This window comes from Alligator mississippiensis, chromosome 4 (genome assembly GCF_030867095.1).
Source record: "Alligator mississippiensis isolate rAllMis1 chromosome 4, rAllMis1, whole genome shotgun sequence".
Lineage (NCBI taxonomy): Eukaryota > Metazoa > Chordata > Crocodylia > Alligatoridae > Alligator > Alligator mississippiensis.
Genome location: NC_081827.1, coordinates 52,524,904 through 53,505,370, shown reverse-complemented (window position 1 = coordinate 53,505,370; position 980,467 = coordinate 52,524,904). Strand labels below are relative to the sequence as shown.

Sequence of the window (980,467 nt, the reverse complement as noted above, 5' to 3'; positions counted from 1 at the left end):
GACCCATCTTGTGAGGTCCCTTCCAGCCCTTTACAATCTATGAATCTATGAATTGACAAAACAGCCAGATTGAAGCTTCATGGTGGGAAAGAAGCTGGATGAAGCATTGAAGCACAGATAAAGCACAGTGACACCACTTGCTGTTTGAATAGGAGCAGAGCATCCTAAATGGAACTCTTCTCAGGACTTTATGATTCATGGGACTCTCCAGAAATCCTTTCCCAACCCCCAGCCATATGCTGGTGCTGCTCCTGGTGCTCTCTCCCATCTGCCTGTAACACTGCTGGGTGGCAGGTAGGCAGACAAGGGTCCTTCTTTGGAGGAATCCATACTGGAATGGGGAGTAGGGTTGGTAAGGGAACATGATACAGGATGCAGTCAAGGTGTGGAGGTAAATAGGGGACCACTGGGTTTAGGACAACTGGGTATAAAAATATTGCTGCAGTCAGGTAGGATTGCCAATCGAAGAACATTTTTTTTCCTGCTAGTCTGCAAACTTTTTTTTACTGAGGTTTGAACCTGACCCTTGTTCAGGTTCTGGCTGAAGGGTTTCATTTCCATTGTGTAAAACAGGGGGTGTCAACCAGGAGTATGCACACCCCTGGGGGTACCTGGACTGGTCCTAGGGGGTACATGCAGGCAGGTGGGGACAGAGCACCACCACCTCCCAGGAGCAGAGCCCTGCGAGGGCAGTGGCACCCCTCTGCAGGGCAGGGAAGCTCACATGCAGCATCCACCGCCACCACACCCCAGTCTGGTGAGCTTCCCTGCCCTGCCCTAGCCCTGCTCCTGGGAGATGGTGGTTCTCCATCCCCATGCCATCCCTGCCTCCCTGCTTCAAGTCTGGCCATGTGCTATCACCCTCCCTGCTAAGCATTTGGCCGCGCGCTACCCCTTCCCCCAACATGCTCAACATCCAGCCGCCAGGGGTACTTACACTAAAAATAGTTGAAAACTCCTGATGTAAAACATGTCAGTAAAAAAAGTCAGATTGTGAGTAACATGTTTGCAGACAGTGGGTGTGTCTACACATGGTCATTTAATGTGGATTAGTTTAATTTAAGCTGTATTGGGGCACACATCTACACGTGCACACCTTTAATGTGGCTTAAAAATGGTGATTTTAGGTTATGTGAGCCTAAATTTGATACCTGACCAGATCAAGTATCAAATTTAAGCGGAGTTAGTTAATGTGAATTAACACATGTGTAGACATGTTATACCACATTAAGTCAGGGAATTTAGTCCTGGGTCTGCCCAACCACTAGGGGGCTGGCCAGAGTCCAGCCCCAGGGCTCCTGGCTGGCTGCCTCTCCTCCCCCATACCTCTATAGTTTGCCACTTGTAAGCAGGTTTTTTATTGCTAGTGGGTGGGGAGGTTGGTGAAGGAGCACTGTTTGATGATGGGGGAGGGGGAGGGAGTGTTGTGAAGAAGATAATTTTTGTTTCAACTATGTGTATGTCCTGAGAGTGGTGCTGGGGTTGGGCATGGGTAAGGAGTGTGTAGACAGCAGAACAAGCAGGCTGGAGCAGGGAATTCAGGAGAAGGGGATCAGCCAGGGCCTCCTGCAACCAGTGCCATGGCCCCCACTCGTGGGTTTGCAGCTCTCCTGGGGCCTAGGTGCGGGGGTGCTTCCTGGGGCCAGCAGGGTCAGCACCATGGCCAGCAGGAGCACGGGGTACTGGTCATTACTAGCAGGGGCCAGGCTGGAGCAGCAGTATGCTGGGCATCACTGCCAGGGGCAGGGGCAGAGGCAGAGGCAGGGGCAGCTCTGGTGCAGGGAGGCAGGGTGGGCAAGGAAGGAGCTGTCATTTGTTCCCCCTGTGCTGGGCATATGGCTCTTGGGCAGGGAAGGGGCTGGCCAGGAATCAAAGGGTGGGGATGTGTTTCCAAGATGGCTGCCAAATGCTGGCAGCCAGCTCTGGCAACCAGGCATCTGGAGGCAGGAGTTCCCCACAGTGGTCATAGGGGCACATGGCAGGGCCGAAGTGACCTGAAACTAAAGTTAGTCCCAAGTCCCACCACGTGTAGACATCTGCCAAAACCCACTTAATCCACATTAGTTTAATGTGCATTAAATTTAAAACGGGTTAAATGCATGTGTAGATGCACCCTGTCAGTGAAAAAAATGGTTTTGGGTTGGCAACCCCTGTCCCATGTCTCCTGCATTCTATAGTTGCCCAGCTTCACCAAGAAGGTGAAGAGTTTCTCGCTACACAAATTATTTTATAGCCTAGTGTTTAAAATATCTTCTGAGATATGGATTTGAATCCCTTCAGACTGAGATAGTCATTCATTGTACTTGGACCTCCCACTTCTTGTACGACTGTTTTAACCACTGGACTATTATGTAAACCAGTTTGTTGGAGGCTGGTGGGTTAGGATCTACCTCCAGATGAAGATATCAAGTTCTGTATCCCAAGCAGAAAGAAGTACCTAGTATGTAGTCATGATTCAGGCACTAAACTCTAAAGAGGCCCAGGAATCAGATGTGCCCCTGTGCTCAGCATTTCCCCTTTGCTAGAATTAGGGATCCCCCATATAGTTGGGGATGGTCCTGCTTTGAGCAGGGTGTTGAACTAAATGACTTCCTGAAGTCCCTTCCAACCCTAATGTTCTACGATTCTGCTTCTGGGATTTCTGAATGACCCTTTGAAAGTTATTTGGGTTGGAATCAACCTTTTCTTTGAGTTATCCTTCTGGAGCCAGGTGCTTAATTTTATAGGCCTAAATTGGAGGTAGCTAAGAGCCCACCTTGAATGTTATCCAGTTTTCTAAGTTTTGATTTGAGGTAAGGCAGCTCACATTCTTTCTTTGTGTGCTTTGTGTCCTTGCCAATATATTATTTCCTAGGCATTGGACACAGAATCAGATGCATACAGCAGAACCAGCAGGGTAAACATGGAGATATGTCACACCAACTGGTTAATAAACAACTGTGGCAATCAGCTTTGCAGGATGCTTCTGACTTCACTGCAGGCAAAAACCCAATTCAGCTGCCAACTCTGAGGTTAATTTACCATCAGGGTTGGTGTGTTTTCTTTTTTTCCCCTGAAGCTCTGCAAATTATCCTTGGCTTGGTCAACATGGATGGTATTACCTAGAGTTGTATTGAAGTTATTGTCTCAGAAATGCATCAAGTCCCTCACAGTTCACTGCATCCTATATTTTCAGACTAGTTTATCATATGTGAAAGTAGGAAGATAGGAAAACAGAGAGGGGATCATTTTGAGTAATTATCTGACTTCCTGGCCTCATTCCTATGAGTGTATATAGCCCAAACAAGTACACAGACTGTATGTACCAGACTGATATATTGTTTTAAACAATCAGTCAATTTTCCTTTTTGTTTTAGGAAATAAACTCTTCTCTGGGAGAGCAAATTAGGAATCAAGGAGCACAAGTACATGTGTGCTTTACTGCAGTTGACTAATTAGCTCCGCAGTAGAGCATCAGTCTACACGTGCTAGTGTTAGGGCGTAGTAAACTAATTAACTCTGCTGTAGGATAGTACTGCCTGACACAAGTACTATCCTATGGCACAGTACTTATGTATGCTGAAACACATGTGTAGACTGTGACGGGCTGGCTGGGACACAAGGGTCCTATAGTACGGGGGCTGCCTACTGGCTAGCCTCATGCTGTAGCACCCTCATGCCCCAGCCAGCCCTTCTGTCACCCAATGCTGCCACCTTGAGCCCAGCATTGACCCCCTGGGACTCCTGCTCTGGGTTAGCTGTTCCTGGGCACAGCATCATCATATGCACCTAGGAGTACTTGACTCCAGTGCAAGCTGTGATAGAGTTTCAGGCACATTAATATCATGTGTAGATGTGCCCAGGGCCACTCACCTCATTGTTTTCAGAGAGATACTGGGCTAATTCAAATGCAGCACACATTCTTTTATGTAAAATCAATGCCCTCTGAAGATGCCACAGATAGAGAACATCCCGAGTTCACTATAGTTTCTCCTGGCCCTAGAAAAAGAGAAGTTTGAGGCACCTTTTTATTATTGCATTGACAAATACATAGACAAGACTTCAGTCAAATAGTGATGTTGTACCACATCCAAAAGATGAGCACTGTCAGTCCTGTAACTCAAGTTGTAAAATAGTTCCTTCTTCTGTAATCAGGAATAATTTTTATTCTAGTTAAGTAAGCTAAAGTCAACTCATCTACAACTATTGTAGTTGATTTACTAATTAGTTGAGATAACATGATCATAGCTGAGATTTTGGCAGCCTGTTCTGGAACAGATTTATTAATGATGATCAATTATGACCAGGTAGAATTTCTGACAGATGATTTTTACCTGACAATATGTGTAAAGCTCTTAATTAGATAAATGTAGCTAACAAGCTGACCCTGCCATCTGCTGTCATTTTTGTTGCTGCAGGAAGCATTTTATTTTCTGGTCGGTCACTTATGTAGTTCTGTGTGGAATACAAATACCACTAATAAGCAGAGTAGCCAAAGGGCTTGACCCAACATTGTAGCCACTTTAGGATTTCATCCAGAATGACTCCTCAGAACTCAACTGGCAAAAACATTGCATGATTTCTTAGAAAATAACAACCAAACCAAACGAAGTGCAACAGACCTGCTGTTTCCCAAAGCTCTGTATTCCAAAGCACAAAAGCAGTAATTTCCTAAGTAAATGGGAAAGTATGCTGCAGAATTTAACACTATTCTAATATTATAAAAGCCTAAGTCTGTCGGTCTGTCTGTCCGTAACACTTTATTCACACTCCAATTGACTGATGGAAACAGACCATCCAAGCATGGGGGAGTACCACCATGATTCTGAAGCTGCGCCAAAGACCAGACAGAAGTGGCCTCGGCTTCCCCACCCCACTCCTTGCAAGAGGCAGAACAGCAGCAGCATGGGGTGTTAGGTGGCAGCACTCCATCCCAGCCCCCTGCCCTCCCCCCATCATTCTTGATGGGCAATTGGCTAGTATTTTAAGAAAGTCTAATGTTATTAGCACTGCTGGACCTCCTAGTACATTATGATTGTTAATTATAATTATTGTAGCTAAAGGCATGTTGGCATGCTCTCAAGAAGGAGCAAAAATGCAGTTCTTTGCTCTAGACCACTTATAATCTAATTCTGGCAGTGATATAAAGGGAACAAAAAAGAAGACAAGGTGTATGAGAAAGGGCTACAGTTACACTAACGTGATTATTATGTATTATAAAATGGCAAATAATTATGCTAATATTTTTATGATGATTTTCGAATGCCCTTCGCTATGTAAAATACAAACTCAAAGAATAGCATAGCACAAACAAATAAATGGAAGATAAAAGACCAGTAAGAGACACTTCTGCACACACACTGTGGCAAATGAACAAGATTCCACAATCCCACTGGTCAAGGGACCCGGCTCACCAACCCCTTGGCCTTGTCAATGGGAGTGCATGAGTGGAGGACCAGAACTGGTGGGCATAGGAGCTTGCTTGGTTATTTCAAACCCTGTAAACCTTCCTATGTTTACCACCACCAGGCCTTTTCCTCTATAATCCCCCTAGTGGCTAGGGAATTCCTGTCAATGTGCATTAAATACGTCTGTATCCCAGCTCAGAAACATATGTCAGAAACATTGTAAACAGTTCTGCCAACCCAGGGATTGACCTAGTTTGCAGAAAGATTCAGCCATATTGTCTTAAAGGGAGATGGAAGCTAAGTCTAAAGGGAGATGGAAGCTTGTCCATGGCAGGAACAAGGTGGAAACTGTTGCCAGACAGCCCATAGTCATCTCTTGCCCCAGGAACTCCCCTGTAGGCCTTTGGGGAAATGACCTCTCATGTGCAAACACGTTACACTCCCTTTCACCAGAGTGCCACTAGCAGTGGGCAGACATATTTTGTCTAAATTTTAAACAGCCTTTGGGGATTCATAATTTAGAACCGAACTTGCACCTTCAAAGGCCAAGATTTGGAGCAGGAAGGAAAACTTTTTCTGGATTACGCTCTGCATTATATCACAGAGCATGTGCAGCTATGGTCGCAGGAGATAAGATATTCCTCACCTTTCTTGAATAGTGTCCAAAGAGAAGCCCCACCTCAATCCCCTCACTGAAGAAGATTAATTTCCTCTGGATCTGAGAAGAGTAGGAAACAATAGAAACGCAAGCCCAAATGGAGATGGGAGGAAACAGCCTAACATTCTCCTTTCACCTTATCTACTGTGCAGACTGGAGACTATCATACTGTTAGTGTATACTTCAGAGCTTTTTAAATGTTAAATTTTTTCCTGGATATGTTGGATTCATTCGAAGTTTATAAAAGAAAGAACCCGCATCACACACAATTGAAATGTGAAATTTTGTCCTTGTGGATAGCAGAAAGATTTAATAAAATGGTAAAGCAGGGAAACATAGCTTTTGTTTGTTGCTCTTATTCTCCAGCCAGTAGCAATTAGCAACATATTCATAATTTTCAAAATCTTTTGAAAGATTGAAAGATACTGGCAAAGACACTCCCTCTCCCATCCCCTCCTCCCCCTCCCCTCCTTCCATAGCAGCGAATGGTACTGCCCTCCTGAATTTAAAAAAAGTACCTTGACAAGCTGGAAAAAGGCCTCTCCCCTCCCTGCCTGGAGATGACCTTGGTACATGTGCAAAGCCCTGTTTTAATCCATTCTTTGATTTTGCCTCTCTATCATCATGCAGCTTAGGTTTATTGCTCTACAAAACTCCACTGAAATCCATTTGAAAATATGGCTTTAGGGTTATTGACAGGACCTGCTTCAGTTCTAAAATACAGAGCTTAGGGGGGGGAACTCCAGGTGTCTGAAGCTTTCTTTGGTGACATAAAAAGGCTTCTTTGAAATACATATTCCATCTCCTGATGTCATAAATGGCACATTAAGCATTTATTACTACATTTTGTAATCTATCAATTTAAAAAACACCTCATTAACCTGTAGATTTTTCTTTTAAATGTTAACAACAAGGTGTAATATGGTCACTATTAACATGACTCATTTGCTTCAGGTTGGAAGTCCTGTATGTGATGTATCAGCTGTTTCTTTCCAAATCACCTAACTGGGTTTACTCCAATTCCCACTGGAGTCGATAAGAATCTTTCCAGTCATTTTCTCAAGAGTTTGATCACATCCCTTGATTTGTAAGTTGCACAAAGAGAAGCATCTCAAATAGCAGCATGATGATCAAAAAACTACAGCAAGCATCTACTTCAGCTTCCTAGAGGACTGAAGATAGTGGCATGCACTGAACCCTCTGCTTACAACAGATGGCAAAGCTTCCTTAGATTTGAACAATAATTAGAATATAAGCACGCAGGCAGTTTATTTTGAAAAGGCCTCTTCTGACTCCACTAGAGAAGTATACCAATATCAAGGACAGTGTCTTTGGAGGATCAAGATGCTGGGCAGGACAAGAGTCATGGTGCTGGTGGTGACAGTGATAGTGCAAAATAGTTGTTCAGAGCTCAGTGTTTCTGTGTTCTGCCAATAACTACAGCAAGCCAATAATGACTGCTCCCCCCTGCCACAGCTCAGCTCCTCAGTTTCTTCTAAAAACTGTTTACATCCCCATTTGTCATATGCCTGAAAAAATGGGGAGTGAGCGCCTGCAAGACCCAGCATTTTCACTTTCAACGGACACTTTACACAAATGTGCTCCTGTGTTATAAGTGTAGCTATTGCTAGCTGATGGCCTTCCTGTGAAAGACAGGAGGGCACATTTCAAGGGAAGCAATGGAGGGCAAGAAGGAATCGCTGCTCTATATACATTTCAGGAATATGCAAAGATATCATTTGTTTCCCTTGGATACCATTTGCAAGCAAATGGAGCAAATTAGAATATGCTACTGAATCCAGTATTGATAGTAAATTGATGCTGTAAAACATGTATTTAAATTTACAATAGAAATGTCAATAGTTTATGAACTGTGTCACAACAGCCATTTCCCATACTTGTATTTGAATGATTTGTTTTCTTAAAAAGGCTATCAGAAGTTTCCTGTAAAAACTGCTATCTATATCTATATCTAGATACCACCACCTTTCAAGAATGCCCAACACTCACCTGCCGAAGACAATCTTCTACGGCAAACTGTCAAATGGAGCATGCTTTCGCAGCGCATCAAAGAAACGGTACAAGGACACCCTAAAGATGTTCCTAAAGAGTTTTGGCATTGACCTGGAGTCATGGGAGCAAATCACTCGTGATTGTCCATCCTGAAGGTCATCGGTCCAAAGTGGACCACTGACCTTTGAGCAGTGGCACACAGCAGAGGCAGCGAGGAAGTGCATGGCCAGGAAAATGAGGACCTCTCATGTCCAGCCGTCGTTGCTCTCCTGCCCCTGCTGCTGCAGCAGATTGTTCAGGGTAAAGATTGGGCTTATAAATCATCTGCATACCCGCGTGACCTAGTCTCCACTCCCCTCCTCTCTCTTTCCTGTCTCTTCTTTCTCCTTTTTCCTCTCTCCCTTTCTCTTTTCACCCTCACTTTTTCTTTCCCACTTCCTTTCTCTCTTCTCCAATCTCCCCTCCCCCTGCTGGATGTGGACATCTTCGCTTGCGAAGGATGAACAGCATATCTCTCTCTATATAGATCTATCTATTTATATATCTAAATATGGCAACAGATCACCAAAGGAAGTCTGAAGAGCTCATAACAGTAGTTTGGGTCTGTGAACTGTAATTTATGACAATTATTCCAGCATTTCTATCGCAGGAAAACCCACAGAAAGAACTTCTCTCAGGCTAAAATAAAGCTAGTATTCTGTATTAGAACCACAACTCACCCTGTCTCAGAAATTGTTCAGCTGGTACAAGATGCTCTTGTAATCAACTGTAATATAGATAGCTTCTATTTACTGTTTATTTTTTATTAGAATTATTCTTTTTCTTTTCTAGTAATCTTTTCATGGTTTCTCCCTTGCTGTTGTGCAGTTGGTGGGGAGGGGGAACAAAGCACTCAGCTTCACCATATTTTTCCCTCTCAATAGTTTTCTCTTTCACATTCACCTCCATTCCCTACCTTTCCCTATCTTCAGGCCAATCTCACTTCTGGAAAGGAACACATACCCCCAACATTCAAATTACAGACAAACAAAACAAATTAACAAATTCCTTTCAGCATTATTGATCTGCAGTTAGACACAGTAAGCTTACCTAAGTTTGAATGCTTGTGCTAACCACAAAAAATACACTGCAGCTTGTACAACCAAGCAAACAGAATTCCTATATTACACTAATCCACAGCCAAGAATTCTTGCTATTGTCTTCTCCACTAGCATTATGGGAATGCACCACAGAGTAGTAATGATCACACTGCATTATTGTTGCTGATTGTATATGTTAAAACATGTAAGGTCTAAAACTCTGGTACTCAACTACAAGTTCTCTTCAATTTTTGGTCCAATACCGTATATTGTCAAGATTTAAATGAATGGTTACAAAAGCAGCCAAAAACCATAGTGAGAATACAAATTAAAATGACCGGGACCTAAAAACAAATGAAATTATGGCTGCAAATTTTATAACGGTAGTTCAGATCAGCTCTTTTCACGATGCATTCCATGGAAGATGGTTTAGGGAGAAAATCTCTTTCAGGCTTCACTTGCAGTTACATCCCCATCCTCATATTGGCTGGGTTTGATCTTTTCATCATGGAAAAAAGCCAAAGTTGGCAGGTTTATCTATGAATCTGGATCATCAGAGATTTGTATGGAGCCACAGCTATTTTGGGCACAGTTCCTTCCACATCAGCTCCGGTTTGCCAAGCAGCCAGAGGTTACTGGTGTATTACTACCCGAGACACTACTGGCAATTAAAGCCCCTGCCATCATCAGAACAGAGTGGCTATGCAGAAAAAATAATAAATCCTGCTGGGTTAAATACTGTGTTATTTTTCAAGGTAAGCTCTATGGGACCATAAGGATGCTGGCTGAGGGGTTGGGCCTATCTACCCTCTCTTTCTTTTTCTTCTCATTCCCTCCACATCAGACACTGTGCCACTTGCAGAAGCATCCATGTAGTGGCATCTGAACCCCCACTTCCAGAGAAAAGATGGAAGATCTGCATGAAGTAGTCTCCCCTATGTGCAGATCTGCAAGGCAAGATTCTGGACTAAATATGTGTCTTTGCTATCTCTAATTTTTATGAGTGAAATTCACCATTGTGCAGAGACCCAGCACAAGGTCTTTGAAACTTTCTGCATTGGATAAATGTTGCTGTTGTGATTTTTATATCAATCAAGTTTGTACACGTTAGTGTTGTTAGCTTACACCAAGTTCAGTATATAATTCACTACATTCTGAATGGCAGTGAACTACACTGGTTAAAAGCTGGCCAGTTCATATTGCAATTACCTCTGTGGCATCCCAGAAACGCTCTGACTGCTTTGTTAGGAAGGAAGATCATTGTATATGTTAGACACATGTTGGTTAATACTACAAAAAGCAATTACGAAGCCACAAAACACAGCTTGTTCATGAGTATACATACATATATGGTGATGGGGTAAAAATGCTGATACATCCTTACATAAGTGCTTGAATTGCTTAATGTCACCCAATAAAGTTTTAAAACTACATTTATGAGTAATGCATACATTCAAATGAGAGCTTTATTTACATTAGCCTTTCAAGTTCTGAGTGTTGGAGCATACGCAACCATGTTCGCACTACAATTTTTTGTAGGAACTAGGATGAAAAGCTGATCTTCAGGAACAATTTGTCAAAACTGGCAAAGCAGAAAATGCGTCGGCTCCTTTTACAGCATTTTGCTGTCATTTTTATAGGGTCTACTACTGTTCAGAGCATTCCTGATGTTCTGGGTATACAAACAGGGAGTTCAAGCAGGTTAATTTATGGTGAACTCTTGACAGTAAATTTTATACACCTCAATTGATCAGAAGTGTAGGTGAATACCCTCCAAATTTTTACTGCATTGGCAATTGTCTCACCAAACCATTAGGATCATAGCAGGGAAGGAACTAGCTTAAATCAGGAGATTTGTTTTGTTTTTTTTATCAGAAAGCAACCTGCACCTATTTAGAAAAGGAAGCATATATTTTAATTCCAAGACAAACTGATTTATAATCTTTCATTATGTAGAAAACAAATTGTACTATAAAGATTAATCAAGTAATTTTATTTCATATTTACCATCCTGCAGCAACCATATGAGCATCTGGGTAAACAAACCTCATGAAATGTTTTGCTGCAAAGCTGACTTCAGTAATACACGCAAATGATCAATTCAACAATTCTGCTCACTGCCAGAAATAAAAAAAATGGCTTCAGGAGCAAATAACACTGATTCATACTGTGTTCAAGCACTAGTCAACAAATCTATTAAACCACACAGGGGGGAAAAAAAAAATCAAAGCAGCTTTGTTATCTTACTTGCGACACCTTATTTAAAATCTCAGGCAGTACCTCTTTATACCAGCATAAATATGTAGCCTTCTACATCTTTTATGATGTGGTTACAGACACAAAAATGTTATAGTCAAAAGCAAGAGCTAGGAATTTCAGACCTCAAAAAATCAACAAGATACAAAGCTAAATTTCATACGTTCCTTTTTCAGTTATGAATACTTTCACTAAAACATAAATATTTTAACATATATTAATTTTTTCTGACATTCAAAATTGTAAAGTCAATATGGCAGAATTATTGTTAAAAGCATATATGTACAAATATTTTTTTCTCCATACATAAAGTATTTGGCATAATTATAACAATCTTACTGCATACACAACTGTTTGCTTCTTTTTCACATAATGGTACACTCCTTATTAAAATTAACCAGTTATGTACAAAAATACTTGAACATTTATTATAGAAAACCTCTATAACCACCATCAACAGTACATATCTGCTGAAGGTTTCATTGAGAGAATATAAAAAGTGGTCACTTTCTTCCAGTTAAGCTATCAACAAAGCAAATACAGTTAAAATCAACATAAGTTTCCCAACAAAAGAGGGAGAATATTTTAACAGCATGATTTAAAATACAGTTCATTTCTTGTCAACCAAGTGTTATGAACAGGGGGGTAAAAGAAAGAGACACAAAAATACACAGACAAGGTGCTTTTCCCACATTCCTACAACTTGGCCCTAGGTTTTCCATAGTTCTAGAGATGCTATTTTGAGATTCTCAAACTAATCTGTCTACCAGAAGCCAGAGCAGAGTGGCACCTACATTAATTTAGAGAGAGAATGTGTCTACCATTTATCCTGTAATAAAGATGACAGTAATCAATTTCATTAAGAAAACAAAACAACACCCCCCCCCAACCACCTGCACTGGTATAAAAATATCTAAAGAGCTGTTAGACTTTTAACTAATTTGTGCAGAATTGTGAGTTAATGCCCACTGCAATTCAGCTTTTAAAAATTACTGATACATAACCAGCAATTTATACTCATTACATTTGTTCACTTACTGATTCATGTTGATACTAGCCAGCACTGATTCTTGTATCCTTATAAATGTGCCTGTATAATACTGGGATGTTCGTTCTTTTGGGACAGAGAACTTTCAATCAAAAGTAATTGTTATTGGGATTGTGTGTACTGACTAACTGGAAGAGCAAAAGTAAATTACACCTCAAAAAGAAAGAAATGCACCAGAAACAGCAGATAAGCTACTAAAACAGTACTAATAAAGTTTAGCAAAAATCAATGACCAGAAAGGCGTTCTACATTAAATGAAATGTAGATATTTGTCAATCTTGGAAAGTAATAAAAATGCTGTTTCCCAGAACTCAACTCCAAACTACATCCTTGCAACTTTTTCACAACAGTGTAATTTCCATTGTATATCTACCTTTCTTCACCATAACTATTTGCATTTCCCAACCTGATTGTACAAGAAGGGAACAGTCTACAACGTACTTGCAGAAATGCCCTACCATACATACTCTTTTACCAGGAAGTATGCACTCATTTCTACTACTTAGCTCTGTCAGTACGTGTCTTGCTTTTTTGTATGAAGCCTACAACTAGCTCAAATGAGTACTTCTGGGGTTTTAGGTGCAATTATTTTTATGAGGATGAACATAAGGTACAAAGAAGGTATGTATCAATATTAACCACCCTGAAATTAATGAAATTATCTCACTCATGCTTCCTATAATATCAGGCAATCTAAATTAGTAATTTCATTTAATAATGTGCAACATAATATTAATAAGCATTTTTTAAAATTACTTAAAAGAAAATGCGGGTAAAATATTAAAGTGCCTACACTAAATGTATTTTGCCTTTTTTTAAATATTATTTCGTAAACCGTAAAGAATTCATTGCAAGTAAATATAAAAGGAACTTCTTATAACTGAGACACTTTCCGAGGAAGAGGCCTGGGACGAGGAACCTGTTCAGTCCTCCTGCTGCTGTTTTCCAGATTGCTGGGCCGCACCAGCTGTGGTTTGGGTGGCAGGGCTGGTGGGTCCGAAGGGGCAGGGATGGAAAGGCTGTGAGGTAGCGGAACAGGACGTTTCAAAGTTCGCTCGTAGACACTGTAAGGTGGGGGAGTTTTACTTTCTTTTCGCACTGGCTCCTCAGAAACACTGTAGCTGGGAACAATTACAGCTTGTTCACTGCTTTGACTTTCAAAGCCAGAAGTTTCAGAAGTGCTACATCGGCTAAGTGAAGAGATTCCACTGCTGTAACTTCCTGACAAGACCGGGGAATTAGAGGTGAGCCCAGAGGAATGATATTCCACTGGAGATGGAGTAAATGACTGCACAGAACCCTGTTTAAGAAAAGGAAACACAAAAGGTTTGTGGTGAAAAATAAGAGAATATATATATATTCATTGACTATACAAATTATGCTAACATCAACAATACATTTTAGTGCAAGTAAGTTATGCTGCTGTATACTATCTGGAAGGTTAAAAAAGTCGGGGGGGTGGGGGGAAGAAACAAAAGGAGAAAGCTTTCTTAGTTCTGTCAGTGGACTATATAACAATAGCATGCTGTGTAAACAGTAGCACTGTGCCCTCTACTGCTAAAACGCAGTATTTACAACACAGTTGGTACTTATTTCAATCTGTGATTGAGATTGGTTTCCAAAGCGCTCCTAAAATGTTCCCACCATTTTTAATGATGACTCATGCACCCATGAAGCAGTCTTATAGCTAATGTCCTTTTTTATGAACTCATTTGTAAGCTTAGATCTAAGAAATTATAGCTGTGCAAATAAGAATGGACTTCAATTGAGTTACCTTATTTTATCAGGAACGACCATCAATTCATATTACCAGATACCATTAACAGTACAGGTGGCTTTAAAAATTTTGCAGCTGTGCAATGATGCTACTTAAAATCTTATGTTTGGAAAAGCCACATGACTTTCAAGATTGAAAATACATTCAAGTTAGGCTAGCTTGGTCTAAAAACACTGTTTGCTCAAAAGCTACACCATTTGTGTTTCAGCTTCCACATAAAGATACTGTCCACTAGGATTTTAAGTCAGGACCTCCAGCTGCTTAGCACAAGACTGGCATAACTCAATCAGCTCTTAATGAAATTTTCTTTTCAAGAGCGAAAGTACTGGAGCAGAGTTCAAGGCAGGCTCTCTAATGGCAGTTGTATGCCACAATGAGCTCCTTAAGTCATGGATACGGAGTAGAGGTGCACCAATACACTGGTCCGATATCGGATTGGCACCAGTATAAGACAATTGTCTATATCAGAAATTGGCCTGAAGTGGCCAATAAATGGTCCACGCATGCACGCAGCTGCAGCGCAGCACGTAGGCAGTGAGGAGCACAGCCAGCAACATGGAGAGCTGCATGCAGCTGGTAAGTCTGTTGTGGTGGAAGGGGAGGAGGTGTGGGGGAGCAGATCAAGGCCCCTGCAGTGAGGAGGGTGTGGGGCTGGGGCAGGGGCAGGTGCTGCCCAGCCAAGGTGGGGGGAGGGGCACGGGACAGAGCTGCAGCTCATCTGGGAGGGCACAGGAAAGAAGTGGGGGCAGCTCCCACCGCTGCGTGCAGTTTGTTTGGCGGCTCATCCGCTTATCCGGCGGCTCCCACTGCTGCTCCTGCCCCTCATCTGGGAGGGCATGGGGATGGGGGTGTGCCCCCAGATCTGTGTGGCATGAGCAGCGCTGGGAGGGGGGCTATGGGGCTCCTACAGCAATTTTTGGGGTGGCTACAGCCCCTCCCAGCGCTGCCACCACCTGCCCAGCGCCACCCCAGTGCCAGCCTCAGCCCACAGTCACAGCCTGCCCTGCTCACGCCCCACATAGGATCCAGGGCATACGACCTCCTCATGCCCTCCTGGGGTGCGCACAGCAGTGAGAGCCCCCCCACTCCCCGTGCCCCCCGGACAAGTCGCGGCTCTGTCTCACACCCTGCCCCGCCCCAGCTGGGCAGCGCCTACCACAGCCCCACTCCCTCCCTTACCATGGCCGACTTGATCTGCCCCTTCCCTCCCCTTCCACCACACCAGACTTACCAGCTGCACTCAGCTATATCAGAAATTGGATCATTATCAGCCCCAAAAATCTCTATTGGAGCACCCCTAATACAGAGTTCTGGCTCCTCAAGGGAGGTGCTAGCTGTCTCACTGAGATAAATGGCAGCAGATGCTGAAATAAGGTGAACTTCTTTCTGATGTACCCCCATGAAAGCCTGCAAGTCCAGAGGCTTCCAGATTTTTCACCTTCAATATGCACATTAGATGTAGAGAACAATTCCAAACTTCTAAGCTTTGAAAGGATGTAATGAAGCCCACAATACCATTTTCAAGACACGTCTTGAATGTTGCATTAAAGGCAAAAGTCCTCTAGGCACTGAGGATGACTCTCAAAGACTGTGCTTTTACACATGAAGTTTTTACTCCCAGGCACAGAGCCTGCAGTGGTGCTACCTTATGTCATTTTTCTTTCAGCACATCTCTCACTATTCTTATTTTCCAGGGGTATTAATCCTGGCATATATCTTTAGATAAGGGAAAAATACCTGCTGCTACTACTACTCTGTAGATTCCACTCATGGACACAATGGGTATTCTGGGTAAACCCCAGCTAAGAGGGGGATGTAGGAAAGATTGTGATCACATGGCACAACCCCTGACCTGAAAATGTTGGGGAAATGCACATGACTTTGAAGCCTTGCTGAAAACTATATACATGAAAAACAACCAATATTAACAAAAAAATCATACATCATGCCATACAGCCCCATGGGATGGGTCAATACCTTCATTGGAGATCTGCCAACAGGAGAAGGGGAAACTGAGGCTATATGTCTTGCTGGTGAAGCTGTGAAGTTAGAAAGATTGTAATTCAGTTTCACAGAAACCTGACAGATTTTAGGGTAATACCTTCATGAAAGATGGACATCAACATTATTACAAAAATGCCACCAGACACAAGTAAGATCACCAGTAAGTTTAAATGTTTTACAAAAATAGTGATAGAAAAGGTGCTCATCAGGAAAGCTATAAATGGAAAAGAGGGGATCCTATTTTTGCTGCTCAGTACCTCTTCCTATACCAGTCCCTGTACTCTGCTTAAAGGCTGAGTGAATATTTTGTTTTGTTTTTTTCAAAGTTAAGTGAAGGTTATCTTAAAACAGAACAGATACAACATGCTATATTTATGCAGCCATTTCCCTTGATGGTTTCTACATTATTGTAAGTCAACTGGCAATATGATTTTAAAAAAATCCTTATCATGCTTTCTTCCCCTCACTATGTTTTTTCTTATAAGAAAAATATTCTGAAAGTATGTATTAAATAAGCAAAAGCATATAACAAAGTGTACTTATATCACAGATAGATGACATGCTGTGAAGCTTAAGGCTGAATGAAAAATATCTTTAACCACTAAAAACAATTATATTTGTAATACCTTTAAAAGGACAAAATACTTTTCTGAAGGGTAAATTGGTTAAAGAAATTAAACCAATACATATACTTAGCTGCTAAAGTAATGCTGCCAATAAGATTTTTTTTAATAATGAGCGTTTGTGGTTGGTACTGTCCAATCATAAGATCAAAAGACTAAACTCAGTCATCTCTTCCAGTGTCAACATGAACATTGTGAAGCTAATAAGTCACTAAATGAAAAAGCAGGATACTGGAACAGGAATGTTACAGAGGAGAGATTGTTAATAAGGTGAAAGTAACTGCAGTTCTACAGTCCTCATAATCAAAAGATAAATTAACCTGCCCAAACAGTTAAGTGTTAACTATGGTGAGAGAATCAAAATCCTCCAGGAAAATCATTTTGTACTGGCCTGAAAATGTTCATAGGCTTACCAGTCTGTGTGGGTCTTGGTGGCACAGGAGGAGATATAAGCTTTCCACTTTCTGATGTATTTCTAGCTTCTTTCCCACTATCCAGGCTCCAGCTGCTGGGGGTAGTGTTTACAGCTGGAAGGGAATGACGAAATTGAGACAAAGACTAACAGTTCTAGCTCTGGTTCAGCCTCGCCAACCTTTCCTACATCCATAAAAGCTACAAATACACAGATGGAAAATGTTAAACGATAAAACAGCATGCCTGAGAAGCTCTAATGATTACAGCAGCATTTCAAAAAAGCACTTCAATCATGCATATCAGATTCCTGGTTTGCCTGATGTATGCATTTGGCCTCCAGGTCAGTTTGAGATTGTACGGCGATTTGAACCATCAGCAGCAACAGCAGCTGAAATAGCACTCTGGCATGTTGCACACAGATCCCAATACAAAGGGAAACAGACCAGCCTCCCACAAATGGAGTCATTTTCCCTTTGCAGTGGGCTCCTGTTTAAAGAATTCTAGGCAGAATGAAACAGGCTATTCCACAGGCGGTTTCCCTGAATTGCTTTTCCTGTAGAAAGATTGAAAGAAAGAAACTGAATAAAATTTTAGTCAATACCCCTCAAAAAAACCCCACTTTGACTCTTCTGCTGCTGTCCTGCATGTCCTAAAACAGAGAGCTGAACAGAGACAAAAAAGTGAACAAGTAAAGAAGAGAAGAGATGGAAATTTTAAAACAGAAAAAGAAAAAACCCAAACATTTCTGCTGTGAAGCTTGGGAAACCTAGGCTCTTATGTTGTAGAGCCTTGGCACAAAGGTCATAATTAAAATTCACTCTTTTGGCACTTCTGACTTGTGAAACTTGGATGTTTGGTATTTATCAGTGTCATTTCCCCCAACTTCTACAGCTTTACCTGAACTGAAGAGCGGGGAATGATGATAGCTCATACTGTCATACTGTCTGCACTTGTCAGGCAGCACTGACAGGACCAAAAGATAACTCCAATTCCATTTTTTTTAAGACTGCCCTTCCCCTTCCCATGCTGTTCTGCATCCCCTTCCCCCCAGCAATGAAAGCTCTACTATCTCCAGAAAGGCAGAAGTGGAAAACTGTAGAACTTTTTTTTCCAGCTGACCCATCTGTCAACAACTTCAAAGATTTTCTGAGATATTGGGAGCACGTAGTTTACTGATTTCCTCATTGCTTGCCTGCTCTATAACTCATAAGTAAGCAGGAGACAGAGATGCGTGAACCCCACATCCTTTTACAAGGAGAGGATGAAAGGCAGAGTGCAGTACTACTGTTGTGACTATTTCTATTACAGCAGGATGCAAAGGTGGGTGTAAAGGCTCCCAAAAGGTTAGCATCCCAGCACACTAGGCTCTGTACAAACAAACATCACAGAGTCCTAGCCCAAGGAAAATACATAACATGGAACCAATATACAAATAAGGAGAGCTCAATTCCTGGGCAGGGGCAGTAGTGTAAGTTATTACAGGTGGTTGTCATGAGGTTCATGTGTTGTTGTTCCCCCCACCCCCGCTACCCCCCCAAAAAAAGAAGAAAAAAAAAGGACCAGTCTTATGTCTAGTGGGTGCATCTAAATGTGTGCTTTACTATAGAGTAGACTAATAAGCCTTGCAGTAAAGCCTCACCATCTACATAGGTGCCCATGTTAGGGCACAGTAAACAAATTAACTCCACTATAAGATAGTGCCATCAGGGGCAGTACTTACTATCTTACAGCAGGGTCACTTCCTGCACAGAAATGTACATGTAGACAGTGACCAGGCAGGGGCCAGATTCCTGCCTGCCACCTAGCCATGTGGTTCCATGGGGTCAGCACCCTCATGCTCCAGCCAGCCCCTTCACAGCATGATGTTGCCACTCAGAGCCCGGGGCTGATATCCCATTTCCCCTGCCAGCCCAGCTCTGATCTGCCCAAGCTCAAATTGTTGCTGTACTAGGCACAGGTGTACACGCTGCACCTGGGAGCAGTTTACTCCAGCTCAATCAGCTCCAAAGTTTATTGCTTTACCTTAGTATCATGTACAGATGCACCCAGCATATATCAACTTTGGTAGTTAGTTTCCTTTTCACAGAACTACGCCCACAGCTTGGCACAACATTTCTCAAAGAAAATAAAATCCTGTTTTCTGATCATATTTGCTAAAGAAGATGTATCATATAAGACACTGCCTACAGAAAAGAAAAAGGACCCATTTATGGTAAGTGAACAACTTTATTCCAGAAGAGGAATGTAGGACTGGAAGGGGCCTGGCTCACTGAATATAACATTTTATAGAACATTTTTCCTGGGAACAAGAAGTCATCCTGGATCTTTTATTGCTATCACAGAGAATCATTTGCATAAACTTATGGAGCTCTGTCTTAAGGGGAAACTGTTCTTCTGCCCAGGCCTGTAGGAATGTTTCAGTGCTTCTGAACTAAAATATCACCAATTTCTCAGTCCTGTGAAAAACTGTGAACTTCTGAGATTTCTTTCATATATGGGATATTTGAAAAATTCAAAATGTGTTGCAGGAGGAAACTTTTCTTTCCTGGCCAGTTCTTGTAAGAATGTTTTTTTCCTAAAATGCAAGCTATGATAAATCTGTTTTTCTTAAAGCCATTTGGCATGTCTCTATGGATTCCAGAGTGATTTCAGTATAAAGCTTATTGCTCTGTGATTATGCCAACATTAAAGAACATGCTACTTAAAATGTTATAAATGAAAACATCTTTGGTATAGCAAGTAACGGATGTTTTTTATTTACTCAAACTAGTGAAGATTTACTTCCAATTTATACCATTTATAAACATTACTTATACGTGGGATGGATTATGTTTGGTCAAAGAGGGTCAGGAGGTGCCAAACTTCAAGGTTTTTCCCACCCCAAGACAAAGTCTTTATGAACCCCTCCAGACTCTAAGGTCCACAAAAGAATGTTTATATTCTCCCCACTCCTGAGCCTTTAACCATTTTCCCAAGTGAATCAATCCAGCCAGCAAGAGGCCATCCTAGCAGACAGAGAGCCAGCAGCAATGCATTGCCATCTGCTGTTCCAACACTTACTCTGTTTCCCTGCTATGTCCCAGGCCCTTCTGAATGCTAGGCCCAGATCACATGGTCACTATTCTTTCTTTGGGAAGTGCTTTGAGTTCGCTGGATGAGAAGTACTGTATGAGAGTTAGAAATTATTATTGTTCACTTCAGGAGGAGTGCCATTCTATAATGAAAGGACACTTTAACAGTCTCTTCTGGATTCCAAAATTGGCTAGAGCATAGAATTTCTACTCACCCTTCTCAGGGACAGACAGGCTAGGATCACTTCGTGGCAAAGCACCGTCTCCAATATGGTTAAACAGCATTCTCTAGAAATTCAGAAGAGTGCATTTTTGGGTAGCTATAATGGTAGCTCAATGGACCTTTTAAAGACAATGTAATTAGTTTTGCACAAAAACACCTAGTTAAATGATTTAAAGAAGGAAGTTGATTTTGAAAACCAAGATGATCCAAATTTACATTAACAAACATAGATTTGTACTTTTATCTATTAAAAAGGGCAAATTTAGAGGCATATAGGGTAAAAGAAACAAGAGAACATACAATGTTTTTGAAATGTGTAGAAACAGAGATTCTTTGAAGACAGCATATACCCAAAGAATTTGAGAGTGATTTAGTAAGCTTCATCTGTATGTAAAGCAGTTTTCCACTTCATTAAAATTGTAACTTAAATAACAATTCTGAAGTGAAGTTTATATGGATTGACTTCGGTGGGATGCTGAGTGAGTGCAGAGGCCTGTCTGCAAGGATCTCATTTTAGATACCAATATATGTTGATGCCTATGGCACTACTATATCCTTGGTAGAGGATTTCCTATTTCTGCCTGAGATCTGAGTTCCTTATCTTTATTGCTAGTGAGAACTGTATTTATACCTACCAATTTCCTCTTTCCTGATTACTAATTTCTACTAGAGATCAAAGGACCAATATGAGTTTGTTCTAAGCTCCAAACACTAGCAGATCTTTCTGGACCCCCTTCTGACATTAAATAATAGAGGCAAATCAAATGAGCAGCTAATTTCATCAATAATTTAGTTCTAATTTTAGAGGAAAATAAGAGCAGAGAGGAAGTAATGCTATGGGATTTAAAAGAAAGACTAAGCAATTAATGAAAACATCTCGAGCAAAAATTTTTTTTTTACATATCCTTTCAGAGTCTGCTGCTCTGTACTAGGCAATAAGTAAAGTCTAGTTTCCTTTCTGAAGGAAAAAAGGTGCAGATGTCAAAAAAACAATTGAAACCACAGGTAGGGACCAAGAAAGCAAAACAGGAAATGTGAAGGAAGGGGGAGGAACTGAAACACATGTTATTTAGAATGAGTATAATCATGGAATAATTAACAAGGAGCAAAGAACTCCCCCTTACAATTACTAAGGGGAATAAGAATAAATAACAAAACACTCAGGAGATCTCTCAACCCTTACCAACAACAGTAATTCATATTCTACATATAAAGTGTAGGCTAGAAAAAACAGGCTTAGTCAGAGACCAAGAAGCAAACCCTGAAAGGGAACCAACCAGATGCAGACATACAGATATAATCCTGAGAATTTAAGTCAGATGACTTGGTCTAATACTTTTTTGGCCTGGGTACTACTCAGTCCTCGTCTCTTGTTCAAATGAGGTATGCATTGGCTTGGCAGGATTGGATTTGGTCTTGAAGCATACACAAGTACACTCCTGAATACTTCCTGTTTTCCTCGTTAAAAGACAATAGCAAAAGTTACTTTCACTTGGTTACAAGCAAATAGAGTGAGGGGGGGAAACCCTCCCTGATTACCATAGCATGAATATTCTGATCAAGCTTCTGAGTTCCAAAGTGTTAGGATAAAAGCAGCAAGGACTAGTAATAATGTCAGCATCTAATTTTTACTAAGAGCTAATTATGTTTCTTGAAGGAGAGTAATAATTTAGTCTTTGTAATGTCTCAGCACTGAATATGGCTCTTTTAATCCTAGTCTGATGATAGAGAATCAGATAGCTTCTTTGGAACATTACCCATTCTGGTTGTTTTAAGAAGGATATTTTGCTTCTTTTACTAGATCTGTCCATTGAAGGATGAGACAAAGAGGGAATGGTTGGCCTTCTTTGGTTTAAAACATTACTCTGAATGAAGAAGGTAATGGGCAAGTCTCTGGGGGAGTGGAGATTGAGTATATGTGCTTGCTCCTCATACTTTCCTGTAACAAATCTCTGGTTCAATGGGGAATGATGGCCTCATTCCACTTGGCAAAGCAAGAAGTTGCAAGCTGAGAGCAAAAAAATGGCACAGTTCTTTCTTTGTATGTGGATGAATAAAGCCACTTTACATAAAGAACATCTACTAGTCTTCACTCTATGGGGCTTTGGCTGCTTTATCATTTGGAGAGCAACATGCAGAATCAATTGGAATAGTCCCTGAGAATTGCTTTTAATCATGCCTAAGTTTAAATTTAGGATACTTGGGTATCATGATGATAGGTAAAGTGCAAGAACTTAAATAGCATTAAGGAAAATATTTACAGAGAAGAATATTTTTCTTCAAGAACCCATCTGATAGTGGAGAGGGAAGACAGAGAAAAAAAGATACAAATAAAACTAAAACGGAAGTAGCAAGCCATTTTAAATTAAACGAAATCAGATCTACCGAGCAATCTGGTTGTTAGAAGGAGAATTTCTAGCAAGAGTCAGAATGGATACATTTTACCAGAGCCAAGGAGCTTGCTGCCAAAGTGCTTATCTCTAGTCCGTGTTGTGAACTGCGTTGTGGAGGTGGCATGAATCAGAAGGACAAAGGTATCAAGACAAAAGCACTTGAATGTGCCCAATGAATGGAAAGATTGAAATCAATAAGGAATCAACAATAGCTGGCATATCAAACTTACTCTGCAAGTCTCCATAACTCACAGACAAATGATGGGCATTTTCCTACTTAGAATTAAAAGATAATAATTTTTAAGAAAGAACATATTCTCTTTCTATCTCTCTCTCCACCCCCCATGCCAGAAATACTGCCTTCCCTACTTCATATTCCTCTTTGAAACGACACAGAAAAGTAGGAATTGCCAAAATGAACGGGTTTCATAATGTATCTTGTTTCTGACAATGCTTAGTGCAAAATATTTTAAAGAAAGGTAAAGGGAAGCTCAAAGTGGACAACAGCTGCTATAAAAACATGTTTCCCCTCCATTTTCCTTGCTTCCTAACTTGCACAAAATCAGTCACAGGTGTGGCCCTTAAAAAAAAAAAGGAAGGGGGGGGCAGTTGCTCCCCACAGAGGGAACAGGCCGTGGGTATAGAGGTATGGCAATACCAGACTGGGACTTGCACGGCCAGAGCCAGCCCTGGCAGCCTCCCCTTAGTGCAAAAATACTACTCTTACTGAGTGCAGCCCACATGAATAACATATATGGCAGTGTCCATTGCATGCAATCCCCCTTAGCGCTGACTCTTTTTCCAGTCATGGTGAGCTACTACAATGAATACACTGAAATTTCCTATTCACTCCCCCAGCTAAGCTGTGCCTTTCTTTCCCATTTCCAGTGATTCCTATTTCCAGAGCAGCCTTAAATGTCTGGCAAACATCATCAAACAGGGCCCCAAACACTTCATTTAGAATCCCTTTGTCACCTACTCTTTCAGCCTATCGCATATAATTAGTATGGCTCCACTCCCCATGAGGTAGAGCCAGACCTTGTTGCCCTGTGCCTTACATGTCTATAATATTTTAGAGGATCCCACAAACACCTGGTTCCAGTCACGTGTGTGTGTGTGGGGGGGGGCATAATTAGTACCTGGATCCTTTGTGGGTGGGGGGCAGTATTTGGAGTACCCACACACACTGGAAGCAATGCTGATCTGTGGAGTCATGATGGCTTGAAATGCTATCGACTCTGCTGGGGCCCAACCCAAAATAAAAGCATATTAATGGAGTACCTGTGCTAAAACTTGCAGCAGTTTCAAAAAAAGGTAAGATGCATCAATTCTGGATAAGTTGAGGGATACCCAAAGTAATATGCCTATATGAAAAATTAATACAGGCATGTTTTTTTCAAAGTCAGTGTTTTCAAATTTGCCCCCACTTCTTTGTGCTCAGGGATAGCAGGGTCTGATAGTAAGGGAAGGAAAGGGGCTGCAGAAGGAAGAAGTTGTGGGGCGGGGGGGAGAGGACAAGGAAGCAACCTGATTGAGAAGGTTAGGTCATTATTGTTCTTATATGAAACCTCTGGACATTACCAGGTTTTCTCAATTGATTTCCTCTTATGTCTTTTAAAAATAATCACTTCTGCTGAATAAGTTAAAAGTTAAACTCCATTATTATAGTCTGAAAAGCTCATGGTAACAGCCCAGCTGGGCAGCTGCCTACCTGCGAAGGTTCTGAAGGAGTAGGATAGATGGCACTGCATGGTCTCTCTCTTGGGGACAGGCAAGAGTTTTCTCGGGAGTGTTTATGTTTGTCAGACAACAGAGGAGAGGCTGGAATAGAAAACAACCCAAAAGAGTAAGTTAATATACAGTTAAATTATGACACTGGAATTCTATGGGCCAAGTTCAGGAGAGAGAAGAGTTTCTGTTGTACTTAATCTGTCCTCCCAAAAATTCACCTACTTAAAACAAACATTTGCATTCCATGTTACCTTTGTGGCATGCATGTAATAATTTGTGCCATTTAGCTCATAGTAGATAAGCACTAACCTCTAGCACTGGATGGAGCAGAGCTGGTCACGTTAGGTGAAGCAGAATGAGTAGAGCTCAAGCTTGAGGTAGATGGACTAGGCTGGAAATAGATCATGCACAGAGTTGTAAAATACAAATGAATGGTTTGCATTTCAGTAAGGATACAGTCAGACAGTTAAAAATGGAAGGAGAGAATATATTGACCATGTATCAACTGTTTTGCAATAATTGTTTTCTGCATCTGTCCCTATTCTGCAGTAAACAAAAGTTAAACTGGGCTCTGAATGAAACAGGGCTAAATTACTAGAGTTTAATTTCCACTTACTGTGGGATAGGAATTGATAGCTAAAATAAATGATACATACTGATACATATTAAACTTCTCCCTCTCCTGTTAACTTGTTATAATTTGTTCCTCTGCCCAGATCTTAATGCACACCCTTTGTCAAAAGTAGAGTTGTAATTTGTTAGATTAATTTTGCAGTGCCTCCAATCAATAAACGGCTGAGTGATACTGATACCATTTACTTTATTTTATACCTGCCATATTGTTAGTAGCAACTGTACAGAAAAGTTTGATTAGATAAAAGTGATGGGTTTGTGTTACAGTGCATCAATTTTAAGACTAATTTTGCCACATGCATTTATTTCTCCAAGTTCAACCAGGCCAGTGGTACCCAACCTTCTGGACCATGGGTCAGATGAGTGGCATGGGGTTGGTCTGGTAGTAAAAACTGGCCCTGCCCCATGCCACACACCAGTCCAACCCCATGTTCCTGGATCTGGTTTCAGAGCCACCACGCACACTGGCCCAGTCTAGCACAAAGGCCCACATTATCTGGCCTACAGAGCTCCCCATCAGTCTGGAAATTTGGCAACAGGGGAATAACAATTAAAGCTGCCACTGCTCCCTGCCACCAAATTTCTGCACTTGTAAGAGATCCCCATGGGCTGGATGATATTGCACCATAGGCTGGATCTGGCCAGTGGGCTGGAGGTTGAGCACCTCTAGACTAGGGAGTTATTTCATTCACAATTCTTAAAACAAGAGAAGAAAATAGTAGTCAGTAACACCTAATTGCTTTTTATAAGAAAACTCACAACAAGCTAAATTGAATTTAGTTTAGGAAAGATACCTGCATGTTAAAAACTTCATCAGAGCTTTCTGACTGCCCAGTAATATTGCTGACTTCAGCAGAAGCTTGTGATGACAATGATGAAGATGAATACCTGTTGACAGCTGGGTAACTTAATGGACTGTTTGAGGAACAAGAAAGCAATATTGATTAGTTAATTCCTGTTCCAAATGGCAATTTATCAAATGTTAATACAGTATCCAGACAAAATAAAATCCCCACTCCTCATTTATCTCATAAATCAAATTTGGGTAATTTATCACACTGATATTTTACCATCTATGGAGGATAACAAATGATAGATTGATGATATCAAAAAGTATACATATATAATAAGTACCATTTGAATAAGACTAAAGAAAATGATAGATATTTCTGCTAATTTAAATTCTGACTTACCTGCGTCTAGGAATTACCCTGGCACCCTCTGGGCTCATAGAAGGAGGCGCTGAATTTCTACATACCCGTGGACTGCCATTAGGGAAGTGAACAGGACTTGCTTGAACACATGCAGAAAACTCCTAGGTAAGTATTGAAAAAGAAAACATTTGTTTGAATAAACAAAGCACCATCAAATATTTTGGAAGATTTTTTTTTCATATTACTAACTAGCAGTGCCTTTTCATTTTGAATCTGATACATTACTACTACTAAGGGTACAGACAGATGCAACTGCACTGATATTAAAGGGTACTGATACAAGCTGTTACAATACAACTGACACATCTTCAAGATCCCCTAGCACAGGGGTGGCCAACCTGTGGTTCACATGCTGTAAATGGCACAAGAAGCCTCTGTATATGGCAAAGAGCAGACTGGGGAGGGAACAGGCAGCACTGCAGCAGACAGACCAGGAGCGGAAAGCAGAGTAGAAGATCAGATGGAAAGCCCAGAGCAGGGAGCAAAAGATTAGGTAGGGAAAGGGGATCTGAGTGGGACTCGGGGAAGGTGCAGGGCTAACTTGTGACACCTGTCAAAAAGTTTGGCCCCCCACACTGTAGCAAGAGACATATAATACCACAGCTCTAACGTTAACCCAGTTTCTTTCAGGTCAGAGTTAGGCCAATTTAGCTACCATATAAAATTATGCAGATAGAATAGTTGCATTGTAATAACTTGTGAGAGCTTCTGAGAAGGAGCAACCCTTCAAGTGGCTAAAATGTACATCTGTCCATATCTTCAGGAACTAAAGTAATTGTCTTCATTGATGTTTAACCTTTTCTTTAATGAAGAAAATGCAACTATTTTTTTCTAGGCTACACTGGAAGTTAGATAAAAGTTTTTCTTCACTTTGAAATTATTAAGTGCTACAAAAATGTAATTCAGCCAGATAACCAAAAGATGTCGCTCTTTGTTGCTTAGTAAAATTAACAACCAGGTTCACATGCTGCAGCTGAGTCCTATAGCTTATCGGTGCTTCTGCTCACGTACCTGTATTCCCAAACTTGATTTCATCACACCGAATTGATCCACTAGCTTTTTGTGTAAAGGTCTCATATCTTGAGGCACAAACTTCTCATGCACAGCTAAGCCAAATTCTAGAATCTGGGCCTTCATAAATTTAGGAGAGAAAGAAGGGAAAAATACAATTTATTTGTTTTAATTTTTAATTTCCCTTATACTATAATCCAATTAATAAAAAACAAACAAACAATTTATGAAAAAGCACCTATTTGAATCAAGGATCTTAATAAATTACGGACAAACACCTGCATCTACTCAAATGGTCTTTGTGCTATTTGGTTTTCAGAAGTATTTAGTTTATATGTATCTATTTGTTAAAATGCGTATTTTCATTGTGTGGTCTAGATCTGACTTTATATGATGCACGTGAATGAACTGCTCTAAACTGAACTCATTTTTCCCTCAGAATAACGTAAACAACAATATTTGTAAAGAAGTGTCACTGGTTGGAAACATGAGAGATGGATCTCACTGGTCTAGACAGACCAAATGGATGCACCCAACACAATTTTTGGAATACATATTGAGTGAAAACTAGAGTACCCAGTTCTAAGCGTCTTCTACACAGTGATTATATTCACCAAGTTTACACCAAGAACTAATGTTCACTTTGGACCAACATCACCAAAATATTTAATTTGTTATCTTGCTCAAATTTTCTCCAATAGATTTGCAGTGCTGGCTTAATTAAGCAATAAGACAAATACAATTAAATGTAAAATAATGCAATTACATTAGGCTGTAAGGTCTTTAGATAACATCTAGCTGATATACTGAATGCATACATCAGCACAGCACCACTGACTTCAATATGAGTAAAATTCCAACATATTTTAACCCATGGAACCCTCTTGTTCTCGCTGAATACTTTATTTCTTGCTCTCTGATAAATCATTTGAGAGACCTCTATTAAAGAGGGATTTTAATTAGTTAGCTTTTGGAATTCAAAATTATATGCTTGATAATTATTAGGTCTTTTCAAATTCCAAGGATTAACAATATCTTTAAAACCAAAACCAAAACAGATAAGATCCTTCAGCAAATGTAAATCAGTACAGCTCTATGGAAATAACCAAAAACAATGGACCCACCCAACTTGCACCCGATGAGGATTTGGCACAATAAGTATGCAAGATGACTCACTCAACATCTGCCTTCATCCGAAATTGGGAGGAAAAGTTGAATTTTTAAAACTGCACAGAACAAAAAGCTCAGAAAAATATTGCAATGAAATGTCAAAGCATTTCAATTTGAGAATTTTAGTTGAAACAAAATGTTATATAGCATTCTCAGACTGGAACACTTTGATTGGGTTTGCTTAATAAAAAACAAAATATGGGTTATTTCAGGACAGGCTGACATAAATCTCTGCTTCTGCCTCAGCTTTTGTGGTGCCTCCTGGGAGCTGTAGCATTGAATTTTTCATGCCCCTCTAGACCAGTTCTCATCCGTATCAAACTCATGGCACCCCTTGGTAGATTCATAGTACCCCTCAGAATATGCTGCCTCTTAACTTTCACTCATTTTTTGATGATGGAAGAATATCAGAGCAATTCTTTTCTTGCAAAAAACTCAAAAGCACAAGGGGTTGGAATGTTTTGGACAATGGATTCCTAAGAAAAAACTGGTTTATCATGTGAATCCTGCCTAGATATTTACATACTTAACAGTGTACACAGCAACCTGGTTCAGAATCACTGTTGTGGACCCACTCTCTAACAGAACTACATCTTCCATAATGTACCACAATCTCTCTGTATGGCTGGGTTGGTGTAATCGGGAAGTAAACAGAAACAGAAACTTTTAATTTACAAAATTCAGGTCTTAGCCATATTCTCTAGTGAGAAAATGTTTAGTCTGAAATATTTTGACCAGTTCTAATATATGATGTCAAGTTTATTTGGCTCACTACCATATCAAATGCCTAGAATTATTTTATTGGCTAAATAAGGGAAAATACAAAACCAAAAAAGAGACATCTTCAATAAACACATTACTAAAAAGACATTTCCAAACACATCTCTCTTCTTTTAAATCCATTATAAATGAGGTAATTTACACCACTTTAATTAGCATGATGAGCAAATTCTACTGTAAAGAACCGGAACGACTAAATAGAGTGAATATAGTATACAGACCAAAGAGTACTCTGAAGTTCTTATATCACGTCTTTTCTAAGTTCCCACGCAGGCAAATATTTGAAAAACATCTTTCATAACATAATGTACCATGCACTCTTGATACATTTGGCTTTTTAGTGACAGGAGTATCACTCCATTGTAGTACAATCTACAAATTAAATGAATATTCACAACAAACATTTTCTATTAGAAGAAATTTCCCCCTCTTATTTAATGTTGAATTTATATGAGATGAGAGAGAGGAAAAAGAGGGCATAGAATCCAAGGGATTACACATTAACTAAAAGTTGGAAAAATGTTTATGGTGTAGGGAATTGCAGGCCATCTGAAAGCTAATGCAGCAAATGCTGAAGGCCACTGAGCAGCTAAACACTGTGATTTCATCTTTTATCTGAGTACATATCAATTTCAGCTAGAATAGGCAGCAGGCCATCTGCTTGGCCTTTTCTCCACTCTACCTGCTCAAACATCAGGTCTCTCAAGCGTGTGATCTTCTCACCATCCTCTGGGTGGTTCAAGACGTAGTCCTTCACAAAGAATGCCTGAACAGAATATAATCACACCACAAGGTCATGGCAAGTTTGCTGAAAGTCCATCATGTTTACAACAGTTTGAAGGCATCTTTGCTCAAAACAAAAGCCTAACTCCTTCCACAGAAGTACAGAATAATATAATAATATATATTACAGTTATATAGTGACTTTCACATCTGAGGGGCCCTTTATGAAGAAACAGCTCTGCAAACTACACTCAAGTAACTTGTAGCTCTTCTTAGTATGAAATAAGACAACAGTCAGGGCAGGGACTGCATCTCATATGAAACTGGAGAGAATTTAAGTAAACAGAACATAACCATTAGAGCTGAAATACACTCAGGACCACTGAATGCTGATGACTATAAAAGGTTAATCTTCTCTTGAAAGTCTTAAATCCAAGGAACAGTATTCTCCCTTATGCTGGATGTAAAAGATATACAAGAACCACAAAGGACAGAACGAACACCGTGCTCTGAATAGTGTGTATGAACTTGTAAGGAGGTAACAGCATCCTGTTGCAAACTTAATGTTAACAAGTATGTGTAAGTTTCTCTTTAAAAAAAAACCAAAAACTTCACACATCTGTTTTCAGGAACTATTCCCTTTGGCTAAATACTCACATGTATCTGAGCAACATTTGATACACTTGAGTGTGGCTGTGGGTTATAAACAGCTGTCCTCTCCTGACATCATCCTGAAAATGTTCTCCTGGCCTCTTTGGAGCCATTCACCCTACTACGGATTGCCAAGACGCAGCACTTCCCTCTTGCTCCTGCCCCGCTCCTTTCACATCATGAATTATCTCCCATACTGGATTTTCTGCTGTGTCTGGGGAATCCCTAACTGCCTCCTTTAGGGGAGGTTTCCCACCCCTTTACATTGCATATGCAGTGTAAAGGCCCTCTGAACACATTCTTAGGTGCACATGATGTTTCTTCAGTAAAGCAGAACTCTGAAAGGCTGGGGTGCCTTAATTCTGCATTTCCCTTTACTGCCTTTGGTTGGTACTTCCCTCAGACAACACCTGCAAGGTTTTCCATCCATACAAAAGCTAGTACATGTACGCTTTACTGTTAAATTCATACTTCATTGCTTGTAAAATTGGAAGAAAATCTATCACCTAGTCTAATTCACTCCAAAAATTGCACCCTTAGGCAACTGTCAGCCAAGAAACAGGATGAAACCCCCTCCAGGAAAATGACAAAACCCTGATCCAATGACAGAAGCCCTTAGTATTTGCCCTTTCTTTTACTGTTAATCAGTAGACATATAAAAGTTAGAGTTCTTAAATAGTAAAGAAAGAAGCCCTGACATATTTTTGCTGGAAAAAAAAATATAGCACTTGGAGTATTAAGGAAGAATGAGTTCCTTTCAGTAAAGGCTTATTGTTTTTTCAGTATCAAGCAGGTTATATCCCAACTTTGCATGCACTTTCAGATAGTGCTCAAACGGAGTCAGTATAACATTTTCTTTTTAGCACATTGGTTCATAGCGCATCAGAACTGTTTATTTTCTTGATTGCTCCGTGTCTGCCCCTCTCCTCTTTTACTGTACTGGAACCAGTGAAGGATCAGTGAAGGCATGTGCAGGCATCAGAAAGCAGCAGAAATAATGGGAAGTAGATGTTTGTTGGATCTCTAGGAAAACAAAACCCAAAATCAAACCCAACTATGTTTCAAGCAGAGGAGGCCTGGCTGAAGAATGTGTTGTCTGGATCTTGCCCTTCTCCACATTTATAAGGCTGCAAGAGGGAGGATGGTACACAGTGAAAAGCTTGTGCTTTCAGGTTTAGTTTACTTTGGAGCATATGACAAGCCAGGGCAAGAAAAAGACACACCAAGTGTTAGGCAGTATTGAAAAGGGAAGAATAAAGTAACGGAAAGAGATGGGAAGGGAAAGCAATTAAGGAACAGGGCCTTGGGGAAAAAGGTGAGGAAGAGAAAACAAGCAAGAACAATACAGTAAGAAAACAGACAGGTACTAAACATGAGTGAGCTGCACAAAGAAAAGAAAAATATAACAAATCAAGCCTTCTCCCTCCCTTAAGGGTAGCAAATTTGTTTCATATACTCATGTTTTGTTTAATTCACCCACTCAAGGCATGTGTGTTATGGGGAGAAAGGAACCAAAAGAAGGAAAAAAAAGCTATGATTCCAGAGGAGGAAGCAAACTACAGCTTAGGAGAGGAATAAAAGGAAGAACAGGTTGTAGCTTTTAGTTAACTGAGTCATACTCTGATTCTGTAATAGTGGCAGCTCCTAAGAATGAGTAATTTATTTTCTTACATTTTATTTTAGTTCCAGCCATCAAAGATCTCACATGGTTGCCTGAGTGTTGCATCTTTAAACTGCCTTTCACCTATGAAGTAAGTCGGCAGTGTGGCATTCAACTTTTGCCCACTATGGAAGGGGAATCCCAGCATAGCTCTAACCAGCTCAGAAGGCTTCAAGGGAAATAGCATAAGTGAAAATCAGTGCTGGAAGCACACTCTTGGCGTTCTTTTAAGCAGTTTCAAAACACCACAACACACTGTCCGGAGATAACTTCCCAGCATCTCATGACAGTGATTCAAGGATGGCAATGATCAAAAACTACATCTAAGTAGAGAACATTAAGGTTACAAGTGAAAGAGAGAATACTTTTCCATTGCAGGTACCATTTCCCTCTGGACTTTCCAAGAGAAGCACTGCTTTCTTGAAAGACTTGGAGGCAAAAAAACCCCCAAATGAAACAAAACAACAAGCTGCCTCAAGATAAACTCTTACTAAGACATACAGCCAGCTTAAGTTATAGGTGGAACATTAGCACAAAAGGAGAAATGGGAAGCTGGCCAAAACTCTACCTCTTGACCTGAAAAGGAACTGAAGGAATGTAGAAAAACATGATAAAACTGAAACTAATCTTTAATGTTTCATGGAAAAATTCACTTAACTGATAAAACTTGGATCCACTTATTACTATAAGAGCCATATAGGACTATATACAGTAGAATATAAATTATAAAAAGCCATAGAAATGTAATGTCATTTCTGATATGTATTAAATAAAAGTAATTGTGTGTAGTTAAGTATCCTATAGTATAGTTAGAACTATTTATACCTACTGCATACAATAGCTACAGAGCAAGAGGTAGAGACTGAAAGCAAAAGAATACAACTATATAAAAAAAACCAAACCCAACAACAGTACAATGGATTGTTAAATATACCCATTAAAAATACACTACTTACCTCTTGGTACCTAGCAACACCACCATTAACTGCTGCATCTATGACCCCATTCAGACACATTGTGAGTGGGTTAATATTCTGCATCTGTCGAGTCTGACACTGACTAATCAGTGTTCTCAGCTGCTGGTTCTTATTTTCCAGCACTTCAATAGCATTCTCAAGAGGACTCATTTCCACCTGTGGAGGGTTGGGGGTAGGAGGACAACACCAAAAACATGCTTAATCCTCAAATTGTTGAATGCTAGATAATAACCAAGGCTATTCAATAAATTCCAGCGAGTCTTTGTGGAAATGTTTTACAAACCTGCACTGCATTTGTGAAATATGAGGTCATAAGCAGTATGATTTCAGGCACACAAACAGGGACAAAACTGTACCAACAATTCAATATCTATCCTGCAGAATTGCAGAGCAAATGCTTCAAAATACTGAAACCTCTCAATGCTCAGTGAAATGGAGGAAGTCTAAGGCACGCAGCATCAGGAATGGAATGATCAAAATCTTCCTGACCAAAAAAAGGTCAGGGGAATTTTACTGGCTGGAAATAGCACATACTGCATAAAGGTTTGAAGGAACAGGCTGACATATCTGAGAGGTAGGAAATGTGCAGTACAGACTCTAGACTTGTATTATTTGTTAAAAGTTACCATACAGGGTTATACAAGATAACACAGTTGTGCTCTGTTCCAAGCATAGGAGAAAGTGTAGCATGTAACTGTACAGAAAAGCTGACTCTGTAATAGTGTCACTAGTGCCTTAAACGAGGCTCTTCTGCTACCTTATGGAGACATTCTTCATGTAAGCATTGGCCAATGTTAAATTGACTGGAGAAACTGTGACAGCTGGAGCAGCAAAATCTTTAGGAATCAGTTGACAGAATTTCTCAGAGCTTACACAAACCTGTATGTTACCATGGATATATTAAAACAGGTAGCTTTTTTCTATAGAGACTAAACCAGAAGGATGAAAAAAATGTATTTTGTTACTATTACATTCACATGGAGTGAACAGACTTTAAAAAAAGAAATGTGTTGTACAGAAGTGGCCCTGCACTTAATGGGTACTATTTATGCACTAGTATGGGATACTACTAGTAAGCTAAGGAATTATAATGTGGGGGAAGGGAGACATGTGGCAACAACAGCTAAATTAAAGGGGCCACTATGTCACAAACTTCCGCTGTGATTTAGGTAGGTCCCTAATCATCAAGCTCAACAAGAACTGGAGAAACTAGAGAAATGGTCCAAAAATCAATCAAATGAAATTCAACATGGACAAGTGCAAAGTCTTGCACTTGGGATGGAAGAATCACATGCACAAATACTGACTGAGGAAGGGCTGGCTAGGTTGCGGTATTACAGAAAAGGATTTAGGGATCTAGAAGCTGAATATGACCTAATAGTATTCTCTTGTTGCAAAGGAGGGCCAACAGCATACTGGGCTGTATTAACAGAAACATCACTTGCAAATACAGGGAGGCAATTCTCTTGGTCTATTCTGCACTGGTGAGACCTTACCTGGAGCATTCTGTGCCCAGTTTTGGGCCCACACTTCAAGAAAGATGTGACACATTGGAAAGAGCCCAGGAGAGAACAACAAAAATGATTGCAGGCCATGGAAACATGACTTATGAAGATAGGCTGAAAGAGCTACAACTTTTTAGCATAGAGCAGATAAGGCTGAGAAAAGATCTCATAAGTCTCCAAGTACCTAAAAGGTGGTTATAATGGAGAAAGGAGACTTCCGGTGGCTGTAGGGGATAGGACAAGGAGTAACAGTCCTATATTACAGCATGGGACTTTTAGGTTGGTAATTAGGAAAACATTTCTCACTGTGGGGGTGGTTAAGCATTGGAACAAGCTACCCAAAGAAGCTGTGGAATTTCCATCCTTGGAGTTTTTTAATAACAGGTTAGATAGGCACTTGACTAGGAGGGTTTAGCCAGGTACAATCCTGCCTTGAGCAGGGGGCTCGACTAGACGGCCCCCTGAGGTTCCTCCTAACCCTACTATTATATGGCTGTCTTCTTCGGCACTAATGGAAATATGTGTGCACTAAACTCCTGGCCTCAAAGCTTGCCAAATTTATTAGAGAGCTTTAAAGTTGAAAGATTACTTTTCAAAATACATACTGAAAGTATTAGAGACTTGTCCCCTGAAGTTTAGATGAGTTGAATAGCATAAAATTAGGAAGCATCAGGAATGGGCTGCTGATTTAGAACCCACTCTTACAATTATCTTTGTGTAGGTAGACCTCTGGGCCCATGCAGAGACCTGATAACTATAACGGCTCCCTGTGGACGCAGAAATCCACCCACGTGAAACACATTACAGTACTAGCACTCTGGGAAAGATTACCTTTCAAATAGGCTGAAAGCTGTATTTGGCCATAGAAATTCTAAATACTTAACTTTAGATCTTGCCAGGCTTTAATAAAATGGTTTGCTGAAAATTAAAAAGCAGGTTCTACTTTATCTGTAAGACATCTAACCAAGATTTAGTTATCTCTATCCTGGTCAAGTTCTTAAAAAATCATTAACGCAAAAAGTGCGTGGATCTGTTCTTTTGTGTGTGTGTGTGTGTGACTTAGTCTAATGTCTCAGACTCTTGTAAAAGGAGATGCATTAACAGCTTTTCAGGGATTAGAGCAAAGTGAATAGGATTGCACTTAGACAAGTTAAATGTCACTTTTCACTACACTGCATTATATGATTTTTTTCTTCATTTTTTTTTCCTGTTGAGTGATTTAAATTGATATTAATATTGGATTTAGGGCTTAACAATTAAGTCATTTACGTAAACCAGAAAAGTTACGAGAGTTTGTAAATCATTTAACTAGCTGATCTGAAGACAAAGAACACACTCACATGCATTCCTGTTGCTAGCAATGCCCGGAAGGTACAGTAAAAGCTGCGTTAACCGGCATTTTAGTAAACAAAATACTCTATTAACGAGAATTTCCAGCCGACTGGATGCAAGTGGGGGGGGGAGGGGCAGACAGCATGCAACGGCAGCCACCTACCACCCTGTGCTGCTGCCACTCTGAGTGCAGCCACCACCACCCTCTCGCCCCTCCCCCCACCCCGCCAAAAACCCCTGCTGCATTAGGTAACCAAAATTTTTATATAACTGGCAACCCCACTACCCCACTCATGCCAGATAACAAAGCTTTTACTGTAGTTAGGTGGGTTAGTCTAAAATCAGACAGAACATAGGGCAGGGTGGCACCTTAGGCTTGTACATGTGACAAAAATTGGCCGCTTTTGCAGTTTAATTGTGGCATGCTGTATACATGCAGGGGTATTTATGATTTAAATGAGTTTGCTACATTGCAAACTAAATCATATCCATATGTAGTTTATTTTGCAAGGTTGCTATTTCTAACCTTGCAGTCTTTGACAGCCGCCTCGCAACTGCAGGAGAGGCAGGATGCTGAAGGCAGAAGCAGTGAGGGGCCCGATCCTTTTTTTTCCTTTTTTGCAGAGCCTATTGGCATCTCCCACACCTGGGGGGGTGAGCTGCTGGTGGGCTGAGTGGCCCCTGAGATGCAGAGGGCCCTGGTCCTTGTTTCTGTGGTGGCAGCGCCCCCTGGGGACGCCCAGGTGGGCTGCCAGCTGGCTGGATGCTGCCCCAGCTCAGGGAACAGTTGAATCGGGCTGAGTCCCCCCCCCGCCCCCAAAAAAGGATTGGGCCCCTCACCGTAACAGTGACGGAAGCCCCTAAATTAAAATGGTGGGTTTTTAATCGTTGCAATTACCAACCCACTGTTTCAATTTAGCGTTGACATGTACAAGCAGCCTTAGAGAGTAACTAGTTTGGAGAGACATGAGCTTTCATAGGCAACAGCCTGCTTTGTCAGCTTCTATGACAATGCATCTGACAAGGTAGTTGTTTCTTACAAAATCCCTAAATCTGATTTATTAGATATCATACATACCATACTGTAAAGAAACTAAACTGCCTCTCAACAGTACCCAAAATGAACTCAGAATAATAAGGCTACTAACAGATATCTTCATACTTACTACTTCACGTTTTTCTACTTCAAACCAACGAGATATCCCAGGCAAACTCTGTACTAAGATCAGTGTGGTCCTCTCTACCCACAGGCTCTACAATATACAAACACAAATTATTTTCTCCATTATTTTTGGTGGTACACCTGGACCATTATTGTTGCATTGTACTTCTGTCATCTTCGTTTTTCCCTTATTCATTCACTCTTTCACAGGCATCTATTTTGTTTCTGGATTTCTTAATTTATGTGATGACCAAAAGCGTATGATATATAATTTTCTCCTTTACCTTTCAGAACTAACTCTAATGATTAGCTTTTGCTGATCTTACCTTTCTGAAGGGAAAGCAGGAGGGGAAATTTGTGTTTAGTGACTAACTTTAAAAGTCTATCAACATAAAATATAATCTATTTGCATGCTCATTTTACTACAGTGTAGACTTGATAAAATACTTACCAACCCTTGTCCTGACATCAACTGACACAAATTGAGGTTTCTGTAGTGCATCACATAATCCTTATACTAAATATACATAAACAAAGGAAACCAGTTGTGACTTCAAGAGTTCCCTACTTCCTTAAGGATAGGAAGGGGCGAGGAATAACCTGTGCTAGCCATTTAGGGCATTTGTAGATGACACGGGGGTTTAAATTGAAGCTTTAAATTGTTTTTTAATTTAAAAAACACTGCTACAATTTAGGGCGAAGTAAACCACTGTGTCATGTATACCCATGTCCTTATCTGCCTCTCCGGTGGCAGGGAGGGGAGAGCAAGCTGCCAGCAGCCCAAGCAGTCCCTGAGCTGCGCAGTGGGGCGGGGCTGGCGCTTCCCTCTGCAGCAGCGGTGTCGTTCTCACCCCACTGCAGACACCCACTGTGGACTCCAAGATGAACATGAGCCGGCAGTGTGACGAAGCCATCAGAAAAGCCAATGGCACTTTATCGTGCATCAGCAGATGCATGACGAATAGGTCCAAGGAGGTGATACTTCCCCTCTATCGGGCACTGGTCAGACTGCAGCTGGAGTATTGTGTGCAATTCTGGGCGCCGCACTTCAAGAGGGATGCGGATAACCTGGAGAGGGTCCAGAGAAGGGCCACTCGTATGGTTAAGGGCCTGCAGACCAAGCCCTACAAGGAGAGACTAGAGAAACTGGACCTTTTCAGCCTCCACAAGAGAAGGTTGAGAGGCGACCTTGTGGCTGCCTATAAGTTCATCATGGGGGCACAGAAGGGAATTGGTGAGGTTTTATTCACCAAGGCGCCCCCAGGGGTTACAAGAAATAATGGCCACAAGCTAGCAGAGAGCAGATTTAGATTGGACATTAGGAAGAACTTCTTCACAGTTCGAGTGGCCAAGGTCTGGAATGGGCTCCCAAGGGAGGTGGTGCTCTCCCCTACCCTGAGGGTCTTCAAGAGGAGGTTAGATGAGCATCTAGCTGGGGTCATCTAGACCCAGCACTCTTTCCTGCCTATGCAGGGGGTCGGACTCGATGATCTATTGAGGTCCCTTCCAACCCTAACATCTATGAATCTATGAAACCCAACTCAGGCAGTCCCAGGAGGTACTGCAGCTGTGGAGGGAAGCACCCGGCCCACACACAGCTCACGCAGACTCCAAGGAAGAAAAAAAAAAAAGAAAGAATAAACTCGCTGCTTATTTTTTTCCTTCAGCGTACCCTGCCTTACTGGGCTGCTGCTGGGCTGCCTCCTGGGGCCGTCTGCACAGTTCCTGAGCCACATGGAGCCCGGTGATTCCCTCCGTGACTGTAAGGTAGCAAACTAAAACTCCTTGGAGGTTTTTTAGTTTGCTGCACCCAAAAGTCATTTAAGGTGCATTATGCCACCAAATTTGCTACAGCGGCTGGAATTAACGTGCAATATGCCACTGAATTTGCAAACTCATGCAAACAGAAGCACCATTAAAGGTGTAAAAGGGCATTTAACCCACTTTAATGTGTTGTCTCCAAATGCCCATACCTGACAAAGATCTAGAGTCTGTGGGGAGGTCATGCTCCCTGCACACTGTTACCTGGTATAGGGGTTAAGTGGGCAGGGAAGCAAAGGGGCTCTTTATGCTTTCTCCCTCCCTTGGCACAGCATGTAGTAAAAGTGACAACTGTGCCTTATGCTTGCTTTTCTTGATATTTTAATTAAAATCCGAAGATTATGAAAGCTATAATTGACTGACCACCTTCTACTATTTACTATAGTTCCCTTGATTCAACAACATAATAAATAATCCTTTGAACAGGTTTTTATACAATGCCAATTGCAGAAGAGACTGTTTGGCACTATACCTTGAATTCGTTCTCCTTATCTTTGGTCCCTTTGTGGAATGGCCTGTCATACCGGAATCTCCAGATGTGATTCACTTTATAAAAACTCTTGATATTATCTGGGATGCCCTCTCGCTGCAGGACTTCCTGACTTTCAGGAATTGGGGTCACTGCATAGATCTGCAAATCTAAGTGTGAAGAGTTAAGGACAACACAGACTTAGCAAAACAAACTGACTTGCCTATGGAGCTTGAAGAAACAACAATCCTGTGTAGGCTCACATCATTAAGCTTCTAAACAATTAACACATTTACTTGGAATAATCATATTTATTTCTAAAATGCAGCTATTTATTTTATGGAAATTAAAAGGTTTAACTAATTTGTAATGGATTCTCTTTTATACTTCATACATGGCCAATGATGTCATCCTGACTGTTGTAAATCAAAAACTAACATTACTGTAACTTGAGCAGATATATTAACACTCATATTGTGACAGTTCTGCAAAGTAATTTTGGCTAAATCAAGATGTTTGACCACAGATCTCTAACCAATCAACAAAAGGAAAAAACCCCAAGCCATGTAAAAACATAATATACTGGCTAGAAATATTTTACATCAAAATAATTTAATGGAAAAAGCCCCCAAATTCCACCCTGGTATAAAACCATTTATGTTACGGGAGTTACATTATGATTAAATTTGTCTGTAGATTTACATTTTTTTTAAGAGGGCAAATATTTAACTTCAAATTATAGTTGCATGAATATACGGATACACTGTGCTTCTGCCTGAAAGATGGTCTCATCTGGCTGATTAGCATGTTGCATAGCAATGGCATGTGGGAACTCATTCAGCATTCGTTGTTGGAAAGCCTCCAGTCTCTCATAGTCATGTCCTCGGCAAACAAACTCCTTGTTCTGAGCAGAATAAAAGTAAAGCAGGGCTAATTATTTGGGAATAATTGGGTGCCATTAAAATATTAAAATACATACTGTTAAAACGAGGGATTTTTGCATGATTTAAACAAAGAAAAGGTAAATAAAAGGTTAGAAATCAAAATGTATAGGAAAATGAATTAATCAGAAGTAAAGTAAATGTAACTGTGACATATAAAGTCTATATTGTTACTGTAAAACACTTTGGGAAATCTAATTACTACATATTTTTGTTAACAGTAATCTGCAGGGCAAAACTGTCCTCATGAAATGGAAATATGTAGCAGTAATGTAATGGACAGTAAAGGCAGCAGGATGAGACTGTAATCCTTTGTGAGATGTATACCGTTAGCTGTTAGTCTGAAATCTTGCCTTATGGATGCAACTTGGAGTAAAAGAAACCACAAGAAGCCTTAACATTAATCCAAATTGCTTCTTCTAAAGATTGCACAGGTTGCCTGCCTGATGCATTCAGCCTGGACAGATGTAGGGGTGAGGGGGAGAGAAGAAGGGTACTGCTGGCTCTTGCACTGAATCTTCCACATGACTGCTCATTGTGCCAGTTCAGCTTGACTTTAAACACTATTGTGTGCAATGCAAATCTCCCATTAAACACTAGATGTCAGAATTTGAATTCCCAGTGCAGTACTAATTGCTGACAATACTTGTGATAATAGTCAGTAATGTTAAGGGAACACATCTTCCTTCAGCTTCCACTACCCCTGAACAGTACTTCCTGACTTTACACAAGTCTTTTGTGGATTTTGTGTCTGGAGTGTATATCCTTATAATTTCTAAGTTATAATATGAAATAAATTTACTGGCTTTATCTATTTTACAGCAGCAGTTTGGTGTAATTTTAATGACACAATTAAAAATTATTCAAAAGAGATTTTTTTTAAAGGAGAAACAATAATTGTAAAATCATGAAGATACAAGCAGCAGTACTATGCATCTTACAGCTTCAGCTCTAGCTTCAGCTCCAGGTGAAACCACCTGAGTGCTGCTACAGTGATAAGAGGGTGGTCTGATGTGGGGCAGAAGCCTGGTCCCCCACACATTTTTTATTTCAAGATATATATATATATAATTTTGGAGGTCTGGAGCTCTTGTCCATTCTGTGGGACAAACCTTCCCTCCCCCTTAGGGTAATACTGGGATCTAGTTTACTCCTACAGTTTCTGCACAGAAATATTTTATATATGTCACAATTAAGTTCACAAAGACAGAAAGAGATGGCAAAGGAAAGTACACAAGACCCAATACCTCCATCATCTTTATTCCAGATTTACTTACTCTCAGGAAAAATGGAAATTTTTTGCCATAAAATCCTACTCTGAAGAATTCTGGCTCCAAACGCTGTTGATCCATAATTTTATCATACAAGGAAGCTTCCATCATCTGAGCATAGATTGAAAAGAATAAATTAAATTGCTTTTTATACGTTTAGACCATAATATAGAGGAAAGTGTTTTAGCTCAGTGCCCCAAGTTATAACAATCACCATGTAATTCTAAACAGCAATAAGAAACTGTTTTGTCATACAGCAAGATTAATATTTACGCTACACAGTAGTTCGAGAGTCCCAGACATTTTGTGAAGTAACTTTATCTGTGTGTGAACATGTCTATTGTTGCATGAACAAAAAGCTAGATCTGTTAGATTAATAATTATATGCATGTTTTCTTATTTAATGTTTGTCATTTCCATGCTCATTACCCACATGTGACTTGAGACATAATGCCAATTCTTTTTCTGATTACTCAATATTTGACCACGAGATGGTTACTTGTATTAACACAGGGCTCAAAAACCACTTCCAAGGGAGTTGTGGTTTTAAATCTCACCAATTTTCAGTGGGAGCTGAATGCCTTAGGATCCTTTGAAAATTCCAGGCACACAATTACTATTTTAAAATCTCATATTTCTTCTGGTGGTATTTAAAACAAATATTTGCAAAAGAGTGAATGAGATGCAATAGTCAATTATTGATTCAATTTTATTAATTTGCTAGAATTGACAACTGAGGAAGAGCTATGGAACTGTAGCTGTACTACTATCAATTGTATCCCTATTAAAATCACTAGGAGAAGCCTCTTGCCTATATAACTGAGATTAACATCAATGGTAAGTATACACTGGAGGAATATTTATCATTTCAGATATCCATGTTTATCCAGAATGTGAATAAATTAAACAGTTAAACAGAAATGACTAGGAGCAAAATTCTCTTCTCAAATTCACACTGTAACCTGCATTTTTAAATATTTGTTTAGACAGATTAGCTATGCTGCAATCAGTGCAAGCAGTCAGGTCAGCATTAAGTAAGCTTAAGCACAATTTTAAAGAGCATTACTGCAATGTACAAAGCTTATGTTTTTTCTGCTCGATCTATCGAACCAAGACTTTGAAAAGGGAAGACTATTTGAAAAAATACAATACCCAACAGAAAAAAAACAAAAAACAAAGAAAGGCTTTAAGTTCAGGTCTCCTAAAAGACATCAGAAAGAAAACAAGAAATTTCTGTCAAAAAGAGAGGAAACCTTTATTTAAGTTATGGACTGTTAAATTGTCAGTTTTTACAAAATAAAAATAAAAGAGCTTAGAGATATAATTATACAGATAGAATAAGCTAGCAAATAAGGCAAATTTCTACTTTCCAGGCAATTGTAATAACAAAGGCAGATGGCTGCACATAGCACAGGGTTTGAGTATAGCACCAATTCTCAACCAGGGTAATGCAGCACCCTGGGGTGCCCTGAGATGATCAGTTCTTGCACTCTTAAGTGTGCAGACATGGTTCACTAAATAAACCCAGGGATTTCAAATAGGAGTCCATAGTATTAAAAACATTCTGACCTGTTGTGGTCTTTGAGTTCTCTGAAACACAAGAATTGCTCTATTATTTTTCTGTAGTAAAAAAACAAATGAGAACTAAGAGCTGGTGTTTTTCAAGGGGTGCCTTAAGTCTAACAATGTTGTATACTGGTGTATAGTATTTTATTGAAATATAAGCAACAACCATGTCAACAACAGAGCAAAGCTTTGTACTCACTCAGGGTTAACATTATTATTATTATTTTGCAAAAGTTCAGCTGGATGTATAAAATGGAAGCACTGCATGTCCATCAATTTACTGTTTCCCTGCATAAATTTCAGACTACATTATGCAAATATACATTGCAGGAAACAAGAATCCAGGGTAAGACTGGCATATAGGTCATAGAAAGCTTACCTGACCAAACATGATTTCCTATTAATCGTTTTGTTAAACTATAGTTAAAAGGGAATTCCTTACCCTCATCTTGCTGAGATTTCGGTAGTCATAGTAGCTCTCATACTGCTCTGCAATTTTTCTGCACAAGATAATACCATTCTCCCAACACTGCAGGTAAACAAGAAATAGACATGCTGAACCACAATGAGAAATTTAAACAGGTTTTTTGACTGTTTGAAATACATCTTCAATGACCTCTGTTGTTGCTACAGTTTAACTATAGACAGCAAGCATAAGGCAGACAATAGCTGCCAAGAGACAATTCACAATGTTAAAGACTCTCTTTTCTAATCTAACTGAATTGCACTCCATGTGAATGAAAACACTTGAACATAATATTCATTGCTTTCAGTACACTGATCGGCACAAAACTACTCTTGTTGATTTTTTTGTGTATCAAGACATATTTACAGAGTTATTGAATAACATTAGCTATTAAGATACAAATTGTTGGACCACCATAGAAGATAAGCCACAATTCAAGCGCTACCTGTCTTTTCAAGCATAGTACATGGAGTAGGCTCAACTAACTATACTTTTCTATGTATTTCTATTCACATTTTATATGCAAAGGAGTGAGAAGGGTTAAGACAAAAATATATTCTCCTTGCCTTTTTCTGGGAAAAGTCAGATTAGAAACCTGGTTTTGATATCATATAATCAGAGCACCTTTAAATTCTTTATATCATTTTTGCCTTTTTTGAACATTACTTTTACTTTAAGTACTCTCAGAGGTTTCGATAGCTATTACAAAAGATAAAGTCTATCTTTCTGTACCTGTGTATGAATTAGAGAGAAGACAGATTAATTTAATGATTAGGTGTAGGGATAGCATAATTTCAAATTGGACAACAGTCATAAATTATATTTGTGCCAGTCTTCAAAGCAACGTGCTGTTCCTGTAACTACTCCTACTGAAGTTGGGATACAAATTATTGATAGTGGCACTACACTATGGTCACCATTACAAACTTATCAACACTTATCTGTGACATAGTATTATTGATATTGCCATTGCTATTCTAAGAAACTAGCATGATTCAGTAGATAGACCACAGGGACAAGAGACCTAGATTTCATTCCCATGTCTATCACTGACGCATGCATTTGGCAAGTTTCTTTCCTTGTGTGATGCAGCTTCATCAAATGATATTGTCCTTTGTGAAATGTGTGTTTGACATTTTTAATTAAAAGCACTATGTAAATGCTAATTAAGATTACCTCATAGGTCACTGCGTAATTTAATGTAGGACATAAGAACAGAAAGGTCCTAGGCAAGGCAGATAAATTCATGACAAATGCTGATTTTGAAACAGCAGCTGCCACCCTGATTCAAGACATAAACACTGCAAAATTGGAAGTGATTTGATTATATTAAAACCATTTATGATTAAATCAATAAAAAGCCTGCTTACTTTCCCCCTGTCAAAGTTCTGGATGATAGTGAGGTGAAGACACTCTTTGCGTTGCCATTCTGTTTGCATGGGATAATTTAGAAATTCTCTCAGTGGCCTGTCGGACCATTCCAATAGCTCATCATACAGCAATAGTGTGTAGGCTGCCTCTATAAGACAAGTTACAATATATTTTATGTAAACATGAAACAAATATAAAATAGCTCATTTATTTAAATAGCCAACTATTTAAGACAGCAGCTGTGTAAATACTCTCAAACTGTTATACATCTTGAGGAAGAACCAGTACACCTAAATTGCAACCCCCAGAGCTTGTAGCATCGGCTTTACATAAGGCTCAACATTTTCCACGGTAAGCCTGGTAATTAATATTGTCCGACTTGGATTATTCAAAATGAAATTTTTTGTGCCAGGTGTCAGTGTCAACTGAAATATTTAATATATTTGCAAAAACAGTTTATTTATTTTTAAGAGCAAGTTTAGGGGAAAGAATGCTGCTTTGTCCATTTTATGAAGTTTTAAACTCATTTGGTTGAGAAGCTTTAGTCCCTCCGTTCATCAGAGCTAGAGCATGGCCAAATTGTGTCATGTTATAAGGCACTGAAAAATCTGTTGGCTCAGGAGAGACCTGTTTGAGTTTGACAACTAAAGTTTTCAAAGGGTGTCTATACATGTGCTCTGGGAAAGGGTGGGAGGGGCAATATAGTTAGAACAGCTCCCAGACAGTTGCTCTAATTAAAACACAGCAGTATCATGTGTATTCAAACATCCCACATTTCAAAATGGCCATGGGGCACTTTAGCTAGACCTTATTTGATGAGTTTTAGTTAAAGTACCCCTACTGCCATTTTGAAACACAGAATGCTGAATCCACGTGATGCTGCAACATGCTGGAGCATTCCAATTAGGACGCATTGGAGCATGTGTATAGGCTCCCACAGATTCCAACTGCACTTGGCCAGCTCCAGCTGACTGCTGCAGGTACTGAGCAGAAGTTCCCCTGTAACTGCTGCTCCTAGTATCACAACGCACTGGAACCAAGGATGGGGAACTTTTCTCCCCCCAGCGATCTCTCAGCTGATGTCTGAAAAAGGAAAAAGAATCTGACTAAACCACAGAGGTGTTAGGTGCTGGGCCTGAGAAAAGTGGAGGAAGGAAAGAGGCAGGGACAGTAGAGTGGGTTGAGGGAGCGTGGGTTAAGAGACTTGGAGGAAAAGCAAGAGGGAAGAATGAATACTAGCAGTAGTATAAGAAAACCTGGTAATGAACTAGAAGCCAGTCAGAGGAGGCAGCATATAGATTGATTGGATAAAGATTTACAGGTATGGGCACAGACTGGCACCATCTGTGCAAGGAGACTGGGGCTAAGAGATGGAAAGCAGTGGTGAGGAGAATGAGAGGAGGAACTGGCAGAAGAAAACAGCTAGCACAGCAACAGGTTGGATAGGATATTGCAGAAGAGATCAATCAGATTTGAGGGCTCAATAGAAGCAAAGACCTCCTGCCCACTAGGACCCATTCTCCTCCAGTACCTGGAATTAAAACCCAAGATTTCCAGTTTTACCATTCTACCATTCCTTTGTCATCACAGGTATCTGAGAAACCCACCAGCAAAATGTCTCATTCCCTTCTGGTCTACATAAAAGATGACAAGTTACAACTGCCATCTCTGACTATAAGCCTTCTGACAGAGGGTATTTGCTGTGAAGCTGAAGTTTCAGGTGGGGACTCAGAATAATTTTTCTATAACAGAATTTGCATCTTTCGGTTTGCTTAAAAACCAAACCAGCAAATGTTCTAATGGTTAAAACAACTGAATTTTGCTCTCAAAAACAGGTTCTACTCCTGTTTGTGCCACAGTTCCTATGGGACACTGGTAAGCCACTCAAACCAAACTTTTCAGAGGTGGCACTAAGTGGATTTCTCATTTTAAGGATACCAAGCTGAAATCTGAAGAATAAGCCTTCACAACAGCAACTGAAATGAGAGCCAAGCTCCCAACTTAGAGGTAAGTCTAACCGGTTGCAAGGCACCCTGGGCTAGCTTTTGAGCCCATTGTTCTGGAATCAGAAGCAGCATAATTGAGTTAGCATGATAGTGCACTGGCTAATTTATTCTCCTGGGAAGCAGCTCTCATTAATTTAGGCACAATGCCATGCTGACATGGTTTCCAGTGAGAGAGTCAGATTGGGACACTGCTACATGCAACTGCTTTAATTTGTATAGACAAATCCAGAAAGCGCTACAAAATGTTGTATACATTGAACAATCAGAAATAGATCCTAAACATCTCAATCTGGGCAACCAAAATTAGTGGATAATTTTGATTTTAATCTCTCGGGGTATATTGCTAGTTAGGGTTAACTTTAAAATTGATCCTAATCCCATATCTGCTGACCACTCAAAGTCAAGCTCTTAACTCGACCCCTGAACAGCAGTTTTAACCTAATCCTGGAAGCTCTGCCAACATTCTGGGCACTAGAGTGACCTTATTCCTCCCTTGCCTTCTAGACCTGCCTCTTTATGCAAAGTATTTGGACCTACCTGACAGAGCAAGCCTAAAGCACAAGTCATCCCCCGACACCAACCCCCTGACTTCTTCCCTGCCCTTCTGCACTCCTGCTTTCCTCTCTCTACTGTCTGTAGGTGGAGACAAACCCAGAAGAGACTAGACCAAGTCCTAGACTATTACCATTTTACATATAAACAGCAGTGTAAATGGCTGTGATGTAGGCAATAAGGTGTGCTTTAAACTGGGAAGGGCAATACACTTGCTTCAGGTTAAAGTTGTCCCTAAATATCAGTGTAGACAAACCCTCCGTGCTGCGGTTCCCATCCTTTCAGCATAAAGGGGTGTTGTGAAGATGGTTTAATTAATATTTGTGAAGCACTCTGATATCACAGCCATGATAATCATAGAAAACCTGCCCTTAGCACAGTTAGAACAATATGTAGTAAATAAGGCATTCAGACACATGCTGAACAATGAAGATAAAACATAGCATCAAACAACCAATCATTTAGTTAGCACATTTCTTCTGAATGAATGAAAGGACCCATGGAAGAATAGTGTGTGATCATATAATTTAAAAATGTATCAAAATGAATATGCACAAGGGGGATGAATTAATACTGCATAGCCAGCTTCAGTTTTGGCAGTTCATATCTTTTAAGTGCTTGACTTGCCGCCTTAATAATTTTTTTTTTGTTTTCTCTGCAATTTTATATTTAAGATAGTAATCGGTGTTAACCAAACAGATACAACAACATGCACACCCCTAGGGATGTTGTGGTAAACATGCTCCATTTCAAAAGAAACTGGAGGCTTCTAAGGCAGATAGCACATGCATTTCATTATTCATAGACATAAGAACGACATACCCACAAAGTGAAAACAAACAGATAAGCACACTCCCCCTCTCCCTCCCCTGATACTATTTTCAGTGTGGGGCTGGCTGCAGGTGATAACTTGAAAGCCACTTGAGGCTTGAGAGCCACAGCCTAAAAATCACTGAGTTAAGATGTCAAACATACTAACTTGCACTATTATTTAAAATAAACTGCAATAAGGTTGATACAGTTTTGCGCTCTTTACTGCTAAAATGCTACAGAGTATGAATACACAATACAAAAGAATCATAGAAAAATTGACTGTTTGTTCAAGTCCAACCCTCTACAAAAGAGACGTTCATCCCTGTTTAAAGTGTGTATAACCTGCACTTAACCACTTCTACTTCTAGAGATTAAGATTCTACAACACTGGTTGGTAATCAGTTCCTATGTTTAAATCATGATCATAGTTAGAAAATTCTAACCTAAACTGCTTTTATTGCAATTCCCACATCCCCTCAAAATAACTGATCACCATTCTCTTATAATAGCCTTTTTGTATTTAAAGACTGTTATTAAGTCTTCCCTCAGTCTTCTCATCCCTAGACTAAATAATTCCAGCTCATCCAGCCTTCCTTTCTAGACTGCTAATAATTTTTGTGCTTTCCTCTGGAATGTTTCCATTTGTCCATATCTTTCTTGAAGTTTGATGCTCAAAACTGGACAAAGTACACCAGCTTAGGCCACCTCTGTACTAAACAAAATGGAAGAATCACTTTGTATGACTTGCGCAGAACACCTTATTAATACATCCCAGTATTCTATTAGCTTTTCTTGCAACAATAATATGCTACTTACTCATAATCAGATTACAATCTACTAACATCCCCAAATGTTTTTCTGAAAGAATACAAGCTAGCCCATTTCCTGTTTTGTATCTAAATTCTGATTTTGAGCTTTTGATAATTACTTCCTAAGTGCACCACTTTCTGTCTACTGCTACTGAATTTCAATCTATTTATTTCACATATTTTTCCTAATTATCAAGGTAATTTTGAACTCTAACCCTGTCCTCTGAAGCAGGGGTCAGCAACCAATGGCCCACAGACCAGATCCAGCTCACAAAGGTTTGAGCTATTCCACATTTTATTAATGTCATGCCAATCCCCTGCTGCTGCCTAGCCATTTTAGTGGCAGCTGACTGGTTGACTGTTGCCATTCCAACCATGCCTGGTCTGTGCGGAGGGCTAGCTACTTTCTTCTCTTTCTACTGCAACATCTGCATATCCTTGGCGCCAAATTAACTGGTCCAAATTGTTGCTCGCTATGCTTTTCACATTTTGGGGGTAAGGATATATTGAGGGGAAGGGGGGAAAGCAGCTCTCTGCATAGAACAGGGATGGCTGGAGTGGTAACAGGGGATCAGAGGCCTGTAGCAGTGGTAAGGGTGCAAGCACTATCCCACTATTAGAAAAGGTCGCTGACCCCTGCTCTAAAGTGTTTGCCGCCTAATCCAATTTGGTTCTGCCATTCACAAACTTACTACAGATGCAGTCAATTCCATCCTCCAAGCCACTAATAAAAATATTAAACAGAAGTGGCCTCAGAACAGATTCTCCTTGATGCATTCTCCCAATCTGACATTGAGCTAATCATGACTGCACTTTGAGAACAATTACCCAAGAAGTTACGTGCTCACCTTATAAGAGTTTCATTTAGAGTAATGGGGGGGTTAACCTTTTTTGGCAGACATGCCACAAATTAGCCCTGTACCCTCCCCGAGTGCCTTTCCAATTCCTTTCCTTGGCATGATCTGCTATTCTGCTTTGGGCTCCCCACCCAATATGCTGCTCCCCACCCATTCTTGCTTCTTGCCCTCTCTGCCATTGTTCTGCCTTTCCCCACACTGATCTGTCACATGTCACTCACGGGCTACCCATGCCACTTGTGGCATGTATGCTGCAAGTTGGCTACTTCTTAGCTACATGGTATTTCCTTAGCTTATTTAAGAGAATGCTCTGGGAGGTAGCATTCAAAGCTTCACTAAAGTCAAGTTAGGTGACTGCTTTGATTTACATAGCCCATTGCTTTGTCACAGAACGAAATAAGTTAGTTAGGCATGACCTGCTTTCAAGAAACCCACACTTGGTTGTTACCAATCACTTTGTTATTCTTTGAGTGATAAAAAAAATAATCATCAATAATATGCTTGACTACCATTCCAGATACCGCAGTTAGAGTGACCAGTCTACAGTTCTCTGTGTTTTTCTGTTTCCCCTTCTCTTAAAGAAAGGCACTATTCTGGTTTCCCTTTTCCAGTTTTTTGGGACCCCACCTATCTACCATGAGTTGTCAGAGTTAATAAGACAAGGGATCTACAATTACGTCAACCATGATTACTGTTCCTTGAGTGTTCTACAAATAATCTCACCAGGCCATGCTGATTTGCAAACATTCAGTTTATCTAAATAATCTCCAACCTGTTCTTTCTCTACACTAGGCTGAGTATCTACACCCCTCCCCTTCACATCCTTGCAGCTAACTATGTTCAAAATCCAATAACTAACTTCTGTAAATTTTAGATTGAAGTAAAAACACGTTAAACATATGGGCCTTCAGATTTCTTACTGTTCCTTTTAATTTATCATGCAATTTCTTAGCTTTCAAAGTCTGTTGAAATACAAGTCAGTACTTGTGAATTGTTGTACATAATAGATTCATAGATGTTAGGGTCAGAAGGGACCTCAATAGATCATCGAGTCCGACCCCCTGCATAAGCAGGAAAGAGTGCTGGGTCTAGATGGCCCCAGCTAGATACTCATCTAACCTCCTCTTGAAGACCCCCAGGGTAGGGGAGAGCACCACCTCCCTTGGGAGCCTGTTCCAGACCTTGGCCACTCGAACTGCGAAGAAGTTCTTCCTAATGTCCAATCTAAATCTGCTCTCTGCTAGCTCGTGGCCATTATTTCTTGTAACCCCTGGGGGCGCCTTGGTGAATAAATACTCACCAATTCCCTTCTGTGCCCCTGTGATGAACTTATAGGCAGCCACAAGGTCGCCTCTCAACCTTCTCTTGTGGAGGCTGAAAAGGTCCAGTTTCTCTAGTCTCTCCTCGTAGGGCTTGGTCTGTAGGCCCTTAACCATACGAGTGGCCCTTCTCTGGACCCTCTCCAGGTTATTCGCATCCTTCTTGAAGTGTGGCGCCCAGAATTGCATGCAGTACTCCAACTGTGGTCTGACCAGTGCCCGATAGAGGGGAAGTATCACCTCCTTGGACCTATTCGTCATGCATCTGCTGATGCACGATAAAGTGCCATTGGCTTTTCTGATGGCTTTGTCACACTGCCGACTCATGTTCATCTTGAAGTCCACTAGGACTCCAAGATCCCTTTCCACTTCCGTGCCACCCAGCAGGTCATTCCCTAGGCTGTAGGTGTGCTGGACATTTTTCCTCCCTAGGTGCAGCACTTTGCATTTCTCCTTGTTGAACTGCATTCTGTTGTTTTCTGCTCACTTGTCTAACCTGTCCAGGTCCGCTTGCAGCTGTTCCCTGCCCTCCGGCGTGTCCACTTCTCCCCATAGCTTTGTGTCATCTGCAAACTTGGACAGAGTACATTTCACTCCCTCGTCCAAGTCACTGATGAAGACATTAAAGAGTATCGGTCCAAGGACCGAGCCCTGCGGGACCCCACTGCCCACACCCTTCCAGGTTGAAACCGACCCATCCACCACGACTCTCTGGGTGCGACCTTCCAGCCAATTCGCCACCCACTGGACTGTGCAGTCATCCAAGTCACAGCCTCTTAACTTGTTCACCAGTATGGGGTGGGACACCGTATCGAAGGCCTTCCTGAAGTCTAAGTATACGACATCCACCCCTCCTCCTGTGTCCAGGCGTTTCGTAACGTGGTCATAAAAAGAGACTAGATTGGTCAGGCACGATCTGCCTGCCATGAACCTGTGCTGGTTTCCCCTCAGCATAATTTGTCCTGCCGGGCTCTCGCAAATGTGAGCCTTGATAATTTTTTCAAAGACTTTGCCAAGGATGGAGGTGAGACTGACTGGCCTATAGTTGCCCGGGTCCTCCTTCCTCCCCTTCTTGAAAATGGGGACCACACTGGCCCTTTTCCAGTCCTCCAGGACTTGGTCTGTGAGCCACGAGCGTTCAAATATTCCCACCAGTGGCTCTGCAGTGATGTCGGCCAGTGCCTTCAGCACCCTCGGATGGAGCTCATCCAGGCCTGCCGACTTAAAGGCATCCAGTTCTTCCAAGTGACTCTGCACCATCTCAGGGTCTACACATGGAAGTCTGGCGCCTTGCTGCTGCCTCTCTACAACCCCAGTGAGAGACTTGTCGTGCCCCTCGCTTAGGAACAGTGAGGCAAATAACTCGTTGAGGAGTTCTTTGCCTCAGTGTATGGTATATATTAATATATATAATGTATGGTATATATTAATAATTTGCCAACACCACTGAGAGATTCCCCATGCATCCAAAAAAATGAAAAACAAAGAGAAGGGCAACAATGTTGGTTCATGGCATTGGAAATTCAAGTTATGAGGAAAGGTTAAAAAGTTAAGCACTTCTAAGATAAATGAAAACTGAAAGGTTATCTCATTACAATTTTCAGGTCTTTAAAGGATATGTAAAAAGGACATTATAGTACAATAAATGTTTTAGCCATAAGGGGATTAAATGTATAGCTATGACTGGAAGCTGTGAGGGGACAGATTTAAGATGGGTATTAGATTAGAAAAGACCTTTTTCCCCACAAAGAATTACTAAAATTTGAAACAGTGCAGAAAATCATACTGTGAAAACAGATAAAAGAAATGAGTTAAAAAAAAGAGTGAAACTTCTTAGTTAGTGAAATAAAGGTGTACCATAATGGAATAGTACTAAGAGAGTGAACTTTATTTCCAGTTCCACTGGTCCTTGACAGGGGTCAGCATCCTAAGAGAGAAGTTTGGACCTTGTTTTTCACTGTAAGGACTGCTTCTGGTCTTTGTTAAGAGTGGAAGCTAATTTTTTCTTAATCTAATCTCTTTTCTAAGATAGATCTGCTCATAAGAGCAAAATATGTAAGAGCCATGGGACTTATCATGCCCAAAAATGCAAAAGTCATACATTTTGAATAATAATAAATGTACAGAAAAACACAAAACTCTGATGGAGATGTTTTATTAATATTGTTCTCATCTGTTATATTAAAAATCAGAAGTATAGCTTCTGTCTCAAAAAAATTATGGCTCTGACAAATGCATTGGTTCAGTAATAAGCAAAATCATATGCTATGTGCTACAATACACACAAACCATATGAGGTCATTGAAGTGCCGCTCCTTCTCAATACATTTTTCCAGTCTACCAACACGTTAAGCAGACAAAGACCACATACATGGAATCAAGTTGTTCTACTATGCTCTGTGTTTTAGGAGATCTACAAAAAGGTCCAGTGTAGCTTATATTCCACATGCCTTGCTCAGTCTACTTTTTTTTTTTTAATGTAGTGGTAATTTTTATAATTGGAGCCTTACAAGTGAAATGTGGAACTCCTTAGGGAACAGCTGGAGGTTTTAGCTGAATAGGTAACACCTGGGATTAAGCCCCAGATATCCCAACAAACAACAGGAATTACTTGTTTAAACAGTGCATAGTTAGCTTGCAGAATTTGTTGCCACAGGCACAGAAGTAGGTAGTGTATTTATTTATTCATTTATTAGATTGATTTGCCACTCTTCCCTGAAAAGGCTCAGGCGAGCTTACAGAAGACAGGAAAATAACTTATAAAACAAGCAAAAACAACAAGAACAGGAAAAACAAAATAGCTTATAAAAGCCTTCAAGCATTAAAATAAACTATAAAGCAAATCTCCTAAACACTACTCCAGCTTGGCCTTCCCTCCTAAAGCCTCACCCATTTAGTGCATCCAATCCATATCCAAGCTTGGGCTTTGGCAGGCCTCAAGGGGAAGGGAGTTCCAAAGCTGACAGGCAATTATCGAGAATGACCTCCATATATTTTTGCCTAGTGAATTTGACACACTGATGGTACTTACAGGAAGCTGCTCTTGGGTGACCTTAGGGAATGTGATGTGGTATAAGGGAGAAGGTGTTCTCTTCCACACATAGGGCCTATGCCATTAAGAGCCTTTTTGATCAAAACCAGCACCTTGAATAAGGTGACCACATGTCTCTAATGGGGCAGGACAGTCCCAAAATTTAAAGAGCAAGTCATGGCCCTGAGCTGAATGACTCCAGGACAGCATTTGTCCCAGATTCCCCTGGACACAGTTAACTATTGTCCCAGTATCATGTGCAAGGATCGGGGTTTTCTGTTCACTGCAGAAAAATGTGGGAAGCAGCAGGTTTCTCCTTACAGGCTGGCAGAGTTCCAGGCTCCAAGGGGCTGCTTGGGGCTAGGGGGAGTGGGAAGTCAGGGTTGGGGGGAAGGAGGGGCATGTGTAAGTGTCTGCAAGCATACGCATGCACATGGGTAGCAATACAGACACGTCATGGTGGAGAGCAGCTCCCCCAACTGCCTGCAGGCAGGTAAGTATGGGGGGTGGGGGCAGCTTCAGGCCCCCATGGTGAGGGAGGGAGTAAGGCAGGGTTGCTGGCTGGGGCTGGGGGTGCTGCCCAGCTAGGGCAGTGCATGGGGCCTGGGGCCCAGGTGGAAGCGCATGGTCATGGGACCCAGCCAGAGAATGGGATGAAGCTATGGGCAGCCTGACCGGGGGGGGGGGGGGTGGGAGGGCGGGGGCTGACTCCCAACCACTGCATGCACCCCCTGGGAGGGGACCATGAGGAGCACATACCCCCCCAGATTTGTGTGTGGGGTGGAGGGCAGATGTGGGCTGCCCACTGCAGGCTTGTCACTCCCTGCCCTGCAGCCCTCCCTTGGGGGCCTCTGCAGGCCAGCGAGTGGGACCTGATACTGAAAGATGGAGTGGGGTGGGGAGGCTCAGTGCAGCCCCCGCTGGGAGCCCTGTGCCAGCCATGCCATGGCGAGGCACCCCTCTGCCTGCCCAGCAGCAGTGGGGGGTACCTCTGCACTACTACCACTGCCCCCACTGCTTCTGGGTGGGCGGGAGGGTGCCTCACCATAGTGGCATGGTTGGCTTGTAGCTACCTGCAGCAAAAGAAAAAAAGTCTCTCCAGCCTCTGATGCCAGGTCCTGCCTGCTGGCCTGTGGAGGCCCCGGGGGGAAGCACAGCAGGGCAGGGAATCCGCATCCTCCCTCACCCCCAATGGGCTGCACTCCAGCTTTGCCACCCATGGGAGGGGAATAAGCGGGCATGTGTCCCGCTTTTTCATTTTCAAAAGGTGGTTACCTTAACCCTGAATTATATCTGGAAAGCTACTGGGAGCCAGTGCAGACTCAGAAGCACTGGAGTTATGTGCTCCTGGTAACTCACCCCCAACAGAAGGGCGTGCAACATTCAGCACAAACTGCAGTCTCCAAACAGCATTTAAGGGCAGCCCCATAAAAGGCACTGCAGTAGTCTAGCCTTGAGTCTACAAAGACATGGATGATGGGCCATTTCTGAATATCAAAGAAAGGGTCACAGCCTTCTCTAGATGGAGTTGGTGAAAAGACTGCATACCTCTTGGAGACCCAGGTGCAGTACAGGATCCAGAAGCACCCCAAAGCTGTGAACCTGACAAGGGGAGGCTGAACTCTAACAATAATAGGTATCCCAACTGCCCTAGGTCATGTGGATGCCCACCACCATCACCTCTTCCTTGTCTAACTTCAGCTTCAATTGGTTCCTCCACATCCAATCCTCAATTGTAGCCAGGCACTGAGAAAGGACAGAAACTGCAGGGGCCAGGTCAGATGAGATAAGAGAGAGAGCTGGGTATCATTAGCATACTGAACACACTTCACTGCAAATCTCCACATGACTTTGCCTGGGGCCTCCAGTGCATTATGAATCAAATTCCTGAATAACAACCCACTAGGTGATATTTTATGGCTTATGATAGACAGGAAGGGAGACAAGATACTTTAATAGTACTTTTCTGACCCTAATGTCATATGAAAAGAACAACACAGTGGATAATACACAACTTAGTGAAAATCCAAATTCTCTCTTTATGTTTTACAGCTAATTTGTATAAGAACGATTTTTGCTATATTTCCTTTTCATTCGTGATAAACACGTGAAGTTTCCAAGCCCCTTGCAATTCAAACTCAGGGTGGCAATGCATTTGATTTGAATAAGCCCACTGAACTCTTATAAAATTGCTAAAAAGAAAGAATGCAAAACCTAAAGTTCCTCCATTTAATTCAGAGTTAGGCTTCTGAATTAATACAGGCTAAATTGAGACTTCTAGCAGAGTGTGGGCTGGGCTGTGGGCAGCATCAATCCAGCAGTAGCACCAGAAGGCATTGTGACTCAAAGACACCCAACTGAGCCACAAATCCTCCCTTCATTTTTCCTTGCTGCTTGCCGGGGTTGGAAGGAGCAATCAATGTATTGTTTGTCTACAGGAGCAATAAATTACTATTTCCCCAATGTGGCACCACTTCATGAAAATTCACCCTTCTGTCCAGCAAGGAGCAGAGGTGGTGAGTAGGAGAAAGAGAGACAAATCCTCACTATTCCTTGTTCACCTGCTTAGGGAGAGAATGAGCCAATAAGAACCCCCATCTACTCTACTTGGTTAATCTAAGACCTGCAGAGAGGTGAAAGGAGATCTCTTACAGCCTGTGAGCTCAATATGACTATGAAAAAGAATGGTAAATCACAATCCAGTCCTAAATATATTTTTTCTAGGTCACATGTAATAAATTACCTGTGAAGTTTTGTGCTTTCAGATGAAGGTCATAAAGCTTATGAATATACCGAATATACATCTCTTCTTTATTCAATTCAGTCTTATAAAAATTCTGCAATAAAATTATATAGATGATCAAACAATGTTTCTGGTAAAGACAATAAAATAAATAGCTGGAAAGTGTGTTCACAATGTATGCATCTGATGTAACATTAGAGAAATTTATGCATGTTTTTTAAAAGTTTCATGTTTACAAAGGCAAGCTGTAAAGATGCATTACATTTAGCATTAAAAGTACATAGCCTCTTATAAATAGGATTCTTAAATTTTGTGTATAACAGGGATGAATATTTTTTAAATCTTGAAGGTACAAAAGCAGAATCTATTAGAACTAAAGTCCCATATGAAGTCCGTTTATATATTTGATTTATATAATTTAATAATATAATTATTATATAATTTAGACATTCAAAAATACATATATACTTTACCAAGGCCATTTAATACCTCGTTGAAAACTCTATATTGATTTTAACACTGAAAGTACTCTGGCTTTAGTATGCATGTTTTAACAAAGTATCTATTGTAAGGATGTTTCCTCTTCAGTATGTGACAGCTAAATGCCCGAATTTTAGTGACATTAGAAAGAACTATTCAAGTGTTGTAAACAACATGACACTGAATGAAAAATGTGATTTCTTCAGCCCTGAGATATGTTCATAAACCTGATAATTAATGCACAACTACTGAATACTATGGCTGAAATGTGGAAAAAACCCAAAGATCTATTTCCAACTTATGTCCAAAGGCATGGAATCAAGTTTTCAGAATTGCTTAGGTATCTCTAGATGTGTGACTCTTTTGACTGACACTGTGGTATACGGGTAAAGTATGTGCAGTTTTTCACTTTAGTTTATGATAGTCAACATTTAATTCTGTTGGGTTAATACAAGGCACTGCAAGGTAGAAGAGGAGTGTTCTACAGTAACCCATAAATGTCACCTTTATATGGGGTTTCAGGGCAAGCATATATATACTGCTGTGCAATGCTTAATGTTGGCACCAAGCTACTTGGATCAAGACAGATTATAGCATCCTATATTATCAATGCTACAGGATGATCCATGTTAAAGAGTATAATCTGTTTATAGAAACATAGATAATTAGGGTTGGAAAGGACCTCAGGAGGTCATCTAGTCCTACCCCTTGCTCAAAACAGGACCATCCCCAACCAGATCATCCCAGCCAAAGCTTTGTCTAGCCAGGTCTTAAAAACCTCCAAGGATGGAGATTCCACCACCTCTCTGGATAACCTGTTACAGTGTTTTACTACCCACCTAGTGAGAAAGTTTTTCCTAATAGCTAACCTAAACTTCCCTCGCTGCAACTTAAGACAATTGCCTTCTTGTCCTGTCATCTGCCACCACTGAAAGCAGCCTAATTTCATCCTCGTTGGAGCCACCCTGGTTAACATTGGTTCAATGTTATATAAACCATGTATCACTTGTGGGGCTGTTAGAGTTGACTGTGTCCCCCTCTCTTGGAAAATTGGATATTTTTATTCCATGTCACAGTTTCCCCAATTCCAGATTACAGGTACGAAAGCGTGAAAGGTGTGAGGAGCATTATAAAAGCAGTTTGTGGGTAAACAATTGTAAGAAGTCACAGCAAAAAGGTAAGATATTACAAAAATAAATGGATATTTTTAATGGGCAACAAAAAGAATGAATAACAATCCAAGAACTCCAACTAGTGGTAGGGCAAGTTTCAAGAGCCCATGATGGAAAAGACTATTAAATCTGTATCTGCAAGTGCATCTAAATCTACCATATGCAAACCCACACCAGACTCATTAAAAACATTATATACAACGCAAAAGTGCAAGTACTCATGCACGTAAATCACAATGAAATGTGGCACTGAATTGGAATACCAGACATATTGGTTCTAATTGCTGAGGATGGAAGGCTCTGCTATTTTAACATGACTATCTGTACAAGTCCTCAGTTCTTTGATAAAGTTCATTTCTGACCAAAGGACAGAGCATTTCATGATACAGAGAACAGGTTTCTTCATTAAAAACAATATATCCATGTTTAATAATAAATATGTATTAGGGATTTCCATCTAATGATTCCAAGCCATAATGTGTGGTATATTCAGAAGTGCTGGCTACAGAGAGCTTGAAGCCTTCCAAAAAGGTCAAATATTTAGAAATCAGACATCATCGATGCACATTTTTTTTCTGGATAAAAGCGTAAGTTGGAAAAATTCAACAACCCTTTGTCAAAGTGACAACTATCAACATGAACATATGCTGTTTGGGTGGTGTCTCTGCAAATGACATGACAGCATACGGTACATACAGGAGCAGAAAGTCTTCCTGTTCCTTGTCTCTCAGACATGGTTTCAAAATGTATAGGATCAGTAACAAACAACACAGTTTTGAGCCACATTAATGCCATGGTTGGCGATGCCTGACAGCAGGTTTTCAAACAGAAAAAAATCTGTAGCTGCTTAGCCATTCAACCTGATGAGCTAAACCAGGGGTGGCCAACCCACGGCTCCGGAGCCACATGCGGCTCTTCAGAAGCTAATATGCATCTCCTTGAATCTTTGCACAAGCAAATAGTGACCAGCTTCCACAGTCATTCTGTCATGTCACATGACACAACTACTCACAGCGAGCACATTACTCAGCTTGGACTCGGAAGTTTGGACTCTGGAGCCACGGGGTGGCCACCCCTAAAAACCATCCAACTGTCTGGTGCTATACATCATAATGTTTGAGAGAGAGAACATTACTGTGATGGGTCTGCTGGAGAAGGCTTGCTGCAAGAGCATGCACTTTAGGAGAATGGTATTTGAGAAGCTTTAGGAAGCAGTCAAAATATTTCCATGTTCAGTGCAAATAGTATATTATAGTCTACATTAAGAACATCAATTCAGTAGGGTGCAAGAATAGCAGACAGGTCACTTGAATCCAGAATCTTGCATTCTAATGCTTCAGGAATTAGAAATTTATTTCCACTCTCTTGCTGCTAAGAAAAGATCTTAAAACTCATGCCAAATCCTTTGAGAAGATATTAAAAGAGTGAGCTTCATTAATAAGTGAGCTAATCAATTCACAGCATTCTACACTACTCTTGTGATGACTGGAATTTTTTTCACCAACAGCTCTTCTTTCAAGCTGAAGTGAGACTGGCTCTCACACAGCAAGAGCCAATTTGATTCTTCAGAATAAGAGCAGAAATGCAAGCTTTAGTGAATGATTAGCACTCTTCAGACATTCATTTTGGACTGCTGGTAAGTCTATCTTGTGGATCTCTAGGGCTTGTAAGTAAGCTGGAATAATCTTGCAGGTTGAAATAGTGATATTCTGTGCAACAGGGCAGAACCATTCATCAGAAACTTAAAAACTGGTTTGCCTGCACACACACAAAAGGAAATTGTAGACATCCCCTTGCTTGAGACATCACAAAGGGAATGGAACAGTCATTTAAACAGGATCAGCATGTAAGCTGATGCCTAGAGGAGACAAAAGTGGATTACCAACCTTCTTCATCAAGGTACTGCTGATGCTGCAAAACAAAATGACAGGCTTTTCCAGTGACAAGACTCACAAAAGACTTTCTCTAGCCAGGAACTCAGCACTCAGCTTTAGCTGCAAATCCATTTTCATGCCATTTCCACCCTCTTGTTTCCATAAGACAGGTTTCTCTTAAAAACAAAGCATTCTAGCTTCTCATGGACTGAAAATACTTTCAGTTTGTGTAATGCCCCAGTTAAACATTGGATGTATATTTTTTCAGAACAAGACAGATTTATCCGTGGTGCCAAATAATGGCTGTGTTGGTACTGACCTGAAGATTGCATTGCATTTGAAAGCTTGTCTAAGTCTATCCCAACCATGCAATTTGTCCAATAAAAATATCACCGACAAAAATCCACACTGAATAATAACTGTTTTAAAGGTTTTATACTTAAATTAAAGTTGTCTCTAAAATTGCTTTAGTTGTTTATATGGTACAGCTATAGCTTTAAAATTTATCAGGAGATTTATGATCCTTGAGAAAAGAGAAATAAAATTTCTTAGCCTGGTACCAGTTTACCAAACTTTGGGAAATCCCATTCTAGAATATTGTTACAGTATTTCATGTGTGCTTTGCTTTGTGTATGTGACAAAGGGAGCGAAACTTGTAATAAATTGTCCCATAACTAGGACCAAGAATTTGTCTTTGGATAGTACTGTGTCCCTGTAGAAGAAATCCTTACAAGCTCATTGGTTGTACTCCCTGGCTAAAAATACAGCGTTTGGAAGCTCTCTCATAAAAGTTGGCACCTGCTGCATTATTTCATAGAGAAGCTTGAAACTATTTTAAAGGTCACAAAAATTCAGAATGCCTTTAAACAATTTTAGGCTAATATAACAACAGACTTCACTAAAAGGGAATAAGCAATAGAAAATAGTATTCATACTAAGAATTCATCCTCTAAACATAACTGGAGTGCTGTATCTCAGCTCTAAAATGAGACAAAGGCCTCGCAGGACTGGCAGTGAAGGAGAAGAGAGGGAGACCAACCACTACTCAGCAGATAATCCTCATATGGAAAAGTAACCAGGCCCCGTTGCTAGGAAGGGAAATGCCAGAGGCAGAAATCTAGGTGAGTTTTGTTGTGTGTTGCTTTAATCACACAACAGAAAAAGTTTCACTGATATTTCATGTGAAACTCACCTGTTAATAAGTTTTATTAACTCCCATATTGACTGATATTTGGGGGTTCCTCAGAGCCAAACTATGAATACTTAGGCAAAAGCACAAGAAAAAAAATCAGCCTAGACAAAATTAGATCAAAACCTAAATCAGGCCCTAGGCAATGCAGCATATCACAGTAGCTAGTATTCATAGCATAGTACTACAGTGTGCATTTTAAGGCAACAAATATTTTATATCATTAGTGTAATATGTGAATTCAGTGGCATTAATTAAACCTGCAGTTTGGAACATAGAAACAGGTTAATAAACCTTACCCAAGTCTTTAAGAGTTTACCATAGAACATTTATTTCTTGAGGCAAAAAGAGATAAAGATCATTATACGAACCAACAAGCTAACAGTGCAGCCAATCTTTTTACCATCCACTTCCCCCATTTTCATGCAGTCCCTAAAACAAAAAAGAGCAAAGTCAGAGACATCTGAAGTATGGAATGAAACAATGGTTTGCCCTTTGAACAAGAAACACATCTTATAAAACAGAATTGAGGAGCTTAGGCTGGAAGCAGATCTCATGGGGTGGAGGGGGGGGGGAAGGCTGATCATGCTCCAGAGACATCTACAGATGTCCCTGCATGCCAAGCCCCTACATGGAGTGCATCTGCAAGCAGTGAAAAATCCCTGCTTACAGATGTGCCCCTTCTTGCTGGGGAGCAGGAGAATCCCCTGCAGGGGATTTCCCCACAGGTATCTGCAACTGCGTCCCCAACCCCCTCACTCTGTTCTTGTAGGAATGCCCAGGGAACTGCCCTGCAGAGCAATTCCCTCAGGCACTGCCTGGGGACCCCCACTTGCAAACAAACACTTTGGAGCCCCAACTTTCCCCCCCGAAGGGATGTGTCTGCGGGAGCACAGAAAGTGATGCAGGGGCTCATAAAGCTTGAGGGGGCTGATAGTGCCTGGGAATTCCTGGGGTGCACAAGACTGGGCCCCTCAAGCCTGAGAAGCCCTTATCCAAGGGAGGCTAGAGAGCCTGGGCAGTCTCCGCTCTTCTGCCATAAGCAAACAGATGTGGGCCATAATAAAAGCAGCCCAATTCATTATTACCTCTGTCACAGACACAAATTTGAGCATTTGTGGCATGACAGAAGGTATGGACTGTTTGTTTTCACTTCCTGCCGCTGTAAATATTTTTATGGTGGCACAAAGGTGATGTCTGTTTCTACTCTTAGAGGCAATCTGCACTTGCAAAAGTAGACCCAGATGTGTTAGGGACCCTAAGTCCTCTTTTTCTAGGAGGCAGTGTGGGCCAATGGATATAGCACTAAACTGGTACTTAAAAGACCTAAGTCTTATTCCTGATTTTGTTATTGCTTTGCTGAATGATATTAGTCAAGTTTGTTCATCTTTTTGTGCCTCAGTTTCCTCAATTATAAATGAAAATGGCTTCCATTATAATGAGCTCTGAGATCTACAGTACTGTAAAAGCTAAGTATCATCACCATTTGGAGAGGTTGATAACCTAACTCTAGGTCAAATGTTAAGATATGTGAGGCATCTAATTACAGAGATAGTTAGCTGTGTTAGTCTGAAGTCAGGAAGAAGGCTGGGTAGATGTGTACCTTACCAACTAACTAAATCAGAGACATACAAGCATATGCTTTTGTAAGCAGTTACTTTGAGAGATGACAGCATCTTATGAAGTAAACCCTCTGCTTATAAAAGCATATGCTATACACCTCTGATTTAGTCTGTAAGTTGCAGATCAGATCTACTCAGCCTTCTGCCTGACTTCAGACTAACAGTTAACTACATCTCTCTACTCATGGACAGCACTCCATTAAATCTAGCTACAGCACATACACAAAAAATAGCACCACTGTGGCAGCTCTAGATTAAAATGAAGAATAATTATGCACACTTAATTCCTAAGAAAATAAATAAGGTGAATTTTGAACACTGATGCACACATCAGTTAATCAACTTAATAGTGGAAGATCCTATTTTAAAACCTGCCAGTGAATACAGTGCTTTAAAAGATACTGGACTGACAAGTGTGGAGGTCATAGCACTGATAATCTCTGAAGAGGTATGGGACGGATATGCCTGAGGAGCCAAGAACCCTGTCTCCCTGTTGACTACATACTTCAACTTTCATCTCCAACTGTAAAAGAGGACAGCAACTTGGAGAGTAGACATTGTGATGCATGTCATTTAGGCCCTTGGCAGACATACATTTAAAGGTGCCATGGGATTTGGGATCAGATCCCAATCACATGCTATTGCTGGTGTAGGGAGAACCCAGGATCATGATCTCAGGATCCCCCTGCACTGGCAAGCTGGGGGCCTGGTGCTTCCCTGGCCTGGGAGTACTGGTTGGCTGACTGACACTCCCAGCTGCAGGAGCGCATAAGGGCCCTTGGCTCCAGGCTTAGCCAAAGGCTCGGGTACACTCCCATGGCTGGGAGCCCCAATCAGCTGACCAGTGCTTGTAGCCACAGGAGTAAACTCGAGTCTTGAAGGGCTCTGGTGCACTCCTGAGGCTGGGAGCAGCCACATGTTCAATTCAGGGCAGAGCAAGAACCAGCCAAAAAGTTATTATGCTTGTTTTATGAAATAACTTTGCGGCTTATTCCCTGCTTTATTTTATTGCACCATTAATTGCTTGAATGAGTGGCTGGTTTGCTAACGATAGGATTCCCTGGTTAAACATGTAAGTGTAGCTTCTGCCAGGGGCCTTAGATCAACTGTAAAGCCCCAGTGATTAAGGAACTAGATGCAGATTCAGGAAAACTGAGTCCAGGTCTTGGTTCAGCTACAGACTTCATGTGTGACTTTGAGTAAGTCATTAACCCTTTCCATGCCTGTTTCCCATTTATAAAAAGGAAGATGAAACTACATCCCTTCTCCACCCCTCTGTTGTCTAATTAGCTTCTTACAATAAGTGTGCCTGGGGCTAATCTTAGATGGCACTGTTTAAATAGCTACAATTTTAAATGGGCTCTGAAAAGGCTGTAAGAGAATGATTTCTAATCACTACTAATCCTGGGGTAGTTCTGAACCGGTAACTTCCTAGTGAAAGTTTCCAAATTCCTGTTAGAAAACTGCTGGATTGTAACCCTGATGTTAGACTTCTGAATGCTATAATAGTCTCATAAATAATGTGCTAACTGCTCACCTGTAGTCGAGTAACCTCTCCATTAGACGTGTTACAGTAGCAATTAATGAAACGCCACTTTCTCTCCATGTTTCCCGCTCAATTTTCTTCAGTAGGCTGGAAAAAGTGAACCCAGAATATTTTCACCATTTATTTTTATCTGTCACCATGACAACCACTCTACTCTCAGCAGTATCTGAGAGGCCTTAGCAACATCTGCAACATTCAGGGATTTAATATGACATTCTTCTCACAAGCAGCACAATTTGCAAACAAATTCTTACCTAGGATAGGGACCAAAGAGTGGAATTCTAATCCAGGAAGCAGTGACAAAGCAAATGGATTTTTAAGTTAGCCATGTCAAATCAAAAGGCACACAAATATTAGAGAGAAAATACACAAACATTTCAAAGCCTTAGATTATAATATATACTTTTTGTTTTTCTTTAATTCATTATATGAAAGCATTTAAGAAAACAGAAAGAAGGGGAAGACTTACCTAGAAGAGAACATTAAGAATTTTAAGATTCCTTTTCAATGGAACCCTGCTTTGCTAATGTAAGGATTGCTCCAGCCTACAATAATTCTGCACCCACACAACTTAACTATATTGTAATTGCAACAGGAAAAAGCTTTTTATTTAGGGAAGGTTTTTTTGTAACATGTTCCCTTCATTTAGCAGCCTCCACTCAGTACATACTATCTACGCATTTACAGTTTCATGCATTTAACTGTTGAACCACCAAAAGATCCTAAAGATGTCAAACTCTGCTCTCCCTTATATGAAGGTAAATTAGGATTACACACTGAAACAAACTAATTTACACTGATAAATGTGGCATAATAGATGGAGCTGGCAGCAACATAATTGTTAAGATTGGCTTACATTATTTAATCACTTGGACTGAAATTTTCTGTATTTTCTCTCTTCCTAAGAATCTGCTTCTTGAAAGTTTCAGAAAGAAATGTTCAGACATTTCAAAGAAGGAGGTATGGGTAAAACAGAGAGCTTTCCCAATGATAAATCATTACCCAAACAGTCATTAATATAAGGAGTTCTATTACTTCCACAGTGAGGTGCAGGATTCTGCAATCTGGCACGATGATGAGTCCAGAGCTCATAGAGGTGTTTGTCTGTGTCCATGAAAATCTACTTAGACTTGGCTGTGTTATAAGCCTCTGAAAACTGCCATTTACACATACTCAGCAGGACTTTAGAGGCTTGTAGATAAAACGTCAGAACTTCTGTCTACATCAGGGAAGCTCCCAGCTTCACTGACCTTCTTTTGAACAGATCTCCAAAACTCCTAGGGCAATTTTACACGTGCTCCAGGACACGGCATCAGGTGCTTTAATTAGCAAGCTGCACTAATTAAAAAGCATCTGCATATCATGTGCATCATATCAGCATCCCCACACTGAAAATATGGCAGCTTTGAACTAAAGTTCACTGAACATGTTTTATTTCAAAGCACCCCATTTTTTTCAGTTAAGGGATGTACAGGGACGCTGATACACGTGACGTGGAAGGCTGCCGGAGTGTGTCAATTTCCATGCTCCAGCAGACTCGATTAATTTGAAATCCAGCTCATCAGAGCAGGCTCCCCACATGTCTATAGGAGCCCCTATATGCTAACTGCACTGAGTATAAACCATGCCCTGTTCAATTTCCTATGGGTATAGTATAAAATGACTTTTGATATGAATACTTACTCTGAACACGTGCAAATTCACACACCGTACACAATTATCTATCTATGCTATTTGTCTGTATACGTGGACATATGTTAAAGATAGATAGATAGATAGATAGATAGATAGATAGATAGATAGATAGATAGATAGATAGATAGATAAAGAATATTTATTTAAATAGAAAAAATATTGTTTTTTCCAATTGGGCAGTTGTATAGGTTGTGTTCTGAGCATACCTCCTTTTTTGCATGACATACCTTTCACAGATGTAACACAGAGCAAATATGTACATCAAGAGCCATTCAAACACACCCCCTGGCTTCCTCATGGCAGTATCTAGATAGACTTATAGGAAGAATGCCTGGCATGTCAGCTCTGCCTTCTTTCTCTTCACAACATGGTGTCTGAAATTCTGTGCACACTTTATTTAATACCTCTTCTCCTTGATCCCATTCCCAGATCTGTTTGCTTACCAGCCACCCACATGCACACACATTTTTTACTTTGGCCTGAAGCCTGCTTGCCTTCATCGTTCAGTTCTTGTTAGACACTGGACTTGACATATGGCACAGGTGCAGGGCATTGTAAATATTGTGCAAAAGTGAGGGACAGGACAGGCAGTGCAAAGGAAACTGACTCTGCACTAATAAAAGCACATCTGCAGGGTCTTTTTACTTAAACCTCAATGCTTGGGTAACTCCAAAAAAGAAAAAAAGAAAAAGCAGGATAATCAGTATCTCAAATGGCATCATGAACCCCATGTCATCATTTTAGCACCTCTTAAGAACAAAGGAGTGGGTACAAAAGAGAGTTATATCTGTCCAGTGCAGAGGATATACTTAGATATTGACCTTGCTATATGCTTAATCTCCAATCATACTCATACTGGAGCATAATCACCTTGCAGTTTTCAGGAGTTACTGATCAAAGAGTCTCATAACTGCCCACCTGAATTGGGCGCTGGAGATGAAGTGAATCCCAATGCAATCTTACAATGGTCAGAGTTTTCTTCTTTTTACTTTATTAAGCAAACTTGTTAAAACTTACATGTGTAACTCAGTGGCATTTAATAACCTGTCTCTCTCTCTGTAATGCAATAACTTTTGAACATCTCATTGAACAATTCCAAAATTTCAGGGAAAGTTCTAGGAATTAAAAGGCACCCCTCTGATGATTCTGGTGGACACAGAAATCCTTCTAGCATGAGAGCAGAAGGAAGTTAAGAGCAACGTGGAAAGGAGGGAACAAAGACCCTCTAGCTTAGGCTAGAGAATGGGGAATGATGGTGTGGTGACAGGAGGCACTCAGACCCCATGCCACAGTGGGAAGGAAGGAATGGAGTCATTATGGAAGGGAGAAGGGAAACAACTATGGGTTTCCCAGACAGCAAATAAGGAACAATGATGTAGGAAAGGGGGAGAAGTTGCACACATCTCAGGTACATGGGCGCAGGAAATGGAAGATACAGAGTTCATAGAATTGGGAAATATGTGGGGAGTTGCAATGATGCCCTGAAATAGAAAAGGGCTGGGAGGGTGGCACACAGGAAAACTGTTGTGGGGAATGGAGGATTAGGAGGAGCTCCTGGTACATACAATGAAGTAACTGACATTCTATTTCATTTAAAAACACCGAAGGGCACTGGTTGCTCTTTGCAATACATACATTATAAAATAAGGACATAGGATTGGAAGGGATCTCCTGGGTCAACAATTCAGATCTTTGCTACTGGAGGCAACAACATTATATAATCCCTTTCATAAACTGACTCATCTAAAAAGCATTTTGTTCCTGCTATTTTTATTGGACCCTGATATGAAGGTGGCTTCACCCAGTCAGTTTAGAAGGTTGCAGTAATTCTATACAAGGTAATTACTAGCAATTTTTGGAAATGAAGGGCTTACATATGAGCAATGGTTTTAAACTAAAAAATGGCTTCTGTTTTGAGTAAGTGATCAGAATACTACAGAGATGTAGCCTGAACTCTCAACAAAGTATTGATGATTAACATTCCTATGTTATTTAACTAAGACATTCAATTATTTTTAATCGCAGAGTAACAATTTGAAGTGAGATCAGGATCTTTTCCCACGTGGATTACATTGGACAACAAATATAGCAATTTGTCCTTGATTACAACAAAATATGTACTTCTCCATCTTTAGTAACAGTTCCCAATGACGCCTTGCTGATCGCAAGCCAGCTACTGTCTGGTCACTTCTAAGCCTCCTGGGATGAAGCCTGCCCAAAAATGAATAACAGCAACATTTTCCCCACTTGCATTTTATGGCATATTTCATTATGAACATCAAACCCCACAGCCTATAACAGTTTAAACCTGTCCAGTGACATTTGTAATTTGGCTTTGAAAGCATGATGTGCTTTCAATGCAAAGAGGTTTGTATGTTGCTCTGAAAAAATTAAGTTAGCCTGGGAATCTTGAGATACAAAAGTTTTTTTAATTCCAGCACTCTGCAGAAAGAGAAAACAGGACAAAACCCTAGACTCCTACAAAACACTATGTAAATTATTATCCTATATCCAGAAAATGCAAAAAAAGTATACCTCTCTCTCCTTCATTTTGTATTTGCTTAGGAGTGCCTATTAAAAATAAATTGGGGGGCATTCTTAAGACTCATAGGGCACGTTCCCATAAGCGTGCACATGCAGGGGCACGTGGCAAATTGACCCGGGTGGGGTAGGGGAGGCTAAGGCCAGTACCTGTGCTGGCCCCAGCAGTCTTACCTGGGGTCTTGGTGACTCCTAGGGCAACAGTGGCATTAAGCCGGCTGCTTGGAGCCTGGCCGGCAGCCAGAGAACGGCTCTGGCCGGCCAGGCTCCCTTTCTGCTATGCCACCTTTTTCAGCAGTGGTTTCTTTCGACACTGGAATCTCCTGGTATCAAAATAAACCACCACACTGCTAATTAGCAGCATGACGAACAGGTGAACATGCATTGTGTGCAGTTTATGGTGCCTTGTTCAGACGTGCCCATAGTTGGTAGTTCATTTTGCCAAAACATTCAAAACTTACTTGCTTGAAAACTATGCTAATTTTTCACAATTTCTTCAGTTAACATCATTCTATCAACATCTTGATCTAATCACATTTGCATTGTTTTTAAATCAAGGAAGTACAGCACCAAAACCCTTCAATAATATTTGTTTAAATTACTGATGGAAGAAAAAAATAATCTGATGTGTTGTCAGTAATAAGCCCAGTATAATAATGACCACAAACCTTTACACATGTTTCAGCATTTTTTCTTTCTTCAAATCACAAGGTATAATATCCATTTTAAATGCCTTTTGACTTATGTCCTTCAGTCAAGGCAGATGCTATGATACAGTGACTGGTTTATAAAAAGTTTTAACCTATTCTTCCACACTCTTTGTATAATGCCTCCACCATTTAAAACTTCCCAATAAAGCTTAAGTTTTTTTCCCCAAGAACTGTATTTCAGATGTTATATACTTTATCTTACAGTTACAATTTTATTTTAAAATTATTTTAAAGCTTTGCTATGAAATATTTTGAACTTTTTTTATCTTTTATTACTTTTGCTCACACTTACACATTCCAAGAAGTACTACTACAGTTTATAGTTTAACATACTCTGTTATAGGTCTCCATCATTTAGTCATTTCTGCTTTCCTTTGGATGTTATGAGCAGAAATACGTATACTAGAAGACCAGGGTTTTTTCTCTGACTGCAATTCTAGATGGTTATGTTTGCCAGAGCACAGGTACAGAGATATGAATGCAGTTTATTTGTAGAGTTAAATGTGATTTTTCTCTCTCACTTAAAAAGAAGTCACTCAGAACAAATACACTGCATGTTTAACAGGATTAGAAAACAAACATACAACATGAAACCCAGTGGAAGAACAATATAGCCACTTCTGAAGTTACTTGAGTCTTATACTGAAGTCTTACACAGAGTTGGAATTAATTTGGGAAACATAAAGGAGACAAGAGTTTAGTTCATAATTTGACATCAGTGATTACACATTTGATGGGAAGAACCTGTGGAGCACCCTAAGGGCTCCAGAATAAAGGACAGCATTTACCCTTCTCCACTGTAAGATTCTCTTGTTATGAATCAATAACATGCCACTTCTTAACATATATGTAGTGGTCAAATAATCACTTGTAAAATAATTATAATAAGAAGGTAACCTGCTCACAGTAAAATAGTCATAACATTAATCAAAACATCCAAAAGTGAAAACCTTATTCGGATAATAGCAAGTTTTGGTCATCTGTGAAACGGATTTCATAAGCAGCTGCTTGCTTTTACAAGGTTATATAAAAAAAAAAAACCCACACCCCACCTGCAAACCCCACACAACAAATGAACATTGCTAGCTTTTCAGATTTCAAAATTATTATTAATGATAATGGTTTATGGTATAACATACACTGCCTCTCCCCCCAGGTATAGCTGTAAATAAAAAGACATGCTCAGTTATTGAAGATACAATAAGAACATCTTCATTTAGGCAATTAGCCTTTATTTCTTAGCTTCCAAAAGAAACAAGGATCACAGCTGGTTTAGTAGTTTTAGTCCACACAGATTTTTAGGAGCTAACAAACTGGACTGAATAAATGAGTTAAGAGGAATTTATTACTCACATGCTATTGAAGAGCTCCCGGTAGGTTTCATCACCCTTGCCTTCTGACATCAAGCTATCCAATTTGTCAATCAGTTTAGCTTCCACCTGCAACACATACACATAAAAGGCTTTTTTTCTTGAATTAGATTTGGAAAAAAAAAGGGGGTTGCTAAATGAATCCCCTAAATTATTGGTTAAAAAGTAAAACTGAATTTTATGACAAAAGATTTAATCTCTTTTAAATTGCAACCATTCCTGAGGATTTTTAAAAAATAATTTAAATGGAATAATGTGACTTAAACCTATAAGCTGAGCAGCATTTGCTGCTGCTGCTACTGCGGCAACTATCTATTTATGGACTCAAATAAAAAAAAAGCATACAACCCAATGAGACTGAATTCTTATCACAGGCTGTAAGACCTCAATATAAAGCTACCTTCTTTGCCTCCATTAATTAATTGTATGATGACTTATCCTCTTTGGCAATTTGGGGTTCACAGTTACTCTTGTCACTGTTGAATCCCCTCACTTCAAATATGCCTCAAACATGCTGCTTTAGAAATCTAGTGCAATGGATTTCCCAGTCAGTTGTCAAGAAAAGCTAGAGCATAAAGATTTTGTAGCCAATGATGACTGCAGTAATTATTGATCACTATTTATTATTGAAGCAAAGATGCTAGAATAAATTTCCTTATAGCAATAAAGATATTTAGTAACTAAAAACAAGAATTAAGGATCTTATTGTGAAAGTGCTCTGCTAAAGGGTAAATCATAATTCCAGCATACCATTAAGCCAATGACCAATACAGAAAGAAGCAGAAAGTTGGTATATTGCTTATGCAAGATTTATTTTTCCATTAGTCCTTATCAACAATTTGATAGTAAATCTAATAACATACTAAAATATTAAAAGGGAAAAAACACCTACTTACATTGCATGCACTTCTTCTTCTCACAGTTTGTTTTTTGTTTCTAGTTAGAGATCCCACACTAATCCGTATCATTGCTTGAAACTAAGTCAAATACACGCTGTTTCATTTAAAGCAGGAGGGAGGAGAGCAGAACGAAGTGGCTTGAAGCAGTGTGAAGGAACCAAGTGGGAGCTGCAAGAGCAGATGGTACACTTGGTAGTTCCTTACTTGCTGGCTAAGCAAGTGCTTGAGTGGCAAGAATAGCTGGATCCTCACAGGGGTTGGTTTCTCATAAAAACAGGGGGTTTTGTCAACTGGGAGGGCAGATAGTAGAATCCATCTCAGTAAACCTTCATAGTATCATTCCTGATTTTCTTCCTAATTATTTTTCCCCACCAATGTAACCCTTACTGCTACAGAACAGAAGAATAAGTTACCCTGAGTGAAATTCTGCCTTACTGATATTATGCTAATTTGGACACTGACTTCACCCTCATCTCAAATAAGTAATGCCAATTTTTGATGTTGACATCTTCAAGGACTTAAAGTATTTCCCTCCAACTGGGGTCACAGCCAGGTACTAGTCATTCTTCATCCATTTTGCACCATTATAGATCTTGTTAATGAGTTAATTGTTCAGTGCTAGAGTTGAATTTCAATCTTGCCTGATAAACTTCACATACAGTACCTGTTTAAAGTTGCCACTGCGCCTTTGCTCCCAGTCCATCATGTCATGGAAAATGGGAATCATTACATTCCGTAAGTCTGGCTGAGGTATCAATGTCACTTCTAGGAAGGGGCCAATCAATGCGGGGATGAAGTGGAGTTTATGTTCCCCTAAAATTAAAATGAAGTTGACTGTAATTAGAGATTCCCTTCTGGGTAAGTTATGAACAATCCCCATTACTGGCTTCTGTCTGAAGATTACAAAATGGTGGTCTAAATGAAAACAGTTTGGTTAGCTAACAACATTCCTGGCATGGAGTGCTTCTTAAATTCCAGGAAAAAAAGAAGAGCTACGGACAAGACAGGAAAAAGAGTACGGCTGGTGCATCACATTTCTGAAGAAGCGTTGAGTTTAAGAATGACTGTTCACACTGGTAGATTGTTCACTCTCTTTACTGTTCATCTGGAACGGGGGAAAAGAACAAGTAAAAGTTTCCACGATCATCACTTTCTTAAGAACTCTCTCTGACATTCTCCCATAGGCTAGTATAAAGCTAACTGTCTTAACCAGAAAGCTGATGTGCAACCAGTAAACTACTTCTACTATAGGAACCAATGCATTTAGGACATTGTTTTCATAGTGACTGTTTCCTTTTTGCAGGTATGAATTACTCCTATGTGCTTGGCTATAAATGTGGCTAATTATCTGATTTCATGTATGCACTGGGGAGAAGCAGTATAGATTTGCACCTTACAGACTAACTAAATGAGAGATGTATGGCATCAGCTTCTGTAAGCAGTGGGCTTATGTCATCACAGCACCTGATGAAATAAGCCTGCTGCTTAAGAAAGCTTATGCCATGCATCTCTCATTTAGTTAGTCTGCCTGGCTGCAGACTAACACAGTTACCTATCCCTCTCTGCACATTGGGGAAAGACATAAACATGCACATTTGCACCTATCCTTCCTGTTGTGGGTCCAAAAATGAGTACAAATTTTGTCTAAAAAATTTTGCAAGTTGGTATTCTATTGTTCTCAAAACATTTCCTTAACCTATCAAAGCTAAACCTCAGCCATTAATTAATCATATTCAATTTATGTAGTTCAGAAGTCTCAAAACATTCAGCAAATTAAAATAAAACAGGATTTATGTTGCATTAAGTGATGAGAACATTTTCTCTTAGCTTCTGTTACTTGCAGAAAGACCTTAAAGATGATTTTGCTGCATCTTGACTGTTCTCATTTATCAAATGCAAACAGCTAATAAGCATTATAAAATCTTTGCACAGATACTGACTTACAGAGCATAGCAACATACATACCAAACTATTTCAAGTTATAACTCTTAGCCATATTAAAGGTAAAGCTGAACCAGGATTCCTATCAGTTAACTGAGTGCCCTAACTACTCTATCTTGCTCTCTGCCCCAATCAATACTTAATTATTTATGCACAATGGAATAGCTCTAACAGAAGAGACTGACACTATGGCCCCTGGCAGATGTTACACTTACAACATGATTAACCAGTGAATCATGTCTTAGTAACTTGGTCACATATTCATGAAACTAATGGGGTGATCACACAGGGAATAAGTTACAAAGTTATTATACAAAATGTGTGTAATAGCTTTGTGGCTGGTTCCCATAATGCCTTCAGCTGACCATGTGGCTAGTCCACAGCTGATCAAGGCTCCCAGCCCTGAGGTTGCATCAGAACCCTCGACTTGGATGCAGTTGAGAGACTGGGAGCAGCAATCAGCAGACTGGCTTCCGACTGCTGGTGGAGGGAGAGCTCAGGATCATGATGTGGACTTCCCCTGTACTGGCAACATGGTGCAATTGGGATCTGATCGCTGTCTCCATAGATGTCCTTCTTGCCATGCATGTGTAGGAGGCTGAGTTGTTGGGACTGTGGGTCACATCCCATTGCACTTTTAATGGAATGCCTGCTAAATGCCTTAATGCCCGATTCAGGCAAGGACACAAACCTGGGACTCCCACCTCCCGGTCATGTGCTCTCACCACTAGGCTATTGGCTATTACAGCCTCCCTTTTTCTCTTGTGCTTTTTTATGAAAAAACTTCAAGAGTGTACATTTCATTCTGGGTTCTGATCAGTGAGGCCACCCTGGGCTCATCTCTAGTTCCTTCTCTAGAGCGGGGTGGCACAGCTGGGTGCGGAGCAGTGGCAATGTGGTGTGTTGGACAGCAGCAGCTGCACATGCAACGTTCCTCCCCCCGCATCTGACTGGCCAGGCAGTGCCTCTGCGGCCTGCAAAGGGGCACCGCTGCCCTCGCTCTGTCCTGGCCCTGCTCCTGGGACGTGGTGGTGCTCCATCCCTGCCTGCCTATACCCCCTAGAACCTTCCCAAGTACCCCCAGCTGACAACCCCTGTGTTATAATTACATGTCACAACAGACTCAATTAATTGGGTCTGCTGGAGCATGGTAATTATTGGGCACCAGCAGACTCCAACATCACATGCATCAGTGTCCCTGCACTGAAAAATGGCAGTGGGGGTGCTTAAACTAAAACTTGTTTGACGAGCATTAGATAAAGCGCACCTGCTGCCATTTTTCAGCATGGGGATGCTGATACAGGTGATGCTCTGAGCCACTTCAATTAAAGTGCCCTCCCTGCCCCTGTCCTCCATCCTCCCAGAGCATGTGTAAAACACTCATTAAGAGCAAGATTGGCACATTCATATGAGTGAACTTCCAGGTCTGCATTGCCTGCAGACTAAGGTGGGTGAGGCACCTTCTTCCATAGTACAGGCAACACAACAACAAACCCACTGAAAAATGAAACTCTGTAGCTTCACTCCATGGAACTAATGCACCTACAACGTTTAAGTGCTTTTAACTCTTCACCCTCAGTAAACTGTAAAACTCAAGAACCAAACCCCTCTAGAATAAGATACATTATCAGATGTATTTAGGTACAGTTGAAGTTATCACTCTATACAATCCACTGTGGTTCCTCAGTGTCACTCTAATTTTTTTTAGAGTAAATCTACTGATTTCAGTTGTGAAGTAAAAAATCAGGTTTATTAATGCTTAAAAATTATAATAAACTACTAGGAATTTTTATTAAATCACCTGTGGTTTGATCAGGCTTGCTGGATTTTAACTGTGAGGTACATAAATGCCTACCAACTTTGTAAACTTTTAAATAAGTAACAAAACTCATTTCTCCAGCCTCTGAATGCTCCAAACCATGGTTACATCTGTAATCAAATCCAACCATATCAAAAGAAATGGTAGTTTACCTACCAGCCTTAATAAGATCAGAAATTATTAAAGGTTCTTTAATTAAAGTTATTAACATTTTTAATTAACAGTCTCTTAGTTAAGTTCAGAAAAAATCATTTCACAAGCAAGCTTATCTATTACTCTGCAGTTTAATCATTGACTTTGAACTCTATATATTCAACACTTCTGTACAAATGCAAGAGTGGCCTTATTCATACTGACATACCCCTTCAATGTTGCTCTCTCTTGCAACTTCTACCCAGGATATTAAAGTTCTCCTTTCTGTGCCATTTTAAGTACTGGCACATCCAGTATCTTTTACAAGGGAAAACACTAGAGATACATTTTGCCCACTCTACCATATGGCAGCATTCAAGCGGTTTATTGCTAGAAGATGAAGGAGAAATAGCAAAAAAAACCTAGGCTGTTCTGCCTCCTCATTTCAGTAATCTCCATCTGGTCCTAAAGTTCCTGGAAGAAATAAGTAACATCCAAAAATCTTTTTTTCAAGTGTTTTAGTTTTTACATAACAGGAAAAATATACTTGAAATGACATACAGTGAATATAGGTGAGAATGCTCCAGTCCTCAGGTGAAACTTAGCTGAGGTCAGCACACATCAGAGCAGAAATACCATAGGTGCTACAATGCCACATCCCTAGCCTCTGTAATCCAAAGCGGAGTTCTGACCTCCAGATGTTCTACTGACTGAGAATCACCTGGAGTATGAAGCACACAGTTTTCACTCTTCTGAATCCTGCCATGCCTCTTGACTCATAGAAGCCAGGTGTAAACTTACGCAGAATGTCTCCTGCTTGAGAAATCCTCAGCTTTCCCTTTAGGGAAAAGTTAAAGTCTCACTGAATTCCCACATGAATTCAAATTGACCTCCCAAGGGGCCAACACTCAGGTTCTATATCTAAACTGTTATGAGAACTAAGTTGTAAACTATGCTAAAAATGAGTCACTAGCATTTAATTAGTCACTCAGTATATAAAATAATTGTAAGCAAAGGGTGCAGAAAACCAAACATATAAAATAAATAATAATCAATAGTAAATAGATGTCTGCAGATCAGGGGCAGGCAATTATTTTGGGCGGAGGGCCTCTTGCCGAGTTTTGGCAAGTTGTCGAGGGCCGCATGGGTAGCCCTGCCCCTTGACGGGTGCCCCACCCCCTGGTGGCCATCTTGGGACAGGAAGTCCCCACTCTTTGCCACCAGAAGTCCCTCCCCTTGCCCCTGGAAATACTCCTTTCAGCAAGGGGTTTTGCCATCTCAGAACCAGAAAAATACCAAATTATATTTTAAAAATCAAACATCTACAACATTCATTAATTTGATTTCAAAAAATATTTTTGTCCTGATTTACATGTGTTTGTGTAGTCTACATAGAGATGATCACACAATAGCTTAAAATGAAATCTTATTCTTGCATACTGTGGGGAAGTGGGGGTGATTGGGGTGGGTATAGGTTTGCGGGGGCTGTGGGTATGTGGGGAGTGGATAGGTGTGGGGTGAAGGAACATATGGGTCTGCATGTCATTATGTGGGAGGGTATGGGTTTTGTGGGGGGGAGGGTGTGTGTGTATGGCAATGCAAGGGGGTGTGTGGGTGCATGTGTATGGTGGTGTTTGCTTGTGGGACTTGTCCTATGAAAACACACACACTGTGCCTCCCTCACTCTCCCTCTCTCCTTCCCTTCCTCCACATACACACGTTGTGCCTCCCTCACTACACTCACATACACACACACTCTCTCTCTTCCCCTCCCCCACCATATACACACACACTCCTGCTCCTGGCCCCCGGGTACCGGTGTAGTCCAGTGGTGCTCCCACAGTCCTGCGATGCAGCCCGGGGCCACGTGGTGCTGGAGCAGGCATGCAGAGAAGCAGTGAAAGCCGGGGCAGCAAAGGCTTCCGGTTGGGGGGCCGGGGGCTTGGAGGGCTTGGGGGGTGGGGCCAGGCCGGCCTCTCTCCTGAGTCCTGCTGGCTTCCCCTGGGTCCTACTTCCCCTGTGTCCTGTCATCTTTGACAGGCAGCCAAGAGCAGATAACTATTAATTTTCTAAACTTTTTAGGTGCCCTGTGGGTCAGATGGAATGGCCTGGTGGGCTGGACGCAGCCCGCGGGCTGTATTTTGCCCACCCCTGCTGTAGATGCCTAAGTAACACACAAAGTATAGCAACTGCTACCAAATGTAAATAATCAAATGTCCCCAAAACCTACCAGATATAACTGCTTGTTACCTTATATTTTTTCCAGTATCTTTAATTATTTCTATTTCTAAACATTATTTCTCTGTACTGGTGTTTTATCTAAAAGGCCAGTCTTCCAGGATTACATTTTTGGCATAGGAAAAGATTAGCAGAGTTGAGGTAACAGTATCTTAGCAACCACTGATGTTCTAAAAATATATTTTTCTAACTCCTTGAAAAATGATTTAATGCCATGAAAGTTTTCCAGAATGAAGATTTTTGCCATTATGATTAATAAGTTCAAATATAAGGATGACAAACTCGGTGTTTAGACCTTATAATTTGTTTTGATTGAGTCCCAAAGTGATACGAGTTTAGGGACCAACTGGCTAAGCAACAGCTGTACAGAAAAGGACCTGGGGGTTACAGTGGACAATAAGCTGAATATGAGCCAGCAGTGTGCCCTTGTTTTAAAGGATAACAGCATACGGCGCTGCATTAGTAGGAGTGTGGCCAGTAGATTGAGCGAAGTCATTATTTCCCTCTATTCAGCACTAGTGAGGCCACATCTGGAGTACTGTGTTCAGTTTTGGGCCCCCCCACTACAGAAAGGATGTAGATAAATGAGGGCAACAAAAATGGTAAGGGGGCTAGGGAACAAGACTTTAGGAGAGGCTGAGGGAACTGCACTTATTTAGTCTGGAGAAGAGAAGACTCAGAAGGGATTTAAGAGCAGCCTTCAACAACCTGAAGGGTGGTTTCAAAGAGGATGGAGCAAGACTGTTCTCAATGCTGGCAGATGATGGAACAAGGAGCAGAGTTACAAGTTACAGAAAGGAAAGTTTAGGTTAGATATTAAGAAAAAACTCTCTCACTAGGAGGGTAGTAAAACACTGGAACAGATAACCCGGGGAGGATGTGGAATCTCCATCCTTGGAGGTTTTTGAGACCCGGCTTGACAAAGCTTTGGCTGGGATGATCTAATTGGTGATGGTCCAGCTTTGAGCAGGGCGTTGGACTAGATGACCTCCTGAGGTCTCTTCCAACCCTAATTTCCTATGATTCTATGATGTTTCTATGTGACATTTAAATTCATACATACAATTTTAACAAATCAGGCTTTAAAACCAAAATAGAGAAAACCCATGTAGTGGGATCCACAATAAATAAATAAATTCTTGTTGTCTAAGTTTTATTTAAACATCAATCAATTATTTATTTTTGTCTTTATTTCAGGTAGCTAGGGTCTAATATTTCCTAGCATTAACCTCTTGCAAGAAGGAGAAGATAAAATGTATAGGCTCAGGGAAATCAACTGCTATTAATCCATCCTTGTAAATGCAGCAACATTTAGCAGTTACAAAAATGACTTCAAAAGTATCCATGATTTCAACCCTAACTCATTTCTCAGTTACTACCAGGAGGAATTCACCATAGGGGCTTCTTTGGTATTAGAATCACTAGAACATGATGGTTTTGAAAGGAATAGAGGAACAGCTTTAATTAATAATACAGAGAAGCACCTGAATTACTGAGAGGGTGAGATTAGAAATACATACTTGTCCACAAGTGAGAATTCTTATGTGTACAAATATAACAACTTTTTCAATAGATATCATTTATATTTCTTTTCTTGCAGTATTTTTGGAAAACAATAACTATTTTCTCAGGGAGTGAACAGAGCGTCATTGAAAAATAATTTTTCATTTCTTTAATGACATTTAATTAGCATATTATGTACATCCTTGATTTGCTCAAGAAACAAACAGTAATGGATCTATCAGTCAGCATGTGTATCAAAACCATTAGGTAAGTTCCAGTATTAAGATTCATAGATGTTAGGGTCAGAAGGGACCTCAATAGATCATCGAGTCCAACCCCCTGCATAGGCAGGAAAGAGTGCTAGGTTCAGATGACCCCAGCTAGATGCATATCCAACCTCCTCTTGAAGACCCCCAGGGTAGGGAGAGCACCACCTCCCTTGGGAGCCCGTTCCAGACCTTGGCCACTCTAACTGTGAAGAAGTTCTTCCTAATGTCCAGTCTAAATCTGCTCTCTGCTAGCTTGTGGCCATTATTTCTTGTGACCCCCGGGGGCGCCTTGGTGAATAAAATCTCACCAATTCCCTTCTGTGCCCCCGTAATGAACTTATAGGCAGCCACAAGGTCGCCTCTCAACCTTCTCTTGTGGAGGCTGAAGAGGTCCAGGTGCCCCAGTCTCTCCTCATAGGGCTTGGTCTGCAAGCCCTTAACCATACGAGTGGCCCTTCTCTGGACCCTCTCCAGGTTATCCGCATCCCTCTTGAAGTGCGGTGCCCAGAACTGCACGCAGTACTCCAACTGCGGTCTGACCAGCGCCCGATAGAGGGGAAGTATCACCTCTTTGGATCTATTCGTCATGCATCCACTGATGCATGATAAAGTGCCATTGGCTTTTCTGATGGCTTCGTCACACTGTTGGCTCATGTTCATCTTGGAGTCCACTAGGACTCCAAGGTCCCTTTCCACTTCCGTGCTACTCAGCAGGTCATTCCCTAGGCTGTAGGTGTGCTGGACATTTTTCCTCCCTAGGTGCAGCACTTTGCATTTCTCCTTGTTGAATTGCATTCTGTTGTTTTCTGCCCACTTGTCCAACCTGTCCAGGTCTGCTTGCAGCTGTTCCCTGCCCTCCGGCATGTCCACTTCTCCCCATAGCTTTGTGTCATCCACAAACTTGGACAGAGTACACTTCACTCCCTCGTCCAAGTTGCTGATGAAGACATTAAAGACATTAAAGAGTATCGGTCCAAGGACCGAGCCCTGCAGGACCCCACTGCCCACACCCTTCCAGGTCGAAACCGATTGTACAGTCATAGGAAAGAAGGGGTGGAAGGGACCTGTTGGAGTCATCTAGTCCTCCCCCATGCTCAAAACAGAATCATCTCTGATTAAATCATTCAAGTCTAATGTCTGTATCCTACTATTGAAAATTTACTGGGACACAGATTCTATAACCTCTCTAGGTAGCCTGTCTCAGTGTTTAACTATCCTCAGAATGAAGGAATTCTTACTAGTACCCAATTTAAATTTCCTTGCAACAATTTGATATTGTTGCTCCTAGTTCTATCCCTTATAGTCACGGAGAATAGTCTCCATCCTCCATATAACCACCCTTCAGGTGCTTGAAGACTACTATCAAATCTACCCTCAGTCTTCTTTTCTACCAACTAAATAATCTTAGTTCTTTCAGCCTCTCCCTGTAAATTATATTTCCCAGACCTCTAACAATTTTTGTCTCTCTTGCTGTCCACATTGTTCTTGGAGTGTGGGGCTCAAAACTGGACAGAGAAAAAGCATTACTTCCCTTGACATGCCTGTGACACTCCTTTTTGTACAACCCAAGCTGCTGTTGGCTTTTCTTTCCCTTTTTTTTTTTGCGACAAGAGCACACTGTTGGTTCATATTTAGCTTGTGGTCCACTGTAACTCATAGATCCTTTTCTGGAGTACCACAGCCTAACCCATCATTCACCCCACTTTGTATCTGTACATGCAATTATTCTATTCTAAGACACTTGTCCTTTTGAAATTTCATCTGATTGATTTCAGATCATTTCTCCAGTTTATCCAAGTTATTCTGGATCCTAGTCCTACCTTCCAGCGTCTGTAATTCTATGTAACTTGGTTATCCACAAATTTCCTAAGTGTGCACTCAATCTCATCATCCAAATCATTAATACATATATTAATCAATGCCAGACCCAGGACAGAGTCCTTGGGAGCCCAACTAGACACCTCCTCCCAACTAGATATTGAGCCACTGAGGACAGGTTGTTGAACACCATGCTCCAACTTGTTATATATCCACTGTACAGTACTTTCATCTAGTCTGTATCTCCTTAGCTTATTATTGAGAATGTTATGGAAAATGCTGGCAAAAGTCTTGCTTAAGTCAAAGTATATCAAATCCACTGCTCTTCCCTCCCCATCCATAGAGCTTGACACCTTAGCAAAAAAGGAATTCAAATTAGCCAGGCATGACTTCCTCTCAGTGAATCCATGCTGACTGTTCCTGATCACCTTATTCTTCTCCTGGTGCCTCACAGTAGATTCCTTAAGAACCTATTCCATGATCCTTCCAGGGATCAAGGTTAGACTGTCTATTCTGTAACCACCTGGAATCTTTTTCTCTTTTTTAAAATATAGGCACAATATTTGCCCTTTTCTAATCACCCAGGACCTTACCCAACCTTCATGAGCTATCGAAGATAATAGCCAATGGCTCTGAAATTGCCTTAGCCAATTCTTTCAGTACTCCAGGTCAGTGAAAACAAATACATTTTAATAAATTTTATCCAAGAACCACAAAACATTTTGCAAACAATTAATGTGGTTTCTTAATAATGCAGAAAATCATTATAATTGCATCACAAAAAGATAAAACAAGGAACAATGTTTTTCCAAGCTGAGCTAGAGGAAGAACCAGTAAGGTAATATAAGTTTTGTTCTCCTATCCATTGCTTTAATCATATGTTTGCTAAATCAGCCTTGCAAATGATAAGGGATGGGAAAACCTATCTTGTTCTCAACCACATGCTGTTGCTGGGATTGGAAGAGATAAGATGATCCAGCTCTGTTAGCCTGACAAAATAGGAATTATCCAGCACTTCAAAGTCCACCTACTGACTCAAAAGACATGACCAATTTATATATGCATTGGAGTTTTGGGTGTTTATTAGCACAAAGTTCAAATTCAGGACATTTAGGAAATGGCTATGCAACTTCAGTGTCATTCTGGCTGCTTCCACTCTGTGTTTCCCCTCCTGAAACAAGTAACATAGCTGCCCTAGCATGTTGTTGGGCATGCACCAATAAACTCTCTCTCTCTCCAGAGAGCTTACTAGCCTGCACCCAAAGCCAAACTTACATGACAAAATAACTTGTTTTGTGACAACAGCACTTTTTTAGGACAATGTTCCTCAATAAGATGCTCCCATGTATAGAAAAGTGGCTCTATAGACATACCCTCCACCTTTTTTTTTTTTTTTAAATAAGCAACACTTTTTCTTCTTAAAAACAAAACACACTCCTACCTCACAAGCTACATTTTACTGATGGGCAACAAAATGAGGAGAACTCTCAGAAAATACTTCTCTTTTGTTTTGAACAAAGGATAACTAACTGGCAGAATCTCTGCCAAAAATGTAATTAGAGCCAAGAGCTTAACATATTTTTAAAAAGGATTAGACATTTATATGGATAATGAGAAAATTCACAGTTACATTAGGTAGGATAATATAGTTTTGAACAACTTAAAATCCTCATGCTTTTGGGCATAAGATAACTACTGTATTACTGATGTTAGGATGAACCTCTAGGGGTATTTCAGAACTGTCCAATAGTGTCTGTTCTATCTTCCCTCTAGAAGAAATTTGGATTGGTCTGACACAATATGACAATGCCTTACCATTCAGTGATGACAGCTTCAGAATGCAAGAGAATACTCCGCTAACTAGAGTTATCCTAAACATTATTAGGTATTAGATTCTTAATTCTTAATATATATGTTTATCCGTAACCAAACTTTATTGCAAATTTTATTTGTGTTTCCTTGTTTGACTGTTCAATCTTAACCAAAAGGGTTTTTTTTTTCTTAATTCCTTACCTAAATTTTGCCACATGCTGAAGATTTCGCAGCCCATTGTTACCCGCATGTCACCATATCTGTGATATATTAAAAAAAAGAACCATTGAAGTAGAGCATTATTTAGAAAAATATTTTATAAGATTACTATAACCCACACTTCACAGTATCAAAACTAAGATTCCAGAAATGCTAAGAATTTTTCACAAGTTTTGGGTAAGCTGCATGGAAAGAGGAAAACAGTAGCTAATGTCTAATACATATCTAATTAAATATCTTATTTAATAAAGCCACATATGGTTATAAACCTTATAATCAATGGGAATAACTAAGTGGTGATAACCACCTACTGCCTTCATTTACTTAAGATTTTTTTCCCCACTAAGATTTCCTGCCCAGATAACAAAAACAGTTAAATTTAGTCCTACAGAACAAAATTGTCTGAACCAGATAAGGCCTGATCCAAGTCCCATTAAAGTCAACAGAAATACTTCTGTTCACTTCAGTGGGATTTGGATCAGGTCCACGTGCTTCACAATGCTCCCTCCTTTCTCGCCTTCCCTCTGCCCCTCCCCCCCACAGCTGTTCTTTTTAATTACTGCCAAAGTAAAAGTTTTTAGGGAGAGTTGGGGAGCATGGGAGGGAAAGTATTGAGTGCCAGAGACAGGTATTGGGGGGAGGGAATCTTACCTGACCCCTGGTGCTCCCCTCACCCCAGCTGTTGCTGCCATGGCATGGACTCAGAGGTGCGCATCCTTCTCATGCCCCACTAAATAAGCCCCCTGGAGTGGATGTCCTGCTTGTCCACTCCTATTTATGTTATAGGCGTGCTTAATGGGAATTGACAATGATACTTACTTTTCCAATACCTTTTTCTTCTTGGAAGGTGTGAACATTTCCAATTGCAGACATAACTGATTTATAAAAATGACCGCAAGATAAAAGTAGGAATCCCAGATCTACAATAAATGCATGATATATCGTTATTTAAATTCTCTCAGCATTACCATATTGTTGGCATCTCTTCTTTGGTCCTTGTCTGGTGAGTTGTTCAGACCACTTTGTCAAAATGGTCTTTTTCCCTTAAATATATGTTGTGTAATTTATGACAAAATATTTCACAAAGACTTGTCAGTTTCAGTTAAGCCTTTGAGAGGAAGGATTTGGAGTTCCATGGTGGACTCTCTGGTTACTCAGCAACAGAAATCCATATCCAAACCCCAACCTTTTTGATCTGAAAATATATTCCGACACAATTAGTTTCACAACAACTTTCAGAAAGTTTTGTTTTCAACTGAATGCAGAATGGAAACAAACCTGAAAAAATGCAGTAAAACAGAAATGTAATTCTCTGGCAAGCTCTACCACCCATTTATCTCATGAATATTGAGCGTTGCAATGTCTCAGTAAGACTAGAATGAAGTAAAACATGGCACTGTTTATCTTATTGTTCCATAAATTTGCGTCTCCCCTTCATTCTGTGAAAATTAGCTTTTGGAAATAATTGAGCAAAGGTTCATCAGTAAAACTATGTATTTAAAAACTACCAACTCTAAGCTAAAGCATGGCTTCTCCGGAACAGTAATGCAAAAATAAAAAGTGTACAGGAAGCCCTTTTCTGTCCACTATATTTCTACAGAAAGGTGCCAACATGCCCTTCTGTCTGCTTGTACTTCCGCAGGAGATGGTAAGAATTTTGATAAGTGAGATGATTAAGCACAGAATCCTCTGGAGGGAGCAGGTAATTTTGCCATCACTTAGTCTATGCACTTGCAGAACCTCACAGGGGGAATAAATGTTTCCAAGTATTTATGGTAATATAGACCAGCATTTTCTCCAATGCTTTGAGCTGAGGGCGCTCATAACTCTGTACTCCTGTTAATCAGGCTCTGTGCGTTATCAGGCCCTGTGTGTTTGAACCCTTTGCATAGCATACCCAATTTCCTTTCTAATTCAGGTAAGCCTCTTATGAGCTTTAATTGAACGTTTTGTATTTAACTCTCAAAGCATCATTCTATAATTTTAGTATAACACTCTGACCATCAGATGTTACAGATACCCAAATTCATTAGGTACTTAATTGCAGGCTATTTTTAACAATAATCAACCCAAAATAACATTTTAAGAGCAAGTGGCAGGTTAACTGGACCTGAACATTTAGAAAATATCCAAAGCCGTATTTTTCAATTAACATGCCAGTTAATAAACACAAGAATGGATTCTACTTTCTGACAATCTTAAAACATGCAAAAAAATAGTGTTGCTAATCAAAAACCCTGATTTAAACATATACTACAAGTACATTTCAGAGACTCAAAGGGGAGGGGGGATGGGGATGGCAGGGGAGGTGCGGGTTGGTACTCATGATATTTTGAAACATGACTCCTGATTTTCTCTCTATGGTACTGCAGGCCTTCTAACAGCTGAGAATTTTTAGCTGTGTTTTATCCAAACCTGTATCACAATAGCTGAAGATTGACCGATTATTGCACTGGTAACATGGCCCAACATATATTTTGGAGGAAGTTAATTCACTGTACCTTGTAATCAAAGTTTTCATTTAAGAAGTTTTTACGAAGGGCATCAGAAAGGTACAGGACTGTTGTAATGATAACACTGGTAAAAGAAAAAAGGGAACACATTTTTAAGTGGAAAAACATAACTTTGATTATTGTAAATGCTTGCTTATTAGCAAAAAGAAAAGAAAGATACCATGTACAATTACTGAAAAAAATTAAATATATATGACTGCTTACTACTAAATCTGTTGTCAGAAATTGCATAGAGCAAAAAATTAATAAAAATAGATAAGCATAGATGTAAGAATAAAGTTAATGAAAATAGACATAGTGTTGTAAAATTAACCTGAAAAATTCACATACATGTTTTTTTCCCCAAGTTATGGAGACATCGTAGTATAATAAACATTTTGCCTGACCGGCTAACGTGCTATACATTTTGCTGTAAATTTTCCTTTTTATTGTCTGCCCATGAAAGAGATAAGACAACCATTTAGTACTAGTGAAAACTGTAATAATGAGAGCCTTAGAGAGACAGGCCCTTTCTTTAGTGTCCAAACATACACATGCAAATCTGTATCAACCATATGAAGAAGCCCTACATCAATGATTCTGGATTTACATTGTTAACAACAATAAATCACCTGCTGAGGTGATTTATTTTTACCATACTGACACCTATCCTGTTGAGATTAATTGTAGCAATCACATGCCTATTTTTTGGTCCTCTGTTGTTGTCAAGCAATGTAACTTTTGCTCACTGTAGGGTTGGTTTGGATGAGCAGGTGTCGCAAAGAAAAAGTGAAGCTTTTGAACTCTCCGGAGATTGAACGTATTCATGGTTTATCTGCATATATCCTGTCTGAATGAGTCAACGTGCAGCTGACCCCTGCTTTGCTTCTGTCACAACACATTTTGTAATGTTGTGCTACAGTGCTTATGTTTGTTTTCATGTTATTATACAATTTGAGATCTAACTACAAAAGAAATGAGAAAATGAAATTGAAATGCAGAAAACACACTGTATGCAAACAGAGCTTACACAGGGCCTGAATAAGAGAGGAAGTCCTAATAAAATACCTATTTTTAGGAGGCGGCACTTTCCATCTTCATAACATTGTATAAGATAACAAATAGTTCATCTTCCCTGCACGTCCAAGAGCAAAATATAATTGAGCACTTTTTTGTAGAGGGGAATCCCAAGGTCCAGTGAAGTGTCCAAGGTGACAGAGTAATTCAGTGTAAAAACTGACAATCTTGAGCAGAAACCCTGTGCTCTGACTTCCCCTCATAAAACCTAGAGGACAAAAAGGATTGAGCAGTAGGGCTGGCGAAGCTTTGGTCACTGATACGATTCAGTGGAGATTCAGCCCAATTCAGTGGCCAAATCTCTGAATCCGAATTGAATCAGGATACACATTAATCTCTCTGAATTGAATTGGAACCCTCCAAATCAATTCAGAGAGATTCAGAAAGATTTGATGATTCGGACATAGTTTTATGTTTTTTCTACATACCTCAACGTACCAGATGGCGTGTGAATGATAAGATGGTAGGGTGGACGGAGCGTCCCACAGGAGCGTGGGGGTGGTCCCCAGCGCGCTTGGCAGCAGACCCAGAAGTGGACCAGAAGTACTTCCGGTCCACTTCTGGGTCCACTGGGGAGTGCACAGGAGGCCCCCCGCACACCTCCCTGGCTCAGTGACTGGTGTCTCCTGGGCCTGGGGGGGAACCCGGGGTCCCCCTGCAGCTGATTGCTGAGCCTGGGGTGTGGGGGAGCCTCCAGTGCACTCAGTGGCAGACCCAGAAATGAACCGGAAGTACTTCCAATCCACTTCTGGGTTTGCCAAGCACACGGGCCTTCCCCCACGCTCCCGTGGAACGCTCCATCCACCCCACCATTGCAGCATTCACGAGCCATGCCTGGTACCTCAAGGTATGTACAAAAAACATTTAAAGCTGCGTCTATGGCTGAATCGCTGATTTCAGATTCGGATTCGCCCAAGTTGAATCAGGACAGTGATCCGAATCAAAAAACAAATCACTGTCCCCAGTTTGAGCCAAATCTGAATTCAAAGTGAATACGGCCCATTTTGCACACCCCTACTGAGCAGTCCCTCTTCTCCTGCATTTCCCTATTGACTACTGGCATTCATGCTTTTTGCTGGCTGCCACACCTGCAGCCTCATGCAGTAATATATTCAATAGTTGATATGCAGTTTTGTTTGTTAGAGTTGACAGAGTAGAATTTAACAGACTTAGGTTGCTGACAGATGATCACTTAAAGCAGGGATGGGCAACTATTTGGGCTGGAGGACCATTTAAGGAGTTTTGGTGAGCTATTACGGGCTGGGGGGGGGAGGGGATTGCTGACCTGGCCTGGCGTGGTGAAGGGGGAATTGATCCTATCTGGCCCTGGGCCCATCTGCCCTGCACCCACTGCTGGGGGTGCCAGGTGGAGCTGATGGGCAGGGTCTACATGGAGCCCAACCTGGGACCCCGTATGGGCAAGGTGCGCTTGGCCAGGAAGATGGGACGGGGCTGCGGGTGGGTTGGGAGTGGCATTGAGGAGTGAGATGGGCAGGTGGGGCCACAATCATGGAGTGGTTACAGTGTGGAGTTGGTGCCTGGGGCAGACCTGCAATCTGCTCCCCACACATCTTTGCAATGGGCACTGGTTCCACAGGCAGGGATGTGTAGATCATGACTCTGCCCTGGGCCTTGGCCCTACACTGTCACCACCCCAAGATCTCAGCTCTAGCCCCACCCAGCCACCCTGAATGCCACTCCGTGCCCACCCATGGCCCCATCCCATTCACCCAGCTGAGCGCACCCTGCCTGCAGTGGTCCTGGGCTCGTCTGCATGCAGACCCCCTCATCCACCTCCTCCATCTGGCACCTCTGGTGGTGGGTGCAGGGTAGATAGGTCGGGGTGCCTGGGCAGTGGGGCTGGGGCCGAGTCCAGTGGCAGTGGCAGAGACGCTGGCAATAGCAGCCAGGCAGAGTGATCTGCCGCTGTGGGAGCTGCTGTGAAGCCAAATCTAGCCACCATGACAGGCTGCATGTGCCGTGGCCTGGGCTGCCCTCCACACCTGGGCATGGCAGTAAGGGACCTCCCAAAGGCTGGATAGAATCTCTTGATAAGCCAGATATTTTGCCCAACCCTTTTAAAGGCATGATGGGATCTGATCTGCAATCCCAATAATCATGCCTCCTGACATGCTAAATGCTCATGGCAGGATGTGCCATTCTGGGATCAGGGATTAGATCCCAATTGTACCTTACTTTCCAATGCAGTGGGAGCCTGGAACTATGAGGCTAAGCTCCACTGTATGAGTGAATTGAAAGCCAGAAGTTCACAATCAACTAATTGTCAGCAGGGGCCAGGAACCAAACCAGGGTCTGGAACCAGCCCCAGTCTGATCCTCATGTCCAACCAGCAATTACTTCACTGTCAAAGCACCAGCTAAGGAGGAACACATAGTCTTCACATATCCCTAGGCAGCCCAAACCCAGAGGCCCAATGCATGGGGATAGTAAAAACTATGTGCTACACAGCTTGGCAGCACATGTGATTTTTACAGGTTCCAGAATATGGGGACATTGGGATCAGGGACAGGCTTCTTGTTTCCCAGGTCCTCAGGCAATTGGGGATGTCTGAAATTCATGCATGCAGCTCAGCTACACACACAGTTTTAAAGGTCTGGGGTGCACTAAGTACAACACTGGGGAGACATTCCCCAATATTGGGCTTGCTACACCCCCATCTTCCTTGGGCAGTCAGGCAAGGGATCTCGGTTCCAGTGACTGGTTCTGCCTCCAGTTCCTCTGGGTAGGGAACAGCTTTGTCCCAGACCCTGGGGATGCCCCACACAGCTGCTGAGCATTGGGATCTGTTATGGGCCAGCCTCAACGAGCCACATGTTCAGTTTAAGGTGCAATGCAAATGAGTCACAAAGTTGTTCTACATAATATGTGAAATATTTTGTGGCTCATTTATCATGTCTTAAATTGACTTGAACATGTGGACAGGTTACTATTGACAGTACAATTAACCTGCTAATCACATTTTCAATGTAGCACGTGTCAGGGGCCTTAGATGTACATGATTTGTCTCCAAAAATATGTACCTGGTTCCACCAAAATTACCTATTTTTTATAGACCCTTATCAGATTTAAAAATTCTGAATACATGCACTTTAATTTATGCATTGTTCAGTTCATAACTAATTAGGAAAGTCTGCTTCATTAACCAGCCCATAAACACCTCCTGCAATACTACCAAACCTTACCATTCAGCCGGTTACTGACTATCTGAGATGAACCTTTCAGCCTATTACTAGGCATCTGAGATGAAGAAAGAGCCCTGTTACATGTTACAATGTGAGCCACATGTAGATAGATCAGTATTAGTGCTAGCTCAAGTTTGGAGCAGTCACATTTCAAGACAGCAGGGGCATGGAGGACAGAAAAGTAAAAATTCACCCCTTCCCATTCTGGGCTTCCTCCCTGCCCTTTGGGACTCCCCCTTGCTGCCTCCCCCCACCTACTTGTAGTGACCTGTCTGTCTGTCCCAAGGGAGTAGACAGGGAAGAGTTAATCTGCCTGCCCAGCTGCTGCTGTTGGGCCGCTGAACCCTGCCTGCTACTGCCAAACAGACAGCATGGGCAGCTACAAGTAGACAGTGGCGGGGCAGAGGCAGTGAGCAGGGATTTGGGTGTGGTGGTGGGGATGCGGGGACGGGACAGTGGGCTTGATCTGGGTCAGCAGGGGAGGGGGGCAGGCGAGATGTTTCCACTAAACTGTAGCCTACAGTGGCTATACTAAGGTAGGGGTAATATGAGCTGGGTTGCACAGATCAGAGATAATCCTGCCCTGGAGTGGCATAATGAATGATTAAAACCAAGACGAGGTTGGATAGATCTGGCTGGGGTATTATGATCCCAGCACTCGTTCCTGCCTAGGGCAGGGGGTCGGACTTGATGATCTGTTCAGGTCCCTTCCAACCCTAGAAACTATGAAACCAGTTTCAGGTGTTGATGTGTGGATAATCTAGGTGCTAATCAAACTCTGTTAGTTTCAGTTCAATGATACAATTCCTAAACCTTCATATTTATGGCCCAATAACTTTGCTGCATCCTGCCTTATCTCTCCAGCTATTGCTCCATATCTGTCATTAATCTGCATAGTTCATCCAGTTTTCTAAGAGAATAAATTACACTGTCTCCCTTTTGCATGGAACAGCTTCTCTTTTCAGTTTGGAAGAAAACATGAAACGGTGCCTAAGCATCAAAGTTGGGAGAAGAAGCATGGGGTTGGGGGGAGGGGGAAGCCAGTTCTATGCAAGATTTTACTTTTACTTGTAAACCAGTTGTTTTATTAAATGGAGCATTATAAGAAGAAAAAATTATTAATGCAATCAAGCTTGGATAACTTATGTGAAATTTCAGGTTATAGAAATTCTTAAATCCAAAGTAATAAGGTTCTGAAAGATGGTTTTAAAACTGAATTGTATTCTACTCACAGCAAATAAAGAGTGTAACTACACCGTCATATCTACACCACACACATCTATTTCCTTCAGAACAACAGCTTTCTCCATACATCTCTGATTTGTCAGCAGATCCTTCATTTTCTTTAGTGAAAAAGTTTAAAATGCATTTTTCAGAAGACTTGGTACTATGAGGTCTTGAGGTAGCAGAATGGTGGCAATGCAACTATTGGTTTATGTGATAAATCAACAATACAACAACCATTACCAGGTTGTTGAGGAAAGGTGGGTCTGTAAACACAGCCTGTATGCATGTGCTATCATGGGACTGGATAAAAATAATTCAACAGACTACAGTGTGCAAACGTGAAGTCAAAACTTCGGAACCATGCTATTGTTTCTCTGTATGCCTGAACAAATACGACAGAATTATATACAGGATTTAAATAATTTCCAGGTCTATGTTTTTTCCTTACTGGAATCTAGACGCTATGCAGAATGGGAGTCATATAATAGCAATAAAATAACTAGATAGATAACAGATGGGCCACAAACTAATCCAATCCAACATTCACATGCCGAGCTGCCCCCAGTCACTGATTTTAAAATGGGAATAAACTTTTTTTAAAAGACCTCAAATAATGTAAATTTCCATCATTTCTTAGTGCCATCAGTGTTCAAAATACTATAGGCTGACAGTTATTTTACAAAAGGAATCTTGATAGCCAGCGCCACTATATTGTTCTAGACACTCATACAACTGGAGCTTGTTCAGAAAATCCTCAGCACCATGTTTTTCCACCAGAAAATGCAGACTCATCAAAATCAAAACATTCAGTAGGAACACAATGTTTTCAACAATATTCCACCAAAACCCAGGCAAGAAGAAAATCTGTCTGGTTTCCTTCCAGTGAAGCCAAGCACTTCCTCAGCAGGCCACTTGAATGCTCAGATGGAAATGGGAGGATTCTCAAGCCCTGGATCCCAGGGTTCCCATAGCTGTCAAAGCCTCTAGGTTTAGGGCAGCCCACAAGTCGGTCTGCTGAAGAGCTATGGTTATCAACGCTCCCAGAATACTCCGAGTTCCCTGGGACATGTCAAGGAACTGGTTTACTGCTGGGTCAGCTTGCAATATTGTTTTTCTGTCTTATTGTAGAACAAAAACTAAAATGGTCACATTCTTGGTATTTTTTTTTAGAAGAGAAAAGCGTGTTCCCGTTCTGCTTCTCTAAACCTCACTTTAAATTATTCTGCGAACATTCATGAGTACCCACTTCTACCCCCATTATTCTAGTATCTTCTATATAGCAATGCTCTCAAGTGTAGCTTCTGCTTCCCATATGTTCCTTTATAACACTGAAGCATGCAAATCCTAAAAATAGAAAACCTTCCATCATTTTAGAAAAAAAATAATATTCTGCCAGGACCATGCACGTATCTTTATAAACATAAAATCTGTGACATAAAACTAAGTAGAATGGTTTGAGAGATTTAATTGTGTAAGCCACACTTTTATATACTGCAAATTATGAAGAATTTCTGTGTTTTGTCAGGGGCTTAAACTATAGCACCACAGTCCATGTGAACTAGTAGAGGGATCCTGAGTGACCATAATGAAGAAATCAAAGCTAATTTGACATCTCCCTTTTTTCTGTGCGTTATATTTTCAGTGAGGAAAAAAGAATTAGAAAAAAATATGTCCAGAAGACATTACAGTATTTACCACATTAGGTCCAGAGGTAATCAAGAGGATTTTCTGATGAAAGTTAACATGTCCAGTTGCCAAATGAGGACTCTTCTATTTTAATAGAGATAAAAAAATCCCACCCTATCCTAAACCTTGTTCCATAGAACACCTGTTTAAATACAAATAACAATTCCAGATTTCTATTTTGTACGCTATCAAAACACTTGGGTTTCAAAATTTAGGTGATCTAGCATTTCTAATGTTCAGCAAACTGCTGAAATAATTCACAATGGTTAATACTATACAGACAAATGAGACATCTAAAATTACCTGTTCTTTTAAATGAAAGCTCTTTATACTTTAATTTAAAGCACAGTAGTAAGTTTAATGATTACATAAATATTATCCAAGTACAGGATGATAAACGTATCAAACTTTTCTCAGGGTGTAACAGAAACCTCACTTTGTTATCAAAAATAGCCTTCCCTGTTGATAATGAATCCTGATAGACTTGGAATTCAAGAAAGACCTGCTAAGTGTCCCAGAAAAGTGCCAATCAGCTAAATCATAGTAAAGACTATAGAACATAACCCTAGCCTAAGCATTATTTAAGTAAACAACACTATATTACTTGCGATTTTTGACAGGTGTTACAAACTTGCTAGATAGAAGCATCATTTATGGCAGAACTTCTGATCCCTCTGGGGAATTAGGCGATTTGAGAATCTTCCTGATACCAAGTCTTCAGTTGCAGTTTAGTTAGAAGACTTGTTTTGGCCACTCAGCTCCAGTTATCTCAGGCAGTAAGTTGACATTATAGCAAAGGACAGAAATGAAGACTATAGTTGATGATATAATAAAATATATCATCAACTATATGCATGATATAAAATGCAATATAAAAACACAATTTGTCATTTTTGATGGCAACGTTATTGCAAATGGTTTATTAATGTAAGAAATTATCTTGCTTTGGTGTGTGCATAAGTACTGGATCTTGACTTGCCCATTACAGATGTTATAAACTTAAGTATAAGATAGTACCAGACAGTATTTTTTTTAAGTTTTATTTCACTGAGTCAACTAGTAGCTACAGGTATGAGACAAGATACTTTTCCATATTTCCCTATTCTTACCACACAATACATCTGAAAAATATCAGCTTCCTCTATTTGTATGCTATATCTCTTCCTTTTTCTTCTTTGTGTGATTCAGGCTCTTAATGTTTGGAAGACTTCACTCATACTTCACTCACTCACACTCTCAGTGTTAAAAATTGAAGGTGTCACTCAGGAGTTTTCACTGAACGAGACTAGAAGATTAAGAGCCTGAGGTTTGCTTTTCTTTTGTCTCTTGTTGTCTCATACACAATGCAGAATTTCCTCTGGTATTTATAATACTTCTTGTCTTCACTAATTGCCTGATGGTTATAATCAAAGTCGGTATTTTCCCTCTCATATAGCTATTGGTTCCTCACATAAGCTATTACAGCTATTTTAATGCTTATCTCACTCGATGGATAGGCTAGATCAGCGGTTGTCAACCAGGGGTATGTGTACCCCCAGGGGTACTTAGGAAGGCCCTAGGGGGTATGCACAGGTGGGCCGGCATTGACTGCCACCACCCACCAGCCCATACCACCATCTCCCAGGAGCAGGGCCGGTGGGAGGGCAAGGGCAGTGGCGCCCCTCTGCAGGCCGCACAGGTGCTGCCCAGCTGGATAGATGGGGTAGGGGGGGGGAGTGGGGAAGCTTGCACCGTCGCCACCACCCACCACCCCACTGCCGCCACCCTGCATCCAACCGTGCTTCCCCCCACTCTCCTGCTCCAGTCCATGTACAGCCACCGGGGATACACCTATTAAAAAAGGTTGAAAACCCCTGGGCTGGATGCTTGATGGTAAGATAATAGTGTACTGAATACCCTTCCTGCAGAACCTGATGATATCACCTGTAACTGATCCAAACATCACCAGCTTGAGGAAGGAGTGTCAAGGTTATTCCTAAAGCTTAGTCTTGTACAGGATGGCTGTTGCCAAGCCATCTGCCGAACCAGCTGTTTCTGAAATACATAATGCTATATTTATTTGATTCCAAGATGAGGTTCCCCTGCCCCCATTTAGCATAAGGAAAACATAGCCTCATCTTAGAATCAAATACCAGTGTAGAGGCTGGTACTTGATGGGACAGGATGTGGAGGCATGGGGTGGTGCAGTATCTGGTGGGGAGATGCTCAGCAGGATGCCACATGGCAGTGAAGGAACTAGTAACAAGGCAAGTGGCAGCAAGGCAAATGGCAGTCGAGGAAGGTGGGGGCAGCCATCAGGGGGTCAAGTAGCAGGGGGAGCAAACATTGGAGGGGGGTGGGGGGTGGTGCAGGCTGCTTTCCCTACCACTTGCACTATCATAGAGATGATACAGCAGATGAGTTCAAGATGACCCTCAATAATTAGATTTTATACATGGAAATGATAACAAATTTATCATTTTCTATGTATAGAATCTAATTTTTGGATGGTCATATTAAATTCAAAGTTATCTTGGATTTGGGTAAATATGGTACTTTTTACATTATATTCTCATTTTAAGAGTTATTGCATGTTTTTCTTTTATATGTCTTAGTTTATTTTCCAGCTTGGACTACCCAGACATATGTTCTCCCTCGCAGTCTCATCTCCTGCATACCACGCACAGAAATAAATGATCACATCCATTCCTCATGTGTTAACACTTCTAACACTTCTCAGTAGAATTTATGCTCATCAAGACTAGCAGCATTAAATGAGGTGAGAAAAATAAATGAAGAAAAATGTTTCTCCACTAAATCACAAGAAAAACAAATGCCACCATGATCACACACACAAAATGATGGGACACCAAGTTGCTGAACTTAGCTCTAAGAGGCAGGGATTATTATGAATTTATACAACACCATAGGGCTATGACTCTTTGAGCCAAGAAACACTTTGACAAAAACAAGAATGATAATGGATTAATTCCTTTCAGGTGTCAACACTGGGGGCTGATTATGTTGTCTGGTTAATTTAAGTGAAATAAGGTTGGTGTTTGCTGTCAGGCGAGGTGTTGGAAGTCAGTGGACCCCTTCAGAAAAACTTACTCTGCTGGCTGCCTCCATAGAAGAAAGTACGGAAAAGGCAAAGATGTCTGTTCTGACTCAACAGTGTCAGACTGAGTATAATGGTAGAGCTGTGTAGGGAATTTTACATCGCTCCTGTGCTGTATCTGACTATTTAGACTGCAATTTGGGTGCTTTGCATAAGCATTAAATTCACTATTTTCTTTTTATGTTCCTGCAACAGCTGATTCTTTCTTGGGAGCTAACAGCTTTAAATCAGTATCAACCTTTAGATATTGTGACGAACTTTTGATTCAATGTGTCATTTACAACGCAGACAAAAAACCCTATTAATGATTGATAACTCTATTATTGTACACATCTTTATGTGGGTTCCATGTTATAGATGTCTAACAACTCATTTGCAACAAGACAACAAATACCAGTCACGTCAAAAATTTGTTATGGAATATAACTTCAGAAATTTTTTAATAATTATGCTGGATCACTATACAAGTATACCACAAAATACTTTGGGGCAGCCAAATATTGTAAACGAAATATTTTTAAAGATCTTTTTGCATCTTTTATTATACACATCACACAAGTATTCTCTTACCCATACACCTCAAATATTAATTATGCATATAGCATGACCATTTATAAAAATCTTACTTGTTAGCCACCAAACGCATCACTGTCCAGTCTTTTGGAAACATCTCTGGTCGTATCAGAATTCGAAATACAGTAAAAATCTGCAGCAGGAAATCCTAGGGGAAGAAGAAACAACAAACTAACTCCTTGCTTCTTTGAAAAAAGGGAAAAGAAGCGAGCTCAAGAAATATTTTAACAATGAGAAAACCAAATACTAAAAACAGCAGAACCAGAAATTTGTCTGACTTCCTCCCCAGAGTACTTTTTTTCCAGCTGATTTTTTTATTTGCTTCCCAAGAAAACTTCAAGATATGCTAACCACGGTTTTCCTTATAATGGGGGAAATTATTTAATGTGTTAGTTGAGCTACATTGACACACACAAGAGAGAAATGTCAAAGATACTTCTCGCTTCTCTGTATACGCTCAAACAAATGCACTTCCAAGAGCACTTTGCAAACCAAAAAAACCCCATTTTCTGAGTGCTATTAAGATCTGGATGCCTTCTTGATAATGTCCATTTTTCATTAAAATCAAGCACTCCTCCTAAAAGTGTTAATGTTACCTATAGTATATGCTGAGAAAAAAAGATAGACACACAGTTATAGAATCATGCATTCAATGGCCATTAAAAGTGATAGCTGTGACTGGGACTTTAAGTTCCAATCCTAGCTCTCTATGAATACCCTCTGCCTCATTTCCTCCATCTGTGTAAAGGTCTGCTTAGAGTATAAAAAAACTGTTGTTTAAGAGCTGAGTATTACCCTTTCCAGCATGATTCTACTCATTAAGATAACTGAACTAAAATTAAATAATTTACTTCTTGAAGAGCTGTTTAAATCTCCAGTTGTCTTTCCTGCCTGGGGCAGGGGGCCAGACCAGATGATCTTCTGAGGTCCCTTCCAGCCTCACAATCTATGAATCTTCTCTAGAAACAAAACTCCTAATAGAGTGAGCCCATTCTCACTCTGGTTAATGTTGTTGGTATTTTTCTTGTAAGCAAAATGAATGCCACATCATGAAAAATGTGAGTTGAGGGATTATAATTAACTGAACAGAATCAATGTATTATGTGACCTTGAAATGTTAGTATTTGAATTTGGCCATCACAACTGAATATATTTAGTTCCCAATATGGACTAGATGAAGATACAAGCTGGGAACTTCCCAGTAATTCTGAATCCACAAACATGTTTTCCAAACAAAAATTATATGTGGACACTGTACACTGCTGACATTGTTCACATCTCCATGAGACGCTATGACGATGTAGCATCGGTGGGCACGAACAGCGATGCAAACTCTACTGCACAGTAGCATGGGAAAAAACCCATGCAATGTTGGGACTGAACAGTAATGCCAGTTTAGTACTGAAGCAAGTACTAAATGACTGCACAGTAACAACTGCGCTGTTTGGCACATGTGTAGACGTATCCACTATTCCTTAAAACAGCACTACAAATGGGAGAATGCAGCAGCTAACGCTAGCATCCAACTTGCAAGCACTCACCAGCGTGGAAGCAGATTACACTGGTCAGACAACTTGCCAAAACCTTGTAGGGTTTACAGTATGACAGGTATAATCTCTGGCCAAAATAAATTCAATTCAGTTTGAACTTTGGGACTGAAATTTAAACATACAAAAATCAAAGGAATTATAGTATTTCAAGTAGTCTTCAAACAAGAACAAATTTAGATACCTTAATTAAAACCTGGAGAAGTGGCACCAGCATGAATAATTTTTTTCTAACACAAATAATTTTCATAGAAAAACCCAACAAAATGTTAAAAATGGTTTGACAAGCCAAATGACAAGTTACATTAAACACGCACACATACAAAAAATCAATTAAAAACCTCAAATGCTGGAGGAGTTAGAGATTTGCCATTATAATGTGAAGGTTGCTATAAAGAAAATTATAATTCAAAGCTAAAGAGTGAGAGAGGGCATTTGCAAGATACGTTTTAAAGACTTCAGATGAGTACACTAATCCAGGGGTTGCTGTTCTTTTTTAAAAATTATTCAATAATTGCATTTTGGGTACATATATTATCCCACATATCCAATACATTTCTATGGGAAAATGAACTTATATGTTTAGTCACTGGTTAAATATTGGTGTTTTTGCTACCTGATAATTGGTATAAATTTGCTAGTATCCCTGAATATGCCAGCACTATTGTTCACCAATGCTAAGGGGTCTAACATTGTAATCATCTTAAAATAAATTCCATGGTATATATTGTGGTCAGAAGTATGCTACCTGGAGGCTCTGCATGATGGAAATGCTCATTTGTGTTTCATGGTCTGAATATTCAAAGTTCTTCATGAGTTTACTAGCAGGTACCACTCACTGTAAATCAATCAGTTTCACAGTCCATGCTTCCAACTACATTTACTTTGCCATAAACTATTGCATAGCACTGCTATATATGCCCTAGTGAACATATCATAATAATTCAGCAACAGACTTTAACATTAAAAAAACATTTTAGCTGGCAGTATAAATGTAGTAACATTTCAATGGTTGGAGTACAGTTATAATTAATGCTTCATATGCTTCACATTCTCAAGTGGTATCATGGGAATAATTTCTTCTTTTTGTATGCCTGGGGCAATCACACACTGTCTTTTAATATTCTTACCTGTAATTTACATAAACTTTACTGTATTTTACACCAATTATGACACCATTTCACAATGTCTTATATTATATTGTTTCTTCCAGTAGCAATATTCTTTTGTATAAACAAATGGTGAACTGATGTCCTATTGTGCTTCAATGAAAGGGACAGCCTTTGGAACAGCTATGGTCATTTTTAACATCTTCCACAAGTACCTTTTTATGTATTTGACTCCCCTGCCTCCCCAAGTCAAATTGGACTCAGATTCACTCTAGGGGTACAGCACACAACTCAAGGACAGCAGGGTTAAGGGGGCCAACTTTGTACCCTTTCAATTCTGGGCTGCCTCAGTGGCTGGAGAGTCTCCCTTGGTGTACATTAAAGAACTTGGGGGGACCTATATAACATCACAATAGCTTCCTATGACTGTCACAGTGGCCATAATGCTGTGTTTCGCTTGTTGTACATACTATTTGAGTATTGCATGACAAATTGTAATCTACCAGATGTTAAACCAGTTTATCACTCAATAAAAATGGTGAATCAGCCACAAAAAGTTGATTATTAAAACAACAACTTCTTTATGGCACTGAACTACCCCACAATAATTTTAATGTGTAGCCAGTTGGCCTGTTACATTTTGTTACACGAATACTCACATATACAGCAAAACAAACATAAATGTCTGGCAGGAGCCTCATTTTACCTGCTACATTGGCATTGGGAAGTAACACCTGCATTAGCGTGAATCCTTCATGGCTATGACTGGGACTTTTAGGATTTCTTATGCCACATAAAGGGCCTGGAGTAGGTATAAGGATATCTGTCATAGTCTTAAGTTACTATCTTGTTTTCCACATCTCTCTTGTACGCTCGCTCTGTGGTAAACTAACAAAGAAAGCCTAGAAAGACAACCAGCAGGTCCTGCTGATAACTACCTGTTATTTTTATTTTTCAATTAAAAGGAACCCGACCAAAAAACATCTAGCTGTGCACATAGCTAGGTTATGATTATGCATGCTGTTTTCCTTATCCACTTTTCTCTGCTTCTCCTTAATTATTGCAATCCCCACTGTTGCCTCTTGTTTTAAATTAGATTTCAGAGCTCATTGGGGTACTGCTATAGAACAGATATTTTAAAAAGATATTAAAATTGAGTTTGTACCTAGCAATGAAACAAAGCCATATGCTTGCTAGTATGAAAGATAATCAGAAAAAACACAATCTGCATACATCATCTTAATTCTATACATTTTAAAAGGGACACTGCTAATATAGAAACCAAGTGAACTGTACTTGATATTCTTGCCCATGAATCACCTGCCATTTCTCTGTCATTTTGTACATTTTTCTTTTAATAATGTGTTTTTTCTAGTACTGCAGTGTGAAAGATTTAAACAACTTGAGGACTGACTGAAATGGTACAGTTAACTATATGCAAAGATCTGTCAAATATACACAAAAAATGACTTGAAGAAATGAAGGAAATCTTTTTGCATACTCTTTCACTTATAAGAATCTGAAGTATCACTTATAACAGTACCAGATAAAAAAAATATTTAGATACAGATGCTATTTTTAAATGAGTGCTTTTCCTTTACATTATGCAGAGTTCTATGTAGTGATCAATGACCTGTATAGAGACTATATAGTATACATTGGGGTAATAAAAAACACCCCCAAAAACCTATAAAAATAATATTTGCAAATTCATGTTGATAATACTCAGGACCGTTTTAGTTTCATTTTCACAGTGCTCTCAAGTGGAGGTTTTTGTTTTCACAGGTGCTTCTGGAATGAGAAAATGTCACAAATATTGTGCAGCGCACTCATGCAACTGTTTGTACTACAAACATTTATATGGCCACCTTGGGAGTCATCTGCTCAGAAAGCAGAAATGCCTTGTAATTCATGTGCCCAATCTTTCAGCCAAGATAGCAAATTAGACAAAAACACCCTTCATAACAACAGCCTCACTGAGCAGCAAGTGCTCAAATTCAAAGGTTGGCATACATGTGACATGTATAAAATCCTGAAGCATCATGTTTTCCATATACCATAAGTGACCAAATTGTTTAAATACCTGGTCATTTTGCATACAGCCAATACAACAGTATAATGACCCTTTTTGCATCGCCAGTGAAGCTTTGATCCCACATGATTAGAGCAACTGTTTCAATCCCCACCAAGTATTAGTTAAAATAACAGGTGCTTTTACTTTTTCAACCAATTAAGTTTTTGGTGCTGCTTTTAAAAGAACACTCAAGAAAACAGCATATTTATCATGAAAATTCAATATTCAAAATAAAAGAAGTAGTATAAAAGTATAGTAAGTAGCATGGCTTAATCTGGATGGCAATCTTGGATGCCCAAGATACTGAATAAACCAAAATAAATTGTTAATGTATCAAGGAAGAGCTGGGGTCTTCAAGAAGTTGCACTCTCTTTTTACAATGCAGTAGCCATGAAAAGGTGTTACTTTTCTGCCAGGAGAATCACTATTCTCCCAGTACAAATGAGTTAGCTCAATTTCTTTTTGAGGAAACATGCCTCTTCTAGGAGAATCCAGACCTCAACCTGGAAGAGCTGCCTTGTGAGAGAGTTTCTCTTACCACAGTGAACATGAACACTTATACCTTCTACCCCTCCTGGCTTCCATATTTGTCCAGTTGCTCCTTCCTCCCTGGTCTGAAGGGTTTGCGGTGCTACCTGTTGCTCCCTACCTACTTCCTAGACCAGAGTTCCCAAGCTGAGGAGCAGATGGGAGTCTTTACCTCGATGCTCCCTGTGCTTGCCCCAGACTGAGATCTTCTTAGTCTTGGGAAGATGCAAGGAGCAGAGGAGAGAGGTAGTTAAAGACTGAATGCCTGTACTGCTTTTTCTCCCAGAATCACTTCTGGCGGTGCCAATGAACATCTGCATGCAACCACTGACTCTTCTCCCCTTTCTTTCAGTCAAAATCCTGTGTTGTATTTGTCAAACTCAAGTGAAACAATAAACAATTTGCAGGGTTAATTCAAATGTAGACATTCACATATTTCTAACCATGGAGACGGAACCGGGAAAGTCCAAGACAGTACTCACACTCATGAGAGCAGGATGAGTCTATTGTTGTGGACTTAGGAGCTCACTTCCTGTGACCTGCTTATACTGAGGTTTGAGATAATTAACTACAGCTGGTTGCCTGCATAATAACAGGTGCCTCCATATAAGAGTGGTGTGAGAATAAAGATGTGTCTTAAATCAAACACCTCTTAAGCAATCATCCTCAAAAACATCATGTTCCTTAAGCAAGAAAGTATACAAGTTTATTTCATGCAGACTCTCCCTTATCAAGAGAACAAGGAGAACCTTGTTCTCCTTGCAGTCAACTTAGGCATCTAACCAATGGGTCTTAGAGTTTATAATGTGAACATAACTGAGGTGACATCTATTTGCTTGAACTGAAGGCATGAAGACAGCAACAGTAATACCTAAAGCTGTTATGACCACAATTACTCTCTGGGAAGTGTTTCAAATACTTGAAAGTATTTCCTGGACAGTATCAGGGATTTACACTGAGGGGGAGGGGAAGGTTTGTTCTTGTGAACCTGTTACTACTGGAAATATATGTTTCTTAAGCTATCAATCTGCCACTGCAATATGCCATATTGATCCAACTGTGGCTGTGGTCCTAACTAGAAATGTGGTTAGTTTGTTCTGTGGGATGAGGCTGGAGGATAAGAACAGGGTGATAAGAGCTCTATAGCTTTCCTTTCCCTACTCTCTCTCAGAAGGAAACACAATATATACTATCCATTTACAGTATAGAAATACAAAACTACTCTTGACAGCAAGGCTTCGCAAGTAAACATGAATGTAAAACCTACACCATCGAGTTAAAAGGGTATCTGAGAAACAGATTGTATTTCAGCATCAACCCATGTAAATCAATGGTCCCTTATCTGAGGCAGGAGATCTCCTGAACCATGAAGCATAAAAGAAGGGGGAGGGAGGGATTTAAAGATATAGAAATGCTGATCTGCTCCTTACCCTTAGCTCATCCTTGGTGTTGAAGCTATCAAGAAGTTGCTGGTAATGTCTGTCTGTCATTTGTCGTAAGAGTGACAAGAGGCAGGAGACAAACTCCCCCTGAGGCAAATCAAGAAAAATCTATTACATTAAACCCAAGATACAGAAAATATAACAATTCAATTTATTATATTGTAAGGCTTTTAAAATATTACGAAACTTAAAGAAAAAATAGTGCTATGGATTAGAAACATGGTTTCATAGTATTTCCTTATTAAAACACAGGCCTGTGGATCTGCTTAAAGATCAGTTTTTGTTTTCCAAATACAATTTCCATGTTCTGTAATTTCCTCCGCTTGAATCAGTACAATAACAGCTAAAACAATACAAGCGTGATCCAAAAAAATAATTATAACATGTAGTTTACATAATCATAATTTATTTCTCTTGCATTTGTTTTTATGCAGATTGATGGTTGAAATAGGATGAATTCTACCCTTTTACTTTCAACTAAGTTTTGAAACAAACAAAAATATATAGCAGCAATTTTGAGAATAACTGGTTTGTTTACGTGCAGGAACAGAAAAGATGGAGAATGAAGAAGGAATAAAAAGAGCAGTTTGGGATTTTTTTTAACGTTTATTTTATTGGAAACTAATCAAATTATTAATCAAAACTGCAGTGTACTAGCTTTGACAAAACTTTCATCAAAATGGTTTTCTGAGGTCCAGGATAGAACATCTAGTCAAACCGGGGGGAGGGAGAAGGGAGAGGAAGACAGAGGACAGGATACCTGGGTGCACACGTGCAGTACACACAGCCACCCAGAAAGAGGCTGATTACCAGGGCACTGCCAGGGTACATGGAGAATGGCAAAAGGAGGCCAATGAAACTGGGGTCTCCCCCATTCTAGGTCAAAACTCTGACCTCAGCACTTGTGGGGTAAAGTAGTATCAGTCTGCTTTTTTTTTTTTTCCTGAAAACTCTGAAAGGCTTTGATTTTGTCCCAGTGCAGAACAGGAACATTTTTTTTTAAGTCATGAAAAGGTTTGTAGGATAGCAAAGCAGTTTTCTGACTGCTTCTAGAGCAAAGGGGAATGATAATGTGAGAACAGGAAGGAAGGGAAAAACATATTTCAAACATTTTTCACTCATATGCCACTCATGCTTTGGGTAATTTTAACCTTTCATTAAAAATGTGAATATTTAAATCACCAGAAAAGGAAACACATTTTTACATCAAGTTAATGAACTTGAGATGTCTTTAATGGGATTTTAAAGTGGGCGGACTGCTTTTACCTTGCTGTAGCTAGCACGTAGGGAGCCAGAGCAAGGGTCAGCAATACATAGCTCACAAAGCCACTGCATCTGGCCAAAACAGCTGGTATCCCAGTGGCACTCAGTGGCAGGAGGTTTTGCCCACATGGTGCTCTACAGTGGGTGAGTGGGCTGAGTAGCAGAGAGCTTTGCCCATTCTGGACAGTGGGGAAAAGTGGCCAGTTCCTAGCACCAGCCAGCCTTGGATCCAAGCTGGGCCATTTCTGCCAACCACAAAAAAAACTTTGCCAACACTGAGTTAGAAGCTTTGGCTTGACAGGTTACATTGGGGTAAAAATTAACCATGCCTCATTCTGCAGCAGGATTTTATATTCCTCATTCTGCAGCAGGATTTTATATTGAGACAGCATTCTTGAGTTTGGGTCAGGGTATAAAACCATCTTTTTGCAGTGATGTATTAGTGCCCTCAGCCAGGAAGTCCCTTGATCTTCAGCCTCTGAATATAATCACCCAGGCTACAGCTGTTCCCTTATAAACAGGAAGCACCTTTAAATGTTCATATTATATAATCAAATTTCCTGACCCCATGTTATCTTTTCTGATCAGGAAGCTTTTTAATATTTGCGATGTTTTTCTATTTTTAGGGCTCTGAAATGAATTTAAATATATCACTGCTAGTAAATAAATAAATAAATAAAAAGTAGACACTTGAGACTACTGTTCTTTAGTTATAAAAATGTGAAACTATTTTGTTCCTCATCTTGCTAATTTAGATCAAATGAGTAATTCTTCCTCTCTCTTATTCTAGTCCCATGATTCTTATGCTTATGGATGCCTAATGAACCTACTTCAAAAATGGCCTCAGCCTTGCTTAGCCTCTCTCTTGGTAGTTGGGCCATTTTTCTTGAAAGTGACAGATGTGCGTTCAAATAAATGCTTTTTTTGCTAAATAAATAATGGACAAAACTCTCCCTGACTTCAACTGGAGCAAGGTTGTAGGACATTAATCTCTCTCACAAATATTTTGTGAATAAGAAACTAAGCCAACCATTGTTTCAATGTCGTCTTTTAGAATACAGCCCTTTGTATGCATTTTTCTGTGATAATGTCTGCTTTGTATTAAAAGTTCACACACTAAAGTTGAAGTAAAACACCTATATTATATTACTGCTTAGTGCTACTCTACTACAAAATGACCAAACTTTGACTCAAATGACATTCCCTATAGCCAAGACTGTTTATAACGGGATCTCAAAATTTAGTTCCTTGGTCTGAGGCTGTGGAGAGGTGGAAGGCAGGCAGCAGGTACAGCTCCCACTCCAACCCCAGGAGCCAGAGCCAAAGCTGCAGCAGCTGCCTGCCTCCCCATGCCTTGTATTCAAATCCAAGAAGAGGGGCTTTTTTGCCATGTTAAATGGGGGGGGGAACTCATCTTGGATTTGAGTGAATACAGTATATCTCAGAACTCACAGCTATTACACATGCTTATGTCGATCATTTTGAATGAGACGTGCCTCTAAAGCCTGAAACCTACCTAAGGCGATTTTGGATACATTCACAAGTCATTCCTGCACCAAGGTCCAAATGAGAGGACCACTCCGATGCAGTTAGAGTATGCTTAGCGACAGAGGAATGCATCTTCCCTCTCCTCCCCACTACTTGCCAAACCCCCAGTAGTTTGGGCCTTCCTCTGGGGCCTTGGGTTCTGGCCCTGGGACTACTTATGCCCTCCTCACTAGGCTATAGTCAGATTCACTCTTGCTTCTCTCTTTGCACCCATGACTCTTATATTTGTGGCTCCCAGTGACTGCTTCAGCAAGAGAGAAGGGGATGGCAGAAGATGGCTTTAGTCCTACCTAGGTTATAGCTTAGAAGTAAGGGCAATTTTCCGCGTAGGAGAGATTCAAACCCCTTCTGGATAAGGAAGGTCTTGAACTGAGATCTCTCTCTTCCTAGCCCACTAGGCTATTGGACAAAAGATGAGTGGGCCACATCCTCCTTTTCCTGCACCCTCATTTTAATAAGGCCCTGGCTTTAGATGATTCAGCTTCAAAACCCACACTAACAGAGGTCTTAAGCTCAAGGCTGAAGGGACACACAAACTCTTGTGAAACTCCATACTTCCTACTGGCTGGTCTATACATCCTCTTGCATAACGTTGTAGGTGCTGTGAATACTGACCAAAATGCACATAAGTGCCTCCATTCGAAGTACGCAGGCCCAGGATGTATTCTGATGCATGACATTGCTGTAACAAGATGCCTTAATGAATCAAGACTCTAGCGTATAATTAGGCACCCAGATAAATGTGGTATATTTCAAAAGTAATAAGCACTCAAGCTGCTCCTTTTGAAACAAACTTCAGAACCTAATACTGAAAAATGCTGGCTCAGATTCCTGCCAATGCCACAGTCACAGAGCCAAAGAATGTAAATAAAATCATGCATGCTCTGCTTGTAAATAAGACTGAATACTTAATTTACATCCCAACCTCTTAAAAACTAAGAAGTACAAGGGTCAGATTCTAGCATCCTAAATCAAGCTGAGTAGAACATCACAATACCACAAGTGGTCTGAACAAGTTATTTTTCATTTTCTTGTATAAAGAGCAAAATTATTAAAAACATATGGAGTTGACAGTTTTGCAGTAGCACTGTGTTCCAATTCATTATGGCTCAGAGGGGCCATGTTCTAAGATTTCACAGTGGGAGAAGCTGTGTTTTAATTGGGTTCCTCTCAGACATTTAATTGTATGCAGTTACATTTTTCATAAAACAACCTAAGGAGCCAATTCATTGACTTCATAAAGCAATTAGATTTGTGGGGTTGTCTTCACCACTGCGTTGTTCCAGTTTTATGATAGTGCAACTCCACTGAGCTCACTGACCCTGGATATTATAAAGCTTCCTTCTGAGCACACAGCTTCAAAGTACCACATCCATCACAGAGAGAGTACTTAACGTGCAAGTGATTCATAACGCACCATAAGGTAAGATTAAGAATACGTCCACACTGCAGTCTGAAGTATGGCAGAGCTCAGGGCTGTCCAACCTTGCACAGTTGGCAGCCTGTTCTCCCTCCTCCCTGCAGTACCATGCACATGGGCTGGCCCCTAACTCAGTGGCCACAGGTTCCCCCCTGCACTGCAGTTTGTGCCACACTGCCCTGTGCTGTTCCACACAGGTGAAGAAAGCAGAAGCTGGAGGGAAACCTGAAGCTCCCCAGCTACAGATGCAGCCAGAAGAATGGGGAGAGCAGCAGATGAGTGGGAGCCTGGGGGCTACAAATTAACCCCTCATCAGCTGCATGTGACCTGTGGCAGGGCAGCCCTGGTGTAGAGAAACCTGACCTAATTGTAAACAAGTTAGCATGGGTCCTAAGAACAATCTAGCCACTGAGCATCAAGCTCCATGCAGTTCAATTTACTCTGCTTCTTGATAAATTATGCAGAAACACCATGCAGTGCCTGTGGCAACACATGGAAATATACCTTCGGGACTACTTGCAGAAGTATGGAAGTATCTAATAGGAGCAATTGTAATAGAATCTAACCCAGTGTGCTGCCATAAGCCTACATCCTTCTCACAAAGCACATTTAACGATAAATGCAGTATGAATTCATGGCAACATAATGGGACAGATTCTTCTACCCATACTCATATTGGGTGGTGACTTATGCCATAAATACTTCTAAGAACCAGGAGCAGTGTGTTTCCAAAACCCATGCTGCATGATGCCCCCACAATAATGTATATAATTGGCTTATGCTGTGCTGTGAATCACTTCTACATTAAGAATTCAGTGAGATGCCTGTGGTGATGATGATGGAATGCCTCTGCAAGGCATGTATAACTAAAGAAAACTCTGTAACTTGCAAGGACTTTTAGAATGTTTTCAATGACATTTTATAAAAACTACGTACATGAGCAAACAGATATTTTAAAGGAAACCAGTAGGAATGGACTTTTTCCACACTTGTAGCCCAATTCTGTAACCCTCACTTTGGCTGAGTAGTGAATCCTTCTTTGATGACCTGACACCTGGAGAATATTTCTGCAGTTTAAAATTAAAGGAATGTGAGTTTACAGAAGTGCAGTTCCTATGAACCATAATAAATTTGAGCACAGGGTTGCCCTATCACAAATTACAGGTAACCCATGATCAACTCCATGAATACATCTAATAATTTTGTTCCCTGTGGGAGAAAGTAAAAAATATTTTTTTCCCCCATGTATTGAATGCTCTTTAAAACGTGTGACCTCAGAGGGCATTTACGCTTGAAAGGAGAAAATCCATTTATCACTGGGAAAACAACAAGCATGGCTGGTCAAGTGAGACAGAAAATTTAAAAAAGTAAGTAGTGTTCAAGTACACAGAGTGTTTCTTAGGAAATTGCTGACAGACAAGTAAGCAACTTGTTTCTCTTTACAAGGCTAAGTCCATTGCTCTTTGGTTAGGCCTCTATGTATCGACTTTCATGCAAGAATTCTCTGTTCCTCCAAAGTCACCTGACAACCTCTTTCCAAGTAGAACAAAATGCAGCTTTCATTTTGTTTCACCAATACTGACAGTGGGCTTTTCTTTAAGTGATTTCACTTGAACCTCTTAATATGCATGGTCTATTTTATTATGTTGACCTAAATACCACTTATTTTCCCTTTCTAACACTGATCTCTTGACTTCAATTAATACACTAGAACTGAAACTCAGGTACTCAGTTCATATAATTTTTTTCTCCTCCTACTACATAAAACTGCTGGCAGAAAGCTGTTGAATTGTCAACAGAAGAATCTCAGTGAATTCTCCACTATCCAAAAGGATGTCAAGTGGAAAAATTTCACCACGTTAATTTTATAAATACTATCCATAAATAAATAAAAATATAGAACATTAACAACTCCAGTGAAAGAATGACAAAAAAGTACATTCTACCTTACTCCTTTAATTCCACTACATCTGGATAATGCAACCTTTTTTCAGAATAGCAGATAATCAGATTAACAATGTGTATTACAATGTATTGGTAATTCACCTAGATGCAATGGGAGGATCTATAAGTGCAACGACAGACTGAGATTGTTTTATGATGAAATCTTACAGTCACATCTTGAAACTGGAGGCGCATTGCAGACCCGGATGGCTGAGGTCGGCTTGTAATCTCCAGTATGGTTCTCAACAGTATGTCTAACAGGCTGTTCACGATCACATCAATTTCTTCCAAGACTGATTTTTCCTTAAATAGATAAAAACTTTCTTTCAGATTGCTATAATTTAGAAGGGAGGATGACACAGACAGAATTTTTCCTTCAACAGCATTAGCAGTTGGATTACTTTACTGTATGTGAGAATTAGTTTTCCTCATGACTGCTGCAGTCCAGAAACCACAGGAATATTCTTTATTCAAAATACCGTCATCACGCCATTGACTTGAACCCAAGTGTTTGCAATTAATCACACGTATAGAGAAGACAGTTATCCCTATGAATGTGAGTACTCATCATTAAGCATAATCTTATTTTCCATTACAGCAGAGAAGAGAGTACTAAATGATATGTGAAAGTTTTATAGTCAATATCCATACATTTTTGCAAGGGAAACTCCCAAATGGAGGCTTAAAGTGCAAAAGAGAGAGAATTTTGGTTTAAATACTTCATCATATCAGCAAAGAAACTACCCTAAAAATAAACTGATTTCACTAAGCTTCTTTAGTGACTGATTCAGCAGGAAGTTTCAGCTACTTTTCCATCCCCAGAACAGTGCAAATGTGAATTTGGTCAATTAAAGAAAATTCATTGCTGTTTTTCATCAGCAGACCAGTACAAAGGAGCTAGCATAGGCACCAGTGATCCTGGCCATGAATGCGTAACTGTTTGTTAAGAACATAACATTCTCACATACAGAAGAACAAAGTTAATGTATTGTGTGTTCCAGCTGCCCTTTTTTTCCTAAATCAGGAAATAAAAAGTTAATTTTGCTATGTTATACACACTAGCATAGCATTGTCTCTTTGCTTTCTTTCCAAATGTATATCTTTTTTCATTTTGGCTTTTCATTATTTTTCATTGTTCTCTCTCTTCATTTCCATAAAGATTTCATGGATCTCTATAAAAACCTGGGAGCTTGAATGCTAGCTGACCAGGGTTGAGAGCTGGTCTCCACATGAGTTCTGGCACTTCACCTCCTTGGGGAAATGCTGACAATCTCAACTCACTCTGGACCTAATACTTCATGACTGCTCTTTACCAGCCTGGAAAAGAAAGGGTCCAAATCACAGGTTAGCACAAAGCTGCATCTACAGTCTCTTTGGGCAAAATGATTGACACTGGTTGAAAGTAAAGAGTTTTCCCTTAACACACTGTTCTGTTTCCATGGCAGTAAGCAGCACAGGCCAAACCTGAGCTATTTTATCTTCAAAGTAATGTGACATTTTTCACAGCAAATAACACTTAACTGTAACCAAATGTCGTCTAACCAACTGACAAACAAGAGCATTAATTCTACTGGGTAAGACTCAGCATACATGATGAAGATCAAGGCTTCATCTTCACCTCTTGCACAGCCAACGTAGGAGAGCTGTAACAAAAATCAAAACACTTGGCATGTCACTATTTGGACTCAACAGGAGCCTTCCTGTTGAGTCCTTCCTTCATCTTCATGTGCTGTAGATCAACCTCATATGTAGGCTACTGTATCAAAAAGGGAGAAAATACAGTATTATGATTTTATACAGATTATTCTCAGGGTGGTCTGTGGAAGAACAATCTTATCCTTCAAAGTGGCCTAGAAACTCTGTCAGACATTTTGGTTCTGTGATAAAACTTTTCCCTGAATTTTGGGTATGAAAGTTGCATTCTTTTAAATGTTGCCATAGATAGGGATGGCATAAGACCTTGCAATGCAAGAAATTTGTAAACTCATGCTAAGAAATTTCTGGCCCTGGCCAAATGCTTTGCCTCGTCAAGCTAAATGTACTGCAGCCTCCAGCAATTACCTTTTCTGATCTATCTGTAGCACCGTCCCTCAACTTACATTCCTATGTTTCTGACCTGAACACTGGATCCAGCTTGTATGTGTTCTGCCATATATATATATATATATATATATATATATATATATATATATATATACACACACACACACACACACACACACAGATCTTGCTATATATATCACCTGAGACAGTTAACAGTTTGTCTTAGAAGTTATGAGATGATCCAAAAGAATCATCATAGATGGTATGAAATCACAAGGAAATCAATCAAGTGTCATGAACGTGATCATTTCATCTTATGCACTGGAAGATATCAAACTATGCATCAACACCAACCCAGTCTTCCATCCATTTCTGCAATAACATACAAAAAAATTTCTATCCCAAAGCTGTGTCAGATATAAAAAAATAAAGATGCTCCCTTCATCCCCCAGTCTCATTTTGCCTCATGGTGAACCATGCACCCAATAAAACAATGAAAGAAGTCTTGTAGCATCAAAGTTACACCTCCTTAATCTATATCAAATCTTCAATCTGAAACTAAAAACCACACATATCATCCTGGGTTCCTGAGGATTCTTGTATGCTGATAACAAAGGAACTGAGATTAAGCATGCTGATCATGGTTTATACAGATGACACCAACTACAGCACAATATTATTTTGTTCTTGCCTTGTTGCTCCGACACAACCACAGGGATTGAAGGGATACACCCCCCATAACCACAACATTCCTTCGTATCTGCAATATACATCTTTGTTCAACATTCTTGGCCACATAAGCCTCTTGACCTTTAGGGTCATACCACTATCACCTAGATTCAAGTACAAATCCCAGAAGCAAATTGCAAAGTCCATAGCAACCAACAGCACCTCAACTAATCCCCCAACATCTCTGGTGAACTTTTCCAAAATACATAGATCAACCAACAGTATACCCACTTCAGTTACCTTAAAGTCCATAAACTGTAGCATGCCTCTAAAGAGTCCTGTGGGTCTCTCAATTGCCACTTACAGAATACTGATTCTGCCCAAAGTCCTACTAGAGGACTCTACTCAAAGGGCTGAGAGTGAGGTTCCTGCAGATTGATATGGATATGAAGCCAGGCCACCATGTCCTAAGGTCTGTCAGAATCAGAGAAGAACAATCAAACCCTAGTGGTGAATTTCCCTATACACATCTGCAAATCCTGTTCTTAAGTCTCCACAGAACCACATGCTGCCATGAACTTTTAGGAACTTAAGAACCACAGAACTGGAAGAGGCCTCCTGGGTCAGAGTCCAGACCCTTGCATTCACAGGCAATCATTAGCCATAAGCATCCCTTCAAATCCTCACCCACAGCTACAAGGAACAATATCTGAAACACCAAGAACACCTCACAACATACCACAAGTAAAAGCAGGGAAGACTCCTCCTGCTCTACCCTTTGTCCTGCAACTAAGAAGTCTATAAATCTCTTCCTTTCTCCTTCTTCTTTCCAATTAGAAATCCCTTCCACATCTACTCCTTGCACATATTTCCAAATTCAATCCCTCTAGTCCAAAAAAGCTACTCAAACAAGATTAGAGAGGGGCAAGGCCAAAACAGAGTAGGAGAAACATCCCCCAACTCCTTCACAGTCCTGGTTTGGACAGTATCTCTTAAAATATCTCCTGGACGGGGAAAGCATGGGCTGGAGCTAGAGGTGTAGATATATTTCTGGCCCTAGGCTTTCCTACAGTCCTTCTACACAATAACAGAGAAAATAGCCACTTTTAAATCTAAACCCTAAAATATATATCTGACAAGAAGAAGCTATTTACCTCATGCCCTCTAAATTTTAAACCAGTCAAACTTCCTCTATTTCTTTTTGAGCTACTGAATCTTAGGGGAACATTGGAGCAGTGTCAACGCTTTGTAGAACACAGTGTACTACAATTAAAATATTCTTATAAGGAGAAAAAAACACAGATGAAAAACCAAACTGACACATTCATAGAGAAACAGTTCATGGATCATTTCTTACAACATACTCTTTTTTGTTCAAGAGCCAGTCTCATTTAATTACTAATATTCCAATAAAGAAATCCGAAGTAAGTCCAAATCCTGAAGTACATGACCTGCATTTACTTACTGAGCTATTTTTCTTGATGAGACAAAATATGTTGCTAAGGATACGAGCACACATTATCAGATCCTTCTGCTCTTGTAAATGCATGTGGAGATGATGCAAAACTACTGGAAGAAGAATATATCTGGAATCTGGAATGAGAGGGAAATGTTATGAGTGGACTCTACTTATGATATAATTTCATTTAGTATTTTTACTGAATATATGATTATATGTATTTACGCAAATGCAAATGTATGTTACATTGATAGAAATATTTCTAATCAGAAGCATTTATCAGCTACATTCGCTATCATGACAAAGAAAAAAATGCCTCTAAACAGGAACAACCCACTCCAGAAGAAAAAATCCAAAACACAGCATGCCATATGGGATACTGTGCATGTGAAATAAAGCTACATAAGTGCTATACAGAAAATTTTGAAAAAATATTGCTTGCATTCAAAATCACATAAAAACTATATACCTCCCTGTTTTGACATGGCTCCTTTGCAATCCAAAATGCCACTGGCTTTTTTAAGATATTACATTAGGCAAATTCAATTTTTATTTAGTGTCCACAGTTACACCTTTGGGTCTCTTTCACTGACTGCTTTTAAGGTTCCTCCCTTCTACTGAGTATGTGTGATTCACATTTGTCTCTACATGAATTAATTTGCATTTTTCTAGCTGAATCTAATTTTCTGCCCACGGTCCTTCATTATTATTTTTCTGACTTCTCCCAATTTAGTGCCATCTCTCAATTTTACTAACATGCTAGTTACTTCCTCTTCTGATGATCATTAATGAAGATGTTAAATGAGACAAGTCCTAACACTTATCCCTGTGGTGATACTCTAGACACCTATCACCATCCTGTAAGATGAAATTTGTTGCTATCCTTTGTTTATAGGCTTTTTTAGATACTTGAAACTGAGTAAATGTGTTTTAAATGTATTTGAATTACATAAATATTTTTAGAGAAACCCTTGGATGCTTTATGAATATCTAACTTTTCTAAAGCAGTCTCCTTGCTCATTAATTTTCTCATTATCTCACTAAACATCAGGTTTGTCTAGCAAGGAGGTTATTCTTTATATACTCATGCTGACAACTGCTCATGATCCTGTTACCCTCTCCATAATCAATATTTTGTTTTCATCTATTTTTCTGAAAAAGACAAAACTTAACTCTGTCAGATCAAGATTCTCTTCTTTATTGAAAATTAACACTGTTCTTGCTTTTCCACAGCCTTCCCTGGTTGCCATTTGACTTGAAACATGCCAGAAGGACTAGGTGATTCATATATGATTTGAAAAATATTCCACGTATTTCTTGCCTGCTGCTTATTCTGTTTCCTTTTACATCCTTATTAATTATTCAAATGTTTTTGTATGTTTTTTCCATGCAAGAGAAACTCGAAACAGGAAATTAGGGCTAGATCCAGAAAACAACTTAGGTGCCTACAAGTTTGGCACTGCAATGACCAACTGTTAAGTGTCTGGCCCCACAGGTAGATACCTAAGTTTCCTACACAACGTATGGTGAGAGTTAGGTGTCTCAGAAGGGTGATCCAAAAACCCATGGGCTGAATAAGAGGGCCACACAGCTAACCAACAGGAAATGCTCCTGCAAGTGTGAAACTATCCACTTGAGTTTAGGCACTTTATACAATACTGCAGGGAGATATCTGCCTGTACTTGTGCTCCACATCCCCGAGTTCTGATCCTACATGTTTTTTGAAAGGACTAAATAGGGCCCATTGTTTTCCAATTAAAACATGATAGGAGGAGGAAGTGGTGCCACCGCTGGCAGTTGCCTAGTGGTTAGAACAACTGCCCATGAAGAAAGACGCTTGAATTCAATGCCTCCTTCAACTCGAGGAAATTCAAACCAATATCTCCCACCCCAGAGGAGTGGACTAACCACCCACTTAAAGGCAACACTAGGTATGGTGCATTGCCTAACCTTTTTGTTCAAGTGGGTCTGTTGTGCAAGATTCAAGGGCAGGAGAACAGAACACAAGAGGGAGCTATCACCAGGTACGTGTTAAACGAGTGTTTGAATCTTTTTAGGGTGAGGACAGCCTTGAACCCAGTTCTCCAACTTCCTAGGAAAGTACTTTCTTAGGCTATTGTATAATATATGGGCAAAACATTCTCCTCCAGCCAGTTTATTTTTAAATAAAGTAGCTACAACTTCATGCTCTGAGGGGTCTGATGCTGTTGAAGTACATTAGACACCACCAAAATTTATCAACATCAGGCCTCTCAGGGGACTGAGGCACTCCTCTACTTGGCTTCTTGATCCCAGTGGGACTACATGGGAAACTGGACACAAGTGCTCAGCCCTGGACAGTTCTGGGAACATACCAAAACAGGATGACTGGTACATATGGGAATTGCAGGCCAAAAAAAAGACACGTGGGCCTTCCAGGATTAGGCATAGCTATGTAGGGGTATTCTGGATCACACTTTGAGACAAATTTTGGATCTAAAGTGTTTTGTGTGACAAATCCTTTTATTTGGATCTTAGTTCCTCAGCCATAATTGAACCAACCTTATTTATTAATCAGTTTTACCATTCTATTTTTGAAAAAGTGTCTTGATGTTTTAGGCAGTAGAATGGTCAGGGTCTTCATAGTACATATTAAATACAAGAAACAGGACCAAAAGTGCAAAGCCAGCTAATGTTATGGTGACCTTCAACTGTACTGATACAGGCAATTAGTGCACCACCTACTGAATTATCTACCTACATCATTTACTGCAACACAGAACAAATTACTTGAAAGCATATAATCCAAATATATGACATCAATCTCTTCTTCCTTGCCCAGGTGACCTGCCACAAGCATGGCAGAGGCATGAATGTGGGATCCCGGTCTCTCCCTGCACTGGCAAGTAGCAAGCTCCCGCAGCTGGCAGCCCTTTCAGGTGATCTGGGTTCTCACTAGCAGGTGCACACCACATTCTGCCAGGCCTCACCACCTGATCTGGGCTCCCAGTCACATTGGTGCACCATGTGCCCCTGTGGCTGGGATCCCAGATTAGCAGACAGGGCTCCCATCTCTGGAAGCACATGTAATAACTCTGTGGCTTATTTCTTGCTTTATCACACCATTAAATACATTAATTTGTAGCTTGTTAATGATGGGTAACAATTTAAGACGTGATTAACTGGTTTATCACATCTTAAGTGTAATGTGTGGTAGGGGCCTGAGATCTAAAGGGATCACTAAAAAGCTTTGTTCTGAAAGGTTAGAAAATGCAGCATAAATCACTTGCTTACAGATTTTACCCCCCCCCCCCCCCCCCAACAACAACTGTCAGGTACAATGTCAGCCACTGAATACAGTAAAATTAATGAGTACAAGTAATAGTACAATAATTAGAAGCCTTAACCATCAGTCACTGTCCTAATTTTCTCCACATACAGGAAGCCAAATTAGCTGATTTTTAAAAATGCTAATACTTGCCTTTACAAATATTGTACAGAACTAGGGAAATTAAATTTTCATGACATTACTCTTTTCAGGTCTATGGCTGGCATCAATGGTTGGCATCATTTAAAGATAGGATACTTGAGACATCTCTGTGCTTTTCTGTTGCACGCTACATGCATTAAATATTCAGCCCAAAAGCAAAACTTTCCCTCTTGCACTCTAGTCAATAGGGATCATTAACATGTCTGCATCATTAGCATGTGATTTTTTTTTTAGTTTCTCTCAGAGGTTTATTATGGAAAGACAGTGTTTCAACCATCATTTATTTCAAAGACTCTTTATTGCAGAGGTGGCCAAAACTGGGGGTTGTAAAAGAACTGTTAAATATCAAAAAGGCTTTCAACTTAATGGTACATTTTAAACAAAGAACTATCATTCCTATGCTCCCAATTACAATGTAGGCCTGGAAAAATTTTAAAAACTGAGGTGTTTTCATTATTTCTTCATTTGTTTTTATTTTGTATTTTTCTCTGCTGTGGCAATGAAAATGAAAGAAGTCATTCCTACTCGTGATCTGAAGAAGTCTCATTTCCACACAGGCAATTTTGTATTTGTTAGGCTAGGAGGACTGCATGGGTGGGGTAGGAAGGGAGGACTGCTGAACAGCATGAAAAATAGCTCCCAGTGGAATTTTGAAAACAAATAAACATGAAAACATTTCTGTCTAAGCAGTGCATTTTAATTTCCAGAGCTGTCCATTTCATACCTCCCATGAAGCACTGTTTTCACTTTAAAAGAACTATTAGCTGTGATGCAGAAGAATGAGATGCATCATTGGAAAAAAATGTGAAAAAGCTTTTTCTGCCTGGTCAGATGCTTTTGCAAAAAATAAAAACATTGATCCCTTTTAGAGGATGCATTTAAGATGGATAAATGTTTCTCAGCACATATTCCATATATTTAATATCAAAATGAACTCTGTGCATCTTACCAGGGCAAGAAGGTCTGCAGAAACAAGCTCAAAGCAGCTTCAAGGTACAGTTTCCTTACTGAGAGCATCTTTTGGCCTTTGGCCTTACCTTTTTCATTTGGGTCTTCTGTCCTCACTGACCTGTCTTCCTGCCTTAAGCAGAAAGGAAACTGTTCATTTATTTCAGTTACATGTAAAAGCTGCATGTGTACAAGATGATGACATGAGAGCTAAACTACAGGCATGGCTGCACTCACAAAGGCAGAATTATTGGTAGTGGTATGGAATAGCTGACCTCTGAACTTATCTATCAAGGGCATGTCTATAGTTCAATAAACTAACCGTGCTGGGCAACAGTAAACTCAAACATAGAGCATATTGTGGATGACCTCCTGAACCAGAATCAAGAAGTCCAGGCTTACACAGCATTAATCAAGCTAGTTAGCACCAGCAATCAACAAGGCTAATAAGCCTGTCCACCAAGTCACTTGAACCCACTCAGTTCAGGTAGTCTATGTGGAGCAGTGCAGGCATGTTTTAAGGTTCTGCTGCCTGACATACCATGGACAGGTGTTCATTTCTACAGGTGAAAATATCTGGGAAATTTGCAGTGCTAGAAATCTTAGAGAGAGAGGGAGCATACAGGCATTGCAGCCTGCAACTGCCCCCTCTGCCCTCCTACTAGTGTGCTCACTGTTGGGCATTACCACAGACTAGTAAAGGGGAGGAACAGTGGCTGCTCACCTCCTCCCACTCCCCAGGGTCACTCCAGCCTGGGGAAGGCGTGGGAAGCTGGACAATGGAGCAGCTGCTGATTCCTCACTTCAGGTGATGCACAGGGAAGCTTTTCCTGCTCTCTACTCTTCCTGGTCTGGGATCGGAGTAACCTCAGGTCAGTGTTCCCTAAACAGAGGTAACTTCAGTCTGGGGGAGGCACAGGGAAACTTTCTCCACTACTCCAATCCTCCTGGGACCAGAAGGAGTTCAGAAGCTCCTGCTTCCTGCACTGGACATCTCTCAGGCCTGGGAAGGACAAGGCAGGCTATAGGCAATAGGAGAAAGTCTCTTACAGGAGAGATCTTCCTTGCTGCAAAGAGAAAGATCTTTCTCCTAGAAGCAACATGCTTGCTGAAGGAGAAACTGTATGCTCTGTTTCTAGTGGGAGAGTGCCACCTGTCCATACCCACTGTAAGTTTACAGCATAGGCATGCTCCAGGTTCATTCTGTAAGGGCTGAAAGAGATGCATATACCCAGAGCAGGGAACAGCAACCTATGGCCCACAGCCAGATTGACCCAGCTTGTTGTCAATGCAGGTTGTGCTCTATGTTTGAGTTTACTGTTGCCCAGCATAGTTAGTTGAACTAGGACACACCTGCTGCTGTTACCACTTTTCCCTGTGGCATCACAGAGAGGGTGTCTGCAGCCAGCGCTCTTTCCCACAACGGTGTGGGAGTCAGCAGCAGTCACTTTCCCCTGCTGCTGTGAGGATGCACACTGGCTGAGGACACTCTCCCCTGTCAATTGTGATAGTGGCAACTGGGTCTGGTCTTAGAGCCTGCCTGCCATGTGCCTGCCTACCTCTAACCCCAAACTCGGTCAATCCAGCCTGTTGCCTGAAAAGTTTCCAATCAGAGAGTTCCCAAACAGTACATGCCTGGGAACAAGGTCACAAACCAATCAAAAATTCCCAGTCTCTCATAAGAGAAAAACACCACAGGAAGCCTCACTATGAGATTCCAGTATAGCACAATACAGTGCTGGAGAGAAAAAGTTTACAAAATCGAAGTGCAGATAAGGCTCTAATACCCATTAACTTTCCATGGGAATTAGAGTTGTTTTTGTCTTAAAAGCTCTTTAACTGTTAGCTATAGTATGAGTGATAGGCTAAAGCTGCCCAGAAGTCCCAAAATGGATTCTAAGTGTCTGACTTCTTTATATGCATATTAACTACTTCTGCTGGATCTGTCCACAGAGCAGCCCTATGTGCCGGTGCAATCCAGCACGTGGGGTCATCCAGCCCATGGAGCTCCCCATGGGTCCAAAAATGTGGTGGCAGGGACTCCTGTTACTTTAAGAGAGAAGCAGCTGCAGGGAGGTCCCCAGGTGAGGGAAGATTACTCATTATGGGCTGAAGAGGATTAAGCAGCAGGGACCACTATGGCAGGGCTGGCGGCCCAACAATAGGACAGTAGGGCAGAGCCCTGCTTGGGCAGCAAGGGCACTGCTACAGGGGAGCAGCCATAAAGTACCGTTGAGGCTGTCAGGCCTACGAGTCACCTGACAGGAAGGGGTGGGACTTGTAAAGGCTTATAAGACCAGTGCCTGAGATCAAGTGGACAGTTTGGCCCTGCAGGCAGCAGGGAGAAGATCTCTAGAGCAAGATGCTGCAGGAGAAGGACCAATTGGCACCTGAGCTGCCCTGCGAGTTGCAAGTAATTAGTACAGCTGCATAAAGAACAAAATACTGGAACAGCTGTGTACCACTCCAGAAAAATCGTCAGTGCTACACAGATTTAGAATCAGAAAAGTTAGGGTTGGAAGGGCCTACGGGAGGTCATCTAGTCAAACCCTGTGCTCAAAGCAGGATCAGCCCCAACTAGATCATTCCAGCCAAATTTGCTTAGCAGTTAATCAAACGTTAGATAAGAGAGATGGTTTATCCACATATAAAAGTGCCCTTTGTCTTGAAAGCCTGAATAATACTGTTTTTGCAGCCTCTCAATCATTTCCTGTGTTTATCATATCTATCTGCTTTTAATAGCATTAACTAACACAGCTGTTTAAAATGCTTATCCTCGGTCTCTGAAAGGCATAGTTGAATTACATTTTAGATCACAGTAAGCCTCAGTTTTGCCTTGAGGCACAATGGTTTAAACTCTATGGATCAATTTTTCTTAAGTAATTTACTGTGATTTTTTTTCCCCCTACAGAGACTTAAAGAAGGCCTCTTTCTAGAAATGGGCTGAGGGAACATGGACATGGTTTTTTAAGAATGAAACATTAGGATTTAAAGAGGCTAAAGAGCTGAACTTCAGGAGACCCTTCTGTGACAGACTACAGGTTCTATTGTAATATCTCTGTTTTAAATGTGCTCATGTTGTAATAATGTGTTCCTCAGTTTCCCTGACTAGACTGTAGACGGAGAAAGGTTAATGGAGTCCCTGCTAGGTCCCAGAGCTGCCTATCTGCAGGATGAGGAAGATGAATCTCCAGCATCAACAGAAAACTGAACAGACTTGTTGATAATTCAGCAAGGTGGGGTTGAAGATGATGTGCTGGAAGCATCCAGGGAAGAGAAATAAGTATGACAATGGATAGATCAGCCAAGAAAACAGGGTAGCAGCTGGTGGGGGGTTGGGTTTCCCCCGACATTGAAAGTCATAGCTGGGATGGCTTCAGGGAGTACTCAAAGACCCTGAGAGGTCTGAAGCAAACACCTCCTTGGGACTTTTGTCACATCTTCCACTTATTAGTGACTGGAATTATGCTGTTCCCATGTCATTTACCCTAGAAGTTTAGAGAACTAAAACAGCTAATCTTTCTCCTATGCTTAGAATAAAGCAATTATAAGTTCCTTTGGAGCTCAGCAGTGCTTCCTTGTCACTGTTCTAAGGGGAGATGATTTAAGTGGTATCACATAACAACTTTCTTTTGCTCAAATATAGTGTCACTAATGTCTTTTTTTTCAATCACGTCATGAACTGTGCCTTGCAACCAGAACAGATATAAAATTCTAAGAATGCCCTCATTAAACCGCTATTAATTTCCTCTGAATTACATTCAGCGGGCTTCTCAGGTGGCTACTCTGCACACAGTAATGGGAGGAAGGAGCTCATTTGTAGTGTTTGATCCTGAAGCAATTTGGGAAGTGGAGACCTAAGGTTGCTCTAAATTGATGTCCGTAGACCCATAAATCTATATGTAGACAGCTCAGCCATCTACTCTCACTCTTCCCTGGCCTCTCCCTCTTGGGCTGGAAAGGATTTGCACATATGTTGGGTGAGGCTTTCTGACATGCCAAAGCATAGCAACACTTTGGTAATACTCCTGATGTGCTCCTCATCCCCAGTAGCCAGATCTGTATTTGTTACATTGCTAGCAACTTCAGGTAATGAGGTAATATGAAGATGACATGGGATTGCTGGAGGGGCAGACTACAGGAACTGATCACTTACATACTGACATTTCTTCTTCTCTATAGCAAATGGCAAAACTGCTGTGTAGTCTGTACATACAACCATGCTTACATTGCTAAGTTTGCTCTTTCTGTGAACCCTTTTAATTTCTCCATTATATGGCTACTCTGGCACCATTGATATAGGTTGTCACTACCATTTTATTATGCTGTTATTCCACTGAAGTCAATGGAGTCACAATAGCATAACACTGGTATAAGGCAAGAGAGAATCAAAGGTCCTGATAAGGACCAGAACCTAGACCTCCCATTCAAATAAAAAAAATTCTCGCAAAAAGACACACTGGGTATATCCCCACTTGCAGGGGCATGCACCTGCAGTGGCAAAAATAGTAGCAGCACACACCCCCACTGTGGTGTGCACTGTGGTGTGGGGCAAACTGCCCTTTCCCTGCTCCTGGCATGCTGGAAGAGCTGAGGAGCAACTAAAGGAGTTGTCAGCAGCCAGAGTGTCACCCTGAAGGACCAAGCCTCTGTGTCTGTTGGCACACATTCCTGTTGTACGCACTGCTTTTTTTCTCACCTTTTTTTTTGCTACTGGGGTTTCGTGGTACAGTATAATAAGATGTCTGGTTTTTTGTTTGTTTGTTTTTTTATTTTTATTTTTTATAGCTGGACTCATACTGATCATACTACTGTAAAATAGAAGACTTTAGTGAACAGTCTGTACAGGACAATGCTTTGGAACCTGTTAACACAAGGCTATGAAAGGCATTCTTTGCCCATGCATCTGCTGACCTGCAGGGGAGAGGCAATTTCTATTTTTCTAACTGCAGGCAACCCAGGAGGTTATCACCTTACCTGGGTTAGTGTACAGTTGACTCTCCACTGTTTTTCCAATGCACTGAAGTTTAACAGCTTGAAGAGATTCATCCCCATGCATGATTGTTGGCAAGCTGCCTAAAGTATCACGCACCAAATTTGCCACTTCTCGCACATCAAAGAGCTTCAGCAATTCTGAGTATACAGCTGGGAATGAGCTGAGAAATACAGTCTAAAGAGGAAGGGAAAAAGTATCAGTCACATACAGTGATACTAGGTTGACAAGGTCAACATTTACAGACTGACCAGTGTCAACAGCATCTCATATTCAGCCATCACAGAACACACCTGCTTTTGTGATATTTTGATTCCAAGTCATAAACTGTGATATGGATTTGAGGTCATTATTTAGATTCTTCCAAATATTTTCACGGTTCTCATGACCTTAGAGCTCTGACATGAATTTCTTTTTAACATGGACTTAGTCCATGCAGCCTGCAAGGGATTAACACTTGACCAGCAGTGTCCTCCCACTGTTCCTGCCACCAGGGTCTCTGGGCTTCCTCTCCCTCTTACCAGCTTTTGTTTCCTAAACAGGGACCCCAAGACCCACATACCAATGATGTCCAAATGGGGGAGAGGAGGGCCAGGGGAATACATGGCGTGGTGCTCCTGGTTGTTCAGAAGTTGGATAGCTCTGATTTAGTCCATGAAATATTTTTATTTCTCTCATGTGAGCATAAATCACTATTTTGAATGCGGCTATTTAACCACACAATCCATTAGCGAAAAGAGATGATTCACAATGACAGAACAAACTGTTAAGTGCCAGGATATACTTTTTTTTACCTACATAGACAAATAACAGAATCTCTCCCTCCCATATGTTTCAAATATTTAAAGAGGTTATATTGCCTGGAGACAGGATTGGGGCTGTTGGTTAAATTCTGAATCCCAAAATAGGGTTGGAAGTCTTTTAAGAAAGAAAAGAATTTGAAAAGCAAGCAAGAAACACTAAATAATGAAGTAAGTTAGGTTATAAAAAATGTTGTTGGAACCTCTGTCTTTCTTCACACTTTTCCAAAACTACTCCATTGGGAAAAGTCACTTATCTCAGCCATGCTTCCTCCCTTTCAGCAATGGCTACTATGTACAATGCGAGAGTGTTAACGGTGCTACCTGGAAATAGGACAGGATTGTCTAGATGCTCATTTACATGATTTTGTCCCAAAATATTTCATTTAAAGTTGCTCTGATGGAAAAGCTGCCCTAATTATATCCCTACCATTTTCCCATTAATTTAGTCTTTTCTTTGAACACCCCCCCCCAAACAGCTATATAACTCAAAGGAATGAACTGGTCATCCAACCCCTTGCTCAAAGCAAGACTATCCCCAACTATATCATCCCAGACAAGACTTTGTCTAGCTGACTAGTGTTTTATTACCTGTTCCAGTGTTTTACTACTCTCCTAATAAGAAAGTTTTTCCTAATACCTAATATAAATATCCCTTGCAGTTTTCTTCCTGTTTTCTTCCGCAAGTGAGGGTTGCACGTTGAATGTATAGTATTGTCCCCTGTATGTTCTGGCCTCTGCTATTAGTGTTGATCAATTTTAATAGCCCCAGTGGAAATGAAGAAACTACCTGAAGTACCACAATATTCAGTCTGGCAAGATTCTACATTGTTTAAACATTTTTGGTTCAAAACATTGGATTCCAAAGTGCCTAGAAAGTTGAACACTGACCACAGGCATGGACATACCATTCAATTTCTGTTTGGCAATTATGGTCGGGGATATGGGTTTTCTGTTTGCTGCAGAAAAAATGTAGCTTTTCTTCTTTAAAGGAGAAAAAGGTGGATTTTCCCCAGCAATACCTCTCTCTCTCTCTCTATATATATATATAGTGGTGTTTCATTTTAATCACAGGAAAAAAGGGTTTTGGAGTTTTTAATCAGAGAACTTTGGATTTTTTAACAGAGAAAACCAGGATCCTTGATTATGATTAATTATAGCCACTGGAATCACGATTAACACAATGTAGTCAGTCCCTTTCTAATGCAAAACCAACAGTCTAGTTAAGGGCATTTGGCACATAGACCAATTACCACAAGGAAAACAGGGGTAGGGGGATTAATAGCTTGTCACCTCTCCCTAGTAATCACCAGTGTGCACACTTGTACCTCATGGTAAATGAGAGCTACCTCCAATGCACACTATCAGGGGTTAGTTTTCATTTACCGTGGGGCAGGACATTAAGGCTGCTTGCAGATGTGAAAACAAAACAGTGCTTTGCTTTAAGCTCAGCCTACCCCGCTTCTGAGCACAGCGCATGCCCAGAAGAGGCATCTTGTTAGTTTGACCTGGCTCGCCCAACATCGGTATAGACTGCGCACTTCAGCAGGTCTTTTTGGCACTTTTATCTAGTAACTGATTGAGTCAGCTTTAGATACAAGTGCCAAAAAGCCCTGCTGAAGTGCCCAATCTATACAGACGCTGGGGAGCCAGGTCAAACTAATATACTTCCTGTTCTGCTAAAGCGCTGTTTTGTTTTTTTCATGTTTGTCAGCAACCTAAAACCCTACATGATTCCGATTCTATGATTCAGAGGTTGGTGGAATGAAAAGTAGGGCCTTGACTAAATCGCAGTTTCGCAGACTGCATGGATACTATGAAGTTAGCTCCACACCACGATTTTTAAGAGTTGCGAGCCGGTGCCAGAAAAACGCATGAAAGCACAGGTTTCCCTTTGCAGGCTGGCAGTGTTCCAGGTTTCAAAGGGAAATCGGCTTTCACAGCGTTCCAGTCTGCAAGCAGCTGCTGGGGCCATGGCCAGATGAAGGCAAGTGTATAGGGAGCAGGGAGGGAAGGGGGCTTGGGGGCCAGGACTTGGAGACTGTTGGGTGGAGTGTGTGCCTACCATAGGCGATGTAAGGCCAGGGCTAACTGGGCTTATTCCCCCAAAACTTTTTGCAGCAGCTGGAGACAGCAGCAGCACCATGCGCTGCCATCCTGTAGCATCTGGCTGTGCTTGGCGTGTAGCCACTCCTCTGCTGCCGCTTAAAGCTACAGCGCCATTGCCCTGCAACAGCTCCACAGGAGGGAGGGGTGGGGGTCACACAGGGCTCAGCCTCAGCCTCCCCAAATAATATTTTCCTCCACCGCTTGGTGCCTGCAACTCACGTGGCACATGAGTGGGTAGCATATCATTTTTCACGGACTATTCATGGAACTACTGGGACGCATTTGCCCAGATCAATGGTAGTTCCATGAATATTCCGTGAAAAATGATACTTTACCCATGCACATGTTGCAAATTTTCTATAAGAAATCCGTGATTTTCTCAGGGCTCTAATCATAAGTCATAACCCAGCAAAGTATTAGCAGAAACAAACAATCAATATGCCATGCAGAAAACATGAATTTGCCATTAGGCAAAATAAACAGAAATTCATGTATGTATTTCCAAACATGGGAAATGGAAATAACCAAAGCAAGCAAGCTTGCAAAACTTACTTGTAATTGAGATAAAGCACTTGCTCCCTTGCTCTCTTGGGAAAGGAAGAATCGAATTGACAGAAGGAGTTCCTGAATACAGCACCGGAATTCTTCCTCATTTTGTCCACCAGTAGCAAGAGAATATAGTCTCCGAGACTGAACTATATATTTAAAAATATATTCCTGTGCCTATAAATGCCAGAAATGAAAGATCCTGTATTAGACCAAAGTCATAATCTTTAAAATTAAACAAAATAAAATTAATATATTTATAACATTTGTTGATAAACATGGCCTGACATTTAATTTTGTCAACATGTCTCTTCTTCCCCAGTGATCCGCCAACATTACTTTAATGAGAACATTCTTAAAAGCGTTACTCCTTCACCTGTTCTATGCAAGGAAGTATTTACTTAGTGAGAGCTGGGAGGAGGGACCAGGACTCAAATAATATGTGTTCTCCCATTTACACCAAAATTCTCTCTTCTTAACCTAACCAAAGGGGGAGGTAGAATCTTCAACAAAATATGTTTATCTTAGGATGCAAAGATTTGACAAATATACCAAGTGTGTGAAATGCGTTTGGCACTGTAGGATGAATCTTGTGGACTGGACTACCATGCATTGTGATGGCGACAGTGTTAATCCCCAGAGCTGCCAGAGTCACTGTTTCCGAACAATTCTGAAACTAAGGGAGTTAACGCTGCTGCCCCTTTTTCCCCTGCCCTCCCTCCCACACTTTTTCCCTGCTACCAATTTTAATTGTCAGGGACGAGTAATTGAAGTCATCAGGGATTAATACCACTGCCACAGGGACTATAGCAGTGGTGGTTATTAGTTCCATGGGCAAAATCTGGCCCAAACAGCTGGGTGGCCCAGGCTGTGAGAAATCCCATAAGCTGTGAGAAGTCCCATGTTCTGCTCAGCTCATGAACTTGGATCAACTTTTCAGAGTGAAAAGTTTCCAGAAACATGAATAAAATGATTAGCTGCCTCAGAGATATGTAAATGTACTGAATACACAGGGTCATTTCACCATGTGTTCACACCTCAGTGTTTTAAATCAGTGTTGCTATGCTAATGCACCATTCAGGTATATTATTATATCTGGCAACTTCTATTACCTTTAACACTTCCTGGATATGCTCCTGTAGCTCTATTTCTGTTACTCGATCAATATGCCATTTCAGTACTTTTATAAGATCTCTAGGGTATGAAAAGGAAAATTATTACAGTGCAAAAGTAGGGAAAGAGTTAATAAAAATTTAGCAGGTTAAAAATATAAACAAGTAACTTCTGAAAAACAAGCAGAGAAAAAGTCTCTAAGTTTTTGCAACCCAAAGGTTCTTCCAGGAATGTACTCAACTGTAAAAGCATTATAGTAATAATTATAGGCCCAAGCTTTCACTTGCACATAGCTCTGCCACTAAACCAGCTTTTTTGATCAAGTTGTTCTTTTAAACTAGTAGTGCCTGACCTTTTTGCTGGATGGGAAGTGCCAGGTCCATCCATGGGCCAGATCCAGCCAGTGGGCTTGATCTGACTGCACAGGGGGGCGGGGAACAGTCTAGCTTCGATCTGGACATGCAAGGTGGTGGGGAACAGGTAGCAGCCAGCCCTATCTCTTCATGTGGGAGGTGTACACGGCCCCATCTTACTGTGCAGCAGTGACCTGGGGAAGCAGGGGCAGAGTGGGGTTTGGATCTGGAAAAATAGAGCTTCAACATATCCCCTACCACCAAATTTTCCAACCTGTGGGGATCTCTGTGGGCCAGATTTGGACCACAGGCCAGGGACTGAGCACCCCTGATTTAAACCATAAAAGCAAATCACTAAAGGCAGTCTCTGCCAGCTCTGACTCTCTTTGCAGTCTTTTGATTTTGAATTGTGATCTCATTAGACACTGTTGGACCTAATCAATACTTATATGGTAAGTAATGAATACACACAGTAGAAGAATAAGTGATATTCATTATTTAGTATGTAGTACAACACACAAAGTCAATATAGCAGCAGTAGATTGCCAGAGTGTTAGGGGTACTAGGTTGTTGAGATTATTTCCTTTCACATTAGATATAAACAAGTCCTTTTAACAATCTGAAACTTCATATACAGTAATGTCTCAGATAAATGCAGATATTTGTATTCTAGATGCCTAGAATTCTTCTTAGGCACTGATCCTGAGAAGGTTTACACATGTTTACATTTATGCCCTATGACTTATTCCACTCGTATTAAAACCTAAAAAACCTAAAAAATATTTCAACAAGCTCTAATCTTGAGATCTAGCTTGGAACAGAGAGGTGGAAGGATGCTCAAATACAGAAGCATGGCATTTTTTTTGATCAATGTTCAAATCTAATGCTCATGCCTATGCTCCATCTATTTTATTTGTTGCAAAAATAGAAGATATTTTAAAATTGTAAGGCAAAGAAGCTGTTTCTTTCATAATTTAAAATGATTTGAGATATTCTTTAACTGGACTTAATTTTGGAGATTTAGATATGTATTGGATATCATTTCTTCCTATATTAAGTTTACTTCATCTTTAAGACTGATTGTGCTTGGTACCAATTATTGTCAATATTCAGAATAGGCAAGAAAGCTCAGACCCTACCTGTACGCAAGTGCACCTGCAAAATGACTTTCAATGTAAGTATCCATTACTGGCTTAAAATGATGAAATTTGCTGTCCTGCAGCAAATTTATTATGTGAACCTAATCAGAAAAAAGTAAGGAAAATGTTAATGCCCTTCCTTATTTCTAGAAGTCTTATTTCAATATTAACAAGTACCTTTTCAGTAACAATGATTATACAAAGCCATGAAGAAAAACTTACCAAACAATCAAATACTTTAGACCCATATTTTTGAGAATTTTCATCTAAAATCCCGAATAAAGTGTCCAGTGTGTCTTGAAGAAACTATGAGTGAAAGGAGAATCAAAAGATAAAGTTTGTTATCAAATAAATTTGTGTGTAAACGGTAAGGAATTTATTCTGTCACATTAACTTATTCCAAAGGAAATAAGAAGACAATAATATGTACCTTCACTATTTCTGAACCATCGATTTCTTTTAATTTTGAGAGGCAACCTGCTATTTTGTCTGGATGGGTTCGCCATTTGAGAAGGTCAAGCATATCGCCTGCCAAAAAGACATACAAGATTACAGCTGGAAGAAAGGCAGTACCTTCAGATGTTAACATTTGACTATTCCATTCCAAATACCAAAATTCAGATTTTATCATCACAGAAGGGAACTATCTAGTAACATGTTGTACCACAGTCTGGCTAACTTGACATTTCCATCTGACACCATAATTGCTCCACTAATAAAAACAAAGGCTGGAAGGACTCTTTCCAGAAACGATAAAGCCCCGTCTTAAAACAATAAAGGTTTTCTTCAGCCATGGGCATGTATCATATTTGCTGGTTGCCTCCCCACACCCTTTCTATTATATGTATCAGGGCATTTTTAAGCCTTCCCATAGGCATTTGGGTATTGGCTACAGTCAGGGCTGGGGGGACTTTGACTGGGATGTACCAATGCTTCTGCTGGGATCGAAGACAGAGGTTCCTGGCTGGAGAGTCTTCCCCGTCTACTCAGGGTCAGATCAATCATCATGTTTGCAGTCAGGAAGAAATTTTACCCCATGGTCAGACTGGTATGGTCATCATATTGGTATGAGATTTTTTTTGCCTTCCTCTGTAGTAGCGGGTATGGCCCTCTACCACAACTATACCTCCTGAGCATATATTGATAACATTTTATAGAAGCAGGACATTGGATGTCATGGTTCCCATGCTTTACCTGTGACAGGTTAGGGTGTTAGGTCTAGGTTGTGTCAGGGTTGAAGGTAGTCTTATGCAGAGTTCAGATTATGGTTTGTATGGAATGGTTTGGATACGGATGATCCTGCCTCATGCAGGGGTTGGACTAGATGACCTTGGGAGGTCCTTTCCAGTTCAACTTCTCTATGACTCTATATCTGTAGCACTAAATGCACCCTTTAGTGGTATAGGAAGTGAATGTTCAGCCAGTCAAGCTGTTTGTAGCAATACAAAGACAGTGAAAACATTACAAAATAGTAATGATTTTGTAGCACTTCATGCAGTGCCCATACCCTTGTAAGCACTATGCAAAACTGTATCTAGGATCCTTTGGGAGAGTGGCTGGCTTCTTGAAAGTCCATCCAGCTGTAAACTGTCAGAAAGTCATTTTGGGACTCTGCTGCAGCTGTGACTCCCAGAGCACCAAGCCTTCTAAGTTACTCTGGCCACTTTGGTGGCACCACAGGGGGCTCTGCCACTGAGGTCAGAATATTAGCTCCTAATGATGTCCTTCTTAATACTGGTGCTCTGGCAGCCATGGCAGCACCACTAGGGGCTTGCAGGATTTCCCATCAGCTATTGCCATTAGGTGTCTGCGAAATGGGCAGTATTCGATTCAGCCCAAATCAGAGACAGTGATTCAATTTGTTGATTCGCATCACTGTCCCTGATCCGATTTGGCCAAATCTGAAGATTCGATGCTGATTCAGAGAATCAACGATTTGGCCATAGATACAGCTTTAAATATTTTTTGTATATACCATGAGGTGCCAGGCATGGCTTGTGAACACTGTGATGGTCGGTTGGATAGAATCTCCTACAGGAGCATGCCCCCCCCATGCTCGGCAGTGAACCCAGAAGCAGACCAGAAGTATTTCCAATCCACTTCTGGGTCCTCTGCTGAGTGCATGGGGGGTCCCCCCTCATGGCCCCTGGCTTCGCAATCAGCCATGGGGGACCCCAGGTGCCTCCCCAGACCCAGGAGGCACCAGTGGCCAAGCCAGGGTGACCCCCCCCAGCATGCTCTCCAGCAGACCCAGAAGTGGATGGGAAATGCTTCTGGTTCACTTCCAGGTCTGCTGCAGAGCACGCTGGGGGAACCCCTACACTTCTGTGGGAGAGTCCATGTGCCCCAGCATCCCAGCATTCATGAGCCGCTTGGTACCTTGAGGTATGTAGAAAAAACATTTGAAGCTGTGTCTATGTCTGAATTGTTGAATCTTTCCAAATCTCTTAGAATCGATTCAGAGGGTTTCAATTCAATTCAGAGATATAAAGGGTCTCCCTGATTCGATTCAGAGATAAATTGAATCAGGGGCCAAAGCTTCGCACAGCCCTAATTGCCATGGCTATCTCACTGCAGGCTTCTCTTGAGGCAGAGGGATCAAAGGAGACATGCCTAGTCACTCCCTGGCTGAAGAGCTTGCCTATGAGGCAACTGTGTAGCTCTGCAGCCAGGGGGTTTGAATGCCTATAGTGCTACAATGTGCTGAGATACTTTGCAGCACTATAAATTAACACCTGTCCATACCCTTACTTCTCCTGTTCCACAGTTCACATCCTCTGATAGTTGGAAGCTGTTTCCTAATTTGCATTCTTACTTTATCTATGACCAGTTTTTCCCTTTTGTTCTTATGCCAATATTATCCTGCAGTTTAAAATGGCTCTTCTCCCTCCCTGCCAATTATTCCCCTAATGTTTTTATAGAGAACAATCATATTCTCTTCTCAGCCTTCATATTTTGTGAGCTAAAAAAGCAACTGTTTTTAATCTCCTCTTGTAAGAGAGGCTCTTCCTTCCCAAATAATTCTAATAGTTCTTCTAATATACCTGTTCCAGCCTGAGTTCATCTTTTGTGAGGGGCTTCCACCTTTCTCAAAATATCCCAGAGAAAATATCCTAAGTACCTAATACAATGGCATTAATACTTCCCTATCTCTATGGGAAACAAATCACTTGACTTATGTTTCTGCTTGTCCCCTTTTTTCCCTTGCTGCTAAATTCAGCAGGGGCAAGGAGAGGCACACAGTGGCAGTGTTCACACCCTGGGATCTAGAGCCATGTGAAAGCCAGAAGGGCTTGGCAGCCGGAAGGGGAAAGGCACTGGAGGCCCATCTCTGTCAGCCTAATGCACACCTACATGGCTCTGGCACAGACAGCACCTGGAAACAAAAGAATTATTTCAAAAAAAGTGTCACTGCTCTGGGACAGAGGACAGTCCCACTCCCACCATGTTCCCAAAGCATGTAGCTTTCTCTTCAGGAGACACTATTAGGGCACTAGGAAGCAAGAGATGCTAAGATACAGTGCTTCCAGCTGGGCAGTTTGCATCTGTCGTTCCCTCCCATAGGCCTGAGATCCTACAATCCCACAGCCAGCACTAGGAATCTCCCTGAAGGCTAATAGAAGCCAATGGCCCATCAACCTCTATCCCTACTGTTGCACAGGGCACTGAGCCAAGCACCTCACCACTCAACCTCAGTTCAGCCGGTTTCAGTAACTTCTCTGCCATACACCTTAGCAGACCCTTAGCCCTTTACCTTCCTTCCCCCTTCCCAGCCTATTACACCCATCTATAAGAACTGCCTGGATGAGAGCCATAACCCTTTCTGCCTTTAGCCTCTCACCCCTGTGATGCCCTCAGCACGCAGAATGAGGGAACAGGCCACATTTGCATGTAAATCAATTACTTATTTCTGCAATTATGCTAAACTTGAATTATTTTATAAATTTAAAATACTACAGAAGAGTGAACTTTTTACTTTGTATTGATAAACCTAAAATGACTAATAATGCATTTCTTCATTTTTAATATTATTTAAAATACTTAATATTAAGATTTGCCAAAGAATGGAACTAATGCTAATATGTAGCCATTGGCCTATTTCTGAGTTTAAGTTTTAGCCCCCTGTAAAAAACGTTGAACACTACCACTCTAAAGCCATGCATCCTACTAAGGTCCAACTGACAGGTCTGCAGTTAGCCAGAACATTTTTTATCTTCTTCTTAAATAAAGGTACCGTGCATGGTGTTCTTAAGTATATGGAATCATTTTCAATGTCACAGATGTATTAAAAATCCTTGCTATCAGACTTGCAGTTTCAGGCAACAATCATTTCAGTGAGTCTGGGACAGAAATCTGCCACTACAATCAACTTGATTATATTACACTTTAAGTTCTACTTCTACCTCAGAAATGGTAAATTCCATTTCTAGATATTAATTTCCCTTAGTCATCCTACCTTTGCCATATTCCCAGGTTCATTAGCACCTTTATTGAAAACTGAGGCAACATTCATTTTATTTTCTGGATCCTATGCAGATTTTCTTCAATCACTCCCCCAACCACACTGCACTGCAGTCCTACTTCTCTTATTCTCTTTTATTTACAGAGCTAAACTCTTTTTTACTAATTGTTTTAATATCCTTTACAAGGTCTAGAGCAACTCTACTTTAGGTGATTGTCTCTATCTCTAGACTTTCCTACCTATAAGAAAAAAGCTTTCCTTCCTAAACAATCTTCTTCTTTTCCTTGGAAACTCCCTTAGTTATTACTCTTAATTTCCTTCTTGAATTGGCTAGTCATCCTGCTAGGACTAGAGTCCCTTCCTGCAACACCTTTATTTAATTTTTGTATGTAATAATATTTCCAGAAAGTTTTTGCAAATTTTACTTAAATAGATTCCAAACCTCCTCCATATTCAAAACCTGAATCTCTCCAGTCAAACTGATTTTCCTAACTAGGTCTCTTAGCTTTTAAAAAACATACCAATTTAGAAGAGGATGAGCATACATCAGCTGATCTATTTTAATTGCATATGTTTCTGCTCTATCCCAGAGTAAAAGGAAACTAAACTATAATATTTCTGGTAACTTTCTGATTAAATTTTACATACTACAGCAGACGCATGAAACAGAGCAGATTGGCTGACACATGCTCATAAGGGTTCTACTTCTAGGAGTATGAATTGGTACAATTGTTTTGTCTGCCCACACACAAAGACTAGACTTTTGAAAGCAAAAACCTTAGTTACAGATGCACATATGTTTACCCCTCCATTTCATAAATGGAATCAACTCATGGCCTTTCAATCTGAGATAATTTCTAGCACTCATTCTTCTTTACTGGCCTTGCTACGCAAAGCCAAGCATAAAACAGTACAACCTCCTATTCACTCAGTGCATCTTCCATTGGTCAAGAAAAACTGCAACCCACTGCTATTAATAACATTTTGTTCTCCAATCTATATCTCACTAGCTAAAGACTCCCATAAGATGCAATTCTAAGTGCTAAGTATTATTTCTCCCTTAAATAACTTTGCAGGGACCTCTATTCATCTCCAAACCCAACTATATAGTTAGCTTGTCTAACAGATCATTAACAGTGTTCTAAAACAATCCCTGAAGTAATTCTGACCCAAAGATATTCTGTTTTATCCACACCTGCAGGCAGATGATTAGGATCTCATTGATAGTTCAGTGGAGCACTATCAATGTGTAAGGGCACATTTAAAGGATCAAAACTAGATTGCAAGTCTCTCCTTACTCATTCTTCTGTTACCTTGAAGCAACAAGGTTCCCACCTTGAAGGAAATGAATTTGACTTTTGGATGGTGCAAATAGATACCTGAGTAGCCCTTGACTTATCAAATAGAGACTGGCATCAATTTTCCTGAAGGAAGGTGGTTCACTCAGTATAAAATATTTGTTGGGGATTAAAAAAAATGCAAGTGTAAGACATTCACTTCAAATAATTCATGTTAAGGGAAATGAGAGGAATGAAAGACAGCTGAGATAATGTTAGGGAATAGTTCAAATACCCAAGAAACACTCAAGTGTGAGACTGAGGGGAAAGGGACACAGAAACAATTGATTACATATATTAAGAAAATGAGAACATAAAATACTTCCAAATAGTCTGATAAGAACACAATAAACACACTGGGAAACTAAAAGTTTGGAAGATAAGTCAATGCTGCAGATAAAGACTGAGAGAAACCTACATTTCACATCTTCTCTTTTATGTAAGTTGATGTGTTAATTTCACAAGAACAACAACAAGCCCCCCAAAAATTTTAGCACCATCACAATGGTTTTAATCTTAGCTGTTAAAAATAAATAAGTTACTTTTATATGAAAAGGGTTTAAGGACAGCTGCCTGAGGTTCAGTTTTGTGATTTCCAGCACCTCCAAGGTGTGGACACTCTTGTAAACACCCCCGTGAATGCTCCACTATTGTTTTCTAATTCAGCATCACTAGGTGCTGAATCATGTTTTTGTGAAGGTGGATAGACTGATAAACCATGCACAGGTCAGTCCCTTGAAAAAACAGAAATTGTTACATGCTCTTTTATTGCGAAACCGCTGGGTTTTGTGGGGCTCGTTTCAATTGGTGAGGAACAGTACTGAACACAGACCAACTGGTTAAAATATCCTAACCTCCTACTTATTTGCAGGGTGGACACTATGGCTGCTTGCAGACACGACAATATATATATGCGCACTTTACTGGAAGAAGCACAACGTTACTTTGACTCAGCTCCGCAGCATCTGTATAGATTGGACACTTCATTGGGGCTTTTGGGTACTTTTATCTAAAGTTAATTCAATCAGCTATTAGATAAAAGTGCCAAAAAGCTTCACTAGAGCGGCCTCTCTATACAGACATCAAGCGAGCCAGGTCCAACTAATGTGCTGCCTCTTCTGGGCATGCACTGGGCTTAGGGTGGGAGTGCACAGAGTTTAAAGTACTATTTTGTTTTTGTTTTTTTAACATCTGCAAGAAGTCTATATGTTTAGGCATATATTAATCTCTCACAACTCTGGAGAAAGTGCAAATTCAAAATAAATATATAAAACTATTAAATAAGTTTTGTATTTAAATTATTATAGATGCCCAGGAAGTGGGAATGGGGAAGGATCAATACTTTAAAAATATACTGTATTGGGTACTTTTATCATTTTTGGATGATGGAATGTGTCTATTCAATCATGGAACAGATATCTTTTTGGCTAGTATCAAACTTACTGAGGCTGAAGAGTAAGGAGAGGAGAAAGTCAGACTACTCACTGGCACTTTCTTTTGAGGTATATAGTGCAGGTATTTGTTCTATAGGCTACTTTGCTCTCTGATAAACTACTAGTGTGAGTGAAAGACTCCTTAAGTAGTTGAGGGAGGAGCTCATAATGGCTGACATTGCAAGATGTTCTCTCTTTCCCTATCCCCCTTAACGCTCATGGCAAGGTGAATGGTGGGGGCTAAAGGCAGTCCTCTCAGAATAGGTGGGAATGGTCAAGGAAAGAAGGAAGACTGGCACTGTGATTTATTGCTGGGTAGTGTTTCCAGAACAGTGTTTCCAGTGCTTTGCCCTAAATGAACCACACTCCTTGTATTTTGTCTTTTTTTCCTGTGTGACTGTGATAACATCCTGACCTCCAACTGAGTTCTTGGTCACACCCTCCAATTCTAGTTATAGTCTTCTCTCTCATAAAAAATTGAAATACAGTTCAACCTCATTATAACAAACCCCGGTCATAACAACTCCTGCTTTTAACCAGCCCAACAGCAGATACAAATTTCTTTCATTTTTTGGTGCAGCAAATTGACTCACCATATTATAGCAAACATTTTCTTTTAATTAACTTTTCTCTTGGTCCCATGGGGGTTCATTATAATGAGGCTGTACTGTAGAAAAACATAGTAAAATTTGTATTTATCCATACAAAGCTGCTTCTATGAATGCTTACTGTATAAAAGTAAATACATTATACTTTAAATGTTTCCTTCTTTTTTAAATAAATATGCTGAATCCCAGGAGAGAGAGCCAAGGTAATGGTCAAAAGACCAAGTAATTGCATGCTTTGCTTTGTATTCATTTCCTAATCGTTTAATTGTTTATAAGAATGGAGAGCCAGAAACTTGCCAAGGTGAACCTTTCCAAACAATATCTTTGGAGAGAGAAAGTTTAAAAGGAAAGATAATTCTGGCTATTGAGCAATATACAGAAATATCCTCTGCCCCTGGAGTGTTGCTAGAATAACTCTGAACTCTTAGAGCTGAGAGAGGATCAGTGGTTCATGTTCTTTTTTAAAATGTATTCTTCTCCTTATCTAATTTGTAGTAAAACGCTAGTATTAGTAACAACCTTTCAATAGCTAAGTGATATTTTTGGTGCTTAGAAGACTACCCCATAGAGCAGGGGTCAGCATGGTTTCCTGACAGTGGGCTGGAATAACCAAGCTCAGGTCCAAGCGGGCCAACTGTAGGAACTGGATGCCACCACCTCTGCCACTTCTCTCTGCTGTCCAGCAGCAGTGTGGCATGGCCAAAGCAACAAGCTGAAGTGCAGGCAAAGCCCTCCACTGCTGAACACCAAAGCCCCCATATTCCAGGGGATGGATCAATGGCTCCATGGGTAGTAGGTTGCTGACTTGTGATGAAGCCAAACAAATCAGATTATCTAAGAATCCAAAAAAGAACAGAATACTATCCTTTATAGTGGTAAGAATGTCTTAGAGTGATAACTTTTATTGGACCAACTACCATATTTACTTAAATAAGAAGTTTCCCCCCAGTCAGCATGGGGAAAGAAGCTCCTCATCTTACCTTTGCATACAAGGAAACCTCATTGAATGAACTGTCATTCAATGCAGCATGTGCTCAGTAATGGAAACCAACTATGAACTTGGTTAAATGCAGCCAACACTGAGCACGACTCTAAAACACACGCTCATATTATGCAAACATACTGATGAGAACCCACCACAAGTTAGTGCAGCCCATCTGAATGAGATACATGGCAGTGCCCTTTGTGCTCAGTCCTCCATAGCGCCAATTCTTTTTAAAGTTACGGTTAGCCACTAACTGAATACATTTTAACTTCCTCTTTACACCCACTGCTAAACTGTTCCTTTCTTTCCCATTTAACTTTGGGCTGATATAATGCATAGTTTATACTATATATAAAGTGCTTAAAAGTGTGTTATGGAGTACCTGTACTGAAACTTGCAGGAGTTTCAAAGCAGGTAAAATGCATAAATTCTGGATGAATTAAGTCTATGACTTATCACAGTAATTTGCCTACATACAAATTACTATAGGCATGTTTATTTCAAAATCAGTGTTTTCAAATATGCCCCTCACTTCCATATGCTCAGGGAGAGCAGGACCTAACAATAAGGGGATGAAAGGGGCTGCAGGGGAAAGAAGTTGTGGGGGTAGAAGGCAAGAGGGCCACCTGACCCTGGTAGATTTAATATTCCTGGCTATAGCAGTGGGAAGGAACAAATTCAAGGCAAACCTCCAATAATTAGATTCTATACCTGAAAATTATAACAAATTTATAAATTTTCCAAATTTCCCAATCTAATAATTGGGGGGGGGGGGGGATCTTAATTCAGGATTACCTTATATTCAAGTAAATATGGTATATAGTTGGACTAAAGTTGCACAGCCTTTCAAAGGCAAGACATTCTTCATCAGCTCTCTTGCATTCAAAAGCTTGTCTACTTTATTCCAACTACACAATTGGTCCAATAAAAGATATCACCCTAAGAAATCCTTGCTTCTCAATTTCTAGACCCAATTTCTAAATAACTCTTCTACTGCTCTTCATAGATTAATGTGCTACCATGATCCAGGATCTGTAACTGGTGCACAATTAGTCCATTATGTCTTTTTAATAGCATCTGGAGAACAATCTTTTGAATTGTTAGCTGCAAATTGACAATATTGAGAATAGAGAATGAATGCACACAGAAAAGCAGACTACAAATGCTTTCCTTAATTGTTTGTATGCAGTCTTACTTGGGAAAAGACACTGAACATAACATAATGAAAATTAAAAAAGAATATTCTCATTAAAACCTGAGATGGTTATAATTAAAAATCTTTATAGCTGCCATTTTCAAATAATTAACACTGTCACCATCTAGGTGGCATTGTCCATATCAGGGGCAAGCAATTATTTGGGCTACAGGGCCACTTAATGAGTTCTGGCAAGCTGTCCAGGGCCGCAAGGGTAGTCCTGCCCCTTGACAGGTGCCCTGCCCCCTGGTTACCATCTTGGGACTGGAAGTCCCGCCCCCTTTCCCCTGACCTTTGACACGGGAAGTTCCTCCCCTTGCCCCTAAAAGTATTCCTTTTGGAAAGGGGTTTTGCCATCTTGGAACCGAAAATACCAAATTATATACTAAAAATCAAACATTGACAAAAATGTATTTTAATTTAATTAAAAAATATATTTTCGTCCTGATTTCTATGTTTTATTGTGTATATAGAGGTGATTGCATAATAGCTCAAAATGATGTCTTACTTATGTATATTGTGGGGGGAGTGTGTGGAAGGGGAGGGGTAAGGGTGGGTGGGTATGGGGTTTGTGGGGGGTTATGCATGGGGGGTGTGGGTGGGAGGGGGTGTGAGTGTAGCACTGTGCAGGGCTCTCCCCAGAGGCACACAGATGTATAGAGACCACTGTACACACTGTGATGATGTGAAGAATTCAACACGGGTTAATAATATCAGTTCAACCAATTAAACTACACTGCTATTTTCTCTTTTGTTGATAAACCAACTGACTATAAAACAGGAGATATCACAAGCATGATCAGTAACATGTATACATGGGAGTATTTATGAGGAAAAAAAAGATTTGGTTGTTTGTGAGTTTTTTCACTGCTGTAATAAATCCTGTGATTAGAGTGGCATAAGGATTCTAGCCAAATATCTCAGTACAGTATTAAAAAACCCTCAAACACAAATCTGTTTACATGTAATGGTCGCAACACTATCAAGTATACCAGGTTGTTTTAACCTATCATAAATTGCTAAATGATTACTATAGAGAAAAAAAAGCAAAAAAGTAATGCTACATGAGAAAGCTACGTAGCTGCAAGATACAAGACATCTACATAATTAAAGTAGAGCTACTTTATCCAGAAGCCTACAAGAAGCACTTCATAAAAAGCTGTAAAAAAAAACAGATTAAGAGGCTTTTCAAAGCAGCTGGGTTTTGATGGCTGATTCCAAGGGTACTGCATTTGATTCCAATATTGTGTTAATCTTAAAAGCATCCTTGAACTACATAAAAATCAATGGTTCATCATGTACCATCAGTTTCCATCTGGTCAACAAAACTAAAGAACAAACAGTGTTTTTAAAACTGAAAACAGTATCAGTTATTTTTTATGTCAAAATGCAAGTGTACAAATACCTGTCTGGCATTGAAAAGACCACCCATCACGTTCACTTGAATTCACTGTACTAAAAAACCCACACATGTATTATCCTACCATTTTGTGTGAGCTTAGTGGAGCAGAGAAAAGATGTAATCCAGAAAGACTCTTTAGTAGTTTTTACTGCTTGGCTGTTGTTCCCTAGGAGAATTCCCTTTGAAAAGGGGAGTTTGAGGTAGCGACTAGAATCCTGAAGGCTTGTGTTTTCTTCACACTGTGAAAATAACAGATTTAAAATCATGACACGGCATACAAAGGGCCATATCCTCAACTTGTGTAAACTGTCCTAGCTCCACTGACTTCAACGGATCATTTTCATCAAATGAGGATCTTATCTAGAATGTATTGCAACAAGCCGATTCTGCTAGAGACAGTGCATTCCTTGGAAAAAAAGTGAGGCATAAAATGGTGCATTGTATTTACTTCTGACAGCATCATTTTACATTAAGAAATGCTAATACCTTTAACCAAGCACTTCTGAAGACACACAATTTAAAAAGCATGTGCAAAATATGCTTGTGCAAAATACTGAATAAATTATGAAGTAAGATGCTTAAACATAGAAAGAACATAAATGTCCAAAGGTACCATCTGTATTAAGAATGCACAAAAAACACAAAAAATACCTACCTAAGGTTTTATATAACCCTATTTCAAAAATGTATTTAGAACATCTAGTATATTATTGGTAAAAGAAACTATCAAAAAGAATATTTACAAGGTTTATTAATTCTTTATGTCAGAGTATTTACCCATGGCTTTATAAGCCAATGTGGTTATAGAGAGTGGTTCCTAAGCAAACTCAGCTATTGAAAAGAAGACTTAGCCTGCTGTATAATTAAAAATAGCTATGGTTTTCAAATGGGCAGATTTGAAATAATTTTAAGCTTGTAGACATGCATCAACAGAACTGAAACATTTTCTTTTATCCTGTCTTCAGGGACAGTTCTCATTAGGTTTGGAAAACTTCTTTGGGTCTCTAGTAGTACTTGTACATTTGATGTAAAACATTATCTATTCTGCTGAATTTTGAATGGACCTATAGATATTTAACTCATGAATGATATATCAACTTCCATCGCAACAGAAATATATTCCATTAATGAAGACTTGAATCAGAAATTTTAAAACCGGTATTATGGCAGATTGGTTTGCAGAGGAGGTAGCCAGAAGAGAGATCACACGGTAAAATATTTTCAATAGTTCTTAAGAACATGGAAGAATTTTATTTTTATGCTTGCATTTATATGCCATAACAGTTTTTAGCATTATAGAATTCTTTATGCATCTAGAATTCTGCGTACAATTTAAATACACATTATAAGATACTATTACTTTCCAGTAAAACACACTACGCTGAAATATATAACTAGATACAACCACAGTTACAAACTGGGAACATATACTCGGTGGAGTACCAAAGGAGGATATTTTAAACACTGACAAAGCTATCATTCATTTGGCAATCATTGCAGCCTTCCTCAGTCTAATGTTTCTGGGCATTTTTTGGAGTACATTTCAAACTAATCATCACAGTTAATGATTTCTGATTAAAATTACCTTGTGCACAATGAGTTCATGAGTGCCATCTGGCAATGTCCTCCCATTTTCCTGCATCAGAGCCACGAAAGAAAAGCCAAACAACTTCTTTTCACCTTTTTCTTTTGCTGAAACACACATGTAAATAAAAACATCACCACATTCAGGATTTGGGTTTATAATGTAGGTTTTAGATAAAGCAATCAAAACTAATCCAACATGTATATGCATAATTTGGCTTTTTCCATACTAAGACACATTACATCTCTTTATTACATAAAATCTCTTCCTAGGTTATGAAATGTCATGTTATTTTTTCTGTGAACTGATGCCAAGCTCCAAAAGAGGTAATAGTGGGATTCTTTCATTTTTGGAGGATAGGGAATAAACTTGCAAGTCCTTTGATATAATGCATTTATTACACATGGGTCCAAAGCTAAACCTTGGACCTGACATTGCAAATTTCTGGGAAAGTTTATACCCGTATTGAAGATTAGTAGCTCATAGGTGAAAACTGCATGCAGGCATTATATTTTACTTCCACTAATTTACATCTATACTTTGTCATTGCTGTGACTTAGAAATTGTAATAAATTAACAATGTTATTGTTCTAGGCTATGCCAATCCAGGTGCCAAAGGCATGAATAGCATTTTGCAGGAAAGTTTAAAGCAAAACAAATCCCTTCTTCAAGCAGTTTACAATTTAAGACTCCAATTCTCCAATATAAATCCCTATGATTATTATTAACAACAAACACAAATACATTTATCTTTCAGACTCTACCTTTGTCTGGCCTCTACCAATCAAAAACAACAACAAAACCCCACAAGATGCCAGATTCTGTTTCAAAGACAAAACATTGACTGGTAGGCTAGATTTCTTATGTCAAAAACATGTGTTACAATGCCCATCTACTGTCTACATTGAATAGATTTGGTGATCTCTGTATGCAATACAGAGAAAATATTAAAACCCAGTTTGAACAGAAAATTACAGAACAGGACATCATAAAACTGGACTATATTAAGTATGATTTACACAGAGTACAGATTCTTATCTCATCACTGGAATTAATTTTTGTGACCCCTTTGTTCCTACGGGTTCTCTATTTATATGTCTCTCACAGCACTCCTCTCACCTCCTTCCTCCTGCACCCTCCTATTTTTCCACCTATGGTATTCTAATTACTCACTCCACTTTTCACTTCATCAGACATCGTGAAACGACAACATATCAGGGTACTTTGGTTCACAAAAGCTCTCTCTCTCTCTCTCAAAGGAAATTGGGAAGAACAACACAGCAGTTGCAAAAGATGAAACTGCACTTTAGAACAACAAGAAAATGCTTGTTCAAATAGTTGCTTCAGAAAAAGAAAAGATTTTTATGCTACAAATATATTACTTTCACAGAGTTTGATGTTTTGCAAGGTTTAAATGCCTCTTGAGCATTTAGATACACCTTGGGCCACCAACACTTATTTTGCTCTTGACCTAATGGGAAAACTCTAAACTATCTTGATGTCATTCCTTGATGCAAATATATCTATCTTTGATTTCCTAGCTGCTCTGTAATCCCACAAATGCTTGTCGAAGCAGGCTCTGCTTTCCCTGAAGTACTCTGTCAGCTTAGCCAGTTAGTTTTCATGTGCAAGGCTTCCTTTAAGCAATTTGCTTTTATTGACAGCATGAGAACTGCTGCTTGTACATACAGCTTAGTCTGCCTCCTTGTGAAACGTCAGGATTATTTTGCCACTGCACATGCTTTTGATTATATTTGCTACTGTTGAAATTTATACAGTGCATGCTATCTCTGATGATAGTAGATATTATTAGAATGTGCTTGTACTCAAGGTTTTAGATATATTGGAGACATGCAACCAAAGGATAAGATTTGGGCTCACCCAAAGTGAAAGTGTGGTCTAGAGAGATGGTATCAGAGTAAGATGTAGGTATGACACAGGTTAAAGCTTTTTACAATGAGCATATTTTGGCTGCAGTTTTCAAACATTTCTTCTACAGAGAGAGCCTGGCCTATGCCATCCCCCTGCCTTTTTTTTGTTAAATAACTATCTTTATTTTCCCTTGTTTGGGGCATTCACCTTGGCCCAGGTTCTTCACGTCATCTGTTCTGATGTCTGAAAAACTGATTTTTGCAGGGGGAAAAAATGGAATGATCACCCTTGTCATAGAAGTAGGGTCGGAAGGGACCTTGTAGATCTTCAAGTCCAACTCCCTGCCTGGGCAGGAGGAAAAACTGGGCTCAAATGACCCCAGCCAGGTAGGCATCAAGCCGCTTCTTAAAGACCCCCAGGGTAGGAGCCAGCACCACTTCCCTTGGAAGTTGGTTCCAGAGCCTAGCCGCCCTAACTGTGAAGTAGTTCTTACGGATGTCCAATCTAAACCTACTCTCCAACAACTTGTGGCCGTTATTCCTTGTTATCCCGGGGGGTGCTAGGAGAAAAAAGGTGTCCCGCAAACCCTTCTGGTCCCCCCTAGTGAGTTTATAGATGGTCACAAGGTCCCCCCTCAGCCTTCCTCTTGTGAAGGCTGAACAGGTTCAGGTCCCGTAGCCTCTCATTGTAGGGCCTGCCCTGCTGTCCTCAGATCATGCGGGTGGCCCTCCTCTGGACCCTCTCAATGCTGTCCACATCCCTCTTGAAGTGGGGTGCCCAGAACTGGACACAGTACTCCAGCTGTGGCCTGACCAGTGTCACGTAGAGGGGGAGGATCACCTCCTTGGCCCTACTTGAGATGCATCTGTGGATGCACTATAAGGTCCAGTTAGCCCTGCTGACCGTGACCTTGCATTGTTGGCCCATGTTCATCTTGTAACTCCCCATCACCAGAACAGAGTTCTTATCTCTCTCAAAGTGTTGCAGTTATTTTATTTTGACCAAGAATATAGGATGCTAGGACGATTTGATTATTATTAAGGAGAAAATTCATAAAAAACAAACTCTCTCTCTCTCTCTCTGTATATGTCTACACACACTTACAGAATACTAGGAGATTGAGCAATATATAAAGTAACAAATTTCCCCTCATTTTGGATTTTACTAGCTAGTTTCACTGAAAAGCTCTATTATGAAACTTTATAAAGAGAACTTTAATCAGTTCTCTCTATTCCTCAGATATTATAAAGTTCCATGTGCTTAATGGAACTAACACAGAATACAACAATAAATCATGTACAATGCTTACTGGAACAATGTCGGAATTCAAAGCGGATGTGTGCTCCTCTGAATTTATCCACAGGAATAGGAAGTTTCAGTAGCTCAGCCCATCTGGGACTGTTGTTATGATAAAGGACAAAGGAGTGGTACTCACTAGCTGGCAGCTCCCCAGAACCAAAGGAGATAAAATCCTAATGAAGAAAACAAATGGATTAATGGTTTAAAGACATTAATTTACAATGAGAGTGTCTTAAGGATCAATTTGGAATCAATTTTATTAAATATTTACATTAACATTTTCATTAGAGACTTTGGTACAAAACGTTATAGTGTACGTTAATGAAATTTGCTGAAGAAACAGAAGTTAGGAGGCATCAACAATACAGAAGAGAATTAGAACATCAAAGAAGAAGAACTATGCAATATTCTGGGCTTAAGTAATAAACTGACAATGGGTACATCTATGTGAAATTAAGGTGAAGCAATAAACTCCGGAGCTGTTTGAGCCAAAGTAAACTGCTCCTGAGCACAGTGTCTACATGTGCACCCAGGACAGCAGCAATTTGAGCCAGGGCAGAGCAGGCCCAGACTGGCAAAGGGCACCTGGGGGGGTGGAGGTGGGGGGTGGTCAGCCCCAGGCTCCAGGTGGCAGTGTTGGGGCTGGCTGGGGCACAAGAAAGCTGAACCTGCGAAGCTGTGTGGTTAGGCAGTAACCAGGAGTTTCAGTGCAACTAATTACTCCACCGTAAGATAGTACTGTACCCGACAGTACTATTTTACAACAGATTTAATTAGTTTACTGCGCCCTAATACCAGCACGTGTAGACAGTGATGCTTTACTGTGGAGCTAATTAGTTTAATCCATAGTAAAGCACATGTGTAGATGCATTTATGGCTCATTGAGTGCAAAGTGGCTTCATAAAGGCAAATGTGATCCTAGAAGGTATTAGATGAGGTATCTGCGGTAGAGACAGGTATGCATTAAGCCTGGGGTTTTCAAACTTTTTAAGGAGAGTACCCCTTCTGGTGGGTACTCCTCCTGGTGGGTACCCCCTTCTGGACGTGGAATGGGGAGTAGGGGTTCCTCAGCGCCCAGGTGCTGAGCAAGATGGGGCGGTCCCCCGGTGGCCCAAAGCAAAGCGGCAGTGGTGGTGCTTCCCAAGTACCCCTGCTTCGCTTTGCCAGTGCCGCGTACCCCCTGGGGCCTTCCCAAGTACCTCCAGGGGTATGTATACTCCCAGTTGACAACTCCTACATTAAGTCACTATATATGGGCCTTGGTGTGATCTCATCTAAAAGCCTGTGTACAATGGTGCTTTCTTTAAAATCAAAATAAATGAAGTCAAACAGGAATGGGATCAGAGACAAGATTAGTAGAAAGATTAGGAGAATGGACAGTTTACTTCATAACAAAAGAACAAAGCCGTGGGCAGAGGTAGCATCTGAAGTGCTCCAGATGCCTTGGAAGCATTCTAAACTGCATGCATACACATTCCCACTTGAAAAAGTATTTACAGAATGAATGAAGTACTTAAACTGATCCTCTAAAAGCAAGGACCATTTTGCACCATTTTCTGTGCAAAAATGAAGTTTATTTCCTACCTACAGGAACTTTTTCCATCTTTAATTTTCCCTGAACCTGATGAAGGGCATGTGAGCCCAAAAGCTTACAGAAAAAGATTTTTTTTTTTTTTTTGCGATTTCATAGTTGGTCTAATAAAAGGTTTCCTCTCCAAACCAAGCGTTCTAGAGTGTTGCATATTTTTTTGCCTCAGACCCCCACACTGCCCCTTTCCCAGCCCCAATAGGAAAGAGTGGGAAAGCAGGGTGGAGAGCCAGTGGGTCCTGACTCAGCTGTCATTGGCCATCTCTGGAGACCAGAAGCCATATGAGAAATCTTCTTCTCTAGCCCCACGGAGCCTTCTCTCGCTCCCTGGCCAGAGCCCTGACCTCATTTTACTACTTTTTTTTTTTTTAAATAACTAAGCCAGACCATTTATTTCAGCCTTTTCTTTACTTTGACATTTCAGATTATCTATCATTAATTAAAACAGGATGTAGTGGTGTTTCTGGCATTTGTATGTGGGTGTGATTTTTACCTCCTTTTGGGCAGCTTGCAGGTACCTTGACATCACAGTGACAGGTTCTGCCATTGTCTAAACTTCAGACAATGTTATTATAGCATAGAGGGGGTCAACCTTTTCGGTAAGCACATCACAAATTATCCCTGCACCCTCCCTGAGTGCATTTCCAATCCCCTTTCCCATTCCCAATCTACTGCTCTGCCTTCTGTTTCTTCCCTGTGCTGCCTGCTTTCTGCTCTGACTTATCTGCCACTGAGATGCTGTTCCCTCCTTGGTCTGTGTGCATCCCACACACAGAGGCTGTCCAAGCTGCTTTTAGGATCCATGCCACAGGTTGGCCACTCTTGCTATAGGAAACTGTTTAACCTTTTGATTTGGTACCAATATGGCCACTGGCAAGAGTCTACTGTGGTTTGGTATATTAACAGGGTCACATCTGACCATAAATTTCACTGCAGAGGGAGTAAGTGCATGGACATGAACTAACAATGTAAATGAGAGCCAAACTGATCATACAGAAACTGAGAATCCTCTATGCTTCCCATTCACGTCCCAAGTAACAGGTCAGTTGGGGGATTTTAGTTGGTTTAGATCAAAAATAAATTAACTCAACACATGAAAACCTGATAAGACAAGATTTAAATAGGAAGGGACAAGTCAAGATTAACAACAGTTTAGATGCTTGACTGATAATGAAAGTACATGATAAAAGCTGCAGCTTGAAGCACAGCCATGTTCTGTCTCACATCTTAAACCCCATCATATTGGGAGTAATAAGGGAAATATCAGACAGCAAGTGGCATTTGGTTCCTTAGCTGTTTACCAGTAAAAAGATGTTTCTGAATTGCATGTTCAAAAATTGGGAAAGCAAAAAATTCTTGTGCATATGACTGGTTTTGATATGCAGTGTTTAGCTGATTAAAATAAAATAATTCAGATAGCAAGCATCTTATTCATAGAAAAGAGAAATTTGATTGATTAACACTTCACAGTCCAAATACAAGTTAAATTACTTGCTCAAAAGGCCAATGACCATATGACATGGCCAGTAAATAGGACAGCAGGCACAGGGTTAATAAACCAAATTTGTCAGAAAATTACATTTGAGCAAATGCAGAGTTAATGGTTAAATATTTTCTCACCAGAGCTCAAAACACAAACTGTAGTATTGTTTACAAAGACAATTTGCTAAATTCTGTTTTAATTTAGAGACAGTGCAAATGACAATATAATAAGACAAATATTCTAATGAACGGGCAGTGGAGGGAGCAGTTTACCAGCAGGAGGCACCATCCTGGGATCATGCATTAGATCCCATGATACCTTATTGTGGTTGCAGGGGGAAGTCAAAGATCATGATCCTGGGCTCCCCATGCACCCGCTCCTGTGGGTGTGAGGCCTACAGCTGACAGGGCTTGATAGGGCTCACACATTCCCTGCACAAACCTTGCTGCAAGCCCCGCATCTGATGTGGACTGCAGGGCTTGCAGTGGAGGCATCACTGGAACACCGCCCTCACTTCACGCCTTGGCAGCTGCAGGACTCACAGTGGTGGCAGCATTCTCCCTGCTGCCCCTGCTGAGAGCCCTGCAGCCCATGATATTTTGGAATTCCTTAATCAATAATTAAATTGAATGAGTAAAGGAACTAGAATGTGTGCCTAACTAAACCAATGTATACAGGGGAAATGCTTATATTAGTGAGAAACAAAAAGTATCATGAAGTAGAAGAAGTTCTGCAAAAATGTACCTTCTTTCAAAACCTTCCGCCATTTTAATCAATATGCTAACTTTGGTTTCTCTGCTTGTTTAGGTTATATAGTCAGTTGTAAAAAAAATAAAGAAAATTTGTACTTTACAAAGACTTAAAGCCAAGTGCACATGATCTGAATGTTTACAAGTAATTCAAGACAATATGGTTCAAACAAAGTAATTCCTTATTCCTCAAACAGTTCCACTGAATTGAATGGAAGTACATGTCTTCAAGAAAATGTGAATAAAGGTATCAGCATCTGTCTAAGGGAAAATAAAATGAATGAAATACCTTTAAAATTTGACCACAACTGTCCACAACGTGCATTGTTACTTCCACATTTCTGGCCACACTTTTCCCTCCCTTTTCAAACTCTCCTCTTTCTACAGTGATGTATAAATCATTCCTCATTTCACCTATAAAAGAAAGCATAAACCACAAGATGTATAAGGGTCAAAGGAAAACATATCCATGTAGCTTAATTTTGAGTGGGGAAGGGGAAGAGAGTGGAGGGGAAGGGCAGGGAGTGAGGGAAGTTGGGAAAGGAAAATGATACTTTATGATACTAAATTTATTTCAAATACATGTTTCATAGTGAAATATCAATCTTGTTTTGGCTCTCTCAAGGAAGGAAGTTATTAGAACTATTTGAGAGCAACTGGACTGAATTCCTAGTCAAACTGTGCTAACAATGAAGGGCCAAGACAAAATTTTCTTTAAGTCAGTTACTCTCTCTCCTAGGTTTGACACTAATTGAGTATATCCTCATTTCTTTTTCATTTTAAATCAAATGAAATCCAACTGGTAGTAGATAGTTATATATATATATAAATATCATCTCCCAAGTATTATATTAGATGTTCATTAAGCTGTGACAGTCAATAGTGCACAATATTTATGTGGGTCCTCAAATATATATATATAATTGACCTACATAAATATTGTGCATGATTGACTAGACACACACACACTTTAAGAAGTTTCCAAGGACAGTTAGGGTGTTTTTATTATACAGTATTAAAAAGTACAAATAAATATTTGAAAATAATGATAGTACATCAACATCATCTAAGTTCATTATCAACTCTATCTAAGATTCTATATAATTATTTTAGAGGACACATCCAATCAACTTAAACTTTTCAGGATACTGTCATGCTCTGTAATTTTTCCTTGCCTTTGTTCTACCTCAGGTAACTTTCAAGCAGCAGAAATACCAACACTACTAGAGAGTACAAATGTTTTTTGCATTAATTTGTTAATACGTAGAGATTGCTAATGAAACGTTTCCAACAAAGTATAATGCAAAATGAACAAAAGAAACAAAAGAAAACCCTGCTGAATAAGCTATTTTCTAATTTGCCCTTGAGGACTATGCCATAAAAAGACAAGGACAAGGCATTAAATCAAGAGTAATTGTGAGTACTCCTGATTATTTTTTAATTTTAGAGAAACTTTATTATGTCTACTTAAAATGACATTTTGTACACTTTGTCCAAAAAAATTAGTACAGGAGATGACTAATGACTGAAAGACACGTGGAATATTTTCTTCACATATGGTTTCTCTTGCATCAGTTCAAGTCAATGCTATTTCTCATTTTCATGAGTTTTACTTTAAAGAAAATGTTAATAAGCATTTTTGTTATTAAAATGAGACTTACAAAAAATATTTTTGGCATAGAAATGGGATCTGTGGATATACCTCCTTTAAAGATCAACTACCATTCTGGATGCATCTGTGCTACTTTTAACAGTTACATTTCACAGGGAGGAAATACTACATAATTTCCATGTGTCCTGAGTAGGAACACAAGCCACCAACTTGCACATTTTCAGGTCCTAATGAGTTGGAAATGCAGTTGAAACCACATATGCTGTGAGTTGTTCAGGAGTTAAATGTAAAACAAAAACACAGTTCTAGAATGCTCAAAAGGCTTCAAAAAGGTGATCTGAGTTTCAAGTTTCTAACACATTTCCAAACTAATTGTGCTACAGTTTTTTTTCACAATAGGAGTCTAATTGCATGGAAGAAAGAACAAAAGAGGAGGATGTACCCTTCATAACAACATCTTGCTACCGGCTGAGTGAACTTTAGCAGACTTCAGAGCCAAGTGCAAAAGGGCAACAATTTAGACAATAGACTTCCTGATCTAGACTTCCTTAGGAAACGCTATCTTGGTTTCAAAGTCTCAGACAAAGCAAGATGTATGAGTCACCTTAGAGTAAAAAAATCTGTTTTCCCTAGCATCATCCAATCCAAATGCAAACAGTGAAGAAAATATCCTTGATTCAAGCTAGCTCCTAGTTCAGCTGCTGAGCGAGGGACTTTTTATCTCCTGCTGGGGAGAGCAAGTGCAGCCTGAAGTTCTAAGCAGCTTCCATAAGCCCTTAGCCCATCACAATAAGACACTAAAAAGACAATAAAAATTTGAAGACAAACACTAGAACTGGCCAGAAAATGAAATTTCCATCTCATAGAGAAGGGAGATTTTTGGGGGGAGGGGGACATTCACCCTGATATGGAACATATAGCTAATAAATGTAATAAAGATTTTTCAGGACAGAAATTAAAAAAAAAAATCTGTATTTCATTGATCTGAAACAGAAGTTTGGCTCAATGCTTTTCCTCCTGAAAGGCTCCTGTCAATTTCCCTTTCTTTGTATAAAACTGTGATCATTTCAGATTTTCTGACAGAAAAATCACATTTTTTGTAATGTTGAAACTGAAAATAAAGCTCTTTAATTTTGCCACATGAGAAACATGCCACGGTTAACCCCATGAAGGGGCACAAGGTTGATGCCTCTTGTTCTGAAATTAAAAAACAAAACCAAAAAACCTTCAGCTTCTGTATCAGCAGAGCCAAGCTCTGCTTAGAAGAGACAGCCCCAGCTACAGTCCCTTTGAATCAGGGCAGAGGCACGAGGCCTGATATTGCTGTCAAAGGGAGTTTGTTTTTTGTTACCATTTCTGTTTCATAAAATGAGCAGATTATGTGCAGAAGTTTATATTCTATATTAACAGCTATAAACTGACCTGTAAGGCCCTATCTGACACTGGTTGGCTAGAAGGCAAGAGTGCATTGCTGTTTGCCTTCTCTTCCTTTCTTTCCAAAATTACAATTAAAATCTAAATGCTAAATGCCATAGAACTGGTCATCCAGCAGAACGGTTAAATCTCTGTGGAAATCTTTGAAAATACAGGTATTCAGGCTAATATTAATGAATGCCTGGAAAACAGCAATGTGCCTAATAATACAGCCTTAACAACTGCATGAATTCTGAGTACTTGTTGTATGGCCATGGGCATTTCTAAGTTAATTCCATTACAAAAGGTGCTAAATTTAAATGTCTGGAAAGTTAAATCAGAATTTGTACTACAGAATGCAGACAGTGGACGTATCTGCTTCTTCAGATGGCCCTGCTGACCCAAAAGAAAATGCCTCCAGAGTACAGTTCACAGGTTGCAAAAAATCGTATTGCTGAGAAGCCTAGAACAAGTACAGGTGCTATAGAGAACAGGCAGAAGATTGGGCTTCCTGCTTAACAAAGACAACAGAGAAGACTGAATGCAGGGTAAATAATATCAGACAGGATAGTCTGAGTTGCTTATATTGAGGGAAAAGGTATCTGAAGGAGCTGATTTGGAAGGGATCAAAGAGGGATGTGCTACAAATTAGGCTGAGGAGAAAAGGTTGATGGGCAGCAGAATTAAGCTGAAAGCCATGGATGAAATGATGGAAAGTTTTGGATGGCAATCATGCATATAATATCTGGATAGAAAGGAGTAGTCAGACAAGGGAAAAGTGCACTGCCAAGATTAGCTGTGAATAAAGCAATTGATGGGGCTCAAGTTTAATGTCAGTCATGTTTTTATCTCAATTGGTCTTTTATACAAAATTCCTACTGATCAGTAACTATATTCCAAACACAGGTTGTATGTGCTAGTGATAATTATAGGCACACTGGAAAGATGATCCACTGCTTAGTGGTAAGCAGCCATTGGGCCACCTACTGTAACCACAAAACTATTGATTGTCCTTTCAATAAAACAACAGTTAATAACATATTAACTATTTATAAAAGGAATCTTACAAGAAAACATAACACATAAATCTGATTTTCGGAGGGAGGAAGAGATTTTTATTGGATTTTGGCTATAGTGAGGAGGGCAAAGACAATTATTTTCATGATAAAGGAATCAACTATTTAACTCTCCAGAGACAGCAGAGGCCCATAGAGCAACATTTAGAACCTTGGAAACTTCCTGTTGAAAGACAGTATTTTAAGATGAGGAGTGAGGTTTTCAAACTACTGGCTGCAGTCAAAAAATTCAGAGGCAATCATTCCTGCCAAAAAGGGATGATATTTAATATCAAGCTGGAGAAAGCTTTGTCATAAAATCCCTACCATTTTATTATGTAGCAATGTAACAAAACATAATTTGTTTTTTTGTTTTTCTTTTAGAAGGAAATCACCTCTCTCTGACACTCATACAACTTTGTAATTGTGAAAGGAGTTTGCAATTAAATACTTCAGTTATGCAGTATTATAGACATATTTGAATAAGAACGATATTCACAAAGAGTATTTTAATTGAAAAATATTGGGAATATACTGGAGATATTAGAAGTTTAAAAGAGATCAAATGAACAAAACAAGCAGTGAACACCACCTCAGCCTAAATCAGTAAAAGGTAGTAAGACTGGGCATAAATATAGCGATGACGACTCTGAGAAAATTAAATGTCCATTTCAGAATGCATGGAAAACTAAATATTCCAGGTTTTAATATCAGAAATATTAAAAGTTTTGTGTGCTTTCCAGAAAGTGTGAAGAGTTGTTTTTTTGTTTGTTTTTTTTTAAATAAGCAGTATCTTTTTAGAAGTTAGCTTTGGCATTACAACCCTCATTATAAGCCATTTCGTACACAGAAATGGAAAATATTGTATGGTCCACAAGAAGCTTCTCTTAGTCTTCTCTTCTCTTCCTCTTAGACTGCACTGTAAAATGGTACATCAGACTAAAAAAATCTTTTGTTTTACTCAAGGCATGATTTCTGTCATCCTGCCGCATGTCCACCAAAAAGTGGCATGGGTAGCCCCTGTGTATGGCTCAGGGCAGACTGGTGAGGGAGCAGGGAACATAGTAACATGGGAGAAGAAAGAGTAAGAGGTTGGACAGAGGAAAGAGGTCAGGTCAGAGTGGCACTGGAGGAGGGTACAAGCTTACCTTGTGCCATGCTTACCAAAAACATTGGCCCTAGTGGTTTATGCAAAACCTTAAAAAACATTATTTCACTTTTAAAGGCTTATGCTGTGACTTGCAGGGCAGAAATGGGGGTAAAATATAGTAGCAGCCCCAACATTTAGCAGCAAAACATCTCCGAAATGTATACAGAAAAGCTTGGTTTATTACCCATCTTGCTGATGAACAGAATGACAGGGGCAGAGTTCATGTACATAAGACTAGTGAAGGTTAGGGAACTTGGATTCTCTTTCTTGACAGAGCAGACAAGGGCCTTGTACAGATAATTCAGTTTCTCCATGCTGCTCCATGACTGTACAGAAACCATGAGTGTACAGATTTTCAGGCTTTTTCTTCCAAAGTAAAAATGGCCACTCCAGGAGAAAAACAACATGGGAACAACCAGGACTAAACCACTCCAAGGAATATTTTTCCTGGGGGAATGAATATCTATAAATGCTGTGGCTTTGATCAGAAGAGAATACAGTCCTCTAGCATTTGCCTCCCGGCTCGCCCTCCCCACCGCCCACTCCTGAGACAGTATGTCACTGGCTGGATGCTGCTGCCCTGGGAGAGAGCAGCACATGTCCCCTTCACAATCCCCACATGGTGCTGCAGGGAAACACAGGCTGGCTCTGAGCAGTGCTCTGCTGCACTACTGTCATCTGTTACCAGGCAGACTAATGCAGGCTGGGATACTTGCACAGGGGAACCCCTGCCTTGCAGTGTCAGCATTGCAAGCTCTCCACTCTCAAAGCCTCAAATGTCTGTACGTGCATGTTGGCAATGGATTTATGACCCAGATACCTTCTTCTGGGCAGATCCAAACCCTCAAACTGACAATGACCTCTCCATTTGATAACAGGCAAATTTTATTTATACATAGTGATAGCAGATAAGAATAATGCAGGCAAGGCAAACAACTCTATATCTACCAGTCATAGAGCTGTCACAGAGGGAAGGTACATCTGGCCAGTACACAAGCTTCACCCTGAGGTTCTCTTTTGAATGTCAGATGTCAGCAGCCTGGAGGTTGAGAGCTGAGGCCCTCCCTCCCTGTCCATAGAGTGGGTGAGATGGGCTGGTGGTATGCCCTCTGTCCATAGTGGCCTCAGGTTTCCCTCTTGGAGACCCTTTGGTGCCCTGAAATCCCTCTTTTTGTATCCTCTCTCCCTTCTAATGGCTCTTCATCTCCAGACATCACTGATTGGTTTCCCCGTGGTTGTCATACTGTCCATGCTCTGTCCTGCCACCATAGTCCTTTGTTTTACAAACCTATCACATGCACACATATCTTAATTTGGGCATTTACTGGTCTCTGTCCACCAAAGTCGGAAATCCCAAGGGCTCTGCAGTTTGGCACTATGACTGTGCAGTTTGGCACTTCTTTGCACTGCCGGCTTTGCGTCCATCCAGCTGGGGGGGTGGTTTGCTGACAACCAGCCATACATGAAGCTGGTGGTGTGGAGAAGCGGGGGTACCTAGAAGCAGGGTGGGGGCCACCACTGCCATCCATCACTCCGTGACGCCACCACACACCACGTGCTGCTTTCCTGTGCCCAATTATCCCTGCTTCTCCAAGCTGCCAGCTTCAGGTGCAGCCAGCCATCAGCACCCCCTCCCCAGCAGTGCACAGTGGCGGTGCTGAGTGTATAGATGGTGGCAGTAGTGGGTGCCACGTGCAAGCTCGCTGTACCACCCCCACACGCCAGGTGTGGAGGGGGTGCTAACAGCTGCCTGCATGTGAAGCTGAAGGCGCAGAGAAGCAGGGATACTTGGGCATAGGAAAGCAGCACCTGGTGCCTGGTGGTGACACAGCATGTATAGATGGTGGCGGTCACCACATGCGAGCTCTCTGCGCTGCTGGCTTCATGTCCAGCTGTCTGTCAGCAACCCCCCTCACACACCCCCAGCCAGCAGTCAGCACCCCCCACCCCCTTCCCCGCATCTGGAAGGGGTACCCACCAGAAGGGGTACCCTGCCTTAAAAAAGTTGAAAACCCCTGTTCTAATTAATATCTATTTTACCTACAAACCTGTTCCCTAAAGCAAAACTCTAAATAACATTTTCTAGCAAGCAATTTGACTCTCAGTAAGTTTTTCTACTGGGAGAACAAGCCTAGGAGCATTCTCCCAGATTATTTGAATGTGTGTTCACAGTGAAGAAAGATGGTCTTATAAGGAATGAAATCAGCTTAAGGAAATGTTGGAGACAAGGCAGAACAGCTCAAATCAGAACCGGCTGAGTCTAAACGGAGATGATACAAGCTGTTGTAATGGTATGTAGGTTAATTCAAGAAAGACTAGTCTTCATTCATTTCTGCATTAGGCACAGCCTTGACCGTGCTATTTTGGCTATTAAAAAAAATTATTACCTTAAAATGTTAATTTACTTTGAAATACATCTTCAAAATTGACTAGTTAAGTCCCAGGAGACTATGCTAATTTTAAGTTCCAGCTGATACCATTGAGGCAACAAAGGCTTCTCCTCTTATAAACACAGGGTTGGTAGGTAGTCAAGGCAGCACTATGCAGGCAATAATCAAATTTTACACATGAAATGAATCATTTGGCCATCATTCAGAAAGATTGTGGTTCAGGAAGAGACTGTAGTGTGGAAGCAAGGTCACATACCTGATGTTGTCTCAGAGAGGAACATCATTAAGGAAATCAACACAGGAAATTATGGACACACTACAATTCAAAGTGAACTTGACCAATTTTTAAGAAGAGTTCTTTCTGCTTTTGCCTTTGTAAAAGGCAGACTACTGAAACACTCACCACAGAACTATGCCTGACCCTTCTGGAATATTTATCCCCTCTTATAGCAGATTTGAAGAGCTTAAAAAAAAAGCTACAGAAAACATTGTATTTATTTGCTTGAAGCTGCCAGAGAAAGTATAAATGCCGGATTTAAAGGATAAAATTATTCAAATGTTTTTTTGTACTTTCACTTCATACCCTGGCTTACAGTTTAAAACATGCTTCATTAATGCACCGTACAATTAATTATTTGCTAGAAGTCCTTACATAGGTACCAAGCAATTATTATTAGTGGTAATATTAGAGTAGGTCCTAAGATTGAGAAACCATTCTGCTAATTGCTGAATATATGCACAGGAAGAGATGACCCCTGCCTCAAAAAGATTCCTTAACAGGGAAGATAGGCAACTAGAGGCCATATAGCAATATGAGTATTGACAAAAGTCAGGGGTAGGTCTACTTGTTTATTTATGGTTTTCTCTTATTTTTGTTTATAAGCTTTTAAAGGTTATCATGGGGGCAGGCATGGGAAGAAATAAGCAAGTTAAAATGAAATTTCATGTAAATAGTTAATTTCCATGGAATGCTATTGTCAATCATTTCAGTACACAAAAGGAAGAATTAAACCAACAACGTGTATGTTAAAATTCCTGAAATACTACTGATTTTTGGTAACAGTACTGGTTATTTTCAGATAAGATTTAGTACTGCTTGTTCTTTTAATCAAAGACAGGAGCATGACTAATAGGGTTCCTTTTAAAATGATTTAATTATCCATTTTTACTTGTATGACGATACATACTTTTGAAGGCATATCACAAAAGTTGCCAACAAACCCTGAGAAACATCCCTCCAATAGCAAATTCAGTGCCCTATAGAAGATGTTCTCATACCATAGTCCATTTCAATAGTTGTTACTTCTACATTCTGTTAAAATCACACACATTTATCAGGTTAGATCAAAATTTACAAACACATTCACTAAATTTCACATGAGTTTTTAATCAGTTGATTTAGGATGGCTTTAAAATGAGTCAATATTCCAGCAGAATTGTGCAAGAACAAAAGCTTTTCTTCCTTTTTTTTTTTTTTTTGCAACACTGTTTACAAAGTTCATTTCTAGCTATAAGTTAATTAAAAAAAACAACAACTAGTATTTCTTAACTGCCACCCTGTTACTTTTCTCCACTGCCCCTTTCCTGGAGTGCTCTCACTCCTCAGGTTTACAGAATACCACACCTGAAGGTTCCCTTATAAAATTCCGCATGCACAAGGTCAGGAGCATCTTCTTAAATAATACTGCCTTATACAGGCTGCACCTCCATCTATAACTGCAGAATCAGCAAAACGAAAGCAACCTGCTCTCTAATTGTCATTCCCCTTAATCTTGCAAAGTTTCCCTCTCTTGTCCTCATCCATAGATATAAATGAAGCAAAGTTCTCTGAATACCCTACTCCTTTTCCCCTCTTCCAGCTCCTCCTATGATTCCTCCAGCTCCCAATGCACTAAGCAAATCAACAAAGCAAGGCAGAAGAGAGAAGTGAAGGGGAAGTGTAATCTAAAAGTTCATTGTACTTGGATAACCGGACAGCTGCTCATGTATTAGCTTTATTTCCCCACTTGAGACTTGCAGAAATGGTAGTTCTTTTAGAAGAAATGGGATTTAAAAAAGAAATTCAAGTAGGTTATTCCCCAAAGATTCTAAAATGGTTTTATGGAAGGTTGAATTTTGGGATAGTTTTATGTGACAAAATTGCTTTTAATGTATTTTTGGATAGCTAATGCAATCAGGCAATATTACTAGCAATGGTAAAAACAAGCCAATCTATTGCTGTACCCTTGGCAACCAGAAAAAGGAACAAAAGCTGGCAGACAAATAAGGAAGGTCTATTTTCCTTAATGTGGAAGCCAACAGCAGTGTTAAAATTCAGACTTTTTCACTTACGTAATGTGTTCCCCATTGCATGTACAGTTCTTTTTTAAAGGTAAATAACGCAGGCAAGTAATATGATGTGCAGAGAACTGACTCCACAGTAAATGAACATTAGCTCTCAGCCTAAGCTCTTGTATTCTTGGCTTCGTCTACAAATGCATTTTCCCTTTCAAAACCATAAATCACTGAAAAATAATGACATATGTGAAGTGCTGACAGTCTCAAGTATGTTATTTTCATAACAACCATATAATTCACAAGCTTCTAAAACACAGTGTTTAAGTTCACAGAAAGAAAAAGCAAAGTAGAACAGAGGAAGGGAGTTCCTGACAAGCATGTTCTTGCATGTGAACCACATAAAAGGCAGAAGAAGGAGCAAAAAACAAAGAACAAACAAAAAAACCTCCCCAGAAATAATGCTATTAATTATGGAACACCCTTAAACCTTTATTGAAGAGAGAACTGTGGCAAACTCCAAATAGATCTCAACAGGCAAAGTAAACAACTATACAGCATCAAATATAGTTCACGGTTAATAAACAAAATATACATTGGAGTTATTTGGGGAACCAGCTTTACCTCCCCATTTTCCAGGTAAGAAGGCAGGAATGCAGCTCTAATCAGATCTTGAGAGTGGAATACAACTGACATCAAAAGTAACTGTGCTCCTAGGTTGCAAAACATGTTGAAAGCTGGATATGAGAGAGGCCAATGATAGCTTCTGAGAATCTTATTGTTATCACAAGGAATCATCTACTAAAATAATGCATGGTCCTCCACAGGGTATTTTTATAGAAATTAGGGCTGGAAGGGACCACGGAAGATCATCGAGTCCAGCCCCCTGCCCAAAGGGCAGGAAGTCAGCTGGGGTCATAGGATCCCAGCAAGATAAGCATCCAGTTTGCTCTTGAAGGTGTTCAATGAAGGCGCTTGAACGACCTCCGGTGGCAGGCTGTTCCAGACCTTGGGGGCTCGGACAGTAAAGAAATTCTTCCTTATGTCCAGCCTGAAACGGTCTTGTAGTAGTTTATGACCATTCGACCTAGTCGTCATCCGTTTGTTCACCAGAGCACCCCAAAGTTCCCCCAAATACTGGTGGTCACCCCGATAAACTTATAGGTGGCTACCAGATCACCCCTGAGCCTGTGCTTTTCTAGGCTAAAGAGCCCCAGGGCTCTCAGCCTGTTATTGTAGGGTCTGCTTCCCTGACCTCTGATCATGCGTGTGGCTCTTCTCTGGACTCTCTCAAGCTTCTCCACATCCTTTTTGAATTGTGGAGCCCAAAACTGGACGCAGTACTCCAGCTGCGGCCTCACCAAGGCCAAGTACAAGGGGAGAATGACATCCCGGGATTTGCTTGAGAAGAATCTATGGATGCAAACCAGCGTTTTGGTCGCTTTACTAGCCGCAGCATCGCACTGCAGGCTCATGTTCATCTTGTGGCCAATGATGACCCCACAGTCTCTTTCTTCCATAGTGCTAGCCAACATAGCACTGCCAAGCCTATAAGGATGCTGCGGGTTTTTCTTCCCAAGGTGGAGAACCTTGCATTTATCGGCGTTGAACACCATCAGATTCTCGTCCGCCCACTTGCTGAGCCTGTCCAGGTCAGCCTGGATCACCCGCCTGTCTTCTGGTGTGGATGCTTTGCCCCAAAGTTTGGTGTCATCGGCGAACTTGGCCAGTCCGCTTCTGACTCCAGTGTCCACATCATTAATGAAGATGTTGAAAAGTATGGGTCCAAGGACAGAGCCTTGGGGGACCCCACTGGTCACAGGACACCATGATGAGTCACTTCCATCAATTACTACCCTCTGGGTCCGATCCCGGAGCCAATTTTCCAGCCAGTGGATCGTGGAGGACCCAAGGCAACAATTGGCCAGTTTCTCCAAGAGGTGATCATGGGAAACCAGATCGAAGGCTGTTTTGAAGTCAAGATATATGACATCAATCTCTCCTCCCTTGTCCAGGTGATAGGTCACCTGGTCATAGAAGGAAATGAGATTGGTCAAACAAGACCTAGCCGCAACAAACCCGTGCTGGCTATCCCTTAAGATGTTGGCGTCGGTCAGTCCATTAAGGATGGCCTCTTTAATAAACTTTTCTAAGATCTTCCCCGGGATAGAAGTCAGGCTAATGGGCCTATAGTTAGCCGGATCCACTTTTGAGTGAGATGGTATGTTAAGAAGTCAACTTCTGACTACTGTATAATCCAAAACCTATGGTAGTGACCCTCAACTGTTATGCTACTTTTGCTAATGTTGTGACTCCATCTTTCTGCTGGACCCCAATATTAGGGGTTTTTTCCCTGTTTTTTAATTAATCGCTATTTAATGTAAAATGCATAAACAGTCCTGACAGGCTCTCAGCATGCCTAACAGATCAGGTTCTTTTGGGAATTTAGGGCACAGACAGAAGAGCAGCTCCCCAGTGCAACTCATAGTGCTTTGCAGGAAGCACTATGAGTTGCAACAAGCACCTGGACCCAACAGAAGTTCACTGTTGGGTCTCGGAGTTGGGGATTGCTGAGAACCTGCAGCCCAGTCTCTGTAGCAACACCACTCCCAGCCTGGATGCTGTTTTCAGAATAGGAGGGAGAAAGGGAGCAGAGGGAGCTCATTCTTGGGTTTCCTCAGCCAATGTTGGAAGATGGAGTGGTGGGGCTCCAATCCACCCACCCACCTTCCAGCACCAGTTAAAAAAAGCCCAAACCAAACTCCCTTTGCTCCTTTTACCCCATCCCGTTCTGAAAACAGTGACAGGCTGGGAGCTCTGCAGACATAAGTTACAAAGCGTGCTCTAGTTTGGAGCATGGCCACCTGAACCCTCAGACAATGGGGGTTCAGATTTTCATGGGATCAGGCCCTTTGAAAGAGGTCTGCAGGTATGCATTTCTGTTTGGTCATGGCTGTAGACAGCTTTCTGGGGCCAGATCAGGCTAAAATTGTCTCTGTGCCCTTAGGGGCTTTTACAGCATCAATCTGGATCCCAACAGAGCTGAGGTTAGAGTTAGCTGTCTATTAGATGAGCAATTCAGATCACTTTCAAGCATGTGCAGAAGCTTAAGTGTAGATGCCTAGGGTACTTTGAAGTTCAAAATGGAAGAACTACTTGAACTCAAGCACTGAATGGGTTTGGTGGCTGATGGAGCTGGACTATACTGGATATCCTTCAGAACTAATAAGCTGCCTATGTGACACAGCTGGATTTGGTCATAAGTAATTGTGTGGTCATGTTTCCTTGAAGGTGAATAGGAACTGCTCATCAGATCTCAGCTGAGGGTCTAAACATATGTGCCTTGTGCCTAACTCTGTATAATGCTTTCTGAACATTTTTGGAAAAATGGAATTTTTGCCTGTGCATCAAATTATTAAAGCAAGGTCCAGAAACATAGGGTAGTACAGAATTTGCCCCTGTAGCTTGATTATATAGAAAATACATGGAAGAACCTGTTCCATAGCATTTCTTTTTCCTAGCCATCAAGGGAGATACATGCGAGATTTGACTAAAGCTGAGAAATGAGTGGCTTTTCAATCCATCTGAATCTTCTTTCCTATTTCCTAAAACAGTTGAGTTTTTAAATTAATAGTTCATGCGCCCTGGAAAGAGCATTCTATGGCTTCACCCTGTCAGACTCCAGTGGCACAAAAGCCATTGCTGTACAAAAACATGCATTATACCATTGTCTAATCTTTGATACAGCATGTATGCTGATCCTCATTACTTTTAATGATAGAGCTAAAATCCTCAAAGAGAAAAGGGTCAGTTTTAGCTGGTAAATGAAGGGCAATTACAGTACAAAGCACATCAGAAAGGAAAAGTGTTTTCTAATCTGGCATTTTGCACGCAGATACTCTCATTTAAACTGCAGAGAATCTAAGCTACATTGCATGCCAAGTCTATTATTAAATAATTCAGTGATGGTTTGATTATGAGCGCTCACTTGAGAGTTAATTGACCTGAACAAAATACTAAACTGCGACAAAAAGAAAGGAAATAATAAAACTAATGCTGTTTCCCCTATCAAATGGCCATATTAATTTCTTAATTTATTTAAATTGATTACCGCTTTAGAAATATTGCTAAAGAAAAGAAGCTGAAAGAAAATGAGATGAAAGAGTTTTAAAAACCCATAGTGATTTCAGTGGCTGATCTATTGCAAGCAACTCACTATATATAGTATACTCTTCTGAATAGCAATGTGGAATATATAAATTTCAAGGGTATGGTGATTATCTCAGCTCAATACAAATCTCATTTGCACCAGTAAAGATAGACAAAAGCTGTGTGATTCCAAAACAAAAGAGTATAGGCAATTTTTGAGATGATGAAACAGCACAGTGAAATCTCTCTCTATTTTTTAAGTTCTCAATTGAACCTGCATAATACTTAGCTCTGAAACTGAGGGGGCAGATACTGCACTACTATAACAAGTATTTATAATAATTTTAAACATCGCTGTCTCTCACAATAGAAAGATAAGGAAATAGGAGGAAAGAGTTATTTATGACAATCATAGGAAATATGGCACCGCACAGCAGCGGCTCATTAAATCGTGGACTGCTAAGAATGAGACAAAGAGACTTTCTTCACTGGGAATTATTTTGTGTTCATTATATCTGCAGCCATAATCATCATGTATATATTATTTTTAAAATGTATTGAATTGATTTACATTACATTCTGCACTGATATCCACCAAACTAATCAAATTATGCAACAGTCTATATCATTTAAATCTCACTCATCCATTAAATACATGTAAGATTCATAATTAAATTATAATGTTTGAATCATTTAGTATGTTTTACTAAACATTACAATCTAATTCCCCATCATTATTTGCAAAATAATCATAATAATGCTTTATTAATCTCTAAGTTCTGTAGGGCACATCTCCGAGGGCACATCCATTCTGTGTCCAACTGTCTCTAAGATATTACTGTCATGAAAGCACGCCAAACCCACTCAATCCCAATCCAGAGGTACCAAATGCTAAAAAGAGAAATGCCTATTTAGTAGTGAGGGGTGGTTAACCATGTTAGTCTGAAGCCAGGCAAAAGGCAGGACAGGACAGAGTGGCACCTAAGGGCAACTATTATGAAAATATGTCACTTGTTCAGCCAATTTATGGCACCATAAAATGGTAAACCGGTGACAAAGATGTTCCATATATAAGGTAAAACATCATTGTGACTGGTTTGCTTTATACCTTAAATTAAATATATGGTATGTTTTCCAGACCTGGTGATACCCTGGGTCCTAATGCTGATAATAAGCTGATGATCAGCATGGGCCCAGGACTACCCTGGGATCATACCAACTGGGATAGTACCTATCCTATATTAACTTAGAATTACTCCTCACAGTCCATCATATAATAAAGCAGCAATCCCAATACTTTGTCTCCTATTTTCTTACTGTATTCACCTGAATATAAGATGGTCCCCCAATAATTAGATTCCACATACGGAAAAGTTATAAATTTGTTATAACTTTACAAGTATAGAATCTAATTATTGGAGGTTTGCCTTGAATGTGTCCCCCTCTCATTGTTACATAAGGGAAAATAAATATGGGGGGTCAGGTAGGCCCCTTGCCCTCTGCCTCCCCAACTTCCCCCTGCAGCCCTTTCTCCCCCTTACTGTTAGGCTGTGCTCTCCCTGATCACATGGAAGTAAGGGGCAAATTGGAAAACACTGACTTTAAAACAAACATGCCTGTAGTAATTTAGTTAACTCAGTTTTGATTCATTTTAGCCCTTTACCCCACAGTGGGTATGTTCAGATGTTGTACATGAAAGTGAGGGGCAAATCTGAAAACAATGACTTAGTACCATGGGTATCCATAGACTTAGTTGATTCAGAATTAAAGCATTTTACCTTTTTTGAAACTGCTTCAAGTTTTAGCACAGGTACTCCATAAACATGCTTTAAGCAGCACTCTTGTGCCATTTACGTATAATACAAACTATGCATAGTTCATATAGGAAGACTAAGCACAAGAGGCACTAACATATAACTTATTTACGTGAGCTGCAGTAACCTGCTCTTGTGGCAGGTTCCCATCAGCAAGTTTGGCTAATACAGGCCATTTTTTTTATAGTCATGCTTTGTGTTGGCTGCATTTCATCAGCTTCATAGTTGGTTTCTATTACTGAGCACATGCTGCTTTTGGCAGCAGCTTAATGATAGGCAATGTATTTAATTAAGTTTTCTTGTATGAAAATATAAGACAAGGAGCTTTCCTCCCATGCTGACTGAGGAAAAAGTCTTGTATTATATTCAAGTAAATTCAGTAAGTTTAAAAAAGAGCTATTTAAAAGACTCAGTAGCTTGAAGTCTGAAATGGCTGAAGTATAGGATTTCTCTGGAAAGAAATTTAAAACTGAGTAATATCCCATTTTTCTTACCTGACACCCTTTATTTTTATTAACTTACCAGGCATAATAATATTGGAAAAACCCAGCTTCCTTGTTATTGATACTCCATGGGTAAATATAGATGTGTACTCCCTCCTTATTTGTTCAATATCTCCATGAAGCAATTGAAGTGAAACAGCTAGACCTGGAAATGAAGGGGAGAAAAACATTAAAAAAAAACAAAAAACCTTAAGAAACACATAATGCCTATTATTAATTAAAAACATTTTATTTCAAACTAAAATACTACGTTAAAAGGTATGAATGTACTTTCCCTAATAGAGAATTCAATAACATTTAAAACATCTCCAAAATCATACATTTGGGAAGGGTAAACATATTCAAAAAGCCTAATAAATCCTAAATATCCATCCAGTCATACAAACGCTTTAATAATCTAGTTTCATTGGTAGAAGTCTGTTAAAGTAGATCAAACCTCAGCTACAGAGACATACCAAGATCTTAAACAGTGTGTTTCAGGGCAATGTCAATTGTTATTAATATTTTGCAGCAATCTATTTTTTTTTTTATCTGCTTACTCATAAAGCTAACCTTCATTTAGGCCTTGTACAGATATTCACTTTTTCATGGGAGAGCAGTGACTCTTCTCAGGAGAAACCATAAGTGTACGGATGTTCAGGCTTTTTCTCCCAGAGTATAAATGGCCATTCTGAGAGAAAAATAACCTGGGAACAATCAGGGTTAAGTTGTTCCCAGGTGAATTGTGTCTGGGAGAGCAAATGTCTGTATATGCCATAGCTTCTTTCACAACAGAACATAATCCTTCAGCATCTCTTCCCCCGACCCCCGCCCACCACTGCAGGACACAGTATTACTGGACTCACTGGACTCTGCTGGTCCAGCAGGGAGCAAAACACACCACCTTCACAATCCCCATATTGTGCTGCAGGGAAACACATTGTGACTGATCAGTCTGGGTCAGTCAACCAGGTTGCTCTGCTGAACTTCTACCATCTGTCACCAGGCAGACTAAGGGAGCCTGCAGAACATGCCAAGATGTGTGAATCTAGCCAACCCTCCCTGCAAGCTGAACAATGTCAACACTAAAAGTTCTCCATTCTTCTGGGCCTCACACAGAGCTCTTGGTTAAATTTCTCTTCTAGGAGAACAAACCTAGGAAAATTCTCCCAGATTATCTGAAGGTGTGTATGTAACTTTAGTCTTGCAAACTTTTACTTCCACATAAGGATGTCTTTGAAGTAGGAAGAGAAATTCTTAGGTTAGGCCAGTGTTGCTCAACTCATCCGGCCCCATGGGCAGAATGTGTGGCTGCAGTATTAATTACCACAGTTCCAGCAGCCATGGCAGCTGACACTGCCACTACTCATCTACTACCAAATTTCCAGATGCATGGGGACCCCCACAATCCAGACCTATGGGTCATATCTTGGTTACCCCTGGCTTAAGACCCCTGGCAATGAGTAACTCTATGTGAGGAGTCCAAACAACATGTGTACATAAATAAAATTACTGTAGTCACAAACTTATCAAGTTTATGCAGAGGTATTTGTCTAATATATCATATGTTGACAAGTAGCATGAATACTCAACAAAATAAATGTTCCTACATTAATATTTAGCAAATAGTGAATTGTAGCATCATTAGCAAAAGGCGTCAACGATCTAGAAAGGTACAAGAATGTATACAGAGAAGAACAATACAAGTAGTGTCATAACAAATGTAATCAGAAAGCAAATATTAAGCAAAAGACTATCTTTGTTCTTTGATACAAAAAGGATATAGCTAATGTTGAACATGACTACTGGATAGAAGAATGTAGGAATTACAAGGAATGTTTTATAATAAATGTTTTATCAGTTATTTCACAATCACAGTAAAGCCTATGAAATTTTATTTAAAACCAAATATTCTAAGTAAATTAGAAAAATCATGGAACATAAAATCATAAGACTTTCCTCTTTATGCGCAGAATTGTTTGTTAAATGCATTTCAACTCTCAGTGACAGACATACTAATATTATTTTTGGTACGCTTGATTAATTCTAAACAAGGCTCTTCTGTCTCTATTGGAAGATGTGGCCATCTCAAAAGTTACAGGGTAATATACACTCCGTTTCTCAACTGTCTCATTGGTTCCAGAGACAGTGAGCAGTCTAGAGACAGAGAATGGTGCCTTCACCTTTAATAATTCTGCATATGTTATTAAAAGCACTATGCTTCATGATAACTGAAACTACAAAATGACACGTGTGCCTTCTCATTATTTGAAATGTATTAACTGACTAGTGCCAATATAATAGATCTTAAAAAAATGACTCCTCCCTGTCCTCAGCAATACTTTGGTATATCACAGGCGTAAACACACAGATGAAGGAGGAAACAGGAACAGTCATTAATTACTCCCACATCAATACCTAGAGAAAAACAGATTAACATGAAAAAAACCATAAATAACCACAGAAGGTTAAGTTGCAATTAATAAATATACATATGGACTACAACTTTGTTCTATTGTAGATTAGGAAGAAATTTATCCTATCACTGGTGTGATCCAGCATGGCCACCTTCATCTTTTTCTCATGAAGTCTATTATTTATGCTATCAATTTATTATTGTAATGAAGTGTCAGCTTCTGGATGCGTAATACTTGTGACCAGGTTTTCACTTTTAATGCTGGGGTTGTTAACTTCTGATTCAATAACTGCCCACACCCATCACATTAAAAGTAAAATTCTATTTTAGGTTGTTACATCATACTAAACAAAATTCACTAAATGTGTATGTACTAAAAATTTACCAGTGCATTTCTTCCCTTGGTTTCTTTCACCATCATGGGGGACAAAAAAATAAACACACACACACACCAGGGATATCCATTCTATTTCTAAAGATACCCTTTCGATAGACAAACATTTGTAAATATTAGTTACCTTTGTCACAGGCATTAGTACCAAGAATAACAACTTATTTCATATAAGAAAATGAACAGCCATTAGAAAACAATCACTTTATCTATCTAAGGCTTATATCTTTAAGAAATATCCTTATTTATTTGTTTGTTTGTTTGTTTATTTTAAAGACCTCTAATTCCCAAACTGCATTTTCTCCCTGGAAATACAAGAAACATTTTGAAATAGAACAACAGTACAAAAAATAATCAGATATTGTACACTGCCTAATGTCATGAAATATTGCTACTGTTCTTACACACTAAATTAAAGTTTAAGACCTCAAATCAATTTGAATGTAAGGATGTCTGGAATCTTCTTTTAAAAGCCAGTTCAGATTTTCTTAGGAGAATTTTATTTAGTTCGCAGAAATTAAATAGACCAAAAATAAAAGACAACATCAATTCTAACCTGAAAAAATGGCTGTCAAGGATTTTAAAATACTTACTCCTTCAAGAAAAGAAAGGCCTTACAGGTCTATGTTTCACAAAGTTTACAGTTTAAAAATGAAAGGTTGTATTTTAAGCCACAAACTCTTTGAAATTACACAAAACATTGGATACTATATGAAAGGGATGAACAAAAAAGGATGAATAAAGGTATTTGAAGATTATATATCTAAACTGAACATTTTGTAAAACCAAGAGAGAGGGACACAAGAAAGAAAATACTTTGAGTGCTGAGATTTAAATTTCACTGACTTAAGACTTCTCTGGAAATTTAAATTACATAAACACCTCTTAAAATCTAAACATTTCACATAGACATCTACCTTGTAATAGGTTTGAACCCAAACTGAATTAAAATATGAGCTCCAAATATACAGTATAAGAAAATATAAGAGAGAAGGGAGAGCCATTGGTAGTTGGTAAAAACAAGATTTCTAAATAAAGTATGCATGATTAAGTTGTTTGTAGACATATTATGACCAAGAAACAACAGAAGTTGCACATATTCAAGGTTATTTTCTTTGTTCAAGAATTAAATGACAGAATGCAAAACTTTTCTGCAGAAGGAGGGAAAGGAGAGAAAGGAAGGCTTCAACATATAAAATCTAAGGTAGGACAGGTTTCTTAAGAAGTGTCGGGGAGGCGTACTAACCCACGGTATTTTACGCAAGTGCCATGAGTTAGGGCGCCATTGAACCCAACAGGCATTTGCTGGTGAAGCCTGCCTGCACCAGCCCTGCCCAGCAGGCATGAGTGCTCCAGAAGCCCCTCAGAAAGCTGCCAGACCACCCCTCTCCCCAGCCCTGCCCCCACTGCCAGCTGTTGATTGTCAGCAGTGGCAGGGGGAGGAAGGGGGGAGGGATTGAGCCACCCCTGCTGCACATGACCCACCAACTACTCCTGCTGGGGCCTGGGTGGGGTGGGATACAGGTCAGGCCTGTGTGGCAAGGGGGGCACCCTCCCCCCCATGCAAGCATCTTGACAGAAGCAGAGGCTGCCATGCCTGAAGCTGGTGTGGGAGGGGGCAAATGAAGTCCTCCCCACCTTGTCGGCCCAGCCTGACTCCCCACAACACCCCAGCAGCTGTAGCCAGGCTGGATCCATGAGGTGGAAGAAGCTTCACTTCACAACCCCCTTTACCACCCCCGCTGCTGCCCTCAACTCCTGGCAACAGCAGCCTCTGCCACTGTCAAGATGCTCACGCAGGGCCTGGTGGGGGGCGGAGGGGGGAGAGCTCCCTTGCCTTGCAGACCAGGCCTGGCTGCCCCCAAGAACCCAGTAGGGGTAGCTATTGGGGGGGGGGGCACGAGACAGGAGAAGCTCCCTCCAGGATTTCTCATCCCCACTGTGCTGGGAGGAGACTCTTTCTCAGTTCTGTGATAGCCCCGGGAGCAGGGCTGGGCTGGTGCTTGCCCGTGAAAGCACCAGCCCAGCCCTACAAAGCTACATGGTATGCAGGCAAAGTCACCCAAAATTTACCCTCCCAGGCAACCTGTTAACAGGTTCCCTACAGCACCCTGACTTAGAGTGCCCGTCTGATACTTCATCAGATGAGGATTTAATTTTTGTGCAATCAGTCATTTAAAAAGCATTCTGCAGCCATGAATATTTACTATGTTATGTCTGTAGAGTGTTTTTTCAACGGCTCCATCGCACAAAAAATGTAACTTCTGTGAGCACCCTGAAAGAGCTGGAAAAAAAAGAAGGCAAATCACAATAAGAACATATGGCATGAAAATTAAAATTCACTAGCAATTAACCTCTTAAAATGAGCGCATTTCTGCCTAAAAGCATCAGAGCCATGTGTCTGCTCATTTCACATCAGCTCCCCTCTTACTAAGAGTAAACACCAGTTCGCACTAGCTCCTGAAACAATACAAATATTAGACTGTTGCAGAGTTCAGTAACAATTGGAGTGTATGTTTGAACTAAAACATTGTTGAATATTTTACAGAACACTTCCCCATATTATGCCAGCTTATAATTAACATGACACAAGCAATCTTCACTTCACAGTAATTATAAATTTGGCATTCTTTTAATAACAGGAGTTATACTGTGACAATGAAACTGATTAACCAACCTCTAAACAATTGTTACTTTAATCTAGTAGACTGTAATTTTTCTCAAACAATTCTCTCAATTTTTTATTCCCTTTAACATTAGCACACTATGTATAAATTAATATTACTTCTTACAATAAAACAGTTGTGAAATATTACTACAAAATTACCAGAGGCCAGTGGTACTCAACCTCCAGCCCACTGGCCAAATCCAACTCATAGATCTGGATGACTCATCTGGTCTGCAAGGCTCCCTAGTTCAGAAATTTGGCAGGAGGGGGCAGTGGCAGGGTTAACTGCCATTCTTATATTGCCAAATTTCTCGACCCATGGGAAATCCTCTGGGCCTAATAACATGGTGCTGGCTTGTGGGGTTAGGTCTGTGTGCAACCAGATCCACCATGTGAGGTCAGGCTGGTGTGGCTGCACTGGGTGCCCAGGGTTTGACCAACATGTGGAGGCAGATGAGCACACTGGACTGCACCCACAGACTGACCCCATACAGGATCTGGCCTTCAAACTGACCCCACACCACTCACCTGGCCCATGGAGCCAGTAAGTTGGGCACCACTACTACGTGGTTTCAAAAACATTTTCCCCCCAGTTTTTTCATTTGCAAGAACAAGAGATTGCTCACAATTTACTTCCAATACAATTCGACAGATTATTGTTGCCATTTAGAGCAGAGATTATATATGCAATTGACAACCTGTCAAAAGAACATTATATATATTTGTTAAGTTTATAAGGTTTACATTAAGATGGTTCTAACACAGCAGTATTGATTCAGATGTTTAACGCTGAAGAAGGGAGAAAGCAATCTACATTCATTAAGCTCACAGCCTATTCACTTATATTTGAGTTCTTCTGAACAAAAAGACATGCTTACATTCAAATTCTATCCACAAGCAACTGAGACTGCTAGATCATATTAAGAAAAAGAACGCCTAGCAGCTGCTGAGGAAGCTGACATGAAAATCTTGGACAGACTGCTAACCAGTTCTGTTTGTTTTGTGAGAAAGGTAATAAAATAAGGCATCTGTCCAAGCAAAGCTAGCTAAGGAAGTGAAAATAATCCTGAAAGCATGCAGGTGTTCACATTTCTGGCAATATCTAAAATGTTGTCTATGCAATTGCCATGTGGACATTTGGTATCAATGCTGCCCATAGAATGTAAATCTAACAATACATCAATTTAGTGCAATTAAAAAAATTAACACTTGCATGAGCCCTGTGGGGTCTGGTGCACAAATGGCTACATGAAAAGTTAAAGTCCTGCAGATTTACTTGAAGGTGTGAGCTTGATTATTCTGAATTGTGAGGAGAAAATCACTTAGCTACCATTTATCCTGCTCTTTGTCTTACTGGTATGGAAAGTGAGGCTCATTGGCATAAGTTAATAACATAGCTAACCTTAACAAGTTTTGATCACATGGCTCAGCATTCATGAACGTACTGAATTCTAGTACTGAAGCCTCTTGATGCAAATACAGCCGAGTTACGAAGCAGACTTTTTCTTTACATGAAAACAGTCTTTAACTAAAATGGAATTTAATTATCTTCAAAAAGTGTGTCCGGCATTTCTTTACCTTGGAAATATAATTTCAGTTCACCTTAACTTCAAGAGTTACTGGCAGATAAGCATCTGAAAGTCCACAGTTATAAGGCCATTATAAATATCTAGTTCAAGCTCCTTCAGGCACCAATCAAGCATTTTTTCATACAGCTAGATCATGCCTTTTTTAGCAAAATATTCAGTTATTATTTAAAATTTATGTGACTGAAAACCCACTATGTCTCTAAAAAAGATATTTAGTGGTTAATTTTGCCCACACTAAAATATGTACAGGGTGTTTATAGAGCCCTTGTGTAATTTTAAAGTTTAATAACTTTGGATGTACACATGATAGAAGCAAACTGTAAACAGCAATTGAAACCAATAATGCAATAAGTTTTAACACAATACAGCTCAAATTTCCAAACTTCAACGTAACTGCCATCTTTCGTGACACATCACTCAATCCGACTTTCCAACTCGCAGAAAACATTTTACAGTCACTGCCGAGTGATTTCATGAATTGCATTTGTGATCTTTATATTATGCTAAAAAACTTAATGAATTATGCTTTCAATTTCTGTTTACAGTTTGCTTCCATCATCTGTATATCCAAAGTTATTAACGTTTAAAGTTGCACAAGGACTTTATAAACACCCTGTACTTTATTTCTAGTCTGAATTCATCTAGCTTCAGTTTCCAATCACTGGATCCCATTATAACTTTTTTCCAAACAAGCCACTCCCCATATAGGCACTCATAGATCATGGACCCAGAACAGACTTGTGGATAACCCCACTTGATACCTCTGCCCAACTGGATACTGAGCCATTAATTGAGCACGATGATCCAACCAGTTGTTTGTCCGCTTTACAGTACTTCTATTTAGTCTGTATTTACTTAGCTTATTAATAAGAATGTTGTGGAAAACAATGTCAAAAGCCTTGCTAAAAATCAAGGTATATCACAGCCATTACTTCCTCCCATCAAAAGAGCCTAACAGCTTATCATAAAAAGTCATCTCATTGTGCCTCAAGGAAATAATTGGTCAGGTATGACTTTCTCTTTGCGAATCCATGCTTGCTGCTCCTGATCACCTTGTTCTTCTCCAGGTGCTTATAAATAATTAGTTGATGATCTGCTCCGTGATTTTTCCAGGTATCACGGTCAGGCTGATCTGACCCTGGATTCTCCTTCTTCCATTTGTTAAAGACAGTAACTGTATTTGCCCTTTTCTGTTATCGAGGACCTCACCTGACTGCCATGAATTCTCAAATATGATAGTCAATGGCTCTGAAATTACCTCAGCCAGTTCCTTTAGTACTGCAGGCCACATTTTGTCTGGTGTACTTAAAAGCATCTAGATTGTCTAAATAACCCATAACCTGTTATTCCACTACTCTAGGCAGTTTGCCTCCTTCCCTATCTTTCCCTGTCTTCATTATCTGGTAGCTGACTTTATATGTGAAGGCTGAAGTAAAAACAGCATTATAAATACTTCAGCCCTCTCTGTATCAGCTGTGAGGGACCTATATTTTTCTTGGTTTTCTTCTTATTTCTGATATACTTGTAGAGTCCTTTTTCATTGCCTTATTTCCCTTACCATTTGCAACTCAAAGTATGTCTTTTGAAGTGTAGACACCAGAAGCAGGCACAGCAATCCATTAAAAGAAATGTGCTTGTCTTGCTAAGTATGGCATCCTTCTGGAAACTAATGTTCAGTTGGTTATCTATCATGACCCTTAAATCCTTTTCTGTCTCCTTACTCTTCAGCGTACCGGCTACCATCCTGAAGCATAACACCATTCTTTGTTCCTACACATATAACCTTATATTTGGCCATTTTAATGTGTGCTTGTTTGTCATTGTGGTATAAGCACTAAATGGAAAAAGGGTTGTCAGTAAATACAGAGGACTGGGTTCAAGAGTCTGGAGGGTCCTTTCAGTCCTACATTCATTAATATGTTCTTCAAATGTGTTTACATTAAAATTACCAAAGATCAGTCTTCTTATTTTCACATCATTCTGAGATACAAAATGAGTGTCAGAACTCCTCCTTCTGTTTCTCCACAAATATGGCATTTTCTCTTTAGCCAAAGTAATACATTTGAAGTGATAATAATGTACTCAAACCTCCCTAGAATTGATGAGTTAGCACATTTAAAAATATTTCCCTCGTTATATACATGGGGTGCTAAATTGGATTTAAAATCATGCTAATAAATATGCATTAAAATGATTTTAAAATTGTCCTTCTCCCAGTCAGGGAACCAGACAGGTTTCTTTTTTGCCATGATACTTGAGATAGTAGTATTTTGTTTTTCTCATTGTCTACCACAGTAAACTGATTAAGAACCTTTCCTTTCTATTAATGAAATATACAGTGTATATAAAGTCTGCTACTGACATGATATTGTTTGAAATATAAAGACAAATCACCTTAACTGAATATTAAACTTTAAAATGGAATGCTTGTATATTTTATCTTGTTAACAAAAATATTAACAAAGCCACAAAATGCTCAATTCTACCTTTATAAATACTTTATACAGCTTCTATTGCAATTAAAATGCAAAGGGCTCTGGGGAAACACTTCCTATTTTCTCCTTCATTAACTGGAGCTCTGCCATGCAAACAGCTTTCACAACACTGTACTAGAATTCAGTCTGCTATTTGAATTCCAGTTACTATTTAAATATCTTGTTTCAAATAAAGGTACAATCATGATTTAACTGAGGCTAAAGGAAGAGTTAGAAACAGATCCCCATAGCTATGAAAGCCCAGATATTTTTGGTAATAATTCTGTATCCCTCGAAGGAACTAAAGCCTTCTAACAGGCATACTCATTAAACTGATCATTTAAAGGCTTCTTAGAACTAGCTATTTCTTCAGTAGATAAAATTAAGCAAGTCAGCTGCATTATTCAATAGTAACCAGCAAAACAAATTTTGGAAATGAAAGGCTTAAAAAAACCAAACAACCCTTTGCATCCACTGTTGCTCTTGTCAAATAGCCCCTTAAAATCACTCTCAGGTGCTTATTTTTACCCTTATCTACAAGGAAAAAAGTCTGCTCACAAGTATCTAATGCATAGTTAAAGATGAAACCAGCTGTTACTAAAACCCATCTCTTCCAAACAGCCTATTACTGATGTCATATTAATACCACATCTAAACAGCAACAACACAAGGCATTAAATATATTTTGAAAGTCACTCTTAGTTAAGCAACCCTAGCCTTTTCATGTACAATATGTTGGCATTAGCAAAAAATTAAAGGAAAATTATACTTCACTAATTTTTTGAGCCTGCCTTGAAAAGTCAGCACCACCCTTTGCTGCAAGCAACATGCGCTCTCATTAGACTATAATTTTTCATTGCTTATTTTGAACACTTCTGCATTCAGAAGCTTGTATGTTGCTAGCTATACAGTAAAATCCAATACTTGGAAAAATTACTTGAAAAAAATGAAGGCAAATAAAATACTCTAAAATTCCCATTTAAAGCCAAATCAAAAGCAGCCTTTATACTATCACAGAGTTATAATTCAAGTTATTTAGTAAAAAAAAAAAAAAAAAAGTGGGCACAGTTCTCTATCAGCAGTCAATCTTACAGCCTTCATATTTATTGGGAACAAAGAAGGATGCATTTTCACCTTGTGTACTTGCATCAAAACACTGTGCCTACCTCAAACTTATTTCAAATAGCAGCTTTCAGTGACAACTAATTCTTAAACACATCAAAATATATTATACATAATCCTCTTGTCATAAAATGTAATGAAGGATTAAACTGGCAGATTAATAAACTGTCAGAGAAGTGTAAAGTAATTAAACAAAAGCACTCTACTGTATAAATGTTAGTGACATGCTGATACAAAATACACTTCAGAAGTGCCGTTGACATGCCTGTGAACCTTGTCAAGAACAGAGATTCACTAGAGAAATTCTGTTTTTTTAGCTCAGTGAAAACACAGAGGGTGATTTCAAGGGATTACTCAAAGCCCAAAAGGGCTATCTGACGTGGCGCACTAAATTACACTTCACCGTGTTGTCTGTCCAATATGTATGGGAGGATGGCAGCAGGAATACAGTGTGAGGGTATATGCTATGGTCTCCAGGAAATTAGAGGATGGCCCTGAAATTAAAAAGGTCCAATTCTCTATTCTATTCTGTCACATGCAGCTTTCCTCTGTCATACAGGGGGGTGGAAAGCTGGGACATGGAGTACCACCAGTGTTAAGGGCCCTTCCTGGCTTGATACCAGAGCTTTCCCTATGGGTCCTGGTGTGGGGTGAGCCATGGCTTAGTTTGGGGGAAGAGAGGAAAAATGCTTGGAGCAGACTACTCTCCAAGTATTTTCTAACTCTCAGTGCCCACAGGTGACGAGGAGAAGCCAAGTGCAAGTTAGCATTTCCAGAGGCTGATCTAATTTGGGGAACTGGGCAGGCTCTTGGCTGCTTCTGAATATGGGATCACTAAGGCAAATGATATCCCCTTTTGTAAGTCAAAACTCTCTGTTGCATCATTGCTTACTGATCCAAGATGTTGGAGACTCAGCTTTAAGTCCCTCCTCTCTGTTGAAGAGATTTTCAGCCATCATTTTTTGGAAACAAAGATACAAAGCAAAACAATTTAGAATTGTTAGTGTCTGTTTTGTCAGACATGGCTGACACAGCTGACCTGCTTACCAAGTGCTTAATGAGGGAAGATGACCTGGGTTTAACCACAAATCATTCTGAAGTATCAACAGCTCAAGTGAATTTGTTCTACTTTGGTACTTCAATCTGAAACAGGGGGTCCAGTGAGAGATCTAAACCTTCATAATTTTATCTCAAAGATCTAAGCCTTCATAATTTTATAATCCAGTTAATGTAACACGTATACCTATCTCTGCCTGACAGCAGCATGAAAATAATTATTTCCATTGTTGTGAACAATTGATTCTTGAACAATTTTTCCAACATTTTTTCTTATTTCTAAGCTTTCTTATTCATCTTGTGCTGTTGTCAAATGTAGAAGATTGGAGATAAAATGATAGACTACACCCAATTTATGCTCTAATTTCTCCTACACTTGGCAAGATAACATTTCTGCACAGCTATTAGGGGAATAGGAAAGAATTTACTATAGAGGCTGAAGAACAAACCAGAATCTCATCCTTTTTTCATTTTTTTTTTAAAGCAAAGCACTGAAGTTGGGAGTTATGCATTTAAGGACATCACTCGTTTTCTTAACTATACTGAGCCCCAGCTTTCTGCTTCAACAGAAGCACCTCTCTGTGTAGACCTCATCACCCCTCCCCACGTCCTTAAAATTAATTTCAGATTCATTTTGGCCTTAATTTATCCCACGTTACAAGCAAAAGGTGGATCCAAGATTTTACTTAGAAGCTACAAGAAAAGCCTGCTCTAGACCCACAGGTGAGAATAAGTGGTACCATAAAAACAGCAAGCTGGAAAGAGCTGAGAGTAGGACAAGAAATCCCAGTTTTAGATGCGTTTATCTGATTTAAAACCTTGAGGCTCACCCATGAATTAAAGTTAATGTATAATTAAGATTGCTTCCAGTAGAGTTACCATATAGTCAGGGCATTACCAATGTAAAATAACATGCTGTTTCTCAGTAAATATACAATTGTGTCACTATTGTACTTTTCATTTAGAGCACACCAAACTACTGGAATACGAAAGGACCTTTCACTATACTTACTATTTTTGCAGAACCCCTTTGATGAAGTCCAAAGGAATAAAAGAGCTAGTTATGTTTATAATCTTCTACACCAGAAGATTATTATTTAATATTAGTTAATATTAAAGAACAGATACAGAAATAATTTTTATCAGAGCTCTAGAGTTGATTATTTCATTAATGATTAAATTGTTTTGAGATGTATGCTTAAAAATTACATTGTATTAGATACTGTAATACAGGGGTGGGCAAAATGCGGCCCTCCAGGCCATTCTATCTGGCCCGCGGAGCCCCTAAAAAATTTAGAAAATTAATATTTATCTGCCCTGGGATGCCTGTCATGCGGCCCTCGACAGCTTGCCAAAACTCAGCAAGCGGCCCTCTGCCCAAAATAATTTCCTGCCCCTGCTGCAACACCTGATTTTAAATACCATTACACCTAGAGAAAACTGAGTTAGGCATCTACACAAAAGCACTCTACTGTATGCTCAGTTCACAAAACTGAGTTAGGCATCTACACTCCTCACCTGATGCTTGAGTGGAGTTAGCATCCTACAAATGGAGTCCTTATTAGTAATCAAGCAAGGGATGGGGGGCGGGGGGGAGAGGGAGGGTGCAGCGGCTCTTAAGTTAACCAACACATTATGGGAGGATCCAAGATTTTGAAAAAAGGGGAAGAGAGAGTCCAGAACTGTATGTCCTGTTCCCAGCCTCCTCCCCAGGCAAGATGTTGTTACAGGAGCTGTAGCAGCCAGTTCTCAAATCAGGTAATCTCTTCCCCCAATCCAGGTTCTCAGCACCCTCTCCCTTTTCCACTGGGCTCAGAAGCGCCTCCTTTCCCATTGCTCCCTTACCCTCTCTACTTATGTTTCTTGGCACAGGAAAGGAAGACTTGCTCATCTCTGCTGCTGTCCCAGCCACTTCTGTCCGGCTCTAGTTGGGGCTGTAGGAAGCAGCTATGCAGAGAGCTGGGCTCAGCCAGGGACAGTTCGGGCTGTAGGAAGCAGCGATGCAGAGAACTGGGCTCAGCCAGAGACAGCAGCAGTGGACATGGTTTCCCTTTTCTGCACCTGTTCCTAGGCTGGTGGGAATACTCAGGGATACAGAGCAAGAAAGGGAAACCTACCTGCTGTCACTGCTGTCCCTAGTTGAGTCTGGCTCCCTGTGCAGTCCCTGCTGCAGTAAGGCAGAAGTGGTTCTGGGGTTTCCCCCACCACCACCACCTTAGGGTCAGCCAGGGACAATGGTAGCAGTGGGTAGGAGAGGGGAAGAAAGAGAGTGGAGGGGAGGTACCATTGGGCATTGAGGAAGAGAAACAAATCAGAAGCAGAGACTGAGAATACCTATTCCAAACTAGGCAGAGAAGGGATCTGTTGTCTCTCAGGAGAGTGTCCTAATCACCACACTATAGCATCCCTTTCTCAGGCTCAGTGGAACCTGTTCAGCCTCCACAAGAGAAGGTTGAAAGGGGATCTGGTGGCTGTCTATAAACTGACCAAGGGGGACCAGCAGGCAATGGAAGAGTCCCTGTTCCCCCGAGCACTACCAGGAGTAACAAGGAATAACAGCCATAAGTTGATGGAGAGTAGGTTCAGGCTAGATATCAGGAGGCACTACTTCACAGTCAGGGCGGCTAGGATCTGGAACCAACTTGGACCTACTCTGGAGGTCTTCAAAAGGAGGCTAGATAGACACCTTGCTGGGGTCATTTGACCCCAGCATTCTTTCCTGCCCATGGCAGGGGGTCGGATTTGATGGTCTACTCACGTCCCTTCTGACCCTACCAACTATGAAACTATGAATAATGTTAACCTGAGAGATTAATAACAACCCACCCCAGAAGAATGACACAGGATACTCAGAGTGGAGTTAAAATCTGGGGATTAGCGTGATCTCTTTGGAGGGAGAAGTATATTCAAATCCTTTCAGCAGTAGAGGGACTTGAAACTGGATCTCCCACATCCTGGTTCAGAAAGTACCCTAACCACTGGGCAATTTAAACAGCGTGATATGATGGGTCCACCTTCTCTGGAAATTTGTAATTCTTGGTCTTCGTTTACTTGGCTTGTATCCTACCTGCCTGAAGGGAAACATGTTAGATATGTTGGAACTGTTCATTCAACATTTCCGAAGCAAACTATTTTGACATTTCCAAAATGAACTGGTTCAAGATTTCTGAAACATTTTGTCATTTTCATTTCAACCCAAAGCTATTTCACAAATTTAACCCAACATCATTAATACCTGCAGTTACCCAAAACTGCATTTTTCTAGGAGATGGAAAATTACCTCCACAAAATGTTTACCTAGATCTGCTCTAAGCACTAGTATAAAGGAGTGGCCCTACAATCACTGCTACTTTTTCCTCTCCCATTTTGGGAGGACGTATGCACATACTGAACCCTTTAAGAGACTGTCACAGAGCACTTTGGTGCTCTGCTCCTATGAAGAGGGGAGGTGTGTCGCAGAGCACTTAGGTGCCCTGCTCCTATAAAGGGGGAACTGCTAAGGGAAGAGCCCTAGCAGTGAGTAAGGAGCCCAGCTGTGGGTCACCAGGGCAACTAGAGTTAGCTAGTGACCCACACCTGCCAGCGGTCAGCTGACCGGAGGGGGCAGGGCCTGGCTCCCATATAAACCCTAGGGCTGAGGCCAGGATAGCAGTTCCCTGCTGGCAGCCAATGGGGAAGGAGCTCTCCCAAAGCAAACAAAGGGGAGAGGCCTGACTGCAGGTATAGCCTCTAATCCTGGTGAGGGATAGAACACCCCTGGGGTGGCTTGCATGATGTTGTTATAGCCGGGCAGCTTGAGTTTATGTTATAGCTGAGAGGCTTGTGTTTTGTTTACTGTGTAAGACCAGTGGCTTGGATGAGCCTATTAGGGGAAGGAGGCAGCCTCATAGGGGACCCACAACAGCATGGAGACCCCAGCCCCAGAAAGGGGGGCAGTGAGAAGGCCCCAGAGAGGGGGGCAGCATTGACGAGCACCAGAGAGGGTGCACTGCGAGACAGGGCCACGGAGAGCCCAAGCACCAGAGAGGGCGCACTGCGAGACAGGGCCACGGAAGGCCCAAGGAGGACAAGGGGGCCAAATTATAACAAGCCCCAGACCAATCAACATCAGTTCCATCTGCGAGGCTTGGGGCATCATAAAGGGGTGGTTGGAGCCACGCATAGCCCATAAGGCTAAGGTACCCCGAAACACCCACTGTAGAACGGGACCCACCAGGGGCCTGGGAGTCCACGAGGTCAGAGTATATAACAAACCGTGTCAAAGAAGGCATAAAGGCAACCTCCCATATTATATATATTTGGGGGGGTTTCCCATCAAAGACGTGGCAGGTGAGAATCGAGGGTGCCTATTGGGCCAACTTGGCACGGTAAGGGGGCCTTGGGGAGATCACGGCCATACTGTAGGACCCCACCCCACGACAGATTTTTGGAGGGAGGCATAGAGTGGAACACCTCGTTGATAAAAGCTTCTGGGGTTTAGGAATGAAGAAGACCTCAAACTGTGCAATGTCTTCAACATCCAAGCAAGCATGGTCCTCAGATGTCTGAAGAGTTATATGTCACATGATTTGGAATTTTGTGAATGCCAGCAATGCCTAAATGTCAGTCTTCAGTGAATACAGACATGTAGGCTCCAAAGCTCCCTTTATGGATCCACCCCTGTGTGGCTTGTTCCACCACAAATTTTGTGCTCCTGTAATCAAGAATTGTACTGGACCAATCTTCTCTCTATGAAATCTATGAAATGCCCTAATGAAGGGTTGTTTTTAAAATATCAAATGTTTTTAGGTAGAAAAAAGTGTGGATGCAATATTTTTATTAAAAACAGAGCACAAAGAGATTCATGTGACAAGATTATTTATAAAAAGGAACAAATTATTCATTATCTAAATATTGAAATGACAAATTGTGACACTCCTTGTCTTCCATTAAGTCACTTGTAATTGAGACCAGTGTTTGCCTTTATTGTGTACTTTTTATATTCAGTGCATCTTCAAGCATTTTAAAAATCAACAAGTTAATTGACAGTGCAGTGATTCTGTAGGCTATTAAATAGTTATTTTATAGTCAATGACATCTTACCTGGGAACTTAAGCATCAGTGCCTCTTTTAGAGATCTTTCCTAGATTTTTTTTTCCAAATATACTAGTCTCTCCAAGTTTTAACTTCAGGCTGAACTGTAATTCAGTAACTGAAAATTATTTTTGTTTTGTAAATACCTTTACAATGGTTCTTATCAAAAAACCTGTGCAATGAAAAAATGGGATCAAGCTGACTAATAAACAAGAAAAAAGGAAAGCAAAGATGGCAAAACACAACATAATATCAACAAGGGGGCAGAATCTAAACTGATTTTTTTGGTATGGGTTATAAATTAATATTAATTTTGTATCCTTACTGGAAGACTGAAGGTATGATTAGATATTATTTCCTCAAAAAAAGGCGACTTCTCTTCAAAGATATTCTGTTTTATATCTGGGAAGAAGTCATTTGCTTATTTTAATGTAGCTAAAGGATTACCCCCAGAATCCATTTCTTATACTTAACCCCCCTTTCCTGCAATGTAGTGGGTGGCCAGCTCGCCCAGCTCAACCTGGCTCAAATCAGTCCTTGAGCCCTTCAATCTGGTCCCAGTAACAAAGTCATTCTCTGGGCTCAAAACCACAGGCTGTAATGCCCTGGGTTCCTATGTTTCCCAGGGCTCAGCTGAAAGCAAAACAATCCAAAAGAACATGCCCTTAGCCTGGTCCCAGCAATACCGGCTTCAAAGCCCCAGGGTTGATCTGCACCACGGGGTTCAGTTACAAATATCAAACAATCCCAAATAAACATGCCAAGCATGTGTTAGCTCTCGCCCTGTAATCTTCTTTCAAAGAGTCTTCCCTCTCCATCACAACATCCCGCCCCCCCCCAACTCCTCCCATTTACTTCACCTCCTTGTTCTTTTATTTCTGGTCAGCCAATCACTTCCCCTCATTATTGCTAATTACTTGCCACCTGATGCCCCTTACGCAGGCAGCTTGCTGCCAACTGGCTAATTGATCCAGTCTGCCAGCCTGTTACAAGCAACTAGGACAACTGGATTGCACTGTGGAGACAGTTCAGCTTCTTGATGCTCGACAGGACTGAAATGGTCCCTTACGCCTACCAGGCCTAGCAGCCTTGACATAAGTGGACTAGAATGCATTCAACAAAGCTAGCATATACCACAGGCTATGTTATGTGGAACCTGCTTTCTACAAGAAAAGGGTCTGATGTAGGTTGTTTTTCTGCAAAAAGTCTGATTAAAAAACTCTTGTTATGGATAAAAGGGTTTGTTATGGTGCATTCCACCCATTTCTGGAGCAGATGGCTCCTGGTACCAAGAAGAAGGGATAAAGTGAAGACATAACACAAGTTGTTGATGAAAAACAGAAAATTGACTTAATTGGTAGCTACATGACTAAAGGACTAGAAATATTACTACCTGAACAAAAGAAGCATCCCTTCCCTTACCTTCTCATATCCCCTCCTTTCCCTTTCCCTTCCTCTAATGATGACTGAGAACTGAAGACATCTGATCTCCCTTCGAGGAACAAGCCTGCTCTGAGATGTGTAGCCAGCTCTCGAGATGTGTATTATTAGGCCTGGTAATATACAATTACTTGCTTGCTAAGATTACTAAAACTGCTAAGATTATATCTAGATGCATGCTTGGAGTTAATACTTTATAGTGCTCAAGAAAACTGATTTATTAAAGAACTAACTGGGTTCTCATTTGGAGAAAACTGAAGCATACTTTAAGGCACTACTGACCCTCCTGTTTGCTCGCTCTCTCTGTGAGGAGAACCAGATATCCCTGGTTCTTAGGGCTACAGTACCAGCCTCACCCATATCAAGCAGTACCTTTTTCCATAAGTAAGGCCCCCTCTACACGTTAAAGGTATTGTGCAATTAACTGGTTAACTGGACAGTTATCTGGAGGCCAGCTACATGTGCAAAGTAGCTATCACACAATAAAGAGCTCCAACCAGCTACAAAGCTAGACCCTGAAAATGTGTACTAACTTTATAGCTGGTTGGTATTCAGCTTTAATTTGCACATGAGCTGACTAGGCTCCCAGCTGCAGGGGTGCACAATACCAGCATAAAACTCCCAAGCCCTAGGGATCGCAGCAGCTGTGATCTTCCAGCCCCGAGGCATTCCCACACTCCTGAGTCCAAGAAGAGGATTCCCTAGGGCTCAGGAGTGCAGAAAACCCCCAGGGCAGGAGGATTACTGCATGGGTGATCTCCTTGCCCCAGGGGAGTAGAAAATCCCTGGGGTCAGAGGTTCACAGTGATTCTCTAGCCCCAGGGTTTTTCCACACCCCATGGGGCAGGAAGAGAGGGAATGGCCCCTGTGGTGGTCCTCCAGCCCTGGCGATTTCCTGCACCTCTGGGGCAAAGAGACTGCCACAACAGTGATTCTATAGCCCCAGGGGTTTCATGCATCCCTGGAGCTGGGAGATATCTGCAGCAGTGATCCTCCAACCTGTCAGGTGCATGTGTACCTCCACAGCTGAGCCCTTCAACTGGGTTGAGTGGGGCTCCCAGCCATGAGAGCTTGCTTCTTGCTGGTGCAGGGGGAGCCCCAACAATAAGGCACAATGTGATCTAATGCACAATTGTGCGTCTTTACATGCATGTGTAGAGGAGGCCTAAGATACTATTTAATACAAACAGAGGTGATGGAATCTGGCCCTTGTCTTTAAAATCTGTACTTGAGTGCTAGGTAACAAAGCATTTTAATAGTGTGCTGTTTCTTGTCAATAGCCAAAAAAGTCAGTAGGATTTTGATCTATCAGCAGAACAGGACTTTGATCTACCATTCACTATTTCTGCTAGCATGAAACACTAGCAGAAGGTACATCATAGAACTCTCTCTCCCATACAACTGCAATTTATCCATGAGGCTCAAACACTTACTTTATTCCTATTTCCATCTCCACAGAATGGAGTATGGGAAATAAACATCAAGGTACCATACTGTTCTGGGTCATAGCATAGGGGAGCAAGACAGACATTCCCAAAATCTCCCTCTTCTTTGGAGAACAGGTTGAAGTTTAGAAAAGCTGCAGGATTTGGAACATAAACCAAATATAATTGGTATTATTATGGAATTAGCATTATCTTCTTTGAAGGATGAATACAAAACCAATGACAAAAGGCAACAACCACATACAGTACCATAGAGTTACTGAAGCTAGCTCAAGGACCAGAAACAATACCACAGCAATACAATGATATATTCTGCTCTTGCTGATCTTGCCTGTTCACTTCAAGCAGGCAGTCTCTACACGGCAATGTAATTTACAAAATGTAAAGAGTGTGTATCTTTCTTTATTTGGATTACTGTTTTTTTGGAGAAGGAGAAAAATAACAACTTTGAGGAAGGAAAAACTGCCCATTCACTAGAAAAGGTCAGGATTTTTTTGACAATTAAAAAAAAAAAAAGCCTATTTGTGAAAATGAAACTTTCCATGAAAACATCCTGTATACAATCTCTTGTGAGAGAGTGAGCCTCATGCAAGAACAACAAATATGGTGGTGGTCTGGGCACAAATTTGGAAGACCTATGATCAAGTCCTTGCTCTCAATCATTCAGAGTATGGACTTGAACTAGAGGCTTCCATGTGCCAACTGAGTGTCCTCACCACCAAAACATGGGTTGCTCTCTCTTTCTATTTACTTCTCTGTGCTTTTCATAACATTTTTGAAAATTCCTGTCCATTTACAGTTCATCATAAAAATAGTCTCTACAAAAATGGTAGACAAAAGTGAGTGGAGTAAACATATCTTTTGGTTGAAATGATGCCTTGGCTTAAGGGAAATTCTAGTTTCCAAAGCCATTTTTTGCCCACTTTTGGTAGGAAACCATGGCTATGGACTTGCTCTATGCATGCCACTTAATAAGCAGAACTCGTGCTTTCACCAATTCAAAAGCATAAAATAAAGAACTGTGTTCATGTCCATGAGACATCTATCACTAAAAAAAGAACAATAGCTTCTTTCTACTTCTCTTCATCTCTTCTTTACAAAACAACAGTGAGTCAACCATTAAGGTACAGTTAACCTTTCAGCTGCAGGAGCAATGAGTTTACTGTTGTTACACAATAGAAAGATGCATTATTGTTTTGGTTCAACAGTGGCAACAATAATGATGAAGATGAAGAAAAAAGAAGATGTGAGGGTTATTTACTACGCAAATTTTATCTTCCTTTGATAAATATAACACAGGGGTTGATAATCAGGGGTTGGTGATCTGGCTCTGGAGGCATAAGTTGCCAACCCCTATAGGCATCAGATTCCAAGGGTAAGGATTTAGAACATGCCACTCAAACTTTCTGATATAGAATGACTGAAGATATGGGATATGTATTGAATTCCACATATACCAGTGCAACAACATCATTTTCCATAAGGTGTCAGCAAAACTATCTGAACATATTGGCAATACTTTAACAAATGCTTTCTCTTGCTGCTAAGCAACTGCAGAGGAATTAATTTCATAAGTGTGTCTTAAAAACATTTTCATCATTTATTATTGCAGCTACTCAATACTCTACTAAGAATAACATTATTGCTTGAAATGTGTCCTCTCTCAAATCTCCATCAATCTCTTACATACATACTGCTGGAACAACAGTTGCTCCCTGTCTCGCTTTGATCCTCCCATAATCTATTTTTCAAAATTCAAATGATCACCAATTACACAGGTCTGTTAACCAAATAAATTCACAATACAAATTGTATAATGAAGAAAAGTCAAGGTTACCAAAAATCTATTAGGACACCAAGATATTTAAAACTAAGTTTAAGTCATATTATTTTTTAGGAAGGGAACATGGTCTGTTTTACAAGAGGAAAATAAGTCGCTTGTACTGTGATACCAAATCATTTCTTTAAATGATAATTTTATGTCTAATTATATTAAACATTTCAGTTCTCCCCTCTTCCCTAAATACACTTCAGATTATGTCTTTAAAGAGAAAACCACTTTTCCTCAAAGGTGTCCAGGGAGGTACAACACACATGATTAGGATTATATAAAGGAATCTTTACAAGGATAAAGTATGATCAGGAATACAATTATCCCTTGGAATTGTAGAGAATAAGAACTTTGATTCTGAATTATGTTGTCTGATAAAACCACAGTTCCTTGGCATTCACAGTAATCCCTCTCACTGAAGGTACTGTATCAAAATAAAAGACCTGATCCTTCAACCCTTATTCATGCATGTAGTTCCATTTAAACTGAGGCGACTACTCAATTGAATAAAGATGATATGATTGGCCACAATATTATGCCTAGATTATCAAGCTGGAATAAAAGCATCAAGGATTTGAATATAATTAAACATAAATTTGCCACCTATTTTAATTTTTTTATCTAATTACACTATTAGCAAAACTGATCTAAAATAAAATAAGAAAACAAGTCAGTATGTGTACTATGGGAATAATATCCACACTGTGATTAAATTATCTGAAGTCACTTCAGCTGGCTGTTATGCATAACTTGCAATAATATGGTCAGAGTGCAGTAGTAAACAGTGTATACAGCATAGTGCAATAGAAAATGCACTTCTAAAAGCAATGACAAAATGTGACAAATCCATGCAATGCCACAAAGTTATTTAAGCTAACTCAGATACTTGTACTCTTGATGTTAATTAACAGAGGTACTAGAAATAATATAATAATAATAATAATTTGTTTACTTTTCATTCACATACTCTAGCTTCTTAAAAATCAGGATGCCCTTCTGTGTATTCCCTACTGCTCTCTATACCACCAATCTGAGCCTCTTTGATCCACCCTATTAAAAGTTCTGTCATTTTCACTTAAATCAATCTGATTGAAATTTTAAATTCCTTGAGGCTAGAAACACCGGACCAAATTAATCCCTTGTATAATTTCATTAGCTTCAAAGAAGCCATAGGGATGAATCTGGCCCAATGTTTGATTTGCCAATACCAAAATAAGAAAAAGGAACAGTAAAGAAATATCATGGTTGCAAAGTCAAGCGCTCAGACGTTAGAAACGCTGAGATGAAGGTTGTCTGTACCTGTGATATCTCATAGGATATGATATGACAGGATGTGTCATAGTTAAACATCTATCCTGTACACAGAGTGAAGCAGGTATCTTTTTAAAACAAATTGTATAAGATCTTGTAATTAACTGAAGATTTTTGGGAAGAGATTCATAGGTAAAAAAAAGAAAAGAAAAGAATGCATGTGCCCTTACCTTCCATTAAAAGTCAATGAGAGTTTGGCACCCAAATTCCATTTTTAAAATAAGAATTTGAAAAATAAACCCAGAAATTCTATCCTAGGGAACCATACCAACATTGCATGATTAGCAGGATAGAATCCAGGACCCTGCAGGCTTCTCTCACTGCTTGAGCTAATAGAGTAACGGTTGGTGGTTACGCAGCATAGCTGTGAGCACAGTTTTGCCACAAGCATTCTTAAAGGCAGTCTGACTAAACAGATGACAATTGTCATAATAGAAGCCTGAACAAAGATATGAACTGTATTTTCCTCTCACCTAGAGTAGGGCTAAGATGCCTTGTCCACTATAAGAGTTTTATAGTGCACAGAATTATAATATCAATCAGTGGAAGAACAGAGAGTGGCATTCAGGGTAGGCTCTGCTGTACCTTACCTTAAGGCACAGTGGACGATAGCTGACTGCTCAATCAGAATTTTAGATCAACCTACTACCATATTTATTTGCATGCCATATGTCCCCTTTTTCCAAAAATCAGCCCTCCAGAATTGAGGTGCATACCTTAAGCAGGAAAGCTGCTTTTTTTTGATGAAACAGAAGCATGAAGATGCTTTCCTATAATGGCTGCCACTTCTTTGCAGGTGAGCAAGCAGATGAGTAGCCACAAGCTTTTGAAGGGGCTGAAGCTTTTGCCTGAAGCAGCCAGCAAGCTATCTGAGGGCAAGTGAGCTGCTGCATTTAGTCAACTTTTGGCTAGGACTCTGGGAAAATATTTTTACTGTATTTTGCTTTTAAAAAAAGAAGTGAGGTGTGTGGATGTAAGAAAATATGGTATGTAGAAGCAATAAGTAGTATGTGTGGGAGTCAAGAGCAGACTTGGTAAACTTCTACAGTACTTCAGTAGTGCTCCTGAAGAGGGATTCTCTTGAGCATAGCTTGCCCACCTGCTCCTGCTCACACAAACATGAAACCTGGAACTGTGGTAGTGATGCCACGCTGTGAGAGTCCCCCAACACAGCTTCCTTCATGACCTCTGTCCTTGGCATGCTGGAGAGTGGTCAGAGAGACTACAGGCAGTCCTCGACTTACAATGTTTCGAGTTACGTTTTCCACTTACAACGTTTGTAAATTGACACCCTGTTTCAACTTTCTGATGTTAGTTTCGACTTTACAATGCTTGATCCAATGCGACACCATGCCAGTGAACAAGTTTTCTGTGTCACCCATCTCCCTGGAGAACATCTGTCCAAACTTCCTTGGGCACTTTCTTTAAGAAAGCAGGCAAGACTCCAGAAAAATCTGCAGCCAAGACTCCTGAGAAGACTCCAGCCATGAACCCCTCAAAAAGTCCAACCAAGAGCCTTTCAAAAAGTTCAGCAAAGTCACCTCAAAGAAATCCTTCCAAGTCAATATGATTGCTATTTACAATATAAATACATTAATGTAGCCATATTACTCATCTATAATTCATTGAGTACAAAATTCTAGTTTATTTTTGGTGAAAATAAGGTATCGGGCCTTGGTTCAGGAAACAATTTCCCATTTATAACATTGTTTCCTATGGGAAAATTGGTTCCGAGTTACAACATTTCGACTTAAGATGCGGTTTTCAGGAACCAATTATGTCATAAGGCACTATATTTTAAAGTTTAGGAAGTGAGAAGAGCAGCAGATGGGCAGGGCACGTTTAGAAGTATCTGTCCTCACAGGATCAACACAAGCAGTGCAGACATAACCTTTGTGAATTATATTTGGAAGGAGCTCTGGGAAGTTGAGTCACGATCAATACAAGTGGATTCTTGAAGGAAAGCCCATCTAAACAAGCTATACTTGTATCAAGTTATTTTCAGAAGCTTCTACCCTGTCCAATTCCCAGTGGGTTTTCACTCCCTCAGCCTCATGGCTCTCTCTTTAATTTGTTTCAAATTCTCACTCCAAAATATAGGGGCACTAGAAATGTTTGAAGGGCTGCTATATTTTTTTAACCCTGGCAAAATTAGCCATTTCCCACTGATAATTCTTGAATCATCTTCACTTCAAATGAGACAGGCAGAGACTAAGCATGAAATACACCAGTCATAATTAATAAAGCATAGCAAAGTTATAACCAACTGAAGGCAGGTGTTTAAAATGGAAAGTGAGACACAATATTAATTACAGGTGTTGCTTCTAGCACAACCTCTAATATTACAGATGTAATCTCAAGTACATTTATATGTAAAATTTTATTCAGTGAGGAAAGTTTTAGGGTTTTCTCTCATAAGTATTGTATTCAAAGATTTAAAAGGCACTGAGAGAGCTTGAGCCATTAAGTTTTGGCTAAAATAATAAACACAGAGTTGAAAGAGTAACAAGATTCCTGGGCCACTGACTCTAGTCCCCTATATTTGCAGACAACCGTTTGTCCAAAGGGTCCAAAAGATCATCCACTCCATCCCCTCTCACACACACAGCACAGCCACAATGCACTTTATGAAAAAACCCTAGAGCATGACACATGTAAAGATCATGGGGAGATAAGGGTATTGCCAAAGCTTTGGCTACTGCAGTGATAAGGAATTCATTGGGTTAATAAATGTTCAGATGATTGATCCTAAGAACAGGACCACTCCCTACGCCTGACTTGACAGAAAGGCAAAAAAAGCCCGGTCAGTCCCTGGTCAATCTGACACTGTGGTAAAAATTCCTGAGAGGTTTCCAAATACCAGCCAGAGCAGTAGGAAACCACAGTTAAACCTACCCACCTGTAGCTGTGGTCAATATCTAATCATGCTTCAGAAGGTGTGTAGCAGTTCAAATTCCTTGTCCTATATTTATAAACTTTTCAGAATGAAATAATTAAAAGATCAAGAAATAACTGCCTTCCTCCAAATTTACATAGTCAAAAATCAGACTAAATTACATTTCAGTTCAACTGTTTCTACCAATAGGTGGTGCCAGTAATTTCTACATCAACTGAATAGATATTCTTACCCTCAGCTGTTAGCAGAATCTGACTTCAAATGTAAATAGCTGCTCATTGACAAACTAACAGGTTACCCATTTTAATGAAGGTTTTGGTTTAGCATTGCTGGCTACAGAGCCATAGCAATAGCTTCTAAAATAAGAACAATATGCATCTTTTTGACCTGGACAGTAGGAAGTACTAAAAACAAGGTGGGGGCCCCATGCTCCCTCCCTTAAACTTGATGTAGAATTTTAATAGTTGGTTACTTATAATCCAAAATCAGCTGTGTATTTGACCTGGCAATATTGCCAATTAGATATACACCCATTTACATCAGCTGATGATCTAGTGTTACATGTGACTATTACACCATCTACCTTGAGACTTGATTTTAATAAGAACGTTAACAGCTGTGTGGCACTCTTCAGAATAATAGTAAATATTTGGTGATATGATTTTAGCTAAGCTACACTGGAAAGGGAAGATGTGCAAGTACTGTGGCATCATTTAAGTGTGTTGCTATAAATACAGCAGTTAAAAAGTACTCATTCTTGGTTTATGGAAATGTAATAGCAAAAATGGTTCTCTCATAGAAAGATTTAGTTTCTTAACATCTTTTACACCACATAAAGAATACAACATAATTTTCTGGAACACATACTCACCAGCATTGGAGCCTGTCAGGTTGTAACGAGCATTTAGCTTTTTGATGATGTTTTCATGGATCTGATACCAGTCACTCTCTGTGTTGCACCTATGAAAATAGTAACATTCTTAAATCTGAAATGAGAACTTATATTTATCAGAACTGCTGTAACAAACTTAACAAGCCTTTTCAAAGAAATCTTCGTTCACCAAACTAATTGCTCTTTGAGATTTATCTAAACCAATGGGCCAACGCTTGCCACAATGCGTGCTGAGGGGAGGTAGTATGACAATGCTCATACTCACTTACTGAGAATAGCACAGTGGGAATTCTTGTTTTGCATAGGAATATGTGAGAGAAAGGGATTAGAGGTGATATCCAATGACAGCTGATGCCAAGTTACTCAGCTATATAAATTTCTACTTTGGCTCTAATTTACAGTGAAACCTATGGCTAGGGATCTCTGGAATTTTCACCAGAAATGCGTGGTGCTGTGGCTTCTTTAATCTTGGAGTTTCCCACACCACTTGCCACTTGCATTTGATGGCTGGGCAGTTAACACAACAGCGGTTTTTGACTCCCGGTCATCAGAACCAGGTGGCAAGCAGTGAACAAGCAGCCCTCTTTGCCAATCTTCAGGGGGGAGGGAGGGAGTGTGCAGAGAAAACTCCAAGATTAAAGAAGCTGCCATGCCCCACGCTCCCAACAAAAATTCTGGAGATCCCTACCTATGACCACTGAAAGAGGAACAGAGGGCAGGACATGGACACACGCAACACTTTGAATGATTTGAATGCAGGCTCAACCTGAAGCAGATAGACATACAAGCCTGTTATCCTGATTCAAAGTCACCTGGAACAGTTCAAAAGTGTATCTGGAAAATTAAGTATTCTTTTGAACTACTTCAGCGATATGTACGGACACCAAGAGTTCTGTGACACTGGTCTAGTCAGTCTTCCATCCATCTGATACTGTATTGCTTTTCCTTCCTCCCCCAGTGCTGTAGCTGGCCACTCTGGTAAGTAGCCAGAAGTCTATTACCCACTTTTTGCTCTTCTCTTGGCACTTTTTAATCAACAAGCTTCCTTGCACTGCTTGTTCAATAACAGCTATCTTCCTAATGACCACCTGTGTCCTCACTCTCTACTCAGCTGAAGACCCTCACCTTCTTCCCTAGGAAAGGGAAGTGCAGACTTTGGCCATTTGCAAGCTATTCAAGTCTACTAAGCTCATGTTGAGGAAACAAGAGAAAGCAGAAAAGTGATGGGTGCAGTAGGAGGGAGAGGAGGCTGACTGGGCACACATGCGGGCTCTCAGCACACGTGTGCCCCCTGCAATGTTCCTGAAGCAGCAGAGACTGAGAAGCAACAGAGGGGGCAGCAGCAGCTGATCCCCTGAAGGTAAGTGGGGCAGGAGCTGGCGCAGCTGCAGAGGATCCAGAGGGGAAGCCCCTAGATCCCTCTTTGCTGAGCCGGGCAGGGGGCCGCGCTCCAAAGCCGCGCACGAACAGAGCGCACAAACAGGCGCACTCTGTAAGGGCGTGCCGGCGTTCGCGCAGGCGGAAGCAGGCAGGGCAGCAAGACAGTCTCTTCCTCAGGAGGGAGCAGACTCCACCAAAAAAGGAGAGGTAAGGACTACCTGCAAGCCATGGTGAGGACTCGCAGTGCTGCCAGGGGTCCTGCCTCCGTGGTGCCACCCTTCCGGGCCTCCTGAGGCTACCACCCAGATGGAGACCTTGGGGGGCCTGGCGACCACCTGCCCCCTGAGCTGTGGGGGTGCCTGGGTGGGATCCCTGAGGGTAGGACTGAGGTCTGGTGACTCCCCCACCTGCCCGTCTTGTGAGGCAGGCTCTGGAGGGGCAGGTGGCAGAGCTCCAGGCCAAGGTGAGCATGCTGCGGGGAATCTGGGCAGTGGAGGATGAAATTGACCTGTATTTCCAGTCTCTGCAGAGTCAGGAATCCACCAGAGAGACCCCGCGTGCATAGCGCCCAACTAATCGGTGGCAGCAGGTTCCTGTCAAGGCCAGGGCAGTCCAAACAACTGCTGTGCCTGCTCTCCAGACACCCCTCGGGAACAGGTATGCAGCCCTGGCCCCCCTGGAGGAGGAGGCAGAAGAACTGGTTCCCAGAGGAATTGAAGCTGCTCGACCTACAGCACCAGCTCAGAAGAGGCATACCCCGAGAAGAAGGAGACGCAAAGTTCTGGTCATAGGGGACTCCATCCTGAGGGGAACCAAAGGTCCAATCTGTCTCCCAGAGCCCTGGTCATGGCAGGTCTGCTGCATGCCTGGAGCGAGGATTCGCAATGTCACAGAGACCATCCCTAAAATCATCAAGCCCTCCGACTACTACCCACTGGTTGTGGTCCATGTGGGTACAAATGATGCATCTAAGGGCAAACCGGATAACATCATGGAGGACTATAAGGCCTTGGGACACCAACTGAAGAGGACAGGAGCGCAGGTGGTATTTTCCTCCATTCTCCCGGTAAGTGGACGGGGTAGGCGTCATGAGGCCTGCATTGATGTGGTTAACCGGTGGCTTCGGAGCTGGTGCCACAAGTCAGGCTTTGGGTTTTTTGACAACGACCCATGTTTTTGTAAGGAGGGCATGCTGGGGTGGGATGGGCTTCACCTCTCCCCTAATGGCAGACGTATCTTTTCCTCTAGGTTGGCTGATCTCGTACAGCGGGCTTTAAACTAGATTCACCGGGGGAAGGAGCCGCTTCAAGTGGAGAGGATGCTTCACCAGCACGCAGGGTGACAAGAGGAAGGGAAGCACAGGTAAGTATCAACGTCCGAGGAGCAGGGGGCCACAACTGTCCTGGGAGTGGGAGGAAAACATGAGCACCCGCAGGAGGCCTCAGGTGCCTCTACACTAATGCCCGTAGTATGGGGTGTAAGCAGGAGGAACTATGCCTCCTGATTGCACGTAAGAATCCAGACTTAGTAGGGCTCACAGAAATCTGGTGGGACCCTACCTACGACTGGGCAGTGGGCATTCGGGGGTACACCCTATATAGAAGAGACAGGACAGAGAGGAAAGGTCGGGGGGTTGCGCTCTATGTCAAAGAGCACCTCACATCATCAAGGATTAGCTTCAGGTTAGAGGACGGTTGGGCAGAGACACTATGGGTCTAACTACAAGGGGGGCATGGCGAAATGGACCTTACGGTGGGTGTCTACTACAGACCACCCAACCAGGGGGAAGAGCTAGACCAGGACTTCTCCAGTCAGCTTATGGAGGCGGTTAGGTCAAGGGATGTTATTGTCATGGGTGACCTAAACTACCCAGACATTTGCTGGGAGGAGCAGACAGCCAGGTCTGACCGCTCGTGTAGGTTCCTGGCTGTATTACAGGACCTTCACCTTATCCAACAAGTGCACAGCCCCACTAGAGGTAACACCTTGCTGGACCTGGTCCTGGCCACGGGGGATGACCTGGTGAGGGGACTGCAGGTCCTTGACCACCTAGGCAATAGCGATTCATCACCTGCTGGATTTCACTATCCAACACAGGGCGTCTAGGGCTCACACCAAGGCTACAGTCCTTGACTTCAGAAGGGCCAACTTCAATGAGCTTAGAAGACTAGTGGGGGAGGCACTAAGGGCCCAAAAGGTAGAGGAGATGGGAGCCCACGAGGGATGCTCATACCTAAAGGGGGTGATCCTCCAGGCCCAAAGGATAACAGTCCCTGAGAGAAGCAAGGGGGGTAAGAGTGCTCAAAGACCCCCTTGGCTCAGCAAGGGCATTCAGCAATGCCTGAGGACTAAAAGGGAGGCGTACAACCAGTGGAAGGGAAGAACTATCACCAAGGAGGAGTACTCCTCCTCGGCCCGGGAGTGTAGGAGGGCTATTAGGAAGGCCAAGGCAGAGATAGAACTCAGGCTAGCATCCAGGATTAAGGACAACAAAAAGTCCTTTTTCAAGTACATTGGGAGCAAGAAGAGGGCACCAGGCAATGTAGGGCCCCTGCAAGACACAAATGGTAATCTGGTGGCCACGCCAGACAAGAAAGCTGATATTTTTAACAGTTTCTTTGCCTCTGTTTTCCTGAACAGGGATCGGGATATCCCACCTACCAGAGGTAGGGACAATTTTGGGGATAGCTCTATCAGGCCTTCAGTCAGTGCAGATGTAGGTAGAGATCTTCTGGAAGGGCTAGACATTTTTAAATCTGCAGGTCTGGATGCCCTCCACCCAAGGGTGTTGAGGGAGCTGGCAGGGGTCATCGCGGAGCCTTTGGCCCGGCTGTATGAGCATTCGTGGTCATCTGGCCAGGTGCCGGGGGATTGGAAACTGGCTAATGTGGTCCCTATTTTTAAGAAGGGGAGGAAGGAGGACCCAAGTAATTATAGGCCTGTAAGCCTCACCTCGGTGCTCGGGAAGCTCTTGGAGAGGATCATTAAGGAGCATATCTGTGGGGGGCCTGCAGGGGAGATCATGCTCAGGGGCAATCAGCATGGCTTCACCAAAGGCAGGTCCTGCCTGACTAACCTGATTGCCTTTTATGACCAAGTAACTAAATCCTTGGATGATGGGGTCACTGTAGACGTAGTCTTTCTAGACTTTAAGGCGGCCTTTGACACTGTCTCTCACCCCATGCTCATCAACAAATTAAGTGACTGCGGCATTGAAACCTGCACAGTTGGATGGGTAAAAAATTGGCTGATGGGGCACACCCAGGGAGTAGTGGTGGATGGGTTGTACTCAACCTGGTGAGATGTGAGCAGTGGGGTACCCCAGGGCTCAGTCTTCGGGCCTGCATTGTTTAACATTTTCATCAGCAACTTGGACAAGGGGGTGGAAAGCACGCTGTCCAAGTTTGCTGATGACACTAAGATGTGGGGCCAGGTGGACACACTTGAAGGGAGAGAGAGGCTGCAACTAGATTTAGACAGACTACAAAAGTGGGCAGACAAGAATAGGATGGGGTACAACGTAGACAAATGCAGGGTGCTGCACCTTGGGAGAAGGAATCCACAGCATACATACAGGCTGGGGAGTTCCCTTCTTGAAAGCACAGAGGCAGAAAGGGATCTCGGAGTCATTATTGACTCCAAGATGAACATGAGCTGCCAATGCCAGAACGCAGCCAGCAAGGCCAGCCATACCTCGTCATGCATCCAAAGGTGCATCTCAAGCCGGTTCAGAGAGGTGATACTCCCCCTCTATGCGACTTTGGTCAGGCTGCAGTTGGAGTACTGTGTCCAGTACTGGGCGCTGCACTTCAAAAGGAATGTGGCCAGCCTGGAGAGGGTTCAGAGGAGGGCCACCTGCTTGGTGAGAGGGCAGCAGGACAGGCCCTACGAGGAGAGACTGAAGGACCTGAACCTGTTCAGCCTCAGCAAGAAGGAGGCTGAGGGGGGACCTGGTGGCTGCCTACAAGCTCATCAAGGGGGATCAACAGCAAATAGGCAGAGCTCTTTTCTCCCCAGCACCACCTGGGGTGACGAGGAACAATGGTCATAAGCTGATGGAGAATAGGTTTAGGTTAGAGATCAGAAGGCAATATTTTACAGTTAGGGTGGCCAAAATCTGGAACCAACTTCCCGGGGAAGTGGTCCTCGCCCCTACCTTGGGCAAATTCAAGAGGAGGTTGGACGATCATCTGTCCGGGGTCTTGTGAACCCAGCATTTATTCCTGCCTGTGGCAGGGGGTCAGGCTAGATGATCTGTTCAGGTCCCTCGTGACCCTAGCTACTATGAAACTATGAAACTATGATGGCTCCCAGCCACAGGTCACCCACCCTCTGGGACTCCCAAAGCATGAGTGCAAGCAATTCCCCAACACTAGCCCACTGCAAGCCATGCTGGGCTGGCTGCTCAGTTTCACCCCAAGTTCCCAATCAGTGACATTTTGAAATAGTTCAATTGTTATGTGCGTCTAGCCTCTATCAATGCAGAGGGTAGAAACAGGATGTTAAAGAAAAGTGCTCTTTAATTAAAAGGCAAACAAACCTGTGTGCTAAGACACTAAGATGGTTATTTAAAATAGGCAGTTACCTATAGGATGTAGCCATTATACAGCAAATTACACTGCATGGTAAATGCAAAAGCTCTCACCACAGACTTCAAATTACAATGTTTTCAATGGCTTTTAATTAAAAGTATTAGAATGCTGCTACCTGAGCATGACCAATCTCTGTATCATTATTTAGATTCAAATTAGTCATTTTATCAAATCCACCCAATCTGCAGGTCTGAGGCCACTTTTTTCTGTCACCAAAAGACTCCAAAAGCAGAATGTAATAGATAATTTATATACACACACACACACACACACACACACACATATATATATATATATATATATATATATATAAAATTTAACACTATGGCATCCAGCAGAACACTTTAATCTAGTCTGCCAAGAAATTAAAGTCAAAATAAACTTAGCCCACCTCCCCACCATCACAGAGAATTGCCTTCAGTATCACTGCTTCCAAAGGTGCTAAGTCAGCACAGTGGGGAAAAAGAGATGTGTGCTGATTAAAGACTGGAGTACCATCAAAACTCAAGTACTAACCCTGAATGGTACAGGTGTCCCTAACGTGCATGGCTACAGCATCTCAATGTTATACCCTGGGAACAGATCATGCCACAGAATATTTCTTAACATCTTGAGCCCAAGGTCAACAGGGAGTATGTTCTGTGTCACTGCATCTAGGAAATTGAACTTTCTTCCAATCTACTATAGGCCAAAATCTCATCTGCTATTTAATAAACCCATTCACTTAAAATAATAATATTTGGAGTGAATTTTTTGATTTTCCAGTCTCCTGTAGTAACTGCCTTGTTAACCTTTTATACTTTTTTTTTGCTGTTTCAGTTATGTAATTGTTTTGTTTCATTATATATAACTGATTACTCTGCCTGCTTTTTTTCAGGAATTATAGAAGTACCCGTTTATCATTTGGATATAGTGAGGCATTTCAGCAAGACCTGAAAAGCACTGCTTTTTGTTATAATGAGGCAGACAGAGGCATAAAGACATGACACATGCTTAAACACAAAAATATACATTTTCAAAGTGCATTAATTCTGTGAATGAATAGGAAGGTGCATTTATTTTAACCCGTAGGTTGTAACAGAAGGTTCCAAACATTCTGTTTCTTTATATTACTGTGACAAAAAAAGCAACCATGAGGCTATAAAAATGTGCCTATACCTATCCTGTTTAATACATGGGTAGTCCCACTGACTACTTGTGTGAGTAAAATTAAGCATGTGTGAAAGCACTGGGGGGAAAACGGGGACTTAATTTGCTTGTTACTATTTCACAGCACAAGTAATAATCAATTCCTAATAAATATAGCTCAATATTTCATAGTGAGTTTGTTATGACTGGTGAGACTGATTTCAGTGTTTTATAATTATGGCTCCAACTCTCTGAAGACTCTTCAAAGTGAACTCTGAAACCCCAGCTGACTTTAAAAGGAATCTGCAAAAATCATATAGGCATGTCCAATTACAGATCTGGACCTTTGATTTTATGAGAGTGGAGTTATCCAGGCACTTGTAAAATATGCCAAAAGAAAAAAAGAGAAAGTTTTAAAACCTTTTCAGATCAGGAGACTAGGAAGGATGCAATTTTTGTTTTCAAGAAATATATTGTGTTCCAGTTGGCACAAAAATTAAAACCACTGTCATGTATTAATAGGTTAATTACTATAAACCAAGTTCTCTTATACTCAAGATTATTTTTCAAACTCAAATTTTAGTTGTATCTTTATTTCCCTAATTTTCACATAGTTTCATGAGCGCTTTGGTGTGATTTTATTTAAAGGTTGAACTACTGTGGCAAGAGTAGCAACTACTATAATTAGGGTTGCAGAAGTATTTCTATACTAATAACCCTTTTTCAGTACCTTTCAAAACTTTCTAATACTCGCACCTTTTGTGCTGACATTTTCTAAGTTTAATTATCTGCTCAAATTTAAATCATTTTGGAAATATGAAACAAAAATAAATCAGCTATTTTTGGAGCACAAGAAGAGCGAAAGATAAAAGCACATGACCTATTATAAAAAATATTGCCTTAGTATTGAAAAATGTAGGGCTAGAAATAGTAGTTGACAGGGAAAAGAAATGTATATAAAATAATAATTATGAACATATGAAAATCACATTCCAGGGAAGCAAAATATATTTTGCAGGTAGCTCTTGCTAAGCTTATGAAGTGCGCTAGTAAAGCTGGCCATGCTGTTAGCTATATACTTTGCTTGGCTGCACAGAAAAAGTGAAGGAATGCAGTGAATCACTCCTTTCTTACAAGCTATGGCACTGAATGATACTACTCAGGCCCTGATGCTGTGAAATTAAGAGGACCTTTGCATAAGCACCTGCAGAATTAAGCCCTCAAGCTGCAGGAAAAAAAATACTGTATCATTTGATAAATGGTATTAGATTGCGTAATCTTAATTTGCACATAATGACATTATTATGCATGCACACTTAACTCAATCTTTCCTTACTTGAATATTAAACTGGGAAACTTTTAGCATTTTTTTTCATTAAAAAGTTCTAAACATTCAAACAAGGTCTTCAAGCATTTTTTGTAATACTATGATTTTTTTAAAAAAAAGTAAAACTCCCTCCCTGCTTTTTTGATTAATCAAGGGGCCAAAGGTCTTTACTTCTACTAAATTTAAGACCACTGCTTACTATGCATCTCCTAGTTATATCTCCTGATATAAATGAACTCCAAACCTCTTAAAATTTAAAAGGAAGCAGTCTCTTACATGTATACTTTTAAGATGAGGTCATCTTTTGAGTCTCCTGCCAGTAGATCTGCAATGCTGAGGACTGCACAGCCAAAGGGCCGGCGGTATTGTACATTGCAAGCATTTTTCTTCTCTCCAGCTCCCATTCGGCCTGTCAAATAAAACACAAATATGATACATAATCCACTATACTGTCTCCTCCTAGAGCCACAGAAAAGAGGAGGAGAGCAGCTCAGCTTATATCTACAGACAATGCAATAGTTTTGATTAAATAATGGCAAACATACAGTTTTAAAAGCTCCTCCATCTTTTCCTCACTTTAAATCAGAACAGCAGAAGATGTGGAACAAAGTAAATATATGGTGCTTCTGTAAGGTCCAAATCTGAAGGGACATGTTTGCGTTCCCCTGACCTTACCTACCAAACAGGTGTTTCATATCCACTGACTGCACTGCACTGGGTAATGCTGTAGCAGATTTAGAGGCAGACAACGTTACTGGACACTTACGCTGTAGTTTTTGTAAGCATTTATTTAACTACAGTCACTGGTAATAGTCCTCCTCAGCGACTGATAGGGAGTACTGTCCCTGCCAATGAGAGTTAAGCAAACAGGTACTGCCTCCCCACCGTCATAAATTGGCTGCAGGGGCACTTTAACTAAAGCTCATTTGACAAGGTTTAATTAAAGCATGCCTACGGCCATATTGAAACATGAGGGTGCGTAATACATGTAACAGTGAAGCAAAACTGGAGCGTTCCAATTAGAACATGGAGCAGACTTAATTAATCAAATCTGCTCCTACGTGTTCTAATTAGAACGTGAATGAGCATGTCTACAGGCAGCCCAAATGTTTTTCTGTATTATTTCCCTTTAATTGAAAAGCAGGAGCCCAACTTTCTGGCTGCATTTGTGGCAAAGAAGCTGGAGGAGCACCTTTGCCTTCACCTCTTTGGCTCAATGGCTGCTAAGCACCTTTATCACGTAGTGTCAATTTCTGAAACAAAAAGCTCCTGTGTGTGTAACTGGTATAGGACAAGGTGTTCCAATAACATTTCCATGCATCAGAGAAGCTAGAAAAGAATCTTTTATTTTCCAACGTGCATTGTACAAATCTTATTTTTATCTCAGACATTCCAGTACCTACCCTTGGTTTCTCATAATCCCATATCAGTGCCATTTGTCATTGCATAAAGATATCAAACCATTTTTGGCTTTGCCATGTCTCTTGTTCCTTCTTCTCCATCTTTTTGGAATAATAATAATAAAAAAGAAACCTTACTGTGTTCCCTATTGATTTTTGAAAAGCCACATTGGCCTTTCATGGGGTCTGACAACATAGCTACAAAAAACATAAAGCCTATTTAAACTCTGCAGAATCAGAAGCTGTAGGTGCTTTCACTTGATGCAACTCAAACAGCAGATGCAGTGACCAGAATATTAAAACTGGCATAAAAACTCATAGATAACACTTCTGGATTCTTGAACTGATCCAAGTGCAAAGACTTGAAGGTTCTTTCTCTGTCCTTAAAAAACTAGAAAAAAAAGAATTATTTCAATATTACCCATCCCCAAAATAGACATAAAGAGCTCCTTTGCAATCTGGATTATCAGATTTTAGAAAATGGGGCCATAAAGAATGGCTCTATTCTTTGACCTTCTTTTAAACGTTTATTCTTGCCAACTCAACTGCTTCATTCCAAAATCATCATATTCATCATTTTCTCTCCACATGTTTCCTGATATATTTCCTAGTCTTTTGCCAATTTAAATAAGAGAGAGAATTTGAAGCCCTGGGGATTTCCTACAACCACACAAAAAGGTAAGGAAGAAGTATACATCAAAAATATGAGTGACTGCTCACTCTGTCTTAAGACTAGTATGTATTTTATTATCTAGGCTCACTGGGCAGCAGATAGTTATTACAACAAAAATAAAGCATTCCTCAGAAATAAAGAAGAAATACAGGTAACATTTACGGCATACACTTTCACTTGTACAGCCATTCTTGACTGACAACACTGCCTATCTACAAGATGACAAAGACCTAGACTAACAGGTGAACGTAGTTTGATTTACCTCAATATATCCCAGACGATAGTTTCTTAAAATTTAGCTTAAATACAGCACACACTCATAACTTCAACCATCCTCAAGCACCATTATCTTTGGAAGAAACCAGATTTCTTTTTACTGTCATAGGTTAAGTTTTTCTTGGAACTTCTTCCATTGACATTTCTTTTTATCTTATACTTAAAAAAGGAGGCTGAATTATTTCACAGAAAGGGTACACATGTTTTATCAAACCTCTTTATACTAAATTAGGCCTGCTAAATTTCTAAACAAATTGTTTTGTTGGGACACGAGTGGATTTTTAAGGTTCCTTTTAAACTCATTCATCATATTTAGACTGTTCACATGCTAAATACCTATGTCTTTTTGATGCTATTAAAAACATGGATGTCAAGGGATTCTAAGTTCAGCTGCTTAGTGTGTTTGAAATATTAATATAAAATTACCATGGGGAACTTCTAGGCGCATATTATTTATCAATTTGCCCCACAAAATGTGAACTTATTCTTTTAACTGTTAACTCAGATGCTCAGCTAATGAATGACAAATCACAAAATAAAACTCCAGCACTTATCTATCTTTTATGTACCACCTGCTGTCTTCCAGAGGTACAGTTTCTGGCAGGGGGTCATACTTACCTATCCGTATAATGTGAACAGTGATATAGATGTCCTTCCTAAGCTCACTGCTACTCAAATCCTGCAAAGAACAATAATCTCATTATTTTTAACACAGGATTAAAGCATGGCATTCAACAGCCCTGGCATATGACCCTCTGTGCCAACGATTGCGGTTGGAGCACATTTTTGAATTGCAGGTTTGTTACATTATAGGAATGAATGACACCTAGGACACTTTACATTTGGGCCCAGGAGAGAGTACTGCCAATCACTGTCTGAAAATACTGTGGTTAGGCTGCACTGCACAGCAACGATGTGCAACTGCATTTTTTTTACTTCTTAAAGCACATGGACTCCTGCTCCCATGCAACACAGGGGTGTGCAAGGGAAGAGGAGCTGGCTGGCTGTGAAGGGAAAGAATGCTGTTTCTGTGCACTGGGAAGCTCTAGAAAGAAGGCAGAATTCCTTCTGTAGCTCCAGAGCTGCACCCTAAAGGCACAACTGAGCCTGCTTTTATGCTTTAAATCCACAACGAGTGTTAAGACAAAAGCAACATAACACACTATTTAGTTACACAATATTAATTTACTCTATCTTCCATTTAAAATATTCAGCATTACTGAAATAAATGAGTACCAAGATCAAGTAGAACTCACCACGAAGAGAGAGCAATGTCTTTCTGGCTTCTCTGGACATTTTGGCAAACCATTCCTATTCAGTCTTAAAAAAAACCTCTCACTGCAAGAAAAACAAATGTGACATGCTAGACAACACTAAGGGAATACAGACCTCATTTGGTTCCTATTTTAAGGTGAAATTTTCTAGCAAGATTAAAGAATGAAACAAAATATTTTTCTTCAAGATCTTGACTATAGTAACAACAAAAAAATTACAGGATATTGATGGTTTGCTAATATATCTACTAACATTATTGAAATTAGAGATGAAATCAAAAGCTTCCTTGGGCTGCATTTTTATAGAACTGTGTTCACTCTGTATTTTTATAAAAGCGAGAAACTATAATATCTACGTACACTGGACATCAAATGAGGAAGCATGTTAGAAACAATTCTAACTATGCAGGTATTGGTCTGAGCACGCAGACTGGAATTATGCCTAACCTATATCCCTCTAACAAATGAATAAAACAGAAAGATGATGCTGAAGCATATTTTCCCCCACTACTTTAATTTCCTTAATTAGAGCCTCTGATCAGGATCGCAGGAGGTCATCTAGTCCAACCCCCTGCTCAAAGCAGGACCATACCCAACAAGATTAATCCAGCCATAGCATTGTCAAGCTGGGCCTTAAAAACCTCCAAGGATGGAGATTTCATTACCTCTCTAGGTAACATGTGTTCCAGTGCTTCACCACCCTCCACATGAGAAAGTTTTTCCTAATATCCAAGCTAAACCTCCCTTGCTGCAACTTGAAATCACTGCTGCTTGTTCCATCATCTGCCACCACTGAGCATTGGCAACGCATAGTGGGTACACACGGGTGGACACACACCCCCTGAGATCAGCCATGTACCCCTTAGAAGCGCTAGTCGCAAAAATGGAAGTGTCACCAGAAGTGCATTTCCAGTTTCGCCGCTGGCTCAGTGACAGGCCGCTGGGGGACTCCCTACCTCCGTTGGTGATCTGGTGCACCCCCAAGACTCAGAAGGCACCAGTCGCCCATGCCACTGAAAATAAATATTGTTGTGGAAACAGGAATAAAGTAAAAATTAAATTTAAGCCTACCTGTTCTAATAGCCAGCTAAAAAGAGGTCTATTTTTAGACCCACAAAACAAAGGGCAGAAGGTATTTGTTGCATCACAAAATATTCCTACAGAACTTTCATAGGACTTGGATCAGATCCTTTGGGGGAACCACATGAATGAATGAAATGGGCAGTTCATGAACATGGAAAGCTTGAGAGCGAGCTTTGGACCAATCAGAATAGCCCAAAGCCTAATCCCGTTTCTGAAGGGTGGGAGCATCAAGGTCACAAATGGCAAGATAGGCAGAAACACCAAATTTAGCCAATGCCCCAGCCTTTTTCTCCCTAGCACCAATTAGCCAAGCAACTTAGTTTGGATTCACAAATATAATCAAAGAATCAGTTTGTATCAGGAGTGCCCAATTTTTCCAGGCTAAGGACTTAAGAACATAAGAACTGCCATTTACTGGGTCAGACCAGCGGCAGAGAGGACATGCTGAAAGGGAGAATTAACAGGGTACGATCAGGGTTTTTGCCACTGTTCCTCTCTCACTTGCAGCCTCCACAATTTAAGGCAGAGGTGGGTAAAGTCTGGCCCATGGGCCAGATTCGGCCCGTGGCAGAGTCCATTTCCCAGCAGCCCCTGCCCATGTCACTCAAGCCAGTTTCCAAGGAGACCCTAGGAGAAGTGGGGCCGTGACAGTGCGGGATCAGGGTTTCCATGGAGACTGGCCCAAGCAGTGCTAGCAGGGCACTTGAGGACCTGCTCCAAGGCAGGGCTTAGGGTTCTGCAGCCATGATAGTGTGAGCCAGGGCAGAGCTGCAATCCGTAGCCTGCAGACGGCAGCCGGAACTGGATCACAGCTCTGCCCCAGCTCCAGCCCTGGAACAGCTCCCCACCCAGCCACATGCCCTACCAGCAATGCTTGGGCTAGTCTCCATGGAAGACCTGTCCCCATGCTGTAATGGCCTCACCTCTCCTGGGGTCTCCATGGAAACCGGCCACAGGGATGTGGATAAGAGCTGCTGGGAAATGGAGTCTGGCCACTGGCTGGAACTGCCATTTTGTCTGCCCCTGATTTAATGTCTAGGAAGTTCTAATTCAGAGACCGTTTCCTTAACTCCCCCTGCTCAATAGCAACTTATGTACTTTTCCTCCAAGAATTTGTCTAATCACTTTTTGAATCTGGCTAAACTGTCAGTTACCATAATATCTGGTGGCAACAAGTTCCACACTTAATTGCATGCTGTGTGGAAAAGAACTTCCTTTTGTTAGTTGTGCTGGCTGCATGCTGGAGGAAGTATGCAGGGTTGCTCTGCGGGCCAGACCTGATGCATAAGATAGGTCCATGAGCCCAATCCAGTGGGGGGTCAACATGTGGGTGCCATCTGGCATGTGGCCAGCTGCACCACAGTGAGCTGAATGACTGATACAGATTTCCAGGCAGCCAGAGGAAAAAAGCTGTAAGCGGCTGGGATAAGTTACAACAGAGAGGGGTAGGCTGCCCATTAGGTAAAAGAAGAAACCCCTGTGCTTGATTAGGGAGTCACCTTACCAAAAGGGGCAGGGCCCCAGGGTATATAAACCCAGCACCTACAGCAATGCAGGCAGTCTGGGATAGTGCATTGCAGGGAACAGAGCTCCTTGGAGAGAGAGGCTGCAGGAGATGCCCTGACAGGCACCAAGCCACCCTGAGAAATGAGATTTCCAAGAGAAGGGGGGGTGGAAAGGTATCTTTTACCCAGCAGGGGAGGTTTTTGTTCAAAAGCTTGTACCTTGTGTTGTGGTTAAGTTTATTACTGAATAACTGGAAGTGGCTATTAAGGGTGGTTGGAGGCCATACAGGGTTGCCAGGGGGCAAGCCAGAGTTGGACCCTGAAAGGGGCAGAGGTGCAAAATAGGGGACAGAGACAAGCGAAAGCAAAAAGTGTGGGTGTGGGGGTGCTAAAACCAGATCCAGAGAGTAGATTCTGGCAGCCTCAGGCTGAAGACTAGGGCCCGAGCACCGAGGCGTCAACAAGGGCCAGGTGGTGGCTGATAAGACTGAGACTGAAGAGTTAGGTCAGTGCAAGTGGGCCCAGGCTCATAAGTCCACAGCTAGAGTAACTGGCGGACAAAGGTCAAGAGGACTGAAGTCTGTACATGCCAGGAAGAGCAAATCTGGGGTGACGTCTACAAGGCACAGGCGTGAATATAGGGACGGATGGATGCCACCAACACAGCTCATAATGTGCCTGGTGTTCTAGGATACCAATAGGGCCAGAAGTGACTGCCCAAGTGGCAAGTTTGCAGCACAATGGATCCACCCCAGGCCACTGGGGCAGCCTCCCAAGACCTAAGAACAACATCAAGGCACGGTAGGGGAAAAAACAGGGAAGGGTACCCCAAGGGGCTGGAGTGAACAGGAGCAGGACCCACTGGATGGGGCCCACCATACCAGCCCTGTGCCTGCTGGATGCACCATCACATTTCCCAACCCATGGGGAGCCCTGTGAGCTAGATGACATGGCTCTGAGGGTCAGATCTGATTGATTTTTGTACTTAAAAACGGATGATTATATCTTTTCTAGGTCCCCTTCCCCCCACCATCTCTACCTATGCCCTCAGCTCCCCAAGTTTTACCAACGTTCCATAACACCCATATCTTTAAAAAAAATTGAAATATCTGTCGAATCATGTTGGATGAGATGCAATAAACTAGTTAACTGCAGCAACACTTTCTACCCACAAAGCCTGGAGACCAAGCATTTACTCAAGATCAGAGTTACTCTTAACTATATGTGGGGAGCTGCTTTGTTTGTCACCCAGTCTGGGCAGTCTGAATCCAAAGGTATCTAGATTTTGTTTTTATTGAAGCTAATAATTGATAACAGCCCGCCCCATTTGTAGCTGTCCAATGTCCTCTTTTGATGCCGGAGCAGGTGGAATCAGAAGCATGAATGAGGCCTACCTACTCTGGGATACTCTACCTAGTTTTGGGCACTCCACTTCAAGAAAGATTGGGACGAATTGCAAAGAGTCCAGAGGAGAGCAGTAAAAATAACTGAGGTCTAGAGAACATGACATTAGGAAAAGGTCAAAGAACTAGAATGACTTAACCTGGGTAATAGAAGACTGGGGGAGTATTTGACAGTTCTAAATGCAAAAAACTGTTGTTAAATAGAAAATGGCAGGAAACTACGTGTGTCCACATAGGACAAGCAGTAAAGGACTTAGATTGCAAAAATAGAGATTTTGGGTGGATAGTAGGAAGAATTTTTTTAAACTCCAGCTTAGACAATCATTTGTCTGGGGTGATTTAAATGGATGATCCTCTCTTGACTAGGGGACTGGACTAAATGACTTGCTAAGATCCCTTCCAAGCCTTTTTCCTATGATCTTATGAGAGAAAATGTTTAAACTCTTACAGGCTTCATATATGGAGTGACTGGAAATGCCATTTTCTCAAAAGCACCTGGCTCTTAGGATACAACCATCTTGTGGAGCTTAAGTCTCCATGGTAACTTTAAAACAAGGATTTAAAAATAAATTCACTTACCATTCTTTACAAAGAAAAACTGTTTTTTGCAGTCCATTGATTTAAGAACGATTCTAAGAATTATTCTACCTTTTAATTACAAATGTAGCTCACTTTTAAGTATTGGCAAAATGTACTATTATCACTCCTGTAGTGTATGTACTGCATTTTCAGGCCTTTAATAAACTTCTAGCAAGAATTAGTTTTCAGATGTATTACCTCTATTGCCACTGTGCTTAGGAGTCCTAACTATAGACAAGGACTCCTGCTCCAGGAACAGCTACAGAACTAGTCTCTGGTCTGAAACTATCAATGAATCTGACCTTCATCAATATAAATTCTGGTAGAGATGACTGACAAAGCCATTATGAATTTCACCGTCTTATCTCCTGTCTGTAGCACAGTCCATCAGTCAAACACATCAATGACACTGGATGCAGCACTGTAAGATTTGTCCTTAAAGCAGGCAACTGGATCCTGATCCCAAAGAACAGCCGCTACTGAGAAACTGCATATGTAGAAAATCAGTTCTGTTTATAAACAGCTTTCTTTAGCTACCATATACTGATAGAATATGTATGGCTAAGAGCTTCTAATAACAGCTGCCCGCACATTTGTGTGTCATTGTATCTTTCAGATGTCCTTCTCACTCAGTACCTGCATTATATATTCTCATTATTTAACTAAACAAATAGTTATTTCTTATGCACACAGTTTAAAAAAAACCCAACATACTGGGCATGTCTACACATTCATTAATGCACCTTAGATGCTGTGCATTTAGTTTAGTACTTCCTTAATAAAGTGCTAACTAAATGTGCAGTCCCTAAAGTTACTGCTCAGTAACACTGGTGCACAGTTATTTCTTGATGCTGATCGTGAATTAGCCTAATAACACTGCGCAGCAGGCTATTAGCACAGTTTTTGCCATGATACGGTACTGCACAGTGTTATTAGGCCAAATGCACAGTAAGCATTTTGTGTAGATGCACCCACAGTATACCTCCCAGATTGAGAAATAAACCAGCAAGATAAAAGCTTGAGGTAACTACACTGCCAGTCTGCTCAGTTCAGAAGACACTGAAGCTCACATTTGGTATGCTGCTTTTACAAACATAACTGCTATAAAAATTATTTTAAAAAAAGTTTAGATTCTGCAAAAATCAAAGTACCGTTCCCTTTGAAAACAGCATACTTGCTACAGATGCAAGGATTTTTTGTTTGTTTGTTTAGGGTTTTTTTGAGGGGTATGGTGTCCTATACACATGCTCTGGGGTGGGGGTAGGGGAGAGTTTTAATTAGAGCAGCTTTTGGGAGCCACTCTAATTAAAACACCTGTGGCTTCTCATATATTCATCCCACGCTTCAGAATGACAAGGAGCAAGCTTTAGTTGTTCACCAAGCTTTAGTTAAAGCGCCTTGCCACCATTCTGAAACGCGGGGACACTGAATACATGTGACGACTAGTTGCTGGAGTATTCTAGTTAGAGTCTACTCCAACACGTTCTAACTGGAACACATCAGAGCAGGCATCCTGCATGTGTACAGGCACCCCTTGTTACTACAAGGTTGTATAAGTATGATTTAGAATACAATTCTTGAAAGCCTGGCCATGCCACACAATAATATATTGATTGTGAATCAGGCCCCTGGCGGACATTGCACTTAAGATGTAATTAACCAGTTAATTACATCTTAAATAGTAACCTGGCCACATGTTCAGGCAATTAATTGTTCAATAAAACAAGAAATAAGCCACAAAATTATTCCACAAAATGAGTGTAATATTTTAAAATTAAACGTGTGACAGGGTAGTTTCCAACTGGCCCTAATGCAGTAACCACAGGCCGACAATCAGCTGGCTCTGGGACCGCACCAAGGCTTCAACTAGTTGGAGCCTTAGTGTGGTCCCAATCCAGCCAACTATCAACTGATTGTCAGCTGGCTCTAGGGCCCACACCAGGGCTCAAACTAGCCCCAGCAGGTCACTGGAGCCAGATAACAAACAGCTGAATGTGAGACACCCGACTTTCAATTCAATTTGCCACTGCAGGGGGAGCTCAGGATCACGATCTTGGGCAAAATTGGGATCTGATCCCCAAACCCAAAATCATGCATCCTGCCATGCCCATATAGCACGGCAGGAGACACGATTATTGGGGTCATCAGATCCCATCACACCTTGAAATGAGCGTCTGTCTATGGCCAGAGTTAAATTCCCCATATCTATTGTAAATTTAGTGCAACTGGATAAAAACTAGATACAAAAAAGAAAAGGAAAACCACAATCTTTGTATAGTGTTTAAACAAAAGTGTAAAAGGCTACAATTCAATTTAAAGCCATAAGAGAATATGCTAGCGGAGAGCAAAATTGATCATTTAAAGATGTTGACAATGAGGTATATTTAAGTAGAGAAGATGTGGGTATTTATAAAACTTCTTATGGACTTTAAAGAAACCTTGGGTGCTTACACACATGCAGCAAGGCTGCTACAATGCACTGTAATTACAGTGCATCAGAGCAGATGCAATTAATCAAATCTGCTGGTGTGTGGTAATTATGGCACTCCAACAGACTCCAGTGTCACGTGTATCAGCATCCCCACACTGAAAAATGGGGTGGGAATGCTTTAACTAAAAATCGTTTGACAAGCTTTAGTAAAGCATCCCCACCACCATTTTTCAGCGGTGGCATGCTAATACATGTGACGGTCTGAGCACTTTAATTAGAGAGGCTCTTGAAGCCATTCTAATTAAAGCACCCCCGACTCCCGAAGCACGTGTATAAATGCCCCTTGTTACAAAATTGTTGAGGATAGCAAATTGCTGTACTTAAAAAAGAAAATACAAAATTCTAGTGACCTGAGAGCTTGGCTTCTGTCACAAAAAAACACTCTAAGGCTAGGGATAGAACTTATGCATAAACTGGTATAAGTGATCGGAAACCAGTTCATAACTGTAACACAACAGCAGTTCAGTGCACATAAACCGCTTTCAGAATGGCTAAAACTAGTTTAAGATATACCTGGATGGATGTATTATCAGACTTAACTGATTTAAGTTAAATCAGTTTATTGAACTTCTGTCCCAGATCCCCTCCATATTCAAGTTAACTCATAGTTCCCCAGCATACCAGGATGCTTTGCATCTCCCCAGCAAACCTTCCCTTACAGGGTGAGTGGGCAAATCTTGGCCCAAGCTGTCTGCTCCAGTCAAGCAGGGAGGCGTACTGTAGCACCCACTGCTTCTGGCCTGGGCCACTGCAGGCATGTGGCTGCATTTTTGGAATCAGAAGTGAATGCCTGTCCACTTGTTTATCTGTTCAATCTATGCAGCTTAGACTACCCTGTGAAGATGGAATCAATTCAGCCTCAGGCTTTTTGACTGTCTGTACTTACACTAGAGGGTTAAATTTGGAACTGGAGTTCTATTTCTCAGCATTCAGTCACCCATACGCATATATATGGCAAATAAGCACAGCAGTAAATCAAAGGAGAAATACCTTTCCTTTGTATTATGAGCATTTGGTTTCAGTGCAGACTTTCAAGCAGTTCTGAAGAGTGCTAAGCTCGCCACTAAAATATGCTGTGCACATTCTATCTCTGCTGACTGCTGACAAGAAACACGGAAATAACTAACACTGACGAGATCAACTTAAGAAGGTCAACAGGGGATTTTTGTGCTGTAACTTCCCTGTAATACTGCAGTAACAATCTGTTTTAAATCTGTAGGTTTATCAATTGCCTGTAAAAGGAACACTTCTATAAACTGTTCTATGTTAATAAATGATCCTTCTTTTACTATAATACTACTTGAATGTTACCAACCTAGACAGATTGCCTATTGCATGGTTTTTAAATATAAATTTTTATAGACATTTTTTCAGAGTATTTTAAGAGCAAATGCAGGCTTTAAGCACAAGGTGAGTATTATGCTATTACATTAGTAGTGCACATACTCTAAGGAACCCCAAGCAAGATCAGATTTAAAATACTGCCATTAAATTTAATGCTGCAAGGCACATAAAATCTCCTACAGAATATCACAGGTAACTGGTACAATAAGAAGTAAAACCTCTAAAATATGTTCCTTGTCACACAAATCAAATCGATGGATAATATGTGAAATTTTCAAACATGCCCAAGTGATTTAGGAGCAGGAATTCATTTGACTTTTGATGAGACTTGTACTTTTAAGTCAATTAAGCACTTGTCAAAAGTGCCCAGTATCTAACTTGCCTCACCATTTGGAAGAAAAATGAAGAAGCTACTTATGAGTATTTTGAATTAAGGTTATTCACCAATTTCTGGCATAAAAGTAAAGTACTGATACTAATACAAAGAAGGAATATAAAACAATATAGTGAGGTCATGCTCAAACATACTTACATTGCTCTTTGATACTTAGTCATGGAAACTGCATAGAAATAGATGCTGGACTTTTATCAGATGTATTTTAATGGAAGTTTGAGATTAAGATTTCTTGAAATACATTTTAGAGCACCTATTAAACTTATTTTAATGTAAATCATTTGTGATAATTATTTTCACTAATATTTCCAATAGAACTGTGGGGGTCAGAGAAATAGCTTCAAAGATAAAGTATGTTTGAGCAGATCAACAGGGAATTTGTGATGAAAGAGATAACATTCAATAGAGGCTGGAGGCCTGAATGAATAGTAAGCTTTTATTTAAAGCTTAGCTTTCCACCAGGGGTGAAAGATATTTTGGTATGCAGTGTCATCAATACACAGTTTCACGGCTCTTTTAAAGTGAACCTATACTCAATTACACTTCCTGACCAAGATAAGAGCCTGGATGGAAGCAAACTTGATGCGACACAACCCAAATAAGATGGAAGCAAAATTTGAAGACAGCAGGAATTTAGAAAAATGGCTGGAAGCTCAATCTGTGCCACCATCCAAGAGCATATATGCTTGCCTTTCACCAATATGTAGAATGCAATGGATGCATCACTGCTCCTGGATTTACAGGCAATAGTGGTAGTCTGACTGTAGGCTTTGCTGGTCATCCACCCATTGTGTAAAGCAATGACATTCAACCCAATTAGGATGATCTTAAAACCTAACTATACGTTCCAGCTAGTGCAGAATGCAGCTCATCATCACCTGAGGGCAGCATGGTGCGAGAGAGGACATGATGCCTTTTTTGCATTTCTTTCTCTGTTGACTTCCTGTTCTCTTCTTGCTGTAATTGAAAATGTTTTAATCTTTCGATCCTGGAATAATTAAGTACACTACACTCTGTTTCCCAATGGTTACTGCTTCTTCTGGTCTAATATACTGTCCTTCTCAACAGACCCAAGTACTGGGGATCCAGGTTTTCCATTTCTCACAGGAAAAACAGAGAAAAACATGGATTTTCCCTGCTCACCAGAGGAAAATGCAGCTTTCTCATTTTAGAGGGGAAACCCAGGGATTTTGCAGTTTTGCAAAGAGCTCTCTGCAGGCTGGCTGAGTTCCAGCATGCAAGGGGCTGGGAGGAAATGGAAGGAGGGCAGTCAGGCAGAGGAAAGCAGCTCCCACAGGTAAGTGGGAGCAAGGGCCCCCCACAGGGAGCAAGAAGAGTTGGGGAGGGTTTCTCCATTACTGTGCACAGTTCCAGGGGCAGGGGGGACCCATGCCCCCCAGATCTGTGTACAGGGTGGGGGTGGGGGCGTGGGCAGGCTCCCCACTATGGGCTCGGGCTCCCTCCCTGCTGCTCTCCCCGGGCCCTCCACAGCCCAGCGAGTGTGACCCGGCACTGCAAAGCACAGCGGACCAAACAGGAAAGCTGCTTGCCGCTGCGAGCTCTGCGCTGCCCTGGCAACACATCCCCTGCACATGTGGCAACAACAGGGGCTGCAGCACAGGGTCATGCCCCTCGCTGCTGCCTCACATGCAGAGGATGCATCGCCAGGGCAGCGCAGAAGTCACAAAGGCAAGCAGCTTTCATGTATGGCCCCACTGTGCCCTGCAGATCTGGGTCGCACCCAGCGGGCTGCAAAGGCCTCGGGGGAGGGCAGCAGGGCAGGAGCCTGAGCCTGGAGTATGCAGCCTGCCCCCACCCCTGCCCCAAACACAGTTTTGGGGGGCACGGGCCCCCCTGCCCCCAGGAGTGTGCATAGCAGTGGGGAAGCTTCCCCTCCACAACCCGGGCCCACAGGAAGCAGGCGGGGTGGGGAGGGAGGGGAGTGGCATGAGCAGGGCTAGGTGACAAAGGGCTGTGGGAGTGAGGGGCACCAGCAAGGGCCGGGGGGGGGGGGGAGTGAGGGGCACCAGCAGGGCCTGGGGCCTGTGTGGGGGAATGAGGAGTACCAGAAGGGCCGAGGGAGTGAATGGCCCTTCATTTTAACCATGGATTTTTGTTTTTTTATTAGAGAATTTGCAATTTTTTATCAGGGAAAAATCAGGATCCCTGCTCATTACCTAGATTCAACACCGTCGATTCAACAATGCGACTGTACTGTTTATGGTACCCAAGACAGCATAGGCATCTCTGCACCCCATTGCATTGTGCCATGTATCTGCAACTCCTGCCTCTGGTATTTATTCTCCTGTAATGTTCACTACAGTCCAAATCTAGCTTCAGAGTGCAGTAAAGACATAAGACCAGGTTCAAACTGTCTCAGCGTGTGCCTGTATTTAAACAAAGCAATGCTTAGCTTTTGATCACCTGCTCCATGAGGGAGATCAAAACAACCCATAAGGTACCATCGTAGAGTTTGTGGAGAGGCTTTGGCGATGCCCAAAGATAACTGACGTGCATGTGTCTAGGTACGCTGTACTTGGAATGGGGAGTATTTTTCATATGCAGAGAAGGTCTGGAGGAGCTTACTGGTATCCAATAGAATCTGTGAGAGCACAGGGTGCATCTGAATCCCATCCTCTTCAAGCTATTCATTCACTTGCAATACCCAAAACATGGTCATACTTCTGAGATTGTGGTACAGAGTTTCTGAAGAAATGCAATTCTCAGTGACGGTGGTGGTGACAACAATGGCTTTTCCAACTTTCACTACTATCTTTGTAGTTAGAGGACAAGAACCTTCCCTTGATTAGTGATTACCCTAGCCACTAGACCAGGGATGCTGAATATCTGGCCTGAGAAGCCTTTTCCTCCATGGGGCCCCTGGTGAGCCAAGGAATTCAGGAGCAGGATCTACCACAGAATTTGGGGTTACAGAGCCTTGTTGCACATGGCTGCCAGCAGCAGGGGGGTAAGCAAGGGATGATAACATAATACCCCTCAACTGTTCGGCCTGCTGCTACCATAAGGTCCAGATCAGGAATCTAAGACTCCTCTTCCCAAAGGAGTGCCCTAACTTCTGAGCTACAAAGTCATTTTTTCTTTTCCTCGCTCTCCTTCTGGCTCTGTGATACTTGAGGTTTTGTCTGCCCCCTTGCAGTTTCTGGGGCTGCCCCAGGAATGATGTAGAGTGCCTATGCTACAACTTGGCAGCAAGGGTATTCCTCTGGGAGAAGTGAGAGATCTGTATTCCAATACCATCAGGGTGAAGGAGACCTAGAAGCGAAGTCTCACATGTCCTGGGCATTGACTCTAAGCACGCGGCTATTGGGCAAAAGGTAGTCATCACCACTACCACCTTTAAGCTGAATTCAGTGTTTAGATGTCAGGTACTTGGGTATTGTCTGCTTGATAACAAACCCCTTCTCCAGGGGACTTGAGCAGATGTTGGCCATCTGCCAAAGCTGGTTAAATGGCCTCAGAAATTAGATGCAAGTTGGATGAGATGCTAAAGTATATACTCTGGATTGCACAGGTGTGTGCCTAAACCTGGCTGCCATGGGACCCTGCCAGTGACAAGTGGAGGCATGTACTAGATTAAGATGGATAATGAGTTTAAGAGTGCTGGTGCCAGGCAATTCAAGTTGTTCCTGAGAGAAGGTAAGACAAGTCATGGACTACCGTGCTTTCTACTCTCCCTGAAATGCCCACTATTCTGAGATCACAAGCTCCCTTTCTGCTTTCTGACAGTTCTGTATCACAAAGGGGATAGAGGCAAAGCTAGGATCTGGCCCACTGTTTAATGTGACTTGTTGTGAAGAAGTTTATCTAATTTATTTTTTTTAGATTTGTAATTAAGCACCTTCAGTATCTTCTACAACTAAATAATGAAGTTTCTGTCAATCAGCCATCTGAAATGAACAAATCCATTACCATTCTATTATCTGTGTGCTACCAGAACAAATCCATTCTGAGTGTACAAATCTAAGCAGCAGATAGGTTTCTGTTTTCTGAATTACTGGTACCAACAGTAATCTTCTTCCTAATCAAAATTGGCAAGATGTCCTGATCTTTATCTCATCTATGGAATAAAATGATCATCCGGGTGGGGGGGGGGCTGTCCTTACATCTGTAACAAATATGACGGAGACAACCCCCACATCTCCTGCCACCCAAAAAAAGTAATTTATCTTTGCTTTCAGGGGCATCTAACTACAATCTACCCTGACACTTTGTCTCAGTTCAAGAGTCACAGGCCCAGCAGAGCAAGCAAAAGGGAGAATGACTATTTAGCCCACAGGTGGGAAAAGTATGGCCCGCGGGCTGGATTCAGCCTGCCAAGGGATTTGACTGAGCCTGCAGCAGGTTCCTCGGCCCCACGCAGCCCAGGCATGCGGGGGACAGTAAAGGCTATGGCATGTGCAGCTAGTCCCACTGCCCCCAGGTGCACACTGGGGCTGGAGCGCCACAGTAGCCAGACTCCATTTCCGGTCAGCTCTGGTGGCTCCTTTCAGCTGCCACTGCTAGCATCACCACTGCCACCAGACCGGACCCTGATGCCCAGCCACCCCAGCCCATCCACCCTGCAACCCTGCCAGGGACACTGGATGGAGGGAGCAGGTAGGGTCTTCATGAAGATCAGCTGGGACACTTGTGGGCAGGGCACACTTGGCCAGGCAGATGGGGTGGGGCTGTGGGTGGGTGGCCATCAGCATCCAGAAGTGGGACAGGAGGCCAGGATCATGGGACACTGACCGCATGGGGCCATATGGGGAGTGGATCGTGGTTCTCCCTCAGGCCCCACCCACTTGTTGTCACTACCCCACTATAATGGCTCCACATCCCATACACCCAGCTGAGCATACCCTGCCTATGGGGGTCCTGGCCACTCTCCATGGAGACCCTGCCTGCCTGCTCCATTCAGTGCCCCGGACCATTTAGGGAGTTTTGGTGAGCTGTTGCAGAGGAGTGCAGGTGGGGAGGGGGTTGCTGAGTGGCCCAGCAGGGCAGGGGGAGGGGTGAGGAGAAGGTGCTGACCTGGCCTGCAACAGCTCACCAAACCACCCTAAGTCGCTCTCCAGCCCAAATTCTTGCCTATCCTGATGTAGCCTATGAGTTAGGGTATTGTCCTTGGTAAGGGGAGTCCCAGAATATGGCTTCTATTGCAAGGATTATTTGGGGCATGTGCTGTTTTGTTTTTTCACTAATCATCTACCACCTTAAAACAATTCAAGAAGGGAATACAGTCCACAAACCAATATAATCAAAAGAAATGGACCGTTATCCTGCAAACTTGTTCCCAAATTATTACCCAGAATATTGTACATAAAATATAATTTTGGTTTCAGAATAGCTTTTTGGTTTCACCTACTTCTGTAGCTTACTGTCCCATTGAACCTATTGTCTGAACATCACAATATACTTCTGAGCAACTAATCATGCTATAAATTAGCAGGGGCTAACCTCTGACAGGTGTGCCACAAATAAATCCTGTGCCCCCCTCAAATGGCACTCCCAATTCCCCTCCCCTGGCCAATCTGCTGCTCTGCTTTCTGCTCCCTGCCCATTCTGTTACTGTGTTGCCTGCCCTCTTCCCAATTTGCCATGTGCCACACACACAGGCTGCCCATGGCAGTCATGCTGCAGGTTAGCTACCCCTGCTATAAAGGATAACAAGTATGCAACTCCTCTCTTTTATCCCCCTTTTGAAAATATTCAGTTCACTGTTTACATCATTATATTGGTGGCAATCAATAGGTTATTGTCTATTTTAATTTTGTTACCTCTCTTTAAAAAATATGAATAATTGTATTCACCAACACTTAGAAAAGAACGTGACAGTAATGGTGAAATCTGATTTAGATTCAGATGTCTACATGTGGACATATAAAGCTCTTCATTTTTAGAAAGGATTCTCTAACATGATAACTTTTTAATGTAGAAGGAAACATATTTAGAAATAATTTTATGTATAAAAGGATCTGGATTCAATGCATGTCCTGTGATAGGAAAATAATTTTGAAATGTTTGACATTTTAATAACTATGACCATATAAAAATCGATTGATGGTAAAATACTAGACTTTTCTAATATAAGTTTAAGTCTATATTGCCCTCCAAGATGTTATGAAGACTAACTCTCTAATGAGTTCTTCAGATATTTTACCAGAAGTCAATTTTTGCTGACAGCCAAGGGTCTGAATCTGTTACTGTTATTCATTATGATTAATCCCCAACTCCAAGACAAGGTGCATTTCAATCACTTTGGCTTGCTGCATAGCATGATACTAAACACACATGCCAGGATATTGCATATCTAACAACATTTAAGATTATCAGCACTCATTAAAGTGTGATCATTAACATTTCTTGAAGGGAATGCATTATAGTCCAAACTCCTTGTTGCCTTAGCAGGTGACATACAAATGAAAACCCTGAACTAAATTCTGACAAGGCTAGCACTTTTTATTGAAGCATATTTTACGTATTTTGTATTTTCTCTATAAATCATACTTGGTATATGAACAAGTACTTTTAAGTTTCTTCTATATTTTCAAAATATTTTAATTTTCAACAGTCTTGCGGGGCTTGTTTTCCTGAGTTAAGAACAAACATACTCTATAGCTGGAGTAACCTGCCTCAAAGGAGCAGTGTCTACTAACCCTGTGAACTTGACCTAGCTAGTAAACTTTTAAGTAGAGGGTAGATACTTCTATTTAACTGATTAGAGCATTACTGAATGTGATCAGGGCTAGATGATAAGACATGGCCTAGTTCTAACACCCTAAGCCTAGAAATAATTACATGTAATTTCACTCTTCAGTGCAAATTAAAGCATACCATTAAAACATAATTAGAATCACATCTCTGTACAATACGCAGAACTATTTTGGAAGATCTTTCAATCACATCTTCTGGATTAGCAAACATTCTTGTTTTTCATTAATAAATACATTCCATGAACTCATTAATATCCATTTTCAATCTCCTTTGCCATCTTTGCCTGGCATTAAATGTTGCCAGGCTGTATCAGTTGATGAGAGCTACAAACTTTGCTCTATATTAATACTGGTAAAACTATTTAGATTGTGCAGAGAAAACAACTGTTTACTGAATTCTTGCACAAAAGTATAAATTCAGTCACAGAAATAACACCTGATTTGAAGTCTAACAGAACAGGAATTTCAAGATGTGTACAAGGAGTTGACAACATATTACGCCAAAAGGAAAACTATCTAAATGGTGTCGATCTGAGGCATGAGGAGTATTCTCTGGCAGTATCTGGTTGCTGTTGCTTTTGATATGCAGACTGCTGGAGTGTGTATGTCCTGGAAGGCCCATGCTAGCAAGTCATCTTCCAGATCCCAAAGGCAATCAGAAAACACAACTTGGATATGTGTTCATTGGCGAAAGCTCAGAAAGGTTTACTGTCATTGGAGTTGGTCTGATTAACAGTCCGTCCAACTTGGTGAAGCTTGTCCTTGACCAGGAGAGACACCATATATTATATTCACGCTCCCCTAGGTCTCTACAAGGGACAGGTCTCCCAACACCTTCATTTATAGTTGCATATCTCCCATCTCATGCTTACTCTTATCTCTCTGTTGAGATATTCATCTTTATTTTTTGTTTGCCAAGTTCACGCACGTGCACTCTCATTAGTAAGTTCTAACTTATCCATGTGTAGCTGCTGTTTTTGTACTCCTTTCAATGTCATTTTACTCGCTAGTAGCATTTTTATTTAATTTTTCTTTCTTACTGGGTCATCTAGTGGTCAGGAAGCTCCTTTCTCCCACACTGCTTTTTGGCACCATATATTACTATAGGTTAGCATAACTATATCCTAGTATAACCAGAATTCCTGCAGATGGAAAGTGCTACAGGTAGAGTTCCTCAAAGACTGGTTTTGCAATTGATTTTATTTGATATTTTCACAATAATATAGACACAAAAAGCAGGTGTGTGTGCCATTAAAATCTGGAGATAAAAGTTGGTAGACACTGTCAACAGGAAGGAGGATCAGAACACTGAAGAGCAAGAATAAATCATTTGACTACCCTAAAGCCTGGAGTAACAAAAATGGGATACGGTTTAATAGTATGAAGTGCAAGGCCATGCACAACCAGACTAGTAACAGGAATTCTGTATAAGCCAGAAATTCACCAGCTAAGCACAAATGAGAACAAAAAAGAGCTGGGTGTATTAATCAAACAAACAGAGAAGAAACTATAAGCCACCAACATGACCAGACAAATGCAACGCTAGGACAAATCAAGAGAAGTATTTTCAGCAGATACAGGAAAGAATTAATGCCACTATACAAAGTACTATAAGATTTCCTCTAAAATACTGCATACTATTCTGGTAATGTTTGAGGAAGACTAATTCAGAAATGTTTAGTTAGGGGCTGGACATGCAAACAATTTACCATATGGTAAAAGGGATATGACTTTACTACATATCAGCCTCTCTGAAGCAATTGCCCAAGTTTATATTCTTACCCCACAGTATTTTATTCTTTTATTACCATCCTTCCCCAGAGTGGCATACAATAAGAGAAACAGAATATTTATAAAACAGGATAACAGCAAAAAAACTTAAATGAGTAAGTGGAAACTAACCTTCAGCAACTCATTGTTCTTCCACTGAGGGTTAAGTCACTACAATTTAGGTTCTGGGTAAGAGGAGCATGCATACAGGCAATTGATGTGGAATAGCTGATACACAACAGCTTTGCCTCATTAAACCCATGATAAATTGTTCACATGTCTATATCCTAGGATAATCAAAAATGGCAAACCAAATGATGAAAATGCTGCTTTTGTTTAGCCAAAGACTGAGAGTATATATGATTGCCCTCTTTAAACACATGAAATGCAAAAATACTAGGAGACAGAAGGGTGTTTTTAAATTAAAAGACAATGCTGTTGCAAGAACATGTGGGCATAAGCTGGTCATGAATAAAGATACAGTCCTGAAATGTGTAAATGCCTTACATCCAAGAAAGAAGTAATAACCAGAAACAAGCTTTCAATAGTAGTGGCGCAAATATCCTAACTGGTTTCAAGATAGTTTTTTTAAGTTTAGGAAAAGGATTAAATAATGCAATTGTCTGAGAGAGAAGGTGTGTAAACTCAGTAACCCTGACAGATCCTCTAGTCCTATTTGCTAAGAATGCTATAAGAAAAATTCTTTGAGATGTTATGAAATGCAATAAGAATCCTTTCCCAGGAAGTTTCAAATCACAGTTAAAATATTGAACCATATCATTTTAAAATAGCAGCAGGCTATAGTTCATGTGAATGAGGATGCTCTTTAATCCTTAAAACACATGCAAAATATTTTTCACATTTAGTATGCAATGGTTGCTATAGTTATTTTATTGTCAATACTATATACCAGCTTTGGTATCATTACTAGAGAACATGCAATAGGCAAGAAAGCGGAAACGGAGTACCAAAAAGGCAGAAAATATTTGAGACACTAAAAACTGGCTTCCTGATACCTCAATATGGGTTAGTATTTAAAGACAATTTCTTAGAAACACTTCACCATGCCACAGACAGTTACACAATATTGTAGATAAAATCAGACCAAATGAGCGTTTTACAAAAATGTGCTGCCAGAATGTTTTGAGAGCCAAGATTCCTTTGCTCAAGTAGCAATAACTGGTGATTCAAATCTGTAGCACACACATTTACTACAGAGAGTAGCTCACTGTCTATAGATTTTGAAGGAAGCAGCTGTGCCAAACATTCCTTTCACATATGTATGCCTGGTCTTTTGTGCCATATAAATCATTTCTGCGTATACCATAGCTGCTGTCAAGAACAAGACTGAGCTGCCAAAAATAACCTACCTGGAACTGGGAAAAGAATGTACTGTTTTTATTAGGGATATACTTTTGTGTGGTCATACACGTGTATATGCAATGCTCTCATAATAAATATCACTAATGTAACATTGTCATTTGGTTTGAAAGAACCACTGACATCAAAGTTATAAGGACCAGGTGCCCAGACAGTTGCCACGCACATGGGCTGCAGCCACTTCCAGTTGACACTGTACCACTAGCACAATTGTGTGCCAGCAGGAACCATTTTATTCCACCTGCCTCTACCAAGTTGGCACACAGGATGGATCCTTGGTTGTCCCCACCCTAGTTAAGCCACTAACTGACATTATATCAATTTACTGTATATGGAAATAGTTAGAAAACAATTAAAAGCAACTTACAGATGGAGAAAATTCCTAGATCAACTAATAATTTGTGTTCATCTTCAGAAAGAGAAAAGGAACCTTATCAAATTAAAAACTCACCAAAATCAAATGACTATATGTAAAATTTGACTCAATATTACCCAAAGTGCTTAAAATGGAAAGAAATGGGGCAATATCTGGTGCAGAAGGAATCTCTACTTGAACACTAATCCCCAACAGTATTTTCCCCAGAAGCCATACTCCACAAGCAGCATAATGGAAGGAGTGTTTAGGGGGCATAGAAGGGCAGGAGACAGATACCAGGATCATTTATGGATTTTTCATGAAATATCTGTTTAATAAAATGGCATAACAAAAATGGGGAGCAGGGTCCAGAACCCAGGGCTCCCTTCCTCCCAGGGAAACGTGCTGAAACATCAAGATTCCTTTTGCTCAATCTCCTCCTTGATGGCTTTAGCAGTTCTTTCTACACAGTAGGCCAATCTGAACAGGAAAGGTTCTCTAGCCAGCCCCATAGTCTAGTGCAGTGGTTCTCAACCAGGCTCATGCTCATAGCACCCTGGCATACCTTGATATATTTTCAAGGGTGCCACAGGGTACCACACAATGTTAGTACTATCAGGTTTACATACATGATTCACAAGATAAGTCAAATTTTTTTTTCAGATAGAAATCCACAGTTGTAATCTTTGAGTTCTCTGCAAAATAAAAACTGCTCTATTATTATTCTGTAGGAAGAAAGAGAGTAAAAACTAAGAGCTGGCACTTTCCAAGGGTGCCTCAAGTCTATTCTGGGGTGTCTGGAGTCTAAAAAGGTTGAGAATCACTGATCTAGTGGTTAAGGCACTCTTTTGGGAAGAGGAAAATATAGGTTTGGAGTTTCTTCAGGCTGAGAAGTGAAACAAATCCAGGCCTCCCACTTCCTGGAGATGTCTTTTAATCACCTGGCCATCATCAATACCATCTGCTGTATTTTTTTTAAATCACAGTGATCATAAGTATTTCACTTGGTCAGATTTGGGACCACCAGCACTTAGGTGCAGGACACCTAAGTTGCAAATCCCAGATGCCTTGCAGGGAGAGCATTGGAGGTGGGGGGCGGGAAGTCAGAGGATGACACAGACATCTAAATGCTAAGCCTTGCCAAAATGCAAAATGACAAAGTCCATGAGCATGTGAAGTAGCTGAACTTTCGGTACCTAAGTCAGTTTATGCCAGAAAACTAAGGTGTCCAGAGGATCTCAGATGTCAGTGGGTTAGGCATAGTTTCCATGAATCACTGTTTGACTTCAGGTGCTCAAAATTGCATCACTCTCCCATTTTAGGTGCATATGTTCTTTTGCAGATCTCTAAGGGCGTGTCCAGACAAGCCCGCATGTGCCTCTTGCCACATCTCAAAGCAGTTTGAGACGTGGCAAGAGGCATACTGGGACCAAAAAATTGTTTCCCACACTGCATATTTGCAGCATGGGCTCAAAATTTGATACCTGGATATCCCGGTATAAAAAAAAACCAAAACCAGGAAAAAAAAGCAAGGCAGGGCATGGTCCAGGACCATGCCCTGAGGCAACCGGCGGTTCGGGTCCTCCAAAGACACTCTGGTAGCCAGGCAGAGCATCTCTATGCTTGTTCCTTGGCCCGATGCTGCAGCACGCTGCCTGCCCATGCAGGGCAAACAGCAATGCAGGTTGCAGCTACCTGGACCCAGGCCCCGTCCCAGGTAAGTGAGAGGTGGGGGGGATAGAGGGAGGGAGGATGTGAAGGTGTGGGAGACCGTGGCGGGGGGTAGCTCAGGAGGGATGAATCCCCCAGGCGCCCCCCTCAGGGCTCACATGCTGCCCTCCCCCCACATGACCCACAGCCCCCCTGCACAGCCCAGAGCTCACCGGCAGCAGCAGCAGCGGCCATCAGGGTGCTCAGGACCTCCTGGCATGGCCCCCCTAGGCATTACAAGGCAGCGCAGCTTGGCTCCAGGCACCTGGCACCCAGCGCTGCCTGTGCCATATCATGCAGGGCCATGCACCTTCAGGCAACTCCTGGCTGCTCGAGCTGTCACTTGGGGCCCCATGCCCGGTCGGGTCCTGTGTGTATGGAACAGGCCTGGCTTGACGGCACACAGGGGCCACGCATGCAGGACCCAGTCCAGCATGTCCCAGGCAACAGCCCCCACTGCCAGACTCCTGCAGTGGGTAAAGGGTGTAGGGAACTCTTGGTTATGGCTGCTTCAGCAGTCATGCTGGCACAAGAGCCTAGTGTCCCCAGATACCAATTGGCTGAACCCCAGAAGCTCCTGAGAGCAAGTACCCCTGAGCTGCTTGCCATGGCAGATTTTATATTCCTAGGGCCAGCACAGGGTAGGTTTTTATAATGCTGGGGCCAGCACAAGTGCTGGCCCCAGGCTCTAGCTCCTCCTGGCTGCAGATCCAGGAGGAGTTGGGCAGCATTATTTTGCCCCAAGTGGCACAACTTACCCCACACCAAAGTGCATGTCCAGGCATGTGCACCAAGGCAAAAATCCCCGGCTCAAATTTGTGCCAGTCCTATTTGAGCTGCTGCAAGCGCACATGCCTGCAGGTGTGGATGGCTCTCTAAGAGTTCAAAAAATCAAGTTACACTCCAAAAGTCATGAGATTTTAGAAAGAATTCTTTATTTTTAAGCCAAATAGATTTACATGTTTTTTTGTTGCCTCCTAGTTTCTGAGCCCAAAGCCGTTTTCAACTTTCTCTCTAAAACCATGACAAATAGACCTCACTTCTTGAAGTTTCTGTAAACACATGCATTTGATAACTGAGATTTTAAACAAAACCATTAACTGTTACAGGACTTGTGATATCATCATGAGAATTTGCAATACTGCAACTACTATGCTTACTGAATGAAAGCATTTTAAAGTAATGTTATCCTGTACTAGCCACCTCTGTGGAATTAGACTAAATGGTGTCTCCAACAGCAAGCTGATGCATCATGTTAACTTTTGAAAAATGCATTCAGAGAGTTTAGCTGAGACATTGCTTTATTCTCATCCTTTCATCCCAAACCATCCCCCCAAAACAACAAACTGTGAACCTTCAGAATAATTCAGGTCTTGCTGAGTTATTCCTTTTTTCATGTCAGCCTATAAGACATTCTTACATGTAAAGATGGGTGAGTGTGGGGTGCTAGGAGTCGGGGCTGCGCGCGCTGGTCTCTGCCTATACAACAGGGCTGGAGTGGGGAGGAGTGGGAGTGGGCACGTGGGAGTGCAGTGACAGCTAGAGTGCAGGGCCTGCACCAGTGCCCCACAGCCAGTGCTGGCAGGGCCCAGGGTGGGGCAGCAGGAGCACAGGGTCCAGGCCAGCAGAGCTCTATGGAACCGCGCCAGCTTCCCTTTCTCCCTGCTGGTGCAGCCCAGCCCTGCTCCAGACCCCTGCCAGCCCACGCCCCATGCTCCTGCCAACCTGCTCTGGGCCCTGCCAGTGCTGGGCCAGGGCACTGGCATGGGCCCCATGCTCCCACTCCTTCCACCCTCACTGCCACTTTCCCACCGGCTACTCTCCACCACATGGCTCCCAGCTACATGGCCATGATCAGCTGGATTCGGTTCACAGGCCATGTTTTACCTACCCCTGATGTAAGGCATAGTTCAGCTTTCCTTAGCTAACATTTGCCATATATGCATTTGTCAAGTCCAGAAAAAAAAACATTCTAGAAAATCCTTACAAAAACTCTACATTTTCAATCTTCCAAAGGTCATCTGTGCCCTTCTCAGAAATCTCTATGGATATTTTCATTTTTCTTCACTTTTGATTAGGAATTAAGCTTATCTGATTTTGCAATTAGCGCAGCCATGGCTTTCCAGTGAAAGCCTAATACATGATTAATGAATTTAACTCTCAGAAAAACACCACGAAAATTCATCTCTCCTTTACCCATGTTAAATGCATATGCTGACTTTGTGAAATCTTACAGCACTGCATTCTAAATGATGTATGAAATGAAATCCTTACATGGTGCACAGAGAGAATCACAGACAACACTGAGCTCTCTGTGATCATACTACTTTAATGCTACAGCACAGACATAACCAAATACTATCCCGTTCCACAGAAATACCAGGGATGTTGTCAGGCAGGATCCCACAAGGAATTATTTACTGGTTAAAAAAACCAGGAAGATAATTCCCTGTCCTTTTAAATACTTAAATTAAAAAGTAGCCCATAAAAGATGTGAATATTGTACAAATTGCTGGGTAATAAAATGCAACTAGATTTCTTAATTGCTGCACTCTACAAACCTCACATACAGGCATTTCATGTATAGAAAGTAAGAAACAACAAAAAAAATACCTAGGCATAAATAATTTGATGCTGCTAAGAAATCAACTCTAACAGTTCTGATTAAACTCTGCCTGTATAATCAGAGTTCGTGCCATTTCAATTATTCTCTTGAAAAGGGTCAGCTAATTACTGTTATTTTCTCCCATACCACCTCCCTCTGCCTCCCAAAGGCATGCACTTTATTTTTGGGTGAGTAGAATGACGGGGTAGGCGGGGAGAAAAAAAAACATTTTTCCAAGCTGCACAGAAAAGGGACAGAGCCTAATCTTCAGCTTACTCAGGCTCCCTTTCCTGATCAGGCAAAAACTAGTTTTAACAGTATCACAGCTTAATTGCCAGCAGCAATTGGCTTCTCACCCAAAGCTGAAACTGTAGCTGCTGCTGAAGACTGAACACCCTGGGTGGATTCTGGATTTTGAAAAGTTAGTTTGATTGGTGGAAGATCAAGACTATTGAAAAGGAGAGAGGCTCATAAACACTTGTGGAGTGAAGAACGATTAGCAGGAATCAGGCAGATTATAATGAACCAAGAAGTCAATTGATGTCAGGGCTTTAGGCTAATTTTCCTCCTAATGTTCTTCCTCACCACTAGCATCATAGTGGTTGCAAATTCTTCTCTAGCTCTCACCACCACAAATACCTGGAGAGGAGTGCTGTCTTCTAAAAGCCACTGTTTCAGCAGACTTGCACTAACCATGCATGGCCTGGCTGGAAAAAAGCTGCTGACATCTCATCTCCTCTGCTGACTCACAGACAGTGTTAAGCGTGGCAATAGAGGAAAAATAAGCTTGAATATTGTATTCTCTACATTTACAAACAGTAGTGTCCAGGTGCAAAGGAAAATATTCTTCAATATATATTTTTACAATGGCTTGAAGTAGCAGCAAAGTAAGTTTAGAATGGATAGCCGAAAAAACTTCCTCACTGTTAGAACAGTGAGGAGGTAGAATAGACTGCCTAGGGAAGTTATGGACTCTTCATTACTGGAGGTGTTCAAGAAGCCACTGGTTAGGGATGATCCAGGTGTAGCTATGCCTTTGTTCTACTATGGGTGTTTCCCATGCTTTTGGGCTTTGCTGGTTGCTCCCAGCCCCCTCTTTCTGCTACATGTGTCAGGGTGTTTTTAAGCCTTCCTCAGAGGCAATGGGTGTGACTGGGGTATGCCAATGTTCCTGCTGGGAGCAAAGCTAGAGGGCCCTGGCTAGGGGGTCTTGCCCCTCTGCTTAGGGTCAGACCAAATGGCATATTTGGGGTCACGAAGCAGTTTTACCCCATGCTCAGATTTGTACAGACTGTGGGGGGGTTTGCCTTCCTCTGTAGTATGGGACATGGCCCTCCATCTGGGATCTCTTGAGCATATATTGACAATATTTCATAGAAGCAGAAGATTGGCTGCTGTGGTTCCTTTGCTTTACTTGTGGCAGGTTAGAGTGTTACATCTGTGTTGTGTCAGCGTGGATGGTAGTCTTGTGGAGAATATAGATTATTCTTTGTATGGGAATGGTTTGGAAAGTGATGATTGATCCTTCCTCGGACAGGGAGTTGGACTAGATGACTTCTGGAGGTCCCTTCCAGCCCTACCTCTCTATGATTCTGTGCATGTAAACAAGCTCATGACGAATTCATTAATTCACATGCTTACAGTGATGTATGTACTCAGACCTCTTGGTTCAGTGAAGGAGTCATGGAGACAATACTCTCAGTCTGTAAAGATGAAAAAATCCATATGTTTCTCAATATTGACCCTTCTGGATAATTAAAGTCACTATTAGATTTCAAAGGGAATACCAGCCCTTCCTCAATCAAAAATATTAATAAAGAAATTGTATGAAAATAAAGTCAGATTTTTTTTTTAATAGAAAGGTTCTCAGGGCTTTGATAGGAAGGTGAAGGAGCTCAAGTTTTGGGAGTCTGTAATGGACAATGTGGATAGGCTGTATAGCATTTGCCTTGTATTCCGAAGTCTTTAGTACTGTACAAGCTTCCCTCCCTTAAAATGGATACTTTTTCTTGAAATTAAAATAAAAGAATTGTACTCATACAGTCCTCAACTATCTGTACACCAATAAACCAGCAGAGAAAAACATTTTGATGGATAAACTGCAATTTCTAGTTTTCAGTGGATTTTCAAATATACCAATTTGATGAGAAAAAAAGAAAGTCTGAGGTTAATTATTTCTACAAATGCCACTCAAGAAGGTGAAGTTGAGAACACTGCACAAGGACAGTGAAATGGTAATTCTGGTTTATTCTTTGACAAGATGAGATGACAGAGTATATGCAGCATTTAATATAAAACCAGAAGTGCACAAAAGGGAAAACAATCTTGGTCCTATTAGCCTTAGGTAAACAATCTATTCCTATTTGCCTGTGCTGTGTATGAATCTGTGTTCATCTGATGACAAGGTGACAGTTGCAAACAAGGGTGTTCGAGGTGATGAGATGGGGATGATTAACATGCCCATTTATCTCTGCTCCTCACAGGGAGGCGGCCAGGGGCATCAATCATTCTGGATAAAATTTTCCTATCATATTGACACAGACACAAAATATTACATGTATTAACAGAAATTCTCATTACCACCTCTCTTTCTGAAGGGCCTCCTTGGAATTGTTAAATTAATAGATATCCTTATTTGGAACAATAACATAATTAACAAAACAGTTTAGAGAAGACACAGTTGCATGGAAGCTTTGTTTGACATTTGCAAATGTAAATTCAGTTAAATAACAAGAGAAAATTACTTCCATATTCTACAGCTACAAATCAGGATAACATACAGAACCTCAATACTGTACAGATTTAAAGGTCAGCAAAGCAACTGGGATTTTAGGAAGGTGATGCTGCGCTGTTCTCTTGCATACTGATCCATACTAAGAACTGAATCCATATATTTGATCTGGACAAATGTAGCAAGGATGTTTAATTCTCTCTATTCCCTTTTTGTATAAGCTCCCGAGATGATGGTAGCCTGCATTTTTTTGTTTTTTTAAATGCAAAATTTTTGGTTAACAATGTGCTATGAATTTAAATTTGGATTTGCACTATTTGCACTCTACATGTAAAAGCTTCTGAGGAAACTGAGAGAAAGCTGTTACCTAGAGAGTAGATGGAAAGTGTGAACCTGTATAGTGTCTTACCGTTTAACTAATGGTTTTCTATAACACTTAACACTGTAGCATTTAAGCATTTATGACCTGGAATTTCAAGAGGAAAGCATCTAAAAAAAGACTAAGCAAGATCGCCTTGCTCATAAATAGCCCAGACACTGATAAGGTTTGCCTGAAAAATATTATCTATTTAAAAGACCCTGTCTAACACAATCTACAACCACTTTGTACTCATTAAATCAACCACTGCTGTAACAAATTGGCACATGCTGTTGCAAATTTAAAATACAGCCTTCAGATGATGCTGTGAGGTGAAAAGTAGATGGAAGCAATATTGTTGAGAAGAAAAACTGAGAAAACTTGATTAACTGAGATGTATATATACACATGTCTTATATAGCACCTAATTATATAAGACATATCTGTGGAGAGAGAGAATACTACATACCAGGAGTAGGCAACCCGCAGCACGGGCACCAGAGCATGGCATATGAATGCATTTTGCTTGGCGCATGGACCTCAGGGCAGACGGCAGGAAAGGGGCTGCACTGCCACAGCAGAAATCCCCTCGTTGCTCCCCCTGCTGTACACCGCTGGCACGCCAATATCTTACAAGTTGAGGTTGCAGGTGTTTGGCAACCTGCCCAAAAATGTTGCCAACCCCTACTATATACTATATCCTTAAGTAGTATGCAAAATAATTATGTATTAATTCTCAGCTGAAGACCTCAAAAGACAATACAAATATGATCACTATATTCCTGAATGTATACATGGGGAAACTGAGGCACAGAAAAATTAAGTACCTAATTTAGCACATTGGGTATATCAGAGGCATAAGCATGAACAAAACTCAGATCTCTTTCTTGTCCATGTCCAGTGATTGGGCCATACTGCCCCTCAGTGCTGCTATAAAACCAATTTTCTTAATACAAAAGTGTCTTGTTTTTGGCAATAAAACAGTATTCTGATGACTAGAAATGTAAATAATTTGCGATGACGAGAGTCACCCAATGTGCAACTTCATCCCTGTTGCTTGCCAGACCAATTTTAATAAAAGCAGATAAGCTGAGCCTTTCCTAGATCTGATAAAAAAGAAATCAATATATTTTTGATGAAAGAATTGTTCCCATCAGAGCTCCAGTGTAACTGGGCCCTCTGGCTGTGCTGAAGCCATGCTGCTACATGTACTACTGCAGCTAGCAAATGGCAAAAGAAGGGATAGGGAAACCCAAACCCTCTCCCTGTCCCCCCCAACACTCACTGTGATCAGATGTATGATTTTCCAAGGGAAAATTAAAGTGAAACTCCACCCATTAACTTCGTTAATTAATGTGTGTAACCTGTTAAAGACAAGTTACCCCTCTCATTCTGACCCAATTAAAATAGACAAGGCTAATTTAAATACTCTTTACAGTGGCATGAAGAGGGAAGGGTCTTCAACCCCCCCCCCCCCCCCAAAAAAAACAAAAAACAAAAAACAACCCCCTAATAATCATACAGTTTTAGAACCATAATGCAGACCGTCTACATCCTCTGGTACACCACCCTAATGTTTAACTATCCCATTATCTAGAACATAAAACACTTTTCACCAAACAAAGGAAAAATTCAACTTAAGGTGTATTTTATATACTGAAGCTATATAACACAACGTATCTGAAATAACTATAATAAAAAGTTGAGCAAAAATTCAATTTAATTTATTTAAAAAACATTGTTCCTTCAGTTTTATCCTCTTAGTTTTTGGCAGCTGCAACTTGTATACCATGAAGCTTGTTATACCTTTGTCTGCAAGGCTGAAAAGTCCCCGGCTGTTTTTTTTTCCCACAGAGATAAACCTATATACTGATCAAGTCACACTTCCCAGCTTTCTCTTTCATAAACTTTACAGCTTAGGCTTTGAATCATGAAATGTGTTTTCTAGCCCCTGGATCATTTTTTGCTGACTTCAAGTTATCTGCAGTATTTCCATAGCCTTATTAAAGTGGACACCAGCAATGTACCCAGTACTCCAGGAAAGATCTTCCCTACTCCTACTTGAAATAATTCTTTAACTTTTTGAATACATGCTGCTCAAAAAAGCTGCTAATCATATTAAGTCTATCCAAAAAAACCTGTTATTGCATTCTTTAACCCTCACTGAATTATTCTAAACTTGCCTTATTCTGTTTCCAATAATATGATACCAAACAGAGTCAGTTAGCAGCAACCTTTATAGGGAGCATCCTATGGTATGGAAAATGTTTCCAGGGCAAATGTTACTGGTAAGTTTCCCTGATATTGTTAAAAACAAGTGTTGATTGTATGAAGATATACAAATGTCCCCAAGTTCTTCACTGGCACCAACAGCAAAAGGATCATGGAAAGACAGGTGGCAGAAGCAAGGACAAAATAAAGTAGTATATTTATTTGTTTTATAACAGTTATAGTTCATTATATTTAAAAAAATGTTAAAAGAACATCATGGTTGCAAAGTCAAGTTCTCAAAGTTAGGAAATGCCAGAATGGCTATGTAAACAAGTAACATACGTGCAATTTGTATTCCAGACCGTAAACACAGCACTTTACAAAAAAATTCCACATTTACAGCTTTCCCAAGAAGCCTTAGTCATAGATAGTTTTTGCACTATACCATGAAATCTGGGCTGAAGCAGTAAACCAAGTTGTTTTTTCAGATGTTTATGAAACTTCCAATTCAAGTAAACTGAGTTCTGGTAACTATAATCCTGGGTAAATGTAATATTTTGCTATTAAGCTATTCTCTAGTCTCTTTAGTCTCCTAATTTTCATAAAACTATATGTAATTAACTATATAGTCCTAATAACACATATAAGTTTCAAAGCAGCACAATGCTTACCTAACATCTACAATGCAATTCACAATACTTAATAAAAACTATTTTCATTGTTGCTGCCTAAAGTAACATCAAGTGATTTAAAAAAAGACTAGAATAAAGAAATGTGTTGCTTACATTACTGGATCTCATTTTCATTGTTGTACTATGAATTTACTGCATATGCTTATTCTTAGTAATAAAAAGTGTGAGTATGTATCTAAAACTTTCACAATTGACGAACAGGTTAAAATGCGAACTTCAGCAGATTTCAAAACACAATAGAAATGAGCTAAGTGCTGCTAAATAGCCTAGTTAAAAAAGTAAAGCTACGTTTTCCTTTAAATTAGGAACTCATTGTTTATAGTACTTTTTTAATTGAATAGCAAACCTATAATACAGATTAGACTGAAGGACTCAGAACATCCTAACCATCGTAAATACTTATAAGCCTCTGTCTTTGGAATTTACAATCTTCATTTTACTTCTTGGAACTGTCAGTTACAAAAACCAGATGCTAGAAAAATGAGAAATGAAGGCTCAGCACTGAGATGAGTTCTTATGATTTTGTTTCTTACAGGCAGTTGCAGAATATATCCCATTACATATGTCCTCCATTAAAGTTGCAAAGACCAAGGGAAGAGAGTTCATAAAAGGCATCTCTTTACACACACTGAATAATGGTACATGTGGATCACAAACTAGCCAAGATAAAGCTTGTCCAGGAACATGCACTCCAAATAACAGACTGGGATATAGTTTGACTCTGTGCCCCCCATAAACAGTGTAAAAAACAAGAGAAGACTGAGAACATTCTCCCCTGATAACAGGAGAAAAGATCAAGTGGCTCTGTAGGAAAAGGTGAAAATGTTTGTTTGAGACATTTCATGTTTCTTGTTTCAGCTGTGAAAACAATGGAAGTGAACAACTGTGTATGAACTTCATGTGGTGGAAGTATTCCCTATATATTAAGGCAAGGTTCTTTGAGTAGATGTGATATCATTTATTAGACCAATTGAGTAGTTGGGAAAAAGTTCTTAGCAAGCTTTTGGGTGCAGTCACCTGTCTTCAGGCATAGGGAGTCTCTGCTGTTCTGAGACTCAAAGAAATGAGAGAACCTAAAAGTGTGGCAGGATGCGAGTGAAAATGTAAACCTGCCAACACATCTCCAGCACCCCCATTATCACTATACCCTACAACAGAACCATCACCATTCCTGGATCTTACAGCTGCGCCTCCAGAAATGTAATATATCTCATCCAGTGCACCAAATGCCCTGATGGAAAATATGTTGGAGAAACCAAACAACAACTGTGCACCAGAAAAAATGCACACCGAAAATCTATCAAAGACAAGAATACACAGCTACCTGTGGGGGCAAACTTCTCACAGGACAATCACTCCCTCTCTGATCTCTCAGTTCTCAAAGGGAACTTACAACACACCTTCCATGAGCCTATGAACTTCACTTCATAAATCTACTGGATACAAAAAATCATGGACTTAATATAGACATTGGTTTCATGGCACATTACCAGGTACCTGCCTGACCTGACCACCTACATTTTTCTTTTCCCCACCTTTTCTCCCCTCCCCCTTTTTCTTCCCTTTGTCTCCCTGACCTCCTACTATTCCTTTCTTCATTGAGAGCCTCTTTCCTATCCTGTATTATTACCTCTGTAATGCTTCCTTTCGGCCTTTTCCCTACTGCTTTCTTCCTCCTCCCTCCCCTGCTTTACGTTTTGTTTCTCCTTTCTACCTATTTATATTTTCACTACATCCTCTCACACTTTGAGCTTCTCTCATTCCTATTTTCCTGATTTCCAGCTATTTTCTTTTTCACTGACAGCCTCTTTTCCACCTTGTATTCTATCACTGTAATGTCTCCCTTTAGTGTTTTTCCCCCAGCTCTCTTCCCCCTCCCATCTCTGCTTTACCTTCATCTTTCTAATTTCTACCTATTTACATTCTCACTGACATCCAGCCACACTTTTAGCTTCTCTCATTTCTTGGAGTCTCAGAACAGCAGAGACTCCCTGTGCCTGAAGAAGGGTGACTGCACCCGAAAGCTTGCTAAGAACTTTTTTCCAACTGCTTAGTTGATCTAATACAAGATAATCGCATCTACCCAAAAAACCTTGCTTCCCTATGTCCTTAGACCAAAATGGCTACAACCAAAAACCCTATATATTAAAGTTCTTTAATATGCAATCAGTCCTTCAAACTAAAACATCTCAGGATAAATTTATGTCAAGGAACCATAGTGGGGGAAAGGAATAAGAACACAAAGCCAAATGATACAGTAGTGCAAAAATTAAGAAATTGTGACATTACACAACGGTGAACAATAAACAGATTAATTCACTGGTTTATGTCAATAGCCAAACTGATTGGGTTGCATTAGTTCCCAAAGAGGAACATACATCTTTAGAAGGTAAAAGGGACTGTGGGAAGGAATACAAGGTTCCTAGAGGACAACATTTTTGAATAGTTAAGTTCAGGAATCAATTCAGGCTGAGTTTTCTGTCTGTTGTTAATTACATTTTAACAAAGAGTAGTTTATGTAAGCCAGTATATTTGGATTTATTCTGCATGGGTGAATATGAATGTTCTCTTATAGAAGCAATGTAAAATTTGCTTACACCAGTCAAGTAGAAATTGAATGACTAATAATGGTAGATAAAATGCATCATCTCCAGAAACAAACATAAAAATCTGCTACAATTCAGAGTTAAATATGCAATTATTATTGAGCAAGCTTCATAATATTTAGTTAATAAATATTTACCACTAGCACAGACTTGCTTTTATAGAACCATAAGCGTTAGTAAATAATATTAAGGTTCAAGATTTAGTGAGTTTTCTTAAATGTAGATATGCATATTCAAATTAGTATAATTACACAAATTTGAAACACTTGGTAATAAAGTGATATTAATTATTGTTGATCATTCACAAGAATGATGAAGTCTTAAATTATGCTACATCAGTAAATTACATCTGCATCAAAATTAAATGAATGCAATACAACTGAGGTTACTTGTAAATATAAAGCAATGCTTAATAATACCTTTCTTTAGAAAGATGGACTTGATCCTACTTCCATTAAAAAATGGCAAGATTGCCATTTGCTTTAAACCTGCAGCATCAACATGTAATTTGAGGGCATTATCCATGGTCCACAGAAATCAGTGGAAAAGCCTTCCAATGCCTTGAATAGGCTTTTGACCATATTCAGTTAAATGGAAGTTGTATTCTACAGTATTCTCTAGAGAGAGATATTCATAAAGCAAATCTCTTTGACAAGTTAAAAACCAGGATTTTACTGAATTTTTGTCCCAGCTCTGAGACTTACTTATTCCCTTGACCCCCACGAGTCATTTTTCTTACCCTCAGTTTCTAACGCATATAAATTATGGACAAGCATGGTGGGGAAGGTTTGTCAATATTTGTGAAATGATTTTAAAACAGGAAGTGCTATATACATGAAGTATTATTATTATTTTTGTTTCCTTATAATAAACACTACAGAAAGAATCATAAAGCAAAGTTACATTAAGTTGGTAAACTCATTGTTTAACTGGTGAAAGAGAACAAGTATGGAAACCATGAACATAGTGTTGATTTTTAAATCCCATGTCTCTCTCAGAGGTGCTTTCCTTTCCTGCAACCTTGTGACAAAGTATTTAGCAGAATTTGCAGATTCTTTGGAATCTGACTTGTGATCTCTAGGCTGTTAACTGTGTGCCTTAGCACCTGCACCATCCCACCCTCTCCCTCCGGGGTGCTGAGAAGCACCTTCATCCACTCAGGCTCCAGAACCTGAAATTTTCTCCTAAGGGTAGGCACCTACAACCCTTTCTTTCAGGAGCTAAGCAGGACTCGCTCTTTTCTTGTGAATCACAGGTAGAAAAGAAAATAGTACCGATTTGATTTTTGTACAAATTGTAGCAGCTGGAAGAAAAAGATAGCACTGGTGGTATCCTCCGTTAAACAATAGTTTGGGTGGTTAGATAGTGGGAGATCCAGGTTTAATTTTCTCCGCTGCCTGAGGACATTCACACTTGTATCTTGTTCCCCCCAGGCTATAGCCTGTTCTAGAAGGGAGCACTCTGCTCAGTGAAAACAATTCAAGATTTACTGTGCCAAAGAAAAAACACAATTCAGGATCCTTAACAGCTATGCTGTTACCAGTGAGCTATAGTCTAGAAACCTTGGGAAGGATTATCGTATCTAATCTCCTTTTCTAGCTATTCAACAATGGAAAGCAGCATCCATCATTATTGCATCCAGATAAAAGCCAACCCCCATCAGGGTGGATTAGACCTGCTTTGGGAATGCAGACCTCAGGACGTGTAGGTAGAGGCTCACCTAATTTGACTGGATGTAGGCGCAAGATGGTCCTGAGCTGCTCAGCCCCTGACAAGACTGGAGTTTAGGTACCCCCAGTGTTAGGAAGCAGTTGAAGGGGGGGTTTCAGTATTGCAATTTTGGACTTAGGCACCTAAATTCTGCCTGAGTCAAACTTTAGGCACCTACATCCTGTTTCAGGGCCTGGCTCTTATTACATAGCTTAGTAATACATGTTCTACATAACATGATTTCCTATTTACATGTGTGGTTCTGGATTCTGTTCCCTCCAAAGTCAGTGACAGAAGCTCACTATGCTCTGTGACCACTGTTTAGTGTGACTCATTTGTTATGGTACAACTCATGTCATAGACTATCTAACTGCAGCAAAGAAACAATCTTTCATTCCCTTTCATGGTGCAAAGGCAATATCATAAATTCATTCCGCTTCTGACAATTCTGTCCAAGGAAATTACAACTTCATCATGGCCTGGGGACAAACTTCTTCTTGCACCTTAATATAAAGCCCAGTTATTAAACCATTATTTTCCCAATATTACTAAGTTTACTTTTTGTTTTCAAATCAAAGAATCATTATGCAGGTACCATGAATTAAACCAGTACTCAAGATAGTGCAAAAATACACCCCCCCCAGTTAATATCATATGCTTCCAACATTACTTTAGCTTACACTGGTTTAGAAAAATCAAGTTACAATTCTTGCAGGTGATAGTCATAAGATCAAACCAGACTGAAGCTAAAAAATACATCCCCTATTACTTACCACATTTTCTTGCTACAGCACCCCCCATAAGATATACACCTTGTTTTGAAAGGTAGGATGAAGAAAAAATGGTATTTCCTTGTAGTAAGTAACTGAGGAGCAGTAGCAGCGAGGGAGCCAATCCTGCCTCTGTTCTGCTCCCTGTGAAGCATGTGTGTATTTTACTTTTGCCCAGTAGGTGGAGGAAACTGCTCTTACTGTATTTCTTGCATAACGTGCACTCCAATTTCCAACAGCACATTGGTTGCTTATTAGAAAAAAGTCAAAGAGAACAAAACTATCATTCTTAACTCATTTCTGTTTACTTTTCCCTCTACATGTTATCCCTGCTCACAAATTGTAATTATAATTAATTGTTAGTACTGTATTTACTTGAATCCAAAATGAGGTTTTTCTTACCCAGTCAGCATAGGGGGGAAAAAGCCTAGTTTTAGATTCAAGTACGAGCCTAGGGCAGGCAGCAGCTCAGCTCTGGTTTGGTCCTATGTCAAGGGCCAAGGCTGGAACCGAGCTGCCACCTGCCCTAGGCCTGGGTGGCTCTTGCAGCAGGGGTGAGCAGCAGGGGAGTGCCAAGGACACCACATGGTGGGGGCAGAGGAGGGCAGGCACATGGGGAACACCTTCAGTGTGCAGCCTAGTGGGGAACATGGGGGAAACAATGCAGCCTGTTCCCCTCCAGCCACTTCCCCCACTCCCTGCTGCTTACCTTCAGCTCCAGCTGTGGCCTTGGCCTGGGGGAAGTACAGGCAGTGCGGATAGGCATGGAGGGAACAAGGGACGGGGGGGGGGGGGAGGCAGGCATGCAGGAGTGGGAGGAAAGGGACAGAGGAGGCAGGCAGCAGGGAGGATGGGGGGGCAAGTGGCAAAGCAGGCAGCCAAGGGCACAAGGGTCTGGCTGCCCACCCCCCACTGCCACTTTGCCCTGCCACAGCTGTGGGGAAAGAGGGATGGCCGAATTTAAGATGACCCTTCAATAAGTAGTTTCTATATATGGAATATTATAACACATTTATAATTTTCCATATATAGGATCTAATTATTGATGGGTCATCTTAAGTTGTCTTCAATTCAGGTAAATATGGCATTTATGCATTGCATATTTATAAAATAGTGTTCTTTTGAAATTGAGAAAATGCCTGATTTTGCAGGGAACTGATTGTACTGCTTGGAGATAAATCCATTAACTAATCATAGAAGTCAATGCAAAATCCACAAAAACCATAGTTTTGATAAAGAAAGGAAGTGTGTTGGGTATCATATTTTTATTCCACTTGATAAACTATGTAGATTTAATGCGATTCATTCCCTTCTCCTAGGGACCTACTTAAATTGTGGTGAGATGAAACACTTTTTGCATGTTAGTCACAGCATAAAAAGCAAATGCCATGGTATTTCCTGGATGTGCTCCATCAGCCCCACCCTTTGGTGCTGACTGGTGGAGAGGCCCCAGTAGAGGGAGGAGGTACGAGAGGGCAGGCACCATCTTGTCTGCTGCTCTTTGTGCCTGCCTGCCAGCAGGTGCCTTCCCCGCCATGCAGGCTGCTCCCACTCAGAAGCCAGCATTTTACTTTATATTTTTTAAGTTGATTTCGCAGACAATCCAGGATGTCAGTTTCCATGACATCTGCGAAATCATAAATTAAGTAGACCCCTGCCTATTACAAAGCCTGCTTCTGAAAGCAGAAGCAAATAGGATGTGATCCTGATCCTCCCAGTTTAACAACGATGGGACATCCTCCTTTCCACACAAGCAATGAATTATTTACAGAAAAAAAACTATGGTTTAAATATGGCTTAAATCCACTAATGGCTGTCAGGTCTTTTAACCCAAGTAGTTTTCCACCACTATGAGAATTATTTCTCTACCACGACCAGTGATATGGAATTCTGTCTTTCATTCATTTACAATGAATATTTAAGGAAGTGTTCTCAGCTCTAACAAAAAGCAAATCTCTGCAGCTCTTTCTAACAGTTTCATGGGGGTGGGGGCTTGCCCTTTTCATACAGCTGTACATATTTTCATTTGTGTTGCTTATCGATACACTCAATCTTTAAAGATTCTGATCACCTTGATTTTCAGTTTTTAAATATAAATATATTTTTTAAAAGTCATAGCTCTAGGAAACCAGCAATATATATACAATGGAAATACAGCAAGATGATCTGCATCACAGACCTCTGTTCTTGCACAGCATGTTATTGCCTCCATGTTTGGGGGAGAATTCATTTCTGGGGTACAAATATATTTATAAGTCTACTACAGTGGAGGCACATCATACGTGCATTTAACTTACGTGAATTCAACTATACGCACTCGGCAAAAAAAGAGAGAGAAAAATAATAATTTAAATAGTGCGGGCGATTAATTGAGGGCCACAGAGAAACACTGACTAACGAAGAGTTAGGGGAACTAATAAAATCGTCTACAGAAGACAAAGATAATGACGACGAACAGGAAGAACCAGCAAATTGGAATCTTCATAAATTTGCTGAAGTGTTCCAAGAAGCGAAACACTTGAATGATTTAATTTTTGAATACGATCCCTCCATGGAACAAAGCCTCAAAATCACATGTAGTATTACAGAATATTTGAGACCGTACCAAGAAATGTTTGAGCAGCTCAAGAGACAACAGTGACAGTTGCCGATCACCACGTTTTTCAAGAAAAAGCAACCAGCAGCAGATGAGCCTATGCAATCAACTTCTCGAGCTGAACCAGAGCCAACCACTTCGTCTACGAGTCGCTCTTTGTCACCCAAGCCTGGTCCATTGTCTCCTGGATCGACATCAAGCCCTGACGAACCCCCAGTATGGGCGATTTAAGGGATTTTCAGGGGTAATTTTGACTATACGCGATTTTTGCCTTACGTGCTGACTTTAGAACCTAACCCCCGTGTAAGATGCGACTCCACTGTATATGAAAAGCTTTTGGGAAATTCATGCTCTGTTGCTTTCACTACCCATTCCCAAGGGCCTTTGTCTCATTTAAGCCTTTCAGTAAGTCTTGATCATTTTAGTGTTTAAGTTACATTAGATACTGTGCTAACAGGCAGAATCTGGGTAATTTACAGCTCTGTGTAAGTTTGTTAGCAAGCCTTTTGCAAACAAAAGAAAACTGTGGGGGTGAAGGGTGACTTGTGACATTTCAGCAAGAAAGACTTGGCTTTCTTATTAGGATTTCTTTTGTCTGCTACTATAGACTGTGCCACACTTTTCTCTAAGGACCCACAGATCTGATGATCAGCATTATTTCAGGAATCCAAATTTTTGTTAGAATTCACACATGCTTAACATGTTCATTAAGCAAGACTAATGCTGTAACCAATGGAGTGAAGAAAACTACTTTGAATTAGAATTTTGGATCACGTATACTTCCATATTGCTGCTCCCTGGCAGAGCTTTTTTCTTTCCTTTTTTAAGAAACCGAAGGAGGAAAAAGCAAAATAAATGTATACTGTTTATATATGAAGTCTTAATTATAAGACAATATCAATAAGAGTTTCCTCAGTTATTTTCAGAGGATGAGCAGGATGCTGGCAGTCAGAGCTTAACTCTAGAGAGTCACAAGCTAGTGGATAAGAATTAGGCAAGTCAGCAGCCAGAGGCAGGTGCCAGGAGTGGGCAATTCAGAAAGCAGGGATCAGAGCTGGAGGCAGGAACCAGGAATCAGCCAGGAATATGGCCTGTCAAGGAACCTACTATGAAGTGAAGGGGCTGTTGTTTATCAACAGGCAGCCATGCTATACAGGGAACTGGAGGCATTTAGAAGTAGTTAGGCCACTGGCAACCAGGTGTACTTGGGTAATCAGTCCCACTTGGGGACTAATTAATCTGCCACCTGCCCTGATTCCTGACAATCATTTTCACTACATTTTTAACACACTATTGCTTGCAAAGAGAATCCTGAATGAGACAGACATTAGCTAAAGCATTCTGAAATATGCTGCAGACATGGGTCACTTCCACAAAGCACACCAGAACATCCTACCGTGCACACAAAGCATACATAGAACTGTATTTCATTTATTACCGTGGCAACATTTATGCAGAGTTCACACACTGTTGGTTTCAATATTGTCAGTACTCTTTAGCAGTGCATCTCAAGGGAGTCTTTTCAACCTATGGTAAGCTGCCTTCACAGAGTCTGGTCTGCTCTCTTTCCACACTCCATGTTTTTTCAAGATTTACCAGAAATATGGATCGGAAATTCAGCGACTGTAAAGCTGCTACAAATAGCCATTGAACAACTCAGCAATTTGTGAGACAAGAATTAATAACTAGTGTCAGATCATGGCAGGCATGGGACATAAGCCTCTCTAGAACCTGTGCTTTTCTATAAGCATGCAACCCAGTTTCTTTCACTTCATACTGCTACTGCTGCCATAACGTTAGCATCTGTAACCAGCAGCTCCTTTAAAGTCTGAATCTCATTCTCAATAAATCCTTCACTTGTACCACATACTGGAATAAATGCAGAACATATTCATTTATGCATGCTTCATTCTCAGAGACAACCACAACTGTCAAGATAGCAATTCTCTCCTTTTGGTGGCTGTTGTTAGGTGTGCAGTCTGGACTTACATAATAGTACCTACCCATTTTGATGTTAACAATAGTTGCTTGTATGACCTCAGTAGCAATGTCTCAATTTATTCAGAACAACTTTCCTCCAGAACAGTGGGTAGGCATCTTTGCCCTTTATTTGCAACCATGGTTAGAAATAGTTTTGTCAAATACTGCCATTATTTCTGGCTGACACAAAAATTCTTATTGCCAGGAATGAAGAGGCAATATCACATTTATCACATTTATCTTCCCACCAATACTGAACAATAGCCATTACCCCATTAATGACCCCACAGCAGTGGTTTATTTCTCTCTGAGCTCTTACATTATTTTATAATTTCTCTATGCTGCAGTCTGCTATAAAATTCTTTCAATGCCAAAATTCTTTTGCTGCAAAAAGGAATTTGTCACTTCTGGGCTACATTCTTTCTATATGCAGGAGAGCAGGAAAACATTTAATTAATCACACTCTCAACTCAAACTTCTTGACACACTCTAGCAGATGGGCTCCTTGTGACTCTTCCCCCACTGGGCTCTTCTTCAGGCTCACATTTGCTGAGTGTGATCATAATATGGGCAGTGGTTTTCAGACTGTGTTCGTGGAACCCTAGGGTTCCATGATAAGTCATCAGGGGTTCTACAAAGAGACTGGGGTAATGGCTGAGCAGGCCAGAAAGCAGCATGCTGCCATTGTGTTATGAAGTGATAGGGTGAAAGGGTTCCGTGACTTCACAACATCGAAAACCACTGTCATCTGGCATGATTCCATTTCTCAGCCTACTATATCCTCTTTCATTTCCAGAGATATTCTGAGATGATCTACTTCAACTCTAACACTGCTCCTTTGACGTTTCATCCACAACATGAAGACGTTGTCAACACCTTTCTCCTTCCTTCCCTTTCCTTCAAAGAAATCAAAAGCAGAATTTTGCTATTGGACCCAACCATCACCATCAGCTACTGATTCTAATGACTAAAAATCATAACATAGGGAATCACCTGAAAAAGCCCTCAAGTACCATATAGGCCAGATCTGTGAATGGATACAAGGAAAGGTACTGACAGCAATGAGCAAGGTGGATGATCTTTTTAGCTGTATTTTTTAAGAAACAGAGGTAATTTGATTTTAAGGCCATAAAAGAGCTGACAGTGACCAGAACAAGAAATGATCAGGGCCTGGGCAAAATCTTAACTATCTGACAAACCCTAATTAGTTTTAAAATGAAGCCTGATCAGCCTATTAAAGCAATTATGTGATGTGATAAAGGGGACTAGACCCAAATATCCAAGATGTCCCATCCAGTCCTAAGTTCCTAAGAGGATCTCACTATTTGAGCAGAAGGATATGTTAAAAAAGCCCAACATTTACACTGCTAGTATCAACTGTACATGCACACGCACACACCCACCCCACAAAAACAAAACAATATTGACAACCTGAAGGGGCACGTTTGGTTGAGAAAAACATGTCATTCTGAAGCTAGAGTGGTATTATGAATAAAGGAGCACAAAATTTGAGTCCCAAAGGGAAATTACTAATGCCCTTCTAATAATCAAGGTTCTATTTTTGTTTTTAAATATAATGTTTAGTAAATAAATGTATCAGAATTACCTAAATCATGTAAAATTCAGTGAAAACAAATCCTTATGGATTACTGTTTTGAAATAAGCCTGGGAAAATTGAAGCATTACCTGATTGGTCGATTCTCTTTACTGTCAAAAAGTGAGAAGATGACTTCCAGTTCCTCTCCTAAATTGGAGCACATCAGGCTCTTCATCTGCACGAATAAATGGTGGCTACTTGCTGGGATAGGAGTATCTTTCTTTCTATGACGATGCTCCATCTACACAGCACCATCAAAAACGAAAGAGTTCAAATTATTAATAAAAAGTAATAATAAAGGTTGAGAATTGTAATTTTGAGAGTGGTTTCCTAAGCCAAAACTCCTTCTTTTAGGTGCAGTATGCTTTGCTTTGTACCAATTGATGCTTACGTATTTTTCTAAAGAAAATGGTGGTAAATGAGTTACCCAAGTTTATACCTGGCTTAGTCACAGTGGAAAGAAACCATTACTTCTATAGCCCCAGATATTTCTTTCTATATAATAGAGGTCATGATACTTTAAACTTGCAATTTTTCATTTTAAAACTGTTTTGAATAGCTATGAATCTAATATTTTAATGTCCGAAGCTCATGAAAGAGCTTTAAAAGACACTACATAATTCCATTTCAGTTACAAAGGTAAAACTGAAAGGTTAGGAGAACTTTCATACAGAGTAATCTATACCAAATTACTCTGTAGATCACCTACTATTTCCCTTACTCTCAATTTACTGTTTATAAACTTGATTATTTTAACTGAATGCAGGGTCTGGAAAAAAATTAAACTGCATTAATTCTGCCTTTTACATTGTATTAAAATAACTTACTTTTAAATACTGATATTTCTAAAGTACTCAAGATCTCAAACTAATGCTTTTTCTTTATTTTTAAAATGTATATTATTTCACAAATCACTAAAGGCACTTTTACACATGCTCCAGGGGTGAGGGGCAATGTTTTAAGCAGAGCGGCTCCAAGAGCCATGTTATATAGAGTACTGCAGTGTCTCGTGTATCAGCATCCCTGTGGTTCCAATTGGCAGTGGGAGTGCTTGAACTAAAGCCCATTCGATGATCTTTAGTTCAAGTGCTCCCACTGCCATTTTGAAGTGTGGGGACATTAATACACAAGACTCAGGTGGCTGATGGATTGCAGTAACTATAACGCTCCAGCAGACTCAATAGAGTCTACTCCGATGCACTGTAATTATAGCGCATTGGAATGGCTTCTGCAGTCATGTACAGGCACCCTAATTTTTTTTAATCTTCTTAAATTATTTTTGTGAACTAGTGAGTTCTTCCACATAACTGGTTTTAATCTCCCTTTGATTACCATTTATCCATATAATTAGAAAATATTTAAGACTTTAAAGCACAAATATGATTCTGTAATATTACATAAAATTTTGAACTTTGAGAAGGACTAACTTTATTTATGTAACTGACCCCAAATGAACACATTACTTGTAATTTCAAGATGGATAGTAATAAAAAAGGCCCTATCTTTGCTTCAGGGTGTGGCAGAATGCCATCACAGTATCTCCCCAAACTGGTATCGGGCTTATCACCTGTCTTTCAATTTGGTTGCCATGATCACTGGAGTGGGCAGGAAGTCCTCCCCCATCTGTTTCATGTAACCCTGAGTTGTAACCCAAGCTGGAAACATTCTGGGGGGGAGGGAGGGGGAACTTGGTCCTGCAGATGTGAGAAGCTACAGGTAGCCAAGGGGGGGAACTCCACCTCTTTATTGTTTTGGCAATAGCTAGGGGGTGGGGCAGGAGCCCCTGTCCCTCCTCTAGGGTGTGATGATGCATTTCAAATTAATTGGCTCTCATCCAACAACATTTGACATCATCACCCTGAATCAATCCTGGCCAAAAGGACTATGTAAGCCCAGACTGCCCAACAGGCAAGAGAAGAGCCATTTTTGGCAGAGCCATGCTGGAGAGAGCCATGCTGGGAAGTAAAGAGCTTTCATGCTGGAGCCCTTGGGAGAGAGGAAGAGCAGCTGAACACTACAGCCCCTTCCCCCTCAAAACTGGACACAGAAGAAACTGCCTGCCTCCAGAGGAAAGCTTAACCAACCTCTGGATGATACTTGTGAGTAAGCTACTTGGAACCTATCTAGATATATAGCTTGCAGTATACCAGATGCGTGATCAATGGCTACCTAGCCATACTGTTTGCTCTAAGGTTATTCTGCGATACGTCTCTACCCTGTATCCTACCCCACACCTACTCCCTGTAATCAATAAGGTTCTCCATCATTCTAAACGTGGTGAACTGACACAGAGGGAGAGGGGCGTTCCTTTGTGTCCCCTTGGTCCAGCTGACTAAGGGAGACCGCTATTTGTGTTCCAGGCCAAGGGATGCACCCCAATTTCTTGCAGTGGGTCAAGCACCCTCACAGTCTACAAGGCCCATGTATCCCAAGGGGCACAGGGCCGTGGACACACCAAGACTCCTGGGTGGCGGCAGCAGTACCACCAGGCTTGCAGGCGTGCTCTGGGAGGGGGGGGGGGGGTCAGCCAGACGTGAGGTGTCCCCAGGGAGGCACTCAGAGCAGGAGCACCCCCTGCTGGCCCGCCACAGAAGGACTAACTTTATTTATGTAACAAACCCCAAATGAACACACGACTTGTAATTTCAACATGGATAGTAATCAAAAAGGCCCCATTTTTGCTTCCCGAAATAGCCCACATTAACGACAGATTTACACCTAAGTTAGTCAGTATTTAAAAACAAAAAACCCTGTAAAATTATTTTTTATATCTATCTATCTATCTATCTATCTATCTATCTATCTATCTATCTATCTATCTCCATTGATTTCAATGAGGCTTATTTGGATCAGGACCCCATAAAAATTAAAGCAAAATGGATCATTTTCTCTCCAAAAAAAAAAAAAAAAAAAGAGGTCTCAGTTTCATTGAGATGTATGCTAAAATGGCAGTGGAAGAGACCCCATACCACAGTGTGATTAATAATGACAGAACTAATAAAATGGCTATATAAGTTCCATTAATCTTGCCTTAGCCTAATGGGACTCAGGGGCAAGTTACAGTATTAAAGAAAGTGTCTCATATGATTTTACTGATGATTAAGTATTGAAAGCATCATTCCATACTCATAATAGTTTCAGAGATGTATCAGCCCCATATAATGTGTGGAGAACAGAAATGGTGTCATTAGTTGAGTTCAGCTAAGTCAAGTGCAAGCTTCTCATATAATTATAGAAACATCACAATGGAAGTTTTCTTATATCAAGGTAGTTTACATTTTACTATCAATATAAATATACAGATTAAATATGTTTTAACATATTTAATTCCTTCTATTTAATAAGTAGGAATGAAAGTTGCTATGGAAACCTCACACTGTAATCACAGAGAAAACCTAAGGAAATACAATGTCCTTTACCTACCAGTCTATAGAGTTCTGTAATGCTGATCTCTTCAGGATCCACCATAGCATATTCTTTTCTTGGAACCAAATCTAAACCCAATTGTCTGTAAAGAGAATTTGGAAATCATGGAGAGACATTCTATGGCAGAGGGAAGATTTATACTTAATGACACTTATACTTTTCATTTTATTGGATTATGCATATTTTGAACTCATTGTTACCTGCATTACTCTTTGTTAGATTTTTTTTGATGGAAACACTGTATCTACTGATGTGTGCCATAATGGGTATCCTGCTTGGATTTCAATTAGCCAGTAATACTTTTTCTTAAACAACCATTTTGTTCAGGTATCTATCTGATTAAATACAAGTTCGCGGATGACTTTTCCCTCTCTTTCACCATGTGAAATTTTCATTGGACTATGTTCTATCACAGCTTTTAGTCTTGCATAAAACAGTTCTGTTTTATGTATCATGCCTCCAGCCTGACTTGTGGAGATAGCAGACTGTGAAACGATGAGTCGTGTCAACTCAGATGACAACCCAAAGAGATAATAAAAAGAAAAACCAGCAGATATAAAAGCATCAGCTTCACTTACAGACCCAATACTATCGATCTATGCTTGATTCTATGGCTTTTAATTAAATAATGAAGTATATCTGTGTTAATAGGATTAAAAATGTAGCAAACAAGAAAAGCCATACCTTATCTTCAGCACAGAACCAAGTAGTTAAGACTAAGGGCATGTCCACAGTGTACACTTACCATGTTTACCAGTGGTACCCTCAAATATGCTGTGCAGGTCTACCTGGTCTAACTTCTAAACCAGAATCAGTGTAGCCACATTTGTGCTTTTGTGGGATTATTAGCACTGCTGAATGACAAAGCAAATTAGTCTACCTGCTGCCGTGTGCAAACCTATCTATGCCAACTCCAATTTAGAAAGTGGCAGGCCAGAACACCAAAGGCACCACTGCTGGGCATGGTAGGATTGAGGGGTAAACGTGCCCTGAATATATACATGAACAGGGACAAATCCAGAAAGGATACAGTGCTGCAGTCACACTCCCCTCCCACCCCAACCCCTCTGCCACCCTTTCTGTCCATGGAGCAGAAGCAGCATTCATGGACTTTAAGTCCTGGAGAATGTAAGAATTTCCCTTCCCTTCCCCTCCATGCTCAGAGCCATGCACCACTCCCCTCTCCTTCCCGCTCCCCACACCTGCCACTGCCAGGGTCGCCACTGTCCTGGGAGCAAAGGGAGCTTCAGATTCACTCCAGTCAGGCTGCGTGGGAGCTGAACTCAACCCAGGACACTGATGGTGAGAAGTGAGCAGGTTCTCCCCCCACCCGCACCCCAACTCCATGGCAGGAAACACTAGAGAGAGCAGGCAGGGAAAGGGACCCTGTCCACCCACCACCACCATTAGTGCAGTCCCAGCCTGAGCCCAGTCCCCAGGCAGCCAGGATGGAGTGGATCTGAAGTTCCTCTTTCCCCCAAACAACAGAGAGAATGGCAGCAGCATGTGTGGGAAGAGGGAAGTGGAGTGAAGGGGATGTGCCTCTGATCATGGAGGGGAAAGGACAGGGAGAATTCTGATTTTCCTTGGGACTTAAAGTCTCTGGCTACTGCTCATGTGGCACAGTTTGCCCACCCCAAATGGGGGAGCTGGAGGAAGAGACTAGAAGTGGTGGGTGCAACCACTCCTGCAACACCAGTCACTGCTCCTACACCACCCCTTTGTAAAATCCTGGATCCACATCTGCATATGAAGCAGATTTGTTGCATATTTTAATGGAGGTCGGCAGCCTGACAACTTAGACCAGGGGTGGGCAAAATGGCAGATCCAGCCAGCAAACAGACTCCATTTCCAGGGATGGAATACTTTGGACATACAACTCCCATTGACCTGTGCCACTACAACCAGTTTCCACGGAGACCCCAGTAGTGGTGGTGCCATGACCATGTGGGGGCCAGGGTTTCCATGGAGACTGGCTCCAGCAGTGCTGGCAGGGTGTGCGGCTGGGTGGGGAGCTGTTCTGGGGCTGGGATCTCACAGGGCTGACAGCATGGTCCGGAGTCAAGGCAGAGCTGCGATCCACTGTCTGCATGCCCCCTGCTCAGGGCATGCAGGCAGCAGATTACAGCTCTGTTCCAGTTCCACACCATGCTGTCACTGCTGCAAGATCTCAGTCCCAGGGCAGCTCCCTGCCCAACTGTGTGCCTTGCCAGCACTGCTGGGGCTGGTCTTCATGGAAACCCTGGCCCCACACTGTCACAGTCCTGCCACTGCTGGAACCTCCATGAAAATTGGCTGCAGTGACATGGGAAGGGGCTGCTGGGAAATGGAGTTCACTGTGGGCCCAATCCAGCCAATGGACCTGACTCTGCCCACCCCTGACTTACACACTAACTAAATCAGCTGGTCTCTAAGGCACCACCCTGCCCAGCCTTCTTCCTGACGTCAGACTAACGCTGCTAACACTTTTCATTATTTCAATGATTACAGAATAGCTGCATATAAAGACATTAGAAACTTCAGGGGAAAAGACATCTCTTGGACAAGATGAACAAGTGGGTTTAATAAGTATTTCAGTCTAAACAGCATCTTTCAGCAGCACTAAATTCATTATTGATAGAGGGGTTTTTTAAGCATAGTAGATATTCAGAAAAGGAGCTGGAGAAACTTCTTCAGGCGGGGAATGCTAAATTGGTAAACAGAAGAATCCATGACTACATATATTGCACAGAATCGATACCTAATAAATGCTGTAGGTGAGGAATGGTTTGCTTTTATGCATGTTAAGATCATCTATGCTATAAAAAAAATACAGTGACCTAAAAGGCATTCCAATCATATACTTCAAAGTACAAGTTTATCTGTCGGAATTTTCCTGTTGACTTTTGCAACTCCACGTATACAGAGACATACAGTGCCTATGTATGTTATGAAGAAACAAATCTTCATAAAGAGACACAGACCACTGCCAGAAACAGAATACCATACCAGATGACTTCTGTTCTATTCTAGTAGGGTAGCCACTTTCTTCCTCAAAATAATTAGGCTGGGACTCAGGAAGGGAAAGTGGATAAGGTGGAATAAGAAAAGGTAAAAGAAAAAAGTATCAGGAAATTATATTCAATGGAAGAAGTCTGATAAATAAATACTAATAATGTATAGTTTGGAAAAGTACTGAACACACTCTATTTGTGCAGTTTACAATGGGAGATGAAGGCACTTGTCACTATTCTGTGCCTTATATAATTAAGTCCCTTATGAACAAAAATGATCCTGGTCTTAATTTTTTCTCTCTCTTTAATTATAGAAAACTTAGGTAAAAAGAACCTTTTTTCATAAAGGCAAGCCACTAAACGTCTTCCCTCTACCTGTGGCTTCTATTTTTGTAATTCACCAACCTTGTCTATCAAAAACAGAAGTGATATTTAGATACCAATGATAAAACTAAACAGTGCCATATCTTCTTTCAATTTAGTAATATAGCAAAATAACTCCAGGTATTTCTAGTAAGTCCAGTTTCATGGTTTCTAAGGCTCCTATGGCTAATCAAACTATTTACCGATGCAAAGAGAAAATAGAAAAAAAAGATGTGCCCACGATATAGAAGATTGCATTTTCAATTCAGATTAATTTTTCCTTTTTTTCTTTATTTTTAACACTTTCTATTTCTGTTAGTTTACCATTGTTACTGTAGGTCTCCCTCATATTTCAATATTTCTTGCTTTGAAAGTTGTCACCTGGACACTTCATCTTTTTTCAAATTCTCCTAACTGAAAACCTGATCTAAAGCCCACTGAAGCCAAAGGAAAGATTCCTGTTGAATTTTACACATTCCTTTTGGTCCACAACCACTTAAATGACACGAGAGGCATCTGATGACCATTTATACTGAAAAACAATAATCAATTTGGAAAGTAGCGGCTTGCTTTCCAGAGGTATAGAATAGTCAGTTTCACCAGAAGGTCCACAGGGCTCAGTACTTTGGAAAATATCTGAAAAATTCTAGCAATTAAAGCAGCAACATACAGCAAATTATGTATGAAAGGTGAGCTGCAGTTTAATTTTAATGCAGTCCAAACCTCTACTCCCCAACCTCAACTTTTCAAAATCATGAAAAGCTAGAAGCAGAAAGTAACGTATGTATGTAGATAACATTGCTATAAGATTTCACTTCAATTTCTAGCATCTAAACAATTCAGCTGCCAAACAGGGACCAAGCCAGACCATAACGGCTGGCACTTCTTTAAGAAAGACTCACAAGAGTTTTATGCCCCATTGCCAACTACAAGAACAGAGCATCAAGTACGTCTTGATTTTGAATGCAAGTGCCAATGTGCTTTTAATCTGTGCTGCTGTTTTCAAAAGTAATATTGAGCCGAGAGTAGACTATTGTGCTCATTTTTCCTATGTGCAGCGTGTCTGGAATAGAGATGTGTGTCAGCCTTTCAAACTGTGCAAGATAGTGTCAAGATCAGCATGAGCTGTATTTGGTGAATTTAGAATCACTTTCAACATCCAAACATTATGCTATTAATTTCTGATTTCTAGCATTTGTGGGGACGCTGTGCCCTAAGTAACACTAAAGTTAAAGTCTGATATGGTATGACTTTAGCATAATTCAAAGACAAGACTACTTGCTTGTTATGAAAAAGGTAACAAGGTAACAAATTACATAACTGTCCTCAATAAATATTTAGGTTGATGCAAAAGACAGTTTTATTGGAACTCTCTCAGTAAAGACTCACAAGTGATCTAATAACCTCAGATCAGGACTTCAGGTATTTTACATCAGTGCAGTTCTACTGAAGTCAATGCAGCAAGTAACAATTAGAAATCGTGTGTTTTCATAAAAAATAAGCCACAACATTCATGTCTGTCATAAATCAGAGCAATCTGATGCTCTGTAATATGGGCCAAGGTGGAATAATTATGTTTATTAAAAAAAAAATCAAAGCAAACCTGAAAGTTATTTATTTTTGAAAGTATAAAATATGCTGGGGAGGAAAAAAAATATTTGTGAAAGAGGAACAGCTTTCAGGAAAAGCTGATATTAGATTCAGAGCATCTGTGACATACCAATTTTTTATTTTATCATATTCCCATGAACATAAAATGGTAAGCACCGAGGAACATCATTATGCTTGCTTCTATAACTGTTACTTACTCATTGCCCCAATCCAAGCGAGCAGTGATATGCCGTTTGATATCCTTCATCCGGTCATGGGTCAGATGGCCAACAAGCACTTGCCTTCGCAGGTCTAGGATTTCATTCATTATGTGCCACAGACGGTGAAAGAGATCCCCTTCATTTCTCTGTTGAATAGACAGAGAGTTAAGTATACCCTACTGGAACAAGACAACAATGCCAAGAGGGCCACATTTTGGGGTGGGGATACAGAAAGCTCTTCAGATGTCTTTTTTTTTTATGATTTCTCACATCTACTTCACTCCCTTGTTGCTCTACCATACTATGCTTCTTTCTCCAAGGCTATTTGAGGTGGTGAAAACAAAGCCCTTTAGAAACAACTTAGACACCACACAGCACTGTTTATAAAGGCTAGATGAGGTATGATGACCTCATCTGCAAGACACTGACTCCCATTGTCTTCTCTATTTTTTCCACTACAAAACTAGTTTGAACCGGTAATCCAGGAACCTCAGTGTTGATACCCAACACATTTATTATGAAGTAAATTAACTGTAGTAAAAGTGGAACAGACACACAACGTATAGCCTTACATTGGTGCAACTTAATCTAGTCTGGGTAAAATTACCCCTTAGAAAGTGAAAAGTAATTACATTCATCCAAGTCAATTTCATTCCAGTATAGTCTTTTGCTCAATGCTATTCCTACAACCACACAGTGCCTGATAGTGGCAAGGCCCTATAGAGACACCGACTGAGAGCAGCCAGTCTGAGAGAAGAGAGCCCTGTGCCTGCTCCTTACTATAGAGTAAAATCCAGGGTAAACTACTCTGTAGTAATTGTGTCATGGGCCTATGCCCATGACCCCAGGCCAAATGGTACTACCTATTAAGTCTGCCTGACACCTGGCATTATTATACCTAGCTTTCAGTTACTTGCATCTTTGCCAAACTTTAATGTTTCATACTGAACTTTTCCATATTTAGTGCCTGCCTCAGGGTGATTTTTTTTTTTTTAAGTTTTAAAAGAGTTTGCTGTTCCTGAGAAAAAGGGCTGGGAAGAATATATCATTTTTTATGTTTAAAAACTCCTTTTATTTCTTTAGGAAATAAAACTAGTTCATGCATTTATTATCTAGTTAATACATTTATTTTCTTTTTTTTACCTGAAAAGCCTAAACAACTATATGATTTGGAGCAGGAACACAACATCGGAGAGGGGTGATCCCTCATGTCAGGGATTTAACTTTTCTTGTTCCTGTGAAAATCTATCCACTTTCGGCCAAGATTTGAGCCTCTGAAAAGCTACAGTCCGTACATGATTAGGAAGAAACTGTTTGAACTTAACAATGAGAATCCCCAAAGATTTTATCCACAATGAGCATGCTTCAGCTCTTCATAGCTCCTTGGGCTGATCAAACTGAGCATAGATGTTTCTCACAAAGCAACTGAGCATGCTCCAGCCTGGGCCAACAGAGATAAAGCTTGACCTTTCTTGTAAGCTCTGCCTTCAGCTGCTCCAGACTGGCATGGGACTCAGAGCAACAGAACTGACAACGAAGGCAACTCTCTTTTGCTCTTTCAGTGGCCACCTATTAGTCAGAAAATGTGAAGGATGAATATGTGTAATCCAAAAGCAAAGGAGACAAGAACAAGACCTAAGGAGAAAGGGTACAGGATACCGAAATCAGATGGGGATACAGAATGACTAGGCAAATAGACTAAGAAAGGAATCAGAAACCTGAATACTGGAGAGTTGCTTTGTCTATGAGGCTAATAAGGCTGCGAGATGAGAAGGCTGCGCTGGTATAGGACCAGGCTGGAGGAAATGGTGGGGAGCACACACACATGCGAACACATAGCCACAGGCTCATGTGTTAAAGGAACATGACTGAGTTTGTAAAGTCAAGCACTCAATTTTTAGAAAACGCCAAAAATCAAGGTTGCCTGTGGAATCCAACTTCAGCCTCCTTGTGTATAAACATTATAATAGTCTTTGATTAACATACCACATATACTTGCACACCACAAATACTTTTCCCCAAAAAAGTTAGCCTTCCAAAATTGTGGTGCATCTTAAGTGGGGAAGCTGATTTCCATGCTAGAATGGACCCATGGGAACATTGTAACGGCTGGCACAGCCTGTGCTTCTCTTCATTCTCTCCCAGGCAGCAAGCGGTGGGGGCAGAGTCCATTCTTCAGGGTCAGGCTAACATTTTAAACCTCTTACAGCCGCTACTGCTACACAGCCAAAAGCTACTGCCCGCTTGATGGTGGTAGCAGCCATAAGAGGGTTAAAACTCTAGCTTTTGCCAGAGCAGCAAAGGGAAGGCAAGTGAGGCAAGGGAAGGCAAAGAGTAAGGTCTGCCCCTGCTCCACGTGGTCAGCATTTGGCTGCGACTCTGGAAAAAAAAAATCTCTCTTCAATCTGCCTTCCCAACACAAGATGACTATCATATTTGGAGGCATGTGGTATATGAGAAAATATAGTACTATTTTTTCAACAGTATCTCTCTTCTTTCACAGAAAAGCCAGTTATGAAGTGCTATTTAACAATTTGTTTTATTCCCACTACTCAATGTGTAGCCCCAGGCCTCCTTGCACTTAATTATTTAAGTCCTACTTTTAGTACCAAGCAATATGGAGCACTTCATACTTTGGACATACAACTCCCATTGACCTCAGTTGCAGTTTTGAGTGCTCAGGATGTCTGCAAATCAGAGAATGTCACATCAAGAATCCGGAAAACAGGAACACAATTAATGGTCAAACGTGAAAAGTTTGGTCTAAGTTACTTCTTTTGCAACATATCCTCTCTAGCAGAGGCAGGCAAGGAATCCAGTTTTCTAAAGCATTATTCAACTACCTTAAACATTACAACTCCCTTTTTCTTCCTGCAATCTTTTAACTGATTTCACTATACACTTTCCAACTTGTGCAACATATGAGGTAGGGGAGGAGCAGACAATTTTATCCTTCATTATACAACACATGCATCGCAAAGCAGGTTCACACTGTGCACTGAATAAGGCAAGGGATCCATGGAGAAAACAACAGGTAATCATGTAACTTAAACCTTTCCAAATACACATGCACAAAGTCGCCAAATTAAGGTTTCACATGCACACTTAGTTCTGGTATCTCTAACCTTCCAAATGCCTGATTCTTCAATGTTACTAATGTTTTTAAATGCACTTTTTACACATTAATAGTATAGATCACATCTGAACTGGAACCAATCATATTATATAATCATTCCTAGTCGATGCCTTTTGCCTACTTTGTTTCTGAACCTGGGAAGTTTATATGAATATCATTTGCCACATTGAGAGTGCATATAATTTTCCATAAAAAAAGAATACCCACAGTCCTTTTACCCACTCACTTTGGCAATTTTAGCTTTCTAGTTAACAACATGCAAGATGTTTTCTTTTTGGCATTGTCTGGAAAACTTTATTCTGAGGAAGTGATTTAAATCACGATCTGATAATGCATCACAGGAAAAAAAATTAAAGCCATTCTGCTCAGAGTTAGTTCTGCTTACCAGGACACAATTTCTCCTCTTAGTTATTACTAAAAATAATTGCACAAAACAGGAACTTCAACTGTCCCTGATGCGTAAAACACCAAGACAAAGCTAAAATAGCCTTTGAAACACCCTTACCTCATATCAGGAGCTTCTACTCCACACCCTCTTGCAAAACTGTTTTGGCTAACTTTTGCATTTCACCCTCACCCTCGCTTACACTGTAAACCTCATAAACACAAACAGTGCCTGCTCCAAAATGTCTGTAAAGCACTTAATGTATTATGGGGCTAAATCAGATGAAATCAGAAATCAGTGGAGAATAAATGGTCATGAAGAATTAACTTCCTTTAGAAAAAAGCAACAGGAACACATGACAGTCTAAGGAAAAGATTTTGGTGTACACATCTCTTGAAACAGAAACAAAAGAAAAACAACTCAATCCAAACATCCGAGGCAGAACGCTATTTCTAGATAGAATATTTGCCAACATTTCCTATCAGGCACCAGTAGGTCAGTATTCATTCACATGAACTTGTACAATCGAAGACCAGACCTCAGAAACGCAGGCATAAGCATTTTTAGTATTATTCCTTAACTTTGTTGAAGAAAGTCTTACTCAAAACTCCAATATAAGAGATATATCAGTACACTTAAATGGAACATTGATATCAAACACAAATTAATCTCTCTCAGGAATGATTTAGTCTGATGCTCAGTGTTTTGCAAGCTCTAAATATTTTCAATATTTTGATATTACTATTAATTGTTTATATTGCACAAATGCCCAAGGGTGCCTATAACATACTAGAGGCCTACTACACCATGCAGAACAAAAAGACAGCCACATGCCTAAAGAACTTCCTGTTTTTCCAGTTCTACTCTGTAACACGGGGCCTGCTCCGGGCTGATCTCTGTGGCCTGCCCACCTGTTCTTGGGCCAACCGCCCACGTTCTCGCCTGCCATGCCTTGATGTTAACTGATTAATTAGTAGATGTTAATTAAGTGGGAGGCTGCCCAATTACTGCCCCGATGCCAGGGGGCGCTATCTGCTGCTCCTTTCCTCCCCTACACCGCAGCCCAAGTCTCGCAGATGGCATCTAGGTGTTCTTATCATCACTGGCCTCACACTGGGTCCCAGAATCCTTCTATCAGGACCCCTCCAAGATCCCTCCATTCGGGCGGCCTACCCCACCTTCATTCAGGCTATCTAGCTCCTTGAAACTATTTTCCCCTCTCAGGTGTGGTCCCCCTGGGATCTTTGGCTACCAGCCCTGGCCCACCTCCAGGCCAGTCAGGACCCCAGGCCCTCAGCTCTTGGGTGTCCCTCACAATGGGTCCCTGGCCCTTTTGACTGTCCCGGTCCTGGCCCCAGCATGGGCCAGTCGAGGGTACTCTCTTGATCAGATCTGAGTCTCTAGCCCCTCACTCTCTCCAGGGGTCTGCCCTCTGGGCCCTATAAACAAAGGGGTTAAGGTGGTGGGGGCTAGGGGTTAAGGTGCCCCGACCCGCCTTTCACCGAGGTAGTAACTGGCCTGGCATTTCCTGGGGGCCACTGAGAGCCCCATCAGGCCACTCAGAGCCCCAGCAGGCCACCCATTCCCAGCAGGGCGTAGTTTTAGGTCATGCCCAGGACCAGGAACCTCCTTACTATCCCCTTACAGCTCCTCCCTTACCTCCAGATGTAGATCTGCAGCCCTCCAGCCAGGTGATGTTGTTGCCTGGCCTCTCACAGCAGAACTGCCGTGTTTATATGGGCAGCCCCAGCTCCCAAAATGACTGCCCTAAATCAGGCACCTGGTGGCTGCCAGCTCCAGGCCCTTAAAGTGGCAGGCACAAACAGTGCCCTGCCACATACTCTATAACTAAGAAAGTAAAATAATTCTACAACAGGGTACCTAGCCACTCAGTAGCTCCAGTTGACTTGCTCACTTTAGGCCCAGAGTTATAGTGATTTTTTTTTTATCATGTAACGTGCTATAATATTATATACCATAATGTTTTACCCTTCAAAACCACATGAACTTAAGGAATTTTTTCTTGTTGTTTTTGGCTAACAAAAACCCAGAATTATTTTCTCTTTAATTTGATAGTATGAAAGAAAATCCAGATTGGAATAAATTAATTAGCAGAGAATGGCTTTGATGAGTTAAAAACAATGAAGATTGGTTGATAAGGAATAACATTTTAAATAACTGTTCCTGGAGGTAATTCAATGAGAAATTAAGTCAATTAACCATATACATTACAAAATTAAAGCCCACACATTTTCATGCAAGAAGATGTAGCTTTTATATCCCTGTCAAAATATATGTTTGGAGTCTGTCTTAAAAAATTGTTCAAACAATTTAATTACAGTTTCATTGTTAATTTCAATTGCTGCAGTATTACTTGAAATGCAAGGGAACTTCAGAAGAAACACATGACTTCATAGGAGGTTTTACAAAACGAACTCACCAGGCAAATTACCAACTGCACCCTACTTCAAATTTCAGAAAGTCACTTCACTCTGAATAAACTGCCTAAATTTTAAGTTGTAGTACCATCACATTTAAAATGTAAAACAGTTGCTTCTATAGCATTCTGCCCTGTGTGAACTCTCCTAACTCTACTCTATTTGTGTTTTATAAACCATGGGAATTGTCTTGTTCTAGCAGCAAGACCGAAAATGACTACATTCTGAGCTAATAATTTGATTTTATCAGATAAATGATCTCAGAATTTAAGAACAATTAATCAAAAAATTCCAATTAGTGGCTGGTTAGGACCATGATTACTTTGTTATACACAAATGGAATAAGGTCCAAACCAGTAACATAAGTACTTTAAAATAAGTAGTTTCATAAAGCTGAAAACAAGTATGAATTGAACCTTCTGAGAAAAAGAGTTTTTAAAATGTGTGAATGATAATTCTGAATTGTTTAGAAATATTTTAGTAGATGCCCTAAGAGCCATGTTGATCAAGAAAGCAGGCCACAACACTGGATAGATTTAAGAAGTCTGGCTTCCAGGGGACATGAAAGCAGCTACAGAAGAAAAAGAAAGCTGATAGCAATGAGTAAAAGTGAGAATTAGCAGAAAAGTAGAAAATTGGTAAGGGAAAAAAGGACCACAACAGAGGTCTATTGCTAGTAGAGATAAAGGCAAAAAATTAGTTGATTTCAGTGTTTGTTCATTTGTTTGTTTTTTGGCAGGAGCAGGGCGTGTTAAAGTGCATCTGGAACAAAAACTATATTGGTTTATTATTTGACAAAAATGGTAGAATTGTCAATCGTGAAAGTAACTACCTAGGGTTGGAAGTTACCTGGAAGGGGTCAGGCTCAAAAATGCAATAGGGTCAAAAGAAAGAAGAGGAAGAACTGGGTGACCTGCCAAACACATTTACACAAAATGCCAGGAACATAGCAAATAAATGGGAAGAACTTGGACTGAGAGTACAAAATCAAAACTATACCTTAATTGGCATCGCAAAGACTTGGTGTGACAAATGGTAGACAGAAAAGTATAGAGCTTCTTCAGGAAAGACAGGCAAGAGAAAAAAAGGGAAGTATTATATTTTTGTAACAAGAACATACATGCTTGCTTTGAGGCTCAGGAAAAGGTGAAAGCTTGCTGAAGGCTTCTGAGTGAAGATAAAAAATGTATAAGATCAAGGGTAATATCATAATAGAGATCTATAAAAACCATCTTAATTGGGGAGTGATGGAGGGGACTTGTTGAGCAACACCTGGAGGCATCCAGGAGGCCAGGATTGTGGCAATGAGGGATATTAATTACTTGCATACTTGCTGGAAAAGTATAGCACGATACAAGACTCATCCCATCAAGTTCTTGCAATATCATGGGGACAATATTTTTTTCAGAAAGTGGAAGAAGTTGCTATAGGAATGGCTACTCTTAATATATTCCTGAGCAATGGGGAATAGCTGTTTGAGCATCTAAAAGTGGAATAGTAGGAGGCAGGGCAGGGTGGCCTCTTAGGCTAAGTACAGACAGTCAAAAAGCCTGAGGCTGAATTGATTCAGTTTTTGCAGGGTAGTCTAAGCTGCACACATTAAATTGAAACAGAAGTGAACAGACCTTTACATTTGATCTAGGAAATGAAGCCACATGCCTGCAGTGGCTCAGGCCAAATTGGGAGGGTGCTAGAGCACAGCTCTCTGGCTGTGTCCTCACTTCCTTTTCTTGCTACCCCCAGGGTCTCTGGGATTTGCAGTTTAGAATTACAGCAACAGAACTCTGCAGGGTTGTTCATCACTTCCTCTTCCTGCTTCCAGGTACCTCCGAGATTTGTAGTCAGTTGCAGCCAGCAGTAAGTTTGAACAGGGGAATAGGTGTTTAGCCCCCCTCCCTGGCCCCAGACCCCAGCCAGGTTCTGCATGGGCTGCATCCCCAGCTGGGCTTGTCTTGTTTCCTCTCCCCCCGCCCCGCAATTTGTCAGCCAGTCCTCACTGCTCCAGCTAGGGAGTGGAGAGGCGGGGCCAGCTCTGCTCTCTGAAGCAGACAGTACAGCACAACCGAGGACTGGAAAGAATGTTGAGGGACTCTGATTTAACTTGAACAAGGAAAGGGTCTGGGACAGAAGTTTCATGAACCAGTTTGACCCAAATCAGTTAAATATGACACTACAATCAACCAGGTTTACCTTAAACCAGTTTCAGTCATTCTGAAAGTGGTTTACATGCACTAAACTTCTATTCTGTTACGGGGTTAAATCAGTTTCTGATCACCTAAACTGATTTATGTGCAACTTCTGTCCATAGCCCTAGAGACTGGTTCAAAGGTATGATCTTTTGGTAGTAACAAATCATCAGCTGCATTTTAAGAGAAACCAGAGCTGGGATGATGAGGCTGTGGGAATTGAGGAAAGCTAATGTATATAAGCTACAAGTAAAAAGGAACATAAATGGCAACAAGAAAATGTTCTGTGAATACATTTGAATTAAGAAGATAAATAAGTCCCGCTGCTTTACTGGAAAGCAGATAATGGATGACAAAGAGAAGGCAGAAGGATTCAATGCTGTCTTAGCTTTAATCTTTTTTTTGAAGGTTGTTATTAAATACTTAAGAAAATTAACTGAAATTAGGCAAAAGGAGCACAAGCCGGAAAAGAAGAAAAAAAGAGGTTACAGAATACTCAAGAGAGATACAGAGAAACCCAAGACAGAATTGTACAGGATCAGTAAAGAATTCTGGCTTAGACAGGTTTCTAAGTTTTAGCTTATACAGAGAACTTCTCAGTCCCTCTCCTCCATTCAGTGTGCTGTCTTACTCAGCTCCTCTCTTATACTTGGTGCTCACACCTTACATACACACACAACAAACTAGGTAATTATTTTCTGTGATATACAAGGTGATTATATAAATGGGCTCCAAATTTCCTTTCTGTTTCTGCATTAGATAGTTTCCAGCTTATACAATTGTAATTCTTCATAAAATATGCCAGCACTGTAGAAAATTTCTGGCTTGAGCTGGTTTCTGACTTTCACAGGTTCCATCTTAGACAGGTTTCACTGTCTATTCAAGGCAATGGGGCCTAAGGAAATTGACTCTGCAGGTCCTTCGGAACTAGATCTCCCAACCATTTCTGGTCATCTCTGAGAATTGTGGAGATTGGAAAAGGTCCAAGAAGACTGGAGAGAAGCAGTATATCTTCAAAAGGGGTGGGGAAAATGAGGATATGGAGAATTACAGACCAATCTGCCTAATTTAAATTCACAGAAAGATTCTGAAACAAATTATCAGTCAAGCAATTTGTAAATACCAAGAAAATCAGGTGATACAAACTAGCCGACATTAGTTTGTCAAGAACAGATAATATGAAAAAAATCTAATGACCTCCTTGAACAGGCTAGTTGGCTTAGTCGTTAAAGGGTAAACGATAAATGCAATTATCAGGGATCTGGGTTTTCTGTTTTCCATGGAAAAATGGGGACAATGTGGATTTTCCCTTTTAACAGAGAAAAAAGCAGATTTTTCATTTTAAGGGAGAAGCATGAAGATTTTCCACTTTTGCAAAGAGCTTTGTGCAGGCTGGCAGAGTTCCAGCCTGCAAAAGCTTCTTGCAAAAAATGGTGAGAAACCCTAAACCGTGTCCGAAGGGGGAGGGAGAGGGAGAACAGGCAGGGCCTAAGAATCTCAAGTCATCCACGGCTTAGCTCAGGCTCACTTTTCCTCTTGAAGTTTTTGGGCTAAGTGAAGCTTGCAGGGGGCTGGTGGCCCCCTCTGGCAGGGCTGGGGGGGTAGGGGGCTTTGGGTCAGGAATGAGGGGCACTGGCAGGGCTGGTGGAGTCCCTGAGGGTTGGATGCAGGTGACTGCCAAGGCTGGGGAGGGGGGGTGTTGGGGGCTGTGAGAAGAGCCAGCAGGGTGGGTCGGGGCAAGACAGGGGTATGTGGGTGAGGGCTGAAGGAGCTGGGAGATATCCATGGGTGCTCTGAGGCCAGCATGCTGTGGTGTGCTGGAGACTGGGGTGGGTGCTTAGCTGCTATCCACATGCCACAGGGCCATGCCAGGTTAGCCTTCCATGTGGGGCTTCCAGCATTCCAGTGGGAAGCCGCACATGGAGGCAAGTAGGAGGCTGCCTAGACCAATGGCACACAGCTCTATGCCTCCATATGTGGCTTCCAGTGGAGTGCTGGAAGCCCCATGTGGAGAGCTGGCCCAGTCCAGCCTGACCTGAGGGCACATGGACTGGGAGCTGTGTGCCATCTGGCTGGGTGGGAAGCCACACATAGAGACACAGAGTGGCTGTTTGGCTCACATGTGGCTTCCTGCTGGAATGCTAGAAGCCCCGTGTGAAGGAATGGAGTGCACCTGACCCATTGGCACAGGTTCCTGGTTCAAAGGCCCAGCTGACCAGCTCCATGCCTCCACGTGGGGCTTCCAGCACTCCAGCAGGAAGCTGTACATGGAGGCATGGAGCCTGCCTGGCCTGATGGCGCGCAGCTCCTGCCTCCAGTGCAGTGATCTGCATGAAGGCACACACCAACGGGCTAGGCCATCTCTGTGCCAACATGTGCAGTCCCTTGGACTAAGCCAGAGGAACGCACCACCTGGGGCTCTGCCTGCCGTGGCCATGAGCACCCCAAGGGCTCACTGCCTGTTGCTGCTAAGCCACCAGTGGTGGGGGCTGTGCACCACAAACCCCACAACTGCCCACAAACCCCCTACACCCTTTCACAAGCTTCCCCACAAACCACACAGATCCCCTCACATCCCCCACAGACCTTCACAACCCCCCCCACACACATACCCCTCTACCATATAAAGTACCTGCATATATTTCTAAAGAAGGTTCAAATAGTGTTAGTTTCGTTTCACAGTAGTTTAATTTGTGAAAAAAGTAATTAATTTGGCATAGTTTTGAGTTTTCCTGCACATAATTTTGAAGTTTTCTGCACATAATTCCCTGGGGTGTATAAAGTGGTCTCTGCAAGAGCTCTGATTTTCCATAATGAAAAACCCAAAATGAAATGCCAAAATATATAGGCACGCGCACACACGCACACAGAGTTCGGCTTCGATTTAGACGGTAGTTACATTCTTGAAAAAACACCATGCAAATAGTAATCACGTAAAGAGATACCAAGGGTCTATGGGAAATAAGGGTTTAGGTTCCAGAAGTTGCCGATAATTTGGCCGATAAATGCCTGTGCGTGCATGCAGTCGCAGTTTCAGTGCAGCATGCAGGCACTGAGGAGCAGAGTCTGGCAACATGGAGAGCTGCGTGCAGCTGGTAAGCCTGGTGTGGTGGAAGGGGAGGGGGAGGGAAAGGGCATGGGGGGTACAGATCAAAGCTACTCATAGTGAGGAAGGAGTGGGGCAGGGGCAGACACTGCCCAGCCGGGGCAGGCATGGGACAGAGCTGTGACTTGTCCAGAGGGAGCCAGGGGGGTGGTTCTCGGCACTGCATGCACCCCAGGAGGGCATGGGGGGGCATATGCCCTGAATCTGTGTAGGGTGGGGCAGGTGGGCTGCAGCTATGGGCTGGAGCCAGGGCTGTGCTGGGCTTTCCTCGGCAAAGGCTGGGCTCGGGGCAGGTGGCAGGGGCGCTAGGAGAGGGCTACAGGGTGGGGGCTGCAGCCACCCCAAATTTTGCTGTAGCCCCCCTGTATTCCCTTTCCAGCGCCACCACTGCCTGCCCCAAGTCCAGCCCAGCTCAGCCTCTACCATGAAGAGTCCAGTGCAGCCCTGGCTCCAGCCCACAGCTGCAGCCCAACTGCCCTGTGCAGATCCAGGGGGCACACACCTGCCCCCCATACCCTCTCGGGGTGCACACAGTGGCAGGAGCCACCGCCCTCCATACCCCCGGACGAGCCACAGCTCTATCCCATGCCCACCCCGCCCTGGCTGAGCAGCCCCTGCCCCAGCCCCTCGCCCCTACCCCACTCCCTCTCTCACTGTAGGGGGCATTGATCTATCCCCCCCATGCCCCTTCCCTCCTCTCTCTTCTTCCACCACAACATAACACACTTACCAGCTACACCAAGAGCAGCTTGGGGGGGCGGGGGGAGGAGGGAAGCGACCAGCTGATTCTAGGTGCACTGCGCATCTTGGCGACTATGCTGCACCGCGTAAAAGTGAATCCATACCATATACAAAAATAAAGGGTCACAATTTGACTGTGCATAACTGAAACCATGCAAAAAAATATCATGCAAGTCAAGGCCTGACTCTGTGTGCGTGTGTGTGCGTGTGTGTGTGTGTGTGTGTGTGTGTGTGTGTGTGTGGTGGGGGGGGGGTTCATTTTAATCATGGATTTTGGGGTTTTCATCACAGAATTTGCAAGCTTTTAAACAGAGAAAACCAGGATCCCGGGCAATTATAGCTTCAATTTAGTCAGGTTTCTGACACTTTTCTGCATAATATTTTTATATGCAAAATAAGAAATATGGTCTAGAAATTATCATCATGAGGTAGGAACACAATTGGTTGTTGCAGTGGTATTCTAAATGGGTTTCTATTCAGTATTTTCATTAGTAGCTTAGATGGTAGAATAGCAACTATACTTAAAAAAAAAACCTACACACCACCAAATTAGGAGTTCAAGCACTGTAAGAGGATATGTTCAGAATTCAAAATTATTTTTATAAATTGGAGAAAGAGTAAAAAGACAAAATAGAAAAAAAAACCAGTAAAAAATTCACCACCTAGAAGAAAGAAATCAAATGCATGATTAAAAATGGTGAATAACTGGCTAGGCTTCAATATATCAGATGAACAGGGGGCATGTGTTCAGTTGACTAATTAGCTGTGCAGTAAACATTATGCATAAAACGTGCTCCCCCATTAAGTCAGAGCAAATTAATTTGTATTTACATGTACTATCCTGCTGCGGAATAAATTAGTTTACTTTTCTGTATCTATCTTACAGTTTAAAAGTTACTTCACTGTATATATCTTATTTACAAGTACTATCCTGCTGCGGAGCAAAAAACGCTGCAGCAGCTCACATGTAGATGCTGCCCTGGCTGGCTGGGCCATGAGACTGCTTCAGTGTGAGGGCTACCTGCTGGCTAGACCTGCTCTGAAGCACCTTCGTGTCCCAGCCAGCCCCTCCATGGTATATTGAGCTGGGGGGACTAGCTTTGAGCTGGAAAGTTGGCCCTCCTGGACTCCCGGCCAACCAGGACTGTTCCAACTCACCTCTATGTGCTGTGCTCCTAGGTGCACATGCAGATGTGGTGCCCAGGAGCAATAAATGCTGGAGCAGTAAGCTCCAGAGTTTATTCATTCACACTAATTGCACATGTAGACATGCCCAGAGTGTCATATATAGCAGAGTTCTTAACCTGTGGATTGCAAGAATATATTGCAAGTGGCCGAAAAACATGCAAAAGCTTGTTTTTTCCCTTGTAGGCCGGCAGTGTTCCAGCCTGCAAAAGGCTGCTTGAGGCATGGCCAGGACACAGCCAGGCAGGGCCATGGGAGCAGCCCCAGGAGCCAGATGAAGGTAAGTATGTGAGGAGCAGAGGGAGGACCAGAGCTTGGGGACTGTCAGGATGGGAGGGATGGTGTGTGTGCTGCGCCCTGCCACTTTCCACCCCAGTTCAGCTGCTGGTGCCAGGCAAGCATGGGGCTGCACTGAGCCTGCTAGGCTGCAGCACAACTGACCCCTGGCCCAAGCTCAGCCCACTGGCCCCTTACCACTGTGGGCTGGCTGCGCTGCTTGGCCGTGGGATCTCTGGGGGGGCTGCAGCAGGGGCCCATCCTCCCAGCAACTGTAACTAGCACCAGGGGCTTGGCTGCCTCACCGCGCAGGGGCCATGCCACTACTGCTGACCACACTGAGACCAGTTCAGGCAAGTAGCTCATCGTAGGGCCCTGCCTCCTGCCCCCAGCAGTCAGCCCAGCTCCAATTAGCACTCAATAATGCCCAACCCCGGGCATGCCACAGGGGCCCTTCTGCTCCCTTCCCCTGGCAGCAACAGCTCTGGTTCCATGAGAGCAGTCCCCCTGTTGTCATCCCCCCCCCCCCACCCCCCATGCTACTGGCTGCTTTGTGCTACTAGCTGAGGCCCTGAGAGCATTTCCAGCAGCTTAGAGCAGCGAGTCCCAGCCAGGGGCACCGTCGGGTGCCCTGTGGTATAAAGGGATAAATGAGGTGTGAGGAGATGAGCAGATCAACCAAGCAAAAAAGCACAGGCTCTGGTTTCTTCCAGCCTGGATGATCTGCCATCCCCAGGGCTAGGCCCCTCTGCAAGCAGCTAGGTGCTGGCATCTATGATTATGGAGCCACACAGCCTTGGGTCCAGTGAAGGAGACCTGGAGTCCAGAAAGGATGAAAACCACTGGCCTAGAGACAGGCCACTCACTGGGTTAGGCTGAATTCAGAGATTTGTCCTTAGCCATGTTAGTCTTAAGTCAAACAGAAGGCAGTGTGGATTTGTACCTCAGATATATGCACTTTGCCTGGCTTATAAGATGCAAATCAACCCTGCTTTGTACTTCACGTCAGACATGCACACGTGTGCACGGAGGGAATGGGTGGTTGGGGGGGAGCAGGGCAGGTGCCTGCTGGCACTGGGGGAAGGAGACCAGGTGGACAAGTGCCGAGGGCATGTGACTGTGGATCTGACACCAACAGGGCCAGGGTGGTGTGGGTCAGGACAAGCCATTGATCTTGCAAACGAGTCCCGGTATGAAAAAGGTTGAGAACCACTGATATACAGGAGATGGGCAGTAACTCTGCTGAGCGTTGGCAAAGGCTTAGCTAAAGTACTACATCCAGTTTTAAAGACAGAGTGGAGAGAATCCAGAGCAGAGAAAAATAATATGAAGAAAAACTAAAGGAACTGGGTTTGTTTAACCCTGTGATTCTCAACCACAGTGTCTTGGCACCCTGAGGTGCCATGAGATCCTTTTAAGACTGCTCCTGGGTGCCAGACAATATTAGCACCGTCAGGCGTGCAAACACATACATGGGATTCATAAGATAAAACCAGAGATTTCAAATAAGAATCTAAAGTGACAAATACATTCTGCCCTGGTGTGGTCTGACTTCTATGCACCATAAGAATTTTTTTATTACTTTTCTGTGGTCAGAAAATAAGTAAAATCAAAGACCTGACATTTTCTGATTGGTGCCTTAAGTCTAACAAGATGCTTGGGTTTATAAAGGTTGAGAACCATTGGTTTAGGCCTCAGGAAGAGAAGACTAAGGTTTAATATTAACAGTCTTTTAAATAAGTAAAAGGTTGTTAAAAAGAGGATCAACTGTTCTCCATGCCCACTGAAGGAAGGAAAATAAATCAGCTCACTTTGTAGCAAAGAAGCTTTAGGTTAGATGTTGGGAACAGAACAGAACTTTCTAACTGTAAATGTAGTCAACTGTTGGAATAAATTACCTAGGGAGGTTGTACAATGTCCTTCATTGGAAGATTTTAAGAATGTCTGAGAAAACAGCTGTTGGGGACAGTATTTGATCCTGCCTCAGCTGAGGGAGTTGGACTAGATAATCTCTTGAGATCTCTACCAGTTGCACATTTCTATGAGTTAATATCATATTGTGATGCAGAACAGACAGAAATGTTAAATAATTCTGGTCATCTTCTGGGGGAAAAAACCAGTACATTAATATCACATACTTTCCACTCCAACAGTAAACTAAGGAGAATGTTAAACATCAGCTACTAAAGATTTTATCATCAGCAGGTCCAGATTATTTGTACCCAAGAGTTTTCAAAGAGCTGGCTAATGCTGATTAAGCAAAGTTCCAAAGGTCTGGAAGAAAAGAAATGCTATGCCAGCATTAAAAAAGGGAAAATATGATAACCAAGAAAAATATAGTCTCACTAGCCTACAATCGGGCAAAATAATGAAACAAAAATTGTGCAGAACTTGTTCAATAATAATACAATGATGCAATTACAGTCAGCACATGTATATTGAAAATGTATCTTGTCAAGTTAGCTTGAGGGTTTTTTCATGGGATTACAAGTTTGATTGATAAATAGTAAAATGCTGATACAATTAACTTAGGAACACATTAATTTAATAGTGCAATGGGATCTGATCACAGATCCCAAAAATTGTGCCTCCTGCCATGCTACATGTGCATGTCAGGATACACAATTCTGGGACTGAGGATGAGATCTCAATTGCACCATTACTACTTGGCAGTGCAGGAAGAGCCTGGGATCATGATTCCAGGACTGACAATCAGCTGATTACTGGTCTCAGCCCCTGGGCCACACAAGAACCAGTTCAAGATTCCAGTGAAGTCTCAGAGCTGAGACTGACAATCAGCCGATTATCAGTCCTAGCCCTGGAACTGCACTGGAACTGTTTCAAGACTCTGGTGTGGTCCCAGAGATGAGCAAGACTGTTGGCCTGGCTCTGGCCCTGGCACTGCACCAGAGCCAGTCTGAGACTTGGGGGACATGGGGAGAACTGTCAACCAAGCCCTGCCATGCAGCCAGCATCAGTGGACTCTGTGACACTATACATTTAAGGTACTAGGAAAAGCAGACACAAAAATATTACACACACTTTGTGAAATAATTTTGTGGCTGATTTAATTGTGTGAACATGTGGCCAAGTCACCATTTAAGATGCAATTAACAGGTTAATTGCATCTTAAATGTAACAGAAATGGCTCAGATTAAGCAGTTAAGATGCCACAAAAATCAACATGTCACACATTAAATAGGTGACAGCTCTTTAAATGATAGATGTCTGAAAGTGAAATTTTACGTGGGGAATCATGACTGAGTAGGTGTGTTTCTAGTGGAGTCTTGTAGGGTTTGGGTATTGTTTTTTCTTTATTTAACATTCTTATCAATGACTTAGAAAAACCTAAAATAACTGCTGATAAAGTTTGTAGATGATACAAAGATTGAAGAACAGTAAAAATGAGAGACTGATGCAGACCAGCATGGGCAGAAAAAACTATATGCGTTTCAGTATAGCTGCATGTAAGAATCACACATCTAGGAACAAAAAATGAAAGACATACTTATAGAATGGAGGATTCCATCCTGGGAAACAGCAAATCTGTAAGACTTATGGGTCTCATGAATAATTATCCAAACACACGCTCTGTGTTTGGAAGTTATGTAACTGCTCCTAGAATAGTGTCTAGTTCTAGTATCTATACTTCAGAAGAGGATACTGGAAAAAGTGCATTGAGAAAAGAGCCACAAAAAAAATTTTTTTTAATATTTTAAAAAATTACTTTTAGAGAGAGTTAAGTAGCTAAACCTAGTTTATGTTTATGAAAGAAATGATTTGATCATTGTCAGTAAATATCTACTAGGGACAGACATTACACATAAGCCAGTTTAAGTAATCAGAAACTGGTTTAGACCTGTAACAGAATAGATGTTCAGTGCACATAAACCAGTTTGAAAATGGCTGAAACAGGTTTGAGGTAAACCTGGCTGAATATAGTATCAGACACAACTGATTTGAGTCAAACTGGTTTATGCAATGTCTGTCCCAGTCCCTTTGCTGGTTTAAGTTAAAACCAAACTCCCCCAGCATCCTGGCATGCTCTTAGGACTGAGTGGGGCTCCCTGCTCCACAACAGAGCTGGCACCTCCCCTCTGCTCCCGGGTAGGAGCTTGGCAGAGACTACAGGGGTCTGCCTGGCTTCCCCCTGCTCCCCTCCCATCCCCACTCCCTGCTAAGCAGGGATTCCCAGGTCCCCTCTGTCTTACACAAACACCTCAGCATTAGCTAGCAGACCATATGCTGGCTACGGGTCCCTGCTGTGGCAGATGGAACAATGGCAGAATCAACAGGTAGCTCGTAATGTTCCTCTGTTGTTTTCTTAATGGAGTAATAAACACTGAGTTAGGGGTGATAAACACTGTGTTATCAATTTTCTGCTGGTCTGGTCAGGAGTGGGGGAACCCCCCTCTAATCAGAGTGTCCTGCCAGGGCCTGGCCATGCCCCGCCTCAGCTCAGCATTATAGAAGGGAAGGGAGGGCTGCTCGAGCACCCCCCTGGCTTCTAGCCTGAACCACTGCAGGCATGTGCCTGCATTTCTGGGATGTCTGTACAGTTACAAACTGATTCAGCCTAGCCAGGTTAGACTAACCTGCAAAGATTGAATCAATTCAGGCTCAGGCTTTTTGAATGTCTGTCCCTAGCCTGAGGGAACAAAAATTTGATAAACTTGATCCTTTAGTCTAGAAGACAAAGGTATCACAAGATGAAATGACTAGAAGATGAAACTAGACACATTCAGACAAGAATACAGGTTAATAGTAAGAACAATCAAAGACTAGAACAAATTCATAAAGGTTGTAGTGAACCTATAGCACTGGAAATTGTTAAAATCAACTCTGGATGTTTTTCTGAAAAATATACTTTATTTCAAGCATATTGGCCTTGAAGCAAAAATTTATACAGGAAATCCTATAGCCAGTTGTATGCAGAAGGTCAGACAATCCAATCACAATAAGCTGAAAATCTCCAAATCTTCTGAAAATTCCTACAACTATTTTTGGATCTTTAAAACAATTTAATTTTTTACTTATGGGGCAGAAAAAAAGCAACTTTAACTTCTCACTAGTGCTCAAATATTTTTAATCAAGAAACAAATGAAGTGTCTAAAGCTTTCAAATGTTGTCTGGGATTTACTTGTTTTTAAGCATAAATAAGGATGAACTGGCTAAAGCAACAAGTTTTGTCCTTGCCAATAAGGGACCAAGAGAATGTACAAGCAAGCCAAAATTAAGGCAGTCCAATTTATATTCCACACTTGGATTATAACGGTCTTAGCCTTCAGTGCTTATATTTTCCAATATGTTTCTTCTCTCAGGCAGTTTCAACTTAATTATTATTTTACTTCATGGAACGCACCCTACTTTTTTTTTTTTTATCTAAGTACTGAGATGATTTTCCTTCTTCACTCTTTAGCGTTTCTTAGAAAAGGCAGCTATATGTTCTGCTTTACTTGGTCTACAAAACTAAGCCTTTCTTTTAAGAAAAAGAAAAAGAAGTTTGGCTAAAAGTTACTCCACTATCATAAATCAAATCAAAGTAACAGCTACCATAAAGGTGTTACTGGAAATTCTCCCCCTTATCCTTTCCCTTTTTTTTTCCCTTGCTATATTAGATGCAAATAACTAGAATACTTTAATTCCCTGTTTGATCAGTATTTTGGAGAAAGAGCGTTTTTTCATATTTATTTCTGTTCCTTACTATAACAGTTTCTAGTTGGTTTCCTTTACTCTTCTGGTGTGTGACTTCTGGTCATCTGTATATGAAAGAGAACCATTTGATCTTGTTCTTGCTTTCATTTTGCGTTTTAATTGGCATGGTGTAAATATTGCCATTTCATATGTCTGTTGTCACACCTCCCAAATCTTATAATTTTTTTAAGTTAGGCTAAAATGAGCAGCTAAGTCATTTTGATTTATTCTTCTGTTTTACTAGCTATGATGAGGTGAACAGATGTCCTAGTTAGGCTCTGGCAGAAAACCATAAATACTGGATTAAAAAATCCTGACAAAAAGAGACCCTGGTAAATAAATCCTATAGGAAAAAAAGCACCTGCCTTCAGTCTTTGAAAGAATACTGTTTCTGTTTTTATTAAATGCAAGCTAGTTTGTTACATTATTTCTAAGATAAGAGAATCTATTACTTTAAACTGTTTCCAAGCAAAACACTATTATATAGTACTTGCCACATAAAGTTGTTTCCACATTGTTCCCCAGTCTCTCAAAGTAGATGTCATCTCTGTGATAACCGAGTCTTCTGTTGGAATAACCATTTCAAACTGCCTGTGACATCCAGAAGAATATATGATATTACACAACATCACAAATCACATAACTATTATTAACATAATCCCTCTTTTCTACAAATGGTGATGTTTATTAATTTATATGGTGTTTCTTTTACATCACCATGCCTTTCACTTGTGCAAATGTTTTACTCACCATAAGTAAATTGTGGGGTGAGATCCTGGTCACACAAGGGTTTTACCACCGACTTAGTTAGGATTTCATCTATACTTTTACATCAAATAAGTCCTTCAAACTTGTTCATAAATATTTCCTGATAGTTAGAAGGACAACTGGCTGCTGATTCTGTGAATTTGGTGACTAAACAAATGAATACATTCTCTCATTTTAAACTCCTCTTACAGCAATCACTCTCTAAGGTAGATCATAAGCAAGAACTTAAAGAAAACCAGAAAGGCTCTCCAGTGTGAACAGGAGGAAAGAGGGGTGTTGCAATATTTTAGATCGGGCTACAAAAAATTCTGAAAATTGACTTATTTTAATAGCAATCATCATCCTTTGTTCTTATATCATTAGTTCCCAGGGAAGATGGTTAGCGTTATTACCCTCATTGGGCCTTATAACCTTCTTGAGAGACATCATCCAGGTAAGAAGCCATGACAGAGATGCCTTTGAAAGCTCATCCCTGGGAAGGTGGTTAGTTGTGTTAGTCTGAAGGCAGGCAGAAGGTAGGACAGGGCAGCACCTTAGAAGCTAACTGGTTCAGAAAGGCATGAGCTTTCAAAGGCAACAGCTACTTCATCTGATGCTAACATAACAGAGTGCCACTTTGTCCTATTTTCTGTCTGTCATTAGATCTTGGAGCACTTCACAATCTCTGGCATGGTTTCTTACCTAAGCAATGTCATATTCTCTTGTCCCTTGCCATGTTACCATGATGCAATGTGCAAATACTGGGCCACAGTACATCATGGGAAATGTAGCCTTGATGGGGAACCTGGTCCATTGAGTACTGAACAGAGGCATGGCACAGCAGAATTACAAATCCCAATTGTTTTTTTACAGTTTTCCAAGGGCTTGGGGGCTTTGTTTTATTTATTTATTCATTTTTGGATAAAAGTTCCATCTTCCACAGGAAGCAGTTTTTTATGCATTTTCACAAAAAATTCCCATTTTGTCAAAGAACATGAGAATTTTAACTTAGCCCTACCAGGAGGAACATGACCAGATAAGTGTAAACAGCACAGCAATTCAGCGCTATGGCAAGGAGTATCCTGTTGAGCACACAATAAGTAATTCAACTTCACTTGACCAGCCCAGGTCTTTAGCGGTTCCATGATGGATGGAAGATTTTCATTACTGGTCACCAAACTTGGACTTCAGCATTTCTTCTATTTACAACCTTTTGAAAATTGGAAACTGGTACAGTTTCTAAACTCTAATTCAAACATCAACATTCTAGGCATGGGTTTTTTAGATTTTTAACTTCATCTGAGATAATGAATACAGACCAGTAGACATCCAAAATTAAGATAAAAAATAGTTCTCAGTAATGTGCAAACAATCAACAATAAAAAAGTGCAACAATCAACAATAGCTAGTAGCCTCTTGTATGTAGGGCCCTGTACAGAACAACTTTAGGTAAGGCAGCCAGCTCTTATTAAAGTAAGCCCAAATTAACATAAGAATTTATCAATAAATTTAAATATACAATTGTTCTCTCTATATATGCTACATGACAAAAGTGATTACTCCGTTTCTGCCCTATATAAAATTTTAAATAAAGAGACTCCAGCCTCATGCCTGAATAAAAGTTCCAAGCTAGTAAAAATTATCCATTTTAACTTTTGTGGCAGAGAGTTGAGATTTTATAGAGTTAAACACCAATGAAAAATATATCTTCTTTATTCTAGCTATAAAGCAGCCTTGGTACAACAATCTGCATGTCCTTAAATATTTGAACCAGAACTGGCACCTACCCTTTGTTCTTAACACATGCATTTTTCAGATGAATATAGTTCGAGGGAAATATGCCCTGAAAGAAAAACAGGTTAAGAAACAAACAAAAAAAATCATTAAGCTGCCTGCAATTAATAGAAAATCTTGAATTTAGGCTAACATATTTCTCAGAAAATACTTCATACCAAATTTTTTAAAATGTCCAACAGTGACACTGTTCATAAGGGGAAGAGTAGCAATTGCTTAGAAAACACAGCATAAGAATTGCATGTGATCAAAATTGCAAATATTATCAACAAATCAAATATTTGTGACACCAAAAGTTATAGCTATTCTATATCATTCTAAATTAGAGCCTAAAATGAGTACACCACAATATTTATTTGCATACCAACCAACTTTTTTACTTAATCAGCCCCACCCAAAATGGGGTGTGTGTCTTAAATGGGGAAATTGATTTTCTGCCTAGAAGAAGTACCCTGGTTTAATCCCTTCTCCACAGGACAGCAGCAATGGCATTACTATTCAGGCAACTGAGAGAGTCAAACGACTTAATTGTTCATCAATCCGCATGTGATGAACATCTCTTTTTTTTTTTTTAAATGGCTTTGATGTTCCACTAATCAAGCTAACCTTTCTTATGGCAAGTTTGCTGTCAGCTTGATGCTTTTGGTCTTTCTTCTCCTTTCTCATAGTCCTGGAGATGCTTTAGCTCTTTTCAAAATCATAAATGTACCCACGGAAACAAACCTATAGCAGCAGCTAGGGTTTCAGCTTCTAGTTAAGCAGGAAAGGGAGGGTGAGTCAGCTGAAGATTATGCTCTTTCCATGCATGATGCATCCATAACTCTAGAAAAATCTTTTTCGGTCCACTGCCTTCCACAAATGAGTTGTGTGACTTATTTGGGAGTGTGTTTGATTCAAGAAAATATAGTAAGTAGTATATTGGAATATAGCCTCTACATATATTTCTATTAATTACTGACAAATAATCTGTGGCTGTTTTATCTGTGGCAAAAGTGATCATCTGGCATGTATTTTCAGAACAAAATACTTTTACTGCACTCTTTATTTAGGACCTGCTCACTAGCAGTGTCATTCTTTCATGCTCTCTGATGGTAATGCTGCAGCAATAAAACTACCCATCTCTTTGCATGGAGCAGTGAGATCATAAGCAGGGTAACAAGCAAATACACCCTAAGAAACACATCTTTAAAATAAAAACAAAACATAATTTTTTTAGAGGACAGAATTGATAGTTAAAATATAAGCAAATTCAAATGAAAATTTTTAAAAAGAATATATATTCTCCATTGTTTAGTACAGCTGATGGTGCCTCTTGCTATAACAGAGATGGCAATTAACTGGTAAGGAATTCTGGCAAATGCTAACAGACTACTTTGCCTTTTAGGAAGGCTCATTTTCAAAGTTCAGTTCAGAAAAATCACTTTAACCCTCAAGGTTTGAAAACTAGAATAGCACCCTCATTTCCTCAGGGATCTTAACACAACTTCTACTAGTATAGTAATTTCTATACTATTGTTTATAGAATACTGTGTTTTTTGCAGGCCAAAAACCAACAACGAAAGTAAGTACTTGTTGAACAACTGCGGCTCATAGCCACACTTTAAGTTCAAGACTGTATAAGATTATATATCAAACTGAAGTGAGATCACAGAAGCACTGACTAATTCTCAGCCTATTTTAATACAAGAAAAGCCAGAAAAAATAAGGGTCCTAAGCCTATCATCATTATTCCCATTAACCTCAAAGGATATTATATGCAGATATTGTGTTTTTGCTATAACTGATATGTAATTAGACATAATTCATTATGCACAGGAATCTAAGTCACAGTGATAAGAAGGGATTTTCACAGGCATGAAGCTGATTTCACAGACTTTTCACAATGAGCTCACCCCTCACCACTGACTGGCTGAGGGGCTCCTGTGGCCCCACCCCTCGGTGCCGATTGGCCGAGAGGGCAGTTTGTCATGCAGCCTCACTCCTCACTGAAGATCAGCGAAGAGGAGTGGGGCCATGAGACAGGCAGCCCTCAACCAATCAGCTGCAAGGGGCAGAGAGGTTAGGGCGACTGCCATCTTGATTGTTCCCCTTCATGCCAGTGGCTCCCCCCTGGTGGGCTATGAAGTCAGGCCACAGTGACCATGAGGGCAACTGGCTCAACCTGGGGAGTCAGCATTTTATTTTTAGTAAGTTGTTGTCGTTTGTTGGTTTTTTTATTTAACGGAAAATGCCCAATTTAATGGTTTCATAAAATCACAATTTAAGTAGGCCCCTAAATATGCACTCCCACTATTTAACTCTCATATAAATAAATGGAAGATTTAATTGAGCAAAGACTGATGGATTATGTTTAAATAGGAAATGGGAGTATGAACTGAGCCAACAGCATATTCAAGTTGGTCTAATTTTGTGCCTACCTAGGAAGCAAAGAGGTTTGGAAAAGAGAAAAGATGGAAGAAGAGGTTTGGGATGAGTATGTAGAGAAGCCCAAGAGACTTTTGCAAATTTTTTTTTTACAGGTGGGTTTAACAAAACCCTGAGCAGTAGTGGCAATGGTTCTACCTCTGATCCAGAGCACACAGCAGTAGCAGAGGCAGCACTGATAGCTCTACCTCTGACCCAGGGCATGCAGCAGAGGCTCCAACAACTGCCCCATGCTGAATCTGGAGCTGAGGCTTGCCCTCTTCTATGGTGGCAGTTCCAGTATCTTGCCTCAGCATGGAGAATGTGGTGGGACCTGGTGCCCAGCAAGATAGAGTTATGGCATGGCAGCACATAAAGTGGTCAGAGGTGACTGAGACTGTGTCAGCCCTCGCTTGCTCTCCTGCTGCCTATCACCACGTCCACCAGGGCCAGAGGGCCACAGATTTCGTGGCAGGCCACTCTCTCTAGATACACCCCCAGTTTCCCAAACTACTATGCCTGCTGGTAGTTTCGAGAGCCAGACAGAGTTGCTCTGCAGGCCACATCCAGCCTACTGACCATGTTTGATAATAGGGGTGTGCAAAGCTTCAGTCGCCGATTCAATTTGGAGAAGATTTGGCCTGATATGGCAGCCGAATCATTGAATCCGAATTGAATCAGGAGACCTATTAAAAGCTCTGAATCTATTTGAAGCATCTGAACCAATTCCGAAAAGGTTTGACAATTCGGAAGGCGGTCTTGCAGGGAAACAGGAACTGAGAAGAGGGAGGGTAGAGCGGGGGAAGGCTACTCCGATATTGACATCTGGAGCCAGCAGTGACTGATCTTTCCCTGAGTTCCCTTCCAGTCACACTGCTCTGGGGGAGGGACGTAGAAACAACATATAAGGCTGTCTCTTGCTAATCTCTCTTCTTGGAAAGGATTGGATACACCTTACTAATTACACTTGCCTAGAATCCCTCTACTTATCCCTATCCAAACCATTCCTTTCAACTTATTCTTCCCTGAAAATCCTCTTATTTGTTCTTGTTATTTCCCTCCCCCACACACACTTTTTAAAAAGAAAGCTGTGTTTTCCCTGACAGTGTGTCATCTATCACTGTGCAGGAAAGCACATATTTCTCACACACACACACACGCTAAACACATGCAAGATATATTACACACACACACACACACACTTTCCAGCACACCAAACATCATGAAGCGTGCTGGAAAGGCAGGTGCCAGGTCTTCTGGCAGGGGAGGGAGAGGGGCTAGAGGGGGTAGGGGGAGAACTGCAAGTTCCCTCACCCAAACATAGATGCACCTTCCTTCCTAGCAGTGATGACTCTTCTGCTGCCAGTGGGAGCAGGGAGGTGGGAGCAGTACCTGTCCCTGCACCACCTCCACTAACACCAGAAATAGCAACCAGCCCCAGCATGAGTATCCTCCACCCCAATCGCAGATCCCAGGATGAGCCTCCCAGTCCCAGAGGAGGAGCTGGATCTGGAAACAGAGAAGCTGAGTGCCATAGCTAAGGAAATCCTGGGGAAGGAGGGGGAATTGGAGTTTGTGCTCCACACCCCTCAAAGTTCCCCTAGAAGCAGGTTTCCTTCTCTGGAAGGTACTTCAAAGGAGGTTGTGTGGGCAGGTTGTTGCACCTCTGCTTGCTGAGAAGGGGGATAAGGCAGGATCCTCAACCTCAACCCAGAAGCAGGGGGAGTAGTGTAGTGTGGGATCATTTTGAGGTGGCAGATGATCCCAAGTATGGTACCTGCCAGCACTGCCAAAGGCAGATCAGCTGGGGCAAGGACGTGAAACACTTCACCACCATGGCAATGCTGTTGCATCTCAGGAAGCAGCACCTACTTGCCCCCCCCTTGCTCCAAAGCCCCAGCCCCCTGAAGCAGAGGCAGGCCACCCTGGACCAGTGGGGGAAAGCCACAGACAAAGGAGGGGCACACTGCAAGGGTGAGCGAGGTCACCCAGAGCACTGGAGAGATGCTTGCTCTGGATGGCCAGCCCTTCTACTTTGTTGAGTATCCAGGGTTCAGGTGGCTCATGGCCCCATCTTACGGAATGCCCGCACACACCACTTTTAACAGGATGGTGGTACCCTCCCTGTATGAGGCATGCAGGGAGTACTTATAGGAGGAGCTGTGCAAGGTAGGGCCGCAGGTAGCCTTGCACTTCATCTCAGACATCCGAAGCAGCCAGGGTGGAGATCATGCCTACCTCTTCCTCACAGGGCACTGGTGCGATCAGTCAGGCCATTGGTGGGCTCTCCTTCAAGCAGAGGTGATGGATGAGTCCCACATGGCAACAGAGATCATGGGGGCCATGAACCACGATGCAGTGGTGACTCACAGGGCAGGGCGAGCTTACCCACAGGTTCATGGTCATTGACAGTGAGGCCAATATGGTCAAGGCGTTCTGTGATGCCAACTCTGTTGGCATCTGCTGTGTGGCACACAAGTTCTGCCTCATAGTCTGGGACACCTTGGAGGAGGACAGGGATGCCGGTGATGGCGCCATCACTACCACTACTGGCCAGCTTATTTCAAGATGCAGGAAGGCGCCAGGCTACTTCCACTGGAGCATCACGGGGGGCAAGATGCTGTGGGACAAACAGGCAGAGTGAGCATCCTGCAGCACAAAATCATGCAGGATGTGGAGACTCAGTGGAACTCCACATACCTGATACTGGAAAGGCTGGCTGAGCAACAGAAGATTGGGAGTGGAACTCCACATACCTGATACTGGAAAGGCTGGCTGAGCTCAGGGAGATTGGGATCAGCAGCCCCCTTAACAAAACAGCATGGGATACCATCTCCTGGATCTTGGTGGTCCTCTAGCCATTCCTTGAAGCCACCAAGAGCCTCAGTGCTGGCAAGGCCTTCCTTAGCCAGGTGATCCCCATAGTGAAGGAGCTTGAGAATCAAATGGAGAAGTTCCAGGGGGATCACTGCTCCTGGCTGGGGCAAGCCACTTTCCCCAGAGGTGCAGGCACTGGTGAAGCAGCTGAAGGAGGGCATCAAAAAACAGCTGGATCTGTTGAGGTTCAATACAGTCCACGCACTGGCAGGCATGTGTGACCCGAGGATGAAGGGGAGCATCTACAGTAGCAAAACCCTTGATCACTGGACAGAGATGCTAGTGAACAGAGTTATGGAGACAGAGGGGCAGAGACAGGGGGATGTGGAAGAGGGGGATCTACTTTCCCGTGCCAGCACTCCAAGCACCAGCTAATCTCCTCCATCACAGCTGCTGCCAATGTGGGCCAAGGGTCGAGAGGCACCAGACCCCACCATGCGGCAGGTAGTACAGAGGCCTCAGTGACTACCTATCTCACTGAGGTCATGGAGTCTCTGCAATGTGACCCCTTGGCCAATTGGGCAACCCGCAGCCAGATGTGGCAGGAACTGGCCACAGTTGCCTGGGAATACCTGTCCTGTCCACCACCCCGTGTTCCAAGTGAGAAGATGTTCAGCATAGGTGGGGATGTTGTGACACTCCACTGCACCTCCTTGGATCCTGGTTTGGTGGAGCAGCTGGTGTTCCTGAAGGTGAACCTCCTGCTGCTGGGGTTCTCCAAGTTCCACATGCAGATGGAGTGAGTGTCACCCTCCTCACTCAGCACCTATTTCCTTTCTTAAGTTGCTTTCACAACCATTTAATGCCCCTCTCTCAAAGCTGGAGGTGGCAGTTTAGTTTTTCACCAGCCAGCAAGGGAAGAACATCTCCCTGCTGAGCTCCCATGCCAGGATGAACTTGGAGGTATGGACTAGGACTATGGGAAAGGAGATCTCAGGTCCTGGCCATGACCTAAAACTGCACCCTGCCAGGGTAGGGAGGCCTGGTGGGACTGCAGGTGATACAGCAGCCCCAGGAAATGCCAGGACTGCTAACTTCCCTGGTGAAAGGTGGGTAGAGGGTGCCTGATAACCTCCAGTCACCACATGCACGCACAGTCCTGGCTGGGGAAAGCCATCTGCGAGGCATAGGCCACAGTGTAGGGAAGGTATGGAGCTGCAGAATGGATGTCACCCCTATACATCAGGGACCTAAATGGGCAGCCTCCCACCTGAGTAAAACCTGAATCAGTTTTCCATCAAGGTGTGGTAGGAGAAAGAGGGGCGGGGCGGTTGGCCCAGAAACAGGTGGGCAGGCCAAGATCTAACCGACACCAGGAACGTCCCCTGTTACAGGCTACCATCCCTGCTGCATTTATCCCACTCTGACTTAACACACAAGGCAGACAAGGTTCTTTGGGTCAGTCTGATATCTTTTATTAGACTGAGTAATTGGAGTAATATATCTTAGCAAGCTTTCAGGTTTAAAAACCCTTCATCAGGCTGAGGAAGCATCTGCAATTGGTGTGTGTGCTCTTCCTGGATGGAATGAATACTAAAGAAGTCAGAGGCCTGGCTGCAGGCAAGAAAGCTAGTCAGTGAAAATGTAAATTGCAGCATCGGGGTGAGAGACAGTACCCTCACATTTACTACACCCCACAACAAAACCATCACCATTCCTGGATCTTACAGCTGCACCTCCAGAAACATTATATATCTCATCCAGTGCACCAAATGCCCTGATGGAAAATATGTAGGAGAGACCAAACAACTGCAGACCAAAATGAATGCACACTGGACATCTATTAAGGACAAGAACACCCAATTACCAGTGGGGACACATTTCTCACAAGAAAACCACTCTCTCTCCAATCTCTATCCTCAAGCCTACAAACTTCACTTCAGAAATCTACTGTATATAAAAACTCATGGACTCAATACAGATATTGGATTTATGACACACTACAACTTGCCAGACATCTGACTCCCCAGGTACCTCTATACTTTTACCTACCTGCTACATCCCTCTCCCTGCCCCCACCTCCCCAGCCTCTCTCTCACTCCCTGGTGCCTCAATTTACATTTTCACTGACTGGCTTTATTGCCTGCAGCCCAACCACTAGCTTCTTTACTCTCCCTGGATAGAATGAATAGCACACACTAACTGCAGATGCTTCCTCAGCCTGACAAAGGGTTTTTAAACCTGAAAGCTTGCTAAGATATATTTCTCCAACTCTTCAGTTGGTCTAATAAAAGATATCAGATTGACACAAAGAACCTTGTCTGCCTATGACCTTAGACCAACGTGGGTACAACCTACACTCCTTAACACACAAGTGATATGAGTTTTGCTTTTAACAGTTTGAGAGGCACTTTCACAGAAACCCCTACACCTATGTCCTTGAAACTTGGCAGGCTTCATGCCCTCTGAAGGGGCTACCATCCCTGCTGCTTTTATCTGAATTGGCCAAAGATTGACAAAGTTATAGGTATTTCAGTGACTCCCCATTATACTCTATGGCTGAATCTCCAAATCTGTGCCAAATCTCCAAATCTGATTTGGCCAAATAGAATCAGGACAGTGACTCGAATCACATAATCAAATCCCTGTCCCTTCAAATCAGCCGAATCTGAATCGAACACTTGCCGCTTTGCACAGGCCTATTTGATACCCATGCTTTACAGCACCCACTCCTCTTTAATTTATGCCCTCTAACTTGAGAACTTTCACCTTTGTTGACTAAAAAGAGAATTTTCCACTCCCACAGTATTTCAGAAATGTAACCCAGGTCCAGAGACACATCAGGAAACAACAATCAAAATATGTAACATCAAGTGCAGAGTATGTCAGCAAGCAGTGGTAGTTTCATAAGAGCAAACTCCTTTTTACCTACAAAGAGTATAATGATTTTAAAATCAATTTTGCATTTTGTACAAGAATTCAAGCTACAATTCAAAATTGCTGGATATTTACCTTAATATTTGGATTTTTTAAGGCAAATCCTCTGTACCAACCTGTAAGGGAAAAAAGGTAATTTTGCCTTTAAAAATATATAACCTGCTGCCATTTGTAAAAAAAGTTTAATGTCCCTCTTTGGGATCAGTCTGACTACAGTCATTCTGAGTATAATCTATATAATACAAGGTAATTTTTTAACCAGAATTTACTGCATGCTTATTTCCAGCAATATTGTAGCCTCTCTCTCTCTACAAATGACTCCAGCAATGCACTCTGCTTATTTTTTGTATTGGATGTTATTTTAGCCAAAAGGTAGAAGTGGGCTTTTATCTACTGTAATCTATTTTATGAACAGTTATTATATGTCAAAGTCTGGGGGTAGTAGCTATATAATTAAATTAAACTTCTAATACACCTGATTCAAAATAACATTGATTTAATGCATTTTATGACAAGGCTTTACCAGGACTAACTAGATTAGCAGTTTATCATCCTCACACCCATGAAAACAAAAGGTATATTATATTAAACGATGAAAAACAGCTTCAAGAAACTGACTCTCAGTAGGATATTAAAGAAATACTGCTACTGAAGAAAAGCAAATGTATTTCCTTTATTATAGCTCTGTGCACACATTGAAATAAAGGCAGAAATATATATTTAAGGTCAGTAGCATCTATATCAAAATAAAGGCATGTGGATGGGCCAATACTCAGGGAGATTTAGACTTGTAAACTGTAATGAAGCTTGAATGCTTCCTGCTGAATGTCAAGCTTTCCTGGAAAATATCAAGAAAGCTGAAGAAAACTCATGAAAAGACCTCCCTGCTGTTTTAACAATTATTTTTCTCCCTGGATATTAATTAAACAATGAGAGAAAACAAGAAACCCCTTGAAAATAGGAAAATATAGATGTATATTACTATAATTTTATATCTTTTATATTGTAAATTAAAATGAATGGGACTTAAACATCAATATCCAACAAGTCATTAAAATCAGAGTTAACTTATATACTCACCATCACATTTCTCTAGGATTTGAACTGTATCTCCAATCTCCAACAACAATCCATGTGGGACTGTTCCTCGAAAACTGGCTATTACTGAAAGAGATATGAGATTTCAATTAATCACACCATTTAAAAAAGGCATGCTATTAGACTTTTATACTTCAGGGGAAAGCAAATTTTTAAGAAGCAGATTTAGTGTAAATTACCAAGTTGGGAATGGGGAAAAAAAGAGAGAAAAGGAGGTTTTTCTTAATGGAATACCAAACACAGGCCTAGAAAAAAAATCCACTTGTTCCCTCATTAAAAAGAGGTCAAAAGCTTGCTTTAGAGAGAACAGCTGCTTAACCCATCAATATCTGCAGAATTTAAACTTGTATTTAAAAAAAATGTTTTCTAGACCATTTAGGTCTGAGGATATCCTTTAAAATGTGAACCCAGGCTAAACAGAAGCATTTCAGACTTTCTGAATCTAATAGTCAGCACTGGTGCTCTTGCTGCTTCTTTTACTTGGAAAACTATGAGCAGCAAGAGCAGGCATGCAAACTTTTCAAGGCAAGAGATCTAATAAGGAAGCCTGAAAAATGGTAAAGAAACCTCTTTTCCCTGCTTCCAAAATGTTCCACATATTACCTACTGTAATACAAAGACCATCTACCTTCACAGTAACACTGAACTCAAGAAAGAAAAATTAAATATTTGCCTTCCAAAAGTTGAAGACATAAGCTTCCAATTTACAAGACACTTAAACTGAGTATGATTAGAAAGATGGAGATCCAAAGCAGATTTCATACACAGCACTAGGAGAAACCCCCACCCCCTATATTTTGCTGTTCAAGTAGCCTATGATAACAACTTTATAAGTTAGGAGACAGAAATTTGCTTTCCAGCACTGATGGTAAAATAGCGGGGCTTAATTTTATAGCTTTTCTATGCAAAGGGGAAAAACCAAAAGACGTGTCATAGACAGCTAAGCCAGAGCATGCTTCAGAGTTAACACTGATATTGACAGGGCATTGTTAAAGACTACTTAGCAGGTGAATAGCAGCCTCTTTGCTATGAGAAAATACTACTTAACAAAAAACTCAGAGACAAAGAAACAAATATACATATGGTTAAAGAAAAGAGGAAACCTATGTATAGTAGAGATGCATCAGGAATGACTACTTGACATCTCAAGGAACTGCAATAATCTAAGTGCAAGTTACATGTCCATTTTATAGTCCTTGACCACTCACGAGTCTGCCTTCCCTAAGCAATGAATATATCCAACTAGGATAAAATATACTGTCCAACCTTGTATTCTTGCTGCACTGTTTCAAGAGCAATTAGCTGGCACCAGCCACTAGAATTTAAAATCCGTTTCTGAGACATCACTGGAAAGTTTTGGGTTTTGATTCTAAACCAGCAGGACAAATCCTCTTCTTGGACAGATGTATCAAGTTAGAGTCTAGGAACACATTCCATTTTGATTTTACACCAATTTAAACTATAAGAACTGCTCAAAGCAACAGACAGCAGTAACAAGAACTGCCCGACAGTACAGGCAATGGAGCTTTAAGGTATTTGCAAAAGCAAGAGAAAACAGATTTTCGATTGTAACTCCCTTTATTGTAATTATAACCTGCAGTGCTTTTCTACATGGAACCTGTCAAAATCACATACACAAATTAAATAAATTGACACAACTAGTTGGGTACAGGCAGTCCTCAACTTGCAACATTTTGAGTTACAACCTTTCGCACACAACCTTTCGAAATTGACACCCGGTTTCAACTTTCTGACGTCAGTCTCAACTTTACAACGCTTGATCCAATGCCACGCCATGCCAGCGAACAAGTTCGCTGCATCGCCCTGGAGAACATCTGTCCAAACCTCGTTGGAAACTTTCTTTAAGAAAGCAGACAAGCCTCCAGAAAAACCTGCAGGCAAGACTCCTGAGAAGACTCCAGGCAAGAACCCTTCAAAAAGTCCAACCAAGAGCCCTTTAAAAAGTACAGCAAAGTCACCTCAAAGAAGTCCTTCCAAATCAATATAATTGCTATTTACAATATAAATACATTGATGTAGCTATATTACTCATCTATAATTGATTAAGTACAAAATTCTGGGGTATTTTTGGTGAAAAGAGAGTGTCGGGCCTTGATTCGGGAGCCAATAACCCATTTATAACATTGTTTCCAATGGGAAAAATCGGTTCTGAGTTGAAATATTTGACTTGAAACGTGGTTTCCAGGAACCAATTGTGTCGTAAGTCTGAGGACTACCTGTAATTCAGGAAGCTATTTTTTTTATGCACAATTCCACACAAACTGAAAAGGATTTTTTTTCTAACTGACCCAAGGAAAGTAAGTTTTTCAAGTTTTAAAATTAACACTAAATTTAAAAACGTTCTCCAAAACAGAGAGAATAAGATTATTTAGAAGTGGGTGACAATGGTATTTCACTGCATGTAACATGAACCAAATTTTGCACTTAGTTATGAATACAACTCTCACTGGATTCAGTTGAAGCTGTATATATCCAAAAGAAGTTGGCCTGTTTGGCCTCCAGCAATGCAGCCTTTTTCTAGAGCTTCATGACCCTTGCAAAGATGAAACATTCAACCTTATTTCTAATAACTGCATGTTTCTGCCAAATTTCTCCCCAGAGCTTTAAGGCTCCCAGACTTACTGACTGATAAGGATCCTGTGTGATCATACCTTTTCCCTCACTAAACAGCCTATGAATCTAGCTCCCAAAAGGGTACAAGAACTTGCAGCATTGTAGGCTCTAGGAAAATGTTTTAAATAAATCTAATTAATATGCTTGAGTTTTTATTTCTCCTATCTTTCTCCAGAGTGCCTGCATTTAAGAGTCTAATTTAAGTCTATTGCTATAAAAATAGCTATAACATTCAAATAACGTATTTTTTGTGAGAAGGAAAGCTATTATACATATTCACAGTAAAGAATAATGTCTTAACGATAGTTATTGAACCAAACGAAAATGCATTATCTGGATTTTTTTTCCAACTAATTCTTCCACAAGAATCTAAGGATAATGCAATCATATTGAGCAGGCTGAGATTTAAAAAAAATATATCCAATGGATTTAGGGATACAAGTTTCATTGAAAGACAAAGTAGGACTTGCTCCTATTACTGTAGCTTTTGAACTCCCTCTCTAGAATGACAAGTGCTACTTCATCAATAGCACTACTTTATGAGCAGTGTACTTAGGTTTTGAAGGCTGCTAAAATAGCATCTGCATGCAAAAGACTTCTGAAATAAAAGTCAGAATGAGTGGATTTAACATAAAGACAAGAACTATAATGATATGCTGTTCTTTTTACTCGCAGTGATAAATAGCACAGACTACAATTCACTCTAAGAAGCAATAGATGCCACATTTTTGTTTTGCTCTGATATTGTGCATTCTTTGACACTAAAGTTTTTGGAGAGGATATTTATTGCTTTATATAAAAGCATTTTCCAAAGGAAAGTTTCAGTATTGGAAACATTCAGGAAAAGAAAGAACTACTAACACGTAATAGAGAAAAACAAGAAATCTTTTTTGGAATACAGATGAAACAGAATTGCACCTAGAAACAGCTAGAGAGATTTGGCAAGCTATCAGAGACAAAAAAGAAAGAGAAATGAGGGCATTACCTGTGCTACTGAGCTACAGTCACTAGATCTGCTTCCAAATTTCTGGCAGAATTCTAAGAGAGATCTTGCATCAAGGTCAGACTTAATACAACTACACTGTGTTCCTAGTAGCACCTCTTGAAAGGAACTAAAAGTGCATTCATTGCAAAGAGGCTGAGAATTTGAAGTATGGCATAAAAAACCTCACTCTATTATGCTCAGAAAAAGCAATCTTCTTTTAAAAATAGTTTAGCTTAATTCAGGGGCTTTCAACCTTTGTGGATCAGTGTACCCTGGTGGTTGAATGCATAGCAGGGGATGGCATGCAGCCGGATGTGAAGCAGGGAGGGCAGGTGCGGCCAAACACAGAGTAGCAACAGCTCAGGCTGGCAGCAGGCTCAGCTTGCTAGTCACTGCTCTTTCCTTGTAGTACTTACGGGTACTACAAGGAAAGATCGCTTTTCCTTTATGTTGCCTTTCAGAAACAAGGGGCATATTATATTCTGGAGCATGTTATCTGTGAAAAAATATGGTGTTCTTTGAGGTTTGAGGTAGCTTGGCCTTTTAAAAGGCACAGCTAAAATCAGAAATGGATGAAGCAACTATCTGAATAGTTTACTCCTGTCAACATAATAAGCAGAATTTTAAATACAACTAGTATATATACTTTCTTTTCTTTGGGTATCAAATACAATTTCAGGAAGATGACAAATAGATAACTTAGTTCAGGTGAATTTTGAGATGACTATGAGAAAGAATTCCTGAGGCGCTCTTAGCACCACCTTGTCCCTATGACATGGGGAAGGTCAAGCCATAAGCACCTAAAGCTTACTCATTCTTCTCACCACAAACAAAACCCAGGAATGTTTTCTTCAAAATTAGGTGACATGAGAAGTATCCTAAGAAAGCTTCAAAACAGAAGCTCTAGGATATCCCAGGATGACTATATCAACATCCCAGCCAGAGTAGGTATGCTAACTTTTGGAAAATCACCAAGCAATAGCAGACAGGCATGTGACAAGGCCAAAACTGCTTTAAGGTAAACTCCAATAGAGCTGAATGAAAATACTGCTGAACCAGTATTTATTTAAAATATTTTCCTAGAACCCCTGCTGCAAGCCCTGCAGCCAAAGATGCTCACCCTCCTCCCCTACTTTCTCCCCTGCTGAGAGCCCCCAAGCCGAGAAGGCTCATTGGGGGGTGAGGGGAAGGGAGGCAATGTTCTCCCTGCTGCAAGCCCTGTAGCTAATAACACTGCCCCCTCTGCAAGTTTTGTCAGCTGCAAGGCTGGCAGCGAGTGGTGTACCCATGTGGCTCGAAGCCCTTGAGTTGATGGGGCTCCCAGCCACACGAGTGTACTTGGCCACATGTTCAAGTATTGGTGTGATTAGAACAAGCTGAAAAAATATTACATATTTTTTGTGGAATAACTTTGTAGCTTATGGCTTGTTTATCATGCCATGAATTGGTTGAACATGTAACTGAGTCACAACATCAGGTGTGATTACCTGGTTAATCATGCCTCAAGTGTACTGTGTAGGAGAGGCCTGAGCTCTGATTAGTTCATGTGTAAATTTATGTCATTTGGGAACCAGGTGGTCTACTGAATGCTACCTTGTCATTTAATCCTGCCTCTCCTCCTGCTACCACTTGGTAAAATACAACAACACAAGTGAAATGTGTCAAGTACTGTCTTAAGTATTACTCTTACATAGAAGCAATTGCTGGGTACATTCATAAATGGGAGAAAAAAGATGATCTTTTAGGGCATTCTATATACTATGCTCTCATGATGAAAAAAAGTAAGAATTTTGGAATACCTAATCCAAGCAAGCTTCTAATCCTGCCCTTTACCTCCTGCCAGACTTCACCGTCCCAACATGCAAAAGAAAAAAAAAAGAAAGAACATAATCAAAAGTAATTATCAGAAGTAAGTATTGTTAACTGATGTGTCAGGCTCCTCAAACAGCACAAGTTATAACACAATTTCTACTGTATCCCATCATTCCTAGTTATCACTCATTCCATTATAATTTATATAAACCATGATTCTTCAACAATATCTTCCAGACAACCTTGCACTTCCATGGCTCTATATATGACCAAGGCCTTAAATTATAAATAGGGACCTACTGAAACCATGGAACCACACCCCACCTCCTCCTCCCTACCCCCTCCCACCTGCTCTGCCTTTCCCCTTTGTTTGTCAGGTTTTCAGGGGGGGAGGTTTGGGGGGGGGAAGGGGGGGGAGTTGCACTAAGCCCAACAAAATTGCAGAGCCTACCACTTATGGATGGCCCAAAAACCATGGCTTAATTATCCTGATTAAGTCAGGGAAAGCCATCGGTCCAACCGTAATAACATGTGGATTAATGGCTTCCCTCAGATTAATCAGGGTAATTAAACGACGGTTTTGGGTCAGATGGCAATCTGCAGGGGGAGATGGGACTGCTGGGGCCCCTCAACCAATCAGAGGTGTGGAGGGGAGGGGCGCGCTATGCTCAGATCATGAAAATGGCAGCTGGCCCCAGGATCTGACCACGAAAATTGGCTGCCTGCCTCCTCAAATTCAGTAAACCCCTAGTTATAGGCTCTGGGAACATGGAATGTGTCTTTCAGTAAAAGCACCTGTAATGTTGCAATGTTATGAATAATAACAGAATTATTTAATTGCAGTCAGTATGTTTAAAGATAATACACTCTTGACAGAGCAAGCTGTCAATAATTCAAAGAAATGAAATACAATAAATAAAGCTTTGAGGCATTATGAAGCCTAAAAATGAATTCCAAGATGTACTGTGCTCTTTTTTTTTTTTTTTAAATAGAACACCCAGAAATGAACACTAGAGAAAAAAGCATCATCACATCCTTTGAATTGCAACATGCTGTGTATGATGCCCTTTGTCTCACAAAAGGTTGAAAACAGAGGAAGGAAGTAGATCATACCTCATCCTACTAAATTTTGAAGCACTGGATCTTGGGTGACCAGTCATTAGGTGACCTTTATTTTTGGCTGGAGAAGTAGCTGATGCTGCAACTCTCATTTCATGAATTGTGTGAGAAAACCAAACACATTTCCTAAAACTGCTTCCAGAAAGTTTCTGAGACGGTCAGAAATATCCCATCTGCCGTGTACTTTGCTGTTGTAGTAACTTTTTTCCCCCTGAGAAAATCATGAGCAAGCAATGACAAAAATAATGCAACTAGGAGAAAAATCACGAGTGGGCAATGACAGAAATAATGTCACTGAGATCAAAACCACTGAAATTACAGTCAGAACTTCTTTATATTTCACTTAACATCACCACTTAAATTAGAAAGATCTCTTTTGCCATGTCCTCATGCCTTTGTAAAGGTTTTCCCCCTATCTCTCCATGTCACTCAACTCCTAAACACGTAATCATTTCCACAGCACTGTATCTGCAGTTACTATATTTTTGATTACTATACATCTCTGCCTCCACCCACCTCCAAGAATACCACCTTAAGTTGCATTACATTTTAGTGGCATAGCATAGGGGAGTGAAAAACTGGTCCCAACAACTCACATGTTGTTTGGCTGTCTGGCACATTTAGGTGACTGTTGATAATACTTAACCCTTCTCAGCAGCTACCACCCCAGTGTGCAGCTACATCCCCACCACCTGCTGCGTGGACAAAGATTTGTATTATAGTCGTGTAGATTGGGACTTCACAGTACAGAGCAAGATACAGGCTGTGACCTAAATATCTAAACAAAAAGCAGAAGAGAAATAGATGTGAAGTGAGCTAGGAATAGAACCCAGTTGAGAGTCCTCTCCAAACCACACACAGAGCAAGCAGCTGAATGATACTGGAAAAAGGGAGAGCAGTGACTTTTAAAAAACTGGGGAGGAAGGAAGGAAGGAGAAAGAATTCGTTAGGGGCAAAGAGACAGATTAATCTCGAGTCAGGATGACAGGTTTTGGTAGGAGGGAGAAACAATCCAAAAATTGTCCTTCTGCTTTGATTATAGGTCTGCAACATAAGGATTAATGGAGCAAGATGTTGCTGTTTTTTCACTTCCTGACAGAAAACCTGGAGCTAGTATTGATTTGAGATATTGTCTACTATAATTTAAATCCAGGTTTTGGCTTCTGAAATGACACTTTCAGAGAAGTTAATAATCTGAATTTACAGCTCTGCCCTTCACTCTTTCCAGAAGGTCTACTTTTTTATTTTCTAAAATAAATCAGAAGAAACCTCCCAAACTGCAAAAGACCAACAAAAAAGTTCAATGAAGCAGAGTTAATCTGTTATTGTTGCACAATAGCTACTTATGTTTTTACATATGAGGCAATAGATTTGTTCTTATTCTGCTCCACCCAGACAGTCACACTACATGTTTTAGACCTGCAGTTCATATTGGAGAAATATAAAATAAACAGTCCTTTATAGTAATAGCCAATAAACACAAATGATACAATTTGCAAGTGCATGCAGAAAATTCAACGCTAAAACAATTTTTAAGTGAGTAATGAATTATATTTATGTATGTAAGCATACAGATATCTAAATTTGGGGGAACATACGGATACTCTTTTTAGACTGTCACTAACTGTGCACAAAAACAATAGTCATAGTATGTTGGCAGTACAGGATTTTCACATGCATGTTCAGAACTTCCGTGCACAAGTGCACGGGGTGTTATACCCCTGGAGATAAGCACGCTTCATATGCAGTTATGGAGGTCCAGACAAAAACAAAGCTATTAGAAGACAGAGGAGTCTAATCTCCCATTAAGTGGAATATTTAGAATGTAGACCCCATTAACAAAAGGGTTAAACTTAATCACTTTCACATCAGTAACAGAATGGATGTCTCCACAGTTATGTCTGAATTGAAGGATGTGAATAGTCTTGCATATATAAACAAAGAGTTATTAAAAGAATTCAATGCCCACTAGCCTCTCAAAATCATCAAAATGAATGTACTATGCAAGATTATTACTTTTCACATTTTAAATACCCTTTAATGACAAAAATATCTTCTAAATATTATTCTATCAAAATTGGAATCAAAAACAGATTATGGTAATCAACTGACTGATGTTGTGAGGGACTGATTTAATATTCTGCTATGTGATCAAGGCTTAATTTTTATCATTGTATTCAGCTCTGCATTGAAGCTATTTTACCAAATAATTGCTCAATTTTACAAAACTTTACCAACCTTACTTGTGAAATTAAGTCTTTATCCAGCAGTTTTTAAAGGATTAATACTTGAACTGTATTGGGCTACTACTTGCTACACTGAACAGATACCCATTTTGAATAATAAAAATCTATTTACACAAATATTTCAACCACTTAAAATGTTATCAGAAAAGTTTGCATCAGCTGTCAAGACCTGAAAATAATAAGCAGGCAAGTTGCAATCACTAATTAACTTTTTCCTAAATCTGTCATCTGCCTGTTAGAAAAAGCTGAGTGGTATCATCCCCAACCATAATTCCTAATAGGAATGGAAGGAAGCCCTGGCTACCCATGCAGATGAAAACAAAGTATTCCGTCCCCTGGCTGTTTTCAATACTTTAAAATTCAGCAACGTTATCTTCTGTCAGAGTCTTTACTAAAACTCCAACGGACATAATAGCAAGAAATATTTCTAGCTGGAAGCAGCTAAACACTAAAACAGTTCTACAGGCCCTGGTTCAAAGGATGTATAATTCCAAACAATGCACCCAAACAAACACAGTTATTCTGTCAGTCACATGGCATCTTCTCAAGTCAATAGGCCAATAGTGCTCAGATGAGAGAGATCTAGATCAATGTGGCCTGGAAATACATTAATGAAAATCACCTTGCTGGGCTTTTTTTGTTTTGTTTTGTTTTTTACAGAAGGCTTCTATACAGTCCTGGCCAGATCATAAAGCAACTCTCTATCACAAAATGACTCTCCCCTAATTTCTCTCTGGCACATCTAACCTACTGGGTACAGAGTTATAGATAAATTAAACTCGTATATTATTTGTGAGATGGACTGAGGCCAACAATAGTTTCATGTGAAATAGATCAAGGCATTTAGTCGATTTTGAGAAGGTAGGAAAAACAATAAATTTCTCTCTTAAATTTTCAATTAGGATTATAATTCTTATATGTGTAATCTTTCAATCAACGCAGATCAATCTGCAAATCTTCTGGGACAAGAAAAAGCCTCTTGTATGATAGTTTTATCAGTTTCCTCCAGATTTTTGCTTAGCATCAGAATTTTTGCTTTCCTTTCCTTCCATCTCTCCCATTTAGCAAGTATCCCTATATCACTAATGACATATCAGATATTGGCATTTTGCTTTAAATGCTAGCCCAAAGGACTGGATGCCAGCCTAGAATACCACACACAGATTTATTCCAAATACATAAACAATGTTCTGATCCTCCCAGGTGCGAGACTACACATCACAATTCTTACTCTTATAAGCAGTTTGTTAAAACCCTATACTTCATTTCAACTCCTAATGCTACTGATTAAGTCAGCATTTTGTTTCTTCTGTACATGTGAAAGCAATTTCTTGGTCTATATTTGTTCCTAAAAAAAAAGGATTTAAAAAACCCAACACATTCCTTGGAGGCCTGAACAACCCAAACAATCATCTCAAGCACAATGAAAAAATCTGTAAAAATGACTTTCTACCACTAGTCTCCTCCTTAGCAAGGCGGGTTCCTGGAGCCTATGCAAAAATTATTGAAGAGGTTTCAAAAGAAGGTGAACTAGATGCAAATGATTGTTTAGAACTTGCGGTGTGCCCTGAAGGCAGTGAAGAGGCTAATGCAAACTCAGGATAGCCTGCTGGGCTCAAGTACATGTCCTTTTGTGGACAGGAGGCTAAGAGGGAAGAAAAAAAGAAAATGTACTGTTGTTGCTGGGGCTGGCTGCAGCAAGATACTCTTCATCTTATTCCCTTGGATAAGGCTGCCAGAAGCCTTAAAGGCTAGGGACAGACATTCAAAAAACCTGAGCCTGAATTCATTCAGTCTTTGCAGGTTAGTCTAACCTGTGTCGACTGAACAGATTTGCAAGTGAACAAACATTTACTTTTAATTCTGGAAATGCAGGCACATGCCTGCAGTGGTTCAGGCTAGAAGCTGGGGGGTGCTAAAGTGAACCCTTCCATCCCTTCCTCAGCAGCCACAAGGTTGGAGGGAAGCTGAGGTGGGGGCAGGTGGCCAGGCTCTGGCAGGCCACTAAGTATGATTGAAGATGGGTTTAACCCCCCACCCTGGCCAGCAGGGACCCCAGCCAGGCTGTGTCTGGAGGGGGAGGGGAGCAAACAGCCCTTACCCAGCTTTTACCCCTGCCCCCTGCTCACACAGTACGGGTCCTGGCCAGAGCTGGCCGGCACGGCCCTGCCATCTGCCCATGGCTGGGGCTGGGGCTGGGGCTGAGCCAGAGCCAGGCTAGCCCACAGGCGATACTGTGGGCAGATGCACAGTGGTTGGGCCCTTGGTTTGGGCTAGGGGACATGGGCAGTGGCTGGCTGAGCCAGGCTGCCCAGGCCAGCTCAAAGGGGACAGAGGGCCCAGAGCCTAGCAGCCACCCACCACAGGGGCTTGCAGCCCTTACCAGTCCCCTGTCCTGTGCAACAGCTGCCAGCTGCAGCCACACCACAGGCTGTGTGCTGGCTGTGGCTGGTGGTGCTCTTCTGCCTTCCTCTCCTCCAGCTGCTGCTGCCACTGCCACAGTGCAGCTCTGAGTGGGTGGGTGGAAGCTTTAGCCTCGCAGCTTCTGACCAGCACATGGAGCTTTGGCTCCAGCTCTGGCTGCTTTCCACCCACCTGCAGGAGCTGCTCATCATGCCAGGTGGGCGGAACAGGCAGAAGGCAGCTGGAGCTCCATGCTCAAGCAACAACCCCACCACATCCTCTCCTCTCCCCCCACCGCTCATTGCCGCCCAGAACAGCACAGCAGGGACAGGAGTGGGAAGGGGAGTAGCCGCTGGAGACAAGAGGAAGCTGTAGGCTGGCTGGGCCTGGCAGGGCTGTTCTGCACCCCTCACCTTCAGCTGCAGCTGCTGCTCCTGCCTCGCCATGCAGCACTGCTTCGAGCAAGTGAAAACTTTACCCCGGCAGCTTCTGCACAGTGCCTGGAGCTCTGGCTCCAGCTCTGACTGCCTTCCACCTGCTCGGTACAATGAGCAGACCCTGTTGGGCAGGGGGAGGGGAGGGGCAGGTGGAAAATAACCAGAGCTGGAGCCAGAGCTCTGTGTGCTGGGAAGAAACCACAGGGCTAAAACTTCCACCTGTTCTACCTGTCCTCCAGCTACATGGTGGTGGCAGCTGGAGGCAAGGGAGGCAGAAGAGCCCTACCAGCCCCGGCCAGCACACAGCCTGTGGTGCGGCTGCAGCCAGTGGGTGCTGCACAGGACAGGAGTATGGTGGCAGCTGCAAGCCCCCACAGTGGGCAACTGACAGGCTCCAGGCCTGCTGGCATCTCTGAGCTGGCTCAGGCAGCCCACTGCTCAGCCAGCCGCCACCTGTGCCCCCAAGCCCAAACCAAGGGCCCAGCCCCTGAGAGAGAGCCCGGGCTGGCCCCTGTGCATCTGCCTTCAGCAGTGCCTGTGGGCTGACCCAGCTCAGCAGCTGCAGGAGAGGTAGGCAGATAGTGGTGCCATGGCAGCCAGCTCTGGCCATGCCCCTGCCCCTGGAGTGGTGAGGGGGACATATGCCTAACAGGCTGCTACACCCCAGCCAGGCAGACCTCAGCTGTGGTCACCCAGTAGGAAGGGGAGAAATAAACCCCCTTCCTGCTCCCTTCTCCTCGAGGGGTCATGCTGGGTGGCCTCTGGCCACATCCCTGCCCCTGGCTAGAGAGCAGAGGGCTAGTGCCAACCCTGCTGTCTCGAGCAGAGAGCACAGCCCAGCCCAGGACTGCAGAGCATGATGGGATGCTGGGGGACTCTGGTTTAGCTTAAACCAGGAAGGGGTCTGGGACAGAAATATTTAATATTACCAAGATAAAAGCCCTTGGATGTAAAATATCTAATATTGTTTTGAAAGAGACAAATTGCTATTCTTAGGGCACCATTAAAATCACTTGCTTTCTACTTTTCTAGATTTTTGAGCAGACAACTTGTTTCATAACCTCTCAGACTTTCTTGCTCATGCACTGTGACCCTTGTGTTCCTTCACAGAAGGGAAAGCATTTTGATGGTGAGTAAGCAGCTATTAATTGCAGCTTCTAGAGTATTTTGGACCATGTCCTTAAGCTAATTCAGCAGGAATGCTACACAAATTACATTTCAGACTTGTTGCCATTTATTCAGGTATATAGATAGCATTGCCCTTAGCAAACCCACAGTGAAGACATCGGGAAAGGTTTATTAGGATTACCATTTTCCATGTCAAAGTGGTAAATTTCATATTTACTGTGAAATCTATACTGACCATGAAAATAATAATGTAAACTCTACCCCTCTTCTGCTGTTTTGAGAGAGGTCCTTGGCTTTGATACAAAAGGGCACCAACATTCATCAGAAGAGAAACAAAAATCATTGATGATGATCAGTCAGAATTGGAGGCACAAAATCCAGATTAAGTGGTCAGATAAACAGATGATGCACTGGCTATTTCTTAGCTCCCCTGCAGCTTAGGTCATATAAATTGATGACTACCTGATGAAAATGAAGACAGAGAAGAGAGAGCAGCTGCAAGGTACTGTGGTGTGATACAGCTGCCAAAGCACAAACAGATGGTTTCCATCACTGTGAGGAAGAGGCAAAAGTTCCATTCCAGGCTATGAAGGGCTGATGAACTGCACTTGTACACAGGGATTTTTCTCTTGCAATTATGACTAAGGCAGCACTCTCTCCCATAAAACAGAGATGGCTAAAGCATAACAGAACAAAATGGGAAAGTGAGCGCAGAGTTAAGTGGACTGGAGAACTGAATTGCAAATTTCTTTAGTTAAGAATCTTGAAATCTTATAAGCTATGGCTTTTTATTAGTGATGTTTTAAAAAAAAAAAAGATAACATTCCCAACATGGACCATGCCTAAAGCCTAGAAATTCCTATTGTTTTTAACAGAGTGTTTATGAAAAAGATCACTTCTTGGGTTTTTGTGTATTCAAAATGGTCATAACTTTAGGGAGACTTGGATTTCTCATAAGAATTAGAACCTACATTGGCATGTACTTTGCAGGTTCCATAAAGTCTCAGATAGGGTCTTCACAAGGTTTATACTTTCATTCAGCATATGCACAATGACATCTGAGTCCCATGGAAGTGACAAGGTGGCTTCCCCCAAACTGTGTATAAAGTTGGTCATCTGTGTTATTCTGAAATCAGGCAGACGGCAGGGCAGCATGGCACTTTAGAGACTAAGTGGCTCAGTGACAAGCTTTCACAGGCAACAACCAGATTTGTCAGATGCTACTTTACATATAATATCTAACAAAGTTGGTTGTTGCCTATGTAAGCACCTCTCAGAACCAGTTCATCTAAGGTACCACTCTGTCCTATATTCAAATTGCTAATATTATAAGTATGCTAAGCCTTCGTTTCAGCCTTCACTGTGGTTTGACATAATATTCACAGAACTTGTAACCTCCTAGCAGAGCTCAAGTTTAAAAAGACCCCCCAAAATACCACACAATTCCAAACCAAGATCCGCTCGTGGACACCTTTATAAAAGGCTTTTATAAAAGGCTTATAATAGGCTTGGTCCTTATTAACTATCCCAGACAACATCCACTCGAGATATAACGAGACAAAATGGAAACCTCCCCTGAGGGCAGACTGTTGAAATACTTCCCAGAAAAATGTTAATTTTATCTTAAAATAGTTTAAATGAATTGCATGTGTCCTGTCAGAAGTGTAAGTACATCTTGGGTATTTACATGACAGAGGCCAGGTCTGGCCAAAGTCTAAAGTCTAATAACCAAACACTCTACAAAGGCCATTTCGGATCAGTCATCTATTCTGGACTCAGGTGATGCACGACCATCTCTCATCCACTCTTTTATTCAATTGAAAGCACTGTAGCGCTTTCTGTATCTGGAAGAATTTTAGTTTTGCTGGGTTGGAAGAAAAAGAAAGTTGTCACAGGAGTTGCAGTGCAATATTATTCATTATTCTAAGGACTAGTATAGTCACTGAAGGGAAGCATATGGTTAAGCAAGAATGGCACAGTAACACTGAAATTCTATGTGGTTGGTATAAAGCTAAGCCTGAGAAATTTGGCAAGAGAAACTGTTTTTCCCCTTTGAATTCAGTATTTAACTCCCATTCCAGTAGTAAAGACCATCCAAGGAAACCAAGCAAAGCATATGAGCAAACACTGCATTCTAATTCAAAGCAAAGAAATACTGCACTTATCTCCTGGAGTGTAATCTTTATAAACATAAACTTTATTATTTATATCATCTCAATAGAGAGTTTCAAAGTTCTTTTCCCTCCATGTTTTTGAGGCACAGATTTAACTCTGTGCTTGAGATACTAGCACTTTATACACCTCCAAATGAAAGTATTTTCCTGTCTTGCTTGGTGTCATTTTTCTTTGCAGAAACTGCACTCATTACCCTATATTTTGGACATTCAAATATTTCATTTTGAAGTCAGTCCCAATAACATCTCTTTACAGAAAAAAGGTAGTCTTATTTTTTACCTGAGCTGAAGCAGTCCAAACCTTGTTATACTGTTGTCAATTGCATTAGTTAAATGACACTGTCAGTGGTAACTTCTACACAAGTCCAGTCCTTTCTTCATATAACTTGAGAAGGTGGGTATTATTCTTTGTTACTGTATCCTACTGTGATGGGCTAGCTGGTAATGATTTGGCCCAGGGGTTTTGAAAGTGCAAAAGATGATTGGAGGGCTTGGGATTCCCTTTCCTCACCAATCAGGCCCCAGAGACTCACCCTCCATGTCCCCTGATTGGCCCCTTGGGTCACCCGGAGGGGGAAAAAAGGGGCAGCGCAGCTGACTCAGAGGAGACCAGTGAGGGACCATGAGGAAGGAGTTTCAAAGAGCTGGGAAGTGCTGGGCCAGCAGGGCAGAAGCAGCTGCCCCAGAAGAATCTGAAGGAGACCTGCAGGCAGCAATTGCAGCATGGTGTGCAGCTGGCAGGAGAGGCTCCTGCTGGGCTCCAGGATCCCCCTACAAGAGGTTGCAGCCAGCAGGACAGGTTCCCTAGCTCCAGCAAGAAGCTGAGCAGTGACCTGAGGGGTTCCCAGCTCTGCTTCCAGTTCCTCCAGCAAGAGGCCAGGAAGCTCAACTTGAGGCAGGGGTTCCTGCAAGGTCAAAACCCCTAGTAGTTTAGAATAATTTCAGCACTGGTGGCTGTGTGGTAGAATTTTTGCCTCACACATAGGAGATCTGAGTTCAAGTCCCAGCTGGGATGAATTGGGGTGAGTGAAGTGACAGGGAGAAATTCTTATTGCAATGGGAAAGGGGTCATTGTGTTTTCCCTCTTTCCCTATATGTCTTGTTATTTAACATTTTGTATTTTGTGCATTTTATATTTTGCCAACCAGTATTACTTGTTCTGCTGTTTGTGTTTTATATTTTGTTACACCTGTCTTTTGTCAACTGGATGAATACATGTATGATTGTAAGGGCCTAACCTTTATTGAATCCTGCCCCCTCAGGGCATTGTAGTGTCCCCTATACACTCTGCTTTATACATGTTATGTTCCCACTAATGTTTTTCTCATTCAAAGGTATATGGTTAAGTCCCCATTGGTGGTCTGGCTCTGCTGTATAGGGGGAGGAGGGTCCCTACACCCCCCCCCACAGTGCTTGTGCACCTGCTCTGATCCCTTCAATTGGAGAAGGGGTACATCTTGGGGTACCACCTGGGTTACACTACAATTAGCTGCAACCTTTATCAGGTTGCTACATATTTTATGATCTTGGTATATAATAAAAATTTACAATCCCAAGCATTTAAAATAGATATGGATATTACTTTTGCATCTATACAGCCAGTCATATACTGAAGTCACCTGCACTAATTAACTCAAGCTGTGATCTCTGCAACAGTAGAACCATCTTCAAAGACAACAGTATGACAAAGGATGAAGGAATTCTATTATAAGCAGCAGAAGTATTTTTAATCGCTCAAGTACAAAAATGACAAAAGTAGTGTTTTCGCTTTGACAGAAAGTTACTTACAACACTTCTGGGCACATTTTACTGCAAACAGTGTCACATCTTCATTTATTTGTTACAGGAGCAGGAGGTAACTTATAACAGAAATATCCACTCATGATCAAGAACCAGGTTTTCCATTTCCTATGGAAAAGAACCCGCAGATTTCCTCTTTTACCGAAGAAAAACGTGGATTTTTTGTTTTAATGAAGAAACACAAGGATTTTGCACTTTTGCAAAGAGCTCTCCGGAGGCTGGCAGAGATCCAACCTGCAAGGGGCTGGGGGGGGAGCAGGAGAAGGATGCTCAGGCAGGGGGTACCATGTGCATGTATATGCACATGGCCACCAGGCAGCCTGCAGAGCAGTTCTTGCAGGTAAACTGGGGTTGAGAAGGGATTGAGGCCCCCATAGCGAGGGAGAGAATGGGCTGGGAATGCTGCTCAGCTGGGCAGTGTGTGGGACTTGGGCCCCAGGCCTGGAATGTGCAGCCACAGGAACCCAGTGGGGAGCAGGATGTGGCTGCAGCCAGCTCATCTGGTGAACAGGAGGGATGGGACCAGATCCCCACTACTGCATGCACTCCTGTGAGGGGCAGGCAGGGCCCATGCCCCTCAGATCTGTGTGGGGGGTACGGGCATGGGTGGGGGCAACCGGGTGCAGGGGTGAGATGTCCCCTGCCTGCCTGGCAGCAGCAGGGGTGGCGGTACAGGGTTGTGCGCCTCACTGCTGCAGGGCAGGCAGGGGGTGCGTCAGCAGGGCAGAGCAGAGCTCGCAGAGGCAAGGAACTTCCCTGCCCACTCCCATTCTGTGCTTCCATGCTGGGTCTCACCCACTGGGCTGCAGAGGCCCCAGGGGAGGGCAGCAGGGCAGGGAGCTGAGCCCACAGCAGGCAGCCCACACTCACCTCTGCCCTGTGCACGTATCTGGGGGACACAGGTCCCCGCTGCCCCCTGGGAGTGCATGCAGCAGTGGGGAGCCTCCCCCTGCGCAAGCCCACAGCAGGCAACCTGCACCTACCCCAACCACAGGCTCCACTCTGGTCATGCTGCCTGTGGGGAGGTGGGGAGCTAGGCTCTGTGCTCTGCTCCGCTGCAGTAGCTGCCACCTCCCATGGACAGCAGTCAGGGCTCAGCCACTGCTGGGGGAGGCAGTGGGGTGCAGACCCAGGTCCCTGGCTCTGTAGCTCTGGCAGCTGGGAGCCCCCTCTGGCAGAGCAGGGGGCAGGGGGCACAAATAGAGCCAGGGAGGTCGTGCAGGGGAAGTGAGGGGCATCAGCAGAGCTGGGGGCCTATGGGGGGGAGTGAGGGGCTCCAGCAGGGCTGGGAGGCTGAAGGTGGCTAGCAGAGTCAGCCCTAGGGGTGTGTGGGGCGGCCAAGGGAGGGGTAAGTAGCCAGAGTATGGAGCAGTGGGGGAAGGGGGGGATGAATATATCGATTATTATAGCTGATTGAGATACTGGTAGGCTTCCAAACTGCTTTGAAATTGTAAATGTATCAATACAATTTTGTGTTCAATTGATACTTATGTGTATGGTGTTGTCCCATTTTAATCACAGATTTTAGGGTTTTATTAGAGAATTTGCAAATTTTTTTTTAATCAGAGAAAACCCTGCTCATTTGTCATGACTGACTAAGTGAATGCATTTTCTACTATGCATTTTATGCAACTTATTTTTTTAATGTGGCTTATTAGAAATGTTATAGATTTTGGCCAAAAGGAACCATTAGATCCTTTAGTCTGCCTTGCATAACACAAACAACAGAATTTCATACAGAAATTTCTGAACTGAGCCCTACAACTAATGCATGTCTTCCAGAATGGTAGGGCACCAACCCTGAAAGAAAACTAGATATATTCTAGTTAGTCTTGCTGCATAGTTTTAGCAGAACTATTGCTTTTAAAAACGTTAAGTCTGCATTTCTCGTCTCTCATGTGGGGTTTGTTTGTCATACTAAATCTACCAGGGAAGAGAATTTAGAATCAGTTGGGTATTTGTTAGGATGCACAAAACAGTCAACCAGAACTGGAAAATAGGCTTAGCCAATCACAGAAAGAGAAGGTTCTTTGACCAAGAGTTAAGTGGGACTTTCAGATGTTTAGGATAGAAAGGAAGTAGAAATTCTCTAAAGGAGGGATATGTCTAACCACCATTGATCCTTCCAGATCATGATGTATGCATGAGAGGTCACCCAGACCTTTGATGCATATGCCTAGGAAGGAGTTTTTGGAGGAGTGGAATCTGCCCAGACCTTCCATCCCAACTTTAGGCCACTGAAATAGAATCCAAGGCCAGACTGGGTCCAGACATTTGGTGCCTTCATGGCTGTATTTGTACAAGTATCTGGGAATTGAACCCAGATCTCTTGTGTGACAGACAAGGATTCTACCACTGAACCACAGAGGACTCCAAAGGAGTAATATAAGCAGACAGTATATCTTAGGGTGTGGACAGATGTACTTACCCACTTAGCAGTGTACATGTGAACATCTCTGTCCCGGAACAACTGTCAATTGATTCCCAATCAGTAACATTCTTAAAATGGTTCACTTGTTGCATTTGTCCACACACTTAAGGTTTATACTGCTGGCCATCATCACAGTAGTATCTGAGCATATTTATTGTTAACAGTAATGTTCCAAGAGTAGTATCATCCATTTTGCATTGAACAATGATTGGAATACTCAGGGAGTTACACAGCAGGGCTGGGGGGTGTGAGGGTGGGGGAAAGAGAGAGAGGGGCACAAACAGGGCTGGTGGGGGGAGGGGGGGAAGGAGGGCTGTGGGGGCCCTTAAAATTTAATCATGGTTTCAGGGGGTTTATTAGAGATTTTGCAATGTTTTAATAATAGAATTTGTGATTTTTTTCCATCAGAAAAAGCCAAGATCCTTGATTATTACCCTAATTTGAAATGATTCAGATGTTGCAACATTGAACTTTATCTGCCGTAAACTTGCTTTTGAAAAAGCTTGAGACTGAACAGTAGAAACCTCGTGGGATTTATCCCAAGATCTGAAATAAAATGGAAGGCAAAGTTACAGTTAACTTGTGTTTAATGGGAAAGAAGCTTGAGAGAAACCATTATTACTTGAAACAACAAAGTGTGTGGAACGGGGAAGAAGGTCTCTCCCAGAAAGAGACTCTATAAATAAGAACAGGAATTAATTTAGGGAAACCTTCATCTTCAATTGATAGATTTCTGTGTTTATAGTTTCAATTGTTAGTCCATGGATAAATAAAGCATCTTGTCATGTAATGGACTCTGAACAGGTATCTGACCAAAAAGTAGGGCCCTGACAAATTCACAGTGGAAGAGATTCTGTGCAGCAATTCCTTTAATCTTGAAGGTTCCCCCTTCTCTTCCTCGTTGCTGATTAGCTGAGAGGCCCCGGAGGCTCTGCTGATTGGCGCTCACCAGCCAGGAGACAAAAAAAATGTGCCATTTTTAACACTGCGGTTTTTGCCTCTCTGCTGAGAGGCAGGGCCCCTCTGCCAATTGGTGGTGTCACAACCCAAGGGTGTGATTTTGTGTGCGCGCGCTTCGGCACTGCTAAATTATTTCCCGCCACTCGGAGCTTTCTTTGCAGGGTGCATTTCTCAGTTGCAAAGAGAAAACCCTGGTGCAAAGAAGTTCCCGCCACCCGCATGCAAATTTGTGTCCCACTATTGGCCAGTTCTAAATTATTCCCACGTGGCGGCTAGTGATTGGCTTGCTAGCCGTATAAGAGGCTTGAGCGGTTTCTGCCCAAGTTGGAGAACTCCGAGGAGAACCCCGCAAGGGAGAACTCCACAACCACCTGGAGGAGGAGGGCTTCACGTCTTGTGAAGAACTCTAAGCACTGTGGAGAGCCTTTCGAACCCAGCGCGTACCTTAAGAAGGCTATAGGGGTCTGATCAACCTTTGGCCTCTCCCCGTCGCCGAACGATCCCTCGACGAACCCCTTCCCTGCACGCAAGTTCCACGGAGCCTAGCAAACTTCATGTGAGTGTATCCAGAGCTCTGTCCGGGTTCCAGTCCTGCAGGTTTATCTTCCCGTCGCCGAAAACCCCTTGCGACGTACTCTCGTGCCCTGCAGGTTCGAGTTTTGTTTTGTTTTGTCTGTAACTGCAACTCAAGCAAGTTTTCCTGCCTGCACCGCGACCATCTACGGTGTAAGTAAAATAATCTTTAATCAACCGCTAAGCATCCGTGCCTAATTCTAGCCCGCCGGCCTGCATTCCCCGACCCGCGTGCCAGGGCTGCTGGCCACAGCCCGCCGCGCACCCCTGAGGGCCTCGGACCGCTCCCGGCCCGCACAGGGGGCGGGAGGAGGCAGGATGGGGGAGTGCAGGGGAATCTGCAAGATTAAAAGAGCCACTGTGCAGCCTACTTCCACCATGAATTAAATAAGGACATACCAAAAAGTAACAAAATATGAGGCTGTATGCTCTCAAAAAAAGTGATTCTTGTTCGGTCAGGCCTTTCCGTCCTTTGTCATAGTCATATGCTAATAAAAACAAGATAGAAAAACTGATACTCACTAGAAACTGGTATATATCAAAATCCAAGTGGCAACTGCTTTTAGCTGGCCAATACAAAGTCACACACAACTGAACAGTCTAGGCAGTACATAAGGACTTGCAACTTAGACAGAAACAGTTGTTCATTTTGCTATGCTAGAAATATTTTTAGCTTGCATTGTAGACAGTACGGTTATTACTTGAAGAGGAGTATATGAAGTAATTCATATAAAATAAAAAACACATACTCCTTTTCTTTAAACTGGACCTATCTATCAAGCCTCTCAACTACTACCTATAAGCAGTATTTCACGAGCTTCACAAGACTCAAGGCAGCAGAAGTTACACAATGCTAAGGTATAGACAGTAAATATAACCAGAGGTTTTTCTATGTCTTCTAGGACACTTAGATGCCCATTTTAAATTAGGTCCTAAGAGAATGGGAGAAATTTACAAATCAGAAAATACAAGAAATGACTAGGAACCATCTCTTGCAATTCACCAAAGCTGAATAAGGCTGCGTCCAGTTTTGGGTGCTGCACTTCAAGAGGGATGCAGAGAATCTTGAGAGGGTTCAGAAGAGGGCCACTTGTATGGTCAGAGGCCTGCAGACAAGGCCATATGAGGAGAGACTGAGGGACCTAGATCTCTTCAGCCTTCGCAAGAGAAGGCTGAGAGGTGATCTTGTGGCTGCCTATAAATTCATCAGGGGAGGGCAGTATGGAATAAGAGATGCTCTATTTACTAGGGCACCCCCTGAAGTAACTAGGAACAATGGCCACAAATTGACAGACAGCAGATTTAGGTTGGACATTAGAAAGAACTTCTTCATAGTAAGGGTTGCCAGAATCTGGAATTGGCTTCCAAGGGAGGTGGTGCTCTCCCCTACCTTGGGGGTCTTCAAGAGGAATCTGGACAAGCACCTAGCTGGGGGGGATCTGACCCCAGCACTCTTTCCTGCCCAGGGCAGGGGCTCGGACTCGATGACCTACTGGAGGTCCCTTCCCACCCTAACATCTATGAATCTATGAAGAAGGCATGTTTTTAAAACTGATAAAGCAACAAACATATTGTGTTGCATGCAATTTTCTAACACGGTGTACAAAAGATTTTTATAACTAATTAAGCAATATCTAACTCTCCAGAAGACAAGCCACATGTCATCTTTGAAGTCTGCTATCTTTAGTTAGTTGAGCACAATTTTTTAAATCATAAAATAATCTTTCTTCAGATTTTCATCTATTTAAAAAACGTTAAGAGATTTAAATTCTCCTTTCCTTTACACTGCCCCTAAAATGACATATCTAAATCCTCTGGGCTAAACTTTTAAAGGTTTCAACTGAAAAGCAGTGGGACTGTAGTACAGAGAAAAAGAGGAATTTAGGATACACCAGACAGCTTCTTCATAACCAGTGTCACTATCATTACATGCTAAAGTATAAAGTTACAAAGACATGAACACTAGGGGTGTGTGAAGCAGGCAATATTAGATTCAGATTTGGATGCGGCCCGATTTGGGAGACAGTGATTCGATTCACTGATGTGAATCACTGTCCCAGTTTGATTCAGCTGAATCTGAAGTCTCAAGTCTGATTCAGAGAATCAGCGATTCTACATACCTTGAGGTACCAGGTGCGGCTCATGAATGTTGAAATTGTGGGGCAGATGGAGCACCCCATGGAAGTGTGGGGGTGAGGGGGGGGTAATCCCCCACGCACTTGGTGGCAGACCCAGAAGTAGACCGGAAGTACTTCTGGTCCACTTCCGAATCGAATCAGTACTTCCGAATCAAATTAGCGACTGAAGCTTTGCACACCCCTAATGAACACATTCCCACATACACATTGAAACTATTACAGTTTAATAATTTATTGGCCTTTATAAAATTGTCAATCTCCCTGCTGCCTTTTAAGAACTCCATTCTACCCACCAAGTGATAGAAGAAAACTAAAAAGACACTGACACTCTTATGTTCTATAAATGTAGTGATCACCAACCAGTAAAAACAGTAAAATCAAAGAAAAGTAGAAGGAAAACAAATGTTTATGCTATAGCAGTTAATTTACCTTTGGCACCATGCATTTACCGTTTAACATGACTGTCAGAGGTATGCAGTTTATTAAACCTCAAAATTACTATCACAATTAAAGGGAATCACTTTTCCACTTCAGTACGATTATCTAAAAGGTCAGCCAACAATCGCTATTAGACTTGCATTGAATTTAATTAGTTTTAACAAGCAGCAATGTTAACAGATATGATAATAGGGTTGTTGGTTGTAGCCATGTTGATCTAAGGACACAGGCAGACAAGGTTCTTTGGGTAGATGCAATAGCTTTTATTAGACCAACTAAATAGTTGGAAAAATTGTTCTTTGCAAGCTTTGGCCACAAACACACTTCTTCAGGCATACAGGGAGTCCCTATATATGCCTGAAGAATATAGAGATAGAGACTCTATATGCCTGAAGAAGGGTGGTTGTGCCTGAAAACTTGCAAAGAACAATTTTAACAACCATCAGTTGGTCTAATAAAAGATATCATATCTACCCAAAGAACCTTGTCTGCAGATAGGATAATTACACTCACTGGAGAGTTTGGTCCCTTGAAGTGACAGGAGATACCATTACATGACAAACCTAATCCTACCTAATCCTTGAAGACTTGGAAGTAAACCACTGATGTGTCACAAAAAGAAAACTATATGTGGGTACAATCAGTGAAGTGGCGTTCTAACATTAGTCTTCTTATAAATATATAGAAACCAGAAAGGATTTTACACATGAAATCTGGGAAGGAATTGAAAGTCTTAGCACTTGCCAAAACAGGACATTCTTATTCAACAGCATCTTGCATAACTTGTAGCCTTTACATTTCAACTAAACTAGAAATAGGAAAGCCAAACTTTGAGGAAAAACCACTCCTGACATCACTTTTTCTGTAGCACAGAAAACAGATAATATATGATTAATTATTTAAGAAATCATAAATATTTATTTTAATTTGGGCTTCTATTTGTTTTACTATTACAATTGTTTTTAAAAAATTAACTTAAAGAGTGTACAATCTTGCCACAAATTGCCAATAGTGAGTAAAAATGGTGCCCAAAAAGCAAAGTAATGGAAACAAAGGAATTTAAAGCTGAACCATTTTGATCTTAAATGTATAGCTCTATAGACCAGAAGGCCTTCTGAGAAATAGCAACACGTCTTTGACTTTTCAAAACCTTGATTTGATTTTGATCTCCAAAAAAAGGCCAGAACAAGGCAGTTCACATTTGTCTAGGAGTTTGCAAGGGGGGGGGGGGGGGGGGGGGGGCTGGTTTTTTAACTAGTATTTTATCTAGTTCCTCCAGAGCTTGGGGTTGTAGGTGTGAGGATAAATCATTCTGCATTTTCATCCATTTTTTATTATGAAATTTTCCAGTTATGGGTGACTACTTTGTGTTCCAAGAGCGCTACACTAGATTCTAGTTTCAAAAAGGAAAATAATTCCTACGTATTATGAACCAATTTTTACAATACTTCAAAACTAATTGAACAAAGTGTGCGAAGATGTGCTTACCGTTTTTCAAATGATTTTTTAACAATCTTATTTTTATTCCTAGCATGTTAAACTGATAATCCAGCTTTAAGGGAGATGGTGGGAGAACAAATAAGAATTTGAATTTGGGAAATACATTTTGCTTGGTTTCAACACAAAGCAAGTGCTTAAGTTAAGAGTTTATCCCTGAAAATATGTGCTGACAGCCAGAAAAATATAAAGGATGAATCTACCCCTGGAATATTTCACGTCAGACAGATAAACACTTAAAATATGCAGCCACTGAAAATAAGCAACACACATGTCGCTTTTTTAGTTCTCTAAAGGAGTCAAAGAAGGAAACTATCAAAAACAAGAGTTAGTCAGTAGCTTGTGGTCACACACTGTCTATTATCCCCATAGAAACAAAAGTGGAAAATATAAATATAAATGTAAAAAATACCATAGTCTGCAGTGTGGAATTCACTGGAATTTTTAATCTTGTCATAAGACCCTTAAGTAGGTCACAGCAAGCTTAAAGAATTTTGACATAGAGCAAAGGATGATGGTTAGTATTATGCAAATTACCTTCCTAGCAAAGTTATTTTTTCCCATGATTCTGACTGACCCACAACTATAAAAGGATGGAGAATCTCTGAAAACAGAAGGATATTTATATGCACAAATTAAAACAGGTACGTGGAGACTGGTAAAATAAACAAAGGGGCTGTTAATACCAAGTTTTACCCATCTAAAATATTTTGGTATTTATTTTATCTTAATTAGTGATTTACTGCTGCTCAGCATTAACTTAACTGCACTAATTTAAAGGTATTAAAGGACTGCATAAATGTATTTAAATCCTAATTCAGAATATATTGATCTGTATAGCCTTTTGAAACAAAAGATTCATTTTTATCATCACTCAGATTAGGTTCTCTATCAAATCTATTCAATGTTAATAGCAATATCTTAAAATAGTTTATAAATCAGAATTTTCTTCAGTGTGGTAGGGGGGACTAATTTATTCTTGACAATATTTGTAAATAAAATACTATAAATCAGATCTCTTCTCCCTCAAGTCTAATGCATCCCAGAAAAAAAATAGTAAGCCTTTCAAAGAAAAAAAAATACATAGAATGGGAAAACAAGCATGCAAAACTATGAGAACAGTCTACTTACAAAAAAATCCATTTGCAGTCAAATTACAAAACTGTTGAGTTCCAGCGTGAAAGACTAACGTTTGGAACTTACAATATTTTTAACACAAACACAATTAGATCATGAAATGAAAATCATCTTTTCCCTAAACTGAATAGGTTAAGGTGGGTAACCAATATACTGAAACATAAAAAAAAAAGGATGTTTTCCCTCAAAAACCCTACCTCCTTGGCAGAGAACTTTCTTAGCTACTAGTAAACCCTTTTGATCAGAGTATTCTGATGCTGAGCATAATTTTTTTTTTTTTAATACTTTTTTTCCAGTTTTCATTCATGACATCATGCTTGAAGGTGAGGTTCCACTTCAATGTTTTTAAATGGAATGGCTTAAAATTAAATAAAAATCTTACAAGTAAAGTAGATTTTATAACCCATGTGGCAATTTTCTGCACAGAGGCATGATTTCCTTTCATTTTTGCCTCCTGTTATAAAAAAAAGTTTGTCCGTGTTTAAGCACATTATCTCTCAGGAATACAGATCGTATTTTATTAAGATGTGTGCTGCTACTATTCCTGTGTTCTGTGTGACAACCTGTGGTGCTTACTAGGGCTGTGCAAAGCATCGGGTGCTGATTCAGTTCGGAGGCGATTTGGCCCAATTTGGCGACCTAATCTCTGAATTAGAATCAAATCAGGAGAACAATAAAAAAATTGTAATCGATTTGAAGCTTTCCGAATTGATTTGGAAAAGATTCGGAGCACTTCAGAGATTTGGGCAGTCCCCACTCGTTGACACAGTGAGTTGGACCCAGACTCCGTGCCGATAAGTAGGGGGCGGGGGTTGACTGGAGGAAGGGGGAGGGGACCATGGGGGACCACCACCAGGCTCCATTCCCTACCTGCTCCTCCAGCCCCCCGAGCACCCCCCAACCCCTGCCCACCCTCCCAGCCATGTCAATGGCTGCCCTGCCCAGCCCTAGCATCCCAGTGCTTAAAAAAATTCCCTGCTCACTGGCTCCTGCCAGGTGGGGGGGGCAATCCCTGCTGCTCCCCCCACTGCCCTGCACTGCTTGGGGGGCTCTGCCATAAGCCACCATCCCCCGACCACTCTCCCACCACCCCCTTATGGCTGCCCCGCCCCACCCAGCCTCAGCTCCTGGTTCTTAAATAAAACCCTGCTCTCACAGCTGCTGCCCCCACTGCCCCACAAGGAAGGCTCTGAGACAAGCCCCCATCCTCTACCTGCTCTCCCAGTCCCATCAATGGCTGCCCCACCTGGCCCTAGCTCCTAGCTCTTTAAAAAAAAATGCCCTGCACTCACCAGCTGCAGCAGTGATCATTGGAGCCTCATGGCAGAGCCCCCTGCACAGCGTAGGGCAGTGGGGGGGGGTGGCAGCAGGGATCACCCCACATACACATGGCAGCAGCTGGTGAGTGCAGGGCTTTTTTTTTTGTTTGTTTAAGAGCCAGGACACTGGGGTCGGGTGGGGCAGTCATGGGGGTGGGGCTGGGAGGGCAGCGGTCAAATCTCCAAATCAGATTTGGCCGAATCAATAATTCGGGACAGTGATTTGAATCACCGAATCAAATCGCTGTTCCCCAAATCAGCCAAATCCGAAGCAAATACTAGCTGCTTTGCACAGGCCCAGTACTTACCTGCATACTTCCATTATTATGCACTGTCTGATTGCAAGCAACTATGTTCCTTATCCCTAGTGGTATATGCATGGACCAGGGGAGTGAAAACACTTTTTCTATGTTTTGACTGTGCTAACATGCTTTTAACTGCTTTTTTAAGACTTCACATATAAGAACCACTTGCAAATCCATGTGGTCCTTAGCTTCTCTGCTAAAACTACCTTCTAAAGGATGCTAATTATTGCTAGCAGTTTTTGTGATGACGCTTGTTCCCAGAAAACTGGAATGAGAACAAAACCATCATCTCACAAAAGCCACCAAACGGTTAGTACATTGCTATGACTTTGGGATTACATTCAGCACATCAGAAGTGAATGGCTCTCCCTTGCTTTCTCTCATTATCAAAACTCTTGCCCATTCTATTATAAACATTAAAAACCCTGCAATTTATGCACAGAATAAGAAAAAGAGAAAGAAAAATAACAGTTCAGCTTGAAATTCCATCTGCAATGACTTCCTGTTACTTCACTATAGCAAGGCCTCAAAAGTGTTGTGAATTATCCTATTAAATACCACTATGCAATCAAATTTATTGATTCAGTACCAGAATGCACATTTGCATCTCCAGTCTTAACGTTAGTTTACCTTCCTATTTTGCATTTGAAAAGCAAAAAAATATAATGGGGAACAATATGGCAGCCTAAGGCAGCAGCTATGTTTGAACAAGTCAGATCGATGAGGAAGAGCAATTCATATACAGAGAAGCTAACTAAAAAACTGGCTTAGAAGGATGGAAAAAAGGAAAGAAAGAGAAAACACACAAAAACTGATGTTTATAGAAGAGCTAATTAGGAGCAAGTTTTCATATCACAAGGCACCAAGCAATCAGTTTAATATCCTGAGGGGGCTTATGACAAACCAGAAGGGGGAAATTAGAGAAACCCTATGCAACTGATCTAGGGCAGTATTCTAGGTCAGTATGCCAACAGGAACGGAGCACTGCTGAAGGCTGGGCAACAGCAGTACTGTAATCTCACTGCTACCAATGGGAGTTGCTATGGACACAGATTCCATTAAGAGAGTATTATAGGGAAGCAGCCCTTTCAACAAGTTGATATCACAGTGACAGGACAATATATCCTTCCTGCCGGGATTCATTTGCACTGACCATGAAGACACTAAATCCCCAATAGACTTCTCCGCTACAGTTAGCTGCTGCCTTTACAAGAAACAAACAAAAAAAAGGTTTTGATATAACAGAGAGAATTAGCACACTCTCTTCCCCACTCCCTGTAACAGGAATATCTTGAGAGGATAAAGTTAGGGTGTTTTTGTTCAAATGTAAAAAAAAAAAAACAAAAAACCCTTCATAATCAAGCTAGTATCTTCACTATATTGTTCTGCTTATACCATCTGCTGGAATGGTTTGTTATCTTATGTGAGTGAGCATGTTTTTAGCCCATACATACCAGTAGGTGAGACAGCACCGTCTACTGCATATGTAAGTGACAACCCATTTTTAAATGGCTGATGTGGAGGAATGTAATCACAGCCTTAAAAGCATTCCACCTATAATTTTCCCAACAGCTGCTGCCAGGATGCCCTCTTTGCTTCTCTTCTCTTTCCTCAAGCAAAACTGGTGATTATTATGTTGTAAACTGCATTGTGATTTTTTTTTTTTTTTTAACGATCAAGCAGCCTGGAAGGATAGCCAAGGTAAGGTGAAACACAAACAGATCATTCAAATTTGCCAGATAGCTTCTTGACCCATACTACATACATAGCTTCAGTGTTGAGAGGTGGTGAAAATCCATCTCTTTCCTAATGCCAGCGTGCTGGATCTGCACTTGTTCTTAGCTCAAGATGATTGCTAGTCAATTCTGGGCAGCTGTCATACATGTAACAACAGCCAGTCTAAACACTATATAAATGTTCATTCCAAACTACAGATATTTATGACTGACACTCAGGGACTAGCTGAAGTAAACTACAAATGTTTGTAGCCTAGAATAAATGTTTGGGGAGTGAACAGACAAGCCTTTACAAAGAAGTTAACTGTCTCATTTTCAGAGACAATCAATTAGCCAATAATTACTAAGATAAGGTAAACACTGCACAGAGCTAAGCCCAAAAAAATGCTGTTAATTTGTAGAATGGAGGATGGCAATCAGGCCTCGTAGTAGAGATGATGTCCTTTATTACACCAACACGATTTTTGCAAAAAGATATCATCTCTACTACAAGGCCTGATTGCCTTTTCCTCTAGATCAATATGGCTACAACCTGGATACCTAGAATGGAGGATGGCATCCAAACTGCATAAAACATGCGGCAGAGGGGCACAAAAGAAAATGTTAACAAGATCAGGGAAGATCTTCCAAAGATCAAGTACAGGGAGGGACTTGACTCAAACCTTTTAAGAATGGCCATTGATCTGATCTTTAGACCAGTGTTGCATCCACCAAGCAAACCAGTCAACAGGAACTTAAAGTGGCAGCAGCACCTCTGAAAAGTCAAATGCAAACGTTTCAAAGATTGGGCAAACAAAAGCCAAGACAGCTAAAAATCAGTGGCTACTTTATAACTTGCCTCTTGTTTTTTTAAGTTTCAACTGAAGGACCTGATCACATGCCCCTGAATAACTCAGTACTTGGTTGTACCATGGAACTTTAAAAACAGACTGAACACTGGTGAGATTTAAAATTACTGTTAAAAGGGGGCAAAACTGAAGCTTTGAATGCCAAGCAATTACACAAGAAAAAGTAACAAACATTAGAGTAACAAGAAAAGGATCATTAAGTACATGCAAATTCTCCCAAAGAAAGCTGTTGCAGCAGCCTTTATCTGTGAATTGGTTTCAAAACTAACAGCCTGCTAAGAAATATTAGAAAAATAGTAACCTAATCAATGAATACATGCAAAAAAAATGACAGGTTCATCCACTGATATTGCTTCTGAAAAGACATGTCCAGATGCACTACATTCATCAGGCAGGCAACCCATTTTGGGTGTTGGGTAGATGTGTTCTTTTTATTAGACCAACCAAATATTTGGGGAAATTTTCTTTGCAAGCTTTCAGGAACAAACACCCTCCCAGAGCCTGAAGAAGCGTGTTTGTTATTGAAAGCTTGCAAAGAACGTTTTGGTCCAGATTATTTTATTTTGTTATATTTTAATAAAATAAAAATAAATAAATAAAATAAAAAATATTTTATTTTATCCTTGCCTCCCTTTTCAGCACTTCAATTGAAGAGGCCTTTTACTGGGAAAATGAATAGAGGAAGGGGAACACTCTCACAGCCACACACGTATAATTAATAAATCATCCATTGCATAATAGAAAGTGCAAAAAATCATATGTAAATGAAAACATGACGGCCAGATTCATCACTACTAACCTCCCAAACGAAGAAAATGACTTCACAGAAAAACTGAAGAATGCTCCAGACATGTCAGCATGTAGCTGCTGGGCTGCAGAGGTCAAATCAAAACAAGCAATTGTGACAGACCCTTGGCACAGAGTGCACATGCCAGCAGAATATCATCCTCAAGAGAAATGTACAAAGCTAAGGCAAAACTGTTACTAAATCCAGCTTCAACCACAGCAGACAAGTAATAGAAATGTAGATAGAGGCACACAGCACAGGAAGACTGGACTGTGCAAGGAATATGAGTGTGGGGGAAAAGACATTTACTAATTTCATATCCAAACACAAAGCAAACAAGCAAACAGTGCTTCCTACAGTTATCATAAATGGATCAGAGACTTCTGCAAACCAGCAGTGAGGATAAACTATGTTTAGCCCTAGAGCAGCAGAGATAGTTTCATGCTGCCTGGCAACCTGCCAGCAAATCAGAGCTACAAAGATCAGAGATACAAAGCAAGCAAGCACCAAGGACAGAACCCCAAGCACATTGTCCATCCCCTCCTTGGGTAGACATACACCTCTGTGTGGTCGGAGACGTCCGTCTCCTCTAACTACACCTCTAGCTAACAAAGCTTTATTGACCAGGAAGTGAGAGAATGGCAGGTGTTTCTACTCATCTAGTTTATCCTTCCCCACACCTTTTCTGGCCATGACTCACTTTCACTTCCCAAGCCAAAATTCTGCTTCATCCACCTCCATGGGCCCAGTGACAGCAGATCAGCTGGGATTTCGAGCACTCTCTATTGAAAGACTCAGAGGACAAAGTTTTCTGCTTCCACATACCTGTAGAGAAAGTGTAGCTTCCTTTAGCCTACTGATCCCTATATGTTAACCCAGAGGCTGGAGGGCAGGGATGGAGGGAGTTATACCGAAATGGAGGGGAAACAGGATTTCAGGCTTGCAAGCCTAAGCCCTAGATGGTGTAGTTGTTAGAAGAAGAGAAAAATGAGAGAAAAAGTTGCTCTAAGTGTGGTGAATGGGAGTGGAACTGAAAATAAAACTGGTGTTGTACACCCTCTGCAGATCTGCAAAGTGAGCATGGGTGCCCCAGCACTCCCACTGACTGGCCAAACATCTGCAGATGGGCTGCACGACATTGTTAATCAGTATTTGATTAAAAAAGGAGTCAGCCAGAAAAGTTTCTGGGTGGTGGGAGTCTGAGGGAAAGAGAAACAGCATTACAGAAGGGTTCTTAAAATTGTGCGGGCCGGGAACGGTCCGAGGCCCCTTTTTCGCACGGCAGGCTGTGGCCAGCAGCCCGGAAATGCCGGGTCGGGGAAGACAGGCGGCACGCTAGAATTAAGCATGGACGCTTAGTGGTTGATTTAAGATTATTTTACTTACACCAAAGATGGTAGCGGTACAGGCAGGAAAACTTGCTTGAGTTGCGGTTACAAAACAAAACAAAACTCGAACCTGCAGAACGTGAGGGTACGTCGCAATGGGGTTTCGGCGACGGGAAGAAAAAAAACTGCAGGACTCGAACCCTGGGTAGAGCTCTGGATTCATTCACACAAAGTTTGCTAGGCTCCGTGGAACTTTGCGTGCAGGGAAGGGTATGTCGAGGGATCAGGCGGTGACGGAGAGAGGCGAGAGGTTGATCAGACCCCTATAGCCTTCTTGAGATACACACTGGGTCCGATAGGCTCTGCAGCGCTTAGAGATCTTCACAAGACGTGAAGTTCTCCTCCTCCTGATAGTCGTGGAGTCCTCCAACTTGGGCAGAAACCGCTCAAGCCTCTTATACGGCTAGCAAGCCAATCGCTAACTGCCACATAGGAATAATTTAGAACTGGCCAATAGTGGGGCACGAATCTGAATACAAATGGCGGGAATTCCTTGCAACGTGCATTTCTCTGTTGCAACGAAGAAATGCACCCTGCAAAGAAAGCTACGAGTGGCGGGAAATAATTCAGCAGTGCCAAAGCACACACAAACAAAAATCACACCCTTGGGTTGTGACAAAAATCATGTAGCTCCTGATCACACAGAAAAGAGAAAGCCCTGGTGAATTTAACACGAGTAGGGGAGATAATAAAGCACCTACCTGACAGAGAAGCCCCATGCTTCTCTCTGACCTCTTAATTTTCTAGGCTGTGAAAGAAGGGGATTTTATCTAGAAGTGGAGCCCTGCAGTGATAGAGTGAAATACCAAATATTTGCAGCAACTTTTACTTTTTAAAAAATATTTTCTATCACAGGGGAAAAGGTACTTTTCACATGATATAAAAGGAGTGAGGACTTTCTATCCTTAGTAAAGGTTTCTTAATATAGGTATGAGTGGTTTCTAGGCCAAAAAAGAAGGTGCTTCAAAAGATGACTCAGAGGTAAAAAATGTTTTGGGTGGATGATGGAGAAAATGAGACCCATCAACTGTAGACAACAGATAAGTCTTTTAAAAAGGGGCAAGACCAGAACTGTATTTATAAACCATGTCTACTGTTATATACAACAAACAGAAACATTTTCTTCTATTTCAGAACAATTCCATATCGATTGAGACTGCACACCCTGAAACCTTGCATTTTCTGAATCATCTCAAAGTGTTTTATAAACATCAGAGAACAAAATGTGACATACACTTCATCTCTAATGGAGGATACAGCAGGCCAAGAACACAGCAAGACAGTGGGACAGCCATGACATCAGGGACAAGAAGCAAAGCTAATGTTATGACACCTGCACAAGCTCCAGAATCTCATGACATGAAGGATGGGTGGCTTCAGTCTGGCAGTTCAACTGCAGAACTGTAAGGGTTTGGGGAATCTCCCACTTCATATATTGCATTTCTGCAAGAACCATACCACACTCTCCTTTTTGCTCTTTGAGGAAGTTTTCAATCGATCATTTCTCTAACTTCATATTTTTAATACTGATATAATTTACATATTCCAGAAGATAAAAATAGGCTGTTGCTCAGTTTTACTGAAGTTAAAAGAACAGTTTTCATTGCAGGCAATTTTCCTGCCTCAAAAAAGGCTTAGAGCCACGTTTCCCACACTTTTGATACCTAGGGCACACTACTTTTGTGGATTAAAACTGGCAACACTTCATTCAGTCTGCTGGCTGGATCCAGTCCAGGGGCCCAATCCTGCTGCACAGAGCTGGCCCAGCGAGAGCTCAGGCCCATCCATTTTTCACAGCACACTTTCACTCTCATAGCACTCCCTTTGGGAATCAGTGGCCTAGAGCTCTAGTATTAGCATTCTGTAGATCACAGTCAAAAACTATGAGCAAAAGTACAATTCATGCCTGAAAATGACCTTTGTTCAAGACAAAGCAAGCATGAGAACAGCTGCTCAATACTCAGGTAGATCTGTCAGGAAAAGAATAGGGGAGACAGGAAAGTTAAATTCATATCAGACAGGCAGATGGGCTCACTCCTCTAACGGTTTGGACAACTGGCAGGCAATAAATGCCCTTTTCAACATGCCAGCAGAAGATATACTCCATGAACCAACACCCCATATTATTATATTAACAGATTATCCTGAAGCAGGGTTGACCAACTCACAGCACATGTGCTGTAATCAGGACAGGCAGCTACTGTGTGGGCGAGGAGCCCCAGGTGGTCAATACAGAGGGAGGCACTAGAAAGGAGGTGGAGGGCTAGAGAGCCTGGGCAGGATGCTGCTGTTAGAGGTGTCAGGTGCCACCACCAAGAGCCAGGTTAAGCCATCCCTGGCCCTGAAACTGTCACAGAATTCAGGGCTTTGGATCCTCACTCAGCCCAGGGTTGCAGGGCCAGGGAAGGGTTAAACTGGCTCTTGGTGGTAACACCTCTCTCCCAGCAGCCCACTACCACTCTGCTCTGCAGGGCTGGAGACTGTTCATGTATATCACTCTATTAAGCAGAACTCTGGGAGTGTGGGGGGTAGAATCAGTAAACTATCCTGACGATTTCAGTTCTGATTTCAAAACTAAATGGTATTTCCACTGAAGATGAATACCATTTCATACGATGTAACTGCTGCCTTTTTAACCATTTTAAAGGGCATCCAAACATCCTGCTTGCTACTGCAAATGTTCAAGGTATCTCCACATTCAGTCCTTCCCTCCAAGACAATCCATTCAGCACAGAATAAAACATGCATGAGTTTAACATAGTCTCATTTATATGTATTATGTTTGTCTCTATAATTTCTTTTGCATATAGACAAACTGCCCAGTCTTCCACTTAAATTTGACACTTTAATTCCTCTAAACGGTTTTACTAACATGCTTAGTACTGGGTCATCAATGTATTTCATTGCTTTGCTTTCAGTGTCTTCCACCAAATCACTAATGAAAATGCTACGGATGCTGGTATTGATCCCTGGAGATACTAGACTATTGACTTGTCTTCACGCAGAGATGAGTTCTGTTCATACACTATACAGATCCGTTCTTAATTCAGGACAGGACTACACCCTTTAATTCACAGCTATTTATTTTCATTGATAGTCTTTTACAGCACTCCTTGTCAAAAGCTTTTATAATTTTCAAATACATATGCCACTGGTTTCCCTTTATCTGTGATAGATTTATCTTTGACAAATTCTTCTGCATCATATTTTGTAATGTTAAGTAATAAACTAGACTCTTACTTTATGAATGCTTCTCTATAACTAAGAGTCTCTCAGTGATTACCTCTAATACAGAACTGAGGAACTACTAGGGGGGAATGTTATGTAAAGTAACTAAAATCATTTATAGCTTGTCATAAACCAGAATTAACTGTGCAGAGACTGTTGCTTTTCACCAGTAATGCAAACTTTAGAGAACAGGACTTTTTTTAAATTTCTGACAAAAATGGCAAATAGTTATACTTCAATATCTGGAAATACAATCTTACAAATGCATGTTCTCAATGTATGTTATATAAGACTCCTAACCAGAAAAAATGAACCTGTAAATATTGAAAGATATTTCCTCACTTTCCATCTATACTAGGCTTCCTATTTTCAACAAAGTTACTTTTTTATTTGTAAAGTGCTCTCATATTTATTCCTGCAACCACCCAATTTTCCCTTTTGCTTTTCTTTTTCCGAAGAGGGGTAGGGGTGGAGGTGAAACGGGGGAGCTATTTTTGGCCAGAGTTTCTAAAGATTATTATCAATAGGTGTTTACAAGAGACTCACCAGAGAAAGTAGCATAACAAGTAGTAGCATCAGCAGAAGGACAGAACTGGGACAAAGTAGCTGGAAGGACTGAACATAAAATAAAGTAAAGGGGAAGAAAGGAGATGAGAATTTGAAAAAGGGTTAAAGAAAGTCCTTTCTCTTTTCCTCACTGCCTCCTGGGTCCTCTTGCCTCTGATACTTGCCTCCCACACCTTCTGGATCCTTGAGTGAGTTTACCTTATGCACCTGTCATTATATTTCTGCAGTAGTAAGATGTACATGAGGGTGAATGTAAAACTTCTGACATCAAGAGTCCTCTTTCCTTTTTCAGGGTTTTGCAGCATGACAGCCTGTATGTTACATGCGAGTCTTGGGTGCTTCATTTTGAAAATTATAGGAAACCAGTATATCTTAAGAACAATCCATTATTGGTATCATTGTATGTCCTCATCCTTTTTTTCTCTAAAGAAAACATGGACTTCTACATTATGCCCCAAACCCTGAATTAAAAAATAAAAAGAGATTGCTAATAAATTGAAGAGAAGCATTCAAACAGAGCCTGAAGCTCTTGCCTTTTTCACACCATGAACCACTAACTCTACCTCCTCTCAAGAGGGGAGAGTAACTAGCTGCTAAGGCAGTGATCCTCAACCAGGGGGGCCATTTAATACTAGCACTACTAGGTGTGCAAATACCTACACAAGATTAACACAAGAGATGCCAAATAGGAAGCTATAGTGTCAAAAAACATTCTGAAGTGTTGTGGTTCAAGTTCTTTACAACAGAAGAATTGTCTATTATTTTTCTACAGTCAAAAAAATTAGTGAAAGCTAAGAGCTAGCACTTTGAGGGGAGCCCTGAGTCTAAGAACATTAATAACCACACATTAATGGTATAAAGAAGTCAAAGATGTAATTGCAGCTCAGGTAGAGATACCTGAGCTGGCTTTAAACTAGCAAGGGATGGTACTCATAGCAGCCTAAGCACAGCAGCAAGGAGTTCAGCATGAGCCAAGTCGTTCAATTATTTACTTAGCTTCCAGGGCAGGTTTTGCAGTCTACACTAAGATCTGTGTGGCAACTGCTATTGTTAATTATACCAGAGCTGGTCAGTTTACACCTTTGATGGCAGTGTAAAAGGCCAAGTACAGGTGTTCAAGAAGCCCAAGGCAAAAGTGCTCTAAGTTTCAAGCTTTACTCTAAACACCTGAGGTTAGGTCAGGACAAAATAGAACAGGTGCTGGACCTTTGGTGTGCGGGGCATGGGCCACTGGGCATGGGCCAGCATGTCCCCAGCCCCCTGCTGTCATGACTTATATGCGCCTCTGAATCTTGGCCCGCATGCAACCCACCAGGCCTCCCTGCACCTCTTTCTCCTCTGGCAGGATCCTTGCCAGCAACTCCTCTGGCCCACCCGCGTCACCATAGGTGTGCCGGATGTCAATGGCCCTGTGTTTGGTAAGGGAGTGGGACAGTTCCTTGTAGAATGGCATGCTCTATCTCTGGCCTGAGGACCTCTTGTTAATGTCAAGCATGCAGTGCTACTGCCTCTTCACTACCATTGTTTTGTGAGTCTGACTGAAGGAGTGGGTGGAAGGCTGGAAGGGTGGATGGATAGATGGAAGGATCTCCACAACCTCAAAATTTCCAGGGGCTTCTAGCAGACACCCCATGATTCTGGCAATGCCACTTGCCCCACCTGGGTTGTAAATATCAAGGGTCCTCAACCTTCACCATGGAGGCAGCCAGCTATGCCCCACGTGGTCCTGAAGCAGCCAAAAATCTTTCAGGACACTAAGTGCCCATGAGTTGGGTATCTGCCAGCAGTGCCCAAGCTGTGGGGGCCACTGGGTTTGCTCCCTGCAGGTTCAGTGCCAGTCTTCTGGCCCCTGACAAGCAGCTCCTGCTCGGGAGGGAGGGGCAGAGGGGACATGCGGGGTCTGGGTGGCAGGATGCCAGGCCCTGGGGCTCCTGGGGAAGGTGTGCAGGTGCCTGGGCTGGGCTCCAGTAGGCATGCACCCAGGCACTGGGGGTTCTCCCAGGCTCTACATTAGGTCCATGAGGTAGTTTGTGATGGGGTGGGGAGATGTGACCCAGAAAGCAAGCTAGCCCATTGCTGGGTCTGGTACAGGGATAGAAAGCCACAGCCCACACTGGGCTGTGACTCGAAGCTGGCTATGATCTGAATAAAAATGCAAGCAATGCTCTGCTTGTCCCAAAGAAACCTATATCTAGGATTTTTGAGATTGGCTGCTGTTACAAACATGCAAAAGTATCCTCAGGCTTCTCCACTCTTTCACTTGGATAGATATTTCACAAGGAAGCTAGGATGGAGACCACTGCTTCAGGTCACTGTGTGATTAACAGTTACATTAGATATCCAATTTCTCCATGCAAAGTGTGGGATGCAGCCTTCTGTAGAATCTAAGACACTGGTTCGCAGAACAGTATGAGTGAAGTGGGCATGTTTAATGTTATTTACTTTGGAGAGACTGCTTTTAAGACAGGAGCACAAAAATACAAAGGCTGTATCCCTGTTGGCAACTACTAGTGTCTGAAAAGACTGCATTTCTACTTACTAAAAATTAACAGATATTGAGAACAAAATTAACAATAGAGATTGGCATCATAGTTCAGAAATGCCAGTGGAGAGATCTCTAATCTCTGCCGCCAAAGTGAGATCTAGCAAAGGAATTTTAAAGCCCAGGAAATAAAACTGCAAGAAATGTCCAATTCTCCCTGGTTCCAACTTCCTGGGATGAGTCAGGTGGAGGTCTAGCTTAAAGGAGGACATGCTGTCCCTTCCTGCAGACAATAGGTGGAAAATTCAACTAAAATCTGAATATCTCCTTTGTGTAGTACAGCTCACAGCCTAACAGTCCTTGATAGCACAAGGACAGAGGAGGGGGGAGTTTTAGGGTAGAGCTGGAGACAAGAGCCCCTAAAGCCATTGCAAAGACACTAGGGATTCAGCAGGGTGGTCCTGTATATCTATTGGCTTCCTAAATTCTGTAAAGATATTAGGGAATATACTGGGTTCAGAAGGGAAAATAAATTCACTGCTTCTTTTGCAGGCAGCAGATTGGGAAGGCGAGGAAAGAATTTTCTCTCCTCCCACTGAAATAAGTTAGGTGTTTCCTAAAGAGTACATCATAGACACTGTGTCCCAGATTGTTTTCATGCGATTGCAGAGTGGCTCTAAGAAAGGAACACTAAATTAAGGACAGCAAGACCACTGGATATTATTATTCATATAGGCAGAAAAACCAACTATTGTAAAATGGTGACTAACAAAACAATGTGGGAGCTTGACAAAAAAAAAGATTTCCCAGAGCTAGCTGGCCTATATATCTATCTATGGAACTCCCAAAAGCATACCTTAAACTGTCATGGACCATCTAAAACAGCTTTCTATCAAGTGCATGTGGTTCCAAACCATTTTTAGAACGACCATAATTATCAGAAATTGGCTTTATGACACGAGAACAGAGAAACAATCTGCTTCTTTATGGGCTACTGAATGCATCCAAGGTTTCTGGGACTCTGAGTCTGCAAGCTGGATTCATAGGCGTCTGGTCCTGCACCATATATTGAGCACAGGCAGTGTAAGTACTTCTCACAATCTACATTTTATACAGACATTCAATTTCCCCAGAAAAGGTGGAAAGTCATGATGCCACAAATTAGTACGTATAGGTGTGCCAATTTATATTTGGGCACGTTCAAGTATTTTTTTCATAGTAATAGGAGTTGGGGTTCCTGTCTACACCAGGGACACTGTAACAGTGTTTGAAAAGCACAATACAATTGGCAATGTTACAGAACTGTTAAGTATGTTGCTAGAGGCTAGAGTTAGAGGACATTTTCATCACCAAACGTACTTTGATGCTATTCTGAACCATATTAAATAGCCAGGATTTAAAAATGATTTTATATCAAAAGCCTCATGTCCATTAGGGAAATTGCCCATTGCCAGAAATCAGTAAAGCTTAATCAATTCTTAAGACAGGTTATCTGCGAGCGGACGCGGCCCCATTCAGCACTTGCTCAAATTTACCTATGACAATATGCAATAAGCAGTTTTCTTTGTATGGCTGGATTTATACTAACCAGAGGGAGATCAAGGGCCTGGACACAGAGGCTTTGCTGACCCTTGTCAGTCTGGGGGCAGGACCGGCCCAGTGCTCAGGCAGAGAAGATGAGCTCTAGCTGAGGTTAGAGAACTGCCCTGTGAAGGGGTGAGCTGGGTGCCCCAAAGCCCCATGGTATGCCAGCATAATTTGACCTAATGTAAGTCACGATGGTATCTGATACAGATATTCAGTAGAGCACTCTAACCTACACAGCTGTACTCTGATACCACATCCATCCAGGATTCTTAGAGCAGGGGTTTTCAACCTTTTTTAACAAGTGCACCCTTGTTCTGTCTCAACGTTTCAGCTCATGTACCCCTTTATATTTTTTTTCTTGTTTTTATGGGGGTTAGATTGAGGCACTGTGGTAAGGTGGGAGTGGGGCAGGGGCAGAGGCACGCACTGCTCAGCAGGGGCGGAGTGGAGCATGGAATGGAGCCACGAGTGGCTCGTCCGGGCGGTGTGGGAAGGGAAGGCAGTTCTTGCCACTGTCCGCACTAGGGGAGGGCATGAGAGGCGTGTACCCCTGGATCTGCATGGGGTGGGGCAGGCTGCTGCTGTTGGGGGGGGCCCAGATCAAGGCCTCAGTGGTAGGAGAGGGCTGGGGCAGAGGCTGCCCAGCCAGGGCGGTGGGCAGGACTGACCCACACAGGGGGGGTGGCTCCTGCTGCTACATGCACTCTGGGGGAGTATGGGGGAGGTGCCCCCAGATCTGCACGTGGAGGCGGGCAGATGGTCTACTGCTGTGAGCTGGGGCACTGGGCTCTTCCTGGCAGAGGCTGCACTAGGCTGCGGTTGGGGCGGGTAGTGGCAGCACTGAGAGGGTGGTTGGGAGGCCTATGGCAAATTCTGGAGTGGCTGCAGCCCCCCACCCCATAGCCCCACTTCTGTAGGCCCCTGCGGTGAGGGAGAGAGTGGGGCTGGGGCAGGCGCTGCCCATCCGGGGTGGAGCACGGGACAAAGCCACAAGGGGCTCATCCGGAGGGTGCAAGGGGTGGTGGCTCCTCCCGCTGCACGCGCTTTGAGAGGGCATGGGGTGGGCGCATGCTCCCGGATCTGCACGGGGCATGGCAGACTGGGGCAGGGCAGCATTAGGATCTTCCTGGCGAGGGCCAGGCCGGGCTGTGCTCGGGGAGGGTGGCAGCAGCGCTAAGAGGGAATTGGGGGGGCTACGGTAAATTCTGGAGTGGCTGGAGCCCCCCCCAATAGGCCACTGAGGTAAAGGAGGGAGTGGGTCTGGGGCTAGGGCAGGCACTTCCCAGCTGGGGTGGAGTGCAGGACACGAGTGGCTCATCCGGAGGGCACAGGGGGCAGCTGGCTCCTGGGAGATGAGCAAATTATCCCTAATTTTAAATGAGAAAACAAACCGACTTGCCCAAAGTCAAAAAGGAAACACATGACAGCCAAGAATAGAAATCTGGGCTCCAGACTGCCAATGCTGTGCCTTAAACCACAGAAACATCCTTCCTTTCACTGCATTAGAACTATACAGTTAGCAGGCTCTCTAGAAAAAAAAAGAAATCAAGAAATTATGTTAACAGCAATGAGACAAAGAAGTGGTTGCTCTTCTCTGAGAGGGCATGTCACTGAAAAACACAAATGGCCAAAAACTACTGTGCTGTTCATGCTATGGAGCCATTTGAATACTCCCCATTTGTGCTTTTATCAACTATATAGATCAAGCTAAGGGGGGAGATTAAATCTACAGTTCTATTCACTGCTCAAATTGGAACAACAAAAATGAGACAAACTAGAAAGATAAGTTTACATTCATCATTTATTGATACAACTTCCATGCTCCTATCCTGTTTTTTAAACACTCAGCTCTCTGCATCTAATAAATAACACAAGCAAAATTATGGGTACCACTGGCTAACAAGGTATTTACCATGGAGTAGCAAAATTGATGATCTAAAACACTCTGATTAGCATAAAAATAATTGCACATTTCAAAAGGCTAATATTATGCATTTCTCTACAGACTAAACTGCCAGCAAGTCCAACAGTTATAATCATGTCTGAGAAAAAATAATTTATGCTTTGCTGCCCTTGCTACCAAATTAGCCCTCTGTGAAACATTTTTGCTTCCTAAGCCTGCATTTTCAGACAATGATAGTTGTTAAGAGAATCCTTCTACCAATGCAGGCTTACATCTAACAGTAAATTTTATATTGCATTTTCCAATTAAAATTTAAAAGTGAATCAACAGCACTTTCCTAATGATCCCTCTATTAGAAATAGAATCCCACTATCTCAAGCGGTTTCCTGACATTCAGACTAGGTTCTCTTTTTCTTAATTTGATTCCATTATTGCTAGTTCTGCCATTTGCACCATGCTAAACACTTCCTCTTGCTTCTTGCTACTTGCTACCACGTGTTGATTTCTATGTACTTGAGTGTAATCCTGGATACTCAACTGTTTTCCTGTGAGATAATTAATTCTGGAACAAGACTGCTTTAGTCGCACATCTCACTGTAGCACCTGCACCGATCTAACAAACCCTCAGTCCAAATGGATCTTCACACAAGTCTCTGGGCTGTAGGCAGAGCCTCAGCTCCTTTGCATTGCTACTAAAGGCCACTGTTCTGCATGACTCCGAAGTCTTGAAAACGAGGGAGTAGCAACAAAAGTGGCAGCCCAGTGAGCCGAAAAAAAAGTGGAGATCAAACCATGGTCCTGAGAAAGGGGAGAGATGAGAATAGGAGACAATAAGGCAGGTTCTAAACACTGACGATCGTAAAACAAGAGCTGAAAAAAAATGGGACTCCTTCAGTCACCTCCGAGTTCTCATCGGCTTTCTATCATACCTCTTCCTTGCCCACTCACAAACAGTTACTTTTTCATCTGTACTAAAAATGTACTCAAAAACTTCAAGCTCACATCTTACTCACCACTGGGCGGGGTCAAGGAAATAGTATGTGACCATATTTTAAAATGCTGAATCATAATGCATATATCATAATGCACACATAGAAAGACATCACATTTAAGGATGCAGGGACATTTTCCAATTTCATGTTGCTGATACCATTTTTGTGAAATTATAAATAAAATCTCATTCACATTGGCAGAAGCATAACGGGCAGTTTCTGTGCCCTGGGTAACAATGGCAGCCAAACTGGCAGCTGTCACTCTTATGCCCTTTCAGAAATGGCATCAAACCAAAGCCCTGGGCCTGGCCAGTCCCAACCACAGGATCACAGCAATTCATTCCCTGAGACGACAGGCACCACCTGCAGTAAGCCCAGATCAGTGCCCTGGGCCCAACTGAACTGGGCAACAGGCACTACTTACCCAAGCCTTTAAAAGCTAGGCCCAGCCCACAGAACTCTATCCAGGCAAAGACTTAGCAACTTGTTCCCGACCTCCCTGCACTTGCTTGCTTTACGTATCAGATCTCTGGCTCTGATCCTTGGCATACCCTAACTCCAGCTCTATACCTTGGTGTACCTTGACTTGGTTCTGGCTTCTTGTTCACCCTGGCTTCAGCTTCTGGCTCCCATGTCCCTGGGAACCTGGATCTTGGACTTTAGCTGTGTATCAGGTGACCTTCTCTGATCACCCACACCCCAGTTCCTAACAGCTGGTGCTCTAGATGCCCAACACTACTTATGTTATTACAAACCGGCACTTACTAAAAGACCAACCACAATAGGACATTGTTAATGGGTTACAAAGCCGTACTTTGATAGGCCATTGATTTGATCTTTAGTAACTGTAACATAAGAGTTTGGTGGGTCACAGTGCTGGTTACCACAGCACAAATTCACAAGTATGCCTGGCACTACCTGACAGATGCTACAAAGAAGTCAAGAACTAAACGAGCTATGGAGACTGAATACCCATTTTCTAAGCAAGAAGCCTCCCCCCGCCCCAGCAAACCAGGACAACATACGTGTCAGAAATATACCCTGCACCTGCCATGTGAAGGACACAAAATGCTTTATTCACCAGGGGTTCCCTTCAACAGCACCAAATTCAGCTAAATTTATTTTATTGAATATTAATTATATGATCACATATGAATGTGAAGATATGCAAATCAACTCCTTTGATTTGCATAAAATGTCAGATGAGAACACCTGGTGCTTATATTTAAAAACTTTTGGCCCATGAAGTAAGATGGCACCAAGGCCCATATCAGAGACATCTCCTCTAAAGAGTGCTTCCATAGCTAACAAAAATCCCTCCTTAAGCATTCTGTTTATTATTTGTTTATATGCTCCAGTAACCCACCAAAATCCTTAGTCAGGATTGCAGCCCAATATTAAAGTCTCAGATTCCCAGACACTCCCTTATAGAAATGAAAGAGATGGGGAAGTGATAGAGTCTTGGCTGCAGATATTGTCTGTGTGCTTGCATAGATTTCAGCAAAAAGCACTCCCAGGAGGGGTTTCTAAACATTAGGAGTAATAAAAGAAATGCTGCCTCTTGAACTCTGCCAAGACTTCTCCATTAAGCAACAAACAAACGAACTAAAACCAAGCCTGCTTCCAGTGCTATGGAAGTTTATTATCTATTGAACTCCTACCAGCTCCACGTGTGAAAATAAAATAATATTTTTGTATCTTTTGCTTCACTTTCTCATGTTGAGGCAAGCAAAATCGGAATTTGAGCACAAATGATGAGCACAGATTTCCAATGGGTTTTTCCAAATTCAGTAGTTAACTGTTCCTCACAGCAGATACTTCCTTTTCAACCTCAAACATCTCAAGTTTCAGCAACACTGATTCCCTCAGCATCAAGGAAAGGATGATACAGGGAGACACTGAGAGACTACAAGCAATTGTGCATTTCCTCCTCACAGACCAGTACAAACTGAGTCAGCTCTTTAAAAACCGGAGCAGATCTTCGGTGTCAGACATCACCCAACCCCACCAATCTGAACTTAGGTTTTATGAAATGCATTACTTTCCAGGTGGAGAGAAAATGTTTCTTAGGAATCAAGTCAGGGGAGGAAAAATTACTAGACAATAGCGTGTGTGTTCAGGTTGCCATTCCACAGCTATTCTTAAGACACAATCAAACTAAGAGCTAATTGAAAAAATTCCAACATCATCAGAACTTGCTGATTAATCAAAAGATCTTCTGCAGATACAGTTCAGTCCCAGCAAAGCTCCATCAGACCACAGACTGGTTTTCTGCCATTTCTCCTACCTGCTTCCCCAGCTGGCAGGGAGACAAGAATGTGGGGAAACCCAGGTTCACAATTTTTAGCAGTCCTGGCTCCCAGGGTCCCCAGCTCCACACAACCAACTTGGGGACTTCAGAATGTTCATGATCTCTCTCTCTCTTGGGCTTCACTCCTTTCTGCAGAGATTTAAACGTTTGGGATTTTCACTCCAAACCAGAATGAAATCAAGTTTTGAAACTAACTATCCAAATCCTCAGCAAAATTGAGTTTCCTTTCTCTACCCACTCTAAAGACTAAATTTCTAGGAACAGGAGTTGTAATCAAGTGTTGCCTGGATTTTAGCTGCCGATTTAGCTGCAATAACGCTATAGTGAAAACTAGGCCTTATACCAACGATGCGCTCTTTACACCAGGTGCAGCAACATCAGTAATACAATTCTAGTGTAAACTGGACTGGTAGTCTGTGTGTGATCAAAGTTACTGCATAGCTCAGACGTATGTTAGGAGATAATACTACTTAAGTCTTTTTTTCTCCTCAAGGATATGGATCAGGCTTGTAGCATTAAGACCCATAGTACAGATTAGCCTTGCACTGAATCTTTAGCTATTAAAGTAGGACTTTCTTCCACTCAAACTCCTACAAAAAGAAAATGAACAATGACTTACAAAACATCTAGGATAACAGCAAGTGAAAAACAGAAAAAAACCCAGGCCTGACTATTTATATCTCAGGTGGATACTAATAAGCTATCTGTCCCTTGGACTAATTTTTGGAGGAAAAAAGATCTTTTCTGTAGCTAATGTTAATATAAAACTGCTGTTAAAACACCACAAACTACTATGAACAGAAATGCAAAGCTGCAGTTTCTTTTTACAACGGGAATATATATTTTACATATCATTGTACTGTTAATTTAATCTAAAATTGGATTAAATTTTTAATATAGGAAAATATCTGACATTTATTTTTTACCCTCTCCACAAATAGCTACTTGTCCTCAAAAGGAGGCAAACCACATAATCAAAATTAAGAGGATAATTTCCAGGATCATTTCTAAAAACCTGAAGTACATTCTGTGCGGGCCGGGGGCGAGCTGCGCCCATCTTTGCGCACGTGGGCTGTGGCCAGCAGCCCAGGCACGTGGGGCCGGAGGAGACCGGGGGCAAGCTAGAATTAGTCACGGACACGTAGTGGTTGATTTAGAGATTATTTACTTACACCCAAGATGGTCGTGGTGTAGGCTGGACAGTTTCCAGGTGCAGCTCCGCTTAAATCCTCGTTGGAGGACTACGACAAATTCATTCTAGCCCCGGAGTTGTTAAAGCTCCGCGGGTTCAGTAGTTTCTTTCTCACGGAGTTGCCGAAGCTCCGTGGGTTCAGTTCGGTTCTCTTGCCCCGGAGTTCTTAAGGCTCCGCGGGTTCGTATCTTTAATATGCAGGAAGGGATACGTCTAGGAATTTATCGGCGACAGGGAGAGGCTAGAGGCTGTTCAGGCCTCTGTTGCCTTTTAAGAAATGCGTTGGGTCCGTAAGGATCCGTAGCGCTTAGAGATCTTCACGCTCTCCCTCTCGAACTCCAATTGCTCTCTCTCCAATTTTTCTCTCCAGCTTGGGCGGAAACCACCCAAGCTCTTTATACGGCTAGCAAGCCAATTGCTAGCCGCTACGTGTGCATGTATTAGAATCGGCCAATAATGTGGCATGAATCTTCATACAAATGGTGGGAACTCCTTGCACCATGCATTTCTTAGATGCAAAAGAAATGCACCATGCAAAGAAAGCTTCAAATTGGCGGGAAATTCTCCATTGCACCGGGGTTCTCTTCTGCAGCAGAAAACTCCACCGTGCAAGGAAGCTGCAATTTAGCGGGAAAATAATTTAGCAGTGCCGAAGCGCACACAAACAAAAAATCACAACTTTGGGTTGTGACACATTCAAGCTCTGGCACAAGATACACAAAGGTAGTTGCCAAACGTGTCACAAAGTTGTGGCCTATTGTCCACTTAGTCCAATGAAAGGTTCTTTGAACGCTAGGACCATAAATCTGATCACATAAATAACAATTTCGAGCAACAATAAATACGTTTTTACCATTAAGATGTATTGGTCTAAAAATCAGCTTTTAGCATAGCGGTATTAGCAAACTAATTTATTTAAATAACTTAAGTACCCCAAACACTAATATCCAGAGTCGTCCTGTTTAAACTATCATACATTCTTTGAAGCTCTGCCTATGACATGTGGCTTCCTTGAATATTGATGGCACTATTTCAAGGCTCTCTTAATGATGCTTTTTGCAAGTCGGTATTGTAACATTCATATTTGCCAAGTTGGCTTTTTACTGAATACACTTAAAAAAATGTGAATTTTGACGTTTACTCCTGATTATCTGCAAATTAACCTATACCTATTTGTATGAGCAAAATAATTTTAACACTCCTCATGATGTCAAATAAAAATGGGAGATGTGCATTCACTTAAGATTTGAAAACTGTTTTGAAAATTGTTACAGACCAGCCAGGTGACAATTTATGTTTCTCTCTGATATACTAATATGTCTTTTCTCTTCTGACATTGGTTAATTTCTCACGCACATTTCTATGAAAAAATAATTAAAATGTAGGCTGTTGCTGTCTTCCTGAAAGTACTGAGAAAAGATCAGATCCATGGACATATACTTTTTTCACTTGATCAGCATGCCTGACACCAACTCACATGCCGTAGACAGACATGCTTGAGTTTTTTTTATTGAAGATGGTTAGGAAAAGGATGGGGTGGGAGGAAGAATCAATACAGCAGTGCAAGTGAAATGAACAACTGAACTCTGTCCCATATTCTATCTGAATGAGGTTAACATTCATCTCAAGCAACAAACAAGACAACAGGCAGGCCCTTTAAGTGTAGCTTTTTGTCATTTAAAATATGCTAAACTTCACTTGCCGCAATCTTCCTGCAACTGCATTCAGTTAAAAAACCAAAGACTCCCCACCACTTAGGAGTTTTTTTCATAGGTTACCCATGCAGTACAGTAACTGTGTGTGAAAGGAGAAGTTTAAAACAATGTGGCTGAAGCTAGCTATTAATGTTAAGAAAACGTATAGAAAGAAATGCAATAAATATTACAAACCATCTGTGGAATATTAAAATATAAAGAGTCTCCATAATTTTTTCCTTCAATTTTTGAGGAATCCTTTAAAAAGTGGTACCTGAATACTTCAAATACACAGAGAAAATCAGGTATCTATCTGGTTTTGCATTTTTATTTATTTATTTTTGGCTTACAAATTATTAAGAACTCTTCCAATACCAAAACTTACTTCAATACATGTGCTTGTGAACTGTGCTCTCTTTTGTCACGCACCACAGTGACGCTGCCCATTTCAGGCACATACAATGTTATGAACAAGTCATGTCCGCACATCCAGTGCCTTAATCTCATCCCAACCATAAAACAATTTTGCTCACAACTCATCCCAACCGTTAGCAGATGCTGAGTTTTTCTATAAGGGCATGAATAATGTATAAGGCACTTTAACTTGCACAGTGTTTGAGTTTTTATAATATATGGACCCTGGGGAAACGAAAACAGCTGTAATATAGGCAGCAACTCTCAGCTCTTCCTCTGGCACAGTAGGGAGCTGGGAGGTACCTAGATTCTGAGTAACTACTGCCATAATCATTTTGCTTCGACATAATTTTTCAGTGCACAGCCACCAGCGCATAACAAACCCATACAAAAAGTTTAGCATGTATGCAAAAGGCGGGCCCAATTCTCAGATGCTGAGCACCGCATCTCCTACTGAATCCAATGGAAGTTAAGAGCACCTGGCATCTTGCAGGATTGGTCTGAAAAAGGCAAATCACCTCTGTAGAATTATAAATGGAAAAAGAATCTAAATCAGTGGTCACCAACTGATCGATCCCAACCGACTGATCAATCGTGGAGCCTCTGACAGTCGATCTCAGTCTGGGGAGGCTGAGTGCGTGAGCATTCAGCCCCCGCAGACTGAGATCAACTGTCAGAGGCTCCATGATCGGGAGTGGCAGGACGTACGAGCTGCTGGATGGCAGCAGGAAGCACGGCTTGGCTGAGCCATTCCCCCTGCTACCCGGCCAGGATGGGTGAGTGGGATGATCCCCTCCTAGCCCTACCGTGCCCCTGGCCACCAGGTGAGTGGGATCAGAGCCTGGGTGGCGTGTCCAGGCATGGGGGGGGGCGGGGGCAGCCAGGTGAGGGGCAGGGCGCAGGGAGAAGATGCAGGGTTGGAGATCATGCCTGCCTGCTGCCGCTGTCCTGGTTGAGCCTGCCTGGACCAGCAGTGGAGCTCCTATTGCTAAAACAGAAGGAGCAGTGGCAGGTGGGGAGGGGTCATGCCCCTGAGCAGGGAAGGGAAGTAAGGGAAACTCTTACCTTAAAGAAGTCCTTTATTGCCATTTCCTTGGCAATATCTGACTGCCGGGGAGAGGGGTGGGGGTGGCGCAGATCCTGGGGTGCACTTTATTTGCACAAAAGTGATCTTCACCATAAAAAGGTTGCAGACCACCGATTTAAATGCCAAGTTAACTTTATTAATAGATCTTTAATTTATGTGGTTCTCCCCCACCCCCAAACAACCTAGTCAACTTTAATTACTATAAATACAATGTGTTAACAAGCAGCATGTTTCTAAAAAGTTTTCTAGCAGAACCCCAAATGGTACTAGACAACATGACTAGGACTTTTTCACTTCTAAATTATCCATCTGAATGCTGCCAGATTACAGGTGGTTGATTTAAGTCTCCTGATGGCAGTTTAACTGCTCAATCACATTTGTGGAGTTTGACGGACATTTGGAGGGCATTAGCTAGTATTAGATGCCACCAGAAACATGTCACCACATGCGGTTAATACAGCTGGTAGGTGGACAGTTGAGAAGGGAAAAAACCCTCCCCCAAAATATCCCTTAAACGTGCCTGGCCATCTTGGGCTATGTTTGATTATCTGTTTAAAATAAATTGGTGGTCTTGAAACAGTTCCTGGCAAACAAGTACTCATGTCACAAAAGCAACTAATACAGTTAGAACACTGTTAGTTTCACTAACTGGCACCCTTGTTGGAAGTCTCAACAAGATCAGACATCAAACAGGCAGAAAGACTTGAGTAACTGATTGTTCTAAGACAAGGGTTTTCAACCTTTTTTAGCAAGCGTACCCCTTCTCTCTCAAAGTTTCAGCTCATGTACCCCGTTATATTTTTTTCTTGTTTTTAAGGGGTTAGGGGGGTGGGATGCAGAAGCAGATTGAGGCCCCCTGTGGTGAGAGAGGGAGTGGGGCTGGGACTGCACAGCCAGGGCAGAGTGCAGGACAGAGCCGCAAGTGGCTTGTCCGGGGCATGCAGGGTGGGGGGAAGCAGCTCCCACTGATGCACACACCCATGCAGGGCAAGGGGGGGCTGGCCCAGCAGTGGGGGAGGAGTGGGGCTGGGGCCAACTGCGGGGCAGGGTGGGCTACTGCTGCGGGCTGGGGCCGGTACCAGTGGGGGCTGGGCAGGGCTGCGCTTGGGGTGGGTGGTGGTGGCACTAGGAGGGGACTACAGGAGGGGCTGCAGCCATCACAAAATTCACCATAGCCCCCCCAACCCCACCTTCCAGTGCCACTGCTGCCCGCCCCAAGTGCAGCCCAGCCCAACCCCCACTGGGACAAGCCTGGTGCAGCCCTGGCCCCAGCCTGCAGCAACAGCCTGCTCTGCCCCGCACACAGATCGGGGGTACATGCCTCCCATGCCTTCCCAGGGTGCATGCAGGGCAGGAGCCATATCCCGCCCTGGCTGGGCAGCCCCTGCTCCAGCCCCACTCCCTCCCCCACTACTGGGGTCTCGATCTGACCCCTCCCAGGCCCCTTCCCTCACAACACACTTACTAGCCAGACCCGGCTTCTCTCCTGGCCTCCTGTATACTGTGCTGCAGCTGTGTGTACGCACACAGCATTTAATAGGCCACATTAGGTCTGTGTACCCCCTAGGACCTTTTAAAGTAGCCCTAGGGGTACGCATACCCTCGGTTCACAACCACCATCCGAAAAAGTAGTCTGCCCATATAGTCTTCTCATGTAAGGATTTAGACACATTGGCAGGGAAGTAAACGCTTGAATTGCTACAGTCTGTGATGTGCAGGCTTGTGGGCAGTAGAGGAAAGGGGAGAAGAAGATTTTGGTTCCCAGGGTTCTCAGTCCACATCCTTCCCACCCCACAAATTCACTAAACCAAAAATGCATAATCATTCACAACACAAAGTAAAAATGCTTGTGGTAAAGCAGTTCACAATAGCTACTGCAACAGAAAGAACAAAGCAATTTCAAGTATACAGAGGTATCAGATTATTAAAGTGCCTGAAACTTGCCTGTAGCAGAGTTGGAGCATTTCTGTAGCCATGATAGTCCAGGAAATATGAGAAGTAACGCTATTTTTGGCAATAGCTTTTACTGGACAAATTATATAGTTGGGAGAGATGTTCAGCAAACTTTGTGACACAAAAGTGACCTTCAACACATCTAGCTTGAAACCTTCCTTACATTTCAGGGAAAGACTTTAATTAAAGTAGAAACAAAGTAATATTTGTTAATATCCTTTTTACATTTAGATGAACTGAATAATTAATTTTCTAGCCTGGGGGCCAGCAGAAACCTTTGTTGTTTTTAAATCTCAGTTATACCAAGATTGCAGGGGCTCAGACACCCCTAACTGCATGTTAACACCATTAAAATGACTAGCCTAACAGGTCTTGGTGTTCATGGGATACTGTTTGTTGTTTGCTTTCCTGTCCACTCAGCTGCTATCCCTACAGTATCCTTGTAATTACTTAAGGAACTAAAATGGGAATTAAGCAGACACCAAAACAGTGAACATATTTTTAGTGTGAAATGCACTATTCTCAGTTTCTTTCACTGCTGGTTGGACTGTATCTTAGTGAGAAGTAGCAAATAAAGTAACACATGACCAAAGGTGCAAATATCCTAAATGGGCATATACAAGATGTAGCAGCAGCCTACACAAAGGAATATGGTTTTGCCCTTTTTTGAATTTTTAGAATGCATAAAGGAGGTTGACGTTCTGTTTAAGCTAAAAAAGCCAGGAACAACTTTGGGGGAGACAGAGTGAGGGAGGAACTTTGTGTATTTGTTTTAACACAAAACCTACAAGAAATTTATGCCTTCTTTATCCTGCTTTTCCTCAAAGCAGCAATGGATGGCTGGTAAACTACAAAGTTATGAGAAGGCAAGTGATCCATTTGATTAATGGCTCAATATCCTGTCCTTTCCATGAACGACTGAAAAGCTCTCATTATACATCCGATATCTCTGCAAAAACATTCAGCAAAACCAGGCTTCAAATTCCTGATAGCTCTAAGATAAGCCAAAAGAAGGAAAAAAAACTCAAGCTTTCAAATCTTCCTTTAGACCAGCAAAAAGTGTGTGTGCACGTGTGTGCATGCACACTTCCCTGTTTTTACCTCCACATACAACATCTTCCTTTCTGCACACTCACAAATACAAGTCTAAGAACTCTACTGGGATCTGAAAAACAATCACTTTTAGCTGAAACAAAGAAACAAGCTGGAACAGGGAAATTACTCTCATTACCTGTTAACTCAGCACTGATAAATCTTTGCCTGGCTGTACAGTTACCAGATTGTTATGTGCTGGGTCCTAGCATACTCTTAAACTTCCTTTGATTTAGGTAGGCTAAGTATGCCACTATAGCCACATACAGATGTTCAGTTTCTACTGGGGAAAAAAACACTGTTCTTCCGGTAGAAACTATAAGTGTACATACAGTCAAGCTTTTTCTCCTGGAACAAAAATGGCCAATCCAGAAGAAAAATAACCAGGGAGTAACCAGGATTAAATCACTGCTGGGAGAGTTTCTCTCAGGAGACTGAATGTTTTCATATTTTCCCCTGATTTAACTCCTTCTAGAGACTCCCCTTAAGGGACCCAATCCTGCCTATCCCAGAAATGGGAATTCCTGGAGTGTGCAGGATTAGGCCACTGAAGCCTTGTGGGCCCCTGTTCAAGGGCACCAAAGACTAGGCATCTCTATGCTACCTGCTCCCTTCTGCCCCAAAGCAAACAGACGTTCATTGTAAAAAGTGGCACAAATGTATACTGTGTATTGTTGCTACCACAACTTTTGGCATTTGTGGCACAACAAGAGGTATGGACACCTGTTCATTTGGTTTTTGTGCCAAAAATCTTATGGCAGCACAAAGGTGTCACCTGTTTCCAGACTTTATTTGTCTGTCTTCCCATCTCTTATGCCTGCAGATTTAAGCAAGTTGTATAGTAAGGGACCTACAAACTCAGGTCAAACTGGAGAGAGAGAGATAAACTAAATGAACTAAAGGCAGATGAGCTAGAAAGTGCCAGAGTAGCCTGCAGTAAAACTTTAAGTAGAATTGCAATACCTTATACTTTTTTTCCCTGAAAAGATCACACTTTCTTTTCATGCAGCAAGAGTTAACACTGACAATGTTTACTGGATGGGCAAAACAATGAAAGCCGAAACTGTGACTGAGGTTACAATAGCTTGATAGAAAGGATGAATATTTCATGCATGTTGTTGATATGGGATAGTCCCAGTATTATTTCTATGGGAAGCTCCTCGGAACTGCAAAAAACCTCTAAGTTCATGACTGTGGGTCTCCAATGTTACCACAATACAAAGAGAAATTACTGCAATTGTAAGTGTATTATTTAATTTCTGTATAAAAAAAAATCAAGTCACAAGTAAGCTTGGAACAAGAAATAAATAACAGTGAAATAAATAAATCTATTACTACCCAAAATAACAGAGCAAGAACAGGGGCATGACCTTGGAAAGCATAAGGATGTGCAAAAATTATTTGGCTTGTAATTGCTATATATATCTTAGTTGGCATGGAAGTCAGAAAGTATCCCACCAGTCCTGACTTGGTGGATTGAGATAAAGGAACATTGTTTCACTAATCAGCAATATAAAAGGACCAAGCCTTTAGAGCAGCATCCAGGACAAAGGGAAGTATATTCAGTTCAGTAGTAGTTTTGTATTTCTTCTAAGCAGCCATTTCCCGGATAACCCTACCATTCTCCAATCTACCACCCAATAGTACTATCACTTCAGCTCTCACACAGTTGTACACTAGCTCTCACAGTTCAGTGCACAAACAGTATCTGTACACTGATTTAAAAGTAAATAGCACTATGTAGGTGACATTATTTTTTGGTGATACTTAAAAGAATGGCATCAATTAATGATAACTGCTGAAGGGACGTTTAGATATAGGTTACATAGGGGGTTTTGTTTGTTTATTTTATTTTTAAAGGAGCCATGAAACTGACAAGACCTGTGCTTGTCATCTCCTGGACCATTTACCTGACCCTTCATCTATTTGTCTACCTTTCTAGGTAATATGCCAAGATTCTTAGGAATAGGTACCTAACATTATGGATAGAGAGTGACAAATGAACTGATTTAAGTGATCAGAAACTAGTTTAAACTTGTAACAGAAGAGATGTTAAATGCATATAAACCAGTTTGAAAATGGCTGAAACCAGTTTAGAGATAAATCTGATAACTACATTCAGCCAGGTTCAACTGATTTGGGTCAAACAGGTTCATGTAATGTCTATCCCAGACCCCTTCCTGGTTTAAGTTAAATGAGACTCCCAGAATGCTCTCTGGGCCAGGCGGGGCTCTCTGCTCCACAGCAGAGCCGTCCCCTCCCCTCCCTGGCTGGAGGTCTGGCAGAGACTTTAGGCATCTGCCTGGCTTCTCCCTGCTCCCCACATCCCCTCACCACTCCCTGCTAAGCAGGGATTCACCCCTCCCCTCTGCCTTACACAAACACCACTCAGCATTAGCTAGCATACAACATGCTGGCTACATCCGTGCTGGGGGGGGATCTGTGGAAGATAGGACAAAGGACAATAGCTTAGGGCTCTTTAGAGCTAATCAACAGGTCAGCTGGTAATGTCCCACCATTCCTTCCTTGGAAAAGTTGTTTAAGAAGAGTTTGAACTAATGAGAGAGCCTTCAACTAATGAAATATGCACCTATTAGCTCAGCACTGTAGAAGGGAAGGGAGGGCTGCTCCAGCACCCCCTGGCATGTGCCTGCATTTTTTCAGTCCAGAGGGGATGTCTTTACAGTTACAAACTGATTTAGCCTAGGCAGGTTAGACTAACCTGCAAAAATTTAATCAATTCAGCCTCAGGCTTTTTGAATGTCTATCCCTAAGCATTAGTCTTAGGCATCTTAAAAAGGAGCCTCATTTTTTGGGGAGTGCTAAGCACTTACTCTCTGAAAATTAGGCCTCTTGTAACTGTGCTTCTAGCTGGTGATGAGCGTTACAGGGCCAGTCCTTGGGCTGGATTGGGCCTGCAGAACAGCCCAGGCACTAGATTGAGTATAAGGGTCCAGTCCAGAGTGGGCACTACGTGCAGCAGGCACCTTGAACTGGTTCCATGCATTAAGTTCAGGGGACAATCTGAACTGGCCCTGCGAGCTATGCACCCTTGGATCCATCCCATGAACCACATGCGCTGGCTTGCCTTTCACCTATGGGCCAGATCCAGCTCACGTAGTCTTATTATGAAAACCATGGTGCTGCCTGTGGGTCTCTGATTGATAGGGTAATCAATCATACATCCCAGTTTTACCAGGACAGTCCTGGATTTCATAAGCCAGTCCCAGCCAGTTGGTGAAAATTGAAATGAATGTCCCAGAAAGTCCCAGAATCACAGGGGCAGGGGGCACAGTCCAGCAGGGAGGTGGAGCAGCCCTATGTGCCATCAGGTGGGTGGACAGGCAGGCACCACTGTTCCTGTGTGGGAGCAAGGCAGGCAGACTGGATCAGTGCCCAGACCAGCCCCTGCTCAAGAGCCGGGCCAAACAATGCAGCTGGGGTGGCACCTTCTCCAGTCCGCCCACCTTGCTATTGCATAGCAGCAGTGGTGCCTGCCTGGCCACCTGCACAATACACCATGTGCTCTGCTTCCCCGCTGGACCGTGGCCTACACCCTTGCCTGCCTGCCTCTGCCTGCAGCTGTACTGCTGACTAGGGCAGAAGCAGGGTCATAGACTGCCTTAAAAATAATATGATCACCCTACTGACTGAGCCAGCATATGTACACACCATACTCCCTGGTTCTTTTCACTGCATGCAGCGTGCTAGCCCAGTCCAAGAGTCATGGGCAGTAGTATGGGCTAGATGATAGGGCTCTGCAGACTGGATCTAGCCCATGGGTTGTATCTTTGACACCCCTGACCTAATTAACTAAGCCTCAGTGATCCCACATAATAATTACTAACATTCTGTAGAACCCTACTCTGCATCATACACAGCCTAGCTTTTAAAAGACATCCTCCCAATGACTTACATTATAGTAGTTGATCAAAGCAACAGAAAGAATTTATTTTGTAAACAGTTAAACTACTGTGACAATAGTATTTGGAAATAGCAAAAACAAGCAAGTATACTCAGAGGAGAGGAATGCATTAGAATCTCAGAAAGGAAAAAAAGCAAATAAAGCAACCCAAAACACATGATCTTTTTCTTTAAATTAAAAAAGACAATAATCTCTGTTTTACATAGTTATCACAGTTTCTTCTCATTTGAGATGGATTTCTGAAGAATTGGTAAACAGGTTTGAGAAACAGCCTGGAGACAAAGTACACAAAAATTATTCTTTGAACAAGAAAATTGGTGGTTCTTTATCCTCTAAAACATACAAGTAAAACTTCTAATGTTACTATGCCATTTTCTCTACTCTTTTATGTTTATATTCTCCTAGTATTGTCATTTCCTCATTGTTTGAGGTTTTAAATTTGTTATTCCTGAAAAGGAATAACAATGTTTCAAAAGCACTGTAGAATCCAGCCAAAATACCTAGGGGATATTCCTTACGACTACATAGAAGACCCACAATATCCTGCATGCATAGTGCACAGCCAGCTTCCAACTTACTGTTTTAAGAAGCTTTATATAGAAGGCCACATTCTCTTCACTTTTTGACCAGGTTAAAAGGCAGTAAGATAAGAGGGAACAACAGGAAAGAAGTCAAATGATCAACCAGGAAATACTGGAAGCTCAGTAATTTTTTACTTAGGCAACTTCAAAGAAATTGTTGATGCATCCATCAATGGAGTTTAAAGGATGCTCACAACTGAACTGGTCCTTCAGTATGAGTCTCCTGTCTAATAATAATACCAGTTCACAAAAGAATAATGCATTAGAGAGTTAAACTGCAGAGAGAAAAAGGCTCTTGATGCAGTTTTATAGAAATCTGAGAAGATCTTCTTAATAATATTTCACAAAAGGTTAAAAACATTCTGCCTAACACAGTTAGGTTTGCAAATCAAACTAATTCGAAGGACAAATACATTATATAAGCCTATCCATTTTGGAGTGTTGAAAAAAGATAATTATTTCCAGAATGACTGTACTGGTATATACTGAGACTATAATGTACTTCTTGGATGACATTTTAAAATAGCAATAAATAATACACGAAAACAAGACTCTTTTGTGTATTAAAAAGACCAGACAAGGTTCATTGGGTGAATTTGATATCTTTTATTAGACCAACCCAAATGGTTGGAGAATAGTTATTAAGCAAGCTTTCGGGTTCAAAAACCCTTCGTCAGGCTAAGGATGCTGCAGCAGTTGCCATACATTCAGTCCTGGCTTAAGTATGGAATAATGGGGTTTGGGAGGTTTTTCGGCTTAAATAACTTTGTTCCATGTTGTACCATGTTTGAACATCTTCACTGTTTGACTCAATTGTAAAAGAAACCCTCCAGCAACAGAAAGCTTTAAAGGGTGCTGCAATTCCCCTCTTCCCCCTTTTCTAAACTTGTATAAACAGCTAGTTGTGTGTATTGATGGCCTTCAGGAAATGAAATTATGCTGTTTTTCATATGTGAGGATTCAAAGACTCAGAAATGAGATCGTCTTCCTTTTCCCTGATCAAATGTTGTTTCTTCTTTATCCATCATGAATAGCATGTGCTGCTTTCACCTGTTATTGCAGGCTAAATTAGGGGTGGGTAAATATTTCTGCTAGAAGGCTACTTAAGTTTTGATGAGCTCTTGAGGCCCACACACAAAATCTTTTAGAAGACACCATTTTAACAAATTATAGATAAAAACAAGCCGTGTACTTAAAAACAAAACAAAACAAAAACCCAAACATCTACTTTAACATATCTTAATTTAGAAAAAATAATGTTTGTCCTGATCTATGGTTTTTGAGTAGCATATATAGAGACGATTGCATAATAGCTCAAAATAAAGTCTTACTCTTGTATATTGTGTGCGTAGGTGTGGGGTGTGTGCGCGCGAGGGGGTGCACATAGGTGGTGAGCCTGGCCAAGTGTGAGGGGAGAGTGAAGGGAGGGGGCTCATGCAGCACAGCTTGCCTGGGCAGTGCAGTGCAGTGCAGGTGTGTTTTGCTCCCCTGCCCCCATCTGGCCCATGGCTGCCCCCATAGCACTCTGCGAGAATTACTCCACCCAAAGCAGTCCATGTCATGCTCTCATCTAAACCCACCAGCCTCAGTCCTGGCAAATGCACACAGCTTCTCAGCTTCCTCTACCACATGCCCAGCCAGTTTTGGAGAAAGATAAACAGGCACCCACCCAGGGGCCAGATCCAATCAGTTCAGGGGCTAGATCTGGCCAGCGAGCCATATTTTGCCCACCTTGGGCTAGACAGACAGGAAAGAACAGCTCACTCCCTAGAGCTGCCATTAACATAACCTTTCAGATCAGGTAGCAGCAGCACTCTGTAGAAGTATAGAAAAGATGAAGCTCCCCTCCCCCCCACCCCAGGCTCTGTGAAACATCTTCACTACATCTAGATCTGAAACCCAAGTCAGATGTAACAGTGGTAGCATCATGGTGTACAGTCTCCATCTCAAAGCATAGTGATAAACAAACAAGGCACAACATTAAAATCATTGCAAAGAAAAGTTATTTTACACCCAAGTTGGAGGATGCTATGATTCTGAGCATATTAAATGCCACAAAAGTCTCCTATGTGACAAAACCAAAACAGCAATTATATCTACTTCACACTTGAAAGTTACTATCTTCCAAAGACAAAGAAATAGGGGTACCAATTAGCATACCAAGGGTAGTCATCATAATAAACTCTGTACTGAAGAAAGGCTCAAATGTTTTTGTCCTCAGTGATATGCATTGTCATGAGAGTAGAGAATAAAGTGTAAAGTAATAGAAAAAAAAAGTCTACAGGTCCATAACACCCAATGTGTCAAAAGGATTCATGAACAACTGAGCCACAGTTCTGTCAATAGATATATCAATGTGTTTCTCACAAAATAGGAGTTACAATCCAGGGCTTCAAGGCATGTACAAATCAACTGTACCCAACTGGAAGGGGGGGGGACGGAGAGATTTATGAGAAGCAGCGCACAGAAATACCATTTTAGGCATTCAGAGGGCTGCCCAGGCCAACTGTAGAGGAAGTGAATGTATACACAATATATAGAATAACCAAAGCTTTAAGAAATAACAACATTGGGAAGGGAAGAAAAGGTGAAAAGCAGTTTTTTTGTGTCACAGCTGCTCTGCAATTAATTCTTTCAGGTCAACTGATTTCTATTCTTTTCAACAGAATACTAAGCTGGCTCAAACGTTGCCCTCACTCCTCATTAAAAAATGATATCCTCCATAGTTCAGTAATACTGATCTGCTATAGATTAAATTAACAGTGATCACACAATTAATGGAAAAACTGATATATTCACACTATAGAAGAATCCAGTGATGGCCACAAATTAATTAGACATTTGATGTATTCTAACAGTTGTAAGCAAGTGAGCAATTTGTTGTGGGATTAACATGCCACTAGCAGAACTACAAACTAGCAATATAGTTTTATGCAAGAAATACTTTCTAAGCAAAAGTCAGTGAAGTGAGAGACCTCTATTTATATTAATACATTACTTCGTAATATTAAAATACACAGGGTTTTGAGCCACATTTCAAATTAAAAAAATAGGGGCTGATTTTGCAATTCTAAAATTTAGCCAGCAATACAGCCCATTGTTCTTGCCTACTGCACAGGAATTTTATTTTTAATATACCTGCCTCCAGCAGAGAAGAATGAAGCAGGATGTTTCCTTGATATACTTGGTCCAATTTATTTATCTGTCTAAGAAATTTCTGCTAGTGCCAAACAGAAGGTTTCAGCAACACTGGTTTATTTGCAGTCTTAACAAGGGGGATGTGTATAAGGCTCAGTCTTGCTTAGTTCTGAAAAGTTAAACCGTCAAGTAAAGCTGGAGAAGAAAACCAAAGCTTCAGCATACAACTATGAATACAATTATGTTTAACACAATTGCACCAGTTGTGAGAGGTGTAAATGCCCAGAACTACAACTAGCTAACATATCGTTTTAAGATTAAACAAGCCTAAAAATAATGCCAAGTTTGCATTTCTGAAATACTTTAAATGTAAGGATCTCAAATTACAAATAGCAATTAATTAAAGCTTGACATCTCAAGCTAAGGAAAGGATACCTAGATCAATTTTCTGGAACAATGCTAAAAATAGCAAATGGTAACTTATTTAAGAAGGATGCATATTATGTTCAATTACAATCAATGCATGATTTCTACAAACTACACTTAGGATGAACACTGAAGCTTTACTTGCCTAATTACTATACTGCAAATTTTACCTTGGTAAAGCAGCAAATGGCTTTAGTTTTTTAATTAACTTGAGAAGATCCAATCTCCACTTAAATCAACTGCTGCAAACCTGCTATACATAAAAAGAAGTATACCCTAGAAGTCACCAGACAGTAACTCTAGCTAAAAGTGTAGGCATATAGAAAAAAAGCAGCAAAACCAATATCTGCAAGTTTGAGTGGAGGGCACAAAAACCTGGTAACACACCTATAGATGATGAAACTCATGAGAACATTGTTCAAGTAAGCAAGCTGTGGACACGTACAGGTAAACCAATCCTTACTTGTTGCCTTGGGAATTTCCAAGTAAAGTTGCTCCACAGGCCAATGTTCTCTATAACCTATCTGGTTTTATTTAGGTACTGATATGGCCTGGCAAGGAATGGAATATAAACAAAAAAGGGTTGTCATTTTTGAAGTTTTACGAATTTTCCAGGCTCTGTCTCAGTACTATAGCAAGGGAACTCACCTATGTTCCCCAGCAAACCCACACTACCTGGAAAGTCTCATAATACTTAGGTTCCCTAGCCACTGCACTAACATTAGCAGTGCAAATATACTTTTCTTAGTGTAGAATGTACCCAATGTCATCAGTATAGTAATTCCTTAGTGTTTGTACTTAACGTTACAAGGAGAACATGCTTGGAATCCCCATTAACATTTTTTTTGCTCTCCCTGCCTTCCCTCCCCCCCGCCCCACCACAAACACAAGCTAATTTTAAAGAAACATTAAAGAAACATCTCTTCTGATACTAGACATACAGCTTTGAGTAAGCCAAGGAAATTAGACATCAATCACATACTTTAATGTAAAATGTTCAACAGTGGTGGAATCTTAATAAAATCAGTAATACACATGGCTAATTCAGACCCAAAAGGGTTTGTTCATCATGTCATTCTTCAAACAAATGACATATCACATTGCAAGAAAGGGGTGACCAACCTGATAGCATGCAACTGCTGAGAAGGGAATAACATTTCAGATGTGATTATTCTTTAAATGCTCTAGATGGAGGGTGAAAATAACTTTCAAGGATCTTATTCTACCCCTTTGGGTTCATGACCAATAAAAAGGAAAAGTGGCAAAATGTCTCTTGCTAATGGACTCTTTTTAATTAGCCTGGGATGCACAAAAGGTATTTAGTAAAAGAATAACTTCCAATTTTAAAAACTTTAAGACACTAGAGATCATTTCAAAATAGACTAATTGCAAAAAGGAACACGTTTTTCTCTTGTAATTTCACATTAACTACTACAACAGAACTAGAAAATTCTGACTATGCAAAGCTCTTATCAGTCACCACAAGAAAAGTGAAACTGGCTACTAAGAAATGAAATCTCCTGCTTTAATAAACCAGTCTAAAAATAAACAGCTTATTCCTCAACTGTTTGTACCTGCAAAATTAACTGAGGAAGTCTAATATTGAACATACTACATATCAAGTCATACAAAAATACTAATGCATGACCTTGCAGTCTTCCAAAATAAAATGTAAATCCATGACAAAGATTATAAATTATACTCTTGCTTTATCCAGTCAATTGCATCATGAGCACTAACTTGATACTTTACATTCTAAATTTAATATTAAGCTACCCAATTCATAGTACACTTTGAAAGTCTGCAACATTTTCACATACCTGGTAAAACAACACATAGAAAACTACTCTCTGCACAATACCCTATAGCCTAAAGGATGGTGCGCTGAGCTACCAACCTTAATTCTACCCAGATTCTAATCCCAGCTCTTCTGCAACTGTTCTCAAATTTTCTTTTCATTTTGCAGGGCAACATGGCCTCATCTATCAACTTTAGGGAGGCAGCTCTTATTCACCCATTATACAGAAGTGGAACAAACATCACAATAGGCATGCTAGAAACAAAACCCATGCCTAAACCAGCAGATCAAGTCCCATCTGCTTTGCAAATCATGCACTTATCTAAACTGTTATCACAAAAGGGATCTTTTTTCCTCTAATCACTAGAGAAAATACAGAAGTTTACAAGTCTGCTACTGTTCATCTACTTTATTCTCCAATCTCATATGGTAGAAATATCCTTTTATGATCCAAACTTCAGTCTTTCCAGATGACTAGGGATCCTGGTTCTCTCTGTTTAAAACCCCAACATTCTCTGATTAAAAACCATAAGATGCACTTTTTTCCAAGATTAAAATGAAACTGCACTGTATGCATGTATCAGTTGAACAAAATATTCTATTGATATCTATTGCACAGTCCCACCAGAGGAAATGCCCTGTTGGACCTGGTCCTGGTCACAGGCGATGATCTGGTAAGGGGGCTCCAGGTCCTTGACCACCTGGGTGATAGTGATCATCGCTTGCTGGAATTCACCATCAAGTGCAGGGTGACAAGGGCCTGCAGCAAGGTGGTAGCCCTAGACTTCAAGAGGGCCAACTTCAACAAGCTGAGGAGATTGGTGGGAGAGGAGCTGGGGTTCTCCAGGGAAGAGGAACTCAGTGCCCAAGATGAGTGGTTGTTCCTTAAGGGGACGATACTCAGGGCCCAAGGGGTGACAATCCCAACAAGAAGCAAGTGGGGCAAGAGTGCCCAAAAGCCCCCCCGGCTCACCAAGGATGTCCGGGAATGCCTGGTTGCCAAAAAGGCGGTGTACACCGGGGGGGGAGGGGGGGGATGTCTATCTCCAAAGGGGAGTATACCTCCACTGCTTGGGCCTGTAGGGGAGCTGTAAGGAAAGCTAAGGTGGACATAGAGCTAGGACTAGCGTCCAAGATCAAACATAACAAAAAGTCCTGTTTCAAATATATAGGAAGGAAAAAGAAGGCACCGGGAAACGTGGGGCCTACGCTGGGCAATCTGGTGGTTGCGCCAGAGGAGAAGGCAGACCTCTTTAACAAATTCTTCACCTCCGTTTTCTTGTGCAGGGACCAGGACCCCCCACCATGATTCAAGACGGACTCGAGGGGAACGCCTCCAGACTAAGGTTGAGGAGGACCAGGTTAGAGTGCTTCTGGAGGGGCTGGACATGTTCAAATCAGCAGGTCCAGATGCTCTCCACTCCAGGGTGCTGAGGGAGCTAGCAGGGGTTATTTCAGGGCCCTTGGCACGGCTTTACGAGTGCTCGTGGTGCTCGGGCCAGGTGCCAGATGATTGGAAGATAGCCAATGTGGTCCCCATCTTCAAAAAAAGGAGGAGGGAGGACCTGGGCAACTATAGGCCTATCAGTCTTACCTCAATCCTGGGGAAACTCTTTGAGAAGATTATCAAGGAGCACATCTGTGATGGGCCGGCATCGGGGATGATGCTCAAGGGCAACCAGCACAGTTTCATTAGGGGCAGGTCGTGTCAGACCAATCTGATTGCCTTTTACAATCAGGTCACAAAAGCATTGGATGCAGGTGTCGCCGTGGATGTAGTCTTTCTGGACTTCAGGAAGGCCTTTGACACTGTTGACCACCCCATCCTCATTAAAAAACTAGGCGACTGTGGTATTGATGCCTACACAGTCAGATGGATTGCAAATTGGCTGAAGAGTCGTACTCAGAGGATGGTGGTGGATGGGTCATATTTGACCTGGTGGGAAGTGGGCAGCGGAGACCCCCAGGGCTCGGTCCTTGGGCCCACACTGTTCAATTTCTTTATCAGCGATTTGGACGGGGTGAAAAGCAACCTGTTTAAATTTGCTGATGACACCAAAATTTGGGGTGAGGTGGGCACGCTAGTAGGGAGGAAAGACTGCAGCAAGACCTGGATAGGTTGCAGGGCTGGGCTAACGAAAACAGAATGCGTTTCAATACTGACAAGTGCAGGGTGCTGCACTTGGGCAGTAGTAACCAGCAGCACACTTTTAAGATGAGAAACTCCCTTCTTGAGAGCACGGAGGCAGAAAGGGATCTTGGAGTCATCACTGACTCCAAGATGAACATGGGCCGACAATGCGAGGTCACGGTTGGCAGGGCTAACCGGACCTTATCGTGCATCCACAGGTGCATCTCAGGTAGGGCCAAGGAGGTGATCCTCCCCCTCTACGCGACACTGGTCAGGCTGCAGTTGGAGTACTGTGTCCAGTTCTGGGCACCCCACTTCAAGAGGGATGTGGACAACATTGAGAGGGTCCAGAGGAGGGCCACCCGCATGATCTGGGGACAGCAGGGCAGACCCTACAATGAGAGGCTACGGGACCTGAACCTGTTCAGCCTTCACAAGAGAAGGCTGAGGGGGGACTTGGTGACTGTCTATAAACTCACTAGGGGGGACCAGAAGGGTTTGGGGGAGACCTTGTTTCCCCTAGCGCCCCCCGGGATAACAAGGAATAATGGCCACAAGTTGTTGGAGAGCAGGTTTAGATTAGACATCTGTAAGAACTACTTCACAGTTAGGGCAGCTAGGATCTGGAACCAACTTCCAAGGGAAGTGGTGCTGGCTCCTACTCTGGGGGTCTTTAAGAAGAGGCTTGATGCCTACTTAGCTGGGGTCATCTGAGCCCAGTTTTCCTCCTGCCCAGGCAGGGGGTCAGACCTGAAGATCTACAAGGTCCCTTCTGACCCTACTTCTATGGTTCTATGATTGTATGATATTTACAATTTTAAAGCAAATTTGAAAGGCTACCAGTGCCTCACTCATTTTAATTAAATAAATTCTAAATACCTATATATTTTGGCATTTCACTTTAGTTTTATCATGGAAAATCAGAGTCTCCCTGTCCCCTTTGCTTACTAGGACATGGGTCCAGCTGCTGCTGTCCCCCTCTGCTGCTTTGTGGTGCTGAGCAACCTTGATATGCCAGTGCTCATCTTCCGCTCCCTCCCCCAGCCCTGCCCATGCCCCTCACTCCCGACCCACAGCCCCCTGGCCCTACCAGTGCCCTCACTCCTAACCCACAATGCCTCAGCCCCCCAGCCCTGCCAGTGCCCTTCCTCCTGATCTGCAGCCCCCCAGCCCTGTCAGTGCCGCTCACTCCCAGCCCACAGCTCCCTGCCTCCCCAGCCCTGCCAGGGGGGAAGAGTGGGCAGCTGCCAGAGCTATGGGACTGGGGCCAGAGCCTGCCACCTCCCGCCCCACCAGCAATGCACAAGCCCCAGATACCACATCTGGGAGGGCAGTGGTGGTTGCTGCAGCTGGAGCTGAGCCAGACACTGACCAAGGTGGGCAAGGGCAGGGGAAGATGATGGCTGCCTGCTGCAGGGCTTCCTGACCTGCTGCCCTCCCCCTGGGTGCCTCCACAGCCAGGCAGGTGGGATCCAGTGTGGGAGGGCAGTGGCATGGGACTGCTCAGTGCTGCGCTACCAGAAGCCCCACATGAGCCACATCACCATGGCTAGGCAATCCCTGCATGCCCAGCAGCAGTGTGGGTGGCAGCAGTGGCATGGAGCTGTGCTCCCCACTGCTGCTTGGTGGGCAGGGGGTGGGTGCCTTGCCATGGCAGTATGGCTGGTGTGGGGCTCCTAATGGTAGCACCAAGCCTCCCTAGCCCGCTCTGCTCTCCCATGCCAGGTCCTGCCCCCTGGGCCACAGACATAGGCAGGCTGCAGCCCCACACCCTGCTGTGGGTGCACAAACATGGGGGACTATGTGCACCCCCCCATACTTCCCCAACATGTTGTAGGGAGCTGGGCCCCTCACCAGCCCCCTGTGGCTCCATCCCACTCTCCCATTCCTGCCTAGGCCCAAGGCACCGCTCAGACTGGGTAGCATCCCCAGTCTCAGCCATAAACCCTTTCCCACTCTCCCTCTCATTGTGGCCACCTCAATCTGCGCCCCCCTACCATGTCACCTATGCCCCCCACACATTGCCTATGCCCCTCCCATAAACTTACCTGCGGGGGGGGGGGGTGTTGCTCTCCACTGCTGGCTGGCTGTATTGCTGGCCAGGTACATGTGTGTGCATGCACGCACACACACACACACATGTGGAGCCCCCTGCATCCTGCTCCCCCAGCCCCTTCCAGGCTGGAACTCCACCAGCCTGCAAGGGGAAACCCATGATTTCCCAAGTTTTTCTCCTTTAAACAAGAAACTCTGCATTTTATTCAGCAAATGGAAAACATGGATCCCTGCACACGATCACAATATGAGCGTAGCTGCACTTGGCTATACTACATCTATTCCCTAGTTTAGGTCATATTCTAAGAACCAAGAGAACCAACATTTTTGAACTAACATAATAGTCAGACCCCCAGTTATACAGTTTCAAGTTACACTGATTCACGTATACACGCTTTATATGACAATGTTTCAACTTGCACAATAACCTGCTTCACGTTTACACTGTTTGCAGTTGTTAGTTTAGAGTCTGCTTAGCATAGTGTTAGCATCACTTGTCTCCTCCAAGATTGTCTGTCATTTTTGGTTACATTAACCCCTGAATATCTGTGAAAATGGTGTCAAGGAAATCCTTTGATGTTGTGCCCAAAAGAGCACGTAAGTCTATCACCCTGGCCCAGAAAATAGAAATCCACGATAAATTAAAAGAAGGCAATAGTGCAGCGTCAATTCCTTGCCAATACAGTTTAAGTGAATTGACTATGCGTACCATTAAAAAAAGTGAGCAAAAAATTAGAGACTGTGAAAATGACAACCCCTGTGAGTTCGAGAGTGTCGTTGGGGACTAGAATTCCTCATTTAGATAAGGTTGAGAAACTCCTTAATCTTTGGATCAATGAAATGACCAATACAAAAGGAGCAGCTGTTGATGGTGCGGCAATTAGGGCTAAAGTTTTGTCTCTGTATGACCACGTAGCCAGGAGTAAAGGTTTTAATAAGGCTATTAAATTCCATTATTTTGTGTTTAAATATCCTTTTATTATGAAATAATGTTATCAGATCTTGGTCCCAGGTGCCTATCTCCCCTGTTTTCCATTGACTTAATGCCTCAACTTACACAGCTTCAACTTACATGGTGTTTTTCAGGAATGTATCCCCCGTATAACTCGGGGCCCGACTGTAGTTATGTGGCCCAGGGATAAGGCATCTTCCTCTGTTGGTCTGCCCTTTAGTGGGCAATACACTGAAAAGGTAAATATGTCTGTGCTGGAGAAATAGCAGTTATAGGTTCAAACTGGACTGATGACCTATAACAAGAAATATATTCAGTTAAATCATAACCCTGGTAAAATTATGAAAATGATTTTATATAGCGAAACTTCTGTTGAGCTGAATTTAGATGTTTTGATTATTTTTTTATGGCATGATTTTCAATGTTTGAAATTTGGTTGAGAGCTAGTCCTTCAGCAGAAGGCTGCCCACATAATAGGTTTTGTTCAAAGAACAATGCAGGCCAAGAATGAAAGGCCCCCATACATATCAACTCAGAAAAGGTCCTAACTTGATTTTAAAATGTTTCTTTCCATAAAATAAAAACACTTCACTCTTAAAGATGTAAAATCAGACCATATTATTAAGAGGCTAGAAGCCTCTTTGGGCCCCGCTCTGGTGAGAGATGCATGGGTATAAACTGTCACACCCTCCAGCAGACCCCTGACCTGACCCCCATTACAGAGCCAGGAGGTAAGTGGGGCCCACAGTGGGTGGGCACAAGAGAGGAGGCACCTGAGTGGAGCCAAGGAGGGACAACTCCTCTCATGGCTCCTACTTAGCTAAGCCCCCTAGGGAGACATGCAACCTGAGCCATGCAAACAAGCAGGCAGGCATGTGAGTTATCGCTGAACTCACGCTAACAGGGAGACAGGGAAGGGGAGGGGGCACCTACCTGCCCCCTTCTCTGGTGGAACAGGGGACCCCTGTCCCTGAGAGCAGCACAGTGCAGAGCTGGCAGCAACCTGTGCATATACAGGTTTTAAAAGGGCCCGCCAATGGAAAAAACATGCAGTTTGGGCCCAGCTCTGGCAAGAGACACACAGGTGTATACCCATTGCACCCCCATGAGCTTGGACTCTGGCAGACCCTCTGGCAAACCCCTAACCTGATCCCCAATGTGGAACCGGGAGGTAAGTGGCGCCCCCAGTGGGTGGGTACTAGAGAGAGGGGGCACCTCAGTGGAGCTGAGGAGGGTCACACCCTCCCAAAGCTCCGACTTAGCCTAGCCCCTAGGGAACCACGTGATCCAAGCCGTGCAAGCGGGCATGCTTTGAGTCCAGCACGCAAGTTTGCGCATAGAGTTCACGCAGGAGGGGCTATTGGCAGGCACTCTTGCCTTGTGCTCCTGACAGCAACACACAGCACACCCCTGTGCCTCTGGCGTCCCATGGGAGCTGAAGCCCCATACACTGTGGGATAATCCTCTGGCACCGGAGTCAAGGTAAAGGGGATGAAGGACCAACTCTCCCCCCTCCAGAGTGAATTCCAGGGACCCAGGGAAACCCATGGCTGCTCAGCAGCCCACTTCAGACACCTGCTTGAGCCTGTTTGCTAAGCTGCAGCAACAGCAGCTGCGGGGACCACGTGGAGGTAATCCTACACACCCACCTGGTCTACTCCATAAACAACCACCTAGAAGGCCGTATGACCCAGTTCTGCCCTGCAGACATGGTAACAGGTATGTGCTGCATCCCTAGACTTCCAGGTCTGGATGGACCACCCACCTTTGGTACTACGGAATTCTTTACCCAGACAGAGCCTATGGTCCCAGCCTCCACACAGATGGAGCCCTTGACTCCAGGCTGCAAAGGCTGCCTGGCACATCTGCTGGAGACAGGGAACTGGAGCACTGGGACCCCACTTGTGGGATGTGCTCACTGGTGGAGACTCTGGGAGGCCAAGTGAGGGAGCTCCAGGAGGAGGTGAACTGGCTGCATGCTATCAGGGTACTCAAGGCAGAGACTGACACATACTTCAGGGCCCTTAACCCAGAGAAGGACACACTGGAAACCAGGCAGAAGAACGGGCTTGAACAAGATGACCCAACTGATGATGGATGGAAGTTGGTTCATCAGACCCAAAGTCATGAAGTGGGTCAGTAGCTCCACCAAGAGCCCTGCACAACAGCTATGTAGCCCTCACTTTGTAAATGGATGGGGCATCAGTGTCCTCTGCTCTGCAAACAGGACAGGAACAGCAGCCCCCACCAGGGAACATCATAGGGCGATTGTAGTGGGAAGCTCCCTGCTACGGGGCACAGAAGGAGCAATTTGTCATCCAGACCCTTTTGCTCAAGAGGTCTGCTGCCTTCCAGGAGCCAGGATCAGAGATGTCACAGATAGGATCCCTAGGCTAGTCCACCCTATGGACCACTACCCCATGCTTCTTGTCCATGTGGGCACCAACAACACGGCGAGAAACAGCCCTGGGAGAATCATGGGAAACTCCAAGACTGTGGGGACAAAACTCAAGGACCTGGGGACACAAGTGGTCTTCTTCTCAATTCTCCTAGTCAGGGGCCAAGACTTAGTGCTAACCAAAGGGGACCTGAGTATTGGTGGTACTGTGTGTGACAGTAACCATAATCTGATTAGGTTCACCATCCACCAGAAAGCTAGGATTTCAGTTAGTAGAAGAGAGGTCCGAGACTTCAGAAGGGCAGATTTTAACAAAACTGAGGAGTCTAGTTAGCAAGGCCCTTTGCAACCAGCAACTGGAGGATCTGGGGGTCCAGGAGCAATGGCACTTCCTCAAGGGAACAATCCCCTGCACACAAAAAAATAGCCATTCCCATGAGATCAAAAAGTAGGACAGGAATCAAGAGACTTGCTTGGCTCAATAGGCAGATCAGAGACCTTTTGAAAAAGAAAAAGGACACATATAGGCAATGGAAAGAAGGATCAGCAACCAGAGAAGAGTTCACTTGTATAACCAGGGTCTGCAGGTATGAGATACAGAAAGCCAAAGTAGGCATGGAGATCAGGCTAGCATCCAAACAAATAACAACAAAAAGTCTTTCTACGGGTACATGGGAAGTTGGGGGGGGGAGGGAGGGGGGGAAAAAAAAAATCAAGCTCCACTGTGGGACCCCTAATGAATTCAGAGGTGCATTCCACAGTAGATCCCCATGAGAAGGCAGAGCTCCTAAAGAGCTACTTTGCATCGGTATTCCAGAAGGCTAACAATAGCTGTTGACCTGTCCTGAGGCTCAGGGAAAATGGGGAAATAAACAGACAACATGTAATCAGCCCCGACCAGGTGAGGGTCCTCTTAGAACAATTAGATGTTTTCAAGTCCTCTGGGCCAGACGACCTACACCCAAGAGTCCTAAAAGAACTGGCTGAATTCATAGCAGGGCCCTCGTGAAGCATGGGACTGGTCCTGGACAACTGGAAGAGGGCTAACGTAGTACCGATCTTTAAGAAAGGGAGGAGGGATGACCCTGCAAACTACAAGCAGTCTGACTTCAGTCCTAGGAAAAACTTTTGAAAAAAATGTTAAAGAAGCCATCAATTACAAGCTAGCAACTGACAGGGTATAAAGAAACAGCCACTATGGCTTTGTGGAGGGTAGATCATGCCTAACAAACCTGGTGTCCTTTTATGACCAGGTAACTAACCAGCTGGACAAGGGACATGAGGTAGACATAATTTACCAGGACTTCAGTAAGGCCTTTGACTCTGTCTCCCATGAAATTCTCTCAATTAGACTCAAGGGTGCTGGCCTGGACCAACCTATGGCGACGAGGGTAGACACCTGGCTTAGAGTCCCAGAGAGCTGTAATCAATGGGACGGCCTCATCCTAGAGGGCTGTCTCCAGTAGTGTCTCACAGGGATCGGTGCTCAGCACCATGCTTTTTAACATATTTATTTATTACTTGGATCCAGGAGTGGAATGCTCTATGATTAAGTTTGCCAATGATACCAAGCTGTAAGGAAATGTAGGCACACCAGAGGATAGGGTAAGGATCCAAAATGACCTAGGCAGACTGGTTCTATGGGCTGATCAAAATCAAATAAGGTTCAACAGGGAAAAGTGCTGGGTCTTCCATCTGGGTAGAAAGAACCTCCACCATAACTATAAGATAGGCGGCAGCCCACTGGCTGGCACAGCATCTGAACAGGACCTGGGGGTCACAATTGACCAGAGGATGAACATGAGCCAACAATGCAATGAAATTGCCAGCAGGGCAAATAGAACTATGGCATGCATCAGCCGATGTGTTGCCAACAGATCCAGAACGGTGCTTCTCCCTCTCTACTCAGCATCGGTGAGGCCACAACTAGAGTACTGTGCCCAGTTTTGGACACCGCACTTCAAGAAGGACACAGACAAACTTGAGAGGGTGCAGAGAAGGGCCACCCGCATGATGCAGGGCCTGGAGGATAGGCCCTATGAGGAGAGGCTATGGGAACTGGGCTTGTTCAATCTGAGCAAAAGGAGGCTGAGAGGTAAGTTGATAGCCACCTACAAGTATGTCAGGGGGGAGCACCAAGATCTGGGGGAGCAACTCTTCAGGAAGGCACCCCTTGAGAAGATGAGGACCAACGGTCACAAACTAAGAGGGAAGATTTAGACTGGACATAAGAAAGAATTTCTTCTCCGTAAGGGTAACCAGTACCTGGAACACACTCCTGGCAGAGGTGGTGCAATCACCATCCTTGGAGGTGTTCAAGAGGAAGCTGGATAAGCACCTCGTTGAGTTAATTTGAGCTCATTAACCTCCTGCCTATGTCAGGGGCCTTGACTTGATGATTTTCCAGGTCCCTTCCGGTCCACTGATTCTATGATTCAGAGCACTAACAGTGACTTTCAAGCACTGTTGCTTGTGGGTCACCAGTATACAACCCACAAAGTTCTGTAAGGATTTGAAGTTGCTCTTGTCTGCTAGCACCTGTGACTTCTAGCCTGACTTCTCAGTTCTAGCTTCCCCATCTCACTCTTTCTACCAGTTGGAATAAAGAATGGTGACAACAGCACAGAGGTAACACAATTCATGGACCATGAAAACCAAACTATCAGTATTATGCTCTGGAAAGCCCACCCCAGATCAGTGCTGTGTAAAGAAGAGTTCTGTCTGTTTCTGCCCTGCAAAGGAATTTCATCATCAGAGCCATAAAAGAATTAAATACACCCAGTGTTTTTTAAAGTTAGATAAGTCAAATACATGCAAATCATTTGCAAGAATGGAAATCAACTCATAAAAATCTGCATGAAATGTAACAGTATTTCTCAAAATTTGGCAGCAGTGTATTATGTCTAAGGATTTAAGTACACTGACTGAAACCTGAAAATAAAATTGTGTTCAACAGCAAAAAAAATAAATAAAATAAATAAAATAAAAATAACTGTGACCTACTTCTTTCAAGTTTGCGCTACAGATACAAATCTTGCCAGTCACCCAGCTGTGGAACTGCCAGTGTGAAATGACTGGCAAAAACAAACTCTTCATATAAGCGCTCTTCATATTGAGAGCTTTCAGTTACAAAAGAGGGTATTACATGACTTTTTAACATTTGGCTCCAAAACATACTCCTCAAAGTATTTTAGAATTAGGAGAAATCTCTAATTTGTAAAGATAGAAAGATGAGGTATACCTTGTATAAACCACTAGCATGAATCAGTTGCCATATTTTATTGATAAATGTCCAGTACTAGAGATTTTGTTATTATAGTACTTCATGATGCGTTTGTAGGTATTTTCACAACACAGATAAATAAAACTATGAAAAGTTGATGTTACTTAATGACAAAAATAAAGTTTTAATAAAAAACAGAGAGTAACTCCTAGATTGCATTTGTTTCCTTTAATAATGTGGTGTAAATTGTTTTAGTGTTATTTTTACCAGCATGGCAAATATGAGGCAATCAGAAAGTAACCAGATCTGGTTTATGAAAGAAAAGAACTTTGCCCTGACAAAGATTTATAGACATGTTATTAGGTAGTTCGAGCTAACACAATCTATAACTCTTGTCAAGACAAGCTTATGACATCTATACTGCTGTCACAGAAGTCACTGCATTGTAGTGCAGAGATGCATACCCCAACTAATATTAAATTAATTAGCTCCTATACAATTGGCAGTCTAGTTGCAACAGCTCAAATACCATGATAGGTTAATTTACCTTGCTCTTCAGCTACTTCTACTTCTGTGACTGCTATACAGAGACCTAAAGAATTAAAGCTTAGACTCCCCCTCTAATTGTAATTTCACCCAGTTAACTTATACTAAACTACCCTTTCTCCCAGTTTATTGGGGGTTTGGATCAAACCCACTAGCGCAGTGGTTTTCAAACTGTTGTATGTGGACCCCTGGGGCCCTGCAGACTAAGGGGTCCACAAAGATGATGATGATCAATCAACAGTATGTAAATACCCACACTTACAATTCAAAGCAGTCTTTGAAATTTTGTAAGGGGTCCGCAAATGAAAGAAGTTTGAAAACCACTGTGCTGGTGTGATCCGACAATACACCTTTAGATTTTGGGCTCAAGAAAGCTAGAGAGATGTCTCTTCCTTAAGCTAATAGCCCCAGAAGGTGCCTGATGTGACTTATAAGAAGTGCCATACATACTAAGTCAGACTAATGGTTCATCTCTGACAGTGGCAGAAGTGGATGTTGGAGGGAGAGAATTGACCAGACAGATCTAGTGGTTGGTTTAGACATGCCAAAGGAAACATCTCCAATCACCGTGTCATCTATTAGCTACTAACAGATCTGTTTTTTGAACTTGGCTATGCTATCTGCCTCTATAACCTCCTGGGGCAACAAATTCCACAAGTTAACTACACATTACCTGAAAAAGTACTTTGCCTTGTGAGTTTTAATCCCATCTCCTACTAATTTTAGTGAGTGCCCTGTAGTTCTAATATTCCGGGACTCAGCAAACTGCTTCCTGTTCATTTGGTCCATAGCCTTCATGATTTTATAGATCTCTATCATATCTCCTGCTCAGCCTTCTCCTTTCTGAACTAAAGAGTCTTAGCCTTTCTGGTCTCTTCTGGTATGGTAACTGCTGATCATCTTGGCTGTCCTTCTCCATACCTTTTCTAATTCCACTACATCGTTTTTGAAATGTAGGGACCAGAACTACACCGTATTCAAGATGTGGACATACCATGGATTTGTATAATAGAATGATGAAATTCTCTGTTTTCTGATCACTTCTTAATGATGCCCAACATTTTATTGGCTTCTTCATTTGTCACTGCACACTGAGCTGATGTTTTTAGAGAACTACTTGCAATGAGTCCAAGGTCTCTTTCCTGAATCATAACAGCTAGTTCAGAACCTAGCATTGTGTTCTGATGCAGACTTTTACTATAGTTTACCAATGAAGAGAAATTGCCAGCTAAAGAAATCTTTTTTTTCCTCTCTAATAATCTGCAAACTTTTTGCTGACAGCCAAACTTTTTGTACTGTTATGGTTTACATAATATAAATGCAATTCTTCTGCAAGGCCCTGTCCTGCTGTCAGACACCAGTTAAATGGGATGGGTTCAAAATTTAAGGGTTTAACATCATCAATAGTAAAAAAAGTTTCATCAGTAAAAAGTCCATAGTAAAAAGTTTTCTTGGGTTGACAGCCTTGTTTGACTGCAGCAATGGTTTTAAAGCATGTTGCCCCGCCTCCATCGGTTCCCTACTCATACCAACACCCTGGTGTCTTTGACCATACCCTGCACCATTCTGCCTCCCCTAACCCTCCCCACCCCCCAACCTTCCCCTGCTGGCCCTGTTCCCACCATCCCTCACATGGACCACCAAGGAAGCCTACCTACACCCTTGTATTCTAGATAGTTGATGGGACTCAAACTGCAGCAGAACAAAGCACTGAGGAAAGAGCACTCTCCCTAAAGGGTACTGTGGTCCTGCTTGAAAACCAATGGTGCTGCCGAGCTTTGTCTGCTATCCTTCAACACTGTACCCAGCCTCTTTCCAACCTCAACAGTTCAATAACTTCTGGCAGCTTAGAATTTTTAGATGGCTCAAGGTTTGAGGGAATTTTTTTTTTTTTTTTAAACAGATTTTATGAACATGTGTTTTTAGCCTGAATTTTTACTGGCTGTCTGTAAATTTATACACAGTTGGCAACCCTGCTGACATCCTAAATTTAACACTTATGACATTAAAGGTTCAGGTAAATAACATTAAAAGCCTTTTTAAAATTAATTTTACCACAGTTAAGAAGTGGTATTTTCCCATTAATGAAGAGAGCTCACAGAAGGAAGCAAGGGGCAGAATGCAACTTAATGCACGAAGAGGAGGTTGAAGAACACATTAGGAACTGGGGAGAAGTAACAAGAGAGATCAATCTTAAGAAAAGTGAAATGTCAGATCATATCCAGAGTTTGAAGGGGAACATATGGCAGAGGAGGAAGAAGATAGCACAAGCAACTTAGTGCGATTTTTTGTTTTTTGCAAAATGTTGTAAAATATGATAAAATATGGCAGAATTCTAACTCTAAAGTTATTTAATAAGAGCAACTCACTTCTGTTAGCAGACTAAAGTAACTGAACTTTAAAGTATTAAAGAGAAAACATTAGTTTCCCCTCTCATTAACACTAACAGGCACTATTGGAAATGGAGATGGGCAGAATGGGAAATAATGCCAGAATTGCCAAGACAATTTAAAAAAATTCAACAGTAAATCTAAGTTGCTGACATAGCCAAAAAAAATAATTATATATATATATATATATATATATATATATATATATATATATATATATATATATATATAAGAACTAAATGAAAAAAGTGATTGAATTCCTTAGATATCTTTATGCAGAGAACAGCACTCTGACCGAGTTTACCATTTTTAAATTTTAAGTCACCATTTTTCTATATTCAAACAGTTAAAAGTTGTATTGACATATAAATTTCATTATTTGCCACATTACAAATTTACACACCAAAACCAAACCTATAAAGATTTTAGCATGAGACTTCTCATGTGAAAAATTAGTCTTTTAACTTGGGACTTATAAGAAATGCTGGCAAAGGCTGGGGGCAGATACCACCGTAAGGGGGTGTGGGGTCCGGGGCAAATCAGCCTGTTCAAGGCCCCTTTAACAGTGCAAGGGGCAGGGCCACAGCTGCTCCGCCTGGCTCCCACCCAGCTCTGCAAGGCCCCCAAAAGCATGAGACCCAGGGCAGTTGCCTTGATTTGCACCCCCACAAAGAACTGGGGGGGGGGGGGAGGTGTCAGTCTTACTCATATGCATGGGTTTATAGGATGAATCCATCATCTTATCTTTGTTTTGCCAGATGACAGCTAGTAGCAGAGCCTTTGCCAGGTTTAGATATAAGGCAGGGCAGGCTAACACCTTGGAGACTCAGTTCAGAGAGGCATGAGCTTCCACAGCCTGATTCTTCAGATGATATGACTGAGCTTGCTAAAGTAACAGTCTAACAAAAATAGAATAAGGTAGATTTTGGGGCTAATCTGCAAACATATATGTATATCAGTATAATTGTTATTTTAAACATTTCCTCACATAAAGCAGAAATATCAGGTTTAAATAATCACTTTGAAACTAAGTTTTTATTAAGGCATTGTGTGGAGGTATGGTAGTTGCCACTTCTTGCAGAGTGCCATGAGTTACAATGAGGAGCTGCTCTTCTGTCTGTACCTTTATCACTAACATGACAACAGCGTAAAAAGATACTGGTACCACAGCCTAAGTATTAGAATAATGTTTTGGTTTGTTTAGTAAAGCTAAGAGAACTTAACCACAGCAGAAAGCTAGATCATTATCTAAGTTTGTTCTGGTATTTAGATTGCTTCTCATAAGTATCTACTAAGGGGAAGGGCAAGGAAGGGACACTGTTCACATTGCAACTGTCCACTGTTATAACAGTTTCCTTGGGCTACTTAACAGTTTGTAAGCAGGATGGTAGCTACATTTTGTAAGTAGAATGGTTTCTTTTGCTTTGTTTGCCCCTCATGTAAGCTTTCAGTTTTCTGTATTCCATTTAAAATTGCCTGTTTCCGCTCTTTTAAAGAAGAGTGCTCAGATTTACTAGAAGAAAGAAACCATGCCCTAATTTCACAATTTCAGGCAATATACTTCTCTTACAGTATTAGTAGCAAGTCATGATATAAAAGAAAACACTCTGTAATAAACATACACCTATCCACTTACCTCCCTAAACCAAGCCCTGAACACACAGTGCTAAGTTTCAGCTGAACTTACACAATACACTTACTTGACACATCATACTCTGTATGCACTGAAAATCTTCAGTGTGAAGTCTCTGAAGTTCACATGTAACCTGAATTAAGCAGGTCTCAGCAGGCTTTCAATGTGTGAGTGCACTATAAAATGCTGTTACAAATAATTACTAAATCACACCGAGCCACTTTTTTAGAATTCAGTTTTAAAAGTTACATTTTGTATTTGCAAACGAATGTTAAGCTTCATATGAGAGCTTAGACCAAAAGGCAGAATCTTCACATGTCCACTGGCAACCAAACTTATCCTCTTCATCAGAAGTAAAAGATAGTTTGGGAAAGGCCGCTAATCCTGAATGATCACCCCCCACTAGGGGCGTGTGAAACAGGCCATATTCGATACAGATATGGCCCAAATTGGGGGCAGTGATTTGATTCATTGATTCGGATCACTGCCCCCAATTCGATTCGGCTGAATCCAAATCTGAAGATTCAATGCCGATTCGGAGAATCAGCAATTCGGCCATAGAGATAGTTTTAAATGTTTTTTCTATATACCTCAAGGTACCAGGCACAGCTCATGAACACTGCGATGGTGGGGCGGATGGAGCGTCCCATGAGTGTGGAGGGCTCCCCATGCCCCCCTGGCTCTGTGATCAAGTGCGGGGGGACCCTGGCTGCACCCCCCAGGGTCCCCCCCTGGCTCTGCAATCAGCTGCAGGGGGACCCTGGGTGCCTCCCCCAGACCCAAGAAGCACCAGTCGCTGAGCAGGGGGGGTGCAGGGGGGCCACCCTGCGCGCTCCCCGGCAGATGCGGAAGCAGACCAGAAGTGCTCTGGTTCACTTCTGGGTCTGCTGCCCCACACTCCTGTGGTACGCTTCATCCACCCCACCATCTCAGCATTCACAAGCCGCTGGTACCTTGAGGTATGTAGAAAAAACATTTAAAGCTGTGTCTATGTCTGAATCGCCAAATCTTTCTGAATCTCTCCGAAACAATTCGGAGGGTTCCGATTCAATTCGGAGAGATTAAAGGGTCTCCTGATTCAATTCAGATTTGGAGATTCAGACACTGAATTGGGCCGAATCTCCACCAAATCAAATTAGTGACCGAAGCTTTGCGCAACCCTATCACCCACCCCACAATTTCTTCAGCCAAAGAGACTTTTTTCACTGCAATAAAGGCTGAGAGTTAGGCAATTATGGACTATTACAAATCAAAGCCAATTAGCATGGAGTGCATACCCTGTGCTGGCTTCCTGTGCCACATGCAGTGCTTGCAGTGTTGGGTCCAGCCCAAGTACCATGTGCTGCATACTCTGGTTCCACTCTGGGACTTGCAATGCATGTGGTGCATTGTGCCCCAGCACTGTGGGAGCTGCATGTGGCACAGTAAGTCAACACAGGGCATGCACTCCATGCGGCTCCCTCTTGGACTGGCCATAACACAACCTGATCCAGATCACAGACCAGCCCATAAACCCTCATCTGCGTGTGGGGCCAAATGAGTTTGACACCCTTGATCTAAATACAAATATTAATACAAAAGATTTTTCATTTTGAAAAGGTTTTGGACAGACCTTGAGACCTATGAGACAGATCATATGGCTCCATGGGCTGAATCCAGCCCACAGGCTGTATATTTGACAACCCTGGTTTAAATTAATCAATATTCTGATCAACAGGAAAAGTTTAATTGAAAAAATTCCAGGCAGCTTTTCTTGCTTAGATCTCATTCAAATCAGATGAACTGGGAACTCAACACACACATTTAGGATACCTAGGAAATAACGCTTCATACCATCAGTTTGTATTACCAGTCTAAATTGTTAAAAATAGCAAGAATACATAGTTTAAATACTGGGCCAAACTATAAAAAGTGCTATACATGAAATACTTGCATTAAAGATAATTTTAAAAGAAAAAAATACCAGAGGGAATTTTTATACACGCTCTGGGAGTAAGGATGGAGCACTTTAATTAGAGCAGCTCTGAGAGCCGCTCTAATTAAAGCACCCACAACATCTCGTGTATCAGCATCCCTGTCCTTCAAAATGGCAATGGGGGTGCTTTAATTAAAACTCAAACGGGCTTTAGTTAAAGCACCTCCACCGAATCTGGTGCAGTATTAGCCACTTTATCTTCAACCTTTCAATCTAGATACATGCTATGTTACAACTATGTGCCCCTCATCCATTAGGCTCATTCCACTGACAAAAATGTATTTCATGCTAATCTTCCTTTTCAAAAGCAGAACTGTCTACATTATAGTCTTGTTCAAACTGCTTTTTTTAAAACAATGTGAGATTATTGTAAATTTCTCACTTTAGTTTGTACCAATGACTGACCTGAAATGCAAAGTACAGTTGTCACGGCAGGGTCCTTCAGGAGGGCCGTGATCTCCTTAAGGCCCTCTCTCCATGCCAATTCGGCCCAAGGGCACCCTCTATTCTCGCCCGCCACGTCTTGCAAGGCAGCCTCCCTATTATATTTACCAGCGTCTCCTTGGGCACGTAAACTCCTGGACCCCTCGTGGGTCTTATCCTGCACCCATGGGTGCCTTGGGGCACCCTAGCCTTATGGGCTACGCGTGGCGCCTACCACCCCTAATACCACGCCCCAAGCCTCACAGATGTGCTGGACGTTGGTCTGTCACGATACGCGCCCGTTCTCCCGGGCCTCCTCTGTAATCTAGCCCACTCCTGGTCCTCCCCTGTAGTCTAGTCCACTCTGGGCTCTCTCTAATACACAGCCCCTCACTGGGACTCTCATCGAGCCCACTCTGGGCCTTCTCTAAAAGTGTTGTCCCGCTCAGGGACCCTCTAGCGGGTCTCCGGTCCTTTAGGCCAACCGCACGGCTACCCTCTCTGATCCCGGCTCACCGCACTGCTATCCCCTTTGGTCAGGGACCACCGCAGCACCTTGCCTTTCTCTTGGGGCGTTGTACTACTAACCCCTTCTGTCGGGGTCCACTGCAGTACCCTGCCCCTATCTGAGGGCTGTTGCCGCACTAGCCTATAGCCGGGCTCGCTACGCCCATCTCGGGCTTCTTAATAGCCCCCTTCTCTGGGACCTTACATGCCCGCGCCGGGCTTCTCAATAATATCACCCCCTCTCTAGGGCTCGCTGTGCTCCTTAATAATGGTGCCCCCTCTCTGGGCTTGCTGTGCCCACGCTGGGCATCCCTAAAGTGTGCTCCCCCTTCCTGGGGCTTGCCACGCCCATGCTCGGGCCTCCTGGTAGCGCCCCCTCCTGGGGCTCGTTGTGCCCGCGCTGGGGCTTCTCAACATGCCCCTCTCCGGGGCTGGGGTCTACGCACCCTGTAAGTTGCGCCTTATTGGCGCTAGGGTCCCACCCCCTGTGGGTCCCTATGAGGTTCAGCCGCTCCCCTCTGAGCTTAACTGACCCCACGGCTCTGCCCTGCAACTCTCAGGGCCTAGTGCGCCCTCACTGGCGACGGGGGCCCCACTTTACCGTGAGCCCCCCCTATGAGGCCTCCTCCAACCCTTACAGCCTCGCCCAAGCCACCGGTATAATAGCATAGCAAAAGCATACTGCAAGCCTCCTGGCCACAGCTAAAACATATGGCACCTAGCCACTACAAAGTAAGCCGCCTGGCTATAACTTAGCACCATTGCTCCAACCTTCGGAGCTCTCATGAGCTGTACTTGCTGTTAGGCTTTTCCTCCCATCCTAACTGCAGGAGCTCCTGCCCCTCTGGCTGCTGACAGGGAACTGCCAGCCTGGCCTTTACTCTAGGCTTTATAGGAGCCAGGCCCTGCCCCCTACAGGCAGCTCACTCTTATAATTGCCCTGGCAACCCACAGCTGTACTCATTACCGCTGCTAGGGCTTTTCCCCAGCAGCTTTCCCCTCTCTAGGAGCAGGGCAGCGAGGTGCGCCGCGACAACAGTTAAATGTACTCAGACTGAAATTTGGCAACAGGTAAGTGATGGCAAAATTGCTTTGGCTTCCAGAGCCACAATAATTAACATGCTACTATTCCCCTGCCGTCAAATTTCCAGACCTAGAGAGAGCTCTGTGGGCAGGATAACACAAACCTATGGGCTGGATTGTGCCAGTGAATGAGGCTGGGCTGTAACCAGATCCAGTGCACACAGCCAGATCATACCTGCAGACTGACCCCCTATGCATCACCTTCACATTGGATGCAGCCCACAGACCAACCTCTGGAATCCAGCTCTGTGCCACCTGTCCAGTCCAAGGGTCCAGAAAGTGCCCATGTATACCACTGTACTAGAACATGCATGAATTTTTATGCAACAAGCTGCCTTCATTGTATCCCAAGTCATATTTTGATTTTCTGATCCCAAAAATCACTTATTCAGTAGGATTGAGGAGGAACTGTACAGAATATACTCATCACAGCAGAAGTGAACTGCTGAATTGGGAATCAGGTGACATGGTTTGTAGACTACCTTCTCTAGCTCTGTAAAGGAGCAATTCACAATCATACTTTGTGTCAGATTTCCCCACCTGTATTTGAAAAAGTAAAGGAGGTAAAACATCTATTCTTACTTCATAGGGCTGCTGTGAGGCTTAATTAAGAAAATGATTACCCTGAATGCATGTGCAAATTAATAGCATCATTCTTAAAGTATTGTTTTAAAAAGTTAAATCAAAGCAAATCAAAGGTAAGTGGTTGAAACCACAATAATATGGATTGTATAAAACTAGGCTCCCTAGAAATAAGTGGCTGGTATGGAAAAACCTTGCATTGATGAGTGAATCTCTTCCATTTCTAATTTCCAAGTAAGTGCCCCCATGTTAAATCAGTTTTCCCAAAGGTATGTGTATTTTCATGTCAATATGGCTAAGCATAAAAAGAAGGAAAATGGTGGGTAATGCAAGCAGTTTGTTAGCTAATTTAGTTTGATTTTGACTTTTATATCTGAACAAGTTTTCTGCCAACAGCTTTTTGAAGTAGTCGATCAGCTTGAAGTATGGTATAGGAGTACTTTCTTACCCAGAATACATGTTCAAACACCAAGAAATTTTTTAATTGCTCAGTCAAATTTTTAAAATTACATTACAAAAAAAAAGAGGTTTCTAGTATGAATATAGTGAAAACCAGGACAGCAAGCAAAGAAAGATAAAGATCACTATGGAAACATGCAATTTACTTCTACCAAGCCTACAATAGGGAATAAAAAAAAAAAAAAACTTTGAGAAAGCAGTAAGATTATATTGTAGAAATTCAGCACAGAATGGATTTAGTGGCAAAGACTGAATTTTTGTAGTGTTTGGTTCTTTTTGCAGGAGGGACTTCTCTCTCAGGCACTGGAGTTACAATCAACTGCACTCCATCCATGAAATGACTTCTAACTGCCTTTAGCAGGATGTGGGATTTGCACTGTAAGTTTCCTTGTGGAATTTTTTTTTGCTAAAGACAGCCTTTTGACCTATCAGCTCTGTGACTTGTCTACTTTATTTCTGAAACCAAATAAAATGGACTACTACCATTCCTTCAGGAAAAGGTACATGGCTCTCAATAGTCTTGTAGAGCACTTTTAATATAAATTCTGTCAATAATTATAAATAATTGGAGAAATCAGCACTAACCCTGTTCATTCTCTTTGGGAATGATAATGAAACATAGGTTTGAAGCATCCTTTTTGGCATTTTCATTTCCTAACTAGATGTATGTTAAGTCTAGTCTCGTAAAATCTTGAACTGCAACATCACTTGAACTGTAAATCTTTGAACTGCAACATCACTAACAGAAGCAAGCAGAAAATATGGTTTTTTTCCCAACAGCTACACATTTGTGTGCCCTTTTAAATGGAGAAACTGTGTGACTATAAGTCAGTCTGCACTGCAGGCAGTCCCCATCAGGGGAAGAGAAATTCTCAAGTACAGACCATGTTCTTCAGACATTCCTTTAAAAAAAAAAAAAAACCACACACACCCTGCTTGCATCTATTAATGCACCTGATAAAATATCCTTGGTGGTAGCTTCTTATACTTCTTAAAAAAGAGCTGAGTGAAGTCTTACACCAAGCTTCATGATGATAAAAATCCAGTAAAAAAATAAAATAAATTAAATAAATAAAATCTTTCAAAGCTGCTTAATCTTTCCTAAAAACATTTTTCTTGATTGCTTGCTATATTTCAGTTCCTATTTATCTAAGGGGTTAATTACCTTGGGGATTTCTGAAAATTTCAGAAATGTAAGTTTTCATTTGAGGTGCCTCTGCCTTGGTTATGGTATAGTACTCTTACTTCAGTCACATTTTGACTGCTGTTGTTGATGCTGAGTCTCTGCTTTTCTCACTAGATAGGAAGACTTGTCAGAAAATAGTTTAAACCTTCCTTGAATTTACAGGATGTATGTTTGGCCTAAAGAGACTGCAACTTCCAAAAGACTGAAGAGAATCTAAACAATAACAATACTGCCATAGGCGAGTGCTGTAAAAATGGTGGCTGGAAACCAAACACATCAAAATTATGTCAAGACACTTCCACTTAAATATTAAATTAAATATTAAATATTGCGCTTAGTATCTTTTTTGAACAGTCAGTGGTTGGAACACTACCAACAGCTTGTATATGTAGATCTTGTATATCCAATCTAACACCCTAAGTCTGTGGTTCTCAAACTTTTTTTTTCATGGACCACTTGAAAATTGCTGAGGGTCTCAGCTGACCACTTAATAAACTTTTTTTTGTTCTACAAAACAAAGCACACAACTCATATTTTAATAGCAGTAGCCTTGCCTTACCAGTACAGATGTTTTCGATTGTTCCACAACCGTTCTGCGGACCACCTAAATGGAGCTCTGGTCCGTGGACCACAGTTTGAGAACCTCTGCCCTAAATCATACATTTACACATGAATAGCACCTCACAAAACAACATAAAATATTAAAAGTAAAAATACTCTATGAACAAACTGTTAAGGTTGGGCAGCCAATACAGACACACTGTTTAGTTGAGGGCAGGGGTTCTCAATCCCCGGGCTGTGACTCGGCACTGGGCTGTGGTGGGTCAGCTGCTGGTCCACAGCATGGTCAACTGTTGGACCAGAAGTGGCCATGGACTGGCAAACCACAGCCCCCAAAGCCGGGTGGAAAAGCTGCGGCTCCTTCTGCAGGGCCCGCAGCAGTGCAGGGTTTGGCCCACAGCCCTACCCAGGGGGTGGGGGTATCCTTACCTGTCTTCTGGCCAGAAATTCTGGCTGTGGTTTGCCAGGCTGCAGATACTTCCAGGCTGTGGTTTGCCAGGCCACGGCATAAAAAATTTGGGAACCTCTGGTTCAGGGCTTATTCTCTGCAACTCTTTTACTGAATCCCGTGCGACAGTTTGGTTAAACTCTGCTCACAACAGATTAGGGAGCACAAAGTTTAACCATACCATGAAAATCACTGCAGACGCACTAAAAACAACATAGCAAAGATTACTAGTCCTTAGAAACATTCCAAGCATGTCTACACATTGCAGTACAGCAGCATTGCTATAGTGCTGTGCTTTAATACTTCCAAAAGAAAGTATTAAAGCACAGCGCCGTATGGGTGGTTACTGAGCTGTGTGCGAAGCTCACGGTTAAATTTCACCACTACATCGCCGTAGCAGCATGCTATACCCAGGGGCTGCATAGTTACAGCCACATAGCTGGTGATCATGTGTAGATACATGTGATTACTATGTTGCCATAGCACACCATACAGGAATGTAGCACATCGCTATGTCGCCATAGGGAGACATGGAGATGCGCCCTCCTTCTCCTAACATCTGGCATCAGAATGCAGCCAAAAAAATTCTTCACCAAGGTGCAGTGAATACGGATAAACAATAGCTAAGAGGCCTACAAAGTAGAGTCCAGCTGGAATTTAGGAATTTTAATCCAAGAACACAATCCCCCCAAAACTGCGTAAGCATATGGACACACGACAGGCCATAAAAACCTACAGTTCTGCGCCAAAGTTTTCTTAAGTGCCTAGGTGCTACTGCTATACTGTACATGTCTAGAAATGCCTGCATCCTAGTAGGGTTGAGCATCTCAGTGTCCTTCTCAACCTGAGAGGATTTAAACCTACTTCTCTCTTCTCCAGAGAGTGTCGTTACTATCAGGTATGGGCAAGGCTGGGTTGGGGGAATTCTCTGGTCCCTGCTATGAGATTTATTTACCCTTTTTGCATTAAGCAGTTATTGAATGAAATACAGAAACAGTGCTAACAGAAGAATAAGAACTCACTATCACTAGTTGCAATTTAAAATGCTAACTCCAGGAGGGATCTGCTCGCATAGGCTCTTAACTCTTAACTTGGGCCTACCTACAGGCCTACGTCAGAGATAAAGACAGTATTTTAGACACTTTTCTTTTCAGTGTTTCCTATTGGCTGTCTTAGACATCCCCCCCCTGCTCAGCATGCTGCCTGTCGGGAATCGCATCTTTATGCACATAACACTTCACATGCATTGTAGAGTGGACTTGAGAGCCTAACTTGGGGTTATGAATTCCATTCTGGAAGCTAGGCACATCAAAGTCCTATTTTGGACTTGGGCCTTAGTCACATAAGCATTTTTTATTTCTTCTTTTAATTTTCCCCATGAGAAATATTAGGACAAGCAACATAGCAAGCAACAAGAGAGGACAAAGTGAAACAAGGCCCAGACTCGAGCCTAAACTGTATACTGCTTCAATCTTTGAGTCTACTAATGTATGGAACAGGTTAGATTTGCTATAAGTGCATGAATTCTTCTGAATTATTGTTTCAAATTTACTAGGCTACTGACAAACAAACAAAGCTTCCATTGGCAGAAGAATTCTTAGCAACAAAGGCTAAGTATTAGCTTTAAGAGCTGCACTTTGACTGATGAAAGGAAACAGACCAAATAGAGGGGAATTATCACATCTCAATTTGTTGGCAATGTTTCTACTAATGCAGCCTAGTATTCCATTGGCCTTCTTGGCAACAAGGGCACATTGTTGGCTCAAATTCAGCTTATTGTCCACTGCAACCCCCATGTACTTTTCTGCAGAGCTGGTGCTTAGCCAGTCAGTCCTCAGGGTGTACCAATACGTGGGTCTGTTCTGTCCTAAGTGCAGAACTTTGCACTTGTTCTATTGAACCTCATGATATTTCTTTTGGTCCAATCCTCCAAATTTGTCTAGGTCTCTCTGAATCCTAGCCCTACCCTCCATAGTATCTACTACTCCCCACAGCTTGGTGTCACCTGCAAACTTGCTGAGGGTGGACTCTATGTCATCTTCCAGGTCACTGATAAAGATATTGAACAAAATGAGCCCCAGGACCAACCTCTGGGGCACTCTACTTGATACCGGCTGCCAACTAGACATTGAGCCATTGATTACTAACCTTCAAAACCGATGATCCAGCTAGTTTTCTATCCAACTTATAGTTCGTTCATCCAACCCATACTTTCTTGACTTGCTTGCAAGAACGTTGTGGGAGACCATATCAAAAGCCTTGCTCAAGTCAAGGTATAGCACATCCACTGCTCTCCCTGTATCCACAGAGCCAGTCATCTCGTCATAGAAGTCATTCAGGTTGGTTAGGCATGGCTTGCCCTTGGTAAATTCATGCCAACTGCTCCTAATCATCTTCTCCTCCAAGTGCTTAAAATGGATTCCTTGAGGATCCTCTCCATGATTTTTCCAGGGACTAAGGTGAGGCTGACCAGTCTGTAGTTCCCTGGATCCTCCTCTTTCTCTTCCTTAAAGATGGGCACTATAGTTGTCCCATTTCCAATCACCAAGGTCCCTCCCAATTACCACAAGTTTTCAAAGATAAGGCCAGCAGCTCTGCAATCACGTCAGCCAACTCCCTCTACTTCAGCACCCTTGGCTGCATCGCCTCCAGCCCCATAGACTCATACACATGCAACTTTTCTAAGTAGTCCCTAGGGTGTTCTCTTTCACCACTCTTGACTGCTCACCTCCTCCCCAAATTAGGCTGCCAGGTGCAGTAGTCTGAGAGCCGACCTTGCCTGTGAAGACTGAGGTAAAAAGACATTAAGTACTTTAGCCTTTTCCACATGATCTGTCACTAGGTTGTCTTCACCATTCAATAAGGGACCTACACTTTCCCTGATCTTCCTCTTGTTATTGACATACTTGTAGAAAACCTTCTTGTTACCCTTCACCCAGACATAAGGTTCATTGTGGCCCCAGGATCATTTCTGTGGCCCTTTAAATTCTCTCCAGTGTTTCTATATGCTTCTTCAAGGGTGGACAGCAGAACTGTGCACAGTTGTCAAATAGCAGTCCTACCAATGACACGTACAAAGGAAATATCATTTTGCTGTTTCTACTTGAAGTTCCTTTTTAATTACTTACAAAGATTATATTAGGTTTTTTACTACAAAACTGTACTGAGAAAAAGTTACAGTTAACTCCTAAATCTCTCTCTGAATACTGCTTTCCATCATGTAGATATAGCCCCAAAATTTTTGTTCTCAGATAAATTATTTTGCATTTGGCTGCAAATAAAAACAAACAGTGACTATGAATGAAATAAAACTACCAAGCAAACCTCTCGTACTAGGATGAGCCAGTGACAGAACTAGATTTAAGGTTCTCAGCTTGTTTACACTGGAAGGGAATCTTTTGACCTACCTAGTAAAACAGAAATTGAAAGTTTATATAGTCTCTTCTTGAGACTGCTCCACACTTCCAGAAAACCAGAATCAAACAGCTTAGATATCATCAAATAGATCTCTTCTAAACAATGCAAAATACATTTCTACCTAGTAAATATATGATGGTCAAAAAACAGAAAAGAAGCTGACGTCCTCAGGTACTGTGCACAGTGTTCTAAATTGGCAATGGACCAAAACAAAGTTCTCTTTATCAGCAGCCACGAAAATAAGAGTATGCAAAAGGAATAAATACATTTCTCCTTGCTTAACCTTCCTGCTGAAAATAAATCCTAAGGAAAGAAGTCTACGGCATTAAAAATCGGAGCTTTATCATTGTTCTCTTTTTGCAAATAATTTCAATGACAGTTGAGGAGTCACCTTAGAGCACTGTATTTGCCTGTTGCTTGTTTTGGGGTTTTTTTTAATAATTAAATGATCAGCAACTGAAACTACAATGAGTGATTAAATTTGGCATACAAATACAGACAGAAGCAAATGACAGGATGGATGGCACAATCTATTATATGAATGAAAAAGGACCCCCTCTTAGGTCTTCTAGAGGAAAAAATATCTTCTCTCAATAGAAGGGTAATCACTGGGTAAAATCTCTGGTGTCAAAGGAATCCACCTTGTACATTTCCTCATAAAATGCTCCATTCTTTTGGGAATGGGGACACAGAGGGAGGGAGAAGAGGAAATTTTCTAGGGGAAAATGATCTCTTTCAGATGATCTCTCAGAAAGACCAGGAGGCACCATATGAAATGAAAACGCTGGTTCAGCTAAATATATCAGCAGAACAAAATTTCAGTTTCAACCAAAAAAGAAAAGGGTCTAGACTGAGGTGGAAGATTGCCTCCATTTAACCTGACTGCACATAAATACCTACAAGTGATAGATCCCATTTCTCAGGTTGATTTGCTATAAGTAACTACTACCATTACTACCATGCTAGTTACTTTCTGTCCATTAGGTTACTTCCCTTGGGGAAGAGTAATGTGCAGCAGAAAGACACAAATACAATTAAACTCATCAGCACGGATTTACAGCTTAATTCTTGACTAGAAGCCAAATTAAGTTGGTTTCACTGAAAGAAATTCTTATTGACTGTCTGACATTCTTTCTTTTTAATCCTAGAGCAACTATGATCTAACCATAAGGCAGTTCCATTAACTCTCATGTCCCATGGCAGTAGGCTGTCATGTTTGTAGATAAATAGAATTGTCACTAGATTTTTTACAAAGCAGTAACATGCATATTAAGTGGCCTATGCACACTACTTTAACTATTTTTTAGTAAGTTTGGAAATTCAGTATTTAAAAATAAAAACTAATGGACAAGGGGTAAGTTAAGCTACTCATACATCTTAGGGGGATTGTAAAAATATTAAGTCCTCAAGAAGGACTTATGATTATTAGCATTACTGTGCAGTAGCAGTTAAAAAAGCAAAAAAAAAAAAAAAAAAAAATATGATAGGACACACAGTTAAGGGGCAAAAAACAGCACTAAAACCAAATTATTAGTGCATGTTAACCTGTAAGTCTGTTTTGCTTTATTGACTCCCTCTTTAAATAGTCATTCAGAAAGATAGAGGAGATGTAGGGTAAGTAACTAGAATAACTAGAGGCATCAAAACACTTTCTTATGAATAGCATTTATAATGATTTATTCCTTCTCTAGAGGAAAGGGCTTAGATACATGGTAAAGGTATTCAATATAGCAAGTGAGAAAGAGAAAGTAGGTCAAGTGTATCTATTCACCCTCCCTGTTAACACAAGAGAAGGGGACAGCCAACAGAAATAGAAAACAGAAAATTTTAAACTAATAAAAGGAAATACCTTTTTACACAACAAATAGTGTGGTCATAATTGCTGCAAATATCAAAGTCAAGACTTTGACAAAGACCTGGATGTTGTCCATTTGCAAGGACAATGAAAACATCCAAAGTACTGTAGCAACAGTTAAACACAATGTCCGGAAAAGACATAAAGCTTCACGCTTTAGGGCAGAAGCAAGCCTGTAATTGATGAGAGTTAGGAACAACCTTTCCTTAAGGGCAAGTTATTTTATAACTGCCTACGATACAGCTTTTGACACATTCCTCAGAACCACAAGGCACTGACCTATGCTTGAAATGAATCAGTCCCGTGCTAGAAATGAATCAGTCTGATCCAAGGTGTCAGCTCTTGTGTTCCTATAAGATCACAACATTGTCTTGCAAGAGTTAATTTTTATTTGATTACACACAAAAGACTGAACAACAACAAAAAATGTTCATACATTTTAAAGAGCATCTGAAATAACAGTTACTCTACTTAAGTACAACTAATCTATTTACAGTCATAAATAAATTCACTCCACCCAGTCAGCTTTTTATCACATGCTTGTTTACTTCAACCTCTCAATTACTTCTGTTATCAGTTGGATGTACAAAATTCTGCTTTACATTTTCAGAAAGGGATTATGTTATTGTAACTTGGTGCGTCTACACATGCAATTAAGTCAAAGCAATAAATTCTGGCAAATATCACATCAAAGTTAATTACTTCCCAGCTGCTGCATTTACACATGCACCTTGAAGCGCAGCATGTTGAGCCAGGTTGCAGCAGCCATGGCTGGCAGGAGGCCTGGGGGAGAGGGCCCAGGGGGCTCATTGGGGCATGAGGATACTCCAATGCAGAACTAGCCAGCAGGCAGCACGCACACCAAAACACCCTTAGGCCCCTGCCAGCCCCTTCAGCATCTACACATGCATTGCTGTGGAGTAAAAAAGTACTATTTACATGTACTATCCTGTAAGTATAGTATTTACAAGTACTATCTTGCTGCAGAGTTAATTAGTTTACTCCTGCTTAATAGCACTGCATGTGTGGATGCAAGCGGTTTACTGCGGAGCTATTGAGTCAACTCCACAGTAAACATCTTGTGTAGATGTACCTGGTCAGGTTTATTTCCAGTTATAAGAGAAAAGCTCAGAGCTAGTTAATTCTTTGATTGCTTGTGTCTTAAAGGTATGAGAAAAAAATAGTAACAAGTCACAAATATAGCCAAACCTTCTGCTGCCTTGGTTAAATAAACTTAATTATATGTGGTCCAATTAATAGAACTGTATGCTGTTTTTCAATGTAATGTATGTCATGAACAGTATACTGAACTTTCAAAGCTGCTAATAAATTTGGAATAAACAGGGTTGTATATAAAAAAAAACAATCAATCTTTCTAAGCCTTTATCATTTTGGCCTAATGCTCTCTTGTTTAGAAACAACTGCAATTCTGCTTACTGTTTTGTACATATTTACATGTAAAAGGGATCCAGACTACATGTGAAAGGGCTGAGGGATGATTAATTTCTAAATGTCTGCTAAATCCTATTTCATCGTTCCATGTTGTGGTTTTTTAAGGCAATTTACTGCTATAAATCAATACATAAGCTTCCAGTTCTGGAATAAAAGACAAGAAATTATTTCCTGCAATTTTATACCAGCCAAAATTAAGGTGCTACTTAACCAATTATGAATTTGTATTAAGTTACACTAGTTAATTTGTTGTAACCAACATACTATAAACTGCAAGACGAAGTAGAAAACAGTGCATAATGGAAGAAACGTTGCAAAGTAAAGTGTAAGTGTTTTGACAATGCTGTGCATAGAGGTTTACTTATTCTGCAGCTTGCTCCCCAGTGGCCAGCACTATCAAGAACTTTTCAAAAGAATTACTTATTTAAAAAAAAAAAAATTAAATGGTATGCTTTACAGTCCTGTAAAGAGGATTTTTAAATTCAATTTCCACACATGTTAATGATAAGTGAGGATCTGTGGTTTATGAAAAGTATTCAAGGCATTATTACTGTCTTTCTTTTTATTATTATTAGTGATAAATAATTGCATTCAGTTTCAGTTCTTTAAGTTAGCTGTTAGCTAAAGATTAGCTGAATTAACATGGAATGGATGTCTAGCTGAAATGAGTTACCTCAAGTTGCCAGCACTATTGACTACCCCAGAATTCATAACAGGGAATATGGTCCCCCTATGGTTATTTGCATTTGCAAGCATGTAGCATTATGCTGACTATCTCTTCCCTATAGGAGTTCTTATTTTACAGTGTGAAACAAAGTGACAAATCAAATTAGTTATTTAACAACAATGTGCTCAGAGTTGCAAGAAACAAATCTTGAACTCTAAAGAACTTACATTCTAAAAAATAAATACAAAGGAAACAAAATGTAGGAAACCAAAAGAAAGCTCTGGCAATCACTCTCGTTTCACCCTGATAGTCAATTGTCTCAACATCTGAGGAACCTAGCTGTTGACAGTGGCTCTGAAAACTAAAACCATGACTCTGAAATCAGCTCAATGCTGTATCAAGAGCCATCAGTTAATAAGCTGTAAGAGTTGGTTCTTAGGGACCTATTTTGTTAGGGAGGTGACTGCCACTATTTTGAGTAAAAGGAAATTCTCTCACTGTTTAAACAAAAAGAAGAAATTCATATTTTTACTGCGTGGTAAAAGGCATTTTAGTAACCCAGATTTTGAAACCAGAGAAGGTGAGTGCCAGAATCTGTACTTGTCAAAATGGGGTACAATGTCCTTGCCAAACATGGAAATATTTCTGTAAAACAGTCCTTTACTAGGCATCTAAAAAGAGTCCATATTGACCCCAAGGTTAAAAAATGATTTGCTGATCTAGAGCAGATGTTGGCAGCCTACAGCTGATAGCTCCACTGGATTTGGCTCACAGAGCTTCAGATGTGTTCAGCAGCAGGGGCCTTTACTTGCATCGCACCATGCTATGCTCAGGCAGCAGGGGAGCTCTCCTGCACTGCACTACAGCCAGGTGATGAGGAAAAGCAGAAGCAGAGGAAGTTAGGCTGCAACCAGGTCCTAGATCTGGTATGCCTCAAATCCAAGCTGAATAATACTGGCCTATCAGTGGGAAACTTTGCTGACCACTAATCCAGAGACAGATGCTAAAATCATGAGACAGGAAGTGTTTAAAGCAATCCTTCAAAGTATGTATTATGGCCCACTGACTTAAGACTCACTCAAGTCTTCTCCATCTCTGTTGGGCACTGAAGTAGCCGAACTTGTGATTGTAATAATATATCCACATTATGTATGCACATAATGTGGATATATTATTACAATCGCAACTTCTGGCTCATATAAGGACTATATTGATTATATCATAATGCTATAAACAATATAAACCACAATACAATGTAGGCCATAATCCTCATATGAACTGGAAGTTGCTCTTGAGACTATGTATAATCCTATACATAGTCTCATTCTCCTGCACTAACATTATGTATATAATTAATATGAGGATAAAAAGAAGACAGTATTGAGGAAATGCATAGATGAATGGTCTAGCGAAGAGAGAATACATCTGATTCACGCGCTAAAAATGAGCCTACCAGGAAGGATGCAAGTCATTCCAGAACATTTCTGTTACTTCCTTTTCCATCCCTTCCATGAGACAGTACTTTTCTACTATCAAGCATCAAAAGACTGAGATCTACTAGTGCAGATGTTTAATCCTTTGTCCATGCTTAAAAGAGGAAAGAAAGAAAGCCAACTGCGTGGACTTTAGAACAAGTAGGGCAGTCCATCTGGAAGAATGTCAGGGTAGGGTCCAAGATACTGTTGTAATTAGGTGTAATCCCCAGCCAAAGCATTCAAGTGAACATACAGCAAAAGCAATACATATATATGAAACTGAGGGCATTAACAAGTCAGATTTAAAAAAAAAACAGACACCATTAAATCCATCAAAAAAGTAATCCATCAAATGTTCAGCTGTTCAAACAGTGTTAGTGCTGGTTCTTCAAACAAATTGGTCCAAAATGAAAAGCCACTCAACCTAAGTTTTGGAAAAGGAAAAACAAGCATCTTTGAATGCCATTGGCCTTGTGTAAATACTATATTTATTCAATTAGAAGACAAGGTTTTTTCCCCATTTAACATGAGGGGGAAAGGCCCCTCACCTTAGAGTTGAATATGAGGTGGCAGGGAGCAGGAAGCTGCTGTGGCCCTGGCCCAGACCCAACCAGGGTTGGGGCCAGAAATGCAGCCAGTCTGTTCCCTGCTGCCTCTGTACACCCTGCCACTCCTCCAGCCTCCAGACCCTGCTGCCCCCAGTCTCTCCACTCCCTGCCGCTTCTTCCCCGCTGCCACACTCATCCTTCTTTGTTCCATGCCGGCAAGCTCTGTCCCTGCTCCAGCCTGAAGCATGGAACACATGCTTCAGCCCAGCCCTGTAACTGGCTCCACACTGCTGCTATTTGGCCAGGCTGGAGCTGTGCTCAGTGTCCCAGGCTGCAGCAGGGACAGAGCCTGCTGGCACAAAGCAAAGGCAAGTGGGGGGATGAGGGGAGGGACAGGCAGGGGATAGAGAATTCAGGGAGGGCTGGAGATGGGAAGAAGGGAGATGGAGACTGCAGGCTGTGAGGGGCAGAAGTAGCATGGAGGAGAGGAAAGTGGGGCAGGACAGAGGAAGAGGGGCCAAGGCCCTATGGCTACAGGGAGCAGGCACAGTGCGGGTAGAGTGTTCGGGGGGTGGAATAGACAGCAGGGGGCAAACTGTCTGCCACTCTCACTGCCTGCCCACCCCCTACCACTGTTTCCCTACTGCCTGCCCTACCACATATCCTGCTACTGCCTCCCCCACTCTCTATCCTACTGCCTGCCCCATTACTGACCCCTCATCACCTCTACCCCACTGCCTGCAGTAGTGGGGTGAATGAATTTAAGATGATCCTTTAATAATAAGATGCCATGTATGGAAAATTATAATAAGTTTATAAATTTTCCATGTATAGAATCTAATTATTGGGTGGGGGTCATCTGAAATTCAGGGTTATCTTGTATTCTGATAAATACAGTACTACTTACATCTGTTATGAAGAAATACCACAAATATATTACACATTTAACTTCAGCTCAAGAGTTTTATCTGAGAAAAAAATCCTGGGTAAAATTTTCAAAAGGCTTCTAAGTCAGTTACTGAAATTCACATTTTCAAAAATGACTTGGGCACCTAAGCACTTAAGTACCCTAGCACATCCACATAGTTCCTAGTAACTAAGCTAGCTTGGTTGTGCCACGTAGACATGCCCTTGGGTGCTTTTGAAAAAAATTGTCCCTTGTTTATTTACCTGTAATGAAATCAAGCAATAGATTTGTAACCCCTTAACCTTCTCTTTTCCTCTCACATTTGTGGTAGTTTATAAGGTGACAAACGCTTCCATAGTCTATCACTCTTTTACTGACCACAATAAGAACTTCCTAAAACATCTCTCCAACAACATCTGCCACTGCAATTCTCTTCAATTACAAAAGGTAAAATTCTTTCCTTGACACACATTCCCAACTCCCATTATCACAAGTGGTATTTTTGAGATTACTAAAGGATAATATAACTCTAAGACCATTTAGTAAATAAGGGATCCCATCTCCTAAATATACAGAGGAGTTCTATATTAGAGCAATCTCTTTTTAATGTCTAAATTAGCTCCCTAATGCAGACACTATACTGATTTAGACTGGTTAATAATTCCAAAGGCAGAGGTCATCCTTGATCTTCTAAATATCTAAATGAAAGGTCGACCAGCTAATTCAGCCAAATTAAGTATTTCTTACAGAAGTTAGGAAATGTTCTCCAGTACAGCAGACTAAAGGTAACTCAGTTTACCAAGTTCTCTTTGTTGTTATTATCGCTTGGATGCTTCTGGCTCCTATTTATCTCCTGCTCATTTCTGCATATCGTTAATAAGTAAAAGGTCAAAAAGACCTTAAAATGTCTCTCTAAAATAAAAACTTGAGAAAGATCATTTTCAGAGCATCATTCTAAATGTATTATATATTGAAGATAAAAAAGACACATGTGGAACATACAGTTAAATTGTTAAGAAAAACTAATATTCTGTTACATATCATATTTATGGAGCAGTGATGCACTGAACAGACTTCCTATTCTCATGAAAACCTAATGCACATGGGAGTTAAGAAACAGCCTTCAGCTGTTTGTTTGTTTTTTTATAAAAAGCTTGGACATGACACACTTTTCTCCTTCATCAACTAAATATTTCCAGTATTTTAATAGAAATTGCTAGGATAATCATGCAACAGCATTCCAAGTTCTCTTCTCTCTGTTTGTGCATGTGATAAGTATGTTTGATTTCAAGGTCTGTACAAAGTAAATTTCTGAAGATGCACAAAATTTCAGTCAGTTTTAAGCTACAGATAAATTACATTAAGACACCTAAAGTAATATTACTTGATGTTAAAATTGCTTAAAACAGAAAAAAGTCCCCCGTGTCAGACTAATGGATCATACTACCCGTGTGCAGCCCCCTTTAAAGTTACCCAAGTCTGGAGGCCTTAATTTTTATTACTACAGGACAAGCTCTCTGAGGGTGCAAACTAGTAATGCTATGCCCATTTATACCAGATGACAGCTTGACCTCAAGAACTATGCTACCTTTTAAATATGGACTTAAAAAGACAATTACCATATAAACCCATCGTAAGACAGCTGGGGCTGTTAGAGCAAGCATTGAGCATACCAGACTCCCTAGACGCACATTAACATAGCACATTTTGTAGTTCCTATGATCTGTGGGTTCAGCAAGTACATTTGACAGAAAACATGTTCTCCTTTTGAACCAGAAAACTCCATGCTGTCAATTAAAAAGTATGTCCTATTGTTTTGACTAAATAAATATTCAATAGATTTTTCCCTGAGCATAGTTACCCAGGAAATTAAAGTTCTCCATTAAAATGAATGTCTCATTAAAATTAGGGGAAGGGGGTTATAGTTAAGGTTCTGTCCTCGGCTCTTTCAATTATGGCTAGATGCCCTATTCATACTCTGACTATTATTAAACTGACATTTCCTTTTTCTGGACTGTCTGAGCAACTATACTCTGTATGGCTTTTGGGGTTAAATAAACCATTGGGCAAAGTTTTCAAAAGTACCTAGGTGTCAATGACTTGTTATGGAGCTTCACTCCTTTGTCTCTCTGACACTCTTCAAAATGTTACCCATTATGCTTGATTATCTTGAAAGCAGCCAGAACACTGGATGGATGTTTGTGGGCACATTTAAATAAACAAATGGAGATATCAGGTCACATTCGTTCTTAGATTTCTACATTGACAAATGTTACAAAGGCAAGTTAAAAACAGGTCTCAGGAGCTAATCAGTACCCTATCTCTGGCAAGGTAATGCCTAGCATGTAATGTTTCTTTACCATTGTTTATGTTTACTCTTTGACAATATAACACATGCAACAACTTCTGGACACCTGAAAGCTGTAGATAATAATACAACTGTTTTACAGTAGATTTGCATTTCAACTTCAGCTGTGGTTTACGTTTTTTGTTTGGGTTTTTTTTTTTTTGGGGGGGGGAGTATTTTTATACATTCTGAGAACTGTTATTTTAATATTTTATGTGTATTACTCTCCTCCAAGCACTAAACAGAACACAACTCTAACAACATATACAAGAATTAAATAAAAGGATATTTTAAAAGTTTTACAAACTTGAGCTTCCCAATGGGTACAGAGATTAAGTGACTTGACCAGTGTCACAGAGAAAAATCTGAAAAGGAGCTAGAAATAGAACCCAGCTTTCCTTGTTCCTAGCCCAATGTCCTGTTTATTTTACTGCATTTATTATGGCTCAAACTCAACAGAATAGGGGTGGTGGTGCTGAGCATGGAGGGAAAGAGAGGGGGTGGCAAAAGCAAGTAAAGGTTCTTGCCCGCTTTGAGGACTAAGTCCCCAGAGACTGCTCCCACAATGTGATCTGAAAGGGTGGGTGCAACCATGCCACCTGACCCCACCTGAATCTGCCTCTGCTAGTCTTAATAATTAGAAGGATGGTTGGTCAGACCCTTTGTAGATGGCTCCATGTCAGAGTAGAGTTTGTCCAGACACATCAAACACTTACAAGCTAGGGACAGACATTACACATACAGCAGCTTAAAGTGAACAGAAATTGGTTAAACCTGCAACAGAACAGACATTCAGTGCACATAAACCAGTTTCAGAATGGCTGTAACTGGTTTGAGATAAACCTGGTTGAATGTAGTATTAGACTTAACTGATTTGGCTCAAATCAGTTTATGCAATGTCTGTCCCAGACCCCTTGCTGGTTTAATTTAAACCAGACTCCCCCAGCATCCCAACATGCTCTCTGCTCCACAGCAGAGCTGGCCCCTCCCCTCTGCTCCCTAGCAGAGACACCAGCTGGCATAGCCCCATTAAGGCAAAGTGGGTAGGGAGGGGGTTAATTCTTCCCTCCTTCCCCTCTTCCCCCAATGTAGCTGGGATTAGCCTGTGTGCTGCAGAGTACAGGGGAGGAGGCTGCAGCAGTGGCCCCTGGAGCTGGCAGACCCCAACTGCAGGGAAAGGACAAAGGGAGGAATTGACCCTTCTCCCTGCCCCTTTCACCTTAACAGGGCCATGCTGGGTTGGTTGTCTTGCCGGGTGGGGTGGGGGACTCTGTGAGGGAGACTCCAGCCCCAGCGTAGGGGTGGAGGGCAGGGGGAGGCTCTGTTCCATACTGGGGGGAACTCTTCCACTTCCTCCTCCTCTCCTCAGGGAGGCAGCGGGAATGCGGAGCTCAGCTGGGCAGGGTTTGGGTGTGGAAAGACCCCCACACACTCCCCCCCATGGCATGCAGCCCCTGCTTCCTGGCAGCAACAGCAGGCAGGGAGGTCAGGGAGCTCATGCCTGATACAGGAGCAGCTCCAGCCAGCACTGTGCAGAGGAGGGAGCAGAGGTTGCCTTAGCCCCAAGGCTCTGCTCCCCATGTCTGTAGCTCCAGCACTTGCAGTGGGGGAAGCCCCACACTGGACCCTGCTGTCTCCTCAACTCCCAGCTGCAGTCCCTGCACTCTGCTGGGAGTGGAGGAAGCCCTGCCCCCTGCTTCCAGGAGGAGTCCAGCATGGGGCTTCCCTGCTGCGAGTGTGGAACTGCAGGCATGCAGTGTGGAGCCTGGGGGATACAAGTGGCCGGGCAGGCTGCGCAGGGCTGTAATACTCATCCCCAGAGCAGTGCTGGCTGCCTCTATCCCTGGGGCTCCACACTTGCAGTGGGGAAGCCCCGCACCAGACTCTACAGGGAAGCTGGGGTGGGGCTCCCTCCACTCCTGGCAGAGTGTAGGGACTGAGCAGCTGGGAGTGCAGGGACTGAGAACTTGGGAGCGGGGAGAGGACAGGCTCCAGTGTGGGGCTCCCCCCACTGCGAGTGCTGGAGCTACAGACGAGGGGAGCAGAGCCTTGGGGATAAGGCAGGCTCTGCTCCCTCCCCCCATGCACCACTGGCTACAGCCGCACCTGTGTCAGGCATGAGCTCCATGACCTCCCTGCCAGGCAGCAGAGGCTGCACATCATAGGGGGAGTGTGTGGAGGCCCCTACACCCCCAACCCGCACACCCTGCTCAGCTGAGCTCCACAGTCCTGCCTCCCCTCTGGGGGTGGAGGAGGAATAGGAGGAAGAGTTCCCCCCAATGTGGAACAGACCCTCCCCTGCCCTGGGGGAGGGGGAAGGAGTGAGGGGGAAAGAGTCCCCTCTGGGGCTGAGCAGCATCCCATAGAGCCCCCCCTCCCCACCATGCAGCAATGGGGGAGAAAAAGGGGGAAGAGTTCCCCTCTGGGGCAAAGTAGCCTCATAGAGCCTCCCTCCCCATCCCATGGCAGCAGCAGGGGAGTAGGAAAAAAAAGAACCCCCTCCCCCCCCCCAGCATGGAGCAGGGCCCCCCTCCCAGCCCCACTGCCATGGGGGAGAGGGAGGAGGGGGAAGAGTTCCCCTATGGGGCTGGGTAGCGCTATGTTCTCAGATTGCTCCCAGCTGTCAAGGAGCCACTAGGACAGGACTGTCAGGGCCTGGCCATGCCCCCCTCCTCACAGCTTCCCTGCAGAATGGAGGGCTGCTCTAACAACCCTGGGCTATATTAGTCTTTCAGTGGTGCTTTACCTCAAACTTTCCACAAGTGAGCTACTAAATTGGTAATTGGGTAGGTACATAGCAAATGTATCTCAACAATACAACACCTGCCTTGCAAGACTGGCAGTCATTGATGTAAAACACCACAAAATTATGGACCTTTAGTTTCCAAAATACTTTGCTCTTACAGTAGCTAAATTACATTCTTCCCTCAAACTTAAATTAAAAAAAAAAAGTGAATGCAGAAGAAAAAGTGACCATAACCAACAAATGCTCTCTTAAACTACGTTATTACACCAAAGGGCTAAATGACCTAACACATCTTCCATCACCAACTTCTGTAGCTCTATGAGAAACACTTAAGCAAAATCAGCATATCTGTAACAATATACAACACTCACTAGATTTCTCATACATGCAAACCTAGTTGCCGAACAATGAATCCCATTTTCAAACACACACATTGTTTTTCTTTGTAAAAGAAACAAAGAAATTGTATATAAAAAATTTAGCAAATTCTTAAATATATTTAAGTGATATTACAAATGTGTAAAGATGTGGTAGGAAAGTTAAAAAAGAAGTTTAAGGTTAAGTATGATTTATCAATGCTTGTTCTGAAGTTAGAGCAGTTCAAGTGCTTACATGCAACATGTCTAGACTAGATTCATAATAATACAAAATATTTATGCTAGTTTCCAGGGAGACTTTGAAGATTGTGATTTTTGTTAACAAACAAGAAAAAAATACAATTACTTTTCTTGAGTATAATCCTTATTTTAGAGCCACATGTTCTGACAGGGGTGAATACAAGGGCTAGAGTCATATAAGCATTACCTTTACAGTTTCATCATCTGTGTTTCTTTAAGTGGAAAACAGCTTAGTTTAATCAGGTGAGATCAGATTAACTAGGTGACTAACTGGTCTTCATATCAGGTACTTCAGATTAACTCTTTAGTCTGTTCTAATGAAACAGAACCTTAACAACAACTGTAGAAGAATGTCACAGGTTTAAGACTTAGGTGAATTCCTTCATACATCCTTAAGATGTCATGGTTAACAAAACAAAGGTATTTTCCATGAAAATGCTGGTTGCAAGTTTAACTATGTTCAGCATTTCAGGAATTAGTAAAAACTCTAACATGAAATTCCAGAATTATTTGGAATGTAAGTAGCTTACATCTTGACATAGATACACTATAGAAGTTACATATTATATAAAATTATTTTATGTTCTTCTGTGTTAAGGTGGTCTACTTTCCAAGAATCAGTTCACTTAAACTTTGACACCTCTGTTGTATCTTCCATTTTACTACCCATTTTAATACCAAGCTAACCACATGCAATATCTAAGTACATTTTTAAATAATACACATTGGTTTATCTCAATTAGTAGACTCTAAAATGTGATTATTTGATTTAGGTTTTGCTAATTTACTGTATTTTCTGAAACCAATTCTCCACTCTAAGTCCAAAACTGACTACAGGACTAGCTCACTTTCAGAAAGTAAATCAAAAGATGATGAAAGTATCCAGTAGAAATGCAATTCAAAGGATAGGAAACAAGGCATTAGACCTGTATATTTGAAGTTATGAAAAATAATGAGATCTTGCCAAAGTTCAATGCACAAAAAACAAAGACTTCATTATTGAAGCCTACGATTCTGTACTGTAGCATAAGCCCCAGTGTTTCTCTATAGAAAACGCAGTACCTTCTAAAAATGCATGGTATCCTTAAACAGAATGGGAGTCTAAGAAATAATGGCATTTTGGGAAAATGGACCACATCTGCCATGTCAAACAATTTAGTTCAATAAATTACTTTTTCTCTCCACCAAGTTTCTGCAAGGTTAGAAAAACACTGCTTACTCTCATGCATTCCTTTAATTAGCAGCTACTAAAAGTTTAAGATAACTTCTCTATTTCATGAATAAAAGTTCTAGTTCAGCACATGGAACACTGTCTACTGTATCAAGGCAACTGTTCTCTGCAAAGGATTTGTAAAGATGGAGACTGGTATTTATTCTTCCGTGAGATAAAGGCTCTCTCATATTTTGCAGGAATATTGGCACATTGAATAAATTCCCAAAGGGAAGACCTCGAAGGCAGCTGATTTGTATGAGGGTTCCTGTTTCTGAAAACAAAGAACATACTTCATCTCGTCAATCATTTGAATTCCCCATAAGCTAAAAAAAACCAAAGAGTATTGTAAGTACATAGACATAGGGAGAAGTTCTCTCCCTATGGAGAGAAAGTTATTCTTTAACATTACATTTGAGAGGTGGTAAATAGCAACTTCTGTTGATGTGCATAGGCATGGGTATTCAGAATATTTTTATTCTAAAACAATTTCAAAGCTCTTATTTAATGTCTCAGGAGTATATTGAGAAGTTACTTAAATCAGCTGAAAACTTAAAAGTATCTTTTGAGTTTCCTCAACACTCAGTGATTCGTTTCCTGTTTCTTAGCTTGCCTTTGTTGTCGAAAATACTTGGCAAATAACATTATATTCATGAATGTTATAGTGCAATATTAAGCAAGAAAGTTACTGTCTGTTAATTAACACAGACAAGCTATCAATTACAAATCACAAGACTATACAGATCATGAAAACAGTAAATTAGCTGTATTAAATGCAACAAAGTAAAACAAAATGACCTTTTAAATAAATATCTAACAGTTATCTATGGGTCTCTTTGCATGAATTATCATCTTAGATCAGTATCACAATTTGTACTTAAAAGCATTAGTACATACGTGTTTTCACGTATCTTCATACATGAATGCGCCAAAGTCTATTCTCTGCTACTCTGGCTTTAGATAATTACACTATTTTTCAGTAAATACTCTTCAGATTTGCAAATATTAAGGAAGAGCAGGATTTGACCCTGTGTAACTGCTTCTAACAAAATTTAAATGTGCTGAATAAAACAGAACAATCTGAATGCCGTGACATTCAAATTTGTGTGCAGAGCAGTGCATCTCAGGAAGAGCATGTCTAATCTTTGTCAAGGAGAAACCTGCTTCTTGTAGAAGTTCTTGCTAGAAGTTAACTGCATTTTACCTGAAATAGAACTTTAATTTTGATTATTTCAAACCTGCCCCTAATAATTTCTGCTACCTCGGACAGAGTAAACACTAAGTCCTTATTTACTTTCTCTTGTGATCTTCTAGACTTATAACCCCCCCAGTCATCTTCTCAACAATGAGAAGTCTTAGCCTAAGAGTGTCAAAGATACACCCCATGGTTAGATCTGGCCCACAGTGCCAGATGGACTGTTCCAATGAGGGACAGGGCTGAGTCAGACATGCTATATGCAGGGCCCACACTGGACCTGCCCCACATAGTGGATCTGCATGCCCCAGTCTGCAGACCCAATCCCAGTGCGACTTTAGAGATGCTACTAACATCTCCATAGTGATGGAAGTAAATATTCAAGACACAGAAACAGCTTAGAATATCTGTACACAGTTGAGAAGTAAACTTACTATGGAAATATGTCCCTTCAGATGCACTCTAAAGAAGGTGTTGCATTCAAAAGCTTGTGTAACTATCCCAGCTACATAGCTGGTTCAATAAAAAGAGTATCACCATAAGAAATCCTTGCCTCTCCCATAGTTTCTGGATTATCATGGCTACAACATCACTGTTAACACTTCCTTAGACTGATACTTGAACTTAAAAGTTTTATATTATTACAACATTTTTTTTCCTTTAAACAATAGCATATGCTTAAAGTAGTCATAAAAAACCCCTAAAAATAATCCACCTCACCAAACCGTAAAACAAGGATGTCAAATTTACCTGGGGCCCTGGGGTCCTTGCAGACTGGGTCCAGCCTAGGGCACAGGGGATGGTAGCCACTAGGGCTATGTGAAGCTTCAGTCGCTGATTCGATTCGGCAGCCAAATCTCCGAATTTGAATCAAATCAGGAGACCCTTTAATCTCTCCAAATTGAATCAGAGCCCCTCCAAATCGATTTGGAGTGATTTGATAATTCAGCCATACACAACTTTAAATGTTTTTTCTACATACCTCAAGGTACCAGGGGGCTCTTGAATGCTGAGATGATGGGGTGGATGGAATGTCCCATGGGAGCGTGGAGGGGTCCCCAGCGTGCTCAGTGGCAGACCTAGAAGTGGACCAGAAGTATTTCTAGTCCACTCCTGGGTCTGCCACAGAGCACATGGGGCACACCCTCCGCGACCCAGCAACTGGTGCCTCCTGGGTCTGGGGGGGCACCCAGGGTCCCCCCACAGCCAACTGCCGAGCCCTGGAGGTGCAGGATGGGGGGGGTCCCCTGCATGCTCGGTGGTGGACCCGGAAGTGGACTGGACGTACTTCCAGTCAACTTCCAAATCCACAGCTGAGCACATGGGGTGGGGGGGCCCTATCCTCCTGTGGGATGCTCCATCCACCCCACCATCTCAGTGTTCATGAGCCATGCCTGGTACCTCGAGCTATGTTGAAAAAACATTTAAAGCTGTGTCTATGGCTGAATCACTGATTCTCCAAATCAGCATCGAATCTTCAGATTCAGCCGAATCGAATCAGGACAGCGATCTGAATCAACGAATCAAATCACCATCCCCTGAATCAAGCTGAATCCAAATCCAAATCGAATATGACCTGCTTTGCATACCACTACTAGCCGTAGCCACCCTGGCAGTAGTAGATCTGACAGTGGTGAGGGGTCCAGTGGCAGTGAAGGGTTCTGGCAGTAGTGGAGGTCCAGAGACAGGGGTCTGCTGCTCGCGAGACAGATCTGGCAGCAGTGGGTCCAAGGGAGAGGTCCGGGGCTGGCAGCAGTGGGCCATGCTAGCTACTGATGACCATGACCGGATAAAGTAGCTCCACTGACCACATGTTTGCCAACACCCCTGCTGTAAAGCTATCCAGCATATGCCACAACCTGGCTATAAACACTGCCTTTCAAACAATGACAGAAGGCAAGCTAAATAAGTCTTTCTGAATTGGCACAGAATGTTTAATTGAAGATACTGCATTTTTTATCCTGGAACTCAGCAAGGAGCACTCTCTCCAGCAGCTGACAAGCTTCTACTTCAGTTGACAGAAATGGGTAATCACAGGATTTGGTTTTGTTTAGGTACTGAGTTCTGTCTGTTTACCACAAAATCTGCTTTTTAAGAGGATGAATTTTTGGTTCCAAACCTGAAAGAAGGTTTTTGATGGAAACAACTAATGTGATGGCACTGTTTCACTTTTATTGCAAATTTGGTTTTGATTGTTAGGTTTTATGTTCTTCATAATGACTTACCATCCATTCACACTGAATAAAAATTATCACACTTTTTACTAATGTAATGACTTATTCATGCACTTGAGGAAGGTTGGACTCCCATGGGTATAACAGCTTGAGAACTGAGACCACTCTCTCTGGACTATTTAAACAATATCAATAGTTCACTTATGACATTTACACATCCTGGTTAATGTGCCATAACAAAATAAACTGCCAAACCTTTAAGCTGAAGTACTTCTTTCCCCAGTGAGACTAACTAGAGAATAGCATAAAGAGCACTGATCTTGTTTCTCTTAAACCTCCTAACAAGACGAAGCAAGCCATGTAGTGGCACTGTTTTCAACCGCTAAGTGTTATTACATCTCTTATTGTTTATGACACTGGAAAAAGAGAATGGAAGATTTTGTTAGCCAATATACATGGAAAGCCTTAAAAAGTTAGGTTTTACTTTTAACTTTTCAATGCAATACCTTCCTTGGAGGAATACTGCCTTTTTTCATGCAGACCCTGTACAAACATCAGGGTGACTGAAAAGGCAAGAGATGAACAAAAGTTCTGGCTCTCATTTTCTTTAAAATTTTATGCTCGTAGCTTTGAAGGTACAAAATTTTACCTACAAAGAGTGGATCGGGGTTCTATTTTTAACTGTTCGCTAATCAAAGCCTCATTACCTTTTCACTCTCCCTAAGAGGTGTGTTTTAAATTCCATGTAGACTTCCTCTGTGCATGACTAAAACATTCTCTGGAGATTTTCAATGCTTTAAAAGCTATCAAGGATAAATCAAGAAAGGCAGTTTAAGATTACAAGTGAAGCCAAATACTACTCCCAAGCCTACTAAGGTAAATGACCTGCACATTATTAATCCACTGCTCAATCACATACCCAATACAACATACATATTAAGAATAAAAAGTAGCTGACTGTGAAACTTGCCTAAGTATCTAATAAGCAAATGGTTCAAAGTTTGCAATTTATGAAGAATGCTGTTCACAAAACACGTGTTCAGAGTATACATCAGGTTACTTACCCCTCAAAAAATTGTCACACAAAGCAGAAAGCCATTAAAAAGCCCACAATATAAGCAATCTCTGAGCCATGTAACACTGCTCGCTCCAGGCACGTGTTTGCCTATCTTGGAATGTTCAAGGATTAAAAAAAACCCAACAGATGCAGGATTGGCATCTGCTCCCGCTATCTGACCTGCCCAAGCTCTCTACTCTTTACTGAAAGCAGTGTCAGAACCTCTCTTCCCCAAATCAGATTTAAAAAATAGCTTTATTTTTTTCAACTTACTGCTTTGCAGAATATTCCTTTATCAAATGAAAGAAAAGGTTGGGTTGAAGCATTTCTTTGGTTCTCTGTGAAAAAAATTAAGATACTCAAACACAATAGCCTACTGTAATTTTGAACAGGTATCAGGGGTCCTCCTTGTTTATCAAAGTCTTCAAAATACCAGGTTCTGAGACGCACAATCATTTGGTCACTATCTGCATAACTACCAAAACTAGGCTAGGTTAAGGGAACATATAGGCTAGGAGCAACAGCAATAATAGGTTGCACTCTGAGGCAAAAAAAAAAAAAAAAAAAAAAAAAAAAAATCAGAAAAAAATAAACATCTAATTTTTTTCTGTGAGGTAAGTCCAAGAGCAGTCAACAAAAACCCTGCTTAACTCCCTAGGTACCTGAAAAATCTAAAAGCAACTATGTTTTCACCAATAAGTTTCCCTTATTCCCAATACAATTCTGTCAGTGAGTGGGTATAGAGATGCTGCTACCCTCGCTGAATTGAGCATCAGCAGCAGTCCCCTGCAGTCAAGGATAATTGTCTTCCATGCTGGTCTTAGCTCTGGGTCTGAAGAAGGCTGACAAGGCCAATCTGGGATTGACAGACTCTTTTGCAACTCAGGCACAGATGACTCTGGATTCTTGATTTGGTCCATGACACGCTGTTTCTGCTGCTCCTGCTTTTTTTCCCATCTCCTGTTGTCATCATAAGGTTACAAAGTACTGAGATCTTTGCAGCAGACTCTTCTTCCATTTGGGGCGGTCCTGGGTGATAGTCTCCCATGACCTGATGTTGATATTACATTTTTTCGCGGTGGCCATGAAGATGTCCTTGAAGCACTTTCTCTGCCCTCCTCTTGACAGAGCTGGGATAATACAACTTGCTTTGGGAGTCTGGAATCAGACATCTGGATGATGTGGCTGGACCAGCAAAGTTGACGTCAGATGATCATAGCCTTGGATGCTTGTGGTATTTACTTGCAAGAGGATGCTAATGTTGGTGCATCTGTCTTCCCACAGGATTTGAAGGATCTTCCTTCCTCAGGCAGCATTACACTTGCACTTTTAAGGCCATCTGGGAGAGATGGCTTCTGAGGTATGGGAAATACTCAATATTCTCCAGAGTCTCAATGTAAATCTGAATTACTGGAGCTGAGGACTGCTCTCTCATTAACAGCATGTTGTTGAAGGACCTTATCTTCTGACTGTTCTGTTAAGTGTCAGTCCCATTTTCTTGTATGCCTTAGTAAAGACATCGACGATTGCCTAAAGGTCTGCTTCCAAGTGAGCACACACAACAGCATCATCAGTATACTGGAGCTCAACAACTGAGATCAGGATGGTCTTGATTTTGACTTGGAGTCATCTAAGAATAAACAGCTTACCATCCATTTGGTAGTTTAGCTCCACTCTGACTGTAAACTTGTTGGTGATCATAGATGTAGCATCGCGGTAAGGAATATTGAAAAGAGTCTGGGAGCACGTCTGGAAGCCTCTAGTCATAAACTAGTATGAAGGTGGCAGTTACAAGAAGGTAGTGAATGTAGTCTAGCACTTGGATGGGGCTGGAGTGTGATTTGGCAATGGTAACTGCAACTGATCACCCCTCTTCAAGATCCACTCTGCTCACCCCACATGAGGAAGGGGCTAGAAATGGTGCCCTAAACACAGTCTGCCTATCTTTTTCATAGATTCACAGATTGTAAATCTATGACTGTAAAAGATGGGGAGACTATTCCTGACTGTATAACCACGTCCAGTGGGATCACCTTCACTGTGGTCGAAATCAACAGATGAATACAATCAATTTGGGGCCTGGAACATCATGAGATATCAGGAGACATCACAGATAATATTAATTGGAAATGCCCCAAGCGGCCACTGCAACTGTGGCTCAAGAACTCAAGCAACTATACTGGTGTAACTTCACTGAGTAAGATCTAGTGAGCCGGAGATGGGAAGTTCAAAGAACAAGGAGGCAGCTATACCTTCTTCTGGAAGGGTAAATAGGAAGGAGAACCCCAACTTCACAGAGGTGGTTTTGCCATTAAGAATGAACTCATAAACAAGTGACCTGTCAGAATTAATGAGAACCTCACGACACTATCTTAAATTGGTGGTGACCCAGTACACCACTGTCATCAGCATGCATACCCTGACTCTTGACGTTACCAAAGAAACCATGAAAAAATTCTATGCCGTCCTTGACCAAGTCTTTTCTGATGTTCCACGGGGAGATAGATTTATTTTGATCAGCTGAATTGGGCACCTCTGCTTGTCTAATGCCATTTTCAATTCACAAACTAGGTATCTCTAAGCTTAAGCTCTCTGAAGGGCCCAATCAAGTAACAATGCTCAAAGAAGATCTAACACAGAGAAACAATAGTAAAAACAGAATAAAGCATAGCAGAAACAGCCACTTTTACCCCAAAATACAGGCAAAGATGGCAAACTGTTATACAAGAAGCAAGTGCTCTAACGTGCAAGCTAAGAAGCCAAAGCCCTGTATCAAGTGGAACTGGAGTACACCCACTTCTAGAAAAACACTACTATCAGCAATTGTCTTAAAAAAGGAAAAGAGTAAGCTAATCATCTATACTCAAAGGCTAGGGACAGAAGTTACATAAATCGGTATAAGTGACTGGAAACTGGTTCAAATCTGTAACAAAACAGAAGTTCAGTACACACAAACCATTTTGAAAATGGCCAAAACTGGTTTAAGATAAACCTGGATGGATATAGTATCAGACTCAACTGATTTAGGTTAAATTGGTTTATTGAACTTCTGAACCAGATCAAAAAGAAAACGTACATGCCTATGACCATGAGGGGAAGGGTAGTGAGATGTTTTGTGCTATGAATCCCAGGCCCAGACTCTTACTTTGAGAGATAAATGGGATTTCAGACACACTGTCCCTTTAGTGTGTCCCTTTGGCTAACACCCTCCGCACTTCTCCCCAACACACAACATACTGCTTGTTCTGAATTCTATTCTTAGATGCCTAACACTTCCCATGCATTGTACAAAGAACTTAGACATCCAACTCAGGTATGTGAACTCCACTTGGAAAGCCAAGTGCCTAAATAACCAGTCTGTATGACTTTCATTTTATTTAAAGCCTTTGATTTTTTAATGTTGAAGAAACCTGAAGTCACAAAAGATAAGCCACATATTTTGATTTCACTTAACTAAAGGTTTGCCACTGTTCTGATCTCTTGGTCTCTCTGGCATTTAAATTTCATGCATATAGGTGAGTTAGAGAAAGTTTAAATGACTACTTAAACAGAATGCAGAGCAGCAGAAGTGATCTAAGTTTGCAAACCCATCTCCAGCAATTTAATTTCTGCTCATAAAAACAAACATCAAAGTTTAGATGGCAGAAGATAAATAAATAACCCATGTTACAAACAAAATGGAAAAAACAGAAATGGATGGTCAAGTAGCTAAGTTGACTTGGACTGTAGCTGAGTGGCTAAATTCAGTCCTTACTATGGTCACCAACGTCCCCCTCTGCAACACACACAGCTGCATTAGAGTGACTGGAAAACTTTTTAATCCTATTTATGAATAGACAACTCAAAACAAATTAAGCTGTGTATCTAAGTTCACAAAAGAGGGCTTCAGAAGAGAGCCACAATTATAACCATAACCAATTAAAAGACATCCATAGTAATTTGTAAGTGAAAAAACTACTTTACTAATGTTACAGTTATTCATTATACTGCTGCAGTACACCATCCATAATAATGCAAGTACTCATTGCCCATCATATTCTCTGCAATAAGCCTTTGTCAGGGTGTTTTGAATACCAGTGACACACACGTATGTTCACACATGCATACAAGGAGACACGCACACACCCGTGTTTTCTAAATAAAGCTGACAGCCAGCTTTCTAATCTTCCAGAACAGTCTCTCTCTAAACAGCAGCCTACTGAATGTGTGACCTCAAAAATCCTACACGCTCAGTGCAATCAACCTTGGTTAACATAATCAACATATTTTACACAGTTCAGCATACCTGCCCCCACTTCATTTTACGTTATAACTAACACTTGTATATGAGATGCATCAGTCCTACATTTCTCTGTTCTGAAAGAAAGCCAAAAAGCACCAGTTTTGTACGAGTAGCCATGGAGTTTCTATTTTGCACACTGAACAGCAGGTTTCCCCTGTAACAAACTGAACATAGCATTTCTATATACTCCTTTGTGTACTTTAAAAGTTGACCTGCAAGCAAAATTCAAATTTCATTTCCATTAGCAACTGACTGCTGCATAATCCCACTGCTCAGGATAAGCAACATCTAGCAGGGAAACAAAAAAATCACTTTTCCCTCCTCTATTTAGACCCTTCAGTGTCAAACCCCTCATCTCTCTTGGCTATATGCTAGGTGAGCTGTCCAGAACCTGCAATTTCAGCCAAGGATTGCATATATTGTATACAACACAATAACACATATCCAACTGTAAATATATATCCTAGTAATGCGGTCATCACATGGCCTTCCAGTTTGGTCAGTTTATCAGCTGTCCTTATTCAGGCACTCAAAATGGAGAAGACAACATTCTTACTTTGAGTTATAATTTAGCAGATTGTAGACCCAAGCAGTTTACAATTTAAACGACTATGTTAATTGATTAGCAAGAAGTTGAGTAAAAAAAAAAAGTACAAACCTGGGGAACCTCATCTACACTCGTATATGCAAGCACAATGTTGTAAAAAAGGGCTGGCTAACCTGCAGCATGTGTGCCACAAGTGGCACGTGCAGCCTGTGTGTATGGCACACAGCAGATCAAGGAGAGATCAGGGAACACAGTAGAAGATAGGTCAGAGAGCAGAAAGCAGAGCAGTAAATGATGCAGGGAAAGAGGATCAGAGTAGTATCTGGAGAGGGTACAAGGCATACCTTATGGCACACCTGCCAAAAGGGCTGGCCCCTGCTACTATAAAGGTCAAAGTCAAAGCTGAATCAGTCAAGCTGATCTAGTTCCACTAGTGCTATATAATCCTTTGTCATTTGACACCCCACCAGAATTACAACTCCCAGGAGGATGAGGAAGCAGAAAATCCTAAAAGATGCTTACAGGGGAAAGAGCCCTAGAGCAGGGGTGTCAAACACACAGCCATGGAGGCCTATAATCTAGCCCCTAGTGCTACCCTCTCTGCTGCACCAGACAAGCCCCCACATAATGCCCAGGACATGCACTGCCCATGTTGGTTGCTCATACCACTTGCTGCCAGTCCCTGGCTGCACTGCCTGTGGACTAGCAGCAAATGGAAAAGTTTGCTGTGACTGGTTCCTAGGTTATACCACCCACTAGGACCAGTATCCCGGACCAGCCCATGTAGGTACCACCTGTACCAGATCAGGATGTGGGAGGGGATGAAAGTGGGGGGGGTGGGAGGCAGATCCGTGGGTCTGATCCAGCCTTTGGACTAGCCCCAAGCCACTCATGTGGCCAAATGATTTTGACACCCCTGCCAGAGTAAGCCTCACAATGAGACAGAAGAAATGCCAAGTGATGGGAGAGGGAAATAGAAAAAGCCAACATGGGTTAAGTCTCAAACATGGTAAACCCCAAATGCTTGACCAGGCTTTAAGGGCTTTGTCTCTTCATGAAAAAAAAACCATTCACTGAGACTATATAAATAAATAAAAAATAAGGCAGATCAGTAAAAAAAAACCCCACAAGGTAAATGTGCTGATCTGAGGATGTTTACCACATGTTAAAAGACAGCAAAAATCGACACCAATGAGTGGCAGCTACTGCCTATGCCTTAACATTATGATATTCAAATATCTCTAAAAAAATGTTACTTTAAGCATCTTAAAAATCTACTGTACAACTTATCTTCTAATAACAGAATCTAGGGCCAGAGCAGTCTTCTACAATTTCTGCAGTTTGGACCACTTGACCATGATTTTCTACTGTTCAGCTTCCTGACCAGGCTAGTCCCTTTGTAGTAAGAGTGAAGGGGGGGGGGGAGGGGGAGGTAGGGGAAGGCGTAAGGATGGAACCCCAGCACAACAATGGATTGGAAGCAGGTTCAGAAGTTGGGAACATGCAATATTCAAGGTCACTGCTTATCATGAGTAAGAGGATCATGATGTGTATATCTTCTCTCACTAATTCACACCCTACCAGCTACAATGAACACAATTCATAAATTACTGTCTTATAAGGATATTTTACATAGAAGGCAGAGAAATGTTTCTGAATGTGCAAAAGACAGTTTACAATTCCCTAGACTGATGGGAAAGGAACTAAGATTTAAAAAAAAGCTTGCCACAATGAATTGGCGTGACCCAATATTTTGACACCCACATCATGATCATTCTGTGTGCTATTTTATACTTGCTTCATATTTAACACATTTTGACTTTGGTAACTCAAAGGCAAACCAAACATATAATTCTTCTCTTTCAAAAGTTTGCTTAGTTTATATATATAGCTAAACAGATCTTTGGTTTTGTGGGTTTTGGGGTTTTTGGTTTTTAAACAAACAACGAAAAAAAAAATCAAATTCACAGAAAAGCGCAACTTGCCACACAATAAATTTTAGAAAAATGAAACCAAGTGAAACTATCTACCCTAAAGAAAAATAAGTTGCATAATGCAACTGGTATTAACTCAATTACAGGTGCCATTTGTGTATGATAACATTCTATACCTGTGTTCCATCATAAGTTACTAAGATTTTGGTGGTGAGCTGTTTTATAATTAAAGTGGCTATTATGTTGTTGTCCCTAAATAGTCATTTCCCATAAAAGCACAAGATTCTGCTAAACCAGAAATGGCTTTGAATAATATTCTGTTAATTTACAACAAATTATCTGTTTGTAGCTTTGAAACAAATAATTCACAGACGTATTAACAGGTAGGGCTGGGGATTTTTTTTTACGTCTTAAAAATCTGTTACCAGTAAACTGCACATGTTTATCAGGAAAGCCCTAAGGCCTCTACTATTAGTCACTAGTGAAGAAATATCATGCTTTACCTCTACAGTAGAATTTGAGACTACTGCAATCTGTTGGCTATTTCAAAGATATTTAAGTAGAGTTTTTGTTTTGTTACTGGTTTTCTTAATACCATTTGATCTGGAAACTGCATTCTGGAATATGTAAAATATTCACTCTATTTTTACTCCCACTCCCTTCCAACATCCACTTACTCTAAAGGCACAGTATCAGAAGCCCAGCAAGAAGCTGTTTCAACAAAATGGAAGCATAAAAATGGCAAGCGACCACTGTGGCCGCACTGTGGCCCGGTGCAATGGGGGAAGTGGGAAGGGGAGGAGCGGGCCCGGGCCTGATGTGGCAGAGGGGGGAGGGGAGGAGTGGGGTCAAACCCCAAATGGAGAGAGGGAAAACGGGGAAATAGGCCCACGTGAGTGGGGGGTGAGGACACGGGGCTCCATCCCCCATCCCCTCCCGCCATTCTTGACACACAATTTTCTAGTATTTTAATAGCCCTTGCTTCTAGAAGCAGGACTCTGGCCATCATGGTCCCCCTGCTTTACCCATGGCAGGTTAAGGTGCTGTGGTTTGTGGTTCTGTGACAGGGTTGCCTGTGTAGTTTGAGTAATAGGTTAGACAAGGATTTGTTTAGGATGGTTTGGTGAAAGATGATCCCACTTCAGGCAGGGAGATGGACTAGATGTGTCCAGAAGTCCCTTCCAGCCCTACTTTTCTATGAAAAGCAGTGGAGAACTCACTATACATGAATGTTCTCACCCATCGGTTTAGGCAGGAAGCTGAGAAATTCCATTATTCTGAAGGGCAGGAGGACTACTGAATTGTTCCCATGCTCATGAAATCTTTAATTAGATTATCAAGATTTTTTTTTAAACTAATCACATTCCTAAAGAAAACCCTATATGCTATGGAAATGACACAGCTCTTAACGTACTCCATTCCAGTGAATGATTGCAATACATCTCCTTAGTAGAAAAATATATTAGTGGAAAATAGTATTCACAATATCTCCATTTTCAGCTTCAGTAAACTTAAGTTGCAAAGCTGCTAATACCTGTAATGTAATTAGTTTCTAACTGCCCTTAGTGGAAAGAGACAAGTCACTACAGCTCTTATTTAAGAATGCAAGAACCATGCTCAGTTAAATTAGATTTGTCCTAGCCATTCAGTAACAAAAGGACAATTTCTTTCAAATTAAATTTTTCTCATGTAAAGTGCTAATTTTGGTGAAAAGCATTGCACTGCTAGTGTTTAAAAAAACAAAAACAAAAAAACCTCTCTCAGATTCTCCACAGAACAGTTCCAACTGCAGCACTGCATGTTACTGCCATTTCATTGCTGTCTTCCACCTCAGGAAAGGCTTCAGGAGCGAGAAAGGTTGTTTGGCATGTTGTATCTATGCACCCCATATTCTTTACCCAGAAGGCTGATAGGAGTAGTGAGCAAATTTTAAGCATTAATTAGAAGGGTGATTTCCATGATATGGACCAGGAGTCAGCAACCTACAGCTGCAGACACAGGGCAGTCACTCTCCCCACACTGCTACAGGAAAAAGGGATGACAGTGGGTGTTTTCCCCCACCCTCCTGCTAAGAGGCAGCAGCAGCTGGGTCCTAGCACCCACTATCTCTGAACCAGACTGAGTCAATCTGGTCTGCAACCTTAAAAGTTTCCCCAACTTCTGATACGAATGGTTATATACACACACTGCGTACGCAAATTGAACTACAGGGCTCTCATGGTAATTAATTCTGAGCTGCTAGTGGCTTAGGCTGGATATGAACCAAAAATGAAGGACTGAAAGTCATATAGTTTCATCCTCCCACTTACGTGCACCCTTCCACCTCTAGATAATAAAAAAAAAGCCATATTAAATAAGTGATCTGTCAAAAAAATTGCATAGATTATAAGGATGAAGTCAAGCACATGTTAAGCTGTAGTGTTAATATTTTAGCAAGTAATTAATACAAATCAGATGTCACCTGCATATTCTAATTCTGACTTTATCAGATTCAATTGCCATTGTCACTGCTAGTCTAATGCACTGGAAAAAGTCCTTGATTACAGTTAAGTAATGTGAAATCCTTAGGTATTTCACAGCCAAATGGAATTAGAAGTCACTAGACCAAAATGGAAGGAAGCAAAGTGGTGCAGACCCTTCAGACTTGGAGGTCAGCTCCTCCATGCAGAAAGGAATGGTTCGATGTGAGAAGGTACTTGGCAACTCTACTTAGTCTCTCTTCTCCCCCTGACTTGTAGGCTTTGGCAGAAAAGTTAAGGTGAAACCGTTAGTGTTATCTTACCTGTTTAACCCACCCCTCCTACCCCCAAAACTCTACAAAGGGACCTCTCCTTGGGCAGCGTCAGGGGGACAGGAAAGAGCAGAAGCCAAAGTTCCAACACACCTGAATTCCAAAGACAATGATGCCCCTCAGAGAATGGAATAATAAGACAAATTGAGGGTGTTCTCCTCTACTATCAGCAATAAGGTCACAGTACAGAGAAAGCTGAAAGCTGGACGGAGATTGCACACAGGAAACGGGGAACACTTACAGTGCAGTTAAAACGGGCGTAAAAGTTTGGATCAGGTTCTAGTCATATTCATTCTCTTAATTCATTTGGAATAGGGTTGAGTAGACTGCCATTAATTCCATGTCTTTAATTTACATTTAAACTAATGATATCAAATAAGTTAAATCTGTCTGTATTCCTATCAACACCTTAAAGAGATGCAGAATAATACATGTTCAATAAGTAGTGGCATGATTTTAAATAAATAAATACTCTCCTGCAGAAACATTAAATGTGTCTTAATTGCCCGACTGTTTTCTATATGGCAAGAGGAATAAAAGGCTACTTTGCCTTCAAGCTTTATGGCATTGATTTTTCTCAACAAGCCAAGGAAAAAAATATTTTGAATGCCTCCAAAAAGTGAAAGACCATAGACAGACCCTTGCAAATGTTTATTCTGGAAGGACAAATCACAAGATCCATCATCTTGATATTTCACAATAAGTTTCATATATCCCCACTCTTCCACAGTCTCAGGCATCCTTCCAGAATTGAAGATGATTTAAACCAATACTTGGTCTATCTAGCAAGCAGCCGAACACAGTGGGGAAAGGAAGTGGTCCTTGATAGGCTTAAGTTCAGTTCCTCAGTGTTCAGCTAAGAGGGATCCCTACATGCTGTGGAAGGACTGTATACAGATAAGGCAGGAGTTTCAAGCTGTGTTATATATACCCCTGGGGGCATGCATGACATCTCTAGTGGGTACATGGGAGAAATTATGTAATGGTGGGTTTAATTTTCATTATAATAATAATTGCCATGTAAGGCGTTAAAATATATAACATATGCTGGTAGGCACAGGCACCAACTTTGGTTTTTGCCAGTGGGTGCATTTTTTTTGTGTGTGTGTTCCTGAGCCCTACCCATGCCTAGCAAAGAGGTGACACATTACTTCAACCTGGCTTGCCTGACATGGCTCATGGATGCTAAGCAACTGCTAACATTTTTGGTGGGTGCTTGAGCCCCAGAGCACCCACGGAGTTGGTGCTTATGGTGGTAGGGGTATGCTGGCAGCTGGTAAATCTGGAAGGGGGTATGCAATAAGAAAAAGTTTGGGAACCTCTGAGATAAGGGAATCACTGGAAGGTACGAATTTCCTACTGCACAATGTTTCACTGAGAGGCTACTGGAGGGCTGCCACAAACCATCTCTGGAAGAAGGCTCATGGGGAAATTGCAAGGAGAAAAAGAAAAAGCCAGACTTAGAAGTAAGTAGAAAGAAAAAAATTCAGACTACTGTAGAGTTATTTAGGTAGCAGTAACACCAGTGATGGAGTTTTACCTTGTGAAAAATTAAAACTGACCAAATTCTGGAAGTTCAATGGCATCTCATATTTATTACATAATCAGCATCCATTGCATTCACCAAAAATAAAATTTTAAATTGAAAGCAATATGGAAAAATGATGAACATTCTCTTCCATGTTCAGAAGACTCACATAGCTTATTTTAAAGTGGTTAACCTCAGTGATATGCCAGTGAAACATGGACAGGTAAAAGGTGCTAGGAATAACAAACATATGCTTGTTTAACTTTGGCTTTACTGCTTCCTAATTTATTTGCTTTATTTCTATGAACTCTTGCGGTACACTGACAAGCTGTCAGTCCCGTCCCCCCCTCCCCCTGCCCCAAAAGGCTATGCACATAATTTATTCAGCACTAAATGTAAATACAAAAGATTCCCACATCATTAGAAGTGAAAAAAAAAGTTTTTCACATTATAAATTTAAAGTTGCTTGTTAACTCCCTATCTTAGGATTCACAAGCATATTACAGTGGAACTGGTAGCAACTCAAAGGACCAACAAAAAGTGCTTGGGAAGAGGTTTGCTCCATGCATCTACAGTCACTGGGGCAATCAAGACAGAAGGTTGTTTAACACGGAAAGTCTCGAACTCAAGAATCACTATTTCAGTAAGAACGAGGGGCTTATGGCTGCTATGCCAGACTAAGAAATTATTTTGTATGTCTTTAGCTGAACAGCTTCAGGATGAGACAGTACCTGAACAGCATAACCATAAGTAAATAACCTAAAATGATACAAACATTATTCCCAATAAGCGAGTGCCACAATAGGATGTGGGTGGTACTGTTTTAAGACAAGACAAAAAATGTCAAACACTTTCTGCTTCTGGTCATCAAAGACTGGGGAAAGTTTGTGTTTCTGCTGCGTAAGAGCAGACACGTTATCCTTAGCATACAGACTAAACTGTAACTAAATAATTACATTCTGCCTACCCAGGTTTTCCCCACATGTGCAAACCAACGCACTGTTCTGTATGTCCCAAATCACTCTATTCTCTGCCGTGATGAACTGAGCATATTGGTACTCTACTCAACATAAAAGTCAACTGTGTATCAACAACAAGCAATAGAAATTCAGTTTTAGTAGGTTCTGCAAAATTTTGAATTTATATGAAAGATCATATTTGGAGATTATATATTAAATACAATGATTTGTCTTATTTTGTACAAGGGGTTAGGATGACAGAAGATATGCACATTAACTCCATGTACAATTCTATATCTGAAAGCCTATTTTATATGCCAAACCAGTCACTTAATTTTTGGTAAAAGCATTAGTTTGACAATTAATTTGCTATGCTTCTTTATTATTGCCTCTCTAAAACCAGGCAACCACATCAGACGGTTGCATCTAAGGAAAGAAAAAATTCACCCAGTATATTTATTTGGGTAGTTATCATGCCTTCTTGTACTTAGGAGGGAAGACAGGAATTCAGCTCATTTATTCTTCACAGTTACACAAATCTACATGCAATGTAGTGAGAGAAAAAATGTGTTAACTTTAAAGTATGCTGATACAGGGGACAAGAAAGGGGCTCATGAAATGATGTAATCTGGGCTATTTTGTTCTCGGACTGTTGGGAAATAAGTACAGCTAGTTAACAGATTTTGTTTATCCTTGCAAAATATAAAAGTGATGCATGTCAAAAGTAGAGGGAGATCACCCTTCTATTTTTTGCCCATAAAGTTTTTCAAACTGAAAAGGGTATGAGAGGAGGGAGGTGGTAGGAGAACATGAGACATCCAATAACAAGTGAGGAAAGTTCCAAGAGTTTTCCAGCTCACTAACAGTAAAAGTATTCTTTCTATACATGGTCAGTGATTTAAATGGAGCACATGGCATGTCCATGCATGTCAAGTTTCTACCATAATACTATCAATGATACTCTACTTAATGGTTTAGTATCCTTATATGATTTTAAGATTCAATGCTGTAGATTACACAAACAAAATAGTTTTAAATCCAATATAAAGAACAGAACTGTAAATCAAAGCCTGTAATCTCACTCTACTAGTGGAAGTACCCATTGATGAAAATGGGTACAGTATAAGAAAACTTGGTTTAGCTTCAAATACAGATGATAAGCACCATTTCAGAAGTCATGAAAAAGCTTGCTGAACTATAATTCATTGTTGAAAATAAGCACATTTTTCTTTCAAGGTAGGATCCTTGAAAGCAAAATTGTCAAGTGTTATTAATCAACATTATAAAACATATAAAACATATAAAAACACCCTCCTTCTCACCTACAAAAGTAAATATAATATTCTGCACACTATTTGTGCACCATTTACTTTAGCAGAATGAATTGGTGAGCGAGTTATTTCTCACGAAATCAGAGTTAGCTTTATGAACCTTGAAAACCAACAGCATTATAGTTATAAAGCAACTTGATAAAAAAAATAAGAATAGAATGGGGCCTTCAAATCATTAGCATTATAAAAGATTTACCTCATTTAAAAAAAGAAATTCCCTTTTATTTAACTGGTACCATTCATTATGCAGTCATTGTATCTTTGTAGTACTCAACTGTTCACCAAAAACAATGGAGTGTAGCTGTTTAATGATTACATACCATGCTACATGCTATGACAAGGAGTCAAGTTGTATTTCATTACTCTTTGTATAACACAATACAGTTTCTGTTATTTTCTTAATAGAGTTTTTGGTCAAGGCAGCTGTCTTGCATATAACTCATAATAAAATTGGGTATTAACAAATTATCGCTCTGTCTTGTTGATAAAAACATCTTGTATATTCTCAGCTTATTACTACATCAAGAGGAAAACAGTGAAGGAAGCAGGTTAAAACTGCAATTAATTTTTGCAATTATAGCCAATATTCATTTAAGAGAAATTTAATAAATGTGCATTTTTTCTCTCCAACAATTATGCCATCTATATATCTTAATGACTTGGGCTATTACAGTTACAATCTGTAGAAAGCTCCAATAATTCACTTTTCTGGATAGCCCCATAAAACCATTCTTGAGCTTTTGTCTTTAATAGTTGGATCTTGCCTCCAGTTGATGTCAGTTCATATGAAGTAGCATGGTTCAAAGAAAAGAAAGTGCATCTTTTTTTACAATTTCACTTCCCCACATTTGAAGGAAGAGTTGAATATTTTCTTCTTTCTTTAGCATTTATTGGAATATTTTAACAGGCTCAGTAAGAAAAAAAACCAAACAGATAAAAGCTGCAACAGCATCCTCAAACCAAGAAACCCAAAATGGCTCTGAGGTTTTCTATACTCAATTCTTCCTTCTCTGGAGGAAGATAGGAATAAACAACCAGGCTGTCTATACATTAAGTTCCTTGACAGCTGAAGCCCCAGAACACAAAAAAGGATGCAGACCTCAAAAATACAGTCATTAAAAAAAAAGTTAGAAATAAGTACAACTATTATACCTTCCCACAAGCCCTTCTTCCAATTTGTTTTATTTTACAATCATTTTTATTATGTTTCCTTGCCTACTGCTTGTGTTTTTATATAAATAGGAACAGTAAGAAAACAATTAAATAATTTCTGGAATCCACAGGTCCAGAAATCTGGTGGCAAGGGAACAGTAACAATGTTAATTGCTCCCAGGGCTGCAGCAACTAATGCTGCTACTTGCTTACTTCAGCATCACCCAGGGGGAGCTCCATGGGCTAAGTGACACATATCCATATACCAGACTGCACTAGCATGGGGCAGTGGGGGTGCACAGGGTGGCTGGATCCAGCATGTGGGGACGCACCAGATTGTACTCATGGACCAACCCTGTGCACAGACTCCATTCTCAAACTGACCCACAAACCAGCCTGAATGTGGCATCCAGCCCACCTGGCAGAAAAGTTTGAGTACCACTAAAATAATGCATCAAAGCACAAAGTAGACAGATTTTTCTAATTTGCTTTCAGTTATAATAGCTTTCACTGTTATCCATGGGAAAGTAGGTAATTTTTTTCAGACAGAATCATGATATCTATGCTGCATCCCTTAAGAGAGAAACATCCAGTTAGCCTCAGCAGTTATTTTTCCTGACCCTGCCCAGGTGTTTTATAGCAATGTTAGGGGTTTCTTCAAGAGCACAACTGTGTCTCTGTTCCCAGAAAAGGAGTGATCACCTCCCCTATATAAATCAATATAAGGTTGGCTTTTTAGGAAGGAAGGGAGCTGCACTCCTGAGGGAGGCAAAGGAAAGAAAAACATTCATAAATTGCAAGATTCTGATAATTTATTTCCTTGCCCTTAATACAGGTCACTTTGCAGACTGCTGTACTTGCAGTTCCAATATAGTTACTTCTGCATGCTCCAGAAGATGTTACGATCAGCATTATCTTAAAATTAGGAGTTTTGAGTGGCCACGAATAACAGTGTTCAGTCGACTCTTTTTAGTAAAGAACTGTAAACATGTATTACAGAAATACACCATTTTCAGCCATCTCCAAACTGTTCATCACCTTCCATCTCTTTCACTTTGTATATTATTTAGGAAGTGTTTCAGATCTCTAAAGTTCCAAAAGTGGTGTCTAATCAGTCTGGCCCTCCTTTAAAACTCTCTCTCCCTTTCTTGCCATCCAGATGTCTTTCAGTTGTTCAACTGGAAAACACAGATGCTTAGAAAAACTAAGCTCCTCTACCAAGAGACACTCTAGAGCAAGATGGTTCCAAGTTATTTTGTTTGTTTGTTTTTAATGTGACCGAGGGAATCAAACAGCATTCAAACGAAGGGAACCTGAATGTTAAAACTAGGAAAGAATATACTGACTTCTATGTTGGTATTCTGTAGCTGTCCCAAACAATAAAATGTACAACATATGAAACACAAAGACAAGAGTTATCTGGAAGATGGATATCCTCCAGAACGTGAAGATAACTGAATCATAAGATAATATAAGAGCCTCTCAATTCAACCCTTTTGTATGGGAGAGTCCAGAGTAAACAGGGAGATCTTGTAGCAAACACAACAAGTCATTAAGGCTAGGGTCAGGCATTCAAAAAGCTTGAGCCTGAACTGATTCAATCTTTGTGGGTTAGTCTAACCTGGCTAGGCAAAACCAGTCTGTAACCATCAAGACACACCCTCTGGACTGAAAAAATGCAGGCGTATGCCTGTAGTGGCTCAAGCTAGAAGCTAGCGGGTGCTAAAGCAGCCCTCCCTCCCTTTCCACAATGCTGAGCTGAGGGGGGCGTGGCCATGCCCCAGCAGGATGCTTCCGATTAGGGAGTGGTTCCCCCCACTCCTGACCAGCCCAGCAGGGAATTGATAACACAGTGTTTATCACCCCTAACTCAGTGTTTATCACCCCATTAAGAAAACAAGAGAGGGATATTACCAGTTACCTGTTGATTCTGCTTTTGTCACGTCTGCCACAGCAGGGACAAGTAGCCAGTATGTGGTATGCTAGCTAATGCTGAGAGGTGTCTGTGTAAGGCAGAGGGGATGGGGGAATAATCCCTGCTTAGCAGGAAGTGAGGTGGGGAGGAGGAGAACAGGGGGAAGCCAGGTAGATGCTTACAATCTCTGCCGAATTCCAGCCAGGGAGCAGAGGAAAAGGGCCAGCTCTGGTGTGGAGCAGAGCGCCCCACCCAGCCCAGAGAGCATATCAGGATGTGGGGGGAGTCTGGTTTAACTTAAGCCAGCAAGGGGTCTGGGACAGACATTGCAGAAACTGGTTTGAGCCAAATCAGTTAAGTCTGGTACTACATTCAACCAGGTTAATCTCAAAACGATTTCAGCCATTTTCAAACTGGTTTATGCGCACCGAACATCTGTTCTGTTACAGATTTAAACCAGTTTCTGATCACTTAAACCGGTCTATGTGTAATGTCTGTCCCTAGCCCACAAGAAGCTAAAACAATCTTGCTACCCAAGTGCACCAATCTAAGGACTGTCAAGTCATGTGCCCCAAAAGATAGCGACTGTCAGCCTGCTCTCTCTAGAATTTTCCTTAAACTAGCCAAGACACAAGTCCCAAATGGCTTTACAGACCTTAACCAACACAGTGAATTAGAAGTGAATTAGAAGCGAGTGTAGCCTCTGGAGCACAAGGTAGTTGTGCTCTGTCCATGAGATACCCAACAAGTAGGGTAGTTATATTCAGCACTAACGCTGAAGTGTGGCCTTACAGTAGTGCAGATGCTGAAGTGCTTAAACAGACAGACATATGGATAGCCTTAGTTTGAGGCACCCAATAAGGAAGATCACAAAGTCCAACTGAGGAAAGGGGGATGGAAAACGTTATTGTAACTACAACTGCTATTTGAATATCCAACAGCAGTCAAGGATTCCACTGGTCTCTAGGTAAACTTTAACAACCAGAAAGATAGATGTAGCCCTCATCTTTTACCTTTTTCCTTGAATTATTTAACCAGCATTACATTCCTTGTATTTCAATTAAGCTTTAACCATCTAATTTCTATCTGTCTAAGTACTGAGAAAGCCAAGTTGTGGCACAATCACAGCAGAACAGAAACAGAACGCTGAATCCTCAGCACACTGCTCACACTTCCGTTGCAGTCTTGTAATCTCCCCAAGCAGCTTCACATACAAAGTGAACAGGGAAGATGATAGAAGTAAAGTCTTAAATAAGCCACATGAGAGCCTTTAAGGTTTATGAGCTATCACTGAATACTATCCTCTGGGTTGCCTTTAGGAGAATAGAAGGGAGGCACTGAAGACAACTTCATGTCTCCATCTCAGGGGCTTTGGGCATGTCAGTGAAATTTTGTAAACAAAACCACCAAAGGCTAGTAGGCAATTCAAAAAATAGCATAAACACCTGGACAGAGATTTTCAAAGGTGGCTTTGGTTATTTAGCTGCACAACTCATCTGACATAAATACCAGTCATATGGCCAAGTAGCCTACCTATGCTTTTCAAATCTCAACTCCAAGTTTGAGCCTACATCATAAGAGAGCTGGCGACTTAGTTTTAACTAGAAAAGAATTATCCGAGTTGAGATTATTTTAAAATAATTTAAAATACTGAAGGTTAGACTGTGGTAGAGTCTAAAACAGCATGTCTGCTGACTGACTACCCTTACTGGGCAGTAGGTCAATACACATTTTTTACATGAAAAACAAATGAAGTGACATTACCATGAGAAAAAAAAGTTGTAAACTGTATTTAATTATGGACATATGGCATTTGTGGAAAAAATCTCCTTTTAAGAATGAGAAATCCTTATCATGGCATTTTTTTTTTAATTCTTGTATGTTATTTTCAATGGTAGTTCTCCTTCCATCTATACATGTATGAGAGAATTACTGACAAGTGACATTAGTGCAAGACTGACTAGAAGGGACTTCCAGTGTAACAGTCCTGCACAGTGCTATCTCAGGCAACCACATCACATAAACCATTTAATGAATTTATCAACCTCCACCATTTTTTTTTTTTTTTGCCTCACCACTCCAACTGGAAATCTATTTCAGAACCTCATTGCTCTGATGGTTAAAATCCTTTTTCTAATTTCAAGCCTAAATGTATTCCCCAGTAGTCGATACTCCTTTGTTCTTGTGAAAATATTATTCTTTACTTTAAATACCGCTCTTCCCAGTACGGTGGACTATAGATGTTTTTTGTTTTGTTTTTCTGGATTAAATTATCTTAACTCTTTTAAGGGTGGAGAGAGATAGTTAGCCACATTAGTCTGAAGTCAGGCAGAGGGCAAGGTAGAGATGCATCTTAGAGACTAACTTAACCAGAACCACATAAGCTTTTGTGCACAAGAGCACCTTTAGCACATGCTCACAGAAGTTTTTGCATCTCTGATTCAGTTAAGTTTTCAAGTTGCATCTCTAGTCTCTCCTAAGAGTAAGTCTACACCTTAAAAGATTGCAGTGCAGTATGGAGTTACCAAAGTCAGCTGGTTTAAAGTTAGCAGTAGTATTTTAGCTGGAACAGTGTAGAACTCAGTGGTGCTAATTTACCCTACTTCTCACATCCTTGGTGTCTCATTGTCAATGTGCAATCTGTTTTTCCCCATCTGCTGAATTCCCAGCTCAGGGCAAAAAGTAATTCAACCCTCCAGCTCCTGTCCCTGTAAAATGGAGATAACCATGGGCAGACAGGTCCAGGATTAAGAAAAAGGAGTGTGGTAGATACCACCTGCGCTGCCCCCCAGACCATGGGATGGAATAATGCACAACTGCAGCCCATATGAGCCGAGCAGGGAATGGGGAAAGAGGGACACACCTGTTCCCACTGTTGTCCCCTGCTGAGCACAGCACCCTGCAGAGATGCTCCTCACAGCCCATGGATGGAGCAGGGCAGAAGCGGCTCTGGGGTTCTCCTTGCCTGTGTCAACAAAGATAGCAGCAGCATCTGGTAAATTCTCCCTTCCTGTGCCTGGTCCCTGCTTGGCACCTTCGTATCCCTTGCCAGCTCAGGGGCTCTAGTTGCTGCTGTTTTCTTACAAACCTGGCAGCCCATGCAATGGCAGGCAGGATGCCTCTTCCTCCCACCCTAACCCACAAAGGGCAGAGGCAGGAAGAGGGAACCTGCCCGCAGCTGTACTGTCCTCTGCTAAGCCAAACACCCAAAGGAGTAGCTTCCCACAGCTGGTGTCTCTGGGATGACAGGGAAAATTGGGAAGGGAGGAGGAAGGCAGGGGTTGAGATTGGTATTCCTGCTCCCTGCCTCTGCCATTCCCAGTGAAGCCCAGCACCCTGCACAGACACTGCCCTCAGCTGAAGCCACTGGGATTAGGTGCAGGAAGCAGGGGGACCTGGCCACCATTGCCACTGTCCCCAGCTGACTCAGGGATGGGCAGCGCCACACAGTCACTCCTACCCTACTCTGGGAAGCTATTGCATGGGGGTCTGGGCTCCACCGCCAACAGTGGCAGAAGTGGGCAGGTCCCCCCATTTCTGCACCTGCTCTCTGATTGTTCTCCCCAGGTGTCCCCCACCAGCCTGGGGAATCCAGCAGCACCTTGTCCCAACACCACCCACCCCAATCTGAGTACGGTTCCTTGCCCAGAGTCTCAGGGAACCAGAGCCACCAGCACATCAGTCACACAATTGAAGAGGAGTGCAACTGCACTAACACCCACATCTGGATTTGCCCCTGCCCCTCCCCCATTCCATCCTATCCTCCCTCTGTCCATATCCCTGGTGTTTAAATTATGACATTTAAACTATTTAGTACCCCTGCAAGTCCATTCATAGCATCTTAAGTCACCTGTAGCCTACAAAAGCTTATACCTTTAAGGGTGCTCTCACTGGGGATAGTAAATTTATCATATAGACACAGCCTATAAATACCTAGCACATATTTTTAACTTATGTTATTTATATAAGTCAAACTGGTGGACCATGCTAGGTTAAATGACTCAATGTCTGGAAAATTATATGCTCTGCTCAACTACTCTTAAACATTTTGCCCAATTCTTTTCTCCCCAAAATGAAACAACCTTACATTTGTCCAGGCTAACCTGGGTCCTCTGTGAACAGATGAACATAAATCAACTACATTCCAGAATGAGTAAACCTATTCTTACAACCACAGGGTAAATGACACTAACAAAGTTGATGACTTGGTATTGCACAGTATGTTGAACTTGTGAAAAAATAAATGAACCTGTTTATCTTTTCTGTATGAAGAAGGTACAGAATAAGCAGTTACTCCTGCAGTTTCTCTATTACAGTTACATTCTCAGTTTTGCACCAACCCATAAAAATTGGCTTTGAAAGCTGTGCCTGTTTCCTGTCTATTGTGTGAGAAGTATCCACAGCTATACCATATTATCCAAAACATTTCTTGGAATGATTCATTTATATGACTAGACAGGATTAAAAGGTGCAAACGCAGGGAAATCCTATGGGATCCGACTCCATTTGTAATCTGTACAATATGCCATTTTCAAAATATACTCAATAAGACTCATAGGCTGCACACTTCACTCCCAAATCCTCTGCAGTGGGCTTTAAACACCACTTGTTATTGGATAGTAGATCTTTTATTCAATACTGTTATTAGTTTGACACAGCAACATAACATAAAATACAAGAGTGTTTTCCTACCAACTGCTTGCAAAACAAATAGGAAAGCAAAAAGTAAAATGATTCACAAAGGAAAATTATGCTGCCTTCTCCATCCACAGAATGCTTAAAGAGAGCACTATTTCAGATCTCATATGAAGACAGAACGTCTTCACATGAAAAACATAAAACTGTCCCAAAGAAAACTTACAGTACTCTCTAAGGAAACTTCCAACTCAGAAACATTTTTTTTTTTAAAAGCCTACAGATAAAAAACCTTGATGCAAAAGTTCTGTCAGTCATCATGGAGATTCTCATAACCCCAGAGTATGCAATATCATGCATACTTGGCTCAGCTATTATGTGAACCAAGAACAATGCAACCTGTTCAGTGAAAAGGACTTAAAAAATTCTCCATGGCTGTCAGAGACAGGTGTCATAAACAGGCAAAAAGAGGTGAAAAGTGTGTTACTCATGTACGAAATACTCCCCATAGTGACAGGCAGCCAGGCTGTGTATACAAGTAACTGCCACTTGGTTACCAGCAGCCTTTCAGTGCAACCAGGTGGCTGTTGCTTGGTTATTCATCCATTTTGGCATGCCAGAGTGGAAATGTGTATCACACAGCATGCGCTGCAAAATTCAGATTGAAAATGCAGATGAGGTATGATGTGGATGTAAGCCCTGGGTTCTCATACAAAGGATACATATGCTTGGTACAACTGATTATTTTGGTACTAAACCATGAGAGAGAAAGGAATTCTCATGAGGATTTTAAAATACACCCATTTTATTAGTGCAGTTTTACATGTCATAACAACAGAAAAACTGCTCAGAAAAATAAACAATGCCTACTACTAGAAAGAGAGTACCTCAGATGCAAAACACTGTCATTTTAAATCAATAAAGTCCTCTTCCTCTGAAGTTTCAAGAAATGCATATAGCTATACACACACAACCCATTTATGCTGCAATTCCAATTTAGGAATGAAAATTTGGCTCAGAGCACTCTTCTTGCAGGCATAACACTATATTGTACAATACTGTTTCTGAGGCTAGTGAAATGGTTTTTGGATTCATATTTCAAGAGCAGCAATGTTGTCCCCAGACGATGGGTTCATATGTACTAAACTATTACAGTTGCTTTTTTTGGTATTTTGAATGGCCTTTTGGAACCTAGTCAAAAAAAATCTATGGAACTAACATAAACAACAGCATGCATTCACCACTACACACACATCCACGCAGATGGAAAGGAGAGAAGGAAGTTTGCAGTTATTCATAATTTTCCTCAGTGAATCCAAAGAAAACCCTCTCATTAAGATTGCAATAGTTCTTCTCCAGCAGTCATAAGATTTCTGCAACACAAGCATTCATAAGTAGGTACTGTTGGTACCGAGAGCTGGGAAAGAATTCATGGTTAGTACCGAGCTTTCTAAGTACTAAAAGCAGAAGATTTTAACTGAAGGACACTATTCAATTATTCAGCGTCCATGAGCTAATTATTCAAATGAGGGTGGTGTTTAAATTTTTGTTTTCTGGGGTCTTGAGGGTTTTGTTCTGGTCAAATGAAGATGCTCTGTCGCTTAGGTTGTAAATAACAAAAAGATCCGATTCAGCTGTGAAATATCCTGCTTCATGAAAAAGAAAAAGATGTGCTGCAGCCTGAAATACTGGACTGGTAATATTCTGCATGCCATTCCAGGAAATCCCAGAGGGGTTTTTAAAGCCTCTGCCCATCATGGTAGAGAAAGGCAGAAGGAAGGACTAATCAATATCTAACAACCCAGCTGTGACCTGGCACAGAAAGAAGGAAAAGAAATAAATAACTAAATCCCAGGGACAGTGCCTATAATGTAACACTAGGAAGACAGAAGCATCTGGGAACAACAGCAAAAGGGATGGAGTCGCACGGGTCGGTCGGTCTCGGCTTTTGTGCAACTGCTTCCGAGAGCGGGACTGCACGGGCACAAAGACAAGTCCTGGCACCGCCTCAGGGATGTCCCCTGTCTCCTGAAGGCGCACACTCTCTCACACGCACATACACACAGAGACTCACACATTCGCACACACTCTGTCTCATGGATACACACACACACATGACACACACGTGCAGGCACACACATTCTCCCTGTCTGACACACTTACACCCCCCCCCGGATTAGCAGAGCAGGGCCGCGATGCGTGTCCTCCAGCGGCGGCTATTGTCATCGCGACACACACACACACACACACACTCTTTCAAACGAGCGGCGGCTGTGGCCGACCCCGAGGGTCCCCCGGCCCCCCGAGCCGCAGCCCTGGCGCGGGCGGAACTGCGCAAGGTCCAGGCGGGGACAGCGCCCCCCCTCCCGCCGGTGCCACTTTGTTCCGTCGGTACCGGCCCCCGCTCGTCCCCCCGGCCGGGGCCGGAGCCGGTGCCGGTGCCGGGGCCGCTGCGGGAGCGGGGCGGTGCGGCCGCCTGTCAGCGCCGCGCGGGAGCCGCCGGGGCGGCAGCAGAAGCTCCAAGTTTTGAAGGGGGCGCGGGAGGGAGGAGGGAGAGGGGGCGCAGACTGCCCCCCCCACGCTTCTTTGTTGTCCGGCTCCGCCGCGCCGAGCGGGACCCAGCAGCCGCAGCTCCACGCAGCTGGGGCCCCGGTGGGGCCCCGCAGCTGCAGAGACGCCCGGCTCGGGGTGGGGGGTGGCAGGTGGCGGGGTGCCCCCCTGTCACCTGCGACGCCTGGGCGGACGGGGGACGCGGCACTCACCCACGCCGAACTTCTCGTGCTCCGTCGGGATCCACATGCTCGCAGCGCGTCGCCCACGCCGCTGTTGGTGCTGGCGCCGCTGCAGCCGCCGCGCTGGGGCTCAGCCGCGCTCCGGGGGCTCCGACGGAGCAGTAGCGGGCGCAGGAGCAGTCATTGTTCTGATTGACTGAGCCCAGCTCGCGCCAGGGCCGCTCGCAGCCCCGCCCCGCCCCGCCCCCCGCGCAGCGCGGCCAGCCGGGAAACCGAGTCTGGCGGCCGAGCGCGGCTGACCGGAGAGGCCCCGCCCCCTGCTGCTGAGTGACGGGCGCGCCCGCCAGTCCTGGCCCAGGCCGCTTGCAAAAGGAAGGGGCGGGGCCCGGTTGGCTTTTTCCCATTGGCCCGGGCGCTGTTCCAACCGTGACGTCACTGTCCGAGCGCGGCAGCATGGCAGCACGGCCGGGAGTCGGGGTTGGTGCGGCGGGCGGAGGTGAGCGCGGGGTGCGCGCTGGGTTGGGCGGCTGTTTTCCGCCTTCGCGGCTCTCCCGGGGTGGGGGACGGGGAGTAGCGGGGAAGACGCTTGTCCGCGGCTGCCTGCCTGCCTTTTCCGCTCCCGTGCCGGACAGCGGCGGCTGCGAGCGTCTCCAGGGGGCGAGGGGGAAGAAGGGCGCGGGCAGACATGCTCTCTCGCGGGAAAGGCCGAAGCGCGGGGAGCCCGTGTCAGGCCCAGGCCCGCCCCGCGCAGCCCGGCACATGGAGAAACCAGTGCGCGAAGGGAAGGGAAGACCCTGCAGGGACGCTGGTGCCGCTTCGGAGGCAGGTGTGGGGAGGGAGAAGGCGGGGAGTCGTTCCCGGTCCACGCGAGGACGGACCAGGTGAGCGGGGCGGCGAGTCCTGCTCAGCCCCGCCGAGGGTCGGATCTGATCTGATCGCCCGCCCGATCCCGCACAGCAGCAAAACCTGTGACGGGGGAGGTGCAGACCTGGGAAGGGGAGACTCGGAGCCGGGCCTCCTGGTGTCTGGCAGCTGGACACGAACAACTTATTTCTTGTTGGCTCCTCCAGCCCCTTCACTGGCCAAGCTGAAGTAAAAGTATCGGGCTGCCATATATCTCCAGGGACTTCCATTTGGAGCCCCTTTGCGTGTCTCTGTGTGTCCCTGCATTTGTAGCCACTGTAATCAGTCCTCTTTGGAGCCCCGGGAAGCGTCCCCTAAACAGGCACTTCCAGGCTCCCGAGGTTAAAACCAAAATCCTGCCGATAACTCCAGGTAGGGATACTCTTCAGGTAGCCCTCCCAACGCAGAGACTGGTATGGCAGCGTCTACATGGCACAAGAGTGTGTCTACACACATAGTGAAATCATTAGTAATGTAGATACAAATGCTGCTAGCAGTGACCTCGCTGACTCTGTTTTGTGTTTAAAAAAGCAATGGTGCCCAACTTTCTTGGATGGGCAGTCCGTGAGCTGGATCCTTGCAGGGCTCCCAATCTGGCACGTGGTGCAGCTGCAGCAGGGCCCAGAAGGGATATGCCCCAGTCCCCATCCATCCATGGGGGAGGACATGTGGCTGGCCCTGATCCAACTGTGGTGGGGGAGGGTGTGGCCCAGACCCAATTGGGGGGTGGCGGGGTGTTTAGGAATTTGGCAGTGAGGGAGGGGTGTCAGTATTACTTGCCATGACTCTCTTGCTGCCTAATTTCCCAACCCAGGGGGGAGCCCTGCGGCCAGCTGCCATGGCTCTGCAGGCCACATTTGGCCCAGGGGCTGGAAGTTGAGCACCCCTGACCTATGTAGCATGAAAGACATTAAAAGAGGGTCAGAGTAAGCTATTCTGTTCCCACCTGCAGAATGTACTAATCCCTGTTTGTTGCCCTAGCTGTCAGACTTAAAGGTGCCCTTACTAGACCACCTACCATCTCTCATTTTTCCACAATATGCACTTGGCTTGCCTACATGGAAGTTAAAGCAGTACATCCTTCTTCTCAAGCATTCACATGTATGCAGGTCAGCTATAACGGAGGTTTATAGCAGTATAGCTACTCTTAGACAGGAAGCTGTGCCTCTAGGACACCTTCATACTGGTATAATTGCGTCCACACAAGGGAAGTTTGGTCATACGTAAGGGTCTGCCTAGATCATGGGGGTACTTAACAATTTTTGCAAGTTGATTTGTGGCCTAAAGTTCTAATGCTGCAGTTATTTTGTGGCACCCCTGCCCCTCTGCTGGTTGGTGGAGAGAACCTGCCTCCCATGGCTGATTGGCAGAGGTGGAACGGGGGAGGGACTATGGGGTGGCTGCCACCTTTGCTTGCTGGCTGTTCTTCATGCGACCCTGCCCTTTGGCATTAATTGGCAGAGGGGGGAGGAGGTGGCCACCATCTTTTCTGCTGCCCTTCATGCCACCCTGCCATCCAACGCCTTCCCCTCCTGGCAGTGAGGACCACTGGCTCCTACTGGGGAGTCAGCATTTTTTTATTTTTTTATTTGTTGTTGATTTCATGAACAATCCCAGATTTTGCAGTTTCTGTGAAATCAACAAAACAGTGAATTAAGTAGGTCCCTAGCAATATATCGGTTCATGTTAAAATGGTATTGCTTGTTGATCAAAATAGTTTTATTGGTATGAACATTACATACAGAGCAGGCTTAAAAAGCAGATAAATCTCTAGCAATCGATAAAGTAGTTTGAAGTTTTTTGGCAAGAAAAGGTGTAAAGCCACTTATTCTCCCCTGCAGATTACATTTGCTTTTAAGTTTTTAAAGACCTGACCTAGATTTTCCCCCCTATTATCAAGACTATAGGCTCTTTGTTTTAGGGTCAAGTCAACCCTCCTTCTCCCCGTGCCCCCCAGCCCTTTCAGTGAGTTGTTGGATTTTTAACATATCTATTCAGGATTTTAGTCCTTTCTTTGTATCATCTTGGTGGCAGATCACTGAGAACCTCTGTCTTTAAAATATGTACGAGGGGCACTGAATAGGGCATCTTGAACTAGACAGTTTCTAGATGGTATCTAACATTCATCTAACCCCTCCACATCTTGTTGAGCATGCTTTCTGCTGCATGACTTGGGCCTCCGCCTGTCTCTTTCTTGGGGTGTAATCATGCTTTTCACCCACTCTCAAGTGGGATCTTTTGGGTTAGTACAAACCCTGATTATCTCAGTAAGTTTGTTTTGAAAGGCAGAATGTGCCATTTTGTTTCCTTCTGGTGTAAAGATAACAATAATCTGTAAACACATGGCCTTCAAAAGGAATGCTGTTTATTTAGAATTGAGTCACTAAAGCAAAACAGATCTTAAACTATAAACCAGTCTGTCCACTGTTTACTGTTATCACAAACTCTCCATTTCTGCCTAGACTCTTGTCTCTTTTGCACACCCTTTCTTCTTTCTTCCTGCATTTTTCTACTCCCAAACCCTTTTACTCTCCTCTCTTTACAAATCCTTCTTATCCTAATCTCACCTCGTTCCTAAGAACTGCTTTCTTTTCTCTCTCCCATCTGTTATTTTATTCTTACCTCTCTGCATCCCCTCAAATCCTTCCATCTATTCCTGGCTTTCCTTTTTCCTCCTTCCCTCACAATTTTTTTTCATCTTTTCACTTTCCCTACCAGATCACCTGTCACTCCTTCCTTTCTCTGGACTGCTCAGCTTCCTTGTCCTCACCCCCCAGTCAAAAATATCTTCCCTTCTCTCTCCAAAATATAGTCCTTATTTTCTCCTTCTTTCCCCTCCAAGTTCTGTATTTCTCTTCTCCATCTGTCTAAAGCTATCCAAGTTACATTCTTTCTTCTTGCCTTTACTTAAACCATTCAGGTCAAGAATCCCTCATCTCTCCTCTTTCCCTAGGTATGCCTTTCCAATATCATCGTGTCTGTCTTTGCTGCCTCAAGACATACTTTATTACAAGTCTTTTCCTTTTTTTTTTTTTGCATCTTGTATATTACGACTATAAAGATTTTCTTGGTGGATACTGATAGTCAATTATTAATCAGCCAATGCCAACCTGATAACTGATTTACTTAGATTAAATTGGCGGGGTGGGGAGTGGAAAGGAGCCATGGGAAGCTCGTCTAGGAGGTGTGGGGTGGTGGATGGCTCTCCATTTCTGCATGCACCCTCTGGGGAAGATATGGGGGGGCGATGTGCTCCCTCCCAGATTTGTGCATGGGGTGGGTGTGGGCTGCTTGCTGTGGGCTCGGGACTCTCTGCTCTACTGTCTTTCCCTTGGGAGCCCCACTCTGGCCATGTGCCTCTTGCCTGCCCAGCAGCAGTGGGGACAGTAAGTTGTGTCCTGCCAGGCAGGCAGGGAGTACGTAGCCAGTGTGGGGCTCCCAGGGCAAAGGCAACAGAGAAGAGAGCCTGAGCCCACAGCAAGCAGCCAGCATCTGCCCTTGCCCCACCTGTCTCTGCCCCACTTAAAAGCATCTCAGCACTTAGAAATGGTGGCAGCAGCGCTTAAACTAAAGCTCATTTGCTGTGGGCTCAGGGCTCTCTGCCCTGCTGCCTTTGCCCCAGGAACCCCATGCTGGCCACACACCCCTTGCTTGCCCGGCAGTGTGGAGCACAACTTGCCACCCCTACCGCTGCCAGGCAGGCAGCAGGTATGCAGCTAACACAGGGCTCCCAAGGCAAAGGCAGCAGAGTGGAAACCCCCAGCCCAGTGAGCAGCCTGTATCTGCTCTGTGCATAAATCTGAGGGGCATGTGCCCCCACCATGCCTCTCAGGGGATGTGTGCAGTGGTGGGGAGCCACCTTCCTGCCTTGGCCCCTGGACATGCCACCTGTGGCTCCATCCCACTCCCCGCCCCAGCCCCCATGCACTGCCCTGGCTGAGCAGCATGCCCCTTCCCACCCTCACACCCCTTCCACTCCATAGATTTACCTGCAGGGAGCTGCTCTCCATGCTGCCTGGCTATATTCCTGGCCATGTGCATGCATGCATCCATGCACATGAACACGGCTCCCTCTGTATCTCACTCCTGTAGCCCCAAGCGGAACTTGCATGCTAGAATGATGCCTACTTGCAAGGGGAAATGCACTGTTTCCTGAGGGAACCCAGGCATCCAGGGGCCCCAGCCCTGTGGGGGAGAGGGAATGCAGGTGTCCAGGGTTTAATTAACAGTTAAACATTATCAGCTACAACAGCCAAAAACGCCAATAGCCAATAATGTATATTTCCCTTTTATCAATGTCGATCCAATAGGCAACCAATATATCAGTGCACCTCTAGTTACTACTGCCTTACTGTTTTTTCCCTCTCCTTTATTCTATATAGTGTGCTTTTTAAAGTATGTAGCCTGGGAACTGAAAAGGCAATTAACTTACCTGAAGTTTGCACTCATCAGAACTTAATCAGTGCTCATTAAGTATACATCATTGTCTGTGCTGTGGTATTAGCTAGCCCCTGACTAGTTCCCCTCATTCTCAAGGCTTCTAGTATTAACCCTGATGGTGGCCATTAGGGATTTTGAAAATATGAGGAGCTAATCAGGTTCAAGACTGTTATAATCATAGTGTTGTTGGCAGTATTAATTAAGAACACAGCACCATCAATCCTGTGGTATTAGCAGTCCCAAAACTGCTAGAATTCAGGTAGCTGTTTTGAGACTGCTAATACCACAGCACATGGTATTCTAATAGTCATGGCTTCTAATAGTCATTGTGATAGTATTTTCTTTAGCTGCCAGTTTATCCATCAACATTGAGTTTCTGCAGCTCTGATGAATCTCCCAACAGAACAGCCAAAAGTATGAGTCTTACGTAAGATACCTAACTTTGGGCAGCCTTGAAATCTGTCCCTCTGCTTTCAGGCAAGAACAGGGTGAGAAGTGAGGATCAGTTCCTGGTGAGCACAGGGAGGAAGAGACCTGTAGTAATGCAAGGCTTCCCTGAAGTTATTTCCTGCTTGCTGTACTTTGTAGCTAAAAAGGTGATCAGAAAGTCATGGTGGGGAGGGAAGGAGGAAAATAACCTCCAAGCATTGTGGCATTAAACAGCAACTTTAAACTGGGCATTGCCCTTTGCCCTTTCTTTCTACATGCCCAAAGTTGGGGAGGACAAAGAGGCTGCTATCCAGGGATGGGCAATTATTTTGGGTGGAGGGCCGCTTACTGAGTTTTGGCAAGCCATCAAGGGCTGCATGACAGGCAGCCCAGGGCAGATGAATATTAATTTTTCTAAATTTTTAGGGGCCTCACGGGCCAGATAGAATGGCCTGCTGGGCTGTATCTGGCCCGCAGGCTGCATTTTGCCCACCCCTGCTGCTATCCAATTTCCCCATATAGTATTAGAGAATTGTAGAAGGGGAGTGTGTCCTGAGTTGAATGCAATGGGGTGTTCTGACATCCTGTTATCTGTCAATATTACGACTTATTTCATGTTGGTTTCTCCAGGTCTTTAGCTAGCCAAGCTAAGGCAAAAAGTACGCGGTTGCCAGACACCTCCTGTGACTTTCATGTGTTTCTAGCCACTTTGCATGTCCAGCAGGGCTGTAGGGCTTACCCTGCCATGCCTCCTGGCCATCCGCAGCAGAGGGAGGTGCTGCTCTCTCCTGATTCTTCCACCCAGTCCTGGGTCTAACTCAACATTGAGCAGCTGGAAGGAGGCATGGGCAAATGTGACTGCCTTCTCCTAAGCCCTGCTGCCAATGGAGGTGAATGGCCCAGGGGATGAAGGGGTAGAAGGTGGGTGTCACAGAAATTTCTTAGGCTGAGCAAGGTGGCTGAGGGGTAGGATCAGGCAGGCAGGGGCTGAAACAAGACATGGGGAAGCTGTTGCAGGCCTCTCTGCTCAGTTACCTTAGTTATCTCAGCCCTGTGGTGGTACCTCACCACTTTAAGGAGCTTGAGCAGGCTGTGAAGCAGTCAGCAGGTGTGGTTAGACCCAATTAGGTGTTCACATGACCACAAGGGGGCCCCCAGATTGGATGAAGGCTGGGCAACTAGAGTATAAGCCCAGGCCCTAAGAGCAGAGCCAGCAGTCATATCTAGGGAGCTAGTGGAGCAACATTGCACAGTCTAAGGAGAGCAGCTCCTGGAAAACCTGGAGGTCAGGGTAGGAACTGTGGGGATGAAGGAGGGTTCCCATTGTCCTGGACAAGACCTGAAACTACACCCTGCTTGGGCTGGATGGTGTGGAGGGGCTGCCTGTGGTGGGGCAGTCTCCAGGAAATATCACACCAGTGCCACCCTAGTGAAAAGCAAGGGTGCCAGAAAGCTTCAGCCCCTGCTGCTTTGTGGGTCACCCCTTGGAGGGGAAAGGTAAGGGGAGCACACCTTGACAGAAAAGCACAGGGTCCTGGCCCATTGAGTGGGGCCTGAGATGAGGGCCAAGATCCACTGAGTGGGGCCTGAAGCCCAAAGGCGTGTAAGGACCAGGAGCCCGGTGTGGGGGGAGGCAGAGTAGTGGCCCCAGTGAGGAGCTAGAGGCCGGGTTCAGCCCAGTGTGGGGCAGAAAGCCGGAGGCCATGTAGAGTAGGGCCTGTGGTTGGCCTAAAGTACTGCGTGTAGGCTGGCCGGAGTGTGTGAGTGACGAAGCCCAAAGGACCGTGTACAGTAGGGCCGGGGGATGGACCTGAAGGGCTGTGCCAAGTAGGGTGGAATGGGTGAGGCCTAGGAGTGGGTGGAGTGATTGAAGCCCAGCAAAGGGAGAGTGTTAGAGGCCCAACAAAGGGCAGAGTTTGTCCCAGCAAGGGGCCGGAGTTGTCAGCGTAGGGATGGTTCGGAGCCATGTATTTGGCCCAGTACAGCAGGGCCACAGTTAGGGCACCCTGCATCATTTAACAACCATTATGGTAACATCAGAGACATGGCAGGAAAGGCAGGGTAGAGTGCTCTAGACTGGTGGGCGGGCCTGTGTTGTGACCGGCCTTGATGGCCCCGTCACAAGCCGCCAGTATGAAACAGCACCCCTTGATCTCTCCTAGTGCTCAATTCCCACTGCCTGTAATCAGCATGCCCCTCCACCCATGGTCCTTCCAGTTGTCATGCTCTTCTTCCTTCCCCCTGCTCCAATCCAGTCTTGCTGTCCAGCTTCTTTCTCACTCTTTGTGCACTATGTCAGGGGCTAGAAATAACAAGAAAGAGATACTAGGGGAAAAATGGACAGGTTCTTACTGGTGATAAATATACATGGAGAACTGCATTATGTTTGGCAGCAGCAATGGCAGGTCTTTCCTCCAGCTCATGGCTGTCACCTGCCTTCTCTCACAACCCCTGAAGATGAGCACCAGGTCATCCACCAACAATGCGTCTAAGCCTCTATACCCAAAGCACTTCTATTGAAGTCTAGGCACATCACAATTTATCCATAACCCTGGGAAAAACACACATAGGGCATTTATACACTTACCTTTCCGTCCTGCAACACACTGGAGATCTGGCAGGTTGGAGCAGACTTGATTAATTGAGTCTGCTCTATATGCAAGCTGATGTGCACTGTGCTGCATTGCATGCAGTTGTATAAGCAGCGAAATGCACATCAGCACACAGAAAATGGCAGCAGTGTGCTTTTGAACTAAAACACTTCCAGTGTGTGTTAATTTAAAAGCACACCACCGCCATTTTTTTTTCAGCGCTGATGCTCATTTTGCCACTTATACAATTGCATGCGCCCAGCGCTGCAGCACAAACATATACAAATGCCCATACACTCTAAATGCCATCATAGTTTTTTGAAGCCTCATTACTTCTTCCATGTAGGATCGGGAGTATCCAATATCCTGTTGATTCTCTGGGAATTACTCACGTTTCTGTGCCTATATTGGTTAATTAAATGTGAAGGGTTTTGAAACCTTTGATTTCCACCCCAGTCTTGTTTCATTGTCCTCTTCCTCTCCCCCCCCCCCCCCCCCCCCCCCCCCCCGCTTGCTCTCGGCCTTCAACCTCATGTATTGCTGAGAAGAGAACCAAATAGATCCCATTTAGACTTTATCAGATCTTAGAGGGACACTTGTTTGGTACAGTACAATAATAGGGTAATGATTATAGATGGTAGTATTTGCTAGTCATTGCAGTTTATGCTAGATTTACTAATTAACCTTTAAGCCTAGTACAGTCCTGTTAAAGTAATGTAATTACAGAAATGTACCTCTTAAAAAATCATATTTCCTTTATATTGAGCTTAAAGCTGCCTTTATATTCTTTAATGAAATTTTAAAATTAAGTACATTGACCCTTATAGAAAACTGGAAGTAAGTTTAATACAGAAGAAATGGATTGGCTATATGATGTATTTTTCTGTATACGCCCATGTCAAAAGAACAGCATTCTGTCACATAAATGTCTATTAAGATAAGAGTAAAAAAAGTAGTTTAGTCTTCACCCATGTGTCTGCTGAATAAGTGACAAGGGAGCATGTGAGACTATTTCAACAGAATATATAATTATTTTATTTTACTTTGTTGAACAGGTTTGCATGGTCTATGATTTCATCATAATTCTGCAGATAATTATATAATGTGAATATGTGTGTGCCATATCTGTTGTAATCGTATGCCTATATAAAACAGTGGGAGGTCTTTTTACACCTCAGCATGAAGGCATAACAATCCCATTAACATTAGACATAGAGTATGTTGTGTTCAGTGAAAACGCCAATTAGGTCCAAGCATTTTGAAAGGAGTCTGAATTCAAAGAATAACAGGACTAAGAGAAATAAAAATTAAATCCTTTGTTTTTTCTAAGTATGGTTTCTTAAATACCTGTCTGAAGATCTTTCATCTTTAGTTTTAATCTGGACCAAATTCTTTTGTTCACTAGTGATTAAGTTATTTTATGTCTGCACTAGCTAGGCCTTCTGTTATCTGCCTTCCAGTATTATTTGAGCAGCACTGAAAGCCTGTCTTGATACACGGGCTGATGGTGTCTACTAAACTAGATTGCTAATACCTACCTAGATGCATGCTACTTAACCTACTCTCATTGTCTTCATAAACTGACAGGCCTAACTTTTTTTTTTTTTTATAACCCAAACATCTTAAAAAAAAAAAAAAACAAAAATAAAAAACCTTAATGTGTTGTGTTTTAGTGGACTACTTAAGGGTTTTGATTTTTTTGAAGTGTAATACAGGTTTTTTTGTTGTTAATTAGAGTCTTCTGAAAAATGCTTTGAACCATAACCCGTATTTAATGAATTTTGTTGTAGAATTTCCCAGTCTATTGAATTAATCCCAAAAAGGTAAATCCTCTGGTATTTAAGGTATATAATAAAGGACCACAGTATACAATCTGGAGCTCATACATTTCATGATCTGTTCGTGATCTTTCAAATGTTAGCTGGTCTATAAAATGTGGAAGGAAGGAGGGAGTCATGTCAGGATGGAAAATGTAGGAAGTTGACAGTGGGCATGTCTACATGTGCGCTTTAATGCTCATTGGCCTATTTCAATGTACATTAAAACCGTGCTCTTTAGTTAATGCGCATTAAGTCAGGCCAATGAGCACTTTCCTAGTACCTCACAAAGGAGGTACTAGATTTAATGCGCATTAATGCACATGTAGACGTACCCAGTGTGAGGGAAGTAGAGGATTTTTATCCACATGGAAGGCATTAAGTTGTTTAAAGGCTTACATCTGGAAAACTTTATTAGACCTAAGATTCTCCAGGTTTCTCTTCCCCTTCTGTCTCTCAGCTTTCCTTCATAATCTTTTGTAGCCTCTTGTGTTCCCTTTTCCCTAATCAATTTGCCGCACATCCCAATTCAAGACCAGGTAACAAGTGCCATACCCCAATACTGGCTTTGAAGTTTCTGCTTCTCCGTGTTCTCATTCACAATCTCACCTTTAGCTGAACCCAGCAGTAGAACCTGGAATTATTAGACGATCTGGTTGCAAGAATTTTGAAAATAGTTTTTAAATGTTACTCAGTGTGTATGTGGGAAACACCATAAACATGGAGTAGGGGAAGGTAACAGGAAATGGTAGGAGTCAGTGGAAAAGATTGCATTCCAAGGTAGGCAGCCATGCTTTTCATGAGAGCTGGATCCACAAAGTATGCCACTGAAGACAATGGGGCTCTGTGTAAATCAGTGGTCTCCAGTCTTTTTAAGTAGGAGATCACCTTTGCCATTTAAAAGCAACCCAAGATCTACCTTGAGCCACATCTACCGCCCACCCTCCCACTCCACCCAGCAGGTAAGGCCGGGGGGGGGGGGGGGGGGGCAGGTCAAGGCAGAGGGAGAAAAAATTATTTGGGGGCGTGCCTCCCCAGCAGGTAAGTCCCACCCAGCTGGGGCCCCATTCAGTTTACCTGCTCCTGGCTCTGTGTCACTGTCCCTCACTGTGGGGGCCTCAATCTAGCCCCTACCCCTTCCCTCACCCACAGACTGACCTGCTGGACTGCAGTGTGCACACGGGCACTCAGCCCCCTACCCCAGCCTCAAATCAACTTCAAGAGGCTCCAGGATCTACTGCAGGAGGCTCCGAGATCTGGTGACCACTGGTATAAAAAAATCAGTTTTGGTTGATGTTTGGATTGGCACCTCAAGTAATACTGTATTCATTTCAACCACTTGGGATGAAATGTATACAGTGCCCAGTAACAGCTAGCATTATTATTGTCATAATAACTTGAATTCATTCATATTTTCTGCAACATAATTCATAACAAATGTGCAGGTTATTTTTCATTGCAAGGCCAAGCGTAAGTTCTTGAAAGGTACCAAGATTCTAAAAGATGTCTTTTCTTGCAATAATGATAATAGGAAGGTAGACCTAAACCAAATTTACATAAGAATTTAAAACCCTCCCAAATAATGCACTGAGCTGTTTATGCAATATTGTATCATGCTGGGAAACTTCTGACCCAGCTGGTGATCAATTTATACCTTGAATTCTGAGAAATAAAATTTGTACTGTTGAATCCCAATAATGCTTGCACCCATTAGTCCTCTGCACATCTTAACAGAGATTGAAGAGCTGAAAGCTATAGTTATATCTTAAATTATTAAGTTTTCATTAGTTTTACAAAACACACTACAGGATACTTCTTAGTACATTATGAAAGCTGAAATGTGCTTGTGAAGTGGGTATACTGTACACTAGGCTTGGATGTGTTTTATTGGATTTGTTCACTTTCTAGTTACAAAATGGGTCTTAGGTCATTAGTATGTATGATAACAAGCCTTAGTTTTAACAATTGTTGGAACTAGAGGAAGTGCTATAGTTGCAGATTCCATGTATAATCACTAATACTGTGCTGTGGTTTCTTAATTTTAATTCCCTCGATCGGCCTTTGTTCTACATTTGCCACCCCCTCCCATCTTTTGATATAGTAGCTCCTTTTAATGAGAAATTACAGTACATGGGTTTTGTTGGTAGCTTAATGACTCCAGAACTCTCAGATGGATGCCATCTGTGCTTGGATTGTATTGCAACTGCATTTCTTGAGCTGTTCCGTTATCTCATTCTTTCTTTTTGCTAACATTATATGACATCAGCAAGACGGGGAAATATATCCTACCAGAAATGACTGTTTCCTTTATTTTTTCCAAGTCTTTATATAAAAATTGATCACTGATTTATAATTTCACAAAATGAATTTTAAAAGTACATTGCAGGGAACAAGACTACGTCATCTTCTTGCATGAGTGGTTCAGTCTGGAATACAGACAGATTTTATATTGGCATACTATTAAGTTATTTTCTTACTAATCATGAATGCCTTTTGTTTCAAAACACAGTAATTCTGGAGATTCAACCCATTATTTCAAAAGGACTTGTGATAGTGGTTTCCACTTAATTAGGAAACACGATTGGAAGCAATTTAAAGTGTTGGGTTTCATTCTTAAATTAGCTCCCTTGGTAAATTAGAGCAAAATTTAGGAAGTAAAAAAAGTCTTATCAAAATTGCTGGCACTACACTATCTACTGTGTATATTTAATCAGAACATATCATAGTGTATAGGATTAATTAAATTCTCCATAAATTTCCTCTCCATTTGAACCTTATCCTGATAAAGGGTCTCCCTTGACTCCATTTTAAAACATACATATCACATCAGTACCATTTTCAAGGTTTTTTTTATGTACTGGAACATTCTTTGCCTAGTTATGCTGCTTGCTCTCTTGATGTTCTGTCTGAATACATTTTTTTCATTTGCGTGATCTTCCAATTATTTCGATCTGTGTGTCTGTCTAGTGTAGTCAGGAGCTCCAGGTTGAGGTCTCTCTTATTAAAGCAAAACCATAAACTGTTCTAAGATTCATTACTAAGAGGATTTTTTCCCGTTCTTCCTTATTCTTCATCCCTCTATAAGACCTTGCTTTTCTAAAGAAGCAGGAAAAATGCAGCCTTTTAGAGAGGTGTTAACTTTTTGGACCTTGTTTCACCTGTAGGCCAAGGTGACTATCTTCTGGATAAATAGACTTCAAGAAGCCTGAGGCTCTGCTGTTTAAATACTGGTAGGGTACCTTTCAAAAATTATATGAAAATTTGGGCAAGTGTCTGTGCCTGAGCCTTGCAGAAGCATGGTTAGCCTCTTGTTTTTGCTGGATTGGAAAGACTTAAGATAAGTTCCTACTGGTCTGAAGCTTGAACCAGTTATTTACAGTTCATCGGAACGTTGACCTTTACGTCAAGCCTTCCATTTAACCCAGGAGAGGAGCATGTTACAGTAGATTGTGGGATTAAACTCTGATATAAAGCCCACATTTGTAACAGGGAAAGGAGATCATAGACCATGTTCCCCTCTTGAGCATGATTATATATCCCTCACACACTTGCAGTGTTGTAAATCACTTCTTCAATTCAAAAACATTCCTGGACCATCTACAGAAAAAATTAATTGCTTGAAAAGTACTATGAAATTATTTATATAGTAATTCTTTGCAAGGTTTTGTCCTTCTTCAAAAATATTTATCAGCCAGTCAACTTGTTTATCTTTTGGCTTTATCTCCTGCATTTATCTCTTTTCCATGGCTACTACAAGGATTCTTCTCTGGTAGCTGGTCCACTATTCCTTTTCCTTCTCCTCAGTCCCCTGTCCTCCACACTCATCATGTTTCCATGCTTCTTGATTTCTTTCTCTGGTGCTGCTTCTGCTTTTTCCATTTCTTTTTGGTCCCTTAGACACTCCTCTTCTGCCTCTGGCTAGCAGTCCTGCTCTTAGAGGACCTATCTGCTGTCATTTTTTCTTTTATGTAGTTGTAATAGTGGTGGTTCCTAGTAGAGATTGCTGGAGTGATTCCTTCTCTTTTTAATGCATCCAAGGTAGATGGTTAATACCACATAACCAGCCCACTTTATAGGGAGTAAAAGGAAGACCCAGGGAGGAATAGGACCCCTGCTAAATGGGCAGAAACAATTGGTGACGGACAGAGGGGACAAGGCTGAACTCCTCAATGAGTTCTTTGCCTCAGTGTTCCTAAGCGAGGGACATGACAAGTCTCTCACTGGGGTTGTAGAGAGGCAGCAGCAAGGCGCCAGACTGCCATGCGTAGACCCTGAGATGGTGCAGAGTCACTTGGAAGAACTGGATGCCTTTAAGTCGGCAGGCCCGGATGAGCTCCATCCGAGGGTGCTGAAGGCACTGGCCGACATCATTGCAGAGCCACTGGCGGGAATATTCAAGCACTCGTGGCGCACGGGCCAAGTCCCGGAGGACTGGAAAAGGGTCAATGTGGTCTCCATTTTCAAAAAGGGGAGGAAGGAGGACCCGGGCAACTATAGACCAGTCAGTCTCACCTCCATCCTTGGCAAAGTCTTTGAAAAAATTATCAAGGCTCACATTTGTGAGAGCCCGGCAGGACAAATTATGCTGAGGGGAAACTAGCACGGGTTCGTAGCAGGCAGATCATGCCTGACCAATCTAGTCTCTTTTTATGACCAGGTTACGAAACGCCTGGACACAGGAGGAGGGGTGGATGTCGTATACTTAGACTTCAGGAAGGCCTTCGATATGGTATCCCACCCCATACTGGTGAACAAGTTAAGAGGCTGTGACTTGGATGACTACGCAGTCCGGTGGGTGGCGAATTGGCTGGAGGGTCACACCCAGAGAGTCGTGGTAGATGGGTCGGTTTCGACCTGGAAGGGTGTGGGCAGTGGGGTCCCGCAAGGCTCGGTCCTTGGACCGATACTCTTTAATGTCTTCATCAGTGACTTGGACGAGGGAGTGAAATGTACTCTGTCCAGGTTTGCAGATGACACAAAGCTATGGGGAGATGTGGACACGCCGGAGGGCAGGGAACAGCTGCAGGCAGACCTGGACAGGTTGGACAAGTGGGCAGAAAACAACAGAATGCAGTTCAACAAGGAGAAATGCAAAGTGCTGCACCTAGGGAGGAAAAATGTCCCGCACACCTACAGCCTAGGGAATGACCTGCTGGGTGGCACAGAGGTGGAAAGGGATCTTGGAGTCCTAGTGGACTCCAAGATGAACATGAGTCAGCAGTGTGACGAAGCCATCAGAAAAGCCAATGGCACTTTATCGTGCATCAGCAGATGCATGACGAATAGGTCCAAGGAGGTGATACTTCCCCTCTATCGGGCGCTGGTCAGACTGCAGTTGGAGTACTGCGTGCAATTCTGGGCACCGCACTTCAAGAGGGATGCGGATAACCTGGAGAGGGTCCAGAGAAGGGCCACTCGTATGGTTAAGGGCCTGCAGACCAAGCCCTACGAGGAGAGACTAGAGAAACTGGACCTTTTCAGCCTCCGCAAGAGGAGGTTGAGAGGCGACCTTGTGGCTGCCTATAAGTTCATCACGGGGGCACAGAAGGGAATTGGTGAGGATTTATTCACCAAGGCGCCCCCGGGGGTTACAAGAAACAATCGCCACAAGCTAGCAGAGAGCAGATTTAGATTGGACATTAGGAAGAACTTCTTCACAGTTCGAGTGGCCAAGGTCTGGAATGGGCTCCCAGGGGAGGTGGTGCTCTCCCCTACCCTGGGGGTCTTCAAGAGGAGGTTAGATGAGTATCTAGCTGTGGTCATCTAGACCCAGCACTCTTTCCTGCTTATGCAGGGGGTCAGACTCAATGATCTATTGAGGTCCCTTCTGACCCTAACATCTATGAATCACTCTCTTTGCAGACCTTAAGGGCAAACTTAAAAGCCCCTCTCTTTTCCCTAAGAGTTGGATATGCCAGCGGTTTCAACTCGACAACAGGCCCTATACAGCATGAGATCAGAAAGAAGCGTGAAGGGGCAGTGCAGGTGTAGGAAGAAACATGACAAATGCCTATCTACCTTAGTGAGAGTTCATAGCTGGGCTGAATACTAATAAAGACCCCTTATGAGCTCAAGGGAAGAACACACAAGACTCCTTCCCTCTGCACTAGGGTATTAGACTAACCTTTTTGGCAGGCATGCTATAAATTAGGCTCCATATCTAAAGGTGCACCGATACATCAGATTGGCACCGATATAAAGAAAATTGTCTATATCAGAAATTGGCCTGATGTGGCTGATTAAGTGCCCATGCATGAGTGCAGCCACAGTGCAACACTCAGGTGGCAAGGATCACAGCCCAGCAGCTTGAAGAGCTGCGTGCAACTGTTAAGTCTTGTGGTGGAAAGGGAGTGGGGAGAGAGAAGGGGTGGGGGGGGCAGATCAATGCCCCTCATGATGAGGAAGGAATGGGGTAGGGGCTGGGGCAAGTGCTACCCAGCCGGGGTGGAGCAGGGCACAGGATGGAGCTGCGGCTCCTCCCAGGGAGCACAGGGTGGCACGTGTGCCCTCCCTCCCCCCCCCCCCCCCCCCCCCCGATCTGCGCAGGGTGGGGTGTGTGGGCTGGAGCGGGGGTTAAGCTCAGGGTTGGGGGGGGCACTGGGAGGGGGTCACAGGCAGGGGTGGTCTGCAGCCCACCCCTAAGTTAAACTGTGATGTGGTAAGCCAATTATAACCAACTGCTGTCTTAATGTGTTGTACTTTATTCTAAATATAGCAGAAGCACTAACTTCTGTTTTACTCCCGGAAAAGTCTCCAGTTGACTCAGTGCAGCAGCCCACTGCTGATAGCCTGCCACCTCTATGTCCGTTCTCAGTACTGACTCTTCATTAAATACAGAGTCCAAAGTATGAATTCAATCTTGAAGGGCTTCTGAATGCCAAGAGGCTGTTTTTGGACACCTGAGAGACCCCCTCCTGCTCCATCAGCATGACAGCCCCTGACGCACACTTCAGCTATGTTCCTGTGGAACAATCAAACTGCCAAGTGTAGTGGGATTTGTAGAGAAAGGAATGTCTAGGCAGCCAGCCTGCGATGGAAACTCACTTCAACAAGAGACTAGAGAAACCAGCTCAATGCCCAATATGTGAAACACTTCTTTGACTCTCAACAATATTGATATTAATGGACGAAAACAAAAAATAAATCCTGATAATTGGAATGAAAGAGGGAGAATGGGAGTAATCTTCTGAAGTCCTCAGGTTGCTTGATGAGTGAGAATAAATACTGTATTAATCTTAGTGAAGTGTCCACACAGAAATGACTGCAAATAAGTTTGTAAGCTGGCAAGCTGATTTTGGGAGAGAAATGATACAGCTGGTCCTGTAATGAACTCTGCAACACCACAGAGAAGGGATTCAGGGAATCTGTGGGCTAAATATACATAAAAGTGAATGCTGTTGGAAAAATGTGGTAAATGCGACGAGAAAATACACCTAGGAAAAATCCTTGTGATAAGTAATGGATGTTGTCCCATAAGATCACAAACAAATGTAGGGATTCTGAGTTAATTTTTCAGTAAGTCTAATTTACATGGCATATTTTGTCTAAGAATTGTTAAGTATTTTACTAGAAGCAAGAATTCTTGTGGGTGACATGTTTTATTGGATCAACTGCATGTTTAGGATAGACCAGGGGTGTCATACTCCACTGGCTTTAGAGTTGATGAGGGATTTCTGGACCAGCCTGTGGATTGGCTGTGGTGCAGCCTGAACCAGCACAGAGAACTGGTTTGGCAGAGCACCGCATGCAGCTAGTGCTAGCCCCATGTGCATCAGTGCCAGCGTTGGAGCCAATCTGGCATGAGCACCACGTGAAGCACGTGCCTTGGACCAATTCCCTGTGCTGTGTAGCACCCATGGAGCCACATCCAGCCTGCACACCAGACCAGCTCTACACACTGCATGTGGGATCAGTCCAAGACCAATCTCATAGGCACTGTGGGCTGGATCCAACCTGAAGGCCATATGTTTGGCACCCCTGGCGTAGACCAAGACAGGCCATCGGATATCAGAGACCTGAGAAAAGGCTGTGATCCCTTCAAACTTGTCTTGGTCTATCCCAACTGTGCAGTTGGTCCAATAAAAGGTGTCATCCACAAGAATTCTTGCCTCTTGCATATTTCCTGGACCATCATGACAAAACCATCAAGTCAATGCTACGTAAGCAATTTACTGTCATAAATTGCTTCATTTAATTATCACTGTACCCTTAAACAAGTAGTAGTTGTTATGCATATTTAGTACATTTCTGGGACTTCTGCTTTTTTAGAAGAACTAAACCCCTGATTCACAAGGTGCACTAAACAGGAACTACAGATCTGTCCATTTCTGACAGGTGCCTAATTACAAGCCTGTAAATAGTCCCAGCCAAGTGAGTGGGACAGTATCTAGCTGAAGTCAGAATGGACCCGTAGGCCTACTTCCAGCTACTGTGCTCCCCTTAACGATACTTCAAGGGACTGCAATGAATTGAGTTTGATAGTGTAGTAACAAAACACCTTTGAAATCATGAATTTGCATGGGATTGTTAGGAAGAATCTAAATCTGTCTGATAGTGCTCAAAAAGAGCATCCCAGTTTTTCCGCAGCACATCAGAAACTAACAGGAGCTTTATTTATTGCAGTAGTTAATTTAGGCTCATGGCAGTCCTACATTTGACATATTTGATGATGTATTCATTATAACTAGCAATTCAATAAAAGACAACTCTACCAATTTTCGCTTCGTTAGAAGAGAAGAAAAAAAATTAACCATAATCGAATAGATCCTTTTCTTAGTATGTCCTTGTGTGTATAGATTTTCATGCTTTTGGGACACTAACCATCTCAACTTAGAGTTTGCTTGTAAATCTTGCCCGCCTGTTTCCCCTTCCCTATTTCAGGTATATAGCCATGATATAAGCTGCCCTTGTCTGCCCTCCAGCATGTTATCAAGTAACATAAGCACAAAATTTGGCCTGCCCAAGAATTTTAACTTTTGTCACAGTATCATTTAAGTCTTAGAGTCACTTGAAGACAGCAGAACCATACTGATTTACATCAGGTTGGGAACTGTTCCTAAATATCTGTCTTTTAGAAATAAACTATTAATGTGTTCATGAGGAGATGGAAGCAAAACAAACAGTTTTTTCCTTCTTGAAGGTCTGCAAATAGAACAAGCAGTGTTTATCTACTGCATGAGTGACAACAATTATTCAAGGTTTGCAAAACCTGATTTATGAGGAAAGGTTCAAAGAACTAGGATTATTAATCTGAAGAAGAGAAGTGAAGGTGGAGATTTGATAAGTCTTCAAATGCCTGAAGAGTGAATATAGAGGATGAAAATAGGCTTATTTCTGTGGCTGTAGGGGACACAATTAGGAGCAATGGCCTCAAACTGTAGCAAAGGAAGTTTGTTGGAGATTGGGAGGAACTTTCTGACTATGAGGGTTGTTAAACATTGAAACAGGCTTCCTAGAAAGGTTGAGGAATCTCCATCCCTAGACATTTTCAAGAGCAGGTTAGACAAGTACTTGGCTGAGATGGTTTAATCGGGGCTAATCTTGCCTTGAGAGGGGGAGGGGAGTTGGACTAAATGACCTCATGAGGTCCCTTCTTGCCTATGATCCTATGGATCCTAGATCTAGGGCTCTGATGTGGTGGCATTTGGAGGAATTCTGGTATATCCCTGTTCTAGTCAAAAGTTGGCCTAATAATGCAGAATCAAATGCAAGTAGGCTGGCATAATGAAGTCCAGTGTCTCTCTTAATGGACAAGTGTGATTGTCTGCTATGTAGTGGAAAAGATGAAGAGTAAAATAGAAATCCATAGGAAAGATCAGTGACCCGCGTGCTTATTTCCATAATTCTGTCATTTTGTTTTATTACATATACTTCTGCAAAGTTGCATAGTTCTTTACAAACATATATGCATGCCGAAGTGTTTATCGAACTGTCCATTAAGGTAGGGAAGGAAAACAGAAGACAGATCAGAAAGGGGAAGGCTATAAACAGATGTTGGCAAAGAAGAAACGTTACTGGAAGGAAAGGCTTTTATAGAGGGGGTGTGAAGAAGAGAGCTGTCCATTTGGTGTTCTAACTACTCCGTGTGTAAAAGAAATGAAGCAAACAATAAAGCAGTAAAACTTGGAGGCCTCAAGAAAGCAAGGGCAGGAGTTAAGAGGTAATGAGAGGTTAGGTAAAGCCTTGTTCAGGGTCACGTAGATTTACTGCCTGCACCTTAAATACCTGAATGTGGTGGTGTTAGGACTGGGAAGCCAATGAAGCAATGTGAGGAGATGGAAGTGATGTGATGGGAAAAACAGAAAAGTAAGATCTTGATAACGAAATTTTGGCTCTAGTGAAGAGAGAAGTTAAGAGGGGACACCAAAAGTGAGTTTGCAGGAGGGCCAAGGAACAGTCAGAAATTCTAACAAGAAGAAAACTGAGAAAAGGGCCTCTGAGCCCACGTGATTGCCGCTGATCTAGGTAAAAATCTGTGCTGGTGAGCCTGAAGCTCTGCTGGCAGGAAATATCAGTGATGAACACAGCAAAATCTGCCTTATGGCACTAGTCGTATTGGCAAAAACAAGATGCTTGGCAAAAGGGGTGTCTAAATTAATTGTACTTGATCTGAGGGATATTTTGAAGTTCTTACTTAAAAATAAGAAATTCCCTGCAGCAGGTGGAAACCAAAATATAGGTTTCACCTTTGATGCCTAAATGAGGTGGTGATTCCATGTTTACGATAAAACAAGATACTACGCACAGAAGGGGTTATTGCCCAGTGTGCATTATGACTTTTGTACTAAGAAAGGAGCCACTTTTTAAAACAAAATCTCCTTGATAATTAGCAGAACAGGGAAGGAATGCTTTATTTTAAACTCAGCAGGTGGGTTTGTGTAAAATACTCTTAAATTTTACTAGTGTGAATTTTTCTTTATATAATGTTGTTTAGGCTTTTAAAAAAATGAGCCCTTTTCTGCTCAGGTACAGTGGCATAAATCCAGGATAAATCTATTGAACAAAATAATAATATTACAGATATATAAAGATAATGCTGATAACAGTTTAATATTGTTTACTTTTCCCTTTTGAGCGGCCAGATTCTGTTGTTAACTCCACTAATGGGAGACGGAATGGATTTACACGATATTGGGAGTTGTTGGGGATCCCTGATTTCCACATAACTTGTCATTAGATGGAAGTATTTAACATACTCTAAAATGCATGTTGTTTTGTATTGGTTAAGGTATATTCAGAATGATTATTTTTACAAAGATTATATTGAATTTATTTAAACGTGTATGTATTCTTCATCATTAGTCTTTTGCTTTGCTAAACATATTTGTCTTTGTAGGGGACTATACTGGGGGTTTGGGATTAAGGAAGAGGAAAAATGACATGCACAGGGGTCTATGCCTGTCAGTAAGCAAGGCAATAATAGAATTTGTTTTTTAAATATAGTCTCATTGGCAAAGACATGGATTTTATTTTATTTACTTCCAACAGTTAGGATTTGTATTAATCATTTTCCCACTTATTCCTTTCACTTGTACTCCGATGCCTCTACTCTGGTACCCATAGCAACACTTGTTAATGCTAATGAAACTGCAACATCCTAAGCTTCCCGACAGAGCAGCCCTGTTAAATATGGCTATTGCACACAGTTGTATTTCTGTTCGTTCCAGCTCCCAACAGACACCTGCTCTGTGGAAACTCTTTCCTGAGATGTTGGGCTTTGGTAAGTTATTGCTCCTCTTAAACCTGTCTGATTATGACTGGAATTAAGCCTCTCATTCTGTAGTGTTCACCACCTAAGTATTGGGGGAAAGGGGGTAAATCGCACGTGCACAGACATGCATAGAGGCACATGTGCACACGCACACGATTTCTGCAATACTGACATACCTAAGCAGTAGGATTAAGTAATCTTCTGAAGTATTAATTTGCATTCAGTGAAACACTGCAGAGGGTTGAAGCTGATTGATCTTGGAGAAACTATGGGATATGTTGTCTCTTGTAAAATGTCCACATGCTCCCTAATTGCTGTGGAGCACTGATAGTGTGTTAAGGAGCTAAAGTAATGCCCCAGTAATTTCTCATGCACTCTGACTGAATGATAATCCAAGTTAATAGGAGTATTTTAAAATAGAGAACTGGGAAATTATTTTATGATTTGGATCGCTCTTTCACCAAAGGAGCATATTTTTTTGATGTTCTGTTGTGATAGCAGTGGAGAATAATGGGGGAGGTTTCCCCATTTTCTCTATATTGTTTTGTTTTAAAAATTGTTTGGAAGACTACCAATCATCCAATTCTATAAGCCAAAAAACCCAAAACCTATAATTGGTAGGAAATCTCTTTAAAGGATAAGAACATAAAGAACACTACTGTGCCAATAAACAAGTTCTGTAATACCAAGACTGTCACAGAAAAGTTGTCATAGCAGAGATGTAGTACCAATTTTTTTTGCTAACTTGTTTAATTTTAAGTCACTGAATAGTTCCTGTAAAGCCTTTTAATATATTAATTTCCAGAAAGTCTAAATATATAGGTTTATCTTTTGATTTATAGTTAACTGTAGGAATTCAGTTCAGTTCACTAAAATAATGTATTTTTGCTCAAAATAACAATTCCCTCTCCTATCTCCCCAAATTTGTGTTTCCTCACATAGAAAAAAATATAGCTTTTTCTGTTTTTTTTTTTTTTTTTTTTCCCCCATAGATTTTTGTTGCCTTGAAATTGCATAGTGCAAGGTTTCCTTGCTATTTGTAAAGGAGTCTTAGAATGTTGTTATGCTTTCTTTAGTTCTTGACTTAGGTAGAAATGCAGTCATTTGCTCATTGTTTTGAATCATTTACATGACTATCTTTTGTTGCATTCATTTTTGTTTTAATGTTGTTTCAGGTTCTCCTAATCTCCTCATAATATTAACCAGCTGTATTAATGAGATAATAAACTAGGCTTGTTGTTAATGAATTGATTCATTCAACTGCTGAATTTAATTAGAAAGACACTTAACATTCCAGCAGATGTTCTTATTTTGTTTCATTATACTTGGGTTCCCAACAGTGGGTTTATAAATATACTGTATGCATCTATATTAACATAATGTGGTCTTCAACCTAAAACCTTACTACTGCACCATAAATGCAAACTGTTTACATTAAACCCATAAGTGGTTGAATAAGAAACAAATTTAACACCACTCCCTATCTTTTAATTTATTTGCATTCATCCAGACTTGAATTTTCAGCTGTATTCTGTATTTGGGTCATTGGGTAAATGTGTAAGAGCAAGGACTAGAAATCAGATCTCTTCCATCTCCTGATTTCTGAGCTAGAGAGTCATCTTCCCTCTCCTTGGCCCAATGATTCATTAATTTTTTTCCTGCAAAGTGGTCCAGCTTTAACAAGAAGGATGTAGATTGCCCTCCTCCCCTCGTACAAGTGATATACTGGTCCTTATGGTACTCTGCTGAGATGTTAAATATCCAGGTTTGTTTCCCCTTGAGCTGAGAGGCATTGAAGAGTCTCCCACCCACTGACTTTGTAAGGAGAAAGAGTATGGCATCATTACTACTTTCTCTGGTCCCCATGTAAAAGAACGGAGTGACTGCTGCCCTGTTTCTGGTTTTTTAGGTATCCAACTATGCATTGGGGTTCTGGGCCTTGAGGCTGACACATGGCTTCTCCCTTGCTGAGAACAGATGCCTCAGCACCCTGTCAGATCCTCTTGAGGGTTAAACCATGCCTCTTACCCCTATATTCCCCATTCCTTATTCAGCTTGCAGGTTGTTGTGTATCCTGTTCTGAGACTTCCATCTCTCCATGTGGATTGTATAGGGAGCTTAGAATTTCCTCTGGGAGCACTTAAGAGCTAGGCACTGTAACAGTGTGTTGCAGTGTGAATGTCTTTTTATATATCTAAATTCAGGTGTCTGCAATCATGTATTTTGGGAATGAAAACCATTGAGAACTCATAACTTGGTCAGAGCCTAGAAAAACAATGTGTTTACACCCATGCAACTTAGGTTGGTTTTGTTCAGTGATGTAAGTTACAGAAGACTCTGAATTGGACAGATGGCCAGCTCTCTTGGGATAGCTGGTTTTCTGTAAGCAGTATTACTGCATCTCATAACTAGCTGGGAGTGAGCACATAATAAGCTGTTTTCTTTGAGCAAAAGGCCATCCTAGAACAGCTGCAGACACACAACACTTATATCAGTGTAATTTTACACCAGAGTTGTTTTACCCCCAGCATAATACTAAACAAGATTATACATTTTGTCCACCCCTTGTTTACCCCACTGTATAAACATGCTATTACCCAAGCCCTCAGTTGCATCAGAATTATCTGCAGCACACCCTCAGACATGGGACCCAAAGCTAAGCCCTATATGTATGCATACCTCCTATTGTCAGTGAATTAAACATGTCAAAATGGAGTAGACTCAGCACATTGAAGGAGCAGTGTTACTTGATGTCACTGAGAGGGATCATTCTTTATCCTTTATGCTTAGTTTTTTCTATTCCTTTTTCATATTTTGTTTTTATAATAATTTTCTAGGAAAAACAGTTTGTAAGACTGTCCAGAAAATGCTTGCTGTAAGGGATTGGCCTTTAGGCAGTCTAGCCTAATGGTGAGGTCAGTGAGGGATGGCTGAGTCAGAATCTAGGAACCAAATTGTCAGGTCTGGAGAGAAATTCAGGAGCAGAATCTACAACATACGCTAGGGTCAGGAATCAGATGCCACGTTACTAAATCTGAGGGTCAATCCACAGGGCAAAGTCTGAGGATAGAGCTGTTAAATCAGGGTCAGGAGCCAGGAGGCTTGCCACAGCAGACTGGGTCAGAACTGATGCTACAGCTGGGAATAAATGGGGAGACTGAGCTCCCAACAGCTAATTGGGAAGCCAGCCAATTAACCAGCTGGGAAAGAGCTTGTCAGCCAGAGACGCAGGACAAGTGTAGCTGCCTAAGCAACTAGCCCAGGCAGTGCTGCCTGCTAGGGTCCCCAGTAGTTAGGCTTTACTCTTGCAACTGAATTTCTCTTAAGTACTAGATCTTTGCCTTTTTTCCCATCATTTTTTTCAGCTCTCTGGTATCAACCGTAAAATTAACTGATCACTGTTTAGCGTATCAGTCACTGATCATTCTGTCATGCACTGAATTAATTGCTTAGTATATTTGATACAAAGCTGGCTATAACCATATATGGATATAATTTTTCTTTTATATGCATGATTTCTTTTACTTGGTTCAGAACAGTTCATCTTGCTAAAATATTTTAGTAAGGAAAAGCAGAGTGCACTTCTTCATTTTCCTTTCTGTCTGATTCTCTCCTACTTAGTAACTTTTAGACGACTTCAGATGAGCTGTAAAATACCACAGTTCTGCTCGATTTTTAATCTGCTTTCCATTTGCTTTTCACAGTTAAAAATGTATATGAATGCTTGAGGGTACTGGAGGCAGACAAGGTTCTTTGGGTGAATCTGATATCTTTTATTAGACCAACTTAAATAGTTGGAAAACAATTATTAAGCAAGCTTTCGGGTTCAAAAACCCTTCGTCGGGCTAAGGACGTTTGAGCAGTTGGTGTGTGCTCTTCCTGGATGGAATGAAAAGTAAAGAAGCCAGAGGCTGGGCTGATATGCATACAAGACAGGTAGTCAGTGAAAATGTAGTTAGTGTAAATGCAAGAAACACAACTTCGTTCCCCAAGGACTAAACATCTACAATCCTCTGACTACTACACACAACTCCAAATATGCTTCACAGCTATGCAGAAGAACGTCAGAGAAAATTAGAAATCATCTGCTTCACCTACTCTACTCCAAAAGAGACCAACTCAGGAAGGAAATCACCACATACTACAACAACTTAAAAGACAGAAATCCAATCATCTTCCCTAACAATATACAATGGATACAAAGAGACTACGAAAAACTTTCTACAACATTCATCCTATATAAAAAGAAGAAATGGAACAAATTATTCCGAGAGCAAGCTCCCCAGCCACAAAACAACCATCAGAGGAACAACACCAACACCTTACAACATTCCAACCTCAGACTTGATAAAACTGAAAGCAGCAACCAACCCACAAATATTATCAATCTCTCCACACACACACTTACCAAAACTGAAAAATCTGTCCTTTCTAAAGGCCTAAATTTCTGTCCAGAAAAATACCCTAATAAAATACTTCAATGTGGAGAACTAGAAGAATTTTTCTGACGCCTCTGCCTCCAAGGAATATTTCCACAACCAAACAACCCATTCTCAACAACAACTCATCCTCTGACAACATTCAGGAAAATTCAACGCCAAAAAACCCCCAAAAAATCAGATTGGACACCTCACAGTGGACGAAACCCTAACCTTGACCGGTACATTGACTACTTCAGGGAAAGAATGAACACTGAAATAATCAGCAACACATGCCACCACAACAACCTCTCTCTACCATAGAAAAAAGCCATAGAATCTCTAAGATCTAACCACCAAATAGTAATAAAACCAGCAGATAAAGGAGGAGCCATAGTTATCCTAAACCATGAAGACTACATAAAGGAAGCCAACAGACAGCTCTGACACCACCTACTACAAAGAACTAAAAGAAGATCCTACTCCCCTTTTCACCAAGAAACTCAACAATACCATCAAATCATTTCCATCAAGACTACAAGAAAAACTACAGACCTTGATCCCCACCACTACCTAACCTGGGGACTTTTTACATGCTCCCTAAAATCCACAAACAAGGGAACCCTGGCATATCTATCATATCCAACCATGGGACCCTAACTGAGGAAATATCAGGTTTTGTTGAATCCATCCTAAAACCGCTCATCACCCACAGAGCAAGTTTTTTGTACAAGACACTACAGACTTTCTACAGAAATTTAAACATGGACCGCCTTCCCAGCAACACACTCCTAGCCACCATGGATGTTACCAGCCTATATAGCAACATCCCATACCAGGATGGCATCCATGCCTGCCTTACATATCTACAGGAACAAGATTACAACTCAGAATACAGACCCAAAGACATTACTGACCTTATACACTTCATCCTCACAACAATTTCACTTATAATAATCAACACTTTCTCCAGATAATGGGAACAGCTATGGGCACCAGAATGGCCCCACAGTATGGCAACCTTTTTATGAGCCACCCGGAAGACTTCCTCAAGAACTGCACCATCAAACCCTTGCTATACTTAAGATATAGCGATGACATCTTCATCATTTGGACTGAAAACCTGCAATCTCTGAGTTCCATCAGAAATTCAACAATCGCCATCCCTCCATCCAACTTTCTCTAGAATACTCCAGCTGCAACATCTCCTTTTTGGATACTGATCATCGTGTCTAGAATGATAAAATACAGACCATGTTATACAAGAAACCCACAGAGCAACATGCATATCTGCACAGAACCAGCAACCACCCTAAACACACCAAAAAAGCTGTGATACACAGCCAAGCCCTCAGATACCACTGCATTTGCACTGAAGAGAACACCTGGGATTGCCACCTCACCAATCTTAAAAAGGCTTTCACCCAACAAGGACACTCCTCCAGAGAGAGAGATTGCACGTTTGAAAGAGCCACTCGGATACCACGTGAAGAACTGCTGCAGTACAAAAGAAACCCCCCCACAAATCTCACACCACTGGTTATGACATATCGCCTCTCCCTTTGAACCTGTACGGAAAATCCTCAAACAATTGCAACCCATACTAGGCAGAGACCCTATTCTTAAAGAGATCTTCCCAGAGCCACCCATCCTAGCCTTCAAACAAGCACCGAACCTCGCTAACCTCATCACCAGAAGCAAACTTCCTCAAGCCCAGAACACACCAAAAGGTTCCAGACCGTGCCATGACAAGAAATACAAAACCTGCCAACACATCTCCACCACCCCCACAATTACTACACCCCACAACAGAGCCATCAGCATTCCTGGATCTTACAGATGCACCTCCAGGAATGTAATATACCTCATCCAATGCACAAAATGCCCTGCCTGGTGGAAAATACGTAGGAGACACCAAATGACAATTGCGCACCAGAATGAATGCACACTGGAAATCTATCAAAGACAGAAATGCCCCAACAGGTAATTAGGTACATTTCTCAAAAGAAAACCACTCACTCTCCAATCTCTCAGTCCTGATCCTCAAACACTTCCCAGAGATGAGCCCATGAACTCCACTTCGCTTCATCAACCTCCTGGATACTACAAATCATGGACTAAATATAGACATTGACTTTATGACGCATTAAAACCAGCCTGACATCTGATTCCCCAGGTACCTCTCCGCTATTCATCCCCCTTCTCTCTCTTTCCCCCCCCCCCGCCCTGCCCCCGCCTGTGTCTCGCCCATTGACTCCTCAGTCTACGTTTTCACTGACTACCTGTCTTGTATGCATACCAGCCCAGCCTCTGGCTTCTTTACTTTTCATTCCATCCAGGAAGAGCACACACCAACTGCTCAAACTTCCTTAGCCTGACGAAGGGTTTTTGAACCCGAAAGCTTGCTTAATAATTGTTTTCCAACTATTTAAGTTGGTCTAATAAAAGATATCAGATTCACCCAAAGAACCTTGTCTGCTTATGTCCTTAGACCAACACGGCTACAAACTACACCCCTGAGGGTACTGGAGGTTTCCCCCCCCTCCTTCCCCCCCCCCCAAAATGGCTGCAACCAACAATGAATTCCACAAAAGCCTATGTGCATGAAAGGAACTGGACTTCCTTGGTTTCTGGCTAGACACAGCTTTTCAGTGAAAGTCTTGGGATGTCTGTAATGGACAGCCATGTTCTTTGACCACTACCTAGGGAGAGGCAAAGCTACTATCAAAGTGATTGTGAAGCTGTACCACCATGAAATTCTCCACTTTTTTGCGAGTCTTCCAGGACTCATTGTATGGAGGTCCTGACTTGGTGTGTGGCTTGATTTCAAATCTGTGTCTCCATTGTTTGCCCTTAGTTTTATGTTTTACAGGTCTCTCATTGCCTTTTTTACAGTAAGAGGACCACAGAGGTCCAAAGATAGCTACAGGAGTTGCTTCCAGTAAAACTCTGAATAACATGCTTAGACTTATTTATACTTCTTGTGTTCTTTCATTCTGGTGTTTATATTTTAATTGTTTTCAACATTGTGCTGAACGCTGTACAACAGTGGTGTTCAACCTTTTGGCTCTGCAGGCCAGGTGAGTGTTAAGGGGTCATCCCATGGCCTGATCTAATGCATGCAGGGCCAGCCCCATGAGTGCCAGATTAGGCCCATCATCCCAGCCCTACATGCACTAGCCTGGTCCTGCACATGGGATCATGTCATATAGCCCACAACTCTTGGAAATTTGTCTGTGGGGGAGCCGTGCCAGTATTAATTGTCCTGTTCCACCACCACCAGATTTCTGGACCCTTGGACAGCCCCATGGGCTGGATCACATGACTCTGTGGGCTAGATTTGGCCCATGAGCCAGGGCTTTGTTCAACACTACCTGTTTATCCTCCTGCTTAGTATTTTGCAACAGATGAATAACCAACAGTATTTTCATTTTAATGGAATCTATCCCTAGCTTCCTTCTATCTTTTTCTGCACCAACTTGCGTAAGCTAATGTAGTTGCCCGTGCTTTTAGTTTTAGTATTCTACAGTTAATTTCTCTTCCTTATTGTCTTATTTACTCTCCTGATCACATATCAGGAAACTTATTTGGGAGTTTGCTAATATGTAAAATGTGAGCATTACTTTAAAAAAAACCCTATCAGTGGCAATCCATACATTGCCCCTATTCAAATCCACGCTGTGGACACTCAAATTTCCTTTTCTTAAATAACTAAAGCAACTCGCTGTCCGTATTAAGCAACTCTCTCTACCATGCAAATTATCTTTGCAATCTCCTTTTCTATTGCAGTATATTAGAGAAATGCCTAAATAAATAGGATTCCAACAGATGTAGCACAGAAGTAAATAAATCAATAGTGTATCCATTCTAGACACAATTTAACTGGCTGACAGAACACCTTTAGCTGTATTGGCATCAGTGACAACCAAGCACTTGCTAAGGAAAAGGAGTTGCACTACTTACCTATAAAGAAAGTTTAATAATTTTTTCAGACTGTGAAACAAAGATTCTAAGGATTCACAAGCCTAAAAATTTTCATGCTGCAACTAAAATTGCACTCTTTTCCAGGGAGCTGGAAAAGTAAGATAGATATAAAGAAAGCCAACTGGAATTGCAACTGTTTAATCAATGAAGCAATGAGCTGGCGAATGAAGGAGGGAATTGACTGAAATCCAAGTAAATTATACCAAAGTTTCCCCCTTGTTACTACTTAAATACTCCATTAGGATGGAACAATTATTCTAATAATTTAAAAGTAGTATTGCTACTGGTAATGTTATAGCGTGTATTTGCACACTTACAATCCAAAAGTACAGAAAAATTGCGTTTTGGAAATTGAATTTAATGTTTCAGTCTTTTTCAGCCCTATTAATTGGTGCGTTTTTGGAGAGTTGGGGTTTCTGCAATACTATGATTAGAAACATTTAAACATATTAAAATAATATGTTTTAAATTATCTTTCGTAAATTTACTAGTGTTAAAAAAACAGGGCACAATCCCAGATTTCAGTTTACTATAAGGTTAGACAGTATAGTAGGCAGTAATTTTGCAGGGCAAAAATTATTCATATTCTTTAGAGATCTTCCCTCTGATCTGGATATATTATTTGCTTGTTAACTGTATTTTGCTGAAGCACTTGGAAATCTTCACATAAAATCTGCTCTGTTATAAATCTGAAGTTTTGAGTTGAAACAATCCTTCTTTGACATAGACACAACTGTTAATTGCTAAATCATTAAGGGATCTTTAAAAAATTGAAGTACCTTATCACACTTTACAGTGTGATTCACACTACTGTAAGAACTACACAGAGAGAATGGAATTTTTCCATTAGCTGCACAAGTTTGAAAAATGGGCTTCATGCCACAAATCAAGAATATGGCTTGATTTTTGTCAGAGTACAGGAACTATTTTCTGTTTTAATAACTTCTGCTTTCCAAAGGTCCTATGGTTATAGTCCATGATATGGGTGGTGCTTTGTTTTCAAGATAAACTATGATGGAGGACTAAGACATGATTTGTTTGGAGAATTAATGCTACAGCATTATTAATTCCAGAAAAGAGAAACACCCTTATTTGAGATAAGCTTCCAAGGCCAGCTGTTAAAATCCTCAGCTGTCTAAATCAGAATTGACTGTGGCGTATTTTGGCCCCATGACAGAATAATAAATACTTTGTTGTGGGTCAGGTTGAAAAGGCAGCTCCACTTTGTCAGATTTAGCTACCTGCTTCAGGACACCCCCTCAACTTCAAACACCCATGAACCAGAAGTTGGTCAAGTGATGCCTTAATCTGCGAGTCATCCCAGCCCTCTTCTCAGGACACAGACAGCTGAGAAGGATTATTGTGGTCCTAGGTCTCACAGAATCATAGAGAAGTCAGACTGGAGGGGACCTCCAGAGATCATCTAGTCTAGGGGTCAGCAAAGTTTTTGGCCAGAATGCCAAAAACACCCCAACCCTGGCCTACGCCTTGACTTGGCATGCCAGGGGCAGACTGCTGGGGAGCTGCAAGGGGCCTAGTGCTCATTGGTGGCTGTGGCTGCACACGACTCCTGGCCAACGATGGGGGAGGGGTTGAGGTTGCGCTGCCCCAACCCCTTCCCCATCCTGTGCCCTGAGGCATGCGTGCAGTTGCCACCACCATGGAGCTGGTGCTGGGGCTCCAGAACCCAGTGCAGCTGTTTGCAGCCCACCAGCCAGCTGCCCAGAACCCAGGCTGGCTGTGGCAGGCAGCTGAGAGGCTGCATACCGCTGTACCGGGCTCCATAGCTCCAGTCAGGCTCTGTGGCAGCAGTGGGTGCATGAGCGCCTCTGGGCAAATGTCAGGGTAATGCCTGGGGGGGCACTGCTTAGGGCTCCAGGCTAGCAGGTTGCAAACAGCTGCACTGGGATCTGGGGTTGCTCAGCTGTCTCAGCTGCAGCTGGCCCAAGCTCTGGGCAGTTGCCACTAGCCACAGAGCTCAAGCTGCTTGCATCAGGACTTGCGGCCTCCCACCTGCTTGCTGTGAATGGCCCAGGCTCTGTGCCTGGTGGCAGACTTCTAAAGCCCAGGCCAGCTGTGGCATGCTGATCAAAATTGCCTCCCATGCCATGCTCTGTCATGCATGCCTGGGGTTGCAGACCCCTGATCTAGTCCAACCCCTTGCCTGAGGCAGGATCAGTCCTATCCAAACTATCCTATAAGCTCCATAATCTAAACTCTACATAAAAGTACTGTCAGCTGTGACACAACACAGATCTAACACCTGCCACAGGTAAAATAGGGGAACCACAGCAATCAACATCCTGCTTCTATGAAATATTGTTAATATATGCTCAAGATTTCCCGGGTAGGTAGAGCACCACACTACAGAGGAAGACAAAAGCCTCCAACAGTCCATAACAATCTGACCAGGGGTAAAACTCCTTCCTGACCCCAAATATGGCAATTGGTCTGACCTTGAGCAGAGGGGCAAAGCTCTCTAGCCAGGACCCTCCAGCTTTGGTCCCAGGAGGAGCATTAGCACAGCGTTGGCTGTAACCAACACTCAGTGCCTCTGAGGAAGGCTTAAAAACACACTAACATGTAGCAGAAAAGCAGGGAAGGGGAGGTGGGGACCACCAGCAAAACCCAGAAGCAAACCACCCCCCCCCCCCCCCCGCATCAATGGGGCCTGCCTGGAGCTGCCAGCTCAGCCCTGTACCATGGAAGAAGCATGGATATCCCCCCCCCCCCCTTTTGCGGGAGTACCATGGCCCTGCACAGTGTTAAGGGGGACCTGCACAGGCTGATTTGCCCCACGCCCCACACCCCCGCTGGGGTTGGCTCTGGGCATAGGTTATGCCTAGATCATCCCCAACCAGAGGCTGTCCAACCTCATCTTGAACACTTCCATTGGTGGAGAGTCCACAACTTCCCTATGCAGTCTGTTGCACTGCATCACTATTCTAACAGTGAAGAAGGGTTTTTTTTGGATATGCAATCTAAACTTATTTTGTTGCAACTTCAGGCCACTGGTCCGCATCTTCTCTGTAGCAACAGAGAAAAAGTACTTTCCCTCTTCTTGTGGCAGCTTTTCAGGTATTTGTAAACTGCTGCCATGTTCCCTCTTCACTGCTTTTTCCGAAAGCTGAACATGCCCAACTCCTTCAGTCTCTCCTCACGTGACTTGTTTTCCAAGCCCTTGATAGTCTTCATTGCCCACCTCTGGACCCTCTCTAACTTCTCCACATCCTTTTTAAAGTGTGGAGCCAAGAACTGCACACAATTCTCCAGATGAGGCCTAAACAGTGCTGAGTAGAGAGGCACTATCACTTCCTGCATCTTGCACCTCATGCTCCTATTATTCCATTCCAAAACTGTTAGTCTTTTTTAGCAGCTGCATCACGCTGAAGACTCATATGGAGTCTGTGATCTACCAAGGCTCCCAGTCCTTTCCATCCAGCCAGTGCCACTCGTGTTTTTGGTTATTCCTCCCAAGGTGTAGCACCTTGCATTTGTCCACACTCAAGTTCATCCTCTAGCTGTAGCCTAACTTTTCAGTCTGTCAAGATCCTTCTGAATTGTGCTTGCATCCTCCAATGAGTTCACAGTCCTTCCAAGGTTTCACGTTGTCTGCAGACTTGCTTAAGAAGCTTTCTATACCAGCATCCAAATTGTTAATAAACACATTGAACAGCACTGGGTCCAGGACAGACACCAGTGGGACTCCACTCCAAAACCTCCTGCCAGACTCAGACCCATGTATAATTACTCTTTCCTCATGACTATTGAACTAGTTATCTATCCACCCCTCACAGTAGTGTTATCTAGCGTACATTTCTCCAATTTGTTAATGAGAAGATCGTGTGGGACCTTGTCAAAAGCCCAGCTAAAGTCCAGATACACTATATCGACAGCATTCTTTTCAGTCACCCAAGTAGTTACTTTGTCAAAGAAGGAGGTCAAGCAAGTTTGACATGATTTGTTTTTTATAAATCTATGCTGGCTGTTTGTGATCAACCTTTCTTCCTCCAGATGCTTGTAAGTGACCTTCCTTAGGATATGCTCCAATAATTTCCCAGGTATCAAGATGAGGCTAACCAGTCTATAGTGATCCTTTTGCCTTTTTTTAAAGAGGGGCACTACATTGGCCCTTTTCCAGTCCTTTGGTATCTGACCTGCCTCTCCCACAACTTCACAAAGATCATTGCCAAGGGTTCTGAGATCTCCTATGCCAGTTCCTTCAATACCTTGGGATGACCCTGCTGACTTGAATTCATTTGACCCTGCTGACTTGAATTCATTCAGACTCAACAAAAGTTCTCCCTCTCTCTTATCCCCTCTCTCATCTTGTCCCCTTCCTTATCCAGATAATCGTTATTAGGTGTCTAGCTGCAGCTTAATTTTTTTTGTCCAGTGTGAGGCAAAGTAGCTCCATCTTTGCATCTTTAGTTTGAAGTTCCCCCTGGCTTGTTAATAGCTTACTTGGTCCCACAACTTCCTTGGTCTTTCTTTTCTGGCCAGCGTGCTTATAGAACTTCTTCTTCTTGTCCTTAACCTCCTTTGCCTAGGTGCAGTTCGTTCTTTATCTTTGACTTTCTGATATTGTACCTACAGGTTCTTACTATTTCCTGGTACTCTTCCTTGGTGACCTGTCCATTCTTCCATTGCCTGTATGTTTTCCTTTTACATTCGAGTCACTTTAGAAGCTTCACAGCTGTTTACCAGGGTTCCCTGGGGGAAAACTAGAAACAATGGCCACAGACTCCTGGAAAATAGTTTCAGGCTGAACATTAGGAAAAACTTCTTCACAACTGGGGTGTCCAGACTATGGAACAAGCTCCCCCCAGAGGTGGTGCAATCATCTACCCTAGAGGTCTTCAAGAGAAGACTGGACAGATGTCTTCCCTGCTCATGCAGGGACCTGGGCCCAATGATCCTTTGAGGTCCCTTCAGGCCCTATAGATTCATAGATGATTCATAGATGCTAGGGTTGGAAGGGACCTCAATAGATCATCGAGTCTGACCCCCCTAGTCCCCCGCTCCTACAGTTTGGGCTAGAGATGTTCTTCTTTGTTATTTGACCTGACGGCCAGTAGTACGTCGTCATTTTACCCCTGCTTATGCGTGTATAGTTGGGAAAAGAAACTACTTGGCAACCTGGGCAAGGTATGGGACCACTGACTCTACAAATAGAGGTTCCACACAATGGTCCTCGTACCTCAGAGAACCACTTTGCAATATTAATGGGAGTAACATATGCCTCTAGAACATTGTCCTCGATTGCTGCGGGCTTCGGGATGCAAGCGGTTACCCCCTCTGGATGCGGGCCGGTGGCATTCGCCCAGATTTCAATCATCCGGAGCACAGAGTTCCGACGTAGTGGGTCCTCCTCAGTGCTCGCCTCTGGTGTTGCTTGAGTTAGGAGCAGGACCAGGTGGATGGTGGTGAAAGTCGTCACCATCCTTGCACTATTAGCGACCCCAGGTAGGCTGTTAGACGACAGGCTGGGGATTCATAGATGTTAGGGTCAGAAGGGACCTCAATAGATCATCGAGTCCGACCCCCTGCATAAGCAGGAAAGAGTGCTGGGTCTAGATGACCCCAGCTAGATACTCATCTAACCTCCTCTTGAAGACCCCCAGGGTAGGGGAGAGCACAACCTCCCTTGGGAGCCCGTTCCAGACCTTGGCCACTCGAACTGTGAAGAAGTTCTTCCTAATGTCCAATCTAAATCTGCTCTCTGCTAGCTTGTGGCCATTGTTTCTTGTAACCCCCGGGGGCGCCTTGGTGAATAAATACTCACCAATTCCCTTCTGTGCCCCCGTGATGAACTTATAGGCAGCCACAAGGTCGTCTCTCAACCTTCTCTTGCGGAGGCTGAAAAGGTCCAGTTTCTCTAGTCTCTCCTCGTAGGGCTTGGTCTGCAGGCCCTTGACCATACGAGTGGCCCTTCTCTGGACCCTTTCCAGGTTATCCGCATCCTTCTTGAAGTGCAGCGCCCAAAATTGCACGCAGTATTCCAACTGCGGTCTGACCAGTGCCCTATAGAGGGGAAGTATCACCTCCTTGGATCTGTTCATCATGCATCTGCTGATGCACGATAAAGTGCCATTATCTTTTCTGATGGCTTCGTCACGCTGCCAACTCATGTTCATCTTGGAGTCCGCTAGGACTCCAAGATCCCTTTCCGCGTCCGTGCCACCAAGCAGGTCATTTCCTAGGCAGTAGGTATGCTGGACATTTTTCCTCCCTAGGTGCAGCACTTTGCATTTCTCCTTGTTGAACTGCATTCTGTTGTTTTCTGCCCACTTGTCCAACCTGTCCAGGTCTGCTTGTAGTTGTTCCCTGCCCTCCGGCATGTCCACTTCTCCCCACAGTTGTCATCCTCAAACTTGGACAGAGTACACTTCACTCCCTCGTCCAAGTCGCTGATGAAGACATTGAAGAGTATCGATCCTAGGACCGAGCCCTGCGGGACTCCACTGCCCACACCCTTCCAGGTCGATACCAATCCATCCACTATGACTCTCTGGTTGCAACCCTCTAGCCAGTTCACCACCCACCGGACTGTGTAGTCATCCAAGTCACAGCCTCTTAACTTGCTTACCAGTATGGTGTGGGATACCGTATCGAAGGCCTTCCTGAAGTCTAAGTATACGACATTAACCCCTACTCCTGCATCCAGGCATTTTGTAACCTGGTCATAAAAAGAGACTAGATTAGTCAGGCACGATCTGCCTGCTACGAACCCGTGCTGGTTTCCCCTCAGCATAATTTGTCCTGCTGGGCTCTCACAAATGTGAGCCTTGATAATCTTTTCAAAGACTTTGCCTAGAATCGAGGTGAGACTGACTGGCCTATAGTTGCCTGGGTCCTCCTTCCTCCCCTTCTTGAAAATGGGGACCACAATGGCCCTTTTCCAGTCCTCTGGGACCTGGCCTGTGTGCCACGAGTGTTCAAATATTCCCACCAGTGGCTGCGCAATGACATCAGCCAGTGCCTTCAGTACCCTCGGATAGTGCTCATCCGGGCCTGCCGACTTAAAGGCATCCAGTTCCTCCAAGTGACTCTGCACCATCTCAGGGTCTACGCTTGGTAGTCTGGCGCCCTGCTGCTGCCTCTCTACAATCCCAGTGAGAGACTTGTCTTGCCCCTCTCTTAGGAACACTGAGGCAAAGAACTCATTGAGGAGTTCAGCCTTGTCCCCACTGTCCGTCACCAATTGCTTCTGCCCATTTAGTAGGGGTCCTATTCTACCCTGGGCCTTCCTTTTACGCCCTATATAGCTGAAAAACAATTTCTTATTATCCTAAACTTGGGATACCATCCTCAGCTCCATGGTAGCTTTGGCCTGTCTAACTGCCTCCCTACAAACGCGACCCCCATGTAACTTAACCCACAATCCTTCTACTTTCTCCTCTTTTGATTCCGTCTTGATAAGGGTCGATGTATATTGCTCATTGACAGAGCGCAACCCCTCCCCGTTTCTTCCCCACCCTGTCCTTTCTGTACAGTTTATAACCCTCAATATGTACTGCCCAGTCGTGGGAAGAATCCCACCAGGTTTCTGTTAGCCCTACTAAGTTGTAGGTGTTTTCTGCAAACAGTAGTGCTTGCTCCCCATGCTCCTAGCATAGGCACTTGAGCCCTGTGACTGGCACCTTTGATGCCCCCCGGCTCTGATGCCCAAAGGGCCCCTTATTGCTTACCTGTGGTGTACTGCTGGCCGCCCCATGGATTGCAGGTTCCCAATGTTCTCCTTCAGGCTGGGCTGTCCTTGTGGGTGCCACATGGTTCGGTGGTCCACAGCTTCCCCCACCCTCATCTTCCCCTCCCCCCGACAAGCCTAGTTTAAAGCCTGCCAGAGGAGATCCGCCAACCTAGAAGAGAACACACGCTTACCTTTGGGGGACAGGTGAAGCCCATCCCAAGTGAGCATGTCCCTCGTCATGATGCGCGGGTCACTGTCAAGGAAGCCGAAGCATGCCTCAAGACACCATTGCTGAAGCCGCCAGTTGGTCTCTCTAATGCAGTTCTCGTGTCATCTATGATTCTATGAAGCTCCTTGTGCAGCCAAAATTGTCTCTTGCCATTCTTCTTGTGTTTCCATCATGTCAGGACAGTTTCTCGTTGGGCCTCCCATACTGTGCCCTTTAGAAGCTCCCAGCCCTCTGGGCCTTTACCTTCCAGTCTGTTCTCCCATGGCACCATGCTTGTTAACTTCTTGAGTCAGAGAAGATCTGCCTTTTTGAAATCTAGCATCCTAATCTGGCTGACCTCATGCTTTCCCTGTCTCAGGATCTGGAATTCTGTTGTATTCTGATCTCTTCCTCCCATCACTTCCACATCCTCCACCAATTCTTCCCTGTTGGTCAGGACAAGATCCAAGATAGATGATCCCCTAGATGTATCTTCCACTTTCCAGAAGAGGAAGTTGGCCTCCACACAAATTAGGAATAGGCTTGACATTTTATGTTTGACTCCATTATTCCAGCAGATGCTGGAAAATTGAAGTCTCCCATCGGTACCATAGCTTTTGGGATAGATTTGTCACCTGCTAGAAGAGTGCCTCATCTACCTCTTCTTCCTGATTTGGTGCCCTATAATAAATCCCAACTGTTACATCAGTGTTGAATCTTTCACCTTTCATCTTCACCAAATGCATTCTGCTGTCCTGTCTCTTTCCTCCTGAACCAGGGAACCAAGTGTATGTGTGTTCTGACATATAAGGCAACACCTTTTCTCCCAAACCTGTCCTTCTGAAACGGAATATAACCCTTGATGTTGACATAAGAGCTGTCCCACCAGGTCTTGATTTGCCATTCAGATCATAATTCTTTTCACAGGCTGCATCTTCCAGCTCATCTTGTTTATTTCCCATGCTTATCTCATTTGCATACATGCATTGGATGTATTTTGCATTTTGACCTACTCACTTCCCTTTTATGCCCCTTGTAGCTCTCTGACCCTTTCCCACAGTTAAGTTGCTTCATCAAGTCCTTTCTCCTCTATATTGTTTGCTGTGTTGCTGGAGGATTTTAATCACCACCCCCTGTGGAACCTAATGTAAAGCTCTCCTTACTAGGTCAGCCAGATGATGTCCAAAGATCTTTTATCTCTGTTGTCATCAGATGGATCCCACCTCCTGATAGCATTCCTCCTCCCAAGAAATCTCAGCCATGAGTTCGTTTCCAGGATGTGATGGTGTCTGCCTGGACCCTTGCCTTCCATAGGAAGAATCAGTGAGAAATACCACGTGTGCTTCAAGCTCCTTAATCCTCTTGCCAAGAGCCTCATGGGCTAGAGACCGAAGTTACACATGAACCAGTTTAAGTGATCAAAAACTTGTTTAAACCTGTAACAGAATAGAAGTTCAGTGCACGTAAACCAGTTTCAAAATGGCCAAAACTGGTTTAAGGTAAACCTGGTTGAATGTAGTATCAAACTTAACTGACTTGGGTTAAACAGTTTATGGAACTTTTCTCCCAAACCCATTCCTGGTTCAAGTTAAATCACAGTATCCCAGCATGCTTTCCAGTCATAGGCTGGGATGTGCTGTCTGCTTGAGCAGAGCAGGATTGGCCCCACCCTTCTGCTCCCTAGCCAGGGCAGTGAGGGCTGGCTGACAAAGTGCTGGGGGTGAGAAACCCATCTGGCGTAGCCTGGTCTGCTTGGTGAGGGTGGAGCAGCCTCTGCCAGTGTTTTCCCTGATAGAGTGAAGGGGGTAGGGGTGTCAGCCAGCAGGCTGCGGGGGAGGAGGGGAGGGAGGGAGGGGAATTAAACTGCTGGCTGCTCACATGGCAGAGGATGTGACCAGAGCAAGGCCAGCTCTGACCATGTCCACCACCACGCAAGTGGTCCGTGGGGCAAAAAGCTAGGCAGACCCCAGCTGGTTTACCCATGCATGGGGGAGACGGGGGAGTTTAATCCTGCTCCCTGGCCCTGCTTTGCTTGAGGCACTGTACTGACCAGTGTCTGGCCACACACCCTGCTCCCCCAAGGGACAAATTTTGCAAAGCTGCTTTCCCCTTCCCCCTCCAGGCACACCCCAGCTGGGGTCCTTGGAGGCCAGGGTGGGGATTTAAAGCCCTCCCCAGTCATACTCAGCAGCCTGCCAGGGCCTGACCAGCTGCCGCCACCCCCTGCCCCCTCCCCCCCCCCCCCCCTCCCAGCTCAGCTTCCCTCCAGCATTGCAGCTGCTGCCGAAAGTAAGGGAAGGGAGGACTCGCTCTACCACCCCCTGGCTTCTAGCCTGAACCCCTGCGGGCATGTGGCTGCATTTCCAGAATCTAAAGTGAATGTCTATTCACTTGCAAATCAGTTCAATATATGCAGGTTAGATGAACCTGCAAAGATTGAATTAATTCAGGCTCAGGCTTTTTGAATGTCTGTACTTAGCCATACTCATCTCTAATCTGCTCAGTGTCATTCCTGGTATTATTGTTGGTGCTTACATAGATGAGTGGGAAGGGGTAAAGGATGGGTGAGCTTTGGCTGTCTTTCTGTGACGTCCTGAATTTGGGCTCCAGGCAGGCAGTACACCTCCCGGGACCCCAAATCTGGATAACACATTGGTACATCTGTCCCCCACAGAAAAGAATCGCCAACCACCACCACCCTTTCTTTTTGGTGCAGTGCTCCTGAAGTCCCTGTCCTTGAGGCCTTGTGCTTCCTGCTCTCTAGGCTGCTGCCTCTTCTGCCTCATGCCTGCAGATGTCCTCTCCTCTGTCTTTTTCTCAGCAGCTCCACCTCCGAGCGCTTGAAAGTGGTTGCTGACTTCAGTCTGCTGTTCTTCGGTTCTGCTCCTCCTCCTTTGAGTAGTCGCATGCTGCCACTTCCCCTCATTGCACAGTGGCTTCTCCAGTACTAGCTTCTTGTAACTCTTGTCCAAGTTATCTTCCTGATCCCTAACGCAATGTAGCATGGACACCTGTGCTTCCAGTCTTTGAATTTTCTCCAGGGCAGATACCAGCTTACACATGGTGCAGATGAAGTGCAAGAGGAACATGAATGTGGTGCATCCCATGCAAGTCACAACAGCTGAGCCAGACTCCATTTGTACCTCCTTTGTTCCCTGGATAACACTTATGCTTTATGGAGAAAAAAAGATACTGAAACTATTCTAGTAGACACTCAAACTACTATAGTAGAAATAATCCATGTGCTACAAGGCAAGCTTTGGCAACTAGAAGATTCCTGATGGAGGAAGGCAAGTCACATACCACAAAGTCCTTCAGAAATCCAGTGAGTGGTGAAAGGTTTACGAGATGAACAAGAAAGTGTAATGGATAAATTGGAGTACAGTGATGTTTGCTGTACACAATCTGACCCCTTATGTTTAGGAGAATAAACATAATAGGCTCTCGCTCTCCACCCAGATATCTGACCCTCCATGGCTTGGATCACAGTTGGAACTGGTACACTCATACTGGCCCATTTCTAGCTTCACTACCCAAACTTGTAAATGATGTCAACTCACTGGCTCACAGACATGAAAACGTGGTGGCCTCGCTAGTAAATCTGCCCTTTGTTGTTATTGGGGAAAGCTACATTAAGAAGCAACAAAAACCTGCCTGATTTCATCTATACTGTCTTAAAAAAAAAAAGACTTGAAAGACTCTAGATTCATTTATGATTACTTAATAACTTAAGAGAGCAAATATCTGTCTAACAATTTTTTTCTTTTGTTTATCTCAGATGGAGAGTGTATTTTGGAACCTCTGTCTTTGCCAGAAAGTCCAGGTGGTGTTGTTGCTGTAGAAAGTTCTCCATCTGCGCCTTGCATTTTTTGTGAAGAATATTATCCTTTATCAGAACAAGACCAACTTTTGAAGCACATGATTATTGAACACAAGCTTGTCATAGCGGATGTCAGGCTGGTTGCAGATTTTGAAAGGTAAAGTTTTCTTAGTTAAAAATATATTTGGGTAATGTGTAGCAACCCCCCATATGCCTGGTACATAAGTTTTCTGAAAGACTTTTGGATGTTGGGGAGCAGTTTTATTTTTTCTGCCACATTTTTTCTGTGGGTACTTTCTGTCCTATTGTTACTGTTGTTTTCAATGATAAGAGGAGGTATTTTGATTTTAACACAGGATATAGTATTTGCCATATGAGAAACAAATTGTCCAGGAGATCTCTGGCAATTCTAGCTTCTTTGGTACAGCTATTTATTTCATGCAGCACATTTGTAGTCTGTCTGTTCTTTCTATTTCTGCCTGTCTTTCCAGTACAAACCTTTGTTCCCATCGCTCAAGTTCTTTTTGTCAAAACCCTGACAATGGAGAACAAGGAGGGCTGGTTAGGACACATGCTTTAAAACATAGGATTGCGTCCAAGAACTCATACTTGTTTCCTATAGCAGCCTGTATTTTTCTGTATAGATTGCACTTTGTCTTACCATGCTGTGACATCTTCCACAGCTGCTTCACCAACAACCCCAGCAAGATCACATTTCTCTCCTTTACAGGGTCTTCCCTGTAGCTGGCAAGACCCAGGTGACTCTTGCATGTCAGTGTATAGTCTAATCTTCTGGGTTGGCTTTTGTGTATCTAGTGTTTTGTGGTTAGCAAGGATCTGGGATTTCCGTTTCCCCCAAAAAACAGAAATTTTCTCTTGAAAGGAGAGAATCATCTACGTTTTCCTTTAAAGGAGAGAAACCCAGGAAACCATGGGTTTCCCCTTGCAGGCTGGCAGAGTTCCAGCCTGCAAGGGGCTGCTTGAGGCCAAGCAGAGTGGGAGGAGGGCAATCAGAGGCAGGGGGCGCCATGTGCATCTGTGCGTGCGTGAGTGCATGCGCGCACACAGAGTCCCTCCCTCATTGCGTGTGCACGTGCACACACTAATATCAGGCAGCATGGTAGAAAGCAGCTCCCTGCAGGTAAGTATGGGGAGGCATAGGCGATGAGTGAGGTGTAGGGGGCGCTCCCCTATGGCCGAATGCTCCACTCCCCAGCCGGTGCCCCTGCAGGCACTCCTGCCTGCCCCCTCTGCCTGTCACCTAAGTGGCGAGCATGGTTGGTCAGGGGGTGCACGTGCACCTTTGTGCAGCCCCTACACATTGCCACTGGAGCCATAGGCAGCTCATCCCAGGGGTGGGGGCAGGCAGCAGATCCCCACCACTGCGCACAGTCTCAAGGAGGGGTTGGGCCCATAGGCAATGTGTCAGGGAGTCTTGGGGACCTGTCTCCCCAGACTTCTGCACCCACAGTGGGGCATGGGGCTTTATCCTGACACCAAGCAGGAGCTGCTTCTGCAGCCCAGTGACTGGGACTCAGTGTGGGAGGGCAGAGCAGGGCAGGAAGGCTCAGTGCCACTGCCACCAGGAGCACTGCATTGCCATAGCTGCCAAGGTGAGGTTCCATAGCTGCCAAGGTGAGGTGCCTTGGCAGTGGCACAGATTTGGCCCCTCCATTGTCACCATGGCAGTACTGCGTTTGTGGTGGCAGCAGCAGCACAAAGCCTCCTGCCCTGTTCTGTGCAGAAATCTTGCGGGGTGCATGGGCCCTCATACCCTCCCGACAAGTCACGTATGGGTGTCTAGGGGCGGTGGCAGTGGGTTGGGAGTGAGAAACTCTGGCAGAGATGGAGGCTGTGGGTCAGGAGTGAGGGGCACCAGCAGGGCTGGGGGTGGGGGGCTGTGGCTTGGGAGTGAGGGGCAACAACATGGGCAGGGCACCGGCCGGCTGCTCACCGCCACAAAGCAGTGGTGGGAACAGCCACAGCTGGACCCACATCTTGGTGAGGAAAGGAGGCATGGGGAGCTCTGACTTTTTTTTTTCCATGATAACACCCCCCCCCCCCCCCCCCAAATCTCATGCCAAAATATAGAGATATTTAGAATTAATTTTTTTGTAATGATTGAGGCACTGGTAGGCCTCAAAATTGTTTTAAAATTGTACATATATCAATAAAATATTGCCTTCAGCTGATACCTCATATATATATATATAGCGGCATTTCATTTTAGTTGTGGAAAATTGCAGATTTTGGGGGGGGGGCATTTAATCAGAGAATTTTGGATTTTTAACCGAGAAAACCAGGATCCCTAGTGATTTCAGCTTTTGGCATAATAAGTTTTCATACCAGTTGGATACTTTACGCATTAAGCCTTTTCAGTACTTAGAGTATACACTTAAGTGATCAGGCAAATTCACAGAGCACTAATTTATATCTAAATGCAGTTGAAAGGATGCAATGAAATATGCAAAGGGAAAGTCTAAGCCACCTAACACCCTAAGAATTGCATCCATTTATTTGGAAATGAAGCTTAACATTGTTAAAAACAGATATCAATACTTGCTTCTGTTTTAATGCTGCAAGCTAGTAGAGCAAGAAGGCAATGCTCTTTAAAGATAATATGAGATTCCTCATAAACAAAAGGTTCAGAACTGCGGTATACTGGAGTGCCAATTTAACTCTGATGGTGGGATTATTCTGACTAAATAGAAATGTATTTTAAAATCACCTTTTCAAGAAAGCATGTGTTCAAATTCTTTGCTGCTGATATAAATGGAAAGAAACCACATCTGATAGAAAGTGGTTGCAAGATAAAAAATAGTGAAGTTGCAGCTCTCTGACCTGCTCTATCTTGCTTCTTTTACTGTCCAGTTCTGCAGAAGGTATGTTCTCCTAGCCTATGAAATTAGACTTTGTAATAGTAAAGTGAGTTTGACAGGGTTGGAGTGAACTGAGAGAGCCTGCTTTGTACAGCTAACAAAAAATATATAGTTTGTTTTAAGTATCCATAGGGTTGGGCGCACAACTAGCTACAAACCACCCACAAAGAGTCATTAATAGTTTGCTGTGAGACTAGGACAGAGGTGGGCAATTATTTTGGATGGAGGGCTGCTTACCGAGTTTTTTGACAAGCCATCGAGGGCTGCATGACAGGCAACCAGGGGCAGATAAATATTTATTTTCTAAATTTTTTAGGGGCCCCGTGGGCCAGATAGAATGTCCTGGAGGGCCACATCTGGCCCACGGGACACATTTTGCCCACTCCTGGACTAGGAGGATACTTCAAGTGAAGCTGTTGTGCAAAAAAAGTAAGTCCCACTCTGGGGTCTATTCACAAGGGCATTTATGGAAGACATAGGAGATAATTATTCCACTCTATTTGGTATAGTGAGACCTCGGCTGGAATACTGAGTCCAACTCAGTGTACCATAACATAAACAACATCTAGACAAATTGAACAGAGTCCAGAAAAGAGCATCAAGAATGATAAGATGTTTAGAAGATATTTCCTATGATGAGAAGTTGCGTGTTTTGATTCGTTTAAGCTGGAGGAAAAAAGAAGACTAAAAGGGCGACATGATAAAAAAAAAAAAAAATTTAAAAATTCCAGTGTGTAAGTTTCTTATAAAGAAGAGGCTGATTTTTCGTCATTTCCACTAAATAGGAGAAGAAGAAATTATCTTTTCCTGCAAACAGCTTTTAGTTGAATATTAGGAAAACCTTCCTAACTACAAAGTTACTGAAACACTGGAACAGGCTGCCTCAGGAAGCCATGGAATCTCCTTCACAGCACAGTTTCGAGACCAGATTAAATACTGTCTGAGCATAATTGATCCTGCATTAATGCAGGGGGATAGATTAGAATGATTTGTGTATCAAAAGACCCATGGAGATTTCCTCCAAGAAAACTGACCGTTCACACTGCAGTGAAACATCTCTTGTCTCACAGTTTGTATCTTGCAACAGTAGTATCTGATTTTTTTTATGTTGGTAGTGTTTCAAGAGAATGTAATTTCTGCAAACAGATCTTGCAAGCATACACATGCACTGAATTTATATCCAGGTTGCCACATTGAGTCATTTCATATATGTAAATATAAGAATATATGTAGGTAAATTTACAGGTTCATGTTTTATTTTGCAATTCTGAATTACTAGCAGGTAGGCCTCTAGGTTGATTTTTCTTTCCATAGAACTCTGGGTATTGCAGTGCAGTGCTGTCCTGTACTGTACAGAGAACAGAGTTAGCTGTAGAACTGAAGCAAAACAGCTGTGCCAACACAATGGGGATTCCACTGATGTAGCTCTGCTGGCTTATATGACCCCAGGCAGTACTGCTGCATGGCTCCGCATTGTGCTTTGTAGACCAATCAGCTCATTCAGTTAGTGCAGGTATCCCTGTACTCTGTTGTGTAGACATGCCCTCGAAGCTCATCGGAAAACAGCTGTCTAGTTTTTGTTTCTGTTTCTACAGTATTTCCTACTTCAGTGGGGCCCAGATATCAGTTGAGATCCACTAGGCTTATTGTATTACAAGAAATAATAATAAAATCTTGGTTTCAGTTTTCTCAAGTAATAAATTGAAACTGTTACTTTTAAAATTTGCTGGGGCTCCTCCAAACAGAGTTGGTGTGTGTTTTACATTCTTTTTTGAATCTTCCCCTCCCATGTCTCTCTAGTTTCCTAAGCTATCAAGCCTCAATTTGTTCCTTTTAAGGGGGCGAAACTGCTTGAAGTGTATGTTTTAAAGTTGTGACTTCTACAGCATCTTACCCTCTTGCATGGAGTTCATGTAACTCTGAGCCCAGTGTTCTGGGCATTCAAAAATATTTCTGTATCCTTTTTTTTTTTCTAGTACAGATGTAATTTTACTCCCTGCTTAACACTTAGTACCTGCAGCCACAAAACAGGCCTGCCTGTTCCCCTCCTGACAGTCCCAGGGCTCAAACTACCACCTACCAGACATGCACACATGCCCCACTAACTTTGGCTGCCCCCCAAAAAGTTAGTGAGTGATATCAAAGGGCTGTCTGCCCAGCAAAGAGGCCATGAGCAGCCCCAAACTGCTGCCTTCTCACCTGCCAGGGCCTGAACACTCTCAGCTGCCCCAAAACTAAAAAACATTTAAAAACCGCGTTTTGGCCACACCAACTCACCCATCCTCAGAAATATTCCTAGGGCTCCCACTGAAGCCTGGCTTACAGTCTGGGGCTTGACATGGTATGCCTTGGCAAGGGCTTTCAGCATGCCATGCCAAGCTTTGCATCTTTGCAGGCTGGAGCCCTGGCACTGGTCAGATGGGCTCTGGAGCGCATCTCAGCTTGGCATGTCTTGGGGTGAAAAACAAATTTCTAACCCTAGCGAGGGCCACAAATCCCAACTGAAGATTGCGTGATCACACCCAGACTTGGGCTGTGAACCTTGTGACTACTGAATTAACACTGAGTTCCTTAGCCACAGAACAGGCCTGTTTACTCAGCACCTGATAGACCCAGGGCTCAAACTACCACCTGCCAGATATACACGCACACCCCACCACCTTTGGCTGTCCAAAAAAAAAGTTTTTTTAATTGACAGGCCATGTGAAAGGGCCATCTGCCCAGCAAAAAGAAGCCACAAGCAGCCATAAACTCTGTCCTTTTATCTGCCAGCCTCATAGACGCATCACAAGCCCATAGGCCTGTTGCCGTACCTGCCAGGGCTTGAAATGGCCTCAGCTGCTCCAAAACTAACAAATTAAAAAAACGCATTTTGGCTGCACTGACTCTTCCATCCTCAGACACATTCCCAGGGCTCCCACTGAAGCCCAGCCTACTCTCGGGGGCTTGGTGTGGCATGCCAAAACCCTGGGTTTTCGACATGCCACTTTCAAAAGGGGTTTCAGCATGCCAGGCCAAGCCTTGTATCTTTGCAAGCCGGAATCCTGGCACTGGACAGATGTGCTCTGGAGTGCATCTCAGCTTGACATGTCTTGGGGTGAAAAAAAAAGTTCTAACCCCAGCGAGGGCCACAGAACCAGACTGAAGATCACTTTCCCATCAAGCCGTGAACTCCCAATTTTTTTTATTACCAGATTAACAAATCGGGGGCCTCAGCCACTGCTCAACTTCCAGTAGACCAAGTGCTCAAACTACCACTTGCCAGACATATATACAGCCTGGTGACTGCCCCCCCCAAAAAATGTGATGGGCTGTGTCAAAGGGCTGTCTGCCTAGCAAAAAGAGGCCACGAGCAGCAACATGCTCTGCCCTTTTATCTGCCAGCCTCATGCTCAGCCTCAGAGATGCTTTGCAAGCCCACAAGACTGCTGCATTCTTGCCTGCTAGGGCTTCTGTCTAAAGACATGACAATTTTACATTATGGATATGAACCTTGATCCAAAGATGCCTGCCTTTGACAGGGCCAGGCCCAGAATAATTTCATTGTATACATGAGTTCTTTACATGGTACATATTGTAAGAAAGATGCTGCAAAACCAGCATTAAAAATTTATTTGAAATAAACCTCTTCTGGGAATTGAAGGATGGAAAGTTAATCTAAAATGTTCTTCTTCTGTAGTTTTTTTTTTAAGCATCCTCCTTCATATGCACCCCCTTATTTTATTGTAAGGTACGTTTTGTATTGGAAGAAGAGATTCACAGAGCAGCCCATCACCGACTTCTGTAGTGTGATAAGAACAAATTCAGAAGCTCCATTAGGTAAGTGTACTTATGTGCTCTCTGCTGAGCAGATCCTGCCTGGTAAACTCTGTCTTATCCTATGGGCTCAATCTTGCAATATGTTAGCAGTCTGACACTAGTCCATAGTATCATACAAGTATTATTTATCTTTAACTACATGTTTAATCTCATCCTTTTGGTAGGATTTAAATATGTGCTTGGGTGCTGTGCTGGAAAAGGATGAGTTTAAGTACATAGTTTAAGTGTTTTCCTGGATCGTGGCCAAATTGTATAGGAACACCAAGGATCAAGCCCTGGGAGCAGTGCTTACCACATCAAGCTAAAGGGTGTGTTGTCGCTGGTAGTACAAATATGATAGGGAATCTCCCAGTATTGTAGGGAAGCACAGGCTCTGTACTTCTCCTTTTTCTCCTCCCCTGCTTGTGAAGTGAACACATGACAGTAAGGCCACAGTATCACTGTCCTTTTGCACAATTTGTGGTGACCACTGCCCTAGAAATATTACAAGGAAATTATAATCTTCATGCTAAGATTGGAAAGGCATGGTTGTCTGCCCCCCGTACAAAATTGCTTAGAGCTTCAGAGTGAAAACCGTGGTTCACAAGTCTGCTTCTCTGGCACAATGGAGCATTTTACTTTAAGAATCAAGCTTGTCTGTGTAAAAAAACAAACAAAAATTTTTTTTCTTAGAGGCTGGTTCAATGCTGTGGAATTAATTCCCACAGGAACCAGAACTGTCAGAAATCTCACCATCTTCCTCTCCTGCTATAAAGTGCATTCATTTGACATTCTGTTCTCTAACATAAATACATAGCAGTGTGTACATTTGAAAAAAAATAAGAGAGAGAATTGTTAAAATACTACCCTAATTATGCCATTCTCTCTGTAGCAGAGAGAGGGGTGGGGGGAAGAGGGGATCACACATGGCTGATGTTAATCACATTAGTGGAACACTGGAAGTGTTTCAATACAATTGTCATGAGGACAACGTAGATAAAAATAAACTTTTTAAAATTCAATGTAAATATTTCCTAAATAAACTCATTTAAAACGTGAAGTTATGGCAAGTGAAATTTAAGACCTTAATTTTAATTTATTTTAAAATATTAAATTAGAAAAATTAAAGCAGTGTAAGCTTTTATTACTGAAATTCTAAAAAAGATGAAAACACTAAATAGATGGAAGTTGCCGCTTTATCACCTAGAACCAGTTTGTGGAAGTGCTAGTTTAGCTTTTGACAGTAATAGCCTCTTTTGGCTACTATCATCTCAGTATTCCTTCATTTCAGTGCTTCATCTCTTTCAAAATTAATTTTAAAAACTCATTCAAAATGTAGGAATTGATTTGGGAAAGGAAAAAGCAGGGAAGTTTTTCTGTAAGAAGAAAATGAGGTCTACCAGTTCTAAAATCTTGAAGGACATGAGGACCAGAAATAATTTACATTTACTACCCACAGATGATACTTTCTTTGTGTGATGAATTGGTTTTGATAACCCTTTTATTCTCATGCATTCAACATTTTTAACTAATATAAAAACATGCTTTTTTCTGCATTTGAATTTTAATTCCCATTTCCATCCAAATGCAGCTGGACAAAAATCTCAAATAACAGAATTAATCCTATAGTAAATGAGAACTGTATCACTCCTAATTTCTTACTGAGATATTCATTCTTACATATTTAGTGTAAGTTTGAGTTACATTTACTACATACACTATCTATATATGTCATAGTTTATAGGCATAGATAGCTATGTCATATAGATTTAATGTAGTTTTCTGGTAACAAAGGAAAGGTATCAGATTATAGCAACCTTTGCATATCAACCTGTCGTAGAAAAATCACTAAAAACTACAAAAGTAAAACAATTAGAATCAGTTGTTTAAGCCAAGTGTGTCTGTCTGATAACAAAGCTCCTGATTAATATTCATGATTTACATCAATATGAGGGCCTTATAAGTACCTTCATGGTATAGTATAAAGAGGGGAAAGACCTAAAGAAAGTTCTGCAAGGGCTTGGCACACTCTGGCTTTATTTACATCAGTAATAGTACAAATGGGTGCAAATCCATTTGCTAATACTATTGTACATAGTCTAAGCCAGTGTTGGCTTGGGCCCATAAATGTAATCATTTACAGCAGGATAATAAAAATCTTAGTCCTTCTAAAATGAAGACTAAAGTCATTTTTTACGTAGTTAAATATAATTTAATTAGTTCTCAGAAGCTGAAGAAAACCCAAAGGTGTAGTGTGTTACGTACCAGGACATCTGTAAAACAGCTGTAAATGTTTCCTTTGCACTTTCTCTTAACAGAGGAACAGGACAATTATTTTCTTTTATGTGACGTTTTACCAGAAGACCGATTACTAAGAGAACAGCTGCAGCAAAAGAGACTGGTAAGGAATTTTTTACAGGACTGAATACCTCAAAAACTGAAACAATATAATAGAAAGTATGTAAATGTGCATGGCATTTAAATTAAGGAATTTTATGTTAAACTGTAGAGAAATAAATCCTGATTTAGCTTTTTTCCCCAGTTGCCATTTCAGCGCACACAAAAACCCTCATTTATAGATGCTTCTGTGGAAGAGTTTTTACCTGCAGGCTGTTTGTCAGTTTTCCACAGCAGTGGAAAATAAGCCCTGTAAAAAAAAAAAAAAAAAAAAAAAAAAAAGAAGAAGCTGAATTTGCTGAATAATTCTTTTCTTGCAAGAATTTGCTTTGCATTAGCACTTTTTTTTTTCCAGAGTGTAATAATACAACCAAGCGTGTGGTTGAAAAAATGGAAACACAAGCATCTCTATCATTTTGAGGGCTTATAAAGACCAAATGCTCCTGCCAAGCCCCAGATCGAGTAGCTGGGGCTGGCAGATGCAAGGGGAGCAATCCTCCTGCTAGCTGAATTAGTACTCTACAGCCTGAATTAGCACTCTACACTCCACTGTCAGATGAGAGTTTAAGGAGAAATGGACATCAGTAAATTATTTGGGCCTAAGTATGCAACCCTTGTTTTTGACCATATCTCCCTTTCTTGTTCAGCAGAACTACTTAGTTTTGGCCTCTTAGGAAGAGAGAGCAGAGGTTGCCCTAAGGGTTGAAACCTTCATTCCCATGCATATCATGGTGACCCCAACAATTGGGTTGCTAAGAAATGACAAAAGGACAGTTGATTCTACTCTGTTTCTGTTATGATCCACCCCCAATTCTTCCCCAGTAGCAGGGCAGAGCTCAAGTCTTTCACTATGTTTTTGTACTGCTTAACACAAATACAGCCCAGGTATAATTGGGACCTTTGTGCATGCCCACAGAGGATTATTATAGAGATGCACACAAGGTGCAAATTGTCTGTAGAGCGGATCCATGCCATCTCCTCTGCAGTCCCAGGCTAACAAAGCTCTACAAAGAAATTCAGGATTTGACTTGTCCTTGCTCTTCTTAAAGGTAGAATGTGAAGTTAAAACAAAAACAGTGTTTGTGTCCTTCATTGCTGCCTTTGTATAAAGAATCCTTAATTATTTTTGTCCTTTTTTTAATATTAGAAAGAATAAATCCTGATTTTTTTTTTGATTTTTTTTTTTTTTTTTTTTTTCCTCCTCTTATCCAAGAATTTAGCCTGAGACCTGAGCTGCAGCCCTAGCTGAGGCTAAGAAAGTCACAGCTTGGTTTTAGTAATAAAGACATTTAGTTTTTCACTTTCCTTTGCTGCGATCTGAGTGTTGACTTGCAAGTTAAATAGTTATTTTGCTTTGTAAAGTCCTTTGCCGCTGAACAAATCTAACAATGAAGGGTTAGCTGGCAAGTAGGTTTGTGAGTTTTTTACAAAATAAAAGACCAGAATTACACAGCTTCTGCTGAATTCTCCAGCCTCAGAATCCAAACTTGTGTTCTGAAGGCTTATCTAAACATGAATAAAGGTTGGGGGGGGTTGTTTGTTTGTTTGGTTTTGCAGGGGGAGGTTGTTTTTTAAAGGTGTAAGGTAACACTTTATTGATGTGCCTTAAAACTCTAGCATAGAGAGGGAATGTCCATTATAAAATGGGTAGAATATTAGCTAATCAAAACAAACAACACAGTGGAAGGAAGTGTCATTTTAAATATTGCTTTTTATTTTGGCATGGGTAAACTCACGTGGTAGTTACTAACAATATGCACCACAGCTCCAGTGTTATCTCAAGGATTGCCTCTGGGTTTTTATACACTCCAACCTTGGTCAAGCTCATTCCTTATAGGCCACTTCCAAAATGTCTCTTGTCACCCTGATATTTCTACCGTTGGGGACAATCTTAATTCCTCGTGGCTCTTCTGTTTGAAGTGCATTGTTGCATTTTCCCTTAAAGTTTTTGCCAACTTTGAAATCACTTGAAATATATGTGAAAAACTGGTATCCTTAACAACATTAACTGAATCTTTAAAACTTCACTCCATTGTCTTTCCAGTCATAGACACTGACTTTTACTTGTGCAGGGGGGACCTGCAAAAGTAAAAGTCAGCGCATGTGATGATGGACATGTGGAACCAGCACTTACGAGGCTTAAGGTGGTGGACATGTGGAAAGCTTTATGCATTTCAGGTGAAAGCCCTCTTCCCGAGGTGGGGCCAGGGCACTCAGGCCCCACGTACTTGGCACCTCTGCTTCCACTGTTTTGTCAAATATTTTTTTCTTTCCATGAAACTCGCTGCCAATGTGCTGGCTAACAGCCAATCCCATATGCAGCCTCCCTTGACCCTTCTTGGTTATGTTTGTGCTCAGCAACAAGGTCCTTGGGCCAAAATATTCACTTGACATCTTGGTACTTTTCAACAGGATGTTGCTACAGTATTCCATTGGATGCCAGGGAACGTATTGAAAAGAAAATAGATCACTCTAGAGCAGTGGTTTTCAACCTTTTTTTCATTTAGTGGACCACTAAAAAACTTTGAATGGAGGTGCAGTCCCTGTTGGAAATTTCGAATGGAGGTGCTGACCCCTTCGAATTGTAAGCATGAGTATTCACATATTTTTGATCATAGTCATCTTATGTGGACATGTAGATATAGTTTGTGAACCCCCAGGGGTCTATGGAACACAGGTTGAAAACCACTGCTCTAGAAAGATCCAGTTGGTGTTTTCCCTGTCTAGGATTCAACTCTGCTGCGGTCAGAGACAGGATACTGGGCCAGGTGGACCATTGGTCTGACTCAGTTTGGCACTTCCCATGTTCTTGCTCCATTCTATTAATCCTTACATATATGTCAAAGGTAGTCTTGTTCTTGTTTCTTTAATAGAGACATTTCTTTGTTTTTATTCTTTAAATCTAACCCAAATCACCAGAACCTTTGAAACTTTTATTCGTACAATCATGAAGGAAGCAGCTTCTGATCTGGTTCATTGAGTGAAATATATTTGGAAACTCAGTCCCTAGTGATATTTAAAAATAATTAACAGGAAGTCCCTAGGCATACTTCAAATACAGGCTTAGACCAGGTTTGGAGGCTCAGTTGGGACTCACTAATGGTTGAAACTGTTACTTCTGCTTTTCCTCATACTTCTGCTTTTCCATATATTTTCCAAGCCTCTAATATTTTTGTTGCTCTTCTCCAGCCTCATTTCAGGTTGTCTATATTAGTGTTAAAGCACAATAATTGTAAACTAGGCACATCATTCCAGCTAAAACTTAACTGGTACTGAACAGAGTAGAATACAAATAGAGTTGAACAGAGTAAATAAATCCTATGTCTAGCATATAACGACTGTCAATGCAGCCCTAAATAACACTTGGGGTCGGTCGGTCTGTCTGTCTTGAAAGAGCATCATATTGTTGATTCATTCAGTTGAATGAATAACTTATGGTCCTTTCTCATCCTCATTCCCCCCCCCCCCAATCTCTCTTCTGCAGTACTGGAGCCTTACTAGTTATTCCTTGTTTGGCCTCTGCATTTGATTTCCCCCCCCCCCCCCCCATATTGTTTTGTACCTGTTTTTATTGCATTTCACCTTGTTGATTTCAGAGCACATTTTCCAATTTATCAATAACTTTTTGAATTTTGATACTGTCTTCCAGAGTGCTTGCAACTCCTCACAGCTTGGTCTTCATCTATATTTTTTTAAATGTACTTTCTATTCCATTCTCCAAATAACTAATGAAAAAAAAAATAGAACTTGGCCCAGGAGAAACCCCTGCAGGACCCCAATTTTTGAAAATGCCCTCACAAAATGACACTGAATCATTCATGACAATTATTTGAAAGAAGTTTTGTTTCCACATTATGGTGATTCCACCTACACTATGTTGTCTCAATTTAATTTTCTGACCGTTGTATTGGGGCCATGTCAAATGTTTCACTTAAGTCAAGATATATGAAATCAGTTGTTTCCCCATTATTCACTAAGCCAGTTTTCCTGTCAAAGAGGGAAACAAGATTGGTTTGGCATTAATTGTGATTAAGATCATGTGGGCACCTTTTCTTGCCTGATGGTCCTCTTGGTCAGTGAGGGCCAACCTTTTTGGCAGCCATGTCACAAATTAGTCCTGTATTCTCCCTAAGTTCCACTTCAGTCCAATTCTCCTGTCCCATCTGCTGCTCCACTTTCTGCCCCCAGTCCTATGCTCTCTGATGGGAAGCTCAGTGTCACGCCGTGCGGTCCCAGCCATGCAGCTAGGAACCGCCTGGTGCTGGCTGCAGTGGGCTGGCTCCGGCAGGACGCAGTTCCTGGCTGCATGGCCAGGACTGCACAGCACAGCATTGAGCCAGCCCAGCTTGACTTGGCCCCCACAGAGCGAGGCAATTGTTGGTGATCTCCTCCCCGCCCATTCTTATCTGAGTTTCTGTTCTCAGATGGAGGGAGGGCAGAGGAGCAACCCCCTGGTTGCCAAGCCAGAAGCCTCTGCTGGGCAGGAGCTTCTTGTTGGGGGCTGGAGGTGGGACAGGGCCGGGTGGGCCTGGGTCCTGCAGCCACTGGGTCCTGCCACTGGCACCTTATCAGTTTTGACAAGCAGCCATTAGCAGCTATTAATTTTCTAAATGTTAGAGGGGCCCCATAGGCCAGACAGAATGGCCTGGCAGGCCGGTTCCAGCCTGAGAGCCCTATTTTGCTCACCCCTGGCCTATACTGTTCTCTGTTTTCCTCTTCTAATATATTTACAGAACCTTTCTTGTTGCCATTTGTCCCCTATTAGCCATGACTTATAGACAGGCTAAAGTAAAAAATATTATCTCCACAGGTTAATGCTAGTTATTTATGATCATGCATAGCCATAAGCCCTTGTTTCTTTTTGTATGACTGTTTTGATATTCAGCTTCTTAAGGAGCTCCCAATGTAGCCAAGTCAATCTTGGTACTTCTCATCTCTTCTCCACATTGAGTAATTTGTCATTGGGCCTTATAGTATAGTCTCTTTTCAGTATCTGTCAGGTTTCCTCATTTTCTATTCCTAGATTATCTTGCCATGAGACTGTTCCTACCAGTTTCTTGTTTGTTTTGAAGTCTGTTTTTAAGTATGTTATCCTTATTTTATTTCTGTCTTTCATCTCCTTATGATTATGAACTGTCATTTCATAATCACTTTTACTTGCTTCAATTTATCCTGCTTACTCTCCTTACTCCTGGTATTTGTTTAAAGATGTCTGAGAGGTTCTGCGGATTGCCCTATTGTTCACTTTTTACCTTTCCCATGACACTTCCGGTTTCCCATTTCTCACCAGATTTAAGCCTTTTCACTAGGTCATTATTTCTTTTACTACTCTGTGGTTTCATGTCACCAAGTTTAAAGTTCTCTTTGCTCAAATGGAAAGTTGGCATCCTAGGATTATTTTTCCTTTTTTTGTCAGATGGGCCTTATCACTTCCCAGCAGTCCTCCTTCAGGGAACTCCATTCCTTGTTGGATGAAGTCAAAGGCAGCTCTCTACAGCCTGTGGAGTCACACATTCACTTCTTATTATTTATCTGTCACTGCTTGAGCCCTTAAGAGAACATTACCAGAATCCTTGGCACCTTCATCTTTGCTCCCTGAGCCTCTTAGTAATTTCATACTTGGAAATATCATTAGTGTCTGCATGGATGTGCAGCTTGAGATAATGGTCAAAAGGCCAGAGCCTCAGCCCTCACACTTGTTTCAGGTGAACAGGAGGATGTCCTGTCCATCTCAGAAGAAGACTTCCACTAGTACTACTCTCCATCTCTTTCTCTTGAGGGTGACAGCCATGTACTGCACAACCTTAGACATGTGGTTTCATCTCTTCATCACTAGCTGCTGTGTCTGCTTCCCTTCTCTAGGTCCTCTTATTGCCTATGATTGAGCTTGTTGGGTGGAGGTATGAAAAGTGGCCAGCAGCCTGCCGTCCTCCTGCTGCTTTCCCCAACAGTACCACTGTGGTCCTCTTAAGCTGGCTAACTTCCTTCAGCCTGAATGTTTTTATCATGCATCCTGTTGTTGAAGGCCTTGTGATCCCAAAAAAACACAGCTGAACCACTTCTGCCTGCAGCATGCTTACCTGCATCTTGAGGGACTCCACCAGTAGGCATCTTTCACACAATAATACTGGGGAGATGAGCTTTTAGAGATGGTTTGAAGAAAAAGGAGGTTTTCAGTGCACAGTTCTCAGGGAGACTTTTTCAAGCTTAGAACACCACACGGATAATGGTGTGCCGGGGAGAAAGAAAGTGAACAGTAGAGAGAGAACCTTGGGCTGAAAACAGAGTTTAACAACACTCATAGGAGACTGAGAAGTAGGCTAGGGACTGCAGGTCTGCATAATGTTTTGAGGGGTTTGATTGATTTGTTTTTGTATTTTTTTGAGCTCTTAATTTATTTTTCTTCAGTTATATCTCTCCTTTCCCTTCCCAGCAGTGACAAACATGGTATGTGCTGTAAAACGCAGACAGTCAACCTCCACTGACACTGTAGAGGAATGGACTAAATTCTTCTCTGTTACTGTGGATTTACACCAGTGTAACTGGAAACTCATTTAATGTAGGGCTGCATATATCTGTCAACTAATCTACTCAACCAGTCTTTGAGACCTGTGTAAATTTAGTGTTTCTCTAATAGTAATCTGTGTTATATACTACATCACACTTCTTCATTAAGTGTAAAATGTACCAGTGAGTTGTTGTGATAGCTGTCTGCATTAACTAGCAGCTGTTTTATTTACTTCATTTGTCTGCGGCAACAGATAGCTTGTGTCTGTGAGCTCTCAGCAGGGAAATGTACCTTTTATTTAAGTAATCGGAAGAAACTAGAAATAGAGGTGCACATTGTGTGTTTGTAAGGGATCTTGAGAAATATTTACTTTCTGTGGACATTTTTAATCAGTATTATATAGGAACTGCCCTCCTTGCTAATCTGGAGCAGCACCTTATTCCACAAGTAAGCATGTTAATTTCAAAAGCCACTGTAATGAGTAGTTTACTACTCACTGTGAGTAATGGTGGCAAAATGTATCCTCTTCAGACCACTGACTGCATCCACTCCTGAATTTTTGTTGTATCTCGTGCAGCAGAGATCTGATGATTATTCAGATGTTTTAAATGCTATCATAGTATTAATAAAAGCATAGTAGCTTTATCCCCTGCAGACAACATTGTATATTTAAACAAATGGACCTTGAAATAATTTCCTGGTAGGGTGCAGCATCTCTTACAAAAGTGCAATATAATTTACACTGTACGGTGGACTTGTGATTCATAGACTAGAGAGTTTATGGTAGACAGGATCCTGCAAGCTATAAATAGATTAATAAATTCATAGATGCTAGGGTCAGAAGGGACCTTGACAGATCATCGAGTCTGACCCCCCTGCCCTGGGCAGGAAAGAGTGCTGGGGTCAGATCACCCCAGCCAGGTTCCTATCCAACCTTCTCTTAAAACACCCCAAGGTAGGAGAGAGCACCACCTCCCTTGGAAGCCCATTCCAAGTTTTCGCCACCCTTACCATGAAGTTTTTCCTGATGTCTAGCCTGAATTTGCTCTGTCAGTTTGTGACCATTGTTCCTTGTTACCCCAAGAGGTGACTTGGTGAACAGAGCATCTCTGATTCCTTGTTGTGGCGCCCTAATGAATTAGTAGGCAGCCACTGAAGAGGTCCAGGTCCCTCTGTCTCTCCTCATAGGGCTTGGCCTGTAAAGCCTTAACCCTCCTCTGGAACCTCTCGAGGTTATCCACATCTTCTTAAAGAACAGTGCCCAAAACTGGACTCTGTACTCCAACTGCGGTACGCCCTAGGTGCAGCACTCTGCATTTGTCCTTGTTGTACTGCATCCCATTGTGTTCTGCCCACTTTTCCAACCTGTCCAGGTCTGTCTGCAATTGTTCCCTATACTCCGATGTGTTTACTTCATCCACCAACTTGGACAGAGTACACTTCATGCCCACATCCAAGTCACTGACAAAGACATTGAAGAGTACAGGTCCAAGGACCGAGCCCTGCGGGACCCCACTATCCACATCCTTCCAGGTCAATACTGACCCATCGACTACCACTCTCTGGGTGTGACCCCCAAGCCAATTTGCCACCCACCAGACCATGTAAAAATCTAAGTCACAGCCTCTTAATATATTTATGAGAATGGGTTGAGAGACCATATCGAAGGCTTTCCTAAAATCCAAGTTTACACCCAAGTAGTTACTGTGTAGTAACGCACGTATAGATGTGTTGCTGTGCATCAACACTGTGCGCGGACTGACTTGGGACTAACTTTACTCCCAATTTGGTCCACATACAGCATTACTGTGCTGATGCCTGCACATGTAGTCACCAGCTTTAAAAACCGCATACTGCTCAGTAACTTACTAAGCACTAAATGCATGTATAGACACACTCTGTGTCAGAAATACAATCCATTCCTCCACTTCAACCATCAGTATGGAAAACATGGCCTAACTAGTGGATGGCATACTGGGCTAAGACTTAAGAAAGATGTGTTCACTTCTCACCACAGCTCCAAACTCTATACAACTTTTCTCTAAGTCACACATTCTATCTTGTGCCTCAGATCTGTAAAACTAGGGATTAAATAGTTCTCTGCCTGACATAGATGTTGGAAGACTAAAGCTCATTAATCATTGCAGTTTACTTTGATAAGCGATAAGATCCAAATAAATACTTACCTAGTCTTGCTTCCTTGGTCCTAATGCTTGTCAAGATCATTGTTTCAGAACTTCTAAAACTCTTTCTTTAGAAATGTGAAACCTTTGCCATACTCAAGAACTAGAAGAGAGCTTAAAATAACACAGTTTTTAATCGCACCAAGCCTTCTGTTCTTGATTATTCATCTGTTTCTAGAAGGGTTTTTTCTGTCCTGCTCATAATATTTAAGTTATATGAAGTCAGTCATTGTCACTGGTGTTTGCTTTAGGTTTTCACTTCCAGTACTGTAAGCCTGCTATCAGTGCTAACACTAGCAACCACCTTAAATGCTTATGGAAGGAGCAGGTCAGTACTGCTAAAGAGAGAAACTCTGACCATTTCTCAGACTTTGGCATAAAAATTGAAGCCTCCCCAGGGAAAGTTTGAACTTCTTACAACCTCAAGGAGAGCATCTTGAAAGACAGCAGCATTTTTTTTTGGCCTCCAAATTCTACATCCTTTCAAAAGTGATCAAATTATTTTTGTGTTTTCAGTTTAATACACTGGTAGAGTTGCTGATGATCACTCTAGTCTATGCAGTTATCTATTATTACTCTAATCCTTCTTTTTGATTAAGACAGCAGTGGATGTTAGTTTATAATCTGGCTGCATTGTTTCTTATTGGAATGTCAGCATTCTGGAAAGCGAATATTAGGAGCTGTAGAAATGGTTTTCACACACTATAGGAAACTAAGGAACTGGAACAAAAAAATCTTTGTCCTCAATTTTTGGATACATAAAGCATGCTTTTTTAAAAGTGACTTTAAGTGTTCCTATCTCACACATCTCCTTCTCCTCCAGCTGACACAAACTAATCTTTTTCAGGTTTTTTGTCTTTGGGGAGTTTTCAAGATTTCATCTTCTCCTCTGTTTAGGTTAGGAGTTTTTTTTTTAAATATTCATGAGAAAGGAAAACAGTTTCCTGCCCAGCTGTACTTCAGGTTCGTGTTTTCAAATGGACCAGTTTGCAGATTGACATCATCTTGTTAGTACAGTATAATACTCAAAAGAAAAGGGGCTCCCATTAGAGTCCTGTATATTTTGAAGATTTTGCCATTTGGCACACTGTTTTGTCTTTGACATAACCACATTGTCTGAAAATAAACCATAGTATTTGACTCATTTCTGATTTTTTTGTATCTTGGAGCATCCATTCCTGTCTGTGCACAAAAACTGTTAATAATCTTCGTTGTTGTTGTTTGTGAAATATCTATTTTGAAATCTGTGATCTTCATTTTCCTCTAGCAGTATTGATTGCCCAAACATTCTTTATTATTTTGATATTGACATACCTACCAAAATTCACTTGCAACATATCCATATCTAAAATGTTTTGCTGCCTTTCTATGTATCATATTAAACTAATCGCAGAACTGATTTTTAAAGGGTGCTGCAGTCTTAAAGCTGTATCAGATAGTGAATTATTACAGCAACTATTGCAGCGAACTATCGCAGTACCTCATAATCTAAGTTAAAACCTTGGCTTTCATCACAATTTTCTGTTTAGGCAAATCACAGTCTCTTGATATAATCATTATTCTCTGTTCAGCAGAGTCACAGGATGGGGAGAAAGGGTGTACTGGCAGATCTGTCTGGAAAACTGGCATAGATTTTTCCACACTATATCTGATTTTGAGGCAATGCTATTAATTCCTCAAATTTGTGAGTAGTAAATTGACTTGCCAGCTTTAAAATTAACCTGTAACAATGAATAATAAAAGAAAATGATAAAGTGACTGTCTGCTTTGAATGCTTTGAATAAAATTTTAAAACTCAGCAGAGTAAAATATTATAACAGTGATGCTGTATTCATGGCTATATCTCAATGCCTCTGAGCTCTGCCAAACATGTCCGTCTAGGGGAAAACAAGAAGGTTGGGTTCCAGAATAACAAGTGTATTGTCTTACTGAAGGATACAGTATGCTTCACATTTCCTCTCAGGCCTGGCTGGGAATAGTGGCTCACCAGGGCTCCAGTAAGCAATTTTATGTGAGGTGGGAATCTTGAGTTATCCAGCCAAGCATCAAATATTGCATTACAGTCTCTTCCTAGTAGTACAATTAGGAAGCTGTCTAGGACAATCATTTGGTTTGGTTTAGTTTTGTTTTAACTCAAACCTTTTTTTTTCTTTGTTAGCGCATTTAAGTGGCACACAGCATCTTTCATTGTAATTGGTCATAGTACATCTCACAAGTTATTAGATGTGGGCAGATATCTGTAGGATAGAGGCTAGTAGTTGAGCAATATGTGTCACAGTACTGGGTGCAGAAAAATATTGGCTGAGGACATCAGTGTAAGCCCCTTTGATTGTAGGATGTGCTTCCATATAAAGCAAATTAGCATTTTCTCTCAACAGAGGCACTTAAAAGCACTTGAAATACATGCTATACTTAATTTATTTATTTCATGATTCAGCCTGGTGGAATTTGAACTGGTACTTTTAAGGAACCTAATGGTAGACACTTGGTCTGGGCTGTTAGGTCTTTGGAGAAAGTTCTTTTGATCTCCTGCTGTAAGCACTTAGTACTGAGTATGATTTTCAAGATGGTATACACCAGGTGGTATAGATTAATGTATTTTGTTTTTAATAATTTTACAGTTTTTGAAGGGTTAACAGGGGTTGGCTAAAAACATACGGCACAGTTGCTAAGAGGTCAAAAAAGAGTGAATGTTCTCAGTAGCACTTTCCTTATTGGGTGTAAAATGATTGAACTCCAGGGGCACATCCTGATGAGTGCATACCTGTAGTTTGTGCCACCTCAAAACTGTTTGAGGCAGTACAAACCACATGATGTGCATATGCACCCATTCACCACGCTGCTAATTAGCAGCGTGGCACCAAAATTTGACACCGGGAGATCCCAGTGTAAAAAAAACAAACAAACAAAAAAAGCCACAAAAAAGAAGTGGTGTGGCATACATGGCAGCAGCATGTACCACCGGAAACAGAGCCTAGCTGTCCAGAGCCATGCTGTCGCTGCTGGCCAGGCTCCATGTGGCTGGACTGGCACCACTGCTGCCCCAGGAGGCCCCCAGGTAAGGTTGCTGGGGCCAGCAGGGGTGCTGGCCCCAGCCTCCCCTACCCTACCCAGGACAATTTGGTTCATACCAGAGCATGCATGCAGGGGCATGTTCTAGTGCACAAAGCAGTGGCACAAATATGTGCCACCACTGTTTGTGCCACAGCAATGCATGTCCCTGCATTGGGGATGCGGCTCAGGTGAATTTTCAAAGCTGACTACCACTGATCCTCTCCCCATGCCTCGCTCCAAAAATTGAGATTAGCTGGGGAAGACTTCTAGCCAGTACTAACCCCTAATTTCTATAAATTTGGGGCCTGGTGTTTCCAGTAAGTTCTAACCTTGGAACGCATTTCATAATACAGTTTGAGATGGACCTTGAGGATATGAGGCGAAGCATAGGATTTTGTCTGAGAAATGAGTAGGAATAGGCTGAGGTGCTTTGACTTATCAACTGTCACAGTCCCTGCACTTGCCAGGCAGCAGAGATGGCTGATCATCGAGAAGGAACATTCTGGAGAATGCTGCAGCACCACTCTGTACAGGGAATGAACACTGTCTACACTATCAGACAACAAAAATGAGAAATTTTAGGCCAAAGCTAATGTATTTCCTCGCATACCCTATGCACTTTCCCCCAAAAAATCATTCCTCCAAATTTGGGTTGTACACCTTAAGTGGGGAGAAGATGTGACCTGGTTTTCTTTCCTGGAATAGAAGCCTAAAGATGCTAAATGGGTTAAGTTGCAAAATGGCTGTCAGCTTCTCTCTCAGCAAGCAAGGAGGAAGGATGGAGTCCAATATTAACCCTTTCACAGCTGTTTTTAGGTTTTCAGCTGAGAGAGAAACCCACAGCCATTTTGCAACAGCTTCTCCATGAAAAAGCCAGTGCTTAGACCATGACCCTGGAAAACGTTTTCCCTCTATATTCACCCTTCCAAAAGCAAGGTGGGGAGAGAGGCATGTGAGGAAATACAGTAAGCTTTCCACAAGGTTACAAACATTGTCCTGAAATGGACAAAAAAGGAATGCTTCTTCCAAATGTTGCTATCACATTGCTACAATGATACTCTGAGATTTGTCACAATATGATCTGTTAGTTTTCTTTGCTGCTAAACTTCCATGACCAGATGTTTTGAAATTTCCAACCTGTTGCAGCAAATCAAATAAGGCTAGTGGCACTGATGATCAAGTATTCCCTTTCCACTTTGTTCCTTAAACCCCATAAAGCTTTGTAGAAAGTGATATACTTTGTGATCTCTCTTGTATACAGTAAAAATGTCCTTTGGCCTGTCTGTGCTTATATTAAGAATGTTTAGGATCAAATTTAAAATTTACCTTGTACCATTGCTAATTTGAGCTTCACGTATAAACCATTATTTTAATACATTCTGGGCACGTCTACATGTTCATTAATACACAGTGTCTACTGCTCATTAAATTTAGTACTTGTATAATTGAGTACTAAATAAACACACAGTAGGCTGCCGTACTGCCCATAAGTGCAATTACATGCTTTTTGTGTAAGATCTACTGCGCAGTAGATTTATACTACTGCACATTAGCGTGCATAGCATAAACCATGCTAATATGCTAATGTGCAGTAGAATTAGTCTACTGCGCATTAAGCATCTCAAGTAGATGTGCCCTCTGTGATAGCTTATTCAAATAGCTAAATTAGATAATGTTCTCATTTATATTTTTTTTTGCTAAATCTCTATGGTATTACATGAGTTTTAGGTTTCTCTAAATGGCAAGCTATCATTATATATGCCACTAGTTCTCAATCTTTTGAGAACTGAGCAGCATTCCATTAAAAAAAATTAAGTTATTTATTACAGTGGTTACCTCCTCATACAGATAGGCCAGAGGGTGGGAGGAGAGGAGAGAGAGGGAGGAGGGACAGCCGGGCAGGAATGAGCCTGCGCTTACCACCTGACCTCCTGCATCGCCTTTCAAAGGATCTCACATGGTGCCATGGTACCCCAGCTGAAAATCACTGATGTACGCTCTTGGAATGTTTGAAGTTTGTGCTTTTTTTCTGAACTTGCAAATTCAGTTGCCAAATTAATTTAGTCATAAATACCACTTGAAATCAAATGACTGAATGATCTTAACGAAATTTTCTTTTGGCTGAGTATTCAAGTACTTTATCTAATTGCACAGAGAGAAATTCTGGAGCAGCAACAGCGGGAGAGATATGATGCAACCTTTCGTAGTACATGCATGTTCTGTGACACAGAATTCACAGGAAATAGGTTTGTATTTGGGGCTTGTTTTCTTTATTTTCTTATTTAACTCTTCATCATATCCCCGTTCTTATTTTGCTGACTTAAAATGTTTTGGCTCAGTGGCACAGAAGTAGGACTCTGCATCTGAAGAATAATGTTGATATAATCCTTGAAGCTGGAAACCTATATTCTACAATGGCTAGAGCTGGGGAAGTTATTTCAGTGATGCCTTTAAACCAAGGATTAGGAGTTAACAGAATTGTGTTTTATGCCATCTCTGATCAATCTGAAGATCAGTATTTGAAGGGGGCCTATCTAATTGTTGTCAGATGGAAGCTAAAAGCTGTTATGTACAGCTGCAGAGAAGAAGAGGAAATATGACTTCTCATATGAAGAAGCAAAAATGGAATGTGGAACTAATAATGAGATTAAGGGACTTTTCATAAGTCCTTGGCAGTATACTTAGAAAGCTATCTGGAAGTTCTCCATAACTATTTTAATGCATGGTGAGAAAATGAACAGGGCACACTTTTCAAAGAAGTTATTTTCTAATGGGAAGCATCTTGATTTATTCAGTTGCAAAATGAGTATCTTCTGTGGATTTAGCCCCTAAATCTTGTGCAGTACCTAACTTTTGGGTGTTAAACCACCCAGAGAAATCCTTTATCCCTATTTAGGCATTGTATCTCCCAGTACATTATATGTGAAGAGTTAGGCACCTAAGAATGATAATCAAAAAATCCTAAACTTAAGTGGGGAGCATCCTAAACTAGTTGGCCAGAAGTGTCAAGGAGAGAAGAGTAGGCTTCTAGCCACTTTTGAAAGAGGTGGGACTGAGAAGCTTCTGTTTGGGATTAGCACCCGAGAATCTCATGAGGATGTCCGAAGTGCTGAGCTGTTGGGTATTCTGGAGGACCAGCTCCTCCTCCAACAGTAGTTTCTCCTGTTAAATCTCTTCCACCTAGTATAAATAAGTGGAGAGAGAGAAATCGGATTCAAATCCCTTTGCCACCAAATCTCCAGCTTCAAAAGGAGAGACTTTACAGAAAACCCTTGAATCTCTGTCAGTTAGGTGACCACATCATTTTGTGCATTTATACCCTGTCATATAAATGAAAATGGGTTATCAAGGGCCCTGTAATTCAGCCAGGAATGCAAAATATGCCTAAACTGGCTGTACAGAAATGAACCAATATACAAGTTCATTAGAAAAATAACTTCATCTGTATTTGTTTATATGTACTTCAAGGACCATTTATATTGAAGGGGCGTCATTGCAAATGTGACTCAGATCTGTAAAGTTTCTCTGTTTGTTAACAAATAGAGAGCAAACTGAGAAATAACCTTTTATTATTACTTCTCAAGATACCTGTTTGAAACAGGTGGTTTGTTTGTACAATTTAACAAATGAGCTGTAATAAAAATATGAATCAAAATAGCATTTCTGATTTTCATTGGGCAGCTTGTATTTCATACATGTAAACTGAGTATTTGAAGTTTCTTAGAAACATGCAACAGGGCCCAAATTGAAAACTTTCTACTTCAGTTGAAATCAAACTAATTACATTTCTATGAGAAACATGATTATTGCTGATTTTTTGATGCTGGCTTATATCCGCTTTTACAGTAACTAGCATTTTGTAAGCATTAATTGAATAATTCTCACATGTACGCCCAGATATTTCACATTCTGTTTAACTCTTTTTATAGGTCTGTCCTTTTCAATCACATGGCAAGAGAGCATGCTTTTAATGTTGGGCTACCAGATAACATTGTAAACTGTAATGAATTTTTGGCTGTCTTGCAAAAGAAACTTGACAGGTATGTAACTTTTTTTTTTTTTTTTAATGTAGCCTTAAGTCATTTTAATTATAGCCTCAGAAATGGGTGAGATTGAAATTAATAGTGCGTTCAGGCACAATTAACAAAAAGAGAGAATGTTGCTTTTATTAGTATAACATTAGGAAAGACGTTTTCGCATTTGTTGAAGACCTCTGTATATTGTCTCTGTAATATGTACATTTATTTTAAGGGTGGACTAGAAAATGGTTCACCAGTTGTTATATACAGATGTCCCATTGATTTCTGAGAATTAAGGCTTTTGGTGCAAGCAACTGTTCAGGCCCGTGTACTTCTCACTGCATCTTTTTGGCTAACCAGATTGTCTCGCCAAGGACAGCCTTCTGCTTTCGTTTCTCTCCTTTTATATCAATAATGCATGCTATTCCTACATGCTCCCATGCATGGTTTATCATTTTTTCTAGCTCCTCTAGAATACTTGACTATGTGTGATCTTCCCTATTCCTGATGAAAGAAAAAAAAAAAAAGAAGAAAGCAAGCTATACAGAGATTGCCACTCATTCTGGTTTCATTGCATTTCAGTCATACTCTTCTTTTTATGAACAGATGCTCATCATTGTGATCTATTTTTATGGGCATCTGTGGTCAGATTTTCAAAAATATTCAGTGTCCCACAGCTCCTGCTGTGAATGGCCTAAACTGTAGAGTACCAAGCACTTTTGACTCTGGCCTCACATTTCCATACATGTTTATGGAGCAAGTTCTTTATAGTACCACTGACTTGTAAGGGACTTGTTGGTACATACAGGGAAATTCTGCCTCACTTGAAGGAAAACCTCTGTGTGCCTACCAGGCATAAGCACTCATGGAAATTGTTGGGGTGCACCAATAAAGACTTGCATGGCTGATACCAATAACTGATTATTAACCAGCCATATCAGCTGATACCAATCCGATAACTGATTTACAGGAATGGAGCTGGGCAGCATGGAGGGCAGTGCCCTGCAGGTAATTCTGTGAAGGGGAAGGGCTGTGGGGGAGGGAAGGGACGTGGGGGGATGGGGGAGCAGATTGAGGTCCCCATGGTGAGGAAGGGAGTGGGGTAGCGGCAGAGGCTGGGGGCGCTGCCCAGCCAGGGCAGTGAATGGGACCCAGGGCAGGGAGCAGAACAGAGCCGTGAGCAGCTTGTCCAGGGGATCAGTGTCTTGGCATTTAAAAATCGTGGTGGTGCCACTTGAACTAAAGCTCATCAAATGAGTGCTGCTGCCACCATTTTAAAGCAAGGGGATGCTTTTAACCAGAGCGGAGCCAAGTGGGGGGGTAATGGTGGATGTGGGCTGCCCACTGTGGGCTCAGGGCTCTCCTCTCTTCTGTCTTTGCCCCAGGGGCTCCGCATCAGCCATCTGTCCCCTGCCCATCCGGCAGTGGGAGGCGCAACCTGCCACCCCCCACTGCAGCCAGGCAGGCAGGGGACACACAGCCAGTGTAGGGCTCTGGAGGGAAAGGCAGAAAGGTGGGGAGCCCCAAGCCCTCAGTGGGCAGCCTGCATCTGCCCCGCACGAATCATGCTTCCCCCAGGGGGTGCACGCAGCAGTGGGGAGCCTCCCCACCCAACTCCCGCACTCCCTGGACAAGCTAGCTGCTTGCAGCTCCACTCTGCTCCCTGCCTCTGCCCCAGCCCCAGGTCCTGTTCACCACCTGGGCTGGAGAGCAACCCCAGCCCCTGCCCCTACTACTCTTTCCCTCGCTGTGGGGGCCTTAATCTGTGTGCCCTCCCCCACCAATGCCTCTTCCCTCCCTCATGCCTCTTCCCCTGCACAAATTTACCTGCAAGTTGCTGCTCTCCATGCTCCCTGGCTGCATTCCTGGCCACGTGCATGCACGCACGCAGCATCCAGGGGCCCCGGCCAGAAGGCATATTATATATATTGGTGACATTATCAGCTACACTGGCCAAAAAAAGCTGATAGCCGATTAATGTTCACTTTCCTTTTATTGGTGCCATTCCAATACCTCTGGAAATTGTTAGTTTCATTTGGCATCCGAAAGTGAGAAAACAACAGCTAAGCCTGCTGACCTAGTGACAGAACTACTAAATCCACAACTACCTAAAGTTGTGGGGGAGGGAATTTTTTTTTTCTTTTAATAAGAACAGTCTCAGGAATGATTAATACTTTAGCTGTTTGAAAATAACCATGTCCTACGTTTTTTTTAGAGGATTAGTGTGCCATAGCGCTTGAAAAAGTACAATTAGAACACCAACTGCTGCAAATCAAGTGGTAATTTTTGTGCTGCAAAGTAAGGGTGTGGACAGAGGTAACAAGTGAAATGCGCTAGTGAAGAGGAATCTTTCTAGCTGGGGACACATGTACAGCCCTTGTCCCAACCCCAGATGGAACAGTTCAGCATTGCTGTGGCTGCATGCAGCTGTGTGTCTGCGTGCCGCATGGCGTCCAGCACTAAATCCCCAGAACGTCTCCTTCCCCACCCCCTTTCCTTCCAGCAGAGGCAATTGGGGGGTGCTTGGCACTATCAAGGGGCCTGAGGAGCAGGGTGTGACGGCTGGACAGGTGTTTGAAATGTTTTAATTGTTTCTCAGTCCAGACTGTAAGAGAGCCAGGTTGAAAACTCAGCATTTGACTGCTTGTTTGTAACCATTTCAAAGGAGGACAGAAGTAGTAACTGCTTCAGAGAAAGAATGCCCTTGAATGTATGTCCAGTGCACAGAGAGAGAGGGAGAACTTGTTTCTCTCTACAGTGTCTCTGTTAATTAATAGGAAACAAATGGAATACAGGGAGAAATCTGACTGAATAATATAATGGCAGAAAAATTTCATGTAGCATACATTGGCAGAGTAACATAGATTTCTTAAGTGAACCCCTTCAGTTGCAGCCAGATTTAAAAGTTAAATAGAGATTTTCTGCCCAGAGGCATCTGTAGCTTGAATTAACAAGACTAACATAATAATTTTTAATTTTCAACAATAATGTAAACCTCTTGAGCCCTCTGAAACAAAGACTATTTAATAGTGCTCTTTGATCATTGAAGTGGACCACATCTCAATATTCATGGTCGCTTCATAACCAGATACTAAATGATTCCAGTACCTATAGCTCAGCTCTTTGCCTGGTAGATTCATGGCAATTTTGACGGTTCTCTTTTGCCTATATACCTGTTTATGAGTGGGCTCCAAGCTTACCTACATAGCCAACTATGCTCAGCAGCCCATTACCTTTTTTGTGCTTCCACACTTTAATTTTTACCAGACCTTTTGCTGCAAAACACATATTCAAAATTTGGGGACGTAAATTTGCTTTCTGTAGCAATGTTTGGTCTTCCCATGCACTGGGAATTTGAATCTAGCCTCTCTCTACTGCTGAGATGCCACTGATGTTTCCTTTCACTATTCCTTGCGATGCTCAACCTGGAATATCTGGGGAAAGAACAGGCTGTTTTGCTCCATCCCTCCTTTCTCTCTCAGGGCCCTTTCTCTCTCAGAAGCACCTGTGGTAAGAAAAGGCTAAAGAAGAATCAAAAAGGTGATTTAAGAAAAGTCATCCAGGGCCAGGCATAAATAACTTCGCCATGGGATTTCCTGGCAGCTATCTCATGCCACTGTGTTTCTAGATCTCTTGCAATGTGATTTCTCCTTCAGTGCTTGATCCCAGAGTATTGCCTCCCCTGCAAGACTTAGTTTTATCTTTTTCTCATTGCCAGCCTTCATTGAGAAGTGTTGTACCCTTGGATTCAATAACATGAATGTAGGTCTAACGTAATAGTTTTTTTCCCTTAAGAATGATACCGATGCATAGGGCTTAATACATCAACATGCATCAGTCATGAAGTACAAGTCCTCTCCTCTCCTTCCCAAAAAAAAGAAATCAAGGGCTCTCAGAGATGGTTAGTAGGCCTTCTGTGCATCATTCTTCCTGCTACCTGAAACTGTCCAGGAGATCAGGACAGAAAAGGCATTAGTATTAGCAACGGCTCTATATTGGCCAAGGAGACCAAACATATCCTTAGCATCACTCAGTCCAACCCACTTTCCTCCCTGTTAAGGCAGGATCTTTCCTCCCAGAGACTGATTTGGCATCCAGAGCCACAGAATTAAAGCTAACTGCCAAGCTTTCCAGTGGTATTGTATGGGGGGTGGACATTCAGAGAGCACGTATTTAGCAAAGCTTCTACCACCTTTTGAATAGGAAGGATTTATTTCAAACAGTGACACAAGAAAAGAGAGGATTCTTCCTTCCTAACATAGAGATCTATGAAAAGACTTCAAAGGAAGGAGAGAGTTGGGCAATCGATGAGAATGAACATGTCTGTACGAATAAGTTAAGTCACCCCTTTTCTCCAAGTATTTGTATAGAATCTATATTAACTGAGTGAGTAGCAGCTACCTCTTAAGCAAAAGGGTGATTACAATCCCTATCTAGACAACATCTCTAGAATAATCCTGGCAAATTGGGCACCTGACCTAGAAGTTGTCACTGTGATTGGTAAATGTATAAACTGAACTTGAAATTCCTGCTCTATAGATTTCAAACAGAGGAACATCTCTAAAGTAAGCCACAGACGTCTCCTGTGCCTCTGCAGAATGTGCCCTTTCTCAGCAGGAGATTGGTAAATCTGCTGAAAGAGTAGGAAATCTTAATACCGGCCATAAACCATTTAGAAAGTCCCTGACAGGAAATAGTCTGACCATAAGAATTTAATACCAAAAGCTATAAAAAGTCTACAATTTATTTTTTAAAAAGCCTGTGGTGGAAAGATACTCATCTGGGCATTATCCAGAGGTTCACCAAATATGTTGGGAACTTGGAAAACGGAGGGCTATTATTAGGTTGATCTGATGTAGGATGCACCAATTAGAGAGAGAGATGTTGCTTTCTGACAACAGGGATGATTTCTTTCCTTCTTGTCTCTTTCTGTAATACACAGTAGCAGTTAGAGTTCACCAGAGCTTGAATGGTTTGGGGCCCTGAAGGAGGGTAACATTCTTTGCAGAGTAGATGAGCAGCCACACGAGTTCAGTATTCATACATGTAAGGTTATGATTTCTGCATGGTAATGTTTATACTCTTCAGAGCAGAGGAGAAAAGGAACATTCAAAGATAGTTTACTCAGGAGGCTTACAGTAGATAAACATCAAATTTAGCTGAACTAATTTCCCTGCTGTGGAGCACTGTCTCATGGGACCTGTAGTTTGGAGAACAAATGCCCCCATTATTTCCTATAGGCTAGCATTTCTTGCTGGAGTGCCTCTCTTATGATTATCATAATCCTATTCATTCTTCCCTCTGAGTGCCAGGGTGCATTGAGAGAAACACAGACTTTTATTCTCTCTCAAGAACTAGCCTGGGTGAGGATGCCTAGAAAAAGGGATGCCACTGCCAGCAGAGAGAAGGATACAGAGGAATAGAATTCTTATCATAGAGGAACTGATCCTTGAGGTATAGGAAGAGGAGGACCCTCAGATCTTGACACATGACTGAGCTCCTAATACTGCTGAGACTGGGTGGAGAAAGTTGGGGGTTTTTTTTTAATCTACAGTACTCTAGGCTATGGTGTCAGCAAAGCCCTGAATACAATACAAAATGGCAACTCCAGTTCCAGTTCATGAGTTGCATGTAAATGTGAATGCCATATTAGCCAACAAAATAGGTGGTACTGACCACTGCCAGGGTACTTAAACCAGTTTTTCCCAGACTTCTGATACCTAGGGAGCACTTTTTTTTCTGGATTAAAATTAGAATCACATTGAACCTTTTTACCCAAGAAGGTACAATATATATGTAAGATGGTGCAGTATGCCCAACCTTTTGGCCTCATGGGCTGGATGAGCAGTGCCGGGTTGATCCACAGGCCAGATCCAGTCCATGGGTCTGATCTTACCGTGTCGGGCTGGCATGGCTGGAGCCTGATCGTGATTCTGCCACATGGAGCTTGGAAATTTGGTAGCAGCGGAGCAGTGGCAGTGTTAATTTAATTGCCACCACTCCTGTACATCCACATTTCTAGACCTCTGGGGAGCACTGCAGGTTGGATCTGATACTGATGCAGTATCATTTTTTTGTGGCACACTTCTGCCACTGTTCAAGAACAACCTTTGGGAATCTCCCACTGATACCACACGTACAGTGTCAGAAGAAGTCTTATCACTTTGACACCTCTGAATCCAAGGTGTACAGTAACAATGGCAGTTGTAACAAATAGAAGCAATGCTGGCCATCAACGATGTAAAATGCTTTATCAAAGCTAAGAAATACATTGCCCCAGATGTAGATCACTTTCAAGTAAGTTAACCTGAGGTGTTTTTTGCCCATCTTCTGGGTCCAGGTGGGACTCAGTAGTGTGTGCCCAGCTAGAGAGCTTTTTTCTTTCTGCCTCAGACAGCAGGAGCCACTGACTGACCAGAGGAAGATAATCAGCAAACTCAAGTGTTTGGTAACAGCAGGAGTTCTCTTAAGGCCAGTAAATCTGCATATCTTGTATGCAGAGCACTTGTTGAAACCAACTTCAAAGCAGAAAAGAGCTGCTCCTAAGGGAATACCTTAGTCAAACGCACTCTGCGTGGATTTTTCCATCAAGAATAATTTTAGACTAGCATCACAAGCCGTGTGTGTTAAAGAAACAATCACAAACAGCATTCTTGCTATAAACAGCTTTTTCAAGTAAAACAAACATTTTCATATTTCCATCATAAGCAGGCACAGTGTTATCTCAGACACAGCAGATTTAAGGCCCAGAGACCTGATCTTGGGCATAAGACCTACTCATCTGTAGCTAGGTGGGACTCAGACAATTTCTTAAAATAAAATCTATCAAATTTGTCTAATTTGCACTGAGAGTAATTGACAACAAACCTAAATTATGCAATGAGTAGAGAAGATCAAGAGAATGTGTAGGCTCTGACTTGGTGCCACAGGAGTGACAGCTAGCTGTTCCCTTGCTCTGAGGGGGTTACAGCAGTGCTTCTCAAAGTGGTGGTCTGTGGACCGGTGCCGGTCCACAAGCCACCAGTTGCCGGTCCACAGCGAGTTGCCAGGAAAGAAAGAAATATATTTTCAGAAGTATAACATTGCTATGTCATAGCGCCACAGTTCGTACATTCCAACACTCCAGGTGACATCGCGTTGTGTGAGGTGAGGAAAGAGAGAAACAGCCAGTCGTGCATTTGTGTAGTGCTGTTGCACGCAGTTGCTGCCACCGGCTGACCTGGGCACCGGTCCCTGGCCCACTGGAAAAAGAATTGCCCGTCCGTCACATCAGATGGCTTGAGAAGCACTGGGTTACAGGATGTATGTGTACAGCAGGGACTGCTGGCCAGAAAGATTCTGGTCTAAACACACAAAGGGCTTCATGTGGACTAATATTTGGAGAAGGATACATCACCATGTACATACAAATTTGGGGATTATTAAAATGAGGAAGTACCAGGTTTTTTAGTTTTAGTGTGAAATTGTTAAGTGGTATCTCTATCTTTCTTTATTTCTACCTGCATGGAAGAAAGTATGGTCTGTTTATGTTTGGATGTCAGGCCTTACTTCACAACTGCATATTTATTTCATGTTCTTAAGATTCATGGAGAACTTCCATAGAATATTGGTTTGGTCTTGAATGCCTGAACTCTGCAACCTTTTGCACTGCTCGAAAAGTAAGTAATTCTTCCCATCCAGCAAAGTGGTCTTTCTGATAACCATCACTTTCACCTGGGAGATGCCAAAATTTGAGCCCATTCCCTGTGGAATATCCAGGACTGTTACTCAGACTATAAAATGTTTCTTCGGTCTCAACTGGTCTTTTTTCCTGAAGCTAGTTTTTTACAAACCTCAAATATCTTGCTGCTCTTGGTGAGATGTCCAAAACTATCTTACTCCACAGACATGTTCTGGATCTTCATAGCACCTCCAGGTATACATCCATCAAACAAAAATTCAGTTCTCTGTTAATTCCCTACCAGAACAACATTAAAATATGCTTTATTGTGGTGACTCAAGTGCTTCTATGAAGCCTAAAATTCACTCTAGCAAGCAATTTTATAGGCCACTATCTAGGAGGATAGGAACCTGCTGAGCTAAAAAAGGTTACCTTTCCAAAGCTTTAGTTTTGGTATTTAGGCATCAAACCATACTGTTTTGAGTAAAAGGATGCTTCATGTTGTATAATAGTGGAGAAGGGTTTTAAAATGTGTGCGTCTCGGACGGCCAAAGCCAACTCGAGGTGATTCAATAATTACTCGTTCGTCAGGGCGGGCTGGTGAATAGAGAGGCCAAGAAAGCGTTATGGTTGTAAAACTTTACTTACGTCGCTTGCTGTTGCGACGAAAACGGTCCGGTCGTCTGAACAACTACGTTAGCTGTTCCAGCAGGCAGGGCTCAGGCCAGCACGTCTGTCTACAAATCAGGCCGGCAGGGAAAAGGATACGTCTGGGATTGTGCTCGGCGACGGGGAGAAGAATCAATAGGTGATCAGTCTATCGATCAGCTCAGCCACAAGTCAGATCTCTCCAGAGGCACTCTGCAGCTTGCTCAAAGTTCTCCGACTTGGGCGGAAGTCGCGCTAATTTTTAAACGGCTAGCAAGCCAATTACTAGCTGCCATGTGTGCATAATTTAGAGCTGGCCAATAGCGGGACACAAATTTACATTCGAATGGCGGGAACTCTCTTGCACCGGGGGTTTTCTGCAGCAACAGAAAACCTCTTACTTTGCAAGAGGCTCTCATGTGGCGGGAAAATTCCACCGTGCCGAGGCACCAAAATCACTGGGTTGTGACAGTGTGTAGTTCTGTTCGATCCTTCCTGAAAGCATACAGGTAAAGCTGTCCCATTTACAGGCCAGTGAGGCAGTGCTTCACTTTCTTTAACCCAGTTCCTTCCAGTCCATAGCTAGTCTCCCTACCAGCTGAACTACATGTCTCCCCCTTCCTGAACACATACTGCTTTTAAATTCTCATTGGCCAATGGATTTCCGGCCCTTGACTGTGGGGGGGAAAAAATAGAAAATTTATATTTTGACTTACTGAAAATACCCATCATCAAGGTTTGTAGTGCACAGATGAGCCTTCCCTTGTTTGAGAATGTTGGGCCAGTGTGATAAACATTGTTAGTTCATTCAGAGTATTTTTTTTTAAATAATGTATTGCGGTAAAAATTCACTGTTTCTTCTATAGCACGTGTATGCGGTGTCTGAGAAGCCTGATTCTGCCTGTTTTAGGCTGGTGAAAGCTCAATCTGTGGACCTTGTAACAGAAAAAAGTTTTCGATTACATCAAAATGTTTTCTTATTCTGTAGTTTGTGTGATGAAGACTTAACTACCCATAACACATTGTTTTTATTGGTGGTGGTAGTTGTTCTTATATGGTCTTCCCCTTCCCTCTCCTCCCCAATAGCATTAGGCTTCTTGCTTCATAGTCAGTTTACATATATATTAATATATATACTTCAAGCTCTTAGAATTGTTTGTTTGTTGATCATTCAGATAAACAGTTTATACCTCTAAAATATTTTGTATTGATTTGTGTACCTTTTAATCTATTTACCTTTTTATTTTAGTTTGCAGTGTTTATATTGTGAGAGAACCTTCAGAGACAAAAACACACTTAAAGATCACATGAGAAAGAAGCAGCATCGCAAAATCAATGCCAAAAATAGGGAATATGACAGATTTTATATCATTAATTACTTGGTAAGAGCTTTTGCATATAATTAGTAAATTGATGGGGGAGCTACAGTTTCTTGCAAAGACTGAAACAGCATTTCGCACAAAGGTCAAAATTCAAGTGAAGGACACTTAAATTCATTTATATGATATTGGGGGTAATTTATTAAACTGAGGACTAACAAACATTTGTTGTTAAGAATCAGTTTTGAGACCTGAAGGAATACAGCTTGAAGATGCTTTAATCAAAATAATGAGTGTTCAGTCTCAACCTTAACAACTGGCAGGGAAAATAAGATACAGTAATGAAATAAAAGAAGCACTAACTGAGATTTTACTGGCTTGAATTAGTTTTCTACTAGGCATAAATTGCAAATAATTTGAAAGACAGCATACTCTACCAAGATGATGTTATATGGATTTCAAGTAAAATAGAAGGGAAAAAAAGAGTTCGCTATTCTGTCCCCATGTTGATGTGCCTGCCTGTTGTCAGGGCCGAGGGGCTGTGGTCAGCAGCCCGGGGACGTGGGCCGGGGAAAAGGTCAGCACGGCGAACTAGAATTAGGCACTGACGCATAGAGGTTGATTAAAGATTATTTTACTTACACTCTAGATGATCGCGGTGCAGGCAGGAAAACTTTCTTGAGTTGCAGTTACAAAAAAAAAAACACACGTGGAGTTTGCTAGGCTCCACCAAAGACACACGAGCGGAGTTTGCTAGGCTCCGCTAAACAAACACGAACAGAGCTCTGGATACCACTCACGGAGTTTGCTAGGCTCCGTGGACCGTCCGAAATGAGAGTCTGAAAGGTGACTCTCCACGAGCGCGCAGGGTGGGGTACGTCGGGGGATCGTGCGGCAACAGGGAGAAGCTAGAGGTTGATCAGGCCCCTGTATCCTCCTCTAAGGCACACGCAGAGTTTGTTAGGCTCCACGGCACGCTTAGAGTTCTTCACGAGATGGATGTGAAGTCCTCCTCCTCCAACTTGGGCAGAAACTGCTCAAGCCTCTTATACGGCTAGCAAGCCAATCGCTAGCCGCCGCATAGGAATAATTTAGAAACAGCCAATAGCGGGAAATAAATTTACATACGGGTGGCGGGAACTCCTTTGCACTGGGGTTTTCTCTATGCAACTGAGAATTGCACCGTGCAAAGAAAGCTCCATGTGGCGGGAAATAATTCTGCAGTGCCGAAGCACACACAAAATCATACCCTTTGGGTCATGACACCTGTGATTGGATTTAACAATTCTACTTAAATAATGACATTCAGTCTAAATCTCCTGTGTATCCATCTACGTAGCAAGCCCACCAGCTTTTTTTTGCCATTTTGCATCTCCTCATCTCAGTTTCTTTGTAGAATAGCAGTTTCCGTAGCTGCCACATTATAACCAAGAAGTGTATGCATTTTGGTTGTGAGTTAAGTAATTTTTACATGTTTTCTTTATGTTGACACATGTTATGAATTTTTTTTTCATGCATCTTTGACCACATCACTGCATCATCTTCCCCATTGTTCTCTCCCCTGCTTCATTCTAGAATTTTACCTGCCTTTCTTTTCTAATTTTTTGGCAAGTTTGTTTCCTTCTCCTTCCCAATGTAAAATTTTTGCAAGTTTGGAGTTTGGATCTCAGAGTCCAGTGGCCCCTGGCAATCAGTTTTACCTGCTGCATGCTCCAGCCTTGATGAAACCTCCATTTTTTTCTACTTGCCCCACCTTTAATATTACATATTACAATAAAAAAGAGTAGCCTCTTGGGGTGATTTCCTCTCCTCCATGACACAATCCTCAGCACGGTCCTTAGTGATCAGTCCAGCACCTTTTGCTGGGCACTTTTAGTAGCCTTCACTCTTCTAGCTACTCCTATGCCTCACAACGTTCATAAGTAACAATCCCATGTTCCCAGAAAAAAAGATTAACACCCAGGGCTTTATGCAACCCAAGCAAAACCTGTTGCCCCTACCAGCTGGCTGTCTCAGACAACTCCTCAAGGTTGCCTTACTATCTTATTCCTGTGCTCTGTGGCCTTCTCAGAGGAGCTCCTTCCCCCTTGGCATTCAGGGCCTGGCTGCTGTCTCCAGCCCTGGAGCCAGGCGTATATGGCCCTGGGCTCCACTTGCACTCTCTTCTGGTCACATTCTCTGACTCCCTCAACTACATGTTGCTCATCAGCAGACTGCTCAGATCTTCTGCAGCCACTACTTAGCTAGCTGCCCAGTGCTCTGGGCCCTGTAGCCTATTTCATGGCAGCTTGCTCTAGGACAGTTGCTTACAACTTGCTTCAGCTTTGGAGCCCCCACTATCTCCCTTTGGTTGCTTACCTTTTTGCAGTTGACACTAAATCAGCTTCTTGCCACTACTTGCAGCTATATAATGCTGCCTTCTATCTGTTTAAGTAACAGGGGTTGGGTTCCCCTGTTACAGAAATCCATCTGCTCTCTACTGCTTACCCCTATCTAAATATCAATAATGTGAAGACTAGGACTGTGATACCATCTCTGGATGGGAAGATGTCACTGCTTGGACACTTGGGGTTTTCAGAGCTTGAAACTTAGAATCTCTGTACTTTTGGAAAGCAGGCATCCCCAATGTTTGCTGCTAGGCCTGCTAGGTGTATCAGACTTGAATGTGATATTTTGAGGAGCTGTTCAGGTAACTAGAGGTTTTATATGCCTCTCTCTGTACCCTGTAACTAAGGGTGTGTCTTTATGGCAAAACCAGCCTGGGCTCTTATTCACCCCTTCTTATCTATATACAAAGCTTCACATCAGAGCTAAATGGCACTCTCAGTGCAGCTAATCTGCCTGGGTAGGGATGTGGACTAGAAAATATGTATTCCATTAATTTGGGTTGGTAACTCATCCACCTAGCAGTGAGGATGCAGACTAAATCACTGTAATACTGACAGTCCTCCAGTGCCTTCCCATAATTACCTCTGTAGCTCCAGAAGGACAAACAGGTCTTCTCAGAATTCATTGGGAAAGGATCATGGGGCAGCTCACCTTACTGCATCATAGAGAACCAAGGGATGTGCCCTCAGAGGTCCTGGTGACACGCATGGGAAACACAATAGCATGCGTAGGTCTTGCTTTGAAGTGTAGCAGGTCCCACGTGGCAATCGCACATTGCTAACCAGGTGCTGATTACTCAAGCTGTCTGTCATGAAAGCCGCGCCTTTCAGAACCTACCTTTTAGGCAGAGGAATACTAAAAATAGTCTGAATAAAGATGTTACGCCTCTCTAAAACTTTTTAAGTAACTTTTCCTGTAACATCCCATGCAGTGACCACAGGGGGATGTATTATTCAGTTAATTGAGGCTTGTTTTAAATTACCATAACTCTGCTTGCCATTTGTTAGTATGTGTCACCATCCCATAGCCATATTTTAACAGCAGTTTTATTTATCCCTGCCCACAATTTACAATCCTTCAATTTCTGAGGTGATTTTAAGCATACTCCATGTTTTTAAATTGATGCACTTCAGAAATCAGTCACAACATTTTTCTAGCTTTTACCCTAAAAGTTACTTGTATCAGGTACAAGCAGATAATAATCAGCCTAGGGGAATAGCAGGTACATTATCTTATGACTCGTATACAACATGTGATTTCCAGTTTCAAATACTTGGACTTATTGTGTATAGAGGAAAAAAACCTATTTTAGATTTCTCTTTAGGAGGTTCTAGAATATGCCTCTTCCCTCCGTCTTGCACATTCGAAGTGCTGCTAGTGAGGCAGCTTAGCTTTGTAGGTAGGAAGAAAACCAAATAGTATCAAAATTCTTTGAAAAATCTTTCCTGATTTATAAACTAATCTACTGTAAAATATGTAATGCAAACAGACTGCATGCTAATTTTATATGGCCTAAATGTTTTCATTAGTACCAACCACATTGGTTTTTAGAGTGTCTCAGACACTGTGGAGTGTGCTTGCACTCTAAATGACCTTTGGTGGGCTCTTTATTCATTTTTTTGCAGAGGAGGGAATGAGATTAAAGAGAATACAAAGTGTAATTTGTTCAATGGAGTTTCAATGGATTACCCCATATTTATGAAGACAAATAATGTTAGTTCCTACTGTGCACATTTGGACCATAGTGATTATGTTAATGCGATGAAGTTATTTTTGAGCTGAATCCAGATTCAGCACCAGAAGCTGAAGCTGCCCAAAGACAGCTTTTCTCCCCCACTTTTTGCAGTATTTCTAGAGGAATTATTTATTTAAATACAAGCGCCCGCAGCTTTCCTGTTTTTTATCCTCTAAGAACACTCAGTTCTTTCTGCTCTGACTTGAAATACCCAGGAGCAAGACCAATACTCTGACTTTGGGGGAGGAGAAAAGGGGGGCAGAATGGCAGCCCCAGGGAACCTGCACCACCACTGCAGTTTGTGTTTGGGGAGCTTACACCAAGGAGCAGCAGCCCATGCTGCTGCCACAGTCTGCACCAGGATGTAAGAGTTCCCTCTGCCCCCTCTACTAGGTGCCAAAATGGAAAGTTATGCCTTTGAACAAGATCAGTTTCATTGGATAGCAGGATATGTACTTTTTTACCTTTTTGAAATGAGTGATATCCAGTGTTTCAGTCACTCATTACAGAACATGACTTGATTTATAAAGATTAGTAGCTTTTGACTACTGTGGCATGTGTTTCACAGACAAATGAGAGTTTTCAGATCTTTCTGTCAGATCTGTCAAGTTTATTGTTATACTTAAAAATAAATAAATAAAAGACTAAATGGGTTTCTAGTGATATAATCTATTTTTAATCCTTAGTCCTTTCAAAATGAATACAATAAACTTTTAGAAATGGGAGCTGGATCTTAACCTGTTTACATGGAAACTTGTTTGTAGGTTATCTAATTTTAAAAAATGGTACTCGTTTTTAAAGCAAACTTGTTTTTGTGGCCCCACTTTTCCAGTAATTTTGCCTTGCATATTATTTTCACTGAACACTCTGTAAATGTTCTTTGTAGTCAGCTTTGTAGCTGGAACTGGAGGTTTTTTCTTGGTGTGTTTGTGTGTTTTTAAAGGTCTTTTTGTTCACATGTACTGAGAGCTTTCATTGAACTGCCTCCCAACCTTGGGGCCTGTTCCTTTTCCCATTGAAGTCAGTGGCAAAACTCCCATTGACTTCATTTCAAGCAGGAGCCTAGCCTTTGTTTTTCCCACTTATGCTTTTGGCTTCATTAGCATTTATAGTGTAATTAATTATGAGGATCTCCTTTCTTAACCAGGAAGTTGCTTCCTCTCTCTTTTTTGATCTGATCTCTTCTATATTGGTCATTGTCTGCCCTAATTAGCCTTCTTGACAAAGCCTGGAATAATGTAAATGTGAAATCACATGTAAATAGTTTGTCTTCTGATTTACCAAGGCTGGCGGGGGGGACATTACTTAAAAGTGGCCTTGAATCTGTTGCCTCAATTATTGGTCACATGATCTGGTGCTACTAAGTAACTGTATAGTAGTAGATATAATCTTTCGTTGTAAAGAGAGAGAAACTTTTCTTGTCATTTTATTATCCATCTAACTTCATCCCTAAGCCCCAATCACAAGGTTATTAGGTATTTAGAAGTTATACTGAATTAAGGTGGGATTTTCCAAGTCACCAAGGTGAGCTGTATGCACTGATCCCATTGAAAGCCAATGGGACTTGTGCCCCTGAACCATTTAGACATTTTTTGAAAATGCCTCCAAAGCTGAAGTCACAGGCTGCATTTAGAACTGGGGATCCTTTGCAGGAGTACTTTTATAAGCACACAAGGAAATATAACTCTTGCTTCAAAGAGCTTATGTCATAACAAATGGATGGTTAAAGACAGGCAACATGATAACACCGCACGGAAAATATTTAATTGTCTTAATTTTTTTAACTATTTTTCCTCAGCGCCCCAACTCTGAAAGTTTAGGGCCTTGTCAGCCTTAAAAATGTTTGGGTCAAATATAGAATAAAAAGTGGGGCAGGTACCTTAAGTTCTGGGGAAAATAAGGTGTACTTGCAGGGGAAGGCAGCTGCTATTTAATTGTTGCGATGCATAGGAGTGTAACTCCCATTTCCTCACAGCTGAACACCCGTTCATCTGGGGAAAGTGCTAACTTAGTAGTTCAGGCCCTTTACCTAGGGTTGTTTACTCATTGTCACATATTTTGCTGTCTACGGAACCCTTGAAATGGTGGGCATGCCAGCTAAGGAGAGAGACAGTAGCAGGAAAATCTGGCTTTGTGGATATAAACTGTATTTTGAAGGGGAAAAATGCAGCCATCTTTGCACTTGCTCTCCATTTTTATATGCAGCCTTGCTGTAATGTGAACTACAAAAGAGGTTTCACAAATCACTCTGTTTTTTGTGTGTGTGTGGTTGTGTATATGTGTATAAAGGCTTGAATGTTTTTCAAATATGTATTTTCCACTTCTTGAACTGGAACGAGTTCTGTTTTCTCTGTTTGTACTAAGACTGTCTCAGGGGGTCTCAAGAGAGGTTTGTAGTGAGCTCCTGCATCTGAGATAAAAAAGCAGGGATGCTAAATGCTTGACAAAGATGTTCTTAGTCATAGTTGGTCATAAGGCTTTGCAGTTAAATAGGTATTAATGAAAACAACACTAAATAAACTAGAGATTTTAATAATCTTTCCTAAAATCCACTCCCTCCTAACTGTTCAGCTTCAGTCTCTTGTCACAAATAACTTCACTGGTCCTTGATTTTTAAATGGAATCTTCCAGAGCAGAAAAAACCCAGAATTTTTTCTGTAAAAAGCCAGCAGGATAAAAAGAGAGCTTTTTTCAGAAATGTCCTCTCTGCCTTCTTTGCATGCATGACAAAAGACACTCATACTCAATTGTTTTCTCCCTTTGCAGAGCATCTTTGCAGAAGATAAACTTTAATATTTTTTTTTGGTTTACTTATGTGTGTGTCTTAGTGGCAGGGGAGGAAAAATGTGAAAACATCTGTTAATTTTGCAGTTGTGGGTTGCATAGCTTCATTACAAGAAATGAGGTTTGCAGCCAGTTTCCAAAGGAAACTGGTGTGCAGCTGTGAGAACATGTGGTGAGAGGTGTTAATGGCTTCATGTTATCTCACAATAGTGGTGACATTAATGAGTCTTCCATGTGACTTGGAAAGTTTACATACTGCAGCAGAGCATCTCTAAATTAATTACTGAATTTTCATTCCATAATCTGCAATGACAGTGTACAGTAAGAGCTATCTAGAGATGAGGTGTTTGTGTACCATTTAGCCAGTAGTTTGTAACTGCTTTGAAAATTCTCATTAAATTGTTAAATGATGTGTCCATAGTCTTTTTTCATAAAACTGCATTGATAATAATAGTGCTTGTTACCAGGACCTGTTAATAAAATTCTTTACTACAGTGAGTGACTATTTTAACAGAAGAAACAGAAAATGTTCAAATGTGAATATATATGGAGACTCCTGTTAAAATTTCACCATACACCTCAGGGATATTTAGAAAAAGGCAGAGACAAGATGGTTAAATATGATGTGTGTGAATGCCCTGCAACCATCAAAAGTATAAGTACAGACATACCACTAACATAACTAGTCAGTTATATTGGTTCTGGTATATTTTTAAAGGCAGGGAGAATCTGTCAAAGAAGAAAACACTGCTGGTATTTAGTGTACTGGCATTCAGTCTATTATTGGCTCTGTTATTTACATTATAGGAGCACCTAAAACATCTATCAAGATTAGAGCCTTATTGTGTGATGCATGCACACACGCACGCACACTGCCAGTCTTTGCCAGAGTTTAACGCTCACATAAAGGGCTAGAGGGAATGGGGTGGCATGAAGTGACTTTGTCAAGGTCATACCATATTTACCCAAATCCAAGACAACCTTGGATGTAAGATGACTGCCCCCCACGCAATTAGATTCCACACGTGGAAAATGAATTTGTATTAGGTATTATAGTGGACCCCAGCCAAACCTGGGTGCTATGGGTACTTTTACATGTGCTCTGGGACACAGCTCCAAGCGCTTTAATTAGCGAGCTGCACTAATTAAAAGCGCTCGGGAGTCCTGTGTATCAGGGTCCCCGCACTGTAAAAATGGTAGTGGGGCACTGAGCTAAAGCTCATTGAACATCTTTTATTTCAAAGTGCTCCACCGCCATTTTTTTAGCGCGGGGACACTGATGCACGTGACACGGAAGGCTGCTGGAGCACTACAGCGTGTCAGAGCAGGCTCCCTACATGTCTATAGGAGCCCTATTTTGCCAGGCTTTACAAAAACATGCAGGACACAGGAAAAGATAATTCAGCAGATTTTACCCAGATCTTCCAAAAAAAATGTATGCGCACATATGAGTTTCAGCTCAGGGTGTTAAACTAGTGCAGGAGGGTTTGCAGGGCCGGGAGACTACCTCCCATGTAGGGGACAAATTCCCTGGAAGGCAGTGGAGCATGACTTAGTTCTGTGAAAGAACAATGCAGCCAGTGCCTAAGGAAATTGCCATTCCTAGCCATTGCCATTACCACTGTTAGTAGAACACGTGAAGGCCAAGGCATACCCTGATAGCACAGGAGAGCCTGTTAGAAGACTCGCCACAGGGGAAGAGGGCATTTGAGTGTGCCGGGCTTCTCTGAGTGACGGAGCATGGTTTTGGGCTTAGCTGGGGACAGCCGCTGTAATTAGGTCCCCCCTTCCAGGTGGTCCTGCTCCCTGCTTTATCTTTCTGATGTCCTGGTGCTGTCCCTACCCCAGGAAACCCCTGCTTACCCCGCATACTTTGACACCCCCGACCACACCCAACACTATGCTGCCCCTATCCCCAGCCTGTTAGCCTGTTAGCCCTTCTCCTCCCAATCTCATCACAGGCCCTCATCCACCACCTCACTCCCATCCCAGCCCTGCAGATCCATCCTGGCCACACTGACCCATCCTTGGCTACTTGTGAGGTGAGCAGCTGCTAGGCAGGTAATGGCCAAGACATAAAGTAGCAGTATATGTGGCTGAGTGGGAAGGAAGGAGGGGGCTACAGAAGCTCAGACACCAGATGGCGCTGTTCTGCTTTGTCTGATGCTCAGTTCTAAGATCAGGCTCCCTCCCACCCCCCATTTGAATTGGTGGGGAGGAGGGGACAACACACGCATTGTTTGGGAATCTAGGGAGTCCGGTAAATATATCAGTGGCAGAACTGGCAACAAGCTTTTGGTTACTGGACTATAACTTTTCTCCTGAGTCATACTGCCTTCTTTTAATATTCTGCAGTCAAATCTACACTTCACAATTAAGTATGTCAGTTAGGAGTGGGAAGAGGTACAATCCCTGACTGACAGCTTTACTAGCAAAAGCTCCTAGCACATGCACAGTCATGCTGGCTAAACTATGCTTTTGCTGCCAGGAAAGCTCATTTTGCTCAGAGACACAGAATCTGCAAGCTGGAATGAGCTATCCTGGCAGACGTGCAGTTTTGCCAGTAGAAGCTGCAGCCACATGAGCAGCACTTTGCTAGCACCATATCTTGGTACAGCTCTACTGCTGAAATACTCTCGTTGTCAGCTGGGCCTACGTGTCACTTTTGAGAGGCACGCATCCGATTTAACACTACTTCTCTTGCCAGGCAAAATGAGTGGCATACCTGATTGCAGGTGAATAAAACTGTTGATAGTAAGAATTATTAAAGCAAAGCTGTGTGGATTGCTTAGGTACACAAACATTGCAAAGTAAATGCAGACTAAGCTGTTGATTTTGGCTTAGGTTACCTTGCATCTAAAGGGGGGTGGTCTGTTTCAGCTCAGTCTGTTTCCGAACTGTCACATGTTGAAAAATTACTTCTCTTTTCTTTTGCTTTTTCAGGAATTTGGGAAATCCTGGGAAGAAGTTCAGTCAGAGGATGATCGAGACTTCCTAGATAACCCAGAAGAGTAAGAGTTACATAGGTGCTACATGCATGTCAGGAGTTAGATGTGGGAGGATAGGGAAGATCTACTGTACATGCTTAGTAGAGACTTTTAAGAGATGCATAGTTTAATCAAATCAAGTTCAGTTTTCATCAGGACAAGTCTCATCAAAGACACTTCTCCTCTGTGTGGGCTACTTGTAAGCAAAATTTCATCTTTCAATCCCCAAGCTGTTATCAACTGCAAAACTCTTCATATTAAAGTTGCCATAATGAGGGCAGAGTATATTTGTCTGATAGTTTAAATTGAAGCAAAACCAAATTTAATCCAGTTTGAATACAAAGGGCAGAGTCCAGTCATGAAACATCATCCTGAAAAAATTAAAACATCATAAAATTCTGAGCAGTGGAACTTTAGGATTGAATTGGAAATGGTTATTGTTGCTCCCTCTGTGAGCAACAGACCAAATGGGATTGGTTATATTTCCCTTCTAGCTCCTCTACTTCAAGACTATGGGGGGCCAAGATCACAATGGAGTTGGCATGCTTAGTCCTAGAGAAGTGAGTAAGATTGGAAATAATTCATGGATAAGAAGCATTATCTTGTGGCTAAGCACAAAGCTGGGCAAGATGACTTCTGACAATTATTCAAGGTTTTTTCTGTAACTGACTGCCTGCAGTGCCCTATCATCTGAATCCAGGATGACTCCGAATTTAAGATGACCCTCCAATTATGAGTTCTATGCATGGAAAAATGTTAAATTTGTTATCATTTCCCATGTATAGAATCTTATTATTGGAGAGTCATCTTGCATTCGTTCCCTACACTGCTGCAGCAGGGAAAGCAGTGGCAGAGGGGCAGGTGGTAGTGTAATATAGCAGCCTGTCTCTTGCCTATCCTTCTGCCTGCCTTTCCAGTGCCTGCACATATAAGCACTTGCCCTCTCCAGCATCTGCAGCCCCGGCACCTGCCCCCTCTTCATGCCTGGCCTCTCCTGCTGCTTGCCACCTCTGTTCTCTCACAGCCTCTAGCCAACCCCCCACTGCTATTTCCCTCTAGCTTCGGTAGGGCTCTGACTCCATTCCAGCCAAAAGAACAGAGCACATGGGTGCTCCAGCCCCAGCCTGGCCATGGAGCAGTTATTGCAGTGGTAGCAGCTCCAGCTGGGCTCCAGAGCTGGAGCCTGCACTAAAGCTGCATTGCCACTGCTGCTGCCAGGCTGGAGCAACTTTGTGCTCCATGCCCTGGGCTGTAGTGTGACCAGAGCCCTGCCAAAGCTGGAGCCAGAGCAGCAGGGGGTGGAAATGGTGGGGGGGAGGCTGAGCAGCAGTTGCAGCTTCAACCCCAACCCCAGGTCAGGACCATCCCTGCTCCTGCTTTTTACTCAAACCTGAGACGAGGGGCTTTTTATCTCCATGTTAAATGAGGGAGGGGGACCTTGTCTTGGATTCAAGTAAACACAGTACTGTTCACTGCTCTGTTAGGTGCCCTGGCTAAGTGGGGGTTAGGGCTTGTCTACTAGGGCTGTGCAAATGGCTGTGTTTCGATTTGGTTTTGGATTCGGCTGTTTTGGAGGACAGTGATTCGTTTCAGTGTTTCAGATTACTGTCCTGTTTTGTTTTGGCAAAATCTGTTTCCTCCCCAGGTCGCCGGGGCAGGCAGCAGCAGCAAGGAGACCACCGGCGCAGATCTCTGCTCCCTGCGGAGCCAAGTCGCACAGCAGGGCAGCAGCATACAGCTGTTTCCCTGCAAACCCAGCCCCAAAACTGCAAAATTTTCCAAAACATTTCCAAAATATTTCAGATGCCTCATTTCATTTCATTTTGGATTTGGTGTTTAAGGCACCAAAATGGCCTGAAACATCTCTGAAATGAAACAGTTGCCAAAATTTCACACAGCTCTATTGTCTACCCATAGCGTTACTCAGGGATAGCCATTAAGCTGTTCTGGACTTAAATGCAGTGATGTAAAGGCTATTATTCTGACAAGAAGCCACATGTTTTTACTCGTTTAGCCCATCATAAATCCCAATTGCAGGATCTCAGTCTGAACCCAAATAAGTTTCTCCAGATTTATATTGGTGTAAGTGTGCACATCTATACAAAACATTTACTGCAGAGCTGCCTAATTAGCTCTGCAGTAAACATGTACACGTGCAGCCCTATTAGGCCGAAGGAAATTAATTAACTCTGCTGTAAGTTAATACTTGTAAATACAAGTACTGTCCTGTGGTGGTGTTCTTTACTGTGCAGCAATGCACATATAGACACTGATGGGACTGCCTGGGGCACAAAGGTGCTTCAGTGCAGAGGCTGCCTGCCAGCTAGCCCCACATAAGAGCACCCTTGTGCCTCAGCCAGCCCCTCTGCAGCACATTGAGCCAGGTTGAAACAGCCCCGGGCTGGTAGGTTGACCCCCCTGGTCCCCTGCCAGCTGGGGCTGCTTCAGTCCAGTTCGGTTTGCTGCAGTCCTGGGCACATATGAAGACACAGCGTACAGAAGCAATAAACTCTGTTGCGATATGCTCCAGAGTTTATTCATTTGCATTAATTTCACATATAGACGTGCCGAGTGACTGTAAAACTAAGCTTACTCTTTCACAGTTTGTTTAGCTTTCACAAAGAATCTCTTCAAGCCTTTCCCTTCAGCAATTTGTGCCCTTTGTTTCATTAATCCCAGAGACTGGTCTGACTGGGAAGAGCATCCCGTGCATGCTGTTTGTCTATTTTGTGAACAGCAAGTGGACACCACAGAAAAATTACATCTCCACATGCAAGTACGACATGTTTAAATAGTATTTGCTTTATTAAGGTGAAGTGACACTTAATAGTGCAGGATTGTAGCAATTTTGAGATCAGATCTTCTGTTGCACTAGAATGCCCTCTTTAGTACAGAACAGAGACACTGCATCTCCAGTGGATGCGCCGCAGAAAATTCAGGGAAGCCACATTTTATAGCAAGGATGTGACTGTTGTTGGCAAGTGTGCAGATTGTATACATGGCAGAGAGAGAGAGACTGCAATAAAATTGTATTAACTACACTAACTTGCTGACTTAATGCTTTGGATAGTAAAGCACTTTTAAACTGAAACCCGGATTCTAAACAAAGAATGATATTTAAAATCACCACGTACAAAAGACTTGGTAAACTCAAAATTACTGGATTTTATTATATCTGTAAAAAGTTGATCTGCTTTTAGTCTGGCATACTAGAAATAAGCCTGTTTCTTTTTGTCAGGAAGCACATGGATTTGACCTTCTTAAAATAAAATCAGAGAGTGGTAAGTAAGAGTTGCTGTAATTGTCAGAATCTGCCTTAGTTTGAGGAAAACCACATTTTAAGGATACTGGAAAACAGGTCAGATTTAATCTTTTTCAGATATTTTTAACTTCTTCATTATGGAAACACTACCTCTGCCAGCTAACAAAGGACAGCCAAGCCCTTTTTGTTTGCTCCTTTTTTTGGAACATTTCTCCAGCCTAAGATATTCAATATTCTCTTTTGAAATGTTGGGTTCTTTCATGGAATAGTTTCTGCAAATCTCTTATTTTGAGAGCACATGCCTTGACCCAATCATCCCATGGTCATTATTCTGAAAAAAGCAATTCAGAGCTCCTTTCAACTTGGAGGTAAAATGGGAGCATGATGCAGACTCTGTCCTGGGCCACATTTGGCTATTGTTTGTTTTCCAATATGCTGTGAAGTGAAACAAATCATCCATCATTATTAAGCTGTATCAGCAGCCAAATTCACTTCAGCTGGAAGAAAAAATCCTGATAGAGATTTGTGGAATTACAATACCCAGACCATGTATATCTTCAGTGGAAGGTTAGCAGCCTTGACCCACTTCTTTATTTAGAAATGCTTTGTTGGTGTTTGTTTTTTCTGAAGTGGTTGGTTTCTGCTATTTGCCAGGTTTAAAGTTTTATCAGCAAGTGAAGTTGGTGAACTTCATCAGAAGGGAAATCCACCAGAGTCGCTGCTACAGCTGCCAGGAGAAATTTCAATCTAAGATTGAATTAATAAGCCATATGGAAGAGACCAAACACATTACATTCCTGCCAGCCAGATCTACGTGGGATCAACCACAGTAAGTGATGACTTGTTTTTTCCTCCTGCATTTGTCATCATGGGGTAATTTGTCATCATATCGGTATACATGGGTAGATCCAGGATTTTGTAAAGGGGGCTGCATGAGAAATGATGGGACTGCAGGGGTGGCTACAGCCCACTTCCACCTCCCTCTATTCTCCCACTGGGTGAGTAGATTACACCGTGAGAGCAGTAGATGGGGACTTTTTGTATGGTTCCAAAGCAGGTGTGTGTCTTCAGGGTCACTCTTACCCTGCTCCAGCCAGGCTGCATAGGAAGCTGGGCTCAGCTGGGGATGCTGGGAGCATTAGTGGCTGGTAGGTTCACCTGCCCTTGGTCTGGCAGGGAACATCCCCTGGGGGCATCTATATGTGCCATTACGGCACAGTGCTAAGCTCGGGAGCAAACTGCACTGGCATTTATAACGATGCCTTAATGGCATAGGCAGATGTTATGCCCAGGACCACAGCAGTTTGAGCCATGACGGAGCAGCCACAGGCTGGCAGGGGTCCAGGGGTTCAGCCCAGACTCCAGGAGGGCAGCACTGGGGCTGCCTGGGGTATGAGAATGCCTCAGTGTGCAGAATCCTGTGGCTAGGCAGCAGGCAGAGGTCTGGCCCCCTGCTGCCTGGGCTGACCAGGTACAGTGTATTTTCACTGCTGTGTCCCACAAAGTTGGACAGTACTCGTGCAGATGCACCCCCTGGCAGTAAAACCTGATGTTCCATTCTGTGCTAATGACAGAATACCCAGAACTACCTGACATTCCTTTAGACCCAGGTGATGGTAGATGTATGATCCCGAAGCTTATACAATTCCCCACAGTGTCTGTAATCAGAAAGGTTGGAGAGATTGCTCTCCCAGACACCGCAACACTATGGTCTGTGATGTTCCACAGATCCTAGATACAAGGAGAAGGAATGGCTCCTGACACTGAAGCACTTCCTCTATTCTCTATACAGCTGTTATAAGATGTACTAACAGCTTGACTTTTGCAACACTGTTCCACTTCATGCTTATAATTCCCATCCCAGGCATCCAGTAGGTTCAGCCCCCCCAGAAGCCTGCTTTAAAAAAAACACCTTAATTGCACAGAGTACCTGCAGAGGCTCAATTGTGCACTGTAGTGTTCTGGACTATTACTTTGGTGCTATTTTATGAGGGTAGTTCCCATCTCTCTTGGCCTTCTCACTCTGGCTCTGATTGTGGTGAGGAACAGTTAAAAACAAACAGGATAGAAATCTACAGTGCTGTTTTTCACAAACAGCAGCAAACAGTAACCACGGCCTATACCTTCAGCCACAAGGTCGGGTATGAACAGGAGAAAAAATCTTAAGTAATTTCAGGTGAGGGCTGAAAAAGAGTTGAGGGCATAACCACCTTTAAAATCATAACACAAGGAAACACAGTTAAAGCAGCTAATGTAATCTCTGAAGACTCCTTCAAGTAAATATGGACATCTTGTAGAAATCTTCATTATGAGGGCTGGTCTTACCCTGAGGGAACAGTAAAAATCCTGAAGGAATTATGCAGTATTTAGGTATTTTGGGATGAAGGGGGGTCTACATAATATGCATGTATATTATACACACAACCCCCAAATCCTATTATTATTATTATGTAGAATCAAACTGAATCGAATCACAGCAGTCATTCACAGTCAGTCACACTTTTGGCTAAGTGAGTTGAAGCCATACATTCCCATTGTTGGCATTCCTCTGTTTATCAGCAACACAGTAATTTTTGGAATGTTGCATCTGATCAATTCTAAACTTCCATGGAACCCGCAAGGAATCAGTGGGCAGAATACTAAGGATTCCGTGCAAAAATCAGAAAACCACCTCCCAAAAATAAAAGCCAGAATTCCACTAAAACCCAAGCTTCCAGAGTCTTCATTCAATATCTCAAGCAAAAAACATTCTCCCACACTCTCTGCTAGTTCCTGTATGCCACAGGCAACAGTTTACTAGAGGATCAAACACTGTTACTCACCAGTTGGGCTTCCTCCCACCAACTAAGGCTAGTTCTTCCCCCGGCCCAGCCAGGCCTCCATTCACTCTAAGAAAAGTTTGTCTGAGCTCTGTGTGTGAGCTATCTGAGCAACAAAGCACTTGACTCTAGTAATATTATCTTCTTAAATATTCTTGCTTTCAGGTATTATTTTCCTACCTATGAAAATGACACGCTTCTGTGTGCACTGTCAGACAGTGAAGATGAACTGACAGCTGAGAACCAAAAAGAAGAAATCCCTGTCATTAGTGAAGATATTTCCAGCCTGAAGGCTCTGAAACAGAGTAGCATTTTAAACCAGCTGCTGTGTGAAGAGAACAGCAATTAAGGGAAGCTTTGACATTTGAGAGAGACATTTACTAATCTGCAGGCATTTTACCTGCAAGGCAAAAATCGTTGGATTGCACCTAACATACTAGTGCAGTTTAACTCACGACAGTTACAGACTGATTTTTAAATGAATGGGAATATCAAATAAAGAAAAATTACATGTAAACTTATACTTTTTCTTGATTGTTGCTACTTTGCTTTTAAATTTGTGTGGTATTTATCCATTTAGGTCTCAGAAGCCTATTTTCATGTTTTTGTATGTAGTTTTTCTTTTTTTTGTGAACATCTATCACAACTGTTTTATTTTAAGCTAGACATGGACCCCTGAGAGAACCCAGCTTGCCATATGAAAGACTGAATTCTCTTTTATATATGGCTGCTGGAAACCAGATGGGAAGCAGCGTGACTTTAGTATGTATTCTAGTCTTTCAAATGGATTCACAGATTTTAACTTCAGGTCTTGAAAATGAACACAGACCTATATCTCCCTAATCTGTATTCCTACTACATCTTATTGGCCCTTTGCAATCTTGGGCTTCGAATCTAATAGCTGCCCTATGTAAGCAGACACCTGTGCCTGCCCCAGCACCTTTAATAGGGTTTTATTTGGCCCTGTCATCTGCTAATGTGTGGCATTTGGCAGAATGAGAACCTCAGTGTAAACCTGTAATGAATGCTATTTTGTTTGTTCCTAGGACTCTCAAGAATTAAAAGTATTAGCCTCTTCAGTCTGAGCTGAGTTACTGAGTTTTGTAGCTGGGAGCTATGACAGACTTGCACCCATCCTCTAGATCTGAGCACCAGGGATGAACAGTGCAATACATTCAGGTGTGCCAATGGTACTTTCGGGATTGAAGAATCTAGCCAAAACGAGCTTAAAATGTTTTCCATAATTGAAGTTATTTAATTTATGGACTTTTTTATTTAGTTATTTTTAAATGGAAATAGGAGTCCCTCTGGATCAGTTTTAGCATAATTTGTAAATGCTGTTTAAATTCTTCAATTACAAATTTACTACTAGTTTATGGTAATTATGATTATACAGCTCTTTCAGTTGTGTGAAAATGAATTAGTGTAACTAAAGCAACATGCAAATCACACCGAGTATTACAAAGGCAAAGTCTATTACATACAAGGCACCTAAAATTTAATCATCGCATAAGTGGGGAGTAACCCCCACTCACTTTTTGCCAAATAACATAGTGTTTAGGAAACATGCATAGGGAACTGAGAAAACCAATGCTGTTTATGCATTTTATACAGTCATTATTAAATGCATAAGTCAGTGGTTCCCAACCTTTTTAGACTTAAAGCCCCACTCGTTATACTCAATGTACACCGGTGGGAAGGTGGCAGAGGAAATGGCCAGCACAGCATTTTTTGACTAACAGAAACAATAGAACAATTCTTCTGTTGCAAGGAACTTGGGCAGAGCACACAAAGTCGTCAGAATGTTTTGACATGTGGATTTCTGTTTGAAGTCTCTGGGTTTATCTTGTGAATTGTGTGTAGTTATTCGCATACCTAACAGTGCTAAGATTGTACCCTTAAAAAGATTTCATGACACCGTGGTTGAGAATCACTATCATATGTAGTCCTAGGGGCCAGAGTCCAGGACAGACTGTTCCCAAATTATTGCTTGTCCATTGTACTACAGAATCTGGTTCTTTCTTCCTTGTTCTTCTTCTGGCCCCACAAATATTACACTTGGGGCTTCCCAGTGGGGAAGCTTCAAAAGGAGGGTTAGAGGACATCCTCAGTCTTCCCTGGCCCATTGCCTAGTAGTTAGGGCATTTTTCTGGGAAGTGAGAGAAGTGTATTCAAATACACTTTGGATGAATTGGACCTAGAACCCAGGTGTTCAACTTCGTAAGCAAGTCATCTGTTCACCAGGCTGTTCAGCAAAATGGTTCTCTTACTATATATAAACAGAAAATTTTAATTTGGGCCACTAGGGGCATGTCTACATGTGCCTTTAATGCACCTGAATTTTCTGCACAGAAAAGTCAGGCCCATTAAACTGGGCCCGTACACGCATCTGAATGTGCACCTGTCAGAAATAAATTTGCTCCCAATGGGAGCAGTTCAGTTTAGGGCTGCTCCTGCCAGGGGGAGCTCCAGGCTCCCCCAGGTGCCAGCTCTAGGCTGGCAGGGGTCACAGGATGGGGGAGAGCTGTCCCGGCTGCCAGGCTGCTGCCTCCTAGCCCTGTGGAGATAGGGATGGGTCCTAATCTCCATATGGCTGGGAGAGCTGTCCCAGCTGTTAGGCAACTGCTTTCCAGACCTGTGGAGATTTGGACAGTTCCTGATCTTCGTGGGGCTGGGAGGCAGCATCCCACCGAGCCGGAGTAGCTCTTCGTACTTGCTGTGGTCCCCTGCTGCCTAGGCTGACCAGGAGCAATTGCTCCTTGTCAGCGTCTACATGTGCACTTCAGTGCATTGGTTTAACGTGCCAATTTCTAATACTGGTTTTCTACAGGTACTAGAAAAGAGCATGTTAGACTAATTTACTGTGCAGTAATTACTGTGCACATGTAGATTAGTCTAACATACAATAAGTTGCCTTGTGTAGATGCACCCTAGGAGTAGCTTAAATGCCACCTGACCCTAGAAAAAGGATTGAAGATTGAAGTCCAAACTCATACTCCTTTCTGTGCTTATTATATGCCTATATATTGTCCTAGCTGCTGGGAATCTGAGATGATTTCATGAGAGAGAGAAGATTTAGTATGCTACTTTGAAGATGTAAATAATGAGTGGGATGTTCTGTTGGAGAATAGCTTTGGGGGAGAAGGAAGAATATCAACCTTCCTGTACCCTCTTTCTGTTTCTTCTGCTTTATGTTTGCTTTAGGGTGTCCCTCCCCAAGAGAAATAATTCCATCACCAGCTTTTTCAATCACACATACAGTCTGAAGTGAGAATCAGAGTTGGTGGGTTTTACATTAATGATAAGTGTGTGTTAAGGCAATAGAAAAACCAGCAGGAGACCATAGCTAAATCAGCAGCATCTGAATTTGTTTTATACCAAAGTCTATCTCAAATGAACATATTAAGGAAAAGATGAGAATCTTATTGAAATATCTTGAAGTGAAATTGCAAACACGTCCTCCTCATTAAGAGGAATTTGACATAGTCACACAGCTCAATACAAAACAAAATCAGCAACATTTAGTTTAGGAGGAAACTATATGGCTGTTTTTCATGGTTCGGGTAGAAATCTGAAATGGCAAGTTGTTTGTATAGAATTATAAAGCATATTTTAAGAAGCTTTTTTATGGATTAGGGATGTTTTGTGAATAGAGAGGGAAAAGGACATTTGACCACTGGTGAATTCTTTATTTTAACTTTTCTCAAATTACAAAAAGTGTGATGTTCTCCTGTGAGACACCAGCCTGGAACTATAGGCATGACTTCATACTTCAAAAATAAACACAATGTGGACAACAAAGTGTGTTTAGCAATGCAGTCACTCAGTAAATTCTTACAGAGATGGGTTATTGAGGAACCAAAAGAAAACCAGCATGGTGTAATGGCAGAGTTGCAGAGTCAATACATAGAAAAAAGGCTCATTTCAAAAGGTGATAGTCACATCCTAATGAAAATAAAAAAGAGCACAAACTCTGGCAAATCAAATGTAAAACTGCAATAAGACAAGCTAAGAGAGAATTTGAGGAGGAACTTCTTAGAGACGTAAAGAAATATTTTTATTGTTACCTTTTAAGTACGTTAGGAGCCGAAGACCTGCAAGGAATCAGTTGAACCTTTGGATAATCGGGGTGTACAAGGAGTACTAAAGGATGAAAGGATGACAGGATCATTGCTAAGAAATTAAATGCATTATTTGCATTTGTCTTCTCTGTAAGATGTTAGGGAGGTTCCCTCATCAGATCCACTCCTTTCTAGGGACAAGTCTGTGGAGCTGACCTAAACTGAGGTTTCAATAGATGAGGTCATAGAGGAAATTAATGAATAAACAGCAGCAAATCACCAGGACCTAATGGCATTCACTCTAAGATCCTAAAGGAGCTCAGATTGGAAACTGCCCAACTCCTAACAATAGTATGCACTGTAGTTTTTATCACTAAAACCAGCCTCGGTATCAGAGGATTGGAGGGTTGCCAGCATGACTCCAAAATTTAGAAAGGGCTTTAGAGGGGACCCAGGGAACTCTCTTCAGTAATCCCTCGTAGTCAGGGATGAATGTCTTCCATGATTGCATTATCTGGGGGTTTGAAGATGGCTGATGAGGCTGATCTGGGATCAACAGATTATTACAACTGGGTTATGTGTTTCCATGTGGGATGGGTGGCTCCAGATTCTTGATTCACTCCATGAAATGCTGGTTTCTTCCAGCCCCTGTTTCTATCTCTTGTTGTCATAATGTTTCAAAGTACCGATTTCCTTGAAGCAGACTCTTCCTCCATTTAGGGCGGTGTTGTTGCAAATGCAAATAATGTTGAATTTGTTCAGGTTGGCCTTGAGGTTGCTCTCCTCTTGAGCATATGCCTCAACTGAGCTGGGAGAGTAAAACTTGCTTTAGGAGTCTGGAGTTGGACATCCTGATGATGTGGCTGGCCCAGAAAAGTTGATGTTGGATGATCATTGCCTTGATGCTCATGGTGTTTGCTTGTGAGAGGACGCTAATATTGGTGCGTCTGTCTTCCCACGGGATTTGAAGGATCTTCCACAGTTGGCGTTGATGGTACTTTTCTATTGACTTGAGGTGTTTCCTGTATGCTGTCCACATCTCCACTCCATACAGTTAGGCGGGGATCACAACTGCTTGATAAACCCTAAGCTTGGTTTCAGAGCTCATGTCATGATCTTTGAATGCCCATTTCCTCGAGCATCCAAAGGCTGCACTTGCACATTTAAGGCAATGTTGGATTTCTTTGTCAATGTCAGCCTTCTGTGAGAGATGGCTTCCAAGGTACAGGAAATACTCAATATTTCACCTGTTCCTGGAAAAGTGGTAGGAACAGTAATAAAAAATAAAAGGATTGTTCAGCACATGAATGAACATGACTTGCCAGGGAGGAAACAGTGTGGTTTAGTCAAAGAGAAATCATGCCTTGCCAAAGTAGTAGAGTTCTTTAATGGTGTTAATAGGCAGGTGGATCAGGGTGATCCAGCTGACATAGAGTATCTGGACTTAGAAAAGCTTATGACAAAATCCCCCATCGGAGGCTCTTAATTAAATTACATAGTCATGGGATTACAGGGAACATCCCATCATGGATTAGAAATTGGTTTAAAGATAAAAAAAACAAAGAGTGAATGTAAGTGGTCAGTTTTCAAGCTGTAAAGTAAGCAGTAGGATGTTGCGACCAGTACTATTAACTTACTCGTAAATGATCTGGAAAAGGGAATGAGTAGGAAAGTGACCAAATTTGTAGATGACAATTATTCAATGGTAAAGACCAGTGCAGACTGAGGAACTGCAGAACAATTTTGCACTACTGAGGGAATGGGCAACTAAATGGCAGATGAAATTCAATGAAGATAAATGTAAAGGGATAGACCTGGGCAAAAATAACCCAAGCTATACCTACAGTATAATAGGCTCTACTTTAGCTGTTACCACACAGGAAATAGATTTGGGAGTCATTGTGGACTGTTGGCTAAAAACGTCAGTTCAATGCTCAGCAGCTATCAAAAAGTCAAATAAAATGTTAGGAATTATTAAGAAGGGAATAGTAAACAAAGCAGAAAGTATCATTATGTCCCTTTTATAAATCCATGTTGAGTACACACTTTGAATATTGTGTCCAGTTTTGGTCCCCACACCTCAAGAAGAACTTCAAGAACTTGAAAAGGTAACAAAGATGGTTAGTGGTATGGAGGGGCTTCCATTTGAGGAGAGACGGAAGATGGCCAGGCCTATTCAGTTTAGGAAAGAGACACTTAAGGAGGGGACATGATAAGGGTTGACAGAATACTACATGCAAAGAGAAAGTAAATAGGAATTTATTATTTACTATCTCTCATACTACAAGAACTAAGGGCCATAAAATGAAACTAGTAGGTAGCAAGTTTAAAATTAACAAAAGGAAGTTCTTTTTTACACAATGTATAATTAAAGTGTGGAACTCATTGCCACAAAGTATTATGAAAACTGAAAGTTTAACCAGATGTGAAAAGGGAATGGAAAATTCTTGGAGGAAAGATACATTAGCAGCTATTGAGCATGGGAGTTAGGAATACAACCTTTGAATTGGAACTTCCTAGATCTTAAATGTTAGAGGCTGCAAGAGGAAGAGGAATAGGGGAAAAACCCTAGTCATACCCTGTTCATTCTCCCTTTTAGCATCCCCTCCCTCTCCTGCCACTGTGTGACACGGGGTACTTGGCAAGATAGACCTATGGTCTGACTCAGTAAATTGTATTCTTTTGTTTTTATTGTTAGGGTAGCTTGTCATATTTTACGCTTTAAAGTTGCACCTGTTTATAGAGTGGTGAATTATAGCATTGTCTAAAGTTTTCTTTATAATCAGCCTAAAGTTTTATATAGCCTCATTGGGTGCGTCCACACGAGCACATACATGCCTCTTGCCCCGTCTCAAACCCCTTTGACGTGGGGCAACAGGCATGTGCGGGAACAAAAAAAATGTTCCCTCCGCTGCAAGTTTGGATATTCCATTTTTTTTTCTGTTCTTTTTCTGTTGTTTTGTTTGTTTGTTTGTTTGTTTGTTTGTTTTTGGGGGGGTTAAGTGATGGTGCCTGGGGTTGTGGAGATAGCCTTGGGGGCCTGGGGGTGCAAGTTGGGGGGTGGGGCGGGGCAACTATTGGGGAGGCTGCAGCAACTGGTGGGGGTTGGGGCCAGGTGGGGCAGCAATCGGGGGGGGGGTTAGGGGGGGCATGTGGGCCTTGCAGGGGGGGTGGTAGCCCGTTGGGGGCTATACCCCTTGTGTGGGGGCCGAACCCCTTTTGGAGGGCTGAAACCCCTTTGTGTGGGGGCCAAACCCTTTGCTTGGGGGCCGAACCCCCTGTTGGGGGGGAGTAACCCTTGTGTGGGGGCCGAACCCCCTGTTGGGGGGGCCGAACCCTTTGTGTAGGGGCTGAACACCTGGTTGGGGGGCCATAGCCCTTGTGTGGGGGACCAACCCCTTGTGTGGGGGCCATCATCCTGTGGGAGGGCAGCAAAATATGTATTCATGAATTCAAGAAACCTGTATTTAGAGTTCACTTTATTATTATGATGAGACTTGCTTTAACACTGTAGATATATCAATAAAACATTGTCCAACTGATTGCTCTCTCTCTCTTTATAGTGGTCTTTTGTTTTACCTGTGGAGGAACATGGATTTGGCAATTTTTTAGAGAGTGATTTTTGGGATTTTTTTTTATTAGGGATTTTTCAGTTTTCCAATAGGGGACACCCAAATTCCTGCTAGGGAGGCCAGTGGCAGGACCCTGCCTGTTCAGAGCTGGCACCTTGGATCCATCTCTCTGTGGCTGACCTCCTGGCCAAATGGGGCCAGGAGGACGTGCTTTGACAGTCCAAAGCAGGCCACCACACCCGGAACATCTTCTGGGCAACAGCTGCCCAGATGGCCGTGCAGGGGACACAAATGGCAGTAGTGCCACACAAAGGCCAACCCTGCAACCACAGTCCACTGGCAGCTGGCGCAGAGGGGCAGATGCCTGTACCGGCTGTGCAGTCCCCATCTGAGTCTGGCAGGTGCACAAGAGGTCACAGCCAGGCAGCAGCCCCCACTGTCAGACTGCTACATTGGGTAGAGGGGGCAAGGAACTCTCAGGGCTGCTACAGCAGTTCAACTGGCACAAGGGGTAGTGTCCCCAGGTACCAACTGGCTGGGCCCCAGAAGCTCCTGAGAGCGAGTAGCCCTGAGCTACTTGCCAGGGCAGCTTTTTATACTGCTGGGGCCAGGACAGGGCAGCTTTTTATACTGCTGGGGACACCACAGGTGCTGGAACCTGGCTGAAGATCTGGGAGAAGCCAGGCAGGGTTAGTTTGTCCCAAGTGGCACAATTTGCTCCACAACAAAGTGTGTGTCCAAGCATGTGCGCTGAAACAAAAAAACCCGGCTCAAATTTGTACCGCTTCTATTTGAGCTGCTGCAAGCATACGTGCTTGCATGTGTGGACACGCCCATTGTTATCTAAACTTTGCATTTTGCTGGTGTTTACAATATCAGCTGGCCTTGTTTTTTGCAAGCAGCTTATGGTCTTGAGTTTGCTCACATAATGTTTCTTTCCGTTTTCTATCACTGAGAAGTTTTTCTAGCACAACATAGTCGGAATTTGTTACTAGCTCAAATTAACTGAACTTGGCACTAACCAGCTGAATCAGAGGGATGAAATGATTGGATATGTTAATGAGAGGTGATAAAGGAGACCAGCAGAAAAAGGCCAAATTAAGAGGTGTGCTCGTAATAGGGATGTTGAACAAAGGAGTATGCTGACAGGCTAAAATATGAACAATATACTGACTGCAGAAAGATCAATCCAAAAGGAAGGAGTCATCAAAGGAGTCAAGTAAGAAAAGCATAAAAGGGGAAAGCAAGAAAGTTAAGTCATGGTCATCATCATTTACATCATGAATCCAATTTTCAACACCTGTCTAGATCATAGCAGCCAACGATGCACCCTTTGCTTCAGGAACTGAGTGGCCATCTTTTCTGTGAGGCAAAGTAGCATCTGGGATCAGGTGAGATCATCATACTAAGTGGTTTTTTCTCTCTGAATATAGAAACTGCTGAGATAATACTTTAACTAATAAAGTTAGACTTTGATTTTAGGACAGTGAGTTGTCTGTTTTATTTCGCGTTCCATTTAAGGTTAATTGTGCTTTAACGATCCCTAAACGCTATCTGCTGGTCAGTGGTGCGAACAGTTAATTTGCTTTTCTTTTGTTCTTATGGTTTAGACTAAAAAATGAACATTAAGACATTTTTGGTGAATTTTCCACTAATTTAATATTTCTACTGAATACCATCATGAGAGAGGGAATTTAGGAAAAGTTATAGTAGGGGAGGAGAAAATTAGGCTTATCTATAAGGGACCAGCTATTTCTCTTGCCCCTTTTGCCAAATACATTAGTTATATTTCTTGACTTCCTTTCACAAGCAAATTCTGTGCAGATTGAATCTAATTTTAGGAGTTAATATTTGATAATCATTTCACTTAAGATTATTCACTTTATTTCCTATGTTTTACTTGACAAGTTTCTCATCAGTTTCCTAATATGTATGATTTTATTCTAACTGGGTCTGAACAGATCTTGAAAAGTTTAAATTGGCTAAAACATTAGAACTACCTTAAAATTCTCAACATAGACTTATCAGTCAACATTTAACAGAGTGACCATGAAATATGGAAACTGAATAAAACCTCTGATGGAAGAAACAGACCTTTTTCAGTTCCCTAGATTTATTCTTGCTTCTGAATTGTTGATATGGCAGCCAATAGCTTACACACCACCAACACAGGCTTGTCCCACTCTGCTACTTTATATATAAACATGAATGGCATGGTAAATCCAATTGTAGTAGAAGTGATATGGATTTATGCACTGTTTAGATCAGGCTTGCTTGTCCAACATGTGGCCCAGGGCCATCACACGGCCCACCAAGCTGTTTTCTGAGGCCCGAGGTGCTACGATGGGAAACGAAAGTAAACACGGTTTACTTTCATTCCCATCCCTTGTCCCTCCCCCAGCCCCTCAGCAGCTTCCTAATTGGGAGGGAAGGGGGGGGGTCCTTTGGCCAGCCCACTGGGTGATAAAAAGTTCATGATCCGGCCCCACATTCAAAAAGGTTGGAAATCCCTGGTTTAGATGCAACCTATCTCTTAGTGGGTTCTTTTATGTGCCTGAGATGGACTAGAATACGGCCTTATATAGGTATAAGGCAAAATTGTGGCAGCAGACATGGCATTGCATAGTCTTGGGGGCAAGAAGAGAATCTAGATTTCTTTGAAAAAAGATAGATCAGAAGCCATTTGGACAGGGAGAGCACTGTAGAGGGTTGCCAGGGCTAATGAGGAATCATACACCCCTAAAGAATGGAGCAGAAACCAGCTGGCAGTAATTGTTTGGTATCTATTTGCTACTCCCATATACACTAGGGCAAACCTGGTCTCCTATGTGGATGAAGATCATTTACACACAATTAGCAGCTCTCCTAAGGCTGAAGAATCCAGTCAAAACTAACCTACAGCAGCACTTTTTGTTCATGTTGAAAATTTGCTGCAATTGCATCTTGTCAAAGAGGTTTTAGTTCTGTATACAAAAACACTTAAACCATTGTCAACTCTGGACTATATGAATCTATTCAACAGGTACAGAATAAGTAACTGCATACAAGACATTAGAAACTGGCCATGGAGCTAATGACTTTGCAGGGAAGACAGAAAAGAAAGGTCTTCACAAGTGGTTCCTGAGTTGCGAATCAGTCTCCTGTAGCCACCTAACTTGACAGGTTTCTCTCTGCTTTTTTTATCTATAATTTGTGCTCAGGGTGAACTTAGTCTTTTCCCAAGCTGAGGGCACTTCTCACATATGTTTCCAAGGGTGCAAGCAGCAGTCTTCAGATTTAATTAAAGCTGTGATTACCAGTGGAAGCAGGGTGGGTTGGGGAATGCGTATTCCTAGGAGTCTCTGCTGATATTGGTGCTGTTCCTTTGACTGACTATTGATAACATAGGAAACTACCATAACGGAAAACACTTTTTACCTGAAAAATGAAAGGATCTGAGGGAATTATTTCAGGCCACGAAATAAACTCACCTGTATGACAATGCATGAAAGAGCTTTCTAGAAATTTCACAGACCTTAGGATAGTTTGAATATTTTACACAAGTGGGAGACAAATTGTAGGTGACATCACTTTGAAAGTTAGGGAGTGAGAGCTGAATCCACAAATGGATTCATGTGTGGCACTGTTCTTCATTACCACACTCACCTTTTAGATGGCTGAGACTAGAGCCAGATTGACACATTAAACACCTATGTGGGACTGATTAAAATTTTAGAATCATAGAAAATGAGGGTTGGAAGGGACCTCAGGAGGTCATAAAGTCCAACGCCCTGCTCAAAGCAGGACCATTCCCAACTAGATCATCCCAGCCAGGGTTTTGTCAAACCAGGCCTTAAACTCAAAGGATGGAGATTCCACCGCCTCTCCAGGTAGCCTGTTCCATGATTTCACCACCCTACTAATGAGAAGGTTTTTCCTAATATCCAACTTAAACCTCCCCTGCTGCAACTTGAGACCATTGCTCCTTGTTGTTTCATCTGTCACCACTAAGAACAGTCTAGCTCCATCCTCTTTCGAATCCCCCTTCAGGTAGTTGAAGGCAGCTATCTAATCCCCTCTGTCTTCTATTCCACAAACTAAAAAACCTTCAAACTCTCCTCATCAGTCATGTCCCCCAGTCTCCTCACCATTTTTGTTGCCCTCTGCTGGACTGTCTCCAACTTGTCCACATCCTTTCTATAGTGGGGGGCCCAAAACTGGACACAGTACTCCAGATGTGGCCTCACCAGTGCAGAATAGAGTGAAATAATTACGTCTCTCAATCTGCTGCCAATGCTCCTACTAATGCAACCCAATATCCTCTTAGTGTTCTCGGCAACAAGGGCACACTGCTGACTTGTATCCAGCTTATTGTTCACTGTAACCCCCAGGTCCTTTTCTACAGAGCTGCTGCTTAGCCAGTCAGTCCGTAGGCTGTAGTGGTGCAAGGGATTTTTCTGTCCTGAAGGCAGGACTGTTCACTTGTCCTTGTTGAACCTCGTGATATTTCTTTTGGCCCAATCCTCCAATTTGTCTACGTCACTCTGAATCCTAGCCCTACCCTCCAGTGTATCTACTACTCTCCACCCTGGTGTCATCTGCGAACTTGCTGAGGGTGTAATCCATGAAGATAACGAACAAAACTAGCCCCAGGACCAACCCCTGGGGCACTCCACTTGATACTGGCTGCCAGCTAGACAATGAACCACTGATTACTACCCATTGAGCCTGACAATCCAGCCAGCTTTCTATCCACCTTACAGTCCATTCATCCAACCCATACTTCCTCAGCTTGCTTGCAAGAATGCTGTGGAGAATGGTATCAAAAGCCTTGCTAAAGTCAAGATATATTATGTGAACTGCTTTTCCCACATCCACAAAGCCAGTTATCTCATCATAGAAGGCAATCAGGTTGGTCAGGCATGACTTGCCCTTGGTGAATCCATGCTAACTGTTCCTAATCACCTCCTCTAATGGCTTAGAAATTCTTTGAGGACCTGCTCCATGATTTTTCTGGGCACTGAGGTGAGGCTGACTGGTCTGTAGTTGCCTGAATCCTCCATCTTCCCTTTCTTAAAGATGGACACTATATTTGCCTTTTTCCAATCATCCAGGACCTCCCCCAATTGCCATGAGTTTTCAAGGATAATGGCCAGTGACTCTTCAATCACATCAGCCAACTCTCTCAGCATCCTCGGATGCATCACATTTGGCCCCAATCAACTTGTACACATCAAGATTTTCTAAACAGTTCCTAACCTGTTCTTTTGCCACTGTCATCTGCTTATCTCCTCCCCAAACTGGACTGCCAGGTGCAATAGTCTGGGAATTGACCCTGCTGATGAAGACTGAGGTAAAAAAGGCATTGAGTACTTCAGCCTTTTCTACATCTTCTGCCACTGGGTTGTCTCCCCCATTTAGTAAGGAATCCACACTTTCCCTAATGTTCCTCTTGCTGCTGATATATTTGTAGAAACCCTTCTTGCTAACCTTCATGTCCTTTACTAGCTGCAACTCCAATTGCACTTTGGCCTTCCTGACTTCATCCCTGCATGCCCGAGCAATATTTTTATACCCCTCCCAAATTGTTTGTCCAAGCTTCCACTTCTTGTAAGATTCCTTTTTATGTTTTTCTGTGTTTAAAGTCACTGAAGAGTTTTTTGTTAAGCCAAGCTGGTTTCCTGCCACATCTGCTATTCTTTTTGCAAGTCAGGATGGTTTTTTCCTACATCTTCAGTATTTAAAATACAACCAGCTTGTCGCAGGGCACCTTAGTGCCTGCTCCTAGAGAGAAGAAACTGCCAGGGAGAGAGCCCTGGCAGAGCTAATTGAGCACAGCTGTGGGTTGCCGGAGCAACTAAGGGGAGCCAGCTGCCTGTAGGGGGCAGGGCCTGGCCCTTATAAAGCCCAGGGCCGAAGCCAGGCTGGCAGTTCTCTGCCAGCAGCCTGGGAGGCAGGAGCTCTGGGAGTGAGGATGTGGAAAGGAGCAGGACGTGCAAGTACAGCTCATGATAGCCCTGAGAGGATGGGCACTAGAGTTTAGCCATGTGGCTTGTGGTTATGTTACAGCCTAGGGGCTTGTGGTTTTGCTTTGTGTTTGTGCTATTACACCTGGAGGCTTGGGCGAGGCTGTAGGGGTTGGAAGAGGCCTCAACTATAGGGACCCCAGAGAGGGTGGGGTGCCCTAGCGCCAAGAGGTCGCATTATTTGCATAGCGCCAGGGAAGGCGCAGCTCGCACGCCAGTGCGTGAGCAACTGGCGGCGAGGAGTGCGGCCAGTGGGTTGCAGGCGCAACCCGTAGGTTGCGGACGGGGACCTAGACCCCGGATTGCGTGTGGGGGAACATAGACCCCAGCCCCAGGAAAGGGGCGGTATTATTGAGTAGTCCAGTGTGGGCACGGCGAACCCCAAAGAGGGGGAGTGCCATTGTACGTTATTGAGTAGTCCAGTGTGGGCATGGCGAACCCCAAAGAGGGGGAGCGCCATTGTACGTTATTGAGTAGCCCAGTGTGGGCACAGCGAGACCCAGAGAGGGGGAGCGCCATACCGAAGAGCCCGAGATGGGCATAGCGAGCCCGGCCGCAGGCTAGTGCGGTAACACCCCTCAGACTGAGGCAGGGCGCTGCAGTTGCCCCGAGAAGACAGGGAGTAGCAGCGCGGAGAGCCAGGGTCAGAGAGGGTGCCTGTGCGGTTGGCCCATAGGACCGGAGGCCCGCTACGGTGAGCCCCAAAGAGGTGGGAGCACCATTGTACGTTATTGAGTAGCCCAGTGTGGGCACGGCGAGCCCCAGAGAAGGGGGAGCGCCATACTGAGCAGCCCTAGAGAGCGGGGCCATACTGAGAAGCCCGAGACGGGCATAGCGAGTCCGGCCGCAAGCTAGTGCGGCAACACCCCTCAGACTGAGGCAGGGCGCTGCGGTTGCCCCAAGAAGACGGGGAGTAGCAGCGCGGTGAGCCAGGGTCAGAGAGGGTGCCCGTGCGGTTGGCCCATAGGACCGGGGCCTGCTAGGGAGTCCCTGAGCGGGACCGTACCATCAGGGGAGGCCCAGCGGGAGGCTGGGCACGAGAGAGACAGACCGGACAACGTCCATTACATCTGCGAGGCTTGGGGCGTGGTATCAGGGGAGGTAGGAGCCACGCATAGCCCATGAGGCTAGGGTGTCCGAGGAACACCCACCGTATCGGGAGACCCCCAGGGGGTCCGGAAGAACCGCGGGGACAGAGGTCCCGAGTAGCCATACCCAGGGAAGACACAAGGCAGACTCCCAACATTATATTGACCAACAAGACGTGGCGGGCGAGAATTAGAGGGTGTCTTGGGCCGGCCTGACACGGAGCAAGGGACCTCAAGGAGAACACGGCCCTCCGTGAGGACCCCGCTGTGACACAGCTCTTCTGGACTCCTTTTCCCCTCAGACTGGCCTCCAAGGGGATCCTGCCCTTGAGGGGAGTCCAGTTCTGCTTTTCTGACATCCACGGTCCATACTCTGATGCTCTCCTGTCTTCCTTCTGTCAGGATCCTGAACTCAATCATCTCCTGGTCACAACTGCCCAGCTTGCCATCCACTTCTACATCCTTCACCAATTCTTTGCTGTTTGTGAGCAGTAGGTCAAGAAGAGCATGGCCCAAATTGCAACACTCCTCTGCAACACTTGCACCAGGAAGTTGTCTCCAATGCTCTCCAAAGACTTCCTGGATTGCCTGTGTACTGCTGTATTGCCTTCCCAGCAGATGTCAGGGTGACTGAAGTCCCCCATGAGAACCAGAGCCTGGGATCTGGAAACTTCCACTAGTTATCTGAAGAAAGCCTCGTCTACCTCATCCTCTTGGTCTGATAGTCTGTTGCAGACACCCACCACAACACCACCGCTAACCTTGGAGACTTTCAACAGGCCTATTTCCAGTTTCATAGTGGAGCTCTGAGCAAAACATACAACTCTTTTACATATAGCACAACTCCTCCTCTTCTTCTCCCCTGCCTGTCCTTCCTGAACACTTTGTAGCCATCCATGACAATATTCCAGTCATGCAAGCTATCCCACCAAGTCTCTGTTATGCCAGTCACTTCATAGTTCCTTCACTGTGCAAGGAATTTCAATTCTTCATGCTTGTTTCCCAGGTTCCATGCATTCATTCACAGCAGGGGTGGGCAATTATTTTGGCTGGAGGGCCACTTAATGAGTTTTGGTGAGCTGCCAAGGGCTGCACAGGTAGCCCTGTCCCTTGACAGGTACCCCACCCCCTGGTTGCCATCTTGGGACCAAAAGTCTCACCCCCTAATCCCTGACCTTTGCCATGAGAAGTCCCTCCCCTTGCCCCAGAAGTATTCCTTTTAGGAGGTGGGGTTGCTATCTTAAAACCGAAAAAAAAATATATACTAAAAAAATCAAACATTTACTATAACTTATTTTAATTTTTTTTAAATTTTGCCCTGACTTATGCATGTTGGCATAGTGTAGCTAGCAGTGATTGCAGAATAGCTCAAAATACAGTCTTACTCTTGTATATCGTGTGTAGTGATGTGTGGGGAGGGGTGCGTGTGGGGTGTGGGTGTGGGTGTGGATGGGCAGGTGAATATGGAGGAATGTGGGTGCAGAGTATGTGGTTGGGTTGGGGGTGTGTAGGAGTAAGTGTGGGGGGTATGTTGAGGTGTGGGAGCTATGGGAGGGTGTGGGTATGTTTGGAGGTATGGTGGGGGGTGGGGTAGGTGGGAGGATGTGTGTTAAGGGGAGTCCTCAGAGTCCCTGGAGTGCGCAGGTCCCAAAAGCTGCATGTGGTAGCAATGAGCAGGGCCAGTCCTACCTGGCCCCATAGTATGCAGCTCCCCACACTCCCACCCCAGTCCCTGGCTGCAGGTGGCAGCAGCATGCAGGGCTAGCCCCACCTGGCCCAACAGCACTCTTGCCCGAGTCCTTGGTTGCACGTGGTGGCAGGGTGTGGGGTTAGGTCCACCAATCCACATAGCGTTCACCTCCCCATGCTCCCACCCCAGTCCCCAGCTGCAGGTGGCAGCAGTGTGTTGGGCCAGCCCCAACCAGCCCTGTAACACGTAGCTCCTGCCCAAGTCCCTGGCTGCACATGGCAACAGTGTGTGAGGCCAGCCCCACTCAGCCCCCCAGCACGCAGCTCCCACCCCAGTCCCCATCTGCACATGCTGGCAGCATGAGGGGTCAGCCCTGCCTGGTCCCATAGCATGCAGATCATGCAGTGTGCGGGGCCAGCCCGGCTCAGACCCATAGCGTGCACAATGCTCCCGGCCTCCTTTCCTCCAGTGGGAGTCCCTGGTCCCAGCCTGGTGGGGGCATACCTGCATTTCTAGGCTTGCAGGCAGGGAGGCTGGGAGTAGCCATCAGGTGGCTGGGCAAAAGCCTCTGCCAGTCAGAGGCTTCTTGACTCCAGCGCCCCCTGGCTTGGGACTGGGGGCAGGTCAAGCCAGGTTAGGGTGGGGGGGTGATTGCTTAGCAACTGGAGCTGCAACTCTGGCTTGCAGAGGGGCAGCAAGGGCCAGGGCTTACAGAAGGCTTATGGAAGGGCCCCATGGGCTGGATACAACTACCTGGTGGGCTGGATTTGGCCCACAGGCTGTATTTTGCCTGCCTCTGATGTACAGACACCCGAGGTGACTAGCTGACACATTCACACTTTCTTAGGAAGAATGAGGTCTTTCCTGCTGCCCCCTCCTGCTTCTGCTTCCTCCAGAACTCCCATTTCCCCATTTATCTCATGACTTTGTTCTCCATCCCCTGGAAAACCTAGTCTAAAGCCCTCCTCACTAGGTTAGCAAACCTGGCTGCAAAGATGCTCTTACCTCTGCAAAAATGCTCTTCCCTCTCTTCCTAGCAATCCTTCTTGGAGCAAAATCCCATGGTCAAATAAGTCGAATCCCTGCTGGCAACACCACCTGTGCAGCCATGCATTGATCTGCAGGATGCATCCGTTCCTACCAGGGCCCTTCCCCTTGACCGGAAGGATTGAGAACGTGACCTGTGCACCAGTCCCCTTCACCCTTACATCCAGAGCCTTTTCTTCAGGGTCACCCCTGGCAGTATCATTGATGCCCACATGGATGAGCAGCATGGGGTAGTAGTCAGAGGGTTAGATAAGTCTCAGTAATCCTTCCATGACATCTTGGATCCAGGCTCCAGGTATGCAAGACCTCCTGGGACAACAGGTCAAGCCGGCAGATGGATCCCTCCATCCTCTGCAGAAGGAAGTCTCCAACCATCACCCCCTGTCACTTCCTCTTCATGGCAGTGGTCTCGATCCTCCCCACCTTGGGGATTTCTGACCTGACCTCTTCCACCAATGCAATATGCTCCTCCTCTGATGCTAGCACTCCATATCTGTTCTGCAGGCAAACCACTACATGTGGGGATGACTACTTCTTGTTGCCAGAAAATACAAGATTCCACATATGCCCAGAAGCAGGGTACTTCAGGCATCTAGATGTTTAACTCCTTCCTAAACTCTGTTGTAATCCAGAATGGAGCTAAAGAGGTGCTCAGTCTCCAAATTCCCAAAGAAGCCCAATTCATTAGGCAGGCTCAGTCTACTGAATATTTCCAGTAGCAGTTTATACAGAGGAAGGGTCCAGTTCACCCAGATGGAGATGACTGGCTAGAGCAGAGTCCCTGACAGGCTCCTGTGTCTCAGCTCCACCTCTGAACACTCCCAACATTGAGCTAAGCACAGTGAGAGCACCCATCATCACTTTCACTCAAAAATACAGCTGAAGAAGATGAAGGTTATGGCAGAATTTTCCCTTTGCATATTAGTCTAGTTGTGAGAAAACTTATCACCTGAAGTCTGGGATGTGGGTCCTCTACCTGAAGGTGGGAGGAATGTGTATAATTCCTTCAGAGTGAGAAGAACATTGAACTGAGGTTACCCATATTGTAGAAGAATGCTTTAACCATCAAGCTATTATGTGGACAGTGTGAACAGACTCGTGACTGCAGTTTTTAATGAAAGTGACTGTGGCTGCTATGGTTTATACAAAGCACAGTCCTGCATGTGTGTGTTAGGTACACAGAATACCTACCTTATTGAGGGTCATCAGGGGAGGGAGGTGGAGGAACACATAGCTGGATGACCCCAAGCATACTTAAACAAGCGATAGGCACCAAGCCACTCAGCCTTGTCAAGATGACAATTATTTTGGATGTGCTCAGAAGCAGAATTAAGGTGACTAGGGAATTTTGATGGCAAAAACTTAGTTGTTAAAGGTTTACAGAGGGGCTGTTGAGGATCTTACATTTGGATTCAGGCACCTAAATTCCACCTAAATCCTATTTTTGGCATCTAAGTCTTTATGTGTCTCTGGGCCATGAGTGACTTGTGCCTCCTGAATCTGGGGGGACTCCCGCAGAAACCACCGACCCTGTCAGGGGGGGCAACAGCCTTACCAACAGCATCAGTGTCGGCCATCGGGGGGGACACCGGCCCCGTCAGAGGGGGCACATGCACCCCCTACCAGTTGCCTATGCTCTGGGCTGAAGTGAAACATCCATAAACAACAAAGATAATGCATCACAAGATACATACCATATATTTATGTGTTTTCCTGGAAGATGCACTGCTTACAATCTGCAACTATGAGTACAGCCAGCTATGAAGCACAGTTTAAACTGCAAACTCCTCAACCATTTGACTAGATAGTGTCTTAGACAGCAAGCTAGAACCTAAACAGCTTCCCTTAATAAGTTGAAATGCCTTTAGCAGGCTGTAGCAGTTTTTCAGTCCCTTGGAGTATCATGTCCCCATTTTTGCCCTGGAAAGTTCCTCCTATAATTGTATGTCAGAAAAAAGAAATGAGATTTGTTCCAGGTGAATTGAGGAAGTTAGCCATAAAACTCCCATTATTTTCATTGGGAGTTATGCAGCCAGGATTTGTGTAGCCTTCATCTTCCCCCCTTCACCCTAATCCACTGACCCATTTGTCTCATCTACCATTCATGTGTTGTTTTTTGGTTTGTAAATTTTGGAGGGCAAGAACAGTCATTTTCTATTTGTAACATGTAGCACAGTGGGGCATAACCTGTTTAAGATCTCTAGGCACTACTTTAATATAAATGTTAAATAATAATAGCCAGTTTTAACTTACTAAATGGAGATGCAGAGCTCTGGATCTCTTCCTGGCACTAGTGAAACTGTCTTACTGACAATTGTTGGAATGACATTCCAGAAAATGAGCTGTGATTTATGGTGATTAGTTTAATCTGGCTATTCACATACATTAGTATAAAGACTGATGTAACTCATCACAGAGAAGCAGAAGACAATAATAATAATGATAGGTTTTTCCCTTCTTGGTGGAGTTGTAGAAGAAATAGTTTGCAACTCTGTACAAAAATAGAACTGAAAAAAACCCTCATTTAGGTGTGACCCTTAAGTTGACATTAACCATTAAATATGACTACTAAATAAGGAAAACAAGATGCTGCAAACCTTCCGGTGTGAATTCAGAGAATAGGATCATCTTGACACAAAACTTAAGGTGTGAAACAAAATCAGGATATTAGTCACCACTAATTATTATTTTACAATGCACACCTTTGAACCATTTCTTTCACAAACCACTTATCTAGTTATGTGCAACGTATCTTGGCTGTAATGGCATCCATTATAGATAGAAGGAACATCATCCTATCATGGAAAGGAAGTTAAATAGACTCTCCTTTTACCTAAGCTTTATACTCAAGTGCCCAAACACAGGCAGGCTTTCACTATCTATGCAGTGTTTGATTGCCAAATGGCTTAGAATAATCACTGAACAGCCATTTATTAGTGAAGCGTCAGAAAAACTTAATGGATCCTGGTCATCATCCATGCAACAGAAGACAATCCTGGATGTGCCAGAGACAGGCATAAGAGCTCTAATACAGGCAGAGTATTGTGTAGCAGAGTAAATAATAACTGCAATAACTGCAACATTCAAGCCAAAAATGTTTCTCCACTACAAACAACAATTCAGGCACACAGACTATTTTTTGCAAGTTCATCTAATTTTTCATGCACCAGGATGAGTGAAACCAATTTGGACAATCACTGACAAATCATTGTCCGCACTTCAAATCAAGCTTCTTTTGAGAATCAGGAAAGTTAACTTATCTTTCAATTCTATACTCAATGCAAAGAGAAAAGCATGTGAAAGAGAATGGATTCACAGGATTTCTAACACGGAGAGATGCAGAAGTTACCGATATCTCATGAGAGGTCCTGTCTTTCCAAAATGTCCACTTCAGTTTATAGAGCTGAGCAGTTTAGAGAAATATCTGAACTGAACTTTTAGTCACTTACCTTACTCAAATCACCAACCTGTTGTGGTTTGTCTAACATAATTGTTTCTAAAGCACCTGTATGTTCATTTAATTCATGAAAGTAGTGCTGTGAATTTTCACAAATTTGAGTCAATAATAATAAGTTTCTATCTTAAACAGATGATGTAAAAGAAAATATAATGCTATACAAGGACAGGTATTTGAGAAGGAGCATCATTTGGTGATTAGAGAAATGGTCTCCAATCCATGGTCTGGAGGCAACTTGTTGCTCATGCGACCTTCTGATGTTCCTTAGAAAATCAAAAAGTTAAAGGTGAGGTTGACAGGAAGAGCAGGGTATGATGTTTCCCACAGTATGCCATTTGCTCAGTACAATGTCTTTACCAAGGCATATAAGAAAATGGGATCAATGCTTAACATTCAGAAGACTAAGGTACTCCATCAAACTTTTAATAAGCAGTCCCCAGCTGTGGTAATTCAGAGTCATAGTGAGACTCTGGAGAATACTGAATGTTTCCTGTACCTTGAAAGCCATCTCTTGCAGAAGGCTGACATCAATGAAGAAATCCAACATCACCTCAGATGTGCAAGTGCAGCCTTTGGACACCTGAAGAAATGGGTGTTTGAAGATCACCACATCGGATCTGAAACTAAGCTCAGTGTTTATCAAGCCATTGTGTTCACCACCTTACTATACAGAGCTGAGATATGGACAACATACAGGACACACCTCAAGTCATTGGCGAAGTACCATCAATGCTGCCTGAGGAAGGAAGATCCTTCATATCCAATTGGAAGACAAACACACCAACATTACCATCCTCTTGCAAGTAAACACCCAAGCATTGAGGCAATGATCATCTGACGTCAATGTTACTAGGCCAGCCATGTCATCTGGATGTCTGTCTCCAGACTCCCAAAGTAAGTTTTATTTTCCAAGATTGGTCAAGGCATACGCTCAAGAGGAGGGCAGAGAGAGTGTTTCAAGGATGTCTTTAAGACCAACATGAACAAATGCAACATTGACATCAACTCATGGGAGACTATCACCCAAGACCACCCCAAATGGAGGAAGAGTCTGCTACAAGGATCCCAGTACTCTGAAACCTTATGATGACAACAGGAGACAGAAAAGCGGGAGCAACAGAAACAGCGTTTTCTAGACTGAATCAAGAATTGGAGCCACCCACCCCTCAAGGAAACGTGTCCCAGTTGCAACAGTCTATTGATCCTGGATCGGCTTCATCAGCCATCTTCAGATGCACAAATAGGACAATCATGGAATACAATCAACCTCAACTGCTAAGGATTGCCAAAGAAGATTGTTGTCCTTGGACCAGCAAAGTTTAAGGATCCCTGGATTACAGCATGTAATGGTGTCAGAACTTCTGTATCTTCATTCTGCCAATGACTTACTGTATAACTGTCAGTAAATCACTTCAACTATTTTATAATAGCTATGTCGCAGGCATAAGAACTTCATACATAAAAAGAATCATGGGGCTTCTCAAGTAAATTGATTCAGATTGTATAGTGTTGATAGTTAGTCTATTTAGTTTATCAAAGAAATGGTTAAGAGGTAACTCAGTTACAGCCTGAAATGATTTGCCTATGATTTTATGGAGATCTTTCTTCTGCCAAATAAAAAGCAACAGGATCCAATGGCTGAAAGTTGAAGTTTACTTTTAACTGATAATATTTTTACAGAAAAATAATTAACATGTGGTTTACATTTATAAGGGAAATGGCTAACTCATCATCTCTTGGAGCCTTGAACTACATGGTATTATACAAAAGATATTCCTCCTTTCTTCAGATACAAGTTATTCAGTTCTAACATATTGTCTTACACCAGTGATTTTCAGCCAGGGTGCCACAGCACACTGAGGTACCACAAGATCCTTTTAAGGGTGGTACAGGGTGTAAACATGCATGAGTCACAGGAAATACCCAGAAATTTCAAATAGGAATATATAGCATCAAAAACATTCTGACCTGTTGAAGGCTTTCTGAGTTCTTTGCAAGAGAAGAATTACTCTATTACTTTTCTGTAGTCAAGAAATGAGTGAAAGAGAAGCACTGACATTTTCTGAAGGAGGCTGTGAGCTAGCAGGGGGTGCCTCGAGTCTACAAAGTTTGAAAATCATTGGGCACATCTACATGTTCTATTAATGCAATGCAAGTAAAATACTGCCCAGTAGCCTTCCCCAGGAGCATGTCTACATGTGTACCCTCTTGTCCACCTGTCTATGTGCACACGCTTGTCCACCTGTCTCCCCTCTAGCTCTGGCTGGGCAAACCCCAGCCCAGAACTTCCTCCCCTCTCTCTTCCCCCCTCCCATCCTGCAGACAGTACTGGAGCTGGGAGGTGAGGGCCTGGGTTAGGGGAGAGAGGCTGCAGACAGGAAGCTCATCCTGGATCAGCTCCAAAATGGAGCTCAATCCCCCATCCCACCCCTGATCCAAGAGTGAATGTCTGTTGGGTCAGGGGAATCACTCTAATTCATGATGCTTTCTGTGAAGCGCCATGAGCTAGAGCAGGGAGCTGCACATCTGAGTAACATAAGATTCACATCAGCCTTTTCTTTCTCTCCCAGTTGCTGCTTGGAAGAGGCTCTTATCACAGATTCACCACAAGAATACTCTCTTGTGCACTCTTTTTAATTGGAAGCTTTGGTTTTCTATTTGGAATGGAGCAGAGGGGTGAGATACAAACAGACAGGCTGTGTTTGAGTTAAACAGTCTATTGAAGTACAATATTAATAAATTATTAGCTGCAGCTCTGCTTCTATAAATACAAAACATGAAAAAAATCTTGAGGCAAGACCATCAGACTCATTTTGGCCTCTTTGTCACAGAAAAGAGGTGAAGCCCCCAGAAAGGGTCCCATAGCCTTATCTATGATCTGAGGAAAATTCCCAAGCACTGATATTTCAGTTTGTTTCTTGGCCTGGGTCCTTCCTGGCATGGGATCAATTATGCTGGACAGAGTGGCAATATGCAACCCTGTGGAAGTTTCAGGCAGGGTTGTGGCTCCCAGGGCAACACCAGATGGTTGGCAAAACTTAGACAATACCCAGAGATGCTGAAATTATCTCAGGACTATAGTGGACCTCCACTAGGTCTATGAGTTCTGTATTGTACTGCTGTAGTGGGAACAAATAAATTTTGGGAAAAGACTCACTGGGGTGGTAGGCAACAAGGGTCAAGTTAGTGCCAGGCTCAATACAGATCTCTCTCTCTTCCAATACAGAGATATAATTCTCAATATAGAGAGATGGATGTGCCAGCCCTGGATTTTACCAAGTTGATTGTTAGGTATGGGATTTACACACACAGAGAGTCAAGGTTAAAATTTAAAGTACAAACAGAATTTATTGAACAAACCAATTAACAATAGGGAATATTTATACAGCCACAAGATGACAGTCGAAATAACAATCCAGGAACAGCAAACACAATTGGCAAACAGCAATGATAGCAGACAGGTTAACAGGGCAAGCCAATAACAACTCCAATGGGCACTCCAAAGGTCAAAATCCAATATAAATGGCAGGAAAATCTCTTAACACCTAGGACTGGTCTTTTGAGCCATAGTCTCACTGAGACTCCAGCACAAACACAAATCTCACATATACACTCTTCACAAATTCTCTTAGACACCTACTTGTCCCACTCTTCCCATCACACACACATCATCTATCACCCACTGCACACATCACACACCACACAAAATACTCTTCCACACACATCCATACCAACACACAAACACAAATACTGGGCACATCTACACATGCCCCTGACTGCACAGTTGGTATTGCACAGTCATTTGGTACTTGCTAAAGCCATTTAATCATAACCAGGGATCCAGGTTTTCCATTTCCCATTAAAAATGGAAAAAAACCCCACAGATTTTCCCCTTCGCCTGAGAAAAACATGGATTTTTCATTTTAACAGAGAAATGTGGATTTGCTCATTTGCAAAGAGCTCTCTGCAGCCTGCAAGGGGCTGGGGGGAGCAGGAGGAGGGTGATCAGGCAGGGGTGCCATGTGCATGTATGTGCACGTGGCTGCCAGGCAGCCTGGAGAACAGCTCCTGCAGGTAAGTGGTGGGGGGTATGAGGCCCCCATAGGGAGGGAGGCAGTTGGGTAGGGCTGGGGCTGTTGCCAGCTGGTCAATGTGTGGGGCTTGGAGCTGCAACGCACGACTACAGGGCCCCAGCAGGGAGTGATACAGGGCTGTGAGTGGCTTGTCTGGGGAATGAGGAGGAGCCATCTCCCTGCTACTGCGCACACTCCCAGGGGGGAGTGCCCCTGGATCTGTGTGTGGGGTAGGGGCGGGCTGCCTGCTGTGGGCTTGGGCTCCCTGCTCTGCTGCCCTCCCTTGGTGTCTCTAGGACCTAGTGAGTGGAACATGGCACAGTACAGCAGAGCAGGATCAGGCGGGGAGCTCCTTGCTGCTGTTGCGAGCCCCACAGTGCCCTGGCAAAGTGCTCCCTGCCCACCTGGCACCTGTGGGAGTGATGGTGCAGAGTTGTGCCCCTTACTGCTCTGGGGCAGGCATGGGGTGTGTCACAAGAGCAATGCAGAGCTCGTAGTGACAATGAGCTTCCCTGTGTAGCTCCACTCTGCCCTGCCATGCTGGGTCCCATCCTCCAGGACATGGAGGCCCCAGGGGAGGGCAGCAGGGCACAGAGCCCGAGCCTGCAGCAGGCAGCCCCTTCTACCCCTGCCCCCCCCTCCATGGGATCCACTCTGGCTGTGCTGCCTGCGGGGGAGGGGAAGCCAGGGCTCCATGCTCAGGCCGCAGTGGCCACCACCTCCTGAGCGTAGCAGCTGGGGCTTGGGAGATGTTGCAGGGGCAGGGAGCTGTGGACCTGGGTCCCTGGCACTGTAGTCCTGGAAGCTGGGGCCCACTCCAGCAGGGGGCTGTGGGTGGGGAGTGAGGGTCACTGGCAAGGCCTAGTGGATTGTGTCTTGGAAGTGAGGGGCCTAGATCTGTGTCCTGGTGAGCTAAGGGGCAGGGGGAGCTGATTTTCTATCATTAAAATGCACTGGCATGCATCTACTGAGGCATCTCGAACAAGGCTAAGGATGTCATTCTCCCTCTCTACTCAGCCTCGGTGAGACCACAGCTGGAGTTCTGCATCCAGTTCTGAGCACCGCACTTCAGGAAGGATGTGGAGAAGCTCAAGGAAGTCCAAAGGAGGGCTATGCACATGATTAAAGGTCTAGAGACCAGGTCATGCTAGGAGAGACTGAAAGACTTGGGACTGTTCAGCCTGGAGAGGAGAAGACTCAGAGGCGACTTGGTGGCTGCCTATAAATATATTAGGGGCATACGTCAGGACCTGGGGGAGCATCTGCTCACCGAGGGCCCCCAAGAGAGGACAAGAAATAATAGACACATGCTGACTGAGGATCACTTCAGGCTAGACATAAGGAAAAACATTTTTACAAGCTGAGGGTTTGAAACAGCACCCCACCCCAACTCCCAGAGGTGGTACAGTCATCCACCCTGGTGAACTTCAAAAAGTGTCTTTACGCCCATCTTGCTAGGGTCATCTGATCCCAAGTGCAGGGAGGCTGTCCAAGTGTCCTTCCTGCCCAAGTGCAAGGGGGCTAAACTCAATGATCTGTAAGGTCCCTTCCAGTCCCTAAGAACTATGAAACCGTAGGAAGGAGGTGGCAGCAGCTGAAAACAGACAGGACGTGGGGTTTGGAAGAGAGAGGAGTTTGGAGTTAAAACAATAGAATCTGTGTTGCACAAATGGCTAGTTTCATGCCCCTGGAGGCTTTTCCAATATACCTCCAGGAGAGAGTCATACACACTCAGGCTGGATCCATCTCAAGTTTATTTGTTTGCAAACAGATCGACAAGGGAGTTCAATGCTCAAAGCCGAGTCAACCTCTAGCCACGCATTTTTATACCTCTCATGAACAAGATTCTATTGTGGCAATCTGTGATTTGCTACAGTTTTCTGCAAAGTTATTAGTACATGCGTGGTCCTAAAACGAGCGAGTAACAAGGGTTGCAAAGTTTATGTGCAAAGCAGACAGTAACTAATCTGTGTTCCCACAGGAATCAGCCTTATCGTGAACTGAGCATTTGTTCAGACTGTTCTTTATTATGCTACTGATTATCTAGTGCAGGAAGAAAGAAGAGAAAAAGAAACAATTTGCAGTTCTTGGCTGTGAAGCCTTTTGTGTAGTGAGATTACAGTTCTCAGCTGTGAAGCCTTTTGTGTAGTGAGATTACAGTTCTCAGCTGTGAGGTCCTTTGTGTAATGAGATCATGAGACATTTTTGCTACATCTGCATGGATGGATCTACCCAGTAACATAACTAGAGGTGAGAAAACAGGACATACGCCATGGAAGCCAACTTGGAAGGGGTGCCAGAATGAAGGCCTGCTGGGGAGTCTGTGTCTTTCTTGCCACCAGGAGCAATGGGGATTGACACAGCCACCTGCCCCCCATTCTCTGGGCTGGAGCAGACATCACTGCTACAGGGTGAGTTGTTGGCCAGCTTCTAGGGCATTAACCGCCAGGCAGCAGCTAGGCATAGCTGACTCCCCTAGTGCAGCTACCATTTTTTTCATCACTGAATGTACCTTTGTCAATTTTCACTGGCAATGACATTCAGCCATACTTGGTGACTGGGCTGAGCAGGAGGGTTGTGTAAGGTGCATGCGCTGTTAAACCCCCAGCTGCTGGCCATGCTGACACTCCATTGCAGCAGTGATGTCAGCTCTTCACTGAGGGTCAAGGGCAAGAGGCTGACTATCCCTGGCTGCCTGCTGCCCTGAAACCTCCTCCCACAGCAGATTTGGCCTGAGGTGTAAACCTGACCAGTTATGCCTCTGGGCCTATCTACTACAGTGTGGGAAAAGCAGAAAGCTGGAGCATAGGCTCTAGGGGAGTCACAGGAAGAAGGAGAGCCTCAGGGAGAAGTGAATGGGAGCTAGAAAGAGAAAAGGCAAGGAAATACAGGTAGAATCCAGTCATGCAGGCAGACCTGGACAGGTTAGAAAGTGGGCAGTGTACAACAGGATGCAGTACAACAAGGACAAGTGCAGAGTGCTGCACCTGGGGTGCAAAAATATCCAGCACATTTACTGGCTGGGAAGTGACCCTCTCAGCAGCACAGAGGTGGAAAGGGATCTTGGAGTCATAGTGGACTCCATAGTGGAGTCATCAGTGTGACAAAATCATCGGCAAAGCTAACCACACTTTATCATGCATCAACAGATGCATGACAAATAGATCCACGGAGGTGATACTTCCCCTCTATGCAGCATTGGTCAGACCACAGTTGAAGTACTGCATCCAGTTTTGGGCACCATACTTCAAGAAGGATGTTGATAGACTCAAAAGGATCCAGAGGAGGGCCACTCGTATGGTTAAGGAGCTTACAGGACAAGCCCTACAAGGAGAGACTGAGGGACCTGGACCTCTTCAGCCTCCACAAGAGGTGATCTTGTGGCTGCTTACAAATTCATTAGGGGGACACAGCAAGGGATCCGAGATGTTCTGTTCACCAGGGCGCCTCTTGAGGTAACAAGGAACAATGGTCACAAACCAAGAGACAGCAGATTTAGGCTAGATATCAGGAAAAAAAACTTCATGGCAAGGGTGACCAAAATTTGGAAGGGCTTCCAAGGGCTGTGGTGCTCTCCCCTACCTTGGGGGTCTTTAAGAGAAGGTTGGATAGGCACCTGGTTGGGATCATCTGACCCCAGCATGCTTTCCTGCCTACGCAGGGGGTCAGACTCAATGATCTGCTGAGGTGCCTTCTGACCCTAGCATCTATATATATATTTACTATATTCCTCCAAGACCATTTCAGGCTGGACATGAGGAAGAACTTCTTTATTGTCCAAGCCCCAAAGGCCTGGAACAGACTGCCACCAGAAGTGGTGCAAGCACCTACTCTGGACTCCTTTAAGAGACATTTGGACGTTTATCTTGCTGGGATCCTTTGACCCTAGCTGACTTCCTGCCCCTGGGGCAGGTGGCTGGACTCAATGATCTCCCGAGGTCCCTTCCAGCCCTAACGTCTATGAAATCTATGCTGCTTCTCTTAACATAAAAGTTTTTAAATGCCTGATCAGAACACTGATTCTGGCCAGAAAATCCAAGTAAACCAAGTCATCAGGCCTCAGCAAAAGTGAAAGTAACTGAAAAACAGAGGGAGCAGGACTAAGTTATGCCAGGACTGAATCTGGCCCTCAGTATTTCTTTTGAAACCTACATATATTCATGAACACTAATTCACTTCCTTTAAATGGAACCTTGGCCTCTGACATTCTTTTCCTGCTCTTCAGTTTCTTTACCCATCTAAACTATTGTAGCCTCTCTTTAGTTCACGGCTACTGAAGTACTGAAAAGCAATTTCTTCCAACCAATACACTCAATGCAAGAGACAGTGCTAGACTCAGTTACTCAAGTGTGAATCAGAGAAAACTTTGTGTAGGGCAGTGGTGTTACTCCAGATTTATAGCATTGTGACTGAGATCAGCATCCGGTCCAATAATTTTCTTTCCATCTCTATAAGTAACATACTAAATATAGACAGTGGAACATCAGTTAATTACAGTGAGTAGGAGACAACTGTAGATTTCTGAATTTTGCAAAATCAATGAATACATGCACAAGCAGTAAAGAGAGTAAAAGCAGAGTTAATTGTTAATTATTTAGGATAATGTTGGCTATTTATTAGTACGTACTCTGTAAGTTAGGTACTGATCCTACAACTGAATCCTTGTGAACAGGTCCCTGCCCCCTTAAAACCCTTGTTAAATTCAGTGAAATTTGGTAGCAGGCACTGAGATCCTTTCATATGGATTCATGCTAAGATCAGGATGTATTTCATAAAAGCAGTTGAACTGTGTGTGTCCAAGAAACATTGTCAATAAACTCTACTACACGACTTGCTGGTGAGAGCACTGTTTCACTATAAATCATATGGATCGAAGTACAAACTGGCAAGACTTAATGCAGTATCTGTGAAAGGAGTTATACATCAATAATGATAATGGTATCTAATTAACTTGCCTGATGTTATGATATCTAACCACAACATAGAGGATGACTGTGCAATCATCTGTTCCCCTGTCATGCGGACTGCAATTTAATCTCCCGTTGGTTTCAAGTTGTGAAGGGAATCTATGAATTTTCTGTTGTCAAGGAACTAATAAGTACATCTTGCCTGTAATTAGAAAACTTTCATTTCTGTCTGTAAAAAGTCTTCATCAGTCTGAGAAATCTGTTCTTTTTAGACAGGTGTTAATAGTGGACACTATAAGCAATTCCATTTATTAACCTAATCTTCTCTTTGGCTCACTGAATATATAAAGCAGATTAAACAGATTTGGTTTAGAAAGGTGATGATATGGGTACCATCTCTTTGAAGAGTGATCCAAAAAACTTATTTCTAACCACTGATTCAGGTTATCCTTTAGGTTTGTGTCTATAATTCCCTTTATTAATGTCTTTTAAATGTTGCTTACATTGCATGTGTGTGTAAAAAGGGGATGTGGAGCCTGCAATTAAAAGGAAATACTGGCACTGCACTGGCTAGAGTCAGCAGATAAAAATAGCTTAGTAAGACCCTGTCCTACCAGATTCCAAGCAGCCTGAATTCTCTGCTTTCAACTTGGAGCAACTTTCAGGAGCTCAGTCATAAATGCATTAGACTTGTTGCTGACCTGTGGCAACCAGTCATCATAGTCGGTCACCATATACTTCAATTTTTGCAAAGAGCAGCATCCATTTTTATTATCATTAGATATATGCTACAACTGGAGCAGTGTCTTTTCAATATCATAAAATCATAGTTCATAGAAAAATAGGGTAGAAGGGACCACAGGCTGTCATCCAGTACAACCCCTTGCTTGAAGCAGAATCAGTCCTCTCTAAACCAACACAGATCAGTTCTTTGTCTAATCTAACTAAAACACTTTGGGAACCTGCTATTCATTATAGCCTACCACTATAGACAAGAGGTTTTCTGATACAGACATCTGTCCATTTGTAAGTTACACAAACTTTGTGTAAGTTTCTGGGGAAAGCAACACTCCTATGATAAGTAACATAATCTGTAGAAACAAATAACATTATTGGGTCAACAGGATTCCTCATTGTAACCAGTACATAACATTAACCAGATTTTTCCATAGAAATAACAAAACTTCTGTGATCCAGATTTGTCAAAATATTCGTATGCTTTTAATATAAATCAGTTGTCCAATGTCCCAGTCCTGCAATCAGTTCTGTTAGCTTGACTTTAATTGCTAAAATGTAGGCCTCAATCCAGTACTGAATTCCTTACAGCTGAACTCTGGAGTTTACATGGCACCCCATACCTTTCATGGATTCAACTGTGGTCTGATACAGGTGTTTCATGTCAAAATGCCTTTTACCTTCTCAAAACTCCACTGCTAATTGCCATAAAGTTAAAAAGTAAATGTGGTGTGACTACTGCCACCAGGTTGCCATTATTTGATTAACAAAACTATAGAAGTTTCATCTGTGGTTTTTCACATACAGTTTCTATTCTTCTTTAAAACTGTTTTTGTCACTAGTGACAGATTACAAACTACCTTACTTTCAAAAGAATCACTGCTCTAGGCTCTGTGCATCTATTACTGTCATTTAACATATTGGGAGAAACACAAAAACAAAAGATTACTTTTTCAAAGCAGTGTACCACAGACCCAATATGAAAAATCAGATGTGATCAGTGCAAACAATTACGATGTCATAGGGATAACGGAGACCTGGTGGGACTCCACCCATGACTGGACCACGGGGATAGATGGCTATACCCTGTACAGGAGGGATCGTGTAGAGAAAAGGGGCGGGGGTGTAGCTCTCTATGTCAAGGAAAGCTATGCGTCCCTGCAAGCTGATATTGGCGACCAGGGTGGATGGCTGGAGACCCTCTGGGTTAAAATCCGTGGGGAACACGGCACAGGGGACACAATGGTGGGAGTCTATTACAGACCTCCCACACAAAGTCCTGAGCTTGACCAGGAGTTTGCCTAGGAACTGGCTGAGGCAGCTTGCTCCAGGACCATGGTTGTCATGGGTGACTTCAATTACCCGGACATCTCGTGGGAGGATCGCTCAGCAAAATCTGAGCGGTTGCAGAGCTTCCTCTCGTGCGTGGATGACCTCTACCTGACTCAAGAAGTCTATGGGCCAACGAGAGGCAAAGCGCTGCTCGACCTGGTACTGGCTACTGGGGATGACCTAGTCAGCGACCTAGTGATCGATGGGAAGCTGGGTGACAGCGACCACGAGCTGATCACCTTCACCATCCGCCGAAAAGCTGGCAAGTCAGTCAGCAACACGCAAGTCCTTGACTTCAGGAAAGCCGACTTTGACAAGCTCAGGAGGCTTGTCAGTGAGGCCCCAAGGGGACTGTGACCACAGGGAGAGGGGAGTTCAAGAAGAGTGGTTGCTCCTCAAGGGAGCGATCCTCAATGCACAAACTAAGTCTATTCCATCTCGGAGGAAAGGCAGCAAGAGGGCACAGCAGCCCCCCTGGCTCTCCAGGGACCTAGCAGACCTCCTGAGGCTAAAAAGAAAGGCCTACAAAGGATGGAGGATGGGAGTCACCTCCAAGGAGGATTATTCTGCACTGGTCCGGTCCTGTAGGGAGCTGACCAGGAAAGCCAAGGCTGCAACTAAACTCCAGCTAGCTTTGAGCATCAAGAACAATAAAAAGTCCTTTTTCAGATACGTGGGGAGCCGGAGGAAAAGCAGGGGCAACGTTGGACCCCTGCTGAACCAGATGGGGCAACTGACAACTGACGCCCAGGAAAAAGCCAACCTATTAAATAGGTACTTTGCGTCGGTCTTTCATCAGCCCCATGGGACGCCCATGCCCGCTACAGGGCCGGGAAGTCCGGGTGAGAGTGATCCCCTGCCCTCCATTAATGCTGACTTCGTGAAGGAACATCTTGAGAAGCTGGATACCTTCAAGTCAGCCGGCCCTGACAATCTTCACCCCAGGGTACTCAAGGAGCTGGCGAGCATCATAGCACAGCCTCTAGCGCGGATCTTTGAAAACTCTTGGCGCTCTGGTGTAGTGCCCGAAGACTGGAAGAAGGCCAATGTGGTGCCTATCTTCAAGAAAGGGAGGAAAGTGGATCCGGCTAACTATAGGCCCATCAGCCTGACTTCTATCCCGGGGAAGATCTTAGAAAAGTTTATTAAAGAGGCCATCCTTAATGGACTGGCCGACGCCAACATCTTTAGGGATAGCCAGCACGGGTTTGTTGCGGGTAGGTCTTGCTTGACCAATCTCATTTCCTTCTATGACCAGGTGACCTATCACCTGGACAAGGGAGATGAGATTGATGTCATATATCTTGACTTCAAAAAAGCCTTCGATCTGGTGTCCCATGATCACCTCTTGGAGAAACTGGCCAATTGTTGCCTTGGGTCCTCCACGATCCACTGGCTGGAAAATTGGCTCCGGGGTCGGACCCAGAGGGTAGTAATTGATGAAAGTCACTCATCGTGGTGTCCGGTGACCAGTGGGGTCCCCCAGGGCTCTGTCCTTGGACCCATACTGTTCAACATCTTCATTAATGATGTGGACACTGGAGTCAGAAGCGGACTGGCCAAGTTCGCCGATGACACCAAACTTTGGGGCAAAGCATCCACACCAGAAGACAGGCGGATGATCCAGGCTGACCTGGACAGGCTCAGCAAGTGGGCGGACGAGAATCTGATGGTGTTCAACGCCGATAAATGCAAGGTTCTCCACCTTGGGAAAAAAACCCCGCAGCATCCTTATAGGCTCGGCAGTGCTGTGTTGGCTAGCACTATGGAAGAAAGAGACTTGGGGGTCATCATTGACCACAAGATGAACATGAGTCTGCAATGCGATGCTGCGGCTAGTAAAGCGACCAAAATGCTGGCTTGCATCCATAGATGCTTCTCAAGCAAATTCCGGGACGTCATTCTCGCCCTGTACTCGGCCTTAGTGAGGCCGCAGCTGGAGTACCGCGTCCAGTTTTGGGCTCCACAATTCAAAAAGGATGTGGAGAAGCTTGAGAGAGTCCAGAGAAGAGCCACGCGCGTGATCAGAGGTCAGGGAAGCAGACCCTACGATGACAGGCTGAGAGCCCTGGGGCTCTTTAGCCTGGAAAAGCGCAGGCTCAGGGGTGATCTGATGGCCACCTACAAGTTTATCAGGGGTGACCTCCAGTATCTGGGGGAACGTTTGTTCACCAGAGCGCCCCAAGGGATGACGAGGTCGAATGGTCACAAACTACTACAAGATCGTTTCAGGTTGGACATAAGGAAGAATTTCTTTACTGTCCGAGCCCCCAAGGTCTGGAACAGCCTGCCACCGGAGGTCGTTCAAGCGCCTTCATTGAACACCTTCAAGATGAAACTGGATGCTTATCTTGCTGGGATCCTATGACCCCAGCTGACTTCCTGCCCTTTGGGCGGGGGGCTGGACTCGATGATCTTCCGAGGTCCCTTCCAGCCCTAATGTCTATGAAATCTATGATGGTAAGGTGCTGCTTAGAATACAAGGGTTCTGAAATCAGTCATTTAATACGCCAAATCCAATGTACAAACTACAGATAGCTGTGTGTTTCTCAAATTGCTGAATTATTTAGTTTTCACAAACATTCTTTTACTGCTTGAAAGTGACCTGCAAAGGCAAAGAAGTGGGTTTGGTTTCTTTTAAAGAAAAAAAAAACTTCTGTCTGATATATAGAGAAAGGCCACCACAGAAATCTACCATAATCACATCCAAGATGAAAGGTGATACTTTGTTTAAGAGTTGGAACACCTTAAGTGGTGTTCAATCTCTGTCCTTCAGGCCAGAACTGACCTTGAGAGCTGTCATCCAGTCTGTGGGGCTCCCCACAGGTCTGGAAATTAAGTGGTGGAGGAGCACTAGCAACATTGATGTGGACTTGTCCAGGTAGACAGGGTCATTCCTCAGCTGCATCCTGTTCCTGGGGTCAAGCCAGCATACAGCTAGATCCGGATGCATGGGCTCAGTCAGGCCAGCATGCAGCTGATTTCAGGCACAAGATTGCACCAGAATGTGGGATCACATCCACAGACCAACCCCACGTGCTGACCTGGTGCCAGATTTGGCCTCTGGACTGATCCCACACCGCTCATCCCGCTGGCAGGGTTGGAAGGTTTGACACCATTGCCCTAGTGAACTTTGAAGTGAACCAAAAGTGAGAGTCTTGCTCCTCATTGAAACCAAAGGAGTTAGAAGGCTCCATGTAAATATAAAAAGAATATTAGCTGAATTAAGGTAAGGAATGTAGTTAGGCAGAAGATCTCAACAACTCCACCTTTTAACCAGCAAACTTAATTAAGCTACCTTGCTTCATTTTCTCATGTATAATGTATGATGCAAAGATTCAACTGCTCCTTAATTATTTTTATTCCCCCCCCAGCCCGGTCAGTGAGATTGGCCACAGGGGAATCTGATTCCCGCCCCAGTCGCTGAGTGGTCACTGGGGTGGCACCAGTCGCCCCTGCAGGGGGTTGGACTAGATGGCCTCCTGAGGTCCCTTCCAACACTAACTTTCCATGATTCTATGATTCTTTACCTGCATTTGTAGAGGGGGTGACCCACATATATGGAAGGAATGTAGTTAGGCACAAGAGGCTCGCAGCCACAGGGGTGGAAGCCTTCTATAAATGAGGCTCCCAGCTGCAGGGGTGCAACAGGCAGTCTGGGCTGGGAGTCCTGCAATGAAGGGGACTGTCAGGCCCAGCAGCTGCTAACTCTGGGTCTTGGCACCAGGAGTCCTGCTGTTGGGACCCAGATTCCCATCTGTAGATGCTGGGTCCCAGCATCTTGCCTCCTGGTGCTGGGACACAGCTGGGTCCTGGCAGCCAATCTGCCAGTGCAGGGATGCAGGGAACCCCAAGGCTAGATCACAGTTGCTCTTATCTTCCAGCCTTGGGGATGTGTGAAGCTCCCAGGGCTGGAAGATCGTGGCTGTCATGATCTCCCAGCCTTGGGGGTGCGTGAAATTCCTGGGATGGGAGATCATGGCAAATGCCTCTTCCAGCCACAGGACTGCATGGGTCACTCCCATGGGTGGGAGCCCCTCACAGCTGAGGGGGCTCCCAGCTGTGGGAGTTTGGTTCTTGCCAGTGCTGGAGGAACCCAGGTGCAATGGGACCCAATGCACAATCCCAAAAATCACTCATTCTGCCATGCATGTTTGTCATGGCAAAAGGCATGCTTGTGTTGATTGCATATAGGTCCCACTGCACCTTTACCTACATGTGTAGTGGGGGCCTAATATATATAACACAAGAGAAGCATGTGTTATGATGTCTTTGTATCTGTGCTTGCTGCAGTACCTTCATAAGATACCCATCCTGTTGCTGAGAAGATGAATCATGCAGTCTTTCTCTCTTTCTCCAACACATTTTGGTGCAATACAACTGAATGCAAGGCATGCTGTCTAAAGAAATCAGACAAGATTGAGTATTTTCAATTGTTTTTATACTGACAAAATTTCTTAAAATAGGAGATTGAAAGCTTCTACCATTATTTTAGCCTCATGATGGACAAGTTAACTTATTCTAGGTAGAACCTCCAAAGCCTGCCTACCATAATTCAAATGGGCTTTGCATTCTTAGCAAAGAACAGACATGGTTGAGCAGAGTGCATGGCTGGAATATGGATTAGATAAGATTGCTAGTAGAAAGTAATGCAATGTGGTAAACCAAAGTCACTTTCTTTGCTTAATGACTTGTAAGATAGTACTGAATGTTGCTGCTGGTGGAGGCAGTTATCTTCATTCATCAATAACACCTTCATTCCTGCACTTGGCAAACTGACAGCAGTGCTTCCTTGTAATAGATAGCATTGTTCTTTGAGAACTTCAGCTATACTAAAGCTTCTTTAGTATTCTTCCTAGAAGACTCCCTTTTTATTGGACAATACTTAACAGCTTCTTTCTTCCTTGTCATGTTTCTCCATAAATTCAAACTGGGTGCATCTACATGTGCACTTTACTACAGAGCTAATTAGTCACCTCTGCATTAAAGTGTCACTGTCTACACATACGGTGGTATTAGGGCACAGTAAATTAACTCCACCAAAAGATAGTACTGCCAGAGACAGTACTATCTTATAGCAGAGTAATTGTGACAAAATGCATATGTAGACAGTGACAGAGGCTGGCTGGGGCATGAGGTTGTTAAAATGCAGAGGCTGCCTGCCACATGGCTCCATACTTTAGTACTCTCATGCCCCAGCCAGCCCCTCCACTGCCTGATGCCACCACCTGGAGCCCAGGACTGAAACCCTGAGCCTGCTGCCAGCCCAGGTTCTACAACTCACACTCCTAAGCATACTCTTTTCATAGAGTCATAGATTGCAAGGGGCTGGAAGGGACCTCGCAGATCATTGGGTCCAGCCCCGCCCCTAGTCTAGGCAGGAAGACAACTGTTCAGTGACTGTCCAGTCTCCTCTTGAAAACCACCAGGGTAGGTGACTACACCACCTCTGGAAGGAGTTTATTCTACAGTCTGAATACCCTGACTGTGAAGGAGTTTTTCCTGGTAGTAAGCCTGAAGTGGCCTTCCAGGAATTTGTATCCATTGGTCCTGGTCTTTCCCAGGGGTGCCCTAGTGAACAGTTGTTCACCAAGCTCCTGATACACTCCTCTGATATAGTGGTAAGCCGCTATCAAGTTCCCTCTCAATCTTCTCTTCTTTAGGGTAAAGAGGCCCAGGTCCCTCAGCCTTTTCTTGTATGGCTTTCCTTGCAAGTCCCTGATCATATGGGTGGCTCTTTTCTGGACCCTCTCAAGTTTTTCCACATCCTTATTGAAGTGTGGAACCCAGAACTGGATGCAGTACTCCAACTGCGGTCTCACCAGTGCTGAGTACAGTGGGAGTATTACTTACTTAGTTTTACACAAGATGCATCAGTTGATGCTTGCCGACCTGTTATTTGCTCTGCTGGCCACCACATTGCACTGATGGCTCATATTCATGTGATAGTCAATCATTACCCCTAGGTCCCTTTTGGCCATGGTGCAAGCCAAGCTGTCACCACCAAGCCTGTATGTATGTTGAGGGCTATTTCCCCCAGATGGAGCACCTTACACTTGGAAGTATTAAGCTTCATCTGGATCTGGTCTGCCCAACTCTCGAGCCTGTCCAGGTCTGCCTGTATCTGCAACCTATTTTCTGATGTGACCATGCTGCCCCATAACTTGGTGTCATCTGCGAACTTGGCCAGTGAGCTTTTCACTCCCCCATCCAAATCATTGATAAAGATGTTGAAAAGCACTGGTCCAAGCATGGACCACTGAGGGACATCACTGGCCACTTTGCACCAGGATGACACATCCATTCATGAGAACTCTCTGGGTCCTACCCTGTAGGCAGTTTCCCACCCACTGAACCATCGAGCAACTGAGCCCACAATCTTTCAGTTTTCCAACAAGGATATTGTGGGATACTAGATCAAAAGCCTTTTGGAAGTCTAGGTATATGACATCTACCTCATCTCCCATGTCCAGGTGGTAAGAGACCTGGTCATAGAAGGAGATGAGATTGGTAAGACAAGACCTACCCGTGACAAAGCCATGCTGGCTGTCATTCAGTCTTACCTTCTGTGAGCGTATCGCACATAGATTCTTTAATGAGCTTTTCCAGGATTTTCCTGAGGATAGAGATTAGGCTGATTGGCCTATAGTTGCCCGGGTCCTCCCTCTTCCCCTTCTTGAAGATGGGCACAATGTTGGCCCTCTTCCAATCCTCAGGGATTTCCTGTGTGCCACAAATTCTGAAAGAGCTTTGCCAGGGGTTCCATGATGACCTCAGCCAGCTCCTTCAGCACTCTCGGATGAAGTCCATCCAGTCCTGCTGACTTATAAACATCTAGCTTTTTTAGTTGGTATTGCACCTGCTCAGTATCCACAGTGGGGAGGGTTCCATTCCCGGCATGCTCCCTACGAGCCTTATCTCGCTTGACTTTCCCCTTGGTCCGGTGAAATACCAAAGCAATGTGGGCATTCACTTTGCTCTTATTTGTATAAAGTGGTTTTTTTCAATGGAACAATAGCTTTTGTAGGAGGTCATCTCTTCAGAGGGAAGAGGTGCTCAATCAGCTAATAGCAGTTCCACAGAGAAATCTAAGTATCAGAACAATAATTGCTTAGATACCATGGTTGTGGGTGCACTTTAGGATCTAGATAAATAGAGGTGAGATAAGTTGGATGAAATCCTTGTTTGCATTTCATGTGTCTGTATTTGTTTGATGGGATTAACAACTATTTTCTCTGGCTGGGCAGGAAGCCTATTTAATGTTTCACTATTCTCTCATTAAAGAATACTAGGAAGCATCCATGTTACATTTGCCAGTATAAATAGCCTTGATTTTCTTATTATTGATACCCTTGTATTCCACCCAATGCATATTGTTCCTATTTAGGTTTGTAACAGGGGGCCTTCTTGTGACTTCCCAGTGGCCCGACAACCTGTTTCTGGGCTAACCACCCACCTTCTTTCCCACCACGCCTTGATGTTAATTATTTAATTGATGTTAATAAAGCAGGAGGCTGCCTATTTCTTGCCCCAATGCCAGGGGGTGCTATCTGCAGCTCCATTCCTTCCCTGCACTGCAGCCCAAGGCTTGCAGATGGCATCCAGATGTTACCAACATCACAGGCCTCACATTGGGCCCCAGAATCCTACTATTTGAACCCCACCTGGATTCTTCTCCTCAGGCAGCCTATTTCACTTTCACCCTGGGCAGCATAGCTCCCTGAGCTGCTTCCCCATTACGGGTGTGGTCCCCCCTGGGACCTTTGGCTACTAGCCCTGTCCCACCTCCAGACCAGCCTGAACTCCAGGCCCTCAGCTCTTGGGCATTCCTCACAGTGGGCCCCTGGCCCTTTGACCCTTCCAGTCCTGGCCCCAGCATTGGCCAGTCAGGGGATGTGCAAACAGGTGTGAGTCTATGGCCCCACTCTCTCTCTCTGGGGGTCCACCTTCCAGACCCTACAAAGGGGGTAACCCACCTGGTTGTGGGGGCTAGGGATTAAGGCACCCTAATCTGCCTTTCATCAGGGTGGTAACTGGCCTAGCATTTCCTGGGGGCTCCCATGGCACTGAGAGCCCCACCAGGCCACCCACTCCTGGCAGGTGCAGTTTTAGGTCATGTCCAGGACCTGGAGCCTCCTGACCACCCCCTACAGTTCCTCCCTTACCTCCAGATAATACCAGCAGCCCTGCAGCCAGGCAATGTTGTTGCCTGGCCTCCCAGCAGCAAAATGCTCTGTTTATATGAGCAGCCATGAATCTAAAATTGCTGCCCTAATCAGGCACCTGCCGGCTGCTGTCTTCTGGCCCCTTAAAGTGGCAGGCACAAACAGTACCCTGCCACAAGGTTATAACTCTCAAAGACACTTTTATAAACATGCACTACAAGTGGCTTCTATATATTTTAGGCCTCAAAAGCACTACCATAAAGCAATTAATAGCAATAAAATTGACTACCACTCCTGTATCCTGAAGCATTGATAATGCAACATCTTATATTTCATGCCCAGATATCATAAATTTATAATTAGACTCATCTACATCACTAGCAGAGCCGACACCCATAACACAACTGGCATACATGGCCTAAAGGGAATTATGTTATTAACCCCACAGGTGCATCTTCTACCAGAAAGTGTATATTTTCTGCTTACTGAAGGAAACCAAACAAGGTTATATACATCACAGAAGTGTGTGAATGTAGGAGTTACATTACCTGTCTATACATTTATAACTCACAGATTAATGTTTCATGCAAACTTCCAACAGCTTTTTAAAAAGCTATTCTTCTCAGGGTCATTTTAGTGTCTCCCTATTCTGTCCATTGAGAGCTAAATTGGTTCTTCTGAATTATTTAAGAGATATTTTCTCTAGTTTTGCATAAACATAGTACTTATCATTAAACTTCCTTCTCCAGTTTTATTTCTTAAGTGTAACCCATTAAATGATGTTTGTTAGAACGGACCTAGTTATACAGCGAGATTACTGAAGTTCTCACTGAGAGCAGCCTTGGGACTTGAAAGGTGGCACAAGGGTTAAAATACAGATCAGGGTTTTATTTTTGGCAAAAATTCAGGTGCACATCTACCCCCTCAGAAGGAAGTCTCTGGTTCATAAAGTTTAGACCATAATGTGTCCTCATGGTAATAATTTTAATCACTCTGTGATCTGTTACTCCTTTTAAATCAGGCAGGGAAAATTAAGTCTTCACATGTATACTGAAAGTGTATATTTAGCAGTGTTTGTACGGCGAGAACACCACCCACAGTTGGGTTGTCTTTGGGGAATAAATCTGGCATGAAATTAGAAGAGATGTTTTCTTTCTAGGGTTATACAGTATATTGAGATCTTTGAAAAAAAGGCACTGAAATACTTCAAAATATTGAAAATAAAAGGCTTTCAATATTTTCCATATATGGTAACTAATATTTGGACAAATATCAAGGATATTATCAAATATCAAGGATCAGTTTATAATCTAGTAACAATCTTACTAGCAACTGCTGGTATAAATCCAAATTCTTGGGCATATAGTAGGAAACTTTTTTTTTATAACACAGATGATATTTACAAGACATTTTTGCTTTCTTTATGTCTAGGAGATTTTTTGAGTAGGCTGTACTACAAGTGTCTTACCCTTCTACCCCTCCCCCCTCAATCTTCAAACATGTTCTCGCATGCACTCACATGAAGCCAAACTCTCCTATCCTTATTTGCACTGGGTGCATCTACACATGCACTTAACTGCTCAGTAGACTAATTTGCTGTGGTGTAAAGTGTCACAGTGTACACATGCAATGCTATTAGACTACAGCAAACTACGTTTCACAGTAAGGTAGTATTGTTGGGGACAGAACTTTCTTACTGCAGAGAGAATAATTGTGCCTAAATGCAAATGTAAATACTGACCTGGGCATACATTGTACCCAGTCAGCCCAGGCAGTAGGGGCCAGACCCCTGCCTGCCACCTAGCCACAGGACTCCACATGCTAGGGCACTCTTGTGCACCAGCAGCCCCTTTGCCCCCCGATGCTGCTTCCCAGAGCCCAGGACTGGCCCCCTGGGTCCCCTACCATCCTGGGGCTGCTCTGCCCCAGCTCAAACTGCTACAGTCCTGGGCACCACATCTGCATGTACACCCTGGACCGCAACAGTTTGAGCATCTATACATATCATTAAGGCACTGTGATAAAATCTGGCACAAACTATGCCAGCGTTTATTACATCGCCTTAATGGCATATGTAGATGCACCCAGTGAGTCATATTTGGCTGCACAGAAAAATGGCAGTACTCAACATGAGTAAGGGAATTGTGACTTATAGTTAATAAATGGGAATAAGGAATAATCTCTCTTTTCTATCTTCCAGTAACTTTGAGTCCATTTTCAGTACAGTGCAGGGAAGGTTCAAATCCATCTCTTGATATTTGTGTACCTGACTCAGTGGTACCTTCCTGTAAATTAACCCTGCTCTTGGTAAATCTGTGAAAACATGGATGTGTCAAACTGTCAAGCTTTTAGGTGACAGCAATTGCCTCTGTCCTGAGACCAACTGTGCCTATGTTTGTTCCAGAACAGAAAAGTCCCAGGATTGGTGTGTATACACATCCCTTTTCTAATTGGGGTTTAGTGAGCCCCTGAATGCACTGATACTCCCCTGCGATTGATTCAATAATGCAAACCCAAGGCAACCATTCAGAAACATTTTGCAAGGTTTCCCTTGCATTCTACAGAATGCATTCTTCCCATTATGAACCTTTTTAGGGTTTGTCCCAGGCCATCTGAATGATTGTGTCATTAGAAAATGGTGTCTCTTAGGACAAATGCAAGGTCTGTCTGCAGCCTTAGAGATGCGTTTTCTTTGCTTTGCCCCTGGGTTTTACTTTGACTTTAGGATTCAAACTTGAAATCACTAAAAGTACCTTTATGTTGTGAAATGTAGTGGTACTTGGGATACCCTGAGCATATGGGACCTATGCAAATGGAGAGACACTCAAGACACTTCCTGAATTACAAGAAGATGGGTGAAGTATTGCAAATATTCCTTTTTTCATGTCCTTGCGATGAGGCATTTAGCAGAATTCACAGATTTGTTGGAATCTGACATAGCCCTGCCACAAGAGCTTCTTCTGTGACCACAAACTTGTGACCTCTGTGTTGTCAACCATGTGCTTTAGCACCTGCACCACCCTAGCCTCCATTACAAATATAGAAACCCTTATTAACATCTCTTTTTATGGTAGACCCCAAGGATTCTAGGTTCATTCACAACATTCCACCTGATCAGAAGGACTCACAGAGCATGTCTACACCATCAGAGGCAGGCTATTGGAGGCACAGCCTCTTTAGACACACTCCACCTTAAAACAAATGTAATGCAACTTCCTTAGCACAGGACTGGGTCTGCACCAATAGACAGACCTGAGGAAACTTATTGGCATGTGCTTTTTGGGTTACAGCACAAGAATGGTGAGAGTGTTATGCTCCAATGCAGAGGTCCCTAGCATACTCCCTCATAGGGCGTGTCCACACATGCAAGCACATGCGCTTGCAGAAGCTCAAATAGAAGCAGTGCAAATTTGAGCTGGGGCTTTTTGCCTCAGTGCACGTGCTCAGACATGCACTTTGGTGTGAAGCAAATTGTGCCACTTGGGGCAAAATAACCCTGCCTGGCTCCTCCCGGATCTGCAGCCAGGGGGAGCTAGAACCTGGGGCCAGCACCTGTGCTGTCCCCAGCAGTATAAAAAGCTGCCCTGTCCTGGCCCCATCCATACAAAAAGCTGCCCTGGCAAGCAGCTTGGGGTTGCTTGCTCTCTGCAGCTTCTGGGGCCCAGCCAATTGGTACCTGGGGACACTACCCTTTGTGCCAGCTGGACTGCTGCAGCAGCATCCCAAATCCATTTTTTAAAATACCCCAAAATCCATGTTCTTCCACATTTAAAATAAAAATCCACTCTACACACAAACACGTCTAGAGAGAGAGACAGTGATAAGTTGGGTAATGCTTTATTGGTATATTTACAATGTTAAAGCAGTTTGGAAGCCTACCAGTGTCTCTATCATCACGAAAAAAATAAATTCTAAATACCTATATGTGTTGATCTGTGCTTTTGGTTTTCTTCATACATGATGGGTGTGTGATGGGGGGATGTGGCATTTGTAGAAAGGGGGTGATAAGGGGTGTGGGGGAAGGCGGGTGGGTGGATGTGGAGGGATATGGGTTGGTCTGTGGGCAGGAGTGGGGCAATTGCTGGGGGCACTGTGTGTGTGGGGGACCTTTTGTGAGGGCTGTTCAGGAAGGGTGGGTCCCCTGGCCCCCACAGGGTGCAGACCCCAGCACATGGAACTCCCCCCCTGCCCAAGGTCCCAGGTCCCCCTGGAGGGCCACAGCTCCTATCCCCCACAGGGTCCTAGCCCCCCTGCCCAGGGTCCCAGGCACCCTGGAGGCCCCCCCACCCAGGGTCCCAGCTCCACCCCAGAGGGCCCTAGCCCCTATTCCCCACAGGATCCCAGCCCCCCTGCCCAGGGCCCATAACTAAACTTTAAAAGCAGCAGCAGGGGGACCATGCGCTAAGCCCAGCCTGGTTCTGCCGGCCCTGGGGATGCTCTTGCTGCCCAGCCAGGCTGGTCTTGTGGCAGCAAGACCCAGTGCGGCATGCAGGGACCACATGCCAGGCCCAGCTGGGTCCTGCAACCCCTCTGCAGCCCAGCCGGGCTGGGCCCATGGTAATAGGACCCAGTGCGACATGCGGGGACCATGTGCCAGGCCCAGCCGGGTCCTGGGGCTCCTCTGCAGCCCAGCCAGGCTGGGCCGAGATCCCTGAGGCTCGCTAGTCCGGCTTTGCACCGGAGCTGGTCACATGGCTCCAGGAGAAGCACACAGGAGCCACGCCTCCCGGAGCCCTGTGACCCGCTCTTTTGCAAGACCAGACTAGCGAGCCACATGGGGCTGGGCCAGGTCCTCACTCCCCCAGCTGCAGGCACAGGGGGCAGAGATGGGAGCTGGCCCTGAGGCCCAGCCCATGCTGGCAGGAGCTGGTGCGGCATGTGGTTGCTGCATGCCGTGCCGGGTCCTGCCACGGCTGGGCCCTTCCTATAGCTGCAGAACCTGGCCCGGCACTTGGGGACCGCCTGGGGACCACACAGCTCGTGCTCCCCAGCCCAGCCCAGTGCACGGGGACTGTGCAGAGCACAGCTGTGTCCTGCCGGCCCCAGGTGGTTCATGTTCCCTGGCCCGGCCCGACCCGGTGCGCAGGGACTGCATGGAGCTGAGTTGGGTCCTGCTGGCCTTGGGGCTGCTAGTGCTGCCTGGCTGCCAGGTGGCATGAGCAGCCCCAGGGCCAGCAGGACCCAACTCGGCTCCATGCAGTCCCCGCGTGCCGGGCCAGGTCCTGCAGCCATAGGAAGGGCCCGGCCTCGGCATGCGGGAACCGCATGCCGCACCAGCTCCTGTCAGCATGGGCCAGGCCCCAGGGCTGGCTCCCACCTCTACTCCCTGTGCCTGGTGTGGGGTGAGGACCTGGCCCAGCCCCATGTGGCTTGCTAGTCCAGCCTTGCTCTGGAGCGGGTCACAGGGCTCTGGCACGGCTCCTGTGAACGCCTCTCGGAGCCATGTGACCCACTCCAGTGCAAAGCCAGACTAGAGAGCCTCAGGGAGCCAGGCCAAGTTCTCATCCCCCCACAGTCCTAGGGACATCCCCCCCTGCCACTCTCCAACCCCCCCCCCCACATCTCCCTGCTACCCCCACCCCCCTCGACACCCATGAACCCTGCCCAACTTACCTTGGACAGCGCTGGGGGAAGCAGGAACAGAAAAGAGACGCTCTGGCCAAAACCAGAGCGTCTCTTTTGGAGGACTGGCTCTGGGCATGGTCTTGAACTGTGCCTTGCTCTGCTCTATTGTGGAGCACTTTTTTTTGAGACTCCTGGATGTTCAGGGGTCTAATTTTCTCCCTGCACTGTAAGTTTGCAGTGTGAGGAACATTTTTTCATTCCTGCATGTGCCTGTTGCCCCGCCTCAAAGGGGTTTGAGGCAGGGCAACAGGCATGTGCATGCTCATCTGGACGCACCCTAGTAAAGTAGACATGCCCGAAGTGTAAGGGCAGATCTCCAGATACCCCTCAGAAAATGCCAGCTTTTAGCTTTCACTCCATTTTTAACTACAGAAAAGTAAGACCAATTCTTCTGTTGCAAAAAACTCAGAAGAAAGACCACAACAGGTTAGAATATTTTTGACAATATGGATTCCCATTTGAAATCTCTAGTTTTATCTTGTGAATCATGTGTAGATGTTTGCATACCAAACAGTTCTAATATTATGCAGCACTCCTAGAAGGATCTCACAGGGCTCCAGAAGGCCACAACATCCTCGTTGAGAATCAACAGTTTTGGGCAAGGAGAGCAATAGACAATTTTTTATACAAGTGACCCAGACTGAGTATGTTTCACAATAGCTTACCGCTGATTCAAATTGCATATGCATTAAAGCTTCTTATAGTTGTGTTGTGTTCCTATGAGGTACACCATTGTATGTTTTGCAAAACAGACATTATGGTTTTAACTATTGCTCAAAGCACGTTCTAGTATGTTCAATTTTCACTTGGGCAAGTCACTTTTAAGAAAGGTGGGGTAGACACATAATAATCCCAATTAGCTTCCTACTGTACTTGGAAAAATAAGTTTTGAAACAAAGAAAACCAAATAAAAACCCCCTAATAACCCAAACTGAATAATAACAAACCTAAGAGAAAAAAAACCTACTAGATGCCCAGGGCCATACCCAAAATGCATGAACAATGGGAAACCTCAGTTATATATTCATGTATTGCAATTTATTTGCAAATGTATTGGTTTCTAGTAACCATGCATGCACGTTGAGAGAAAATCAGACTCTAAGAGCCCAGAAGCGAGTTACAAAAACAACTGAGGGAGGACACAGGCCGGACGGCTGTTTTTTAAGCTGTTGTGTTTAAAACTGGGCTTTGTGCCAGCATCTGCTTTTCTGATCTCCTTTCCTTTCAGGTTTGGGTCCACTGTCTACCTCTGCTTCTTTTGAAGATTTTTGCCTTTGAACATTGTGTTCTTGTTTTATGGAGAAGCAGAGACATGGTAAGAACAGAGTTCTGGCCTCTTGGTTCATTTCCTTAGAGCTCTGAAAACAGATTCAATCCTTCTATACCAGAGGCTGCTGCTGGGAGCCGCAGGTCTGCCAGCTATTTTGCTTTCTCAAAGCACCAGAAATACTTTTATGACATCACCTGCTTTTACAAGAGAAAGGGATAGATATCATTATGGAAACATATGCTCCAATTGAAAGCCATTTCCAAAAAAAGATGAATAGGCCTTTTATTATTTATTTTACTTTATTTTATTTTATTTTAATTTTAAAGAAATAGAATCACAGCTGGATAATGCCTAAGAAACCTCTGAAATGCTTAGCAAGACAGTCAACGCACATAGGACTAAATTAAATTCTCTGCAGGTGGTTACAGAAACTTGGATCTAGAATACTTTTCCATGTAGAAAAAATAAGACTGAATACTGGACGAATATGGTTACATGTGATAATTTGCATTGTCTGCCTTTGCCCAAATGTGCTAAAATAGTACAGCCCCAGATAATTTTTAAAGAACAGGCAGTCTTTTAGCATGGTGTCCTAATCACTGAAACTACTCCTGGGGTAATGCTGCTTACACATCTCCCCTTGCCCTAAGCTTTCCCCAAGTCCAGAAGAACCTTCAGAATTTTTCTCCTCAAAGTCTGGTGCTGCATATCCAGTGGGGATCGAAGAATTACAATTCAACACTTATTTTTCTGTGAGCATGATTGGATGTTAAGGGCTGCACTTTCAAGGCTTTGCAAGTCTAAATCAGGGTCTGGCAGGAGCCCATGGCACCTGTAGTAGCAAGTTGCAAGTGTTACATGCATCAGCAGCATATTCTCAGAAGTTATAAACTGCATATAGATACAAGAAAGTCAACAGGAGTAGTTCCTTGACAGGAGGATGGCAGACCTTCACTAAATAGGGGAAACTTCTTAGGTGACCATAGGTGAATTGGGAATACAGTACATGTTTCAGGAGCCAGTTGTCAGGCATCCTTATAACAAGCTCTGTCCAACAGAGCTGGCATTGTATAAATGTGGCTTCAATGTTGGTAGACTTTGCTTAGCCAGAACAATGTCATTTTTTTCCTGTCCTTCCAATTGATATAGAGATTTTTCTAAGGACATTGCTGATTGTAACATTCCAAGGCCTTCACCAGTTCCTGATATGTTGTCCAGGTTTCACACCCATACATCAGGGTAGGAATAACAGCAGCCTGGTAAACAAAAAATTGTGTTTGGAATCTGATGTCATGATCATCAAAGACCCAATTTTGGAGATATCCAAGGATAGAACTGGCAACGAGTGCTACATGTATCAGCAGCACATTCTCAAAAGTTATAAACTGCATTTCAATGCAAAAAGGTATATCTGCCAAGCATAGGCAGAGGGAGAAAAATTATTTGGGGGGGGCTGAGCATGTGTGTACATGCGCGCACATGCCCTGCCCCGCAGTGGGTAAGTGCATGGGGGAAGGGGCAGGGGGAAGGGGAAGAACTGGGTGGGGGGGTCAGATTGAGGCCCCAGCGGTGAGGGAGGGAGCAGGACACAGGCAGGACCTACTCGCCTCAGCCCCTGTTACTGCCTGTGCCCCATTCCCTCCCTCACCACTGAGGCCTCAATCTGCCCTCCCCACATGGCAGTGAGGGAGGGAGTGGGAGTGGGGCTGGGGCTGGGGCTGGGGCTGGGGCTGGGGCAGGGACAGGTCCTGCACAGCCGTGATGGGGTGCAAGACGGAGCCATGAGTGGCTTGTCTGGGGGCACCTGGCACAGGGAAGGGGTGGTGACTCCCACTGCTGTGTGCACCCTGGGAGGGCATGGGGGCCGTGTGCCTGGGATCTGCACATGGGGTGAGGGTGGGCTGTGGGCTGGGCTCTTTCTGGCTGTGGGGCTGGTCTGCGCTGTGCTCAGGGTGGGTGGTGGTAGCACTGGGAGGTGAGGTTGGAGGGGCTACAACAAATTTTGGGGTGGCTGCAGCCCTCCTGCCCCATAGCCTCACTCCCAGCTCTGCTGCTGCCTGCCCCAAGTGCAGCCTGGTCCAGCCCCACCCCTGCTGGGAAGAACCCAGCGCAGTCCCAGCCACAGCCTGAAGCAGCAGCCCACTGACCTCACCCTGCACCAATTTGGAGGCACATGCCTCCCCATGCTTCCCGGAGTGTGCCTAGCAGCAGAAGCTACCCCTCTCCCTCCCTGGATGAGCCGCTCGTGGCTCAGTCCCATGCCATGCCCCAGCTGTGCAATGCTTTCCCCAGCCCCAGCTCCACTCCCTCTTTCACCGCTGTATGTGTGCCCCTCCCCACCTCTACTACAGCTGCTGGAAGCCCGCGGCTGGGCTGCCTTGTGGCCCCACTGCTGCCCTGCATTTGGGGAGGCTAAGCCCTGTTAGCCTCCCTGCTCTGCCACCTATCTTGCCAAGAGAGGTGATTTGGGCATAAAATCGAGATACTCCACCTGGAATTGTGTTCTTAGAAGAGCTTACCAAGATAGGAGTGAAATCTGGAGCACAGATCATTTCTGCAGGAAGTACCCTCACCATCCAATGTCTTATCTAACTTATCTGAGAATAGCACACACTCCTGTGAGATGGACAAGTGCTATTATCCTCATGTTACAGATGGAAGTACTAAAGCATGGTGCAGTAACTGCCTGTACTGTGCTGTGCACGCAACACATGGTTAGATTTTACTTCTAAAATGGCAGAGAGCACGACTACAGCAAATTAGGCGCCAATCACATGTAGACTCACGTGATTGCTACATTGCCATAGTGTGCTGTACAGTGATGTAGCGCATCACTTTGGTGATGTAGGGTGATGTGTAGACATGCCCTCAGATCCTCAAAGGTACTTGGATGTCTGTGTATGTAGATGCCAGTGACATTCTTAAGCCCGCCACTCTACTGCCACCTAAGTGCTGACACTGTTTCACAACTAAAAAGCTGCTCAGGGCAATGTTCCAAAAACCCCAAAATAGGATTCTAATATTAACTAGGGAACATTTATCTCACCCATGGGGCCCTTCCCTACAGGATGCTCACAACATGCTAGTCTCTGCATCAAGAGGGACAAGTCCACAAATAGGTTGAGGGGCATCAGAATGATAAAAAGCATTAGTGTGAGAGATCCACTGATAATAAGGAAAAGACAGAATCTGGGTGCTACAACACAGGCTACCTGAGTGCATGACCTGGCTTTAGTTCCCAACCCAGGAGCAGGTTTGTAACTGAGAATCCCAAGTGAGGGGATATGCCCATATTTGGCCTGTCCAAAAGGCAAACCAGTCACCTGCTTAGGTACCAAAGGCCCTCTCTACAGCATTTCACTCATGGATAACTTAGATGATTTCCTGTTCAGGTTGCTGGCTTCTGAAAATACTTCTGTTACATACTCAACTCTCCCTGGATGTTGTACAAGGAGCTTTGATACCTAAATTAGAGTTGAAGATTCCACCAGGTGAAAGGCTGCCTGGACACTGGAGGTGCATTTACACATGCAATTAATGCAGCTGAATAAACTCTGGTGCAGTTTGTGCTGGAGTTTATTGCTCCCAGATGTCATGTTTGCATGTACACCCAGGACTGCAACATGTAGAGCTGAGGCGAAGTAGCCCCAACTGGCAGGGGATTTTAGCAGCCCAGGGCTGCTCTGGACCTGGCTCAACATGCTGTGGAAGATGGATGGATAGATGGATCTGAGTCAACCTGAAGGAAGGTAGCCAGGGGGTCCCCTAGGGTTTGGTACTTGGACCAGTGCTTTTTAACATCTTCATCAATGATCTGGATGTGGGAGTGAAAAGCACACTGGCAAAGTTCTCTGATGACACTAAGTTGTGGGGAAGTGTGGCCATGCATCAGGGTAGGCTAACAATTCAGGAGAGCATAGACAGATTAGTTAGGTGGGCAGACCAGAACCATAAGCTGTTCAACACTGAGAAGTGTAAAGTGCTCCATCTGGGGAGAAAAAATCTGCAACAAACTTACAGGCTCAGTGGTGCTGCACTAGCTAGCACCATGTCTGAAAGGGACCTGGGGATTATAATCGACCATAAAATGAATATGAGCCACCAGTGTGATGCTACAGTTAGCAGAGGAAACAATACGCTGGCATGCATCAACCGATGCATCTCAAGCAAGACTAAGGATGTAATTCTCCCGCTCTACTCGGCATTGGTGAGGCCACAGCTGGAGTACTGTGTCCAGTTCTGGGTGCCACACTTCAAGAAGGGTGTGGAGAAGCTTGAGTGAGTCCAGAGAAGATCCACTTGTATGATTAGAGGCCTGAAGAGCAAACCATATGAGGAAAGGCAGACAGATATGGGACTGTTCAGCTTAGAGAAGAGAAGACTATGTTGGGATTTGGTGGCAGTTTACCAATATATCATGGGTGAACATCAGGGGCTAGGCAAACAACCATTCACCAAAGCACCCGAGGGGAAAACCAGGAGCAACCTTCATAAACTCCTAGGTTTCAGACTGGATATAAGGAAAAATTTCTTCATGGTTCATGTGACCAGACTCTGGAATAGACTCCCAAAGGGGATGATGCAGGCACCTACCCTAGAGATCTTCAAAAGAAGACTGGGCGCACACCTTGCTGGGGTTATTTGACCCTAGCAGTCTTTCCTGACCAAAGCAGGGGGCCTGGACCCGATGATCTCACAAAGTCCCTTCCAGCCCTAAACTTCTGTGAATCTATGGAGGGGCTGGCTGGGGCACGAGGGAGCTTCAGTGCAAGGCTAGCCAACAGGCACCCTCATGCTCCAGCCAGCCCTGTCAACATCTATATGTGCATTGTGATGGAGTAAATAACTCCACCATAGGATAGTACTTGTGCCTGGCAGTACTATCCTACAGCAGAATTCATTAGTTTACTCTGTTTTAATAGCACCACATGTCTAGATGTGCTGCTTTACTGTGGAGCTAATTAGACAACTGTTGTAAACATTTCATGTAGATGAGCCCTAGGTGTTGCAACTCTGAGCAGTGCAATGTCTAAATACCCATAGGCATCTGGCTCTAAACACGTTGTCCAACATTATAAAGGAAGAGTGGGCAGCTGAATTTAGGTGTTCTGAGTTCCAGTCTGTCTCAGTCACTGCATGATCTTGTCTTGCAGTTACCTGTACCAACAAAATTCCTGTCAAGCCCTCATTAAATAAGATGGCAAGTCAACACTCTGCAGCAACCTGTGGTGCGGTAGCATAACTGAGTGGGGGCCACTGGTGCAACAGCCCCAGGTGCTGCCTCTGGCAGGGAGCTCAAAAATAGTCGCTGCTGCAGCTGGCACTAGCAGCACAGCAGCTAGCATTGTTTCATGTGTCACCACTAACCAGGACATGGAGCTGCCCTGCTATGCCTCTACTAAAGTACGTTTCACAATGTGTTTTCCACTAACAATTTTGTCAGAAACATGGCATTTTCATTCTGAGGAAACTCTGAAATATCAGCATTGTATTTTGATCCAAATTAAAATTAAAAATACCATTTTAATCTATTTTTTCCACTTTAAAATTTAAAAAAAAGGTTTGCTTTGGGTGTTCAAAATTATTTGGATCGACTGCAAAATTCTTTTAATTTTTATTTTAAGATTGGGGCCTAATGATTATTTTAAAATGATAAAAGTAATTAACTATTGGTATTTGTTTGGATTTGGCGCTTCACGTATTATTTAATTCTAAATGGGCATTTGTAATTTGCATTCTAACTAGTAATTGGTATCTAGCATAAATTAGTATGCCAAAATAAAATATTATTTTAAAACAAAACATTGCAACGTTATGTTCAAAATCCTGTTCTGCCACTAAACAAACATTTTGTCAAAATAAATGCATCCCTTTTGATTTGGTCTAATATGTATTTTCCAGCAAAGAAATATTCTATGGAAAATTATTCTTAAGGAGAATGAAAAAAAAGAGAGGCTGCACCTCCTATGAAAGGTAGGACTGTCACCATGAAAGGAATCACCTTCTCAGTTACCAGTGGACGGGTTTGACAGACAACCCTGGGAAGGAGAGGACCTACAAAAGCAGAAACAAAGGAAACAAGCTGTATCTGTGATTACTAAAGAGACTCCTGTCCCAGGGTTCCTGGCAACAAAACCTTTTCAAAGAGGTATCAGGGACATTGTGGGCATGTCTACACATGCCTCTGGTGACATTGTTATTGCGCTTTGATTTTGTACTTCCTTTTGAAAGTACTAAATAACAGTGCAGTAACAGCCTGTACTGCATTGTACACATGGCACATGGTTATTTTTAGCAGCTGCTTCGCCATAGCAGTGAGCTATACCGGGGGAGTACATCGCTACAGCAATGTAGCTGCTGCTCACATGTAGATGCCCGCAGACACATTGCTAGAGCAATGCAGCGTCATATGTAGATGCACCCTATAAGTCTTCAAACCCTTTCTGCCACCTCTTCCTGCAGAGAGGAATTTTTGAGTGGATATTAATAAACTATTCCCAAACATCAAATGCAAGTTGTGAAAATTTTATGACCTAAAATTCAGGGGTTCTGCGGACCATGCTTTTGAGTAGTCATATTCCCATAATGCACTGCATCTGGGAATGAGGCAGCCTGCAGGAACAGGGAGAGGCTGTCACTCTATAACTGTGCAAGTCATCTTTGATGCAAATGCCTTATCACACATTTGTGCCACTCTGTTCATCACTCCTCAGAGTCATGACTCTTACAGTGGTGTTTCAGTCCTGTATGTAGGGATACAGAGTATTCTCTGTCACTTGACATTTTAAATCAAGACAGCATCTAGTCCATATGAATGTACTATAGCTTAAAAAGAGGTTATGGCCTTGTACAGGAGTCACCTGGTGAAATTCTATTGTCTCCATTCCATTGGTGGTCAGAGTGACAAAGTTATCATGCTAGTCCAGGGGTGGGTGATATATGGCCTGTGGGTTGGATGCAGCCTGTCAGACACTTTCATTCAGCCTGTAGTGCCCACCAACAAATTGTGCCCCACCCAATCCTTCTATCTAGAAGGGAGGGAGTGAGATGCCCATGCGTAGCGCACCCTCCAACATACCCTATTGTGCCTCACTCCCACCCTTGTGCACAGAAAGGCCCAGCCCATCAGCATGCAATTTCTGGGTGGGACTGCTGCTGCCCCTGCTTGACTTCCCAAGCATCCAGCTCGCTCTGGCAGCAGGTAGGAAAGTGGTGAGGTAGGGGGGACAGAGGCAGGAGCTGGGGCAGGGGCAATGGACCTGCAGCCGGGCAAAAGCATGGAGAGCAGCGCAGAGCCCAAACCCAGGGGGGGCGGCAGAAGCATGGTGCTCGGCTGGACAGGGTGTGGGTCTGAGTAAGGGTGGGGGGGTGTAGGTACCCCTGTCAAACTCATACTAGGTACCAATTAGAAGGCTACAACATTCTGGCTAAGAATCAACAGTTTTGGAACATGGGAGCGGCTGCATCCATTTGCAGCATTTGTCTGTGGCATTTCTCTGTGGGTCGGCATTTGTCTGTGGGTTCACATCAGTACTCTTCTTTGTGAGGAGAATGCACTCAATTGATACAACTTTGCAGGCAAGTTTTGACTTTAATTTGTTTTTAAGATTTATCAAACAACAGAGCAGCAGGCAGCAGCCACAGGCTGGGGCACTCAGAGCGTTTGTGGCCAGCACAAGCACTGGTCAGCAGTAGCGCATGGCTCCAGCCAACACTGCATGTGGGGGCAAGAAGCATAGCCTGCCCAGCCTCCTCTATCACAGGGGCTCTGTGCCACACGCCTATAGCTCATGCACTCACATTGGAGGAAGCCTCGCACTGGAGCAGGCTGCCTTCCCCACCCCCTGGCATGCAGGTCCCTGGACTCTGCCGGGAGTGAACATGCACCCCATCATACACACAGCGCCAACCACACCCCACACACACAGTATGCAAGAGTAAGACTTTATTTTTGAGTTATTATGCAATCACTTCTATATAAACTACACAAATACAAATCATAACAAATTATTTTTTGTAATAAAGTTAAAATTATGTTATAATACAGGGGTGGGCAATTATTTTGGGCGGAGGGCCGCTTACTGAGTTTTGGCAGGCCATCGAGGGCCGCATGATAGGCAGCCAGGGGCAGATAAATATTAATTTTCTCAATTTTTTAGGGGCCCCATGGGCCAGATAGAATGACCTGGTGGGCCACATCTGGCCCCTGGGCCACATTTTGCCCATCCCTGTTATAATAGGTGTTTGACTTTTTGTGTATTTGTTTTTCTTCTGGTTCTAAGATGGAAAACCACCCTTCAAAAAAGGAGTATTGGGGGGGCAAGGGGACAGACTTCTGGTGGCAAAAGTCAGGGTTTAAGGGGTGGGACTTCTGGTCCTAATATGGCAACCAGGGGGCAGGGTAATTGTCAAGGGGCAGGGCTACCCATGCAGCCCTTGACAGTTCACCAAAGTTCGTTAAGCCGCCCTCCAGCCAGAATAATTGCCCGCCCCTGTGCTAGTCCCTTGTAGCCCTAAAATATATTAGATCAGGTCTTCCTGGAGACTTCAGAAGACATCTCTTGGGATCCATATATGTTCTTGGAATGTCACGCTCTGAGCCTGTTTTCTCATCATTCAGCTTTCTTTGGCAAAATGCACAGGAATGTTCCTAAACTCCTCTGATACCTTGTTCTGGGGCTTTGTCTATGGTAGGAAGTTCCATATCACATCCAGTATGTTCCAGTGGCTTAATGCTGCACTTAAACCCATTATATTAGAGTATCTCTCAAGGGCTGCAAATGGCAACATGGCATGTGTGCAATGGCAGTCCTTGTTCATCATGATCTTTATTTTGGATGCAAGAATCTATTATACGTACAGTGTGTTTTCAGACTTCTACCCCACGGAGAAACTTGAAGCCTAGCAGTATTTTGGATCAATGTAGCAACCCAGAACAGATCCTGAGATGTCAATGTGTGCCCTTAGCTCTTTGGATATAGGATAACACCAGTGCAGGACAAAGTCTCTCGATTTGCACTTGACTGACTTTTAGGCTTTTGTCTATGTTGTGACTTATCAGCACCTTGGACACTAGATTGCTATACAAGACATGTTATGTTATCCACTGAAGACTTTTCCTTTTCATATCCATCATTTTGTATGCTCAGAATTGGAGCTGGGCAGAGCACACTCATCAAATAGTTGTCTCCCTTTAGCTCACAAGTCAGCTTGATTTGACAGAGCATCAAATGGGAACTGAGGGTGTTCAGAGCACTGTCTACCAAATGCAAGCACAGAGATCTCACTAATCTGTTCCAGGATAAATGTCTATGGAAGAGAATAAGCATAGTCATATTTCTGAAAATGCTTAGAAATTCTGAGGCAGTACAAGGAAAACAAAGAGATACCAAATTCATAGATACAAACACAACAGTGTTCTGCAAAGTACTTTTTTCCCTGAAAAAAACCCAGAGGTATTGCCTGTATTAATTATTATCATGTATGTGATGGCCAGAACCAGAGGGATTAATAAGCAATAAATATGTGCTTCTTAGAGGCATTTGGTATTTTGCCTAAACAGGTAATACTAGTTAATATAAAGCGTGTAAGTTTGTAAACTGCAAATGTAACTTGTCTGTCATAAGTTTAACCAAAATGATAAAATTAACTGTTTGTGGAACTGACTGGGCCCAATAGGCAAAGCTGTAGCTGTAAGATTAGGTGACCTAGTGTTTTCTGCTCAGGGTTCAGCTTTAACGATAAAAAACTGGATCCAACTGCCTGGCACACCCAACACATTCCAGGTAGCACATCCCAAGAAAGCATATTCAAAGAAAACCTGGGGGTTGGGGCTTAGGCGGAGCAATGTCAATTTCAAACCTAAAGGTGGTACATTATAATTTGCTTATTGGATAAACCCGAGTCTAGGTAGTAAACTTTTATGATAATTTTTAACACCTTTCAATCCCATAGGGTAACAGCTATAGGGCAACATTGTGAGTGGCTCTAAAGCCAACAGATTAGCATAAGACTAGGTATAAAAAGTGCATGCATCAAGTGACCAGCAGGAAGGAGGGAACAGAATGGTCATTTCTGTTCCACGCCTGGATCCCGGACTCCCAGTGTGAGTGAGGAGCTTCCCCGGTAATCCCTCTGACAGCGTCGATCGGGGACGCCTGACTTCACTGGAATCACTTGACGCATACCTGGCATTGAGGGATTATCGATAAATTGCCAACCCATGTCTGTCTATCTGTTGTTTTAAACAGCCCAGTGGCTAATACCCTCGCAGTGCCCAGTTGGCCTGCAACAGAATTGATCTATCTATCTGTTGTTATTATCTGTTATTATTATTTACTATTAGCTCTTTAATACTGCATTATCTGCTTATCACATTTATCCTTCTGTTAACTGTTGTGTGTGTGTAAGCTATAATAAATCTGCCTTTACTTCACTCCCAACTTTGCCTCCTTGATCCAAAACTGGACCAAACAGCCCAGTTGGCCCGTGATAAAATTGATACACTCTCAGTGCCCAGCTGGTCTGTGACACATGTAACCAAACAGCTTCTAGGTAAAAGTATTTACAATTCACAAAGTCTATCTTACAAATTCTAAAAGAGTATGTTAAGGTTAGAGGGATTTATTCAGCCTAATAATGTGAGAGGCAATCTTGTCCTCTGTTTCTGATAAATAAAATATTTTTAGATGCCTTCCAAGAGAAATTCAAAGCCAGATTTACTGAAAGAAATGTTAAAATAGGGCCCTTCAAATATCATAGTTATTCACATCATAAAATAAACGTATTGTAATAATAGAGTATCAGAGACAGATTGCTTAATACCTTTAGTTGAAAAGCTATTAAACTAGCAATATTCTCACAATGCACGTGCCCCCTGACACCAGTCAGCAACCCATGGCGGGGGGTCCCCCGCAGCCAATCACACTTACTGAGGTGGGGAGGGGTCCTGGCGGCCAATCTCACTGACGGGGGAGGAGGGGTCCCCCACAGACAATCCCATTCATCAAAAAGTGGCCACACCGCTTCTGGAAGTCCCATGGCCATTTCCGGAAGCGGCGCAGCTGCTTTTGCTGGTGGTCTCGCTCCCCAGCCGGCGCTCACAGGGGGAGCACTGGTGCTCCTGGCTGCTCCCCTGCCTGTCACCTAAACAGGGAGCCCAGCCTGACAGGGGGTGCACCAGCACTCTCAGGAGGTGCACGTACAACCTGTGCACCCCCTATGCATCACCACTGATCTCAGAAACACTGATGTTGAAAGTAATGCCTTTGAAGTCAATGGAGTTATTTTTGTTTTGAATACAGCTATTTTGGGGGGGATTTTTAAAATAATTTTTTGTGACCTGGTAATTAAAATGATCTAATCAACTTAATACCATCATTAACAATCTGGTTTAAATCTGTTCTCTCTCTTCCATGTGATCTAATTTCTTTTTACAATTTCTACGAATGAGAAATTTTAGTCTCATTGTCAGACACCAACTGATTATACATGTCACATCTGTGGTATCCTTTTGTTACCATGAGCAGTAGTAATATAACAACAAAAAAAAGAAAGACTAGAATGCTGGTTTGCCTACTGTGGGAACCAGAATGTGATAGAGAAGAGCAGGTTGCTTGATAAATCTTAAAATCAAATTAAAAATCAAAACATGCCTGCAAAGTTGTATCAATTGACTGCATTCTCTTCACAAAGGACAGTACTGATGCAAACCCACAGACAAATGCTGACATAATAAAAGTGGATGCAGCTCTTCCCGTGTACAAAAACGAAATTCACACGAAGTGATTTATGTTAGAAATTTAAAGTGCAATAGCAGTCATTCCCTTAGTGAGACAAACTCTAATTTCAGTTGCATGATTCCACTGTAAGCATTTTCAAGAGTAACAATCAGGAGACACCAAAGTAATGTGACAACTAGTATTAGTTTGAAGTGCATGACACCCCTTGAAATGGAAGGGACACTTGTCCACTGCTTTCTGTTTCCTGCCCTACCTGCTGCTCTGCTTGCTGCTCGTCCCCTCCTTGCTTTGTCATGGGCCACACGCAGAAGCTGCCCATGCCACTTGTGCCACTTACGATGCAGGCTGGCTTAAATCATGTTAAGCCCATACAAGTTCTTGCATAACATATAAAATAACCTTATAATCACACAAAGCGTATAACAAATTTTCACTCAAAAGCTGTGTATTAAAAACTGATCAAAACATTTCAGGCTATTATAAACCTTCCCCCCTCCCTCCTCGCTTATCGCATCTCATTCACACCAATGCTTTACTACAGCAACTGCATAGATTCATTCATAGATGTTAGGGTCGGAAGGGACCTCAATAGATCATCAAGTCCGACCCCCTGCATAGGCAGGAAAGACTGCTGGGTCTAGATGACCCCAGCTACATGCATATCCAACCTCCTCTTGAAGACCCCCAGGGTAGGGGAGAGCACCACCTCCCTTGGGAGCCCATTCCAGACCTTGGCCACTCGAACTGTGAAGAAGTTCTTCCTAATGTCCAGTCTAAATCTGCTCTCTGCTAGCTTATGGCCATTATTTCTTGTAACCCCCGGGGGCACCTTGGTGAATAATACCTCACCAATTCCCTTCTGTGCCCCCATGATGAACTTATAGGCAGCCACAAGGTCGCCTCTCAACCTTCTCTTGCGGAGGCTGAAGAGGTCCAGGTTCTCTAGTCTCTCCTCGTAGGGCTTGGTCTGCAGGCCCTTAACCATATGAGTGGCCCTTCTCTGGACTCTCTCCAGGTTATCCGCATCCCTCTTGAAGTGCGACGCCCAGAATTGCACGCAGTACTCCAACTGCGGTCTGACCAGCGCCCGATAGAGGGGAAGTATCACCTCCTTGGATCTATTCGTCATGCATCTGCTGATGCACGATAAAGTGCCATTGGCTTTTCTGATGGCTTCGTCACGCTGCCGACTCATGTTCATCTTGGAGTCCACTAGGACTCCAAGGTCCCTTTCCACTTCCATGCCACCCAGCAGGTCATTCCCTAGGCTGTAGGTGTGCTGGACATTTTTCCTCCCTAGGTGCAGCACTTTGCATTTCTCCTTGTTGAACTGCATTCTGTTGTTTTCTGCCCACTTGTCCGACCTGTCCAGGTCTGCTTGCAGCTGTTCCCTGCCCTCCGGTGTGTCCACTTCTCTCCATAGCTTTGTGTCATCTGCAAACTTGGACAGAGTACATTTCACTCCCTCGTCCAAGTCGCTGATGAAGACATTAAAAAGTATCAGTCCAAGGACCGAGTCCTGCGGGACCCCACTGCCCACACCCTTCCAGGTCGAAACCGACCCATCCACCACGACTCTCTGGGTTCGACCCTCTAGCCAATTCGCCACCCACCGGACTGTGTAGTCATCCAAGTCACAGCCTCTTAACTTGTTCACCAGTATGGGGTGGGATACCGTATCGAAGGCCTTCCTGAAGTCTAAGTATACGACGTCCATCCCTCCTCCTGTGTCCAGGCGTTTTGTAACCTGGTCATAAAAAGAGACTAGATTAGTCAGGCACGATCTGCCTGCTACGAACCCGTGCTGGTTTCCCCTCAGCATAATTTGTCCTGCTGGGCTCTCGCAAATGTGAGCCTTGATAATTTTTTCAAAGATTTTGCCAAGGATGGAGGTGAGACTGACTGACCTATAGTTGCCCGGGTCCTCCTTCCTCCTCTTCTTGAAAATGGGGACCACATTGGCCCTTTTCCAGTCCTCCGGGACTTGGCCCGTGTGCCACGAGCATTCAAATATTCCCGCCAGTGGCAGTATCATCATGTTTATTCAGCCTGTCACAAATAAGCCATCTTCAAATTCTGAGATGTGCTTTTTTCTGTATTTCAGAAAACGTTTCTGAAATGCCATCCAACATCTTGTCAAATAGAACCTCCACTGCATAAACAATTACCCAAAAGCAAGCACAGCCTATTGGATGGATCTGTAACATTCCACCCATTAATGAGGGACAGAAATGAGGACCATGCAAAGTTGGAAGAGTCTCGTTAGATGTGATAGGCCATAATCACTCCTGCACTGCCAGTGGCAGATCCAGAGGGGTACACTGGTGCAGCTGTACCCCACTTTGATTCCTGGTCCACCCAAAGTTTATAACCAACTGCCTGGCAGTGGCAGTAGCATTTCTAGTTTGGCAGTTTTGAGGGAATCAATTGATGTCATGGCTCATTATAACCTAGCTCAGAGGTTGTCAACTGGGGGTACGTGTACCGCTGGGGGTACTTTGGAAGGCCCCAGGGGCTACGCAGCAGTGGTACAAGAAACTGTTAGCACTTCCAGTTTTGCTTATCCACCAGCTGCTGGGGGACCTCTCCCCACACTCATCGACTGGTCATTGGAGGTACACCAACCAAAAAGGTTGAAAACCCCTGATCTAACTGATCCCTTCTAAACTCTCCATTCTACCGATATTAATGGCACTCTCTTCTTTTTAATGGTCTTGATGTTCTACCAATCAGTCTATCCTTTGTTCTGCAATTCTGCTGTCTGTTAGCTGCTTCTGGTAATGAAGTTCCTATTTCACAGCCCTGAAGATTGTTTTTCACTCATTCCAATGGTTATATTTGTTTTTGCTTCATCTTAAACTGCCCTAGGCCCCTAACATATTCGTAAAGCTTCTAGTTTATTTTTAATGGAAGAAAAATGTGTGTTGTTTTATGTGGTGATGCACCTCACCATCTGCCTCCCCCTTTTTTAAATTCTAGATTTGCCCTTGTGTACCAGCAAACAAGAGAGAGAGATTTTTTACAGTGCCCCAAAAAAACCATTCCTATAGTGGCTCCAGTTGGTAATAACAACAACAACACACACCCCAACAAGTACTACCTGGAGGTACACCCCAGGAATCCTAGCAGCAAACACCTGTAACTGCAGTAGGGGCTAGGATTCATGATATCACAGAGAGGATTTCAGCCTACATTCAACACTCAGACCAGTACCCCATGGTTCTTATCCATGTGGGAACAAATGACACGGCCAGAGGCAACTCAGACTGCATTATGAAGGACTTCGAGTCCCTGGGGGCCAAGCTCAAGGAGACGGGGGCACAGGTGGTATTCTCCAGACGCAGATGGCGACATGAGGCCTGCATTGGCAAGGTCAACCAACGGTTATGGAGTTGGTGCCACCAGGCAGTCCTCGGGTTCCTGGATAATGACCCATACTTTTGCACAGGGGGCATGCTTGGGTGGGATGGGCTACACCTCTCCCCTAAAGGCAAGCGTGTCTTCTCTTCCAGGTTGGCCGACCTCGTGCTGTGTGCTTTAAACTAGCTTCACCGGGGGATAGGGCCACAGGAGGACTTGAGGACACCTCCTAACCAAGACAGGTGACGTGCACAAGGAGTTCCCAGGTAAATGACAGGGGTCCGGATAGTCCTGGGAATCAGGGGGTGGCACACGCACCAATTCGAGGCGTTAAATGCCTCTACACCAATGCTCATAGTATGGGGAATAAGCAGGCAGAACTCGCCCTCCGGATAGCTAGTTCAAACAGGGACATAGTAGGGCTCACAGAAACCTGGTGGGATTCAGCCCACGACTGGGTGGTTAACATTAGGGGCTATAGACTATACAGGCAGGATAGAACGGGGAGGAAAGGCGGGGGTGTGGCACTCTACATCAAAGAGCAATACACATCCTCAATTAGCAGGATGGGGTCAGAGGAGGGGCAGGCTGAAGTGCTCTGGGTCAGAATACAGGGGGGTCGTGGGGAAAGGGACTTAACGGTGGGGGTCTACTACAGACCTCCCAACCAAGGGGAAGAGCTGGACCGTGAATTCTAGGGTCAGCTTGCGGAGGCACTTAAGGCAAGGGATGTAGTTGTCATGGGTGATCTAAATTACCCAGACATATGCTGGGAGGAGCAGTCAGCCAGGTCGGAATGCCCATGAAAGTTCTTTGCTGAGATACAGGACCTCCACTTAACCCAGAAGGTGCACAGTCCCACCAGGAGAAATGCCCTGCTGGACCTGGACCTGGACCTGGTCCTGGCCACAGGCAACAGTCTGGTGCCGTGACTCCAGGTTCTTGACCACCTGCGCAACAGTGATCATCGCCTGCTGGAATTCACCATCCAGCTCAGGGTGTCAAGGGCCTGCAGCAAGGCAGTAGCCCCTGACTTCAAGAGGGCCAACTTCAATGAGTTGAGGAGATTGGTAGGAGAGGCACTGGGGTCCTGGAGAGTAGGGGAACTGGGTGCCCAAGATGAGTGGTTGTTCCTTAAGGAGACGATACTCAGAGCCCAAGGGGTGACAATCCCAACTAGAATCAAAGGGGGCAAGAGTGCTCAAAAGCCCCCCTGGCTCACCAAGTGCATTTGGGAATGCCTGATTGCCAAAAAGGAGGCGTACACCCAATGGAAGGGAGGGGATATCACCAAAGAGGAGTATACCTCTATTGCTCAGGTCTGGAGTGGGGCTGTTAGGAAAGCTAAGGCAGATACAGAACTAGGGCTAGCATCAAGGATCAAGGACAACAAAAAGTCCTTTTTTAAATACATAGGGAGTATGAAGAAGGCACCGGGTAATGTGGGGCCCCTACAGGATACACTAGGCAATCTGGTGGTTGCACCAGAGGAAAAAGCAGACCTTTTTAACAATTTCCTTTGCCTCCATTTTTTTGTGCAGGGACCAGGACTCCCCCACCGAGGACTCCCCCACCGAGATTCGGGATGGACTCAGGAGACACTCCGCCAGGCCTAGGGTGAGGGAGGACCGAGTTAGAGAACTTCTGGAGGGGCTGGACGTGTTCAAATCAGCAGGTCCAGATGCTCTCCACCCCAGGGTGTTGAGGGAATTGGCAGGGGTTATCGCGGGGCCCCTGGCACAGCTATGCAAGCACTCGTGGTGCTCTGGCCACGTGCTGGATGACTGAAAGAGGGCCAATGTGGTCCCCATCTTCAAAAAAGGGAGGAGGGAGGACCCAGGCAACTATAGGGCCGTTAGTCTTACTTCAATCCTGGGGAAGCTCTTTGAGATTATCAAGGAGCACATCTGCGAAGGGCCAGCAGTGGGGATGATGCTCAGGGGCAACCAGCATGGTTTCATTAGGGGCAGGTCCTGTCAGACCAACCTGATTGCCTTCTATGATCAGGTCACAAAATCATTGGTTGCAGTGGATGTAGTCTTTCTGGACTTCAGGAAGGCCTTTGACACTGTCTCCCAACCCATTCTCACTAAAAAGCTAGGCAACTGTGGCATTCATGCCTACACAGTCAAATGGATAGCAAACTGGCTGAGGGGCTGCACTCAGGGAGTGGTGGTGGATAGGTCATATTCAACCTGGAGGCATGTGAGCAGTGCAGTCCCCCAGGGCTCGGTCCTTGGGCCTGAACTGTTCAATTTCTTTATTAATGACTTGGATGAGAGGGTGAAAAGCACCCTGTTTAAATTCGTGGATGACACCAAGATTTGGGGTGAGGTAGGCATGCTAGAAGGGAGGGACAGGATACAGCTGGACCTGGACAGGGGTGGGCAAATGAAAATAGGATGGGATTCAATACTGACAAGTGCAGGGTGCTGCACTGGAGCAGTAAGAACCAGCAGCATACCTATAGGCTGGGGAACTCTCTTCTTGAAAGCATAGTGGCAGAAAGAGATCTTGGAGTCATTATCAATTCCAAGATGAACATGGGCCACCAATATGAGGACATGGTCAGTAGGGCTAACCACACCTTGTCATGCATCCACAGATGCATCACAAGCAGGGCTAAGGAGGTGATCCTCCCCCTCTATGTGATGCTGGTCAGGCTGCAGCTGGAGTACTGTGTCCAGTTCTGGGTGCCGCACTTCAGGAGGGATGTAGACAGTATTGAGAGGGTCCAAAGGAGCGCCACTCGCATGATCTGGGGACAGCAGGGCAGGCCCTACAAGGAGAGGCTACAGGACCTTAACCTGTTCAGCCTTCACATGAGAAGGCTGAGAGGGGACCTGGTGACCATCTATAAACTTACTAGGGGGGACCAGAGGGGAATGGGAGAGACCTTGTTCTCCTGAGCGCCTCCCGGAGTAACAAGGAATAACGGTCATAGTTGTGAAAGAGTAGGTTCAGACTAGACATTAGAAGGCACTACTTCACAGTCAGGGAGGCTAGGATTGGGAACCAACTTCCAAGGGAAGTAGTGCTGGCTCCTACCTTGGGGGTCTTTAAGAGGAGGCTTGATGATTACCTAGCTGGGGTCATTTGAGCCCAGTTTTCTCTCCTGCCCAGGGCAGGAGGTCAGAATAGAAGATCTGCAAGGTCCCTTCCGACCCTACATCTATGAATCTATGAGTATCAGCATGGTATACCAGGGAGTACACAGTTTAGCATTTTTCATGGATTCCTCAGAGAGTTCTTGCTTGGGACCTTCAATCTTTCCTCAACCTCTCTGGGTATCCTTAGAGCCAGTCCAGGCATTGCTTCTAGTAAGGGCAAGCCTCATGACTCCTTGGACTCTGAGACCAGCCCCTTTTTGGTAATAACGCCCCCTGTAATCTCTACCAGTGAACTCAGAGTGACTTGGCTCACAATGCAGACTTCTCCCTTTTAAGTAAAAGAGAGCAACCAGACAGAAATTGCAGCAAGTCAGGCAGTCATTCTAAAAGAAGACAGCATTTATGGGTGAGCTATAATACAGTGTCCTTGTATCAGAACTAAGCCAAACCTAGTCAGAATCCTAATCAGCAGGAGGGACAGATCTAACACAGTTACTAACAGCCCATTCCACATGAAACCACACAGTTATATGCAGATACTCTTACATTCAGGGTACGAGTTAATCCATTCCTTCTCAGTGGGTGCATCTACACGTGCACCTGACTGTGTCATTGTTACTGCACAATCATTTAGCACTTGCTTTAGCAGTAGCAGTTATTTAGTGCTTTAACACTAGCAGTTTAGTGCTTTAGCAACTACTAAATGACTCCATAGTAACTGCCATTACTACGCAGTCCTGGCAGCACATGGGTTGTTTTCGACCTTACTGCGCAGTAGCATCCACATCATGGTTCATACCCGTCAACACGACGAGTGCTCGTCATAGGCGACTCCATCCTGAGAGGTACGGAAGGGCCCATCTGTTGCCAGGACCCCTCAACATGAGAGGTATACTGCCTGCCCAGAGCAAAGATTCAGGATGTGACGGAAGTAATCCAGACCAGGATCAAGCCCACCGATTACTACCCCATGGTCCTAGTCCATGTGGGTACTAATGATGCGGCCAGGAGAAACCCCGATCACCTGATGGCGGACTACAGTGCTCTGGGCGGCGTGCTGAGGGAGTTCGGTGCACAGGTGGTATTCTCTTCCATCCTACCAGTGAACGGACGTGGAAGGCGGCATGAGAACTGCATCAGAGAGACCAACTGGCGGTTTCGGCAGTGGTGTCTCGAGGCAGGCTTCGGCTTCCTGGACAACGACCCGCACATTACGACAAGGGACATGCTCAGTTGGGATGGGCTTCACCTGTCCCCCAAAGGTAAGCGTGTGTTTTCTTCTGCATTGGCAGATCTCTTCCGGTGGGCTTTAAACTAGGCTCGCCGGGGGGAGGGGAAGATGAGGGCGGGGGAAGCTGTGGACCACCAAACCATGTGGCACCCACAAGGACAGCCCAGCCTGAAGAGGGAGAACATTGGGAACCTGCAAGCCATGGGGTGGCCAGCACTACAGCACAGGTAAGCAACGAGAAGGTAAGAAATAAGGGGCCCCTTGGGACTCGGAGCAGGGGGACAGCGAAGGCACCAGTCGCAGGGCTCAAGTGCCTATATACTAATGCTAGGAGCATGGGGAACAAGCAGGATGAACTAGCGCTCCTGCTTGCACAAAACACCTATGACTTAGTAGGGCTAACGGAAACCTGGTGGGATTCGTCCCACGACTGGGCGGTACATATTGAGGGTCATAGATTGTACAGAAAGGACAGGGTGGGAAAAAAAGGGGGGAGGGGTTGCGCTCTATGTCAATGAGCAATATATATCAACCCTCATCAAGATGGAATCAAAGGATGAGGAAGTAGAAGGATTGTGGGTTAGGCTACATGGGGGGCAAGGAGAAAGGGATTTGGTGGTAGGGATCTGCTACAGACCCCCACACCAAGGGGAAGAAATAGATTCGGGGCTCCTGAGGCAGCTCTCAGAGACCATAAAAGCTAAAGAGGCGATAGTTATGGGGGACCTAAACTACCCAGACATCTGCTGGGAGATGCAGATGGTGAAGTCCCACCGTTCACGCAGGTTTCTAACCTGTGTACAGGACCTCCACCTGACACAGGAGGTACACAGTCCCACTAGGGGGAATGCCATACTGGATCTGGTATTGGCAACGGGGGATGACATGGTTCATAGATTCATAGATTCATAGATGTTAGGGTCGGAAGGGACCTCAATAGATCATCGAGTCCGACCCCCTGCATAAGCAGGAAAGAGTGCTGGGTCTAGATGACCCCAGCTAGATGCCTATCTAACCTCCTCTTGAAGACCCCCCAGGGTAGGGGAGAGCACCACCTCCCTTGGGAGCCCGTTCCAGACCTTGGCCACTCGAACTGTGAAGAAGTTCTTCCTAATGTCCAATCTAAATCTGCTCTCTGCTAGCTTATGGCCATTATTTCTTGTAACCCCTGGGGGCGCCTTGGTGAATAAAACCTCACCAATTCCCTTCTGTGCCCCCATGATGAACTTATAGGCAGCCACAAGGTCGCCTCTCAACCTTCTCTTGTGGAGGCTGAAAAGGTCCAGTTTCTCTAGTCTCTCCTTGTAGGGCTTGGTCTGCAGGCCCTTAACCATACGAGTGGCCCTTCTCTGGACCCTCTCCAGGTTATCCGCATCCCTCTTGAAGTGCAGCGCCCAGAATTGCACACAATACTCCAGCTGCAGTCTGACCAGTGCCCGATAGAGGGGAAGTATCACCTCCTTGGACCTATTCGTCATGCATCTGCTGATGCACGATAAAGTGCCATTGGCTTTTCTGATGGCTTCGTCACACTGCCGGCTCATGTTCAACTTGGAGTCCACTAGGACTCCAAGATCCCTTTCCACCTCTGTGCCACCCAGCAGGTCATTCCCTAGGCTGTAGGTGTGCTGGACATTTTTCCTCCCTAGGTGCAGCACTTTGCATTTCTCCTTGTTGAACTGCATCCTGTTGTTTTCTGCCCACTTGTCCAACCTATCCAGGTCTGCCTGAAGCTGTTCCCTGCCCTCCGGTGTGTCCACTTCTCCCCATAGCTTTGTGTCATCTGCAAACTTGGACAGAGTACATTTCACTCCCTCGTCCAAGTCGCTGATGAAGACATTAAAGAGTATCGGTCCAAGGACTGAGCCCTGCGGGACCCCACTGCCCACACCCTTCCAGGTCGAGACCGACCCATCCACCACGACTCTTTGGGTGCGACCCTCTAGCCAATTTGCCACCCAATAGGGGGCCTACAGATCGGTGGTCACCTGGGGGACAGTGATCACCTAATAATAGAATTCACCATAAGATTAGTCAAGGATGCACTGCAGAGTAGGAGTTTTGAAGTGATGGGAGCCCAAGAAGGGTGGCTGTGCCTTAAGGAAACAATCCTTCAGTCACAAAGCAAGACGATCCCGATGCGAGGAAAAAGAGGGAAAGGGGCCAGGAGGCTTCCTTGGCTGACCAGAGAAATCCAGGGCAGCCTACAGGCTAAAAGGGGAGCACATAAAAAGTGGAAACAGGGAGAGATCACCAGAGATGAATATACCTCCTCTGCTCGCACTTGTAGGGAGGCAGTTAGATGGGCCAAAGCTACCATGGAGCTGAGGATGGCATCCCAAGTAAAGGACAACAAGAAATTGTTTTTTAGATATATAGGGAGTAAAAGGAAGGCCCAGGGAGGAATAGGACCCCTGCTAAATGGGCAGAAACAATTGGTGACGGACAGGGGGGACAAGGCTGAACTCCTCAATGAGATCTTTGCCTCAGTGTTCCTAAGTGAGGGGCACGACAAGTCTCTCACTGGGGTTGTAGAGAGGCAGCAGCAGGGCACCAGACTACCATGCATAGACCCTGAGATGGTGCAGAGTCACTTGGAGGAACTGGATGCCTTTAAGTCGGCAGGCCCGGATGAGCTCCATCCGAGGGTGCTGAAGGCACTGGCCGACATCATTGCAGAGCCACTGGCAGGAATATTTGAATGCTCGTGGTGCATAGGCCAAGTCCCAGAGGACTGGAAAAGGGCCAATGTGGTCCCCATTTTCAAGAAGAGGAGGAAGGAGGACCCGGGCAACTATAGGTCAGTCAGTCTCACCTCCATCCTTGGCAAAATCTTTGAAAAAATTATCAAGGCTCACATTTGCGAGAGCCCAGCAGGACAAATTATGCTGAGGGGAAACCAGCACGGGTTCGTAGCAGGCAGATCGTGCCTGACTAATCTAGTCTCTTTTTATGACCAGGTTACAAAACGCCTGGACACAGGAGGAGGGGTGGATGTCGTATACTTAGACTTCAGGAAGGCCTTCGATACGGTATCCCACCCCATACTGGTGAACAAGTTAAGAGGCTGTGACTTGGATGACTACACAGTCCGGTGGGTGGCGAATTGGCTAGAGGGTCGAACCCAGAGAGTCGTGGTGGATGGGTCGGTTTTGACCTGGAAGGGTGTGGGCAGTGGGGTCCCGCAGGGCTCGGTCCTTGGACTGATACTTTTTAATGTCTTCATCAGCGACTTGGACGAGGGAGTGAAATGTACTCTGTCCAAGTTTGCAGATGACACAAAGCTATGGAGAGAAGTGGACACACCGGAGGGCAGGGAACAGCTGCAAGCAGACCTGGACAGGTTGGACAAGTGGGCAGAAAACAACAGAATGCAGTTCAACAAGGAGAAATGCAAAGTGCTGCACCTAGGGAGGAAAAATGTCCAGCACACCTACAGCCTAGGGAATGACCTGCTGGGTGGCATGGAAGTGGAAAGGGACCTTGGAGTCCTAGTGGACTCCAAGATGAACATGAGTCGGCAGCGTGACGAAGCCATCAGAAAAGCCAATGGCACTTTATCGTGCATCAGCAGATGCATGACGAATAGATCCAAGGAGGTGATACTTCCCCTCTATCGGGCGCTGGTCAGACCGCAGTTGGAGTACTGCGTGCAATTTTGGGCGCCGCACTTCAAGAGGGATGCGGATAACCTGGAGAGAGTCCAGAGAAGGGCCACTCATATGGTTAAGGGCCTGCAGACCAAGCCCTACGAGGAGAGACTAGAGAACCTGGACCTTTTCAGCCTCCGCAAGAGAAGGTTGAGAGGCGACCTTGTGGCTGCCTATAAGTTCATCACGGGGGCACAGAAGGGAATTGGTGAGTTTTTATTCACCAAGGCGCCCCTGGGGGTTACAAGAAATAATGGCCATAAGCTAGCAGAGAGCAGATTTAGACTGGACATTAGAAAGAACTTCTTCACAGTTAGAGTGGCCAAGGTCTGGAACGGGCTCCCAAGGGAGGTGGTGCTCTCCCCTACCCTGGGGGTCTTCAAGAGGAGGTTAGATAAGCATCTAGCTGGGGTCATCGAGACCCAGCACTCTTTCCTGCCTATGCAGGGGGTCGGACTCGATGATCTATTGAGGTCCCTTCCGACCCTAACATCTATGAATCTATGAATCTATGAAACACTATATCGCTGTAGGAACAAACTACATTGCTGTAGCTTGTCACTATGGTGACATAGCATCTTGTGTAAATGCGCCCACTGTATAACAGCATATGATCGAGGCGAGGCAGGGACACTGATGCCTGCCGATAATCACAGAAATATTGTAAATAAGTATCATATTCTATCACAGCTACAATATGGACTTCAGAAATGGATTTGGCTAACTTATACCTGTGTGGGTGTGAGCCAGAATACAGGTGCACAGTGCAAGGTAGACATACCTGCAATGTTTGATAGAGGAAATGAAGAGTGGCGTTTCCTCCTAACTTTTCCAGGAATTTCCCCTGCACTGGCACATGATACTGTGCTTTTCACAGAAAAAGCTGGCATATAGCAGTGGACAAAAAATTAGTTTTCCAGTCCAAAAAATATGCCATGGAGGCCATTCTCACTGCTTCAGCATATGGCATTTATGGATGTGTTTAACTTTGGCAAAGTAAGTGTAAAAGCTAAAAATGTTTTGAGGTAATTTAGTGGCCTTAGGAAGAGAATCTATAAGTCTGCAGAGACAAATCCACTTGGTTTGTGTTTTGCTTCTATCATGGGGGTAAACCTAGAATAACAATTCTCAGATTTATAATCATACTGTGCACTGTAGCACTCAGTACTATCACAATTGGACTGGCTCCTCAGCTGGTGCAAATGGACATGGCTTCATTGACTTGGATGAAGCTACATCAGTTTATGCCAACAAAATATCCCAGCCTGCAGTAGACTGCAATGCAAATGACAGCTAGTTGCTTGCAGCTTTTGTCTGTTATTTTCAGGCACCACTATTAGCAGAAGTTTGAAGTGGCAAGCCATGAGTGAAATTAGTGTAGTGTGTGTGAAGAAGAGAGTTCACGCTGACTGAAAGCATCTTGCATAAATAAGCTACTGTTCTAACTCCTGCTTAGCAATTCTATTTCTTTATATTCCATTTATGCTATATTAACTATTTATAACAGATCATTTTAAATCTACTTTGTAGTCAGCACTCATGCACATTATTTGAAGACTGATGACTATTTGTTGAGGTTCTGAAGTTGTAAGGACATATTCTGGGTAATTCTTACTGTGAGGGTTTCTTGGAATAGGTAAAATGTTTGTTTTAAGAGGATATTTAAAAAAGCACCATTTTTTTCCAGCTGTGCTAGTTTATATGCATCCAAACTTATTTAGCTAAGAATGCTTGAGAAATACATACCGAAAGGGTGAGACAACTGAATTTTATATATTTGGATTGGAAAATGATTTTTTTGCCCATCGACAGTGACAGAGTCTATGCTGACCCTGCCTGAGAAAAATACAATGCAGTGTGGTACTGCACCCTATTGGTCTGCTGCATTATAAAATCCCCAAATGCATTATCAGAAGAATAATACAATGCAATTTTACTTTTGTACAAAATATCACAAAATAATATATGGAGAAAGGTGGGGAAAGCAGGAAATACTCTGCAGAAACTTGAGGTTTGTACAGAACAAACTTGACATAAAAATGGATGGAGACAAACTAAAACAGAAAAAGAAAATATTGAAGTGTTACTAGTTACAGTGAGTGGAGGGGTGAGGTGGAGAGAGTAGAAGAATACAAAAATGGGTCAAGGAAAAAAATTTCTTTGTCAGTGCTACATTGATGCATAAAAGAATTACATAATTCAAAATAAAGAATTAAGTTGCTCTCCGATGTCTCAGAGGTGTGAAAGGCAATTTTAGCAAAATCAGGAACTGTTTTGGAATTCATGTCAAAGATGACTAAAAATCTCATGAGGCACGTCCAGACAAGCACCGCTGTGTGGTATGCAACGCTACAAACACATCTGCAGCACTACATACCACACAATCAAGTATTCTCTGTGCTGCAAGAGCATGCTGCCCATATGTATGCTGCTCCAGTTCTTTTTTCTGCAGGTTTTTTTGACCTGTGGATATCTAGAGGTCAAAAAAACACATGGGGAAAAAAACCCAAAGCAGCGCACACACAGGCAGTGTGCACCACTGAAAAGTGGAGCAGGGTCTGCCCCATCTGGCAGGATCACTGCTGCTGCAGCCCCAGGAGGCCCCCAGAAGCACCACTGCTACTTATCCCCAGAGAACCAAATGTCTGTGCTTGTTTGGATGTGGCCACAAAGGTCATAAAAGATGGGACTGATATAGGCCATCTCCCTACAGTGAGTAGCTTGTCCCTAATCTTTGGGACTCAAATCTACACATACAGTTACAGCACCTGAATAACCTATGGAGCTTATTGCTCTGGAATTAATTGCTCCCGGGCATGTCGTTTGAACATGCTCGCAGGAGTAATTAACTGTGAAGCAATAAGCTCCACAGTTTATTCAGGCATAGCACATGGAGCCTGGGTGGAGCAGCCCCAGCTGGCAGGGAGCTCCAGGGGTCAACCTGCCAGCCTAGGGCTGCTTCCTCCAGCTCAACGTGCTGTGGAGGGGCTGACTAGGGCCTAAGGAGCTTCACTGTGGGGCTAGTTGGCAGGTAGACCCCACACTGAAGTACCCTCATGCCCCAACCAGCTGGGCAGCATCTACATCTATGCTGCTGCAGAGCTTTTTACTTGTAACATACAAGTATCCAAGGTGGAATATTCTGCACTGGTCCAGTCCTGCAGGGAGCAAACCAGGAAAGCCCAGGCTGCAACTGAACTCCAACTAGCTTCGAGCATCAAGGACAATAAAAAGTCCTTTTTCAGATATGTGAGGAGCTGAAGGAAAAGCAAAGGCAACATTGGACCCCTGCTGAACCAGATGGGACAAGTGACAACTGACGCCTAGGAAAAAGCCAACCTATTAAATGGGTACTTTGCATTGGTCTTTCATCAGTCCCATGGCATGCCCATGCCCGCTATGGGACAGGGAGGTCCGGGTGAGGGAGATCCCTTGCCCTCCATCAATGCTGACCTCATAAGGGAACACCTTGAGAGGCTGGATACCTTCAAGTTAGCTGGCCCTGACAATCTACACCCCAGGGTACTCAAAGAGCTGGCGAGTATCATAGCCCAGCCTCTGGCACAGATCTTTGACAACTCCTGGCGCACTGGTGTAGTACCCAAAGACTGGAAGAAGGACAATGTGGTACCTACCTTCAAGAAAGGGAGGAAAGTGGATCCAGCAAACTATAGGCCCATCAGCCTGACTTCTATCCCAGGGAAGATCTTAGAAAAGTTTACTAAAGAGGCCATCCTTAATGGACTGGCCGACGCCAACATCCTGAGGGGTAGGCAGCATGGGTTTGTAGTAGGTAGGTCTTGCTTGACCAATCTCATTTCCTTTTATGACCAGGTGACCTATCACCTGGACAAGGGAGAAGAGATTGATGTCATATATCTTGACTTCAAAAAAGCCTTCGATCTGGTATCCCATGATCACCTCTTGGCAAAACTGGCCAATTGTGGCCTTGGGTCCACCATGATCCACTGGCTGGGAAATTGGCTCCGTGGTTGGACCCAGAGGGTGGTAATTGACAGAAGTCAATCATCATGGTGCCCTGGGACCAGTGAGGTCCCCCAAAGTTCTGTCCTTGGACCCATATTGTTCAACATCTTCATTAATGATGTTGACATTGGAGTCAGAAGTGGACTGGCCAAGTTCGCCGATGCCACCAAACTTTGGGGCAAAGCATTCACACCTGAAGACAGGAGGGTGATCCAGGCTGACCTGGACAGGCTCAGCAAATGGGCGGACAAGAACCTGATGGTGTTTAACACTGAAAAATGCAAGGTTTTCCACCTTTGGAGGAAAAACCTGCAGCATCCTTATAGGCTTGGCAGTGCTACGCTGGCTAGTACTACGGAAGAAAGAGACTTGGGGGGCATCATTGATCACAAGATGAATATAAACCTGCAGTACGATGCTGCGGCTAGTAAAGCTACCAAAACGCTGGCTGCATCTATAGATGCTTCTCAAGCAAATCCCGGGACATCATTGTCCCCTCGTACTCGGCCTTGGTGAGGCTACAGTGGGAGTACTGCATCCAGTTTTGGGCCCCACATTTCAAAAAGGATGTGGAAAAGTTTGAGAGAGTCCAGAGAAGAGCCACGCGCTCAGGAAAACAGACCTTACAACGACAGGGTGAGATCTATGAGGCTCTTTAGCCTGGAAAAGCGCAGGCTCAGGGGTGATCTGATGGCCGCCTATAAGTTTATCAGGGGTGACCATCAGTATCTGGGGGAACATTTGTTCACCAGAGCGCCCCAAGGGATGACAAGGTCGAATGGTTGTAAACTACTGCAAGACCGTTTCAGGCTGGACATAAGGAAGAATTTCATTACTGTCCAAGCCCCCAAGGTCTGGAATATCCTTCCATCAGAGGTGGTTCAAGCACCTACATTGAACACCTTCAAGAGAAAATTGGATGCTTATCTTGCTGGGATCCTATGACCCCAGATGACTTCCTGCCCTTCAGGTGGGGGGCTGGACTTGATGATCTTCCAAGGTCCCTTCCAGCCCTAATGTCTATGAAATCTATGAAAGTACTATCCTGATGCAGAGTAAATTAGTTTACTCCAGCCTAATAGTGGTGCACATGTAGATCCTGAGATGTTTACTGTGCACCTAATTAGTCAATTGCTCAGTAAACATCTCATGTAGACAAGCCCAGCTTAATTCATAAAGTAAGAATTAGGAAGACTCTAGACCAAAACTAAGATACAGCTAAGTTTTGGGAATTGTCTGAAATTGGTGCCTCACAGGCTTAGAAAACAGGTAGGTGGTAGAAAATAAAAGCATGCAGGATCAAGGTGTCACCAAGGAGATAGATGGCATTGTTTGAGATCGCACAAGGATTTTTTAATAAGAATTAAAACTCAAGCCCAAATCCTCAGCTAATATATTTCAGCATACCTCTATTCACTTCAGTGGAGCTCTACCAATTTATTCCCACTGGTCATCTTCCCTTACATCTTTAAACCATTAATAGGAATTGGAGTATACAGTGTGTAGAGAATATTTCCTGGCTTTGACCATAACATCAATATAGTTATAACTTGTTGCTACTAGAGAGGCTGACTCTTTAAATGAGATACAGATTTTAACTATACTGTCATATTTGAAGCATCTTTCCTAAATCCTGTTGGGGAGGTCTCTACTCTGTGTTGACCTTGGCTCTTTTAGGGATTCCACCATCATTCCTGGGTTTAATAAATGGTCAGGGACTCCCTCAGGTGTGCAATCCCTTTTTCCTCTGCCTTAGCTAACCCTACCAAAGACCATCCTTTTTCAGCTTTGCTTCTGCTTCAGTTGATCATAGCCTGATTGAATCATCCCTTCCCACCCCTCACTAAAACCCAGGGTTTAGGTCCTGATTTAGCCATGCATGCCTAAAGCCTGGCTTCAAAGCATTCAAAGTTAAGCATGTACTCAAGTTTTTTTCATTAATCAGCACCTAAATGAAGCTGCTGCTTTTGTTTCTTAGAAATATATGTGGTTGCTAGAACAACGTGATTTTAGTAAGTGTAGATTGTGTTATTATGACTGGGCTGTGCTATTAACTATCTTATTTTTAAAGTCCTCTATGACACAGCTTTTTTGTTGTACTTAAACATCATGTTTCAGCTGAGGGGCTACAAAACAACTCTGTCTCATCTCTTAATTGAAATCCAAAGTGGTGCATGGTATAAGAAAATTCATGCATATCTGATTTCTCTGAATATAGCAATAGGTTGGAGTCTACCTCGCTGACCACCACACTTAATTTAGTCTGCCTTCACTCTTGTTCCATGCCTGATAATGATTCAGAACTGAATTGCTTCCAGGTAGGATTGCCAACCTGCCCGGATTGGCTGGGGGTCTACTGGAATCAGCATCAATCTCCCAGTGACTTATGAAAGCAGTCTGGGAGATTGATATTGTGAATGGGTTGAACAGTACCATTAATGACATTACATCATGTTGGGAAAAAACCATTCCCGGAATAGCTTCAGTCAGAGTTGGCAACCCTACTTCTAGGGAAGATGAGTTGGATTTGAGGAGGAGAATGGCTGATGGCCATAGTTTCAATGAATGCCCTTGTACTGCCCTTGTACCCAGGGAGCATGCCAGCTATCACTGGACAGCTTCCATAAGACCCTGTGTTAGCCCTTTTTCATGCAAGTAGTTGGCCAGTTCTGGGCATCCTGAGGGTTGTGTCAACATGAAAGGGAAGGTGTTGATGGTGTCAGATCCTTCTGTTGATGCAATCCTGTTGATTTACAAAGAATGTCCATACATCTATGCTTTCCTGAACATGGCAGGAATTAAACTAGAGACAGTTAATTTGTTCACAGTTCCAAGCCCCTCTCCAGCTAGCATCTGTATCAACAGCTTTTCCCCTTGGCATTCTCACATGAATATACCAGTAGTGCTTCTATGGTTCTGCCATTGCCTTTCTTCTTTCACACAGCCAACAATGTCTCAGGCCCTGCATTTGCTATAGCAGTATCAAGAGAAACCCCTTGGGCCACACCCCAGGGTGTGCTCTGTTACTCCTAGGGGCGCGGGCAGCAGCAAAGCATCCTGCAGCAGGTTGTTCTCCCAATCAGGCTTAATTACCTGACTGGGAGCAAGGCCCAGCTGTTCATTATAAGAGCAGGGCCCTGAACAGCAAAGCCAGCAGTCTGCTGCTAGCAGCTGAGACCATCACCTGGCTGGAGCTGCTGCTCATGACAGCTTGGAGGTAAGGGTAGGAGCTATGGAAATGGCTGGAGGCTCCTGGTCCTGAGTCATGACCTAAAACTACACCCTGCTGGATTAGGTGTGGCGGGACTGCCAGTGGGCAGGAAGTCTCCAGGAAATGCCACACCTTGGGCCTCCCCAGCAATGGGTAAGCATGGGGTGCCAGAAAGCCTCAACCCCTGCTGCCTTGTGGGTGACCCCGTGGAGGGGAAAAGCTAGGGTAGAACACCCCGAAGAACAAAGCAAGGGCCCAGACTCACTGTGAGCTCTGAGGTGGGGCCCTGGCCAGGTGAAGGGGCCAGAGACAGTGCCCAGACTCACTGCGAGCTCTGAGGCTGTATTACAGAGCCAAGTGTGTGGCTCCAGGGGGGTGGGTCCCTGAGCCAGTGGGGAGTGATGTGTGAAGCTCCTGGGGTGAGAGGATAAGGGTATTATAGCCCAGCATATGGCAGGGGATGTGGCCCAGTGTACAGCAGGGGATGGGGCTTGGAACCCTGAATGGGTAGGGGTTGGGAGCCCTAAGCAATGGGCTTGGAGTCCTGAAGTGAGAGAGGGCTTGGAGCCCTGAATGGGTAGGGGCTGGGATCCCTGACCAATGGACTGAAGGAGAGCCCAGTGTTAGGGCACAGTGACTGTATGCTCCAGTGAGGAGTGAGAGTTCCAGGTGAGACTCTGGAGCATGGGTCACAGTGTGAGGCACTGGAGTAACATGGATGCCTCCTTTGAGGCATGGGACACGGTACAGGGAAGGCCGGAGCCATGTATATGGGCCCTTGGCATCAGGGCAGGTAAATGGGTAGCCTCCCACCTTATTGACATCTTTCAATCATTATCATTAAGGCATGGCAGGAGAGGTAGGCAGGTGGTTTACCCAGAGACAAGTGGGTGGGCCAATGATCTGACTGGCCCCGGGATGCCCATGTGTTACACCATGTGAATCAACTTCTGCTTGAACCCTACAGTGTACATGTATTTTTTTTTTTTTTTTTGGTTTTCCTATTGTTTCAGGTCCTTAAAATAGTGCCTTGCTTTTTACACTTTTTCCAATGAAACTTGGTTGTTACACCAAATAGCTTCAACAATATTTAAACCAGCCTATAATGATATTCTGCATTATTGAGTCACTCAGTATTTGCTAAAAGCTAATAAGAGCTCACTGGTACCTGTATTTACAGGCACAATCCTCACTCAACATTTTTTTCAGTCTAATAACTATATTCCGTGGCATACTTTGGCATTTTCTAGCTCTTATTTTCTCTGGCAAATGTTTGTCTGTAACTTCCCATGGGAGTCTGCCTTATCCCATCAGCTGTATGCCACATAGAAACAGACAGTTGGTACTGCAGCAGATAAAAGGCAAAGAAGTAAGCTACACACAAACCCCAGTGCTGGACTGATGCCCCTCCAGGTGTAAGATCTTTTGTGACTGTGCTACCTGTAAGTGTGTGATGCATGAAGAAAGCAGGTATGTAAATAATATCACCAGTCAGCTCAGCATTCTACATAAGCTCCCTTTCTTCATGTATATCAGGAAGAAGCAAAGTGAGCATAAGGTAAAACAGCCTGTAGAGGGTTTAACATATGCTCCCAGGAAAGAGCATGTACCATAGCAACCAAGGAAAATGCAAATGCACAAATGCAAGATGCAGCCCTATAAACAAAGAATACCAGCTGCACAGCTTCAAAAGTGAGAACTAGTAGGAAGCTGGTAGATACCACACTGGTGAACACTGTAGTAACATCCTAAATTAATGGACAGCAAGACAGAAGGACCATGTCAGTATTTTCATATTTGCCTAATAGTATAACAACTGAAATTTATAAGCAAGGTGGAAAAAAAGCACTCTTACCAACTACACGTCATTATTATAAAAATCTGGAAATATGAACAGATTCCTAGTGTCTCAAGGAATGCCAGAAACATTACCATATTCAAGAAAAGAGATTGATTGGATTGTAGCTATTACTATGGTATTGCATTAGCTGGGAAGATTCTTGCCCACATTCTCCTCAATAGACTTACTTTCCTCACTGAGGAGATTCTATCCAAGTCCCAGTGTGGTTTTAGACCACTAAGAGATACAATAGATATGATCTTGGTTGCTAGACAGCTGCAAGAGAAGTGCTGCAGGCAACATTGAGATCTTTACATAGCTTTTATTGACTTGACTAAGACCTTTGATTCAATCAACAGAGAAGCCCTATGGAAGATACTGATGAGATTCAGATGCCTGCCAAAATTTACCATTATCAGACTTCTTCACAACAAATGACAGCAGCCATGGACCTTGTCATTATTAGAACTGGAGTCAAGCAAGGATGTGTGATAGCGCCAACACTTTTCCATCTATATTGCAGCTATTCTGCATCTCACTGCTGACAGACTTCCAAATGGAATCAGCATCCAGCATTGCACATATGGGAATCTCTTTAATATCAACCTGTTAAGTTCTAAATCCAAGATAGCCAACACTTCCATTACTTATTTTCAATACACTAACAATTGTGCCCATTCCATTGAAAAGCTTCAGGTTACTTTTGATTGCTTCTGTGAAGCATATGAAATGCCTGGACTTACTGTCAACTTCACAAAAACCAAGCTACTTTATCAACTCATTCCAAATCAACCAGCTGCTCCTCCACATAGTATAAGTAGAGGGTAATCCTTGAACAAGCTGAGCATTTTCCCTACCTGGCTAGTCACCTTTCCCAAGAAGTAAACAGATGATAATATTCAACACCAGATAAAATACTCCAGTGCTGCCTGTGGACATCTCTGAAATCAGGTCTTTGATGATTGTGACATCAGGACCTGAACCAAACTTCTCATCTACCCAGCTATTGTCATCCTTACCCTGTTGTATGGGGGCGAAACTTGGACAACATATCAGAAACACCTGAAAGCTTTGGAACATTACCGTTAGTGATATCTTCAGAAAAGCCTCTATACCAATTGGAAGGACAGAAAAGTGAACACCATTGTTCTGGTTCAAGCAAATTCTACCAGCACTGAAACCATGTTTATGAAGCACCAGCTGTTATTGGACAAGACATGTCATGAGGATGCCTGACAACCAGCTCCAGAAACAGGTCCTATACTCCCAGCTCACCGATGGTCACTGCTTTAGAAGTAAGCAAAAGAAAAGATTCAAGGACATCTTAAAGGCCAATCTGAAGAAGTGTAATATTAGCATCAATACTTGGTAGACTCAAACACTGAATTGCCCCTAATTCTGCCATGATGTACAATCAGTTATTTCAAGCAAACTCACCTCACCATGGAGGTGGAGACAAAAGGAAAAAGCTGTGAGCTGACATCACCATGACTTACTTCATCCTCCTGGAACTATTTGCCACATCTCTAATTGAACATGAGGATCTTGGATCAGCCTCATCATCATCTAGGGATTTACTGATGACTTCCCTATTTACTGGAAGACTGTCACCCTCATATCAAGGGACTGCTGCCATCACTAATGACAATGTTCCCCTGGCTCATCTCTTGTGAGTGGCTGTTCTGAATGGGATAGTAAGCCAGTGAACTCCTTCTCCAGGTTAGGACAAGTGGCACCCAAGTCTCTTTTAGACCCTCTCCTCAAGGGACAGTTTATTACCTCTAATACAACACTTTGCAATATAGAACCAAACAAAACTATTACCAGACCAAGACAGGCTCAGTGAGTCCAGATGATTTTCTGTCTCCCGCTATTCTCCTCCCACCATACTCTCTCAGCCAAATACAGGAACCACTAAGCCCTTCCCCAATTGAATCTTACAACTGAACAGGGTAGCATGGACCCATGCTTTTTGACCCTTAAATGGGTAGGCCCTCCTATAAAAGGGGCGTTGTGGATTTCCTTCGTTACTCCTTGCTGTCTGAGTTGCATGCATTGAAAATCTATGCTGTCCATCCATCACAGGGCCGGTTACCATGCACATTCTCTGTTGCTATGGACTATTTCCATTTAACAGCATGCTCTGGCACATTGGTAACTCATGTTGCCTAAACCCTTTCCTCATATAGGTGGTATATGCTCCTGCTAACTTGTCCATACATTGAGTGTGTGTTCCTACCCAAGATTGAGAGATCATAGACTGAAGCTTGTGTTTGTAAATTTCATTGCAATTTTCTTCAATTTTTCTACCTTCGTCATACAATTTTGTACTTGAGGGGCAAATAAGGAACAGGGTTTTCATATGTGCCAGGTATCCTATCAGAGTTAAGCTTCTCTGGAAAGGCAGTTCCTTGAACAATCTCTCATGTCCATGATCAGAATGAAACATAATAGCTCTCCTCACCTGTCATAATTAAGAGGCAAACATGTTTTTACTTATTCAAGCAGTACAAGTCAGCTTAAAGCAATGTATCACTGCCCTCCCTCCACTGGACTCATCCATATAAGATGAAATGGCACTTTTCCTCTAAGGCTATATCCACATATGCAGGGACATACACTTGTACTGGCAGAAGTAATAGCGGAACAAATTTGTGCCAGTAATTTGTGCCTCAGTGCACATGCCTGAACATGGCTTTGTCACAGGACAAACTGTGCCACTTTGGGCAAACTGCTGTTGACCAGCTCCTCCTGGCTCTTCAGCTGGAGGCTGGGGCCAGAACCAGCAGTATAAACTGGGGGCCTGGTGAGCAACTCAAGGCTACTTGCCCTCAGAAGCTTCTCAGGCCCAGCCAGTTCTGTCTTGGGACACTAGCTCCCTGTGCCAGCTGGTCTGCATCAGCTCTGACCTAGAGTGGCACCCTGTACCCACTGCAGCAGTCTGGCAGCAGGGACTGCCACCTTGCTGAGACCCACTGCCACCTGCTACAGCATCTGTTCCCTTGGACCTGTGGCCCCATGGCTGCATCCAGCCATGCATGCATCATGGTGCATCCAGTAAAGCAGCAGCAGAGTTAGGCAGCCAGAAACATTGTTGCGGGTAAGAAACACCCCTTCCAATGGCAGTACATGGGAGCCAGAGTGAGTGAAGCTATCAGCACCCATCTGCAAGCCCACATCCCTGAGTAGAGCACCAATCTTCTCACCATCTGCACCAGGCCACCTGCCCAGGGGTCTCCATCCCTGGCCTGCCAGAACTGCAACAACATAAGCTATGTGGCTGTGATGAAAACAAAAGCAACTTTATTCCCCCTCCCTCTCTCCAACACCAACAGTACTTCACATGAGACCCTCCACAACCTCACCACCATGCACCCAGCCCCCACCCATGCACAAACCCATTCAAAACCAGAAATAAATGGCAACTATTCACACAAGCATCAGAAGCAAGAAAAAGGGTCCTTAGGAGTGAGGGAAACACCAGGGGAGGAGGTGCAGGAAGAAGGGAATCAGGGGTTCGCAGCCCCTTGTCCCTGACCCTGGCCTTGGCCCTGTGTGCAACCACCCTATGTGTGGGGGCCATGCTGACGTGGCTGGGGCCCCAGCTGCTCTGGGGAGGAGGCTGGGTGCTCCTCCTCAGAGGCAGATGCTGCATTCAGGCCCAGGATTGGGAAACGGAGAGGCAGGAGCAACGCTTCTCTGCAGCAGATACCGTGGTCCCTGCTGAGGTGCCAACTGAGCCACCAGCCAGGCATAATACTTCCACCTGGGCCCTGCCCCTGGTGGTGGGGTCATGGGCTGGCCAGGGGGACCTGGTGCCTGTGCTGGGGCTGGCATGGGCTGGGGCACAATGGCAGGGGCAGCTGGGGTGGGGATGGCAGCCAAGAGCTGCTGCAACACCCTGCACTCTTCCTAGATGGCAGTATTGATGGAGGCCCACAGTTGCCTCAGCTCCTTGTAGCTGTCCTGGGGCAGCTGCCACTCCTCCCTTGGGACTCTTCAGTCTGGAAAAGTGCAGGCTCAGGGGGGACCCGGTGGCTACCTATAAGTACACAAGGGGTGTTCATCAGGATCTGGGAGAATGTCTGTTCACCAGAGCACCCCAAGGAAAAACAGGGACCAACAGTCATAAACTCCTACAAGACCATTTTAGGCTGGACATAAGAAAAAATTTCTTTACTGTCTGAGTGCCCAAGACCTGGAATAGACTCCCTCCATATGTGGTGCAGGTACATACTCTGAACTTATTCAAGAAATGCTTGGATGCTAATCTTGCTGGGATCCTTTGATCCTAGCTGACTTGCTGCCCCCGGGGCAGGGGCTGGACTTGATGATCTTTGAGGTTCCTTCCAGCCCTAATGTCTATCAACTCTATGAAATCTTATCTCTACCACTAGCTGCTGCAGGGACACCCTCCTGGCCTGCACCTCCTCCAAAACAAGGGCCTGGTCATGGTGGGAGCAGTAGAACTTGGCCAGGACCTTCTGGTGTGCCCATTCTGTCCAGAGCAACTCCTCCTGGACACTGTCCCACTGTGTGTGTTGCTCTTGGCATAGGCAGCATACCTGGATGATCCCTGCAGTGCCTGAAAGTGGTTGGGCAGCTTCCAGGTGCTGGGCAGTGGCCTCTCCCTTGGCAGATAAGCTGTCTGTAGAGAAAGTAAATGGAGGGCAATCTTCAGCTACAGCAATATGGTGAGAGGTGAGAACAGGACTCAGCAAGGGTCCCCAGGGAGTAGCCTCACTCTTGGGCATGGAGCCAAGCAGATGGCCCCCACGCCAGAGCAATGTGGGACTGGCACCCTGACAAGGACTGTGGCCATCTTGAGGTCTGCCTGTCCTTTCCCATTCTCTGGGTGTCCTGATGCCCAAAGGGCCACACCTTGCTCATGACCTCCATGGGGTCCCACCTAGAGGGATCCTCCCAGGGACAAGTGTCACATCCAGCCCAGTCTGTGGTACTTGGCTTCTCCCCCTACCAGGATCGATGCATCGTTCCACAACCCCCAGGCCCTCAGCCACCAGCTCCAGCAGCTGTGGAGCTGCAGCCCAATGGACACATGGCCCTGGGAATACCACCTCCCCCTTGGCCTCATGGCCAGGACCAGCTCCATCCAGCTGGGAGTGCTGGCAAGGCAGGGAGACTGTCCTGCTCCAGCTGAGAAGGGAGCCCCTGCACAGCAGAGGAGTGGGGGTCAGGAGAGGAGAGACAGAGGTGGCAAAGATGGGTTTGGGCTTTGGGTTAGGGCACAAGGAGGAGTGGACCAGGGGAAAAGAGAGGGGATGGGGTGGGTCCCAGTTCCCCATGCCCTCTGCCAGACTTTCTAGGCTGTGGTGACAGGTGGTCACCTTGGCCAGGAGACTGAAGTTCCTGGGCCCTGGGTTGAGGGGGAGCCAGAGCTGGACCTGGCCTCAGATAGGGGTGAGGCCTGGTAATGGGGCCACTGAGGTTTGGCCTCCACTGACATGTGTGACATCCCAGCCCATCTTCAGCCTCCACACCATTCCCACTGGTGTCACACAGGAGTTGTGGGACCTGCCACTCCAGTGTCACTTCAGGCTTGGCTGTGGCAGTGGGTCCTGACTGTGACATGAGTCCATCTTCGCCATCACTCCCAACATGGCTGGGCAGCAGTGCTATTGCAGATCTGGAGGAAGGTCCTGAAATTACCTGTGCAATGCCTTGGCCTTGCTCCTGAACTGTTGCCCTGTTTAGGCCTGCCCCTGCTTGGCCTTCTATGCAGCAATTGCCCAGTAAACATGTTTGTTCCGGTATCCCTGGGTCAACTGCTACAGTATAGCCTTCTCGCCTGAAGTGACCAGGAGGTCAGTAACCTCCTCAGGCTGCCAGATCGGTCCCCAGTGTCTGGCCTGGGCAGAATCCTGCAGCTGGGTCCCCCTACCTGCCTCACCATGGTCGCTCATGCTGCCCACAGCAGACCCCAGTGCCTCCTGCTGCTCAGTGGTGCCTGCAGCTATGGCCTGGGTACCCCTCATGCAGAGGTCCTGGTCTGGGTTGCCAGGGCCCAGGCCTCTGGGGCCAGGCCTCTGGAGAAGTGGCAAGGCTGCTCCTTGTGCCCAGCTCTAAGAGATTCCAGCTGACCCTGGGTGCCTCTGTGGGGTCAGAACAGGCCCTGGATGCCCAGCAGGTTCAGCAGCAGGCAGTTATGAGCCCTGCCATGTTTTTGGTTGCTCCCAGCATGCCATGCAGTGTGTTGGAGCAGAAGAGGCACAAACAGAGCACTAGAGATGCCTGGCCAGTAGCCAGCACATTGCACTGGAGGACCAGGCCTCCGTTTGTCCCGGTGCATTTTTTTCACATGCTTTCCATCTTTTTTTTTTTCCAATACTTTTTTTTCAAGAGCTCATTTTGACCTCGTGCTGCAAATCAGCAGCTCAGCGCACGTTGTAACGTTCAATACGTGTGGTTTGTGGCACCACAAAGAGATTTGTGGCATCACAAACTGCACGTGCCTTCATATGTGGAGGTGGCCTAAGGAGTTAAACCAATCACAATACAATATTTGAATTCAAAGCCTATACAATTTGAAAGATAAACTGACAGTAGCCAAAGCAACCACTGCTGGACAGTCAGATGCCTGGATAACTAAACCTTAACTCCATCCTTTTCTATTCCCTCTTTCTGTTCTCTCTCTTCCCCGACAAATGTCAACTGACAGCGGCATTTACTGAATTGAGGTGAAAGGTAATCACAGCAGCACAAGATGTATACCCAGGTGTTTCAGGTGAAAAATCGGGTTTCCATGAACCAAGGTCCCTAGTATCAGTTTGCTGTGCATGCACTGGAGTTAAGCCCTCAGCCGTATTCTCCATTGTTGCAGAGCTGTACTAATGGACAAACCTGGACAGTAGGACCATGCGAAGCTTCAGATGCTGATTCGATTCAGGGGAGATTTGGCCCGATTTGGAGGCCAAATCCCCGAATTCAAATAAAATTAGGAGACCAATTAAAAGGTCCGAATCAATTTGAAGCTCTCCACATTGATTCAAAAAAGATTTGGAGAGCTTCTGAGATTCGAGCAGCCCCACTCGCTGCTGCAGGGAGCTGGACCATGCTGGTAAGTAGGGGGCAGGGGAGGGGGGCTGGAGGAAGGGGCAGGAGACCATGGGGGGACCCCTGCCTGCTCCCAGAGCCCGTCTGAGCACCCCCTCAAACCCCACCCACTCTCCCAGCCCCCCCGCCCCATGGCTGCCCCACCCAGCCCCAGCTCCTGGCTCTTCAAAAAAAAACCTCTACTCACCGGCTGCTGCCAGGCAAGGGGGAAATTCCCACTTCCCCCCACTGTGTGGGGGGCTTTGCCACAAGCCCCCTAACCCCCACCCACTCTCCCAGCCTCCCCCATGGCTGCCCTACTTGCCCCTGCTCCCAGCTCTTAAAAAAGGGAAAAAAAAGAAAAAAGCCCCAGAGTCACTGGCTGCTGCAGTGGCCTCAGGGCTTCCAGGGACTCATGGCATAGCCTACCTACCCATGCAGTGCAGTGCAGTGGGGACAGCGGAAATCATACCCCAACCTGGTAGGAACCAGTGAGTGGGAGCTTTTTTTTTTTTTTTTAAGAGCTAATAGCTGGGGCTGGGTGGGCCAGCCATGGTGGAGGCTGAGAGCAGGCAGGGGTCAGGAGAATTGCAGCAGAGCCTCCCATGCAGCATGGAGCAGTGGGGGGCAATGGGGATCGCTCCCCCCATGCAGCGACAGCTGGTGAGTAGGGGCTTTTTTTTTCCCTTTCTTAAGAGCCAGGAGGTGGGGCTGGGTGGGGGATAGAGGCTTGTGACAGAGCCCCTCATGCAGTGTGGGGCAGTGGGGGGCAGTGGGGATCACCTCCCTGCCTGGCAGCAGCCGGTGACTGCGGGCTTTTTTTTCCCAAAGAGCCGGCAAGTGGGGCCAGGGAGAGCAGCCATTGATGGGGCTGGGGGAGCGGGCAGGGGATGGGGCCAATTCAGAGATTCGGCTGCCAAATCAGATTTGGCTGAATCAATTTGGGACAGTGATTCGAATCACTGAATTGAATCACTGTCCCCCAAATCGGTCAAATCTGAATCTGAAGCAAATATTAGCTGCTTCTCCCAGGCCTACTGGACAGTGACTATGTAGAATGCTTATATGCAAATGCAGAGGCCATTGCATATTCTGTTACAGCTTAGCTGCTTACTCCTATGCCTTTAGTACAAGAATCTATCCCACTGCAAGAGGCAATGTTGATCCTGGGCCAAGGTTATCTTCTACTCTTTCTGAACAGGATCAGGGGGACTTGAACAGTCATCAGAGGCAAGCAAGGTTTTCTGTAGGATGGTATTCATACTCCTAATGTATTTTGAGCCTATGAGAATAGTATTACTTGTGTCTATTTTCAGTCTTTTACACTTACTAGTCTGGTTTAGATACTCAATACTTCCTTTTCTTCCTATGTGAGCTAACCTAAATCTTGTTCCTCCCAGGCCACGTGTTATATCAATCATTCATCCTAGCATTTAAACTCAGAAGACAGAAAATTTAACTACATTAAACTGACACATTATTTTAAATTCTCTCTCTCTCTTCCCACAGGCATTGAATATTAAGGCTACATTTCAATCACTCTATCTTGCTTCATACTACCCTGGAGATATTATTAGTGTATGATGAACACAACCTTTCTCACTTTATTATTTCATTATAAGTGTTAACACCATCTCAGTGCAGTCAGATAATAGGTGATCTCTGTGATTAGCTTGCAAATTTGCAAGGAATTCTGGACAGATCTGAGGTTTGTTTCACTGCAACACATTTATATTTTAAAACTCCAGCAGAGTCAGTGGAATGATTAAACGTGTCACAGACAGAACCTGTCAGAACCTGTCATTGCTCAGAGACTACAGTTTGCTTGGCAGTTCACTTTTGTTCTTTACTTGTCATTCCAGTAGCTAAGAGGAGCATACTCTTTCCTTCGTCTAATATCAACCCACCCAGCCAAACTCTCTAGGACAGCTCTGTGTCAAAAGGCTACAACAATGAATGATTTATCTGGGAAGCTAAAATTTGTGAGGAAAGTATTCTGAGAGCATCACTAAATACCCCAAATCCAGTTTAAGTTCACTGGTCCCAATCATCAGGGTCTTTAACGTTTCCATAAAAAGCAATTGTCCTATAGAATGAATCCAATAAAAACAATCATATTTCTAATTATTATTTGTAAAACTGTAGCATCAGGAGCACAAATTATGGGACCAAGATCCCATTGTGCTTGCTATGTACAAATACATAACAAAAGACAGTCACAAACAGCTCACAGTCTAGGAGCCCATCTACACTGGGAGCCTCTGCTATGCCAGAATAGCTGTGTCAGCAAAGCCCCCTAGTGGAGACATGCCATATGCTAGTAGAAGGGTTCCTAAGTCAACAGAAGTCCTCTTCCATCAGCGTCGCTGTGCCTGCACCAGAGGTTTTGCTAGCATAATTATACTGACACTGTGATCTTTTCACAACTCCTAGTCAGCATAGATATCGCAACTAAAATTTATAACGAAGAACAAGACCTAAGTATAAGATAGGCAGATGGCAAGGTAGAGGTACACCCTGGGTGTGTCTACACAAGATGTTTTACTGTGCATTAGACTAATCTAATGTGCAGTAAAGCATCACTGTCTAATGTGTGCAGGACTTACTAAGCATTAAATTAATCTAATGTGCTGTTTGCTAGTACCAACACATACAGGCACTAGATAAACAGTGCATTAACTGATGCTCTGTAGCTCATGTGTTGACTCTGACCAGGAGCAATATACTCCTGGTCAGCCCAGGCAGCAGGGGGCCTGCTATTGCCTGGCTAAGCCCCAATGTGGGGGGAGCTGTGTTGGCTGCAGGGGCAGCTGTCTTCCTAGCCACACGGGAATCCCCATGTGGCAGGAAGACAGCTGCCCCTGAAGCCAGCACAGCTCTTTCTGCCTGGTGGGGATCAGGATTGGCCCCCATGTCCCTGCCAGCCCCCAGGGTTGGCACCCAGAGGAGCCTGGAGCTCCCCCTGGCTGCAGCAGGGGGTCAGAGCAGGACAGCCCTGAACTGGGCTTCTTCTGTCAGGCACAATTTGATCCTGATGGGGACATGTGTAGACATACACCCAGAAGCATGTTAATGAGCCTGCATTTTCTGCACAGAAAATTTGGACACATTAATTGCACATGTAGATGCACCCCCTGTAGACTAACTGAACCAGAGATATATATATACTTCATGGGCCACAGCACATTTCATCAGATGCTCTAAGTGGCAACAGCTAAATACAGACAGACAGGCAAGGAAGCCACAATGAACACTGAGACAGTGTTAGTCACTCAAGTCCATTTCTTTAGGTTCCAGTTTCCAAAACATTTTACTCCTTAGCTATCTAAAAATGTGCATTTGTGTGTATTCTTGTGCGCACTTGTATGTGCACATATGTGTTTATATATGTGTGTTTTATATACATGAGGACCCTGGTAACTGTATTCATAGGACTTAGCCAAAGAACAACCATGACAGTCAACAGAAATTCAACATCTACACCAATGCTCCCTATAATTAGTTTCATAGTAGCTAGGGTCAGGAGGGACCTAAACAGATCATCTAGCCTGACCCCCTGCCACAGGCAGGAATGAATGCTGGGTTCACAAGACCCCAGACAGGTGATCATCCAACCTCCTCTTGAATTTACCCAAGGTAGGGGTGAGGACCACTTCCCCGGGAAGCTGGTTCCAGATTTTGGCCACCCTAACTGTAAAATATTGCCTTCTGATCTCTAACCTAAACCTATTCTGCATCAGCTTATTACCATTGTTCCTTGTCACCCCAGGTGGTGCTGGGGAGAAAAGGGCTCTACCTATTTGATGTTGATCTCCCCTGATGAGCTTGTAGGCAGCTACCAGGTCCCCCGTCAGCTTCCTCATACTGAGGCTGAACAGGTTCAGTCCCTCAGTCTGTCCTCATAGGGCTTGTCCTGCTGCCCTCTCACCAAGCGGGTGGCCCTCCTCTGAACGCTCTCCAGGCTGGCTGCATCCCTTTTGAAGTGTGGCGCCCAGTACTTGACACAGTACTCCAACTGTGGTCTGACCAAAATCGCATAGAGGGGGAATATCACTTCTCTGGACCGGCTTGAAATGCACCTTTGGATGCATGACGAGGTATGGCTGGCCTTGCTGGCTGCGGTCTGGCATTGGCGGCTCATGTTCATCTTGGAGTCAATAATGACTCCAAGATCCCTTTCCACCTCTGTGCTTTCAAGAAGGGAACTCCCCAGCCTGTATGTATGCTGTGGATTCCTTCTCCCAAGGTGCAGCACCCTGCATTTGTCTATATTGAACCCCATCCTATTTTTGTCTGCCCACTTTTGGGAGACCATCTCTAAGGGTAAAAGGATAGTTCATTCTTCAGTCACACCAACCCTTGATTTTTCTCTTGGGATCAAGAATAAAACTATAATAGCATCATGTGGGTGCTAAAGATTGATAATAGTAACTTGAAGGATATTTTGTGGACAGCAGCCTAAAACAACCAACAGTTGGTAATAACTGTTGATGATGATAAATTGGGATGGATTCAAACCACACGTTTAGAAGTGGAAGGCTCTAAAGGCCACTGTCAAATACCTAAGCTATCTATCAAACAAGGTCCCATTGGCAACACAGGGCTCCTATACACATGCAGGGAGCTGGCTCTGAGTGCTAGAAATCCAGCGCATAGGAGCAGACTTGATTAATCGAGTCTGCTGGAGCACGGAAATAAACACGTTCCAGCAGATTCTGGCATTACGTGTATTAGTGTCCCTGCGCCAAAAAATGGCTGAAGCACATTTACTTTCGTGCTCCAGCAGATTCTGGCATCATGTGCATTAGTGTCCCCACACCAAAAAATGGCAGCAGGGTGCTTTGAACTAAAGCTCGTTTGATGAGCTATAGTTCAAAGTGCCCCACTGCCATATTTCAGTGCAGGGGATGCTGATACACATGACGCTCAGGCACTTCTATTTAAAAGCACTCAATAAAGTGGCCCCAGCTGCACCTCCCAGAGCATGTGTAAAAATGCCCTAAGTTTTTAGAAAAGTAGCAACTCTTGTTACCCTACTTTATGATGTTCTAGGAACTTGCTCCCATATATCACATGCTTCTAACACTATGGCAATGAGACTGCAGTCAGATAAGTCACTAAGGTTATGGACAAACATACTTTTCGACTGCTTTAAAAGAGGAAGGAGACCTGCCACTTGGGAGCATGCATCAGCTATTATTTGCATCAGATGCAACTTATGTCTGTATGATCCTACAGCAAGTTAGTTAAATCACTGTAATTTTAACCCTGAAGGTAACAGGGTTAAAGTTGCAATAGTTTTGCTACCCATACATCACTAAAGGACCTCGCAGATGTAACAGTAACATTTTAATAGTTTATATCAGTATAATTTCCTACAATCGTTGCATCTGGCTACTCAATTACCTCAACTATAGAGAATAATATCCATATCTTTCTCTTTAGCATGCTTTAGTTTTAATCCAAATAATGAGAATTTTGTATGCATAATGGCTTTTTTCATTAACTCTTTAAGATACTGATGATTTTATATCCAAAGAGTGAAAGGCTTAATTTACAGTAAAAAAAAGGTATTTTCCTGCACCAGCAGCCATTTGAGTCAGTGGACAATGACTTCTGCAATTTTATCTATCAGTTCTCCATCTCAGCAGGCTCTGTAGCATTGTCCCAATACAACTGCCAATAAAAGAAATTCCTGTGTGACTGAAAAATGTGTCTTTTCAGGAGATTCACCTTGGATGTACATAGGGCAAACAGTTTTGGATTGAAAGTACATAAGATTCCGTAGTCCTCTGAATATCATATTTCCTTGAATTTATGATGCACCTAAATTTTCTAGTATTCAATTTAGGGGAAAAAACCTTTAAATAAAGACATATCTACAAGGATATAACAGGTATTATACTGGTAAGTAAATTTTACAATTTTCTCCCTGTTTGCATTTAAGATGCAGGACATTTTTAGAAGACATATTTGGTTTTAAAAAGTGTGTCTTATACTTAATACAGACTTTTATTCCTTGGTTAACGTCAGCAAAATGAGGTATAGCTATTTGAGTAGTGAAAAATGTTTTCCAATGTCCTCAATATTATCCAACAATAAAACACCAAGGAGAGAGATTAGGATGAGTCCATGATATAACGATGGCAAACTAACTCTCAAAAACTTATATATCTTGAGGAGCAGCATTTTTGAGTGAATGTAACAAATCCCATTTTCTTGTTCTGCAATTATGTGGATGTCATGTGGAGCTCTGCATTTTATCCAGTTATAAGAGACTCCTTAGAGAGACTCCCTGCTGAAAAACAGCACATGTGCCTCATTTATTCCAGTTCCTCAAGATGTGCAAATACACTGCTGACTTCAGAGTTTCAGCCTGATTGTTCACATTTGCCAGTGTTGTCTGGTATAGAAACAGTTAACCATCCTTGTCAAGTCTCCTCAAGATAAAATGAGCTCTCTCACCAAGGAGATACCTCAGCAGTAGAAACTTAGTGACATGAAAAGGCAAAAAGATTCCATAGCTATTTTATAATGTCAACAGTGCACTCTGCATCTTTACCTACTCAAATAAAAAATCATGATTCTGGTGTCCATCGCTGCAACTTGCCTTGAATTGTATTAGACAAGCTGCTAACAACACTAATGGAGCCAGAATGCCACTATATTTATTCATAGAGTTTACTGTTCACAATATGATGCTATGAGAATGACAGTGTAGAGATCATTTGTTTTTGGGTAATGTTAGTGTCTAATTATTATTATTACTATAAACATTTTTAAAGTGACCCCTAGCATTAAGAAGACAATATATATATAACAAAAAGAAATGTAACTAACTGTATAGCCTATGCTAACCAATCCAGCTGGCAATTAAAAAAAAGGTCTATATTCTGCTCTTTACTATCTTTTTGCAGTTCCATTATAATCACTTGAGTTCTTCCAGAGTAATTGGCAACATGCTTGGCCTGCTGAGCATTTTATATTTTGAAAGTGATGGCCAAACATAGGCAGTGGAAGGCCAGGGCTAACAGGGATCAGCCCCCACAAACATGGGGCAGTGGGTAGGGCCGCAGGACAGCCTGGCCACGGGCTCCAAGCAGATGCAGCAGGGGTGGAGAGGGGAGCGCACACAAAGATTGCAGCCCAGTGTGTGCATGACTGGCTGCCCAGCATAGCAGGCAAGTACCGATCTATTCTGTGATGGGACAAATCAAGGCCCCTGCAGTGAAGGAGGGAGTGGGGCAGAGGCAGAGGCAGGGGCAGGGGCGAATGGGGCCCTGGCTGGGCCAGATGGGACAACTGGAGCCCAGGTGGCTCTTCCAGGAGCACGTGCACCCTGGCAGAGGCCTAGGAGGCACATGCCCCTGCAATCTGTGCAGGGGGCAGAGGCAGCTGCCATTGCATGCTACGCTTTGCTCCCTGCTGCTGCTGCGGCTGCCTCCTGAGCTGCATGATGCCATGTGCATCCTGCTGTCAGGCAGGCAGGGGGCACAGCGCAGCCCAGCAGCTGCAGGCATATGGCATTATGCAGTTCCCAGGGCAGCTGCAGTGGGGTCAGAGCCCACTGTGCAGCGGCAGCCACCTCTACCCCGTGCACAGCTGTACAGGGGAGGGACATGCCACCTGGGCATCCACCCAGGGGCGCACAGTGGCAGGAGCACCCCCACACCTCTGGACAAGCCGCCCAGGCTCCGATTGTCTCACCACCCAGCCTGGCTGGGGCCCCATTCACCCCAGCCCCTGCCACTCCCTCCCTCAATGCGGGGTCCTTGATCTGCCCCTCCCCGCCATGTCCCTTTCCCCTCCCACCATCCCTTCCCCCACAGACTTACCTGCTGGGGGAGGGATGTGTGCACACATACGTGCTCAGACCCCCCAAAATAATTTTTTCTCCCCCTGCCTATGTAATCTCATCTAATTGTGTCAGGTAGGATCAGAAAGAATACTTTACCTGAAGTGATGATTGTATTCCACCAAACAGGAAAGATAGCATTTGCTTATTCTATTTTATTTTTCAGGGATCTAATTTACATTTATATGCAAACTGCTTGTGTAATGCACAGGATTAATGTTCAGAGAGTGTTGGGAATTTTAAAAAACACTTATGCTCCTAAGATAATTTTGTCTCATCATACAAAAACCTTTCTGAAGTCAAGAAATCTGGATATCACCTTGGCATACTGCCAGACAACACAAATCAAAGACATTCTGCCTTTGGGCAAGGGAGGATGCATTGCTGGCATGAGCTTTAAAAAGGCATCAGGATCAGGAAATATCTTGGCCAAGAGAAACTTGGCACTGCCTGGTTTTTGTTTGGCTCTAAGGAGCTGTGTAGCTCATTGAAACTGAACATCTGTGGAGGAAGGGTAAAAAGTGCACAAGAGATGTGGTCTTATGGAAGCTCTGCTTATTCAGGGAAAGCAAATTCATAATGAACTGATACAGCTATCTGATACTGCAGTGAACACAATAACAATTATGGAAATAATCAAAAAACTATATAACGTTCATCGTCCTGGATAATATTCAGGATAGAAATTTTTGGGAATTATTGATGAGCTTGTCATGGGTCTCCTCCTTCGGCAGGCTCCATGACACTGGGTGCATCTACATGAGACACTACAACACCCTAGCAACACACTATGGCAACGTAGCATCAGTGGGCACAAACAATGATGTTGCAGCTATGTCGCTGTAGCAACATGCTCCCTTGTTATAGCATGTTGTTATGGCAATGTAGTGGCTAAAAATAGGGAGTACTAAATGATGTACTAAATGACCAAAGGGAGTACTAAATGATGGTGCAGTAACAGTGGCACTGTAGGAGCATGTGTAGATGTGCCCACTCTTAACCACATCATCTCAGCAGGACGGGGGATACCAAGCTGGTCCTCTTCCAAACAGCCCATTGCCATCAGTTCTATGTGCTTGTGCTTTGCAGTCCTCTGCCAGACCCCAAATGGTGGGACACACTCGAGGAGGGCAAGGGTCTCCAGTGGACCAGTCTGTGTTCCACCCTAATTCCACAAGCCACTAGGGACCTAAGCTGATGGCTCCCGCATGAAGCTATCTCCAAGGGCATGTATCTGGCACGCTTCACAAACAACCTTGACACCTGGCCCTAGTTAGCAGAGGGAGACCCTGGCAAACATCTACTGTGAGTGAGCCAGGCTGCAACCCCTCCACTGCCTCCTCACCAACCTCTTCCTAAGATTCTGACTGCATTTTTCCTCACACCTTTTCTTTCACACACTCCCTATTCATGGCTACTACATTCCCATAGCAATGTATGGTCAATTTCCTGCCTTTGGCCAAACTCACCATCTACCAGACTAAGAAGGAGACTCTGGACAGGGATGAAACCAGGTGACTGTGGGGCTGTTTTTGTCACTCTGCTCATGTCTCTGGGTAGAGTTTCACTGGGCAGCATCTACTGAAACCTTGCACATGTCCACTGACATCATGCACATTGATATGCTCTGTTCTGTGTTCCCACTTGGAACACTTGTTATTAACCTTTAACCCAAACTCTTGTCCCTGTTTTCTCATTTGTTGTGTAGCAAAATCTGTTGCTGTGCTCCCAGTGCGCTCCCTGATTGAGAGAGAGGCTTATAGTTGTCTTGGGTTCAGGCCCACTGCCCTTCATACAACAAATAGACCTGTCTCTGACAGTGGCAGGAACACTCGATGCTTTAGAGGAAGAGCATTGAACAGGGTATATCTAGAGTATGACCCCTCTTCATTATCCTCCCTGTCATCTACCATCATTGATTTATAGATGTGAAAGGATACATGCCTAACTGTTCTGTTTAATAGCTATTCAGAGATCATCCATGAATTTATCTAATCCCCTTTTGAACTTGACTATGCTATCTGCCTCTACAACCTTCTGTGGCAATGAGGTCCACAAGTATGCACTGCCTAAAAATATACCGTCTCTTGCTAATTTTAACTCAGTCTCCTACTAATTTCAATGGGTGCCCCCTAGTTCTAATACTCTGGAACTTAGTGAATAATAGATCTCAATTAACTCTGTCCACACCCTTCATGATTTTATATACCTCTGTTACATTCCCTGTTGGTCTTTTCTTGCCTAAATTGAAGTCTTAGGTTTTTTAGTCTCTCCTTGTATGACAAATGCTCCATACCCCTGATCATTTTGGTCCCCCTTTTCTAGTTTCTACCTTTTATAATCGTACTACATCCTGTTTGAGATGTGGAAACCAGAACTGCTCATAGTATTTGAGAATGCACCGGAGATTTGCAAAATGGCTTGATGATGTGTTTTGTTTTGAATTCCTTTATAATGCCCAACATTTTATTGGCTTTTTTTTTGGTTGCTTACTGCACATGTGCTGATGTTTTCAGAGAACTGGCCACAATGACTTCAAGATCTGTTTCCTGAGTTAGAAAAGCTAGTTCAGAACCCAATCTTGTGAATGTACAAATGAGGTTATTTTTCTCTATGTGCATTACCTTGCACTTGTCAACAGTGAAGTTCATCTGTCAATTTTTTGCCCACCAGTTTAGTGAAATCTTTCCGGAGCTCTCTTCATCAGCTTGGAATTTGACTGCTCAGGATATTTTAGTATCATTTACAAATCTGGAGATTTCACTTTGCACCCCCCGTGAAAAAAAAATTGCATTGAGGTGGGCCTTCCCAGCCCTATGACAAATTCAGAAGGAGAAGGGTTAGAGGGCCAGATACCATCACATAATTTGGGAATTCAGATTTGTCTCTTCCATGGTGTGTAACCAGCAGAGGGTGCATGGTCCATGATCAAGGTAAAGATCCCACCCAATGTGTAATATCTGAGGGCCTCCATTTTACTGCCATATCTGAGGGCCCCTGGTTTACTGCCAGTGCTTCTTTCTCAATTATGGAGTAATTCTTTTCTTTGGGAATAGCCTCCAGATCAAATAGAAGACGGAGTTTTCCTCCCCATTCACCATTTCAGACAACACTGCCTCCAACCCCACACCGGAAGCATCAATCTAGAGAATAAACTCCTTTGAAAAGTAAGAGTCTACTTTTTTCTCTAATGCTGTTTTTTGCAAAAGCAGTAACTTTCAAGTAACCCTTTAAGATTATGAAACAATATAAGAATAATTGTTTATCACAAAGACTACTATTAACTGTGGGATAACAGACTTTTAGACAACAGAGTATTAAAATAGCTTATAATACCAGTGGAGCTTAAGTCAGCATTGAGTACTAACACAGGCAGGATGTCTGGGCTTAACTACATTAAAGAAGGCACACAAAAACATATATAGAACAAACTATAACACCACAGTTAAGATTGATCATAGACTAATATATCTGAAGTAGTATAAGTTAAGGTCATGACAGGGATCATATGGATGTCTAGGCTGGACACAAAAGAAGGAAATATCTGTATTTGAAATAGAACAAATCTAGGCTGACCACAATGGCCCCTTTTTGATCTGAAAATAACCTGCACATGACTGTTCTGAGTTTGATAACTTGCTGACTGTGCATAAGGACAGGTGTGCAAGAGGGAAAAAGAGGAAATAAAAGGAGACAACTGCAAGACACGTGGAAATTAGACATGAACAGGGATCAACAACTGAAGAGGTGGTAGAATTTGACTGGATAACAGCAAACAAAGGAACTGTGAGGTATAATAGAATAGGTTACATAGAAAGCAGTTTGGGTGCATGACACCAAAAACACCACCGCGCAAGTGTGCAGAAGCCCCCTTGCCTAACAACTTAGCCTGGCCAGTGACATCACTCATCCTACATGTAGGATCATTTCAGTTTGCTTTGTTTAATCTGTCAATCAATCAATGTATCCTGAATGACTGGAATGGTCTGAAATCACACTTATCGTTACTGTCCCAGCCACCTCAAATCTACCTGTAGTTCAGGTGTAACAAGAAGCACCTGATCCTCTGGGTTGAATTTGCAGAGATGTGACCTTTTACTGTAGTGCATTGCCTGCGAGGCTTGCACCCATCATAGATTTTCCTGGGCAAATTCACCTAGTGATTTAAGTTTGTCCTGCAAGTTCAATACATATGAGACCACATTATTGGTTCTCTGGGGTTGCTTTTCCCATATCTCCTGTATGAGATCCAGGATTCGGCAGGGTTGTCAGCCATAGAGCAGCTCAAAGTGGGAAAAGCCTGTTGATGTCTGGGGCATCTCCTGAACTGCAAACAGCAGAGCTGGGAACAACTGGTTTGCACCAGGATCATGCCCACGATGGTTGTGATACTCCCTGGTAGCCACACAACTCTTGCCACACAACCCCACTCCAATTCTTCGGGGTTCCCCCCTTTTCCACACCTGCCATGCCTGGATGGATTTATTATATTAACGGAGGCTGCCCCAGGGTCTGCTAGTGAGCCCTTGTCCCTTTTGACTGGCTGGTATCTTTTGTACCCAGCTGGCCCCAGTCTTGCCCCTCAGGCACTATGCTATGGTCATATGGCCCTGTTGGTGCCTCAGAACACCAATTGCCTTATGGGCTATATTTGTGGCCTCTTTTCTCTCCTGTAGACAGATATGTCCATACCTCATAGATGTTACTTGATCATTTGGAAAGGGCCTCCCAGCCCCAGTACAACTTTTGGCCCTCGGGCCTTGAACTGTCTGGGCCTCAGCTTTCCTGGCCTTGGCCCTTTTCTTCTGGCTTTACCCCTCAGTCCTGATCCACTGCCCAGACCTTGGGTCCTGGGCCCAAGCACCATTTTGCATTTGCATGCTCTGGGGACCTGGCCTCTATATTGTGTGCTCTGGGCCAGCCCTCAGGGACCGTGACCCCAGGCCAGGCTACCCTTGGTGTCTCTGCTCTTGGCTCTCTGGGCCCCTAATCCTGGGCTGGGCTGCTCTCTGCCTCAGTCCTAGCCCTCTGGTCCGTGACCCCAGGCTGGGCTGCTTGCTGCCTCAGCCCTTGACCCCATGAATCCATGATCCCAGACTAGGCTGCCTGACCTTTGCCTGGGTTCTCCCAGCCTTGGCCTAATTCATCACATCAGCCTCAGCCCTCTGGGTCCCTGACCCCAGGCTAGCCTATCTGCTACTGAGTGCCCCGCCAGGCACCCCTCCGTGGCCTCCGCACCTACCCCATATTCACAATCTGATTATCTGGTATCAAGCTAAAAATGGAATATAAACACAAGCAAGCATCTTCAAAACAAAGTCTGCTTCACTTAAGGTTAACATTGCCTGCAGGCCATACCTCCTTTGGAAACCTCTCATTCCAGCTGCCTTAGGTGACTTGGGTGCCTGTCTGCCTTGTCTCCAGCAGCCCTTCTCTCCTGGGAGCTCCTCTCCCTGCAGCAAGCAGGGGCAGACTTCCTGCTTGAACTCAGACCCTGGGCTTATGTGCCCTGAAGCTGCACCCCTCCCTGTCCTGTGGCTCCCCAGCCACAAGCAAGGGTTTTCACTGGGGGCTGATGGCCAACCTGCCTTTCTGTGCTGCAGAGCAGGCTAGCTGCTATCGCCTCTTAAAGTGACAGGGGCCTTGGTACCTATTACATGGTCCCAGTGGTGGGCATCCATGGCCTCAAATTTCCTTAACATTTTCTTAAGGGTTCTATTGAATTGCTCTGTCAACCTGTTGGTTTGGGGGTGGTAGACAGAGATTTTTACTGATTTAATTTTTAGTAGTTTACACAGTTGTTTTACGGTCTGGGACATGAAATCGGTTCCCTGGTCAGTAATGATTTCTCTCAGGGCATGCCCACCTGCAAAGACCACCTTTCATGGCCACCAAGCTCATGGCTTTGGCCATTATTGACCAAAGGAGTATGGCTTCTGGATAGCACATGACATGGTTGACTATTACCAATATGTGTTTATAGCTGGCTGCACTCCATTCCAGGGGTCCTACTCCATTCAAAGGGAACCTTCACTAATGGCAAAGGGACCAGCGAGGCTCACTCAGACCTTTGTGGGGTGGTAAGCTGGCACTCTGGACAGGAGGTGCAAAAATCCAGCACATATTTATAGATGCCTGGTCAGAAAATCTGGTCTGTGATGCAGCCCACGGTCTTTTCCTTTCCCAAGTGCTCTGAACAGGGAACAGAGTGGGTGAGGCACATGATCTCCTGCTGGTAGAGCTTCTTCAAATGCAGTTTGAAGCGGGGGAAAAAGTGCCTTGTTGAGGGTTAGACACTTTCCAATTAACCACTGCTACCTGGCCTGGCTGAGTGATTCATCCATTTTTTGCTTGGTCACAAACTGGGTGCCTTGGCTAGGAGCTCTGATTTGTGTACTGGAAGGAGCTCGGGCTTCACCTGTGATTACACCTCCTCCAGGGACTCCCTGGATCCAGAGGGCCCTTCTTTAAGATCATCCCCACTCTCTATGGTGCTGCATTTCATCAGTGGACTCCCATGGTTCCTCCCCAAACTCTTGTCTTCTCCTGATGGACTGAAGGCTGGGGCCTGGATTGTAGCATGTCTGGTTGGCCAATTGAAACAGCAGGCCCTTTAAGAGTTCCTCAAGGCCTTCCTAATCTCAGCTGAGGATCACCAGGTAGGCTAAGGAGTCCACCAGGCCTACTGCTTGGCTTTGTGGGTCTTCCCACTGACAATACCTAAGACCAGGGATAGGATTTTACATTCCCATGAATGCACTGGATATACACTATATCCAGAAGCTCCACAGGGCCCAGGAGCAGGAATTTTCTAATAAGTGTTTGGGCACATCCTGAATATCTTAGTGTCACTGACCATGATCAGGATCATCAGTTTTGCAAACTGGACCACCCAAGCCCACAGTTCTGCAATCCAGCTCTGGGCATAGTTGTACTCCATGTGTGGCCAGTCTCAAGCCCAATGTCTGGGGCAGCCACAAATGAAATAGGTGTCCTATGCCTTACAACCAGAGGGTACGCTTCCCTCACCCTAAGGTCCTCTCCCTCCTGGCTCCCAGTTCTCATCTCTTTTGGGCACAGGTGGGCAATTATTTTGACTAGCAGGCCACTTGATGAGTGTGGGTGAGCTGTTGAGGACTGAGCACACAAAATCTTCAGAAGATATCATTTAAACAAATTATAGATAGAAAACAAATCATATACTAGAAATCAAAAATCTACTATAACATATTTTAATTTTATTTCAAAAAATATTTTTTGTCCTGATTTATGTTTTTTGAGTAATGTATGTAGAGGCAATTGCATAATAGCTCAAAATAAAGTCTTACTTTTGTATGTTGTGTATGTGAGGGGATGCGGGGTGCGTGTGGGGTATGAATGTGTGGGGCAGTGTGAGGAGACGGGTGTGTGTATGTGTGTGGGGAGCTGCCCAAGTGCTAAGTTCTGGGACCCAGCCAGGGGTGGGTGGAGGGAGGAAGTGGGGGGCAGGAGGTGCATGCAGCAGAGCTCCCCCAAGCAGTGCAGTGCAGATGCAATCTACCCTCCACCCCAGCCAACCCATGGCTTCTCCCATGGCACTCTGCATGGGACTGAGCCCTGCCTGTTTCCACCCCAGGCAGCCTGCATCATGCTCTTGCCTGCACCTGCTCTGTACAAGCCAATGACACCACCCTGGCTCAGCTCTGACCCTAGTTTCAGCCAGCATGCACAGCTTCCTGTCTAGGCAGCTCTCACTGCTGCTACAGCCACCTGGGTACAGCTTGGCTCCCCACACCTCCACTGGTTCCTCCTCCTCCTGTCTTTGATGCACCGCTCCAGGTAACAGGTAGTGCAGAGAAGTGTCAACAGCCATGGGGATGTGTGCCAGGTACCACAGAACCAGCCAGCTTGGGGAAAAGCTACAACTAGACAGCTCCTGCCCCAGCATGCAGAGATCCATCTCCAGCTCCTAGCTGCCATCCACCCACTCGGCCACCTGCAGGTAGATGCTCATTAGGCCAGGCAGGGCTAAGGCAGTGCCATCAGTGGGTGTGGGAGGGAATGTGCCACAGGTTGCCCCAGGTGGGAACAGGTGAGGCTCAACCCAGGGCTCGATTAACCCTTTAGTGGGCCCTATGCAAACAAACTCGTAGGCCCATACTTAATACTATATATTTATATTACTTTTTTCACTCAATGATTATAATATGTAAAATAAGCACAACTGGGTCCCTTCTTCACTTAGGGCCCTAGGCATGTGTCTAGTTTGCCTATGCATTAATCTGGCCCTGGCTCAACCCCATTAAAAGTGCTGCAGGGGCAGCCATGGGCCAGATACAGTCAACTGGCAGACCAGATCCAGCCTGTGGGCAATATTTTGCCCCTGCTTTTCAGGTTGTCTGGGGCCATCCCTTCTGGTTTTGGGAAATGGGCTTGGAAGTCCCCCTCCAAGGCCAGTGGAGGCCCCAATCTCCTGGATCAAGGGATGTTTAACCTGGCTGGGGACACAGCTCCAGTTGGCACTTCCTGAGTACCCTGCCTTGTCTGGTTTTCTGCCTCTGGGGCCTGTCTTGAGCCTCAAGGGATGTGTCTACATGTGCTATTACTGTACATGAATAAACTGTGGAGCTTATTACTCCAGAGTGTTTTGCTCCTGGGCATGCTGTTTGAACATGTGCCCAGAAGCAATTAACTCTGTAGCAATAAGTTCTTCAGTTTATTCATGCACAGCCTGTGGAGCTGGGTTGGAGCTGCCCAGCTGACAGGGCGTCCTGGGCATCAGCCGGCTAGTCCAGGGCTGCTCCTCACAGCTCAACATGCTGTGGAGGGGCTGGCTGGTGCACGAAGGAGCTTCGGTTTGGGGCTAGCCAGCAGGCATCCCTGTACTGAAGCACCCTTGTGTCCCAGCCAGCCCCTCCAGTGTCTACACATGTGCTGCTAAGGAGATTTTTACTCCGCAGTAGGATAGTATTTATATTTACAAGTACTAACTTGCTGCTCAGTTTATTAGTTTCTGTGCCCTAATAGGAATGCACATGTATACACCATGAAATTTACTGTGCAGCTATACCTGCAGAATAAACATCCCGTGTAGATGCACCCAAGGTGTTAGGGTCTCCTCAGGATTATGCCCTCCAGAGGGTTCTGCTGTCAGGTATTGATCCATCAGGCAAACTACTTCTGCCACGGTCTCAGGCTGATGCTGCAATACCCAGTTCCTACCCCAGGGGTCAGTATTTGGATAAACTGCTCCCAGAGAATTACTGCCCCACCTGCTTTCCTGTATTGGTGCTGGCTCAGGCTGATGACAATACCAGTCCTTCAGCCATTGGGCAATGAGGCTGGGTTGGTCTCCAGGCAGGTGGTACTCCTTGCAAAAGTGCTGTCTGAAGGTCTCCTCTGAAATGTCAAGGATGTCCAGTATCACAGTTTTCACCTCCTGCTAGTCACAAGCTGTCTCTGCATTAAGACCCTGATAGGCCAGCTGGGCCATCTGTGACAGATACAGAGACAGGATCAGTGCCCACTGCTCCAGAGGCCAACAGTTGCCACCGTCTCAGATATCTCTAAATATGCCTCGGCAGGCAGTCCCAATCTTGGTCAGCTGTGGCAATGCTCTGGGGATGCTCTGGCTTGTGGCAGCTGGCTTGGGAGATGCCATTAGTACAGGTGGTCATAATAAGATGTCTGTCTGCTGCACTAGCTGCTACAACCGCTGTTGGTTCTGAACTGCAAGGTCCTTAATTAGTTGCTGCTGTTGGACATCCATTCATTTCATCAGTATTCCCATCTCCATGGTGGGGGCACCGTCTGGGATCCACGTCTACTCTGCCCTGTCCAAACCCCCTCTGTAGCAGGGGTTAGGATCACTAAACTGCCTGCATTTTCCACCAAAAGGTATGTAACAGGGCACAAGGGCAGCTCCCCGGTAGGGTCCAGAAGCTCAGGAGAAGGACAGAGAATCAGACCAGGGAGTCCAAGAGCCCAAAGAGGGGCAAAGTGTGGGATCAGGAGGTCTGAGAGCCTGGACAAAGGCCAAATATCTTGGAGTGAGACCAGGTGACATCAAGGAGAGAACACCTGAAAGGCTTGGAGCATAGTGCAGGGGCGGTTTGGGGCCACGAAATTAGCCCACAAGGCATTGACCCCAGACACCTGGGGGTCATTACATTACCAGGGCAGTCTCCCTTAATTAAATAAACAACAAGGTTTGGTGGGTGAAAGGCAGACTTCCCAAAGAGAAGGGTAGAAAAAACTTTTTTGGCCTCCAGGGGCTTCATGGCCACTCCCGGAGATGGTACCCTGTGACATAGTCCTCCAGCATCCCAGGGTGTTTTGCTTCCAGCACCTTCAGGGAGAGAGTGTGTCACTTCTTGGACTACTCTTCTCCCAGCCAAACAAGGAGAAGAACATGTCCCCTTCACAATCCCCACATTGTACTGCAGCAAGACATAGGCTGGTCCTGAGCAGTCTGGGTCAGACAATCCAGGCTACCCTGTCCACTACTGTCATCTGTCTCCAGGCAAACTGAGGGAGCCTGCAGAGCACACTGTGAGATGCATCCATAGGGACACCCTGGCTGCACAGTATCAGCACTGCAAGGTCTCTGTTTTTCAGGGGCTTAGCATTTGAGTGTCTGTTCTGGTGTCCCCAGGCAAGTTTTTTCTACCAGGAAGACAGCCCTGGGAAAATTTTCCCAAATCATTTGAACATGTATACACAGCTACTGTCAAGCATATACTCTTTCACCATAGTCAATTTTCCCATCATATATCTAGGTTTTCAAACAGTAAAAGAGAGAGAAAACATTTTTAAACTAGTTAAATATAAAATTACCAACATTTACTGGGAAGGTTCAAGGGCAGGTGTAGTGTATGAAATTGCTTTTTACTCTCTCTCGCTCTCTCTGAAACTGACTGCTTTCTCTTTAAAAACTATAATTGTTATAAACAAAGTTCACTTTATAAAGCAGTAGGTGGCAGCAATGCAAGCCACTTATGCACGCTACCGATATATTAATATAACTTATTTACCACTGAGCAAGGCAGTCATTGAGATGACAGTGAGTGACATGGAAATTATTTTCATAACTGTAAAAATGGAAGCCTAGTTCATACATTTACAGTCACGGTAAAAGTAAAAAATGTAAAATGCTGTAGAAGCTATTGGATTTTTAGAACTGGAAACTCAAAGTAAAGGTACCACTTTTTTAACGTTCACATTCCAAAGATCAAGGAAAAGAAGAATCTGTACTTACAGTTGCTGGAGTGAAGAGTTTCTCAAGTTACTATGCCTGAAAATGCTGTCCATATTCCTAAATCTTCTGGATGTGCAGCAAAATAGATTTGATTTCTGAGATGAGAAAGACAAGAGATATGATTTGTATTAATGACTGAGTAAAGGGAACTCCTGGATTAAGCTGTTCATGCAGCTGCATTTATAAAATGTGATAAGAAAAATGGTTCTGTTTATGGAAGTATTTAAATTGAAACGTGATAAATAGATGTTCCCTACAAGTTAAAGTACCACTAGACCTCTGATATCAATATTCCATGGCAGCTACTGATGAAGAGAAATCCTGATATCCCTTACTAAGTATGGAAAAAAAATTGTGGCTACCTTGCTGTTATGGTGAAGTGGGTAGATGGAAAGATAACCTTTCATCAGTATAAAGAGCTAATTAACTTTTTTACATTACCAGGTAGCTAAAACAATGGAAGCCTCCATCCCAAAAACAGGCACATGTCACTAACCAAAATAAAGGAATATGTTTTGCTATCCGTGGCAATTTTGGATGGTTTGGGTAAGGCCAAAGGAACATGGCAAAATGGTAGGCCTGAAGTCATTGTGGCAGAGCACCTTTGTGGTGCAGGGGCTGCAGTAGGCTGGGGCAGAACCCAGCAGGGAAGGCAGTCAAGTGAAGCACCCCCAGATCTCATTCCAAGCGGGGAGGTGTGTAGTGGAGCACCTTTGGGGGTGCTCGCCACTTGAGGGCTCTCACAGGCTCTGAGGGGAGCCTGCTTTGGAGGAGCAGCAGGGGAAACCTCTCCCAGGTACCATTTTAAGGGGGGAGGTGTGTGACAGGGCACTGTTGGTGCCTGCCACTTTAAGGCCTAAGCCAAGCAGTCAGCAGGTGCCTGGTTGCAGCAGCCATTTTAGATTCAGGGCTGCTTATATAAGCAGAGCATTTTGCTGCTGGCAGAGCAGGCAGCAACACTGCCTGGCTATGAGGCTTTATGTATCATCCTGGAGGTAAAGGCAGGAGCTGTAGAGAATGGTTTGGAGGCTCCTGGTCCTGGGTATGACCTAAAACTGCACCCTGTTGGGAGTGGGTGGCCTGGTGGGGTCGGTGACCTGGTGAAAGGCGGGTAGGGGTTCCTTAACTGTAGCCCTCACCTTTGGATGGGTTTGTGTAACACCAGAGTAGTTGGGGCCAGGCACAGCTACGGCCACCTGAGCCCTGTGGAGTGCAAGACCCTGAGGAAAGAGAGTGGGGGCCAGGCACAGCTACAGCCACCTGAAGCCACCGGGGAAGGAAGCCCTGCACCCCCAAGTAAGGGGGCGGTGTGGAGCCCCAAGTGAAGGGGCAGAAATGAGTAGCCCCAGTGAAGGAGGGGGTGTGGAGCCCTGAGTGAAGGGGGCAAAGATTAGGAACCCTGGTGAAGGGGAGGAAGACCACAGGGCTCAGAGCCCAGTATGTTCATATACATATAGACCACAAAGACATGCTGCTCCAGGTGGGGAGTGAGAGTCCCTGTGAGACCCTGGAACACCAGTCATGGTGTGAGCTACCCCAGCTCCCACAACCGGGTGGGTCACCCGTTAGTAGGGTCCAGAAGGCAGACCCCAGAGAGTGGGGCTAGGATGGCAGAGCCCTGATATCAAGTACCCTTGACTGGTCAATGCTGGGACCAGGATCAGACTGGTCAAAAGGGCCAGGGGCCCACAGCAAGGGACACCCAGAGCTGAGGGCCTGGGGTCCTGGGGTCCTGACTGGCCTTGGAGATGAGGCCAGGGCCTGTGTGGCCAAAGGTCCCGCGGGGACCACACCCAAGAGGGAAAATGGTTTCAGGGAGCTAAACAGCCCAAATGAAGGCAGGGTAGGCCACTTGAATAGAGGGATCTTAGAGGGGTCCTGATTGGAGGATTCTGGAGCCCAGTGTGGGGCTGGTGAGATTAACATCAGTGGATGCCATCTGCGAGGTATGGGCTGCAGTGTAGGGAAGGTATGGAGCTGTAGGTAGCGCCCCCCAGCATTGGGGCACGAATGGGCAGCCTCCTGCCTTAATTAACATCTTAATTAATTAAGAACAAGGTGTGGCAGGTGAGTCAGGTGGGTAGCGTGTCCAAGGGCAAGTGGGGAACCTAGAACCGTGGCTAGACGGGGAGCCCCAGTTTGCCACAGTCATCCTTAAGTTTTGGACAACGGCAATGTAGATTTTTGTAAGCGTGGTAGCTGGCATGTCAATAGAATATATGATGTAAACAACAGGCCAGGTTATGCAAATGATAAGCTCTACAACTCAAATTAGGCAAGAAAGACATAAGAGGAAACAGCTTGCTAAAAGGCCTACGTTTTGGCTCCAAAAGTTTTATTGATAAACAAGCAATTGCCTTGCTCACTATTAAATGAGTAATATGAATAAATGTAGTGTGCCCTAAGTAGCGTACACTGCTGCAAAATTGTGTATTGCAAAACTGTGTATAAAGTATATATGCACATGCTATAGTCTCAATTATATTGATAATAAGTGAATTATGTAACCTTGAATAGTTTTCCACTCTGCTCAGTTCTCCTAATCGCTCTGTGATAAGGAGACATTCCAGGGCAGTGAGGAAAAAAGTATTTCTTATCCTTCTCAGAAATTTAAGTTTCACAAGGACACCGATTTTGACTAACACCTTTAAGCGTCAGTCACAGAAGTTTAGGGCTGGAAGGGACCTCAGGAGATCATTGGGTCTAGCCCCCCTGCTCTGGTCAGGAAAGACTGCTGGGGTCAAATAACCCCATCAAGGTGTGTGTCCAGTCTCCTTTTGAAGGTCTCCAGGGTAGGTGCCCACACTCCTCTGCGAGTCTATTCCAGAGTCATTTGCCTTCAGCCAGTTCCCAAGGACCCTAAGAACACTAAGACATTTAAACTAGCTGATCAGAAGACATTTTCTTTTTTTTCCTATGTTTTGCTGGCAAAAACACTGATAAACACAAACATCACCCTGTGAGATCCTCCACTCAGATGAATCTTGCATGTGAAACCTAGTTTACAGTTATTTTAGTGGGTAGTCCCCTGGTAAAGAAGCAGGAAACAGATCTCTACTGACTGCATCTACAACGCACTACTGCACACTTAGCCCAGGAAAATAAGACACACACACCAGAAGCAGGTCCTTTATGGAGTTCCTAGTGTTCTCTACTTTTCTTTCAGACTAATCTCATGTATACATACTATTCACTCTATTATCCCACTATTCTTGGGCTAGATGTCCAGGAGGTTGAAAGATCTCCTGGGCATCTAGAGTATAGTTAAGTGTCATTGTCTGGGTGAAATCAACCTTATTACTAGCTGCACTGAAGGACCTATTTAGATCTCTAGTCTACATGTACATTTTGCTTTTCTCTTCCTCCTCATTTCCAGTTACTTTAAAAGGAGCAAAATCTACATTTTCAGTACATTCCTGCAACTGTTGTAGGTACGTTTTCCCATCAGATATGAAAGGGTTAGTTGTGCAGGAGGCTGTGTGAAGTTGTAAATTTAAAATACAAGTCACTGAATGGTGACATTCACATCCCTGCTCTGGTTCTGTATCCAGTGGCTGGAGAATTCTCCAGTGCAGGAAGTAAAAAAAAGAGTGGCTGGCTGTCCTGTAAAGACCCCCTCACAAACCCAGGTATAGGGGGCATGCTGGTAGGGTGGCTAGGGCTAGACACTGTGGAGATTTTAAGCAGCAATCTGGAGAAGTGGCCACAGTTTAGACAGCTCTTCAAGTATTTTGAAGCCCAAGATCAACTCAGAACCAGGAAGGGGAAATTGCTACTTGAAGGCATCATGGCTCCACTAGTCTCTGATCTGCAAGTTCTCTTTTGTGCTATTACATGGAACACAAATAGGGTCCTATCTAACAATTCTATTCAGATTAAACACATGGTGAACAAGACTCAAGAACATTTAGTCATAGTGTCTAGTTGGAAAACTGGCTAGCTCTGACCAGCTAAAGCAAATATATGGTCTATGGACTGGATCCATCCTGTGGAGCTGCTGTATCTGCTCCGCTGAGCCAGGGAATTTGGCATGTGATTAGTGGGGGTGGGAGGGTGAGGGGGGGTGGCCTCACACTGAACCTAGGGCCCTGGGGAAATGGCCATTGGCATCAGGGGGCAAGCAAGGGCTGATCCCAAACAGCCCTCACTAGCTCTGCTACTGTTTAGCTTGTACCCATGTAGCAAAACCCCCAGTGTTTGGGGGGGTTTTGTTTTTTTGTTTTTTACTTAAATACATTCCCTCCCTTCTCCAACCATTTCTGACTTGCTCTTTGCCCTCTCTATTCCTTGTAAGTAGTTGTGATAAGTCATAGTTAAGAACATAGGATAAACTCTCCATTACTGTAACAAGCCCCTTTTATATTGTCCATGTATCATTGTAAATAGTGTCCTGTTATTTTGGTATTGATTTCTATTGGTTTATATTGTATTCCCATTATGTTTGTATTGATGTTTTATATTGTTATTGTATGATTTAGGCCTGTTTCTGTAAGCTTGCCAAAGTAATGTCAAGTCTCCATTTTGTGTCCCCTGCCCGGGCATACCCTGTTGTAGCTGTGATGCAACTGTGACTCATACCTACCCCTTCCATGTAAACTGGGTGAATGAGAGTGCTTGAGACATAATAGTAGCAGGCCTAAAATAGCTCCAACTGAATGACCAGACCATCAACTTAATGACCCTCCCACCTCCTTGCATTGACTCTCCCTGAAACCACAGACCTCCTCCCAGAACCAAAGACAAAACTCAATATTTGAAAGATAAAGACCCTCCAAGAAACCAGCAACATGGAACCAAGGAACAGAATAGAAACCAGCAACTCCATCATTGTATCCCATCAGACAATGAGGATACCTGGAACTGCATGTCTTCATCTGAGCAGGACTGGCCCTGGCCTGGGCATGTCCTCCCCATTGGAGTCACAGGTAGCCCACCCATATAAAAGGGGTGGTAGAGTGTGACCTCCTTAGGATGCCCTCTCCATCCGGACCAGCACTACACCACACCACCTATCCATCCAGAGGTCCTGCCGGCAACCCCCCTCTGGACAACACCTCGCTGGAGAAGATCCCGACTGACCATCAATGATTGACTCACAGCCTGGATAGGTAGCTATCACTCACATCTTCCCTCCAAACAAGGGACCTGAGCTCTGTTTCTATACCCCCTTGACTTCAATCTCTCTATTAAGCTGTTTTTCCCCTGCTACCATTGTGTGAGTGCATAAGTGTAAGTGTGTGTGCAGAAACCAATAATTTGTAATCCGAATATTGTGTTACCCCTTTTCTGTCTAATAAAACGGTTATTTGGAACCCCGAGTTGGGTTTTGTCTTACTGCAGTCCTGGCCCTGCTCCAATCTCTGCTTCTCGTCCCTGTGTGTCTCTGTCACCTCCAACACCCCCATTTCTCTGCTGCCTCAGGCCCCAGCTTCCCTCCCCTCCTGGCTCTTCATCCTGCTCCTAGCTCTGCTCCCTACTCTGCTCCTGGAATATCTGTCTGTCTGTCTGTCTGTCTGTCCCCCCCCCCCCCCCCCCCCCGCAAGTCACCAAGCATCCCCAAGCATTGCTGCCCGAGTGTGTGTTTGTGTATGGATGTGTGTGCGGATCAATAATTTTCATATGAATATTTTGTGTGTATATAATTTTGTGTCATGCCCTCCTGCCTAATACTGCAGTACTAAGATCCCAAGCATTGATCTGGCACATGTTAAGTCAACACCCATTTGTCTGTCTTCACCATGGCCAGTGGCTGCCTGACTGCTGCAGTGGTAAGTACCCCACGCCAGATCTGGCCCATGAGAATCCCTGCAGTACGGATCCAGCACCCTGAGCTAAAGGGACCTCTCTTTATAGTCAGTAATGAAATCTCAAAAAATCACTGTAAATCTTCTTATTACAAAAATAAGGCTCTCTTCTTCTTCCTTATTTGAGAAACCCAGTAATTTGGCATTAATAGCCACTATTTGGGTTTTCCACATCTCTATTTTTCTCACAATTATTTTATGCTCTTTAGTCCGAATCCTAATTCTGATGAGGTAGATTGATTCCACACAAGTCAGCAAACCTCTGAGTATGGCCTTTTAATAATACTGTCAGTAGGGGTGGCTAGATGCAGTCCAACTGATTAAGTATATTATTGTGAGGTGGAAGGATGTTGGCTATGTTACAGGTTGCTACTATTCCATTTAGTGAGACACTTCACATGATGCAAAACTAACTTGTATTTCCACTTGTGTTTTCTGTTACTGTATACGTAACTGTATCCACTGGAAGTGTTTTTGTATGGCATTGTAATCTTTCTTGGGAACTTTTAGATGATTCTTCCTCTCCATTTCCTAAGAAAATATTTAATTTCAATCAGAAATTAATGCTGTGTAGGTGATGGAGGGGTCTCTCTGTTTGAGGACAAACATTGTATGAGAAAGGCCCATGTTTTTTAATTTGGAAAGCATTTTCACACTGAATCTCAGTTAAGGCACTGTTTTCAAGAGGCAGCACCTTGTGCAGGAAAAAGTGAACAACTGGACTGGGATATCTCCCACAGTTAGGCTACCATATCCAATGAGACCAGTCAGATTGAAATTAACATAGACATATACCCTTTCCTCTGCTTTTCTTTCCTTCTTTTCTGCAATCTGCTATTCTTTTCTATTTCTTAAGGTCCACTCATTTGACAAATTCATATTGACAACAATATATTAGATGTTTGTTACCTAGAAAAATTCCCCAAATCTAACTACTTCCAAATGAAATAGATAATGTGTAACAGAATACTTTGAGTTACTTAGCAGTTTTCAGGTTAATATCTCATTTGGATGATCTACCAAAAAACAATGTTTTTAGCACAAGTATGATGAGTCCAGTTGCTGCCTGAGACAGGGGGCCATCCCCGGAGCTGGTCACAGTGCCTGCCAGTCCACCTGTCTAGGGCAGTCTGCACTAACTCACCTGCCACACTTTGATGTATCAAAATGAGATGGAGAAAAATGCAGGAGACTACCCATTTAATTGATGCCAAAGCAAAATACACAGCTCTGACCTCCCTTTTACTATGCTCCATGCCTCACAGATGGCATCCAAAATGACTTCCAACTCCCCCTGCCCCATTGCTGGGCCACACTTGGCCTCTGGTCCAAACCTGACCTCAGGCATCCTCAGCCATACCTTGGCCAGGCCTCTGGCCCAACTTGGCCTCAGGTGTCCTTAGATGTGCCTCAGCCACCTACCCCTCTCTGAGGCCTCTACTCTACCCCTGCCTGGAGCCTCTACTCACACACACTCTGGGCTCCTTGCCTCTTACTAGGCTCCTAGCCCCTCACATTCTGCCCCCTCACTGGGATCACTACTTTGCTACCTCCCTGGAGATTCTGGTCCTTGTGCCCGTTGGGCCTGAGGTGTCTGTCTGTGTGCCTGGACCCCACTCTTGGCCTCTCACTAGGCCTCACTCTTATTCAGGCCTCCCACTAGGTCTTGGTCCCTCCTGGCCCCTGTGTTGTCACCCAAGCCGGGTGCTTTTCTCTCCGGGTGTGCTCCCCTAGCACTTCTTCTCCACAGGGCTACCCATAAGGCAGCAGGGGCTGAGGTTTTCTAGTGCCCCATACTCACCTTTTACTAGGGAGGTACTGGTGTGGCATTTCCTGAGGACTGCCCTGCCACAGGCAGCCCCACCACACCATCCTACCCCATCAAGGTGTAGTTTTAGGTTGTGCCCTAGGACCAACTGCAGACCTACCTGCCCTGGTCTTACCCCTCACTGGGCTTCTTGATGTTCCTCCAGGGCTGCTCACTCCTGGGCATTCCATTCCAGCCTCTATCTTATAGCATAGCTCCTAGCCACAGGCCACATCTCTCAGGCCCCTTACAGGATACCTTCCATCTGGTGGCTGAACTTCAGTCTTTTTCATATCAGCCTGCTTGCTGGCTGACCTCTTATCCTCTCTTAGCAGTGGTTCACCTCCATTGAGGTCTCTTTTAGGCTTTGGCCCTGCCCCTGGGCCAGTCAGGGTGCCAGCAGCTCTCCACAGCCCTGGCCTACCCTTCACAGTGGGTTCACAGTGGGTTTACTTACCCTTTGGCCTGTTGACCCTGGCCCCACGCGTTGACCAGTCTAGGGATCAGTCTGGAAGCAGCTGACCTTCTTCCTCAGCAGGGATCCCCTCTGGGCCCCTCCATAAAGCAGTCCTGTCAGGCTGGGCTTGCCTAGAGCCCCAGAGATCTTATATAAAGCTACCCTTTACTACACTGGGCTCATCTGAGCCCCTGGCCTCACCACCAGTTCTAACCAGGAGCTAACCTAGCTCCTTAGTTTGCCCACAAACTCTAAGCCCCTTTCCTAGGCTGACTTGGCTCTTCCCGAGGCCCTTGTGTGCACCGCCTCTCTCTCTTACTAGGCTGGCCTCTCCACCGCTCTAGGCCCACAGCTACTTCCTTGGGGCTTGGGACCCCCACTGGGTTCTTAGAAACCTCCTCTTTCCCCACAGTTCCTACCCTGACTTCCAGAATGTTCCTGGGAACAGCAAATCTCCCACTGGGAGACTTTACCTCGATAGCATCCCAGCAGCAACTGCTGGCCCTGCTCCCTGTGCCTTGTCTTATACTCAAGCAGCCAAGCCCTCCTCCAATCAGGCGGTCTCCTGGTTGCCATGTGACACCCCCCCCATTGGCTCTGCTACCTGCTTAAGCCCTTAAAGTGGCAGGCACCCAAAGGTGCCCCACCACACTGCCCAACACCAGGAATTTGCAATTCAATTTCTTCAGGGCTTCATTCTGAAGGAGTGCTGATGAATGCTTTGAGAGTGCTGGGATGATTCAAGTATGTGGATGCTGGGCATACTTTCAGTAAATAAAAGTAAACTAAGGCATCAGACACAGGAGGCCACTGAACTGGCAGAAATACAGTCCAGTCATGAATCAGTATCTGGTTCTGAGAGGTATTACTCTCACGCATACATTTCAGTGTCTGTACCTGGCTGCCTGTATTCTTTCTAAGTGGAAATCATAAGTACACTTAAATGAGTCACTCTTCTTAGTTAGCAGCTGGAAATCCTAGAAATGACAGCTATGCATAGCATGTGCATTTACTAGATTGCACGAGACCTATGCTGGGGCCACATACTATTTCCTCTTTCACATCTGCTTTGGACTTTACTTACTGCTACATTTTAATTTTGATATAAAGGTTCTTCAAAGTTTCATAGTAGTTAGGGGTCAGAAGGGACCTGAATAGATCATCTAGTCTAACCCCCTGCCACTGGTTGGAGCACACGACCCCAGACAGGTGTTCATCCAACCTCCTCTTGAATTTACCCAAGGTAGGAGTGAGGACCACTTCCCTAGGAAGTTGGTTCCAGATCCTAGCTACCCTGACAGTGAAATAGTGCCTCCTAATCTCCAACCTGAACCTATTATCCAGCAGCTTCTGGCCAATGTTCCTTGTCACCCCAGGTGCTGCTGGGGGGAATAGGACTCTTCCTATTTGTTGATCTCCCCTAATGAGTTTGTAGGCATCCACCAAATCCCCCATCAGTCTCCGCTTGCTGAGGATGAACAGGTTCAGGTCCTTCAGCCTCTCCTCTTAGGGCCTGTCCTGTTGCCCTCCAACCAAGCGGGTGGCTCTCCTCTGAACCCTCTCCAGGCAGAACACATCCTTCTTAAAGTGCGGTGCCCAGAACTGGACGCAGTACTCCAACTGTGGCCTGACCAATGTTGCGTAGAGGGGGAGTATCACTTCTCTGGACTGACTTGAGATGCATCTTTGGATGCACAACAAGGTGCAGGTGGCTTTGCTGGCTGTGGTCTGGTATTGGTGGCTCATGTTCATCTTGGAGTCAGTAATGACTCCAAGATCCCTTTCTGCCTATGTGCTCACAAGGGGGGAGCTCCCCAGCTTGTATGTATGCTGTGGATTCCTTCTCCCCAGGTGCAGCACCCTGCATTTATCTACATTGAAGCCCATCTGAACAAGTGCTGAACAAGGTACATATTTCTCCACTGTCTACACAGTTACTGAGGAAATGCTCTGTACTGAGTATAGGCAGGCAAGTTTCTATGGGTAAATCCTCTATCTGTTATTAGAACAACTAAAATAGTTGGAAGAATTCTTCTTTGCAAGCTCTTGCGTACAAATATTTTTCATCAGGCTGACACGCTTCCTCAGCCTGACAAAGGGTGTTTGTACCTGAAAGCTTGCAAAGAAAAATTCTTCCAACAATTTTAATTGTTCTAATAACAGATAGGCAGACAATTTTTTGGGGTAAATCCTCTATGTCATTACACCAACGTGGCTACAACCTGTACCCAGTACTGAGCATGAAGGACTTGTCTTTTTCTTTTATTCATGCTCATCAGTATTCAGAATTTAAAAACTTTACTTATCAATAAATGCAACTATCACTTTGGAATTGATCATATATTTGTCTGAGTGACAGTCTTAAACTTAACCTAATTCAAGTCATGCAATAACTTTGTAATACTCCATCAAATGTATTCCAAAATTCCAGGGAATATCCTAAGAATCAGTGGGCAAAAAGACAGTGCTGTAGCAACAAAGTTTGGTGCCCAGGGTAAAGCCTGCAGCAGCAGCCCACCCTCATCCCGCACATATCCGGAGGGCACATGCCCCCCCCATGCTTGCCTGGGAGTGCATGTAGTGGCGGGAGCCGCCCTTCCCCCATCCCTATGCCCCTCCAAATGAGCTGCTCATGGCTCTATCTGATGCCCTGCCCTGGCTGGGCAGCACCTGCTGGCGCTCCTTTGCTTCAGCGCCCACAACCCACTCACCCCCCCCTTGCTATGGCACTGCAAAAATATATTGATTTTGATGAAAATAGGAGAACTGAAACAAAGCCCCTGACATCTGCTTAGCAGAGCCAGCAGCATCAACTATCTCTAGACATCAAAGAACTGGTTAATAGCACCTTCCAGCATAATATCCCTGTAAACAGGTTGCTTGGTCTGCTGGCTTTGGCAGGTGGGTTCACTCCCTGAGGAGCTCCTCAGCCACTCCCCCTAACACAAAACAAATAGACAAAAAACTAAATGAAACCCCCAAATCTCGATGCCCTGTTGTGGGCACTCAGAGAGGAACCCCTTTGGCTCTAGCCCCAGCACAGCAACCTGACCCCTCACTAGAGCAAGCGGTTCTAGTCACAACTGACTCCTTCCCTCCAAACTGTTTCTTCACAATCCCCCTTTCTGCTCTCCTTTCTGGGTTTTTAAACTCCCCATGAGTCATTCTTTTATTGGCAGCTCCTCCACAACTGCAGCTACTCAACAGGGATGGCAGCCCACACTTAGGAATTGTAACTACATGATCTGTTCCCTTATCTCAAGTCTGCTTGGCCTCCCAATATAGTGTTATTTCCTCAATAGAAAAAGAACAAATAAGGCAGGATTAAGGAGCAAGGGAAAAAGGCATCTAGGAGGAGGTAACTGAGTGGCTTGACACAGGGAAGTGGGGGCCATAATTCAAGGATGGTGTTTGGAAAATGGCCTCAGTTGCGTGTCGAGTGGGGCACTGAGTAGTGACCCCAACCCAGACACGCTCGGGGATGCCAAGTGTGAGAGAGGAAAAAAGCGCGACAACTAATAGGTGAAGAAAATTCATAAGTGGGAGTGTGTGGGTTGGAAGTGTTTGTGGCAAGAGGTGGGCAGAGCTCCACACTAGCAATAAAGCAAGCCCCATCAAAGTGAGCAGGTAAAGCAGTATATAGTACACCGTTGTTACATGCCCACATGAGTCCTCGGGGTGCATTGGTCGGCAGCCCCTTTCTACGACACCAAGGGGCCTGGATTCTAGGTGTGCAGTAGGGGTGTGTTAGGTTGCGGCTTTCTAAATGCCGCGCTTCCGCTTGTCTCAATGGGAAGAAAGCACTTAGCAGCTGATGTTTCTCATCGAAAATAGTAAGATTTACCCCTCTGCTTACATTCCACCCTCCCTCTGGCATGGTAGTGCTATTAAGGAAAAGGAACCATGAAGGCTGGAGACTATGGGCTTGCCATGGTAGGAATTGTACTTGATCTTCATCGGTGCCCCACTTCTGAGCCCCCCAGGGGATACGATGACAATCAATTGGCTCTACTTTGTTACTCCCTAGTCCCCCGCTCCTACAGTTTAGGCTAGAGATGTTCTTCTTTGTTATTTGACCTGACGGCCAGTAGTACGTCGTCATTTTACCCCTGCTTATGAGTGTATAGTTGGGAAAAGAAACTACTTGGCAACCTGGGCAAGGTATGGGACCACTGACTCTACAAATAGAGGTTCCACACAATGGTCCTCGTACCTCAGAGAACCACTTTGCAATATTAAGGGGAGTAACATATGCCTCTAGAACATTGTCCTCGATTGCTGTGGGCTTCGGGATGCAAGCGGTTACCCCCTCTGGATGCGGGCCGGTGGCATTCGCCCAGATTTCAATCATCCGGAGCACAGAGTTCCGACGTAGTGGGTCCTCCTCAGTGCTCGCCTCTGGTGTTGCTTGAGTTAGGAGCAGGACCAGGTGGATGGTGGTGAAAGTCGTCACCATCCTTGCACTATTAGCGACCCCAGGTAGGCTGTTAGACGACAGGCTGGGGATTCATAGATGTTAGGGTTGAAAGGGACCTCAATAGATCATCGAGTCCGACCCCCTGCATAAGCAGGAAAGAGTGCTGGGTCTAGATGACCCCAGCTAGATACTCATCTAACCTCCTCTTGAAGACCCCCAGGGTAGGGGAGAGCACCACCTCCCTTGGGAGCCCGTTCCAGACCTTGGCCACTCGAACTGTGAAGAAGTTCTTCCTAATGTCCAATCTAAATCTGCTCTCTGCTAGCTTGTGGCCATTGTTTCTTGTAACCCCCGGGGGCGCCTTGGTGAATAAATACTCACCAATTCCCTTCTGTGCCCCCGTGATGAACTTATAGGCAGTCACAAGGTCGCCTCTCAACCTTCTCTTGCGGAGGCTGAAAAGGTCCAGTTTCTCTAGTCTCTCCTCGTAGGGCTTGGTCTGCAGGCCCTTGACCATACGAGTTGCCCTTCTCTGGACCCTTTCCAGGTTATCCGCATCCTTCTTGAAGTGTGGCGCCCAGAATTGCACGCAGTACTCCAACTGCGGTCTGACCAGCGCCCTATAGAGGGGAAGTATCACCTCCTTGGACCTATTCGTCATGCATCTGCTGATGCACGATAAAGTGCCATTGGCTTTTCTGATGGCTTCGTCACACTGCCGGCTCATGTTGATCTTGGAGTCCACTACGACTCCAAGATCCCTTTCCACCTCTGTGCCACCCAGCAGGTCATTCCCTAGGCTGTAGGTGTGCTGGACATTTTTCCTCCCTAGGTGCAGCACTTTGCATTTCTCCTTGTTGAACTGCATCCTGTTGTTTTCTGCCCACTTGTCCAACCTATCCAGGTCTGCTTGCAGCTGTTCCCTGCCCTCCGGCGTGTCCACTTCTCCCCATAGCTTTGTGTCATCTGCAAACTTGGACAGAGTACATTTGACTCCCTTGTCCAAGTCACTGATGAAGACATTAAAGAGTATCGGTCCAAGGACCGAGCCCTGCGGGACCCCACTGCCCACACCCTTCCAGGTCGAGACCGACCCATCCACCACAACTCTTTGGGCGCGACCCTCTAGCCAATTCGCCACCCACCGGACTGTGTAGTCATCCACATCACAGCCTCTTAACTTGTTCACCAGTATGGGGTGGGATACCGTATCGAAGGCCTTCCTGAAGTCTAAGTATACGACATCCACCCCTCCTCCTGTGTCCAGGCGTTTCGTAACCTGGTCATAGAAAGAGACTAGATTGGTCAGGCACGATCTGCCCGCCACAAACCCGTGCTGGTTTCCCCTCAGCATAATTTGTCCTGCCGGGCTCTCACAAATGTGAGCCTTGATAATTTTTTCAAAGACTTTACCAAGGATGGAGGTGAGACTGACTGGCCTATAGTTGCCCGGGTCCTCCTTCCTCCCCTTTTTGAAAATGGGGACCACGTTAGCCCTTTTCCAGTCCTCCGGGACTTGGCCCGTGCGCCACGAGCGTTCGAATATTCCCGCCAGTGGCTCTGCAATGATGTCGGCCAGTGCCTTCAGCACCCTCAGATGGAGCTCATCCGGGCCTGCCGACTTAAAGGCATCCAGTTCTTCCAAGTGACTCTGCACCACCTCAGGATCTACGTATGGAAGTCTGGCGCCTTGCTGCTGCCTCTCTACAACCCGTGAGAGACCTGTCGTGCCCCTCACTTAGGAACACTGAGGCAAAGAACTCGTTGAGGAGTTCAGCCTTGTCCCCTCTGTCCGTCACCAATTGTTTCTGCCCATTTAGCAGGAGTCCTATTCCTCCCTGGGCCTTCCTTTTACTCCCAATATATCTAAAAAACAATTTCTTGTTGTCTTTTACTTGGGTTGCCATCCTCAGCTCCATGGTAGCTTTGGAGCAGGCTGGGGATGACTTGCCCGTTAAAATAAAGCGTATCTGCAACAAAAAAACTTATCACCTAATTAGTATAACTGTATATACAATGTTGCGCCCAATCATTAATTGGGAAACCCTCCCCCTAACTCCTTCAGCTCAACCAGTTATGGTGGGCCAGGAGGGTGCGTGGCAGTGTGGCTGCTGTTAGGGAAATAAAGTAAGTATTAGGATAACTCCCTATTTTTTCAACTGTCCCAGGAAGAGGCATCGGTTGCGTTGTTATGGCCGTGGGTACTGCTAGCCATATTCTTTCTTTTTCGTTGTAGCAAGGTTTCCAAGTAGGTGGTGTAACCGCTGGTCTTTCCTTCCATAAATCTTTAACTTTGTTTAGTGAGATTAGGACTTCATCATTGAATTTGATCCAATTTTTATAACTACCATTGCCCCGTAGGCGTAGACTCTCCTTATAGAGGCCGATATGCCTCTCGACTACCCCGTTGGATTGGGGATGGTATTTTACGTGGTGGTGCCAATTGATATTATGTTTGGCCGCAAATTGCTCAATAACTTTAGAGGTGAAAGGCGGCCCTCCATCTGAATGTATTTCAGCTGGCACTTGCCAACGAGCGCATGCATTTATTAAACCTTCTTGGACCTTTACTGCAGTTGTTTTTCTGAGTGGGAGGACAAGGAGCTGTCTTGTTCCTAGGTCTACTATAGCTAAGCCTTTGTTAGGTATTTTCACCTCTGGTAGGGGGCCTAAAATATCAACCTGCCAGGTTTTTCCCAGTGAGAAGTACTCGGTGTTGAAAGCTCCATGTTTGTGTCTATGCTGTCTTGATTTTTCTTTAGTGCAGGTGGGGTAAGCCTGCACTATTTCTTGCCAACGTTTTATATTAGGCCCCTTCTCCGCATCTAACTGCCATCGGATTCGGGCTCTAGCAGTACTGGGATGCCCCCAGAATTCATGAAGCCACTTTAGGAATAATTGGTCGTCCACTGTACCTTGACTATTCTTATTATTTATTTGGATTGATTGGACCGCTTCTGTACACCTCGATAATACTCCTTGTGCAAGAGCTTGATCAATGACCTGATGTGCTGGGTCTATGTCTCCCCGATGCGATCGGGTAATGTTTTATCAGTGGTAATGTCTTGAGCTGTAGCAGGGTTTCTCTGATGTCCTCCCAGATTTGTGGATGCTCTGTAGCCCTAGCGGTTTTAGTCATGATTCTATAGATGTATTCGGAATCAATTGCAATTACAGGGACTGGCAAGGTGTTATCATGACAGCCTCAAATATGCTCGAGGGCTAGGTGAAATCCCCTCAGCTCCGACGCCTGAACTGATTCACCGTTATGTGCGTTATAGATTTTAGTGAGCTGGCAGGGCTTACAATAAAATCCGTAAGCCCCGTTTTCTCTTGAGGTTCCATCTGATGCCACCCAACCTGGTTTCGTTGTCCCGTATAACTTAGGCATGACGGACTCTTCGTCTTCACTCAGGAGTAAATCTCCCTCTAAAACTTTCCATCCTGACCAGTAGTATTGAAATCTCAGTACTACTGTGCACCATGTCTTCGCAGTCCCCTGATACTCTGGGTGGATCTTGCCAGGGTTTAATGATGTTAAGAGTGACCCTCCCGGTGCAATCAGGGTTCCCGTATATGGAGCTAAGTGCTCTACCAATTGGGTAGCCAACATGGCCTTTGCTAGGCACCCATATCTATGCTGATGCTCTTGCAGGGTGCGGTGGCCCATGTACACTGGGTGTTCGGTCTCAGTGTTTCTAGCAATGGCCCAAATGTGTTCTTCTGTGAACCCCACATAGACGTTTAGAGGAGCGTTTTCTGACGGCACCGTCAGGTGAGTGTTAGTCACCTCAGTTAGTACTGATTCTAGAGCCCTCTGGTCATAATTTGTCCATGGCTTTCGATTCCTAGGCTTTTTTCGGAGCTGTTGTTGAATACGCTGTACCAGTTTAAGATGTGAAGGCGCTACATAATTTCGGACCCAATTTAGGTGTCCCAACCGGGCTTGAAAATCAGCTTGGGTTTTTGGTTGTTTTGCAGATGTAGGCATAATGTTATGTGTAGTACCCGAACGGTACTGACCTTCAAAATGAGTTCCCAGGAACGTGAAGCTGTTAGCTGGTTCGTTCATGGACTTCTCGTTTATCTTCCAACCTTCTCTCCACAGATGGGCCCTTAGGTTCATGGCTGCTCGGTGTACGGCTCCTCAGTGACATCCCATTATTGCTACGTCGTCTACATAGGTCCAGATGTTAATTTCTTGTGTGCCTGCATAGATGTTTCTGAAAGATTGGATGCTATTATTCATCATAGCAGTTGCAAGAGCTGGGGAGTTTTAGTACCCTTGTGGGCATACATTCCATCCGTATATCTTGCCACCGACACACATATTTAATATTCCTTGGTCGTCTATTATTAGGACTGAATAAAACATATCCTTTAAATCTAACGTTACTGCCCACCATTCACCCCCCGCCTGGGCCTTTGTAATGGCTTGTATGATTTCTGTGATCATATGATTTGCAGGCATTTGCAGTAAGGCGCATCGGTGGTTGGCCTGCCGGTAATAAACCACTAGCCGGGCCTCTGATGGCCTCCCCGGCTTTGGTATGCCCCACCTGGATGAAAGGTAAATGGAAGATTTCACCTCTGTTATACAGCTGTGATGTTGAAGGCTTTGTAGCAGTTTTTCAATGGATGCCCGTAGATGCTCCTTTGTCGCTATCGGCTTGTATTGCCACGACGTCGGGTTCTTAACGATTGGTCGGTGCCTCTCCATCTCCAGGATTTCTAATGGTAGGGCTGAGATAAGATGTTGCTGTAATCGTAGAGATTTAATTCCGGGGACCCCTAAGATATTTATGCTCCCTAGGGTCCCGGATAGGGTCTTGCCATTGACTTTAAACCTTATCACAGGGGTACTGGCAACTGCATGGAGCCCCTGTACAAATTTTATTCTTGACTTTTTTTATGATAGACTTCGGGTTTAATAACATTAACTTGTGCGCCGGTGTCTAGTAAAAAGCGCACAGACATTTCCTCTTGACTACTTAATTTCTGTATAGTTAAGGTTATATAGGGGCGCTCGTCGCTACTAAAGCGGCCGTCGGTGCCTGCCTCAACGGCCGCTACTCGTTTTTTTGTTGGGTCCTTTTGTCTGGGTCCCATTTTTTGTATTTGAATCCCATGCGGGTAGCTAGTTCCTTTTGGCCCTGATCTCCTATTCTTCGTAGTTGTATCGGTGTGAGGCCACTATTTTTAAGAAGGAACCCAAATCTAGCCTTTTCTTCCGGGGTTCTCTCCTTCCACTGAACGTTGGGGGACATCTTTAGAGATGGCCTAGGGGATTGGTGTTTCTTTCCCTGCCCCTCTGCTACTTGTATGATTGGACTAGCCGTGGCCACTTCCACTTTGCTGGTCCTTGTAAGGTCTGGTAATTCCGTAAGGATGTTCCCTATGGGGCTCCCTATCAAAGTGTGTAGCGTTACCTTTAGCAAGGGGGGTTGGTCTCCCCCGTATAGTTCTGCGCAGGCTTTCACCGCATCTGCCTCCACGGGAGCTCTGCCTGGTTCCCTGCACCAACGGTGCGGCTAGTACTCTTGTCACTGTTGCTTATCTAGCATCACTGGCCGTACCTCTGTGTTCCATATCAGGTAACTCATGCCAGCTATGGAATAAAGCAACTGTAACGGCGTCGGGTGAGATGGTGGGTTTGTGTGCCACTTGTGAATTTGTGCTAAAAGGGTCGGGACTACTACTGCGCTTATCGGTATCAGCCATACCCAGTTGTTAGCAATTTGGGTTTGGTCCGTGCATGTTCCCCCACTCCAGACGGGATGTCTCATCAGGGTACTGGCCTCCTCCATGTCGAGTAATTCGCCTCCATGATTTAGTACAAGGTGACCCACCCACATTACTGGGGTCTCCTCTGGGCTGATTTTTGTCTCCCTGATTAAATCTTGCATCTCCCCCCTTGTCCGGGTCCGGTAGACTGCAACCGTCTGGGTTACCTCACCCTCCACCATTGTTTTGACTGTGGCAATTGGATTTACTTGGAAGGTGGGGGCACTCGCGGTGTCGGCCTTTTGGGGAAGACTGGGATATACTGAGGGGATTTTGTATGGTGGCGGTGAGGGAGGTGGTGCTAGAGGGTCTGTGATTGATCCCTTTGTTAACACAAAGGGATACCCCCCGTAGGGGGCGCCGAAGCATTATTCCCTACATTTCCCGGTGAGACGGTAGGGGGCGCTAGAGGGCCAGTGTTCTCCTCCCCTCCTGGGGTGATGTCACTTACCCCTCCCATCTTGTGAGCTGCTTCTTCCTCACCCGCCTTATTCTTCTCCTCAGGGTCGCCGCCATTTTGGGACTTTAACCTTGCCAGTTTTGCATTCTTGTCGGCGACATCTTGGGCCAAAGCCTCGATGTCACCGGCCTGGTTCACTGCAAGTCTTAAGAGCTCAGTTATTGTTCTAAACATTATATTGATAACTTTTCCCTTTTTCCATTTTTCTCCTCCACATTTCCACCGGGAGGACTCTCGCCCCTTTTCCTCTAATTGTTCCCTGAGCTCCGTTAGGATTTCACTCTCTCTGCTCTCCTCAGGGAGAGTGGGGCAATTGAATCTGTCTGACGGCGTGGCATGGCCGCTACTTTCTTTTACATATTTAATGCATCGCCCGTACTCTCGCCTGGGGTCTTTATCTTTGTTGTCGGAGATTTCTTTCGATGTTATAAAAGGAATTAAGTCTTGGGCTTTATCATAAGGCCAATACCTCACTGCTGGGCTCGACATTAGGCAGGCAAATGCGGCCGGAGTTAGGTTCTCCACGGCCCATTCCTTTCTGCCCTTGGAGTTTGCAGCGGCAATTACAGAAAAGTACCCTTTAATCGGGCCCGTTACGGCTCGATGGTACCGGGCATGATCTCGCAAGTCAGTGGTACTCTCAACCAGGGGCCGTTGATGGCTTCTCCAGGGGCAGTTTAACAACACATAATCTACCCTTTCTTCCTCACTTTTTGAGGACCTCAAATTTTGGGCATTATTCCTCTCTCGCTCCTTCGGCGATCCCATCCTCGTCGCCATGTGGGCCATAATTCAAGGATGGTGTTTGGAAAATGGCCTCAGTTGCGTGTCGAGTGGGGCACTGAGTAGTGACCCCAACCCAGACACGCTCGGGGATGCCAAGTGTGAGAGAGGAAAAAAGCGCGACAACTAATAGGTGAAGAAAATTCATAGGTTTACTTACAAACCAACAAGATGATTAACGAGTTGATGAATACAGGAACTAATTACAAGGACTATTTACAGTAGCAGGTGGACACAGCCGACGTGGTGCGGAGAACGAACAGATGATGGGTAGCGGCGAGTAACAAGCAAGGTGTAATCGTGAAGGTTGACTGCAGCCGAAAATACTATCAGTACAAGTATGATGCCTAGTTGGGCAACACACAGGGCGTTCCAGATTGCGCGTGGTCTAGCTATAAGCTGTGGTAGCCTATGCTAGGAATCTAGCTAGAGGCCTAGGGGTCTGTCCAGACAAGATAGGTGATCAGGCTGTCTTCCTGAGTTCGGGAGCGTCTGGGGACCCTACGCTGAGGCGCGCAGTCCCCTTTATAGACTCCCTAGCCAATCAGGGTCCCCCCTTGATGGAACATTCTGGAGGCCTCAGCATGCTGGTCTGGCCAGTCACGCTCTAGGGGTAACTTCTGATTGGATAGGCTAAAAGCGATCACGCACTGTCCGCATGATAGTGCAGGTTAAGGTCACATTCCTCCGCCACTGCATCACCGAATACCAGTCACGGGTAGCCATGTCACTTAATGTCCCAAACAACAATCTGGTGGAGTCACATCACCTCCTGACAGGAAGGAAGAAAATAGGGACCCTGACATAGTGGGGGAGAACGGATGGGAACTAACAGAAGCTATGGCATGTGGAAAGGGAAATGGGGGACCACACAGAGCCCTTAACAAAGGGAGAAAGGTGATCCCTTATGTGGGAGAAAGTTGGGAAACACACAGAGAGCCCCATGCATGAAGGCTGTGGTGGTAACTTTCAGGGAGTCCCTGATAGAGAGGAGGATGGAATATGGGACCTCGTATGGGAGGGAATGGAGGAATACAAGAAACTACTACTGCATGCCACAAGTTTGGCTGACAGAAGCAACCAAGCATGGGATTCTCTAGTTAATTTTATTTCACTATTTAGGTTTATACAGAATTAAAAGTACCTATCTACCCTCTTGACATGCAATAAAAATTTAATTGATTACAGCTAAACTGCACCAGTGTGTTCCATGTAATGCCCAACCAGAAATTCAAGTAAACTAGCAGTTGAAGCCATCTTCCTGCTCAACATTAACCACTCATATAAATCTGGCTTCCTATTTCAAATGCTTAGCAATGAAGAAGGAAAGACAAGATTTTCCATTTGCCTTGAGAGTCAACAGATTCAAGTAATTTTGACTAAGGGGAAACAGAGTTCCAAAGCTGACAAGCCTGCATAAAAATCATCCTGTACAACTCCTCCTCTCCACTCTCCAGTTTTCTTATGCATGTCAGGCTGCAACTTGAGCATTTCTACTGATATCAGCTGCTGCAGCATAGGTCTGAATAAGAGCCAATCTTTCAAACAGGCAGCATTAGTTCCAGTAAATGAATGTGGATGTCTGGCACTACATTATGTCTGATAACAGTGTTATCATCAAGCATTCCTCTATTTATAGACTAAATATGTGGCAAATTTCAGCATTCATGATTTATAGCACGTGGTAAATCTTTAGTTAGGCTGAAGAAGATAGCGATTAATTCAAGAGATGAAAGGTAAGGAAGGAACTTAAATAGGAGATAACAGAGTGTGCTGAAAGGGAGAGTTGTCAGACTGGAAGGAGGTTACTTGTGACATCTTGCAAAAATCAGCCAATCTTATTTAATATATTTACTAATGATCTTGGCACAAAATTAGGAGCATACTAATTGAATTTGCTGCTGAAAAAAGTTAGGAAACATTAGTCCTCCTCCAGACGAGGACTGGAATATCTTCCGAGGAGGATGGAATGACTTTGAGGACTGGAATAATTCAAAGATGACATTTAATAATGCAAAATGAAAGATCGTGCACTTTGAGACTAATTATAACATTTCTGCTATAAGCTGGGAGCTCATCAGTTGGAAGTGACAAAGGAAGAAAAAAAATCACTGGATGACTAGGAGCCACCAATGTGAGTTGGCTGTGAAAAAAACAAATGCACTCTTTGAATTATCAGGTGAGGAATTTCCGGAAAGAAAGCATTAATGTCATTGTACAAGGCACTGGTGAGACCATCTGGAATACTGTGAACAGTTTTGGTCATCTAATATTCAAAAAGGATAAAGTTGCACTGGGACAGGTACAGAGAAGGGCTATTAGGATGACCAAGGGTATGGACAGCCTATACTATGAGAGGATACTAAAAGTTTAGCTTGTTTGGCCTAGCAAAATTAAGTGAAGACAGGATAACACTGCTCTCTAAAAAGATGTCAGGTCGGTAGATATCCAGAGGGAAAAGAAATAAAAGGCTAAATTAGTGCAAGAACAAATGGATGTAAATTGATCATGAATACATTTTGGTTGCTAATTAAGAAGAAAAGGTTTCTCAGCATGAGAGAAGTGAAGTTCTGGAGCAGACTTTCAATAGGAGTAGTGGGACAAGAAACCTAACTAGTTGTAAGATGGGGCTTCAATATTTTATGAAAGGTATTATAATGATATGGTTGCCTGTCATGGCAGGGAGCTGGAATCAACGACCCAACAGATCAATGACCCATCTGATGGATGAAACAATGGAAAAATCACTGTTCAAGGATAGGTAAATCTGGACAGTGGCTGGGTCATGTGGGCCAAAAGGTCTCCAAAATCTGAAACAAACGTAAAGCTGGAAGACTGATGTCACTGCACCTGTGTCTGCAAGATCACATAAACAGCACAGGTTGCAGCAAGAAAGTCTGACAGACCTCTAGAAGAGGGCTTGCAGTATAAGGAAGGGAGCTTTGGAGCAGAATGCTCTCTGTAAAGAGTCTTGGAAATGTGAGCACAGGAAGCTTTCCCCTACTGCTTGATTCCTACTGTGTTCAAGGAAACAGGCCCTTCTGCATTTTCAATGTAAATAAACAGGACTGTGTCAGAAAAGTACTGGGCCATCCAGCTGCTTCTTCTATCAGAAAGAACTTGCAAGACAGTGAATAGTGGTTAATTATTTGCAAAGAGTGCAATATGTATGATGTACACATGCATTATGTATAAAGTATAATACAATATATTTTCAACATCTTACTATTTTGGGAGGGGGAAGAGATTATTAGCAATTTTCAGGTTTAAATTTTAAATAAAATAATCTACAAAAAATAACTCTCTGAAGTTTTGTAGTACAGTGATAATACAGTATTTCCTAATAACTAGGAGATTTGTACTTCAGTGGTCACAGGGCTTCATTTTGCAGAGATGCAGATGTGCACATTTCTCTCTACTCTACAGAGGCTTCTCTATGAAGTTTTTATGGAAAGCTGAGTACTAAACACAAGCAATTTGGCATTCTTCCATTTAAATAAACACTGTTTAGTAAGTACAAGGGTCTAATAAATCCACAAAAGCAAGAAACTTCTGAGTTTTAAGATGATCCCTCCAACCACTATTTTCATTTAGAGACTCTGTTTACATAGCTCTGAACACCACCACAGTGGCTGACGTTAGGAAACCAGCAATTGCAAAACAGGCTGAACAGCAAAGTGAAGAAAGACATTTGATAGCAATGTATCTACAAGTCTTTAAGGGGCAGGAAATATATGTTTTTACAACACCACTTTATAAAAACACCAACATTTATTGCTCAAAGTTCTTTGCTGCTTAAGGTGGCCCTACAAGGAATCTTAAGTCATAGAAACAGGGAAAGGCATTTATTTATGCTTTCCTGCCTCTCCCCACCCCAACCCCGTATGTTCATTCTCAGTCAATATCATTAATGATCAATGAGATATATTAAAACAGAAACTAGATCATACCAGGTCGTCTAGCATGATCCAGATAGAATTGATGTACAATAATTTAGATGTCGTAAAGGAGCCCATTTCTTCTACTACCATCATCAGACCTGGTATCCAGGGATCTTGTTCTGAGCTTATATCCCAACCAAGAACTGCGATTTGGTTTATGTTATACTGACTACATCTGACCTTCACAATAGGGCTCCTACTCCATTATGGGGCCTTAATCTGCTACTAACCAGTTAAATCAACTTTTGAGCTCTTTGGGTGCATCCAATTGAACCTGCACATGCCTCTTGCGGCATCTCAAAGCAGTCTGAGATGCCGCAAGAAGCACGCTCAGAACAAAAAAAATGTTCCCTGTGCTGCATATATGCACCACAGGCTCTAAATTTGATACCTGGGAATCCCGCGGAAAAAAAAATACAGGGCAAGGCACACTCTTGTAGCGTTCCCTAAAGAAACCGGTGGCTGGGGTTCTCCAAAGAGATGCTTTGGTAGCCAGCCAGAGTATCTTTATGTTGCAGCACCCGGTGCAAGGGGCAGCCACACTGCCTTCCTTTGCGGGGCAAAGAGCGGTGCAGGCCTCAGTAAACTGGACCAGAGCTCCGTCCCACATAAGTACAGACTGGGGGTGGGCAGGACTGGAGCAGGTGCCTGTGTGGATGCAGGAGAATGTATGTGTGTGTGGGGGGGGGGGGCGCTGCTCAGGAGGGGTAGGTCCCCTGCCTGCCCCCCCTCATGACCCACAGCCCCCCTCAGCAGCAACCGCCAACAGGGTGCTCAGGACCCTCCTGGCACAGCTCCCTGCCATGACACGAGGCAGCACAGTGCAGCTCTGGCCACCTGGTACCCAGAGCTGCCTGTGACACATTGCGCAGGCCCAGCCCAGTGTGGGGCCATGTGCTTTTGGGCAGGACCGGGCCGCTTGGGCGGTTACCTGGGGGCTGGCATTGCTTGCAGGAATTGCATGTCACTTCACGCTGGGTCGAGTCCTGCTTTCATGGGCCCTGCATGCCATCAGGCTGGCCTGGTTCCATGGAAGCAGAACCCAGACTGGTGCTACACATGGTCCCTGCAAGTGGTGCTGACCTCTGGGTGACAACCCAAGTGGCCCAGTCCTGCCCAAAGGCACATGGCCACATGTGATGTGGCGCAGGCGGTGCCAGGTGGCCAGGGCTGCACTGTGCTGCCGTGCCGCCTCGCATCACAGTGGGGAGAGGAAGCAGGGGTGTGTGCCAGCCAGGAGGGTCCTGAACAGCCCAATGGCCGCTGCTGCTGCGGGGGGGCTGTGCAACCTGTGAGGGGGGGTTGTGCCCTATGGGGGGCATGTATGCCCTGTAGTGGGGGCTGTCAGTGAGTTGGGGGGGGGCTGAGCCCCTTGGGGCAGCAGGGGACCCACCCCTCCTGAGCAGCTCCCCCATACCTACCATCTCCCCACACCCACAAAACCCCCCACAATCCACCCACAAATCTCACATCCCCCAAACCACCCCCACAAACTCCTCACCCACATACCCAGTCACAAACCCCAACCCCCTGCACAGGCACCATACCACCCTAAACCTCGCCCCCAGTAATCCTACACCCACCCCACAAATCTCACATTCTACATGCTCAGCCAGCCACATGGGATGGGACAGGACCTGCTGGCAGGAGCTGCAGCTGCAGGGGCAACTGCCACACTGCATCCCTGTCTCACGCCCACACCAATGCTGGGACATGCAGCCCCAGCTTGAGGGGGCTCTGGGTCCCAGGAGCCACTTGGGGGGTGTGATAGGCTGCGGGGAGAGATGGAGGTGGCAGCAGGCATGTGTCAGAGAGATATGGGGGTCGGGGTGGGGGAACATTCTGGGTAGGAGAGACCGCCAGAGCCAGGCTTAGAGCCCCCCTGCCCCTTAGAGCAGCCTGTGCAGGCCAGCCTGGGAGGAAAGGGACCAGCTCAGTCCCTGATTCCCAGTTGAGGGCTTCCCAGAAACAGCATGGGTCAGGGAGCAGAAAAGCAAGGGCTGGCACTGCTCAGAGCCACAAAACAGATGGTAGGACAGCTGCAACTGAACTCATGTCCTGGTGCTGGGACAGAGCTGTGGCTGAGAGAGAACTAGTGGGGGCAGGCAGGGGCTGCATGTCAGGAGTGAAGGGACTGGGGGTGGGAGGGCTGTGAGTTGATTGTGAGGGGCAAGGGTAGGGGCAGGGCACCGGCCTATCAGTGCTGCTCAACGCTGCATGTCCTGGTGAGTGAAAGGGGTAAGACCAGCCCTGATTTTTCTATGACAAAAAAACCCAAAAAGTAAATGCCAAAGTGTATAGATATTTAAAATCCATTTTATTATGATGATAGAAGCACTGGTAGGCTTCCAATTTGCTTTAAACATGTAAATATATCAATAAAACATTGCTCAATTGATCTCTCTCTATACAGTGGCATTTCATTTTAATAGCAAAAGAACACTACTTTGGGTATTTTAATGAGAGAATTTGGCTTTCTTATCAACGATTTTGCAATGTTTGAACAGGGAACACCAGGATCTCTGCTGGTGAGACAAGTGGCGTGACCTGGGAAGAGGAACCTGTCCAGAGCCAGCACTGGGACCCAGCTGGAAGGCAGATGAGATGGCTGACCTCTTGGCCATTTGGGCCCAAAAGGACATGGTTTGATAGTTCAAAGCGGGCCACTGCAAGGAGCACATCTTCTTAGTGATAGCTGCCCAGATGGCGGAGCAGGGGCACCCCATCTGGGTCTGGCAGGTGCGTAGCCATGGGGCTGCAGGTCTAAGAGAACGGATGCTGTTGCAGGTGGCAGCAGGTCACAGTCAGCAGCCCCCAGTGCCAAACTTCTGCAGTGGGTAGAAGTTACAGGGGCCACTCCAGGTTAGGGCTGCTTCAGCAGTGCAGCTGGCGCAAGGGGTAGTGTCCCCAGATACCAAATGGCTGGGCCTCAGAAGCTCGAGGGCAAGTAGCCCTGAGCTGCTCGCCAGAGCAGGTTTTTATATTGCTGAGGCCAGCACCCCACAGCCTCTAGCTCCCCCTGGTTGAAGATACAGGAGGAGCTGGGCAGGGTCAGTTTGCTCCAAGTGGCACAACTCGCTCCACACCAAAGTGCATGTTCAAGCACATGCGCTAAGGCAAAAAACTCTGGCACAAATTTATGCCACTCCTATTTGAGCTGCTGCAAGTGCACGAGCCTGCAGGCATGTCCACGCCCTTTGTGTTTTGTTCTCGCCACTGTTAAAAAGTGATTCAAATGCTCAGAGGATATAATGGTTTTGACCACCATTTTTAATTGAAATTAGGTATGCAAGAAGAGCAAGGAAGTTGATGGCTTTAACAGCTGAGCTTTTCATCCTACCCCATGGACACCTGTTCTCTTCACAAGTATATGCCAAAAGTGGAGTCCAAATTCCATCTGAATCATGGTGCCAATCTGGTAGCATTCTTTCTAAAACACATATACTGAAAACCACATTGCTTATCATTAATTCTATCCTATATACTGAAAAACACATTGCTTATCATTATTGTCTTATTTGACTAAGGATAAGAGAAGGATTTCAGAGTACAGTCTGGCCAGGCTAAAATGGCACTAGAGGCGCTGCTGAATCATTTCCCTCATAGAAATCTGCAGAATTGATACCCAGCGTTCCGTCACACATTTAACCAGTACTACTTTTATGACCTAATATGGACCTAATCCTCACGATGCTACACTTCTTTAACAAGAACTCATTCTAAGGAAGTTGTACCACTCTCTGAACTTCCACACCATAATGACTGAAACACTTTTATACTTTTGCTTCCGCATATTTATACTACTTCCCAAACTTCCTCTCTGTTGTTCTGGTCTCATAGGACTGTAAATGAATGGAAGTGAAGTTGCACGGTGCTTTTAATACAACTTTGGTTCCCAATCTGCAAGGATCTGCATTCATGTGCAGGCTTACAAAGTTTCCTAACAGCAGATGCCACACAGGTAAATATGCAGACAATCCTCCAAAGAACCACAGTTCCAACAGAAAACATATTAATGCTCAAAAAGTGGGAAAAAAACAGTTAAACTGAAATGTATTAATAAAAATGTGCAACTAGATAAGCCCCAAATACTTTTGTCATTCTTTTCCATAAGGCTTTATAGTTGTTTCAGTGTTAATACTTGGAAATGCAGGAGTGGAAAACTAGCATTTACTTATTTATTTAAAGGAACACAAATAATGTTCAAAGTTACCTTGTGGTAGTGCAAGAATGACCTTGTAGCTGTTGCTGGGGAGCCATGAACACTCCTCACTCCTTGCTGTGCTTGTTGTGTCACTGTATTCCTTCTTCCAGATATTCTGATTTCAGAAGCAGGTCAGTCTGCATTCAAAATGATTATCTTGTGAGAGAAACAGATTGTGAGGGACAGTTTCAAGGCAGTTGAGATGCAAAGCGCAGGGATCACACCCAACGCTAGTAAGGTGAACATAGGGCTCCTCTACACCTTACAGGTATTGCTCAATTACCTGGTTAACTGCACAATTACCTTAAGATCATCTACACATGCAAAGTACCTATCATATCATGCTCCAACCAGTTATAAAGTTAGACCTAAAAAAATCTGTACTAACTTTTATAGCTGGTTGCTACTGAGCTTTAATTTGCATAGGGGTGCATGAAATAAGGACCATGATCCACACTCCTGAACTGTATAAAAGGGAGAGGTGCGAGTCTGGAACTTGCCTCAAGCCCTGAAGACAAGATTCTGAGGGCCCTCAGACCTCACCACCCAGTAGTGAACATGTCTATATTTTCTTTGCTGTATTTAGCTGCTCTTGGTAAAGTTGCCTCATTGATAATATCCCAATAAATCAGTGTATAGTTGCTTCTCTTGTACTTCTCTAGATAAAAAAGCTCCTAGTCACCCTGGGTGTAACACAGAGGTGGTCCAGAAATTCTGCAAGGGGCAAGCGTTTTGCTTCAGAAACAAGGACAAGGAGCAATGGTCTCAAGTTGCAGCAAGGGAAGCTGAGATATTAGGAAAAACTCTCACTAGGAGGGTAGGAAAGCAGTGGAACAGGCTACCCTGAGAGCTTAAAAGCACCATTCTTTAGAGGTTTTAAGACCTGGCTAGCTGGGATGATCTAGGTAGGGCCAGTCCTGCTTTGAGCAGGGGTTGGACTAGATGAGCTCCTGCGGGCCCTTCCAACCTTCATTTTCTGATTCTCAGGGCCTATCTTTTGCATTGGAGAAGCAGGTACCTGGGACAGAGCGATTCAAAAGCTTATCTACCTCTACCCCAAATCTTCAGCCGGGCCATTAAAGGCCGCCCCCAAGGAAGCCCCTGCCCCTCGCCGAGCTATGGTGCCACGGGCCGTCTCCCCACATTTCCCAGCCCAATGTGTGGCCACAGTCTTCCGCTTCTCACACGCCCCTTGCCCCGCTGGACGTGACGTCACAGTCGGGAGCGAAGAGCGCGCGGCCAACCCCCTCTCCCCGGTTGCTGGGCAACGCCCTCGGTGTCTGAGCCTGCAGCTGCAGCGAAGCCCGGCCGGACCACCCCTCCCCGGGTCAGGCGAGGACGAGGGGAGGGGCATAAGGGAGGCGGGGGGTGACGTAAGCCCCGGCATCTACCAATGACTGCGGGAAGCTGAACCCTCTCTTCCCGGCGTGCACTCCGGAGTTGTAGAGCCCCGCACTACAACTCCCAGCATGCAGTGCCGCGACTCTGCGGTCACCCGAGGGCGGTGTCGACTACAGCTCCCAGCAGGCCACGCGGCAGCACGGTCAGCGCCCCGTGCGTATGAGTCAGCGCTGACGCCCGCGCTCGGCCATTGGTCCTCTTCAGGCCCCGCCCCCCTCCGCCCAGCCGGCTATAAAAGCCACGTCGGCGCCACCTCTACGCTTTTAGCTCCAGGTGCCTGATAGGAGAAAAATGCATCGATTCCGCTCGCGGGCCTCCACGGGGATTTCTGCCGCCTCCGCCTCGTCCATCGCCTGCCGCCGCCAATCCCCTCCGCTGCCTCGGCCCACTAAGCCAGCCGCACACAGACGTTGTAGTAAAAAGCGCTCCTGCTTCTCTATCGGCTGATTGTCGCTGCGGCCCGCGCGGGGAGCAGAGCGCCGATACCCGGAGTGGGGCCGGGGGAGCCGAGCCGAGTCAAGCCAGGCGCTACCAGCCATGCCCAAGTCCAAGAAGCGCGGGGGCAACCCCGGGCGCGGAGCCGGTAAGAGCCGCGGGGGGAGGGGCGGCTTTCCCGTGATGCTCCATGCGGGGGGGGGGGGGGGGCGGCAGAGCGCGTCCGGCCGCCGGGCTCGGCTCGGCTAGGCTCGGCTCGTCTGACCGGCGCCCGCATTGGGCACGGCCCCTCGCGCTGCTCCGCGCATGCGCGTGGTCCTGGCTGCGGCCTCCCGCGCGGCGCCGCGGTGGAGGGGGAAGGGCGGCTCCAGGGCCGATGAGAGGCCCGCGCTGGCTCAGCCCCTCCGATTGCTTTAAAGCAGCATCTCCTCCCCCTGTCACTTTCCCTTCTGGATACAATTTTTCCTTTCTGCTACTCCATTTGCAGCACCTGAAGCAGGGGACTGGTGCCAACTGTGGAGAGCCAAAGGCTCCACGTCACTGCTGCTGGACTGTAGTGATTCAACAGAAAGGCAGTCCCTGGCAGGCTCGACTGGGAGCTTTGAAGTCTTCAGGACAGGCTGGACTTGGTGCCTAAGCTCTGAATCACAGCTCAGGAGCCCCAGGAGGTTCTGACAAGCTCCTGACTAGGTTTGCCCAGGCCCCCTCACCGGGCAGCAAGGGGCCAGGTCTGCCCTGGGGCCTGTGGGAGGCCGAGTTGGGGTCGGAGAAGGCCTGGCTGGTAGAGCTGCCCCCTTCCAGCAGGGGCTTAAGCTGAGGACGGGCAGCATTGCCTTTGGAAAGCTGGTACCTTGTGCCCTTTCCTCACTTGCTGGGCCACTAACTTGTAGTCTCTGTGGACTGGGCCTGGGTGAACCTAGTCATGAGCTTGTCAGACCCTTCTGGGGCTCCTGAGCTGTGATTCAGAGCTTAGGCACCAAGTCCAGCCTGTCCTGAAGACTTCAGAGCTCCCAGGCAAGCCTGCCAGTGACTACCTTTCTGTTGAATCACTACAGTCCGGCAGCAGTGATGTGGGGCTTGGCAGCACCTGGGCTCTCCACAGTTGGCACCAGTCTCCTTCAGGTGCTGCAAATGGATTAGCAGAAAGGAAAGATTTTATCTGGATGGGAAAGGGACAGGGGGAGGAGATGCTGCTGAAAGGCAATCCGAGGGTTGCTTAGGTCAATTCAGATAAATTACTGGAGGGAGCCACTCATCCAGCTAATGGGATTGGGCAGGTGCTCAACCTCTGACCTCTGGGCCACATGCAGCCTGCAGAGTTGTATTATCTGGCCCACAGAGCTCCCTGTAGGTTGGGAAATTGGGAGCAGGGAAGTTGTGTCCATTAATACAGCCCCCTTTTCTCCTTTGCTGAGCTCCAAGCCCAACATGGTGAGTTAGCCCCAGTCCAGTACCCCCCTGGGTCTGGTCTCAAACCCCCTTTCCACCTGCAAGATGAGATGGAGGCAGGCTGCTCCCACTGACCCTACAGCTGGATGAGATCCCACAGTGACCACCCTGGGCACCAGATCAGGACCACTGGTTGGATCTGGCCTGCATACCACCTGCCTGTCCAGCCCACTGGCCAAAAAGGTTGAGTACCACTAGGATAAAGCATAGCCCCTTGTTGATACCTCTGTTAAAACAATCCAGCCTGTGTGACTTAGTCTGTAATTTTACATTCCAGCTTTTTTTTAATGTAAGGACAGCTGTTTAGAGGTCAATGATGGAATGTCCAGGAAAGCGAGCGTTCTGTCATGTGCCTTTCTGGGTTACTGGAACGGATGTCAGATCTACGTACACTCATTCTTTTATGTAGGGATTGCTTCATCTGACCAGTGTAGATGACAGAAGGGTGCTGTACTTACTGTAGGCAGGAAATGTAGGCATGGCACTGGTGAAGGAGTATCTGAATGTACCCTGCATGGTGCAGTTTGTGTTGCTTGGTTCAGTGATAATGAGGCAGCACAATGGACATCTGGGTCAGTAGCAAGACCCTGGTGGCTTAGTGAAAATAGGAGTTAAATATTCTGTTGCTGGAGAGACATCAATTGAGATTGGGGGGGCTGCCAGTTCCCTGTGGGGTGGGGGTGCATGTGCCCCTGGATCTGTTTGGGGCAGGCTGCAGCTGCCCTCTGGAGGGGTGGCAGCCACTGCTCTAGAAGGGGAGCAGTGTATTAAAAAATAGGAAAGAACACATCCAGTGCACCTTGGTAGCTAACATTCTGCAGCTGGTGGCATCCTCTTGGTTGCTTACAGGATTGGTGTTTCTGCTATATATTGATGGAAGGACCTTTATTGCCAAGAGTGGGTAAAATGCGGCCCGCCAGGCCATCCTATCTGGCCTGTGGGACCCCTAAAAAATTGAGAAAATTAATATTTATCTGTCCCTGGCTGCCTGTCATGTGGCAGTCAATGGCTTGCCAAAACTCCATAAGCAGCCCTCCACCCAAAATAATTGCCCATCCCTTCCTTATGCATTTGTATTCACTGCCGTAAGTGTTGACACTTTACAATGCATAAAATAAATTTTGATTGCATAGAGTTCCTAAACTAGTATGATAAATCTTTGTTATACTGCATGAGTAGGATAAGGGGGTGCCAGTTATCTAAATTCTGGTTATCTGAGAGTTATACTGGCCCCAGCCCACCCTGCTCCGCGCAGATCCCTTTCCCCTTCCCCTGCAGATTCCCAGCAGCTCCTCTGTCGGCAGTGTCAATAACTAATGTAAGCAACAGAAATACTTGATGTTCATGCTGGATAGACTTGGCAAAGATTCCAGTTGCCCAAGTGAGGATTTGTTTTGGGAGATACTGGAAATTCTGGTTAATAGAGTATTCTGTTCAGTAAAATGCCAGTTTAACATGGCTTTTACTGTAGAAACATTTTAAGAAATAGAGTATGGGCAGGGGCAATGACTTATAATGTGGTCACTTCTCTGGCAGTAGAAATCTGGCTTCTGTGAATATTAAAACTAACTGTGCAACCTGCCATCGCATATTGGTATTCATGCTGCATTTTGTGTGCCCACTCCAGAAATACTACTGGAAAGTTAGTGAGTAGCAACACCATGGATTTTTTGTTGATGTATTGCAATGTCAGTGACATCAGACTGTGACTGTAGTGTTCAGTCTGAGACTGTGGCTCTCTTTTTATTTTTATTGGCTTTCTTTATAAGCTATAGCTAAATATACTCCAGAAAGTGTTTGGTGTGTTGCTTTATTATTAAAAGGCCTGTTTGAACTTGTGTAATGATACAACTTCAGAGGCTGTCAAGACTGTTTTAGGCCACCACCGACCCAAAATCATAATTTAAGGCCAGAAGAGATGAACTAAAAGAGATCTTTAGGTGTACTAAAGACACTTTGTCCAGTTATCCCTGTACTTAGGCATATAGTATATGTTGGAAGATGGAAGTTATCTATCATTCTCCTTAAATAGTTCCAGTGACTTATTTGCCCTTGCTGTTAAGAATGTTATTTGTGTCTGTTTCTAAAATTGGTTAAGATGAGATTATAACCAGTGAAATAGTTTTTGATAGTGTACATGGAATGCATTTGGTTCTAAATTTAGACATAAGCAATGCTTGCATTTGATTGTGCTCTCAATAGTTGGACATAACCTTGGCTGTGGAGATGCTATGCCTTCATATTTTTTAAATGTCACTGTTGTATGTTCTGTACCTTCCTGACCATTAGCTCTTTAAGAGCAACTTTTTATACCTATTGCATGACGCATTACTCTCGAGTAGAGCAGGGTGTGACTTAACGGGGGGGTGTTAGGAGTGTTAGTCTTCTAGTGATGAGAACAGAAAAAGCTTTGGATGGAGAGAGACTTCTCTATAACGTTTCCTGGATCAGGCAACATGGGAGTCTGAGAGGGAGTAACTTGTGGAATACTTGTTTTTCTTTTCCCTGGTATGAAAGTTATTCATGTCTTCCCCCCCCCCCCCCCCAGGTGGTCAGCACAGAAATGTGCAGCCTTTCAGTGATGAGGATGCATCAATTGAGACTATGAGCCACTGTAGTGGTTTTAGCGACCCTGCTAGCTTCACTGAGGATGGTATGTACTTGATTTTTATCTGTATGTTTCACTGAAGGCTTTTTCAGAAAGAAGGTGCAAACATGACTTCTGTTGAACATAGACTGCTGTATCTTTGACAGCTGTTGCACTTTAATTAGTTTTCTACTGAAGTGGAAATGCAGAACACCAATTTAATCTGTTTTAGGTACATTAATCACAATGTACAAATCATAAACCAGGACCCTTTTGTGGTAGGAGCTGTATAAACACAAGACAAAAATGGTTCTTGTCCCACGAGTTCCTAATCAAAGTATAAAGTGAGATGGGGGTTCAGAGCTCCCCTCTCCTCTGCAAGGAATCAAAATTCTCTTTAAGCCTAAAACTAATTGCTCTGGTTTGTGTTTTGTAATTTCAAAGTAGATATTGGGAAATGTGATATAGGTTTCACAAGCAATTTTTAAAACCTTGCCACAACTTCTCTAAATACACTATAACTACAAAATGAAAGGTTAAGCATACTGGAAACTCTTTCTATTTGCCTTGCTGTCCCAAAATTACAGGTAACGAAAAAAATTTTTTGCATTCATGGTCCATGTTCTGAGTTTGAAATCTGTATATACAAATTAATCAGAGCCACCTGGCCAACAAAGGCATTTGCCAGAGAGACACTGTGATGCAATAGACTAAGGTGTCATTCTGTAGCTCTAACATTCCAAACTTGTATAGCTAAGTCCCCTGATACCATGATATCAAGCTTAAATTATCACATTTGTTTTAAGTTTGATACTTAGATTTAATCCTTTTTAAAAATCTACATAACATGGCATTTCATATGTTAACTACTTTAAACGTAATTAATGTAATGGTCACTTGTATAAAGCTATCTTATCTATAGTAGGTCCTGAAGCTGAAGAAGAAGCAACTCAAGAAGACTTGGAGTACAAGTTGAAGGGATTCATTGACCTTACATTGGACAAGAGGTATGGTATATTTGAAAGCTATGTTCAGACTTAAATTTGGGGCTTGTTAGACTTCAAATACAAATTTTCAGTGAGGAAGCTGTGCTATGTCCTGATAAATTAGCCTTGTACAGTTGTTTGCCCATCAATCAAATTTAGTGTCAAATAAAATTGCAACCTGAAGAATGGCGTGTACAATTTCCTGGGCAGGTAGATTATCAAGGTTTGGCAGTGCGAAGGAAAAAGCATTTATTGTGACAGTCTCCAACATGAACTTTATTTCTCTTCTAGAGTAAAATTGTCAAAAGAAAATAAATCAAGTTTTAACTTAAATTGGTCTGCCCAAAAGACAGGGCAGGCACCTGATCATTGTTTTTATATGCAAATAAGAATACTACATACTTTAAAGTGCTAGATAAGTGCATAATATAGATGGCAATAAGAGCAAAGCTAATTGTTGTTGTAACTTCTCTGTATCAGTTTTATCCATTTATTTTCCTTCCAACAGTGCAAAGACGAGGCAAGCAGCTCTTGAAGGTCTTAAAAATGCATTGACTTCCAAAATACTCTTTGATTTTATTTTGGAACGGAGAATGACTTTGACAGATAGCATTGAACGCTGCATAAAGAAAGGTAAATAATGCTTATGGTACTGAAAGGGAAAGGTTGAACGAATCTGAATTTTTAGGTAAGCTTCTTTTGTCCAGTGTTGAGACATTAGTGATCAAAGGTCAATGAATGGCATTGTCCTAGGAAACTATTTATATTACATTAGTTGGCTAAAATTTTGGATAATGTGTGGGTTCCATTTTTCTTTCATAAATAAATGAATAGTATTTCACATGGTCACTCAATTGTATACATTTGAGGATGATTGAATCCACAGGACAATGATGCATAGTATTATTTTTTTTAATTTGTAGGTAAGAGTGATGAACAGTGTGCAGCTGCAGGGTTGGCATGTCTTCTTTGTGTGCAGCTGGGGTCAGGAATCGAAAGTGAGGAGATCTTTAAGACCCTTGCACCAGTTCTGAAGAAGATAATCTCTGATGGGACAGCTAATATCCAGACTAGACGAGCAGTAAGTACAAACCACATGGGACTGCAGAAAGACAATATGGCTGTTCAAGGCTTTGTCCACTCTTTTTTTTTTTTTAAGGAATTCTCTGAAACTATTCTACTAGAAGAAAAATAGCCCAGGAGCTGGAATATGTGCGCCAGCCCCTCGCTGGAAAGCTCAGTAGTCAAGCTCTCCAGTCAAAAGGCATTAGAGAACTGCTTCTTGGGCCACTCCTGCCCTTAGCAGAGCCCATTACTTTGACAGTCTGTTCTTTTCTGGGCCTGGAAAGGGGGCAGGCTGTTAATAGGCACCCACTCGGATTTTTAATTGCCCTGTATGCAGCGGAGATGGGCTTCACATAGGGTGATTTAAAGACTGGCATGAGGAATGTGGGGCCAGGGACAAGTTTCCTGACTGGGTGCTGGCTCTAGCTTTTAAACTGCTGCATGTGTCTCCTCTTTAAAGCCTGTGGGAGTAGGAACCTGAGTGGGGAGAGAAGACCTGGCCCTGACTCTGAGGCTTGGAATAGCTGCTGCTTAGCTGGGCAGCAGGGGTGGCATTTAAAGCCTGAGGGCCAGGCACCAGGTTTAGGGATAGTCTTCCCAAGCCTGACTTCCAGTCCCTGGGCTTTTAATACAAACATCTGCCAAATAAGGTGAGGGGGTGGGGGGCATAGGAAGTTGTCAGGGGCTGGCAGAACTCCCCTGTGTCTTTGCAGTTAATGCAATTGTTTGCTCTTGTAAGAGAAATGGTCTTACTGGAGAGACCTTTCAGGTCAAAACCTGAAAGATTTTGTTTCAGCAGGAGCATTTGTTTTGCCTGGGGGAAATGGATGGATGGATACTCAGGGCACTATGCTTATTACCTCAGAACACTAGCCCCTTATCGGTGACTAAGCCTCTACTGTAGTCCATTTCATCAGTTTGGATTAATTTTGTTCTTGGACTCTAGTGCTGTTACAGATCTGTCAATGTAGTAAATTCTTTCATAATTGGAGGATAATTTACTATACAACTTTGCTTTTAATAGGCTTCCTAGTGTATTGCCAGCCTCTTAATTCATGAAATTGATTTGTAACAGGTGTAGATACATTTGTGATGCAGACAGTTGTCGGGAATGAACATTCAAAATGGGAAAATTATGAACAGAAGTCTTTCCAGAACTGCATCTTTTGAGGAAAAGATATAATTTGTGATTGGGATGGTGGAGCTCGGATACACAAGGACAGACTTCCACCTATTCTTTTAGAATAGTTCCCTGCATATGGCAAAATATTAACTAAGAGCCACTTCAAAGCAGAAGCTGCTGCTCCCAGCAGTTCTGGGGTTTTTTTTCTGGCACTTGCATGTCTTGGTGTTTGAGCTTGGAGTATTTCAGACCAAATGACATGAAGTTTAGGGATATTATCAAGCCTGATAAAACTGCAACAAAAACACTGACTACCTCTTTTCTTTTTCCCTATCTAGTGTATCACCTGCTTGGGCATTTGCTGTTTCATTGTCACTGAAGATATTACTGTTAAGTATACATGCTTAACATTTTATAAAATTTCTTATAGAAATTAACTGTTACATTTTAGCCACTTACACTTCTTTTAAAAAAAATATAGGAACTGTACTTGACTATGGAATGCCTGGAGAACATATTCACAAAATCTTATCAGAAGGAAAGAGACACCAATGGCATCTCCAGTACTCACAGCACAATGCTACACATCAATGCTCTTCTCACATGGACACTGCTGTTGACAATCTGCCCAGTGAGTGAAGTGAAGAAAAAACTTGAAATGTGCGTGCCTTTCCTGAAAACAACACCTGGTGATCAGTTTTACCTTTGCATTGTTTCATTGTACAAAATACTTCTATATATAAATAACATAGCTATTTTTTAGGCATTTACACAAACTTCCAAGCCTGTTATCCTGTGATGATGTCAACATGAGAATAGCTGCTGGGGAAACATTGGCTCTTCTATTTGAACTAGCACGAGAAATGGATGCTGTAAGTTTACTGAATTAAGTTCAATGCTTTTCTTGCATTGGAATGATGGTTGCAGTTGTCATATATTGTACCAAATAAATGACTAAGTCCCCTGTATCTATTGGCTGTATTCTGGGTGGAAAATTACTTCAGTACAATCAATAAGACTTCAGAACAGTTTAGGATAGTTATACTCTGCTTCCATTTATTATCTGAATTGGAAAAGATGCTTACAAAAACCATCCTGCTACCTCTAGGTTATAGTCCAGGGTCTCTGGAAAACTAGTTAAGCAATTTCAGCTTCAAAACAACGTACAGGCTTTCTAAGTAACAGTTTGAGAGGGAGTTACAATGCAAAGAAAATTATGTAAATGTCAGGTACCAATAAACTATTGGAGGCAGGGGGAGAGAACATTTTAATACTTGCCACTGAACCCTTCATGCTTACCACCGAGTTCCAGAAGCACAGTTGGATGCTATTACAGCCGCAGTGTACTCTTTGAGATTACTGTAAGTGACTTGTATGTGGCTTTGTTTTCTTGATGCTTTAAACTATTCCCAAGAATAGACTGGTTAATCCTTACATTATAAAAATCCACTTAATTCTCTTACTGAGCAATTTTATAGGTGTAGATTGGAGCCAGTTTAACTTTAGGAGGTGAGACTTCCTTTTCAAAACATGATGTGAATAGTTAACTCTTCTTAGGGTTTGCAAGACTAGCATTATTTGCTTTCCTAATGCCCCTTTTAAACTAGTCTGAAAGTTAATATTGAGAGACTAAATACTTAGCACAATCTTGCTTGTTCTTATTGCATTTGAATAATATACCTTATTTCTTAACTTTTTTTGACAGCACAGAAGAAAATACTGGGCACAGCTTGGGAGGGCTGCCAGAAGGGCTCCTGGCAAAGCAGATCAGCCTTGACCAAGCTAGAAAGCTGTCCAACAGGGAAAGGATAACTGTAAATGAGTCAGGATGCACAGTGTACTTAGTCTGCATAGTTCTAAACAGTGTACTGCTTTTGTTATCCTTCTAAATAGGGATTTGACTTCAAGTCTCAATTGTGGACGTCACTTTGGAGAGAGGGTGACAGTAAAATGATTGGGTCTATCAAAATGAATGTCAGACTTGATCCTTGACTGTTGAGCTAGACTAGCTGCAAGCAACCAAAATGTTTTCTTTTAATTCTTAACTTAAAAGGTACTGAGTACAGTACTTACAGGGGATTGCAATTAAGATGAAGTCCTTAGTGCTGCTAGGCCCAGTTCAAAAACGTAATAGATGGTTCATGACTAAGTTTGCATAAAATTAATCTTTAAGAAGTTAAAACTGCTGCATTAGGCCTTTGGAATTTCCAGTAGTTATAGCAGGAATGGGACTATTCCTAGACTCCCTTTCCAAAACTACAGTTAATGAATTTTATTACATTTGGTAAATTGGCTGCCAGTACTCCTTAACAATCCACCTGCACCCCTAAAATAAGAATTCCATCTCAACAAATATTTTCCTTCCCTGTGTCAGAGCCCTATGACATGGTGAAACTTAACTTACAGGCTCTGACAAATTGAAGGAGCCCCTTAATTATGGAACAGGAAGTTGAGCAGAGAAAGCTTTGCTTGTTAATAATTGTTAATTTGGGGCACTGAAGATGTCACTTGGGTAAATTAGACCCTAGTCACTTCAAGTCTTATAGTATATTTACTTTGTAGTTCCAATTGTAAAGAAGTGTTGATATATTTCTTATAGTTACGTAGAGGGAGGTAATTATCAGTGTTAGTCTGACATTGGGCAGAAGGCATGGTAGACTTGCACTTTTGAAGACCAGCTAAATTGGATAGGAGTTTGAGCTTGTGAAAGCTTATGCTATGTATGCATAGCTGACTTAGTTGGTCTGTAAGCTGCAAATCTACCCTGTCTTCTCTTAAATAAGAATACATGGGGAATAACAAGTTCTGACACTTTAAATGGCCTTGTTGTAGTATGAGCAAAATATATGGAGAAACTGAAATGTTACCTTTTTCTCTGGCCAGGATTTCTTTTATGAAGACATGGAACTTCTGTCACAAAAACTAAGGTCTCTGGCTACAGATGGAAACAAGCACCGTGCTAAAGTAGATAAAAGAAAGCAGCGCTCTGTCTTCAGAGATGTCCTCAGAGCTATAGAGGTATGCTGCAGTGACTTATAAAGACTGATCTGTGGAATGTACCAAGCTGCACACATTGTAGATGTAGCAGAAAGCCCCCTTTTCCTCTTGCCTGCATTTGCTCTCCCTTCTTTGGATATGTTTCTTTTTCTACCTTTCTTCCTTCCTCTTTCTTTCACTTTAAGATAAGGAATTGTGTTTTAAAATTTGTATGTGTGCATTTTGTGTCTCCCCTTGTAGCTTGGTATTTTTATCTATTTGTGTGCCATGGCATTTGTAGCTTATATTTTATACTCCTCACCTTTCAACTTTCAACTAAATGTGTTTTAGTAAGTTATACATTGCAACATTGTTAAGGGCAGGAATCAAACTGCCTTTCCCTTTATCAGGCTGGCCTCTGAAAGAGTGAGTGAATCAGTGATTGAATGTGTAACATTGAAGCAGGCAGCAATTATCACCTGGAAGCTGTCTTCTATTGAGTTCAATGTAACAACCGGGAAAACTCTAAACTTCACTGATCAAGGGCTAGAAGCCCTGGCCTGGCTTAATCAACACCAGAGACCAACTTTTGGGCTGAATATCTCCAGATCGACCACTCCCAGAACCCTATTCTAAATTCATCAACGGACTCCCAAACCTGCATGTACATGCGGACAACCCGTGGGGCTGACAGATGCTGTCCGGTAGTCACCAGGGGGGAGGGAGGGGGGGGGGGGGGGGGGGGGAAGTCCCACGAGGGTCAATGACCCCTGGATTGGGCAAACCTGAAAACTGGGGAGTCACCAAAGTCTGTCAGGGACAGATAAAAGGCAGTGAAAAGTGACCCTCTGTGGCGGCCTCTTGATCTCCAACTCGACCAGACCTGTCCAGCCAGAAGGACCAGCCGGCGACCCCCTTCTGGAAGATAACACCACGCTGAAAGAAGCCTCAACGACAGACTCCAGCTCTTGTAGGATAGGTATACCTGACTCTGTAGCCTGCTACTGTGTGTGTGTGTGTGTGTGGACCAGCCCCAAGGTTTATGATTAGAGTGTTCCAATCTGCCTAATAAACTAGAATTTTAAGGATTCCGAGTTGGACATTTGTAGCCAACATAGATACAGTAATCCAAATACTTGATTATGCTTTATTCATTGAAACATCTGCACCATTTGCTAGAAATGGACAAACATTCAAAACTGCTCCTAAGCGTAGCTTCCAGTTGCTGTTAGTGGATATATGGAACAGTATGTATGCATCAGCCTATCTGCAGTATCTCCTTTTCTTTTCCCTTTACTTAATTTGGCATAATTGTTCTCACTCTGCCCTTACCTTTAATCACAAAGCAAGTGTAAGTACATTCTTTTCATGTACACAGGCTTTTGGCAACCCTTAAGCAGTGTACATCCATAGATGGTGTGAATTAATTCAAATGCAGCATAAGGGAGCTTAAGCTTTGAAGTTCATTATGCTATCAGCACATATTGAATTGCTCTCTGGAAATCTTTTGAGGTGCACATAATCTTTACTTGCAGTCCCAAATTCATAGTTAAATATGAGAGCCAGGAAAACTGTTCATGCTGGTGATAATGACTAAACGTTAATTTTGAGTACCATATACATGTCTTGGATTGACCTTTTACTTTAATGTTTTGTAGATTTCATAGATTTCATAGCCATTAGGGCTGGAAGGGACCTCGGAAGATCGAGTCCAGCCCCCTGCCCAAAGGGCAGGACGTCAGCTGGGGTCATAGGATCCCAGCAAGATAAGCATCCAGTTTCATCTTGAAGGTGTTCAATGAAGGCGCTTTAACAACCTCCGGTGGCAGGCTGTTCCAGACCTTGGGGGCTCGGACAGTAAAGAAATTCTTCCTTATGTCCAGCCTGAAACGATCTTGTAGTAGTTTGTGACCATTCGACCTCGTCATCCCTTGGGGCGCTCTGGTGAACAAACGTTCCCCTAGATACTGGTGATCACCCCTGATAAACTTGTAGGTGGCCATCAGATCACCCCTGAGCCTGCGCTTTTCCAGGCTAAAGAGCCCCAGGGCTCTCAGCCTGTCATCGTAGGGTCTGCTTCCCTGACCCCTGATCATGCGCGTGGCTCTTCTCTGGACTCTCTCAAGCTTCTCCACATCCTTTTTGAATTGTGGAGCCCAAAACTGGACGCGGCACTCCAGCTGCGGCCTCACTAAGGCCGAGTACAGGGGGAGAATGACGTCCCGGGATTTGCTTGAGAAGCATCTGTGGATGCAAGCCAGCGTTTTGGTCGCTTTACTAGCCGCAGCATCGCATTGCAGGCTCATGTTCATCTTGTGGTCAATGATGACCCCCAAGTCTCTTTCTTCCATAGTGCTAACCAACATAGCACTGCCGAGCCTATAAGGATGCTGCGGGTTTTTCTTCCCAAGGTGGAGAACCTTGCATTTATCGGCGTTGAACACCATCAGATTCTCATCCGCCCACTTGCTGAGCCTGTCCAGGTCAGCCTGGATCACCCGCCTGTCTTCTGGTGTGGATGCTTTGCCCCAAAGTTTGGTGTCATTGGCGAACTTGGCCAGTCTGCTTCTGACTCCAGTGTCCACATCATTAATGAAGATGTTGAACAGTATGGGTCCAAGGACAGAGCCTTGGGGGACCCCACTGGTCACAGGACACCACGATGAGTGACTTCCATCAATTACTACCCTCTGGGTCCGACCCCGGAGCCAATTTTCCAGCCAGTGGATCGTGGGGGACCCAAGGCGACAATTGGCCAGTTTCTCCAAGAGACGATCATGGGACACCAGATCGAAGGCTTTTCTGAAGTCAAGATATATGACATCAATCTCATCTCCCTTGTCCAGGTGATAGGTCACCTGGTCATAGAAGGAAATGAGATTGGTCAAGCAAGACCTACCCGCAGCAAACCCGTGCTGGCTATCCCTTAAGATGTTGGCGTTGGCCAGTCCATTAAGGATGGCCTCCTTAATAAACTTTTCTAAGATCTTCCCCGGGATAGAAGTCAGGCTGATGGGCCTATAGTTAGCCGGATCCACTTTCCTCCCTTTCTTGAAGATAGGCACCACGTTGGCCTTCTTCCAGTCTTCGGGCACTACACCAGATGTTGCCCTATACTCAGTGAAATCAACCTATTACACTATTACACTTGGGTTTTTTAGAAGAGTAATGTTGGGGTTTTTCTCAATTTTTACTAATTAGTAAATGTACTCAAAGTGATTAATGTAACTTTTTTCTGCTACTTTTTGTTTCTTGGTAACTCTTATGTAAGTCTCAGGATTATTCTCTTGACTTTTTTCCTTTGATTTGTGACAGGAGCGTGACTTTACCACAGAGACAGTTAAATTTGGACCTGAGCGTATGTATATTGACTGCTGGGTTAAAAAACTAACATACTACACCTTCAAGGAGATCCTAGGATCAGGGATGCAGTATCACTTGCAGGTGAGCTGCTGTTTGTTTCATGTGTGGTGGCGTGTGCAATTTGAACTATTGACAGTCTATGAAAGAATTTTCTTTTTTCTATCAGCAGTGTCTCGTTTTTTTTCTAAGCTGCATGTTCATATTTTTTTTTTTTAAAATGTGGTGAATGGTGCCAAAGTAACACTGCAAAATTGTAAATGGAAGTGAAAATTAAGCCCCTTCATATAGAGTTACTCTCCACTATTAGCCAGCTCTAAGAGGCCATTTGAAAATCTTCCTCACAGACAGAAGTGGTCTTTGTCTAGTATGAAATCAGTCCAAATGACTTCTATGTCCAACACTTGAACTGTCCAAGTAGCCTTGTGTTGGGGGCACATGACTCCCCAACAGCCTGTGCGCCAAGTCCTATTTTTATGCAAGGAAGAACTGATTTCTCACCTCTCCCTGACAAAATGATGGGTGTTGGGGAGGAAATAATTCAACACTGACTAGGCTCATGGGAACTATCTAGTGTCTGAAGATTTCTTGAAGATGCTGATATAAGGAGGACTTTAAATGATACTTTCTTTTAATTCTAGTCAAATGAATTTCTTCGAAATGTGTTTGAACTTGGGCCGCCAGTAATGCTTGATGCAGCAACCCTTAAAACGATGAAGATACCCCGGTTTGAAAGGGTATGTTATTAAATCTAATCGTATCACGTGCACTTAACTTGATAGTACATAGTAAACTTCTTTTCTTGAGTCAAACTTTTCAGTACTGAGCTTCAAACAGGTGGTACTTAAGGAAACATCAAGCTAGTCACTTTCAGTTTATTCTTAGGGTGGGAGATCTAGAACTGGAAAACATAGACGGGAATGTTAAGCTCTCTCTCCTATCCTGCGCTGTATCTGGACTATGGGGTGCCTTTTTTATGGACTGTATCCAGCCTAGGGCAGGGGGTGGCTCTAGTAGCAAAACAACCCTCTTCTCTTCCCACCCCCCCAACCTTGTGCATGCAATTAGCAGCTCCTGTTATGTGCATGAAACCAGATCTAGAGCTGTTGCTGTTTGATGCTAGGAAAAAAAAAAAAAGTTTAAACTCCAAACACCCAGTGGTGTGTGTTGTGTCCATGTGTGGTGTCCCATTTCCCCCCCCCCCCCCCCCCTTGAACCTTGGTGTCTGACTCCCAGTGAGTTGGCTCTCCCCATTTTTTAAGTAAAATTTTCCCACCAGAAAGTGTATTATCTTTTAAACCGTAACCACTAATAATTGTAAGCCGATGCTGTGCTGTTTTGTTAGTTTGAAGACAGACTTTGGCATTGAATTTTTTTGGTGTAAGACATCGAGGCTTTAGAATTGATACCACCAAAGGAAATACTGTATTTTGAGGCCAGTCAGTAGGTGAGTTAGGACTATGTGCCATATCTGAAGCAAAACTAACTTCACTTTTACTAAAATTGTACTTTTTTGTTTTAAAGCAATAGTAAAATTGTCAGGCAGGGAATAAAATACTCAAAAACACCCAAATACTTTGTTTTAAGTGAATTTTAAGAGCTTAAGACCTACTGGCAACCTGAGTTGCTACTCATGTCTTAAACTTTTACACAAGTGCTTACATAATTTTAGTGGAAACTTTTGGAATTTGCTTAATCTTCTGCCTCCAAACCAGGATGTTTAAGAAACTTTCCTTCTGAATAGTGAAGGAAAGTACAAGATGCTGTAAGAGCTAAGAACAACCAATTAGGAATAAAATTCAAAACGTAAGAGCAGTGTTGAGTAGAAGATAGTTTCATATTGTGCAGAGATCTGTCAAAAAAAGAATAAATTTAGATGTGAAGAAACACAAGCTTAACATTAACCATTGCTTTGCTACAGCCAGACTGAAAAGAAGAGAAGAAAAACACAAGACTAATATGGACATTGGCTGGGGTTAAGGAAGCACTGATGAATACCTGTTATTGTTAGGGGATTGGATGCATCTTTACATGTTTAAATTTAAGTTGGGTTCATTTAATAAAGTTAACTGAACACCAGTCTTGGCACAGTGCAGGAAATAGTTAATTTAATGCAATTTAATAGCCATTCTGAGTTAACTGGTTTAACAGTTGAACATTGGAACCTGTGCCCTTCCTTGTCCTGTTAAGCTTATGAATTTGTGTACCACAGCAATACCAGCTGTTACTTTTTTTTCTTAACTTTTCTATTAACTTTTGCTATTTCTCTCCATTTTTTTAGCACTTGTACAACTCTGCAGCGTTCAAGGCTCGAACAAAGGCTAGAAGCAAATGTCGTGACAAAAGAGCAGATGTGGTTGAATTTTTCTAGGAACCTTTTCTTTAGGTTACAAGTTTGAAGTCTTTTATAATTTAATTTCTCAAATGTAGCTGACTTCCAAATGAGGTTATTTTGTTGGGTTTTTTTTAACTTTGTATAGCCACATAGTTTACACTTCCTTGCACAGGGATTATGTCTAATGTATAGTATCTGTAAATATAATGCATGTTAATTGTGTACTTGGGTATCTGTTGTGCATGTATATAGGATTCATCTGAAATGGGTGAAAATAATTTTGTAATACTTGGCTGAATCACTTATGAACTTAGTATATATATTATAACAGCCCAATTTTCAATGGTGTTGAAAGTTTAAATGGATTAGACTGCCCAAACAGTATGATTTCAGCTCCTTTGCTTGATTGCTAAAGCAAATGAGCAAATTCCCCATAGGAGTAATGTACAAAGATGGATATGCTTCTGGAAGAGCTGCTGCTTCATAAAATAATACTTGATGGATTTTAATCCTTTTTAAACTGGCAGATGGACACTGAAATTGTCTAGTAGGGTCACACTTTGCCCTGTACAGGGGTCATAAAGTCCAGCTTATCAGCAGTTTAATGAAGTAGTAGCAAAAACATACTTGCCTAAATTTGACACACAGATTTCTACATACTCTGTATAAGACTCTGCTTAACCTTTGGAATAAAGATCTTTCTCACTCAAAACTCTCTCTCTTGAATAAGGTTGGCTGTTCTTCATTTCTGAAAGCAAAAGTGAGCAAATGAAGCTAAAGTCTGATGTTACCACTTTAAATATACTGTATTTACCCAAATCTAAGACTACTTTTACATTTCTAAGGTTATCACCAGCAATTAGATTCTATACATGAAAAACTATATACATTGGTTATCATTCTTTCCATATGTGTACTCAAACTTACCAGAGCTCAGTAATTCTGAACAATCAACTCAATGAATGTGTTGCTTGGTTTTTTTTGTTTTTTATACAACAAATAACATGCTGGATGTTAACGATTTATTGGGGGGGAAGGTAAACCTCTGACAAGTTGTGGGTTGAAACTGCTAGTTGTATAGCAAAAAACTAACACGCAACAATGCTCAGTCGCACAATGTCGCAAGGGGTAGCTAGTCCTCCACTGCTTTCAGTGCACTGCTCTGTTCTCAAAAGTAGTCTTGGGAGGCAGGGGTAAGCTATGACTCCTGTCATGGAGGAACATGGACAGCAGCTCCAGCCTCTGTTGTAATAGTGGGTATTGGGGCCTGTTTGGATTCATTCTGGGCTTGGGGTGAGGATCTGGGGAGAAAAGAAGTTGCTCTAACTACACGACAGCTTTGCAGTCCTGGTGCGAGTTGGCTGTGGGTAGTGGTGAGTCTGACAGGATAGCTAATCAGCACCATGCTTCATGTCTTGCTGGCCCTGGGGGAAGTGCTGCAGGGCACTGTTATGGCCTCTGTGCTGCCAATGCTCTTGTACCACTTTTTTCCCCATACATAGCAGTGAACCCCTGAATGTCTGGCCCAGCACAATGTGTGACATTTCCATTTTGTAACAGTTTTACACTTTCCAACATGCAACAAAAATAACACTTGCTAGTCCATTAAGACTATTTCAGATTCCTAAGCCAATCTAGCTCTGAATACTTATTCTAATTGTGTCAGTCTAAAACAATGTCTAACTTGCTGAACCAATTTCCTTGTAGACCCAAACTTGTGGAAGATTGTGCTAATTATTCTGTAGCTGTGCTTTAGCAATAAGCAAATGTTAACTGCAAGCTAATTAGGTTTGGTCTGTCCAACCTAAATGCTGCATGCTGAGTGGGCTGTGTTCCACAAAAGTGCACAGGCTTCCTGGGCCTGCTGCTATGTGAGCAGTGTAAAAGCTTCACTGCTGTTGAGCAAGCCCTGCTGCTGCCATGGCCCTGTGGGCATCTCCCACTGCCACCCCACTTTCTCTGCTGTAGTGAGCCCCTCCTCAGTGCATCTTCCCAACATACAGCATAAGGCCCCTACTGGTGCTGGCATATTGTCAGGTTGAAGTTATTTTTCCCAAGAGCCCCTAAGCTAGGAAAACTCAGTGTTCATGGTTCTGTCTTGTCTTTGGACCATATAAGAGGCAAGCCAGGAAGTAAGGATACTTTCTGTTTACTCAGAAGAGAGGGTCAGAGCAAGGAGTGTTGTAGAGCAGGCCTGACCAAAAGTGTTGTGAGGTATTGAAAGTGCAGGAGAGCAGACAAGAAATGGTGATTAATTGGAGCCTGCAAATGAGGTCCTTGATATTGGTTGGGAGAGGTAGGAAGTGGGAGTAGGAGTTCGTTTGCAGTTGTGCTTGAATTTTCTGACTATGAGGGTGCTCGAGCATTGGAACAAGTTACATGGAGAAGTTGTGGAATCTTTGTCCCTGGAAAGTTCTTCCTAACAGCCAACCTAAGTGTCCTCTGGTGTAGCTTGAGGCCATTGCTCCTAGTTCTGTTGCCTGCAGCCACAGAGACAAGCCCATCTCCATCCTCTCTTTAATCACTGTTCAGCTATTTGAAGACTGTTATCAAATCCCACTTTAGTCTTTTCCAGATTAAGTACTCTTAGTTCTTCCTAAATCATTTTCCAGACTCCTGCTAATTTTTTGTCACTCTGGACTCCTTCCAATCTGTCCATATCTTTCTTAAAGTGTAGGAATCAAAACTGGACACAGTACTCCAGGTGGGGCCTTGCTGGTACCAAACAAAATTGAAGAATGACTTCCCTTGGTTTGCAAGAAACGTTGCTGTTAATACACCCCAGTATATTGTTGGATCATATTCTGCTTATGATGCACTGGAATCCTAGGCCTTTTTGTAGTACTGCAGCCTCGTCAATCAGCTCCCAGTTTATTTAATGTCTGTACATCTCCTATAGAGCTGACTAAATGGTTTAGGCACTTGACATAGCTTGCATTCTACACTTACAGATTCTTCTTTGTAATAGTGCACTAAGAATACGGTTTTAGAACCACTGCTCCTTATCAGCTGCATCACCCTGTGTTTGGCTTGTATTGACATCAACACCACTACTTGCTACTCTGGTGATGTTTATCTATACAATCTAATATCTGGAAAAATGAAATCAATTACGAGGGGTACCTCTGTTCATTTTCATAATAAAATGTTTAGTTAGTTTATTTTTTATTTAGTAGGTGTTATCTTTTTCTTGAATATATACATTTAATTTTTTAATGAGAATAATATAGAAAAGGCTTTCATTTCTGTGCATATCCAATCTCAGTTTTAAAAATGCAACATAATGTAAAAGATTTGTGAAATACCTTGATATAAAAAGCAGGTGTTTAAAGTTTGCCATCTTGCCAGTACACCTATTAACAGTTTAGAGCAGGGTTGGGTAAAATGCGGCCCAGGGGCTGGATGTGGCCTGCCAGGCCGTTCTATCCGGGCCACAGGGCCCCTAAAAAATTTATAAAATTAATATTCATCTTCCCCCGGCTGCCTGTCATGCGGCCCTCAATGGCTTGCCAAAACTCAGTAAGCGGCCCTCCACACACAATAATTGCCCACTCCTGGTTTAGAGCGACTCTGGCTGAGTAAGTAAACAAGTTATGTGGGATGTTTTCTTTTCTTTTAATCAGATTGCTGTTTAGGAACTAGATTACTTGGCCAAAATGAACACTAAATATAGATGGAATGGGATAGTGTGTTTCATAGCTGAGTTCATGGGTCCTGTAGAAGTCTACAGCTTACAGGTTTAAAAGAGCAGGGGAAACAACAAAGTAAGTTCTCTCCTGGTGGTCAGTACTGTATGATTTCTTCTATACTGGAGATTTAGCTGAATGTGGTAAAGTGGTAAATAATACTTTTGTTTGGTAAATCCTATGAATTTGTTTTTATCTTTGTGTATGTTAAGAATTTTCAGGAACTTCTTGTACAAGTGGTAACTTTACCAAAAAATTTAATTTTTACCTTAATGTTTTAATTCTGATGATACAGCATCTAAGTGGTGGTCTAAGCAAGGTTAAAGTACAAATTATAGTGATTCACTCAATCTTGTGGTTTAGAGTAGCTCTGTTTTGAATCTAATTAATAGGTCCAGTGATATGTCTGTATTACTGTCTTGTTACCAGATGCTGAAATGGAAAACAAACATAAAACAGATTTAATTTTTAGAACACTCATTTTATTTATAGCAATGAAAGTCCCAGTGAGGAAATTTGTTAAATATTTAATGTGAAAATCTGCAACCTGTGAATTCACAAGCCTAAAATTAAAAACAAACCAAAGTACTCACATTTGTTAGAGCTTACAAACTTAGAGGAGTCTTCCCTAATGTTGCATGAAGGTCTAACCAAAATGAAAAAAGTTTAGGAGAAGCATCTGCCCCTCTGAAGCTAAAAATAACAAGGGCCCTGGGTGTGAGAGAAGTGTTGAATTTTTATAGGGCTGCATTACTGCTGCTGAAACATTGGGTCCTGTAATGAGGCCAGCTGGCTACAGCTATGCTCATGTGTAGAGAGCAAAGATAGCAAGGATGATGTAGCTAGTTAAAGCTGCACTTACACATGTGACCTTTCAGTGGAATAAAAGTAGATACAAGACATTTGGCCTGAAATTAGTTGCAATCCTAGTTTCTCTATCTGATTTTGTAACTTACAGTTATAGCTCAGAATGGGAACAGGAGGTTTTTGTGTCCCTTGCCCTCAGTTAAAAACTTTTTTTCTATCCACACACTTACACAGCCATCCATAAACTCGCTTTTCCCTTACAAGCCTCTGTCCTGTTTTCAAAAGCAGTATAGTCAGGAGAATTCAGTGAGTGGTTATTTGGCTAGCTGCCGGAGCTTGGGAAAGAGACGGAGTATTATGAGTATCCTCTTGGGCACGTGTCTCAGTAGGAAAAACTGGGCTGTTCCCTAAGTGCCTATTAAAGTATTAGAACGGAAGGAACCTGTTCCTCAGGCTGTCATACTCTGGAAAGGGTAAGTCGGGAAGCTTGTTGGCCCCATTTGATAATTCTAAATTAAGAGGGAGCAAATGTTTGAAGAACTTCAAAACCCGGCTAGACAAAGCTTTGGCTGGGATGATCTATTTGGGGATGGTCCTGCTTTGATCAGGGGGTTGGACTAGATGACCTCCTGAGGTCCCTTCCAACCCTAATCTTCTATGATTCTATAAAGCTCTGCTTTTGATAGGTACCTAGAATGCCTTGAGTTCATGTGATAAAAAGTTATGATAAATGGTAACACTGAACAGTCTTTTACAAACTGAGAGAGGTCAAATGTGAGTATGCAACTTTGACAAAATGCTGGTACCTCAAAACTTGCTCGTTTTCTCTATACCTCTGTGACTTCTGTTTTTTTTAACGTACGGTCAAAAAATAACATTCAAATTACATTTTCCTCATGGTGTAATTTTTTATCACAGAGGACATCCAGCCTCAGCAGAAAATTTATCAGACTAACTAACACTTTCTTAACAGTAAAGGGGGGAATAAAAGGCTCAAGAATCGATTCCCATTCTTTGGGATGGCCCAGATCTTTGCTACCAGTTCAGAACCTGTTCAAAACTAGGGCCTATGGCAACCAGAACTACAGCTGGCAATGAAAAGCTGTTACTGTAATGCTATAGTTTTTAATTACCCACCATAATTTCGGTTTTGGACAAAAAATCCACATCTTGAAGCAGCAAGATGCATAAAGTAAGCTTATGATTTAGTCATTGAAATTCTTGGCCTCCCCTCCCCTCCCATCTCGTATCTAGATTGTGATTTAGGGCAGAGACCACGGGTATTATCCTGGCTTGTTAAAACGAATGAAAACGTTGTTTTTGCCTTTTCATGATTCAGGATGTCACCCACACTTTGTCACCCATGGAACGATATAGTTGGGGATGGTCCTGGTTTGAGCAGGGGTTTGGACTAGATGACCTCCTGAAGCCTCTTCCAACCCTCATTTTCTATGATTCTATGATTTTACTACAGTGCACACCACAGCTTGATTAGTATACAAGTAAGTAATGCCTGAGTCAGCATAGGAGCAAGTGAGGTAGAATAGGCTTTAAAAACTGCTGTTGCAATGAAATATTATCTTAGAAATGTATAACAATGAACTAAAATATTGAGTTTCTTGCAGTTTGTATAGGCCCAACCCTGGTAGAACTGATTTGAAGGGGATCAGGACCTTACAGTATCATACCCCTTAACAATACCCGGTACTTTTACATATAGAATATACATATAAAATGAGGGTTGGAAGGGACTGCAGGAGGTCATCTAGTCCAACCTCCCTGCTCAAAGCAGGACCATCCCCAGTTGAATTATCCCAACCAAGGCTTTGTTTAGCTGGGTCTTAAAAACCTCCATTGATGGAGAGTCCACAACCTCTCTGGGTAACCTGTTCCAATGCTGTACTACCCTAGTGAGAGAGTTTTTCCTAATACAGTATCTAACCTAAATTTCCCTTGCTGCAACTTGAGACCATTGCTCCTTGTTCTGTTATACAGTCTAGCTACATCCTCTTTGGAACCACCCTTAAGGATGAAGGCTGCTATTAAAATCCCCTCTATCTTCTCTAAACTAAATAACCCCTGCTCCCTCAGTCAAGTCTCATAAGTCATGTGCCCCAGCCCCCCTCACCATTTCTGTTGCCCTCTGCTAAACTCTCTCCAGTTTGTCCACATCCTTTCTGTAGTGGGGGGCCCAAAACTAGACAGTACTCCAGATATGGCCTCACAGGTGCTGAATAGAGGGGAAGAATCACTTCCCTTGATTTTCTGGCAGCACTCCTCCCAATGCAGCCCAGGATGCTGTTAGCCTTCTTGGCAAGAAGGGTACAGTGTTGGCTCATGCTCATCTTATTGCCCACTGTAAACCCAGGACCTTTTCTGCAGAGCTGCTGCCCAGGCAGTCAGCCCCCAGCCTGTACTGGTGCATGGGATTGTTCTGTTGGGATTGTTCTGGCCTAAGTTCAGGACTTTGCATTTGTCTTTATTGAACCTCATGGGATTTCTTCTGGTTCAATCCTCTAATATGTCTAGGTCTCTCAACCCTAACCCTACCCTCCAATATATCAATTCCCCCCCTCTAGTTTGGTGTCATCTGCAAACTTGCTGAAGATGCACTTCATCTCATCTTCTAGATTGTTGATGAAGATACCAAACAAAACCGGCCCCAGGATTGACCCCTGGGGCACTGCATTTGATACTGGCTACCAACTAGACAGTGAGCTATTAACTATTACTATCTGAGCCTGATGATCCAGCCAGTTTGATATCAATCTTACAGTCCATTCATCCAACCGGTACTTCCTTAGCTTGCTTGTGAGAATGTTGTGGGAGACCATAGCAAAAGCCTCGCTAAAATCAAGGTATATACCACATCCCACTGGTCTTCCTGCATCCACAGAGCCAGTCATCTCATCATAGAAAACAATCAGGTTGGTCAGGCATGATTTGCCTTTGGTGAATCTATGCTGACCGTTCTGAATCACTTTGTTCTCCAAGTGCTTAGAAATGGATTCCTTGAGGATCTGCTCCATGATTTTTCCAGGAACTGAGGTGGGGCTGGCTGGTTGGTAGTTCCCCAAATCCTCCCTTTTCCCTTTCTTAAAGATGGGCACTTTATTTTCCCTTTTCCATTCATCAGGGATCTCTCCTGATTGCCATGAGTTTTCAAAGATAATGGCCACTAACACCGTAATCACATCAGCCAACTTCCTCAGCACCCTCAGGTGCATCCCATCTGCACCCATGGACTTTTACACCTCCAGCTTTTCAATATAGTCCTTAACCTTTTCTTTCACAACTGTAGGCTGCTCACCTCCACCAAGCTGTGCTGCCAGGTGCAGTTGTCTGAGCTGACCTTGCCTGTGCAGACTAAGGTGAAAAAGGCATTGAGCATTTCAGCCTTTTCTGTATCATCTGTCACTAGGTTGTGTACCCCATTCAATAAGGGACCCACATCTTCCTGGTCTTCCTCTTGTTACTAACATACTTGCAGAAACCCTTCTTGTTACCCTTCAACGTCCCTTGCTAGCTGCAACTCCAGTTGCGTTTTGGCCTTCCTGACTTCATCCCTGCATACCGGAGCAACAGTCTTATATTTCTTCGTACTTGTTTGTCCGAGGTTCCACTTAATAAGCTTGCTTTCTATGATTTAGCCTACTGAAGAGTTCCCTGTTCAGCCAAACTGGTCTTCTGCCATACTTGCTAGTCTTCCTAGACACTGGGATGGTTTGTTCCTGTATGCTCAGTAAGGTTTCTTTAAATTACAGCCAGCTGTCCTGTGGACTCCTCTCCCCTTCCCTGCCCATGAGTTCCCTGAGCAAATCAAAGTCTGCTTTTCTGAAGTCCAGGGTCCTTACTCTGATGTTCTCCTTCCTTCTGTTCCTCAGGATCCTCAACTCAGTCATATACTTTCTTTTAGGTATGATGGAGAGTTCTTCTCTGGAAATTGCCCTGGAAAATGATACACAAGAAGAAGGAAAGCTTTATGAAGTTGATTCCTTAAATAACCTAAACAAACTAAATGTTTGTTCTGATGGATCTCAACACCTACTAAGTACGTATATTGGATGATGTTTAACAACTATTCTGAACAGACAACAGGTGATGAAAAAATGAATGCATGCATGTAGTTGGCATTTGGAAGTAATTTATTTACCATAGGCATGTTTTTACTAAATCTTTAAGCAGGTGGGCCAGATCCCTGGGTGATATAAATCAAAATGATAGCTTCATTGATGTCAACAGCATGGTGCCAACATGTGCCACTTAAGGACTGAGCACGATACATGCATGTCAGTCTTAGTATTAAAAAGACATTAAATTCTGTTAAAATATAGTTCTCAAAAATCATCATACTTGGCTCCCTTTAAATGGGAAACACAGGAATTGCCATACTGAACCAGACCTGCCATCCTACACCAGTACAATCTCTCATTGTTACTGATAACAGATTCTTGTTGGAAAGTCCCACAAGGCAAAGGATTCATAGTGGTATCTGAGCCACACATCACTCCAAACCATAGCATCCAGGTCATGTCTGAGGCATTGGCATTGTCCATTATGTTGCAGGAATAATGAGGTGACCTCTCTCTCTGCTAGTTTTTGCAGACACTAAATATAAACGATAGGAGAAGGGTAAGACCAGCAATTGAAACAATTCTGATTTCTGTTTGTACTTTTAAGAAATGGCTCTCGATAACCTGATATAGCTACCTGAAGAACTCTATGACCCTATCTAGATTTGTAATTCAGACAAGCTCATTTCTCAGTTTCAAAATTGCACTGACCTGGTTTTACTTCTTTTATATATGTTATATGACAAGAATATTTTAGCAATGTGCTCAGCTCCTTTGTGATCTGAAAGCACTTTAAAAGCTAAAGTTTCTTGGCTGCATTCCACATTGTGGTGTTTGAATAGATACAGAAACCTGCATTTTCATCCTTCATTTAGTGGCATAATTTTATACTTTTGAAATTTATCTGGAGAATAGCTATACAGTAACAGCCTTATTTAAATGAATTTCAAATGGGACAGAAGTAGAACTAGCCCTTCAACTACACCATTAAAGATAATTGCTGGAAGAAATGTCAGGTGACACCTGTGTTTAGATACAAGAAGAGTTAAAAATACACTGATTTTGGGGAGGATATGGGAGATAAGGAATATGTGCTCTTAACCTTCCTCTTAGCCTGTGAGGCTGAACATCTTGCAAATAGCTGTACTACTGAGTCCTAAATTTTCTAAAGCTAATAACTACAATGGCATCAGCTGCCAGACACAATGGAAGGATCCCATATTAAAAATGTTAGACATTTATCATATTATTTTCTCATATAGGCCTTCCTAGTGTTCTCATTTTAGCGAAAAGGTGTGAGCATATAATAAATCTGTTTAAGAGTCAAACTATTTCTGTGCTGCCCACCTAGATTTCCTCTGTAGTTGTTTTGAACAGCAACCTTCACTTCAGAAATATGGTTGTTTGAGTGCTGCTGGGTGCAGGAGTTGCCTACTAATAGCTGTATTTCAGCAGCAGATGGGACCAGTCCTGTGTGTGCACTTTTTCTATCCATTTCTGAAGTGCTTCAAATTGTTTTAGATTGTGATTCTTTAAACATGGCTGTTAATGCTTGGAGATTTCTATGGACATTGCCCTCACTGGTAGAGTGTTCTCAAAAGGAATGTCTACTAATGCAAAATGGGTTGTATTCAGATTCAGCCCGAATCAGGGACAGTTTTTGATTTGTTGATTGAGATCACTGTCCCTGATTCGATTCGACTGAATCTGAAGATTCAATGCTGATTCAGAGAATCAGCAATTCGGCCATAGACACAGCTTTAAATGTTTTTTCTACATCCCACAGGAGCACGGGAGGGCCCCCAGTGTGCTTGGCAGTGGACCTGGAAGTAGACCGGAAGTATTTCCGGTCCATGTCTGGGTCCCCTGGGGAGCACACTGGGGGGGGCCTCCCACACCTCTCTGGCTCAGTGATCACCTGCGGGGGACCCTGGGTGCCTCCCTAGACCCAGGAAACACCAGTCGCCGAGCCACTCTGTATGTGCCACATAACAAGGACATGTCATGTAGCTGCTATGAGAGCAGTGCTCAGCGTGCCAGATGCTATCCAAATGAGCATGCCCAAGACTGAGAACATGACATTGGGTACAGGACAAGGAATGATTATGTTATATGATATTGGCATGTGGCCCATGCAGGGTGGTAGTGAGTTGGTGGGGCTTATTTTCATGGTCCCGAACACTGACACAATTTATATATGCTCAAAGAGTTTGTACTCTTTACAGTCCTCAGCCACTTAATATTGAGTCATGTGTGAAATCCTGGATCTCTTTGCTACAGAGCAAACAAGAAGGTTGCTGGACTATGTAAGCATTTTTCACCTGATAACCATTGAAAATGCCTGGGAATCAGTTTCCATTTTCTACAGTAGATGCCTCAACTGCTTTAAAAATAATGCCTTGAATGTTTGTGAAGCAGTTCACATGGCCTTCCTTTAGCTCAGTAGCTAAATATGTCCTGGCAAAACCAAACACATTAGAAATCATTTTAAAAGCTATTTTAAAATTTAAAAACTTCTAATTGTTTTGGTAGGAGCCACACAGCCATTTTTGTATGCTTCAGAACATAAAATGGTCCCACTGTTCGCAGCTTGGCCAGAATCCTTGTTCACTGATTCCTTACAATGGCTGGCACATTGAGCCAGTTGACTAGTGAGAAGTGTTCATTAGGCAGAGCAAACAAGTAGCATTTATAAGAACTCTATTGATAGTTTACTGTGCTTGAGAGACTGGCAGCAACTCCCCATCATTATTATTCTGGCTAGGAAGCAATATCTGTGGTACTGGCACTTAGCACATAATGTATTTATTATGGAAGCTGAGGGAATAACAAAAAGCCCCAAATATTAAAAAGGCTTCAATTTATCCACAGGCAGGAGCACACTAAATGTAATAAAGAGAAACAAAAAGGCTCCCACAGATAGATCTCTTACTAGTTCTATGAACTGCTCAAACCTCAGGTTTGCTCATTATCAAAATGCTGTTGTGGCATAGGCATCCTTTCCCCATCTTTATTGCTACCAGCACAATGTAAGTCCCTGAAAAACTGTCACCAGCTGAAAGTCACATTGAATGTGAAACCTAGAAATACCATTTTCACAGCTGCATGATTCCTTTCAGGTTGTAGTACATCAGCTACAGAGGTGGGTGAGCTAAATGTCACACTTAATCTGGTCCTGCACACACTTCTAACACATGCTATTTCAGCTGTAGCTTTCTGGAAAGTTGTCTGAGACAGACTGAAGTTACACAAGCCCAAAAGAGAGAAGAAAATAGAAGTAGTTAAAGTGTTACTTAAATATGGGGTTAGAAGCTTGCTTATCAAGTGTAAAACTCAGATTCATACAAAGCTCTTGCCAGCATTCAGGGACTTTAAAGAAGATCCATTTCCTGTTTCAACTGTCTTTGCTATCTAGAGGTTCATCTCCACTCCTCACTGGCCTGTTTTTGTCTTGATGGCACTTACTGACCTTTCCCTTCACTCAACAGAGGTTTTAAAAAGTACCAGGCAGACTTGACTCTCAGATTTCAGTAGAGGTGATGCCCTTTAGTCCCCCATCCCATGTCTTCTTGATGAATAGCTGCCTCCTGTGGGCCTGCCTCCTGTGGGCAAAAGTGCTAAATTTATATATACTAGAGCTGGCTGGAAGGTGACAGTTCCATTTTGTGAAGACTTCTCACATTCCAAGCCTTGTTTTTGTTCTGTAATAAAATAAAAATGAAACCTTTTTAATGTTTCCATGAGGTCAATTTATTTCAAAGCATCGCCTTTCAAATAATGAAAAAAAAGTCATGTTTTCAGTCTGGATCTCCTTCTGCTTTCTGGGAGGGACCAGAATCTGGACCTCAGAAACCCTCTTGATGAAAACTTTATTGGAATTATGTCTTTGCAAACTGTTTCAGATCCAATGAAACAGCATTGTTGGATGAAAATAGTTTTGTTAAAAATGTTTCAACTAGCTGAAATATATATTAACTTCTAGCACTGTGTACATTGAATCTATACAAATAAAACTTTTTTTTTCTTTTTCCTTTCTTGTGCAATAGCATAAGAAACAAAGTTTTTTGAGAGCCAAATTCAGTGACATCTGTGCAGCCCCACTGCTGTCAATTGCACTGGTGAAACTGTTTGTAAACTATTAAATAATTTGACTGATGATTCACAAGGTGCATAGATTGTAGCTCACTTTTAATCAGTGGCACTGGCTTTGATGGGTTATTAGGAGTGAAAAGCCATCAATCTGAATATGCCTATGAAGCAGATCTGTTGAGTAAGGATGTGCCATTTTCACATATCCTCCACTTTGAAAGAGTCTCCTGTTTGACTGAAATTCTAAGTTGATAATGATGTGGTAATTGTGTCCTATCTAGAAAAAGAGATGAATTCAAGCCATACACTTTTGGACTTAGATCCAAAGCTTAGGTATATTCTGGGTTCTCTCTGATTAGAACTGGAGGTATTTTGTCATATTTGTTCTAAATGATCTTAACACAATTTCTTATCACAATATTATTTTCCATCTTACTGCAGACCGGGAAGAGGAGAACACAGGTGATGGTTGGATTACATGGAGTAGCATAAGAAGCCAATGTGTGTTCTTCGTTACATTGATCATTACATTGATTGTCAGTTTGGCACTTGTTTCATTTGTAATAATCTTAATAAGTAAGTAAAACACAAACAGGCTCTTATAAACAATGTGCGCTCCTAGGGTAAGGGAGCAAGGTGATGAAAGCTATTGGGCTACATTGTAATTTGCTGTTGTAACACAAGATTGATTATTGAATTAGAAAGTGGTTCTCAACCTTTCTAGATTCAAGGCACTCCTCCTTAGACCCAAGGAGTACACCTCATTAGACTAAAGGCACCCCTTGCCAGGTCTTAGTTTTCACTTGGTTTTTGACTAAGTAAAAATAAAAGAGCAATTTTTCTGTTGCAGGCAATTCAGAAAGATTAGAAAGGCCAGAATGGCCTTTTTAGCACTATGGATTCCTGTTTAAAATCTCTGGATTTATCTTGTGAATTATATTTGCACACCTAACAGTGCTTAACCTTACATCACCCTGCAACACTCTTGGAAGGATTTCAAGGCACCCTGGGGTGCTATAGTATCCTAGTAGAGAATCACTACATTAGACAGACATTGAACCTGGGGCTGCTGGATCTAAAAGCCTGGGCCACTACTCCTTGAGATAAAAGCTCTGCCTCACTCAATGCAAAAATTTTGCAGACTCATAGACTCTTGTATTATTCAGTATGCTGCTTTCTGAATGGCTGTGAAGTAAGGATTTCATCTAAAGGCTAGCAAAGTTCCTTGCAAAACAAAAAAAAGATACATGTTTTTTTTTAAGATGGAAGAAATACATATCTTCCAAAATGTTGTGACAGACATTTGCTGGTATATGGCTTGGTTCTGACACAGATGCCAAGGAATTACTCAGACTTGCTTAGTTAGCCCTGAAATCCTGTTTGGCTCTTTCTGCAAGATTGCAGCAAGGTTAACTAGAACCATCCCATCATGACATGGAATAAGGATTAATTCAGCTAAAATTGTAATGGATAGGAAAGAAAGAATTAAGCCATGTCAGCAGGTCAACTTTTAATAGCTAGTTTAACTTTCCATGCTGCTTTATCAATTGAGCTCAGCAACAGTATTTCACAGTACTCCATACCTTAAAAGAGGATTTTAAGCAACCTGTACTTGACCTTGGAGTGGTAAGAAGAGGAGTTTAAATATAAACCAACAGAGCTAGGTAGTGATCTCTGAAATCATTGACTGTAAAGTCAAGTACTTTCAGTCTGACTGTTTTGTCAAGACATGTTTTGAAAATAATTTTTCCTTTTCACTTTCAGACAAAAATTCAGTCCTGGTGTGATTCCACTAACATGGAAGGACTAATGCTACGGATGAATTTAACTCAGTGTGTAGAAAGGTGTTTAGTTTGTATTATTCAGAGAGAGCTGAAGGTTCCTGTGCAAGCAGTTGAGTGGAAATCATTTGGAAGAAAAATCCCTAAACAAAAGGAGTCTGAAAAATCAGAGGATAGCTTGAAATTGTTCCATAGTAGCAGTTTGTGGGGATAACTGCTGCTTGTTTGAGCTGGTTAAAGTAATGCTGTCAAGCCGACAGCCACAGACTACCAGATATTCCCAGGGACCCAACTATTCGGTGTTTACCACTGACTTGGTATTATTGCATGGAATAGAGCATGAAATATATTATGTTAACTGAGAACTCTGTTGTGATAAGAACTTGTGGCCCTTTGAAATCAAGCTACCTATATCATAGTCATTAATGGGCCACAAAGCAGAAAGGACTGTTCCCTCCTCTCATTTCATAACAGGAAATTATCATCTACTCTGCCTTGAACTGCACCCAAGGACACCATTTCTGGACACACTAAAAAGCACAACAGTGCCAAGGAAATAAAGGATGCACAGAACATCTTGAATATTATGTCTGGGAAGACCCTTTATATTTTTTTATACTGAGCTCAAAATTTGCTCTGTTACAGGTCCTGGTTTGGTAGAAATGAAGGAATAATATGGCCCTCTAGTGGTTAGACAGCAAAATGTCTAAGGATCATGATACTGCAGTTATTAAAGGAGTTACTCTTGGGCTAAGCCTCTAAAAGATGTAGAGGTTTATTTTTGGACCTATAGTACTAGGGTCATTCTCTCAGCTATTTTATGTTATATTCACAATCTGCAGGCATAGATTTACTTTGGATTGACACTCAACTGTTGGATGTGAACTCTAGTTAACAGCAAAACCTTGGGATAAGTTTTGACTAATGAGAAAGGGCTCAAGCATGCAATGTACTGGCTTTATTTGTATATGTGAATGAGGTTGCTTGTATTCCAGAGAGAGGATAAGAGAATACTAACATCTATAGGACTTTCTCACTTCTGATGGCAGAGGCCTAAGCTTTAGGAAACGATGAGACTTAGTTCTATTTCTACATTTTGGTCATTTTTTGTAACAACAGTATGGAGAGACATACTGGACACAGACAACTGTGACAAACATTGGATATAAAAGTGATAATTTTCACCCAACAAATGTAGAAATAACAATTTTCACCCAATCTTGGCGCAGAAAGTGGTTTATAGCCATGACCAAACACAAGTGCATGGCTGCAGACTGCATAAAAAATGGCCAATCTGGGGTAAATGTGATAGATGAAGACATTTCAAAACATAGCATCTTCTGTAACTTCTTTTGAGTCTCCAGAGTCTGGTATAGACTTCTTGCCCCCTGGGCAGGGGGCTGGACCCGATCACCTTGCAAGGTCCCTTCCACCCCTAATGTCCATCAAGTCTATGAAATCTGCACTGCCTCCCAGCCTCAGAGCTGTTTTCAGAATGGGAGGGGGGAAAGGGAGTAGAGGGAGTTTGGTTTGGGATTTTTTCAGCCTCTGCTGGAGGGTGAGGCGGGTGTCTTGGAAACCTCCCTCCCCCTCCCCGAGGTGGGGGGCTCCAATTCACCTGCCCCACCCTCAAGCACCAGCTAGGTAACCCCTAGAACAAGTTCCCTTTGCTTCCTTTCCTCCCTCCCATTTTGAAAACTGTACAGGCTGAGAGGGAGCAGGGGCCATTGCTAAAGGAAACCAGCTGCAGGCTGCAGCCAGCAGTTAGATTCTTCTTCCCCATGGAACCAACAGTGAACTTCTGTTTGGTCTGGGGAATCATTGTAACTCAGAACATTTCCTGCAAAGCAATGAGTTACAGAGGAGAACTGCACTTCTGTCTGTGCCCATTGTACCCAGACACACGGTGAATCTTGCAGCCTTTAAATCAGAAAATTTCCTGTAGAATTCAGAAATTGACTCTGAACTAGTGAAGTTATTGCATTAGACTACACAAGAATGAAAAAGTGAAAGTAGATTTTAAGTACTTAGTTAGCTTTCCAGATATAAACTTTCTCCCACTAGGCTTCTGAACTTGTCTTCAGCTTGCTGTGTATTTGAGCACAGTAAATGTCCTGACCCTGTGATAATAAAACCCTTAATTAACTCATTTAACAACACATTTTTATTTTAAAGTTCAGACTGGAAAGAAGATGGACCAGGTGTCAAGCAGTCTGGAGTTTGAAAGGAAGAACATAGAAGAGCTTAAGAAAATAAACGATTTGCTGTTAAAACATCTAAACCAATCTGGAATCATGGAGAAGAAAGGAGATCTTGTTACAGGTCAAACCCCATCAGTTCCTGTTCTTCATGAGCATTGATTTACCCACTTGGAGCTGGAAGAAAACAGGGCAGCAACCATTCTGTGCAATTAAATCTATTTTCAGTCTATACATTTACTTTAATTTGGTCTTCTGTGCAGCCAGGTAGGTTACTTAACTATTCTGGCTCAATACGCTTCCTAACCATTATAAGAGTACTAGAAAAACATTTGGAAGGGAATGGATCTGTGCAAGCTGCTATTACTACTGCATAAATGTATAGTCAATACCCCTTTTGGTTTGTTCAAACTTGATGCTATGGATACTGAAGACAGCTCTGTATGAGTAAAGTAAGGATTTGTGCCCAAATTTCTAACATTTTCTAAATTTAAAATAAAAAATTGTAATTGATCCTGATTGAAGTGAGTGCAATTTTGTATTTTGGGGCTGTTAGAGCTGATCCTGCACTTCACAATATACTTATCAGCAGGTCTTCACAAAGCATCAGAAGTCTGCCTGTAATGGCTTTACATTTGTACTATTCCTAAAAATAAATTATTTTTCTTATATAACATAATGAAGTTTTCAATGAGAAGCATTCAGCTGAATCTGTGTTAACTGCTTCTTTTTACTAATTAATCAGGAAAAAAAAAATTGTATATTTGCTTGGAGTTTATTTGTATAAGGAATAACTGATGATGAGACATCACTTCTAAGTAACCTTGCTTCTGTCCTGTGGCCTGATGTTTTACTTATGCTTAGTTAAAACTATTCTCTTGCTTCTTCTTTTACAACACCAGACTTTATTTTAGAAAAGATATTTCCTAATATATCAAATTCAGCCCAGGCTAAAAGTGAAAAGAGTGGTTACCAATTTGTTAGTTGTGTAGGACCTCAAATATGTTGTCCATAAATGGCACTAAGTCACCCATTCTCAGGGCTGTTAATCAACAGTTTAAAGAGAGCTAAATGCTGGGTGCTCCATTTTGTGAGGTGATCTTGGAAAGTACTCCCCTTTTAGGATGAATGCAGAACTTGATGCAGGCCTTTGCTCAGAGTGTAGTTTCTTTAGCTTAGCATCAAGCCATGTTGGACTGATGACAGGGCTCAGCGGAAGAGAACGTGAGCTGATGCTACCTAGGTTCTACTTCAGGGGTGGGCAATGATTTCAGCTGGAGGGCTGCTTACCAAGTTTTGGCAAGCTGTTGAGGGCTGTGTAGGTAGCTCTGCCCCTTGACAGGTACCCCACTCCCTGGTTGCCACTTTGTGACCAGAAGTCCTGCTCCCTGACCTTTGCCACCAGAAGTAGTCCTTTCAACAAGAGGTTTTGCCATCTCTGAACCAGAAAAATACCAAATTATATTCTAAAACTCAAACATCTACAACATTCATTAATTTGATTTCAAAATATATTTTTGTCTTGATTTACATGCATTTGTGTAGTGAACAACAAAATCACAAGGGAATAATGGGCTGTTTAAAAAGTTTTATTGGTTGAGAGTTCCTTCTATCACATCAAGGGATACAAATATCTTATGGACAACTTGACTTTGATATAATATGACTCTGTTCAGTGGAGGGGATCAAATTCCACTTTGGGCAGAAACAAGGGCCTTGCAAGAGCTAAGGGATTAATTCTACCAACCACTAACACAGGACATATTACATATTACATGCACTTTTTTTTTATTTGACATTTTTTTCCATTTTCTTTTCTATTGAAATGACATTTCCATGAAAACAATCTTTATTAAAAGAGCTCCTCAGCTTCTACTACAAATAACTCGACTGGATGTCCAGTTGTCTCCTTTGGACAGCTAAATTAGTTGCTGTAAAGATGATGATAATGTCACAACTAAAGGATTATAATAACAAATAAAGAAATCAGCAATGTGAAGAAATGAACCCTAAAAACAAAAACAAACATCTTTTATGTTTTTGTAAATTTTTTTTAATGGTGAAAGATGAAGGAAAAGCTTTCCCAGTGCTCTGACAATTTAACAGTTCTGATAAGTTGTCTCAAGTCCTTCCCTAAACTGCCAGCTACTGTTTAATAACAACAGTAAGTTCAACTCCTTTATGTGAAGTCTATTCACTGTAACTGCTTTCAAGTTCTGTCACATGCTGACACACATCCATTCTTGTTAACCACTGGAAAACAATTCTTGTATGTGTCATTCAGTGACTCTCAAACATGTGGATTTGTTACAACCCTTGTTGCAGCTATCGGGGCAGCTTGTGGTTTCAAGTGAAACTGATGCTACTAGTCTATAGATTTTCCTGGCAGGAGAGAGCATAAATAAAATCTGTGCTTCCAGCACCATTCCCCAAGGAAATTAATGTTTCCACATTACTGTGATCTTGGCATCAATTACTGTTAATCTAGTCACACAATCAAGGTTTAAAGAAAAGCTACTTCCTCCAATCTTTCTATTATGCATCAAATATATTGCTTTTTTCTAAGGCTTGATCCTGTGATGTGCTGAAGATCATACCATGTGACCTACTTCACATTCACAAGGCAGGCTACCCAGAGGGGAAAAACTGCCTTTGGCTTTTAATGGAGCTGGCGAAGGCCAAAACCTTGTGTGACATCCGTGGGCCTCACGTCCGGTACCACCCTTCATCCGGTAGCCCCTCCCCTTGTCCCTCCTGCCAAGACTTTGATGTTATTGGTAATTCAAAGGAGGGGTTCAGTGGAGATCTTCTACCAGAGGGGCTTACCCAACATGGGGGGTACTCACAATTGGGTACTCAGGTGTTCCACGGGGCTCCGCCACCCCTACACCCCGTCCACTCGCCAACAGGTCACTTGTGCGTGAGATGGTCACTTGCCTGCTATTCGCCGGCCTTCTTACCGACCAGAGTTCCCGACCAGAGGGATCCAAGCCAACGGTCGACTTCAGTCCACCTGTCTTGGAACCCGGCTAACCTGGCTGCTAGCTCAGGTCATTTCCTTTCTTTCCTCCCCTGATCTCTAGAAATAATACTCCTCCGGGATGGGGAGATTTCCTGGATCAATGCCTTGACCCTGGCAATTCCCAGAGATCACTCCTCTTGCCCCCGCCGGGGCTTCTAATTCTCGCTCCAGCTGTGGAGCTAGTACAGAGCTGCCTGTTTGAGGCTCCTGTTCCAGGGAAGCCGCAACACCAGCGACGTGCTGCACGTCTCCTCCCTCCTTCCCTGGCTTCCCCCCTACCGCGGGGTTTGTCAGGGCTTTTAAACTTCCCGTGGCAGGCTGCCGTGATTGGCTCAGCTGCTCCCCTTGTCGGGAACAGCTGTTTAAACAGCCAGTGTAGCGCTAGCTCGCGCGGCCGTAATGGTGGCCGCGTCTGCTGCTGCGGTCCCCACTCCGCCGCCGCCGTCCCTCCCAGTGGCGAGTAGCCCATCCCGTGGCTTTCTTGAGGGGGTGTTGTTGCCCCCCTATCCTGTCTATCCTCCGCCTGCACCCATGACGGCAGCCCGTCGCCGTCACACCTTGCAAGGCCAAAACCTCAGCATCTCAGGATTGAGCTCTAAATCATCTTAAAGTGATCACTCTCTTCCCCTATTGGTATATTTGGATAATCTTCAGAATGTATTTAGTCTGTGAAAATCTGTAAAATAGATGCATACTAAAATCCAGTGAAGAACAATACTATACACTACAAAGAAAATAGTTACTGTCTCTTTCAAGGTGCAGACAGAAGTGTTACAGAAAGCACCATGAGTTAGACCCCCCCTCCTGACCCAACAGACAAGCTGTTGGGTTGTGAGGGTAGGGGACTGAGCTCCAATTTGGAGTCAATCTAGGTGTGCAGCCTCTTGCCCTAGCTCTGCTCCCCTCTCCCCTGCTTCCAGCTCCAATGGTGTTTCAGGATGGGAGGGGGAGAAGGTAGGAGAGAGAGGTCCGTTCTGGGTTTTCTTTAGCCTGTGCTGGGGAGGGGTGCCTTGGATCCCCCACCTTGTGGTGGGATCCAACCCACCCGCCCCTTCCCCTCCAGTATGGTTGTGCAAACCCCAGAATGGACCTTCCTCTCCTGCCTTCTCCCTCTTCCATCCTGAGACAGCACTGGGGGTAGGGTTGGACTGCAGTAGCACAGTTGCTGAAGCAGACAGAAGTTAATGAAGACACTCTGCTTTGGAGCACCTTCACTTCACTCATATAACGAGGGTTAATTTGTCTCTCGATTGGAGTGCTCTGAAGCCTTGCTCTTCTGGTAGAGCATTTTCAAGGGGCTGATCATGTGACAAATGTAACTTCTGTCTGTGCCTTCAGAGCAACTCACTTGCCAAACTCCCAGAGACATGAAATAAGCTGTTCCATTCTTAAGAAAACAACAATTAATCCTGAAGATTTCTCCAGCTGATGTCCCACCTTGAAATTCCCATTCCTGAGCAAAGTAACTGAGAGCATAGTAACCATCAACCTCCAAAAACCTATGAGATCAACCAGTATTCTGGATGCCTCAGTCAACCTTGCTGCAGCCATAGACATAGGTAAGACTTCCCTGCTCACAGCACTGGACCTGTGCAAGAAGCTGTATCCACCCTATAGACCTAACTTGTCGAGATGGTAAGAAGCCTCAGGGTCCTCTTCACTAAACTTGAATGACCAGGTAGAATCAGCCACCAAAAATGCTGCCTTTAACCTCCAGATTTCTGGTAAACATGATTTCTCTCTCTCAAACAATGTACTATAACTCCTAGGCTAAATTATTGCAAATGATTGTGTCTAACACTGAATGTGGAGATGATACATAGGTGGTAGCTGACAGAGATTGTGTTTGCCCACCTTCTCTGTGGCTTAAGTAACCAAGAGCACATCAGGGCTGTGTTCAAGGCTTCCTATGGGCCCCACAGACAGCTTCCAATACTGACTTAACACCCTGGTCTTAATTCAAAGACATTCATGTAAGGGGACTTGATCCATGTGAGACTATATTCTAGTCTAGGAAGCACATGGCCTCTGACATGTTACATTTATTGTGCAATTAATTGGTTGAAGCCAGAGGCAGCTGCCAGCTCCTGCATCTATCTGAGAAATTCTGATCCCTGGCCATCCATTTCCCTGACCAGGAGCCACATGCCCAGCACAGGGGCAGCATGTGGCAGCTCCCTCCTTGCCTTGCCATGCTCCAGTCTTCCCATGCCAGGGCTGCTTCAGCTCCTGCCCCTCCCCCTCCAAGAGATGCCCAGTGCCCTGCTGCTCCAGCCCGGCTCCTGTCAGCAATGATCAGCCCCCCATGCTCCTGCTGGCTATGGTGCTGGCCCTGCTGGTCCCAGCAGGCCTCCCCCACCCAGGCCCCAGGACAGCCATGTACCTGCCAGTGAGGGCCAGGGCACTGGCTGTGGGAGGCCCTGCCTGACCCCTTCCTCCTGCATTTGCCACTCCAGCCTGCCTGCCCCACCACCCACTACCCCTGCCCATCCCCAGCACCCTATGATGGTATAATGGGTCTTATACCAGGCAAGGAGACTAAGACATGGTTATCCTAAACTGAAAGCAGGTTTATTGAACCCTAACAGATGTACTCCAAGTAGAATTGAAGCAGCATTAGCAGTTAAAAATTTGAGGCTTGTAGATGCTCACCACCCTGTAATGTTGTGAATGCAACTTCATGGCCTGATCAACCAGTGAAGTCTTGTCCGGGGCTCCTGGTTCCCACATCTGAGGTTGAGACAGGATCTTGGATTGGTGACAGGATCTCTTCAGGCGTGTTGCAAAGGGTATACCCTCTCACCTCTCTTTATACACCATGTAACAGGGTCCCTGTTGGGAGCCCTGTTACTTGGAGAAACTCCTGGCGGCTGTTAACGATGATACCCGGGCAGGTAGGGGAGGATTCCCCACATCACTCAAGGCCAGGCAATGGGACGCTGCTTCCAGGGATAAAAGAAGGGGGAGGTCCCAGAGAAAAGGTCTTCAGGCACCAGCAGATGGAAAAGGGGGTTGTTCAAGACCCCAGAGAAGGAGGACCCTGGTAGAGGGACCCGAGGCCCAGAGAGATGCTGAGACTGAGGGACCACAAAGACGGTAGGTCAGCAACACAGCTAATTACTTACTGAGGAATTCCAGCCGCTGCGATCCAAGTCATGGCAGGAGAGAACCAAAGGAACGGGTGGTATCCCGCTAACCTGATAAACACACCACATAGCTTGCATTTCTTAATGCATAAAAGAAGTTTAAGCCTTCCTCCAAATGCATATTAATAATCTTGCTTCTGTTTGCCAAATATGGTTACCCTTAACTGGAATTTTTTATTCTCATTCATACGTGGGTATAAGTTTTGCCCCAACTGTTCCTTTTTTGCCCAGACTATATTTATTCAGTTTAGTTAGCCAACTTCCCAATTCATGTTAAGTCATGGACAGTATTTTTCCATCTGCTCCTTTCACTGGGTGCATGTCTTGACCACAATTCAAGCCAAGCATGCAGCTTGAGCTAAGCACAAAAGATCAAATCCAGGCCTGTAGGCCTCTGGGTCCCAACACACCACTCTCAGGATACACACATAGGTGAAACGAAAAACTTTATTACCTTCACAACACCCACCCCCATCCCTTCCCCCCCTCAACAAGCAGAACACCCTCCCCACTACCCCAGCAGTGCCCCTCCCTTACCCTCCCCACCCATCAACAATAAAAAGCAAGCTTACAAGTGGGAAACTATATACCAGGGGAAAACTATATACACTATTTTGGGTCTTCAAGCCCAGAGTGGGGGGGCCATGGGGGAGCCTAAGTGCCAGGGCTCCCCAGGGGCCCTCTGCCCCCAGGCCCCTGGATGTTCCCTGGGGCTTGGCTCAGGCCAGCCCTCTAGTGCCAGGTCATGTCTACATGTGCATTAATGTGCATTTGCAGGTATCAGATTTAAGTGCGATTAACCCAAGTTAATGCACATTAAGGGCACATACATATATTAGCTTAGGCTAATGTGCATGAACACGTCTCATGTTAGATGCACCCATAGTGTAACAGTTTCCATCAAGCAACATTGCTGATGGAAATAACATCTACCGGGGCCCCAAGTAAAATCTGCATTTCTCTGGAACAATGTGAATTCCACAACCATATAATCTTGCTACAGATAGGGGGAAAACATTTTCTGTAAATGAAACTGCTGTTTCAATCAGTCTGATTGCAACAGGTCACCCTCCCCAGCGCCATCTTCCTAGTAATCCGCACCTTACGTGGGGCGCCCTTGGAGCCTTCTTTGGGGTTCATATGTCCCACCCTATACTCTCTTGCCACATCTTGATGCAAATTATTATAATGATTTTGTTGCAAGCGGGAGGCTGCCTATTGTATTGGGTATGTTGGGGGGCCTTTCCCCCATGTGGGCCTGACCCCTGTTTCTCTCTAGCTAGGCCTCCCCGTTTAAACCCACTAAACATGGTTTGACTCTGAGATGCTAGCCTTTTCCGTTGTCTTGATGCTCATGGCCCCTTTTTCTGCTCCAGTCTGGAGCCCAGCTCTCCCTGGCCCAGATCCCTGGGTGCCAGCCCCACAGCCAGGGGGCCGCAAGTTTGACACCAGGGGACAACCCCAACCTTGCACCTTCTCAGTTCAAAAAACCCAACAAAACAGGATTGCGCCTTTAGGCGCCAAGGTCCGTGCCCCCAAAAGGCCATGTCCTCGCTGGCGCCAGGGTCCCCACTCTGTAATGGGTCCCCCAAATGAGTCCTCCTCCTTCCCCTAATAGCCTCAGCCAAACCATTGGTTTTATTCATTAATCAAAAAGAAAAAAAAAAAACAGTCCCATCCATGGGTAATAACTGCCCCCAGCTAATGTGATAAAGAAAAGCAGCATATCTGCTTACATTCACAGGGTCCATGCTTCAGCTCCCCACTGTCAGCTCACATCCTTGCTGTGCTGTGGTTGCCTGCCTCTCCAGAGCTTCTGTGGCTCCCCACTCCCTGCCTTTGGGCCACTCCACCATACAGCTCTCTGAGGCACTCTTTTCCCTTCAGCAGCTATCCCCCAACTGCTACTCAGCCCAGGGTTTTTATAGTTCTACCCCTTCTGGTCAGCTGACTAGCTGGCCAGACTCAGCATTTAACCCCTTCTTTTCCAGTCCTCTGTGCCCAAAAAGTTTTGGCTTTAAGAGGGTGGCTGTACCTTCTGGTAACAGGGCTAGAGTCCCTTGTTACACTGATCATCACTAGGAAACAGTATAAAAGCTAAAATACATAGGGCATAACAAAGTATGTTCTCTGAATTTGAGAAGGATAGAGGAAATAGTAGATGAAAGACTTTGATACCACCTTAAAAGCTGTAGTATTTCTATACCTCAATGGCCCTCATGCCTTCATGAGTAAAGTGAGAACTGACTAATTCAAACTATTCAAGAAACCCTAAATAGTAAATATAGCATTAAGGTACTCATTGTCATAAACACAGGAAACTGATGCCTCATATAGAACTGGAGTATGACTAGAACTAGATTTAGCTGGAAACAACAATTCCATTTCATAACATTTCTAATGTTTTATATTTGTTTTAATTCTCTCAGAAACAAAATGAAACCTTTAATATATTTCCATGAACTGGAACTGTGTTTGTATATCTATTTTCAGAGTTGATATGTCAGTTTTAATTTTTTTCTCACTCTCCTATCAGATTTTCTATTCTGTATCTTAGAAAGATTTCTATTGAAAATTTCATCAAAATTGATATGCCTCCACAAAAGTTTTTGGTTTAAACAAAATAGCTTTTATTGATGAAAAACATTTTGTTGAAAATTTTCCAGCCTACTCTCATTAGACCTAAACAAAAGCTGGATCAAAATGCCTAAAGCAAAGATGCACACACCAGCAACTAAACATGGAATTTAGGCTCTTGGCTATTTTTTGAGAAACATGTAGTCCTTATCAGACCCATGGGAAAAAGCCCTTTCACTTGATCACCATTTTGATGTCTGATGTACCCTATCACAGAAGGTGCTAAGTAACTTCAGCCATTGGTGATATGTAGGAGGTGCATGTGTACCCCCTGAGATTGGTTGTGCTCCCCCTGAAAGAAGAGCTAATGCTCCCCACCCCTTCCTCCCCCTTGCTGCCAATACCGCTGTGGCCACCGCCCATGGGCAGTCACTGTGCCCCCCCAGCCTCCAGGGGCACGCATCGTTCATGACTTCAGCTTTTATTGAAGTCTTGGGGAACTGTGAAAGTTCAGCACTCTTAGGTGTTTAGACTGTAGCCAAGTTCTCCAAAGCTTACTGCTAATTGTTCTTGTCAGATGAATGTCAAGTCATTACATCTGAAAGTCTTTATATTTCTGGTAATTTAGCTGCAATATTAGGATTCAGAGCAAGGAACTCTAGGGGCTAAATCTATTATCAATTACACTGGCATAAATCAGGAATACCTGCATTGAAATCAATGGGTTTTTTCTGGTGTGAGATCAGAATCAGTTTGAGTCCTAAATTTAGTGCTCTATTTCCTATCCTTCTGCTGGTTTCTGAGCTACATGTTAACAACTGAAATGTACTTCCCGATTCACCGATAAGGCAGCAAAAAGCTCTGCATGGTAATGAGAGAATTCTAGTAGAAATAGTATCAGTAGTGTGTTGCTGCTAATTTATAATTTGAAGCAAACAGGATAATACAGATAGATGGAAGGACAATTTAAAAATCTATTAATGATTATGATGCTTCAAGTTCTATACTGCCCACTTAATCTTAATGTCTTTTCAAGATGAAAAATCATTGAATACCTGAAGGGTGCTATGACCTTTTCTGAGTTCTAAGAAGCATTACAAGCTTTTATCCACAAATTGCCAAAAATTATCTAAAGTTTGACTTAGTTTTGAAAAGTGACTGTGAAAATGCCACCTTCTTATCCAAAAGACCTTCCTGTATGCATTCAATATCATGTCTGTACACATATATGTCACGTCATAGCTGCATATGTATATGGTAAGAAATAAGAGGGGTTTGGGGGTTTTTTTTTATAGACTTAACTCGTTTCTGGGTAAGTCAGATGGGTTCCAGTTTTTATTCACTTTCTATGCAATTGTATACTAAATTCAGTCCAAAAGGGTTGAACAAAGAGTTGAACCACTGTAATGGAGGGTATAATTTGTCCTTTATAAGTTTAATTTATGGTGATGATGAGTGAGAAACAAAGAACCCAGGATGATTCTTAGATTCCAAGAAGAGTCTCCAGGGCTGGAAATTAGAGAAAATGTTTTCTATTTGTAAACATGGGTGAACTGACATGGAATCACAAATCTTGAACCTCACAATGTTGTTTTTATGGAGTTTTCCCATGTAGCTGAAAGGATAAAAAAAAGTTACAAAAAGGTGGAGACGGACTGAAAGGAGAGATTGCTTTAGAAAGCTAATTGTAAAATCATCCCTTAAGAACTTTTCACTGAATAGATCATCTCAGGTGAAGCCCTGCCCTTAACCAGACACTGGGTTGCATGCGAGTGATGTTTTACAATGGATGCTGCAAGTGGAGCAATTCAAATATTGAAAGAAGGCTGGTCTACATTTGGCTGCACTGATATGGTTCTTGCTAGTACAGAAAAAGCAGAGTAACTGCTGAACCCAGACTGACGGGAGTATGAGCAACGGGCATGATGAAGTACTGAGTTACTGACAAAAAGGAAGTCAGTTAGTTAAAGGGTTTAAAGAATTAATAAAGTCTGGTAAAATGACCTGGAAGAAATAAAAATATATAATCGCAGTCTGTTAGAGGAATAATGCTATAACAAGAACCAGATTAGATGACAAGCAAAAAAAGAAGCAAAACCCTATAATGCGAATTTCAAAGCACTCCTCTTTCCTTGTTTGTGTCATTCTCTCTTCCCTTATGCAGTTTGCATCCACCTTCATCTAAGCAATCAATTTATATATAAAATAAGTGTAAGTGAAATCAGGAAACTAGAATTGTCATTAATTAATGGAAGACTTGCCCGGGAGGTATTTTTGTTGCTATTAATCAAACCCTCTTTCTCTTATTAAAATTCAGCAAAGATTCTGCTGGCAGACAAGATGAATAGCTATGGAAAAGGCTCTTTAAAGAGATCAGACAAAAGAAGATTAGAATGTATTATGCCCCAATAATTTTATTTACTGATACAGACATTCTTTTTGAGAGCTTTGGAGGGTTCTCGTTCTTATTGTGAAATTGACAACAGCTTTGTGGTTGCCTTAAAAGGGTTAATTCTATATAACAAGATCTATGTGATCTATGGTTAGAGGAAAGAGCCTCTCTGTTCCTATAGAATCCCTGTGTTGGCTGATGAATTAGGCTGGATCAGTTTTTGCCTTGTGGTCGAGTGAGTCCCATAAATGGTAAGAGTCATATAGAATAGCGATGGATGCAAGAGATGTGGAAAGGAACAGGAGGAAGACAGGGAGAGGGGTATAATAATTGCAAAACTGCACGGATAGGATATGTGTTAACTGGTACTCATGGACCTAGGACACCTGACACTTAAAAGGGAAGGTAAAAAAACCCCATGCCCTTAAAAATGAGATGGCAGACAGCATCCTGTGCAGGTAGTCAAACTACATATTCCCCAAAACACTGGTAGAAAATGACAGGCATCCAGTATATAAAGAAGTGTTTCTGTCATTTTCTGTTGCTAGATATTATTCCAGCATTTTCTTTCTTTCCCTGTTGCTATGCTTCAGAGCTGAAGAAAACTTTCCATTTTTACAGCGATAGGCTTGACATCCCTGGGCCATTTCCCAACAGCAGACCGTTAAAGATGTTGGTATGAATCTCCAGCAAGGATTTCTATTAGGGTAGGAGGGACATCTGGTGGTAGCCCAAGTAATTCATTATCAGGAGGCACAGGCTCTGATTTTCCTCACATCAGTTTTACATCAGTACAATTGCTTTAGCTCTGATAGAGTTGCTCCTGACTTACAAGGGGCCTGTTTTATGGAAGCTAACTGCAGGAAGGGAGGAAGAGATCTGAAGGGAAAAGAGGAAGGGGGTGAGGAAAATAAGGTGATCCAGATAAAAATGAAGTGTGCTGCTGCAAAGAGCCATGACGCAGTGAGGAAAGAATGAAATAAAATGAGTGGAAAAAAGAAAGGAGCAATGAAAAGGGCAGAAAATAAAGTAAAATAAAGATAGTGTAGAACCTCATCTTTTAGTAATATGAAAACTTCCAGCAGTCAAAACCCTAATTAGTGGAAACACTGAAAATTGGAAATATGTAGTCTCCACTTCAGTCTGTAGAGTGTGATATTTTCTCCTCACACAATCCCTGCAAAGAGCCAAAATCTAGGGGGATGGGAGACACAGATAGATAGCAGATAGATTAGAGAGGTACAGTAAAAATATTAAACTGTAAATATAAATCAAGCCTCTTGATGTTCTTGAGCTTAATACAAAAGGAGCAGCCCTTCCTAGAAGCTGCTACTCTATCAGGCAGATCATGGTTTGGTTTTTATAGTTTACTTTTAAGAATAATTTTCCACAGGCAGTAATAAAGTGACTTTATCTGGTTTTAGACATTTGTTTATATCTTTATGCCATTTTGTCTAGTAAATTGGTTTCCAAATGTATACAGGATATACAAACTGAAAGAGAGTGGCATTACAAAATTTTGCCTTACTAGAAGTGTTTAAATTTCAAAAATAGCAAAAATGATTTTTTTTTCCAAGCAAAGTACTGAGGTGTTCCTCAAACTAGGCTCCACAATCTACTATATTATAATATATTAATATAGTACAATACATTTTGATAATATAATCTAGTAATAATATAACACATACTGATATAACACATGTCCAGGAGTTTAGATTAAAAAATCAGCATGTCAGATGAGTGAAGTCTAAAAAGAAATTAAACAATATTATTGTTTTTTAAAAACTCCTAGCTTTAAAATATTTCATTTCATTTTAACTTTATGAACTGGCTTATCCTAGGATGCTGCAACCTTTCAGGGATAAAGAGTTGTCATGGATTTACAGGTACCCTTCGGTCCTTTCCCCACTGGCTACATCATGGGTCCTATTGCTACATCCATGGTACTACCATGGATCTTTCCATAAAGGATAGTTCTATCCACAATTCTGGGATCTCTATTTCTGGCTTATCATCTTTGGTTTTCAGGTCTGTGAAACAATGCCATTTTGGTAGTTACTAGAGTGGTGGCTGATATTGATGGAAAAGATACACAACCAAACTTATTAGACAATCATTGACATGGACATACATACTTCAGTCATTATTCTGACAGGGGTTAGTCATATTCATTGATGTGGGTGACATAGGGCCACTTGAAATTGATTATAATGTAAGGAGCAATTTTCCACCAGTGATCTATCCTAGTCCTTTAAAGAGCGAAAATTACTTAAGCCACTCTTGAGAACACTTGTCACCACTACATAGTGTTAGTAAAGAGCGGATCATTTGATTAATATTCCTATATATAGCTTTAGTATGTTTATTCATTCTTTAGAAATCAACAATTCTCAATTTATCAGGTTCTTGTGAAATGTGGCTTGGTGTTTTGTGTCATCTTAATGTATTATCTAAGGTAATGGCTCCCAATAAAGGTTCCCCTAAAACATCTGTTGTGCTACATGTGTCCAAGGCAAACTGGTTCCTCCTGTTCTTGCTAGGAATCTATATATAGCACAGATTGATCTTTTTCAGGGGGTAAGTGGGGCCTGGTCTGTTCTGCTTCCTGGAGATTTCAATGTCCATTCTCATTCCTGGGTGACCTGTGCCTAGGTTTAGTCCTCTCAAGATAACTGTAGTCTGATTTGGCTTATCTGTCCTGCATGATCCGGACTTGTTATGACACCTTAACACAGAGGTGGGCAATTATTTGGGCTGGAGGACCACTTACGGGGTTTTGGTGAGCTGTCGTGGGCCAGGTCAGCACTACCCTACCCCACAACAGCTTACCAAAACTTCCTAAGTGGCTCACGCTTTGTCAGGTAGTTGGGATGGGACTGTGGGCATGTGGGAGCAGTATCCAGGAGCAGAATGGGCAGGCAGGGCCAGGGCTGGGACTGGGAATGGAGGGTCATGACGCTGCAGGGCCAGGGCCTGGGGCAGAGCTGCAATCTGCTCCCCACGTGCCCCTGTGACAGGCACCAGTTCTGCGGGCAGGGGATGTGGGGAGTGGATTGCAGCTTTGTCCCAGGCCATGCACTGTCACTGCCCAGCAATCCTGGGGTCTCCATGGAGACTGGGGGGTGGGCATTCGGGGGTACACCCTATATAGAAGAGATAGGAAAGAGAGGAAAGGTGGGGGGGTTGTGCTCTATGTCAAAAAGCACCTCACATCATCAAGGATTAGCTTCGGGTTAAAGGAGGGTCGGGCAGAGACACTATGGGTCAAACTACAAGGGGGGCGTGGCGAAAGGGACCTTATGGTGGGTGTCTACTACAGACCACCCAACCAGGGGGAAGAGCTGGACCAGGACTTCTCCAGTCAGCTTATGGAGGCAGTTAGGTCAAGGGATGTTATTGTCATGGGTGACCTAAACTACCCAGACATTTGCTGGGAGGAGCAGACAGCCAGGTCTGACCGCTCGCGTAGGTTCCTGGCTGTATTACAGGACCTTCACCTTATCCAGGAAGTGCACAGCCCCACTAGGGGTAACGCCTTGCTGGACCTGGTCCTGGCCACGGGGAATGACCTGGTGAGGGGACTGCAGGTCCTTGACCACCTAGGCAATAGCGATCATCACCTGCTGGATTTCACTATCCAACACAGGGCATCAAGGGCTCACACCAAGGCTAAAGCCCTTGACTTCAGAAGGGCCAACTTCAATGAGCTTAGAAGACTAGTGGGGGAGGCACTAAGGGCCCAGAAGGTAGAGGAGATGGGAGCCCACGAGGGATGGTCATACCTTAAGGGGGCGATTCTCCAGGCCCAAAGGATAACAGTCCCTGAGAGAAGCAAGGGGGGTAGGAGTGCTCAGAAACACCCTTGGCTCAGCAAGGGCATTCAGCAATGCCTGAGGACTAAAAGGGAGGTGTACAACCAGTGGAAGGGAGGAACTATCACCAAGGAGGAGTACTAGGAGGGCTATTAGGAAGGCCAAGGCAGAGATGGAACTCAGGCTAGCGTCCAGGATTAAGGACAACAAAAAGTCCTTTTTCAAGTACATTGGGAGCAAGAAGAGGGCACCAGGCAATGTAGGGCCCCTGCAAGACACAAACGGTAATCTGGTGGCCACGCCAGACAAGAAAGCTGATACTTTTAACAGTTTCTTTGCCTCTGTTTTCCTGAACAGGGACCGGGATATCCCACCTACCAGAGGTAGGGACAATTTTGGGGATAGCTCTATCAAGCCTTCAGTCAGTGCAGATGTAGTTAGGGATCTTCTGGAAGGGCTAGACATTTTTAAATCTGCAGATCCAGATGCCCTCCACCCAAGGGTGTTGAGGGAGTTGGCAGGGGTCATCGTGGAGCCTTTGGCCCAGCTGTATAAGCATTCGTGGTCATCTGGCCAGGTGCCGGGGGATTGGAAACTGGCTAATGTGGTCCCTATTTTTAAAAAGGGGAGGAAGGAGGACCCAAGTAATTACAGGCCTGTAAGCCTCACCTCGGTGCTCAGGAAGCTCTTGGAGAGGATCATCAAGGAGCACATCTGTGGGGGGCCTGCAGGGGAGATCATGCTCAGGGGCAATCAGCGTGGGTTCACCAAAGGCAGGTCCTGCCAGACCAACCTGTTTGCCTTTTACGACCAAGTAACTAAATCCTTGGCTGATGGTGTCTCTGTGGACATAGTCTTTCTAGACTTTAAGAAGGCCTTTGACACTGTCTCTCACCCCATCCTCATCAATAAATTAAGCAACTGTGGCATTGATGCCTGCACAGTTGGATGGGTAAAAAATTGGCTGATGGGGCGCACCCAGAGAGTAATGGTGGACAGGTTGTACTCAACCTGGCGAGATGTGAGCTGTGGGGTACCCTAGGGCTTGGTCCTCAGGCCCGCACTGTTTAACATCTTCATCAGCGACTTGGACGAGGGGGTGGAAAGCACGCTGCCTAAGTTTGCCGATGACACTAAAATGTGGGGCGAGGTGGACACACTTGAAGGGAGAGAGAGGCTGCAACTAGATTTAGACAGACTACAAAAGTGAGCAGACGAGAATAGGATTAGGTTCAACGTAGACAAATGCAGGGTGCTGCACCTTGGGAAAAGGAATCCACAGCATACATACAGGCTAGGGAGGGAGTTCCCTTCTTGAAAGCACAGAGGCGGAAAGGGATCTAGGAGTCATTATTGACTCCAAGATGAACATGAGCCGCCAATGCCAGACCGCAGTCAGCAAGGCCAGCCATACCTTGTCATGCATCCAAAGGTGCATCTCAAGCCAGTCCAGAGAGGTGATACTCCCCCTCTATGTGACTTTGGTCAGGCCACAGTTGGAGTACTGTGTCCAGTACTGGGCGCTGCACTTCAAAACGGATGTGGCCAGCCTGGAGAGGGTTCAGAGGAGGGCCACCCACTTGGTGAGAGGGCAGCAGGACAGGCCCTATGAGGAGAGACTGAAGGACCTGAACCTGTTCAGCCTCAGAAAGAGGAGGCTGAGGGGGGGACCTGGTGGCTGCCTACAACCTCATCAGGGGGGATCAACAGCAAATAGGCAGAGCTCTTTTCTCCCCAGCACCACTTGGGGTGACGAGAAACAATGGTCATAAGCTGATGGAGAATAGGTTTAGGTTGGAAATCAGAAGGCAATATTTTACAGTTAGGGTGGCCAAAATCTGGAATCAACTTCCCAGGGAGGTGGTCCTCGCCCCTACCTCGGGCAAGTTCAAGAGGAGGTTGGATGATCATCTGTCCGGGGTCTTGTGAACCCAGCATTCATTCCTGCCTGTGGCAGGGGGTCAGGCTAGATGATCTGTTCAGGTCCCTTCTTACCCTAGCTACTATGAAACTATGAAACTGGTTGAGACCTGCATGGGCAGGGCATGCAACCAGGCGGATAGGATGGGGGGTCACATGTGAGCGGGAAGTGGTGTCTGGGAGTGGGATAGGCAGGCAGGGCCGGGACTGGGATCAGGATCACAGGGCAGGGTTGTGAGGTGGTGACAGCGTAGGGCCGGGGCCAGGGCCAGGGCCAGGGCCAGGGCAGAGCAGTGAGAGCAGTTTTAAGAAAAAAGTAATCCATTGCAAGCAAAGAATTTAAGAATAATGCTACTGAAAGAAAACAGAATCAAAGTCAATGTCTTGCATGTGCAATTAGAAAACATCCCATTCAATTTTCCCTTTCCACTTCTAGGTGTTGCTAACAATTCTTCCTTGGAGGCTCTTCAGTAGAGGCTGCTATACACCTTAGAGTAGTTTACCTGAGAAGGATGATGGCAAGTTTAGTAGTATGCAACAGCATCTTAATGTGGGGTAGGCAAGTGGGGTACATGTCCCTGGTGCCACCTCAGGGGAGGGGTGCCAGAAAGACAGAGCAGGAATACCCTATCCTGCCTGCCTTGCTCTGCCTGCACTTTCCAGCTGCAGGAAGCAGCTAGCATAGGCATTGTGGGTGCATATACATGTTCATGAATGTGCCTTTACTATTGTGCATTAAGTTTAGTACCTCTAATATGGGGTACTAGATAAAGGCACAGGAGCTATGCTAATGCACGGTAGCAAAGGCGAACTTTTTGTGATGCTTAATATGCAGTAGATTAATTCTACTGTGTATTAGCTCATTAGCCTGGTTTTTGCCGTGTCACGCTAATGTGCAGTAGAACAGTCCACTGTGCATTAAGGCGTCTCATGTAGATACATGCCATGCATCATAGAATGCAAGGCATTCTAGAAATTGTAGTTTTGTAGAGCAGCTGTGGCATTTACTGCTGCTGGGGGGAGAACTGACCCCATTTTTTACTAAAATCAGCAATATTTTTGCATTCTGGGTATGGGCTTTGGTGGCACTCCAGAGAACCACAATTCCTAGAATACCTTGCACTTCATGACACTTCCCAGCTGCTGCTTGCTACTGTTCCTGCACTCTGCAAACCAGGAGGTATGAAGGAAGGAATGGGGGAAAAGTTGAGAGAAGATCACCCTGGGTGCATATTTTCCACCCCATGCCTTTGCTATGCAATACCATGCCTGATAAAATAATGAAAGTTCAGTGTTTCCTTCCTAAGTATATTTGACCAGAATATAAATTTTTCTTGCTATTGACATCTTGCAACGCCACTTTTGCTTTATGCTTGCCTGACTATTATGCATTAGCACCTCTAATTAAGACGGATGCTCTAGTGGTTAGTGCATGTCCTTGGAAGTGTTGGGACTCAAGTTCTCTTCCTTTGGGAATGCCTTTGGGATATACAACTTCTAACATCCTCTGGGAATTAAGGTGTCTATGCCATCCCACAAAATGTGGTAATGGAAAGTATCCTCCTTTCCTCAGTAGCTTAGTACTTAGAGCACTTCTCCAGGATACAGCTTTAATTGAATCCCCTCCCCTCTGCCTGAGGAGATTTAAACCCACATCTCTTGTGTGGATGCTCTAAACTAGTGATTCACAAACTTTTTTAGACTCAAAGCTAAATTCTGAATTTAGCAGTCACCTTTGTAGATGGAGACAGAGGAAGCCACTCCTTTTCCCTTCCCCATGCAGGCATGCCCCCTAACCTTTGCCTTGATTCATGAAGCCCAGGACACAACCTGCAGTATCCTGTCTGGTGGTAGCATTGCCAGGCTGGGTTCTCAGGTGGACTAGGAGCAGCAGTCAGACTGGGTTGGTGAGGCACCCCGCTTCTGATGCAGCTGCTTCCCAGTTCAGATCTGTACGGCATTTTCTGGGAATGGAGGCAAAGCAGGGCAGTTCCACCTGACTGAGCTGCACCCTTAAAAGGGTATCATGGTATCCTGGCTGAAAATCACTTAAAATCACTAAACAGCAGGGTATTGGATATTTGGGGTGGGGGGAGGTCTCTCTCAATTTCTTCTGCTGCAGCTGTTTCATTTAGCATGGCATTATTAAATATTAATTAAGTAGGAATTTTGAGGGTCTACATATACAAATAAGGTATTTGCCCATATCTTCCTCCTGAAGGAAGAAAACCAGGAAGCTTCTCAGAGCACACCTATTGTGAGGGTCTGAAGTTTGGACTGAGATGCTAGAAGTGGCAATTAGGTAGGACTTAGATGCCTGAGGCCTTCTGTAGGTCCATACCCTGATACAGCTTCAGCTCAGTCCCCTCCCCAGTGGCTGCTCTTATTCCCGACCCCCACCCCCACCCTGGGGCGTACTTGATAGAGTTTACACCCCAGGGTGCCAGAATGAAAGCAGGGGACTTAAGGGACTTGGAGGGGACTGAGGCAGGACTCTTCTATGAGACGACATGTCACTGCAAAGAGCCAGGTTAACCCTTCTCTGGCCTTTTAGCCACTGTAGTTTTGTATGGCAGGCGAGGATCCAAAATCCCAAATTCAGCAGAGACTGCAGGGCCTGAGAAGAGTTAACTTGGCTTGTGGCATTGTGCCCTTCCCTACATCACCAGGGGCTTAAGCTGTCTCCTCCATTCTGAATCCTCTTTACTCCATTCCTGTTCCTCCCTTCAGTGAGCACCCAAGGCTTGCCTGCCAGACACAAGAGCTGTCCATGCCATGGGTTGGCTACCCCTGCCTTAGGGCCTTCAGGCAATTCTGGGGTTAGGCAGCAAGTGAATATGGGGTTCAAGGATATCAGTAGCACCTAAACATTGGGTTTACCTAACTGTCACTGCCAATGCTTCTAGCTCTAGGTGTCTCTGGGCTACAGGTCTTGGGCTGTAAAGTGGAGGTGCTAGTATTTCCTTACCTCGTGAGGGTATTGCATGGATTTGTTAGAGAATGTGAGTTGGCTAGTAAAGGCACAGACAATTAAGTTCGGGGTGGGGAGTCCTGTCCCCGTTGAAGACCACAGCAAAATTTTCTTAAATTGAGGGTTCTTGAACTGAGAGTGAGTTCCCAAAATGGGTTGCCTGGAATTTATTATAACATTTAATTGGGACAGAATGAAGGAGAGGAAAATGATCCAATTGCTACCATTTTTCCTTGTGACAACTTGCTCTCAAATACATCTGAAGGTGGCTTTTCTACTCCTTGGCCAAGGAAGGTAGAAACTCTCTTTGGAGGGGTGTGTTTGGGGAAGACACTCTTGATAAGTGAGAGTGAATGGTGTGACTGTGGGAACTGAGAACTAAGAAGGAGAGAGCAGCCATTCCCCTTTTAAGTCCCTCATATCCAGCAGTTCCCATTTTTCCCCTGACTCCATTTGGCTACTCCACCCTTCACAGCAAAATGGCAGTGCCCCTTCTAGAGATATCGGCTCACTCTCACCACCCAGAAGAATCACCAAATGGTATGCTTTGTACAGTTGCCAGCAGTTAGAAGAGACCCAACACTCATAGTAGAGCAGAATTCTGCCAGCCAGCCAGCAGTGAAGTTCATTGATAGAGCTATGTAATGAGGTTTGTCCCATGGAAGCACACACTGTGCTGTAGCCTTCATTATTTACCTCTTAGTTTCAAAACCACTGATTTTAAGAAAACGTGGAAATGCAATTCTTTCAATACAAATGCACATCCTAGTTAATAATAGATTATATCCTGACATTTCCAGGGCCAGCTTTATATATTTTGTTGTAAAGAGAAAAAGAGCCCCTTAAAAGGAACACTTATCTGATTATAGTGCCAAAGTGGGAACTCCGAGGCTTTGGGGAAGGAAAGTCTAAAACAGTCACCAAAGGAGAGAAATACTGAACAAGGATTTTCAGTAAAAAATATAGGCTTTGTCCACTAGGTGGTGGAAATCTGCCACCAACCATAGCTCCTAAAAAAACAGAAAAATTCACTTAATTATGAAGGGCAGGCTGAATTAAGATAGAAAATAGCTGTAATAACAGCTTACTGTGTATCGATTAAAATGAGTTCTCTGCCTGTAGAAGAGACAATCATAGAAAATTATTCTTAATACTATCCCTGACACAGGCAAAAATGTCACTTAGGGAGGTTTTCTGATGTTTTAGAAAGGGAAATGAAGGGATAATTTCATCTAAATGAATTCTCTCACCCTCTACAGAGGGACTGTCATCTGTAATTTCAAACCATAGGAACTCAGGAAACAAATCTCTCATGCATTTATTTATCTCCAACTGACAAAATATATATTTTAAATTGATAGAGTTTTTAATTAACATTTGTTTCATAGGTCTCCCACAACCCAAGACCCAGTGGCATATGAATATTGTTTCCCGAGGTCTCCCGATGGTGGCAGCAAACCTACTAGTTATTTAACACAACAGCAGATTTGTAAATTACAGAGCTTTCTGGTATCACTGGCAGAATTCACTCACAGCTTCTACTGGAATGGAACAAATTCTATGGCACAGTGGGTGCATCTACATGTGACGCTTTAATGTGCATTAGCTTAAGATAATGTGCATTAAGGGCATGTCCACACATGCAAGCATGTGTGCTTGCAGCAGCTCAAATAGAAGCAGTGCAAATCTGAACTGGGGCTTTTTGCCTCAGCATGCCCAGACATGCACTTTGGTATGGGGCAAATTGTGCCACTTGGGGCAAAATAGCCCCGCCTGGCTCCTCCTAGATCTGCAGCCAGGGGGAGCTAGAGCCTGGGGCCAGCACCTGTGCTGTCCCCAGCAATATAAAAAGCTGCCCTGTCCTGGCCCATTAGTACAAAAACCTGCCCTGTCAAGTAGCTCAGGGCTACTCGCTCTCAGGAGCTTCTGGGGCCCAGCCAATTGGTACCTGGGGACACTATCCCTTGTGCCAGCTGGGGCAGGAGATAGCTCCCTGCTGCCAGGAGCTGCCTGCTGCTGGGGCAGACTCCACCACAGGAGCCTGGGTGGGGACTATGTCCCCCTGCCCCAGCAGCAGGGAGCTCCAAACCCCCTGCTCTGTGATCACAATTGCAGAGTGGGGGCAAGGAGATCCTTATCTCTCCATCCCTGCTCCACCATCACAATTGGGAAGTGGGGGGCTGGGAGACCCTTACCTCCCAGTGCCAGCTCCACAGATCTGGTACTGGGAAATAAGGGTTTCCCAGTGCCAGCCCCATGGTTGTGGAGTCAGTGCTGGGAGATAAGGGTCTCCAAGCACCGGCTCCATGGTCGCGGAGCCGGTGCTGCGAGCTCCTTGCTGGCGGGGGCAGGGGGACATTGTTCCCGCCCCAGTAGCAGACATCCCCCCGGGACCAGGAGACAGCTGTCTCCTGGCCTGATGCTTCCTGCCAGCCCCTGGTGGCAGCAGGGGTCCATTGCAGGGCTGCAAGAAACTTGGTGCAAAGAGCAACAATCTGCTCCCTAATCCCTGCATGTATAGATGCCTGCCTGAAATTTACTGTAGAGTAGTTTACGCCAGAATAAACTTAGGTTGGATCAAATGCATGTGTAGACACATCCTAAATGTACATAACTGTTGGGTGAATAGCTTTACTAATACATAATAAGCAGGTCTTTTTCCCAGTACTTATAATCATTAGATAGCTTCCTGGTCATGAGATCGTTTGTTTTTTCTTAGCCTCAGCTTCTTTCAGTCTTCTACAGATATCACATTTATTTTAAACCTATTTTCAGCATTGCTGTTAATGAATAAATGTGTGACAGGAACAAGCTCACTGTCCTGATCTTGCTATTGGGTTGCACCCTGTCCATGGGCACTCTGCCTGCCCCTCTCACCTGCCATGCTTTGGTGTGATTAAATTATGATCTTAACTAGGTGGGAGGATGCCCATTTAAGACCCTGATGTCTAGGGGTGATATCCGCAGCTCCATACCTTTCCCTATACTGCGGCCCATGCCTCGCAGATGTCATCATAAGTTCTAACTGGCTCTGGATCAAGGCAGGGCCAAACTTGGCCATAGATGGCCCTCTTCCATACTGCCCAATTATGGGCCACATGCAGATAGCCCCCACTCTCACAGGGGCCTCATTCACTTCCCGTGCTCTCACCAGGGTCCCATTCATACTGCTTCTCTTGGGCCACACATACCCGGCACTTGCTCCCTGAGTGACCCCTTCAGGCCACTGTGCTTAGTTCCCTTCACTCTTTGGCCAGCAGATATGCAGCCTTTTGGGGCTCTCTCATGCCCTCATTTGAGTGGCTGCCAGGCAATTTACCAAACTGAGGCTGTCTTTGCCCCATGCTCATCTCTGGGCCACTTTTATGCCCCTAACTCTCTGGGGCTCCACCCCATGCCTCACCAGGGCTCCACCTCACCCCCTCACCAGGGATGGGGCTCTCTGGGATCCTCCATCCCCATCACCCCCATAGGCTGAGGTTCCTGCCTACACGTGCCTGGCCCACCAGTTCTAACTACAAAATCCACCACATGGTGGCATCTAGGGTTTAGGTACCCTTCCCTGCCTTTCACTGGGGAGGCAACTGGCCTGGCATTTCTTGGGGACTCCCATGCCACCAGGAGCCCCACCAGGCCATCCTTCCCTAGCAGGGTGCAGTTTTAGATTGTACCCAGGACCACTGAGGCCTCCTCCTTCCCCATAGCCTCTCCTTTACCTCCACATTGTTCCTGAGGGAGGAGCTCAGCAGGGAGATGTTTCTCCCCTGCAGGCTGTCACAAACTGTCTTCCCTCAGCCCAGAGAGCTGGGCATTAAAATGGCCATCCTAATCAGGCATCTGCCCTCTCCCTGGCCTAGCCCTTAAAGTGGCAGGCACCAAAGATGCTCTGTCACAAAATGGCAATTAAGGGTACTGTAATGAGCAAACTAGTCTATGTACCACTGACTTTTACCGGACAGCACTATGTAACTATATATCATTCTGTGCTAACAGTTAATTGGGCTTCTGCTTCAGTTCTTCTAGTTGAGATGTATGCTTTTGGAAGGAGAAGAATGTGAATTCTACCCTCCTTTTCTCCATGAAATTCCAAGTGGGTTGGTTGTACACATTAATGACAGCTGTAAAATACATATTCTTTTTTTTCTTAAATGTATAACACATGATTGAAATAACACATTTAAAACATTTTTCTACAGAATGCTCCATTATTGTTTTGCTGTTTCTCAGTGGGTTCAGAAACTGAACTGTACCAAGTGATTTATATGATTTGTATCTTCAGTGGAGTTTTAAAAAGGGAGTTCCAGCTGGGTTCAAGAACATCTTAACACTTGTTAGAAAGTGGTCATGGACTCAGTGGGCACATCTGCTCCTTCATTAATGCACCGTAGTTACTGCACATCATGTTTAGTACTTGGATGACCAAGTACTAAATCAATGCACAGTAACTTGTGCTACTGCACAGTAGCTCTGGCACACAGGTTTGCAGTGACGCTAACTGTACAGTAGCCTAATACTACTGCGCAGTAGCGTATTAGCATGTTTTTTGCCTAGCACGCTACTGCATAGTGTTATTAGGCTACTGTGCAGTTAGTGTCTCATGTAGACACACCCACTGAAAATGATTTAGCTTAATTGTCAGAAGTAGGAGTATAGAGAAGCTCTTTTAAGCACTGTCTAACATGGAAATTATATCATGATAGGAAACGTGGTTACAATTCAGCTGTCCCCTCCCTAGTCACCAGCAACCGAAGCACTGTGCAGTGTTTGTTCTAAAATAAGTATGAAATTCCTCTGCAAATCATTTCCAGGTGTGTATAGATGTGGATAATAGCAGAATTAGCTTTATATATTTTCTGGCTACTTGAACTGAATAAATGATAATTGTTCACTTGAAATATAGCCAAGGAGGTATACTTAGCTGATCCCAAATTTTAGTAACTGCATTATAGTGGCAAGTCCAGATCAGAACTCAGATAATTTTCCATTTATATTTGATTTCTGAAGTGTCATTCAAGTAGTTAAAACTGTTTGAAGAACTAAAGGCAGCTTCCTTTTGCTCTGACTAAACAGAAAATAACAGAAACTCTGCATTCCATAGACACTCTCTAACTTCTAGCTATCCATTATTCATTAGGTATTACACCTAATTTTAGGTCTCTCATTTTACAATGTTATACTTCACCCTCAGAAACTCAGTATCACTTACACAGAGGTTATTTTAGTGACTCCTATTACATACAATTGTATTAGCAATCCAAACCGTTTCTTCTCTTAACACAGGGTTCCAGCCATGGCAATATTATTAACATACAGAAGTTACCATATTCTTAAGCTTTATTTATCCATGATTACTTTCCAGGTGAGATAGTATTTTATTTCTAAATGTTTCTGTCATGAAGATGAGCTATAGTAGTGGTTCCCAAAGTTTCACCCTTGAAGAGCCATTTCAAAAGAGCAGTCCTAGGTGGCAGACAGCATTAAAGGGGCTGGTGGTCCACATCTGGCCCATGAACTACACTTTTGGATGCCTTGGGCTGTAGCAACACAAAAACACCTTTAGTCTAATTTATTGCTGATATTCAGTTGGTTTACTCCATGTGTATGTCTTGTTAGGCCGTGATCTCACACAGAAAAGACCCTTGAGTTTGCTTAGTCCTTGGAGGGGAGGTCTTCCAGGAAATCCATGAGAACTGCAAAAAGGGGTTTTGGCATTGCAGGAGGTATTTGGCTTTCTTCTAAGTTTGTGTTGGCATTTGAAAACAGACCTTGTTCTCTTAACCCTCCCAGAACAGGGTTAAGATGGGCACTATGTTAACAGAGTTGCTGTCTATCAGGTAAGATATAAGACCAGTGATTCTCAGCCAGGCTTCTGGGACACCCTGAAATTCTTTGAAAGGTGTTGCGAGATAAGAGGAGATAAAAAGATAAGAGCAATCTCAGACTTGCCCCTGCCTGGTTCACCACCACTGGCTGGTCCTCTGCAAAGAGGTAAGCTCTATAATAAGTAAGTTAGTTTTTTAAATGGGGTGCTGCTCATTCACAAAAGTTATGGAAGGTGGGCTTGAGTCTAATGAGGGGTGCCTTGAGTCTAAAAAGGTTGAGAACCACTTTATTAGACCAAAGTGCTGAGCACCAAAGTCTACAAAACTGTTTGCCATATTAGCATTCTTATTTTCAGTGTACACAAGCATGAACAATTAGCTATTTGATGGTTTATTAAAGAATGAATGAGTGATAGGTGTGTCTGTGTGTGTGTGTATACTAGTCTTCTCTATATAGCCCTTTAACAAGGAACCCTGGCCCAGTAATGGTCTTAGGGTTGTTGGGGCTCTGGGCAAGAGAGTCATTTGGAGTCCCTTAGAGGTTTAATTTTGATGACCTATAAGTAAGTCAGATGTTTTTTATTTCAATTTCACTCTGCCCTGTCCATGAAACTGCAACTAAAGTGTATTAATACAATATTGATAATACAAATTTTCAGTGTAATTAATTTTTATTTTTATTAAGTGTGGGGCCCCAGGCGGTCTCCCAGTTTGCCCTGCCCTAAGGCCACTACTGCCTAGCCCTGTTACTAGAAGGCAGTGTGGCCCCTATAACGGTGGAGTTTTTAGAGCACAGCCAACTGGTAGAGTGGGGTTAAAGGACCTGTAGGCAGGCAGCTGACTGGGGTGTCACATGACTGGGAGAGGGCTCAGGCCAGAGCTATATAAGCCCTAGGGAAGCCAGCTGGGGAGAAGGGGTCAGCCCTGAGAGTTGCAGAGTATGGGGCTCCTGAATCCCCAGGGAGACTGGAAGAAAATAGCTCTGCAGGCCAGGGGGACAAGACAGAGCAACTCAGAAAGGGAAAGAGATGCTTGATAAGCAAGCATGCAACCTCTGTTTTTCTTCTTATGTTATACCTTAGGGGCTTAGTTTCTATATTGCAGTTTAAACGGGTGGTTTGAACTGGGACTGTAAGAGGCTGTTTTTTGAGGTTTCCATTAGTATCCCTAGGGGTATGTGCTTGTCTTGAGTCTTGCTGGGGCAGGTTCAAGGCAAAGCATGGGCTGGGGCCCAGAAGCCAGGCCTAGAACAGTGGGCCTGGGCTGTGGGACCAGCCAGAGTAGAGGGACAGGAAGGCTAAAACCCCAACAAAAAAGGAAAAGAAAGGCCTGGGGTAGTCTGGAGATGCTGGGACAAGGGTCCCAGCCAATTGGAGATTTGAAATCTGTGAGGCATGGGGCATGGTGTAGGGGAGGTATGGAGCCATGCAATTAGCCCTCAAGGCAAGAGATTCACACTTCCAGGTGTTCCAGTGAGACCAGACCTGGGAAGCCCTGGAGCAGCCTCCCCTTGAGAACCAGAAAGAAAATCATGATATGGCAAGAGAGAGACTGCTTCCAGAGTAAAGGAGGAAAAGGGAGATTTTGGGGGTCTCCAGAGACATGCAACCATGCTGGGGATGGCACCCTTATAAGCCTTTTACATGAAGCAGTTCAATTAGACGCAACAGTCAACTTTACTTACTGCCCTATACTGTTGTGTTGCTGTATACTAGGGGTGCTCAATCCCTGGCTTGTGGGCCAGATCCAGCCCCTGGAGCTGTATCATCTGGCCCACAGGGGTCCATGAGGAACTGCATGAACCATGGCCCTGAGTCTTAAATTGGGTGTGCAGGGCAGCATGGGGTCTACATCCTGGCATGTAGGGGCCAGGCAGAGGTTGCATGGGGCCCCAGAGCCTGCTTCCAGCTGGGTAGAAGCAGTGCAGGGCCCCCAGAGCCTGATTCTGGCTGGGTAGGAGTGGCACAAGGCTGGACCCTGATTCCAGCTGGGCAGAGGCAGCATGGGGCCCTGGGGCCTGATTCTGACATGCAGGGTTGGCACGAGACCTCCCTAGAACCCAATTCCAGCCAGGTAGAGATGGCCAGGGGGGTCTCAGGGCCCAATCCCAGCCAGGTGGAAGCAGCCCATGGCCTCAGGGCCTGATCCTGGTGGATAGAGGCCAAAACTGCAAGCACCACTGCTATACACAGGTAAACAGTTTCTGTCCTCCATCCCAGTGGTGAACAGATACCCCTATAATAATGAGGTGGGAGAGCATCATGAGTTGTAATTTGAAATGAGAGGGAGTCTTTCAAGGCCATAAGGATTGCCTATTGTCAATATGTATTCTTCGACGTTATACCTTGCCAGGTACAAATCCCTGCACAGAATCTTTCAACCTTAAACTTTCAGGCCATCAAATTCCTGTTAGATTATCCTAATGCAATAAGGTCCCATTTGCTACTGATGAATACAACTGAAGAAAACGGTTCTGGTTGCAGGAGGGATATGGAGACTGTTTATACTATGCACTCTACAACTTCTCTTACCTTCCAGCAACATCAGCAAACACAAAATAATTAAAAACAGAACTGCAATTCACCATGCACGTAACTTTTAAACCTAACATATAGTTTTCTAGCAGAAAACATCACATTCTGCTTTTACTAAAAATACAGCTTCTATTCTGTAGTAACAACTTCACAGTCTGAGAGATGGCTTAGTAAGCATGAAGCAGATTCTAAGTGTTAACCATGATGTCTAACACTGACTTTAATACACTGGGAGAAAATGCAGACTGCACATATTCTATGAACAATTTTCGTTCTGATATCTATATTTCAAGCTTCAGAATCCCATAAATCTCTTACCATGCCTCCTAAATGAATGATTATAAGAAGTGGAGTCACCTGCTCTTGTAGTGAAAACATCTTCTACACTCTTCCAATTTCTCCTTATTAGCTTTCGTGCTAGCATGAAGTCCATCTGAATAATCAATTTTTTGCAGTTTAATAGCCCTTCTGATGCTCTCAATCCGACCAGCAAGTGAAGGAGGAAAAACAGCCATCTTACCCATATAAACCATCCCTGTTGTATCTCCATATGAGTCAGGGGTATCAAAGATACGGCCCCCAGGCCAGATCCAGCCTTTAGAGGCCTATCATCTGGCCCCCAGTGCTGATTGTGGGTCTCGGAGTTGACCTACAGGCAGCATGTGGGGCATGGTGGATGTCCCCATGTCCCCTGCTCCAATGCATATCAGCTCCAAGCCACCCCTAGTGGTGCACTCCAGAGAGGCCACCGCATGCAGCACAGCCACACAGCTCCAGAGTAGCTGCCACACAGCACAGCCCCAGAGCAGTTAAAGCAGAACTGGCATGCGAAGCCAGTCTGTGGGTCCAATCCAGCCTATGGACTGGCCCTGTGCCATTCATCTGACCCAAGGGACAGGGTGAGTTTGACTTAAATAAGCCAATAGATTTCAATTAGGGACAGGTTGCTCTCATAATTCTGGACTACTGCCTGCAAAAAACTTTTTGGACAGGCTCCCAGCATACCTAAGATGACAACCACCCTAATGTAAGGCCAGAATGAAGATTCTTATCAGTAATGCCAATTACTTAAATGTCTAGAGCCAGCTTGTGTCCACTCCTATGTGAATTCAGGAAGGTGGTAGGACCTTCCCTTGTATCCCTCTAGTGGGGTTTATCAGAATTAGAATCAAGTACTCATGTAAATCTAAGTCCTTCATTGATGAAATTCTGGCTCAGGAATGTCATTGGAGTTTTGCTTTTGACTTAATTGGAATTAAGTTTCTATCCAAAAGGTCTAGAATCAGAAGCAATATAATGCTGCCTGCAGAATATCTAGGGAGCTCTCCTGGTGCAAGAGGGAATGCACCCACTGAAAGAAAACTGTAAAAACTGGGTTTCCACTGTATTTTTGGAGAAATTACATCTACCTGGTGTGATGCACTTGTTAACTGCTAAATATTACATAGGAATGCACTGGGAGGAAGTGTTTGCAAATGATCTTTACAATAAAATATTTCTTCATTGTTTTGATTTATAAGGAACTTTTATTAATCTTTTGCAGCTTTTTTAGGTGCATGCAACTTTTATTTCATGCACGCATACATTACGAATGTGAGATGGGTAGGAATACTATTCCCTGACAGCTCTAAACTGACAGGTTAATGATATTAGATCTGATTATCTTGTGTGCATTGCTGTTGATCTGGTTTAGACTGAGAAGTTCAAAATGATATTCTATCTAATTAATTAACAGTACAAGTGGAGTTATTAGCAAATAACATTTTAATAATCTAAATGAACACAGGTGAGTAAGACCTCAGGGATAAAGGTTGTAGCCGTGTTAGTCTAAAAGCACAAGCAGTCAGTTCAAAGAGGCGATATCTTTTATTAGACCAACTAGATAGTTGCAAAAAAATCTTTAAAAAAATTCTTTAAAGAATTTTTTTTGCAACTGTCTAGTTGGTCCAATAAAAGATATCACCTGCACCACACTGATTGCTGGTGAGTAGGACCTCCATTGTATCGATCTTGCAAAAACTACACTTAAAGTGCTCTATACCACTAAGCACCTTTGAAATCAGTGGTGTAAAGAATAGGAAAAAAGCACACTGAATAATGTGTTTAGGAGTCAAAAGAAGGAGGAGATCTTATACGCTCCATTAAGTTTCTCAGTGGGTGCGTCTACATAGACACTTTACTGTGAAGTAGCATAGTTTACTGGGCAGTAAGTATGTGTGTCTGCTCATACACATGCTTACTGCACAGTAAACCTTGCTGATCGCAAGTGAATTTGCTATTTGCAAATGCAAGTAGCAAATTTACTTGCAATTACTAATTGTGCAGTAGTGCTCACGTAGACTCCTGACCGGGAGTGAATCTGTTCCCAGTCAGTCGGCCACCAGGGAGTGGGAGATTGCTCCCTGCCCCCCCACCCCAGAGCTGCCTGCTGCTGGGCAGGCTCTACCACCAGAGCCCAGGTGGGGTCTATGTCCCTTGGCCCTGGCAGCAGGGAGCTTCAAGCCCCCAACTCTGAGATTGCAATTGGAAAGCAGGGGATGGGAGATCCTTATGTCCCAGCCCCCACTTTGCCATTGTGATCAGGGAGTTGGGGGAGGGGTGGGGGAAAGGGAGGGACTGGGAGATCACAGGGCCAGAGAGAAGGGCCCCCATGTGGCCCCAGAGCTAGTTCTGGGAGCTCCCCACTGGCAGGGCCTGGGGAGCCTGTTACCTACCAAGTTCCATGATCATGGAGCTGAGCAGAGAACAAGCTTTCCAGCCCCAACTCTGTGATCATGGAGCGGGGGATGGGAACTGTCCGGGTCAGAGGCAGGTCCCAGCCCCATGCCTCAAATGAGTGATCAAGGCATGGGGCTTGGAAAGAGCTGCAGGGGAGGGGCAGGTCTCTGCCCAGCCTGGGGCTTGGTGCTAGCTGCCCCACTGGCAGATCAAGGCAGGGGCCTGGGGCCTGCCCCTCCCCTGCAGCTCTTTCTAAGTCCTCTGCCCAGTTCAGGGAGCCAGGGCTGGGAGCTCCCTGCTGCTGGGTCTCCACCCCAGCAGCAGGCAGCCCCCTGGGGGGCAGGTAGCAATGTCCTGGCAGGGCCAGGAAGGACCCATTGCTGGGCCCCAGGAAGGGAAAGCAGTTTGCTGCCATTAGCAGCAAATTTTCTCCTGCTTCCCTACATGTGTAGAAGCCTGCCCAGGAGCATTTATTTCCCAGTAGTTTACTCTCCGGTAAACTGGTCCTGCATCAAATGCATGTGTAGACACACCCAGTACAGACATATTTGCTTCTTACAACAGCAACCCATGTATAGTGGGCAACATTAACAAGTAAACAAATCTAGTGCAGCACCGGGACTTTACTATGGTTTCTCTAGAATTTAGAATGTATATGGCAGAAAGGAGAGAGCATCCCACACACAAGGTGCAAGGCAAGATAGAGAATGGAATAAAGGGGAGATACCCAGGTAGCAGAACAGAATGAAAATGACATAATTTTGAATTATTTATTGAATGTTTAATTTTGAATAGCCTGAAAGGACCAGAGGTTGGGTAAGAACAAACAGGCATAATAACTACAAAAGCAAAATAAAAATGGCATGAATAAGGTTTACAGTATCAGGAGAAAAAGACATGGAGATGTGAGAGACATTCACAATCTGATGTCTTCACAATTTGGGTTGAAAGGAGTAAATCATGGTAAAAAAAAATGGCTTAGGGGCTAGACTTCTGGAATATCCAGGCACCTAAAGATGCAGATAAACTACCACTTCAAGTACTTGAGTCCAACACTCATGCATCACTATTATCTTCAAAACGTATTCTTAGCTGCCACCTAACCCAGCAGGTGCCTACAATCCTTAAGCACTTAGATTTCTGTGGTTGCCACATGCAAAATCTCTTAAATCCTTGCACTGCAGAGTGGCTTGGCACTAAGGGAGAACACAGGATTCTTGAGTTGAACATTCTCCTGCCTAGCTTGTCTAGAGGGCCTCACCAGTAGGAGATCTTAGAGTACACACCTACAGGATCCCTACAGGGCTGGCACAAGACTTAGCTTGGGTATGTTTTACCCAGTAATCCACTTGTCAGGTGGAAGACCTATTGTCAGGTGGAAGACCTATTGGCAATTTGGAATTGTCAGGTAGTTCCAAATTGTCTACCTGATTTGAAACAGGGGCCTATACCCAGGTCTTTCACATCCCAGGTAGGTCTTGTTAGCCACCATGCTTGTGCAGATTTTAGGACTAATTTTCTTACTTGTTAATTGTTTCATTTTGCATGACTAATTAGTTGTTCACTGGGCCAGAGAGAGCAATGGTAATGTAACAGACTGATTCTGCAGACCAGTGGTTAGGGCATTCATCAGGGATGTGAGAATCTGACTCTATTCTTTGTGCAAATCAGCAACTAGATCAGCTTTAGGAGGATTGACTCAAAGATGTTTTTCTGAGAGTACCCACTAGCTCAGTGGTCTGGGCACACTTTTACCATATTGGACACCAATATTTGGTTCAAATCATGGAAGCAGACAGAATGGGGATTTGAAGAAAGATTCCCATGTGAAAACCAAAAACAAAGGGCTATTGGCCATAATGGGGCAATGGGGTTTTTCTCTTAAAGGGCAAACCTGGTTTACTTTCAGAAGATAGTTCATGGCTAAGAATCCTATGCACCTAAACCTTTGTGAGATGGGGATCAGCCCCTGCCCTTTTCCTCAGCACTTTTCTACTGGCTAGTTTAGACAGCTCCCCCTGCTTAGCTTGCTGGCTTTTATGTATCCTTTCTTGGGCTCTGAGGGTACCTATACACATGTCGGAGGCCTGCTCCAGTGCGTGCTAATTAGCACGCATTGGAGAAGACTTGATTAATCTAATTGAGCGTGCTAATTAGTACGCTCCAGCAGCCTCAGTGTCTTGTGTACTCAGTGCCTCCTTGCTTCAAAATGGTGGTGGGGGTGCTTTTAACTAAAGTTTGCTGAATGAGCTTTAGTTAGAGTGCCCCTGCCACCATTTTGAAACATGGGACATTGTGGGTGCTTTAATTAGAGCAGCTCCTGAGAGCTAGGCACCTGGGCACCTCACTCAGGGCTGTGGATTCTACAAAGTGGCAAGGTGTCTTAAAGTTAAATACTTTGATGCTCAGCACTGCAATATCTAAGTATTTTTCTAGATCTAGCTACTAAATTCCTATCAAGTAGAGTAAGCTATCTCATAGTGCACTGTAAGTGTGTCTATGCTGGAAGAAGTTAGGATAAAGTAGCTAGGACCAAGTAGCTAATGTGCAATAAAATCACACCCTGGCTTGCTGCACAATAAAGTCCTATGCCAACAAGCCCTTAGTTTTGTTCACTTCTAGGTGTTTCCTTGCAGGAAGAGTTAAAGGGAGATATTTTCAAAAATATCTAGTGATTTGGGAACCTAAGTCTGATTTTTCAAAACCAGGGTAGTCACTTAGGAAAGCCCACTGATTGTCAATGGGACTTAGACTCGGAAATTGCTTGGAACTTTTGAAAATAAGATGTGGGCTCATAAAAGATTATCTTCTGAAAATCAATGAAATCAGTCATTAATTGAAAATCAGTGGGGTCTAGAGTCTAAAGGGGCAGATTTAAAAAAAAATATTTAGGTATCTAATAGTGCAAGTATGCACCTAATATGATTGCTCAAAAATTATTTCCAATTCAGGGAGTTTGGGTTTGGGGCTGGGAGTTAGGTGACTGACTCCTAGGCATTTATCTGCATCTTTAGGAGGTTAAATACTTTCAAAAATCAACCCCCCCAAGTATTTTTAGGTGCTTTCAAAAATTGCAAATTAGTTTATATCTAAAATGCAGTAACCTCAGTGTAAGGTAGATATACCTAAGTGAGCTTAAACTAGCTAGATCAGGTCATAACACCTTTGGGTTCAGTGAGCATGTCTGCATGAGCCACTACTGCACAGTGGTTACTGCACATTTTATTCAGTACTTGCATAAGCAAGTACTAAATAAATGTGCGGTACCCAAAGTTGGAGGCAGAAAGTGTGTTAGTAAATGTAGAAAAGGTTAAATGATGAATATGATGAATTTGGTACATGACTAAAGCAGAAGTAGCAAGTGGGAAGAAGACAGACCAAAGTAAATCAAACCCACAATGATTTGGGCCATTGTTGGGCTTATGTGAAACTCTAATCATCATCCCTCACTTTTCAAAAGTTTTGGGGAAAGCAAATAATTTTATCATGAGATGTGACAGTAAAATATACTTTCCAGTACTATTCAGTGCACCCAATTAATTAAAAAAAATATTTTTGTAATGCCTTAACTTTCTGGAAGAACTCCAGGTTGCTTTAAAAACTACTTTGTGAAAAGATTTAATAGTCATAAAAATAGTTTTCCTATCTGAAGTTTGAAACCTTTGCCCTTTTTCTACTATTTTGAAATCGAGAGACTACTAAAAAATCTGTTAAAATGTTTAATGCTATGAAGAATTATTTCATAAAGGTTTCTAAAATGTTCAAAATACCCACATTTATAAAAGAAAGTGAACATGTTGCAAAAAAACTCCTTTAAATAATTTGAAGTGCTGTTAGTTAAACCTAAACAAAAGTAGCTAATACAGGTTTGAGATTAAATCTTCTTTTCAATATCATGGTAATTTTATTTTACAGGATTTCCATTTAAATAATTATCATTAATTACTTGTTACAAATGATAACAAACATTTATAGTAGAATCAGCCACAATTTGTGAACTGTTGTAAAAGAGAGAACATGAGCACACTAAAAACAGCTTTGGTATAAAATATTGCATAATGGTACTTTTCCATATATGCCTGTAAATATGACCAAGGAGCTAATCTTCTGATCAGCCAAGAAAAACCTTTACAGTTAAAAAGAACAATAAAATAAACAAAAATAGCCAATTCATCTGCTCTGATCTTTTCTTTATTTATCCATGCCAACTATTTCTAAAGTGTCAGTTTTGAAAGATTCACGCTGTTCATACCCAGGAATTCATTAATTTACAATGTCCTGATTCCTTTCAGGATGGATGTTTTTAGACTCAGATGGCAGAATCTAATGGGAATTATATCTTCCCATCACTTTAGAGTCACTGAAAGGAAAAGCTGGAGCCACTATCTTTCTTTCTGACTTCAGTTGACAACAATGCAGTAAGTGTCCTTAGCCAAGATTTATTCTCCCTCAGATGTGTCATGTAGTATAATTGGTGCACAGTGGTCCTGTGGTGAAGTCTGTTAAATTCTAAAAGTTCATTCATGATGAAAGCCGTTATGTACATAGAAAATCTTATTCATTGGTATGTTGTGACTGCTCTGGGCCACTCTGAAAAGACAAAGCAGTCATAAATCCAGCTTAACTATACAGTTAAATTATGTTTACTGCTGCTTTGCGTCGTCAGATTGGCACTAAACAACTGGAGCATTCTGGTGTATTTGATCTGCTATAAAACAGTAGGCATTATTCATAACTGCATTGCGTGAACTTTACCCAGGCATACATCCATTGATATGAGATGAATACAGTACGTAAAACTGGAGTATCATAGAAGTGACCAGGCCTTGTACCTGGTATTTATGGTGTCTGGGAAAGGTATTTGGATTACAGTTTTGGAAAAAAAAGACCTCCTTTTACCCACAGAATGAGTGCATTAAGGTACAGCACAAATATCACCACCTATTGGGTCAACAAAACAGCTGATTTCTGATGCACTTTCAATCCTTGTCCTCTATGCAATATGAGCCAAATACAGTAGAATTGCCTGTAGTTCTAAGATTATAATGAAAGAACAAGTATGATCATGTAGCCTGCCCTCTTTCATAACATAGGCCAGGAGTATCAAAGTCACTGGACCCACAGGCCAGTAAAGGGTGCAGGGCTGGCCCACAGGTCATATTAGGACCACAAACTGGCCCCATGCACCAGATCCAGCATGCAGGGATGGTCCACTGCGCACTCTGGAATGGCTCCACATGGCATGAACAGTGTCCAGCACTACATGCTACATGACCTGGTTTGGTACATGCTGTATTCAGCATGCAGGACAGGAGCTGGCACATTTGCTCCACTAAGTGCATGGAGCTAGTCGAGAGCATGTTCTGCATGCAGTGTGCAGCGCTCATGCAGTGTATGTGCTGCATGCAGAATGTGCCCTGGACTGGCCCTGCATGTTGCATGTAACGTGCACACTACTGGCTCCAGCCCTGCATGCCACCTACAGTACACACAAGGCTGGCTCCACACACCATATGCAGTGTATGTGGATGGGGATGGTGTAAGCTGTGTGACACGGGGGCAGTCTGAGACCCAGAGGCAACACCATGAGTTAGATCATAGAGGTCCATGGGCCAAACCTGGCCCACAGGCCATATCTTTCACACCCCTGACAGGCCATAGGACTTCCCTGAATTCATTCTTGTTTGAACTAGAGCACATAATTTAACTGTATAGTTAGAGCACATCTTTTATAAATCACTTGTCTATTCAGATACGGATTGAGGCCACCAATTTGTATGATACGTATGTACAATTTAGATTGTAACAGCACGCTGTTGTTACAGATTAGGATTGGATTTCAGCAGGGAGCCTAGAGGCAAAAGATTTCAGAGCCTGTTAATCAACTATCTAGTTCTTCAGATGGTTTTAATTTTTAAAAGATTTTGAAAGGGTTTAACTATGTATAAAAGGGCTGTTACACGCATAGAGGGCCAAATTCTTCATTCCCCTAGTTATTGTGCAGTCATTCACACCAGGGAAAAGTGGATTTAATTAATTTAGTCGCATTTTACATCCATTTGCACTTACATGAGGTACACACCGGTGCAAATCAGGCCTACATTTTAATAAATTCTGAATTAAGCAGGTTAGTATAAGTGCACATGTAGTTAGAAGAAGGGAAAGGATTAAAATGATTGAAATTCAACATCTTCATAGCTTTAAAAACATAGGCGATGTATAGAGGGTATAGCAGTCCCTGTTCGCCGCCACCAACACCACTGCCAGCGTCTGTGGGCTGTCCCCACTCACTGCCGCCACCATCTGTAAGCAGTCCCCACTCGCCACCACCAATACCACCTCCGGTGTCTGTGGGCAGTCCTTGCTTGCTGCCGACTACAAATGGTGCCCCCCCAGTCTCGGGAGGCACCAGTCATTCATGCTTAAAAATATATTATTTTGTTTCTAAGATCCAATCTGGCAGTTCTTACTCAGGAAAACTTCCAATACAATCCTGTTTGGTAGGCAAGAAATGTAGGACTGGACCCTTAGTCCATTGAAGTTTTTGGGACACTTAGGGCCCTTGGCGGCAGCAGCGTGTCACAGCTGGGCCCACCTACATGCTCCCACTCAAGTGTGCCAAACCTGGGAATATGCTGCTGAATGCATTCTGGGGCATCCCTTTGCAGCTGTTTTTGAGATCTTGGTCTCTGCCATGTTTGAGAGGGACAGCTGGGGATGACCTCAGAGTGGCTTCACTGAGGTTTGGAGTAGTGGGGGCCAAACGTTTTTGGCAGGTGTACTACAAATTAGCTCTGTACCCTCCCAGAATTCCATTTTCCCCGATCCCTTCTCCCTGCCTACTCTGCTGCTCTGCTTTCTGCTCAGTGCCCTATCTGCCACTATGTTGCCTGTCTCCTCCCCAATCAGCTACGTGCCACACACAGAGACTGCCTGTGCCACCTGTGCTGTTGGTTGGTCACCCCTGGCTTAGAGAATACAGCAAGTGGATGTGGCTGGTGGGGCATTGTTGGGAATGAACAGGCTAGGACAGGCTGCTGTCACAGTTTAGACCTACCTGCAAGCTTCATTTCTGGGAGTTAAAAGCTGGGTATTTTAATATTACAGTATCTTTTATATTCCCCTATTCAGTGGGCAAGGGTACATAAAGAAGAAGTAGATACTCAGCATTTTTTCTCTAAAGGTCTTTGTATCTAATCATATGGGGAAATACATTAAAATTCATGTACTGATAACTCAATCAATTGCTGTCCAATACACTCCTTACATCTCAGCTGGGAAAGGAGCATTTTAGTTGGTAGCATATAATGGTAGTTATGCTGACTTTTTCTATACCCATATTTAAGTTTTGCTCTGAAGTCGATGACAAAATTTTGTTTGAGTTCTAAATAGTTTTTTCTTGGACATATATAATATAATATAATATAATATAATATAATATAATATAATATAATATAATATATAACAGCAGTATTTTACATTTCAGATGGTTGATTAGCTTTTGCTATAAAACATCAAGAATGCTTTAGAAACCAGTACAGTTTTGAAGGCCTTTGTTATATTTTTATCTACAAAAGCTAAATTATATGGCATTGAAGTGAACATATCAAATTAAGTATTTCTACACTTGTTAGTTCATGAAGAACTAAATCTATTAACTAATTTGCTTTTAATGTGCAAATCGGCGATGTGCTACAGAGAAAGCAAAACTTCTAGCAACAAGAAAACTTTTAATAGGTAGAAAAAGCAGATTTAATTAAGGATATGGGTAAATGATTATTATAAAGGAATACACTATTCAGTTTTTATTCAAACCTTTGTCACACTGTTGGGACAAAGCAGCTTTAAATATTATTTAGTCAGATGTGAGTGGGTTATGTACGTAGGATCCACTGGTTGTATAGAATCAGTACCCATATAGGGGACTTTGTTTCAGAACAGTAGGTAAGATCAGGTCTTCCAGGTGTCCCAGCTGTAATGGCCTCATCAGTCAGTGGGATATTGCAGAGCAGGCCTGGTTCAGTCTGGTACATGCCTCACCCAGAATTGTGGGGTAAAAATGATATCCTCCCCTGCCAAGTTGCATTGTGCCCCTCCTGACCATAATAGCAAGTCAAAATTAAAACATTCATCAAAATGTATATGCCTTGATCTTGTAAGGGACAAAATGAAATTAATATGGTAATTGAGATTGTCTTTGAATTGAGACAAGGAATATTTATCTATGTTGGAGCAGTTGCAATACTAGCTCGTGTCTTCTGGCTGATATAATAAGATGGAGTTGAAAAGTGCATCCTCTCTGTGACCAACTACTAGTGGGACAGTCATTTTTATGGACCTATTACTGTTCCTCTGCTGTGCCCAAGCTCAGTGCAAGAAGCCATAACACAGAACTTTGGTATCTGGGGGGAGAGGGGCAGGGGGAGACTTGTTACTCCTAACTCCTCTCTGGCTGTGTCAGAGTATCCTCTCTGCTCTTGTATAGGCACCTTGTGGGCCTGGGTTTTACTGTTTAAGGTTAAAGTGTGCAATTGTAAGGGGCAGGTGAATCAGATTTTGTTCCCACCAGCCCTCCCTGCCACAACTGTGAAGTTTGTAGGAATATTAATGTTGCTAATGAAAAGTTATGCAAAGGTCAGCATTCACTGAGAGCTGTGCAGAGATCTAAAGTAGGATGGCCCTCAGCACAGAAAGGGTGTGTGGGAATTACAGATAAGATTGTGAGTAAGAATTACTTCCTGGAAGATCTTGTGTTCTATCAACTTTTAAAAGGAAAATAGTTTGAGTGCAAATCTCTACAGTGAGCTCAAGGGGAAGCCCTGTACTCCCTATAGCTAAAAGAACTAAACCCCCCTGAACTTGTGGAAGTAGGTCAACCTGAAAAGGACTGGTGGCAGCATAATGGAGCAGGGGTGAGCAGTGGTGACTCTTGGTGGTGGTGCCAGAGCAGTGCTTCCCAGCAAGAGAGTGGCAGAAACTCTGGTGTTGGCTACAAATGTCCAACTCGGGATCCTTAAAATTCTAGTTTATTAGGCGGATTGAAACACTGTAATCATAAACCTTGGGGCTGGTCCCCACACACACACACATGCACACACACACACAGTAGCAGGCTACAGAGTCAGGTATACCTATCCTACAAGCACTGGAGTCTGTCGTTGAGGCTTCTTTCAGCGTGGTGTTATCTTCCAGAAGGGGGTCGCCGGCTGGTCCTTCTGGCTGGACAGGTCTGGTCAAGTTGGAGATCAAGAGGGCACCACTGAGGGTCACTTTTCACTGCCTTTTATCTGTCCTTAGCAGACTTTGGTGACTCCCCAGTTTTCAGGTTTGCCCAATCCAGGGGTCGTTGACCCTCGTGGGACTTGCCCCCCCTCGGTGGCTACTGGATAGCATCTATCAGCCCCACGGGTCATCCGCATGTACGTGCAGGTTTGGGAGTCCGTTGATGAATTTTGAATAGGGCTCTGGGAGCAGTTGATCTGGAGATACTCAGCCCAAAAGTTGGTCCCTGGCATTGATTAACTCAGGCCAGGGCTTCTAGCCCTTGATCAGTGACGTTTAGAGATTTCCCGGTTGTTACATTGTCTTCTATTGAGTTCTTCCGTTGGTTGATCTGCAGCTTCCCAGGTGTTAATTGCTGCCTGCTTCCATGTTACACATTCAATCACTGATTCACTCACTCTTTCAGAGGCCAGCCTGATACAGGGAAGAGCAGTTTGATTCCTGCCCTTGTTAACATTGTTACAATGTATAATTTACTTATGAAACTAAACACATTCAGTTGAAAGTTGAAAGGTGAGGAGTATAAAATATAAGCTACAAATGCCATGGCACACAAATAGATAAAAATACCAAACTACAAGGGGAGATACAAAATGCACACATACAAATTTTAAAACACAATTCCTTATCTTAAAGTGAAAGAGAGAGGAAGGAAGAAAAGGTAGAAAAAGAGAAACATATCCAAAGAGGGGAGACCAAATGCAGGCAAGAGGAAAAGGGGGCTTTCTGCTACACTGGTGCAGGTCTCTCTACTCAGTACTTGCTACCTTTGTGGACATAGATGTTAGGGCCCCCAGAGCAAAGAGGAACCCCCTGGCAGCGAGGAGCAACAGCATCCTCTGGGGTGGGTCTCTCTACCCAGCACTTGCTACTTTGGCTGTCATAGGTGGTAGAGCTCCCTGGCTGAGTCTCCCTTCTCAAATGAGTGGGCTAGGTGGTAGCTCCCCTAGGTAGTAGCCCCCTCATGACTGAGATTGTTAACCATTTCAGGATTTGTCTAATATTCATTGTTAAGGTTTTCTTTAAGGTTGTTTGTTTGCTCCATTTCCCCTTGTAATAAACCCTGTTTTAGTTTAATGTTCTTGTGAGTGGGGAAGTGCATTCACTTCAGAACACTCAATTAAAAATTGCTTTTTAAGGTTTTGGGATTTGTATCAGGTTTGAAAAGTTGGTGTTAAGTCACTAAAATTGAACCTGGCTTTTGTTACTGCTGTCCACTGCCTAGCAGAAGTGTTACATCAAATTTAGCAAAAATTAAATACAAAAAACTGAATTAATGCAAGCAAAAATGCCTATTGATACAATACAAGGACTATGATGAGATCATATCTGGAAAACAAGAGAAGTGTGGGTCTGGAAATCAATAAACCAAAATTGTTATGCTGGAAGTTTGGCCTAATTGGTAGGCAAAATTAATAGATGTGCTATTACATTCATCGCCCCTTTTTGGGGTTCATAATTTGACTCAGATGCTAGAAAGGACATGTGAACTGAAAGTACAAGATTGATGATTCTGGATTTTAACCCCACTGTCTCCAGGGACCCCATGATCTACCACTGTAACACCATTTGGCCTTCATTACTGTGATCATGAGAGATGATCAGACTAGACTAAGTGAGAGAGGGGGATCCAGATGAGATCACCACTTACACCCGCTTTAGCTGCACCTTCAACATCAATTGGAATGCAAGACTTGTGTTCCTGCCCTATTATGCTCCCTCATTTCTCTTTTTTTCTTCATTTCTTCTCTTTTCTATTTCTCTTATTTTGCCTTTGTTAAAAAGAGTCTGCCTTAGCTGGCTGAGACTGCATCTTTCACTACCTGATGTGAGCCTGTGACCAAGGCAACTAAAAGCACTGTCATAAACTGTCCAACCCTGCTACTAGCTTTTTCAAGCTGACAACAAATTTTTGCATTGTACCAGTCTTTGTCTAGCAGCCAAGCCAGAATCAGAATCAGTCCTGTCTTCGATGTTTTTTTCTCTCCCCTTTTGTGTGCTTTTTCTTGAAGGAAGCAGGATCGAACACTGACAATAAGAGCAACAACAGCAACTCCAGTCCATCACGACCCACTTTTTTTCACCTTTCCCCCAACAGGACAGTTAATACCATCTTTAATGCCATCAAAAACTGTCAAATGGGAGGTTTTTGTATAAAAACATGACAGCTAAAGTTAAGAGGAATAAAGGATGGATTGAAATCAAAGTCTTATTTACTTATTTTCAAAGGCTTTAACTATTTTTCCTTCTTTTATTGTTTCTTTACTAAAAGGTAGAAGAGATGTTTATGAAGATTATTTGTGATGGGACAATTGTCTCTGTGCTTGAAACCCCTAGCCTTGTTGAACTGTTTGGTGTTGTACAGTGATAGGGTTATGTTAAAACCTTTTACCTTCTGGGCTCCTTTCTTCCACTGAAAATAACTGGACAGTACTCAGAAGCATCCAAAACTGGAAGAAAATTCTGGCCTAACACTTTTATTCACAAAAAAAGTAGGTAGTGCAATGCTAAGAGTTGCACAGCCTTATTCAGGAACTTGTTGAGTTTTCTACCTATGGTTATCCAGTGTGCAGACTGATTTGCCCAAGACTGTTTTGTAGATCCACAAATTGTAAGGCCTTTTGCCTAGCCCTACCATATGTGTATAGTCTGAGATAAAAAGCTATGTTTAGATGTAGTTAAGTTTTAAGAATGTGTATCAGAAATTCAAGGGTAAAAAAAGAGTATTACAGGGATATTGTAATTATTTCAGACAAATCATTGGAGGCCAGGAAATTCAGAGTTAAAATTATATTTTACAGTAATCTAGATATGTTCTCCCAATCTCAACTCTGCTCTATAATGATGTTATAAAGTAAACATATACGATTAAAGTATTTTAGTATTTATGGCCCTTACATTTTTTTAAAGGTGCATTAGATATTTTGTTTCACCTTTTCCCTTTATGGTATCTTCGTACAGTTGAGTTAAGGTTGTCTTGGACAGTAGCATTAACAGGGGGAACATTTCTAGCACTGACCCGCTGAGCTTGCAGGAAGCCATATCACCTCTAAAGAGCAATGATGGTCAGTAATCTGCCAATACAAAATCCTGAAAAACACGTTGTCGTCTTTACACAGCTGAATCAGTAAAACCAATAGAGTTATTGTATACATAGTATATGCATAAGAATGGAGGCAATTCCCTAAATTACCTCTGGTATCAAAATTGCCCCATTTAAGATTTATCTGAGCTACTGACCTGATCTGTTTTTAACCTATTCAATCCTAGCGATAGCGACAACAATTATAAATAATTTAGCTTAAATATAAATTAATTTAAATACAAATTAATTTCACAAAATGACATTATGTACAACATTTCAATTGATTTTAACACTAGAGAAAGTTTGAAGCCTGCATTTTTTTTATTAAGATGATTTGGAATAAAAAGACTGAGAAGCTATATTTATTAAACATATTTTAATTAGCTTTGATTAATTTGACTTCAGAAAACAATTTATGGAAACTAGAACACCCTTGTATCAGGTAAATGTCCTAACTGCTACAGTGTAGTGTTTCTTTGTTTTGTATGCTGTTTCCCTGGTCTTGCACTCCTGTGCATGGTGGCACAGCAGTGGTAGAGAGTACCCTCCCTAGCCTTACCTCTAGCCTGGTGGCTAGCTCACAGTCTTGGGAGGTGGGAGAGGTTCATTTTAAACCCCTTAGCTAATGAGAATCTAGAACCCAAGTCTCCCTCTTCCTGGACAAATGCTCTAATAACTAAGCTATGATATTACAGTTGGGTAGCAATGGAATTAGCACTGGGAAACTTGCATACTTCTTTCAAAGAATAGTTGCAGGTGCCTACTCTCAGGAAAGGATTTTGGGATTTGGCTCCTTAGGCCACATCCAGATAAGTGTGGCCATGCGGTATGTGGCATGGCAGATACATTTGCAGTGCCACATACAGCACATTCTCTGTGCAGCAAGGGAACAGTGTGGAGGGATATCCAGGGGTCAAAAAAACCTACCGAAAAAAAAGTGGAGTGGAGCACACAGTGGCAGTGTGTGCTGCACAAAGGAGACTGTCTGGCTGGAGCTGTTCTCTGCTGCCAGCCAGGCTTTGTGTGGCAGGGGCAATGCGGCTGCAACTCCAAGTGATCCCCAAGACCCCAGGTAAGGCTGCTGGGGCCAGCCCAGTGCTGGCTCCAGCCTTCCCTACCCTACCCGGGGTAACTTGCCATGCACCAGAGCATGTGTGGCATGGGCATTCCCTGGGGAAAACTAGCAGTGGTGCAAAGTGTGTTGATCCTGGGGAACCAAATGTCCACACACATCTGGATGCAGCCTTAATGGATTGAATCACTTCCCTGCAGCTCCAGATTAGGCACCTGAGCTTTGGAGAAGGGATAGGATTTTAGAGCAAACTCTCAGTTGAGTGTTTCCTATTAGCTATCTCTAGGCAGGTCCACATTCAACGTGTAGGTTCTTGGATCTTATTCTGAAGTGTCTAACTCTCCTGATCTATTGTGTAGGAAGACAAAAATCCTACATCTGGGTTTTGGATTCTTTTGCAGGGTCTGGGAACCTAAACGATACCTACAAGTGTCTAACTTGTAGTCCTTTTTTGTATCTGGCCTTTCATGCAATATTTTTAAATCCTCAGCAGCATCCTCTGCCTTCTTCAGAAATTGAGTATCAGTAATCCAACAATTTATGCATCTGTTTCTTTTGGCGTGACACATTCCTCATTATTTCATCCAGCTGCACTCAGCTGTAACTCTTTAACTTTATCAAAAGCAACAGGGAGTGAAACAGCAGTCTTCACAAGAGGGCAGGGTTCCAAGATTTTAGCTAGAGAGAAAGTTTTCTCTGTGTAAGCCTACAGCTTCTAGCTGGTCTGCAAAATCTGTTCCAAATTCTCATATGGCTTTGGATTAATGCAGATAATCACCAGATGGTGATTCTTCCTGTGCTAAGATATCTAAACTTGGCATATTGGCTAGCACTAGGGAGCCCTAAATTTAAGTTCTGACTAGATGGGTGCAGAAGAAATACCCACATATCCTTGCTTAATAAGTGTGCCATACATCAAGATTCTAGTTCACTGGGGACATGGATGTGAATTGTCAGTCAGCTTGGCACAAATGCCTGTTTCGTGTTTGATTATTGCTTAAAGGACAGCATAAATACAACTAGCCAAAACAAATACGTGCCCAGTTTTTGCTTAAAAAGATTTTTGAGTTGTTTTTGTTTTTTCATTTTACATGTAATACAATATACATCTTAATGTATTTCAGTTAGATTTTTTAGCATTGGACATGATACTATTTGTATACAAAGAGCAGAGAGAAAGCAGCATTTCAGTAAAATACTTTAATCAAACTATGTTTCTTGTAGATAGCTCATCAAAGAGAATATAGGGCTTTAGTTTTATAGTTTGCTGGTTGAAAAACATAAATCTACTTTCAGATTTTCCAGAACATCTCTGATATTGCAGTTTGACAACAGATTCCGTTATTTATGAGAATACACCAGTTCAGTGAAATATAGGATTCTAAACATAAACCTACCACTGAAAACAACAGTGATACAGGTCAATAAGTGTGCAATGAAATCAGAAGCATACTGGAAAAACAAAACCCTATGGTTCATCTGAGGGAACTTCTTTCTTAAAATGATTTTCCAGCACCAGGTTGATAGGAGTAAAATAGTCTGGTTGAGATCTTTCAACCAACCCACAAAGTAATGGCCAGGTCTGAATTTTACCTGTATCACATTGCAGTTTGCTGTTTACACTGAAGGATGACATTTCAAATTTGGGGGCAAAAAAGAAATATTTATCTGGTAGGGTTTTTTTTATGGCTCCTGTTTAATTGCTCCTCATTTTAAAAAATTACGAGTGGTTCTGATGGAGATGGTTTCATGTGCCAATTATAAGAGGGTTGGTAGCACCTCCTAAGAGTAAGGTTGTCTGAGGTCCAATTTAAAAAAATCTGGTTTCCAGTTGCTTATAATAGTGGTGCCCAATCTTTTGGCCCTGCAGGCTGGATGACTGGTGTGGAATGGGACCACGGGCCAAATCCAGTCTGTGGACCTGATCCAGTGTGATCAAGTCCACCATGCCACTGGGTGCTTGATACTGCAGCATTCTTGCTTTTTTAACTTGTTTGCATGTGTGTACAGGTATACACATACACACAAAATAACAATATTTTCTCATATTACACATCCCAACATAAGACATGCGCTTTGTTTTTGGGAAGGCAGAATGAAAGAATTTTTTCCCTAGAACTATGGCTGCATACAACAGGGACAGAGCCTAATCTTCAGTTTACTCCACTTCCTTTTCCAATCAGGCAAACCCTACAGTTTTAACCCTTCACAGCTGAACTGTCAGCAGTTCTTGGCTGTTCAGTCAAAAACTGAAACTGTACCTGATAGCTGGTGGATCTAGGATTTTGAAAAGAGCTAAAAACAGTCTTCAGGGCTGTGAAATAGGAGAAGAGCAACAAAGAGTAGCTATTAGGCAGCAAAATTGCTGAATAAAGGATAAATTGATTAGTGGAACATCAAGACCATTAGAAAGGAAAGAAGGTCATTAACACCTGTGGAGTGCAGAACAGTTAGCAGGAATCAGATAGATTCTAATGAGCAATCAAGTCAATTGGCTCCCTCAGCACTGCCTGAGTAAAGATGCCATTGCGGCTGCTAGGTGGTGGGTTTCAATATTTGGGTGAAGCAGGAATAAAACCAGGATGTGACTGCACCATGTTACTGTGTGGGTGCGGTAAAGTTACAGGGCCGAAGGGTACGGCTCGTTATGAGTTGGAATGTAGGAGTGTGAAGGGTAAGTACTGAGGAGATTTCTGAGGCGGGTGTTATTGAGCTTCCTTTATTACGCACAATGTATTAACTAATTTACCACTCTGTAGATCGCTTGTACAACTGCTTAGCTTTCATAAGCAATAAGAAACACAACATACACAAACACACAAAACACAAAAATACGAAAGAAATTGCTGCTCCTGTTTCTGTTGATAATAATACTACAGAAAAGGGATTACAAGTACAGTTACAGGTTACAACTACTTCACTGATTTCAGAATTATTTGTATTATTCATATTTCATACTTACCACACCAATAGGTGTAGCATACTTGGTTATTTTATTCTGTTGCCGAGTCAGATGAGACATTGCTGGCTTGGTGTTCCGCGGCTTTCAGGCAAGACGACTTGTTCCCTTAGAGTGAGATATTTGTCTCGGGGACTCTGCGCAGTTGATCAGGCTGCAACGCGAACTACTTGTGATTCTTCCTTTGATGCTCTGCAAGTGAGTTCTCTTCCAAATTGGGATCGCTTATGCTCGGCTTATATGGAGAGAGTTGGCGTCACGGCCCCCCTCCTACTCCGCCTCGCCATAAGTCGCATATTCGGGTACGGATGCAATATCTGGCGCATGCCCGTTTCACTTCACTGACCCAGTTTTTGAGCAATTTTTTCTGGTCCGAGCCAGTTTCTGGAACTTCCCAATTGCTCTAAAGTAACCTAGTAACCTTGTATGCTCAGTACCTGATTGGTGCGTTAAGGTTCATTCTGTTATTTTAAGTTTCGTTTTACTATAAATCACTTACACTTACTTTGTTATGTCTCGTTTCTATATATTTATATTCAGGCCCTTTCAACAATGGCTAATAGGCAACACACTTATACTCATTACTATGACACATCACTGCATCCCCCTTGGATCTGCCTCTGCTGGACTCTGCCCCTACGTTCAGGCAGCTGCTAAGAGACGAGAAAGAAAAGAAGCAGTAACCATTTTACAGTATTTTGATGCTTTGTTCTGGGCAGAAAATCAGTTTCCCTACTTAAGACATGAACTCTAATTTTGGAAGGCTAGTTTTTTGGGGATAGGTACATGTGACGTGAGTAAATACAGCATGTAGAGAATTAAATTTTGGCTTCACTGATATCAGTGTAGGTTTTCTTATAGACTTCATTAGGACCAGGATTTCACCCTTAATTATATAAAGTTGTATACAAACTTAGGGGATCATATTTTGTGGGTTTTTCAGGTAGTGATTTTGATCACAGGATATCTGAACAAGAAAACTTTAACAATCAAAATAATTTCTGGATAAATTCACTATAGTAGAAATTATACAAGCAATGATTAATTTTCCCCTTTCTTTAAGAATGTACATGTAAGTTTTCCTATGCCACTTAATCAACATTTCATCCCATAATATTATTTCCAGAGGCTATTGGAATCATGGGCTTTCAGAATCCCAGACTCTCCACCTTGCTCCCTCTGCATGTGCTTGTCTTTTTCTTTAAAATATCAGGTGATACCACTACCATTATCAAAATATGGAAGAAATCAGACATATATCATATAGGTATAGATATCCATGTTGCCAACTGCCTGTTAATTTACAGACAATCCATAAAAAAGGCTGAAAACTGTAAAGTCCTTTAAAAATTGAGCTGTTTGTAAAAGACCAAGAAACTGTGAGCCTGATTGAAAATCAAGTGTCAGAATGAGGCTGGATGCAAGTAATGTTGCATACATAGAGCAGAGCAGCATCACCTTGTGTCTGAGTGGAAGTGCAGCTCAGTGTCCTTTACAGAGCTCTCTCAGGGCTTTGTGGCCCACCTTCATAGTCCCCTTTCTTGTCCCCATCCACTTGCTGCTGTTGCATTCTGTTGGTCATTGCCTGCCTGTAATAGCCATGTGGCTCCAGGCAGTTTGAGACTGGACAGACCAGGGAGGAGATAGTAGTGAAGACAGAAAGAACCTGTTGGGCTAGGAGAAGGGAGAGGTGGTGGGTGGGGGTTCATTCTGAGATGGGGCAATGGGACTTGCAGGGGTAAGTTTGGGGGATGGGCTAGTGCAGGGTGCAATCAGGGGTATCAGGGTGTGGGGATGAGTAGGGGACCCTTGGCATGGGGGCAGCACCCCAATGGTGTAAAACGATTGCTGCAGTCAAGTAAGACTGGTAGGCTGGTAAAGACCCTGGATGGCAGTGCTGAATGAGTCTCCCTTCTCAATTTCATAGATTTCATAGACATTAGGGCTGGAAGGGACCTCGGAAGATCATCGAGTCCAGCCCCCCGCCCAAAGGGCAGGAAGTCAGCTGGGGTCATAGGATCCCAGCAAGATAAGCATCCAGTTTCATCTTGAAGGTGTTCAATGAAGGCACTTGAACGACCTCCGGTGGCAGGCTGTTCCAGACCTTGGGGGCTCGGACAGTAAAGAAATTCTTCCTTATGTCCAGCCTGAAACGATCTTGTAGTAGTTTGTGACCATTCGACCTCGTCATCCCTTGGGGTGCTCTGGTGAACAAACGTTCCCCCAGATACTGGTGGTCACCCCTGATAAACTTGTAGGTGGCCATCAAATCACCCCTGAGCCTGCGCTTTTCCAGGCTAAAGAGCCCCAGGGCTCTCAGCCTGTCATCGTAGGGTCTGCTTCCCTGACCTCTGATCACGCGCGTGGCTCTTCTCTGGACTCTCTCAAGCTTCTCCACATCCTTTTTGAATTGTGGAGCCCAAAACTGGACGCAGTACTCCAGCTGCGGCCTCACTAAGGCTGAGTACAGGGCGAGAATGACATCCCGGAATTTGCTTGAGAAGCATCTATGGATGCAAGCCAGCGTTTTGGTCGCTTTACTAGCCGCAGCATCGCATTGCAGGCTCATGTTCATCTTGTGGTCAATGATGACCCCCAAGTCTCTTTCTTCCATAGTGCTAGTCAACACAGCACTGCCGAGCCTATAAGGATGCTGCGGGGTTTTTTTTCCAAGGTGGAGAACCTTGCATTTATCGGCGTTGAACACCATCAGATTCTCGTCTGCCCACTTGCTGAGCCTGTCCAGGTCAGCCTGGATCACCCGCCTGTCTTCTGGTGTGGATGCTTTGCCCCAAAGTTTGGTGTCATCTGCGAACTTGGCCAGTCCGCTTCTGACTCCAGTGTCCACATCATTAATGAAGATGTTGAACAGTATGGATCCAAGGACAGAGACCTGGGGGACCCCACTGGTCACAGGACACCACAATGAGTGACTTCCATCAATTACTACCCTCTGGGTCCAACCCCGGAGCCAATTTTCCAGCCAGTGGATCATGGAGGACCCAAGGCGACAATTGGCCAGTTTCTCCAAGAGACGATCATGGGACACCAGATCGAAGGCTTTTTTGAAGTCAAGATATATGACATCAATCTCATCTCCCTTGTCCAGGTGATAGGTCACCTGGTCGTAGAAGGAGATGAGATTGGTCAAGCAAGACCTACCCGCAACAAACCCATGCTGGCTATCCCTTAAGATGTTGGCGTCGGCCAGTCCATTAAGGATGGCCTCCTTAATAAACTTTTCTAAGATCTTCCCCGGGATAGAAGTCAGGCTGATGGGCCTATAGTTAGCCGGATCCACTTTCCTCCCTTTCTTGAAGATAGGCACCACATTGGCCTTCTTCCAGTCTTCAGGCACTACACCAGAGCGCCAAGAGTTTTCAAAGATCCACGCTAGAGGCTGTGCTATGATGCTCGCCAGCTCCTTGAGTACCCTGGGGTGAAGATTGTCAGGGCCGGCTGACTTGAAGGTATCCAGCTTCTCAAGATGTTCCTTCACGAAGTCAGCATTAATGGAGGGCAGGGGATCACCCTCACCCGGACTTCCCGGCCCTGTAGCGGGCATGGGCGTCCCATGGGGCTGATGAAAGACCGATGCAAAGTACCTATTTAATAGGTTGGCTTTTTCCTGGGCGTCAGTTGTCAGTTGCCCCATCTGGTTCAGCAGGGGTCCAACGTTGCCCCTGCTTTTCCTCCGGCTCCCCACATATCTGAAAAAGGACTTTTTATTGTCCTTGATGCTCAAAGCTAGCTGGAGTTCAGTTGCAGCCTTGGCTTTCCTGGTCAGCTCCCTACAGGACCGGACCAGTGCAGAATAATCCTCCTTGGAGGTGACTCCCATCCTCCATCCTTTGTAGGCCTTTCTTTTTAGCCTCAGGAGGTCTGCTAGGTCCCTGGAGAGCCAGGGGGGCTGCTGTGCCCTCTTGCTGCCTTTCCTCCGAGATGGAATAGACTTAGTTTGTGAATGGAGGATCGCTCCCTTGAGGAGCAACCACTCTTCTTGAACTCCCCTCTCCCTGTGGTCACAGTCCCTTAGGGCCTCACTGACAAGCCTCCTGAGCTTGTCAAAGTCGGCTTTCCTGAAGTCAAGGACTTGCGTGTTGCTGACTGACTTGCCAGCTTTTCGGCGGATGGTGAAGGTGATCAGCTTGTGGTCGCTGTCACCCAGCTTCCCATCGATCACTAGGTCGCCGACTAGGTCATCCCCAGTAGCCAGTACCAGGTCGACCAGCGCTTTGCCTCTCGTTTGCCCATAGACTTCTTGAGTCAGGTAGAGGTCATCCACGCACGAGAGGAAGCTCTGCGACCGCTCAGATTTTGCTGAGCGATCCTCCCACGAGATGTCTGGGTAATTGAAGTCACCCATGACAACCATGGTCCTGGAGCAAGCTGCCTCAGCCAGTTCCTGGGCAAACTCCTGGTCAAGCTCAGGACTTTGGGTGGGAGGTCTGTAATAGACTCCCAACATTGTGTCCCCTGTGCCGTGTTCCCCATGGATTTTAACCCAGAGGGTCTCCAGCCGTCCACCCTGGTCACCAATATCGGCTTGCAGGGACGCGTAGCTTTCCTTAACATAGAGAGCTACACCCCCGCCCCTTTTCTCTACACGATCCCTCCTGTACAGGGTATAGCCATCTATCCCTGTGGTCCAGTCATGGGTGGAGTCCCACCAGGTCTCCGTTATCCCTATGACATAGTAATTGTTAGCACTGAGCAGGAGGATGAGCTCCTCCTGCTTATTCCCCAAGCTCCTGGCATTAGTGTACAGGCAGGCAAGTGGCCCCTGGGGGGCTCCTTCCTTGCCCACAGATTTTACCAGGGCTGGGGCCGGGGTGGGCTCCCTTGAGTGCCGTGATCCGCTGGCTTTGCAAGGATTGCTCAGCGGGCCAGCAGTGGCGGTAGTCCCCCCGTCCCCCAACGGGCTTAGTTTAAAGCCCGGTGGAGCAGGTCAGCCAGTCTGGCTGAGAAGAGCCTCTTCCCTAGGGGAAAGAGGTGGAGACCATCTCTTCCCAACAGCTCGTTGCCTCTCTCGCCAAAGAGCGGGCTGCGGTCATGAAAGCCAAAGCCTTCCTGACGACACCAGCGCCGCAGTCTTTGGTTGACCACATAGATCCTCCTGTCCCTTCTCAGCCCATAGCCTGAGACTGGGAGGATCGACGAGAACACCACCTGTGCCCCCAGACCCTTAAGCCCCGCTCCCAAATCCCTGTAGCGCCTCATGACCTGGCTAGGAGTGCTCCGAGCCGTGTCATTGGTGCCCACATGAATAAGGAGCATGGGATAGTGGTCTGTGGGTTTAAGGAGCTTGGGGATCCTCTCCGCAATGTCCCGGATGCGGGCCCCTGGGAAGCAGCAGACTTGCCAGGCTAAGGGGTCGGGGTGGCAGATTGGCCCCTCCGTCCCCCTCAGGAGGGAGTCTCCCACAACAAACACCTTACGTTTTGTCTTGGGGAGAGCAGGGGTGGGAGCTGCAGTTAAGCCCATGTTGCCTGCGGGGGCCGGCAACTCAGCAGGCTCTGCTGGGGCAGCAAGAGGTGTGTACCTGTTGCTCAGTTCTGGTGGGGGAGAGGCCTTGGTGCGGCGGGCCTTAGGGCCCTTGACCACCTTGGTCCATGCCCCTGGCTGGACATAGCAGGAGGTCCCAGAGTCCTCCTTTGGCGTGGAAGGAGACTGTGATCTACCCTCTGCCTCCCGGGGGAGAAGGGCCTGGCAGTAGGAGTCTATCTCCTGCTCGCAGTCCCTGATGGCACGCAGTCTCTGGACTGTGGCCTGGAGCTCCTCCAGCTGGCGCACCAGAGACCCCAAAATGGAGCAGACCCCGCAAGGGGAGGCCACCATGCTCCCAGGCCCCAGAGCCTGGAAAAGGGACAGGCAGCCCCCGCAGCCGAGAGCCAGGGGCTCCGTCTGCGTGGAGCCCGGAACCAGGGGCTCCGTCTGGGTGGCCGATTCTGAGGTGCCAGAGGGGGGGGACACGGAGCCTGAGGGGACCCTCAGGGTGCGGCGTGTGCCCATCCGTGTCATGCCTCTGGTAGGCTGGCTATGGCTGGGGCTGTCTACCCTGGGGGGTGCGCAGGCAGGGTCCGGCGCCCTCCCGCACGCCCTCCTGCGCGAACTCCGCGCTAACTCACGCGCCGGCAGAGAAGCGCTCCTGTTTGCGCAGCCTGTTTGCGCAGCTCCGGTCGCGTGGCTCCCTGGGGGGCTGGGCGAAGTAGGGGCCTGGGCGGGGCTTGACCCGGCCCGGCTCCACTCAGCCGCCGCCTCCCACACACACACTAAGGGGTTAGCCCCCTCTCTCCACGGGCCCCACTTACCCTGGCTGTGCTGGGGGTCAGCGGGGGGCTCCACGGCTACTGGAGGGTTTCTGGGGGGCTTTGGGGGAGCAGGGGCGCAGCGAGCTTTCACCCGTGCGTCTCTCGCCGCTCCTGCGTCTAACTGGGCTTTTTCCCGGTCGGCGGGCCCTTTTAAACTGCGCGCATGCGCAGTGGGCCTGCCGTCGAGGGAGCTGCTCTTAGGGCAATAAGGGGGCCCTGCCTGGGATTTGGGGGACCCTGCCTTACTGGAGGGGGGCTGGTGAGTACCCCCCCTCCTCTCTCTCTCTCCCTGGGGGGCTGGGCCAAGTAGGGGCCTGGGCGGGGCTTGACTGGGCCAAATGGTAGCTCCCCAGGATTGGTTGGCTAATGAATGAAAGTCAATAGTTTAATTCACTTAATATTTAATGGTTAAGGTTTTTTCTAAGGTTGGATGTTTATCTCTTTTTTCCCTGTAATAAACCCTGTTTTAGTTGAACATAGGTTGTGAGTGGGAAAGGTTATTCAATTTAGCATACCCAGTTAAAATTTATTTTCCCAGGTTTGTGGGTGGGGGCTTGAGCCAGATTTCGAAATTTGGTGTTAATCCCTACATTTGAACCTGGCCCTTGTTACTTCTATCAAGGGCCTGAAAGAAGGGTTACATTTACATTAGGTAAAACATGTCAGTAAAAAAATTTGGCTGTCAGTAAAAAGTTCATAAATTGTTAGTAAAAAAGCAATCTTGTGTTAGCCACTCAGATAGATATGCATGTGCAGACTTCAAATGTTACCTATGCTTAGTAAACACAGTTATCCAGATGCCACCATCCCTCTGTGTAAGGGTAAAAAACACACAATTCCCAATGTTAAGTACTATGCCCTGCACATAATAAGTCTGATTCTTGTTTCACATCACTATTCCACGTATTATAATATCTGGGGTTCATTTACCTGTGCCTTTATCAGTGTCATATATACCATCAGCTGCTTACAGTGCCCCTCTGCTGTGTGCATTGGACAGATGAGGCAATTGCTTCATGAAAGAATGAATGGACACCAATTCCAGAATGACACAAAAGCTCGTGCGTCTCTGTATGAGTTAGTCTATCAAATACCACACTGCCTAAATTCAAACTAATACAACTCTCTCTCTCCGCTGTTCCAATGAAGCTAATGGCATTTCATCAATGAAAAGCTGGAATGAGAAAAATTAGCTCCATGGAGACTGAATCAGTCAGAGATGAGTTAGCTTTCACTATGCATCTTAATAATGTTTTGAATTGAAACTAATTATATTTTTAATAATTTACTGCTGATCATCATACTATACTAATTTGCTTGTCCAATATAGATAAATCTTGGCATTGTATTAGGCAGAATGGTTCTTTGAAATAAATGCAAGCATAGTATAATGGGCATTCTACATTATATTGCACCAACAAGCAGACCAAATTGAGCTGCTCTAATTTAGAGCACAACATGTGCTTGGACCTGTAAAAGCAACTCAAAATCAGGATGCCCCAAAGTTGGCTTATATTCAAGGTTTCTGGAAAAAGAAGTTGCCCATGTTGGTTTTGTGATCTTCAAGTATACAGGACTTGTGTACATTTAATAAATAAACAAATTACATTAAAGTAATACCCTTAATTTGCATCCTCAGTGTCACCTCTGATGGACATTACATCTACAGGACCCAATATCTGCTACTTCTTGGGCCCATCTACACATACAATTAGTATGGGTTTACTCCACAGTAATTTACTGTGGAGTAAACCCACCCTGCACTGGCATCTACACGTGCATGCATTTGGGAGCAGATTTGCTGTCTCCTCTGGCCCTGCACTGCCCCTTTGCAGCAGCCAGGGGGAGCTGGAGGTTCCAGTCACAGCTGCCTGCAGCTGGAGACCATCTTTAAAAGCCAGCCCTGTGTGCTGCACCCTGGCCACCTGCGTTTCTGGTCTGGAGCAGCCTGCAGTGTGCTGGCAGAGCCCTCTACAACTCTGCTGCCAGAACCTGTGCCCACTGCATGATGGCTGCTCCACCCCCAGGCCCTGGCAGAGATGACCTGTGCCCTGGGCTTCTGCTTTGCTGCTGCAATGACCGCTGCCTGGGCCAGGTCAGTCTAGGCTCTTCCTGCCCCCCATGCAATACAGCCATGTGACCAGGCTCACTGTGATTTCTCCAGACCCTTGCCACTATACCGCTGCAGCCAGGACCACATGCTGCTGCCTGGATGCCAATGATATACACCTGGAGACTAACACCGGTGGTGTCCACAAGCTCCTAGGGATCCAGCTCTGCTGCCTGTTGTCCCACCGAGCCAACCAGGACTGGTGGCTCCATGTTGTCCAGCATACGTGGGATGATGAGTAGTGGCTGGAGTCATTCTGGATGACCTAAGCCTTCTTCCAGGAGCCTCTTGAGTAACTGTGTCTGCACCTGGAGTGGTAGGCCACCACCATGCAGTGGCCCCTCCCCATGGACATCTGGCTGGCCAGTGCCCTGCTCAAGCTGGCTACGCCCACCAGCCTGTGTTATAGTTTCATAGTTGTTAGGGGCTGGAAGGGACTTTACGGATCATTGCGTCCGGCCTCCCTGCACTTGGGCAGGAAAGACTGATGGGGTAAGATGACCCCAGCAAGGTGGGTGTCAAGACGCTTTTTGAAGATCGCCAGGGTGGGTGACTGTACCACCTCTAGGGGAGCCTGTTCCAGAACCTCAGCATTCAACTTGTAAAGAAGTTTTTCCTTATGTCCAGTCTGAAACAATATTCAATCAGTTTGTCCCCATTGTTTCTTGTCCTTCCTTGGGGTGCCTTGGTGAACAGATGCTCCCCCAGGCCCTGATGTACGCATCTAATATGCTTATAGGCTGCCACCAAGTCCCCTCTGAGTCTTCTCTTCTCCAGGCTGACCAGTCCTAAGTCTTTCAGCCTGTCCTCATATGATTTGGTCTCTAGGCCTCTAATCATGTGTGTGGCCTTCCTTTGGACTCTCTAGAGTTTCTCCACATCCTTCCTGAAGTGCAGCCCCCAGAACTGGACGCAGTACTCCAGCCTCACCAAGGCTGAGTAGAGCATGAGGATGACATCCTTAGCCTTGCTGGAGATGCCTCAGTAGATGCATGCCAGTGTTTGATTTGCTCTGCCAGCTACAGCATCACATTGGTGCCTTATGTTCATTTTGTGGTCTATCATGACACCCAGGTCTCATTCATTTGTGGTGCTTGCAAGCATAGCACTGCCGCACCTGTAAGTGTGTTGTGGATTATTTCTCCCCAGATGGAGCCCTTTACATTTCTCCGTATTAAATGACATTTGTTTGAGGTCCACCCACCTTGCAAGCCTGTCCAGGTTGGCTTGTATTGCCAGCCTGTCCCCGAGCGTGACAACACTTCCCCTTAGTTTGGTGTCATCTGTGAACTTTGTCAGTTCACTTTTAATGCCCGAATCCAAATCATTGATGAACATATTGAAAAGCACTGGTCTGAGTACTGAACCCTGAGGAATGCCACTGGACACCTTCGGCCATAATCAATACTGTCTGGGTCCTACCTTGGAGCCAGTTACCTAGCCACCAGACAGTAAAGTAGTTGAGACCACATTTTCCCAATTTTACAATGAGGACATCGTGGGAGACTAGGTCAAAGGCCTTTTTGAAGTCTAAGTATATGACATTGTGGCCAGATGGGGTAAATAATTAAATCTCTCTCCCTGGGGCCCGCCTGCCACGCTTTGGAATGATGGAAGAATAAGAAGTTAATTCCCCAATGAGAGGGTGTAGTAAATCATCCCAGAAGCAGGATAAAAGAAAATTGGTTTATTAGTAACTTCCCTGCAGATTGTGGAGAACCCTGGCTGTTCTCACAGCTCGCAGTCTTCCTTTCGGCCTTCACCACTGCGCAGCACACTCCCCCAAGCCAGTCAGCTCTACTCCAGTCCCAATCTCTTTTCTCTTTCCTGAGGTACCCACTGGATCATTTCTCCATGGGACCTTCTCTCAGCCAGTAAGTTTCTCCTCTCTTTTTCACCTCCTTGCTTCACTGGTCACTGTGGTTACCTGCTCCCAATCGGCTGGTCTTGTCAGCAAGCTGCTTCAGTGGTGGGTCTGCTGCTTCTGGAGTCCCTGCTGAATCTCTCCAAGCTGTGCCCCAGGGGGCAAAGGAAAACGCTTGCTGTGGACCTAAGTAGCTGCTGGCTCCTAATCACTTAACATTCACCCTCCTTGGGATCCCCTAACCAACTGTGTTTACTAAGTCATTAACTTTTCCCTGTCCTTGACCTGACTCTCCCCCCTACTTGCAACTTTGTAACTTCAAAGGAACAGGGCTGTCTTTGCCCTGTTACAGACATCAACCTCAATCTTCTCTCGACTAAAAAACTCTAGTTTAATTTCAGCTTTTCCTTATAAAATCAAGTTTTCCAGTCACATTTTCATTTTTGTGGCTCTTAGCTGGACTCTCCAACCTGTCCACATTCTTTTTGAACTGTGGGACCCAAAACTACATGCAGTACTCCAAGCAAATCTTCTCCAGCACTGGATGAAGTGGAAGAATCACTTCTCTTGATCTTCAAGAGACACCCCTGTTAATACAACCCAGCATACTGTTGGCCCTTTTTGCAACAAGAGCACCATGATGGCTCATATCCTATATTTATATGGTTTTAAGTGAAATCCTGGAGCCAAAGCCAACCCTGATATGACTTCACTGACGTCACTGAAGTAATACCAGGGATGCACCAAAGCTGATGACTGGAGTTGTATCAGGGCAGGCATTAGATTGGCTAACTCATCCTGCATCCCCTTGGGGAAGTGCCTTGTCTTCTCCAAATGGCAGCTGAACAAAGGACCAGACTTAACACAGCTGCCTCTAAACACAGGCACTCACAACTCATGATGTAAGATACAGAGCAGGTTTAGTGCCTGCTTTTGGAAACCCACCCAGGTATGTGGTATATTACCTGGTCTACAAACATATTAATGACCTTGCTATGCATCTGCTATTATACCTAATGGCAACAGATTTGGGGTCCTGAAGGATCTGAACCCTACCCTTGGGCTGCTAGTAGAACATGATCTCAGTGTTGAGCACTTCTTGAGCCTTGTAAGAGAGGCAGAGAGTACATCTCAAAGCCATTTCCCTTTTCTTTCCTTCAGTGGCCTATACAGACAGCCCCACTCCTGGCTAAAAGACCACCATTAAGAGTGTCTGTCCATCTTCAGGTTTTATTGCTGCTCTGACATTGAAGGTGATGCTTCTGTGCCTGCACAGGGCTACAGAGCATTGGAGTCCCACCCCTTGCTAATGAAGATAATCCTGTACCTAATCAATGCAGCCTGTTCTAGGACTCCTTTTAATTAAACTCTTTACTTTCTTGATGTCAGCCACCTCTTCAGTGTGGGCAAGGTGACTGCTGGGGAGGCTGTCCTGGAGGTCTGCCACGCCCTCCAGGACATGCCGGAACACACTGTGCTCCAAGTGCAAGACCCTCTGAAGGTGACGGTGGGGTTCAGTGCCCTGGGCTTTCCCCAGTGCACTGGGGCCCTGGACAGGACCTACATCCCCATCACCTGCCCACCCTGTGGTGGCCACCCCTACTACAGCCAGTGGGGCTTTCAATCCATTGTGCTCCAGGCCATCATCGACCACCACAGCACCTTCAACAATGTGAGCACCACCTTGGTGGGCAGTGGCCCCCAATGCCCATGCCGTCTGCAACTCCACCCTGCCAGCCCTGGTGAAAAGTGGGTGCTTTGTGCCAGGGGTGCCAGACCTTCAGCTGGATGTGGCAGCAGTCCCACCTCTCCTCATTGGGGGCCCAACCTAATCGCTCCCCACCCTGGCCCATAGGGCCCTACACCAGCCAGCTAGACCAAGCTGGCTCTGCCACCAAGGCCCCCACCAAGGCCCTGCACACCCACCAGTGGGAGCCAGGGCGCCCAGTGCAAGAGGCACTAGCTGACCACTTTCTCCTGCATTCTCTGCTGTAGGCCACCTGGACAGCCAACCCCACCCCGCACTCCTAGCACGATGTTCACTGCAGACAGTTTTCAGAAAAGCACTTTATTCCCCTCCACAAACACAGGCCCCCTTCCCCCCTCCCTCCCCAACAACAGAGCCCCTCTGCATGTGTAGACAGTGACACTTTACTGGGCAATTAGTCTACTGTGCACTAAAGTGTCTTGTGTAGACATGCCCCTTAACCAGCAAAATTAAGACAACTGGAGCTGAAAGTATATATACATATAAAAGACTAATTTGTTTTGGATAGTTCAAGCAGTCCAAACTGATTTGAAGGTCAACAATACAAGGAAATCAATTTTTGTTGTAAGAGAATAAATGGAAAAAAGCTTTGTATTAGATTACAAGTGTTTAAGAAATAAATTTATTGAAACACTAGACATTTGATTGTTGCGTTGTGCTGTAGATAAAGGCTCAATTTTTTTCTTCTTTTTGGATCCAAACATGAACAAGTTAATAAAGGGTGGATGTTCTCTTGCCACCCCAATCTCAAAGGAATGGAACTGATCTCCTTCCACAGGCAGAAAGACTGATCTGCCACAGAAGCAGCTGGTAAACATTGCACATAGCTCCAGCTCTGGTGCTGTGTGATAAGATTTCTTGGGCACAGAGCCATGATCTTCTTATTTGCAGAGATCATTTCTAAAGACAGTGTCAGTTATAAAAAAGAAAAGAAATTCTGGGCTGAGCTGAATTTTGAATGACAAGGGCTAAAAACAGACTGGTTTATCTTGGGATTGATTGTCCCAGACTTTAACTCCCATCAAAGCCAGGGTAGGGTGGGGGGGGGGAGGAGGGCGCACAATGTCTGTATGATCCCGGAATAAAAGGCTGTGTAGGGATGGGGGGGTTATGTCATCTGTTTTTTTAGCCTTTGAGTTATATATGTGTACATTTAAAACAAAAATTATATTTTAAAATGATATATTGCTGTTCTTAAGTTGCCTTGAAGAGAAGAGACTGGTAACCAGGAAGGGAAAACTACTTTAAAAGGCAGTTGAAACTTTGAAACTCTCTACTTTGAAACTTTAATGTCAAAGGGACAGAGAATATTAGTCTGGATGGAAAAAAAAAACCTAGAGAGGTAGTTAGCCATGTTAGTCTGCAGTGTACCTTGACAAAACGGGCTATTTTAGCTGTGAAGGAATGCACGACGCATTGTTGTGAATGTATAGAGAACAGCAATCCTTCAATGAAGCCTTTACACAACAAAGACACTCTGTTGAAACTCTGCCTGCCAGGGTGTAAAAAATATTTTCAAGGGGATTTCTAAACCACAGACATTTTTGCGGGGTGACTTCCCTGCATTTAAAACCTGTTAATCTAAAACAAAACACAAAAACTAAAGGACCAACTAAAAATTAACATAAATTATGGGAGGTAAAGATCTCAAAATAGTTATAATGTTTGAAGACAGAGATTATCTGATGGTGCAAGATCCCTATGGCAATCACAGCAATTGCTTACATAGAAACTGGTGTGTGCTTAGCAGTCTTTTAATTCAATTTAGCAGTTCAGCAGCAAGGAGAAACCAGAACCAAGTGAGTAGACAGTTTTCTACAAACCACCAGGAAGAACTGTGTGACAACCTTGTGATCTGTGTACTATAGTAGGTTTAACTTTAAAGCAGCCATGAAATACTCATCAGTGGACCATTAGGGTCAGAAACTGATTAGAACTTCCATTAAGAAATGTTTTTGAGGGGCGAGACACTTTAGTTTAACAGTTTCAAATCCCATCATTTTGTGAACAATTTGTCAACTCCGCCATGCCTGTTTTTTTTAAAGACTATCTGGGTACTAGGATTTTTCAAGTCATCTGTCATTCAGAAACACTATTATACAATTGTTTGGATATCATAGACAGTATTATATTTATTTGATGGCCAATAATTATTATATGAATGTTTCTGAGAGGTCTCTGGTTGGAATGTTAATTTGACATTTGTGTTTGCCTCTAACTGTCAAATCCATACAGGATCCCACTGCCTCTTCAGTGTCACCATCTAATGGTGCTGAATTGATTTCAATTGCCAGTAACTTCTGCTGTGTTTTTGGATGGAAAAGTTTCTTTTGGGTTAATAGTTTCTTTCTCTTTCAATGTTGTGTTATATCTTCAATGGAGAATGGTGACTACTAAAAGTGGGCAGGCAGAACTGTTGTATTAAGGTTGCTATTTGACACCTTTTCCATTATTTAGTTGTGACTGGGGGATAGATAAGAACTTACTGAATGAAAAACACAAGACTGATGTAAGACAGGCAAAGCAACTGGAAGATATAGAGAATAATGCATATTCCCCTGTGGCTGCAGATGTGTGACTGTCATTTGCCATTCAACAACATTGCCATTTTCAGGTACTATTATACTCCTACCTGCTACTACAGTCCAGCACCTTGAAAGCTGATTTGGTCATCATCTAGTCAAGAGTTTGTGAAAGGTTTTTTGAGAGGAGGATGTTGCCCATGTTATGTTATCTGTGCCTTTGTTACCTTAAGATGAGATATATGTTATGCTGTTTGTTTATATACCTTACACTGAATCAGAACTGAAGCTGGTGCAACTTAACCACTAAATATTGTATGCTGCCATGGGCACATGAGAACAGTGCTTTGTGATTTACACTGGCTGCCTGCTCATTTACATGTGGAATTAAGGTATTGGTTTTGATCTATAAAGTCCTGAATGTCTTGGGACCTGTTTTCCTCTTTCATGCAATACAGTAATATCTGTGACAGCAGGAGCATGTAGGATGCCACCTTGAGGCTCCAAAAGAAAAAGAATGGCCAGCTGAATATTGTTTATGAAGACCTATTTTTCCACTCCCTTTCCCTCAGATCAAAATTGCCAAAATCCATTAATCAATCAGTGAATGGCCTGAACACTCAGTTTCTGGAAAGTGGGGGACATTTGGGGGGATTTTTGTTGTCTGAGCCGCTGGCTCAGTCTTCATATGTAGTTATTTAGAATGTATGGCAAAGGAACCTGGAGCTTACAGTAGGCTGTTCTTTGTGTTTTATAATAATGAATAAATAAAGTATTTTCAGAGTCCCTGGCAGCTGTGTGAAAGCACAAGGTCTCTGCATAATGGCCCTTGTTTGTGGTAGCTTTCCAAAGACATACATGGATATCCATCAGCTAAAATCCCTCTGCCAACTCTGTGAGGGGGAAAGGGAGAGAAAATTCTGCTTCAGCTACCAGTAAAGGACTTGGAGGAAACAGTGAGAATAGTTTCCCTGCTCTTGAAGAATTATAAGTCACCTAGAGGATTCACAGATGTCATGTTTGCCAGATCCTTGACCAGACACCCACATGTCAGTGGTACATATTATACAAATATACAGGCAACCCCCACCTAGTGCTCTTAATTGGTTCTTGAAAAACCAAGGGTTAAGTGAAATGAGCATTAAGCAAAACCAAAAGTATTTGATGACCCAAGATGGTGACCGCAGTTGCTTTTAATGACCCAAGATCGCGACTTTGAGTGTTATAATGCAACTTGCTGAGCACTAAGTGAAATCAGGTATCAATTTAAAATGAGTGTTATAGCAAAATAGCATTAAGTGAAACAGCGTTAAGCGGGGGTTGCCTGTATTTTGCAAACTGGCAGGGAAATGAACAAAATCTTATGACATAGGGAAAGGCAGACAGTATTTATGTTTTTTAAAGGAGACACACTGAAGAAAACTCAAGAAAGGAGATGATGGAACGTGACAGAGATGAGAATGCTCCGATGGATGTGTGGAGTGACAAAGATGGATAAAGTGAGGAATACTTAAACCAGAGGAATGGTGAAGGTAGTGGAGGCATCTAAGAAAGTACAAGAGAGAAGACTGGCTTGGTATGGGCATGTTCAAAGGAGTCTGGAAGAATATGTGGGAAAAGAAGTTACCAGAACAGCACTACCAGGGAGAAGGGGAAGAGGAAGACTAAAGATCAGATGGAGAGAGGAACATGAGAGGAGGAGTTTGAAGAAGAAGATACATGTGACTGAAGCTGGTGTAGAGCCAGGATCCACAACAGTGACCCCATTTAGAAGGGACAAGTGAGGGAAGAACAAGAAGAAGAAAGGAGACACACATTGTGTTGTATAACTGATAACGAGGCATCAAAAACTTTTACATTTTTAAATGATGTTGGTAAATGTTTACAGTTTTGTTTTTTTTGGAATTGTACCCTTTCCTTCTGAGTTTTTAAATTCCATTTTGCGTAGTACAAACCCTTTTAATGACTATTTATTAGGAGAACAAGATGCTCTATGTAAAGAGCATGACTACAGACATCACAATGTGGCTTTCTTGGTAGAATATTACTGCATATTTTTTGTGCATTCTGTGATTCTTTGATTGTCCACTGAGGATCACTGAGTGACTTGATCAGTACCAGTGTCTTACTATTTGCATTCTATTGGATGAAGAGAACAAGTCTGCACGACTGTACATGAATGGCAAAGTTAACTGTAGGTGAGCTGCAAGTCTTAAGTGTGAAACAATGCATGAACTAAAGGAAACTACTCTAGAGTAGGTCCATTACTAGTTGGAAAATTGTGCACAATAGCTATCAATGGCTCAATGTCAAACTGAAAGGTGGTATCTAATGGAAATCAGATATCTGTCCTGAATCCAGCACCATTCAACAGCTTCATTAATGACTAGGAAGATGGAGCACTTAGAAAATTTCCAGGTGGCATTAAACTGGGTGAGACAGCATTTACCTTAGAGATCAAGATAAAGATTTAAAAAACATTGAAAAAATGGTTCGAAATAAATAGTATGAAATTTGGTAAGGACAAATACAAAGTATTATATTTAAGAAGAAACAACCAAATACAGAAATATAAAATTGGGAATAATTAGTTAGGATGTAATAATGCAGAAAAGGATGTGCAAGAATACAGTGAATTCCAAGCTGAATCTGGGAAAACTCTACTATTGTCACGAAAAAAAATAATAGTAGGGAAATATATTAACAGGATTATCCTATGCAAGTCCTAAGAAATTACTCTTCTACTCTGTGTAAGATTGGTGAGGTCTCATCTGGATGGCACACTGGTTTCTGGTTTCAGTGGCTTTTTTGCACTTTGCATTTAATATTAATTGAATGAAATGGATAAACTGTTGTGGGATATGCCATAGAATCAGAGAAAATTAGGGTTGGAGGGGACCTTAGGAGGTCATCTAGTCCAACCCCCTGCTCAAAGCAGAACCATCCCCAACTAGATTATCCCAGCCAAACTTTGTCTAGCCAGTCCCAAAAACAACCTGCCACATTGTGATATTTCAACTTGTTTCTGCATCCCAGTTGGAAGCCATTGTCTAGTTTCTCAGGTAGGGATATTTCTGGGCATATAGAGAAAAAAGCAAGTGCCTATAGAACTTTCAGGCCAAATAGAGAGATAACTAGTGAGGTGCTTCTAGAGTTAGGTGATCGCTGAGAAAGAGTGGGTGGATTGCAATTTGGCCGTATATATCTAAAGTTCTGTTTTAGGCTCCTAAATCCTTTTTTTTATTTGTATGTGGTCCCTAACTCACATCTCAGCAAAAATCTCTACTAGAAGTTTACTTACATGATTCAAGCATTTTGTCAATCAACAGCTCTCTAGGTGCAAAGTTTTAAAATGCAGTCAAATTTATCTCCTCCGTAATTTATTTTAGGCTAACTTAAAAAAATGTTCCTATTGTCAGGGACAGAAATTTGCATCTAAAATGTATCACCTTTCCTTGCTAAGATGATTCTGGAAGAGTTGTTCCAATTAATTAATTCCTTTGCTCAGGTACCTGGAGTGTCAGTCACAAAATCTTGCAAGGAAGCATAAACCATTTTGCTTTTGTTTGTTTCCCTACATTCCCTATTGGAACAACTTGAGTGTACTGGTTCAAAGCATAATTCACAGCACCTAGTAATAACTTTTTTCAGTATCCTAAATTATAGTTCAGGCCTTTGAATCTCTGTTAACCATACCATATATTTTTTTTTTTACTTAATCACTTCTTCAGTCACTGGGGCATAAAATAGACTGTCATTACTGTCTGCCATCTTTGCTCCAGGGCAAATTGCTTCTATGTTTTACAGTCAGCTGCCTATGTGCGCTGAAGACCTACATTATAATTTGGGGCAAGGTGACTCTCCTGCATCTTTGGTACTGGCATCACAATTTTACTCTTAGAGGTAGCTGCAATAGTTAACTGCTCAGTTTTTGATTAACTCCATATGAACTGTGCCTTTTGCAGATAATTTTAGTTCCTATGGACAAGAAAATGACACCTAACATGAAAGTTATTTTTCATACAATGACACCTTGTTATGAGTTAAATTTTCACATACGTTACTGTGTGCGTTTGAAAGGACAGGTATTCTACCATTTGGCTAGTTTGGTTTCAAGTTTAGTAATTTCAGTGGCTTATTAATTTAATAATGGCTTGTTGCTTATTACAGTTGTGGGCCTGACTAACTAAAGTTGTTATATGATGAAGGTTAAAGAGCTAAGTTTAGGGCCTAAACTTGTAACTGGTCAGGCCCTAACTGGCTCTATATTGTTTTTTTGTCCACACACAATATAGTTCACGTTTGCTCATCAACTGGAGCAAGTAATTGTGATAGTACCCCTGTCTAACATAATTGTTTTTCAGTAATCAGTTCTGCATGTTTTGTTGTTTGTAGTGTGGACATGGTCCCTAACTAAGCCTATGTAACCAGTTTGGCCACTTTTCCCTGTTCTTTTCCCTAAGTCAACTTGCAGGTGACTAAATGGTAGCTTAGCAGTAAACCTGCTGGAGAAAATAGGCCCAAATGAGAGAATCTATCAGTACATTTAGATGTAAAATATGGATGGTCTACAGAGATGTGGGTCAATGACTGTATTAATGAAGCTTTTTGGGGAAGGACATCAAAGAGTGCATTGTTTTTTGTGGTTTTCAAGAAGCAGCTTTGTCATGTTCATACAAAATAAATTCAAGGGCTAGACATAGTCTTTTGCAATAAGCACTTGTAAGTTATAAGGCATCTACATATGTATGCTCTACAGGGCTGATTTACAGGTAGACAGGTGCAGAGAAATCTCATGGGATTTTCAAAAAAGCACCTATTCCAATTAACTTGGTAGAAGGCATGGATATTGTATGCCACAGTTTCATTCTGAGCAATAACTTAGGGTGACATGGAAATGGTAATGAAGAAACCCCTGAAATATTTCCATTGTTTCATTTATCTAATGAAGCATATGTTTCTGTGCTGCTCCACATTTTGTTTTCTGTCTCTGGGGCATATCTAGACTACAAATTTTGTAAGCCAGTGATCTGAAAGACTCATGCTAACAGCTGTCAAGACTATAGGTGTTAAAGAACTGTGGTGTTCTTCAAAAGCTTTGTCATAACCAACTGTATCTCCCACATTTAAATACTTTTACAGGTGTGAGGATAATTTGTAGATGTGTGGAAAACTCCTTATGTGCTGAACTGAGTGGATGAGTCATCATCATGCTTGATGATGTCCTGAATGTGTTCTGGATCATGTTATTGATCTTGAAATATTAAAAGAGAAAAATGTATAACAGGAAAATAGTGACAGGTAACACAGACTCATTCTAAAATGCTTCAAACAATAGGGAGATATGAGGCAGCCAAGAAATAGAGTATTTACACCTATTGCTTATGTAACAGAACAAACTAGACAAAAAGACTCTCTCTCCAATATTCCAGACTTCATAAATTAAAATAAGCACGTGTAAAATTATTTCTGTAATAAACCAAGATGATCGATGGAGCTGTAACCTACTGGAAATTCTTTTAAAGATTTTTTTTATTCTGTTCATTTTTGTTATTTATTACTAGGTTAAGAGGTAATGATGAAGAAGTACACCTTCAGACTAACAAAGGATAAGCTTAATTATTCCTTTTTCTGTTGAACATAGTTATCATTGGAACTTAGGAAAAGACCTTCACCAAAGTATAATGATAAATTATGATAGCAAGGAGTGTTATTTAATATTAATTATATTCTAAGAAATTACTGTTTTTGGCAAATTATATATTTAGTGTGAATGACAATTATTGCAAACATTATTGCATAGCAATTTATAATATCCATCATATTTTAAGAATACACATCACAGCTTTGTCATCTTTATTCTACAAAACTATCATGGCCTTCAAGTGGGGTTATTTTTGTGTTTTTCTTTAGCAATAAAAATGGATATTTTACCCATTAGGTGGATAATTCAGATCCAAAAGACCAGGAAAAAGCACATCAGAATTCTGGGGGAAAGGTTTTCTGCTGTGAGAGGGCTGGCAATGAAGCAACCTTTTAAAGAAGGTCATACAAATTTAGATTTTCTTTGAAAAGGCCTTGCCACCATGACAGTAACATACACAACACTGGCATACTCTTCTACAGAATAAATCACTGCCTACTAGAAAAACTAAATCATCATATTTTCTTGCACATGGCATACCCTGGAATATAATACATGCCCTGTTATTGAAAGGCAGAACGAAGAAAAAGTTTTTTAGTTATGGAAGGTTATGAACAGCAAAATTGCCCTTAGAAAGGGTAGCTTGATTAGTGGAACATCAAATCAGCAGGTCCAGATGCTCTTCAGCAGGTCCAGATGCTCTCCACCCAAGGGTGTTGAGGGAGCTAGCAGGGGTTATTGCTGGGCCCTTGGCACGGCTTTACGAGCGCTCGTGGTGCTTGGGCCAGGTGCCAGATGATTGGAAGATAGCCAATGTGGTCCCTGTGCGGGCCGGGCCCCGATCCCACTGCCAAGTGTGAGACGGGGGGGGGGGGGGGGCGATCCGCAGCCCGTCTTTGCGCACGCGGGCCGTGGCCAGCAGCCCAGGCATGCGGGGTCAGAGAAAACCGGTGGTGAGCTAGAATTAGTCACAAACGCGCAGTGGCTGATCAAAAGACTATCCACTTACACCCAAAGATGGTAGCGGTGTAGGCTGGACAGCTTTCCAGGTGCAGCTCCGCTTAAATCCTCGTTGGAGGACCACGACAAATTCTTTCCCACGGAGTTGTTTAGGCTCTGCGGGTTCAGCAATTCTTTCCCACGGAGTTGTCGAAGCGCCGTGAGCCGTCCGGTTCCCAGGCCCCAGAGTTGTTTAAGACTCCGTGGGTTCGAAAATTGGGTTCGGTTCCCTGGTCCCCCGGAGTTGTTAAGACTCCGTGGGTTCGAAAATTTGGTTTACAGGAAAGGGATACGTCTTGGATTGCACTCGGCGACGGGGAGAGGCTAGAGGCAGTTCGTTCTTTTGTTCCCCCCTCCGGAGTTGTTAAAGCTCCGTGGGTTCGGTTATTAAGCCTCTATTGCCTGCTTAAGAGAGACGCGTTGGGTTCGCAAGGGTCCACATCGCTTAGAGATCTTCACACAGCGCGAAGTCTCCTCCTCCTGGCGAGTTCTGTATCTCTCCAGTTTTCCTCTCTCTCCGGCTTGGGCGGAAGCTACCCAAGCCTTTTGTACGGCTAGCAAGCCAATAGCTAGCCGTCACGTATGCCTACATTTAGAACTGGCCAATAATGTGGCGCGAATCTAAATACAAATGGCGGGAACTCCTTTGCAACGTGCATCACTAGTATGCAGCAAAGAAATGCACCCTGCAAAGAAGCTACAAAACGGCGGGAAAGCCTTTTGCACCCGGAGCTCCCCTCCACAGCAGAGAACTCCACCATACAAAGAAACTATAGTTTGGCGGGAAAAATAATTTAGCGGTGCCGAAGCACACACAAACAAAAACCACAACTTTGGGTTGTGACAGTCCCCATCTTTAAGAAAGGGAGGGAGGACCCGGGCAACTATAGGCCCGTCAGTCTTACTTGAATCCTGGGGAAACTCTTTGAGATTATCAAGGAGCACATCTGTGATGGGCCGGCATCGGGGATGATGCTCAAGGGCAACCAGCACAGTTTCATTAGAGGCAGGTCATGTCAGACCAACCTGATTGCCTTTTACGATCAGGTCACAAAAGCATTGGATGCAGGTGTCGCCGTGGATGTAGTCTTTCTGGACTTCAGCAAGGCCTTTGACACTGTTGACCACCCCATCCTCATTAAAAAACTAGGCGACTGTGGCATTGATGCCTACACAGTCAGGTGGATTGCTAATTGGCTGAAGGGTCATACTCAGAGGGTGGTGGTGGATGGGTCATATTTGAACTGGGGGGAAGTGGGCAGCGGATTCCCCCAGGGCTCGGTCCTTGGGCCCGTGCTGTTCAATTTCTTTATCAGCGATTTGGACAGGGTGAAAAGCAACCTGTTTAAATTTGCTGATGATACCAAAATTTGGGGTGAGGTGGGCATGCTAGTAGGGAGGGAAAGACTGCAGAAAGACCTGGATAGGTTGCAAGGGTGGGCTAACAAAAACAGGATGCGTTTCAATACGGACAAGTGCAGGGTGCTGCACTTGGGCAGTAGTAACCGGCAGCACACTTATAAGATGGGAAACTCCCTTCTTGAGAGCACAGAGGCAGAAAGGGATCTTGGAGTCATCATTGACTCCAAGATGAACATGGGCTGACAATGTGAGGTCACGGTCGGCAGGGCTAACCGGACCTTATCGTACATCCACAGGTGCATCTCAGGTAGGGCCAAGGAGGTGATCCTCCCCCTCTATGCAACACTGGTCAGGCCGCAGCTGGAGTACTGTGTCCAGTTCTGGGCACCCCACTTCAAGAGGGATGTGGACAACATTGAGAGGGTCCAGAGGAGGGCCACCCGCATGATCCAGGGACAGCAGGGCAGACCCTACAATGAGAGGCTATGGGACCTGAACCTGTTCAGCCTTCACAAGAGAAGGCTGAGGGGGGACTTGGTGACTGTCTATAAACTCACTAGGGGGGACCAGAAGGGTTTGGGGGAGACCTTGTTTCCCCTAGCAGCCCCCGGGATAACAAGGAATAACGGCCACAAGTTGTTGGAGAGTAGGTTTAGATTAGACATCCGTAGGAACTACTTCACAGTTAGGGCGGCTAGGATCTGGAACCAACTTCCAAGGGAAGTGGTGCTGGCTCCTACCCTGGGGGTCTTTAAGAACTGGCTCGATGCCTACTTGGCTGGGGTCGTTTAAGCCCAGTTTCCCTCCTGCCCAGGCAGGGGGTCGGATTTGAAGATCTACAAGGTCTCTTCCGACCCTACTTCTATGGTTCTATGAAATCATTAAAAAGGAGAGATGGCCATTGACACCTTTGGAGTGAAGAACACTGAGTCGCTTAATCAAATTCCTCAGCTGCCTCAATAGTAATGCAACAGCTGCTGCCCTGTGGAGCAGAAATCAAAGCAGGGTGCTTCTATCCTGGCCAGAAAACCAGCTTCCCCCTAATACATTCACCCCACTTTTGTGGAGTTAATTTTTGGGGAAAAGTTGTATATTATATGTGAGAGAATATGGCAGCATAATCTAAAAAACCTGAAAAGGAAAACCCTGCATGGTGTCGGAGAAATTATTCACTTAAGCTCCCAACCTGGAAAGGGAACACCTGCGAATACTCCTGACCTCAATGGGGCTCGTTTCCCAGCTGAGATTCAAATAAGCAGGAAACGAGGGTGTGGTCTTTTCAGTTTATTCGGCCCAAGGTCCCCCGACCTTAGAAAGACAGAGGGGCCCCGGCTGCACTCTCACACACGTATTTATATTCTCTGGTTACATGATATTTTGCATGCGCAAAGCTTTAGCGGAATATTACTAGAATTGCATGACTCTTCTTCAACTTGTAGGGTAAGACCAAATAAGGCACAGGTCTGCTGTTAAGCTTGTCTATCATGCTTAGTTACTATGGCGGAAGTTGTGGGCCCCTGAAGGTACAGGCTGTGCTTCCCCTATTGCCAAAGGAAACCCCTTTCTCTGCACACAATTTCTAACAATGGCTAAGCAGAATCCTTTTCCTAAAGAGGGAGACTTTATCACTGCTCTTTCTGTGTGTCCCCGTGAGCAGGAACGTGTTTCCCTGGGGACCCCCTGCAGAAAACGCCTGCATGTGTTTTTGTGCGGTATGCGGCTTGTGCGGTATGTGGTGCTGCAGACCCTAAAACAAGTCCCTGTTTGATTCAAGGAACCTTCTGGAAAATGGCAGATTGTAGCTCTCACTCGGTTTTTTGACTCCAGAAGGATGGTGGAGCAGCTCTTCTGTTGCAAGGGTCTCAGAAAGCCCAGGGCAAGGCAGTGTTTCTCACAGAGGTTTCACCTCTAGGAGGGAAGAAGACAAAAGGATTTGAAACTCCTTCTTAGAACTTGGGGAGTTTTGCCATTAATTTAGATACGATCATAATTTAATGTTGTGCCTTTTCTTCTTCCCTTGCTCAGGGCCAAACCCACCCCGCTGTTTGGGGTCAGGAAGGCGTTCCTCCTATCTGGGGTCAGTCCGGCTGTACAGACTGGGGGGCTGCCTTCCTATGTAGGCCGGGCCCGGCCCCCCCCCGAGCCCGGGTAATTCACAACCTGTTACAGGCTCCAGAGGTCCGAGGGCACTGCCTGTGCCCCCTAGAGTGGCGGCAGGCGGGGGACGGCGATGTCCCGCGTGGTGTCAGGGCTGAGGACGTTACTAACAGCCGCGCAGGGGATGCTTTGCCCGGGACTGCCAGCGCCCCACGCAAGAACTCGCCCTATAAGTGCCTGCTAGAGGCCATTTCCAGCGCGCCCCCCCCCCCCCCAGGCGGGCCGGGCCGGGCCGGGCGGAGGCGGCCGCAGCAGGCGCTGGGGCCCACCTCGCCCACGTGACACAGCCCCTTCCGTTGTTATGGAAACGCGGCCTGTTGGCGCCCGGTGCAGGTGGCGGCGGCCTCGGGCCCACGGCAGGCGCCATGTTGGGGGTGTCTGGGTCGCGGCTGCGCGGGGGGCTGCTGGCCCGGCTCTCGCCCTCCGCCGCGGCGCTCCGCTGCGCGCCCTCGCTGCCGGACCACGCGCAGGCCAAGGCGCAGGCACACCTGCTCTCCGCGGTGGCCTGCGAGCGCGCCATGCGCTGGCCGGAGGTAGCGCCTCCCGCCGCTGCTAGGGGCTTGGATGGGCCTGCGGGTTAAGCAGGGGGTATCTGGGTTGGGGCTTGGATGGGAGACCTGTGTACATTGTGATGGGAAACTGCCACGCTGAGGACTGGCTTGGGTTGTCCTGCTCTGACTCGTGGGATCCTGGATGTTTTAACTGGGGGTACAAACCTGTTGCTTATCCCAAATAAATGATTTTTGGCCCAGTTACAGAAAATCCCACCACCACGAGCGGGCCACCACCCCTTCCCCCGCTTGTGGTGGCTTGTCCAGCTCATGCCCTTGCACGTCCTGGGGAGGACTTGTGCTGTCTTCTCATTCTGCAGCATCTCAGCCTGGGAGTGAAGTGGTCTTGCTGTGTATGAGCCTGGAGGAGGGGAGGGGAGGGGAGCTACGAGATTGCCTTCAGATCCTTTGGCCACTTATAGTTTGCTTGCAGGTTGTTGAACACTATACCGTGCTTCTGAGAACTCTGAGCAGAGAGGAACTACCCAAAGACTTTGAGCCGGGCTTTCGCTATTTACAACTGGTAATTTTAAAGCAGTTTCACAGCAGAAAAACAAGGTTGCGACTCTAGCAGGTTTATGGCAAGTCTCATGATACTTGATATTTGTTATAATGTCTCAGCTCCTGGTGTTATGTGGTTATGACTCAGCTTTCATTAAATGAAAAAAAAAAGGGAATTTCTGACCCTTTTGGGGATACAGACAAAGCTTGCAAATGTCAATATTAAGGGCTCCAAAAACACCAGAAAGCACATAAAAAGAACCCTAGTTTTCCTTCTGATGTTGCCTAATGTTTAGGTCAGTCACCTGATTTTTTGGGGACCTTACTCATTGTTTTTAAACACTTGGGACTGAATGTAGTGAACAAGTTTTGCTGCATAAAATTACACAATGTCATCTGTGTGGACGGACCCGGTGCTTCTATGGAGCTCTTCGTGTTTGGAATGGTCCAGTAGGAACTGGTTGCAAAACTTGAACCTTATCTTGATGGTCAACAACAAAACATATTAGTTAAAGAACATATAACTTGACTGTACTTTTGATTCACTTTGCCTGTGTGGGTGCCAGGGGTGTAGAGAAAGCACATTACATAAGCCAGGTGGAAATAAGGTGCATAGTTTTAGCTTACTGGTAAATAGATTGCTTTGGGGGGGAGATGGAAGGGGCAGTGGGGCAGGCAGTGTTGAACTGCACTTTTTTAAAATATGTGGAAAGACATGTCACAACACTCCCTCAAATTATCCCTGCACAGGTTTAGATCCCTCTGCGCAAATGTCTCTGTTTCAAAGCACAGAATTAAATTATGATCCTACTTAATTTAATGGTAAAACTCCAGGTTAGAACTGGCTAAAAAGGGGTTTCATATTGGTTTTGATATGGAGTATACAAGGTACCTGGCTTTAAGCTAGACACAATAGTAGACCGACCTGGGACTACAGGCTACCATGTGGACTGCCCTAGACCATGAGCCAGAGCTTCTGAGGCAGTGAATCCAGAATCCATGCCTTAGATTTGGCAAAAATGTATTAAACTTGAGATGTTTCAAATAAAATGTGTCAGGCTTAATAAACAGGCATTTTCTGATTAAATGCTCCCATTACATGTCTGACCAGCTTTACTCCCAGTTATTTCAGTGGGACCAGATGTTATCTATAACATCAGTCTCAGTATGCAGCCTTGGTATCCTTCTACATTGCAGTTCTCTTGGCAGTTCTATATTTCATGTCTTTATAAACCTGAAACAAATTAATGTTAATTGTATAATTCAGCTAAGGGTTAGGATATAGGCTGTGCTGTTGCTCCTTCTGTGTTCTGAGATATCTGCACGTGACAGAATTTTCGGACAGAGGAATTTCAGTGCATATTCTCATCTCTGCAGACTGCATTGTTTTATTAAGATGGGACCTACTTAGTATTGCATTAAAATTAATTTAAATGATCTATGAAACATCTCTGCTGTACCTTATTAGAGAGACTACAGACTTTATAATGTGAAATATTAATAATATACTCTTCCTCTGGGCGGTATATTTTAATGTTCCTGTTAGTCACTGAAGAGCCATATCTTCAGCTAGTGTAAAGTAGCATTTAATTCAGTGGATTCTACCACTCTACATCAGCTGAGAATCTGGCCCAAAGTAAATTATCTAGGGAGTACCTGATAAAATATACTTGTTTTAATATGCAAATGGTGTATAGCAGATACAGTATTTTTGTATGCACATATTTAAAGCAATGATTGAACAAGAAAATGATGAATAGTGGTTTTCATTAGTTTGAAAAGAATTTAAATCAGGTTCTACACAATATTAAAACTTTAAAAATGATTTGTGATTCTGATTGTGTTTCAGCTCTTTGAAACCTATTATCATTTAGCTGTAGCTTTCCAAAAACAGAATCAGCATAAGGAAGCTGTGGAAGCATTTACCAAGGCAATAGAAATTGGATTCATCCCTAAGGTAAATCTGTAGTAGTATTTATAGAATGTTCATTGCATCCTGAACAACCTTTTTATTAGAGAAGAATATCTTAAGTTTATTGGACTATTACATTTTAAATCAATGAGAAAATACAAGGAATGTGCTTGAAGATATATATTCCTGGTTCAACCTTGTGATTTTTGTTATGCCATATTTATTTTAAAATGATCGACAGCCGTGCCTTAGAATTACACTTACTGTACATCAAGTAAAATCATCCAGTATAAAAAACCAGTACTGCCTTTAGGGACTGGGATCAGACAGAGCTACAAATAATTAATCTTCTGAATATATTAGGTTATACTATACCTGCACCTTGCGTTAAGCATATTAGAAATTGACCTGTGAGATGTTTGAATAAAATTAGAGATTTGTTTAGGTAATGGGGGGGGGGAGATGAAACTGTCCATTTCCTCCACACATAAACCCAAACCTTTTTATCCTAAGTGGTCAGTATACTTGAAATGATAGGATGTTTCTAGACTTCTATACTTGTATGTAATTTTTAAAATGACCAGTGAGTGAAGTCATATCTATGTCTAATGCCAGTTAAGAAGTTTGTCTTAGGAGGGACTGAGTGCTCTTGTGAGATGCATTGTACCTTTAACTTTTAAAAGTTTGATATGTGCTACAGGGGTCTCTAGGATTCCCAGTGACCCACAATCCTCCACACTATCTTCTCCCCACCTCCGAAGGAGAGAGAGGGAGGCTTCCTGATAGCCCATCCAGTAGCGAGATGTGAGGGAGCCATGCTTGGATCCTGCTGCTACTACCTCCACAGCTTTAAGAACTACTGCCAGGTTCTTAAAGTGGCAATGTCAGTTCCCTCTGGAGCTTTGTCATGGCTGCAGTGGCTACGCATCTGTCCATCTCTATAAGCTGCTGGCAAAGAGCTGCCTTTGCCTCTGCTTCTTTTCAGCAGCTGCCAGCTGATCATTGACATCCTGCCCCCTTTCTTGGCAGGGGAGCAGGCAGGCTGTTGTGATCAGGCTGCCCTGAGGGCGGTGGGAATCCAGGGAGCAGTGTCCTATTGCCCTTTAGCTAGTGAACTCACCTTTGAGGTGACTAAAGCTTTCTAGCCAGGGGGCATGAATATATATGACCCCATAGTGCTATATTTTTGTAGTGTTACAAAGTGTTGAGTTGCTTTGTAGCACTGCAAATGAATGCCTGTCTAAACCCTAATATGCTTCTAAATTAATTAAACTCTTGGGGTTCAGTGAGGTGCTGAATATCCTCAAGTTAATGCTGCTGGAACTTGCAGCAGCTCAACATCTTGGAGGAAGCTCTCCAAACTTACCAGGATCAGAGCTGTGTTTTTGACCTCATGTTTTATGCCATTTTCAGAGCCTTGTTATAATTGCCTAGGAACTCATAATTTATTAGAGTTAACCTTAAATATTGTATGAATTTGTAAGAATTTATACGTTTTAAGTTTTAAAAATATTTGATAAAACTTTTTTCCATAAAATAGTTGATTAATATCTGTTCCCGGTTAGTGTCTGGCTGAAAAGGCAATAATTTATATGAATGGCTGGGATTTCATGCATACCCCAAAATCTTTCCAATGTAGAAATTTTTGACTGACAGGATAAATGGAATCTAAGATCATTGGAAACAGTCTTACTACGTTAGTCATACATTTTTGCTTCTGGCATTTACAGCAATTCAGTTATATTTTAAAGAATAATAAGTGATTTTTGTAACTGAAAAGCAGTGTGGATAGTAAGCGTTAAAAACAGTAATAAAACAGTGAGCAAACTGAAAGTTAGATCATTCAGGTCCTTCATGTTGTGGGCTCTAAACTCACTTGCTCTTTGTTCAAATGATATTGTATCGAAACAAATACTGGCTTTTTTTTGTTTCTAGAATTTATTTTTCTGATATGTTTGTACTTTTTGATTAAATGCAGTTAATATAACTGCACATTGGCTGTGTGGTTCTTGTGCAGTCTCATTAAATTCCTTTTTCATTTTTTTTCCTCCAGGGGTGTAAATTGATTTATATGAGCATGCTGCTAATGTTATAGCTCCTTGTCTAGACCCTTGGGTCCTAATGTTTTTTAAACTCAGTACAATTATGGGAAACATTATACTGGAATGATGACATAAATCATCCCCGTAGGAGTCTGAGCAGTCTGGGGAGTTATCATATAGAGCCCTGTTGAGGTAAATAAGAACAGCAATTTGAAATAAATAAAAGACCAATGCTGCTAATGTGTATGGCTCAAGAATATCATTAAATTCATAATGACAGTGTTTATTTGGTATAACAATGTTAGATGTACTGTGATGCTGCTTTTTAAACAATGATATTACTATTCATGGTACTGTCCCCTTTTCTCCAGGGTGTCTGTCAGGTTGGCTGTACCTCCAAATCTTTCCTTCAAACGCCAGTGTTTGCTAGAAGAGCATATGCACATGTAAAATGTGGTAAGATGTTTTGGAACTCTAGGTGGTCTTAGTTAGTGGCTGGCAGCCTTTTTTGTGGTGGTGGGCAAGAATGATCTGGTTTGGGTCCAAGGTGGGGTGGCACTAGGACTTTTCCGCTCTCCGTACTACCGCTTCTCTCTGCCACCCAGCTGCAGCATGGGAGAAGCTCCCCACCACACAGCTGTGGCGTGGCATGGCGTAGGCCAAGTCCCTGGTTGCCAACGCCCCTGAAACCCCCCCTGCTGCTGGGACACTGCTGAAGCCCCTTGGATCCATGGGCCAGCTCCAGTTGCTCTGTTGCCTGGATCTGGCCCATAGACCGTAGGTTGCCGACTCCTGATTTTTGTGAATAAACACTGGAATTTCAAACCCAGAAAAGAGGGATAAAGGTTGTAGCCATGTTGATCTAAAAGCAAATGCAGTCAGTGTGGTAATGACAATACGTTTTATTAGACCAACTAGATAGTTGCAAAAAAAAGTTCTTTATTTGCAAGCTGTCAGGCTCATGCACCCTTCTTCAGGCAAAGGATAATGCAAAGATTGTAAAATGTCTCCCAAGTAGAAATTAAACTTTATATTGCACAGGAGAGCTGGAGGATGGTATAAGTTCTCCTGGGTGGAAAAGTTAATTTTGTGCCAGTTAGGCTTGGGTAAAAGTTGGAGCAGTCTGTTTACCTCAAAGGTGTCTGATGGCAAGCAGGATATTGAATTTTGCTTCTTTAAAAACTATTATGAGGTTGTGTTTGCTCTGTTTTGTTATTTTGTTAGCATTACCAGCATTGGGAAATAGTGGGGAGATGTGGTGATAAAACATACTCAGGTTTAGCTTAGTATCTAAATGAGTAGGAGAGATTTATACATTGTGTGAGGGAATTTGGGGTCCAGCAGGAGTGCTAATACCAGTTTTCTGTCCCTGAGTACTACATGACAAAGACAGTAGGGGTGAGGGTGTCCAGTTGGCTGTTTGCCTCTTCACTGCCTTGCCTAGCACAGTCAGTGGCTCTCCCACCAATACGTAGTTCTTGTTGGCAGTTCAGCCCTTCCTCCTGCTGCATTGCCCCAGGTGCATGCACAGTTAGGCTGGTACTTGACTGGTCTACTTGAGCAGAGCATAGGCATTATTTTGAAAACTTATCGCCTAGTTCAGTGGCCTCCCTCCTTTCTAAGTAGGAGATCACATTTGGCATTTAAAAGCAGCCCAAGATGTACTGTGCGCTGCTGCCATCCCCTTTTCTTCCCTGCCCTCTGCCCAACAGGTTAGTCTGTGGGGAGGGAAAGTGGGGCAGATTGAGGCAGAAGGAGAAAAAATTATTTGGGGCCACGCCTCCCTAGCAGTTAAGTCCCACCTGGCCAGGGCCCCACTCAACTAACCCCTGCTCCTGCCCCTCCAGCACTGTCCCTCACCATGGAGGCCTCGATCTAGCCCCCACCCCTTCCCTCCCTCATGGATTGACCTGTTGGGCTGGGGCTCGCACGTGCATGCACACGGGCACTTGGCCCTCCACCTCAGTCTCAGATCGACTCTAAGAGGCTCTGAGATCTACTGGTGGATCGAGATCCACTGGTTGGTGACCACTGCTCTAATGTATATTTAGTTCACAGTGAAATATGCTCAAACAAGCTAGTAATGGCAGTAGGATTTGGGGCCCACCTAGTCTATATGAAGGCAAATAGTATACCAATACACATTCAGATACCTACAGATAGTCTCCTTAGGTAAATACCCTCTTCTCTCTTGATATGAATCCACTGTTCACAAGTCCTTTCAGAAGCAGTTGAATAGCCTTTTAAAGAAAATATGGACAATTGGTAGTCTGGTGTGGTCTGAATGAAGTGAAAGGGCAGTGAAGACTTGTTGATTGGTCACTAAACTGGAGACCTACGTTCTGTGCCCAGCTTTGCTTTTATTTGCTCTGTGGCTGGAGCAGTTTTCTTGGCCTTGGTTTCATTCTCTACCATGACTTCTCCACTTGTGTTTCTAAAACACTGACAGAGTCTGCATGTTCTCCTTTACAGGATGTTCCATTACAAGATAATAGCTTTAGATAATGGAGTCACAGCTTTCATTTGTTACACTTTCACAGTTCTGAAAATGAGCATATTTGACTGTGCCCTTTACCTTAACCTGTTGATCACCATGCGAACTTTGCATACCCACTTATCTACTTTGAAAGTCTTATACCTAAACAGCTTTTGCTTGTACTCGTGTGTCCTTGTATATAAGGATTTCTGCCCACCCAGACATCTTATCCTTGTATATCTCAGTTTGTTCTTTCTTAATCCACAGTACTTTTGAGAGTCTTACTGAGTAATATTTGAGTAATTTGGAAAGCTTTTAATTGCATTCAGTAGTTTTGGCCCATTAGATCTTTGCTCTAATAACTAGATCCATGGTATTCATTTGAACCAAAGAACCATTTGATAATGTTAATCATGACTTTGCAAGTTAATGTAGTTAAATTTTTCAAAACTAGATAGGATGCATCTGTGCTCAGTAGTAAGGAAAATGTCATTTGCCAAACTGTTAAAATCCTGAGGCTAAGCTTTACAAAAAAATTCCTGCTAGTCATTTTGATTTTCATTACTGAATGATCACCACTTCCCATACTGCAGGACCCCCAGCCACAAGCCTCCCAGGCCATCTGCTGTGCTGTGTAGGCTCCTTCCCATCTGTGCCATGCTGCATGGGTGACTCCTGCTGCACTGTATAGGTGCCCTTGTATCCCCCAGCTGTGCGCTTTCTGTCGGGGAGGCAGGCAGCAGAAGCTGGAGGAGGCAGAGAGAGCCCAGAGACTTTGAGTGCCACTTTCCTCATTGCTTTCCTGTTGCTGTTACCAACTGTGAACCATGGGGCTGCTCGTTAACCCCTCGGGGGCCAGATGTGGCCTGTGGGTCTCCAGTTGGACAGCCCTGCCACACATAATAGGGCTTAAGTGCACTTCTGTAGATGTGCACAAATTGTGACCAAGGAGTCAGCATGTCACTGCTATAGTGTTAGAGCTGGTGCAGAGAATCTGAGATGTTTCTTGAATCTGTTCACGAGTGCTTAGTCAAGCAAAGACAGGCAGAGCAGGTGTTTGTTGGGCTTTGTGGAAGGACAGATATCTCACATCATTCTCCACTGTGGTCATATGAAAAGGTGGCTTTCGATAGGCCATGGAGGATCCACCACATCGAGCCAAGTCGGTTACATTGTGTTTTTGGAAGGACATGAAAGAAGCATTGTAAAGAATCTTGTCAGAAAAATGACTAACCAAAGAGTCATTATTAGAAAATAATGTTTATTGCTTGAATTTCAATATGAAATATGTCTGACATTGAAAAAATGGTTACTTTTTTCACTCTGCTTTTTTCTGCTTTGTTTCTAGACAATATGAAAGAAGCAATAGTTGATGCTAACAGAGCTGTTGAGTTGGATCCTTCCAATCCTGTAAGTAATTGTGAAATGAACTGCATTTTTTGGGACCTGAAATGCTCATTTTACTTGGTTTTAGTTTTTTGGAATTTTACTCTCTGTCAAGTGTGTATCTAATTTCTTTTTTTCAGTTGTATGGCAGAGCTGCATCTGCTACCTTTTAAATAATGGCACTAGAATAGCAGTAAACATATACCTATTTCTGTGAAATACTAAAATATTGTTAAAACAAAATTAGTGGTAATTTGGAAGAGGAATATTTGTAGATATACATTTTAAAACTGAACTGGAACAACATCAAGTTTACTTGTTAATTTTAAACTGCTATCTAATAGTTTAATGTTATATTTCCTAGTTCTAGTATTGTGAAAGACAATAAATAATAAATCTCTATTTGCGTTCTGTGCATCACTGAGTAATTTGTAAACCTCTGTCTGTCCCATCACAAACACATTTTTTTTTTTTTAAGTCCTAGCCTGTTTAGTCTCTTCTCGTGTGGAAGCCCCTCCACACCCCGATCATCTTTGTTGCCCTTCTCTGTGCCTGTTCTTCTAGTTTTTTTGAGGTGGGGGTACAGTATTCCAGGTGTGAGCGAGCCAAAGATATATAAATGGGTATAAATAAAACAAAGTATCATTACAGTTCCCTTTTCCATAACTCCTAACATTTTATTTCCCTTTTTGACTGCTGCTGAACAATGAGCTGGTGTTTTTTGTGAACTGTCCACAGTGACTCCAAAATCTCTATCCTGTGTGGTAACAGTTAATATAGAGTCTTTCATTATGTGCATATTCTGAGTAATTTTTTTCCCCATATGCATTAATTTCTACTTATAAACATTGAATTTCATCTTTCATTTTGTTGCCCATTCACTTTGTTGTTGATTTCTCCCCAGTGTGTCCTGTGAATCCATTTGTTGAACACTTAATTTTTTTATTATGGTTTCTACCAGTTTACTATGAACCAAAGTTAGCCTTATAGGCCTGTAGTTCTTTGGAGCTCTTTTTAAAGATTGGAGTTACAATGGCAGTCCTCCGCTACCAAAGCTTTTTTTAGTGTTAGGTTGCATACTACACTAAATAGGACTGTAATTTCAGATTTGAGTTCTTTCAGGACTGTAAGATGATTGTCTTCAGGTCCTAGAGATTTGTTGCTCTTCAATGTATTGATTTCCTCTAAAACCACATTTACTGACACTTTGGTATCAGTCAGTTCTACTGCTATGTCTCCTGGGAGTTGTGGGGGAGGGAAAGGATGAATTTGTCCCCTGGTGAGGGAATCTCCCTATCATCTTCATTAGTAAAGACTCCATGATCAGTTTTATTCTTCTAACATATTTAAAGACATTTTCATTATTGTGTTCTATGCCACTAGCAGTTTTCCCCCAAATTCTTTTTCTTTTTTTTTGCCTTCCTTATTAGTTTTACATCTGACTTGTCAGAGCTTATTTTCTTTATTATTTTCCTTGTTTGGACTTGACTTCCACTTTTTAAATGAAGTATTTTTTTCTGCAATAGCTTCCTTTACCAATTAACCATCTGGCTTTTTATTTGTCTGCTTGCTTTCTTTTTATTTATTTATCTATTGATTGATTTGCAATATATACTTATTTTGTCTCTGATATGATATCCTTGAACAGTTCCTGTGCTGCATGCAAATGTTTGACCTTTTTGGTGCTGCTTTTAATTTTGTTGTATCCTCATATTTGTGTAAGTCACTTCTTAAAATTAAAAGCTACTGTGGTAGATTTTTTTAGTTCCCCTCCCGCCTCCTGTAAGGGTATCAAACTTAAGTGCACTGCGATCATTATTACAATTACAAAGAGGCATAGTGGCTGATACTGATCCGATTTCTGATACAGCTGCTTCTAGCTGGTAAGACCGGTGTGGTGGAAGGCGGGGGAGAGTGTGTGCTCCTCAAATCTGCACAGGGCAGGGTGGGCTGCAGGCGGGGCTGCACAGGCCTCTTCTCAGTGGGGGTTGGGCTCAGCAGGCACCGGTAGCATTGGGAGGATGCTGCATCCACCCCAAATTTCACCGTCACTCTGCTCCCAATGCCTCTGCCAGCTGCCCAGCACAGCCCCAGCTCTTCCTGGTGCGTGGGTGGAGGCAAGGCGTTGAGCTGAGGCTGCGCCCGGGTGGCTGGTGGTGGTGGCACTGGGAGCAGAGTGGCGGCAAAATTTGGGGTGGATGCAGCATCCTCCCAGTATTGCTGACACCTGCTCCATGCCCGGCCCTTACTGAGAAGAGCCCCAACTGTAGCCTGCCCCACCCTGCACAGATCCAGGGGACACATGCCGCCCCCACCCAAGCCATCCCAGGGTACAAGCAGTGGCAGGAGCCGCCTCCCCCTCCCCACCCCACGAGCCGCGGCTCTGCTTCCCCTTCGTGCCTGGGCAGCACCTGCCCTGCCCCCTCCCTCACCACGGGTGCCGTTGATCTGCCCCCCATGCTCCTTCCCTCCCTCCTCCCTTACCACCACACCATACTTACCAGCTGGAGGCAGCTTTCCATGCTGCCAGCTGTGCTTCTCGCTGCCTGAGTGCTGTGCTGTGGCTGCACGCAGCACGGGCATTTATCAGCCAAATTATCGGCCCCATCTGGCGGATATCCAATACAGTCAGTTTTCTTTATATCGGTACTGATCCGATATCAGACTGACATATTGGTGCACCTCTAGTTATTGTCTTTTGTAGCTTCTCACAGCTCCCTTAACATTTCAAGCTTACCACGAGGGCAGCAATCAAGTGGCTGATGTCCCCAGATGTACATTCTTTATACACTGAATTTTTCTACCCACAGTGGTTCTGTGATACCTCTTTAGCAGTTAAGATATATACTTTTTTTTACTTATCATATTTACTCATATACCACATGCATCTTGTTTTTGGAAGGCAGAAAGTGTAGGAATTTTTTTTTTCCAATCATGGCTGATTGCGTGACACAGAATAAGTCCTTCTGGAAAAATAGTGTGTTCAGGAAGTGTGGCATCCCAGGTGATAGTGTGGGTGAGGCAACAGGAACTTCAATATGGATGAGTGGTAGGACAGCAATAAGAGTAGGCCAAGACGCTTGCAAGAGCAGTAGCAAAACTTATTTATTTTTTTACTATAATTTGTTCTTTTATGTTAATTCCTATAAATAGTAAAGGGGTTGTTTCCACACCATAAGTGTCATCAAGATATTACAGTTCGCACTGAGTATCTTGCTTGCCCTGAGCTAGTTCAATTGCAGCTTCAGGCACAAGCTATAGGGCTGAGCTAATAGTTACTGTACATTTCTTAGTGGCTGTAAGATAGTTAACACTGGATCCTGCTTTTGCTGCTTGCCAGGTGAGAAAGAAGTAGCAGCAGTGATTAGAGATGGCATCTCCCTACTTCTATTCCAGTGAAGAAAAATCACCATCCTCACTTAAGACATACACCCCAATTTGGGAGGGCTGGTTTTGGGGGGAAAGTGAATGTGGTATGCAAGTAAATATGGTAATGCAGTCCTTAATATAGATTGCTTCTTTCCTACTAGTGGAAACTACTCTGTCATTCCTGTATAACTTGTATCCTCATGTTACAGTGTTCCATTGATATCTGCCCCCTCCCCACCACCCTTCATACTCCTATGTTTTGAGACACCTATTATGTTAATAGATGCCTATTATATCAAGTTGGTATGAGAAGCTTCTTGTGCCTATTCTCCGTTTAGCAAATCCATTGAGAGATCACCAGAAAATGTCCTGAATTGCCTTTGAGGTAAAACTAACCAAATTCTCTGTTATGCTTTTCATTTTCCAGGATGTGTACTGTGTCAGGGCTCTTGTTTGGAGTGCAGCAAAAGAAAAGAATAGAGCCATTACTGACTTAAACAGTAGCCTCAAGTTAAAATCATCTCATACTTGTGCTTTGATTATCAGGGGAGCCATTACAAATTCTCTTATGGCAAAAAAGTGCATGAAATCTATAGAGAATAATAAAGACCACAAAAAGGTAAATAATACTCTTTCACAGTATCTGGTTTAATTTGCCCATTTCATATTATGTTTATAAAAAATATGACTTTGATATGGGATGAAAAACAGCCTTGTTTTAAGCAGAGGCAGCTCCTTTTCGTGTCAGTGCTAATGCTAAGACTGAATTTGTCCTCTGGTACTTTTGGTTACGGGGTTTTAAATTTGACCTGACTTTTCCTGAATAACAGTGATTTTTTTTTTTTTCTAATTGTTAATTGCTTAAAGATAGAGTTGTGATTCTGGATTACCTCTCCCATCTTCCCATTCTTATTTTTATATCCCAACAGCAACTAATAGAGTTTGGTTTAAAACCCCTTTCAAAATTACACAACAAAATTTTTAACTGCATGTGCCATTCTGCCCCGGGGAACAAGCAACACATAATACTTCTACACATAAATGTTCTACTGTAAGTCATTCACCTACTTAATTGGTGTATGGTATAAGTACATCCACAGAATAAATTCTAATGTTATAAAAGCCTAAGTCTGTCTGTCTGTCTGTAATGGTTTATTCACCACTTGCCCCCACCCCCCTGCTTCCTGGAGGTGGTGGCAACAGAGCAGATGGAAGGGTGGGCGTTGCTGGCCTCTCCTGCCCTGATCCCTGCAGGTAGTGTGGGGGGGGTGGGGAAAGTGGGCCTGGGCCCAACGTGGGGGGTCTAGCCCAAGTTGGGCGGGGGGGGTGGGGGAGCTGGCCTGCTGCGGGGAGAGGGAGAGTGGGGAACAGCGGGCCTGGCTCGGCCTGGCCCAGCCCAACACGGCAGCTGCAGGGGGGGAGGAGAGGAGTGAGCCTCCTCCCGCTGTCAGGCCTGGGCCCACTTCTACTCCTCCCCAACTCCCTCCGCCCCGCCGCCACCGTGGCCCAGCTTCTCTCCACCCTTGGGCCTGGTCCTCCCCCACATTGGGCCTGGGCCCGTTCCTCCCTTCCCCCTGCTGCAGCAGGGAGGGTGGGAGTGGGCCCAGACCCCAAGTAGCAGGAGGGAAGGGGGAGCAGACCCAGATGGGGCTGGGGCCTGGGGCTCCATCCCCGCCTGCTCCCCCTCCCCGGTCATTCTTGATGAGCAATTGGCTCAATTTGCTTCTTTTGGTCAATACAGTCCACTTTTTTAACTACTTCTTGAGAATGGTTTACAGTTTTTCTGCCACTTCAGCAATGCCCCACAGCTGATTTGTTTTCTATGACAGTCTACACTGGCTTCCTTCCTTCCTTCCTATCTGGTGAATGTAGCCCTTCTAATGAGTATTTTTTCTGTTAAGTTTTGAAACCAATATCAAGATACATTGGTAGAATGAGGCACTGTAGTTTGAGATCTTTAAAGTCTGGAAAGTCAAAGGGAAATAGCAAAGAGATGAAATGATACCGGAAAAAACAAGAGGAGATAAATGCCTGAATGTGAGTCTTATTCAAAAAATTGTCAAAATATTTTCAGATGCAGAGGTTGTTTCAAAGATGAGAGGAATATTTGCAGACTTCAGAAAGAGAGAAAGGAAGTAGGAAAACTGTACCTAAAACCCTAAGGTCGCTTGTACACGTGATAAAATTGCCCTTTTTAGTAGTTTAATTGCCCATTTTTTAGTGATTTTAATTTTGTCACACTGTACATGTGCAGTAGTGTATTGCGATTTACATGACTTTGTTATGGAGCAGACTAAAACACATTCCAATGTATTTTATTTTGCTGTGTAACAAATTGCAGTGATACATTCATTCCCCGAGCTGCAGCTCAGGAGCCACGTGACCCACCAGCAGCTTGTTTCCTGGCCAGCTCCACAGAGTAAAAAAAAAAGCGGTGAGAGGCTTGGTGGGCTTCCAGCGCCCTGTGCACTGTTCCTGATGTGTGGGACCACCTGGGAATGGGTTGACTTGCCCTTGGGGCAGTGAGAGAAGGCGGCAGGAGGGTGACTGGGTGTGCTGGTGACCAGAGAAGGCGGCAGAGATGGTGCACGGGATGCTAGAAGCCCAGACGGGCTCGCAGAGCACAGCCAGCTGCCTTCCTGCCACCTTCCTACACTGCCCCAGGGGCAAGTCAGCCTGTGCCTGGGTGATCTCAGGCAGCAGGAGGGCAGTGGGGACAGTGTGTATGGGGTATTGGAAGCCCCGGCAGGGGAAAAAAAAGGGTGAAAAGGGACCTGCTTTTCCCACCAGTGGAATCTGCCCATCTCTTCTGTGGATAGAGGGTGAGCTGTTGGCCGTGTCCGAGTTTCAGGCGGCCTGATCCTTCCCCCTGTGGTGGCAGTGCCCCATGGGGCCACCCAGGCAGGCTGATAGTGAGCCAGATGCTGCCCCAGCTCAGAGCCAGCACCTGGCTTGCTGTCACTCTGCCCAGGTGGCCTTGGGGGTGCTGCTAACATGGAAGGAAGGACCAGGGCCCCTTGCAGCTCGGGGACCACTTCACCTGCTGGCTCCTTGTCCCCTGGCTGCAGGCAGGCTCTGCCAGGAAAAGAAAAAATGGTGAGGGGCCCAATCCTTTTCTTTTTTTTTCTGTTGGAGGGGCACGAGCTGCTGGTAGCATCTGAGTTGTGGGGGTCCTCGGTCCTGCCCTCCATGCCAGCGATGCCCTTCGGGGCTGCCTGGGAGGGGTGCTAGCAAGCTGGGTGCTGACTGAGCAGCTCAGGGCTTGCTGGTAGCTCGCCTCCTGGTCATGGGCCTACTCCAGGGGGGGAATTAGGCCTCTCGCTGTAACAGTGATGGAGCCCCTAAATCAAAACGTCAGAATTAAAAACCCACCAATTGAAAATGCACCATTTCGGTTTAGGGAGAACGAAATCCTCGTCACGTGAACAAGTGGCATAAGAGTTTAGGGTGATTTTTGAATAAATGGAGTGCTTATTGGTGTAGCTTTGCTAAGAGTAAGTAGCATACAAATAGTGATGGAATGATGAAGTTGAGACAGAAAGTAAACAGTTAAAGTAAAAATGATTTACATTGTTTAATCCTCTTCGTCCAAACTTGAATTCAGAAGGGAGATTAACATGGGAGATGAAATATTGGAGAGCAGGCCAGGAGAATGAGCTATTTTAAAAAAGGAGAAAAAAGAAAATAAAATTTAACAAGCAGTCATATGCATCGGAATGATTGACGTTTTAATACATTGACTTCTATTTCATTGGCTAGTACATGTACTTATTTAGCAAAACAGATAAAAGGGAAGTTAAAGATTATACTCAAGCTGACAGGGTAGAGGAGATATTCCATATCGAAATATCAAACCTGGATCAGTTGCACCACAGGCTGGCTTATCTGGATAGCTTTTAAGAAAGTACTCTTTGTTTACTTGATAGTAAAGGATGAATCCTCATTTGATTCGCCTCTATTTTGTTCTTTGGATAAAATCATAGTATATACTATCACTGTAATTTGTATTAGACATGCATTCTTTGGAGTTGGATTATATTTTAAGATTTTTTTGGGGGGAGGGGTTAGTTGAATGATAAAAAATGGGTCTGTGTATAAAACAGGTATGATTAATTTTGAGAGTATCTAAGATGATGCATAAGCAATTTTGAAAAATTTGTCCCTAGTTTAGTGTGCTAGATAACTACAGTTTATACTTTTTTGCTAGTTGCATAATAATTGTTTAAACATTTTTCTAAACAAACTATTAGAAAGTAGTTTATGACATGCTACTTAATAGTAAGATAAATCATTGCCTTAAAATAGTACTTTGGGTTTTTAGCATCTAAAATCAGCAGACAAGACATCAGCTTTTATGTTGCCTGCATGGCCTTTGCACAATAAATTGCATGAAATTTAATTAATTCCTCTTGGAAAGTTAAAGGATTGAAGTCACCATACTGAATGAGCATAGTGGTTCCAAGAAATCTTGACACACAAACTTCATTAGACTATAAGATAAAGCTATGGTTTGTTAAGGCATGGAAGCATGTATGTAATTTAAGCACATATATAATCTCACTGACTTCAGTATGATTACTCACATATTTAAGATTTAATTATATGCTAAACTTTTGTTGGTCATCAGAGCCTTAGCCCTCATCTTTGACATCTGAACTGTAACATTCCTGAACTGTAACATTCCTATCTGAACAAAAAACATGCCTAGGGGAGGTGGGGAAGAGAGAAAAATCTTTCACATCTTTAAATATCTGATCCATTTAATTTTTGGTGTCTCTGCTCAGACTGCCAATAATAGCTATATGTGATGATTTTTGTGATATGTGATTGAAGTCACCACCTTAATGTCCATAGGTCATTAAACTGTCTCCACATGTTAACAACTTTTCATTACTATAGAAAGGGCTGTTTTATAAATGGCAACCTAAATGTTACTGATTTCCTCAAGGATTTTTTTTAAAATCATGATATCCTTAACTTCCTTGCCTATGCAGACTCGTTCGTTTCCCTGTTTCCCCAACTTTCACTGATTTATAGCATTTTACATTTATTTCAACACTATTGCTGATGAGATATCTATAACTCTTTTTTTTATTTAATAGGCTTTGGACCTCTCCAAAGATAGTCAACGGTTTTTTGATGTAGAAGATTTCCTCAGTCCTAAAATGGCAGATTTTTATGATAAGTAAGTATTGGCAGTTACTGCAAGCAGAAGTAAATATCTTATTTACATTGTGGCTGAAATGATGATAAGGTGTTTTCTTTCCTTATTATTGGTTTTTGGTAACGAAAGGCATATCCTTATTGCTTTGGTAGGTGGTATTCAGAAATCTGTGCCCACCTGCTCCTGCTTTTTATACACCAGCCCTGGGATTGGCAGAATGGAGCTGCCCTGAGAGCACCTACTGCCCCACTCTCAAGATCTGTCTCCAGCATGCTTGAGAGTGGTAGGGGATTTCTCTCAGAGTAGCTTCAATGCCTCATTTCTGGGTTTGAGACAGGTAGAATGGGAGGGACAAAGAGGACAGTCTTCTTGGTGATGCTCTTGAATGCTCCAGAAGTAGGATGGACAGACTCTCGAGTCATTTTTCTGTTGTTGGTTGCCTTTTTCTTTGCATCTAACCCTGATTTTCTCCTGGGAGCTGTATCATTTGAATCTATAGCTAGTATGAAGTCCTAATGGGATCACTTGGGGGTAATTTTTTTCCTTAAGATCCTCATGTGGATGTACTCTTTCCTGAACCAGACACTCCAATACAGATCTTGCCATGGGTGAGGTTACTCTTGTGGGGAAATGGTTGGAGAAGTCAATTGTGGTTGAAATTAGTAGTAGTTTATTTGCATTTATTTACAGTTTTTGCTAAAATAATACAATAAAGTGGTCAATAAAATTATATCACAGTATCATAGTACTTAGGGTTGGAAGGGATCTAAATAGATCATCAGGTCCAACCCCCTGCCCTGGGCAGGAATGGGTGCCGGGATCATATCACCCCACCAAATATCTGTCCAGCCTCCTCTTGAAGACCCCCATGGTAGGAGAGAGCACCACCTCACTTGGGAGCCTATTCTAGAGCCTGGCAGCCCTAACTATAAAGTAATGTCTCCTGATGTCCAGCCTGAACCTTCTCTCTAACGATTTGTGGCCGTTATTCCTAGTAACCCTGGGTGGTGCCCGGGAGAACAGAGCCTCCCCCAGTTCCCGTTGGTCCCCCCCAGTGAGTCTGTAAATGGCTACCAGATCCCCTCTCAGCCTTCTCTTGTGGAGGCTGACTAGGTTCAGGCCCTTTAGCCTCTCTTTGTAGGGCCTGCCCTGCTGCCCCTTGACCATGCGAGTGGCTCTCCTCTGAATCCTCTCAATGCTAGCCACATCCCTCTTGAAGTGCGGCACCCAGACCTGGACGCAGTACTCCAACTGTGGCCTGACCAGTGCCACATAGAGGGGAAGGATCACCTCCTTGGACCAGCTTGTGATGCATCTGTAGATGCACGACAAGGTGTGGTTAGCTGTTACTGACCACGTCCTCGCGTTGGCGGCTCTTGTTCATCCTGGAGTCAACAATGACTCTAAGATCCCTTTCTGCCACTGTGTTGACAAGAAGGGTGTTCCCCAGCCCATAGGTGCATTGCTGGTTCCTTCTCCCTAGATGCAGCAGCTTGCACTTGTCTGCGCTGAATTCCATCCTATTCTCATCCCCCCCCCCCCCATCTCAGTAATTTGTCTAGATCTAGCTGGATTCTGTCCCTCACCTCCAGCGTGCCCACCTCGCCCCACAACTTGGTGTCATCAGCAAATTTGGACATTGTGCATTCCACACCCACATCCAGATTGCTGATAAAGATGTTGAACAGTATTGGCCTCAGTCCCAAACCGTGGGGGACTCCCCTGCCCACATCCCTCCAGGTCAAAAATGACCTGTCCACCACCACTCTCTGGGTGTGACCTGCTAGCCAATTTGCCACGCATCTGACTCTGTATCAACGCCACAGTCACCAAGTTTTTTTTTAAGAGCATGTGGTGGGAGACTGTGTCAAAGGCCTTCATAAAGTTCACGAAGACAACAGCCACCCTGACACCCTCATCCAGGGACTTTGTGACCTGATCATAAAAAGAAACCAGGTTAGTCAGGCAGGACCTGCCCTCAATGAACCCATGTTGGTTGCTCCTGAGCATTACCTCCTCTGCTGGGCCCTTGGAGATGTGTTCCTTGATAATTTTCTCAAAGGTCTTTCCAAGGACCGAGGTAAGACTGACTGGTCTATAATTGCTGGGGTCATCTTTTCTCCCCTTCTTTTAAGTGGGGACCATATTGGCCCTTTTCCAATCCTCTGGTACCTGGCCAGTGCCCCACGAGTGCTCATAGAGCCGTGCCAGGGGCCCTGCTATGACTCCCCTGCCAATTCCCTCAGCACCCTCGGGTGAAGAGCATCTGGACCTACTGATTTAAACACGTCCAGCCCCTCCAAAAGTTCCCTAAGTTGTCCCTGACCCTAGGCATGGTGGTGCCTCCCCTGGGTCCGTCTGCAAGTCTAGTGGAGGAGATGTCCCGGGCCCTGTTCAGGAATATGGAGGTAAAGAATTCGTTAAAGTGGTCAGCTTTTTCATTTGCTACAATCACCAGATTGCCAAGCCTATCCTGTAGGGGCCCCATGTTACCCAGTGCCTTCTATAGAATATACTAATACAAGTCTATAGTATACGTTCTTTGCCAAAAGCATACAGTATGATTACATATTCTACCAATATAAACAAAATGAAAACCCTGCATAGCATGTTATGATATGAAAAATAGATGGAACAAAGCACTGTATATAAGTATAATATGTACTAGCCAATTGCCTGTCAGGAGTGACGGGCAGGGGAGCATGTAGGGATGGAGCCCCATGCCTCCCCCCCACCCCCCTGGTCTGGGCCCACTCCCCTTTACCTCCTGCTGCTTGGGGTCTGGGCCCACTCCTTCCCCCGCCACACTCCTTCCCCCCCACAGTGGCGGGGGAAGGGGAGGAGTGGGGCCGGGCCCAATGCAGAGGAGGACTGGGCCCGAGGGTGGGGAGAAGCTGGCCTGCCATGGTGGGGGGAGCAGTGGGCCCAGTTCAACCCGGTGGGGGAACGGGAGGAGTGGGCTTGGAGCTGATGGGGGCGGTGGGGGAAGAGTGGGCCCCGGGCCCGAAGGGGGAGAGGAGGCCTGAGACTGAGCTGGGGGAGAAGCCAGCCTGCTGCTGCGGTGGGGGGGAGCAGTGGGCCCTGCCTGACTGACGTAGCAGTGGCTGGGGGAGGGGAGGGGAGGAGCGAGCCTGTTCCCCCTCCTCGGGCCTGGGTCCACACCTCCCCCACCGCCTCTCCCCCCGTCAGCTCCAAGCCCACTCCTCCCGTTCCCCTGCTGCTGCTGGGTCGGCCCAGGCCTGCTGCTTCCCCCCGCCACAGCAGGCCGGCTTGTCCCCCGGCTCAGGGTCAGTCCTCCTTCTCCACCGCGTGGGACCTGGGCCCATTCCTCCCCTCCCTGCACTGCTGGGGCGTGCCCATTATTCCCCCAACCCAGGTGGGACCTGAATTGGGACCTGCAGGTGGTGACGATGGAAAGAGGGAGGGGCGGGCTGAGGCCAGAGCCTGTGGCCTCGCCCCCCTGTGCGGCATCCTGACCCCGCTCGCCACCACTGCTGTCACCTGTTAGGAGTAAGAGGTGGGGTGAGGCCAGCTCCAGTGGCCTCACTGCCTCCCCCCCCGCCGTGTACTCCATCCTTGCCATCTGCAGAGAGCAGGGCAGGGGGGAACGAGGCCCCCCTGTTCTGTCTGCTCTGTTGCTGTTTGTCAGCCAACCAGAGCGCGAATAAAGCATTACGGACAGGCGCAGACAGACAGATGTAGGCCTTTATAATATTAGAATACTTATATAATAAATCCCAATTTCAAGAATGCATCAATTCTTGATGTGAATGGTAGAAAAGAAACATGAATTAAAATCAAAGGAGCTCTACCTTGAAATAAATACTACTAATAATTAGACTTTATTTCAGTTTCTAATCCCACGGACTACTTTATTAAAATGAGAGTAACCAAGTCTCCCTGCAACTGCCCTTTAATTTTATGTACCATTCTTTGGCAGCAGTGTATTAAGAAGTGGATTCAGGTTTGTGTTTACAAAGAGTCTCTTTCATAGCAAAGAATTTCCCCTTAAATAGCAGTTTTGTGAGTAACTGCCACTGAGGACAAATGCTTCCAACTTCTTGGGAGGTGGGGCAGAGGGCCTCTGTCAAACCCCAAAGATATGCAGACTCTGTTCATTCTGACAGGGTACAAACATCCCCTTTTACATGGAAAAATCTGCTTTCTTCCTCACCTCAATTCCTTGTGGGACATTTTAGTGGTTTCCTCTTCAAATTAGGCAGGGTAGCTAGCTAATTACTTTGATACGCAGTGATGTTTCATAGGCACTCCCTTTTATGAATAATCATACTGGACAAAGTGACACAGAGGAAGATTGAACACAGACTAAAATGCTAGCAAAATGGAATGGTTTAAGTGTTTTTTTCATTTTTGAGTGTGGGTGACAGTTGCAATTAAACAGAAACCTTGGTTCCAAGAGACTTAGATCTCTGCTATTATGCCATGACTTGAGTGAAGGAAAAAATTATTGTTTACCTGATATGTAGAAACTCTCAAAATTCCTCTCGCAAGAAAAGATTAATTTCTTCTCCCAAACTAGTAAAATTTCACTGTTTACATTTAGGAATGCAGAAATAAAAAACCGTAAACTGAAACCAAACTTAAATAATCTTTCGTTTCATTGCAATTCTTGTTGTGTAATTCTAAGGGCCTTTATTTTGAGCTCAGAATACACACTGTCCTGTTGGTGTGGTAAACTTCACAAATAGGTGCCTGCTTAGGCTGAGATGAGGAGACATACATACCCTGTTTTAGAAAACTGTTTTGTAAGCAGTGTCCCCCATTATATTTAAGTAACATGACTAAAAATGTACACAAACACGTAAACAAGAGACAGAGGAAAAATTACAATCTAAGTAACTTGTGACCCCGCCAGTAGTTTGCTTCCTTTTCAAGGTAACTGTTCTCTGTGTCCAAGTACTTTTAGATAGAGAGACATACTATTTTAAGGAGTGGTGAAGTAAAGCTGTGAGCTTCTTGAGTTCTGCAGTGCTCACAAGTTAGACTTGATATTTTCAGTGATTCAAGAGCTGAATGTTTTTCCAGAGAAATCTTTTGTGTATCATCTTCTCTGGGTCAAATGGTTTATAAAAGAGTTCATATCTTGTTCAGCAAGTATATGATCCAGTTAAAAGCTGTCTTATATAGTAACTTAAACCAAGCCCCTACAAAACAAGTCAGTGAAGCATATAATGGAATGGGTTTGGTATTATAACTAGTAACCAGACATTGAAGATGAAGGTCTTGAACATGTTCCAAAGTGGAACAGTCCCACTAAAGAAACAGAATAGACCATCTTTTCTTGAATCCAAGATGAGTTTTTTCCAACCATTTAGCATGGGGGTGATGAGCCCCTTATCTAGGATTTGAGTAGAAGGCAGGGGAGGGGCCTGGGGGGACAGGCATCTGTAGCTGCTCTGGCTCTGGTCTCAACATGGGCTTGTAATTGGAGCTGCTGTTCTGTCCCCTTCACCTCTGCCCTGCATCATCTTTGCCAGCCCACATCTGCCCCCCACCTCTGCCCTGCAACACCCTGACCCCCTGCCTGCTTCTGCCACCTCTGGCACCCTGCCTAACCCTCCCACTGCTTCTCTGTGCTACTCTTGCCCTGCCCTCCTGCCTCCTGCTGTGCCACCTCTGCCGCTGCCCCTTACCCCGAGTTGTAGCTCCAGATCTGGCTTTGCTTCAGCGTGGGGCATGGAGCACATGGTGGCCTGGACAGGCAGCAGTAGCAGCTCCAGCCCTAGCACTGGCTCTGACCCTGGGGACTGGGCTGGAGCTGCCACTGGTGCAGCTGTAGATGTTTGGCCAGGTTGGGGCTGGAGCTAGTATATGCTCCATGCCCTGGGCCAGAGAGAAGTTGGAGCTGAGACCACACTGAGAGCCACGACTCAGGGTAAATTGCAGCGGCAGTGGTGGGGTGGGCAAGTGGTGGGAAAGGGAGGCACCAGGGTGCACAGGCACTGCATGGGATGGGGCAGACATGGAAGGGGGAAGGTTCCAGGGGGTACAGGTACTGCAGCAGGATAGGCATGGGGGGCAGGCAGCAGGGGGGCAGTGGGTGGGGGTCAGGCTGTTTGACTCATCTGCTGCTCATGCCTCCCCACTGCTTGCCTTGCTGCTGCTGCTTTTCCTATTGTAGTGGTGAGGGGAGCAAATTTAAGACAACCCTCAATAATTAGATTTTATACATGGGATATTGTAACAAAGATATACATTTTTATGCATAGTATCTTAATTATTGGGGGTCATCTTAAATTCAGACTCATCTTGGATTCGGGTAAATACAGTAGATGAATGGATTAGTTTAGATGGGTTTCCATGAGAGTAAATTTTTTGTCTAGTGCAGTGGTGCTCTACCAGGATGCCTAGACATCCTTTTAGGATGCTGCGGGATGTCATACAACATTAGGTGGGCAAACATGATTCACAAGGTAAACTCAGAGATTTCATATAGGAATCCATAGTGTTGACACTTTTTGATCTGTTGTGGTCTTTCTGAGTTCCTCTCAATAGAAAAATTGCTATATTATTTTTCCAAATAAAAAAAGAGTGAAAACTAAGAGCTGGTGTTTTCTGAGGGGTGGCTTGAGCCTAACAAGGTTGAACTACTGGTTTATGACCCATGGGCTTTGGGTCGCTGAGTCCCCCAGCTGGGATAACTGGGATGGCAAGCTGCTTTAAGGAACTTTGACTCAGATGGCAGGAGTACAGCAGGGTGATTTCTGCTCTATTTCTTTATGGTTATTTTCTAATTTCTCTTACTCTTTCAACATATAGTTATAATTATAATTTTTCTTCCTTGTGTAATAAATATTTTTGCTATTCTTATGCTGGACTGATTGTCTGTGGTTAAAGTGATTTCATAGCAGTTCATAGCTACAGGTTTGTCTCTTCTCCAGGGGAGAGGGCACCTTAATATTTTACACAAACAGAAGGATGGTATTAACCTTAGGATAGCAAAATCTCTTCTGCTAGGGCTGAAGAGGCCTGAATTGACACAGCAGGCGCTGAGGAATGCCGAACTAGGAAGTTGTTCCAGTGACAAATCTCAGTTTGTTTTCAGCACAGGGCTACCAACCCCCGAAAATTTGTTTTACTGACAATCTGCAAACTTTTTATGACTGTGCAAACTTTTTATTGACACACATGCTGCTGGACTGCTGTCCAGGTCAAGCAGAAGGGTTACATTTACATTAGGTAAAACTCATGTCAGTAATAAATATTTTACTGACATGAGTTTAACCTAATGTAAATGTAACCCTTCTGCTTGACCTGGACAGCAGTGACATGAGCAGGGTTCACATTTAGAGGTTTAACATCAATCATAGTAAAAAAAGTTTGGCCGTCAGTAAGACAGTTACTGGCAGACAGTACGTTGCAGGGCTCTGAGCAGTGCTCCCACTTAGACAACAGGTGGTACTGCTCTTGCTCTTTCTGTCCAGTATTGATGTGTGAACATAGCTTCATCTTGACACGGATCTTGAAACAAGCTCAGAGCATCTTCATTTTTATGAGCAGATCAGTTTGTTTGTTTGCTTGTTTTTTACAGACTTCACACACAGGCAATTTTAGGCTGTGTTTTTCCTAACCATCCATAAATTTAAGAAGAGTTGGCAACCCTATCTTGGAATGTAAGCAGCAGGATGGTGGAGAGGCTTGGAGGGGAAGGACACCTATATATCTAGAAACACCAGCAGCCCAGTTTTGCACATTGAGAAACAACACAGAAGTAGGAGTTGGTCAAAAAGAATATTCTAGAAGGGTTTAAGTGGATAGTCATGGAGGAAATTGATGTAGGGTTTGTGGGGTGGGGGAAGAAGAGCAAAACTGAAGGGAAGCAAAGAGCATTAGGACAGAAGTAGACTGAATGTGGGTGGTTCCTGGAGTTACACAGAGGGAGAAGAGGAAAGAGGAGAGAACAGAGCTAGTTAGTGATATTGGAGAGTGGTTGGGAAGCTGCCTGTGGTTTTGGGGGAGACTAGCTGTCAGGGTAAGAAGCTATAGCACTGGTAGCAGATGGATATAGGAGGAGTTGCATAGCCCTGAAAGAGGGAGACGGGCAGTGATGGAATGTTTACTCACAGAATGATTCTCACATCTCGCTAGAATGACCCCACAAGCTAACATATTTACCAGTCAGAAGAAAGTGTTGGGGTTCAGTTCTTGCCTTGGACTCATAGACATAATTTTCGTGGAATGTAATGGTCGTTGTTTTTATTTCTTGAGAGTGGCACTGGGTGCATCATGTTTCATATTTAAGCAGAATGTTGAATTAGTAAAGCAGTGGTCAGGTGGAATGACTGTACCTTCTTATGTATTCACTACACTGCCAGAGTCCTAAATAAAGTGAAATTTTTAACAAGTAATAGGATGAGAAACACTTTGCTCAGGAACACCTCCCAGCCAATCTTTAGTCCTTAAGAACAGTGCTGCATTACATTGTTGTTGTTGTTACTTATTACTTTTAACAGTTATTTGCAGGCCTGATTTGCAGTCATTATAGTATCATATTTCAACATTTTTTGTATGTACAATACAAACTACAGATTCAATATACATGAATTCAACTTCTGGATATAACTGTGTTGAGGCACAAATACTTCTTAACCATTGTTTTTGTCTCCTACCTCACTAGCCTGAAAATTTTGCTTATGACTAGTGGACTTGATTCTGATTGCTATCTAAATTATGATGCCTAGTTGCTATGGTTACTGCTGTATCTAAAAACTGTAGTAATTTTGTGAACAATTACAGTAGAGCTAAATTAGGGAATTAATAATATGCAGATTTAACATTAATTTAAACAACTACATTTGTTCTGTCCATATTTGAATAGGGCTTACAACTATTTTCCATAGCAGTGAGGCTGCTATGATGTTACAATGGCATGAAGTCACTTTTTGGTGATCAAACCTTTTAAAAACCAATATTTTGTAATGTCACATAACATTAGTCTAAGAATAAAAGAGAAACCAAAGAGAAAACTTTCTCATCTATCTATCTATCTATCTATCTATCTATCTATCTATCTATCTATCTATCTATCTATCTATCTATCTATCTATCTATCTATCTATCTATCTATCTATCTATCTCAGATTTTTATTTTTATTGTTTGGATTTTGATCTAATGATTCATTTACTATATTTTTTTTAATGCTCTTTCCTCATGATCCCACTCTCAGGTGTGTCTCATACATATCATATTGCAATATTTCAGTATCTTTCTATGATTATGGCAGAAATTCATTTTGCTACAAGATAGTTTGCAAGGTATCTCTACAGTTACAAAATCAAAGCTCTTTGAGAAAAGGATTAGACCATTACAATTTATTTTTATAGTGCCTAATACACTGTGACCCTAGCCATTGATTGAGACCAATAGACTTTCCCTTGGTGACATCCCACGGAAAGGAACAGAGGATCTGGAAAACTCACTGATGTTGCATCCAGATTCTTGCTTAAGAGAGACATATAAGGGGCTAAAAGTGGGTTTTACTCGATCCCACTGAATCCAGCAGGAGTTGCTAGGATCTGATGCTTCATTCGAAGGACCCCCTAGCATCACTGTAGGAACTATGGAAGGGACTCTGACAGTATGAAGAGAAGTGATGCAAAAGTGTGGGTCTTCAAGATGATAGTCTAGTCCAAGTACAAGAAAATAGTGAGGAAGCCATAGACATTAGCAGCAGCACCTGACAGATTTGAGTTTATGGTACTTCCTGAAACCTTAGTGTTTTTTGATTTCAGGGACCTACCTCCTGTATTGCAAATTTCTGGTGCAGGGGGCTGGTCCGAAGTCTGGATCAGAACCTCTGCCCCAGGATTGGGGCGTAGTGCCATCTGATTGGGGCCCTTCACTGTCTCCCCTGGCTCTGTGCCCCTGATCAGGGGCCCGAGCCATCTTCCTCAGCCCTGCACTGCCAGATGGGGTCCCCACTCTGCCTTCGCTCGGGCCCTGCACTACAGGATCAGTCCCCCACCATCTCCAGCCAGCTGATCTAGCCTACTATCCAGTCATTGCTGCCGTTGCTACCCTGCTGCCAAATTTTTGGATTTGTGGGGTCCCCTGTGGACCAGATGGCATGGCTCTACACACTGACAAGGCATGGCCAATCTGATAGAGCCAAAGATATGCTGTACATGAGATACATGAGCAAGATTTAAAATACAGAGCTGGTAGAATTTGGGACAGCCTGGAGAGCAGGGAGCAGATTATTAATGGAGGTTGTTTTGGGCCCTGGGAAGCCAGTTCCTGTGGAACTTCCTGCTACCTGAGTTGCAGTGAACCATATTGCTTAGGAGTTCTGCACAATATCCTGCTCTCAATTTCCCAGTGCATGTGAGTCATTCAAAAATAGTGAAAATAGCCAAAACATTCCCAGATAAACACTAAGTAACAGAAACCCAACAATTCACCAATCCTGTTTGTTCACAGCAATACAAAGCACACAGGACCTGTCTACATGTCATAAATTATACAAGTGTCATTAAACAGAATTTTATGCAGATAGGCCACTTAGGTACCAATTATAAAATTATAGCACTTGCATGAAAAAGCTTGTTGTGGTCATACAACTTCACAATTAGTATAGAACATTTGTATTAGGCAACCGCTTAAAAAACAATGGTATGTAGCACATACTTCTGATAAGCTACCCACAAGTTTTACAAGTCTGGCTTCTTTAATTTGAAGAAGTCTTCAGTACCAGACTTCTTTATAGAAAATGATTAAGAAAGATTTTGATGTTACAGTCACTGTTCCATTACCTTTTCTTTTTTTAAAATAATCCTTTGTTCGAAATCTACACATTTCAAAGAAAGTAAGAAAGGAACAAGATCTAAGGCAAGCATTAATAAGACAGCTTTTTAAAGAGTCTGGGTTATTCTAATGGTGCATGTCCATACTTTCAAATGACTGGATTTCTTTTAAGTTTAACCATAACTTTAAATTTCTTGGTTTTGTCTTTTTTAAATACAAAAAGTCTGTTTTTCTCACTTCTCATGTTTGCCAACCTTGATTCCAGTTTAAGAATGTTGTTACATGGGATATAAAAATAGCATAATGTATACTGTCTTCTATCTAGTTTAGGGAAAACTATCTAGTTTAGGGGGGAAAAAGAGTTAATTGTCCATATGGTAAAACATATATTTAATTAATCTCTTTAAACAATGAAATTAATTAAAATGAATAGGTAGGATAGAAAGAACAGCAGGTAGAATTCCTTGATGGAGTAAAGCAAAAAGAATATTTACAGTTACAGTTACAATTACAGTTGGGTATACATATTATACTTTTTAGAGGGAAATTGGGATCAAACTAATTTGTTGAATAAACTGCAGGGACAGTCCTGCTTCGGCATGAAAAGAGGCTTGATACTAGTAGGTCTTTTCCCTTTCTAGCTCGTATGATGTGACATTTTATTTAACTGTACCTTATAGACTAAATCAGAGATGTACTGCATGAGCTTTTGTGAGCCCAAGCTTACTTCATCAGATGCTGTGAGTTCAATTTAGGGATTTTATACAAATTGGCTTGATTGAGTATCCACCCAGAAACCTGGGAAAATAAAAGAAACAAACAATCTCGGGGAAACTGTTAATAGTATCTCACCTCAACCAACTTAACAATTTATCACAGTCAGTGAATTCAGAGTTCTGTCTTAGTCTCACACAGGGTGAACTTGGTAGCACTAGCCCAAGCATTCCCTTTGCCTCACTGCCATGGGGGGATGCTGCTCTGCTGTTGTTGTCAGTGCTTCTCCAGCCATTTCACCTCTTTTACAAACAAATGGGTAACGGGCCTCAACTGAATCCCTTACAGGAGTTTGCCCATCACAAGTACTCTTCCACATGAGGCTTAATAGATCCTGTAGGGAACTTCTCCAAGTCTCTTCTGTTACACTGAAAGTCCCTCCAACTTAGACCACTACACAAGTCATGGTGAGTGCTCACCTCTCAGCAACCTTTTCCCAATTTTTCTCTTACAGCAGGGCTGTCCAACTTCTAAGCTGCTGCAGGTCACATCCCCAGAAACTCCACCAGTGAGGGGGCAGGGGGATGGGGACATGCGGGTGCTCCCTCCTTCTATCACTGCATCAGGTGGCCCCCTCACTGTAATGTGCACTGTAACATGCACCTGCATGAGCACAGTTCCCACCACCACTACAAAGTGCACCTGTGTGAGTTTAATTTTTTCCTTCCCCACCCTGGAATTGCTGCACCCTGCACACACGTCTCTGATTTTGTTGGTCTGTAAGGTGCAAATCTACCCTGCCTTCTGTCTGACATCAGACTAACAGATAACTACCTTTCTCATTTTATTTAACTATCATTTTCCCTATTAGACTGGGACATTGTGAGTTATCAATGACATGAATATCAGTTTGCCTCCAGTAAAGTGAATTTGAAGTACATGCAACTTTCTTTTAAAAATATACATTGTAGAACTATCCTTTGTTAGTTACAAAACAACTGAAAATATAAATATCAAATCACAAAGCATGACGGGTACCTAGAGTAATTGCATGGTAAGCTAATTCCTACTAACCTCTGCAAAAAACTTATAAATAAAATTTTGTGTGTGAATGAAAATCAAAAGAAATACTAATATAAATAATGAGAATAATTTTCAGTTTCTTGCAAGACAACTGTTTTTGAGTTGGAGTCAGAATAGCTGAGGTAGCTCTTCTTCCTCCATTTTAAATGCATTGTTTGATTTGGAGACAGTTTTTTTGGGAAGAACAGGAAGGAATTGAACCAATGTAATAACAGTAACTCTTAAGAAAAAATTCAAGTGACTTGATCCTTTGTTATTGAGTTCCTCCATTCATCTTTTCAGATTTCTGTGGTCCCTAACTGTTTCCCATACAGTGATGGAAGTCAACTTGTTGCCTGGAAGTTTAACAAGTTCACGGTTAACATCCTATTGTAAGAACTCTGAAAGCTTTTTTAACTGTTTCTGTGCAGTGACTTATTGTGTCTTGTGTACTTTAAATTAACCACCTTCTAAGCATTTGCTTCTAGTGAAGCCTATATGATAGAATAGCTGTGTCTAGAAACATCTTCTAAGAACTGTTCTTTAGCTTGTCCAAAAATGTGTAATGCTATTTATTACCTGTTTATTATTTCTAATGATTTATAATCCAGTACATATTACAGGGGATTTGATAGCAGTCTTTAACTACCTGAAGGGTAGTTCTAAAGAGGATGGAGCTAAATTGTTTTCAGTGGTGACATGATACAACAAGAAGCGATGATCTCAAGTTGCAGCAAGGGAGGTTTAAGTTGGATATTAAAAAAAAACTTTCTCACTAGGAGGGTGGTGAAGCACTGGAACAGGTTACCTAGAGAGGTGGTGACATCTCCATTCTTGGAGGTTTTTAAGACCTGGCTTGACAAAGCCCAGTCTGGAAAGATCTAGTTGGGGCTGGTCCTGCTTTGAGCAGGGGGTTGGACTAGATGACCTCCTGAGGTCCCTTCCAACCCTCATTTTCTATGATTCTACGATTAGTTACAGGTAACATTGACATTATTGAAAGCGCATTGCTATAAAAGGAAATGCTGCCATTAACTCCTTCACCCCAAGCCATGAAAAGTTTTCTCCTTCAGATACTGTTTGGAATCCACACAAGTGGATGGTTCAAACTTTCATTTTTCTCTGCAACAGAGCATGAAATTTCCTCACATCAGAACGAGCTCATGTCAGTCACTAAGTGACAACAGGTCAAGTCGGGTGGCCAGTACTCAAAATAAATCTGCTTGCAGAGACTTAGCAGCTGCTATGACCAGGGCAAAGCAGCATTTATTTGCTGCTTGAACATCTGCGATATGATTGTTAAACTATATAATGTGCAGTCAGTCATAATGGAAAATTTTTTTGTGAGTTGGTCTGATTGTTGAAGGCCTGGTCTACACCCAGTTTTGTTTGAGCAAAACTTTCCATGAGAGATGCTATTTTTTTTATCCATAGTTATACGAGCATAGTATCTGATGTGGATGCAATTACACCATTACAAAGATACCTTGTACCACTGTAGGTTATTTCCCTTCCTGCACCCATATTGTGGGAAATAACTATACTGATAAAGCAGTATATTTCTAAAACAGTAAAAGTTAAAGCAGTAAAACCCGACTGCAACAGAAATCACTATATTTAATTAATTATTTTTGTAATATAACATTACTAGCTGAAACTTACAAAACATTTTAGATTTTTTTTATTGTAAAGGTATTTCCTTAAATACAGGATTTTTAGTTATCCCTTGACTGAATACTATAACGGAATCATAACTTCTCACCCTTGAAAAGACTACATAAAGCTGTCTGTGTGTAAACACAGGCTTAGGAATATTCTATCGTATTCACATTTGCTAGATGGACTTAGTCTTTTAGACATTTTTTTTTTCTAGAAATCTTATTCCAAAATTCTAATTTTTTCTATTATAATGACATGCTTATTCTGTTTGGCAGTAGTCATTGTGATTGGCTGACAAAAATCTATAGTTTACTGTGGTCTGTTACTGGTGGAGACAGTGCGTGGGGTGCTGGAAGGTTGCCAAGGCTGAGCTTCCCTGAGCACACCCATGCTTCCGGTGCCCTGTGCACCGCTGGATCTGGTGGGTGCTGCCTGCGAGCTGGGGCTGTACCCGTGCAGCTAGCACCCTGCCTGGGCGGCCTCAGGGGGCACCACTGCTGCAGAGGGAAGCACTGGTCCCCCCACAGCTCAGGGGTGGTGCAACCTGGTGGTAGCTTGCATGGTCTGCTGAGGGGGGAAAAAAAAAAGTGTTGAGGGGCCTGATCTTTTATCTTTTCCTGAAGCCTGCCTGCATCTCCCATGGCCAGGGAGCAAGCTGCTGGTGGGTCATGCAGCCCCTGAGCAGCGGGGGACCATGGTGCTTCCCTCCATGGCAGTGGCACCCCTTCTGCAGGACCCACCTGTTGGCATGTGGTCCTGGGGTTGCCACCTCTGCGGAGGATAGAACCAGGGCCCTGTGCAGCTCAGGGCCCACTGGCAGCTCGCCCCCTGGCCGTTGGTCTGGGCTGGCTCTGGGGTGGGAAGGATTGGGCCCCTCACTGTTTTGTTTTTGTTTTTTCTTCAGTGGAGCCTGCTCACTCTGCAGTGGAGTGTGGTGGTGGTGGGGGGGGTGCTTCATTCTAGTTCTGACTTGCCTGCATATCTGTTTGAAATGCCTCAGGATCTATAATAATAACACGCTTATTCCGTCTGTCTGGAGGACTCTGATTGGTTGTTTCAGTAAGCATTATGATTGGATGCTGAGACAACCAGAGTGCTCTGGACAGACAAAATAAGCCTATTATTATTATAGATAATTACTTGTTGCTGGTTATTCATTGATTTTTTTTCCCCCCCTCCCTACCCCCCACCCCATTTTTGAGTGGATGAAGCCTCTATAACCAGAAGGTTCTCTGTGGAGAAACATGAAACCTTCCTTACCAAAGCTCAGGGTGCTCTGAGCCTCTGCTGGTCAGTTTTTGTGAAATCTGGGATCAAACTATGGTCTGCAACCTAAGAATGCAATGTATTGTTAAATACAGGAGGCCATGAATTTTATCACACAATAGTTTTGGTTGCTTTTAGCACAAATTGTTTACTTTATGGATTTTTTCAGTATAATGACTAACTACAAAGAAGTAAGGCACCCAAGTTAAAATTCAGATTTATGCTAATAAGTCATCTCTTAGTTTTTTATTAAAAGATTCTGGTTCAGAGTCTTTCATCCACTCTGCACCCTCTGGGCTCCACACTTAGTACATAGGGACCAGAGCCTTTTCATTACACTGCCCTGGTATATGATAGACCTAGCTTCTGTGTCACCCTCTTACAGATGTACAGGTACAGAGAAAGATGAAAGAGATGGTACCAAGAAAGATGAGAGACAGTGCCTGTATTGCAAAGGACTCTGGTAGCCTTGGCTTCTAGAGGGTATTTCTATAAATAAGTAAGCTTTTTCAAACGGAGTAAAGATGAAGAAAGTGTTACTGAAGTGTCCTAGTTCAAAAACAGAAAGCCATTTCTGATGGTCTTTCTCCCCATTTTGTTAATAGTATTGTAACCCTTCTGCCAGGCATCAGATAGCAGCAACAAGGGGTGAGTTCACCTTAGGGGTTTTATACAAATTGATTATCTTGGCTCAAACCCTCACCCAGAAACCTGGGAAAATAATTTCTTCTTGGTTATTCCAGTGTGAACAAACTTCCCCTGTTGCAAGCAGTATCAAACTATAACAGGGTTTATTAATGGGGGATAGGGAGGTAGGCTGACAAACAGGTTTAATAACCCCTTAATAATCAATCAGTATGACTGTAAACTGCATCAGACTGGAAGGCTTGATGGTAATGTGGTGGGGCTACTCATGGTGGGGTTGCTCCTATAAAATACCACTACGTTACAACCTTCAGAGTAAGGTGAGTATAGGGTGCCTCCAAACCCTACCTCCCACTGCCTTGTGGGTACTCCTTGGTTGGAGAAAGACTAACAGACATCATCCTGACAGGAACATGCTGTCACTGAGGTCTAATCTGTTGCTTTTTGGAAGAAGCTACAACTATCAAGGCACTGAACATCTGGACTGGGTCTGGCCTTTGGACTCTGTCTTGATAGTCTAAAGGAGGGGTGGTAGGTTTAGGGCAGTGTTCACTCCTACATTCTCTTGCCTATGTGCATGTGTTGAAGGTTTTGGTGCGAGGGTCACACAGAACTCTTGCACATACACTATGATCCAGAGGGTTGACAGTTGCCAAGAAGCCCTTCTCAACCTACTACTAACAGTTTAGCACAGTCAGTAGGTTCAGAATTCTCACTTAGTCCCACACAAGGTGGACAAAGTATTCAGTAGAGCTAGTGCAGCTCTTAGTCCAAGGTTTCCCTCATCTCAGCACTGCTGGGGCACTGCTCTATTCCTTGCCAGTGCTGGGGGATGCTGTTCTCCATTGCACCTCACCACTGTTGGGGGGTACTGCTCCTCATCACTGCCCACTGCTGCTGGAGGTGGGGACACTGCTCCTTGTTGCTGCTCACCATTGCTGGGCGGGGGGCACCACAACTCTCATTGCTGCTGGGGCACTGCTTCTTACCACCACTGGTGGGGTGCTGCTCTTCACTGCTGCCAGGGGGAGGGCCACCATTGCTGCTGCTCCTTATCACTGCCTACCACTTCGGCGGGGGGTGGGTGGGTGGGGGGGCACGGCTTGTCCTCTGGTTGCAGAGACAACCCACCTCTCTTAGATGCAGACTATCCTCTTTCAGGATCTGGTAAGTACAAGCTCCTACCTAACTTGCTAGTACTCTATGGATTTCAACTCTTTAGGACCTAGTAGGTAACAGGCTCAGACTAGGATTTGTTTGTCACCAGCACTCATTCCCTCTTTGGTTGGATACTATGCCCTGTTAAAAAAATGTTTCAAGGGCCAAATCAATTCCAATTTCTATCGGGCAGAGGCCAATAGTCAAGTTCCATATTTCAACTGAGTGGAGCTTAATTGTTCAAGTTTATGTGGCTCTACCACTTGGCAAGTATCTGCCTTCCCAGACCTATCATTTTGGGGCTTCAGGTACTCCCTAAATCTGTGGCAAACATCCTACATGCAAGTTCAGGGCCCAGAGACGCTGGGTTTTGGATACCCTCTAGTCTTGCTTGCTCCTAGCCAAAAGGATAGGAGCAGGCCAGGGGGAAAGCAGGGAAGCAGTCCCCCATTGCCACAAAGTTGTGCAATCGAGTTTCCTGCATTTGGGAAAACTTGCAGGGGTCAGCCTGCCTGGAGTGCAAGAGACAGGCCTCACCCTAGGAAAAACACCTTGGTTTTTGAAATTTTGTTCTGGGGGCCAAACCACTTCCAAATTAAGTTCCAAAATTTGACTGAGCAGAGCTCAATCACTCAAATCTGTGTAGCACTACCACCACCAAGTATTCTGCCACCCAGACTCATCAATTTGGTGCTTCAGATACTCCTAAATCCATGGCAGGTATCCTGTGTGCAAGCCTCAAGCCCAGACACCTTGAAGTTCAGCTGTCCCCTAATCTCGTTTGTCCCTAGACAAAAGGCTGAAGGAGCAACCTAGGGGGAAGGCCCGAAAGCAGTCCCCCATTGCCATAAATTGTGTAGTCGAGATCCTTGCATTTGGAGGCATTTGTAGACTCTTGCAGGGATCCACCTGCCTGCAGTGCAACAGATAGGCCTTCACTCTCTAACTATATTTGAGTCATTCAAGGCCAAGAGGAAGAGTGTCTTCCCTACCAGGTAAGTAAAACAACCATAGTATCTCAAATGCCCCAAAGCTTCAGTTTAGAACCTTTCCTCTTCCCCTTGTGATTCCTGAGCTGGGGGTCCCTTCACCTTAGACTTGCACAAATCATGGTGAGAACATTGACCTATCAGTGTTATTTACTCAACTTTCTCTTACAGTATCAACCCCCTTAGGAACTTTATAGTTCTAGAAGGCAGGGCCAGTTTACCCAAACCTAATTTGGCTGGACTCTTATATTCAGAATGTTAAAAGCAATTAAAACATGTTATTGCAGTGAAAACAAGCACAGAAGAGATTTTTAGTCCCTCATCTATACATACCAATAGGTGAATATGCAGATAAGAGAGATAGTCCTGATAACCTAACCTTGCATGCCAATGGCAGTATGCAAATAAGCCCCACAGAGAGGGAGCGCATCTACACAAGATGTTTACTGCACAGTAGACTAATTAGCTGCTTAATAAACATCTTGGCATCTACACATGCACCCCTATTAGGCTGGAGTAAACTAATTTACTCCACAGCAGGATAGTACTTCTAAATACAAGTACTATCTTGCTATGGGGTAAAAAGCTCCACAGTAGCACACATAGAGATGCTGACCCAGCCAGCCTCTTTGCAGCAGGTTGAACTGGGGGGAACATATCAGGTAGGACCTTGTGATGAGTGGAATTCAGATCCTGAGCCGAAGCAAGGAAGAGACCAGGGTCCTGGCCTGCATGGATGACCTGAACATTCTGTGCTGTAATAAGTGGTCTGTAGAAAGACCCCTGTGGTGCACATAGGTCTACGAAGCAGCAGCAGGGCCCAAGCTCATTGTGAGCAACAACATCTGTCTGGTTTTGGGTGAGCTCCGGGACCTGCAGTCCTTGGGGCTCTCAATTCTTTACGAGGGGGTCAAGATTCTCAGGAAGGAGTTTGACCCCGAGTTGAGTGGAAGGAAAGCCTGGGAAAAGGAGGCCAAAGTTAAGCAGAGGTTGGGTCTGTGGCACGTGCACCACCTTTCCATGGGCAGGTGCGTGTGATGCTCATGAAGTCAGTGTTGCTATTGGTGGTTCTGTACACTGCACTAGTCATCCTCCCACCAAAACATGTTGCCCACAGAATCCAGAGAGCCATGTGTGGTTTTTTTTCTGGGGATCCAGAGGGAAGAAGGTGGCATGGAACACCCTTTACAAAATGAAAGGGACTGGGGGCAGGGAAATGCCAGACTTCCTTCCTGCAAGCAACGTGCATAAGCCAGATCTGCAAGCTGGTAACTGGCACAGAGACCAAAACCACCTGGCTTGTCAGGTATTTTGCAGGACACCCCCTGAGACAGTGGGAGGTGTACACACTGACCAGTGGGAGATTGTGGACCATGAAACTCCCTGATTCTACAAGGTCCTGGACAAGTTCCGGAGTGAGTATTGGCTACAGAAGGAAGGCTCGAGGACTATGTCAAACCACAGGAAGGATATAGAAGGCAGTCAGACCCAGAGACAGGCTATTAACCACGGAGCTGCTTCTTGATGACGACTGTTAGGCCATCTGGGAGTAGATCGTCCACAAGGACCTATGAAAGAACCACAGAGACCTGAACTGGCTAATACCCTACTACACACTCCCAGTGAGGGCATGGAGACACAGAGGGGCAGGGGAGTTGACCCAGTTGCCCCAGAGAAATCTATTAAGGCATAACAGAGACCATTGGCCACCTCCTGTGGCTCTGTCTATACGTGAGGGGAGTGTGGGGAAAAAAACCATATTCGCAAAGAGGTAACGGGTCAGGCTAATGATGAGGGAGGTGGCGCTGTACGCGCATCTGACTAAATGTCAGGGGACCCCAACAGCCTGCTTCGGCCAGTTTGTGTCCTGCCTCGGGCACCTGTGGAAGTCCAGGAATCTCCTGATGTACAAACACATAATCCTCAAGGAGACAGACTGTGTGAAAATGTTTGAGTGAACTGCAGTCCTACTACTGGAAATTGGTAGCAGAGGATGGAGAAGACGCAGCCAGTTCCACCTGGTAGAGGGACACTTGGCATAGGCTGTTCAAGGACCCCCCTAGAGGGAGACTGGACAGTGACAGTTAAGAGGACAATGAGACAACAGGACCTGGAGACAGCGATGATGACAGCAGCAGGGATAGAAGTAGCAGAAGCAACAGTGACAGCGACAACAACAGCAAATGAAATGACAGGATAAACCCCAAAATCAGGGCTGGGAGTAAGGAACAGTGTGATTGGGCTAAGGAAAGAACTTCAGGTGGGAGCACGGGTCTGTGGGTGCATTTAGTGTAATGAGTGTGGGGGTTTTGAACATGGTTTAAGGAGAATGAAAAAAAGCTTTTGCTACATGGTGTGTGGGGGTGTGTGTATGTGTATACGTGTGTGTGTGTATGTGTGTATATATATATATATATATATATATATATATATATATATATATATATATATATATATGTGTGTGTGTGTGTGTGTATATATATATATATATATATATATATATATATATGCCTGTGCAAATAGGGAAGTATTCGATTCGGATTTGGATTCGACTGATTCAGAGGACATTCGGCTTCGAAAGATTCGGTAGTGATTTGATGTTTCGGCCATAGACTGTAATGGGAATCACTGAAATACCTATAACTTTGTCATTTTTTGGCAGTTTTGGATGAAAGCAGCAGGGATGGTAGCCCCTTCTGAAGGCATGAAGCTTGCCAAGTTTGAAGGGGATAGGTACAGGAGTTTCTGGTAAATTGCACCTCAAACTGTTCAAAGAAAAACTGGTGACGTGTGACTTTGTGTGTGTGTGTGTGTGTGTTAAGGCACAGAGGGATGAAACCAGCAGGAATGGTAGCCTATAACATAGGGCCTTCCTGGTGCCAGTTAGATCTCTGCCCACCCACCTGTTTCTGGACCAACTGCCTGCACCTCTCTTCCTGCCATGTCTTGATGGAAAACTATTCAGATGTTTCCCAGGTGGGAGGCTGCCCATTTAGGTGTCTTCAGGTGACATCCATTCTGCAGCTCTGTACCTCCCCTAACACTGAGGCCCATGCCTCGCACATTGCATCCTTCACCCCCTCCAGCTGTGGTCCCCTTTCTTTGGCCCCCCCTTAGGCCCTGGCCCTGCCTTCAGGCCAGTTGGAATCCTGAGCCTCTTGCTCTGTGCATCCCTCATGGTGGGCCCCTGATCCTTTGAATCCTCTTTGGGTCCTGGCCCCAGCATGGACCAGTTGAGGGTACCTCTGATATCTTTTATTTAGACCAATTGAATAGTTGGAGAAATATATCTTAGCAAGATTTTGGGTTTAAAAATCCTTCGTCAGGCTGAGGAAGCATCTAGTTGGTGTGTGTGTGCTGTTCCTGGATACAGTGAATAGTGAAGAAGCCGGAGGCTGGCATGCAATGAAGACAAGAAAGCCAGTCAGTGAAAATGTAAATTGAGGTGTCAGGGGGTGAGGGACAGGCTGCAGGGGGGAGTGGGGGGAAGGAAGGGGGATGTAGCAGTTAAAAGTGGAGAGGTGCCTTGGGAGTCGGATATCAGGCAGGCTATAGCATGTCATAAATCCAGTGTCTATATTGAGTCCATGAGTTTTTGTATCCAGGAGGTTGATGAAGTGAAGTTCATAGGCTTGTCTGGGAAAAGCAGTCTGTAAATTCAAACAAGCATCGAACCTTGCTAACCTGATCACCAGAAGCAAACTTCCTACAGCCTAAAACACACTGAATGGATCCAGACCATGCCATGACAAGAAATGCAAAACCTGCCAGCATACTAATCCAATCTATTACAGACAAGAATACCCAACTGCCTGTGGGGGCACATTTCACACAAGAAAGCCACTCTGTCTCCAATCTCTCAGGCCTGATCCTTAAAGGGAATTTACAAACCACTTTTCACAGCCGAGCCTATGAGCTTCACTGTGTCAACCTCTGTAACTTGTTGTGCCTGTCCGGAACTCCCTGCTTAAACTTTTCTAGTTGCCTCGAGCCAACCGTGGTCCTGTAGGCCGACAGTTTGCCCAGGCACCTAATCCACTGAAGCGTCTCGCTTGCCATGTCTTTGATGGAAATCTTTTATCTTGGGGACAGCTGTTACTCCCCGTTCAGTGGTGCCTAGCTATGGTCACTGGATAGCGTGAGGATCTTGGGGCTTCACCTCCCCTACACCCCACCTAGCACCAACCTGTTGTTACTTTGGTGCTGCAGGGACATAGTGTGGTATTCAGCTGTTGTCCTATTCTTCCTTGTATTCCTATTGTCCTTCCCAGCCCTCTCCACAATAGGGCTCACAGCTCTCCTCCTGTAGCACATCAATTGACTCTACTGAGTCGGTGTGCGAGGGTAGCTCCCCACACAGAGGTTGCCACCACGAGTCTTTCTCTGCCTCTGCACTCGTCCCGCAGCCTACCCTCGGCTGCTGGGGACTTCTGGTCCCATCGTTGGACCGGCGCACGAGGCTTTTATTGGTGTCTTGCTACCCTGGGCAGTGAATTGGCTCCCATATGCTTACAAAGCGCATTCACACTGGTGCTAGCCTTTTGTCTTCGTCCTGTTTCCAGGCTCCTGCTGGCTGTGGCATGGGACGCCGTTGGATGGATTGCAAGTTTTGTGGCATGGTGAACTTGCTGCCCATGGGTGACTGGAGCTGCCTCAGTCCCGCCGACTGAGGCGGGCAGGGGGTCTCCCATGGGTAATCCCACGACTGCCGATTGCTACGATCACTGCAGCTGCTTCCAGGAGTGGCTGCGGCTGCTTCTGGGAGCAAGCACGGCCGATTGCTGCACGCTCCCAGAAGCGGCTGCAGTGATCACAGCAATTGGCCAGCGCTTGCGGGGGGGGAGGGGCAATAGTGCTCCCGCCTGCCCCCTCTGCCGATTGTCTAAGCAGTGACTGCGGCTGATCAGGATGTGCACCAGCACTCTCAGGGGGTGCACATGTACCCTTTGTGCTACCACCGCCATGCTGCTCCTGGATCCTAGGTGGCTGGGCTGTTGCTGGCACAGCCATCCTACTCCTGCCGCCTCCTTCCCGTGACCCCGCGTGCTGTGGAGTCGCTGGCATTGCTGGTGGTGTGTCGATGCCGCCACTGCTGCCATGGTCCCGCAGCTCGACATCCGCTGGCACTGCTGGTGGATTCAGTGGCGTAGGGCTTTTGCCGTTGCCACTGGATCCCTGCAGCTCTGCATTTCCCTTGCCCCCACCATAACCTCCTAGATAGAGAAACTCATGGACTCAATATAGACATGGGATTTATGACACACTATAACCTGCCTGACATCTGACTCCTCAGGTACATCTCCACCTTTACCTGCTACATCCCACTTACCCTCTCCTCCCTTCCAGCCTGTCTGTCACCCCCTGGCACCTCAATTTACATTTTCACTGACTGGCTTTCTTGCCTGTATTGCATGCCAGCCTCTAGCTTTTTCACTATTCATTCCATCTAGGAAGAGCAGAGGGCCTTCCCAGTGCGGGTGAGATCTTGGCCTACCCACCTGTTTCTGGGCCAACTGCCCACCCATCTTTTTCCTGCCTGCGTTGATGGAAAACCGATTCAGATGTTTCCCAGGCAGGAGGCTGCCCATTTAGGCTCCTAATGTCTAGGGGTGACATAGATTCATAGATGTCAGGGTCAGAAGGGACCTCAATAGATCATCGAGTCTGACCCCCTGCACAGGCAAGAAAGAGTGCTGGGTTCAGATGACCCCAGCTAGATGCTTATCTAACTTCCTCTTGAAGACCCCCAGGGTAGGGGAGAGCACCACCTCCCTTGGGAGCCCATTCCAGACCTTGGCCACTCTAACTGTGAAGAAGTTCTTCCTAATGTCTAGTCTAAATCTGCTCTCTGCTAGCTTATGGCCATTATTTCTTGTAACCCCCGGGGGCGCCTTGGTGAATAAAACCTCACCAATTCCCTTCTGTGCCTCTGTGATGAACTTATAGGCAGCCACAAGGTCGCCTCTCAACCTTCTCTTGCGGAGGCTGAAGAGGTCCAGGTGCCCCAGTCTCTCCTCGTAGGGCTTGGCCTGAAAGCCCTTAACCATATGAGTGGCCCTTCTCTGGACTGTCTCCAGGTTATCCACATCCCTCTTGAAGTGCGGCGCTCAAAACTGCATGCAGTATTCCAACTGCGGTCTGATCAGCGCCTGATGGAGGGGAAGTATCACTTCCTTGGATCTGTTCGTCATGCATCTGCTGATGCACGATAAAGTGCCATTAGCTTTTCTGATGGCTTCGTCACACTGCCGACTCATGTTCATCTTGGAGTCCACTAGGACTCCAAGATCCCTTTCTACTTCCGTTCCATCAAGCAGGTCATTCCCTAGGCAGTAGGTATGCTGGACATTTTCCCTCCCTAGGTGCAGCACTTTGCATTTCTCCTTGTTGAACTGCATTCTGTTGTTTTCTGCCCATATGTCCAACCTGTCCAGGTCTGCTTGTAGTTGTTCCCTGCCCTCCGGCGTGTCCACTTCTCCCCACAGTTTTGTGTCATCCGCAAACTTGGACAGAGTACACTTCACTCCCTCGTCCAAGTCGCTGATGAAGATATTGAAGAGTATAGGTCCAAGTGTTGAGCCCCAGCTCAAGTCTGGGATCGTGCCCGGTATGCAAAGGCCAATAAAGATACCAGGGGTGAAAGTACAAAGAAAGTTTATTGCTAGCAATAAAAGGTGCGAGCGGAATAATTTCACGTAACAAGCACACCAGATTACTATTTCTAAGCATCTTTTATACAGAAGTTTTTGAGCCTTCATAAGCATCCTTGTTTGCTGATTGGTTATAAAGGATTGACGCAAGGAGTTCTTTACTGAGCATGTCTCTGTACCTGTGTTTTAGCCATGTATCTCATTTACATACATGTATGTTTCATTAGCATACTTTTTCCCCACCTAGGGGCGTGATTTTTAGTATTTTAATGAGCCCTTTAACCCAGTACTTTGCTTCTTGCTTTTGTTTTCAAACCCCCTTTATCTAGAACTGTCTCCTCCTTATCATTGCAGATGGGCATTCGTCACATAACATTCTCTTCTGCTTCGTCTCTGAGTAGTGGTTTCTAGGTCACTCCTTACATTAGGACCGAGCCCTGTGGGACCCCACTGCCCACACCCTTCCAGGTTGATACCGACCCATCCACTACGACTCTCTGGGTGTGACCCTCTAGCCAATTTGCCACCCACCGGACTCTGTAGTCATCCAAGTCACAGCCTCTTAACTTGTTTACCAGTATGCTGTGGGATACCGTATTGAAGGCCTTCCTGAAGTCTAAGTATACAACATCAACCCCTACTCCTGCATCCAGGCGTTTTGTAACCGGGTCATAAAAAGAGAGTAGATTAGTCAGGCGTGATCTACCTGCTATGAACCCGGGCTGGTTTCCCCTCAGCATAATTTGTCCTGCCGGGCTCTCGCAAATGTGAGCCTTGATAATTTTTTCGAAGACTTTGCCAAGGATGGAGGTGAGACTGACTGGCCTATAGTTGCCTGGGTCCTCCTTCCTCCCCTTCTTGAAAATGGGGACCACATTGGCCCTTTTCCAGTCCTTCGGGACCTGACCCATGTGTCACGAGTGTTCAAATATTACCGCCAGTGGCTATGCAGTGACGTCAGCCAGTGCCTTCAGTACCCTCAGATGGAGCTCATCCGGGCCTGCCGACTTAAAGGCATCCAGTTCTTCCAAGTGACTCTGCACCATCTCAGGGTCTACGCATGGCAGTCTGGTGCCTTGCTGCTGCCTCTCTACAATCCCAGTGAGAGCCTTGTCCTGCCCCTCTCTTAGGAACACTGAGGCAAAGTACTCGTTGAGGAGTTCAGCCTTGTCCCCCCTGTCTGTCACGAATTGCTTCTGCCCATTTAGTAGGGGTCCTATTCCTCCCTGGGCCTTCCTTTTACTCCCTATATATCTAAAAAACAATTTTTTGTTATCCTTTACTTGGGATGCCATCCTCAGTTCCATGGTAGCTTTGGCCCGTCTAACTGCCTCCCTACAAATGCGAGCAGAGGAGGTATACTCCTCTTTGGTAATCTCTCCATTTCCACTTTTTATATGCTCCCCTTTTAGTCCGCAGGCTGTCCTGGATTTCTCTGGTCAGCCAAGGAAGCCTCCTGACCCCTTTCCCTCTTTTTCCTCGCATCGGGATTGCCTCCCTCTGTTCCCAAAGGATCATTTCCTTAAGGCACAGCCACCCTTCCTGGGCTCCCATCTCTTCAAAACTCCTACTCTGCAGTGTGTCCTTGACTAATCGCCTGAGTTCATTGAAATCAGCTTTCCTAAAGTCTAGCACTTTCACCCTACTAGTTACCTTTCCCACTCGACGTCTTATGGTGAATTCTGTTATTTGGTGATCGCTGTGCCTCAGGTGACTACCAGTCTGTAGGTCCCCTACCATATCATCCCCCGTTGCCAATACCAGGTCCAGTAAGGCATTCCCCCTAGTGGGACCGTGTACCTCCTGCGTCAGGTAGAGGTCCTGTACGCAGGATAGGAACGTGAGCGAACGATGGGACCTTGCTGTTTGTGTCTCCCAGCAGATGTCTGGGCAGTTTAGGTCCCCCATGACTACCACTTCCTTAGTTTTTATGGTCTCTGAGAGCTGCCTCAGGAGCCCCGAATCTATTTCTTCCCCTTTGTGTGGGGGTCTGTAGCAGACCCCTACCACCAAATCCCTTTCTCCTTGCCCCCCATGTAACTTCACCCACAATCCTTCTACTTTCTCCTCCTTCGATTCCATCTTGATGAGGGTCGAAGTATATTGCTCATTGACATAGAGCGCAACCCCTCCTCCTTTCTTCCCCACCCTGTCCTTTCTGTACAGTCTATAACCCTCAATATGTACCGCCCAGTTGTGGGAAGAATCCCACCAGGTTTCAGCTAGCCCTACTAAGTCGTAGGTGTTTTCTGCAAGCAGGAGTGCTAGTTCATCCTGCTTGTTCCCCATGCTCCTAGCATTAGTATACAGGCACTTGAGCCCTGTGACTGGTGCCTTTTTTGCCCCCCAGCTCTGATTCCCAAAGGTCCTCTTATTGCTTACCTGCTTATTGCTTACCTGTGCTGTACTGCTGGCTGCCCCATGTATTGCAGGTTCCCGATGTTTTCCTTCAGGCTGGGTTGTCCTTGTGGGTGCCACATGGTTTGGTGGTCCATGGCTTTCCCCGCCCTCATCTTCCCCTCCCCCCGACGAGCCTAGTTTAAAGCCCACCGGAGGAGATCCGCCAACCTAGAAGAGAATACATGCTTACCTTTGGGGGACAGGTGAAGCCCATCCCAACTGAGCATGTCCCTCATCGTGATGTGCGGGTCGTTGTCCAGGAAGCCGAAGCCTGCCTTGAGACACCATTGCCGAAGCCGCCAATTGGTCTCTCTAATGCAGTTATCGTGCCGTCTTCCACGTCCGCTCACTGGTAGGACAGAAGAGAATGCCACCTGTGCACCAATCTCCCTCAGCACACCGCCCAGAGCATGGTAGTCCGTCATCAGGTGATCGCGGCTTCTCCTGGCCGCATCATTAGTACCCACGTGGACTAGTACCATGGGGTAGTAATTGGTGGGCTTAATCCTGGCCTGGATTATTCCCGTCACATCCCGAATCTTTGCTCCGGGCAGGCAGTAGACCTCTCGTGTTGCATCTGTTCTGCAGTTCCATACCTCTCCTAACCCTGTGGTCCATGCCTCGCAGATGGCATCCCAGGCAGCTAAGCTCACCTGAAGCCTCACAACTCCACTGCAACCAGCAAGCCTCAGGCCTCTCAAAGATCTTACAAAGGTCTGGGCTTTCCCTAGCCAGGACTGGTGCATGTGGTGTGGTGCGAGTTGTGGCTGGAGGTTGTAAGGCGTCTCCTACTCGCCTTTCACCAGGGGGGCTTGCAGTCCTGGCATTTCTTGGGGGCTGCTGTGCCACCGGCGGTTCCACCAGGCCTCCTGGCCCTGGCAGGGTGCAGTTTTAGGTTATACCCAGGACATTGGGCCTCCTCCTTCCCTGTAGCCCCAGTCCATACCTCCAAGTTCAACCTGGCAAGGGAACTCAGCAGGGAGATGTTCTTCCCTTGCTGGCTGGTGATACAGTGAGTGCTGCCTCCAGCTCTGAGAGCGGGGCATTAAATGTTTGTTTTTTTTTTATTTTTAAAAGGGGAAATGGGTTCAGACAGAGTGAGGAGGGTGGCACTCACTCCATCTACAGTTGGATCTTGGGGAACCCCAGCAGCAGGAGGTTCACCTTGAGGAACATCAGCTGCTCCACCAAACCAGGATCCAAGCAGATGCGGTGGGGTGTCACAACATCCCCAGCAGTGGTGAACATCCTCTTGCTTGGAACACTGGCCAGTAGACAGGACAGGTGTTCCCGGACAACTATGGCCAGATCGTGCCACATCTGGCTGTGGCTTGCCCAGTAGGTCAAGGGGTTGCATTGCAGCGGCTCCACGTCCTCGGCAAGATAGGTAGCCACCGAAACCTCTGCGCTACCTGGCCGAGGTTGGGGTCTGGTGCCTCTGGACCCCACCATTGAAGCCATGCCCTTGACTCGAATTGTCAGCAGCTGTCATGGAGGAGACCGGCTGGTGCTGGGAGTGCTGGCCCGGGAAAGTGGATCCCCCTCTTCCACGTTCCCCTGCCTCTGCCCTTCTGTCTCCCTAACTCTGTTCACCAGCACCTCCGTCCAGTGATCAAGGGTTTTGCTGGCGCACACACTCTCCTTCACCCTTGGGTCGCACATGGCTCCCAGCACTTGGAACGTACTGGACCGCGATGGATCCAGCCATTTTTTTTCATGCCCTCCTTCAGCCACTTCACCAGCACCTGCACCTCTGGTGACAGTGGCTTGCCTCATCCAAAGACATTGATCTCTTGGAACTTCTTTGGTTCTCAAGCTCCTCACTATGGGGATCACCTGGCTAAGGAGGGCATTGTCAGCGCTGAGGGTCTTGGTGGCCTCGAGGAATGGCCTGAGGACCACCAAGATCTGGGAGATGGTATCCCACTCTGTTTTGTTAAAAGGCCCGCTGATCCCAGTCTCCCTGAGCAAGGTCATCTCATGGATGGCCTTCTGTTGCTTGATCAGCCTTTCAAGCATCAAGTATGTGGAGTTCCACCAAGTCTCCACATCCTGCATGATTTAGTGCTGCAGGATGCTCAGCTCTGCCTTTTTGTCCCGCAGCATCCTTCCCCGCTTGATGGTCTGGTGGAACTATCCCGCCAGCTTCCTGCATCTTGAAATGAGCTGGCTGGTATTGATGGCACCATCACCGGCATCCCTGTCCCCATTCAAGGTATCCCTGACTATGAGGTGGAACTTGTGTGCCACACAGCGGATTCCAGCAAAGTTGGCATCACGGATCGCTGTGACCGTATTGGCCCCGTTGTCAATGACCACGAATCTGTGGGTGAGCTCGCCCTGCCCAATGAGCCACTCCTGTACCATGTGGTTCATGGCCACCATGATCTCCCTTGCCATGTGGGACTCATCCATCACTTCTGCTTGAAGGAGAGCCCACCAATGGCCTGACTGATTGCACCAGTGCCCTGTGAGGGAGAGACAGGCATGATCTCCACCCCAACTGCTCCAGATGTCTGAGGTGAAGTGCAATGCTACCTGCGACCCTGCCTTGTGCAGCTCCTCCCTCAAGTACTCCCTGCATGCCTCATACAGGGAGGGTACCACCATCCTGCTAAAGGTGAGGGGCACTTGGTATGATGGGGTCATGAGTACCATGAGCTGCCTGAACCCTGGCCACTCAACTAAGGAGAAGGGCTGACCAACCAGAGCAAGCATTTCCCCAATGCTCTGGGTGACCTTGCTTGCCCTTGCAATGCACCCTGCTTTGTCTGCGGCTTTTCCCCATCGGTCCAGAATGGCCTGCTTCTGTTTCATAGGGGTGGGGGCTTTGGAGCGAGAGAGGGGACTTCCCTTTGGGCACACCCCGACTGGTGCCAGGCTGAGGAAGAGCAAGGGCAAGGGGGTGCTACCTCCTGAGATGCAGTAGGATCGCCATGGTGGTGAAGCGTTTCACGTCCTTGCCCTGGCTGATCTGCCTTCGACAGTGCTGGCAGGTAGCATACTTGGGATCATCTGCCACCTCAAAATGATCCCACACTACACTACCCCCCTGCTTCGGGGTTGAGGGTGGGGATCCTGCCTTATTCCCTTCCTCCAAAGGTAGATGCACAACAGGGGAAACTGAGTCACCTGCCACCACAACCTCCTCCAAAATGCCTTCCAGAGAAGGAGACCTGCCTGTAGGGGAACTTTGAAGTGTGTGGAGCACAAACTCAGATTCCCCCTCCTTCCCCAGAATGTCCTTGGCTATGGCACTGTGCTCCCCAGGTTCCAGATCCAGCTTCTCTGGCACTAGGAGGCTCACACTGGGAACTGAAATCGGGGTGGAGGAGACTGTCATGCTGGTGCTGGTGGCTATTTCAGGTGTTAGTGGAGGTAGTGCAGATGCAAGGACAGGTACTGCTTCCATCTCCTTGCTCCCACTAACAGCAGAAGCCTCATGGCTGCTAGGGAAGAGGGTGCATCTAAGTTTGGTTGGGGGGCAGGGGCAGAACTTGCAGCTCTCGCCCTACCCCCTCTAGCCCCTCTCACTCCCCTGCCAGAAGACCTGGCACCTGCCTTTCCAGCACGCTTCATAATGTTTGCTGTGCTGGAAAATCTGTGTGTGTGTGTAATATATCTTGTATGCATTTAATATATGTGTGTGTTTACTATATCTTTTTCTGTCTGCTTATTATATTTTCTGTCTCGGGGGCGGGCAGTTATTTAGGGCAGAGGGCCACTTACCGAGTTTGGGCAAGCTGTCAAGGGCATGGGTAGCCCTGCCCCTTGACAGGTGCCCCACCCCCTGGTCACCATTTCGTGACTGGAAGTCCCGCCCCCCAACCCCTGACCTTTGCCACCAGAAGTCCCTCTCCTTACCCCTGGAAGTACTCCTTTCAGCAAGAGGTTTTGTTATCTCAGAACCAGAAAAATACCAAATCATGTTCTAAAAGAAAACATCTACAACATTCATTAATTTAATTTAAAAAAATATTGTGTCCTGATTTACATGTGTTTGTGTAGCGTACACAGAGGTGATTGCACAATAGCTTAAAATGAAATCTTACTTTTGTATGCTATGGGGGATGGGTATAGGTTTGTGGTGCGGGGGGGTTGGGGGAGGGCATGGGTGTGTCTGTGGGGTGGATAGGTGTGGGGATGTGGAGTGAGGGAGCATGTGAGTATGTGTGGATATGTGGGGTGTGGGTGGGTATTGGGTTTGTTGGGGTCTGTGTGGGGAGGAGGTTGTCTGGGGTGTGAAGGGGTCGGGATCTGCATGTGCGAGGGGGGTTGTGGGCACATGTGTATGATGGGGTGTGCATGTGGGACTCACTCTATGAACATACACAAACGCGCACACACCCTTTACCCCTATCTACACACACACACACACACACACACACCCCTCCTGCTCCTGGCCTTGATCCTGGCATGGCCCATGCAGCCCAGGGCCACATGGTGTTGGAGCAGTGTGGGGGCAGGAAGGAAGGGAAATGGCTGGGGATATAGTGGGGCTGGGCTGCTTGGTCCTGCCGGCTCCCCTTGGGTCCTACTGCCCCTGGCTCCTGTCATCTTGACCCACATCCAGAAATAAATAAATATGAATTTACTAAATTTTTTAGGGGCTCGGTAGGCCTGATAGAATGGTCTGGCGGGACAGATCTGGCCCATGGGCTGTATTTTGCCTGCCCCTGTTCTGTCTGCTTGCTATAGTCTCCTATCTGCTTTCTATATCTTCTTCTATGTGCTTACTATATCTTCTATTTGTTTACTAGATAGAAGAGCCTAGGTAGAGAGATTAGATAGAGAGACTAGCAAAACAGTTAAGAGGCTGACTAGGAAGCCAGCCGCTGTAGCCAGTACCTTTTACATGCTGTTGCTTCCAGACACGCAGTTCACAAAAGGGACAGAAAGGCTTCACACAGAGTCTTATATGCTGTTTCTACATTCCTCCCCCAGAGCACTGTGATTGGAAGGGACCTTGGGGAAAGATCACAGTCACTGGCCAGCTACAGATGTCAATATCAGAGCAGTCTTTCCCTTCCTCCCCTCCCCAGCCCCGCTTCTCAGTTTCTGTTTCCCTACAAGACCACCTTTTCCGAATCGCTGAATCTTTTTGCAAATCTTTTCCAAATCAATTTGGATGTTTCAAATCGATTCAGAGCTTTATATGGGTCTCCCGATTCGATTCGGATTCGATGATTTGGCCACCGAATCGGGCAAATCTTCTCTGAAATGAATAGACGACTGAAGCTTTGCACACCTCTAATAACTATTTATATATAGAGAAATATATTTTTCAAAAAAAAATGTTGAACGGGGGGAGCAGCCCCAGTCTGGCAGGCTGACCACACAGGCCCCTTTGTGCCAACCAGGGCTGCTCTGACTTGGCTCAATATGCTGTGCTCCTGGTTGCACATTCAAATGGCAGTGAACTCCAGAGTTTATTACTCCCAGGTACATGTTAAAAGAGTGCACCCAGGAGCAATAAACTCTGGAACAATAAACTCCAGAATTTATTGCTTCACATTAATTGCATGTGTAGACATTCCCAGGTTGTCATACTGGGACAGTAGTAATAGGGTTACATCATAGAGCTTGTTTATTTTCTTTCTTTTGCTTTTTTTGATATTTTTCTTTGACACCTTTCTCGGTGTTCTTGGAGGTGTTCTGTCAGAGGCTAGAATTTGATATACCTACCTTACAATTCCTAACCATGATATTATGAAATTCTGATGGAAGGGCCAATTGAATGCAACTTTCAGTGTCATTTTTTTCTTTCAATGTATGTCTACACTCTGAGCATTGAAAACCATGTTCAAATGATAAAAGATAAAATCACAGAACTGGAAGGGGTCTCCTGGGTTATTCAGTTTAGTCCCTTGCTATTGCAGGCAAACATATATCCTATCACCCCTTACACTGTGTTGTAATGAAGATCTTTAGGCCTCACAATACTGAGAATTTTCCAAAGAATAACTTCCTCTCTTTGAAGATAAAACCCCATCTCTCTTTCTTTCCCCAAAAGACACCCCATCACTATTTTAAATGCAGGCTGTGTTAAATAATTTTTATTTCCAGTGCCAGTATTTTATGCAATATAACCTTTAAGTCCTCCGGCACCATTATAAAACCACATTACATATACAGCTTGTTTAAGGGAAAATATTGAGAAAGTTATATTTTTCAATATATGGTACATTCAGAGATACTTAAATTCAAGTCTTTGTTCTGAATTCACTGTGGATTTTATAAGGCAGCTCATGCCCTTTTTTCAAGAAACCTGTTTTAGTCCACAAAACATTTTCTTCTAAATTTTCGAATGATATAATTCCATTCTTCTCAGAAAGTCTATTTTTTCCAATACAGTATCAAGCAGAGGGAAGGAAATTGAATCATTTCGCCACCGGACACTCGGGTCATTCAACTGTGGCACTTTGACCACTTATCCTGACAACACTTCTTTTTTGAGGAGAACATCTTATGCAAAGACGCTGAAAGAAATGGATAGTATGGCTGCAAAATCAGATGGTAATAATTACGTATGTTCTTACTTGCTAAAAATATACCTACCTTCGTCTTCCTTTTGAATATTCTGCTTTCTTATTTTTATTTATGGAGCATTTAGATGGAATTATAGAGGTTTATGGGATTTTTATGGAACACAAAACAGAAAAGCACTTGGTTCCTGTCCTCTCAGGTTTTTAATAGGTTAGAGAGAGGTGAGGAAGGAATGGGAAGGTGAAAAAGGAAAAAAATTATAATATGTGGAGTTTGGGGGCAGAGAGGTGGATTGAATTTAAGAGTAATCAGTAAAAGGTGATAGCTGCAGTACTTTGCAGATAGCATAGCTGCAAATGCTAGACAAATGACTGATTTTTACCTTTTATTTTTATTCAGCACCTTAAAGCCCATGCTCTGTTTCTTGCTAGAAACATCTAAATTCACCGAAGCACCATAATCCTTTCAGAGTGAGGGATCAGAAAGGGTAGGGGTCCTATATACAGAATAGAACTGGTGAGGACTCTTACCTTTTTGCAGCTACCAAGTTAATATAACTTGTTTTATGCTTAAACCATACCCAAGAATTTTTTTTAGCAGGATGAGGACAAGGAAAAATTGTTATTTCAGTGTAAATTTTAAAAAATGGCTCTTTTTAATTGTTTCTTTTGGTGAAAGAAAATGATTCTGTGGTTGGCTTCTCATTCCCCATGTTATAAAAAAAATTCCTCAGCATGAAGGTTTTGACTTGTATAAACAAAATGATCTTTTGATGCTAAGTGCTTGGGAGCCAGTGTGTGTGTGCATGAACATACATCCACCATCCTGGTCCCAGCCCTCCAGCTCAGTTGTCCTTTAGTTCCTCTTCCAGATTGCTGGAAGAGTGAAGAGCCCTTTGTCATAGTCAGGTAATGTTGGAAAATGCTATTCTGGCAGCACCTGAATTTCGTACATGGAGAGTAAAAGATCTATATGTAAATGGTCTTTTCTGGGTTCAGATTCTAAATTTAGGATGTGACCTGCCTTGATTTACATACAGCTCATGAGATTAAAATGTCTCAGTTTTTTAGCAAGACCTGTAAGAGGTAAGATTTAAAATTAGCATATCAGGTTCTTTAGATTACAGTTTCAGCTCTGGAGTATATGCTAAAGATTTTGATGCATCAGTGCTTGCCTCGAGCAGTGGGAAAGGCAAGCTAAACTTCATAGCTTTTGGTGTAATAATCTAATCATCACCAGTAGGTGTCATTGTGCTTACATTTAGATTAGATTAGAAAACACATTCATATAAATGCGATTGGCACTTTAATTAATACTATGAAACTAGCAATGGGAAAAATGTCTTAGTTTAGTGTAACGGTTGAACGCATTCAGAATTCTATGAGAAAATACACAATACGATTAGTATTTCACCCTTGTTGAACTATTATTGAGGTGTGAAAGTGAATCTAGCACCTGGCTATATATTCCCTAGATAGCAAGATCTCAGAGAGGATCCTAAGACTCACAAAGGCAGCTTCAGAATGGTCAGAAAATCAGGAATCCCATAGCTCTTTGAAAAAAAGACCAAATATGGCAGCAGCTGAAGAAGCAGCAACACCAGAAGCAGCATCAAAATCCATTGTCCTTGCATGGTAATAATCCCTTGTTTGTGAATATGAAGTGAGGTTAAATGCCTTTAGAGATAACTGAAGCTTAATTGTATTGCTACTTTCCTTTTTTATAAGAACCTATTCCACCAATTAGCCATTTCTGAAAAATAATTAGCACAAAGGTGTATAGAGCCTACTTCTGATTGCTGTTTTGTGTGATTTTGGTCTTGAGGTGAAGATGATGGTATGTTACAAAAGTAGACATATTACTGATTTTTCAGGGACTTAAGCAAGGTGGTCCTCACAGGTACCCAATAAGTGGAATAGGATCTGTTCCAGAGATCTTATGCAAAGATCTCAAGTGCTTTACAAAAAAACCGCTGGTTTCATCAGTCAAAGTTTGTAGATGGGAAAATGAGGCAGAATTGCTCTGACTTGCCCAAGGTCACACTACAGAAGCAAGAATATAATTCTGATCTCTTGCTTCTGCCCATTTCTTTGTACACTAAATAAACTGGCTCTTGAAATAAATTCTGCCCTGTGATACAGGCACAAAATTACTGCGCAGTAAGTGTCACCATCTTCATGCAGTTGCAGAGCTGGGGCTGGGAGATGATCTCTTAGCTCCCTGCCAGGGCAGGGGAATGTTGTCCGAGGGGCAGGGAGCAATCTCTCAGTGCCTGCCATGAGACAGCTGTCTCCTGTCCCTATGCTCCCTGCCAGCCCTTGGGCTAGCACGCAGGGGGAGCCTAGAGTTCCCTCTGGCTGGTGCAGGGCCAGTTGGGGCAGGAGCACACTGCTCCCATGAGCAGCAAATCTGCTCCCACTTCCCCACACATGTAGATTCCTGCCCAGGCTGGGTGTGCTGTAGAATAAATTATTCTACACTAAACCCACCCCAGAGCATTTGCACATGTAGACGTGCCCAAAGGCTACTACTGTCTTGATTACGAATAAATCCTTCCTCCCTATGTGGCTTTATCATACTGCAAAAAGACTAGGTAGGAATGTAGCCAGTGGGAGTACAAAAGATGGGCTTCAGTGTCATGGTCTTGAAGCATCACAGAAGATCCACAATCCACAGCTGTTGAGTACATTGTCCTATTGAGCCATAGGACATAAAACACCAGCCCTTCTTATGTTAAATATAACGTGAGTTTTGATCCTGTCTTGGAAGATCACTTTTAAACTAGGAATATGAACACTAAAAGCACCTATCTAAATGGATAATATATGACTAAAGGATGGCAGGGGGAGAGTGTTTATATCAACATTTTAAATAAAGTCAGGGACTCAAATTTTGGTTTTAAGATCTTCACCTTTGAAAGTTAAGTTCCAGCAGATGTGAGTGTCTTTTAAATAATTGTTTTCCTGAGAGAATAATGGTACGTATTTATAGCCTTTCCCTAGTCAAAGTATTGTACAACATCAATTATTGAGAAGACCAAAAAGTGATATAAATCTTGTTTTAGATAGAGGGATAAGTACAAAATAGATGGAAGAATGCAGATGGAGAGAGAGGACTGAGAGAGAAGAAAATAAAAGGGAAGTTAAAGGAGGCTTGAAAGAACCAACACAAGCTGAAAAGAGGAGATAGATTCATTGGAATTCCTCAAGAAGCTTTTACCTAGCTCAGCAGGGTTTAAACATTTGGAAACAGTATTAATACTGTGCTGTATCAGATTGAGCAGTTACTGGGGAACTGAAAAGCATCATGACTTAGTTGCATATCTTGGGCAGCTTCAGAATATCTTTTTTTTTTAGTTTCTCTTAGCAGAGTTTCAAAGCAAGTGTTAAGCTACTGAAATTTTAGACTTCCTTCCCCAGTGAAATTCTGGCTCTAGTATATAAGCAGCCTTCTCAATTATGTATTTGACCTTATTAGTACCATTTCCTATTCCAGAAGTAAAAGAACACTGATTTTCTGCTGTCAGTGTTCCTTCAGATTTACAAGAAAGCCCTGTGAAGAATCAGTGTTTCTACACCTTTGGTTTCTGGTATCCTGAATGAAGAAAATACTGGAGTCCAATAAGTTCTAACCATTCACCTACTTTTTTCTATCACTTAATTAATCATTTAGGCATTCTTGGATTAATATTTCTATTGTTCTGGCTTGGTTGAGTTGATCTATGGGAGCAATTTGTTAGGGCTTAGTGTTTTGTAGGGACCAAAACCATTGTAGTACATTAGGGAAGCAGGGTTCTTGAGAATGTGCTGGAATTAGCAGAGAGAATATGGTGTAGAAGAGAACAGGATTAAAGAACAAGTTGGGATATAACCTTTGGAATGAGGCTAGGACCAAGTTTTTTTCAAATGTTATTTTGGAGATTTAGAGGAGAGTAATTGCCCTCTCTGGCAGAGGAAGGGCTGATTGTATGGTAAGAGGCGAGTGTATATTATTATTTTGCTTCCTCCTTTACTGCCTCCTGCCCAAAAAGCCATCCAGGAATCACCCAAACCAATTTCACCTTCTGCTGGGTCGAGTTACAGGCTTATTTCTTAGAGTAGTCTGTAGGAACTTCTCCAGCTCCACCTGAATCAAAACTGCAAGCTGTTTGAACACTCCTCAGGAGATGACTTCAGATTTATGGAGCAGTAATTGCTTGTCTTCACTGATGGGACCTCTGTGTTTTGTTACTCTTAAACATTCAGTCTGAGCAGGGAGTACCAGAAGTGTAGCAGGGCAGTCCTGCTGGATGATGACTATTTTTGTACCGCCTCCTCCATCTCAAAAAAGTGGCACCCACGGCTGCTGCTCAGGTCACCACCCCCTCAGTTATGCTACTGTGGTGTACCTCTTTTACCTGTACTCTGTGTCCTGGCCACGTTTTCAGTCACCACGTTTTCATATGCCATGCACAAAACCACATATCTCTCTTATTACAGATACTTTTAAAGAAAAAAGGTTAATTTTAAAAAAGCAAAAAGAAAAAGAGGTATAGGTTGTAGCTGTGGATATAGGCAGACAAAGCTCTTAAGGAAAATCTGATATCTTTTATTAGACCAACTAAAATAGTTGGAAAAATTCTTTGTAAGCTTTCAAATACAAACACCCTTCATCAGAGTGAGAAAGCATCTGCAGTTGGTCTGTGCTCTTCCTAGATGGAAGAGAAAATAAAAAGGCTCATTTTACTAAAGGCGAGATATTGGAATTCATAAACTTAGGCTTCCGCTTCAACTTTTTCCTTTGCTTTCCACTGTAAGAGTGAAACTAAGTAGTAAAGTTCAACATGACACTTCAGGTAGAACATTGCTTCCTTGCAGTTTTAATATTAAAATATACTGAGTTAATAATAAATGGATGAAAATTATCTACAGCACTTTTTATTTAATTTCTCTAGCAAGAAGAACCCAAAGCCAAATAAATATGAAGCCAGCAAGAACAAAGTCAAAAAGTAAGGTTTCTTTATAAGTATCGCGGCAAACAGTGGCTATGCTGTCTTTCCTACTTAATTAAACCCATTTTCCATGGGACAGAAATGCAGTTGTTTTTTTCCCTTTCTCAAACTTGGCTGAGTGCTAACTGTATAAGATGTTTTTTGTTTTGTTTTTTAAAATTTTAATCTGTTCTGTGTGTATGGAAGTCTTCTTGTGCCTGTATATTTTATGGGAGAGTTTCCAAAATGAAACTATTGGGTGTTTGATTATTTGGTCATTCCAGTTACATGGAAAACACCAGCTTTTCATGAAATTTTCTGGGCAAAAACCTCATCCTCTCAAGTCCTTAGGTCACTGTCCCCCACCTGCCTAGATGCATAGAAGTCAACTCTGATATACCTTGTGTATATGTACCTGGTGGAGGGGAATTAGTTCTGTAATGAGCTAAAATAAATGAAAAGGTCCCTCTGATAATTACAATATATGTCACATGAAATCTGTCTACTGGGTTACTGCTATTTTGAATATAATTCAGTAGCTCCCAGATGTGCAGCTTATACCAATTTACTTTCTATGTATTTACAAAATAGCAATACAGAGAAGTCTTTCCCTTCCTACCTCCAACTCAGATAGTCTTCTCTGTTAAAAAAAAAAAAAAATACTACAGAAGGTATAGAAGCAAAGCTGTAGACTACATCTACAACGGGACCTAGCTATTGCAATGCATGCTTTTTACATGCTCTCTCTCCCAGTGGAATCCTTGGCCCTTATTTAGGCCCCCAGGAGCCCAGCTCAATGCAGGAGGAGAGTCGGGTGCTTAAGAATGGGGTTCACAAAAGCCAGGAAGCTGAGCAGGTAATAATCAGAAATAGTCAATGGGAAATGCTGAGGAAAGGGTAAGGGTTTAAGGCCCACTCCTTAAAGGTAGTCAGGCAGCTAACTCCAAGCAGAGGGAGTCACTTATTTGTGCTTGGGATTTTCCTCTGTGAACTCTCATCAAGAGTTAGGTGTATAAAGTTAGCTTCTTGGAGAGGGAGGCGTGGGGAGTGAACAGTTTAAGTGAGAGACCTGTTTCAGATTTTGACTTTGCCTGGGGTAGGGTTTAAATCTCTCACACCCAGGAAAGTATTCTAACCACCAAAGTATTAAGTGTGGTAGAATAAGTCTTAATATCTCCGGCTGAAGCAGTTCCACTCTGCATAAATAATGCAGTAGTTATTAAAGTGGAGATTTGAACATGATTCTCCTATATCCCAGATGAGTCCTATACACACTGGCCTATAGAATCACTTTCTCATTTTTCCTACCTTCCTAGCTTAGTGAGCGCTACCATTCACACAGACAGGGCATATCTACGTGTGTTGCTATGGCGACGTTGTTACTGCACCATAATTTAGTACTTCCTTTTCGAAGTACTAAATTACAGTGCAGTAACAGCCTGTACTGCGCTGTAAGCATGGTGCATGGTTATTTTTAGCAGCTGGGCTATACCAGGGGAGTGCCTCACTATGGTGAAGTAGCTGCTGGTCACATGTAGATGCCTGTGGATGCTACATCACCGTAGTACATTGCTGTGGTAATGTAGCATCATATGTAAACATGCTCACAGTGCAACACAGTGAGATGATTGAGTTCAAGATCTGAAGGAAAGGAGGAAGGAGAGCAGCAGAGAAAGGACTCTGGAATTCAGAAAAGCAGACTTTGACTCACTCAGGGACCTTGTGGGCAGGAATTCCTGGGAGGCCAGTCTGAGAGGGAAAGGAATCCAGGAAAATTGGTTGTGCTTTCAAGAAACCTTTTGAGGGGGTAGGAATGAACCCTTCTGATGTGCAGGAAGACTAGCAAGTATAGCAGAGGGCCAGGTTGGCTTAGCAGGAAACTCTTCAATGAGTTAAAACACAAAAAGGAAGCTTACAAGAAGTGGAAACTTGGACAAATGACTAGGGAGGAGTATAAAAGTATTGTTTGGACATGCAGGGATGAAATCAAGAAGGCCAATGTGCAACTGGAGTTGCAGCTAGCAAAGGACATGAAGGGTAAAAAGAAGGGTTTCTACAAGTATGTCAGCATCACAAGGAAGATCAGGGAAAGTGTCACACCCTTACTGAATAGGGGAGGCAACCTAGTGATAGATGATGCGGAAAAGGCTTAAGTACTTAATGCCTTTTTTTACCTCAGTCTTCACCAGCAAGGTCAGGTCCTAGACTACTGCATGTGGCACCACAGTTTGGGAAGGAGGTGGTCAGCTGACAGCAGCAAAAGAACAGGTTAGGGACTATTGAGAAAAACTGGACATATAAGTCCATAGAGCCAGATGCAGTACATCTGAGGTGCTGAGGGAGTTGGCTGATACGATTGCAGAACTGCTGGCCAATACCTTTGAAAACTTGTGATCAGGACAGGTTCCCAGTGATTGGAAAAGGGCAAATAAAGTGCTCATCTTGAAGAAAAGGAAGAAAGAGGATCTGGGGAACTACAGACTGGTCAGCCTCACTTCAGTCCTTGGAAAAATCATGAAGCAGTTCCTCAAGGAATCTGTATCTAATCACTTGGTGGAGAAGGTGATTAGGAACAGTCAGCTTGAATTCACCAAGGGCAAGTTATGCCTGACCAACCTGATTGCCTTCTATGACGAGATGACTGGTTCAGTGGCTGTGGAGACAGCAGTGGATGTGAAATACCTTGACTTTAGTAAGGCTTTTGATGCGGTTTCTTACAACATTCTCACAAGCAAGCTAAGGAAGCATGGGTTAGGTGAATGGACTGTAAGGTGGATAGAAGCCTGGCTGGATCATCAGACTCAAAGGGTAAGAATCAATGGCTCCATGTCTAATTGGTAGTTGGTATCAAGTGGAGTGCTCCAGGAGTCGGTCCTAGGGCCAGTTTTGTTCTATATCATCATCATATATCACCTGCCTATAAGTTCATCACGGGGGCACAGAAGGGAATTGGTGAGGTTTTATTCACCAAGGCGCCCCCGGGGGTTACAAGAAATAATGGCCACAAGCTAGTGTCGGGAATCAGAGCAGCCGGCCGGCAGTTGCTTTCTGACCCGCCCGTCCCCCCCCCCCCCCCACACACACACACGCACTGGAGCAGTAACATTTTCACCTGACAGGTGGGTAGCGATGGATGGGGTGAAATTAACCAGGCGCAGACGCGTATTGGTTACAGGAGATTGTTTACTTACGTTGCCCAGATAGTGACGTGCGACGCAGGCTGAGCCTTTGTTCCGTTGCAGTTGCATTGATTACAGTTGAGCGAACAAGGTCGGGTTACGATATCAAGCGACGACCAACGAAGCGCGCCGAGAACGGACTATCGAGCGTGCAGGGCTTTACTACGTCAAAATTAACAATGACGGGGAGTGACTGACGGATGATCAGGCCGTCAAGCTACTCTGGTGATGGACTCAGGTCTCTCCTCAGAGATTTCTCCGGGTTTCTCCGCCTTGGGCGGAAACTGCTAAACTATTTATAGACAGAGGTGTCTGACGGAGATACCCAATGATGAACCGTTATGTGGAATCTTTAATTTTCTGGCAAGCAGCAGTTCTTTGTGTTCTCAGGTTGCTATCAGGTTACAAGGTAGTGGGTTAGGTTTTCTGCCTGTTACGTATGAGGTTATGATGAGGGGCTTACGCTTGTTTCTTGACCAATTGCAGGGATTTTTGGCAGGGCTATCCCCTTTCACCCTGACCAGTCTTAAGTTTCGTTTCTTGTTTGTGACGTGGGCATAAATTATATACAGCTCTCTGCCAGGATTTTGTTTCAGGAGTTTCTGACAAATTGGAGTATTGGACCAAAAAGAAATCTTGTGAAGTTAAGTACTAAGTCCTCCACTTAGGATGGAACAGTCCCGTGTACTGATACAGGCTGGGAACTGACTGACTAAGTAGCAGCTCTACAGAAAAGGACCTGGGAGTTACAGTGGACAATAGACTAAATATGAACCAGCAGTGTGCCCTTGTTGTGAAAAAGGCTAACAGCATACTGGGCTGAATTAGTATGAGTGTTGCCAGCAGATCGAGGGAAGTGATTCTTCCTCTCTATTCAGCACTGGTGAGGCCACATCTGGAGTCCAGTATCCAGTTTTGGGCCCTCCATTACAGAAAGGATGTGGACAAATTGGAGAGAGTCCAGTGGAGGGCAACAAAAATGGTGAGGGAGCTGGGGCACATGATTTCAGAGGAAAGGCTGAAAGAACTGGGCTTATTTAGTCTAGAGAAGAGAAGACTGAGAGGGGATTTAATAACAGCCTTCAGTTACTTGAAGAGTGGTTGCAAAGAAAATGGAGCTAGACTTCTCAGTATTGGCAGATAGCAGATAACAGAACAAGAAGCAATGGTCTCAAATTGCAGCAAGGGAGTTCAGGTTAGCTACTAGGAAAAACTTTCTCACCAGAAGTATAATAAAGCACAGGAACAGGCTACCCAGAGAGGTTGTGGAACCTCCATCCTTAGAGGTTTATAACTCCTGGGTAGACAGATCCTTGGCTGGGATGATTTAGTTGGGAGTGCTCCTTCTTTGAAGGGCGTTGGACTAGATCAGGTGTTTTCAGCTTGTTTTGGTTGGGATACCCCTGGTGACTGGTTGAGAAGTGGGGAGTTCCCTGGTCGATGAGCAGGGGAGGGGGGGGACCCCCAGCAGCTGGTCAATGAGTGGGGGAAGAGGGTCCCTCGGGGGCCAATCAGCGAGCAGGGGGAGGGGCCCCTGCATGGCAGCGAAGCTTGAAGTGCCACCAGCTTCTCCACGCCACTGCCGCTTACCCCTTGGGGCCTTTCAAAGTACCCCCAGGGGTATGGGTACCCCTGGTTAAAAATCCCTGGACTAGATTATCTACTGAGGTCCCTTCCAACTCTAATTTTCTATGATTCTGTGATCTGTGGTAAAAGGGATTGTGAAAGGTGCATTCCAGCAGCTTGGTGGTAAGAGCACCTATTCTGGAATGTTAATCCAGTCTCAATTAATTGAGTCTGCTGGAATGTGCTAATTAGCACACTTCAGTAACCTCTGCGTCACATGTATTCAGCCTCCCTGCACTTCAAAATGGCACTGGAGGCACTTCAGTTAAAGAGCTTTAGTTCAAGCTCATTGAACAAGCTTCACTGCCATTTTGAAGTGTGGGATGCTGAATACATATGACTCTGCAGGTGCTCTAATTAAGGCATCTCGTGTGTGTGTGTGTGTGTGTGTGTGTGTGTGTGTGTAGCAGGAACGCCAGCACCCAGAACGCCAGAATAACTTTTAACCTTGTCCATTTTAGACAAAAAACAAACCATAGAAACCCTTAGCTCTATTAGAAATGTACCAAAGTTGGTGGAACTGTACCTTTATTCTCAAAGAACTTGTTTTGCCAGCTGGTAAGCTGAGTGTCTAGGACTCTGCCGATTGCTCTTTCACAGCATGGTTACAACTTCATAATGAAATCAGAAATTCAGAGAGGCATAAACACAGCTGTTTATGCCCATAAAACAAGTGGTTTACAAGAAAAGGCGTAATCAGTAGTATTAAGTATTTTGTCAATTACATTAACAACAAGAGAAACAGAAAACAATGCCTGTTTGACAAGAGACCATTTTTAAAAAATTATATTTGCCTAATAGTTACATTTTTATACTGTGAAAAGCAATGAGACATCATAAAAAGAAATATGTACATTATTCATGAATTTAAATATTCTGACTTGCATGGAAAAAGAAAGCTGGCCAGACTTTACATTAGTAGACATTTCTTCCCCTTAAAATTTTTGGGCAATTATTGTTGTTTGTATTTTAATCCAGTTTCTTCACTGACTGGTAATCATTGAATATGATCTTAGTTAGTAGTAAATTAAATATTTTTTTTTTTTTTATAAACTCAACTGTAACTGACACCTTACTTTGAGTCTGGTCTCAAAGTTTAAACATCCCAGGCAGAATCATCCCACCGCATCTACAGCACAGATTAGACATAATCATCTTTCATGATAGTTTACATTTTTTTTAGTGCACTCGGCTTCTCTAGATGCTACCATACTAAAAGCAAAAGAATATCAACATCATGTTTCCCAGGCCATGTTGGCCACAAAAGAGCCCAAAATGATATGATGAAAGTCATGAACAAAATGTTTGTCAGATTAGGTTTTTCTCTTAGGCATTCATCTGAACATAGTTATGGTGATGGAAATAGTTACAATGGTAACTGTCAGATGTACAGATCAAGTATGTCCCTAACCCTTCTTCTACTTACATGGACAGCAATATTTACCTGACATGAGTTTCATTTCCTATATTGCAACAAATTCATATTATACTCTCCGAGCTTGGGGAAATAGATACAACAGGTCTTGCAAAGTGAACATAGTCCAATTCTGGGAGGAGCAAATCCCAATACATGGGGTTGCTCACCAAAAATGTCCATATAAAGAAAAAGATTTTTGTGGGTGATATGTTTTATTGGACCAACTGCATAGTTAGGATAGTCTTGGACAAGCTTTTGAATGCAGATCATTCTTCAACTCACTGAAGAAAACCTGAAGAAGAATGTGCTTCATTTGGAAGATTGTCCGAGTCTATCCCAGTCATATAGTTGGTCTAATAAAAAATATTACCCACAGAAATCCTTGCCTTTTCACATATTTCCTGGACTATCATGGCTACAACATTACTCCAACTTTACCATGACATGTAAAGGAAAGCTGTGATGGCTTGGGCACCTCAGCTGATCTTGATCACCTCAGCGTCATACTTACAGGGTGTGTCTATATGTGCAAATAATCCAGGACCAGTTTACTCTCAAGCAAACTATTCAAGAGTAAACTTTCCTGGGCACATGTCTACTCATGCAGGGACATGGAAGAAGATTTGCTGCTCCTAGCAGCAGACTGCTCCTCTTCCCTGTGACCCTGCAATGGGTGCCTGCAGCAGCCAGGGGGAGCTCTAGGTTCCCCCTAGGTGCTATCCTAGCGGCCAGGAGACAGCTGTTTCCTGGTTGGGGCTGGAGCATTGCTCCCTGCCTCTGGGAGCTGTCTGCTGCTGGGGTGGGCTCTACCACCAGAGCCCAGGTGGGGATAATGCTCCCCTGTCCCAGCAGCAGGGAGCTCCCAGTCCCTGCTCCACAGCTGTGGGACCTGGGCTGGGAAATCCTTATCACCCAGCCTGAGTCCTGTGGTTGCAGGACTTGGGCTTGGAGCTCCTTATCTCCCAGGGCCAACTCTGCAGTCATGGAAATGGTGCTGGGAGAGAAGAATCTCCCAGCACTGGCCCCACAACAGCAAGGCTTGGGCTGGGAGATAAGGATTTTCCAGGATGGGTCCTGGGACCACAGAGCAAGGGCTGGGATCTCCCTTCTGCTGGCACAGGGAGACATTGTCTCTACCCAGGTTCTAGTGGCGGAGCCCGCCCTAGCAGCAGGCAGCTCTCGGGGGCAGGGAACAATCTCTCGCCCCCTGCTGCCCAGCTGATCACGAAGCCTTTTGTTCCTGGTCAGGCATCTACACGTGTGCTACAGTGCAGTAAGTAATGTTGAGTACCTTGCATTTGCAGGTAGCAAATTCACTTGCAATTAGAGCTGATTACTGCACAGTAAGTGTCTGCATGTGTAGATGAGGATACTTACTGTTCAGTAATTAGCTCTACTGCGCAGTAAAGTATCTTCTGTAGACACACCTACAGAGAAGTAAAACAGATCCTGAGCTGGGATTCTCAAACTACACTTTGAATTGCTCTCAGTGGAGAGTGGTAGAATAGCTATCTTTAGGGGAAACTTCCTCTTCCTTCTTATCAGTCATTGGCTAGTTTTTTTCCCCATACTAGCAGGGTTTATAATTCCTATACATTTTATCTTATCCAGAGTAACTGTAGATGTTCTTATGAGGCATATACAGGTATAATCCTTCTTTGAACCCTTTAAAGTGGTATCATGTGGCAATAAGTACTGCAGTTTAATTATCAGTTCTAATCAGTTGCCCTCCAATTCAGTTGAGCCTAAGGATCATTGAACTGCTTAAGAAGTTCAGATTGCAAATTAATTTTTATTAAAATTAATATGAAAATCCCAACCAGAATGTCCCTTACTTCTTCAGTGATTGCCACAGAGATTAATTTTCTGGTGTGTGTTTGTCCACTGCTTAGTAAATCAGATTCTTTTGTCTGTTCTGGCCACACCCATGCCAATGATGCTCTTGTATCTCTATACTTGAGAGTACAAAGGATGGAACAGCCCTCTCTTTTTACTACCTGTTTCAGCAAGATAAAGCACCTTCAGTGTCTTTGTATTCTGCATGCTTTGCAGTTAATATGTCATAGACCTGGCCAAGTTCTCCCTTACTGAATGCTCACCAGACTTTGGTATTTGTATCCAAATTCTAGATATGCTTTTACCTCTGTTGGATCTGAGCAGGTGCCAGGTATTATGTCTTTCTCTGACTTCTGACTAAATCTCTTGTTCCACTTACAGCAAATCTGACTAAATCTCTTGTTCCACTTACAGCAAATAGAACCCAGTAATCCAGTTTGTCTGGGCTCTCAGGACTAGTGCTGACTCCCTCAGTAATCCCAATATCTCACCCTCTACAGAGTTGCTCTCTTGTGGGCACTCTATATTGTATACCTTCAATGACATGATAGTTGAAGCAGATTAGACATAGGGTTTGTCAAAAGGCATTCTAAGCTAGTTGCACTTTATTTATAGAAGGCTTGAGAGGTATACAGACCCATGCAAAACAGAGAATATCTCTGTGTAATTCCCTACATAAGTTTCCTCAGAACTTGAGTCCTCTTTGAGATCTGGTCATGGTTCCAGGTCCCTTTTACTTTTCCATCTCAAGTTTCTTTTCACAGCATGGGGTCTTCTGTCGTTCCTGTCCAAGCTCCCTTTTTGTTTCTGGCCCTCCAATTCTTTGTGCTTTAGAAGCTAACACTTGTAACTCTGTTTTTGTTCCTAGGTATTTTCCCCCTATATTTCATCCTCTGCAGATAAACCTAGAGAAAATTGGTTTTATCTCATCAGCAGCATATCATTGTATTGATAGGCAAGGTGTTTTCAGTTATTTTTCCTTTGTGATGAGTCAGAGTTTGAGATACCCATGTGCCCCTCTTCCTCTCCTTAACACAAGAAATATGATAAAAGAATATGTTGCAGACTGTTCTCAAAGGCATATGCCTGCACATGCACACATAAGGCCAGATCCAGATCAGTCTTGTAAGGTCTTCTACTTAGTAATTGCAATGTAGGCCCCCTGCCCCAGGATTCTGATCCAGGTGGACAGGGTTAGGCATCTAGTATCCCTTCCTTGTGAGTGGGAAGACATAAGAACCTTCACAGTATGATCCAGAGCACCTGGGTGTTAACTGGGGAGACACTTAAAAGCTAGCCAGTAAGAAATGCTGGGCACAGGAGTTTTTGCCTATATGTCTGACTCAGGGATGAAGATAGGCAGCACCATCATTTTGGGACTCGGAGGGACAGAGAGGGGAGGCATCCTCATCACCTACATGACTGACACCCAGATTAAGTTCCACAGCACAGCACCACTGTTAACTGTTATACGTAGTGATGCTCATTTACCATCTTTCTTTGAAGATGTCACGGGTTTAGGCATAGACTTAAGTTCCATGGATCTGATGTGTTTTCAGTTATTTTCTTGTTTAGCTCAAGTGTGTATGTAATCAGCATTAGAAATGTTGCTTGCTTCATCAAATTTTAAAATAAATTGTGTTTTGTTTAAAGGGTATAGGAAATCCAAGAACTCTGATATACTCTACATGCAGGCCCAGGTTTGCTCCCCTTGAAATCAAGAGATCAACCTCAGTTTGACTTCAGTAGGGTTTGGCCCAAATGTTCTCTATTTGGGCCAAACAAGGGGGAGAAAAGTTTGCACCTTCTGTGTTGAGAGCAAATGAAGACAGCTGATGACTGACACATTATAGCAACTGATGAAGTAGGCTGTAGTCTCTCTGAACAAGTATGTCTGTAAAGTGCCACCCCCTGTCTTCTGCCTGACCGTTCTTTGATAGCCTTCCAAATTATGGTTCAAAGTCCTCATGTAGAAGTCAGTAGACTTATAATGGAGGAAATGATACTACCTAAGAGGAAATATTTCTTCCCTTATCTTTGCATAGATTTTGCAGTGTATACTCAATTTTGATCTGAAAAGTTATCTTGGGAACTCATTAACTGTATTTGTCTTTGATTTAGATAGATCTGATTTGTTTTGTAGGTGAGGAAAGAAATGTGTCAACACGTGAGAAACAAGGTCAATAACCAACAAAAGTGATGTTAATTAATCAGCAGTGTAACTAGCATGACATTACACGTTATTTGGTGCAGAAATGGTTCTATTCTGCCTTCTGTAAAATAATATGTTGTTATATTGAAACATCTACTAACACTTTCATTAAGATTGTCACTCATTAATAAGAAAAACTAGCTTTCCTGTATTAACCCATACTTATCAGTTTATTTCCCTTAAATCAGCTGAGGATATTGTATGATTTGACATGGCTATATTCTAGATAGACCCCAATAACCCCATGTGTTTAGTATAGGCCCCTATCTTTATACCGGGCAGAAACCAAAGTTTGGATTTTGACGCATTCAAACTTAGCCGAGGTTAGGAGCTGAACCTTGTTGAACACCAAAAACTACAAATTGTAACAGTTGAAGACACTTAGTATCTTGCAGAATTGGGCCCAAGTTTTCTTCATGTGTTTAGAGATCAGGTTTCCTTGCTTATGATATAGAGCTTTGCTGTGCAGCTGAAGTGGGTATCATTGTAGTTTCTGTAGAGCCCTACAACTTCTCTTTCATTAAAAGTAGAAATATGTCTCCTTTTCAGTCTAAGCTAATAGTGTGGGTGGCTTAGGCCCTCTCTTTTTGACAGAAATTTCATTTATAACCTTAGACAGTCTTACATTCCAGAGTAGTCATCGACAGAAGAGTTGCATTACACCTGGGAGATGGAAACAGGCTAAAAAAGGCAGCGTGCATCTTCAAGAGTTCTAGCAGATTTATATCTCTTGTAGTTATTAGTTTTGGTGATACTCATACAGGTCATTCTCACTGCAGATTAATCTAAAGTGTCTTGCAATGCTTGATATCAAAGCTCATCTAATCATCAGTGTGATAGAGACAGGGCCCTCTCATTTCTGAGGAATCAAAGGGCACCTCAAGGGGAATTCATCATCACATTAAGCCTTTCTAAATAGACTGCTTTTCCACAAAAAAAGTTTGTCTCAGATCCCTTTGGAAGACCTAATGATGGTCTGTTCGTAATAGCTTTTGTAGCATGATGAGTATTGTAATGTTTTGTATAGTTTTATCCTGAACAGAATGGGTATGTCTACATGAGACTCTTAATGAGCAGTAGACTGATCAACTGCGCATTACAGAATTGTGGCAAAAAACATGCCATTATGCTAGTGCGTAGTAGTATCAATCTACTGTGCATTAACTGTTACGAAAAAGCATGTGATCACACTAATGCACAGTAGTGCAGCCTACTATGTGCTTATTTAGTACTTCCCCTCCTACATACTGAATCCAGTGCCTGCTCTAGCTAGTCTGAGACATGAGCTGCATATGGTGCCCACTCCAGCTCATTTGGGGCGGGTACTGCATGTAGCATACATCTCAGAGCAGTCACCACATGGGGGAAATAAGAACGGTTCTGTGGATCCCCCATGTGCTGGATCCAGTGCCCACTCTGGCTCGTTTCTGCATGCGATGCCTGCTACAGCCAGTCAAGGACCTATGCTGCATGTAGCACCTGCTCTGGACTGGTTGGAGTGGACCTGCAGAGCCAGATGAATTTGACTGCTTTAGGTCAAACAAAATAATTAGTATATTACCTGTAAACAGGCCTAACACTTGAAGAGTGTGTGGTCTCATTGTAGAGGGCATTGGTACTTCATAGGGTCGGTCCCTAGCTTTCCTGATAAGATTCAGGTCCTTAGTAGTACCTTTAGCTACTGCTGAACTCAGTGGGTGCACCTACATGTGCAAATACTGTGGGGTGGATTTACTATAGTGTAAACCCCATGTAGGGATTCAGGAGCAGATTTGCTGCTCCCATCCCTTCTGGCCTTGCACTGCCCCCCCGTAGCAGCCATGGGGAGCCCTGTGCTCCCCCTGGGTGCTAGCCCAGGTGCTGGCAGGGAGTACGGGGCCAGGAGACAGCTGTCTCCTGGCAGGGGCTGGGTGATTGCTCACTGTCCTCAGGAGCTGCTTGCTGCCGGGTAGGCTCTGGTAGCAGAGCCTGGGTAGGGACATTGTCCCCTGCCACAGCAGCAGGGAGCTCCTGGCCCTGGCTCCCTGATCGGAGGCAGGGGGCTTGGAAAGAGTTGCAGTGGAGGGGCAGGTCTAAGCCCTCTGCCCCATTCCACTGGTGGGGCAGCTAGCAGTGAGCCCCTGGCTGGGTGGGAATTCCAGTGCGGGATTCCCTGCCCAATTGGGGGCTTGCTGCTTACTGCCCCACTAGCAGATCAGGGCAGGGGCCTGGGACCTGCCCCTGACTAGGACAGTTCCCATCCAGCCCTGGGCTGTGTGGGGAAGTTTGCACATGCAGCCAGGAGTTGGCTGAGGACTGCCTGAAATGGGACAGTCTCTAGCCACCTCCAGGCTGCACATGCAGACTTCTCTGCACAGCCTGGAGCTAGCCAGGAACTGTCCCAGTCAGGGGCAGGTCTGAGACAGATTCAGGCTGGGTAGGGAACTCACCCCATGCAGGGAGCTCCCAGGCCCTGCTCGGTGATCACAGAGCAGGGGCTGGGAGCTTCTTCCTAGCCCCGACTCTGCAATTATGGAGCAGGGACTGAGAACAAGCTCCCACCCTATTACTAGCCCCTGCTCCACAATTGTGGAGCTCCCTGTTGCTGAGACAGGGAGACATTGTCCCCATCCAGGCTCCGGTGGCAGCCCTGTTCTGGCAGCAGGCAGCTCCCGGACGAAGGGAGCAATCTCCTGCTGCCCAGCTGGCCAGGAGCAAACTTTCTCTCGGTCGGCCATCTACACGTGCTGTACTGCATAGTAATTGCTGTATTTCACAGTAGATAAGTCGAGTTTTGAAGCCTAATTTTTACCTTTTAAAATTCAACCTCGACTTATACATCGTATCACTGTCCCCTGTGAGTGGTGCTAGGCTCGATGCTCAGCTGGTGCGGCCAAGGCAGCGCCACTTGCAGGGGATGGAGGGTTCACCAGCTGAGTGCAAAGCCTGGTGCTGCTCGCAAGGGACAGGAATGGGACTGGTGTTTGGCTGGCATGGCCCCATCCCCTGCAATTGGTGTTGGGCTCAATGCTCAGCTGGCGTGGCCCAGGCAGTGCCGCTTGCCGGGGATGAGGGTGTGCCAGCCAAGTGCCAAGCCCGGCCCCATCCCCTGCAGGTGGCACTGTGGCACTTGTCCACTCTTGGGTGCCTGGCTTGCAATGAGAGTGTGTAGGGGCCAGTATAAGTTGCCCCGTTTTTCTGATCCAAAAAGTTAGATTGACTTATACACCAGATCTCTGAAATTCCTAACTTTCTGGAACAGAATAAGTTTGGGTTCAACTTATTCACTGCATCGATCTGTATATTGTGAAATACAGTACTCAGCAGTTAATTTGCTACTTGCATTTGCAGGTAGCAAATTAACTGCTGAGTAGAGGAAATTACTGCAAAGAAAGGGTCATCACACGTAGATGGTGACGCTTACTGTGCAGTAATTATCTCTACTGTGAAGTAAAGCCCACTAAGAACTGAGCATCTGCAGGATGGAACAGAATTGGTCCATTATAAATTTTCTAAATTTTACTCCCTCATTTAAACTCAGTTCCCAGCGTGGCTCTGTAGAGAACATATAGAATTACTGCTACTTTTCAAAAGAAAGAAAAGGCTTTGCAACTTCTACCTTCTAGTAAAGAAATTAAGATTTTTAACTAGAAAAAAAAGAAATGATTATGCTTATGTTTAAACAAACTGGGCAGTATGTTTTTGATGTACCTGGGATAGTACATCCATCTATGATGAAAGGAAAGAAGAAAAACAACCGATAACTTCTGTTAGTACCTGAGCGCACACATCTTGTTTTAGTAGACACATTGGCAGTGTAATGCAATAAAATCCAGTGGTGATCAAGTATGCACCTGCAGAAAATCATCAGTGAAAGATAATATGAGATGGAGGATGGAAAATCAGTCCCATACAAGTAAAGTGATCTTTCTTTGTATTTTTATATGTGCTTTACCCGTTTTACTGGTTCAGAGGAGACTTCGTTATTGATTTTTTTTTTTTTTTTTTTTTTTTTTTTTTATCACTACTTTCCCTCATTCCAGCATATGTAACACTGCAGAACCATAAAAGGTAAAAGAAACAGGGTGGCAATGAAGGTATGGCATAATTAACTGTAGGTCTGAGAGGCCTCTGTAAGAACCTTAACACTGGCAGACCCATAATATCAATAGAATTGATTTTTTAGTATTTAGTGGGGGTGGGGTGGCAGCTGGAGAAATTTATGTTGGAAACTTTTGATTTTTCCAAAGGAGACTCATTCTAATCATAATTGATATAGCATCATAATTTTGTATCATAACAGTATTCTTAGGTGGCCCTTACATATAATAAAAATCTCTTTATCTGTTAATGATGTTATTCAGACTGTAATGCCCATTTTTTAAACCTGTGTTTATATGAAGACGGACCCCTTAGTAAATGATCTTATTCCCAAAGGTTTTGGGCACTAGCAGTGCTCATCCCCGGCCAGGACTACAATATTTGGGTATAATTACACATTGCCTTTTAAAAGTGTTAAATGCTCTTAGAACAGGAGTGTCTGCATGTTAAGGTAGGAAAAGATAAGCTAAGAATCCTCTGAGCTCCTCATAGATAATCTTCTTCAGATGAGGATTATCTCCAGCTGGTGTTAGGCATCTTGTGTTTCAGTAACTTCAGTGTCCTCCACAAGGTTTACACCAGCAATATATGTTCCTCCCAGAAGTACCACCTCCAGCCCTGTTCTTTGTCCTCCCCCCTCCTTGGCTCCCTGTGCATGTGAACTAGCTGTTATCCAGCACTCTGCTGCTCCAGACTGACAGCCAGGCAGCTACCTGTGGGTGGGGAGGCAATGGGGGTGGGGGGGAGGGATAGGTTTGGAGTTGTCAGGCAGCTATGTGGAGAGGGAGAGGGTGGGGGGGGGGAGCCGGGGAAAGGAGATTCTGGGCAGCTGTGGAGCCCAGCAGGAGCAGTGCAATCCTGATTTGAGCAGATGAGCTTTATAGGGCCCTACCCTAGTGTACAGGAGGTAGTGTGAATCCAGTCCTGGTATATGGGGAATGGTATAGACCTGATCTGGATGGGTGGGTCTTGATCCTGGAGCAGGAAAGCCAATACTGTTGCTGGAGAGCCAGAAAACTGAGCAGGCATGGAGTAAACTTGGCAGCTGCAGCCATGCCCCGGCTTTCAGCCCTCTAGTGGAAATTAGATCTTTGCACAGTTAGGGTATTAACTGTTAACATGTGACCATTCACAGCAACTTATGCCACCTAATATTCCTTATAGTTAGTATGTGCTGAATGTAATGTGTAACCACACCCATATGTTTCACTGTCCAGAAGTTTAACAGACTTATCAGATGAAGACATTTCAAGAGGCTTTGCATCATAGTTGAGCTCATTCTACAAAAAGGGAAAACAGATCCAAGTTTAGGAATTTCCCGTGTGTGCCCGCCTCCGCTCGACCAGGCGCTCTCGGGCTGCTCTAGCCCGAGTGGCCGTTCTCACTGGCCACGAGCTCATGAGAGGGCCCCGGGAGGTGCCTCGGGTGGTGACGGGAGGCCCCCTAACCTCGCCTGCCACGACTTTGAATGTAACCTCAGTGGTGGGGGTCTCCGTTAATGCCGCCTCCCTGGGTTGTCGTGCCTTCGGCGGGCACTCACGGGGCTCCGACCTCCCCTACACCCTGGCCAATCGCCACCTGCTGCTGCTGGTCTTCTAGTGGCCTTTCTTCTCCGGCGGCCCCGCCGCGTTTCTGGTCCTGAATATCCCAGTGGTCCTTATTCCAGGGACCCAAACTACCCAGGCTGGAATCTGCCTAGGGGTCTCACCCCTCCTGGTTTCTCGGCTGCCCCTAACCCGTATGGTCCCGAGGCCTCCGCAGCACTACAACAATGAGCTAGCCCCAAAAGAAAGCGAATACTGAAACTAAAACTCCAACTCGTATGTCACGCCTAGCCCAGGCTCTGATCCGGGTGCCTAAGCCCCGACCGGTGAGCTCCCCCTGGCTACCGGCCTGTCAGGAGGCTTAAGGCCACCGGCTTCCCCGGGTGCCTACTCCCTGGGCTTGTGGCTCCCTCTCTCTGGGAGTCTTGTTCCTGGTGTTCTCTCCCTAGCCGAGACCACTGCCGGCTCCCCCCCGGCCCGTCTGTCACTTCTCTCGCGGGGTCCGCGCTTGGTTGCCTCACTGGTTCCGCCACCTGCACTCCTGCTATGACTGTAGCCAGTTCCTCCTCCTGTCGTGCTGCCGACGTCGTCTTCCTTTTTATCAGCGGCTCCTTTAAGAGCGCAGTCCTCACTGCTGTAGCCACCGCTTTCTCTCCCGGCTCCTTTAACGCGGCGGCTCTCTGCCGCTGCCGGTGCTGTTATCACCGCCGCTCTCCCGGCAGCTGCTGCAGTTAGCGCTGCTGCCTCGGCTGACCCCATCGGGCCGGATGCATGTGCCCTGCTGGCACGGGTCCCGCTCTCGGGGTTCCCTGCGGGCTTCCCCTGCCTCCCCCCTGGCCCCGCTTCCGGGGCCGCCTTTTATCTCTGCTGGGCGGCGTTTCCCACCGGCATCGCCCGGGCCCAGCTGGATATAAACGCGGCTTATAAACCACGCTGGCGGTCTCCCCGCACGCGTGTCCCTGCTTGCTCCGGCCTCTGTGTGGGGTAAGGAGATGGTTACTTCCCCCCTGGTCCGGCCCCGGGGTACCCTTCTAGCCCCGGCGTCCCTGGGACACAACCCCACCCTCAAGATGCCTTGGGGCGCTTCTTCGGTCCCATTTCGGGTCGTACCTGTGAGGCTGGTCTGTCCATTTGGCTGGTCATCTTGGCTCCCGGTCTGGTCTTCCCCGTCGCACCTGGATAGGAAGTCCGCCACTGCATTATCCTTCCCTGGTCAGTGTACTATGCAAAACTTATAAGGTTGGAGTGCCAAGGCCCACCGTGTTATTCAGGCGTTATCGGTCCTGGCCGTGCTCAGCCACCTTAGCGGAGCATGATCCGTCACCAACTTGAATTCTCTGCCCATCAGGTAATACCTGAAGTGGTCTACCGCCCACCGTACGGCTAAGCATTCCCGTTCTATGGTGGAGTACCTTCTCTCCACCGGCAGCAGCTTGCGACTGGCGTACGCCACGGGCCTCTCACAGCCCCTGTCCTCCTGGGTTAAGACGGCCCCCAGCGCGGTCTCCGAGTCATCCGTCTGTAAAACGAAGGGTTTCCTGAAGTCAGGAGTGTGTATTACCACTTCCTCTCAGAGGGCTTGTTTCAGCTTTTTGAAACTCCGCGTCATCTCTTCCGTCCACCTGACTACCCCTGTTTTCCGCCCTCTGAGTGCCTCTGATAAAGGTGCAGACAATACTGAGAAGTGGGGTACAAACCGCCTATAATAATTGGTGAGCCCCAGGAATGATCGAAGCTGGCGGCAGTTTTGCGGGGGCGTAAAATTGCGGATAATCTCCACTTTATTGGCCAACGGTCTGATCATGCCCCTGCCAACCAGAAACCCCAGGTATTTTGTTTCCTTCTGGGCCAGGGCACATTTTCGAGGGTTGGCTGTTAGCCCTGCCCATCTCAATTCCGTCAGGATGGCTCGAAGGGCTCTTTTGTGCTGTACCCACGTCCGGGTATATATGACGATATCGTCTATATAGGCCGCGGCATACTCGGCATGTGGGGCCAGTATCCGATCCATCAGGCACTGAAACGTCGCGGCGGCACCATGTAACCCAAAGGGCATCCTGACAAACTCGTACAGCCCCCATGGGGTGCCAAATGCCGTCTTTGGCTGATCTTCTTTGGCCACCGGGATCTGCCAATACCCTTTTGTGAGGTTGAGGGTTGAGATATACTGGGCATCCCCTATTCTCTCGACCAGCTCTTCCACATGGGGCATCGGGAATGCGTTGAACGTCGCCAAGGTATTCAATCGTCTATAGTCTACGCAAAGCCTCAATGATCCGTCAAGCTTACGCACTGGCACTAATGGACTCCTCCAGGGGCTTCTCGACGGCCAAATGACCTCTAACCTCAGCATTGAGTCTACTTCTTTATGAACGGCTTCCAAGAGGTGGTGTGGGATGGGTCACCACCTTTCCCTTACTATTGCTCCGGGGGGGGGTCTTTATAGCATGAAAGGCGTCCTGAACCCACCCGGGTTCCTCACAGAATACGTCCCGGAATTCCTCTGCCAAATTTTGGGCCTCTTGCCTTTGTACGGGGCCCACCTCCTCTCCAATCCAGACCAAGGGGCCCCCCTTGGTGGGCCTGGCTTCTCTCCCCAAACCCTGAGGTCCGAGGTCCTCATTATCTGCTTCAGAAAAGGCCACCCACCCTTCAGGCTCCTTCCACTCTCGTAGGAGGTTCACGTGGTAGATTTGCTTTTCCCGACGGTGGCCGGGCCTATGGACCTTGTAATCTATCGGTCCAATTCGTTGGAGAATTTCGAATGGCCCCTGCCATTGGGTCAGGAGCTTACTGGTGGATGTCGGGAGCAACACTAGAACCCTTTGGCCGGGTTCAAATTCCCGTTCCCGAGTGCGGCTGTCATACCTCTCCTTCTGTTGGGCCTGGGCTTCCTTCATGTTTTCGCGAGCGAGGTCCTGGGCCACCTTAATCCTCTGCTGAAACTTTCTCTGGTATGTCTGCGGCTCTTGAGAGGAGCTTCCTTCCTGTTCCCAATCTTCTCTCAAGACCTGCAACAGGCCCCGTGGCCGGTGCCCTAACACCAGTTCGAACGGCGAGAACTTTGTTGAGTCCTGAGGGGTGTCCCTTAGGGTAAACAATACTAGCGGGAGGAGGAGATCCCACTTTCGGGGATCCCCCTGAATGCAGCGCCGCAACACCCGTTTTATTATCCTGTTAAGGCGCTCCACTAGGCCATTGGTCTGGGGGTGGTAGACTGAGGTGTAGAGTTGTTTTATTTGAAACGTTCGGCACACTGCTCTCAAGACTCCAGACATGAAATTCCTCCCCTGATCTGTTAATATTTTATGCGGGATCCCCATCCTGGAGATCCATTTTACTAACTCCTCCGCAATACGTGGGGCGGTCACTGCTCGGAAGGGGATGGCCTCTGGGTACCGGGTGGCGTAATCCACTATCACCAATATATACTGGTGCCCTGAGCTACTACGGGGAAGAGGTCCGATGACATCTAGGGCTACCCACGAGAATGGGGGTGTCTATGACAGGCATAGGCTGGAGGGGTGCCCGTGCCGGATGCTCGGTTCTCGTCTTCTGGCACTCGGGGCAGGCTGCACACTGGCGGGCCACTTCCTCTCCCATCCCGGGCCAAAAGAACCACCGGCTTATCCTCGCGAGGGTCTTTTCCCATCCAAGATGCCCTCCCGTGGGGCTCGTGTGTGCTAACCGCCAGATGGTTTGGCAGAATCGGGTGGGTACCACTAATTGGGAGCCTAAGGCCTCCCCCCACCGCTCCCCCTGCACGCGGTAAAGGAGGCGGTTCCTTACCTCGAAATAGGGAGGCCCTCCTGGCGGCGGTGCTGGGATGTCTTGGGGGCCCCGGGCGGGCTCCTGCAACTCCCGGATCTCTGGGTCCTCTGTCTGAGCCTCCCGAAACTGTAGACAGCTGGTGAAGTTGTTGAGGTCTAGCTTGCTCGCCTCGTCCGCCGATTCCTCACCCTCCTGCATTTCGCCCAGCCAACCTTTGCAGTCTTGGATCTTTCTACGGGCTAGTTCGGTGTCCCTTACCCTGTCCAAGACATCGTACACGGGTGCCCAATCTCGCCCTAATAACATCTCACACGCTAATCGCGGTACAACCCCAACTAGGAGTTCTCCTTGGTGTTCCATCACGCTGAGGCGAACCCACTGGCGCTCAACTAGTCGGGACTCCCCATGGAGACAAGCTATCCTCACGGGGTGGGCCCCCTGCCGGCCCTGTGGCCCTACCAGATCTGACCTCATTAGTGACTGGGCAAACCCTGAATCCAGGGTCGCTTGCACAGGGTGACCCTCCACCCAGGCCTTCACGACTGGGCGACTCCAGGCTGCATTCTCCTCCCCGATCGCATAGCTACAATCCATTGGTTCACCTGATTCCAGACCCCTCCATTTTTCGGTCGAGGTTCTTGACCTGTCGATAGGGATCCAGCGCTCCACCGCTTGGTTTGGGCATTCTCTAGAAAAATGGCTGTTACGCCCGCACCGGAAGCACACGGTTTCCCTGGTAGCCCCCCCGACTCGGCGGCTTTCGGTGCTCCGGCTTTTTGGGGCTCACCGGGGAGTACCCTGGGCTCCGTCTCTCTTGAGGGTAGCTGGCCTCCGAGGCCGTGAACGCCTCCGCCAGCTTTAGGGCTTCATCGCAGGTGCGTGGGGTGTGCTGCCGGACCCAACGTTGTGTCCGTTCTTCCAAGTTGTTTTGGAACTGTTCGAGCACAATTTGGTCTGCCAGGGCTTCTCGGTCCTGTCCGGCTGGGCTCACCCACTTATCTAGCAGGTCCCTCAATAGTTGTAACAACACTCTGGGTCTCCTCTCGTCAGACCCCTTTTTGGCCCGGAATAGGCGGCGGTAGTGCTCCGGGTTTATTTCCAGCCTGTATAGGATGGCTTGCTTCACTAGCTCGTAGTCCCGGGCATCCTCTCTTGAGAGGGCCCGATAAGTGGCCTGGGCCTTGCCGACGACCAGGGCTCCCAACTGGCTAGCCCAATAGCTCTAGTCGAGCCCCGTCATAAGGGCGTGCCGCTCAAAGGCTTCGATGTAAGCTTCCGGGTCGTCGTCTTTGGTCATTTTGGGCATCTTAAAGGATGCTAGGCCATGTCGAAACCAATCTTGTTGCCTACCCATCGTCTGTTGTTGGGAGTCCAGGATCTGAGCTAGAACCTGTAGGTTCTGCCCCAGGACATCGGCGGGGCCTGTAGCCGCGGGTTGCATGTTGGCATAGGGAGCCAAGTTGGGGTCCTCCATGTTCCCGGCCAATGCACCAGGTTGTGCCCGCCTCCGCTCGACCAGGCGCTCTTGGGCTGCTCTAGCCCGAGTGGCCCGTCTCTCGTGAGCTCATGGCCAGTGAGGGCCCCGGGAGGTGCCTCGGGTGGTGACGGGAGGCCCCCTAACCTCGCCTGCCACGACTTTGAATGTAACCTCAGTGGTGGGGGTCTCCGTTAATGCTGCCTCCCGGGGTCGTTGCGCCTTCGGCGGGCACTCACGGGGCTCCGAGCTCCCCTACAACCCAGCCAGTCGCCACCTGCTGCTGCTGGTCTTCTAGTGGCCTTTCTCTGGCAGCCCTGCCGCGTTTCCGGTCCTGAATCTCCCGGTGGTCCTTATTCCAGGGACCCAAACTACCCAGGCTGGAATCTGCCTAGGGGTCTCACCCCTCCTGGTTTCTCGGCTGCCCTTAGCCCGTATGGTCCCGAGGCCTCCGCAACACTACAACAACGAGCTAGCCCCAAAAGAAAGTGAATACTGAAACTAAAACTCCAACTCCTACATCACGCCTAGCCCAGGCTCTGACCTGGGTGCCTAAGCCCCGACCGATGAGCTCCCCCTGGCTACCGGCCTGTCAGGAGGCTTAAGGCCACCGACTTCCCCGGGTGCCTACTCCCTGGGCTTGTGGCTCCCTCTCTCTGGGAGTCTTGTTCCTGGCGTTCTCTCCCTCGCCGAGTCCACTGCCGGCTCCCTGCCGGCCCGTCTGTCACTTCTCTCACGGGGTCCGTGCTCGGTTGCCTCACCGGTTCTGCCACCCGCACTCCTGCTATGACTGTAGCCAGTTCCTCCTCCTGTCGTGCTGCCGACGTCGTCTTCCTTTTTATCAGCGGCTCCTTTAAGAGCGCAGTCCTCACTGCTGTAGCCACCGCTTTCTCTTCCGGCTCTTTTAACGCGGCAGCTCTCTCTGCCACTGCCGGTGCTGTTATCACCGCCGCTCTCCTGGCAGCTGCTGCAGTTAGCGCTGCTGCCTCGGCTGACCCCATCGGGCCGGATGCATGTGCCCTGCTGGCACGGGTCCCGCTCTCGGGGTTCCCTGCGGGCTTCCCCCGCCTGCCCCCTGGCCCCGCTTCTGGGGCCGCCTTTTATCTCTGCCGGGCGGCGTTTTCCGCCGGTGTCGCCTGGCCCCAGCTGGATATAAGCGCGGCTTACAAACCACGCTGGCGGTCTCCCCGCGCGCGTGTCCCTGCTTGCTCCGGCCTCTGTGTGGGGTAAGGAGATGGTTACTTCCCCCCTGGTCCGGCCCCGGGGTACCCTTCTAGCCCCGGCGTCCCTGGGACACCGTGTTTGGGAGTTTGAGCAGTCAGGTAGCATGGACAGATGTACACTTATACCATTTTAAGGGTGGAGGGTACACTTACTGCTTCTTTGTGCATCAGGTGCTCTGTTGTAACTGTTTGCTCCTAATGCACAGTGGACGCATTTACACGTGATGCTACATCATCGTAGCAATGCGCTATGGTGACGTAGCTTGTCACTATGGTGACATAGTGTTGGCAGGCACAAACCATGACACCGATGCTACATTGCCACAGCAATAAGCTATGTCACCACAGAGTGTTGTTACGGCGACGTAGCTACTAAAAATAAGTGTGTGCTGCCTGGACAGTGCAGTAACAGCTGTTGCCGTGCCATCATTTAGTACTTCCTAAAGCAAGGTACTAAATGACGGCGCAGTAACAACTGCACTGTGGGGGGTTACATGTACACGTGCCCAATAAGATGATAATTTACTTCAAAAAGAAATGGCATAAATTTTTGTGCTTTAGTTTTATTTAAAAATGGACAGAGTAAACAGCTGATAAATTGATAACCTTGAGAAGTTTCTCTATGCTGTGTTTTAAAAAAGGGTAGAACATTACTGGAACTACTGTCTGCAGATCTTAACATGAGGGAATCTATCCCAGGTAGTATTATGACTGTCTAGTATGATGAGGTAAAACTTCATAACTAATTTAAAACAAAATTATCACTCTTGTGCCCTAAAAGTTAAGTACTGAACTATGTGATGTGATTTTCAGAGGTTGTACAGTGCCCAGTGGCTTGTGATTAAGGTGGAATTGATTGTATTTGTAAAGTTAAGACGACATTTGAAGGAATAGTTAATGGTTTTTAGTATTTCACTCATTCACCTTGCTGCAAAACATCTGTCTGAGCTTAGACAAATGCAGACTGTGCGGGCTGGGGGCGATCCGGGCCCATCTTTGCGCACGCGGGCCGTGGCCAGCAGCCCGGGCACGCGGGGTCGGAGAAGACCCGGGCGAGCTAGAATTAGTGGTTAATTTAAAGACTGTTTACTTACACCAAAGATGGTCGTGGTGTAGGCTGGACAGTTTTCCCGGTACAGCTCCGCTTGAATCCTCGTTAGAGGACTGCAACAAATTCGTTCTTTCCCACGGAGTTGTTGAAGCTCCGTGGGTTTGGTAGTTTCTCGTACAGGAAGGGATATGTCTAGGAATTTGTCGGCGATGGGGAGAGGCCAGGGGCTGTTACAAATTCGCCTTCTCCTACAGAGTTGTTGAAGCTCCGTGGGTCCATTTCTTTTTCAGGCCCCTGTTGCCTTTTAAGAAATGCGTTGGGTCCGTAAGGATCCGCAGCGCTTAGAGATCTTCACGCGCTCCCTCTCGAACTCCAGTTTCTCTCTCTCCAACTGATTTCTCTCCAACTTGGGCGGAAACCACCCAAGCTCTTTATACGGCTAGCAAGCCAATCGCTAGCCGTCACGTGTGCATATATTAGAATCGGCCAATAATGTGGCACAAATTCTCATACAAATGGCGGGAACTCCTTGCACCGTGCATTTCTTAGATGCAAAAGAAATGCACCATGCAAAGAAAGCTTCAAATTGGCGGGAAATTCTCCGTTGCACCGGGGTTCTCTTCTGCAGCAGAAAACTCCACCGTGCAAAGAAGCTGCAATTTAGCGGGAAAATAATTTAGCAGTGCCGAAGCACACACAAACAAAAAATCACAACTTTGGGTTGTGACACAGACAATCTGTTTAGCCATAAAACTAGCCTTCCTGCACTCCTATACACATGCGATTGAGTCCTAACAAGAAAGTCTTGTGTTGAAAGGTTAGGGGATCTTGCTGGTGGCAAAATCTATTTAGAGCATGTACAGAAGAAAACAGCAAAATCCCATTTAGGCTGTCATGGCAGGGAGAGATAAACAGACACACTTGTGACTAATGAATTCAAGATCAGCTTTGACTCAGTGCAATTACTAAAAAAAAAACATTTTAAGCCAAGGTATTGAAGACTTAATAGCGGGGCAATTTACCTTATCAACTTTACCAGACAGTGTTGTTTACTTCAGAAAGGTCTGTAACTGTGACTGAGTTTTATTTACCTTGCTGCACTGAATTGTTGCACTTTGAAGAGAAAAGTGCAGAATGTTATTGACAAGCAGGTTCTCTTTTGATACACTGCACCAGCTTGACTAGATCACCTCTTTGAAACGCATATGTTGTTTCAGGGAGTCTAGTCTGCCTTACCTTATAACATCGAACAATCATCAACATTTTATCTTTAGTCCAATATATAATGTACTAGTTTGCACTATATGTTAAATACCTTTGTTTTGTGTCTAATGGACAAAGAAGACACAGGCTTGGAAGGCAATTTAAAACTCTTTCAGGTAATGAAGCCAGGTAGTTTAGTGGATTAAACACAGGAGTGGAGTTTGTGGGACTTGGCTCCTATTCGTCTTGACCTGAAGTTCCAAGAGTAGGCAGCTCACTGTGGAGCAACCTAACATGGCCTGAAAACTCCAGGGGAGACCTCTGCTGCAGAATCAACAGCCTATGGCCAATGGGCCAGGTCTGGCCTGCAGAACCACTGGATTTGGCCCACATTTAAAGCATCAGAAGCATTCAGCTCTGGTGCTCTTCCTGTGCTACCATGGGGACAAGTGCTGGCTGCAGGAGTTTTTCCCATACCATTGGGGAGACAAGTAGCAGCAGCCAGGTCCTAGTGCCTACCTGCGCACATGTAACTTGGGGTGGGTCAGTCCAGCTACAGCCTACCCCTGCTCTGTTGGTATCTGTGGGTAAGCAGGGTGGCTAGGGAGGGCAGGGCTCATTGGCATGTCTGATTTACATGTTTATTATTTGAAAGTTTGGGACAATTTGCTTAGAATCTCAAATTTTAAAGATAGAGTGAATAAAACCCAGTAAATTTTGCTTCTTAATTAGTAGACATAGGAGCTCTATTAAAAGTGCTTGGGATCAGGGATCACCCCATTATGTTCTACAGCCTGAGGTGCTGGACTGAATGTATCCCAGACAAAGCTATGCCAAGATAAGAAACAAGAAAAAGTCTATTTGGAAGGGTCTTCTTTTTGTGGTAAAAAGCCTCTTATGATCTTGTATCTAACAGATTTTTCTCTGAAGGGCTCTACTGGTTGCTGAGCAAGCACATAATGCTGAGGTGCAGCAAGGTGAGGATAGTGAAGGCTAGGAAAAGAGTAGAGTGCCATTGGTGACAATCAGGAATTATGATAGTGATGATGATTGAGACTGGCACTGCTTGGGCTAAGGGCATCGAAAGAAACAGCTTAGACAAGGGACTCCAGTGAGAACATACCTAGTGCAGCCTGCTCAATGGCAACTTAAGATTTATTGGGGCCATGAGCAAATGGAAAAGTGGAGGCTCCCCACCAGAGGAGGGCAGGTTCCTTCTATATCTGCCAGGGGGCTGTGGCTGGGCCCACCCAGCCTCCTTGGCATGTCCAGGGCAAGCCAGGGGGCTCAAGGACTGCTTAGGTCACGGTGGCCCTAGCCCCTTCACCTGGCAGATGTTGTGCAGCCGGAGCCGTGGCCCCCCAGCACTTCAGGATGGGCCAGAACGAGGGCTGGGGCCAGCGGTGGGGGGGGGAGGGGCAGGCGGCAGCAGGCCCGAGCTCTGCCCCCACTGCCTGCCTGCCCCTCTGCTGGCCTGGGCAGGACAGGATAGGGCTGTCCCATCCCCTCCCAGTGGTGCTGATGCTGGCAGCCAAGTGGGAGGAAGTGGGACCAGGGCTGCCCATGGGGCCTCCTGGCAGCAGACAGTTCGAGGAAGCTGCCACCACTCTCAGGGAGCCCTGCCCTCACCCCTGGCCCTGACCTGGCCGGAGGGGAGAAGGTGCATGCTGCCTGTCCTGGGATGCCCGTGGCCAAGATGCCTGCGTGGGCCATCCTGCCCCTGGCACCCCAGGGGGGCCCTGGTTGCCAGGGGCCCCTGGATCTGGGCCCCATGGGCCCCTGCGTTAATCTGCTCCTGCCTCCCCTAGAGCAATCGTTGTTTCATATGGGCTGATAAATAATGCCCCTGGAAACTGAATGCCCCTGGAAACTTTGTCTTATACAGGTAAGAGATTGATTTTCCTCCAAGCCAGGACAATGAATTGTAAGTGAGGTATAACAAAGGGAAGATCATAGTGTCTAGCTCCTTCATCAAGCCATTCAAAGAGGGGTGGGTTCAAGACTATTGCTAAGGTATCTTTGGCAGATTGGGGGAGGAGGGGTTATTTTTTTGTTTAAATTTGCTGTTTTAATGAGTTTCCCTTTTCCTTTTAGTAAAATTCTTGGGGGTTTTTTGCCTCTGGGACTTTTGATCGTAAGTGTGGAAATAGTCTTCATCATGAGCCCCCAGACAGTGTAAATCAGCTCTGTAAGTGTCTGGGTAGGAGCAAGGGACAGTGTTGTTTGAATAAACCCAGCTCTTTTTTCTGCTAGATAGTGTTTACTGAAGCATTGCACTTTCTGACTGAGACACTTGACTGCTAAACTTTCTTCATCTTTAAAATGAGGATCATAATGTCTCACAACTCTGACTTGAAGAAGGTTGAGAAGCCTTTCTTGTTTACAAGTTTTCAAGTGCTCTGAACTATACTCAACTTATTAATTGCCTTGAAGCACAGTGTACCTTCACAGGTTGTTACATAGTGATCTAAATTCAGGGTCATTTGAGCAAACTGTTTTGAAATGCACCCCCTCTGAATAAAACAGCATTCCTCAAGACTGCCTGATTCTACAACATTGGTTTTTTTTGTATACCTTGGGTTCAAATGGCTTTGATTCTCAAATGGCCTTGGTCATTCAGCAGTTAGCACAGCTACTGCATAGGAAACAAAAAGGCAAAAGATATTCCAAAAAGCATTAAGTTATCTGAATATGTGTGTCAAGTGATAATGCCCAAGCAGATTGCAATACACCTATGTGGACAAGGCCACCTGCCTGAAAGGGTGGCTTTGCCTGATTTGGGTGAGGATATGCTGTGGGCATCAAACTTGAGTTCTACCTTCCCTTTTATAAATATGAAGCAGAATATTGATAGAAATCTGGAGAAAATATATTGCTAACATTTGCTTCTGTTAAGGGCTTTGGCAGGATGGGGAGGGGGAAAATATAATCTAAGTAAATCAGGTAATTCAGGAAGCATTCAAAAACTATTTTTGTAATGGAAGAATTGCACATCTGAAGGTGGGTTGGGAGTGGGGTTCACGGGATGGGAATGGAGGAGAGAGGTTTGGGGTTGCAGCAAAGGTAAGCAATAATAGATGGTAGGGAAGGAGACATGGATTGGGCAGGAGGGGAGGGAAAGGAGGATTAGGTTATGTGGCATAATAGGAGTATTGGGAGGGGGTACCCAGAGTGGGCAGTAGGTGTGTGATGACCATGAAACTCATGCTGAGCTGGTCCTACTCACAAGTTAAAATACAAAATATTGATGAAAATTGCATAAGTGCAAGAGAATGTAAATTTGTGGCTGGACCTTCTGAAAATAAATAATGAGGCATCACTTCCAGCTTATCTTACTATATTTATGATGGTTTTAAGCAGACTCCTATTTGTCTGGTATGTAACTGCAAAATATCTATCCTTGATTAATTAGTATAGTAAATATTTCTTTGCAATTAACTTGTGTTTATGTGTGGGAAGAGACATTCTCTATATGGGCTTTGATAGGTGTCTCCTCATTTACTCTTGTTTTGCCTCAGTGGTTCCCTTGATCTTCCAAGGACAAGCCCTCAAAAACTTTTGGTTTTTTTCTGGGTGCTAATTTCTGATATGTTCCAACTTAGTAAAAATTGATAACCTCTTGTTACTGAGGAAGGTAATTCAATCAAAATTGGGACTTTCTGATAATCAATAATGAACAGTTTGATTAACAGGATTTTTCTGTTAATTACTTCTTGGGATTCTCTCTTGATTTATACAACTGCAAGAATGCTTTGAAGGCAATGAGCTAAAGGATATAAAAGAGGAATGAAACTGCTAACAGGGCACACTTTAAGAATGAGAAATCATTCTGACAAGAACTGCTACTGATCTTCTAGGTGAAGCTGACAAGATTGAGACTGCCTCTTTTGTCTGTAATGGGTGAGAAACTAGCACTTCACTGCTAAATACTGGACTTTGCTTTGCTTTAGGCTCATTTAACAGTGAATACTTGTAGTAAATAAAGCCTTTCTGTCATTCATCAAACAAGTTGTCATGTCAGTCCTTAATGCACTAATCCTTAAGCCTATTTCAGGATCTTAACGGTGTGATGGTAAATATAGGTAGTGATGAACTTCCTCATATACCAGTGTGTATGTAGGGCTCTGAGGTGTCCCTGCCCTTTTGATGGGATCTGAGACTCTCTCTCCCTGCCCTTCCTTCTGTGAGCTAATATCCTGGGGGTCTTATCCCTCTGGGAGTGTCTGAAGCCCTTCCCCACCTCACCAGTATGATTTAGGATTTGGTAATCTTTTTTCCTGACCCTTATTTTAGCAGGAGGCATAGGGGTTTGGACACCACAGAGTAACCTTAGCTCTGTGCTGACCAAGATTTTTGGTTAGCGGATTATAATGCTAAGGTAAGATGCAGATTCCCAATCCTTTCGTGAAGCTCAGCAGAAGAAAGATATATGGGCTATGGGACACAGAATGGGTGGAATGGCTGTGGGAAAGTAGGGACTTGCGGCCAGGCTGGAGGGTTTGTTATTTTTACTTATGTTAAGCAAGATTTTTATTTCTGGTACTATACTAGGCACTGCAGAAAATCCTTAGCTGACAGCACCTGCTTTGTTTTGGCTGAGTCACTTCTGGTTTAGATTACCTAACTCACAAGAGAATTGAGAGGATTACTTTGCAAAACACTTCAAACATGTAGTGCTTTATGTAAGACTTGGAAGTACCATTTAGATTATCATTTAAAAATAGTTAATTTACTGCAAGGCAGTAATAATGTAGATGATATGACAACTCTGACACTCTGGGGGTGTTTATTTCACACTAAGCTTAATTTATGTATATTTAAATGACCTACAACTACATGATACAGTTGTTTAGGGCAGTGGAGGCCAACCTTTTTTTGGCAGGCATACTTCAGATTAGCCCTACACCCTCTCTGAATTCCAATCTGATTCCTTTCCCTTACTTGATCTGCTGCTCTGCTTTCTGCTCCCTGCCATGTACTCCCTGTCTGGTCTGGTGCTTCACTTTCTCCTCCCTGCCCTATCTGCCACTGTGTCACCTGTCCCCTCCTCAATCTGCCACATGAGACATACAAAGGCTGCCCGTGTCACTTGTAGCACCTGTGCTGCAGGTTGGCCACCCCTGGTTAAGGGCATGTTAACTGGCACAGTAATGTGCGTTTGATACTCCTTTCTGAAAGGGTATTAAGTTCACTGCTCATTTAATATCCACGTACATCTTTACTGTGGTTAGTGATGGATAGAAAATGGTATTTAGAGGTTTGCTTTTGGGAATTGATTTGTAGTTAAAGTAGATATGCATTAAAACAATGGTCCAGGGTAATGGCAAGGGTTAATTGGTTTCTAAAAGCCTGTTTATGATACAGTTTCCTTCAAGGCCTACTGTGTCTGGAACTAGCAGACACCCATGTCTGAGGCCAATGGACAAGCAGGCATACATGGGATGGGAAACATGGACACTGTTGTGTAACATGAAATCAGGTGGCATTAGGTCACAGTGTCCAACTGCAGAGCCTTTGGGATTTCCGGTTTTGGTGGACAGACCAAATTAGGAGGCCCGGTAAATGACCAAATTAAAATGTGTGCATATGATGGGTTTGCTGGCGTAGAGGAATATGTTGACAGGACAGAACATGGACAGTATGATGACTACAGGAAGACCAACCAACAATGCCCAGGAGTGAAGAGTCATCAGAAAGAAGATAGGATACAAGAGGGATTTCAGAGTAGCAAAGGGTCCCTGAGAGGAGAACCTGAGGCCACCATGGACAGAGGGCACAATACCAGCCTGTCTCACCCACCCCACTGTGGGGGGCGTGTCTTGGCCCTAAACCTCCAGGCTGCTGACACCTGACATTCAAGAAAGAACCTCAGGGTGAAGCTTGCATACTAGCCAGATACCTTCCCTCTGTGACAGCCCTAGGATTGGTAGATATAGAATTGGGGAGATTATTTTGTTTGTCTTGCCTGCATTATTCTTATCTGCTGTCACTGTTTATCAATAAAATTTGGCTATTATTGAATGGAGAAATTGTGGTCAGTTGGAGGGTTTGGGTCTGTGCGGAACAAGGTATCTGGGTCATAAGTCTAGTGCCAACAACTTGTGACTCTACCAGGATGGGGACCCTGTGAACCTGTGACTTTGGAACTGGGACCAGGTCCAGTGCCAACAATTGAGGACTGGGACTCAAGGGCAGTAACCTGACTGATCAGGGAATTTGTTGATACAGAGTAAACATCTGTAGAGGGGTCAGCCAAGACTTGTAGTGGAGTAAGACTGTGGAATTGTGGGTGGAGACCTGTTTGTAAGGGGAAACCGTATGGTAGTTTCAACTAGGGTTATAAACTAAGTAACCATGTTTGTATCAGAGTCTTTTGTACAGGAAGCTGGTTTGTTGCACTGCTGACCAAGGGGACAGTTGTTTGTCCAGGTCAGTCAAGAGTAGTGTACAGAGGTACAGGTGTGTTGGTGGTAGGAGCAGGAACTTTGAGGAAGACAGGGTCTCACCCTGATCTTGGGATGTGCCTGCGGTCCATGGTTTGGACAAGGATATAGGCTGTGGTCCGCTTGGGTTAAGTAAGGTAACCTTCTACTTATCATGGGTACAATAGGAGGCCAGGAGCAGAGAAAATTGATCTCTCTGCTGATAAACTGTGTGAATGAGCAGGGAAAGAGTCCTTGAAACTCTTGAGGCATTTCTAAGCAAGCCTGTGTTTGTGACAGGAGCAGAGGCTAAGGAGAGGGGGCTGTTTTGCAGAGATTGTTAACATGCATGTGTTTGTGCAAGACAGAGTGTCAGGAACAGTGTTGTGTGTTTGCTCTGGAAACTGAAGTGGACGTTACAGGTGCAGGTTATGGCAAGCCAGAACGTTATCCAGGCAATGCAACTTAAGGGAGCTTGGACACACAGTAAATGAAGAGCAGGGAGGGTCCAGCCCCACCCCAAGATCAGGGATGGGGGATGTGAAACATACCTTGTGATCCTGTGTGCCCCTGTGCCTAGTGTGATAGGAAAGAACTTGGGAGAGACTTGGACATCTGCGCATTCTTTTTGTTGCTTTGGTTCATTGTGCTACCATCTGTTTGTATGAATTGAAAAGAGGCAGTAGCAAAGGATTTGTGCATTGGTAATGGAACTGAGGGATGTCTTTGCTCCCCACCCCTCTCCAGGAACAGTGTGGCTATCCTAGAAGGGAAAGTGTTAACAGCTTGTTAAGACAGGAAAGTGTTTACAGAAACTCAGAGTGTAGCAGTACAAGCAAAGGGTCTTTATCAGTATGTTGTCTGCTTTTGAAGACATATGGCTTTGAAGTTCTTTTTAGGACTGGAAGGGTTCCTGAAAGATTGCATGTGGTTTGCCCAGGAAGGATATGGTTAAAGCAATGCCATCAGAGTTATAAAAGGGTCTGTCAAGAGAGAAAGAGAGGCTGGAAGTTAAGTGAGACCCATAGAATAAATGTGAAGATCCAGAGGAGAGTGTGGGGGCTTCAGAGAACTGTTGGAGAGAGAGACAGAGTAAGGGATCTATGGAAGCGCTCGAGAGGATGGACTGATGGAGTCCAGAGAGGGACTAAAAGTGGGGGCTGAAGAGTAGGGCCCAGGCAAAGGTTGTGAGAGCATGGAAAGCCAAGGACTCAGTCTAGAAGGTGTGTGAGACAGAGTCAGTGACTTGTAGCCAAGGAGGGGCCAGGAGAGAGTGGGACCAAATGGATCCAGAGGCTCAGAGTGGAGCCCAGGGAGACACCTGATGAGAGGTCTGATAGTTTGAGAGGGGCCAAGTATCAGTGGGTCTAGAGAGCCAGACATCTGCAGCCCAGGAGAGGCAAGTGTTAGCAGGGCCAGGTGCCAAGGTCACACTGACCTAGGAGTGGGGCCAGGACCCAGAGAGGAGTCAAGATCTGGGGGACATAGCTAGAGACCAAAGGGATCCAGGAACTCAAAGCCCAAAGGGGTCTAAAGAACCCCCAAGAAACCAAAGGATCTGGCAAGCCAGAGGTGGGGCCCTAGAGAGATCAAAAGGTTGAAAGTGACCAGTGCTAAGACTTCCAGAGCCAGGGGAGCCTGAGATTTCAACTCCACCAAGGCAGGGCTAGGGTCTTGGAATAGATAGGCCAAAGATCCTTGTGTGGCCACAGCCCAAGTGTAAAGGGGCCAGGAAGCCCAGAAATGAGAGATTGTGCCTATGAGGGGTGAAGATGACCAGGAGAGGAGACCCTGGGAATTGATCCTGGCTAAGACCAGAAAACTACACTCTCCTGGGGCTGGTTAATGTGGTGGAGCTACTTGTGGCAGGGTAGTCTCTACAAAATGCCACATGTTGCCACCCCAGGAAAAGTTGGGTCAACCTTTGATGGGAGAAGGCTAGGAGGAGCATTCCTTGACAGAAGAATCCTTAGTGGAGGCCAGGGAAAGAAGATGTGTGGCAGGGTGCTTGGACCACTTCTTACTTTGAGAAGAAAGGACTGCTGAAGCAGCAGCCTCTGCAAGGAACGCAGAGGGGAATTTCCAGATGAGCTCCAGCTTAGAGTGTTAACAGATAAATTAATGGACATTTGGGGTGTGTATTGTATCCTCAAGCATGGCAAGTAGAAGATAAGATGATGTACCCCACCACTAAGGAAAGGATGGAGGCCTAAATGGCAAGGGCCAGGGCCCATTGTAAACAAAGCCAGCCAAAGTGTCAGAAGTGATTTGATGACCTGAACTAACCTAAAGGGGGTTGAGCCCCTCCCTTTCGTCTTTGTGTGTTGAAGGATGTGAACCACTGCTAAAGCATCACAAAGTTTGCTTGGTACAGAGAAGAGTCAAGCTTAATGTGTTATGCATTAGCTGTGTTTGTGTAATAACAAGTGGTTGTGATATTAATTATGCTAGACAATCAAATATAAAGTAGAACTTTGTGATAGGTTATGGAATATCTGCAGGGTGGCTACAGGAAATATATCATGTGGAGCATCACCCCCAGGGCCTCGAAGAGTTCAGCCATGCCAAAGATCAAGAAGGCTAAATTAACCATTTGTTTTTATTGTTATCCTTTGGTTTTTTGCTTGTTCTGCTTTGTCTCTATTAGACATGTATTTTAAGCTTTTTATAGTAGAAATAGTAATGCAGTGTAGCTTTATTAATTCCCAGAATTTGTGCAAAGATCTGGAACAAGGAGTAGAATGGTGGCATCTGAATGGAAACCAGGCATGCTGTTTGCACAGAAAAGGTTTGATCCTTGGCATTTCTCCAGCCTCTTGCAGGATGGAGGGGCACTGGTGATGCTACAATGACACCAAGTGTCTGGTTGGGACGACAAGGAAAACATTGCTCACTCTCTAGGAGGGGTAAAACTTCTGGGAACATGTCTGGTCCTCAAAAATTCCGACCATGGGGTGTTTCTCTGATCTAGACAGCCATCTTGACAATCAGATGAGGTGCTGACTGATGAGTGAAATGCTACCTGAAATGCTGAGTAAAAGATTTAATAAGCATCTCAGGCAATATGTTCCCCGATCCCCGTATGAGAGGCCTACTTAAATTTGATTGACTAGAACTCATTGCTGGGTTAGGGAATGCTGAGGCAAAAGATCGAGTCAGAGGGTGTATGGGTGACATTTGGACAATGGTTAAGGGTTCACAATGACCAGTCCATTGGAGACCCTGGTCACAAATGCCATCATACTTATCCTGGGACAACTGGTGGAGGTCCTCCCCACAACCTCATTAAACATCCCAGGTAATTCCCTTGATTATGCTTCATTTGTAATGGGAAGGACTGTCCTTTTCTTTTACATTATAAATGAATCAAGGTAATTACCTGGATTTTTGTTTTACTTAAAGCTTATACTTTTCTCTAAGTTCTGTGTTGTTTTTCCTTTTCCTGCAAGGAGGGGATTGATGGCTAGAAAATGATATATAGAGTTTTGCTTTTGGGAATTGGCTTGTAGGTAAAATGGATATGGATTAGAACAATGGTCCAGGGGAATGGTAAGGGTTAATTGATTTCTAAAAGCCTGTTTGTGACAAAGTTTCCTTCAAGGCCCACTGTATCTGAAGCCAGCAGACACGCAGGCTGGGAAACTGAAAACATGTACCACACTATTCCTTAACATGAACAGTGTATCCAGATAGAGATAAGGGACTCTGCAGCATTGGCACCAGGTCACAGTGCCCAACTATAGTGCCCTTGGGATGTAACAGTTCTCTGTCAGCTACCTACTCTTTTTCTCAGCTTCCTCCTGGATGCTTACTGTGGCAACCTCATCCACTGATCACTTGTTCAAAGGGGTGATTGCACTGCGAGGTTTGGAGAAATAAGGCTTAAAAACATAGTGATAACATAAGAAATTGAAAGTTCCCCATAAATGACCTACAGACTCCTTTCTTCCTTTTCATTTTCTGGACCAACATAAGGACTGGCCAGAGAATCATAGGATTCTTCCTAAAGTATCATAGAATCATAGCAAAGTAGGTCTGGAAGGAGGCTTGGGGGTTATCTAGTCCAGCTCCCTGGTAAAGACAAGATCATTCCTGACTAAACTATCCCAGCCAAGTGTTTGACTAACCTGCTCTAAAAAACCTCCAAGTATGGAGATTCCACTCTAGGTAGCCTGTTCCAATGCTTAACTACCCTCATAGTGAGAAAGCTCTTGCCTAATATCCAACCTAAATTTCCCTGGTTGTAATTTAAGGCTATTACTTTTTCATGATGGTAAGTCATATGCTATTACTGACCCCTACCTTCTCAGTCACCTTACCCTGGAAAGCCCTAGCTGCCAGCCCTTTGCTCACTGTCAAGTTTTCATGGCTGTTATTCCATGACAAAACAGCCACCCACCTGCTATTCAGGCATCACAAGAAGGTGCACAAAGGAAATCATAGCATCAAGACACCATGATATAGGGAAAGCAAGCTGGAAACAAATCTTATTATCTTTTCAGTCTCCCAATATAAGGAGGTGGCCATGGAGGGAGCATCTCAGAACTCAGGAAGAAGTTATTTTCAGTGCCATAGAAACTGAACAAAGAACAACAACTGCTTTGGTCAGAAACTGCACCTGAACTGATGATGCAGCCCTCAAGGACAGGACCCTTATCAGCTTCCCATCACTTGACAAATTAGAAAGGAAACAAGTACACAAAAAAGGAGTGGGGTATGTCTGGATAGCTCCTAGCAGTGTCAAAGTAAAGGCAGGCCACTCGGGACTCAAAGGGGTTCCCCAAGTCTGAGAAGAAGGAAGGGGAGCTAACTCAGTTAATTTGGTTTTGCTATAACTGGGTGAAGCCTTGCAGTGACCTTGAAACTGAGATACAGAGGCAGCTCCCAGAGACCAGGAAGATACAAATGGCTTCACTGAAAAACATACTGCAGCAAATTCTTCTCCTATTTTGGCAACACACAACGCCTTCTAGTATTTCTCGTGCTACAGGCCGTGGAGAAGTGCATACTGGGAGCAGCAGTTCACTTCAGATATCTGACCACCTCAGACATCTTCACAAACCATAGCATAAGACAGGGGTGGACAGTTATTTCGGGTGGAGGGCCGCTTACCCAGTTTTGGCAAGCTGTCGAGGGCTGCATGGGTAGCCCCGTCCCTTGACAGGTGCCCTGTCCCCTGGTCACCGTCTTGGGACCAATGTCCTAATGTCTTGGGACCAATATCTCAGGGCCAGCACAGGTGGGGCCCAGAGTGGGGTGCAGACTGGCAGGGGTCTGTGAAGCCGGGCTAGGCTGCACCAGCAGGGAGAGGAGGGAGCTGGTCCGACTCCATAGAGCCCCTGCTGGCCAGGACCCTGCTGCTCTGCTCTGGGCTCTGCCAGTGCTGGCCCTGTGCTCCCACTGACTCCCACACCCGCTCACACCCAGTGCCCCCCCCCCCAGCCCCACAGTACAGGTGTGGGGCAGTGTGCAGCCCCAACCCTGCGCTTGCCAGCAGGGAAGGAGCTGGTGCTAAGTGTGGGGGAAAAGCAGTTCCTCTGCTGCCCTGTGCTGCAGCCGCTCGCAACCCGTGCGGGGCTGTCCTGAGCAGGCACAGGCAACCCCACGTGGGCTGTGAGCAGCTGCAGTGTGGGGCGCCAGCCACGGGGTGGGGAAGGGCCACTTTTCCCTGCTCTCAGCACCAGCTTGTAACCCGCCCCTACTGTCAGCCTGGGCCCTGTGCTGGCTCCAGGCTCACCCATTGGGGCTGCGCCGCGGCAGCAGCAGCTACAGGCTCCCTGCTTGCTGTGCTGGACAGTGTGCGGCTGCCACCGCTGCCTCTGTGCTGCTGAGCATGCCAGCTCCAGGCAGGCAGCAGCAGCAAACACTGCCCGGCGTGGCTAGAAAGGGGGCTGCTTTCCTTTGCACTGAGCAGCTGCTGCAGCGTAGTGCCTATGGGTGAGCCCAGAGCCGGTGCAGGTCCCAGGCTGGCAGCAGGGCTGGGTTACAAGCTAGTGCTGAGCGCGGGGAAAAGCAGCGCCTCCCCCGCCCCATGGCTGGTGCCCCACACTGCAGCTGCTTGCAGCCCGTGTGGGGCTGCCTGTGCCTGCTCAGGACATCCCCCTGTGGGCTGCGAGCGGCTGCAGCAGGGAGCGCTGGCCATGGGGTGGAGGAGGGGTCGCTTTTCACCATGCTCAGCATCAGCTCGTTCCCTGCCTGTGGTCCTCCCCTCCCCTCCCCTCCCCTGCCCTTCCCCCCCCCCATCTGAGTTTTCTATGCCGGTGCAGCTGAGGAGCCACATGGTCCCCCATGTTGGGGCCGGGGCTGGGCAGGCCCTGCTGTTGCAGGAGCCTGCCGGGGCTTCCCCTGGGTCCTACTGGCCCTGGTTCCTGTCATCTTTGACAAGAACCAAGGACAGATGAATATTAATTTTCTTAATATTTTAGGGGCCCCGTGGGCCGGATAGAAAGGCCTAGCAGGCCGGATGCTGCCTTTGCGGGCCGTATTTTGCCCACCCCTGGCATAAGGCATCAAGAGCAGGGCAAGTGGAAGAACACGTCATTTTCACCTGAGGGCTTTCTGTCATGGCATTTTAGCTCTTACATTACTAGAGAGTGACCAAAAAGCAAGAATGTGGCAACACTTTCCTATAAAGCTGTAGAATATTTGCAGTTTCAGGAATTTTATAAAAATAAAGAACCATCTTCAAACAGAAAAGTACGGTTCTTATATTTATTTTTATGCAATTTTATAATAATCATCATAAAATATTTCAGGTAATACTTCTTCTAATATTTAAGAAATCCAAAAGGAAAAATTACACAGAAGTTAGCGAAAAATATAAGCTTTAAATAAGAGCACTTTTACAGTGCACATGCAATTTTCATGAAATTGCACGCACATTTAATGAAATGTGCAGTCTCTATCCATCATAAAAGTTCATTAAATTTCATAGCAATAATATTTATGACATATAATAGCAATAGTCATGCAATATTAAGCCAAGCATAAAAAATTACAGCCACAAGTTCAATAAATTAAATAAAAGGTAAACTTTATACATAAAAAAATGTTCCATGAAGAGAATTTCCACTCATGAGAATATAATACCTTACAGTTTTCATAAAAAACTTGGGGAACATTTCATGTTAAATTCATGAAATACTCCCTGAAATATTCATGAACTATTCATGAAAAAGTATTCAGCACAAGAAAAACATAACCATGAGCTCAGTGAAATTTAAGTTTAAAACTGAGAAATCAGTCTCTATCCTCACAGTGGGAAGATAAGCTGCCCCTGATCACATGCCACAGGAGAATGCCAGCTTAGACCTGTGGCAGACAAGGTTCCTTGGGTGAATTTGATATCTTTTATTAGACCAACCCAAATAGTTGGAGAATAGTTATTAAGCAAGCTTTCGGGTTCAAAAACCCTTCGTCAGGCTAAGGAAGTTTTAGCAGTTGGTGTGTGCTCTTCCTGGATGGAATGAAAAGTAAAGAATCCAGGGGCTGGGCTGGGCTGGGCTGGGGAATCAGTTGCCAGACAGATTATAATGTATCAAAAATCCAATGTCTGTGTTTAGTCCATGATCTCTAGTTTCCAGGAGGTTGATGAAATGGAGCTCATAGACTCGTCTCTGGGAAGTGTTGTGTAAGTTTCCCTTGAGGATCAGGACTGAGAGATTGGAGAGAGAGTGGCCCTCCTGTGAGAAATGTGCCCCCACCGGTAATTGGGTATTTCTGTCTTTGATGGATTTCCGGTGTGCGTTCATTCTGGTGCACAGTTGTTGTTTGGTCTCTCCTACATATTTTCCATCAGGGCATTTGGTGCATTGGATGAGGTATATTACATTTCTGGAGGTGCAGCTGTAAGATCCTGGGATGCTGATGGCTTTGTTGTGGGGTGTAGTAATTGTGGGGGGGAAGGGGAGGGTGGAGAAGTGTTGGCAGGTTTTGCATTTCTTGTCATGGCACGGTAGCATTTTGAAAGGACTTTGAACCTCCACCTCCCAACCCTCAGTGTAGCTCTTTCCCTTGCTCTTATAGTTATTGGGCATCTCCACAAGATGCATAATGTGAAGTAAACTAATTCTACTGTGCATTAGCGTATCATGGCAAAAACCGTGCTAATGCACAGTAGAATAAGTCTACTGCACATTAAGCATCACAAAAAGCCCGTGCACCATTGCTACTGCACACTGGTGCCAGCTACTGTGCATTTATGTAGTACCTCATAACAGAGGTACTAAACTATGTGCAGTAGCAACAGCACATTAATGCATGTGTAGATGTGCCCACTGTGTAGCACACTGCACCCAGTTCTGCAACATAGGAGCTATTGCTTGGCCACCTCTAGCTTTGTTGAGACAGCACTTTCTCAGTTCCCAGAGGCATGCTCCATTGTCATCCTGCAGTTGCTCTGGTCATAGGAAAACAGTTATTTTATGTGATGCAAAGGTCCAGTAAAAAGCTTCATTAGCAAGGGCAAGCTGGGGGACTTTCAGCATGATTAATTGGTTAATAAGCCTTCTGGTGATTGTGAGAGCAAATCTATTCTACCCCCCCACCCTCCATTAAGTAAAAGAAGTGTGAATTCCAAGAGCTCCTGACACTGGGAGCTTTTCCAGCAGGCCCTAAACTAATGTTGATGAGACAGGTGGTTAACCATAGTAGTCTGAAGTCAGGCAAAAGTCAGGGCACCTTATCAGCATTGCCAGCTGTCCTAAATTTACATAAGGCTAAAATGCCTATCTCTTTTGGGCTGGATTTAGCCCACAGGCCATGGGTTGCCAGTCCCTGGACTAACTCAGAGGGGTGTAAGATTTTGTAAGTAACAGCAGAAAGCTCTCTGAATTAGTCTGTAATATGCCACTCTGCCCTTCCTTCTGCCTAAAGTTGGTGATGTTGGTGAATAAGGGTCAAAAGGTCAGGAGCTACCTGTCTAGAATGCCAAATTTAGTATGAAGAAAGTCCCCATCATGTGGGAATAATAATCTGAACTACAAGAAAAACTGAATATGTGTGGTGGACAAGGCTATTGTGGACCATTGAATACACAAGAATTAGTGTGCCACAGTTCGGTGTAGGCTAAATGCCTATGTAGACAAACCATCAGCTAAACTGTGTCCTCTTAAGTTATTTTCTCTGAGAATTATTTTGGTTTTAATGTTATCTGTTATTTAATGCTACAGCACTACTTAGTCATGGAGTTTGCACAGGGCAGTATAGTACTAATCACTTCAATTGGTAAAATTATATGTAATAACATTATGTGATTGGTATACGGTCAGCATTTAAGTCGGAAAGAGAGTAAGGTTTGCCACAACCCTTTGCATGTGTATAGATAGCAGAAAATAGAGGAGGTTTTTGCTGTGGTTACTTAAGTCTGTCCTTGGGGAAGGCTCCTTTTGCAGGAATTTTCTCAATGAATAGTTTTAGGATTTGCCAGTCTAGTCTAAAGATTTGTGTGATAAAGGTGGTCCTGGGGTTTATAATCTTTTTGGTACTACCTCATGGGACTGTACTTTTTTCAACTTGTTCTCTTCAAAGAGGTGAAGACCCACAACTTTCAGTGGTTCATGATCTCCTCAGCTTTTCCTCAAGCAAGGGGAGTCTGGCTGAGTAAACAGTGATGGGGACTTCAAGGTTCGGCCACTGCGTTGCCTTTAATGGGAGCTGTAGGGGCCTGCACCATGAAGATACAAGCTCACATAAGTTTGGGTTTCACCCTCATCCCTGTTGGATTTTCCCTCTTCTCTTTATGGACTTAACCTCACACCAGTGAAGTGAAAGGGAATTCTGCCAATGACTTCCGTAATGCAAGTTTGAGCTTCTGATTAAGCCTACTGTGCCTAGCAGTTGCCTGGCTTCTGTAATATAAATATTTAATAGTAACAATATAATAGTTCTGTACATAACAGAACTGAAGAAAAGTACACAGGGAGGACCACAATTCTATAACAGTGGTTATGTACTTGCATGTTAAGAGAGGAAATTGAAGCACTCTTTTCTACTAAAAAAAAAAAAATAAAAAAAAATTTGTAGGGGTTATGATTTAAAAGCAACACAGTCACAAGGTAATGATACTATCTGGAGAAGCGCTGCCTATCACAGTATGTTCCCTTGCAGTCATACCATAATAACTAATTAGAGAGCTTTGGTGATAGTATTTGGCACAAACTGGGTTTTTTTTAGAATTAGAAATTGCACTGCTCTTGGCAAGAAATGAACTTGCAAATTAAACTGTCTTGTAGTGTAATTACATTGCCTTGTAATATGAATCATTTTAGAAATTGAAACACTGATTTGAATAAGGAATGAAAGCTTATTAAACAGGCTGAGCAACGTGTTGCAAGTGACACTCAGAGAACAGCACAGGTGTACACACAAAGTGCAATTTGCACACAACAACAGGGCAGGGGCAGTGCTGTACTGAGGACTATGGAGACATTACATTCTAAGCTTTTTCAGGTGCTTACATCTTCTATTGTCTGGTTTTACAGTCATTTGAACTTGGGAAGTTGTTTTTCCCCAGATTTAATTATTTTTTTTAACACATTTCTTCTTCACTTGGATATCTCAAATAGCTTAACGTTAAAAATTCATACTTGCCATTGGCTCAGTCCTATGTTAGGATGTAGTAGAGAAGTGCAGTTTAGATGGAACAAGGTTCTCATACTGGAAGACGGTGGGCTTCTCCTCTAAACATTTGATGAAGCACATTGCTGGATTCTAGTTAAAATGCACTTTCCACACACTGACTTAAACAGTGCATTTGTTGAAGTAAATTCACCCAGACTGGATTCAACTTATTTTCCAAAGTGAATGTTATCTTCTTAACAGAGGGAACCGTGAGCCTTGGGGGCCAGAGTGCTGCGTAGAGCTTCGCTGAACAGTTGTAGCACAGCAATAGAAATGTGAACTGCTCAGCCTGCCCCCAAATTATACTTTCTTCTGACAAGAAAGGGCAGCTTTTGCAGGTGGTGGAGAAATAGCACGTACATTTCCTTTGTGGCTCCTCAGCCTAGTTGCCAAGGATATCAGCTAGTTCTCCAAGGAGGGCTGAACCCACTTCACACCTGAATGATAGAATCCACCTCAGGGTTTAATGCACTTAAATTTATCTGTATTGTTTTAACACATTTAGCTGATTTGCTTCAACTTTGCTAAGTGTTGCCTCGTAGGCAGGCCCTTAGTCACATGCTGTGTCACACTAGAGGGGAAGATGAGCATCAGTTGTGTAGTTCCATAAATCACAAGCTGAAATGGATTTGATTAATTTAAAATGCAAATGTCAATTCAAATTAAATTTAGGGGCTGTTTGTAATATTCAAAATGCCAGTGGTGAGGAAAGCATTAGTATTTTGGTGTTTGATTCAGGAGTGCAGGGCTTATAAAAGGAAGAAAGAAATAGCAGCTGCAATTTAATTTAACATCTTCTGAAATTATATCTTGAAAGTGTGTGGTTTTTGCTGGCTTGGGAGAGCCTCATGAAGAAGTTCTTATTTAAAAAAGCTGTGCCTTTCCAGCCTTCACATCCCACCCTTGTACACATGCATGGTTTCCTTAGATGGGAGGCAGCAAAGTAAACTTTCCTTTTTATGTACACCAGCTGACAGCAAAGGACATTCAGGACAGAGAGCCCACCTGCTCCCAGCTGCTGCTTTTGACTGACCACAGGAGCCAAGCTTTAGAAAAGGGAAAGAGGCATCTCCTTCAGTTCATGGGTCAAGCAAGGAGAAAATTCACAGCTCAAATTCACAAGAGACTGGCTTCTCTTGCTGGCTGTCAGTCACTTGGGTGCCTAAATCCATTTCTTGTTCATGTCTTTTACTGGTGAGCATAGAGCTACCTTCAAAACTTGCTTCAAAGGATCCTTCTGAGTATGTAACCCTCCCCTGGGCACCTAGCTGGGTGCTGGGGATTCTATCCACTAGGCAGCAAGTCATGTAGGAGTTAGGTGTTGCAGCACCTTTGAGAATCTCATATAAGTGCCTGGATGCAGCTTTAGGAACCTATATGTGTTAGAAAGTCTAGCCATAAACAGCTTAGTTCTACCTACTCAAGATGGCACCTCTGCGCTTATGCCATACCACACAGCTGTTGTCTTCAGGGTCCCAGAGCATCATTCCTCTTGCAACAAAAAAGAAGGAAGCAGTGAGCAGAGTAGCAGAGACCACTTTGGAGCAGGCCAGACAAGCCTGAATTTGTTGACAGCCTGCACACTGCAAAGCATGTTTGATTTGGGGGAGATGAAAATAGCATTTCTATCTATTGGAAAGTACAGTGGTGGTTTTTAAGTTATGCTGGTGATAGACGTGGTGATAGAATGTGTGGCAGGAAGAAGTGATGTATCTCCATCTCCCATATTCATGATGGATGCCCTTTGGTGGACCGTTTGTGTCAGGCCAAAACATATGGTATATAAACAGTGGCCGGGATCTAGGACTAGGTTGGATGACTTATGCCTTCTACTCTATCAAAACTACTATCTTGAATTTCCTTGCCGTAGAATGAAAGCTATCATTCATTGTGCCATATGCACTTCCTACAGATTATCTTCTTCATGATTTCAGGGAGTTGAATGTCAACAGTGTGTCCATGTCAGCAGTCCCATATATCCTATGATACTGTTATTCTGTAAGCTTTCCCAGTACAAGGTATAACAGCCAGAACCAGGGGCTGCATCTTTATGTGAAACCTGACATGTTTTCCTGAAAGTTTAATGACTAGTGACAAAATGATTTTCCCCACTGTGGTTTAAGGTTGAGTCTCATATAAATTTTAGATGCAGAAACAATAGCTGTTTTATGCTTGTAAACTTCCCAAGACTTTTCTGAAGTCATAAAAGGCGAAAGCAAAGAAAAGGAGTGATAGCTAGTATGGTGTGAGGTGCTGAGTCCTGAGTCATTGGAGAGAAATATGTTTGGCTACTCCCTGCAGTTACGATGCAGTAGATTGAACCAGCATAATGATGCAAATATAATAATTTCTGTGGCAGTAAAATTACTGTGTTTTAAAAACTGTGTGTCTTAAAATGTTTATTTTCCCATCAGGCAAAATAAAGGTAACTTCAATAATAATTTGACAGCCTATGGTTCTCAGACGTTGGTAGTACCTTAGATGAAATTGCTCTGGGATCTTCATATACAGAGGAAATAATATCCTTCTTGATATTCTTTCAGCTCTGAAGGCAAAGACAAGAGATGCCGGTGAGTCAGCATCTTGCCACATGCCATTCTCCACTTTGGTGCAACATGATTCAGAAGTCAGGAAAGAAGCACTACTTGCAGATGAAGGTTTTCTGGGCAGAGGATTAGCATGCAGATCTCTTCAGCTGAAAAGGTGAGGTACTGGATATGCTGTCTCCAATTGTGCCCATTGGCAAGGAGTGGGTAAAAGAATTAGGAAAAAAGATAATCAAAACAACGTACCCCGAATTACAGCCTCCTCCTTATTGGTGCTACTACTGCTCTGACCCCCAGCACTAAAAGATTACTGAGCACCCCAACCTTCTAGGGTTAGCTTGGATGATTGCTGGAAAGTCTGTGATGGTAACAGCTTGCTGTGTTGTTGTGGACTGTCTGAGATCATAGATAGCCACATGAGATCTTGCTTTCTCAAAACCTGAGGTGTTGCTGGGCAGACCAGAATCCCATATGACTACTAGTGACAGGGACTTTCTTTGTGCACATACCATTTTTCTTAACTTCAGTTTTGAATAGGCAGTAAGTAATGCTGGCTAGTTCCATATTGAGCAAACAGAGGCAGTTAGCTATGAATCTGAAGTCAGGCAAGACACTCAAGACAGGTACGTGTGTACTGTTCAGACCAGCTAAATCAGAGATACATAAGCTTTTGTAAGCTTAGTTAGTCTATAAGGAGCACATGTACCCTGCCTTCTACCTAGCTCCACATCTTGTCTTTTACTTTTGTGTCATGCTTAGACCTTGCTTTGTGTCTTGCCTAGACCCATCTTTGCACAGTTGACTGTAAGTATAGCTACAGCCCAACAAATATTCTAAGCAACTTTATAGCTAGATTTACCAAGGGGCCTTAGGTGCCTACTTGCATTTTTAGTCCAACATTTAGTCTCCACTGGGTGAGACTACATAAGATGTTTACTATAGAGGTGCCTAATTAGCTTCACAGTAAAGTCTCGGCATCTACACTGAGACCTAAGACCACAGTAAACTCATAAACATTGCCGTAGGTTAGTACTTGCGAACACAAGTTATTTAGTGCAACGCAACACACATGTAGATGCTGACCTGGCTGGCTGGGTGGGGTATGAGGGTTCTTCAGTGTGGGGGCCTACTGGCAAGTCCCAAATTAGAGCTGCCTGCCAGCTAGCTCCAGGCTGGGGCACCCTTACGCCCCAGCCAGCCCCGCTGAAGTATGTTGAGCTGGGTTGGAGCAGCTCCGGGCTGACAGTCAGGGCTGCTCTCAGTTCAGTGCCCAGGCTCACATGTAAATGTGGCACTCAAGAGCAATAAACTCTCGCACAAACTACACCAGAGTTTATTGCGTCACACTAATATCACGTGTAGGCGTGACCACTGTCTTTCACAAAACTCCTACTTAACACAGTAGGTTTTTTCAACTGGGCATGATTACAACATCTTAAATTGTGATAGTACCAAGTTCATACCCAAGCCTCAACAAATGTTATAAACTTGGCATTCTCCCACCTGTGGGGTCTGGTCTTTGAGCAGAACAGGCCTTATTTTCAGAACAGGCCTTATTCCCTGCACCAAACATGGCCAGAAGGGATGATGGTGCTCACGATGCCTTTTTACACACAGCCCAAGTTTACAGCATTAGTTAAAGCACTAGAAGATCCAGACTGAAACCTCCTGGCCTTTGGCTTAAGCAACACCCTCACTGAAGAGCAGTGTCAGTGTTTAGGTATTTTGTATTATAGTCACCAGTGAAACTCAGGTGCTTATAAGGTTTGGTGATGTTAGAACAGTGATTTTGAAGGTATTGAAAGTGTCTAAATAGTGGATTTAAGTGTACAAAGGGTACATAAGCACATTTAAGGACCCAGGCCTTTGTGCCCATTTTCCAGTTCATACAGAAAATGGGAGAAGCAGCAGGAGGTTCAGAAGCAGAAGGTAACATTCACAAAAAAATGCTGCTGAAGATATCTCTGCTCACAGAAAGAATAGTAGAGAAATGTACTTCAGAAGTTGGTGAATCAGCAGATAAATATTAGTTGATGGAGGAGGCAATATCCAAAGAGAGCTGTTGAAAATATTTTAAGTTAGAGAAGATGTGTGGTTAAAGCCAATGACATATGGGAACATAATTATACATCAGTCCCATTAATTGTTAAGATCTGATGCTATTGATCAAGTAGACTAATGTAAAATCAAGAAGCTGCAAGACAATTCAGCATAGTCTTAATCTACATAACTCTTAAGAGACTGAAGTGTATGAACTCAGCTCCAGAGTTGGAATATTGCCATCGATGTCTTCCTAAATTATGCTGACATCACTGTAGGACTTTGGAAAGTCCCTTACCCCATCTGTGCTTTAGTTTCGCCTTCTGTAAAACAAATCATTTACCTGTCTTCTGATGTGTTGGGAGGAAATGCCTTCTTCCCTACCCCCAAGTTGTGTTAGAGGAGAGGTCTGAGGTTGCTTAAGTTTACATGTGAATCCCCAGTTCTGAGCTGTGTAAAGCTTTTCTCAGCCACAGCTCAAGATATGGCCCTCTAATTATATTTGTTTTTCTGCTTCTTTCTCCTATGTTCCTTCTTCCTTCCAGGTATAAAAAATGTAACCTTTGTATAAGGATAACATCTTTAGCTTCTTTTGGAAAGCAGAATAACTCTTTTGGGTTTTCAGCCATATAAACCTAGTTTGTCAGTGATTTTTTTTTTTCCACTCATGTCTCTTACGCATTTATAATGCACCCAGCACCATAGCATCCAGGAACCATATACACAATTTATAAAGTAGTAGTTTTCCAAAAAGTTTGTTCTTTTCCTCCTGTTATAGAAGTTGCCAGTCTCTTGAGTAAGACCATTTTCAGGAGATGCAGAACTGTTGGTCTGTCATTGTCTCTATTACCAGAAAGTTTGTGCAAAGCGTCTCTCTAAGATTGCAGAAGTCAGACTTCCAGCGGTTTGTTCACAGCCTTGCCATCTGCATATTGGTGGTGTCTAAACAAGCAGCAGACTATGCAGTTGTTACTGTGCAATCATTTAGTACTTGCATAACTAAGTACTAAATGACTGCACAGCAATGAGCTACTGCACAGTAGCTTGTTACTACTGTGCAGTAGCATTGTGTCATGGCTAGTACCCACCAATGCTACTGTGCAGGAGCGTCTCATGTAGATGCGTCCAGTTTGACCCATCTCTCCCAATGGTTCTACCATGAGCTTTGTCAGCTTTAGTATTGTTATGGATCACAACTGCCTAGGCAAGCTTAGTGATATGTTCTTGGAATTAAGAAATTAGGACACTTGATACCTTTAAAGCAGGGGCAGGCAAAGTCCAGCTAGCGAGCTGGATCCGGCCAGCAGTGGATTCCGTTTCCAGGCAGTCGCTGGCCACATGGCTGGGGCCAGTCTCTATGGTGACCCCCAGCTGCTGTGCTGTGATAGCACAAAGCTGGGGTTGCCCTGGAGACTGGCCCCAGCTGCGCTGGCAGGGTGTGTAGCAAGGCAGGGCAGGGGGCTGCTTTGGAGCTGCTGGGATGTTGCTGTGGGGGAAGCTTGGTCCGTGGCAGTGGATCATGGTTCTGCTCCTGCTTGGGACCACACTGTCACCACTGCAAGGAGCTGGAGCAGAGCCATGATCTGCCACCTGCTCGCTCCAGGCAGGGTGCTTAGGTAGCAGATCATGGCTCTGCCCCAGCTCCTTGCAGTGGTGACAGTGTGGTCCCAAGCAGGAGCAGAACCATGATCCACTGCCTGCACACCCCTGCCCAGAGCATGCAGGAAGCAGATCATGGCTCTGCCCTGGCCCCAGACAAAGCTGCTCCCACCACAAGATCCCAGTGGGTCTGGAGCAACCCCTTGCACTGCCCTGCTGCATGGCTGGGGCCAGTCTCCATGGCAACCCCAGCCGTGTGCTATCACAGTGCAGCACCTGGGGTCTCCATGGAGACTGACCCCAGCCATGTGGACAGGGGATGCTGGGAAATGGAGTCCAGCTGACAGCCAGATCCACCATTTTGCCCACCCCTACTTTAAATAGTAGCTTCAGGACCTTCAAGGAGATTCACTGCTGAATGTAGAGGCAGTGTTGCACCTTGAGGGAGACATTTCTTCCTGTAGACTAGTATTATCTTAAAGTCTGGATAGAGCGTCCCTCTTAAGAGAATTCTGCAGTTGCCAAGCCTAGAACCAGGCCTCCCCTCTCCCTGCTGAGTGCCTTCAGCCCTGAGTTAAAGAGTTGTGTATGCTTTGTCCTGCGCCCTTTGTTACCAACAAATGTCAGTATCTTTCTGCACAGTACTTTCAGGAGTGAAGAGCACCTCCATGGATGATAACCTCTAGCCTGGTGGCTGTGCCACTCTCCAGGGGAGGTGAGAGATGTGACTTTAAATCAGGGGTGTCCAACCTTTTTGAATATGGGGCTGGACTATGAACTTTTTATCACCCAGTGGGCCGGTGAGCCATATTCAAAGACCTCACAGGAAGCGGTATCACATCAGGAAGTGATGTCACGTGATCTTTGACACCAGTGAAGTTGCAGGAAGTGACAATGAAATGGGTCTGGAAATGTGGTTTAAAATCCAAAATAAAAACAATATAAAAGCAACAATGAAATAATACCAAACACTTGACTAAAATAAACACTTTTGCTTCTACTCCCTTCTCAGTGAATGAAAGAATAGGAATCGAAGGGGGGTGCAAATGCACCAGTGTACCCCCCAGTCCAACCCTGCTAATACCCAGCAGTCAATTTAGATTTTGAAGAACAAGACCTGGGATCCTTGCAGTCACTTTCATGTTATTCTGTGGGAAGAGCAGCAGCTGGCTGGAAAGAAGCCAGCGAGAGCTTACATGTGAAACAGTCTTCAAAAAAACCCCAAAAGCCAACAAAACAAAAAACAACACATCAACAACCTACATCTCTTCGGCCCAGCTAGCAAGCCAGCTCACAAGTGAAGCTGACAGCTAACAGCTAACCCTTTCCTCTCTGGTGTGGACCTGACCTGGTGCTGACCCCTGGCTCTGCTGGGTAGGGCTGGCTGGGGAGTAAGCCTGGCTAATACTTCCTACCAGGGTGCTGCTAGCTGAAATGCTGGGGGGTGGTGACAAATTCAACACTTCGGGGAGAAGCTGGAGCGCACATAGTTTTTACAGGGGTAATGGTTGTAGCCATGTTGGTTTAAGCACATCAGTGGACCAGGTTCTTTGGGATCCAGGAAGAGCATAGACCAACTGCAGATGCTTCCTCAGCCTGAAAAAGGGTGTTTGTATCCAAAAGCTTGCAAAAAAGAATTTTTCCAACTATTTGAGTTGGTCTAATAAAAAATATTTTTTATATTCTCTTGGTGTAAATATTTTCCACCTCGTGCAGAAAAAGCACGTGGCCCAGCAGAGTCCTGAGCCACAGCAGGGCAGGAAGCCCCCCTGCCCCCCCCCCCCCCCCAAAACTGGGCACTGCCACGGGCAAGGAGCAGCCCCCAGAACATGCCCAGATGGGAGCTGGGGAGGGGAGAGATAAGCACATGCACAGAATCCACATCCCCTGCTCAAACTTCAGGTTCCTTTAGACAAGGTGAGCACGCCCTGAGCTCACACACGCGCAGTAGCTAGTGCCCAGGCCAGGCTGAAGCTGACCCCACGGACTGATTGTAAAGAGAGGGAGTTGAGCCTCGGCGCGTGCACAGTAACCATGGCCTGTTTCCTGTTCTTCCCCCACAACCAAGGACAGGTGTCGGGTGTCAGGCACCAGGCAGGAAGGGCCCTGAGGCCAGCTGCCCGCTCTGCTCCACTCCCCTACCTGCATCACATCATGACAGTTACGTTGAGTGATATGGCCCGGGTGCATCTGCGCAGAGAGAAGGCCACCATGTTTTAGTCTGGCAACAAAACCAGTCCTCCCCGGCGGGGAAACAACATCGCGGCCACAAGGGCTCTGCCCACCCCGAGGGCCCTCGGTGCATGCAGAGAAAGTCTCGTCCCCTGCCAAAAGCATTTACTTTCCCATTGCAGCACCTCGGGCCTCAGAAAATGGCTTGGCAGGCCGTGTGGCGGCCCATATGTTGGACAAGCCAACTTTAAATCCTCTTGGGTACAAGGGCGTATTGAATTTTTCTCTCACACTTCACAGAGGGGCGACACATAGGGGGTGCATGTGGGGGCATGTGCACTCCCTGTGTGTGACGGTGCACCCCCTGCAAAAAGGTGCCCCCTCACCACTCTGCTGCTGGTGGCATCTGCAGGTGGTCCATGATCACCCCTGGCCGCTGCCAATGCTGCCAGCAGTGCCTGCAGGTGGTTGCCGAGCCCTGGTCTGCGCTTGCACCCTGCCCCTCCCCCCTCTGCTGGCAGTGCTGGCGGCATCTGTGGGAGCTCCCCACTCATCGCTGCTGTGCTCCCACCACCACTGGTGCAGCCGTGCCCCCCTAGGCGCCAGGGGCACACACCATTCATGTGGACAAATGCTGTAGCCACTAGGCTATTATAAAAGTGGGCACAACCACCACCTCCTGTGCTTGACACACTTTAGAAAACAGATTGATTTCTGCTCCACTTTTTGCAGATAGTACATAGGTGCATATCTGCAGGAGAGGACTGTAGATGGAAGACCTCTGCAGCCCTGACTGGTTGAGGGCTGGGATTTTAGACTTGCCCCTGTTGGCTCACAGGACAGCTGCATGTTGACATTAGGCAGTTTCTTGCTCAGTGCACTAGCTGTTCTGGATCCTGTTGTGAGGTGCCCGATTCTCCCCCCAGACTGTAAAGAGAGTATATTCCTGACAGGCCTTGAGATTCCACTCTGGGTGCCAGGCACCTAAAATTTGACCATTACAGCACATTGCATTCAGGCAGCTAGGTCTTCTAGTAGCTGGAGGCTTATAACGTGAACAGCTCTTTATTACATACAGAGCTTACATATTTAGTTTATTACATACAGAGCAGATACTTAGTTTGAGGAAACAGCTTTGCCGCTGCCCTTGCAAGGGTCCTGTGGAGGCCTGTCCCTGTTCCTCAACCTGGAAGTTCCTGCTGACCTCACCCAAAGTCTCATAGGGTAACACACTTTCTGGACATGTTAATTTGCCCCTGGGGTGGGGGTGGATGTAGGCAGCCTGCGCCCTGCTGCCCTCTCCCCATGGCCTCTGCAGCTGTGAGGCGGAAAAGCTCCGTACCACTGCTGGGAGCCCCACGTTGGCTGCGCCACCATGGTGAGGCACACCTTGCCCACCTGGCAGCAGCAGGGGGCATAACTCTGTGCTGCTGCTGCTGGGCAGGCAAGGGGACACCTCCCTCACCATGGCAGTGTGGGGCTCCCAGTAGTGGCACTGAGCCTTCCCACCCTCCCAGGCTGGTCCCACCCCCTGGGCCATGGAGGCCCCCAGGGGGAGGGCAGCAAGGTGGGGGGCCCTGAACCCACATCCTCCCCCCGACCCCAGCTGCTGCCTCCTGTGGGTGACAGCCAGGGCTTGGACACTGGAGGAGGAGGGGGCAGAGGGCCAGCAGGGCTGTGGGTTAGGAGTGAGGGGCCATGCTGAGGAACTGGGGTCATACTGAGGCAGAGATTAGGAACCACTGACAAAGCAAGAAAGAACATAGAAAACTGGACACATTTGCTGTTTCTATAACAGCAAAAACAAAGGAGCAAATCATGAACAAAAAATATGAAATGGAGATGAGCATCCAAAACAACAAGTATATTTAAGTAATGTTACAAATGCACAAAAGTTCATTTACAGATGCTAAAATCGGATATGCCTAATAGAAAACCTCCCCAGAGAAAAATTCTGACAAATTATTTATAAACAAGAATTTGACGTAATTACATTATCCAATGTAAGCAACAAACAGAAAGTGCCTCTTATAGGGGAAGGAAATTCAGAAGCCTAAATAAAATCTTCTGAGGGAAAGTTTTAGGTGAAGATTGGGCAAAGACAAAAATTAAAGTGAAAATATGAAACAGCAATAGTGCAAAATTAAAGAAATGGCTTCTTCCTATATTCATTCAAAAACTCCACCAGTGAGTATCTGCAATTTGCATTGTGTTTTAAGATAGCTCTTTACCATAATCAGTGCATTTATATGTTTCTGCAAGGCATGTGCTACTCAGGAGGTACCTAAAATGTAAACAAAGCCACCATAAAGTAACTTCACTGCTATAATAGAGATATATACTTTTATAACGAAGTTGCAGAGTAGACAGCCGAGAAATCAAACATCAGAACAATCCGTTTAAACCTAGAGTCAACGTTCTCACTCCACACAGTTCATCCTGAAGCATTCACCCCAGCACAGTAGTCTGGAAATGATGCCATGTTATAATACTCTTTGGAACTGGATTTAATTGGCATTTTCTGACACCAAGACTTTTGGATTGAGACCACTTTGGGTAGAGTTCTGCTGCAGTCTGAGTCCCAGTCAAGTTTGCCTGAATAGTTCTTATCACAGGGTTGAAGTTCCCATTTGCTAAAGCTCCTAAAAATCATTGCCACTTAGCATTAGCAGGTCATTGTTCTACAGGATTGTTACAGGTGGCTTAGTTTCATCTATCAACAGGATCAACAACTTTAAGGGCCATTCCATGTTGTTTATCCCTATGTGATATTTACAAGTTTAGGGATAGAACATTGCTTCCATAAGAGCTTGCAACCACATGACATGGGGGTAATAGCCCTATAACCCTGTGGATGCTAGGACACTTGGGAATTCCACTTCTGTCTCCACTGATCTTGTGAAAGAGCCCAGGAACGACACAGGTCATTAAGGAGATCTATTACTATCGGTGGCTGGAGTGGAAGTTCTTAGATTCCCAGCCTCCAGGGTCCTTTCCTGTAAATGAAACAAAAAGGATAGGATCTTCTTTTGGACAACAGTGGGAGAAAAGCTCCAATACAAAACACACAAAAATGCCACACAGTTTGGATGGTTGGTTGTAGACTCCTATTTCAATTTAAAACACCACTATAAAAATGTTTTTATTTTAAACATCTAAAAGTGAGAGATTCCAAAATTAAGGTTAAAAAAGTAAGTTTTAAAAACTCAGGAAACTAAAATATTGCCATTAAAAAAACCCACACCCACAGGAAAATCTGGAAATGCACAGTCAACTTTCCAAACATCATCCTTACCTCTGCCTCCTTAACCAATTCCTAGTCTGACTTTAAACATGTTAAGGACTGTCCCTTACACTACTTATGCAGCTAGTAGACAAACTGTAAAGCCATCCATTAAACCAGTGGTGCCTAACTCATCTAGACACATGGGCTGAATAAGTAGCATGGGGCTATGTCTCTGACCCGTAAGGTTCCCCACAGGTCTGGAAATCTGACAGCAGGATGAATGGTCATGGCTTTGGGTAAGACAGCAATGAATGCTAACAACCAGTCCCCCATTGCCAAATTTCTGGACCCATGAGGAACCCCATGAGCTGGATGACAGGGTTCTTGGCCACCCCTGCATTAGAAAAGGCTGGAAACCAGCTTCTCCTTTGTTCTTTTCTGGTACAGGCCACAGCCCCACTCCTGCCCATCATCATACTATATGCTAGATACCCCACACTAGCCTACTGACACTCCCAACATGGGTCAGAAGTATCACACATCCAGATACATGCAAGGTATCAACATTTTTATAAACACAGACCTCTCAGATATCTTCCAAAAGATAGGATCTTTTTGGACAAAAGCCATTGGCCTTGCACTTAGCTGATTAAGAGGAACAGAAGAATATATTGATAATCTTCATGAAACACAAGAGCGTTTCCAAGAGTACTTAGAGCATAAGGTTCTCCCACACGACTTGTGGGTGAGCAAAGTGTAGAGTTAAGGCTGGTGTTGAAGTCAGGCAGATTAGTAGTCTATTATTGCAATCAAATGAATCTTTAGAAAAAATGTAACCAAAATAACAATGATTTCACAAAACCAAACAACTGCCTCTGAAGATGCTTTCTCCCTCATCCATATTCCTGGTTTGTCTGAAATTTGTCTGTAAGATAAGGCTTCCTCTTTGGAACTGTGTTCCGTCTCCATGTTGTTTCCTCTTCAGAACTTCTGAGCTAATGGTGAGTAATATTTTGAAGTCAAGTAGAATGAAACTTGACTGCATATATGATTCTACCCACTCCTAGCTCATCCCTTTTTTTGTTGTTTTTGGAGCAGTGAGGGAGATGATTTTCTTGGTAAACTAATTTATATACTACGGGGCAATAAAGGACATTTAAGAAAGGAGTAATAACTTATCAGTGAAAAGGAGTAATAAGTTATCAGTGAATGTAAATCATGTTGGAATTCAGGAATTGCCATTGTAAAGAACCTTAGTGTTAGCACTATAAACCCCTTTGATTGCTGGTGTGTCAAACAATCACTGACGGAACATTTTGTCTCCTTAGGGAAAGACAATATATGTATCAGTGTTACCATATCGTCTGAATTAGTTGACCAGAGAGTTAAAAACTCAACAGCTAGAAAATCTGAGAAGGCAAAAAATTTAAGAATTTTTTGTTTAAACTCTTGAACTGCATTTCAGTTTGTCTTCATTTCTGAAGTGACTAGCATTCTGGCTTGGAAGTTAGTGAAAAATATTTTAAGACCATCTAGATTTTACAGATTATTTGCATATACAAATCACTTTTAAAAGACTATAAAAAGGACTGGCCTAAGAGCTATGAGTTCAGATCCTGATTGCCTGTGCTCCAGGTGGACAGAGCCCACAATAATATGGAGAAAGATCTCTGCTTGGAGGTTCTGTTACCTTATAAGCAGAAAATAATTTCCCTGACTTGAGGAGAAATGCTGCTAAGACCTTCAGTCCCTTCCAGTTCTCTGTAGTTGGAAGCATTAAGACTAGGATAGAATAGGGTATGCTTGGGACTGAGAGGAAAAATCCCAAATTGGCCTTCCTGCAAAACTTGTTTCAGTTTAAAAAGCATCCCCTCACTAAACCTAAGCTTGCATTCAGTTTTTCACAGGATTCGGCTCTTAGGCATAGTTTTAGATAAGAACCTTGGGGGTATGATTACCTCCGAATTTTCTTCCCATTTTGTTTTTAACTCAAAAAGCAATATCATAACTCTCTCCATTTTGCTTTTTCTGCAGTGGAACAATTCAAACTGAAAGTTTTACATGACAGGGAGTGCGATAGGGAGAGAATTTCCATATTCTCTACACCCATCAAAAATGTTTTTCGTTGGTTTAGAACGTAGGCAGTTTTCTGTTTAATACCTACGAGCATGCAAGCTGTCTTCAAAGTGCATGGTCATATTTAATATATCTTTCATGTTTATATACAACTCAGTAACAAAATTCAAATACTTATAGCCTCACCTGCTTTATAGACCAAAGTTTCTAACCCTTGCATATATGGTAGTTGCTCAAAAAGATGAACAAAGTGAAGATAGCTACTGAAGTAGCAGATTTCTTTAGCAAAATCTGTTACATATAAAAAGTTTCAAGTCAATCAGATTCTGAAGTCATAAAGTTACCAGAGCTCCTACTTTGACTTATCTTTGGTTCATAATTATGATTTGACAAGTTTGAAACCCTGTCCTGTGTCCAGCACTGAGGGAAGAAACCAACGCATTTTTAATCTTTTCAAGCATCTAAAACATGCCTTACAAAACCAGAACAGATTGAGACCACAAAACCAGTTTGCCAAATGCACTACTGGATAGGTAACACGGGGAAAGTACATCATCCAGTGTTTGGCAACATCACTTCCTGTTGGCAAATGCAGAGTGTAATCACTCCAGTGTTTTGACACGCCGTACACTGCTTTTACTGTACGTCCATTTTCAGACCAGCTGATGCTACTGTCAGGATTACAGTTGTATTCGACCCATTCTCTGGTAAAATCACCCAGCTGGGGAGGGCCTGCTTCCTCAATGTCTACGACTCTGGCCATTTCTGCCCCTTGTATTGCAACATATTGGTCATTCACTTTTCTCACTTCTTTAACCCAGGGCCGAGAATTCTCACAGTCTAACACTATTATGAGTCGTGAACAAAAAGAGCTGTTCTTCTCTCTCCACCATTCCAAAAGCGTGTCTAGCTGTAATGCATCACCACCTATAGGAAGACAGGAAAATAGAAACATTAGTATGGAGAATCAGTAAGCTCCATATATTACAGTTCCAGGTTCAATTAGCAAGCTGCATTATAGCATCCTGTATAAAGATGATTCCATATAAAGGTCAGTGCAGCTTCTTCACTTGACCAACCCCATTTGCAGGTGCTGGAAACTTTGCAGGGAGTTGCCAACTGACTTACTTTGGTCGATCTAGTGATTAAGCCACCCTGTAAGTTAAAGAGCTAGGAATGGCTCCTGATAGTGAAAAAACTCTAAAAGTCTGAGAAGAGATAAGCAAAGGGAGAAAGCTTGAAGCAAAGTTTGTTCTGTGTTAACTTCTTAAGAAGTCCACACCCCAGGAAGAGGGAATAGTTTTAAAATTTTATAGCACAGGCTATTTTGGAGAAGAATGGGAAAGCAACCTAATATATACCACCACATCCCTGGTAGCTTGGTTTGAAATTTACTCTGAGTGCAGGGGAGAGTTTCATAGTTTGTAGGGTCAGAAGGGACCTTGACAGATCATCAAGTCCGAATCCCTGCCAGAGTGTTTCTGAAAAGTTAAAGTAAAAAAAAAAAAACCCAACCCAAACCTGGCTCCCCTGAAATGCATTTTGAGGTAAAGGTCATTAAAAATTTACTGTGAAAGAAAGGTTTCAAGTCTCTCTTTCTAACTTAAAAAACACTTCTTACTACTGCTTCAACTTTTAAATATAATTCAATCTCAGTTCATGCACCAGCTTTCCACAAAGAAAATAAATTAGAATTAAGGGAAGTTACTAACACTCTGGATTGTTTCCTGGTCATTAATAGTTACAGATGCTGCAGTTCTCAATAACTGAAAATCTGGATACATGCGTAGGAGCCTAAGGAAGCAAATCTGAAGATGCAAACACAAGTAAAACTATCAGCTACAGTAAGACTACTTCTGTAAGGAACCAAGATGTGCAAGCACTGGCAGACTTCAGTTATGTTGACTGAGATACACAATGTTAAGGATCCTGTGGTAAAGAAATGAGAAAGATATGACCAAACACCAACGTGAGAGCAAGCCGTGCTCATAGCATGGGGAGGAGGAGTGATGGGCGTGGTTAGCAGCGTTCCCGCCCATGCTGATTGGCAGGGGGCGGGCAGACGCTGCCCGGTTAAAAGGGGAGCGCGCCAAAACAACGGGGGGGACCCGCGTAATATCGGAGAGGACTGATCACCCTCGCTGGAGGTCCTGCATCCACGAAAACCTGGACGGCCCCATCACGATTTGGTATACCATCTGAGTATGCTCAAGAGCTCCTGAGGAATCGGCGAACTAGATTCCTGATACAGCTGTACAAGATTGTTGCCTGAAATAGTGAGTAAAGCGATTTTCTTATCTCACTGCCTCCCCGGTGTGTTTCTGTCGACGGAGGGAGAGACAGAAGGAGGAGGAAAGGCCTGAACCCTTTTGTCCCCGACCTACTCGAGTGGATTGGGCTCAGCCACCCATAGTTAGGTTGCACAGATCCAAATTTGAAAATTTTAGCCTAGTATTCCTTTTTTCCTAAACGATTTTAAAAATTCTGTAGTGACATCAGCAGTTTGGGTACAGAAATCTGGTTTTTAAAATGGTTATGAATCTTAACCCAATGGTGTTTAGAGACAACTTTCATGAGGGTGTCAAAGTACATTTGGTAGTGTTTTAAAATTCTGGAAGGTTTACATAGGGACATCTGGATCTGTTAATAAACTATAATCCAAGGTATCTCAACTAGAAGAGCAGATACCTTGTATGTTAAACAGATAAACAGTATTCTGCGTGTTAAACAGGTGACAAATTTGCATATACAATTCCCAAGGGACATACAAAAGGCTAAATATTGTTCTGTAGATAGTGCTTCCCTGACAGTATATTCATGTTTGTTGTGTGAAAACGTACAGCAATTTAAACAAAACTAGACTAACTAGGCTCTATTTAATGCTTTGTTAAATGTGATCAAAGCTATTGAAATGGTTTCATCTGCTCTCTGTTTACAAGTACGTTTCAGATGGAAAAGATGGCATCCTTCTTTGTTCATATATTGATTTTTCATTCAAGATTTACAGTGAGGATGCAGGTAATCTTTTACAGATAAACCCACTTGACAACCCAGCAATGGGTTAGGCAATTAAATTTCAAGACAAGAAAAAAGAATGGGAACTTTTTTACTGTAGTTTTTGAATACATGTCTAGACTAGGTGTGCTTAACCTCTGGCCCACGAGCCAGAAAACGCCAGCAGAGCCTTGCCATCTGGCCTGCAGGTCTAAAAATTGGGCATGGGGGAACAGTGACAGCAACTGCCACTTCCCTGCTGCCAAATTTTTGGATCAATGGGGAGCCCTGTGGGCTGGATAGCAAGCTGGAGCTGCACATGGAGGTTGCCTGGGGCCAATCTAGGGACACAAGGGCTGGCTGGAGATCGCACAGGACTGTAAGAGCTGGTGCAGGGCCTGATCTACCTTGCAGACCAGCCCTGAGCCACTTATCTAGCCCATGCCAGCAACAGGTTGAGCACCACTATTGTGGACTAACTCAAAGCAGACAGTCAAATGTGTTGAATAGGTGGTAACACCGACCACGTATGAACATTAAATTATAGTGGCGGATACTTTCTACCTCTAGGAATGATTTGGGGAGAGGAAGAAGTGCAGACATTCACTCTGCAACTGCCCCCTCTCTCCTCTTTGCGCCTTCCTGAGACCAGAGTGATCTTAGTTTGGAGGAAGCATGGGCTCTTTCAGTCCTCCCATTCCCAGGGGAACTCCCTGGGTGCCAGGGACCAAGTGGAGGGAGCAGCAGGGCACAGCTCCCTGCCTGATCATTACTTCAGGGCCTGTGGAGTGAGAAGCAAACAGGGGACAGCGCTCAGGAGTGAAGTGGAGAACATGACGTTGTGAGGCCCATGTGTCGCTTCTCTCTTTCCCTTCCAGTCTACAGGAGGGCTGCCCTTCAACTTCTACAGCTGACCCCTGTGTCTTCTCCAGGCCAGAATGACCCCACTCTCTAGAAGGCACGGGAGCCTTTCCCCTACCTCCACTCCTCCTGATCCCTAGGAGGAGTTAAGCCAGGAGAAACTTGGCAGATATTCAGTCTCTCAGGAGAAAATCATTGTAGTCAGGGTATTTTTCTTGTGGGAATGATCATCTTTGCTCCAGGAAAAAAAGCTGGAACGTCTGCGTGCTTTTTGCTTCCTACAGGGAGAGTGGCAATTCTTTCAGTAGAGACTTAACATGTGCATATGGCCTTCATAAACTGAATACCACCTTTTGCTGACTTGCATACAAATTTCTTCAATTAAAGGTGTTATTTCAGTAGCGATTTCTTTTCAGTGCTTAGTGCTTACTACTCAGCGTATAGATTCACTATACCCTAGCTATGGAAAAGGGTAGTATTTGACAAGGAATTCCTACTGGCAGTATACACCATAAGAGTGAAACTCAAGTGGCTGTAAACATGGGCAGCATTTTATCTACACTTTTCAGCATTTTTTTTTTAAATACGATTTGCTCAATTTTGTTCAATATTGAGTCAAGACTGGGGTTGGCAACATAGGGTGCCTATACAGGTGCAGTGAGGCTGCTCCAATGCACTGTAAGTAGCACTTTGAAGCAGACTCAACGCTGGAGTGTGGTGCTAATTACCATACTTCAGCAGACTCGATTAGTCTTGTGTATTAGCATCCCTGTACTGAAAAATGGCAGTGGGGATGCTTTAACTAAAGCTCATTCGACAACCTTTAGTTAAAGCATCCCTGCCACCATTTTTCAGCGTGGGGGATGCTGATACATAAGATGCTTTCACAGCCACTCTAATTAAAGGCCCCCACCCCCCAAGCACATGTATAAATGCCCATACAATTTGGATCTGGCCATCAGAGCCCAATGGCTTTGCCTATCCCTCTGCTAAGCAACAAGGAGCTGTGCTGGGGCCAGGCAACTTGCAGCTGCATCCTTACCACCTTTGCTTCTCCTCCTCCCCTTAATGTTCCCTCAGCTATGGTTTGGGCTCAGCTTCCAGCTAATAGGGAGCTGCACCGGGGCTGGGCAGCTGTGTCCACACTGTTGTTGCTTCTCTCTTCCCCTGCTTCCAAGCTGTGGTGCAGAAGCAGAAGCAGCACAGGCACAGCTTCTAGCTGCCCAACACCAGTGCAGCTCTTCACCACCTGGAAGCTGCATTGGTACCCCAAGATGAGGACTGGGGAGCTGGGAGAAACAACAGCAGCATGGGTACAGCTCCCAGTTGCTTGGCCTTGGTGCAGGGAAATCCCTCCCTCTATCCCTGCCTCCCCACCCCCACCCCCTGGGCTGTGGAAACCACCCAGCCCATAGCTTAAAAAGGTTGCCAGCTGCTACTTTAGATTTCTTACCATCTTCACAGAAAGAGATCAAATTATTTTCCTGAAAAAGATGCTTTATTGAGATTATTTTAGTGAAATTTCATTACAAATAGTTTTTTTCACCCACCTATGTATATATTTCAGACATTTATAATACGAGTCTGCCTTGTCTAATGGGATAGCTATGGGAGCAGTTCTTACATCTTCCAGATTTTTAAGCAAGGAGATCCTAACTTGCCTTGTGAGACAGTGAAAGGGGAAAGGGACAACATCTACTAGCAGCCATGAAAGCACGTAATTAGAAGAGGTGTTCCTCCAAGACTGGACACTCAGAGATATAGGGAACATCATCTTTGTTTGCAGGCTTCATATAATACCAAAAATATATTTGCAGTTTGTAACACACCTGTTTCTTCCAGAGAAAAAACTACATTAAACTGGAGTTAAACTTGAGAATACATATTATAATTTAAAAATATGATGATATAATTATTTCCAAAGCAAGCAGGGTAACTGAGGAAACACAGTATCAAGGTTAATCTTATAAAAATAAAGTAACCCCCCCACTTTTATAGTGAAGCTTTAATACTTAGCTCTACCTTACTCCTGTTCAGTATATGGTATTTGAACTGGGTAAAATGTCCTAATCTAGACAAGCCCTAAGAACAAACATGTTTTTTAAAGCCTCATAAATCATTTTCTGACGTTTTAGCATGATAACAGGGGTGTGCAGACAATTTAGAAGAGGCAGTAATGTGAAACTGAGTAAAGGAACACCATTTAAATCCTCCTGACCCTCACATACATGCACATAAAAGTGCTAACATGACTGGTAGGATCAGCTAATACAAGACCTAGATACCATGCTGTGGAAGAGATCTGTGTTTGCAGCAGTATCTTATTCTTCTGGCAGGTTTCATACATAGTTAAGCTGACAGCTCCACTACAGACAAAGCTTCATAGCCTAACTCTTGCCTTTCACATCCAGTCAGGGAACATGACCTCCCAGGCTGTTTTACTCCTCATACTTTATGCATGACCAGTTAGCATTTTCTTTTGTGCACCACTGTGCTACTTCCAAGCTTCCAACAATAAAGAAACATCATTAGTGAAATAATGCATACAGTAAACCTCCGTTAAAGATGTTATTACAGGACAAAGACTACGGTACCACTGCTGTGCTACATCTCTGTTTAAGCCCCCAGAAGATAGTACTACTTCTATTGCATCTGAATATTAACACTTCATTGTTGGCATCTCTATTAATCCTCTCCTGAGGTCAGAGGATGGTACAGAGTAAAGTAGCTAATGACTGACTGTTCTGTCTGTCACAAAACATCACTGTCCAATAAACTATGTACAATTATATCTCCAAATACCCTTTAGCTTTTCAGCTTATATTGTTTATTGCATTGAGAAGCAGGAATATCAAGCTGTGCATCATGGTTCACTTAGATCTAACAATAGGAAATGGATCAGGAAAATGATTCATGACAAATACTAACTCTGGCCCTCTTCTCTGTGTAGCTTTGCACTACCTTCAAGTACAAACTGGAGATGTTTCCATATGTAAACCATTCACAGGTATCTGAGAAGGAACTTTCTTTCAAGAAAATTCATATTTGTTGAAATGTTTTGCCATGGCTCTTAGATATATTCTTTATATATATATATTTTTTTTTAGCAGGACTGTCATTACCTTGGCCTTTTTCTAAAGTGAAAACAGAGCTTTTTTAAGGAGGCATCCTTGGTTATCTGTACCTTCTAAAGATCCATTCAAATAGCTGTATTCATCTGGATCAGTGAAACCAAAGCATCCTGTAAGAAGTTAAGTATGCCAGCTACAGCTATGCTTGTAGTTATACAGGCTCACATGTGATGTATTATGTAGAACTATAACAAACTTAACATTACAGATATTAAATACAGTAAAACTTAAGCCTTCGCTATACAATGTAAGAGTTACAAGGTACTGTATCAAACTCAAGAGTAGCCATGCAGCACTGTATTAAATAAAGCTTTAAAGGGAGCAGTTTGTTATACCAGACCAACAGTTAGTAAAACAAAATTGCAGTCTGCGCAACTGAGGGTTCAGATAACCAAGGATGTACAACTGTATGACACAAATTGATGGGCAAAGTGAGACATGAAATATATTTACTTTTAACTCAGAAATCTACATTCTACACCAAACCTCCCCGCTTCTCCCCCATGTTAACGCAGCAAATTCAGATGCCCATTTCCATAACAGCAAACGAACAAGTCATATCCTACCTAATGACTGAAAATGGGTCCTGAACGTCTTTAGGCTTATTAAAAAAAAAAAGAGTTTTGATCAGGGTGGGTAAAATAGGTCTACCGGCCAGATCTGGCCTGCCAACAAATTTGATCTGGCCCATCAGTGGGTGACTGCCAACTCACTGGATCTGGCCAGCAGCTCTGGCTGCCACAAGGTGTGGGGTGGGTGTGCAGGCTGCTTCTGCCCATCAGCATAAACTCTTGACACAGTGGCATCAGCTGTGGACCCAGGTAGGAGCTTGTGCTTCAGTGGATGGGCAGAGATGTCAGCTGTGGATGTGGCAGCAGGTTCAGAAGCCCCAATGCAGAACCTGCCAGCAGCACCCACAGCTGATGCTACTGTCTGCCCAATTTGGCAGAAGCTTCCACCCAGAGCCCCAGCCTGGAACCTGCCGGCGGTGTCACCTGTGGATCCAGACAGGAGCTTCTTTTGCACCAGGCCAGCAGCATCAGCTGTGGATGCTGCCAGCAGGTTTTATGTCAGGGCTCTGGAACCTGCTGGCTGTGCCCACCACTGATGTCGAGTCTGCTGTAGTGGAAGTCTACATCTGTATCCACATCCACATCTAAGCACTGGGGCTCCAGGCAAACTACAGCTTCAGCTGGTGGGGGAAAAGGGGAAGGAGAGCGAGAGAGCAAGATGGATGTGGCCCTCAATGGGTCACCAAAACTCATTAATTGCCCACGCTTAGTCTTGATACAATGGAGATAGACTTGCAAGCTATAAATGGAATGAAACAAGGATAGGAAAGACTGCAGGCTAGGCTAAGCACAGGGTTGAGTGAAGAACAGACTCTTCACAGAATGAGATGGGGTACCATTAAGTTTAACCCATGAGAGGCATGTTGGCTCTGCATTGCTAAGAGGAGTGAAGAAAGATAGAAGAGTAACCATTAAAATGGGCACATATTATGCATAAAAGGAACAGTGTAAGAAAGTGTTATTCCATACAATCACTTTTCAGGGCAGAACTATACTATGGCTACTTAGTCATTCATCTAAATGTTGACTTTTATACAGAATTAAAAATATCATTAAACTGATAAGTATATACTTGAAGTTAATATTTTAGTATGTTTGAGAACAAGACCTCTTATATGATGATCATTACCTTCAAAAAGAGGTTTTTTAAAAAAGAATTACAAAACAGAAATTAATTATGAAATTATTTCACATGACCACAAACCTGACTGTCATTTTGAGGGACACAGTCTTTGTTGCTTCTTTAGACAAAGCTCAACACATACCTAGGTTTCTTCCTTTTCCTCTAGAAGTCTTAGCATACCACCTCACAATCCAACCTCTTTCAAGCCCTTGCTTCAACCCCCTACAGTACCTTGTATGCCAGGGAGGTATATCTCTGTATCCCCCATTCCTCCCACCCTCCTGTGCCAAGTTCCAGCATCCCCTCCGGCCCATAATAGGAGTCATTTGCACTTCACCAATTCTCAAACTGTTCGATTATGAGCCTAGTGAGGTTTCAACAACAGTAAGATAGGATTTCATAAGATTAAAGCAATAATTATCAACAAATACCATTTATTAATGAAAAAAATACTATTAACCGCTCCTCGCAATGATTACCTGCTAGTGCCCATTCACCAGTGCCATGTGAGTGACCACTGTAATACAAAATATAAGTGTCATGTCTGGGTCCGTCTGCTGTCCGAAGCTCAAGAAATGATTTGATCTTGGAATGAAGCGTATCAAAAGAAAGTCCACTTGTAGAATAGTCACAGCCATATGTCTCAATCATGTGATATGCAAAAAATCGCTGGATGGCATTGAGCATGCCAGTAGACCTCAAATTTAACTCTTGCACATGCTCAGGTGGAAGAAGAGTTGGTTGACCATCAGGACTAAAGTGAAGGAAATATACAATCATAAATATTTTTTCTTTTATACTTCATGTTCTTCTAGCAATAAGTGAAATCAGTTTTATCTGTGCATTTTCAGATTACACATAAACATAACTGAAATAATTCTTACTTGTACTTACAGTTGGGACCCCAAATATGATTCAGATAAGACCATACATAATTTTCTAAATACCTTTATCTTATCAACTATTTTTGAACCAATACAGAACAAATTAACTAGTATGCAGCAACACTTAATACAGCTTGCAAACTTCATATAAAATAATTTTGTAAATATCTGGACTTATAAGGGCCTCAATAACATGCCAAGCAACAGAATCAGATTTTGTTTCCCAAGCCAGCAATAGCTTTGGAAGCACTCTGTTGTAGATGCAACACTTTCAGCTTGTGAATGAGAAAAAAATATCTGTCCTCCTTTCCAGCAATATCTTTCAATAAATTTGATACCTGGTCATGGACTTATAAGTTTAAAAGGTTTATAGTTCAATAATATAATAATCATTAAAGTAATTAGAAAATAGGACCGTTATTCAAACAATGAAATTTTATGATAAATTGTAACACCGTCTATGCACCACACTGTTTTTCAAGACATTACTCCAATTTCTAGATGGATAAGTTATACCAATAGTGACAGAATTATTTAGTGTACTCAGGAACTGGATTATTGCCAAGGAAAAAAAGAGAGAATATTATATTTATTGTAATGTAAATTTAGTAAACCTATATACTAATCCCTAACAGTCACAGACTACAGGGGGATATTGTCTATTCAGTTTGGTTCCTGGAGAGTCTGGGCAGATGAGGATATTAGGAAGTTCAGGAAGTTGATGACAGTTCATTGTGGATAAAATTAACAGTCTGCATTTTCAGTGATTGTCCAATGTATTAGAGGAGAAATTTGCTCTTCCAAGGATTATTCTGCCACAGGAAAATGGGTCTATACAATTTTAACTCCCTTAGAGCAGTGGTTCTCAAACTTCTTAGACTCAAGATGCTCCTTTCACTTTTTTGACTATGGAAAACTAGTAGAGCAATTCTTGTGTTGCAAACAACTCAGAAAAACCACAACAGGTCAGAAAGCTTTTGACAGTATGGATTGCTATTTGAAATCTTTTGGTTTATCTTGTGAATCATATTTAGATGTCTGCACACCTAACAGTATTTATATGGAGCATGAGCCTGAATCACCTTTAACAGAATTTGATGAAACCCTGGCTGAGAATCACTGCGTTAGCAGTGCATTGTACTATGAAAGTGTACGCTGTGCAGAGATACCCAAGCTAGCTCTTGAATCAGCTTGTTCACATGCTGGAGTCAGTATAGCTCTGTCAGTTATAATGGCAATTTTTTCTGTTGGTAGAGTATGCACTTGAGTGCAGAGACCTAATGTGCTGGATAGTATCTCCTCCAGAATGCAGAACAATTGTTATTTACCCCACAGTAGTTTCATTACTAAGTCCTAAACCTGCATGCATCTCTCATGGGCATAACTTGATTCTGCACAGGGGTGTCAGTGGTCTTCCAATGACTGCTGAACAGCTCTTATGTTCCTCACAATGCAGAATCAGAGCATGATGATTACCAGGCTTAACAGAGATTACATTTTGTATGTGGGAGACGTTTCCATTAAACAGGTACACATAGAAATAACCAGCTGAACTTGAAAAAAAGTTTCAAGAATAGAATTAAAGCATTTTAATTATTTTTTATTATACACCTAACAACTGAGCAGTGTTACACTTGATCATCCATTTCCTCTGACTCCTTGGAAACAAAGAAAACAAAACACCAGATATTTTTCTTGCCTATTAAATCCATATCCATAAAAGGCCAATATTTAGGTTTACTATATTTTGATTTGCTGTCCCATTTTCATGGTAACTCAGAAAGATAAACTTTTCAGGAGTTCTTTTCTGCCATTTACAATAATACGGGGTATAAATGATAGGACTAAAATGATATAAAATAGGATATTTTAACATTAAAATTAGAGGTGTTTTTATACATGATGGACAGATAAGATTAATACTATGCAAGGAAAAGTTGTCATATTTTGGAAATGTGAATTGCTGTAAATTCCCAGACAGCATCTATAATTTAAATAATCCAAAAAATTCTCACTGCTACATATTTCAATACACTAACTCAGATGATAATTTGAAGTTGATAAAGTTGTTTTGAACTTGAGTTCAATGGCCTGCTTAGGTTATTAAATCCCTTTATACAAAAATAGTGACATAGGTGTAAGTCATTATTCAGCAGCATGTAACAACTCTGCTCAGTAGTCAGCCCAGATATTGGAAGCTGCAGGATTGGGACCAAAAATTTTGGGTTTCCTAAGCAATCTTTGGGTTTCCCAAAAATTCCTAGTTTCTCGAACAGTGATAGAACTGGATCATTCTTTCTTGTACAGCTACAGTCCTGGCAGCATAAAGTTGCAATGTATGGTTACTCTACCTGCAGAAGTTGGTGGGAATCACAACAGCATATCCAACACATGTTCCTCCCAAACAATTCCCCAGTTCATGGAAGAGTCCATGAGCCATGGATTCCAGAGGTAAAACAATCAGAAACACACTCATGAAGATCCCATTGGTCGACTAAAATGAAAACAGATATAGTTACATGCTATAGGCATTACATAAAAAGGCACATTCATGTTTAAGTTATAACTTTCCTTAAACTTAGTTTAGTGGTTTGACACTGAAGCACGAAATATAAATTTATTGCGCCATAGGGGTTTGAGGAAAAATCTTTTTACCCAGTGCAGTATTCTAAACACAAACTCTTGACCAATTTCAACGTGATGCAAGCAAGAGTGACTGAAATAAATACATCGGTACGCACTCTGGGTAGCAGAGTTTGTTTCTAAAACTTTAATCCTGTAAACCTTTGGACATATGGCTAGTAGGGCTGCGCGAAATGGCTATGTTTCATTTTGGTTTCTGATTCAGCTGTTTCAGAGGGAGAGTGATTCGTTTAGATTTGACTGAATATGTTTTGGAGTTTCAATGCTGTTTCGGAGATTCAGATTGAGTAGGGGAGAGGCAGGTACAGCTGGGTGGCTGCAGGTTCTCCCGTGGCTCCTCCAGCTATGCCTGCCTCTGCCCCAGCGACGGGAGCCACAGGAGAAGCCTCCATGGCTGTCCTGCCCAGCCCCAGCCCCAACCTACAGGCACTCAAAAAAGCCCAGCACTCACTGGGTGCAGCAGCAGCAATCAGGGCCTCTGGGGGCTTGTGGCAGAGCCCCCCCCCCCCCCGACAGCATGATGTAGTGAGGATTGCTGCCTCCCCCCTGACCCCACTCTGGCACCCGCTTGGCAGCTGTCGCATCGCATGGGTGCAGCACGGCTCGGCAGGGTGTCACACACTGTCTGGGAGCTGGGGCAGCTCTGGCAGTTAGCCAGAGCCCAGCACTGCTCAGCCCCAGTGGCCCCAGCTCCCAGACAGCACACAGTACTCTGCCATGTCACGTTGCACCCACGCCATGGGGCAGCTGCCACATGGGTGCTAAGTCGGGGGGGGGGGGAGGATCGCTGCTACCCCCACTGTGCGTGAGGGCCCTGCCACAAGCCCTCAGAGGCTCCAATCACCACTGCTGCAGCTGGTGAGTGCAGGGCATAGATGTTAGGGTCGGAAGGGACCTCAATAGATCATCGAGTCCGACATATATATGTATCACTTGAAAACAATGCTATATAGCTATATTGACAATGTTAAAGCAATTTGGAAGCATACCAGTGCTTCAATCATTAAAATAAATTCTAAATACCTATATATTGGCATTTTTGTTTGCTTTTTTTAATCACAGAAAAATCAGAGCTCCCCCTGCCCCCTTCACTCACCAAGATGCGGGTCCAGCTGCAGCTGTGTCATCCCCCCCTGCCCACTGCTTTGTGGCACTGAGCAGCCCTGATATGCCAGTACCCAGCTCCTGCCCCATAATCCCGACTCACAGGCCCCCAGCCTTGCTGGTGCCCCACAGCCCCCTAACACCTCCCACCTCCGAACCCTACCAGAAGACAACCCAGTTGCCAGGGCTATGGGATCCAGTGGCAGCTGCAGCCAGAGTGGAGTGTGAAGCCCCATTGTTTGCCCTGCTGGTAGGACAGCCAGAGTGGAGCTGAGTGGTGCCTGTGGGGGGAAAGGGGAGGATGTGGGCTACCCACTGGGTGGTTGGGGTTCCCTGCCCTTCTGCCCCTACCCTCTCCCCAGGAACCTCCACGGGCAAGTGTGCGGCACCTGGTACAGGAGTGTGGAATGGGGTAGAGAGGCTTTGTGCTGCTGCTACTGGTACTGGAAGCACTGCACCAGGCGTACTGTCATGGCAAGGTGCCCTCTGTACACCTGGCAGCAATGGAGGCAGGGCCATGGAGTTTTGCCCCCCCTGCTGCTAACGGGTGGGCAGGGGGCATCTCACCTTGGGGGCAGCAGCATTGAGCCTGCCCTGCCCTGCTGTACAGGGTCCCATTGGCTGGGCCATGAAGGTCCCCAGGAGGAGGGCAGCAAGCAGGGAGCCCCGAGCCCTACAGCATGCAGCCCACATCCTCCCCAACCCTGTGCACAAGTCTGGGGGGGACACGAGGCCCACCCTCCCACCCCCATGCTTCCCTTCCCAGGAGTATATCCAGTGGTAGAGAGCTAGCCCCCAGATGAGCTGCCCATGACTGCCTGCTCCCCCAGCCAGGCCCCATAACTGTGCATTTTTGCCCTAGCTGGGCAGTGCCCCCAGCCCTAGCCACCAACTCTGCCCACCTCCCTTCCTCACCATGGCTGCCTCAATCTGCACCCCACACACATTACCTATGGCTGCCCTCTACTCTGTACCAGTCACCTATGCCCCCCCACAGAATTAACTACAGGCAGCTGGGGGAACTGCTCTCTACTGCTGCCTGGTTGTATTGCTGGCCATGTGCATGTGTGTGCGTGCACACATGCATGTGGTGCCCCCTGTGTCCTGCTCCTCCCAGCCCTAAGCAGCCCCTTGCAAGCTTTTCTCAAGGGCGCTAGCCATTTCCTCTATGTTTTCAGTTGTTTGGGCAAATAAAACCCTGCAGCCTGATCCTGCAGTATATCTGTAACCTTCAAGTGCTCATTTTTTGGGGTATCCTCTCAGGAATCAAACAAACAGGAGAAGAACCAGCTGTGGCTTATCAGTGGCCATTCTTTCTCAACATAGCAGGGTTCAGAGTGAAAACCAAGGTGAAAGAATTGGTACAGAGAGACTTCCTGTTTGCAGATGACATGGCCTTGGTTGTCCACAGTGAATCTTCCCTGCAAAATCTCTTGGGCAGATTTTCTGAGTCATGCAAGAGCTTTAGGATGGCAATTAGTTTCAAGAAGACTATGATCATGTACCAAAAGGGTGGAACAACCAGTACCTGACATCACTCTGGAGGATAAATCTCTTAGTGTTATTGATGGTTCGTAGTACTTGGGTTCTATGATCAGCAGGAATCTTGACCTTCAAACCAAATTAACAGAATCAGAAAAGCAGCTAAGAATTTCAGGCTATTACAGAAACATGCATGGAATAACAGCAAGCTATCAGCCAAGGTGAAGATGCGAATCTATGAGACTTGTGTGCTGTTATCCCTGCTTTATGGTTCAGAAGTGTGGACTATGTATGCTAGGCACATCAAGAGACTGAACAGCTTCCACATGAGATGTCTGCATAAGATCCTGAAAATAAAACGGGAAGACAGAATACCAAACACAGAGGTACTGGAGCACACAGGACTGACACACTTAGAAACCACTATCAAGAGGAAGAGGTTGCTATGGATCGCCCATGTCAGGAGAATGGGAGGAGACTATCTTCAAGAATATTTTGTATAGCAAAATTCGAGATGGCCTAGAAAGCAGGGTTGCCCTTTATGGCAGTACCACGATGTGTGCAACAATAATATGAAGTCATTCAGTGTCAATGTAGAAAGCTAGGAGGGGCGCGCAGAATCTTGTCTGATCTGGAGGGAACATCTGGCACTGGGTGCAACTCAGCATGAAGTGGCTTTGATCCAGAGCATGGAAGCAAAGCAAGAAAGAAGAATGCTGTAGACCTGTGCAACATTTACACAACAAGCAGATCTCTGGTATGACCTGCAGGGACCAGGGAGGAGCATTTCTCTGCTTTCTGGTTTCGCTGCCTGCTATATATTCAAGATAGACAGAGTAAACATAATTCAAATCAAAGCATCAGCTCCAAAGGTGTTACAAAAGTAGCACCAGAGCAGCCACTGGACTCCATCCATCATTACCCCACATACCTAAAGTCCATACTAAATACTAAATTCACGCTCTCACCAGTCTCTGACAAGATCAAAGGATGTACAGTTGTTTCTTGCTTCTCTTGCTGGGGTTGAGACTAAGATTCCTTAACTTAGGCCCCTGCCAGATCCTCAACTCTGACCTCTGACTGGGGTGGTAGCAAAGACGACAAGATCTGCCATCACGTCTTTTGTGCCTGACGACAATATACCAGCTAGAATCGATTCTACCAAGTGCTAATGCAGTGTGGGGGCAACCTTTCTGGCAAGAGTGCCATGAATTAGCCCCAAACCCTCCCCAGGTCCCATTATTAACCTCTTCCCCTGCTTAATCTGCTGCTTTGCTTTCTCCTCTCTGCTCCATCTGGCCCTGTGCTGTCTGTCTCCTCCCTTAACTGGCATGTGCCACACATAGAGGCTGCCTATGTCACTTGTGATGTGTACCATGGGTTGGTCACCCCTGTGCTACTAAATCCCTCTTCATTGTTCTTGTTTCTTTAAAAGGAATAAATGGAATGGGCTGCACCTGAAAAGGGTAAAGGACAGAGAGTGGGTATGGGGAGAGATAAGCAGATAGTCTGGGAAAGGTAGGATCAAGACTGGGAAAGACTGGGGGAGTGGGGGTTATTACAAAATAAATTACATAGAATGGAGAAAGTACATGGATTTAGGGATGGTGATAATTGATAGTGAGAAAAAACTTAAATGAGACTGGATAGCTTAGAGACAGAGACAGAGAACATGTGAAAGTCAAGTTAGGGGGAAAGGAGAAACAAAGAATGAAGATGAGAAAGAGAAGGTGGGAAAGATAAAAATGGACAGGAGGAAGAAGAAACAAGAAAAAAGGAGAGAGACTGGATTTTGGAGTGAGTAGCAGGAATTTGGCAAGATACGCAGGGGAGACCACTACGCAAAAGGAGCATGGTAATAAAAAACAGACAAGAGAATAAGAAAACAACGCCACTAAAATAGCTAGGGGTTAAGATGATAATAAACTGTAAAATAGAAAAAAATTATTAGTTACAAATGGTAGGAAGGAAAGTCATAAGTTGCATGTAATTATTAAATATAAAGATTAATGCCAGAATGTTAACAAAATAGATGTTAATACTTGTATAGACTAGCTTTGGAAAGCTCTACTCACCAAGTTAGCTGAAGAGAGTAATTTATTTCAAAGGATATGTATCTATATTTATATATTACCATCATCAAGGTAAAGGAGTACAAGCAGATTTTATTTCAATCTTTCAAGACAATTTTGCAGTGGTGGTTGCAGGGGGCGCAAACACATGCAGACACTCCAACCTTGCTAATTCTCATGGAAGAGAAACTAAGTTATTAAATTTACTAACTCACAAAACTCACTAAACCCTTAAAAACAAGCATAATGTATCAGAATGTACTTTGTTACATTATTGTAAATAAAAATAAACTGCAGTTGGCAAAATATGTAGTAATTACTTGCAAAGCCCTTGTGGAACATCTTGTAAAAGTAATGAAATCTTAGTAATATGACGCTTTACTAAAGCATTCTTCTATCAAATCTTTTGGGAGTGGGATTTCTTCACATGGACTTGAAAGTCTATAGTTTAGCTTCCTTGGCTGATGCAAAGATTTCCTACCTTTGAAGAACTTAACTTAATTTTCTTTTGATTAATATAAAATTCATTGCTTTTATAGTCTCTTTCTGCAGCCACCCCAAATTTTGCTGCAGCCCTGGCTCTTTCTGGCACATGGGGGGAGGCGGGAATTGAGTTGGGGCTGTGCCGGGTGGGTACTGATCTGCACGTGCACACAGGCATTTATCAGCCAAATAATCGGCCACTTCAGGCGGATTTCCGATACAGCCAATTTTCTTTATTTTGGTACCGATACGATATCAGATTTATGTATCGGTGCACCTCTAATGTTCATAAAATGCTGAAAAACTCTTCCTTTCTGACAGACTACTTGCCAATGTCTGGTGTAGGGCTATAGGTTGCAGCCATGCTGGTCTAAGGCAGGGGTGGCCAACCTGCGGCTCTTCAGAAGTTAGTACGCGTCTCCTTGAATCTTTGCACAATCACATGGTGACCAGCTTCCATAGCTGTTGCATCATGTCATGTGCTTGTGCAAAGACTAAAGGAGATGCACATTAACTTCTGAAGAGCTGCATGTGGCTCCAGAGTTGCAGGATGGCCACCCCTGTAAGGACACAGGCAGGCCATTTCTTTGGGTAAATCCGATATCTTTTATCAGACCAACTAAAATAGCTGGAAGAATTTTTCCAACTACTTTAGTTGGTCTGATAAAAAAATATTGGATTTATCCAAAGAACCTTGCCTGCCAATGTCTGTTGTAGGCTTTCAAGAAGTTCTGACAGAAGATTCTGTAGGGCCTACCAAATGGCTTGAAATTTGCAAAATCCTCATCATTTTATGTGAGTGCCATAAGAAATGTCCGGATCATAACCAAGGTCTTAATTTGGACACACTTACAGGATGAGTAACTTTTCTTGCATGAGCTAGTACTACTGAAACCAGAGAGACTACTGAATGCAAGTAAAGTTACCTGAGCATGTAAGATTTTGTGAAAGCCCAAGCCTTAAAACATTTTCCAAAAAGCTTCAACATATGCTTTCTGCCCCTGCTTCCCAAATAACAGGGAACTCTTTTCAAATGCTACCTGTAAAGCTGTAGCCTGTGCATCACATATCAGTTTACCACTGAACTGGGATGAAAAGTAAATATGTCTATATTCTGCACTATTCCCAATCCAATTTCAGATCTACTTGCAGTTCCAAGGCAGAATTAAGAGGAATGTGTGTTGGACTTCATTTTACTCTGTATGCAATAACCAACAGAAATTTAGAGACTGACAATCCTCAGGACAAACTTCAGGGCTAGAAATTCCAAATATAAGGTCCTAAATTAAAAAAAAAAAAGTCTATTCTCCAGAGATTACAATAAATCAGAACTTTTCTGCTTTGATGACACAGAGCTAAACTCCTCTCCTAACACTGACTTTCCTATTATTAAAAGAAATTTGATACAATCCAGTATTGGATTTCTAGAAATCTCCCAGATTGGATGATACTCAGGAAAGCCTGCAAGTGGGAAAACAATAATTACTGTTTTCACGTTTGTTGGTCTTTAGGACTTGATCCTGCACACATGTTGTGATTATGGATGGCCCTTGCTACGTTACATATATTATGCAAATAACTAGTTAATAGTGCAATAAATTTAGAGCAGCCACACACGCAAAGTAATTATCACATGATAAAAATAACTAGGCAGCTATAAAGAGTCAACCACCTATAAAATTAGTGCTTGAAAACGTGCAATAACTCTATAGCTGGCTTCCATTCAGCTTTAATTTGAATGTGTAGCAGGGTCCTTATATACATGATGTATACTCTGTCTGAGCGCATAGCCTTGGGACTTCTATATTTTTTCCAGAAATACAGAAATCGTAGAAGCATAGAAAAGTAGGACTCAAAGGAACTTCAGGAGCTCGTCTATTCCAGAGACTGGCAACCTATGGCCCACAGAGACTTTGGATCCAGCCCACAGAGCCGCAGCATTCAGCAATGGGCAGCTCTCCCAGCACTACAACACTCTGCTGTTGAAAACCCAGGACTTAGCAGATGGGAAGCTCTCTCTGCACCATGCCATGATCAGGCAGGAGGGAGAAGTGAGAGGCAGCTAGGGTTTAGTGCCCATCTGCCTCAAACGTAAGGTTGGTCATTCTGGCCTGCTGCTAGAAAACATTTCCATCCCCTGATCTAGCCCTGTGCAAGGTAGGATTATCCTTATCTGAGCCACTCTAGACAAGTACTTGTCTAACCTGTTCTTAAAAACTTAAACAACTCTCATGCACAACTACAAGGCATAATGCCAAAAACATCAAAAGCACCCTTTATATTGCTACAGGGAAAACAGGAATATGACGGCATTATCAGTGTCCAGCTACTGCAAGGACAGGAAGTTTGTTAAAAAACACTTGAGAAATCCAACAAAGAGGAGCATGCCAATCCCTCCCTGCCCTACTTCACTACAAAAGAAGATAACCCCTGTCCCCCCCAAAGGCTGTACCAAGATTAATGTTCACATGGCTCATTAACTACACAGGGCTGTTACTGCTGTGGTATTAGTAGCTCGGAAATGCTCACCATTTTCCAGTCTTCTAATAGTTTTGAGATGCCTATTAAAATATTAGAAGCCCTTAGTACCAGGACAGAAGAAAGCAATGAAACTGTATCTCCTTTCACCTTCATGGCTTCTAATAGTAGCCTTTGGATGTCTGCTTCCCCTGCACTGTTTTGGGGACAGTTAGTACAATTAAATTACAAAGTAGGCAGTGCAGTTGAAAGATGCTATGCACTTAAGCAGTTTATGCACTTAATCATACAGAAACATAGCAAAATAGGGCTGGAAGGATCTCAGGAGGTCATCTAGTCCAAGCCCCTGCTCAGCCTAGGAACATCACCATGCAAACCATGCCAAACAACTAGCTGTTCAGCTTGCACTTAAGATCCTTTAAAAAAATGATAGTGATTCAGTAACCTCTCCAGATATTCTATTCCAATATTTAAACCACTCTCATAATCAGAACGTTCTTCCTAGTATTCAACCTAATCTCCCTTGCTACAATTTAAACCCATTACTACGTCTTCTGTTCTTTGCAGACAAAGAAAATAATTGATTCGTCTCTTTATAAAGAACTTCTTTGTATTTGAAGACTTATCAAATGCTCTATAAACTTTCTTCTGATCTCACAAACACAGCCCCAAGTCTTCCAACCTCTTCTTGTATGCTGTTTTTCAAAATTGTTGTTAATCTCTTTTGAACTCTGCTATTTGGCCAAATTCTATACATACATAAACAATGCTTGCTGCATTGTAAGCAATAGACAAAAAAACCCGGAACCTGCTTCATGTTATGCAATTAAGCAAATTATGCAGTTAACCAATATGTACAAGTGGAATACACTATACGTGCGGTATACACTGGAGTACACTGCTATGAGAAAGACAGACACTTTAGCAGTTAATTAGAAACACCATCACTGAACATTTTTATAACTCTGTGTAACCAAAAGAGATCTTTCACAGCCTAAGGCTAATTATCTACAATAGAGTATTATACAACACCTCTCCAATACTGGTTTTTAACCAGTACTATTAATTACACAACAGACCAAAATGGTAGAATGTCAGACATACAAACCTACATCTATATCAGATGCTATAAAATTTCAGTGTCTATGGAACAAAGAGAGTTCTAGGAGTATACATGAAGAATTTTCTAGCTTACATTTATCAGATTTCAAACAGAACAGTCAGTGTTTATGTTCTGAGACTTACAAAATTGACCTTAAATTATTGTAATTGGAAGACAACCCTACACCTAATCATTAATTTTTATATGCAAGTTGCTTAAATTATTTGAATCTTTAAAATATTATACATTTTAAGGAAAATTTGAATAAACAAGGATGGAAGAACCTAAGCAGAAATTGAAAAAATAACTAAAAAGAACATACATATTGACAGCACTTCTTGTTTTTCTAAAGCAAGGAATTCTTAGAAAACAAGTGGAATTTTTTCCTTTTATTTCAAAATTATGGGCCTCTACAATATTGAGATTCATAAATTATACTTTGCTGCTAACTGCAGGACATATTCCCTTAATTAAATATTTAGCAGTGATTACTATTTTATTTAACTGAACTGCAGTGATATTTGAATGTCAGCTTTATTTACCACACAGGCTAAAGACACAATGTACCAGAGAAAAAGTACTTATCTGCTACAGGAGCTCATTTGCTGCATTACTTCTGAGCCTGATGGAACCATATGAAATATCAGACTCATGAAAAGGTGGTATTTCAGCAAAGAATCCCAAACTGCAGTCTAAGGCACAGAACTCCATATATAAAAATAAAAGCAAATCAGTTTCCTTAGGAGCTTAGAAATAAAATGGATGCCCTGGAAAAAATATAGTGGTGTGCTTTGACAAGTTTAATTTTCTGCTTTTAGATCACTAAAAATGTAAACAATCTGGAAAACTGCAGAAAAGATAACAAACTTCTTGAGACAGCTGTAATAAGTGATTATCAGACCTTGCTATAACATAAATTAGTTGACACAAGTAAGTATTTGATCACTGGTGAAAGTGTAGATGAAACAAGTACATAACTGATTGATCAAGCAGCTCCTGCATATCAGGGTAGAAATACTTTTAGTAAGAGACAACTATATTTATGATCTTAGACTGATAATTTCACTGTAAATAAATGACTGATAATTTCTCCTTGATCGAATTTACAGATACAAATGATGAACTGGATTTTCCACAGGGGAAGAATATTTCCCCTTTCACTGTTTTTCACTTTGACACAGCAATTATACCATCTCCAAATGAACAGAGAAATGCACCTTTACCCTGTTAGAAGTGATGTGCATCTCCTTATCTGATCCAAACTGAATAAGGACCTTATACTTTCTACTGAAACTACTCAAAAGCAAAGAAATGACACAAGTGAATACCCAGCTTGCTTTTCTCAAACCTTCAAGGCATACCAGAATACAAGTAAAAAAGTGTCTTCAGAATCAAAGTTATTTTAAAATAATACCCAAAGGCAGAATTGTTGCATTAAATTTTCAGGAATACAGTAACGCTTTCTCAGATTCAGTTTTATAACCCCCCCCCCCCCCCCAATGGGAACAGCATTGTATTTTATCATTTAGTGCTCCCCAGAATTTTAAAAAGGAAATACTTCAATAGTAGTTGGGGGACAAGAACTGGTGTTATTTAGCAGTAATGAATATCTTGTTTATTGTATGACAGACTGCAGAAATTCAAATTTCAGTTGGTTACCTTTAAGCTTTGTGCCTCACATAATTCTCAGTGAAAAAAAGTATGCAAGTCATTCTTACGAATGCCATTAATATAATTTCATTTAGTTTCTCTCTTACTAACTACTATGCCATCTTTGTCACTGAATTAATGCCTCTTCTTTTCTGAAGTCTGTTTATATGTTTTAAAGAATCCCTTTTTGGATTTTGCTTTTCCTCTGTGTATTTATTTTTTGTTATATCTTTTTCTCTGCTTTCTGCAAAATCAGAAGCCATAGTCATATATGCTGGTGTTTTACAAGGGGAAGAACTGCAGAGAGAAAATAACCAAACTTCCAGCCATCTTCCCTTTACTAACCACTAACTTGCTTGATATGGAGAAAAACTTACTTGTAGAGAGAAATTAGTCAGTTTCCCTTCCCATCAAGAATTTTTCATGAGTCACTTACAGCAGGCTGTCAAGGATCACAAGATCTATTTGAGTAGGTGGCAGAGTAATTTGGAAGTTTGAAACAAGCATTTTTACCAACAGGGTCTGCCAGACATGAACACTGTGGATGGTGGAAGATATTAAAAAAAAAAATACTACTGCCATTTTAGGTTTGCTTTGATAAAATCTACCTTAAACTCATCCCACAGTGCTGTGAAACTAACAGCACGTAGTGTGCCTCAGTTTGGGGCCTCACAAAATATTTTTAAAGAAACATATATTGGCAGACTGAAAAAGAAAAATCATGCTCCTCCATTAAAATCCTCATGCAAGAAGACAAGCTGAACATGGGAAAGATGACTGTGGGTCCTTTTGGGAATTAATTTTATTACATCATGTACCTTTCCACTTGCAAATGCATTTGAAGATAAAATGTAAGGGACACATTTTCATACGAGTCTGTAAGAATTTGACTGCTTGACCTCTCCCGATATTAATAGCAGCCCCACAGCTACATTCTTGAAAAATGTACCCTTCCATGTTAGCTTTTTTTGTTTTCATTAACATTACTCACAGAGATGTCCACAGACCTGTACATCGATTTGTTTTTATATCTATTATGGCGCTGCAGCAAAGTATGCTTGCTTTGAAAGATTCTGGTCACATGGCCAGTTGTTTCAGACACTGAAATAATTTAAAATCGGAATGTATTTAATTCTTTCTTTGAGCTGGAAGGAGCACCTCTTGCCAATTTGATCACGCACGTTTAGATTGATTCAGTGGCCTCTCTAAGCCAGTCAAACAGCCCAAAGTGACAGACTACAAGAATCTGTTTTAGAAGCTGGCAGCTTCTGCTCAGCACAGAATTTCTCAATTGGATGCCCTGGTCACAGCACACTGTTAAATATCCTGAGAGTTAGAAAAACAATGTTTTCAAATATTAGAAGAGGGAATGAGACAAATACATTTAAATTTACCTGCCATGACACTGCACCCAAAACAGCAGTTGAAAGGAGGCTGAAAAATACTAATTGCTCTGAAATTAAACAAAAATGACGTACTCCTTTAGAAGCCATGACTCTATCAAGGCAGTTGTTCTCTGCCCTGTGGGTATAGTAGATTTTGTGACAGTCATTTAATTTGGTATGAAATCCCCAAAGAGTTATTAAAAAAATAATGTGGCAAATCATCCAGAAAATTCCGAAAATGGAAAAACCAGGTATTACAAAGTACCAGAGATTCAAGTCACGTAGCTTAAAAGCAGCTAGAATGAAAAAGATAAGTTCAATGACTCCGACAGAAATGACGGAAAGCCTTCTGCAAATTCTACCACGGTACAAATAGGGCTTCCATCTTTCAGTAACTGAAAGTCCGCTGAAGTAGACATCAAGAAGAGGGTCTGAAATGAGGCAGCTAAAGAAACATGCCAAGGCAAATGGATTTGTAGGGATGTTCAGTGAAGGAAAAAACAACAAAGAAGCAAGGGCTCCAAAAATTGCCAAATTTGGAATTGCCAGGAAAGACTTCATACGTAAGTCAATAATCAACATGGCTAAAGCCACAACCAATAGGATGATACTCATGGATTTTTCTACCAGCATAGTTGTACTGGCAATTGCAAATCCAACCAGCTCCAGAGATTCAACTGTTGTCAGCAGAGTTGGTCGATGATGGATACAGCCGCAAATCCTTTCAACCAAAGCACACAATATCCTTAAAACAATGGAGGAAAGGAGCAAATACTTGGTTGCTTCTTCTTTCACATCCTTTTTAAAAGAAGAGTTATTAAGAAAGCAGAGGAGGCCGAGCAAAAAACCAAACCAAAGATTGGAGAGACTCAGACTTGCTGCTTCCATTGAAAAATAATAGTAAAGTATGCTGGCAATTCCAAGAACAAAAAGTCCGAGGATAAAAATTACCAGTATTAATGCATCTGCAGTTTTCTCCCATCTGACATAAAGGCCCATGCAGATAGCAACCAATAGATTGATTCTGGCTAAATAACCAAGATATCTGACTGACGAATGCATGTTCACTTCTCTGTTTGCTTCTTCCAGGCTTGTCATTGCTGCATAGAGACAATGACTAACACAGTAACGCAGTGACCTACACATGTAAACTGGTAATTAGGGGCTTTAACCCACTCCACAAAAAATAACTGTTTGGGTTTCATTCAAAAATACAGTGATGCAATAACCTCCTGCAGTGTCATTTCATCAGCAACTGGCCTGGATAACTGAAGTCCTGAAAGAAGAATGAATAGAAATGTTAGTTCTAAATCATACATTTTGAATTTACTTACAAACACAGAAAACAACATAGCCTTTGTTCCCAAAGTTTAAAATCTAAAACATACAATATCGATCAAATAAATACAATGCATGGTTTGAAGGTTTCTTTAATACATATTTTATAAGGGGAAGATCATCCATTATTGATTGGTTCTCTCATATTTTTACTTCATATTTGGATAATGGAATGATGTTTAATCAAATGCTAACCATGTAATTTTTATGAAGCATCTACCAGGGGTTCCAAACATTCCTGTGACATATATATACATTTTTCATGTCTTTCAACATATTTTGTAATCCAACTCCAAGAAAATATGAAAAAAGTTCTATGAAACATCTTAAATCCCTAAGTCAAATCTGTTATCATCACCCTTCCTCCATCTTCTTTCATTTAACAAAATGAAGAACCCACTTTATTTGAACTCTTTTCACTATCCTTCAGGAGAGTTATCAAGATACTTATATCCATTAGATTACTAAAGTATCTGAACACTTCTCAGTTATTGATGGTTATTATCTCAAACTACAAAATATGTAAATATTATTAATCTGATTTTGCAGAGGGGGAGAAGAGATGCACAGAGGAAACAAACTGCTTTGACCAGTATCACAAACAAAAGAAAACCCATATCCAACACCAGCATCTTAATCACAAAACCATCTTTCCTAACAATTCAACTCTTGCCAAAAAGGCCAATAACCATAAAATGTTTTTAAGTTGATGGATATTACAAAAGTTAATACTTGCCATCCACTGGGAAAGAATAAATATTATGTTTGGAATGTGACATAATCCATTACCTGGATTAGTTTCTCTGACCCCTTTGTCCCCATGAGTTTATTGCTTGTTTGCCTCTGCCTGCGCTGCTTCCCTTCCCGCCTTCCCTGTCTTTGTATTCAAATGACTCTCTCCATTTGATACAGTTCTGTTCATGTCCCTTAATAGCATTTGGTGAAGTGAGCTCAAGGCTCACAAAAGCTTATTATTCATCTCTGATTTAGTTAGTTTATAAGGTGCAAATCCACCTTCCCTTAAAACATGACAACCATTCCACTATTTCCTAAACCACTAAGTACATTAATTTTTAGCCTGCAAGTTCAATTATAATTTTTAGAAATGGTAGGTGAACAGAAAATAGGATGTTATTTTTTTTTTTAAGAGTAAGAAACTTTAAAATATTTTGGTACATGTAAATTTATAAAAGCTGCCATGTAGAACTGAACTATAGTATCCTACTTCTAATAAATGCAGGTATTATTTTCTGGAGTCAATTTCTTATAACCCCATCTCTAGCTTGAAATGAGATGACTGGTTTAACACTTTATATGCTTAATCATTGCCTATAGGTAAACTAGCTATATTATTTGTGTGAAAGAAATATCTAATGTCTTAATTACGGCTAACAACTATCTTCCCCAAAATCTGTCAAGTTACTTATATGTGGAGTAAATTTGTATGTCACTGTGTATTTTTAAAAAGCCTTGATTTTATTACATTTACTAATATCCTTTTGCCTGTTACAAAGCTTTGACTGAAGCACAGGTTACAGCTCCATAGCTAAGGATGATTTTCATTTTGTACTGGAGAAGCTAAAACCATGCCATGTTTGAAAAATGGAGTGTACATTCCGTAGATTTATAGCATGTATTCTAAGAACTTAAGTAATTAGCTTAGGATAGGGGTAGACGTTTTTTGGCCGGAGTGCTGAAAACCCCCACGATGCCTACCTTGGAAGGTGCTGGAGTGCCGGCATGCCAGAAAAACAAAATGAGGGCAGGGGGTACATGGCAGGATGCCCTGCTTGTGCCCCTTGCCCCCCACCCAAAGTCCCTGCCCCCCAGCCCTGCTGCCTGTTGGCCCCCAGCCCGGGCTCCTGGCTGGCAACAGCTACCCAGAGCCAGCACCCGCTGCAGCCGGGAGGCTGCAAACAGCGGCACCGGGCTCCGTTGCCCTAGCATCAGCTTTGTACCAGTGTGTGCACCCACATGTTGGAGCAGGCAGTGGGGGAGGGACCTGAGGCAGCGCAACCCCAGTCTCTCCCCCGCTTCTGGCACGGAGCTGATGACTGGGCTCCGGAGCCCAGCACAGCTGTGTGTAGCCAGCCTAGGCTCTGGGCAGCTGCAGCAGGTAGCAGGCAGACTGCAAACAGCTGTGCCGGGCTCCACAGCTCCAGCATCAGCTCCATGCTGGTGGCGACTGCATGTACACCTCGGGGCAGACAGCAGGGCAGTGCAGCTCGCCCCGAGGTGTGCGTGCAGTCGCCGCCAGCATGGAGCTGATGCCGGAGCTGTGGAGCCTGGTGCAGCTGTTTGCAGCCTGCCTGCTGCTTGCTGCAGCTGCCCAGAGCCGAGGCTGGCTACAACCAGCTGCACCAGGCTCCGGGGCCCAGTCACCAGCTCTGTGCTGGGAACAGGAGAGAAACCGGGGTTGCGCTGCCTCAGGCCACTCGCACCCCCACCTGCTCCGATGCACGGGTACGGAGCTGATGCCGGGGCTCGAGCCCGGCACAGCTATTTGCAGCCTCCCGGCTGCTGCCAGCCCTAGTTCTGGGTAGCCGCTGCTAGCCACAGAGCCTGGGCTGCTCCCAGCAGGCAGCTGCGATGCTGCAAGCCCTGCTGGGAGCAGCCTGGGCTCCAACAGCTACCCAGAGCCGGGACCGGTCATGGCATGCCGATCAAAACGGCCTCGTGTGCCATGCTCGGCACACATGCTGGGAGTTGCTGACCCCTGGCTTAGGAGTTACCTATGTCAAGACCAAGATGGGGGAATAATTATTATCACTGTCATGCCTGGAAACTCCAGTCATGAAGCATGATCCAATTGTGCTCAAACAAAGAAAAATAAGTCAATACTTAAGAATTTACAAAGTCTAAGACAGTAAGTGGATTCAAACTTAGAAATTTGGCCTTTAAACAAATCTGCAACTGTTTCAGACTCTTCCAAATTCTCATAGTGAAAATGCACTGAAATCTTGACTATAAAGAAATTAGGCCATGCCTAAACAAAGTTATTAATAACTGTTTTATCCAAATGTACGTAGGCTACAAGCTAGATCAGTTAAAAATAAAGTCTTAACTAGGGCCTTATATCAGCTAAGACAACTCAACAAATTACTGCCTTTCTGCTACAGCTACTTAGCAACAATTCAGTTGCTCATTATCAGGGATCTGGGTTTTCCGTTCGCAATTGAAAAACGCAGTAAAACCCGGATTTTCTCCTTTTAAGGAGAAAACCAGTGACAAACAGTGGGTTTCCCCTTGGAGGCTGGCAGAGTTCCAGCCTTCTAGGGTTGTAAGGAGCAGGAGGGCAGGGGACACCATGTGCATCTGAGCATGTACACATGCACAGGGCCACCAAGCAACCTGGAGAGCAGCTCCCACATGCAAGTCTGGCGCGGGGGTGAGTAGGGGAACACTGAGGCTCCCATAGTGAGGGAAGAAGGGAGCTAGGCAGGGCTGGGGCTAGAGTGCATGGCTGCAGGGCCCGATCCGGGGGCAGGACAGGGCCTGCAGGGAGGAAGCTCACTGCCGCTGCAATGGGGGATACATGCCCCCCCAATTTGTGCACGCAACGGGATGATGTAGGCTGCCTGCTGCCCTCTCCCTGGGGCCTCCACTGCCCAGTGGGTGGGACCCAGCATGGCAAGGCAGAGCAGGGCAGGGAAGCTCGGTGCTGCGGCCACAAGCCCTGACAAAGTGCTCCCTGCCCAGCTGACAGCAGCAAGGAGCACAACTCTGCACTGTCACCCGTGCTGCTGCCAGATGGGCAAGGGGTGCTTCACCATGGCTGTGTGGGGTCCTGTCCACTGGGCCACGGAGGCCCCAGTGGGAGGCAGCAGGGAGGGAAGCCCAAGCCCGCCCCTACCTCTCTATGAGCTCTGCTCTGGTCATGCTGCCTGTGGGGGAGGGGGAGTCACACTGTGCTCCACTCCATCGCAACAGCTGCCATCTCCCACATGCAGCAGCTGGGGTTCAGGTGCTTCAGGGGGGCAGTAGGCTGCAGACCCAGGTTCCTGGCCCCATAGCCCTGGTAGCCAGGGGGCCCCTCCAGCAGGGTTTGGGGAAGGGGGGGGCTGTGGGTGGGGAAGTGATGGGCACCAACAGGGCTAGGGGGCTGTGGGTCAGGAGTGAGGGGCAACAGCATGGGAAGAGCACCAGCATATCAGGGCTGCTCAGCACCATAAAGCAGTGAGGGGGGACAGCTGGAGCTGGACCCATGTCCTGGTGAGGGAAAAGTGCAGGGGGAACTGATTTTCTATAATAAAACCCACAAAATGAAACGCCAAAATTTAGAGGTATTCAGAATGTACTTTATTATAGTGACTGAGGCATTGATAGGCTTCCAAACTGCTTTAAAATCGTAAATATATCAGTAAAACATTGTGTTCAACTGATACCTATATATATATAGTGATGTTTCATTTTAAATCACAGAAAAACATGGATTTAGGGGGTTTTAAATCAGAGAATTTGTGATTTTCTGTTGGTTGTAGTCATGTTGGTCTAAGGACACAGGCAGACAATGTTCTTTGCGCAGATGTGATATATTTTATTAGACCAATCAAATAGTTGGAAAAATTGTTCTTTGCAAACTTTTGGGTACAAACACCCCTTCAGGCACCCGAAAGCTTGCAAAGAACAATTTTTCTAACTATTTACCCAAAGAACTGTGTGCGCTGATTTTTATCAGAGAATTTGTGATTTTTAAACAAAGAAAACCACGGTGATCCCTGCTTATCATGAGTTATTTGTATGAGAGAGACTGTGCCAAAGGTTCTCACTGGAAGACTTGTTGGGTGAACTGTCACTGCGTTTTAAAGGTTTCCATGCTACTGCTACCTTGGCCACCAGCACTTAAAAGGCTCCTGGAACAAGCAGCACTGCCTGGGTATGGACCACATTTAAGGCATGAAGATACTGGGTCTCAAGAACTGGACTTCCCAATATCTCCTCGCACACAAAGCCACTTTCTAAAACACAGTCCTTCATACCAGTAAAACCATGTAAATTAAAGGCAGATTTACCCATAAACTTTAGTTACTTGGCAAAAGTAAAACCATTGTAAACACATCTTAACCAGTCAGTGCATTCCAGATATTTTGGGGAATGAAATACAGTGATTCAGGCTCCCTCCTATTTAAAAAAATCCTCAATTTTCAATTTAAAAACAGTAACCCAAAATCCACATTTTTCCGTGATTTAAATGAAACACCACTACTGTATATCTATAGATATACAGTAGTGGTAGGGGGCTGTGGATATATATATATATATATTATAGACAGATATAAATAGATCTATATATCAATATAGATCTATAGATATAGATCTATAGATAGTAGTGTTTCATTTTAATCATGGAAAACTGTGGATTTGGGGTTAATTTTTTTTAAAACAAAAATTGGGGATTTAAAACCAGGATCCCTGCTGATAAATTACCTTTTTTTAAAAAAAAATTGCTATATATGGTGAAATCTGATTAATTAGCCACTAGGCTAACTTATCACTAGGGTATTATTATTTGGTGCACTGAATGTCTGCCAGTCTCACTGATTTATACACAAAACACTCTGACCAATTTGTCATCTTTAAAGTGTAATTATTCATTCCCAAATGTACATGCATACTAAATCGCAATGAAATTTGCTCCTTATAATTAGCCTTCCATATATAACTTGCCTTTCATAGCAGCCAGCAAGCCAGGTGATACCCGCCAAGCACTGGATACGATGTAGTTTTTCTTGCCTCAATATGACAGATAATCAACTGCTTCCTTTTGGGAGAATTTTGTTTTGGCAATGAGTGCACGTAACACGTGCGAAACAAAAATATCTGACTGGTTATTTTACTCCATCATTATTATAAACTTTTTGCACAGTAAGTACTCTGTGAATTCTTGTAGTAAGGAAGTGAACGTTAAGTATTTACCTGTAGAATCATACAATGTTCACATTGTAAGCCATGCAATTTGCATTTAGGATTTTTGTAATTTTTTGTCTATATCTAATATATAGACAAACTAATATGCCAGATTAGATATTAAATATAAATATATTAGCTATAGACAAAAAAATACAAAAATTCTAAATGCAAATTGCATAGCTTACAATGTGAACATTGTGTGTATATATGCGTTTGTGTTTATTATACACACACACAAGAAGCTGAGTTATCTGGTACCTTACAAACTCTGTTAATTGGCATGCCAGCTTGTAAGGGAAGTGTAAAACCGGAAGTGCCCACAATGGCACTTCTGGTTTTGCAGAGCCCCCATGGCCTGGGGCATAGCAACCTGCATGGGTCCCCCCTCCCTGCCCCCCGGGGCCTGTGAGAGGGGCAGCAAAACCCCAGACGCGGCGGGACAGGCAGCGGCCCGTTTGGGCTGCTCAGCTAACTGGCATATTTTGTCATCTGGCACCCTCCGTTCCCTGTGGGTGCCGGATAACAAAGGGGGTGTGTGTGTGTGTGTGTGTGTGTGTGTGTGTAAAAGTAACCCCAAATCCACATTTTTCCATGATTAAAATGAAACACCACTAATATGTGTGTATGTATATACACACATACATACATAGATACACACACATACATACATATATATGGATTTGGGGTTACTTTTTTTAAACCAAAAATTGGGGTTTTTAAATTAGAGAAAACCAGGACCCCTGGTGTTCAGCATGCATCCTTGTGTTTGCAGAATCAATATTTTAGATTGCCAGTTTAGCCTCCTCTCTATTCAACATCTCTATCAAATTATTATAGAATTATACAGTTAAAGGCAAAGTATATATATGCACCTTATAAACAGACCTACCAAAATTGTGATTTTGCTGATTTCATGAAATCCACAGGGAAAAAAACCAAGAAAAGTTACAGAAAATAAAATGCTAGCTCCCCAGAGTGAGCTAGGAGTCCTCAGGGTGCTGTAGCAACCTGCTGAAGTGAGGAAGTGAGGAGGCACTCAAAGGGCTGCCAGGAAGATGGCTGCAGTCCCTGCCAGGGGCCATGCATAGGGGGTACACATGCACCCCCTGAACGTGGCGGTGCACCCCCTACACAAAGGAACTGCCTGCGGGTGGTTGCTGCTTCCCCTGCCAGCAATCCCTGCTGGCCACCGCCGCTGCTGCCCGCCCCCCTCCCCCCCGGGTCGACAGCGCCAGCAGTGTCTGCAGGAGCTCCCCCGCTTACCGTTGCTACGCTCCCGCCGCCACCGTGCCCCCCCCCCTCCCCCAGTTGCCAGGGGCACAAGTCATTCATGGCCCCCACCCCACATTCTGCCTGCAAAATTGGGGGGAAGTCTCCTTAAATTCACTAGGTCTCTATTTACAAACTAAGTAAATATATAGAGAGCACATTTTTTTGTATACTTGAGCTTGCTTGGCATCATCTGGTGAAGTGAGCTAGAGTTCACAAAAGCTTATGCTCTCTATATAATCTTATATAGTCAGTCTATGACATGCATATCTACCCTTTCTTATCTTCTGCTTGACTTCAGGCTAAGACAGCTAAGTACCTCTGTACATACTGCTAAATCATTACTGATTGATACCCAGTACACCTAAATGTGATTCTCTCTTATTTATTATTATCCGCATACAGATAATCAGGCAAGATTAAAGTAGTAGAGAAGTTGGATCACCCTTTTCCCTAGGAAGGACAGATAAACAACAATTGGACTCCTGATTAAAAGGACACCATCAAGATAACCTGTATCAGTTTATATTGTAATAAATTAAGAGTGTCGCAAAATCTAACTTCTCCATGAACACACCCACTCTTCTGTTACTTTTTGCATTTCATTATGCCTGGGCAGTGAACCTAGACTAATCAAATGTCACTTATTTATGTAGAGCTGTAGCTGCTTCAGTTCAGCTTTCAAGTTCTCATTTCCTGAGGCACTGCTGACACATATGAGGTGCACATGTGATGATATTTAAAATGAAAAAATATAGAATACCTGCATCCAAGAAAAACACCTCTGTTATAATCAGGTTGTGCAAGTCCACAACATGCAGGGGAATCTAAATTGAAATTTGGGACCCAAACTAGCCAAGAATCTGTCTGTGCCAGTAAGGGCCCTGTTATTTTTCACCCATTTGAAACCTGAGGACCCTGCTACATCTTCAGAGGAAAGCTGCTAGAAACCTGCTCTACAGTGGCTGCACGTTTCCAAGCACTATCTTCATAGCTGGCTCCTATCGCTGGATGGATGCTTTTCCCTTGCTGCAGTTATTTTGCACAGGTGGCACCAGCCTCAACTTATTGAGCACTTCACCCACAGCTCACCTGCACAACTGATGCAACGTGCGGGCAGTGTTGCCAGGTCTTAAACAGGAAATCATCATATTGGAAGCTCAAAATGATTGCATTTACTGAAAAACTATGGTATGCTGAAAATATATGCAAATAAGTAGGCAAAAAAACCTTCTTATTTCTTTCTATTGCTCAGTGTAACTCGCCAGCGAGTGAGCGAGGACTGAGTCATCGAAGTTGAAGCACTTTTTCATTTTGAGGCAAGTGGTAAAGCAGGGCTGACAACAAACGCCGAAATCAGCGCAGGCTCCCGGAGAGCGACTTGGGTTTGGCATCTGCCGCGGCAATAAGCTGCCTCAAAAACGATCCTACACTTTGGACACTTCAACTCTTGTTGATCGTAAAGGGTTGAAACGCTCGTACAAACAGAGCAGTTATGGCAGAATTGGCAGCGCAGCGTGTGCCGGCAGGCGGGCTGCAGCCCGGCGCCGAGCAGCGGGGAGGGCCGGGCCGAGACGGGGAGAGCCAGAGCCCGAGCCTCTGTCCACGGGTGGGCCCGCGGGGACTGGCTCGGCGCTGCTCGCCGCCTCACGCTGGGCGTCCCGGAGCCGTCCACGATCCCCCTTCCCCCGGGCAGCCGCAGCCTCAGCCCCGCGCCCAGGCCGCCCCGCGCCTCCCGACTCACCCCGCGCAACCACGGCCCCGCCATGTTGGCTCCGCCAGAGCGTCCCGGCTACGGGGCGCGCGAGGGCTCAAGCTGGCAGGCCCGCGGGGGGCGGGGAAGCCCAGTCCCGTGACGCGAGCGCGGAAGCAACGGCCGCGCCACGTGGGTGCTGGGGTGCTCGCACGCGCAGGCGCTCGGCCGGGAGGAGGAAGCAGCGGGAGCGGGGGCGGCTCGCTCTCTGCGCCTACGGCCGCGGGTGGAAGCGAAGCAGCTCCTCGGTGTTCATTTTTTATCAGCATGGTGCCTTGGGAGTGCAGCCGCCCTGCTCCTTTTTTGCGGGCTGTCCCTCCGACCTGGAAACCTGCCTGCGCTGCTTTCTGCAGCCTGAGGAGGCCCAACTTGAAAGCCAGGCTGGAGGCTGGCGGGATGAGCAGCAGCTCTGCAGACAGGACGGGGGTTACAGTGGACAGTAAGCTGGGTAGGACCGGGCCATGTGCCCTTGTTGCCAAGAAGGTGAAGGGTATCCTGGGCTGCAGGAGTAGGAGTGTTGCCCCCAGGTCAGGGGAAGCTATTCTGCTCCTTGGGTCCACGCTGGTGAGGCCACAGCGGGAGTGTCAGCTACAGAAAGGATAGGGACAAGCTGGGGAGCCCAGTGCAGGGAAATGAAAAGGGTTAGGGTGGTGGGGAACATGACTTGTGAGGAAAGGCCGAGGGAACTGGGCTTATCGAGCCTGGACAAGAGAAGATGGAGGGGGTCAAACAGCAGCCTGGGCGGGCCCAGCGAGGACAGCGCTGGACTTTTCACAGCGGTGGCAGAACAAGGAGCCATGGTCTCAAGTTGCAACAAGGGAAGTTGAGGTGAGGTGAGGAGGGTGGTGAAGCACTGGAACAGGTTACCTATGCTTAGAGGTTTTTTAAGCCTGGGGTAGACAAAAGCTTTGGTTGAGGATGGTCCTGCTTTGAGCAGGGGTTGGACTAGATGGCCTCCTGAGGTCCCTTCCAGCCCTCATTTTCTATACTACTGTTATTCTGCAGAAGGGAAGGGACCTCCCTCCTGGCTGCCTGTCAAAACTGACAAGAGACAAGGGCAGTAGGACCCAGGGGGAGCCCTCAGCAGAACTGAGCAGCCCATTCCTGCCCCACCCCACTTCCAGCTATTTCACTATCTTCCTGCCCTGACATCACAGGGCTCCTTGCTGCATCTGCACCGTGGGACCAGGAAGCATGTGCATGCGCACAGGCAGGGGCAGTGTGTGTGTGTATGTGTTCATAAAGGTGAGTCCCACTTGCCCACCCCACCATCCACATGTACAGCATTGCCATCCATCTATGCAGACACTTACACCCCCTCATGCACCAGCCAGCCTCTGCCCACACACCCCATTACCCACCCACACCTACCCATAGCTCCCCACAAACCTATATGCACACCCCACAATATTCAAGAGTACGACTTCATTTTAAGCTATTGTGGAATCACCTCTGTGTACACTACACAAACACACGTAAATCAGCTTATGTCAGCTGTTACAAATGTTAAATCTGCACAATCTTCTGGTGAGAAAGTGAGCAAAAGAGTCACAGTAACTTTGACTTAGTAGCAACACTGCTGTATTGCTGTAGCATGCAAGTTACGTTGTAAACATTTTATACTGTAACAAACATACTGGTGTAGGAAGTTGCCCCTTCTACACTTTTGGATTACAATTCGGGATTTACAACATACTTTTTTGGATTTAGCTTTTAGTAGTGTGAGATTAGGAATTGCAACTGCTTGTTTGAAAGAAGAGACCCTTACTAGTAGAAGTGAAGACTCAGTTACCACTAGCTTCATTCTTGTTCTTTAGCTTCTGCACAGCAAATTCCAGTGCCAAATATCTCAGCCTCCAGAGGAGTTGGCAGGAAAACGTAATCAATCTTTATAGGATATTCCCAGTGGGTTATGAAAGCTATTCCAAGTACGAAGAAGGAAGATGTTAATTCAAAGCCCAGTTTTCTGTATAAGTACAGCCAATGTGCTTTAGGGGGAGGGCACCAGAGCAGGGAGGGTACAGAACATATCCCAGCTTGCAGTGCAGAAAGGAACAACCAAGGGAGACATGCTAAATAGACAGATACACAAAAGGAAGGGTTTTATGGTGATCTCAGCTCAATTATTTTGGAGGCATGGAAAAGGATTCTTGATAGAACAACTGAAGTATAAAAATGAAATACAGAACTAAATTTTGTATTTTTACTACAATTGCTGGGTTTATGAAATGCTGATATTTACCCTCATTATCCCCCAAGGAACACAATTCACAAAACACTTTTAAAATATTTTTTTAATAAATGTGCTTTGTTCACAAAAAGGAGTGAAATAAAGACAACAAAATGCAAACAAAACATTATGGTATGTCTGTTTTCCTGACACCTAGAGTATGGGGATCATCTTCCTCATCTCTTGTACAGTCATGATTTTGAGGAGTTTCAAAATATATACACATTCTTCCTGAACCAAAGCTGTCTAGAAGTTTCTGATATTTCTCTCCCATCATGGGTGGTTGAAGAAATAGCAGGAAGCCTCTTTTCTTCACCCAAAAACACATGCGCGCGCACACACCCCCACATCCGGAAAGCAATTGAGATACTTAGATTGGGCAGCAAAAGAACCAGAGTTTTTATAATTATTTGAGGTCCCTAAACCACAAAAACGTTGTCACAAGCTGCCAGACAGGCTGAATTCTTGTGTTCAAAGATGAAACTATTTCTACTGAGGTGGTCTTGGTCTGAATTCTTAGCCATACTCTTTGAATGAATCAAACCACGTGTGCAGGTTTATATCAGTACATTAATGCTAGACAGTAAATATGTTTTATATAGCTTTTTAAAAGTACCAATTGAAATATGCCATGAACACTTGAGCATGAGCAGAATCAGTAATTTGTGTAAACACTTAAGAATTTATAGCACCAACATTTTAGCTTTAACATAACCACTGACTCCAGCAGGGCTCAACTGGGAAGAAGGGGATTTTGACTGCTAAGCATCTTAAATTTAGTGAAAGTGTATTTTAAGCACTAGATATGAATGTCAAGTTGTATTTAATTTATGTAATGTAACTTAATTTGAAAATATACCATTAATTTCATTTAAATTAGTAGCTTCCTGTTAAATTCTTATAATACCTTAAAACAGCATGAGCTTTAATTCATAATGCTTACATCTAGTCTTAACATTTTTCCATTTTTAATTATACATTTTTTTTAGTTTCCAACTAACTATCACTCCCATTTAAGAGTAATCAAGTTTGGTTGTGTAGGGGATTTTTCTTTTTTTATGTGATGTGCAAAAGGTACAACAAGCTTATGTTAAACTTAATACAGTTTGTGAAAATATTAGTGTAAATAGGATCAGCTATCTAGAAAATACAGTATTTAAAAAGAAAAACAACTAGAGCAAATTGAAATTCTAGTGGAAACTCAAGTATTGTCTTTAAAAGAACCACTTGAAGAATTCATATTAGAAAAAGGCTGTTTACCCACTAATTTCTGGCTGATGAATACAAGACTACAGTTTGATAACATGACCTATGAAGTTTCTATTGTAATTATTAGGAAACTAATCTTTTCCTACTTAGGACTTCTGGACCACATTTTTCAATGCATGTTCTTTCTTAGGATATTAAATCCATGTTTTGGCATCTAATTTGTGTCACTTTTTTAGGTACCCCAAATTACTGAAGACCCAAACTTTGGGCATCCAGGTCTGTAAGTTTTGCCAAGCGGAAGAACGTTAAAAAAGCAAAACAAAAAAAAACGAAGGGAGCAACAAAACAAGACACCCCTCCCTCCAGAGCATCTGTTTCCACTTCTAAATAGTATTTGTCTGCAAGGTACAGATTTCTTATGGATTTATACAGATTATTTCAGCATGTTTACAGAGCAGATTTTTCTCTCGGCTGCTCAATTTGAAAGCAACTTTTTGACTAATTAAAATTTTTTAACAAAATACTATATTTACTACATAAAGCCTCAATCTTGCAAACACTTGAGGCCATATGTATAACGGAACTCAAATGAGTGGTCAAAGTGACTACTCAAATAAGCATGCATATTTCCTTAGGTAGTTGTAGAATTAGGCCTTACCATTCATAAAAGTCAGCCAGCTGTCATAACTATGCAATTTGGGAATTCTGCAAATAAGATCTGCAAAAGATTAAAAAAAAATAATACAACTGATCTTTTTCACCTTAAATTTTGTATGTTAAAATATTACGCAAAGATTATTTCCAGGGGGGGAGGGAGGGGGGAGGGGAGTAGAATATGCAATATGGGCAATACTGCTGCATTAGTGCTACCAAAACCATAAAATTACCCAAACTTTCCAAATGAAGTGATAAAAAGATATTCTGAATCTACCATATTTCTTTGTTGGGGTAGTCTCTAGTCAGCATGTCTGCCTAACCTCTCTCTATGCAATTAGATATTACAATGCATATTGAGAAGAAAATGTCCCCCTGCATTTTGCCATGACCTCAAACTGTTGTAGAAAGTGCAACATAAGTAAAGTCAGATGTACAAGCATTAGTTTCTTCAGCCCAAGCTTAACCGGAATGAAACAGCTTTCTGCAAATGCTTTGTTCAGTTAAAGAGAAAAAAGGACAAATTTAACCCAACATTTTACTCCAAACTATCTGCACATTTAACTATCAAAGTGCAAATTATTTCCTTCCTACATACACTGAGTCCACCAACTCCAGTGTCTTAAGCTTCAACTTTAATAAGCATTTAAAAATAGCGAAACAAGACATTTAGCAAATTAAATAGAATTTACACACTTCACAGCACTGAAGAAAAGAATGGTACCTTTCTGGAAAAATTTAGTGATACAAATCCTAAAGAACGTAACAAGAATTTATGCTATGACAAGTCATTTGCATAAAACTTGTATTCTTCACCTTTATACAAGAATAAATTTTAAAATTCAAGATAGAAAAAAATAGCAAACTCTGTAAACTGTTGCATTTCATCTATGCAAACCATTTTTATGTACTGAACCCATGTTAGTATAGCGAAATTAGTTAAACGATAAAGTTTTGACTTAAAGGGCATTTCAAATGTTATATTAACTTAGAAGTAATATAGGATCTTCTAGCTCATAGAAAGGGATAGAACTAGCCTGGCTTTCTCCAGAGTCTGAGTCATAAGGGGCCTCAGGAAGCTCCATGAAACTGTAAGCTATTTGTTCATCTTCTGTGTCTGATCGAACATAACAGGAAGTGTTAGAATATTCTTCCTCCTCTACACTGTTGAAATCCTGTGGAATATACAGCATCCCTGGATAGTTCCTGCTAACTAAGTCACTTGTCGTTTGCAGGGAAGTTTTCCTAAATGCCATTAGGTGCATATGAGAAAACTTCGAATACTTGAGACGTTTAAAACCCAGTGATTCTATGGCAATTTTCCAGCTTTTCATCATCATAGCATGGCGATTCTGGTGGGAGGAGTCAGGAGTGATAATAAGCAACAAGCCATTCAGCACTAGAAGTTCATGGGCCTTCTTGCAGCATATCCATCGTTGGTAAGGTGATGGAAAGTATGAAAGGAGAAGTGAGAAAACCACCACATGGAAGAGTTCTCCAGGTAGAGAATCGATGGGATTTTTCAACTGTTTAAGAAAGGCATCTATAGCATCTTGTGCCAACTGGAGAGGTTGCTGAATCTGAAGATTTAGGAAGTCACATTTGTATACACTCTAGTAAGAAGGAAAAAAATATTTTTACTAAAGATGTCATGTAAACTCACACGATGATCATGAATAGATAAACACCTTGATAATCAGCCATTGTGTGGCATACCTAATGCTACCAAATTGTGATGTAGAGTCTGAACTTCAGCTTTTAAAAGTATTTGTATTTCCAGTTCTCATTTTCAAAGAAAATGTTCAAAATGTGGACTGAGGCACAGAACAAAATATTTTTAGCAAAACAGAGTTAACTCATATTTAAAGAGCCAAGACACTATTTTAATTTGATAGGAAAAAAACTAGTTAATATAGTCATCCAATAAGAAAACTGAACAGTCTTCCACATTCCTCCAGATGCTCAAGTCAAAGATTTTATACCTAGCTGCAAAATTATTTTCTATTCCTTCCAATGTACTGGTAGTTATGCATTTAAAAAACGTGGCAGCAGCCAAGAATAACACAATCAGTGGGCTACTACCCAGACTATTTACTTTTTTCAATTCTTAAAATCATTACCTTTTAAATTTAAGATACCTAAAGTTTTCCAGAAGTTGGCTAAAGAATTAATGAAATTCACAAAAGTCATTAGGGTCCAAATTACTGAAGAATATGAATAAACCTGTTATTACAAAGCATTATTCAATACATAAAGTAGAGCATGAAAATGACAAACCAGGGAATCCAGTTCATACTTCCTTCAAAATAATAAATGCTATAAAAGTATTTTAGAAGTTAAAATATGCAGCTCAGTATGTTTTAGTTTAATGGCACTTCATATTCACAAAGATTCATTAGTTGACTTATTTCAAGAAAATATATTCCTTAAAACACAATTCCTTAACAGTCTCAGTAATTTGCATTGGCCAATTATGAATGTCTGAGTTGCAAATTGGCAATTAAAGATAGAAACTTATTTTGTGAAGAAGTAGGACAAGTGGAGTGTAATCTGATAGTTTTCACAATATAACAAAAGCTTCTGTAGTGTAATTTGTAACAAATTCCTTGCAAGAGACTTCTCAGCAGTCAAAAGGAGAAAGAAAGCATTTGCATGTATATAACCATTTCCTTCTCGGAGAATGTGCAAAGAATTAAGCTTTAATCAGCACTCCACAAATCTTTCAATTGCTTTACACCCGGCTACAGGACAGAAGCTGCAGACTCCTCAGATTGGATCAGCTCCAAAGTGGAGCTCGATCCTCCCCCCACCCCTCTAACCCAACAGGTAAATGTCCGCTGGGTCGGGGGGTGGGGGGTGGAGAAGGGGGAGGTGGTGCTCTAACATATGGTGCTTTATGTGACGTGCCGTAAGCTAGAGCAGGGACCTGCATATCTGTCAGCACCCAAAGTTAAGTGTCCAGATGTGTGAACCAAAGAGAGCACACAACTACAGCAAGTTTAAAGCATTTAAGAACTTGTCCAAACGCAGAACATGAACAGTTTTAACTATGGGCAGTACATGTTGCACAGGGTTAATGAAAGCAGTGCAACTACCTGGAGATCAAGTGGCAAGTTGAGCAGTATTTGTTGAATCCAACTAAAAGTCTCATTCTAATGCATTCATCTTGTTATAGAAAGTGATGAAGTCCTCTGTTCATCTTCTCTCCTGCTCTTAAGCTGTCAGCGTAAAACAGCCTCCAACGAGCACATTCGTGCCTAGACATGACCCTTCTTAAAGTAAGTTAACCTTATCATTTAGATACCTGGACTCACCAACCTAATAATCTTAAAAAGGAAAGCAACAGCCAAGGGTTTCCAGTTTTCTCCTCTCATTTCTTTTAAGGGTGCACACTAGAGGGTTGCAATACATTAGCAGTTTTTAAAAGACATTTATTATCTTAGGATTTTCCTCAATTTGGTCCTGCTGGTAGCCATCTTATTCTTCTAACCTTCATCACAAACAACTCCCTCCACACCCACAGCTATGCAGAATTTTTAACAAATGTAATAGCTGTAAAATACATAAGAATCAAAATTTAAGATAAACTCAGAAAAATATTACATACCTCAACAGCTGGGACGATGTCTATACCAACAGTCAAAAATTCTTCAAACTTTAGAAATGGATTAAAGCAGCTGCCAACATCAAGCAATCTGATCTTTCCTGAGGGGTAGAGCAATCTAAAAAGAAGCAGAAATCCAGTTTGATCAAATACTATTTCAGACCCCTGGCAAGTGTTACACTTAAGACATGTTAACCAAGTCCTGAATAGTAACCTGGCCATACATTAAGGAAACTATTGGCTTTGCAAAAAAGGGAAACCAGCCTCCCAAAATACTGCACAAAAATGATGTGCAATATTTTTTAAGGCATGATAGAAACCAGCTAAACTGAACATATGGCAGGATGAGGAGAACACCAGGGGCTTCCACTGGCCCCTGGCGTGGTCCCTAGTGGCCAAAAAAATCAGCTCTCTGTTGGCTGGATCAGGACTGTGCCAACACTGAACCAACGCTTGATCAGCTGATTTTTCAACGAGCTTTCAGGACTTCATCAGCTGAATCTGGGACCACACCAGGGCTCAAACTCACCTTAGTACTGACCCTGAAGGGGGTTCAAGTCCTGATGCAGTTCTAATCTAGGTGATGATCGGAATTATTATAAAACAAATTTATAAATCTTCCATATGTAAAACTTAATTATTAGAGGAGTAGTTTTATATTCAGGGTCATCTTATATTTGATTATAGTACTTTTTTTTTTTTTATATAAGCAATTCTGGCTTAACTAGTACAAAGTATGAAAAGGGATGAGACTGCACCAGTTTGCTAAAACAGACTAAAGATTCAGTCTGGTCAGGAATGCCATCAGTCCACGCTTTGATTGCCTTTAATTTGTTATTTTCATGATCATATTTAAAAAGTAAAATTGAAATAGTTTCATATTATAGTTAAAATATCTTTCCAAATGAACGAGTAGATACAAAGAGAATAATGAAGGAAGATAAATCTTTAAATACATAAAGATTTAAATTTCATGTATGTTATTTTTGTTCTCTATGAAGCACCACATGCATATATGATTTTACAATAAGCATTTAATGTAAATTTTATTTATATATAAAGATGTATGCTTTTCTGGCAAGTTCCTTACATATGAAATTTGTGCCATAGTAATGTTTGAAGGCAGAAATCCTATTAAAATGAATCTAAGATCAATGCTAACTTCCAATCATCAGTACTGTATGTATAACAATAATTTATCTGTACTGCAGGATTTGTTTTTACGCCATTTGAATAAATTATCCAATGTGCACCAGAAATGAACAGCTCTTAAATTTTGGATTTTGAAACATCTATTGTATGACAGCATTTTGCATACTGCATTTGAGTTTACTGTAGATGAGAGAAATATTCAATGTATTGTTGAATTTATTTCCTTGGATACAGGCTACAAAGTAGTAATAGCTAAAAATTAATACTTCACTAGTCAGAAATGAAGGTAGACAGGGTCGCACCTCATTCAAGAAGGCCTTAGTTTTTGTAGACTATAGCCTATTTCAGTGGTGCCCAGCCTTTTGGTCCCACAGGCCAGGTAAGTGGGGTGGAGTTGGTCTGTGGGCCAGATCTGATCTGTGGGCCTGACCTGGCATGTGTCCTGATTCAGCAAACAGGGTTGGTCTGGCATGTGATCCCAGTCCTGCATAGCAGATCAGGCCTCAGCCCTGACAGCCTTGTGTGCCAGATTGTACCTGTGGCCCTGGTGCCTGTGCTCAGGGCCATGTCACCTGGCCTGTAGGGTATGGAAATATGGCAGGGGAGCAGTGACAGTGGTAACAGGCACCACTCCCCCACCACCAAATGTACAGCCTCTGGGGAGACCTGTGGGCTGAAATGACATGGCTCTGCAGGCCAGATCTGGCCCATAGACAAGAAGTTGAGCAGCCCTGGTCTACTTTGTCAGATGCTATGAACAGACTTGCACAGGGCAGGGGTACTAAACTAAAAGCATTAAAGTAATTTAAATACAAAGGATAGGGAAAAGACTATGACTACCCTTCTCCAGTCAGAGTTATTAGTCTCAGCTACAAATGATTATTTACTGTTGACTAGGAACTGCTTGGAAAATTTTGAAATAAAACTAACAGAATACATACTGGACACCCTAATCACTGACATATTATAGTTTTTACCACACCTTTTTTTTTTTTTAATCTCTAAAAGGTGAATTTCTTGGGCACAGGACCACATATTCTGTAGTTTCGTTATGGAGCCCAATCCTGAACCTGTAGTATTAAAAAACAGTAATAGAGGTATGTACAAATCATACCTTTGAGGCTTTTAAAACACTTACATTAGATGAAATGCAAGAAAAAGGTTCACATCCTATCTTTCTTACAGGGCAGTTTTAGATATAGGAGGACTTGGCTATTTCAACAGCAGATCAAAGGCTACATAAAAGATGCCATTATTCAGAAATGTATTTAGCTTTGGCCTGTTTTTCCTTGTTATAATGAAAAGCACTTTGTAAGAAGATAAAACATTTAGAGAAAAAATAAGCAGCACACAACAGTTTCTAACCTAATTCTTATAGAGGACAATTTTAATGATTCCAAGGTCTTTGCCAGATGGTAGTTGTGCTAAATTAATTCTTCACAAATACAAGTTCACAAAAGATTATTCAAGGGCCAAAACAAAATTATTTTGCCATGCAGCTTTAAGTAGAAAAATAAGAATTCATTTTCCAGCCCTAGCATCTATGACATTTTTCCAGTAGGTTCTCTCTAGGGGGGAAAGAAAAGTCAGGATTTTAACGAAGCTGTAGAGAAGATACGCTGTGCTTCCTTCCAGGTTATTAAAAAAATCATCACTTTAAAACACAGATTGAAAAGCACACAGCAGATTCCTTTTAGAGACTAGTTTATTGGTGTAGTCTACTTGACAACATTTGTACAATAAAAGCTATGAAAGCAATGACTAGAACAAGGTGGAGCATGAATGACCTCTTGAAAAAACATCAGCGCTGCTTTTCTTTTGCTCTAGATCAGGGGTTGGCAACCCCCACCATGCATGCCAGAGCATGTCATGCAAGGTCAGTTTACTTGGCACACCACAGCCGGCCTGGGTTCTGAGCAGCTGCCACCAGCCACGGAGCCTGAGCTCTTGCAGCAGGCGGCTGGGAGGCTGCAAGCAACCCAGCTTCAAGAGCTGGCAGCAGTTGCCCAGAGCCTGGGCCAGCGGCAGCCGGACTCCATGGCAGCCGCAGCTCCACGCACGCCTCTGGGTGGATGATGGGGGAGGGGCTGAGGTTAGCTGCCCCAGGCCCCTCCCCTGCCATCTGCCCAGAGGCACGCATGCAGCCGCAGAACTGGTGCCAGTGCTTCTGAGCCCAGTGTAGCTGTTTGTAACCTGCTAGCCACCTGCTCCAGCTGCCCAGAGCCTGGGCCAGCTGTGGCAGGCAGCCGGGAGGCTGCAGACAGCTACATTGGGCTCTGGAGCCCTTGACCGAGCTTGGCAGTGGTGCAGCTGTACATGCGCTTACAGGTAGATGGCAGGGGAGAGGCACTGCCCCAGGCCCCTCCCCTGCCATCACCTGGAGGCACACATGAACCCGATGCCACCATAGAGCCATTGCCAGCACTGTGGAGCCCAGTGCAACTGTTTGCAGCCTACTTGCCACAGCTGGCCCAGGCTGCAGGGCGGGAAAAGGGCCGGGGCAATGCAACCCCAGCCCCTCTCCCACCATCCACCTGGAGGCACATGTGCAGCTACCACCAGCAACAAGGATCAGGCTCCTTCCAACTCCTTTGCCGTCTGTCTCTGGCACACCGAGCATGGGTCAGGGTTTAGGTGTTTTTGGCATTCCAGTCAAAAATGTTGCCAACCCCTGTTCTACCTTGCTGGTCAACCTCATAAACTGAGCCCTAAAAATCTTGTGTATGCTCTACAGCCTTGAGAAACTAGATATGTTACCCTGAGTATTGAGATTCTTCTTTTCTCTGCCAGACAGGTGTTACTAGTTTTAAGGCCCAGCTTATGAAGGACTCTTGGTCACAAGCTCTTGCATTGGTCAATGTATTTTAGTTCAAAAATGGTTTAGTGTTGATGGTGGGGCCCTACTCTGACATCTGTATTAAAAAACTTGCATTACTGAAGAACAGTATAGCTTTGCTCTTCTCTCCTGTAGGGATTATGCTATCTATATGCAACACATGCTAACAGTTACCTTAGTATTGTCACAACCCAAAGTTGTGGTTTTTGTTTGTGTGTGCTTCGGCACCGCTAAATTATTGTTCCCGCCTAAATTGTAGCTTTCTTTGCACAGTAGAGTTCTCTGCTGTGGGAGAGAACTCTGGTGCAACGGGGGATTTCCCGCCGTTTTGCAGCTTCTTTGCAGGGTGCATTTCTTTTGCATACTAGTGATGCATGTTGCAAAGGAGTTCCCGCCATTTGTATTTGGATTCGCGCCACATTATTGGCCGATTCTAAATGTAGGCACACGTGGCGGCTAGCTATTGGCTTGCTAGCCATACAAAAGGCTTGGGTAGCTTCCGCCCAAGTCAGAGAGAGAGAGAAAAATTGGAGGACTCCAAACACCAGGAGGAGGAGACTTCACCCAGCGTGAAGATCTCTAAGCGCTGCAGATCCTTACGGACCCAACGCTTTTCTCAAGCAGGCAATAGAGGCTTAACAATTGAACCCACGGAGCTTTAACTACTCCAGAGGGGAAACAAAAGAACGAACTGCCTCTAGCCTCTCCCCGTTGCCGAGCGCAATCCAAGACGTATCCCTTTCCTGTAAACCCAATTTTCGAACCCACAGAGCCTAAACAACTCCGGGGGACCAGGGAACCGAACCGAACCTGTGGAGCCTAAACAACTCCGTGGGAAAGAATTGCCAAACCTGCGGAGCCTAACAACTCCGTGGAAAAGAATTTGTCGTAGTCCTCCAGCGAGGATTTAAGCGGAGCTGCACCTGGAAAACTGTCCAGCCTACATCACTACCATCTTTGGGTGTAAGTAAATCTTTTCAATCAACCACTACGCGTTTGTAACTAATTCTAGCTCGCCACCGGTTTTCTCCGACCCCGCGTGCCCGGGCTGCTGGCCACAGCCCGCGTGCGCAAAGACGGGCCGTGGATCGCCCCTCCTGACTCGCACTTGGCGGTGGGATCGGGGCCCGGCCCACACCAGTGTGAACTGTTTTGTGTGGACCCTTCTTAAAATCTAAGCTTTTGCTGAGGAAAGCAAAAAAAGTAAAACCACTAGATACAAAGCTCTAGATATATATACAGATATACCTTGTCCTAACATCCAGAAGATAAAACCAAGTACTTCCAAGTATACTGTATGCATTATGAAACACACTATATTGGCAATTTTCAAAGTTACCCACAGGATTTGAACACACAAACAGATTTAACTTCCAACTCCTAAGATTTATCTTTTTAGCACTGAGGAGAAAGATGATCTAAGCCAGGGATGGGCAATTATTTTGGGCAGAGGGCTGCTTATTGAGTTTTGGCAAGCCATCAAGGGCCACATGACAGGCAGCCCAGGGCAGATAAATATTAATTTTCTAAATTTTTTAGGGGCCCTGCAGGCCGGATAGAATGGCTTCGCGGGCCGCATCTGGCCCCCGGACCGCATTTTGCCCACCCCTGATCTAAGCCCTGACCATTTCAAATGCACACTTTCACTTTGTAAATTGTTCAAGTCCTACACTATAATTATTTAGCTGGATGAAGGATATTAACTACCTTCTTGACACCTTCCCTAGCTGGAATACAGTTCCTTACTAGCTGAATTACAGAACCAACTAAATTGTAGTAGATAACACCAAAATATTGTAAGCAGGTAAGACAGAAGAAAAACAAAACAGAAGCACAAAAATGGGGTTAAACATGTCCCCTCCCGCTCCCATTCCAAAGGTAACACAGCTGCTTAGTGGTAGAATATAATGAAAGCCAAAACACTCCTAGTTCTAGGACCCAGTAATTACTGAAGCAATAATTGTGGGGCAGAGAGGGAGCAGAAAATCTAAACTGTATCATACTGTCTGAGAAGCTGAATTCAGCTAATGGCTCTATGCAGCAGGTGAACAGCTGGCCTATTTCAGACATTTAGTGATATCCCCATGGTAAAAGACAGCCCATAGGAGAGACTAGCTTACTGAATGCAGGTGGAGAGAAGGAACAACAGGTGGTGCACTAAAAGACAGTAGTTATCCACCTGTAAAGGGTGCACCATGAAGTTTCCTTTTTTAAAGTATTGTTAAGGGCTCTTCCCTTTTTATCAGTATTTCTAACAAGCAAGTAAAGGAAAAAATGAAAAAGGGAAGAAACAGGACTCAAAGGATTACAAGACTAATACAGATTCCATGCTTTCATGAGGGGAGATATTATAAAGCGAGAATGCTTGAACCTGACAGGTTTTGAATTGACAGGTTTTGAACTCCATTTTCCTGGTATGTGTCAGTGTAATGACATGTATGCAATTGTTTTGTGAAATGAGAAACGAGGGAAGACTAGATAGACATTTTTCACTTAAAAGAAATAATGGAACCAATCAAGGGGGAATATTTGTTAACTAAATCTAAAATTAGTTAAGCCTCCAAGGTTCTGAGTGCAGTAAAGACGTGCACTTTGCAAAATGGAAATAACTTCATTAAAATAGCTGCTAGAAATGATCAGCCCTCAGAAGGCTTATCAAGTCCAAGATAGTACTGCGAATTTTGAACGACAGCAGAATCCAAGAGAGAGACAGTGGAATTGACCTGCAAACTGCTTGCAATATGCCTTGTTTGCTGTCCCTGTTTGCTCAGCAAGTGTCCTTTTTATACAGGGTATACTAAAAATAAAAACTAACACTAAAAGTCTCTCTAATAAACTGTTTCTAAGAATTAAAACTTGTACTAACATACATACAGATTTCCAAGGGTGTAGCTTGGAAAGAAATGAAGTCCTGAAACCTAAGTCCTGAAAATCAAGTCTCCAGTTAATGTTCTGAACAGGGCTGTCCAACATCTGGGTGTCCAGAGACTGCCTGCTGCATCACCAGCACACAGTAGCATAGTTGGGGTGGGGGGGTGGGGGGGGGCAGGGAGAGAAGATAAAGATTTGCAAATACTCTTAAAAATAAGAATTCTGCTCAGTTCTTGGCCCCGCAGTGAATTATTTTGTTCAGAAAGCATGGCAAAATCTATTTAATCATTCTGAGGGTGGTAAGAACATGAATATTAAGAGAATTTCTTAGTATCTGAACCCAAACTTGTAAGATTATTCTAAAGCTAAGCTTTACATATACAGTAAACCCAGGATTCTTCCTTATTCCCCAGGAAAGATGGGGGTACATGAACTACTGAGAAATCTATTTGTATTACAGCTGCAGTTTGGGATCACCGAGGTTTTCCAGCCGATTACTGCAGCTTTTATTTCCAAGGGTACCACTCTTCCAATCAGCTGCATCAGTTTGCTGATGAACTCCAGCTGAGTGGAGGAGTAGCATCTTTTGAAGTAAGAGTCAGCAATCAGCTGAGTGGCTCCTCTTTGTATTCAGCAACCCTCTATGAATTAAGCAAGTTGCTACCACCTGAAAATGGAAAATTTGGGTTCAACTGTACTTAATTTCTCAATGAAATGTTGCCTCAAATGAGTTAAAAAATAAAATATATTTTGGAAACAGGCAATAAGCTCATGCAACACAACTTTTCAGTAAATGTTCTGCAGGGTACATCCAGGCCATCACATCTGGCTGCCTTTGACTTCCTACAGGCTGAATGGTCTGCTGAAAGCTGTGATAATCATTTACAGATGAGTTAAGTGGGGGCAGCCTTTATCACAAATTCTGAGTGAAGCTTAAACTCTAACCCTAGAATTCTTCAAATATTTGTCGGTGTCAAATGTGAGCAAATATGTAGGATAATAGAGCAGGGCTAGAAGGGTTCTTGCAAGGCCTTCTAGTCCAGCCTTCTGCTCTTCAACCTAACTCCTCTGGAGTAGGAGTCCTCAGTTTCGCCTCTTCCCCCATGTGAAGCAAAAGAGAACTGTAGTGCAACACAGTGAAATAAGTGAGCCATCTCAGATGTGTGCACCATTGTATGTGCCACTATGATGCAATGGGTTTAGATTCGTTTCCTTCTGAGTGGTCATGTGCTACAGAGGTGAAGGTGCAAAAGAAATCTTAATAAAGATAATTTATTTCCTGTCTTTAAATGCAAGCAACATGCATTAGATGTTTTTATTCCTGCAAGTATTCACTTCAGACATGACTAAGCTTCAGGAAGTGCATGATTTGAGATTCCTTTGGATAAGACACTATATGAATGTAAATTGTTTTTAAAAGGCAAATATTTTATTAAGTTCAATATTTTTACTAGCATGAAAATAAACTTCCAGAGCACTGGCACATATGCTTATTTTTGAACTAGTCAGAAAATATAGGAAGACATAAGGTAGACATAAAAGGCACCAGTTTTAACTCAATTTAGCTACTGTTATTTCTAAGCTATTCAAACACACTTTAGAAGTTCTTAGAAATGACATACAACAAATCATGTTTTAATATTGGTAGCATCCCAATGGACCAAAATGATGATGAATTCTGTTCCATTTAAAAGTCATTTCTCTGTCCTAGGTGTTGATAACAACCACTAAAGGAGCTGGCAGCCTTTTTCCCTGAAAGTTTCTGCAATAAAAGGTTTTGATTGCATAACAGCAACAATTTTAGTCATGTCAAACCAGTACTTCAGTTATTTGGTTCTACAGAACTATGGGTTTATCTTGAGTTTCTAGACCTTGCTATTTACTGCAAATGTTGCCTGTATGATTAGCACAAAATCCCACAGAACAGCATTTAAAGACAGAATATATGACTATAACCTCATCAGTTATGGTTCTAGGAGAGTTTCCATTAGTTTACAGAACTAGGAGATAAAAGTTGCACCCTGAGATGGAAATTACAGATCCTCAAATTGGGGGAGAAATTTCATGGAAAAAAAGGGCTGGACACACAGCATATTTGCATCAGCATCATTTATATGCTTTGAATTTTCAAGCAGGATTGGAGCCTACAATGTTCTTGTAGCCACAATGGTCCAGAAAATGTCTGAGAAATACAGATTTTTTGTGATTTTTTTTTTTATTGGACCAACAGTATAGTTGGATAAGCTTTTGTGCATCGAGGGCCCTTCCACAAGCACTTGATGCCTGGAAATTTGTCCAACAGCTCTCCCAACTATACTGCTGAGCCAATAAAATGGTATCACAAAAAACATGCCTCTTGTATATTAATTCCAGTTACACCAGGATGCAAAGCAAGTAGACAAGCAGAGATCTGAAAGTAGCTGCTTGCAGTAGGTGTTGTTATAATGAACTCAGCACTAGCCGAGTGAGGTAGTTAGCCATGTTAGTCTGAAGTTAAGCAGAAGGCAGGGCAGTGTGGCCCCTAAGAAACTAATTTATTTAGAGAGGCATAAGCCTTCATAGGCTACAGCCTGCTTAGCATCTGATGAAGCAAGCTGTAGCCTACAAAAGCTCATGCCCCTCAAAGCACAAGTCTATAAGGTACCACAGTACCCTGGCTTCTTACCTGGCAAGGAACATGCAATAACTTGTTTGCAATAACCAAACTACTCCCACAAGCTAGAAGTGGAGAGCAATCTACACTGATATAACTTAGGATGTTACTTTTACTACACATTTTTCTCCAAGGTAAAAACATATTGAATCTGTGGCACTTAATACCAGTGAAGACATTCACATCTTTTGCCTTGTGTTTGCTTACACTGGTGTAAGCAGGTCACATGTTAAAGCCCATAAATACTAAATTACGTTAATATGTTCCAATGGTTTTATATTAAGCAAACAATGTCTATTTGATCAAAATTACCTTAATAGAAACTGTAATACCAGTCAACAGATATTGTATTAAGGACTCTGCATTTTATCCTTGTTGTACACATTCACGTTAGTAGTGGTCAGTAACAATTGACTGCATCACAAAATTTGAAGATATAAAATTCTTTTCCCCACTTAAGCCTAGCAGTGATCCTATCATCCTTGTTTTATACAGCTTGTGGACAGTTTGGAAAGTCAAGTGCAGAGCAATACAAGTGATTAGGGGCCTGGAAGACAAAACTTAGGAGGAAAGAATGAAAGAACTAGAGTTACTTAGCCTGGAGAAAAGAAGACTAAAGTGGAGATTTGATAAAAGTCTTCAGATACCTGAAGGGCGATTACAAGGACTATGGAGACTGACTTTTTTCTGTGGCCATAGGAGCAGGACTAAGAGCAACAGCCTCAAGCTTCAGCACAGGGAACTTGGGTAGGAGATTGGGAGGAACTTTCTGACTATGAAGGTGGTCAAGCAGCTGAACAGACTACCTACAGCAATTGTGGAATCTCCATCCTTGAATGTTTTCAAGAGCAGGTTGGACAGACACATGGCTGGAATGGTTTAGTCAGGTGTGATCCTGACTTGAGCAGGAGGCTGGACTAGTCAGCCTTGCAAGAACCCTTCTAGCCCTACTCTATTATCCTACATATTTGCTCACATTTGACACTGTAGGCTGAAACAGAAGTACTATGATTTTGTTGCATTTTCAAGTAAAACATGATGATTTCATAGATTTCATAGACATTAGGGCTGGAAGGGACCTCGGAAGATCATCGAGTCCAGCCCCCCGCCCAAAGGGCAGGAAGTCAGCTGGGGTCATAGGATCCCAGCAAGATAAGCATCCAGTTTCATCTTGAAGGTGTTCAATGAAGGCGCTTGAACGACCTCTGGTGGCAGGCTGTTCCAGACCTTGGGGGCTCGGACAGTGAAGAAATTCTTCTTATGTCCAGCCTGAAACGATCTTGTAGTAGTTTGTGACCATTCGTCCTCGTCATCCCTTGGGGCGCTCTGGTGAACAAACGTTCCCCCAGATACTGGTGGTCACCCCGATAAACTTGTAGGTGGCCATCAGATCACCCCTGAGCCTGCGCTTTTCCAGGCTAAAGAGCCCCAGGGCTCTCAGCCTGTCATCGTAGGGTCTGCTTCCCTGACCTCTGATCATGCGTGTGGCTCTTCTCTGGACTCTCTCAAGCTTCTCCACATCCTTTTTGAATTGTGGAGCCCAAAACTGGACACAGTACTCCAGCTGCGGCCTCACTAAGGCCGAGTACAGGGGGAGAATGACGTCCCGGGATTTGCTTGAGAAGCATCTATGGATGCAAGCCAGCGTTTTGGTCGCTTTACTAGCCGCAGCATCGCATTGCAGGCTCATGTTCATCTTGTGGTCAATGATGACCCCCAAGTCTCTTTCTTCCATAGTGCTAGCCAACATAGCTTATAAGAATTCTGCAGGTTTTTTTTCCCCAAGGTGGAGAACCTTGCATTTATTGGCGTTGAACACCATCAGATTCTCGTCCGCCCACTTGCTGAGCCTGTCCAGGTCAGCCTGGATCATCCGCCTGTCTTCTGGTGTGGATGCTTTGCCCCAAAGTTTGGTGTCATCGGCGAACTTGGCCAGTCCGCTTCTGACTCCAGTGTCCACATCATTAATGAAGAAGTTGAACAGTATGGGTCCAAGGACAGAGCCCTGGGGGACCCCACTGGTCACAGGACACCACGATGAGTGACTTCCATCAGTTACTACCCTCTGGGTCCGACCCCGGAGCCAATTTTCCAGCCAGTGGATCGTGGGGGACCCAAGGCGACAATTGGCCAGTTTCTCCAAGAGACGATCATGGGACACCAGATCGAAGGCTTTTTTGAAGTCAAGATATATGACATCAATCTCATCTCCCTTGTCCAGGTGATAGGTCACCTGGTCGTAGAAGGAAATGAGATTGGTCAAGCAAGACCTACCCGCAACAAACCCGTGCTGGCTATCCCTTAAGATGTTGGTGTCGGCCAGTCCATTAAGGATGGCCTCCTTAATAAACTTTTCTAAGATCTTCCCCGGGATAGAAGTCAGGCTGATGGGCCTATAGTTAGCCGGATCCACTTTCCTCCCTTTCTTGAAGATAGGCACCACATTGGCCTTCTTCCAGTCTTCGGGCACTACACCAGAGCGCCAAGAGTTTTCAAAGATCCGTGCTAGAGGCTGGGCTATGATGCTCGCCAGCTCCTTGAGTACCCTGGGATGAAGATTGTCAGGGCCGGCTGACTTGAAGGTATCCAGCTTCTCAAGATGTTCCTTCACAAAGTCAGCATTAATGGAGGGCAGGGGATCACCCTCACCCGGACTTCCTGGCCCTGTAGCGGGCATGGGCGTCCCATGGGGCTGATGAAAGACCGACGCAAAATACCTATTTAATAGGCTGGCTTTTTCCTGGGCGTCAGTTGCCCCATCTGGTTCAGGAGGGTTCCAACGTTGCCCCTACTTTTCCTCCGGCTCCCCACATATCTGAAAAAGGACTTTTTATTGTCCTTGATGCTCAAAGCTAGCTGGAGTTCAGTTGCAGCCTTGGCTTTCCTGGTCAGCTCCCTACAGGACCGGACCAGTGCAGAATAATCCTCCTTGGAGGTGACTCCCATCCTCCATCCTTTGTAGGCCTTTCTTTTTAGCCTCAGGAGGTCTGCTAGGTCCCTGGAGAGCCAGGGGGGCTGCTGTGCCCTGTTGCTGCCTTTCCTCCGAGATGGAATAGACTTAGTTTGTGCATTGAGGATCGCTCCCTTGAGGAGCAACCACTCTTCTTGAACTCCCCTCTCCCTGTGGTCACTGTCCCTTAGGGCCTCACTGACAAGCCTCCTGAGCTTGTCAAAGTCGGCTTTCCTGAAGTCAAGGACTTGCGTGTTGCTGACTTGCCAGTTTTTCAGCGGATGGTGAAGGTGATCAGCTCGTGGTCGCTGTCACCCAGCTTCCCATCGATCACTAGGTCGCCGACTAGGTCATCCCCAGTAGCCAGTACCAGGTTGAGCACCGCTTTGCCTCTCGTTGGCCCATAGACTTCTTGAGTCAGGTAGAGGTCATCCACGCACGAGAGGAAGCTCTGCGACCGCTCAGGTTTTGCTGAGCGATCCTCCCACGAGATGTCCAGGTAATTGAAGTCACCCATGACAACCATGGTCCTGGAGCAAGCTGCCTCAGCCAGTTCCCGGGCAAACTCCTGGTCAAGCTCAGGACTTTGGGTGGGAGGTCTGTAATAGACTCCCACCATTGTGTCCCCTGTGCCGTGTTCTCCACGGATTTTAACCCAGAGGGTCTCCAGCCATCCACCCTGGTCACCAATATTGGCTTGCAGGGACGCATAGCTTTCCTTAACATAGAGAGCTACACCCCCGCCCCTTTTCTCTACACGATCCCTCCTGTACAGGGTATAGCCATCTACCCCGTGGTCCAGGGCTGGGGCTGGGGTGGGCTCCCTTAAGTGCCGTGATCCGCTGGCTTTGCAAGGATTGCTCAGCAGGCCAGCAGTGGCGGTAGTCCCCCCGTCACCCAACGGGCTTAGTTTAAAGCCCGGTGGAGCAGGTCAGCCAGTCTGGCTGAGAAGAGCCTCCTTCCTAGGGGAGAGAGGTGGAGACCATCTCTTCCCAGCAGCTCGCTGCCTCTCTCGCCAAAGAGTGGGCTGTGGTCACGAAAGCCAAAGCCTTCCTGACGACACCAGCACTGAAGTCTTTGGTTGACCACATAGATCCTCCTGTCCCTTCTCAGCCCATAGCCTGAGACTGGGAGGATCAACGAGAACACCACCTGTGCCCCCAGACCCTTAAGCCCCGCTCCCAAATCCCTGTAGCGCCTCATGATCTGGCTGGGAGTGCTCCGAGCCGTGTCATTGGTGCCCACATAAATAAGGAGCATAGGATAGTGGTCTGTGGGTTTGAGGAGCTTGGGGATCCTCTCCGCAATGTCCCGGATGCAGGCCCCTGGGAAGCAGCAGACTTGCCGGGCTAAGGGGTCGGGGTGGCAGATTGGCTCCTCCGTCCCACTCAGGAGGGAGTCTCCCACAACAAACACCTTACGTTTTGTCTTGGGGAGAGCAGGGGCGGGAGCTGCAGTTAGGCCCATGTTGCCTGTGGGGGCCGGCAACTCAGCAGGGTCTGCAGGGGCAGCAAGAGGTGCGTACCTGTTGCTCAGTTGTGGCGGGGGTGGGGCCTTGGTGCGGCGGGCCTTAGGGCCCTTGACCACCTTGGTCCATGCCCCTGGCTGGACACAGCAGGAGGTCCCAGAGTCCTCCTTTGGCGTGGAGGGAGACTGTGATCTACCCTCTGCCTCCCGGGGGAGAAGGGCCTGGCAGTAGGAGTCTATCTCCTGCTCGCAGTCCCTGATGGCACGCAGTCTCTGGACTGTGGCCTGGAGCTCCTCCAGCTGGCGCACCAGAGACCCCAAAATGGAGCAGACCCAGCAAGGGGAGGTCGCCATGCTCCCAGGCCCCAGAGCCTGAAAAAGGGACAGGCAGCCCCCGCAGCCGAGAGCCAGGGGCTCTGTCTGCGTGGAGCCCGGAACCAGGGGCTCCGTCTGGGTGGCCGTCTCTGAGGTGCCAGAGGGGGGGGCCGTGGAGCCCGAGGGGACCCTCGGGGTGCGGCGCGTGCCCATCCGTGTCATGCCTCTGGTAGGCTGGCTACGGCTGGGGCTGTCTACCCTGGGGGGTGCGCAGGCAGGGTCCGGGGCCCTCCCGTGCGAACTCCGCGCTAACTCATGCGCCGGCAAAGAAGTGCGCCCGTTTGTGCAGCCTGTTCGCATGGCTCCCTGGGGGGCTGGGTGAAGTGGGGGCCTGGGCGGGGCTTGACCCGGCCCGGCTCCACTCAGCCGCCGCCTCCTACACACACACTAAGGGGTTAGCCCCCTCTCTCCACGGGCCCCACTTACCCCGGCTGTGCTGGGGGCCAGCGGGGGGGCTCCGCGGCTGCTGGAGGGTTTCTGGGGGGCTTCGGGGGAGCGGGGGCGCAGCGAGCTTTCACCCGCGCGTCTCTCGCTGCTCCCGCGTCTAACTGATGAGACCTTCTCAAGACTGCAGAGAAATCACTCTCAACCTTTCATGCCATGAACTACTTTTCTAGATTTTCACATGGAGCAGAGGCCTGATGGAAGCATACACCTTCCTTTTTCCCCGCCTCAAAAGTCAGGCTGGAAAATCAAAATCAAGTGATCTTTCATAATCCTCCTCTTACCTATTGCAAAATAAGTCGACACTCAAAGTTTTGCTCTAATGAGCATTTCTCTCTCTCTCCCTCTGTATACAAGTAGTGATGACCTGACAATATACTTACACAAATACTGCCTAACAAAAATATATTCTTCCTTTCAAAAAGTCATTAATATAACCAAGTCAGGCTAGTGATTGCACTAAGGAAAAATTAGAGACCTCTATACTCTCTCTCACCTGTGTGTTCCTGCTGGAATGGTCACTGAAGTGCTATGGCACTCTTGACACCAGGGAGTGGGACTGGGCATGCAAGCCATGTCTCTCAGTGGGTAAGAGGGTGGGGGGGAGGTGGGAAGGGTGCTTATACCCATGCTTTGGGGCTTATGGGGGAGTGGAGGTGGCCTGTGGCTGGGGCATTTTCATTGTTCAGCTTTTCCATCTTTCCTAAATACAAGTTCAATAGCATGCAAATGACTGAGGAACTTAAATACTTCAACAGCATGCAAACGCCAAAGTCCATGCTTGCCTGACTTGGGGCAGCCCGGAAGAAGGTGGGGTAGAGAAGGGGAAGGGGAATGCTTGGCTCCACACTTTTGGGTTCTGAGAGGTTGGGAGGATGTGGTGAAGAGTTGTGGTCAAGTAGAGAGTGAGGATTCAGCTGGTCATTAGAAAAAGATAGTTTTTATTGAACATGCAGTGCAAGGGGGCTCATTAGTAAAAAGTGTCAACAAACAGGAACAGGAAAGTACTGGAGCTACCAGCTGGAGGGGAGGGGAAGGGAGGAAAAAGGAAGGGCAGGGAGTGATGTAGTGTGGGTTGCCTGAAGTACTGATCAGATCTGTATCACAGAATGCTTTGTGTCCAACACTGAACTGGTGCACTGTGAACCAGTTTAAAAAGAGTACCTGATTTTCCAAGTATGCATCTGAACCATTTCAGGCAGCTTTAGATTGGTTTAACCACGCTTAAACCAGCCTAGGTGTCACATATGTCTATGTCCCTATGTCTTTAACCACAAGGTCATGAAATAAATATATAAATATAAATTAACATAAAGTAAGGTCTGTATCCTGTACTAACACATGCTTCACATTAGATTCGGTCTTTAAGGTATTACATTATTAGTCCTTCTAAAAGAAATAATTTTTTACTATTTATATACCATCATTAGGCACTTGAATAAATGTTTAAGTAGAATTGTACAGGCAATGGAAAAATTAACAGGTTGCCAAGGAAGCATACCCAGAAAACAGCAAGAACCTGCAGGGACAAAATCAGGAAGGCAAAGGAAGAATGAGCTGCACCTGGCAGGGGAGGTTAAAGACAACAAGATGATCTAGAAGTAAGCCAGAAAAAAAAAAGCTAAGAAAACTGCAGGTCCAGGACAAACTCTTAACAGAAGATACAAAGAAGGCAGAGCTACTCAACTGCTACTTTGCCTCAGTCTTCACAAAAAAGGCTGTAACCAGACATCTAATAAGAATTATCTGGATAAGGAAGAGGACAAACTGAGGGATGAGATAGCAAGAGAGACAGTCAGAGAGTTTTTGATGGGTCTAAGTTACTATAAGTCACCAGGGCCTGATGAACTTCACATAGTCACAGAACTTTAGGGCTGGAAGGGACCTCAGGAGATCGGGTCCAGCGCCCCTGCTCTGGGCAGGAAAGACTGCTGGGGTCAAATAACCCCAGCAAGGTGCGTCTCCAGTCTCCTTTTGAAGATCTCCAGGGTAGGTGCCTGCACCACCCCCACTGGGAGTCTATTCCAGAGTCTGGTCACACAAACTGTAAATAAATTTTTCCTTATATCCAATCTGAAGCCTCTTTCTAGAAGTTTATGACTGTTGTTCCTGGTTTTCCCCTGGGGCGTTTTGGTGAACAGTTGTTCAACTAGTCCCTGATATATGTGTAAGCTGTCACCAAATCCCCCCAAAGCCTTCTTCTCTTTTCTAGGCTGAACAGTCCCATATCTATCAGCCTTTCCTCATATGGTTTGCTATTCAGGCCTCTAATCATGAGTGGCTCTTCTCTGGACTTTCTCAAGCTTCTCCACATCCTTCTTGAAGTATGGCATCCAGAATGGAATGCAGTACTCCAGCATACCAAAGAAACTGCCAAAGGAGATCTCAGAGCCCTTGGCAATAATACTCATGAAACAGTGGAAGATGGGTGAGATATCAGTGGACTGGAAAAGGGCTAACATAGTACCCTTCCTTTAAAAAGGCAAAAAAGGAGGACCTGAGGAGCTACAGACTGGAATATCTGGGAAGTTACTGGACTATATCCCAAGGAAGTCCATTTCCAAGCATCTAGAAATGGAAATGCTTATCACAGACATCCACTGTGAGATTTACCAGGAGCAAACAGTTTCAAACAAACTTGATGTCCTTTGACAAAGTAACTACCTGGGTGGATGAAGGAAATGCTGTGGATATGGTATAGCTGGACTAAGGTTTTTGACAAAGTGCCACAAGACCGTCTGAAAAGCAATATGGAAAAATGTGGGCTAGACAATACCACTATTAAGTGGCTAGACAACTGGCTCAATAGCTCTATGCAAAGGGTAATTATAAATGGATCCATGTCAGAATAGCAGGAGGTTCTGAGTGCATTTGTTTTGGGCCCAGGGCTTTTCAACTTGTTTATTAAAGCTTTCTATGCCAGATTTCAATGCTGGCATAGAAAGCTTCTTGAGCAAGTTTGCAGATGACATTAAACTGGGAAGAACTGCAACACGTTGAAGGTTGTGAATGCAATTTAGAAGGACCTCAACTGGAAAACTGGCTTGGAGCTAACAAGATGAAGTTCAATGTTAACAAATGCAGGGTGCTACACTCCTGGAGGAATAATAAAAAATACAAACACAAAATGGATGACACCTGTCTGGATGGTAGCTCTACGGAGAAGGATCTAAGAGTCTTGGTAGATGATAGACTCCAAATCTGCAGTGTGATGCAGCCGTACAGAAGATGAATGTGGTTTTGGGATGCAGCAACAGAAACCTTTTGCTGATCCCAAAAGGGATCAGACGATTCTTTTGAGGAAAGGTATATCAGCAGCCACTGAGAATGGGGGTTACAGATACAGCCTTTGAATTAGAACTTCCTAGACCTCAAATCAGGGGTGGGCAGTTCTTTTGTGCGGAGGGCCGCTTACCCAGTTTTGGCAGGCTATCGAGGGCCACATAGGTAGCCCCGCCTCTTGACAGGTGCCCCACCCCCTGGTCACCATCTTGGGACCAACGTCCCAGTCTTGGCCCCTTGCCATGGCTGGCGCCCTGCACTGCAGGCCCACCCCCTGGTGGGCCTGCGGGCCAGATTTTGCCCACTCCTGCCTTAAATGCTGGGGGCTGAAAGTAGAAGAGGAACAGTATAAAAAACCCTGGTCATACCCTGCTCATTTTCCTTTTTAGCATCCAATCTGCCAGTGTGACACAATACTGGGCAAGAAAGACCTGTGTTCTGATCCAATAAATGACTGTTCTTATATAAGGCTGGAAACAATAATTAGGGCTTGAAAGGCAAGTCATATGAGGAGACAAAAGCAAGGCGTGTTCATCTTGCAGAATAGGGTCATAAGAGGGGACATGATAGCAATCTTCAACTACCTGAAGGGCTGCCTTAAAGGAGAGAGCAAACACCTTTTCTTTCCTTCTGCAGGGTAGGCTTGAAATTGAACCCATGGCTTGAAATTGCAGCAAAGTAGGTTTAGATTGGCCATCAGGAAAACTGTCTTCACTGTTAGAACAGTGAGTAAGTGGAATGGTCTGCTTAGGGAAATTGTTGAATCTCCATCGTTGGAGGTGTTCAAGAAGAGGCTGGATAGGCATTGATCAGGGATGATGCAGTCATAGTTGTTTCTATGTTTTAATATTTCTCGTGCTTCTGGGCTTTGCTGGTTGGGGCCAGGAGGGAATATTTTCCCTTCCTGTTACTATATAAAAGTTAGAGAGTTTTTTTAAGCCTTCCTCAGAAGCACTGCAGCCCAGGCTGGGGATTTTGACAGGTGTGAACCAACGGTCCTCTTAGGAGACATATCCAGAGGTTTCTGGCAGGTCTCACCTCTCTGTTCAGGGGGTTGGACCAAATGCCATATTTGGGATCAGGAAGAAATTTTACCTCATGGTCAGACTGGTATGAACTGTGGGAGTTTTTGCCTTCTATAGCAGGAGGTTTGGCCCTCTCCCCAGGATTTCTTTAGCATATTTTAACAACTCCTGCAGCCACAGGATGGTCCCCATCGTTCCCCTGCTTAACCTAGGGTAGGTTAGGGCATTATGTCTTGTGTTGTGTCTGAGTTGACTGTCTACTTTTGGTAGGATGTGAGACAATAGGTTTGTATAGGGATGATCCTGGCTCAGGCAAGGAGTTGGAAATGACCTCTAGTGGTCCTTTCCAGCTCTACTTCTCTATGACTATGTAAATATTCCCCACTCTACCCCCACCAAAGAAAAGTACTAAACTTGAAGGTTTAACTTGAAATTTTAAACCTCAAAACACAGTACTGGTTACTGACTATTTAGGAGTAACAGGGTAATAAAAGAGTATATATAAAAAAAAAATACAATTACCCAGTTTTAGTTGCTAATAATTCAGAAACAGGACCTTGAACGCTTAAGGTCTTTAAGCCTGTCTTTCGGGGGGGGGGGGGGGAGGGGGTGAGGGGAGGGGGGAATTACTGATGCTATCATGCTTTTGAGTCTAGCAGACCACAGCACAGTTCAATTTAGCACAGGTGTGAGTAATTATTTTGGCTGGAAGGCTACTTAACAAGTTTTGGTGAGTTGTCAAGGGTTGCAAGGGTAGCCCCACAGATGGCAACCAGCGGGCGGGGCATCTTGGGATCAGAAGTCCCGCCCCAACCCCTGACCTTTGCTGCCCTAAGTTCCTCCCCTTTCCTCCCCTTGCCCCAGAAGTACTCCGTTTCGATATCTGGAAGTACCTGCTTGCAGTAGGTGTTATTATAACACCCACTCCATCTACTATAACTTATTTCAATTTTATTTTAAAAATATTTTTGTCCTGGTTTGTGTTTGCATAGCGTATCTAGAGGCAATAGAATACTAGCTCAAAATACGTTCTTACTCTTATTGGGTGTGGGGGATAAAGGGGTGTATGTGGTTGGGGTGTGTTAAAAGATGTGAGTGTGGGTATGGCACGGGTGGGAGTGTGTGGGGGCTATGGGAGGGTGTTGGTGTGCATGTGGATATGATGGGGGGGGGGTCCTGGCTTTACAGGCAGAACGCCATGGTGCTGGGACAGGCCAGTCTGGCCCCATGCCATGCCATATGCAACCCAGTCTTGCAGCAAGGAACCGCATGCTGCAGCCAAGTCGGGACAGAATGGATGGGGCTGGCTCCCCACTTCCAACCATACTGCCAACACACACCCACACCCTTCCAGAGCCCCCGCCACAAGTTCCCACCCCTCCACCATAATCCCATACCCCACCACAGCCCCGCTGCATGGCCGGGACCCACATGGTGCGGCACAGAACCAGCCAGGCCCATCCCCTCCTAGCAACACACGGTTTCTGGCTGCACACTGGAGTGCCAGAATCACAGCAAGTCCTGGGCCATCAGGCTGGGCCAGCTGCGTGCCTCCACTTGGTTCTCCTGGCACTCTTGTGAGGAGCGGCACATGGAGGCACAGAGCCAGAGTCCCACAAGCCCCATGGACTGGGGCTATTGCCAGCACTCCTCTCCTGCCCATTCTTATTTGAATTTCAACTCTCGGATGAGAGTGCACTGGGGAACAGCCACAGGGTTGCCAGGGCTTTCCTGTGCTACCATGGAAAGCAGCAGCAGCAGCTGGTCCAAGCACCTGCCAGCCACTGACCCAAACTGGGTCACTCCAGCTGGCAGCCTAAAAAAAGGTTGCTGACTACTATTATAGAGAATGACTTTCTCCAGTACTTTTGGCTTCTAGAGTTCTCCCTTTTACTCAGTCTGCGGTTTCACCTTTCCTTCCCTCACCCGCAAGCAGCAAAAATTATAATTCCATTTATTTTCCTGCTCTTATTTGCTGTTTTTTAGCTAGCTTTGTAAATAGCTAGCCTCCTTACTGGTATTCAGAGTACTACACAATTAAAAAAAAAAGAAAAAAAAATGTACAAAGGAACACATGAACACATAGCTCCAAATGTTACTGGTATGCCATCTACTCTATGGTCAAGCTAGAGATATACCTCCCACATGCAATATGCTAGCATTTACTTCCTTCAGCCACTTGCAAATACTCAGACCAGTCAGCATGGAAACAGTTCGCAGGAACTTTAAGATCAAAACTGTAGTAGAAACAAAATATTTTACTGAAGTTCCTGCCTAGTACTGTTCTACTACTTTAATCCACCAGCCTGGTAGTCAAAAGAAATCAGTCTACTTGGCTATTTCTTGTTCATAGTCTCATTATTTAAGCAATAGTTTCTCTTAAAATATTTGTGCCATTATCTTACAAGGCACGGAACCTAGATTTACTGATTGGCAAGTAGCCTGGATGTTTCCCTCCAGGATCTGTCTTCAACATCCATGCCATACTACTTTCCTCCAGATGCCCTCCAGTCACACAATGTCCCAATAAGACCACCAAAATTTCACCTACTTCCTTTAATGCTTTGTCCTGCATGGTATGAAATCAAGAATATCGTAAAATTGATTATTTAATTAAAATGTCATTACTCCCTTAAAAGGTCTTTTTAAAATTATTTTTAGCAGGTTTCACTTTTTCTTGAAGATTTTTTGGGGGAGGGGTTGTTTGTATATCAACTACTTAAATCATTAATTTTACCTACATCTCAATTTAGAACAGTCTCCTTCAGTACTACTACCTTTCTCCTCACCATATATTTTTAAAACTCTTTTCTCTTAGATACTTCGGCTGGTTATTAACTTGTCTAAGATTCTGCCTGTTCCTGTTTCCATCCACGTCTTCAACAGCTTTTTGTTAGGATTTTTTAAGTCGTGGGTCCTTGGAAAAGTCTTTCAGGAAGCCACGCTGCAGAAAGTGACCGTTCTCTCCCACAGGAACTGTAGTCTCTTGCCCCATAAATATGTTGCTTTGTTCCACATTCATGGATGAACCCTTCCAGCGCATCATATTCCCTAGGTACTTCAATTCCCTCTCAACTCAGTTTCTTGAATTTTAATAACTATTTCTGTATTTTGTGAACCCTCTATGCTGAATTCAATTAACTTTTTGCCACTGGGATAAAGTTTCTCATTACCATATGTTCCAGTCACTTCCTACAGGTACCTTTTCAGTTTTATACATACATTCACTCAGGAGCACTTTGAAGAAGTTATCACACCCCACTACTGATTTATTTTTCTCCACTTTTACCAACAGGGAGACTCCAGCATTGCTAAGCTCTCTGGTAGAGATCAAACCCACCTACTTTCATATCACAGTTACAAGTATTTACTTTAATATTCCAAATGCAACCACAACTCAACATCTGTGTCTTAGTAGTCCGAGCTTCTCTTGCTTGTTCACCATAATCCTCACATTCCTGCAGACGCATGTTCACATTCTTTTAAACACTAGGCAGGAAAATGAAGGAGGCTTTTGTTTATAGAAAAACATCTTTTATGCATCTGAGGTGTAACTCAAAGCAGCCTCCTAATTGTATTCATTCTAATGCTACCAAACTGGTTTTGGCAGTCGTCTCTGATCTTGAATCCAGCATAAATACACATTACAGTGTGACAAAAAAAACCACAGTTATTATGGAGTATATAATCAAAAATACGAAGCTATTACAGTTCATACAGCAAGTGACATACAAAGTCATTAACAGGGATCCTGTTTTTCTGTTTAAAAAATGCAAATTCTCTGATAAAAATCCAAAAATCTGCAAAGTGAAATCTCTCCCTCTTCCCTATCAATTGAATACAATGTTTTACTGATGTATTTACAATTCTAAAGCAATTTGGAAAATTACCAGTGCCTCAAACACTATAATAAAACAAATTCTAAATACCTATAAATTCTGGTATTTGATTTTGAGGCTTTTATCATAGAAAAAAAAATTGGAGCTCCCCCCACCCCCTTCACTCACCAGGATGCAGGTCCAGGCCCCTCACTCCCAAGCTACAGCCCCCCAGCCCTTTCAGTGCCCCTCACTCCCTCCCCCCTGCCAGAGGGAGCTCCCAGCTGCCAGGGCTATGGAGCCAGAGACCCAGGTTCACAGCCCTCTGCCCCCACCACCCCTTCCACCAGTGCATGAGTCCTGGCTGCCACCTGTGGGAGGTGGTAGTTACTGCGGTAGAGCCCAGAGTGCAGAGCCCAGCTTCCCCTTACTTGCGGCTGGCATGGCTAGAACAGAGCCCGTGGGGGTGGGGGGGAGGGAGGAGGCTGTGTAAGATGCCCACTGCAGGCTCAGGCTCTCCACCCTGCTGCCCTCCCCTGGGAGCTTCCACAAAACAGCGGGTGGGCCCAGTGAAGCAGAGCAGAGAGGAGCTAGGCAGGGAAGCTCAGTGCCACTGCTGGGAGCTCTGCACCACCCTGGCGAGGTATTCCTTACCCACCCACCCACCCGCAGCAGCCGCCTAGCTCACTTTCTCCATCCCTCCCTCCCCATAGAGTCCTCAATTCCTCCCTGCCCACTGCCAGACTTACCTGCGGGGAGCTGTTCTCCAGGCTGCAAGGTGGCCATGAGCATGTGTGAGCATGCATATGGTGCCCCCTGCCTGATTGCCCTTCTCCTACTCCCCACACCCCTGCAGGCCAGAAATCTGCCAGCCTGCAGGGAGCTCTTTGCAAGAGTGGAAGATAACATGTTTCTCTATCAAAATGAAAAAATCCACATTTTTCTTGGTCAAAAGGGGAAAAGTCGCAAGGTTTTTTTTCCATGGGAAACTGAAAATCTGGATCCCTGTTCATTAAACAGGTTATTTAACGTGCTATTGTCAAACCAGAAACAGCATAGGCACTGGTACGCAGTTCTTAAATTACTGTAAATTTCCCTGAATTCTGTCAAGGAAGGGTCACTTATAAGATGACATTAAGGCAATCTCTATTATCATTAATACATATTCTTGAGAGCCAAATTAGTGTAAACTGTGATGTATTATTTGATGTAGAAAAATTCCCCATTAAGAAATGGGCAGTTTCTGGTTTGTTTGGAACAAAATGGCAAAGCCATAATACAGCAAGACCAATAGTAGCTTTGGACTTGGACCAAACCTAAGCTAGCAATTAAAAAGGTAAGGCATATTAAGAATATGGCTCCACTTCTGACAAGGTTTAGATGAGACCACTGTAGTTAAGACTTATAATAATGCTAAGAATCCATAAACTGCCACTATGAACGTTATGTCTCAAAAACAGTAAATACTGTGAAGTACCATTATCTGGATATCAGCTCATTTACTTGTAAAATAAGAATTACACACAGAAATCTACTTATTCTTGAAATAAAGAGCTAGTCATAAAAAAATACGTTTTTTTATTTTATTATTATTTGCAGTTGCACATCTTCTAGACCACTATGTTTTTAGCTGCCAACCCTGTAAACTCAACCTGGAACCGTAGCTAAGTTCTTTTCAATTCCTATAGCATCAAAAAAATAGAAATTTTGCAGTAAAGAACCCTGTTGTGTCATAAATCAGACTCAAATTTATCATCTTGCTCTTCTATAGCCGTATTAGGTCTGCAACACTAGCAGCTAGAAAGCAAGCAGTGCAATCCTTTTTGTCACTAAAGTCAGCAAGTTCAACTTAATACACAAACATGTTTAATGAGTAGACAACATTTTTTTATGCTCAAGAACAATAATTAATCCACAACAGATTTCTCATTGCAAGATCTACCCAGCCTTCCTTCTTAAACCTCCCTCTAGAATGTCCACAGCTCTGGCTAGTTACCTTAGGTATACCATGAGTGGTACTTTGCCTCCTTTTTCAAAGGATAGAAAAGATTCTTATCATATAGGTTGTGCACAGCTAGAACCAGAAAATGTTGCCAAAAGCATCACTTGGTTTGTGCATGGGGCTCCAGCCCTCTTATCATTGTGGCTAGAAAAGGTGTTTTGAGAATCAACTATATATCCAGTTTCTTCTCTCCTGAACTCCAGAATCAAGTAGAACATGACAGCGTTGAAGGAGGTCAGGTAGTAGAATACACACAAACAGATCATGCTTAAAAATTCCAGTTAATTAAGACAAGTAACTTTTCTTCTTCAAATGTTTGTCCTTGTGTGCATTTAACTGCAGGAGATTCCTGAGCAGCAAGCTAAGGAAGTAGACGGGTGTTTGCAATCTTGTCATGTGGATAGAAGAAATACCCTGCCAAAAGAAGCATCCAAAGGAGATGTACTAAAGCCTAATGCTTTATGAGCATATGTACAGAATACCAGGCTACTGCTTTGCACGTCAATGACAGGAGGCTTTTTAAAAGAAAGCAACTGAAGCTGTATAGGCCTTGGCTTTAATTCTTAAAAATCAGAAATAAGTAAAATACAATGAGAGATCCATTTCTGGGAGTATTTGGGTACGGATTGCACCACTTTTCATTTTGTCAGCAAAGATAAAAAACGGTCCTCTTAATAGCTAATAAATAATTCCAGCTAATGTAATGCTGTTTAGGAAAAGATGCAGTTAAGTAAATAGCTTGATTAAAATAGAACTGCAAGGCTATTTTGGGTAGAAATGTCACATGTGGTCTCAGTTTCATCATGATAAAAAATCCTGTGGGACACAAGTTGACCCAGTTCTCCCTCCTTTCTTAGGATCATAGGAAAGGAGGGCTGGAAGGGATCTCATAAGGTCATCTGAGTAGTGCCATGAAGTAGACAACTTTTGTAGAGAGGTAAAGAAATACATATGAGGTTATAATACCACCAAGGGATTTTGTATAGCCTGTGGTGAAACTCTTGGCCTTGCCCAACTCAGGTGCGGGAGGCAGCCCAGGCTATGGTACATGCAGCCAGCCCTAGCATCCCTGAACATGCAGCGGGGTTGCGGCGCTGCAGCAGCCATACTCACTTCCGAGCAGTGGCAGCTCCTTCCTGGTGCTGCTGCCAGTCTCTGCCACTCCCAGACCCACTGCTAGCCCCTGCTACCAGTCCCCACAGCTGCTGCTGCCCAGCCACTTCAGTCAATTTACTCCACAGCCACTGATGGAGACACCGGATGGAGCAGGCAGATGGGGACACCATGGAAACTGGCTGGGACCTGCCCAGGCCTGGTCATGCAGCGAGTTGGATGGGATGGGGCCATGGGCAGGCGGGAAGTGGCATCCAGCAGCAGGATTGGTGGGCAGGTCTGGGATTGCAGGGCAGGGACAAGGCGGAACAGAAGCAGAACAGTTAGGAAAGATACCTTAGAAAAATGTTCCGTTTTTAAAAGATAAATATTACAGAAAGTTAAGTAATTCAGAGTTAATGCTACATATCAAATAGTTAATTAAAAGTAAACAATTAAGATAAAAAAAATCCTTGTCCATGATTATTTAAGAAGAAAGCCAACATAAGGCACCTACCATCCATATTATATTTCTTAAAATAAAGTGGACTGGTTTCCTCAGTTTCCAAATTAATTACTTTTTTTCCCCCAATGTTTCTTCGGTCTGTACATAAGAACACTAATGAAGTTAAACAACTTTACACTTGAGGAAGTGGTTGTTAAATTAAATAGACTTAACTGTCAATGTCAGGTTATATTTTAAAAAAAACCCCTAGTTTTAAATCATCACCTACTGACAAATACTATAGCAGTGCATATATTTCCTCTTTCATGAACTTCTTTCCTAGAAAAGTTGGATTAGACTGATTTTTATATAGTAAGGTATTGAAAAATCCACAAAATTGAAAAAAAAACACTGTCATAGTAAAAAGAAAGTTACAACTTACTCTTCTGTTATGGTTTCATGATTTGTGAAAGTGAAGTTGGGCAATGGATCTTCAGTTTTAGGAGTCTGGTGAACATTTAAGGCTGCCGTGGTCTTAGAGGCAAGAAGTGCTCTTTTCTCATCTTTTTCAAGTGCTTTCTTTTTTCCACCATTTTGAAAATATTCTCTGCACACACTAAAAAAAACAAAACAAACTCCCAAAAGTTATTTTAGTGTATTTGATGCAATTTGATGAAACTGAGTTATAAATGAGACTAAAAGGTACTTGGAATTTCCATAGTACTTAAGAATTAAAATAAGACTATGATTTGCTTTTTTAAAAAAACCCTGATTGCACCAAGAATTCATAAAATTAATACTTCCATAAAACATTGTTAATTTGTATCAGCAGGACAAAGCCATATAAAATATGGATGACAAATACTTTTAAATGTAATCTGCTTTACTATACGAAACAAAAATAAAAGCACCGGAGTTCTGTAACAAAGTCCTCCATTAAAAATGACAGTACATATTGAGAGAAAAATGCATAATGCTAGAAACCAGCCTAACATATAAAATGCATTATTTCTATTAGTCTTCAAAAGCTACTTATATTATTAATTTCTGTGCATTTTCCACATGGCACACAGATGAAATGGCAATCTTTTTTCTAAATGATTTGATAAAGGAAGTCATTAAATGCTGGACAAAGTGAGGTACATGGGTAAATTCCAAGTTTAAATGGAGCCTAACTCTCAAGGGGGAAGGACCATGCATCTAATTAGCATACCTTTATCAGGATTACAACTGAAGTGAATTCAAACTTCCCCTACATCTTGCTCCAATCCTGCAAACACACATACATGCACACGCGCACACACCACATGCACACACGCTCTATCGTCTCCAGAAGGAACGAGGCATGGTAAGTGCCTGGTAAGACACTTAACACAAAGGAGAAATCTCATATTTTCTCACAACACGTTCCCACCCCTCAAAAAAATAAGGATGTGCATTTTAAGAGGAACAGCTGTCTTCACTGGAAAAGCAGCACATCTGGAGACACCAGGCATGCCATGCAAACACCAAGATGGCTACTGCTGGTGTCTGCTCAGCAAAATGATGCAGCATTAACCCTGTCAGAGCCATAGCTATTGGCTGAGCATGGTAGCTTTGTCCAAAGTAGCAAGTGAGTTCTGGGTAGTGTCTTGATGATGCTTGTGATGTGAAAACAATTCTTTATTTAAAGGTGCTTATATAAAGAGAGCTAACAGTCTTGGAACTGCCCTTGCAATGACAGAGTAAGCCAGTCCTCCCAGGAATAGTGTCCACGAACTGTGGCATCCCAGGAAGTTCCTGATGCCACACTTCCTTAACGCTCTACGTTTCCCAGGATGACTTACTCTAAGGTCACAGTCAGCCATGACTCCAGAAAAATAATTCTTTATGTTTTGCCTTCTAAACAGAAGTTGCACGTTTTACCTGGGGACATACTGTATGCATAAATGTATTGGATAACCCAGCCACGGGGACCAGTATAGGTAAATTAATTTTACAATCAGTTGAAATGGGGATGTGTTTCTGTAACTGCAGAGCTATAGTTGATATGATGGTCTTAAAAAAAATCATGTTGTACAATTAAATGTTTGGTCTGATTAAATACAGTTAAAGTACTTAGAGGTTTAGCAAATATAGGTATCTGAGCACTGTTTTCAGAACTCAAGAATTTATATGCAACTTACTTGTAGCTCAATATCTACTATTCTTTCCAAAATAAAGTTGCACAAATTTGACAGTTTCAAGAAACTCAGTGTGGTAGAATATGTTCAAAGTATTTTTCAACAAGTCCATACATAAAGTAGGAAAGCATGATAGCATAGCAGTTCCATTATCTATGGATGCCACACAACTGCAAATTAGAAAAAGACAAAGGTGACTTGCATGAAGTGTCATACCAACAACAGAAACAACACTGGGCTCTCTACTATAAACATGCCTTGTTTTCCTAACAGTGGTTCCCTACGCATAAAATAAAAGGCTAATCTCTCCATCATGCAAAACAGAAAAAAAAAAGATCAATAAAGTTTAGATTTCCAGTTTAATTTGTTCTCTCACTAAAGCCAGATGAGATACTATGAATATAGTATTTTACTGAATCAATCTATCAAACTATCAAGTTCTTATTTGTACTTTCCTGGCAAACATGAGTCATTTTTAACCCTAAGAATACAAAGGATGCATTATCAGGTCTTATGGTAACAATACCATAATTAATAAAAATAGTACTTTCCATTTTGACCAATCATTTAACTTTTGCAATAAAATAATAAGGCAAGGGAAAACACCCAACAGAATGAATGAGTTATTGCTGAAACGGTAATGAGAAGGGTTGAATATTACACTATATTGGCTATATGGCAGCTGGTTGATATGCTTATCAACAGTTCAAAGATTATGCCTTTCATAATTGCCAAATCCAGTCTGTGTAAAAAAGTTAACATTTCAAAAAAATTCCTTCCTGTTTCAGCTACCTTAGCCATCATCCTGCAGATGTTTTCATCTTCATTCTAACCCAAGTTTTTCAATTTTTTTCTAGAAAAATAGAAGTTAACATGAAACAATAGTAAAATATCTGCCTTCATGTCACACTGATCATTTTTGGCAAAAGTTGGCATGTGAAGGTCAAATTGTTATGCTTAATTAGAACATAAGAGCTGTTTGCCTCAGGTTAATCCTGCCTCTAAGTTTTACTGTATATATCTAGTACTGACTACACCGTTTAATAAAATAAACTTTATAGTGTAGGAATGGTATTGCACCCATTTCTTGATATCCATTTTTCAATTCAATTTTTACTTCTTCTCTTTACAGAGGCACAAAACTTGCTGTACTATCACTTGGCTTTATAACAGTTTTGATGATGAAGCCTAAGGCTTGTTAGAGAACCAGGTATCAGTAGTATTCAAGCATCATTAATTTCTCTTCACTGAGGCTGATCAAAGGGATTAGTCAAATTTCCATGAAATACCTGTTTTCAATAGGATCTAGGATTGTTGTACTCTTCTAGAAAGCAGAACAATGACTCCCTATGCATAAGCAAAACGAATCTGACAGCTAGTATGTTTGTAGCATGTTCCTTGATATTTTAGAAGTTTATGGTTGTTACATATTATATAACAATAAATTAATCATTGATTAGTTTTTACCATCACCCCCCCAAAAATACAGTGGTGGCAGGGGAAGATTAAATAAGGACTCTATAAACTACATTTGATTCTTGGGCACCTCTGGTTTATTTACTAACAAACTCAGGAAATCTAATTAACAGAAAAATATTCAAGCTGAGAAAAAAAAAATCTTTATACAATCTATTTTTCCATAAATTAAAGGCATTGCATCTCCAAGTAGACAGGACACATGTTTAATGCTGGATCTAACTTCAAGTCTTCAGTCACTGCTTTTAAGCATTATAATTAAGTTTGAACTATGACAAATATCAGATTTTTGAGAAAACTATTGGATGCAGTTTCTTCTACTACCTGCAAATTCCAAGTACTGTTCTAGAAAAACAAATTAATTTTAAGACTCAGGTGCCACACACGATTGCTCCAATTTTGTTCATGCAATTTACAACTTCCAAAATCAAAGTATTTTTAGATAGAAGAATCTGTGGCCCTCCAACCATCACTACGAAAACATCCAGACTGGGTTTAAAAAGAAAAATGAACATGGAATTCCACCTCCACAGAACTCCAGATCCACTTCACCTACCTCTTTTCACCCTCACATTGTGAAGCAAGCCTTAAATCCGATTAAACCAGATGCAGAACTTGACATTACATCTTTGCTAACAAGTCTGATCTTGATATCATCTGCAATGGGGGCAGTAAAGGAGGACAAGTTTCCATTACAGAATAATTGAAATAATCTATTTAAATGGTCAAAATTCAACAAAATGTGTCCAAAGTCAAAGTCAAAATAAGACACCTTGGAACACTGAATATAGACTACGCCTGAAAATGGGAAAATTTTGTTGAAAGCAGTGATTCAAAGAAGGACTTGGGAATTTACAGATAGCCACCTTGACATCAGTGCTCAGTGAAAGACTATGGTATCATGGATACATTTAATCTTTTTATACAAGTAGGTTTTGATCCTGAGTTTGTACAAAGCATTGTTAAAAACACTACTAGAAATTTCTTGTAGTATAGACACTGGAGATACATTTAGCAAATATGAGAAAGTTCAAAGGAGTGTCCCAGAAAAAGTTAGGGACTGTAAAGCTTGTTGCATAATGTGAGGCTAAACTGACTGAACTGAAAGAAGATGCAAGATGATTTGATTGCTGGGCATAGATACTAATTTTTGGAAGAGGCATTTCTAAAATGGGGCGGATGGATTTCAGCCCTGTGGACAAAGATAAAATGTTTGAAGTCAGAGAAATTCAAATCTGAATTAAGATGCAATATTCTAGCTATGATATATTAATATCATAGAATATATATTCTAGCAATATTCTATGCAATATTCTAGCTAACTATTATAATAGTTTATCAGAAGCAATGATAGATGCACCATTACTAGGAGTCCTGAGGACTAGATTAAATCTCTGAAAAAAGTGTGTTAAAATCTAGGGTCGCAGGGAATTGTGTAAAGAACTAGATGGTCACAGCTGTCCCTTTTGGCCTCTGAATTTGTGAATCCTCTTGTTAATTCATAAGTCACTGGGAACAGGATGTTAATATTTTTTATATATAAAAGCAATTGTGACTGTGCTTTAAGACAACTATAATCAATCCTTATGCTTCATGGCTTTAAGCCAGTCACCTGCAGAAGTCAGGAAGCAAGTGCTCCAAGGTGGTACAGAAAAATTTCTGCCCTCAGATGCTTGATTGGGGCATCTTGTTCACATGCTCAGGATCAAACTCATTGTTAAACTGGGATTCAGATGAATACTCCCTAAATGGGTCTAACAGATTTTCATGGGAGAGATTTTCATTTCCTGTCACATGGCCGGATAAAATAATCTGGTTACCCAAGAAATTCCATACAACTGCAGACTCATGTGCCTTTGTGACACCTTTGTCTCTCCTACTTTCTGCTTGTGGAACACACTTTAAGAACTGAGGAATGAAGTTCTTTCGTCAAACCACAGTTACTATGCTCTACTTAGGGGTAACTGGAGAAGATTACGCGGTCTGTAATATAAATGGAGTCAGATAACATCTAAATCTCTCGGGGCCGTATACTCTTACAAAAATTTACACATATTTAAAAATACCTTGGAAAGTGATCAGAACATATGACAAATATACAAAAACTAGCATATTTAATAAATCAGTATGCTACAAACCAGTCCTTTAAAAGCCTATACAAATTAAACCTGAAATGTTGTAACAGTATACTACCTCTAGTTCTTATGGACAGATTTAGAATGAATTATGCTTTTTGCTCAATAGCACGTTTACCTGAAAACAAATCTCAGCATCTTAGGAAAAAACCTGTATAGTTACCTAAGAATGGTTTAGAACTTAAATCTTGATTTACAGTGGGGCAGGGAAGAAGAGAGGAGGGGAGGAGAAATCACATGATAATTTTAAATGCAAGACAGCCTCATAGAAAATTTGACGTCTACTAAAACATAACCGCATATTAAAACACAAATTTTGGAGGTAAGTATAGCAGGTAGGAAGCTACTCCTACACTATGCATAGACTAAAGAATTTTTAGAGACAGAGAAAACTTAAAATCTATCTTAGAGGTCCAGAAAAAGATTACCTGCAACACCATTCAATTCGGCCTTCCCCTTCATAAGTTTTTGCCCAGTGCTTATCTGCAAGGTTTTTCATTGCTACAGCATATTCACAGAGTGTTTCTTCATCCTCACAGTGTTCACGCCAGATCTTTTCAAAGTCTCCCACTAAAAAAATCCCAAAAGAAACAGTGTGAATTATATGCATTATAGTAATATTACTACCTTAACATTTTGCAATACAGAACAAAAGAAGTTTCCTCTACTGGCATGCAGTCAGATAAAAAGTTAGTAAGTTTTCCTGTTACAACAGCTTAGATTGGGGTAGTCAACCTCCAGCCTACCAGCCAAATGCAGCCATCATGTCTGGAAATTTAGCAGAGGGGGAAACTGGCCATTAATACGACCACCCTCCCTCTCCTGCTGCCACATTTCCCAGCACCAAGACTGGGCTGGATCAAGGTGGGCTATGGCCCCTCTCCTCCGTGGAAATGACCACACCCCCTTTCCCCTGCAGGGCCACATTGGGACCAGCCTTCCCCTGCCCCCCTCTACGCAGCCGGATGGTACCTGCTGTGCCCATCTTAGGCACTAGGTTGGGACCACCAGCCAGATCTAGCCCATGGACAGACCAGGCACTGCCCATCCGGCCTCCCAGGAGAAAAAGGTTGAGCACCACTGGCCTGGATTAATAAAGCCCAGGGTTTTTGCCATTTATAGCATACATTTTTACTAGTATAGACAGCAACATTAATGTGTCATTTTCTAGTTGGTCTAATTTCAGGTTTTCATGCACCTGGGGCTCGGCCAAGCCAGCTCCTGCTGCGTCCCATGGTCAGGCCATGCAGCCGGGAACCACATGGTGCTGGAGCAGCCAGCAGGAAAGGAGGGAAATGGCAGCTACAGGCACAGTGGAGTGGGAGTGAGTGGGTGTGCAGAGCACCCACTGGCACTGGCCCCAGGACAACTGGCACGGGCCCTGCGCTCCCGCTTGCTCCCACTCTCCCCCTGCCTGTACTTGCCATTTCCCTGCTTTCCTGCCAGCCGCTTCAGCACCGCGTGGCTGCCAGCTGCATGGCTGGACCGTGGGCGCACGGGACCAATACTGGAACTCCAGGGCCAGGAGCAGGTGTGTGTGTTCATAAGGCAAATCCCACATGCACACACCACCATACACATGCACCCACACCGCCCCTCACATTGCCATACATGCAGGCCCGTACACCCACATTTCCTCATACTCCAGCCACCCTCCCCCCAACACAGCCCCCCACACCCCACACATCCACATGCTCCCTTACTCCATACCCATACCCCCACACCATTCCCTCTCCCAGGGCCTCTGCAGCCCAGCAGGCACCACCCAGCACAGCAGGAAGCAAAGGAGCCACACAGAGAAGCTGCTTAGCTCTGCTTGTCCTGCACTGCCCTGGTGACATGCCTCCTGTGCACAGGGCTGCAGTGAGGGCAGCAGCATGGGGCTGCATCCCTCAAAGGAGCAGCATGTGCAGGGGGTGCGTCGCCAAGGTAATGGGGGGTGGAGCTTGCAGCAGCGAGGAGATCCCTGCGTGGCCCTGCTGTCCCCAGCTGCGTCAGGTCGTGCCTGCAGGGCTGCAGAGGTCCTAGGGGAGGGAAGCAAGGCGGGAGCTCGAGTTGCCCCACATACAGATCTGGGGCGCAGGTCCCCCCTACCCCCAGAGGGTGCTCACAGTGGCAGGGAGTTGCCCCGCCTGAGCCCACAGCAGGGGGGAGTAGGGGCAGGAGGCTAAGGACCCAGGTCTGTAGCCCTGGCAGCCGGGGGGGGGGGGGGGGGGGGGGGGGGCCCTTCCAGCACAGCTGGGGAAGCAGGAGCTGTGGGTGGGGGCAAGGGGCATCAGGCAAGGCTGTGGGGGGTGAGGGTGGGAAGTGAGGGGCACCAGCACGGCCAGTGGAGGGGTTGTGGAGGGCCTTAATTTTAAATCACAGATTTTAGGTTTTTTATTAGAGAATTTGGTATGTTTCATCAGGGAGAACCAGGATCCCTGATGATCATATTATACTCATGTCATCTGTTGTGACACTAAAAGTATAGTTTCAGTCTTGCAAGTACGCTGCATAACCTGGCCAGACTTAAACCAGCTTATAGATGAGAAGGACAAGGTCAAGGAACAAAACAAAATTAACTAATCATTGGGAAAAGGTTTTGCTACTCATTTTGCTACTTGCTCCAAAAGAATTCTCCAAGTTGAAGTCCTGCAATTTGAACCACCAAATAGGACATTCAAATAAGTACAGTAAAACCTTTGTTAACCAGCATTTTAGTAACCGGCATTTCTATTAACTGGAATTTCCAACCGGCTGGTTGGTTGGCCACATGCGCCCCGGGGGGGGGGGGGGGGGAGGAGGAGGAGAGAAAGCTTGCATGTGGCAGCTGCTGCTGCCACCCACCACCCTGTGCTGCCAGCACTCTGCGTCCAGCCGCCACTCCTCCTGCATCCGGCCAAAAACTCCTGCCTCAGGCAACCGGGATTTTTATGTAACCAGCATGCCACATTCCCCACTCTTGCTGGTTAACGCAGCTTTTACTGTATTCAAATAAGCATAATAAATAGCATCTGATCTTTTCCTGCTGCTTTACATGTACTACTTCCCAAACAAAAACAAGATTAATTCCATTAGAGCTAGGTAACTACAAACACTAGTTAGGGCCCCCCAAAGCACTAGGCAGTGCCTCAGAGAGGGAGAGAGAAAGTCCCAGTTCACAAAAAAGGCTAAAATACACCGGTCCATATTAGTTGCATAGCATTTCTTTCAAATATCTTATTTTTCTACTTTGGCTAGATGTATTCTATTAGATTTATATTCGTTACGGCGCAAGAGCACCAGACAAGTTCTATGCTAGCCCACTTGATTAGTAAAATGGTAGAAGAAAGACACTCAAAGGAGGAGTTGCTATGCTTCAAGTTTCTGCATCTTTACAAGCAGTGGTTCTTAACCATTTTGGACTTAAGAGACCCCTCACTACACTTGAGATATCACTCTATAGTTTTTTAATTGAGTGGCATCCCTCTTCAAAAACTAATTTACAGATCAGTTTGTGTGCCTGAAGAGGGGCCCTGGCAGTGGGAATTGGGAATCAGCCAGCAGGAACAAGCATGAGCTTGTGCAGGGCACCCTTCAAGAGATCCAGCAGCACCCCACGCTGCCCTGGCATTCTGATTGAGAACCATTGGTTTAGAGTGCATAAAACACCAGCAGATCTCAAGTTGTAATGATACAATAGATGACAGCACCTTTCTTTTTATTGTTCTTGTGGCAATGCATCACTGCAGCTGAGCTATTGAATCAATAAAGTAAAAAGAGATTAAGAAATAGAAGTGTTCTTTTCTTTCTTTCTTTCTTTCTTTCTTTGGCTGTGTGGCAGTGTTCTTGCCTATGATATAGGAGATCTGAGTTCAAGTCTCAGCTATGGTGACTTGGGGTGAGTGAGCTAACAAGGAAATTCTTTCCTTCTTTCCTTCTCGCCGACAAGGTCTTGCCGATCAGCTGCCGCCGAGCCGTGCTGACCCTGCTGCCCAAGAAGGGAGACCTGGGCTACATGAAGAACTGGCGGCCGGTCTCCCTGCTGTGCGCGGACTACAAGATTCTGGCCAAAGCGCTGGCCACCCGCCTCCGCGCGGTCATGGCCTCTCTCACCGGGCCCGAGCAGAGCTACTGCGTGCCGGGCAGGACCATACAAGACAACCTGTTCCTGCTGCGGGACCTGCTCACGGCTAGCGAGCTCTTTGGCCTCGACGTCGGCCTCCTCTCTCTCGACCAGGAGAAGGCCTTTGACCGCGTGGGCCATGCCTACCTCTTCCGCACGCTGGAGGCCTTTGGCTTTGGGCCCCTCTTCACCGGGGCCCTCCGGGTCTTGTACCGGGACATTTCCAGCCTGCTCAAGGTGAACGGGGTGCTTTGCGCTCCGTTCCCCGCGCGCAGGGGCATTCGCCAGGGCTGTCCGCTGTCGGGCATGCTCTACGCCCTGGCCATCGAGCCGCTGTTACACGCGCTGCGCCGCCGCCTGAGTGGGGTGGCCCTGCCATCGGCCATGGGCCCGTCCGCTGGCCCTTGTCTCCGGCTGTCGGCCTATGCGGACGACGTCACCGTCTTCCTCGCCACCCGGGAAGACGTGCGGGCTCTGGCAGATTGCCAGCGGGCCTACGAGCGCGCCTCCTCCGCCCGCATCAACTGGGGCAAGAGTGACACTCTGCTGCTTGGCGCATGGACTGGCAGGCCTCCGCCGGACTTGCCGGGGGGCCTCGCCTGGTGCTGCGAGGGCCTCAAGGTCTTGGGCGTGTTCCTGGGGCCGACGACCTTCATGGCGCGCAACTGGGACGGCCTCGAGGAGGGAGTGGAGGCCCGCCTGCAGCGGTGGCGCTGGCGCCTGCCCAGCCTTTCCTACCGGGGGCGCGTCCTCGTCATCAATAACCTGGCGGCGGCCTCCTGTGGCACCGCTGCGCGGTGCTGGACCCTCCGCCGGAGCTACTGGAGCGACTGCAGCGGCTCCTGGTTGATTTCCTGTGGGACGGACGCCACTGGCTCCCACGAGCTGCCCTCTACCTGCCCACCGGCGAGGGGGGCCAGGGCCTGATCGATCTGGCCAGCAGGGTGGCCGCCTATCGGCTGCAGGCCCTCCAGCGGCTCCTGTACACCGAAGGCCACCTCCCATGGCGACAGCTGGCGTGCCGATTCCTGCGGCGAGTGGGGGGCCTCGGCTTTGATCGGGAGCTGTTTCAACTGGACCTCACCTTCCTGAACGGGGCGGTCCTTCCCCCGTTCTACCGCAGCGTGGTGCGGGCCTGGCGGGCGGCCTTCCATCTCTGTCCCCAGGCCAGGCACCTGCGGTTCCCGCAGCTCCTTCGAGAGCCCTTGGTCCACAACCCGGCCCTGCACCGTGTCGTGCCGAGCCTGGCCTCCGCCAGCCTCACGGCAGCTCTCGTCGAGGCGCGCTCCACCCGCCTGGAGCACCTCCTGGACCCCGCTCGGTCGGACTGGCTGTCACCCGAGGCCCTGGCTGCCCGGCTGGCGATGCGCTCCGTCCGCACCGCGGGGCGGCTTCTGCGGGCCGTTAGGGCCGCCCTCCCGACGGAGGCAGCGACCGCCCTGGAAGCCCATCTCCAGACTCGCCGGCCCCTCCCCACCGCAGACGCCGCAGAAGACGCCTTCCCACCGCTACCCGTCATCCCAGCGGTACCCGGCGAGCTGGCCGAGCGGCCCAACACGCTGCTCAGGCTCCCGGTGCCCCCCAGCAGCAATACGGGCTGCCCTTTTGGCACCCTGCCCCGCAAGGGCCTCTACATGTGGGTGGTGCGCACCCGGCACGCCCAGGTGCTCGCCGGCCGCCCTGACACCGCGTGGCGGCGGCGCCTGGCGCGGCCCGGGACCCCGGCGTGGCGCACGCTGTATAAGGCGCCCATCGCCAAGAAGACCGGCGACCTGCAGTGGCGGCTCGTGCACGGCATCCTGGCCACCGGCACCTTTGTGCGTCACTTGGACCCAGCGGCCTCGGCGGCCTGCCCCTTCTGCCCGGGGGTGCTGGACGAGGACATTTTCCACGCCTTTCTCGACTGCCCCCGGCTGCAGCCTCTCTTTGCCGCCCTGGGCGCACTGCTTCGGGTACTGGGCCGAGACCTCTCCGAAGACGCTTACGTCCACTCCTTTCCATACCGGGCGGCCGAGCGGGCCACGGTCAGCCTGGCCAACTTCCTGCTGGGCCAGGCCAAGATGGCCACCCTGAAGAGCCGGCGAAACCAGCTCAGCGGCACCGGGATGGTCGACGCCCTGCAGCTCTTCCGCCTGCTGGTGCGGGCCCACCTCTCGCTCGAGTTTGAGCACGCTGTCCTCCGGCGGACGGTGCCCGCCTTTGAGGAGCGCTGGGCCCTCGAGGGGGTGCTGTGCCGGGTCGAGGCGGGACGCCTGATCCTCGTTCTGTGATGCCACCGGCTGCTCAAGCCGCAGAGACGCGTCAAGCGGGCCGAGGCCCTGGACTTTTGCTCGTGCGGGTCGACCCCGGAGGCCTCCATGGGTGTCCCTGCTGGCAGAACTGTAAATACTGTAAATAGTCCTTATGTTTCTTTGTGTTGGTTGTTTTTTTTTTTTTTTTTGTCTAGAGTGTACGGGCAGGCCTTGCAGGCCAGGAGCCCAGGCCTTGTCCATGAGGCCCAGAGCTTCGGGCGTCCTTGTACATGCTTTTGACTGGCTCCGAGTCATCACCCTCCGGGGAATAAAGGTCTCTTAAAAGTCAAAAAAAAAAAAAAAAGTCTTTCCTTCTTTCTTTCTTTCTTCATAATGTTGAAGAGGTATGTGAAAAAGAACTGATGGAGCTTCTGGAAAGCAAAGAAGGAAAGCAAGGCTCTCTCCTTTTAAACAGCCAAAAAGGGAAACAAAAAAAAGTTTTTCGGTAGCTGAAGGTTCTCGATTAGCATGCTGTATTGAGACACCAGCACATGTGTGGTAATTCCTTAATTAAACAGCATTTGGATAGAGTTGAACTGTCATTGAATGGTTAAACTCAGCAAATCAGTACATTTCATGAAGAGTACTGTCATGTTCATGAATCTTAGTTTTTTTCTGGTAAGCTGCCACTCCCCTCCCACTGTTCAGACCTAACGGTTCTGATTAAATCATTCAAAATGTGGACCAAGCATAAACTGATAAAACAGTATCAGCCCAAACCTGAAGGCAACTTAAAACAAGAGACTCAAATATACTCCAATTTGCATAATTTGGAATTGATGAAACCTACATACAGTACAAGCATGCTGATATCTGAATTGTTCAATTTGCTGCTGATCAAATAAAACAATCAGCATAATCTACTTTGAGCAGCAATTTACTTTGGTGTCATAGGTAAAGAAATGCTAATACTCCCAGCTCTAGCTTAATCTCCAATTACAGTAAGTATGGGTAGTACACAGGCAACTTTGATAACCTGTATAGCTGAAAATTTAGGGCAAGCTGCAGACTCCTTGACTATCTGTTCAACTGTGGTTCATGAACTTTAAGCCAATCTTTAACTTGGAAAAGCTCCAGAAGGCACATGTGCTGACATGAACAGAATGTATTGCATTTTAAATGGGCACTTGCCTCTCTCATCCGAGTCAGAATTCATGCTGTAAAACCAACAAGCAGACCAATTAGTAGATTTGATGATCAGAAGATTAAATTGGGAGCATGTCTGGAGCAGAGTAAGCCCATGAAAAAGTTTTCTGGTAAAAAACTTCTGTTTCTTCCAGCAGGCTTTCCTGCAACAGCGGTTTTATTTAGAATAGAACAGACTCTGATGAAGGAAGAATGAAAAAATGATATAAAACTATTTTGCCTTCTCCTGCGTGATAAGACACTAGCACAAAACCTGTAATTTTTCCTCCCTGGATTAGTAAAAATGTGTTGGTGGTTATGAAGCACCAATTTGGGAAAAAGCCAGACACTCGCAACATAAGGATGAAGTATAGCCTCAGTAGCTAGCAGTTTTATACAACTTCCAATATGTTCTACCAACTAATTTGCCATAATACTCTGAATCTAAATTGCGTTGATGTTAACAACAGAAGTAAAAAAACAAGATCATATTGTCTGAGAACTGAGAAGGGTGTACACATCATGTAGATACACAAAACACAATCCTTTCCCTAATACACAAAATCCTAGCAGACGTGATGAGTTGAAACAAAAAAGGGGGCAAGGAAATTAATGATGGAAAGATTAAAAAAACCCACTGAGATACTGAATTAGCTTAGTGGTATCACTCTCAGTGTAGTATATTATCTCTAGTTGCACAGTGCGTAATAGCTACTAACCATTTTCACACCCTATGTCTAACCTGTCCCTCACGGAAGGTAACACAACCCTCAGAAGCCAACACATCCCTCAGAAGCCATTACAGCATCCCTCTCTCCATTAGAAATCAACTACCTTCCTTAGAAGACAAACCTCAACTTTGGATGACTTTTTGGGACAGAAAAGATGCTTGCGATAAGTAAAGGTATATCCATTGCAACTTGACTGCAGAATAGAGATTTATGGATGACACCAGAGGTTACACCACTTTGGTGGCAAGACCAGAATTCAAATGCATCAAGATCATTTGGAGAAATTACTGAATTTCATTTTGTTTATTTCAGACAAAGACAATTGGTAAATGCTACACTTAGTAAGATGAAGTCAAATGCATAGCTAAAGTGGAAAACTGATTAGGGAGCAGTACTCTAGAAAAAGATAAAAGGCAGTATAATAGATACATTGAGTTGATGTGGTGATGTAGCAAAAAAATGGGGTATGAGGGGGGAGGAAGGTGGAGCAAATTTCATTCTGGAGAAGTATTAACCAAAGCAGCAAACATCACCCTAATTATTTTGCTCTACTTAGCAGTCAGGAAGCATTAGCTGAAGCAATATGCCCAGTTTTGGACAACAATTTTAAGAAAGGCATAGTCAAATTGAAGAGAACCTAAAAAAGAACAGAAGATATAAAAGGTTTAGAATCCACAAGAAAAAGCTGAAGTAAATGAGTTTGTTCAGATTAGGAAGAGAGGGACAGATACAGAACAATCTTCCAATTTCACGAATGACTTACGAAGCAGACAGTGACAAACTTCCCTGCCCACTTTGAGTAGGGAAAGAAGAAATGAGACCAATCTGTAACAAATACCTAAATTATGATTTTTTTCCTAATCAACTATGAGGATAGGTAGTGTATTCTAGTGCTTAGCTAGGGAGTTGGCAAAATCTTAAAAGCCTCTAATGCGATACAACAAATTAGACTAACATCCTTCAGGGATGATCTAGAAATACTTGTTTCTGTGTCAGACAGTCAGGGGATAGTCCCTTCCATCCCTACATCTGTAGGATTCTACATTCAAAAGCATCCTTAAATAACATTAATAGTGAAATGTAAAGCATCAGAACAAACACCCAATGCATTTTGAATAGGTAATAATGGTTGGAAAAGATCGGTCATTTGTGAATTTCAAGTTGGGAACTGCAAGAGGTATTTGTAGTATCTGAATTTCAAGGTGGCCCTAGCACTGAATTAATATGCTCTGACTTCATAGGCCAAGTTTTGCATTAAGTCTTCAGATGGCAGCACTGACTGTTGAGCATAAGCTACTGTACAGCCAAAGCTAGATTGTTTAGAAACTTATTTATGACTCACAATTTAGGCAAACATAGATGTAGAAAATATACAGGAAGAACTCTGCAGAGCAATACTGGACTTCCTAACTCCAAAAAGAAAGTGTCTTACTAGTACAATATGTTTTTTTGAAACACCCGAAGATTACAGATGTGATGGGTCTGAGTTCATATTCAAGACTAACTTAGAGTTAGCTTCCAGAATTTCTGTTTAAAATTTGGAAGGGCAACCTTGACTGTTTGCTCCTTTCATTAAACCTTTTCACCCAAAATAGTCATGGCCACTACTTTACCTTTAAAGGAAAGCTTAAGTTTATTCACAAGATGCCAACTAGCCTTTCCTGTTTATCGTTTCCCTTTCTTGCAACTTAAACCTTAAATGAGCACTGATGCTGCAACTAAAAAAAGCTGTTCTATATCCCATTTCTCAAATAAAAGGAACCAGTCGTGGAACTGTAAAAAACAGAAGATTCTGATTTATACTGACTGCTTATATGATTTTACAAGCTCAGCAAGCCCCTGAAGAGACTTTATTTTAAAAATCATATATGTTGGCTTGCTTTCCACTCATAAGGAAACACGACTCCCTCCTGCCCCACATCTCAATTCTTGACCTTAACTGCTTAATTTTCCCAATAGGTTTTACTTTACCTACTGGACTGTTACAATATGAAATAACCAGTTTTTATTTTTATTCTGAATTTTAAAACATAACTGGAAGCGTCTAGACAGACTTCCACTATTTTGTTTGTGTTCTTATTTGTTGTGCAGTTATAAGCCTGCCATTAATTTTTTTTATGTTGGTTTGAGTGTTGATTACAAACACATATACCATATTTACTCAATACTAAGACTAGGTTCCCCCATTCTACATCAGGGGAAAGACCCTCATTTTGAACTGAAGTATAAAATGGCAGAGGGGGGCAGGTGGTTGCTGCAGCTCTGGCCACTGCCTCCCCATACTCCCCCCCCAAAAGCAGCTCTGGCTCCAAGGCCAGAGCTGCTGCTACCATTAACCCCTTTGAGGCGGGGCAAGAGGCATGTGCAGAAATGAAAAAATGTTCCCTGCGCTGCAAACTCGCAGTGCAGGGAGAAAATTAGACCCCTGGATATCCAGGGGTCTAAAAAACTCACTTCACAATAGAGTGGAGCACGGCATGGTTCGAGACTGTGCCCAGAACCAGCAGGGAGTCGGTCCTTGAAAAGAGATGCTCTGGTTTCGGCCAGAGCCTCTCTTTGGTGCTCCTGGCCTCTGGCGCTGTCCAAGTTAAGTGGGCGGGGGGGGGGTTAGGGAGTGGCATGGGGGATGTCCCCGGGGCTGTGGGGGGTGAAGACCTGGCTGGGCTGGGCCCCAGGGCCGGCTCCCACCTCTGCCCCACTGTGTCTGCAGGGGGGCGATGACCTGGCCCAGATCCCTGCGGCTCACTAGTCCAGCTTGCGCTGGAGCGGGTCACGGCTCCAGGAGGCACACACAGGAGCCGTGCCTCCCGGAGCCATGTGACCCGCTCTGGTACAAAGCTGGACTAGAGAGCCACATGGGCCTGGGCCAGGTCCTCACCCCCCTGCAGACAGCGGGGCAGAGGCAGGAGCTGGCTCTGGGGCCCAGCCCATGGTGACAGGACCCAGCATGGCACAAGGTCCCCAGCCGTGCCCCAGCCCCAGGGCACGAATAGCCCCAGGACCAGCAGGACCCAGCTCAGCTCTGCACGGTCCCTGTGTGCCAGGCCAGGTCCTGCTGCTATAGGAAGGGCTCGGCCGGGCAGCAGAATGGCCCCAAGAGTGACAGGACCTGGCTGGGCCTGGCACGTGGGGACCACACCGGGCTGGGTCTTGCTGCTATAGGGCAGCATGAACAGCCCAGGGCCTGCAGGACCTGGCTCAGCTCCGCAGTCCCCAGGCTGCTCATGCTACCTGGCTCAGCTCAGCACAGCACAGCACAGCACGTGGGGACTGCATGGAGCCGAGCCGGATCCTGCTGGCCCTGGAGTTGCTTATGCTGCCTGGCCTGGCTCAGTGCATGGGGACTGCGCGGAGCCGAGCCAGGTGGCATGAGCAGCCCCAGGGCCGGCAGGACCTGACTCGGCTCCATTCGGTCTCCGTGTGCTGGGCCAGGTCCTGCCGCTATAGGAAGGGCCCAACCGGGTGGCAGAGTGGCCCTAAGGGCAACAGGACCCAGCTGGGCCCAGCACATGGGGACCACATGCCACGCCAGGTCTTGCTGCCATGGGCCTGGCCCGGCCGTGTGGCAGAGAGGCCCCAGAACCCGGCTGGGTCCTGCCACCATGAGACCGGCCCGGCTGGGGGACAGGAGGAGCCCCAGGGCCAGCAGGACCCAGCTGGGCTTGGTGCATGGTCCCCCCACTGCTGCTGTAAAAGGTCAGGTATGGGCCCTGGGTGGGTGGGCTGGGGTCCTCCAGGGTGGAGCTGGGACCCTGGGGGGCAGGCCTCCAAGGTGCCTGGGACCCTGGGCAGGGGGGAGGGGGGCTGCACCCTGTGGGGGCCAGGGGACCCACCCCTCCTGTGCAGCCCCCTCACAAGGTCCCCCATACCCACAGTCCCCCCAGCAATTGCCCCACACCTACACAGAGACCAACCCATATCCCTCCACACACACCTACCTGCCTTCCCCCACACCCCTTCTCACCCATTTCCTACAAACACCACATCCCCCCATCACACACCCATCACATGTGAAGAAAACCAAAAGCACACATGAACACAGAGGTATTTAGAATTTATTTTATCATGATGATAGAGATACTGGTAGGCTTCAAACTGCTTTAACACAGTAAATACAGACACTCCTCACTTAATGACCGAGTTCTGTTCCTGCGACTAGGTCATTAAGCGAATTAGTCGATAAGCGAGGAGCCGCCCCTTGATATTGCGTGCCTTGGCTTGAGACGCCGCGCTGCCGTTTCCACAATACGTTTTGTACAATAGCGACTGCTCGGAGAGCTGGTCGTAAGTCCGCGCGATCGTTAAACAGGTAGGTCGTTAAGTGAGGAGTACCTGTATACCAATAAAACATTACTCAAATGAATGCTGTCTTTAACTGTAGAAGAACATGGATTTTGGGGTACTTTTAAAAATGAATTTGGGATGCTGCAGCAGCAGTTCAGCTGGCACACAGAGTAGTGTCCCCAGGTACCAATTGGCTGGGTCCCAGAAGCTCTTGAAAGCAAGTAGCCCTGAACTGCTTGCCAGGGAGTCTTTTTGTATGGACGGGGCCAAGACAGGGCAGCTTTTTATACTGCTGGGGACAGCACAGGTGCTGGCCCCAGGCTCTAGCTCCACCTGGCTGCAGACCTAGGAGCCAGGCAGGGTTATTTTGCCCCAAGTGGCACAATTTGCTCCAGAGACAAAGTGCATGTCTGAGTATGTGCGCTGAGGCAAAAAGCCCTGGCTCAAATTTGCACCACTTCTATTTGAGCTGCTGCAAACACACATGCTTGCATGTGTGGACGTGCCCGTAGAGGCCAGAGCCAGTAGGTGCTCTGTGCCCCAGGCCAGAGCAGGGTCAGAGCTGGACTTGGGGTAAACAGCAGCTGAGAAGATACCAAGCTGGAAGAGGGGGAAGTGGTGAGGATCAGGCCGCTTCACTCCTCCATCACCTGCATCTATTGCAGCAGGGGGAGGGGAGACCCACACAAATTTAACACAACTCTCCAATAATTTGATTCTATACACAATTACAACAAATTTCTATGCATAGAAGCTAATTACTGGGGTTCATCTTAAATTCAAAGTCATCTTGAATTCAGGTAAATACTGTAAGTCAATAAGAGACTGTAAAAACTAGTTCTCAGAACATAGTAGTAAAATGCAAGAAATACAAAATACATTGAAAGTTATTTAAAAAGAAATCAACGCTAAGAAGTCAGTAGGACTTTTAAAGTATCTTAATTCTTAAAAAAAAAAAAAAAGACTTTCGATGAAAGAAAACGATAATCTATTTACATATTACCCTTGTAATGTTTGAGTGTTCATGTCTTTGCTATTCCAGGTATAAACTGTTTATTCCCCATTTAAGTGTTTTGTGATATATTAGGTTAACAAAGATATACTATTATACCAGCCACGTAAAGTCTACTTCAAATCATGACAACATCAAAAAACGGGGGACTTCCCTGATGCCTTTGTACATAAAAGCCAACACATCTCATAAACCAGGGGTGTTCAACCTCCAACCCATGGGCTGAACACAGCCTGTAGAGCCACAGCATTCAGACTTTGGGGCTCAACACAGGTTGGAATATTTGCTGGTGGGGGAGCAGTGGCAAGAGATATTGCCACCCCTGTCCTGCTACCAAATTCCCAAGCCCATGTGAGGCCATATGGGGGCCAGGCCACCCCCTCTTTCCCCTTACACAGTATCAGATCAGAGCCAGGCCATGATCCCGCACATGGTGCTGGATGCAGACCAGACTACATCTCTACCCACCATGCAGCCCAATAGGTACTGGGCTGCTCTCGAACCCTCCCATGTGGCTGGATTGGGTCTTGCCTCAAGTGCTGGATCAGTCTAGCAGATGAATTGAGCACTGTCCATCAAGCCCAAGAAAGAAAAAGGTTGGGTACCACTGTCATGATAAGATTAAGTCTTTGTAACAAGTCAAGCATTTTGACTGAAACAGAAACAGTAATAAGTAACAACAACAACTTGGGATAATTTAAAGTATGCTTACAGAAATCAAACATGATTAATTTCAGATTGTGCTTCAAGTCTGAACTGATATCTCATTTTTAAGATTTCCAATTCCAGAGTTCAGACTAGATTTTATTTAAAATAGTGTAGGAGAACATTTTATATTAGTAAATGATTAAAATGGAAAGTCCCCTTGCAATATTATATTCATGAATCAATCTCCCTTGTCCCACGTCAAAAAGAAAATGAAGTTAACATAAAAAAAAAAGCTTATGCAGTTCTCTGGTGCAAGCACTGACGTGATCATGAAAAAAAGCTCAATGCTGCATATTGTTAAGCACAAGCCTTTTCAAATATTGCTACAGTCCTAGCATATGTGGCAACGTTTGACAGAATAAGGGTTAAATAGGAAGGCTGGCTATTTACCCTAATCTAGAATTATTTCAATAAAAATTTAAAAAATAATTTAGTATATTTCGCAATATTTTATGTAATTTTACACTCGTCTATGCAGAACCCATTTCAAGCTCAAGGATTCTTCACAGATCATTTAAGCAATTAAAATGGTCATTTTTAATTCCTTCTCCCCGAAGCCATGTTTGCTTTGCACAACTTGACATTTTATTGACATATTTTGTGATCAAACTTTAAAAGGATTACACGGATACATGTGAAAAAAGAATATAAGCAACCTTTCCTGTATGTCAAGGATGTCAAACATCTGACTCACGGGCAGAATCTGGCCCACAGAGCTGCTCCATCTAGCTTGCTAGGTTGCCGGCAGGCTAGGGATGTTGTTGTGGCTAGGGGTGAGGGCATGGCATGCCGGAGAATTCAGGGACTCTGGTCCCCATGGACATGGCTCTCAACAGCCACTTGGCCTATTGCTAGTGCTGCAACAAGTGGCTGCTTGCTCTATTACCTCTCCTGTCAGCCCCACCACTGCTGCCACCCCACCGCAGCCAACTCATGGCCAGATTTGACTCAGAACCTGGGGCAAGTTTCATATCTTTGCTGTAAATGCACATTCCCCTCTGCCAGCCACCATAAATTTCTTTTGAGTCTAAGCACTGACTGGGGTCAGTGCTGTGAATTTTCTTGCAGAATCTGAGCCAATCACTTCATTAGTTATCCTCCTCCCTTAAAGTCAACCTGCAGTGAAAGTTATTTTAAAATTAATTTGATCTTCATGAAAATGAACTCAAACTGCAGAACCATATAGTTCTTGGAATATACAAATACCTCTGCTACTGCTGAGACAATGTTAATAAAACAACTTTGCACAACCTATGACCCAAAGCTGGTGCAAATGCTAGCTGATTTCATCCATATATACTTAGTACTTTTAGACTATTTATATGAAATTTAATAACATTTTAATAAGAGATATAATCAGATTACTTTAGAAAGAATACAACCAGAGCTCTAACTGCATACTCAGCATGATTACACAGATCAAAGTACAAAACTATGAATATTAATAAAACCTCAAAAAAAACAAACAAAAAACCCCAGTTGTTAAATCAAATACATTGATTTGCAATACCAGTTTTGAAAATTTGATGAGCAGCACCAGATATATACCATATTTTTCTGGCACATAAGATGCAACCCCAAAAAGATACAATTATAGAAAAGTTAAACATAAATATGATTGAATTTTGGGCAGCTTTTATTATAATGACAATTATTTTTTGTTATATAAAACTTTGTCTTTATACTTTATAAAACTTTAGAACTTTTTCAGGAAAGAAACCAGGTCTTATGCAATGAAAAATATAATAAGCCAAAAAATGCAAGTCTAAAAATAGCTTTCTAAAGTAAACCTAGGACCATATATCCACTTATGGCCTATCACTAGTTTGAGACTACAGGAGGTTTGAGATATTTTTTTTACAACTACTTGACTCCATAACACGCCTTTCAACCGTTGCAGATGTTCTTTTCTTGTGATACAGATGTAGCTTTTGTTTGGTTTCTCTTGTTTGCGTGATAGGTTCACCTGTGATGTTTCTGCTCATGATCGGCAAAGCAGCCCCCTGCCCCCACAAAAAAAAGTCATTTAACTTGTGCTCCCTCTTTTGGATTTGCATGCAGAGCACAAATCACAGCAGATCACAGAAAAATGAATGATCCTCAGAAGACAATTCTAGAACATTTAGAGATGTAAGGTCCCATGTGTTTTGGAAGTGGCCAGTTAAAAGCATTACCAAACTTTTAATTTTTAATGAAGTACTGAATCTGATAGCTATGTTTGAAAGTCTAATCATTATCAAGTATTTCCATCTTTTGGAACAGAATTAATGAAAATGGCACAGGAAGAATGGAAATGGCCCTACAGTGAGATTTTATTAAATAAACAAAAATAATTTTGGAAGATGGGGGCAGGAATGCTTGCTGGGTTGATGTGATGTATACGAGTCAGAAGGGAGAAATGGTTTATGTCCTTTGACTATTTTCACTATTTTTATCATTTGGCATTAGGAAGAACTTGAGATCTTTCAAGGCCTCCCATGAAAGAGACAAGAGAGACAACCCAGTATAGCAGATACCCCAGTGACTAGGGTACTCAGCAGGAGTAAACCTGTATCTCTCCTACATCCTAGGTGTGTACTGGATCTCTCTCAAAGTTTCTTCAGGGACCTAAGAAACCCTTCCTCACGCAAGTTTCACCAAAGCTTATGTTTTCGGAAGAGTTAAAAAAAAAAAAAAAATCCATATCCCTGACTTAAGACCCTTCCTTCTTTTCCACATTTATTCCAGAAACTCCCAACCAGCTTTAGTGAGGTGTTACATTAAGAAATTAAACTGTTTTAGTACTGATAATCTCGATTTATATTTTTGTAAATCAGAGACCCCCACCCCCCCCAATGCATTACTGCAATTTGCTGTTCATTTTACCTGTTGCACCTTCCTGTTTTTTTTAAACTTAGTAAGCTACTTTAATAAGGTATCTAGGGGAAGCTTTTCATAATCTGATTAAGTTCAGGATAGTGCCTTGTGGAGCAAGATCACGTCTCATTGCCTACAATGACCAACGCTCCCTCTAAGGCGTAGCGGTCCCTGAGCGTGCTGCTTTGGTCAGTGAGCGTGCTACTTCAGACCTGCCTCCCCATTTCGGTACAGTCTGGCGGTAAGTGTCTCACAGTAAGTGTTCAGGTGGGAGCGGCCAGGGTTTGGCCACCACCCTTCTCCATGCTAACTGCTGCCCAGAGCAGTGTAGTGGAGTGCTGTGGGGCAGCCATGGGCCCGACACAATCAATTGATAGATGGCAATACAACCCTTGTCCTAGCTATGAGCTTGCCAAACTTGTGAACCCTTCCTAGTGCAAGGGAGATGCACCCTAATGCAGTCAAGAGCCATGGGACGCACAGCTTGCAAGATGCGTGTGTGTTCCCTAGGGCAGCAACCTGGGCGCAGAGCCGCCGCTCCAACAGTCACTTGCTGTTTAATGCCTTCTTGGGATAAATCATCAGTAAGAACAGAAAAAACCAGAAAAATCACCCAGCAGAGACAAAGTGTGCTCACTCTCTTTAACAAAATTTTTTTGTAAAAATCTTGGTGGTTTAATAAAAGATATCATCTCCAATTGATTGAACTGAAAGGGCGGCGTGGGACACTTAACAAAGGTAAGCTCCTTGCTCCTCATGCGGGGCAGGCAGTGGCTCCTCCCCGAGGTGAGGCAAGGCAGGGATTGGGGCGGGGGCTAGGGCTGGCACAGGCTCTGCTGGCTCCCGGGAACTGTTCCACTCCCCAGCCCCGACGTCATGTGCCTCTTTGCTCCCCAAGGTGATGCGGGGGAGCAGAGGGGTTCCCCGGAGCAGTGGAGCCCCGCGCCAGCTTCCACCTCGCCTCGGGGAGGAGGTGCTGCCTGCCCTGCATGAGGAGTGAGGAGCTTATCTTTGGTAAGTATCCCATGCCGGCCCTGTTGCCTCTGCTGCACTCCGCACCGGGCTCCTCTCTGAGCAGTTCACAGCATTAAAAAAATCTTGCTGCGCACCAGCTTTTTATTGTGTGGGGCCGGGCAGACGCGCAGCTTAGAGGGAAACTTGATGAGGACTCTGCCAGTCACCTGTAACCTGCAGTACAATCTGCAAGTCCCCCAATAAAACCAAGCTCTTAATACAGTACATCAGTCGTTTTCAAACTGTTACACAGGAGTTCCGCAATAAGCCATGAATGGTTCCACAAAGAAACTGGGGGTAATGGTGGCCACCAATGCAGTGATGGGTCACCCGACTCCACATTCACTCACACAGGGCCCAAGCACAGGGTTTTCACAGCAGAAGTGATATGAAAGAGTTCTATGACTTGGGGGGAGTAGTAGATATGGTGGAGGATAGGGCTATATTCAGAAAGACCTAAACAGATTGGAGGATTGGACCAAAAGAAATCTTATGAGGTTCAATAAAGACAAGTGCCAAGTCCTGCACTTGGGATGGTATAGGCTGGGGAGCAACTGGCTAAGCAGCAGTTCTGCAGAAAAGGACTTGGGTGTTACAGTGGACATTAAGCTGAATATGAGCCAACACTGTGCCCTTGTTGCCAAGAAGGCTAACAGTATACTGGGCTGCATTAGCAGGAGAGCTGCCAACAGATCAAGAGAAGTGATTCTTCCTCTCTGTTCGGCACTGGCGAGGCCACATCTGGAGTCCAGTGTCCAGTTTTGGGCCCCCCGTTACAGAAAGGATGTGGGTAAATTGGAGATAGTCCAGGAAAGGGCAATGCAAATCATCAGGGGCCTCGGGGATGATTTACAAGAAGGGGCTGAGGAAACTGGGCTTATTTAGTCTGGAGAAGAGAAGACTGATGGGATTTAAAAGCAGACTTCAGCCACCTGAAGGGTGGTTACAAAGAGGATGGAGTTAATCTGTTCTCAGTGGTGGCAGATGACAGAACAAGGAGCAATGGTTTCAAGTTGCAGTAAGGGAAGTTTAGATAAGCTATTAAGAAAAACTCTCTCACTAGGAGGGAAGTAAAGCACTAGAACAGGTTACGGAATTTCTATTCTTGGAAGTTTTTAAGCCTGGCTAGAATAATACAGTTTGGGATGGTCTTGCTTTGCGCAGGGGGTCAGACTAGATGACCTCCTGAGGTCCCCTCCAACCCTAATTTTCTATGATTACAAATCCTGGGCAAAAGTTAATTATCTAACTACTATTTTCCAACATACATAGAAGTAAAAAGTTGCACAGCTGCTTAACTAACTATATTGTCGCATCCTAGTTAAAAAGAAAGATATACCAAATCTATTGGAAAAATTGCTTAATTCTAAACCTACATGTTTTCGTAGTTTTATCTGCCCATGATAAAATAGCTGAAATATATAAACCATTTAAAATAAATTATTTAAATAAAGACTTTCTATTTGATTATTTAAATTGCCCGATTTAAAAATCAATTTACCCTGCTGTAGAAAATCTGCATGACTAGGGATGAAAATGTACAGCACCCATTTGATAATATCAGTTTTACTTCTACAAAAGTGAATTCACCTAGCAGAGATCTGTCGAGAGTTTTTTGCGAGGGAAAGATCAGAACAAACTGTGAGCATGGTAGAAGTATTGGGAAGGGACAAGGAAATGTCTGAGCATGTGTATTGAGCACTGCCTTCCCATTATTATTCCTAAAAAAGAACTGACAAAACATATAGAAAGAATATTATTTTCAAAGATTTACAATGATTAAGGAATCCATTTTAAAAAAATAGAGGAAAACTATTTGGACTTTGACAAGTCAAGCAATTCGAACAGGGAATATATCACAGGCAAGGGAACTCAGAAGAGCTGAGCAGTGCTGGGTTAAGTAATTATTAGAGGGAATGCAGGAAATGCTGCCTGTATTTAGGGTTGACATTTCATTCTGACACACTATTGGCAAATAAATAAAGTAACTGAAAACAAGCCATTTGGGCTTCTATTTTTTATGCTGGGTATTTGTTACAGGCTGATCCTTTTTTTTTGTTTTTAGAGTTTCAAGTTTCTGAGAATGAGGATACAGAAAAACAAGTTTCCTCAAGTTAAAATTGTTATAGTAAATTAATTGAGAAACTTTATCACCACCAACGGGAATATTCGAATGCTCGTGGCGCACGGGCCAAGTCCCGGAGGACTGGAAAAGGGCTAACGTGGTCCCCATTTTCAAAAAGGGGAGGAAGGAGGACCCAGGCAACTATAGGCCGGTCAGTCTCACCTCTATCCTTGGTAAAGTCTTTGAAAAAATTATCAAGGCTCACAGTTGTGAGAGCCCGGCAGGGCAAATTATGCTGAGGGGAAACCAGCATGGGTTTGTGGCGGGCAGATCGTGCCTGACCAACCTAGTCTCTTTCTATGACCAGGTTACGAAACGCCTGGACACAGGAGGAGGGGTGGATGTCGTATACTTAGACTTCAGGAAGGCCTTCGATACGGTATCCCACCCCATACTGGTGAACAAGTTAAGAGGCTGTGATGTGGATGACTGCACAGTCCGGTGGGTGGCGAATTGGCTAGAGGGTCGCACCCAAAGAGTCGTGGTGGATGGGTCGGTCTCGACCTGGAAGGGTGTGGGCAGTGGGGTCCCGCAGGGTTCGGTCCTTTGACCGATACTCTTTAATGTCTTCATCAGCGACTTGGACGTGGGAGTGAAATGTACTCTGTCCAAGTTTGCGGATGACACAAAGCTATGGGGAGAAGTGGACATGCCGGAGGGCAGGGAACAGCTGCAGGCAGACCTGGATAGGTTGGACAAGTGGGCAGAAAACAACAGGATGCAGTTCAACAAGGAGAAATGCAAAGTGCTGCACCTAGGGAGGAAAAATGTCCAGCACACCTACAGCCTAGGGAATGACCTGCTGGGTGGCACAGAGGTGGAAAGGGATCTTGGAGTCCTAGCGGACTCCAAGATGAACATTAGCCGGCAGTGTGACGAAGCCATCAGAAAAGCCAATGGCACTTTATCGTGCATCAGCAGATGCATGACGAATAGGTCCAGGGAGGTGATACTTCCCCTCTATAGGGCGTTGGTCAGACCGCAGTTGGAGTACTGCGTGCAATTCTGGGCGCCACACTTCAAGAAGGATGCGGATAACCTGGAGAGGGTACAGCGAAGGGCAACTCGTATGGTCAAGGGCCTACAGACCAAGCCCTACGAGGAGAGACTAGAGAAACTGGACCTTTTCAGCCTCCGCAAGAGAAGGTTGAGAGGCGACCTTGTAGCTGCCTATAAGTTCATCACGGGGGCACAGAAGGGAATTGGTGAGGATTTATTCACCAAGGCGCCCCGGGGGGTTACAAGAAACAATGGCCACAAGCTAGTAGAGAGCAGATTTAGACTGGACATAAGGAAGAACTTCACAGTTCGAGTGGCCAAGGTCTGGAACGGGCTCCCAAGGGAGGTGGTGCTCTCCCCTACCCTGGGGGTCTTCAAGAGGAGGTTAGACAAGTATCTAGCTGGGGTCATCTAGACCCAGCACTCTTTCCTGCTTATGCAGGGGGTCGGACTCGATGATCTATTGAGGTCCCTTCCGACCCTAACATCTATGAATCTATGAACTTTGAAGCTAGGATTTGAAATTTGACAGAAGGGTCACCCCAGGACCAGAAATATACATTCTACCACACCGGTGAAAATTCACCCAAATCTGACCAATTAACAAACCCCTGAAAAAAACAGAGTAAAAAAGCCCTAACTTTGCACATGTTCAAGATACTTTTTCTCCCACCTACACTGCTCATGCTTCATCCTTACAAAGCCTGTGTCCCACCATCCCTATAGTGACCAAGTGTGCTCCAACATATGGCTGCCAGTGATGAGCAGGCCTGCCCTTATCACTACTCTTTCTAGCTGCTGTGATGCTAGATACAGTTAAATACAGTAAACCTTTGACAATTCACATTGCCTCATTGTGAATCTCTTGCTAATAACATATCCAGTGCATAAAAGCAAACCAGTATCATATATCACAAAGTGGACTTTGCTTTAATAACCACATCCAAGAATAAGGAGATTCTTTCATGTCCCTCTCTAGAAAGAATAACATAAGGACATAAAAAGTGCCATAATGGGCTAGACCAATGGTCCATCTAGCCCAGTATCCTGTCTCTAATAGCTAAAAAGAAGGAAAGAAATGTATGGGAGGTGGGGGGAACGGAGAGGGAAGAAGGGGAAACGTAAATAAAAACCATCATGATATGCAACTACAAGGAGACCACAGGTAGGTTTCAAGCGTAATGTTAATTTTCAGCTTTTTAAAAATTTTGAGTGCTACCCTTGTAAATTCAATCCCAAAGTAATTTACAACAATGACATACTTTAGAGAACTATGGGTGCTCTTAGTGTACTCCATTTAACTAAACAGCCTTGTGACTAAAAAGAAAACAAAGCATTTGGCCCCATTCAATATCACCAATTGTCATTAAATACAACTAACTGTGTTTTGGAGAGGGCCTATGTCTTTAATAGCAGCATTGACACTGATAGGAACCAGTCATTTCATGGCTACTTCAGACTTGAAATTAACAGCTTCTAGACAGTTTTATCCAAAATACTTAATTATGTAGTTGTACCAAATACAAATAGATTGAAGCAGAAAGTGGGGCCGAGAGTTATTATGCAATTAAGCATCTTATGCATTTAACAGCTAACCAATGTTTGTTACAACGTAAGTGATACATAAGCTTACATTTATTTGCTAGGGACTACTGGCATGATGTAATGTAGTTAAGTAAATGGTGTGCCTTTCTAATATGTATATAAAGTAGAGTACACTGTATTTTCCTTGTTATTTTAGCTAAATTTGTATTGTGGATTGTCTGTGATAATTAAAGATATATTTAATGGAGGTAGGACCTAACCATCTTACATCATCTAAAAAACAAAGCTTTTAATCACATACTGGTTAACTATGCCATAGTAAAATACTTTAATCTAAAATGGTTTTTAACTAGCTTTAACATTGCTTCATGACCACATGTAGATAGCTGGATGGTATTGTGATGCACCCTGACCTCAGATGAGGCTGGGTACACCCCAGGAATGCATCTCAAGAGGTGTTCTCACACCTTCAGGAGTGCCTTCAAGCTCCAAACTCCTCCCTACTGTCTGTTGCTTGACCACTGAGAACAAGACTGAGATGTGCCAGGCGCTAACTCTTTGCGCACCCCACCTAAGTCTTGCCAGCCCTTAGCAGAGATTTTGCCGGGCAGAAGAATCATATCCTCATTTGGTCATGCCCTCTTCTGTGGAAAAGGCCTGCCCATATGGTCAAATATTTTGAGTTATCCAGGGTGGATAAACATCAACAATTTAAAAAAGAATTAAAAATCAAATTTTTTAAATTTAAATCAAAGGGGTTTTTTTTAATCATAGTTTTTATTTTTTTTTGTTCAGATGCTTAAAAAAACCAAACCTATATAGTTTTAATTTAAATTATGCTAAAGCTCAAACATATCATCATGGAATAGGGATTATAACTCCTAATTATATACTATTTGAAATAATCTATTCATGTAAACTTTTAAAGAAAGTTTTATAAATAGGTCACAACAGGCCATGGACTGTATTAGGGGCACAATCTTATGGGGTTCCTAGAGATTAAAGAAAACCACTCTACCCAATGGGACTCAGTGCTCAGTCTAGAAGATCCCATTAAGCAGCTCTATGAGTCTTATTTTCAGTTCTCAAAATGTGGATTTGCATCTCCAGAGATAACATCCTTGTTAATGGCAGTATAGGGAGATGTGAGATAGCAGACCTGATTACATACCCATCAGCCCTCTTGACTCTGTGTACACAAAACTGCAGAGACAAGCCCTTTCCCCTCTCTAAAAATGCAAAGTTTCAAGAAGTTAAATGAATAGAGGATATCAAACAACAAGAATGTACTTTGTGTAGAAAACAATGATTAAATCAAGGCTTCCTGCCCAGTGATTTAAATCAAATTTACCCTGCAATTATCACTGACAATATGTATGCTATAAAAGATAACAAAAGGGTTTATTATAAAAACGACAACAAACATAAGGAATCAGTAACCAGATGAGGAGATACAGACAGAGATAAGGAACAAAGAAACAAAAGAAAAAATACCAGAACAATAATCTGATTTTATCCTGCATCTCAAACATAAGAATGCAACTTCTACTCAGCTGAGGGACTCGTTTTTCTAGGCACAGAAACATAGTGAAGACTAAGACTTACTCTCCTGGCAAGGCTTAAATATAATTTAATTTCTTACTTGGCCCTTTCCACATTATCCACTGGGTTCTTGAGGAGCCCACACAACATAATACTCTGCCCCTGCTAAGGTGCATGCTTACCAGACTAAAAGCCTTTCATGATCTAATAACGATCAGGAGAATATTTGTATCCTTTCAAGCATATCCCAAACACCCCTGACAGAGGTTAAAATAAAGGTACAAAGGGATCTCATGCATGATCCCAACAACCACACTTCCTGCCATGCCATGCATGCTGGAGGAACAGTTGCAGGGAATCACGTATCATATCCCATCATGCCATGTTGCCAGTGCAGGCAGAGCCCAGGATCATGATCTCAGGTTTCCCTTTCACTGGCAAGTAGCAACCTTGGCTCCCTATGCTCCTTCAACTCTGAGCACCCACCAGCTGACAGGCGCACCCAGCTAGTGGAACACATCATGCACTCCAGCAGCCGGGAGTCCTGATGGGTGCTCCCTGCCTCTGTAGCATAATGCAGTCTTGAAGGCTGGGAGCACTGGCCACAAATGTATGATAGGAACCAGCCACACATCACTACACATATTTTGTGTAATAACTTTGTGGCTTATTCTTCCTTTCATCACACCAATCATTGATTTAATGAAGGAATAGCCAAGTCACTACTTAAGATAAGAGGTGATTAACTAGTTAATCTCAAGTGTAAGGTCTGTCAGGGACAAAGATTCTATCTCTCACTTAATTTCTCCACTGCAAGAATGTCCTTCCTTGAACAGTCTCAGCAGGTGCTCATTCTTATGGGTCTCCTCTTCTAAAATACAAATTCATCATTGTCTGGAAAGGCCTGACTCAAGTGCCTCAACCACATCTGCAATGACCTGTTTGGTGAGTAAACAAGCTCCTGTCAGATACTAATTCTCAGCTATTCCTTCTCTTCAACCCTTTAGGCTTTGAGCTCCTCCTAGGTGAGGAAGAAACTCACAGCACAGGGAGTGACACTTGAGAATTATTTCATATTATGCAATCTTGGCCTTGTTATATTGTAGGAAATACATTTATATCAGTACCACAATGCATAAATATAAGAATGATACAGCTTAATTCCACTTATCTGTTGAGACCAAACAAGCCATATCAGCAAAACAAACTCAAGCAAACATGCATGGCATCCCATGAACCCATTAAAACATTATAGGCTCAGGACAGATATTGTAACAGGGAGCCTCCTTTGTACACTCCCCTTGTGGGCACTGATATAACAGAAGCCCCTTCGTGCCTGCGTGCCCCCCACTCTTTTTGTGCATTTATCTTTCCTTCTAGGTATTGGCAGAGACCTCTGCACACTCACTGCATGTGTGGGGCAAGGCTTGGAGCAAGCCAGAAAGCTGAAGTGGCTTTCTGTAGGAGAAACCTAGGAACCTACATCTACATATCAACTGAGCTAAGTGTCACTAAAGACAACAAAGGAACAAAAATATCCACTTCAAAGCAAAGCCTGTAAGAGACAAGAAAAACCAAGGTGCATTGAAAGCATGACTGTAAATATATCCTGGTGAACACCTTCCCTCTTTGATTAAGATGTATTTCCCAAAGCAAACTTCCCATAGCTGTCTAAAGTTTTATGCTAAATCAGTCTACATGACTGCATCTAACCTAACTCACTTACTGTCCCCAGTGGCCTTTGATCCTCACTACCTCACAATGCATTTTTATATTTCATCTGTCTCATCTTTGCCCTGGCACTCTGTATTTTGTGTTTTATACCTTTTAATGAATGCATTCTTTAGAGTAAGCCATACCTTGTATTACTAAAATTATTATTATAAGAATACATTGGAATTATAATCACTGGAATTGTATTGCTGTATTGGGCTGGTCCCCTGAGTGAATGGAGTCAGTAAATAATTGAATGACAAAGCAAGAGCCTCTGGCTGTTAATTAACAATAACCTAGCCAGAGGAACTTACCATTACAAAACTCTACTCTAAAGCCATTTTAAGTTAATCAAGCCACCTGGAACGTGGAACCACAGCCATTGAGTCAATCAAATCAAGGGTGGAAGTCAGAAACTGCTCCATCAGGTGGAACCTCCAGTGACTGTGACTGACAGCTGTTATGCATTAGTCAAGACTCATGTGGGACAGGGACCTCCAGATTGGACAGCCAAGATGATGCTGGGGGATCATACAAGTCTGCCAGAAAGGGATAAACACAGCAAAGCGTGGCCCCCAGTGGCGCCCTCTCATCTAACACCCAACCTACTGAGAAAGAAGGACAAGCAGGCGACCTCCTTCTGGAGAAGACATCGTTTTGGAGGAAGCTAACCATCGACAGCAGACTCCAGTGCCCTGGACAGATATAAACCAACATCAGTGCTACACTACTGCAGCAACTGCATGTGTAAGTGTGTGTATGCGTGTGCCAGTGTGTGTTAAGGTGGCCAGTACCCCTCATAACTCAAAGTTTGCAGTGATGATTGTATTGGTAACTTCACATCCCGTATAATAAATTGGAATTTATTATGATCCTGTGAATTGGTCCTTTGTAGCCAACAATATTACCATATTGTAGACTCCTGACAGTTTCTCTAGAGAAAACTTTTCTCCCTTTTATTTACCAACTAAAATCTAAAGGAAAAATCACCACTTGCATCAGAAATGGGGCCAGCCCAACTATACTTTACAGACATAGAAGGAACAATTGGTGTGAAAATTTAAAGTAAAACTGGGAAAGAACTAAGAATATGCATTTCTATGGCAAGTTTAACAAGCATGGAAAAGAAACAAGCTTATTTTCCAGTTTCTCTTCCAAATTCAAATGACAGGTGTTTAAATACAGTATATGCTTCCCACATATAAATAAAAAAAACCTACAAACAACCTCTGTATTTGTATTGTGACAAATTGAAAGTGAAGCCAATAAATGAACCAACAATCTAATATACAATTTAGGAGAAAAATGGAAGGGAAGAATTTAGACAAATATGCAAGTCAGCCAAGATGCAACTCCGAAAAAAAGCTATTTTATGGAAAAGCATCAACTTTTTAAAGAATTGCTTAGACTTGTAAGTGACCTGATGCAAAACAAACCTTTTGCCCCTTCTCAAAAGTTAAGTTTTACTAGGCGTGGTTTTGTTTTTATTTTTTTAAAACTAGGAACACCACATTAAAAATAGACATGGCTCTCACTTCAACAAACATCTACGATGTTTTCAGAACTGCATTAGCTAGCAGTATTTAAGCATGCCGATGTCATTTTTTCACTGACTCATTTTAGGAAAGAAAGGGGAGTCATGGGGGAGCTAAAAAATAAAGCCAGTCCAATGATGCCAGCTGTAATCAAGTCAAGTAATGCATGAACTTGCCTTTTCAATTAACTCACTACAGTTCTGTTCTCATTCCTGCAACAATTCCCAAAATAATAGAATGAAAGTCTGTGTACATTTTATAGGAAAACATCTGAAAGTCTTAAGTAAGTGTCTACTTACTTCAGTACGTTCATCAGACCAAAGTAATTTAAGATCCCAGTAACACTATGAAAGTGCACCTCATAACCATCTGCACAATGTGATAATGAAATATGTTCCTTAATGAAACTGAGCATATTACTATTCTCTTTTGTTGCAACTAATCCCACTTGAATTTTAAAATACGATGGCAAAGTGCTGCTGAAGAATCCATGCAACAGCAAATCTGGTGCTGTTCATTAGATACCATTCAAATGAGATGAGGAACTTGCCCACTAGTTCACAGAACAAGCCTTGGCAAATGAGGAAGAAGGAAATACAGAAGAAAAAAAACCCACAACACTTACAAAAGCAATAAAATCTTAGAGCAACTGAAGATTTTGAAATAACAAACAGCTTGATTCTATTCTACACGTAGCCTGCTGGGTCCAGTGTCTTATGTTAGAATACACAGTTAAAAATTTTAACTTGTTTTCTGAATTTGCCATACTTACACGGAAAATGTAACCCTGGCATACTAATGTGACTACAGATTTTTGTTCAGTAAATATCATTTTATATGTTATCAACATAGTTACATATACATTAAGGCACTGCAAAGCTCTGAAGAAAACAAAACCAAAATATTTTAGGTATTATTTGAATATGATCAAACACTACAGTGGGAGACTCCTAAGCTTGTCTTAGCAAGAAGGGGGAGGGGAGCACAGAAAATAAAACTCAGCTCCAACCTACAAATGAAACTCTAGCGAGAAGATAACCATTTCCACTTCATACCAACTAATGACTAGTAATTCATAGGAACTATAACTGGTTGTATTATAATAATGAGAAATATCCTTACTGCATAAGTATGAGCTGTTAAACTGTTTTGTTACTTTCCCCAGTACAGTATAGTACAGTAAACTCTACCAATTTGCACCGACTGGGAGGAGACTCACTACGAAGTTCTTGCTAACATGCAATATTTGGCACAAAGAAAGGCAAATCATTATCATACATCACATATCTACCTTGCTCTAATACCTGTTCTTTCTGAATTAAAAACAATTATATCAGTATCTGTTAAACAAGTTTACTTGCCATTGTCAAGCGAGATTATGCTGGCAAGAGAGAATGTCACCTAGATTCCTGGGGAATTTAAGCTTTCAACCCAGCTGCTCAAATGACGGTGTGCGCCGTGAATGATGCCTGAATTGGGGAGCCTTTTTTTCAAGCTTCTGTGGTCACCTTAGGGCTGGATGAATCAATAGTCAGTCCTCCTTGCTCTTCAGTACATAATGGCTCTCCCCCGTAATTAACAAGTAGGCCAGTAGACAAGAGCAACATGAACAGATATCCAAGCAGAGCTGGGCTAGAATTAACTAGGGAAGTGCCCCCGCCTCTAGGAGTTCCTCAAGCCCTGACTGCAATCTAGTATCAGTTCCAGATAATCTTCAGCAGCCAGGAAGGCCCATCTGATCAAGCAAGGAACACGTGTATGAGCCCATATGAAGTTGCCAGCCCTGCCTGTTATCAGAGAGGGTCACTAAGACTGCATCAACAGATTATGGGGGACAACAAAAGTGAAAGCAAGGATGAGGGCAAGAGTGGTAACTTAAGAGCAAGTGGTCCAAGAGCAGACACTGAGCAGAGCACACCAGCCAGTGCCCCATGGCCCTCCAATGAGTTCAAGGAGCCAGTGGGCACTACCCAGTGAAACTACCAAGCAGGCAGGCAGGAGGAAGAAAAAAAGAAACGATCCTTGGGATGTGACCAATTTCCGTTGTATGTGAGTTGTCTCGGAAAATATCCCCTGGCAGCTCAATGCAGGAGTTTGAGCAAGAACCTCCAGCAAGGAACTACGCAGGGCAGGCTACAGCCGGGGGGCCGCCCTTGCCCGAGACCGGCCACCGAGTTCCAAACCTGCCTTTAGTGCTACTCCCCCCGGATCCCCGCTCCACCGCGGCGCTGCGCCGGGGCCCGCGAGGGCTTGGGCCGGGGGTGGGCGCGGCCGACCCTGCTACTCAGCTGGCTCCTCCTCCGGCCCGGCCCGGCCCGGCCCGCTCCCCTGCGAAGAGGCAGAGCAGGGTGGGACAAGCCGAGGAGGCCCCGCATTCCCTTCCCCCGGGCCCGGGCCCAGCCCCCGCGCGCCGCCGTTACCTTCCCGGTACTTCCTGCGCAGCCGTCGGTGCACGCTCTTCACCACCCCCGACAGCTTCTCCTGCTCCCGCTTCCGCGCCTGGTCGCGGGGCTCGGCCAGCGCCGCAGGGGGCGCGGCAGCAGCGGCGGCCCGGGGCTGCAGCTCCATGGTCCCCAGCTCCGCCGCGCGCACCAGGCTGATAGCGGCACCGCCCCCCTTCCCCCCGCGGCGCATGCGCCGCCACGTGACGCGCGCGGCCGCTGGGAGACGCAGTCCGGAGCCACCGCTGCGGGGGGCGGGGCCTGGGGGCGGGGCGGGGCCTGAGCCGGGCCAAGCTCCTCCCCCCGCGGCCTGGCCGCCCCTTGAGACCACAGCGCTCAGCCAATGAGGTGGGACACGGAGCTCAATCGTGGCGGGGCTGCGTGCGCCGCCTGCCCCTGAGGGGTGGGTTCCTCTCACCGCCTTCCCCAGCCGGGTCCGGCTTGTTCTTTCTACTTTCGCTTCGGCATGGGCCCTGTACTTCCGCCCAGGCAGCTGCGCGAATCCAAGCGTGACGTTACTCGGCCGGTACCTGAGCCAGACCCCGAGTACTCGGCAAGGGGCGGGGGGACGTTGAAGTGTCGAGTCGCAAAGAACCTCCCTCGTCGAGACCAGCCCCAGTCCACCAGCTCCTAACGCTTTTAGGGTCGTAGGAGAAATAACTGCAGCTGTGCCTGATGCACCGTATAGAGCACAAAACACTTAGCCACCCAAAATGGTTAAACACCTCCATGTTAGCTGAAGAGGATATCTAGATGGCTCAGTTTGGCTACAGCGCTTGCTCAGAAGTGTCCATCCAGGCTGGTGCTGTGTGCAAATCACCCCTGCCTAAGCTCTGTTGTGATACACCTCAGTGTGGAGAACTTCCTAGTCCTAGGTTTGTGATTTCTGAAGCACACGCAGGACATCTGGTGACTGTTTACAGTAACATGCATTTCATTATGGGGAGGAGAAGCCCACCTTTGTCTAACAGCCTAGAGCGGGGGTTTTCAACCTTTTTTAATTAGTATATCCCCAGTGGCTGGACGCAGAGCAGGGGGGACAAGTGCGCGGCTGCGCGCTGTGGTGGGTGGTGACGACAGCGGCCACCACATGCAAGCTTCCCTCCCCTCCCACAACCAGCCGGCCAGGCGGCATGTATGTGGGTGGCAGAGGGATGCTGCTGCCTTCCCCACCCTGCTTCTGGGAGGCGGCAGTGCGGGGTGGTGGGTGGCAGCAGTCTGTTGACAACTCTGGCCTAGAGATTAGAGGGCTTGCTCACAAAATGGGAGACCTGGGATCTAAGCCCCCTTTCCCTTTAAGAGATTCAAACCCCCATTTCCTGTTTCCAAAAAGAGTCAGCCTAACTACTGGGCTAGAACTTAGTGCGTGTCCAAGTCCCTTCCATTGTTTTTGTTGAAACCGATCCACTGTATAGCTAACAATGCCCAGTTTATGGGGCCAGAATTCTACATTAGACCAGGGTGTCAAAGACATGGGCCATGGAGTCCTAGATTCTGGACCATGGGTCTCGGACTGACCCAGCATTCCACATGTGACGTGCCAGCCCCAGTCCTGCACATGGCATGCAGCATGCAGAGCTGTTCTGGTGTCATGCCAGACCAGTCCTGTATGCCAGAATGGGCCTGTTACCAATAGGATTTCTTTTTGACAGAGCCCCCACCAAGGATTAACACAGCAACTTGTCCGACATCAAGTGAACTTTAATAGTAACTGCTATGCAATATTACAGGTTTCTCCCCATAATACAACCTGGCAAGTGGCTGCTTAGACTTTTCAGTGGCATCCTTCAGGGGTCCTCCACTGGGTGTGTGTGATGTTTGTTTCTGGCTTCCCCACTGTTTGAGCAGGGATGCAGCAGCTGTGTCTGCCCTCCCAGAATCACTGCATGTTAACACACCTATTCCTTTGTTTGTTCATTACTTTTGTAACTTTAGCATTCCAAATTGTCCAATCCCCTGGCACTGTGCCAGGCACATTCCTTTAAAGGAAACTGTTGTGCCTTGCTTGCCTCGTGCACCAATCACAGCATTCATGTCTCTCAGTGCCACAGAAGGCGCTCTGTTCAGTTTTATTACTTAGTTCCCAGAAGGCCTGGACTGTGGCTAAGAGCCTTAACACAGCTCAATTTGCCCGCAGCAGGGCCCACAGACTGTCCTTTCAAACTGGACCCCTGGACTGGGGCCAGTGCATGGGGCTATACCAAGCATGTGTGCTGCACACAGCCTAGAGAGCCAACCCAGGGCAAGCATGGCATGCAGTGTCCACACCAGCCCAGCCCTGTGTTCTGGCGCCGCAGCTGGAATGGATCGGACCCATAGAACAGTCTCACACATCACAGGCAGCACATAGGGCTGGTCTAACACAGGCACCTGATGAAGCATATGCCTCTTTTTTTTTTGTGGAAAGGTTTTATCTCAGGCCAAATCTACCAAATCAGTTCCCAATGTTATCAGCAAAACAGAGCTCAGTCATTCAAGTCTGTGTGGCGCTACCACCATCAAGTATCCTACCTCCCAGACTCTTCAGTCTGGGACTCGAACTCCTGGTGTGAGTGAGAATGACGATGGGTGAGCACTCCCATGGCAAAGATAAATCATAGCTTCTAGTCCCTCTTGCCAAAGTTATTCCTGTTTTTTTCTGTTTTCTTTCTAATGCAAGGGTGTCCAACTAATCACATCTCTCAAAGGGGCACAGGGTTGGTCTGTAGGCTGGACCAAGACGTAAGCTCTGAGCATGAGCAGGAGATGAGACAGAACCTTCGGCTTGGCTTTTCCTGTTGTTTAGCTCTGAGCACCTCTTTGCTCAGCTGTAGATGCCCTTGGGTTATGATTAGCTCTTACCCTTCAGAGCACAGAGATACTAGACACACAGCTCTGTCATTTTGGATCGCTGTTCTGGAGTAGGGTGTCTAAATTTTAGGTGTTTTGATACTTAGGAGAAGGTTTGAGTTGTACTTGGCCTGAAATTTCTAAAAAGCTTCAATTTCAGATATTTTGCAGAGGATAGTACAGATCTTCCACTGCTAATTTATATTGTCTATGGTCTACCAGACTCTCTCATTTTCAGTTATATTTTCCTTAAAATACAATAACAAAAAAAAAATGGAACAAGACATGTAAATTAACTCACTGCTTCTGACATGAAGACAAAGAATGTAAGCATGTCTGCTGGTTTGTTTATTCTTTTAGTTATGCCTTTCTTAAAATACTGGAACTGTCCCTGTCACACATGTCAATAACATCAGTGTGTGCTAATTACAAATGTAATCTGGGAAGGAAAAACAGCTTCCATTGTGGGTTGTATTACTCCAGATCATGAAAACAGTCTTGGAAACTAAATGTAGATAACCAGGAATGTGGCTTAGCCCCAGGGTCTCTGTGGTAACTTTATTTGACATTCTTCCAGTTTTACATACAATTCAATTAATCAGAGGGAAAGTCAGGGTTTTACTAGTGGGGTGAGAAGATGATATAACTGTGGTGTAAAGTGATTTAGGAACGTTTGGGGGACTTGACAGCCTGCAAGTTCAGAATGGACTTGACCTTAGTCAAAATGGAACTGGATTGCTGGCATTTAAAATTAATAGGATTTTGAATGAGTGTTTTAACAAGGAACTGGGCAAAGGCAGGCAAGAAAAGAGGAACCGAACCCAGAGGTCAAATAGACACATCTGTTAAGGACTGTCATAAAGCCACCCCAAAAACAGGAATATTTTTGGGGTGTCAATGGGATGTCATGCATAGATATTTTCCTGACAATTTTGCTAACATGGTGTTTGGTCTCTATTTGTAGCTAATGTTAAGTGTGTTTATTTTTACTAAGTTTATTTTTGTATGAGCTGCAGTATTTGATGTGACTGTATTGTGTACTTTATAATATAACTGGTTTTGGGCAATATAATAATAGTTAAGTGCTCATCTCCAGACAATACTGTTCATACATCTGAGGAGCAATCACTGAAAATTTGCATTTTGGGTGGCTGTGCATACTGGTCAAACAGGAAGGTGCATATGTCAGTGTAACAGAGGGCCAGAAGACTACTGTTACTTGAGGAGAAAAGAGTAGCAGGTGGAGCTGGCTATAAGGAAAATATCAAGCCAGGGGAAGAGGCAAAAGCTACCACAGATCTGATTACTCTGCAATAATCCAGCAGGGGAGAACCTTACTTGGGAAGCACAGGCCCTGCTGCAGCAGCTAGACTAGCAGCAGTAAACTGCACTGGAGATTAGTCAGCAAGCCTACTCAGGAAACAGCTGTGGCAGCTCAGGGAGCCACATGACCAACCCGGGTGTGGATTCCAGCCATATAAACCCCAGGCCTGAACCAGAGCAGTTGGGCTGGTCTTGGGTGTGGAGTTCTAGAGCAGGAGAATGTCTATAGTATATTCTCCCCTTCTCGATTAGAGCTCAGAGCTTAAATGCCTGAGTCAGGACTAGTGCTATCTTGAGAGAGGCAAGTGAAATACTACTGCCTTGTAGAGGAACATGAACCAGGTTAAGGGGAAGCCTGGTTGAACAGACAGGTAGCCACTGTTGGTTTGGATCCAGAGTAGATTAGTTGATGTTATAGCCAGAGGGCTTATTTTTTGTTTTAGTTTACTGGTGGTTTGGGATTGGAACTAGTAGGGGTGGTATGGAGTTCCCAGCCATGTCTTGAGGCATGAGAGGATCTGATGCCCTGCCAGGGGCTGGGGGCTTGGGACATATATACAGGATTTTAGCCTTATAGGGGGGCAGCCTAGGGAAGGACTGCAGCCAAATGCAGCTCAAGCTATACAGGGCTTCAGGGCCCAGACAGAACCAGAGTGGGGATGAGGCTGGGCTGCAGGGCTTGGAATTAAAATAAGAGCTGGTGCCTAGAATGGGCTGGAAGGTCCCCCTAGAAAAAAGGGGTGGAGGCTGAAAAGGCAAAGGCCCTGGCAAGGAAATGATGGTACACTGGCATATGCAAGGCATGGATATGGTGTAAGGGTTGGTTAGAGCCATGTGATTAGCCTTTGAAGCTACAGGTGCCCTGGGGATGAGCTGAGATGAGCTCATGGATGAGCTGAGGGCTTAAGGGTAGGATTGAAACCAGCGGAGTCCAGGAAGGACCTGATAGCTGTTAAGACTATTGAGTCTCACTAAGACCCCTAGGCAGCCTCCCTTTGATTCTAATGAGTACATCGTGTGTGGCTGGTGACAAAAAGGGGAGGATATACTAGAGCAGCAGTTCTCAACCTTTTTCACACTGGGACCCATTAGCATAACTATTGGCTTGCTATGACCCACACCTCCCAGTCCCTGATCTACAGAGCCCCATGCTCTCTTGAGCTCCTCTACACTGCTCTGTGGCTTGCTTACCTTCCCCTCCCTCCACCCCTTGCTGGCTCCATGCAGCTTTGCAGCTCTGATCTCCCTGTGACCCTTTAAAATCTTCTTGCAATCTACTTCTGGCCACCAGGGGGCTTCACAACCATCTCTGCAGCATGACCTGGATACAGTCAGCTCAGACCCAACACAGTACTTTTTCAAAGGATATGGGATTAGTGACCTGCATGTCTAAAACTATGTAACTATTTCCTAGATAAAACTGGATCAGGAAAGACACCTTCCAGATGCATATCTAGGGGAGGATGTTAGCTGCATGACACGCATGCTCCCCAAGAACTGAATAATAGAATGTAGATGAATGAATAAGGTTGGGTACTCAAGGCCTGCTTTGAAAGGCAAATAGTTGTCTAAAGGTGCTTACACAAGGTACCGCTTTCATTCAATAAGGCCCCTGAAAGTGATCTATATCTATGGCATAACACATGTACATTGATGCAAGAGTGCTATTAAAATGGCAAGACAGTTGCATAAAACACTAAACCTTGATTAAATTGGGCATTAGCTGAAGGCACGATAGAGCCAAGCACCTTAGGGAACTCATGTTCCCTCCTGGGTTCATTTTTCTTGCCTTTGCAGGGCTGTCAGTTGGGGAGGTGGGGAGGTAGCAGCAGGCAGCTGCCGGCTGGGTTTTGCCTGGGGGTGGGGGCAGAGTGGAATGGACCCCCCTTGTCTCCAGGGGCCTCCCCCAGCTACCCTGGCTAAGGTATTGAGGGGGAGCTGGGCCAGGCCCATTAAGTGAGGGGGCTTTGTTTCCCCCTGCTCCTCCCTTCTCCAGCTGTGGCCACAGCAAAGCTGAGCCAGATAGGGTTACCATATTTCCAGTATCAAAAAAGAGGACACCTGTGAGATGGAGGAGAGGGGGGAGGGGCATATGATTGGGGGCGGGTAGTGATGTGCCCTGCCTCTGCCCCTCACTCCTAAGCTCCTGCCCTACCTCCCACTGCTGGTGCCCCTCACTTCTGGCCCAGAACCCCCTGCCCCCACCCCTGCCAGTACCCCTCATTCCAGATCTGTAGCTCTCTACTCCCCCAGCCCTGCTGGTGCCTCTCATAGATTTCATAGATTTCATAGACATTAGGGCTGGAAGGGACCTTGGAAGATCATCGAGTCCAGCCCCCCGCCCGAAGGGCAGGAAGTCAGCTGGGGTCATAAGATCCCAGCAAGATAAGCATCCAATTTACTCTTGAAGGTGTTCAATGTAGGTGCTTGAACCACCTCCAACGGCTGGCTATTCCAGACCTTGGGAGAAATTCTTCCTTATGTCCAGCCTGAAATGGTCTTGCAGTAGTTTACAACTGTTCAACCTCATCATCCCTTGGGGCGCTCTGGTGAACAAACATTCCCCCAGATACTGATGGTCACCCCTGATAAACTTATAAGTGGCCATCAGATCACCCCTGACCCTACACTTTTCCAGGTTAAAGAGCCCCATAGCTCTCAGCCTATCGTTGTAAGGTCTGTTTTCCTGACCTCTGATCATGCATGTGGCTCTTCTCTGGACTCTCTCAAGCTTCTCCACTTCCTTTTTGAATTGTGGGGCCCAAAACTGGATGCAGTACTCCAGCTGCGGCCTCACCAAGGCCGAGTACGAGGGGAGAATGACGTCCTGGGATTTGCTTGAGAAGCATCTATGGATGCAAGCCAGCGTTTTGCTTGCTTTACTAGCCACAGCATCGCATTGCAGGCTCATGTTCATCTTGTGGTCAGTGATGACCACCAAGTCTCTTTCTTCCATAGTGCTAGCCAACATAGCACTGCTGAGCCTATAAGGATGCTGCATGTTTTTCCTCCCAAGGTGGAGAACCTTGCATTTTTCAGTGTTAAACACCATCAGGTTCTCGCCCACCCATTTGCTGAGACTGTCCAGGTCAGCCTGGATCACCCTCCTGTCTTCAGGTGTGGATGCTTTGCCCCATTGGTGAACTTGGCCAGTCCGCTTCTGACTCCAATGTCCACATCATTAATGAAGATGTTGAACAATATGGGTCTGAGGACAGAGCCTTTGGAGACCCCACTGGTCACAGGGCACCATGACGATTGACTTCCGTCAATTACCACCCTCTGGGTCTGACCACGGAGCCAAATTCCCAGCCAGCGGATTGTGGTGGACCCAAGGCCACAGTTGGCCAGTTTTGCCAAGAGGTGATCATGGGATACCAGATCGAAGGCTTTTTTGAAGTCAAGATATATGACATCAATCTCTTCTCCCTTGTCCAGGTGATAGGTCACCTGGTCATAAAAGGAAATGAGATTGGTCAAGCAAGACCTACCTACTACAAACCCATGCTGCCTACCCCTCAGGATGTTGGCGTCGGCCAGTCCATTAAGGATGGCCTCTTTAGTAAACTTTTCTAAGATCTTCCCTGGGATAGAAGTCAGGCTGATGGGCCTATAGTTTGCCGGATCCACTTTCCTCCCTTTCTTGAAGATAGGCACCACATTGGCCTTCTTCCAGTCTTCGGGCACTACACCCAGAGCACCAGGAGTTCTCAAAGATCTGTGCCAGAGGCTGGGCTATGATGCTCGCCAGCTCCTTGAGTACCCTGGGGTGTAGATTGTCAGGGCCAGCTAACTTGAAGGTATCCAGCCTCTCAAGGTGTTCCCTTACGAGGTCAGCATTGATGAAGGGCAAGGGATCTCCCTCACCCGGACCTCCCTGTCCCGTAGCGGGCTTGGGCGTCCCATGGGACTGATGAAAGACCGATGCAAAGTACCCATTTAATAGGTTGGCTTTTTCCTGGGCATCAGTTATCAGTTGTCCCATCTGGTTCAGCAGGGGTCCAACGTTGCCCTTTTATTTCCTCCAGCTCCCTTTTTATTGTCCTTGATGCTCAAAGCTAGTTGGAATTCAGTTGCAGCCTTGGCTTTCCTGGTTTGCTCCCTGCAGGACTGGACCAGTGCAGAATATTCCTCCTTGGAGGTGAATCCCATCCTCCATCCTTTGTAGGCCTTTCTTTTTAGCCTTAGGAGGTCTGCTAGATCCCTGGAGAGCCAGGGGGGCTGCTGTGCCCTCTTGCTGCCTTTCCTACGAGATGGAATAGAATTAGTTTGTACATTGAGGATCGCTCCCTTGAGGAGCAACCACTCTTCCTGGACTCCCCTCCCCCTGGGGTCATGGTCCCTTAGAGCCTCACTGACGAGCCTCCTGAGCTTGTCAAAGTTGGCTTTCCTGAAGTCAAGGACTTCAGTGTTGCTGACTGACTTGCCAGCTTTACGGCGGATAGTAAAGGTGATCAGCTCATGGTCACTGTCACCCGGCTTCCCATCGATCATTACGTCGCCGATTAGGTCATCCCCAGTAGCCAGCACCAGGTTGAGCAGTGCTTTACCTCTTGTTGGCCTGTAGACTTCTTTAGTCAGGTAGAGGTCATCCACACACGATAGGAAGCTTTGCGACTGCTTGTATTTTGCTGAGTAATCCTGCCACGAGATGTCTGGGTAATTGAAGTCACCCATGACAACCATTGTCCTGGAGCATGCGGCCTCAGCCAGTTCCCGGGTGAACTCCTGGTCAAGCTCTTGACTTTAGGTGGGAGGTCTGTAGTAGACTACCACCGTTGTGTCCCCTGTGCTGTGTTCCCCACGGATTTTAACCCAGAGGGTTTCCAGTCGTCCACCCTGGTTGCCAACATCAGCTTGCACGGATGCGTAGCTTTCCTTAACATAGAGAGCTACACCCCCGCCCCTTTTATGTACTCTCACTCCTGACCTGTAGCACCCTGTGTCCCCAGCCCTGCTGTGAGTGTGCACCCCCCCCCCACACCTCTCTTTATATGGAGCACTTTTCCGGTGGAGCATGTGATCCCCCAGCAGCCAAAATCCTTGCCCACTGTTCCCAGCCCCAAGCAACCAGCCCAGGAAAGCAGAGACAGGGCAAAAATGTGGACATTTGCTGGCATTTTAAAAACCTGCCCAGACACAAGAACAAGGGGCCAAAAAAGAGGCCATGTCCAGGAAAACCCAGACATATGGTAACCCTAAACTGCTAGCAGCTGCCAGCAGCATTGTCAAGAGGACCAGATGGGGGCTGCGGGGGCAGGAATCTCCTCACTTTGTCAGCCCAGCCTGGATCCCCCCAAAACCCCAGGTGGGGTAGCTGGGGGAGGCCCTGTGAGGCAAGGGAGCTGCATTCTAGCCCTCTGCCCTCTTCTCCCCAGCTCTGGCTAGGCAAAGCCCAGCTGGGGGAGAGGCTCCCATTCCTACCCTTTCTCCCTTCCCAACCACAGCTGCCAGCTTGGCTTTGGTGTGGCTAGATCTGGGGTTGGGGCAGGGTAGAATGGAGCCCTCTCACCTCATGGACCTGGCCTGGGTCCCCCCAATACCCCAGTTGGGGTAGCTGGGGGGGGCACAAGGTGAGGGGACTCTGTTCCACCCTGTGCCCCCACTTTCAGCTTCAGCCAGGCAAAGCCCAGCTGGCTCCCTTCCCTTCCCTTCCCTTCCCTTCCCTTCCCCACTGACATTGCTGGGGGGTGGGTGGGGTGGGGATGGGTGGTTTGGCAGCCTCTTTTGGCTGACTGGGGGGTGGGGGGAGTTTATGTAAAGCAGCATGAATTAGAGCACAACCCCTAAACATCTGTAGGCACCTTAAGGATCCCTAGGCATTGGGTGATTTAGTCCCCCAGCTGGCAGAACCTGAGTAGTACAAGCTGCTTTTGGGTAATTCCAACAAAGGGTCAAAGGTAGAAGCCGCATTTACAATTATACTGCAGGGTAAAATCATAATCTAGTTCTTATGTTGATTTTCCATATGTTTCTGTCTCTTTCAACATACGGTCATTGTTTTTACAATGAATTCTCTTGTGTATGTAATAATAGGTTTTTGCAATCCTTGTAACTTACTGACTACCTGTGCTACATATAATTTCAGAGCAATTGGCAATCCGAGGTGAGTTGCTCCTACAAGAACACATATTTTACACAAGCCAGACAAGGGCAAGCTGTCAAAATTTTCTTTGCTAGAGGTGGTGAGACCTAGATGAGATGGGTGGAGCTGAGGTGCAGTGGACTAAGCTGGCCTATTGGCAGATCTCAGCTTTTTCTCAGTGGTCAGGCAGCAGAAGGTGGGGAGATGTCTGAAGCTAAAGGATACCCCTGAAGATGAGAGTGTTCCAGCTGTATCACAAAGACATGGGTAACACAGTAGTAATTGTGAGGGAGATTCATAGAGACTGGATCCATAATGGAAAGCCATAGCCCTGAGTTAAGGGCCTCAGTTCTCTATACAACACATAGAGAGAGTTAGGCACCTCTGGTTGGGATTCACAACAACCAACAGTGGATGGGCAGGGAAGGCTTTGACATTCACTCCTTTCCAGGGCTTATGCACTCATGCAGGAAGTGGGAGGCCCAGGTTCAGGCCCAGCTCTGGATAAGCCCCTGACACTGGCCACGGAACCCTGACTGGCTGTGGCAGGCAGCGAGGAGGCTGCAAGCAGCTGCACCAGTGTCTGCAGAGCCCTGGTCCAGTTTGTTGCTGGTGGCAGGTGCACACATGCCTCAGGGGTGGACAGTGGGGAAAGGGCTGGGGCTCTGCTCTGCTGCCAGCCTTGAGCAGAGTCAGGGCTCTGTGGACCCCACTGTGGACCTCCTGGCTGCCTGCCACAGCTGGCCCAGGACCTTGATGCAGCTGCTTGCAGCCTCCCTGCTTGGGGATGGCCTGAACCATAGCTTACATTGATTAAGCCTGACAAAGCCATTAATCCATGCTTAATAATGCATGGATTTATGGGCCCCCTGGGTTTAATCAGGGTAATTAAACCATGGTTTCAGGCCATCTGTAAATCTGTGAGTGGGGGTGGGCTTGCCAGGGCCCCTTGGCCAGTCAGAGGCATAGGGAGGCTCTGCTGTGCTTAGCCCATGAAAATGGCCACTGACTATGTGATCTGCCTATGAAATTGGCTGGTCACTTCCTCAAATTTGGTAGATGCCTAATGATGGTGAGTTTGGGTGCAGGCATTTCCCACTCATCCTGTGGAAGCTGTACTGCTGTGTAGAAAAGAATGTAGGATTCATTTGGGTAGAGCAAGGAGGAACCTGACTATCCTTGTTGGAAATGGCACTTTACGTGGAAAGGTTAGTCTTGGCTTGTGGTCTCTGCTCCAGGATCTGTTTCTGTATTTTACATTAAACAGGCATTGGGCAGTGACCCTAATCACTTGGCTGTAGTTGGTCTTGCTTGCTCTCTCCCTCTTTGGGCTCATGGATTTTTGTTTTTTATTCTATTGAAAATCCCCAGGATGTCTTTCTAGTAATGTCAGTTTGGAAAATTGGTCTGACCTAAAAAGTGACAGCTGTCTTGTAAATTGGGGAAACGCTTTTGTAAAGTCTGAAGAAAATTCACTATACTTTAAATTACCAGTCCCTACTTGGCACTTACTTGAATGTTTACATCTTCCCTCTAGGTCACAAAACGCTTTGCATATTAATACTCCTTCAAACTTCCTGTGTTATTGCGTTGAAAACATGAGTGCCTCAGTATCTGACTATAATTATTTGTGACTAATCAAATGGACATTTTCTGGTAGTTTTGCTTCCTGTTCAAATTGCTGTCATGAGGAATCCCAACCCCACTCACATGCATATTGCCTTCAGTAGCAGTAGGCTGCAGCATTATGACCTGTTTTATGACTCCCCGCAGACTGTATACAAATAAGATGGTATGAGTTGAAACTATCTTGCTTCAGAGCTGATTTTCCCTAGTTCTACAATATATGTGACAAAAAGGATCTAAACAGGAACTATTCTCTGTCTGTGCACCATTCCTAGCACCAGTACAAAGATATTTGTCTGTCTACATGAACACCTTGGACATTTACAGATGTTACGTTTTTCTAGGTTCATGAACAATGTGTGCCCCCAGTGGCTGGGAGGGCATGGCTGTGTTGGTGGCAGCGGGACCATTGTGGCAGGAGCACAGCAGCGGTAAGTGCAGAGCTCCTGCAGACGCCCCTGGCGCTGGCAGGGGGGGTGGTGGTGAGTGCTGACCAGGGGTCAGCGATCACCTGCAGGCACTGTTGGCAGCAAAGGTGGCGGCCAGTGGCGATCGCAGACCACCTGCAGATGCCACCAGCAGTGTCAGAAGCAGGGCGGCAAGTGGCGACTGCCTACAGGCACTGCCGACAGTGTCGGTGGTGCCTTTTTGTAGGGGGTGCACCACCACGCTCACAGGGTGCACGTGCATCTGTGTGCACCCCCTTCACATCACCCCTGTCTAGGTTTAATCTGGGCTATACATGGGCGTCTGTAGTCTTAATTAAAATTGGCTCCATTCTGAATGAACTAATCCTCGTTGAATGAGGATTAAAACTAGTGCAGACTAGGGCAGTCTGAACTAGGCAATTTAAATTGTATTCAGCAACATGTATATATGGCAGGTATCTAGGGATGTGTTTCCCAACCTTTTCCTCAGCATGGCCCCTCACTCCCTGCCCACAACTCCCTACCCCAGCTGCCACAGCTATAGGACCATGGCCTGTAGCCTGCTATCCCCTCCCCCCAGCAGTGCCTGAGCCCTGGCTGCCATTTACGGGAGGTGGTGGCTGCCGCAGCTGGAGTGGAGAGTAGAGCCTGGCATCAAGCGCATGAAATGGGTGCAGTTTTATAGCCCTGAGTGGTGTTTTTCCTTCTGGTGTCCAGTGCTCCCTGCCATCTCTACTGCAGAAATGCAGAAAAGCACAAAAGCTCCCTTGATGGTCAATGATCAACTATTAACCCTTAATTTGAATTGAAATTTAATTCGAACTATGTAATGTGAATCAATTAACATGGTTTAGAAAATAGTGAGCCTGCCTACACACAGTCCTTGTTTCTCCCTGTCTGGGTACAACTTGGGATATAGGCATGAACAACTTACCATTTCAAAAAGAGTGTAAGGCTTAACTGCATGTCAGCTGCTCTAAGGTAATAGCCTCTGTGTCCACATTTACACCATGGTAGATGGTGCCTTTCAAAGAAGGTAAAAGCTGCTTTGATTTAGCTTTCACTAACTATGGGGGCAAGAATGTAGAAATGGGCTGCTACCCTGAAGCAACTAATGGGTAGCAAATCCCTGCCTTTTTTATTATTGCATGACAGGCTGTTGATAGGAGGCTATTTTTCCATTTAATAGATCTTCCTAGATTTTAAGTTGTGAAGACTTTCACGTGGGGGGAATTCTATAGTTATGTAAAAAGAGTTTTACTTAGTAACAGAGAATTTATAATAGCAATTTTGAACTATAATTCTGAGTTTTCCCTTTTATTGAATTTTAGAAGATATTTATAATTACTCTCAGACAAGTGGCACTTGACGAATAACAGTTCACATCTGTATGTTTTTATTACTTATTTTATTAAATTAAATATTCAAGACAATTACAGAAGCTACTAGGAAATTTCTGCTTTACAGCAAATGAAGAGAACAAATGTGCCCATATCTCCTCCTTATTCATAAATCTGTATGTATCCCCTCCAGGTTTAATTATAAACTTTTAGATTTTTGTAACTTTTGTAACTTCTATTTTGTTATAATATTCTGTAGAGCTTATTTTTGTAACGTTATAGAATTCTATATTAATTATTGTGATTTGTTTGTTCATAGAATATTTCTGGCAAGGTTTTGTTGTGAATATGGATATATCTACTGTAGATTGCAATCTGGGGAACAGTTTGCTAAAAAGGCAAATTCCCAACATCAGTGTCTCCTCACAGAGAAAGACACTTCCCTCTTGCTAATGAATACAAAATATTCTTTCTCTTGGATATCAAAGGTAACTACCTGATGCTTTTAGCAGCAGAACTAATTATCCAAAACAAACTAATCACACCTACAGGTACACTGCCAGAGCCAGGTAGGGGGTCTCTTCTAAACGTGGGTCGTAAGTCTACTGCCCAACTTTAACCGACCCAATATTTCATTAGTGCTCAGAAACTACAGACTCAGCATGTATATGTAAAACACAAAATAATGGCAAGCAGGTACGTAGAACAAGTGGCAGTACAAATACAAATGAAGAGCAGTAGAATTGTGTATACCAGGTTGAATCACAGACAAAATAAAGATCAAAAGCTGGCTTCTCACCCAAGCACATAGATATTACAAGCATGCTACCCAGACTATGACAGCCAGCTACCACCCTAGGGTGACACCACAATACTTCAGAGAAGATTGGGCAGTGCTGTAGGAAGGGCGGGGTGGGTGGGTGAGTGAAGTGACCAGCTCAGGCACCGAAGCAAAGGGGCGTCAACAGGCACTGCCCAGCTGGGGTGGGGTGTGGGTAGAGCCGCAAGCAGCTCATTTGCGGGGCTTGCTCCTGCTGCTGCGTGCATTCCTGGGCAAGCATGGGGGTGGGGCGTGTGCCCCCCGGATCTGTGCACAGGGCGAGGGCAGGCTGCCGCTGCAGGGTTTACTCCAGGCACCAAACTTCTTTGCTATGGCACTGATATTTCATGGTGGATGGGTTGGTTTTGACCTGGAAGGGTGTGGGCAGTGGGGTCCCACAGGGCTCGGTCCTGGGACCGATACTCTTTAATGTCTTCATCAGCGACTTGGACGAGGGAGTGAAATGTACTCTGTCCAAGTTTGTGGATGACACAAAGCTATGGGGAGAAGTGGACATGCCGGAGGGCAGGGAACAGCTGCAAGCAGACCTGGACAGGTTGGACAAGTGGGCAGAAAGCAACAGAATGCAGTTCAACAAGGAGAAATGCAAAGTGCTGCACCTAGGGAGGAAAAATGTCCAGCACACCTACAGCCTAGGGAATGACCTGCTGGGTGGCACAGAAGTGGAAAGGGACCTTGGAGTCCTAGTGGACTCCAAGATGAACATGAGTCATCAGTGTGATGAAGCCATCAGAAAAGCCAATGGCACTTTATTGTGCATCAGCAGATGCATAACGAATAGATCCAAGGAGGTGATACTTCCCCTGTATCGGGCACTGGTCAGACCGCAGTTGGAGTACTGCGTGCAATTCTGGGCGCTGCACTTCAAGAGGGATGTGGATAACCTGGAGAGGGTCCAGAGAAGGGCCACTCATATGGTTAAGGGCCTGCAGACCAAGCCCTACGAGGAGAGACTAGAGAACCTGGACCTATTCAGCCTCCGCAAGAGAAGGTTGAGAGGCGACCTTGTGGCTGCCTATAAGTTCATCACGGGGGCACAGAAGGGAATTGGTGAGGTTTTATTCACCAAGGTGCCCCCGGGGGTTACAAGAAATAATGGCCACAAGCTAGCAGAGAGCAGATTTAGATTGGACATTAGGAAGAACTTCTTCACAGTTTGAGTGGCCAAGGTCTGGAACGGGCTCCAAAGGGAGGTGGTGCTCTCCCCTACCCTGGGGGTCTTCAAGAGAAGATTAGATAGGCATCTAGCTGGGGTCATCTAGACCCAGCACTCTTTCCTGCCTATGCAGGGGGTCGGACTCGATGATCTATTGAGGTCCCTTCCGACCCTAACATCTATGAATCTAAGAATCTATTGGGTGACCCAGCTTTCCCAAGCACTCTCTCTTCCATACTCTTAGGGCACTCAGGAACTCTTCTTTTACCTCCCAGGCAACTACCCTCCCAGGCAATAACAACCACAGACCCCCAACTCTGAGGTCAAATTCTTTTTATATTAGTACTTCACATGGCACCACATATTCAGCAGTTACATCTGTGCTCGGTACACTCCCTGTGGTGATATTCCCTCATTAGGGTGGCCATCATAGAGGACAGTCCGGTTGTCCTCTGTCCTCTATTGATACAAAACTGGATGCCTTTATGTCCTCTATTTTTCTCTTCAAGAAAGTCCAGTTTTGTATCAGTAGAGGACAGAGGACAACCGGACAGTCCTCTATGATGGCTACCCTTTCCCTCACAGAGGACCAGTTCTGCCACTTTTCCATCCCCAGTGCAAGCCTCAGGGGCACACAAAGGTCAGATGGCTTCATACCCCTCCTTGATACCAACTATGGTTCTGCAATTCTTCAATTAACAATGCCATTGCTACATTGTTAGTAAAATGTTTATGTGCAAATATAGTAACATCATTTGATATTTTAACCAGCACCTCAAATGAGAAGCCTCTTGAGTAAATCAAACTCAGAAAAGTAAGAATTAATTTGACATGGTTGGTCAGCTATAACATGGGACCTGGACTAGATGAACTCATGAGGGTCCCTTTCAGCCCTACTTTCCTATAATCCTATTTGCTAACAAAAAATAATGCTTTTTTGAGAGCTATGTGTTAAAAACAAAGAATTGTAAGTGGACCTAGGTGAACATTTTGGTGACTCATTTGTTTGCCAAAAATTGCTGTTTTGGAACAGCCAAAAGCCATTTATTTTGATGCTTCTGAAACATTTTTTCTTTGGATAATTGTAATACAAGCCAAAGGAACCTATATGCACAAAATGGGAAGAAAAGAAGGAGCTATTTCCTTTCATCCATTATCTCAGTGGAAGGGTCATTCATGATGTAAGGAAGAGACCTATGTTGAAATCTCTCCTCTCCCCAATGGATTTGAACCCATATCTTTCATCTCCAAGGATTATGGGAGGTGAGGGACAGTGAACTTTCAGTCTTTCCTCTTGTCATGGAAGCAAGTTGAGAGTGGATTTGAACCAAAGTTTCCCTCTTCTCAAGAGAGTACTGTAGAGTAATTCT

The 980,467-nt window shown here is 43.6% G+C and overlaps 7 protein-coding genes and 5 long non-coding RNA genes across 20 annotated transcripts; 6 read left to right on the top strand and 6 right to left on the bottom strand.

The window, feature by feature from the left end:
• Positions 1–11,114: 11,114 nt before the first annotated feature.
• On the bottom strand, positions 11,115–416,268 carry DOCK4 (dedicator of cytokinesis 4). Its single transcript, XM_019492471.2, has 53 exons — positions 416,084–416,268; positions 285,346–285,429; positions 284,341–284,381; positions 276,102–276,157; positions 274,062–274,158; positions 254,418–254,566; positions 249,251–249,335; positions 245,917–246,068; positions 205,224–205,305; positions 204,586–204,646; positions 201,895–202,027; positions 193,171–193,259; positions 166,628–166,753; positions 150,538–150,662; positions 146,439–146,601; positions 143,258–143,364; positions 141,755–141,911; positions 130,681–130,778; positions 130,473–130,556; positions 130,251–130,351; positions 128,758–128,839; positions 127,652–127,822; positions 124,175–124,367; positions 114,787–114,914; positions 110,778–110,912; positions 104,423–104,521; positions 97,788–97,882; positions 86,881–86,956; positions 85,199–85,299; positions 84,362–84,420; positions 73,293–73,441; positions 71,713–71,798; positions 65,668–65,694; positions 65,405–65,500; positions 62,617–62,677; positions 57,531–57,624; positions 45,400–45,548; positions 44,006–44,092; positions 42,004–42,108; positions 40,548–40,689; positions 39,789–39,955; positions 37,500–37,586; positions 33,476–33,652; positions 30,168–30,251; positions 27,536–27,655; positions 26,504–26,625; positions 26,105–26,225; positions 24,987–25,068; positions 24,658–24,767; positions 20,546–20,618; positions 17,259–17,372; positions 16,196–16,257; positions 11,115–13,741 (listed from the first exon to the last, which is right to left on the bottom strand). The coding sequence occupies exons 1-53, from the start codon at positions 416,118–416,120 to the stop codon at positions 13,316–13,318; spliced, it is 5,907 nt and encodes a 1,968-aa protein (XP_019348016.1). The 5' UTR covers positions 416,121–416,268; the 3' UTR covers positions 11,115–13,315.
• Positions 26,542–60,776, top strand: LOC109284340 (uncharacterized). Its single transcript, XR_002091763.2, has 5 exons — positions 26,542–26,629; positions 42,722–42,834; positions 46,991–47,120; positions 47,236–47,407; positions 60,690–60,776. It is a non-coding gene; the product is annotated as an uncharacterized LOC109284340 (long non-coding RNA).
• A 200-nt stretch (positions 416,269–416,468) lies between the features above and the next one.
• ZNF277 (zinc finger protein 277) lies at positions 416,469–509,585 on the top strand. 2 transcript variants are annotated; one of them, XM_019492456.2, is made up of 13 exons: positions 416,493–416,549; positions 437,900–437,952; positions 458,025–458,223; positions 464,676–464,764; positions 467,062–467,144; positions 481,040–481,131; positions 482,815–482,925; positions 492,462–492,594; positions 502,382–502,449; positions 505,105–505,201; positions 505,664–505,706; positions 506,342–506,516; positions 508,672–509,585. In XM_019492456.2, exons 2-13 carry the CDS (start codon positions 437,940–437,942, stop codon positions 508,853–508,855), a joined length of 1,287 nt encoding a protein of 428 aa, XP_019348001.1. In that variant the 5' UTR covers positions 416,493–416,549; positions 437,900–437,939; the 3' UTR covers positions 508,856–509,585. The 2 variants fall into 2 exon arrangements, with proteins under 2 accessions (XP_014456538.1, XP_019348001.1); XM_014601052.3 differs by lacking the exon at positions 437,900–437,952 and having other exon boundaries at positions 416,469–416,549.
• Positions 509,586–590,205: 80,620 nt separating this feature from the next.
• Positions 590,206–623,875, bottom strand: LOC132250003 (uncharacterized). Its single transcript, XR_009461577.1, has 4 exons — positions 621,876–623,875; positions 613,808–613,902; positions 592,229–592,311; positions 590,206–591,705 (listed from the first exon to the last, which is right to left on the bottom strand). It is a non-coding gene; the product is annotated as an uncharacterized LOC132250003 (long non-coding RNA).
• A 15,683-nt stretch (positions 623,876–639,558) lies between these two features.
• LOC106739320 (uncharacterized) lies at positions 639,559–643,208 on the bottom strand. 3 transcript variants are annotated; one of them, XR_002091749.2, is made up of 3 exons: positions 643,119–643,208; positions 641,474–641,601; positions 639,559–640,704 (listed from the first exon to the last, which is right to left on the bottom strand). It is a non-coding gene; the product is annotated as an uncharacterized LOC106739320 (long non-coding RNA). The 3 variants fall into 3 exon arrangements; XR_009461576.1 differs by lacking the exon at positions 643,119–643,208 and adding an exon at positions 642,514–642,848 and having other exon boundaries at positions 641,474–641,620; XR_002091748.2 differs by lacking the exon at positions 643,119–643,208 and having other exon boundaries at positions 641,474–642,507.
• IFRD1 (interferon related developmental regulator 1) lies at positions 643,153–659,893 on the top strand. 2 transcript variants are annotated; one of them, XM_059725986.1, is made up of 12 exons: positions 643,153–643,448; positions 647,298–647,402; positions 648,262–648,343; positions 648,831–648,955; positions 649,246–649,403; positions 650,849–650,899; positions 650,992–651,170; positions 651,274–651,382; positions 653,394–653,528; positions 656,802–656,930; positions 657,488–657,583; positions 659,128–659,893. In XM_059725986.1, the coding sequence occupies exons 1-12, from the start codon at positions 643,403–643,405 to the stop codon at positions 659,215–659,217; spliced, it is 1,305 nt and encodes a 434-aa protein (XP_059581969.1). In that variant the 5' UTR covers positions 643,153–643,402; the 3' UTR covers positions 659,218–659,893. The 2 variants fall into 2 exon arrangements, with proteins under 2 accessions (XP_059581969.1, XP_059581968.1); XM_059725985.1 differs by having other exon boundaries at positions 643,154–643,448; positions 648,259–648,343.
• A 6,386-nt stretch (positions 659,894–666,279) lies between these two features.
• On the top strand, positions 666,280–676,326 carry LSMEM1 (leucine rich single-pass membrane protein 1). Its single transcript, XM_014601031.3, has 3 exons — positions 666,280–667,725; positions 672,278–672,412; positions 675,793–676,326. The coding sequence occupies exons 1-3, from the start codon at positions 667,395–667,397 to the stop codon at positions 675,975–675,977; spliced, it is 651 nt and encodes a 216-aa protein (XP_014456517.2). The 5' UTR covers positions 666,280–667,394; the 3' UTR covers positions 675,978–676,326.
• Positions 676,327–746,976: 70,650 nt separating this feature from the next.
• On the bottom strand, positions 746,977–748,214 carry LOC109284328 (uncharacterized). Its single transcript, XR_002091740.1, has 2 exons — positions 748,134–748,214; positions 746,977–747,615 (listed from the first exon to the last, which is right to left on the bottom strand). It is a non-coding gene; the product is annotated as an uncharacterized LOC109284328 (long non-coding RNA).
• LOC102571303 (uncharacterized) lies at positions 748,171–881,733 on the top strand. Of its 5 annotated transcripts, none has more exons than XM_019492383.2 (12): positions 748,171–748,397; positions 748,849–748,938; positions 750,766–750,873; positions 753,242–753,326; positions 756,695–756,756; positions 760,529–760,720; positions 765,204–765,286; positions 778,110–778,198; positions 798,928–799,089; positions 803,993–804,046; positions 848,230–848,389; positions 881,384–881,733. In XM_019492383.2, the coding sequence occupies exons 1-12, from the start codon at positions 748,230–748,232 to the stop codon at positions 881,391–881,393; spliced, it is 1,263 nt and encodes a 420-aa protein (XP_019347928.1). In that variant the 5' UTR covers positions 748,171–748,229; the 3' UTR covers positions 881,394–881,733. The 5 variants fall into 5 exon arrangements, with proteins under 5 accessions (XP_019347928.1, XP_019347911.1, XP_019347936.1 ...); XM_019492366.2 differs by lacking the exon at positions 881,384–881,733 and adding an exon at positions 852,514–853,556; XM_019492372.2 differs by lacking the exon at positions 881,384–881,733 and adding an exon at positions 861,087–861,644 and having other exon boundaries at positions 748,172–748,397.
• Positions 855,893–893,651, bottom strand: TMEM168 (transmembrane protein 168). The gene is made up of 5 exons (XM_006278079.4): positions 893,571–893,651; positions 883,319–884,585; positions 871,262–871,404; positions 868,506–868,780; positions 855,893–860,272 (listed from the first exon to the last, which is right to left on the bottom strand). Exons 2-5 carry the CDS (start codon positions 884,453–884,455, stop codon positions 859,725–859,727), a joined length of 2,103 nt encoding a protein of 700 aa, XP_006278141.1. The 5' UTR covers positions 884,456–884,585; positions 893,571–893,651; the 3' UTR covers positions 855,893–859,724.
• Positions 893,652–895,855: 2,204 nt separating this feature from the next.
• Positions 895,856–963,662, bottom strand: BMT2 (base methyltransferase of 25S rRNA 2 homolog). The gene is made up of 5 exons (XM_014601006.3): positions 963,449–963,662; positions 933,890–934,031; positions 928,131–928,304; positions 901,280–901,394; positions 895,856–899,285 (listed from the first exon to the last, which is right to left on the bottom strand). Exons 1-5 carry the CDS (start codon positions 963,660–963,662, stop codon positions 898,656–898,658), a joined length of 1,275 nt encoding a protein of 424 aa, XP_014456492.2. The 3' UTR covers positions 895,856–898,655.
• Positions 899,281–926,172, top strand: LOC132250002 (uncharacterized). The gene is made up of 3 exons (XR_009461575.1): positions 899,281–900,950; positions 906,035–906,227; positions 923,150–926,172. It is a non-coding gene; the product is annotated as an uncharacterized LOC132250002 (long non-coding RNA).
• Positions 963,663–980,467: the final 16,805 nt, after the last annotated feature.

Excerpts from the sequence above, each read along its gene's own strand:
- DOCK4 (XM_019492471.2), bottom strand. The coding sequence starts at position 416,120 with ATGTGGATCCCGACGGAGCACGAGAAGTTCGGCGTGG. Across the intron at positions 202,028-204,585 it reads TGTTCACATTATACGGATAG|GCCGAATGGGAGCTGGAGAG; the intron begins GTAAGTATGACC and ends TTTATTTGACAG. Across the intron at positions 143,365-146,438 it reads TGAATTCCGACATTGTTCCA|CAAAAGAAAAAGGTGAAAAG; the intron begins GTAAGCATTGTA and ends TGTGTGTTTCAG.
- ZNF277 (XM_014601052.3), top strand. The coding sequence starts at position 416,507 with ATGGCAGCACGGCCGGGAGTCGGGGTTGGTGCGGCGGGCGGAG. Across the intron at positions 481,132-482,814 it reads ACAGAATTCACAGGAAATAG|GTCTGTCCTTTTCAATCACA; the intron begins GTTTGTATTTGG and ends CTCTTTTTATAG. Across the intron at positions 492,595-502,381 it reads TTTATATCATTAATTACTTG|GAATTTGGGAAATCCTGGGA; the intron begins GTAAGAGCTTTT and ends TTGCTTTTTCAG.
- IFRD1 (XM_059725985.1), top strand. The coding sequence starts at position 643,403 with ATGCCCAAGTCCAAGAAGCGCGGGGGCAACCCCGGGCGCGGAGCCG. Across the intron at positions 650,900-650,991 it reads TTGTCACTGAAGATATTACT|GAACTGTACTTGACTATGGA; the intron begins GTTAAGTATACA and ends AAAAAAATATAG. Across the intron at positions 651,171-651,273 it reads GTGAAGAAAAAACTTGAAAT|GCATTTACACAAACTTCCAA; the intron begins GTGCGTGCCTTT and ends GCTATTTTTTAG.
- LSMEM1 (XM_014601031.3), top strand. The coding sequence starts at position 667,395 with ATGGTTTGTTCCTGTATGCTCAGTAAGGTTTCTTTAAATTACAGCCAG. Across the intron at positions 667,726-672,277 it reads TGGATCTCAACACCTACTAA|ACCGGGAAGAGGAGAACACA; the intron begins GTACGTATATTG and ends ATCTTACTGCAG. Across the intron at positions 672,413-675,792 it reads ATTTGTAATAATCTTAATAA|TTCAGACTGGAAAGAAGATG; the intron begins GTAAGTAAAACA and ends TTTATTTTAAAG.
- LOC102571303 (XM_019492366.2), top strand. The coding sequence starts at position 748,230 with ATGTTGGGGGTGTCTGGGTCGCGGCTGCGCGGGGGGCTGCTGGCCCGG. Across the intron at positions 753,327-756,694 it reads ATATGCACATGTAAAATGTG|ACAATATGAAAGAAGCAATA; the intron begins GTAAGATGTTTT and ends CTTTGTTTCTAG. Across the intron at positions 848,390-852,513 it reads AGATCTCTTCAGCTGAAAAG|TACTTTCAGGAGTGAAGAGC; the intron begins GTGAGGTACTGG and ends CTTTCTGCACAG.
- TMEM168 (XM_006278079.4), bottom strand. The coding sequence starts at position 884,455 with ATGTGTAGGTCACTGCGTTACTGTGTTAGTCATTGTCTCTATGCAGCA. Across the intron at positions 868,781-871,261 it reads ATTCCCACCAACTTCTGCAG|TCCTGATGGTCAACCAACTC; the intron begins GTAGAGTAACCA and ends CCTTCACTTTAG. Across the intron at positions 860,273-868,505 it reads TGGTGAATGGGCACTAGCAG|GTGGTGATGCATTACAGCTA; the intron begins GTAATCATTGCG and ends GTCTTCCTATAG.
- BMT2 (XM_014601006.3), bottom strand. The coding sequence starts at position 963,662 with ATGCGCCGCGGGGGGAAGGGGGGCGGTGCCGCTATCAGCCTGGTGCGC. Across the intron at positions 934,032-963,448 it reads GCGCAGGAAGTACCGGGAAG|TGGGAGACTTTGAAAAGATC; the intron begins GTAACGGCGGCG and ends GGATTTTTTTAG. Across the intron at positions 928,305-933,889 it reads CGAATTGAATGGTGTTGCAG|TGTGTGCAGAGAATATTTTC; the intron begins GTAATCTTTTTC and ends TGTTTTTTTTAG.